Below are 1017476 nucleotides of genomic sequence, written 5' to 3'. Positions count from 1 at the left end.
AATGGCAGGATTTCCTTCTTTTTATGGCTGAATAGTATTCCGAGGTGTATGTATTATTTAACCCCACTTTTCCGATGCAGATATTGGCATTGGGGTTTGTGTTAAATATGTTACTCAAGGTTATACAGATGGTCAGAGGTGAATTTGGAATTCAAATCCAGATTTTTCTGATTCTAAGACCTTTGTATAAAATCCTTCTGGCATACAGCTTGGCAAATCAAGTAGGAAATTTTTGGAATCAAACTTTCCTTTGAAGAGAGATTTGATGCATTTATGAACCAATTTGATGCAACCAAGAACTAAGTGAAATAAGGTATGTAAAGCCCAGAAGCCACCTCACAGTGAGAGCTAGATGGTAGGTAACTCATCCTCGCCGTTTTCTATCACATTTGCTCTTCCTTCCTTCTTTCTTTTCTTCCTTCCTTCCTTTCTTTTTGCCTTAAAGCAACTACCACCTATTCTTTCTCATGAGTCTTCTGGTTGCCCGGGAAGTTCTGCTTAACTAGGCTGGGCTCAGCTCAGCTTGCTCGTGTGTCAGCTGGTGAGTCTGCTAGGGGCTAGCTGGTCTAGGATGGCCTCAGCCACATGTCCACAGGTTGGTCAGGTTTCAACTGGGGTGACAACCATCAGGCGAGCCTGGACTTGGTCACACAGTGGTAGTAGTGTTACAAGGAGTGAATGTAAGCAAGCAAGGTCTCTTGAGGCTTCGGCTCGGAACTGGCACTCCATCATTTCTGTTCCAACAGAAGTCATAAGGCCAGTCCAGATTCAAGGAGCCAGGAAATAGACTCTCACCTCTTAATGGGATGGGATGAAAAATCTCATTTCCAAGGATGCCTCACATTTCGTCTTACTCTCAGTTCTCCTAGGAGACCAACAGACTCTCACAGGCAAAAGAACGTCCTGCCTCCAGGCAGGTTCCCAGACTCCAGTTCAATCTGACCACCTGTTGTTTAGCATCATTCATTCTTAATTCTCTTCTAATTTAGGTTGGTAACATTTTTATTTCCCTTAAAATGGGGACTACCCATGATATCCTTTCCTAGTGGAGTTTCCATTGTTACCCTTTTATTTGTTAAGTACTCATGTTAAATTATTTTGGGCCTAATAGCTGTGAATAAGTAAGGCCTCCAGAGCTCTATTAAACAAGTCAAAAGCCCACACTAAAAGAACTCTGCAGGTCACATGTCACTCAAACCCCCTGGCATTGGAAGCCCATGAACCTGGCCAAAATCTATCTTTTGTAACCTCATGTCCTGTTACTAGCCCACAGGCAACCCCCTTCTGAGCCCAACCTTCCAAAGCCTTCCTCAACACACTGCAAAATTGTGTGTGCTCCTTACTTTTGTACGTGCTGTTCCTGCTGCCAGGAATAAATGTCCCAGCCTCTCTTCTCCACCTGGTGAACCCCCATTGATCCTTTACAACCAGATTACATCTCATTTTCATGCATGCAGTTATTCAACAAATATGTCGTGGCCTGCCAGGCCCGGGATGCATGGGGATTGAAACAGACTCAGCCCCTTCTCCTCATGCAGCTTACTGTCACTCTTACGTGAAATCACCCAACTTCTAAGTCCCTGCCTTTGCTCTGTTCCTACAGACGCGCACGTGTGTGTGTTTGTATGTGTGTGTATGTGTATAGATATGTATATGTATGATTGTATATGTATATGTCTGTGCACACATGTGCACATATGCACACACACACACATCTTTTACAGCACAGACTACATTAGACTCATGATTTGTTGGTAAATTTTTCTCTTCCTTAAGACTGTGAGCCCTTCACACTCAGGGATCACACCTCATTATTCCATTATTATGATTAGATCACCCAGTACTTTCCTTATAGCAGAAGTTCAAATAAACATCTGTTGAATAGACAAATGATGGAATGTCAGAAGGAAAAGATGCTCTTGGAGGCAGTTTAGCTCCATTCTTTCATTTTGCAAGTGAGAAAACTAAAACTCAGGTGAATTAAACCGCTTCTTGGGACCATAGTGCCTTTATACAGGGAACAATGTGGTCTCCCAACTTCAGAGTCAAAAGTGGGAGTGTTTCACATTTTAAACACAGTTTCTGGTTTTAAGTAACTGTATTTCGCATTTTATAAGAATTTTAAGTGGTTAAAATACAGTATATGGGAAGTGACTAAGACATTGGGTTTTTAAGTCAGACAGATTGGGAATAAAATTCTGGCACCGTTTGACCTTCGGCAAGTTATTTTCACCTCTGAGTCTCACTTTCCTTCCCGGTAAAATGGAGCTGCCCCTGTGTGCCTGCCCCAGCATGCTGGGGAGATGTCAAAAGCATGGGGCTTAACCCTTAGAAAATGTGTAGTAGGTGTAAGCTATCATTTTTTAATCATTATTATTTTGCCATTAATTTAAATGATACCTGAAAAACAGCATTGGCTATGGGTTTAGAGGTTCTAGTCTAACCACAGCTATCTTCAAGAGGTCTCCACAATTGTCGCCATCTTAAATCAGTCACAACAAACCCCTCGAGTTACGGAGACACTCGGCTGTCTTTCTGTCAGAAGCTTCGGGTGCAGTGTTACTCTTGCCACAGGACTCACCTACAGGAATTGAAGAGCTGGCAGGTGCTGAGCACAAGGGAACCAATGCATTCCAAAGGATGATGGCAAGCCCAGTATCGCAGAGAGAGTGACTCAGCTGCTGTTACCGAACTAGTAGAACCTGCTTTTAATGGCCAGAAGATGTTCATCTCCTGAGGCTTGGTTAGTATGCTGAACAATCCTTTTTTCATGCATGAAAATGGAAATGTAAAGGTTAGAACACTATGGTTAAGAATGGTTTTAAACAATATTTTATGGCATCTGAAAGCAACCCTTTTATCTTTTACATCTTCACTTTTTATTGTCTGGGCTTTTATGAGCTGTGTGCTTGAACTAGACCCAAATCCTGGGTGCCACACTCAAAATCATATGGTACATCTGTTTCTCTGACCGAGGATGTGGTGGGATTCTGCATATCAAACTCTTGCTCCCACCCCGAAATCAGCACGCTCACATTCCATGGAAGAAAAGGAAAATAGTGCACCCATACTCTCTCCGAAAAAAGGCAGCCTTGGTCACATTCCATGGGGCATAGGACAGGGTGCAGCTAGAGTCGCCAGGAGGACCCTTGACATCGTATTCACTGTCTAGAGCTCCCTGTATGGGCATTCACCTCTCCGAGGAATTGTCAGTGCTGGTGAGCACAAGAGCCCTAGCATGACCGTAGATGATTCGCAGTACCTTGTGTGGACCCTGAACTTGGCTGGCACTTTCTAGGCAAAAGGGGACACACTATCACCATTTCAAAAATCAAGCAAATGCCTTTTAGCCTTTTTCTAAATAGAGGATGGATATTTGAACAAAAACATTATTAATTATTTTAAATTAGTAGAATGTTAAGGGAAACATACATTGAAGCAAAAACTACGGTGATAGGAGTCCTGCTCTTATTTATGGAACTAAGTAAACTTTGTCTGGTACATGCAATATTCTCTTCCAAAAGGAATTTGTATTTATAAAAATTTTGTGCCAAAAGTTAACTGAGAGCCATCAGCTGTGTCTTGTCTGCATGTTTCAGTGATGTGATCCAGCATTCACCCAAACCATACTATAATGGCTGGGTGAAATGTGAGAAACAAGCAGTTGGGGAATGCAAATGGAACCATTGAGAACTGTGTAGCTGGCATATAGGGCAAATTGAAAGATGTGGTTGGAAATTATACTGGAAAGGTATGTGGGTGAAACTATGAAAGGTTTTGAATGTCAAGCTAAAAAGAAAAGTCTAGAATTAACACTTGAAACAATAGGGGGCCTTTGAAGTTTTTGAATGGATCTGTTTCTTGAGCTCACAGGGGCCAGCCTACTCCTGCCTCTTCTAACCTCACTGAGGGCCCTCACACTCACCTGCGATCAGTAAAAGCAAGCCCTACCCCTAGTTTCAACTACTGTGCCTGAATTGGTCAAGTGAACACCTGCGGGATATTTTTGTGTTCTCTGGTTCTCAAGTCCATCAGACGCCCTGTTGCCACCCTCTGTTTTCTGCTACGTAGACACTAATACCATGTGGGTCTTGTGGCCCCTGATGGTTTATCATTAGTCCTTCCATTTGGGAGTTTGTAGGAATACCTACAGATTACAGATGTAGATTGGCTCTGAGCTAACCTCTGTTGCCAATCTTCCTCTTTTTTTTTTCCTTTTTTTCTCTTTTCTCCTCAAAGCCCCAGTACATATGTGTATATCCTAGTTACAAGTCATTCTAGTTCTTCTATGTGGGATACGTCCACACCATGGCTGGATGAGCAGTGTGTAGGTCTGCGTCCAGGATCCAAACCAGACAACAGAGAGCCACCAAAGTAAAGTGTGCAAACTCACCCACTCAGCCCCGGGGCCAGTCCCTCAGCTGTCCTTTTTGAATGTAGGAATTTGGAGAGATTTTAAAAGATGTATCCACTGCTATTTTCCCAGAACCTAGAATTGGGTTTTGTTTTATTTTTTGGTGGCAATCAAGAAATAGGTGAACTCCATACCTGGTTTGACCTAGAACAGAATGGGATAATGAGAAAATATAGGATGATGAAACAATACATTTTTAAAAATAAATTCAAAAAAAGAAGGAGCTCAGGCCTAGAGGTGCCCATGATAAGGGCAGCCCCTGAGACAGAAAAGAGGGGTCCGTGAGGGTTTTGGAAAGTCACTGGGGAGCTGTCATCTGGTTTAATCCAGGCAGGAGCTCTTGAGTCACAATGACTGTCCCCTTGGTGATGAGTGGCAGGGTGATTTCTTCTTGCCATAACGTCTCCTCGGGATGTCCCAAAATCTCCAGATAAGAGTTCAGACCCGGCTTTTATGATCAGTACATAGAGAGGAGGCCATGGCCTGAAGACCAATGGTATGTGAATAGATATGAAAAAATGGGAGTTGAACAGGATCAGCCTTATAATGGTGAAGTGAATTCCACAAGATGAAAATGGCCATGCTGGTGGGACTGCCCTAGGAGGGAGTCCTAGCACGGGAATGGAGGGAGGCGGCTACTTACCTGTCACGGAGGGAGTGTGTTCCCCCTTGTGGGAAACGTCTGTCCTAACATGAGATGCCTGCTGAGGACCTTCTTTCCTCCTCTGGAGTCCCAGGCCCTGAAATGAAGCATGAGTGCCTCTAACTCTCCTTGGCTGTCTGTGAGGAAAGCCTTTCCAGGGCATGAAATGAGTTCATCTCTTTCTCCTGTTCGTGAAGCAAAGTCCTGAGAATTTTTCAAAACCTTACAACATGAGAGAAACCTTAAATTACGCTGTGAGCTGAATGAAAGACTCTCTCTCCTCTTCATAACCTTGATCTGTGAGACAGAAAGGCAACTGCATGGAGACAAAATAATGCAAACCAAGCCAGAACTCTGGCCTCCCGGCAGGCCGACACACAGCACAAGGGCAGGACGCACTACCTGAGAAAGTGGCCTGACACCCGGTGATGAGGCACATTGAGGCAAAGCAGCAGGGGGTCAGCGGACTTTTTCAGCCATGAGGCTTACCCCAGACACCTTCCAGGCTGTGGCCAGAGTCGGTCTTGGCAAAATCATTAAGTGAAGAAAGTGCCATTGGGCTGTCCCTTGTGCTACCCCATTCAAGGCCTCCCCCATTCTCCTCTCAGTGACATCTCTTTCCTGTTGACTTTAGGAGCCACTGAGTTTATGCCTTGAAGGGACATCAGAGCACAGACTTTGAAACCAGGGACTTTGGGAATGTTTCTTAGCTTCTCTGAGCCTAAGTTCCCTCATCTATAAAATGGGAAGAATGCTTAGCTTACTATTGCTACAAACATAAACAAGATATATCCATATGTAGGGAGACCTCTCACCTCTGTTGATGTAAGACATTCCCAGTTTCTGCCTTGTGGCCCTGGCACCACATCCAATTAGCACCTCCTTTCACTCTCAAAAGCATCCCAGTTTGGAGGGTCAATTCTGTGGTCATTCCATATGTAAAGCTCCTAACACAAAACCTGGCAAAGAATAAGCCACAGGCCTTCCTCAACCCTTTCCCACCAAATGTCCTTGCAGAAACTTCCGTCTCATTGAAGTGTAAATGTTTGACAATATTTAAATGTCAGCCCTGCCAGAAATCTTAAACTAAAAAGATACATCTCTTGTGGCAGAATCTCAGTTATGTGTGTGTTTGCTGGGAAGATATTGGGAGAGGAGGGTGGTTGGGGGCCGTCACACCTCTCATGCATAAGACTGACCCCCAGTGGCCACTGTGAGCTTTGTGAGTATTTTCAAGAATGAACCGTCACCCCTGACCCCACTAGCCCATACCCTAGCATAAATGGCTAGACTCTGTCAGAAGGTAGGGGGTCTGAGCCTAAAGGTGGGGTCTCCAGGCAGTTCTCTCTCCTCCAGGTGGTTCAAAGTTTTCTCTCTGAACAGGGGTTGCTGATGCTCCCTGCACCCCAGGACCACAGGGACATAGTGCACAACAAGCTGAAATCCTCCAGGAAGTGGATGTCTGATCCTGGAGATAGGGATTACCAGGGGCGAGTGACACTCTAAGGAAACCAAGCCTTACAAAGCAAACACGACATATTTTAAAATACTAAGTTAACAGTTTACTGCACAGCTATCCAGTCATTAAACAAACATATGAAAATCCACCATGGGCCAGGCCCTGGAGGCCTGGTGGTCCCCAACTCGTCAGCAAGATAGCCAAGATCATGAGGATGAGGGGGCAGAAGAGGCCAGGGCCACATGGGACGGGAGTGAAACTCCCTGATCAGCGGCAGATGCTGCAGTCGATTTTTAAACTTCCCCACCCAGACTCTGCTTTTTCCATTAAAAAAGTAAATGTTATATTGTTTAAATCATATATGTTCATTATGTAAAAATTGAAAAACATATATAAATTAAAAGAAGTGAAATGCTAATCTCAATCCCACCAGGTAAATATAACCACGATTAACGTTTGGTGTTTTTCCTATTCACATTCTTTCTAGCCTTAGTTGTCTTTGTTCTTTCCTTTTTTAAATGCTTATGACCCTAATGAAGATAAAATTTAATATTTATTTCTTCTGATTACAAAAGTACATATATTTATTGTAGAAAAGGTGAGAAATCTTCCAAATCCATAGGATAGAATAAAAACCATCCACAGCTTGTCAACCACACATAACTACTAGTGATGTTTTAAAATGAATTGTACCAGATTGTTAAAAACTATCAACACACCATTTTTCTGATAGGGGTCATTGTTGTTGTACTGTAGGAATTGAGAAAATAATGTACGTAATCTTTTGGTGCTTGATTTATTCACTTAACAGATTATTTAAAAGCTACTATTAATGAAATTTCTTCTATAAACAGCTCTATAATGTCTGTATGGCACACCATCAATGGATATAAAATTATTTCATCCTCTAAGTGGACATTCAGCTTCTGTGTATACCTTCGTTTTTTGCTTGTTTGTAATTTTCAGTTTATTCATTTAATAATTCTTTGCTGAATGTCCACTACGTGCCAGAAACTGTCCTAGGTTCTCATGACATGAGAAACAAGATAAAGGTCTCTGTTCACTCTTTTTTGGTGGCAGTGAAGATTGGCCCTGAGCTAACATCTGCTGCCTATCCTCCTCTGTTTGCTAAGGAAGACTGGCCCTGAGGTAACATCCATGCCCATCTTCCTCTACTTTATATGTGGAACACCTGCCACAGCATGGCTTGATAAGCAATGCAAAGGTCTGTGCCTGGGATCTGAACCAGCGAACCCCAGGCTGCTGAAGCAGAACACGTGAACTCAGATGCTACACCACCAGGCCAGCCCCTCTGTTCACTTTAAACAGGTTTCTCTGAATACGTCTTAGATTATTTCCTTAGAATCCATTTCTAGAGGTAGAAACATTGGACTGAAGGGTCACAGATTTAATTTATACTCCCACAAGGGCAATATAAAAGTGCCTTTTCCTCTCACAAATAATGACTTTTTAACAGCCTTTGGGTTTAGGAGAAGGGCAATAATTGGTAGAAAGCCTGAAAGTGAAGTGCTAGGAGGCGTGCACTACTTCAAATCTACCAGGAATAAAAGACAAACCTTTCTATTAATCTCAAAGCAATAAAACAGAAGCCGTGGCTGAGCGCTCAGCTCCAGAGCCACACTGACTGACCTTTACTCCTGCCTCTGCCACCACCAGGGAGTGGCTTTGGGAAAGTGAGTCAGCCTTTCTGTGCCTCAGTTTCCTCATCTGTAAAAGGGGAATAATAATCATCCCCCCCCCCACCCCCCCCACCAAAGGGCCGTTGTGGTGATTAGATGAGTTAAAAACACATGAAGGACTTAGACCAGTGCCTAGCATGAATGAAGTACTCCTTATGTGATTTTTTTAATAAAGTCTAATCTATCTAACTTTCTATAGCACGACTATCAGGCAAAGCAAAGTAAATCTAGTTCTCCAATTTCCAAAGAAGATTTTAACTTGTTGATCCAGAAAAGTTCAAAGCAATATCAAAAATTAGATTAGAATCCAAATGAAACTTGAGTTTTATCTCCTTTTCATCACTTCCTACATAGCCCAGCTCTTCATGTAGGTCCTGAGGGCTATCACCAAGCCCTCCTTGGTCCCACGAGGACAGAATATTCTCTGTCTCTTCAGTCTGAACACGGCCATCTTTCCATTGACACAAAGAACCACAGAGCTCTGGGAGAAATCTCCTGTCTGGGGCTTTTATTCTGAAGAAATGCTCTAAATTCAATTGTCTAAAGCTCTCAGTGCCATTGGCTCGCAGGAAAGTGCCAAAATCTGGAAAGATGTGGCATTTTGAGTTATGCAACCAACTACCCACAGAAGGCGGATTTCAACGGGAGCTGTAGCTGACCATGAATTCTGACGTGTGTTCTTTGGTGATTAATGACATCAGGGAAAACAAGCCAGCGGGCACCAACGTTAAGAGAGAAAGCTATTTTAAACCTCCCCCATTCTAATTAAATATTTCTTCTTATAACACTTGCAACCTAAAAATAGGTTTGATCTGTCCATTGGGGGCCACTTCAAGTTGACAGGAGACGTTTAATTAGATTGCCTCAAGCAGGAATGTTATTCTCCAAGGTTTTTGATCCTGGCGTTCACTCCAGGACTGAAGTCTAACTTACACGTGTATGCGATGCCTGCTAAAGTGGAAGATAGTATTTTCTACAAAATTCTAACACCAGAGGAGGATGGAAGAAAGGCACATTTATACTAGGCCCCTTATAAATCCAGCAACTGGTGATCACAAATATATTTAACCCTTTAACACAGAAAGTGTTTCATATGCTTGGACTCCAATTCAACACAGAAGCAACAATAGTGTACCTGGCATGAATACTTAAAGGAATAGAGACACTGCGTACGTCACTCCCTCAAGGCATCATTTTGACTGTGTTAGGTCAATTTAGTCAACCAACTGGCAGATAATTCATTAAACTACTGGCCATTTGGCAACCTAGACTGCTGGTATATTTAACCAACACACCACTAACGGACGTGGAGAATGTCTCCAATGTAACAGCTTTGCTTTATATCCTTTTGTATTCATTCAGTCATCCATTCGTTCAACCAGTTCTTATCACGTGCCTATTAGGAGCACACAAACAGTGAGTGAGTTAGACAGAGTCCCCATCCTAATGGTGATAAAAATCTAGAAAACTCTCCAAATACTGCAAGAATCTCAATTTCTAGAAGTAAACTGTTGAGTTGGGGCTTTGGATGGACACAGTCATGTTGCCTCACCAATAGTTGACCACACAGTTACCATCATCTGTTTTATCATTGGCAATTTGACAGGCAGAATATGGAATCTCAGGGTTGTTTGTGGGGAGTTTTTTATTACTAATAAGATTGGACATTTTTTCAAATATTTGTTGGCTAGTGGAACTTATTTTGTGAGTCATCTGCTTAGGTCCTTCAATCATTTTTCTATTAACATCTTTATATATACAACTCTATATATTCTCTATACATTTTTCAATTGGGTTTTTTCCTCGAGAATTATTTTATACATTAAAGAAATTAGCCCTGCTTAACATCACTAATCATTAGGGAAATGCAAACCAAAATCACAATGAGATATCACCTCACACCTGTTACAATGGCTATTATCAAAAAAGACAAGAAGTAAGTGTTGGAGAGGATGTGGAGAAAAGGGGACCCTTGTGCACTGTTGTTGGGAATGTAAACTGGTGTAACCACTATGGAAAACAGTACAGAGGATCCTCAAAAAATTAAAATGGAACTACCATACAATCCAGCAATCCCACTTCTGGGTATTTATCCAAAGGAAATTAATCACTGTCTTGAAGAGATAGCTGTACTCCCATGTTGATTGACACATTATTCAATAGCTGAGGTATGGAAACAACCTCAGTGTTCAACAATGAATGAATGGATCAAGAAAATGTGGTACATGTATATACAATGGGGTATTATTTGGCCTTAAAAAAGGAAGGAAATCCTGTCATTTGAGACAACATGGATGAACGTAAAGGGCATTATGCTAATTGAAATAAGCCAGACAGAGAAAGTCAAATACTGTATGGTTTCCAACTGAGAAAAAATATTTGCAAACTATATATCCGACAAAGGGTTAATCTCCATAGTATATAAAGAACTCACACAACTCCACAACAAAAAATCAAACAACCCAATCAAAAAATGGGTAGGGGATATGAACAGACATTTCTCCAAAAAAGATATATGGATGGCCAATAGGCACATGAAAAGATGCTCATCATCACTGATCACCAGGGAAATGCAAATCAAAACTACACTAAGATATCACCTTACACCCATTAGAATGGCTAAAATAACCGAAACAAAAAATAACAAATGTTGGAGAGGTTGTGGAGAAAAAAGAACCCTCATACACTGCTTGTGGGAATGCAAATTGGTGCAGCCACTATGGAAAACAGTATGGAGATTTCTCAAAAAATTAAAAATAGAAATACCATATGACCCAGCCATCCCATTACTTGGTATCTATCCAAAGAACTTGAAATCAGCATGCACCCCTATGTTCACTGCAGCATATTCACAATAGCCAAGACGTGGAAGCAACCTAAGTGCCCATCGACTGATGATTGGATAAAGAAGATATTGGATATATATACAATGGAATACTACTCAGCAATAAAAAAGGATAACATCGTCCCATTCACAACAACATGGATGGACCTTGAGGGTATTATGTTAAGTGAAATGAGCCATATAGAGAAAGAAAATCTCTGTATGACTCCACTCATAGGTGGAAGTTAAACACATAAACAAAGAGAATAGATTAGTGGTAACCAGGGGGAAAGGGGGAATAGGAGGGTAGGCACAAAGGGTGAAGTGGTGCACGTACAATATGACTGACAAATGATAATGTACAACTGAAATTTCACAAGATTGTAAACTATCATAACCTCAATAAAAAATAAAATAGAAAAAAACTACTGTATGGTATCATTCATATGAGAAGCCTACAAAACAAAGTCAAACTCATAGAAACAGAGAGTAGAAAAGTGGTTGCGAGGGGCTGGGGGGTGGGAGAAATAAGGAGAGGTTGGTAAAAGGGTACAAACTTTCATTTATAAGATGAGTAAGGTCTGAGGACCTAATGTATAACATGGTGACTATAGTTGATATACATCATATTGAATAATTAAAATATGCTAGAGAGTAGAATTTAAATGCTGTCACCTACAAAAAGGGTAAATAAAAAATTTTTTAATAAATTAACCCTTTTGTCAGCAATTAATTCTATGAGGTTGCAGTTTCTCATGATTTTCTTTAAGAGCTGTTTTTTTGGCTGTGCTGAAGATTTTTTTAACTCTTACGTAATTGTCTTTGTATTTATGTTTCTGCCTTCAGCAACATGTTTAGAGACATTCACATTTCCCAAACTATGTGTTTTAAATGTTCACCCATCTTTTCTCCTTGCTTAAATCTTTAACTCATCCAGGATTTTGATATGATGTGAGAGGTAGAATCTAGTTATACTTTTTCCCAAATTCAACAAGTTTCTTGAATTTTCTTTAAACTTTCCAAATGTTTCTATTGGTGTCCAGAGACACAGCCCAAATGGGGCCTCATTCAGCAGTCCAAAGCATCAAATGACCGCCAATGAAATGACCGCAAGGCAATAAACAGGTCCCATCAAAAATTATGGAGGAGCAAGCCAAATATTTTCCCTCTGAGAGTATTATTAAGGCAAGCATTTTGTCTCAGTTATATCAGGGGGACAAACACTATTAGACAAATTTGGAGAAATATTTATTCTGAGCCAGTCATCAAGAAAGATAAAGACTAAAAGGGATACAAATGATACAAATGCCAGGTGGGATTGAAGGGTTGATTCTGATTTTTAAAGATCAAAAATAACTTTCCTCATAAATATACATCAGTGTTAATTTATTCAGATGTGAACTCCCTGTACCAGGACAAAAGGTCCATGACCTTTTCATGGGTTAGAGTTCTGACAATTTGGCTGGGTTACCAGTTTGGAGGATGTGCACAGGGAGCTATGACTTCTGCTTGACTTGGAAGCATCTCTGGGCCCAGAAAATACAGATCATGGGTGGTCAATTGTTGTTCTGTCTAGAGGCTAGGGATGGACTTAATGTCAGGGATTCTTATTGACAGGTCTTCAGATGCCCATCTCTAAGATTGTCTCTTCTTTGTTCCTTTACTCCTTGTTTTCAGAAACACAATGCTCCCATGTTTGAGATATGTCCAATTAGCTCCAGAGATAGTCTCCTCTGCCTTCTTTCAGTCCTCATATATTTAGTGAGCATTTTCTACATGCCAAGAACTGTTATACAGTTGGGATATTCTGATGGACAAAACAGACTGGCCCCTGGCCTCATGGGGCTCACATTCTAGAATAGGGATTGGCAAACTACAGTCTTCAGGCCATCTTTGTCTCACTGTATATTTCTGTATAGTCCAAGAGCTAAGAATGGTTTTCATCCTTTTTTTTTTTTTTTTATGAGGAAGATTGTCCCTGAGCTGACATCTGTGCCAGTTTTCCTCCGTTTTCTATATGGGATGCCTCCACGGCATGGCTTGATGAGCAGTGTGTAGGTCCATCCCCAGGATCTGACCACAAGAAGCCCCAGGCCACTGCCAAAGCAGAGCGTGTGAACTCAACCACTATGCCACTTGGCCAGGCCTGGTTTTTACATTTTTTAAGTTTTTTTTTTAAATCAAAAAGAGAATATTTCATGATGTGAAAATCATATAGATTTCAAAGTTCAGTGTCTAAAGTGTGGGAACACAGCCACATTCATTCATTCACATATTGTCTAATTGTGCTCTTTCACACTGAAACAGCAGAGTTGAATCATTGTGACAGAGACTGTATGGTCACAGAACTTAAAATATTTTCTATCTGGCCCTTACTGAAAAGGTTTACTGTTTAGAAGGCAGACTAAACAGGAAAATAAGAGAACGACAGACTCAGAAAGACACTCTGGAGGACATCACTGGGGTGAGGCACTGATGGGGGGGCCAGGGAAGGTGTCACTGGAAAGATGATTTGAACTGAGACTCTGAGGACAAAAATTCGCTTGTGAAGGGGCATGGGGAAAAAATTCCAGGCAGTAGAAGTAACCAGTACAAAGTCCCTGAAGCAGGAAGAGTCAGAAAGCCAGCATGTGCTAGGACAAGTGGGAAGGAGAGGCAGGGAGGCCAATGAGATGAGATGAGTTAGGCAGGACCTGATCAATCCCATCATAGGAGGAAGACTAGGAGCAGAGGGTGACTGACTGCTCCAGTAGCCCAGGAGAGAAATGAGGGGGCCCAGACCAGAGTGGCGGCATGGAAAAGCAGACACTGGATAGAGTCAAGATATGTTTTGGAGCTGGAAGCCCGCAAGATTTAGTGCTGGATTGGATGTGGGGAAAGGGAACGTTGAGGGTGGGGGCTGGATGACCGACTTAAACGAGGCAGTTGGTGGTACCGTTGCTGAGATGGGGAGGACTAGGGAGTTAGTTTGCAAAGGAGTAGGGGGAGAAATCAAGAACTTGTCTTTAAGATGCCCAAGGAAAGATGCCAAATGGGGTTGGATCTAAGGGTCTGCAACTCAGGGGAGAGGTTGTGGACAGAAATAGGAACTCTAACAAGCCTACCCTCTGAGGTCGTGTGTTTAAGGAGAATCACCCTGAAGATCCCACTCACGAAGGGCCGCTTCCCTGCCCAAGGCCACGGGGCTCCTGTGGCCAGCAGCAGCCAGATGCTGTAAGTATGCCCCACCCCTTCCAACCAGAGGAAGGCTCCATATGTATCCATTTGACCATCTGACAAACCTTTATGAGCATCTTTTCAGTTCCATTATATCCTCCGGTCACACATGTCAGTACTGCCCCCTGGCCCGAGGCATGAAGCAGGGCTCCTGGAGGGAAGATGAGTTTTCATTATAAGAGGTCACCACACCTCATTATACGGAGCTCGCGAAAAATATTTCCTGTTCAACTTGAAGCGACTCTGAGCCTTTGAAAACCTACCTCCCACTTTCAGCATTTCCTCAGCTTGGAAATGCCCAGGCAGTTAGGTTGACAAGAGGGCTCCCTGGACTTCTGGGAGCATTTTGACTCTTTGGGTCACTGAAAAACTATAAGCAAGGTCACCTCTCAGGCAACACTGGCACAGGCTCCCCGTCTCATTGGCAAACCCCATCTTGTAAGTGTGCAAGCATAAAATTACCCAATTTGTACCCCAGAGATAGCCTGTGTGTTCCTTCAGGCTGTGAGAACCTCTCAAAATCAGTTTTACTCGAAGTGTCCACCAGCTCCCAAGGTCCTGTGTAGACCCAAAGGTATCTAATCCCTACCCCCACTGAATGGCACCAGGTGAAGACATTCCAAGTGCCAGTAAAACCTTCAAGGGACTGTCTTGATAAAATTCAATGTTTCACATGCTGTCATGGAAATACCACTGGCTCAAATCTTGAAGGTGCAGTTCCTAGACTGCTTCTTCCAGCAGCTGGCTGTTTGGGCCCAGAGAAGGTCTCAGGCTCCCCATATGCAACAGGAAGGAGCCTAGTCTCTATTTCAGAGGCATCTGATGAGCATTGGCAGGTGCTGTGCTAGGCCCTGGGGAGACAGACATGGGTAGACAGGTGCCTGCCCTCAAGGAGACCAGAGTCTAAGTTGGATCTTTGCTCAATGTGGCATGAGCACAAAGATTGTAGCCATCGTCAGCAGTTCACGTGCTAGGCTAGCAATGCTCAGTGCTAAGCACATTACATGAGTGTCTTCATTTCACTCAGCACCTCTACGAAGGAGGCACTTCTCCTACCCCTTTTTAACAGATGGGGAAACTGAGGTTTAGAGAGAATAAGTGACTTATCCAACAAGGTCACGTACACAACAAGAGGCAAAGCCAGGACTCAATCCCAGGCAGGATGAATTCCTGGTGCCCTCGCTCTTCAATGCTCCAAGGGCCTCTCAGTCAAATACATCTTCCCAGAGAGGTTTCATCCTGCAATTCCAGTGCCAACTTTCAGTAAGCCCGTGACTGGAGGCCCCCGGCTGTTTTGTAAGGACTGATACTTACATGTTCTGTCACCTTCTCAGTGTCTCTGGACCTCAGCTTCCCCAAAAGTAGCTCAGAATGTCCAATATAGGAGGAGCCATCAAGGCAAATCCTGTCATTCTCACAGATGGGGGAAATTGAGGTAGGGAGCTGTGGAAGGACTTGGTCAAAGTCTCCCGAGAATGAGCAGGAGAGCGTGCCAGGATCTCAGTGGAAGACCAGCCTCATGGTTGAATTCTTCTCCACTACACCTCTCAGGCTTTATACTATCTTTAAACAGAGGAGAATACTGGGGCCCAGATGAAGGAACCAGCCTAACCCAGGTCCCCCAGTCAGAAAGCAGCAGTGTGAGGACTGGAAACCATTTATTGCTGGAGGCAACATGGAGACCAGTCGAGAGTGTGGAATTGGTTGGCATTGGGTTCAGAACTTTCTAGCTATGTGACCTTAGGCAACTGACCTGATACCTGCAAATGGGAACAATTATAGCGGCACCTTCATCAGGCTATTGTGAGGATAAGGGTTGAGCACACGCCTGGCAAACAGTAACCCTGGCAAATATTTATCAAGCACCTACTATGTGCCAGGAACAATTTCAAGTGCTTTTATCCTTCTTAACAACCTACTGAGTAGGTCTAATTATGCCATTTTTCAGATGGGCAAATTGTAGTAAGTCACTCATTCCAATCACTCAGCTGTTAACTGGTGTAGTCAAGATTCAAACCTGTGCAGCCCAGCTCCAGACACCTGAACTCCTCCTTGCCAAGCTGTGCTCCTGTCTGCACCCGCGCTCAGTGTTGTCATAAAGCAGACCTCCAAAAGGCACAGTCAGCATCCTTTCCACCACAAAGCAAGGTTGTCCTTTAAGCAAAGCTGTGGGAAAAGCAGGGGAAGAAGCCACGGACATGGATGGGTGGGTCAATCTGTGCAGGGAGGCAGGAGGCAGCATTCCCAGGACTGAAGGAGGACGAAATGCCCAGGAAGCCTCAACAGCCCAGAGGGCCAGTGAGAAAAGGCCTGGATCCCCATTCTCACAGCCCTTCTTCAGATGAACCCACTGGGGAAAAAGCAAGTTGGGTGGGCTTTGTAGTGTGGCCAAGATGTGGGGAGAGCCCGGCTTCTGCAGATTCCACAGAAGCAAGCTTTCTGTAGCTCTGAAGCTACAGGACCAATATCATTTAAAGGAGCCGAGCTTGCCTACCACATCTTGTATTATTTGTCTTCTTTCTAGCGGCTTTTCCCTTCTTCAGAACTGGATTATGTTATAGCTGTTCTTCTAGTTCATTCCATTCTCATTGCTGATTTGCTCAGGCTCTTGGCTCATCAATGTGCTTTAAAGAATGAATAGAAAACTGCATCACTTGCATCCCACTTGTCACATTTTCTTAAAGAAAGGGGCACAGACATTAGATTTGCACTTTTCAGGCTTTATTTTTCCCTTCTGCTTTCCTTACCAAGAGTGAAGGATAATCCATTTGGGTAACTGCTCTCTCCCCTCTAATTTCACCACCACAGCGCATGCATGAGCGCAGCCCACACAGCCACTTGTCCAGGAGGCACAGATGGACACAGACAGTGGCGATCACTTGAATAACATGGGACATTGAACCAGATAAACCCCCAGGGCTGCTGCCGATGCTAAGATGCTGTGCTTCCCACAGCATCATCTGAAGTGGGTAGGATGGGACGAGCATCCTTCTTGTGGGTGAGGAATTTGTCAATAATAATAATTAAGTTCTATCACTGTACACATAACTCATTGAACGCCTACAACAATCTTATGTGGTCAGTCTTAGTCTTATTCCTTTCACAGGGATAAGGGAACCAAGTCACAGAGAGGTTGAGTAACTGATCCAAGGTCACACAGGTGGTTCACAGCAGAGCTGGTATCTGAGCTCAGGCAATCAGGCTCCAGAATCTGTGTTCTTAAACTCTAAGCAGTGCAGCCTCTCTAAGGTCATCCAAAAAGATGAAGTGACCTATTCACAAGATAGACAGTCATGGCCTGAATCCAGCCTGTGATCTTAACAACAAACCACACTGTGTTTAGAGCTCAGAGTCCACTGATGTGATCCACACACCACACTGGATAGCAAACGCCCTTCCCAGCCTCCCCAACCTTCCATAGTGCCCTCTTCCCATTCCTACCAAAGCCCATGCTGTCTCCTGCTTCCGGAACTTTAAGCCTCCTGTCTTTCAGCCTGGCACTCACAAGCTTTCCTCTGTGCCTGGATCACCTCTACTCATCCTTCAAGACCGAACTTCAACCTCCCTGCCACCTCGACTTTCCAAATCGGATTTTGTGTCCCTCCTACATGCACACATATCAAACCCAACTCCCTCTTCTTTGGGCGTATCACAGTGATGCTGGATGGGAATAGGCATATGCCCCTTCCAGACTTTCAGCTCCAAGAGGGAAAAGCTCTGTACTTGGCATGTGACAGCATCACAATAAATTTTTAGTGTCTGGAATTTAAGGCAGGTGTGGAGCTTATAGCTGCCCAGTAGGCTTCAGGCAGAGGATTCATGAGGTCTTCTTTCAGCTCCTCTAGTTTATCATGCTGTCTCTTACCACTGGGCCTTTGCACATGCTTTGCATATGTCATAAACACCCTAATGTTCTCCCTTTTTCATCTATTTTCCTGTTCCCAGCCCAGGTTGGGTTGCCTTGTTTTAAGCTCTCATAGCTCCACGTGGTTCTTCTTCAAAGCAATGGTTCCCAAAGTGACCCCTGGACCCCTGGGAGGTCCCCAAGACTCTTTCAGGGAGTCCATGAGGTCAAAACTACTTTTATAAATCACTAATCATTAATAAAATACAGTACACCTGAAACCAATATAATCTTATATGTCAATTATATCTCAATTAAAAAAAGAAAATAGCAAATCATAGTAGATGCTCAATAAATATTCAGAAAATGAGTGAACCAAAGCCCTCTTGATGGGTCTGAGGGTCAGCGTGTGCACCCAAGACAAATCCCACCTCACCAGGCTGGCTCTAAATGCCGCGCTTGGGAAGGGGCTGGGGGAGGAAGGGGAGGAGCCTGTGTAGAGCCAACTCCACCCCTGGAACCTTCAGGCCCAACATGGGCCTTAAATGTGCAACTTCCCGTTTGCTCTGAATTTTCCCAATTTCCTACAAATGCATCCGGAACACATTAGAAAGGGGTCAGACTGGTTTGGAAAATGTTTGGGTAATTCTGGACATGGGAGTTGGAGGAGGTAGGAGCTGCAAACCTGTGGGGAAGAGCATCACCTCCCTCCCCCCACGCCCCAGCTGAGTTCAAGGTTACAGCCAGAGAGGGCTGGCCTGCCAGCCCAGGAGAGCTGCCTGGGCCTCCCCCATGCTCCCTACCATCTCGAGGCCTCTGGCTCCACCTTCAGCCCTCAGAGACCCCCTTTCAGACTTGCTTTGGTAAGGGGCACCCCCCACACACATTATCCCTCTCTCACTGCCCCTCCTGACCCAAACCACGAACGCAACTCAGGCCCAGCACCGTGAATAACAGCGGTGATGACAGTGCTCATAACCCATAAATGATTGTCCATCTGTTGGGCCCTCATGTCCCAGGTAAAGAGCTTCACCCACACACCCTCTCATTTTATCCTTTGAATAAACCCTCAAATCACATGTGCTCCTGTTCCCACTTCACAGATAAGGAAACTGAGGGGCAGAAGGGCTGCCTAACTCCCCCATGGTTATGAAGCTGAAACGCAAACCCAGAATTATCCAGCACCAAAGTTTGTTACATAAGCCCCACAGCACACCAACATCCCAGAACCATAAAATAATCGATCTAGAAGCCATTCCTTTTCTCCCAAATCAAGGAGATGCAGAAGCACCCAAGGGGCTTGAAAGCAGAGGGCAAGGTCCTATCCACTGCACCTGGCTACCTGTGACAACCAGCTCCTGCTCTAAATTCAGCCTCCTCTCCCCTCGGCTGTAGCTCCCGAATCAGATCTAGTTTTCAGATTAAATTTCCAACATTATCCCCACGAGCTAACAGGAGGTGAAGAGCTACAATGGACTCAAAAACCCACTTCTTCAGCCCGCCCCATCCCGCAGGAGGCAGGAGTACTTCAGAACAGACAGAATTTTCTAAAAACAACTTCTTTTGCTTGGACTATCCTTGAGAAATCCGGGGTTAATGTGTAACCCTGGGCATGCAGTGGAGACGAGCCCAGCCCACAGGCTCAGCGGAGCAGGGAGAAGGGAGGCCAGCCAGGGGCGCGGCCTGCTCAGAGGATAGCACGGCTCCCTAGCCCTCCAGTGGCCCTCAAAAAGGGGCCCAGATGGAAACCTGGGGAAAGGGCACAACTGTAATCATCCTCACACAAACTTTCCTAGGTCTAGACGTGTGCTGCCCCATATGGCAGCCATGAGACACCTGTGACTACTGGAATGCGGCTAGCGGGAGTCGAGACGTCCTGTGTGAAATACACTCTGATCTCAAAGACTGAGCAAAAGAAAAACATGAATTATCCCCCAAATAATGTTTATATTAATTTCATGTTGAAATGATAAATGTTTTTGACATATTGGGTTAAGTAAATTATCAGAATTAATTCCTCTCTTTCTTTTTGCTGTTTTTAACGGGCAATTAGACAATTTTAAACTCCGTAGGTGGTTGGTATTATCTTTCTATTTGACAGCACTGCCCTGGATAGAGGCATGGTCATCCCAAGAGTCCAGACCCTGCACACAGCCACCCCTGGTGCTTCTTCCTCCTCCCCAAGCCCCAACTCACCAGACGCACCTTCCTCCCTTTTAAAGCCTGCGCCTCCCTTGCTCCAGAGCTCCCCAGAGCTCCCCAGTACAGCTCACACCAACCCTAAGCCTCTTTCCTCCACCCTCCGGGCCTTCCTGGTTGATTCACTGGCCCTGTGCTGACCTTAGTGAGTGACTCTGGAAGCCGTCTCCATCCTCCCTTCACCCCTCCTGCCTTCCTGGCACGCTGCCAGTGCCCCGGGTACAGAACAGCCCCCACGGCCCCCAGTCCTTGTGGTCTTTTACCTTCAGAAGTTTGCACATAATTGCTCCTTCCCCTCCTCTTTAATGAGCTCCTGGCTCCCGGGGTGCAAGGCACATGGGCTCAGACTTGCCCTCCGTCTGCAGCCGGTTGCTGCCCGGCCACACCCACCTTGCCTTGTGTTAATGCCCAACAGGTGTGGGCCCACCGAGCCCAGCTTCTCACCCTGAGCTGCACACCCGTCAGGCACTGACACCCGGGCAGAGTGACAGGGACGGGGTACCCCCTGCTCCCACAACTTCTCCCTGGGAGCTCCTTTGCTAGCGACCATCCCCCTCCTGCCCTTCCTCCAGGAATTCAGGCTCTGCCTCCGGTGGAAGCCCTCTCCCAGCACCCCAGGCTTTCCTTCCATCAGCTCAACCAAGCCACACTTCTGCTCTTAGGAACTTTGAAAGCACGTACCCCTGGGGCTGAAGGAAGTCAGTCATTTGATACTCATCAAGCACTTTCACCTGCAGCGTTTAGCCCTTCCAGCAAGTCCATGAGGTAACAATCATGCCCATTTTCCAGATAAAGAAACCGAGGCTCAGAAGGATAGAGGAACTTGCTCAGGATCACATGGAGCCAGGCTCTGAAGCCAAGCAGTCAGGCTCTAAACTTCCTTGATATTTGATGTTGTAAGAAAAACACAGAGAGGCCAAGGTGTAAATCCCAGATTTACCCTTTTCAAGGTCTGTGACTTTGTGCAAGCTTCTTAATCCCTCTGTGCCTCAGTTCCCTCATTTGTAAAATGGCAGTAAATATCTCAGGGTTGCAGTGAGGGTTAAGTGGTGCAGAGATTGCATTTAAAATAGTGCCTACCCAAGGGTTAGAGTCAGAGAAGGTGTGACAATGGAAGGGAGGTCGAAGTGATGCCATCGCTGGAAGGGGGATGTGAGGGAGGAATGTGGGCAGCCCCTAGAACTGGAAAGAGAAGGAACAGATGCTGCCCTAGAGCCTCTAGAGGGAACGCAGCCCCGCCAGCACCTTGATTGTAGCCTGTGAGACCCACTGGGACTTTTGACCTTCAGGACTGTGAAAGAATAAATCTGAGTTATTTTAGGTCACTTAAAAAAAAATAGTTCCTACAGGTCCATGTAATAAGTGCTCAATAAAGAGTAGCTGTTGATAATAATGAGTACTCAGTCTGTTCTCCACCAGGCTGTGAGCTCCTGGAACATGTGATGTGCTCTGGACCATTCCTGGCCCCTCTGCCCAAGTCTCCAGGAATGGTCTTGAGGGTGCTATGGTGATGAGAGTGAGATGGAGGGAGCCGGGTGAACGTAGGTGTAATGGACTGAATGTTTTTGTCCTCCCCCCAGTTTACGTATTGAAGCCCTAATCCCCAATGTGATGGTATTTGGAGATGGGGCCTTTGGGAGGTAATTAGGGTTAGATGGGGTCTTGGGCGGGGCCCTCTTGATGATGCCCTCATAAGAAGAAACATTAGAGAGCCCTCCTCCCTTTATCTTCCCCCTCCCTTGCTGTCCCCGTCATGCACGGACATAACCAGAAGGTGGCCATCTACAAACCAGGAAGAAGGCTCTCGCCAGAACCTGACTGTGCTGCCACCCTGACCTCAGACCTCCAGCCTCCAGAGGATGTGAGAAACTCCAGAACTGCGAGAAAATACATTTCTGGTATTGAAGCCAGCCAGTCTACAGTATTGCCTTATGGCAGCCCAAGCAGACTGAAACAGCAGGTCAGTCTGCTTTCACTCCTTGTTTAGCAAAGCTCGGAAGGCAAGGAACGGCACTGCCCAGCCTCAGGGAAGTCTCCAAACCTCCGACCTCCTCCACACGGAGGCCCTGATAGCTAGTACAGGAAGACAGTCTTCTCTCCACCTCTCTGGGACCCCGGAACCAAGAAAAAACTGGGCTCAACAGTCTGTGCATGAGAAACAAACCCCGGGGCCCATCCTCTGGATGCTGACCATGTGGGGTGTTCTGAAGACTTCACACATCATGGAATCCAGACTACACGTTAAAAAACAGCCACCGCAACCCACTTCCTTTTCCTGATTCCAAAAAGAACAGTGCACATTGTAGAAAACATTTTTAAGTATAAAGACGAAAATACATATGAATCCCACCATCCAGAGACAACATGCCATTAATACGTTATGCATTTCCCCCCATCTTTTTAAGACGTATACGAAGAGAGAGACCGTCTTTAAAATTCTTCCACAGCTGAGCTCAGGCTACATCTCCTCTTCGGTGGCCTGCCTTTCCCCTCAATATTCTATCAGAACTATTTGCCCTTGTTATTAAAATTTCTTTGTAAACCACATTTTAGGGGTAGAATAACATTTCATCGTCTGATTGCACCATAATTAATTTAACCATTTCCCTATTGTTAGACATTTAGGTAGTTTCTGAGAGCACACTACCATGAATAATGCAGTGATGAACACGCTGCTTTGTAAATTTTCATTCACCTACCTATCCCTGATGATTTCTTTATGATGGATTCCTGGAGGCAGGATTACTGAGATTGGCTGCTTGAGCCGTTCTATGACTCATGGCCCACACCAGTCTCACCACATGCACACCAGCATTGAACATTCTCTCTTCAGTACAGATCTTTCTTGACTTAGGACAGGGTTACATTCCCATAAACCCATCGTAAGTTGAAAATATCATTAAGGGGAAAGTGCATTTAATACACCTAACCTCCCAAACAGCATAGCTTAGCCTAGCCTGCCTTAAATGTGCTCAGGAGACTTACATTAGCTGACCGTTGGGCAAAATCACCTAACACAAAGCTTATGTTATAATAAAGTGTTGATCATCTCATGCAATTTATTGAACACTGTACTGAAAGTGAACAACAGAATGATTTACGGGTATAGACAGGTTGTAAGTGTATCGGTTGTTTACCCTCGTGAGCATGGGGCTGACTGCCACTGCCCACCGTCCCAGGACAGCATCATACCACATATCGCCAGCCTGGGAAAAGATCAAAGTTGAAAATTCAACGTATGGTTTCTGCTGAATGCCTACCACTTTAGCACCATCACAAAGTCGAAAAATTAAGTCAAACATCATGAGTCAGGGACCATCTGTGTTTTGATAATGTGTTATGATACTTCTTTGTGCTTTACTTTAAATACTAGTGAGAAATAATCAGCACAGGTTTAGATAATCAGGCTCTGGAAAAAAGCAAGTAGGAGATATGTACTACTGAATTTGACACCAGCTGGAATTAGACATTTGTTTTCAAGATATGTAGTATTATTATGTTTAACTGCAGTTTGTGATCCTAACTCATGGCTAGCAAAATAAATATCGTGGTGGTTTGAACAGCTCAGCTTTGCGGAAGAGATAAGCCAAAGGGGAGGCAGAGGCCAATATTTATTGAGTGGTTCCAAGTAACCTGCTGTGAACATGCAATGCCGTGTGAAATCTTAAATCTATAAACAAACGTTACTCCTAGTTCTATAGACAGGGAGACTGAGATCAGAGACGGTTGTACGGGACTCAGATGACTCCAGCAGAAGCTGTGCAGCCGGGATTCAAAACCAAGTCCCTTTGCTCGAGGGTCCACGTTCTTTCCACTCTCCTGGGCCGCAGTGAAACTAGGGAGTGGAAATAAAGGTGGCTTGCTCTCAAGTCGGCTCTCTTCTATGGGACAAATAGTCCCATACAATCCGCTTACTTTACTAGATCCTTCAGCAAACTCTTCCCCATAGAATAAGAAGGAAAACTTCATCTAGTGGTCACCTAAATTATCTTCTACTGGAGAGAGCAGTGAATCACAAGTAAGCTTATACACTTGTATGTGCCGTATTCCTAAAAATGTATACGAAAGTTAAATTAAAAAGAAGAAAAAGTCCAACAAAGGAGGAATGTGTGTTAATGAAGAGTTCCATTCACAGAAAGCTGAAAACAAAAAAAATCCATATTTTAGGGTTGTAAGTGGTTTATGAAATCTCTAGGTGCTACAGGAGATGGACGTGATTATTTATAATATACGCAGACATACGAAACACTGCTCATAGAAAATAAAAATTAATTTCTCTGAAATAATTTGGTACCGCACTGAGTTCATTCATGTAATTTGAAGTTACATTCAGAAAATGGAAAACACCAACCTGAGTGAAGAAAGGAACAGGAGATTGTTGACGCTGATTTTAATGCTTTTTACCAACTATTTTGAAAAATTAGTCAAGAAAGAAGTTGATTATCCATCTTCCTGCTCTGTTCATAACACGAGCTTTAGAAAGCCATATCCCTTTAAGAACACCCGGACAGGGAGCTTAGATATGTTCCTGGCTACACACTCTCAGCAGAAGGGCCTTGATGGCCAGCGCCGTGTCCGTCAGGCTGTGTCTTGTCTTTTCCTTGTGAATCAAGCCTATCTGTCTATCTACCCGCCTTTCCTCCTTCCTTCTCTCCTTCCTTCAACTTCTCAATGAATTACAAATAAAAATATATCATTTCAGTATAAAGTCAAAACCTTCAACTCAATGTACAAGCTCTTCATGACCCCCAGCTGACTTTGCCAGCCCAACTGGCCACAATTCCCCTCATTCTTGGTCATCTAGTCACACTGGCCATTTTCAGGTTGTCAAAGACACCACTCCACCACAGGGCTGTTTCTTATTCCTGGAATGCTCTCCTCTGAACTCCACTCCTCTCCGTCCTACCTTTACCAAGGTACCTCCTACTGATTCATCAAGCCTCAGTTTAAATCCTCAGCTCTCGATTTCTATTTCTTTGAGGATAACCCTCCCTGGTTCCCCAGGTTGGGTTAAGCTCCCTATTATAAACTCTCAAAGCACTAGGAGTCCTTCATGTCAGTTACCAATTGCACTTTCAGATTTACTTGTGTGATAGTTTGATTGTCTGTTTTTCCAACTATCTGGTTAATGAGAACAGAGACCGAGTCTACACTGGCTCATCCCTGATTCCTCAGCATCTAGCATAGAGCTTGGCTATCATAATATTTTGTGAGTCAAAGGAATGGATGAATAATTGTCATTTCACACCCAGGAAAACTTCCATCCAAGATTGATGGTCAAATGACATTTTCAATAAAACAAAAACTGAGACAATTCCCACCAATTCACTAAAGGCTGCACTTCAGTCACTAAGGAAAAAGGAATCAAACCTGAGAAAAAGTTCTGAGAGACAAGATCTTGACAAATATGTTGGAAAATCTAAATGAACGTTGACTACACAAAAAATACAATGTCTATTTTAGAGTTTTAAACAACTAATATACTGGTCAAATAAAAGCATATACACTAGGAGGAGGGCAATTGGAATTAAAATAATCTAAAAACCTCACATTGTTTGAGAAGAGGATCAAGGTACTGATTAGTATGACATTTTATTAAATATAAATGTTTAAGCATCTAAAGTATCCCCATTAAGAAAAATAGGCAGAAAATGTAGCTTCCAAAACAAAAAGGAGGAAAATGAAATGAGAAAAAGGAAACAAAAATCTTCCAAAAGAACAAGAAGATAAACAAAAGAAATAAAAGGTAGGACAAATAGAAAGCTTAAAATATATCAAGGGTCATAATATAATGAACTAAACTTTTCAGTAAAAGACAAAGATTGTGGGACTAAAAACATCCAACTCTGATGTTTAAAATAAACACTCAAAACCTAAAGACATATAGCAGTTGAAGAAAAGGATTGAAAGAGACAAACACCAACCAAAAGGGAGACAATGGTAGCCACATTAACGCCAAAGCCAATGGACTTTGAGATGCAAAATATTATTAGGTATAAATAGAGACACCATATAATAATAAAAGTTTCCATTTGCCTGAGAGATATCAAGTGAAGAGATGAGTAAGATGGAATCAACTTGTTTGCGTCTTCAAGTCGCTGGGAAAACACATCCATAGAAAGAGGGCAGCTCTGGGAAACCAAGGGCAACTCACCCATCAGCTGAGTGTGTATGCATCACCATGCCAGGAGCACACCATCACGCTTTACCACCTGCCTCAAACAGAAAGATCTCCCCGGGCTCACCACGCCTTCATTTCCCTTGACCGCTGGCCAAGGAGCCTGACTTCTGCTACTGTTTGGCACAGTTCCTCAAGCGCCCCCACTTACTGCCACGACAGCTTCCCAGCATGTCAGTGCTCCTTTGCTCTTCCAGCCCCAGGGAGAAACCTAAAGGAACCCAAATGCTGTGTGTCAAACAAACTTTTCTGATTCTCCCTCTTCCCCAAGCTTCACAATGTGAATCTGACTTAAATTCTTTCTTCATTCATTCATTCATTCCACACTTTTGCATATTCACCAGGTGCTGAGCATGCTCCAAGGGACACAGGAGAAACTCCTTGAAGTCTCCAGCCTGACTCTAGGAGCTGCCCTAGAAGATCCTGCTCCTGTCACCTCCTGGGGCTGGAGGGGTGTGATACCAAACCTCTGGGCAATCCTCCAGCCTCAGAAACCAAAACTTTTCCCTGCTGCAAGCATGAAGGCGGCCTCCGTTAGAGATGCTTTCCCACAGTTTCCATGAGTGGTAATTATACACGTGTCAACCATTATTTCATATGTCCATTTTTATATTTAAAAATAACCTTTAATCATTGCAAAAAATTCATATTCATCATAGAAAAATTAGAGCATAAAGACTGATAAAACTAAAAACTGTCTCTGCCACTTAGAGAGATTTACTGTGAACACTTGGGTATCCTGCCCTTTAGACTTTCTTTTCATACACACACATATATGAATAGTTCTGCCCATTCATTTCCATTCCAAAAGAGAGCATTTCGTCTGCTGACAAAAAGGGAATGAAGATCCTTGGACATCACCAAGTCAGGCACTTGAAGCACCCAGCCCTTAAAAATCACATGTTCTCAGCATTAACCATTAGGTTTTCACTGAAAAATTGCAAAATCAACAGCACACTAAATAGTATGAGAAACATTTTCTAATGGTTCCTCCCCCAAAAGACAAAAGTACAGCTCTTGGTATTCGTTATCTATTACAGCGCGACAAATTACCCCATCGCCCCTAGACATCACAAAATCATGCCTTAAAAATGGCATCGCCCCGCAGGAGTTGTGTCTGTGCTCTCTGAACACGTCATCAAATTCTCTCCTCTGTTTCTCTTTTGAATTGTGCTAGGAACACTTAACATGAGATCTACCATCCTAACAAATTTTCAAGGGTACAATACAGTATTTTTAACTATAGGCGCAATGTTGCACAGCAAATCTCTAGAAGTTGTTTTGCGTGACTGAAACTTTACATCCGCTGAACAGCAATTCCCTGTTTCCTCCTCCTCCATCCCCTGGCAACCACTGTTCTACTCTCTGTTTCTATGAGTTTGGCTATTTTAGATACCTCTTGTAAGTGGAATCATGCAGTGTTTCTCCTTCTGTGACTGGCTTATTCATTTAGCATAATGTCCTCCAGTTTCATCCATGTGGTTGCATATGGCATGATTTCACTTTCTTTAAGGCTGAATAATATTCCATTGTATGCATATGCCACCCTTACTTCATCCATCCATCTGTTGGTGGACATTCAGGTTGTTTCCATATCTTGGCTATTAGGAATAACGATGCAATGAATGTGGGAGTGCAGATAGCTCTTCAAGATCCTGGTTTCAATTCTCTTGGATATATACCCAGGAGTGAGATTGCTGGATCACAGGGCAATTCTAGGAGTTTAGAGCCCAGGAGTCAGGCTTAAGCCAGGAGACTTCACTCCCATTTCTGCTCTCCCCTAACTGTGCTGATTGGACAATGGGCAGACAGGGTGAGCCAGCCGGATTCTCTTGCTCTGATGTGTGGCCTTCAATCTGACACCAGGCTTCCTAGGAACACAGATCAGGAGAGCTGGGAGCACAGATCTTGAGCACCGGTTTCCACATAGCTGCTTCAATCTCACCTGAGGAGCCTAGAAAATTACTGATTCCTGGGACTCACTCTGAGCATAATGAACCTGAATATCCAAGGGAAAACCCTAGAATCTGTCTTTTATGAAAATCCTAGTTGATTCTGGAGCTCTGTCAAATTTGGAAAGCACAGCAGAGGGCAAATTCACGAATTTCTGACCTGAGGTCCCCAGAGCCACTCTGATGGCTTTAGTCATCCTGGGATTCCAGGAGACATCTCAACATCTTCCAATGAGTTTGTATCATGTTGTTGTTGACTCCAGCTGGAGCTGGATTCTGTGATTGCAGTTAAAAGAACCTTAACTAATACGGCCCAGAGCCATTGGCACACTCAACACCTGCCATACTACAGCCTCCATTTGCATTTTGCAATCTTTGCTGTTCTCGCGTTGCGTCTGCCTCTCTGTGGCGTATTTTCCCATGTTTGGACATTATACATACAAGAAAAGGGCTCCACAGAACAAGACAGCTGATCTGTGAGTTTCAAAGTCTGAATTCTGGAGGCAAGTGCTCTCTGCGAGATGTATTTATGACTTACTTCAACCACAGGTGCTTGTGCTGCTGAAAGGTCGTGGAGGGCACAATTCCTCCTTTGGGTGCATACTGAGCACCTAATGGGTGCAGGCATGGCTCCGGGCCAGTGCTTCCAGTAGAACTTTCCTCAATGATGGAAAATCCCACAGCTATGCTGCCATTTCAAATATGTGGCTACTGAGCACTTGAGATGTGGCTCGTACGACTGAGGAGCCCAGTATTTTATTTTATTTTATTTTAATTAACTTAAATTTAAACAGCCACATGTGGCTAATGGCTCCTGTATTGGACAGTGCAGTTCTAGATACTTCACCTAATTAATTACGCAAGGCAGGGAACACCAGCTTAGTTTTACAGATGAAGAAACTGATACTCAGAGAGGCAAAATGACATGCCTGAGATCACTGCATGAGACAGCACAAGGATTCAACCCAAATCCAACCCGTGACAAACTGCTTCACACACACACACACACACACACACACAGACATACACGATGTGTGTGAAACATTGATAGGGGACAAAATAAAACTGAATTTCCCATCTCGGAGGCATCGGCTCTGTTTTAGTTACAAAGCCAAAACAAAAAAGCAAGCCACGAATCAGGACACACTATCAATTCCGCCTAACCATGGAGACGGTCCAGCCAGCGGGCTTGGCTTTCTCCTGCAGCCGTCCTGGCTCGACAAGAGCCTTGTGGTCGCGTGTGTTTTATTGCATGCCGAAAACTCCAAGATAGCTCGGCCTCCGAGAACAAAAGTGATTGCGGGGTGAAGAGGGAAGGAGGGCAAGAGGCTGCCCCTCCCATCTCCTAGGGTGGACACCATGTCTGACAAGCCTCATCCAGGCCTTTAAAGTACTGCACGGATGCGGAGAGGGCCCGACTGTGCTGGGAAGCCTCCCCGGCTGCCTCCTCTGCTCCCCACACCCTGGGAAAACTCCATCTCTAACAGTTACGGTCAGCCATTTAAATCACATTACACTGTAAGTGGATATACAAATTGTCAGCCCTAATGAAATTTAGGAGGAAACAGTGGGAGAGGTGAAAACACTTAGAACTGGTTTCTTGGTTTTCGAGACCCGAATTCAAGTGGTTTAGACTGCTCGTTGAAAACGTGCTTGGAGTGTGGTTTTCCTGCCAGCACATGGAGGCTCCCTGGGAACTCACGGCTGAGTCTTCTTCTTTGGTTCACTCTGGAATTGCACTGCGTAAGAGCCCTCAGTGTAGACACGGCGCTGCTCACGGCAGGAGAGGGTCCTCCTCATTTCTGAACCTCGCAAAAGGCCTGGCACTGAGAGGCATTTGGGAAATACGGAATGAGAGACTAAAAGCAGAGAACCCCTGTGCACAGCCCGAATCACGAAAGTCAGAGAGGCCCTAGGAAAGGAAATCCACTTCGATGATGCCAGAAATGCCTCCGTAAAGGCTGCTGGGGGCAGGGAGGGGGGAGAGAAGGGTCCCCTCCAGTCTGTTCTCCCAGAAAATACATGCTCATTAGGCAATGTGCTGAACAGCATATTGGATTAACTCACGAATTATCTGCCACTAAATGGTTGAGCAGGCCTGTCTCTCCAGGGCAGAGGGGTCTCGGCACCCACCAGGGCTTGTGGACTAAGAGGATACTATACCAGCTTCCATTTCCTCAATGGTTACTCTGCTCCTGTCACTGCACGTCCTCCTGTGTAATCCCCACAAAACCCCTGCATGGCAGACAGGGTTTGCCCCTCTACAGGCAAGGAAATGAAAGATCAGAAAGGTCAAGAAACTTGCCCAAGATTGTGCAGGTGTTTCTGATTCCAAAGCTCCTGCTGGACGGGACGCCTGGATGGGATGTGGTGAGTGTGTGGGTGTGTACAGCAGGAGGACACACCAGAGAGAGGCTTTCCCTACATCACAGTGTTGCTCAGCCAAAGCAGCCTAGGCCAGGTTTTATTTGCATTGCTTTTATCCCCAAATATCAGGACTTGAGGTCCTATTCTCTACCTCAGTACAGCATCAATTTCCACGGACACGATATTGCTGAACAGGAAACCAAATTCACTCATGTAACCCCGTCCAAACCATAGTGAATGTGTCAGGGAGTGAGGCTCAGAGAAGGAAAGGAATTTGCCCAAAGTCACACAGCAAAGTGGTGGCCAGAATTGAGACAAACTCCTGTTGGGCAGGTCGTAAAGCCTGGGTCCAGGATTCTCCCAGCCCTGGTTCACGTGCAGAGGGAGCCCTTGGGCCCTCTGAGGACACGCACTCGAGAACTGAGAGGGGGAACTCTGAGGTGGCCTCAACTCGAAAGCTAGGACAAGTGACTCCAGGTCAGAAATGAGAGGTTAGGTTTCTAGCATTTCTAGCCTTCCATTTTTCTCTTCCCAAGCCTGAGGCACTATCATCCAGTGGATGCAGACCAGGGCTCTGTAATCGGACACCTGGCTTTGCTTCCTGCAGCTCTGCAGTTTGCGGAAACAGACTCAATCTTCTAGGCCTTCTCTTTCTTCTGTGAAATGGAAAGAGCAACCCTTCTTTTTGTTGGATGCTGTGAGATAAAACAGTAATGTTGGCACGCCATGCTGTGGTAGGCGTCCCACATATAAAGTAGAAGAAGATGGGCGCAGATGTTAGCTCAGGGCCAGTCTTCCTCAACAAAAAGTGGAGGATTGGCAGCAGAAGTTACCTCAGGGCTAATCTTCCTCAAAAAAATAAATAAATAAAATGAAATGAAATGAAAAAATACCTAAAAAAACACCCCACTATGTGTCAGTGCTGAGTAAATGGGAGCAGCTGCTAATAAATCTGTGTAGCGAATGGCATAGGTCTGATTATTTCCACTTTATAGATGAAGAAACTGAGTCAAAGGAAGCCCAGGGGCTTGCCGAAGGGGGCTCAGCTTGCTCCCCACAGGAAGCAAGTGGGACGAAGGGTGTGCCTAGGATTCTGGAGCCCGGAGCTGCTCTTCTCAGCCTCGGAATCTCGCTCTGTGAAGAGGAGGTGAGTCCCCACCCTCTCGTGTCACAGGTCTCTCCCAAGACATGGGAAAACATTCCGCAGAGTTTCCCAGGGATGGGGGAGGACCTGGCATGTCTGAGCTGAGGCTAAGCTCATCCTCGGACTCCCCACCCTCTGCTTCCCCGGCCTGAACCTGATCAAGAACCTTCGGGAGCCCCCTCCCAGTGCCTCGAAGGGAGCGCCCTGCAATTTGCTGAATCAGGGAGGCTCATGAGTCATCGACAGCCAGTGATGGGAATTCGGCTGCTTTCTCCCCATGCCAATGATCACCACCATCACCACCACCACACCAGCCCTACTACTGCTTGAGTGCCTACCCTGTGCCAGTTCCTTTACTTACATGACTAGCAATCCTCCCCATTGCCCTGTAACATTCTCATAGCCTCCTGTTACACCTGAGAATACTGAATGAAGGTCAGAGAGGTGAGTAACTGGCCAAAGGACACACAGCTGTGAGAGCAAAGCTTGGAGCCAGGTTTGTTTTCTTGATTCCAAATTCTTTGTCCTACCCTCTGCACCATGCATACAGCGGGTTTGTGGGGGTGGGAGAAGGGTATCTTGCTGCAGGTGCTGTCATCGAGAGAGGAGGGGTAGAGCGCCACTCACACATCGTGGGAGAGACTGTGTGCAACGATGCTGCAGCAACGTCCCCCCTCCTGCACAGAGCCCCTTCGCAGGGTGGCCTTGCCACTCCTCTCATCGCGAGGTGGAGTCAAGTTCTCCACCCCTTTGAATCTGGGCTGTCCTTGGGCCTGCTTTGACCAGTAGAAGGCAGAGGAAGTGATACAGTGTAACTTCTGACTTGAGGCCTCAAGAAGGCCTTGAAGCTTCCAGCCTCACCTTCATGGAATGTGGTATCACGGTGTGAAGGAGCCCAGGCTAGCCTCCCCAAAGATAAGGGAGCGAGAGAAAGCCCCAGCCAACAGCCAGAGTCCAGCATTGACTTGCAAGTGAGACCATGTACGATCCTCCAGCCCCAGCCCATCAGCCAGGCCCCAAGAAACAGCAGCAGTAGAACCTCCCAGCTCACCCAGCCCAGACTGTTGACCCGCAGGATCATAAGCAAATTCAGTGGGTATTGTTTTAAGCACTAAGTGTTGTCATGAGTATGGAGTGCTATTCAGCAATAGACAACTGAAAAAGTAAGTAAACTAATTTCTCCGAGCCTGTTTCCTCATCTATAAAATGGGGATAATGTTCATATCCATATTGGATGAGCTTGTTATGAAGAGTGAGCGAGGTGAAGCCTGCAAACTGCTGTGCCAGACTCAGGGTTAGCAGCATCAGCATCAAGGGGTCATCGTGGATGTGAGCAGCTCTGCTTAGGGCCTCTGAGGCAGGTGACAGGAGGCGAGCCCTTTGGTGGGTGGGAGGAGTGTGTCTATGGAGGGCAACCCTGGGACAAGAGTGTGACGTAGAGCTTACAGCAAATCACACTGGTAGAGCAAGGCTGGCTAGAATTGTCACAGAATAGTTACAGGGACATGAGGCCGTCCTGAGTTGGGCTGGAAGCCCAGGATTGCAGGGGTTTGAGCTAAGGCAATGCAACACCAAAATGTTCCGAAGATTATGGAGGCCTTCAGGGTCCAGGAACTATGGCAATGAGGAGGCAAGTGTCTCCACAGGGTCATTAAAGGTCAGTCCTGAACATGTGCCCCCTGCTGAATACCTTCCCATGGCTCCCCATCCCACTAAGGAGGATGTTTGGGCCCTGCTTGACTGCAGCCTGGCCTGCAGCATGCCCCAGCCTCATCCTGACCATTCTCTTTCTACTTCACATTCCAGCATACTTCTCAATTCATGATTCCTGGGATGGACCACCTCCTCTCCTACCTCTGGGCCTTTGCACATGCTGTGCCCTCTTTCTTGTATGCTCTTACCCACTCCTCCCCTACTTAACCTGGATAACCCCTACTTGTCTTTAAAAGCTCAGCTAAAATATCACTTTCTCTGAGGAGCATCCTTTATCCTCAAAGTCTGAGTTTGGCTCTCCTCTCATGGTACTCTATCCTTTCTTGATCCCCTGTTATTGTAATTCCTGGTTAGTCTGGGAGGGCAGGGGCCAAGTTTGCTTTGCTCACCTCTGTAACCCCACCACCTAAATCAGTGCCCAGCACACAGTCAGTGTTCATTAAATACCCCTTCCTAATGTGTAAATGATAAATCAATAACTGAATTGAATGGATCCTTAGAGAAAAAGCAACAACAATGAAAAAGAAACCAGAGGGGCCTGCCCGGTGGCGAAGTGGTTACATTTGCACACTCTGCTTTGGCAGCCCAGGGTTCACAAGTTTGGATCTCAGGCACAGACCTACACACCACTTAGCAAGCCATGCTGTGGTAGGTGTCCCACATATAAAATAGAGGAAGATGGGCATAGATGTTAGCTCAGGGCCAATCTTCCTCAGCAAAAAAAAAAAGGGAGGATTAGCTAAGGGCTAATCTTCCTTGGAAAAAGAATAAAGAAAAAGAAAAAAAGAAACCAGTGGCTCAGAGAGGGACAGGAGCTTGCAAGGGACCTTCCCAATCAGTGAATCTTCTGCCCAGGGGACCCCATTGTGTCTAGGGACTCAATGTTAGCCCTGGGTCTGACTAGAGGAGCATGAGAGGTGGGCTGAGGTATGAGGAAAGACAGTATGTTGGGCAGAATAACTAAGTGCTGTATCAAACTCCAAAATGTCAGTGGCTTAACACGATGGAAGTTTATAATTCAGTCACACAATAGTGAAAGGAGGGAGTTTCTGGTCAGCTCATGGCTTCCCTCCATGTAGTGAGTCAAGAATTGGTCTTTCTTCCATGAGTTGAAAGATGGTTGCAGTTCCATCAACCCCTAGCACTTCAGAGTCCCCTGCTCCCAGCTGGTGGAAGAGAAAGATGCAGTGGAGAACTCACACCAGCTTCTCAAATACCTGAGCTCCAAAACTGACACACACCACTTCCATTCACCTTCCATTGACAGAAACTAGTCATTTGGCCATACTTGGCTGCAAGGGAGCCTGGGAAATGTAGTCTTTGCTTAGGCAGCCATCTTCCAGTCAACTCTACATTAATAAAGGGAGAGCATGAATTTCCGGTGGACAAATGGGCCCTTGGGTCAGACATGCTCTCCAAACTTCCATTTCTTCATCTATAAAATGAAGGTAACAGTATTACCTCAGAAGATTCTTGAAAATCTTACTTAAATGGCTGAAAGATAAAACCTTTTGCAGATACAGAATAAATGCTTGTCAAATATTCCTTTCCTACTCCGCTTTTTTCTTAACTAGTAGAAATGAGATTTGTCTGCAGGTGATGGTCAGAGGACATCCTGATCTTCTCTTGCCTTCATTTGCTTCCTCTGGTTTTCACAACTCTCTTTTCTTCTTTCTACACTTTTCCGTTTCACTCCCCGTCTTCCTCTTTCCCAGCTTTCTGGTCTCTTTAGGTCTCCAGACTCCCCTCTTTGCCTCCTTGAGCACATTCTTCCACCTCCCCATCACCCAGGCTGTAAAGAGGGTGAACAGCCACTCGGGGTGAGCCCTCCATTAGCAAGAGGCAAGATGCCAGCTCTCTAGACATGTCACTAGGTAGCCCTCCGTCCCCCCTGCAGCCACAGACAGCTTGTGACCTCAATAGAACACACCTTCACACCTGCCACAGAGAAGGGCGCTCAACACCAGCACTTCCGAACTTGCCAAGAGGATAGTAACAGGTGTTAAATGAACAGGAGTCGAAAACATTCAACAAACTCTGGGTTCAGCAGTTTTCCTTCCTGCCGCTCTTTGATTTCAGCGCTGCCAGTATGCCAACGAACATCGTGCATCTCTCAGCGGGGTAGCGATCCATTATTCCTCATTTCCCAAATGTGTCTGGCCATGAAATACTTTCTGTTGAGCATCTCCTGGGCCTACAAGTGATGGAACGCTCTTTAGAAATCGCAGCTCAAAAACGCAAATCAAAGAACAGAGCACATATATAGTTAGCTACACTGGGGCAAGCTGGCTAGGAAAATTTAGCCCATAATTTATTGTCTTTGTTTTTAATACTAATCCCCCCTCTTAAGTTGCTACTATTGTTAGGCCATTTAGAGATTGTCATATAATTTAAATATCAAACTTACTTGCTTTCGTCCCTGTGTTCCAGCTGAGGACACTAAGATCAGAGAGATTCAGAACAGTGGTGGAGCTGAAACCTGGGGATGTACATATTTTTCATTCCCTCACTAAATATTTGTTAAGTTCCTGGGATGCACCAGACATTTCTCTACACCAAGAGGCTAATCTCTTTTGTTTGTTTTAACCCCATTGGCTAGCTTATAAATACAGATCTTTTGGGTTTAGACCAATAGTTTTCAACCAGGGTGATTTTGCCCCCCAGGGGACATTCAGCAATGTCTGGACACATACTTGGTCGTCACAAGTGGGAGGGTGCTTTTGGCATCTAGCGGCTAGAGGCCCGGGATGCCACTAAACATCCTACAATGCATGTGACAGCCCCTCACAAAACAGAATCATCTGGCCCAAAAGGTCGATAATGGTGAGCTTGGGGATCTCTGACTCAGAGGGCTAACACTTTAAAAATCATCACAAGTGCATGAGCTTGCAGGGGTCAGTTAGGTGACATAAAGGACTGGCTAATTGGACATGCCCAGCCCTATCTCAAAGGGGCAGCGGCTGCTCGGTTCTAGCTGATCATTGCTGCAGGGGACTTATGTTACCATGTACCAGGTGACCAGCTCTTCTCATTTTTCAAGGCAGAAATTCAAATCTGAATGTGAAAATACTCATCTTTTAAACGCTGGCAACTAATCTGACTAGTTTTTCAATGCTTCGCCAGTCAAACAAAATGCATCTGGAAACGTGATAGAGACCGCGGACCACAAGTGTGCAACCTCCCCCAAATGCTAAGGGCACCTGCCTAGCAATGAGGGAGCTGCTGCCGGGTATGTTAAACAATGCTGGCCCCCACTTTCTGGCTTTAGTCTTCGGACTTATTCTGTCCTTCCTAGGTAACATTTGGTGACCTCTTACTATGTACTAGCACTTGCTGTAAGCACACCAAACATGTTAACTCATTTTGTCTTTACAAGAACCCTAAGTAGGTATAATGATGCTCAGAGAGGCTATACACCTTTCCTAAGGTGACACAGCAAATGGCAGTACCAGGATTTGAACCAAGGCAGTGTGGTTCCAGAGTCTACGTTCTTAACTGCTAAACCAGGCTGCCCTGTGGAAGATGTTGCATCTCCATACTCTACAGAGGGAAACTTGCAAGGGACTTCTCTGGCTTATTAGTCAAGCCAGGTAAGTAACAGTCCCCTACTGTAGTTAGCCTGTATTCCCCAAGTGCTCAGAACCTCAGTCCCCCTCGTCTAAAGCCACGGTTCTCAACTGGGGGTGACTGCTCCCTGGGGCACATTCTGCAATATCTGGAGAGATTTTTGGTTGTCACGAATGGGGGCTACTACTGGCATCTAGTGGGTAGAAGCTAGAGATGCTGCTAAACACCACACAGGTCAAATCCCCACAATGAAGAATCACCCAGCCCCAAATGCCAACAGTGCTGAGGGTGAGAAACCCTGATCTAAACACCCGACTGGCAACCTCTGCAACACGCAAAAATCAACCAGCAGAATATTACAGGCGATTCTGTTTATTGAGAACATTATTTTATTTCTGACCTCAAATCCTTCTTTCCTCCTTCTCTTGCCCTGGAATTTCATCGTTCATCCGTTGTCACTGTGCTAAATGCCTACACTGAATAATTCTCTCCTAATACAGTTCTTATACGTTAGCAGCAGCAGAACAAATAAGAAACGGAAAGACTGGCACTAGGCAAAAGAAAAATGAGCATTAACATACAAAACAAATTCTTGAGATTTGACCATAATATCATCTATATGCCTGAAATGTGAATTTTTTTCCTGGATACCCTAAGCTGTAATCACACTCCGGGCCCACATCAAACTTTAATTGCCAAGAACGCCGTCTCTGCTAAACACACACGTGACTGCACCAATTTCGTAAAATGATTTTAATAGAAAAGTACACGATATGAACAAAAATAAATAATCTTTTTCTCATTTCTAATCCAGCAAATTGTACACTGCATATAAAACTGGTCTAAGATGCAGTTTTCCTGGTTCCTTTTTTTGCTTTTAAAATATGGAGACAGCATTTTAATGAAATCTTCCAGATTCAAATTGATACATTCTTGTTTTAAAAAATCATATCAACCTTTAATCATTCTACATCCATTTTCTCCAAGTTGACTAACAAGAAGATGTTTCACTGAAATATCACCCAACCATCAGACTTAAGTGTGAAGTTTGTGCGAACAGGTAAATTAGAAGATTTCTTTACTGAGTTTTAATTCCCATGATGCTGAATGGTTCTTGTATTAAAAATTCATTTCATTGTCTTACTTTCAAAACACAGCATCTGGTTTTCACCATCCCATGGAGAGACGGGAGACTAAAAAATGCTTTTTAAAAAAATAAATATTCTAAAAGTATACTTTACAGTGATAAAGCAGTATTTTAGACCTATGCCTTAGTGTGTATTTGCATTGCATATATGCTTTAAGTTATAAGGACCTTTTCTATCTACCTATTTATATTATGGACCAGTCTTTGGGGACTGTTTTTTTGCTAATGATCTCTTGAAGTCAGCCAGTACTGCTCTCTTCTTCGGAGTACTTATTGTGCTAGAGTGTCATAGTTGATAATTCCAGAGGCTTGAACAACGTTTTGCAAAAACAAATTGAAAATTGGTATTGGCAAAACCGTATGAGAAAAGGGTTTGGGTAGGCTGCTAAAACACTCACAGTGCCAATCTCAGGAGATCAGCAGCTCGAAGAACTGAACAGACAAACCGGACTAAAACTTAGACCAGTCTTCCTTTTACTTGAGCCCATAATTACGATTTTGAACATGGCTCTGTTTGCTGCTGCCTAAATATATAAATTTTTTGTTAATTTTCCTGTATTGGGAAGATCTTGAATGTACTCCAGGATGAGAAAGAAAAAAAATGCTGACACTCCTAAATCGAGTATATGTTTTTGCAATAAAGAACACTGGTCAATACACAACTGAGGAAAAACTGAAACAGATGTGCGTGCTAGAACCACAAGCGTTTGAATTTGCCCAGAAATGCTATTTTAAACACTCTATATGTTGGTCTACTGTTTTTTTGTGGAATAATGCATTCTTGGCATCCTTAAAAGGTTTCAATATGTTACAAGGTTATCCGGAAAGAAAAAAAGCAAGGGGCTAACGTATCAACCTGTGTAGCACTGGCCAGATTTCAGTGCACATTTTCGAGAAGCACAAGAACTCGTATTAATTGCACTTAACACAACGAACCTTTAGTTTCCAATGGGTTTTCATTCTCTGCAAACTAAGGCTTGCTTTTCATAAAACGACTTTCAAAGGGGCACAGAGACACTCAGTCCTTCAACTTCAATTTGAGAGGTGCTGTAGTTGCGGTGGTAAACGCAAACGCACTTTCTTGAACTAAAATTCCGGTCATGAACAAAAGCATGTGCTTTTCTGCTCTTCTCTGAGATGTTACAACAGCAACATGCTCTAAGACAATTAAGTTACGTGCATAACGCTGAAAGAATGTGAGCAATCCTACAGCCAGCTTTAAGCCATCTGCTTGATTTCTCTTTTTGAGGAACATATATAGGAAAAGAGAATTCCCCTTTTGTTCCGTTACATATAGGAATCTTTTGAAGTTCCCAAATAGTTTGGTTTTGGTAAAATTCTTCACTCTTCTATTATTCTGACATGTAGTCACCCTAAACTATCCCTCATGGTTTCTCAAAAAATCTCCACATGAAGTATCTGAAGGACAATTGAAACCACTTCCCAATATACAAGTAACATTTTATTTTATATTCTATCTTCCATTTGGCATAAGCCTTTCGATGCTTGTTTTTTTAAACCAGTGAAATATACAAATCACGCAAGACAGAAATATGTACATTAAAAGTACAGAATAAAGGCCATAGAAGATATACATAATATCTGAATGACAAGTAGAATATTTTACATTAAATAGTTTCTTTTAAAAACTAGGATTGTTAAACTCAACTCTCTTCATAAACATGAACCACTAAAAAGGAACAAAATCTGGTTTAGCAAATAAAAAATTACTTCATGGTTTTTGTATAATAAAAACCAAAAAAGTGACATTTAAACTAATTAGTGCTTTTTAATTTCAAGATCTTTTGCTTGCAATTCACTGCAACTGAGGGGAAGCGAATATCCTTGTGCAATAAATTAAGAGCCACAGATGGCTGAGGTGATATGAAGGCCACCAAGCCTAGGAGGGTTGCAGGAGATGTGTATCTTTCCAAACTTTTAAAACAACGTAACTCAGATAAGAACACATTTGACGGCACTTTTTGGAAAGAGGTGTCTTTGTTTAAAAACATTTAAAAACTAGCTAGAGATGTCGTGAGCTGGATTTTCCTTAGGGACTCAAATAGGTACTACCAGATGTAGCAGGCACTGGTTTCCACTCTGCAAAATGACCTAAGGAAAGAGAAATGTTGACAATGCTCCCAAGTTTTGAATGTCTCTTCATTTCCACATCTATGACAAACAAGTAATGCCCTCTCCGGAAAGTGTACAGCAACGGAGGTTGTAGGAAAGAGGGTGGGGCAGGGAAGAGAAAAGAAATCTTCAAACCAACATGCATATCAGTGAGTAAGACCTTCTAGATTCCTCAGAAACAAGGCTGCATCGTGATGCTCAAGGTGTGGTCGAATCAGGGCCACAGCCCAAGCTCAACTCAGAAACCTTTTGGAAAAATCCCAATTGGATAGCAATGAAGGATGACAATGCTCTAGACCAAGAAATAACCCCAGAGTAAACTGTAAATCAAATTACTGGCTGCACTGAGATATATTTATATTTATATATATATATGTATGTATATATATATATATATATATATATATGTTATGTACAAAAGACTTTGAGATATCAGGCACCATTAAACCACATTTCCCCCCTTAGAAACGCAACTGTTCAGGTACACTAGGAACAGTCTCAGGGTATACCTGCAGTGTAATAGGAACAGGTCGGGTGGATAATCTAAACACAGGATCATGACAGTGAAATGGTGCAACACCTCTGTGAACTCCGTTAGCCAAGTAATGTCATTAAAACATATAAAACTACTGCTCCTCAAAATAAAACTTTCCGGAAAAAAAATCCCTAAGTAGCGAACTGTTTTCCAAGTGGAGCTCCTAATGTTTCATTTCCTGTCCTACAATCAAAGGGGATCCAGTGGAGCTGCCGCTTGAAAACGTGGCCAGTATCACATCGCAGCACGGCATGGAGGAATCAGAGGGCCTGGGGTAAAGTGGGAGGGCGGATTTCACGTTTTTCTCTCAAAGAGGTTTTCTGCTCTGGTGCGGGGCTGAACTGCACACAGTTACCTTGTTGTCTGAGCTGAGGATCTGTGAATGGAAGTCACTTATTATTTTCATTATTATTATTTACTAACCAAGTATCTCTAAGAAAATGACAGTCTATTCTCCTTTATATCCAAGCCAACCTCTCCCGCCCCTCTCCAAACAAAAAGTCTAGTACCCAGAATCATTCAAGGATCCTTTTCCAATCTCATAAGCTAATTCCGATAACAGCTTCCAATCATTGTCTTAATATAGGAGTTTTTATGTTTTTTAATTTCTGGGGCTTTCCTCTCTGCTCCCCAAGTTTCAGTAGCTATTAGAATAGGACCATGTGCAGATGGAATGTTTGAGAAGAAGGAGACACATGATAAACCTTTTTTCTTTGAGGGATATGAGATTCTTACCCTCACATTTTAAATTACCACTTTGAAAATGCTTCAGGCTGGCAGCCCTTGGTGGGGAGGGGGGTGGGTCTCATTTCTTTGTTTGTTTCTCGAGACCTCTCAACTTTGACCAGAGCATTTACAACTCATTTTGGTCAGAGAAGCTAAATCATGCATAGATTTGAGCCGCCCCCCTCCAGCGGGATGCTACCTGGCCCGGATGACCCCACAGTTGATAAAAAGAAAGCGTATTTCCGTTACCTTCTAGATGTGCACACAACTAAGTTACCATATGTGTCATGCCTCCTCATCCTACACCATCAAAAGAAGTCTTGTCTTACCTTTTCAAAGATTCACAAAATAAATATTTTTCTTGGTTCCCACCCCCCATTATTGCCAAATAATAATTATAATATTAATAATAAACCACAGAGTTCTTAGATGGGAACAGAAAAAAATGGTTCCGGTTGCAATTCTTGGGGGAAAAATAAAACAATATTAAAAAAAAAAAAACCCAAAAAACAGAATCACTGTACTTTCTATAAATAAGTGAGTCCTGGGAGTGGGGCTGGGTGACAGGCGGACGGCGAGACGCCCACTATTTGCACACAAACTGGTCCACGATCTCCGTGCACTTCTTGCACTTGACGTAGCAGCACCAGTGGAACTTGCAGTGGCAGCGCTCCGTCTGCACGGTCTTGAACTGGTCGTAGCCGCGGCCGCAGCACATGAGCTCACAGCCGTCCATGCCCTCCGATGTCTTGTTGCACAGGCGGCCCTGCGTGCCGAGCGAGCCGGTGCTCTCGTTGCGCACGCAGTAGTCGGGGCTGGGGTCGATGTACACCAGGTCCTGCGTGGTGGGCGAGTTGAAGCGGCTGTTGACCTGCACCAGCTTGCCCCGGCTGTTGAGCCGCATGGCCGCTGCGCTGTCGTACTTCTCCTTCAGGGCATCGCCCACCTTGCGGAAGTCTGCCAGCTGCAGCCAGCACGTCTTGAGGCTACAAGAGCCAGACACCCCGTGGCACTTGCAGGCCACATCGGCCAGGTTGTACACCGTCTGTAGGGAGAAGGGGACAGTCACTGTACCAACTCATGGAGGAGCCCAGACGCAGGCGGGGGCTGTGCTAACAACTCTCCTCTCCACCTTCCAGATGGAGCCACGGTCACCAGCTAAACTAGGGGCTGGCCTTGTTCTTCCTCATTTTTGACTACCTGAAAGCTTGTGTTGCCTTCTTTAAAAAGTCTACAAAATAAATATGTTCTTAGCCCTCATCATTACACATCATCATAATAATCAGTCTTTGAATGAGAACAGGAAAAAAAATTGTTCCAGTTGCTTCTTTTTTGCAGAGAAGCAACAACATTAGTAGCAGCTATTGCATCTTGAATACCCACCCCAGAGGTTGTTCACAATTCCTCATCTGTGTCACCTGGATTAATCCCCATGACCAGTGTAAGAGGGGAGGGTACTATCCTCCCCTCTTGACAGAGAGGGAAAGGGAGGCCCAGAGAGTGAGTTACTGACCCATCCACTGGGAAGTAGGGGTCCCAGGATTTGAACCCAGGCAGATGGGTTCCAAGCTATACTCAGAGGCTTGTCCACAGACACCCAGCTGGAAGGTGGTAGGGCTGGGAGGGGGTCCAGCCCAGGGGGGATCAGGGTTCAAATCTTTACTCACTATTACTATTATTACTGCTGTGTGCCAGGTACTGTCATAAGAGCCTTTACACTCTTTATCTCATTTAATCCTCCCAGCAACGTTACAACATGGGCTGGATTAGATGATGGCACAGTGACGCAGAGAGGGTAAGTGGCCTGCACAGATCACACAGCAAGATTGTAGGGGAACTGGGCCTGGGTCTCAGGGCTTCTCACTCCTGCTTCCGGCAAAGTCCCTACCCCTACCTCCCACTGCCTAGACTAAGAGCACCCACCCTGAACCCAGGCAGACATGGGTCTTGTCTTGACTCTGCCCCTGAAATTCAGGCAATTGGCTTCACCTCTCCAAGCCTCCGTTTTCCATCTGTGAAGGGGACTGTGATGGTACCACCCTCATAGCACTGATATTAAGGAATAAATTAGAGGATGCAAGCAAAGCACTGAGCATGCAGGATGCAATCGGTAAATCTGGTCTTTCTCCAGGGTGATGAGGGCGCTGGCCCTGGGCCCCTGCCCAGTCACCTTGGCCTCCCAGGAGCAGCGCCCACGGGTCTGGCCCCACTGCACTGTGCCCAGCAGTCTGGGAGGTGGCGGCTGCCTATTTCTAGTCCTGACTGTCTGCCGTTCCTGTCCCAGTGACCCTCCAGAGTTGGCGTGGTTTTGGCATGCCATAGGGGGCCTGTCAGGAACCTGGAGGCCGGAGTGAGTTAGAAAGCTGCTTCCACCCAGAACGGCTACCTTCTTCCTCCAGGGATTCATAAGGGGCTTTCTTAAGAAAGGACCCAACGTGTATACTCCCTTGGCATAAGGAGTTTCAGGCACTCAGCTTGTCAGAGGAAGGGTTTTGCAAATGTATTTAACCTTTGCTCCCCTTTGAGGAAAAAATAAAAGCTAATGCCCCAAGGCGATTCTTATATGATTTCCTGGCACAGAGTCCAACTTCCCTCCCCCACCTCCACTATCCTGGAGAAAAACCGACTTCTGTGTAATCCCATCCCATCCCATTCAGGGGCAGAGTCAAGACAAGACCCATGTCTGCCCGGGTCCAAGGTGGGCACTCTCAGTCTAGGCAGCTGGGGGTAGGGAGTAGGGACTGTGCTGGAAGCAGGATCCAAGCTCAGCTCGTTGCTTGAATTATAAAATTTACCAAAAAACCCATTATTTAACAATGCAGATGTTAAGTGAAATTATAATATTAAAGGTGCTTTTCCAACTCTCCAAAATCCCCTCTCTCCACTTGGAAATCCCTTGACCTCTCTTTTCTTGGTAGCTAAGTCCCTGATGATTTCTCTACAGGAGAAAAGTCTAAGAAATCCCCAAAGATGGACGAAAGCACCAAATATGGGCACAACAGGGCCCAGAAGAGTCAACCCCATCTCTGTCCTGGAGACATTTCTGGTCCGAGGTGCTGGGCACACTGTAAGCACAGAGAGAAGTCGTGTCCCTATGAAGACAGGAGCAAGGTCTTACGGGCTCCCAGAACGAGCGAGCTGCCATGCCCACTGTGCAGCCTTGGGTCGGCTGCAGCCCGGAGAATCCACTCACACCACAGGCACCACAGCCACAGGTGGCTTGAGAAAGGAGAGGCCACACTCCATCTGGAGCAATTATCTGACCTGTCAGGGCACCGCAGGCAAGATTCTGCAGACACCCCCAAATGTTTAACATCAAGTTTGAGAAGAAGACAGGTTAGCTGGAATTATCTAGATAATCTTTGACTTCTCTCTGTCCTTGGCTTCCTAGTGTCCAGTAATTACCATTTATCAAGCACTCAGTACTGGCCGATACTAAACTCAGACCCTCGACTGAACCACATAAAACTGTTATTGTTGTGGGTCAGAAATAATCAAGTACTGGTAATCTCATATGCTTCAACCTACTCTATGATCCCACGCAATCAGCCCAAGTGACAGGGAACGGAACGCCATGGCCATTGACCAGAGGTGGAAGTGTGGACACTGAGGCTCAGAAACAGAAAGCAACAGACAGACTGCATTTCAACCTAGATTTCTTTAACTCCAAGACCTATAGCTCTTCCCCCTGAGCAGCCATGCGTGACTTTAATAAAAAAGCACCTGGCCTTATATCTCAATCCACTGATTTTCTTCCGCAGCCATGCAGTGGTTCTCTAGGCCTCCGTTTCCCAATCCTTAAAATGAGGGTGTGCAACCAGAGGGTTCTAAGGTTCCTTCCAGTCCTCCATATTTTACTCTGTGATTATCTTCCCTTTTCCTCACCCCAAAATACAGAAGAGTGAAATCTCTGACCAGAAAGTTCCTGGCATCTACCTTGGGCTCTGTAAAAAAATAAAATAAAACAAAAAAATAATGGCCCTGGTTTTCAAGGCTGCCAAAGTTAAGAAAAGTTTTCACCCCTTCATTTTAAAGCAGCCATAAAGTGCCATGTGTCTAACCGCAGGAAAAAAGGGTCTTTTTAACTATTGTGGGGAGACTTTTCGGATCCCGACCAGAGAAAGGAAAGAGCAGGACCGGGGAGCTCAGGAGGGCCTGCAAAGACTGTTCGCTCTGGGCACTTCAGAGGGGCTCTCTTCCCTCCAGAGCCACCCTCCAGGAGCCTGATGATCAGACCTTTAAATTCCACACTGCTAAAAGTGCTGTAGTTTTCCTAGGAAAGCTCTTTTTTTTTGCTATCTAATGACATAAGGAGAGGCAAAGAGAAAGAAAGGTGAGGAAAGGTAAGTCCTGGAAGCTGGGGTGAGGGCCTTCTCAGCTGGGCACCCACTGGGATAAATCAATTCCGTTCTCCCAAATTTAAGCCTCACCACAAACATGTTCAGGGGGAGGGCCAACGTTATTAACATTTTTATTTCTGAGCTGGGCTGGCCAATGGCACTGGGGACTAATTAAAGAGGCAGAGAAAGCGCTGTCTCAGGCAATGGCAGGAGCACCCCGTCTGGAGCGGGCCAAGGCGGGATGATTCACTCCCAGCAGGCCTTTCTGGGGTGCACGCCCTTCTCCAGAGACGCCTATGTGTAGCGGGGCGGGGAGAGATGGGGGGGCAGGTAGAGAGAGAGACAGAGAGAAACAGGGAGAAGGGGAAAGACATCTGAAAAGATAAAAAGGGAGGTGGAGACAGAGACGCAGAGAGAGATACAGAGAGACGCAGAGACAGCAAGGTGGGGGACAGAGGGAGGGACACAGAGACAGGGAGAGGCATGGCTGGCGTGGATGGCAGGACAGAGAGGGGGCCCAGCCCGGGTCGGGCAGCCAGGACGGCACTCACCCTGCGGCCGGCCTCGTTGTTGTGCAGGTTCATGAGGATGCGCGCGCTCTCGTATGAGCCCTTGGCGTGGATGCGCTCCCGCTCGCGCGCGTCCACGAACTCCTTGGCGAAGCGGTAGCCGTAGTCGATGTTGTCGCCGCAGCCGCCCCACAGCCAGTCCCGCGGTAGGTCCTTGGGGCGCGCGGCGCGGCTGCAGCCGCAGGTGGACAGCTCGCCCTCGCGGCACGCGCGGCTCATGGCGTTCACCACCCCCGCTGCGCTCACCGCGTACGTGAAGGCCGTCTCGCGGCTGCCTGCGGGCGAGGACGCGGGTCACCGGGCGCCTGCCCTGCACCCCGGCCCCGGGGAGGAGCGGGGAGAGCCCCAGACAGACCAGCCCCCGACCCACAGCAGCCCGGGCCCATGAGTGGTGCAGGTGGAGGGAGGGGGTAGAGGAAAACAAACTAGCGCACGTGCCGCCCCCAGGCAGGGCCCTGGTGGCTGGGGAACCCAGAGGAGAGGGCCCCATCCCCAACATACACCCAGGCCTGGGCCCGCCTTGAGGGGAAGCTAAGAGAGATCCCCCAAACACAGAGAATCAACAAATGACCAAGAAGGAGCAGATCCCTGCTATCTTTGCTCTGACATTTCAGAGCCTCGGGCAGGATTCTAAGCAGCGCTGGATGGATCTTCTCCACTCTTCTGAAAATATTCCAAACTTATTCTTTCCAAAAATGCCCATGAAAGAAGTCATTGAGGGAAAACTCAGAATTTGGGTAGACTTCCTTACGCTTACTTTACTGTTTGGTATTATTTTCATTTTGAGTTACATATAGGGCAGGAGCATACAATTTGCTAGACTTAGGGCCTCTCAAGGTCTGAGGCCCGGACTGGAACCCAGACACTGCAGCCCCCCACACTCCTTGTGGCCACAGTAGTTCTGGCCTCCCTTCCCTCTCCTCCATCAGGCAGCATGAAGTCCATCAAGGACAAGGCTCTTGACTTCCCCAGAGTACACTTCTAAACCCGTTCCTAGAGAGCAAGAGAGGAAACTCTCCTGTCTTAAATCCCAAGCTGATTGGTCTTATCCGTCTCGTTCAAGATGAGTGCCTACTTTTAAACAGCCTGCTGTTTTTAACGTCACTTCTGCCATTCCCCAACAGCCTCTGCCTTCAAGTGTCAGAACAATAGCAAGAAGGAAAAAAGCACAATCTAAGAGGAAAAGAAAAAAAAAAGCTTTCTCCTTTCCCAAACTTGTCAAAAGTATACAAACCTAAAGGAGAAAAGTTTTCTCCTTCCCTAAAGTAAAGAATATTTCCCTGTGAAACAGTTATAAAAAAGCCTTATTTGTAGGGAGAAAAATGGAGGGATCCTAGACTACCTTAATTTCCACTTGTACGTGGAGACGTTTCTATATGTAACAAGAAGCCACTTAATAAAAATGTTGTACTATGAGAGAGGAAGGGTTAACACCCAGCCAGCTGAAGCTGGGCCTGGGGGGGCAGGATGAGAGGGGCCTCACTTTCCTCAACTATAAAATAAGGGTATTGAACTAGATGCTTAGGGGAAAAAGGCCCCTTCTGGCACTGGAATCTCTATACCAGAATCGGTTTCTCCTACACTTAAAGAGCTTGCTAACGATCTTTTTTTGGGGGGTAGGGGGGAGGTGGCATAAGAAGAGCTGACAACAGGACTCAGCCCTAACCAGAAGGGCCAGTCGGCAGGGCAGGAGAGTGGCTGTGCCAATTCAAGCATTGGCCCTTTTCTTGGACTTCTGCTCCACACCAATCCACAGCCCTTTGTGATTCCCCCTTCCAGGAATGGCCATGGTTCCGATTTACCACAGACCTTCCCTCCCACATTTTAAAAAATGAGTAACTTGAGGAGTGTGCTGGTGGTTGGCAGGAGGATGCAGAGTTCCTGTGGGGTGTTACATCTATCTCGCTCGAATTAGAGAGGCAGAGAACATCAGGGGAGTGAAGAGAAATAAGGAGGGCAGACAGATTCTAGGGAGTTATTTGAGGATTAACACTGATAATACAGAAAACGCTGTGGCCCTGGAGGGGAGACTTGTAGAATAAGGAGGTAGCTAGAGGAAGAGAGATAAACAATCCTCTGGAGATAGAGGAAAATAAGACACTGTCCTGTGACTACATAGAACATAAAAGGGCTTTTATACAAAACATGATAATGCTGCTTTTTTCTGAAGTGTATCTTGAGCATTTCCTTTTTTGCCCCAGAATACAAACCTAGTAGAAATCTCTAAGCTAATTGGTCATTGCAGGGCAAACATCAGTTTGAAAGGGGCTCTTTGGCTAATAGCCTGTGGATACAGTCACTCTGGATGGAACACTGATGATTCAGTTAGGCTTCCCTCCCTGTGAAATCGACATCTACTCGGATCCTCACACTCCTTAAAAATGGTGCCTTTCTTACGTATCTTTTCACAGCGCGCAAACAAAGAAGAAACGGAGACAAAAGCTGGAAGAAAAGGGTAGCATGATGAAAAATGAGAAAGTTCCAAAATGAAGAGCAGGCCCTCCACGAGGCAATTGTGTACAGTGCCTCCAAGGGAACTGGCACCCTAGAAAAATGAGGGAGGAGGCATTGGCAGTGGCAGCCTGAGTTTCTCAGACACTGGCCCCATCTCAGGGTCAGATTCTCACGGACAAGAATTGCTCTCCGTGTCCCTGGGGTACTGAGTGCTTTGCAGCAGGCGCGCACACACACCTTTCAGCATCAAAGGTGTTTGAAGTTTTCCCTTAGCTCATTCTCTCCAGGCACAGCCTTAAATAGAAAGGTGAAAGCTAAGTGACTTCCCCACTCTTGGGGTTGAGTCCATGTCCCTCTTCTATAAAAATCTATTCTGGTTTTTCTCCTCTCCATCTTTTTTTAAAATAAATAAAAAAGAGAAGGCCCTGTAGTTTTCTACCACAAGCTGCCCAGCAGCAGATTTCTGCTCTGAGACCCTAGGCACCAGCAACTTTTGGCAAGAGAGATGCTACATGTGTTCTCCTCTTCCCAGGACATCAGCTGACTTGGTGATAGCATCTAGGAGGGCTCCCTCGGAGGCTGTCAGGAGGTTCCACTCCCACCCACTTCCCATCAACCCAGATGGTAGCACCACACAGCTGAGGACCAGAGAGTGTACTCGCAAGGGACAATTAAATACAGGCCTTTGTACTCAGGAAAGTGTTCCTGAGTTCCTGAGGAAGCAGGCTCTTTGAATCTTGGACCACATTTTAAATAAATCTGCAGCAGAACTCAAATCCACTTAGCAAATGATAGCTTATTGTGAACATCTTGGTCCCAAATAGGCTACGTATGAAGATGAGAAGAGGATTTTAAATCAAAGCTGTGTTCGAGTGACTACACAGAAAAACAGTTCTAATTGCTGTTTTTCTTCCTGGTTAGCATCAGAGGTGCACGATTTTTGCTAACTCATATACATGCGAAAAAGTGGTCCCATAGTTTGAGAGGAAGGCAGATTAGGGGGAACATACATGGCACAGGTGAGGGGGGAAGCTGACAACTCACCATTGCAATACAGCTAAAAAAAGGAAATTTTAAGCTCATGCACAATATCAAAGTGCAGGAGAATCAAATCTCCGCCACACCCCCAGTGGACTAGGAAGGCAGCCCACATTCAGGGCAAACTCCTAGGTTCCTGAAGCTTAACTCCTACATTCAGATTCCAGTATATACATTAGCACATTGTAATCATTAACGGGAAGGACAAAGCCCCTAGGAAACTCCGCGGGCTGAGGCTACAGACCCCTCTCCCATTCAGTTAGAGGACCCGCTTCCAGTCCTGTATTATTTTAGTTTATGAAGCCGCTTGGCTCAAACATCCACTGACAACTCTTTTTTGTTCTCAATGAATGCACTTTTCAGGGTTTTTAAAAAAGCATTTTATCCATCCGTGACGGATATTAAGCCAACTTTTTATCTTCAGTCAGTATAAACAGTTAATTGCTTTGATAAATGGCTTCTTATTTTAGGAGTCACTGCGGCCATATCAATTATAAGGGCTTGTTTGCATAAAAGTAAAGAAACCTAAAATATTCACACTAGAAAACACGCACAGGACCACATCTGTCAGACAGTATCCTGTGCTATCCAACCAAACCAGGAGCAAACTGATTTTCCAAATTCTTTGCCTTTAGCCCAGTTTTAATGTTACCTCCTCCCTGAATGGAATAACAAGTTCAACAATGCATTTAAAATAAAGAATCAGGCTGTGGGCAATAGGTTTAGTTTAGTTTTTTTTTTTTAAGTTTCTAGGTTGAAATCTAAAGCACGTGCTTTTATCTCAATTGCCAAAATCACAAATGTAAATTGGATCCCTTCTAATTAAAATTCTTTCTGGGACTAAAAATAAAGCTTTTAACATATATATCTCTATAGCCTCCGGAAACATCCTTATTAGGAAAATTAAAACCTTATTCACTTCCAACATATCCAGCATTCTGAAAGATGACAATTTTTAGTCTGATGCTTGGGCCATCTCAATTGTGGCTTAAGTTAGGAAACTCCTAACAGTTAAGAAAGTTTTGAAGTTTAAAAGGATATAAATGACTCAGCTTTCCTCATCTATTTTTGAGAAACCACAATAAGCATTCTGCTTCTATTTTAAACAAGATACTTTTTAGAAAAATTAAGTTTTCAGAAAAATGAAGGTGTCTTTGATGCTCCCTTTCTGATTTGGTTAAAAAAGTCCAAAACTTATAATCAGGTGTGGGGACAAGAATTCCTATCAGTAACAATGACAAAAATCCCCTAAGCTATCACCCTGCTGGAAGATTCCCTCCTTATCAAGCTTGTAAGTAAACTCTAAAGACTTTTTCCAGGAGAAAAATTTACATGTATTTAAAAATGTTAAATGGTTTCCTACCTATCTGCATAACCCTGCCAAAAACAGAGGTGTTATCCACGGTGCTGCAGTTCCATCTCCGATGTCGGAATTGATACTGGCATTCTTTGATGCCTGTCTTCGCACCTTCTCCGATGTACTGCATGTGGTCCTGATACAAGTGGCATAGTTTCTTCTGTCCTTGAGAAAGTCCTGCCAGTTGGCTGCAGAGAGGCTGTGCTCCTATGATATATACTTCTGACATCTGAACAGGGTTATTCATACCTAGCGACCTAAAAAGGGGGGGGGGGGAGATGTGCATTCAAGATTTACGTGAACTCTCGAGGTGGGCCCCCTGAAAGCATGTCAGCAATACATAGTTTTAAGCACACAGATGCTTTTTCTCTCCTGCTTGTCTTCATGACAAAGTATGAGAAGGGCTTCATAAAACTCCTCTGTTTAAACTCCACTCAGAAAACGGAGGTATTGTGTAGTTCCCATCCCGCCATCTGGCTCCTCAGTTAGGGTTTTCACTCCCTCCCTGGCCCTGTTGCCATGTACCAGAACCAATATTTCCGAAATCCCCTCAGAAAAGGGGGAAATGGCGGTTTCAGGGACGAGCCTCTGACATTAGAGAAAGTGACTCACTTTGCCCCACAAATTGGACTGATCTGCCTTGAAAACGTATGAATGCCGAGAGTAGACACAATTAGACACCGGCAGGAGATAGCAGTTCCTTTTGACTGATGGAAGAACAGTGGGACAAGTATACAGACTGAAGGAAATTCACCATGTTCTGGACATTTTAAAAGGGCTCCTTATGTGATTGTGAAGGACCCAAGACGGGGTATCCAGTGAACAGAAGTCATGTTTGACAGTCAGAAAAACGCTGTTCATTTACAGGGGAAAAATATCCAGAACACCGTCAAAAATAATCCTCTGGATATACTGCAGTCTATCTACAAGGCCCCTACCAGAAAGAAACCCTCATTTAGGGACATTTGACTACTTCAAGTTAACCTCCTTTTGATCAAATTTCAAGCCCAAATACCTCCCCACTTGGAGTTGAGCTGTCTTCCTAGAACTCTGCCTACTTCAGACCCTGAAGGTTAATAACCTCAAGTGACAGAAAATAAAAGTTGGAAATCACTTTTATTACCTAGAGGTGGCAAAAAGTAAATTTTATAGATAGGCTTACAATTATTAGAGAACTGGATTTCGGTCCCCTTTTATTCTATGATGTACAACAAGCATACATCTGAACAAGGGCCTCATAGAAAGAGGTCTAGATTTATAGGTTCCAATTCCCTATGGAGCTAAAGATAAGCTTTGCAATATTAGCAAATTAAAAGAAAATTCTCATTTAAAGATATATACAAATAAAATATATATACATATGTAATAGATAAATGAGCCCAAAGTCACGATTCAGCATTAAATATTGCAGCATCATACAAATGCAGCTTCAAATAAAATAAAGAATATGCACATAGAATGAACTTACCACCAAGAATTGGCTTCTATTACAACCTGGGCGAAGGAGAAAAATATGGCCAAAGCCATTAGGAAGAACTTGGAAGACATTGCACTTCCAGCCGTCCCCAAAGCAACTCCTGGGCTTAATATTCCAATCGACTTCTGGAGAGGGAAGAAAGGAGCAGATGTTTATTGCCTCTCAGATAATTTTCAAGCATACAAGTTTAAACAACGGAAGCATCCGGGGTCTCTTAAGTTTACTGTTGATTGACTGCGCTTCTCCTCCGTGAGTTTTTTGATGGCAAGATATAGGCAGTTTCTTTTTCTAAATTAATCCACCCACGCAACCTCACCAGGAAATCTGATTTCGCTGGGATCCTGCGCGCGGGGCACGCCAGCGATTACAAACATGTCTCAATGCTGTTGAGTCAAAGCCCCGGTGCCAGGCGCTGCCTCCTTCCTGCTTGCTCGAGTCCCGCACCCCCTCGCTCCCCTCTAGTCCACGCTGTGCTCGGTCCCTCCTCGGGAATTCACTCGGGAACCCGCCGCCACCCTCGTCCTCTCCCCGACCTGGGCCGAGCAACAAGTGGAGCCGGAATTAATTCCATGGGCGAGAGGAGCGCGAAGAAGGCGAGTGGAGCGCGCCGCCGGCGGCTGCGGAGGAGGCGGGGTGGCCGGCGCGGGGGTGGGGGCTGGGGGGCAGGACGCGGGAGGGAAGGGCAGGGGGTGGGGGGCGAGGCCCCGGGGAGCAGCGCTCGCGAGTGCCCAGCTGGGAAACGCAGCTCCGAATTAACATCGTATGTTTCATAATCAGTTTACGGGCCGCTTTGGAGGAAGCCACTTCCAGAGGGGGAAGGGCAGCCTAGGTCTCCTTAGGACGCTCTTAAACCTGAGTGGAGTGGGGAGAAGGAGATGGGGGACACGGGATAAGGGGGAAAGAGATCTGCTCTCCCAATCAAGGAAACTGGAAAACTGTACCCCTCCCCTGCCTGCGGCCTCCTCCTCGGACTCAGTGTACCCTAGAGATGGGAAGGCACCCCAGTGAAAGAATGGGGTCTGGGTCTCTCTGTGCTGGGAGAGAATTCCTTCCCGGCCCTCCTCATATTCTGATTTTTCACTCTTCCTCCCACCCTGCTCCTGTCTCCACTCCTGGCAGCTGCCACGGAGAAAAGGGAAAGGGAGCCAAGGAGGACTCCAGTTTCCTATGGTCCTGCTCTGGAGTTGTCGGCCACTTCGCCATCGCGGCACTGTGAGCCTGGCCTTGGGACGCCGCCTCTCCACCCTCCAGCCCAATTCAGTCAGTCGAGCCAGACTCGCTTTGGTCAGTCCCAAACTGTGAGGGTGCAGGGCGAGGCCAGAACCTGTGCAAGTGAGCCCCGACGGGGCCAGAGATGCGCTGGCTCCCGCGCTGCGGCGGAGCCCCTGGATTCCAGGGCACCGAGAGCCCCGGCGGCGAAGGCTCTGGTCAGGAAGATTTTCGGGGACAGTGGGCGGCCTTGGAAGCTTCCGCTGGCGTTCCTCCCCACCGGTGACTTCTCCACCTGTAGGCGGCGGAGGAGCGAGACGGTGCCGGGTGCGGGTAGGAGGAGTGGGTTTCCAAAATCCCCTTTTACATCTCTGATAAGTGTAACCTGGCCGCGCTGCGCCGCCCGCAGACCCCAAGGGAGCCCCTTCCTCGGGAAAGGAAAGGTAAGCCTCCTCCAGGCGTCGGAAGGGCCTGGCCTGGAACCTGCGCCGTAAAAGGGACTGTAGGGACCTAGGTGGCGGTGGAAACGTGAAGAGGCGCAGGAGCGTGCCACGGCTTTTCCCTGCCAGCCGCCCATTTGGCCCGGACACCTCAGGGCTTCTTTGAAAGGAAATGCTTATGTGGTCCCTGGTGCCCGCTAACCAGGACTCCACTCCCCTGGCCCACTGGTCCCCAAAACGCCACAAAGCTGGGGGCGCATCCCGGAGAACAGAAACCTGGGGTTTCCCCAGCCTAGGAAAGAGAACGCTCCGTCTCCCTCCCCACCCCCGCCCGAAGTGTCAAGTTTCTTCCAGGGGAGGGGGTGGGCTGTGAGGTCTGGCTTCGCGCGCGGCCCAGCCTGCAAAGTCGACTCTCTCCATCGGCGGCCAAGGCCGCGCGCGCACACACACTCATGCACATTCACACACTCACACGCGTGCACAGATACACACGCCCCGTCGTGCTTCCAAGACCGCGGAGGATATCGCCGCTGGCCGCGGGCACTTTTCGAGCTCCGCGACGGGCGGGCGGGGCGCGCGGGGCGGGGCTCGGGCAGCCGAGAAATTGATAACAGATTCGGCGGATTACAGCGGATCTCTTTGTTAGAGGGGAAGCCACACAAACCGAACCCACTCTCGGCCAGACGACCCCGAGCAGAGTCCACCAGTTCCCAGCCCTGTGGCCAACTGGGAGTGGGCCATTGGGTCTCCGCGACAGGGATATCCCAAGCTCCAGGCTGGGGGTAGGCCGGAGGTGTCCCAAGGGGATCCAGCAGGAGAACCCCTCGAGTAGCGTCTCCACTTAACCCCCGTGCGCTTGCCCGGAAACATCTTGGCCCGCTTCCCGCTCCAATCTCCGAACAACCCAGAAAAGGCCCCACAAGTTTGAGAGATTGAAGGAACCCATGGCGAATTCACTAATAAATACATCGATTCTGTAGGGTAAACATCCCTGCCTGTTTACCAAGAGATCTGACCCGAAAAGACAGTACGAAATGAGACCTCCCCGCGGACTGTCACACCCAGAGTAAAACAAAAGTTCTAGGCAAAAGCTGAGTTTACCAAAGAACGGGCTAAACGTTTTAGAATACTTTCAGGGCCCGGGAAAGCCGACTTTGTAAGGATCCTTGGTATCTTCCTAATGTGCGATGGGGAGGAGGCTTATGGGCATTTGAGAGGTTCAAGTACACCCCGGGGAGGGGTGAGGCGGGGGTAGGGCGTTCGCGCGCCCCTGTTTCCAACCCAGAACAGCTCAAGTAGTGGCTGCTTAATAAGTCTCTCTTCCAAAGCTTTCCTATCGGATTAAAGGTGTTCCTAACCGTTCTTTATCACCTGGGGTGCGGGCCAGGAGAGAGGACGGGTAGGAGAGAGGAAACCGTACCACTGGTTAGAGGACGTTCCGGGGCCGCAGAAGGCATCGGAACGTGCGCACAGACCTGCCTAGTACCCAAGTCTTCGGCCCCGCGGGCCCTAAAGAGAAATTCCGCAAATGCAGGGCGAATATCCTCAACCTTCGTCCACTGGCGCTACCTCACCCCGTCAAAGCATCCCTTTCCACTAGGCTCTTTGCGTCCAGGGCTCCTCAAGTCTCTGGGAGTGGAATTGATGAGGGACATTAACCAGGAGGAAGAAGTGAGTTTGACTTGGGCTCGCAGTGGCGAAAAGGATAGAAAACTCCAAGAATCTCAGCTCTTTGTGGGAAATAAATTTTGTTTTCCCCGCTGTGATCTCTCCCTAAAGCAAAGAGAGAGATGGAGAAAATTGCGGGAGAAAAACTCAGTGGCAGGGACAAAGTTGGGACGTCCTGCCCGGGGGAATGCCAAGAGAAGCGGGAGTGGATGATGTAAGTTAAGCCGGTCGAGGCCAATAGGAGGTCCACTTTAGTGGAGCAGACAAGGAGTTAGCGCTCCCCCACGACTCTAGCCTGGGCGCAGGGGAGCCGCGGCCGCCCCATGCGTCCAGGATGTGTCCATAGCACCGTCTGTGTTGGGGTGGGGGAGAGAAAGTGGAGGGAGTTTCTCGAGCCCAAATCAATGCAAGGAACGTGAGCAGCCTCTGCCAGACTCAGAACCCAGAGCAGGTCCAGTAACAGGGAGTCTCCAAGGGAAGAATGGTGGCTAAGTCTGCCTCTGTTCTCTGCTTCCCCTCGCCCTGCCCAGGACAAGACTCTTCAGACTGCAAGACACCTTCTTTCTCCCTGCCTCCCTCCCTCTCTCCCTCCCTCTCCCTCCCTCTCTCTCCCTCTCCCCCTCTCTCTCACTCACTCACACACACACACAAATATCACTTACAACTTCTCACACAGCGTGTCTAACTCTTTCAGCACGGGCTGTCAACTCTGTCCAGAGGAAGAGCCGAGTGTCCCGTGGAAGAAGAAAGAAAATTAAAAATCAGTTCAACTCCCACTCTTGAGAGGCAGTTTCAACTCTACTTTTTAATAGATGAAGAAAGTGAGGCGGAGAGAGAGAAAACAACACTTTTCCTCAACCACAGAAAGAACCAGTGAGAGTGCCAAGGCCAGAACCAAGGCCTCCTAGGGCGATGCTCTCGTTCCAGCGCCCCGGAGAAGAGGTAGCTAGCAACTCTTCCTCCACTCGCCTGAACCCAACTTGCTGGGTCGGATCCATGGCCCCTTCCCTACTGCAGCGGCCACGCAGTGCAGCTTGTCTTTTGGGGGCCTCGGAGGGGCCCTCCCGGGATGTGGTGGTCGCTAGAGAGGAACCGAGCGCCAGAGGTGGGAGAGAGAGGCGAGCGGCTGCCCGCCTGCTCCAAGGAACTGAGACTCCGAGGCGTCCTACCTTAAGGCAGCCAACAGGGGGCAGCCGGCACCGCACCGCGGGGATGAAAAGGCAGCGGGAAGAGCCGAGCTCTGCGCGCAAGGTGCTAACCCCTTGTGCACCGGGGCGCTCCGATAAGAGGAGGAAAAGGCAGCGGACTCTGAGGCCGGCCCTCCTGGGGAGGGTCCTCTTTTGTGGGGCCAGGTGGGACTAAGACTAGTACGTCCAAGACCCAAGAACAACTGACCCTTTACTACCCCCCCCCCCCACACACACACAGGCAGGACACAGATCCACACACTCGGACACACAATTTCCACTGCTTCTCCATCGCTTGCGCGCTCTCAGCATCGGCCCCTCGGAACTCCCCTGGCAGAGGCTGTCTAGAAACGAAGTCTCCGCATCTGGCTGGAGCAGCAGTGAATGTTGGCGGGAGGGCAGGGGCTGAAGAGGTGCGACCCCACTGCTGACTCCAAGTTACTTCCAAACAGCGAGCTGTCCGCTTAAAGAAAAGAGCAGAGAGGAGAAGGGGCTTCAATGCCAGACTGGGATTGGAAAGTAAAACAAGGCCGCGGGGTCTCCAGGTTTGGGGTTTTTTTTAAACCTGTTTTGGGGAGAAAGGGGAGATCTGTTTGCTTTTAGGAAACTCTTAATTCTAATTCCAACCTTGTTTTCTAGACAACTGAAAAATGGGAGCGATCAAGAAAAATGGAAATAAGGATCGAAACTTGGGGGGCAGCGAGAGGAAAAGCTGTTTGGAAAATAGCAAGTTATATTGCAGGAAGAAATGTTAACTCTTCGTAAAAGTGAACTCTCGGTGACCCTCGGAGTGTGTGACTCGGCTTTAACATACAACTGACAATTAAAACAAACAAGAGTTCACAAACTGCCCCCCGCCCGCTCTCCCAACGCGGAGGCCCAAATGTTTCCAAAGGACACGGCAGATTCCGCGCAGGGGGCCAGGGCGCGCTCTCCCAGCGGACAGGATTAGAGCCACCACTGCCAGCACTCCCCGCCCCCATCACAGCGGCAAAAGTGCCGGAGCTCACCCAGTGGCGGCTAGTAATGCTAATAACGCGACCCTGCTCCCCGAACCGGGGTGCGTGCTGGCCCCCCGCCAGGCACTCTTAAAGGTACAGGGCCTGCAGCGTTGGGTTCCCGGGCCGCGACGAGTCTGCAACCTGGCCTCTGGTTGCAGAGGGCGGTGGGGGGGGGGGGGGGGAGGGGGCGGGGTGCCTCTGTTCCTGGGCAGTCGGTCCCTAATCCCGCTGCCCGGTCTCCCAACCAAGGAGTCCCCTTCCCTTTTCCGAGCCCCGGCCACACACCTTCACGTTGCCCGCGCAGTTGGCGCTTGGTAAATATTTGTTGAATTGAATCATTATCCTGTTACTGAAACATACATAGTAAATTACACTCGCGTTTCTCAGAGCAAAAGGAAAGTCTTCCGTGAACTGCACTTAGTTTTTCTGCCCTGGCTTTTCCCCACCTTTTCTCCAAAATCGAAAAGATCTGCAGAACGTTTGTTGGGACAAGAAGAGGTCTCCCGGGAGACAGAGGCAGTGTGCGGGGGTTGGGGGTCGAAGGGGTAGGGGTCCTTGCCAGCTACGCGGGAGTTCCAGCCTCTCCAGGCGGTAAGAGAAATGGAGGAATAGGAAGAGGTAGGGGGGTGGAGGGGGGGATTCAGTTAACTTCCAAAATAAAAAAAGAAGAAAAAAAGCGGCGAGTGTCGGCGGCGCACAGAACACCTACCTTCATGGCGAGGGGGAGGGGGCGCGGGGAGGAAGTCGCCACCAGAGTGAGGGCAGCCGAGGAATCCGAGCGGAGCGGCCGGGTTAAGCCTGGGGGGACGATCCGGCGCAGAGCTGCCGGCTCCTCCTGGGCGCGTCAGTCAGGCACAGGGAATCGGAGCCGAAGCGGTCACTGGCGCCCGAGTCTGGGGGCCCGAGCTGGAGCAGCGCTGGGATGCGCGCAGAAACCGAGGGGGCGCCGAAGCCCGCCTGCCAGCAGCAGGGCCAGGGCCGGGCCGGGGCGCAACAAGGGAGCCGCGGGTCCGGCGAGGGCGCGCAGGCGACTGTTCCGCGGCGAGGCGCTCCCTCTCCAACGTCCATCAGCGACGGCGGTAATTAGGGCTTTCCAACCCCAAATGTGGGCGTGATTGTGCAAAAGACTTTACAACAAATAATAAAAAAAAATTCTTCACAAGAGGGTGAAAAAAATGCCCCACTGCTCAACTCTGGCCCGGGGCAGGGGGAGGGGGGAGAGATCCGTGCGCCCAGGTGCCCCCAGTTCATTCACACCATGGATTCTGCAAACTCCCGGCGGCTCACGCCTCCTGATCTTCAGCTCCTCCTCTCCAAGTCTGTGGCCGAAACGTCTGCTTCCAGGCGCTGATCCTGCGGCCGAGTGTGTGGACGTCTGTGTACACACGGAGACACACACCCAAACACACACACACACCCACTGCAGCTTTGGGGCCACAGAACAATCAGGCGCGCATGGCTTTTTCTCCGGGAGATGCCGCTGAAAACGCACAAGTCGCCATCCGAGCTGCAAAAGTCAGCGCCAACTTTTGTCCTTTCATTTTAGGGTTTGGCAAAAAGGGGGCGCATAATGGGTAAAAGTCGTCCCCGAACGTTCTGCCGGGCGCGGTGGGTTCGGGCGGCGATGGGCGATTGCCCCAGGGGAGGCACTGGCTCCCCCCTCCCCACCCCCTTCTCTCTCTCTTCGGGTTAATCCCCCTCTTTTCCCCGCCTTTCCAGGGCGAAGGGCGAAGAGAAGCAAGGGCACCGCGGACGTGGGGCTGGGGAGGGCGAGGGCGGGGGTCTCCGCGGCGGCTGTTCAGCTTTGGCGGTCCATGGCCGGCGCGGCTGCCCACCTCCTCGTTTGGCGCCGGGGCCCGAGGGGCGGGAGAGCGAGCAGGCGGGCGGCGGGCGGTCGGGGCACGGCGGCAGCGGCGGCGGCGGCGGGAGGAACTCGCTCGGCAGCGGCCGCACCGAACCGGACTCTGGGCGACGGAGGCGGCGCCTTGGAGCTCGCAGCAGCCTTCCACGCGATCCGGTGCCCCGCAGACAAACTGACCGACCGCAGGGACCGCGTCCCCCCCACCCACCCCCCGGCCCTCCTGGCCAACTGCCTCACTCTCTCCCTCCCTCTCTCTGGACTCCTCTTTCCCCTGGTGTTCTCAGAGAAAAAAAAAGATTTTTTTTTTTTTTAAGTTGCAGAACTAAAGGCGGCTGGAGAGAGAGAGAGAGAGAGAAGGGGGGGGAAAGAAAGAAAACCTCAACTTTGCCTTTGCGCATGCGTGGTGAGGCCGGCCTATGACAAACTCCGCAGGATTTTAAAGCCGTACGACGGGCTGGGGTACAGGGGGGCGGGATACACTCCCTGATCGAGCCCCCTTCTGCAGGCTCCCCATCCCCCAGGCATCTGCTGAGAGAGAGAGGTCCACTCCGCAGCCGCTGCCTGACTGCCTCCTGGCTGGCTGCGCTCCTTCCAAAGCCGCCGACCCGCGAGAGGCTGAACCCCGACTTCTCGTGCTGTACCCCTTGGCTCGCCTGTCCCAGGCCGCTCCCACTGGGGCTGCACTGGGGGCTGCTGCCCTGCCACGGAACTTCTTGGCGGGCCTCCTCCCCATTCGTACCCTTGGGGGAGGGTCCCTAAGCCTTGGGACTGGAGAATAGGGTGGGCGCACACATCCTGCAACGCCCCCCGTTTAGTAGATCTGGGTACTGGGGTGCGCGATTGAGCATCTGGCTGCGATCCATGCGCCATGCATAGTCCTGCTGGCTGGATCTTGGCGAGTGCCCTCAGGTGAGAAGCTTGCAAGTTCAGCAAAACCGGGTTCCAGGCACTGGAACTTCTAAACACCTCCAGACACCTGCGGTTGTTGGGACCCTGGCGGCGAGGGGTTGGTGGATGTGCGTCCCCCGACCTCCAGCACGCGAGGGGCGCCCCCCTTGAACAGTGCCTCACACTGGAGCGCAATTCTTGTTCTTAGTCTTCTCCATCCTCCAGACACCCAAGGTGGAAGACACACAAACACTCGCGCGCGCGCGCGCGAGAGAGATTCAATTTCTGCCATCCGTCTGGCATGAACTTGACCTTAAGGCACAAAATCCGTAGCCTGGGTACTTCGGAGTGGTGGCTGTTCTGTTTTGTTCTTTCCATCCCCACTCCCACTCCTGGGCGCACAGGGAGAGGCTCCTCCGGCGATGCTGTCTCACGCTTCGCAGTCCCTTCCTGTCTCTTATTTGTCCCAACTGACTGGACCCCTCCCCAGCCGTGGCCTCCTTTCTCCGGCGCACCAAAATGGCCGTGTGGGCTTCCCACAAACTGAAAGAGATGCCCTTGCTCCCTCCGGCTCGCTCTCTTTCTCCAGGGGCGCACGCAGCTTTAAGGAGGGGTAGCTCAAGGTTATCAAAGATCCCCTCGGGACATCCCTACACTTCCTTAGTCCCTTTTCCCCTCACCCCCTCTAGGCTTTGACCACTTAATGACCTGCGGCTTTTTCCAATTTTCCACTCTAGCCTGAGATCTGCCCACGGGTGGCGAGGATCTAAACGCAAGGGGTCTCTGCCAGGAGAATCGCCCCTGGGCAGCATCCCTCCGCGGTTACCTCTCTCACACTCTGTTTTGTCCAGAGGCTGCAGCCTGGGATTCTCCCGGCCAAGGGAGCACACGTGCCTCCCGTGCAGGCACTCCAGCGATGATGCCCCAGGGCATCGATTCTGCGCACCTAGTTCACGTGCACAGGCACTAAGAAGTATCAGGAAGTGAGTTGACTAAGAATGGAGCTCCCAAAGGGTGCTGAAGCCACAGGCACCTGAGTGCCCGGAGGCTGCACGCTCAGATGATTCTATTCCTATGAAGGGAAGGGCCATTAACCTGAGAATTTGCTCCACCCACGCAGCCAGTCCAGAAACGCTGGCTACCCAACCACAAACCTTTTTTAAAAAAATGGCTATAGTCTGAATTATCTAGATAATTGCCTGCTTCTCTCCAGTTGCCTTGGCTTGTGTGTGTACAAACAGCCCCAACAGTTTTATTTCCTGTTTTGCTGTCTTTCCTCTAGTGGAAGGTGGTGTTAAGTAGTGGTTAAGAGTTCGGACTCTGAAGTCTGGAGTTCCAATCCCTGCTCTGCCACTTTCCAGCTCTGAAACGTTAGACTAGGCATGTAGCCTCTCGGTGCCTCAGAATCCTCTTAAACACACACATACAACAACAGGACAAAACAACACACACACACACACACACACACACACACACACACACACGAGAAATATAATGACCTACCAGACAACAAAGAAAAAGAGAAATATGATGACCTACCTGGTAGGGGTGCAGTGAAAATGAAACGGATGACCTTGAACATCAGAGATGTGGTGAGAATGAACCGTGATGATCCTGGAACACTTAGCACGGGTCAGGCACTGACTGGACACTCAGTAACTGCTCTTCAACCAAAAGCAGCTGAAAACAGAGGTTTTCAAACTCCTTTGGTGGCAAAACTGGACCTCCCGTGACAAGACCGTTTATAGTCTTCATTTATCCCAGTTGGAGTGAATTGTCATACTTTTCACAAAACAAATATGAATTGTGTTGGGTTACTTGGTACCTCCCCAAACCTCACTGGGGCTGTTTGCAAACTAAATCATCATATACCCCATTTTGTCTTTCAAAAAAATTCCAAAATTTCCGACAAGCCTATCTAGCCCCAAGGACTTCAGATAAAGGATTGTGAATTTTATCTGATGATATTAACAATTGGTGTATTGAGATTACACCCCATAAGGACGCACCAAGCTCTATGACAGTGTTTTTCATGGCTGGTAACCCCAGTGCTCGGAATGGTGCCTGGCACTTAGGAGGTACTCGATAAGATTTGTTGAATGACCAAATGAATGCATGAATGGATGAAAAGATTATTTCCAGAGGAAAATGTCAAGGAAACCAACTGGAAATCCACTTTGAGCCTTCAATTAGAGGATATTGCTCAGGAAAGCCAGGCTCAGTCAGAAGAGCCAGTCCCACTATGGGTGTTGGTGGATTTGGCTGGGAGGTGAGCAGACAGTTGGAAGGAGGAAAACCATGCCTCCCCATCTCCATCTCAGAAGGTGGTTGTTCCACAGACCTCCGATGTGTGGAACTCCACGTTTCCCCTTGTAAACCATGTGTGCATTCGAGTGTGTGCACTCAGATTGAGTCATCTGCAGACACACTGGCAAGGCATCGCCATGCTCCACTCATTAAAAATTCTTTTGAGTCTGTGGAACAAATAAATCAATATTTTTGGCAGCTCTCCCAACATGGTTATTTCACAAAACAGTGTGTGAGATAAGGAATTTATGAACGATCACATCCCTGTGCCGCCTTTCCCAGTGGGAGAAAGCAAGGCCTGGGATGTCATTCTGGGAAAATCTACCTCCCTTTTATGCCCGGCAAATAATATTTTATGGCCCTGGGTTTATGGTGGTGTTTTAATGATCCGCTGTAGAAAGCGGTTTTCTCTCCAGTCGCTAGAATTTGTCAAGAAGGGCTGGAGGCCATAAAAGAGGGACGGGCCCCAGGGACAAACAGGCTCCATCCCTGAAATAAACTAATAAAGAGCCCCAAGATGTTTACTCCTCCGCCTCAGAGTCAAGACCAGCCGGGCTGCCTGCGAGGGGCCCGCAGATGGAGCACTAAACAGGACAAAGAGGCCGGAAGGGGGCTGGGGGCTCCCTCACCACCACATGGCCACAGTCAAAGTAATACCGTCATATTGTGTTGCCACTGGCCACTGGCCTCGGGGGGGGACAGAGGCTCCTTTGAGGTTAGAGGACATTTTTGGACACAGGGCTGACTCAAGGAGGCTCCTTGAGAATCTCAAACTCTCCTTGCACTGGACCTAATCTCTGTGCTCTGTAAATTTATTCTCCTCTCTATTTTTACACTCAGTGGTGCTTTGCAGCTGGGGGTGTGGGAGGGGGTGCCTGAATGGATGCTTGTTATTTTTGAGTTTTAAGGGACTTCAGGGTCAAACAGACCTGAGTCTGAATGCCAGTTCTGCCTCTTGCTGACCAAGTGACCCTACAGAGGTCACTTCCTTTTGGAGCCTCGATTTCTTCACCTGTCCAGTGCAATATATTAGGGATGTCCTGACAGTTGAGATCCTGTACAAAAGGCCTTGGTTCAGGCTCCTCCGTGATTATTTCAATACTACAAAGGTCTGTCCCTGGGTCCCTGGGTAGATTCCTGAGACAAATGAGTTGCCCCAGGAGGGTAGACGCAGGGGCCTGGGAAAAGAAGAGGAGGCAGTTATACAACAGAATTCAATAAGGACAAGGCCGATAGCCCTGAGATAATAATGAGTAATGAATAACAATAATAACTGCTGGTAACATTTCTTGAACTCGTACCGTGTGTCAGATGCCAGCCCCTGTCTGAACTCCTTTTTTCATTGCTGTGTTTCATCCTTACTACTTCATGAGGTAGATCCTATCGTTAACTGCATCATACAGAGAAAAGAAAATGTTCAAAAGTTTCACAATTTCTATAAACCCAAGCTGTTTTAGTGTTCAAACCCAAGAGTTTGAATCTGACTGTAAATATCAGGGGCTTAACCACCATACTTCACCCATAAATAAAGAGAAACTATTTTTTTAAAAGCTGTCTGCCTGGTTCCCCAAATGTGCCCACACTTCTTGCTCTGGCTTCTCCCATACAAGGCTTACCTTAAGTGGAAAAAGTCTGATGAGAGAAATAGTTTTCCTCTGAAGAAAGACAGTATTCCATTATTTTCCCCTTTTTGTCATACTATTTTTTCTGAAAAGTTATGTTCTCTTAACTGGCATTTTTAAATAAAAAGTAGCTGGCATGGTCAGTCTTGACCCATCCCATATTTCACATGGGCCACTGGGCATCTAGATGTGGGGTGTAGAACACAGATGAACCATTTCCAGGGGGACACAAGTCCCTTTAGTAACATGAAAAAAGTTGACTTTCTTATCTGAGAGGTAGGAGAAAATGCTGGAATTTTTATTTTGTCTTTATTTATTTATCATTTACAACTTTAAATATTGTGTGCCTAAATCTGTGTATTAGGATTTGGAAATCTGATTTAGTTGTTCTCAGTAATTATTTTTGTTCCCAAACAACCCATTACACAGCCATACTCCTGAGTATGAAACAGCAGATTTTTAAACTCTTCAGCTAAGTTCTTTTCTCTGGAAGGGGAATGTAGAAAAGTGTAATATTTTTCAAAATTTTCTCTCCTTCTCAATTTCAGCTACATGACACTTAAGTTTTAATATCAAACCAATGATGGAGAAAAATTTTAAGTAAGAGAGATACATAATAGCAAAATATCTAAATGAAAAGGACAGATTTGGCCATTTAGTCAGTTACTTGGTCTTCTTGATACCAAGCTGTGCGCAAAACATCTTGGAAGCTGACCGCATTTTTTAACTCTTCAAGGATGGTCTGAGTTATCATAGCAATTTCATATCATATTGAATTTTAACTGGAGTAAGTCTAATATGATTTTTTTCTTCTATGCAAATATTGTCAACCTCCTTAAAAGGGACCGCAAATAATTCTAAATAGTAGAATTAAATCCCATATCTTTTTAATTTTGTATACTTTGCTACTACAATCATCAACGCTCAATAAAGTGACAGTGTTATGACTTCCCAAATCTGTCTCAATAAATCAGTGAATTTTGGATAGAAGCTTCTTTTCTCCACTCAGTTTAATCCTTGATTCAGTGATCTATAAGTGTCCTTTAAGGTCAAGTGACAATTCATTGACTGAAAAACATGAGAAACACTCTCAGGGCAAAAGATCCCAATGTCGCTGAACGTATTTAAAGTAAGTGGTTTTGACTTAAGCAAAGATATCTACTTAACCCAGAAGAAAAGCAGTCACTCCTTGGAAATACCACAGAATTCAGGAAAGTGAAATGAATAATGGCAAAGGATTAAATTTACCTATTCCAGCCCATACATATATCTACCGAGTATATACAGGAACACCATGGCTCCCCTTGCGTGCCATTTGTGGACAACCCTCTTATTCTCAACCCAGGAGCATGAGCCTCTCAGTCATGCAGATATGTCATAACAGAGATTAGCGGGTACGTAAGCGCCATCCCTCCCACGTTCTAAATGCTCAATTCAGAGATGTTTGAAAATATCTCTTTGCTGTTTGAAAATGGAATTTAACCCATATGAGAGCATCATCTATTTAAAAATTCAACAATAGAAAATAAAAACAAATCATAAATTTTGAGAGTCAGTTTGTTGGGACTGAGTTATAGCTGCAGAACATAAATCAAAGAGTGGCTTAACACATACCGAAAGTAATAGCCGTAGGCATGACTGACTGATTAATCATTCATTCATTCATTTATTCTGCTGTTTCCTCACTCAAGAAATAGTCATGGACCATCTACCGTGGATCATCAACTGTTCATTTAACAAGCATTTATGACACACCCATTCATTCCTTCATCAAATTAGTATTGGATATGCTGGATCATGTTGGTTTGTCCATTTTAGTCAATAGATAACTACTGAACACTTACTAAGTGCTAGACTTCAACAGGCTCCAGAAGAAAGTCCCAAATATATGGGTGAGATGAAAGCCCCCAAAATGTCTTTGTAAACATATCCTGAGTGCCATTGTTGCTTAGGTGAGGTCATTGGGCCTGTGGCCTCTTATCTCAGTGGATTTAGAATGGGGCTTCAACACCTTAAGAACCGAGTTCAAAATTAAGTATCCCTCCTTGTACTGTCTGTCCACCCCAGAAATCCTGAATGGGTCCAACAAAAGAGAAGGGTTGAATCCAGCCCAGTGGGTCACCATCAGAAGACAAGCACTCTTCGGCCGTTTTAATGACAGTTCCTGAGCACCATCGTCTGATGGGAGGCTCAGAGGGCAGATGCACACTGACCTCTGCTCAGGGACAAGAATGAGGTTGGGAAAATTTGTAACCAAAACGGTCTCTTCTCTACAACCTTGGCTACCCCATAGAAAATAAAATTTTCCCCCACTTCTGTCCTAAAGCACTAACTCTAGTCTGTTCGAAGCATTCCCCGTACATAATATCATTGAACCTGACCTGAATGATAGTAAAAGCTTTTACATTATTATCCTGATGTTACGTTGGGGAAAGTAAACTTTGAGAGCTGAAGCCACTTGCCCCAGGACACACAGCCAGGATTCAAAGTCAAGTAAGTCCTGCAGATCTCGAGCCCTGATTCCTAAGGGCAAAAGCCGAGGGCAGAGGTAGAAACAGACGAGGCAGGAAGGAAGGGGGAAAGCAGAGGAGACGATGGAAGGGAAGAAGCATATGGGAAGAATGGAGACAGGGACAGAGAAGGAAATGACGGACAAAGAAAGGTGCTAAGATAATTCTCCTAGAACAGTGGTGAGAAAGAATTACGTCTTCTGTCTATCCTTTTCCACAGAGATTAGCTTGCGGGATATCAATACCCATATTTAAATCAAAATTGTAATCACTTGCATGTTGCCACATACCTGATGAAGTGGTCACAAGGCCCAAACTAGATTGCTTCTTTCTGTGTGTTTTCTTTTGTTTTGAACCCCCTTGTGCAGTCTCCTAATGGTACATTCTTCAGTTAGCTTCCAAATGTCACCATTCATGATGGAGCGTTTTCACTTGGGCCATAAAACAAGGTCCCTACCTTCGAACTGTGTCACCCAAGCCAGGGGCTTGATTCTCAGGGGGATCATCTATTTCTTCCTTTTTTGTCAACTTTCCCCAATTACCTACTATGTGCCATGAATTAGGCTAACCATTGGAGATGTGGAAGTGAATGAGCCATAGCTCCTGCTCTCAGCGGCTCAAAATAAAGCAGGATATCCAGGCACGTGTGATAATGATGAAGAGTGTAACGCTTATGAACACTGCACAATGGGATATGTGGGCTCACAGCAAAAAGGAAAAGCAGATCTGTTACTAAAGAAAGGAGACAAAGGCTTATGTGAGCTTTGAGCATAGGGCACCTAGTCTGGATGCTTAGAGCTTTTGCCTGTCCAGCATTGATTCCTTCTTCCTCTGGAAAGAGTGCCTGATTCTCCTTTGAGGACTCACCTATACTCTCCTTCCAGGCCAGGTGATTTGTGGGGCTGGCTAGACCTCCCTGACTCAGGTATGGGGATGTGACTCAGGCCTGGCCAATCAGAGAAGAGTCATGTGACACCAATTAGACCAATGAGAGATGGTCTCAGGATTTTGTTTTGGCAATACTGGACTAGGGAAACAGCTTTCCTTTGAGATTTCTAACCTGGTTGGCTGTAAATGTGGTTTCTGGGTAAGGGGTTGGGAAGCACCACATGACGTAAGCCGTTAAAAATGAAAGCAGTATAGAAATAAGCAGAGCTCAGAAATGGAGGGAAAAAAATGAGACGTTGGCTTTCTGAGCTTGTTGGAGCCCTTGGATCCAGCTGTGCCCGAGGACCATGTTACCCTTGTTGCCTTTGTGTCGTGAAATCAGTTTAGTTGGGTTTTTTTTTTTCTTTTTCCCCTGAAATCCCCCCAGTACATAGTTGTATATTCCAGTTGTGGGTTTCTCTAGTTGTGGCACGTGGGATGCCACCTCAGCATGGCCTGATGAGTGGTGCCATGTCTGCGTCCAGGAACCGAACCGGTGAAACCCTGGGCTGCTGAAGCAGAGCGGGCGAACTGAACGTGGCCACGGGCCGGCCCCTGAGTTGGGTTTTATCACTTGCAATTCAAAGAGTAGAATCATGTTTGGTTGTTTTAGGGAAATTAATATTTAAGTAAAAAAGGCAAAGTCAGGTTTAGGGCTAAATGGCAGATCCCTGGTCCCTGCAGGGATTTGGACCAGCCCCCCAGAGACTAAAGGAGATTTGATCTGAGACCATCCTCAGGTTCCCTTGAGACAAAACATTCTGTCAGGCCTGGAAGAAACCATGGGAAGTGAACACTAATGTATGAATGGTGTGGAATGCACAGAGAATCTATAGGTGTGGCAGGTGGGGATCTGGGGAGCCCTCTGAGGATAAGCGGGTTGAGGTCCAAGCCAAGAAGTGTGTTAGGAGTTTCCTTTGGAGAGAGAACACTGTGAGGCTGAGTGATGGATGATGCCGCCTGTGACCTGTACCTACATCTGCAGGACATCTGGCTTCAGCATATGTGGGACTATCCGTGGAAAGTCAGCGACTGTCTCTTAAAAGTAGTCTCTTGATTTCTGTGGTCTCCCCCATGCTAGTTCATTTGGAAACAAATTAAATGGTTTAAATAAATTAAATCCATTAGGGGTTGACTTTGGGTCTTAAAATGCAAATACTCAGAGGGGAGAAAAATATACTTAGATTCCCTGTGCCTCTCAGGGATGAAATTAGTAATAACCCATTTCTTCATGTGGATTGGTCAATTTCTTCCACAAAAAATACTTCTTGAAAGCCTCCTGTGCACCTGGCACCGCCGTACAGACTGGGCTACAGAGGCAGGCAAAAATTAGATGACATTCCTGCCCTTATGGAGTGTATACATCTTCTCCTTCCTTCTCCACGGTAGTAAATATGTTCATTCATTCATTCATTCAATGGTTTTTTATGTGCACCAACTTGTATATATATACATATTATATATGGCAAAGTGAAAGCTCAGACAGCAGGATGTTCCAGGAAACAGCTATTCTTTGAGGGTAAATTAATTGTTTGGTAAGTTGAGAATGTAAAAATTAGCATATTCAACTCCCACCACACTCCTCAACCTCCGCTTTTTATTACCTTTCTTTAAAATGGAAAGTCTGTTCATTTCCTCCTCAGTAAATCTGGTCCAGTAAATCTGGTTGACACAATCTTCAAAGACTCGGGCACAATGGTGCAGTGGTTAGAGCTACTCTGTCCAGGGCAGTGGTCATGAGCCACTTGTACCTACTGAGCACTTGAAATGTGGCTAGTCCAAAATCAGATGGGCTGTAAGTGTAAAATATAAACTGAGTTTCACAGCCTTCATACGAAAAAAGAAAAAGACTGTAAAATATCTCATCGATAATTTCTATATTGATTGTTGAAACGATAATATTTTGGATACATTAGACTAAAGAAAACATATCGTTAGAATTAATTTCTTCTGTTTCTTTTTACTTTTTTAAAAGTATGGCTACTAGTAAATCTAAAATTGCATACCTGGCTCGCCTTATTTTCTGTGGGACAGCTCTGGGTTAGAATGGGACTTGAGTCAGGGTGAGGACTGAAATTTGGTTTTGCTATAATAACCGTGTGGCACTGGATAACTTAACCTCGCCAAACTCTGGTTCCCCACCCACCCGTAGAAGAGGTTACTAAAGTACCTCCCTTGCTGGGCTGCTGTGACTATTAAATGGAAAAGTGTATTCGCAGTGTTCGGCACGATGCTCAGCACGTGGTTCCTTCTTAGTAAATGTCAGCTATTCAGAGCTCCTCTGCAGTATGGCCCCTGGAAAGTCAGGAGATTGGGCTAGATCAGTAACGACAGAAAAATATGCTATGGGAATTTGCATAAATCTCTGACACAGAGTTGTTTCCTTTTTTTTTTTAATTTTTTTGAGGAAGATTAGCCCTGAGCTAACATCTGCAGCCAATCCTCCTCTTTTTGCTGAGGAAGATTGGCCCTGAGCTAACATCCGTGCCCATCTTCCTCTATTTTCTATGTGGGACACCTGCCACAGCATGACTGGATAAGCAGTGCGTACGTCTGCACCCGGGATCTGAATAGGTGAACCCTGGACCACCGAAGCAGAACACGCGGACTTTACTGCTGCAGCACCACGCCGGCCTCCAGAGTTGTTTCCTTTTGATTTACCATTTTCCTAAATCTAAAGTGCTCACAAAAGGAGGCTATTGTTAATGGATCATGGCTAGCCAGGTTGTGGTTAAGCACAAGTTCTGATGATTTAGGTTTTGGTTAATGAAGCACTAGTACTCCTTATAACTCTTCATGGCACTGACGAATACGAGCAGTTACTGATGCACACACTCTTAATATACCTAATGTTTCCTGAGATCTCACCTGCCCTGGACATCGGGCCAAACATTTTACCTAAAGGTTGTGCTCCCAATGGCCCTGAAGCAGAGGAGGGTTGAGAGATTTGCGCAGGGTCACCCAGCCAGGAAGTGGCAGAGACAAGGCTCAACGCAAGTGTGTTGGACCCCAAAAGTCAATCTATGTTTTACTGAAGCAGAAATATTCCGGGTAATTCCCTGTGGCCGTGAAATCACAGTGCCTTCCTCAGAGCTCCATGGATTGTTTAGATCGAGGAGAAAGCTTGGTTTACCACAGGAGTTCCAGACTGTTGCACCAACAAAAGAGAATCAGAGATTTCATGGTAATGAAAAGTTCTGCTTTCAAAAGGTGTCCCTCCCTTAGTTATAAGGAAGCAGAGAACATCCATCTGTAATAATGACCCCCATCCAATGCAGCGCTTCCCTTCTTTGGCTCTAAAATATTACCAGCCAGAATCGCAAACGTGATAGAACTTTCTCTCCTGAGAATTTTCCAGGACCTTACAAACATGACCCCATTAATCCACTCAATAGCCGGATGAGATAGGTAGTTGGGAATTATTATTATTCTCGCTTTCTAGATAGAAAACCTGAAGCCAACAAAAATTAGGTAATTAGTCCAAGGTCAAATGCTGAGCTGGAGAGGGACCTGGAAATGAAACCATTATCTTGTGAAATTCCCATCACACGCACAAACTGATTGGCTGGTGACCACCAGGTGCTAATATCCAATTAGATGACCTCAGTACGAAATGACTGGCTTTTGAGATTCTGCAGGTGCGTTTGACTGAACTTGTATAGACTAATTTAATACCAATGTCCAAACTGACATTAGATTTTTCCAAAATATTGGCTGTAGAGAAATACAGCTCCTTGTTCTAAACGTGGTATCCATTTTACCTCACTCTGTTACATTTCCTCACACCTACAAGCACAGTTTTGGAGGATAAAGGGATAATTGTCCTATAAAGGAGTCCGGCGTGTGTTTGCTTTTCTTCAGAGATAATCTGTAGCACACACAAAGGGTTAGGGGCATCTTGTCATTTACTCTGATGTTGACACTGAGGAAAGATGGACATAAACTATCTCTGAATTATACAAAATCTGGAATCCAATGACTCACCTTTGAGCTTACCCTCACTCTTCAGTCACATACCCATTCCTCTTTTCAGCTGTATGCTTTTGACAATAGGTGCAGTTGTATGAACCAAGTTTGGGAAAAGGGAAGACTTCCTGGTGAGCCGGGTGGAATCCATGCTTTGAGCTAACAATTCCAAGGGCATATGCACAGAAAGTCAGTCTACTGGGGAAAGTGCTGCTAATGATCTCTCTTGTCCAGTTTTGCAAAAGGCCCCACCCCTCCACATACCTGGAGCAAATTTTTATTCCTTTCTACCTACTCGAGTCTTTGGTAATTTATAATCAACTGCTCTGTTTTCAATTTTGACTAGTTTGGGGCAACATGAGATAGCTGTGAAACTGTTGGTGTCAGAAGGAAAATAAGGGCTATCTCATTAACTTGGTAGGGGGCATCTACACTTTTAGAAATGGCCACATGCCATGCTCTGAGCTTCTTTAAAAATTCATAGTAGTCACTTTTGGATTTGTTGAATTTCAGTTTCCTTGACCGGCCAAATCAGACTCTTGGAGAAATTCTTCTCCTATGACTTCACATTTCTGGAAGACCAGGAGATTTGGGACTAGTCATCCTAAGAAATTCCAATTCTGTCTCCTTTCACTGCTCAACCTGCTTAACCTTTTCTCAGCCCCCGTGGTCCTGTGCTGATGTGGACAGCTCCTTCCAGAAACACCAAACTCCACCTCAGCCTACTACAGGAATGCTATCTTGTTAATACACAGACATTGCAGGGGGAAAAAATTTTTAAGTCTATCCATTTTCTTCTTTCCCAAAATCAAACACTTTGAGGAAATCCAAAGGCAAGACAATTCCTTCCCTGCAAGCCACCTCTAGCTCCTTTCTCATAAACTGAAACTGGGATTCTCAGAAACCAAGGCACCATCAAGTAAAGTCCGGGGCCAAGTCCAACATCTTGGAAAGGTGTACTGAGCATTTCGAAACGGAGTTCTGGTGTCTTGACATTTGCAAAAGCCCCAGTATGTTGCTGCCTTGGGATGTCTCCATGGAGCTCATTAAGCGACCTTGTTTGAAGGATGTTGAAGCACAGCATCATTTACAAACAACCTTGCTGGAGAATAAACTTAGAAAGGCAACTGCATTTCCAAAGCAACGCTGAAAACCAAGGCCATGGATTTTGGCCAGAGAGAAAGGTACTGATTCCCAACCAACCCCTGGCTAATCCCAAAGACTTAATTCTTCTTCCAGATGTGTGCGGCATTTGGGAGGGAAACGGGAAATGGTCCTGTCCAGTGCAAAGGCTTCCAGTGGTGCTTTGCCACACCATTATTAGTCCTTGTTCTGTTCTTCTAACCAGGCACACATTTCTTATCATACTAGTTGGGCAGATCTTTCCTGCACTTTAAAAATCTGGTGTTTTATTGTCCCAAACCCTAGCTCTTGACTTGAGCTCATGTTTTGTGAAGAACAAGTGGTAATTACACAAGCTTTTCCTTCCCTGTCATTGGCAACAGTCACCAAGGAAATTTACAGCCCCCAATATCCAGATCTGGAAACTTGTTATTAAATGTGGTCGAGGAAAACCCTGACGTGGCAAATGGGATCTGAACAAGGACCAGCTCGGCAGCAATTCTTGTGAAAGAATGGCTGGGAGTCAGCAAGTGACCGTCAATTTTATTTCATTAAACATTTTTACTATTTATGATAATATTACTACTAATAGTAGTTATCATTTCCATTTTTTGAGAATCTATTATTATGTAGCCGGCATTGTGTTAAGTGCCCATTTGATGCTTGCAAAAGAAAAAACAAAACACACACACACAACCTTCTGGGAACGTATTGTAATTTTAGGATGAGGAAACTGACATGGAAAGGCTAAGTAACCAGACAAGGGTCACTTGTCTGGGACGTGGTCGTGTCAGGATTTTTACATTTCCAGAGGCTGCAAAGTCACATATGTTCAGGGATCAGGCAGGTAATACACTGGGGTGAAGCTGGTCAGATGTAACATTTTAGATAGAAATGAGGACAACGGAGAAATGGCATGTCTAGCTAAGCCTTCCCCAAGCTCCCAGACTCTAAGCATACCACTACTGCCCTGTCAAAAAATTCTAAGACAGGGACTGGCCCTGTGGCCAAGTGGTTGGGTTCACGCGCTCCACTTTAGTGGCCCAGGGATTCGCCGGTTCGGATCCTGGGCACGGACCTACCACCACTCATCAACCCACATAGCAGAGGCCAGAAGGACCTACAACTAGAATACACAACCATGTACTTGGGGGCTTTGGGGAGAAGAAGAAAAACAGAAAAAAAAGATTGGTAACAGATGTTAGCTCGGGTGCCAATATTTTAGAAAAATAAATAAACAAATAAAGATTTTAAAAACAAAATTCTAAGACAGTGCTGGCCAGACCAGAAATATCTGATGCCTAAATTCATTTGACAGGCCCTAGTTTTCCAGCCTCTATAATTTGAAATCAGATTAATGGTGAATGACATCAAATATTTTTAGGATAAATCTTTTAAATGAGATATAACATACAGATGGAAAAGTACACAAATCATATTTCTTGATGAATTTTCATAAACTGAACATAACCATGTCACCAAATTCCAGGTCAAGAATCAGAATAGGGCCAGCATCCCAGAAACCTTTCCTTGCGCCCTTACCAGTCATTAACCCTCCAAAAGTCAGCCACTATCCTGACTCCTAACCCTGTAGATGAATTTTGCCTGTTTCTGAGCTTTATACAAATGGGATCATGCACCGTGTTCTCTCGTGTTCATCTGCGTTCACCTAATATTATGTGCGATTTGTCGTGTTGTGGCATGTAGCAATAGTTCCTTCTCAAAGGCTTTTATTCTCAAATCGATGGCTTGATATACTCACTTCAATACTTTATACCTGAGCAACCAAGGGGGAAGACTTCCTTCTCCGAATACAGGTTCTAAAAACTGAAACAAGTCACTCTAGGACTCTGAGTTACGGAGAGATCTTTGTTGCTAAAATATTTTTTCTAAACATTTTCTCATTTATTGTCTCATTTTATGCTTTTCATACCCCATGGCAGGTAGTTGAGAGACATATTATTCCCGTTGGTCAGACTCACACACAGGGAGTGCCTGCAGTTACATGATTACACGCTACCCTAAGAGCAAAATCATGATAAAATTGAGATTTTAGTTGAGATGTCTTGATTGCCAATCTAATGCTGTTTCCACCTGAACACACATCCTGTTGCTCCTCTCTGGGTCAAAGCTTTCTTCAAATGAAAAGCCAGTCTCTAACATTGTTTTCCTGTGAGCATGGCATACTGCTGTGTGCACTTGATGTTTGCCTCCTCAGCATTCATTTTCCTTTCTTGTATGAGAATCCACTTTTTCCTCTTTCTCCTCCACAAGATTGAGGTGGGCTCCATCTCTAGCAGGAAGGAGCACATGACTCCTTCCCTGGAATGTAGGGTCCAGGGGCTCGTGTGCAACCTTGAGAATGCTCAAAAATGGATTAACATGAAGGAAGCAAAACCAAAAAATGGAAAGTGAGAAGTCATTTTAACCCCTGGGACAAGCCACACCTGAAACCCATGACGTCCTAGCTGTTTATTGCATGAAACAACATATGTGTATGTGTCCATATATATTTATTTTTGCTTAAGTTATCTTGTGTTAATTTTTGTTCTTTTCTTCTTGGGGTGAGGGGAATGCCTGTAAAAGAAAAAAAAAATCCTAACAGATACACTTATCCAAAAATATCCTCATATTTCTCCTCTCAAATTCAAACAACCATAACGTCCTTATCCAGTGAGTTGCAGGTATGCAGACATGGAAGTTTTGTCTTGAATTTATGCAAAGTTTCTCTCCTGAGGCCTCCCTAAGTGAAGTCACAATGTTGGCACAGACATCTGTTTTTAGACTATAGAAATGCTGCCTTTGCCCTGCACTTGGGAAAGGATCTACTCCACCCAGACTGATCATTTCTACCATAGATGCTCGCGTATTCCAACAGGGGAAGGCAGGACTGGACAGGGCAGAGGTATTTGCAAATGGGAGGAAAAGTGGTCTGAACAACGAAGCTGTTGATTCAAGCAATTTTGGTCCAAAAAACTTTCAAAATTTTTTCTTCTCTAGCCAGTGCATCCTCCATGCCTCCAGCAGGAGATCCTATTTAAGACAGAGATCTGATCATTCATCTCCACACTTGAAAGATCTATCACAAAGTGAGGAGTGGAGAAGCCTGACCAACACTACCTCAGCCAGGAAATCAAGGTCAACATCATAGCAAAAAACCGTGTTGATGTACCCTTGTATGATGTGATGAGAATGGCACTTTACTTCCGTGGTCTTCCTCCCATAACCCAGATCCCCCGTCTAACCATTAGAGAAAGATCAGACAAATCCCAGTACAGGGGCAACCTACACTATACCTGGCCCGTCCTCCTCAAAACTGTCAAGGTCATCGGAAACAAGGAGAGTGTGAGAAACTCACAGCCTAAGGAGACAGGACAACGAAACGCAATGTGGTGTCCTGGAGGAGAACGGAACAAGGACATTATTTTTTCCTGGAACAGAAAACGGACATCAGGTAAAAACTAGGAAATCTGAATGAAGTATAGACTTTAGTTAAAAACAGTGTTGGTTCAATTGGTGACAACTATATCATACTAATGTAAGGTCTTAATAATAGAGGAATCTGTACGAGTGGGGGAAGGGAGGTTATAGGGGAACTCTGTACTATCTGCTCAACTTTTCCATAAATTTAAGACTGCTCTAAAAAATACGGCCTATTAAAAATAAAGATTATTTAAAATTCCATCACTGTATTTCTGTTGCTGCAGTTTAGTTTCCTAAAGTCTAGAGATCAAAGTGGGTCCTTGAAACGATTATAGGTGGTCCACGGACACAGTCTTAAATAACCCTGAGCCACATGGTTAAATATTCCTTCATTCATCATTTTTCAATCCTTCTGATTCAGCAACGAAGAGAAACTCTCTCTGTTTAGCCCTAGAAACATTTCTCTAACCTTTGCTGGTCTCCTTTTTTAACAAAGAAAGAGCTATCTTCAGGTTCAGAACTTTGTTTTCATGATTTTTATTGTTCTTATATTTGGTGGTGTCTATGTATGGCAAATGATCCTACTGTCTCACTTATGAGAGTGGCATTTTTTCTTAAATTTATTTAAATAAAAAAGTGAACCTGGGGCTGGCGCGGTGGTGCAGCGGTTAAGTTCACATGCTCCACTTTGGCGGCCTGGGGTTCACTGGTTTGGATCCTTGGTGCGGACTTACGTACCGCTTGTCAAGCCATGCTGTGGCAGGCGTCCCACATATAAAGTAGAGGGAGATGGGCACAGATGTTAGCTCAGGGCCAGTCTTCGTCAGCAAAAAGAGGAGGATTGGTGGGCTGGCCCCCGTGGCCAAGTGGTTAAATTCGCCCGCTCCAACGTGGCGGCCCAGGGTTTTACTGGTTCGGATCCTGGGCCTGGACATGGCACCACTCGTCGGGCCACGTTGAGATGGTGTCCCACATGCCACGACTAGAAGGACCTGAAACTAAGATATACAACTATGTACTGGGGGGATTTGGGGAGCTGAAGTAGAAAAAAAAAAAGATTTGCAACAGTTGTTAGCTCAGGTGCCAATCTTTAAAAAAAAAGAGGAGGATTGGTGGCAGATGTTAGCTCAGGGCTAATCTTCCTCAAAAATAAAAAAAGTGAACCCATTTAATTTTTTTAAATTAGTTAACTAAGATTCTGTATTGTCTTCAGATAGCAAGAATCAGGAGAGCAGTAATCAGATTACTGAAGTTGAGACCCAGTGGCCAACAGCATTAGGTCTAAGCCCTTAGCATGGCACTCAAGGCCCTCTTGCATCTGGGGACAGCTGACCAGTCTCCTGTCACCAGATGCTCCACCCTGCAAACCCCAGGATACGTAGGAGCTAAGAGGTACAGATGTCCAGACACTGAGGCCTTAGAGGAAACAAGAGACTACCATAGATAGCAGGTTTAAAAAAGCCAATGTTTTCAGCTTTGTCTGGGCTCTCTTTCCACATGTGGCTTGATTTCCACTGGGATCCACTGCCATTCTCTCATAACATGGGTCAGCTGTGGCACTGATGGAGCACCCGATTCCTTGCAGCTCTTGTGAGCTGTATGGCCATGTTCAAGACCAAACTCACAACACGGAAGCACTGCTGGCTGGGTGTGAGCGGGATCTGAATCTCAGCCCCACACGTCCCACCCATCCGACCTGGGGCCTGCGGCATCCCCGAAGCGGAGGAGCTTGCTAGCACTGGGTTCAAAGCCTGGCTCCTCCATGTACCATCTGGGGGACCTGGATGAGGTATGTAAGCTCCCAGGGCCTCTTTTTCCTTGTCTGTGAAGTGAGGATAATAACAGTACCTGCTTCGTGCGGTTACTGTGAGTATAAATGGCTTCACATAAGCACAGCATTTAGTGCACACTGTCGCTGGTCATCTCCATGGGCCTCCATTTCCCTCACTGTGAAGTGGTGGACCATGACAGCACCTACCCCAGGGCACTGTGATCGGGAAGAAACGAGCGGATGCACATCAGTCCCTAGCACATGGCCTGGCTCCTAGTAAATGCTCAATACTTTCGATTATTTTACCTTTGCTTACTTATTATTAGTATGATTATTATTATGGATTAGCCATTCCAAGAATTAGAACAGTTCTCCGGTCTTTTGTAACAGAGGTTCACAGATACTGGAAGCTCTCAAGGCAGATTTTTAAGGTCAAAACCTCAGGAGCACCAATATTAAGTCTAAGGGCTTCAATGGAACTCAAGGTACGGGTTGACTTGCAGTTGAGTCCAGCCGTGTGTGGACGGGCACCTTTCTTACCAGAAGGATTGGTTTGTGGGGAAAGGAGCAGAGGCTCCATCTGGCCAGCTGCGTTTACATAAACAGGCCTCAATGCAAGCCGGCTGCTTCAGGAAGTTCTATGAGGTACGAAATTCTTGTTCAACAAAAGTTCTTTTTCTACAAAAAGGCAACATAATGAAAAGGGCAAACGACTTTGCAGGTCGCCTAAAAATGTGTCTGACTGTGGGGCTGGCCCCGTGGCCGAGTGGTTGAGTTCGCGCACTCTGCTGCAGGCGGCCCAGTGTTTCGTTGGTTCGGGTCCTGGGCGCGGACATGGCACTGCTCGTCAGACCGCGCTGGGGCGGCGTCCCACATGCCACAGCTGGAATGAACCCACAACGGAGAATACACAACTATGTACCGGGGAGCTTTGGGGAGAAAAAGGAAAAAATAAAATAAAATCTTTAAAAAAAAAAAAAATGTGTCTGACTGTGAGAGAATTTCATGCCCTGTGGCTCTGAGTCCATAATGTACAGAAACCAAATGATAGTTCCCCTGTGTCATCCAGGGCCAGCTAGGCGGAGATTTTGTCCCATCCTCTTCTCCCTGGAGAGTCTTCAGGGACTCACATTCCTGTTTCAGGAGCTCTGGGGACAGTCTTGGACCGCAATGAACTTACCATGTATCCTTGGATCAGTCACTTCTGACTGGGCCTCAGTTTCCCCATCTTTAAAATGAGGCTATTGGATTACACGACATCTAACATACTTTCTAGCTCTGATAATCAATTACTCTTTAATTGCAATAATGGTAAGAATTGGTAATTCATTTCCTGGAATATAATTCAAAGCTTTAAAGAAACCAGGAGCTGGTTCTATGCTGTGATCCACAGGTGGGCAGTGAAAGCCGGAGTGAACAAATTTGTGTGTGCATTTTTCTGGATGATTTTGTGCATGTGTCCATGCGATGGCAGGGCTAGCTATCATTTCTGCCTGCCCAGCTTTCTTGTCTCTCTCTTCTGGAACAGAGTCAGTTTCTCCCTTTGGAAACTGCTCCTCCTATATCCAGTGAGGCTGTCAATCACATGGCTTCACCCTCCCAACTCCCTTGAAAAATACAATTGGATGCATGATCCAAAAAGGACCAATGAGACTCCCTTAAGGGGCTGATATGGATGCTGGGAGACAGGGAGTCTCTCTCTAAAATCCAAGAATCCTCAAAGCTATTGTGAGTCATCCTTGCTGCTAAGTGGAGGGAACCTAATAGAGACTGACATCGGCTCCAAGGAAGGTGTAGAGGAAACAGGGAGACAGGGGGCGGGGGGGGGGGGGGGGCGGAGAGAAAAGGTGGGAAGGCGGAAGAGAGAGAGGGATAAAGGGAGAGAAAAAGGCTAAAAGGGAAGGGAAAGAGTGAGAGAAGGAAGAAAGGAGACACCACCAATGACTTAATTTCTTCATACAAACCTCGAGATCCAGCTATGTGTGAAGGGAAATTTACACCTTGGCTTTTCCGGTACAGCGAGTCCATAACTTCCCTTTTCTATTTTCTTCAAGTCCATAGGTTCTTCAAATGGGGATCCATGACCCAAAAAAGATTAGAAACTACCACAATTGGAACATTTCTTAGAGATGGAATGAACTCACTTCAGAAAGAAACAAAGTTTATTTGATGAATATAAATAAGGCGATCAGCACAACGTACTTCTCATACACATGATAACAAATTTATGAACTGTACATACCTTGTACATTGTACTTCTACTAGACACGAGGTTACAATGACTGGCTAATACATGCCCACTGGTAGTTTCTGAGGGTTCCTTAGTTTTATTTATTTTTTTCATATCGAAGTCCATAATCACATGGTCAATATCACAACCCACATGCCACTCACTTGAAGAAAAGTTACAAGAAGCACTATCAAATGAGGGTCTCTGAGAATTAGATACACTGACCCCTGGCAGCATTCGAACGCCACTCGGCACAAAAACATCTCAGATAGAGCTTATGTCAACACATTTGAGGTCTCGTCATAAACACTGTTTAAAAAGTAAATTGAAACCCACTTTCAAATGAAAGTTGACACGCTGTTAACGTGCATACTGGATACACAAAAATCATTAAATACAAAATCGAGACTGTACATCGAAATCAAACAGGGTATAAAGTACAAGCCTGCTTTTGCACAAAGCAAGAAGACCAACTTCTCCTAAAGGTTAGCCTCAACTTTTTTTTTTTTCAACTTCATTATGATTAGAGGGGAACCTGCGAAAGTTTGCGCAAAGGAAATAATCTTCCCAACATCACAGTGTTTGTTGTAAACCCAGAGACTATTTTTCATACACGAAAAGGGAATTTTTTTTTGGTAACCCCAATATCAGAGACTATTTCATGAAATGGGAAAAGATGCTATGTTAGATAGAATTTAATTTTTAAAGGACTAAATGATATGCTCCCATAAAGGAAAGATCAATAATACTTTAAACCAACAAAAGTGGGGCCAAAAAATGACCCCCAAAACAATAGCTGTGACACAATTGGCACATACTTAGAAGGAGCTAACTATACACAGTTGGTTGCTTTTTCTGTTTCGAGGATTTCTGACTTCCTACTTCAAGTATTCAGTTGCAGAGTTCAGATGAGGACCTGGCTGTAGGAGGCAGTGAGGACTGCCTATTTGAGGACACCCAAACTGTTCACGGGGATGTGTTTGTGGCCTGGGTTTTCAGTGCGACATTATGTCAAAATGTGCTAAATACGCTTGCAAAGAACTCTGCTCATTTCTCCAATCAAGGTCTAGATCCTCTAATAGGTAAAGGACAAAATTTTAAACATGAATGTATTTGGATTGTTTATGCAACACATAAGCTTTACATAGTTCGCTATACTTACTGACGACAAGAACAAAGCCAGAAGCGAGAAACCTGCTTGAATATATTACTCCTAATGCACCAAGGATGGACAGTGCAACTCAGACACAGCTTCATCTTCCCCCACAAACAAGGTGACTGTCTTAAATATCGCTATGGCTCCATGGGAGAGGTCCAGAGTTAACTGCACCAACACTTTAAAAAGTAACAATGACTAAATTCAATGCAAGACTTCGGGAACATCTGTTTAGAATCCTTTCCACAGCAGCAAAGAAAGACAACTATTTTATTAAGGCCACTCATGCTTAAATTCACGGTTTGTCTTTTAAAAATGCAGATTTTCATCTCCCACTTGCATACACATGGAAGAGTTTCTTCCATTGACAAGAAAATGGATCAATACAAGAGTTGCACATGTTTGCCAGACTTGGTCATGAGTTCTATGAAGTTCTAACAACTTTTAATTTTTTTTTAATCTCCAGAGGAAGCAGTAGGAGTTTAGTTCCCCTTAGTACCATGTCACTGTATGTAAAAGACCTCAAAATTTGGTCTCTTTCCCTGGCATGTGCTTTGAATAATGACTCTGTACTCACAAACATGTTGTGTAGAGCTATATACAGATACACGGCTTTTGTGATAATTCCTCATTCATCAATGTTTTCATGTTTGATGCTGAAAATGCTTTGGAATCCATGTTGGAGACATTCAGAAAAAATGAGAAATGACCCGTCATTTACAGAAGATCTAAGCTTACACAGTTTGCACAGCATTTAGATCTTGAAGTGTAAATGAACCCCAGCTTCTTCATGGAGACCTGCGTGTACTGTACGGGAACGGTAAGAGCCTGAGGCTCGGCCACATCCCAGCCACGGGGGCGTGGGAACACACGGATAGAAATGTGCAGGTGCCTCAGGCTTTTGTCATTCCCCAGTACAAAAACAGGGCAGATAAAATTATGAATGATCAATTTAGATGTGCCATGCATTGTCAGAGACACACACCATGTTCTCATAAGGCGATTTCTTGGCAAGTATTAGTGGTTTAAAAAATTGATTTCATTTCCAACCTGGCCCAGAGGTAACTACTGGTTACACCATCAAAATGCGGTTCTTCAAACAGCAGATTAAAGAAATAGAGGAGGGTAAAGGCTCTCCATTTTTGGCGTTTTGGTTTCTTTGTCAAACATTCCATGCATCTTGGTACACAAACACTGCCAACACCACTCACTCACAGAATTTACACTTGTGGGTAATCTATTGCATTAGGAATGACCACTTAGACTGAACCAGCAGAAGAACTGGAGATGAAGCTAGTTGTCCAACAGAAGCTGAATCCACGGTTAAAATCCCATGGAGTTCAAATGTATCCAATGATGTTGAAGTAATATAAATAAAATGCTATCAAATAATGACATTCAGAAGAGATGATCACATTTTAAATGCCCCAATCCTGACAAAAAAACAGAGGATCTGTCATTTTTCTCCTCCTCCTCCTCCTTCCTTTCCAACATATCTGAATCCATGAGAAAGGACATGAGATGATGAAGGAAATATCCAGTTGAACAGAATTGTGCTCAGTAATGGAAGTGAAAACCCCTCTTTCAGTCCTGATGGGCGTTCCAGGTGGTGACGGACAGTGATGTGAGCCACACCGCAGTAGATCATCAGAATATTGCTGCAGAGCTGTGTTTTCCCTTTACTCAGCCCTTCTGATAGCTGCAACAAGAAAGCACATCGTTTAGCAGGGAAAGGAACTGGCAATAGTGTCAGAGAGAATCCTGGCAGACGCTCCCCATGCCCCACCCCTGCACCCACCCCTCACCACTCTCTTTGGTTGGGGTTGGCTGGGATTGGGGAGGAGGCAATGGGAGGAAGCATAAAGGAAGGATAATGTGAATGGAACGTTCGTTACGTCCTGCAAACACATCTGAAAAGAGGCCCCTTTCAAATCTGTCACATATAGGCATAGATGCCTCTTGACGGCAAAAAGACATTGAAAGGAAATATGCCAAAATGTTTCGGTGATTCTTTCTTTCTTTTTTAAATTTTTTTTTTGAGGAAGATTAGCCCTGAGCTAACTACTGCCAATCCTCCTCTTTTTGCCGAGGAAGACTGGCCCTGAGCTAACATCCGTGCCCATCTTCCTCCACTTTATATGTGGGACGCCTGCCACAGCATGGCTTGCCAAGCGGTGCCATGTCCACACCAAGGATCTGAACCGGCGAACCCCAGGCCGCCGAGAAGCGGAACGTGTGAACTTAACCACTGCACCACCGGGCCAGCCCCTCAGTGATTATTTCTATGTGATCAGGTTATGTGTCAATTTGTTTCTCTCCACACTTTTCTACAATGAGTATGGTTTTTAAATTATTTTTAACATGACTTTACAGAGATTAGAGAGTTAAAGATGGTCAAGACACCAGAAAACTTAATGTCCACTTAAAGCCATGTAAGAGCAACAATTTAGAAGTATACTGGGGGCTGGCCTGGTGGCGCAGTGGTTAAGTTCGCACGTTCCACTTCTCAGCGGCCCAGGGTTCGCCGGTTCGGATCCCGGGTGCGGACGTGGCACCGCTTGGCACGCCATGCTGTGGCAGGCGTCCCACATATAAAGTAGAGGAAGATGGGCATGGATGTTAGCTCAGGGCCAGGCTTCCTCAGCAAAAAGAAGAGGACTGGCAGTAGTTAGCTCAGGGCTAATCTTCCTCAAAAAAATTAAAAGAATACTGGACTCAGCAATTCCACTCTTAGGGATACACCCAGAAGAATGGAAAACAGGGACTCAAACAGATACTTGTACACAAAAGTTCATAGCAGTGTTATTCATAATAGTCAAAAGGGAACAACAACTCCTGAGTGTCCATCAACAGATGAATGGATACACAAAATGTGTATATACATACAATAGAATATTATTCAGCCCTGAAAAGAAATGATGTTCTGATATACTCTACAACATGGATGAACTTTGAAGATACCATGCTAAATGAAATAAGCCAGACACCAAAGGATAAAGACTGTATGATTGATTCCACTTACATGAAATATCTAGAATAGACAAACTTCTAGATGCAGAAAATAGATTAGAGGTTACCAGGCGCTGGAGGGGAGGGTGGATTTGGGAGTTACTGCTTAATGGGTACAGAACTTCTGGGTGGGGTGATGAAAAAGTTCTGGAAATGGATAGTAGTGTTGGTTGTACAACTCTGTGTATGTACCTAATGCCGCTGAATTTACCCTTAAATTGGTTAAAATGGTAATTTTTTATGTGCATTTTACCACGATAAAAATATATTTTAAAAAATTATATTGGTATCTCCCTAAAAAGAGCAGAATGAAACAAAGTTGGCTTTCATCCCCAAATCCAGTGGTGTCTGGGTATGTTTAATCCTAAACATAAATACAGCAGAATAAACGCATCTGCATATTTCATGCCCTGGGGAACAGGTACTCGGGAGCAACCCAAGTTTTCTCACCATCCCAGTGAGGGGCCCTGGGTATGGAATACAACTGCAGCCTCGGAAGAACCAGTAAAACGGGTAAGAAGAGAGCAGCATCCCACATCGACCCTCCAGATGATGACTTTCTTCCCTGCTGATGCTCAGCTTTGTGTGCCTGCGTCATTATCATTCACATATGGCCTTTGACTACTTCAGGAGTTTCCGGGCACATGGCAATAGTGCAGCTATCTGGGGAATATGGCAGGGAGGGGAAAGATCAAACACACACACTCACACACGTGTGCGCTGCTTTTTACATACAGATTGAGCTGTCTGATTTGGCCACTGATACACAGCATTTCTCAAATCACACTGACTAATGAGTGTGCCAAAGTCCAGTGTCTGCACAGGTAGGCAGTTATTTCAAGCCATCGTTAACCAGCGCCAATGAAATATGTGGCTTGGATGAACTCTGTTAATTCATACTCTGAGGAGTTTGGTGTAACCCTTCTGGTTAAGAAACTTGAATCGGGGCAAAAAAATGACTTTTGCAGAGCCAGAAAACTAGGGAGTTCCTAGAGCGGATCATATTACTCATTCTGGCACATAAAATCTGCAAACTTTGTATGAAAATTGTAAGTCAGAGCACGCTTTCTGCTTCATGAGCTGTGCATAGCTCTAATTCTTTTGTGCATTAAGCATTTCTTAATCATCCTTTTAAAGGGCTGACCAATATATTAAAAGGCCACATGATTAAAAGGTAAAGAGAAACCCAAAGTAGTACTAAAATGCACCGGTCATATTTTACAGATGGAGAAACAAGTGAAAAATAATTACAATGAATGTCCGATGTCCTTGATGTTTTTCCAAGATAAAGTAGCAAAGAACAATCATTTATTCAGTTGAGAGAAAGATTTCCAGCTGGGTAACCGGTCACCGGGCAGAATACACTGCCTTACAAGTGCCGTGCACTGCTTCTGGGTAAGTTTTACGCTGTGGAAAAGAGAACTCTCAAACAGTGTTGCCACTTCTTCAATCAGACAATCCATTCACCAGAAAGCCTAAGCAGATTTGAGACGAAAAAAACTCAAATGACATTGCCAGCAGTTAGAAATGCAGATGATCCCTTGTTAAGGGGCAAATAAGTATACATTTTAAAAAAATTGTCTTTTAAAGGAATCCTGGCTTCCAGCAATAAGGCAATCTGGGCAGCCACTCACTGTGAGATAATCTCTGGACATTTCTCCCTCACCTGGATGGTCACCGTGGGCCCAACCTGTCCCCATGCATGCTCTGGCACGGCACACAACGCTGCCTTCTCACCTGTGCAGCCAACAGTGCTTTTTCAATAACAACACCTACTTCACCTTGCATTCCCCCTTTACAACCTTCCTTTACAATCCCATTGCCCTCAGGATGGAGGATGGACTTCTGGCCATGCTGGGGAGGGTCCCTCTGGCCTCTCTCTCTCCAGCTCCACGCTTCATGTTCCACCTATGCTGAAGTGGCTTCTGCAGTCCTAAAGCTTCCTCCTCTCCTCATCTCACTAACTTGAAGTACTGTCTGACATGCATTTACGCCAACCCTTGACCTGATGGATTCCTACTTATTCTTCAGTCTCAGTTTAGATGCCACTTCTTCTCTGGAAGCCTTTCCTGACCTGCCTGAGTGTGGGATGCAGCACAGGAAGTCCCACACATAAACTGCACTGTTCCCTTCTGGTGACTTGTCTAGACTTTTACTATCCAATATGGTAGCCACTGGTCACATGTGGCTACTCAGCACTTGAAATATGGCTAGTCCAAATTGAGACACGCTACAAGTGTAAAATACACACTGGATTTTGAAGATTTAGTATGAATTTAGCTTTTTCATATGGATTTCATGTTAAAATGATATTTTGGATATATTGGGTCAAATTAAATATATTATTACTATTAATTTCACCTATTTCTTATTACTCTTCTTAATGTGTCTACTAGAAAACTCAAAACTACAGATGTGGCTTGTATATATTTCTATTGAATAGCCCTGGTCTAGGCTATAAGTTCTATGAAGGCAGGGGCAGGCCAGTCCTGCTCACTTAAGATCCCCTGTGCCTTGCACCGTTCATGGAACAAGTACATTCAATCATTCATTCCATAGGTAGGAGAGGGCGCCTAGAGCAGGCAGAATCCTACGGTCACTGCCCCCTCCAAAGATTCCAGCTCTAATCCCTGGCACTGGGGCTGTGAACATCTCACACCATGATTAAGCTACCTTACAGATGTAATTAAGGTTACTAATCAGTTGATTTTAAGTTAGTCAAAAGAGAGATGATCTGAGTGGGCCTAATTTAACCAGAGGAGCTGTTTGATAGCAAAGACTTTTCTCTAGATTGTAGCAGAAGAAGAAGTCAGGGAAATTTAAAACAAGAAGGATTTGCTGTGCTGAGATGGAGGGAGCCATGGGACGAGGACCTGAGAATGTCCTCTAGGATCCAAGAGGAGCCCCCAGCTGACAGCCAGCAAGGAAACAGGGACCTCAGTCCTTCAACCACAAGGAACTGAATTCTTCCAACAATGAGAATGAGCTTGAGGTGAGTGCTGCCCCAGTGCTTCCAGGTTAAAGTCCAGCCTGGCCAAGACTTTGACTTTGGGCCTTATGAGACTCTAAGGAGAGAACCCAGTGGAGCTCAATTGGTCTTCTGAACTACAGAACTTCAACACAAGTGGGCGTTTTTATAAGTCACTAAGTTTGTGGTAACTTGTTATGTAGCGAGAGAAAACTTACATAGCTCCTCTGTGTGTCAGGCAGTGTGCTCAATGCCAGGGATATAATATTAAAAAACAGACAAAATCTACATCGTCATGGAGCCTGTATTTTTGGGAGTAAGACAGACAATAAACATACAAAAGTCAATAAGAGAATGAGGATTTTTAAAATTTGTGCCTCGAAGGAAATGAACAGCGAGCTATGAGAGGCATGTTTAAAAAGTATTGACTATATGACAATAATGGTGTAACTTTTTTGATACGGAAAGATGTTCACAATTTTTCAACGGAAAAAGCAGATTACAATTCAATATGTATAATTCAATCTCCTTTTTGCATCAACATACACATAAGCATAAACACTTGCAAATGCTGATGCCAGAATATTGTTAATAATTATCTCTGGGTGGTGTTTTTAAATTTTCCCCCTTTAGAATTTTTTGGGTTCTATTTCTCGGATTGTTCAAACCAAAGAATGTGTAACTGGTATCATAGTAGAATAGAAAGTTAATTGCATGGTGAAAAAAAAATCAGTATTGGGTGGGATCAACGCTCTTGACTTGGTTCTTCCGCAGGGGACCGTGTGGTTGTGCGGCGGTGGGGGCGCGAGTAGGTTTGGAGCGGACAGGCTGAGCACAGCAGTAAGATTCCGCCTGGGACAAGCACCCCCAGGAGAGCAGGCTGTAAACGTGTGGTGTCTCACAAATATTCCTTCAGACTGTTTTTCTTTGGAATAAAGACACCTGCCCGATTATGGGTTTCTTCTCCTGCCCTTTCAGTAGTGATTTGCAGAAACAGGCTGGGAGAAAGGGGTCTTTGGTAAACACGGAGGGGTTAAAGGGGAAACTGTTTAATAACAGTAGTAAAACGCAGGCTATTTTTGACATCTGGGTTAATGTCCATTACGCTCCATGTGCTCTCCAAATGTGTGCAGCGTGCCCCCAGGTACAAAAACAGACACCCATTCACAACGGCTTCAGATGCCCCTGACATTGCACATGGTGCCCACATAAAAGGAGCCCCTGATTGGCTAATTAACAAGGTCTGAAGAGAAGAGCTGTTCATTCCGGAGGCAGCGGGCATCCTGCAGAACAGCTCCGCTAAGCGACTCTGCTCATGGGAAAACCCAACAGAGTCGTTTCTGCTCCCCAAAAAAAAAAAATTCTGTAACTACATCTGTGTTATTACTTAACATCTTTTAAAATGGGGCGGAATGGGTTTCCCGTTTTCCTCATGAAGATTTATTTATTATTGTTGTGATCAAAGTGGCAACAAATTATGTTAAATCATTTAATTTTCTTGATAGGAGCAACCACCTTGAAGCCATAATTCAAAAATATGAGTGGAGAGCAACATTTTACCTTGTGAGTGGCCTCCTACAGCTCCACAGGGCAATAAAATGTAACACTTCAGAGCCCAAAGGGCTGGGGCTGGGGTGGGGGTGGAGATGGGCGCAGCAAGGCTTCAGCTCAGAATTGCAAACTGCTGTTAGGGATGACAGGGCTTGCTGGGCGGGATGGGGCCATTGAGAGGGTCTGGATGTGGATTTCATCTTCGATTTCTGTGCCCGGGGTCCAACTCAGCCACAATGTGTTAAATGAAGGAAATCAGATGAATTCAGATATGCACATCAAAATGGCAGCATACACTGCTACGTGTCCTTAGGATTGATTTTTGCCATTATTATTGTGGTCAGAATTATTAATAGCTAAGGTTTGGTGCATGCTATCTGCCACAGTGCTCTGTGCCTTCACATGAATTATCTCCAACAAGCCTGACAGCACCATGAGACTGACCAGGTTGATCGCCCCTTACATAGAGGAGGAAAGTGAAGCTTAAGGGAGCTGAATGCTTTTAGTCAAATTCTCACCTTCCTGGGGCCTTAGTTGAAGCTACATCTTCTCAGCTCCTGAGCCCAGTCTCTTTACCATGAGGTCAGGATTTTCCAAACCTTGGTCTTTTGTATTCCACCATCCCAATTTTTGTAATCTCTCCAGAATACCTGTCACATTTAACTAATATTTTTCTTCAAAAATGTTTTCTAAAAACTTAAACATATTTCCTTAAGAAAGATTTATTTTAAGATCATAATACCAGAATTTGTCTAATAGATATTACAGTAATAGCATAGCTATCAACATAAAAGTGCTTGTCCACAAAACACCTAAAACAATCTTCTCGTGGACATGCAGGCCCCCTGCCCACCCCAGCCCTGCCTCGGAGACCATCCCCACCGCCCGGTGGTGGTGTTCTCCAGCGGGCAGCACCTGGCACGTGTCGGCTGGGCCTACACCTATTTCCATACCCAGGCCCCCAGCCATCCCCAGCCCTGCCTCAGCTGTGAGGCCCGGCTACTACGCATGGGTTTTTCTCATTTCTTCTCAAGGGCAGACGGCAGCAGAACTAAAAATCAGAAACCTGCCACTCATCATCAGCATTAGGTACTCTATATAATTTTTTAAACATTGGTTGAGTGGAAATGTGCTTTTAGTTGTAATTCTTTCCTAAGAGAATACCTTCTTTAACCTGAGAGGCTGCCCATTGACCAAAGGCCTCTGCCACTCTGCCCCAGGACTTCTCAGCCTTGGTACTGTGGACATGTGGGCTGGATCAGTCTTTACTGTGTGGGCTCTCCTGTGCACGGTAGTAGATTTAGCAGCATCCTGGCCACGGCCCATTAGATACCAGCGACATTATCCTCTCACCCAGTCATGACAATCAAAAACATCTCCAAATATTGTCACATATTCCCTTGGGGGCAAAATTACCCCCAGTTGAGAAAAATTGGTCTAATCTTAATTGTTTTTGTATGCAATTGGTTGACTGTGCTGTTTTAAATATAATTATATTTTGGTAAGATATGAGTATGCATACATGCATCTACCAACCTATACAAGGTACGAATACTTTTGTAGAAATAAAGGTCTGTTTCTAAGCTGCCATCATATTATTTCAGACACCACTGATTGAAAAGTCCTGTGGAAATAGGTATAAGCCAAGTAATAAAAATAATGACAATGTACAACTTATCTGACAAAATAGAAATGCCACAATCCTGAGATAGCGAGACACCGAAGACACTTGCTGAACTAAGAGGAAAGGTAAAATCAAGTTTAAATTTATAGCATTCCTTCAGTGTCCCTCTAGGAGTTTGGCATTTTGCCAGGGTTCCTTGTTAAAAATTTGTTAAACGTGTTTGGCATTAATGCAAACACAAAGTGGCCATTTGTTACAAATTCTATTGGAATGCATTCATTTAAGGCAATGAAGTCGTTACTAGAAAAGAAAAAAAAATGTTCATTAAGTACATTTTAAAAATACAATGATGTATGCAGTGTGTAACTGTGGCGCCCTGGTGGCTATATAAATCGCTGACAGAATAACCACACATTGTGTTTAGTTTGAAATTGGAATCTTTTAAACATAACTGATAGAACAAAAACTGGTTTTGTTTGTTGTCAAAACCAATGTTAGTCTTTCTTTCCTGAACTAGTTAAAATAACCAAAAGTTTGGCATACAATTTCTAACATCTCAAATCAGTGAATCGTATAGGTTAAAAAACACTTTGGGAATCTTTAGGGGTGCTGCAAATGACGTCAGAGAGGAGGGCTGATTCAACAAACACAACACAGGGACCATGGAGAGAGGAAAAGTGCCCGAGTCATCCCGGAGAAGCCCACTCAGAGAGGGCCCATACCCCTGTGCCCTCACAGTTGTCTGAGCTTATGAGGTTACCTGTAGAGGGAAAACCATCCACTTGCATCACTGAGACAATGGAATCCTATGAGCAAATATCCTAAGCTTTGTGTGTAGAACTTCCACCTTGCTGTCCCACCCTGACTCGTTCACACAAAGGAATTATTGCTGAGTAATGGTGACTCCTCTGCTCCCTGAAGAAATGGTTGGAAAGCTCAGCTGTGGGAGAGAGGGGCTATTTGACATTATGCAACATTCGGCCCTGCAACACAGCTTGAGTGGATGGTGGTGTGGAATGCGCCATCTCAGGGGTCCTGGACGCTTGCAAAAGCCAGTCCTAAAGATAAATAGAAAACTCCCCCTTCACAAGAATGTTCAGAAATTATTCACTGCTTTTTTCCTCTCCTCCTCTCTCACTCTGACATACTTATTGCCCTCAAAGTGTCCAGATAATAGAATTCTGGTGGTCCTGAGAGCCACAAGCCCAAATCCCCATGGTCCCCAAATCTCTCTTTAGGATGGCCTCTTTCCCCATCTGAGTTGGGTATTATCCAGGCTGCCCAGGGTCTCTCGGTCCCAAACCCTTGAAACTTCACGCTAGTTCAAGAGTAAACTTAGACAAGTCCTGCACGTGACCTGGAGAAGTTTGCCCTCCCCTGCACAAGTGCAAAACAGGACCAAGGGGCAAGAAGTCTCAGAACAGGGAGGCAATGTTGATCTCCAAGAACAAAAAGAACTCATGATACAAAAGGTAAGAAACACACCCAAGTGTTACAGAGCACGTCTTGCTTTTATACCATTTGGTGGACCCTCTTTTAGGAAACAATACACAAATAGTTGACTGTTCCAAACTTGACAAAAGTATCTGGCCACGTGACCACATCATTAGGGTCCCTCCGGGAGCCTTAGAAAAGGTCTGTGTACTTGAGGGAGCCCGAAGCTTACGCCCCATTAGCTTCGTGATAAAACCTTTCTACCTGCAATTAAAATTTATTTTTGAGACAGCATTTTCAAATTCAAATGAGAATAAAGGAAAACATTTTTTCAAGTCCCTTACAGACAAGAATTCAGCTTTAGGATGATCTGGCCATGGCACACCAGGGCAACAGGAGACATCTCTGCAGCCTGGGTGCTAAGAAAGCTGTCCTGGGCAGGAATGAGATGTCCCTCTGAGAAAAAGGAGCCGGCAACGCATTTTGGAGAATTTGAAACATGAAGAAACAATTTGATATCTCAAGTTTGCCGACCAGAAGTGGCTCAGATGACAAGTGTTTACAACAGGATCTTCATAGAGCCAATAATGGCAATTAGTCCCCAGGATTTGAAGGCGTCCTTCCCGCCTCGACGAGGTGGAATGCCATTAACTCTTGGGCTGGCGACTAATTAGGGGTCTCTTTTGAAGATCAAGGTTTTGCGATTCCTGCTTCTTAATAACATGGTTTGCCTGTCGGCCACCTGGGTCCAGGCGAGACCTCCCTTTCCCCTTCCCCAAACAGCAGGCACTGCCTTAGGCCAGGAACAAGTGTGGGCAGGAAAACACACATTCAGCCGATTGAGCAATTTAACCTCTTCACCACCAAGGTCCTGCAACCCAGTGCTTGAGTCAGCTGCCCAGAAATGCAGACAGTTGACCTCCTTACTCAGGCAGGGCTGAAGGCCTGGGTGTGAGGCAAAGAAACTGCCGTCAAGGCACAAAGGCCGTGCAGCATGCTTTCTCATAGAAGAGAGGCAGGAAGACGCCACTTTTCCAGACGAGTGGCCAATCAAGAGGCTCTTTGCATTTGCTTCAGGTTGGGCCATTTCCAGAATGAACTTTAGAAGTGACTAGCTAAAGAAAGCTGGAGACGGGGGCGTGGGGGGGGGGGGGACAGTCAAGTTCACCTTCTGGAGCTCTAACCCAACTGGTCATCAGGCCCAAGAGGCTGAGGGGCCTGCATCTGCAGCCCTCTTGCCAGGGCCCCGTGGCCTTGCTCTATGCGGCTGGGCTGGCTGCTATGCTCTTTAAGGCAAGGGAGTGGGGAGCCAAAACAGCAGGAAAAGTAAGCTGCACAGAATTAAACTTGTAACAACTTGGGCAAAGCACAAACAGCGAGCGAGGTTGGTCCTTGGGCTGTTGACACACTCTGGCCGAGGTTGGTTGTGGTCACTAAACCCATTAGCGTTCCGATGTGGCAACAGCTAATGCAGCAAGTTCAATGTGTTTTTGTTTAATTCCTAAATGCTGGGTGCACGCCGACAAGGATGGCTGCTGAAGGCAGGCAACCCTGCTGCCATAAACACAGTCATCATTGTCGGTGAGCTCAAATTCATTTTTTAAGCTATTTATTTTTGGCAGATAGCAGCTGAATGGACTTTTGCATTTGATTACAACTGTACTTTAATTTCAACTTGCTTCAAACTTTTTTGTGTTTTCTAAGCAACCACCAAATCAGAGTTTCCTGCAACAAAAGGGATCAGCCTTCTTGGGGGTGGCGGGGGAGACCGCTTTGGTAGGTGGAAAGGGAAAATGGTGATATATCAACAGAAGCCAGCAACCAGCTGAGTGAAGTCAGGCCTTTGAGAGAGATTCAGAATCCCTGAGCCCTCTAAGCCCTAATCCACACCCACCTGCAAATAAGGGAGGAGGAGACGAGCGACCTCATTGGGATCCATAGAATTGGAAGCGAAATAAGTTCTTAAATGAGACACAAGGGCAAATTCAGTTTAGATTTTATATTGTCTTCAAGCTGTGTTTACGAATAGTATGAGAATCCATTCTTCCTTCCTCCTTCCCTCCCTCCCACAATTTTTAAAGCATCTACCAGGAACTATGCTACGTACTGGGGACATGTGGCTGAATGAGACAGACATTAGCTCTGACTTCATGGAATGCACATCTAGTGAGCGTGTCAGACATTACATTCAACAAATAATTAAACTGAACATACGAGTAATTAATTAAAATTGGGATAAGTACCAAGGAGGAGAATGCCCTGCCAACATTCATGGAGCACAGACACTTTCATGTCATCCAGTCCTTACACTCTGAAGAGTTTGCTGTTGTCAACCCATTATACACTCCAGAAACAGGCACAGAGACGTAAGGTTGCACACTCAAAGTCATACAGCCGGTAGGTGGTGGGACCATGGTGTGATCTTGCAGACTGAGATGTCAAATCCCCAGCTTATAGGAGCACGTTGGGGTCCTGACCTGGTCGGACGGGAGAGTTGGAAAGACTTTCCAAGGAAGTAGCATCTTCAGCGGTGTACATGTACATACTGGAAGAACACGGCTTCCTCCTCCTCTTCCCCTCTTCTTCCTCTTCCTCTCCTTCTCTTTCTTCCTCCTCCTGTTCTTCTCCCTCTTCGTCCTTTCCTCCTCTTCCTCCTCCTTGTTCCTTGTCCTGTTTTGCACCGTGCTAACTGAAAAGTAAGTCTGTGGATTTCTATGCATTCCTAGGGTTTTGCCAAACTCTCTGTCCTTTCAAATGGATTTTTAGCTGGTGCTGTTTGTCTTCCCACACAAGCTCACCTACAGCCTCCTTCAAAAGCTTCCCCTTCTGAATATCAAGGCACATGCATCCTCCTCTCCTCCAAGAGTTTGCATTATGGCCTTCCAACTTCACGGTATTGGGGATGATTAATCACTTTTAAATATGAAAAAAATTAACATGTCTGAAGCATTCTTCTGCGCTGTCAAAGGTTTTGCCTTAACATGGATCCAGAATGTCTCCCTTTCCCAGTGATTCCAAAGCAATACATTTTCTGTTGGAAATTCAACTGCAGAAATCCCATCTAGAAGCCTTAAGCAATATATCTTAACATCTTAATTTCATTTAGGAGGAATGCAATGATTGATCATTTATCATCCTGAGATTGAGTGAACTATCTGGAGGATTCCAATCTATTGCTTCTATGCAACTGATGGGATATTCACATGTCTTCTGGCTGCATGAGGGCTTTGGGGTCCAAGTTGTCTTTGAAGGAGTGGGATGCTAAAAAGATTACTGAGGGAGGGTCTGCCTTTACCGGCAAAGTATAACTCCAAGGCTTGACTTGCTTCAAATTAGAGCCTCCCCCAGTGATGGCCAGGATGTCTGCCGCTGAATTACTCCCACTCCTCCATCCTGACACATGAAATCTTGCCTTCCCGCCCTTCTCCTTTCATAGGTAACCTTGAAAGGCCTGGGGAAAACCTTGACATGAAATCCATTGGCATTGGTGGGACTTAACTTCTCATTCATGAGATTTTTATTTAACCTAAAGCTGCTTTGTGAACAAGCAATTTTTACTGTGGTATAAACAAAATGGCACCTTCCTGGGACATCTGGGTCAGGCCATTGGCCTCGTAGCTGCCATTTTGGTTTCCATATAGGACATCATTATAATCTCTTCATGTTGGGCAGGGTTGCTTAGTCAACAGGAAAATTGGCCAGAATCCTATAGAACAAGATTTTGGAGTGTCTACAGTACCACTGATCTTGTGCTAGATGTGTAGGTGGGAGTAGGCAACAAAAACATGGTCTTCAAATTCAAGTACATGTCCCAAAATGGTAGATTCCAACTGAGTACCTACTATGTGTTTTACATAGCATAGGTTTTAAGAAACCCAGAGAACAAGATGCTTCCAAAAATCACAATCCATCTCTGCAAACATACTCATGCATAGAGTTACTCAGGAAGCCCACTGTCCAATGGACCACCTTAAAGGGAAACAATGATGTCCGTGCCAAAGAATGAAAGAATGAGGAGTTTTAGAAAAGCAGAGGTTACTTCTGAGGGAATCTAAGGCCAGTCACATTTGCACAGTGCTAAAAAGCAGACAAGCTCTCTGGTTTGAATTTACATTTAAATTCCATGCCAAAGTCTGCCCTTGTCGGTCTGCACAAAGCACAAGTCCCGTGGCTGCAGCCCTTGGTCTCCCATCTCCACTCTAGCTCAGGGATACAAGTGAACTCTGTAATCCTCACTGGGACTGATGGGCTCCAGGCGGAATTGAGAGAAAGTTAACGATGGGCCCCTCAGGCGGACTCAATCTCCCATCTGTTATGAAGCTTCTGGCTATCACAAATGTTTCCAACTTAGATGTGGAGGTGCCCTGAGAGGGAATTCCTGTACTGCTTTTGTCCTGGTCACTTTGAAGATTAAAGAGGGGAAAACACATTTTCATAATACGGGAACTGGCGGGAAGTTTCCCTATTAAATCCCAAGGTCCTGGCAGGCGGGGGCTGGGTCTAACTCTTCCAAGACAGGCCTGGCATCCAGGACTGAGGGCTAGGAAATGCTTTGGGGAAGAACTGGGCCAGAGATCAAGGAGCTGGGGCATGACAAAGTGGACACCTGAGGCATGACACCAGTAGGTTCTGGGAGCACCCTTCGAGCCACTTCTGAAGCCCAATATGGCAGGGCTCCAAAGTCCTCTAGCAGTCCCCATGTGACCTGGGGATCCACCAGAAGCCTCGGCTTTGTTGCAGAGAACTTCTTTAGCATCCAACACTGTCTGAAGTTGCAAACCCTTGCAAGAGCACACGAAATTCCTGATTGGCAGTGCCGATCTATGAATATAGATTCCTACTGCAGGAGAAGGCACAGAGCTGGATCCTCCTTCAGGATTCTGCACGTGCAGTCCCTGAGGCCTGGAGCACTTTTCCAATCATCCTTCACCTGGCTATCTTCTGCTTATCCTTAGATGTCAGCTTAAACGCCACTTCTTCAGGGGAGCCTTTCTTGACAATTGTTCATGATGAAATCCCCTTGCCAAACACTCCCTCAGCACTCCCTCCTGCCTCTCCCCCTACCTGCTCCTGCTTCCAAACAATTTGGCATCCTGCGTGTGTGTTAGTATTTGATTAATGTCTGATTGCAGCCTCGGCTGCCTTCACTAGGACAGGCTGCGTATGTGTTTCTCACTGCAGTATTTCTTATCCTTCCTCACCTTCGCCTGGTGAGCTTCCTGGTCATGGCCCTGGGCTGCATCATCAGACTGTCCCAAACCAGGGGCTTCACTGGGGCTGCGCTGGGCTTGTGGAAGGACTCCTCATAGATCAGAAGTAGCTGCATATCTTCTGTCCAATGACTGCTTCTCTTTCCTGAGTCAGTGGCCAGTGATGCCCAGACCCTCCAGGAGCAAGGCTGTCAGGAACCAGCAAGGTGAGGTCAAGGGCACCTTACTCCTAAACATGTGGAAGGCTGCTGGAATATTACAGGGATACTGGGACTCAGACCCAGGTCTGCCTGCATCTCACCATGGTGGGGAGCAAGTCCCAGGCTGTGGTTCAGCCAACCTGGGTAGCTGTCCAAGCTCAGACACCATCTACCTTTCTGTACCCACTCAGGTTACTCCATTCGCGGACCCTCGGTCTCTCATCCAAAGATGATGGATGGGAGGGGTGACACTGTCCACCTCAGAGGGTTATCATGAGACAGGGTCTAACAGAAGCTCTGCACATGTGAAGCACCTATCACTTCTTTCCCTTTCTGGTTTTGGTGACCTCAGGTAAATCACTTAACCTCTCTGAGCCTCAGTTTTTTCATCTACACTGTGAATATAATAATTCAAACCTCTCCAGGTGGTTGAGATGAGAAAATAAAATGAGCTCCCCTATAGAGACCCTAGACCAATGCCTGACATGTAACAGGTTTTCGTTGACCAGCAGTTCTTGTTACCTTCCCCTCTATACTAGTCCATACAGAGCAGAGAGATGAACATCAGGACCAGCTTGATCCAGAGTACATAAAGTACCAGGCTGGAATGTTTGTGCCTAGGTTATTTGTGAGCTGGACCAGAGCCTGGTCTTCTTCATGAAAGGAAGAATGCAGAGCAAAGAAAGAGCACATCACAGGGGCCTGGAAGGAACAGTGGCAGAAGGAACCCAGAGCCTCCTGAAACTGCAAACTCCACGCCTCCGACCTGAGGCACCTCCCGCAGCAGCCACGCTGGCAGCCTCACCCTTTCTCTTTGGGCTCTTCCTGTTGGCACAGCCCACCCGCTGTACAAAGCTTCGGCAGGGTTTTTTCACGGATCCAGCTGTTAGATAAACTTTCAAGGATATTTCTGTGGCAGGTACAAACCTGGACAGGAAGCCTCAGGAAGAAATCCTAAATTAATTATATGTCAACATTTAAGCCACAAGAAGGAGCAGTTGTCATAAATTTTTGGGAGGTTAGAATCCAATTTTAGTTGTAAATGCGAGCGAGCTCACTGACTCATTTGTGAACGGGTGCCAAAAAAATGATATATTTTACATTCTTTCACAGCTTGTTTTGGCTAAACACAATGAAAAAAGAGTGGGGGGGAGATTACAGTCTTTATTCTTCAGTGGGCTGATGTGTTCAATCATGCGAAAGAGCTACACCACACATGTGCCAAGGCAGAAGAACTTAGCTCAGTTTACCCATTTTTCTGTTGCTTTCCACCCTTACTGAGAAAGGAAATGGGGCTGAAAACTCAGAAGCAGGCCGTGGCACACAATCACCTGCAGCAACGGCCCAAGGCTGAACTTTCCTGACCGCAAACCAAGACTCCCCCAGGAACTGCCCGCCTGGTTTATCTTCAGTCCTGACCAAACCCTGCCATTTCTCTGAGCGTTTGTCCCTCGTTGAATTCGGTGGCAGGCAATCATTGGCAGAAAGGCAGAAAAGTCTCCTTTCACTTTCATAAAACTAGGAAGGTGGCTGGGCTACTGTTAGTTTTGCTTTCTGCTTACTTTCTCATTCATTCATTTAATCAATTTTTCCATTCAAGAAGCATCTATTTTTGCTGGCCATGAGCTAGGACTGGGCATTCAGTGGGGAGTAAGACAGAGACTCTGATCTTAAAGTCTTGCAGCCAAGTCAGAGCCACAGGCGAGTAAAGCAACAACTGCAAGACAAAGTGATCTGTGAGCGAATAGGGGCAGGTGGGGAAGGAGAACACGGGCGCCAGGGAGCCCCGAGGCACGTGGTGCAGCGTCAGGGAGGGTCAGCAAAGATTCCCCTTAGGGGCTAACTTCCAGGTTGAGAGGCGAGGACCAATAAATAGGAGTTAGCCAGAGGAAGAGGGAAGAAAGGAGCTTGCTGATCAGAGAAGCAGTGTCTGTAAAGGCCTGAAATAGAGCCGGACCAAGGCTACTCACAGAACTGCAAGCACCAAGCACGGCCAAACGCAGACTGAACACGGGCTGTGAAAGGGGAGATGGGAGCAACAGGGCAGTGAGAAAAGCAAGGCTAGGCCATGCAGGACTCTGTGGCTACACGGAGGAGATTGGACACTTCCCTGAGGGCAGTGGGACATGGTGGAAGGGGAATGATCTGGCCAGCTGTGTGATTTGGGAGGGTCCCTTCCGGGAAAATGTGGAGGCTGGATGGAGGAGGCTGGTGAGGCTGTGGGGAGGTATATTACCTTTCCTTAGGGACAAACAACCCCACATATGGTGGTGTGGCTTGAACTGTGTCCCCTAAAAAGATATGTTCGAGTTCTAACCCCTGGTACCTGTGAATGTGACCTTACTTGAAAATAGGGTCATTGCAGTGGTAATCAAATTAACATGAGGTTATACTGGATTAGGGTGCGACTTAATCCAATGGCTAGTGTCCTTGTAAGAAGAGGGAAATTTGGACAGAGACACAGAGAATACATGAGGAGAATGCCATGTGAAGATGGAGGCAGAGACTGGAGTGATGCACTTTCCAGTCAAGGAACACCAAAGATTACCAGCAACCACCAGAAGCTAGGAAGAGGCAAGGAAGTATCCTCTCCTAGAGCCTTCAAAGAGAGCATGGCTCTGCTGATGCCTTGATTTTGGACTTCTAGACTCCAGAGCCGTGAGAGAATAAGTTTCTGTTGTAAGCCATCCATCTACGGCACTCTGTTACAGTAGCCCTAGCAAACTAACACAGGAGTCATGGGGGACCACTGTATTAACACTCCAACACTGCTCCCAATAGTACCCAAACTCTGAGCTGCCAATGCACTGGGACCACTGGGGTCCATCAGGGATAGGGTCATCTGAGATCCAAGAAGCATCTCCCCTTGACTCTGGCTCCCTGTGACCTGGTTGAGCAAGCAGGGCTTGGTGGCCTGAGAAGAGCCTCTCCCAAGGGTGGCCATCCGTGAGCGAGTAGCACCAAAAGTCAATATTTGTCCACAGGCAACAGTTGTGTTTGCACTATGAAAGCCCCAACAGGTTTTTTCAGAGATTTCAATCCGTGTGGTCTTCAGGCCATGAGGTAACCTTGTCCCGAAGAAACCCTTGAAGATGATCCAGGAGGAACGCAAGTCCCAAACAGCAGGCTCTGGCAGGCAGCGGCTCAGGAAGCGTGAGGGGACTGGCCCCAGGGCCAGGGTCTTCAGGGGGGCTCAGCAGACAATCGCTGTGCTTGTGCTGCTGGCGGGCTGGACTTCCTCACGTGGCTCAGCCAGAGCCTCCTGGGTCCTCCCTCAGTGCCGATCAGCTGTTCCCAGCTGGAAGTGCTAATGTCATCTGCTTCCCAGGGACACCAGCTGACACAGCTGATAGGCTGTGGGCTGGCAGGAGCACACATGTCCCCATACCTCCTGTGGGAGGAGGAGATGCCCTGCTATGCTGGTTCTGCCTGGATGGGGTAGGGGTTCAGGAAGCATCAGCAGGGCCACTCAGTGCCCAGTACAGTGCTTGGCACTAAGAGGTTGTTAATAAGTGAAAAAGTAAACAAATGAAGACTGTGGGCTTTTTAATCGAATTGAATTTGAGTTCAGTCCTGGCCTGGCCCATGGTTAGCTGTACAACCCTGGGCCTCAAGTGCCTCAGCTGTGAGATGGAGATACTAAAACCATAAAGGTGTTGAGAGGATTAAATGAGACCACACATATAAGTGCTTAGTGGACTGCCTGACAGTAATAAGGACTCAATAAATATTAACCATCACAATTAGCACTATTTTTCTTCATAGTGTTAGTATTTGCTAATTCTAGACTTGGAGGGAGGGGTGGGAGAAGAGAGAGTGGAGAAATCCTTAGAAGAATTCAGTTTGCAAACTCCTTCTATTGCCTTGATCACTACTGGCTGTCACGACAACTCTTGACACAGGGCAAAGGTTGTCATCTCCACTTCTGATAAGAGAGTCTGACGTTCGAGACAGTTAAGTAATGCAGGCAAATGCTTTCTAGTGGTAAGTGGCAGAACAAGACCCAAACCCAGAAGTTTTCCCATGACATCACAGCAGAGCACAGAGGCACGTGATGACTCCTCCCTGAATGAATGAATGAGAGATCCAATCGCAAAATGATCCACAGGAATAGGTGGGGAAATAAGGGCTGAAAAAGATAAGACTTAGCATCAGAGGACCCGCCCAGGCACCACTCCCCTTCTCTGACCTCTGTCCCTAAACCTCTTGCAGTTCTCAACTCCTAGGAGGGGTAATAAGAAGGAACCAGAAGCTACTGCCTAGCAGTCATTTAATTTCCTGAGCCTCAGTTTCCCCATCTGTCCAATGGAGATGATAACTCCCCCACAGTCTTGTTCCGAGGCTCAGAGGTGGTATGTTCATAAAAGGGCTCTGTAAGCAGCACTGATATTAAAAAGGATGAAGCAAAATCTGATGGCAGATTGGAAAAGAGAACCGGAAGGAAATGGCCCAAGATAAAAATGCATTAATATTAACCAACAGGTTTCTTCAGAATAACAAAGTGATGAAACAATAATTTTAGAGAAACAAAACCCAGCCTAGGAAAAGTCTGCCAGAGGGAGCGGAAATGAAGGCACAACCAAGTGGCCCTTGGCTTACCTATCTGGAAAACACAAGATGAAAAAGATTCTTTGTAAACCAATATTTGTAAAAGCCCCACTGGGCTTTCTGCCTGCACAGACTGCCTATTATCTTGGCAAAGGATGAAAACAAGTGAATTCTTATTTAAAATGAGCATGAAGCAAATTCAGGTAAATGTTATCAGCATGATCAGGAGCTACCATTTACAGTTACCTACTATGTGCTGGGTTCTGTGCCAGGAACTGTGCATAGATACTATATTTGGTAAAGAATTATTTAGCATTCTTACCAGGCAGGCATAATATTCAGTCATTCATATATTCATATATTATATTAAAATATTTTCATATGTTTATTTGCTCAACAGATATTTCTTGAGTTCCCATTATGTGCCGGATATGGTTCCATCTGGTGTGGGTACAATGACGAACAGGGTCTAGTCCCTTCTTGTAAAGTCAAGGTTTCTCAACGTCAGCACTTCTGACTTTTTGGGCTGATACTTCTTTCTTTGATAATTCTTTGCTGTGGGGAGGCTTTCCTGAGAATTGTAGGGTGTTGAGCAACATCCCTGGCCTCTACCAACTTAGATACTAGTAGTAATCAAAAATGTCTCCTAACCTTGCCAAATGTCCCCTGGGGGGTGGGGAGTGGGATTGCTCCCAGTTGAGAACTACTGCCTTAAGTAAAGAGACTAGGAAAATGAACCAGCGAGCCTAAGTCCAAGGTTGCACAGCTGGCAAAGGAGTTGTATGAAGCAGAAGCCAGAGCTGATCTTTGACGTAGACCCGACTTTGTTTCTGCATGTTGAGATCCCAGAGGCGGGAGTTCCCAGGCCAGAACCATCGCGATGCTGTCTTATCCGCCCTTCAGTTCTACCTTTGGATTCTTTGGCTTCTTCTCTCCCTATCTGCCAAGTCACATCAGTCACAAACATTTACTTCTTGAAATTTGAGGAAACTCTAGGTAATCCACGTTCTGAACTCAAGACATCCTTGTGTATTGCTACAAAGTCAATTCTCCAATTCTCCAATGAGTCCCTGGATGGCCTTTTGGAGCACAGTTCATGTTTCGACTCCTTAAACAGTAACTCAGTAGGGGTGTGCAGAAAGTCTTAGAGGAAAGAGAATTGGGATTATTATATTCCAAAATATCTTGGAAGTTTTAAACTTCAAAGTCGTATTTCAGTTCCAAGAGTAGCCTAACCTTTGCAAAGGTTACTCTGCAAATATATGCAAGATAAAAAATTCCCTGGGAGAATGTCTGCCAGGATCTTAAGCCCACATTCATATCTAATTTATAATCACCTTGAAAAAAACGGGTTCCTTTTACAAGGGGCTCACATTACCCCTGCAGAGGAGTGACAGGTGCAATTTATGTGAATGATCACCACAATCAGCCACACTTAAGAAAGAACCGGGGATGTTCTCTTCAGAGGGAGAAACTGCTGAGTCACACAGTCAGCCATTGCTCCCCCAAATGGCACCAAGGCCACCATTTGCTATTGACCAAATTCAGAGGACACGGCAGAAGTAATACAGCCAACTATTGGGATCTAAGTTCCCTGGCTTGGGAGACCTAAGTTCTAGTTCCAACTTTGCCATTAACTCATTAACTCAAAGGAACAAGACCTTTCCCCTCTCTGAGCCTCAGTTTCCTCATCTGTAAAATTAGATCACTGGACTAGATGAGAACAAAAGATTTGTCTTTAACAGCCAACGATTTTCCAGAAGCATCCTCTTCTCCACCGTAGTCGTGGCCTGTACCCCAGCAGTTCCTCAGGGGAACAGAGGATTGGAGATGAAGATACTATGATAACATCTCACAGCAAGCATTCTTCGAATGAACGACTCAATGAATGAGTATGGGTGTGGTGTTCCTGCAATTGAAGCTCTGAGCTGCCTCCGCCATCTTATTTGATCCCAAACCAAGGATAACATACTCTGGGACATAAGGGATTTACAGGTTTATGAAAACCATGAAGTGGAACAGAGGTTAGCAAGATGGTAAAGGGTCAGAGAGTAAAGACTTTAGGCTTTGCAGGTCTTATGGTCTCTGTCACAACGCTCACTTCTGCAATTGTGGCATGAAGGCAGCCATAGACAATAAGTAAATCAATGGGTGTGGCCGTGATCCAATAAACCAAAAATAGGTGGCGGGCTAGATTTTTCCATGGGCTGTAGTTGGCTGGCCCCTGGTGTAGCCAAAGCATCTGACACGTGTCTTCTTCCTCTTGATCAGCCCCTGGTGCTCTGGGCCTACAGAGCAGCATGGCCACTTCCTAAAATGTCTGCAGTAACAACCACCTCATCTCTCCCTTGGTTTATCTTCCTGTAGTCAGGACCTACAAAAATCTCCTTACAAGAGCCTAGTTTTCAGCTGAGGAGCAACGATCTCTAAGATTATTGCCATCAAAAGCCACGCTATCTCCCTGCATTAGGTTAGGGTCTGGAGCAGGGAAACTGGATGGAGGGGATGGACGAAATGGAGCACCCATGCATGGGAACTTGGCTTGTCTTCCCTGGAAAATCAAATCCAAGTATTAAAAGAGTTACGATGCCCAATTATTGCAGGCAGCAGTTGGAGGTGGGGTGGGCTTTGCTCCCACCAGAAGACCTTTCCGGCTCACACATGAGCAGTTTGGATTCTAACAGGACTATGAAGGAATAGTTGGATCGTGAGGTCATCACATGGGGCTCCAGAGCCCAACTGACCTTTTGAAGTCTGCTCAGGGAACCTCATTATGCTGCATTTCTGAGTCGGTCCCTTCTCTGATTTTTTCCAAGTCCCTTGTCCCTGCATTCCTTTGATTAGATTTTTGCCTCGATAGAGAGGCACAGGCTGAGGGGAGCAGAGCCATGGAGGGAACCAGGAGGAAAGACCTGATTATTAAGTGAATAATCCACCCTGGGGGCTTTGGCCTGCTACTCCTTGGGCTGGGCTTGCTGGTGAGGATGTCTTTAAGGAGCAGTAATTCTCCAGAAGGCAAGACTCCCTGCTTACCAACACAATTTGGAATGAATTGATGCAACCCTGGAGTCACAAGCAGGAACCCCTGCCAAAGCAAGCACAAGTTTCCCATCTTGTAAAGCGCTCATTGGGAGTAGCTTCTAGAGAAAGGAAGCCGATTCCTCCACATGACAAGCCTCCCTCCACATGACAAGCCACCCTCCCTTGCCCCCTGAACATTAATGTGTTTGCTCAGCCCACTGTCTGCCCCTCATGTGCATTTGCGTCTTTGCTGCCATTTTTCATAGTAATGACTCTCGACTTCCTGCTAGCAGAATGTCAGAGCACAGAGAGGTCCCCAAAGATTCTCGGTTCCCTTTAAAAAGATGATAAAGGGTGTCCTGGCGTATAACCATATGCACAAATCACCGATACTCATGATCTAGTCAAGAAAGGAGGTAACTCTCCCCCTGATTTCAACCTGCTGCTGAGAATTCTCAGCCAGGCCCAGGCTTCCAGCTCAGTGATAGAAATGACTTCCCCTGACTGGCTGCCTTTCTTAGAAAGCTGGGCTACCACTGGCAACCACATGACACAATCCTCCTCTTCTCTCTTTCTACCTTCAACATATTTGAAGAGTTTTAAGGCACAAAGCAAACCTGGGGGGGTTCCTCTCACTTGTTTGAATGAGAGGCTTGGAAATTTCACAGTCACTAATCAGGGTTGTAAAAAGACTGGCCAATAAAACCCAAGGAGCTGTCCTCCAGGCTTCAGCCTTTCTGTGCTGATATTCCATATCCAAGGCTGCTTCATATCAAGACTCCAGGGCCATACAAGATCTTTGCTTGAGCCACCTCATCCCTTCCATAGGAGTTCCAGGTCTCTTGTGTGGTTTAAAGATAGTAAGGGCCATTTCAAAGTAAGTGTGACTTGGAGAAGCCCCCAAATGAATGGAAAGACCACAGGGCTAACTTCTAGTTCTGCCTGGACCCATGTCCTTGTCACAGCTTCAACATTAACACATAGGTGACCTGGGGTAAGTTGCTCAACTTCTCAATACTTTGATCAGGGCCCCTCCAGCCACACAGCTCTCTCCCTCGGACCTAAGTACCAATACACTATGATTACTTTCCCTTTATCATTACAAACATCAGAAGTAATAGGGGCTCTTATTATGTGCTAGGCATGAGCTAGGATTGGGACACAAAATTCAGTAAAACTCATCCCTGCCCTCAAACAGACAAGCAAACAAACCTCTCTGTCTACTATCTTAAGTGTGGAATAATGATGACGAGACATTGAGCACAAACCAAGTATCAAGTGCACTTTCTAAGGCCATTTCTATATATTAATTCATCGACTCTCCCCAAGTCCCTTTTAAGTACATATCTTTTCATCCTAGTTTGAGAGAAGAGAACACCAAGAATCTCACAGGTCAAGATAATTGCTCAGGGTCACACAGGTATTAAGCGATGGAGCCAGGATCAAACCCAGCCTGACCGCAGGGCCCTGTCAACCTTCATTCCCCTCCCCCGGACATTAAGGTGATGTAGGCTCCTTCCTCACTTGTGCTGTGCTTTCAGTTAATTCACTTTTTCACCCTCGTGGGAGCCTGACCCAATGCTAGGTGCTGGGACTAGGGCAGCAGCCAAGAAAGAGAGCCCCTGCTCTCACAGCATTCACAGTGGAGCAAGAGAGAGCCCCCTCCAGCTGCTGAAAACCCTTCTTCACTGGTGAGGACCCTTTGTCCCTAAAACCCTGGGGCATGAGTCAGAAAATGTCTTCCCAGCTGACAAACCTGGCTAAACTGCAAGGATGGAGTCAACGCCAGGAGGAGCTCAGGGTAAGCCCTTGTTTTCCCAAAGTATATTCCTTGCCCAACAGGGGTATTTTCTTGGTCAGCAAAAGATGTACCCATCAGGGGACACAGTGAGGTCTGGCAGGGGCATCAGAGAGCCGTGGGCACGGAGACAGAGATCTCTAGGCATGGAGGCTGAGTCCAAGGAGGGTTCGTGGTGTTCAGTGATTCTGGTGGTGGGGGTGTGAGAGGAAGCATGGTCAGTGGCAGCACTGGACAGGAGATTCTCACCATGGCTCACAACACTTCAAATGTTCCCTCATCTCCATCTTCCCTCTTTGTCCTAAACAATAATGGTAATATGTTAACTACATTAGAACCATCATTTGTTGGGTGCCCTGTGCCAGCTGGCGGGCTGAGCATATGACGTGTATTTTGGCATTTAATCCTCACTACCACCCTGTATGGTGGATGATAATACTCCCGCCCCAATCTCGATCTCAGTCTCTGTATGACTGTTACGTCAGACAAGAGGAGGTGACAGAACAAAAGAGCAGAAGATTGCAAGGAGGGGAAGAGAAAACAAGAGGTGGTAAGACTAGAAGTTGGTGGAGTGAGGGGAGCAGATAGGAGACTCAGAGACGGTTTCTACCATGTGGGCTGGTGTGCAGAGGTCGGGATTACAGCTAAAAAATGGCAGTGTGTGTCACTCTTAGGGGGAGGTGACTCGCCGACAGCCTCAGGACCTCTCCCTGCTTACCCCCTGACTCTCACATACCCACACTTCCTCCAGGACAGCTCTGCATTCTCTCTCTTCTATATTGTGAGGTTCCTTATATGATTTCCTATGAATTAAAGGTTCCATATCATTTTGATAATATATAGAAAGTGAAGCCCAGAGAGGGGCAGGTCACCCAGTGGGTCAGTGATGGCACAATGAGCTGGTTAGGAACGTGGCTTCTACAATCAGGTTGTTGAGTTTGAAGCCCAGCTCTGCCGTTTACTGGCCAGGTTCCTTGGGCAAGTTACATCATTTCCCAAAGCCCAGTGTCTTCTGCTGTAAGCAGATAAGAGGAACTCCCCCCTGCATGGATGGAAGGATTTGTTGAGAACATGTACTGAAGAACCTACCGCAGAGCCTGGCACAAAGTGATAGCTCAATAAACAGTGGTAAGTATTATTTTTAGTCTTATTCAAATTCTGACTCTTATTCTTGGAGTCAGGCTACCATGTGAAGTGAGCACCAAGCAATGACATGAAGTTCCCCAGTCATTTCAGAACCAGGACCAAAACAGAATGATGTGGTCCCCTTGGCTTTGGAGAGAAAACAGTTAAGCATGATGGTCAGTGGAGGACAGAAGAGTGGAGAGCTACAGTGTGCCCAAAGACCCCAGTGACTACAGCCTAGCATCTGAAACAGCCTGGGGGCATGCGCAGCCATATCTCACCCCAGTGCATCCAGAATGTAGTATTTATTTCATTGGGTGTGACTTCAACATGTTATTTCACGGCTCAGAACTTCATTTCCTAACTGGGTTTCTGAGTGGGGCTGACACGCATTCCCCCTCTCTTGCCTGACTTGTTATTTCACCAGGCCCCTCTTCTAAATGACAGGGGAAATATCCCCTGGAATATTGGAAAGCAGGAAACTACTTTACAAAAATAAATGGGTACCTTAAGCCAACCTACCGGAATTCTACAACATGACCGCCTTCCAAATTCAACGACAGCCAAGAGCGTGTGTGAGCGTGTGCAGGCCTGGGAATATTATTTTTAGAAAGAAAGGCTGGGAGCAGGGAGAGGATAAAGTGGAAGTTTAACCTAAGCCACAATTAAGGGGTGATGCTGGAGTAAAAGATTTATACCCAGGACAAAAGCGTTTGGGGAAACTGAGGGTCTGATGACCGGTATGGGCCACAGGCAGCAGGTAACAGTGGAAAAGGTGGGACTGAAATTGATGCAAGGCTCACACACGAATGGGGATGTCTAAAACCTCTCCCTGCCCCATGACCTGGGAAAAAGGGTGGGACCAGCTCCCTCATCCTACACAGACCCTCCTCCATCCCTTGCTATTAAAACGAAACAATAGTTTTAAGTCCCAGATTCGAATCCATTGTCTCCAGCACAGCCAATGTGAATTTACTAAAACATAAATGAGATTAAGCCCCTCCCCTGTATAAGGCCCTTCTTTGTTCTGGGGAGAAAGGCACAAGTTCATCTTTTACAGCTTCTTTCATTGTTTCTGCTGCCTCCACTCTCTGACCTAGCTCTCTCCTTTCCTCCTCACCTGACAAACTAATCTCACCCTTCAGATCTCAGGTTACACAGCAGCTCCTTCTCCAGGAAGCCTTCCCTGCGCCCCATGGGCTGACCCTCACCCTTGCTCCCAAGGCCCCCCATACCCACTCACCCCATCCTGTATACTTCCCACATGTATCTGCCTGGTCTTCCCAGCTACACTGCAAGCTCTATGGGGACAGGGGCCCTGTCTACACAGTCCACCACTGTGCCCTAGCACTGTGCCCAGCACACAGCATGTGACCAATAAATATTTCTCTTTTTTTAAAGATTGGCACCTGAGCTAACAACTGTTGCCAATCTTCCTTTTTTTTCTGCTTTTTCTCCCCAAATCCCCCCAGTACGGAGTTGTATAACCTAGTTGTGGGTGCCTCTAGTTGTGGCACATGCGACGCCACCTCAGCATGGTCTGACGAGCGGTGCCATGTCTGCACCCAGGATCCGAACCAGCAAAACCCTAGGCCTCTGAAGTGGAGCGCATGAACTTAACCACTCGGCCAAGGGGCCAGCCCCCCAATAAATATTTGTTGATCCACTGAGCTGGCTTGATGTAGGACCTGGAGTAAGGTCTTAACAGAATCCAAATTTATCAGTCTATGTCTAAGGAGTTGAAGTCATACATTGACATATTGTGAAATATAACAATTGAAACTTAAAAAGTTTGGTAGTAATAAATCTGAACTTCCTGCCTCCCATCGAGGGGCCACACTAACCACAGAGGTGAGGGAAGTGGCTGAAGGAGGGAAGCCCCCTACCCTCCGACTCGGGTATCAAGAGACCCTGCTAGAAGTGGAGGCAGGCCCCAGGCTGTTCTCCAGAGCATGCTGACTGACGGCCTCCCAGCCCCCTCTGCCCAATGCCTCAACCTTGCCCTACAGGAAGGGACTGTGAAACCTCAAGCTTTTGCCTTGAAATTAGAGGCATCTAAACCTGTAGCTTAAGAACTTTTGCCACATGTAATTATTGACCTGAGACATCAGTCACCTTCAAAAATTCTGTACTGACAGAGGGCAAAAAGAAAAGCGTCTAGAATATCAAAAGGTAAAGGGTCCAGATTAAAAAGGGAGATGCAAGGAGGGCTTTCCTCAAGTCCTAGCCTTTAATTGACTCCAGTCTCTGCCGAGCGGGCACCTTCCCCTCCTTTGTCATCACGCTGGGAGGTGGGACGGGTTCCACTGACACCGGTAACTCACTGCAGGCCAGTGCGGCCAGCAGCCACATGTCCCCAAGAAATCTCCCTTAGCTGCCAGGCTGGGTGCCACAAGCAATCAACGTCTAGAAATGACACATCTGCTGAAAGCACAGTCTTAGGAACTGGGACCGGTTTGGAGCACAGAGGGGGAGAAAGCCCCCCATCCCCCACTGCCCCCTGAAGTGACAGACTCCAGAAAAGCCTCTAGAATATCAAAGGGTGAGATGCCAGGCCTGAGACTTGACAAAGTCTGGGCCAAAGGGAGGTTGGCTGGCTGGCGCTTTTCATCCAAAGGTCAGTTGAGCAAATTTCACAGTCAGCTCATTCCTTCAGGTCCTAGCTTACCAATCTGTGAAGTGGTCCTAGAAAACTAGAGTGCGCCTACAGAGCAGAGGCATATTTGTAAACAAAACAAGTTGCCCCTCTTCTCACAAAGCCTGCACATGTAGATTGGGTCAGCCTGGAGTTCAGGATGACTGCAGCTTTGCACTGTTTCAGACAAAGAAATCACAAGCTGCCCTGGAAGGAAATTAGGAAGACAAACCAGAGTAATTCCCGCAGAAAGCCTGAAGAACTAAAATCCTCCTTAGTCTGCATGGAGAATACTGGCAACGGGGGCATGCATTTCAACATCTTTTTATTGTTGTTTCATTAGCATTTTACTTTTCTGCAAAGAAGTCCAAAAATGAAGCAAAGGGCTTTTGAGCCACGAACCAAAGCTGCGCCTCTTAGTCTATCAGAACATGCACCCCCACCCCCCAATTGTGGACGAGCCCCATCACCTTCGACTCGTCTCTCCGGTAGGCATGTGGGAGGCAGAAGGGAGGAGATGCTCTGTAGGATCAGCCTGTCAAATCCTTTGAGTTCATTTAGGATGAAAACTGGTATCAAAAGGAATGTCAAGCAGACAAATCGAAGTAATTAAAATCTGTTTAGCGGCTATAGACAGACCGTTATCTCTTTCTCTTTGGGTTTCTGTGCCTAGCTTTTTCTTTTTCTCTGAATTCGCCACCAACCCGTGGGACTTTGCTGGGTACAACCCAGCTCTCCTCCGGTTGCTGGGCTGTGCTTATTAAATGTGGATGAATGTCAATGTCACCCAGCTCATTAATAATTGATTTCCAGCCCTGTCTCTATTTGCAGAGCAGAAGCCACTTACAGAGTCTATTATTCCAACTCTGTGTGTGGGTCACAGGGCCAAAGAGGTTCCACCAGGGGTAACCTTTGTTGACAGCGATCACCATGGCAACTCCACACATCTCCAGCCTCAAGTCGGATGCCCAGGAAGGTGCTGAGTCCTGCCCGGCACTGGGGACTGGGCTGCAGTTTGCTGAGCTAAATGGCTATACGAGCAACACCGCTGGCAAAATGGGATTTTTCCGTTTTAATTTTTGGTCTTTGTCGGACGGCATCGCGTTCTTTAACCAACACTTTTGGAATCCCTCCTGGAAAAGGGCATTTTCAGATTTGAAAAACAAAACCCTGTTTTTCTTTGTCTCCTCAGGCAAAAAAATAAAGACAAAGTAAATCCTCCTCTGGCTGCTTTTAGGTCATTTTAAGTCAATGAAACCTGTATAATCCCGGAATAACCAATTGTTTCTTTTCCACCCGACCAAAGGCTGCAAGCTTAGACGGGAAGAATTATTGTTTTGCCTTTAACCACCTATTAATATTTTGTCCTACCAGCCATGCTTCCTCTATCCCTCTACCCCTTCTTTGAAGATTTCCCCCCACTAAATTAATGTTTAACAATTAAATGAAGCCAACAGAGAGTTTTGAAAGATCCACACAATTACGGATTGGGTGGGCGGGCACAGCCTTTAATTTAAGTGGGAAATGATTCCCAAACTATGGCCTGAGACCTCACAGCTAATTACATAATTTTCTGCATCTGAAAAAACATAAGCTGAGAAAATGCAAACAGAATCACACTGATAATGAAACAGAAAAACCTGGAAGTGGGTCCATCTATTATTTTAGAAAATAGAGCTACTAGTCACATCCAGGAAGAATGCATAAAGGCAGCACAGCCTAGAACTCGACATGATTTCAGACATCATCCGTCCGCCTTTGTCAAGTTGAGGCAGGGCACGTGATGAAACAAGGCCGCACATTTGAGAAAGAGTGTATATTTTGTCAGTCCTTGGAGGTTGTTAAGGCACATTTTCATATTGGAGCCTCTGCTATGCCCTGCAATGGAACATCCTTAACTTTGTTTAGTTCAGAATTGGCCACATTTATGTGATTTTCTGAAAAGAATACTTAAGTAGTGTTTATTGAAATAAAGAGATTTAAAAATACGTATTTCAAATAAATAACATTGATTTAATGCATCCTGCAGGGAATCTGTTTTTTTTTTAAAGTAACCTTTTTATGCTCCTGTGGAACCTGTCTTTCACAGAATACATTTTAGGAAATGCTGATCGAATCCCATAGCTTACAAACAAAGATAGTGAGTCCCAGAAAGAGGAAAGGATTTGTTCCAGGTCCCAAGGGCATCTTGGCGGGGGTTCTTGGAGGAAGAGATGGGTGGGTCACTGTGTTCCCAGGCCAATGCCCTGTGGATTAGATCTTACTGCTGCCCCACCTGAGAGGGGAAAATACAGCATTGAGACAGATTGGATGGTCTTCAAGTCCATGATTGGGATAAGTCATGTGCCTTTCTGTGACATCCTCAAGAGATTGTGCTTTTTAAGTGAGAAGACAGAATGCACTTGGGGGATTGGGATGACGTGTGCTTGGGAGACTGGCGTGCCACTTCACCGTAGCAGGAGCCCCCCCTCCTCACATTCACGCAAATCGTTTCATACTTTGCTCTTCTACTCTGGCTGATGAATCTTGGTGTGGTAGGACTGTTCCAGACTGAGAGCTAGGGGACTAGGCTGGTGCTATTTCAGGTTGATCCTTGCTACAAAATATGGACAGTGAGGTGGCTGGGGGTAAGGGGCAAGGGGTAAACTATCCTCACTTGGGAGAAGAACATAAAAGATTTAATGAAAGCTTGGCCTCTGACTTGCTGTTTGAGCTTAGAGCATACCCTCTCATCTGAGGTGTTAGATTCCCCATCTGTAAAATGAGGGACGTGAACCCCAGTATCTTGCAGGTCCCTCCCAGCTGTAACATTCTTTATCCTACTCTCCAGGGAGTGACACTCAAAGCCACATTCACACAATGACCTTACCATGAATAGCTGCTTTTAAAGTCAAAATCCTCTTCTCTGGGAAAGAATCGTCTTTGTTTCTTTAAAGAGCAAGGTCAGTTCAGACTAGCACCCCACAGACCAAATGCTTATGCAAAGCTTATGCCTTTTCTGGGAGGCACCTAGGTGGCGGTCCTGGAAGGGTTGGCTGTTCCTTACTCCCAAGGGACTGCGAGACCTTCAGATAACAGCTTCTCTTGTTATAGTCTGGCTCCCACTCCCTATGAAGAAAGTGAGAAGTGCAGATATGCAGAAGCCAACAGATATATATATATATGTGATGATAAATATATAAAGTTTTCTTTGGAAGGGAATTTCAGAAACAGAAAAGTTAGGTCCCAAGTTTGGGTTCAGCTCAGGACTTCCTCCTGATCAAAAGTCTCCATTCCTGAAATGCTAACTGAGAGAAAACAACCTCATTCAGGACATCAAGCCGTGAAATCATCAAGTTTTGAAAAATATCAACCTCCCAGACCACCATCTGTTATGCAAGCTACATGCAATGTACAAGGTTGCTAATTTTTTTGGCCAGAAATTCAAATTCCATGCTTTAAAAAATTAAGATGACAAACAACTTACTTTTACAAAGACCTCGAGTCAGCCAAAAACAGTCTGGCTCCCCTTAGGTCCCAGCAAAACCACAGCTTTGATGAGAAGGCTCAGATTGTCAAGTCACGCCATGGGTGCTTGCTGGGGTTTGGACCCTGCATCCTAGCTGACAAGAGCCCTGGTGGTGAGGATCCTAGAAGAAAAGGCTTTGGCTTTCCATTGTAAATAAAAGCTAGCGATGGTCATCCCCATTCTTGGCTCTTATCTGGCTTGTGCATCTGATTATCTCCGGGAAGGATAGTTCATGGGACAGTTTAATGATTCATCAAGAGCAGCTTTCACAAGCTTTATGTTGCCCTTCTCCAACATAAAAATTGGCCATTTCTCAGCACATACCATCCACAGAATCCAAAAATTGTACAGATAAGTGTCTACACAGAATGGGGTGTCTAGAAAAGCCAGACAAGGACTGTCATTAGATTCCAGACAATAATCCAGGCAGGAATGTTTTTGCCCTGGTCAGTTTCAGAGACATTGAAAATAGACAAGTCAACGTGCTAAAGTATTAAGTCAGGGTTGTTTGAATCAATTCAGCCCAAAACATACTAAGTCAAATGGATAGACTTGAAAGAGTTTATTAAGGGTTTCCTCAATTTTCATACCAAGCTACCTCTGGCTGAGCACCTACTATTTTCTAGGCACTGTGAAAAGCAATGACATGTACCACCTTTAATCCTCATAGCAATCCTGCATAGTCGATATATTTTTTTCCTTCTTCTCGCCAAAGCCCCCCAGTACATAGCTGTATATTCTAGTTGTGGGTCCTTCTAGTTCTGCTATGTGGGACGCTGCCTCAGCAGGGCTTGATGAGCAGTGCTGGGTCTGTGCCCAGGATCCGAACCAGCAAAACCCTGGGCCACTGAAGTGGAGTGTGCAAACTTAACCACTCAGCCACAGGGCCGGCCTCCTGCATAGTCAATATTTTAAAACTCATTTTATTGTTGGGGGAATTGAGACTCAGAAAACCTAAGAATTTATCTAAGATCACAGGACTTATATATGATGAAGCCAGGATTTGAATCCAAGTCTGCAAAGCTAGGTTCTTCCCCTATATTCTGCCGAAGATGTCAACTCGGGTTGTTTTCAGTACAGCTATGGCAGTGGTCACCATTCCCTTTGCCACTTTAACCCTCAAATTCTAAGACCATGGGAGATTGTATCAAAAAGAGAATACTGCCGGGGCTGGCCCAATGGCATAGCAGTTAGGTTCGCACATTCCCCTCCAGCAGCCCAGGGTTCGCAGGTTTGGATCCCAGGTGCGGACCTACGCACTACTTATCAAGCCATGCTGTGGCAGGTGTCCCACATATAAAATAGAGGAAGATGGGCATGAATGTTAGCTCAGGGCTAATCTTCTTCTTCTTCTTCAAAAAAGATAACATTGCCCAAGATGGCAAATACGTCTCATTAGAGTACTAATGGCTGCCTGGAGAGCTGTATTCACTGTGGCTCAGTGAAAAGGGAGCTGGGGGGTATCGGTGATACCAGCCATCGGAGAAGAGAGTAGTGGCATCTGTATCATGTATTTTCTGAGTCTGAACTATAGGATACTATGAGACCCCAAATTCATCTCTCCCTCTCTCTCTCCTACTCTCATTCTTCTCTCATGCCTTGAAAAGCAACACTCAGTGACTCCACAACACATGCCACCAAACTTGATTCTCCAGGGACTTATTCTAGCAGTGAAATAGCCAAGAACAGAAAAAAAGATGGCGCAGATCTCCTTTCATGGAAAAATGAAGAGCCTTGAGTTTCCCCCTTATCCCCCTTTTGTCCCTTCTCATTGACAGCAGCTCTGGGTCACCTTTTTCTTCCAAATTTTTGTCTACTTCAAGGTGACCCACAGCTTGCCTAACACTAGACCGGATATCTCTTGTCTGACACCAAAAGGACTGTTCAAAGACTTCTCCAGGTTTTCTAATGCATTCCACTGTGGCCCATGCTTATCTCCTTGGTGCATAGTACTTTCATCCAGAAAGGCGTCTGGTCTTCCTACACAATCATATACAGTCACTCTCAGCTTCTGCCCGCTGGGGAGGGAACCCTCTGTAAAGATCTCTCTTGGGCTTTGGTGCTGGGGCGTCTCCTAGGTCCCATATCTGCTCAGAGCTTCTATCTGCCCAGTATTCCTCTGCAAGCCCAAGAGGATCCCTTCTCCTGGCCCGCCTCCCTGACTTCCTGCACCCACTGCATTTAATCTGTCCTTCCATCTGTCCCTGAACTCCATCAGACCTCATTTCTGGGAGGAATGGAGGAGCAAGGCTGAAAAAACAACAGGCGCTGTTGAGGAGTCGTTTGAGCAGCGGCAAAGGGCCGTCCACGCGTAAGCAGTCAAATATCTGAACTCAGAGGGAGAGCTTCAGGGAGACAGGGTTTATATCAGCCAGTAATATCGAAGGCCAGAGCTTAGACTAATAGGAAGAAATAAAAAATGGGAATGTTTCGGCTGGACATCAAGAAAAACATCCTGATGAAAAGGGAAGGCTCCTGCGTGGGGGATGTTCTCATAAAGATGAGTGAGTGGCCAGGTCACCGCTGCGCTCCCCCAGCTCAGCTCCAGCGCGGTTATAAACAAGGCTGCGCTGCCTCGGGCGGGTTGGAGGCTGGCCTCCCTCCAGATTCCCTTCCCTTGAGAAGAGCACAGAAGTGGGGCATGTATATGATGTAGCATGCCGTCAACTTTGGTTGTAAGAATCAAGGATGCACTTAAGCGAAATCAAGAAAATGCGAATTTGGGGAAGGATTCTGCTGGTCCGGAGGATCTGAAAAGTGTCAGGATCTGGGAGAGCATGAAATCCCCTCGTCTGCTTGTGTTGTCTCTGTGTGCCATTTGATATTCTCTGCTGACCCTCTTCCTCTGGTCCCTCACACTTTCTGCATCCACCCAACTTCAGCTTGCACCTCATTGCTGTCCTTGGTCTCTCTTGCCTTGCCAGCCTTGCAGCCTTACCTCTCGCAGCTAATCAACAATCCTCCTCCTCGATTTGGATTCCTCAGAACAAGAACCTCACTGGCCTAGTTCATTGGTTCCTTGAAGGCCGGTTCACAGGTCACCATCCAGGCAATGAGGCTGGCTCCTATTGGTTCAGGTGCCCAACCCTCATCCAGTCAGTGATGGCTGAAGCAGGGCTGGGCAGTGGGGTCTACACCTGGCTTCCTAGGGGGCAGGAACTATGGACAGAGGGAGGTTTCTTTAGAAGGTGATGTGGGCCCTGACATACCACCAGATCTGTCTGGGACTCTCCCTCTTCCCGCTTTCAAGCACGTAACTCAGTCCTCCAAGCTCCATGTTTCAGCCTCCCGAGTAGAGCTAGACTCCCTCTTGAGCTCCAAGGCCCTCCCGCTCGGGTTGGGTGAGTGCCCAGCAGATGGAAAAAAGGCGACCTTCCCACAAACACATATGGCCAATACTGGGTTTATTGGGCCTCAACAACAGCCTTTTATCAGTGACGGATGTGCCATTTGTTCCCCTCCCCTCCCCCAATTCTACCACTGCACCCTTTGCTTCTGACTGTGAAGAGGCCCATCCTTCCCCACCGATAATGTCCCTCCCCTCCCCCTCTCCCGTATCAATGGATGAGGGATTGAGGGGCATCCTTCTATGAATTGCCTCCTAAGGGGTTATTTGTTTTCCTCTCACTTATCGGAGTCATTTAGGATAAACCCGAATTCCAAAATGTTTGCCAAATGCTGGCTCTTTGCTTGATACTTTTTGGATTCATTAAAGATTTCAGTTTAAAGTCAGGGAACCACTTCTGAGACCCTTACCAGGGCTGAGGGCCGGGGAGGAGGGAGACAACACGACAACTGCCATCATTCAACACAACAATATATAAATCATCACAGTGTACCAGACACTGGGCTATGGCTGTCACCTCATCGGATCCTCAAACAACCCTGTGAAATAGGACTCATTATTATCTCCATTAAACAGACAAAGAAAGATGTCTCAGAAAGTTTAACTATTTTGCCCAAGGTCTTGTGATTAGTGCCAGACGTGAGATTTGACATCCATCTCAGTCTTTACTAAAGACATACACTTTTGCAGTTGTCATTGTTGTATTACTGTCACATGGCACAGAATAACTCCTGCTTTTCTCATCTGTTGTGCTACACCTTCATTTGTTTTGTTGGTTATGATTTTTATGGGGATATGAGCGCTTTCTTCAAAGGACTGCTCTCCCATCTAATCAGTCACCAAGTCCTGCTGCCTTTATCTTCAGACTGTCTCTGGGAAAAGATGCCTATTTCCCGTCCTCACTGCCACAGCTGCCCATCTCTCTCCTAGACTCCCACATGGTTTCCTAAAAGGGCTCCCTGCCTCCAGTCTTGGCACCCTCCCCATCCACACTCCAAACTCCAAATGGCAACCACAGGACTCCTTCTAAGAGGCAGATCCGATTATGTGACTCTGCTGGGGAGTGACTAGAAGGATGGAGTGGTGAGAAGCAGGGAGCCCCAAGAATGTGCAGTGAACACTGACATCCTGCTGAATATCTGCAGAGCTGCGGAAGACTTGGGGCTGCTGTGCATGGGGTCAGGTGGGTGGGTCACACAGTGTGTCAAGTCTGACCATCTGAGGAACAGTTCATCCTCTTGCAACTGCTGAGGACAATCTGCTCCCATTGGCAACTTCCTTCCCCAAGGAGCACTCAGTATCAGAAAATCTCTGCCCTCCAGGAAAGAGTTTCTGTATGGGTCACATGGAGCAAAACCAGCACAAAGAATGGGATGGAGGGGAAGGAGTCAAAGGAAGAAGCCAAGAGCAGATGGCAAGCTGTGCTCATACCTGCTGTGCCAAGGAATAGCCCCCTGGGCTGGGTCTTCCTGCCAGGGTTGTAAGAAACATAGCCCAGTGTTCTGGGGTATGGTTCAGAGTGTGGCTGGACAGCTGGGAGCCCCTGATGTTCCTGGAGGAATCCAAAGGGCAGGGGAGTTAGAGAACCCCACTCACAGGGCCCTTAGTCCCCTCACCCCGTTTTCAGTGCCTTCCTTAGCATCTCTGAGCATTCACTGGCTCACAGCACACACAGAGGCCCTGAGTAATTATTTTGGAAGTGAATAGACGGAAGGAAGGTAGAACAGGAAGTGAGGACCAAGTGGCCTGGAGCCAGGGAGCATCGCCACCTATGTAGGTAAGGGGTAGGCTAAGAAAAGCTTCAGATGGGTGTGGGGGGTCCAGACACCTGGCTTCATTGTTAATCAATACAATAAAAATGAGAATAATGAAAGCAGCAGTTACCCAGGAGCCAGGTGCTGTGCAAGGCACTTCACAATCATCTCCATTGCAGATACCCTGGCCTCACGGCTGTTCCTTCCTAGACCAGGCCTGCTCCCACCTTAGGGCCTTGGCCCTCCCTGTGCTCTCTGCCAGGAGCACTCATCCCACACCTTCGTAAAGTCTTTGCTCTAAATCACATTCCAACAACACCGTCCTTGATCACTCCATTAACCCTGTTCCTCGTCCCCACACCCTCCCCTTCTTCTGGACTGCATTTTTCTCCAAGGCACTTATACCAGCTTCTGACACATGGCACCATTTCCTTATTTACCATAGTCACTGTCTGTCTCGTCTCCTCCACTGGAATCTAGGCCCCACAAGGGCAGGGATTTTAGTCCGTTTTCTTCACTGCTGTATCTCTAGGGCCAAACACAATGCCTGACACAAAGCAGCTGTTCAATAAACATTGCTGAATGAATCTTACTTAACCATCTCTATGACACTCATCAAAACCAGGTGCTGTGGCCCTTCTCCTTTCACAGATGAGGAAACTGAGGCTCAGTGAGGGTGGGGAACCCTCTAAGTGCAAACAATCAGTAAGAGGTGAGGGAGGGAGGAAGATGGGTGTGTGCCCATGTCTCTGACCCCTGAGAGAAGTCTCCTCTCCGCCCCCAACTTGGGCACTGCCAACTTAGATAGAAAATGAGGAGTTTGGGCTCAATGATTTCCAAGGTGCTCTCTCTCCTGAGGTCTGAAAGTCAGTTGAAGTCTACAATCCTTGCTCATAGGAGGTGGAGCTGCAGGTGGTTTGGGGCACTCTCTCAGGAATGAGAACTGGAGCTCTGTTTCTCCCACTCAGGGACCTGGGACACTTCTCAACATCTCTGAGCCTCTGTTCCCTCTGCTGCAAAATGGGGATGATAACGGTGCACCTCTATGGGGGGGGGGGGGGGCGGCGAGACTGCCAGCCGGGGCGCACGTCACGGGCTGTCATGGTGCCTGGCACGAATGAATGCTTGCCTACTATCACGGTCATTCCGCTGTCACCCAGGACCCTTTCCCCACTCACCCCAGCCCTGCTTCTGTCCAGTTCCCTCACCCCTGAATCTCCTGGGGGTGGGGAAGCACCCCTGGCTCATTTTATCCTCTGAATCAGCCAGGTCCCGATGGTTCAGCCTCTGAGAGGCGGAGTAGGGCCCAGCGGGCCGTGTTTGCAGCCCAGCAAATGTTCCTGGAGCCTTGTTTTTTGTTCTGTTGCTGGGCCATTTGTTTTTATAGCTTATCGTTCCTGCAGGGGGGCTTTGAAAGGCTGCCATTGCTCCAATGGATGTTTCCGGTTCGCCTCCATCAAGCCACGTTTAATGAAAACCAGTTTAAGGTCTTCTTTCTCATAAAATGTCTCATTGTTGCTCCGGCAGCTCCTCTTTGGAAATGATGAAGATGAACGCTCCCTCCGTGGGGCAGCACACAAAACCCTCAGCCGCAGGAGAGCTTCGCTCAGTCCCCAGGAAGCTGGAGACCGGAGGAGAAAAACAAGCCCGTGCAGCCTCTACAAGGGACTAAGAGACGAGGAGGCCCGGGATCCTGAATGCTGCAGACACAGGGCATGGAGCTTGGCTCCTTCGTCCCCTCTCAAGGAATTGTCAAACCAAAGAATTTTTGCTGTGGAAGGAGGTATTCTATGAGCCCCTCAACAAACCCTTGCAGTCCAGAGGAGTGGAAGACCTAAGGTCACACGGCAGAGCTGGGGTGTTTGGAGCAGAACTGGGAAGAGAAGCCAGTCCTCCTGGTCTCCATCCAGAGCTTTCTGCTCTGGGGGATTCCGTGAGACAGGGCCAGGGGACCTCCTTCAGGCTGTCAGGCTTAGGCCAGGTCGTGTGTGCCCTAAGAGGATCTGACGGGTCTGCAGTGGGGCCGGGGAAGCAGCTGGTGGCCAGTTACACAGACAGCAGGAGGCCTCCTCTGAATACACAACAAGAATTTTGCATGCTTGTGCTTGAACACCCTGTGGCCCAGGCCCGCGGGGGTCACCAGCTGATGCAAACACCCATGGGTGAGACCTGGTCCTCCCCAAACCCTGCCTGGGAAAGAGAGAGCTTACATAGTATCGCAATGCTTTCCTAGAGAAACAGATATTTTTCTCCTTTCAGATTACCTTTGTGCTAAGAAATCTTTTCGGAACTACTCTACCAATTGATTGTTTTGTCAATTGTTGCAGGAGACAAAGGGTTAAGTAGTTGATTGATTTGGGTTGTTAGCAAAAGTGATATGGACTTTTCTCCTCTAAATGTGTCCACACACTTAATTCCTAATTTGCCAGTCACTCTATCCGCCACAGTTCCTCTCACATGAGCCTTTCTCTTCTGAGCAGGAAAAACGAGAGCAGAAAGGAAATGGCCACGTGGGAGCCTTTCTCGTGGACCTGACAGCCGTGGGTCAGCAGGGAGGTGACGTGCAGCTGAGCTGGGAGTGAAGGCAGCCAAGTTCTCTCCCTGTTCCAATCCTAGCATCCCAAAGCTGTGTGTCCTTTGATAGGTCACTCGGCCTCTCTGGAACTCAGTTTTCCTATTTCTAAACAAAGAGGTTGGTTTAGATTAGGGGTCACAGATGTACAGTGTTTACTTGGGCACCAGGAGGGCAATAGTCTCATCATGGGAGTGGAAGGGACGGTGACAAACTGGGAGAGCTCCCGCACCAACTAAAGGGGCACCACGTCTCTGTTCCAGCCCGTGCCGTTTGTCAGACACGCAGATCCTCAGTGGCCAGATTGTCCATTTCCAAAGAGAAACTAAAATCCTAGATGTTTATGTGAACCACCAGATTCTTAAATCTTGGCAACACAATCAGATGTTTAAGACACTGTGTGTGCAGATAAAAAGAAAAAAATCCATTTGTTGATCTCTAAAGTAACCCCAGGCTTAAAACTCTGTGATCCATACTTATTTATTACAGAAAGCAGAGTGTGTGTGAAACAGAGAACTGAATCTGTCTGCACAAGACAGGAGCTGGAGTCCTGGATTCACCACTTACTCAGAGCGCCCAGCTCCTCCAGTGTCAGAGCTCTTCGTCTATGACACGGGAATGAGGGAGCTGTCCCAGCCTTCCAGCACCGTGGCGTGAGGATCAGATGAGGTCCCTTTTGCAAGAGGACTTGAGGAAGGGGAGAGTGCCATGCTCTGGTTATTCTCATTCTCTAAAAATTCTCCTCACCCCTGGGGACCCTGAGGCCTAAACCTGGAACTAAGCAGTCGTCTCCGAGGCTGCTCTCGCAAAGCAAAATGCCTGAGACAATATGGAAACCAGATGCGGAGCAAACACCGCCTCACCTTTTTTTTTTTTTTTTCCAGTGCTTTTGTAACTTTTCAAAGTTGTTCCACATTCACGAGCTCTGATATCACTAAACTCACAGCTGCCCTGCAAGGCTGTTAGATCAGGTATTATTATATTCCGGATGGGGAAACTGAGGCTCAGAGACAAGAATGACTGGGCCAAGGTCCAGAGAAAGGAAGTAGCACAAGATGGAAACTCCAAGGCCTAGACTGTGGCCGGCTGGCAGTCCTTTCTGAGTGGCCAGCTGCTTGCAAAAGACATACCTTTCTAAATGGGGGCTTAATGCATAGGCCCTGCCCTCAGCAAGCATTCAGGCAGCTGAAGCATCTTGGTAAACATTGCTTTTGGTGGCAGTAGTAACAATGGTGAAAGCAGCAGCTGCTTCTAGACACTATCACTCTTGCCTGGAGGACTGCGACAGCCACCCACCCGTGTTCCCTCTGCAGTTCCCCAACCCACGAACCCTTAAAGTCCAGGGTCATCTTTCCCAAGGGCAAATTAGATTGACACACAGTCTTTCTTTCAAACATCCCCCGCCCAAACACACACTATGTTAATAGAAAACCCTTCCATGGCTTCTTATTGCCCCTTAGGGTCTGGACCATACTCTTCACATACTCTTCCTGCCTGGCCCAGCCTGGTCCCCTTGCACCTCGCCTCTGCCATCTTCCCTGGCCTCATGCTCCCTCCCTCTCCCCCAGGCCTCCTTGCAGTAATACTTGCCTCCTTCGCTCTCTCTTCAGGACCTTTGTACCACCTGCTCCCCCTCAGCTCAAGCATCACTGTCTCCAGGCCTCCCCCTTCAAGCCCCCGTTCTTGGTCACGCTCTTCTGCGTGGTATCTCACAGAATCATGGTCCTCTACTTCAAAGCCCTTATCCCAGCTCGTGATGATAAGTTCAGGAGCGTGATGGTCTCACTTAGTTCCATCTGCTTCACTGCAGTCTAAGCCACTCAAGGGCAGCGGTCTCATCTCTTTGTATTTGACATCATAACTCCAACACCAGGGATGGGGTCCAGGAGATATCTGTTGAATCAGTGCATAAATAAGTATGTGACTTAGGTCACATCCACTGTCTCATGTAATTCTCTCCAAACTCTATGAAGTAGATACTGTGAACTACTCCTTGTTGTAGGTAGGAAGACAGAGTCTGAGAAGGTCAGTGACTTGCCCAAGGTCACACAGATAGTAAGAGATGGAGGTGAGAGTCAGCCACAGATCTTCCTGATTTCCAAATTTTTAAACACATACTACTTAAGAAAATAATATAGTGAACCTCTGTGTTAGTCAAGGTTCTCCAGAGACACAGAACCAACAGGACATGTGTGTGTGTGTGTGCACGTGTGTATATAAATATATATATAGAGAGAGAGAGAGAGAAAGAGAGATTTATTTTAAGGAACTGGCTCACACAATTGTGGAGGCTTGGCAGGTTTAAAATCTGATTGGCAAGGCCGGCAGCCTGGGAGAGCTGCAGCTGGAATCCAAAGGCCGTCTGCTGGCAGAATTCCTTCTTGCTCAGTGGAGGTCAGTCTTTGTTCTATTAAGGACTTCAACTGATTGGATGAGGCCCACCCACATTGTGGAGGGTAATCTGCTTTACTCAAAGTCCACCGATTTAAATGTTAATCTCACCCAAAAAACACCTTCACAGAAACATCCAGAATACTGTTTGAAAATACCTCGGCACTGTGGCCCACCAAGCTGATGTGTAAAATTTAAGCATCACAACCTCCATACACCCATCACTCAGATTCAACAATTACCAAGAATTTGGACCTTTGCTTCAGCCAGTCTTCCTTTTTTCCTTTTCTTTTCCTTTCCTTTTTCTGGTGGTGAAGTGCTTTGAAACACGCCCCTGGCCCTATATCTTTATACCCCAACAGGCTTACTCACCTGCAATGCATGCCCACAGTCCCCTGCAGCTCCAAGTGTGGCTCCCTTCCCCAACTCAGAGAAGCCTGGCCTCTCAAAAGGCAGAGAGGGGGCTTCCTGGTGCTCAGAACGCAATCTCCACCGCCTGGAAGGGGAGGTCTGATCTGTGGGACAGTGTCTACTGTCTTAGTGAGAAGTTTCCTGCATGCTCTGGCAAGGCTGCGCCCCTTGACCAGGGCTGGGGTGAGGGCAGGTAGCAAGGCTTGCACCTTCTACTCCGGAAAACCACTCTCCTTTTTTCCACAGCCAGACATTGTTTTCATTGTCATGTTGCACCCGCCTGCTCGCCATCCGTTTATTGCTTTCTCCTTCCTTCTCCTCCCCCTCTTTCTCCCTCTCTGCCTTTGAGAGGTCTGGACTTTTGCACACTAGAGAGAGGGACCCATTTAATCTATCATATTTACAAGCTTCGTAAATAAGGTACAGTGAGTGAATCATGGAAAAAAATGCACTTTATGTGAAAAAGTTCATTATATGACTTTGTTCTGTTAAAATTGCCTGGTGTAACTAACCCTACTCTGTGAATTTGAAAAAAAAAGAGAGAAAGAAAAGAAAGGGACCCTGAAAATGCCCTATTGGCATCTACGTCCCCTAATTCCACATCAACATTCATACCATTTCTGTTGGTGTGAAAAACACCTGGATGGAGTTCTCCTCTAGGAGGGAGGCGCGGGGCTCATCTGATGTTCTCTAATAATCACATCCTTACAAAAAGTTAGTTTTTTAATTGTCCAAATGGATTTAGGAACTAGGGTTAAAAACTGACCCACTGAATGAGTTCTTTTCTTAAGTGGCTGAAGAATTTGTAATCATTCTTCTACTTTAGCGTCATTTTGTTTGGCTTCTGTAACTTAATAATTTTGTGTTGTTATGATTGTGGGCTTCCAGATTTTTCTATTTTTCTTACCATGATAACAACAGGGAGTTATTAAAATGCACTGAGCACTGTGCTGAACGCCCTACATTAGTAATTTTATTTAATCCTCACAAGAGCCCCTGAGGACATGGCGGCTTTGCTGGGCTAAGGAAGCAGCCCAGGTCACAGCTAGAGATGACAGTGCTGAGACTCCAACCTCACAGCCAAACCTCAGCATCATCTAAAGGCTAATTTTCTAAGTTAAAAAAGAGGGCAGGAGGGGCCGACCCAGTGGCGTAGTGGTTGAGTTCACGTGCTCCACTTTGGGGGCTCAGGGTTTGCTGGTTTGGATCCCGGGTGCAGACATACACTGCACTCATCAAGCCACACTGTGGTGGCATCCCACATAAAACAGAGGAAGACTGGCACAGATGTTAGCTCAGCGACAATCTTCCTCAAGCAAAAAGAGGAAGATTGGCAACTGATGTTGGCTCAAGGCCAATCTTCCTCACAAAAAACAAACAAACAAAAAGAGAACAGGAGACCAAGACATACTAACTAGTAATGGAACTGTCTTTAAGAGTTAGGAACATGGGTGAGTTTTAGCTGCTTCTTTCAACTTTACGAAAATTTTCAGATTTTCTATAATGAATTATGGAATAGTGCTTGCATAACTGTTCCGTGAGGGAAATAATGTAATCTTGCCTGGTCTTATCTAGGGAAGGCTGAATGTCCTTTATAAAGTGTCTAAGTAAATCTAAGAGGAAATAATACAAAATTTGCATGATTCTTTGCATATTGAGATAGAATGTAGTGTTCCAGGATGCAGAAGACCCAGACTGTGCTGGCTGTCCACCTGCTCATCTGTGATTATGTGGGCGAGCTCCTCCCCTTCCCTGGGCCTCAGTTGTTTCATCTGTAAAATGGGACTGATAGACTGACACGCTTTTAAGGGCCCTTCTGGCTGTAGATTTCTATGACCTGTTTAATTGCTTATGAAATAACCTAGATGGCTCTCTGTCCCCAAATATTCAAAGCCACTGCTTTATGGGAAGCTCATGGTATCCTTAACGAGGAGAAAGGACTTTCAGGCATTTTCTGCCATTTTATTATGGCTTTCAAGACAGAGGTGCAGAGAGGGCCCAAAGGGTATAATAGCCAGGCTGTAGCTGGCCTCTTAGGGACTGTGACAGGAGACCCCAAATAGATCACACCCTCTCCTGGGGTATGGAGGGTCTCAGGCTGCTGTGATCTGCTTTCTTTTCCCACTCCTGGAGGGACAGACTTGGAATCTCCTTTGACAGTGACGAACAAAGCCACTTGCAAATTGCATGGTTGTGACTTTTCTCTGCTGCTTCCCAAGGGGACAGGTTTCTGTGATGAGCCCCATGCTGCAGGCTGCCCTTGTTTTAAACCAAGAGTTAGGGCTGAGCCCAGGGGCGTGGCCTGCCCATCTCTGAGCTCCTGGGTTCTCAAGGCTGGCAAACCTCTCTCCACCCAGGTATCGAGAGAGGCTGCAGCTGCTCTGCCCGCACAGCCTGCAGCTCACACCCACCCACGGAAAGGAAGGAAGGGAGCCTTGGGCTGCCTGCAAGGTGGGGCCCGAAGCCAGCTCAGAGCCCTGGCTCCCGGACAGAAACTTCACCAGCGATCCTGCGGATCCCATTTCCCATCACCACACCCAGCCACCTTGGGGAAGTTGGCACCGGATGCCGAGGAAAAGAAACCAAAATGCAGGCACAAATAATAGGAGTAATCCTAATAATCTGAGACCTGCCGCCCTCACTAACAGGACCATAAAGGGCATTTGTTTCTAATTAAACACCAAAACCCTAAACCTTTCAACTCTGCATCCACAACTACTGTAAATGTTTATGAAAAACGGGAAATTCTCATTTAATTCAAACCATGCCAGAAATGCGTTTTCCTTGTCTCGCCTGGTGGAGAAACCCTATCAGCCCCAGCCTGAGCACATCTGAGCTTTGAATCATGAAAGGCAACAGGGCTGGGAGCAGAGCTAAATCCTGGGCAGGACCTGTGTGAGGAAGCAGCGTCGCCTGTCATGGCGGCCTCTCCAACGAGCCGGGAGCAAAGGCCAGAAAGAGAAACGGCTACCAGGGTTGCTAACACTTTGAGGGGAGGGTCACAGACACCTCAGAAATGAATTAGGCTGCCCTAACGGTTATGAGCTTAAGCTCTAGAATGAAAGTTCTAGAATCAGACAACCTGGGTCAATTTCTTACCACCTAGTAACCCTGAGCAAAGTAGTTAAACTGTCCGCGTCTCAGGTTCTTCAAGGATCACTGTGATAATGTAGTGAGATGAAGCCCTGAGCGTGGCAGCGAGCAAAGGGGGCATGGTCACTGCCCCCAGGAGGCTGCTGGGCCAGGCAGAGAAGGGGCGCTAATCAGATACTCGTGCCCAGCTCTGGGCGTCTCCCGGCAACACTTCTGGACCCTTGTCAGTAAATGCCTTTAGAGTTGCTGCTATTGTACCCCGAGCACTGAGGGAGCGGGTCAGGGAGGAAAAGGGTTCAGCCCTTTCAACAATTCCAACATGACTGTGCCCCAGGACCCGTGGGACCTCGAGTGCCTCTCCCCCAGATTCCACACCAGAGTTCACAGCACCCAGAGACTGTCACACTGATAACCACAGGGGGCTGTGGAAATTCCCAGCACAGGAGGAATCTCTGCCTTCATAATCAGAGCATGGAAGTCCTCCCTTGGAGACAAACATTTCATTTTGTCTGAGAAAGACAGAGCAAGGAAGAAGCCTCAGGGACTTGCTTAACTGCATTTCCTCTCTTCATCCAGCCTTAAAAATTGGGGGATTTCCTCTGCAGGTCTTTGGGGAGAAGGGTTAGGACCTAAAATCTGGGGCTGAATCATCCTTCCTCTTACTCTCTGGACAGTCCCACTCAAACAACGTCAGCGGCGGCCTTTCGAAAGCAGGGAGGTCCACCCGCCCAGTGCCTGAAATGGGGCCACGTTACTGCCCTCTAGGCAGAGTCGGGGGCGGGGAGGGCATGAATTTTTGCCCCTCAGCATCCAGTTACCTTACCTCCAGGAAAACAGCCCAAATTCCCGCCTCCTCCACTTCTGTCCACATGTTCCACTCCCAATTCCAGCTGTACAGCATGTGACTCAGCTTCACCAACCACAGTATATCACACGCCCTGGCCCACAGTGACTCAACTGGACCCACTGACATGAACTGAGAGTTTTGCTGGACTATTGGAAGAGAGGTGCCTTCTCTTTGCCAAGGGACCTGAACCTGAAATGATGACGGCTGGAAGCCACCTTGCTACCAGGTAGACCCTGAGGAGGTAACCAACACACAGGAAAGCACAGGCACAGGTGGAGAGAAATCAGGTCCTGACTACATCATCTGAGCCCCTAGATCCCCCCATGCCTGAAGGTGGGATCTCAGTCTTCCAATTTCACAAGCCAGTACACTCTCTCATTTGCTTATGTGATTTTGAGCTGGTTTTTCTTTCACTCATAACTGAAAGAGTTGAAAAAGAGAAGAGCTGAATACATGATGGAGAAGAGGCAAAGCCTATTAGCAACATGCAACAAATATTCACTGAATGCTGACTGTGTGTCTGGCACTGTGCTGGGTACACTACGGGACACCAGGACACACACACATGGACCTACAGTTTACAATCTTTTTGGAGAGATGAGATAGAAGCTTGACTAAGGGAAATATAAGGAAAAACGTGATGAGTGCTGTGAGAAGGGGATAAAAACTTCCACTGACACATGAGGAGTGAGAGCCTTCCTCTGGATAAGGGCCCAGAGAAGGATTGAGGGAGATGGCGTTTTAGGACCACTTTGAAGAGAGTTGGAATTTGACGAGCAGAATTTGTGGTGGGAAGTGGCAGATGGCACACTGGTGGAGGCGATGGTGTGAGCAAAGGTGAGGGAAACACGTTCTGGAATGGAGACATCGGCGTTGACAGACAAGCATGGGGAAAACCAGGAGCAGACAATGAGAATTCTGTGCGGGCGTGGCCTGGGCGCTCCTCCCTCCTGGCACACCTATAGCGTCTTTGTCTTCCTCTTGCAGCCCTTCTGGTTCAGCTTCTGCCACCTTGAGCTGCTGAGGGCAAGGGTTTCTACAACAGATCTCAGCCTGCAAAGGAATCTAGCTCTGGCTTATTCTGGCTCCCTCTGGAGGGAATCCTTCAGGTACTGAGTAGTTCCCACGTGAGTTCTGCTATCTCTGAAAGTCAACAGTTCAGTTGGCACTCTCCAAAGGCTGCTTCCAGTATAAAGCCATGCAGTGTGGGCAGGAAATCCATCTGGAAGAAGCCTGAGAGGAGCACTCCAGTCAACACCTTGTATGGTCTGGCCCCTGCCAACCTCTTCTCATTCCACCATCCCCTTTGCTTTCTGCAGTCCCTATGGCCTCCAGCCACAGGACCTTTGCACATGCTGTTTCCTCTGCCCAGAACATGATCTCTTTACCTAATCAACTCCAACTTATCCTTGAGATCACAACTCAAATGCCACTTCATCACAAAAGCCCTCATAGACCTCCAGAGTTCAGCTCCTCCTGGCATGGGTTAAGGGCCACAATTCCAGAGTCAGAGCGCCTGGGTTGAATTCTCGCTCTAGCGCTTACTAGGTGTGTGACCTTTCAGTGCCTCTGTTTTCTCATCTGTAATGTAATGATAATGTAATGATAATGGAGAGGCTCAAAAATGGCAACAGTGTTGGCACATAAAAACACTAAATAAACACAAGCCATCGTCATCTGACTTCAGAGCACCACATCCTTCTGCCTCTGCCTTTTCACAGATGTAATTTAATGTATTCATGTGGTCCTTGCATTGACATCTGTCTTTGCCAATTGACTGAAAGCCCCAGGAGGCAGGGGTAACGTCTGCTTTTGCTCACTGTTACATCACTAGCTCTTCATATGCTGCCTGGCACAACGTAGGTGCTTAATAGATATTTCAGGAATGCAGGTATGAATAAAACAATCCAGGTGGAAAAAAGTGAGATCCCGGATATTCTTATCATTTGCAGAAACTCTGATCTCAAGATGTCCCTCCAAGTAACTCAGGAGTGAGATCTTGAAGTTGGAAACATCTGTAGTTTCAAAAGATGAAGAAAACAGGTTCCAGAAGATGCTCCAGCCACTGAATTCCCCTTTAGCAATTCATTTCCTTCTTAAAAATGGATACAAGCCTCGGAGTAAATGTGGCCAGCCAACCAGACGCGGCTCTCTGAAGTCAGCAGAAGTCCGTCTGATGTGCATCAAATAACTACAGTTCCTCTTTTAGCATCCCTCAGAGTTCCAGAGAAGTTTCTGTGTTTGTGACCTTTGGCCCAAATTTTAAATATTATTATGCTTTGCTCTGCAATGCTGTTGTCTGAGAGTTTACATGTTTGGGGTATGTTTTTAACATGTGCCTCATACCACATAATGGGCCAAATTCTCCTCTGAGATCCACACTGGATCGCCAATGTATGGAATACGTTATAGATAGAGGGGTAAACGGTGGTTTCCATGTCAAACTTTTGATCTATCCTTGTTCTGTGGTCCTCCTTAGAAAGGATGGCTCAGATATGAATGACCAAAAGTGGGCATGGTTTGCAGTGGGGACATTAGTGTTTCCCCCTGCAAAACTTGTTGAATTCGTCCTATAGCAAGGTCTGGAGAGGCAGATGTGAGTGAGGACTGACAGAAATGGAGGCAGGAGAGCCAGACACGGGAGATTCATCTTTGGAATGACCAGGCATGCCGGTCCATTGGGGCCATGGTTCCCCTGGAGCGGGGCTCCATGACCTGCTTTCCCCTCATCCAGGTGCCTAAGCAAGCCCAGCAATGCTCATTTCAAGCATCTCTCTGTAGGCCACAGAGATGTTTTCCTTCCCAGATTGTTGAGCCTTCTGAAAGTTTTTCTACATCTTTCTTCCTTCCCGGAGAGAAATGGTCCTCCAACTCTTGAGGTTCTGATTCCATGAAGCATCCATGGAGTGTAGTTCTGAGCTACAACCTTCCCCACATGATGGCTTCTTACAAAGAAGAAAGTGCTGGAGGGACAAGGAGAAGTGCCTGCATACACCCAATACCCACACACCATATGCTGGGACTGAAGCCACAGCTCCAGGCGCCCATAAATTCCGGCAACCGCATACCTTACCAACCTCAATGCCTGCCTCTCTGGAGGTCTTACCTCACTATCTCATTTTAAGTCTCAATATCTACCTGTTCAAAAATGAAGTTGTTGGAAATCAATGCTAGAAATCAAATTAGTGATGTGAGACAACTTGTGTGTCCTCGAGAGACGTGGCTAGAGAAATGAGGCTGGAAGGAAGTCCCTGATGGATGGGGCCTGAGCACTGTGGTGGGCTAGGCTTTCATGGGTGCAACCTAGATTCCAGGAAAACTCCACCCAGAGAGGCCTCAGAGGACAACGCCCTCAGTCTATCCATCAACGTCCTCCTTGCCGTTGGCCTCTCTCCATTGGAGATGGCGAACAAAGAGAGAACAAGGGAGATTAATTTCTTTTTAATCCTTCCCTTCAAGCAAGGTCCTGACCCCAGGCTTTGGCCTGTTTCAGCTCTGTCCTGGACAAGGCATATTTCACACCGAATCATCATTTTCTAGCGGAACAAGGCACCAGCCCATGGGGTACGGATGGCTGTCCTATCTTGCACGGGGGCTGCTCAGACATGATCTCATCCATCCCCACCCTCTAGAGCAAGGTGGGGGCCAGGAGCCTTATCTCGGCTGTGCTGCTGAAGAAACTTTGGTCCAGAGTGAGGCACCTCTCTCGAGTCATGCAGTACCAGGAGCCATGCCCACGCCACCCCTCCTTAGCTCTAGGCAAACAAACCCTCAGTGGCCCAACCCTCCTTCTTAGGTGGGAGGACAGCATGGCGGTGACAAACTCATTGTACCACAAAAGCAGCCACAGGTAAATGAATGGGTGTGGCTGGGTTCCAATAAAACTTTATTTACAAAAACAGACAGTGTTTGGCTCACAGGATGTAGTTGCCAACCTCTGTTTGAGTATAAGGTGTGACAGAGACAGAGTTCATGCTCCAGAAATTACCTTAAAATTGCAGATTGAAGCAGGGTTTCTGCACCTCAGCACTCTGGATATGCTGGGCCCCACAACTGTGGTGGGGGGCTGCCCCGGGCATTGTTTACCAGCATCCCTGGCCTCTCACCATTAGATGCCAGTAGTACCTCCCCTTCAAGTCGTGACAATCAAAAATGTCCCCAGACATTGCTAAATAGTCCCTGGGGAGCAAAATCACCCAGAAATTGAGAGCTACTGGGTTGGAGGGAATTTAGAGACCCTGACTTTTGAGTCTTCTCAACTGTTGTCTCTGCCCGGGGTTACCCAGCCTCAGTTTGCACCCTGCAGGCAGAGGGATGCTGGATCCTCTCAACCATTCCACCTGGCATCAGGTTACTTCAAGGCTGCCAGAGCTCCTCTCTCTGGAGGACATCCTGTGAGCCAGGCTCTGGGCTGGGTGCTTTGCACATCTCATCACAACAGCCCTATGAAGAGGATACTGCTTTACCCCCGCATTGGAGCAATGCTCAATGGGCCACAAGTGCAGAGGCCAGGATTCAAATCCCCAGCCCATTCGCCCAGGGACGGGAAGGCCACACCCTTCGCCCTCAAGTCATTCAGATGCTGACGTCAGCCCTCTCCTTCTGCCTAGCTCACTCAGACTTTTTCTAACACTGACTGGGGCTATGACCAGTCCTTTGCATCTGAAGTCTGGCTGGCTGCCCAGAATGGAGACTTGCCCACTCTCTGCCTATACAGTAGAGAAAAGAGTTTGACTCCTCCAGGTCCACACTTACTGTCTGACTCTGAGCCGGTGCCCTCTCCTCCTGCAGCCTCACCTTCCTTATCAGTGAATGACAACAGTAGTGCCTTCGAAAGGCTGCCAGAAAATGGGAGAGATGGAAACATCAGTATCATTACTGTTACTAGGGCCGATGGTCTCTTTCTATAGGGCGGCCCCTACTTCTGGACTGGCTTCCTCTCTAGCTTTTTTCTAAGTTTGTAGTTTTCATTTTGGGTTCTGAGACCCCTAAGCTCTTTTCTGAGGTTCTCTTGGGACCCTTTGGAGGGTGGCAATTAGCCAGATCCCAGGTCCCCTTGCGTCACTGCCTTCACCCAGAGCACCTCTGCTTCTATCTTTTGTACGTATTGAGCCTCAACGTAAGATTCCTTCTGTAAAATGGGCTCAGCTGCTAAATAGAGCTGAAAATCATCACTCCAGGGCCTTGTTCTCTAAGCTTGGCCCTTAAACCAGAACATCAGCATCAAGCCTCATCTGGGAGATCATCAGATGAGCAGAATGTCAGGGCTTTTCCCAGACCTACTGTCTCCGAATCTGCATTTTCAAGAGATCCCCAGAGAAGCACACACCAGAGAAGTTTGAGTAGCTCTGTTCTGAGGCAGAGACGCCATTAGTGTACCCTCCTGGAGCTCCTGCACTGAAAAGGGGCCACTCCTTTGACTAACTTAATCCAAAGCTGCAGCTGGGAAATCGTTGGGAATGCGGAGATTTCTGTAAAACACAACAGGTAATTGGATCTGCAGTGCATTACTGTGTGCATTAAAGGTGGCCATGAGAAGGGGAGGCCATTTTTCTGCCCCTTGAATCTGCTCTGGCCTGTGACTGCTTTGACCAATGGATTAGGGCGGAAGTGATGCTGTGGCCCAGCCTCTACAAGGACTAGCAGCTTCTGCCTTGGTCTCCTGGAGCCCTAAGCCATCACATAAGGAATGAGACTACCCTGATGGGTCTGGGAAGGCTTTGAGAACACACAGAGAAGAGGGGCCCAGCTGAGCCCAGCCTGCAGCCGTCCCCACCAAGGTACCAGGCATGTGACTGAAGCCTTCTTGGATTCTCCAGCTCAGCCTAGCCACCAGCTGAATGTCATTGAGTCATATGAAGCCAAACTGCCCAGGGTAGCCCTGACAGAATTCCTGACCCAGGAAATTGTGAGATATAAGAAAATGGTTGTTTGAGCCACTAAGTTTTGGGGTAGTTTGCTAGGCAATAAGAGACAAATGGAATAATTTCAGAGGAAAATCTATTATTAGGTCAAAAGTCTTACCAACCCAGGTGGGAAATATGATCAAAGGGGAACCAAATGATGAGAAACCAACTGTTGTGGCAGAGTATTTAGGCCACTGATGTGGCAAACCATTGGCCCGTTAAGCCCCTTACCCCCCTCTTCTGAGTATACTAAACTTTGTCTCCCAGCAAGACGCAGGGCACCAACGGAGGCAGAGTGCTCTAGACCTCTTCCCCATGGCTTAGGATGCAAACTTGAAAGATTAGCTCTTCAATGTATCAATGGCTGAAGGCAAATATGGCTTCATCAGTTCAGGCAGAAGGTTTAGATGATGTTGGCATGTTCTTGAAAGTTCACCAAGCTATTGCTTCTTTACTTGAAAAAAAAAAAAAAGAGGTAGGGAGAAAAGAAAAACTTTGAAATCAGATATCTTGAGATTTAGAACCAGCTCTGTCCCCTTGAACCATCTCTGTCACCTTGGAAGGTGACAAGCTTTGTGACCTTGGGCAAATTCCTTTGCAAGCCTGGCTTTTAATTTTTCCATATGTCCATCATAGTTTTGCATAAGATTTTCGTATACAGTTCTTGGAAGTTCATGGAGGATCCTCAGAGACTGTGGGTTAGCAGCACACGGGTAAGAGGAGGACACAGCGAACGGGGCACTGTCCTCCAGCTTCCCTTCAGCAAGAGGAATTTACTGGCATTTAGCAGAATTTTAATTTGAAAATTAAAGCTAAAAATATTTCTGAACATCACCAGTCTTTATGATTTGTAAGGGTCCTTCTAGACTCCCCATCTCTAAGTTCTCTTCTAATTTTGATGGGGAGTGGGTATGGCAGTCTGTGCATCGATGTCTCCCGCTGCACCTTTCAGAAAGGCAGGCATGGCAGGTCACTCTCTTTCTTTCCTGCATAGCATCCACTCCCCTTCTTCTAATAATAGTACCCAAAATTTCCTTTGGGAAACCACCCCTTCTCCATTCTTAGTCTATGCCCCATCTAACTGGGAGCACGTGACCAGACACGGTCAATCAAAATGCAACGTTCTCTCGGCTGTGACATATTTTTTAGCAATGGACGGGAACGGGTCCTAAACCAGTCCAATGAGAGCCTGCCCTGGACTTTGACTGGAACTGTTAGAAAAGCGGCCATCTCTTGGAGCTGTAGGATGCTAGGTGGGAGCTGACAGCAGCCATCTTGCCACCTCAATGTGAAAACCAGCCTAAGAATGAATCCAACCCAGAGGAGGATAGAGCCGAGAGATGGAGAGAGACAGTATCTTGATGGCATCATATCAGCTTTAGGATCTAGCTACACCTGAAGGCAGTAGGCCCTCAGACCTTCTTATTATTTAAGCTGAAAAATTCTCCCTCTCCCCCTTCTTTGTTAATTAAGCCAGTCTGAGTTGGGTATTTGTCACTTGAAACCAAGAGTCTCAACTAACTGAGTAAGTACATACAGCTTAACTGAGTCTGGGGATGTCATATGAGAAAGGTCCAAGTGTTTTGCATACCCCGCATGCAGAGAGAGCCACCTCCCAGATTGGCAGCCTGCGAGTCTGTGCAACACCAAAGACCACCAAGCTTACCCAGGCCAGTGGCCCTCCCATCCCTTTTTTTCCATTTCTTTCCAGCTGCACCTTCTTTTATGGAGCTCATCTTTCTCCAACCAAGACATCCAAAATGACATGCTATTGGAAGACATTTCTGTCCATGCTAATACCTGTGTTTAAATTTTTTGTGTGTGTTTAAAAAAAAAATGATCGTGATGTGATAGCAAATGAATGCTGGCAAATTACCAACTGACAGGCGTAAAATTTTATGAACATGCACATTCCAAAGGAATGTGGAAATAAGCCATTCACTGTAGTCCAGTTTGGCAGAAATATTACAAAAATATAAGTTTGGCATATATTGTAATTCATTTAAAGATGCTTAAAAACCCATCCATCAACCTTGCACAAAAGATAAAGAAACATATGAATCCCAAACAAACAGTAACTGATGTACAAGGAAAAGGCCTGAATATCAGCCCTGGATACCAGAGAGAATGCACATATGTGAAGAAGATGGAGGTGAGCTTTGTTTGGAAGGCTGAGCTTCTAAAACCTCCATTAGTGTTTGAAAAGAAATAATAACCACTTCTTTGCAAGAAGAAGGGTGGACTCTTTCCCCCTGAATGGCCATCTGAATTCTGCTCCTCAGAGAGAATTTTGCTAATGGACTGATGAGTATGCATCCTTAGAGTCTATACTTTTTACTTCAAGGAACGTGTCTATAAAAGGAGCAAAAAGAGTATAATAGATTGTTCTTGCATATCTGGTATCTAGACCCTCTCCACGTTATCATGAACTTGGAGGGGCTGATCTGCTCCTTCCCCGCCCCAGGAAGACCTGGCCAATCAGAGTATTCAACTGCTGGTCATTGGTTCAAGGATGGCAGGTGCCCATGTTGAACACTGAGAGACAGACAGAGACAGACTCTTTTCTTTCAGGATTCTGAGCAGAAAGGACCACAGGATGCGGAGAAATTGCTACCTTTCCACAGCCTTTTGCAGAAGAAGGGAATGAGGTCAACATGCTGAGTGAGGCAGAGATGAAAGAAAAATGCAACAGGGGTAGGAGAGAGAGAGAGAGAGAAAGAGAGGAAGGGAGAGAGGGAGAGAGAGAGAGAGAGGGAGGGAGGGAGAGAGAGAGAGACGGAGAGAGAAAGAAAGAGAGAGAGAGAGAGGCAAAGAGATCTGAGATCCAGCTGTGCCTGAAAACAGAACCACTCCTGCCTAGACTTCTTAGCAATGTTAGCCAATAAATATTCTTTTCAGCTTCGGCCAGTTTGAGCTGGGCTTCTGCCACTTGGAACTGAGCTAATTTTGACTGATACAGTGACCCACAATGTTTGCAGCATGATCAAGACCATAAAAGAAGTTGGACAAAGGAGAAGGATGACATGGTTCTTACTTCAAAGGAACTCACAGTCTAATTGTGTTCAGTTTGGTAATGGTTTACTAAGCATCTACTCTGTTCCAAGGCCTATGCAAGATGCTGGGTGATTCTAAGATGAAAATGAGACAGGCCTCATCCTAAGGATCTTCCTGTCAAGCCAAGAAGTGGCTTTCTTCTTGGTGTTTTGAAGACGGGAAGATGTGTGACTATTTGGAACCAGGAGGGCACCATTCTGCTCTTGAAGAAGGCGAGTAAAGTCTAGGGAAGAAGGAAAGCTTAGGGGATATGGACGTGGAAGCTCAGTTATAGTGATTTAGTACAGAAGAAAATTATTAAAGAAAGATGCTTCCTTGATGTTCTCTAATCCCCTAATTCTAAGTGGCCATTTTTTTTTCACATTTTAACTATTTGTGAAACTGGGGTGTGGCTTATAAGTGCTTGAGGTTCAGCTTCCCCAACTTAACACGGGGATGATAATATCCATGTTGCAGGATTCTTGTGACAGAAACACTGCTAGTCGTCCACCCCACTTTTTGTTCACCATTCTCTTAGTCCTAGGATCTCTGACTTTTAGATGGACACATAGCTATTAAAATGACTACATTTCCCAGCCTTCCTTGCAGTTGTGTGTGACCAATTATCTAAATTCTGACTGATGAAACATAAGCAGAAGGGTTATATACAATTTCTAGGAAGTGGCCACAAACGGAGAAGGAGGGTCCTTCTTTTTATCCTTCTTCATTCCCGTTGCCTAGAGTACAGCCACGAAGGCTGGAACTCAAGCAGCCATTTTGAATCAGAAGGCAGAAACCATGTCCTGGGACAGGGATCAGCGAATGTTTTCCTTTCAGGGTCAGATACTAAGTATTTTTGGCTTTGAGGTCTACATGTGCTCTGTGGCAGCTATTCGACTCTGTTGCAGTGTGAAAGCAGGCATCGACAGTATGTAAATAAATGCATATGGCTGTGTTCCAATAACACATTATCTACAAAAACATGTGGCGAGGTGCTGGTCCCAATTTGCCGGCTCCTTTCCTAGGATGGAAGAACAGCGAGCTGGGGGAAGCAGGGTGGCTGATGGCATCATGACATCCCTTACCTGGACAGGGACTGCCTTCTACCAGACTTATTTTACATGAGAAGAGAATAAATTTCATGATTGCTTTAGATTTTCTGTCATTCTAAGCCAAACCTAATTCTAACTAAAATAGTTGCTCAAGGAATGAATTAACGGTGCATGTAAAATACCTGGAATAAACATTAAAGACAAGTAGATATTGAATAAAACGGGTATTTCAAATAAGAACCAGAGAGCTGTATTCAAAAAAACTTTAATCCACGTCCGAGTTGAGACGCTGGTGGTCAACAGGTAACTGAAGCTGCAAGGAAGAAAGGACAGGAGTCTGGGCCCCAGGCAGTGTACAGACTAACCCTTTCTGCCCTTGACCGCGCACCTCCATCTGCACAGGGTCACGAATCCACTCCCTGTCTCCACAGGGCCCTCTGTTCTATCAGGCTGGTATTCCTTCCCACCTCTGAGATGCTGCCACCAGGGGGACAATAAACCACTCAGAAAAGAAAAAGTGCTAAACGTTATTAAACATAATAAAAAAGATGTGACTGCCTAGGCCAGCGGGAGCTCACTTGGGTTAGAGCGCCCAGGCCTGGCCGTAAGTCACCCTCTGGCAACCGAAACCACATGAAGCACAGTGTTGAAAACTTGCTAAATCATTTGTCACTCAAAGGCTTTTAAAATAAAATACTTTCAGAAATAATCATTTGATTTCAGACTCCGAACCACGGGCTGCACTGAGCTGGATGTAAATACTCTGTCTTCGCAGGCACATTCAACAGCAGCTGAAATCGGGGCCAGTCAAAAGTTCTCTGCTGTCAAGTTTCAAATCCAAAAATACGCTTCTCTCAAATTCCAAATTTCTTCTTCCTCAAGCCTTAAATGAAATTATTACATCTAAGGAGGAGGCAGAGGTCTCTAAGCCTGGGGGGAATGTCCTGGCTACTGAGTTTTCTGGCTCTGCATTTAAGAGTTGACTTTTGTTCTATGATATCCGTTCACTGAACTTCTTACTGTGTGTCAAGAGCATCTGCTCTATTCTGACTGTGTGGGTTCAAAGCTTGGCTTACCACTTACTGTGAGACTTTGGGCGAACATGTAACCTCTCATCTGTAAAATGGGTTACATGAAGAATTAAACTCATTCACTTTTCAAGAAAAAAATTTTGTGAGCACCTACTATGTGTCAGGTACTGTGATCTAACAGGAACAGGAATAGGTTGTCTGCAGGGAACAAAGCAGACAAACACCATGCATGTATTATGCCTGGTGTAAAGTAATTATTCAGTTAATGCTTGCTATTATTTTGCTCATCACTCATTTATTCATTTAGAAAACATATATATGTATGTATATTAGACTACATTCTAGGTGCTGGAAATCCAGAGGGAAATAAGAGAAGTTACTCTTCTTGCAAACAAGTGGGGAAGACAGGCAATATAGAAATACATAAACCAGATCCTTTCCTATGGTTATAACTGCCATGAAAACAAGTAGCCAGGGTTATATGACGAAGAGTAATTGATGGTGGAGTGGGCAGGGGTGGTCAGGGAAAGACTGCTTGAACCACCATGTGCAGATATGAGAGAGAGAATTCCAGGCAGTAGGATGAGCCTGTGCAAAGGCTCTGAGGCCAGAACGGGATTGATGTGTGTGAAGAATAGACAGAAGACTAATTAAGCAAAGGAAGAGTGGCACAAAGTGCCAGTGGCGAGGTGGGCAAACCCTCCATTATACGGAACTTGGAAGCCCTGATAAGTCTTTTGGATTTTACCCAAATGAAACAAGATCCCACTGGAGGGTTTTAAGGATGATCTTGATCTGATTTTCATTTTATTTTTTTAAGATTTTTTCTTTCTTTTTCTTTTTTTTAAAGGAAGATTAGCCCTGAGCTAACGTCTGCTGCCAATCCCCCTCTTTTTGCTGAGGAAGACTGGGCCTGAGCTAACAGCTGTGCCCATTTTCCTCTACTTTATATGTGGGACGCCTGCCACAGCATGGCTTGCCAAGCGGTGCCATGTCTGCACCTGGGATCTGAACCGGCGAACCCCGGGCCGCCAAAGCGGAACGTGAGCATTTAACTGCTGCGCTACCAGGTCAACCCCTGATTTTCATTTTAAAACCTGATCCTTATGAGTGTATAGAGACTAAGGTGGAAGCAGGATGACCAGCTAGGAGGCTGCTGTGGTCCAGCTGGGAGATGATGTTGGCCTGAACTGGGTGATACATGGTGAGATGGTAAGAAATGGACAGTGGTAGGGCCGAGTTGTTTACTCTCTGGCAACCTCATGTAACTGACCTCCCCCCCTCCCCCCCCCCTCGAAAATCGTCCTTTGTCTTTAGCTGAAGATAATATTTAAGTGGTGACTTCTGCCATTTACTCAATCGGTTTGATTCTTATCTAAAAGTTGTGGGACCACCCAATGGCCGGACCCTACGGGCACTGATACCATTTTAACTTTTTTACATATTCTTTCCTTTGTCTTGTAAAGAGATAACTCACATACCTATGCCTTAAATTTAGCCTTACTCTCCACCCATGTTTGCAGCAGAAGCGGCAGTAGCTGCGGCTCCGCCTGCCCATGGGTTCTGTCCCCATGCTATTCCACACTATTCTCTAAATAAAAGGACACTACTGCCAGATCCTGAGCGTCCAAGAAATCTTTCTTTTGACTCCTCGGCTCACCGACCCCGCATCAGTAGGGCCGACATATTGGGCACAGGAGGTGAGAGAAAAGGAAGGGGTGATGATTCCAAGGTTTTTCTGGAGGGAGACTAGCTCTGGAACGAGGATAAGAAGATTGAGAAAGAGATTTCCCAGTGGGGATGGAGCAGGGGTCTGGAGGCCTGCTTTGGGCTTAGAGTCATCACCCATGGATGGAAGATGAAGCCAGGGGGATGGATGAGGTCACGCCGGTGATTAGTGGAGCAACAGACAGCAGCCTGGAAACTTTCCTTCCGGCTTTTTCCCTCACCACTGTTTTATCGCTATCTGGTGAGTTTCACTCCTGGTGCTGGCTTCCCTCTTCGGGCCCTTCTAATCTGTTTCCTTTTAGAAGGTGGCTGTTTTCAGTGGTTTTTCATTCCTTTCTCCAGACTAATTTTATTGCTCATAGCCTTCTCTTCAGCTGCCTTGGCAGGGAGATGCTGTATATTAAAATAGTTATTATTTTATTTTATAGCTCAGTCGAATCTATATTCAGCTCATTACAACTGTATGGGCCCCACTAGCCAAGTACATTTCATAATGGTGAGCTCTTATTGAGAGAGAAATCTCATGGTCTCTCGGTATCTCCCAGAAGGCTGCCCCCTGAATTGTGATGTATCACACAGGGGCAAGAGAGGCCCATGGTTTGGGTCAGTGCTGGTTAAACCATTGTCCTGGTTCAACTTGGCAATGCTTACAAAGCTGAGACCCATGAAGTGTAAGGACAGACTGGCAAGGGTGTGGGAGAAGAATCAACCAGCAACCAACGGTAAGTAGGCATCTCAAAATGAACATTGCCCAAACCTAGCTCCTGATCATCGTTCATTCATCCCCTTCGTAATCTTCCCTATTCCAGATGATGGCAACTCCACTCTTCCAGCTGCTCAGCCCAAAACTCTGGAGCCATCTTTGACTTCTTTCTTTCACACTCCACATCCGATCTTTGAGCCAACACCTTTATTTCTCCCTTCAAAACCCATCAAAAATCCAACCACTTCCCATCACCTCCACTGCTACCACCTTGGCCCAAACCCTCAACATCTCCTTTCTGGATCGTTTTAACAGCATTCCTGCCCTTGCCCCTCTCCTGTTTATCCTCAAGTCAGCCAGAGAATTCCCATCAAAATGAAGTCAGATCATAACAAACATCTCCCCAAAACCTTCCAATGACTTTCCTTCTCACTCACAACAAAAGCCAAAGTCCTTACTGCAGCCTGTGAGGCGGTACATGGTCTGGCCTTGTTCCTTCTCTGACTCATCCCCTGCTGCTCTCCCAGTGCTTGCCATAGTCATGTTGAGTATCCTGAACATATATCAGACACATTCCTACCTCAGGACCTTTGCATGTAGTGTGCCTGCCACCGGAATGTTCTTCCCTCAGATATAAGCAAGGCTCACTCTCTCCCCTCCTTCAAGTCTTCACTTAAGTGTGACATTCTCCCTGAGGCTTCCCAAGCACCCTTATGGAAAGCTGCAACCCTCCCACACCTTTCACAGCCTCTTCTTTTCTGGCTCTATTCTTCTTCTTAACAATAGGAAGCAGAAGTACTTATCAATATATATTCCACATATTTATCTTTTTCAAATTGTCTGTCTTCTGAACTAGAATATAAACTTGCTGAGGGCAGGGATTTTTGTTTTGTTCATAGCCATATCTCCAGTGTTTCATCCAGTGCCTGGGACACAGTAGATGCTTAATAAACATTTGTTGAATAAATGAATGAATTAAAAGACTGTCTTTAAAAATTTATGTTTTTGATTGGATTGTCTCTACCACTATGAAGGGCACTGGTCACATCTAAGTCTTTTTATTTTTCTGTGCAGAAGAGCACAGTACAATCCCCTCCATCTGCATCGACTTCCGCCATCCCCTGCAGCCTTCCCAGTTCCTCCCACCCCTTTATCCCCCAAAGCTCCTCCAACACAATGCTACTTTTTTCTCCAAAGAACATCCCTTTCCAGCCCTAACTCTTACCCCAGACATACATGCATATCCTTCTCCAGATTCCGCCTCACAGAAGCCATGGGCCTGGTTCCGCAGAGCCAGTCTCCGCAGAGGATGAGGTTGGTGGGGTTAACTCAGCTGGCAAAGCCAGAACCTTTTCAGCAGGCTGACTGAGGAGCAAGGCTGGAGAAGTTCACAAGTTATTCAGCTTTGTCAAGTAGCATGAGCACGTGGCACCCTGCCCACTAGCCAGAGCATGGTGCTGGCTGATTTCCACGTCACTGACACCAAGATCTTAAAGCCATCAGAGGAAGATCCAGCCTTTTGGCATCCTGTGCCTTAAAAAGAAGATCCATTTAGGTTATTTTTTTAAATGTTGGGAATCTATGATGGCTAACCAGACTACCCGGCTAGCAGAAATACCCGTTTTCCTGACTATTCCTTTTAATAAGGATGCTTTTAATACGTCAATAATTTTGTGAATACTTAAATCTCCATTCATCATTTCAACAAATGTTTACCGAGTATCTACCATGTGTCAGGTACATAGTGAACAAGACAAAGATCCTTGCCCTCAAGGAGATTAAATTCTGTCAGGAAGACAGGCGGAGAACAAGATAAATGAGTAGTTGCTATGGTGTTGGAAGGTGCTAAGTAGTATGGGAAAGTAGAGGAGGAGCAGAGGGAGCAGGATCTGACATGTGGCTGGAGGTGGATCTGTCGCTCCAAGCCACGGCAAATACAATCACCGTGCAGGAACGTGATGTGGGAAGATTATGATAAGCTGTTGGGTCACTTGTGGCCAGGGCAAGCAGAAAAGAAAGCTTGTGTCCCAGGGACACTGTGGGTGGCTCTCATCACCACCTCGCCCAGGGACCACTGCTTCTTTTATCCTTCTCTTTTTAGAGTGATGAAAATGGAATGGCTTCTCCATTTTCCTCACCTTTCATTCATCTCTCTTTGGGACCATTCCAGGAACTTCTGGGTAATGTGATTGAGGAAGGGGGGCTAAAAGTTGCCCCTGGACCCACTTCAAGGAAATGCCACTGAACCCCCGGAATTCATCGCACTTCAGTGAGCAGGTACCCTCGTCTCCAAGGAGCCGAGCAGGCAGCAACTTTCCAACGCCTCTGATTAAACAAATGCATGAGAAGACCACATTTGGCGGTAAGAAAGGATTAAAAATCCCTCCACGATTATCTTGGGCCAAATTTGAAGAAGGAATCTGCACTCATTCCATAACTTGTTAAAGTTCACTGGCTGAAAAATCTGCAGAACAAGTTGGGTCCCGAAGTGGAAGGGGCAGGGAAGGAGCATGCACTCATTCTGCCAGCGGGGAGGAAAAAAATTTTAACGAGGGCAAGATAAGAGCCAGACGTGTGGAAATATTTCTCTTTGAGGATATTCTTTGTACCAATTACTCTTCAAAGATATCACGTTAGCGTTTTTGGCACAAGTTGACAATTAAATTAGACGAATGGTTTTCAATGTTTTTGCATCTGATGTGCCTGAAACTCTTCTTATGCTAACATTTTGAGCCCGTCACACACATTTTTAAACCTTTGGCAAGTCATATAAACACTGATTTCAATTAAGTCAAGAATTTAAAAACATTTCACGATTCATCTTTTTTAATGATATGACAAGTAATTAATTGGGCTCTATGGTGCCCAATGTTTGGGGATAGAAAGAAAGACAGCCAATAGATTTCTAGTTTTAGATGATGTTTTCCAAGATGGCTTCATTTCTTGTATTCATTGACTCTCATTTCCTCCCAAGGATTAATGGTGACTTGAATCACCCCCCTTTCAATTTCATGCTCCAAAACGGTTCTTGTCCTGGTGCTTTGGCCCCGACTCCATCACAGGAAGGAGGAGAATGCTGTGCTGGACATTGGAGAGGCGTATAATAACAGTGTGGTCAGAATATGAACCTCAGCCAGAGGAGAAGCAAATTCCAGGTCTTATATCTACAGTTATAGTTTCCCACTTGTTGATGTGACAATGTAACTTGACGAGATAATGATTTCCAGGCTGGTTCCAAATGGTCTGGGATTGGAAGGTGAGAGTGGATGGAGGGCCAGGTGGAGCTGCAGCAGTGGGATGACGCGTGGATTGGAAGAGGTGGCTATTCTGCAGGACATCTCTCCCAGGACTTCAAAGAGTTCTGACGATATTCTCTGACTCACTGCCGACATACCAGGAGAAGAACAGACGGCCTATGGTCAGACAAGCCATCCAGACTGGGATGTAATAAGGAAGTTCAAGGAAAACTCCAGAGCCTCGGAGCTTCCCTTTTCTTCTCCGCCCTTCCCTCTCTTCCAGCCTCCCCTTTACACAAGTCTTTTTTTTTCTTCTCGCTTTGACAGGCTCCAATTCTTAATCGGTTCAGTCAATTTTGACCAACACCAATAAAGAGAAGTGATGCTCCCTTCTCCATACCCATTCTCTATGCAGAGGGCTCTTTCAGACCATCAATGATATTTGCTTATGAAAAATCCCACAGAAGTCTGCTCTTTCTCTATTTCATCTCTTAACGTATTTTGTAATGATCAGTAATCTGATCAATGTCTTCCTTCTTGCTGGATGGAAAACTCCATGACCACAGCAATCAGCTCTGTTTTGTGCGCCATGTATCCCCCAGAGCCTAGCCATATTAAACGTGGTTTTTTATTCTGATGTCTTGACATCTGTGGCCTTACTGACCCTGGGGAGACTGCTCATCCAAGGGTTAGCCAATTCCTAGAGATTGTAAAAGACTTGCCTTTGAGTGTCCCTTACAGATGCAAACCAACCGGCCAAGCCCATACCCCCAGCCACCTCCTTTATCTGGCACTCACAGGCTCTTACACCTACTGCAGCCTAATATTCCCCTGCCCCAGTCACACCTGGGCAGGTACCAGACAACTCTGGACAGCCTGTCCTTCACAGAGATCCTGGAAACTACTCAAAGTTACTAATCCCAAGCCTGTTTACCCACCCCTCCCCTCCCCTCCCCTCCCCTCCCCTTCCCTTCCCTTTCCTGTGGAAACCACAAGAAAGGCTCTTGACCAGTTTCCCCTCTCTCCCTCTGCCTCCTGACTGACCCTGGTGCTCTCCCCTGTGGTGTGGCTCCTGCGGGGTGGCGTGCCTCCTCCTCCTGGGCAATCGTCTCCTAATCTGTTGGCCTCACCAGATCTGAACAATAATAAAACCTACATTTTAAAACACTAGCACGCCTGACACATAGTAGGAGCTCAATTAATAACTGCAGGGGACCAACTGACTGACTCAGTGGAAGACTCTGCCAGCCCTTCCTCTAACCTTAAAAGTCCACAGAAATTCCCTGCCTGTTGTTTCCTCAGGCTTCCTCCTTCCTCCCAAGACAACATCAACACCAGGCCACCCACCTTGGTCAAAATTGATGTGGTCCCTCCCAACCCAGGGAGTGGTGTTCTTCCCGCCACCCGCAGGATTTGTGTGGCCCAAGAAGGCAAGCCTGAGGGTGTTGTTGAAGGGAGACGGTGTTGGGACATTGAAGGGGCTTTTCCTGGCTGCCTGTCATGATGAGACATTCCAGCTAGCAAGAAGAACAAAGACAACAGCCAGAGAGCCTCGCCTTTTACGGTTCCATCCTGGCAGCACTTCAGGAACAGCCCAGAAAGTGGACTAGGGGCCAGGCAGGCTTTGTCACCCACTTATGTGCTCCTCAGCCACCAGTCCTCCAGCTTGAGAAACATGCACTGCCGCGAGAGGCACAGGGATCGGAGAGTGAGAACGTGATTGCTGGGGGACACCATTCCTAGCAATTAGCTTTCTTCACTCCTGTCCCCAGTCGTCTCCCAAGAACACCTGTGTGGGTATCAGAATGAAAGAACTGAAGCGACTCCATGCTTGAATAACACCCGTGAGCATTTTTTTGACCTGTGGGGGATATTTAGAACCTTCTGCAAAATAATAGGTAATATTTACTGAGCAGTTACTACATGCCAGGGACCATTCTGAGCACTTCATACACGTGACAGCCGAGCCTCACAATAACCCTGCAAAGGAGTAACACCATCCTCCCATTTTCAGATGGGAACATGGAGTTTGACTGGGGTAAAGGGACTTGCCCAAAGTCACACTGTGAGGGGTGGGGTCAGATTTAAACTCACAATATCTAGCTTTAAAGTCTTCCCACTATCCCACATGGCCTCCTGCAAACAGCCAAATTTTGCTATGTGTTCAGAAGCCTTAGCTGGGTGAGCTCCCAGGGCCTCGGTTTCCCTTTCCGTACTGTGAGGCAGTTGCCCCAGAGGATCCCACTAAGAGGCTTTTTACGCTGTATTATTTTGACTCAGCAAGTGGTGCTTCCAAGCCCTATGGATTTTCCTCTGGGAGCCGAGGAAACTACGGGGCATGTGGAGCCCTTTTACAGGCTGCGTGACCTTGAGCAAGTTGACTTCTCTAAGACACAGAAAAGGGAACAAAATAGTCCCTAAGCAGGTTTGATCCCCAAATCTCAGGATCTTTCCAACTATTCTCCACCCGGACCACCTCCTCCCCCACCAGTTTTCCTGTCTCAAAGTAAATATTTCAGGAATGTTATGAAATCACAGGACATGACGCATAGACGTATGAGTGTGGGTAAGGAATGTTGGACAGACTGAATCTTACCTCCACTACTTACTAGGAAATATTTAGCTTTCTTTGTGCCTCAATTCTCTCATCTATAAAATGGGCACTGACGGTAGTCATTGTTCTGTAGAGTTACCTGAGAATTGCCTGATATGATGCATTTTGCATGGACCTGGGCAACAGCAAGCACTTAATAAATGTTAGCCATTAATATGATCGTTGAACTTTATGATTTACTCTATTCTTTGCATGCCTCCTCCGCCTGGAATGATGATGTGAAGAGCAACAGATGTGAGGGGAGTCAGGATGGTGGGGTCCACAGTGGCCATCTAGTAGTGAGCTGGAAGGCAGCGCCAAGAGGCCGTGTCACGGCTAGTTGGAGGCAGGCTGTAAAAGAGAGGACTGGGGAGCGGGACGCCCCAGTGGGCTACCCCTCATGTGGTCCGTCAAATTGTTATTATTTCTTCCTCCAGTTGCACAGCCAAGGTCTGTCTGTCCCTAGGTCCTCTGCCTGCTGGAGTCAGCTGCCTGGACCTTCGTGAGCCCACATGTCCCTGCCTCATCTTTGCCCTGCATGCATACAGCTCAGGCGCATGACCAAGCCTGCCATATGCCATCAGCTTACGTAAGAATGATTCTATCTACAAACTTTTTTGGGGAGTGAGGAGAAGCTGAGAATTTCCATAGTCCTAAAAATGCATTATTTTCCGACCTGTAAGCTTTTCTGAGATGAGAATATAGGCCACATTTGACGAGTGTACTTGATGTAGTGTTTCTCCTCATTGCCAAAGAGCCATTAGTAAATGGAAGGGCATGTTAGGATTGAGGGAATACACCCATCCATGCTTGCATGTTGTGCAGAGATCCAATACTATGCTGCTAGGGTTGGTAGTAGTAATAATAACATTTATTATTATTAACAGCTACTTTGTGTTGAATTCTTACAAAGGCCCAGGACTTTGCATGTGCTATTTTTAATCCCTATAAATAGAGCTCTGAAGAGCAGGTTCTGTTATTCCCGTTTGACCAATGAGGAAACTGTGGGCCAGAGAGGCAAGGAGACTTACCCAGGGCTTCACAGCTGTCCAGCCACAGGACCTGGATTTGAACATAGGCCCCTCTGGCTCCCAAATTCCTCTGTTTCATCTACACTACTTGGTAGTTACTGTTTCTCTCTCAAATCCCTGATGAAATCTTTGATAGGACCTTCCTTTGCCAAAGTCCCTCAAGAAAATGTTGCAACAAAACAAACTTTTATCTCTCAAGGCATCTGGCCGATGCATGAACCTAAACAAGAGGATGTAGAGAATAGATCATCCCATGAGTGATGAGCTCTCTGCCACTAGATGTGTCCAAGAGGAGGAAGATGCCCCATGGAAGGGGTGCCAAGGAAGAGTCCTGTGGCCTTGGGTCTGTCATCCACCAGCTGTATGACCTGGGGTGAATCACTGTGCCTCTCTGAGCCTCCACTGGCTCAGTATTCTGCATGTGTGCAATGAGGACAAGAGTCTCATAGAGCCATTTGAGGATTCAAAATGTCCTCAGGGTGACCCTCACAGGAGAGCTCAAATGATTGTGGCTTTGTCACCGTGACTGTGGAGGCTGGAGTTGACCGCTGAGGCTGTCCCCTCAAGCTCCCAAGTCCCATACCTTCTCTTCAGAAAATCAGAGCCTGTCACCAGTCCCCAGCAGACACAGTCCGAAGGGTCCTCTGTCTCTCTGGGGCCAGTTCTAAGGCCTTAACTGGTCCCCACTCGCACGTGAGCACACATTTGTCCATGATAGAGAAAGCACATGCCAAAGGAGGGGTGACTTTGGGTCCTTTTCTGAACTACTGGCTCACAGAAGGTCTATTTCCCTAACCCTCTCCTGCTCTGGCCAACCCAGGGACCGACAGAGTACAGTGCATAAATTGAAGTCCTGTAGCCAGGCTGCTTGGGTTCAAATCTCCACTGCCTCGCTTTGACTAGCCCACATGACCTCTTGAAAATTATTTAACCTCTCAGTTACCACATCTGCAAAACGGGGATGATGGAAACCAAACCACCCAGCAGGGCTGTTGTAAGAATTCTTTGGAGAGGATGTATATAAAGCAAGGAACACACAAAAGTCAACCATTATTACTCTGATGCTCGCTGACCAGGACGCCACACTGATTCCCGGCTCCAGTGGCTGCCCCCACCAGCCAACCAGGAGCCCTCCAGGCTGCTTTTGCTCAAGAGCTTCTCTAACCCCACTAGAGCCTCAGTGCAAGGTGAGGAGAAGGTGTGTGGGCACCGCCAGAACATTACCAGACTACATTCTAACCTCCCAGGGCCTCTGGTTGAAACAGTCTAACTTTAAAGGACAACCAGAAAAGCAAGAGCAGCCTGGCTCTGCTGAAGCTGTCTCCTGAGCCCTGGACAGCGCGTTGGACACATCCGATTGCATTTAATCCTCACCGTCAACAGTCGCATAGGTACTGTTACTATGCCCATTTGATAGAGGAGCAAACTGAGGCTCAGAAAGGCTGCTGAGTGATCTGCATAAGGTCACAGAGCTGGTTAATAACTGAGCTAGAACTCAATCCCAGGCCTGTGGGAATCCAAAGGCCCATACCTTTCACCTCTGTAGAATCCCACTCCAAAAGAAAAACATTTATGCAGTCCCTGCCATATTAGCATATTACATTAATATTACATATTAGCATATTTAATACTTAGAATGAATGTGCTTGATGTACTGCTTCTCCTCAACACCAAAGAGCTGTTAATAAATGGAAGCAGCATTTATGGGAGGGACATTTTAGAATTGAGGGAATACCTTCATTTATCTCTCAAAAATTAGTATACTTAAAAACCCTCAAGGGACATATATATATATATATATGCACAAAATTTTACAGATGAGGAAACTGAGGCTCAGAGAGGTGAAGGGATGTGCCAAAGGGCAACGGTGCAGCAGGACCTGAACCCAGGTCTGTGGGCTCCGAGCACTTCCCTAGGGACATTGTGTGTGCTGCCACCCTGGGGCTCCTCCCAATCTCCAGGCAGAAGCAGGAGTTGGGCTTTTCCTCTCTAACTCTGAGCCAAGACAAGAGGTAGAAAACCAGCTTTGAATACGCTAACCACCTTGTGGGCCTTCCCACTAGCTGATGGCCCTCTCTGGCTCTTTATAGCCTCGGCTGATGGCCTCTTCCTGGCTCTCAGGCCTCAGCCTCCTGCCCTACCACATGCACCATGTCGGAAAACTGTAGCTCCAAAGCGGTGACAAATGTTAGTCATGCAGCACCACGAGAAGCTCAGGAGAGAATCTTCTGGGGAGGGTGAGGTCCACCCCTGTTCAGAATCCTTGGACCACGGCTCTGATCTCTCTGTCCAGAGGAGGGACTGGCCATACTTGGTCCAAGACAGGTCGGGTGATAAAAGATCAAAAGGCAAGCCGAAGCTTCTGGCTTGCCAACAGGCTATTGTCTGCCCTGTCCCCAGGGCTGCTTCCGGGCCTCAGAGGTCTAGAGCAGCCCCTCTCCACTCGGCCACCTTCCCTTTCACAACTGATGTAAAAAAAAATCCCCTCCTGCTCTTAATTGCATGCTGTGTGTTCAGATTTCCTGAAGTTCATGAACTGCTGTGAAATTTAAGACGAGGCTGCATTCCCACTGCATTGCTACTTTTTAATTCTAAATTCCACCCACCCTCCCTAGGAAGAAAAGTAAAAAAAGCCAAGCTGAGTCAAAGAAAATTTATGCCAGTTGAAAGGAGAAGGCCAGCTCCAAATAATTCTACTAATAAAAGGGCAGTGAGAGACAGGATAAAAATAATAAGGTTATATCCTCATAAAGTTCCTTTATTTGTGATTCCCAAGGCACGCGGGGAATGTTAGCTCACCAGGGCAGGGTCCCAAGTGTAGCATCTGCTCCCAGTGGTTGCCTCCATTGCTCTGGGTGCGCCACAAACACTGGGCCGCAGCAGTCTAGGGCCTTCGAGGTGGGTTGGTGGGAAGCGGGAACCAGAGGAATTTTATAGCAGGAGAGAGAGGTGCCAAAAAGCCTAAAGACTTCCCTACGGTCACCTGATGAGTCAGGCTGAACCCCAAACAGAGCCCAGGCACGCATGGCACTCCAGGCCTTGGAGAGGAATCCACTGGGCGGTGGCCACAGGCCATTAAGAGATGCTTTATGAAAACAGAGACCATGTCCTGGAGTGCTTCCTGGGGACCCCCACAGTCCTGTGAAAGAGGAAGAGCACTCCTCCCAGGCCACTACAGCGAAAGGAAAGGGGAGAGACTGGACAGGGCATTACAGTCAGGGGTCAAAAGTTCAGAGAAGAGCTTTCCTGAGGCAAGCATTTACTAAGGCCCTACTATGTGCAAGGCGCTAGAGTTGCGGAGACAAAAGAGACAACCCCTCCTGCCCCGCCTCCGCCCCACTGCCTGCCCCTCCCCCCACCCACCCCAGGGGAGCTCTCCATCACCCAGTGGGAGCACAGTGGGGTAAACAGAGCAGGCTGTAAACAAGGAAGAATGTGGTGATTGCTGTAGCAGGCATGGAGGGCGTCTGCCCACTCAGGGCCATCCTCGTCTCAGTCACCAGGATCCCTCATCCAACTTCTGCAGTGGTCTACCAACTGGTTTCCTGCAGCCACTCTTGCCACCACGTAGAGCCAGAGAGTGAAAAAACACAATGTCGCTCACCTGTATCAAAGTCTCCCCTGGCTTTTCCCAGCACGTGCACCAAAATCCAAACCGCTGACTGCAGCCTGCAGGGCTCCAAGAGACCGGCCCTGCCTCTCTCCCAGACCTCTTCCCCTACCATTCCCTTCCCAGTCCCTTCGTCCCCAGCCCCTGCCTTGGGGCCTTCGCATGTGCTTTTCTCTGCTCCAGGAAAGCCCTTGCCTCAGCTGCTCCCACAGTCAGCATCCTCTAATCATTCAGATCTCAGCTGACTGATCTCCTCCTCAGAAAGGCCTTCACTCGGCTTCTTATACAAAGTAGACTGTGCAAGTCCCTCTCCATCATGTGACCCTATTTTATTTCCTTCAAGGCAGGTGTCCCTATCTGAACTGCTTACTCTCCTTTATGTATTTGTTCACTTACATATGGCCAGTCTCTCTGTATTAATTAGCTATTGCTGTGTAACAAACGGCCCCCAAACCCAGTGGTTTGAAACAGCAATGACTTATTATTCTCCAGGAGTCTACAGGTCAGCTGGATGCTTCACCTGGTCCTCGCTGGGCTCTCTCATGTGTCTACAGGTAGTCAAGTGGCTCTGTGGATCTCGGCTGGCCACTCTCACATGTTTGGAGGTTAGCTGGCTGTGACCTGGTCTAGGATGGTCTTAGCTGGGACAACTGGGCTCTCTTATCTACCAGCAGGGTAGTGTGGGCTTGCTTTCAAGTGGCTAGGCAGAGTTCTGTGTGGGTGTGTGTGCGTGGAGAGAGAGAGAGAGAGAGAGAGAGAGGAAGTGAGAGAGACAGAGAGAGAGCAGGAGTTCACAAGCCCTCTTTTTCTTTTTTTTTTTTGAGGAAGATTAGCCCTGAGCTAACATCCACTGCCAGTCCTCCTCTTTTTGCTGAGGAAGATTGGCCCTGAGCTAACATCTGTGCCCATCTTCCTCTATTTTATACATGGGACACCTGCCACAGCATGGCTTGATAAGCAGTGCATAGGTCCGCACCTGGGATCTGAACAGCTGAACCCCGGGCTGCCAAAGCAGAACCACGAACTTAACCGCTGTGCCACCAGGCCGGCCCCTACAAGATCTCTTACGGCTTAGCCTGAGAACTCGCAGACTGTCATTCCCACTGCATTTTGATGGCCAGAGAAAGTTTCAAGCCTAGTCCAGATTCAAAAGGAAGTGAAACAGAATTCCACCTCTTTATGGGAGAAGCTGCAAAAGCACATTGCAGAGGGTGTGGATATATAAATCCCGAAGAATTGGGGACAATTTTGCAATCTACCACATTCTCCTTCTCCAATGTAAGTTGCACAAGAGGAAGGACCTCAATGAGCACTTGTCAGGTACCAGACACAGCTTTAACCACCCCCTTACATAGCATACATAATTCACGATCTGTGGTTGGTGTGTTTGTCAATTTATTAGAAAATGGCACAAACCCCTTTCTAACACTGGATCCTGCGACAAGGTTGTGTTCTGGGTTAGACAAGTTACAACAGGCATCTGCTGGATGGAGTTATTCTATGCTGGGAGACATATTTGCCCCACGGGATATCAAAATCCACGTAATAACAGGTCATGTTATAATGAGGTTTCGCTGCACATGCTTGCTCTCAATTTAGACAGCAGGCCCTGCCAGGTCTTCCTCCAGCTGCTGGCTTCAGACCTCTCTTTCCAGAAGGATAAGAACTACCTGTCAAAATGCAAAGCTCTAACAATGAAATATACAGCGCATGCTGTGGGAAAGCCCTCGGTTTACTTCCACAGGCTGCAGCTGGTGTGCACGGCTGAAATGATTCATTCCTCCGCCCAACAAAACAAGTCCGTTTACAGGGTCTCCCAAACAGAACACATCCTCAACCTTTCACATGCTCTGCGCTTGGCTCGTGATTTAACCTCCTCTGCGTTGAAGAGCGGCAGACTCTGTGCTGGAAAAGGAGCCTCCCTCCTGCACGGCTCTCTGCTCCGAGGCAACATACTGTGACATTTCTAGGAAATCTGAATGCCTTTTAAATCCTGCTTCAAGTATCTACACATTCCACGCTAAGCTGCAATGCTTAATTTAATATCTCCCCAGCCGTGGTAAGGGTTTCAAACAATACAGCCCACAGCCTCAGGGACAGAGGAAGAGAACTCAAAAGGTGACAGAATAGTTTGGGGATGATTGTACACTGGAGATGAGGCAAAAAGACCAAAAAGCAAGAAGAGTTTTTGCCATAATTATCAAAAGCGAATGTAACACCATCGGATAGCAAAATCAAGAGCATCGTTTCTCCCGGGGAGGCGTGAATCATACAGGGTTCCATTTGGGGAGGGGGCAGTGCTGCTAGAAGCGAAAAATAAAGGCTACCCCTTGGCTGAAAACCTGAGGGCAAGAAACCTACTTCAGCCACAAAAATAGCAATGGCTTTTCAGTGTCAGGGAAATCTGCAAGAAAAGACAGAGGATGGAGACCAAGAGAGACCGAATTCATTTCCTTCGGAAATCACCTGCTGGATCAGGGGTCCTCAGATTGTTACCTACTCCCATGAGAGCCTTGAAATCATTTCTCCAAATCAAAGGTGCTCATTGCTTTCATAAGGGTGCTGGCTAGAGTGGAACCCAAGAGCACAGCAAGAGTGATGTTCTCATTTCTCTGGGCCTGAATGATGCTTGAGTTTTGGAAGGTAAGCAGCCTCTAGACTGACTACATACATATTCTGATCCCTGAGACACTTGTCTTCTTGAAATCCACCCAGGGATATTATTGGTCCATTAATTTATCAAACATAGATTGAATATCCCTAATATATGCCATGTGCTGTTCCAGGCACAGTGAACACAATAGCCTATATGCTTTCCTGCACAGGGCTTATAAAAAAATTAATAGTGAAATACAACAGTATGTTAGATGACGGTAAGTGCCAAATAAACCAGGGAAGGGGGTGGGGCTTATTTTTAAATAGGGTGGTCAGATGAGGGTTCATTGAGTAGGTGACATTTGAACAAGGGTTTGAATGAGGTGAGTGAGTGAGCCATGTGGTTAACTAGGGGAGGAGAATTATAGGCAGAGAGGACACGCAGCGCAAAGATCCTGTGGCAGTAGGTGCCCAGCTTGTCTGAGGGGCCTTTATGAGACCAGTGGTGAAGACTGAAGGGAGTTGGGGAAAGGGGAAACGCTGTATAGGGACCCATGTGGCACCAATTTTAAGGATGTGTTCCTCTAACTAGGATGCAGTGCTGGGTGATTTCCATCAGCCCTCGAAGGAGTCAGCTGTAGGATGAGCAGCTTAGAGGGAAAACAAAGGTACGGTCAATCTTTCCCTTTTCAAATACTTAAGCCCTGTTTCTCCCACTGCTACTGCCTTTAAAGAGGAAAGTAAGTGGGAAAGAAAACAGTGTGTCTAAAAATAGACCTGCAATAATATCATTTAGTCCTGACATGGGGAAAAAAGGTGAGGTGTCTGGGGGTCATCCATCAAGGTGAGTTTATAGACTGCGTAACTTCTTTAAGACAGTAATTACACTGCTGGCTGATTAACCAGGGGAGTTACGCAGAGGTGGGGACTTTAGATGTGTAAGAAGAAGTCTGAAGGTGCGGGAAAGAGTGGCAGGGTTTGGACAGAGGGAATCTGATTCTCGTGGCCAGCATCATTTCCAAGCAGGAGTCAAGGTGAGAGTGAAAACAACAGAGTTCCTGACCAGTGGTCCTCACATGCCCACTTCATGGGTGGGCTTCATAAGGGGCCTGTGCACCTCCTGAAAGGACTGGCGACATCTCATATGTGCTGTGTGCTTTTCCCTGGTAAAAGGGTGCAGAGCTTCTCAGAAATTTTCAAGACCACCTCCAAAATGAAGAACCATTGGCTTCGCTTAGAGCAACCTCTGCTCTCACTTCTCTTCCAGGAATGGGTGGGTCAGCAGATGACCCCGGGAGATCTCTGTGATCAGAGACAGCATAACCAATATCTTCATATTACCAGAGTCTTCATTTAGAGTCACGAGATGGATCATTTTTAACCCAATGTCCAAGAACTTTGAAATACACATGCTTGCTGTCCCCTCCCCATTCCCAAATCCAATTGGGCTGAGCATCGTCCAGTCCTTCAACTGTACACAGGCTCTGCTTCATCTTGTGGCCTCCACCTATGCTGTTCCCTCTGTTTGGAACACTTTTCCCTGCTTTTCACATAGCTAACTCTCACACATCACTCAGATCTCAGCTAAAATGCCATCTCCTGTAGGAGGCAATTCCTAGTGGCTAGACCAGGTTATGAGCCCCTGTAGCATCCTACATGTCCTCTATCACATCTCATCAGAGTTTATTGTGTGCTCTGGTTTCATAGAAGCTTTCCCTGCTAGGATGTAAGCTCTGTGAGAGCAGGAAGAGGGGCTCTCTCCCTTGGCACAGTGCCCTGGACCTAGCAGATACCCAATAGGTATGTCTAGATGGATGGATGGATGCACGGATCAATTGCTCTCCTCAGAGAGGCAAGTTCTTCTGAACACCAATCGGCTCCTCTCCCCAACCAGGGCTAGGCTCCACCAAGCGATCGACCACAACCTACAACTGCCTGTTCCCACGGCCCTGGGGAGTTACACCCAGAGGTTGTCTATCAATCTTTTGAGGTGGAATCTTCTTTTTTTTCCAAAAAATTATTGATTTACTTCAAAGAGTAAATTTTGCATAGCTAAAAGATTCCCATTTCAAGTGAGTTTTTAAGCAAGCCCAAACACTGACTGCCTTTGTGCCACATCAGTCTTTACAACCCCACATGGTAGCCCCTCTTCCACAGAGCTCCATGCTGAGCCTTCTCTTGGCTGAAGGAGTAAATGCTGAGCCTGACCTTGACAGTGTTTGTTAAAATGAACAGGATGACATAAATTACCTGAATTTAAACTTAGACTTTATTGCAAACCAGCTAAGGGGCCTTGGCAAGCCATCTAGCATCTCTGAGCCTCAGTTTCCCGACTCTTGATCAACTCAGTGGACCATATAGCAGTTAAGAGTATGGGGCTTCAGAGGCAGAGGCCTGGGTTTAAGCATGACTCAACACTTGGCAGCTGAGTGGCCATAGGCAGGTTCCTTAATCTTTGTGGGCTTCCGTTTTCTCATCTGACAAAATGGGACCAGAAACAGTTTACTGATAAAATATTGACAGCTTAGCATAGACACTGAACATAGTAAGTACCGAGTAGTTATAGTACTATGCTCATAGCTGTTGGTATGCTACATAAACCAGAACATAATGAGACAGATATTCTTACAGCTAAGCCAAAGAGAAAGGACCTGGGTCCTTTACTCAGAGCTACCCAGAGTCTTCATAGTCAAAGCAAAAATGTCACATTCTTACCCCTCAAAAGCTGGCCTTCAGTCTCTTTGCGTTAGTGAAGATGAATCTAGAGAAACCACATGTGAAATCAGGCATCTATTAGCTACTGGCTAGTTTCCAATGTGGAAGAAATCACTCCCTCATTCATTCATTCATTCATTCTGGGAAGGCAAGGATGCACTAGGCGATACCAGCTTCCCTAATAATTTGCTGAGTATAATTCTATGTCAGCAACTATGCTCAGTGCTACACTGGGATCAGACAATATGCGCTGGTGGAAGCTGGGGAACCTGCTCAGCACAAGCGATGGAACCAGCCAAGTGTATCATGGGAAAGTCCCAGCTCTTCTATGGATACAAGGGCTCATCGAGCGGCTTCTCCCACTGTGGTCCTCAAACGGCAGCAGAGGACCTAGCAGAAGTGCTGGCCATCAAGTCCAACCACATCCCCACTCTCTAGCCCCTCATCCCAACACAGGCATAGGGTTTAGGAGTCCAAGCTACCAAGACTTCCTGGGCTAGAATCTTGGCTCCTCCACATATTAATTATGCAACTCTGAGTAAGTCACTCAACCTCCCCAAGCCTTAGTTTTCTTATGTGTAAAAGAATAATAAGCATTGTATCAACCCCGGAGAGTGACCGCAAGGATTAAAGGAGATAACACAGGGCAAGTGCCCGACACAGGGAAAGCACTCAGTAGAAAGCCGTTATTATTATTATTAGCAGTAATGGTAGCCTCAGAGACGCCACAGTATAGCCTACTGGTGAAGAGCTCACTCTGGAGCCAGATGACCTGGGTTTGAAACCTGCCTGCTTGCTAGTTGTAAGCCACCTGGGGCAAGGTACTTAACCTCTTGCAGGCTCAGCTTCCCCATCCGCAAAATGGGATGAATAACAGCACCTACCTCCTGGCGCTCTGATGAGGACTCCAGGAGTTAACAGGCATGACGCCCTCAGAGCCTGCCTGCTTTATATCAGTGTTCACTAAAGACGGCTGCTATTACTATTTGCTATTCGTGCCAGGGGTTCTGGGCTCAGCTCCTGGCTCTACTTCCGCCTTGTAGAGACACAGAGGAAAGGCAGTTCCCTCATGTGGAGGAGGTTTTAAAAGCACACCTCTCCTACCTTCCCACTCACCCCGTTTAATGCAGAAAGCCTGAGCCACGGGGTGGACTTTGTAGAGACTCTCTGCTCTCCCACTTGCACATGTCACTCAAATGGGCTGTTTACAACCTTGCTCTTTACCGCTGTGCCATCCCGCTCTGCCGCGTGGAAGCAGCCAGGGCCCCTATCTCTCTGCTAAGGCTGCCTTTTTCAGGAGACCCCCAAAGTGGGATGGGGATAGAAGAATGTGTGTGGGAAAGATAACATAAGACAGAGAGCAGCAATTCCTCACCGAACCGGCAAGATTGACAGGGGAACTCCACCAGCAAATTGGAATCACCAATGTAGCACTTGGGCATTCGCGTCATAAGAGGGAGGGTGTCTAAACGAATGGCTTGTCTCAAGCTGAGCAGGGGCCCTGATTTTATCGCGGTCAGTGGACAACGAGAACCAGACTTGCCTGCAAAATGCCCGGGGAGTTACAAATCCAAATACGGTCTTGTCTTTGCTGTTTCGGGAGCCTGATGTATGTCAGTCCATTGGGTGGGGAGGAGCTCAGGCAGAAACTGGGCTCTTTTGAGCTGGCTGCTGCTTCCACTGTGGTCCCCGAGATTCAGCTGAGTTCCCCTGTTTACCGTAAAATTCAAGTGGTGCCATCTATTCAGTCCAGCTTCTCTGGCTTGTTCTAAAATAAACAGCACCCAGTATGGTCTCCATGGCTGTTTGTGCTGTCAACTAGGCAGCACTTAGCAGCATAGGGTAACAGTGTGAGGACTAAATTTCTAAAAGGGGTCTCCATCCAGTCTCCTGTTTCTCCTGCTTCAGGGCTCAGGGTTTTGCACCAGTAACTGTCTGTGGGAAACAACTGGTCCATTGAATGGCTAAGCTTACCACTGCTAACTTGGGGCTCCATTCAGCAAAATGCTCCTCCAACGTGCAGTTCGACATTTGTGACCTCAGGTGGCTGTCAGGTCCATAATGCTCCAACTAAGGGTTAATTATTAAGATATGAAGAAAATTCCCAATATACCCCCCAACCCCTCTGCAGCTGCTGGGGTTCTAGACTTTTAAAAATGAGGTCTTTGTCATAGGGTGTTGCTGAAAAATAACAAGCAAGATTTCTACTTGAATCCTCTTGTTAGAAAGAGCTCTTCGGGGGACCCTTCACCCTGGAAGATAACAAAACCCCAAACCATATTGGTATGTTTGTTATTCCCAGTCATCCGGGCCAAGGGCAGGGCTACTGAGGGGCCTCTGTGGGTTTGAGGTTTTTTGACCCCAGTCCTTCCTTTGTGGCCATGTGAACCACCTTCTTGATTATTAAGAACACAGAGTGACCCAGAAAAATCCGCAGGTTTCATGGAAATGAAAGATCCACAAACAAACACAGCTGGTTTCAGCTTTGATGCTGATAACCAAAGCGAGGCAGAGCAGAACCGCAAAATGAAAATCAAAAAACCAGACTGAAAACAAGAAAAGAAAACCCTTTTTCCCCTCAGCCTGTAGACGTGGGAGGGAGGGCTTGAGAAAGCTTTGGAAAGGGCAGTGTTTGAGAGCAGGGCTTCCCGGGCTGTGTCCCGGGTCATGCAGAGGCCCCAACTGCAGGCCTGACGTCCAGGGTATTCGTGCACACGACATGACCTTGGCCCAGAGAAGGAACCCTGATTATGGGGGGTAGGGGATGGACCAAGATAAAACCAAGTCGGGGTTGATATTTCCCAAAGAGCCAGTTGGGTAGATGGGACCATATTTCAAAAGAGGAGAATAACAACGTGCTTATAGGTGGCGGGAAGCAGACGCCTGCAAACTCTTCTCACATGGTAGAGGAAGACCTCGGCCTTTAAATGCCCAAGAGATGCCCTGGGAAGACATGTGTGGAGCTGCTCTGGGACTGTGGGTCTTTCCTACGTTTTCAACGTTAATTCCAAACCATCCTAGGCCAGCACAAAGGCGGATTCCGGCCATGATGCTTAGAGAAATGCTATTCATAGCTGCCCTGTTACTCTGCAAAAAGATTTTATGATTAAAGTGTAAACGTTATATCGCTGCATTTGACCATCACAGCAAAAAATGCAACTATTACTAAAAGCATCTTACCGGGAGATTTCCCCATTCTGTACTCACAAACACAGAAATATAGTCTGAGCTGATGACTGAGATGGTGACCTATTTAGCCATTATTAATTTAAAGAAAAGTGCATTTAAAACAACTGTAGTTTCTAATTATTCTTAAAAAAAAGATTGTATATTTTTTAACCAAATGGTTTTTTAACTCTTTTCTTATCTCCTAATGCTCCAAACTTTTCTACATTTGTGATATAAGATGAAGTTCCTTAGCCCTTCTCTCCTTTTACTGTAGGAAAAAGAGATATAAACTCCTTGAAAGGAGTATTTTTATCCTTTTATCATTCCTTCTCTTCCATGAGACACAATTTTATTTATTAAAAATTTTTATTGTGAAATATTTCAAACATGCAGAATAAAATTGAAAATAATATTTAGGGACCAGCCCGGTGGTGTAGTGGTTAAATTTGCACACTCCACTTTGGCATCCTGGGGTTTGCAGGTTCAGATCCTGGGTGTGGACCTATGTACAGCTCACCAAGCCATGCTGTGGTGGCATCCCACATACAAAATAGAGGAAGATTAGCACAGATGTTAGCTCAGAGACAATCTTCCTCAAGCAAAAAGAGGAAGATTTGCAACAGACGTTAGCTCAGGGCTAATCTTCCTCACCAAAAAAAAAAAAAAGAAAGAAAGAAAGAAAAGAAAGAAAATAACATTTAAAACACTTACACACCCACTATCCAGTGAAATAAATAAATCTTAACATTTTGCCATATTCTCTTCAAATCTTTTTTTCTAGGAACAAAAAATACATAGATTTAATACATACATAATTTAAGCCCCTGATCCTTGATTTCCTTCCCTAATCCTGAAGTAAACACTGATCTGAAGTTGGTGAGTATTATTCCTATGCATGTCTGTCATATGTTTAACGCTATTGTGCTCTCCATATTTATTCATTAATAAATGTAGTATAAATCTGTAACTTTCAAAATTTTAAACAAATGTTATCATACTGCATTTATGACTATTAAACTCACTTCTTTCATTCAACATTATGTGTTTGCAATTTATCCACATGAATGGAGTTGGTTTGAGTACATTTTAATGCTGTGACATATCGCATTGCATAAATGCTGGAATTCTATTGATGAATATTTGGATTGTGTCCAATGTTTTGCCATGACACAGTTTCAATGACGCTAATTGCACGTGTCCTCGTGTACATCAATTCAAGCATTTCCCTGGGGTATATACTAGAGGTCGAATTGCTGTGTCATAGTGAATGTCTAACTTAAACTTGACTAGATATTGCTGAGTTGCACTCGAAAGTGATTGTAAAATCCACACGAGCAGCGTCAGGGCAATCTACTTCCCTGGGGGCAGAGTATCAGTGACCTTGTCTGCTGAGCTGTGATAATACTAGTCAGTGGTTTCTCTGAGCCAGGCCTTGGACTAAGCCATTCACACGTATTATCCCATTAATTATGCCATGTAATCCTAGCAATGACCTTATAAAACAGCGCTTATCAATCCCATTTCACAGACAGGAATCAGAGGCCTAGAGAAGGGAAGCTGCTGACACAGGGTCAACCCGACAGCAAGCGGTAGGCTGGTAATAGCAACCAGCTGTGTCTCACTCTAGAGCTCTTAAAAAGTAAATATCACTGCCTTCAAAAATGAAAAAACATCCTTTTTCATTAACCAGACACACGATTTGAAGCCACAGAGACAATAAAGTTAGCCAAGTGACTAAAAACTTGGTACTCATCCCTAAGCTGAACCGAGAGCTCCTGACTCCTCACTCCCATTTGTGAGGCTGGCATGAAAGTCAAGGTTGTTTCCTTGATGGTTCCCCCCAAGCAACTGCAGAGGCTCTGAGCTGGGCGGCATCAAGGGCAGACATCCTTGCTTCCACAGCCCTGCTGTAATGGTGTTCACAGACCCCAGCCCCTCTTTCCAGGAACAGTCCTTGAGTCAGGGCCTCCCCACCATCAATCAGGTCACCGTGGAGTGCATCAGTCATGCAAACCATTTGGAGCATTTTTCCAAGAGAGGGAACAACATCATAAAGCCTTGGCAATTGAATCAGAACAAATGGATCCTAAAGACGACTTTTAGCTTAGGCCCCAGTAAGCCGTCGGAATGTTAAAAAGACACATGAACCTCAGAAGTGAAAGCAGAGAGCGAGAGGGAAATCCCCTCAGTCTGATGAATCAATTCCAGAAAAACCCTCTCACCCGGTCCCCATCCATCAGCACCAGAGCCAGAAGATGGGAAATGTTGGCTTTCACTCTTAGCACCTCTGTGTTACAGTTGCCCACACTCTGAGTGTGGTCAAAGAAAACTGATCCTGGGACAGAGACCAGGAAACGTGGACAGAGACTTGGGAAGAGCACGCATCAGAACAGTGGGGCTCTCCCTTCCCACGTGAGATGCAGAGATGCTGACCTCCTGATGAGACCGCCGCGGGGCAGGAGCTCTTCTTGAATGCTTTGATTTTAGTTCATAGAAAGGCACTGTTAGGTCACGATAGTCCCTTGGGTAGACTGAAGTTCATCCTGGCAGCAGCAGTACTGCCTACTGGCCACCCAGTCCTTCCAGAGTGTTGTAGGAAGAGAGTGATGGACAGGCCAATTGAACTCAGTAGTTGTACCATAACCACGGCTTAGTGTATCACAGAGGACTCTTTAGGGGTAACTAGATCCCAAAACAGAGGAAGGGCAGGGCAAGAGTTAAGCACAGGCTTTGGGGTCAGCTGGACCTGAGTTTGAATTCATTTACTAGCTGTGTGGCTTGAGCAAGTAAGTTAACCTCTCTGAGACTCAGTTTCCTTGGCTTTAGAGAGGGAGGTAATATCACCAACCTCAGCAGGCTACTTGAATGATTAAAAAAATAATGTATTTAGAACATATAGCACAGTGTCTGGCACCTGATTAACCCTCCTGCTCGCAATTATGGTGATTCAGTATGAATTAGAAAAAAGGTACCTTTTTTCAAGATATTTGACTGCCATCTGGCAGAAATAATTCTGCAAATCTACAATGACTAGGCAGTCAACGGTGCCCCCCAGAGTTGTGCAATGGACAACTTGCACAACCATAAGCACTGGCCCTACAAATGCTAAGTGCTCAACAAACAGTAACTAATATTTTATTAGTAAGAATAAAAACTACCACCACCCAAGAGCTCCATGAAGAGTCTTTCAGATGGCACTGAATTCCTAAAGGAGGCTGTAAACGAGTTCCCAGGACTCCAAGAAGTGTGCAGAGCTCATGGATGGGGGATTTGGGAGGGGCAGTGTGGGGAGGTTAATGGAAGGTTGTCAGGCAACAGTCCCAGCAGGAGACAGGCAAGCAGAGGATTCAGAATTCTCGGGTCAAGCCCAAGAGGCAAGCCTCATCAGTCAGGGGCAAGTTGAAGGTCTGACAGCCAGGAGGTCATCCGGAGCTCAGCCTACCTCCCAGGACTGCACTGAGGAGCATATGGGGGCAATAATACATGTGAAAGAAAATGCCCGGGAACTGCACGGCACACCGAAAGGTTATTACTACCTTTTGCCCACCCATCTTCACTCTGTGAAATCCTTGTCCTGCCAACAGCCTGGGGAGGTCTGGCATTTTCAAAGAAACTTTATCACTTTATTATTATTATTTTTTACTAATTATAAAAATAAGACAATACATATATGTTTTTTAAAGACAATTTCACTCAAAAAATGGACCAAGGATATAAATGGACAATTCTTAGGATAAAAATGGTGAATAAACTAATAAGAAAAAAGCTAAACCTAAAAGATATAAAAATTAAAACAGTGAGACAATTTTCCACTCGTCAGATTGTGAAAAAAATTAAGACTGATGACATCCAAAGCTGGTAAGATTATGGGGAAATAGGAGCTCTCCCATCCTACTGGTGGCTGCATAAGGTGCTTTCAAACATTGTGGAAACCAATTTGAAAGTCTTTTTTAAAATCTGAAGAGAGTACCACCTCTGATTCCAAAGTCACACTTCTAGGAATTGATTTCACAGAAATAAAAGCACCAGAATATAGAGCAAAACATGAACATACGTTTTCTGCAGCCTTCTTGGTACCACCAAAAAAACCCAGAAATAAGCTATTGCTCATCAAAAGGATATAACTGAATAATTATGATTTTTCTATGGTATGGATCAATGTGCTGCATTAAACATAGGAGGTAGATCTCTATACATACTGACCTGCAAGGATGAAACTGATATAGAATCAAGTGACCTGCAATGACCCCAAAATGCAAATTGTAGGCCACAAGTCTATAAAAATTATGTATATAGTAGATACATACATATCATGTGGGGATATGTGTCACAAATTCAGGGGAAAAAATGGGAGGGACATACAGCAAACTGTAAACAGTGGTAGCATCTGGGGTTGTGACTGAACTGTCAAAAGTAAGAGGTACAGAATACTGACTTCCTATTTTATATCTATATAACTTTAGGGAGTAGAACTGTGGTTGATTTTCGCTTGTGATTTTAGCTTTGGTTTTTTTTTCAAACAAAATTTTAAAAGCACATGCTCACATAGAGCAGTTGGGAAATACTGAGAAGTATTTTCATCCCGTTTTTGTTTTCTGTCTCTTCTCTTACTTAGGATGACATTATATCATGTCTGACCTCACATCTCTGCCTTTGTGGGACGCAGCCCTGTGATCAGGAGGGGAGGTCTCCGGGGCAGAAAGTCTAGTGCGCGGTCCTCAGCCATCAGGGCTGGAAGACAACCCCAGAGCTGGTCCAAATGCATCAAAATCGAGTTCACACCCTTTGCTTTGCAGATGCAGACACAGAGCCGCAAGGCACAGGCAGGGCCTGGAAGATGTTGTTACTCATCAGGCCGGGAGTTATTTACAAAGGGAATGAGCACTCAAAACATAAGCGCGTGTGTGGTTCTGATGGAAGAAGCAGCTGACTGAGGCCCAAACCAAACATTCACAACAAGGATAAACAAGCACAAGTCTTGAATGAGTCCTGGGGGTCTCTCCAGCCAGGTCCACTGCTTGTCGCTGATGTCCTTCTCTTTGCCAGAGCCTCTTTCAAGCAGCTCAGCTCCGTTATCCTCATCCTTACCAAGCCCTACAAGGCAGGTTCGATTTACCCCATTTTACCAATGAGGAAAGTGAGGCTCAGAAAAGATAACCCAGTTGCATAAGGTCACACAGCATCTAAGTGGCTGAGGCAGATTTTAAATCCAGTATGTCTGTCTAATGCTCTGACACATAGGTTCTAAAGGACAAATGACATCCCTGTCTCAAAAGCCTCTTCGTAAGAAACATTTGTGAAAAGGAGCCGTGCCCGAAAAGATGCCAGCCTGAAGCGGGCTTTGTGAGGGATGTCTCTTCAGTCCTGCCAGGCTGTCTGCTAAGAAATGGCTGGTGAGGCTTCCTTGGGGTGGTTCTCTGTGTGGGCAGGCCAGGAAGTTGGGAGTCTAAGTGACCGAGCAAAATCGGAAGGGTGGCCAGGCCTGACGCAGCCTCCCTGGAGCTTATGGGTCACTTGCTGATGAGTCCTGCTTACTCAAAGGCTGCCGCCAGAGAAGGGAGAACAAAAGCTGTTCTTGCTGACTCAGGAGCTTGGGCCACTGTGGGCACGTCCCCAAGCCCAGCACAAGCTTTCCTCATTCCATTTTTCTCATCTGTTGAAAAGTACCTGATCGGTAAGCTTTTGTTTTGAAAATAAACACCCTCTTGGATTCCACACTCTGTAGGCCAATCCCTTCGGCCTTTATTAATGCTTCCATCTCTCCCCTTTGCCCTCTCCTTCTGAAGAGATATTTTTCTTGTATTCTTTTGGGATTTGGCTAACAATCGATTTCTCCATGCTGGTGGAGTCATGGGGAAAGGTAGAGAAAGATCCTATTTATGAGGGAGAGGAAGAGAGAGAAGAAATTGTGGGTGAGAAGGAGGCTCTGCTTCTGTATTTGGAACCCATTTCCATCTCTTTTTGCCTCGCTGGGATCTCAGCTTCTTGTCTATAATGACAAAGTATATATATATATATATATATTTTTTTTTAACAGCAAGAATGAAAAATGACTAAATCACCTTGGATCAGATTAGTGAAGCGATAGCAGCTAATTTATCTACAAGCCAAACTAATAGATGTAGACATCTAGAGAGTTGAATCTGAGAAATTCTGGAACGTCCCTATCCAGCTCTGCTGAAAGTATTTCCTTTCACCTGCCCACCAGTGGTAGTTGACATTCTACTATTAGAGTCATTCCTTGGGCTGATATTGTGCTTGTGAAAATGTACATCAGAATAACAGTCCCTCATATTTGCATAGGATGATGTGGTTTTTGAAGATCTTTCATTTCTCCCTTAAGCTATTCAAATAAATCCTATGAGCACCTACTCTATGCCAGGCACTAAATAACATGCTGATGCTGCAATGGCAAGCAAGAGGGCAGAATAACAGGTTAACCAATGAGACCTGGGACTACACTCCATCCCTTGACTCCTGATCCTGTGCTCCTTCCATTTGACTACCTGTCACACTAACACCTGGGTGAAATGAGACGTTACACCTTTGCAATCTTCCTCACCTTGGTGCAAATCAGTCCATTGATTCACTTTTTATGTGATAACCATAGGAGAGCAGGGCTGGGCATGGGGAGAGGGAAAGGGAGGGCCCCATGGCGGAGGAGTGGGAGCACTGAGGGCTATCCATGGGATTCCAGGGTGCTTAGGGTGCACAGAAGATCCTAGGGATAGAAACCAGTGTGAGAGTGTTGCGGGGAGATCCAGAAGCACATAGAGACATTCCCCCTCACAGTGCTCCTTGGCAAGTCTTTTAACCATCACTAGTTGACTTCCTCTCCCATTTCGGACAGTGGTTCTTGTTAAATTCTCTCCCAAGCTCCTGATGCCTCCAAACACCTCTCACTCTCATCAGAGATCTCACCTTCTTTTAAGAGAAAGTCAAACTCATTCAACATGAGCCTAATAGATCATACTTTTCTGCACCATGATATCTCCTGTCTGCTCACTGGGGATGTGGCAGGTGCTTCTATGGGCCAATGAACTCCTTCTCCTACCTCTCCCATTTCCTCCAGGACCAAACATCTGAATCCCCCTGCTTTTGTATCTTCATACTCAACTTCCTCCGGCTCCCTGCTCTTGGTCTACAAATAAGCCTGATTCTCTCCTACCTAAAAAAGTCTTTCTACCGTGCAACCCCTTCTCTCTCTTTCTTCATTGTCTGTAGCCTCCACCTCCTCCTCTCCCAGATTTTCCTCAACTCTTCTTTCGCCATCCCAGTGATTTTGTGTCAGATGCCAACACTGAACTTTCAGTGCCAAAAGTAATGGTCTTTCTCAGTCTTCCTCCTCCTCACCATTTCTCTTATTAAAAAATACTGACCTTCCTCCTCTCCCGGAACTGTCCCCATTCTCTGCTTCTGTGACACTATACTCAGATTCTGCCCCAACCTTGCTGCTGGCCCTTTTTTTTCTCTTGCACTGGCTTCTCTGAGATCCACACTCATGTATCCAAATGACCACAGAAAGAGAATTTGGCAAAGAGATGAAAGAGAAATGTTCAAGGAGACAGAAGAAGAACTCCAAAATGTCCAATGTCACAGAAGCCAAGGAATAAGCAAGTTTTAGGAAGGAGACGGGTGTCAACAAAATCAAATAACTCAGAGTAACACTTCTTAGCTTTTTCTAAGACAAATCCAGGCCTGAACACAATTGCACGAATGAACTAGGCTTCTGTGGTTTGTCATCTATAACAGAATTTTATTAAGGAAGGACCTCCTAGTGACTGGAATTGTCCAAGTAGAAGCTGGGGGACTATTGGTCAGGTAGTAGTAGATAATTCTGCCTTTTCTCAGATTCTTTGACTATATGATATCTTCTCTCAGATTTTTTCAAAGGACCCCAGCATCACACCACCACCACCATCTTCATCACCATCACCATCTTTATTACCATTCTCTCCACCACCACCACTTTCATCATCATCATCATCATCACCATCAAGCGTCTTTAAATGGTCCCCTTTACTATGTACCAGGTTTTGTGCTGAGTGCTTCACGTATATTATCTTACTTAATGTTTCTATCAACTCTGAAAAGTCAGTTTATTATTTCAATTTTATAGATGAGAAAATCAAAGCTCAGAAAGGTTTATTAACTCATCCATGGCTACACAGTATATGTCCTAGAAGCAGAATTCAAACGCTAATCTGCGTGGCTGAGAGCATTTGCTCCCCCAGGCCAGGCTGCCCCTCTTGACATGTGAAAGACAAAGCTGCCAAGGATGTGTTCAACAAGCTGGTACAGAGAGGAGGTTCTTCTCAAAAATAAGCAAGAAATCTTGCCATAAATTGCAAACATGTTGGTTCCGGGAAAGTTAGCATTCTTAACTCTGGTGTATTAAGACAAGCCTGTCTTTCAGCACACACATTTTCCAGCTTGTTAAATTGAGACGTCTCTACATCTGTTCATGAAGAGTTTGGCATCTCTGGAAAAATGCTGAAAATCTAAGGCAATGATCAGGAGATAAAAGTCCTCTCTTTTCTTATTTGCTTAGAAGGACCCCGCAGTTTAAAATGTTTTCTCTACTAATATACACAAGAGAGTTTATTAATCCAAAATCAAAATATCTGTTTAAATAGAGACCAAAGGATTGAGGTCAAAAAGACATAGATATGACTTGCTTATCTTTAACAGAGTACATTGAAACTAAATAGTGGCTTAATAGCATCTTTCCAACATTTTGTCTCCTAATGGACTTTGCAGGATTATTTTACGTTGAAAGTTTTCCTGTCCAACGCAAAAGTTCTTCACAGACTCTATTCTCATCCCTTACCCTTTTGGGAGATGGCGGGGGGAGAGGAGGATGGAGACGGCGGGAGGTGAAAAAGCCCTCTTGCAAATCCTTTTCCAAAAATCTTTGGCTGAACAAAGACTTTCCCATTTAAGAGCAGGTGACAGTAAGATCTCTCCCATAGGCAGCACATTAAGACTTTCTACAGAAGTAAACAAATCTGTTATGATGAAAGCCGGACATTCCTTAGGGCCAGGATCTAATGAAAATGTCAGTGTTTTATGCAGTTTAAAAACTGACAATTCAACAGTTTTACAGGAGCTATTTAACGTTTATCATCACTTACGAGAGCTCAAATGCAGACAAACAGAAGGGCAACAGAAGAAACCAAGTGACTCTTTGCTTAGAAGCCGCTATGTTATCCATAAGCCAGGAGGGTTTTATAGTTTGTCAATTACCAGAACCCTCAGGCAACAGGGCACAGGTCTTGGCAAAGGCAAGTAGGAAATCTGCACTCCAAGACATAATCATCATAGTGACCATGCTCTGCACTTTCATTTATACCCCACCCCATTAAAGACCCAACCACTGGGAGTCAGGATACTAGAGAAAGCTATTAAACCAACTAAAGGCAATGCATTAAGAGACTCTGAGTGCCAAATTCTGCTTTAGATACTGTCCAAACCACTATGAGAAGAGAAATAGAATATGTAACTTCCAAGCCAGTAGGGGGGGAAATAAAAAGAAATAAAGAAAGCACAGTCAATTCATAAAGGACAGTAAAGAAGAGAAAAGAAGAAAAAAATCCACCCATGAAAATAAGAAGACAAAGTTAAGTCCAGATAGATCAGTTACAATAAATACAAATAGCTTAAATTCACCCATCAGAAAAGACAGACACACCAGATTTTTAAAAAATCATCCAGCTTTACGTTGGTTATAAAATGGACCAGTGACACACAAAGGCTGAAAACAAAAGGATGGAAAAAAGCATACACTAACACACTAACCAAAAAGATGTTGCTATAGCAATATTATCAGACATAACAAAATTTATAGGTAAAAGCATTAATTGGGATAAAGGGAGATATTAATTAATGATAACACAAACCACCCACCAGGAAGCCATAACATTAGTTTAAACATTTAATATAGTCAAGATCAGAGGCTAGAAATAAAACAAAAACTGATAGACTTACTAAGAGAAATGACTAAATCAACATCATCATGAGTATCTGAATGCTTATCTTTCAGAAACTAAGCAGTTAAATAGCTAAAACATTAATAGAGATATAGAAGATTTCAGTAACATTATTTATAAGCTTCTTCTAGAAAACACTCAAATAATATGTACTCGAGGACAGAATAGACATTCTCTTCAAGTACACACGGAATATTTACAAAAGATTGAACATGTGCTCGGCCATTAAAAATCTCAACAAATCCCAAAAAGTGATATCACATGCTCGACATCTGAACTTCTCTGTTGAAAGAATAATAAAATTTTAGAACCTTACACATTAAGGTTATTTCACCTAGCTCTTTGCTTAGGAAATTGTTCCCATTTTCCAAGGCTTTTCTTGGTGTCATCTCCTCAGTGATGCCTTCTCTGATCACCTCAGGTAGAGAAGCTCCCTCCATCCCCAGTCACTCTTCACTGCATTGCTCTACTGTATTTTCTTTGTGCAATTAACTGGTCTCTGAAATCCACTTGTTTGTTTGTTTACTGGTTTATCGTCTCTCCCCACTCCATCCTAAAATGGAATGCATTTGCAATCTCTCACTCCTGGAATGGAGCCTGGCACATAGTAGGCACGCAACAAATATTCGCTAGTGTCAGCCTGACTTGGCAGCCTGCAGTGCTCAGAGCCCCTCATAAAAGTGCTGATCTCTCCCCTAGAAGAGATCACAGTACGTTAGGATTATTTGTGTGACAGTCTCACTAAGGGATAGTGAGCTTGTCATCATATCTGCACATGTAATAGATGCCAAATAAATGGACGTTGAATAAACTCTGACTTCCCCCATGTGCCAGAAGAAATTGGAAACCTTGAGGAGACATGTGACCTGCCTAATGACACACCTTGTTAGTGAAAGTCCCTGATTCCTGACTGAGCATCACTCTGACCCCCTCCAAGTGACCTCTGACTCATATCCTATTATGCGTGGAGGATGCAAATGAGGACAGAGAAGACAACTTGGAAATACCTTTTTCTTCAAACTCGGTATTTCTTTTACTATTATATAGATACCAGCCTTTGCCAAATGTATTAAAACTGACTCAAATAATCATTTCTTATACTAATTGCATGTCTGTACAAGGACTGCATTTTCCAATTAAAGAAACAAGTGATAGAGCTTAAAATAATAGCTTGTCAACTCAAAATCAGCCATGCGGCCATATTATCAGCACAACGGTTAAAGCAGGAGGAATCACTGTGCGATCTTGGACAAGTCACCAGTGGGCCTAAGCCTCAGTTTGCATATCTATGAAATGGTCATAATATCAGTACTTACTTCATAGGTTGCTATGAAGACCAATTAGATTAATCCAACAAAGCACTGAATAGAGTATGTGTCCCAATGAGATCTATAAATATCACTAAGATTTCAGCCCTTTGCACAGGCAACTCAATTACTTTGCATTAGTTGTTGGCAAGTTTTCTTCAAGAAACTGGTTTGTGATAATCTGCCTTCCAGAGCTCTTCCGGAGATGTAACACTGTTATAGAATGAGTCTCAAGGTTCCTTTGAATCTGATTAAATCCATTCCTTTTGTGAGACCTGAGCTAGAAAAATCCTGGCCAATGCCAGATGTATTTGTTGAATGGCCTTTTTACTGAAGATTTCAGGAAGATGAGGCTGCTAGAGGTGCAGCCAAGATGACAGCATTGATTAACAAAGGGGCATATTGTCTGGCACATTCTTCTCTAACCTAACCCTCCTCCTGCCTCAGAAGGAACTATTCTAGAATGGAAAGTTTCCACCATAAACATCTGCTTGCCAGATCTACCCTAACACTGTAGCCACTGGTGAGGGCCATCAGGCACTAAGGATTTTCCCTTAGATTGGGAGCTACTTGAAGAAGGGCACAAACAAACCTCAAATTTATCATGGAAGACAGGAGCAGCACAATTTTGATAGAGGCTCCTTTTAAAGATCAAAGATTTTTGCATACCTCTCCACCTAAGTAATTTTATTTCTCTTATCTTTTGATTCAGAAAAACACCTGATGATGAAAAGCTACTAGGAATTCAGTAATGTTTTTAAAAGAATTTTTATTTCAGAAGTCACAATAGTGCCTATACACATATCAGAAATTGTCACACATGTATTTATGAGGCATTCTATTCTAGTCTAGGGTTGATCGTGTGTGTTTGTGTGCGCACGTGTGTGTGTGTCTTTCGAAGCTTCCCAAGGGGCTTTAGTCCACAGGTAGAATGTAGTTCACTAATGTAAAATGTAGAATTTGCTCCCTTTAAAGCAGGGTTTTTAAACACCAGCACTATTGATATTTTGGGCTGGATTATTCTTTGTTGTGGGGGCTGTCTTGCGCACTCTGGGATGTTTAGCATGGTACACGGCCTCTATTCATTAGATACCAGTAACACCCTCCTCATACACAACTTGAGTTGTGATAACCAAAAATATCTCTGGGCCTTGTCAAATGTCACCTGGGGGGCAAAACTGCCCCTGACTGAAAACCACTACTTTAAACTCTCTCTCTGTTCTAGCTCTCCCTAATGAAAACTGCTTATTGAGGCCAGCTATGCTGTAGAAGAAGAGGAATGAATTTGGGGTAAGCAATTCTCAGTTGGAATACTCACACTTCAAACGTATGAAATTTTGATTAGGTTGATGATCATGATGATTTTATCTATTTATTTTGTACCTCAGAGTTGATCCTGCAAGTGGAGTTTGGGGAACAAAAAGGGCCCTGGACTGGTAGGCAACCCAAGTTCTACACCCACTTCCACCGGAAGCCAACTATGTGACCTTTGGTAAATCACATCTTTTTCTGGGCCTCAGTTTCCTCTGGGCATCAGTGTAAAAGCACATATGAGGCACTGAGGCAGAGGAGTACAGCTACGATGGAAAATGGAAGGGGATTTCTACCATCGCCCACCCACTAGAAATGCAATGATGAATTCACAATTGGCATTAAAAGCAGCTAAGAGCTGAATCACCACTGCAGAAAATACTATCGGTGAAATAAAGCATAAACTTGCAAAGTTATCCTAGAATATTGAGATATAATTTATGAGGGACATGGATACAGCCGTTAGACAGTGAAGAACCTGAGGATAACAGATGCTCCAGAAGAAAAGGCTAAAACTAAGGAAAACCCCAATAAAGTTATGCAGATGGAAAATATATGTAGCAGGTTAAAAGGGCTTAGTGAACACCAAGAAAATTTAAAGGACACAAATAGAGTCTGGGAAAATTATTGACTTGTCTACACAAAGAAAAAACAATCCACAAGCATCTAGTAAGAAAATAACAGGCTGCCTTTAAGAAGCACAAATCGGACCCGCCTCGGGAAGCAGCAGATATAGGAGTGCGTCCCCACTCTCATGCATGACACAAGGCAAGTATTTGTGTCTACCATCTTCCCCACCCAAGCCCAATTTTTGTTGATAGATCTGGGATTTCAAACCAAAACATTTTCATTTTTGGCATTATATCCCTTCTCTTTTAGAAGCCACTTTTGACACACGTGCTCTTCTTTGAATCCATGTTTATAACAGTGGTTTATGATGCTCGAGACCGATTCAGGAAGAGGATGGGGCCTAGAAGAGTGCTGATGAGAGCAGAATACTCATCAAGAGAGCAGAGGAGCTGTGCACAAGCCACACTGCAGGCTGCTGAAGCTGTCCTGTCCACGAGCCCCACACCAGAGCAACGGCGTCGGAATCCCTGAGGCGGGGCCTGGCTGAGCGCCCACTTGGCTCTTATGAGAAGCTCGGGTTGGGTGATGATCCAGTGCCATTCACCCTATAGGCCCTGCCACATGGCATCTGAACAGGTGACTGGAGTGGCAAATCTGGGCATCGTTCATGTTGCTGTGGTCCACAAGGGCCCTCTTCTGCATATCCTAATCAGGCTTGCATACTGTCCCAACAGGGACCAGGGAGGTAACATGAGGGAGGGACATGAGCCTGGTGTAAGCAAGGCAGACATCAGCGACCAGTGAACTGGGGAGGACAGGTTGGGATGAGGGGGATTGCCGTGAGAGTCTATAGGAATACAGCCCCCTGTAGCCCAATCATCTGATTTTTGCCCCAAATCCATAAAGCTGGATTGTATGCGATATTTGCAGGTTTGAGGGGCCCTGTGTGGCCAGGCAAATAGCCACTTAGGCAGAACTGACTTGTAGGCTCTATTTGGGACCCTAGCCTCAAATTTTTTAGGTCTGCAGAAATGGTCCCTTGATTTCAAAGAAATCCTCTGTCTCCTCAGAAACAAGCTAGGCCTTTTTCAGTAAGTGGAAACCTAGGTGCTCCAAATGATTATCTTTATCAATTCGTTAATTTTTTAAAAAGCCACTCAGACGGCGCTGAGGTTCAACGGCTCCCTGTCTTTTCATGTTCACCAGGCTTTGAGCAGACAACCAGTGAGCTGTATTCCGGCACTCTAACGTGTCAGAGCTCAGGCCACGAGTTCCCTCCGATGGGAGAGTTCTGCCTCTCTGAAGAGAAGCAGACACGCTCAGAGCCTGACCCTGGACTGTCCATCCTAAACGACAAGACAGGGAGGAACAGCTGGGGCTTCTACAAACCTCAGTGGGACAGGAACACAAAGGGCTTCAGAAGCCAGAGTGAGTTTAACACTTCCTCTCTAATAACCAGCATTGACTAGAACTTACCGTGTGCTAGGCATTGTGTTTCTGTGCACAGTTTAACAGTAAGTCCGTGATAACTGCTTTTGGGTGGGTGGAGGGATAAATGAATGAATCAGGTATTGCTTTTATTTCACACTCCTGAACTCAGGCCTCAGCATCGTTAGAGCATTTGGATTTGCAGAATCTCTTCTTTCACGTCAACTATTTCTGAGTGCCAGATCTGTGTAAAGTCAGCATGTCAGGGATCCCCCCCCAAAAAGGAAAAAAAACAATAGACCGAGAACCTACCCTCACGCTGTGTCCTGGCAAGGACAGGTGAGCCATATGTAGTGATGACTCCAGGTCAAGAAGGCAGTGGGTGAAGACAGTTCCTCACTCCCAGGAGCTGCTGGCCACACCCAGGAAGATTCTCTGAGGATTCTTAAAATGCCTCCCTAAAGCCCACATAAGAATCTTCCAGGGTATGGCAAATGTCCCCCATAGACAGCTTTGCTCTCAAGGGGGAGATCAGCAGAGGCTGCCCCGAAAAGGAGGGATCTCAGAGAGATGCGCTGGAAGAGATGGAGGAACCCACAAAAGGCAGAGAAGGAAACGCCAAGGTGCTGGTGTCACACCTGGGCAGAGTGGTTTTAGCGTTGCCAGGGGACACATGGAAATTTCAGTCTCTGTAGGGAGGAGCCCTTCCCTGGGGGCTCACCCTGCAGCAAGTCTTAGGGTGTTTTCCCCCATGTGGTTGCTCAGAAGATCCTCTGCTGTGGCAGCCTCTATGGACAGAGTCCCAGCTAGTAAGCAAGATGGTGCCAGCTCCCTGGGGACACTCTCCCTTACCCCCCACAATGCCACCAACCTAGACACATACCTGAAAAAAACACCTGGTCATCCTTTAGTTCTCAGCTTCAACCTCGCGTCCAAAGAGAAGCCCTCGCTGCCAGCCCCAAAGGGAGCCTTCTTCCCTGCAGCTCTCATGGCTCTCCTACCCTTTGAAGTGCCTCTCACCTTTACTCCTGCAGTGATTTGCTGAAGTCTCCTGGTCTCTGGCCTGTGGGCTCCTGGAGGGTGTGGACAGGGCGTGTCTGTCCTGTACACATGTGCATTCCCAGACACCTGGGGCAGACTAGATTCGCCTTCCAACAGGGAGGGCTTCCCGGCAAGTCAGGGAGCTGCCGTGGTGAGAAGGAGACTTTCCTCAGGTTCCTGGGAGGACGCTACAGGGCAAGGCAAAACTGAAAGGCTGCCAGGAGCGCTTCCCCACCACCCACTTCCGGGATGGCAGCTCCAAACCGAACTTTCCCTCCTCTGCTGAAGATCTCGAATGAGAGGCTTCCCTAAAAGCAAGTAAGGCCCCAAACCAGAGATGCTACCCTTATAAAACGACACAGCCTGACCCTGGGAAAGAGCTGTGGATAGTCAAAACCAAATCAAGACAAAAAGCAAAACCAAAACACCACTGCCCCCGTTCTTGGCTCTAGCAGTCCCAGATCTTTAAGAACCCCTTTCCCTCAAATTCAAGGTTTTTTTCTTTAACAAATCATATTTAAAATATGTTTCCCTTTCTCATTTTGAGGAGAATGCTAAGAAACCATTATTTCATGTTCAATAAAAATCCAAAAGCTTCTCTGTTCCCAAATCACCTGGTACACTTAATATCCCAAAGATCAAAATTGGCATTCACAGGTAATTTTCTCAAAGATAAAACATAACAATCATAGTTACAATCTGTCCTAAAACTAAGTGAAGACAGCAAGAATCATGCATCAATGTTCTGGTACCACACAAATGATTTCACACTCAGCATCTCACATCTCCAGCCATGTGTAGTCAGTTCCCAGTGTGTGGCTGAGCACTGTGCCTGCTGGGCCAACACTCAGAGAGTGAGATCCATCAAACACATGACACTAAGATTAAACTAAACTATGCTTAATATTTCCTTAATGATGTGGCAGGTCCTTTCAGATTCTGCTATGATACAAGATGAGTCCACCTATATTGACTATCACGTTAACATATTATCACATTAATCAATATAAATATCATTATATTACTATATTAACCAAAGGGGACATTGGCTTAGAAATATTGCACTGTATGAAAACATACTTCAGCGACCAAGCCTATTATTTAACCTTTGCAATGCTCTCTCTTCCTTCCTCCTCCTCTACATTCCTGCTGAGACCACACTCAGTGGGGAGGTTTGGGGATCAGAAAGAAGGTGAGTGGTGTGGCAGAGCACTGGGGGAGGGAGAGGGCAGCAGCAGATGAGGCTGGGCAGGTGGGCAGGGGAGGGAGCATGCCAGGCTTTGCAGGCCTTAGCCAAGCTTTTATATTTATTCCAAGAACAAAGGGAACTGCCTGAAGGGACTGAGGAAGTGAGTGTATGATGTAATTTACATTTTATACAGATCATTCTGCCTACCTGTCTGGTGAATTTATGCCTGGTGCCCATGATTGGATCGCAGGCTTGTGGATGGTAGGGCTGTAGGTACAGGTCTATCAATGCCCTTACCTCATGCACGCACAGAAGTGTTAAACGAAGATTTCTCAAACTTTTGTGTACAGCAGAATCCCCAGGAAGCTCATTCAAACCCAGCTTGCTGGACCCCACCTGCAGAGGGTCCGATTCAGTAGGTCTAGGTGGTGCCTGAGAATCTGCATTTCTAACAAGGTTCCAGGTGATTTTGCGAAATACGTTGCTGTCTAGACAGGGCTCTTAGAGAGTCAGCATTTAAATCTGTTTGCTGCATAAATCAGTCAATAAAGGGACATGAGAATGTATTTTCAAACAAAAACAATAGAAGCAATCAGTGGTTCGAGTTTGACCTAAAATAGCAATCATCTCTTTTAATTTTCCTATTCTTAAATTATTCCCTTCACCATATTATGCGACAATAACAAGAGGACTAACCCCTGCGTGCAGAAATGCTCTGAAAGGAAATACATTGTGATTAGACAAGATGGGACACTTCAGAGCCTGCATCGCCAAGTTTAATTATAAATCAAATGTCATTCAAAGATTTTGTGTGTGTGTGCAAAAGTATGCGATTTATTTGTGTAGGCAGTAATTACCTGCCTCAATCCAGAAAGGATATGAGGTAGTGAGGCAGCTGTTGGTGCTAATCCAAAACTGAAAATTAAACTAAACTTTCCTTGGAATTCAGGAATAAAGCTCACACCGGCCCATCCCTGTCTGGTTCAAAGCACATGGCGTTGGTGAACACACCTTCTATGAGAGGAGGTTGTTCAAACTCTCTTTCTTGAATGAACCCCCAAAGATTCCAATTTAGGTGTTTACTATGCCAAAGCAGAACTGCAAGTGAAGAATGCAAAGTTAATAGAAACTCAAAACCAACAAGGGAGAACATGCTTCAGACCTAGGAGAGGTGGCAAGACCCCTACACAGGAAGCAACTGGGGTCTCTGAGGGTTCACCTTGCTCTGCCACATATGAGGCTGCGGTTTTCATGTGCAAACGTCCATCCACCCAGAAATTGTCATCACTTGCAACCAACAATAGGCAGTCCAAACTTAGAGATGGCTGAGAGCTTGGGGGTAAGTAGGAAGCCCTCTTGCCCGAGGCCTACAAGGTCATAGGTTCACATTCTGCTTAGGGAAAAAGCTGGTTAGACATACCTCCAGGATTGTGTAGGGCTATACTTAAACACCACCGGGTGGGCCTAAATGAAATGTCATCTATTGAGCAGTTATTCGGGTCTCACGGTCTAAGAAGTTGACCAGGGATGCAAGCTTTCAAAGCATCAAAAGCCAGAGAATCAAAACAAGAAAGGCCGTTGAAAATCACAGTCCTTGAAAAGCAAACAATAAATAAAATAGGAACCAGTGAATGAACCGTACTCTCTGTCCACATAGCAAGACACGAACAACATGAGGCCAGTGCAACAATTTACACCATGTGGATGACGAACCTGGATTCTCGTCCTGTGCTGGTGGGAAGCATGGAAAAGTCTGGCTATGAATTAAATACAAAATAGCAGCCCCTCTACACTCTACAAAAAAATAAAGCACATGTGAGCCCCCAAATCCAAGGTCATTATGCAGAGTCTCTCTGAAACCCAGCTCCCCACGGCATTTGCAGTTACCCACCTCCAAAAGGGGAAAAGTAAACATTGGACCTGCTCTGGTGTTAAACCGCCACCGGCTCCTCCCCGCTGTCTCCCTCCTCCTCTTCTTCTTTACAGACAGGTAAAGTTGGATCTCTTGAAGGAACTGGGGGCTCCCACTCTAGGCAAAGGTTGGACAGGTGATCAATGTACAGCATGAGATTTGACTGTGCCTCCGTGCCTCCGACAGAGCTGGATCATCTGGGGCAATGAAAATTATAAGCAACAAGAAAGCGGTATTAATAGCAAGGGTAGGGAAGCCCAGGCAGCACACACCACGATTCCCTAGGACACCCAGCAACTCTTCCTTTCCTCATTCAGTCATTCCGAGTACATACCAAGCACTGTGCCAGGCTCTGGCGATATAGTAGTGACAAATATGAACACAAGGCCTGCCCTCATGGAGCTTATAGGCTATTTAGGACAGTGAGACAAGCAATTAAAGGACAGTGGGTAGAGAAACCTAGAAGGGCCATGGAGCACAAAGCAAAGGCAGCCAACCCAGACTGGGGGGAATAAGTCAGGGAAGGCTTCTCGGAAGAAGTGACATTTAACACTGAGCCCAGAGGACCCATGGAGTTAGCCAGACAAGACTGGGGTGTGTCGACATGTGCAAGATTCTGAGATGAGAAAGCATGGCTGGTCTGAGGCTGAAAGCCCTTTGTTGTCAGCCATTCTCCAGCCCTTGATCCTAAACCCAACCAGAGGACCAGATCTGGAGTCTGTAACTCTCATCACGAGGTGCTCCTCCAATCCCTACAATCCAGTCGTGTTTTAACCTCTTTAGTGGGATCTCAGGAAAGGGAAGAACTTAGAAAATAACTTGTTCTAAAAGAAGATAAGAAAAGAAAACAACAATGAAGAGTTGACCTGCTATAGAATAGACCCAACTGCAGCGATCGGTTTCTGCACACCAGATCACAGAGAAGTGACATGTCACGCTCAGCAGGGGCTGTCGAAACAAGACGCCAGACTGCAATTTGGCATCACCAAAGTGGGAGCCTCCAGGCTTCTTCCCTTTGGCTCTCTCACTCGGCCGGTTCCTTTCCTCCAAATCTCCAGGAAGTCGCAGAGGGAGCACTTTGCTCCTCTTCGCCTTGGTGTTTTGATTTCTAAAAGGCTACCACAGGCATGATACCTCCCACTGGCCTTAGGCACCTAAGGAAATCCAGATAGCTATGTAGCCAATCTTGTCAGAGGCCGCCATGCAGGAAAAAACAAAACAAAAAAACCTGTGAAAGTTCCAGGAGTTTGAGTGTTGCCCAGGGTTCTAACTGCCTTTGCATTATGAAAGAGACCATTGTCTGGGATGGTTTAAGACATGGCAACAAGCATGTGGTCATTTTACCAAAACGCACAGTCCAAAGGAGCTTTCCTTTATGTCTTAATATTATCCTATAATTCAAGTCCTGCAAACAATACCCTCGATTAAACATGGAAAGAAACAAAACCTTCACTTCTAGGAGGCAGAGCAGGCAGCTATTTTAGAGACAAAGAAAGGATGTCTTTTTAACCTATGACAACACAAATTTGTTTAGGTTTTCCCTCCACTAAGTAAGTAAGCAATTAGGCTTTTTCCAATAAAAATATCCCTGTGCATGTGCAAACACCAGAGGCAATCATATAATTACCCTGCCCAATCAGATTCAATTGCTGACAGTTGAGCTCCCACTGCTCATTAACTTCAGATCGCAATGAGGTCTTTACGGAAGCCCTTCCCGTCTCCTTACAAAGGTTCCTATGATGCTGTGAGCAGCCCAAGCACTAGCTCACACGGGATAATCATCCCCAAACGGCCAGGGCCAAGGCCAGCCTACTCTGACTTCCCTCTGAAAAAATAAAAAGAGAAATTCTACGAAACACTGGCTTAAACCCCCTGCTGCATTTGGGGATCTCACTTCTAAATATAATAGTAACCTTTCACCCCCACACTTTAAGTGCCGTAATTATATAATTAAAACCAATTATGTCATTTAACAGAGAGACTTTTTCAAGTTCCACGGCAAGCCAATTACTTCAATCATTGACCTCAGAAGATTTCCCACATTGACCTGCAACAATGAAGATTGGGATAAATTTAGACACTGGCTTCCGAGGGCTGGCATGGACTAGCTGGATGGGTCATAGCTGGTCTAGATTCTTCTAGACTCTAGAAACGGAACTGAATTTATTGCATCTAAAACCACCACCACCACCACTTGTTTGCAGGACCCTTCCAATATCCCAAGATACTTGGTTGATTTTCATCACCACCCAAATAGTATTATTACTTCCATATTACAGGCAAGAAAAAGGAGACAGGGAGAGTTGAGCTATCTCAAGTTATGCAACTAGTTAACGGCAAAGCCAGGGCAAGGACCTGAGTCTTCCACCATAGACTCCAAAGCCTATTAATAGCAAGTAGAGTGACAGAGAGAGACAGAAAGAGAGACAGAGAGAGTGCGTGTGTGTCCCTGCAGGTTTATTCTCTCGGCCATCCATACCCCCTATTGAGGTAACTCGTCTGCCCCACTTTCAGCCCACGTGCATCACAAGAGGCTCCATTCCAGCTCGGGATGGGGGTGGGAAAGGGGGGAGGGCTGAAACCTAGGCCTCAGCCAATCAGCTTCTAGCATTCTCCTAGCTACAGCATTGGTCCAGAGATGAGCACGGTAACCCAATCAAAACCAACGAGATACACCGAGACTTTGCTGAGGATCTTAGGAAAGAGTCTCACTCTTCCTAACTGGGCTTGCATGTGAGAGGAGGTACCGTCTGGCGGCTGAGTAGCCATCTTGCTACTGCTAAAGGAGTGAGGGAGAATGGAGCCAAGAGACGTAGAGAGAAACTTGTTCCAGGAAACTCCCTGATTCCTTCATGTTGCAGTAGGGGCATTAAGAACATGGAGTGGTTCAATAGCACACTGGAGAAACTATGAAAAGCACCATGGCCTACAGCTTGAGTAGTCTTGATTACAAGGATAGAATTAATTGACCGTGGCTCTGAGCAGCAGTCCTGCCTCCTGCTCACAACGCAGTTAAATGCCTCCTATTTTTGAGCTATTTAAAGAACATGCCATTTTATGGGCAGGAGGAAGCACTTTAATCTGGGAAATGATTTTTATCACAAACTAAACATCCTTGTAACTTTTTGGTCCTCTGCTTTGGTCAAAGTTGTCTCTCCTTGGAGCTGAGACAGCTGTTGGAACCAGAAGACCTGCCTCCTCGACCTTGCACTTTGCCCTGCTCAGTGGTACCCTTGTGCTCTCCAGTTCCCAGATCTGTGTAGATTGTAAGAACTCAGGACACTTGCGCTCATCAAAATGGAGCATCTTCTTTTTTCCTTTTTCCTAGGCCTTGAGGAAAAAGAAAAAAGGGCAAGAATCTTCTAATGCAGGATTTTCAAGCTTGGCACTATTGAAGTTTGGGGACAGATAATTCTTTGTTGTTGGAGCTGCCTTATGTGTTATAGGATTTGTAGCAGAGTTCTCTGGCCTCTACCCACTAGAAGCCAGTAACACCCCTCTCCCCAAGTTGGGACGACCAGAAATGTCTCTAGGCATTGTCACATGTCTAGGAGTCAGGGCTACCATCACCGCCGGTTGAAAACCATTGCTTTAATAGAACATTTGAGGTATTTATTGGATTTTGCTCAGAGCATCTTTGAAAATATGACTCCTTATGGTATTATGATGTCTTCTACTTAAAGTGTGAGGAGTGAGGGAACATCTATGCTCCTGAGAACTTTACAAGAGCCATGTAAAATATCCAGTGAGGAGAGGTGTCTAAACACAAAGACCCAGGATCACAATACTGGGTCTATCTGGGCCATGAAGCCACATAAGACTTGCTGACCCATTAAGGACCGGAGTCGGGGGAAAATGTATCAAATAAAAATAATTTTACCTAAATACCAGAAAGAGGAAAAGGATATAGAGCAAAAAATTAGAAATGAAGAACAGACATCTCAACAGTGAGTTCCACAGTGGGTATTTGGCTTCTCATTTCCACAGGAAAGAAAATGAAACCTTAAGATTGTTGCTGGGTTTCCTGGATACGGGTTCAGCCCATGAAGGTGGAAGAGGCTGGGCTCAAACAGCAATGATCCCTCCGCCAAAGGTCTAAAACTCACTCTGCAGAGAAAAAGCCAAAAATGGTAAAGCCTCACATATTTAGACAAATGTGGGCAAAGACATTTAAAATAAGCAAAAATGATGGATTTATAGAATATTTTTTAAGGAAAGGCATTTACTTTCTTTCAAATACCAGCAGCACTAAGAGTGGGCTGGCAGAAGTCCTTCCTTCAGGATTGATTGGAATGAGAAGATAAAATAGAATTCATTTAATTAGCATATGCATTGTTAAGCCTTGAAGAAGGGTGTTGAATTGGTTTGTCCTCTCAATGAGCTAATTAGTTATATCTTCACACTGGCAGCTAGCTGAGGCCAGCCCAGGAATTCCAGAGTAGTGAGGTTCCAGTGATACTTTGCTTCAAGGCACAGACTTCTTCTACACACCTTAAAGTATTCGCTTTTGATCAAGTCTGGCAGAAGAACCAGGTTGGTTTGTGTATGAAGACTGGCCTTTGTTGGGGCTTCCTTGGGTGAAAATGTTTGGATTCGAGTGGTTTCTCTCACCAGAGGTTCTAATGCCTCAGGAATGGAGGGAGTTCAGATTATCAGATTGGGACACCACTTCCTCAGTTCCCAGGAAGCCTACCTCTCCAGCTGTCACCATGTTCCAGCTGTCCCATTCTTCTGGCCCCTCATTCTCCAACTGCCCTCACTTCTCTCCTGCAACCAATGAAATCTGATGGCTATGGTTTAACCATGTCTCAAATGGAGAAAGAGCAAGAATAAAGGAGTCTCTGAAGAGACCTGGCCCTCCTCTCATTGTTCTTTTAGGCTTATTGTTTTTTTGTTTTGGTAAAGAAGTAATGTTTAAAACAAACAATAATAGAAAAACAGAAGTATTTGTCTGAAGGTTCTAGCCGAGTCCCCAGGCACACTGACGGACTGTATAAAGAATTGTCTTTTGTAGAATTTAGTAATTTAATCTGGAGAAGCTAGTCCTAAACTCTTGATCCATAAGGCATGAGTTTCTGAGTGCACACTCTTCGTGTGGATAAAGCATCCCCACCCTACACCATCTCTACTGAAGGCATCCATCCGGCCTACCTGTGTTTCTCAGAATACCTGGGTAGGTCATCAGAGATAAAAGAGAAGAATAGCCCACTTGCCAATTCCAGCTGGCAGAAAACCACAGGGTGAGTTTTGTGTTTTGATCGAGCTGCCTTCACACTGGCATGTGAACATTTTGTTTGTACCAAAGACGTTAGTGAAGGTGGGAACATGGGCTGCTTGAGCAGGCATGTGCCGCTGTTTCCTAAAAAAACAAAAACCAAGGCTCTCTGTGCACCCTAAGACAAGTACTGCCCTCCCTATGTCCTTCTCAGTACGAAGTGGGGGAGAGGCAGTCTCACTGGGGTGGCAGGTGTCACAACAGGTCACCCTCATAGTCAATGGCTGACTAAGACTTCCAAGGGCAGCAACTCCTTGCTTTTGCCAGGGATAAACCTGACTCCCAAGGTCCAGAAAAGGATTTTAACAGTGTGCAGAATCCGGGTTCAGGCAGGAGTTGACATCTAGAGATAAGCTTCAGTAGATCTAGGAATTTTATGCAAAATTCGGTGCAGGCGCTTTCATCCTTTATTCTGAGGAGTGGATTTATGGTTTTCATCGGATTCTCAATTTAGCCTGAAACTCAGAATAAAAAGTTAAGCAAGAGCTGTAATAACGTTATCCCTTAATTTTTTTAAACAGTTTCCTGAGCTATAATTTACATACCATCAAGTCCATCCCTTTCAGTGTAAAGTTCAACGATTTTGAGTAAATTTATAGAGTTGTGCAACCATCACCACAACCCAGTTTTAGAACATTTCCATCAGCTCAAAAAGATCCTGTGCTTGTTTATAGTAAATTTCCCTTAATTTTTGCAACAAAAGTTCTAGGGTTGAAAGAAGGCTCCGTGCGCATCTGCAAAACTGATCCATCTTCCCTCTTCTCAAGAGCTCTACTAAAAGATTATTTGTTGTTTACCTGAAATTCAAATATAACTAGGTGTACTGTATTTTTATTTGTGAAATCTGGTGAGCCTAATCTAGGACCAAATCAGAATTAAGCAAGTAAATCAATGTTCATATCGAGAAAAAAAATGTATTTTTCTGGAGCATTGTAAATAGACATGCATTAGTTTATCAACTTTGAGCCATCTAGGTTCAAAGAGCGTTAGAACCTAGTTCCAGTTAGAATTCAGGCTGAGAACTAAAGCTGCAGAAACAACCTGCAGAATTCAGGACCCAACTGCTGTTTCATAAGCAAGCCTGGGACTGCAGGCACTCATAGGGTTATAGGCTACATTTGCCTTGAAAGGTTTAGAAAGTGGATGTAATTGTTAATCTTGCAACTCACAGTCAGAACTAGAAATGTGACTTTTAGGGGCACAAATTATAAGGAAATCATTCTTAACCCTTTTGAGGGTCACAAACCCCTTTGAGAGAATCCGATAAAAGTTATGGACCTTCTCCACAGAAAAATGCAAATATACACATTGATAACATTTTGCATAGAATTTTGTGGGGTGGGGGGCATACACAGATTCTCTGACAATGTTCATGGGCCTTTGAAGGGTCCAAGGATGCCAGAAGAGCCTGGGTAAGTCGACTAAAGCCATCCTGAAGTCTTATGTCTCACTTTTCTTTTTATCCTATTTGTGTAGGAGGGGAAGAAATCGGGCTGACTGGCTAAGGCAAGAAGACATGGCCAGGCAGCTGTCAGACGTCAGTGGTGAGAACTGTAGCAATTTGCCTGAACTCCACAGACTCGAGGTTCGTTGTCTGTAAAATGAACAGATGGCCCAATTCTGTTTTCCCAGGTTGTGCCTCACGGATCCAGCTGAAAGGTATCTGAGAGGGTCCGTTTTAGCTCCTGGAGCACTATACAAGATTTAGTATTTAAAAAAAAGTTTTAAAACCACTGGACTATATGGTACCCAAGTCATCAAGGTTCTAAGTCATCCAATTACCTGGGTTTTAGAGTCTACAGAGTAGAGGTCAGGAGACAGTTGGGGAAGATCTGGAAATGCTTTTCCTTTGAGTTCAAAGGAAAAAGGCATTTGGCTGGCATAGGAGAGAAAGACATCCCGGCTCTCACCACCCTTCAATTCTGCAACCTGTCTTTCCTCCTTTGTGCTGCTCTCCTTTCCCTCATATGAAAAGTTCAAAAACTGCCCAGTTTTCCTTTGGTAAAATAAAAAAGTATTTGAACTTACATGAACTTAATTTAATCAATTTTCTTTTGGGCAACAAAGATACCCAGCAATCTGTTATATCATATAATGTCATGCCGTCAATAGTAGTAGCCCAAATGGATAAAGGACATGTGTGCCAAGCTCTGTGCTTTAGAAATAGTATCTTCTTTGTGCCTTAGGGTACCTACAAAGTAGGTCTCAGTATTATCACCCCCATTTTTCAGAAGAGAAAAATGAAGGAGAAAAGTTATGACTTACACAGTTTACCTAGCTGGCCAATGACAAAAAGGGATTTCAAATCCCAATGCCTATACTCACAGCCATTGTACTATGTTGAAGAGACTAATTATACAACCTACGACTTAAAAAAAATAGGTTTTACTCATTTATTTTCTCTCAAAAACAAAGAGTCTACCACTTTAAGGAAGCTTATTATCATGCCCAATGATATGAACCATACAACTATTTTGAATGTTTATTTCATACTTACATCTACTAAGCAGATCTACCATGTGCATATTTTAACTCCTCGAAGGAAAATATATTATTTAGTTTTGGGTTTTATCTTATCCATCCTTGGTCCTTGAAACAGCAAAAGAAATGCGGACACTCTGTTCTTATTTGTTGTCATAAGATACTAGTGGCATGCTGGGAAAAGCACACTGGGAAGCAATGTTCCGCACTTGGTGTTAAGACTTTTCTTTTTTAAACAGAGCTTGTGTAAATCACAGGCAAAGTTGACAAATTTCATGGCTTAGTCATGGCTAACATATCAGATTTCATGGTTTGACAGAGATTAACAAGAAAATCATATTAGAATTACAACTATTAGTAGATTCTTAGATATTTGGTAAAGAAACTCCAAGCTTCCAAACTCCATTGCCCGCTGCACACCACAGTCGTCCTTCCTCCATGGATGCAGAGCTTCCATGAATCCAAAGAGAGCAAATGGGATCCCCTAGTGTTCCTCAGAGTCCCCTCCTGGCTATCATGGGTGAGCTGGTGCCTTAATGGGCTCCAGGGAAAGGTCTGGCATCCGTGGAATAAAGCAAGGTTTAGCATTTATGACCCAATTCATAAGAGCAGAGGGAGAAAAAAACATACCCTGTTTGTACATAACACAGGCATTTCACCCTAACGTTGCATGCACTAAAGAGAGGAATGAATTATCACAGTTGTTGAAACTAAGATATTTTAGGTTAAAATTAAGCTTTCACATCTTTATGAGGAGGCAGTTCAGCAGAGGCCTTGTTAAAAGTAGTGGCATGCAAGCAGAGACTTCAAAAAGTCTGCTGACTGCAGAGCCATTTGGCCCGAGGGCTCTGCATATCCTCTTTCGGTAAGAGCCCGACTTGCTTGTCAACTTTGCATAAAAGACAGCCAATTTGTCAGCCATTTGCTTTAATTCTCTTTCCGAGTCCTCCTAATGATAAACTCCGTACACCTCCTGGTCTTCAATATCATATATCTGACTGGAGGATGGAAATTCACTCGTGTCTCAGGCTGGTTTCCTTCCCAGGCGAGCCTCCTGGGTCTTATAGGATGTCCTTAATCAGAACCACATTACTGGGCTAGAGGAAGTCCTTGCACAGACGCTGGCAAGACGCTATGGCAAATTAGTTTCAGAACGTGGAGGGTCAGATTGGGAATAAAGGCTGCAGTTATCTATTGTGTTTTCTTTAGTTGAGAAAATTAAGGCAGGGTGCCTAACTCTTAGGAAACAAAGATCTGGATAAGTAGCAGCCACTTAGGAAAGGAGTTCCATTGACTGCTGAGCACAATAGTCAGTTGTGGAAACTGAAAGTCCTCACATTCCAGGTATTCTGGACACGGGCAAGGACTTCCTCATTTTATCCAGATAGCTTTTTATATTTCAGTAGTGCCCTAGATTGGTAAAATAAAAATAGCTAAGGTATTACAAGTTTTGTCAAAAAATATAATTGTCAGCTAAGTGTGTATATATACACATCTACATATATATCACAAATATATGTGTGTTAGATAAATAAAGCATATTTTAATAATAATAACAACCGTAATAACTACTGTTCATTGTGCTCTCATGTGATGAGCACTATGCTAAGCACTTTCTATGCATTATTTCATTTACTCTCTCAGTAAATGAACATGGTAGGAACTATCCTTGTCCCTATTTTACAGATGAAAGAAACTTGAGATTAAAGGGGATTCGAGCCACAAAGTTAGTCATAGAGCCATAAGCCAAACCCAGGGGTGCCTGACACCCGAGCCGTGTTTTCACCACAGCAGTATACTGAGCCCTGGAAATTCTCATCAGCTCCATAGTGGTGAGTGCCCAATCTGACCCTGAAAAAAAATTCAAATTTCCTGGGGGGTGGGGATGGGGGCCATATTACTTCCCTAACACGTGAGTGTGAAAGAGTTCAGCCCCACCTGCAAGGCTCTGGGAAGAAGGAGGGGAGGGGTGTGAGAAAAGGGAGAAATTGTTGTAGAAATCCAAGACCTACCTCCTTTGCAATTTTGCCCAGTACTAGCACGCCTGGGGAGACTCACAGAACCAGAGGACCAGGGGGCTTAGTGGAAATCTGTCCCCCATCCAATTTCAAACTGATAGCCTTCCCTTCTTATGAATGGATTTGCTCTAGAGATTTGGGGCAAGAAACATTTCCAGCGTGCCTCCACCTTAACTAACACCATGGGGGCAGCTAACAATTACAAAAGGAATGAACTTTTTCATCAAACGCCCTTCCATAAAACCATTTCCCAGGAAATGTAACACAGCATGGAGCTAGCCGACTGCAATTTTCCACCAACAATGAGCATCGTGGGGCACAGGTACTATATTTAAACGATTTTCCTCCAGCTTTTTGGCAAGGCTCTCTCTCAAGGAGACAGAGTTGGGCTGAGGTCTCATTCCCCTCTGGCCAGCAGGATCGGAATGTTTAATACGGCCCTGTCTCTTCAACACCCATGTGTAAAACGCCAATAAACCAGCCAGCAAAGACCTGCAGGCCTAATTGCCTTTTAACTCCGCCAAGATGATAAACTCCCAGAGCAAGGAAGGAAAGACTCCCAGGGATTTAACAAGTTTATCTGCCTGCCACTTGAACATTTTCTGTCTGCCTACACTTCAGTGAATTCGCCAATAAAAGGATGAAAGGGTCCCGAACCCCAGACCCCTCAATGACCAAGAAGCCCCAGATTCAAAACGTATGCCCAGCAAAAATCAACCTGTTAACCTAATTTTGTTTCACGTTTGTAGGGTCTGGAGCGAGAAAAATGGGGCCGCTTGCCCATTTCTAGCACCAGCCATTTCCCTTTTATTGACCAAGGCCTACAAATCTTTACCTACAGTACAGAAAACTGTTCTCACAAGGAAACTGGGAAAGGCAACTCATCCAGAAACCTCTACAATTCAAGTCAGGGGCCTGTTCCAACAGGAGAGAAGCCAGGTAGGTCCTGGTGGAGGGGAATGGAGTGTGATCATTGATGGTGACGAGCATCGTGTTCACTTCTGCAAGGACACTTTTCGCTTCTCCCTCCCTGAAATTTCAAGTGTAGCATTTTAGTTGTTTTTGTTGATTTGCACCATCCCACCCAGAAGAAAAATTCTAAGAACTCTGTACCAATTGGAGTTAAATTGTTAAAGCAAGGCAAAACAAAACCAAAAGACTTGGGGTTAGCACAGCAAGACAGTGCCATTCAAGACATAAAAGGAGGGCGAATGGGCATAACCTCTCTGGGAGGCCTCTTCACGGTATTTATCAACATAAACGTGCAACTTCCCTTTTAGGAATTCATTCTAAAGAAATTATTCGACAAGTGCATAAAGGTGAAGCACAAGGAACCACAGCATTCTAACAGGAAACATTTTAAAAGAACTAAATGCTCATCGTTAAGGATTGGTTAAATAATGCAAAGTTCTATACTCTGACACTATAAAAAAGATGCTGTGGGATATATCTATTAGTGTGGAAAGGTGTTCAACATACAATGTTAAGTTCAGAAAGCAAGCTATAAAAATATTGATAATATGATTTCATTCTTTCTTTTTTTAAGAGGCTAGATACAGAAAAAAGACTAGGAAGACACATAGTTCACCAAAATTTTAGTATTTCTGGATGGTGGAATTCTTTTGCAAAGACTTGAATTATTTGAAATTTTTAATAATGAAAATGCATTGTCTTTAAAATCAGTTAAAGCACTAAAGCCGAAAAATAAAACATCCCACCGCCGCCACCACTCTCCTGATCAACAGGAAGAGAATCACATCTGAAATAACTTATGGAAAGATTCCGCCTTCCTTTCTCAAGGAGACACAGTAAAGAACATTAAAGGATTTGGCCTTGATTTATCAGCACGTATAAGTGTTGCTCAAGTGTACTCTCCAATGAGATGAGAATGAATTGCAAAACTACATGTGGGCTCAAAATCCCAGAGGGTGTATTTCCCAGGTGGCCCAGGCTTCTCTCTTCCTTAAATCAGGGTACAAACACCAAGAGCTCCTCTATTAAGCTGACTTGTTCCACTTAATAAAACAAGAGCAGCTCTAGAGTAGGGTGCATGCCAAATGAAAAATCTGAAGCACTATTTTCCTATTAAAATCTCGCCCATGTTTTTCCTATTGGAACCTGGAAACTGGACAAATTCTGAAGGAATCCAAAGGAATTTCTTTAGAAAAGAATTCTGTTAACACCAAAAGCTCCCCAAGCACTACACAAAGCAAATGCTAGATTGCATTATGCTGAAATGTAAAAGCAGGAGTTCAAACCCAAAATGATGTGTCCTTCGCACCAGGCTTTGTGTGTATCAGGGCTTATGCATTTGTACACTTATCCCTATATATTTCTGCATCTCCCTACTTCATAATTTCATAATCAGTTCCAGATTTCCTATTTCTTCCAACTGTAAGGCACAGAATTCTGGATTTGAGAGATGCAAGGTTTAAGGGTATGGAAGTACAATGGAAAGTATGATAAAAATAAAACCAACATTGAAGTTTTGTTTCATACCCACTGAGAAGTAACAAATTGACTCTCAAACTGTGAGACATGGACATATGTGCAAGAATTTCATGTGTAAAGTGGATCCCTTGGTTGGGACACGTCCTTACCAATGACTAGAGCTATGGGAAGCTAAAAGGGTTCCTACATTGTTATAACACATCAAGGATAGGTATGTCTACAAAAGCACTATAATGCTACTCAAAATTCAGAACTCTGTCCCTAGGAAACTGAAAGATCAGGTTAATCTAGGATAAACTTCATGTCTAGAGTTCAGAGACAACTGGCCTCTCTATGAGTTTCAAATGGAGGTTTCTTTGAAGGATTGTTCTCAAATTCATTAAAGAAATTTCATTGACTTTACAGACTTCAGCATTAAATAGATAGCCTGAGTTCTTCATTGCCCTGGAAAATGACTGTTCACCTTTGAAGCTCTGCAAATTGGGATTAAGTTGGCTGTTTGCCTTTTGCCTCGAAGATGACTCCACTCCATTGATCACTGAGTCCCGGGGCAATCACCTGGTTGACCAATGATATCAAATTTATCTCTATAACTGTCTCTTTTAAAATGCGCATCCTGTCATGTTTGGCTTTGTAATGATTTTTGCTTTAGATGTAGTAGTACCATTTGATATTAATGCCTCCCTCAATAAAAAATTGCAGGCAATACATCATGTTTTAAAAACTCAAGTTTAATTTTCAACTAACTTGAAAGATACATGGAGTTTTTAGATTCATAAACTAATTCATAAATTCTGCCTTGAATTTCGCCTACTCAGAGACACTTCCTCAGGCCCGGGTGTGCTCTTTGGAGCAGCATTTACTGGCTTTTCACAATGACTCTGCACATTCCAAAGAGGGCTGGGCACAAACACATACGCCAGCCTTCAGCTTTCACCCTCTAACCCCACCGTCTGCTTCCTGTGCACCCCATAATCTAAAACATCTCCTCTTTGCAGGTATATGGTCTTGGATTTGTCACGGTGAACGCGAGACTTTACAAGGCCAATAAAATGACAGCTGCATTGAGAGGACGGGGTGGCTTTTACCGACTCTGAAACACCATTGCCTTTAACTCCCAGGGATCAGGAACTTGAAAGCACACCGATTCACTTAGCTCTGTGTTTGTCATAAAGTTAAGGCTAATCAGATTTCCCTCAACTTGCAGCCCTATCTTAAATCCCCAAGCTTCTCCTATGCAAACTTAACTGATGGAAGATGTGATTATGGCTTCTCAGGTCATAAATTCTAGATATTTATAACATAACTGTTGTCATTTAGGTCAATTAAGGTGCTTTTACTGGCTTGGAACAACTACCTATGGGGCTTGCCCAGTACTCTGACAGTGGTTTATGACCCTTAGGGTGATTGTATCTTACAGGGATATGAAAGATGGTTGCATGCGGAAACAGCCAGGAGGCTCTTGAAGCGCTTCCCCCATATTATGATCAACCATACTCATTTCCACTCTGTCCCTGGAAGCTGAGACCCCTTCTTTATCCATAAAAACCAACGTTTGACTCTAAAATTCCCCTAGAGTTGGTTTCTTTGATCACCTTTTCTCCTCCCAAGACCTGAGAGGGGAGATAACACCTCCTGAGATGCTCTATGATAAAACTCCCAAGTGGTGGGCTGGGCAAGCACCCAGCTGGGAAATGCCAGACTTTTCCACATGCATAACATGTCCCTGAAGACAAGTGGTTTTACTTTTCACATGGGGCAAACTGCTCCCTCATGAAAGGCAGAACAGGGTGACAACAAAGAAAGAATGGAATATATTTGGGGATTTCGTATAGACAGGTTACAGCTTCTCCTTTTCCCTTGTGGAATATCACTTATCTACCACCGTCTCCCTCCTGCTGTTTCTTCTTTCAACAAGGCCATGGGCACCCACTGTATTCCAGGCATTGTGCTAGGTGGGGCTACAGAGATCAAGGAGCTCCCAGGCTGGCTGGAGACACAGGCACATTAATAATTATAATACAGAATTTTAACAGACAACAAGAGAGTCATGCACAGAAGATTGTGAAAGCACTGAGAAGTGGCATTTCCACTTTTAGAGGGGCGGGAGGTAGTCAGGGAAGTTTCCTTGGAAAAAAGAATTCCTAGTCTGAGGCTTAGAAAATGCAAGGAGACAGCTAGTTAGGCCAACTAGGGGAGAAGAGCATTGCCATCAGGGAAAGCAAGACCAAAGATGTGGATTTGAGGAGGGCACAGGCTGTGTGGGTATGCCAAGCAGGTTGGTGTTCTGGAGCACTGCCTTCCTGACAGAGTAGAGGCTGGAAAGGAAAGCCAGGACAAGATCCTGTAGGGCTTTGTATTCATGTTACACAAGCTATTACCTTTCTTATTCAAAGGAGACATGGTATAATGGTGCCCTTTTCACAAAACCAACTGGATCTAGCTGAGTAAGAGCTATTTTTTTTTTCTTATCCAAATCTATTTTCTCCATGCCTCCATCAACAGGTGACATTGTAAAATCCCCCAGTCTAACCTGACAAACATAAGTCTTTGAAACTCCAGTCACACCTCCCTTGGCAGAGAACACTTTGCTTTTGATTACCAAACCAAAACTCTTCACAGAAGCCAGGTAAAACATCCAAAATTCTACCTGGTCAACATCTACTAAGTGATGACTCCATACAAAGCATTGTCCTGGGGATGAGTAAGAAATGTGGTGGAGGAGGCATGACTTTGGCATGAGGTATGATTTGAGGTGCACAGTGACACACCCTGGATCTTAGAATTTAAAGGTCTTTTATCTATTTGATTTTTTCTTGCGTTTCGAATAATGATAATTTGTTGAATTTGGCCAAAAAACCCCCCCAAAACCACAACATCTACCAGGTGAAAGAAGGGTACTACCATAGAAAATATCCTATAACTACAGGATTTGAAAGTCTGCAATATGGGAAAGTGCAAGCTACCAGCCGTTTCTCCAAATTAGCTGCTCAAATGTACTACAGAGACCCAGGTTTAGAAAGCAACAGTGTTGACCAGGCAGTCACCAGTTTCTCAAAACGATCAAATTGTAGCTCATTTTCAAGAGTTTTATGGAAGTTTTTGCTGCTGTTAAAAATTTTAAATACTCAACTGTTTGTTTGTATCTATTCTACCTTGTTCCAAAAAGGATTAAAGGATCTAATACCAAATAGAAGAGGCTCTTATTACTGGAGAAGGGAGGAGTGAGGGCTTGAGTTACAGCCGCCAAGCAAAGGTCAAGCTTGTTCCAAGTGGGACTTGGACGGTGCTGGTGAAACCTGGACAGCTTTTCTAAAACAGAATATTCTGATTTAACTCACAATTCTCCAGCTGCTGGGGGACAGGGGAGGAGCTGAGAACCCATTTCTAGAGGCAATCTGCGAACCATGAGCTTTATCAGCTGCATAAAATCCCAGACAATGAATTCATACTCTCTCATTTGTTCTTTATGCTTAGTTGTGTATTTACATGTATTTGACCCATGGGACAGTGAAAGGTGGCCCGGTGCAGTGTCACTGGCTTCACAAGCTAGTTTGCATTTCAGTTTCACCACTTGGGCAAGGCACCTAACCTTTCAGTCCTTCTGTTTCTTCATCTGGAAACATAGCTAATAGTAGTCTTCACCTCAGAGGGTTATTGTGATGATTACAAGAACTAACCCATGTAAACAGTGCCTGGCACATTTTAAGTGCTCACTAACTGTTAGCTATAAATTCTTATTTTCTAGCCTTCTGTTAAGCATAGAGAGAACAACAGAAATAAAGACCATTGCTTTGTCATAAGGAACTTATAGTCTAGCTGGAGAGAGGATCACCAAAGGGGACACCATGGTGATCAAGAAAAGGGAATTCTGGGGAAAATTGAGTTCTAACCCTCAGATCCTCAGGAAGTCAGGAGAGAGGGAGAAAATGCCATTTTCAAAATTTTAGAGGAGGCTTCCTAAAGGAACATATCTATGCTGAATCCAATCGGTAGGATTTAGACAGAAAATAGGGCATTTCAGATAATGGCAAACAATGGTCACAAAGACATGGAAAAAAGAATGAACACTATATATTTTTAGAAGAGGAAAAAATATCTCATTATCTGAGAGTGGTGGAAAATTCATGAAAGCTGCCCAGGGGGACCCATTTGGGAGGAAAATGAACACTGGGCAGAGGCAGTTGAACCAAATGTGGTTGGAAACAGGAGGAACTGGCAATCTGTCATCAGGGGAGGGATGCAGAGAAAGCGGTGTTTCAGGAAGGTGAACCTGGTTGAGACATGCAGATTAGATGGGCTGGGAAAATTCTGAGCCAGGGAAACCACCAAGAGGCCACTGGAGGGTTGAAGTGATGTGGCCCACACCAGGCAAGTGCTGAGAGGACAGATAGGAAGTGGAGGATGGGAGAGGCACTCTATGGGAAGAACTGGCTGGCCTTGGTCAATGACTACACATCCAGATGTGAGGTCTAAATGCGCAGGACCTGGAGCGCCATAGAATCGGTTTGGGGCCCAGCTCTGCCACTCAGCAGCCCTGAGCTCAGGGCACTGATTCAGCGTAAGCTCAGCTTCTTCCTTTGCCAAATGGACACAAGAGTGCTCACTTCATATGGATGAAAAGCACTTAGCATGACGCCTGGCTCATCCCGAAGTGGTCAAAAAATGGTAACCATTTCTTTGGTGTTGGCATGATAAAGAAGAAGAAAAAAAAGAGAGGCAAGAAAACAGAGGTTCTACTCCTGGTCCCTAACCCACCGACAGAGACACAGGCCTGGCTACTCCTTGGATCCCTCTTCATGAGACCTCACTAACATTTAATATCAGTCATTTAATGCCTTGTAGACAAATGGAGGTGTCAGTATGAATGGAGACTCATTTATTGTATCCCCTTTATTACATACCTAACTCACTTCCATCTCACCATGGAAACCAAGTCTTTCTAAAAATATAGGACCAAAGGAAAATGGTGATAACTTTGCTTCATTTAAAAGAAGTAGCTTAAGATTAAAAAGAAAAAGGGTAAGTACTTTGCACTTTATTTCATAAGAAGAGGGGGGAAAAAAGATGACACATTGTACCAGTGATTACCTGCCCATTTTAAGCCTTGTCAGCAACACAAAGACTTAAACCAAAGCTAAATCCAGGGCGCATTATCCCGTTAAGCCTCTGTGTTAACTCCAGGGGACTGAAAGGCATGTCTGTATTTCTACAGGAGGTTCCTGGTGGGTTCAGAAAACTTTTAAAGAAGTGCCCTATTATCTCAGGTGGGTGTGTTCCAAAGAATCTAAACTGAATGTACTTTTGTTTCAGTTCCCGAAAAATGTTTCTCATCTACCTCAGTTTTCCAAAGTCCATCTTGCACAATGCAAATTACGCAGTAAGTCATAGCTGACCTAGTAAGTCTGAAATGAAAAGCTAAGGAAGTGGGTAACATAGGGAAATTCTTCATCAGCATGCCTTTTTGACCTCTGCAGAACTGTCCTTGATGGCCCTGAGCATGTGACCCTTTGCCTCCCGTTTAAGCTGTGAGGCATTTGGAAACAAAGTTTTGAGAAAAGCCACAAAATCAAAGGGGATCAGGCAAAATGACCTGCTGCTGATCAGTGCTGATCATCAGCTTTGGTTCTCCCCAAGGTAAGAACTTCAGACCCTTCAAGAAACCAGCAGGAGAGAAATGATGGAGTAACTTCCCTAAACCTGCCAAAGCATATTTGCTGAGGAAAGGACACTCCAGTCCACAGATCCTCCTAGACTATGGAATGCCTGAACACCTATCATTTTCTCCATCCTTTACACACGTAACTGACTAACGTTATGATATAAATGAGTTTTTACTAGCCAGCCCTGCTTCCTTACTGAAGACAGCCCAAGCCAGTGATTGCTTTGATTATAGAAGGAAACAAATGGCTTCTCAAGGTCCTTTTGGATAAGGTGGCATTGGAAAAGTAACCTCTAACAGATGCGTGGTACAGAAGAAATGCTACCAAAGACGTAAAACCCAAACAGAATACCTTTAGCTACCACAGAAGTTCCTCAAGCACTCACACTTTGTCATCTGTGGATGAGAGCACAGGTTACAGGGTCTCTCAGACCTGGAGTTCTGTTGAATACATGAGAGCCATGTGACTGCAGGCAAATAATAACATCTCTGAGTCTCAGTTCCTAGACTTTCACATGGAGCCAATATCCACCTAGCTCATAGAGCATCATACAGGTCAAACATATGTGTGTGTATCTATATATAAATCTTTTCAAAGATTCAGCTTTTATTTTTGTGGATCATTTCTTGTTATTACTGTTGTTGATGTTTTCTATTTTATTTATTTATGCCTTTGACTTTTTTTTTTTAATTTCCTTCCTTTTACTTTTGTTTACTCTGTTTTTATGAAGACCAGTCAGTCAAGAAACAGACCTGTGCAGGGTTCTATCAAGGCTGAATTCATTCTTCCTTGGGTTCAAGTCCCAAAGGCTTAGTAGGAAAGATCCGTGAAAAGGTGATTGGAGAGAGAAGATGAAAAGCTGAAGGCCTCCCAGATGAAAGCTAAGCCAGAAACCTGGCTGTTAAGAATATTTTCTCTCCTCTGAAAAATGAATTAGTTGAATCCAAAGTGACACTGAAAGGAAAATCAAAATGCCTGAAGAGCAGGTTGTGGACTTGAACTCCCATGTAACTGGATTCCTCCTTGGGACTTACGGCTCTGACACATGATACTTTGTAGAGAGGGTCCTTCTAACCCTGCTGAAATCTGGGCACCATGGGCCTTTTTTACATGGGGAATTCTTAATATAAATGGAGTTAAGAACCAGGAGCTTAGCTATCCAGGGATTTCTGCCATTCGGGACTAAGAAATAGGGATGAAAGCAACAGGAAAAAGAAGCAGATGAAATACTGCAAAGGGACAAAAAGGAACTCCTTCTGCCTGGAGGGAGTCAGTCTCCAGGCTTGAGGGTGAGAACCATCCTCCATAAAACAAGAATTCATTTCACTTCCAGTCCTCCAGGCCGTGATGCACTTTGAGCCAATATGTAATATATATCATGGAGCTCGATATCAGAAGGGATGCCAGGGCAGTGGGGTGATGGGGAGGCTGTGGCTCCCAGAGATACTCAGAAGTCACTGAGCTTGACCTCTAGAAGGCTTAGACTGTTTCTGCTTTGATGCCTGGAGTTGGGAGGAAGGGAGAGGCTTACCCCAAGGGGACTCTGGAACACCAGAAATAGAGGGAATGAACCTGAAACACATTGAAGCTGATGGTGATCTGGAGAGCACTTCAGGTAAAGTTAGCCTATGATTTTGAGTTTTCCTGTGATTTTGCTGGAGTAATTCAAGGTTTTTTATAATATTTCTTGCTTCTTGCTACTTTTGGATTGTACTCTAAATGACTAAAGAATCCTAAACACTTACATTATCTAATTATACCCAGAAAGCTACAAACTCAGGTATTAGCTGATACTTGATAATTCATCACATTAAACAACCAATTACAGTGCCAGGCACTATGCCAGGGGCTGGGCTCACAATTGTAAGCCATGTAGATAAAGGTACTTCTCATGGAAGGATATTCTACTGAAGACAGGCAGACATGTTCACAAATAAATAACATAATTCACACGGTGACAGGTACTATCAAGAGTACAAAACAGGGGAATGTGATAGGGAGGGACTAGAGGGCGGGGGAGGGACTTCAGATGGTGTGGCCAGGAAGGGCCACTTCCGGCAGTAACAGCTAAGCTGAGACCTACTGATGAGAAGGAGCTAGTCTTGCCAAGATGGAGGGGAATGCGTTCCTAGCACAGGAGACAGCAGGCTCAGGAGTCCTGAGGTGGGAATAAGCTTGCATGTTGAGGGGGCAGAAAGAAAGCCAGGGTTCCAGGAACGTGCTGAACTGGGGCATGGTGGTAGGAGGGAAGGCAGGAGTGAGATACAGGAGCCAGACTAGAGAGGCTCTTGAGAGTCAGAGTAAGGACATTCGATTAATTAAGAGTTCATGAAATATTTGAGGCCACTCTCCTAAAGTATATTGTCAGCTAAGATAGTTTTTATTCTTCCTTCCTGACTTTCAAAGTATAGTAGACAGTGATCTTGGTGGGTTTTCCTCAAAGAAAGGACAGATTACATCCGTGCTTTTGCTCAATGAGTTGGGCAAGAAACCAAGTTCTTCCAAGAACTCCACATGTGTCTCTGACCATCAAAGACACTACTGTAGGGGCTTCACAGAGCTCAGGGGCCTCCCTGGTGGGCACACAGTCAACTCGGGTAGGCCCAAACCTCTTGGCAATCATCCCTGCTTCCACCTCTGAGTTTTACACAAACATTTTTTTTCCTCTGCCACTGGGAAAAGTACATAAAAATAGGTGTGCCACTTGAAAATTAAACAAAGAGTAAATATCCAGTGCAGCTGGGCTGTGATCTAGATAACACCAGAGAATCTAAGAGTGGGAAGTCACGTAACATAAAAATAAGAAAGAAAGAAAGAATCATGGCAGTAATGATCGGTTTGGAAAAAAAAAATAGATGGAAAGAATTTGGAAGGTAACAACTTCCAGATGGTCCTGGTGGTGAAGATAGCTATATATAGAGAAAGAGGGGCTAATTAGTTCCTGGGCCAAGGCCCCAGTTTCTGTTAAGTGAGTGATTGTCTTGTGGTGGTTTAGTTCAATACTAGGGGACACACACCACATCGCAAGTAAATTAAGTATTTGGGTTTTTTTCCAAGCAAAGGGAATTGCCCAACCTTAATACAATTAATTAAGACTCAATGAATGTTTAATTTAGTTCTGGTGCTTGTACCAGGGACACAATGGGCTCTTTGTTTTGGCCAAGGCTCCTAAATATTGGAAAAAGGGAGACAGGCTGAAAGAGAGCAAGGGTTAGTCAATAGCTTTCCCCCGAATGCTCAGATGCACAAGTTGGTTTCCAAACGTAACAGCCAATTCAATGAAACCCAAGAGATTGCCCTAGAATGAAGCTGTGGACCTTCCAGGAGAAAAGGAAAAATATTGCCTCACGCCTCTGGGTTGGCACCGAAAGTTACAAGCTAGTCTTTCAAACACCCTCTCCAAAACTCTGGCTCTGCCAACTAAATAGACCATCTTTACAGGGCATGCTCAACTAACTTCTCACTTGGTTTCTTCCTATTTTCGAGTCAGGAGCTCTTGGCAGTGAAAAGGTTTGAGAAAATGTAGGAGGTAAGAAGAGTGGTTGGAATGCTTCTTTCAGAATACTGTGACCAAATGGATTGCCTTTGGCCAGCTATCAACCATCACCTGACAGGCAGCTGGACAAAAGTGGGGATTTTTATCACTATAGAAGCCACACTATTGCCTCCTGAGAGAATTCTACAAAGAACAACAATAACGACAATATAAAGTGCTTCTGTTTACTGTGTATCTACTGTGCATCAGCCTTGTGTGTGGTGTTCCATGTAGACTATCGCATTCAACTTTTCCAACAACGCTGAGCAGTAAGCATTCTTATCACCCCCTGTGGAACACATGTGGAAGCTGAAGCTTTGAGATACTAAGTCCTTTGCCCAAGGTCTCACAGCTAGTAAATGGTGGAACTGGGATTGCAACCAAAGATGCTTGACCTTGGAGCCTGCACTAATACTTGCTCACATCTGATACTGTGCTGAGTTACTCTCTAAGTGAACTCCCATTGGGTGGATGAGTTAGAGGGATTGCCAAACAGCTGGCTGTCTCTGTGCACACCAGCAGAGGAAGGCTCAACATTTTAGCTAGAGAGCAAATGTGGGCTATGTGCCCATTTACATACCAACTTGCAGAGATGGCAGGTGGCAAGAACTACCAGTGGATCCATAGAACAAAGGCTTCCCAACCCAGTCAAGTTGGACTAGAGAACTAACTGGCTGGAAACGAAACAAGGAGGCCCAGGGCATGGGTGACTGTGAGGCTCAAGCATCTTTTTTTCCTGGAATCTGGTCCTGTTCACTCTTAATCCATTGCTGGAAGGCTGTCAGGCTCTGGGAGACAGGGTGAGATGGAGGTAATGAGGCAAAGATTATGGGCCCAAATTCCCATCTCTCCATTCTCTTAAGTCTGGTTTCAGTGGAAGCCCAAGGGGTGGCCCAAAGACATCTGGCTTAGTCATAGCTTAATTATCCCCAACCTTCACCCTATCCTAGAGGACCTTTAGCAACCTAAGGTGATTGCAGTCCTAACCTAGAAGTTTAAGACTACTCAGAAGATGTAACTCATCTAAACTATCATTACATTGTAAAATTTAGAGCTGGTGGGACTCCTAGGGATAATTTAGACCAATATCATCTCCCTTAGTAATACTCCACTTAGTAACCTACAGCCAAGATCTTCAATACAATTTTCTAGAAGAAAGGAAGGAAGAGAAGAAAGGAAGTTGGTTAGCTAGTTAAGTTTCTAAGAGGGTAAATGACTTATGAAGGGTCACCAGGTTAGTGGCAAAATCAGGACAAGAACACAAGTATCCAAATTCCTAGTATCTGGTCTTCTCAATATATCATCCTGTCATTATTTTTTCCTGAGTATTCTCAAGTTGTCAATCTGTCTATCTAACCATCTAATCAAGAGAATCCTTATTGCCTACTATCTTCTAGGCATTGGAAAGTACAAAGATGAGTAACTCCCCTCTTTTGTGGGCTTTAAGACAAGTAATCAATGTTAGTACTGTGCCTGGCCTAGAGAAGCATTCAATAAACGTTTGCTGAAGAGATGCATTAAAGCACTCAGATAAAATAATTCAGGGCAGATTGAAGGAGCTATAAATACCCCAACAGCTGGAAGAGTACCTGGTGCAGAGAAGGCACTCCATAATATTTGTTGAATGAATGAACAGGTGAATGAACAAACAGAAATGAGTCCAGCATAATCTATACTGCTGGACTTTAAGAACACTAGGCAGTATGGTCTATGGAGGAATTGCTCCCTCACTTGACCTTTTCTAGGGAGTCCTGTGTTAGTTCAGGAGCTAAGATCTCAGGACTCTGGAATCAGAAAGACTTACTTTAGAATCCTGCTCTGCCCCTTACTCATCATATGTCCTTGGACTAGGCAGTACTTTGTCCTCTCTGATTCTTGCTGTGTAAGAGGGCAAAATAACAGAACCTCCATCGTTAGCCTTTGGGAAGATTAGAACTTGGTAAGGTAAAACTCAAGCAACATAAGCAATTCCTACCAGGAATTCCTATCAGTCTTAACTAAAGCTTCTCTATTTTATCCATCCATCCATCTATCCATCTATTTATGTATCTCACTTCCTAGTGACCAGGCATTATCTTAGCACTCTGGAAATATTAACACACTCGATCCTCATAACAACCCTAGGAGTCAGGTACTATTATCTCTCATTTCACAAACAAGGAAAACATGGAGCGAAGAAGTTAAACGACATGCTAAAGTCACATAGCCAAAAAGTGGCCGAGCTTTCTATGGATTCCCATGGAGGGAGACTGGCCCCAGAGTCCACGCACTTGGCCACCATGCTATGCTGCTTGCCAAAAGCAGAAGGAAGCTTTTCCTGTCCCCTGAAAAGATGAGGAGTCTTTTCATCACTATTCCTGCCTGGTTCAAAACCCAGGCACAGTAACTTTCATGAGACTAGCACCTTCTACTCTAAAAAAATGTGATCATTAAAATGGTCATGTCAGCCTGGCAAGGCAAAGCTCTGAATCCACTCGGCAGAGGAATGATGTGGTTCACTGAAGGAAACAGCACCAGGACACAGGTGACTAGATGCTCACTGCCTGCAGCTCCTGCAGCAGCATCAGTTTGTGACAATATGGTTCCCCATGCATGACACAGCTGGGTTGGTCTGGAATCTCGATTTGATGCCAGGGAAAGCAAAAGATGTCCAGATAACTCTGGTGGCATTTCTTGCCTTAGAGGATTCAGTCACTGCCTCATGTGTCATTGTCTGAATTCTGTCCTATAGACTTTAATTCTTCATCATCATAATCACATTTATAGTAATAATCAAAATAAGTCTTTAATCTTTAATTTCATGTATGTTATCTCATTTAACCTTGTAACAACCCCGTGCATTAGGTGTGGCTGTCCACATTTTTAAAATGGTGTGTGGAGGGTTTCTCTTACTTCTCCATCTATCCATCTGCCCACCAGCCCTATTACACGTCAGTCCTATGCCAGGCACTGGGGCTATGAGGACGAGGAAAACTAAACTGCTCTTGCTTTCATGGAGGTTAATCAACTAAATTCCACAAATAGTGGTAATGTGACAAAGGATATGAGGAGTGGGAAGGAGATATGAGGAGTAGGGCTATGACAGCATAGGGTGAGGGGACTTGCCCAGGCTGGGTTCAGGGAAAACTTCCCTCAGAAAGCCCAGGGTGGACACGAGCTGGAATTAACTGGACCAAGGGGATAAGGGTGGAGGTAGAGATGGCATTGCATGGAATGATCCAGGCAATGGGAAGAGCATGCACACAGGCTTCATGGTAGAAAGAATCATGAGACCTTCATGGGCTGGGCTTGTCCCTGCCTTGCCCACAGTTAACCAACTGGTCTTCCCAGAGGGTAGCACACAGCCAGGTTGCTCTTTCCATTCTGCCTATGCTTGTATTCCACACAGCTCCATGACCCTCTCATGACAATAATTTTACTATCTATGGGTGAGAAATTGCACAATGACAAAAAAGGATCAGGAATATATTAACCCTTTCAAATTACTTTATATTTTATCAACCACACCAAATGTACATATATTTGAAAAATAGTCAACTATGCTATATTATTTATTTATCAATCCAGTGGACAGACTGGCACCTTAGGGAGATTTTTTAAAATAACTCCATGTCCCTTGCCCACAGGTTCTGAAATGCAGGAACCATTGGCTGGCATATATGTCTCCCTCTACTGGGCTGTGAGCTCCTTACTTCAGTGCCTAGCATCTAATAGGTGTTTAATTCAACACGTGCTGGCGGAGCAGATACATATGCGTGAACACTCAGTGGCCTTTCATTCATTCAACAAATATTTCCTGAGTGCCTATTATGTGCCAGGCACTGGGCTAGAACCTGGGACGGCAGCAGTGAAAAATGGGTGAAGTGTCGCCCTTACGGAGCTTACATTCTCCCAAGTCCAGGAAGAATCAATACATTTCTCCTTTGACTCTTCATGCAAAAGCAAAACTAAGCCTTAAAGGATTTTGTCCTCGATTCATTTAAATCGATACAAAGATTTTTCAGATGCACATCTCTCCAGTCCCCTTTCCTTTCTGGCTACAAGCCTCATCACAAAATATACCACGCCTGGAACTCAAGGGTTCCGAGGGGAAAGGCCATGCGCTCTGCCCACCTCCCACGTGGCCTGCTAGCAGCCCCATTTGTGTTCCAAGACCAGGGGACCCGCCCTCCAAAGGAGCCCCTTCAGACATAGTGAGTTTGTCAGCACTTCTCAAATACAGCCAATATCTCTGCATAAGGGCAGCTTAGCACAAAGGGGTCTAAGTATGTGGTTTTTTTTTTTTTCTTGAGGAAGATTAGCCCTGAGCTAACTACTGCCAATCCTCCTCTTTTTGCTGAGGAAGACTGGCCCTGAGCTAACATCCGTGCCCACCCTCCTCTACTTTATATGTGTGACGCCTACCACAGCATGGCTTTTACCAAGTGGTGCCATGTCCGCACCTGGGATCTGAACAGGCGAACCCCAGGCCGCCAAGAAGCAGAATGTGTGAACTTAATCACTGCGCCACCGGGCTGGCCCCTAAGTATGTGGTTTTTACAGGGGATTTTAAAGGGTGGTTAGGAATTCAGGTCATGGAATGCCCCGGACATGAAGAGGGTTTATAAGAATCCGCTCATGCCATAAGTAACAGACAAAAGTTGAAGTAATTTATTTTCTTTGAATATTACATTTTATATATCCATGCATTCTGCCAGGATATCCAATCCACAGACTGCCTTGAAGCTACTTGGGATGTATATACACCATACATCCATGCTCCTACTATTTATTGGGACCAGCTTGCTCCATTTCTATGATCCTGCCTGAATTCTACCTATTAAATATTGTCAGTCCTGGCTGTAACATAATCCTGGCTGAGATTCACATGCGAGATGTAATCTTGACAAGCCATTTGGAATCTCTTCTAAAAAAATGTAAAAGCCAGCATTCTTCCCGAGGAATGAATCAGTCTGATAAAAATGTCTACAAGGGCAGCCTAATCAGTTCATATGAGAACTTGTCAGGAGAACTTCTACTTGGACTGCAAGATTAAACCATCTCCATAAATTGTCATTAGAAGGAAGCGTGGTCCATTCAGTTAAGATGCTCTTCTCCTATTTCCAGTTAGAAACTCTGGTTTGCATTTCTCAGATGGCGACGCTGGCAAAAGCCATGTCTAGAGTGAGCATCAAAAAGATAACAAAATCTCACGTTTGCTCACTAACAGTGGTTCATTTTTAACCTGATAAAGTAGGATTGCAGCTCTTCTCTCTCCTGCAGTGGTTCGGAGAGTTCTGAAAGGGAAAACTTGCCTCACTTTATTATCTCTTTTTTCTAAACATCCTTTTTTTTGACCTCTTATCCAGATAATCACCCACTGATTATTTTAAAGGTATGCTAATATTTAGACAAATCCTCCAAGATCTCTCTCAGGTTGGAACAGGAAATGCTTTATGTCATTTTAATGTTTATCAACATTAGTGGTGAAATCATATCATTACAAGGGAAAACATTTTTTGATGAGTTTTTGATATCATCTAAAGCAATCAGTATGTGAGTTCAGGACGAGGCACAATGAAGAACCATCTCATCAGAGGCTTTGCCAAATAAGTAGCAACTTCATTCACCCATCACGTTAAATGGCAAGAGTTTCTGTCAGAGATCTTTTAAAGTTATTTTCAACCTTTTTTTTTTATCTTCCTTCTCTTCTTACAGTAATCCATACTAACAGGAGAGAATAAGGACAAATGTTATTCCAGTCCTACTTCTGCCACTTCCTGGCTGAATGACCTTGGGAGAGTCACTCATGCTCTCTCAGACTCCATTTCACCATCTGTAAAATGGGATAATAGCATCATCAACTCACACAGTTGTTACAAGGATTGAGCACCTGGGACATTTTGTGGGCCCAGCACAATGTCTAGAGCCCCTTGGATGATGGATAATTATTTATTCAATGAATGAATGAATGGATCAATGAATGAAGCTATTCCTACCAAAACTGTATTGTTCTAAATTAGGGCTTGGCAAACTTCCTGCAAAAAGCCAGAGAATAAATATCTTAGGCTCTGCAGGCCATATGGTCTCTGTCACAACTACCCAACTCTGTGTTGGAGCATGCAACCAGCCAGTCAATAAATGAATGGGTGTGGCTGTGGGCCAATAAAACTTTATCTGCAAAGACAGGCAGGGGACTGGATCTGGCCTGCAGGCCATAGTTTGCAGACCCAGGTTCTAAAGGCCTAGCCTGCTAATGACAAACCAGAGTGACTTTCGAAACAAGTGCTCAGTCATGACTTATAAGCCCAATGTTAGATCAAATCATTGAAAAGGAAACTAGGAGGCAATAAGAAGTCAGTCCCTCCTAGCTTCACTCCAACCATCGCTTGTGTCCTGTCACACTCTCTCCCACAATTATCAGGACCCGTCATGGTCTCATGGGTATGCTGGGGCCTTTCCAGCTATCTGGGGACTCACCCATGCTGTAAACCAGCCTGTTGCACCCAGTTCCTCCTCCAGACAGGCCAGTGGTGAGGCCCTGGCAGGCCAAAGTCCATTCCAGAATGTACCCCTTCTTTTCCTATTCAAACCAATGACCCCTCTTTTGTCCAAAATCTTCAGAGATGAGGATGAGAACCTTCTCATCCAGGTCCAGGTAAAGAAATGGAAACACTGTTCCTTCTCATACTCCTTTTAATCTCAGGAGTACAGAATCATGTTGCAGAAGATGGAAAGGCAGGGGCCAGAGCTACTAAAAGGACAGGTTAGGACTTTGTGGAGGTAACACTTCTATGTGCCAGGTGCCCATGGTGTTCCAGGCACTGTTGAGAGTCCTCCCGCCCCTTGTACAGAGGCAGAAGCAGAGCTCAGAAAGCCTGAAAGCCTTGCCCAAAGACTCAGCCTACGAGCAGGGACTGGCACCCAAGCTGCTCTGCCCCAGGTCTGACCAACTTGAAAGCCCAAATTATGAGAAACCACTGACTGCTCCCGGGTACAAATGGCAGCTCTAATCCACTGAGTACTCACTGGAGCCCGGCTTTCAAAGTCAGTACACTTTGCAAGCATTTTACTTATTGACGTGTTCACTTGTTTTCTGCCATCTCCCCCACTAGATTATAAACTCAAAAGAAACTGATCTGTATATCCAGCAGAGTCCCTGGAACATTGTAGGTGTTCACTACGTATTTGTAGAACTATTTAAGAAAAAATAATAATATATTAGACAGCAGTAACTATCTATGGGCCAGGCCCTGGGCTGAGAATGGGACATACATTAGCTCAACGACCCCTCCAACTCCACAGGCTAGTTACTGGTATTTTTCCCATTTTCTTGATGATAAAACTAAAGTTCTGAAAGGTTAACCCTCCTAGCCCAAGGTCAGAAAGCTAACAAATGTAGAAGCAATAATTGAACCCAACTCTGTCAGGCTCTTAACCCAGATTCCTCTTACTCCATTCACTTCCCCCCACACAATGATTGCCCTTGTCCCAAGCCAGACAGTGAGCCCGCTGGCCCAGGGCCCTGTTCCTTCCACAACAAAAAGTCATCTTTTCTCTTTCTCCCTGACCATATTTGTTCCTAGTGTCTGGAAATTGCCCTCACCTATAAAATCAGGATAATTTTCCATTGTCAACACACATCCCAACCTCCTCCATGGGTTTTTTGTGAGAATTACCTCTACTTGCAGCCATTAATTAAGTTGTTAAAAGTACAAGTAGCTTTTTCTCCACTTTTACATGGCTTCCCAAATGGTTAATGCTGATTTCTTTCTTGGTGCAAACACAAGGAGCTCATAACTTTTCAATGGATTATGAAAGTTATTCCTCCAGGGGCTCAGCAAGGCAGTCATCGCTGGGCATAGTTTTGACATGATGTCAGTGAATTCAGTCCTTCCCGTGCTAATGGTGGTTCTTAATAATATTATTGGAATTATTATTACCTTCAATTAAAAAGGTTGGCCATGAATGACTTACTACTTCAGAAAGATTCCCCAAAGAATCATGTTAGAGTTGGCCGTCTTTTCGCCAAAGGGCATCATAAGAACAGGAACCAGAGGCCTTGCCCAGGCCCCAAGTAAATACATTAATTAATAAATATGCAGCATTCAAATATTTTATGTTTTTGGCTGGTTACCAGGTTTTAAATTGACTTCCTTAAAGGTGGATAGAGCTGGCTAATCACTACCACTTTGTTTTAAAAACTGAAAGGAAATCAGGAAAACCTTAAATTTTTTCCGTCATTTTTACTCACCAGACTACATCAGAAAAGTATTAACCGTGCAGCTGCAGCCTTCACAAAATGGTCCACCTCTTATCTTGCTGGAGAAGGGCAGCACAGGGATTGGTTTCAAAGACACTATGATGAATAGTCTCTGGTAAAAGCACTACCTATTACATCTCCCTCGACAATACCTGAGGGTTGAGAACACGCTGGAGCAAGGCCTTCAAAGCCAGGTGAATTGCTCACCGGCTTCAGGGTTAGTGAGCTATCCGACACTGCAAACGAGCTGAGAGCTGGAGGTAGTTCTCAATGAACACACTGGAACATGGAGGTTGGGTCAAACAGTGCTTTGGCTGTACCCAGAATCTGAAGCTCAGACACCATGCAAATAAGTCACTTGCCTCTGGGAGACTAAGTCCAGGAGCTAGGACAGGAACACTACCTTCATCTTCAGATGTAGTGTTAGTATGTCCCCAGACCAAACAGACAGAGAACAGAAATCTCAAGGGTGTGGGGACCAACCTTGGGGACCCAGGCGCAGAATTTCATGAGAGGGATCTCTGAGGCCAGGAAAGACAGTAAACCCATACCCAGGAGAGCAGGGAAACTAGGGTGCCCGCAGAAAGGACAGAAAACACAAGCTGGGATCAAAGTTGAAGATGCTGGGGCACTATATCTACTCCATACTGGACACATAAATATTTGTGAGATGAATGAATAAAAGAATGAATGATTGGGAGAGACCTAACGTTCTGCTTGGACTGAAAGCGCTGTCAACCTAAATTTACGTCAGCTGAGAAAGATTTTCTGTGTGCAGCACCTAGACTAATTTCAACAATAGATTCAAGAATACACTTCCTTGCTTTTAACCCAACCAAACCCAAGCCAATCAACTTGCGTGAATTTATGGTACTTTTGTTCCTGTGTGGTGTGTGTGTGTTTAATCTTTGTTTCTAATAAAATTACTTACTTAACCCCCTGGGCTGCTTATGAGTTATCAAGGGCAAGCAGCAGATGTTTTCACACTTGCTGAGAGAGAAGAGGTGGTGCATCACTCTGATGAGGAGGCAGATGCACAGAGGGTGGAGCCCCAGGAGCGCCATGTCAGACTGGGAGGAAGCAAGTTTAAGAGGGCTGGCTGGGAAATCCTGCACTGCCTGATATTAAAAGACGCCACAACTCACAGGTCCTGTGGCTGCGTTTTACCTCCCCGGGAGAAGAAATCTATGGCTGTGTTGGAGCAGCCAAACCTGGGCCTTGATTCTTTGTCTGCCTCCTTGGTGACTAACTTGGCCTTCCTGCCTCCTTGACAGCCCATTCCTTGTCCATCCATCTTAGTCAAGGAAGGAGATTCCAGGTTTTTCAACAAGGTTCCCATCCCAGGAATGGCCTTCAGCCTGATTCTGCCCAAGTTTCCATGAGTTCTCGACACGTATTATTGCTTTCTCTGCTCTCTTTCAGAGATCTTACCTTATCCATGGCCCTGGAAGGAGAAACTCCACAAATGCCTTGATCTGCCCTAACTTGCTAGAGTCGTCTGTACCGGATGAGGACTCCTGCTTTAGGCAAACACATCTATAAGGTTGGCCAGTGATCTGTAGCTGGTGACCTAGTTCTGAGATTGACCAAGGAGCTTTCTGCCCTGGAGACTGAGAAAAAGGGATTCCAAGAGACTGAGTCAGTCCCTGAAAAGGTTGTGGGAACGTGCAGGCTATGGCAAGAGTACAATGAAGGCAGAGGAAGTTGGATGAGAAGGGACAGAAGAATAGACAAGAAAACAGAAGACACGCATCCTGATTTGCCACTCCCCAGATCCAGTCCTGTGCAGCTCGGCGACACTCTCAGCCCTTCAACCCTGTGACAGTTCTCTGCAGGTTTGCAACAAATCCCTTGCAATAGATGCTCTTTTTGCCTGCTCATCATTCAGTACAATTTCTTTTTGTAGCAGATTCTTGGTTTTTCTCCTATGGGGAATCACATTTCACCCATTGTCAGACCCTGGGTAGGGAATATGACACAGGCCTAACTAATCAAAATATGCTATTTTTTTAGCTACACAGTGATCAGTTCATGGATGGGAACGTGGCAAAAGCTGGTGTGACGAGTTTCATCTGGGGACTTTTGCTGGAACTATTGAGAGAGCGAGGCTTCTGTTTTTCTGAGGTATCTATATTATTGTATAAACATCTGGGGCTTTTAGCAGCTGTTTTTCTGTCTTATGGTGAGTCTTTTGGTGGAATTCTGCTAAAGAATGAAATATCCTTAGGGGAAAGCAAAGCCAAGAGATGGTGAGAGACAGAGTCTTAATGATTTTTGTTTTTATCCCCTGGATCCAGCCATATCTGAAGCCATTCCACCTTGACTTTTCAGATATAAGAGATATATTCCTCTTCTTCCCTTTTAAAAAATAGTTTGAATTGACCAAGAATCCTAACTACTACAAATTCCTTTTGGATTCAGATAGCCTGGATATGTCACTATTCTTTGCAGCACAGGAACCTTCCCTCTCATTCCTGTCCCCCTTTTCCTTCCACTACTTACCTTGTCATGAAAAGGTGTTAAAAGAAGAGCAGAAATTTCTACCTTCAACCACCTTGCTGCCTTTGTAAACTCCATACTCACCACCTAGCCATCATTCCCACCCGTCAAGCTATCCCATTAAGTTTCTCAGTTTGATTCAAGTAGTCTTAAATGCCTTCTGAGAGCATAAGAGGAACACGAGGCATATTTGACGGTGAAGAATAGAAGTGTTGCTCATCACTTCCACTCAGATTCCATTAGCCAGAACCCAGCTGCATGTTGGAGAAATGAAGTCTTCCCCTATCCCCAGGAAGGAGAAAAACAGCACGGCAAGGAGACACTTTCTGCTCTCCTAAAACACTACTGCCCATAGTAGGCACTCAGTATTTGTTGAAGGAATGAACAATGAGAAATATGTAGAGATGGGGTTTGTGGGTGATTCAGAGGTTCCTTCTTACACTATCAGGGAAAGAGGAAAACACATGGAACCTGAGAAACCCTGTTGCATCGTCACCCACAGGGGAGCACTTTCTGTGTCCTGAGAGGAGCCTGCTAAGTGCCATCTTCTACACATTCACCCACACCTTTCTCTCTGGCTCTCATGCCTTCCACAGAACAGAAGCTTAATTGATCAGTTTTGTTTCTAACTATGCGCTCTCCATAGACTTACACTGCACCATTCCTATTCCATACCAAAGTGTGTCAAGTATCCCATTGAGGGGTTAAGAAGTAGAGGAGGAGGAGTTTGCTTGTTGGGTTCCCACCGCATGGAGATTTACAAGTGTTTTGCTCTCAGGATCCAGTGGTTCGGAAATATATGAGGGTCAATATTTTCCCTGACTGCAAAAAAATGATATTTTTACACTAAAAGTCACATACCTGCAAATGTATCTATGCCTCTCTTTGCCTAAAGAGGAAATAATTACAAAATCTTGTTACCAATTTATTTACCTGGGTTTATATTTTCACGAGCAAATATGGCATAGAAATTTACTCTTGAAAATTTTATAGAAAGTGGCTGCTCGGCTTTGTGAAATGTTTCTGCGGTGGTGGTCTACCTGAGCTCACGGGTGGCGCTCTGTGAGCACAGCCTCCTGACACTATTATGGCCAGTCAGCAAGCGCACACGGTCAGCAAGAGGTTGCTTTTGTCACAGGCACAAAGCACGTCCGACTGACAAAGTGTTTTGGCTCTTCCTCCTCATCTATGAGTGTCTTTTAGTCACAGATTAAGCCTTTACGCCTTTCATTTTTATTTAACAGTAATGTATTTTTTAGTATTATTACTATTTTAGAAATAGTAAATTTACTAAATAATACCAAATACTAAATAATACTAATTTAGTATTATTAATGTATTTAATGGTAACGTATTTCCAAAGTGAACCTTATTTTAAAGGATTTTCTTCTTGTGATGTTAAATTTTTAATTTCTCCTTAAATCTTTGTTAGGTGAATGCAGAGATCAAAATTATATGTATATTTATACAATAAACTATTTTTAAAAAGGATCAAGGTGTTTTGTTTAAGGAAGCATTATGAGAGAGATATCAAAGAGAGTATTACCAAGGTAAAAAATGGGATTAGCGATCATCCCAGGCTTAGAATGCAACTTTTTTAAAAATAAAAAGCTGGGCTAACATCTCCTTGAATGCTTCCTTGATGACTCAAAATATTTTTCACAAATCTTCTTCTGCCTGGAAGTAATCATTAGGTACATCAATTAGCAAAATTCTGGTAAATACAATGTTAGATAAAAGAGAGTCTCTGATGCTTCCTTAGGGTGTGGTTCTGTTTGCGAGGGACTTGCTTTCATAGCACTGAGTTGAATTTTACTGGACTTGAAGGAATTTGCACACAAATCCTTGGGCAAGTGACTCAACCTCTCTGAACCTCAGTTTCTTCATCTGTAAAATGAGGATAATAGTAATCCTACCTCATAGGGTTGTTGTGAAGATTAAACAAGTTGATCCCCATAAAATACTTAATAGAGTATCTGGCACAGGGTCAACTTTATTGCTGTGATTATTTTCTCATTATTTTTCAACATCTTACTGGACAAGTACATCTTTGTAGAAATTTGTGGCTCCCATTTGTAGTAAAATCAGACTTGAGTCAGCATCTAACATTGAAGAAAAAATATTTAGACAAAAATACGTATTACATTTTAAATAAAATTGAGACTCTGAATTATTAATACAAAGTAGTTTTCACTATAACTATTAGGGCTCTGGGTTTCAGGATATGTGGGAAAAATAATGAGAGCCAAACTCACTAATGCCCTCCAGACTTTGGGATGCTAGGGTAGGCTAAAAAGTGACTGTGGACATGTCATGATAAAGGGGCCTTGTGGACAGGATGAAGGAGGTCAAAGAGATGCCAAAAGTAGGGTGGTGTGAGAGCGCAGCATGGCCCCCTGGGCAAGTCCCAAGGCCAGGGCCAGGCAACCTTGAGTTAGAGCATCAGCGGGCTGCCAACAGGTTGGTTGATCTTGGCAAGTCATTTAAGTCCCAGTACCTCCATTTTACCATATGTAAAATGAGAGGAATAATAATCATACCTCCTCTTTCTCAATTTAAAATGAAAAAGAGAATGGGGAGTACTTCAAAAGTTAACAGTTAGAATGTGTAATAAGAAAAGACTCTGTAAAAGTTACTTATTGAGAAAAAAAGCTAGTGTAGTATCTGAACATACCCAGTTGACTTAATGTTATAAAAAAGTGAGGGCTCGGGCCTTAGAGAATCCCAGTGTTTGAAGTGCAAGACCAGGTGCTTACTGTGACCTTGAGTGAGCTACCTAATTTCTCAAAGCTCAGTTTTTCCATATGTTAAAATTAGGACAATCTCACATATCCCATAGGATCACTGTCAGCAATAAAAACAACAAAAATATATAAAATGCTTTTGCACTCAGTAGGTGCTTAAATGTATATGTGTGTGTGTGTGTGTGTGTGTGTGTGTGTATGATAAATAAATACTATATGATTGGGAGTCAGGGGTGTAGATATAAGGTTATTTACATCTATGATCTAGTATCTATGATCCATAGATAGACATCAAGAGAGTAGGTAAACCTCTTGAAATTTATTTTGTGCATGTACATTTTCTAGAAGAAGAATCTTCAGTTATCATGCTCTCCATCCAAGGGATCCATGACCTTGAAAAGATTAAGCATCACCCGTGTAGACAGAGAGATAGACTGATGGATATTCTGTTCCCAAGTTGCCTGCTGCCCCTAATTTGGAGGCATAAACAGTGCTCATCTAGAGCAACACCCTCCCCAATGCAAATATACCAGCTTCTCCTTATTGGAAGAAACCTGGGACCTGGAAGAGTGTACCCCTTCAACAGGGACCCAAATTTCATAGTAGGGAAAAGATTTGGGGCTTTACCCTTAAAAAAGGAGACTGACATTTTTGGAAATGAATATATATCTTATTTTTGATAAAATTTAGGTTACAATTTCAACAACTCAATAGTTCTCATAAAGAACAAAGAATAAAATGTGTTGACTTATTTGGTCCATTTTTTTCCCAACCAGGTGTTATGAGTGCATGATGTGACATCCGTCACTGTCATCAGCACAGTCATTAAGAGGGCGACAATTTGCAAAAATATTTGAGACTTTTGCCATTTTCTCAAGGTGCTGTCATAAGCCTCTAATATCCACTCACTTGCTTTGAAGCACCTGGGCTGTCATCATGCTTCTTGACTTTTCTCTTTTTCACTGATAACAAGTTATCTTTATTTGTTCATTAGTTTGCATGTGACACAAACTTGGTTTCCAACATCACTTTCATCAACTTGATAAAACTTTGCATCTTTTGAAAAATTTGCTACTTCATTTTGCACGGGATATATGATCTGTTTTCACTGTATTTGTGGATGCTGGATAATCCAGAAAAGATGGATGCAGAAGGAGCTGACTCTCAAAATAGTGGGAGGCCCAGCATCAAATGGGGAAGATGTCTAAGTGAGGCAAATTTGATGAGTGGTCAATTAATTTGTGACTCTTTTAATGTTATGACAACTTTGGCTTTCCTGCAATCTTTGAACCCCTAGCCTCGGAGAGTGAATTTTTGGATAAGGGAAACCCAAGGGGAACCCCTGTATAGTTAGTACGAACTCATGCCAAGTTGGTGCAGGGACAAGACAGCCCCTTCAATGCGCTGCCCCCATAAAGTCGTGTTGTGCATAGTGGCTGGTGAAGGGGAAAGAATACATTTCAGGCAAGTGTATGTTAAAGAAGCCCTTAAGGATCAATCCGTGAACTCTAGGCTAGTGGAAAAGTAGGCCCACATTCCAAACCAATTTCACAACCTCCCCTTTTCTCAATAACAACTCATTTTTACGTAGGGGGGTTGCCTATTCTGCAATTCTGTAATAGTGAATTTTTGCTTATTGTGTTTCTGGATAACAAGGTGTGCCTGTGTTTCCTTCTTGCATATCAGTTTGCAGAAAGTAATTGCCCGTCAATTCTTAATCCAACCACTTCACGCATTCCTTTCTGCATTGTTCCAGTTTGTCATGTCTGAGCTGTCACCTGAGAGCTGATCTTCCCTTGCTAAAGTCCATTCAAGGAGCATCTTTATCCTTCAAGATGTCTGGTAAAAAGACAGACTGTTTTGACTGAGCTAGCAAAACATATACAGAGCATCTTTTCCCAAAGTATTCTTGTGTTATTTCCCAAAGAAAACTCAATTTGTCATATAAAATGGTAAAATTTAGATTCATGACTCTTTCTTGGGGGGGAGATGTTACATTATAAATGTAATCTAAAGAATAATAATATTAATATTTTCTTCTTTTTACCAAAATCTTATTATGTGCCAGATACTGTGCTAGGCATTTTATCTGCACAATCTATTTTGATCTTTATAATAACTCACCCTGTAAGTTTCTTTTTGCCCCAGTAGAATGGAAGTTCCATAAGGGCAGGGATTTTTGTCACCTTGTTTATTGCTGCATCCCAGGTGAGCAGAATAGTGCCTGGTATAGAGTAGGCACCCAACAAATATTTGCTGAATAATGAATGAATCCTCATTTGCACATAGGGAAACTGAGAAACAGGCCAGTTACAAGCAATTTGCCTAAAGTCACAGAGGTAAATAAGTGACAAATGATATTTCAAACAAAATCTAATACCCAAACCTAGAGTCTTAAAAAATATGCTCCCTTTCCCATCCAATACAGACACATACGCAGACACCAGCACACGCTGACACCCACCCACACACAGACACACACAAAGAGGCCGCCCCAGCGCATCTGCTTCCTTGGCTCACCTCTGGCCAGTTGCTGAAGGACCAACCCCCCCCCCCCCCCCCACCACCAACCTGTCCTCCTTGCCCAGTTCTCATTCCCTGTGCTGCAACCCCGCCCCCCGAAGACCTGTTAATTATAACCACCACACAGTCTACACCCGTCCAGGAGAGACGCTGTTTGGCAGCAGCTGCAAAAGCTGAACTAAGTTATTTGGGGATTAATCCGCTGCTGAATGTGGTCTTACAAGTATGGCTTTGGGGGAAAAAAAGATAAAAGGAGCTAATGCTGTTCGTATAAATGTGAACTTATATGCAACACAGACACAGGCACACCCACAAGTACGTTGACTAAAAGTTAAAATATGATTATCAAAGGATAAGAAGGACTTACAACTGTAATGTAAAACATTAAGAAATACGTCCTGGCTTTCTGTGTTCTTCAGGGATACAAGTGTGTTCTGAGCCAAGGAGAGGGGGAAAAAAAGAGAGATAGCAAATTGAAATATCTTTAGGCAGTCTTAAATATAGCTTCAGAGATTATAATTCAGATCAAGGCTAGAGCTCCATTTCAACATTCCTTAACTCCTAGTAATATAACAAAGGCCTGCAAATTGGGAGGTACGTCTGCTTAGGAAGGGATGCTTATCTGATCTCAGCCCATCTTTCTTCATGTTTCAATCCCAGAACAGCTGCCCTCCTCTTGGTGAGAAACTCAGCAGCGGCAGCCTAAAACCCACAGGCTGAGAGCCCTGCTGACTGGGATCCAGCCAAGGTTGCCTCGCCCTGCAGGGCGTGTGCCCACCGGTGGATGGAGTCGGTGTGGGCCGCTGGGGCGACGCCCCAGGGGCCGCAAGACAGAGAGACACTGAGATGGGGGTTATCCTTCCCTCACATGTTCATTCATTCTGTCACTCATTCATTCATTCACCTTCTATTCATTCAAATATTTATAGAGCAATGCGGTACAGCAATCAAATGCACAGACCTGGGTGGGACTTCTAGCCCTGCCAGGCACCCACCAGCTGTAAGACTTTTGGGGAGTTACCTGACCAAGCTGCAGTGTCCTCCACTGTATAGTAGGAATAATAACAGTGCCCACGTCTCCTAGGGGACTGTGAGTTAGTGCAGGTAAATCTCTTTAGACAATGCCTGGTTCATAGTGAGTGCTCAATAAATAGAGACATTAGGAGGAGGATGGCAGTCATGTGGGAGCTGTTAGCGATGCATCACACAGCTGTTGCCTCCCAGGATACATTGCATGGTTGTTGATGAGCAGAAAAGGCTTATGATGAGCAAGAAGATAAAATGTAAAAAGTGAAAAAGTCCCTAGGGAAAGTTCCAGAGAAAGCCCCATGGAGAAAGAGAGACCACTGGACCCAGAGTTCGTCTGCCAAAAGGGGCTATCACTCTCCCCCTGCCCAGGTGTCAGAGACGTGGAGGCCATGGTCTGAGCATCGGGCAGGGGCTGGAGCACACAGAGGGCTCCTCACAGCCCCGAGGGACTGAAGCTGCTTCTGCCTCCGGCTCCTTCGGAAGACAGCCTTTGTGGGTCACTGGAGGGGAACAGCAGAGCAGGGTGAAAGTAGACCAGGGGAGGGGACACACAACACTGAGACACTAGACAGCCTGCTGCCTTGTGCCGTTGTTGAACAAGGCTGAGCAAGGACATGAACCCAGGCTCCCTTTTATCTCCAGTGTCTCAGCACCCGGGCTCATCTCACAGACCAGCTCCCTGAGCGTCCTGAGGAGCACAAGTTCCATGAGGTGTCCTCCCCACAAGTATCCCAGGGCTGAGCACAGAAACATATCTGTGACACGCTTCCAACTGTAGTCTCTTGGAGGCTGCTAGTGCTCAGTAGCACGTTAGAGGCTCTCAGGAGGCCTGCAACAATCTGTTTGACTTAGTTTGGTTCAAAATTATTCAAAACAGTTTTTACACAATGCCTGTGTCCCAATCGTCTCACTTCATACATAAAGGAGCGCAGGCCCAGAGTGAAGGGAGACCTTCTCAGGGTCACACAGACAGTCAGGGCAGAGCTGACCCTAAATTCTAGCTCTGGTGAACAGCTCTTCGCCTGCCGCCTTTTCCCCGCATGGACTCAGGACACCCCTGGCATGTGGCTCTGCTCCTTGGAATAGGTGGTGACAATGCTGACACTTCTGTCAAGCAGAAGTCATTCAAGGTGACTGTCTTTTAACACACTACTAAAAACAAATCATAAAAGCCCTCTCTGCAATGTTTGATGGGGAACAGATTTTTAACTCCAAGTCTGTGGAAGACGTGCGGGTGGGTAAGCGGGCAAAGAAGGTGGGCCGGGCAGAAGCACAGGATTTGGCCTCCTGGGTCCCGGGGCTGGGCCCAGCCCTTCCACTGCCCAAGTTGGTCACATGTGTTGACCCTCCGAGCCTGTATCCTCACTGTGAAACAAAAGGATTGTGTTGTCTTTTAGTTTTGCCTGTTTACGATCCTAAAGAAGAAAGGCTTGGCAGAATTCAGGTTGACTACCTGGCATTCTGGGGCGACCCAAATCCACCACTGCAACTCCCATCCCCACCCTGGTGATTTTTATGCTTCTCGGCCTCCTCACTCATAGAGCATGGCTCTCCCCTGCTCAAAATCCCCCGAAGGCTCCCTAGTTCTCCTTGAAGAACATTCAGTCCACTTACTTAGACCACTGGACCTGCGCAAATTGGCTACTGCCCCCCCTCTCCAACTTCGTCTCCCACCACCTTCCCCCATCCCACCGGATTACCACCACCCTGGCCGCCTTTGTGCTGGCTCCAATTTCTCACATCAGCCTTCCAGACCATTCTACTGAGGGCAGCATTGTCACCCTTGGGCTTTTCCACCACATCAGGTCATTTCCTTTGTACTTATCACTCCCTAAAATCATCTTAGTTATTCATTCATTTATCTGCTTAATTGCTGACTCCCTCCAAGAGAATGTAAAATCCCTGAGGGCAGAGTATTGTTCCCTGCTCTCTATTTACGGCTTATTTACCTGGTGCAAAGACTGGCAAAAGGTAAGTGCTTAGTACCTTTCAATTAAATGAATGAATGAATGAATGAATTCTCTGCCAAGAAAAAGCCTGCTTCCCCCTTCAAGACCCAAGTCAAATAGAGCCGTCCTTGAACCATCTAGGTAGAACCAAACAGCTGCTTTCTGTGTGTTCCCATAGCCCTTTGCGTCTGCCTCTCAGAGGATACTGAATGCCACTCTGTCCTCACTGCTTTGAGGACAAAGACCTGAGTTACCATTCTGTAAGTCCTGATCTTCGCTGGAGCCTGGCCCTCTGCAGGTCCCCCACAATGCTTAGAGAGTTAATGACTTGCTCTTCTAGAACTGAAATGTCTCTGTATCCACACAATCAGGGATTTGCTTCCTCTCCAGAAAAGATTAGCCATAGGAGTTTTAAAGCTTACATTTAAACTGTTAAAATCTTTTTTTTTTTTTTTTTTTGAGGAAGACTGGCCCTGAGCTAACAGCCGTGCCCATCTTCCTCTACTTTATATGTGAGATGCCTACCACAGCATGGCTTGCCAAGTGGTGCCATGTCCACACCCGGAATCTGAACTGGCGAACCCCGGGCCACCGAGAAGCTGAATGTGTGAACTTAACTGCTGCGCCACCAGGCTGGCCCTAAACTGTTAACATCTTCATGTTCGTGTGTGTTCCCCAAGAGAAAGATTGTCTGGAAGCCACGTGGTCTGGTGGAAAGAGTATTTAGCGGAAGCCTTGAGTCCTGGGTTCTAGTCTCTGGACTCACTGAGGGACCTTGAGCTGGCCCTTTCACCTCCCTGAACCTTTGTTCTCTATTATACGGAAGGAGTTGAAAAGCCAGAATCTGAATACCCTCCTGGCCCTTACTTGTTCTGACTTTGTGGCTCAGTGCTCCATGTTCTCCCTCCAACAGCCCATACACACTATGGTTCGATAAGGGGTATGTCTGATAAGTGTAGCCTAACAAGTATTTGGCCAAGAAATTCTTATATTCAGAGAAACAGGAGATCATCCACTGTGCTCTAATTGGTGTTTTAATTTAGATGCAATCTGCCGTGCATGGGCTTGTACCAAATGAAAGGATTTTTATATCTGTTAAAGATTTAGGACTTTTCATAGATTGTAGGAAAGCTGAAATCAGAGCATCGGCTCCAAACCCTATTGCGTTTCATTTTACCTAGCCTTGCAGATTAGCTTCAAAGCCTGCTTGGTCAGCAAACATTTCTGCTGGCCTGGAAAAGCTCGCCAGTTCTTCCAATCAGTGCCCAACAGGACTGTGACACCACAGCTATGAGGAGCAGGATAAGCCATTTTCCATTCCTGTGAAGGTTTCAGGGCCTGAAGCCTGCCTTATTTCAGATTCTGTGGGCCTTTGCTAATTTGTGTGACAGCTTCAATGTAAATAGGACACATCTGCATGGGTTGAAAAAATAGCCACTTGTTGTAAAGGGCAGTGTACTGTGTTTATTTATCATCTACAACTGGAAATCAGATTCTGTTTCTGGTCTAGAACAGCTGATGGTTTGCGACAACCTCTGAGGCATTTTGGAATAGTTTTAGTTGACTCTTGACTTTAAAAATTATTTTAGGCTCATTTTATTTTCCCTGACTCTTTCTCAAGTACCTGGCTGGAGGAAGACAGGGAGCACCTCTAAAGGTAGATATTTATAGTGCAGGGATCTCATCAGGCACACACCCCTGACGGATGTCAGCTGTCTGCTGGAGGTCACACTGCTCTTCCTACTACTACTGACCATTGCCTGCTGGGCAGGTACTTAGTGCCAGGTAAAGGCTTCATAGTCCTTCTCTCCTTTAGTCCTCTCAACCACCCTAGGAAGCGTGCGTCATCATTTTGCCTTGAGAAATGAGGAAACTGAGGCACAGAGAGAGTTAAGCACACTGACTGAGACTATATACTGGAAAGCATTGGAATTGGTATCTGAGCCCACAGCCTATATTCTTAATCACCTGCAGTAGCTTACAGTAGCCTCTCGCTTAGCTACTGAGCTGGGCTGCCAGGCAAGGAATGCATGTACGCCTAAAATTAAGTCTTGGCAGGTGAGTGAAGGCATTCATTCCAGAAAAGTAACTCAGGTATAGAAATGACCTATTTAGTTCTACTCAGACAGCCAATTCTCTTTCTTGAATTTCATCGCACATTACATACACACACACACACACACCACACACACACACACACACCACACGCACATACACACGTGGAGATATATATATGAAATATATATATATTTCTTATTTGTATATACATATTCAAAATCACTATTTCTGTAGTCATTTTTTTCAAGAATTCCTCCATTGTTCACTTTAATTTTATTTAATTCTACAGGTAAGATAATAAAAGATTACTCCTACCAGCAATAATGTAACAGCATCAGCTGGTAACATTTTTTCTTGTTTACCATAGGCTGGCAATTTGGGAAGCAATCTGAGAAGGTCGCCTTGAAAATTTTAACAAATTATTGTGATCTATCAAAAGAACACCATGAAGCAATGACAAAGATTATACTGATGTGGAAAGATGCCCCAAATACATGAAATGCAAAAGAGGGATAATTTATATGGTACAAGCTCATTTCTTGTAAAATGTATGTGTGCGTGTGCACATGTCTAGATGCGTCTCTGGAAGGACACTTCCAGAGTGGGTGGATTTGCGGATGCCGAAGAGGGAACTTTCACTTTTCACTTCGTGCATCTCTAGTCTGTCTTTTTATGAGCATGTATTTTTAATGTAAAAAGCAATAAAGATGACATTGAAAAGCACTCCCAGCCAGCTGACACAGGCAGCCCAAGTCACCACTGGTGAGTTCTATATGATGAATCCTGTCATTGGGGCCATATCTACTCTCCAGGGTCGTCTACCCCCTAGCCCCAGCTCTATCTTGGAACTCCCACTCTACTCTGTCTCAGGGCTGGCTAACCCAGCCAAAACCCACTAAGCATCTTTCTGTGTGACTTTCAGCCATCCAGGTCTCATTCTGCTTCCTCCCCTTCCTGGCTGCATATCCCCATGGCCTCACCCTCTGCACGCAGCAAAGACACAGTAGGTGGGAACTGCTTGCACCCCAGACAAGGGTAATGAACTTAGCCTTCTTGAGGAGAAAAGCTTGCGCCATCCCAGCCAGTCAAGGGGAGATCAAAAGGAACACATAGGTCTCAGCTCTTCAGCTGAGCAACCTTCTAAGCTCAATTCTCCCTTTGCCCCTTGCTGTCCATCAGGGCCACCCACACTAAGCTTGCACATTGGTGTGAAAAACTCCCATGCTCAGTTTTTCAGAAGGCACCTGGCCTATCTGCAAGACGTAAGTCAGGTGCTGGGTGGCAGCACCTGCCAATCAAGCAGCTTTTCCATATGAGCCGGCTTTCCCCAAGCTTTGAGAATGTGGTTTCCAATCTGACTTTCATGTTTCAGGGCTGAAGTTTCAAGGACGCATCTGGACAAAATATGCTTTCCATATAGGCCAACAATTTATTTATTTATTGCTTATGACATTGTACTTGGCAGCTAAAGAGATATAAAACAATTTGAACCACTCTGCAGAAAACGGTTGCAGAGTTGCCACTGGAGACCCCAATGGAAGATAATGGAGGAGAACGGAATCTCGCAGATCTTTCTATAATTGACAGGCAGAGCCTCAAGAGGCAAGAGCGGCGAGCGGGCATTCCTGTTAGGAGCTCACATCTCGTTCCAGCCTCAACTCCTGCTTTGGCACAAGCAGGAGACCAGAGTCATGTGGGGGAAGCCTCATCTGATGGGACAAAGGAAGCCAGTGTGAGGGCCTTCACCATCCAGCCCTAATCACCAGGGTAGATGGAATGTTTTGAAGGGCCTCTTGAGTACTTGCTAGTGCAGCGGCTGGTTGACTGCTTCCTTCTGCCCTTCTCCCACTGACACTGTTGGTGTTCCACTTACCTCCAACTGCTGATCCTGGCCTGTCTTTGCCTGAGGGCTTCTCTGGTCCCCACAGCCCATCCTGCACAGGCTGTGGCAGGCGAGGAGTGTGAAGGTACTGATGTTCCTGGGGAGCAGCACTCAGCTAACGACTGACAGGAGGGAGTGTATACATACCCCAGCTCCCTCAGGCAGGTGACTCTGCTCTGAGGCCTGTGTTCTACACCGGTTCCCAGTGGTCCCAGCAGGATCAAGCTGGAGTCACCAGTCATCTGCAGTGGTGAATTGATAACACCCCCTTTATTGGCTGCCTTCCCATCCCTGTCTCACTCCTCTGCTGCCCTATTGATGTTTCCTGGGATCCCATAATAAACTGCTTGTACTGCATTCTTGTTGCAGGATCTGCTCCTGGGGGATCCCAAACTCAGAACCCCCAAACCCCCATCCTAGCCAGCCCTCAAGGTAGACAGCATACATTTAAGCCCCAAGATGGTTTCTGTCACATGAGCCAGTTGTTTGGCCTGAAGAGTCCTTAAAAGAATTCACATTAGTTGCTATCATGTAAAAAATGGAGATTTCACAGAGAAAACTAGATTCTTGACTTTTTCTGAAAAATATACAGATATGGCCATACTCGGCCTGCACTCCCTCATGGCATGTGGGGCTGGAGCTGACTTGTGATGTCTTTTTAGCGAGGCTTGACTATCCAGTCCATCCATCCCACCTGGCCCATTTCCCTCATTGACATTTCCAGTCTGGACAATGTAGACAGCTGGGTTGGCCAGCCTGCCTGTAAGGTCAGGTGCTCTCTTTCTCCAAGTCTCCTTGCCTCCCTGAGGGCCTGTGTCACTCTACTGGACACTCAGGCCTGGATCATACATAGAAAAGTATGTGGGCAGAGGGGCGTGGCCTGCCAGAGGATGCAATGATGTTGGTGACGAGAGACCAGCTAACAACTAATGAGCGCAGCTATATTAGGCGCCTGCTAAACCCTTTGCATTTTTTTTCTTTCTAATTTTAGTCCTAATAGCCACTGTATGAGATAGATCTTGTTATTATCCTCACAATTTACATGCGAAAACTGAGACTTAGAGAGTTGGAAAACTTGTCTACACAGCTAGTAATGGTGAAGCTGGGACTCAAGCTCACATTCATTTAACTCCAAAGTGCATGCTCTTCCTTCTGTCTGCTCAGCCACTCTCGTTGAGGGCACAGGTGTGCGCATGGGAGAATGTGCTTTAAACGGTGACTCTGCCCTTGTCCAGGCCTGGCTTCGAGTCTGGGAAGTTCTGAAACCTGCCTTGTCAGCCCGAAGAAGAAACCTATCTCCAAAAGAGCAGCTTCCAAAGTTGCCAGGTCCTGAATGCCTTGTGATTATTTCACATGGAGAACTCTAATAGACGGGTGGACCCGAAGGCTTGCCAGCTTCCGACCAACCCAGTCTCTCACAGGCAGACTCACAAGGGAAGCCAAAGTAGACTCTGAATGCCAGTTTGTTCATTTACAATAACATTTAGCCATCACTGGAGAACCTGGAACATCTATGTGTGGCGAGCCTGTCCTCTCGCTACAGATACACCCTTCAGGGAAGTGGTGGTTTAAAAGTGGCTTAAAAAGAGAACAGGAGGGGTCATGGTGAAGAGGAGCATGGTGTCCCCAGAACTGGGGGAGTTGGCTGAAGCAGGCATTTAGATCATCAGGCTAAGAGGCCCAGTGGGCTAATGCACAGTGGAGACGGTAGCTTTCATGGCAAGAGTGACTGCTGGATTCTGTGGCCGCCACCTCCTTACTCATCTCTCCATAGGGATGGTCTGGCCATCAGAAAGCCCCATGGGTATGGCTCCCACACCCTGGACAGTGCTAGGATTGGTCCCAAGATTCTCCTCTCCAACTCCCTTGCTTTTTGCTTCCTTGGTTGACTGACCTCTCTTCTGACACACCCATTCCTTCTTTGCTGTCCATAGATTCAAGCAGCTAGATTGAGCCTGGTTGGCTGGGAGCCATCCTGGCTTTTTAGGGCAAGTTGGCAAATCTCTGCTCTGATCCATTCCATGTTGCTTCCACGGGTGTGCGGTCTATATCCCTTATTTCCAAGTCCTTGGGGTGGGAGGGAGTAACCTCCTCTGCCCTGCAGCACTCAGTGTGTTTCTTTTAGTCTCCCTGACCAGAGAGTGAGTACCCAAGGGAAGGAGGCAAGAAAGCAGGGTGGGGAGAACACAGACTCTAGAGCCATAGTCGACCACACTCATATCCCATCTCTTCACTGACCAGCTATTTATTATTATTATTATTATTATTTATTATATTGGACATATTTCCTAAGTTTTCTGGGTCTAGGTTTCCTCCTCTGTAAAATGCAAGTGATTATTTCTAACTCAAAGATTTACTCAAAGGAGCAAATAAAATAATGCATGTAAAGTGCTGAGGAGTGTTTGATAACAGGGGAAATGTCCAATCAATGGAATAATAATAATTGTCATAATTACGGCTGTGATTATACCATGCCTTTTGTGTTCCCTACAGCTTTAAGGTATAGCTCCCACCATAGATCTTGACAAATACTTGCTAAATTAACTTGAACCAGGACTCAATAAGGGATGTAATTTCTATTCATCAGGACTCAAAGTAGCTCACTGAAAAAGACATTTATTAGGTCTTAGAAGTAAATCATTCAGGACTGGGCTGGGGCACAGCTGAATTCAGGGGCTCACATATGTCCCCGGGGATCTGTCTCTGCATCTCTCTCTCTCTCACTCATATCTGCTTTCCTCTTCTTTTTTACTTCCTTCTCAGGCAGGCTTCTTTTCATGTTGTAGCCCCTGGTACCCCAAAATTCATCATCTCAGCTTCCAATTTCACAGAACAAGCACTTCTTTTTCCAAATATTCTAACCCAAAAGTCTCAGAGTCTCAGAACTGAGACTCATTGGTCTAGCTCGACCATGTGCCCATCCCTGGACCAATGGCTATGGCCCAAGGGATAGCTCCCTCTGAGTGATCAAGTGTGAGGGGTAGAGGATTCTGATTGGCTGGCTTGACTCATGTGCCCACACCCAACAGAGAACTGGGTGAAGGGGGAACTGCCCCAGAACTGCAGAAACTGAAAGGAATTCCCCAAAGAAAATCTAGCTGCTGGTATCAGAAGAGAGGGAGACAGATTCTGGGCAGACCAAAGCAGTAGATGATAGCTGACTATCACTGCCAGGCAATGAATGCATTTCACCTACATGAAAAATCTCCCTCCTGGGCCACAGAGTTATACTAATAAGAAGGGGACTGAAGGACCATCACTGTGTAAGTGGATCTGAGCAGCCCTGACCTGTCAGCCTATGATGAGGCTTAGCCACGGGGTCATAGCATCCACAGGTGTTTAACCAAGCAAGTGCTACCAAGTCCCAGAGCCCAGGCCCAGATGATTGGCAGTCCCGACATGACATGTCAAAGCCAAGAGTCAGGACACCTGTCAAGACGTCACAGCACTTCAGGGCACGTGGGTGGGCAGGTTATAGCTGCACTGACCCTTTCCCAGGCCCACAGGGCAACCTGCACCCACCACCTTCAACAGGAAAGGCATTCTTCTCTGCAGAAAACAAGGGCGCAGGAAAGAAAGTGAACATTTGAAACTGTATATCATTTCCTGTTTTGCTAAGGGGTTTGGAACTTTGTTGTCTTGAAAGCTTTTGTTCTGTCAGCAGATTCAAAACAACCAAAAGGAGTCACCTGCTCTGACAACCCCAAGACATCCCTCCACGGAGGCGCGCTTGGCTGCCTTGTGCAGCAGAAGGAAGATATGCTTCCTGGCTGATCCCCCACTCCTCAGGCCTCCCACAAATTACAAATTATAATCCCATCTCGCCTCTGCTGACCACAGTCTGGGCCTGTCAGCCCAGAATGATATTTGGATGATGATTTAGCCAAGTCAGGTCTGGCTGTCATCCTCCACTCCCTTTTCTCCCTCCACCTCACAACCAAACCCGCTGACTCTCCTTCCCAGATATCTCCGGAATCCAGCTGTCTTTCTCTATCCCTAATCCCACTCTTCCTTGATACATACCACGCTTCTCTAGCCTCGCAACAGTCTTCCTGCATCCACTCACTCTCCTCTGTCCATTCTTGACTCTTCCGCCAGAGGGATCCTCCTAAAGCACCCACATCTGATCATGTCACTGCTCAGCTTTTTCTTTCAGAGGTTTCCAAGCTCCCTTATAAAGTTCAATCTCCTCAAAAGAGTAGAAAGCCTTTCTGGCCTCAGTCCCTACAGATATCTTCAGCCTCATCCTTTGCCATTGTGCCTCTTTGCCCTCTATACTCCACATATATTTATGGACATATATATGTTTCTAGATTAAACCTACTCTATGATAGTCTGTCAGTCTGAGACATTCTCCTCTACCCCATATTCGCCTGACTAACTCCTACTTTTTCTATAGGCCCCAGGTTAGGGGCCACTTTTTCTGGTTTCTGAATCTGGGTTTGGCATCTTTTCCACATGTTCTCGTGACATCCAGTACCTCCTCCATCACAGCATTTATTGTACCAGCCTGCAATTGCTTGCTTATCCATTCTTCCTTCTTTAGCCTGGAGGATTCATGTACATGGAACTCGATGTATTCATCACAGTATCATCAGCTTCCAATGCAAACTCTGGCACACGATAGCAGCTCAGTTCATATTTGTTAAACGTTTGAATATGTGAATGAATAAACACAAGAAGGAGTTTGTTGCATGCTCAGACTTTCCATTGGCTGAATTTGAGATCACACTTTCTGTACAGACAACTGAGATCAAATCAGCACACTGCCCACCCTCCCCCGCCCAGGATAAAATGTCAGTTCTTTACCACATTTGTCCCACGTGATATTCCTTTGGGCTCCTGATGTTTTATGTTCAAGGTGTAACAATGTCTCCATCACATCTTTCACCTCTGGAGCTGAGTGCCTGGTGCAGGGAAGAGAGCACAATCTTTGACACAACCTACGGCAAGTGGGACCTCCAAGGATTTGAAGAGAAATGTAAGAGTGTGCACTGTGCTTTGGCTTGAAGAACCTGGAGGGAGGGTAGAGTCTCCCGTTTCCTTGACCATCCAATTTTGATTTTTTTCCCTCATTGCTCAGCATCCAGTGGTGTAGTATTCCAAGGGCATTAAAACAAGGTCGAAGGGCTTTACATAACAAAAGCCATTCTTGAATGTGAATGTTTAGCAAGAGTTTAAATATCAGTGATTTTGCATATGGAAACATATTAGCCTCATATTTAATTGTGGAGGTGGGGGTGGTGCACTGTGAAATACAGTGTTCATGTGCACAAATTTGGGTGTGATATCACATAGACACGAGTTTGAGTCTCAGCCCGGCCATTTATAAGCCATGTAACCTCTGCCCAGGTACCTAACCTGAGACTCGGTTCTCTAATCTATAAAATGGAGATAATAATAAAAGCAGCCATCCTCGTAGCACTATGGTAAAGGATAAGGTGGGGAATTCACATAAAGCACTTAGCACAGCACCAGTCACGTGGTAAGCATTCAGAAATGTGAGGTATTCTTCTTCATTGTATAACATTGGACCCTACGCTGCTTCAGATGCTATGAAGAAAGAAATGCAGTAGCCAGCCCTATGGGATCCTTTCTGCTATGTTCAACACATAGATGTTAGTTCAATCCCTATATTAGTTTCCAATGCTGCCATGACAAATTACCACATGTTTAGCAACTTACAAAAGTCCATTTATTATCTCTCTGTTCTGGGTCTCCCAAGATCAAAACCAATGTGTTGGCAGGGCTGCAGTCTTTTCTGGAGCTCTGGGGATGAATCTACCTCCAAGCTCATTCCAGTCATTGGCAGTATGCAGCTCCATGTGGTTGTAAGACTTTCCTTGGTGGCTGTCAGCTAGGAGTCATTCTCAGCTTCTACAGGCCTCCTGCATTCTCTGGCTCTTGGCCCCTTCCTCCATCTTCAAAGCCTCTCTTCACACTTAGAATCCCTCTGACTTCCCCTTCTGCTTCATCTCTTGTCACTCTTTCCTCTTCCACCAGATCTCTCTGACTCTTCTGCCTTCCTCTTCCACTTTTAAGGGCCCATGTCATTATGTTCGGTCCACGTGGATAATCCAGGATACACTCCCTATTGCAAGATCAGCTGAATAGTAACAATAATTCCATCTGCAAAGGCCCTTCACCCAGTGCCGGGATTAGTGTTTGACTGAACAACCAAGGATGGGAGTCTTGGGGAGACATCTTTGAAATTCTGCCTATCACACCCTATTAGTTTTACTTTAAAATCTGCAATAAAATCCATGTCAACACAGCACACTCATTAGGTGTTTAGTTTTGGCCGTTTGTGGAGTTGGTTCAGCTAGGAAGAAGAACATGAAAAAGCTCTTTTCAAAAACAATGGCCCATCTCCTTTCCTGAGAGACTAATGCTTTGTTCAATATGGAGTTTTTAATCCATTTATCAGAGAAAGTCCCTTTATTCTTCTCTTTCCCACTTTCTGCTCAATAAAGTCCGTACTATTTTAAGGTATTTAAATATTGCAACTCTAGGGATTTGATCTATGAGGCTGCACTCCAGCTTTAAAAATGTCAGCTGGCAGTGTCCAAACATGGAAGACTCTCGAGCAATCCTGAATTAATTCAAACAGGACAGTGTGAGAAACTGGAGACTCAGGTTGGAATGTATTTGCCAATTGGCAACCCATCCTGTTCTCATCAGCTTATCAGATCCATTCGATGCAAAAAATTAAAATTCTGGGTCTCTATTCTACAGAAATACTTGCACATATGTCCAAACACACAAAATTGTTTACTGCAGTCTTGTTTTTCATAACAAAAAATGGCAAACAATCTAAATATCCATCACCTGTGAGTGGTTCAATAAACCTTGGCAGAGGAATTCCACGGAATACTCCTATGGCTATGAGGAAAGGATGAGGTAGATTCCTATGTACTACAATAGAAGGCTCACCAAGGCATCTGCCTAAGGGAAAAATGCAAATCACACAAGACTCTGTTTAATACAATCCAACTCGTGTTCCAAATGAAATGTGTAAATGTACACAGATTTTGTAAGTGCATATGAAGGGCACATCTACCAATTAGTTGGTGTATATTGCTTCCAGGGAGTTGTGGAGTTGAGGGGGGGTAGACGGAAAGGGACATTCACATTTTAAACTATTTACTTCAGTAAAGCTTAAATCTCTTACAATGAGAATTGAATCATGAATCAACTGTAGATGAAACAAAATCAGGTGAAATACCCCAGGATGGATATACTATTGAGGGGTAGGGGGCATGCAGGACTTCTAAAACAGGCTGGACGAGAGAGGGCTATTTGTCCTCTAGTTTCTGGATGACTGTGGCCTTCCATAGACCTGGCACATAGTAGGCGCTCAATAAATACTTGAAGAATAAAACAATTGGCAGTATCAATTGGGGAAAATATGGTGCATGCCTTTGAATAATTAAATAAAGCATAATAAAACCATGGTAGACATATGTACAATATTCAACTCAATCTCAGGAATGGATGGACAGAAGGGAAATGGTTTCCACTATAGAACACAGGCAAGGAAGATGTGGAACGGAGGCCTGCTGTACTTTAAAGTAGAACATACAAACCGCTGAAGAACCAGATTTTAACCCTGTGTAGCCCCTGGGATAAATCTCTTACAGGGTGCATGCCAGAGTAGAAAGCAAAGGAAAAAGACCCTCAGAGACGGAAGTTCTCCGAAACTCTGCCCCTTCATCTGTGGAATCAGGGGCAGAAATAAATAATTCTAAGCTCTCTTCCAGTGCCAACCTTCCGGTGATCTCTAGGTGGCTGCATCAGTGGCTCAGTAGTCTCAAAGTAGCCAGAATTTGTTCTCTTAGCTTCAAAGTAACAGAGCCTTGGGTTTGCACGTCAAATGTCAGAGTAACCTCAGCCCAGTTGCCACCTCTTCTGCAGATTCCCCGTCAGGGGCTGAGCTGCAAGATCAAGGTAGTCCCTTCCTTTCCAAGGGCAGGTTGGGAAGAGAGGCAGAATATGGCAAAATGCCTCCCCACGGCCCTCAGCATAAAACTTTGCTGATTATTTTTAGCTCTTAAGAAGCCTCTTTTTCCTCTTACGTTTTAAATTCTGTTACAGCCATAACTTCATTTTGGCTTTACCAACATTAAATAAGTGACTAATCAAATAAATACATAAAGCAAACATGAGTACCACACTGGCCCCTGAACTCTAACCCTGAGGATGCAGGGAACCCAGTTTCTAGAAATATATGTGCATTCTGCTGCTGTTGGTTTGTTTCTGCCAACAATTGAGCTACATTTTGCAGTGTGACTATCCTGTGAACCACGAACTTGTTTCTAAATTGTACCAGATGCTCATCCACTAACTCAGTCTTATGTTTTCATCAAATTTTTATGTTTTGATGATGTACACCCTTGCCACTCAAAGTGTGGTCCACACACCCGCAGCATTAACACTGCGTAAGGGTCGGGTTGCCAGATAAAACACAGGAAATTCAAATTTAACTGGGTATCCAGCTTTTTTTCCTCTAAATCTGGCAACCCTACCTGAGAGCCTGTTAGAAATGCCGAATCTCAGGCTCCGCCCAGACCTGTGGAATCAGAATCTGCATTTAATAAGATTCTGGGTGGTTGTAAAATCCAGGAGGCATTAGTTCTACACGGCTCCTTATATTTTAACCATTTACTTTTCGGTCCTGCTGGCAAATTCTGATCTCACATCTGCACCAAATGCAGATGAAAAGAGTAATCTGTCAGTAAGTTGGTTTGTGTGTCTCCCTCATCGGAGAGTTTCACAATGTATTCTATTTGCAAATGCATGCATTTTTCAACCTGGGCACACAGGGCGCCCCACTTTCAACCACTCGTCAGCCTGAGCTGGTCTTGCTGGCTGAATCCCCATCACTATGGAGGAGACGCCAAGCTGTGTTAATTGCTTGCTGGGTGGTGGGGAGGAGGGGCGGGCTTACCATCTCGCCTTTGATCAGGAGGGAGAAGTAATGGTTTTACTTACATCCTGCTTTGTCTCTGCATAGGCCAAGAGCACGGGGATCCATTTCAGGCTCTCTCTTTCTTCCTAGTATTCTGTTACTGCCTACATACCTTGGCCCAGGGCTTCAAGGGGTTGGGGGGGACACCAAACTCTCTTTGTGGTACACCCACATGACAGGCTTCAAAATGGAAACAATATTTAAGTTAAACCTGGAAGATCAAGTTTGCTCAAGTCTCGCAACACAGGGAGCTTTTGAAAACTTCAGCAGCAGGTCTGCATTTGATGGGTAGAGGAGAACAGGGACAGAGACGCGAGACTCTGTTAACAGACATTGAATCCCCACGTGGGACTCAAGAGTTCCCTTATTCCTTATAAATAATGAGAATAATAATAATGCACCTAGACAGAACCTCGAGAGTTTCAAGGTGTCTTTACAGCCACACTCTTCCACAATCCACAGAATAATTTTTTTTTTTGCGGGGGGTGGGGTAAAGCTGTAGAAAGTGGTCATCTAACCCCATATGACAGAGAAGGCACAAACGACCAAGTAAACACATTTTAAAAGTAAAAACAATCAAGACACTTTCCTCAAGTGGCATTTCCTCAAAATGTCAATCAAGACATTTTCCTCGGTGCTCTTTCCCCTGTTCACAGACGTTCATTTATCTGGTTGCCCCAAACTACTCACACCTCAATAATCCCTCATGGCATTTCAGAGCTGGAAGAAATCTAAAAAGACTCATAGAATTCTGTTACGGGTTGAATTGTGTCCCCTCAAAATTCATAGCTTGAAGTCCTAACCCTGAGTACCTCAGAATGTGACCTTACTTGAAAATAGGGTCCTTGCGGATGTAATTAGTTCTGATGAGGGCATACCAGACCCCAGTCCAACATGACTGGCATCTTTGTGAAGAGGAGCAGTTTGGACATGGGCACAGCACTCAGGGAGAGAGCCAGGTGAGACGAAGGCAGGGACCAGGGCGATGCATCTGCAAGCCAAGGGATGCACAGACTGCCAACAACCACCAGAAGCTGGGGGAGGGGCCTGGAATAGAGTCTCTGTCACAGCCCTCAGAAGGAACCAACCCTGCCGACATCTTGACTTCTCACCTCCAGAACTGTGAGACAACGAGTTTATGCTGTTTCAGCCACCCAGTTGGTAGTACTTTGCTACGGTAGCCCTGGCAAACACACAAATCCCAAGGTGAGAAGCGCCAACTTGGCACTCATGCTGAAGCCAGGCAGTGGACAGAGGGCTTCGTGTGCTGGGTCTCACAGCCTGCTCACATCCACTCTGTGGGGCAGGACTAGGAAGGAGGAAGCTGAGGCTCACAGAGGCTGAGCTGCTCAGTCGAGATGACACAGCTAGCACCTGGCTGAGCTGGATCGACACTCGGACAGTCTGAGTCCAGATCCTGTTCTGTAAAGCACTAAACATCACAGCCTCACGTGGAGTGGCCAGGACAACTGACTAGCACCTATTGAGCCCTTTCTGTAAGTACTCAGGTGCTTTTAGGACCTCACATCACCACCATGAGGTATAAATGAACATTGTCGCTATTTTGTAGCGGAAACAGAGGCATTGAGGGTAGATGACTCTCCCAAGGTCACACAGCTCATCAGTGGTGGTGCTGAGGTTTGAACTAAGTCTGTGGACTCTAACAGGAGCCCAGAGAGCTGGGCTCTCAGGGGCAGGTGTCTGTCCCTTTCCAGACCAGCATCCCCTCTCTCTCATGTCACCATGCAGGCGTCATCTTTTTGTATCTGCACCCACCATGCACAGCCTGACTGCCATTCTCTCCTTCCATACCCCAATGTGGTCATGGACGTTGAAGTTCACTTCCTTTCTCTCCCTCTGTGGGAAAGCTCTGTTTCCTCCAAGTAGTGCAGAAGGTGGCTTCACAGCTATCAAGTCTGTGAAGTTGCTTCAGTCTGTGGGTCAAACTCTGATAATGTTCTAAGTCATCCCAGGCACTCTCCTGGGCCACACATTTCGAGTACATCTCAGTGTAGAGCAGTGGTTCTCAACTAAGGGTAATTTTGCCCCCCCAGGGGACATTCACAATCTCTGGAGTCATTTTTGGTTGTCACAACTGGGGTGCAAGGATGCTACTGGCATCTAGAAGGTGGAAGCCAGTGATGTTGCTAAACACCCTACAATGCACAGTTGCACAGGAAGGAAGTATCTGGGCCCGAATGTCAATTGCTGAGCTTGAGAAATCCTGGCATAGAGTGTACCCTCCAGAGGCAAACTGCCCATGCACAAATTTCAGCTCCATCACTTACTAGTTCCTCAACCTGGAGTAATTTTCTTTTCTTTTCTTTCCTTTTTTTTTTGCAGTAGGTTTTTGTTTTTTAGTTTTTGGTATTTTTCTGATGAGGGAGACCGGCCTTCAGTTAACACCTATTGCCAATCTTTCTCTTTTTGCTTGAGGAAGAGTGGCCCTGAGCCAACATCTGTGCCAATCTCCTATTGTTTTGTATGTGGGATGCCACCACAGCATGGCTTGATGAGTGTTTAGGTCCATGCCTGGGATTCAAACCCAGGAACCCGGGCTGCTGAAGCACAGTGTGCCGAACTCAACCACTACACCACCAGGCTGGCCCCTGGGGTAATTTTCTTAAACTCTCTAGGGTCCAATGATAGGGTCTTATTTTCAAAACAGGATTAATAATAGTACCCACCTCATGGGTTTGTTTGGGGATGCAATGAGGTAGTATATGGCAAGAACACAGTACAGTGTAGGGGCTTAGGGTCGTCACCCTTATTATTTCCAGAGCTGGAAGCTAAGAGCCTGACTGTGAGGCTTCACCGGCTGCTGCTCAGTTGTACTACTGTGTGCTTTACCTGCTGCGGGTGCTCTCAGATTTATGAATGGCTAGCTTAGGCATTTACCACATGCACAAATGGCAAGGTGCAATGTAGAAGGAAACTATTTTGTTTCAAAGTAAAATCAGGTAGAAGAGATAATTTAGGCCATCCCTTTCTAAAACCTTTGAAAGTATTCAGAAATACCCTCTGGAATCTTTTCAAAGGTTTCCATTTATCTATGCAACTGACATTTACATTGCTTTTACAACATGCCAGACACTTTACATGGTTTAACGGATTTAATCCTCAACTCAACCTCGTGAAATGGCCAGTGCTTTCCCTTGTTCTTTTTAAACAAAACCACTTCTCCTGAAGTATTGAGACCCAAGATCAATCAATGCCTTATGGTTTTCATTCAATATTGTTGTTTTTCCTATTATATTATGGCTCTTCTCTTCTAGTAGTTTCCCCAACCCTGCTCACAAGCACAGGAATTTTAGCAACATGACATAGGCTTTTGTGGGTTAGCCTGAGTACCTAACACAACGTTTAACGTATACAATATGTATTATATAATAACATACATAATATATACAATACAAAAATTACAAATAAATAAATAAAATGACTACTTGACTTCCCATCCATGAGTTAGCTGCTTTACAAACTCTTGGAACTTAACCCACTTGGGGAGAGACTTCAGAATGTGGTTTGAGGTGCTGGGTCTGAACCCCTTGCTATATGGTGGCTGGTGGCCGCCACATACTATAACGCACAGTTGCATGACAAAGAAGTATCCAGGCCTGAATGAGAGAGCATAGGATGTGGTGATGAATGACAGAACTGGGTTCTGGCTTGGGTTCTCCAACTCCTAGCTTTGCAACCTCAGAGGCATGATTTACTCCCCTCTCTGTGAAATGGGACAACATAAAACCTACATACTGGGGTAGAAGACGACTAAGTCGAGTTACACGTGGACAAAGGAGGCCTTCAATAATAGCTCCTCCACCTCTGAACAGATTCGGTTCATCATCATGACTTGGATTCCATGGCCACGAGGCTTACAAGACTCTGTTTGGTCAGTTAACTGACTGTAACCCCACATTTCAATGCCGTTGTGTCACTTTGCTATCTTCCCTTTAGTTCCCTTGTGTGTTACCCCTCTCCGTCTCTGACCCTCGTGTTCAGGCCACATCGCACATCCCTCCATGGCAGCCAAAGGAATTGCCCATGCTAATCTATTTCTACACAGAATTGATGGCAATACAGACCACGCAATGTGAAGTTGCCCTGTATTCAACTGCAGAGAACTGAATTCTTCTTACAACCTTATAAACTTACACGGACAGATAATTAAGAATGTAGCTTACGTGGGTAAAAGATAATTAAGACTACAACTTACTTGGGTAAAATTACTTAAGGAAAGCAGGGACCTTGTCTGTCTAGACTGTGTTGAATTGCACATAGTAGGTACTTGATAAATATTTGTTGAACTAATTGCTAAATAGGTGAACATCAGTTAAGTGCTACATAATGTGGAATGTGGCATTTTTCTCCCAGAGTCTTCTTTCATTTCTTTGCAAATAATCTGAATAATTTGTAGGCAGGAGCACGAGAGCTTAGTTTTTAATCTCATCAACAAAGAACCTTCCAAAGAAGAGACATTCCTTTGGCCTTGGTTGTTGGCATTTCAGATGTAATTACATTTTTTACCCTAAAATTTCCCAACGAGATTAAGAGTCACACACAAAGTCTCTTTAACTCTCTGTTCAGAAGTTTGCACAAGGAGCTCTGCCCACTTTTCATGGGATTTCTAAAAGATGCCAGCTGCTGGCAACCATGAAACATGAAACACAAAGGACTCGTAATCTCCTGGAACAGACTCTGCTTGCACAATTCTTTGCAAGCCTCTCTAAGAATACGCCAAAGCCTGCAAGTGTGTACATGCTTTTCTGCAGGCAAAGGAGATGCAACACTGCCTTTCTCCACAAGCTGTTTCCAATATTTCCTTTATTCTGGATCAGACAAGATAAGAGAGTACAAACATCTAGGAAAAAAGGCAGTTTTAGCATTTTGTTTTTGTAATTTTACTTGCTTTATGGCCTTTGTGGGAGTTTCTCTTGACTTTGCACTATGGTGATATTTCTTATAACAGCTGAAAAATTTTAAGCTTCTTCGTGTACCTAATTCCAATTGGCTATTAACTGTGGCAGTTTTTTGGGACTGTTTATTGAGGGCTTTTGAATTTGCAGGCATATATTTTTTGTTGCCTAGACCATTTGCTTGACCCTAGGAAAGTTTTGTCCAACCCATTCCAGGCAGGGGGCTTTTCGTCCAGAGCAGGAAAATTCCCAGGCAGACTGATTCCATTTGTTCCTTTGGTAATGTGTGTTGAGGCAAAGCAGTCACAGTGGTCAGACTGGTGCTTAATGCCTACTCTGATTCATGCATCGAGTAAGCATTTAGATCTTTATAACACATAGTAGATACTTCATAAATAATTACAGAAATATTGATGCCACAAGACTGTAAGGGTGATCAATGAAGAAGGTGTCAGGGGAGGTGGTAGTGGGGAAGAAAATAAACACAATGAGGGCTAGTATTTATTGAGTGCTTACTATGTACCAGCACTGGGCTAGCATTTTACATCCTTATCTCATTTGACCCTCACAAGAACTCCAGGAGGGAGGAAAATAAAATATTATTTTTCCCATTTTCCAGATGAGGACACTGAGGCTCAGAGAGATTAAATAATGTGCCCAAGGTCACACAGCTATTAAAGGGTAGATCTGGGATGCAGAGCTCTCACCCCCATTCCATGAACTCCTACATGCAGATGGACATTTTATTCAGGAAGAAGGAAAGAACAAGAAGAGGTGAAAGAAGGTGTGAGGAGAAGGAAGGGGAGAAATGGTCAATGGAGAAAGATCCTGAGGCGGAGAGGAGGAAAACGATGGAGCCCTTGTTGGCTATCTTCATGATTCTCAGAAGAACAGGCCTTCTTCCCTTTCCCGTGAGAGGCAGCTGGGTGGAGAGCTTGAAGACTGATGCAGAGATCTGAAAGGGTCACCTTGAGTAATGCAATGTGAGTCAATACAATCAAGAGTCCTAGCGAACAGCTTTGATTCAAATCCCAGCTCTCACATCCCCAAGCTGTTTGACTCTGGACAACGAACTTCCTCTCTCTGTGCCTAAGTTTCTTCATCTGGAAAATGAGAGATGTAAGGACTGAACAGAATGACCAACATGAAAGCACTTAGGATGTGGGTGGCAAACAACAGCTCACTGGGTCGCATCCAGCCCGCCACTGGTTTTCGTATGGCCTCTGAGCTAAAAATGGCTTTTACTTTTTTAAACACATGGGAAAAAATCAAAAGAAGAATACTCATCAATTATATGAACTTCAAATTTCGTTGTCCATAAATATGGTTTATATTGGAAGACAGCCACACCCATTCATGTCCAGTCTTTCTCTGCTTTTGCATTGCAATGGCAGTTGAGTAGCTGCCACTGGGAGAGTGTATGGCACTGTCCTGGCTCTGCACTACTGCTCCACACACTCCAAGTGGCAGTGAGCCAGTTAGAACTTGACAGTATTTTGAGTGTCATGTGTATCACCTATGTGTGTGGACGTTTTCAAAGATGAAATACATAAAACACCATTACAGATCAGCATTAACAGATGAACATTTGCATTAGATTTCGATGATAGGGAACACTAACTTTGAATTCCTACATGAAATGTTATTTCCCCCCGAAAGAATCTTACACTTCTCATTAGTAGACATGCACTACAAAAAAATGCACTCCCTATATGTTGAATTTCATCAATAAAAAATATGTGAAAATTTGCGGTTTTTTCTTGTTATATAAAGACTTATGCAATATTCTTGGCTTTGCCTTTTGGCTCACAAAGTCCAAAATATCTACTATCGGGCCATTACAGGAAGAGTTTGCTGAGCCCTGACTTAGAACAGTGGCCAACGAGTGGCAACAGCACAGAGAGATGCTAGCTCTCCCTTCTACTGAGATCACGGCCCTGCACCATTTCCATCATGAAGTCAACTTGGGTAAAGGCCCCAAATCCCTCTCGATCTGTCTTATCAGACACTGGATATATAAGCCCATCAAGTTCCAGGTAAATAGTGGGCAAAGCATAGCTGCCCAACATAGTAAGGGATATAAAAGCTTGGTGGTAGTCCTGGGCTATGTGCCTTCTCGTTTTCAGGCCCATTCATTTGTCTTTTTTGGCATAGGGGTCTGTAGGCTCCCGTTAACCACCTCAAACAATGGGAGTAGCTCCATCTGCTAGGGCAACTAGCCCACCTTGAAGAACACAGCAAAGCTTTCCCTAAACATATTCTGTAAGCACTAATTCTAGATGAGAGTCTGGGAAGAAAAGGGCCCATGAGCAATAAATGTGTCAAACTCAGCCAACCCATTTTTTCTCCTGGAGGGTGACAATTAGCCTGAGGACACTGGCCTAGCAAAGGCTCTGAGGCCTGCAATGAAGAAACCTATTTAATTCTGTTTAATTCAGTTTTGCTCAAACTTACTTGAACACAGAATACTTTTATTATAATTTTTTAAAAATAGTGTCCTTCTCATGAACAGACATTTCTCCAAAGAAGATATACGGATGGCCAATAGACACATGAAAAGATGCTCATCATCACTAATCATCAGGGAAATGCAAATCAAAACTACACTAAGATATCACCTTACACCCGTTAGATTGGCAAAAATATCCAAAACCAAGAGGGACAAATGTTGGAGAGGCTGTGGAGAAAAGGGAACCCTCATACACTGTTGGTGGGAATGCAAACTGGTGCAGCCACTATGGAAAACAGAATGGAGATTTCTCAAAAAGTTAAAAATAGAAATACCTTATGACCCAGCCATCCCACTACTGGGTATCTATCCTAAGAACCTGAAATCAGCAATTCCAAAAGTCCCATGCACCCCTATGTTCATCGCAGTATTATTCACAATAGCCAAGTCATGGAACCAACCTAAGTGCCCAGCAACTGATGATTGGATAAAGAAGATAGGGTATATGTATACAATGGAATACTACTCAGCCATAAAAAGGACAAAGCTGTCCCATTCACAACAACATGGATAGACCTTGAGGGTATTATGTTGAGTGAAATAAGCCAGACAGAGAAAGACGAACTCTGTATGACTCCACTCATAGGTGGTAGTTAACATATAGACAAAGAGAACTGATCCGTGGTTACCAGGGGAAAGGAGGGGGTGGGGCGAGGGCACTAAGGGTGAAATGGTGTACCTACAACATGACTAATAATAATGTACAACTGTAATTTCACAAGGTTGTTAACTATCATAATCAATAAAAAAATAAGTAAACTCTGGAACATTCTATTCTGGATAAGACATTCTTGTTTTTTTCTGCTCAAACTATGTAAAATAAATACCAGTTTTTAAAATTAAAAAAAAAAAATAGTGTCCTTCTATCCAATACCATCAGTGTCCTGAGGAACATCCTTATGGAATTACTACTGTAGGGGAAGGAGCAGTTGACCAAGAGTGAAATGTTGGAAGTTCATGTCCTGCTTTTCGCAGGTCTTATCTCCATAGCCCTGGAAAAATCTCAACTGTTCAAACCTCTCTTTCTTACTTTGTAAAATAGGCATGGTGCCACATGCCTGCTCCCTCATGGAGCCGATGGGGGGTCAAATGAAAATCAGGGAAAGACATGGGATATTTTCTCTAAGCTGGCAAGGGAGCTGTGTGAATGAGACAGAAGTAGAAGGGGCAATGTCAGCTCTTGGAACTTTGAAGACATTTCTGACGATGAGAGGACTAGGCACAGACCTGCCTGGCTGAAGACCAGCCCTCAGCTGCCCCTGCTCTCAGCGTTTGCTGGGAAAGCAGTGATGGGCCGAAAGGGATATGGAGAGCCCATCCTTCCCTATTCCGGGCCCTGCCCAAGGCGAGTGGCACCTCACAGAGGAGAGACACCTAGTTACATAAAGCTCCCAGAGGGCTTCCATGAGTGGGAGTCCTGAGCCTCAAACCAGGGGCTTGCACTCACACACAAAGCATGGAAACAGCTTAACAGTCTGGCCTCTGCAAACATCTTAGTGCATTCATAATTTTTAAAAATAAGAATATGGAGAAAATTCATCTGGCGTGTCTCAGCTTGCACTCTCACATGCAGCCACCGCCTTATCTGACATATCGGATTTCGCCCAGTCCCAAGTCTGTTGTATAAGGAAGGACAAAGATTGCTTGCTGGCTCCAGAACACTTCCTCATTCTTCTGCTCTCGTTTCCATATCCTGTGAGTGGGAAGGCCAATTCTTTTCTGTAGCCAGATGTACTGGATGACCTACGAGGCTGAATCGTGTTTTGGGTGGGCTGGTGGAGATGCTGCTAGCTGGGCAAGCCCTGCTCCTCTCAGACGAAATCAGGCACACTTTCATTCCCTAGTGTGTCTGTCACCTGCCTCCAGACAAGGAGGAGTGGAAAGGATTTCCTCTAATGTGACTTCATCATGCTCCCAAGCTAGTGCCCTGGTGCCAGGGCATACAACAAAAAAATAAATAAAAGCAACCAAGAATAGCAGAGAAAAGCCCTACATGCAGAACCTAGTCACTCCCCAATGCCACAGGCAATGGGGCGACTCCCTTTTTAATCATGGAAATTTCTTTCTTTCTTTCTTTCTTTCTTTACTTATTTGGTAGAGGGGTTTGTACAGAAACGCCTCTCCAATAATGCACTTACGTCAGAGATCAAGGTGCGCTGAAAGAAGAATGGAAGCTGGGGATGAGCAGGGCTGCTAATTCCACCACATGCTGACACAGGGCGGCCACAGGCATCTAGGCTCTAGCTGACACCTGAGTGTGGAACAGTGAAGCCTCATACCACGCCAAGAACAAACGACTGGGCAGTGTTACTCCTACCCCCTCCCCACAAAGGCTGCAGTGTGCCTGCCCCAGCCTCTCTCCCAACAGCCTGACGCAGAACAGAAATCAAAATTATAACAGATGTCAATTTGTCAACATGGAAAGATGATCATGTGACATAGAGTAAATAACAACAATAATAGCCTTAGCTACCTTTACAGGCTTACGCCAGCACCTCAGAGTGGTAGAACCAGTATGTGAATTGGGACTGTATGACTCAGAGCCTGGTGCTTACCAAGCAATCAGCACTAAACACTATCAAAGCTGGATTCTGACTCCATCAAGTGTGCATTATATGACCATATCTGTATAGGAAAAATGTGTCTAAAAGCGGTACTTTCTCTGAACGAGCATTTTAAGAAAAATTTTTTCCCTGATTCCTCATTAAACTTTTAAAGTTTTCTATAATAGACATAAAAGTAATAAGTGGGGAAAATGAAGCTTTGTCTGTAAGAAGCTCAGGTTTCCCAGTGAAAGCGGTCTTTGTGTCTTTTTTATTCCAGAGCCTCCTCCTATGTTTTCCTCTGAAGGATGAAGGTACAGTGTACACGGACAGGTCCTTCGCCACATGTAGGCATTTGCTCTTTTATTCTGGGTCTAGCAGGTTTAATGGAGGAATCATCTTCTCTCAAGGAGATAACAACTTTCTTCTACATCCAGCCAGGAGCTCTGGTTCCACCGTTCTACCCACACACAGTGACCCAGGCACTGAAGAAATGCTTCCGATGGGCAGAATCCTCAGCTGCTCACACCCTGTGACCACTGACACAGACACAAAAGGAGGGGCCCGACTTATCAGGACACATAGTGGAGTGGCAAACAGCCAGGCTGACCCTCAGACTGTAGAAAGCTCTGGAAAGCTGAAAGAAACAGCAGGGCTCCTCCTTAGGCAGATTCAGCATCTCAGTGATTTTGTCACCATGGGAACAGCCCTGTGAGATGGAAAGCAAGTGTGGCCCAGTGTTTATAAGCACAGGATCCACATGGGAGAGGCGGGACAGCTGAGTCCAGGGCCTGGCAGGACAGAAGTTCTCTCTTGTTGTATGCTGTTATTCTCAGCATTTGCATTATATTTTCTGGAAAATAAAGCCAGAAGGAATGTACATTTGTATCCCAAGGTCTCTGACTTACATGTTCATGGGGAAGGTGCCTTGTGGCCACCTAGGGCAAAATGGGGACTGTAGTGGCTGTTTCATAAGATCATCTGGTAGCCTAGTGGACCAGCACTCTTCTTGAGGGATCGCGTTACTCTGGGGAAGGCATTCATGAGAGATGCCTGAGGATCCAGTTAAGACCCATCTGGGTGTGGCCAATAGCCTAAAGCCAATTGATGCCTCAGTGGCAGAAAGGAATACAACCATTCTGGTTGATACACCCAGTAGTGGCCCTAAATATGTGCTCTTGTTTTGGATGCTGTTGTCTGGTTTTTCCGTTTTGTTGGGGCTGTGGAGATGGCTGGAAAGAAACGGGGATGGAGTTCCTCTCCCTGAACCATGGAGAAAATTCTGGCCCAGCTTGTTAATATTGCCCACCAGTTGGACAGCTCGCCAAAGCAGGCTTTGAGGAGTGTCTGCTCTTGGTCTCCAAATCTAAGAATGAGATCTATGAGCCTTCTTGAGCCCATATTTACATATCCCGAGAGGAATCTCGAGCTCTCCCTGAAAATGAGATCTGGCCACATTCCTGAATGCTGACTCTTATTGTGAGCTTTGGATCTATATCCAACATTAAATGGCGCCCTGATGTCATTTAATGTTTGCATTCTTTAAAAACTCTTTCCATCTTCCTGGTAACTTGGGTGATCCTCTGGAAAAGGATGTGATGTCCCAAGTGTAAGACACAATTTACGGGCAGGATCGTCACGAATGGTGAAGTCTGTCTCTCCAGCACCTGCTAATATCCAGACAGTGCTAACTGCCCTTGGCGCCTCTCTCCCTGCTCTCACCCATGGCTGGCTTTCCTGATGTCCACTCAGCTTATTATTTTTCTTTTAGTATTCAGTTTTCCATACCCCTCCCACCCATTGATATCTGTGTCTCAGATTAATTTTCGCCAGATGTGAGTGTTTGGACTTCTCCAAGATTTGTTACTTTCCTTCCACGTTCATAACCTTCTTTGGGCCATTTGTGTGATTTCTCTGACCTCGCTGGTGTTTCCAACACCTCCCAAATTAGTGTCATCTGCGACTTTCCTTCACATGCTCTTTTCTCTCTTTTACAGATCATTAATAAAGAGGTTAAACGAGACCAGACCAGCACCACACTATGGAGCAAATGACAAAGGGGTGGGAGAGGCCGCGTGCTCCCTGCGCGCCAGCCCTGGCACAGGAAGGATGTAATGTAATGCAATAACACTGCGCTAGACGCCTCCCGCCTCTGGCCCGTGGTCATTTATCACCACTGTTTGTTTATGATTTCTCAGCCAGATTTCGGGTCCTGAGAGTGTGGTCCTATCCAAGCCAACATGCATTGCTTTGCCAGGTAACCCTTACAAACTCCAGAAAAACCCCAAAGCACTTATTTACTGCATTGGATTCTGCTTGAAAGCTTCCATCCCTGTTCCCAAGTCCATCGTACTTGAGAGGAGAAAGAGGTGGACTGAGACATTATTGCCCTTTTCTCTCTTCAATTCACCAGCTCACAGTTGTTTGTTAAGTATTTGTTGGCTTTTCACATTACTCACTAGATTTTTCTTGTAGCTGAAAGAAACCCTCTGTGAGATATATGGACTAATCCAGTCTCCAGCAATCAAACCTTCCTTTGCTATACCCAGGTGTCATTAAAAGCAAAGGTAACCGAAGAGGGTGTATTTAGGGTAAATACGCTTCAAGACCTGCCAGAAAATGTGCAGCTGGCCCGTGTAGCTATGCTCATAGGAACAGATGTCCTCTTTTGATTTTTCTTTCTTCTTTCTTTTCTCTTATTCCCCAAATTCATCAGTTCCACAGTATCAACTACTTTCTTCAGTTGGCAAAGAGAGTCCCCTCTCCCAAGTCCAGGAGTAAAATAATAGTGATATTCTAATGAGGACTGAGCCTTTGCCACACCCCAGACACGGCTAGGCACCTTATTCACCTCATCTCATCTCATCCTCACCACAGCCCCGTGACATGTGCACAGCCTCCTCCAAATGAAGAAACAGAGGGGCAGAGAGGGAAAGACATTTACCCAAGGTCATCCAGCCAAGTAGTGCTGGAGCCAGGATCCAAACCCAGGCTGTCTGAATCCAGAGGCTACACTCTGAGCAACCTTACCACGTTGTCACTCAGTCTCCTATAGATAAGTGGTTCTTTACCTTCTCTCCGTCACTGGGCCCTGGGAGTATCTGTTCAGGATCATAGATACTCTCTCTCCTTGGGGGATGCAAATATGCCCCCATCAAAGTCTGTAAAATATGTCAAGGGATTTGCAGACCCTCAGGGGTTCATGGACATCAGCTTAAGAATCTGTGTACTACCTAAATTCCTCTGGGGCAGGAATTGTACTTTGTTCACTGCCTCAACTCCAGTACTGAGATGAAGAATATTTTCTAAATGAATTATTGATTGCAAGGACTTTGGGTAGAACATTCAAGCAGGAGCTCTGAACAATAGCTCTACAAGCATGAACAGAAGATATAAATATTCAGATATCTTCCAGAGAAGCAGAGAAGCCAATAAAAAAGAAGGTAGCAGAGGAAGAGAAAGCAAAAATATCTTACTTTGCCCATGAATCAATTCTGCAATTGGAACAGGCAGAACCTTTGTCATCTTGGTTCTGAAACATCTCATAGCTACTTCTGGTTACTTCTTACCTTAACTCCTGAAAATAGATTATTGAAAGCTTCTTCTGCAGGAAACAACAGACCCAGAATGTCATGATGGGAAGCCAATCGTCATGAGCAGCCAAAATCTCATGAGGCACACCTTAACTGACAGAATTCCTGAGGCCTGGGGATCTCAGGGGAGACTGCAAGAGCCAATGGCATTTTTCCTCCATCTCTAGGCCCTTTTCAACCTTCTACAACTTTCAGAGCTTGTTTTTTCTATAGACCACTGTGCCTTACACATCTCTCTAGTCTATGATTGCTGATTTTTCTTTGCAATGTTTGATGTTCAAGTTCTCTCCTTTTCTTTGAGAGTCAGAAGAGCCACACACTCTTGAAGTTGGACTTTAGCTATGCTTTCAACTTGACAGCCAGCATGTCACTGCAATGAAAGGCCAAAGACTGCCCTGTTGAAATACAAGCAAATGGAAAAAAGGGAGGTTAAAAGCCTGCCTTTCCCTTGGCCAGTCTGACTAGACTTCTGGGGAAAACAGGACTCTGGATTCCTACTCAGCCCCCACCCTCCAACAATGGCTTGCCCCAGCTTTGACATCCAAGGCAGAAATCTAGAGGCATTCTCGATTTAGAGCTTTCTCTTACCTCACAATCCAAGTCCTACTGGTTTCACCTCCCAGGCTCATCTCCAATTTACCCACTTGTCTGTATCTCCCCCACTGCTCCCCTGGGTCAGCACCATCAATTCTCTCACAAATGATGGAAAAGCCCCTACTTCTGGTCCTCCTTCCATAAGAATTTACCTTCTTCACAGCAGCCAGGGTTGTTCTATAACATGAATTGAATCATATCTTGTCCCTACTTAAGATCCTCTAATTTTCTTCTCATTTTTCCTAGGGTTAAAATGAAACTCTCTACCTTGGCCTAAAAGGCCCTACATGATCTGGCCCTTTCTCACTTCTTCATCTTCATCTCACTGTCTTCTTCTCCACCCAGAGTTATGGTCTTCAAGCTCTTTCAGCCCATAAAGCTCTTTCTATCTTCACTCCTTTGCACACCTGCCTGAGACCCACCTCCCAAACACGGTCCTAGCACGGATACTCCTGACTCCCCTCCTTTTAAGACTTGGTACAAAACTTACTTCCATGGAGAGATGCTTGCTGAACATCCTTTCTGAAGCAGATTAACAAGCAGGTTCCTCTTGTTAATCTTTGTTTCTTCATAGTTTCCATCAAAGCAATGATCAAAATGTATAAGGTTTCCATTCATATGTTTAATTCTTTGTGGTCTGTTTCCCTCAACTAGATGTAAGATCCACAGGGTAGCAACCATGTCTAACTTACTCCTCATTGTTTTCTCAGCATCTAACCAAGAATTTAACCATTGGATGAAAGAATGGATGAATAAGTGAAAAATGATCGAATGAATGGATAAATGAATGAATGAAAGTAAAGTCTTAGTAGCCAATGGCACAAGGAGGAGATGCATCAGATCCTCAGTCACGGGAGACATAGGTTGAATTAAAAACACTAGTTGGTAGCCCTGTGCAGGAAGTGTAAAATAAAACCTCCACTTTGCAGAGAAACCAGGACTTCAGTTGAGGAGGATGAAAACCCAGGGCTCCTTCCACGACTTCTTCCCCAGCCTCTGAATTTCTCTTGCCCCAGGAAGAGCAAGGCCTCATGTCCAGACCTTTCTGCTAAGAGAAGGCAAGGAAGGTATAAACTTTCTAGCCACAATAAAATATCTCCTTCCTCTTTCTTCCTGAGATGAGGCATGCCAGAGATTTCTACTGGCCTTTGAGCACTGCTTCTATGTGTAAAAATCCCCTTTCTCATGTCTAAGTGCTCTGTGATTCATACTTGCACTCACCATAACACTGTTCATGTGCTGGTGGCATACAGCTACAATTCTTCATTTTGAACAGGATGCATCTACTAGGATCAGAGCCTTGTGCCAAACTTGTTAATGCCCACATCTGTATTTTTATGAATCAAGTCCTAAAAATTTGCATATGTTTTCAATCTAAAGAGACTTATTCCTTTCTAGTGGTTTAAAGAAATAAAAATGATCCTGTGTTCTATGTCTGCTCAATTACAAGAGTTCGCAGTAAAAGCTCAAACATTCACATGTCAAGGCAGATGTGGCACTAGATCTCACAAAGTGCCTTGATTTGGTCCTTAACTGCCCCACCTCACTGAATGTTCACAAACCAAAGTGCCTCTTGGGGGTCCAAGGAAAGCACTTCCATTTTGCCACATCGAGTGGATTTTTCCAAAGGCAAGTAATGGAGAATTAAGCAGCTGTTTTCCTGTATTTTGCAAAGCAAGACAGAAAATGCAGTGAGGGCTCCAGGAGCACATTTTCACAATCAAAAGTGGGGAGTGAGAGGACAGTGGGTGAATATGCATTGCAGGGACGCCCATGAGGGCAACAATTTGCTGGAAATGTGATCCCATGGAGTCTCTGCAAGAAAACCAGAACAATAAGGCAGACCAAAGGTAAATTCTAGGCAGAAGCAAATAGGAGTGGGGATGAGCCAAAAGGGAGGGGAGTAGAGAGAAGTTGGAGACAGAGTACGGGAATATACGGTGGATCTGAGCAGCATCAACTACACACTTTGTGAGGCCCAGTGCAAAATGAAAGTGTAGGGGCCCTTGTTCAAAAATTATTAAGAATTTCAAGACGGTGACAGTGGAGCATTAAACCAAGAGTGGAGCCCTTTTAAGCTTGGGGTTCTGTAGACTATGTAGGTCACATGCTGCTAATGTCGGGCCTGGGTGTGAGGTTTAAGGGGGAAAAGACTAGCTCAAGGGGCTGCTAAAACTCTTTAGAAAAGCAAACTTTCCCCAGTTCATTTTGCTCTCAGAAAACACCACCCATGAATGATCACGGTGAGACAAATAAACCAGGCCTGGGCTAGTATCTAGAAGTGGCAAAAAGAGGAGGAGCTGCCAGGGTTGTTACGTTAATTCCAATTCGTTGTAATTTTTGGAGCGACTTTTCTTAAATAATGATTCATTTCAGCACCAAAACAGCAGATTCAAGTCAAGGCCTTCTGATGCTATTATAAGCATATTACTGATGCCTAGTAAAATAACTTCTTGTAATGTTTCTTTTATAAGGGCCATAAATCAAAATATTCAAAACAGTTAATTTTTAATGTGCCACAATTATCCATCTTTAGTTATAAATTTAATGTCTCCTTAGGCCCTACAGATTATAACGCGACTCAAAACATGCAACGGCTGTTCAAAAATAGGTTTTCCCAGTATCTCATTATTTAAATCCTTAAGATATGGTTTTAAAAGCCTGAGGATATCTGAGCAAACTTGTTTAAAGGAGTCATAAAGAAAGATAAGTATTTTTCCTTAGAAGCCTATAAAATTTATTACAACATATTAAAGTAGGATTATATATTGACTAATTTTCAGAAGACATTTGTTTTCTGGGGCACATGGTGTTGGGGGAAATTCATGAAGGAATAAAGGGGGTAGGGGTTTAATACCATTGTCTCCATTTGCTTTGAGCAAAGCAAGGTTTCCTACGGGCCTTGGCACCAATTCTACCCTGAGGACGACAACAAGGTTCCTATCACAGGGGATGGCAGGGTGGATGTCATGAATCTTGTGAAAGAGCAATAAAATCTTTATTATTCAGGAGGAGACACAAACGCAGCCCAGCACCTTAACACTTACATGGCAGAAACAGCAGCTTCACAGAAGAGCCCCACGGAGGACCCAGGCTTCTCAAGACAAGCCCCAAACTCTTAGAACCTTCCTCTGCCTACCTATTCCATGCATGTTGTGGTCTCATATGTTTGCCTTTTAACATTATAAAACCTTTACTTCCCATTTAATGTTGTTTTAGGTCAATTTATGCTTTTATTAGCTTTTCTGTATGAGTAAAGGCAGCATGTCTCTTAAAGTTTTCCCCAGATAGGAAGAGAGTCACTCACACAGAACGTTAAGAATTTTTCCGGTTTCCCCACCTCCTCACACCAACAAGCTTCCCTTTGGCACCACTTTGCATCTGGAAGAGTTAACTCCAGTGCTGTTTTCCCTGTCACCCAGGAAAGGGAGAAGAGAGGAGATAAAGAGTCTCATGTAATCAGGAAGCAGGTTTTACCGGCAGCAAATGGATCCAGGAGGTGTTACATCTTTACTACGCTGAAAGATGCTGTGTCTGAAAATCTACCCCCTCTGTTTTCCCTGCAGGACCAGAGAAAGCAACCTGACTCATTGGTGCCACCTACAAGAAGTTCAACCAAGCAGTGAAACACACCAACGAAACTGTCACCCACGGGTGAAACACACCAGTTATTGTCTTAAAATTCACCTGAAGCACCACTGCCATAGAAAATGGAGGCAAGACTTGAGGAAGGGCACACCTGCTAATTTGGCAATCCCCAAAATTGCCTCTCCAATCACAGACCTGGTGATTCTCCAGCATTGTGACATTTCATGTTTGTCCCAGATAAAGAACTGCACATCGAGCATTTTTTGACCATACAAAATCACCACAGCACAAAACCTACCATATTCCTTGTTCTGAACAAAATGGCACATGCGATGTCATCAAATTGAACACCATATTTCATGTCACCACAGGTGTATTCAACTCCAGGGAGTTTGTGAATTGTTGCTAAAGTTCAATAGCCTGGCGTACCCTGAAGAGATGCGAGTCCCAGCAGCAAAAGTCACCAAAGTTCAACGTTCCATTTATAACTGTGTGGCAATGACATATACCACTATTCCACTATAATGCAGATAGAATGGAAATAAAGGGTAGGTTCTTAGTAGCTAAAAGTCAACCTTTAAAAGAGCAAAACCCTCTGAAAAATGCAATGCATGGAATTTATAATGCAAAGTTCCACAGAATCACAATTATAAAAAAGCAACAGGTACAGTGTCACTAATGAGACTAGCCAATATTAATATTTCTATTCTAACTCATTTAAAGAGATACAGTTACCCATTCACCATCACTATGGCTTGATCCTTGTGTTTTCTTCAGAACTGCCATAGAAGAGACAGTACAATCCATTAAACAGGCTTCTTAGAGATGAGAGTTTCGGTTCCATGAAGACACATAGTTTTATTTTCCTTATTACTTGCCAAACATCTGACACAACTAGAAGGACATGAGAGTCACACCACACTGGCATATCTGATAAAAGCAAGCAGTCAGCTGAAAACCACGACTGGAGAAGTGTGACAGTTTCTGAGTCTACAATCATGCCTTAAAAGTATGTATAAATCCTAGCGAGGGCATAGTTTATATTGTAAATAACACAGAAACATTTGAATCGTGCTCAACCCAGCCCCAACAAGGCAGAGCAATAATGTGGTTTCGGGGAGGGGAAGTAGGAAGCAGGGGGCTCTTGGGGAAGGTCACAGTACACAGAAGCAAACACAGGGCACAGTCACAAACATCAGCGAACACAATTGAGCACGCACACAATACAACACTAGAATGCAATTTTTCAAAGAAAAATGATATAAAAGATGGTTTCTCACCCCTCAAAACAAAACTGGAACTTTGGTTTACAGGCCCGGCTATGCCCATATGCCCTCCTCGTCATCCTGTGGCCGGCCCGGGGTAGGGAGGTGCACGGAGAGGAGGGGAGCACCGGAATGAAAGAAGAGAACGTTAGTTACACCGCGATGCACTGAAAAGGCACACTGATCTTCACTTTGTTTTTTAATCTTAAAGAGTGACGAAAAAAAATCCATAGTAATTTAAGTTCCACATCACCGACTTGTCACATATATAACTGAGTTTTGCATCTATGGCAACCCCCCCTCAAAAACATTCCACCCACCCAGCTCTGACTCTGTGTCAAGATTGGATTAAAAGATTAAAATTAGTCTACATTAGCAGATGATTATTTTTTTGGAAGGCATGCAATCCGAGTTGCATATGCCTAAGAAGTAGATTAAACCTTTTAAGTAAGCAGAGAAGTAATTATAGTAATCAAATATGCTTAATTTCTCTTAAGCTTAAAGTATCAATAAAGGCTGAAGAAGAATTAAAAAAAAAACAACCCCATCTATTTGGGTGGAACAAACTTTTGTAGCATGCGATAATTCACATCGGTTATTTCACAAAGGCTCAAACAGTCTGTGATCTTCTCGATTTGTCAGGTTCTATTTTGTTCTCAGCATAAAAGAGGATGTGCACGCCACGGAATGATTATACATTTGCAATCAAATAAGTTTCAAAGAAAAGAGAGTAAACTTCCAATTCAGTAGAATGCTTGTAGAAAGGAAGTTTTGTTTAACTTAAAATTGTGTTCAACTGTGGATAAACTGAAACTTATTTGGTACGAATTCATGTTGTTGAAAACATTTCCAGAATGGATCTAGCCATTTTCCTCACTCAGTAAACTGGATGATGGGCAAGGAAATCGAATCTTTGAAGACAGATGTATATCTACCATCACAAGCTCCAGTTTTGAACAAGAATTCTCACTGCTTACTGCAAGTATCGAAACGAAGTGTAGAAGGCAGTAGTTCATAGCCTGGTCTCACACATACTTTGGAAGCTGTGTCTTTTAATAAATCCCCAGTGAAACCAGGTTTTGCCATGATTTGCTTCTTTGTTTTGAAAATCAGGAACAGGAAAATAAAAATATTGGAACATTTCCTTACTATTTGGACCCTATTGCTTAAATTGTTGTAATATTAGGTTGAACCATATGAAAATGCCATTATTTGACCATTTTTGTTCTAGGAAACAGCAATTTCATACAGTTCAACCTAATCTTGCCAATAGGCCAAGATAATTTTCATCTAGTCAAGGATTTAGATCTGTGGCCTCTGAACTGAGTTTTTAAATAATTTGTTTCCTTTGTATTTCTGTGTATTTCATTTTACACATCTAAAAATATTATTCTGAGGGGCTGGCCCCGTGGCCGAGTGGTTAAGTTTGAGCGCTCTGCTGCAGGCGGCCCAGTGTTTCGTCGGTTCGAATCCTGGGCGAGGACATGGCATTGCTCATCAAACCACGCTGAGGCAGCGTCCCACATGCCACAACTAGAAGGACCCACAACAAAGAATATACAACTATGTACCGGGAGGCTTTGGGGAGAAAAAGGAAAAAAAATAAAATCTTTAAAAAAAAAAATTATTCTGAGAAGAGGTTCAGAGAGTTCACAGGGGTCTATGGCCCACAAAGGGATAAGGAGCCCCACTTGACATAAGGCAATCAAGTGATTTCCACAGTTTGAATCAGACAACTCAGTATGAATTTGCACTTGACAGTTTAGATAGGAATATTCTGGCAAAAATAAGGTACAATTGATCATTAATCTGGGTCTTCTCCTATAAATTTACCTGTGTTTATTTATCACCACACAGTCTAATAATTGCTCCTGGCAATAAACCTGCCTCTCCCCTACATAACTTGAGATATATATATATTTACATTCATTAAACTTTCAGCTCCTGGAGAAAAGCAAAGCTGATGTCCCTTTTCATGCTAATGAAGAAGGAGAGTCTACAACCTGGGAACCTCAGGTATCCACAATAGATTTCAAGGGGTCTAATAACCCCTTGAAATTCAATGCAGAACATTGGGGTATGTGTGTAAGCATATTTCTCCGGATGGAGGCCCTAGCTTTCATCATAAGGTTCTTGACTCCCAAAGTCACTGCTGGAGGAAAACTCCAGGCACAGAGAGATGCTGTGATTTGCTAGTCACAAAACAAAATAGGAGGATTTCCCTAAAATGCAGCCCACAGCCCCTGCTGACTGCTGCTAAATGGCTGTAAAATCACTTTCCTTGCAGAATGGTTTATTTCATTTTTCATTTAAAACCCAATAGCATGTATACATTCAGTTTGTTTCAAATCCATTCAAAGAGGGCTTTAAATTTTAAAAAAGAAGAAAGAAAATAGAAAAGCCACTGCCACCAAAATCTACCACTATTTTCTTAACAGTGAAATGTGGTCTAATGCAAATCACTTTCAGCAAATTAAATATATTAAAAAGTGGTAATTAATTATGATTGAAACAGACAGGAATTGTAGCTTGAAAATACACACTGCCAATATCACTACTGTGCCTCGTCCACCATAGGAATAAAAAGGAGCTCCCAGATGTCGAGGGTTATTAAAAACCAGATGTTGAGATCGACGTCTTGTATGCTGGTGAATAAAGTAAAGAAATATGACAGTCCAACATAAACTTTGCTAACATTTAACATGGCAGAAATGTGGGTAAATTCCTTTAGTGAACTCAGAATATTACGCATTTTTTTCAAGATTTTAGTTTCTAAAGTTTAAAGTTTTTAAAAGAAAATAGAAAGGGAAGTGGTGGCCATTTCTGGTGTCTCTAATCTTCAAAGCTTAAACATGAATTGACCCTAATCACCAAGTGATCTGGGTCAGAGTGAGTGTCTGCTTGGGGAATAAAAAGCAAAAATGCAGGAGCTAACCAGAGAGGGAGCTCCAAGTATTTCCAAAGGTTCACAGCTGTTCACCTCCTGCGCCGCCTGCATCTCTGTATGCAAATATTAATTTGTTCAGCAACCTTACCACACCGAAATGTAAATTTGGGGACCAAAAAATAAGAAACACATAAATATCACTTGATCCTTAACTTCATGCCAACTTATTTAGAAATACTTGGAGTTTTCAAATACATCTATCAGGCCTAGGAGACTCTCTCCAAAGCTCCTGTGCAGTGGCCTGTCTGGAGGCTGCTGGGTGTTTGTTCCCTTGTGTGTCCCTCGTGTGTGATTCCCCATGCCAGGAGTTGACAAAATATCTGGATGGGAAGGAAGCCTCTGGCCCATCAGTCATCCATGAGCTTTTGTCCACAGCATCTGAGGATGGGAATGTCCAAGGCGGGCTGAAGCCCAGAGCACAGTGACCACAAATCACAGCAAATTGTGAAGCGCGGGGAGGCCCAACTATCAAATAACCTCAGGATGTATCTACAGCTCCAGAGACGCTATGAGGCCTTGATGGAAGTCCTGCAGTCTCAGATGCTGGGTCCTAATGGGATTCTCTAAATACCGAGATAAAACAGAATTCCTCACCGGATGGGCCACTCACGGGGCTATGCTGATGACAAGATCTAAGGGCAAAGGGACTGAGTCATCGCTGACAAGACAGGAGACTTGCTGTTCTGGGGGGCATTTATTAGCCCCAGAAGGAAGCTCTGGGAAGGAACTCCATAATCTGACATGATAAACGGCCCAGGGTAAACCTTTAATTGGTCTTTATTTTGAAGTATTAAGCAGGCAAGCCCCAGCCCATCACTGGAGGATATTTTTTTTTTTTTTTAATTTTTAAAACACCTGCAATTCTCTGAGTTAAGATAGTGGGCTTTTTTCTTGAAATCGGAGGACAAGGTCCCTAATGGGGATCTTACTGTCACATCTGTCCTAGCTGGAAGTGAGAGTGAAATTATGGAAGTGTCACCTTCAAATAAGCCCGCAGCCTCTGTGGGAACTCCGTTGGCTGTCTCTGCAGGGAAGGTCAACCCAGCTTCCTTGTGGGAAGGGATGCAAGGAGATCGTCCTGGTTATCACAGGGTCTGGTGCGGCCTCTCACCAGACCCACCCTTACCCCTACTTCAGTTCACGGCTTTTCTGACACTTTTTGAAAACTTCAAGCCCCAGGACTCTGCAAACGTTGGCTACACAAGCCACAAACGCAGGACCATTGCGTGGGGTTTATGATGCACCCTGTCCCTGGGTTTGATCAAAGCAGCTTCTCTTGGCATTTCCAACTGCAGGCTTGGACAGAGCCAGGAAACACAGACACGTATAAAGGATAACAATGGGCGTGGGTCTGGAAAACAGGGACACTGAGTCTCCTCAGGGCACTAGCAAGTTTTCTCGCAGGGTCAAGTCTGAACCTTCCCTCTGGAGACCTGCCCTTCAGTCTTTCACCACTGCTGCCTCCAGCCATGCTTAGCCCTTGCATGGACATCTTTGTTTAGGTGATGAGGTCAGGAACGGCTGCAAACTCTTAACACGATTTGTATTTGGCACAGCTTGTGGGGTCCATTTGTAGACTAGTTCTCCCAAAGATTAGGGAAGTCCTATCCAGGTTCAGGTACCTGCTTCACACTCTGTTTAAAGAAAAATGTTAGCTTATTTCTGACCTGGGCTAGGGATGAGCACCTGCGCCAAGTTAGAGAGGGTGTGACAGCTTTCTGAGTCTCACCACAGCCCCACGACACAGGTGTCTGGAGGCTTCTTGTGCAGATGTGGAAAAGACGGCTCAGAGATAAAGGTCAAGTAGCTTGCCAAAGGACACCTGGCCCGGAGCTGTGGAGCCAGGGTCAAATTCCAGTCTGTCGGACGTCAAAGGTGTACCCTTCTGACATGTGAGCTGTGAAGCCACAGAAAGAAGAGCTCATTTTGACCCCAGAGGGTGTTTGTTGCTTCTGCTTAGCTCAGCTCTGAAGTACTTTGGACTTTCACTGCCCTCTTTCCAAGCTGTTGAAGGTCCCGGTTGGAGGTGGATGGTACAGCTTAGGTTGGGTCTCTGGTTCTCAGAAGAAACAGAATCTCATGTGCAACAGCATGTGTCCCTTATGTGGGCACATCATCAGCACCGAGACAAATTTCAAAGTCCCTGAGGAAAAAGGCAGCACCTTCACTCCCTTCGAATCACCTCACAATGTCTCAAATTTGGGAACTTAAAAATATTTCCAAATGAGTAAGTACATAGGGCTCAGTTCTTGCTTTGCTGAATGACTCGACTCCTCTGAGAGAGAACACTGCCTGGATTCCAGAGTTCCTTCACGTTGCCAAGATTGTGTTTACTTGTTTCTCTCCAGAATGGCTCCTTCCTCCTTCTCACGTGGCATCCCCAGTTTATTCTTCTAACCCCAGTTGGTGAAAGCTGACCATCACTGGCTGTGGGGGATCACGATGGGAGACGTCTACATTTTAAAAGACACACTAGGTTGTTTCTCAAGGGAGAGACAGAAACTGGAAGCCTGGGCAGCCTGGGGTGGTCCTTAGCAAGTTCACCTCACGGGGACACCCTGCAGCAGGGCAGCTATCTGCGTCCTCTTTGCCAAGCCATTGAGAACATTACGGAGGCTGGGGGTAGGGGTGCTTTCTCCTTCACTTCTAATGCAGCATCTTCAGGCATTTAATTTTTTGCACCATCATTGTAGGGAGACTTAAGGAAACCAGTTTTCTATTCCTTCAAGCAAAAGTAATTCTGACAAACCAGTCTTTGGTACATGGCGCCAACTCCCTCAGCTGCAAGACATGAGATACCCAGCTGAAGATGGAAATGCTGGAAGGCTCTGCGTTGGCCAACAATATTGTTTTGGAGCCCAAAGTCAACATCTGCTAAAAGCTGAGCCATTGCCAGATAGCCATAAAAAACGGGTGGGGGTGGAGACAGGCTTTATTTTTGCTCCCTCGTCCATCAGTCATTAATGCTTGGCTTTGTTAATACAGTGAAAATTGTGTTTTTAACATGATTCTGGTTCTGCCATTTCCTGGCTAGTGGGCAACCAATCCCCTAGCCTCTTGACTCTTCGTTTTCTCAGTTTCCTCAAAAAGAAAATGGGATCATATCCTGACCCTGACACTTCATAGGGTTGCTGCGTGAATTAACTTGGAGAATGTAAATTAAACCACTTTGTAGACGTTACAAACATATACAGATATAACTGGGCACATCATCCCTGTTGGTAGCATTTCAAAGTTTGTTATTATTACAACAAATTATTTGATACTGCACAAACGCCAAAGGCAAAAGGGTGTGTGTGAAAAGGATCTGATGGTATCTAAAACTGTCCTTAGATATTTTAGCATCTCTGGGCTGTCCAAAGCTAGAGTTTACTAAGATCATTAATATACAGATGTTGCAACACTTTTTAAAATGCTACTGCTCTGTAAGTAAGGTAGTTTTGAGAATTTGTGTGTGTGCAGTGTGTGTCTAAAGGACGTTTCTGATTCTCTCCTTTGCTGTCCCGTTATCTCAGAGTGCCACAAGTGCCTGCAGTGTGCAAGTCCAACACGATCCTTATTACCTCACTTCAAGAAAAAAAGAGAGCCAACAGTGTTTAGCAAGGGAAAATGGATTTCGTTCTTCCAGACGTTTCAAGGTTGGCCACCCCCTTTCAATGGGGGAGCTGAAGTGCTGCCTCTTAGACAAATGTGGCTGGATTAAAGCAGCAAGCTGAACAGGAATCCCCCCTCCAATGTTGCCAAGATGAGTTACATCTACAGACCGGGGAGTGCAGGCTGTGTCTGAAAACCCCTGTTGACTCAAAAGACACTGCAACAAATCTCTTAATGAAACTCTAAGACTGCAAACAAAGTTTAAAACTAAGAGGAATCAGTAAAAGGGGGGCGGGGGGGGGGTGGACTTTACTCAAAATAGAGTAAGACTGAAATCTTCAATAGGCTCAAAGCTCCTTGAAGGAAAAGTCCTTTTCTCCCAGGAGGATCCTGATGCCTTAAGCAGCTCTGCCTTTTTCCCAGACATGAAGACCCTATCTGGCAGGGTGGACCAGACCGTGCCCTCATGTGCTTACATGTGGGGAATTAACATCACACCCAGATTAAAGAGCTTTGTTAGGAACCTGTTCATCTGCAGAGCCAGCTTCCCCGGTTGTGTCGCCCCGCCTCCCTTTCTCTCCTGTGGCTTGCACTGGTTGGGTGAGCATGTAACTGCTAGTAGAGGAAGGAGCAGTTAAATCCCTCCCACGACAACAGTTCAGACGTTCCTCCTCTTTTCGTTCCTCACCTGGGGCCTGAGAGAGAGCCAGGGCAGGGTGACTCCAGAGCTTCTGCTCTTAAAAGTAAGAGGGCAAACAAACAAACTGCCACCTTTATTTCCCGATGGTGAGAAATCACATATTCCTTCTGCCTCTCATTTTAGTAGCTTTGGGGATATTTGGTAGTCTTTGAGGGATAAAGAAAAAAGTGACATCTGAACCATCTTTTTATTTCATGTACATTTTATTTTTATGTATTGAGTTTTAAACACAGCATCTTCCAATCTACTTGTGATAAAAGGAGTATCAGAAAAGAGCCAAGTAATCGCAAGAAAAAAAAATTGTAACTATATGTGGTGATGAATGTTAACTTATTCTGGTAATCACTTCACAATATACACATATATCAAATCATTTTGTATGCCTAAAACTAATACAACGTTAAATGTCAATTATATCTCAATTTTTAATAATTAACTAATTAAGGGGTAAAAAGGCAAGTGACTCACAAGATTTATTTCAAAATGCATTCCAGCATATCTTTGGCTCTAATTCTGAAAGGCCTGGCCCAAGAGTGGGAACAGCTGAAATCTCTGAACCCTTCTCCCATCCAATAAACATCAGCCCAACAAGAGGTTTCTTCACGGGCTTTTGAATCTGAAGGCTTCATCCCTACATGAAGCCAAAACCCAGGGCTTCTTCCAAGAAGTGGGCCATGAAATTAGATTTGCAATGCAAAAAACCCTCTCACTCGGGCAAGCTGCAGGCATGCTAGCTTGGATGGGAAACTTATATTAAAAGCCTAAGACATGTAACTTTTCTTATTAGGTTACTGTCATGGGGAACTAAAAATTTCTGTGTTTTTGGCTGTTCTGAAACTATACTTTAGTAAGCTCTGATACGTGGTAGTTAATTTTTCTTCTATGTAGGAAACATAAAAACGTATTTACACACACATATATATGTATATATAATGTATATTCAAACATGCACTCAGGGGAAGTAAGGGAGAGAAATTTCTAGTTAAACATGATCTTGAGAAATTCTTCCATATGTGGAAAAGTCCTCAGCTCGTCTGACATATAGCGATACACACATATATACACAAAGGACACTATGTATACATTTATCCCACGTTCATTTAACCTCAAAACATAAAATAAATTCTTTTTTTTTCCTCCCTAAGCAAAAGCTAGGAATAACAACTCTATATACAGAATCCATCTTCTGGGGGCAATGGAGCAAGTTAAACCCCCCGTCTGTTTGTTCGAATTCAAAGGGCTGCACTTTGGCTAATCTGTTGGGGAAAGTGCAAGGAGAGCAGGGCATTAATCACAAGCCCGTCCAGCGTTTCACGGAGAGGGGCGAGGGCGAGTGGGGAACCTGGGGCCTCGAGTTGGCTTTCTGAGCAGTAACAGGGCCCCGGAGGGGCTGCTGTGACCCTGCATTCTCCTGGTGGACAGTGAGACTCCACCGGCTCCTACTGACCAAACATAAAATGCTGCCTCCTGTCACCTGCCTCCAGCCACCACCTCAATGAGTGCCTGATTGTAGAGATGGCTGGAAATTCCCCTCCCATGGGAATGCTCTGCAGGACACTCCTGATTCTATCTGAGCCCAGGTACCCAAGGCTCAGGTGTGTGCAGCATGGACGGAGGTGGGAAGGTGAGAGGTCAAGAACGCTGTTTTTATTTTCTGAGCTAGCTCTACCTTACGGCTCTTTTGCCTGTAAGAAGAGTGGAGGGGGGACATGTTTTGGGACCAAAAATCTCAAAATCAAGGTAGCAAGTGTTACAGCTTCTTTGAAGTAGAGCACAGATGCAGTCAGCATGGGTGGGATCATTGGATGATATCTTAAAATACAGTCTGTATATCTGTCCTATGACCACTAGTTTGAAGAGATGGCCAAATTGAAGTCTGGATTCTTTAGTTATTTGATAGCTTATAGGAAAATGATACGTAGCTCAACCAGAAATCTATAGAAGTTTTTACTGGAAAATGGAAGAGGACATTCAGTGCTCTGAAATGTGTCTAGTGGTACAAACTCATGTCTCGCTGAGAGCCAACATGTGCCAGGACCACAGACTAACAAGGAGCAACAGACAAAGGACAAATGATCATTATTTACATCTGTAGACAGATTCTGGAAATTGCCGAGTGGAGTGGGTAATATTTAGGACTAGGGCAATCAGTTTTCTAGGAATAGATTAGTAGAGTGGACATCCTAAAGCAAAGGATGCAAAATGGAAAACTCAGCTTCTGTCACAGTAAGGTCACTATCTGAAAGTAATCCCAGAACCCTGGCTGCTCTGATGGCATCCCCTGGCCATCGTCTACTTTGCTCTGGGGGCCTGGTTTGTCCAGACCCTGTGTATGCAGAGGCTCATGAGTGAGTGAGCAATGGAATGTTGGTACTGGCCATCCGCTGCCAAGGGCCCTCTGTAACCTAGAGCAATTCCCCTCCCTCTCTGTGCCATGGTCTCCACTCCTTGAGCATCTCACTCTGGTGATTCCATGGCAGTGGAAGAATTGTAGGAAGCCACATTTTCCTTGCACAGGGACAGCAGGAATAGAGAAGAATAAAGAGGAACAGGTGAAATGGGGGAAAATGAAAGGAATAAAGCCACAAAACAGAAGAATGGAAATAAAGACAATGAAAGTTGGGACAAATAGAACTGATGAGATGACATTTTAATTCAACTTTGGAAAAAAAATCAAAATAGGATAAAGTTTACTACACTTCAATGGGAAAGGGAACAGCACATTTACATTCTAGAAAAAGTTGATATTATAGCCATGCAACTATATTTAATATATATGGTTGCATAAATACATCCACACTGACATCCAAAGAGGTTTGCCACCAACGTACAACACTCTGAGACTCAGGCCCTCATCTTGGGCCTGTTGATTTTCAGGCGTGTGACTCTGGATAATTAACAACCTCTCTGAGCTCCAGTTTCTTTATCTGTCTCATGGGGATACTTTCATCTGCCCTTCCCATTTTTCAAAAGTACTATGGCAACAACTCATTCAACAAAGATTATCCAGTGCATACTGTGGGTCAGACAGGTGTGAATGTGCTTTGCAATATGCAGCACAGACTATGAATATAACATAAAATTCAACCAAATTTTTCCATAGTCAATTTAATAAGTATTATGCCTTCATGCTCCTGGACTCTGTAGCCCTCCTTTAGAAGCAGGATTTCTATAAGTAAAATGTGAAATTTAAAATTTAAATGGGATCTGAAAGGCTTCAAGGCAGTCAAAATTCCTTGAGCTTTCCAACTCTTGTGAGTGAGCATTTCCATTCAAAGAAGGAGGGAGAGAGAGGAGAGGTAAGTTCTAGAAAGTGGCCACATATTCTGGAGTTTCTGGTCCAAAAATGTTTAGGCTTTTGCCATTTAGGTCCTTACAAATTAGAATCAGAGTGGCAGATGCTTTAACAAACGGAAGTGCATTTTGCACAAAAAAGCAGTGAGATCCAGGTCCTTAAAGACCCAAGACCCAGACTCAAAAATGTGAGTCCTGAATGCCCGTGGGCAGCCTGAACAAGGCCTGGCATTTTGAGTTGGCTGGAGTGTAGACCTCACTCTGATACTGTGCTTTTTTTTTTTTTTTTTTTAATCCACGGGGTTAATTCATACCTGGGAGCAATTGGAAGGACTTGTCTCAGGAAAATCTGACTTTTCCTGGGACAATAAAAATCATGTGATGTCTGGAAATATAAGTTAAAAGACTTGACATCCTTGATGCTACTTAAAGAAAATAAACGATACTGATGACAACAGATAGAGAGGGCATTTAGGAGAAGTTGAATTACCACTTAGCTTTTCTAAAATCAGTTTTGGTGACTTCACTACAAATAAAATCACTAATGAGTCTCCAGCATGTTCCATTTATTCTTTGGTCTTCATTGTTTCACAAAGCTCACCAGCAGCCTGTGTCATAGGAATTATTTGTTGTCTACTCTTGTGCCCACATCTTGGATTGAAAGATTTCCTAAGGTATTTCTGGGATTTGTCTGTATGTTCTACTTGGATATATTCAACGGCTATGTCCATCCTGAAGGTCACAGGCCACCAACTATTAACTGCCCCTTTCTCCAGTAGGGGTCTAGGCTGTTGGACTGCCAGGCCCCACTGACTTCTCTTACGTGTTCTCCAAATCCTCTCTTCCCTTCATCACATTCATTTTCAACCCATGAGGGGTTGCGTATTTACGATTATCCTTGCTTTTGGATCCTCATCCTTATAATGGCTCCCTTAGTTCAGATCTATTGGGTTTTGGTGGGATAACCATTCTCAGATGCTATAGGCTTTAAAAAGTTATCCCAAGAAATGAATGAAAGAGGCACTCCCATTTTCTGCTACGCAAAGCATGCAGGAACTTGCCTCAGAACTCTACATTCTGATGAAAAACACTGCTAGCAACGGGATCAGCTATGTTTTAAACTGGGTAGCCCCTTTCTTCACCTGATACTCTGAGAACAGTATTTCTCAGAGCACAGATGTTACTAGAAAAGAAAAAAAGATTCTATGATCAAATAAGTCTGGGAAATGCTGGATTAAATAAAATTGGAGAGCTTTCTTTCTTATATGACTTTTTAGATCCTTTGATCTGCTAATTGCACCAAGACTCTCCAAGATTGAGTTATAATATGCAGCACTTTCCCAAAATTCTTTGCCCACTGAATCTCTGTTTCAAGACTTTCCTCAGGGGACTAATGTTCTAAAAGTTACTTTAGGAAATGTTAGTCTAGACTTATAACTCTTGGATTCAGTTTCTTCTGAGGAGAAAACAGAAATCATAGAGAAGGAGAGAGGGACAGGGAAGAAACGGAAAAAGAATCTAATTCTGCAAGTACCTGGCAATACTTTAACTGAATTTCCTAAGGAAAAATGAGTTTCTCTGGAAAAGTAGAAAAGTGACTGATTTTTTAAAATATTTCTTTGTTTTCCCGTGTTCTGATCTCTTAATAAAGCTCAAGAGGCAACATCGACATTTTGTAGCTCCTCTTGCAAAAGACATTGTTGGTCAACCCTCAGGGCTACAGGAAAGTTAGGCTTGGAAGGTTCATGGGAAGGGAATCAGGAATCCCTTGGAAAAGACCTTTCCCCATGAAGTCAGTCCAGTTAACATGGGTACATTATAGACACGTACTTTGAATCTCATCCAAATCAATCCATTATTCGGACTCTAATGTTATCACATACTGATACAAGGCTGTCACTTTCTCCTACGAAGTAGTTTCACTCCACACACATTAGTATGTATGCTTAAATAATTATTTGTAGAGTTTGTAATCAATTGGGAAAGATTTCCCATACTTTCGATGACTGTTACATTTTGGACTTAGATTTATTACAATGCATATATTGATATAAAAGTTGTTGGTGATTATGAATTTCAAATCTCCAGTACAGGGGAGGGCATCATTGTCCTACACCTGGAAGACCTTGTCAAAAAGGCCAACCAGCCCAGGGGATCTAGCCATCTCCATCACTAGAGTCAACCTACTCATACCAGAGCTCCTTGCTTAACTCTCCTTCTCTAATCAAAAGAATGCAGCAAGAGAGCCTTATAGCCTTGCTGATTCCAGTTTAAAACCACAAAATTATCCCTCTGGTTTAGGGTATTTCTCTTTCACAATGAACCACACTGCAGAGTAAGATCCTAAGTCCATATGGGCCCCTAATTAAGTTATAACTATCTTTTATTTGTCTTGTTTTGATTGACATGATCTAGAAAAGAACTGAACAAGACATCAGATGACCTAGATTTTTGTCCTAGGACTAGAAAGCAAACTCCTTGTAGGTAGGTGTTCTGTCTTGTCCATCATGCTCTTCCCAAGCCCAGCATAGTGGCTGGCATGGAATATGTGCTCCAATTAGTACTAGCTGTGTGAGCAAATCACCAGCAGCAGGACTCTAGTCAGTTCACCCTCTTCCTCTAAGGGCCTGGACTTCTCATCTGTAGAAGGGAATGAGGCTATCTGCCTCTATGTCCATGAGTTGCCTGGAGTGGTCACTGAGATGAAGGATGTAAAATTGGAAGGCCATCACCATACTCTCAACAGTAGCAATGAGAAAGGTCTATCAGAAGGCTTTACGGCGTCTTAGCCAGACACTCCTCAAGGAACTGGAAGGCGACGCCCCCTGAGCAATGATTTCTGCCCTATGACAACCTCTAGTGTCAGTGGACAAACACTGGAGGGTCAGCCAAATAGGCAAGTACTCTAGTTTGTGATTAAAGATCTCTGCAAAGTAGCAGGAGACTTATTTGTGAGAAAGATCATTCACAAGGCAGGTAAGTTTGATCTTGTGCCCAGTTTCTAGCAGGACATATTAGCATATGTGTCTCTGTGATGAAACAAGCCAGTTTGCTATCTCAGCAAGTCCTTGTGTGACCCACTCTCCCAATTTAGCTCCAAATTCTTCCTTCTACCCCATACCACTCTCTGTTCCTGTCTCTCTGGGGAAAAGCCAGGGTGGCCTTCCAGCACCAAAAAAACCAAACACCCCTCACAAGAGAAGGTCAAGGAGCAAAGGGCAGTGTATCAAAGATCAGGGACTATGAATGAGAATGAGGAGATTTAGTTAGCAGGATGCCAGGTACAATAGGGCAGAGGAGTGCAGGGAGGTGGTGATGGTAGTGAGGGATGAGAATTGAATAAATAAAACCAAATCAAACCAGTACCACAGACATCCAAGATAATGACATAAAATTAATCTCTCTCTCCACTTTGCTGATTTCCAAATTGAGAACCATTTTTAAGAGCTAATAACATGAACTGGTACCCTTCTGCACTTGGCTTCAGAAATCAAGATTTCTGTGTGAACACCTTCTACAGTGTTGAGGTCTCTGAGGGCAAATGTTTCTGGGTACAAGGGTAGAGCCAAGCTGGGGTCAAGTGTCAGGGGCCCTCCTGTTTGGAGCTACCTCACTGCACAGCCCCAGGGAGCACTTCTTACATTATGTACTATATAAATGGCTCCCCCTGGAGTTGTACTTCTGGTAAAACATCTTGGGGACTCGGAATCTTAACTTCCTTGGGATGCTAGTCACATGAGGTGAAAAGGAAACAGAGCCATTTGAAAAAAAGTTTTAGGAGCATAATAAGAACCCCTTCCTCCAGCAAACAATTAAACCCCTCTTCACATAGGTAATTCCAATAAGCCCTCCCCTTACATATCAAGAAATATATAACAAAGGCATTCACACTTATCCAGATGATTATATCCCATTACCTATGGCCCCATCCCTCTTGAAATTTATTGTATAAGTTACATTAGGATCTTACACAAAAAAGTCATAATACAATAAAGGAGGAAATCCTGCTAATATTGACTATATTATCCTGCTGGTTTGCATTTAGTTTCACAATTTCCAAGAAATTCACCTTCAAGAGTTTTAATACTAAACACTATAAATAGTTTTCGCATTTGGTGGGTGAATGCAAATATCACTGGAAATCACAGGAGGTTTGTGTTTTTGCCGATCCACCTTTTCACTTGCTCTCCTTAGTCAAGGGAGAAGATAGGGTCCAAATCAAATAAACCAGACTCCTTGACTTCACTGACTAAAATGTAAGCAAAACTGATTTCTCCTCATGTTGTTTTGCCTGACTATTAATTTGCATCACTAAGGAATTTTCTAGGAAAGTGCTCAGCAAACTCAAAGCTTCTCTGGTTGCCAAGCTCATGGAAACAAAGTGCTTTCTCTTAACTTGAGAGAGACATTCCAAAGTAACCCACCATTAGATACTGAGCCAGCGATAGACTACATATCTATGAAAGAAGAAAGGAGGGGAGGAAAGAAAATGCATAACATAAACAAGAACAGACAAAACCTTAAAGAGGAAAGAGAAAGGAAAACATTTAGATTCCTTGAGTGATGGAAATAAATACCAAAGCTATTAGTTTCAGTTCAAAGAACGTATCACTTTATGCTGTTTATTATTTCTTGAGGATTATTTATTTTATCTTAAAATATCCAAAGGGTAAAAGGGGTCCTGGAGGTAAGCGGCAATGAAACTGACCTGGTCGGGAGAAGGCCTGTGATTGGAATGTTGCGACCTCCCAGGAGATCGGTGGTGGTGATGATGGTGGTGGTGGTGGTAATGGTGGTGGTCCTCATCGTAGTTGTCTGCCATCAGCTTCATTCTGTTCTGGGTCTGTGCAGAACAAAAACCAAAGAAGATTCCATCAGGAGCTAGAGGACGAGCCAAAGAGACTCAGGGAATAATTACAACACCTATAGGGCTCCCTTCATTCCTAATTCAGAAGTTTTCATGTTTGGTCAAACTGAAACTTAATAATGAATGCACCATGCCATTAGCTTTGGTGAAAGGGGATCTGCCACATCCTTGAAGCTATTGTGCTCTCAGATCTACACTGGTAGCTCTTAGTGTACTGCCCCCATGTGATTTAAAAGGGAAGAAATGAACACATCCTAAGGTGCTTAAGCTTGTAATCACAAACTGCCAACAATCACATCCTACACTCTGGAGCAAGCGAGAGAAGGAAGCCCTGAATGAAAAGATGGCAAAGCGCTGAGTGGAGACACAGAACTACAGACAAACAATGGTCTCGCGAGACAAGGCAACGAAATCCACTCAAAGCTGCCAAATGCAAAAATACCAGTGGAGATGGTTTGTTGCTATGATGACTTCTGGCGAAAGAGCTGTCTATGGAGATTTTAATTGATATTGTTCTTTGAAGAAATTGAGCAAAAGGAGCAAAGACAATGGAGAAGAACTGACTACTCTAATTTAAATCCCGCTATGTTTGTCACATGAGGCAACTAGGTGTCGTGGTTAAACCCTCTGGGCCATAGAACTGTATTGTTTTATTACACAGAGCAAGAAACAGACCAGCGATGAATTGACCTAACAGGGTCACAGAACCTAGAAAAATGCCTAAAGACCACAGAAAAAGGCAGATAAAAATATCCAGCCCAGAAAGCCAGGAAATGTGGAGCCTACAAGTATGAGTTAGGAGATAAGACTGTCTGGATTCAAGTCCTACTCCACCTCTTTGCTGGTTATGTGGTCTTCTGAGAGTTAACTATTTCTAAGCTTCAATTTCCTCAACTCTAACAAGGGAGCAATGATGCCCTCCCTCCGTGCCATCGCTGTGAGGAGCAAGTGATATGACAGACTTCAAGTGTCGGTTCAGGACCTGACACACAATGGGCTCACAAGTCAAATGCTGTCATTACTATTATTGTTGTTGTTATTTACTGTAAGAAACTTCTCCTTCTTAATACATGCTGTTTACCTTGCCTGCAAGGCCTCCCCCAGCCGCCTTCCCTTCCCTCTAACTTCTGTGTCTGGCTAACTCACAGTCTTTTCCTGACTCTACCCTTGAGGCTGGCTGACATGTGACGCTTGCTTAGCCTCGCTCCATGACCACGGATTTATCTGTTCATCTGTCAGTAGACTTGGGGCTGTTTCTTTCATTTGCTTCTCCCCAGAATCTAGCATGGGGCCTAGCAGATGTTGATACACTAAGCACGTTGCTGCAATAAGTGACTGAAGGAAAGAAGGGGCCATGATTTTGAGGGATGCTGCCATTGTGGAGGCGAGCTGCACTTTTGTTTTCAGCCAGGGAAGGTCATTGAGAGTTGAGGACACATCTTGAGTTGCCATAACAATCCCACTGGTGGCTTGAGATGACAACAAGCCATCAGCACTTTAAGAGAGCTGGAAGTCAGGGGCTGGCAGAGCCTCTGGTCAGTTGGAATTTTATTATGTAACATAAATAATACTCTGATAATAATTTTGGACCTAACATAGCGTATCCTTACAGTATTTTTCACATAGTCAAACTTATTCTGAAGACTTTCCTGGGAAAAATTATTACTATTCTCATTTGCAGCTAGAAAATCAAGGCATAGATTTCAGGCCCCAGAATCTCTTCCTTGACATAGAACATAGAGATTTTCTGGGTCTTCCAATTCTCCAATCTCTAGGCTTTTCTCTTTGCCATGCTACTAGCAAAAAAGGCAAGCAGCTAAACAGGTAGAAATAGCTTTCCCATAAATGCTTCGGTTCTCTTAAGTTTTGGAAACACCTCACAACCCAATTCTACCTGCCAGAGGATGTCTCAATGATTGACTCACTCCATTTTAAAAAATGTGTACAATACTTGAGGCCCCAGAGTGACTGTAAAAAAAATGCATGTATATGGATGAAAATAATAAAAATAGAGGGAAAGATCCACCTAAAAATGAAATAAAACATCCCAGGCAACCTTTGGCAGCTGATAGCATTTCCATCCTTCACTTGTCCACTTAAAGTGTCAGAAGACCCAACGAAGAAGTTATGCCTTGTGAAAGAGAGCAGGTCAGTGGAGCTGTTGCTGACCAAGTACTGAGACTCCCCTTCTTCAGTCTGCCCTTGAATATGAGATTCTGAAATTCAGTGTTCACACCTAAAATTCCAGTATTGTCAGGAGCCTGTACTTTTGAACTCGTGAACTAATAAATCTGGAATTGTTTCTTCTAATAGAATTCTGAGAGCCTGAAGGGAGCTGTAAGATCTGCTGTCATCAAGAAGGAAGGGACTCACCCAGGAATGAACGATGAAGCCTAAATGAACAAATAAGAACTCTGCTATTGTAAACATCATAACGTCCTTATCCTTTGGGGAAGCTCCTGTGATTTTATGAGATTATTTTCTTACCAGCGACAAGCCTAAAGTTCCCTACCTTTGAACTGTATCCCATAAAAGAATGTACAAGCTAAACAAGATGCTATATGCAGTCCTAAATGTGTCTGCTGAAATGAGGTGTTGGAGAGTAGGCATGTCATGGGATAAAGACTGTAAATGAATGATGTCATCTTTCCAATTTGGTGCTGAAATATAAATAAACCACATTGTTCATGTGAATACCAGATCTGGGGGAAATGTACACAGAGCAATTGGGAGCGGAAGAGGCTTCTTTTGATTAGTCTGGGCTGGAAGAGAAGAGTGTGAAACGGAGATGAAAAATGAGAGTTTGGCCTGATACTCTAGACCAGTTTTATTTATCTTGCTTGTAACATATCCCCTAAACTGTGACCGATTTCTTACAGGCTGGTTGCTAGTTTTCCCTTCTATAAAAACGTTTGACCAATCCTGCTCGCTTAATCGTCAGTTGATCTCTTCTAATTTTTTTTTTTAAGTCTACAATACCTATCCCCATCTCTGCCCAATTATATTGGTTTCCTAACACACCAAGAATGGTCTGGAAGGACAGGAAGCCATGAATAAGACTCCCTAAAGGTTGATGGAAGAAAAAGTGCAGAAAATTGGAACAAGGATTGGAGCAAGGATACTATTTGTTCAAATCACTCCAGACATGTTTACCAGGTGATTCCACGTGTAATGGCTCATATCCCTGTAGCCATCAGATACACAAGGTGCCCACCACAAAGCCTTAAACAGCAAATCCTCTGGGCAGTCATAACTGAAATCCCAGGAAAACTAATATCGAGTTGGAGAGGGATGGCTTTCCACAGCGCTGCACTGGGGAACTCGTGGACTCACTTAGCAATTCACTGAAGCCCATTTTTATTTCCTTTTCAGTGTCTACCAAACTGCTGACCTGACACTTTCACCTTTGGCTAACCGTGTTATATTCATTTTACTATATTATGTCATGACTGCTGAGGCAAATCTAATCAGATTTCATTTTCTACTTCCTCTTTCTTCCAGGCGCCACCTTATTTCTCTAGGGCAATAGGCTCCCAACAGCTCTCCTGCTGCACTCTTGCCTCCCATTGAACACAATCCACAGCCTGAGTGACATCAGACCCCTGCAAGTCCCTGGCTTCAAGTTCCTCAGAGGCTCTCTACTGCCCTCAGGAAAATAGCCCCTGCTCCTCCACACTTTGCAGGCTCCTGAGAGGTAACTGCTGTCCCCCTCCGAGTCTCATGTCTCATCCCCCCCGCCCTCTCCCTGGCCCTGGGACATGCTGCTCTCTGTTCCTGTCATGTCCTTCATCGTCTTCCCCTCTACCTGAACTATACCCATTAGTTCCTCTGGTCTTAGCTTCAATAACATTACCTCCAGAAATGCCTTCCCTAAGCCCACCTTAGAAGGATTTAAGTGCTCTTCCACTGCCTTCCCCAGAATCCTGTACCCAGCCCCAGCCCCAGCCCCGTTCCATCACAGCACTTACCTCAATGAATGGTAAATAATCATGTGATTTCTTGGCTTTCTGCACCACTAGGTTGAAATTCTCTTGAGGGAAGCATTATATCTGAATTACCTTTATACTCACCATATAGCACAGAATCTGGTATATAAGTAGTAAGTAAATGTGTGTTGAATAAATGTATGACTGTATGAAGGAATGCGTAGAAAAGGTATAGGCTACTTTGGAACAGATGAAAGGGAAAAATACACAACCGGCGTCTGTGATGAGTCAGTTGAATACATAATTCTTCAGGTGGTAGTTTAACTCCTCCTGTTGAGTACTTGCTCTTGCTTGTTGTTCTTGCGAGTAGGGAGAGCAGGATAAATGTATAGTTTTGGAGCTGTTGGAAAAAGTCAAACCGATCTTCTTCAAGAAATACTCCATTCCTTAGTAAAATGGACCCAGTGAAATACCTCACCATGTCCCCAGTTACTCACCTCATTAAGAATAGAGGGTGTTTGGGTGTTATGAGGTTCATTTCCTTACTATCCCCTAGCTTTTGGAAGAGCAAGGGCCCTTAGAATACTTTTGTGAGCACCAGAAGTCAACCATGGAAAACCGAAACTTTATCCATTAACTAAAATCCCTGATGAACACCATCTGTGAAAAGGTGCCATATACTTCGTCTCTCTTGACATTTCTGAAGAGTTTATCCAAGGAGCTCTTGAAACAAAACGAAAATCCTTGATTGACTAGTAATAGACTCAATAGCTTAATGGCAATATGTAGCTATAAAAGTGTAATATTAAAACTGCCTTTAAAAATATTTTAGCAAGGTGGCAATAACGAACTATGCTTTGATCAGTCATCTGGATCAAGTTAACAATAAAACCTTCATGAATATGGTTTAAATAAGAAAAAAATATACTAAGATTTGTTGCTATGGGATATGGAGATAATACCATACAATAGCAATTATACTTTCTTCTACCAGGTTTTCCTTTCTTCCTCTTTCCCGCCAGACAAATCCAAAATAGTTCAGCACTCTTCTACTGGTCCTGTTTCTGCCAAATCAGAGCAAGGTCAACAGTTCTTGTCTCCAAGGAAAAGATGGAGAAACTAGATAACAACTGGACAGTGAGGAGAAGAGAGATTTCCTGAACATTCACCAGGACCACGTGGCAATGAATCATAACCAAGTGGGGTCTAGGTTCCAATGCTCAGGTCAATATTGAAGGACAAAACAAAGCAGGAGGATGAAGAAGCCATTAGGAGAATATGCCACATTGGGGAACCTTATGGGAGTAAGTAAGAATCAGTGATGGGAAGGCTTCTACTCTGGATATTGTACAGAAATTCATTCAACACTTACCAAAGTTTTGCAATCACAAAGACAAGTACGATTATGTGCCAGGATAAAGGTTTGACCAGTATACTTTCATTGAATCCTTGCTCTTGAGATAGCTACTCTTATGAGCGCTCTTTTACAGATGAGGAAACCAAGTCCATAATAGCTCAGCTAGTGAGTGGAGGAACAGGACTTAAACCCAGGTTTCTGACTCCAGAGTCCTATGGTAGTGATATGAAGGGTAAGGTTCCAGGCCAGATGCAGGAGACAAAGCAAAGACAAATAAGACATGAGGAATCAGGGGACTGACTATATAACAGAAAATGGGAAAGAAAACAAGAGAGAAGAGACAGGTTTACACGAATGTCCAGAAGCAGGAGAAATCCCCTCTAGCTAAGATGCCCCTTGAGCTAAGAATTGAAAGTGGGCGTGGATATGGGTATACAGAAGGGTGGGCTGGGGAGATTTCATGGTAAACTCACCCCCTAATCACCTTGAGAGGAAAAATAGGTTAATGAGGGGATCTGAAACCCATGACATGAGGTGTGTATGCATGTGTGTGTACGTGTATGTGTATGTGTGTGTGTGTGTACGTGTATGTGTATGTGTGTGTGTGTATCGCTTTCCTCATTCCTTTATTGGATGTGGAGAAAACAGGAAACATATTTGAGATCATAATTCACTATCTTATTTCTCAGAAGAACTTATCAACTTGGGGCATTCTTGAAGGAATTTAAGACAGAGCCACAGACATACGTTCACACGTGTCAAACTATGGCATCTCTGGGAAAATGGGCTGGGCTCTGGGCATCTATCTATTTACAAATATCTGCACAATCCACCGCTACAGCATCAGTCTTGCCTTGAAAACTGGTGTGAACTCCCCCAACTCATTCAGCTGATCAGTCCTTCCTGCCATTCATCTGCAGCCAAACAGAACACTGATGAGACTCTCTCTCCCAACCTTCTGAAGGCATCTCCCTCAGTCCTTATTTATAGACAGAAAATTAGTAGGTCACCATGGAGGGTTTGGCTGCTATTTTTGTATCTACTCATTAAGTATCTTTCATATTTTATTTTTAATTGTTATAGAGAATGTCAGTGCCCCTCCCATATCCTCTTGTTCCACCCTGGAGGTCACTTGCAGCTTGGATGGACAGTCCTGGCTGAGCTTCTGGCTTCCCACCTCAAGCCCCTGCACCTCTCTTTGTCTGAGGTATTCTTCTGGCCACAGGAGCAAGTTTGGCCTGGGAACAGGGCAGACCAGAAATGCTGGGGATCTCATACCCTTAGAACAACCTTCGATCTATGTGGTAGGGAGATGATGGATAAATAACCAGCATATTGGCTCCTTAGTGGGACAACACTATGGTGCGTTCAAGAATCTCTCAGTAGGTCTCCAGTAGGATGCAGCCCTGGTTGACAATAGTGGGACACCAACCATTAATGCACCTTTATTGGCCTTTTCACTTCCCTGTCTCACTTTTCCATTTTCTCACCATGTACTTCTTGGGATCATGTTCCAAATAAACTACCTGCACCAAATCTTTGTCTCTGTTTTTGTGGGAATTCCAGCAAAGACCCTGTTGAATGATTAACAAGTCTGTATCTAACTCTGGCACAGGACTAACGTTCCTGTGACTACGAGGCCTTTCCATAGCCAGGTCTGGAGATTTCTCATCACCTAGGGAGATAGATATCTCACTTTCCTTAGGGAAGTAACGTACGCCTGGTACTAATTCTATTTCTGCCAAATATTCACTCTGAGACTCAGACTGAATCACTTTTCCATGAGTCTCAGTTCCTATATGTATAAAATAAGTGAGATAGGGAAGAATGTCTTCAGCACGAACCAAACTCCACATGGACAGATGCTGATCTGCTGTTCTTATTCCTAATGGCACTTTCATGCAGTTTTTCTTCTAAAATCAGGGAAGCGAAATTATTCTGGTAAACTACTTCGTGCTGCCACCTTAGGAACCTGAGGAAGTCCCAAGAGGTTATAGACAATGATTGTAGCTGGGAACATCATCACCTCCATTCTATTACCAGCCAATTCAGCCCATCAGGGGAGAATTATTTACAGACAAGAGTACTATGTACTCTGCTGATAATGTGGAGATTAGGATCCTTAATAATGGCAGAAAGAAGACTGACACTGTGAGATGGAGCCACCTGTATACATCAACGGTAACAACCAATGCTTACCTCGCCCTTGCTATGTGCTGAGCATAGCGCTTTGCTGTTGCTATCTCATTTAGTCAGTCACACCAACTCTATGATGTAGGCTGAAGGGGAAGCCGTATTCAAAATCTTTAATAGCTGCCATGACAAGGGCAGAAACCCATTAGAACCAAGAGTGATTCAAATGCACATAACCTGAATGTTTGCCCTCATAGAGGTTGTTATCATCCCCACTTTACAGAAGAATAAACTGTGGCTCAGACAGACTAAGAACCTTAACCAGGGTCACACAACTGGTACATCTAGGACCAGAGATTCCTAAGTAACCACTGCACCCTACTGCTCAGATCCATGAGGACTGACACCTACATTAAAGAAAAAACAATCAAGATTGATCTGGACATGGGCTCCAACTCTCTGGACATTGACCCTAATCTCAGCTCAGAAGAGAAGCAGCTAACTTTTGATTTTAGAGTTCTCTGTGAAATGGATGAAACTCAGGCACATTATAAAATCTTGATCAAATCCCAAAGGAGTCCGTGTTGCTGACCAACTCTAATAGAAATTCAAAAGTCATTGTCTACAATCCACACTAATTTTTAATGCTTCAACCAAGGAGACAGTTTCGAATCTAGGTTAACACATTAGCAACTGCAGGCAGTTAGGGAATTTCTAACATCCTGAGCACCTTTGGAGGTGGTGGGATCTGGGGGAAGGGGAAGGCCCTGGAAGTTTCCACCACAAAGTTACTTAGTTAAGCGCAGGTCTGTTTAATTAAGTAGTGGGCAGCACATGCTATACTTAGCTTTTAAACACTTGTAAAGTCCTCTTCATTCATTTATCTTACTTGTCACTGACAAGCTCTTCAAGGACTGTAACAGTATGCAGAGCATGAAGAGCCTGGGTAAACAACGCATATTTTATGTGGAGTCTAAACCGTTTCAACTCAGAGAGTCAATAGAGGGTCTCCGAAAAAACCCCAGACTCTCCTACTAAGGACGCATTCTGGGCACGGTCTATTATGAGTTTCTTTAGAAAGTAAGTTTCAAAATCAAATCCCAATTTTTAACTCAAAAGAAAAAAAAGAAAAAAAGGGAGGCTGGGAAGAAAGAAAGAGAGGAGAGAAGGAAGGGAGGAAGGAGGGTGGGAGGGGAGAGAGAAGGAAGAGAGAGAGAGAAGAAAGAAGAAAGAAGAGAAGAAAGGAGGGAAGAAAGAAAAAGAGAAGGCTCTTTGCAGGCGTTGGAATTCAGACTAAAACTCTGCGGACGACGGAGGTAAAGGTCTTCATCCAGTGCATACACTCAACAAACGTTTATGGTCACTGGCAGAACTAGCGTCACCAAATCGTCTCCTCAACGAATGAATTTTAAAAAATACGCCTCAGGGTACGGCCTAACAGAGTTGAACAATAGACTGGAAACTGAGAGTGTGAATGACTCTTCAGGAGAACTGAAGAGGCTGAATAATCCAGCAGCATCTCAGGAAAGGACAAAGAGAGTCTTCCACAGAAAGGGCTAAGAAAAGATGTGTCCACATACCTGGAGATATGGAAGATGATTCACAGGGAGTAAATGGACTTTTTAACAGTAATGGATTTACTTTAAAATGTATTTGAATAAATTATAACAAGCACATCGAACAGAGAATTCATAGAAATTGTGATAGGACATGGAAAACATTGTAAAGGTGGTTCTCAAAATGACTGAAGCTTGGGGCACCCTCATCAGAAGGAAAGAGCAAAGCGATGGAGAATGGACTGGGTTGCACACAGCAGAGACGAGAAATTCGGAGCAGCCCAGAGAGAACAAATGCATCCTGAAGAACTGTCAGAGGACAGAACCACATTCTCCTACAGGCGCTTTTGATCTCAGCACAGAAATGGGAGCAAATGAAATCCGGGCCTGCTCCAGTTCTGAAGCTGAGTGGAAGGGCGTAAACCCAAGACCTCCTCCGCACCTCACCCCCTTCAAAACAAAACAAATGGCAACAAAAGGGGAGAGAAGGGAGGGTGTGAGCAATGTAAAACATGTGGTGGGGCTGCTGGCCGGCGCGGAGCACAGAGAGAACCCCAGGGAGGGGGGTGGTGAGACGAGGAGGAGAAGTTTGGCAGGGCCACTGGGGCCTGGCAGCCGAGAGTGAGAGGAAGGCAGAGGGAGAGACAGCTAGGGCCTTGGACAGAGAACAAACCCCTCTCCCCAGCTGGTCTCACACTTGGGTAAAACAACTGGAGGAAATGTAAACATGCTCATTAGTAGTTTTCCAATCAGTTGAAAAACAAATGGGAAGAGGGAAATGGCAGTGGAGTGTCCCAAATACCAAATCTATGAAACATTCACTCCAGCGTTTATCTTCTCGTTGGGTTGCTTGCTGAGCAGTCCTCCTTCTGTTTGGATTTCAGGGTCCTTACCAGCTTTATATGGGATACTCTGAACGTCCCCTAACTAGGACCAATTTAGCTCAACAAGGAAGGAGAATCTGAGTCACAAATTCCACTCTGGATAGAAGGTCTCCATGGGGCCCCAGAGACACACAAACTAGACAGGCATATCATTCGCAGGTCCCCTCACGTGCCCCTCCAAGCTCATACTCCCCCAGCACACAAATATGAAAACTTGTCTATAACCACCACCTCTTCTCCTGTGAAAACTTACCCACAAAGAAGAGGCAAAGTGGAACTTCTGGGTTGGTGTATCTGACAGAAATCCAATTTCCAGAAAGGACGAAATTATGTTCTCATTTCATCTAGAAATGCCCAGGGTGTCGAATCATGCTGGGTCTTTTTTTTTTTTTCCCTAACACATCAGATTAAATTCAACAAATGTATACATTTTGAAAATCGATTTCTCTTAGTCACCTGTTTAAGGCAGAATCCAAAGAGCCTGATTTTCTATGACCCTGCAGTTGAAATAGCATAAGGACAAAAATATCCAAATGCGTTTATACCAAATCTAAACAAAAAGAGATATTAAAGTACATAACTAATATTTCTTCGTAACACTAGTAGGTGGGTAACTGGAAAGCTGAGGTGATCATCTTGAAGACTCTAGAGAATTTCAGGAGCTATCTCAAATCTCTCTCCTACAAATGAGGCCTTGCTAGAATAATTTAGGTTCATGCAATGTTAGTGCTAGGCCACACCTTAAATCAACGAATCCAACTTCACTATTTTACAGAAGGGGAGACTGTGGTTCCAAGAGGTTGAAGGTTAGTCACTCACAAAAGCGGGACAAAGCTCTAGAATACTTGACTGCTGGCCTCAGGTCCTTCCTCTGCCCCTGGCCCCCTCTCATTTGATTTGCATGTGTAGACAAGTCCATCATGCCCATGACCAGTAAGACCACGGGCCCACCTCATGTCTTTTGTTTTGCATTCCAAAGTAACTTGCTATTAATTTCCATTCTTGCAGTCTGAACAGCATCAAACACCTAATCATTTTGGTCTCAATACCTACAGACAGGTTAAGGAACTTTTCCATTTTCTTTGAGATGTGACCCTTAGTTCTCTAGCAGAACTATTGAATTAGCTTTGTAATGTTTTCTTTTCTATAAGAGTTATAAGTTTTTTTAATCATATAAAGCATACATGCTAGCTATGAAAAATTAAATAGTACAAAAGAGTTTATAAGCAGAAAAGTAATATTTCTCTTTCCCCATCCCAACATCACTACTCCCACTGTTAAAGTTTTTTGCCAGTTTTTCCAGAAAATTTTTATACATATTGCAAGCACAGGCACATGCACATACCCTTTAAAAATAAAATGTCCAATATGTCTTGACCATCCTTCCAGGTCAAGGTCATGTAAAGCTACCTCATTTTTAATGGTTATATTTTATTCCATTCTATTCATGTACTTCTATTTACTAGTCCTCTATTGACATACTAAAATAGCAGGCGTTGTTTGTTCAAAGATGTAACCCAAGCACCTAAAACATGGCCTGGCACACAGTGGGCACAGTAAGTGTTTTTGAATGACTGAAAGACATTCGGGTCATTTTCAGTTTTTCATTTTTCCAACACTGCTACAAAGAATACTTTTCCAAAGAAAGAGTTTGCCTGTCCTCATATGCTTGTTCTTAACAAGGATGGATGCTTTAAAATATAATAGCTGTTTCTATAATGTGCTAGGAAAAGAGAGATTCAAGAGAGATCCCTAGAATAAAGCTCACACATTTTAAAGTTTGAAAGATATCATCAAATTTCCCTTGAAAAACACTGGTTTACTTCAGTCTGCACCCTTTCCCTACACTGTGACAACACAGAATCTCTTCAAACCATTTAATCTTCAAAAATCCAGGGGCCAGGCCCATGGCCGAGTGGTTAAGTTCACGTGCTCTGCTTCGGTGGCCCAGGGTTTCATCGGTTCGGATCCTAGGCACGGACATGGCACCGCTCACCAGGCCATGCTGAGGCAGCGTCCCACATGTCACAACTAGAAGGGTCTACATCTAGAATATACAACAATGCACTAGGGGGGCTGTGGGGAGAAGAAGAAAACGGAAAAAAAAAGAAGATTGGCAGCAGATGTTAGCTCAGGTGCCAATCTTTAAAAAAACAAAATCCAATACATGAAAAACTATATCCCATTCATATTTCCCTAATCATAATTTGAGGCTGAGCATCTTTTCATTCATTTACTGGCCATTTCTATTCCACTATCTTTGAGCCTCCTTTTCATGTCCTTTTGTCCGCTTTTTTGGGAGGTTTCTTGGGGAAATTTTGTTATTGGTTGTGAGAATAATTGTATATATAAAGAAAATTAGTTGGGGGGCCAGCCCAGTGGCACAGTGGTTAAGTTCGCATGCTCTACTTCGGTGGCCCGGGGTTTGCCGGTTCAGATCCCGGGTGTGGACATGGCACTGCTTGGCACACTATGCTGTGGCAGGCATCCCACATATAAAATAGAGGAAGATGGGCACAGATGTTAGCTCAGGGCCAGTCTTCCTCAGCAAAAAGAGGAGGATTGGCAGTAGATGTTAGCTCAGGGCTAATCTTCCTCAAAAAATAAGAAAAGAAAATTAGTGGGAACTACTTTCAAGAAGAGAAGAACTTAAGTTAAAATGGGACGAAAACAAGTAAGAGCAGGCTATGGGGAGAAAGGGAAAAAGAGAAAGGGAAAAAACACAGAGAGGTTAGATTTGAGGGTGCCAGAACCCAACCATTGGAACACATTCTCATTGGAAATGTTCACTTGAGCAGGAGAGAAAAGGGGGACGTACTAGTTAGTTGGTGTGCTGGGATGCACACAGAGCCAGTTCCCTTCCCTTTGCGCCGCAGCCCTAGCAGGTGGTGATTATTGGCGGAGCATTAACAGGAGTCCTAGTGTTAGCAGTTAATATGGTGCTTTACTTCTCTGCAAAAGACTTCTGGGTGTTTTCAAAGTCTGGGCCATCATGGGAGAGTATTGGGCATGTAAACGCCACTCATCACGCGTGTGTTTGGTGGAAAGAATCTAAGACAACCCTCTTCCCTCAAACAGGAATTCCCTGTGTAGCAGCCCTGCTGGATGCATTACCACCAGAGATGGGAAACTCAGTATTTTATGAGACAATGCATTAAACGGCTTAAATGGGATGTTCCCCCTCCTCCCTACATATTCTGAGCTTTTGGGCGACAGTTTCAGTCCACTTGTCCTAATTCTGCCTGTTTGGAGAGGGCCCAGGTCTTCAGACATTTAATACAGTTATGCCCTTTATCTCTAGCTAACTAGCCTAATCATTCTTTGTCCTCTCGACTGGTCATTCTCGACTTCTCCTGGTCCCCTCTCTGTACACCATCACAGACGGTCATTACAATGGGTCAGGACTCCTCTTAGAGAACAATTCCCCGAACACAGCCTGACTTCAAGTCTTCACCTGTCTCCCTACTTGTGCTAAATACTATTTAAAAATAACTCATATACTCTTAGGTTGCACTGATTTCGTAGCATCTGCTGTGCAGTGATGACTAATATTCAAATTTGCAATTGATTAAGCTCATACCCTGGTGGCCAGTTCCCCTGCCATTCATACTCTCCCCCTCCTAGAATTTTAATTCCAAATATAAACTTCATTCTTTTCCTTACCGAATATTTGTTTAGACTTATCCTAACTAAATTTGGGTCTACAGTTCCATTCTGCTGAGCTAGTTCTCAATTCTAATTATGTCTTCCATTGTTTTAGCTAATGTTGCCAGCTTTGAGGCATCACACTTTGAAAAAGTGTGTTTTCAAAAGCTGTATATAATTAAGCCCATGTACATGCTAGAAGGACAGAGTTAAGCACTCTGACAACCTCCCTGTAGAGGTGACAGGATTCCCTAACCAACCCGCCTAGGGTAGAGTTGTTCAATCAAATATAAATCCATTCAACTGGACCACCATTCAGTCTTTATTTCTCCATCTGGTAAAATAAATATTTTTTGTTGTTGGATTTTGTTGTGTCAAAGGTCTAGCTGAAATCCTGGTACCCTGTGTCTATGCCATTCCCTGGATCTGTCTTTATATTAACCTTATTAACAAACAAAGTGAGTTTAGCATTCCTAAATCTTAGTGAACAAATAAACAATCTCAGTGACTGCTGATTTTATTCCAAGTTTCATAAACCACCAATTAAATAACTTGTTCTGGAATCTGGATGTGGATCGATACCAAACCTTCAGCACTTCATAAATGCATTTGTCTTTTAAGTATTTAGAGGTAAATTTCCAGAGGCGGGTAAAATTCAGAAAAGCCTAAGAAAATGGAAAGTTAATGTCCCTATTCTTTAGAATCTTTCATCCACTGTTGGCAGGATTGTAAACTGGTATAAACTTTCTGCAGGGCAATTTGGCACTATGTATCAAAATTCCAAATATGCATGCCCTGGAGTCCAACAGTCTCCTCCTGAAAAGAAACTTGGACAGGTGCACAGGGATAAAAAGGATAAAAGGATATTCACTGGGATATTGATCACAGCAGCAATTAATGAGAAGTAAACAAAATGTCCATACATCTGGATTTTGTTTAACAAATTATCGAATATCCATTATTCATATAATAAAATCTTCAGAAGCCATTCAAAAGTGATGTATATTTACATTCCTCAGAATGAAAGAGGATCACACGTACAGTTGAATAGAAAGAGGAACAGACAGTAAAACACTTGTCAATGTAAAACAGTGCACAAATATCTACATATAAACAATTGCAGGTTTACATATGTACATGTGTCCATGGACACATACATGCATAGGGGAGAAAGGTCCAGAAAGGTGAGCACAAGACATTGATGGTTATTACTGAGTGCTTGAATTCCAGGGAGTTTACTTTCTCCCTTATTCTTTTCCATATTATTTGAATATTCAATAAACTACAGGAAATCAAAAATGAAACTATAAAAAAGATTTTTCTGCTCCATATACGAAAATGCTGAGTTATCAACTGTTTCTCAAATTCAGGGGAAATGGTGTTGAAATCACGTTAGTTCAGGGGACTCCTGAGACTGCCCTGCGGCACTGAGACTCTGCTGTCCTCTATTCCAGGGAACCTCAACAGTCTGGGATTAAACGGAGCTCTGCCTTGTTGGCCACAGCTCTCCTCCTTCCAGCCGGATCCCTGAAATTCTGATTACTCTTAACAATCAGCATCACCAATCTCTCTCCACTTTAGCAAACTAACACCGTAAGCTCCTCCAGGAGAGGCTGTTAACAAATCTGGCCCCTTTCAAATACTGAAGAATGCTCACACTTCACAACTGCAATGAGAGGTGTGGCTGCGGCTATGCAAAACAGCTGGATGGAAAAGGAAAGGTTCCCAAGTCCCTGTCAGGCACTGAACGATGCACTAGAGCCAAATTCAAGTCCTCCCCCAAGAGCCCTAAGGCCCTCAGCTGGATCAAGTCACTGTCCATCGGAGTTTCGTATCATCGGCCAAACATTGGGAGTATCTCTTTGCCGGGTCTTTTCAAGTTGAGCAAGTTAATAGTACAGCTCCAAGTTCAGGAAATATCTTGTAATAATATGGCGTTGCAGTAATGTACAGGCTAAAGTCATGCAAAAAATATTTCTCTCATTCCCACACACTCAACTTGGTAATTATATAGGAGCTTGGACATTAAGGACCCAGACATAAAAGAGTGGGTTAAAAAGCATAATTACGGCTCAGAAACAGCATGTGCCTGGGGACATTTCAGGCAAGGTCCTACTCGACAAAACAAAACAACAGCACCCAAAATCAAATGGTAGACTGTTGCGCGCTCTCTCTCTCTTTCTCGCTCGCTCTCTCACATTTTGGAAATAACCCATTAAAAGAATAAGGCACCATAATGACTATCTAGGAACAGACATGAGTTGGAAACTGGTAGCAAAATAAGGCTTTTAGTTCTGGAATTTTAAGGTTAATGGTCCAAGGATCTCTGGTCCTAAAGCTTTCTAAGACACTATTTGAAATTTGTGCTATAAAGGAAAGACTTCAAATTTCCACGTTTCATGGGCTATATAATTGAAGAAAGCTGTTATTTTATCCTTGGTATGGTGGGGGTGGGGGTGCATTAATGAAAGACTCAAATCATTACTGACTAACTATTCTTAAGTATGCAAAAAACAAGAACATGCCCTGGGAGGTACCTAAGCTTCATCAAATCCAGGACAAACTCTCATGGGCAGAAATGACCCAGCAAACTAATCACAGAAGCCATTTTATCATTAATCAAAACTGCTGGTTCCAAACTTGCTTTACATTGACAGTTTTCATATCATACTCTCCCTTAAGAATACACAGTGGCTCCCTATTGTCTTGCGCATCAGATAAAAACAGTTCAGTTGCTGGGCAAGGCCAACCTCTTCCCTTTCTTCCTGAACAATCAACCCCTTCCCAGCTTCCTCCACAGAAACTCTCCCCAAAGATGGTCTGTCTCTAATCCCTAGTCTCTAATCTCTGTCTCTAGTCTCTGATCATGTACATGTGGATTCATCTGTAGCCTGGTGCATCCCTTGCAGGGAGGGACCCCTCCCTATAAAACCAGGTCCTATAGCCTCTATCACAGCTGGGCTCAAATGGACCCCATTAAGACAATTTCCATAACTAAAAGTGTCCTGGAGAGCAAAGAAAACTAAAAGTGGGGTCAGAAGGCCTAAGTCAAACGGTCAAAGTTAAGCCACTTAATAGCTGTTTAACTACCAGGAATTTATTCAACCTCTCTGATTTTGTGCAAAAGGCATCAGCGGGCTGCTGGATATCAAGGGAAGTGCTCTAGGTACCTGAGCTCAGTCTGTGGCTTCTGATTCCTTTTTATAGCCCTGGAATGTCTAGAACAAGGCTCAGATCCTCTCCATACTCAATAAACTCTGTTGACCAATTGTCTTTCTTACCCATTATCATTGTATGCCCTGTGCTGACAGGTTTATCTCTACTCCCACCCTCACTCCTGTTACATAGTCCTGTGCCAGTCCCCAGTTACACCTCTTCTGGGCACACTTGCAGCCAAAAGCCATCCCAAATCTCGCCATTTATTTTATGTGTTCAGTACCTGAATTTGCAAGGCTATCTATATAGAAAGAGCAAGGAATTTGGGGACCCAAAGATTTCCAGCTTTGGGGATTGCTGATCTCCTTCATTAGATCAATGCCTTCCAAATGCTGGTCTGTCAATCAGATCCACCAGCTTTTGGTGTTCCTCCCCTGCGATGCTGAGTGTGTAGGTCGGAAGGCTGGTCCTGGAGCTTGTGTTTGTTGAGGGCAGGGAAGAAGCTCACGAGCCCACGTCAAAACAGAGCCAGGTTTCGGAACTGCTGCTCCAGTTAATATAACTATTTTAAATCTTAAGACACATGTAAATTGTTTTTGAGAATTTTCCCATGTCTCAGATAGCCAGAAATATTACAGAGTACTGGAAGTTAAACAATAACCTGTATCATTTTTGTAATTCTTGCGTTTTATTTTCTACTCCAATTTGTGACCTTCCTTCTTTATCTATGAGTCTATGGAGCACAGCATTAAGCCTTTTGGAAGTTCCAAGCCGGGAATCACTGTACACGTAGAAAAGGTCCGATGTTGCTCACTATCTCTTTTCAGTATGCTACTGCTGAAGAATAATCAGGAAAGGATTCCTTCTTCCTCCTTTTCAAGTTTTCTCACTTCCTCAGGGATGTCTCCATGAGGTCCTGGAAAGCTTACATCCCCATAAAGATCTTGATATTGTTGGGTATGAAAACCAGCATAAGCACGTACCAACTCTGTCCCTGAATAACTGCATGGTTTTTGTTTGGTTTGTTCCAGAAGTTTTCCTTTGATTTGCATTTCAGCAATGTAAAAGATCTGAGAAACAGCCCAGCCTCCTGGCAAACTATCAGGAGAATATTGCTTTGACTGGAGAATGAGACCTCCGCTTTCCCAGAATTTTCCTTTGCATTCTCTGAGTTTGACTGAGAACAAATTATAATAATTAAAAAGCAAACAAATAAATAAATCAACAAACAAACAATAGAAGTTAGACTCAGGACTTCATTTCAGAGGGTTCAAGTTAAGGAGAATAATCTCCTACAAATCAATCAACAGATTGGGCTGGGGGGGTAGGGGGGTAAGATGTTGTGCCGTTTCCTTGATCCCTATCTGGATTCCCAGAGTTCCACTGAACATTCCAAAAGTAATTTGGCTTTTGTGAACAGTGCACAGGGACTAACATTTTTCAACAGAATTTCATAAGGAGATGCGGGGATAATTTTGGGTCCTGCTCTCAGCAGAAGCTGAAAATTGGGTGTGGCTAGGAGGATAGAACTATCTTTTTCATGTGATCGCTATTCTGAAAAGCTACCCCAGAGGTGGAAAATCACCTGCCCTAACACCACTAAGCATTCATGGTGGATTTGCCCAAGAGGATGCCTGCTCATAAAAATCTGCAAAACAGATCTGTTAACACAAACCCATAATTACAAACAGAACAAGAATGTTACTTAAATAATTTTGTAACTATAATACCAACTGATTCAACAACCCCCAAACATGATTGGACCCATCAAACTTAACAAGAGTCAAGTCCCGTAAAGGGAATCACTGAGCATTCATGACTGACCACCTACCTATGTGAGACACTGATAAAAGAACAGAACAGAACAATAGCTTTCCACCCAAGCAAATTAAAATACTCAACAATGGTTTTCAACATAAAACTGTTTGGCTGCAAAAAGGAGAACCTATTATCAAGTACATTTTTTGGACCAAATTCCAGGAATGGAAATAAAATGACAGGATGTGCCCAAGGTCATGTCTATGTGGGTGACCTGGTAAAGGAATGTGGAATTCCTGACTTCTCGCCAATACCTAGCTCCTTCCACTTTGGAGGAAGTAAGGACCAAGAGAGAGAAGGATGCTCTGTGAGTTCTTGTAGCTGTACCTGCATCCTCATATACTCTTTCCATGCTCAGTGGAGTTATTATTAAACTAAAGCATCACACATCACTCTAAAATTTTCCTCAGAGAGAAATTGTAGCTTTCTACTTCCTCAATTCTCCTGGTCTTGGTCAGAACATTAATATTTGTTGGACAGCATGTTTTCTAAGTAGGAAGATATTTCAAAAATCAAATATTCTGGTTTGTTTCAAAGAATATGTTCTCAGCTAACGTCTGATGCTTTCTTCCTGTGGGGGTGAGCCACAGTTGGCCATGATTCACCAAAGTTTCCACCAGCTAACAATAAAAAATTATGTCCTATTCTAAAGAAACAAAAGAAAAATTATAGTAAAGTTGTGCATTTCCTTTCCAGTCCCCAAAGACAATCTGAAGAACTGGCTCAACATGCCAAATTAAGCCATGAGAATTTATCCATATCTAATAAGGATTAGCAAATGTTACAACACTGAACACGGCCTTGACATAATTTATATTCCAACTTCTAAGGCACTGGGTTCATCATGGTCTCATTCCAGTCCCGACACAGGAGGATTTGTAGAGCAGCCCTGTGGTGTCCTCTGAGAGTTCCAATCACGTGTACGACAAGCAGGAGGGCTCCTCACGTGACAAAAGAAAGTTTCTTTATACAGAAACAGGACCCTCAGAATCAGAACACGGTAACTGATCTTAAAGAACTAAACTACTTAGGGGAGATGCAGGCGTTCCTCCTCTTGAGCCCAAGATAATTATTCTGGAAGCAGAAAAACTGGTGATGGAACCCGCTGTGCCTCTTGCCAAAGCTGGGTGTCCACCTGCAACTTGGAAAACTTTGGAAACAATTCTAAGTTACATATTTGGAGTGAGGAAGATTAAGACTCTTGAACTTTGGGCTAGCCAGCTCTGATTGGGCCTGCTCCATTCCATTTCTCATCCCTACTTGCCAAAAGCACAAAGAGGCAACTGGGACATTTGCTCATAGATTCTGTTATTAAGATAAATCAGCAACACTTAAATGTCTTTGGTTCATAAAAAATAAGCCCCTGGAGATGGCTCTTCTCCTCCAAAATATCAGCTTTTTGTTTCCCTACCTCACCAAGGATTGCATCACTAGAAAGCTCAGGAACACAGAGGCTCTCCCTGGAAGCCCAACCTCATCTCATGAAGCCTCAGAAGACCCTGGCCCCAGACCCCCCAGGAGCCTGGACAAGCAAGACTGGGGCTGGGCGGTCTGGACACTCCTTTCCTGGAAGGAAGATGTCTGAACTCATACTGAACTGGGTTCTTTCAAGGCAATGTTTGCACCTTCTGCACTATTTATTTTTCTTCAAGGATAAATCAGAGTCTGGCTCCCAGAAAAGCAGAAGAGGGGAGTCTATTTATGAACATTGCCACTCAAGTTCTGTCTTCTTCGGTCAGGGGAATAAGTCTTGTGGAGCAGGTTTGTGTCAATGGGTTGTCACCAGAGACAGTTTGGAACCATCATTCCTTAAAGCACAGTGCTACCCTGTGGGGAAGAATAAGATAGCCCTATCTTTGCACCTCAGAATGAGGTCAACATCCTGCACATTTGTACTGCTCTAAGGGTTTTTAAAGACCTTGCCCCAGAGAAGATGCTTCACAATAATGCTTCTCTGTGAATTAGGTAGAAAACAACACACCCATTTCACAGGAAGGTAAGTTGACCTGCTCATCATCATCCAACTAATAAGTGGAGATGAGTCAGGATTACACAAGCCAAATAAGCAAACGTCAGAGCGTTCCTTCTTCCCTGTCTTCTTTGAAATCTAGAATTCTCAAATATTCCCTGGTGGGAAGATGGCAACCGCACTGTGATGGGAAAACAAAAGGGCTAAGAGTTGGACCCCAACAGGCAGACTCTCTGAGGGAATCTTGGCTCAACCACTCACCAGCTCTGTGACTTGGTTTCCCCAAATGCAAAGTGGGGATAATGATGGGACCACCTCTCTGAGTTTTTGTGAGGATTGTAATAAGACAAAAGTACAACACTGTGCCTAGAATAACATTTCTTCAAGAAATGACAGCTGTGTTAAGCTCCTACTGAGCAATACATCTCCCCTCCTCAACTGTAGGCTCCACGAAAGCAAGTATTGCCCTTTGCCTGCGCACCCTCAAAATCCTTGGTGCAGGTCAAATCCTCAATGTACTGTAGGTGTGAATGTGCTGGAAGAGTCTCTGACTATCAAACTGCAAGAAGCTTAGAGGTCTGTTAGTTCACTCCCTTCACTTTCCAGATGGGGAAACGGAGCGTGTGAGAGAGAAGCAAAAGGAGCTGCCCAAGGTTTCTCAGCGTGCTGGAGTCAGAGCTGGGCTAGAACTCCCTAGATCCATTCTCAGATCCTGCACTTTCTATTACCTGCCAGGGCTTCCCTGGTGAAGTGGGCTGCCTTGTTTTGTTGAAATATTTAACATTATACTTTCGGTATGGCTGTTTGCATCAGACATCTCTGAGAGCACTGGGCCCCCAAACCAAGAAGACTGACAGAAACTCTGCCTGGCCTTGTGACCCACATACCTGCCTCCCACCCTAGCAACCAAAAGGGCTTTGGCATACCCACAGGAGCCCAAAGCAGTAGAGGTTCTGGTGGGCTTCTGAGTTCCGTTTGTAATTCTAGGAGTGCTGGGCCACGAGACAGAGGAAATAAACCAGCCTCAAAATAACCGGTTGATTGGAGGTTTCTGGGGCATAAGAACCTTCCTGGATTGGGACCTTCTGAACTGCCATTCTTTTTTCAGTCAGTTTTCATTGTTTTCTGAAATGACAGCCTCTCTGTCCAATGTGAACTTACAACCTCTTTGCACAATTCCATTCCCAGACTGTGTCAAAGATCATCTGAATAAAGATTTGCTAGCTATGTCCAACGGCCATTTCCCAATGGCCATATCAGGGCAGAGATAAGGGAGGGGGGTTTCGGTTGTTGCGTGTGTATTTTTTTAAAAATAATCTCATCTAAACATTGGTGTTGTGAGGTTCTGGCTCCCCCACCTTGTCAACTCAGCAACTGCACTTGGGACTTGGACCCGAGAAGAACAGATTCCAACTCTCCTGGCTGCAGTTTGTCCCCACTGAGGACTCCCTCCCTGCACAGAGCTCCACATGGCTCACTCCCCACCGCCCTGCAAGTCTTCCCTCACAGTCTCTTTCTCAGGGAGGTGTCCTGTGAACCCCCTATTCAAAACCACTCCCCAGACACCTTACAGAACATTATTTGCCCCATAGCATTTATTGTCATTTAACATGTCATCTACCTGATGGCTTTATTTTGTTTTTTATTCGGCCCCTCCACTAGAATACAAGCTCCCTCGGGGCAGGGATTTTTGTGTTTTGTTCATCCCCAGGTGCCAGAACAGTATCTGGCACATAGTACACGCTCAATAAAGATTTGCTGAATGAACTGCCCACTTCTTCCCATGCCTACTTCCCTAAGAAGCTTTAAAAATCTCCCTCGGCCTCTTGCTCCCTCAGCTTACTGACCACTTGCGTTACCTACACTAATATTCTGCCCCAAATCAATGAGTGGCATGTCATCAGACTGCAGTCTTGACAAACTTAACACAGACAGTTGACATGTATGAAAAAACTTACAAATGTCAAGCACTTTGTAGGAGAAGGCTATTTTTTAATTCTCTACAACCCTTAAAATGCCCATAACTCTAATATTTCAACTTTTGGGAATTAACTAATCCTATGAGAAATAACAGAAAATAAAAAGATTTATGTACTGAGATGTTCAAGTGTGATTATAAAAGTGAAAAACTAGAAAAAAATTGAAATTCTAACAATAGGAGAATGATAAAATTAATTATGGCAGTGATGGAAATCATACAACCAAGATATATGTTTTTGAAGGCTTTTAAGGACATGGGAAAATGCACGCAATGTTAAATGTTTATAAGCCTAAAAAAACTTTCTTATGTAGTATGGCATGTCTTTGTTCAAATATGTATGTAGACAACGGAATGTAGGAAACTATAAATCTTAATGACAGTCATTTCTGAGTGGCGGGATTATGGGTGATTTGGGTTTTTTATTTACATTTTTCTAAGTTTCTATAATGAATATATATTATTTTTATGATAAAGCAATTATTTATATGCTTTCAACTATGGAAAAGTATTGTTTACATAATAAGGATGGTTACAAAATTAAATCCCTATTATTTTATAATATAATGCATTATTATGGGTAAAAAATTTTTAAAAACAGAAAATATGAGAGATTCTGAAACTTTTAACTCTGCCTTTTGCATGTTGCAGAGAATAAAAAAAGAAAGTAGCATCTTCCCCCAAAGAACATAGAGTTAAGTAAGAGCACAGATAAATGACTAGCAAGGTTAAGTTCCGTGTGTGATCATTGCCTTTCTGTAACCATGAGAGAGAAGGGTGAAAAATTCTTTTCCTGTTAAATTATTACTTCAAAAAGCTTAAAAAGAGAAAATTATGAAGGCAGGGAAGGGCAAACTCAGTTTGCACCACAGTGTTGATCAATGACAAAATCAGCACAATTTAAACAGTTATTCAAGGGGCAGTATGAAGTGAAAAGGGAAGGAAAAAGGACTTTTCTTTCGTTTTGAAATTCAGCATCAGGAAGACACAAGGGCAGGAAGTCGGATCTTTTTTCAATTCATTTGAAATGATAAGGTGAAGACAGCCTGAAAGGACTTTTAATTATATGATGAGAGGAAGGAAAGGAGGGAGAGAGAGACAGGGCGCAGGAGAAACCTGTTTTTATATGTTAAATGATGAAGGAGAAAATGAAAAACTAAATGGGAAAAAGACTTTCAAGCAGCTCTTGAGAACGAAACACAAAGGTTGCAAGAGGCAAGGGACAACATTTCATGCCAGAAAACAGAAAAGGCAGCACACTTGATCAAGCCCACAGCCTTTCTATCCCATGGCAGCGGGTGATGCCTGGTGATGCAGGAAAAGATAAGTCGCCCTCCTCAGCCTGTGCATGTGACCTCAGGTCACGGTGAGGCCCAGCTGGGGCCAGTGGGAGGGGCTGGGAGTGGTGCTTAGGGTCACAGAATAAAGCCTTCCTTTCATACTCCTTTTTAGCCCCACTTCATGGGGTTATGACCTAAACAAGGTATCACACCAATCTGGGGACATCTGCAGGGAAGCACATGGAAGGGCTTTGGAGTGAGACCCCTCACTAGCTATGACATCTTTGCCCAAACCTGGACCTTAACTTCCTCATCTCTGAAATGGGATTAATAATACCTGGTTTTCAGAGTTATGAGGATGAAATGAAATAATATATTTAAAACCCCTATCCCAGTGCCAGGTATATAGCAAGAGCTCAAAAACTGTTAGTTCCTCCTGCTCTAAAATGTGAGTAGAAAAACTATCATGAAGAGAAAGAACACTGCACACATTCCACTCACAGTTCAGTCCTTCTGAAGCAATGTCAGTCTGAGATCCCTCCAAAACTACCCAGTGCAATGGCTGGATCCCTCCTTTCCCCAAGTACAATGGCTCCCTGGGGGCCGACATTTTGGGAACTTTCCTCTATATACACTCTCTGCTTTGGCGGTGGATCCAAATGTTCTTGGAGGCAGTAATGAACAGGTTAAAGTTGAGAGGATTTCAAACATGTCTAATCCAATAAGAGGCTTGGTAAAACATGCGTTATCACTTAAAGAATAAATGTTTAAAAATAGAGCACAGATGTGAAATTTGAATAAAAAAAAAGAGAGAGACAGCGCGTGAGAGATCTTCTTGGCATTTGTACGCTATTCTCTGTTTTGGTCACCTTCAGCTAAGCCTGTTATTCTGATGTGTGCTGCCAACTGCTAGATACCGTGGGGGTGCTTCAAATTACTGAAGCGAGGCTGGCAAATGGCTCTGAAACTTACAAGTCAGACTCCTCTTTCCATTTGTGTGTTTCTAAAAGTGGGGCAACACAGTGGTAAAGCCGGGCTTTTCAAGTTTTTCTACTTAAAAAGCTATACTTAAAAAGCAAAGAATAAGTTTTCTAAAACATGCACTTACACTAGATCTTTGAAAACTTATTGTATCACGGCTGGATTGGCATTTGTCACAAAAGATAGGCAATGGATTGCCAATCACAAAATTCACAGGAATTCCTACTTATTAAAGGAAGCATTCCCTGACTCCTCCGGCAAGCAAAGATTTTTGAACACTGGTAACACCTCTGTACCAAAAAATAGCAATGTGCCCTGTTTTCTGTTTCATGAGCTAATATCTGTCTTACTGGTGGTAGAGATGATAAAAATCCAAAGCTCAAGAAAAAGTCAATATCTCTTTCTATAGCCCAAGAGTGTGCAACACAATCCCACCAAAGGTGCTCCGTAAATGCTTAGGGAAGGGAACTAAATGGTTTTTAAAACCTGGCTTTGTTCAAATCAAAGACTCAGAAACTGATCCATCAGAGTCAGCTTGATGCTCTGGGAAGATGCACTTCTAATTGGGATTTGAGAAACATATGGAATGGCAGATTAAATACTTTGCCTCAACAATTTTTGAGTGCTATTTTGTGTTGCAACTGGCAAACTGAATGGATTCCCTGAGCACTGGGTTGAGGCACCAGCTGCCTAGAGTGAGGAATGTCTCCAGGCTAAGAGAGCAGACTAGTGTCCCGACCAATTACTTGGACACTAAGAGGAAACTGCTTTGAGTAACACCGAGCAGTTCAGGTTTTACCTCCATGAGAATGCCCTGCCCGTGCCCTGTCGAGAGGGATCTGAATATTTCTTTTTTAAAAAGGGGTTCTCTAGACATACTGCAAAGGTACTTTGCAGTGAAGTCAATGATAAATGGAGATGTGGCTAGATTCTACTAGTGGGACATGAACAGCTTAAACCAAAGTAAGTCTACAATGAAAACCAATGCATTTGCATTTCAGCAATTCAATCTGGGGCAAGTCTGCAATGCATTACAATGCTGGGATCAAATCAAGCTTTTCTGGAGCTCATCCAACCACAACACGAGGCTATGGGAACCCTACTACATGGAGTTCCTCCACCGCTGTTTAATTGTGCTCACCTCCTGAACCATAAAGGGTAATTAAAAGTTATCTGCATACAATGCAATGGAAGTGTAAGTAGGAAGCACAACCTTGGGTGGCCTCAAGTAGAGGGGGAAAGAAATGCCTGACCAACCACCCGACTCAGGTGCTTCCCACTTTCCCTGACAGGATGGTTTTGCCTCTGCCCAAGATCCGATTGTGACTGGGATCCCATCCTTACAGCCAACTCTCCTGAAGACTTTCCAGGGCAGCCTCCACCTTCTCCCATTCTTGGCCACACCCTTTAAATAGTTCTCAGAGACAGTCCTCTGACCTTGTGGACAACAGGGGGGAGGGGGGGACTCTACCCAAAGAGATTACACTGTGCAGATTTGGCACAGCCTCCTGAATGTTGACCTGGACATAGGCTCTTTCTTCTCTGCACAGTCTAGGGGAAAACAGAGAGAACCAGTGGATTAGTGTCCTGATCTTAATGCGTTTCTGCTCCCAACTGACCAGTGTGTTTCCCGGTAGCCAAAAACAATGCCCAGAACTGGTAGGAAAGGGAAAAGAAAACCAAGCATAATTTATCTCTGATCACAAAAGTATTCTAACTGGTTCTGAGAAATAAGCTGGTTCTAATTTTAAACAATAGTGTCTGGCCCTCATTTTAAAAAGGCATTTCCATCAAGGATGTGCATATCACTACTTCAGCACACAGGGGAGCATTTGGGAATAAGGCTTAGGGGGTAAGATTTAGTTTTAAGCTTTCTTCAAAAACCCTTTAGCAGCAGGAAAATCCAATGATTTCAGAATTAATTATTTTGATGTCAGTCCTTTCTTCAAGGGTGGACAAAAAGAGTTGGGGAGAGGGGAGACTGGATCCAATTCACAAAAGAAAGATGGTAATTTTTAACAATATTTTTAAAACTAGTCTTCTTAGAGAAAGAACAAAAAAACGAAAAAAACAACTCATTCCCAATTGAGAACCTCTCCCAAAATTGCAAAAATCTGGAAGCCAGATTTTTTTTAAAAAGAGGTGGAGTAAAAGTGTCAGAGGTGTGTGCTGGTGAAGAAATGGAACTGGGAAGAATACAAAAGCATTCTTATACTTATATGATAGACTTATATGTCTATGACCAAACTATGATTAATCCTTTATCTTCTTTTATGCAACAAGTAGCAGAAAGTTAATTTGTACTGCTCGCTTACCTTTATACTGTGCTCAGCCTAGAACCAACCCAAATGTCAACACCTGAAGAGTGTCATAAAGATTCTTTTGTTGTTAAGCATAGTTGGAATTTCTGAACTCATTTCATATCACCTTCTCAGGCTCCCTTGACAGATGTTTTGCAGGAGTTTAGGTAGTTCTAGGCAAATTGATTTATGAGACACTCAGAAGTTTTCAGGGATGAAATGGAGGGGCTCCCTTCATAACAACAAGTAACCTCTACCACATCTGGAAACTCAGTGACATTTTATTCAAGAAGAACCCCCAAATTTGGAGGGGATTTGAACTAAAATACAGTGAAGAGATCCAGAGGAAAGATTCAAAATGGCCACCATTGTCAATAATTCAAGTAAGGGAAAAGGCGTCTCTATAAAGAGTCTTACAAAATGGCAAGAAAGGACACAGGACCATTCTGTGGTCATCATTTGGCAAACAGGTCTCATGTCTTCTACCAACTCCTATAGGTAGTGGCTGCCTGCAATACTGGGGTGAGAAGAATTACGAGGATTGTCTAAAGTCTTGTCTAAAGTCATGATTGATCAACGATGTCTCTTTTTTAAATAAGCCACCCTGGTGATTCACTCACTCATTTATACATTCAACAAATATTTGCTGAATTCCCACTATGTGCTAGTAATTGCGCTAGGCCTAGAGATAAACAGTCAACAAAAAACTCATGAGGCCACATTCTCAGTCCTCACAGAGCTCAGACTAGCAGGGCAGATAGTTACTATTCAAATAATCACAAAAACAAGTGCAAAATTACATCTGTTACAGTGCAATTAAGTGATTTACACATTCTACAGGAATGCCAAATTGGGGATTTGACCCACTTGAGAAAGTCCCAGAAGGCTTCCCTGAAAAAGTGATGTTGGGTTGAGATTAAATGGGTGAATGAGCATTAACTAGGTGAGGAAAATGTATTCCAGGCAGAGGGAATTGCATGAACAAGGCAGAGAGCACACTGGCTTGAATTTGTCTTTATCCCACCAGCAACGGAAGCCAGGGATGGTTTTCCAGCAGTGAGGGCTGGAGGGTGTTGAGTGTATCATGAGATCTATCTTTAGAAAAGGTCATGCTTCTGCCCACTAGGTTTGAGAATCTCTGGCCAGGCCTTGAGGCTGGTTGCACTTCTCCAAGGCACAGACATTACATGTTCTGACTCAAAAATCTCATCAACGATGACAAGCAAATCCTGGCATTAGTTCTTCGTGGCTCCAAATGGAAATGGCAATGCTTTTTAAAAATGCAAGCTAAGCACTGAAACTCCTTGGAGGCTGAAGCCAGGGGATTTGAAGATTGGGCTCAGTAGGGCAACTGTAAACAGGGCACTCTGACTGGGACCTGAGAGAGTCCTCTCTGTTCTAAGGCTGCATGGCTGGTGTATTCTGCTTCCTAACTGCAGAGAATTTCTGCTCCAGAACATACCACTCTTAGCAGATCCTGCACAAGTGTCCTACATAGCCTACCCCCAACCCCATTTCTGCTCTGACAGCTCGCCTCTTGACCTCCTTGTCCACTCCAGCCACAGTAGTCTCTCTGCTATTCCTCAAACACACCACGACACTTCTGCCTCAGGGCTTTTGCACTGGCTACTCCCTCTGTAGGAACACTCTTCCCCTAGGTATCTAACAGGGTTCACTCTGTCACTTCTTTCGAGTCTTTGCTCAAATGTCTCCTTCCCAATGAAGCCCATCCTGTCAACCTACCCTATTTTACATTGTCACCAGGTCCTCAATCCTACCCTGCTACTCCTGTTCTCCCTTATACTGGTCTGTATTTTTCTTTTTCTATTTATTTATTACGTTCATGGTTTATTGCCTTTCTCTTCCATGCTCCCCCCGCCAACTCCACTAAAAAGTAAGCTCCATGAGGAAGGTGTCTTTATCTATTTTGGTCACTGATGTATTCCAAAAAACCCTAGCATTCTAACACACAGAAGGCACTCAGTGAATAGTTCTTGAGTTGAATTCCAATATGGCACTCGGTCTCACCAAGCTACCCATCCCCTCTTACTCTCGTGCCCCTGGGCAGCTTGGGAGCCACAGGCTGAGGGATTGGAACTTGGCTTCTCTGATGACATCTATTAGGTGTGGGGGCTAATCCATGGCTCACAGCATTGCTTTGGGGAGTCAGTATTCAGTCTAGCTAAGCGCAAAGTGTCAGCACTCCAACAGCACAGGGGCCCAACCCTGCACTGCCAGGTATGATGGTAGTTGAGTCATCTGGTCTCTTGCAGCCTTGGTTTGATCAACTCAAAAATAAGAATGATGTTCTCCTCATTGGAGCAGGTAAAATATCTGTTGTGGATGAATCTACAGCATCTGGCAGAGAGCCTGGCACATAGTAGGTATGCAATACATTGGTTGGTTGTTAGGAAAAAGTGAGACAATATTTGTAAACTTATGTATACATAAAGCACTTGGCATAGACCCTGCCATGTGGCAATCGTGCATTCATTCACACAAAAAAATATTTATTGAGTACCTACTATGTGCTTGGTAAAATACAATAATTGTGGGGAATAAGCTACTCATGTTCAGTCATTGGGAATGGCGTGGGCTATGGAGAAACCTTCCACATAAGATGAGATGAGCTCAAAAGGCAGCCTGAAGAGGACAGCATCTTCCATGAGCCAGTCTGCCTCAGCATCTTCAAAGAACATTGAGCAGGTGAACACCTAGACCCGGTGCCTTCCTCTACCATTGGCCTGGGCACCTGAAAGAGCTCTGCTTTCCTGAGTCAGTCATGCAGGTGATGACAACTGAGGTCTGGAACTCGCCCTCCCAGGGGTGCCCTCTCAGACTGACGTCTACATGGGCTGCATACACAAACCAAGCAAGTTCAATAAGCACTATGCGCCTCTTCAGTGTAGGCTGGGAGCTGAGATCTAGGGTTCCTGACATGTCTGTTCATTGCTCCCCAAGTGCTTGGGCTTTAAGGGAGGGAGGACCAGGAGAGCTAAGGTAGCAACACCTGTCAGCTCTTTCTCCCACAGTTCAAGAGCGTGTTCTCCATGAGCTATGACTCCCAGGCTTGTGAAAAACAGCAACGACGAAATCAAAATCAAATTACCTCTGAGGGTTGGTAGTGATAAAATCAATTAGCAGTAGTAGCAGTTATAGCAGCTCATACGTATATGACACCAACTGTGTGCCAGGTACATACAAAGCTCTTTGTACACACTATACCTCACAACAACCCTTTGAACTAGATTATTAACCCAATTTACAGATGAGGAAATTGAGGTTCAGGGAGGTTTAGTATCCTGCCCATGATCACACAGCTAACAAGTGCTCAAATGAGATTCACCCTGAACAGTCCAATGCTAGATGGCATCTGCAAAATCCATTAATGGTTGTGTGGCAAAGGACCTCTGCAAGCATCATGGTGGGTCCAGCTGTGAAGCATGAGCAAGGCACCTCTGGTTCCTTCTCTACAAGAGCATCTTTGGTTTTGCTGGGAGTTGATGAGTTAATGTATGTAAAGCCCTTAGATGCATGCCTGGCACATGGTGAGAGCGCGAAAGTATTAGTAATCATTGATGTGATCAAAAAGCCCAAGTCTAAGAGCTTTAGGCAGAATCCACTCTTTGTAAATGGCTGGAGAACATTCTTAAATGGGCATTTTGGCATCTACTTCAGGTTTGCAAAGAGAAAGGACCTCACAATTTGTGGAATCCCCTTCCGCTTGTCACTATGAATTCCATCCTGAACCTGGTGGGGCATCTGTAGACTCAGGGGGACTATCTGAAACCCAAGCTCTATTGCTGATCAGCTGTGTGTCTTGAGCTGGTTATTGCACACTCTGAGTCTCAGTTATGCCCCTTAGAAAAGGGAGAGATTCCTGTCACCCACACCACAGGGCTGCCGTGAGGACTGTGGGACAAAATCCCCAAGGGACACTGGATATACATCCCAGCACAGAGTAAACACTCAATAAAAAGGGGGTGCTTTTATATGCAAACTAATCATTATTCTTAGAATCTTTATCATTTGCAACTGGACACATATATGCATGTGCTCTTTCTTGCTTTGTGGCTGCTAGTGTGTGGGGGAAAAGTTTTAAATCTAAATCACCAAGGAGCCCATCCTCCTTCTTCGCTGCCTCTTTTTCCACAACAGGCCTTCAGACTCTGCCTTAGCCCAGGCGGGAGCCTAACTCTGCATGGCTGGGGTTTCCCAAATGTGCCCCATGATACCCAAAACCAAGCCTGTCGCAAATAATGAAGGCTTTGTGCAGTTTCCCAGGAGCAAACTGAAGGGCTACACTCAATCCTTCCTGGAATCCAGGAGTGCATTTTCATGATGCGGAGAAAGAAAAAAAGCAGCCTCAAAAAAAATTCCTTATTGGGAAAAGTAGAGGCAATTTGGGGACAAAGTATCTAAGAGACAAAAAGAAAAATATAATTCACTATGCCTGACAGTAAGGCCTCTGGGGCAGCCTTGGCTTTGCAGCAATGCCAGGCCATTTCAGAAGAGTTGGCCCTGTAGGGTGGCCACAGAGTCTGGAACCATTGGCAAATACACAATAAATGAAATTACATTACAAATCAAAATATGATGCCATTACCTATGGTCCCAGACTTTATGGCCACTTAATACTGGAAATCATCAAAAGAGGTGAAGGTCCAGAGAGGCTGTAGCTCTTATGTACCCCTACCCCCCGTGGCGGGGGCGAATGTCTCCTTAGCAGCTGACTGACCTGAGAGCTTTGGATCATGTATGCATCGTAGCTGGACCCGTGGTACTTGGCCGTAATATCTGGGCTGTAGCCAGCATCACAAGGGCATGGTATATTCAAGCTTGGGGGCTGTTTCCTAGGTCTATAAACCTGTGGGAGAAAGCTGCAATGGTAAAGTGCAGGAGAGGAGGGTGCAGGGCTCACAGGGAAGGAATTAGGAGGAAGCAAAGAAGGAGGCTCATCTCGACTTTCTGTGGCCAAGTGGGTGGAAAATCCAGTGTAAGAGATGCACAGCCCCAAACGAAGAGGTCAGGTGTAAGTGACCCCCACCCCTGGGGCCAGCGCCAGCGAGGCAAGCCGCTCTGTGGAATGACCCCAATGTCTGGCAGGGACTGGGACCTTCCCTCTGCAGAAGAGGGCGCCCAGGCATGGCAGTGGTCTCTCTCAGCAAGGCAGCTCCACAAGGAATGGACTCTGGCTCAGGCCAAAGGATGCCTTTTCCTTTCTTAGGAGGGGAGGGAGGGGAGGGAGCTTACGCCTTCAGGCTTCCTTTCCACTCACCTTGCACACTGCGCTCAGACCAGATCACCCTAGTAGGCAGGGAGTCAGTCCTGGGGGTGGAAATCGATGTGGACATACTCCGAGTGGTACTATGTGACATTTAAAGAGCTTCAGAGCCACATGTGGCCCTAGCAAATATGTGGCAGCCACCTTGTGAGACCACAGACCATTGAACCATAGTATCTGCTGAATTGGTTTCATAATGAGGCTATAATCTGAGTGAATATCTTCAACCATTGCTTCCAAAAGCCCCAAGCTATATATGGAGGAGAAACAATAACTGAAGATTTCAGGGATGATTTTGCAATATGCTTCAGGTGCAATTAGTTCCATTTAAGCCACATCCAGAAAACATCTAGAAAGCAAAGAACTTTCTACACAAGTTAGGACTTTATCCCTTCTTCCTTTTCCCTCAGAAGAAATACAGTGAACTAGAGAGGAGGGACAAACAGGATAATTGGGTAAAGAGGTAAAAAAAAAAAATTTGACTAAATAATGGCCAGGGAAGTCCCCAAGCACAGTTTGGCAGTGCTAGGGGCTGGGAGATGTTCCTCAGCCGAAAGTCCTGGAGGAAATAGTTGAAAAACCAAAGCTGGAAGTATGGGGAGAAAGAAATCTGAAGAACTGGATGAGCGGAGTCATTTATAGGATATAGAAAGTGAGCAAGACAGAAGATAAAAGGTCCAACGGGAAAGAAGGTGCCCAGAATTTAATTCATAGTTTCTAGGATTTAGTCAGAAGTCATACAAAGTCCACTGGAAGGAAGAGAGCTGAGAGCTATTTCTGGGGAGACGATGCTAATACAAAAGAAAGGAAAACAGCAGAGGTTGTAAACCACACAAGCCCAGGCACATGCACATAAACACAGAAAAGCAGTAAAATGGTGTCCCAGCAACAACTCAGGCCATTTCACTCCTACCTGGTTTTAGCTGCTTGAGCCCGCAGGATGGACGTGGGAAAATGAAGAGCGGCTAAACCCAGAGAAAGCACCCAAGGCCCCAAACCCAGCAAAACACACCTTTGGTGCAGGAGGCCCCACCTGCTGCTTTAACTGATGCACTAGGCGATCCTTCTCCCGCTTGAGGGCCATGACTTCTTCCTGCGTCTTTTTCTTTTTGGAGGCAGACAATTCCAGCAAGGCAATGTTTGCATCTTTTTCACTGATGGCAGCAAGCAGTGCTTCCTGTCTGGTAAAATAAAAATTATTGTGATCTATTTTATAGAGTCAAATTAAAAAAAAAAAGGGCATTTATAGTTAAAGTGAGCCACAGAGTGCTGTCTCAATGGGAAGGAATTATGGACAATGTTTAAGACAAATACCTCCCTGACTCTCAGAATGAACAAAGTAGTTTGGTTCAGAATCCCTGAGAGCCAAACGCTGTGTCCTCTGAGACAGCAATCTTTTGATGGCTTCATAGACACAGCTGCATATTAAAAATGGACGGAGCTGGGGCCGCCCCGTGGCTGAGTGGTTAAGTTCAAGCTCCGCTTCGGTGGCCCAGGGTTTCGTCAGTTTGGATCCTGGGCATGGACATGACATCGTTCATCAGGTCATGCTGAGGCGGCGTCCCACACAGCACAACCAGAGGCACTCACAACTAGAATATACAACTATGTACCGGGGGGCTTTGGGAAGAAAAAAAAAAGAAGATTGGCAACAGTTGTTAGCTCAGGTGCCAATCTTTAAAATAAAAAAAGAAATGGAGGGAATCAATCTGAACATTCACTTCTAACACACTTTCATCCGTCTACCCATTCGTCTATCTAGTAATCCATCCATCCATCCATTTGCCAAATAAGGTTCAAGGTACTCCAGGACAATCCAATAAAACAGAGCAGCAATTTCACTACCAAGTATTATTTTTTCATGTAAGATTTTCTTTTGAAGGCAGGTAGAGATATTTACTAGGATCCCCTTTCCATTTTCAATGCAATTAGTGGTGCTCTCCAGTCATTTCACTGAAAACCATTCCTTCCTCAGTCTTCCTTATCTCAGTAATTACACCCCCATCCACTATGTAGCCCAAGCCCCAAACCTAGAAGTCATCCATGATTCCTTTCCTTCCTTCTCCACCCAGAGCCAATCCATCAACAACTTTAGTAGGTTTTACTCCTAAATACATCCCTTATCCAGACTGATCTGCTACCAAAGTTCTCCCAACCACTAGCATCTTCTCTTGTAGACATTGGTCTCCTTGGTACAGAGACCAAATTAATCAATAAACATATTATAAATCTGGATTTCACCGTTCTGCTGCATGAAAAATTCATTGCATCACCGATTAGACTTGAAATTCAAACCCTTTACTGATGCCTGCAACTCGTTATACCTACTGGCCCTGATCACCTCTTTGAGATCATCTTGTTGCCCGTCTCCTTCCTCAATCATTAGGCTCCAGTACATTTTGTTCCTGAAATCTTTCCTAGTCCTTGAGTATGTTACACTTATTCTCACCTCATAAACTTTTCCTTTTCATTTCCCTCTGCCTGGAGTGCCTTTGCCTCATTCAGCTCCTCATCCTTCAGGTCTCAACTCAAATGCATCCTCCACAGAAAAGCCCTCTTTAGCTGCTCCCCCTGGCAGTGCCTCCCCACTTTCTACCTCATTCCCAAGCCACTGGCCTGTCACATTACACTTTTTTCATAGAACTCATCACTATTTAAAAGGATCTTAGACACTTATTATTTGTTTGTTTGCTAGACTTGACACTCTCTGAAACTGGAACCGCATTTGTCTTATATACCACCAATTCTCCAGTTTCTAGAAGAGCACTGAGTACAGAGTGAGTGTCAAAAATGTTTGTTCAAGGAATAAATAAGTTCACTTTGTACTTTAAAAAAACTTTTGACCAACAACATTTTCATGGAAATAGAACAAAGAATCCTAAAATATATATGGAACAACTAAAGACCCCGAATAGTCAAAGGAATCCTGAGAAAAAAGAACAGAGCTGGAAGTATCACACACTTTGATTTCAAAATATACTACAAAGCTATAGTACTCAAAACCACATGGGACTGGTACAAAAACAGACACACAGATCAATGGAACAGAATCGAGAGCCCAGAAATAAACCTGCACATCTATGGACAGCTAATTATCGACAAAGGAACCAAGAACATACAATGGAGAAGGGAAAGTCTCTTCAATAAACGGTGTTGCAAAAACTGGACAGCCAGATGCAAAAGAATGAAAGTAGACCATTAGCTTACATCATACACAAAAATTAACTCAAAATGGATTAAAGACTTAAATGTAAGACCTGAAATCATAAAACTCCTAGAGGAAAACATAGGCAATAACACTCTTTGACATCAGTCTTAGCAGTATCTTTTTGAATATCGTCTCCTCGCGTAAGGGAAACAAAAGAAAAAATAAACCAAGGGGACTTCATCAAACTAAAAAGCTTCTGCACAGCAAAGGAAACCACCAACAAAATGAAATGATAACCTATTAATTGGGAGAAAATATTTACAAATCACATATCTGATAAGCAGTTAATATCCAAAATATATAAAGAACTCAACAACAAAAAACAAACAACCCGATCAAAAAATGGGCAGAGGATATGAACAGACATTTTTTCCAAAGAAGATAGACAGATGGCCAACAGGCATTGAAAAGATGTTCAATATCTCTAATTATTAGGGAAATGCAAGTTGAAACTATAATGAGATATCATCTCATGCCTGTCAGAATAGCGATTATTAAAAAGACAAGGGGGGTCAGCCCTGTAGCGTAATGGTTGGGTTCAGCATGCTCTACCTTGGTGGCCTGGGTTTACGAGTTTGGCTCCTGAGTGCTGACCTACACTACTCATCAGCCATGCTGTGGCGGCGACCCGCATGTAAAGTGGAGGAAGGCTGGCATGGAAGATAGCTCAGGGCTAATCTTCCTCAAGCAAAAACAGAGGAAGATTGGCAACAGATGTTAGCTCAGGGCTAATCTTCCTCAGCAAAAAAAAAAAAGACAAGAAATAACAAGTGTTGGGGAGGATGTGGAGAAAAGGAAACTCTCATACACTGCTGGTGGGAATGCAAACCAGTGCAGCCACTATGGAAAACAGTATGGAGAGTCCTCAAAAAATTAAAAATAGAAATATCATATCATCCAACTATTCCATTTCTGAGTATGTATCCAGAGCATGAAAACACTATTTGAAAAGATATATGCACCCCTATGTTCACTGCAGTATCATTCACAATAGCCAAGACTTGGAAGCAACCTAAGTGCTCATCAATGGATGAATGGATAAAGAAGATATGTTTTATATATCTATATACAATGGAATATTACTCAACCATAAAAAGATGAAATCTTGCCATTTGTGACAACATGGGCAGACCTTGACGGTATTCTGCTAAGCAAAATAAGTCAGAGAAAGACAATTGCTGTATGACTTCACTCATATGTGGAAGATAAATAAACACACCCATAGATAAGGAGAACAGATTGGTGGTTACTAGAGGGGAAGGGGCGGGGGGGAAGGGTGAAAGGGGTAAAGGGCACATGTGTATGGTGATGGATGGCAACTAGTGGTGAACAGCATGCAGTCCATACAGATGACAAAATACAATAATGTACACCTCAAATTTATATAATGTTACAAACCAATGTGACCTCCATTAAAAAATTAATCAAAAAATTTTTAAAAAACCTTTGAAGACACTACTGTACAACTCGTACTCTCATTTTTAAAAAATTACAATGTTTTGACTCTTGCTTAATCTCTGATCATTGCTTACTCAGAAAATTATTAAAGCTGCCTCCTCTCATTTCACAATCTAATATTCTGGCAACATCTATTGCAAATTTTAACCTGGAACTTTGGGGGACCATTTTTGACTAGCAAATGGCTCTCCTGGTATCTTTCATTTAGTCCTCTTTCCACTGAGGAAATCTTCTCCCAACTATGTGTGTCACTTCTGCAACATTCTAGATATCTTAGAAGTTCCCACAGCCCCAGGAAAGCCTCCATACTGGGTACTTTCTTTGCACATAAGTCCCAGGACTAAAACCTGGTCATGATCCTGTTTTGTCTTTCTTTAATCCCCATCACCAGACCAGGCTCCCTCCAGATGTTTAGACAAGATGGTCATTATTTGGATCTCAGGTTTTCCCACTCTTCACTGCAGGGATTTGTATGGACTTTTCTGGGCCCCACTAATGCCAGGCAGTAGGAGCTTCTGTCTAAGGCTCAGTCAGACATGTGAGCAGCAGACATGTCAGGAAATATCTCCACTTGCCAGAAGAAAACCAGTGCAGCCCGGACTACCAACGGCAGGGTTAATATCAAGCTTCACAGAGCCTGTCTCCTTCTGGATAACATCTTGAGACAATAGACATCCTTGCCGTTCAGAGCTAGTGGATTTTTATACATAAGGCCAAGCCGAAGAGACTGCATGGACTTCAAATCAGGGAAAGCCCATGTGCTATGTACTCCAACTTAGCTACCACATACCCATGGTAAATCCAATATTTCACCCCACTCCTCCCAAAATTGAAATAGTCAAGTGAAGCTTTTTTAATGGAAATGATGTAAAGATCATTATTAGTAAAACTGGGGATTGATAGTAAATTATGCTTATCCCTATAATTCACTCTTTAGAGCTATATGCAGCCATTTAAAATGCTCATGAAAAGAACCCAATGATATGTGATAACAATTATGTTTGTTGAGAGAGAACTCTCCATGAGTCTCGCATTTCTGCACATTTTACAAGCAAAGGCACTATATTCTTTTCTCATAATCTTTCAAGAATGTTTGTATAGAGAATAGCCTTGGAAGACAAAGGCAATATCTCCCTTAGGATCAAAGGGTAGACATGCTTACTGCCCTGTATAATAGTGCCTTTCTCCAGAACAAAGGGCAGGCGTGTTACTGCCCATTATAAAAGATTCGGGTTCCCTAAACTCAGGGTCGCTCTCTTTTAACGCAACCCACCGCATGTGCAGCTATTCACCGGGCCTATCTTCCCTGCCTCCATGGGACTCGGGGAAAGGGGACTTGACATAAACATGTGGATGCTGTTCTCTGCACTTTGAGCAATAAAGTCCTTTGTCTCTGATCCAAAAGTCTCTGGTCATCTGCCTCCATTCATGAAACTGAGGCAGTTACCGTGTTAGCATAACAGGCAGTAGACTGTTAGCATGCCAATAAGGAAAATCTCAGACCCTTTACAGTTCTTGACATGCAAATGTATATACAATAAGATTCTCAAGACATAAAACTATATTCATAGAAAAAAATGGGAAGGAAATATACCAAAATGCTAATAGTCATTATCTCATGGTGGTGGAATGGATACACTAGTTTCTATTTTTTTTCTGTCTATACCTTTTTGCCTTATCCTTCCCTCCCACAAAATATCTTAACAGCAAACATTAAAAAATTATAAAGGAAGCTTTTCAGTCACCAAATAAACTGCAGGTATCTGCTTCAAATACCTGGCATATGTGAAATGTGCTCATTTTCCCATCAAGGTGTTTATGTCTCTGTCCCTCTCCCTCTTTACGCACAGGTAAGTGCACACATGCAGAGTTTCACATACGCTCACATCTGGTATAATCTAGATCATCTCCTACCTGGACAATTGCAACAATCTCTTAACTAGGCTCCCTAGGTCCACTTTTATGTCGCTATGTCCTATGGCCTTTTTTAACTCGTTTTCCTCCTCTAGGTCAAAATTCAGAATTACACAGCTTTAATAACTGCTAAAAGTCATCATCAATGTAAAGAATGTCCCTTCTAAACTCCTTTTCCTCTATCATTTTATATATAAAATTTATATTTTATATAATTTAGGCTTTTCAGAATTTAACATGTATTTCTCCTCTTATAACACCATCAAACATCCTAATAAATAAATCTCTCACTCTCAGTTTTGTCAACCAGAGGAAAACATATATCAACTCAATTCTCTATAGATGTTATCACTAAATACAGCCCCAAATGTAGTTATTCTTAACTATTAAACTTCAAAATACATTTAAAATCGTTTATATAAAGATATACATTTAAAACCATTCATCAACATTAACATCACTTCAAAACCTATTTTGTTCTTTGTAACTTTTTCTTTATTATATTTTAAAATTTTTGTTAGCTTTTGGCTAACAAATCTGTTTTATAAGTGCTGGTATTACACAATGACAGAACTTTGAATAAAATTAGTGTAACAAGGATTATATATATTTTGAAACCCTCATCTAAATATTGGCCATAAATTAATGACAATTTCTCCTAAAATATCTTGATTGAAATCAACATTCAATAATTCCAGTCTATTTAAACTAAAGTGTAACTGGCAGAAAATAACAAAAATATATAAAACTAGAAAAACAGGAACATTTCACACTTTAGGATATTTAGAAAGATGTTCTGAATATGTTAAGGCTATATCTGGCCATTACCTATTTGTACAAGGATGCCAGGCAAAGCAAAGCAAACTCTAATTCTAGGCTGACAGAGCCATTATATATATATTTTTAAAGCAATAAGCTTTATAAAATGAATTTAAAATAACTTTTCATTAAACTGATACGTTTTAACTACTAATTTAATCACTGTGAGCTAATTCTGCATGGTTATGGGTTTTCATTATTCCTACTTTAAAAGTCAGAAGGTTTTTTGAGGGTGAGGGATACCGAGCACAAGTTTTCTTAAAGATTAACTTCCTCTGCCAGCCCTACACCAGATTCCACACTTTTACACTTCCCATAAGCCAGTTTGCTGATACAGTCACTTAATGCACCCAATGACAAATACTTTACTAAAAATACAGAGGCCTGTTTTGAGAAAATGGCAAACATTGCAATAAATTAGGAAGCTTAGATTAAACGTTTGTGGTTTTTTTTCCAACAGGGAATTTTGATTCAGCCTTTCAAAAACCAGGAAAACAAACATTTGCAGTTCCGAGGCTGCTTTTACGTCTTCATCTTTTCAAAAAGACTCAAACGTAAAGAGTACACTAGTGACAAGACATTGGATATAAATTGGAAAGGCAAAGAAAAATCCTCATTATTTCCCCCTCAGGTGAAGCACCTTCTAGATTCGAGGCCAGATTTACATTACTTCAAAAATTGTTACTGTCCCGTCAGTGCCTGAAATCACCTTCAGCGCTGCATCTGTCCTTTATGCTTCTTCACAGACAACACGCAAAGAACACATATCTTCATCTTCAGACAGTCAGCGGGGTTAAGCGTATGCCAAAGGCTTGCAAATTATCTTTAGAACACTGCAATGCTCCAGTATACAATTACTAAGGTGATCTGTCTATGCCCCAAAATGTAGCTTAAAATATGAAAAGGAAGCCCAAATATGCTAGAAAGGAAGATAAGATAATGCAAAGAGAAATAAATCTATGAGCCTGCTGAATGCCAAGCTAAGAAAGTGGACCATAGACAGCATTTTATCAAAGTGCAGCCTAAACAAACGTCAAGGGGAATAATTTCTTTAACAAATATGGGCAACAATGGAGTAAAAAAGGGGGGAATGCTGTGCCCTCGCACGCATTTAGTCAGGGTTAACAATGGATAAAAATATGCGCGAGAACACATTTAATAACCCTAAACTGTCATTCAGTTTGTAGGAGGTAGTCAAGATACAGCTAATAAAACACCAAAAAAATGGTTTTAGCCCCCCTGAAAAAAAAATCCTTGATGGAATAAAACAAAAGAGGAGTGAAGGGCGTCTCCTGCCAAGATAAATGCCTTCTTTTGAGTGTTGCCTGTGGCTAACCTTCACAAAGAGAGCTCAGAATCCTCTGATGATAATACATCACTACGTCACTTATCACAGTCGATTTAAAAGGGAGCTTTATAAACATTTCTATTTCACTCCCTGTTCTGTCGTTCTAGTAATGATGACTTGAGCTCTGAGAAAGGGTCTAAAATTAATTTTAGGAGTTGTAAATGAGGCAGGGCAATTAGGAACTGTTATAAATTGGATGGGGGGAGGAGCATTAACACATTTTTTTCTTGCGGACTCTGTTTTGGTTAGCTGACCCATCTTTAGGAACACATTCAATTACAAAAGCAGATACTTAAAAAAATGCATTCCATTAAGAAATGTTTGGATAATGACATACACGGGAGAGCCTATATTATGTATGGTGCTCAGCCCGCAGTCATGTTCTAATCATACTGTGGGAAAAAAAAAAAATTCTGCTCAATCAACTTTTTCCAGTTAATTACTGTTTTCTTTCCCTCATGACCCTGAATCTTCAACCGTAAGTTCAGTAGGAGGTGACTTAAGACAGACGGTGACGAAAGATCCTGTTCAAAACAGCCTCTCTCTCACCCCTGGGGTAAGGGTGGGTGGAAGTTTGCTGTGACCAACCCTGGAGATAGATGCTTATTTGCCTAAATTATAAAAGCTGTATTTTCAAGTGGCATCTTGAAAGAGAAAATCCTTTTGATATCAAATAATATCAACACTACTCACCAGTAAAATGATGTATTGCGTATGCAGAAAGGCCCACGCAGAAAGCAAAGCTGCTCGCATGAGGTGGGGCCCACAGGGTAAGATATATTTGAATAACCACGAGTTTCAGCAAGGACAAAGAACAGACCAAATTTGTAAAGGCCAGGCTGTGGCAGCCCAGATTCCTTAATGCAGCTCGCTCTCTGTCGCCCACCGAAAACTGACCTCAAGAAATAGTTTACTCCAATTACGAAAAATTTTGTCTTTGAAACCTAATAGCACACGACTGGAATTTCCTAACACAGGGGCCATGGAGTCTTGGGGAAGTTCTTTGCTCTGTGCACCAGCTTCTACCCGACTCCTTGCTCAGGGCGTGACCCAGGGAAGCAGCTGGCCCATGCTCCAAGAGCAACTGGACCAGGAAGCTCTAAAGTGGCAACACTGTGTGCTTCAGGACATTAGGATGGTAAATGCTGGCACCTCCTGGCATCTTGCTACCATAGGAGTATTGGTGAGTCTGAGGCCAACTGATTTTCCCATACGGAAAAGGCCCAAGGCCAGAGGAGGACAAGTGCCATGAAGAGCTGCTGCCCCCATCCTAAATCATTCTCTCCATTCCCATCCCTTTCCAAAACTGACGATGAAGGATCGGAGTAACCACTGTCCAGGTCCTGGGAGAGGATGTGTGTGAGGTATTACCGATTACTGTGTGCCTGATCCATACACACATACAAAACAATGGAGAGATGAAAAAAAATTACTTCTTTTGATTACCTGAGCCTACTGTGATTTTTTTTTAAAACTTACACAAATAAAATATCACTCAAGTCCTTAAGATTTGATTAAGGTGCTGATTTAGCACCTAAGCTTTGGAATTGAATATTCCTGGGTTTGAATCTCAGCAATAGCTTTTGTTTCTGTGACCCTGGGCAAGTTACTTTACATCTCTGAAATGTAGATTTCCTCATAACTGAACTAAGAAGGATAACAGTCACTCTCTCTCGGATCGTTGTGAAAGTTAAATGTGGTAATGCATGTAAAGATTCTGTTCAGTGTCTGCCACGACCACACAAATGTTACAATACTCCTTATCACATAACACGGACACCACCAAAGGTAAAGGTCCAAAAGTTTTGCATTATTTTCTACCGGGCTCCACTTTGTAGGAAACGTATCTAAACATGCCAATAAATCTCTTAAATTCAACATATACTCTCTGAAATTGGTTTCTGTTAAGCTGCAACTTTGACTTTCACGAGCTGATGTCTGTTTTGCAAACAAACCTAAAGCAGAAAACAGCTCGAGTCGGGAGAAGAATCTGCTCATCATGGAAGAGCTGCATCCCAGCCAGCCAGGTCCAACTTGGTCAATAACTGTTTAGTATTATTCGACCAACACTGACAGAAAAGAAAAGGACACACAGAAGTGGACAAGACTTCTGCGGGACTTCACCCAGTATGAGAAATGGAAACGTATTCTAAAAAGTGACCTTTTAAAAGTCAAGGTCAAGTGCAAAATCTCACCAAAGTCAAACAACTTCAAGACGAAAATTCTTCCATTAAAAAGAAACTTTTAGAAGAAGTGGTACATTTGGAAGGCAGGAAGGGCAAGTGAAACGAAGGGACTCCAGGACCCACTAGCACCTCAGGCTTTAGTATACAATGTTTGATTATGCTCATTCATTCCTGTTTTTCCCATTCAGTGATGAGAAGGCTTCTCTGTTAACCATTTAATTCTGCCAAGGTAGCTTTCTATGTAAAATACACCCAACCAGACTCCCTGGAAGGGTTATTGATGATTGATAATAAGAAAACTAAATACATCTGGACTTCACTGTGGGCCGGAGCTTTGCCCAGCATCCACCTAAATTAAACCTATTGTCCATGGATGATCAGTTACTGTCAAGAGACTTGCCTCATCACATTAACTTTTCCATTGGAAACGTACAACTGCCAGAAAATAGGTCACTGCCTTCAAGGCTTAGCCTTCAAGGCATCTGATCAATTACTCTGTTCTTATAGGTGAGATGTATGTGTGTGTGCATGTGTGCATGTATGTAAGTTTCCCCAAAGATGGTATATTTTAATTTTCCTCCTATTGTATATTTAAGGCTACTAAGATTTGTTAGTAAGTCTTTGCACAGAGAGGCAAATTGCTCTCCTGTATTTTGAACTAAATATTTCCCTTCTTAATTTGAAATTTTTGTGTTAAATCAAACTTCCCTTTGTTTATGTTTATATGGAATAGAATAGTCCCATAGGCTAAATTATAATGAAAAACAAAACAGATTGTCATGTCACTGCTGTAAGAGCAGAAGGGGGCACATTCCAGAATTTTGTTAATGCAACATTTAAAGAAAATCAAATTAAGATTCTGTGGAGTAAACCTTTGTAGAGAGAAATATAAAAAAATTGATTTTGTTGAAAGTGGCTTCTTTGAGAGAGTTCCTATTCAGGGGAAAGGAAAAGGCAGTTGTGCTTCTGCACAGGGGGAAGGAAACACAGAGTGGGAGCTTGAGTGTGCTGTGGGTGACCGTAGTGGCCGGGCACAAAGCTGGTTTCTCGTAGGGGCAGGGAGGCATGACACCCAATAGGGAGGAGAGCTAAACAGATTCCCATCAATCTGAAGCTATTCTCCCGTGCTGTGCCGGCCACAGCACTGAACAACAATCCAGGATAGACTATAAGAGTCTTCCTTTGGGAAGCAGATGACTTTCCAAGCATCCTCAAAGATGCAATTTCCCACGTAAATCTCTTTGAGAAGTCTGGATTTTAGGTCTGCCATCTCGTGGCCATTGCGATAAATACTGCCCTCTTCCAATTTTTTCAAAAATAATTATACCTCTATAATCTATATTCTAAAAAGGTACCTCAAAGGGTGCTTATTAATAAAAGGAACTTTAGCCATAGGAGAGCTCCACAATGCAGCGGGAGCCAGGGCATTTCACATTCTAATCGCCTTTCTGCTCACATTTTTCATTCCTTGATGAAAGCCTAGATTCAAACTATCCTTTATCAAATAATCATTTAGTATAGAATTGGGCCTGCTGAGAAGCTGGTCAAGAGGTGATAGACATGTTTTAGGTGCATATTTTTTCTTTTTTCTTTTTTTTTGTGTGTGAGGAAGATTGGCCCTGAGCTAACATCTGTTGCCAATCTTCTTCTTTTTGCTTGAGGAAGATGGTCCCTGAACTAACATCTGTGCCAATCTTCCTCTACTTTGTATACAGGATGCTGCCACAGCACGGCTTGATGAGTAGTGTAGGTCTGTGCCCGGGATCCAAACTTGTGAACCCTGGGCCACCAAAGCGGAGTATGCAAACTTAACCATTACATAACCTGGGCCGGCCCCAGGTGCCTATTTTTTTTAAGCAGATAACTTAATGGACACATAGTTGCTTCCCAATGAATGAAAGTCCCGGCATTTCTCTTCTTGTCATAGATTTGGTAAGAGAACACGCAAAATAAAATAGATTGTAAATCCATAGGGGCTTCATACCTAAAAACTAGGAGGATATGTTTTTCTGGAAATAACTTAAGGCCAAATGACACAGATTAGAAATACACACTTCAATATAGTGAGGGAAAGAAGTGAAACCAAATTTATCACAGCTCCATGCAGGGAAGAAATTGCTAAAATGCTGCCACGAAAACACACTGAGCCTGTCTAATGCACACTCAGTAACCACTTGTTGAATGTGTCAATGGGAGAGAAAGCAAATGCTCGTGGCCATGTTCTTGGCAAGTTTTCACCAATGTATCATAACCTATACACTAAAAAGAGATGCAAGAACACATTCAATCATCATAAATTAATTTCAGAGCCCAAATTCTAGAAGTACATAACTATGCATATACCTGCATACCCCTAAAGTACTGCTTTGCTAAGCAGTTGATTTAAAAGACACACAGAGCAAAGAGCTGCAAAAATCAGCTAGTGAATCCAGAAATAACGAGACGTTATATCCTTTAGTTACCTGAAATTTCTGGATTCAGGAATACAATACATAGGACACTACCAGCGTGCTCCTTCTCAGAGGGAGAGGGAACACGAAACCAGACAGCGGATGCGGAATGAAAGAGTCTGGTAAACTACCTGAAAGCACTCCACATCTGGAAAGAATCGTGGGGGAACCAGCCCAAGACACAATGGTACAGAAAGCAGTCTCAGATTTACAGTATGGGTGGCCTTGTGGCTCATGGAAGTGAAATTTCCACTCCGGGAGGAGCGATCCCTAGAAGCAGGAACATTTCTGATGTGAAATTATGAAGTCCAGCCCGAAGCAACTGAAATGAACGTGTTCCTCTCGGGTAGCTGTTTACTGGCCACACGAGGAAGAATAAACCAACCAGATGATCAGAGTCCGGCTCTTCAATTCCTTCAATGCACACCAGGTACCGGGGAGGAAAGGACAAACAAGACAGGCACAGCCCCTGCTTCCGCGGACTTCACCACACCGCAGACCCCAGAGACTCTCCATACACAGTCATGAGACGAGCTGACCCTGCAATGAGGCCAGAAAACACAAAGAAATACCCCCTTCTTTCCATCAGGAACAATTACCAGATCATCGGCAATGTCATGCAAGGAAGATATTCACGAATCCTGTTTACGGCTCCAAAGGCTGGGCATAGGAATCCACATGGCATTTCCACCCACAGGCACCAAATACTGGGACAATCGATTTGAAAGCTCCCTCCCATCCCATCCTCTTCATTCTGAATGTCTAGTGCAATCCAGAAGCTCAAAAATAAACAAATAAACAGAAATCCAAAACCTCATATTCAAGGCTATTAGACTAGAAGATATGAAGTGTACCTTTTTTGTGAGTCAGAAACAGTTGAACATCAACAATTTCATAAAGTTAACCTAATAGTTTCCTTCCGTAATAAAAGGCAGCTTCATCGCTTTCTTTGTTTGCTTATTTATAATACACGTCTATAGATAATTTTAGTTCTTTATCACTTTCTACCCTCAAAGACTTAAAAAGTTGAGGCAACTCCCTCTCCACAATATCCAACTATTAATCCTACTTGTACCCAAGACTAACTACTAGAGGCAATTAACTCAGTCTATAGGAGAGAGCCTGCTACACAAATTAGAGGGAAAGGAGGGGGACTAGAAGCCCAGAAAGGCGACAGAGCTCAGTCCCTTAATGGGGGCCCCCAGACCTGGAAAACCACTTAGCGAGAAACTTCCTGGTGACCAGACCCCAACCTGACACTGATTACCACTCCCCGAGATACTGACCTGTTGACTGATTGCTTTGAGATCAGATCATCTATCTCCCAGGACAGCCTTGAGGCCGCCCAGACCCCCTGAGCAGCAAGAGAGCACCTTCCTTTAGATTTGAACTTCAAGTCACAGGACATAAGGCAGGAGTCAAAGAAGAATGGGGTGCAGAATTCTTAAGGGGGTTTTCCAAAGTCCCATTGATGAGAGGCCCCGAAAACAGCATGCTTGAGGATGGCGACATGCTCATGGGTGGCGGCATAAAAGAATAATCTAATGTCAATCAGTGTCTTAATCTCCACCCACATCTGAAGAGAATTTACTATGGACAAAATACTGTGCTAGGTTCTGTGAGAGATGAATAAGGGACAAGGCTCGCAAATTCTTCTGGTAAAGAAAGCAAACGCGTATGAAAAATCAAATCCTAAAACAAAAGATAAATTATAGCTGATGAATGACTCCACTGTTAGGATGGAGGATAAACCATTATTAATAGTTATCACTTTGTTTGCTATACCCACATGCCAGGTGTAAGTAAAATACATTGTTTCACTTAGTCCTCTCAAACTATCTTCCACAGAGAAAGTTACTAATTAGTATTTCTATTGTGAAGTTGAGTAAACTGAGTCTGTGAGATTTAAGTAGAATGCTCAAAGTCACGTTGCTTTTAAATGGGGGAACTGGAATTTGAATCCAAGTCTGTGTAACTTGGTTGTTTTGCTGAAATGCTTGGTTCTAAGAAGGAAAGAACATTTCTTTGGTCTGGGATTATGGGGTTAGGCTTCTCAGAGGGCAGGGGTGACAGTTGGGTACAAAGGAGGATTTGACTGGAGGGTTCTGGAAAGAAAAGAGGGGTTTCCAGATGGGGACAAGCAACTGAGGAAAAGCTAAGAGGATTCAGTCACTTAAAATAATTTCTTGGGGCCAGCCCGGTGGCATAGTGGTTAAGTTCATGCACTCTGCTTTGGCAGCCCCGGGGTTCACAGGTTTGGATCTCAGGTGCGGACCTACACACTACTCTTCCAGCCATGCTGTGGTAGCATCCCGCATACAAAATAGAGGAAGATTGGCACAGATGTTAGCTCAGGGCAAATCTTCCTCACCAAAAAAAAAACACCAAAAAACCTCTCTCTCTTGCTTTTTTAAGCCTATTTCCAGCTGTATAATTTCCAGGGATGTTAGAGTATCTCTAAGGAAAAAGTGTGGCCAAATTAAGTAATTCCTAAGTGCCAACCCAAAGACTGGTACTGGCTTGTGCTCAAGTTTTCAAACATGCGTGCACACATGCACACATGCATGTACAAGCACATACACACTCATTCACACATGTATGCACACAAGAGGAGATAAATAAATACTGTGGGAGTAAGATCACCAACACCCTTTCCAGGTAACAGCAGCCTTTTATTTTGAAATTAAGGAATGTCCTTCATACTTTTTGTTGTTAAAATGCCCTTTTATCATATGATAATGACAGGAGTTAACATTTGAATAGCCTTATTTAATTTAATAGCTTAATTAGGTTATCAAGTTTTATGTTGTTTTCAAAAATATTTTTCATGTTATTGGTCCATGACATCCAAAGTAAAAAAAAGCATGCATTCGATTACCAAGTTTATTATAGTTAGGGTGTGTTTGAAGAACATCTAGGGCATTCCCTTTGGTCCCCCTTGACTCTGCATAGATGGGGGTTTCTTTTTCCTTTTGAAAAGTGCTTGACATTTCACTAAATATTACCAAGACTTCCAAGCAGCCTGCCTTATAAAGGTCATTGTTGTTAGTGCCGTCAGGTCAATTCCAACTCCTAGTAACCTTGTGTACAACAGAGCTAAACCCTGGCCGGTCTTCTTGCACCATCCGCTCACCTTCTGGTGCTGTATCAGACAATGCTCTGCTGCTAATCATAGGTTTTTCATGGCCAAGTTTTTTGGAAGTGGGTGGCCAGGTCTTTCTTCCCAGTCTGCCTTAGTCTGGAAGCTCTGCTGAAACCTGCCCATCATGGGTGACCCCGGTGATACTTGAAATACTGGTGGCATAGCTTTTAACATCACAACAAGAAGCAGCCACCACAGTATGACAACCAACAGACAGGTGGTGTGGTTCCCTGACTGGGGAACGAACCTGGACCAAGGTGGTGACAGCACCGAATCTTAACCACTAGACCACGAGGGCTGGCTTACAAACGTCATATTGCACCCCAATTGTTCTTATTAAGTGACCATTCCTTTGACAACAGGGAAGTCTGTTTCAGCTATCACATCCTTACAATATAGGTGGAGAATAATCTTTTATTTCATAAATAGGCCCTGTCAGGCATGAAATCTGGGTCCTTCTGGGGGCCCTCAGTGTCCAGAGAAGGAAAGAAAAGCTGAGCTGGTCAACATCAATCTTTAAGAAAAGCATATTTAAAGGTGCCCAGAGAGTCCAATGTGAAATGTAACATTTTCTGCCTCTCCTTCCATTGTCCTTTTTACTGGATTTTTAATGCAATATGTATATGTATGGAACCTATGAATATGGGAATAATTAGTGTCTGGGAAAACTTAGGATCATGGTAGTTATTCCTTCAACTATTTGCTAAAGTGAATACAGATGAAGCTTGTTCCACAGGGATCCTAAGATTTGAACTAGGACCTGAGGATGGAAGTCACAGGTAGGTAAGGCTGATGTCAATTCCAGAAGAGGAGGAACTCTGGCTAAGTCACAGCTGTCCAACAATAGCATGGGCTGTCTCATTCCCATCTCTGAAGGTACTGGTGCAGAAACAGAGGACCATGGCAAGCAATTCCCAGAGAAAGAATTCTAACAAAAGATGAATAATGTGACTAAACACATGTTTTGGTTAGGTTTCCCTGGATAGCAAGCAACAGAAACTGATTCTGGTTAACTTAACAAAGACAAGAAATATCAGAGGGATACTTGGATAGATCAAGGGGAAAAAAAGAGCTAACAAGCAAGCTTTAGGAAGGTCAGTGAGAAAGCCACTTCAGGACTCTCATAGCAGGAAATCCCAAATCTTTCTTGGGAAGACATACCATTTACATAATAACTCTGTTACAATCTTCAAGCTTAATGGAAAAAGGATTGCAGATGGACCATCCTGGAAAGAAAATAGATTAGCCCAATCCAGGCCAATTGGCTGTAGCCTGGGGTCCCTATTACTGGGAACTAATTCATCCTAAATAACACGGTCACATCAGAAGAAAAGGAGATAACTATGATTTGAGGGCCATCCTAATTGGCAATTAATCTAATGATCTTACAGCCTGAAGGGTCTATTTCAATGGTGTGCTGGAACCAGCTGCCACTGGCTAGTGAGAGTCAATTATGTGCATCTCTTTCCAACTCCATGGTCAGCCTGTACCTTGGCCATGGCATAAGTATTTACACCATGGAAATTGGCAAACACTACCAATCAGGGATTTTTTTTTTTTCTCAACTACCTGGTTTACCAGCATACCATTGACCTGTTTCAAGATTATTGAACAGTCTGGCCAAGTCTCCTATACATCCCCAAGGACATGTCATAGATCCCACAATAGGGAATCTTTAGCTGACACTCACCAGCACTTTTTCTGTCCTGAACACTATACCATTCTATAGCACTACAACACTATACTATATACTATGCTGTTCTAACTCCTTTATATGTATTAACTCATTTAATCTGTACAACAATCTAATGAGGTAGGTGCTATTATTTCCCCATTTCACAGATAGGGAAATAGAGACAGAGACAGGTGAATTAGCTTGCCGAGCTTACACGGCTAATAAGTGGCAAAGTAGAGATTTGAACCCAGGCAATCTATAATTGATAAGTCCTCAAAATAAAATAGACAATGTATAAGTATTGTTCTGAGCTGTGATATCCTTGACATGGAAAAAACAGACAACCCAGTCACTTTGAACCCAGTGAGGACGTGGCTGAACTCCAATAAAAGGATCACTCTTCAGTCCCAGTGCTGCTGTCAGCGAGAGCAGCCCAAAACACCTCACAACTAGTGCTTGGATGTGCAGTCCTTTCATTGGGATGCCCATGGACTGAAGCCAAATTCAAAAGCTCCTGCAAATCCACAGAGAGAAGAGCGATTCACAGCGTACAGTGCCAGAATGCCCCAAGGGACTGACAGCAGCATTTCAGGGCTCAGTGGGTAGTGCATATCACGTAGGTGTTCTTGAATGGGCCATGATGTCTCAACACTAATGAGGAAGGGGAGAGAAGTCTGAACCTTCAACTCCCCCCATCCCCCGCCACTAGAATTACTCTTGAGAGGTAGGCATGGAAAACAGAAAGTAGGGGTCTAACAGAAAGACAGTCACCTGATTTCAATGTGTGCCTTGGACAAGTCACTTGACATTATGCATCTTAACTGTGGGGCCTGTAAAATGAAAATGATGTTACCTACCCCCAAGGTCATGGAGAGGTTCAAATGAGATGACCCACAGGCAAGCATCTGGTAAACTGCAAAATCTCACAGAAACGGTGAGCATTACTGTCGGCAGTATCCCTGCTCACACAGCTGTGGCCTCTAAAGCCCAAACAGCGATGATGCAGTTTGATTCTTCCCAAACAATATGTGGTATGGACCCACTATGCATGAGGCGCTGCTTCTATTAGTTAAGCCAAACTCGTCCAGCCAGGATAAAATGCTCAGTCCCACATGGCGGATGGAAGTTTCACGAGGCCACGAAGGGGAAATGACTATCTGAAGGAATCATTTTCCAATGATTCCTTGAGAGAAGTGACCATAATTCAGTGGCAGGAAAGACAACAGCGATTTCTAAACAGACTTAAAAATTTATTCAATTTTTGGGGCCAGCCCCATGGCCTAGTGGTTAAGTTCGCGCGCTCCGCTTTGTCAGCCCAGGGTTTCGCTGGTTCGGATTCTGGGCGCGGACATGTCACCACTCATCAGGCCACGCTGAGGCGGCATCCCACATGCTACAACTAGAATGACCCACAACTAAAAAGATATACAACTATATACTGGGGGGATTTGGGGAGAAAAAAGTAGGAAAAAAAAAAAGATTGGCAACAGTTGTTAGCTCAGGTGCCAATCTTTAAAAAAAAATCAATTTTTTAAATCCACTGAAGATTCAAGGAATATTTGTTGAACAAATGAATGGGATTCCACAGATCTGGATTCAAAGCCTAGTCCTAAAGGACTATCATCTGTGTGATTCCGGGGAAGTCAATTAACTGAATCTCAGTTTCTTCATCCGTAAAACGAGAATAATAAGCCTTACTCTCACAGGTATTATATGAGATAAAATATGTAAACCATTTAACACATTTAGTCAGGTATAAGCAGTTATTACTATTATAAATGCAAGCTGTAGTTACTATTATTAGTTTAGTTCATTAATTTACTATTATTATCAGCTACAAAATAAACATGTTCAAATCACCAATTGCCAAGGGAGTAATATGAGTATTCCCAGCTGCTAGAGACCAGAAGAGAGAAAGCCATTTTTTTTAAAAAAAGGAATGTTGAGTAACGATAGTCTCAGTTTTCTGTACGTGTAGCTAGAGATTTAATGTGTTCCCAGTGTTTTCCATGGTATCACAATTCTACTTCCACACGCTTAAGCAAATGTAAATTGGAGAGCGGAAATGAATTTTTATGCTACGTGCAAAAAGAAGAACCGCATTATAAAATTGACAGCCTATCCAAGACTACTTTCCCACTCTAAACGTGGTTTCCTTTTTTCAATCATTTAGCAGGACTCTTTTGAATATCCAAATCCAATATATCAATAGATCTTCAGAGCCAAAAAACTTTCTGCAAAGGACTAAAAAAGTAGCAAGGTGTCATTAAGAATAGGAATTTAATTCAATTGAAGGAAAAACAAAACTGTGTGGCTGTGAGAGTTGCTCATTCCTACTAAAGAATTAAAAAAGCTACAATATTGTAACAGGGAAAATATTAACAGACTGCTGTGGTCAAATAAATGAAAGTCCCATCAATTTATTTGTAGTTTCTCTCTGAAACCTCAAATAGACACAGGTGCTAAATGTCTTTCTTTGTCCTGTTAAAGCAGTCTGAAATTCCTAGGCTTTTCTATCCCAAACAACTCAACATGTGCCGTGACAATTCTTTGCTCACGTCTAATTAATTTAGCTTTAGCTTAAAAAAAAAGTATCTCTAACCCACAAGTTGTAATAATATGGCAAAATAACTGTATTGTATTCTTAAGAGAGAGCTGCATTCTTTAAATCATTTTCTAGTTTAAAAAAGGGAGGGTGGAGGGAGACACAGTAATTGTCCTGATATGAAGACAAAAAATCTACCTCCATTTTAATACTTTTTAAAAACTAATTATGAATAAAATGCTCAGAGTTCTAATGCTTGGCTATTAATCTTTTTTTTTTTCAACTTAACCATTTCCTCAGAGATCCATCTGCACTTCATTTATTTATTTCCACATAAAGACGGCTTATAATTTGCTTATCCCAAATTTGAAATACTGGTCTGTCTGTAAATATGGAAGCCTAGAAGAAGCCCCGGTAATTGGTGCTTTTAGCCGGCCTCTTAATCTTGCTTAAATTACCAGCATTCACAATGAGGAATGACCGCCAGGCACAGGTTGAGTAACCACCAGGATGGCAAATGCAGGGGATGAGGTTAATAAAGATTATTGTCAGGAATCTGAACGATCTTCCAAATTACAGTAACCATCGAGGCACAAATTAAGAGCACTTGCTAACTAGAAGCAAGGTGACAGCCAACTGCGGTAGTTAAGACATTATTGCTTCTGTAAACGCTAAATTCAAGTATAAAGTCGACATGTAATCTTCAACTCCCCGAACACCCCAATTTGGCCACTAAAGATGCTGTTTTACATTTCCAAACATTTTCCCCTGTCACTACTTTTTATACTTCAGTTCTCAGGTTGTAAGTATTTGTTACTTGCAAAGCAGCCCCCTTTGAACACTGAATCATGGGAGGCATTTGTAACTAACTGCCAATGCCGCCTGCCAAACAAAAACTCCCTGCTGGTGACATGACCACCTAGTGACCTCTAAAAATGTTGTAACAATGTGAAAAATAGCTCCCTCTTGTAGGAAACAGCAATTTTTTAAATTAAACGTACATCGAACGTTCGCTTATATACAGATAAATGGTGTTCAGAGTCACCTTCTCTGTTTCCAATTTCAATCTTTTGAAACCCAGCCCAAACCTAAATAAATAAACGTTGATACTAAGAAGAAACTAAGAGCTCAAGAGCCTTGTGATTTCGCAAACAGCTTTTTTCCATTTTCGAAAATCTAAACGCTGGGCCAGACACAGAACAGGTAATGAAAAGGAACAGGCTTGGCAGTCCCTCTGTGGTTCTAAGCTGAAAAATACGTCAGGCAGAAATAAGTGGCTATAATTTGGCAGGCTTAACGTCTTTAAAAGTTTGCAGCTTGCTAAAGAAAAAAAAATTTTTTAAACAGTTATAACATTTACAAATTGAAACACAATCACTAAGCTAAAAAGCCACCTTGACATAATGTCATTATCCTTAGACTTTTAAACATACTTTTATCATCGGCAAGTGTTTTTGCACCTACATAATAGTAGGTGCACACATAATAGTAGGTGTACATAATGATAGGCACTGATAATTACTAAAACTGGGGGCACAGAGAGGCTTTTTGATGCTAACATGTCTTAAGAAACTGTAATATTGGTGAATTCGGTTTATGCCGTTTGACACCAAAATATTCAAGGCTAGTCTCACTTTAAAAGGTGCAATGGAGCTTCCCATACATGCCCAATGGGACACAAGGAATGGGAAATTGGACTTGACAGTAAGTATTTTTGAAGCTGTGGATCACTGTTTTTCCGGTTAGCTTATCTTTCTAAAATTTCAAAATTAAAAGTCTCAAAGCACCAGAGGTATGACATGTCAAAGGCTGTTTGACTTTAATGTGTCTGTTGTTCATCCTGACATCTCCTTCTGATGAATTATTTCCAAACCCTGGCCCAAGCCATGAAAAATCAAATCAGCTTGAAAACAAAGTGGCACTAGCAACTGTTTGTTTCCAAGCCATTAAAATGCCTGGAAGATCACTCGTTTTAGAAAAGGTAGTCAGTCCTTTTTGCCTCTTTGAGTCTGTCTCATTTTTCACCCCGCCCCCCTCTCCTCTACCAAGGCAAAGAAAACCACTTTAGGTTCCCTCCTTCAAAGCGGGAGAAAGCAAACGGACCTACTTTTAACTCTGATTTAAAAATAATAAAATACAAAGAAGAAAGAAAAAGGGTGCATACCCAAATCCATGTTAAACTATGCTTCTATCCTTTCAAATTTTAGCTTAAAATGTTGCTAATACAAATATGCTTTGTTAATACGCTGACATACCAAACTCAATATGCTTTTGATGGAAGCGCTCAACGCTGACCCCAAAAACTACTCCCCTTGAAACTAAAGTGAATCTTGGCAATAAGGAAAGAACATCAAATGATATTACTGTACAGCATGGTGAATTTTTGACATTTCCAGCCGAGGAGGGTTTTCCCTTATTTTGTGACACTTTTCTCAGCTTTAATTAACAATTCTGTAATATGTAAGTTATTCTGGAAGACTCATCTAAAAAAGAGTACTATGATATTACTGAGCATAAAGCAAACTTGGATTTTTAAAGAAATTTGAGAAGTAGTGGAGGACCTGCCTTCCAGACTGACCTCTCCACCTCAGGCTTTGTCGTGAGGCAGTGCACACTGGCAACATGATTTGACTAGTATTAAACCCAAATTCATGTGATAATTATAATTATGCCTATAAAATCACTATAATAAAATTATATTTGGTGGATCTATACGAAATTTCCAGTGTGCAGGTATGTTTAACCCACAAAAGTGACAACATAAGATTCAATCTAATAATAAAGTACTTTATTTTCTACATCTATGAAATGAGTCTACTTAATAATTATCTCACAGGATTGATATGGGAAGTCAAAAACTACTGTATATAAAGGACTTGGAGTGCCCGGTATGTGGTAAGCATTCAATCAGTGAATGGAGTAGTAGTAGTAGAAGGAATTATAAACCTGTAAATATTGTTCATTTTGAATATTCTTTTTTTTAAAATAATACTTTATCCAGATCTTTTTTTGTTTTTTGAGGTAGATTATCCCCGAGCTAACATCTGCAGCCAATCCTCCTCTTTTTTTCTGAGGAAGCCTGGCCCTGAGCTCACATCCGTGCCCGTCTTCCTCGACTTCATACGTGGGATGCCTTCCACAGCATGGCCTGACAAGTGGTGCTTAGGTCCACACCTGGGATCCAAAATGGTGAACCCCAGGCTGACGAAGCGGGACGTGCAAACTTAATTGCTGCGCCACGGGGCCAGCCCCATTTTGAACATTCTAATAGTTTATGCTATTGCCACTTACGTCAACACGAGCTGTTTATCAAATAGCTTACAGTTTAAGAGATGTAATCTTACATTTTTACAATGAAAGTACATTACTTACAATTTAAGAAATGTAATCAGAATTCTTAGTTAATATTAACTATGTGTTCTAAGTCTAATATCTTTAAAAAGTCCATTTTATTTTAGGCCCAGGTAATATTTCTCTTCTGTAAAAGACAGTTCTATCAAATCAAGATAAATATTATATATACATAGACACATTTATGTCTTTGAGCTCTTATTTTCTGTATTCAAATAACAATAGGGACCATTTTCTCATCTGGAGGGAATCACATTTGATCACATTACAGTTGCTAAAATATTAACTCTTCTCCAATTTCTTGGCTACCCGGTATTTCCCAGCAATTCTCTGAACTGTGCCAGGTGACTCTAGCAACCCTCTATTCTCCCCCAAACTAACATGGATTGTTTTAAGTTCATGAAGCAGAGACAGAGTTCCATATTTTAAGTTTCATCTAAAAATCTTCCATGCAAAAAACTATAGCACACTAAATTATCAACTTCTGAAAGATTAAGGGATTGAAATCTATGCGTGAGATAGTCTAGGATTTCTGAAATGAATTAAACCGAATCACATGAATTGGGTTCCCCAACTCCAAACCACTCACACCACAGCCACTCTACTCATACCCAGGAAGATCACAGAAATCTCTGCTTCTTTTCACTTTGTGCTCTTCCTAGAAATCCAGCAACCTTGGAACCACTTCTTTGACTGATATCGTGAAAGGCGGAGGGCCGACTAATGAGGAGGAGGGCTTCCTGCCATCCTTCAGAGGCCCCCAGTTGCCCTATATGCCCGTTAAGAATCTTTGGACTTTTAAGATCCCTGGCCCCATGTTACAAGTTTCTGAGTAGATTTTCTTGTCTCTTAGGACATTGCTAGTCTGCACACTGAGGACTGGCATTCAGACAAGATGGGTCATGTCTGTAGCCAAAAGAAATCCAGCCATTCAATCTAAGGAATTGTGGATATTGGATCTTTCCACTCTTCTTATTATACGTTAAAAGCTAAACCAATTCCCTTGCAAAAAGCTCAAACTATATAACATTTTCCAAGAAGGTTACAGTAGGTTTATGTCAGTGAAAGTGAGCAGATCAAATATATTCTTCAGCAAGGTCTCTACCAACAAATAAGGCTTAAATGCATTAAAAGAGAGTCCATTTTGGAAATTCAAAACACTGCGCTTGCCAAGGTGACCGCTAACCACCAAATTCCACCAGATAAGGTGTCTTTTCCTTTTTCTTTTTAGATTATAGACTCTGACTAATTCTTGATATTTTTAGTTCTTAGCAGTGGCATTTCAATTTGGAATAAAATTTTACTCCCTAACAATTAAGCCAAACCTCAAAAGCAACTCTGTTTTACAACATTTCAGGCTTCCCCCAATTTACCTATCTGTGGAATTCCTCCTTTTGTACCAATCCAACAGAGTGTAATCAAAGCAAATTGGACAGTATTCTAAAGGAAATAGTCTCTGAGTTAGCGCATTTTTGTGCCATTTCTTCTTATCATTTTGAAAATTGTAAGCATATTACAATTGCAAGAAACAGTTTTCTAAATTTTTCATGAATACAAGAAGATGACTACTTCCACAGTTCACTGAAATCACTCATGTCTTCCTCCATCTTCTCGACATTTGCACAGAGAGAACTGTTCCCCATTGTCTCCTCCCCCTCACGGGGAGTCAGACCAGCTGGGACATTTTAAGTCTCTTTCATTAAAAAAAGAAGGTTAAGGTCAAAATAAGTATGATAAACATGGTAGTTTCTATTCTTAATACTCAAGGACGAAAGACTAAACAACAAAAAAATGCAACATTAAAATTCACTAAATATATGATGAAGATTGTTTTTTCTTCCCTTGTAACACAATCATGGAGGAAAAAAGGGTTTTGGAGAACAGGAGATTTTACCTTTAGTAAATCTAGTCTTTTAAATGAATCCAATAGTTAATTTTACAGCTGTGCATTCCTTAAATTTATATGTTTCCAATTATCTGAATGACTGACACTTTCAAGTTTCACAGTTGATTTTGAAGAGCAGTGCACTTAAACTGACATGGAGGACACTTTTACAAAAGAGAAAGAGAGTAATGAAATTGTGCTTTATTTTAACAAGTTCATCTTTGTACTTTTGAAGTTTTAGCATTTTGGTTGAAGTTGCTTTAAAAGTTAGTGAATTCCAACACTGTGACTTTTCATAATACAAACTTTGTTACTGAGCTTAACCTTTCTACCTATAGAGTGTCAGCACACCTCCCTGACGTAAGCCCCCTACCAAACAGTAGTCCAGTGTCAAGGTTATCACATGAAGACAGACCACAGGCTTCAGGCTCATCCTTTTCTAACGGCTGAAAAAGGCTGATTCGCAGGACTGACAGAGTAACACACTGACATCAGAGAGCCCGTGATACCACAGGTAAATTAATGTGCCTCCCGCTGCCCAGAGTCAAGGAGCAGACTGGACTCTTCAGAAACACATTCTGAAGCCGTTTTATCTTCCAATCATCTTCTTTCTTAAAGGTAATAGTCTACTGTCTGTAATGTAAGCAAATATCTCAGTTAGGTTGTAAAAAATTGATTAGGGGCACTCTGGAGACCCCAACCCACTGTTTTTAATAACAGTACACGGATCAGCTCTTTGATATCTGCTGCATACAGGGATAGAAACATGTACTTTCTTTTTTACTTTTTTTTTTTAAAAAAAAACGTTTACTCTCTTACTTAGCTCAGAAACACTTTAAATAGACTGAACAGCAAAACTTAGTTACCAAATCTAGCTGCTATTCAACACATTATTAAAGTACGTTCACATAGATGTAGGGGAGAAAAATGAGTAGCTTATGATGCACAGTTAACACATGACACCCTGACAGGACTGGATCACAACAGCAGATAAAGTTGGGAAGACTGCCCTGAGGACATCTCTATTAAATGCTCATTCATAGCAAATCTAGCTTCCCATAGGATGTCCCTGCTGCTCTGCTTGGTCTGCACGGAGTGCATGAGAACGTGCCGTGTAAAACAACTCTCAGATAAAATAATCCAGAAATAATGCTACAATTATTTGACATGTATAATAAGCATATGGAGTCAGTTAACGGAGGAACGAAATACAGCAAACAGTAGTGGTGCCTCCACTTGTTTCTGAAATAGGAGAGCATAAGGGGCTTGATATAAACCTGTGGGTAAAGAACAATGATAAGCCACAAACCCCCTTCCAGAAAGAGCAGGTAGGCCCAGTGCGGATTGGGACATGCCAAATGAGGAGACAGGAGATGTAATCTTAAGCATCACCACTTGCTCATTGTATGATCCAGGGCTCTGCCAACATTAAGGTAGAAGCTTTGAGGATCAAATGAGATAGCACACTGACAGTGATAATGCAAACAAAAGAGGTTGCTGCTGCTATTATTATTGTTGTTGTTCTTGCTCCTGCTCTCCCTAACCTCATCATTGTTATCATTACTATAGCTCAGGCGTCAGCAAACTTCTTCTGTAAAGGGCTACATGGGAAACATTTTAGGCTTTACAGGTAGGCATGCCAGATTAAGCAAATAAAAATATGAGACCAGTTAAATACGAATTTCAGATAAACAGTGAATTTTTTTTTTTTTTTAGTATAAGTATGTCCTATGTGATATTTGGCACACGCTTCTACTCAAAATTTATTCATTGTTTGCCTGATTTTTTATTTTAACTTAGGTTTCCTGCATTTTATCTGACAACCTTGGGTTCTCTGTTGCAATTTCTTGACTGTGCTGTTGTAGTGTGGAGGCAGCCATGACAAAACATAAACAAATGTGCATGGCTGTGTTCTAATAAAACTTTATTTACAAAAGCAGATAACAGATGATGGTAGGAGTTTGCCATGTGCCATAGTTTGCCAGTCCTTATGCCATAGTTTACCAACTCAAACCACAGCTCAAAATTGAGCCTGCACTGAGTGAAATAACCAGCCCTGGTGGTCTAGTGGTTAAGATTTTGCATTCTCCCCACTGCGGTCTAGGTTCATTTCCTGGTCAAGGAAACACACCACCCACCTAGAATTGTCATACTGTGCTGGCTGCATGTTGCTGCGATGCTGAAAGCTATGACAAATACCCGCAGGATCACCCATAGTGGACAGGTTTCAGCAGTCTCCAGAATAAGACTAGGAAGAAGGAACTGGCCACCCACTTTAAAAAAATTGGCCATGAAAACCCTATGAATAGCAGTGGAGCTCTGTCTGATATAGCTCCAGAAGATGAGCAAAAAGACTGGGGAAGGGTTCCACTCTGCTGTACATAGGGCTGCTGGGAGTTGGAATCGACGGACAGCACTAGCAACAACTGAGTGAAATAATCAGATTTAATAAAAGGATGGACTATTCTAAACATGGTGAATGGAACATTTTTTTTTTCCACTTATACAAATAGTATAAGCCTTTGCCACTGCCTAGATACAATTCTCAGGTCTTCTCATCTGCGACTTTGCACAGGAAAACGTTTCTCAGCATTGCAATGTACCTGAGAATGCAGCCATTGAAAATCAATGTTTGACGCACATAAATGTTCCAAAATCATATCAGCTATAATAGATACAGAGATGAATGAGCCTCTGTCCCTATCTTCCAGGATCTCCCACCTAGGTCATGAAAATTCATTTTTTTAAAAGCAATATTAAAGGTAATCAATATTGTAAGCTAGTTAGGTCAAGCAATGCTTGGCCAGGGTCAGTCTAAGAAACTAAGGGACCTCAGCTGGCTCGGACCTGAGAAGGCAGTGTGTCTTTGTCTTGGTGACAGAAGACATGAACTCAGGTAGTTCACTTAAATAATAAATGAGGCAGAAAAATATAATCAAACTGGGATGTTCAGTTAAAAAAGAAAAGGCTATAAAAGACAGAAGCAAGGAAGAGTAGCTGAATATCTAAAGGACTATTATGTGGGGGAGAAACTCAATTGTATTCCATATAGTTTCCAAAGGACCTGAACCATTTCATGCAGCTTGAGACGGCAGAACCAGAATCCAGTTGAGTTCAATATAACAATTCTCTACTGAACACATACTAAGTAGGTCAACCAGAACCTGGCCATACGTAGGTTACAGTCTACCTGGGACGATAGAGGTAAATCCGTGATTAAACAGGGTGTCAGGGAAGGGATTCATGAGGAAATGGCATTATCAGGGACTTCAGGAATGACCAGGATTTGGCCAGAAGAAAGGGGTGGAGGCAGTCCACAGGCAGATGGGAAAGCATTGGCGAATGCCCAAAGCATAGAGAGAACTCGGCATGTAGAAAGACAACAAGAGGGGCTGGCCCCGTGGCCGGCCGAGTGGTTAAGTTCACGCACTCCGGTGCAGGCGGCCCAGTGTTTCGTTGGTTCGAATCCTGGGCGTGGATATGGCACTGCTCACAAACCACGCTGAGGCAGTGTCCCACATGCCACAACTAGAAGGACCCACAATGAAGAATATACAACTATGTACCAGGGGGCTTTGGGGAGAAAAAGGAAAAAATAAATAAATAAAATCTTTCAAAAAAAAAAAAAGAAAGACAATAAGAAGTTCAATGTGGCTAGAGAGCAGGGTGTCAGTGGAAGAATCACCCAGGGATGCTGATGAGACATTAAAGGGTTTAAACTAATTATTAGGTAGGTATTAATTTTACAGAAGTGGAATGTGGCTCAGCTTAAGGAAGACTTGCCTAGCATTGCTAGAATGCCGCCCATCCATCGAATTCTCCAAGAAGGGGGAGAACTGCCATCTTGACAGAGACTGTGGAGAGAATTCCTGCTCTGGGCAGGAAACTGCACTCATGAGGAAGATATGTGGGGTGTGTCTGACATTAAACACACCCCGATTCAGAGATGGACTCTGCCTCCCATCAACTGGGTGACCCTGAACTTCAGTTCTGCCATCTTTAAAGTAAGAGAATGGTTTTATTGTCCTTGCAGGGTTGTTGTGAAATTTAGAAACGATGGATATCCAGTATCAAGCATAAGTGTCTGGCACATAAAAGGTATTCAGTAAATAATATAGACATAGATTCTCTGACTGCAAATTATGGGTGTTTTCAAATATACAGAAAAGGAGAGGGAAAACGTATAATAAACATCCACAAGCCCATCACTGAGAGTTAACAGATATGCCATATTTTCTCATCTTTTATTTCTGAAATATTTTAAAGCAAGTTTGGACATCAAAACATTTCACCCCTAAATATGTCAGTATACGTTTCTGAAAAAATAAGAACCTTTTCCTCTATAAAAGAACCTAATAAAATGAAGAATAACATCATAGATATTTTAAGCTTCCCTCTTCTTTTTAAATGTCGGATTCTCACAATACAATTTTATGAACATTATTTTAGTGCCTTCATTAACTCACACATGCAGACTTGCCCTGTGCAATCGTTTGGAGTCCCCAAAACAAGTTCTCCAAACTTCTCAAAACTACTTTCACTGTTTCCCTTGTGCTATTTAGTTCAGAATAAAGTTTTGTAATTCTTACTTGTGAGCCTGCAATGTTTTCCAAATTTAGAAAAAGTGGTTACCTCTCTGAAGACAGACAGCTTTAACTGAAATGATGTCTCTGCAACAGCCACAACAGATTACGAAGCACATTTGTAATTACTGGCCCCATTTACGAGCAATTTCTTTTCTTCTCAGGCAATTTTCACTTCCAGGTGAGCACAGACCACGCCTTCCTGCTTGTCTCCAACACCCCTTGTAAAAGAACTGGCTTCTGCCGCATATACGGTGACACCTGCATTGTGGTTACTTGTTAAGGCATTCTTCTCCCCTGGACTGTATATACAGGGCCCGTGTTCATCACAGTCTCCCATACCTAGCCCAGAGCCTGGCAGATGCTAAGCCTGCAGCCAGTGTTGGCTGAACAACTACATGAATGGATAAAATGCCTTACAGCTCTGCTCACACTGTTAGTTTGCTCATCAAACTTTCTTTTCCTAGACAGAGCAAAAGCAAAGTTCTGCTTGGGTCATAGGGTCTTAAAGTCTGAATTAACGGATTCTAAACTAATAAGGTTTTCTGATAGTTTCTTAGGTAGCCCTAAGCTATTCTGGCAATTGTTGAATGAATCCCTACTTGTATTTACCCATGTCTCCCAAGGATTCATCTGCAGGGCAACCAAGACCCAGTAAAATTTAGAGGCGTAAGAATAGAAACCTGGGGCCTCCTTTTCCCTGTCTCTTAAATGAGGGGAGTACCTCTCCACTGTATACGGCTGCATGTGACTACGAACAACGGAACACAAATCAGCCAGGCCCATTTTTGGTGTGGCTTTTCTTCTTTTTGGCAACATGTAGAGTGAGAATACAGCTGCCAAATTTTAGAGCCCTTCAACTCTGTGCCAAACTGTCAATTTCAAGAATTATCTATTAGAACAATTTCTAGGAGACGGGTTTTAATCCAACTCAAGATAGCTTCTTAGAAGTTGTCAACGTACTACTGGTTCTTCCAATGGTCATAAAAGTAAGTCACACTCAAGTCTCCCGACAAATGCACATAATCTATTTCTTTCCTCTCTTTTTTTTTTTTTTCCAAACTGAATGAAGCTGAAATTCCTAAGATAGGGAATTCAGACCAGGGTACATATGTGCCTGTAATATCCTCATAAATCAAATTATGCAAAACACATACAATTACCCACATTACCTGCTTGAATAAAAGGAGACTTTTTTCCTCCCAGGACACAAGAACCATCTGAAATCGAGTTTTCTTGGCAGATTAAGTCGCCCATCCATCTCCAGACATTGGTACTTGTTCAAACTGGTGTAATGGTTCTGCAAAAGCTGATCCTAAAGGGTTCCCAAATTCATATTTAATCTAGAGATAAATGCAGCAATCAATCTTTCCTAGGGTCTAAGAGAGCTATTGTATTCCACTCGATGACGTAGCAGGCGCAACTATTGTTATGGCTTTCTGCCCTAATGACTCAAAATAAACATTTTTAGACAATCTAAGCTGGCAGAGGCATCCTCAACAGAGGGAACTCGCATCAGGGAGTAGGTCGTTACTGGAGGTTTTTTCCGAGGTTTAGGGAGTAGCTGTCACTGGAGCTATTACATCATGCGGATAGTGTATTAATACAAAACACTGCAAAGACTGCTTTAAAGAGAGGGCGGCAGACTAGAAGAAAAGCCTGAGGAAATCTTGCCCACGTCTGTAGAGCCGCTATTCCTTGCCTGCTCAGGTGAGTGTGGTTTTAGTGTATTTTGCTAAATAAAATAATTAAGTGATCCTACTGTCTCTGTTTTACTTTTCATTCATCTCAGAAGAAAAAATTTTTAATATGAGTGTGACAGGGCGGTAGAGTTGGATGTGGCCTTTGAATGAGCTGGCTCCAGGCTAGCCTCCAATTTGGGGGAGGAACTTGCTAAGGGGCTCAGAACGTCACACAGGGTGTGCCCAGGTTCTGCATCCTAGAACACTACAGGGGCTGTGGGGATGTACTGCCGAGGGCTGCTCAGGGGAGAGGCTGATTTCAAAGTGCAGTCCATGCAGGGCAGCACTAAGTCGCAGCAGATCACCGAGATCAGTACTGTCGCTGAGGGCTGGAGACAGAAAAGCTACGGATTTGGAGAAGGGGCATCTGCTCTACTTAAAGGTTAGAACATGCCTCCTGGCTCTCTCTGCAAGGAAAGGGAACAAAGACACAAAAACAAAATAAAAGAGGAATGGACGTAGGAGTGTTTGGGTGGATGATCTTAATTGAATCAAACAATAGTACGAGAGCTCTCCCTGTCCAGCCTTGGAAATGACCCAAGGAGGCCAGGCAGGGTTGGCATTTCAAATGGATGTAGAAGGATCCACACTGGCGCTCACCCAAGAACAATGAGGGGGAGACGGGGACGAGTAGAGCTTGGGAGACTGGGAACCCATAAGGGAGGGTGTCTTGGAGGGCAATGCCCACCCTCTGGCCCCACTTCTTATGGCTGGCACAGGCTGGGAAGGGCTGATGATCCTCTTGGAGACGCCAGGCATGGTGAGATTTGGTTATGTACACAACTCTGGGACAACAACCCAGAACTCATCTTCTCTAAAGTCCAACATCTGGGGAGAAAGGGCTGCCAAAAATCACACTATATTCCTCCTTTGCCTTCCCACCTCCACTTCTGAAATAGGAGTGTTCTCCGGGTCATATCAGCTTGGGGTTTAGAAAGGCTTCATTTATTCCCTCATCCACTCAGGCAGCAAATATTTATTGAGCACCTACTGTGTGCCAGGCCCTGTGCTGGGCATCAGGGATAAAATGGTGAGCAAAACCAGGCAAGGGCCCTGCTGCATTCCTAGAGTTATGACTTAATGGCTGGAGAGGGGCAATAACAAATGAGGAAGTGCTAATTAAGTAGTCATACAGATAAAATGCAAACTTTGGAGCTCCAGTGGCATAATCACTTAGCACACAGTACTTATAAGATGTAAATTGCTCAGCAGGCTTTGGTTTTTCGCCAGGGGTGCCAGCTTACAAGTCACTAGCACCTTCTTCCATTGCTAACATAGCTGCCAGCCCCAAAGTAGCTGGTTCCAGGGGCTGTCAAAGACCCCAGAGGCTTCAGCAAGGCAGCCTATTCAACTTTCACTGGCTGTCCTAAGTGCAGGCTCCTTGCCTTCAGGCATAAGTGTGAGGGAAGTAAAACAGAAAACTCCCTGTGTGACAGATGCCCAGCTCCACTCAAACTCACTCCTCCTCCCTCAGCCCAGCTTTCCTTTCGATGCTTCAATTCCCAGGAACAAGGTGGTCCTTCATGTGTTAGACTCTAAGAAGCCTGTCTAATCAGACAGGCCCAGATACATAAAAACTCAGCTCAAACCAGGGATGGTAAATATACCTGCTCTGATCTATGGGTGATGTGTTCTAGGAGTATAAGGTTGAAAATGGTTTTAAGGCTGAGCAAGAAAAGATTGCTCTGAGTGATTAGTGATGTCTGCTATAGACATGAAAATGAAATGTCCTCTCTGTGACACTCAAGCTATGAATACCTTCAACAGTTATTCAACAAATATTTGAGTGCCTACTATGTACCAAATGTAGAAGAAGAAAAAGGCTGATTTCAAATCAGGACACCAATCCTGGAACAAAGCACCATCTAGGTATCCATATGCCAGCTGCTTCACACTACCCATTCATTCATTAATTCATTCAATAACTAGTTAATGATCACCACCTCTGTAATAGGGACTGTGTTGGTGCTGGGGATACAGCAGTGAACATGAAGGACTAGATTCTACCCTCTTGAAATTCAAAGTCTATAGGAGAGAAGAAAAATAAACAAGTAAACAGATAAATGTAATTTCTGATAAAGATAAAGAATAGAGTGATAAAGAGTTACAGGGAAAAGGTAGACTTTGGCCAGGCTCTCCTTTGTGAAGAAGACATTTGAACTGAGCTCCAAGGATGGAGGAGATGGGTTCAGCCATGAGCCGACTGGAGGGAAGAGCATACCTGGCAGGGGGAACAATAAGTGTAAAAGCTGTGAGGCAAGAATGAGCATAGAAAAAGCAAGCCAGCGGGGCCGGAGCTTAGAAGAGAGAGGGAGATGGGTACCAGCTGGGTTTGGGGAGGTAGGCAGTAGGCAGAGGCAGGCTGCAGATCCAAGTAAGGGGTTTGGATTTTACTGTATTTTCATGTTTTAATTTTATCTAAGTCTACAAATGCAGTGCTATGCATCTGAAGATGTAGTGCAGGAAACAGGCTCTACCTCATGCACTAAGATCATTCCTGTGGCTGCTGTGTGAATGGATTGTAGCGCTGGGGTAGCAGCAGGACCACAGTTTCCTCATCTGTAAAATGCGGGTGTTGGACTACACGGGCGCTCAAGTCCCTTTGGCTCTGAAACTCTAACATCTATGATGCACTGGGCTGAGCTCCAGAGCCACCACGAACTTGTCGGCCTTGTTCACTGTTATCCTCCTTGGAACCCCACTGGGGCCAGGCACACAGAGGTGATCAGTAAACATATACTGAATGAAAGTCTGCTTTCCACATACATAAGACTTGTCCTCTTGCCATTTAAGAAGTCGGCCCTTCTGGATGTAGGAGGTCACCATCACTGCTGATGAGGTCAAGTCATTCGACATTTTCTCAGGGTTGGGTTGGGGGATAAGAGTCAGCCCAGCCTGGTTTAGGAGCTCTGGAGCACACAAGGCTATCCTCCAGTAGTTTATATGTCTAGGGAAGGCCTCCTTTCCCTCTCTGCTGATCCTACACCTGAGCACATTTTAGGGGCAAAACCATAGAGTCGCTGTCTGGGGTGGGCAGAAGGTGGAAAAGGTACATACAGGCAGAGGGAGCAGCAGGAACAAAGGTCTGCAGGTAGAAATTACAGGGTACTGTTAGACAATCCTGGACAGTCCAGCCTTCAGCTCTTGGAGGATAAAAAATTACAAACATGTTTGGTTGAATAATATGAAATTATCATTTTTCAGATTAAAAAACAGCTGAATATCAGCAATTTTATTCAGTTCAACCTAATATAAAGGGGCCAAATTATGGAAGGCCTGAGTGCCATGTTGTTCATCCCATAAGCCACGGAGAGGCATACTCGGTTCGAAAGCAGACACTCTGAGAGCCATTGTGTGCTTCCTCCAATTCTTTTCTGTCTGTCTTGAGAATGGTTCATCCCAAACAGAGGCTGCTACTTCACCCTGGATCCTCAGTTGAAGGTGATGTGTAGAACACAGCCCCCATGGAGCCATGACTGACATGTAACCACTGAGCTGTGGGGTGGTCCAATATAGTTTATAAATTGGCAGCCTTCAGGCCACACTTGACCCATAGGAACATTTTGTTTGACTTGCATGAAATTTAAAAAGTTTATTTTTTTAATTTGTGACCATTATATAAAAGTCCCAATGTGGGTCTTTCTTTAACAATTGGAAGAATTAGTAATACCAAGGCTGTGTTCCTGCATGACAGAAATCACCTGGAACTGAGCAGGGACTGCCCTTTTCAATGGGCAGATGCTCTCCAATCCTCTCTATTCCCCAGTATCTCTCCAACTCTGAATCTCAGAGTTGGTTGCCATTTATCACAACGGTTAAGCTGTTGCTTTCCTTATATCAAGCCCAATATGGATTATTCTGATGATAAATTGTCTTGATTATTTGTCTTAAAGATGAAATGAAGAATGACATTAGCAACACCCATCCTGCTAGGTACTTTCCATGTATTATCTCACTGAGTCATATTGTCAACCCTGCTGCTATCGTACAGATGGGGAAACTGAGGCTTGGAAAGACTAACAGCTGCTGAGAGGCAGACAATTAGTAAAAAGTGAGGCTAGGACTTGAACCCAGGCCTGTCTGTCTCCCAATCTCACGCTCTTCTCTTCCCTTATTACTTGTTCATGGTAGAAGACTTCAAAGAGGAAAATAACTGGAAAGAATGACAGAAAAAATAGTCACAACCAACCAGAACATTATGAGGTCATTCTTTCTAGAGTCTGGGATGTGCATGCTTTTTTTCAGTTAACAAACTTCCACACAATTTAAATATGCCTTTGTGTCCTCAATAAGTTCTCTTGCTATGACATCCTCATCCTAAGCTTTTCTATTGCATGAGGACGGCTGCAGGAATGGCTTCCATCAGGGGTGATTAGGAGCAAATTCTAAGAAAAGCAATAGAATAATTGACATGATTTAATTATCAACTCCTACCACAGAGTCACATTCTGGATCCCAGTCTACTGTGTCCCTGAGTCCCAGACCTTTCTCCACAGGCCTGTCTTCACTCCCACCTGGATATCGAGGCACAGACCCTCCTAGGCTGGCTGTTTGTGTAAGTGCAGAGCTTGAGCCACCTAATCAAGCTGAGCTTCCAGTTAACCACCGTCCTCTCCTAGGACCCTGTGGGGTAGCAAGGTCTCTCACTCTTGTTGCACTGGGATGGGATTATTAACCCTGCATGTCTGATGAGACTGTGCCCTCTGTAATTCCCACCCTGCTCCACGACACGCCTGACAAGGCAAGTTCTCCCCCTGCTGTGGGAATTCACCTTCGAGCAGAGAATGCTGGTGCTCCCAATTTTCTTGGAAGTCCCAACTGTGTCTCATCTTTTGCTGTTACCCAGTGGTGAGCCTCACAAACAGCCATTCACTTTGGAGGGCTGAAATAAGCCATCAGCAACCCAGAAGCAACTCAGAAAGGCTCTGGACTCCAAGGCCTCATGTCTGTGGGCTTCTCCACCCATCACAGAGGGGTTTTCATAGGTATTAGATAAGAAAATCCATGCCAGGGGCTGGCTCCATAGCTGAGAGGTTAAGTTCGTGTGCTCCACTTCGGCGACCCAGGGTTTTGCTGGTTTGGATCCTGAGCACGGACATGGCACCACTCATCAGGCCATGCTGAGGCAGCGTCCCACATAGCACAACCAGAGGCACTCACAACTAGAATATACAACTATGTACTGGGGGGCTTTGCAGAGAAGAAGAAGAAGAAAAAAGAAGATTGGCAACAGATGTTGGCTCAGGTGCCGATCTTTAAAAGAAAAAAAAAGAAAACCCATGCCAAAAGGTTAGCATGGTGCTCCAGGTGTACGGTAAGGGGTCAATATCTATTCTAAGAATTACCATTTATTTTTATTACTGAAAAGGCTATTTAAGCTTATTTCCCTTCCTTTCCCTCCTCTATGCATTTCACTCATCAGAACCGAACCCAGCATATTGGAATTGTAAATCTGCCAAGAAGGAGAGAACCCCTTGGCCTGAACTAGCTCCTGCTACAGTCATCTTCATTTCGTTTCAGGGCAACTCCAATCTTTGCATTGCTTAGACCCAAAAACCTTAGGGTCAACTTTAACACCCTCCTCCCACCCCTCATACCCCACATCTGATTCCTCAGTATTTCCTGTGGGCTCTACCTTGAAAACAGATTCAGCAGTGGACCACCACACACCACCCCGCTGCCACCACCTGGTCTAGCTCACCGTCATCTCTTGCCTGGATTATCGCGATGGCCTCCTAGCTGGGCCCCCTGCTTCTGCCTTTGCCCCTGCAGCCTTTGCTCAACACAGCAGCCAGGGATCCTGTTGAAATGTTATAATGGAGCAAGCCATTCCTCTGCTTGAAAAGTTCCCAAAGAACTCCCCATTTAATTCAGAGTCAAGTCAAAGGCATCCTAATGGTGCTAGACCTGACCTGTCTCCTAATTATTTTTCTAACATCATTTCTACTCATCCTTCACCTACTTACTCGATTCCTACCACCAGGCCTCCTTGCTCATCCCACCTCAGGACCATTTCATTTGCTGTTCCTCCTGCTTGAAATGTTCTTCCCCTCAGATATGCATTTAGCTGGCTCCCTTACTCCCTTCAACCTTTGTTCAAATTTCACCTTCTCTGTGAGAGCTTTCCTTAGCTAAAAAATCCCTAACCTCAACATTTCATATTCCCCTTTCTTACTTTAATTTTTTTCTCCTTAGCACTTATTACCATCAAAATACCACATGCTAAGTTGAACCTTACAAAATTGCCAATTTTTAAACTTTTCGAACTATCAAAATGGCGATGTCACATGAGTCAACCTCGTCTTTATCTCACTTATCTTGTTGATTGCTTTTCGCCCCCTCTAGAACATCAGCTCCATGAGAGCAGAGATGTTGGTTTTGTTCACTGTGTTCCCCGCACCTAGAACAGTGTTAGGCACCAGGCATGCCCCCAAGTCAGTAGTCATTCAAAGAATAACGAACGGGCTCGCTGCTTCAGTTTCAGCTAAAAATGAAAAAAAAAATCACACTACTGCCAGGTGTTCCTGGGAAAGGCAATTCTGGTGAAAGAACCCTGGGCTTCTTGAAAGTGCAGTGGGAAAGGCTTCAAGTGTATTTTTTGGTTCACTAGACACCCGGGATATACTGAAAGAAACAGAGATTACAGAGGGGAAGGAGGCTGCCTTTGTATATATACTTATCCAATTTGAGATTCTTGTCATTTTATTCTCTTCTCCCCCAAATTTGGGCTGCTACCCCTGCCTGATGCCCAAAGGATTCTAACCAGAAGCCCCATAATCATAATCTTTTTAAAAAAACATCCTTCTGGCTGCCCTGCTTAAGTTCAAAACAGTAATTAACCCTACCGCCTTTTGAGACATGGAGCACCCTCATTCAACACACACTTTTAATACGATACATTCAGGCTCAGACAGGGCTGGGCAAAACACGGTGCTTCCTTTAGGGAAAGACGAGACAATGGGACACAACCGCAATGTCTCCAGTAGTCCAAGAACCAGCTGGCCGGGTTGGGAAGAAAGCCTGTGAGATCTCAGGCAGGGAGGCATTACGTCAACATTGGTTCTTCTAGCAAGTTAAGATGAATTCCACAGGCCAAGCTCAGGGCCGAGCACGCATTTAGATACTAGGGAAGGGAAATTCCCCGAGCTGTGGTCTGGACCAGATGACAAAGTACCAGGGACTCCCCGACTCCATGGTCTTCCGTCCATTCTGTGGTGCGGTGGTCTCCTCTGTCCTCGGCTCTCCTGTTCCCGGGTCTGGTTCTCCTGGTCCTGCTCCCTGGCTGCTGCAGTGGTTTCCCCACAGACCCGGTTCACATATGGTGATGTTGGCTCTCACTCTGCAGGTCTGGCTTTACAAGGCCAGGCTTTTGGAGGCGTTCATCTCCCCCAGACCCTCCGTCTTAAGCCTCGGTGGCTGCCGCCAGGTAAACTGCATGGTCTGGCCCAGCCAGGAGGAACATAACATGCTTTTCCAGTCAATTGGCTTTATTTTCCACTTAAAAAGAAAGACCTTCATCAAAACAGTCATTAATATTAACTAATTACTAATATTTATTTTAACATGGTTAAGAGAATGGCATGTTTTACAAGTTTTAGAGACATAAAACACAAGCCCAGTTTGGTTCTTGCCTCATTAAATTTTAAATTGTTATAGGTCACTGCTTACACCAACACTAACTCCCTAGTCCAACTAGAGAAAAAAATTTTAATTCAGTTGACATTTTAGGAGAGTTAACATGGGGGCTTTACAAAGGCTTGTGGGGCCTTTACACAGCTGAAGCAGGAGCCAGGCGTCTCTCAAAAGTCCCCACATATGTCCTCCTGTCTTTAATCTCATTACTCAGCTTTCAATCTATCGAACTTCAGGGGAAAGACAATCTCTGTCTTTAGTTTACTATTTTTTCCCTTCTTCCATCCTTCCTTCTTCTCAGTGATGATAAAGTGAGACAGAGTAGGTAATATGAATAAGTGAGAGAGGATGAGACAGAGAGAACACTTAATGAGCATGCCCTCCCCAAGTTTGACCAGAAAAATCTGATCAGAAAAATACTGTCCTTTCCTGACCTTCTGATATTCATAGTAACAGACAATTAGTTACGAGCCTAAACCGACTTTTCCCTGCCAATCTCTGCCAGTTTCCAGATAATTTTCTTTGTTCTGTGTGAGGTAGGGGCAGCCCCAGAGGGCTCCCCAGGGGAAGTCTGTGCGTCAGTGTAACTGCATAATCCATCTGCCTTTCCATTTTGGAGGAAAGAAGGCCACACGAGCCTGGGCCCCAGAGCGGGAAAAGGATTAGGAAGGCAGCTTGGTGGTGGTCCCCTAGCCCCGTCTCACTGAGGCAGGACTAAGCCCCATCCCACCCTGAGACTGGGTGAGAGACTCCCCTGGCCTGGGTCCCTGCTCTGAGGCCCTGTATATCAAAATACCACGCCCCCCCCCCCCCACATCTTTTTTCTTTTCTGGATCTGAAAAAAGTTGTTGCTGTTGTTGATGAAAGTTTAGTAACTGACCAAGTGACTGGAATTACAAAGAAGGACACACGAGCCAAACTGGGCCTCCATCTGTCTTCTTGTCAAAGGCCCTGAAAATGTCAGAGCAGGCCTGTCTGTGCCCCATGGAGAGAGCATAAGTGTGGAAACTGAAAGAGAGGTTATCATGGAGAGGATGAAGGAATAAGAACATACTGATGATTTAATTCCTCGGGCACAAATGCGACCAAGGGTGCAACAGATCCAAGTGAGAGAGAGGCTTGCAGCCACCTCCTCAGGGACGGAGCAGGGGCCGCTGGGTAGATACGACGGGCCTCAAGAGGAGATGGTCCAGGGATCCACTAGGACCTGAAACCAGAGGAACCTAGGAGCAGAGGGAAAATCCCTACAGAGAGAAATGGCACGAGGCCCTGATGTGCATCCTACAGGGACAACGGGAGCTGGGTAAGGGGCAAGCTGTGGGCCAGCCAGACATGGGTTGGAATACTGGCTCCAGAGCATTCTAGAGACTACGAGCTGGAGCTGGTGACCTCAGACTTTTGCCAGACCTCTCCAACCCTTTGGTTCCTCATTGTAAATGGTACCCATCCCATGAGGATGCCTGGGAGAAGAAAATGAGAAAGCACATACAGAATAATGACACACAGCAAATACACATAACTATTAGGCATTAGCACTAGGGTTAGAATTAGCATTAGTATTAGTTTTAGTGTTAGTATTAATAGTAGTTTTTCTGTTTATTGTGATTCCATTTGGCTGGTGGGTCCTGAAGAAACACTGGATGTCTATAACTCCCGAGCCCCATTTTTTCTGGAATTCTCTTGCAAAGATTTACTTGTTGCTTACAGGGCCCAAGTGTCTCCCTCCTCTTTCCCCATCTTACCCCAAGGACATTTGAAAACACATTAAAAAAACAAGAGCAATATGCAGCGTCTCAAAAAGAAACATGCCATCTCTCTCCAGGAAAAAATGGCCCTGCCAGGCAGAAGCACTTGGCCCCCTATGGTTCACACCTGGTGTCAATGTTCCAGTGCCAGGGGCATGGAGCTTCAGTGTGGCCTCTGAAGGCCTATGTGTCATCAGGTTCTGGGGCAACACCTTGCTGGAAGGCAGGGCTGTACCCATCTAGAGCAGGAAATAGCCACAGCTGTGTTACGGCGAAAACGAAATTTCCTGTGGTCTGCTATCCAGACAGGGCTAAGGATGGTTGTCCTTAACCCACACCCAAGGACACACCCTCCAGGCCATCTCTGGATGGAAGTCCAGCCACAAAAGCAGACACACAGACACCCTCCGAGAACAGCGGAAGGGGAAGCGAGGCTTTGTGTCTAATCTGAACTTATTTATGGTAGGCCTCCAGCTCCACTGGAAATGTTGCTCATTTTCATTACCCAGAGAGCCAAATTTGTGCAAGTTAATTTACAACTCGAAGACATAATGTTATGGAGTCATCTAGACTTTGATTTATAGTAAATTTCCTACTGGCATGAATTTTTATACACCAGGCTTAGGCTGATCCCGCTAACCGACAAATAATGCTCAGCAATTATACATTATCAGGCAAACATGTTGTAACATACACTTTTACCCTTAATCCTGTATATAAATTTTACTTTTTACACTTGTGTGGTTCTCTTCCACATGTGAATTTCAGAATACTGTGCCCATTTAGTGTACTGTTTATCATGGTGAAATGCGACATAATTGACTATTTCCTATATGAGGCAATTTTTAAAAATCAGCTTTGTGGGGTTTCTTTATTTATATTTTTTGAAAGAAACAAAACTTCCAGGGCATAGGAAGTTTCCTTGATGATGTTTCACATCTGATTAGGTAAAATTATTAATGCTCACTGATGGTCAATGCAAACCTTTTTCAATGGAATAAATCCAAATGCCCATGGGGGAAAAATATATTTTAAATTTTTCAAAAAGGGGTTTTGTTACACTAGAACTCATGTGTGTATATGCATATGCTTGTGCATAACTAAATGTATACATGTGGACATGTATATATGCACACGCACACAAGATTAGAAAATACAGATGTTCCTTAAATCCTAGACGGGCTACTGATTGTGAGAAATGTGGAGAAAATCAAGTCCTCTGGAAATACGGTTTGAGTAACTCTGACTGTTTCTAAGACTCTACTTTCGGCACTTTACTCCCCATTCAGAGTACTGTTGTCAGGAAGAGGAGGAAAAAAGGGAGGATGAAGAGGAGGCCGAGGAGGAATATTTGTTGAGGGTCTATTGTGTTTCATGTATCTTGCTAGACATAATGCCCAGTTATGTTATTTCTCAATTTAATTTTCAAAATCTTGGCATTGGGAGGACTTTCCAAAAGACACTTAATCCAGACATTGTAAAGGAAAAGACTGAGATTCATATAATTATAAAAGTTCTGTGAAGCAAGAGATGAACAAGCACAACAGCCCAAAACGAACAACAGCAAAGGACCTCACATAAGCAAAGGTGTAAGGTAAATGACAATTCGATAAGTATATTTCAGCTAAAGAATCTGCATCCACAATATGACACACGAATAAGTTCCAATAGCCCAGCAGAAATGTGGACAAAGAATATGAATAAGCAAATCACTGAAGAAAGACACACAAATGACTCATCAATGGAAGGACATTCACAAGCACCAACAATTAGGACAAGAAAAGTAAAATAACAAAAGACCTCCTTCTGGGGAAGTCTAATCAAGAAAAAAAGGTGGGGGGAGAATTCAAACAAATAATTTAAAAATGACCAAAAGGCAAGAGAATATAACAGATAAAGAAGAGATTGGATTAAGGACAATGGATATACAAGCAGATGAAATGGATAATACTTTAGGAAAATAAAAACAATAAACTTCACTGGGAAAAAGAAAGATAATCTAAATGAACTAATACCCCCCAAATTATGAAATAAATGGAAACTGCTGCCAAATAATTATCTCAAAAAATGGCCCAGGGTTTGGGTCACTTAACAGGGAAATACTTTCATACTTTCAAGAACAGACCAATTTTTTGGCTGCTTAAAGAGTTCTGAAAATATAGACTGCTTCACAATTTAATTTTCAAAGCTGCCACAGCCTGGATACATAAAAAAAGAAACTATAGGTCAATTCCACTATGACTATGATGTCAAAACTGTAAGTCATAATACTTGCAAAGAAAACCCAGCAGCACATTAAAAGAATAATATAAACATTGCCAAGGAGGGTTTATTCAAGGAAAGGAAGGATGGTTTAATATTAGGAGTTCTATAATATTACTCATCACTTTAATAAGTCAAGAGAGACAAATATTTATGTAATCATCCAAATCAATGCTTCTTAATTAGTGGCACACATCAGAATCATGGATCTGATTTCTACCATGGCAAATTACCCTGTAGTATACCTAGAAAAAGTCCTGGTCTTTTCTTTTTTTTAAAGTGCTCTTTGAGAATTCTTATGTATCCTTTGAGAACCACTGATTTAGAAAAATGCTTAACAGGCATTTGACAAACATTTAACAATTGCTGATACAAAATCATAGGAAACTAAGAATAAGAGTATATCTTTTTAATAAGGATGATCTCATCTGAACAATAAACATAATAATGGTGAACTACTGGCAGCATCCCCATGAAAATCAGATATGAGACAAGAATGCCTACTATAGTCTCTCCAGTGTTTAGTATTGTTCCAGATATTTTAGCTTTGTTCTTTTTTTTTAGGAGAAAGAGTAGCCCTGAGCTAACATCTGCTACCAATCCTCCTCTCTCTCTCTCTTTTTTTTTTTGCTGAGGAAGATTACCCTGAGCCAACTTCCATGCCCATATTCCTCTATTTTATATGTGGGACACCTGCCACAGCATGGCTTGGTAAGCAGTGCATAGGTCTGTGCCCAGGACTCGAACTGGCAAACCCTGGGCTGCTGAAGTGGAATGTGTGAATTTAACTGCTGCACCACCAGGCTGACCCCAGATATTCTAACTAAGCAATAAGACACGAAAAATATATTAAAACATAGCTATTGTAAAAGAGAAGCCCAATTGTGATTATTTACAGATCATAAGATGATGTATTCAGAAAGTGCAAGCGTCAACTAAAAAAACTGCTTGAACTGATAAAATAATTCAGGAAAGTTACAGGCTAAAGATTCACTAAGCTCTCCTATAACTTTTACTGCTAGTTCAAAAAGACTACAGGAGAAATTTCCATTCATAATAGCTAATAGGTATATAAAATATCAATAAATGAATATTAAAAAAAATTGTTTCAATTAAAAAATATCAAAATGGAAAAAATTTGCATGTTAGAATTAAATCCATACAATATGTGAATACAGATAACACAACAAAACACAAAAGAATATCTCAGTCGTAACCACTACTACTTACTAAACGTGTAATATGTGCTAGTTACCATCTGGAGATGAGTGTTTCACATGCATCATTTCATTTCCAACTTGCAACAATTCACTCCTAGTTGGGATATGCCAATATTATACCCATTTTACAGATGACCCTTTTGCCCAAGGCCACAAAGCTAGTAGGTGGCAAATCCTGGATTCAAATCCAGCCAAATCTGCTATCCTCGTGACTATAAGCTCTATGGCAAATATCTCCCCCCATTGGATTGGGAGCATCTTGTTCTGTAGTCCTGTTGTTGTATGTCAGTAAATGACATGCTAAGAAGAGTTCATGAGAGTCAAAATCTTTCCACATCACTATCTACTAAAACTTCCTAAATGGAGAACAGCAACAAAGGGCTTTGAAGGAAACCATCAGGGAAGTCCAAGGTCTCAGCTTGTTGTATGTCCCTCATACGCATTTGGATACTCTGTTGTGGCTGTTTTGGGCTCTTCGTGTAAGACTTTGGACAAGGAAGTTTACCTGTGCTTAGGTGAGTACTCTGTCAATACTCAAAACAATGCTGAGGTCGCCACAACACAGCCCAGGAAGGGATGTCCAGGGCCGCGACATTTTGCAGAGGACATTTTGCAGAGACATCCCATATTCATCACTGTGTTTCAAGTTGAGACCTGCCCTTGGGACCTCTTCCAGAGTCCTTCATGTAAGATTGAAAGCAACACTTGAACTGTTGGCAGGAGAAGCACTGGGCAGGGAATGAGACTCTACATCTCTAAAACCACAGGCCCTCCCCGCCAGCCCTGCTCTCCAGCATAGATGCTTAGAAAACATTCCCAAACTTCTTTATAAGATCCTAAGGGAGGCCTGGAGGAAGTTATCTGAATTTTCAAGTTCATATAATGCATTCACTTAATTTTTTAAAAAATCTTTTTGTCATTCTTTGGTTTCTTGCCCCGTTTTCTTCTCTCAAAAAGTCTAAGGAGAGAACTAGCTCTAATATAAAAAAAAGGAAGAAGCATAAAAAGGGTAGCCCACATTGAAAAACGAGCCTGTAGGTACTTTCCTTCATTCCATGGTGCTTCCCTGTCACATGGGAATGGTTGAGCTGTACAGAGAAGGGACCTCAGGGGACATCTCACTGCTCCTCTCCCCTCGGGCTCCCATACAGATATCCCTGGACTATGGGAGGGGCATCCCACATTGGTTCCCACTGCGTACTCTGAGACACTCCTTGGTAAGGTTAAGGTTTTCTCACACCTCAGCTGGAGTTCCTTTCTTTCCCACCTCTCCTGGAGAGACAGCCCACTAAGGAAGGTCTGCATGAGTCAGGCAGACACTCTTGCTACAATCAAAGACCACAGGGGTGTTACATAAGAGGTAATGCCAGCATTTTCCTAGGTGCCTTGGGCTGGTCAGTCCCAGTGGTTTTTCTGCTTATCCCCAACTCCCCACACCCTCACCTCTTCCCTCTTGCATCCTTTTGCATTTCAGCATAAAGCACCATCATTTGACCATTTAGTCAGACTGGATATCCTTGACCTCTCCCTTTCCTACCCACCAGGTTCACTCCACTTACTCATCCTGAATCAGTACTCTTCTCTCCATTTCCATGGGGAAGGCTGCCACCATCTCACATGTCACAACCCCAATAAGCTCCTTACTCACTGTTCCACTTTTATCCATTTATTCAACAAATACTGGGTCCCTACTATGTTTCAGAAACTATGCTAGGTGCTGGGAACACAGCAGTAAAAAACCAAAAACAAACCAGCAAACAAAAAACCATCAGGGGAAAATAGAATGGGGAGCGAGGAGTACCGCACTGCTGTTACGAGTAGGTGCATCTCTCTCAGGAAGGGCCTCCTTACAAGATGGCAAAGAGGCTCTTCTGCTCCCACCCTCTCCAAGGTCCTCCCCCACAGGGCAGCCAGAACGATCTTTTCAAGATGCAAATCAGATCAAGTCACCTTTCTCCTTGGAAACATCCACTGACATTTTGAATAACATTCATCACCCCCCATCATTTTTTTGTCACTGTAAATAAGAGGCATCAAATGAATATTTGAAAAATAAATAAATAGTTTTACCATCACAGTGAATATTTACTCTGAGTTTACTGCAAGCTTTGTACTTTGTCTGGTATTAGGATTGGAAATACTGAAAAAATCTATAAGACATACTTCTTACCTCCAGGGCTCACAATCCAATCATTGAAGCAATTATTTATTAAGTACCTACTGTGTACCTGCCCTGGTAGTCTAGAGGTTAAGATTCAGTACTCTCTCTGCTGCAGCCTGGGTTCATTTCCATGTTAGAGAACCACACTACCATCTGTATTTCAAATACCAGCAGGGTCACCCATGGTAGACAGGTTTCAGCGGAACTGCCAGACTAAGACTAGGAAGAAGGACCTGGCCACACACTTCTGAAAAAACTAGTCCTGAAAATCCTATCCACAGCAGCAGAGCATTGGCTGATATAGCACTGGAAGGTGAGAAGATGGTGTAAAAAGACCGGGCAGGTTCCACTCTGCTATACGTGGGGTCACTTGGAGTCAGAATTAACTCAATGGCACTAACAACAAACTGTGTACCAGGAATTTGATGGCAAAATACAAGCCAGTCTCCATTTCATTGTTGAATTCTGTCCTTCCAACTACTTCACCTGCTCTCTTCTAGGGCTTCTAATCTTTCTACAGCTATTCTTATGCTGTTTTGTACACAGCGGGTACTCAATAAATGTAATGAAGAGACTAACTTTGTACATGTCAATTTGACAGGATGTTGGCTGCCAAGAGAGGTAAAATATCACATATTTATGTCATGACAACAGGATCAACCACAATAAATACTCCCATTTACTGAGCACTAGATTAACCGCTTTTTTCAGGTTTCCTCATTTAATTGGCACTCCACTCCTACGAGGTGGGGCTATTATCCCCATTTTACAAAGACTAAAGTAAGTTTAAGCGGATAGCAAATGGCAAAGCCAAAATTCGCACCTCAGACTCCAAAGCCAGAAGCAGCTGAGGTGGCCAGCCACAGCAGAGGCCATAAAAAGTGGCACTTTCCTACAGTTGTACCCTGAGGTGTCCCACACAGAGGGCTCCACTTTTCACCCACATCATCAAATAATTCTCACCTAATAGCACATAGATGGATGCAGTGAATACTCATCAAAGCATGAAACGAAGGATTTATGTGCATACAAATACTTATACTCACATGGAGGAAACACAGGTGCACAACAGCAAGGAGTTTGGGCTCTGCAGGCTAACTACGTGAGCTGAAATGCCAGCTTGGCCACTCCCTGGCTAAGTAATCAGTGTGGGCCTCAGTTTCCCCATGGAGAAAAAGGAGCAAATATTTGTAGTATCAATAAGCACCTTAGCATGGTGCTAGATTATTTGTTATTTTTAAAACTATTTTATAAAAAAATGTCATTTTCCTTAATTTGACAGTCTACCTATTACTATTAGATTTACTTGTACAGAACTGGTTCAATCCGAAGTAGTGAAAAATGTGGAATTCACTTTTTGAAACGCTTTGCTCTTTCTCCTAGAATGACTGCCCTAAAGAAAACTTTTCTGCTGATGCCATTTAAAAATATCATTATTGTCTGCAAGCTAAATTCAGAGGTAGATGGACGGCATGCTCTGGATGTGCCCACCACTTAGGATTCCCGAGGTTGGAGGATGCCCATCTTTGAGAATACAGGAAAAATGGTCATCTGCCTTGGGTGACAAAGCATCAGAGCTTGCTCCTACAGGTGATAACATGAAGATCACCAAACACACATTCCCAAGTGTTGGGGTCCCAACATTGAAAGCCACAGATGGCTACTGAAAAGATAAGACAATAACTAGGGTTAGCTGTCAAATATCCAAAATGGTACTGGATTCCATGACATCTCTATATCTTTCCCCTCCAACCATATAGGTTACCACATTTCATGTCCTTAAATATAAAGATTTTTAAAAATTAATTTCATGTGATTAAGATATTATTTTAAACTAGGAAGTTTTCATTCTAGAGGGGAAAATTACCTGTTATAGTAGATAAAATTCATTTTGAACAGATAGGAATAGATGACAGCCTTTTAGGAATAACTTCTCATACGTTATATAAAAGAGGCAAAATCCTATGTCTTCTGGGTTCATGCGTGTTTTCTGTTTGAGAGAACTCTGATTTTCACCCCCTTCCTTGTGATTCTCCTGTGTCTCCACAGAGGAATGGAATGAAGCTTGAGAGGGAACTGTGATTCGTTTTACAGGAGATTTAAAATTTACAGATATGCCACAGAAGTTCATCATTTTCCATCTTGTCTGGAAAACAACGAGTTTCAAGAGTTTCTATAGAGCTTGTCAAGGTTCTTCACATTGGTTACCAACTTAGGGAACTGTGTAAAAAAGGCTGGCTGGTGAGGTCCCAGGGCCTAAACCAGTCATATCAAACAATAGGACTCTGTGAGACCTTGGTATACTTCATAGGAACTCACAAATTATGCTTGTGAGCCTGCCATGGTGTGGTCATTGTTTCGAGTCGCTCTCCTAATATGGATGACTTGGAGACGTTCCTTTGCCCTTTTTACGTTTTAACATCTATTGTTCCTTTTGGGTCTCACATTTTCCTGGGTTTCTTGGATTCTACTCAAATAAAGTAAGTCTACACAAGTTACAATAATGTGGGTGAAATCTTCCTTAATTTTCAAATTGTGCTTCAACTCCCATCCACAGGAAGCCAACTGGGAAACATCCCTTTGTCTCATGGTATTTATTAGGAGTTCGTCCTTTGCACGTGGCTGGGGCAAGTTGTGGCCAAAGTTAGAGCTTCCACAAAAGCCAACAAAAGAAAGGGTTGCTCATTTAGGCTTTCATCGGATATTACTTAGCACTTACTATAGGTGGATAATTCTGGATGAGAAGGACATTTAGAGGAATAACCAAAGATTCTATGACAGAAAGCATCACAAGGGAGGGGACCATAGTACAATGCTATGGCAGCTTCAGAAAGGGTAAAGGTTACTTCCAGCTTCAGGAAAGACTTCTTGGAAAAGGTATTATTTGAGCTAGGCCTTCAACGAATAGTAGGATTGTTAGACAGGGAGAGAAAAAGAGCCAATCAGACTCAAACAGAATGACTGAAAGAACTACCTGGAGGTGAGATCATTCAGGGGCCTCACGGAGAACCTTAAAGTAAGTTCTGATCAGAAGACATTCTTAATATTCCTGCTTAGCCTTTGAGCGTTTACATGACAGAAAGGTGCTTCACAAATTAACCAGGACCATCCTTTGCCTTCTCACCAGATGTCACTTCAAATTATTCTAAAAAAGAGACGCTATTAAACTTGTAAAGCTTCAGAGTTTCTGCCACCACTTCTTCTGTTTCTTTTTTTAGCTAACCTCCAACCCCTTGAGGCAATTACAAGCCTATTTCTTCTTCCTGTCTCCATGGGCAATAGCTGCTTTTCTGTAGTCTTTACATCAACTGTCTTTCCTCCCTTCCCAACCCCCTAAGGCCCTACATTCCTCAGTCTTAACTCTGCCTACGCTGTGGACCTCACGTGGCACTGAAGGGTGCTCTGCCTTGCGCCAGTGAAAATGAAGTAAGAGATGCCTCCTGAGACCTGTGCAGTCCACATCTTCTCGTTAACATCACCTAAAAGTGCCCTTGACTCTCAGCAATGCCTCTGCTTGGGGTGGGTTCTCTTGACGAGGTCTCCACAAAGCCAGCTCTGCACCACCTCCTGCTCTCAGTCTGTTTTTCTCCTGCCCCACTGAGTTCAGGCTGATTGTTTCTGATCACTTCTTTAACATATCAAGGACACAAGGAATTCTAATCCTTTCCTCCAAGGTGCCAGCTACTTCTGAATTGGTTGTGTTCCAATTCAGTGGTTACAGGGACTTTGAAATCAGCCATGTGTTTAAAATATTGAACAAAGACTTAGATCTTGAAACGTGCATTTATCCTTTCACGTATTTTCTTAATTCATGAATTGACTACCACTTATGGATCCTGCCTCTACATCTGTTTTAAATGTGGGGAATTTTTTTTAATTCCTTCATCATTTGAGTTAAACTCCATAGTATGCCACACTTACCTTGCAATATGCCAACATACAGTGGAACAATTATCTTTTCTTTTGCAAATCTGATCGAAAATGAGCCAAGTCCTCCCCTTCTATGGAATGTGTGTGAATGGTAGTAGCATGGAGAGGTAGGGGGTTCTTTAGAGAAAGCCAGAGTCGGGTTTAGCTATATATTTTGGAAGGGATTACAGAGCTCTCTACACACTGAATCTAATGCCATGGAAATTATGCAAATGCCCTCTCGATGCCAAGGTCCATGCCCATTGAGTTCATTCCAGAGGGACAAGAGAGTCTGGTCTCTGGCTCTCCATGCTAGAGTCAAGCCTCACAATTAATTCCATATGTGTGACAATGAGTGTGAGTGTGTGCAGGAGGCTCTCCTGCTGCTGTTGCTGATTATTCATAACTATGTAATTTTGTGACACTTACTATGAGTTAGGCACTGTGTCAAGTATTTTACATAAATTTCTCATTTAGCCTTTCTAATATGCCTGTTATACTGGATAAATACTAATATTATCCCCGTTTTACAGATGAACAAACTAAGGCTTGGAAAGGTAAAAGGTGAACCAAAATCTGTCCACTCCAAAGTTTGGGCTCTTGACAAATACCTTCATTGCTGTTCTGAATGTATGTGGCTACGCCAGAATCCTAGGGAATGTTGGTGCCAGGTTTTTGGCTGTGGTAAGAATGGACGGTGAGCTGAATGAGCCCTACCCTAGCACAATGGTAGCATCTCCCTCAAGATGGTGAATAATGAAAAATGCCCCTGGCCTGTAACCAAAGGAAAGGTCTACTCAGCTAATGCCCCGGCCCTTAGAAAGGTCTCTCCCAGGAGGAAATAGAATGCTTTGAGGCCCTGTCCTAGAATACATATGGATGCAACATGAACTGTGGGGTCAGACGGAAACTGGTTTTAATACTAGCTCCCTTAATTATTATCTGTATGACCACAGGCAAGATATTTGGTGTCCTTGACACCAATTTCCTCAACTGTAAGATGGGGATAAAATACTATGTCTGGGCCAGTCCCAGTGGCCTAGTGGTTAAGTTCAGTGCACTCTGCTTCAGCAGTCTGGGTTTGGTTCCTGGACATGGACAAGTTCAGTGCACTCAGCTTCAGCAGTCTGGGTTTGGTTCCTGGACATGGACATAAACCACTCGTCTGTCAGTGGCCATGCTGTGGTAGCAGCTCACATATAAAAAGAGGAAGATTGGCAGCTGATGTTAGTACAGGGTAAACCTTCCCCAGCAAAAAAAAAAAAAGAATAGTATATATGTATTAATAGCTAGTAGAGTGCTATGAGTAATATGTTAGATAAAGCCCAGTGCCTGATTGCTAAAAAAAAAATGACTTCTATTTTTATTGCTCAGTCATTCCCATTCAAATATATAGCACTTGACCTGGCATCTTAATTATTTCTTATATGTAAGAATATTTCACTATTAACTCTTTATGCATTTTACTTCATTTGAGATCTTTTAGTTACTAACATTTCATTTTAAATAGGAAATAAGAACAAGGGAGATAAGATGCATTTGTCTCTCCAATATATCTACAAAGACCCCAAACAGATCTCCATTAATCATAAGAACTCACTGGAGAAAATTTACCACTACATGTCTGACACTACTATCCCCGCAGGCTCAAAAGAGTCTCAAGGTCAAACATTCAAGAAGAAACCACAGCTCAAGGCCGAGGAAGTCTCATGGAAGGTTCTGAAACACAGAGGCTTTCTAATTCCTGGGACCTTTTAGCACCTATGAGAAGAAATCCGTGTCTGGAAGCCACCTCTCCAATCTGAGAGATTTTTGATGTGGACCCAGCCCCCAGTCACCAGTATTATTGATTAAGAAGCCAAGAACATAGACATTCCTGCAATTCTTTCATTCTGTGAACCACACAAAATAACCCAGTGCTTCCAGAACCTTCCAGATTAGACTGACTGGAAGAAGGAAGAGGAAAGGTTCCTAACGAATCCTATATCCTAATTAATCATATACCCATTTAAATCCATTCACCTCAAATACTGTGTAGGCCAAGTCTTACCACCTCTCTTCTTTCATCTGAAAGCCAAGAAGAACGTGGCAGGGGTTGGGCCAGGTCCAATCGGGATGAAGAGCCACAGGTCTGCCTTAAAAGATGGTCCAGAATCTCCCCTACAATCTCAGAGTTCCTTAAACACTGGGCAACAGGAGCCACTCCTCAAAGAGTATCCTGGGTCCCGGCCACATGCTGGGAAAGGGCCCATGAAATGCCGTCTGTTTCTCCCCAGCCTGATCATTAGCTACAATGGGAGTACAGGAGGCAATTCAAAACAAAACAAACAAAAGCAATACAAAAGTATCTTGATCCTTTTGTCCTATGGATTTTTGTCTTAGAGGCTATTTTTCTGAAGCATTCAGCCTCTTCCTCAATTCCCCTCCAGATACACTGACTCCATCATGTAATTAGTATGATACAGAGACAGAAGCAATGGCCTAGGAGAGGGTCCCTTTGGGTGCCATATCAACTGCATAGCTGGGTAGTTGTCTGGAGGCCTTGAATATACCCTATGTCTTCCCTGGGCCTTGGTTTCCCAGATATAAACATATACATGCTGGAGTGAATGTCCATTAGGTTTAGCTTTATTCGGTTCTGAGGCCTAAAGTTTCTATTTTCATTTTTGTTTTGTTTTTAAATAAGTTTATTTACTGAAGAATAACATGCATACAGAAAATTTCACACATCGTAAATGTACAGGTCCATGCATTTCACAAAGTGATCATACACGTGTAACCAGTGCCCAGCTCAGGAAATAGAACATAACTAGCACTCCAAAGCCTTTTTGTGCACTCTATCAGTCACATCCCAACAGGAGTAAGCATTGTCCTAACATCACAGATTAGTTTTGCTCATTTGGACTTCATGGGATCATATGTTCTTTTCTCCTTTGTGACTGGCTTCTTTCACTCAATATGTTGGCGAGACTCATCTTGGTTGTGGAGGTTACAATAGCTTATTGTCACTGCTCTATAGTATTCCACTACACGAATATACCACTAGCCTAAGGTTTAGTATTTGTAGTTACAACTAGATGGTCCCAATTTTGTCCTATAAGTCACAACCCACTGTGATTGTCATACAAAAATAAGCAGAAAAGCAGAAAAACCTGCATGAACCGCCTAAGAGAACATCTTGGGGCCAAGGATATTATGTTCTTTCTCAGTCCTCAGGGCCTTATGCCCAGAGAAGCTAAAAGCAAAGTGCCAGCAGCAGCAACAAACATTTAAGCAGCACCTTTTGTACTTGTTACTATTCCATGAGATGTATACAGATAAGACCTGAGATCCCTTAGGAGTTTCCAAGCTAAAAAGACAACACTGATGCCTAAAGAGATTACAGACACAGACAAGAAACCCAATATATAACCTGGTTTAAAGAAAACACATTCAGTATAAATGAAAGAAAATAATTTATGTGCAAGAAGAAGGATGAAGGCGTTTTGTGGGGTTATGTCAGGTAAAATTGCTATCATTTTTCCAAACAATTAGTCTGAGAAGAACTCACAAGGAACACTGGAACAGAAGACGTGGGGTTGCTGTAATCTGGGGATAATAAACTGGAGAGAGTTAAAAAATTTTAGCCACGTTTTTGAAAAAGGAAATAAAAATTTTCCTGTTTAAGCAAATGATCAAATATAGAGGGTAATGAGCCTGCTGGTGATGTAGAAAGGCAAGAGAATTTCCAAAGCCTTCATCCACATCACTTGACAAGGCCAGAAGACCTTTTAGCATCAACATGATTTGATCTGGCCGCCAATGTTGACACTGTTGGGATGTGTCAGCCCGAAGAGAGGCTGTTCTATTGGCCAGATTTAAGGAAATGACTTAGCCTCAGGAGCCTAGATTATTGCAACGTACTCTTAACTGGGCTTCCAGTCTCCAACTGTGACTTTTTCCGTCCAGTCTCTGAACTGAAGCCTGAAGGATCTTCCCCCAATGCAAACCATCATGATACGCCTGCATTTAAAATCCTTTCGTGATTCTCTATCGCCTACAGGATAAATTCAAATAAACTCAAATTCTCCACTGTGGTTTTTAAGCTCTTGGAATCTGACTTCTTCTTACCTTGCCTTGCTCATCTCTCGTCACACTCCAGCCATATGGAACTTCTTATAATTCCCTCCACCTAGAATGCTTTCCCTACAGGCTTCACCAGGTTAATTCTGCTGGTTTCAGAGGTCTCAGGGAACTGCTAGTTTCTCTGGAAGGTGTTCTTGATGGCCCCTCAGTGCTCCTGTAGCCTCCCATAACACACCAACCACAGATTGCTGCCCTGTTCCCTGCCCCAGCAGCCCTGGTCAGTGCCTCACCCTCATCCCTTTGGCACTCACAAGCACAGAATTTGCCAACAGAGTCCTACTGTGGACACTTGCAACTCCACCTGAGGGCTTCTTCTTGGCCTGCCCTGCACATACAGGCCAGGAGCACTAGAAGTTAATACTCCTGAGAGCATTCTTCCCCAGCTAATGGTGAAAGAAGATGGAAGGTGAATACTTTAGCTTGCTCTCCCTCCAGATGAGCTACTTGCACACGAGTTCTTGTCTGAAGGCCTGCCTTTGGGGAATCCCAACCCGAGACACTGGCCCATCTCCCAGCCACACTGTGAGCTCAGTGAAGCTAGGGACTGAGGTCTCATTTACCAGTAGGCATCACCAGTGCCTACCACATGCCTGGCACAGAGTAGATAAATGTTTATTGAATAAACGAGGTGCAACACTCAATGAACACTTATTTCATTGTTAGTCTTCCATTTAAAGGCAATATGGAGCCTAGCAAAGAGCACAGGTCCTGGAGTCAAAAGACCTGGATTCAATTATAAAAATGGAATCCTCCATTCCCGATTGGTGTGACCTGGGGTGGATGTTAGGGGGCCAAGACTGCTGTGCCTCCACGGCCCCTTCTGTCCAACAGGGGTCTTTATGAGACTCAAGGAGAGCTGTTTAAAACTGTGGGGAGTTGCACAAATGTAAATTGTCCTTATTTTAGACATTCATGTAATTCTCTGTGACTAAACAGAGGGAAAGAGATTTCATTCTAGATACCACAAGCACTTGTGGTGGGAAGAGGAAGTTGATGAAAATAGGAGCTGGATAAACAGTTAATTCCATTTGGAGAGTTGGAGAGTTTTTAGAAGCTGACATCTCTGTTTTGATAAAGATCATTTAAATTCCACCCCCCCCAAAAAAAACAGGATGGAAATAAGGGAGTAAAATAGGCTTAAAAAGTCTAGAAACAATTGCTAAATATAAGTAGACATAAAGATATCTCTCTCTCTCTCTCTCATATATATGACAGCAGACTTGTAATGAACCATATTAAATATAGACAATCTAAGTGTGTTTTTTACTTTGTTTTTCTCCTTTAATAGCTTCAAAATTCCTAAACACAAACACACACCCCCTGAGAAATGTCTGAGATTTTTTCAGATTAAGCTAAAATCAAGTGTCATCTTAGTATCTTCATAATACTGCTTTTATTTTTTGAGACATGACAAACCCTATATTAACCTACCAGACAACAATTTTGAATATAGGACTTAAAAAAAGAATAAGAATTAAAAATTAGAATAGGGTCTAAAACAGTAAAATTTTTAGTTGTGGTCAACAATGAACATCAATATGGAATTCACTGACCATCTTTTGACATTTTTTAAATTTAAGGAACAGCTTTTAAAAAAAACCCCAACATTTAGAAATAAGAGAAATCTAAACTCATTTTCCTTCCCTTTGTTTAACTGTCTTGTGTTGGGGGGTGGTGATAGGGAAAACTCTGATCCATCATCATATTGATTAGCTCTCTGTAAGAGTGAAAAGTATGTGAACATTTTTACGCCTGAGTTCTCAAAGTTAGTGCTTCCGGGGCTGGGCTTTCTCTCCAGACCCTCACCCACGACTGTGTATCTTATGTATCCATGCACATGAAGGACATAAAATACATGTCAAACAAAATAAAGCAAGTTATTAAGTCCAACAAAACCCTAAATCTTGGTGGAAGTCAACAGATAAACAGACTATAACAGTAGAATAGTCTAAATACACAATGCATAATTCATGGCTAACCCAACGCTGGGCTTGTGCAATATTTCACCGGCCTCCCCTTGCACTCTTTGAGGTTAAGACTGAGTAAACTGCACTGTGTCTGCTAACTCAGCAAAACTCTGGACAATCAAGAAAGAAAACCCCATTTTTCCCAATAAGGGGAGCAGGCAAGAAGGCTGAGGGTGGACTGGGTATTGTTTAGCTCTTGAAGCTAGATGTTAAAAAGCTGCTGTGGACTAGGCTATCCACTATCGTTTTAACAGATAATTTTACTTTTGCAAATGTTCATGTCTTCTTTAGGCTATTGTGCTGCTAAAATGAAGAGAGCTGACCAACCTCCTTCCCCACACTCCACTTGCCCCACCCTGTGCTCAGTTCACAGTAGGAGTCCAATAACCATTTGTTGAAAGAACTTTCTTTTGATTTCCATTTGTTGTTCACTGCATGCAGCAATGAAATGCACACGTGAATATTCAATGCCCAATAACAACAGTAATGGAAACCTGAATAAAATTCAACATCTTCATGCAAATTGAAATCTTAGACAATTTCTCACATTTACCATTTCCCAAAATATAGGATGAGCTAACAAATGAGTATACACGACTTTCCCAAGCTGACAAGGCAAAACCAAGTCTCCGGCAGCTCTCCAATGGCCACAAGTGAGGCTCTGTGCTGCCAGGGACTACCATGTCTTCCAGAGACAAGAAAGCTGAATGGGTTGTGGGATACAGTATGGAGTGCAGTGTCATTTTTGGCAACTAAGAAATAAGAGAGGAAAGACAAATGTCAAATCATCACCAGCAAAAGTTCACGTGTTTACTGATACATGGGATGGGAGAACCACGCCTACTGCTGCTCCAAGCCTGGGCCTTGGGCAGTAAACAGATCTGTCCATAAAACGATAGAATGTAAGGGAATGTTATGAACACAAAAAGGTGAGAACTGCTGGGTTAGCCTTTCTAAACTAATGGATTCAACCAATCGTCAACATCTTCTGAGTATGTTGTAGCTGACTGTTTGCTGATCAAAAACCCAGGTGAACAGTCCAATCACAAATTGCCTGACTTACAGTTTCTACAGAACTGTTTTTGCAGTGGAGTGAGCAGAAAAGATACCGGGCCTGCTAAGTTTTGTTCCAGTGACAAGGGGAAGGTTTCCTCTACTGTTTAAATGTTTAAAGGGTTGGTAGGAGATTAAAATAAAAGTCTTTTGATTATTTCACAAGTCATGTTAGTTTGACATAAATGTAACGATAACAAAATACTATTGTTAACAAAAAAGTTAAAATTAAAAACAAGTAGAAAAGCCTAGATGAAGTGGAAATAATTTAACTGAATATGTTGAAAGGAGTAACACTATTTTTCCTATGAATAACCACGTAATTTAGGGTCTCCATCTATCCTTAACCAAATTATTGAAAACCTTACTACAATGTTAATGAATAAAGAGACAGGTAAACCAACAAAAAAACTTGCGTGCTAGCTTGGAACTTTCAAAACATTTAGGAGATAATGGTCAGTGGATACTTTTTAATGTGTGATATACCCAAACAAAAAACCTGGGGAAGTACCTAGACATAGAAATTGTGCCAGATCTCTGCTACATAGGCAAACAAATTAGAATTTCTCTCTGGACCTTTAAAATATGTATTAAAAGCCAAACCATGCACCTTTTATAGTATGAAAATAAAAATCAGTACTCTCACAAAATGTGCCTTCCCTAAGTTGCACTTAATGTTATGGCTCCAGCTTTTATTGTGGGTTGTTGTAGGAGACAGCTCTATGAAAACCACATCTGCATTTGCTGGAAAGGGCTGTTGAGGGCATTATCCATTATGTGATTCAATATTCCTATAGAAAATCACACACAAAAATCTCCTTTTAATATCTGGTGCCAGGAAAATCTCTATCTCCAGGAACTAGTCTGTTTCCTCCTTTCTAATAACAAAAATGGTACAATTTATCCTGTTTCCCTTTTTGCCCTGCCTGCCGGGGAGTTCAGGGCCAAACTTGATGATCAATCATAGTAATTATAATGGATTTTGTGGTTAGCAGAGTTACTTCCTCCAGTTTTTCAAGGCTTTTATTTTTAAGGCACATTACACGTGCATGCACACACACACACACACGTGTGCGCAGACATGGGCTTTATTGTAACTTCAATTCCTTTTTGGCAAATGATGAATTATGTTTACTGCACAAAAGTAAAAGATCCAGGAAGATGTCAAAATATGCTTTTTCTTGAAACAAATAGTTTTCACGTACGTGTGCGTGAGCATAGGTATCTTTTCTTTGTCTTTGGAGACAAACCCTTCTATACAACTCACTGTTACACCCAGACAAGTTTTATTCTGTTTATGGATTATTTCTTCGACAAAATAATATATCCTCATTTGTAGTTGATGCCTTTCAGAAAATTAACACCATAATTCCACAAAACTCTGTTAAGCCCACAGTTATCATGAAGTCCTTAAAGTTGGCTCTGATGGTTTGGCTGAACTCACAAAATCACTGCAGAGAATTCATTTACGTTACGTTTACCAAATGTTTGAAATGGACCATCATGTCATTTTCACTTTGCTTCAATGTTTTCTTTTTTCTTAAGTAATACATATGAAATTAATGGTTGATTTGCTTCAAATGGTCTATTTTCCTGCCCTGAGTCTGTTCTATTAGCCAGCTTACATTTAAACATATTTTAGTCATATAGATTTTCCACTGACTAATAAGCAAAACACAGCTTTCCAAAATCCTAAGAAAAGTACATTAACTTTCTTTCAAATTGTAGTTTAAAAAAAGTGTTCCACATTGAATGCTCAAGCTTGGGACAAACCGGAAAGATCCCATGAGTTTTTAAACCATATTCATTTCCCTGAGCATGGGGGCTCTGCCTCCTGGATGGTACACTGCATCCAGTCCTCCTGTCAGTTAGAATTTAGGAAGTCATTTCTCTTTAATGGTTGCCAGACCTCCTGGATAAGCTGGGGCACTGCGCTTTGCCCCGGATCTCCATTGAGAATGGAACCGTCTACTTACTTTCCCCTTCACCGCCATAAGAACACCGGGATCCCGCTGGCTTAAAACTGTTTTGACCCCTGAATCATAAAGCTGTGCCTTAACAGTGGGATTGTTTGCAATTAAGTAACTGATCCTTTTCCTATTTAACTTGAGTCTGTTCATTTGATACTAACACCATGCTTCTGTAACCCCACCTCTCCACCCCCCACCTCTCACTCTCTTGACAGGTCTCCAAGAATAGCTGCATGGCTTTGTTCTTCAACTCTGCACATAACCAAGAAACCAAGGAGCCATGAAGGGACTGGCTACCAGCACAGGGCCTGGAATCACACAGGTCTGCTTCAGATTGGCTCTAGGGTCTGCCACTTACTAGCTATACAACTTGGGGTAGACTTTCTGTGGAATCTAAGCCTCCTCATCTGTAAAAGGTGGATACCAATAACAGGAGCTGCCTCAGAGGGCTGCTTCATTCATTCTGCAAATAATTACTCAGAGTACCTACTATTTGCCAGGAACTGTGCCAGGCACTAGGTACACAATCAGCATACACATGGTCCTGTCCTCATGGAACTTTCATTCATTCTAGTTGGGGAGTTAGATACTAAACAAACAAATGAAAAGTATACAGTTACAAGTTTTGATAAGTGCTCTAAACAAAATGACAGAACTCTTTGACAAGTAACAATGAGAAGTGGGGGAAATGGCTTTATAGAGGGAAATCCTCTTAAGCAGGAAGCCTTTAAGTTATGATTTGAAGGCTACAGTGGAAGAAGCGAGCACAGGGCATGTGGAAGGGCATTCCAGGAAGGGGAACAACATGTGCAAAGGTCCTTAGCAGGCAAAGCCTGGATTTTCTGAGAAAGTAAGCAGATCACTGTGTCTTTAGTGGGCTGTATGAGAAGGAAGAATGTCCAAAACAAGGTTGGTGAATATCAATGGAGAGTCAACATGCAAAAGAATGTGATCTAGAGTTTAGAATAGATCAGATATCAGCGAATGACAGCTCATGGGCCCTCTGCCTGCTTCTGCAATAAACGTTTTATTGGAACACAGCCACATTCATTTGTTTATGTACTGTCTATGGCTGCTTTCATACTACAACAGCAGAGTTGAGTAGCTGTAACAGACCTGAAAGTCTAAAGTATTTACTATTTGGCCTTTAAAGAATAAGTTTGCCAAATTTGAAACAGAGTAACCCTCAATAAATGTTTAAATAAAACAACAACAACAAAAAGTAAGCCAATACTGTATGATTCCAACTATATGATGTCCTGGAAAAGGCAAAACTATGGAGACAATAAAAAGATCAGTAGTTGTCAGGGCCCGGGGGGCAGGTAGGCAGGAACAGGCTGAGCAGAGAGGATTTTTAGGGCAGTGAAACTGCTCTGTATGATAGTCTAATGGTGGCCACACGTCATTGTAAATTTGTCCAAACTCATGGAAGGTACAACACCGAGATTGAACCCCAATGAAATCATGGACTCTGGGTGATAATGATGTATCAATGCAGGTTCATCAATTGTAACAAATGTACCACTCTGGTGGGGATTATTGGTGGTAGGGGCGGATATGCACGTGTGGGAGCAGAGAGTACTTGGGAATTCTCTGTACTTCTACTCAGTTTTACTGTGAACCTAAAACTGCTCCAAAAAATAGGCTATTTTTTTAAAAAAGTAATATGATCTTCAAGAGAAATACTTAATTACTACAAAAAAAGGGGAGAGGTGAGGAATTGAGGTAATTTGCTCTGTAATTCAGGCCCCAAACCTGCTTTTTTCCTGGATTCCACATAAAATACAGCAATTCAAACTGAAATCTCCCTTGAATTTCAAGATACCTATGCTCTTACCAAGAAATGAATAAATGTAAGTTTTTAAGTAGAAAAAAGAAGGTAAACAATCATCCATATCCATGGCAACTAATGGGATTTAAAGAAAGATCTGTGAGATGTAGGTTAAATTGAAAATCTTGGAAAATTTAGAACACAGGAATATTATAAAATTAAGATGGACAAACAAAATATTTAAAGATTCTTTTAGAAATTATTTCTATTAATACTGTGTGCACATTGAGCATAAGAAACAAGAAACTTCTGCTTCCAGCATCATGGCTGCCTAGATGCTATGAAGGGCTCTTCCAAAACATAACTTTTATTGCATTGTTGGGCTCATGGGAAGAAAAGAAAATTTCTAAAGGACTAAGATAAACAAACAAAACTCCAGAACTGAGCTGAAACCAGAATAGTGTGCTGAAAGCCCACATAAATAGCAGGGTTGCTCTGAAAGCAAATATCAAGGTCATCTGTACAACTGACAGACTAAGCCAGTGGCAAGTTGGAGGAGCTTAACCTCGAAGCCTGATTAAACCAGGATTATTGAAAGACCTAAGTGGTCCTAGGTTGGTAGCAGCCCCTTGCTCTCAGAAGAAACAAAAATAAATCCTCTCTGGAGAAAAGCATCTCTATTTTAGTCACTCAGGGTTTCCACTAAGATTTGCCAAATACAAATCCCCAAAGATTATCAAGCATATAAGGAAACCAATTACCAATAAGGGAAAGATAGTGGAATAAAAAAGAATAAGTGCAAATTTAGATATACATCTCCAATGGCTTCAGATACTGAAATTATTAACTACAGAATATAAAATAACTATTCATGAAATGCTTAAAGAAATAAATGAAAGAATTAAATAAAAGTGAGCGTGCAATGACACTATCAAAAATGACTAGAAAGATTTGAAAAATCAAAATTAAACTTTGGAGAACAAAAAATATAATGGTAAATCTAAAACCCCAGTGAATGGGTTTAGTTGCAGATTAGAGACAGTTGAAGAGAGAATGAGTGCACTAGAAGATATAAAGAGAGAAATCACTCAGCGTGCAGCTCAGAGTCTGAGAGGGACAATTAGAATGGGATGTTAAGCAATATGGAGAATATAGAGGGAAAGTCTAAGACACAAACAATTGAAGTTCCATAAAGAGAGACTAGAGACACAGAGGGAAAGTGGTATTTGAAGAGAGAATGGCCGAGGATTATACAGAATTGGTGAAAGATATGAATTCATACATATAGGGAGCAGAATAAATAAAGTCAAATTCACGCCTATACATTGTAGTAAGCCTACAGAGCAGTAAGGAAAAAAATCTTAAAAACTATCACAGAGGAAAGCTAGTCACTAATAATTAGCTAGACAGCAGACGTTTCCACTGAAACAATAGAAGCCAGAGGTTAGGGGATAATATATTGCACAGAGAAAATAACTATCAACCTAAAATTGGGTGATTCCAGAATGAGGGCGAAACAAAGACATTTTTAGAGAAACAAAAATTGAAGAGTTTATCACCAATAGATCTCCACTAAAAGAACTTACAAAAGCACAGACAATTATAAACTGAGAAGGCAAGTTTGAGATGTAAGAAGAAATGGTGAGACAAAGAACATTATTTTTTTGAAAATAACTTTATATACAGGTTCGTTTAGAAGTGCCCATATTTTTGTTTAAAATAATGTTTAATCTGCTGGTCAAGAAAAGCATAACTAAAGTACTGAAAAAGAACATGTAAGTAGGAAGGTGATGAACAGAGTTAACTGGTTTATCATCTTTATATCGTTTGGAAGAGACACTGGCCACACTGGGAGGGACAGGGACCATGCACAACTCAGTCAAGTCTTCTTCTTACTAAGGCTGATCAAACTATCCCCACAGCCGAGTACCAAATCTGCTCACAGCAAAGGCCAATACTGAGCCTAACGAGCTACCTAGTGGGACTAACTAGCTCATTAGCTACCAAGGGACAGACTGATGACACTAGACTTCTCTGACTTTGAAGAGGTCAGCGCTTTGACTTAAAAGAGATAGAAACCTTCTGCTTATGGATTTCCCTTCTCTTTTTCAGTACTTCTGCCAGGACCACAATTCCTGGACAAACAAAATGTCTTATCTGTCACATGGTATCCTGCACAACATCACCTCCAACCATGAGACACATTTTATAGCAAGGGAAGTACATAAATGGGCCCATTACCTAGAAATGCTGGTCTAGTACTAGCTGAGGGACAACATCCAAAGAAGTTGGGATACTGTCATAAAGGAATGCAGTATACATCTTAAATCACAAGCCAATATATCATGCCATCTCCCCCATAGTAAGGATACATGGATCAGGAAACTGAGAGGAGGAAGTAGGAGTGATCCCTCTCAGTAAAACACCTGATAACTCATTAGAAGAATGTTTGCTTCCAAAGAACATTATCATGATGTGATAAATTAGAAGCTGAGGTTATCCCTTAGCGATTTTGGGCACCACATTCCATTGAACCAACAGTTAGGGAAGGGGGTCCCCATTACTGCTATGCAATGGGTATAAGGAAGGAGATATGTGGAACCCAAGGATTTACCAGGTTACCCTTAAATGAAAGTGTAAAACTACAGCAACCCAAGAAAGTCAAGGCCATCGGGGACTTAGATCTTGTAGGAATGATGGTATGGATCACTGTACCAAGTCAAGAACCCTATGCAGCTGAAGTGACAGCAGAAGGTAAGGGGATCAGAGAAGTGGTGATAGAAGAAGAAAACCATGATTATCAATGAGGCCTCATGGCCAGCTAGAGAGATGGGGGCTATAGCAGTTATGTTTTGTTTAGCTAAATCATTTCTTTTCTCCCTTTCACCTTCTGCTACCTTACAAGACTGGTGGTAGCTCAAGTTTTAGATAAAAATACGACCAAATTGGCATTGCCTCACAATGACACAGGAGTTGAGGTGACTTCATATCTCTCCTGCATTTGGGACGCTAACTTTTCACCTGAGGGAAGGACAAGCGTAGATGCCACGAGGCAAATGAAGGGAACTATGCTGGATATTGTTCGTTTGTTCCTCTAAATCCACCTCCACTCTTCTCTCCTTGCTTTCTTCCCCACAGGCTGACACATACAGGTCACATTAGTCTGCTCCTGCCCGTGGGCTTCCAGCAGAATAAGCTAATTGCAGGAGATGAATGTAAGAAGGAGAGTGAGGTCAGCACATTTATCCCCTTGGTTCCCTCTCTGTGAGTTCACTTCAGACTGGCTGTGTCCCTTGACAGAAAGTTACTATCCTTCTCAGAGAAACTCTACGCGACTTCTTCCAGATTCTGGGAACCTCTCCTTCCCTGTCCCTTTGGGCCTAGAAGTGGTGACACCTCTGGTATTATAGCCCTGGGTTTCTGCACAAACCCAAATGGTTCCCCTACACTATACCCACACCTGTGGAATTAATCCCTTTGTAAATAAATGCTTCTTGAATTATCTTAATTTGAAATATTTGTTTCTACTGGTGCCCTGATTGAGCCACTCACTGTGATTTTGTTATATAACTCAGTGTCTGGGAATCAACGCCTATATGGAGAGATTTTCTTAAGACATCCATAAACCTACAGACCTGGGTAATTTGCTGTGGCAACAAAATTGGCTAACTGTTTCCAGCACCTGACAAGCTCAGAAAAACTTGTCATAGGAACCAGGAAAGAGAAGGTCCAAGATGGACACGAAAAGTCAGGAGCACTCTTACTTCAGGCTGTAACTATTGGGCAACTGCTATGAAAAGCCAGGAGAGACCTAAAGTTTCATCTAAAACCCAGGTTACTAAGTTAAGAGACATATTAACACAACTTAGTATTAACTTCTCTCAGGAACAATTTAGTTAGAACAATTTGAATAGGCTTTAATTTATAATCAAATAATCAATTGATCAGATATCTAGAGGAAATGTGAATATTTCTCAAAGACAGAGGTTCTCAAACTCTGAGTGTGCATGAACATCACCTAGAGTCAGCACTGGGTAGAATTTGGCAGAGCGCAGGGCAAAATGAAAAGGTGGGCCCATTGCCAAGAAATTATTAAGAATTCCAAGATGGTGACAGTCGAACCATTAAACCCAGCACAAGGCTCTTCTAAATGCAGAGTGCCATGTGACTGCACAAGTTGCAGAGGCATGAAGCCAGCCCTCTTGGAGAACTTGTTACAACACAGATTGCTGCACTCTAATCCCAGAGCTTCTGATTCAGTAGGTCTGGGGTAAGGCCCAAGAATTTGCAATCCTAACAAGTTTCTGGGTGATGCTGATCCTGCTGGTCCAGAGAGCATACTCTGGGAACCACTACCCTAAAGAATATAAAAGAGAAAAAAAAAATCTCAGGATGAAATGAACACATAACCAACATATTCAGAGTTCAAATTGACAGTCTGAGTGGATTTTGTATTGGATATCACAATATATATCTACAACTTATGAAAAGTTAAATTTATTCATTTATAAATTTGTAGATACAAATTTAATATCCTGAATAATATTAACTGCGTATATCACATTTAGATATTCCTCTCTCAACAGATGTTTATTAAGTGTCCACTATGGGCCAGGGTATTACGCGTCATGCATTATCTATGAAGAGGTCATAAATAAATGTGGATATTATTTAGAAGAATGATCTCAAGTATGGAGGAGAGGGAAATCAGAGTTGGGATGAGTGAGATCCCTCAGGAAGGGAAACTAGAATATGGGAAAGCTGTATCATTTTTGTAAGCATATGTCTATTATATGCTCATTGAGAAAATACAGCTTAACAAAACCATCTTGGTTTTGATACAATTGATACCTGATGTAGAAAAAGCATCATAGCTGGTGATTTTTAAAACGTAGAGAACACATCGTTTCAAATAAGGATGAGATGTTAGTTTTTCATGCTGACCAATAAAAGTTTATTAAGAATTATAAACTTCCATCCTATGTTGAAATACCTAGCCTATAAATACATAAACAATACTTTCAGAAGTTTTCAAATACCCCAGTTGGAATAACCAAGTTATTAGTTGGGAAAATCAGTGAATCTACGGTGATCTTTTTATGAAGGATTAACAAAAAGCCAGATACCTTCTATGAAGAAGATTAAACTCCCCCAGTGTCACTTACAAAGCCACTGACAATTTATTTTCAGATGTCTGCTGCATCACAGCCTGTAAGAGCTCATAGCAGCTTCAGTGTTCTGGTTTCTCCTCCTGGATATACAGTGTAGTTGGCTGTTGACTATTCATCACTATGATTTCAAAGGATGAAAACTTTGCTCATGTGGAATGTAGGTATTCTTGACCTCTGAACTCCATTGTTCTGAAGCCGGGGAAAAATACGAGAACTCTGGTGATACTAAACAAATCTGATAAGGTCACGTCTGGCTTCAAAGAAAGATCAGCAACTGACGGCACAATAGTCTGCAATTTCTAGTATATTCTTCTTTCTAGGTCTCGAGTGTTGATAATTAACTGCTTACTATTCTAAGCTGAATTTTTTGCCATTCCTATTGTAATTTTAGTAAAAATAAAGAATTATTATAAAAATTTTTAATAACGTTGAGAAAATAAAGTGGTTTTTTTTTTTGCCACAACCTTCCTATCCCTCACTTAAGAAAATATATATATCAAATTACAAAAGTTTACTGGGAAGAATATTAATGAAGAATGCTAAGAAAACATTATGCTAGACTTCTAACACATAACAGTAAATGAGGGAAACTCCAGTTCCCAATGAAAACCCTCAAATCAAAAGTATTTTCAATAGATGAATATTTACCATGAGATTCTGATAATGATTTTTACAAGGACATCATTTTTTTTTCAAGCAAAGATCCAGGAATATTTTGTATCTGGTCCCCTGTAGACTTATATCAGTTTAACTGCCAATATTTTTTAATTCACAATGAAATTTCACAGAACTCAACTTATAAATATTTATCTGTAAAGTTAACAACTGTGAACTGTAGTGGAGTGTCAAACTGTAAACAGAGTCATGGAATATTGGTTCATTTTGAGAACAGATGTTGGGCCATCTTCATGATGGGGTTGATTGCAGAAGACACAGTAATGATTTAGTCTCTTTCGTTCTAGCAACTTTTAAAATACACAAGTAAATCTAAGGAGGAGCAAAACCTGCACTCGAGTCCCCACTCTCCATTTCTGCCACAGTGGCAGACATCACCAAACAATCCTAGAATTTCTTCAGTGCTCAAACCAGCCTGGGTACAGTTCCCGTTACAGTACTCTGGCAGTCATTATCAGTTGATTGGAAGTAGTACAAGATCAAACTATCTTCTCTGTATTTAACTCTTGTATCCCGCAGTGGTTCTCAAATTTTTTAATGTGTAGCATATTTTCAAATATTAGAAAGTTTGGTAGCACTCTCAAAGGGATTTAAAGTTTGAAAACAATTAAAAATAAGCTGCAGGAGCTGGCCAGTGGCACAGCAGCTAAGTGCACATGTTCTGTTCGGCGGCCCGGGGTCAGTGATTTGGGTCCTGGGTGTAGACATGGCACCACTTGGCAAGCCATGCTCTGGTAGGCGTCCCACATATAAAATAGAAGAAGATGGGCAGGGATGTTAGCTCAAGGCCAGTCTTCCTCAGCAAAAAGAGGAGGATTGGCAGCAGGTTTAACTCAGAGCTAATCTTCCTCAAAAAAATAAAAAGTTGCAGCAACGATAATCTAATCCCTGTCACTGTCTCATAGTGTCTAGTAAAGCAGCCACAATTATCCACTTACCCACTTGGTATCCAGATTACCCTTTGAGGGCAACTATTTATAGCGTTGGCTTCACCCATGTATATACTCACAAAGTAAAGCTCTCTTGCACCCACAAAATGGGCCAGGTTTCCTTAGCCCCACCTGGTGTTCTGCTTAGGAGAGTGGACTCTACAATCAAGACAGTGGGGTGTGATGCTGTCAGTTTGCCTGTAGAAAGAACACTGGCCAAGGAGTGGTCACCCAATCCTACAGGCCGAGAGAACGATTAGGAGTCTACTGGGTTTGCCAGGTGAACACAATTACGTCTACCTGTTCTATTTGCCTTATCTCCATCATTCCTCTCAGCATCCCCAGAGAAAACTGAGTCTCCGAGAGGTTAGCTCCTGGCCCCCAGACCCACTGTGAAGTAGTGACAGAGACAAGACCAGGTTGACTTCAAAGCCAGTGTGCTTAGCCCCCTGCCACTCTGCCCTCTGGGGACTAACGAAACTCAGTCACCTTCCACAGCAGGAGTGGATCTTAAAAATCAATAGCAACAACTGGCAACCATCATTCTTTCCATTGCTTCAGTCAGAGTCTGTTTTACCGAGGCCGGGCAATCCACTTCCTGCTTGGACCAGGTGTCTGAAAGGCTCGGTTCCTTCTGTTTCCTCCAGGGGGGTCTTCCAGAACCATGGGTCTTGCACTTGAAATGTGATAACTTATTGGAGATAAAGTGGATGATAGAGCTTTACAATGTTAAAATCCGCAGTGCCACACAGTGTGAATCAGTATCAGGATTACTTACATTTAGACCCCAGTGTTCACACAGAAGCAATAGTTTTACTCCCACTTTACAGGTGAAACAATAGAGGAAAGAAGACAGAGACCCTACTAAACTTAACTAAGCATCAATGATATTCTAGACATGTGACATACATGAGCTCATTTAATCTTCATAACAGACACCAAGTCTATATTTTTAAATATCTCGGGTTAATTTTCATTACCATGTCATCCAGTATATGTCTGATGTATTTAATTTGTTTATTATCTGCTTCCTGCCCATCCCATCAGACTCTCCATTCCATAAGGGTTTAGATTTGGGTCTGTTCCATTTTCTGCTATATCCCTGAGAGTGAATGGCACAGAGTAGATACACAATAAATACTGGCTGAGTAACTGAAAGGAGGCTCAGTGAGATTCAATAACTTGCCTGAGGTCACAAGGTCAAAACCGAGCCCTCTGTCATCTGTACCCAACTGCCACATGAACACCCCCAGCTCTGGGCTCAGGGCTATTTGAATGATGGAGAGTCCCCCCAGCAGGCAGAGGGCCAGGGGTAATACAGTAAGGCTATCACTTGGCAGTGCATTTCACAGGGAATAATGGTACCCTTTGTCCAGGGGTGTCCTGAAAGTTTTGCTTCTTCTCAATAAAACAAAAAAAAATGAATGAAAGAAGTTTAGTCCAGGGATGGCTGCTATATTACCAGACGTAGGAAACCCTTAAAACAAACAGTCATGATGGGATTACTCTAGCAGGAGACCTTGCCCGCAATTCCTCCTCACTACTTCCCTCCTAGTCTTCAGCCCCCATCTGGTTCAGATGGCTATAATTCAACTCAACAAACGACTGAGGGCTACCCTGTGTCACCTGCAGGTGGTAACTGGGGAAGATGCATCCTTGTTCTTAAGTAATTCACAGTCTACTGTGAAGAGAAAGGCAGTGAAACACCTAGGTTTAATAAAGCATCATGAAAGTAATAAAAACAGCACACAGTAGGAGTGCAGAGGACGGAAAGGCTGGCTATCTGAAGGCTGCATCAAGGAAGACTTCAGGAAGGAGGGAGTATGTGACCTGGGCTAAGAAGAGGGTTTCTACCCCATGGAAGGAAGAATCCCAAAGTTGCCACCAAGCTAAAGCAAGGAAATTACGGATTCCTGAAGTTCTAAGCAAAACTGAGGGGCAGTAGAATTTAGCCCAGTGGTTCTCATCTGGCCTAAATAAAGGGGTGATTTTTCCCCATAGGGGACATTTGACAGGGTCTAGAGACATCTGTCACAACTGGGGGCTGCTACTGACATCTAGTGGGTAGAGGCCAGGGATGCTACCAAGCATCCTACAATGCATAGTACAGTGCTCCCCAGCCCCCTAAACAAAGAATTATCCAGTCCAAAATGCCAACAGTGGCAATGTTGAGAAAACTTGGCTTAGAGTAAACAGCATGAACTTTGAGGCAAACAGACCTGGGTTAGAGCCCAAGCTTTGCCCATAAATGGCCAAGTGACAAGTGGCTATTTAGTAGCCAAGAGGCAAATGACATATCCTCACTGAACTTCAATGTGTTCATCTGTTGAATGGGAGGTGCCAGTTGTATGTACCTCACCACGGTCACTCCTTCATTCAGCAGGGATGTCTAAAGGGCCGCCTATGTGTCAGGAACTATGCTGGGTCCCAAGATACTGCAATGGGTAAGATGAATGTAATCCCCAACCTCATGGAGCTAAGCGTGGAAAGCAGACATAAAAGCGAGCAATAATAATAAAGAGGTAGAGATGCTACTGCAGAGATGTGTCAGGTGCTAAGGAAGCTCCAAGAAGGAACATCTATCCTAGACAAGAGGGATCAAAGGAGCCTTCTTGGAAGAAATAGCATTTAATTAGACATGTGAGGGATTTCTCAGGTAAAGAGGAGCAGATTAAATGAGATAAATGTGAAAGCCTTACTATAGTACCTGGTGCGATGTAAGCATTCGTAATGGGAATTATTCTGAATGTCCTAAAAAGGCCCACTAGGTATATAATGGATTCTATGTTTCGGGTGGGATAATTTTAATATGGTGGAGAGTGCTAACTATTTAGCAAGCTGTGTTCCCTCCTTCCTAGGTACTTGGCTCCCTGGCTAGATATTTCACAGCCGCCTTTACAGTTAGATACAGCCATAAGACTAAGTTTTGCCCAGAGAACGTGAGAAATAATGTGTTGATTTCTGGGTGCTGGTTTAGGTTGAAGGACGTGATTTCTCAATGACTTATTTTTGTTCCTTTCTGGCTGCCACAAAGGGATGGGGCCCAAACCCAACTTCAGCCATTCTAGGGAGGGGTAGGCAAAGTTTTCCTGTAAAAGTTCAGATAGTAAATATGTTTAGCTCTGTGGGCCATATGATCTCTGTTACAATTACAGGCATACCTCGTTTTACTGCATTTCGCTTTATCGCACTTCACAGATATTGTGTTTTTTATAAGACCCTCCACTAGCAAAAAGACGAAACACTGAAGGCTCAGATGATTGTTAGCATTTTTTAGCAATAAAGTATTTTTTAGTTAATTAAAGTACACTTTTTAAAGACATAATGCTATTGCACACTTAACAGACTACAGTATAGTGTAAACATAACTCATATATGCACTGGGAAACCAAAAAATTCGTATGACTCACTGTATTGCTATATTCACTTTATTGCAGTGGTCTGGAACTGAACCCTCAATGTCTCTGAGGTATGCCTGTACTCAACTCTGCTGCTATAGCACAGAAACAGCTGTAGTAACGTTGCTACCATATGCAAGAAGTGGGCATGGCTGTGTTCCAATAAAACTTTATTTATAAAAACAAGCAGAAGGCCGAATTTGGCCTGTAGGCCATAGTTTGCTTACCCCTGTGCTAGTGGATGAAGGAGCAATAAGATGGAAGGAACCTGGGTTTGTGATAGATGGCATGGAGCAGAACAGCCCTATCAACCTGGATCCCCTCACCTTAGAACTGTTATGAGAGAGAGAGAGATAAACATACATATTCTTTTGTGGGGTTTTTTTTGGAAGATTAGCCCTGAGCTAACATTTGCCACCAATCCTCCTCTTTTTGCTGAGGAAGACTGGCCCTGAGCTAACATCTGTGCCTGTCTTCCTCTATTTCATGTGGGACACCTGCCACAGCATAGCTTGCCAAGCAGTGCGTAGGTCCACACCTGGGATCCAAACCGGCGAATCCTGGGCTGCCGAAGCAGAATGTGCAAACTTAACTGCTGTGCCACCAGCCTGGCCCCTAAACATATATATTCCTTAAGCCCTACAGCTTAGCCTTGCCTCAGTTAACACATGGGTTTCTCAGAACTCTTTGAGTTTACTAAAACTGTCCTGGGAACCCAGTAACTATGTACATATAATAGTGTCTTCTGGTGAAATGACCCAGGCATTTGGAAATAAGACTACCATTAGGCTGGAGGGAGCTCATGCTTTAGCAATGAGGGGTCCAGAGTTAAACTCTCTGCACTTATTCCCCATTTAGCTGAGGACAGCAAGCTGGAGACATCACCATCATTTAAAAATTCAAGGTTTACAGAAAATCTAACAAATTATCTGACTCAGGCTGCAGGATGCCTGTTGGTGTCCTCCTGGAAACCGCCCCCCTAAGTCAACAGCTGGTATCTTCACTCTTGGTAGAGAGGACACGAAGGAGGCAATGAAACAGCAAACAAACTCTGGGAGCTTCCAGTGGCAGGCCATGCTAGCTGGAAAACGGCCTCAGCAACTTTATATAAGGCGAAGGTTGAATTTCTTGTGGGCCTCTGGACCAAACTCCTTGGTGGTATTCATTATTCCTAGCTTACTCTACAACGGTTTTTGCTGGTTAAGTGGGAAGGTAAAAGTGTCATAGGAAGATCTCTTTTGAAGAGAGTTTGGAATAAAACGATCATAATCCTTTTTACATTCATAATCTATTTACATCTGCAACAATATTTTAGGCAACTCAATCTTCCTCAGAAATTAACCACTGCCCATTCTAAAATAATCCCTGGACTAGGAAAAAACAGAGTGAAACCAGCCTCAGGCATGGGGGCAGGTGGAGGATGGCCGGGAGCACTGCCAACATGTCTGAGCCAGAAGAAATTTAAAAAGTGTCCAGTCTGGTCTGATTTTCCCATTTCACAAGTGAGAAAACTGAGATGCAGAAAGGTTAACCATTCAAGGTCATAAAACTAAGTTAGAAGTAATATATTTGCATGGTTTGAGATGAAAAAACCATGCATTTTGATATTTGTTTGTTTGAAATTCAGGAGGAGGATATGGTTATACTGCCCATTTTCCCTTTTGTTTTCTATATTGAAAAGATCTAGGGGTAAATGTGGACCTCAATTTTTAAATCAATTTTTATGATCAAATCACAAACTCTTATGAAACTTGGAGTTTAAAAAAGCTCCAGAATTTTGACTGGTTTCTGAACTTCATTCAGTTTTCTAGAGAAAAATGGTATAAGTAAGAAGTTTATATGTTCCTGTCAAAGAACGGCAGCTGTGTCCCTCAATGTAGGCTTTTTTTTCTATTGAATTCTGTGGCTTTTGCAAAGAAGATAGGAAAAGAAGGGCTGCTAGTTATGTGTGAATTGAGATGCTAAAGGGTCATCACGAGCAAAACTTCACTTTTCTGTTCTCAATTTCCCTGTATAGTTGCAAAGGTTCTTCTCTGGTTTCCAAAGCATTTTATGGCACACCCTAAATGTAGAGAAAGATAAACACTCTACCATCGCTCCATGTGGCAGGATCCCTGGACCAAGCTGCCACTCATCATGGAGTTGTAAGTCTTGGGAGCAGTTATTCCCTGGCTTCTTCAGAATGGCACAGACACTCAAGGAAGACCCTGGCCCCCAAATTCGATAAGCCATCACTTCTTTGAAAAGTCAGAGCTAGGATGTGAACGTGTTTATAACATGGGTGTCATGCTGTTGATTTTCACTTAGGCCGTGTATTTTACAGCACTTAGTGCAAATATGTATAAAAGTTAAATTTATCAGCCTGCCATTCAAAAAGATGGTCAACTATGAAGTTCTGGTACCACAATGCAATCTCTGGGCGATCACACCAGGACCACTTGTCTCTTGACACAACCAAAGTATGAAAGTCCCCACTGAACTTTCGTCCAAATCAGTTGGCATCCATGCCTTAAATCACCGAGGTTTTGCAGGAAACAAGTAGCTGGAACAACTGCTCGCCGCATTTGCGATCCCTCGAACTACAGGGAAAATGCCCGTACGAACCTTTTCAACACATTTTCAGACACACCAAATATGTTATGATCAAGGGCATCTCAGGCAGAGAACGGTTCTGCTGGTTCTTGAGCCTAGTGTCAAAGGGGCAGGGAAGGTTTCCACAGAAAGAGAAGAGATGTACTTCACACTGAATAATCCACGATGACAAGATTTTAAAGAGATAAATCCTTCTCCTCACAAAATATGTGTAACTCACTTGCATGTCTGCAGATATCAGCCAACTACTCTATGTTTTAAAAATCTGTCTCAATAGCCTTCTGTTCATGCACATATTTTCATATTCTGACATGTGAAAACATTTCCACTCCTCTAACTCTCTTTCTTGATTATACACACAATTCGTATTCTAGAAGAAAACTCAGAAGGTATAGATAAGGAAAAATAAAAACAAACTGTGATCTCATCAAACAAAAATAAACAATTTTCAGATACTGGCAAATATCCCTCCAAATATCTTTTTGTGTTTCTCTCTCATCATCTCTTGTTCCCCTCCCCTCTTCTCCACATACACAACAGACAAACAGACACATCCTAAAATGAATGTACACTATACACATTATCCTTTGTTCACACAATGATATGTGTACAATATGGTTTAATGAAAACAAATGCATATTTGTATTATCCCATTTAACAGCTATATTATATTCCATTATGAGTATGTACAAACATATTTATCTGTACGAACACACCATTATTGATTTAATCAGCCCCCACTGTTGAACAAACGGAATGTATCCTTTTTTCCACTACTGTTATAAATGATTCTTTAATAAATGTGGATATCCATGTACCTAGATTCCTGTATATCTGTCCAACTATTTCCATAGACTAAACTCCTACAAGAATGGTCACACCAAAGAATACAAAATTTTTTTTAAAGATTGGCACGTGCACTAACATCTGTTGTCAATCTTTTTTTTTCCTTCTTCTTCTCCCCGAAGCCCCCAGTACATAGTTGTATATTCTAGTTGTAGGACCTTCTAGTTGTGCTGTGTGGGATGCCACCTCAGCATGGCTTGATGAGTGGTGCCATGTCCACACCCAGGATCTGAACCAGCGAAACCCTGGGCCACCGAAGCAGAGCATGTGAACTTAACCTAGTGGGCCACGGGGCCTGCCCTGTAATGTAAGTATTTTAAGGTGTCAGATGCCTATGATTCCTATATTAGGATGAGTATGGTTCAGAGTTACTCAACAGAACTCTGTGATATGGGAATGTCCTATATTTTCTATCTGATACAGCAGCCACTAACCACATGTGGCTACTGTGCATTTGAAATGTGACTAAGTCAACTGAAGAACTGGTTTTTAATTTTCTTTCATTTTAATTTAAATGACCACACATGGCAAGTGGCTACCATATTGACAGCCCAGATTCTAGATCAAGTTAGTATTACTTGAACTTTTTAGAGTGAATTTGACCTATCAATCATGTCTCTGCTTAATGAATCCCATACAGACCTTGACATCAAAGGACATTGCCTTTTCTGTCAAAGAGCTTTTATGGACAACCCCTCAAGTGATTTTTACATCTTCTGAGAAAAGAAGGGCAGGCATTATTTTTTTCCCATTTCATACATGGTGAAAACTGGAGTTTAGGGAGGTAAAATGAGTCACCCACAGTAAGCGAGGAGAGGAAAATGGGGCCCGAATCCACGTCTTCTGCTCTTCCTTCATTGTTCTTTGTTTACGGAATTGGTCTGCGTTACCTGAACCTCACACAAATGGAGTTCTGCCAAATCACAAAAGCTTGATTTCTTGCCTCTCAGCCCTTGCCTGCGCCGTTCCCATTGCTTGGGACACTGGTCTAGTTCCTTCCCCTTTGTCCACCTACTTACTCTTTATCTTCCAGAAATCAGCTTAGATGTCACCACACTTCCTGAGGAACCCTTCCCTGTATGCACCCCCAAAGCCTGGGTTATGTGTCCCCTCCTACAGCATTCTGTTCTCACTCCAGGCACAAAACTTTCCCTTGTGCACCATAATTGCCTGTTGCTTTATCTGAAGCTGGAAGCTCTCCAAAGGCAGGGGCCACGTCCCTGTTGTTCATCTCAAGACCGTCAGCAGCTAGCGAAGTGCCTCCTCACCTGTAGTGTGCCCCAGAAAACACGTGCTGAATCCATGAGTAAACGCACAACAGAAGGAGGAATCCCCAAAGCACGTTTGTTAGGAGAAAATATTCTGAGGCTGAAAAATAACTTCAAATAATCCACTAACGTGATATTCAAAAGAATTAATAACTAATTAACTAAAGTTACTAACTAATTAGTTAACTAATAAACAGATCTATTAAACAAATACTATGGAGTGTCTACGCAGTGCCTGACACTGTGGATTACAGATCCTGAGGTTCAATAGGGAACCTATAGGGAATAAACGAGACCTAATCACTGCTAAAGTCCAATGAAACCATCATCAGGGCACCCAATCACAAGCGGGGGAAGTGTGACGAAGGAGGTGTGAGCAGGGCAGTCAGAGAGAACTGGAGGAACTACCTACTTGAAAGGGGTGAAGGGAGCATTCCCAGCATAGGGAATGACATACGCAACCCCCTAGGAAAAAATGGAAAAGTCAAGGAACCAAAATAGGGCCGGTGCGGCTATAGCCTCATGAGCAAGGAGGGCAGTAAGTAGAGACAAGCTCAGGGAGGCGGGCAGGGCAGAACACATAAGGCCTTCAGCACCACGCTAAGGAGTTTAGGGTTCCTTCCCCTACAGATCTAATCCCCCCAGCTCTACCAGCTTGCATGCAGCCCTGCAATTTCTGACCATGTCCTCAGAACAGACTCTTCATTCCTGGTGGTGAGGATAAGGATTGCCCGCTTTGAAGGTTTCCTATAACATGCAACATTTACATCATCAGGCCATTTATGTGAGGTCCAGCCACTTGTCTGAAGACGAAACCTTAAAACTTCGTTCTGTTTATTCTGGCATCAGAGGGGCTTAGAAATACCAATAACCCAGTTCACACTGCCTTACCTTGGCTCTGAGGAATAAAACAAACCTGAACCTCCACTCCCTAGGCAACCCACCCTAATATGTACCCTAACGTGTGTTCTGTTTTTTTTAAATTTGCATTGTTACAATTTTTTTTTTTAAAGATTGGCACCTGAGGTAACAACTTTTGCCAATCTTCTTCTTTTTTTTTTTCCTGCTTTTTCTCCCCAAATCCCCCCAGTACATAGCTGTACATTTTAGTTGTGGGTCCTTCTAGTTGTGGCATGTGGGACGCTGCCTTAGCATGGCCTGATGAGCGGTGCCATGTCCGCGCCTAGGATCTGAACCAGCGAAACCCTGGGCCACGGGACCAGCCCCCCTAATGTGTTTGAACCATACTCTTTTGCTTATGCATCTTCTTAAGAGTGGTGTCGTTACATGGGTATGCATTGATTAATTTAGAAAAATGAAATGATTCAATAGATCTCTACCTGAATCTTAAGCTTTTCATTCAGGAAGATGTGTTTAAAAACTATCCTCATTGCTATATGTGTATCTAGTCTGTAGCTTCTTGTCACAGCAGTCCATCATACATGCCCACTGAGCATATTTTACAAAGTGACAGAACCCTATATTGCCTCTAATTGTCCATTACAGCAACAATCTGCAATAATCATCCTCACCCAGGCCTTTGGTGGTTCTATGTGAGACTTTTTCCTGAGTTTGTACCTAGGTAAGGTTGCTGGATCACAGACAAAGAGGCAAGATAATTCTTTGTGGTAGGGTGCTGTCCTGTGCATTGCAAGATGTTTAGCAGCATCTCTCTACCCACTAGATGGGAATGGCATCACTCCTGCCCCAGATGTGACAACTAAAAATGTCTCCAGACATTGTCAAATGGCTCCGTCTGGGCAAAATTGATCCCAGTTGAGAACCAATGAAATAGGTAAGTAGGTAATTTGACTCAATGCTGCTATAGATTGGTCTCCAAAAGGGCTACACCCATATAACTCCCACCAGCAGTGCAGCAGACTTTATACATCTCTGCCAATTCTTGCCTTTCCAATTTTGGCCAACCTAATGAATATAAAGCGATATCTCACTGTTGTTTTAATCTGTGTTTCTCTAAATACTTGCAAGTTTGAGCGCCTCTAAATAGACCTGGTCATTTGTATTTCTTCTTCTGAGAACTGCCTGTTCACAACATTTATCTTTTTTCTATTGAGTTATCTGTCTATTGTTTGGTGATCTGTTGCATGTTCTCTGTATATGCTAGATATTAGTTCCTGGTCAGTTTTTGACATTATAAATATTTTCTTTCAATCCATCATCTAGTTGTAAACTCTGCCCATGGTATCCTTCTTTGGATAAGAATCCTAGATTGTGATAAAATCAAATTATTGTATTTTTTCATGACATGGTTTATGCTTTTTGGATTTTGACTAAGAAGACTTTTCGTATTCTTAGGTCTTAAAAAGATTGTTATAAATTATCTTCTATTAGCTTTAACATTTTGCCTTTCTTTTTTGAGATTCTAATGGAGCTGAGATGCACTTCTGCATACAGGGCCAAGCGAGGGCCCAGTTTTGTTTTTTCCATATAGTGATCCTATTTTCTCAACTATTACCAAATGGCTGGCTGTCCTTTCCCACCTTTTTGTGGTGCTACCCTCATTAGATACCAAGTTCCCAAATACCCATAAGTTCCTTTACCTCTCTGAACTCCGTATTCTTCATCTGTAAAAAAGGGAATGAAATGCATGCATCCTGGGATTGTTGTGAAGATTAAAGGGGATGAAAAACACGGAAAACATGGAGTCCAAAGCACAGCACAAAGGACACACTCCAGACAAGGCAATGCTTGTGATCATCTCTGGTGGGCATCCTTGCCTTAGAAGCTCACCATTTATTTGGCCTCATGAAATAAACATAGGAAACAAAGACAAGAGCAGGATGGTATGCTGTGCTCTCTATGTGCAGACAGGATCCAGGAGACAGACTCATGAGGCTGGAGTGATCAGAAGGGGCAATGTGGGTCACTGGTTAAGACCAAGAGAGGGGGCCCTGGCTCACTTATCACAGCCAGCATCTGGGTAAACAGATGAAGAGACGTGAAACCTCCAATTAAGAAAATAGAATTCACAACACAAGAAGACATCATTTCACATTATTCCAACTGGCAAAATTAAGAAGTTGTCCCATACCAAATGTTGGCAACTATGTGGATCTCCACAGGATCTCACACATGGCTGGGGGGAGTATAAACTGGTTCAATGACTTCTGAAAACAACTGAGAACTGGTCACATGCCCTATGATCCAGTGATCACACTCTAAGCAAATAAGAGAAATTCTTGAACATGTATGTGGGGAGACAAATATGAGAACATTTACTTCAAGCCCTGTTTGTAGGAGGAAAAAACTGGAAGTAGCCCCAAAGGCCATTGACAGGATAAAGGAAAAGTAAATTGTAGTCTGCTCACATGATGGAATATTATACAGTAGCAAAATTAATAAACCACTGCTATATATAATAATATGGATGGTGTTAGTAATGCCATATTGGGTGGGAAAAATCAAGTTTCAGAAGATCACACACAGTATGCTATCCTTTTTGTAATGTTAAACAAATAAAACCAAATTACAAGCATTTTAAGTATTCATAAATATGTAAGCGACTATTTTATGAAAAACATGGTAACAGTAAACAAAAAATCCAGGGTCACGGGTATACATTAGGGCAAGGCCATGGGTTAGGAGGGGGAAAATCCCACACAGACATAAAGTTATAATTCATGATCGGATTCTCGATTTAAGTGTTAGGTTCATGTTTGTGTGTATGTGTGTGTGTCTTGCATGCTGCATGGACCAATGACAAAAGTGTGTCATGAATCAAGTACCATGATTAAACCAATTTTATAACTTGAAGTCCATTTAAAAAGAATGAATGAACGCTAAGCACTATGTTAAGCACTTTACACTTTCTCATTTAAATTCTCCCAATAGTCCAATGAGATAAGTTCTTTCTTTATCCTCACTTTGAAAGATTAGGAAACTGAGGCACAGACAAAACGAGTACCTTGCCAAGGTTGTGTGGCGAGTGAGTTTCAGGATTTGCACCAAAGCGGTTGACCTCAGAATCACAATCTTCTAAACTACTACACCACAATATTTTCAGGCTATTTACTGGTTACCTGTACTGTTGAATATGGTTCTTACTACTCAAGTGCGGCTATTTAAATTGAGGTTAAATAGAATTTAAAGTTCAGTTTCACAGTTGCCAATAGCCACATTTCAAGTGCTCAATAGCCATGTGGAACCAGTGGCTACCATCCTGGAGTGTACAGATGGAGAACTCCTTATCGTAGAAAATTCTATAGGACAACCCTGGCTTAGATGGTTGCAGAACCAGGAACATAGCTCAAGTTAACTCAATCCCAGGTTCTGTCCTCTTTTCACCACTCCACGCTTCTTCCCAGACACAGATGCCTGATGTTGATGACCATTATAGAATCTCAAGAGCTCAGGAAGGTTCTTCGATATTGGCCCTGCACTGAGCTGACAGGGCACCAGAGGACCTGAGATTGCCTGACTAGGTGGCCAGCTTTTGATGCTAGCCTTGTGCTCTGAACTGACCATTTTTCTTAACAAATAAGAAACTGAAACTTATGGAACACAGAAATGTCCAGCACGTGTAAATAGTTACATAAGAGAAAATAAAAACTTGCTACAATACCTTCAAAGAGCTGGTGTTATTATAAATGCCAAATTTTTATCCTTCCTTCAAAATTATTTCTGCTATTAAACGCGAGTTCCTCCGTCAAAGCCACATTTGCTCGTTTAGTCAACTGCTCTCCTAGCCTTGGGCAATACACGCTTTTCCATCTCTTCTCATGTAACCCTCTTGGCTACTGTGAATGCTACAAAACCCACTTCAAAGCAGGTGAGAGGCGGGAACAGGATCTACAAGGCCAAGAAGAAAAGATTCCAGGGATGGGATAAGATATGAATTCTGTAGAGGAAGATGAAAGTTTTTCATATCTTTGCAAATGCATCAGCACGAGCAAATTGCAGATGAAACAGAATGAAAAACAAAAACAAAAGTGTATCTTTGGCATCCCAATTAAATGCCTTTTCCAGGAACCTGATTATTCAAGTGTCCTAAAATTCAGGAAGAGGCGAACTATAAACATGCCCATTAGTTGTTAGACATGCATAATCAAATCTTCAAGATCACTTCCTGTACATTTTCTCCTTTTGATTCTCTTGACAACGCTGCAAGGTACACAAAGCTACTAATAGTATGCTCATCTTGCACATGAGAAAACCACGATTCAAGCTTGCAAACTGCCAGAGATATAGGATCTAACAAAGATTTCCTGCTGCCTAGTCTGAAGAGTTTGTGTATACTATGCTGCATTTTACTTTATTTTTGCATTTTGAAGTGTGAATCAGATTCTCTACTCTTCCCTTTCAATTCAAACCTATGGTGGCCAGGCTTATGTAAAGAAAGCCTTTGAAATCCATAACTAGGGCATGAAATAACTAAGAAAATAGAAAGATTGGCTGATGTGGTCAATCTTTCTATAAAAGTACTTACATAGCAGATGACAAGTTGTAAGATATATATATGTGGGCTGGTAAATGTGGGCTACTTATTTACAAGCCTACATGAAAGCTGGATGAATATACGGCTCTACTTACCTTTCCCCATGTCCCACATGAGAGCATTTTTCCTGGCTCTCTCCTCTCCATCAAACACAAATACACAGCACATGCTGAACTCAATGGACCCCATGCAACGACAGCGAGCCATCTAAAATAGGCGTAGTGTTTGCAAAGAGGTCTGCTCTGCCCTTTGCCCCTTTGGCTGGTTAAATCCTCTCATCCTTTAGGTGCATGTTCTGGAGGTGCTACTCATTCCAGACGCCTCCCTTAATTCCTCAGCACTCTTGACCGTTTCCTCCCCATCTCACTGGGAAGGTGTACTCTGTTCTAATCCCCTGCTCAGTCTGTCTTTGCCACTAGACCACGAGATCCTGAAAGGCAGATTCTTCAAATACTGTAACTGGGTCTAATATAGAGTGGTCACCAGTGATGTTGTTGAACAACTACTTGTCGAAGTAATGTTCGTTTGTTCATGTGATGGATACATGAACAAACAAATGATCTAACAAGTGGTTCCAGCTCCAATCGGGGTTCAAATATGGCAGAGATGTCCACTTAGATAGTTGCTAAGAGAGCTGTTCTCACAGTGGGATGTGGTGGGCAGAATTTTGGCTCCCATAACCTTTGTTCCCTGGTGTTATACCATAAATATGTCATATTACTGGGCAAAAAGACTTTGCAGATGTAATTAAGGTCGCTGATGAGCAGATCATAAAACAGACAGATTATCCAGGATTGTCATGGTGGGCTCAGTGTAGTAATCTGGGCCTTTAAAAGCAGAAAAGGAAGCCAGGAGGGGAAGTCAGAGAGATTCAAAACATAAGAACTTGACCTGCCATTGCTGGCTTGAAGATGGAGGGGGCTGGGTGAAAACCATGAGAAGGAAGTTAATTCTGCCAAAAGCCAGTGAGTTTGGAGGAGGAGCCTGAGCCATAAGTAAGAACTGTAGACCCGACTGATACCTTGATTTCAGCCTGGGGAGACCCTGAGCAGACAATCCAGCTATGCTGTGCCAAGACTTCTAACGCCCCGAGACTGTGAAACAATAAAGTGTTGTTTGTGATGTTTGAAGCTGTTACCTTTGTGGTAATTTGTTATGATAACAATAAAAAACGAATGCAGGGGCTTTCTCTAGAAGTGGCAGTCTGTCTCCTGAAACAGAGTTTGACTGAAAGTTTTTAACTAGGGAGGTAGGGAGGTGATCACCAAAAACTGGTAAGGGAGTGAGGAAGTGAGCCCAAGAAGGGAAGAACGCCAATACAAAATGCAATACTGAGCAGGTGACCACTGTGGGGAGCAGGGGCTCAGTCCCACTGGGGACCTCTGGGAAACCTGCAGAACCTGCCTAGGTTCTCCTCTCTGAAGGTAGAAAGCCAGGGCACTAATCCACCTGCTCTCACCTGGCACCGGTGAGGCCTGCTCCCACGGATATTAACTCTCCAGCACTTCTGGCCTTTCTATATTTCCTTCTGCCTTGCAGTCTCTCCTCTAGGAGAGGAAAGCAATCTGATAAATGAATTCTTCAAAAAGCATTAGAGACTAAAATATGATGCCGTGGGATTGTTAGGCATTTAACAGATGACTTACAGAGAATGGGAGTTATTTAACCTTCTCAACAGAAAACCTCAAATAGGGGAATTTTAGGACTGTGTGCCAACGGGAGAGGCTTTCCTAGTCTCCCTACTACATCTCCCTCCTACCTCACCTCCCTCCCTACTCCCAACTATATCTGCTGGCTTGGCTTATCTGGCCAGACCCCTTCTGTGAGTGAGCATTTGCCAGTGACACAGCGTTGTGAATACAGGTGGGAGCCCTATCAAGACTGTGCTCTGTGTGGCCTCTCTCCATACCATGGTGCACATCTTTAACCACTTTGGGCTTCTCAAATGAAAGCCACATTATAAATACAAAGCATTCTTCTTATTCACTAGTAATGATGGCATGAAACCCAAAGAACAGGAGTGAAACTTAGTGCTTGGGGACATTCTGAGAATGTGGGAGACCCAAGGAGCAACTGGTTTCTTAGCAGGGGCATAATTGCATCTCTGTCAGATACAATCTCACTCCCCACATAATTCCCTTTGTTTCAAGACAATTCAAATCCCATCTTTCCTCAAACAAAAGGCTGTAGTTGCAAAACAAGGAACTTTTTACCGCAAGAATAAACAGGATTGTTCTACAGAACATGCTGTATCTGAAAACAGTACGGCAAGCAAGCAGACAAGGCCTAGGAGAGGTGCCTGTAGGCTGCCATGGGCAAGCAGAGCTGGCCAGGTGGAAATTCCTTATACAAACCACGAAAGGGACTTGAAAACATTTTCTGTATCCAGTGTGTGTGGCAGTGCTCAGAAAGTACTGGATGAAACACCTGTTTCTTAGATGTGGCAGGATCCCCCAGAACACTTCTATCGGGGCTAAAGTCTCATGCACCACTTAGCGCTGAATGCTTCACGTCCCATTTCTCAAAGATAAAGTTTGTAGGACACAAGGGGTTTCCACTCAGGCCCAAAATGTGCATGTTGTTTTCTATTTTCTAGGCCCTGGGTCAGGCATCATTTAAGCAGTACTCATAACCATCTTCTGCTATTATTATAGTCCCCATTTTTCAGATGAGGAAAGTGAGGTTCTGAGATGTTAGGTCACTTGCCCAACTAAAGTCACAAAGAGCTAAGGTTTGAACCCAGGTCTGACCTGCTACTCCGGTTCCTCTTTCAAACATTTCCCAGCTTTCGTTTCCACACTCAAACATGCCCGGTGCCAGACACCAAAGGGCTCAGCCTTTCCAGCAGTGAGGTGAGCAGCCCTCTGCCTCCTGCTAGTGTTCACTTGTGCCACAGCATCCACAATTGGACACTTCTGGGAGCTCACCCAAGGAATGGGCAGTTCTCAGCTTATCAAGTCTAACCTCACCCATTTCACTCAAGAAAGCACTTCGGTTTGCAAGTAAGTAAGACTTATGTTATTACAAGAATAACCTTGAATCCACTCTCATATATTTAGATAAAAGGCAACCAGTCCCAAACATTGGTTGAGGCACTACAGTGTAGTGGTTAAGCCCCTGGGCTCTGAAGCCAAAAGAATGTTAGAGTTCACCTACTTGATTCCACCAATTACTAGCCAAGTGCCTTGTGGAGCAAATCACTTAAGCTCTCTGAGTCTCAGTTTTCCCATCTGTCAAGTGGACCATTGCATAGCATCTGCTCATGGGGCTGTTGTAAGGATCAAATGAAATCATACTTGTAAAGAGCTTTGCACTATGCCTGGAACATAGCAAGCCCCCAATAAATGTCAGTCTCATCATCATTGTTATCATCGTATTATTTTCCAGTTCTTTGTTATTAGTGGCAAATCTCCAGCTGATGAGGACACAGAAACTCCAGCTAAGTCACAAGAACTGCCTTCCACTTCTTTAACTGGATAAAGCCCCAGACTTGGCCTCTCCTTGTTGACCTTTTGAGTCAACCATCTGATTGCTTGTCACCGCCTCTTTCATGGGGTACCACACTTCTGGGGGATCATAAGTAAGATTTAAGACCTGCATGATGGGACTGTCGAGTGGAATTCCTTTTCTTTTGGCAAAACTGCCAAGGCCTTCCAGAGCTGCCCTGGAAGGAGACCATACCCTGAATGTTTCAATTCATTACACTGACATTCATGAAACATACTCTGTGCGCCAAGCTCCACACTCAGAGATGGGGCCTCACAGCCAAATCAACCTGGTCCCTGCCCCAGAGGAAACCATGTTGAAGTGCCTTTCATCTTACCGGCTTAGAGCAGGACCTTGAAAGAGCAAACAAACCCTAAAAGTCAGAATTAAAAAACAGTACTATCAACATTATGCCTAGATGAACGCTATCAACATGAGTTTCTATCTGTATCAAATATTGACCAATTGTCAAATGTTATTACACTGATGAGATTTCTATAAAACAGACAGTACAACAGTACAATAATCTTTCTCCTTCCAAAGAAAAGGCAGGAGCACAGAAGCTGATCTTTGGCTCAGATGGATCCAAGTTTAAACTTTGGCTGGCTACTCGCTAACCGGGCTCCCTACCAGGTGACTTAACCATGTGAGCCTCGTTCTCCTCGTCTGCGAGATGGCGATATCAAGACCAGCAACCTCAGAGGGCTGCTGTGTGTTAGGTGTGACAAGGCAGCTAAAGCACCTGGTGTTCAAAACTTAATATAAACGCTTCTTCTTATTAAAGTGCTTCAAAACTCACTATGTAGATTCACTGGCAAAAGTTCAGCAAAGAAACTACTAATGGATTCAGAAAAAAATAACAGGTTTATATTTTTTAATGGAAAGCATTTCAAAGTTAATGCACGTAACTTGTCTCTGCACGTCCATAAGTGTGCCTGCGTCCACTTGGGCACATGGGAAGGGCCTGGGTTTTGCAGAGACTAGAGTATACTCCAAGGTTGGCATTGGTGCCAGCTAATGTGGGTCACCCCAAGGAAATTCACTTTTCTGCATTAGTGTTTAATGGTCCTCCTCTGCTGGGCATTTGGGGCTATGGTTTGAAGTGAATGCACTCAAATAAACATCTTTCGGTGCCAGAACTGCCATGGGCACATATTTTTCTTTCGATGGTCCTGGGAAGTGGTTTGTTAAGCTATTGTTCTCGATTAAAAACTCATGTGTTTGTTCAGTCCAACATGGGTCGCCGCTTTGAGTGAAAGATCCCCTTGACATGGCAAAACCTCTACTTGTGACAAGCCAGTGCCAAGTATGTCTTAACCAGATGCAGACCCGGGTTTGATTAGCAGCCACTGAATTCCATGTAAAATCAGATAATGATGGTTTTTCCCCTCTCTGCTGAGCAAATATCCTCAGCTTTTAATCAAGTCTATATATGAAAAACCTCCATGTAAATAACTCCACGCAGTACAATGGTTTTAAACCTATGGTTCATCTCAACTTTCCTGACCTCTGACTGTTTAATCTGAGAAGGACCTGTGCAATACCAACTAAAAATAAAGGGACTACAATATTTATTTTGGCAGATACCATATAGATATAATAGCGGGACATGTGGTGAGTGGAAATTCTCTACCACACACAGAGAGAAGAGAAAGGAAAGGCTCTGGAGCCCATTTTTGTTTTCCCACTTGTGGGATAGCATCTATTGGATAATGATGATATTAGGACTGCAAAGACACGTGCCGCTTTGGAACGCTGCACCAGACTCCACGGCTGTGCGTAGAAACCTCCTTTTCTGTCCCTTTGGATGTTCAAAGGGTCCAACTGCAAACCTGGGAAACATGAGCCTTTTCAGAGTGGCTGGAGTCTCAGCTTGGGCTTCCTTTCCTTTCTTGTGGGCACAATTTGGGCGTCTGCAGTTAATTATTTGCAGATGCATTTCTGTTACATGCAATAGAGTGAGTTCCCAATTAGACTCTTGCAGGTGTAATTAGCAATTTCCACCTCACTTTGAGGGGGCAAGTGGATAATTGCGCCCACAAGGTGCTAACGGTTCTGACCAGGTTGAGCAGAATGCTGCACTGCAGACTGCTGTCTGGGTATCTAGCTCCATGAAATGGAATGCTGGGCATTCAGGAGTAAGTGTCAGGTGTGCATCCAGGTGTGCATTTAGAAGCGCAGCCCCACATGGAGGGTAGGACTAGGGGTTCTCTATTTCTTCACATCCATAAAAGAGTGTGGAGCTGCAAAACAGCACCAAGGAACAAGGACCACAGGTGGGTTCTCTGAGGCATAAGGGAGCAGAAGCTCTGGGTGGATGACATTGAGTAATTCAAGAAAAACAGCTCCAATAGAGAAATGGACAGAACTACAGAATTAACCTTTTGTAGAACAAGAAAAGCAACTCAGTAAGAAAAATAAGTCTCCATTAACTTCACAATAAGCTTCACACTTAAAGTATTTTCACATAAATCATCTCACAAGCTTACAGAAAATTACAATACTCAAAATTTTAATAATAATGTTTACTGAGTGCCTATACGTCAGGTGTTATTCTAAGAGTGTGCGTGTGTATTCAATTAACGCTCTTAACAGACCACTTTAAAGAATTATTATCCCCATTTTAAAGAAGACAAACTGAGGAACAGGGAAATGAAGTAACATGCCCAAGGTGACAAGGCTAGTAAGTAGTCAAACCAGATCTCAAAGCCAGGCAGGCTTCTCAGGGCACTAGCTAGCTTGCCACTCAAGATGAGAAAATTTTCAAGTGAGAAGATGGAATCAGGTAGCTATGGACTTGCTCTGCAGGACATAAGATCATTCATTTATTTGTTTCCATTTATTCATCCACCTAACAACTCTAGAAACATTTAGTGAGTGCTGTGGTCCAGCCACTCTCCTAGGCACTAACATAAGAGAAAGGGAAACAGTCTTCTTGGCACAAACGTCAGGTAAATGTTTTATAATCTAGAAGTTTCCCTGGCTTCTTGTTTAATGTGGGGAAGAAAAAAGGCGGGAAAGTAAGGAAGAAGGAAGGAAATAGAGAGACAGCGAGCAAAGGAGAGAGGTAGGAAGGAAGTGCGAGCTAGAAGAAGGGCACGGACAAGAGAGAGTGAAGAAAAGGGGGAAAAGGAATCCTTGAAAATTAGTTTATTTTCTGAAAATGAATCCCTTAATGAGGGAGGGAGAGAAGTTACATCAACCAACCAGCAGCATCATACTGAGAAATGGTGAAGAGACACTCTGTCAACCTCCAGATGCTTATCTCTTACTTCAACAGCAAGGGCAGGTGTTCTATGGGACTGCCAAAAACCAGTGTTCACATTGAAATCTGAAAACCAAAATGGACCCAGGCTCCCTGGTCTCGGTGGTCTATGAAAGGGCTAATTCTGAATGCTTGACTTCTGGGCAGTCCGTCCAATGCATGGCAACAAGCTTAAAGAATCTCTAGATGTGACGGGGCCTAGTGGTGCTGAGCCACATTCCACTGACCCATTTCCTTACTGACTGACCAACTGTCATTGTCATTGTCAACAATGGTCATTATGTGGTCTTGATGGTCATTATAGTGAGAGTTGACATGGTATGGATGCTAACTTTTTCTCAGGAACCATCATTCAATCCTCTTGATGAACCTGTGAACAGCTATGAATCTACAAACCTAATAACAGCTAATAGGTCCTGAGAGCTTCCCGCAGTGTGCAGAGCTCGCTAAGGAGACTATCTCATCATGGAGAATATCTTACAACAATTCTTTGAAGTAGATACCATAGGCTGGGGCTTAGAGATGTCCAGCACCTTGCCCAAGATCACACAGCTGGCCAGTGGCAGGACAGGGAGAGAATATGTGCACTCAAGTGCTTTCACACTTTGCTGCCAGCATGCACATGGAGGTGGTTTGAAAATGATCTTTCCTTTGATGTTTCTTAGGACCTCACTTAAAACTTGAAACATATTTTCTTTTTCTGAGAAAGTGTTAAGGACCTTTCCACTGTAAAAGTCCACTTAGGTTTACTGGTTTCATTAAATAGCTGGGCATTTATTCTACTGGCTTACTTATAAAGCCATGCAAGAGTACAGTTTAGCTATCCTTTCTAAAATGCCCTGAAACTTGAACTTGGCATAGTGTAGTCACTCAGGAGATTCTGAACTTGGCATGGTGATAGTCATCCAAAATAATTTCCTTTTAAGATCCTCACTTATTCCACAAAGAATTTAAAATCAACTAACATGTGAGGCCTGTTCCGGAAATTTATACTGTTACAACATAATCTTCAAGTCACTCCCTTAGGGCCCAGACTTGTTACATCCTTTAGTTGAATTATTCTGCCTTACTATGGATTGCAAGGCAATAAAAGTAGGAGCTGAGTGCCCCTCTCAGTGAGCCTGTTTAACTGTTTTTCTCCTCCTCATCACTAGCTGTTATCACCAGCTGGAGTGTTCTTGACTTGCCGGAATTGTTAATAGCCATCATGCTGCCCAGAATCTCCATGGCAAACCCCTTTCTCCCTCCCTTCATTCACCAATCAGACATGGGTTTGCCAGTAGCATCTTGGCTAAACTGATGAGGTCAGGTACTGTGCAGTTCCTTTCATTTCCATTTTAAAAGATGTGAAGGAGTCACTTGGCCTCTTTGTGCTGAGTTAGTGGACCAAAACTGGGTCCATTTTAATGAGACATTTTATGCCCATTGTAATTGAGCTGGCCTCATGAGAAAGCTGGTCATGGGTAGTCACCCATCTGAGTGATTTGAAGTGACCCCGGAGAGTTCACCTGCCCCAGGGCCTTAAATTCCCATCATTCAAGTTGGACCAGATGTACTGCTCTTTGCAAATGCCAATATCCTCCCAGAGGAAGCACCGGCTGCCTTCAGTGGAGAGCTCTTGTCTTTGTTGGCCCAGTACCCTTCACACTTTGGCAAATGGCCTTCTTATCATGTCCTGTCGTCCTGGTGAATATTTCAAGCATGGGTCCTGCTCCTTCCTGCCAAAGGCTGGGCATTTTACCAGTCTGTGTCATTTATATTGCGTGCCCCTCCTCCTCATCACCCCCACAACAAATGATTGGTTCAGAGGTGTGTCTGAAACCCACGAGGTGCCTACGCAGAAGTAAAGGGAATTTGGAACTGTTGTTACTCTATGTGTGGAGAAAACGCATCCCTAACAGGAGAGAAGAAGGTCGCTATATAGGGGGGAAATGGCTGAGGGGCAACAGGAAGGAAAGGGCCCTGATGACTGGTTGAGCACTGCATTTCTCCAGCTTCTCTCAGTTATAAGAACCAACTAATTCCCTTTCTGGCTTACGCTACTTTGCATTGAGTTTCTGTCAACTACAGTGTACTAACTAGTAGAATGCTTCATAAGTACTTTGGAATTGATTGTATTTAAAGTTAAAAAGGACCCAGGTGAATGAGACAAATAACAGGCAAATGTTGACAAGGGGGCCACAAATGGCAGGTCTAAATGAGGCCTCCCACAGGCAAGTCTGACAGATTCAGGTCTTGAGGACCAGCAATAAGTCCAAAGGCAGGTAGCAGGAAGGATATCCTAAGAGTGGGACAGAAAGGGAAGAGTAGGACATGGAATAAAAAATAAACTCTGTTGGTACAACAACTTTGTTAAAATCGTTTTGTAGTATCTACTACAGCTTAAAATATACATTCCTATGACTAAGCAATTCTACTTCCAAGAGAAATACACATATATGCTCACAAAGGAAATATATTATAAATAGCAGCACTATTTCTAATTGTCTCAAACTGGAAACAGCCTAAACATCCACCAAGAAAAGAATGGATACATGAATTATGATGTAGTCATGCAATGAAACACTACATAACAATAAGAATGAATAAAGTAATAAACAGGATACGCACAACATGGATGGATCTCATAAATACAATGGTGAGTCAAAGAAACAGACACAAAACAGTACATACTGTATGATCCCATTCATGTAAAGTTCAATAGGCAAAACTAATCTATGGGGTTAAAAGTCTGGTCTGGATAGGGGTTACCCTTGGGAGTGTAGTGATTGGAAAGGTGTAGGAGGCTGCTGCTGCTGCACTGCCGATCTTGTTCTATTTCATGATCTGGATGCTGGTGTCCGGGTAAGTTGAGTTTATGGAAAATCACTCAAGCTGTACACTTAGGATTTGTGTTCTTTTTGTACATATGTTAGCCTTAAATTAAAGATTGAAAAAACTCCCCTTACTTCACAATGTTGCAGATAATAGACTTGCTATCGAAACAACCCTTCCATTTTGAGTTTTGGACAATGTAAATGGTTACTGCTGTTGGCCTTCTCAGTTCCATCTGTCTTGCTTTCTTCTTTCTGCCTTTCCTCACTTACAAAAACCATGTACCGAATGCTTCAGGTATGCTAGGTTCGGGGCACATGAGCCAGAAGCTGTCCCTCATTCTGCAGGTACTTCTTCCCTTTGCCTTTGCTGCGCCCTTCCACTCACCTCCCACCAAAGGAAGAGCTTTGAAAGGGTTGGGGAAGGGAGCTGACCATGTGGTGAACCAGCAATGAGAAGCTTTCTCTAGACCCATAGATGAGTAGTCCAAATACAAAAGAGGAGGCAAAAGGTGTGGCAGACACTATATATTAAATTCATTCCATCTTCTTCCTGGCATGTAGCTAGGTTGCATTTTCCAGACCCAGCTGCATTTAGGGAGCCATATGACTGACTTCTAGTTAATGAAGTGTGAGTGAAAATAACGTGAGTGAAAATACCACTTCCAGGACAAACTTTAAAACCCTATATGTACTAGTTTGCTAGGACTGCCATAGCAAAATACCATAGACTAGTTGGCTCAAACAACAGAAATTTACTTTCTCACAGTTCTGTAGACTAGAGGTCTAAGATCAAGATGTTGGCAGGTTTGGTTTCTCTTAAGGCCTCTCTCCTTGACACGTTCTTACTGTGTCTTCATATGGTCTTTTCTCTGTGCACATGCATCCCTAATGTCTCTCTGTGTGTCCGAATTTCCTCTTCTTATAAAGGTACAAGTCATATTGGATTAGGGCCCACCCTAAGGGCCTCATTTAAACTCAATAACCTCTTTAACGGCCCTATCTCCAAATATGGCCACATTCTGAGGTACTAGGGGTTAGGGCTTTAAGAATTTTCGGGGTAGTGGGGTAGATGACACAATTCAGTCCATAACACTATTCATGATTTTCCAGGCTCTCTTCCAGGTTCTCTTCCCTTCCCTTCCCGGCTCTCTTCCCTTCCAGCTGGCTGTCAACATCTAAGTGATGTTGGAAGCCATAAGTTGAAGATGGCCAAGCTTTCATCATCCCTAGGTCCCAGAATGATTATATGGGAGCAGAGATCCTTGTTAACTTGGGCCCTCCTTGGACTGTTTATATGAGAAAAAATAAAGTCCTCTAAGTGCAAGAAACAAACTCCTGTATGCTTAAACATTTATACATTTTTGGGTCTATGTGTTAAAGCATTAGTTGGCTCCAACTAATATAAAGGGCCATGCATTTTTTTGACATTTTGCCAAAAATTAGCCTGGGTGGAACGATTATTTATGTTGAGGATTCTAAGGGCTCCCACAACACTTTATCATTTCTAGTGTTATCACATGGTTTACATCAGTGTTTCTCAAAATGTTGTAAAAGTATGGAATCCTCGGCCTCAATCCATACCTGCCAATCAAAATCTCAGTGGATTTGGGAGCCCTGCATTTTTAATAAGCTTATATGTCACTCAAATGCACACTAAAATTTAAGAAGCGTTGGCTTACCTGGTGGGCCTATTTCTAATTTTAAGTGAACACGGAATAAGTATAGCAAAGCTGCTCCTGCCTAAACGTAGGCAGCTACCGAGATAAGTTCTTAGATTCTCTCCATGGAATTATTGAACTTGTTCACTCATTTTTATTTCCTCTCTGTTCTAGGTAAAACAAACAATTCTTTCTTCCTTTTAATCATCACTATTTTATGATGATTTACCAATGAATTGAGGTCCTGGCTGGAACTACTATTTGTTTATTATTATGACTTATCTTAGTAACTTTCAATTGAAATTACATCTACGGTTGACAGAGAACTTCACCCAGAGAGAATTCTTCCTTGCAACCTCATTTCAACACATTGCTTAGTTCTTAATGTCACAATTTTAGGTCCATGCTGAGTCAGAAAAGAAGTGAATCACCCTGAAAAATACTCCTACTCTATTTTATACAGATGTGTCTTGGGTTGGCATTTCCCAAAGTGCAACAATGGTTTCTTAGGATTTTACTAGTTGCTGACAAATAAAATGGTTCCACAGTCAAAGTTATTGGGAAATTTATCAGATGTCTTTATCTAATGATTATATTCTGAGCCTCTAAACCTCCAAGAGTATGATATAATCTACAAATTTTCCAAGACTTAATTTGCCACAGTGTGTGTGTTCATGTGTGTATCTGTGTAACAACTTATGATATCACTGTTCTTAAGAACTCAAACATTCATCTCAAAAATCCCTAACAATTGGGGCTGGCCCCATGGCCGAGGGGTTAAGTTTGCACACTCCAGTTTGGCGGCCCAGGGATTCGCTGGTTCAGATCCTGGGCATGGACATGGCACCGCTCATCAAGCCATGCTGAGGCAGTGTCCCACATGCCACAACTAGAAGGACCCACAACTAAAAATACACAGCTACGTACCAGGGGATTTGGGAGAAAAAGGAAAAATAAAATCTTTAAAAAAAAATCCCTAATAATTATTATTTGAGGTCATATCATGCTGGGTTTTTTGACTAACATAGTTACTTGTGAATTTTTTCATATGTTAGCCCCATTATGGATCTATACTCATTCTTTCCAGTCCTGTGATAATTTAGGACACTGCTCAAAAGATATTTTAAAGAGAAGAGCTCTCCTCTGGAAAACTAATATTTTGTCTATGGTGATATTACAAAGTGCTAAAGTTAATGTAAAATGATGAAAACTGAAAAACTGCTGTATTTGCTAGTGTTAGTATCATTAACCATTGTGTTTGGTGTTTTTGTTGGAAGGGTCCTCAGTAACCACCCAGTGGAATGTGTCTTCATTTTGACCTCCTGTGCTATGGCAGGGATCAATAATCAATCAGGGATTATTCTAGTGTACTTGGCCAGTATGGGCCTCAAAATGATGATGAACACAGCGCTTCAGGAAGCCACTACAAAACAATCAGAATTAGGGCTCCAGTTGACCTCTACTACTGAGTAGTTATAACTTTCAAGAGTTTACCAGAGTCTGGAGTCAGAATACCTTAATTTGAAGCCTAACTACTTGATTTTGGCAAATCAGATAACTTCTCTAAGTCTCAATTCCCTCACCTAGAAAAAGGAAATATTAACAGAGTGTATATTGCAGCTGTTGAGAGGTTAAGTGAGATCATCCATGTAATGCACATAGCACAAAGCCTGACGATTATCATTGTTTAATATTTTTCATTTGTTGTTTGCTCTATTAGATACACCTTCCCTCATTATACAAAAGGCTGAACCTGAGGTCCTGAGAGTGTCTTAAACCATGTCAAGTTAACAAGTCCAAGATTCTTGATTTCTGCTTCAGTTTTCTCTCTCCTATGTTCATTCTGTAGAAAGTGTTTATTAAAGTTATCTATTAGCAATGTATGTATTTTCTTACTTTACCTCTAACTACTTAGATAGTTCCAAAAAGATTTAAAATAGCTTTCAAACAGAAGGGCTGGTAAGGCATATTCTGGACTGGGAAGGGTTCCAACTCTTCTGCCCGATTTTCCTTGGCGCCAAGGGCTATCATGGAAGAGTGGGTTGTAGTGAGAGGTCATAGAGCAAAGCACAGCCTGTTTCATTTTAACAACAGCCTCACTTTACTTGTTACTAACACTGCCCTCCTTTACATTAGCTATGACCCCAGATGATTGCCTTAACAAAAGGAAGTAACACGGTCTAATTGTTCTGGATTCCTCTGTAACAATTCCCTCTTGGGTAAGGAGCATTCCTGGCCTTATTCCAGTATATTTATTCATGCCTTCAGTGTGCAAAAAAGATAGAAAGAAATGATAAATAGTCACATGGTCATAATTAACCCCTACCTTGCTTCTACAAATGCTGTATCTGATTATCCACAAATGCCACTGCACACGTAGGTAAAGACAATGACTAAATAATCACTACACAAATTTAATTAGTCAATTTGTCATGGAAAAATCTTGGGCATAATGTAAATCAAGTTGTTATTTTAATATGTCCATTCCCATATAATGAGCAGAAACCTTCTTTGAAAATACTATCGTACCTCTTTCCTGGTACATGAGTCCCTATGAATTTTACATCTCTTTATCCCCCACGCTGACAAAGTGTGGGCTTAAGCCTATGAGAAAAGCCAGGAATCAATGGGAACTGTATGACTCATGGACCAAGAATAAGAACTCTCACCAGCAGAAAGTTCCAGAATCCATGATAAATGCAGAGCTCCTCACGAGAAACTGTCATTCGTGCTGTTTACAAACGTGTTCCACTCAGAAGCAATAGTGGAAGCCATACAACATTGCCTGTGCTCAGCACAGCCATTGCTGTGGCCACGTCAATTGAAACCAGCTGGAAAGTTGTCAGCCATTTTAAACACTCAGCTTGGATCATAGTTGTGCTACCAACTGTGACTGTTTAGAAAAATCACTTAAGTACGAAGAGGCATGAAAGAATAAATTCTGAACTTAACTTTTAAAGAACATGGGGAAAACTGCATAATGGCAGGCAACAGTTAACCCTTAAATAATGCTCTGAGACTTCCATTGCTGGCCAAGATGGAGTAGCCCACTACAGCCTAGACCTCTCATTGATTACAACTTAAAATTCTGGACAAAATACAAGAGCAACTTCCTGAGGACACTGAAAGTGATGTGCCAGTAGCAGCCCACACAGCTACAACTCCAAGAGAAGTCTTGTCTTTCTGGCCACAGAAGTGGGGAAAGGGCCTCTGAGATCTACAGAAGTGTAGGAGAAATCTCCATTTTTTTAGCCTCTTTATTTTCTCTTCCAGTTTTGCCCCAAGGTGGATCACTAGTCGCAGAGCTGTGCTGCAATAGTTGGGGCAGTGTCTTCAAGGACAAGGAATATTCTACCAGATGGATATCTCAACCTACAAAAAGGAATAAAGAGCACCAGAAATGTTAACTACATGAGAGACTTTTTTCCTTATTATTTAAATCTCTCTAAAAGATAATCTACATTATTTCCTTATTATTTAAATCTCTCTAAAAGATAATCTACCATTTGAAACAAACATAATAAAAAATGTATTGTGGCATTTATAACAAAAATGGAAGTAAAATGTATTACAGCAAAAGCACAAAAATGAGGAAAAATGGAAATATAATGTTTTAATGTTGTAAAGTTGTTATACTGTACGTGAAATGCTATAATATCATTTGAAGATAGACTGTAATAAGTTAAAGATACATATTACAAATCCTAAAGCAACCACCAAAATAATGAAACAAAGAGCTATAGTGAATAAGCTGACAAAGAAGAAAAAAGTCAATCAATTAAAAATCCTCAATTAATGCAAAAGAAGGCAGCAAAAAGACGGATTAAAGAAAATATGGGGAAAATAGAAAACAAATAGCAAGATGATACATTTAAATCTGACCATAACAAAGAATCACATTAAATGTATTTGGTCTAAATACTCCAATTAAAAGGCAACGATTTTCATACTGAATAAACTAGCTAGACTCAAACATATGTTGCCAACAAGTAATCCACTGTATGTATAAAGACACAAATAGGGAAAAAGTAAAAAGTTGGAAAAAGATATATTATGTAAATACTAATCAAATGAAAATTGGAGTGTCTATGCTAATACCAAAGTTGATTTCAGGACAAAGAATATTAGCAGGGATGGAGAGGGTCATTCCATAATGACAAAGGGGTCATTTAACAAAGAGGACATAACAATCTTAAATGATTATACTTCTATTAACAGAACTTCAAAATAAAGGAAGCAGAAAGTGATAGATCTGCAAGAAGAAATGGACAAATCTATAATTGCAGTTGGAGATTTCAACAGCCTTCTGTCAATAATTGATAAAACAAGTAAACAGAAAATCAGTAAGGACATAGAAGACTTCAGTGACATAACAACCAACTTAACCTAATTGACATTTTTAGAATATTCTACCTAACAATAACAGAACACATATTCTTTTCAAGTGTGTGTGAAACATTTACTAAGATAGTATATATTTAGAACCATGAAACAAGTCTCAATAAATCTAAAAGGCTGAATTAATACAAATTATATTCTTTGACTACAATGAGACTAAAATTAGAAATCAATAACATAAAGCTATCTTTAAAAATCCACAAATATATGGAAACTAGATAAGGCACTATTAAATAATCCAGCATAAAAGAAGAAACCAAAAGGAAGATTAGAAAGCATTTTGAACAGAATGAAAATGAAAATATGACAAATCAAATTTAAGATTCAGCTAAATCAGTAGTTAGAGGGAAATTTATAGTACTAAAATGCCTACATTAGAAAATAAGAAAGGTCTCAAATCAATGACCTTAGTTTCCACCTTAAGAAACTACAAAAAGGCAGAGTTAATTAAATACAAAGCAATCAGAAGAAATGAAACAACAAAGATCAAAATGAATATCAATAAAATACAAAACAGGAACACACTAGAGAAAAGTTAATTCTTTGATAAGGTCTATAAAATTAACAAACTCCTCACCAGACTGAACAGGAAAAAATAGAGGAAAAAACAAATTATCAATATTAGCAATGGCAGAAGTGACATCATTACAGATTGCATTGATATCAAAAGGGTAGAAAAATATTATGAACAACATAATACCCCAAATTTTGACAACATAAATAAAAATGGACAAATTATTTGAAAGACACAAATAACCAAAGCTTATTCATGAAGAAATAGACAACCCTATATAGACTAAGAGAACTGAATGTGTAGTTAAACATCTTCCCACAATGAATACCCTATGCCCAAATGATTTCACTGGGGAATTCTACCAAACATCTAAGGAAGAAATAACACCAATTGTATACAAACTCTTCAAGAAAAGTGACTATAAGTAAATACTTCCCAACTCATCCTATCAGGCCAGAATTACTCTGCAATCAAAATTAGACAAATATGGGGCTGCCCCAGTGGTGCAGAGGTTAAGTTCGCACATTCTGCTTCGATGGCCTGGGGTTCACTGGTTGGGATCCCGGGTGCAGACATGGCACTGCTCAGCAAAAGCCATGCTGTGGTAGGCATCCCACGTATACAGTAGAGGAAGATGGGCACAGATCTTAGCTCAGGGCCAGTCTTCCTCAACAAAAAAAGGAGGATTGGCAGCAGATGTTAGATCAGGGTTAATCTTCCTTAAAACAAAAAAAAAAAGCTACACAAATAAATTACCAAAAAACTATAGCCCAATATACCTCAAGGACATGGACGTAAACATTATTTTTAAAAATTTTATAAATTCAATACAACAATATATAAAAACATAAATACCACATAACCAAGTGGGATTCATCCCAGGAATAAAAGGTTTTTATTTTCTTACTTAAAATTTTAAATTAAACCAATGTGAGTCCCATCAATATTTTTAGCCATATTAACAGATTAAAAAAATAAAATGATCACTTCAGCAAAGAAAGAAAGTATCCAAGATCATGAACAAGTCAAAGATGTCTATATTTACTACTTATATTTAACATTGTACTGTAGGTTTTAGTCAGTGAAGTAAGGCAAGAAAAAGAAAATTTTAAAAATCTACATTTAAAGGAGGAAATAAAAACTATCTTTTTTCACAGACAACATGATAATTTCCATAAAAACTCCTAGAAAATGTAAAAAAATCTACTAGAACTAAAAGTGAGTTTAGCAAGTTTACAGAAATAAGATCAATATGCAAAATATACAAAATAAATTGTATTTCTATGCACTAGAAAGTACAATCATAAATTTAAATTAAAAAACATTTACAATAAAATAACAAATGTCAAATACTTAGGAATAAATCTAACAAGTCAATATGCAAGACTTTACACTGAAAACTACAAAATGTTGCTAAGAGAAACTGAAGATCTAAATAGATGGCGAGATATATTGTGTTTATGGATCGGAAGGCTCAATATTGTGAAGATGTGAATTCTCCTCAAACTGATCTATAGATTCAACCCAATCTCAATCAAAATTCCAGCAGATATAGTTGCAGAAATTGACAAGTTGGTTCTAAAATTCATATGGTAATACAAGGACCAAGAATAGCCAAACAACTTTGAAAACGAAAAACAAAGAGGACTTAAACTATCTGATTTCCACACTTAATAGAAAGTGTCAGTAATTGAGATACTGTGGTGCTGGCATCAACATAGACAAACAGATGAATGGAACAGAATAGAGTACGGAATTCAAAAACAGATCTACACATTTATGGTCAATTGATATTCAAAAAGTGCAAAGGCAATTCAGTGAAGAAAGGATAGTTTTTTCAACATATGCTCCTGGAACAATTCAGTACACATATGCAAAAAATTGAAAAAAAGAACTTTGATCCATACCTCACACCTTATACAAAATTAACCCCAAATGGATAATAGACCTAAATATAAAACTTAAAACTATAAAATGTCTAGGAGAAAACTTAGGAAAAAAATCTGTGTGTCCTTAAGTTAGGCAAAGATTTCTTAGCCATACCACAATTAATAAAAGAAAGAAATTTTGACGTATTAGACTTCTTAGAAATTAAGAACATCTGTTCTTCAAAAGAAATTGTTAAGGGAATGAAAAGACAATCCCCACCCCAGAAGAAAATAACTGCCAATCACATATGTAACAAATCAGTCAAATACAGAATACATAAAGAACTCTCAAAACCCAAAAATAAGAAAACAAACAACTTAGTACAAAATGGGCAAAAATATCTGCACAAACACTTCACCAGAGAATCTACACAGGTGGCAAATCAGCACGTGGAAAGATGCTCAATTTCATCTTAGTCATTAGGGAAAAGCAAATTAAACCCACAATGAGATACTACTACACACCACCCAGAATGACTAAATTAAAAAGACTGACAACGCCAAGTGTGGAGGATTTGGAGGAATTGGAATCCTCATATACTGATGATGGGAAAGTCAAATGGTACAACCAGTTTTAAAAACAGTTGGCAATTTCTTAAAAGTCAAACATATCCTACCATATAACCCAGCCAGTCCACTCTTAGGTATTTACCCAAAAGAAAAGGAAACATTTCTGCATACAAAGACTTGTATAGGAATGAGTATAGTAACTTTACTTATAATAGCTCCAAACAGGAAACAACCCAAATGTGAACAATAGGTGAATGGATAAATAATATGCCAAGAGTACTGGAATACTAGTGGGCAGTAAAAACGAATGACCTACTGATTCACGTAACACGGATGAGTGAAAATAAGCAAGTCAAAAAAGAGTAGCTACTGTATGATTGCATTTATATAAAATTTTAGAAATTGCAAACTATTCTACAGCAACATAAAGCAGATCAGTGCTTGCCTGGGGAGTGGGGTGGAGGGACTGTAGAGAGGAAGGAGGGATGGATGACAAGGAGGCATGAAGAAATTTGGGGAAGTAATGGACATATTCGTTATCCTGTCTTGACTGTTTTATATACCAAGTTTTACAGACTAAGTAAGTGCAGTTTTATTGTATGTCAATCATACCTAAATAAAGGTGCTAAAAATTCAACTAATAAATTTTTAAATTAAAAAAAATCTGGCAACAACCAAAACAACATAGCAGCTACCTTTACTGGGCATTTATTATGTTCCAGGTGCTACGCTAAATGCTCTTCATGCATTCTACCACCTAACTCTTTTTAAAAACCTAAGGCAGGTACTATCAAAGAGAGTCTGAGATACAGAGAGGTTATATAATTTGCCTAAGGTCACATAATTAGAAAGGGGTGGGGCCGGGATTTGTTCCAGAGACAATGATCTTAGCAACAATACCAGGAGGAACTGAGACTCAGAGGAGGCCACAGGGAGTGGGAGATCCATCCTAGAGCTGTCTGACTTCAGAGCCCAAGCTCTTCACCGCTTCATTATACTGCATCCCTCATTGGAAATATCCTGTCAGAGACATAATAGCCACCCTAGACTGACCAAACCTCTAGGAATTAAATGTGTACTTTCTGGGGGCCAGCCCGGTGGCGCAGCGGTAAAGTGCGCATGTTCCGCTAGGCGGCCTGGGGTTCTCCAGTTCGGATCCCGGGTGTGGACATGGCACTGCTTGGCTAAGCCATGCTATGGCAGGCGTCCCACATATAAAGTAGAGGAAGATGGGCACGGATGTTAGCTCAGGGCCAGTCTTCCTCAGCAAAAAGAGGAGGATTGGCAGCAGTTAGCTCAAGGCTAATCTTCTTCTTCAAAAAAAAGTGTACTTTCTGGCCCCAATAGTCAGTATAGATGAGGCCAGTGTTCATATAACCAACAACTGTTGCATGAATAAATGACGGGAATCAACTCAAGGTTACTAGCAAAATTTCCTTGCGTTAAAAACTGGAAGAAATTGAAGTTCAGAAGATTAAGAAACTTGCTTAAAGCCACACAACAAATGAGTAGTGGTGAAACTGGAAATCAAAGTCAGGTTGGCTAACTCCAGAGCTGGATGACTTCTGACTCTCTGAAAGAGATGCTCAAAATCTGCCTGTCAGAAAATTACACCCTCTAAGACAAGCAGGAGAGGCTCAGAGGTGTTGAAGGGCTGCAGATGAGCCGAGACAAGCTTACAAAGGAGTGTGGGTGTCCTGTTCCAGAGACACACAATGAATGCTCAGCTCTCCTTGTCTCTGAAGACAATGCATTCCAAGCTCCCAGCCCTCTTGCAGAGTGGAGGGGCTCTGCTATTCAGCTGTCCAGCACCCCTGCTATCTCAAGGTTAACTAATTATTTTCCTTTATAATTCACTGGAGACTGATAACTATTATTTCCCTGTCTAACACATACTTACAAGTGCTCGGTTAAATATAGGTTGCTAGGAATTGGGATGGACATTTTTTTAGCTCAACTTTACCAAAGGTATTTGGACTCAGGATTCTAGAACCATCCCAATTACCTCAGAGAAATTAACACATAAACTGAGTAAAACAAAGAAAAACTTCCGTTTTCCCAGATTAATACCTGGGAAAGGAGAGGTAGGATTGCAGGGTTTGCTGTCCTATTTCCTGGTTGACAGGGAACTTGTAGGGTCAAAAGTGAGTTGAAGAGCTTTAAGAGATGAGTTCTATGCAAGACACAAAACAAGTAAGAAAGACAATGAGTGAGAGAGAGATGGAGAGAACAGAGTCCATGAATAAAAACATCTGACATATTTATAAAGGCTCCAAACTCACATAGGTCTGCGGATTGTTCGCCAATATCTATTCTCTCCTTCCATAGTTATGGCATTTTAGCTTGCCTGTAGCCCTCAGCTAAGGACTACATTTTCCAGCCTCCCTACAAATGGATGTGGCCATGCGACTAAGTTTTGGCCGAGGGGATGGATGCGGTAGTGATGTACTCATAGCATCCAGATTGAGCCCTTAAAGTAAAGAAATACATTCTTCCCCTCTCTCTTATTCCTCTTCTGGTGTTTAGAGCACAACTGGATAGAGAGAGCTGGAACAGCTTTCCTGAACCATGAGATGGAAACTGTCATTTGCTGAGGATGGCAGAGCAGTAAGATAAAAGGAGCCCAGGTCCCTTTCGTGGTCAAACCACCAAGACAGTCCTAAGTGACGTACACAGACTGACGTAGGGAAGTATACGTCTATCTTACGTAAGCCACTGGATTTTTGGGATCTCTTTATCATAGCAGCCTAATCTGAATCCTAACACATCGGATCATGAGATTGATAATTAGGATAACAATATCAAATTATATTGACATAAAGGAGGATTTTATTTCCTTGCAACAAACTCTTCTGGAACCACCTACTCCAACCACCAAACAGGATAAGTTCAAGAAGAGACCAAAAGTGTGACTTATTGTCGTAGACTTAGAATCTGGAAAATGTAGTCGAGTTGTTGACTCAGCTCAGTTTTCCCTTGCAGCTTCTTTCTGAAGGCTTGAATATCACACTTTAAACGTGGAATGTATGGGTGAGAATTTCTGATGCGGAAAAGCACAAGTTCTTCCATTCCCTTAATTCTACTGCAAAAATGTGTGGCCCCAACGCTTCATGTCAGACCAGTTGGCTCCTTCCTTTGCAAACACTCTAGTTGTTACCTTAAAATCACACTGGATCATATTAGTTCTCTCCTCCCAATTTCCTTTTCTTAGAGTTTGGAGCTTCATCATATCACAATGAAGTATTGTAAAAATATAGGGTAACAAATGTTTTCCTCTGGGCTTGGTAAATTGGAATGGGGCAAAGATTGTGCATTTACACCCAATTTACTTCAGACCATACTACCTATAGAATAACTTGAGAGTTCTCAGATAAAAGCAAATAATGGAAACCATGCCAAAGTAAATGAACATTTTTCAATTTCTTTCAAACATTAATTCTGATATATTCCCGCAGAAATATAAAAATCCACAGCAGCATGGTCTACTTTCATGCAAAACGTGGTACATACTCTCTGCCACCACTTTGGAAAGGCTGAATATATACATTCTGCGTATGCCACCTATCAGCATTTCTACCCCTGAGTATATAAGCAACAGAAATGTGTGCAAATGTTCACTAAAACACAATTAGTAGAATGTCACAGAAGCACTATTCATAATAGTCCCCAAATGGAAACAGCTCACATGTCCATGAAAGATAGGATGGATGAAAAGAAACATGGTATACTCAAGCAAGGGAAAACTCAATGGGAATGAGAATGAATCGACTACAAATGCACACTAGCATACAGGTGAATCTCACAAAGAAAATGTTGTGCAAAAGAACCCAGGAAGAAAAGAATGCACACTTGATGATTCAACTAACACACAGTTAAAAACCAGGCAAAATTAATCTACAGTGTTCGAAATCAGAATAGTTACCTTTGGGAGAAATAATGACTGGGAGGGGGTACAGAGCTCTAGAGCTCATGAGATGTGCTGTTTTTGATCTAGGTGCTGATTACATGGGTGTGTTCATTTTGTGAAAATTTACCAACCTGAAATCCTATGATTTGTGCACTGTCATGCATGCATGCATACATCAATTTAAAAAAGATTTTAAAGGAATACATGGATCCAAATATCAGATTTGTTGTGATACCAAAAGCAAAGTGTGAAAATATTCTTGCTACCCTCCATCCAAAACACTGACAGTAAAGAATACTATGGACGTATCTATAAAAGCATTTAAGTTACATCAAAGGACAACAAGAAAAACACTACAGAGAACAGGCACAAATGGAAAAGCAGGAAGGGCTGCCTTTTAGGAGAATCTACCAACAATGTTTGGGTCTAATGCTAACAATATAAAACTTCAACACCAATTGTTTTACTTACAAGTAGCAGTTCTTACTCTTACACCTCATCATTAAATTATTTGGAATCCATTTTTTGCAATGGAGATCAAAAGAAGATCATATCATAATGTTTCTATCTAGATTATCCGTGGAAAACCAGAGTCCACTGGGCTTACAATGCCCAGTACAGTGAATTCAAGAAGTTTGTTGTGTGTTGAGGGATGAAGGTAACTCAGTTTACGGGAGCCCAACTGAATTTTTCAGTACAGCAGCCACCTGCACTCAAGGTTGTGCAAATCGAGTGAGCAGCTGGAGAAGTTCGGGCAGCCTCTTTAGCATCAAACACAAATAAATTTGGCATAGAAATGTCAGCTAACACCAAGCACCATTGTGGCTCCAAAGGACTGAGGGAATCTCTCAGGGAGAAGGGCAGCCCCTGAAGTGGAAATGACTTCTTGTAAGGATTTAAGTTCTCTCTCTCAGCATTGATTCTCATTTCAAGTTTCGTGTGTATAATGTGTTTTGTCAGGAGAAGGGATTTCAGAGAGATGGCAAGCTTCCATTTCCAAGACAGTCAAAGCTCATAATGACATCCTTGCTTGCCCCGCCTCTAGGAAACTAAACAGAAAGCTTGCGCAGTCTGTGTGGCGAATTGCACAGCCACTCAGCAAGTGCGACCCACTGGTTCTGACAGAGACCTGTTTTTTGTGGAGATAACAGAAGGCGTTTTCAGGCATGACCTAAAAACCAGAAATAATGAGGAAATGACTGGTGGAGGTGAAGACACGGATGTCTAAATGGCAAACGCACACACACACGGGAAATGTTTTCGAGGTGTATAACAAAGGGTCTATATCTTTACTATACAAACAGATTTATCAACTTCCACAGCAAACAAAAAGGCAAAAGGAAGAAAGAGGCAATTCACAAAGGAAGAAGTATAAATGTACCATAAGCCTATACAGCTTTTTCTCTTTACTACGATTTTTAAAATAAATAATATGACGTTTTTCTCCCCTCTTTTTCATTGGGAGAGAGGGAGGAACTTCCAGATAAAAAATACTTAAAAAATGTCAAAAGCCACTGTTGGCAAAGGTGTTTAGAAATGCACAACCTCATATGAGTGCACAGCTATATGCAAGGGCTCAAAAACGTGATCTCAGGGGCCAGCTTGGTGGCATAGGGGTTAAGTTCACACGCTCTGCTTTGGCCGCCAGGGGTTCAAGTGTTTGGATCCTGGGTGTGGACCAACACACCACTCATTAAACCATGCTGTGGAGGCATCCCACATACAAAATGGAGGAAGATTGGCACAGATGTTAGGTCAGTGACAATCTTCCTCAAGCAAAAAGAGGAGGATTGGCAACAGATGTTAGCTCAGGGCCAATCTTCCTCCCCAGAAAAAAAAAAAAAAGTGTGATCTCTACCAGCAAGACTTCCGACAAGCTCAACAGTCATTCACAGGGAGTAGTTAAATAAATCACAATGTCACTGACAAAGCGGATTTTACAATGAGGTAAATCTGCTCACTCACAAGCCCTCAGACTAATAACATGTAGTTGGGGAACCAAGCTGACTACGTAGTAACAAGCAGTGCATTACCACTTTCATATGAAATTACATATATATACACATATATACACACCCCCACACAGAGAAAGAAGGGGAGGATGGATGAAAACAGAGGAAGAAAGGAAGGAGGGGGAAGGAGAAAGGAAGGCTCGATTACTAAAATGTTACCAACAACTATCTGCATGGGGGTAAATTCAGTGAGTCTCCATTTCTTAGACATTTCTGAATTATTTGATGTTATTATTATTAAAAAAGCTTTATTTTTATAACCATTAAAAAAGATATTTTCACTTAAAAAAAAAGCAAAAACTAACTGAAAATAACAAAACTAAGTAACTGGAAAAAATGTCAGACACACTTGGAGCTCATATTTATCACATCATATTTCATACAATCCTGCAGGTCAAATACCTCCAGCCATCTCGTCTCCTCCTCCTCCTGCCTTTTACCCCAAAGCAATCTGCTTCCAGATTCTATTGACTGCACTTACACCAAGCACTCATTAGGAAGCTCCCGTTTTCCCTGTGTGTCTCTCTCCTTCTCCTCTGTCCCAGTTCTTCTCCACTACCTTATTGGGAATAAGGTTCTGCCCCATCACCTCATACTCGGATGGTCACTGCACCGCCTAACTCGCACATATGTTTCTAACCCACTTTTGCTCCAATTCGTCCTTCACATCACAGAGCCATCCTTCTATTATGCCTTTAAAAGTATTCCATATTTCCCTCTGGCCCCAAATTTGGGGCATTCAAATTTGCTAGCCCAAATTTGCACTGCCTGACTCATTTCCCCTATACTCACCCCTCTCCATCTGAACCCCCAATAATTGCTTGTCCGTAGGACAACTCACTATTCTCTGTGCTCACCACATACGTTTACGCTTCTGTCATCGGTCATATTGTCCTCTAAGAAGAAAATGCTCCTGCCCTTTCCCTGATTATAATAACTCTGCTTATTTCTCAAGATTCGGATCAAACTGAATCTCCTCTATGAAGCCCTGGCTCATCAACCAGTTTGGGAAACCAAAACAAAACCAATAATGATTGCCTTTCTTTGTCAATATTTCATTCTTCTAAGTGTGCCCAGGTCTTCTTTACTACAGTGTGGAGCTTTTGTGAATGGAGACAATTTTTTGTTTATCTTTTTATTCCCTACAGTGCCTACACAGGGTTTTACATGTCTTAGGTACATAGAAAAGAAATTTTTTAAAAAAGCTATGAGCACCTGCTATCTGCCAGGCTCTGTGCTGGTGAGTCTATACTCAGTTGTTCTCACAAGGTCTGTGTGGTGGGCAAGGACCGAGAGGAAAAAGGAGTTCACTGACCAAGTCACTCACTACCAGCAGAGGTAATGTGCCTCTGGGCAGCCGGAGGTCCTGGCTGACTTCCTTAATGTCAACAAATTGCAAGGCGGCCCAAATTATGAGATAAGCAAAGACTTGATCCTCACCCTAAAGACAACAGTGATAATAATACCAATAGCAAAGTACATTTGTTTCCTGAGGCTGCTGTGACAAATTACCACTGTATTCTCTCCCAATACAGGAGGGCCAGAAGTCTGAAGTGTCAGCAGGGCTGGTTCCACTGAAGACCCTGAGAGAGAATCCATTCCCCTCCTCTCCTAGTTTCTGGTGATGGCTGGCAGTTTTTGATGTTCCTTGGCTTGGCAGATGTATCACTCCAATCTTGGCCTCTATCTTCACATGACTCTCTTTCCCGGGCCTCTTCTCCTTTTCTATCTCTTACAAGTCATTGGATTTAGGGTCCAACCTAATCCAGAATGATCTCATCTTGAGATCTTCACCTTACTTACATCTGTAAAGACTCTTATTCCCGATAAGGTCACACTCTGACATTCCAAGTGGTGACATCTTTTAGGGGCCACCTATTCAATCCATATACCAACTTTGGTTGAAAGTTTACTATGTACCAGGCACTATTCTAAATAATGTGCATTAAGTCATTTTATCCTCACAATAACTAGAAGAGGTAACCACTCCCCCATTTTATAGATGAGGAAGATAAAGACATAGGAAAGCCAAGTGATTGTCCCGAGAGCCCGCAGATGGTAAAAGGCAGAGGTAGTATTCTGACCCAGGTAATCTGACTCAGGAGTTAACGTTCTTCACACCAGGGTCGACTGCCTAAGATTCATTTGTACTAATTACCAGACTCAAAGTGTATTAATTAACAGCTGGGACCACTTCCAGAGAGTCACATGGTTAATCTAAGAGCCTCACACCAAACAATGTTGGGAAATACATAATATATATGCTATTGCAGCTTAAGCTGAACCATGGCAGACATCACTAATTGAGCACAAAATTCCTTCCTATGGAGCCTGAAGATAGCCTCAGTTGTTCCAAACATTTACTAGTAATCGGTTCAAGGTGGCTCTCAGAATGAAACCTCTTTGCCATCTTGGATCTCTCATTTTACAGAGGAAAAAAATGGAGCAAAGAGAAGGGTGAGGAGCTTGGTCTCCTGTGCCTCCTGCTGGACGGCAAGCCCCCTGCCGTGTCTTCCAGCCTACCTTCCTTTAGGACTTGTATCTGCCTTCCAAGTCTGACGGTGCAAAACTGGATCACATCAAATGGCATGGAGAGCCAGACAGAAACCCAGGCTTAAAATCCAGATCCCAAGAGGCTTTGTTTGAAATTCAGAAACTGCAGGGGCTGCTGGCACATTCTTGGAAAAGCTCTGGCCTTAGGAAGAAACCTTGCTTCAATCTCTAAGAAAAAATAATAGATAACGATTTTTTTAAGCCAATGATGGAGGTTGGTGGTGAAATGAGAATGCACATGGCAACAGGACAGCAAGTGGTACTGGACTGGAGCAGCCTCGTACACGGCTTCCCCAGAGCCCGGGCTTCATTCCTGGAGTTCCCCATGATCGAGCTGCTCTTCCATGAACTTCACCGCATGTGACAGCATTTGATACAACTCTTTACAATCAGTTCCTTTGCAGGCTCTTTTCTTAAACACACCCCCACACACAACTAGAGGGAGTATATTGGAAAAAGACACACAATGCATTGCAAGAAAATAACAAAATTTTCCTCAGTTGTGTGCACAACCCACAAACTTGAGGATCACCAGAGTTTTATTAAGCTTGGTTCATGCTGTCACTATGTGAGGTGCGTCAATAAATGGACTCCAGAGCTTTAGTCTTAGGTGACCGTTCTTCGCCTCTCTTGTCTAGAGGTTTAAAAAATAGCTTTTATTTATTATATCGGTTTTTTTTGCTTTGCCTACCCACCTAACTTTTTAAAGTTCTAGATAAACCATCTGATCTCATTGAAGTGTACCACAACAAAACTACATTAAAAAAGTTGAGTCCCCTGGATCACACAGGTGTCACACCAACGCTGGCGCAGGGAGCCTGTCCTAACAGAGAGAGGACAATAACAGCAGAAAAAGCCCAGGGTCTCAGGCCCTTTGCAGAGAATGTAGCACCTTTACTGGCAATTAGCTTCACACTTAACTTACTCATTTCTTACTAAAGCAAGGTTTAGTCTTCACTTAAAACATAACTGATGTAGCAGAATGTACTTTATAGTAATTACACCGTAAGAAAAAGTCACTTGCTAAGGATTTCTATTCCATTTATGTCAAAGACATAGATTTTTAATTGTAATTCAACTCTCTCATTTTATAGGTGAGAAAAATATGGTCCAAGGAGACCATCAGAATTGCTAAGTGTCACAGAGCCACTTAGTAACAGAACAGGGATGAGAACAAGTTCTCGCAGCTCCAGCCCTATGCCTCATGACCTCTGCACAGTCACCCAGCCCCATCACCAGAGGATCTGCACAGAAACATAAAAACTCCTAAAAGAACCCAGGGTAGAATGAATGAAGGTACAGGCAGATGGATGCTTTTAAAGCCTTCTGTTCTTACGTCTGAAGATGCTACATGAGGACAGAAACCCAGTCTGCATTTGCTTGTATTGAACCCCCAATATTTAATGTTTTACTGAATTCGTAACAAATTAATAGAAGCATAGAAACTTATTTCAAAACCACTCAATAAGAATAGGTCCTGCATTTTTTTCCAGATTTTTTTTTCCATAAGTGACAGGCAAATTTACTAACCCTTGATAGGATTTCTCAAACTCAGCGTTATTAACATTTGGGCCAGATAAGTCTTTGTTGCAGGGGCTGTCCTGGCCATTGCAGGATGTTTAGCAGCATCTCTGGCCTCTGCCCTATAGATGTCAGGACCATACACTCTCACTCCCTCCCCTCCTCAGTTGTGATAACCAAAAATAATGTCTCTAGTTATTGTCGAATGTTCCCTGTGGGGCACAGTAGCCCTTGGTTGAGAAAGACTGATCTACAGTGACAGTATATCCCCGTGCTATTCAGGGGCACAAAAGCTTGAAGAATCAATCAGCTAAAAGATACACATAAAAAGTACTCAGGCAATATAAACTGACTTGATATACTCTAATCCGTTTATATCCAGCATCACCTTTGAAGACATGCTGAGTGAAATAAGCCCAACACAAAAGAACAAATACTGTACGATTCCACTTATATGAGGTCCCTAGAGGAGTCAAATTCATAGAGACAGAAAGTAGAATGGTGGTTGCCAGGGGCTGGGAGGGAAAGAAATGGGGAGTTTTGTTTAATGGTTACAGAATTTTAGCTTTTGAAGATGAAAAGCTGCAGATGGACGGTGGTGATGGTTACACAACCATGTGGTTACAGAACAATGTGAAGTATTTAATGCCACTGAACCGTACACTTAAAAACGGTTAAAATGGCAAATTTGATGTTATATTTATTTTACTACAATTTACGAAAATGGTTAAAATTTTTTTTTAAAGTCATCAAAAGTCCTAACTCCACAAAGCAAAAGCACCTAGATATGCTTTAAAACTCTCATACCAAAAAACCTGGGTTTTTTGTTGTTTTGTTTTCAATTTTTGTTTTGTTTTGAAAATAAACTTCACAGCTAAGGAATCCAAAGACGAAGAGAATCTCCCTGTTAATTCATGGCCAAGCTTCCACGGCTCGAAGCAGGAGCAGGCGCAAGCAGGACTCTAGTGCCTGCTGCAGAGCAACGCATACGTGGACACCAGGGGCGCAGGCCCTTGGGGAGGCCCCCTGATTTAAGAGCCTCCTCTGTGTGAAACACAGCAAGTCCAGATTCCCCAAGGGCCCGGCCTGTGGGCCATGTCAGCCCAGAGCCCTTCCAATTGCCAGGATGCTCTTGACAAAAGACGGTCTGGCACCGAGCAGCAAGGCCATTATTTTCATTTAAACCATACATGTCATGTCCTGTTTGTGAGAAACACGTTAAACAACTCAGAAACGCATTCACAATGGTCTCCAAAGTGGGATTCACATTCCTATGGGCTGGCGTACTGTAAACTGCAGGGGGAGGTGGTGGGGTGGTGGGTGGTTCATCCACCGTTGTTTTAACAGAGGCCCCCTCCCCGAGGCTCAGCTGACAACGAGGACCTTCTCTTCGTTGTTGGATATGGGTCTTACAGTTTTCTTCAAGTGCCCAAACCATAATGAGCCACATTATCCATGGGAGCCCAGAACCTTGAATTCCTTTAGAATTCTCTCCTGTCAATTTTTATTTTTATTAAGAAAAAAAAAAAGGAAGAAGAAGAATTCAGCCAAGGAAATAGACAAGAGAAGACGATTGCCCTATTTCCACCTAGACTGCAACAGCATATGACGCATCTACCATGACTGACAGGCATCTTGGAGACATAAACCACCCCAAATAAAAGCAAAATTTGTTGTCCCGAGCCAACTCATCACAAGAGGATCTTGGATGGAAATGCACTCACCTGCAACACAAAAGATGAGAAATTCCTCATTCACTGATAAAAGAAATAACTAACAAACATGGAGAAAATAATTCGGCCAAGTGTAATTTCAATTAACCCTGTTGCTCACTTACTCACCAAACATATAGTATATATATGCAAACCTCCAAGAAAAGTACATGGTAATATATTAAAATTAGAACCCAAATCTAGGCCTTTGGCCAAGTCAAATAATAAACAGTGTGATAACTATGTCTGCTTTTGCGCTGTGACATTTCTTTCGGGGGAAAGATTTATCATGTAAACTGTACACATCACATCCTGTGGAAGTTTTTTAAAAATTGAACTATTTCCTCCAAATGTTTAAAGGCAGATTAACTATAAAGAAAAACTGAGTCAAACAAAGTCCTGTAGAATCCTTGAAGAATGCTTCAAAAGGAACCATATAGTCAACCAGAACAAAGGCGGAGCTGGAAGGTTCCCTAAAAGCCAAAATACCACCCGCCAGGATTCGCTGGCGATGTGAAGGCTCACGAAGGAGCGCCTTACTTCCCTCCCCAGCACTGATACGCGCCTTGTGGAAGTACACGAAAGTTCTGCAGTAATGTAAAGTTCACTTTGACTTTATGTAAAAAGATGTTCCTTGCCTCTTAAATACAACCGGTGAATGATAATATACTTGGCCATCCCCCGCCAGGCTGCAACCCCCCATTCTTTCCTCTCTGGCATATCTGTTAAAGGAGAGGTGGACATCACACCTCAGCGAAAGACAAAGATCATGCTCTTCTTGGCACTACTGACAAAGAACTTACTCCTTGCCTTTGTTACAAACACAAGAGTATGTCCGTCACAGGCAGAACTGATTTTCCTGATATCACTAATTGGCATCAAAACTAAACTTGGGCTTGTGGTTGATCAAGACATCCCGGATTTGTGTCTTCATATGTCAGCCTGGCAGAAGGCTTAGTTGAGCTTACCAACACTCCTATGATATTGAGTAGCAGCTCTCTTGTTCGAGGGATCCCCCCTGCCTTATTCCCCCAAAGAATGGCTTAAAAGAGAAAAAGACCAAAGGACAAACTCTGTGGACCAGGAAGAATCTGGGGGCTCCAAGCATTCTTCATCAGCTAATTCATTCACTTGTCACTGTTCTAAGCACTGGAGATAGAGCAAAGAATAAGATAAAGTCTAGTCTCTCCCAGACCTTTCATTCTCAGTGGGGACTACAGACAATGAACAACAAACAAAATACAAATATGTAGACATATGTACACATATATATATACACATAATACACACACATATATACACTATATACATATATACACATAGTGGTGATGAGCTCAACAGAGAAAAATATCTATACCCTAGAGAAATAAAAACACATATCCACATAAAAATTTTACACATATATTCATAGCAGCATTATTCATAACAGCCAAAGAGTGGAAACAATCAAAATATCCATCAACTGATGATAAACAAAATGTGGCATATCTATTCAACAGAATATTATCTGGCAATAAAAAGAAATGAAGTAATGATACATGTTACAATATGGATGAACCTTGAAAACACCATGTTACATGAAAGAAGCCAAACACAGAGACCACATATTGTGTGATTTCATTTATATAGAATACTCAGAATAGGCAAATCCATAGAGACAGAAAGTAGATTAGTGGTTGCCAGGGACTAGGGAAAAGAGGTAATAGAGAGTGACTGCTTAATGATATGGGGTTTTTAGGGGGTGGTAAAATGTTCTGAAATTAGATAGGGGTGATAGTTGCACGACATTGTGAATACTCTAAAAATCACTGAATTTGTACACTTTAATTGGTTAAAATGGTGAATTTTGTGTTGTGTCAATTTTATTTAACTTTTTAAAGTATTCTTTAAAAAATAAGAATAACAGAGCAGAGTACAAGGACAGAGAATGACAGGGAAGGTGCTATTTTAACTAATATGATCAGAAAAGACCTCTCAGCTATGTTGACGCTGCAGCAGAAACCTAAATGTATGAGGAAACGAGCCACGCAGACACCCCGGGCTTTGCTCTCTGCTATTCCTTTCACAGCCTCTCTCCCTCTCTCTCTCAGATCATTTTTTTTTATTGTGGCAAAATATTTATAACACAAAATTAGTCATTTTAACCATTTGTTATTTGCAATATTATGTAACGATCCCCACCACCTATTTCCAAAACTTTTTCATCACCCCAAACAGAAAACTGCTATTCTTCTTTTAATGCTATGGTTAGGTCATAACCACAGGAAACAAAACAGGAAAAATGGATAAATAATTTTAAAAAGAAAAGGTGAGCTGGAAGCGTACTTATATCACTGTTTTGTTTCTCTCCTGTTCCATAAAGGGTTAATGATGACAATGGTAATAATTGTGTCACACAGGATACTCAGCCTCCGTGTTGAGACAGAGAAAGGCGTGGGAGGTGGGGAGAAAGCAATGACTGGCAAGATTAGCCTTTTGGTGAGAAAAACCCTTCCCTTATCAGGAAGCATTTGATTTTCAGATATTTGTTGACTCATGGACAGAGTGTGGACTCTCGTCTCTGAAATGGCCAGTAGCATCCCCACCTCCATGTGCTCTCCAGAGCAGACGGCCATCCAACTAAATCCAGGTCAAAGGACTCTCAACTTCCTTTCCCCGAATAGTACATGACCTCACAAAATATAACAGAACCACTTTTCCATAGCTTGGCATCAAACCTTAATAATTGACATAAAGAATAGCGCTTTTTTTTTTTCACTTAAACTAACTCATAATAGATGTATATCTGTATGTACATACACACACACGCACAACTAAACCTCTGCTTTAAAAAGGAAACACGTTATTTAAAGACAAAGAAATGTAAAGATGGCTAAAATTTTATTAGTTTGAACTAATAAGAGTTGGTTCCTATTAAACACAGTATTCTCAGCCTTGTTTTCTCATAATGTCATTCTTATTCTGGGCTATAACACGGTTTATATATTACATGTCTTTGGTACGTGTAAGAAGGAATTTAAATTTACAATTTTGGCAAGAGAAATGGATTTATACACTCTAAAATATAAGCTCTCATTCAATATACTTAAATATACTTAAAACACTACTGATAGTAAGCTGCCACGAGGCCAGTGTGCGATCTAAACAACTCTGAGCAAAAATATTGTAAGGAGGCTCCGATGCTTATTGCGAAAGCACATGGATGCTCACAATGAAACTGAAGATAGGTACTGCGGCCCCTCTGACAAGCGGCCCGGCTCCAGCCGTAGGTGTGTCCTATCTGAAAGTTCTCTGATTCACACAGTGAGAAGGAACTTTTTGACTCAAAACACGAGTCTTCACATTGTGCAGTAAGACAAAAATGCCCTGCCACACCAATAGGCTGAAAATACCGAAAATGCAATACTTGGGTGTTCTCCTTTAAACCAGTAACATCACACAGCTGACAGGGCAGGCAGCGTTTAGGCCAGCCTCAGTCCCACTCTCTGTTCCAGAGCCTGAGGGCTGGATCCTATTTTCCTGGCATGCTTGGACCTATGTTCTCAATCTGTCCACTTGCTGAGGTCCCAAACTGCCAGCTTTCCCACCGCCTTTTGATTCCCTCTGCTCAGCCCCAGCTCCCCTCATGGCCGCAGCCCCGTATCTGGCTTTGCAAAAACTGGTCTGCCCCTCTTGCAGCCCCCAAGCATCCTCAGTGCTTAACTACGTTGCACCCAGCAACTCTATTAGTTGGACACAGCCATGCCCTTCTCCCAGCAAGCCCTGGAATGCTGACCACTGTCCAACAGCCAGGGCTCCTCACGCACCCCCCTTCTGTGGGTCCCTGTTTCAGATGCAGAGACTTTGCAGCTCTTTGGGAGCAGCTTCCTGGGCTGTTGGGGGGAGGCTGCGGGATTTCCCAGCTGCGGGCTCACTGCGCCCCACTCCACGGAGTCTCTTTGCTCATGAAATCACTTCTTTTAATTTTTTTTCCCTCTCTCCTTCTCCTTCCCTTCCACCCCACCCCCTCTCCCACCTTCTCGGAGTAACTCTAAACTGTTTCAGAACACCTTCATTCCCGCAGGGCTTCAAACAGCAGTGCGGCAAAGTCTGGAAGCATAGGGGCTGTGAAAGCTGTCTTCGCTGCTGTCCATGCCACTGGGGCAGGGGTGTAGAATGACCTTAAGTCTCCAGGCTTCCTACCACGCCGGCCCAGCCAGGCTGCTCCTAATGAATAACAAATGGGCCTTCCCGATGCATTCGCTCAGGACAAGCTGCCATTACAAGCCGTTTTGTTTTTTTAGCGTTGTGGTAATGTATCATCTTGCTTGGCTGGATGTCATCTTGGAGAAGGTCACCAAAGGTATGTGCGCCCTTCCCCTGGACTCCCTCCCTCCCACCCACACCCCTATCACCGCCTGTCCTTAAAGGAAGGTGTGGCAAATGCGGGCCAAGTATTCACACCTTTGTTTGGTCCTAGGGAACCTGAAAATCTAGGGCCCCCACCCCCACCCCCTCATGGTCCCGCTTATCACCTATTACAGGCTCCCCATTTTGTAAGAGAAGTTCTGCAAAAGATGGTAAATCTTTAACACAATAGAAGACAAGCCATGAGAGCTACAGGGGATAGCACTGAGCTTTCAAAATTGGCGGGGGGGGGGGGGGGGGAGGGGGTAGGAGGGGTGGGGTTGGCTTTGGGGGTGAGGGGAGGCGGGGGGTAGGCGCTGGGTGAAAGCCCTTTCTCCTAAATGAAAAACTCAGATCTTAATTCACAGAGTATAAGAGGGTTTTTTCCAAGCCTCCTCCTATTCATCTTCATTTCACAGATATTTAAAGCACGTATTATGTTGCTATGGACAATTAGCCTTTTATCCAATTTTACCTGAGAGTTTAACTCTCCCACCCGAAGGTTTTAATTAGACCCTCAGCCCCATACTTAGGCCTCGGTTCCTGCAGCTGGAAATCTGCCCCAGTGATGTTAGAACCTTGTTAATGTAACAAAAGAGGAGTTTACTTAAAACTGCACTGACTATGGACTTAAGCCAAATTTACTTGAAAGAGGAAAGAGTCTGTCAAAAATCCTATAGTAAACACGGCAAAGCAGTTCTTTCATAGCCTTCCCTTAATTCATAGCGACAAGCAATTTACATGTAAGTGGATTCATATGCTCCACCAAGAGGCCGCCTCTCCGAGCTGGGGCGGGGTGTGCTCCCCCACCCCGGCCCGCCTCCCCTTTTTCTTGTCTTTCCTCCCTTTTAGGTTTTTTTTCTTTCTTGGTATGTGGAATAGGCTGTTCTCCTTAGTGAAACAGCATAAATCCACAATGTTTTAATCGTCCCAAAGCATAATTAGGGCCTTCTAAACATTTACCAAGCCAGTTGCTCTGAATAAAGGCAGCCGAAATTTCTGAAAGCCGCTCTTAGACCTGACTGTTGTCCCGTCAACTGCACACTTTATATTCTGCTGAAGCTTGCTTAGAAAGAGCGAAAAACTCTCCTGCTAACGAGGTAAGAGTTGTGAGCTTTAAGTGGGAGTTGCTGATCAAATACCGGAGCCCACGTTTCCCTCTGTTGCCAAAATCCTGCAGGCCTCTCCCCTTCTCCTGTTAATTAGATTACCCTTTTTAGTGCACACACTAACAAAAAACATACATGAGACTAAACAAGATATGACAACAAGGAAAGGTTGAAGGGAGAGCTTTCTGAGAAAACATTAAAGCAAAACATCACTCTTAATATCACTGGAGAAAGGGAAAAAAGAGACTGCAGGTAATTTCAGCCTGCGAGGGGGGAAATCCCTAACATTTTAGAAGCAAAGACCAAAAAATTAATTTCCCCCAAGTAGAAAGCCAGGAGGGGTTTGCCTTAGTTACATTATTTTCAACTATGCTCTTTGACAAAATCCATCCATAGCAAACCAACTGGCCAGCGCTCAAGTTTCTTTCATGCACATTGAAAGTTTAATTAGTTCTAACTAGATCAAAAGTTGTTTTTCCCCCTTTTGGCATGTATCTGTATCATTTCTGTGCTATTTGGAAGCTGCTAGACATCAAAGGCAGATCCATCATTCTTGAGGAACCTCCAATTCCTTGGAAGTGAGTCCCATCCATCTCTCCTTCCATGCTACCGGGTCGCATGGCAGCCAGGGGCCCCTCTGCTGGGGGCTGGCTGCACCCAAGACGTGTACACAGATCCTTCTCAAACCGCCTGAACAGCACCCAGCACCAAATGGCCCACCTTTTCCTGAGAACACCCCTAGACAGTCCCAAAGCAACCACCACCATGTGGAAACATGGCAAATCCCCCAAACAGAGCAGCCATGATAAATGTTCTAAGATTGAGAGTCCAAAACCTAGCATCACCTAGGCCTTGAACAGCCCATGATGTGCGGACCTATTTCAATTACTCCACAGTTATCCTAACTTTTCTTTCCTCTTTTTTTTTTTTTTTTTTTGATTCTTTCTACTATTCACTGTAAAGTCTCTGGTTCTAGGCTTTGACCTGGGTTAGCAAGTTACGAGGCAAACCAACCAGCCACCTCGAGCCTTCTACTTAGAAGTTATAAAGGCACAGGCAGAAGGCAAGTGTTAACATCCCAGCCCTCCTCCGGATTAGCTGTGTACCTTAGGCAAGTTTACTTAGCGTCTCTGAGCCTTGGTTTCCTTCTCTGTAATCTGGGAAGAATATCTCCTTCAACAGGCTGTTACAAGGAGTGGGTAAGATGTAAAGCACTGAGCCCTGTGCCTGTATCCCACAGGTGGAACATGCCTAAAGGACATGCTCAGGAAATCTTAGATGCCACTGTAATCAAAGTAACCATGACTGGTAGAGGATATAGTTGCAGTGTTTCTTGGTCTAGTCTTCTAACTACAAAGGAGAGGTTGTTTTAAGATCCCTTTCTTTATTGTTATACACTACGTGCCAAGAACTGAACTAGGAGCAATTTACACAGATTATATCTTCCTTTGTCAGAGTGGCAAGCTCGATAGGCTCCACATTCTAGCTGCTTCTTCACCTACCGAGAGTCCCTGGCACCTGGGAGAAGCCATGGGACCTACTTCAGGCCAATGAAACAGGCAAAGGTCCTCGGACAGGGATGTCCCTTCCCAAATAAAAAAAGGATGTCCCTTCCCACAGGGGAAGTCATTTGGCACTTACCCTTCCTTCTGCTGGAACACAGATGTGATGGCTGGAGCTGCAGCAGCAGTTTTGCAACATGAAGGCAAAAGCTGGCCATGACAGAGGATAAAATAGGATGGCAATAGTAAAATCCCCTAAACTTTCTGGACTGCCTATCTCCAGATTTATTGTTATATGAGAAAACGTATTATTCTATTTGTTGGGTTTTCTTTTGGGGCAGGCGAGTACATTCCTAGCTGATACCTACCCTGATTTTCCTTTGGCCTAGAAGATGAGGCTACAGAGAAAAGAGGGTTTCTGGACACCCTATAGATTTGCCTGGGCCTATTTAAGAAAGGATTAGATGGCAACTTGAGATGCAGAATGTCTGCTGACCAAACTCGTCACACTTACCCTTCTAGCAGCCCCACCACACGCTGCAGGATCATACAACACAATTACGAAATCGTGGTTTTATCACTGTCTGCAATATTTTGGCTTCCCTTGGGTTTCAAAATATTATGTTTAAAAATCTCCATACTTGCCCTTGGTTATGTTCCAAAAAGAAAAGACATTATTGGCGAGCATGTGCCTTCCTAAGAAGCACTGACGAGAGTACATCTTGAAGTGAGCACATTAATGGGTGTCCTTTAAACCCTCCACTTCCCATTTTCCCATTAGAGCCTCCTTCATTTAGCACCCCAGGATTCTACTTAAATTACCTTCTTAGTTGGGATTAGGGGAGCAAAAGGAGACCACAGGGCTCTGACCCTGACAGTTCAAATTGTCAGCGCCAGGAGACTGACACACTTTGCTCCCCACTAATCCTGCACTGCGTGGCATGGTCTCAATTTCAGAGAAGTCTGAATGCTTATACAGTTAGCCAATCCCCAAGTCATTCAGATAAACTCAATACTGAATAAGTGCGGCATTTATGTATCTCGAATATCTCCACTCGCTCGATGCCAGGGCCTCAATATTCTGATAAAGTGATGACAGGAAGAACACAGAGAACAAAAAGTGAAAGCAAAGAAAATACTATAAGTACATGGAAAAACTATGAGCCGCTAGAATTTATTTTGTATATTAGAGAGGGAATATATGTCCGTAAGGCAATTTTCAAAATGTAGATTTCAGAAGCCAGATTGGTTTTCCTTCCTTTTTCGAGGAAACTAAAGCAGATTTGAGCTCAGAATGTTCAAGGGCAATTTCTAAAAGCCACTTGGAATTGTCTTCTGCCTGAATCTGCCAAAAAAGCACACAGAAAAGGACTTAAAAAACCCTGTCTGTCTGTAGCAGCACTGTCAAATAGAAATATAATACAAGCCAAATTTTCTAGTAGCCACACCAAAAAAATGTAGAAAGCAACAAGTGGAAGTAATATTAATAATATTTTTATTTAACCCAATATATCCAAAATATTATTTGAACATGTAATCAATACAAAAATTATTACAGAGATAATTTATATTCTTATTTTTCATCCTAAGCTTTTGAAATCAGGTGTGTGTTTTATATTCACAGCACACCTCAGTTGGGACTAGCCACATTTCAAATGCTCAATAGCCACATGAAGTTCCGGCTGCTGTCCTGGACAGCGCTGGTCTATAGCACCTACCCTGGCACGTGCACACGCACACGCACACACACACACACACACACACACACAGTCAATAGCACAAAGGCTGTCATAATAGCAGAAAAACATGCGCCTTTTTTTTGAGCCCTCCTACCCATCCCACACACCTAGTGAAGGGGGAGAGGATATAAACCAGCATCAGACATATTATAGCTTAATCCAGATGAAACTGCTGATTTCAAACATTTTTGACCTACAAGATGGCGATTTCATGTGGTTCAACCTAATATTTTTAACCCAAAGTTTTCACGAGATGGGTCACAGTGAGATCCAGAACTTAGGCCTACAGCTAGTCTCCAAAAAATACCCAAAAACAATCACTGACATGAATGGTTGCTGATTGCAAAAGTATGGCCCGCTATATTTGAGCTCCAAGAGCAGAAATTCACTAACTGCTAAAGTGTTTGGCTCCTCTTTTATAGGCCAAAACACAGTTTCCACACACCTAGCTGAAAGATAATATTTAATCAAAAAAGCAAGGCACTGGCCAAAGCTGGTGTTCCTGGCCACCATGTACAGCTCAAGATCTGTGGCTGTAGATGCTTGGAAGCACATCAATTAGATGTCTCAGAAGCCCCTCAAATTCAGTCTTTGCAAAACCATCACCTCCAAAACCACGATTAGCACCACCATCATCATGGTTATCACCATCATCAAAACCATCATTGTCTTCACCATTACTATGACCACCACCATGACCATCATCACTGGGTCATCATCACCACAACCACCACCTCTAACATCATCATCGTTGTTCTTGTCATCATCACCACCGACATTATCATTGTCATCACCATCACTATTGTCAGTCCATCATCGCTGCCAACATCATCATCATCACCACCATACCTCCTATTTAATAAGTCCCTACTCAGTGCCTTTTACCTACTTCCCTAAGAAATTTTCACTCCTTCATCAACTGAACTACTCAATCTTGAAGATCTAGTTTAAATATCACCCCTCAATGCTCTTCCCATCTCAGACCAAATGAATTGTTCTCTCACTTCTGTGGAACCACTGAAAAAGTCCTTTGTACATGTCTAGGTTATAACATACTGACCCAATTATGCAATCTTTTTCTCCTACTTTTAGCTCCTAGCACTGAGCCAAGTACCTATTACAGGACTCAAAATAAATATAAATTGGTTGAATTCAAATAAATAGATTTCACTTCAAGTGCCTTCACTGGGTAGAACATTCCTTGGATGCTGAGCTAAAAAATGATTTTGAGGCTATGACCTAATATTTCCAATCATTTTATATATATTCTGCCTTCAAACAGACTATAAATAAATATAGACAGGGACCATAACTTGCATATCTTTGTAGATTTCACAGTATTTTTGTACAGAACCCCCCTTAACAGCTTTATTGAGATATAATTCATATATCATATACTTCAGCCATTTAAAGTACACACTTAAATGGGTTTTTGTATATTCAGTTGTGACACCATCACAAACTTTGGAAAATGTTTATTACACCAAACAGAACCCCATGTCATTACCAGTCACCTCCCCACTATCTCCTCCCAGCCCTAGACAACCACTAATCTATTTTCTGCCTCTGCATATTTGCCTGTTTGCATATAAAATGGATCATACAGTATGTGGTCTTTCGTGATTAGCTTCTTTCACTTAGCATGATGTTTTCAAGGTCCTTCCATGTTGTAGCATCTATCGGTACTTCAATTTCTTTTTATTGTTGAATAACATTCCACGTTATTCACCACATTTCGTGTATCCATTCATTATCAATTCATGCATTTGGGTTGTTTCTACTTTGGGGCTATTATTCATAATGCAGCTGTGAACATTCCTGTACAAGTTTTTGCATGGATATATGTTTTCGTTTCTTTGGGGTATGTACCTAGGAGTGGAACTGCTGTGTCATATAGGAACTCTGTGTTTAACATTTTGGGAAACTACAAAACTGTTTTCCGAAGTGGCTGTACCACTTTACAATCCCATCAGCCATGTGTGAGGTTCCAGTTTCTTCACATCATCACCAATACTTGTTATTGTCTGCCTGTTTTTAGCCATCCGAGTGAGTGTGAAGTGGTAATCTCATTGTGGTTTTGATTTATATTTCCCTAAAGACTAATGATGTTAAGTGCTTTTCATGTGCTGAGTGGCTATTTGTGTACCTTCTTTGGAGAAATATCTATTAAAATCCTTTTCCCTTTTTAAATTGGGTTATTTGAATTTTTATTGTTGAGTTGTAAGAGTACTCTATATATTCTGGATACAAGTACCTTATCAGATGTGATTGCAAATACTTTCCCCCATTTTGTGGATTGTCTTTTCTTGATACTGTCCTTTGAAGCAAGAAAGTTTTTAATTTTGATGAAGTCCAATTTATCTACTTTTTATTTAGTTGCTTATGCTTTTGGTGTCACATGTAAAAAGGCTCATTTAACCCAAAGCCACAGAGATTTATACCTACATTTTATAGTAGGAGTGTTATAGTTTTAACTCTTACATTTAGGTCTGTGATCCATTTTGAGTTAATTTTTCTATGAGCTGTGAGAGAGCCCTTTACAAAACTTAGAATTTTCAGAAATAAATAGTCCACACATTCTTTTGTGTATCTCATATCCACCTTACCAATAGTTTCTTCTTCAACGGTAGCAATATTCAAGTACGCTTTTTGCGTTTTTTCAAAGATTGGCACCTGAGCTAACAACTGTTGCCAATCTTCTTTTTTTTTTCCTGCTTTTTCTCCCCAAATCCCCCTAGTACACGTTGCATATTTCAGTTGTGGATCCTTCTAGTTGTGGCATGTGGGACGCTGCCTCAGCAAGGCCTGATGAGCGGTGCCATGTTTGTGCCCAGGATCTGAACCGGTGAAACCCTGGGCCGCCAAAGTGGAACCCGTGAAATTAACCACTCGGCCACGGGGCCAGCCCTTCAAGTCTCACAAGCATTTTAGAGAGAGACCTGGAATTCAAGATGTCCCAAGATTTTATACAGGGAGAAGTTAGAAAAACTGAAAAGACTGTTCATCATCAAGACACTGTTAATGTCAGCAAAATTCCCCAAAATTTGAATGTACATTGTCCTGTGATATCTTTTCTTTCATTGTCTGAAATGATTTCTATATTCTGAATGTTAAAAATTCAATAGGCGTTTATAGTTTCTTAGTTTTTGGTATTGTTTCTTCTTCCTTCCTTTCTCCGTCCCTTCCTCAGTAACCCCCTGCTTCTTTCCTTCCTTCCTTCCATCTTTTCTTCTTTCCTCCCTGCTGAACGCTCTCCCTCCCTTCCTAACTTTCTTCCTTCCTAACTTCCTTTCTCCCATATTTGCCACTTAATTTCCTTTCTTAATTCTGTTCCTAACTAAAGGGTAAGTCCCCTGAAAGCATCCTCTACTGGTCTTGGTCATCTTGGCAGCCCCTTAGCAGCCACCACCCCCCCCACTGCCCACACACGGTGCCTACAATAGGGCCTGGTATGTGGCAGTTGCTGAATAAGTATTTTAGGGTTTAATTCGAATAGTTAAGCCCTGTCTATGGGTTCCAAAACTAAACTATAAGGATTCTCTTCTCCCACTGTGACTATACATGCACCATTCCATCCATATTCAAATTTGGGGTTAAAAAAGCATTTATTTTATAATAACTGGAGAAAAAGAAGCATTACTCCATGTAAATGAAAAAAATCAAGAGAAATAATAGTAACAGTGCAATCATGACTATGCAAAATGTAAGCTTGGGAATTCAAGTCTTTTTCTTAGGTAAATGCTTTCTTGTTTTTGCTAGTCAGTATTTCCCATAATATGCACATTTAATTTCTATTTTTTAAAAAAGAGATGTCTCTTTCAAAATAAATATTATTTATTCTTGATTTCTCAGCTATGAAAAGAGATGTAACATTACCAATATTAGTCGTTTGACAATGTTATACAAGCGAAAGCATTTTTCTAATTACAAAGTCCTATACAAATATGACTTACTTATCTTGAATAATAACAACACAATAAATCAATATCATCCAATCCATTATACTGTTAAAACATCTAGCACTCATAAAATTTCTGACTATATCGCACAGATAATTGTCTATATTCATTTGGCCCTGCTGTGACGATAACATACCTCCTCCTGGTCTGTCTTACTGACCATGTGCACATTTCTACATATTAAAGATGAATTTGCTGGTTCCTTAATCTTTAAATGAAGTAACCACTGCACCTCTGGGGCTCATCAGGAAGCACATGAGTGGTGTGTGGGGGCCGTGCACAAACACACGTGCACAGTGGAGCCATGCATCCCTGACAGGCAGGCTTTGCTCCTGCTGGGGCAAGCTGGTCATAATAAAACCTGTGTCTAAGATGCAGGTACATCTGCTGGATTCCTGTAATCAGTTTGTTGGGCTGGAGTTAAGAACCCTGGAGTTCTTCTCTGGGTGCCAGTGAGGCCCAAGGGAATGATGCTAAGAGAGTTTTAGGATACAAGGGCATAATTCAGTCAGCTTCCAAAAAAAGAAAAAAAGCAATCCCTGGCAACAGAAGCCAGCTCTCCTTCCTTCCCAGCTGATTTTGGAGAGCCCTTGTTCTGTGGACTTGAACGTCAGAGGCTGAGGCGCTCCTGGTCCTCCACTGGCTGCTGCTCAATAAAAACACCATCCCATTCCATCATTTTGATCATTACTATTTCCTCAGTTAATAAAACTTAAAGAAAGCATGTTTTCAGAGATGCTAAGGGGTAGAGGCCCATTTTGGCTGAGGTCAGCCTTGGCAGGAGTCAACTCTTTTATTCCTAAGGCTTTATATTCTTTTGGTAAAATTGTTGTATTATTTCAAAAATTAAAATAATAAAACATTAGGTTATGCAATGGAAAGAGGTTCAGGTTGGCTGCCACAGATTTTCAGGATACACTTTCAGTTGCATTAAAAAGCTAAACTCCAAGCTGGAGTTTTAAATATTTTCCAAGCTCAGTATCTCCCTGAAAAATTCCAGACCAGTTCTTGAAGCCTCTTTCATTGTGTGTCTTATTTTTTTCTAATCCTTTCTTACTATATACATATAAATTATTTTTAATATCATCATGAAGGAAAGGTAATTCTGAAAATTTCATATCCAATTACAGCTGACCAATGTGAATGTAAACAACATTACTGTACGTTGTGGAGACAGCATCTCTAATGGCAGCTTGGGAAAAATGACTCGGGTAGTAGCCAACTTGCAATGGCCACATGTCAAGAAGAATGTGAGAATGGAGGGAAAAGGGGGCTCTAGCCCTGCTTGAGGGAAACTATTTGTTTTAAGGCAAAGATAAGGTTAGGAGTCAACGATGTTGTGGTAGAAGGTTAGCTATTATTGCATACTTGTAGGGGTGACATTTGTGAACCCCTCCCCTATATATATGTTCATGTTCAGCAGAATCTTCCAGAGTTGTTTTAGGCTTTTAGCAAAACCCAATCTGTTCAATCATCGAATTCTATTTATTGGCCATTTGAATATTGTATTTGATTGTGGCTCCCATGTGAAACATTCCTCCTATCCCCCTTCTGTACCTCGCCCACTTCTCTCATCCCTTAGGTCTCACATGAGCTATCCCTCCTTACTGGAAGCTTCCTTCCAATCTGGGTTAGATGTCCCAATACCCCCAGGACCTTCCTTATCAGAGCACTTACCCCATCTTCCTCATTAATGTGTGAGCTCCACTAGGCAGGGCCAATGTTGTCAGGGCCAGACTCAGTGCCCTGACCATAGAAAGTGCCCAGCGACTAATTGTGGAATACACAGGACAAGAATGCACAGAATATCCAAAGGAGTTGGATTAGAATAGTGAGTCCTCTAACCCTGTCACAAGAAGAAAGGGAAGAACTGGGTACTTTCAGATGGAGATGAGAAGATGCTGCAGCGTGGAGGGTACGGGGGAGAAGACAGAACAGGAAAATAACCTTAAATATTCAATGTTATAAAGAAGGACTAAATGCTTAGATGGCCTCAAAAAGTAAAATGTAAAAGAGAAGAGCAAGAGGGTGAAATGATATAGTTTTTATAGCACAGCAAAAGGCAAACATTTTAAGAGAGAATTCTCTGAAGAGAGAATGAGTTCCTTCAGAACACTGATGAGTAGATTTATTAAGACTTACTAAGTAGCTGATCTTGGTTAAGTGTTTTACACATATTAATTCATTTAATCTTTAGACGAACCCCACAGGGAAGGTAATGTCATTTGCACACTTAGTCAAGGTCACAATGCAAGCAGAGTAAGTGGCAGGGCTAAGATTCAAACCCAGGTCATCTGACCCCTCAAAGCCGAGGCACTTGGCCCTGTGCTGATGTGTTCCTCATCCCCCGCCACCGCCCCCCCACCCCACCCCGGCCCCGATGCGTGGGAGAGGTTAAAAGATCTCTGGGACCTTTCCAGAGATGCTGTTGAGGAGTTAGGGAGAACCACCAAATAAGAGAACAGGCTAGATGGTATGAAACGAGTTTCCATGACAACACTTATTTGTCATCACTCAGTCTTGGCTCAAGGCCAACTATCAATTGAAATGTGATGAACACAAAGTCTGTTTTGGTTTATGACCCTGGCCTTCACATTTTCCCACCCTTTTGGGACACATTCTCTGCCCACTTTCTATCATAGCCAGAGCTAGAAGGCTGCCCAAGTTCCTGGCCCAGCTTCTATGCCTTCCTGAGTCATTCCCCTCTAGAGCAACCAGGCCCAAGACAAAAATCTGGCTCAACCCAACAATACCCCATGATTATCTAGTTGAGGGAGAGAAGGGCACAGAGGATATTTGAATATGGAAGCCATGCCAGTGCTCCCTCAAATACCAAAGAGGTGCCAAGGTTGAATGTACAATAGACATTCAAATAATCAAGGCATCAAGAGTAGAGTAGCTCCAGGAAACCAGGACTATGTCTGAGCCATGACTAGACTAGTGTCTAGCACAGTAGGAGGTCCCGGTTATTGCTCAACAAATGATGGCTGAATTATGTAATGAATGAATGCTCTAGACCAACCCTGCAGAAATTAATTTTTTTTCCCAATGAAATGGGGGCTTCTGGGGTAAGCAGATGTGATCATTAAAAAAACAGTACAAGAAGCTGAGTGGTCATGTCTGGGCCTCACCAGAGAATTCAGGAATTTAATCTCCTTACAAAGAGAGCTTAATCTCAATTTCATTTTCTGCAGAAAAGACCCAAGAACCGTTAGGTGTAGAAGATGCAAACAAGCACCAGTTCATTTCACACTTTGAAAGTTGTCATTTGTTTATTTCTTCAAAATCCCAAAGAGTTACCACTCAGTCAAGAAGTTGAAACGAGACTGATCAAGAAAAGTCCTTTCCTTCCAGTTATGTGTAGAAATGTCAATAACTGCTAAGAGATAACAAAAACTCTACCCAAGATGTAATTATGCCAGTCCTTAGAACATTGAGACTTAAGCATAAGCCAGAGCGAATAGAGCCGAAAATGGATTAAGGAATGTGTCAAGTGACGTAAATCCTTCTAATTTCCCTGCATAATACCATTAAATGGTCCATTTTGCTGTTTTATAGCAACATTTAAAAAAATTAAAATCTAAGCCTCTCACATTTGGGTCCCAGGGGATTTCAACTTTATGGGGAAAGGCCTTCATTAGAATTCTCCTCCACCTTAAAATGTTTGTAATTTGGTGTCAAAAATGTTTATCTGAAGAAAGAATGTTTACATTGAAATATTTATGGATGAAATGATATAATGTCTGGAATTTGCTTCAGATTAACCCAGGGATAGGAGTGGCGAAGTGTGGGATGGAAAGGAAACAGGATTGGCAATGAGTTGAATAATTGCTGAAGTTGGGTGAAGGGTATGTGGGGTTCATTTTACTTTGGTATATAATTGACATTAAAAAATAGAGTTAACAGTAATTTGTCCCAGCCCATTGGGCCACCAATTAGGAAAGAGATGATTCTCATACGAATGCTCCTGCCTGTTCCATGGAGGCACCGCCTGCTTTGGAAGGAAGAGAAACCACTACTCATCAACATCAGTTACAGTCTTATCTTATTTGGGTGCTTGCATTATTTCTCACTAGATAACTGCATAATTCCATATTAAAGGGTAGGCATCTCAAGGCACTTTATAAAAAATTATGACTTAATGGGGCATTTTCAATTGACCAAAATTCTTTAAAATTTTCTTCCCTAAATATAGGAATTTGATAAATTCACCTTTCCAAATGAGAAGCTTAGCCAGCTTCAATATATTCTTCATTGAAAGGCGTACACAAATGAAAGTCTGCATAGGAAAGTTTGGAGCTTTTTAGGAAATAGTTGCTCCAGAAAAATAAGATACAGGCAATACCCTAAAATGAGAGTAGATTATAGAAAGTTCATGTTGAAATCAGTTGCACAGAACTTAAGAGTCTATGTCTCCAAAAAAAGAAAATGGCTCTGAATGATGGCCAAGTGTCTAGGCTATTCCACTAAAGACTTAGATGGATGACTTTGTTGAATGGAGAAAAGGCTCCTTTCTAAGTTTTCTGAATCTACTTGCTTTGGGCCTCTAGCGGGGAGAAAGCCTACGTGCTAGGCACGGGCCAGTGTTAAAACTCTACTAGTGCCACTAACACACTGGCTCAAGGCCAGTGGTATTCCAGGATGGAGCTGGGCTGCTGGTCCAAGGTGAGAAACTATAAACATACACAGGCTAGTACCAGACCAGTTCTCAATCACAAGTGACTTTGCGTTCCTGTGGACTTCGGCAATATATGGAGACATTTTTGATTGTCACAATTGGAGGTGGGAGATTGCTCCTGGCATCTAGTAGGTAAAGGCCAGGTATGCTACTAAACACAGGACAGCCCCCACAATAAAGAATTATCCAGCCTCGTGTCATAGGGTTGCTGTTGAGAACCCCCAGACTAGAGTAATAGTTGCCACAACAATTCCCCCACAGCCCCCATGCATGGAGGAACGAAAGTGCTCAGAGGAGCAGAAGAGAGAACTGACAAGAAGAAGGGAAAGAGCGGAGCACCCATCTCCACTACTCCTATAGCCAATCTAACCCCAGTCCTACAAATTCAGCTTCCTGCAGGTCTCCTGACCTCTTCCACTTTTCTCCATCTCCACTGCCACTATCCCAGGACAAGCTCTCCCCACCAGCAACACTGCAGCAGCTTCCCAACTAGTATGCCCACACCCAAATCTATCTTCTGCACAAAAGTCACAGGCAGTATGGTGTAGTGGTCTAGAATGTGGCCAGACTACATGACAATCATGAAAGGTTCAAATCCCACCTTTGCTATGTGACCTTAGGCTAGTTACTTAACCTCTCTGTGCCTCTTTTTCCTCAAATATAAAATGGGAATGATAACAGTACTTATCTTAGAGGGTTGTTATGAAGGTTAAATAAATGGATGTTTACAAAGCTCTTTAAAAGCATCTGGAACATGGTAAGTATACCACAATTGTTTTTATGATTTTCAAATCATCTGGTCATGTCACTCCCCCTCAATTAGGGGATAATTGTTAGGATAAATAACAATCTGACCATGGCCCCCAAGGTCCTGAGTGGTCTAGCCTTGCCACTCCTCCAGCCTCAACCAATCCTGCTTTCCCCCTTGGTCTCTGCTCCAGTCACAAGGCCTCTTGTGAGTTCTTGGAAGACATTTTGGTCCCTTCTGCCACAGGGCCTTTGCACAGGCAGTCCCCTCCTTTTAAAACGTGCTTCCCCACCTGACCCCATTCACCAGCTCTGCCTCTTCACCTAATGAACTCCCACTCACCCAACACATCATGGCTTATCCTCAGAGAGCCCTTCTACTACCTTCAGATGCTCTCACTGCTCCACACAACTTTTCTTTTTTGCATGCTTATCCCAGCTGTAATTCTGCAATCAGATTTCTAATCTTTTGATTGGACATTCAATTGTTCATTCATTCTCTCAATAAATAACTTTGACCTCCCAGAATGATTTGTTCTATGAATGAGTGAGTGCGTGACCGACTGAGCGAATGACTGAACCACTGTGGAGGGGTGCTTAGTTTGTACCTCAGTCTGCAGTGCTGCAGTAGACCAGTTGCCACTCTAAGCTGCAATGCCTTCAGCTTTATAGGAACCCCAAATGCTCTGAGCTTGGCTGAAAGGATGCTATCCGTGACCTGGAGGCAGCTGACTTGGACTCTAGCCTGGGACCTCTAGAATGTTCTCTTTCCTTCCATCTCAAGAACCTCTTCCTTGCTCAGTCAAACTAATTTCCCCAAACCTAAAGAATAAGTGAGGAATTTTCCCCCCTTGTATTTGGCAGGAGCAGGAGGCTGTTTCCACTAGTCCTGAGACTGAGCTGACTCTGGGAACATCAGCTCCACATCTTTCTGGGGTTGGGGAGTCAGTAGTCATTCATGGTGAAGGGTCATTTGAAAGCCAACTGTTTTTAGAAAACCACAGAATGGCAGTTTTGTTTCAGTGTTTTGACTTTAGCATCAAGCAGTCTGCTTCTTTTTCCAAACTTACTTAATATGAGAAATGTAAACATTTTCTAACAACGCTTTCTGAAAGCATCCTAACAAATCTCGCACATATGACCAGGGCATCATGGCCGTCCCCACCGTGCTGGTCTGGATCTGGCTGAGAACAGAAGTCACCACAGATGAGCCCAATGAGGAGACTTCAGTGAAGAGGCTGGAGGAGAGGTGGGCAGGGTTAACGAAACAAGCAAGACATGTTAGCACCCAGAAACTGGAAACAGTCGGCAGCCACCGCCACACCTCAGGCTGAAGGGGCAAAAGGAAACAGGGGTTAATCCTGGTGCCAGTGGGAGCTGTGGAGGGGGCTCTGCTGAGAGGAGGTATAGTTATAGAGAGAAGTTGCTACTGCCAGAGACGTGATCCCATAGCAAGAAGGGAACAGGAGGAAATTCTCTAGGCCTCCTCCCACCCTCCCGTCTTCCACAGTGCCTCCTATTGGCCCTGGACCCAACCCGGAGCCAGGCAGCAAGGGAACCCCAGCAATGCAGCCCATGGGGGCAGCTTCCTAGGGCATAGTCTCCCCTCCCAAAGAATGGCAGCGGGTAGGAGAGAGCAGAGAGTAACTACAGGGTCTACCCAATCCCATACTGCCTTAGACTAAAGCCTTAGCTGTCAGGAGTCTTAGAAACACATCAAAGGGAAAGTTTTCCAAGAAAACGTTCAGAGATAGAGCCAGGAGGAGAAAGAAGCTCCAAGCTCAGGGCTCATGAAGTGAACACACAAACACCAATTTCAAAACAGAACAGAAAGACAGCAGTTTAACTTTTATCATAACTGCATGCTGGCACCAGCTGCAGAGCACTCTGCAAATCTCTTCAAGTACGCGAAGCGGCGGGTGTGAGTAATAACAGATTCTCAAAGTTGGCCACAGCATCCTGCAGGTTCGAATTAAGATCCCAGGGATATTGGCTTAACCCAAAGATCAAGTCAAACACTGCATTTCAATTTTCACAATCCGTTGGTTCCTAAATTCCGTGACTGGAAAACAAAAGACTTTGGCTGTACTTGACTGGCGGCTTGGCTTCAGGCTGTAGTTCTCTACCGCTTTGCTCCTGAGGAACTGAGTGGTCTCCCCTCAACACCTCATTCTCCAGGCAGGGTTGCCAGAGCCAACCCCTTCTCTGCCCCCAAATACAGGTGTCCACGCACACACAGACACACACACACTGCTTCCCAGGTGCTTGGTCTGCCTCCTGCCCAATAGCCAAAATTATAGTCTAGCAAGACAATCATTATGTTGAGAAAATCTGGAAAATATTTTGAATCCCAGCATTTTGTAGGGCATCAGAACAGGGATAGGAAAGGGAGGGGGAAGGAAGAAGAGAGAAAGGTGAGGAAAAGTAACAGACAGAAGGAAGAGAGGAAGAAGAAGGGAGATTGGCTGGAAGAGAAGAAGGGAGAGTGGATAAGGTAGGGAAAGGAGGAAGAGGCAGCGAGCAGAAGGCAGAGAATACTTTTCATCAGCATTCCCTCAACAGACTTCTAGTAAATGCTTCCCAGGGACCAAGAGCATTCAGAGCCTTCCCCACCTCCCTGCTATACCTCACCCTATAACCCTACAGGTCTTCGCTGACTTGGAGCCTTTTGTGATGTCCCCTTCCGACGTCGATGCATATCTTGATGTTAACCCTCTACATCCTCAGGGTTGTAATATCTAATATTATCTGGACTATATTTTACCTCACACAGAAGATACTACAGGGAGGCAGAGAAACTCTCCAAGTTGGGTGGTGTCCCAAGTCCTGCCCTTCACAGTTCTGGCAAGCAGCTGGTATCTGGGCAACAGTCTATTTCCCACTGATGCCCTTGGCTCCTGCTCTGGCATCCTTCCTCCCACCTTTGCAGTGTTCTCAATTTTATTCTATCCTTTTTGCTCTAAGTGACCATTGTAAGAACTGGTTCCCTAGGAAAAGGCCTAGCTACTTAGAGGGATGCGATGAAGGAAGGAACAGATGGAAGGACAAAAACGGAGAGGGCATAAAAGGGGCATCAATTTCTAGGGCTAGCTAGAGGACTGTCCAATTAAGGACTGACCAAGTTCATACCCTTAATTTATGGTTAGGCAAACTGAGGACAAGAGAGAGCCACAGGTTAAAGAATGATGGAATACTGCAGCTGGAGAGGATTGCACGGTCGGCTGAGCAGTAAGCATTGATGGATCGGGTCTTTTGGATCTCAGCCAGGATTTATATCTCATAAGGAGCACAGTCTCCTGGGGATTTGATCTGAGACCTGAGCCAATTCCACTCGGGAGCTACATGGTGAACTGGTCTATAGTCCCAAGAAAGCAAGCCAGAGTCCAAAGGTCAAACTCATCGACACAAAATGGGAAGTTCCCAGACCAACAACCCTCTGGGCCAAGATCATGATCCTGAGTGAGGAAAACCCGTCATCTGTGAGTCCTCTTTGAAAATAAGTCAAGTTAAATCAGAGATGAGACCCTGCAAAGCTTTTCTCGCTTCCCTAGTTTAATAAACATCAGTCTAAAACAAAGTGGGGGAAGGCTAGTTAGGGGTTTCTCAACCCCGGCTTTCTTGGCATTTGGGGCTGGATAATTCTTTGTTGTTGGGGAGGTTGTCCTGTGCATTGTAAGATGTTTATCAACATCCCTGGCCTCTACCACCGGATGCCAGTAGTGACATCCAAAATGTGACAACCTCCAGTTGTGACAACCAAAAATGTCTCCAGACTTTGCCAAATGTCCTTTAGGGGACAAAATTGCCCCCAGGGTGAGAACCACTGCTTTAGACAATCGGAGACTATTAACATGGTCATCTGAGTCCAGAGCAGTGTTCACAGCTGGAGAGAAGGCATCAGGCTGGCCTGGGCTCACTCAGCTATAACTGGCAGATTCAGGCTGCGAACTCAAGTCCCAAGAGCCCTGCTCACTGCACCAGAGAATTCTTGTTTCAGAACTTGATGTATGACCCTGGCTATCCTCTCTGCCCCTTGGTTTCTCTTTGAGTGAGGTGGCTGCCCGTCCCTTGCCTCCTGGGGCTGAACCTGGCAGCACCTCCCACAGCGTTAGATCAAGTACTTAAGGAAATTCCTCCAACAGGATGTTGCTCTTGGATTGGAACAAGGACCACAACTGCCCCCTTTGACTTGCCATGCTTTAGGAGGTTGGAAGGCCCATACATTTCTCTTTCCCCTTTTTAATGGTTAACCTTCCCTATCTCCCATGGGGCTGCTGTGACGATGGCAATAGCATGAAGTATGGTGCTTGGAATTATTTAAGCTCTACGATTCACAAGCATTTAGATTATTTAACTGCTGATTATGATTATTTAAGCTGAAAGATTATACTGCTCTAGCTCAGAAAATGTTTGTATTTCCATTAAAAACCACCAGGCCAAGGGCCCTTTTGACTGACATTTTTCACTATTAAACCTATACACACAGTGCATGTTTTTTGCCAGAAGACAGTGTGTCCCTTTTTTTGTTTTAAGATAAAGAAGCCAACTTGCATGGCTTCCTCCAACTAGCCCTCTTCCTGGCCCCTCCCTCTCACCATCACCCCCGCCTGCGGTCCCGCTCCCCTGAGGCAAGAAGGAAGAACCACCTATCTGCCCAATGTCTTCTACTATTTCATCAAAACTGGCCCCGCCATTTCCAGACTTGAAATTCGTACCATGACATCCCGAGCTCTTCACTAGGAGACAGTGTACTCAGTGGTGCAGATCACGGACTACAGCGTCAAACAGACTTATAACAGAGTTCCAGGCGTCTGAGTCTCAGTTTTCACGTTTACACAGTGAGGATAATAATACTCCCCACCTCACAGGAGGTAGCAGCAACATGCGGGTGAAAGAGCCCCTTCTTGACATGTAATAAGCACTTAGTAAATGTGCACTGGTCATATTAATCCCATCGCCCAACGTCTGCAGGCAATGAATGGTAGATATGCCTGGGCGAGTTTAATTCTCAGAAGGCATTTTAATCAGAGATAGTACATTCCTTAAGGCAGGAAGAACGATGGGCTCTTGATTCTATCTGACATGTAATTTAACCACTCATTCTTCCCCTATAATAATTTGTGAAACATATTTCTGCTTGGCTCACATAGTTCACATCCAAAGAGTTGTATGAAAGATCAATGCAATGTACAAAAATACAGGGAAATTCTATTGTGCTCCTATTAAAAAGGGAAGCATCCTAAATCAAGTGGTCATTTTTGTCTTTTGGCAAGTTTCTACATTTAAATAGAGTTCCTCGAGGGAAAGAACAAAGAAGATTCCCACATCTCCTAAACATTATCCATGCTGCAGTGCATTTAGGCAGTGGAATTGTGAATAGAATTCTATATTGGAAAGAACTGTGGAGATCACCCCACTGGCCCCTCCCTGGGAATGGGAATTCCCTCCATATACCCATAACAGGCGATTTTTCCTCCCACAGGATTTGATGACAAACCTCAGGGGCTACCTTAAAAGGCTACAGAGTTCCCACAGCTATAAAGTTCTACAAAGCACTGAAGGAAGGTGTTTCTCAACACCCCAGCTCTAGCACGGTCTTTTGAGGCAGCGTGAGTCAGGTCCGCTTCTTTTCTTATGTGTCACCCCTTTAATAGTTGACAAAAGCATCTGTCTCTTGACCTTCTCTAGACCTAACGTCCCTCACTCATTAGCTATCGCAAGCATGACAAGGTTTACAGGCATCCCTCAACCTGTTCACTCACCGCATGACTCCCCCATAGTTTGCCAACCCTAGCACCCAGAAATGAACTCAGATACATACTGAATATACATGCATATGAGTAAATGTCTGTTAGGAATACTATCTCTAAAGGTGTAGTTACAAAGTTGTTTTTAAATGCTCAGTGAGATAACATCAGTTGACATATTATTTTTTCAAACTTTATTCCAGCAAAGACTGATAATTGCTCCCAGTACCCATTTGCCCCTTCCTTGGTGCTGGGTTCCTTGAATATTAGCAGGACACAGAGCCACCCAGCTGAAGGGTGTGTTTCTTGCTTGACTTGCAACTAAGTGTGACCATGTGACTCAAATGCTGGCCAGTGGGCGCCTTCCCCGGCAATAGTTCTTGCACTTACTAGAATGTAAGCTGCATCAGTGGATGGATTTTTGCCCTTTCTCTTCACTTGGAACAGTGCTTAGATCAGTGCCCAGAGCACAGGATAGTCTTGCACACAGCTCACCAACTATTTATTGAATGAACTCGTCCATGAGTCAAATGTCAACGGATGGTATGTGCAACTCAAAGGGCAGGGAGGCTCCTTTCTTTTTCTCCTTTCTGCCAGCTGGAATGTAGGTAGGACAGTTGAAGCTGAGGCAAAAATCTTGCATCGTGAGGTGGAAGCCATACACTGAGAATGACAAAGCATCAAGACAGAAGGAGTGTGTGTCCCTGGTGACTACAGAGCTACTTGAATAAGCTTTAGGAATGTGGAGTTTTCTGTTCCTTGCATTCAAAGCTAATTAGCTCATTCCACTACCCCAAAGGAGGTAGTCAACTTTTAGGTACCTACTATAAGCTTTATATACAGCCACTTCCACTAAAGACTCTGAGCCACCAACTTCAGGATTGAAAGAAGGAAACAGAAATCATGCATGGTAAGCAACTGTGCATTGATGTGACTGAATGCAGCTCAAGCCATAATTGATGTTGGATGAGCAGTTCTTCATGACATTCATTCCCTCTCTGCGCCACCTGTCCTCAACCATTGCAAGTAACTCAGAGAGCTGCCCCAGGCTGCATCAATGTTCCAGCTGACTCAGTTACCTTTCAGAACTGAGCAGATGACAAATAGACAAACTGGGAAGCTCTAGGACACATTACCATAGTATTTAATATTTTTTAAATTGGACATATCAAAATCTTTCTAAACAAACCATTGGTTAGAGAAAGAATTGCATTGTAGCAAAAAAGAAAATTGTTGAAAACATAAGGCCAACTGGAATTTGAAGATAGGATCAATGAATGCTAGCTATAATGGGTTTATCTAAGCTACATTAATATGTAACATAACATTATAGATATGGCCTTTTATGGCTTAAAAATCACTTTCTCATAAATGCATAATTTCATTCAATCCCCATAACATCTCTGTAAGATGATATAACCCCCTTGCAACTGAGTTTATCAATTTTAAGTAACAGTTGCCTTCAAAACTCCTCTCCCAGGCTCCATTTATCCTGCCCAAATTGCCAGGCACTCAGGATTCCTCCCTAAAGAAATGTGATTTGTCTTTTCTCATGTTGGCATGAAGTAAAGAATAAATTGATTTTATCATTTTCTGCACCCTGCCTCTCCTTTGAAGGGTACTTACCTAATGAGTGGCTCTCTCAAAAAGGATCCTAGATCAAAGAGGCCAACAGGATAATGCCTTGGAATAAGCTGCTGCCTTACCTCACTGTAAACTTCCTAAAACAGCTCAGTGTATACAAAGGCTTTCGAGGCTATCTGGAGAAGATGTCTAAAATACAACAAAACCCAGTAAATTAAGATGGATCTCACAGCATCATTAGATGAGTTAAAAATGTAGAGGTCCCCTTAAAATCTTTACATAACATGAGCACGAGAAATCACCACAAAAAGCCTAAAATACCCACTCCAAATTATGTAACTATTATCCAGCTCTCAAAACTCTTATTCATTCAATATTTAATACTAAATGGAAAAGATCAGTTAGCCTGCCTGTCTGCCTATTAAATTACTATGCTAGTTTAAATCGTTCGAGCAAATGCACACAGATAGATTTTAAGTACTGTACCTCATGACCTTCAATTCCTTTTAGCCACAGATATCAAATTCACCTGCCACAAATTAAATAATTGAGCTTTGGTTACTGGAATGTAAGCTTATTAACTGGCATTAATAAAACCAAACATATAGAATGATGTTCTTAATATTATTTTAATAAAATCCCTTTTAAATAGGAGCAAATCTAACAAAGATGAACCATTACAAAATGTTTTAGCAAGAGGTTTTAGACATTTCTTAAGTAAAAGAATAATCTTATACATAAGGGAAGGTGAATATTACGTTCTTCTATGAAAATATATGGTTGGGATCTGTTAGCTCCTTCCAGGGGGGGAATAATGACTGGCAGTTAGAATACCAACCAATAGAGATCAAACCGAAGAAAGAGGTGTTGGAGGGAAGAATCCTATACAAAATATAGTCAAAGGCCCTCCTTGGGCCTTGGTCCCTAAAAGGGTTCTCAGACTATAGCAAGGTAGATTGCATTTTTCACATCCTTCTTTACCCCAAACAACCATGAGGGTTCTTACCTTTGGAAATAGCTTTCTAAGAGGGACTCCAAACGTCTTTGGTTGCACAAGAAATTATTTATTTATTTATTTAAAACAGTTGCACAGCCTGTAATAAAGGCACTGAATTTTCTTTTTTTTAAGGGAATGCCTTTTGGTGAGGAGGATTGGTCCTGAGCTAACATCTGTTAGCTTTTTCAATCTTCCTCTTTTACTTTTTTTTTCCTCTCCAAAGCTCCAGGACATAGTTGTATATCCTAGAGTAAGTGCTTCTGGCTCTTCTATGTGGGATGCCACCACAGCATGGCTTGATGAGTGGTGTGTAGGTCCGCGCCCAGGATCCGAACCAGCAAATCCTGGGCCGCTGCAGTGGAGCATACAAACTTAACTACTATGCACCAGGCTGGCCCCAAGAAACTACTTTATTTATCTAACTATTCATTTATTTGCTTATTTATTTGTTCATTCATTTCCTTCACTCATTTTACTAAAATGCAAGCTTGATAAGATCAGGGATTTTTCTGTTCATTCACCTAAAACAGTACCTGCCACACAGTAGATGCTCAAAGAATATTTATGAGTCTTTAAACTAATTTATCCTTTCATTTCTCAAGTACTTTTTGAAGGCATACCACATGACAGCTTCTAGATATGCAATTCCAAAGAGAATTCCACTGTAAATAAACTAAAATCAACTCATGAGAAATCTTTAAATCAGAGGAAGCAAGCAATACTTAAAATAAGAGGACAATGCCCTGTCCTGCCCAAGAAGAATGGCATGGAAAAACGTAGACCAGTGTAGTACATGTCCCCAAATGATATAACACAAAACAAAACTCTGGTTAAAAATGAAATAGCTGGGCTGTGGGTGTAGCTATGAAAAGGTATCAAGACGGTGGCTGGCCCAGTGGCACAGTGGTTAAGTTCACGTGCTCAGCTTCAGTGGCCTGGGGTTTACTAGTTCCAATTCCGGGCACGCACCTGCACATCACTCATCAAGCCATGCTGTGGCTGCATCCCACATACAAAGTAGAGGAAGACTGGCACAGGCGTTAGCTCAGGGCTAATCTTCCTCAAGGAAAAAAAGAGGAGGATTGGCAACAGATGTCAGTTCCAGGCCCATCTTCCTCACCAAAAAAATATATTAAGAGAGATCTTTGTAATGATGGAACAGTGCTGTATCTTGACTGTGACGGTGGTTACACAAATCTATACATGTGATGAAATTGCATATTAACTAAATATACCAACACGCACACATAAATGATTGTATGTAAAACTTGGGAAATCTGAATAAAGTCGGTAAATTGTACCATTATCAATTTCCTGGTGTGATATTGTGCTATAATCATGCAAGATGTTACCATGGAGGGAAATAAATGAAGCATACGAGAGACCTCTCTGTACTATTTCTTGTAACTGTGTAACAATCTACAATTATTTAAAAGTAAGTTAATAAAATAAAATTAAACAGCAGATGCTTAACAAAACATTGTTTATATTAGCAAAACATTGGAACCACAGTAAATGTCCAATAAAGGGATAAACCTATAAAACAGTATAATCAGTAACTAAAGATGATACAATTCTCTGTTTGTGACATGGAAGGGTATTCACCATTCAGGGAGCAAAAGAAGCAGGATTTACAAAATACGAAAGTATGACCTAAGTTTGTTAAAAGTGAAGAGTATTCGTAAAGGTATACAGCAAAATGCCATCAGTGTCTATCTCTGCGTGGTAGGACCATGGGTGATTTTGTTTTTTAATGGTGCTTCTCCATATTTCTTCATTTTTTTTTTCTAAAATGAACACTATTACCCAAACAAATATCTAAAAGGTTATCTGTCCTGTGGATGTGATGCAGGTGAATTCTCTGTAGCTCTGGAACAAAAACCAAGACAAGTGGGAAGATGAGATGGAAGCTATTTCAGTTCAATATAAGGACAAATGAGCTACCTGTAAGAGCCATGGAACGTGAACCATCACCATGACTTCCAATGGGAATGGTATTCACCAGGGTCCAGTGAATTCCTTATTAGTGATTAGGTGGACAGCAGTCTGGCTTATGCAGGCTGGGAGGTGGGACCCAGCTGTTTTCCAATTCTAAAACTCTGTGCCATTTGATTTTGCAACAAATTTAACAGATGCCACCTCATTTCAAAAGCCCCTTTTATGTTTCAAAGCACTTTCACATATGCTGGCTTGTATTAATTTCAACTCAGTACGTTTTTTTTAAAATCCTGTCCCTACCATAATTCTGTAGAGCAGGCAAGGCAGGTATTATCACCTCCAGGAAACTGAAGGGAAAACTGAGGCAACCAGAGAGCAATCTCCTTTAATGTTACAGGTGAGTTGAGAGGTCACATCTCCTTTCTCTAGACTCACTGCCTTACCCTTCTTTCCTCTAACACCACACAGCCTCTCCATTCCCATCAGAGTTTGGAAATTGGGTAGACTTGGCCAAAGTTGCTTGCGTGACACCTGCCAGTTGAAAGAAAACCAACAACAATGTTTGGCACAGAGTGATGGTAAGTACTGACGATGATGCGCCCATCTGACTGTTCCCACTAACTTACGTTACCGCAGTTAATGTCAAGGAACCAATATGTCAGCTCTGCTTAAAAATCAAGACCGATCAAACCAGCTGGTTGACTTGAACAGCCCAAGTGCCTGATGAATCTAGGTGGGGTTCTCAGTCAATAGAATTGCCCTGTACCTGTGTCCCCCTCATCCCAGGAAAGAGGCCATAATGGGGGTCTGGGCTGGTTAAACAGTGAATGGAGTCCATATTGGGCCTAATGAAGCAGGGCTTTGTTACTTTTATCAAAGGAATTAACAGAGAAATTTTGTATTTATTTTGCAGTGGCAGCAGATTAAGCACTTCAGCAATAATGTGGCAATTCACCAAAAGAGGTCTTAGTTAGGTGCTATCTGAAATCATGAAATTAAGTGGGAAAACATACACATGGAAAAGGTTTATATGTTTTAGAAAAATAAATCCAAATTTTAGATAAATGATACTCTTCACAAAGTATACTAAACAAATGACATATTTTCATTGGCTGATAGCACCATTTACACACATCTATCATTTTCTGAGTGCCAAGCCCTCCTCTGAGTGGCTCTCCTCACAACCACCCCACGGACTTCATTACAGGAGGAAACCAGAGGGTGAGCAATGTTAAGGTCATTTCCCCCAAGTCACACAGCCACCAACTGGAAGCAATAGGATTCCAACCCAGATCTGATGACTCCCAAACCAGCATGCTTCGCCATTACTTGTTCTCTCAAACACTGAAAGTATATGCTCTTTATATAAACAGGAAGTAATGAATGTTTCCTTATAATGGCATAATAAATCACTCCAGGAGATGTAGAGTTAACTGGAGACCAGCTGGAGAACAATGAGAGAAATTAGGCTGAACTCGACACATAACAACACACAAGGAGGCAGAAGTGGGATAGGTGAATGGAAGAGAGTAAAGGGTGATGGAATCAATGTACCGGTGTTGTTAACAAATTTTGATCAAGGTAACAAAGTCACGAATGCTTGATCTATTTTTTCTTCTCAGCTACAGAAAATCCAATTTCCAGCATCCAATCTATTCATTCAACAAACAATAATTGAGCTCCTACCACACGCCAGGCACTGTTCTAGGCAGCATGATTACTACAGTGACTCAAACAGACAACTGCTCCAGGCTTGGTAGAGTTCACATAAGCTCCTTGAGAAAATGAGGTAGTCAAAAGGGAGCTTGAGGTAGAAGACTGGTTTTAATCCTGGCCAGATGGCCTCTAGCAAATTACTTGAAATCTCTCTGAGTTGCAGTGCTCTCACCTCTAAACGGAGGATAAATAATATCATCTTTTATTAGGAAAACTTAAGAGTTTATATGTGAAAAACATTACCTATTCTTTCATCTTGGAGAAACTGAGGTAGTTGACGAAGAATAAAAGTTTGTCCTCATTATTAAATCCTTCAAAATATTTCATTCCGAATTTTCCATGATCTAAACTTTCTGGGCTTAATGTTAACCATGTGTAAGACTCGCAGGGTCAGGATAAGGTCATTCTTCTATACCTAGCCACCAATTTCAAAGTCTATGTTACAGGCTTAAGATGCCATAATTATCTGCATTTCCCCTTATTGTGGAAGGAAGTTGGAGTTAAATTATATCTTAGTGATTATTTCATTTTAAAACTTATACAGCAAGGCTGCTTCTTGCCTACTTCTTTAGAAACAGATCCATAGCAGTTGAATATTTCTAAAATCTTTGAGTAATTTTCTTTCCTATGTTCTTCCATGATGATATTATTTCACTGTGAGAATGAAATAAGAGATGGGTGTGTCATAGACCCACAGGAATGACCATTGCCCAGCACGCAGCCGCACTTTATTGATTAAATCAAAGAAAGAGATTGGTTCCAGTCTCCCCCGATTTACCCACCCTACCCCGGTGGGGGTTGGGGATAGACAGGGAGGATTTTCAAGCCTGTTTTTATCAGCCCAGCAAATCAGAGTCCTGCTTTCTAAACAAAGAGGTGCCAACCTTGAGACTCTATGAAAGCCAGCACAAGCCAGGCATTGTATACAAGTGAAAAGAATATAATTAGCAAAGTTATAGTCACAATTAGGAAATACCTCCTCGGAAAAGTTTCCACTTAACTCTGAGCAGTGCTCAAATTACCATTGTGCTTAACGAGGCCTCTGTCACTTGGCCAGCTCAGACTTTTGCGACAGAACAGCACCGTCCACAAAACACAGATGCACAAAATCTAATGCTGGATTTTTTTAAAATAACAGATGTGAAAAATGTGCAAATTGGAACATGGAAGCTATAATTTTAAAAAATTAGAAGTGTAGTCCTGGAAATGACTAGTCAAGTGCTAGCTAAATTATTCTTTCTCCAAGCTCTTTCTTCATCTTCTCTAGCCTTCCCTTTTCCATCCCTAACGAGAAGTTAGAAAAGAGAGACTAGGAAAGCAAAAATGGGTACTCACTTCATCTCCAGGATCTCCTCCAGCTGTTTCCTCCTTTCTATCCGGAGGTTGGCCAAGTGTGCTTCTTTTTCAGCCAGGGACTGCTGCGTGGAGGCAAGGCGAGCCTTGGTGGCATCCAGTTCCTGTCTGGTCTTCTCCAGTGCATTCATCAGTTCCTCTATCTGAAAGGTACATGGACGGCAGTGTGTTATTTCTCCTTCATTAAAGCACAAGGCATTCCTCGCTAGCCTGTGTTCTGACAACAGACACAAAGGAACCATAGCCGTCCTTGAACAGGGCACTGTATCTTGGAGTCCATTCTTTCTTTGTCACTGGTTAAAAATAAAAGTTTCAAACACAAGAAATGTCCATATTTCTCCAAGATCCCCATTCAGTTACCTTTGTAGAAATTATTGAATATATTTATTAGAAGTGGAAGGTGAGTGTCTTGACCCATTCTCAACATGTGTTTGGCGAAAATCTCAGACACTGCCTCACGGTTGGCAGAAGGCAACACTCAAAATGCATTTTGCCTGGCACAATATACTTTTGTGCATAGGCCCCAGAGTATTCTGACAGGAAGTTAATCTACGTGGTTCAGATTCATTCATGTTTTAACCTATCAAAGCCTAGTTTGGCAAAAGCGATTTGATGTCCCAGAGGCCTCAGGAGCCCCCTTTCACCTCACCTCCCAGCCTCACATTCAGGAAGTAAGGTTTGGCCAAAGGTAAACAGAATTCCAGCCACAAAAGGTTCAAGTTTGGTTTGCCCCTGAAGTTTGAGAGGGTTCTAAACTTGAAATAAATGACATGTAACTTTTATAGGGTGCTAATACAGCATAGAAATAAGCCAGACTATCAGATATCCAGGGTTTTCAGCCAGGTCCCAAAAAATGGGACCAGGGAGCCCCATGGCAAGCCCCTATCCTCCCCAAACCATCGAGGGTTTTTAAAAGCCAACACTCAACAAAGAGGGCTGGTGTTTATGGTTCTCTTCCAGAGACTTCCGTGGAGCAAGCTGGTGAAATGCCATCCCTTGCACAGATGCAGGCTGCATTCACCCTGCTGATTTAAAACCATGGTTCCAGGAAGTTTCTAGATTCCAGAGTTGATGTTTGGGTTTCTAAGCCACCCCTTCCAGCTGAACTTGGCAGAATGGAGTCATCCATCACTAAAGTCAACAGAACACCCTTCAAAATGTGTCAATGACATGTTAAGTTCCAATTCATAAAGACTTTCTACACAATTTCTGCAGTTTTACATGGAATTTATTCAGAATAAGCATTATAGTTCACATCCAAAGTAAATTACAAGCTTTTAAGATTGAGAAAACTCTCCATTCTGCCCTGATAAAAAGAGGAAACTTGATGACCACGTAACGTAAATCAAAGCCAAAACAAAAACAGTTTAAAAAACAAGGAATATAACCTATAAAAGCCACAGAACCACACCTGTTTAATTGCAGAATAAATTGCATTATTCTTCAACTTTACAAATATACAAAATTTTAAAAGCAACCAAACTTTTTAGTTTCTCACATAAGTTCACAGAATGTCATAAATATGACAAAGTCCTTCTACAAAGCAATATTTGGTGAGGCTGAAGCATAATTTTTATTATTCTTCCTTTTTTCCCTATTTTTGAGACACTGAATAACAGTGTAAAAAAGATCAGAATTATGGTCATTCCAGTGCTAACTCAGACACAGTTTGTCTGATCCTCCATATGGGATGACCTCTGTCTTTGTGACCCCATTTCCTTTCATAAACTGTTCTTTATTTCAAATATACTATTGAACCCAGAGAAGAGGAAGAGTATCCAGGATATTTGTCTGCAACCTATACACAGAGAGCTACTCAGCTGGGTTTCCAGGTTCTTAGTTCACCTGCCAACTGACTGCTTGGGGCAGGCACCAGCTAGTTTTATATTAACCCAACTTTAACAATTATACTTTAGAGTAATGACTCACAGTCTGCCCTGGTCATTTCAGCAATAACCACATGGAGAAACCTGGGCACTTGAGAGATGTAATCCCGAGTTTTTACTGATGGAGATGCCATTGGCTTCCAACGTCAATAACTCCTAGTATGAGGTAGGACTGCTATTCGCAACACCTTGGAAGCAGAGTCTTGACATAGCCTCCCAGGCCAAGGCCTCCCACTCCTCCTAATTCATGTGCTCCTGGCCAGTGAGTATTGCACACTGAAGACCACCTGGGGCACTGGACTCACGTACACCATTTAGTCTTTGCACAACCACTGTTTCTCTCTGTAACTCTGTGCAGATAATCACCTGACTCTTGAAGTCTCAGTTTCCTAGATGGTGCCCATAGTACCTCCCTTGTTAATTGTTCTACAGTTCTGCAAACTGTTTCCTTTGCTACCAAGCAGGAGCATTACAAAGTGAGAAATGTATTCTCTGCTGTGGTAGTCATTAGGCTGGTTCGCAACATCCCAGTTCCCCTTCTGATGGGCACATGGTGGGACCATACTTCCCCTCTCCCTTTAAGTTGGGTGCAGCTTTGGCCAGTAAAATCATTGTCATTTCCAGGTAGAAGCATTTAAGTACTAGTACTCAACCCCAACCTGTACTTTTCCTGCCATGATGACTGTGGAAGCATGTTTCAGATGATGTCTCCTTCAGCCTGAGCCCCTGAGTGACCACAATGAAGCCCAAGGCCAACTCACATCACAAAAGCAAGGTAGAAATCTTTGCTGTGCTACACCACGAGGTAAGAGGCTGTCTTGTTATCCACAACTTGACTTGGCCTGTCCTGGCTGGTGAAGTGTCAAACTTCTCATCAAGTGCTCTACACCTGCCTCCAACTCTCCACCACCAGTCCACACTCATCAAGAGGAAATTGATTTTTATTCTTGGTATCCCATGGAAACTCTACTCTTGCAGGCTACTGGTACCTTCCTTCCCGCCAAGTGTCTTTTCTTAAAGTGTAGTTTGCACAGCTAACCGCCCCCTCCCACAACTTTGTCACCTCCTCTGAAGTAACATTCTAGCTCACTATGTATATGTAGTCAGTGTCTTAAAAGTCACCAGATTAGAATCATGGCTCCATTACTTACCACGTGTCTGACACAAGTTCCTTAATCTCTTTCAGCTTCAGTTTCCTTATCTGGAAACAGGGGACCATGTTGCTTGCTCTGTTAGATGTTTATGGGCATTAAGTGAGACAATGTAGCCTATATGTCAGTTATTCTTCTTTTTCTAACTGATATCAATAAAATAACATTTTTGCTGATAATAAGAATAAAGCACACTCATTGTACAGAATCTAAAAGATACAGATATGAAAATTTATTCTTTTGATTTAAGATTAAATGATGGCATTTTTCCAGATAAGATCACCCCAAATTCCACCACCTGGAGATAAACACCTTAAACATTTTATTATAATTTCTCCATCTCTCTCTCTATGTGTGTGTGTATGTAAAATTGTGATGATATATACAATTTTATAAACAGTTTTCAATATATGATCATGAGAATTTTCCCTTGTCATTAGGTAGTCTCTTGGAAACACAGTTTAATGGGTGAGTGGGGCTAAATCCACCTCCCATTTTCCTAAAAACCAACACCTCCCTTGGTTCTCTGAAGCTCCCCTTAGATTGGGAACCCATTTCTCCTGTTTCTTCTGCAAATTTTTCATCTTCCTGCAGCCCATAACTGGGTTCTTCCCCCTATGACTCTGTCCTAGAGAGATTTTCCTCATCCATATGGATCCTCAGGAGGAGGACTGAGATCTGTCTCTGCAGCTCTTACCTCTATGCAGGTACCTTTCCAACCTTTATCTCCTTTTACTCACTTGACCTTTTTCACATATACATAATCACCTGTTGATCACTTCCATTTTTATGTCCCAATATCACTTTAAATTCAGGATGACCAAAAGCCAACTCGTGATCCATGCACACCTGCTAAGCCAAATCCGTACCACCCAACCCTCCTTCCCAACCTGCCACTCCCCAACACATCCACAATTTTGGTCCACCATCCTGACCTTTTCTCAGTCACTCATGTTTAGGAGCCAAAATTGTCTCTTCTCTCTCCTTCTATTTTCCATTCATCTCCAAGCTCTTATTTTGGAAACACTTCTCAGATCCATCATTTCTTTCTATCATTACTTTTGATGCTCCAGGCTCAGGTCCCTTCCCCTCCCACATTCATTATAAGGTTGAAAATAACTGTGTGCGCACCCGTGCACACGCCCACCTGTGTGTGCGCTTTCTCCTAGCCTTTGTCTCTACCCCTACCCTAAGTGAGGATATGATTTTGCCTGATCAGCTTCTCCCTCACCACAGCATATCTCTAAGCCAGGTCTCCTCCTGGATTTTAGAAAATGGAATTAGCAAATGAGTAACAAAATGAACCTGTGAAACTGGGTGCAAAGGTATAGGACCTTGAAGCACAGGCTATGATGATCTACATAACAGAAAATGTAAGAAAGAAGTAAGAGGAAGAATGAGCCTTGAGACTGGGGATAGAGACAGGTTTTATTTTGTTTTAAGGGCAGAGTAAGAAAATTGGAAAGAAGAGAAAAAGGAAAGGGGAAAAAAAGTTGCTAGCGGTTACTCCTGGGGCCCCTTCCATGTTTTCCAAAGATGCAAATTGAAGGTTAGCCTTTCTGTTTGATTTTTTTCAGTTGTTTTGACTGTGTGTCTTTGAACTGAGTCCCATGCGTCTGAGATTCAAAGATGTCCCACAGGCTTATTGTCACAACTTGTCTCCCTACCACCAGGAAAATATTACCTAAACTATCAATATTTCGTCAAAAACATCACTAGTCTGGCTCCCACATCTCAAGGGATTCCCAATTACCCACAGTAGTGGTTTTCAAATTGTGTTCCCTAGAGCACCAGGGGTTCCAAGAAGGCATCCGGGGGGCTGATAAGCAGGTCAGTGAGTGGGAGGAGGAGCGTGAATCATCAGAGATGCACGTCCACTATCCCACACTCAAACGAAGTTGTTCTACTTTCATTTGTTTTATATATGGCATTCTGATTACGATTTAATTTGAAATTAAAATTTTTTTAATATGAAAATACTGAGAATGGTTAAAGGCATGGATTATGAAGCCAGACTGTACTAATAATACCTGCTTCACCACTTACTAGTTACAGAACCTTGGGAAAGTGTCTTAAGTTTTCTTACCTGTAACAATAGTACTTTTTGTAAGAGTTACTGCAAGTATTAAATGAAGCAATGAGTGTAATGCTCTTCGTGCAGGAATGGCAAATATGAAAACACCTAATACATTCTTAACACAAGAGGTAGCCCAGCATAGTGGTTACACTCAGAATTCAGGCACTAGCTTACCACTTACTAGCTGTGTCACTCTGAGTTAGAAAAGCTTTCTGAGCCTCAGGTTTCCTCACTTGTGAAGTGTGGGTAAGACAGAACTCAGCTCAAAGGGTTTTTGTGAGGATTCAATGGGTTAACGTGTGATGCCTTAAGAACAATGCCTAGCACTTGGTGCCACAGAAGTGTCAGCTATTATTAACACAGTGCCTGGTCAGTATTCAACCCATTTTATGTTTGCTTATAACTGGATTCAAGATTTTGTGCTTGCTGTCTCTACTCTCAACCAACCACACACACACATACAGCATAGCCCTGGACTTCCCTGCACTGACCCCTCCAATTACCGAAATCGCCCATCCCTCAAGGCCTGTCACAGAGCCCTGGCCTCCTTCACAAGGTGCAGTGATTTAAAGCTAGAGCTCTGAAAGCAGGCAGACCTGGATCAAACTTAGATTCCACCAAAAGAATCTCTGCGACTGTAGGCCAGTCTTAACCCACTTCTTCCTAAACTTTGTTGCACATTAGAATCCTTCGGAAAGCTTTTGAAAATTCTGATGCCATGGTCACATCCCTACCAACTAAATAAAAATGTCCGAGGGTAGGAGTCAGGCATCGGTATTTTACTAAAAATGTAGGTGATCTCAAAGTGATTCTAAAATGCAGCCAAGTCCAGGAAGCCTGGACATTACTGACCTCTCTCTAAGCCTACAGGTTCTCCCCTGTAAAATGCAGAGGAGACAGAAGCTACTGCATAGGATTGGCATGAGCATAAATGGAGATAATCCATATAAAGCATACAGCCCTCTCTGCGGACACCCTGGAAGTGTCCAGCACATGACAGTTACCATTGTCCCTAGTTTGGGTTCCTCGCCACACTATTTCCATCCAACCCAAGTGCCTTCAGTTCTCACCATCTGCTACAGACTTTTTACCACCTAATCAAATACCACTTCACATTTCTGCACAACTATTTCATGTGTATGCTTAGTTGCTACAACTGGATTGTAATCCCCCAGAGGGCAAGGACCACATCTCTGTCCTCTTTGGAAGACCCTTCAGCACCTCACACAGCACCAGCCTCTACACTCAATAAATACCTGCAGGATGGGAGGAAGGGGAATGCAAAGATGTGATTGTGAAACAGCCTTCTTTGACCCACTTAGTGCAATGATGGATGAAGTGTAAGTCTGAACTTGATACTTTCCTACCCCATAAATCAGTGGTCCCCTTGCCATCCTCACCAAACGCCCTTCAAGTTCTTGTTCTCTGTTTGCCTCAAGCACCTTCTCTTTGCTATGGAGACGAGGGAGCTCAGTTACTCAGCTCCTGAATGGACGGAGGCCCTATGCTCACTGCTATCCCAGCAGCCGCCAAGAGCACCCAGGAGCCTATGAGTTTCAGGGCGGCACAATAAAAACATGCTAGGCTTAGAGCTGGGGTATAAGCGAGAGTGTTTACCTGCCCTCTATTCCATATGCTCTGCCCTGGATCCTGGGAGACGTACGCTCCTTGCTTCCTTCATTCTATCACCTCACTAACTGTCTCCGATGTGCCATGCCCTCTGCCAGACATTAAATAAAAGTCCCTAGGCCTCGTGGCCCACTGCCCTAAAGCAGGCAAGTGGAAGTGGACTGCTGAAGGGGAGGGAAAAACCACGTGCTGGTGGCCCAGGCTGGGGAGGCCCCATGGTCCTGTTCATTAGGGAATTGCTACTTGGAGAATCACAATGATTATGAGCCAATAAATGCTTTTGAGAAGTCCAGAAGAAAGCAACACAGGATTTGCTTGTTTTATAAGTGCATCTATTGGTAATTCACCAGATAATAATATTTCCTGGAAAAAAAAGCGCTGGAAAGTCCGTTAAATTCCTAAAATGCTATCTTCAATGAAAACAGGATTCACAGCAACCTCAGAAGCCTTCTATAATATTCAACACATTCCATTTAAAATAATTTCCTAAAAGGTCCCCAAATACGGCAAGATTGGAATTCTGACCCTGTATCTAGAAAGCTAAGATCACGTTTCAGAATATTTTGGCTCGGTGTTACATATCTAGAACATAATAATTAAAGGTTTCTTCAAGCTAAATGTCTATTTGATCTCACCACAAACCCCTAATTAGTTATGTCCGATTTCTGATTTTATTAGTCAATCTATGTGGCAGAGCATAAAAACTCTCTTATAAAATGGTTAAGTTATCAGGACTATTCAACTGTATTTGAATAATTCATAATTCTGTACACTTTAAGAATAATGATGCCATCAAATGGACTTCTAAAGAGTCTAGCGCTTACACCCAGCTCTGGAGAAGCTGTCGGAACTTTTAAAGTGAACAGCACAGCCTTAAAACAATAAAATAAAAAACCTGTTTAAGACCTTAAATCATTAACATGTGTCGACTTAAACTTACACATACATTTGTGTTGTTTAACTAAATATTTGAAAACCAGCTTCTCTCTCAGTTATCTGCCAAGAGCACTGCTCCGGGTTCTGTGTGTCTCTTCCTGACACGTGGCAGCATCCTGTGCTTTTCAAGAGGCTCACTTGGCAAGAGCTGATCTTCAAATATTTTGATAAAACAATTTTTTCCCCTTAAATTATATGTCAGTTTTGAGTTGGTGTCTATCTTGTGTTAATGATTTGGAATTTTTAAACAGCTTTGAAAACCGCATTTTTAAAAATACACGGGCTCTTCTGCCTGAGCCTTCACCACCTATCCTGGTTTTCTGTCCTCACTCCATCCTGAGTGCAAGAGAATGGTAGTTTTCAGTTTGCACCAGAACACAGAGCCAATGAATTCCCCGTATCCCAGGTTACAGTGAAACCGGAATGTGAATTGGTCCTGTGGGAACAGCTGGGATTCGGCCGGCTCCGCTCTGGGCACGGAGAAGGTCACCCTAGATCAGGAGGTGAAGATAAACGCTAAAACTCTCCCTCCTCAACAGCAACAACTTCTCGGACAGCGAGCGATGCTGTGGGCGGAAGGATCTGTTGAAATGAGGACTACTAATCTTATTTTCTAATTACTCTTATCTGACATTCCTACCTCCACCTCCCTCCCACCTCCCCATTGCTGCCTTAGAGTGACACCTTTTGGAAAAGGTTGAAACTAAAATTTCCCAGGCTGCCTTCTGCCTGGACCTGGCTACCCTCAAGATTGCGTGTGGGATTTGTTTTCTCCTCACTGAAGCTTAAGCATCTAGGAGCTTTGCTTAAATATGTCACCTCTGATCCTTCAGCTGCAAGAAAATACCCACATCAACAGAGTGTGTTTGGGCTTAAGCTCTTTGATTTTGACTACATTTTAAATTCCCCTTTTTCCCCCCTACCCTTCCACAGCTTATTGATGAAAACTCACACCATAATAAAAAATGAATGAAGAAGAAATGTGTAAAATATGTACATCTGACTTAAGAGATTCTGTGAGATCAAACGGTGTTGGACTACAAATGAGCAACAGTTTCTCCAAAACGCGCTTGAGCACGCATCATTCCAGATCAGACTGGGCTCGGTGGAACCTTCCTGAGAAAAAGGCTGTGTGGATGTGCCTCTGTGTAGGTTTGGGAGACGTACTTCTTGAACAACTGGGAGGCATTCTTTATTTTATGTGTGTGCAGCTCTGCGGCATGGCAAAGAGCTGATCTTTTCCCTAACAGAGTCTCAGACGTTCTTGAGAAGCAATAGAGGTAGTGGTTAAGAGAGTGGACTCTGAAGCCAGAGGGCTTAGGCCCCATCAGGATCCTGCCACGTGCTGGCTGTGTGACTTTGGGAGAGATGCCTGACCTCTACGTACGTCAGTTTCCTTCTCTGCAAAATGTGGGTAATAACTGCAGCTCCTTGTGAAGAATTCCTGAGTGACAATAGTTACGTGCTTGGCACATAGGAAGCACGCAATAACCTGCAATCATTAACAATAGTGATGTTAGCTTAAACACTGGCGATTTGTTTTCAGCCTGTTAGAGGATGAGCAAGACAAAGTGTTGAATGTCCATTTTCTTACATTTTCAGACAGATACATAATAGTTTTTGCCTTCACTGGGATGGTGAAATTTTTTCTTACAAAATCTATTTATAATAAAGCAAAGTAATCACCCACAAAATATGTATTGTTCATATTTCAGTCTTACTTAGGTGAATTGCAAACACAATCAAGAAGGAACTCATGAAGACATTAGAGCAGCGTTGTCCAGCAGAACTTCCTGCAGTGATGGCAAGGCTCTGACTTGTGTAGCCCAATACGCACACCACTAACTTCACCTGGCTATAGAGCACTGGAAATGTGACTGGTGCAACTGAGGAACTGAATTTTTTTATTTAATTTAAGCTTAATTAATTAAAACAAATTTAAATAGCCACATGTCTAGTGGCTTCTGTATTAGAGCCAGATCATCCAAGTTTTACAACTTTACTATCCGATGGTGATGTTTGCAAAGTATTTCGATCTTTGTGGAAAGTGTACCTTTTTGAACACATGAGAGAAATTTTTAAATTCTGAATAATTCATGAATTACCATTTGACCCAGTAATTCCACTTTAGGAATTTATTCTAAGGATATAATAAACATGTTCATCACAGTGTTGTTTATAAAAATCAGAATAAAAATTGTGTGTATGTATTTGTTATAAGTGTGTGTGTATAAAAGTTGCAAAGAAATTGGATAATAAATTACGGGCATCCAGTTGTTGAGAGGCTGGTCAGACAATAAACACTAAGTAGAAAGATTTAACATAAAGCAAAGATGTTCATGAAATCCTAAGTGAAAAAAGTAGGTTAGTAAATAGTAAATATAATACAATCCCAATGATGGGCCGGCCCCGTGGTGCAGTGGTTAGGTTCGTGCCTTCTGCTTTGGCGGCCTGGGGTTCACCAGTCTGGATCCCAGGTGCAGACATGGCACCGCTTGGCAAGCCATGCTGTGGCAGGCATCCCACATATAAAGTGGAGGAAGATGGGCACGGATGTTAGCTCAGGGCCAGTCTTCCTCAGCAAAAAGAGGGAGATTGGCAGCAGATGTTAGCTCAGGGCTAATCTTCCTCAAAAAAACCAAAAACATCCCAATGATGTGTGGATTTTTAGATGTATATTCATGGGGAAAAAAAAGGCTAGAAGGAAATGCATCAAAATATTTATGACAGGTTTGTTTTCAGGTTCAGAGATTTCAGGTAATCTAGTATATTCTTCTTCGTACTTATTGCTGCAAATATGAATTCTTAATGTAAAAAAAAGTAATTTTTAAAAATTGCAACTAAGGAAGTTCTGCATAAAATTTCTACAACCATTGGAAAATTAGTTGCTGGTAGACTATCACCTGCAAAGGAGAGTAATAAAGCAGAACTCTGGAGTAGGGCGGGGCCCTCTGGTGGCAGTTATGGTGGCAACTACCCTTAGCTGAAATGACCTTAAGACAGGCTACACTTCAGGCAGGGCTGCTTTGCCACTGACAGTCACTTAGATTTATGCTGATTATAATCCGAGTTCACCAGGGAGTGCCTGAGTGTTAGTGACTCCAGAGCTGTCAACAGTCTTTCCTGCCACCTCCACCCCACCCCACAATGCGCTTGAACATTGCTCATTTCACCTTCTTCCCTAATAAAGTTCCTACGAGTTTCGGAAGTCCAATACAGTTGTTAGCTTGTTTGTTTTGTTTTGTGACTGCTTACCATTTTCTGATTTTGTTATTATTGTTTTGTTTCTTCAGCACTCAAAAGTAAGTTGTCAGACCCTAGAAAATCAGAGCCATTTGTCCGTGCCACTTGACCAGCTCTATTAGCAAGGTCTATTCATTCCCATTCAACAAATCAGGGTGGTGTTCTCAAACAGACGTTCTTTCTTGTGATGCCAGGATCAGTTCTGAGGGAATTCCAAGGAAGAAAAATGAAAGGAGGCCTCTTTTACTCTGAATTCCTTTGGCTTGGCTCTGTAGGAGATACCTGTTGATGATGACAATTTCAATCAGGCCAAATCAAGCCTGACTCCAAGCAGCTCTTTCCTGATCCCCTCAGGATCCTTACATCACAGTTCCATCTACCTTGAGCAATAGGTAGTGGCCTCCCTGTATATCACCTTGGTCCTTGAACGTATACAGTCTACTGCATCCTTGTATTGGCCCACTGAGCCCAGCATCTTCTCAATCACACCGTGTATGGTCAACAAATAATTGTGGGAGGTATGTGGAAGGGAGAAAATAAGAGAAGGAGCTATATTGTAGAAAGGTAGTCCTTATCTCTGATTTCAATAATATAGTTTCCTATATCCCATTGATCCTCACATACTCCCAAAGAAGCAGGCCATTTAACTGGTGGACAACTTAAGCTCAGAAAGGGTAAGGATTTACCCAAGAATTGCAGATGGCTTGCTCTTTACTAGGATTTGAATCTGATTGTTGAGTGCAAATATAATGGGACAATTGTTAGAGGGAAGTATACTGAGAGGATCTGGGAGGAAACTCTGGGCCATGAGCCCCTTAAGAGCAAGGAAAGACCTTGGCTCATTATTGTCAGTGTTCTCAAGCTTGAACACAACATCTAGCATACAACCAGCAAAAACAAATGTATGGATAAACATAATTTTAATGAATGGATCTTTGGTCCCATTTGAGTCACTGGAGTAAAATATTCACTATGTGCTTTGATTCCAGCACTGTTCCAAAATATCTTAGCTGACTTTTGTATTCATTTTCTATGACTATGTAACAAGTTATCACAAACTTGGCAGCTCACAGTTCTGTAGATCAGAAGTCCTGGCAGGAAGCATGGTATAACTGGGTTCTCCACTCAAGGTCTCACAAGGGTGAGATACTGGCAGGCTGTATTCTCATCTGGAGCTCAGGGTCCTCTTCCACTCTCATGCAGCTGAAGTTGATTTCATTGTCTTGCAGAAGGTTCTTGCTACTCCTAGCTCCTAGAGACCATTTGCATTCCTTGTCATATGGCCCCCTCAAATCTTTAAAACTAGCAATGGAAAATCTCCCTTGCATCAAACCTTTCTCATACTTTGACCCTCTTTCTTTAGGAATAGCCCGATCCCTTTTAAGGCCTCACTGGTTAGATCAGGCCCACCAATGATAAGCCCCATTTTTTAAAGTCAACTGTGCCATATAACAAATACACCTAATCATGTGAGTGATATCCCATCATATCCACTGACCTAGGTGTTATACATTGTGCCATCATATTTATAATCCTGGGGATTATGAAATCATGTCTCATAATCACGTGAATGATATCCCATCATATCCATAGTCCCAGGGATTCTATAGGGCATGTACTCCAGAGAGAGGAAATCTTGAGGATCATCTTAGAATTCTGCCAACCACAGCTTTCTTTACAATATTGATCACAGAAAACAAAATGGACATGATAATGAAATATTTTCCACTGTTTAGTTCCCTTTTCCTTTAAAGACATAAAATTGCATTTCAAAATATATATGCCAAATATAGGAGAACTTCCTTAACTTGATAAAGAACATTTACAAAAAAGTTACAGCAACCATCATACTTAATGGTGAAAGACTGTATGCTTTCCCTCTAAGATCAGGAGCAAGGAAAGGCTATCTGCTCTCACCCCTCTTAGTCAGCATAATACTTGGAGTTCTAGCCACTGTAATAACGCAAGAAAAATAAAGGCATAAAAATTGGAAAGGAAATAACAAAACTGGCCCTATTTTCAGATGACAGAATTTTCTGTGTAGAAAATCCTAAGGAATCTACACACAAAAAAAGCCTATAATTAATAATTCATTCAGCAAGGTTGCAGGATAGAAGAACAACACACAAAAATCAATCACACTTCTATATGTTAACAACGAACATGTGGAAATCCAAGTTAAAAACTAAATACCATTTACAATCAGTCCAAAAAACGAAATATTTAAGACTAAACTTAAAACATGTACAGAATCTGTAGGCTGAAAATCACAAAATTCTGATGAAAGAAATCAAAGATTTAAATAAATGCAGCGATGTGGAGTATTATCCATGGACTAGAAGACTAAACACAGTAAAGATGTCCCTTTTTCCCAGATTGATCTATAAACAATGTAATTCATATCAAAATCTCAGCAAGTTTTTTTGTAGATATAGACAAGCTTATTCTAAAATTTATGTAAAAAGAGACAGGGCCTAGAAAAGCCCAAACAACCCTGACAAAGAAGAATAAAGCAGAAAGAATCACTCTACCCAATATTAAGGCCTACTGTGTAGTTACAGTAACCAAGACAATATGATAGTGGTAGAGGAACAGACACATAGATCGTAGAACAGAAGAGAAAAACACAGAAACAGATATACATAAATATACTCAAGTGATGTTTGACAATGGAGCAAAAGGGGTTCAATAGAGTAATGGACAGCTTTTTCAACATGGTGCTGGAGCAACTGGACATCCAAAGACAAAAAAAAAAGAACATTGATATAAACTTTATACCTGTACAAAAACTAACTCAAAGTGGATCATAAACTTACACGTAAGGGATAAAACTATAAATTTTTCCCTAATTGTGATATTGTACTACAGTTTTGTAAGATGTTACCATTGAGGGAAACTGGGTAAAGGTTACACAAGATCTCTCTGTACTATTTCTTAAAACTGTATATGAACCTACAATTATCTAAAAATAAAAGGTTTAATTTTTTTTAATGTACATATGCCATACATATTAGGCATCCATTCCCACAGGGAAAAGGACAGCCAGAGCAAATGCTGTTAAGAAGGGAGACTATCACATAAGGTCAACGAGGCCATTCCCATCCTCTTGAAGAAGAATCCTCCCCCAGAATGGGATAGCCAGGAGGATTTCAGCAGAGAATTTTCAGGTCGTAAATGCCTTCCTTTCCCAAGAACAACTATATAGGCAGGTAAAACCATCAGCATTCACATCAATGTCTTGACACCTACTGAATCAGGATGTGAAATCGACTTCCTTAAGGGCCAAGTGATAAAAATGTCATAATCCCAGTCCCCTTTTTATAAAACAAACAAACCATCACACACACACAATAAATCATTTTTAAAGTGCCATGATCGACAATAGCTACCACTGCATCATAAGCTAACCCATAAAGGCCACCCCGGCAGGTATTGGTTTCCTTACAATTATAATCCAGGTAAGTAAAAAAATCACAGTAAAGCTTCATTATCCTCAAACTAAATACATCCTCCAGACTGCTGGCTTGGTTAGCTCCTCCGTGGGAGGAAAGCAAAAACCAGACATGAAGTGCCAGAATGAAATCTTCCGCTTCAATTTCTCCTTTATTTAAAACATTTTATAGGGGCTTTATGTTGACCCTGTGGCTTCAGGAGAAGGAAATCCTCCCAAATATGTCCCTGGGGCACAGCATCCCCCACAGTGACTTGGCTCCCTCCTCTTAGAGCGATTACTGCTACATGGAAAAAAACAATTCGTAATTGGTTAACTTTGGGAAAATCGCTTCATAAAGAGAAGACTCAGAACAGAGACGCCCACCCAGTCAGTTCTCCCCTCGTACAAAGGGACTGGCGATGAATATGAGAGACTCCACATAAGCAAAGCTGACAGTAGGAACCTAGCTACACTTTCAACCTGAATGGAGGGTTTATCTGCTTTCCTTCCATCTCCAAATGGAGTAAGTATCCAGCCGAGCACAACAGGAGATCTGCTCACTTCTGCCTCTCTTCCACTCTTAAGTCATCAGTGCACTGCTCAACATCCTCCTTATGCTCCAGGGAACGAGACTTTATTTTCTCGCTGTCCAGCTGAACTAATGAGAGCGGGGTTATGACACTGGGCTCCCAGGACCATTTACTCTGCTTCTCACCTGGCTCTGCACCGGAGATTGTCCCCCAGCTCCTGCGAGAGGCTATGTATTGGTCACAAGGGAGCCGGGCAGAGAGCGGGTGGATGGCAGAGGTCAAGTCTAGCCCACTCCTGTAAGAATAACCAAAGTACACAGCCTGCAGAGCGTCATTGTCATGCTTAAAAGCTGCCACTTTTGTTTTTCCCAATTACACTGATACATAGGAACATTCACTGCTAATCTGAGCAGAAACCAAAACTACTTAAATCTCAATGTATGACACCTTATTCTTCAAAAATCTACAATTGTGACAAAAAGTTCTCTGCCAAATGGAACAGTTTATAGTCACACATGAAGTGCCAGGCTTCACCAAATACTTGCATGATGCTCTGGGAGCAGATGTCTATGTTTTCCCCAAAGGACATTTTCCACAATTTATGTCTTTGAACTCTATTTTTAAAATAAGCAACTTTTTTTCCTAGTAGCTCTTTTCAGATTAAAAAAATATTCACCATTTTCATTACTAATATGGAATGATAGTCTAGTCTCATATAAAGTGATTAAACATAACCCTGAATCAAACATAACCCTACCACTAAATAGTCTCAAGGCAAACATCGAGTGAAAACATTAGATTCCCTGCTTGAACACCAAATATTCACTCAAGGATCTGACTGCTTCAGCTGGGACTTTTTCTCCCTTTTATGACTTCTCAGATATTTAAATGACTTTGTTGTAAAATATTTCTCATTATCTCCTCTCTTTTCTTCAAGAATTAACACTGTTAAAATTAGCTATAATGAAATCATGATAGCCAGACTTCAAGAGGAGAAATAGCCTTGATACTTAAAAGAACTAACCACTCTACACATATGGAAATGAATGCCCCGTTTTGATGGGTCACAGTCAGCAACCTTAGAGGCGCCTCTAGCCGGCCAATAGTTCCTTTTGGATGAAAAACAATTAGGCTGTGTAATGTTGTGCTGAATCCTTTCAGATAAACCGCACACACACAGCCGGGCCACTCTCGCACTGGCTTTAGGGCCAGGGCTGTCAGGCCCACTTCTCTGGTTAATGTCAGTAGCACTATGTATAAAAGGTGACTCCAGTGTGTACAAATGTTGATCTTTGGAGAAGTCATGCCTAGACTCACACACACATCCACTCTTTCGTCCACTGGGTCAACGGCAGGAACAGTGGGCAACCCCGAAAGGGACTTGCCAAGAGCAGAGTCTCACTTGTCAGGTTACATCGCCCCCAGGGACTTCCTTGCCTGAGATTAATCCATAATCCTGTTTTGTGTTTAAAAACTTCAGGTTCTAAAAGCCTTGCCTATGAGACAGTTTCAGAGGTGACAGGGAAATGTTCTAATATACGGTAACAAATTAAGTGCCAATGCAAGTAAGCACTGAAAAGAAAGGAACTGTGTGGAGTAGGTGGCACAAAATGTTTGCCCTTGTCCAAAATCATCTCTTTAAGGTTCCAAAGTAGATACTGAAAACATATTTTAATGGCTGGAGTACCTATAGGTTTAAAAAAGCAAAATCAAAACCATCTAAGGTTTTTCTGCTTGCTGCACAAGTTAAGCGAAATAAAGATGCCCCCTGATCGAAAACACAGCCGAGGTTCTGAAGAAATATAATATTCGCTGATGTGACTTCCAAACTAAATTTCATACGAATACCAAACAGTAAGAAAGCTCTCATCTCAGCTCTGAACAATCCTATTTTTATTACATCAAAATTGTTTCTTCCCTTGCCAACCTCATTCTACCCCGTTTTGCTACAAAGTTAACGTCCAGAAAGCTTCCTTTTACAACTCTAGCAGACCTGACCAAAAAAAGCAGGAATTCCCAATGCTGTAGAAACCATCATGAACATGTTCTCATCTGGATGGTTCTAAAATGTATAACTCACTCGACTCCACAGTAAAGAAGGAGAACATTTGGGGGGACACAGTTCTGAATGAGACGGCCATGTGAACTCCTTGACACTCATGACCACCAAGGTGTAGACAGAAACAGCTGTCCTGGTGGCATCTTCTACTTTGATTTAGAGAGAAAGAAAAGCATGACAGCCAACAATACAAGTTCTTGTTTCAACTTGTGACTCAGTCTGTGTTTATAGTCATTCCTGCTAAGATTTAACTTCCAAAGTTTGGCAACATGGCTGATCTGTTCAAAGGCAAAGGTGAGCACATAAAGAACATTTTCTACCCAGATGCGACCTCTCTAATCTAACAAAAGCAACTAGCTTCCAAAACTGAAAAAATAGAGACAAATCACCAACTTTGTGGCTCACAGTTTGGAGTTGTATGTCTTCTGGTGTGTGTGCGTGTGCATGTGTGTGTGTGTGTGTGTGTGTACACATACAGCATCCCTCCTGTCACCTCCCACCAGTGGCCCCAGTACATGCTCCTACTCTGAGTGATGACTGAGGGTGAAATACTGTTTCCATTTTTTGTACTATGGGTGGAGGGAGCCAAAAGCCTTCAACTGAACAGACGAAGGAATTTTCACACCTATAAGCACACACTTCCAAAATCAAAATATAGTTTTAAAAGAGCCAGTATGATTTCTATTGCCTTGCAAATAAACCCCCAACTCCTTCCTGTGGCCAAAAAGGGCTCTGTATTATCCAGTCCCTGCCTGCCTCCTCGACTGCATCCCGTGCCACCCTTGGCCTCAGAGAATCTGCTTTCTCCTCTTCCGTGCCTTGTTTCTCACCGCCCCTTCCAAACTCTTCAAACAACAGGCATCGTCTCACTCATCAGGTCTCCGCATAGATGTCACCACCTCCAAAAGGCCCTTCTGAATCCTCTAAGAGTAAGCACATGCCTCCCACCCATCTCTGCTATTCCTCATCTCAGCTCCAAGTTTGTTTCCTTCATAGCACATATCCTAATTTTAAATTACTTTACCTAACAATTTCTTTATAGGTATCTTCCCATTTCCCTCTCTAGGCACTTTGCTCCTTGTCTAATTTACTCACCCTGGTCTCTGTAATTCCCCACTGAAGCCTGGCACATGGCTGGCACTAAATAAATATTCACCTAATTCATAACTAGAATTAGCAAAAACAGTGCCTGATGTTTACACCAATGGTTTTGAAAGGGCGAGGAGATCCTTAAACGAGCAGCAGCAGCTTCCCCTGGGAATTTGTTAGAATGCACATTCTCAGCATCCTCCCCTGCCCCTACACCTCCACCTATTGAATCAGAAACTCTGGGAGTGTGACCCAGCAGGCCCAGCAGTCTGTATTTCAACAACCCTTCAGAGTGATTCTGATTCTGATGCATGTTAAGTTTGAGAACTACTGGTTCCCACAATATTCCCCACTTTCCAGAAAGCATTCAAGCACAGATGTCATAGACCTGCCTCTATTTGGGAAAGAAAGAGCAATCACGATCTCATAAGGGATTTATCTTTGCAAGCAAAGGGACTAGAATCATTCAGCCTGGAAGAGATCCCAAATTCACAAGCACTTCTGTGTTTGGGGGATGGTCAGTGAAAGGAAACCATAGGATGTGAAGGATACCCTGGCTCATTTCTGTCAGGCAGGCAGAGTGATCAGGCTGAGTGTGAAGACGTTTCAGCCAAACCATTGGCATGGGACTCCTGCCCTGTCCACAGAAATGGCCCAGAAAGGAGCCCAGATGGATAGACACTCTTGCCTCTCCACCCCCATCTTGACAGTAAAGGCTTTATGGAGGACACAGACCTTGCACTGTCATCTCTGCACCCTAGCTTGACTCAATACCTAGCACAAAGTGGTCACTCAAAAAGTGTCTGCAGAAGAACGAGTGGCTGAAGTAGCTATCATGTCACCTGTACGGCTAGGGAAAAACATGCAGGGGGCTTTGCTTGCTGGATTTACTAATGGGGTAATGGCTTTTAAGAAAAGCAGCTCAAAAACATGAGAGAGCTAGTAGTAGGTAGAGAAAAAGTGCAGGACTCAGAGTCAAGAAAGACATGAGTTCAAATCCTAGCCACTTGTGCTATGCGTCATTGGCCAAGGTACCCAACCTCACTGAGCCCCTGATTCCTCAACTGGACGTGAAGATAACACATGCCCTGCTACACAGGGTGGTTGTGGGGATTACATGGGATTGCGGGTAACAGTGCAGTACCTCATCAGGCATGTAGTGAGTGCTCAAGATACTGTCATGACTTGTATTATCATCATTGCTTAACTGTTTAAGTGGGGAAAATGGATCAGAGTTCTGTGCCTCTGATGTAGGGTGTATTCTGGAAGCATTTAATTAAGGGATACATTCCTATCCATTCCATAGCTGTCAATGAAATGGGGGAGATCCATCAGTATAAAATAGGAGGAAACACAGGTGCTGAGGTTGGGTAAATCATGGTACAAATCCCTTCTCTGCCACTTACCAGCTGTGTGACCTTGAGTAAACCACTTACACTCTCTGGGATTCTGCATTTGTAGATTGGAGATAATAATACACTTCACACAGGGTCGTAGTGAGGCCTGGAGATTAAAACGTCCATGAAACACTCAGCCCTGTGCCCTCCCCTTAGTAAGCACTTGATAGATGATAAGTATTATTCACTAAAAGCAACAATAAGGAGGACAGAATTCCATCCCTGCTATAGAAGTAGCATAAGCAGAGTGTTAGAGGCATAAACAAGGAGATGATACATTGAGAAAAGCAAGACAAGGGGAGGGGAAGCTTCTCAGAAGCAATAGCATCTAAATAACGTCTTAAAACAGGGTACACAAACCGAAACACTGGCAGGGCAAAGCAGTTATTAAAGAAGTGATGCTGGCCAGGCAGGGGAAATGCTCCTTAGCTGCCACTAATTTCCACTGGCAAAAATACAGGTTCCACATGGCCAGATGCTCTTAGCAAAAGAAGAAAAACTATCTGAATTTTTCTTGTGAAATCTGATTTTTAAAAATGGTGCCTCAGTTAAAAAGAAAAAACCTACCTGAATTCACAAAATACATTTGTGGGCCACATATGGACCATTGGCTACCAGTTTTTACCTTCTATTTTAAAGGATGGGTAGAATTTTTTCAAGCAAGGATGGTGGGAAAAATACTGTAGCAAGAAAACAGTATGGGCTAAGGCAGCGGGGCAGGAAAGGCCGGTAAGTTTTTGGAAAGCAGAATCCTGCTCCCGGGGACTGAAAGGGACAGGGTGAGGAACAGAGGGATCAGGAAACAACGAGCAGTGGAGAAGGCTTTCAGGGAGAGGCACAGGCTGGGCTGACAGGGTGGGTCTGGGAATGCTGACATGGAGAAGGAAGAACTTTGAAACGCTAGAAGAACAGCAAGTCTACCAGGTCACTCTCTTCCCATCTTTGGGCCTCAGTTTTCCTTTTTGTAAAGTGATCTCCTGAATTAGACGAGCTCTAGCTCCCTTCCAGCCCTTTCTGCACCACTCAGGGGCTCTACTGCAATTTCCCCAACTACGGACGCAATATATAGCTTCTGAGCTCCAGGCTGCGGGGGATGTGACCATCAGGAGGAAAAGGAGTCAAGGACTGGCCCAAGGACTACACTTACTAGCCATAGAGGACCAGCTGAGAAATGCAGAGGGAGCTAGAGGCATTAAGCACAGACTTGATCACTGGATGAAGCAGCAGCTCAAATAATAACACAATCACCTTCACTGAATACCTGCTTTGGGCCAGACTCTGATCTATTTACTGGACAGAATTTTCTCATGGATTAGGCAGGTCCTGCTACTATTTCCACGTTACAGATCAGGCAGAGAATGGTTAAATCAGTCCTAGGTCAATTAGCTAGAAACGACAGGCCAGGCAGTCTGTGATCTGGTACCCTCAATCCCAGCCACTCTGTCGAACTGCCTCCCTTTTAGTGTCTTTCAAATCTGTATTTTGGTTCTGAGTTTCTTTCACAATGGTGCCAAAATTATACGGCAGGACAACCAAACAGAGAACGTTCCTTGGCTATGGGTGCATCAAGAAAGGCTAAGGACTAGATTCCCTCTCCTGCTCCAGAGGGTGGTCCAGGTTTGAGTCCTGGAGAGTTTTGTACTCCTCTTGCCATAGAGCCTCGGGGACTTATAAGAACCCTGAGGGATAGAGAGGCACCCGCATAATGTCTGAGATTTGATTTTCTGCCAAGCATGGCTGATGGGGAGGGGATCTAACATTTAATCTGACTTAGAAAAAATAAAATATTATGTTGTTGCATCCAAATATTATGGGGTTAATTTGGCCAATTATAATTATTTACGTGGAAAAATATTTATGTTGAGAAGGCTTCATATGTTTAAGGAATTTTGCCCATCTGCTTATGAGAAGCCTTCTCTCTCTTATGACCATATATGACATGTATTATGATTGTTTTCTCTTTATTTTTAGGTTGAATCAACAGTTAGCCTACATGACAAATATAAAACTCTATTTTAAAAAAATGTTAGTGTATATGTCTCTATGTAGACACACAAATATTTGCTTCTATCCCTGCTTGAAATGAGAGACAAACCAAATATTCTAAGGGTTTTCTTAAGCTTTACTATCAATACTCAATAACTAATTAACTAATAAGTATTAATACTAATTAACAATTATATTGCATTTACCCTGTGCCAGGCATTGATCTAAGCCACATGAGTGTGAATAATTATTTATAATCTCATTTATTTCTTACAAAACTCTTTTGAGTTATCATTCCCATTTTATACATGGGGAAATTGAGGCACAGAGAAGTTAATTAATTTGCCTGTAGCCACACAGCTAGTAAGCGGAAGAACTGGGATTGAAATTCAGGCTATCGGTTTCCAGAGTATATGATGACCACTAGAGTACTTTGCTTCCTAGCATCCGTTGTAAGAATGGATGGTAAAATATTTAGCATGTTTCAAGCTCTCTAAAAATTCATTCATTAATTCAACAAAATTTATCGCGGTGCTACGCCAGGCATGAGGGAATAAGTCCCCGTACTCATGGTTTTCACAGTCTAGCAAGAAACTGCTCTTAATTCCCTCCCTCCCTCCTCCCCTTCCTCCCTCTTTCTATCCCCCTCTCCTTCCTTTACTCTCTCGTCCCAAGGAAATTACCTACATGAACAGACTTCATTTCACAACTTCATCCAAAAACTCACACGCACATATCCTGGTGATATAACTGAGTCTAATACACAACTTAATGGGTCTAAAAGAAAGGTAAATTTAAAAACTTAGGAAAGCCAATGACAAATATTGATCTCACAACCCAAAGGTAGCAGGACATGGTCCAGTTAGAAATAAACTCAAATTGCCAAGACATGTAAGCATGGAAACCTAGAAGGCTTGAAAGATACCATTTGCCACTATTAAGAGATTTCTTTTGCATTCACAGTTCACGAGCTGAGTGTGGTTCATAAATATCCTGGGGTTGGAGGCCCATTTAAATGTAATATTCTTGTAAGGGAAAGAGCATTGACTTCATCGCAAGGCAGGTCCTGCTGATGGCAGGCTAAGACTGGAATGTGCAGATAATTATCTTTAAGGCCAGTCAACGGCTATATGTCTCCTACAATATCACCTTTAAGATCAAGCCAAGACATTCCAGTCTGAATCAAGGTTTATTTATGAAAGGATTTAACACTTTTAGATCCCATATTGCTTGGAGGACCACCAATTTCCATTCCCAAATATCCAATTTCTTCAATTTCACAGAGCATGAATGAGATTGCAGGTTCCCATATGTGGAGAGAAAAATTTAAGACACTAAAATTCCTTTTCTTCAATGAGAAGAATTTCTGTGCTAAGGCCTCCACAAAATAAAATCACCAGTAGGGACTGCAAGTAGAAAATAGCATAAGTCATAATGCCACATTCATGTAGATACGACCAAATTTTCAGGCAATTCTAGCTGAATGGTCTCTCTTGTTCCCCTCAAATTTGAAAGGTCAAAGGAGCAATTTGATTGTGGGTGCTCTAGAGGCCACAGACAGGAGGAAGAATGGGCCTCTACCGGCAGGAGCACAGGATGTAAAGGGACACACGGATATCAAAAGAAAGCAACAGAGTCCAGATGGATCCCCACATGCTGGCGTGATCTACTGAAGGGAACCAGTTAATCTGGAAGAGTGTATAAGGTCCTTCATTGGTGGTGTTAGGGACTGATCAGATATCTTTTTTTGAAGAACTGGCATAAACTGGCTTAAACGAGGCCAAGGTTGGCACAGTGTGTGGTATATAGTGAAAAATGATAGTACCCAGTGGGGAGGAGAAAGATAAGCAATCTCAGAGGAGAAATCCACAGGCCAATATTTCAGCCCTCTGAAGTTATTTGATAATTGCCCACGAGAGTAAGAAAGATAATGATGACCATGAAGGCCACCAACAGACATAAAAATCAATGTGTGTTTTTATAGGAAACACGGTATTAGTCATTTGATGACATTAAATAATTTTAATCATTTGATGACTGAAAATAATTTAGGAATTAAGCAAGAAAGAAACAAAAAACATCTAAGTTGAGCAATGATCAAATGCCTTATCTTTATTACCTACTAATTGGTATTAAAAACCTATTAATTAATAATATAAGATTAAAATTACCTGTTAATAAATACCTATTAATGGGTATTGATATGTACGACTGCATACCTATTTTTATATAAGAACCCAACCCTCTTGACAGTCATACCTATCATTCTAAATTAATAAAGGGACATTCTGCTTTTCTAAAACAAAATCATATACACATATTTACATATTCATACATACAGCAGAGAAGGCTGTTTAGAAAGAAACACATCAGGAAATTAAAAGTAGTTTTCCTTGGTTATGAATCAAGGATTTTTTTTTTCCATTTCTTATTATCCAAACCCAAAATAGCTTTAGTGATACTTTGATCCTAATTATAAAAATAATACATGCTTACGTATTTTTAATTCTGAAAATATGTGAAAGTATAAGAGAGAAAAAGAAAAACAAAATAAAAACAAAAACACAACTCTAGGACCCAGAGAACTACTGATGACCATTTTTATAGCCTTCCAAACCTCTTTCCATTTTTGCCCATCATTTTAACAGAACTCAATCATGCTACACATACTGTTTTGTGGCCTTCCTTTTAACTTAACAAAATACCATTGATGTTTTCCCTATCAATAAATATTGATCTAGTTAATTCTTTAATGGCCACAGTGTAATCTATAATAACCCCTTCCCAACAGGCCTTGAGGTTGTTTGCAAGTTTTCAAATTATAGAAATAACTGTACAGAAATCACCTCTGAGCATTATCTCTGCTCACGATCCTGTTTCTACTTAAGGTAAGTGCCTGGAAATGCACTTGCTAGGTCAAAGGGCATGCACACATTCAAGATTTAGTAAACACACCAACAAATTGGCCTCCTGAAAGACTATACACATCCAGAATGAGGGGTATATTTAAGTTTTCTTTTTGTTTCTCTGTATTTGCTGCTATTTTCTGTATCTTATATTTTGCTTAAAAACTGCTTATGTAAAAAAGAGAAAATAATACATAGTTTATGGAAAAAGAAAAGGAAAACAAAAGGGAAAGTTGGAAGTTGACTTTTTTCTAACAGAGAATTCTGATCTATGGGACAGGTCTTGCCTAGAAAGATGTGGACACAGGACTCTCTCAACTGATGCTACTGTCCATTATGCTCACCGAACTCACTCCCCCTGCTCGTGCCCATCGTGCTGCCTTCCCACACACAGTCATCCACAGGTGGAGAATGCGTATCAGCAAGCTTGAGTGTCCAATCCTTTTAATGGTCCTAGTCATCACTCTATTAATAAAAGGTCATTCTGGGTTTTCAAAAACAAAACAGCGGCTTCCTCCTTTTTCTAGGAATAACTCCCTTCAAGGCAGAGATTCAAAAGGATCCTCCTTAGGTTGAGTCAGGACTTTCTAATTTCCTTCCTTCATCTGAAACAAATAAAACACTCTTGCCTTTTCCTGTTACCACAAAGAGTTGTTTGTTTTCCTAAAAAAGACACAGGGCATTGAGCCTGGGGGGTGGGGAGCAAGGAGATTGGAGGTCATCTTGAGCAAAATCTCCAAAAGTGATACATTTGAAAAACACATTCAGTTAATATTTTGTCATGAAGTTTGTTAACTATTTGATAAAGAAAAGATGTAGCATGAGAAGAAATCTTGAGATACATACAGAACTTCGTCAGCAACAATTAGTCTTTCTATGGACTAGCTTCCTCCCAACCAGAGCCTCCAGCTTCCAAACCTCCTCCATTCCAAGTCTCACTCCCTCTAATGTCAAACCCAGCTAATCTGGGGTGGAAAGGAGGCAGGGACTGTGTCTTTTCTCTTTGAATATTAAATTATTCTTAACACTCTTTATTGGTTAAGAACAGAATAGAAGATCAGAGGACTCAGGCCACGAATTACCTGTTTCAGAGGTCACCTTTGAGAATACTGCCAGATTTTTTTCTTTAGAGTGAAACCTACCTTTACAAAATCCTATTTGTGCTGATCTATACCACAAATCTCTTACCACTTCTAGAAAGCCATCACCCTATAGCTCTTCCTTTCCTTAGACATAAGGTCTAAGAAGCTCACGAATTCCCCTGATGCAAATGACTTGGTTAAGCTTTAATCGAGGCCAGGAGAAATGATTTGTCCACTTACTGCAGCATTTGCCAACCAGAAGATGTACAAACACAGAAATCTAGACTCACAAAAGAAGCAGCTACTAAGTTAATTCCAAAGACTCTCTTCCAGTTTATCCCACAAAAGTAGATACCCACCATTGGAAGGTGAAAGGAGAGAACCAGACATATGCTTCCCTCCTGGACGTGTTTCCTTCTAAGCACTAACCACACCTATAGTCTTCTATTTGGGTACATGATTCACTTTGGAAATGCATATGAAAATCAAACAACTAAGATAGAACCACACATTATTAAAATATCTAACTACATCTTGCCTTCAAGATCCAGTCTTTCATGAAACATATACAGTTGTCCCATATTTCGTACATGCTCTTTATTTAATCAAGTCAATAGTCAAAAAGCTCACATCCCAAGTGTCCCTGATTGAGTCTCAGGAGAGGCAGTTGTAAAGACATTAGGAATTTCCACATTTGTCTTAACTATATCAAGTCTATAGACCCTATACTCTTTACCATTATTTTTAGCACTTTAAGAAAATAAAAATAAAATGAGATCAAGAAGATCATATAATTACATAATCATTGCTGTACCAACAAAGATTGTGATGCTGTTGTCGGCTTACAGAAGACATTCTCATAGAATAGAAAGGATCGTTTCAGCTGATTTAAAAAGAAAAAGTCTGAATGCAGTATGCAAAAGGCTATTGTGGAGGCATGTCAGATATAAAATCAAACACAAAAAGCAAGAACCACTTACATTAATTTATAACGTCTTGGTTTCAGTAAATAAATTGCTATGTTTTTAATATTTCAGGCCCTTTGATAAAATTCTGCCACTTGACAAATGTAATTTTGATTGGCAGAAGAGTAAGCTGAATTAGTTTGGATTACTGAGAGACACATTCCTAAGAGGAATGTGAAATAAGATGGCACATATTCTTATTAGCATCAATACACCTACTTACAAGTAACATCTTTCCTATTTTCTGATTGGTTGAGGGGTTGGAAGCAAGATAACAACTCTTATTAGAAATATTTGTATGCAGAAAGACAGCAGGCTCTAACGCAGTTATTGGAAAGAACTAATTTTTAATTTATTGGGTCTGTCCAGAGGCTTGGTGTTTACTTCCTTATTCATTGCTATATTGCAGATACTGAGAATGCTAAATAAGTAAGTTCCTAAAAAGTTAGGAGTTGTAGATTACTTCAAAAATTATTTGACTATTTAAAAAATAATGACGTTGTTAGAATGTAAGACAAAAATAAAATATCACTAAAATTCTTCCCAGGAGTTCACATCTTCTAAACAGGACATACATATCTACAGTATTTGTAGAAGGACACCCCAACCCACACGCAGCCACCAAACCAAAGCATGAACTCCACCTTGAGGTCAAGCCAGGCAATTCTGAAAGGAGTGCTAAATCCTCCAACCACTGCAAACCCATTCAACTCACTGCGGCAACAGCGTGGTGAGTATTTCAGTCCCAATGGCCTGGAAGAATGAGGATACTTCACAAAGCACCCAATTTATTCCCATAAAATGTTTGGCATGCCAGTTGACTTCAGGATCATTTTACACAAAATGATCCAGGTTTTTGGAAAGATTTACTCTAGGGTTTCCAAACTTTTATTGCCTCACTGACAGATTTTTTTAGACTGCTGCATCTAACAGGTGATTTTTCACACCACTTGGAATCCAGAATGTGATTCCAGAACATTGAGCAAAAATTGTCTCTAAGACTCCAGTTGATAGCAAATCACACAGATTCCAGAATCCATGCAAAGAAGTAAAAATCCTTCTTAAATTAATAACCATATGTGAGATAGTACAGCATATCAAAAGTTGTACTTGCTACACTCCCCACTCACCCTCACTCTATAAGGTCTATACCCACTGGTATTTTCTCTGTTCTTCAAACACACTGAGCTTGTTCCCACCTCAGTAACCTTGTACTTGCTGTTCCTGACACTTAGAGTTTGCTCATCCCAGTGCTTTGCAAGGTTAGCTTCTGTTCATCATTCAGCTCCAAGCCACACTGTATATAATAATGCCTCGTGATTTCCTTCATAGCACAAATTACAATCTCCATTGGTCTTGTTCAATTTTAAAAATGTATTTCTTGTTAATGAGGGCAGGGTCTTGTCCTCTTTTTTCACAGTCGCATCCCTAGAATCTTGAACAACGTCTAGGGCAGAGGAGGCACTCAATAAACGTATGTTAAATAAATAAATAAAAAGTTTAATCCAAAGTACTAGGATTTTGTATTAACCTATAGAGCAAAGCCATAAGGTATGATTTGTATTATATTCTAAATACTCCATTTTTATAAAAACAAGATATATTCTACATTAGATAGCTAAAATTAGGTTTATGATCTGCAGAATAAAGGAGATTATATTAATTTATGAGTTCCCAAAGCACTACCATGAAGATACCCTATTGTATTTTTTATTCCATGATGCTAATGTTTTAAAGAGTTTGCTTTTCACATAAATTTTCTTCTATTAAATTGTAGTATGCCCTTACACACTGCCTATCAGGATTTTTGAAAGATAAAAAATGGCATGTGGAAAAAAGTGTACAATGAGTGCTCACAGCAACATTACTCATAATAGCCAAAAAAGTGGAAATAACCCAACTGTCATCAACTAATGAATGGATCAATAAAATGTGGTATATCCAAATATTTATACAATGGAATATTATTCATTCATAAAAATGAATGAAGTAGAACACATGCTATAACATGGATGAGCCTTGAAAACATTAAGTGAAAGAAGCCAGACACAAAAGACCACATATTATATGATTCCATTTATAAGAAATGTCCAAAATAGGCAAATCCATAGAGACAGAAAGCAGATTAGTGGTTACCAAGAGCTGGGAATTGAGGGGCGGAAATGGAGAGTAACTGCTTAATAGGTAGAGGGTTTCCTTTTTGGGTGATGAAAATGTTTTAAAATTGATTGTGGTGATGGTTGCACAACTCTGTAAATATACTAAAAATCATTGAGTGATACACTTTAAATCGGTGAATTGAATTATATCTCAATAAAGCTGTCGGATATATTTTTTAAATAGCATGTAGATACCAACTACATCTTTGGAGATTTAGCTGGATGATTAATTCTCATCCAGACCTTAAGTCTACAAATAAAGTCACTATCTGCTTATCCAGGGTTTCTTTGCTTAATTGCTTAAGGAAATGTCAGCTGCTCTAACAGAAAAACTCTGAAATCTCAATGGCTTATTATATGTTTACTTCTAGCGCAAATAAATTCCAGTCAACAGCAGGAACTGGGGGAAGGGTGGTGGTGTTCACTCAGAGCAATCATTTAGGTTCTTCTCCCTGCTGGTTTCCTTCAGGCAGGTCCTCAGGGTTCCAGTGGATCTTCTATTTCTGGCCAGTACAGTAAATTACACTTTGGTAATAAAATACCAAAGTAATTTATATACCAAGTCTGAAAATGGCAAAAATCACTTCCATTGACCAAAATTCAGTCATATGGCCACCCCTAATTACAACAGAATCTGGGAAATGTAATCTATCTGTGTTCCTAGGAGGAAGAAGAATCAGGTTTTGTTGAATGGATAGCAGAGACTTAGCAGGGAGTACTACCTAAAGAAAAGACAGATTTGGGAGGGGCCTATGAGCATCTATTTTGTCACACACAGTTGCTCCAAAATATTCTCTCTGAACAAGTAGTTGGTATCAACTGGAAAGTAAATTGGTAAAATTACTTTAGAGAGAAATTTGGCAACATCTACTAAAGTTGAAGATGTGTGAAACCTATGATCCAATGTGGTAGATTACAAAAACCTGCCCAGAATATTTTGCAACTTCTCTTATCCCTTAGCCTTGTGACTTGCTTTGACCAATAGAATATGGTGGAAGTGATGCTGTGTGCATTTCAGAGCCTAGGCCTTAAAAGGCCTTACAGATTCTACTTGAAATAATGCCTCAAGAATGCCATGCTGTGAGAAAGCTGCTTCCAACTATTGAAGGATGAGAAGCCATATGGAAGAGATCTGAGGTGCCCTAGCCTACAGACAGTCCCAGTGGCCAGACATATAAGTGAGGCCACATGGGACTATTCAGCTATTCCAACCATCATCTGATGGCCACCAGATGAGGAAAACTAGCAGAAGAACCACCCTGCCTACCCACAAAATTGTGTAAATCATTATTTTAAGACAGTAAATTGGAGTGTTTTGTGACACAGCAGTAGATAACTGATACAAATAGAAATTTCACTTCTGAGTATATACTTAAGACAAACTCTCACACTTTTGCCCAAAGAGAAATGCTAAAGAATATCCACCATGGCCCTGTTAATAAAAGGAAAAATATGGAAAGAACTAATATTTCAACAGTTACAAAAAATTAATATTTAACATCTGATTTAAATATCCAAAGGAATGTTATACAACAGTGGGAAGAAAACAGAGCTACAGGCATCCACTTGGATAAACTTCAAAAACATACTATTAAGAAAAAGAAAGTGAGTTACCCAACGACACACATTTATTCAATCATAAATATTTACTGAACACTATGCAGGTGTCTGGGATAAAGCAGTTACAAAAATAGACCAAAAAAAGAAAAACAAACAAAAAGCCCTGTCTTCAATGAACTTGCATTCTAGTGGAGGGAAACAGACAGTAAAGAAGAAAATAAACCAAATGTTTATACCACAACTAGAAGGACCCACAGCTAGAATATACAACTATGTACTTGGGGGAGAAAAAATCAGGGAAAAAAGAAAGATAAACCAAATGTTTAGTAACCTAGATGATGAAAAGTACTAAAGAGAACAATGCAGAAGGGAAAGAAGAGGAAAGATCGGAGGGATTTGCAGTTTTAAACAGGGTAGCTCAGGAAGGTCCTAAGGCACAGCTGTTTTGGTAAAGACTTGAGGGAAGGAGGCAACCAGCCCCATGGACGGCAGGAGAAGGACCTCTAGGTGAAGGAACTGCCAGTGCAAAGGCCCTGAAGTGGAAGGACTTCTGGCATTTTCAAGGAATAGGGAGGAGGCCGAGCGGCCTAATGAAAGGAAAGTATGAAACCTTTTATGTTGCACTTTAAGAATGCACAAAATAATAGCATGCATTATTTATGAATTCACAAATATCTAGTAAAATTATAAAAAACAGTCTGTATTGGTTAGAAATACATACATATGTCAAATAAGTATAAAAATAAGCTTGGAAGGATACATATTAATTTCAGAATAGAATTCCCTTTGGGGTAAACGGAGGTAAATGGGATCAAGATGGGGTACAATAGTTCATCTCTTTTAAAAATGTCAAGTAAATATGGCAAACTATATTGACTTATTTATTTATTAAGGAAAAGTTATTTAGTGTGAGTGTTGGGTAAATGTGTTTTAATTATAACATTCTCTAGTATGTTTGAAATATTTCATAATTGGTTTTAAAAAGGAAATGAAATAACAAGTATTTAATCAATAATCAGCAGTTATTTAAATGAGGAGATGTACTTGGACACACACACACACACCCTCCAAGTGAGGAGGGTGTTTGCTAACCGTCCAGAAACTCAGCAGGTATCTGGGTTGGGCCTCACTAAGAAGGACACCATCTCTCCCTATAGGTAAAAGTCACCACATTTCACACATAATATTATGTAGGTTTTAATCCATATACAGGTAGCGTAATTCTATTTTGATCACAGCAAACATCAACACAGGTTCTACTTTAACCCTTTAGTGCCTCTCTAACAGCTTCTAATATAATTTCAAAGTTAACGTGTATATGTAAAATTACATTCAAAATAAAAGAGCAGGTGCTTCTGCAAAATTGGACAGGAAGAGAGGTTAATAGTGATAAAATGACAATAATAGCACTGACATTTATTAGGCACTTACTATTTGCCAGCCCTTTTCCAAGTTCCTATCCTGTATCTTAGCAATTTAATCTTCCTAACAGTTCTATGAGGTAGGCATTGTTATTACCTCCATCTGACCAATGAAGAACAGAGGTACAGAGAGGTGAATGACTTGCCCAAGGTCACACAGCTGGGAAGTGACGAAGCCAGGCTTCAAACCCAGCAGCCTGTCTGAAAGCAGAGGCTGAACTTTAACCGCTAAGTTCTGCTGGGAATGCAGAAACCTCTGAGCACACCCTAAAACTGCTCCCACAATTCTCCTCTTGTATACTAAAGTTAAAACCAACTGTGAATATGTTTATGGGACTGGGCAATAAATTATTAACTATATGGCTCATATTTGCTTCACCTGATGGGATTATAGGCTTCAGTTGAATTAATGTGAACCTTGATTGCCCAACAACATGAATTTGAAATCTTGCAGACTCTTGTAAATAAAAATACATAAATAAAATTGCATCAAAATAGTTATGACCTTTTAAACTCATATAAACACTATCATCCTTAAGATGGTGTTGGTGTTTGGAGAAGCAAGGGGCAGGGTCCAATTTAGCTCTGAGAAATGCCTCCTGACTCTCACTGAAAACCATATTCAGTTCCCTTAAGGCTATATTCCCACATTTATCAGTCTTACAGAGTCATACAAGGTAAGGTCTGGGGATTGCTTCTCAACTGGGAACTCTCAAAATGGCAGGCCAAAACTCACTGCCATTGCAAACTAAATGATCAAAACTGAATATGCTTTTTAAAAAAAAGACAGATGCTAAGTCCAAATTAATACAATGCAAAGTCATCTAAGATCACTAAAACCAAAGCTGAAAAATGTAAATAATTTTATCTCACCTTTAGCTACAAAAATGAAAAAGAACAAACATTCCACTTTTCTCCTAGCTTTTGTTTAATAATAGGAGGTTAAACACATATGCAATACATATAAGGAAAAGACTAATCCTTACAACTGGAAAATCACATTTTCTAGGAATTATGTGTAATAAAGAACATCAAAAATTATATGGTGAGACATCTAAAAAACAAATTTACTGTAGGTTAATCACTTATTTCAGATAATTTCTACTGTTAATATACTTAATATTTTCCCTCATTTAAGTAAAGGTTTGTTAAGTAACATCAGACATACATCTCTATCTGCTTGTTAAATTCTAACACTTGCATGATTTGTATGACGGTATCATTCCAGAGGTACTGTCTCACCCTACACATTAGCTCATACAAGGAACATTTACTCAGAAATCTTCCCCAAAATACCTCCTGCATTCATTTATTCTTCAAATTAAATAAGTAGACTAGGATTTTCTGTCAACTGTCCCAGAATGTTTCTGATCCACATAGTTCAAATAAGTCACTTTAAGTACATTAATGCTTAATTTAAATTATTTCTATTACTGAAGATAAAGTAAATTCAATGCTCTCAGAGTGATGTTCCCAACAAAACCAACTCAAACTTTGCTTCACTAAAATATAGCCAACAGGGGGGAAAACACCATAAACATAGTAATTATGGTGAGATAATCAAAGACCTCCACACTAAAAAAAAAATTGTCCTAAAAATGTCACTTGTGGGTTTTGAGGCTTTGGAGCCCTGAAAGGGACCCATTTTAAACAGAAGTCAAGAAGCAGCAGCACACTGTGGATCTTTCTCTGTTCCCCCCCTCCCCTTTCTCTCACTCTCGGGAAAGAGAAGACACAGGTTGAAAAATTCAAGCAGCTCTTCTCCCCCCTGCCCAATTCTTTCTCTGTCTTCATTTCTATAGTGGCTTCAAAACATCCCCATTTTACTTAGAATTTCTTCCCCCTCAGAATTCCCTGGCTTGTAATTATAATCACAGGGAGCTCCTCCAGCACTGTCTTCCAGATCTTTCAGGCCCCGCACAGGGAAATTCCTGGCTGAAATTAACTCTGTCTCTTGCTCTTTAAAGAAATCAGCAGTGTGAACTAACTATAAAAGTTGACTCAATTTGAATAGACATTTCCCCAAAGAAGATATAGAAGAGGCACATGAAAAGATGCTCAACATCACTAGCCATGAGGGAAATGCAAATCAAAATCACAGTGAGATGCCACTTTCCATCAATTGGGATGGGCATTGTTAAAAGTGTTGGCAAGAATGTAGAGAAACTGGAGCCCTTGTGCATTGCTGGTGGAAATGGACAATGGGGCAGCCAGTGTGTAAAAGTGTATTGGTTTCTTAAAAAATTGATCATAGAATACTATACAATCCAGAAATTCCACTTCTGGGTTTATGCCCAAAAGAATTGAAAGTAGAGACTCAAAGAGTGTCCGTGGCAGCATTATTCACAATAGCCAAAAGGTAGAAACAACCCAAATGTCCATCAACAACTAAATGGATAAACAAGATGTGATACATACATTCAATGGAATATTACTCATCCTTAAAAAGAAAGGAAATTCTGACATATACTACAACATGGATGAACCCTAAAGACATTACACTAAATGAAATAGCCAGACACAAAAAGACAAATATTGTGTGATTCTACTCATATGAGGTAATTAGAATAGTCAAAATCATACAGCAGAAAGTAGAATGGTGGTTGCCAAGGGCAAGGGGGAGAGAGAAATGAAGAGTTATTGTTTAATGGGTAGAGTTTCAGTTCGGGAGATGAAAAGGTTCTGGCGATGGATGGTGGTGATGGTTGCACATCAATGTGAATGTACTTAGTGCCACAGGACTGTACACTTAAAAATAGTTAAAATGGCAAATTTTATGTTATGTATATTTTACCACAACAAAAAAAAAGCTGGCTCAGAGAACATAATTATAAACACAGAATGGTTTCAGTCAACTTTTGCTTTCATCAATCGATAAGCTGCCATTTTGCAGCTCCTTACTGGGCTATAAATAAGATGGTTCTGGGTTACAGAGGTTCTCCTTTTAGTGAGCATCAGATCAAGGCTAGGCTGTGGTGGACTGAACCACAGTCATTCATGCCTTTAAACTTTCTCCTGCTTTGAGAAGAAGGTGGTAGCTTAAGACAAATGGATCAATTTTCCCCTATGCACATTGCTAAGCAATCATAGCACTGCTTTGTGCAGAGGCCCCTGGGACTTCATAATCCTTCCCAAAACAGGTTTCAGGCAGCCACCAATTAATCAGAGCTATCTGTCAAAATGAAATCTATTTGCCATAGTGGTCTAGGTGGCAATCTAGTTACTTTTACACAAAATAAAATCTTACACATTAAAAACCAGTTACAATTAAGCTGAGGATAGATTATAGATGTAAGGAGACAGTTTTTTCCCAATCTCTGTCCATGACTTTTCACTGTCTGTAAAGGGCCATTTCACATAAAGGGCCAGGGTATAAGAAAACAACCTTGGGTAATACAACTCAATGGCCAGAGAAACAGAGATTCTTGTAGCATAATAATAAAAAGGAGATACACCAGTACAATTAAACCTCTCGTTATGAAAGGCCTCACTATCTTCTAAAGTAAGGGTTGGCAAACTTTTTCTGTAAATGGCCAGATTATAGTAAATATTTTAGACTTTGTTGGCCCTGCAGTTTCTGTTGCAACTACTCAACTCTACCCTATGAAAGCAACTATAAACAATACATAAATGAAGAGGCATGGCTGTGTTCCAATGAAACTACAAAAACAGATGGCAGGTGGGACTTGGCCTGTGTGCCATAGTTTGCTAACCAGTGTCCTACATATTCCATCATTAATCCAGATCTCTCTGAGCGTCTCTTTCCTCTTTCCTTTTATCTACTTTCAGAATTTAAAGCCATTTGTATCCCCACCTAAGTGCTGCCTCCTACCCGCCCCCCCATATAGTTGAATGAAGGACAACTGGCACAGAAGGCAGAGCACCAAGCAGGAGGTGGAGAGGGGCAAAGAAAGAGGATCCAAGAGGGCTGATATCTTGGGGGGCAGGAGGTGGTACATGTAGAGTTGAGAACTAAAAGTCAAGAACTAAGGGCCTTCTCCCAGTGAAAGGCTGAGGGGTGGATCAGTTGAGCAGAGAGCCACTCCCCAATTTCCACCCATCCTCAAAGGCTGGATGCACTGGAATATGGTATTCAAATCCATCCAAAGTAACGACTGTCTGTAGGTGTTCTTGGATCCTGTGTGTGAGTTTGATGTCACTAGGGTTCAATTTGGTTATGGGCTATACTATCTTCCTAAGGATAGTAGAGAAAGTGATATCCTTAGACCGTCCTGGACAAGGATGCAAAGCAGGTTCAAAGTTAAGACAAGGTTATTTCATCCATTGCCACTTACAACAAATTCTGCTCAATCACAATTACATATAGCAGGGTAAGTATGGAGCAGGTCAGAGCTAGCGTAGCTCCATCCTGGGCCAGCCGCCGTAGCTCACTGACCTCAGGCAAGCTAGTTAAGGTCTGTCTGTTTCTTGTATTTAGAGTGGGAATCCAAATGCCGGTTACACACAAGGTTAAGCAAGAATGCAAATTCCGGACAATCTGCCTTCTGACTGAAATATGACATCTAATAAAGGGAAGAAAAATCCCTAATCCCAACAAGTATTTGATGGTCTTCCTTCAATGCAAGGAGGGATTGAAAGAGATAAAGGTACTTGGTGGGGAGAGGCAGGAATGCAGAGGAAGAGATAGGCAGAAAATCTGTGACTTGTGACTACAATTATGGAAGCACAAAGATCAACACCTAAGCCAGTCTACAGGAACAATGCGTAGCTCTTTCAAGAAGTTGGCACATAAGTTGAGGGATGTGAGAATAAGCAGCAATTAATTGAGGAAGACAAACGGGAGTAGGGGCATACTAAACATGAAGAACCACAGGGACCAAGGTCCAGCGGAGAGGAAGGACAGAGTATGTGTCTAGGGAGTGGGTCTACTCAGTGTTACCAGACTCTAAAGCTGGAGGCAGGTTCCGGTGCAAAATGAGGCTGAAAGTTAGGCTGGGGCAAGACAATGGAAGGCCTTAAATGTCCCAATAAAGAGCACAGAACTTATCCTGCACAATGGCAGAGATGTTGAAGGCATTAGATAGGCAGTGATGATGAAATGTAGAGAGTTTGTCAGAGTAGAATCAGGCTGGACGCAGAGGGGCCAGTCAGGAAGCCATCATATAATCCAAGCAAGAGAAGATCAGAACAAAGGTGGGGGATAGAAGAGATGGAAAGGAGGGTATAGATTCAAGAAATATTACAGGCTAAAACCAGTAGGACCTGGTGAGCAATTAGATGTGAGGATTGGGGGATGCGAGGGACAGGCTGGAACTGAGGGTGACTCTCAGATTTCTGGCCTGGACAGCTGGGCAGATGGCCAGTCTGTATCCTGTGAGGCCAGGTGACATCACACCCCAATAGGATCTTTCCAAATACAGAGAAAATCACTCTCTGAGAAAACAGGCAATCTGGAAAAAGTTTCCAACAAGGAAAGATGTAAAGACAAAACCAAGTTTGGAAATATCCTGCTGACGAGTACTAGAAATCATAATTACACACATATAAATAAAAGTCCAGCAGAGATGAAAGGCTATAAGATGCTCCTATTAAAGCAAGTTTCACTGTACATGGTAGTATTTCTACAATGTTTCAATGTTTTGCCTGCAAAATACACAAAGCTATAAAATGTATATCACACGTGTGTCTGGGTGTTTTACAACCACACTATGCCTCAGATGAACACTTTCTGTCCTGTAGTATTTCATTAGACACAGCATTTTTAAACAATGGAAGAAATTTTAGTAAGTATATATTTCAAGTTACCCATCCAGAAAAAAGAATGGAGTGGGTGGGCATCTACTTACCGTTTAGGTTTATAAATTCTTGTTATCCCTATAACTTTTCAAATATTTTCAAGTTGTCTTAAGCAGTGTACACATCATTAAGCATTTTTCAGATTATTATGGAAAAATGACATAGAATTGCTGGACACTTAAAGCACCACAAATCTTAGGTAATGAAACTCAAAAATATATATCGGTTCAGAAAAAACGAAAACGAGCAGTAAAAGGTCCAGGGACTGAGCAAAATCTGTTCCTTGAGGGTAATTCAAAGACTATAAGTCGTGTCTAAATTCAAACCAAGAACCAGGATTCTGACTTCTACATTTCGACTGCTGCCCTAATGGAACATTTTACAAAAGCTAGGAGAGCAAAAGCTACAAATTGGAGGACACGCAAGGATTCTATGTAATTATCAAGGTTTGAAATAAATTACTCTCACAAACAGACTCCTGATCTAACAGTTCCACACTGTGAAACATACCTGTGTTGCCTCGACTGTGCAACAGTTGAACCCAAGTAAAATTCAAGTTTCAACTCTGGCTCTATCACTAGCTAACCACATTCCCTTGAATACGGCATCCTTTACTCTCTCGCCTTCCCTCTCTACATCTGAAAAATAAGGAGGTTAAACAAGATCATCATGGGCCTTTCCAGCCAGGTCCTCCAGCTCGGCGGCCCATGGGGTCTTCCCACAGGCTTCTCCTCCATAGCACTCAACGAGCTTACCATTAATTTCCTGTTTAATGTTAGTCTTCATGCCTGGAAGGCAGCTCTATGAGGATGGGGTCTAGCAATCTTATTGCTTGTTGAATACACAATGCTTAGTGCAGTGCCTGGCACTCACGGGGAAGCTTAGTAAATATTTTCAAGTAACTAACTGCCTCCAGGGAAGTTCCCAATCCTTTTCATAAAAAAAAAGTTTTTAATTGAAGTATAATTGACAAATAATATTATAATAGTTTCAGGTGTATAGAAATTTTTTTATGTAGTTACTAACAATGCCAGAATTGAAAGGCAGATGCCCAATACACACCCCACGGAATGGACGACAACCCAGTTCCAAGCTGGATCCCTATCCGTCCTTCCCTTGCTGTCAGATCACTTGGGGGCTGCCTCAGCAGTAGCTTTCCCAGATACTGGCTCCTCTCCCACCAGACCCCGAAGGGCCATGTTCCAAAACTATTCCCCAGAGCTTCCTGGCTCTTCTGAAAGGAACCCAAAACTCCTTTTAAGTTTGCCTCAGATTTTATGTTAATAAAGAGTCTGAGCATGGTTTTTTAAAATGGCACATAATAGAGAAGTTAAAAAAGTAAGCACATGGGCCAGCCCCATGGTCTAGTGGTTAAGTTCGGCATGCTCCACTTAAGGTGGCCCAGGTTCATGGGTTTGGATCCTTAGCGCAGATCTATACCACTCATCAGCCATGCTGTGGCAATGACCCACATATAAAATAAAGGAAGACTGGCCCAGATGTTAGCTCAGGGTGAATCTTCCTCAGCAACAACAAAAAAAAGAAAAGCACAATCTCAAAGTAACTTCTCAGAACTAGGCCTTGTCTTACCCAATTCCTTTCTCTTCTTAAAGATCATAGGGAACGATCCACCCCAGGGAGTTCCACCAACCCTTTGTTGCTGTGGTGGACAGTCAACCTCTGGTTCCCTCCCCATCTTCTTGCCCAGGGTCCCTCTTCCTCAGCCAACAGAGGGAGGCTCCCACTCTTAACTTTCTCTCATTATTTCTATCCACTGATTGTTGATCTTGCTCCCCTGAGCCTCAGGCCCTGGGGAAATGGCTGTGACTCTTTCGCAGGAGGAACTCCAGACTAGTGTAAACCAACAACTCCCCCTAAAATCCCCTACTCATTGCTGCCATCCTGCTGTGCACAGTTTCCAAGTTTCCAAGGCAAGACTTGGAAGGGACTCTCCTGGGAAGGGGCTCTGAGCCAGCCACACCCCTCCCAGGCACCTCCCTGCCCTCCTCAATTTCTCCTAGAATCTTCCTCCTCCCACTAAACCTGGTAGAGTCCAAGTTTTGCAGGTTTTTTTCTGCTGACTTTTGGTCTTCCCTACATGGCCACTTGTATTTCATTCTAGTTCCTCCAATGCGGAAGTTTTAAAGCTTGCTTTAAAATAGACAAAAAAGTTGACAATGCTAATATATAATACGTAGGGATACACAATTGGGTAAGAAAAATTATAAAGGAAAGCAAGGCAGTAACAGAAGTAAGACTTCTATACTTACCTAGAAGAAAGAAGAGCGTGGTTATTTTGGGGGGAAAGAAATGAGTTGGTTTGAGAAGGATCCCTTGGAGGGCTTCTAGGGTAGCTAGAAAGTTCTATGTCCTTTCATGAGTGATGGATTCAAAGGTGTTATAAATTCATTAGCTGTGCAAGTATTTTTAGCTGTTTTTGTATTCACTGAAGGAAACATTTTTGCTTTTTCTTTTAAGCTCTCACCCTCTTTGACTCTACAACTTAACTAAGGAATAACAATCATCCGGATTTCTGTAAATAGAGAAATTTACAGGTTTATTCCCATGTTTCTGTAAGTTCTCATCGCTGCAATAAATATTTCATATCCAACTTCCATTTGCCTGTCTCCATTCATGAATCAAAGCAGATCTGTTGAAGACAGAGTATGTCTAAGGAAAGCAAGGCCCGAGAAAACTTTGGATGATGGACAACTTGGGGGAAAAAAGGTCTAAGTAGTCACTAAAAATATAATACTCCTTTCCTTTTATGTCTGTTAAAGTATTTTTAAGAACTGCTATGTGCTGGGAAGAACTTTAAAGCAGATGAAGGCAATAATGATGTTATTATTTTGACATCTATTATTACCATGTGCCTGGGACTAAGTATTTAATGCACTCCATCAAATTTAATCTTTACAACAACCCCAGGAGATATATATTATTTTTTTAAATAATTCCACATTGTGTGTATTGTTATTTCTCTGACAAGCCAAGCCCATTCTCACCTCTGGACCTTTGCACACGCTGTTCCCTCTATCTGCAATGCTCTTCCCCCATCTCTTGGCTGGCTCCTGCTCCTCCTTCAGGTCTGAGTTTAAATGTCACATATTTCTCATTCCACCATTAGCCTTCTTCCCCCTTTTGGTGTCCCTTAAAATATATTCCCAACTCATTCAACACTCAGCAAAGCAACTGTCCAATTCCTCATTTTCTGCTCACAACTATGGTAAAATCTTTTGAAAATTACAGATCATCCTGATGACTGAACCATCCTGGAATTCTTTTCAGTAAATACCCGGCTGGAATGAGGCGATTTATCTTCAGATACACATACCTTTTGACAGAGAACCATGGAAAAGCAAGTAATTAATACATTGTCCTGGCCAGTAAAAATGCTCTTACTAATTACTATGAAGAAGAAAGAAAATAACAGTGCCTGATCACAAACGCCAACCTTCAGGCTACAAAGGAAGAAAATCTGCCCTCTATGCAAAGATAAAGCCAAGGAAAAGAACCTTAATTTCTCAGCAAAACAGCCGTACGTGGGTTTGGGTAGGTGAAGTTTTAATTGCAAACTTTAAGCAACAATAAAGATGGCAAACAAAATCCTTTGAAAATGAGAAGAAAGAATAATAATAGCTGCATGCACTCCAACAGGGAAGTATACAGAGCACTTCTAAAATGTATTTCATAGCTAGAATTTATGTTTAGCTTGGTTTTATGGCTGCCTCTGCAGCCTGTATGTGCAGGGCATTATAAATACTCTTCAGGGGTCCTGCCTCCCTCCCACGCCCCATAGCATCAATCAAATTAACCAGGTAGTCGTCAAAGTCCTTTTGGAGGGCGCTCTGTGGCGCAAACCAACTGCAGGCAAACCGCTTGGCCACAGGAGCCGTGCCGTTTCCTCCTCAGTCTCCTCACCCCTGTGGCCTCCAGCCTGGAGACGGTGTCCAGCCTCTCAGCTTACGGGAACCCCTAGCCCACCTCCTGCGCGTGGGTACGCAAGGCCATATTTAGCTCAACCTACTCATAGTTCACTTCACCCGACCAGGTAAAGCCAGACACCAAGTGAGCACAAAGAAGAAAGGGCTTTCTGTCTCAAGTATCTGTCTGTGTGAAGTCAGTGGCTTTTTAAAGGCTACCACTTGGTGCCTATGTGTCAAATTCTTCGGGTGTTTAATTTAGAGGTGGAAAATATAGTCATCTAACGCCAGCAAGCAGAAGGAAGGAGGCTATGATGTTTCAAGGCAAGAAAATAAAACAATCTGGGAATGGATATACATACGTGTGTATATATATCCATAGATATGCATATATACCATATGTGCATGTGTGCTCAAACAATAAGGGTATGGCTTGCTGCCAAACATTAAGAAAAGTTTTAAAAATTTACGATGCTGGGAAAAAGTACACGGAAACATAAATCTTGGATTTTTCTCCTAATCAATGCTAAACTACCAGAACAGGCATGCAAATCTAATACAGTATAACCCAAGGAACTGAAAGTGTAACAGAAAACCTAAAATTAACAATGGCCTCAATCAATTGTACCAGAAAATGACTGATTATTTGGTCAATGCTAGACGGCAATAATGATGATGATGGCAAAAGGAACTGTATTTATCATTCCCTGAGCACATTCTATGCACAGAGAAGTGTGATAATGACTTTATATTGAGATGTCGTTGATTCATATAAACCTATGAGGTAGACAGTCTTCTTATCCCCATTTTAAAGACGAGAAAACTGAGGCACAGCAAGAATAAGAAATCTCATCACACAACTGAAAAGTGGTAGAAGAAAAAATGGATTCCAGGCCTATGTAACTCTAGATTAAAGAGTAAAAAGTGACAGCCATTGATATGCAGCCTGCCCTATGAAATGGGAAACGGGAAAGGAACAAAAACCAGATCTAGATAAAGAAAACAAATTGGGAAGAACTCAGAGAATTTTTTGGCTAATTTAGGCCTCCAAGAAGTCAGTGTCATCCACACTGTCATGTCGACGTAATTTTGGCAACAAAGTTTTTGTGTGGTTGTCAATGACTTCAACTCTTTCACGGTATAGAAGCAGTCATCTGAAAAGTTCGAAACTCAATCGGTGTACTATTTATATGATGCCTAAAAACTAGCTTGCTTCACTTCAAAATAAAATAATGTGGTCTGAAAGAAAAAAGGTAAGGTTATAAAATATGCCAGAACATTCCCGTCTCCATACATATCATCCTCATTCTAAGTAGCCAACTTGCAGGTTGTTACTTATTCCAAAGAGGCAGCCTTTTCTCCAAGACATTTTGGGAAGCTCACCTTTGGAACCATCTTCAGAGGCTGGCACATTTTTGCGACAAAGTATCATGCCAGTGGCATAATTTTATAGCCACATGTCTTTTAGAATCAAGTCTGGGGAATAAGGCTGCTGATTAAAGTAGGAAACTGGTTTTGCGAAAGAACACGTTGTGATTACAAAAGAGTAAGGTCTCTTGTGTGGCTTTATAGGTGGACAGAAGAGCTCTGGAAATCTTTTGAGTAACAGCTGCCATGCTGGGAAATGTACACAAGCTCCACTGGGTGACGGCTGAGAAGGGGAACACCCATTTGGAAACGTGAGTGTCCAAAACTGGACTGTTTAAGATGGTGGTAGTGACGTAGCCATCATGCTCACACAGACTCAGCGCTCTCTGCATGCTGGCCAGCACACAGCAGGTGCCCAGTGCACGGTTGTGAATGACTCAACGACTCCACCCATCTGTCAATTAAACAACCAACAAACTCTTTGCTAATGACAAAATTCTTTACTCATACAACAGTTACCAAGTCAAAGATCTAAACACTCACAAAAGTGCCGCTTCACTGGAGAACTAAAACACAAAGGGAAACCTGCTCTAAGGGTCTGCTGCTCATTTTGCCACCTTTCTCCAGATGTTTCCAGTCGGCAGACTGTGTTTCCTAAATGTGTGCATACGGGGTGCCTGCCCCACACAGCAGTCGCTCTGAGTGCAGGGTGAGAATTAAGTTTCCTCTGGCCACCTTGTTATGTTGCCTCTCCCTGCTCTGACAGCCACTCCAGGCAGCTTCCAGTGAGAACGGGTGCCCCCTGCAGCTCAAACAAGAAAGGAAAAACAACCAGGGCAGATCTCTAAAGACTCACATCTTCAAGTGAGAACAAGAATGCCTCTTGCAGGAATGCCCTGTCCAAACAAACCTCATGACAGATCTAGATGGTGCACCCTCTATTTATGGTTAGCCAATCTGATTATTCATCCATCCATTTATCCCACATTTATTAATAATAAATTATTATTATTATCTTATTACCTATGGGCACTGACACAACAGAGCTGAATAAGACACAGGTCTTCACTTCCAAGGAGGTCACCATCAAGTCCCATTCAAAACCCACAGCCCCCTGCTCTCTCCCTAGCCCCCAGCACATACTGCTGACCAGTGTTGGCATTCTTCTCTTCCTTCCTGGACACAGCTCCCCAGTCCTTCTCCACTGTGTGCCAGGCAGCTGATTCCAATCCACAGAAATGCTATGGGAGCTTATTTTCCATTCTGCTCACTTATAATAATTTATTTATTCAGTTAGTCAGAAATATTTATTGAATGCCTACCCTGGGCCAACCCTGTTCTGGACACAAAAGAGAGTCCTACATTACAGTGAGGGAGATGGACAAAGTCCCATGTGCTCATGGGAAAGACAGCTAGGAAACAAGTACACAAATAACTGTACATTATTATTTTTAGGTTGCGATACGCATGATGAAGAAAGATAAAGTAAGGTTGGGACATAAAGAACGACAAGAACAACTAACTAGAAAGAACATTCAGAGAAAGCCTCTCTGAAGAGATAACATTTGAGCAGAGACCTGCACAAAGTGAAGAAGTTACACATGTATGTGAAGAAAGAAGGTTCTAGTCAAGGAAAGAGCAAGATCCAAGACTCAAGGGCAGGGGAGGCTTGGAGACTGGTATGCTGAAGCAGTGAGTGAGGGTGACAGCAGGAGGAGAGGAGGTGTCCCAAAGAAAACCAGGGCCAATCACACAGGGTGCTGCAGCTTATGTAAGGTCTCTGAGGAGCCCTCACCAGTGTAAATGCTGAACAACATGACATCATCAGCACCCTCATCAGCATCATCACGGCACTAGCCAACACTTGCTCTGTGCTGGGTGCTATTATCTAAATGACCACAGCCCTAGGAAATGGGTACTATCACCTGAGATACAGAAGTTTAACAAGTCGTCTTCCATCACACAGCTAGCAAGCGGCAACATGAGGAGTCAACCTAGGAGCCCACGATCTTAACCAGGGTGGTAAAAACACACCTTAGCAACTACAACTCTGCATTATAAAAAGATAAAAGATATTTACAGCTACCCAAAAATTGTAAAGCAAATCCTGCTAATGCTACATGAATGGCTGTCTGTGGCTTTGTGCAAGACTCCAGTGAGTGGCTCACATATAGGCACCCAAAGTAGTGGAGTCAAACCTCTCAGAGGTGAAGCTGACTGGGCTAGGAAGACTACACCAGAAGATGGAAAAGCCCTTCCAAGACGGCCACTGACTCTCAGGTAGAGGATGCTTGTGGAGAGTTCAAGGCAGATTGTGCCATGAAATACAAGAGTGGCAAAAAGTACTCTGACATGTTGCGCAATAAGTGATTTTAAATGTAACTAAACAAAGTAAAGATCATAAGTAGATATCTTGACTATTTTATCTATATCCCTATAAGTTTATATATTTGAATTTCAAAACAATTTTTGAAATTTCTCTTTGAGAAATATAGGTGGTTTTACAATCAGGGTGGCTTATATTCGGGCATATACGATGATACTTCCTGACTCATAAATGATGGAAGGAAGTGCTCAACAGAATCAGGGAAGGGGTCCAGCCCTCAGCCTGGAAACATCTGTGGAGAACCCAAAACAGCTGCAGGCGCTGCCTTGGTGGAAACACTTAGGCTGCCTTTGCTTAGAATGTTCATCTTCTGAACTTGAACTGCTACACCTTAGTTCAACCCACAAAAAAAGTCTCTTTGGGCTTTATTCCCCCATCTCCTAGTGTGTCTTATATTATGATTATGTCTATGGTTCTGTCTGCCCATTAGATAGAGTGAGGGAGAAGCAAGAACCTGGTCTCAGACAACCAAGAGGTTACTACACAGCCTGAGACAAATGGCTGTGAAGTGAATGAATACATGAACAAAACTTTCGTTTCATAAGCATTTAAAACACAGACATATGACCTTATTTTTATATGGGGAAAAAAATAAGCTCTGAGAATTAAAAACATTACAGAATCTGTTACAACTGAAAAGAGGGCCCTCCCACCACCTGTAAGATATCTTCCAGACTTCACAGCCCCTAAAGATACAATTCTAACTACTACCTTGGTCTCAAACATTGGACTCCAGTGTACACGTGGTGGTGATTCTTGTGAAGTGAAACTTTATCCAGGTGAACCAAGCCACAGTCTAGTACGGCCTTAATCCTCCATTTAGAGTAAGGTGGAAAATAATCTTGTAAGATGAGTAAAAGGGCAAAGCCATCATTAAGCCAGGTTAAGAGAGGTGCAGTTCATTCAGAAATTATAGGCCAAATTATGATCCAGGAGACGTACATTCAAGGTTATATCGTTCAACTGTTAACATTTTCAAATTTGCGGTTTTCTAATTTCTCATAAGGATCCTTTCACAGCCAAAAAAGTAAAACCAAAATAAAAATAAGCCTGCTGGTAATGACACAGGGACGCTCTGTGCTTCATTTCCAACCCGTATAATTGATTTTGACAGCATAACAAGGACCTAAAGCGCTATACTCCACACTGCCAATGAACTGCTTTAGTAGGAAGAGGGCAAAACTGCATCCAAGTGAGAACTAACAATGGATACCTGAAAAATTCAATTTTAAATTTTAAGGTTGAAATAATTTCTACATCTTCCTCCAAAACATTCTTTATCAAATTTGGATTTGGGGCATAGCATAATGCGACTTTATAATCCAAAGTCAGTGCAGATCCCAAAGTCCAAGAAGTGATAGAAGGAAATATTACTATGCTTGTCATAAACATTTTTCAAGTTTGCTTCGTGTCAACTTCTTTAATAAGGTCAATTTTTTAAAGGATACCAGAAGTAGAAATTTCTTGGCCAATCATTTGGACAGAACTGTTTTTTAATCAAGTAGCATGTACAAAGCTATTGCAAGATGCCCAGGTGAATTCTTATTCAGCAAAGATAATACTACGTTTAATAAAGTGTCACTGCAGAGTTTGTTCAACCTTACACCCTAATCAAAGAGCTGACTGCACATCTCAGTTATCAGCACTATGAATTGCCTAGATCAGCATTTACCCAAGTTGCACAAAATACTAGCTATTTGCAATGTTAATAGGTGTTCCAGAAAAAAAAATAAAGACTTCTTTTGTCAAATGATTTGGAGAAATTTTGGATTAAAGAACAGTAAACAGTTCTCTCGACCACAGGACTTCTCAGAGTTTTTAATACGCTAATATGCACAGTGATTCTCCAAGTGAAGGATAGAGTATGTATTGTTTTCCAAAGGCCTTTGACAAATGGAACCCTTTTTTCTAATAGTATCTCATAGAAGCTCATTTTGATAAACATGCTTTGGGAAATGCAAACCTAGATAATATCAACCCGGTTTTTGTCAAATTAGTCTCTTTTCTATTTTCCCACAGCTCACTATGACCCACACAGTTGAGGGGAAAAAATAGCTCCTATTGACATAGTGGCTTATTAAAATAATAGTCTACTTCGCTAACAATTACATTTAAAAGCCACATAGCTCCTGCCCTTAAGAAATAAATCTGTAACCCAAGTGGTTCAATTCTGAGGAGTTCCTGTATTGTGTATCTTGTGTCCAGACTGTCACAGTTCTAATCTTTATCTTATACCAAACAAAGTAACAATTAGAGGATGTATTATTATAACCGACTAAAGAAAAAAAGCCATGTTTTAGTGCACATTACAAAAGTTTTCTCAAAATGGCAGACCTTGCACTTCAGATAGAGAACAGAAAGAATTTTTAGAACAAATTATATTTAAAGCCAGATAATATATTACTGGGCTGGTACTGAAAGAGACCAATTACCCCATTTTCCTGAATTCCCAACTGGAAGACATCCTTGCCACTGACATGAATGCTCTATTTGGGCAGTAGCAACCCCACTTGGTCCAGGAGCTGCCATCTTGGATGGTGTTTTTAAATCTTCACATGTATGTATATTTCAGTTAGTCTCACGACTTCAGGATTTCAGAATTGAAAAGGGCCTTACCCCAATACAAGCCTTTCATTTTGCAGATGAGAAAACAGGCTCAGAGACCAAAAAAATCACTTGCTCTGACCATCAAGTGATGACTGGACAAAGAAGGTATGGTGTGTATATATATATATATATATATATATATATATATATAGACACACACACACAATGCAATACTACTCAGCCATAAAAAAGGATAAAATTGTCCCATTCACAACAACATGGATGGACCTTGAAGGTATTATGTTAAGCGAAATAAGCCAGACAGATAAAAACAAACTCTGTATGATTCCACTCATATGTGGAAGATAAACAAACACATGGACAAAGTTCACAGATTAGTGGTTACGAGGGGAAAGGCGGGTGGGGGATGGGCACAAAGGGTGAAGTGGTACACCTATAACATGACTGACAAATAATAATGTACAACTGAAATTTCACAAGGTTGTAAACTATCATAACCTCAATTAAAAAAAAAATCATTTGCTCAAAGTCACATAGCTAATTAGTGACTGAGCCTAGAATGGAACCTAGCCTCTGCACTCCCTTGGTACCCTCATCCTTCACCTACTCTGACACGTGTAGGCCTGCTGCAGAGCTGTGCTTCAGAAGGCCATCTGCAAGCTTCTGCTCCGGCTCACCAGAGCCAAGCCTCCAGCTGCAGACACATCCTCGTTGTTAGTTACCTCCTTTAAACAGTCTTCTCCGCCAGACTAAGCAGCAGCCCAGGAATACACGTTCTGGTTTACTTACAGAAGCTGCTGCAAATCAAACGCTCGGAAAGACAACTTTAGTCAGGAGAAAAGACCCTGAGACATTCGAAGTAAAAAATCCTGCCTTACTGATTGTTAAGTCCCAGCAGGGAGCACAGCGCCTGGCATGTAAAAGTCCTCAGAAAGCATCAGCAGGACTGCCTTATGAACTGAAGGGAGAGCCTCAGACGCTTGAAGGAGCATTTCATTCTTAAAGTTTAGAAATTTTGGCATGTAAAAAAAGAAATAGCATTTCGGTCTATCTCAGTTGAAAGAAGCTTATCCACTTCCCCAAAAAGCCCACGTGAAGCCTCCTCACCCAAATTTATGCCACCTAACTTTCTCATCTGTTTTAGGAGTACCTGACCATCATCTTCACCATTACTATAGTTATTGTGGCCAAACTGAAGCACGTAAAGAAACAGTTCCAAACAGGAGAGAGGGGATGCCCTACTCATGGCTGAGACCTGACAAAGAATTCCAGCTCCTTCTCTTGTTTCGCATGACCAAGTCTTTCTCATCTATAGAATGGTTTTAAAGATAGCTGCAACCTCATTAGTTTCTTGGGAAGATTAAGCAAGTCAGTGTGTATACAGAGCAACTTAGCCAACTAGGATAGGTTTTTAACAGCTGCTTGTATGGAAAAGAATTATGAAACTGGGTGGGCAAGAGTCCTGAGATCAGCTGTACATGTCTGCCATGGGTGTCAAAGCGGTGAGCACAACATACATATGGGAGATTTGCTGTGGATGCAGTGGTGCGCTGCCCAGATCCCTCTTGAGAAGGCACTCGTTTCCCAGCTGCCTGGGATGTGCCTTCCCTGAGAGCTGTCCTACCCAAGGTTATACCCTCCCCAGAGGTTGCTCATCTCCACTGACTTGCTGATAAGGGGTTACCAAGACCCAGCCTTCTCCTCTAGATTGGGGTTAACTCCCTCCAAATAGCCACCACAACTCCAGAGCAACTGACAGGAACTGCTGAGGCCTTTGTTACAACTAACTACACTACAGTTCACCTTTTCCCCGTGCCCAGTCCTGCTGCCCTCCTTTCCTGACAGCACCCCCAATAAACCTCCTACATGTTAATCTCAGACTCTCGATTTCCCAGGGAACTCAACTAAAGACATTATCCCTGGCCTAGTTCATTGCTCAATAAAAAGCAGCAGCTGTCATTCTTATTGTTAAACTGTCTAAACAATCCACACTTGTTTTCCATGATAAGAGACTTCCTGAGTCTCTTTAGGGGTGACATCCCTTTATGGAGGAGGAAAAGTGGTAAAGATATAAATAACTTAAACCAATTTTTCTTTATCATCCAAAGAGTCCTAAGTTCCATAGTCTGTTCTCACAATTTTCTTCACCACCGATTTGTCATTTTCTTCTTTAGTTACTCTAATTTTAAAGACATAAGAGAGACAGGAGATAGAATATCCTGTTTATAAAACAGGCATAAATCTGAGTTTACTATGAGGGGTAATTTTATGTCATCTTAGATGGTCAATCTAATATCCAGCACTGAGGGAGCACAGGCCTGACCTGTGGGCTAGAGGGTTAATGGTTCAAATCCTACTGAAGGCAGACATGTCTTATGGAACCAATGGACTACACAAACGGCACTGGACAAGGATGCAAAAGGCCTAGGATCTGGTATCCCCTCTGCCAATAGCTCCCTCTGGGATCTTGGGCAGCTCATTTGCCTTTGCTGGGCCCTACTTCCCTCATCAGCAAAACAGGAGGCTTGTCTAGTAAGAAAAACCTATGATTGCTTAACCTTGCAGGGCTTTTCCAGGCAACATAAATAAGTAAGATGTAAAAGGAAAGTGTAATAGCGAAGAAATTAAAAGTGTCATAAATTCAAATTACCAACTTCCCAAACACGTATTATAGGAGAGACTATTAAGTGAATAGGAACAGATTTTATAGTTTTATATTCTTTTTGCAATATTTCCATCTAAATCATTGCCCATGTCATTGATTGTCATTTCCTTAATCTAGAGTGTTTGAATATACAGCTTCGCAATGCTTTGGACAAGCCATAAGTCAAAGTTAACATTTTTAAAAATTAGCCATGCCCAGGTCTCTGCCTTAGGCAGCGATTTGCTGAAACACCCACATCTATTAGAAAGAGCCCATTGATGTCGAGGTGACACGCACCGTGATTTGCAGGTGCCCTCCTGACTAACCTCTGTTAGCCATATCTCAGGGCAAACCTGCCTTAATTACCCCGCCTAGGGAGGGCTGGTTTAACTGGACTGGTTCTTTTGATGCATGTTGAACACGACTGCCCCCTAGGGATTACCGAATGCCATGTGTGTGAGTTATTATGTAAATTTTACCTTTGAAAAAGTAATAAGGTGTGCTGTCAGAATTTTTTTCTTTTCTCAGTCCCCTTGCGTTCAAAGTGTGAGTTCTTCGGTAATGCCTTCATTGCATCTGCTTTGAAAATTATAATGCACATGCTACAGATTCAAGCAGAATAGAAAAACATTTGGCTGCTCCCAAGTACACACCTTAAATCTTTCATTTCTCAGTGGCACAACTTCCTTAAAGCACATCTTCTGGTTTAGAAACTTCTGCCTAGGAAAGCATTTTCTTCAGTGTCCAAAAGCTGAGCCTTAGTCTGATCTTCACCGGAAGGACTCTTAAGCATGGGTGCCACCTCAAAGCTTTGCCTTTAATAAGACCCATGACTATGGATGAGTCAGTGAACAATGGTCTGAGGCTCAGTTTCCTCATCTATAAGATGGAGATGTACAAACTCGCCCCACCCAATCCTCAAGGTCGATGGGAGGATGCAGCATGAAGATCACCCGTTAAAGCACTTCAAGAGGCACACAGGGCTCTGGCTGAGATGCATTGTTGTTGTTATTATTGACTAAACTGATCACCAGCAGGGATTTCAATAAACATATAAAAATGATGCCTGCAGTTTATAGCCCAAACCTCACCTCAGAAAAAGCCAGAGTTAAAGGTCAACAGAGGAAAGGCAGACTCTACAAAGCGAGCTCTCTTCTCTCCTTAGAGCTGAAGCACACCCTTCCTTTTAGCACATCTGTGTCTGCTTCTAATTCTCACTGGAGATCACAGTAGGACACAGGCTGCCTTTCCCTTTTCGATTTATATTTTAAGACCAAAAGGCACAAAATGGGATGACATTTCAAAAATAGTCTGCTCTTCCTTAGCAACCTCCCTCAAAATGAATATGAGATTGCTGTCTCATTCCAACAAGATTCCTTTTTCCAGCCCCCATCTTCTCCAGCTTTGTCATTCCAGAGCATTCAAGACTCTACTCCCATAATAACAATGATTTCACTTGACAAATATGTTGCATTTCATTCAGCAGGATCTTCAATCTATGACAAACAAACATTCACCTTCCTGAGGACTGCCGAAGAGCCACAAATGGAGCGAAACCTAAAAACCCTTCAGAAAAGAATAATGAACCCCACTCTGTCTCCAGGGGGTAATTTAGTAGGTAGATTAGGCGACACTTGATTAAGGGTAAACCTCTCTTTTCCATAGATATATATTGTGTTTGTACAGAGGGGCTGTATGAAGTGGAGGATTAGGTCACAAATCCTCAGGAAAAAGCAGAAGACGTTTCTCAGAAGAAATATGCAAGTTACTGCACATTTGGAAAAACAAGTAATACTTTATTGGGAGGAAAGAAGAAAAACTCCACATACAACAGTTTTATTTACACGATTTCACTTGGCTTCTTGGAACATTTCTAACAAATGGTTAGTTCCCAAATACATTGCGCAGGATGCCTTGTCACTGCTGACAGTCTATGAGTTACTACAAAGAGTAACGACTTCAACTCAAGGCTACTAGAAACTGATTGTCAAATAAGCTTTTTCTGAGACTGCCTAGAGGGACCCGCTACAACAAAAGTCGTTTCTGGCTCGTGGGGGATTATAGTGTGAAAGAAAAACAAATGTCAAAATAAATCCCCCAGGAAAGAAGGCACTTCTGTACTAACCCTCAGTCCTATTCGCCAATGTTCTGTGTCCTCCGCAGACTAGCAAATACTTGAATACTTCTCGTCGTCTGAAACCATGACCAGAGTCTGGAAATGTTGCATGAGGCTCAGCCCACATTTTAACAACGCAATGGAATTTATCCACAACTTAATGGAACTTCCCAATCTCTACCCATCAAGGTAGAAAATCGCAAGACAAACAAAATAAAACACTTCGTAGTTTTAAAAAAATCATACTAAGTTCTAATGAAAATTTGACCAAATGTGGACTTTTCTTTTAAACCTATGTTAGGATGGCTCTTCTCATCTTTCCATATGTTGAACAAGATGGCTGAAATGGAGCCTTCCTAAATCACTCTACACCATGCCTATCGAACAGCCATGAAAAACTAGGAACTAAATAAACGTGTTTTGACAACGATGAATCTCTTAACTCTCCTGGTCAGGTTTCCTCTAATGGCAGTACTCAGAAGTATACCATAACACATGAACATAGATCACAGTTAAAGTAATGATTTTAAGCTTAGGGAATTGAAAGAGAACTTAACTCAGTGACTTGGAGAGATGGACACAGAGATACGAGACTTAAAAACTGCTGCTTAAAACATACATGTCCCTCTGTGAAGAAGTAACTTAGCAAAGCTTGGGAACATCATAATGAGCTATATGTTTTGCTGAAACCTACACATTTTTGAGGTTTACGTTGTTTGTTACACTTCCTCGCTTAGCTGATTCCAACTCTAACTGGAGGAGCAAAGTAAAGGAAGTCCCCTCAGAAAAAAGATATGGATGTACAGAGTTGCACAAATTGAAAGATAAAATTGTCTTTCTAGCTTTTTTTTATTTTTTAAAACTCTACTAAAAAGACAAGAATAAATGGGAACATTCATTTGCTTTTTAAACTGATCACACTTGGGTTTAACCACTGGCAGAGAAGAAACTTTACAGTTCCCTGGGAACCTATAATTTGGAAACGGAAGCACAGAAGAACAGACTTTAGTTTTCAGGCAATAAATTGAAGAGAATTCTGCAGACACACAACAGAAAAGGAACATAAAATATTGGCTTGTGCATTTCTTAGAATGTTAGTTCATTAACTCAATAAGCTGCACAGGGAAAAATGCAGCCAAAACCTACAAAGCTGTCCACTGGGATTTCAAATTGGCATATTTACTCAGCAAGAAATAGCTAGAGGTTGGGGAGAAAAATGCATCCCATTCTGGTAATGACAATTTAGTGTGAATCTCCGGAAAGACACCTGTCGAAAAATCTCCATGCGGGCTCTAACGGGACACACAGAAGCCCAAAGCCCCGAGGCCAGACACAAACATCATGCTCTACAATCTGTGCCCTGGGGAACAGTTCTACAGAATTGTACAAGAAAATCACAATCTTTCACGTCTTCTTTTCACACGCAATTAAAAATAACTTGAAAAATGTTTTACTCTTTCTTCCTTATTGCCACAAATGTTTTTTGAATGCTTTATTGGAAAATTTCATTTACTAGTGTGAGCTCTCTGTGTTACTCATCAGCATAAAATAGCTGCAAAGGCTTTGTTGGCCGATACTCCCAATGGTCACTGTCTTCTATGGTTAAAAGCTCATTATCAGTCTCCCTGGGAGAAAGCTCTAGAAACAGAGCCCCACATAGATCAGGGATTGTGATCTTTCATAAACCTCATCTTATTTAACCCATGCAGGGAGATAGAGATTGTGACCCCCACTTAAAGATGAAAAAAGTGAGGATCAGAGAGGTTCTCTGCCTTACTCTTACTCAAGGGCCAGTATTTCAACTTCATGGCTCTTTATATATCCCTTCCTGTTCTCCTTGTCAGTTCTCCAAAAAACAATCTAAGAAGTTAAATCAAGAACACTCTATTGCTATAGATTGTGGGTATTTCCTCTGAGAAACAGTAATGCAAGGTAGTTAAAGTATTTTCCAACAAAAAAAGGATTCAGGGCAAATACTCTAAACTGCCATCTGTTTTCTCTGGGTCCAGTTGAGCGAGCTAGGGCGCATCCTTAGTCTCTTTATTTACACCATGTGAGCCCAATGGGATAGGCTCTATCCCACAACCCTCCAAGGCTGTGCCATAAAGGCTCCGAACCAATGGGCAATCCACCTGCACATGTGCTGCATTGGTTCCATAGAGTGTTTAAAAAAATTGAACCAACTTTATCAAACCCATAGATTTCACATAAAAATTTACACTTTACAACAATCAGAAGGTCTCTCAAACCCAGGCCCACCTTTATGGCAACATTCAGCCAGAAATTAGTGGTCCTGACTCCTTTTGCTGAGGCAGGAACTTGTGAGTTCCCCTCCAGCATTCTTGATTCTATTCATATACCAAGGCCCCCTGAAGCTGTAATTTTTTATTGTATTTATATTATTGCTTTCCTTACAGTAGAGAAACATTTCTCCAAACCTTGTCTCTTTCAGCAGCTTGAATGATTGGTCTCCATTCTTCAGCCCTGCTTGTATCTACCCCTTGACAATGCTCTCTTCGTGGGTGAAGTACACTTCCCCAACCCTTGACTATTAGCTCAGCCATGTGCCTTGCTTTGGTCAATGAGGTGGCATGAAAATCACAGTGTCAGTTTAAGATTAGGCCTTATGAGACCTGAAATGTTTTTGCTTACCCTCTTGTGCCTCTGCTACTGTCATCAGAAGAGCATCCCCTGGGTAGCTGATGCCCCTTCCGGTGAATCTTAGAATGAACACATGTGGAACAGAGCTGCCCCGGCCACCCACAGACCTGCAGCGAGAAGCACACGCACCCACGCAAGCCCACCCTGGAGCAGCTGAGCCACTCAGTCAACCTGAAAATCCGTGAGAATAACTACTGACACTTCAAAGGCACTGAGTTTGGGGGCCATTTGCTACACAGCATCATTATGGCAAATGCTAACTGATACATATTTACAAACATAAAAGATAGGCTGAAAGAACCAGATATCATAATTTTTCTTACATGCAAACCTATTTCTTATTTATGTTACTAGCCAAGACCCAGAAGGCATTTGAGTTTGCAATTCCTGCCATAAAACCATAAACTTAAGAACTAAAGTTTGGGTTTATGAAATGTTTCTTAGCACGACTATATATCCAAATGGCCCAGTTTTTGCCTATTGCTGTTATGTCCTGGTTTGGACAATAAATAACATGGTCACTCTATCTACATGCAAATTTGTCTCCCATTTTCACACAAAGTGGTTGAATCTCTTCGATCTCTCTTTGGAGCCTGATCCAACAGCTATTATTGCGATAATAATAACGATAGTAACGATAAACAGGCAGCACTCTACCTGAGATTTTTCTGGATGTAATACCTATTTGTAAAACCTATCTGGATGTAATACCTATTTGTAAAACCTATCTGGATGTAATACTTGGCTGAAATCATTAAGTCAGGGTGTCCAACCATTACAAAATACTGGTATAGAATAAATCAAACTTAGTAGGTGCCAATCCCACAGCCACCAACCAATCAACCAAACAGCCAACCAAACCAGATCCCAGTTCACTGGCACTTAAAGGCCTTATCAGGCTAACTTATAAACAGGAAGTACTTAAAACAACAGCAATATTAAAAAAATCAACTGCCCCTAGAAAGGAAAGTCCTGTCTTCAGAAGGCAGTAATTATTGCATCTGAGTATATCTGTTTAGCAATCCAGGAAAGTGGGAGTTTCACTCTCTATTAACCTTAACCAGAGACATTTTCATCAAAATTAATCATGATTACTTTTTATTGCATTTCAAATGCTGTCCTTTATTTGGGGTGGTCAGGAATGCAACTAAGCAATTCCAGACTGTGCTATCTTTTATGAATAGGTCTATGAGGTAGTTATCAAGGCCCCTTATAAAAATATTGCTATACAAAAGTTCATGAGCCAAAACCAGACACTAATTTCCATAACTAGATGTGTCCTTAGAAAAGAAAAAATTACTATATATAGATAAGACAGAAACTTTGATGCTCAATGCACATCAAAGCAGAACTGTATAAATACCCCTGCATATAATAAACAACACTTTTAAAAAATGTTTCTTTCACCTTTTCCTTGTTATTATAACAGTTAACCATTAACACTTATTTTGAGCATAACTTTTGCTAAGTACAATTCTAAATTTTTTTTATATGCATTGACTCCTTAATCCTCACCACAACTTTGGAATAGATACAATTATTATTCCCAATTTATAGATGAGGAAACTGAGGCTTAGGGAAGTTAAGTAATCCTTCCAAGGATGTTCAGCCAGTAAATTCTGAAGCTTGGAATGAATCGTAGGCATTCTAGCTCCAGAGTCAAAGAAAGGTAACGATAAACACTTACCTCACTGCCACCACGATCAAGCGGTCTGTTATGTTTTGTGCCCTGACTGTGTCTTGCTCTGTGCAACCTCCGTACCTCCCTGATACTTCTCCCGCCCGGAGGGCCTTCCCTACTGCGCTGTCCCTCCCATGGCAAACTCATTCAGCTCCAATCCTAGCTACTCCAAGAAAACTCTCTGCTATTCCACATTTTTCTTGCCTTCTTTTTTTAATTCTCCAGAACTCTCACCATCTAAAGATAGTCAGATCTGGGTTTGAGTCCTGACTCTGCCACTTATTGGCTAAGTAGTTGAGGGTGAGTTATTTAACCTCTCATAGCCTCTTTCTTCTCATATATCAAATGGGATAATAGTTAATCTACCCATAAAGTATATTAGCTGTAGGATTGCTGTGGTTTTACCTGCCCAGAATCCCTTCTGATGAGAACTCCTGTCTTTCTTGTGGGAGGTCACCTGTCCTCACTCTTAGCCCATGGGATTTGGGTGAGGCTAACCCATTTCCCCTAGGTACCAGCTGATCACATGATCTGATCCTGGCCTATCCAATTTATGCATTCTATCAGGCTTTGAACTTTTTCTAGAACTACTCAGAAAAACCCCTTCTCCTCAAAGAGGGTGACTGTACTCATAGAAGATAGGCTAGCTCCTGGTGGCCATTGCTGGCATCACTGTGGACATCCTTCCAGGGAATCAAGACAAGAAAGAGCAAAGCACACCTGTAAGGAGGATGGAGACAGATTCCTGATGCCATCGTTTGAATGTCTGAATGTAGTCAGGTCTGAAGTCCACCCTTGGCCTTTTCAGTTAATTGAGCCAATAGATTCCCTTTTTGGCTTAGTTCAGATTGTTGTTTTCCTATCACTTGCAACTAAGAGTCCTGACTAACCCAGGTGACATAAGAACTAAATGGCTGCTATAAAGTATGTAGCATAGTACCCAGCATATTGAAAAGTTCAATAAATGGTGCCTACTACTGTTACTGTTCCTCTACACTCATTTCTCGAAGGCAGGAAAACCTGGTGTCAGATCTACCTCCACCACTTACTAGGATCTCACTTTATAACTTTTCTGAGACTCTAGTTATACCCCATGTAAAATCAACAACGTTATTGTTAGGAATAAATGACAATATATCCCTGGCAAGGCAATAAAATGTTCTGCAAATTTGAATTATTATTGTCTCAGTCTGTAGATTCCAATATTTCATATGACTGATGGGGATACTAAGACCCAAACCCCTGGACTATGATTTGCCAAGAACATTTATGAAGCTATGGATTCAAATAAGCTACCAGTCCATTTTAAGGTGGTCCCAGGACTAAATAAAGGACCTGATGCTACTATTGTGCCATTCAAATCAGGCATTGATGCAAAGGGGCTTGATTGGCACCATAAAGGCACCTCCAGGACACAGAGAAAAAAGAAACTAATATTGACTAAGTAGCCTCCATGTGCCATGCTCTGTGCAAGGCATTTCCTTATATTTCCTACTCTGGAATAATTATTTATTTCTCTTATGGTCAATTAAAAAGATTAACTATGCGTACATATTGAAATTATCTAACTTTTTCTATCTCCAAGGAGGAAACCTAATATATAACTGGAGAAAGATGCTAATTAATAAGCAAAATTTAACATGAACTCCAGCCAAGTCGAACTTGAACTGTTCTCTTTAAAGGCAGACTGGAATAAATAAAGGAACTTCAAAGCAAATGCCCTGTTTTAGCTTGAATGTTTTATTGAGCACATGGGGAGTACTCCATTGCAAAAATAGGGATGGTTAATGAGGAAAAGTTGGTGTTTTCAGTCAGTTGGTTGGTTTCTGAGATACGGCCATCTATTCAGAGATAACTATATTCCACAGAAAAGACAAAATAATGATCTGTCTCAAAGCCTCAGAGTTTTGAAGAAAACAAAACCAGTTTTGTAAACTGTCTGAGATCAACTTAATGCATCCTTTTCCAAATACCTTCTATGATAACGTGCACAAATTTCCCTTCTACTAACACCAAAACAATAAAAAGGAAGACACTTTCATGTTTTAAGCTTCTTTCCAACTATATAAATGCAGCCCTTACCTCTTAAGGTATGATACAGGAACCAAGAGACTCTGTGCAGCATTAGTAGGCTCCACCACAATCAGCTTTTTTGGGGCACCATTTTGAAAATGATGCTCCATACGCAGAAAGACCTATTGGGTTCCCTGGGAGTACACTGTTAGTGCTAGACTCAGAGCAAAGGCAAGTTCACCATCTCTGTGCATGTTTTCCCACAGCAATAAGTACATTTCTAAGAGAGTCAATCTCCAAATCTTTAGGGATTAAGGAGAACACTGGGCTCACCTGTAGATGCTGCGAGTTGTCAGCCATGCTATCTTCTCGCCTGCGAACTTCTTCCAGTAACTGGGCATTCTTCTTCTTTTCCAACTGTTGATTGTGCTTGAGGTTGGCCACCTTCTTATTCTGATCCTTCATGTGCCTGAGAAAAGTCGGCACAGCTTGGTTAAATTGAACCACTAGAAGATCATATGTTATCACATTAGAAGTATGAAGTATAGAATATCTAAGTACTATGTATAAAATATCTTGATATGGATTCAGGTAAAGTTGGGACCTCAGAATATTCCAATCATTCAACCACAAATATGTTTTGAGCACCCAGGTGCCAGGTGCTAGGATGGCACTGGGGCTGCAGTGGTGAATGAGACAGGTATAGTCTTCACCCTCCTCATGGAGCTTGGAGTCCAGAGGGGAAGACAGACAAGTACCAAGGAGACACAACTTAGGTTTCCTAACGTTGAAGGAAATAAATAGCATGCTGTGAGAGATGATGATGTGTATTGCCTGTGTGAACAGGTGGTATAGTGGGGGAGATGACTTTAGTCACTGTGGCCAGTGAAGGCCTCCCTAAGGAGGCAAGACTGTGGATGAGACTTGAAGGATCCAGCCAAGAAAGCACCAGTGAAGGAGCTCCTCAGGTAGAAGGAACAGCAAGTGTAATTCCCAAAAGAACCCAACTGCTTCTCGGAACTGAAGGGCTGCAGTAAGGAAGGAGATGGGACTGAAAGGGAGGGAGGGCGTGGGGCACACAGGGCCCTGTGGTCTGTGATGTGGCATTTATTTTCTTCTAAGTGGCTGCTGTTCTAATTATTATTATTCTTTTGGATCATGTTCCTATTCTGAGATCATAATCCATTACTTTGATTTTAAAATAACAATTACAAGGCTCCAATCAAATACACTGTCATCACTTAGCTCAAACAGAATAACACTTTGGCTAATCATGTTAAATAAAGCCCCGGTGCTGGGAATAAAAGTTCTTAATGAATCTATATGATGTCAAAGTGCAAAATCATAAAGTGACCCAGTGAGTAAAAGACTAGGATAAAGGATGAGTTTAAAAGTGACAGGGGCGGGAGTGGGGCTAGTGACAGGCGAATGCGGACTATTTAACCGGCGGCGGGCGTTTAGCAAAACATTCCACAGATTTAGGAAACCATGTCCATGGCAGCTATTACAAATCTAATCCAACATGTGAGGAGGCAGGAGAGCAGTACCGGGGACTCAGGAGCAATGATTCCAAAAGAAGAGAGTGGTGGAGCAGAATGATTTGGGGTCCTTTCTAATCTCTTCATCCCCTCTCCCCAGCATTGCTAAGTCAGCCACTGTAACTGAGCCCTGGCTTCCAAAACAAGAGTACTGAGAATCAGTGCTCTTGTGGAAATATAAACGAGATGAGAACTAGATGATAAAGAGCAAACATGTCAAATTGAAATAATTAATAATCAAATGGAAGCCATTCTCAACAAGAAACTCTTATTTCCAGCCCTCATAAAATTATATACTCCCCTACTCCCTGCCACTCCAAGAAAATGATGTTCAAGAGAATTGTTTACTAAGCTGAATAATCTTCTATTTAGGAATCCCGCTCATAAAAATATTCCGAACACTTTGGTTCCTTATAAATATTTACAGAAGCAACTGAAGCTGCAATTTAAATATTCCCGATGACACTTATTAAGAGGATAGAAAGTGAGATAGAATAACCATCTCCTTAGTCATTACTTGGATTGGATAATTTTTGTCTGATATTTCCCAGTTTGTACTGGCTATAGTAACGTACACATATGAAACTACCAACTGTCTACAGGCTAATCTACTTTGAGAACATTATCTTTTGGTTACTATAAAGATGCTAAGAATGACCTCTTGCTTCCTAACTGAACAAGGATATAGTAGTGCCAAAGCCCACAGCAACCTGGGACAAGCACATATTCCAGTTCCTTAGGAAACTGGGTCAGTGCAGTAATAGGATGTGATGGAGAGGTAAGTATTACTAGTGAGATTGTTTAATTAGAGCCCTTTTTTATTTAAAAAAAACACTTTATTGTAACTTGGAAGCAAACAATTAAATAAAACCAATCACAAAACATTTTTTCTCCCAAGTACCAGTGATAAATAAAATAGGTTATTATTGCAAACATTATTTGCATAAAGAACTCCCACAAGGTTCTCGGAGCAGTCCAAACATATTAGCCCTTACTTTCTGGGATACTGCAGTGTTTTCCAATCCAAAAAGAAAAAAAAAAAGCCTCCAAATCCATGCATCCCTTAAAGCCTTCCTGAATTAAGAGTAGTTAAGAAAAATGGGAAATTGAAGTTCAGACATTGTGATGGAGCCCTATCCTCAGCATTCTCCAACCACGCCTTCAAATACTGCCTTACTTATACAACAGTGAGTGGAAAAGAAAAGCTGGGTTTTGAAAGGCACTGCTTAGGATTTAGGCCAATTAGATTGATGTAAAGTAAGGTAATGAAATTGATGATCTCATCTTTGTTCCTGTGAACATCAAGAGATTACATATGCAGGGTACATACTCCTTTGCAGCAGTGCCATGCTTTTCAAATACGTTTCTCGTACTAGAACTCTTTCTTCTAATAAAAGCTTACCTGAAAGTCAAAAAGGGAAAGTAGAAGTGCTCTGCTAGAAGTAGGATAGAGGTAAGGAGGGGGATGGGGTGGGAACAGATGATCAGAGCCTCACCTACTAGACAATTCCTCTCTTAGGTGCCCTCAGGGAAGCCCTAAGGCTACCTGAAGCACAGGTTGACACAGCAGTTCATGGAGCAGGAGGAGAGAGAGGAAGGCGGGTAGAGAAGTCATGAAATTTAAAAATATGAGATTCCTTGGAGAAGAGAAAATACCCCACAGAAGCTCACTGGATGCTGACTGAGGGAACGACCGCAGTACGTTTTGCTAGTGATAATTTCATCATTTCCAAGAATAAAATCTGTAAGTGATCTATCAGTCCTTCTATCTTCCCCCATCTGCAGAAGAAAACCCACACTGCATAAATCATGTTAACCTCCGTACAGCTCTCACTTGTCTTTAAACTCAGGCAGAGCCCCCGGGGGTGCAGATTGCCAAGCCCTCTGGCAATACTGCCTCAGAAGGTGTCACTGATACCCACTTCCCAAACTCCCACCCGCCAGGCAACTCGGGCATTCCATGGCTCTGCCAGAAACTGACCTACTCCATGTTCAGAAAAAAAGTTTCTGGAGTGAAATTTTTCTCTGGGGAAACACTACTAAAAATATATCCAAGATACAAATTTTTCAAAAAGCAATTATGGGATGACGAGTGGATGGAGGTCAGTTGGAGAACACAGTGGTAGGGTCAGTTTTCAACATTCAACTTAAATTGACCAGTTTCATAAAGTAAGTCATGTCACTTTTCAAAAGTCAGCCATCATTAAGGAATTTGGATTAAATGACAAAAAAAATTCCAATAGGTATCAAGATCCACAATGACTGCCATATTAAGAATAAATGTCAGAGAGGACAGAATCCTGCTATTTTCACTAGAATAGTCCATTAAATTAAAATTAAAAAGTGTTCTCTAACTTGCTGGTGAGACAGCATCAGGCTTTGAGGCCTCTAGAATTACATAGCCATGAGTACAGGACAGAAGATGCATATGTTTCTCTCAGGGTGAGTGTACATTTGTACATAAAAGAGAAAATAAAAATTTCTTTTAAAATCTTAGCAGAAACAAGATGCCATTGTTTACCCATCTGCTCTCAAAAACTTTGAAGATTGATAACATCCGTTGTTGGAGAGGATACAAGAATCCAGCTCTCTCATATGTGGTCAGGAGAAGAGCAATTGACAAAAGCATTTTTGGAAACCAATTTGGCAGTATCCACCAAAGCATACACACCTTTTGCTCAAGTAAACCCACTTCTAGGAAAGCGGCCTACAAAAATGCTTGCACATGTGCACAAAATATATATGTACAAAAATTTTTCATTGTAGCACTGTAAAAGTGAAAATTGGAAAACTGCCTAATCATCTGCAGAAGAAAGCAAGTACATTCATACCACGGAACCCTAAGCTATCTAAGAAGATTAAGGCAAAACTGAAGCATGGACATGGAAAAACCTTCAAGACATACTGTTAATCAAAAAAGAAAGCAGGTAGCAGAATAATACATAGAGTCTGATCTTATTTATGTTAAAATATAAAAGCCTATTTGGATGTACACATACACTCGTGCATGGAAATGGAAACTCCTGGAAATCCCATACCAGTCTGTAAACAATGGTTACCGCTGAGGAAGGGAATGGGATTGGAGAAGAGGGAGCTTTCACATGTTACCACCTGCATTTGTGTGTGGGTGTAAGTGAGGTATAAATACATACAATAAAATACACAGATATTAAGTGCACAAGTCAATGATTTTTGACCAATCAAAATATAAAGCTTTGCCATCACCCAGCCTCATTTCCCCTCCCCTGCCCAGAAGTAATCACTATTCTAACGTTTATCTACATGGATTCATTTTGTCTGTTCACGAACTTCATATACATAGAATCATATACTACATGCTCTTTTGTGCCTGACTTTTTCGACTCAGTGTAAGGTTTTTGAGATTCCTCCATATTATTATGTATAACTTCCATCTTATTGCTGAGTAGTATTACATTAACATGAATATACTACAGTTTGATTAGCTACTCCTTTGTTGAATGGATATTTGGACTGTTCCCAATTTTTCACTGTTAAGAATAAGATGGCAATGAACATTCTTGTACTAGTTTTCTTGTGGACATATGTTTTCATTTCTCTTGGATAAATAACTAGATGTCGGTTTAACTGGCAGTGTAAAATGGTACAACCCCCATGGAAGACAATTTCTGGGTTATATGAATCTTTGACAAGCAGCTTCAATGCAGGGTCTAGTAGCATAAACTCAGGAAGCAGGCTGCCTGGGCTCCCATCAGAAGTCAACTACTTTCTAGCTGTGTGACCATGGGCAAGTTTCTGACTTCTCTGTACTCACTTTCTTCACACATAAAGTAGGAATAACTGTGTCTAACTTGTAGAGCTATTGTGAAGAGCTGATGTATTAATACAGGTAAAATGCTTAGAACAGACGACAGCATGTTCCCTCCCTGTTTCACTCTTAGCTTACAATGTGAATGTAATCATGTGCTGTGCGATATTGTGAACACATATTTCATATGTTGCTTCCTACACTGGAACAGCAGGTATTCCAAATATCTCAAACAATGGACTTTGGAATGCATTATTAAACTCTCTCGTCATACATTTAGCTTCCATCTGTGATTTCCTTAATAATAAGATGAGTTACATTCCTGGAAGTTTATCCTAATGGAAGCACTGCAGGAGGGTTACGACAATCATGGGTAAGTGAGCTGTGATCCTGAAGCGACTGCACAAGTAGATGGGCCACACACACACACAATGGAAGCTGACAATGAGTATTGCATGCAGAATTTCCAATAATAAAAGCTTTTACTTTTAACCACTGAGATGGTCCTATTTTTTTAAAGCTTGTAAATACCATTCAGTACCTCAGCATAGCTATATATTTTAGAAAGCTATCATAAATATTCTAAAGATATTTTTATTGTACAAATGTACTACATGTCAGGAGCATGATATTCCTTCCTGAAAGAGAAAGTATCTGGCTGGCTGCAGCTACTTGAATTCAGCTCTCCACCCAGCAAAGAGCAACAAGTAGGGCCAAGGTCATAGGACTTAACTTCAGAACAAGCCAGATCTCTTGGACTTTGCATTTTATGGCAGCCTCTCAAGAACAGCCCAACTGTTTGGCCACTAGCTTTGATGACTGCCTAAGTCCTTGCCAAAACTCCTCAGTGGGATGCCCACTCATCTCCCCATGCTTTCCATCTTTGCATCTCTCTTCAGTTGACTCCTCTTTCCCTCTTTCCCGACAGTCCTTGCTCCCTTTGTTCCATGGAAGTGAGTACCCTCCTGTCTCCTCTATTCCTACCTCCTCTGTGATGTTTGGGACTACACAAGGACCCAGAGACAAAACTACCCTCAGTTAAAGCACAGAATGCCAACACACCTTAAAAAGACACCACTTATCATTTACCAACTCAGCAGGACATCCCGGAACCTGATAACATAGCTAAAGAAAGAAGGTGTTAAAGGAGAAGGAGTGTTCAGATTCAAAAGCTAGAGAAGTGGAGCTTGCAGGAAGTGAAGAGAGTCTTAGCCTTCTACCTTGTAGCATCAGGTCCCACTGGCAAAACCTTCTTTGGGGAGATGACTCTATCAGGCCATTCCTTACTTAGCCTGATGAAATGGTTAAATCCTAAACCACCATTTCTGCCTGGACCACGATGCTCTTCTCTCCTCCCTGGTCTCCCTGCTTCCACTCGTGCTCCCCTTTTAATCCATTCTCCACCCAGCAGCAAGAGTGAGTGTTTTTGAAAGAAGTCAGATCATGCACTTGTTAGTGTACAATCCTCCAACAGTTTCCCATTTCCTAAAGAATAAAGCCACACACCTATGGACGTCACCAGCCTTCTCCCACACCATTCTCACCTTTACCCCCAGAATCCAGAATCTAGTCTTCTTTCAGTTCCTAAATCACACCAGCTCCTTCCCACCAGAGGGCTTGGGCACATGCTGTTCTTTCCTCTAGGAATCCTTCCCTTTCTTCTCCACAGTCAACACTCCTCCATGGCTGACTTTCATCCTTCAGGTCTCAGCTCAAATATCACCTCTTCAGAGGGGTCTTTTCTGGGTACCAAATCCAAGAATGCCTCCTTCCCCTCACTGACAATTTCTATGACTGCACTCTGTGCACTTCCTTCATGGCACACATCACAATTTGTAATTATACATTTATTTGCATTTTTAATTTATTAAAATCGACTGTTCTATCACCAGATAGGCATTATTGCCAGAACAGAGCCCATCCTCAGGGTATTCAACAGAGTGAAGGAATGACTCCTAACCACACCTTTTCTGGCTCAAGCTGCTATCGTCTCCAAGTTGGATGACGATACCAGCTCCAACTGTTCCATCTAACCTATTCTCCACAGGGCAGGAGAAAGAGTCCATCTGGTGCAAAACATGTCTCTGCTGCTTAAAACTTCTCACTGGATTCCCACTATCTATGGAAAAGTGCATGCTTCTTTCCATGACTCACACCAGATCTAAGTGCTGCCTCCCCAAGTCTTATCTCTCCCCAGCCACCCTGACCTTCAATCTGCACCATCAACACATCAAGTCCTACCATCCTCAAAGCCTCTACATAGCAGTTTCCTCTTCTAGAAAGCTCCTTACCTCACTCCCATCCTAGCCCTTTCATCACAGATAACTCATATTTATCTCTCTTACTTCAGTGGAAACACAATGTCCTCTGGGAAGCCTTGTTGGTCAATGCAGAAAGTTGAGTCCTCCTGTTATAAACTCCAAAATCATGCTGTGCTTGCCTCACCAAGAACCCATGACACTTCTGATCCTTTCGTGTCTTCCTTGCTCTGCTTTAAGCAACCCCTGTACAGTAATCACACTTGTCTTGTTCTCTTCTCTCCTCTAAGAATCTAGCACAATTCCATTGTCACAAATAGATTTCTGTTGGATTGAATTTAATTCTGAAACCTGCTGCTGTTTGGTCGAAGGATGAAACAGGCCCCCTTGTGTTTGCTAGATGTTTTATGTGACCCATAAAATTTAGGAATGTGTATCTATGGATTTACATGAATTAAGATTGTTCTCTTATATTTGTTTTCAGGAAGGCACTTTCTATAAAGAAGAATTCAATCTCATACAGCGAATATTAGTTTATTGTCAATGAAATGGTACCCAGTCAAAGTAAAAAGAAATAAAAGAAATTGGATTGATACTGAATACAGCTGGGTATTATTACTTAGTACAAGCACAATAACAACCTAGAGTTCTCATTCCTATAAAGGTCATTCTTGAAATTAAACTGAAAGTCTAAAGGCTAAGTCCAAAAGAAATGACCTGGGTATGTATTTCCTAGTTTAATTTATACTCAATAGATGGTAAAAGAAAAAAAAACCCTACACGGTTCACAGCAGACTAATTGCTTGTTCTTACTTATGCTGCTGAGAAAAGCTTTCTAAAGTCTAAAAACAGGGATCAGCAAACTTCTTCTGTAAAGGGTAGATAGTAAATATCTTAGGCTTGGGGGCCATAAAGCCTCTATAGAAAGTACTCAGCTTTGCCTCAACTTTGTCATTAAAGCACGAAAGCAGCCACAGATATTATGGACATGAATAGGCATGGCTGTGTTACATTAACACTTTATTTATAAGAACAGGTAGCAGGCTGGGTTTGGCCCATCGGCCAGAGTTTGCTAAACCTGGTCTAGACATGTTCCAACACTGCCAGGTAGTAGTGAAAATCAGAGCAGCAAATACATCACATGATATGCCCTAAGCATCTTGCATATATTAGCTCGTTTAATCCTCACAACAACCCTATTAGGCAGGACCTTTAACTATTCCTCTTACAGATGAGGAAACTGCCCAAAGTTACAGACGAAGTGAGTGGCAGAAGCAAGAGTCTTAGTCAGTCTGGCTCCGGATGCCACCCCCATCCCCTTAATCTCTGTGCGGTGCCAACCAACTGTGGAGAATGTTGCAGAGTTCTTTCACACCACGATCCCATTTTCTCTTCTCCCAAGTAGCCTCAGAAAGTTCTAGGGCATAGAAATGAAAATTCTCAGGATACAACCTCTGTTCTGTAGTCCTGGCACCCAAAGGCACATCACTCCAAACTTCACAGGATGCCCTGAGCAGCAGCTTGGTTGATTATTAGAGAACTAGATGCACATGAGGTAAGTATCCAAGAATATTAGCTTTCCACCCGGGGAATTTGGGAATGGAGGGTGCGAGCATAACAGCTTCAAGCTTCATGGTGGCAGCAACAGTTACTGAAATCAAGACCCAGCTATGAAGCAGAACACAAACTCAACAAGGACACTATGCAATTTCCCAATTAATTTCCGTTCTCTGAACCTGTTAACCTCATTGTGACCACTTTTGGAACAAACTGTTAGATTTTATGGATGAATCTACCCCAACAAGTGGAAATGTTTAGCATATTTCATACACTGGAACTTCATTGCATCATAATGAGTTTGGTTCTTCTTCCTGTACAAACAGATTTAATCAGAGACAAGTTTGGAGATGATAAAACAAGTGAAGACAAAAGAAGCTCAGTAAAAGGGGAAAGAAAGAGAAAAACAAAGGGGCAAGGATAACAACAGATAACAGGTAACGGATCTTAGGACAGAACTTCTGGGCCCATGGAAGCAAATCCAAGACAGGGCCAAGACATAAGACTAAAACTCCTGCCCTGTTCTCACCTCATATCTTCCCTTTGCACATAATTTACTTCTTCTCAGATCAAAAAATAGAATCTGAACACTTTAAAAGCAAAACATTTGTATAACTGCCACAATTCCATGGAGTATTGTAATCTTCTAAAAGCCTACGACTCCACTGCTAAATTCAGGCACATTCGGGCCAATTTGGTAGGGTGTCAGTTGTATTTACAGTTTGGGGTAATATAAAAACATATGGAACTGTGAAAATCGACCCCTGGGGGGCAAATGTTGGAGGAAACCAACATTCCACAGTCTGGCCAGAGGTTGGGGGCAATTTGCTCAGACTATATACAGCCAAAGCAACCCATGAGCACAGGGGCACTTCGTGTGTGCAAGACCTATTTTTATTGCATTCAATCTGGAATTGGGCTGTAGCAGCCCAGATATAAAATAAAATGGAGGCATGAAAAAATAAAATTCTTATATGCTGATTTTCCACATTAGAGTACAGAAGTAATATCAAAGTTTATATTATTTCCTATCAGAAATCAATGTTAAAATATCACTGAATAGGGGCTGGCCCCGTGGTCGAGTGGTTAAGTTCTCGCGCTCCGCTGCAGGTGGCCCAGTGTTTCATTGGTTCGAATCCTGGGCGCGGACATGGCACTGCTCATAAACCACGCTGAGGCAGCGTCCCACATGCCACAACTAGAAGGACCCACAATGAAGAATATACAACTATGTACTAGGGGGACTTTGGGGAGAAAAAGGAAAAAAATAAAATCTTAAAAAAATATATATATCACTAAATAATAAAAATACTCTCTGTTTTTGGATGCCATATTATGTGTCAGGCACCATGCCAAGTAGTGTAAAAATATAATCTCAGTTAAACAAAACGACATCCTTACATGGAAAGTATTTTTATCCCCACTTTACAGAGGAAGAAACAGAGGCTTAAAAAGGCTAAGGAATTTGCTTATAGTTCCTTGCCATGTGGCCCTCTCCATAGGCAGTTCACAACATGGCTGCTTGATTCTTCAAGGTCAGCAGAAGAATCTCTCTCTCTCCACTCTGCTAAGATGGAGACTTGTATAATGTAAAGTGACCATGGGAATGACATCCCATCACCTCTGCCATATAACATACTCTATTCAAGGGAGGAACATTCATCACCTTTGCCATATTCTATCAGTTAGATGCAAGTCACAGGTCCTGCCCACACTCAAGTGGAGGAGATTATACAAGGGTGTGAAAACCATGGGGTAGAGATCATGGGGCCATGTTAGGCTTCTGTCTACCATAGGCACTATCCAATGGAACTTTCTGCAATTATGGAAATGTTGTACTTCTATGTTGTCCAATACAGTAGCCACTTGCCACATGTGGCTATTGAACATCTGAAATGTAGCTAGTGCAACTATGAAACTGATTTTTCAATATTATTTAATCATAATTAATTTAAATTTAAATAGTCACATATGGCTAGTGGCTACCATATTGGACATCACAGATTTGGACATTAACCAATGTCCAAATTCTATTTTAATTAGTTTTTTAAATTTTTAAACTTTTATTTTATTTGTGCTAATCTTTCAAACTATTTCACAGTCTTTTTACTGTCCGTTTTAAATATTTCTTGGAGACTATCACAGTATCCAAATAACAGACTTGATTTTTCCATTTCCCAAACTTCTTCCAAACCATTTTTACCAATGCAACCTAAGGCATCTGGAAGGCCTAACTTACGGCCAATAAGGGGTTATGGAAATTTACGCATCCTTACGCTTTCCCAAGTATTTATCCCCATGACAACATACTGGAAAAATAAATGCCTGCTCTTTCCACTCTTCTTCTCATAACTCAAACTTCTTCTAACTCATAGTCTAGTGTCAATGAGTAAAACAGAATCAGTGGTGGGTGGTGGATGAAATGAAAATCAATGAAGGATAACAAAAGTCGTAGAATTATCAACAAAGAGGGCATAAACCACTTCCCCCCAATTATATGAGAAGACAGAACAAGCCACTTCCCCACACAACTACCTCAACACAATTAACCACTTCCAAAATCCATCACTGTAAAGCAAGCTGTTTCAGTTTCACTTGATTTTTCTTAACTCAGTGGTTTACAGTGTTTTGGCAGCACTAGCTCTGGGGGATGTTAATAACTGTTACCAAAACAAAAACATGAAAACAAAACAAAACAAAAAAGGTTAGGATCAAATAAGTCTTGAGAGGACAGAAAAAATGTGAACAGGTTTCTCATTCTGCAGCAATTTTCAGACCCTTTACTATTGTAACGTACACTGTGAATCTCCAAAAGTAGAATCCTCAAAATGGTAGGATGTGTTTATTGGATTTATTTGACCCAAACCCTTCCACATCTAGAATCATCCCACTGAATTAATGATCTGAGGTATAAGATCTGAGGACTAATAGTGTAAATCAGGGTTTCCCAAACTTTAGTCCTCAGTGTAACATTTCAATAATTTTTGCTATACCTATTCTACCTACTTAACGTTTTTCTTTATATATTTTTACCTTACATACTTTTTAGCTTTATATTCTTTCTAGGCAAGAATCAGTGAAATAAGATGTTTGATCTGCAAGTAATGGAAGTTCAAATACAAAAAAGCATGGCTAATAAATACATAAACGTCATCTGTACCTAAAGACATCCTAATTTTTAAACACATTAACTAACAACAACAAAGATTCCTGGGTATCATCAAAGCCACGCTAGAAATAATAGAAATAGCATTTAAGAACAAGGAGGAATAAGAGCCGAGTCTCCATCTTCCATGCATGGCTAAGGAGATTATTGCTCAGAGTAGATCAGTGACTGGCACATACTCAGTCGGCTGGTATGTCTAAGACCCTCAGCAGTACTGGGAATTGCCAGACAAGGTATAAGCAGTTATCTCTGGTTGCCACTGAGCTGGTCCCTAGGTTTCATCAATTAGAGCTTCTTTTTTTTTTTTTTTTTGAGGAAGATTAGCCCTGAGCTAACATCTGCCACCAATCCTCCTCTTTTTTTGCTGAGGAAGACTGGCCCTGAGCTAACATCCATGCTCTTCTTCCTCTACTTTATATGTGGGACGCCTGCCACAGCATGGTTAGATAAGCAGTGCGTAGGTCCACACCTGGGATCCAAAACGGTGAACCCCGGGCCGCAGAAGCAGAACATGTGAACTTAACCACTGTGCCACTGGGCCAGCCCCCAATTAGAGCTTCTTAAAAGTCTCCTTTTGTTCAGTACTAGAGTAAGCCACTCTTTCTGCTGTGGTTCAGCAACTTCATTATTCCCAGGGAGGTGGAGACTGTTGACCTTCACTCTCCCCTTAAGAGATTCCAGCTCTGACCAACCCGGGGATTCTGCTTAGATGCAGAACAATGCCTTTCCCATTTTCAAAAGCAGTACCAACCAGCCATCCAAGTCGAATCAGGAGAGCCCTGGATCAGCTCTAGCAGCTTCAGACTAGAGACAGGTTGAAACTAACAGTGGCACAAAGTGAGTTTAAGACTCATGACTTGGAACCTGATTTCATGGGTTCAAATCTCAGATAATCATTTCTTCAATGAGGGACTTGTGACAGGTGAATTAATTTTCTCGCATCAGTTTCCTTATCTGTACAACAGGATATCAATAGTAAAATAATGCTTATCCAAAGGAGAAATAAATGAGATAATGCATGAAGAGTGCCTGGCATATGGTAAGGGATCTATAAATGCCATTTGATAGTAACTTCAATGATAAGGAACAGAATAATAATAATAGTGGCTTCTGTCCTCCATGCATCCAGGCTGGCTTACTGTGAGGAACAGACACCTACCTTTACTCAGTGACACCTGTTAAAGGATACTGTGTGCTGGGCAAAGCTGTCAGAAAGAAGGCTCCCAACCCCTCAACCTCATGCCCCAGGACTCACAGAGCACCCTGAAGATGGCACCTATCTGAAGTCCTGGGTTATCTCAGCTCCAGGTTAAAAGTGCAAACCTTGGGAGGCAGTGTGACAGGGGGCCTGAGGGCTTCTGGAGGCGGTATCTGGGTCACATGTCTGCCTCTGCCCTTACTGGTTGCGTGGTCTCAAGTCTGGGGTCTGATCTAAGTTGCTTTAAAAGCAATAACGACATAAAGATGTGGCATTTCTTGTCCCCCAGAATTTCAGGAGCAGGACTTAGCTCTGCTGTATGGTATGACAACTCCCAGCCACTTCCCGATAAGAGGGTATATGTGGGCAGCTTTTATTCCATCTACCCTTCTGTGAATCGGTGCCCTCCTGTTCTCTCAATTGCCTCTCCAGAAAGGTCTCCTACTTGATAACAGCTACTCAAACCAAAACAATCAAAGACTACCAAGAGCCAGCCTCAACCTCTGTCCATTTCAGGAAGATTCTGAAAACACATCAACCTCTCAGGCTTCCTCCAGAGCCTACCTGCAGATTCCTGACCCCAGGAACATCAACCTTCCCTCTCATGCTTCCCTCTTCCTGACCCAGTCCACTTCCTCAAAGGACACAATCCTGCAATCTAGGGTCATAATAGGATCTTCACTGAGAGGGATGCAAGAAGATCCTGAGCATCCACAATTTTTCAAGCCATTTCTAGTTTCTACCTGGATGGCAACACTTCTGGAGCTCCCATGGGCAGGGTGGCCCAACTCTTAGGAATATTGTCCTATCTAAAATACACAGAGCAGGCACCAGGACTCAGGTTCACAAGCATTCAGCTATACAAGGTAGCATTTTATCAGCATCTCTCCGGACTAGGCAATGCACATGTGTAATCTTCAGGACCACTTTATGATGCAGGTGTTGTTGTCCCCATTACAGACCAGAAAAATGAGGTTGAGCAGGTAAGCAACTTGCTTAGAGGGTTCTTCCAGTTAGAAGGAAACAAAACAGGGTTCCATCCCAATCTTAGACTCCAAACTCATGTCATTTGCCTAACCTATCATTGCTATTCTTGGATTTACCTCAGTTGCTAATTTAGTAACAGACCTAACCAGGATAATCCTTCCACTAAGAAAAAATACTATTACCTGGCTATAAGATTGTTTTCCCAAAGCTATGTCACCATCACTCCCCATCAGCAGTTCCATGCATCTTCTCTTCTTCTCACCACAGAAAACTCACAACATACTCTGTTTCTTTTATCAGGAGATACACACACACACATACATATATATGTATACACACATACATATACTTAGTTCACACACACACATATTTATTTGACATAAACATATACATACACAAACATACACACATATATACACACATATATTTATATTTATTTCACACACACATCTCTCTGAGCAGTGCCTGTGAGGGCATCTCTCCTTTAGGCAAAGGCCCTCCCCACAGTGTAAAACAGATACCACAAGAGACAAAATGCCTTCTGAGACTGTGAAGACAGACACGCAGACAAGAGGAAGCCCGCTCTAACATTCCTCATACAGCATCCAAGGAAACCATTTACCCAGGGAACGGCTGAGGTCTGGGGAATAACTGAACTTTTATAAAGTTCCTACAGGATAATGATGAATGACTCTATTAAATGCAGCTGTAGCGTAATTTAGAAATGAGAAATAATTTGAAGTCACATTGTATAGATTGATTTTTCTACGCCAGTAGGTAATAAGTCATATTAAAAATTTTTTACTTTAATGAGAAAAACACTGTCAATATTAATTAGATGAATATGAAAAAAGATAAAGCAGAAAAAAAGGAATTCATTTGCAAAAGGTGGGTGTTTTGCTCTGTTAACAGTGTCCATACCTCATATTTTCCACCCTATGCAGTGATTTTTATTACTCTTAAGCCCATTTGCTGGTATAAATCCTAAATTCTTTCTTGTTGCACCTTATAAAATCAGAATTCTTCTTCATCCAAAGAAGAGATCAGAAGCAAGAAAGATTTTCCCCTTTGCCAACTGAAGAAAGTGAAAACTCCTATACACTCAGTATATCCAAAGTCCAGCCAGTAAGGAAAGCAGCAGTCTATTAGAAAATAACAGGAATTCTTACTAAATTTTTGTACCATAGTGAACTCAAGCCCTACGTTGCTTGTATTTTTATTTAATTTTATTTCCATTTGATCTTTCTTTTCCTTTTTTCTTAGTATTACATTTTAATTTGGATCTTCTAGAAAACTAGGCTGTTTATGTCCTGAATATACAAGTCAAATAATAAGGAACCGTAGCTTCCTTGGCTGTTGCCATTTAATTTCTATATTGTTGCTTGGTGGAAATTAGTAAAAGGAAAAGTCCTAGCAACATCTGAACACATGATGGTTAAAAAAAAAAAATACAAGTTTCTCACTGATTGAACTGTTGGGAATGGATTTTTTTTTTTTTTTTTTTGCGAGCAAGATTCACTCTGAGCTAACATCCATTGCCAATCTTCCTCCTTTTTCTTGCTTGAGGAAGATTATCCCTGAGCTAACCTTAGTGCCAATCTTCCTCTATTTTGTGTATGGGATGCCTCCACAGCATGGCTGATGAGTGGAACAGGTCCGCGCCCAGGATGCAAACACACAAACCTGGGTCACCGGAGCAGAGTGCACGGAACTTTAACCACTCAGCCACAGGCTGGCCCTGGGAATGGAATATTTTATGACACAGATTTACACATCCTTATGAACTGGAAGCACTTCCTGGGCAATTAATCAAGGGGAACTTTTATGTAAAAACACATCTCGATTGAGCTATTCGCAAATGATCCCACAAGCTGCAATGACTAATTATAAGTCTCCGACCTCGGCAGTTTGCTGAAATGCCTTTCTTCAGGCCATTAAAAATATCATGACAACATACAAATTCAGCAAGAAGAATAAACTAACTACAGGAAGTTACAATTACAGAAAGGAATTATTCAAAGTATGTGACCTTTTCACAAAAATGATGCACGTTTATTTGATACTACAGACTCCCCTCTATTTTCCCTCTTTGATAGGTATGTTGTAATTCCCACTAACGTTAATGAGAGATATGTGCTAAAAATGAATAGCTGCTAACTCCAGCCATCTGTGCATTCCTGGTACAAATAAAATTGAATGTCATCACTACCCTATTGGATTTCTCAGTAATGCTCTTTACTGATAAGAACTTTGAAAAAACACCAATGGCTTTTTTTCTTTCTCTTACTCATACAAAGCATGCCCATTCCCCTTGCTACATAAAGGAGTCTATTCTACTCTGAATCCAGGCAGCCCCTGAGAGGTGGGGTGAGATCAATCCCTGCTTATCAAGATAACTGTTTCCCCACTTGGCATAAATGGAGACAAAGTATACCCAGACTCGAATGATTAAAATGGCCAAATTCTTAGCAGGTTAACTCATTACTTTTCATCCTCCTCTTGCCAGTCCTGAAAGCTAAGTAGCTGTCTTAACAGCCTGCAGCAATCACTTCCAAACAACTCTCTTGCCCTACAGCTATACTAAAACGGAGTTAATTCATTTTTCCTTTATGAATTACCAGCTGTCAAGAATTTGAGAAAGGTCCCAGGCTTTAATAGAGACCTTTGAAAACAGAGACCATGTGGTAGAGAACACAAGGAGGTATGCTGAGGAGCCAGAAAAGCAGGAAGATTGGAAAGCCACTGGTCAGGAATTGGTAAAAAAAAAAAATCCTATATATATATAGATAGATATAGATATATAGATATAAATATAGTGGTGGAAGAGAGGCTCATTGACTATCTCCCATCACAGCCAAGTGTTTCCTCGGTGAGAACTGGGAATCTTCAGCACCACAGGGCCACACAGTTATAACTTCACGTCGCTGCGCAGCCAGCCAGTCGATCCTCAGCAAGCCAAACCCTTTCAAGGGCCCCTTCAGCCACTCTGCTCAGGTGTGTGTGGTAAGTCTTGCTTTTCAAAACCCAAGGGTCTAATTACCAGGTGGGTCACTTCTTCCTCTCAAGCTGCATAGAAGGCTGTGGTGCTTGGGATCCTCTCTTAGATTTGATCATTAGATCTAGTTTTATATGACATAGGATGACAGAACTGCTAGGAATATTTACTAGCTTGGCTAACAACTAAAGAAAAAATGGTAATCACAGGTCTCTGGAGAAGCTTTTTAAATTTCATTTTATGGCACTATAAAATGAGGCCATACCCTGAGCATTTAAATGGGCAAATTATTTGGTTGGAAGTGGCTCAAATTTTGAAGTTCGGTCATATCAATAGACAAAAGCTAACTGAAAATTCAAGGCGCATGTCCATGTCAAAGGCAGCTAAGACATCAGCAAAAGAGGGGAAGCAACTATTTGATGTAAGTGACCACATGCGTTTGTAGGAGTAGATAGATTTGGGATCAAGATTACCCTGAAAAAGTTCTTAATGTTTGGTAAAATGTTCCTAGTTCTACCTCACAGCATCCTCAAAAAAGCAGTGCCAATGTAAAACTAGCAACTGGTAATTTATTTGTAAGCAACATATTTAACTATAAGTATAACAGTACAAATTCACTTACTTTCCCCCCAGAGCATTATTTTCTTAAGCTATCACCCTTATAACTTATTTAAAAATGTCAACTATTGTGTATTGGACAGGATTTTTTCAATATAACACAGCAAATACAAGTGTAAAATTACTAGTATATAAGAGAATATAAGAAATCATATATCTAATAAGGGTCTAGTATCCAGAATAAATAACTCTTATAACTCAACAATAAAAAGACAGCACAATTAAAAATGGGCACGGGATCTGAAAAGATATTTTTCTAAAGAAAATATACAAATGGCCAATAGGCACATGAAAACATGTTCAACATCATCAGTCATTAGGGAAATGCAAATCAAAACCACAATGAGATACCACTTCACACTACTAGGATGGCTATGACCAAAAAGGCAGACAAAAACAAATGTTGGTGAGAACGCGGAGAAACTGAAACAATTATCTGGTGTTGGTAGGAAGGTAAAACAGCACAGCCACTGGGGAAAGCAGTTTGGCTGTTCCTCAAGAAGTTAAACAGAGTTGTCATATGACACAGCACTTCCACTCCTAGGTATGCACCCAAGAGAAACAAAAATATATGTTCAAACAACAACTTGCACATGAATATTCATAGTAGTATTATTCAGAATAGCTAAAAAGTACAAACAACTCAAAAGTCAATGAACTGATGAATAGATGAACAGAACGTGGTATACCCATGCAGTGAGATATGATTCAGCAATAAAAAGGAATGAAGTACTGACACACGCTACACCATGAATGAACCTCAAACACAGTAAGCTAAGGGAAAGAAACCAGTTACAAAAGACCACATCTTATATGATCCTGTTTATAGAAATGTCCCAAATATGCAAATCCACAGACATAGAAAGTAGATTAGGGGCTGAGGAAAGGAGGCAATGATCAGGGAAATGAGTGTGACTGCTAATGAGTATGCGGTTTGTTTCTGGGGTGACGAAAATTTAATTCTGGAATTAGACAGTGGTGATGGTTGCACAACCTTGCGAATATACCAAGAACCACTGAATTATACACTTTAAAAGGGTGAATTTTATGGTATATAAATTATATCTTAATTAAAAAATCACACATGCTAGCAATAAAAAATTAAATAGTACAAAAGAGTTTATAAAAAGAAAAGTTAATTATGTTATAATCCAATGTTACTGGAATAAAAAAAATTTAAAAATAAATAAATAAAAAGAAAAGTTCTATTTCCCCTTCACCTTCCCAATAACCACTCGCACTGTTAAGGGATTTTTGTCAGTCTTTCCAGAAATTATTTTATGCATAATGCACAAATAGACATACATCCCTCTTTAAAAGTACAATGGCAGGGGCCAGCCCAGTGGGTTAGTGGTTAAGTTCACATGCTCCACTCAGGCAGCTAGGGTTCATAGGTTCAGATCCCAGGCACGGACCTACACACCACTCATCAAGCCATGCTGTGGCAGCGTCCCACATACAAAACAGAGGAAGATTGGCACAGAAGTTAGCTCAGGAACAATCTTCCTCAAGCAAAAAGAGGAAGATTGGCACAGATGTTAGCTCAGGGACAACCTTCCTCAAGCAAAAAGAGGAAGATTGGCACAGATGTTAGCTCAGGGACAACCCTCCTCAAGCAAAAAGAGGAAGATTGGCAACAGATGTTAGCTCAGGGTCAGTCTTCCTCACCAAAAAAAAAAAAAAAAATATATATATATATATATATATAAAATGGACAATGCTATACATTTTACAATATGTCTTGGACATCTTTCCATGTCAGGAACATATAGACTGGGATGTGGATAAAGGGCTGGAGAGAGATGGTAGAGCTGAAAGAGGGAACGCCAGGCAGCAACCTGAAATCCCACCCTCTGGAGGAGCAAAGATCTATAAGTTTCTAGAATTTTCAAATGTCTGTTGAACAACTTTGCCTGGACATCTCACATATATCTCAATATATTCAAAACCAAGTTCTCAACTGCCCCCTCTCCAAAACTTACCCTACTTCTTTTGCAGTTTCTTCTCCATCAAAGTCATCCAAGATTGGGAGACAAGGAGGACTAAGTCCTCCTTCTTCCTAATACTTCCCACTCAATGGATGACTGTGATCTGCCATTTTAATATGTCTATCAAAGCAGTTAGCTCCTCTCTATTCTCACTGCTGCCATCTTAGCTCATGCCTTTGTTTTCTTTGTCCAGACACTGAAATACCTCCTATCTGACTTCTCTGCTGCCAATCTATGGATCTGTCCTTCCATCCGTCTTTCCGTTCATTCATCCGTGTATTCATCCAACAAATATTTAAGGCGGAATAACCATCTGCCAGGAACTGAAGACACAAAGATGAGGAGGAAATTGTCTTTAGCCTAGACAGTTCAAAGTTTAGTGGAAGGGAAAACACGTAGCTGGAAAATAAAATGCTTTTTTACAGCAACATTAAGTACTGTGAGGACACAAAGTGGAACTACTGTCTTTTGAGAAGAATAAGAGGGTGACATGTGAATTGCGACTTGAAGGATGAGTAGGAGTTTTGCAGGAAAAGAGGAGGAGAGGGGCATTTAAGCAACTGGAAGAGTATGCCCAAAAGAAGAGAGATGGAAAAAGTCCAGCAAGAGTAGAGACTGAGGAAAAATTGAGTGACACAAACATCTGGTGGATGGGCTTTGTGTGTATGTTGGGCTTTAAGATAAGACTTGAAAGAAACCCAGGGACAGAGTGTAAAGGACTTTATAAGCCAGGCATAGAGTTTGCTATTTTGCCCAACATGCAAGGAGGAGGCAACAAGGGCTTTTAGGCCCAGGGTGTTGTCTCACTGATTTTTTCTAGAGTAGAGGATAGGGGCAGACCGTGACTCTCTGGAGCCTACTGCAGTAGACCAAATGACCAATGAGGACAACAGCAACTAGAACATGGAAGGGAAATGAGAGAAATGAAATTTGGTGGATTAGACACAGTAAGGGATGAGCCAAGGGCCACCTGGAGGTTCCTATCTTAGAAAGCCAGGTGGACGTTGGACTAGTTCCAAGACTAAATACCAAGTATATGGAATAGTGGGAGGATGAGTGAAGGAAAGGGTGATGAGTCCAATTTTGGTTGTATTGGAAATACGAGGTTGACATCTTTCTAAAACACAATCCTGTTCCCCACTGCCTTCAGAATAAAAAATTTTTGTTTTCATTATGGCATGCAAAGGAGCATCCATGTGTGCTTGCATTCACATGTCCTTTGCTCCTGAGATAACCTGGATTCAAGTCCAGAGTGACCTTGAGAAGGCTACCAGTCACCTCACTAAGCCTCAGTTTTCTCATCTGCCCACTGCAACTTAATCCTACCTTTCTTACAGGGTTGTTGAGGGGAATGGGGAAAAATATCGCACATCAGTGTTTTTTTGCACAGAGCCTGGCCCATGGAAAGTGCTTAATGAATGCCAGCAAAGCTTTCCAAGGAACATATTTAGAATTATCTTTCCCCCAAAAGGTCTTATGTGCTTTTAGACTTTACAAAACTTTGTTGATTGTATGATAAAAACAACCTACAAATAGCCCTTAAAACGTAGAGAAGTTGAGGAAAGCTGTGTTATCCACTCTACCCAAAACATCTTAATTTGAGAGGACTGAACAAAAGTAAAACATCTCTGAGAGATGAGAAGGTAAACCAAACAAACTGGCAAACAGCAGAGAGAAAAGGAATCCCACCCTCCTCAGCAGCTATGAGAACTGACGAGCTAACCCAGATCCCTTCTATCAGGCATACAGGCAAAGTCATTAAAGCATGAAAGTTTAAAGTTTAAAAGTTAAAAAAAAAACACCCAAGCTCTGTAGGAGGAAGACCCTGCATTTTGATGGCATGGTATCTACCCTTTGACCCCACATAATGATGAGGAAGAAATGATTCCACAGTATGATTACTGCCTGGACAAGGGCACTCATACATGGGTTTGAATTCTTAGTCTTTGTTATGTGCTGCCAACCCTCCCACTTGTCTCAGACAAGATCAAGGGAGAGGCAGATAGTGTGCTACAGAGAAGATCATCCCTCTATCAGAGAGCTGTTTTGTTTTGTGCTGGCTTTTTTTCCCCAAAAGGAAAGTCATCATATATCACAACAAAGGCCTTCATTTCTTTACAGCTTTTTTGCTGCTGAGATTCTCTGATCACACTGTGTGGGGCCATTAAGAACTGTCCCAGGAATGATTCCTGGAAGAAGCAGAAAACCCCTCCTGGAAATACATCTTTTCTCTTGGCTGCTTCCCCAGAATTCCCCACAGGGAACTGTCTTAAGCAGGCAGGAGGATGGATGGCCCAAGCTCTTCCCCCACCTCTGCCGTCCATGTTTCTTGAAGCCCGTCCTGAGCTGATGACCGTCTCCAGCCTGCAAAGCTGCTCTGCCTCCATGGAGGCCCACTCACCAGGACCACTCAAACTCACTTCAAAAAGAGGAATTCCACATTCCCGCTCAAGAGAGGGTGAAGACTCAGACCAGCAGCTCAAAAAAAGGCTGCTGGGACTGCCAACACAAACAGCTTCTCAACTTCCATTATAAGAGGTTTTCATCAACACTTGGAATCCTTTGTATTATAGAAATAGCTTTCCACCCCAAAAGAAGCACATTAAAGAGTGGTCCCTACGGTACCAGGAGTTCTAGGGCCAAACCAATTTATCCTAGCACAAAAATTCTTGCTACAGAATAGGACACAGCGGTTGATTCTGAGTTCTTGAGCTGGAACAGCTGAGTTTGAATCCTGGCTCCACTAATTAATAGCTGTGTAACAGCAGGCAAGTTACTTAACTTCACTGAGTCTTGCTGTCTTCATCTCTCAAATGAGACTAATAAGAGCACACACTGCCTTGGAGTTGCTATAAAGAAGATGTGAAATAAACTTTGAAGAACGTATAGCGCCATTCATAGCACCAAATAGGCACTCAACTAAGCCTTCTTTTGTCTGCTGCAATGACAGCAACAGTACCAACTACAGACTGCTTGACTAAAATATCTGCCACCACATCTTTATCATCTTCCTGCTAATATAGTAGCTGGTTTTATTTGTTTTTCCTGTCATGCTGGCTTTTGTTAAAATACGGTCCTTCGGTTTTTTCAGGAAACTAAAGGATGGATATACAGGCTGCTGATTTTTGTGTTTTGTCTGTTTGCTTGTCTTATTGATTATCCTTGCAAACCTTAAACCTGCTCCCTCCTCTTCACCTCTAGTGCCACCACCTTATTTCAGTGCTACCATTCCTTCTAGATTGGGCTACTGCCTACCCCTCCAGCACAGAGATGTTATAGAGTTAATCCTTCTAGAGGATGCTGCTGACGTTCTTCCCAGGCTCAAAAGGTCAAAATCTTTAGCTAAGCACTCAAGGCTTTCCCTATCCTGGCAAACCCTTATGGCCCACTCTTCCCCTCCTCCAGAGCCTAAGCTGGAGGACCCCAGCCCCTCTTCTGAGATGCCGTGTACTTCCCACCCCTATTGCCTTCGCTCATGCTCTCCATCTGGTTCTACACCCGATAAAATCTTTCCCACTTTTCTGGTCCAGTTCAAAAACCATCACACTCACAGAAACTTCCCCGACCCCTCCACCCTCTGAATGCCCATGACATTCATGTGGAATTTGCCACAGTCTGCCATGGGTAATGCCTCTTTATCCAGTTCCATATTTTCATTCTAATCTGCCTCCTGGACAGGGCTACCTAGCTATCCCAAACATCTAAAACACAGCCTGGACAAAACCTCTGTGTTCTTAACTCCAGCCATATTTTCCACACCTGTTCCTACATCCTGCAACAGTTAGGCAAAGATCTCATATGTAGGTCTCACTGCACCCAGTTTGGAAAGCTGAGAAATTAGGCTTCCCAAGATGAAAAAAAAGATATTCCTGCTGGGTCTCCAAGAAAAGGGTATGGGAAAGCTTTCCAAGGTCCAGGGCGACTCTAGACACAGGCCTGTTTTATGGTCCTATATAGCATGAGCTGGCTAGTCTTCCACCCCCCTGCAGACTTGGTTGCCCTCTATGCGAGCCTCAGTGGCTCACATTCCACTCTGCATGTCTCTTCCATAGCTTCTAGTTACTCATAATTCCTCCCTCCTCATAACTTCAGTTCTTTAAAATTCACATTATTAATTCATTCTGTAAATATTTATTAAGTGTCTACTATTTTACAGGCACTGGGTGGATAAGACAGGTCCTTTCCAGATGGAAGTTCCACTCTAGACTGAAAGACAGACTTGAACAAGAATTAAGACCGTGCTTCATGTTCTAGTGGGAAGTTATATGAATTTATAAGAGACAAACCTAACCTGGGCTGGGCTAGCTCCAGTGAAAGGCAAACAGAGGAAGTGACATTTAAACTTCACTTGACCTACAAAAAAATAAAGTTATATCCATACTTCATACCTTACAGTAAGATAAATTCCAGATGCTTCAAAGACTAAATGCAGAAAATCAAACCATAAAAATACCAAAAGAAATCACAGGACAACTGTTCATATACTCTTGTAACGTGGAAGAGGTCTTCTATCTAGGACACAAAATTCAGAAGACATAAAAGACTGAACAGTTTTGATCACCTAAAAATAATTTCTAAAACTTTCTGTATAACAAAAACCACCATTAGCAAAAAAAAAAAAAAAAGGCAGGGGGAGCATTTAAAATTCAAATCAAAGACAAACAAGTAATCTTCCTAATATATGTAGAACTTCTACAAATAAATAAGAAAAAGACAAACAAAAGAATATGACAAATTATAAACACACTTAAAGATGTCCATCTTCACATGTAATAAGATAAAAGCAAATGAAAACTACATTTAAATGCCATTTTTCACCTTTCATATTGACAAAGATCAAAAAGTTTGAAAACCACATTGCATTCACAGAGTTAATGGGAAAAGAGGCACTCTTACATACAGCTGATAGGACTGTAAATGGTTTAGTCTATATAGAAGGCAACTAGCAAAATCTAGCAAAGTTAGAAATAGAAACAATAGTCCTAGCAAGTCCACATCTAGGAGTTTATCCTACAGATCTACTCATATACATATGAAACTGTCCGTTCAAAGTTACTAATTATAGTAGTCTGTATGAGAGGAAAAGACTCGAAACAACCTAAAAGTTCTTCAGGAGGAGACTGGTGCAATGGAACAGTATGCAGAGGCAAAAAGGAATGGAAAGCTCTTATGTATGGACATGGGAAGATCTCAAAAATATTTTGTTAGAAAAAGAAAGCAAAGTGCATAACAATGTGTATTACATTATACCTCGTGCATAAATATCATACTATAAATTCTATCAATTTGCTTCCATCTCTCTAGATGCTGCTTCCGGGAATAGTTCTAGTTATACAACAGTGCCTGGTACAGAGCAGATATACCCTTACTATTTGATGAAAATGAATAAGTTAATGAATAAAAGAAATAAATGGATGAAGGAGCATACTGTGTACTTGGCTTATCCTCTAAACTCAATATCAGGTCATTTTATGCACGGATAGGGAACGGCTGTGGCTGAATCCTGGCTATCCAGTTCCAGAAAAATCTAAAATATGTACATATATATAGATTACTTTTCAATAAGCATAAGATGGATTTTCCAGGTTCATTTATTCATATCACTAAGGAGAAAAAGCACTCAGAAAGATGATGTTGTTTTCAACCTTCCCTTCAAAATCTCTCAATGCTTAGGGGAAAAGAGCTCCACACTCAGCAGGCATCCTGACCACAAGCTCATGAGGGATGAGCTACAATACAATTGTCTCCATTTTACAGACATAGGGATAGGCTTAAAGACACGTGGATGCGCATCCAATATGCCACAGCAATGATTATGTTGTTTCTTAGGGTGGAGTTTATTTAATTTTCTACATGTAGTGTTCTCACAATAGAAGTTTGAATAACATAGGTTACAAGCAAAATACTAATATAAAGTAATAACAGGTCTGGGATAGACGACACACATGAAATCCAAGAGCAGTGTTCTTTATCTGTTCAGGAATCCCTAAAAAGCCCCTGCTTTGCATGTTTAGGTGGCAGAAGAGCACCCACACTCACCAAAGCGACAGGACACCTATGTGCCAATTGCCCAGTGAGTGTTTCTCACCAAGGCCCACTCATCACAGGTTATCAGAAGATTCTCTGGCTATTCATTATTATAACCAACTCATTTTCTCCACGGTAATTATCTGTGAGCAACATATCATGCTGTCCTTGGAACCATCAAACTGACATATGATTAAATAGCAGAGGGCTCTGAAGTTAAATTTAAAACCTCTTACACTTCAGCTCACACATCACATTGAGATCTGTCCAGTCATGGGAATATTCCAGTTGACCAACACCAAAGGCCAATGAGAGACTATTCTGTTACTTCACTTTCCCATCTGAGAAAGGTGGTAGTTATGCTCTCAAAACTTTCCAAAGAGATTTTCCCAGGACCTGAAGTAAAATGTTGCAGAGGAATTCTCTGTATGAAGTTCTGCCCCCACCACACATTAAAACGTCTCAAGAGTTATGTTCACTGTCGTGTCTTCACAATTATGTTCACTCACAAGAAACAGTACATTTCTTCAACACACTGTGAGAATCATACCCTTTTCAACTTCCATTGAAAAAATTATTGTAAAGCCTAAATTATTATACACTCAGTTCTGTATATACCGATAAGAATAGTGCTTACATTAACAATGTTACCAAATAGGAAAAAAACACTGGATGAGAAGGTTAATGGGCAAGTTGAGTTAAAACATGAGTTTCATCGCTCTTGGACTGAAAAGGGAACAACAAGAGGTTCTTCAAGGGGAAATTCGTGTCCATTCCCCCACCCACTCTATAGTTTCCAGAATTAAAGTTTTTCTACAAAAATAATTCTACACAACCCACTTTATTTTTGCAGGAACTATAAATTAGGAAAATCAACTTTTTCTAACCTCAATAAAATAGTTGCACCCAAAGAAAAATCAGTCAATTTCTGCCTTCCTATTCTATTCTTCATATTTATTTAGTTTAATATTGTAAATAATTTTCACCTATGTAAGTATTCATTGAATTTAGAGCAAAATAAAAAAGAATGGCAAGTATTAAAATCATCAGAATTCCCTAGAAAGAAGATTTCCAAAGCCTTTGTTAGATTTACCAACAACAAAGTATTTTCTTCAGAGAAACACACACAGTACCCACTCATTTTTAAACAGGTCCCCCCAAAATGTAGCCTTCGCAAAAATGTGACATGACGCAGTGTGAAAATTCCAAGCACCTTTACCCGATACGGAAGAAAGTCCCAGTCACTAGTTGGTTAGGTTTCCCTACAACTTGAGCTGGTATTGTGGCTAATGAAGTGACAGAATTCACATTTCATAAGAAAAGCCATATAAAGGAAATAAGATATTATTTTTCTAGAAAGTGATTTATAATAATACTGAGAAACTATTTTTTTTTAAAATTCCTTCCTCTTCTCAACATTTACAGAAAAGGCTAACATATCTTGAAAGATTTACTATTTGCTGATATTCACCCATATGGTAGTACCAAGCAAAAGCCAGGAGTAGGGGAGGAATAGGAAAAAGAAAAGGTTTTGAAAAAACACAAATGAATGCTTAACTTGACCAACTTCGCATCTTTTCTTCTGGGACCAGGAATTATGAGCCCCCCCCCGGGACTCTCTCCTGATTTTGCTGCTGTTGCTCTTGCTGTTGTCATTGCTTTAACAGATGTGCAAGTTGAGAAGAGTTTCACTCACCTCCAAGGAACCTTGGAAACATACTGTACTACCAAACATTTCAGCTACGACGCGAATTGTGTTCCTTCACTCTTCTTCACCATTCTAGAGGGTACAGAGAGAGCGCCAGAGGGGCAACTCATGCAAAAGGCAAAAAGTAAAAATAATACAGAGCATAAAGCCTTAGTTCTACAAATTGGAGCTGCCTCAGCAAAACGTTAGCCATGGCAAGTCGCACCAAGGCCAGGTCAGAAAGGTGTAAGAACCAACCCCTGGCTACACCTCAGAGGTTCAAAACTATTTCTAAATATAGAACCCACTTTGTATTTGCAGGAGCTGTAAATCAGGGAAAACAACTTTTTTCCATCCCCAATAAAATATTTGCACCCAAAGCAAAATCAACTGATTTCTGGCTTTCTACCAGTTCTGCTTGGGCATAAAATTTTCTGACACTTCACCAGAAATGTCAGCATTAGCATAAGGCAGCTTTAAAGAAGGAAATGATTTTCTGACCTGTGGATAACCCCTTCAACCCCAACAGGAAAAGGAATTTTAAAAAACACCTGAAACCCAGTTTTTCCAGTTATTAGTATAAATGGGACAAACTATTTTTCTTAGTGGCCAAGTCCTTCCTTATAGGAAGTGCTAGTCTCTGAATTTGGTGAGGGCAGGGGTCGTGTCTGTTTTACAGTTCTCTCCCCAACACCCACCTCAGACTGGCATGGAGAAGGATTTCAGTGAATAGTCAGGAAAGGAGGGAAAGGGAAGGGAGGGAGAGAGAGAGGAAAGGAAGATGGAGGGAGGGAAGAAGGGAGCAAAGGATGTACGTGGAGGGAAGAAGGGAAGCAGAAAGGGAGAGAGGAAAGGAAGGAAGGGGACGAGGAACAGAAAGCAAAACAGGGAGGGAAGGAGAGAGAAAATGAGACAAGTTCAGAAGGAGCTCTTTTCCCCTCTCAGTTTATTTGTATCTTTATTCTTCTTGAACTTTCAAGCATCCAGCTTGATAGAAAACCAATCATACCCTTTCTTAGGGCTTCCTGTCTGAAGTTAGGTATGATATCCATTGCAGTCAACTCAGCCTGCAGAAAGAGCCCACCAGCAAATCTCCGTGGGGACCAAGTAAAGAGTGGGAGGAGTGAGATGAAGCTAATGGAAGTTCCTTTCTTTAACGGTCATTTATTCAACAACATGCAGGAGTATGACTGCCACCTCCAGCGTGTGGCACAACACTGCATCAAGCTACAGATCCATCCAGCCCTCAAGGAGGCCAGTGTCTGCTAGGACACACGGTGCACGGATTGACCGCCCTAATCTGAGGTAGGGCATGACACAGGCCAGGGAAAAGGATCAGATAAAGCGCTGAGGAGCTCAAGGCAGGAAGAAATTGCTTCTGCCTGATGGGCCTCAGGGAAGGCTGGCTGGACGAAGTGACCTGACTGGCCCTGGAGGGCCAAGAATTGTACACAAGGCACCAGCCTAGGGTGGGGGAGGTGTGGTTGAGGGAGAGGGAGGGCATGAATCTCAGGATGGAGGGAGAGGCTGACTGCACAGTGGCAGGAGAGTATTTCCCCAAAGTCTTCATGGACTAGATTCTAAGAACACCACGTCTGAGAAATCATAGACTGAACACAGTTGCACAGGTTTCCCTACTGCAGGCCTTCTCAGAGCTTTTACTATGCAATTGGAGCAGAAATGGAAAAAGATCCAATTGGTAAATCAGAAAGGATTGGCTTTTGGAGGAAAAACCCCAACGCTTTCACTTACTAACTGTACTAAGTTGAGTGAAATATTTAACTTTTATGAACTCCAGTTTCCTCTTCTCTAATACAGAAAAAATGACAGTCCCAAGCTCATACAGTTGTTATGAGAAGTAAGTACTACATCAAAGGTGATTAATTCAGCACTGGCACTTAGTTAATGATCAGTGTTATTACTTCTGCTGCTACTTCTGTTATTTCTCTTATTATTAATATCAACACACATCATGAATATGAAAATGAAGAATGTAATATACAGCATTTCTTAAACAGTTTGGTTAGTTTTTCATCAGCTACTTTTTGGCAATGCCAAGTCAGCATGCAGGGCCTAGACTAGCACACAGTAGGTGCTCACTATGTATTTGTGGAAGGATTGGGGCCAAGAACTGACCCTAGTAAAGAGAAAATTGCAGGACAGCAAGGAGGTGCTCTGGGCAAGGTATTTTTCATCATTTCTTTGGGCAATAGGGCTTTGAGGTCCAGGAGGAGGGACTCCATCTTTTGCTAGAAGAATGAGGGATTGAGAGTGCACTATTCGGCTTTCGGGAAACATCAGAAAGAGTTTATTTTGGTAGAATTGTTTGAAGTGACTCAGTAACAATGAACCCACATCTGCTGCCAGGCGCCAGCCATCAGCTCCAGCCTGCTTGCTGGGGAGATGCACACAGTCCGTCACCAACAGCTCCTGCATGGGACATGTGCAGACAGGATCCCAGAAGACCCACTTCAAAGACAGCTCTTTCCTCTCCAAGAGGGGATGCTGAGGCACAAACAAGGAAGCAGCTGACCTAGGATCCAAAGCAAACTGCATGCTGGGAGAAGCCTGAGCCTTCAGGTTTTTCTTGGTTGATTCTCTGGCAGGACTTTGAACTGAACCCCAAAGGATACTTTTCTGGTTTGGGTCAATTGCTGAGTACATTCATCTAGATAACCTCATCTGTCATAAGTCACACACTCATCTCGCAAACAGTTCCTGGAAATGAGCAAATTTCACATAGAGTCTCCTCCTGAGTGCAATGCAGGGCTCCTGTTAGACCTCTCCAGCTTCCTACTGGTTCATGTGTAAGTAGATTACTGACAGAAGTGGAGTTTTCCGGAGTGAGAACCTAAACAGGTTTAGAATAGGACATTTGCATTTCACCAAACCCAATACTTAGCATCTGTCCACCTGAATTTAAGGATGCAAGTCCACACAGAGTTTGAAAAGGAAATGAGGCCATTTAAAAAAGTAGTTGAGGGAAGAACTTCTCAGGCAGCCCACAGTACATAGAAAAGACCCAAGAGTTAGTGAAGCTTTCAAATTCCAGATTGGGAGGTGGAGAGGTGCAGAGCAGACTACAAACTCCTACAGTAAGAAAGACCAGACGGTACTTTTTTTTTAAGTACATGATGTGTATATATACACATATACAGGTACATATGCATGCATAAATACATGTATCTCAATGGTGAGCCATACAAAGAAAGTACATGGGCCAGAGATCCTCTATTCAATTCAATTGTTATATTTCACTTTATTTTAACTGGTAAACCTGGAAGTGGCTGGGAAAAAAGCGTAGTTAACTCTGGAAACTTGTCAAAGCTCAAGAAAGCTTCCAGGACTCTACAGACTTATATGTTTTCAGGAGAGCAGAGCTGTCCAATTCCTCCTACACTAAAAATATAACTAGAGATTATTTACAAGAGTTGCACATTTTCTCAATTGTGTTCATTTGGGGCAATAGATTAAACGCTATTGAAATGATCTGTATCCTGATTTGGCCACTACAGTTCACCCGACTAGACTTGGCCTGCACATTCTACCAAACTCAATCAGCACACCTGGCCCCTTGTCCAGCAAACCCCTTGTTACCCACAGCCTCTCCCAGCCCTAACCTTGCATTCTGTCTTCTGAGAGTCAGAGTTCATGTTCATTTACCTTGAAATAGGACAAAAAGTAAATATTGCACAATACAGTTCCTGGCACATAAAACACACAGCAGAACGCCCGTGGACAACATCTGAAGACCAAGACAGGCAGCCTGAGGTGTGAGAGCAAAAGGGGTCCCTGGTCTCTGGGGCTTCAATATCCAGCAGGTGCAGATTAGGGGTGGCAAAGGGAAGGCAAAAGGGGAAGGAAAACAAAAAACACAGGCAAGAAGAAAAGCTTAAATCTTCATTAAATGAGTGGATCCAAAACGTGGAGGAAAGGTTTGGATGCCATGTGGCCAAGCCTCGCCTCCCCAACCTTCATTATGATGCCTGTCTCTGCACACAGGAGCCCCAGGAAGCGATTAACAGTCATTGGGTTTTAGTGAGAACAGTACTGTTGGGCCACACTTTTAATCTCTGTTCAGATCTCTGTTTGGGGAGCTATTGAGAATGAGCTTCCTTCAGCGTGATGAAGTTCAAGGCAGTTCCTGTGGGACACCCAGTGTGGTATGTGGGAATAGCAGAGAAGTGGTTTCATTTTCAAGGACTATGAGCCCCAGGGGTTGGAAGCAGGCGGTGGGACAAAACTGGTGTGTGGGCAGGAGGCCTTGTTTTGAAATTATTTACTGCTGGCATAAATGCATTGGTCTGGTGGCTTGGGTGATAAGCAGTGGACAGAATAAAGAGAAGCAGATCCCGCATAAAGAGAAGAAAATAATATAGCGTCCCTCTCAAAAGAGCAACTATATTGGCTACCAACTTAATTTGAGTCTTTTTTTTGAGTCTAGGTAGCCCAGATCATAAATGAGCATCCTTCAGTAATCTCATTGATTGAATGACAAAGAAATCACTAGATATTACTATGCATTATTGGAAAGAGAAGTCTTGCTTGACTTAAGGAGAACCAGTTATTGACTTGGCTCTCCCACCTTAGAGGAATCAAACCCAGGATACGTTTTGAAACAAAATGTCCATTTCGCTTTTTACTATCAGGGTACACACAGGCAACATCGAATTCAGGTTCACATTTGGTTCCATATGCTATGTCCTAGGTAATTAAAGTATGTCTTATGGCCAATAAAAATGAAGTGAAAAAGTTAAAAACCAAAACAATGACAGGAAACAACATGTGTGTACAATATGTTACTCACACACTGATAATTTTCAAAAGTGACTTAAAAAAGTATTATAAATCTTTCCAAACACAGTGATTTATTAAGCGAAAAGTCTGAATGGTTTGCACTATTAAATTTAGCTTTTAAGTTGCTGTGTCATGGGCAGATCTTTTGTTCTCCTAAGTTAAACTTAGCATCCCGCATTCTGTTTTTTCCACAGCTCCATGTTTTGTCATCATGCAGTCGATTTTCTGAGCTGCTCAGGAGAAATGCACTAAAGAGTTTTCATGATGATTTCTCTTACCGATTCGATAATCCAGGAATAGAATGTATCAAATAACCCAACAGTGATTTATTTTCCATCTTCTTCTTTACCTTTTCCCACCTATACAGGCTTCTCATAAAATAAACCTTCCATTAGCATGGGATGAAATGGAAAAAAAGAAAACGTGGTAGCCAGAGGAAAACCATTTGAGAAACGTGTTTGTTAAACAAGTGCAAGCAATAAATTGAGCTTAGGAGGGAAAGGCAGTTAGAAGAAAAACTGAAAGTACTGACCTGAAAGTCAAGCTGATTGGAGCAAGGGTGAAAGCAGCAATTTGGAGGATAAGCAGAAAGGAAAAGGGATAGCAAAAGAGAATAAAAGGAAGGAAACGCATTAGTTTTAAACATACAGCCAACAGATGTTATATTAGCAGGTTTTATAACCAAATGAAGGACAATAAAGCAACTTTTATCTGATATTACCCCAAAAAGGCCTGGCACACACCATAGGCTTTTATATTAAATATACTACATAAGAAACCAGTATCTGCTCTCCCGCGCATCATCACGACAAGCACTGATGTGAAGTAGAGGCGTGCTCTGGAAACCCAATGGAGGAATTTGCCCTTTTCTAGAGGACTATTTATAGAGAAAGTTCCTATCTGTGTGCATATAAAATTTTATTATTTAATAAACTGAAGTGGAAATTAAGGTGTTAGAGCTGGCGGTAAGCACTGCTATCAGAAAGATTTTATTTGAACCAGTAAGTTGTATGGTTATATCCTATGAGATATTTTTCCTTCATCCCAGAAAACCAAAAGGTGCTGAGCAATTGGTTTTCTAGTCAAAGATTTCCATTCTGGATGCTCACAGAGCACTGCACCTAACAATGATCAAAGACACCAGAAGGAGGACTTTGGGTGAAGTGTCGCCTGCGTATCAGCCTCCCAAGAAAGGACAGAGTAACTTCCAAAGCTGAGAGTGATTTTTTTTCAGTTGTGTAAATGAGGATCATACTTCATCACTGAAAATATCCAGAAGCTTGATACTTTATTTGTACAAAAATATTTAACATGCCCTTCTAATCAGTCAAAACAATAAAGTGTCTACTGCCAAGCAAAAATCAAAAGGAAAAAACATCATGATCCTCTTCAGGCTACCACAGGAGCACAGTGGACATTCATTTTGTTAACCTATATAATGCCCTTTGCAAAAAACAAAGTGGATAAACAAACACTTTGCCAGCTATCTGCTCAGTGGGACCCCACTATTCCACAGTATTAAGAAGTAGTTTTAAGCATTTCATACAACAAGGAAAAACAAAATAAATCCTCAGGAAACAGCTTAAACAAGAACATTTCAGATGAAAACAGCATTGACTATAATGATAAAATCAAAGAGAAAATTCAAGACTAAACACATGGTGAAAGCATTGATCCAATAAGTCCCCCTGCAGAGTGTTTCGTGATCATGAACGCGCAACTGATCAAAAAGAAGCTAGGTCAGGCCATAGTCACTGTGGGGACTCGTGACGCTGGCCTCAGCTGCTGTTTGAAATCCTTCTGGATCAGAGGTATATCAAATTGAGGTCCGCGGCCAAGCTTTAGGGAATTCTAAACTGAAATAGCAAGCAAATATTTAAGATTTAGTTGCCTTTTCCAGGGGTTCATAGTTTTCATCAAATTCTCAAAAGCTTCCATGATACCCATGACCTTCCCCCAAAAGTTGCTAGGGATGGTGTTAAACCATCTGCCACTTGTTTCAAAGAAACTCCTTCAAAAACATTAACAAACGTAAGTGGAAATTACTTAGCAAGAAGAGTTTATACCCAAACAAAGAGAGTTGGTATCAAGTTTCTTCCATGTACCATGGGACTTTTAGAACATATTATCATAATTTTTTTAAAAAATAAAGCTTGAGTTTACATTTTGTGAAAAGAGTTCTGAAAGGCATCAAAGAAATTATGTCATCATGTTAATGAATAAATTCAGAAGAAAAAATAATAGTCTGTTTCTCATCCTCAGATAAGGCACTTTTAGGCATCTAATATGATTTCTCCATGTCCAAATGTCTGGTGGCATTAGCCCCAGACCCAGATAATTAAGGGCTATTTTCTTTCCTATTCTATGTTATATTTTAGCAGTAGAACCCTGAGGGACCCACTTTCCTCTCCACAGTAGGGAGAGATGTGACTGAGGGCTTGATTTGGGCATCCCCTGTCCTCTAGACAAACAGCGACAAACCCTCTAACATATTTAAGATAATTATAGGAAAGGCCACCTGACTGATTCCTTCCCCCAGATGAGATGCTGGAAATCCAGTGGCAGCAGGCCTTGTTTGACCTGTTAACCTCTCTTTCCCCGAAGGCACCAAAAGATTAATTCTGAAACTCTAAATAAAACTCAGAGACTTTGATGGGCACCGCCACAGAAAGACCACATATTTCACTGCCTCTAAGGTTTAATTAGGTACTTGATTGTGTAGCATAGGTGATATCTAGCATTGGTGACTGAATAAAGACTTCAGCCTGATTTGGACCAACTCTCAGGGGCTTACTCAAAGCCCCCCGTCCACCTTGTGTTAAACTCCCCCAGAGCAGCCTGCAGTCCAAGGCAGACACTCCCTGCTGAGGCACCGGCAACAAGTGTGAGAGTCCACAGGCAGAAGTGCACGTGGGGACCACACTGGAGCAATGCACACTTGGAAAAGCAAAATCTTTAATGGCTGATGAAAAACATCATTCACGTGGAATTTAAGAGGTAAATGCATCCATATAAGTGCCAGGCATGTGCTATTTGGAATGTATACACAGTGGAGAAAATAAAAAATGGGAAGATTAACAGAATAGAAAGCAAACATGAATTGCCCTCTGAAAGAGAAGGAGGCCAGTGTCAGTGTCGTTTGAGTTATTCCTAACCTTGTACCTTTTGTTGCACATGACTGAAGTTCTGGAATATTTTAGAACACTAGCTGCTTTTTTTTAAAAAAAAAAGGTCTTTTCACTCTGGTAGGTCACATTACAGACCAGAGACCACAAATTTATTTCAAGTTCAATTTTTTGGTTTTCAAAATCACAAACCTAATTGCAAACACTCCTCCGTGACTCCAAAATGGAGATATATGTCACATTGCTGAGAAATCTTTAGTTCCCAACATTATGAGGTATGAATTTTGTAGTTGAAGCCAGCAAATGGAGATACTGCCCAATTTAAAAAGGGCTGCCTGACAACTTGAGCAAGACGTTTTGGTCGGAATACGCATGTGGCCCAGCAGATAATGCTTCAGAAAGGCAGGCCAAGGCTGAGCTCTCCTTTTCCCAAGAAACTTCCCCTCTTGATCCCCCCCAACCCCCCCGCCTACCTCCTTTGGGGCCTGGACCGGGGCTGGGGCTCAGACATTTCCCAGACTGTGTTCTGCTGCTGGACCCAAGACACGGGCAGGCAGAGAACTGGGACAGAGTCAAGTCCCACCACACGTTTTATGAATTACAGTGCCTGGGAGGCATCAGCTTTAAGGAGAAGCAAAGGCAGAGATAAAGAAAATGTGCAGAAAGTACATAAAGATAAATGCCTGTAAAATCACTGTTGTTTTAATGCATTCCATATTGAGGAAATAAAAACGTGAATATTCTCGATGATTTAATGGCAATAGCGTCCAGCTAAGACCTGTTTGTCCAACTAGACAATTATGCTATTTTTATGCAAATATTTATAGTAGCTGACCCTGATTTTCAGTTACAGTTCTGGGGAGCTGGTTTAGTGCAGAAAAATGCCTTCAAACGTGGGGCACATCACTTTCCCTCATGAAATCTAATAAAGATGAGACAGATCTCCTGTGGCCCAGCAGTGACGCCTTTCCCGGGCTGTGTGACTATTTAGTGGTACTGACTAGCTTCTTCCTTCTGGCCCACTGTTGCATGGGACTGTTCTCAAGTGCTTATCTGTCAGACCTGGGTTCAAATCCCGACTTTGATTCTTATAAACTCTGAAACCTTGAGGAAGTTAGTTAATCTGTATAAGTCATAGTTTTCTCATCCATAAAATGGGGATAATGACACCTTCTGTGTTGTGGGTAAGATTATATGGTATCCAGTATTGCAGGTCAAGTGCTTAGCAGAGGACCTGGTAGATTGTGAGCATAAAATATACATAACCTATTATTATTATTATTATCATTAATATTATCTAGGGCATCTTCTCTATGGCTCTCTGCTTCTGGGAGCAGTGGACTAGGAGTCGGGAAACCTACACTACTGTTTTGTCTCTTTCTGATCACAGGGTCAATCTCTAGAAGGTCGTTCAGTCTTTCAGGGTCTCAGTTTTCTCATCAATAAAAGAGACATGATCACAACTTCCCTGTGATCTCACACTAGGTTTTTAAGAAAAATTTTGGTCCTAAAACATAGTTCCAAAATAGTCAGGTAGATACATCCAAAACTAACAGTGTTTTTAAGAATGAGTAAACTGCTAGAAGACTTCCATGTTTTAAAATTAAAAGGAAGCCCTTAAGGATTTTAATTTGTAAACTTATCTCAGGAAAAAACAAATTCTTGATTTAAGTGCTAAAATTAGTCACACTGAATGAAAATCAGGTTATCATCAAACTAATGCTAAGATTTTTAAATAAAATATTAATTGATTTGGAGTTTGAATATATTAAATACTTTATCTGAAACTGGTGAAATTTTATTGAAAACTAATCTACCCAATTAATACAGAACCACCTAATATTGAGAATTTATTTGTTTTAGCACTAAACTGTTCATAATGATATAACTGTCTCAACTTACACCAGGACTTGGTGTTGCAAAATGCAATACATTTTAATAGGTTCTTAGAGATTCACTCCTAACATAATTCAAGGTCACACAGCTGGCAAGAAGCAGAGGCAAAATTTGAACCCAAGTCTTTCTGTTGGTAAAGCCCATGATCTTTCCACAAGACCATAGAGAGCTATTCTGCATATGTCTTGAAGTCCTTTAGGGCCTCACAAGTGTCTTGATCAGCACCAGCAAACATTCACTGATTTATTCAAAATTTGCTGATCTCTTCCATATGGACTGAATCTAGGAAAGACAAATTCTGCCTTATTGCTGAACCAATAAGAAATCCTCAGAGGTAACGGAGTTATGTAAGATTATTCAGAAATTCTTTCTTTAAATGAAATATAGGAAAAAGCATTGATAGAAAGCTTATTTTTAGAGTTCATACTATACATAAATACAATATGGATATGATTTATCTGAAATCTAAATACTCTGGAACCCTGATATAACCGTCTTTGTTTTTAGACAGAACTTGCGATCAGATAGGCCTGCTTTAAGCCCTATTCAAACGTATTTATTTACCAAATGCTATTAGATCCTCTTAAAAGATAAATCTCAAGATGAATTTGCTGTGGTGTGCCGAAAGACATTCTTCCACATTCTTTGCCTGAAACAAACCTAAACCACAAATGGTTGTCTTTGAAAGGGAAAAATTGAGGTTTCAGGTAGTCAAATTTCTCATACTCTTTGCTGGCACAAATGCTAGATCATGGACATCTCTCAAGAAAGTTGACCATTATTTTCTTAAACATCGAAGAAGCCATCAAAAGATAAGCCAATTCCCTTCTGAGGATCCCACAGAAACACAACATTATCCCCAACAGGCCATATTCCTCAGACATAACGGATTTCCATCATGAAATATGAATGTGCCTTCCAAATCCACTGCGACTTGAGATGGGCAACTAAGCAATCAACGTTCACTCACTCTTGACAATTCACAGGATGACTGCAAAATTTACCTCTCAAGTTCTGCAATCTTCTTGTCCTTGTCATTCTTTTCATTCTCCACCTCCTTGAGGATCTCCAGCAACCGGTCGACTTCTGCTTGGGCCTTGCCACACTCATCACGGTAGTAAGATGCCTCTTTATCAAGCTGTTTTATTCGGTCTGCAAACTCGGGGTTCATCCTGGAGTCATCTTCAACATTATGAGCCTTCAACATTATATTTTTAAAGAAGGTAGTTAAGACAACAGCATAGAACAATAGATAGTGCAGTCACCAATGGCCCAGAAATTAACTTGGAAGAAAAAAATAATAACCACCAAGAATTATGGGTATACTGTCAGTTAAAAGGCAAAACAGAAAAAAAATCACACGTTTCAGGTACTTTAAAATAAGTTACATTAGAGTTTCACAGGGGAGTTTTTTTATCATTGATATTTTGTTCCATTGAATGTTGTCTACTTTTTGCTTTTTTTTCCCACCAAAAAATGAGGGCTGTGTGGGGGCAGAGACTGTGATGTCTTTATCCCTGGCGTTTTGGCAAGCAGAACTAAGACAATTCAACTCCTCACAGTTAAGGAGGTGATTCATACCAGCAGCTTCCTTATCCAACACAGAGAAACTGAGATAAAACAATATTAAATTATTTTTCCAAGAACTATCAAAGGCATATGTAAAGCCAGGTAACATATAAGAGACTGGTTGACTGATCATTGAACACTTCATCCCACTGTGAAATTTCAGCAGAAGGCGTTGTTTGAAAGAAAGACTTGGAAGTGAGGAAGGGCTTTCCAGCTAACAATCATACCCATAAATTCTTGTTCTCTTGATTAAATTTAACCTGAACCAGGAGGAGGATGAGCTAATTCATGAACAAGCACACAGACGAGAATCTGCAAATACATGCATGGGTGGGTGGCAGCTTTACACACAGGAACAGACACAGGCAACAACACAGCAACAACACTGCAGAATAATTTGCAGCCAAAGTATTTGTGGTTTTGTGTGTGTGAGAGTGTTTTATGGCTTTTTTTTTCTTCCCCAAATAAACTTTTGGCTGAAATATTCCCAGACAGATGGAAAGAACACTGCACTGCAATGTTTTGCCTACCCCTTGTTTCCCATTATTCCTAATTGACTTCTTCAAAGAGCAGGCAGGGAAAAAACAAGTAGTTTAACAACAGTGCACATTCAACAGAGAAAGTTCAGAGAAGTCATATATGTATGTATCTCCAAAATCCACATGTGAAATAATAAAATGTTAACAATTTATCAGGACTTAAGCTGTTCTGCTGTCTTGCTATGTAGAGCAGATGTTCATTGCGTTTCTATACACTTTTTTTTCTTTAATTTCAGGGAAAAAACAAGGCAAGCAAGCTATAGTTACTGTGGGGTCAAATGAATCATGCATGGTTAGAAAAATTAATACTAAGACTACTGTTAGAAGATTGACAGTCTTTGCAATGATTTAGTAGAAAAAAAATTCAAAAATTAGTATAAATAAAAATAAATTTCTTATTTATGACAAATAATTAATTTTAGAAGAATACTTTTGCATGTAACATATTATTTAAGCATGAGGATAGAAGGGGAATAATTTGCCTTCACATTACTCTTTAATCTAAGATTTCCTCATTCAAGAAATAAACTCAACTGTGCAAGAGAACTTGGAAAAATATATCAATTTAACATACTATCAGGTACTGGTTTATTCCCTTTTACCAACATTTCTCAGAAAATGGTTCTTTTTAATTTATTTAGTATGTACACTGAGTTTCATTATAATAGATTAGTGAGTTTTTTTAGTGCAAGTAAAATAATCTGAGAGACAATCTTGAGCTAATATGCCTTTAGGAGTTTACTTACCTAATAATTTGATTTTAAATTGAAGTAATAAATATTTAAATTTGTTAATCTTCACCTTAAAAATGTAGAGTAGATATTCTATTTTAGAAGAAAATAACTTCTCCATATACCTACTTCTGTTTGTGATAATAAGAATCAACTGGTTACTCTTGTAACAGAAAAGCATTTAAAATATAGTTTTTAAATTGCTAAGAAGAAAATAAAATGTTCCGTTAATTCTCTTCCATTTTTATACTATATCACCATTATCTCACAGAAACTAAAAACTTATTCATGATGTTTTTCTCAAACTACCAAGTCAATGATCTTCAAAAAAGAATTAATGAACTGAGTAATGAGCAGCTAGAAACACTCAAAACAAATGAATAAATATGTTTTAATTGCCTGTTTCTGACTTCAGCTAAAATTCCTTTCTTGAGTCTAATGTAAAGATTAACAAAGAGCTAGAAGTTAGCCTCTGTGCTTTTATTTGGTTGTTTTTATTCTTACGATTATTATTATCATTATTTTTAATAAATGGGTACAGGATTACTAGTTGCGAGACCTAGATTCTAAATCTAGCCCTGTGTTTTACGACTATGGACAGACCAATTAACCTAAGGACAGCGAAAACTACAAAATGACAAACATGGGGAGGGTATTATTCATTTGTTTTTATTTTAATGATTATTTCATGTTATGCATCCCATCAATGTGGCTTGTTATACAGCTAAGTTAGGAGGTTTATTTAATTTTCATCAACAAAAAACTACATACATCCTCGAGAAGCCTCCCTCCTGGGTTTACAGAGAAGCAGTCTGGGGGTAAGCACATTTCTTATTTTAGCTCCTTCAAGAGAAGACGATCGCCCAAGGCCAGTTTTCAACCTGGGGTGAAATTAGATGGGTTGGTAGCCTTTGCAACCCAACAAGTGAGATGGTTAAAGGATTCATGGGATGTTTAGAGGTACAGAAAGCCTAGGAAAAAAACATCCCTGAATCTAGACCACCGCTGACCTCATGTGATGCTAAAGTTAAATCAGGTTATTAAAATAAAGACCATAGCCAAGTTTACAGCTGGCCTGGTGTCTGTTAGCTAATACTTGTGGATGCTAATGATTCTGCCTTTTAAAAGGAATAGACAACCTCAAGAATACCTTTGAGTTAAATCTAACTATCTCCGTAACAGTATCTACTGATTTCTGGCCAAAGAATTTATGTCAAACCAACTTCCACATTGGTGTCAGAATTCTTGGAAGAGTTATTAAATAAAGGTGCAAATAGATATCATTTAAAAAAATTTAAGTCAATAGAAAGCTGTAAGAAAGAGTCATATAAATGGAAGCAAGAGCTTCACATGACTGAAGGCTAGTGAATCCCAGATCCAACCTGAGTAGGGGAGGAAAAGCCTCCATGGAATTTATAAAAGATCTTGCAGGTAACCAGCTCTATTCGGCCTCAATCATAACTTTTCAGAGGATGGGCTGAAATCGCTAATCAGTATAGCATGAATGTGTAATACTGTGATCTAGAGACATGGAGGTGATACTATACTAAAGAAATGCAGGAGAAAACTGAGCTTACAAAGTCAATGCTTCCATTAAAGTTATAAGGCCAGAGCCGCCTCTAAAAATGGAGTGAGTGAAGCATTTTATTCACATTTAGGCAATATTCTTTCCTGTTCAAATTACAACATGGGTTCTTGAATCTGGACTGGCAGCTCCTGATGGGGATCAAAAGTAGATAACAGATTTGGGCCTAATGTACTTCAGCCACTGCAAAAAAATATATATATATATTTTAAAAAATCGTTATCTGAACAAATTCCTACCATGACATTCTGACCAATTCAAGGTTTAGACTGAAAATGCACAGTAATTACTTCCTCTTATGGATCCGTTAGTTTGAAATTAGCTCCCCCAAAAGGTCAGGATGCGACTGCCCATTCCATTCTTCTAAGGCATATCGACTTTGTCCATTAGTCGGGAATCTAGCTCTTGAAAATGCAGATTGGTGTGGATTTTCTTTTAATGGTTTCAGAACTTATTTATCATAAATATATCCAAGCACATCGTCACTTTCAAAGACATCCACAAGTCATTAAAACAAAAAGAATATTAATGAGTATTCTTTTCTTAATGTGGAGATTTAATTTTGCTGATTAACCAGGTGTCTGATTCTGCCTCTTCTTAATGTGGAGATTTAATTTTGCTGATTAACCAGGTGTCTGATTCTGCCTCAAACTATTTCTGGTAACTTTTAGAGCAACTCCCAAGCATCTTATAGAAACACAGAAAACCGGGGAAAAGAACATTTCAGAACTGTCTGTATTACATAGTAGATCAGTAAGTCTTGAGGGTCCTCCAGTTATGTTTCTTGCATTTACATATGTAAGAAAATTTGCCCACAAATGCGGAAGAATCAAAACAAAGTTTGGAGCCTCAGTGATGTGAGCAAGCCTTGGCATTTGGATGCGAACTGATTTTGAAAGCCTGAACCAAGCACAAAAGGGAAACCTGGTCACGACTTAGAACACAACGTACATAACAATACCTAGTGGTTATTTTAATGAAAGAATTTAGACTTATTTCAGAAAATAAGGCAAAATTTCAGATTTACACTATATCTAAATCAAAGTTAAGAATAAAAAGTGGCTAAAGTTGGGGTGCCTAGAAGGGAGAAGATCCAAGATGGCACCGTGAGTAGTCCTCTTTGTCTCTCCCCCTTCAAGTCTACAATTATTTGGACACTCATCGCTTAACAAAGGATATCCAGATAGCATCTCAGGACGTCTGAGAGACCCACGCAACTATACATCAGAAGGCGGACAGACTTCCCTCCGGGAGGAGGTGGAGATAGATAAAAACTCTCCGACCCCGACCGAACAGTCTAGTACCTGCAAGCGGCTTTTTTCCAACGGACGCCCCCAGAAGATCAACACACACCTAGGGAAGGAGCGAGCACACACCAGAGGAGCGACGGTGGAGACAGGTGACCAGAACCCTACCTAAACCCCCCGCAATTACTCCTAAACGCAGAGGGAAACTCTAGAGTTACACACCTGAGCCCACAGGGAGAGTCTCACCCCGCCATTGGTGGGGAGATCCCGCCTGGTGTCCACGGCGCCCGAAGGGTCCCAGAGAGAATCACAGAGGGCGTGGTGGCCCCCTGGCTGCCACTGCCTGCACAGCCAGGCAAGGGGTTGCCAGAGATCTTGGAGAAGACTGGGGCTGGGTGAAGCTTCAGAGGCTGGCTCCGCGCCCCAGGAGGGTAAGCTCCAGAGTTCCGCCCAGGCAGCAGACAAAACTCTCTGTCTGCCATTAGCAGAGGGGCCACGCCCAGCATCCACAACACTGGGAGGGTCCCAGAGAGGAGAATATCAGGCAGGGCAGCAGCTGACCAGCTACCACTGAAATCAGCATCTCCAGCTATCCCCCAGTCAGGGCAAAGGGCTCCCCGAGTTCCTGGGGAACAGGACTGGGGCTGGGTGGAGTTCCAGCGACCCAGCTCCGTAGCCTAGGGGGAAACCCTACAGGCTCACAGCAGCCTCAGGGAAAGCCTCTGCACAGCACTAGTAGAGAGCACCCATCTGGCAGCCACAAGGCTGGAAGACCCCAGGACAAAAGTAGCATAGCTAGGTGAGCTAACCACAGACTGTAGAAGATGCCAATAGCTCTGATGTGACCCATAGTGGACAAGTGAGATTTTGTGGGTGCCGACAGTGACAGAGCTGCAAATATAAGTGATCCTACCCCTGGCCGCTGGAAAAGCCCATAACACTGTTGCAGACCCCAAGGAGGAAGCACGTCTAGGTGGGCTGCAACAGTAGGCACCAGCAGCCTGAAGCCCCGCCATGATGGCCCCCACGGCAGAAGAGGGAATCCAAAGGACCACTGTGACTACGAGGAGGGGCCCAGGCCCAGTTAGCAACTGCGGATAGGGTTCCTGGTTGGTGCAGTATAAACAGCTGCTCCCCCACCACACCAGCAGAAACAAGTGGAAGGAGCAACTAATCTCTATCTCTATGTGGAGGCACAAATCTACAACATCAAGCAATATGAAAAAATACATTAAATCTCCAGAACAGAAGGAAAATAACAAATACACAGACAACAATCCCAAAGAAAATGAAATATATAACCTAAATGACGATGACTTCAAAACAGCCATCATTAAAATACTCAATGAGTTAAGAGAGAATTCAGATAGACAACTCAATGAGTTCAGGAGCTATGTCACAAAAGAGTTTGATATGATAAAGAAGAACCAAACAGAAATACTGGAAATGAAGAACACAATAGAGGAGATTAAGGAAAATCTAGATACACTGAACAGTAGCGCCGATAATATGGAGGAAAGAATTAGCAATTTGGAAGATGGGAATATAGAAATGCTGCAGGCAGAGGAGGAGAGAGAAGTAAGACTAAAAAGAAATGAAGAAACTCTCCGAGAATTATCAGACACAATTAGGAGATGCAACGTAAGGATTATAGGTATACCAGAGGGAGAAGAGAAGGAGAAAGGGGCAGAAAGCCTATTCAAAGAAATAATGGCTGAGAACTTCCCAAATCTGGTGAGAGAGATGGATCTTCAGGTGACAGAAGCCAATAGATCTCCAAACTTTATCAATGCAAGAAGACCAACCCCACGGCATATAGTAGTGAAGCTAGCAAAAGTCAACGACAAGGAGAAAATACTAAGGACAGCCAGGCAAAAGAAACTAACCTACAAAGGAACCCCCATCAGGCTATCAGCAGATTTCTCAGCAGAAACTTTACAGGCTAGAAGAGAGTAGAATGATATATTCAAAAATCTGAAGGACAAAAACTTACAGCCGAGAATTCTCTACCCAGTTAAAATATCCTTCAAATACGATGGAGAAATAAAAACTTTCCCAGATAAACAAAAATTAAGGGAGTTCATTGCCACCAAACCTCCTCTTCAGGAAATCCTCAGGAAAACCCTCATTCCTGAAAAATCAAAAAAAGGAAAGGGGCTACAAAACCAAGAGCAGAGGAGATAAGTAGAAGGACAGCAACAGAGAGTAGCAGCTCTTCATCAGAACAGATTAAACCATGGGATGAGAAACAAAGGAAACTGAAGAAAACCGGAAAACAAGACATAAAATGGTAGTGGTAGACCCGCACATCTCAATAATCACTCTAAATGTAAATGGATTGAATTCCCCAATCAAAAGACACAGAGTGGCAGGATGGATCAAAGAACAAGACCCAACAATATGCTGCCTCCAGGAAACACACTTCAGCCCCAAAGACAAACACAGACTCAGAGTGAAGGGATGGAGAACAATACTCCAAGCTAAGAATGAACAAAAGAAAGAAGGTGTCGCTATACTAATATCAGACAAGGTAGACTTCAAAGCAAAGCAGATAAAGAAAGACAAAGAGGGACAGTATATAATGATAAAAGGGACTCTCCACCAAGAAGACATAACACTTATAAATATATACGCACCCAACACAGGAGCACCAAAATTTGTAAAGCAACTCTTCACAGAACTAAAAGAAGACAGCAACAACAATACAATAATAGTAGGGGACCTCAACACACCATTAACACCAATGGACAGAACATCCAGACAGAAAATCAACAAGGAAATAATAGAATTAAATGAAAAATTAGACCAGATGGACTTAATAGATATACATAGAACACTTCATCCAAAAACAGCAGGTTACACATTCTTCTCAAGTGCACATGGAACATTCTCAAGGATTGACCATATTTTGGGAAACAAAGCAAACATCAATAAATACAAGAGAGTTGAAATAATATCAAGCATCTTTTCTGATCATAATGCTATGAAACTAGAAATCAACTACAAGAAAAAAGCAGAGAAAGGTGCAAAAATGTGGAGACTAAACAACACGCTTCTGAACAAACAATGGATTATTGAAGAAATTAAATATTATCTGGAGACAAATGAAAATGAGAACACGACATACCAAATCATTTGGGATGCAGCAAAAGCAGTCCTAAGAGAGAAATTCATCGCAATACAGGCTCACCTCACTAAACAAGAAAAAGCTCACATAAGCAACCTCAAACAACACCTAACAGAACTAGAAAAAGAAGAACAAACAAAGCCCAGAGTCAGTAGAAGGAGGGAAATAATAAAAATAAGAGCAGAAATAAACGATATTGAAACAAAAAAGACAGTAGAAAGGATCAATGAAACAAAGAGTTGGTTCTTCAAAAAAATTAACAAACCTTTAGCCAGACTCACCAAGAAAAGAAGAGAGAAATCTCAAATAAATAAAATTAGGAATGAGAGAGGAGAAATCACAACAGATACCAATGAAATACAAGGGATCATAAGAGAATACTATGAAAAACTATATGCCAACAAATTGAACAACCTGGAAGAAATGGACAACTTCCTACACTCCTACAACCTCCCCAAACTGAATCAGGAAGAAATAGAGAATCTGAATAGGGCAATCACAAGTAAGGAAATAGAAACGGTAATCAAAAACCTCCCCAAAAATTAGAGTCCAGGACCAGACGGCTTCTCTGGAGAATTCTACCAAACATTCAAAGAAGACTTAATACCTATTCTTCTCAAACTATTCCAGAAAATTGAGGAAGATGGAGTACTCCCTAACACATTCTATGAAGCCAACATCACTCTGATCCCCAAACCTGACAAGGACAACACAAAGAAGGAGAACTACAGGCCGATATCACTGATGAATATAGATGCAAAAATCCTCAACAAAATTCTGGCAAACCGAATACAGCAATACATCAAAAAGATTATACACCATGATCAAGTGGGATTTATATGAGGGACACAGGGATGGTTCAACATCCGCAAGTCCATCAACGTGATACACTACATCAACAAAATGAAAAACAAAAACCACATGATCATCTCAATAGATGCAGAGAAAGCATTCGACAAGATCCAACACCCATTTATGATAAAAACCCCCAGTAAAATGGGTATAGAAGGAAAGTACCTCAACATAATAAAGGCCATATATGACAAACCCACAGCCAACATCATACTCAATGGACAAAAACTGAAAGCCATCCCTCTGAGGACAGGAACAAGACAAGGGTGCCCACTTTCACCACTCCTATTCAACATAGTACTGGAGGTTTTGGCCAGAGCAATTCGGCAGGAAAAAGAAATAAAAGGAATCCAAATAGGTAATGAAGAAGTAAAACTCTCGCTGTTTGCAGATGACATGATCTTATATATAGAAAACCCCAAAGAATCCACAGAAAAACTATTAGAAATAATCAACAACTACAGCAAAGTAGCAGGGTATAAAATCAACATACATAAATCAGTAGTATTTCTATACACTAACAATGAACTAACAGAAAAAGAACTCAAGAACTCAATCCCATTCACAATAGCAATGAAAAGAATAAAATACCTTGAGATAAACTTAACCAAGGAAGTGAAGGATGTATACAATGAAAACTACAAGACTTTCTTGAAAGAAATTGACGATGACATAAAGAGATGGAAAGACATTCCATGCACATGGATTGGAAGAATAAACACAGTTAAAATGTCCATACTACCTAAAGCAATCTACAGATTCAATGCTATCCCAATCAGAATCCCAAGAACATTCTTCACAGAAATTGAACACAGAATCCTAAAATTCATACGGGGCAACAAAAGACCGCAAATTGCTAAAGCAATCCTGAGCAAGAAAAACAAAGCCGGCGGAATCACAATCCCCAATTTCAAAACATCCTACAAAGCTACAGTGATCAAAACAGCATGGTACTGGTACAAAAACAGGTCCACAGATCAATGGAACAGAATTGAAAGCCCAGAGATAAAACCACACATCTATGGACAGCTAATCTTCGACAAAGGAGCAGAGGGCCTACAATGGAGAAAAGAATGTCTCTTCAACAAATGGTGCTGGGAAAACTGGACAGCCACATGCAAAAGACTGAAAATTGACCATTCTTTTTCACCACACAGCAAAATAAACTCAAAATGGATCAAAGACCTAAAGATTAGGCCTGAATCAATAAGTCTTCTAGAAGAGAATATAGGCAGTACACTCTTTGACATCAGTTTCAAAAGAATCTTTTCGGACACTATAACTCCTCAGTTGAGGGAAACAATAGAAAGAATAAACAAATGGGACTTCATCAGACTAAAGAGCTTCTTCAAGGCAAGGGAAAACAGGATTGAAACAAAAAAACAGCTCACTAATTGGGAAAAAATATTTACAAGCCACTTATCTGACAAAGGGTTAATCTCCATAATATACAAAGAACTCACACGGCTTAACAACAAAAAAACAAACAACCCGATCAAAAAATGGGCAGAGGACATGAACAGACATTTCTCAAAAGAAGATATAAATATGGCCAATAGACACATGAAAAGATGTTCGTCATCGCTAATCATCAGGGAAATGCAAATCAAAACTACACTAAGATATCACCTTAGACCCGTTAGATTGGCAAAAACATCCAAAACCAAGAGCGACAAATGTTGGAGAGGTTGTGGAGAAAAAGGAACCCTCATACACTGTTGGTGGGAATGCAAACTGGTACAGCCACTGTGGAAAACAGTATGGAGATTTCTCAAAAAGTTAAAAATAGAAATACCCTATGACCCAGCCATCCCATTACTGAGTATCTATCCTAAGAACCTGAAATCAGAAATCCCAAGAGTCCCTTGCACCCCTATGTTCATCACAGCATTATTTACAATAGCCAAGATGTGGAACCAACCTACATGCCCAGAAACTGATGATTGGATAAAGAAGACATGGTATATATACACAACGGAATACTACTCAGCCATAAAAAAAGACAAAATTGGCCCATTCACAGCAACGTGGATGGACCTCGAGGGTATTACGTTAAGCGAAATAAGCCAGTCAGAGAAAGATGAACTCAATATGACTCCACTCATAGGTGGAAGTTAACATATTGACAAGGAGATCTGATCGGTGGTTACCAGGGAAAAGGGGGGGTGGGGGGAGGGCACAAAGGGGGAAGAGGTGTACCCACAACATGACTAACAAAAATGTACAACTGAAATCTCACAAGGTTGTAATCTATCATAACATTAATTAAAAAAAAAAAAAGTGGCTAAAGTCAAGCCAGGGAGTGATAGTATCAATAAGACAAATCACAAGCTTATTTGCACTCCTCTGGTGAAGGTTGGTCGTTGATTGTTTTCAATAAAATGCTAGTTCATCATTCCAAGTGCCTAGAAAAGAAAGCATTAACTTTGGTCCAGAAACCTGCTGTGAAACTAGGCAAGGAATATGCAATTATAGTATTATGTAACATTCTCTCTTTGAAATGGGCCATAACAATTTTAATAAAAAATCAATTATCTCAAAATAAGCAAATGATTAGTCATGACCATACAGTCCAAACAGAACACTGACTAATGAATCTGATGACTTTTCTTCCATGCTGCTTATGGGTTTAAGCAATAATTTCCTAAATTTATGCACTGTAAAAATATGACTTTCGATGGCATCACATGGGGGGCTTTATGTCTGTTAATAGCACTTTAACATTCCTTTCATATCTTAACCAGAACAGAGTGTATAAACTACTTTAAACATTATATTTGATTTAAATCTTCTAAAGAAATTCCAATCTTCACATAATTCTGAGTTATGAACAAAATATTACTTTTTAAAAGAGTTTTTAAGAGTGATTACAGAACTCTAACATATTATAAAATTTAAATTTTATTTTAAATCCAATTAATTAATACCAAATGTAATAGCTGAGTCTAAATAACACATTTGGAAACTAATAGTGATATATCTTTGAATATTACACTACCTAGTTCTAAAGGAAATTATTCTTTCACAATTCTGGCTAAGTACATCCAGAATATTCATAATTTGCATATTATAACTATTCCAAAAGAAATTTCTTGTCATAGATGGAACAAATAGGATACTTATAAATAAGCATGAACAATATTCAAAATAATTTTTCTTATGTCACACAGACAAAAAAATCAAAAAGAATCAACTGTATGCTTAACTCTTTCTAAGACCCTTCAAGCAAAAATATAATTATTAATGTAATACCTTTTAACTATGGAATTTCCTAAAATTAGCAATGTAGAGAACTGAGGTAATTATCTGGATGTTCTGAAACAAAACATAGGAATTCAAATCTTAAGTGTTATTTCAAATATTACTTGAGTTCTTTAGATATTAAAAGCCAGGATCAAGTGTGAGGTGTGTGTCTGTGTACCTGCCTGTGCTTGTACATGCTATGTGTATGCCCTGAATTATCTCTTAAATAGTTGTAATTTTCCGTTGTGTCAGGGGGACTAGTCTACAAGAGAATAAGATAATTTTCAGAAATAGACTTAAAAAAATCATAAGAAGAAACCACTGTTCCTAGACTAGGACTACGAAAACCTTTACAATTCAGCTCATCACGCCCCTGAGACTGCAGAGTCCTATAACCACATACAAATCAGGAAGACCTCACTGAACATTAACAAGAGTTTTTCTTCTCTCTGGACTAGAAAAATGCTTGGTCTTTTTCTTGTAAACCCTTATATAAAATGTGAGCCCTGCACAAGATGTATTTGCAGAAAAGATGGGGTATCAACGGATAATGACCAGGAGTGGGGGAAGTCAGACGTGTGGGAACATCAGAGGGGGTCTCAAGTGGCCCTGGCCCGTAGCAAGGTTACCCCGAGCATCTCCAAATCAGTCATTTGCCTGGCATCAATGAGGTTACTAACACGAAGCACTAAATTTAGGACCCAGAAGGTCTAAAGATTTATTAAAAATTTATAAGAGACCTCCGGATACCATCTGTGGGCACGATAACCACTAGGGCTTCAGCAGAGAAGGTATTTGAGACTGACGAAAAAACCATGTTATTTGTCCAGAATTAAGAACTAAGGGAAGAAAAGAACTCAACTGAAGATAACCTGCACAGTGTTTATAACGACGAGACAAAACTCCTCCAGGAGTGGAGACTGGTAGTTACGCTGCAGAAAGGTTATTATTACAGGAAATAATAAGCATACAAAGCCAAAATTTTAGATTCTTAAGAAATGGCATTAGAGTATCACTTAGTAAAAGGGAATGACTAAAGCAAAAGTAAAAGATTTTTAAAGTAGAAGGTTTATTTCTACTCTAGGGAAAAAACATTCCCAGGAGGACTTCAAAGCTTAATCCTTATTTACTCTGATTTAGTTTACACCGATGGACACAGGACTGAGTGGAAATTACCTTAATTAACAGAAACAACTAAGTTATAATTTATCAAAATTTGTAGGGTGGCCATGTTCAAAACAAACATACAAATACAAAAGAAATGTCCTAGGTACCAATAACTGGTTAAAAAAATAAAAGGAGAAATACAGTATTCATAACAGTAACCTAAAAATCATATATATAGTAATGCTTAGGACTATCCTGCAAAAGAAATATCATGGGCCTACAATAGGAAAATGTCAAAACTTTACTGTAAAAGATCACTGAAATACATGAAGTTCTACCAAGTTCATGGATGGGAAGAAATAATATTGGAAAAATATCAATCATTCTAAAATCATTTTATAGGTTGAATATAATTCAAATTAAAATTACCAGTTGTCCCTCTTAATTGACAAGGTGATCCTTGTCAATAAAATAGTATCAAGACCAGTGAATAAAGAAGGAATTATTTGATAAATAGTGCTGGAATAATTAGTAGATCAGTTAGAAAAATATAAAGTTAGAATCTCACCACTCAACATGAATCAAAATAAACTAAAGATAGATAAAGGGGTTAAACTGATGTAAAAAGTAACACTAAATTTTTTTTAAATATAGGTGAGTGTCTATTTTTGAAATCAGAGAATGACTTCTAAACATAAAGGCAATGACAAAATCCTAAAGGGAAACACAGGTCAAGAAACCTAAAAACAGTTCTCTTTATAAAAAAATTTAAGTTAAATAAAATTTTGCCACAAATCTAACAAAGGCTCTATATAAAGCATAGAATAACTCATATAAACCAATAAACGAAACAGTAAACTCAAAAACAAGTACACAAATTACTTAAATAATTTACAAAAGAAAAGTACAAACAGCTAATAAATGTATAAAAACCTCAACCACTCCAGTAATTACAGAAAGGAAAGTTAAAATGAGGAAAAAATTCCACCTATGCATTTGTCAAAGTTATGTAAAATGACACTCTCGCTGTTGGTCAAGGTGTGGCAGAAAGGCTGCCTTTATTCAGTGCTGGAAGAAACATGCTTTGGTAGGACTTCTCTAAAATGCAACATAGCAGGAACTATTTAAAATCATTTGCCCAGGAATTTATTTTATTAAAAAAATAAAAATGTTATACTGGCCAAAAAAGGAAGAAATGATCAACATTAGGGGAATGAGTAAATAGAGTGGAGTATCATACAATCATTAAAATAGAGTTTTGGAAGGAGACAATTATATCAGAAAATTCTGGTGCTATTATTAAAAATAGGATATAAAACTGAATAAACACTTTGACACAATTTGGTGAAAAGAAATAGAGTATTAGATAAGACAAAAGAGAAGAAAGGAGAGAGGGAGGAAGAAAGGGAAGGAAAGAAGGAAGTCAGAAAGAGGAAGGGAGGGAAAGAGGAGAAAGAACAGAAGGATTAAGCAAGAGAGAAGAGAACAATAACAACCAAAAGACGTCTGGGTCGGGAAAAACCCAATGTTCCTAACACTCTGTAGTGAGATGTCCTGTCATTTTTATTTTCTCTTGTGTGCTTTCGCAAATTCCCCACTGTAAAAACATAGTCCTTTTTTAACAGACTATGAAGAATGTAAAATCCATCATGCTGTGCCCCTATCGGTCCAAAAAGAGTTGGACCCTGAGAATATCTGCAGACAGGGGGAGTTAAAGTAATGAGGGTTTGGCTATATTCCCAGGATGCCAAAACAATGGGTTAGGTTAATTAACTTGGGGAGAAAAGTCAGTCAATGACTCTTGAATTAGTCACCTAAAGGACGGAAAAGTTCACTTTTGCATCTTAGAGACCCATCGCTGGGGTGAAAACAAAGGCAAAGTCCAGGAAGTCCTTGTCATCAACATTTCTGGAAATGGTCTAAAAGTTAACAGAACTATTTCTTTGGCCCTACTGATCTCGACAGGGATGGTGAACTCCTATCGGGGTCCTGGTAAACCTTTGCTGCTGCGGAAACAAAGCTCTCCCCATTTGTCCTGTACACACCCAAAACGTGACATACTTAAGGTTTTCTCCCGTCCTTAACTAGTAAGTGTGAAACAATTTCAGTGGGATTACTTTACACCTTTTTAAAATGATCTAAAGAAAACATCCATTTTTCCCAGGGTCAATTTTCCAGCTTGAAGATAATTCAATCTTATTTGTCTTTCTTCACCTCTCCATTGTCTTGAGCCTGCTTATTAACACTTCCATTCAAATGTTACGGGAAAGGAAACATGGATTATTTTTGCTGCTCTGCTAAAAAGTATATTGGGGAAAGGAGGTTAATAAAGATGCTCTAACGGGGCTTGAGGAATTCTATTTGCTAAAATAAAGTTTGTTTTAAAGAATAGAAGGTGGAGGCTGAAGCTAATTAAATACACCCAAGCGTCTTGTGTATCATGGTATATGTCTCCTGGAGCAGCAGTTTAACAAAAAGTTGTTAGCTGAACTGTTTCCTTTATCCATGCAATTCCTTTTCCCCAGGATGGGAATTTATAAGTAGGAGGTACTTAGAATGCATGATAGCAAAGATCGCATCTGCCAAATGACAAACCCCGGTCATCTTTATGTAATATTTCTCCCGGTAAGTCACTTGAGTTGACAAAACAAAACAAAAAAACTCTTTAACCCTAAGTTAAAGAAACAAATAAACAGCTTCATATAAATGCACACCTGTCATTAGGACAAAAATATTAGTGGTGGCATCTGGGCTGTTTTACACATACTTTTACTAGTTACCTGTTTTTTGTACCATTAAGCTAAGATCAGAATTGTTACTGTTATTAGGAGGCTGTATTTTATTTTGTCCTGAGCCAAATGACATGTTTTTAACTCTTACAAAACCCACGATAATGTTAGGCATTTACCAATCTCAAAGAGCATGGCCCTATTTTTAAACCTAAACCTATTTTAACTTCTGGCGCTTGAATGTAATAGACGCTAAGTTGTTTGCTATTTTACAAATGCTAACCCGTTTGGCATAGATAAGTCAACATTTGAAGGATCTAAGAAAGAATTCCATGAGCCTAGATCTACAGCTGACTTCTGCTTTTAGAGTTGAAGTTAAGAAAAAGGTAATAACAGAGCTGGTAATATTTCCTCGAGTTCTTAATTTTTAAATTTCATATTCAAAAGAAATGGCAGTGGGCTCTGCACTGGTCATTTCTTTCGACAGAACGGAAATGGGAAGACTCATAAATATTTTCGAAACCTCCCCAGAATGGCACACCGTGACATGTGATCAATGGATCCTCATGCTTTGATATGTTACAGCGGGAACTTTCAGAAATGACTTACTGGGTTGTACATCTGATTGAACAACTGCTCAGCTTGCTACATTGCAAAGTTGGGGAGGCATTGAAGCACAGACAGGGAAAGAAGGAAAGATCCAGAAAAACAGCGTTAGCTTAACAAATCCAGTGCATTTGCACAGACGAACTGGTCATTAAAAAAGAAGAAATTTCAGTTTCTCAACATTCCACAGTGAAAGTGAGAGGCTCTAGGGAAACAGAAATGTTGACTTTGGCTCCTAAAAAAGAATAGCTGGAATAAGAAATTTAAGGTTTGTGTTACTTTCCCTTTCTCAAGTTAAATAACCCATGAAATAAAGAAAGCTGTCCACTTTTGATGATACATGAAGTGCTGGCCTCTAGCAATGAATCAGAAGAAGTACTTTTGGCCAAGCTTGCAATTTATTACCTGAACTTCAAAGATGGTAATAATAAAAGATTAATTAAATCTTATCATTGAATTTATAGCTCCTCTTTTATATTAACACAAGCCTGAATTTTCTATTCAGTCTAACTTTGGAAAAATATAGATCAGCAAACAGCAGGTTAGCAATAGCAAAATATCAGTAAGCAAGACATTACAGGATTAACAGTAAATGGGAGAAGAAAAAATTCAAGTCAGCAGGAAGAATAAAAAGAACCAAAATACAGGATTATCCATTGCCCATTACCAGTTTCTACTGTTTGTTCACAATGAATACAAAATGTAATTTTTAGTGACTATTCTATTTAATTATGTTCCAAGTGCTTTAGAATCTGTGATGCTCTCTTGTCTATTTTGTGCAGGAGATTTAAATGTTTGTGGATTTAAATGTACTAAATAATATTTTAAATAGCACTCTCAGGTCCTATTTCTTAAATATCTGCCTCATTAATTTGGGGCTCAACATCAAGGTGCAGAAGGTGAAATACTGTAGGAACTTTCACTTCGCCAAGCTAAGACAAGCACCTTTGAAGAGCCTGAATTTTTGTTTCTTCAGCTTTGATGGAGTAAATGATAATTTTACCATGGTTAAAAAAAAACCCTCCTCAAACATGATGTTAATCGGAAAATTACCAAATAGCACAAATCATAACGTTTTGAATTGCTATTGCTTCTCAATTGATTTCTAGTCATATAAATTGACTTCTACATTTTAAACATCAAACACTCTTTTGAAAGATAAAATGATCCACACATTACTAATTAGGTTCTTCTGAACCCCTAGGTATCTATTTAAGACTAACGAATGCACTAATTTATAAAGCACACTCATAACTAGTAGTTATGCGTCATTTTGTTAGTATCCTTTTATCAGCCTCACTAATATCAGCAAAGATTTCCTCAGGCATGAATATTCGATTGTACTGTTTTTAAGAGAAGGGATGCAATGTGTAAGGGATACTTCCTTTTCTGCCTAGAACCATTTTGCATCACAAAGTATTTGAAGATGTCTTAAATTAACACAGTATAGTAAAGAGTTAAAAGTAACAACGTGTGTGAATGTTCTCCACAAACTTTTATGTAAAGATGCACCTTACCAATGTCAAGCATTGTTCATAAGACAAAATCAAATTTAAATCACCATTTGGATTCCATTGTCACTGGCAGAAAAGGTTTCTGTTCAGCTAAATACATCTACGATGTTGCGTAGATTTTAAGGCAAAAATACCTGGAGGGTCACAAATCTTGAGCAAAATTCCATTGGGAATTCATGGTTTATTTATGACATAATAAAATCATTATGTTTTCAGCTTTCATTTAGCAACCCTTTACATTTTATTCACAAGTCACATACCCTTTTATTTAAAAAGAGGTCCAGACACTCCTTAAGCTTTTATAGCTGCTTATTTTTCCATGAGTAAATGATGTGTTTATATGTGTATTCACATACTGTTGGCTTATATTTTCAAATATTTCATGTAGATCTCAATTCTTTTTAAGGTGATGGGTACTTGAGGTTTTTACAGAACTATTTATTAGCAGAAATTAAAGACTACTAGAAAAGGTATTTTAAACTTTTGAATTTAGTTGATGCTAGAGAGCCAAAAACAACAAAACAGCATCTGCAGGTTAGGTATAAAAATATTTAAATTATAATTACCCTATTTAATCTCACTGTACTGTGCATTTAGGAGATAGTATAAGCAATGATTATTTATATACTTAGAAATAAGTTATCTTTTCATAAACTAAATAGGTCCCTTTACAGCAAGACAACCATATTTGTTCCTTTAATCCTGGTGATATGGCAGAATGTTAAAATGTCGTCAGGAATAATGCTAAAATGTTTACAGAATTTGGTCTATGACTTTCAGTATGTGGTGTGTACCTGAGAGTCTAGGAAAACCACATGCTCTAAGTGATTTTTGGGGTGGACCATAGCTATGTTGAAAGAAACTAAATTGAACTGCACGGATGTTGACTTAACTAGTCAAGTCATATACATGGGAACTATAAGCATCAATACATGAACCTCTTCCTTTTAATTACCAGAGGATTTCAAATTCCATAGATGAGTGACACTAAAAAGGAGGGTGTCAAGTATGTATCTGCAGAAATAACATATGAGGTGCCCTCATCTCCATAATGGCCCTTTAGAGTTGATGAAGGGCATCTTTCATGCCCAGGTCTATTCGAGGTCGTCCTTCTTCCAGTCTCAGTACACGGCAAGGTACTGGGTGAGATAACACAAAAGACCACCACATGGAGCCAATGGAGTTCTCTCTTTCACAGAGTTCTCTTAGAGCCTGCCTATGATCACAAAACTGTTCATTAAATAAAAAGTACCTTTTATACGTTCACTTCTTGATATGCCTATGCGTGTATAACACATTGCAGAATACATTTATATATATGTCAAGAATGTATATCATACACCCAATGCATAAATAGCCAAGTCAATCTCCATTTAAACATCCTCAAATGGGCAATTTAAATTCTTCTATTTATTGTTCAAGATTTCTACTTGACTAGATATTGCTTGAAAAAAATGAGATGAGTGGATTGGGAAACAGATTTGCAATATGGAGATTTTCTTGCTGTTTTGCTGTAAAAGGATTTGATCTGTATATTTATCTTTTCCTGCATTAGTAAGGAGATTTTATTGGTGTGAAATTTCTCATGGCAATTTCCTAAAGTTCCATAGTAAAGTGAACACGGTATAATCACATTACAGTTATATATTGCACCATACAAAATAGTATATTAAATTTTAAAATATCCAGAATAATTTCTCCACAGACATATGATGCTTTCACATCCCTATCGTCCATATCATATATTTTCATAAGGTTAACAAATAAATCTCCATTCCAGTGTGCTATGAATTATACATAGTCAAATTTTATTATATGCTCTGTTTGATTGTTTAGATTCTTATATCTTTTTTGAATAAGTTTATAAGTTGTCAAAGGGAAACAAAATGCTTAAACTCATAATGTTATGAGTTTTATATGAACAATGAGTGCAGACGTACCAAACAACACAGGGAAAAAGTCAAAGGAACAATGCATGACTGGAAATGTACTCCACAAAAATGTCCAGTTCAGAGAAAACATGTTAATGCTGCAATGTAAAGATCCTGCTTTCTTTTCCAAAGCCTTCTACATACAACAAGCTTTCTTAGACATAAGGCCATTTTTGGTCAAGTATAAACAGTCATGCAACAGATATTCTAGGGACTTGGCTATTTTGGTGAACTGCCTGAAATTCAGCGTCAGGTAAACTTTTACAAAGTTCCAATACAAAAATTGACCTACTTCTGAAAGTAGTAAAATTTTATCAGCATATAATGGGGCCCCTGGATTCTTTGGTTTGTTGCAAACATTTCCATTTATCTTTTCTCATAGATAAGCTTTGCCCAGAGAATAAGAGCTGGTTTTTAGACTATTTTTCACTTCCACTACTATTTTCATCTATTTTTCAAGTTTTTTTCAGACAGGAAACCTAAGATAACTTTTCAGGTTCACAGACAGATTTGATGCAGACTTCTTAAGAATAAAGTTAAGAGTGTTTATTAATTCTTTTATCAGCAGACAGGAAAAGATACGGGGTTTGTTTCTTTTGAAAAATGTCTCTTCCTTTCTCATTTTATAAATTCATTGTAAAATGAATATGTTTTTTCTTAGACTTCGCTTACCTTTTTTAACTGTGCTTCCAATTTGCTACATTCTTCCTTCTTTTGTTCAATGGCTATTTCTAGAGATTTTAATTTGGAGTCTCTTTTCAGCCCTGCTGAGGCTAATGAAGATGCATGTTCCTTGAGGTCAATTAAACTAGACTGAAAGGAAAAGAACACTAGTAAGTAAAACACTGCAATTTCTACCAGCAATGTCTTCAATTTGAAAACATTGATTCTATACATAGCAATAAAGTGTGCATTAGACAGAAAGGGTAAATATAGTCTTACTAAGGTAACAATAGTTGGTTCTGGCCAGGAAATTAAAGTTGGCCAGCTTACAGAACCGAGCAGGATCTAATTGCAGCAGAATCAAATGTGACCAAACGATGTGGTCAGAAAATGCATGTTTCACGTCTCAAAGTCATGCTAATGATGTAAGTCCCAAGGTGGTCTTTATATGTCATGGCAAAACAGACACCCTGAACCTTCCATTTACATTTATTGCTGTCAGGTCATGCAGACTCTAAGACAAATATGAAAGAAAATACTGGCTTTAATGCTTTTTCTCCCCCAAAGGACAAATCAAGTATAAAAGAAGCATCTATTAAGTTTTTATCAAATTCCATTTCTTTAACAGAAAAATGACCAATGGTTTTACAAACATCTTCCATAGAATCAAAGATTAAATTATACTAAAATTTAGACTAGGCTTTATGTTCCAGTCCTTTGTAAATCCAGATTCAGCAGATATAATGAGTCTCCCCAGCTCAGATATGGGGTTCCCTAAACTGTTCCATTCATCAATCACACCCAGAAATCAAGAGCTTCCCTGGATTCCAAACAATAAAGAAATGAATACTTGCATATATCACAAAATATAACTTGGTTAGCTAGGAGGGCAAGGTCCACCACCAAACAGGAAATGCTTAGCAACATCCAACTATGTGACTAAAATGTTCAGGTTTCACCCAGACTCAGACAATGTGCATCTCCTTTATATCCATTTGCAGCTTAGGAAGACAATAAGCACACAGTGGCCACTCAGTAAAGGAAGATGCCAAATATGTTACACCTGGGCTGCTTCCTGGGCATTGGAATAACCTTACTGATGAAGAGACCACCACCATCACCCAGCAAACAACCCAGCTCCTAACAACCCTCTGAGTGACAGCTTAGCCATTCTCATTTTTTATGGTCAAGAAACTGAGGCTCACTCAAGCTGAGCGTCTTCTCCAAGACCCTTCCCGAGCTATTAAACAGAGATAAAGGTCTCAAACCCAGGACTCTGACTAGAATCTCAATGCTCTTGATCATATCACTCCCACAGAACTAAAAGGACCTTAGAATCCAGGCGTTTTGTCATAGTGAAGATCATTATCACCCCAACTAAATTACAAGCTCCCTGCTGACAACAATTATATGTTGTTTTTCTTTATAAATTTAAAATTGCTGGGTGTGATAGCTTTATGTGTCAACTTGGCTAGGCTCTAGTCCTCAGTCATCCAATCAAACAGAATCTAGGTGTTACTGTGAAGGTATTTTATAGACGTGACTAACGTCTACATTCAGTTGACTTAAGTAAAGGAATTATACTCCACTGTCTGGGTGGACCTGATCCTATCAGTTGCAATGCCTTAGGAGCAGAACTGAGGTTTCCCTGAGAAAGAAGAAATCCCACCTGTGGACTGCAGCATCAGCTCGTGTCTGGGAGTTTCCAGTCTGCCCTTCCTAACGGCCCGCCCTAGGAATTTTGGACTTGCCTAGCCAGCCCCCATAACTATGTAAGCCAATTCCTAGCAATAAATTTCTTAATATGGTTAAATTTCTTAATACAGTTCTGTTTTTCTGGTGGAACCTTAATTGACACATCCGGCTCAGCGGCAGGCACGTTAATATACAGGAACAATAAATGTTTGCTGAAATCCTGTCTGAAATTCATACAATGTAGGCATTGTTTACAAAATTATTTTCATTTAAAGCTTATGGTTTATCATATCATCAAGATCTCTTTTCAATTAGAAGTATATTTTAAGGTGCAAACCCATGAATAACACTTGGAATCAGTGAAGAATGCTGCAAATAAGGTCAAAGCTTCTGTGCCTTCCGTCATATACCGACCACAGTCTTGACAGATCCCCCAAGTTGGACTTAACAGTGAAATGGCAGGAAGAAGATTTACATTCTTTATTTTCATAACAAAGAAATAATCTCCTCTCTAAAAAACCAGTGGGCTTAAATTTTAGGGAATACGAACTTTGCCTCTGAGTTTCCTCAAAACTCCTATTGCTCATCAATTCTTCCCCTCCTGGATTGCTAATTTAGATGGTACTTTAATTAGTATAGAATTACCAAAACCCAAGGGCTGAGGCAACACTGTGGAGCTGGGGAATGGACAGCTCTGCGGTGAGATAGCCCAGCAGGGTAAAAGGATTGTAACAGCCCAAAAGGAGATGGACACTTCCTACAGAAAAAAATAAGTGTGAAAGGATCAATTGTGGACAAGGGCATATATCTCAGAGTTTTGGAGACTGAATTAAATAATATGCATTGCTGCTTCTCGAACTTTTCCACCAAAGTATTCCTAAGTAAAGTAAAGGGTTTATAGGTACCCCTGAGAGTATGGGGGACATAGCCCAAAGATCCTCTCCATAATCCCCAAGCAAGAAATTTCTTTAAAATACATTGTTTTACTTTAAAAACATAGGTGAGATTTGTATTCTGTATCCATGTTTGCTCTAGCATAAAAATATTGTTTTAAATTATTTACCATAATGTAAAAATGATATTCCAGAAGAGCAGCCACATTTAACCTATACTTTGGTCCCGCATGGTACCACATCTCCTAACCTGGGGATATAGAATGATTCGTTTGAGAACCACAGTTGAAAGTAAAGCACTCGACACAAGGACTAGCCTATAACAGGATCTCAATAAGTAGAGTTGGTATTATTATTATTGATGCTGTTTTATCTCAAGCAAAAGATCACAGGACATTGCAAAAATATAGAATTCTCTAAGTCCCACAAATGTGATAAGACATCAAGAAAAGTTTCAAGGAGCTACACTGTATGCAGTTAGTAGAGTAGAGAAAATAGGCGTGGGGCATCACCAATGAAGGGAGGTACAGCAAATATTTTCCTTTGAATTCGGACAGCTTTACAAAGGAAAGACAACTATTTTCCCCAAGCCTTTACACAGTACCTCAAACGAAGTCTCTAGTCTCTTGAGGCTACCATGAATATCAATTTATCAGGGCTAGCAACATGGTTCATCTGTTTTTCCAGGCTCACCTCTTTTTCAGTCAGTTCGGCTTGTAAAGCATTGACCTTCTCTTTCAGGTCTTTGTTCTCTTTTCGGAAGGATTCTATCTCTTCTAGCCTTTCCCGATCATCTCTCTCCCGCTGTTCTTTCAAACGCTCAATTATTCTCTCCTGTAAGGCAATTGTCAAAAAGAAGAGGTGAGAACCCATCATTGTGTGTGCCAAGGTATGCTATAAAAGGGAATTATAAGCAGTAAATGTAAGAAATGCTCTAGAGGGGTCGGTCCTCTGGCCGAGTGGTTAAGTTCGCGCACTCTGCTGTGGCGGCCCCGGGTTTCACCGGTTCGGATCCTGGGTGCGGACATGGTACCGTTCATCAAGCCATGCTGAGGTGGCATTCCACATGCCACAACTAGAAGGACCCACAACTAAAAATATGCAACTATGTACCGTGGGGCTTTGGGGAGAAAGAGGAAAACTAAAATCTTAAAAAAAAAAAAGAAAGAAATGCTCTACAGGAATCAGCACATACAAGATATTCAAAACTGGGTTTGTGAAGAGAGGCTGTGTATAACAGCATTTGAGAAAGACAATCATTACAGCTTTCACCTTGTTAACAATACTTAGCATGATAGGTTTGCAAGGGACCTTAATGTTCAAGCTCTTGGTTCATGGTGGTACCTGGAAAACTCCAAGAGCAATTCCAGCAGAGGGAGGCTCAGGTATCAAGACTCTAGACTTGCCAAAGCCTTGTATGGGCAAAGGGAAGAAGCAGAACCAACCTCTTGGTTCAACCCTTTTTGCTTGGCTTTCCCATTTGATGTCAAAGAACCTTTCTTGGTTTCTGAAGACTCTTCTCTCGCTAGAAAGGGGATGAAAGTAGGGCTGGACCTAGGTCCTCCACGACTTAGGACTAGGGTCACAGCGCAAAATTGAGACAAAGGAAAGAACGACCTCATTCTATAAGTGATTTTCCACTGTGTCTGCAGATGTTTATTTACTTCTATATTCTTTCAGTGGCTTCTTGGCAGTCAGTAGATACTCTAAAACATCGCTTGAATTTGAGCAAAGTTCAAACAGCAGCTTTCCTTTATTGAGAGCTTACTACATGCTAGGTGCTGTGATGTGCTCTCATCTTGTTCTCATCACAACTATAGGGTCTGAATCAGTGCTACTGGTAGCAGTGTAGAGGTGAGGAAACCCAGGCTCAGAGAGGCTGGCTGACTCATCCAAGGTGACCAAGCTCATAAACAGAAGGCCCACCCTGGCATCCAGGGCTGTCTGAGTCTCAGCCGTGCCCATGAGACCAGACTACCACAAACATATGCCTGGAGCCACTCAAGGAGATCTGAGGACCTTTCTGCCCTTGACTTTAAAACTGAAATGAAAACACTATGCTGGTAGACATGTTTTCCAAAAATGTAGAACCTTACCAATATAAAAATAAGAACTTTCTTTTTTTAAGGAAAATTCCATTCGGGTAAAATTTGAGTTAGATATCTGAAATTTGTTTCAAATTACCCAACACATATCTGAACTTCCTTTCGGATGGCCATGTTAAAAAATATTGGTGCAAGAACTATGCTTAAGGATCTCGATATTATCTTTTATATTCTTGTAAGTGTATAGTTTTAAGACAATGCCTGATACCTAAGACAACTGTAAAACAGTGTTTGATGCAGAGGGAAGTTAGTTTGAACACTTAGCCTGTGATTTAGGATCCCCCAGAGAAGCAACTGTTCTACCCCAATGACAATAATTTATGTATCTAATCCTTTCAAGGAAAAAAAAAGGACCACTATTGTTTTGCAATTATTTAAAAACACTTTAAAATGAAGTATATTATTACAACCATGGGGGAGGAATTAGAAAAACTGAGTCTATTTATTGCCTACATTTGTTTCTTCTTGATTCCAGCTATAGTCCTACTTTACTCTGTCTGTGACATTGGGGAGTGGGTGATTATGTGATCTACAAAAGAAGGAAATACCCTTCATGCATGGTGAGTCTCTCAAGGGCTTTTAACAATTTCAGCAACGGAGCCCTGACTGCCTTTTGCCTACACTTATTGCAAAAGCATCGCGACTGGTCACCTGGCCACCAGGCCCTCTCCATCCCATCACTTCCACCACATGGCTGTTAGAGAGACATTTTTAAAGCCCCAAACTGATCATGTCACCTCACTATTTGGAAACCTTCCCAGGGATTGCTCTGGCCAAATCATGTGGCATTTATTCCCACTCGGCACCCTTCACATGGTTTTACTGCATGTCCTTCCTCCCAGCCTAGCTTTTCAAAGGGCAGCACCGGAATCCTACGACTCTTTTAACTCAGGGCTGGGCAAACTGTCTGGCATACAACAGGCAATTAAGAAGGCTGACGTGATGGGGGCTGGCCCCATGGCCGAGTGGTTAAGTTTGCATGCTCTGCTGCAGGCGCCCCAGTGTTTTGTTGGTTCGAATCCTGGGTGCGGACATGGCACTGCTCACCAAACCACGCTGAGGCAGCGTTCCACATGCCACAACTAGAAAGACCCACAACGAAGAATATACAACTACGTACCGGGGGGCTTTGGGGAAAAAGGAAAAAAAATTTTTAAATCTTTAAAAAAAAAAAAGAGGCTGATGGAAGGAATAAGAATTCAAATTAGGGATCATCTTGGCTTCAAAGGAAAGGAAATAAAATTAAGTATGCGTGTTAACATTCAGAAGGTGTCAGAGCCATTTGCAAAGTAGGCTAATTTACTCTAAGCACTTGTACTATTGACTGGGCATCAATGACAAAAACATCAGCAAGCACCATAATGTTTTTAAGTGTTATTGATGATTCAGTACTACAAAATATTTCTCTGTCAATCACAAAACTAATTTAAGTGTCAGCCGCACAGGGCCAGATGTCAAAAACATGTGTTAAAAGGCCCTAATATGCCATGATCTACTTGATTAACAACTAAGTTGCAGAAATTCCAACAATGTGTTCTTGTTTTAGTCTTATTTGCATTGGCAAGTGTTCCTTATGTACTCATCTGGCTCTGCACAGGTCTAATCTATTTGTGCTTTATCATGGGGCGGGAACTCAATTGCAGTGGCCTCCAGCTCTGCTATCTGCTTTTCTCAACTGCTTATCTGCTATGCAGCTACAGCAAGGCTTGGCGAGACCAGCTTTATAAATACCATGGGCTCCGTCTCTTGAGCTTCTGTATGTCAATCCCAGAATTAAGTCACACTCAACCTTAACTTGCTAAGCAGCATTCTTTTTTGCACACTCTGAATATTTGAATAAGTTCCTGGAAATTAAAAGGAATAACACACTCCCTGGGATGTAATAATCCAAGTGGAATAGTGAATAGTGTCTAATGCATTCTATTCATCAGCCAAAAGACAGCAAACAATTAAATATTCTTATGAGTCCATGATTTTTAATTAATAATTTTATTTTTCGGCACCATGTCTTATCCCGAGGATCTGTTCAATTAAATGTAGATAAAAATGGAACTTGTGGGGGCCAGCCCTGTGGCATAATGGTTAAGTTCAGCGTGCTCCACTTTGGCAGCCCGGGTTCACAGGTTTGGATCTCTGGCACAGACCTGCACCACTTATCAGCCATGCTGTGGTGGCGACCCACATAAAAAGTGGAGGAAGATTGGCACAGATGTTAGCTCAGGGCTAATTTTCCTCAGAAAAAAAAGGAACTGGTAAAGGAAAGGCCATTAAAGGAGATTGTGATGCTGTCAAAAGCACAAAGATCAGAAGGTTTGACTTTTAGTCTCATTCCATCACCTGTAAATGGGTGGCCTTGGATTAGTCCAGGGGAGGTAAAAAAAGTCCCAACCACGGGCCAACTTAGAGTAGAAGTGGCTTCCTGGAGTGCTGGGTTGAGAAGTTAGCTTGTGCCATAGTCGATTAATGATGTCTGCTCAGGACCCAGAAATGGGAAGTGGGGCTGCACATGTCCAAAAATTTCATTTCTGGGCAAGTCATTTCTCATCACTAAACCCATTTCCCATCTTTCAAATGACAGAGCATGGATTTAGTGTTTCTCAAAGTGAGGTCTTCCAACCACTTACTTGCATCAGAATCACTGGGAATGCTTGTCAAAAAGCACACATTCCTGACCCCACAGGGGAGCAGTGAATCAGAATCACTACGACATGGGACCCAGAAAACTGTATTTTAAGAAGCTCCTGAGATGATAAGATTATTTGGATACACACAGAAGTTTGATACCCACTGGAATAAATACTTAAAGTAAACCTAGTCTTCTTTGTCCCATGATAGAGAACCTTGCCAGTTCTTACCCAATGCTTTTATCTGTACTGGCCAAATTCACCAGCATTCTGATTGTGGCACCTTTTGAAAATTCCCTCCAAATAAATTGCTCTGTGTTTACTTTTATTCTTCATGACTGTGAAAGGCTAAAACTCAGATGCAAATAAGGTTTGGAAACTAACACCTCACAGGCCAAAGCTGGCCCACAGAGCTATTTTGTTTGGCTTGAGATCATAATTTTTAGAAATCGGCACGTAAATGTTTTGAGACAGGTCAAGGACTCTCTAGGTTGCCATAGATGTCAGCAGTCCCTGCTGCATCACACCAAACTCACTTTCCTCATTTTTGTTCCCTGCCTGGCCCTTCAAGGCATCTAAGCTCTCCACTCCTCATCTATGGTCCCATTCAGATTTCACATGTCTGAGACTGCACATCAGCAGACAGAATAATTATTATCACAGTAGTTCCAAACGAGAATGGAACTTAGAGGTCAGCTAATTTAAACGTGCACTTTGAAGATAAGCTACTGAGAGGCCCCACGTGATGCAATCATCAAGTAGCAGAGACAGTCTGAGGGGACCAAACTTCCACAGAAGTCACCTTGTCTTCCGGGTCATCCCCTAGGTCTCAAAGGAAGAGCCTAAATAAAAGGAGGAGTTTCAGATTTGGGAATTGTTTGGGGACTTAAACTAGAATCAATCAAATCTTAATAAGGCCGGGGAAAAAATGATAAAATCCTGCCAAGAATCCTTGACATGAAATTATATATGTTTACTTCCATAAATTTGGAGAAAGAAATCAAGAGGTACAAATAGGCTGACATCATATCACCCAAAAACTGCAAAAGGGCTACATAACCACGAACGGTTTGTGAACCAACACTCCCTCATTCAAATTTTACAAACAAAATTACTATAGAAAGCTTTGGTGATAAATTCTCGAAAATTGAAAAAAGAAGATTATCTTTTCCTGAAAAATCATCATATTTATTCTTATAAATCTTCAAATAAAATCTTTTGTCTTATAATTTAATCCTAAAGTTATAATCTTCTAAGTTTTAACAGGAACATGCAGACTATCTAGCCATAGAATATGGCTCTTTTTTAGCTTCTATATTTTTAGCATAGAGCAATGTTTTTCATAATAGAGTGTACATGACAGTGACCTGCGGAACTTGCTAAAGTGCAGATGCCCAGACCCTGCTCAAGATTCTGATTCAGTAGGTAAAGATAGGGCCTAATAATTTAATTTTCAACAGGCACCTCCTCGTGATTCTGAAGTAGAAGTAAAGAAGCCTTCTTTAAGATATGCTGGCTTAGGGAACCTGGGAGCCATTTAATCTAATTCCCCTACTCCACAAATGGGAAAATTGAGGCCCTGGGAAAGAGAGTTATTTGCCCTCTGAAATCCCATGTATTTTACTTATTTACTGTCTGTCTGTCCTTCACCCCCATTAGAACCTAATCTCCATGAGAGCCAGTATTTTCACTCATTCCCTTCTCTGTGCCCATAGCAGTGCTTGTCCTGTGGCGGGGTCTCACTCAATCAATATCCACTGAGCACTGCCCCATGCAGGTATTGTGCTAGGCACCTGGGGAGGGCAAGCTAACACACACAAATAATACACAAATATGGGTGTGTTGCTTGGGCTTGGAGTCTGGCAGAAAAGACCAATTAATCACACAAAAACAGATAAATGAACAGTTAGGATTATTCAATCAATACAAGAGTTCTGGGAAGTGCACAGTATTCATGAGAACATAATGGAGGATTTCACCTAGCAGCCTCCTCTGAGGAAATGATTAATAAAATAATAATAATAATAACAATAGGTATAACTTATTATACCTACTGTTCTGAACAGTTTCCATATATTAATGCATGTTCTCCAAATATAATCCACTGAGGTAGGTACCATTATTATCCCCTTTTACAAATAAAAAACTGAGGAAGTGAAAGGTTAAGTAACTTGTCCAAAGTAGCAAATGTCAAATCTAGGATTTGAAGCCAGGCAGTATGGCTCCAATATCCACAGTCTTGACTACTGTGCCATACAGCTTCTCAGGAAACTGAGCTCTCAGAAGAAGAGGAATTAAATCTGCAGAGAGTAAAGAACATTCTTGGCTCAGAAACAGCATGTGCAAAGGGTCCGAGGTGGAAGGGAACGTGGTGCACTCAAAAATCTAGAAGGCCAGCATAGCTAGAACTCAGAAAACAAAGGAAGAGAGATGGTGGGTGAGGCTGAAAAGGAAAGAAGGAAAGAAGGAAAGAAGGAAGGAAGGAAGGAAGGAAAGAGGGAAGGAAGGTGGGAAGAAAGGAAGGAAGGAGGGTGGGAAGGGAGGGAGGGAGAGAAGGTAGGAAGGAAGGAAGGAAGGAAAGAAGGAAGAAAGAGAGGAAGAATAAAAGGGAGAGAAGGAAAGAAGAAAGGAGGATAGAAGGGAGGGAGGAGTGAGGCAGGCAGGCAGAGAGGTGGTTGATCAGGTAAGAGCCAGATCAGATGAAGGGCCAGGTTAACCTATTGGCCAGGTTAAGGATTTCAGTCTTTAATCATCCTAAGAATAATGACAAGCTAGTGAAGGTTTTTAAGCAGGGCCAAGGGTGATTTGAACAGGTTTGCATTGCCAAAAATTGCCCCTGGCTTCAGTGTGCCAAGTCTGGTGAAGAGGGCTAGCATGGGAGTGGGAGGCCTAGCGGGGACTGAGGGTAGTGTGAGCACATAGAGAAAAGCAGGCACATTTAATTGCATTTGGATCATCTCCTCCCAGCCATGTTTCCCAAATCCTGATATGCCCCCTTTTCAGTCCAAGCTCACCTTCTCTGACAAGGCCTCCTCGAGTGTTGCTAGTGCAGTATCTGTGTTACTGGAATCCGTCTGCAAGGACTTCACTCTGTCCTTCAGATTGGTCAGTTGCTTGTCTTTATCCCTAAGTTGTTCTTGCAAATTTTCAATCTGAAAATAAAGATCACCATATTTAATATATACGTTATTCCATATCCAAGGCCAAAATTCCTGAAGAGGACCTGTTTAAAAAAAATAGACCCAAGATTATGGATATTGTCAATATTACGAGGTTACGCTGACTTAGAACCAAGGCCACTTTGATGAGACCATCATTCTTCCACGTAACTCAACTTTGCGTTTAAATGGCGACATAGATGAGTGGAATATCTCCCTTTATACAAATGCAAGCCCTTCAGATATATAAGCACTATTATCTCTGTCTAATTCTATCTAGGTCTCAAGTCCATAAACCTAACCTTGGTACAGTGCATCAGAGAAATGCGTCATGTAGGATTTCTTCATTCAACAAGCAGACATTGGGTCTGTCAGGTGCCCATTCTGCACCAAGTATCATATCAGTATATGGCAGAACCTATGTAGTCATTCACTCACTCCTTTATTCAGTATTAAACTTTGTGATATGCGAAATGTTGTCAAGTGCTTGTTTCAAAGTAACCACATGAAAAGCCAAGTAGGTTATCACCAGTAGACTGTTAATGGGAAGAACTTGTGATATAAATCAAATGTAGCAAGTACTAAACACTCCATTTGGCAACTAAGTCATGTGCTGGCAACCAACCAGCCACTTTTATCCACTATCTGCAGCCTGAAATAAACACGCCAAATAGCTGATTATAACGCCTGCCCATGAACAGCAGCAAGGACCTTCTCCTGGGCATTGCCTACACTATCGCTCATGTTTTTATTCTCTGCTTTCAAACCACGTATTTCTTATCTAAAGATTAAAAAAAAAGCTCCACTGTACAAACAATTTACTCATATTAAGGGTTTTAAAATGACAAGGAAAAAAAGCAGTACAACTCTAAGATAAGTCCATTCAAAATATTTGTATTCTGCACCCAGGCTTTCTCAGGAAATCATTCCAAATGCATGTTTCACAATGAGTGACTCAAACAAATTTTTGGATTACTTTTCTCATTTAGCATGAATCTTGAATGGCAGTACAAATAACGGCAGTAGTAGCAGCAATAATGAGGAGGAGGAGAGGGTGACAGTGGAGGTGGCAACAGTAGCAGCAGCAAAATAGCTCTGAATGCAAAGGCAGTGACCCTGCTGACCGTCAACAGCAAGACATGGGACTCAGCTAATTTTTCCAGTGGTTCCAATGGACGTAGGCTAACAGAGATGGACATTTCCTCTTTCTTTCCTTCCTTCCGTCCTTCTTCCTTCCTTTTTTGCCTATGTACCTTTTCAATAAGACATGTTTTCTGCCTTGAGACAGACATCCTGGAAACTCAGGCTATAGGTCAAATAATTATCCTTCTCCTTCATCAAAATGCAATGTATTCATACCCACCTACCACTGTAAGAGCTCACTGCCCCTCTATCAAAAACACAGGAACTCAAAAGGCATAATCACCTGCAGTCAAAACAAAGGCTTCCTCCACTCCAGACAAGGGTTCACGTGGTTACATCCCACCATAAGCAAACAGAGGAGTGTGCAAGGATATGGATGGTTACGTGTCAGAATGGCAGTCATTATACAGAAGCAGCCAGCAACTGAGAGGACTGATTCTTCACACAGAGTGTGTGTTATTATTTTGAGTACAACCAAATCCACAGACATATCTGTGTACACATATCTGTGCAAATCCATATGGTTCCAAGCAAACAGATTAAGCAGCCCCTGTCCACCCTGGGAGACAGTGCCCTGGACAGGACAGAGAGGACTTTCTCTCAGGGCTTCAGCCCTGGGGCAGTGGTAGACGCTGATTTCAAGGGACTTTGGGCACTGGAAATAGAGGCTAAAGAAGACTGGCTGTGAACCTGTGTAAGACTCCCTCGGGCCTCCCCAAATAACCAGTAAGACTGAAGAGGTTGAGGGTCAGGGGTCCTACTGTACGCAGGTAGTAGCTAAGAGCTGGAGAAATGTAGGCAGGTGAGATCTGGGGACATACAAGTGACATATCTATTTATCTCACATCTAAGTGCCCAGCAGAAGAGCCAAGGGTACCAGAGACAAGAATGACTAACAGAAGTGGAATTCAGGGGGCCGGCCCGGTGGCAAAGTGGTTAAGTCCGCAGGTTCAGCTTCGGCGGCCGGGGGTTCACTGGTTCAGATCCCGGGTGCAGACATGGCACCGCTTGGCATGCCATGCTGAGGCAGGTGTCCCACATATAAAGTAGAGGAAGATGGGCACGGATATTAGCTCAGGGCCAGTCTTCCTCAGTGAAAAGAGCAGGATTGGCAGCAGTTAGCTCAGGGCTAATCTTCCTCAAAAAAAAAAAGAAAAAAAGAACTGGAATTGGAGACATTTGTAGAGCTAGGGATGCACCACTTGAAGAAATGTTGCACCAAGATTGCCAAGAATGATTCTTAACAAATACAAGGTGAAAGAACGGTTTGGTGAATATAGTCTCTCGTGTAAATAAAAAAAGATAAATGTGTGTCTATAGATCTATTTTTTTATTTACACAAGAGACTATATTCACCAAACCATTCTGCATGTGCACATATGTGGCTACTGAAATACATTTTTTTTCTGGAAAAAAAAATCACAGAAGTTTTAACAGTGTTTAACTTTGGGGAAAGGGTCTAGGGTTCAGGAGGTGGAAGAGAACTTTTGTTTTTCAATTTTGTACATTTCTGTAGTTTTCTGCTTGAACTTTATAACCTTGTGGGTGTTATTCATCTTTAATGCCAACCAGGATTATCTGGTCAGTGAGATTATGGGTTAATTTTAGTTTTTATTTCTATATTAAAATAATAAATATTACATACATGAGTAAATAGTAAATAAATAAATAACACAAATGCCTACTTAAAACTAAATTGTCCAAGTTACCAGCAATTACAGACTGTTGGTAAATTTAAACCATTATGCAAGTATTTAAAATCATGTTTGCATACAGTTGTTAACTAAATGGAAATAGTAGAACGATATGCAGGAAAAAAGCAGAATGTAAAATAATATGACATTTCTTTGTAAAAGAAAAATTCTTGCATAGAACAAAAATATATATAAAAAGGAACTCACTAAAATATCCTTATTTGGTAATGGTGTGATGAATGATTTTACTTTCCTTCTTTATACTTTCCTGCATCTGCCAACTTGTTTTCCTTGAGCATAATAAACAAAATAAAAGATATTTAAGACTAACTACAAAATACCAGAACGGTTCTTTAAATGTGTTTTGAACAGTAAGCTTGTTTTTTAAAAGGACTCGTTACAGGAGGAAATACTCCTCTGTTACTCCAAGACTCAATTGTTAAAATTTAAATTTTAGGAGACTGGAGTAAATGTAAAATTCTGTATCTTTAAAAATATGTATTATACAGCTTTCTCGTGTTCACAAATGACTATGACGTTTACAAGAAAAAGGTGTTTGGAACCTTTTTCTTCAAATGGTGAGGTTGTACAAGGTTCAAATAGCAGGTGTTGGAAAATTAGCAAATTGAAAACCAGGGTTAGGATGGGGAGGTTTGGGGTGTAAAGTGAGGACTTCTTGAGAAATTTCACAGGCTGCAAAAAATGGAATCCACCTTAGCAACACAGACAACTCACTGGTCTCTGTGACTTGACAAAATAAGAGATGGGCCTGAGCACAGGGTTGTCTTTGCCCTTGAACTGAGCTGCCTGTCCATCAGGGTTGGGCAGACTCAGAAGGAGTCAGTTTTGCTGAAGCAATACATGTACCTTCCAGAGCAGACCACTGGAGAGGGGGTAGGGGTTGAGGAGAGCTCAGGCCCTGGAGGTCACCGGAAAGCCCTAATCCTAATGGTTTCAAGCTGACTTCTGAAGCTCCAGGCCTGCCAAGCCTGAGGAGGGCCAATGCCCAGAGGGAGCTTTTGTGGGAGTTTTCACACAGGCTTAGTCCCCAGTGTGAGAGTGGTCATTGACTAGACAGCGGCAGCCTCTTTGACTCCACATCTGCTTCCTCTCTCATTTGGTCTCCAAGCTGCAGCCGAGTAACTTTCCTATTACACAGATCTGACTGTCTGACTTCCTGTCTCAGAACTCTTCAGTGACTCCTCATTGCCCTCCAGATGAAGCCAAAACTCCCTGTCATCTTACATGAGGTCCTCCACAGGAAGGCGCACCTGAACGTCCACTATCCATCCCGCAGCCAAGCCCCAGCCTTGCCAAACCACTCCTGCTGCCTCCCAGGACCAGGCTCTTGTACAGCCTCCCCATATTTGCCTATCCACTTCCTCTGCTTGGAACATCTTCCCACCCTAATTTTTCACCTGTTGAGTCCTACTCAAACCTTTAGTTATCAACATATTCCTCCTCCAGGAAGCCTTCTCTGACCCCCACAAGCCTAGGCTAAGTCTCCTTCTCTGCACTTTCCACACACTTTTAAAATTGCCCCTTTCTTTGTCTGTCTCCACAACATGGCCGAGGGCTCCATTAAGACAAGAGCTCTGTCATACTCACTGCTGTATTTCTGGCCAGAGCACCCAACTGGGTTGACAACACCACACATTTATTTATTGAATGAATGAAAGAAGGAAAGAAGGAACCCTAAAAAGAGTGTCTTGGATAAAAGAGAAGACCAGAGCAGCTGATAGTTGAGTCCCTTCAGCCCTGGCATTCTACAAAGAAGAAATTAAAAGCAATGGAGAAGGTCTCCATATAGCCACAGAGTACCTAAAATACGCTTAGGCATATTTATGCTTTCAAATATTGCCCAAAGGTATCTTTTTGGTTGTTTTCTTTATAGCGTTCTGAAATTCAGTTACTAAAAAAATTACTTTTCTCCATAACACATATCTCTATATTTTGTGTTATCCACATCTAGGGTATCAAAGTTATTAGCTGAATCAACAGAAACAACTCAGTCTGGTTTAAGCAGAAAAAGAGGGGGATTCACAAAACCACCAGAAAGGCTGGAGAACCAGGGTCAGGGGAAACAGCGTGGAACAACATCCAAAGTGCTGATGCAATTGGTCTAGTGCAGATGCTGTTGCCCAGCTGCTAAATACCAGAAACTGAGGTTCATAGCACCAACCCAGTTGCAACTGACCACTCAACCCCACTGCTAGCCCTCCAGTTGTGGTGCCCATGGCCTTGACCTCGCAATCACTGCAGCAGAGAGTCTCTCACATTCCCAACATCCCAACAACTCTCGGGCAGATACACCTAATGAGCAGAGCTCAGCTAAGGCACACAGCCCGACTGCCAGGGAGGCTGAGAAACCAAATGTTGACATTTTTACCTTCCATTGTGAGAGATCCCTCATAAGATCAGAAGAAAGTTCAGAGTACAAGTAGCCCAAAAAAAGGACCCATATCCATAATACCCAGAGAGAGCCATGGTGTTAGCTCCAGAATCAGCAAACTGTACCATCCTGAAACAAGTTCTCTGAACTTCCTCTTTCTCTCAAGTTCCTACAGGCCTACTGGCTAAGGTTTAACTCAGACACTTGTCCAAACGTGGTCCATGCAACTCTTCAGTCTGTGATAAGATAGCAGAAATCACAGGTGACTTCATATCACACCAATATTCAAGAACATGATTGATGGACTTGTCACCTTGAATAGTGTATAGACAAATGGAGATGTTTTTGAACTCACGTGTCACATGTGGCCAGAACCACACTGTGATCATACACGGTTGAACCATATATCATTCCATGACAGATTGGATATTTAAAAAAAGAAATAGGTTGCTTGGGAGGAATGAATTTGTAGGCCTGCTAATCTCTCACAATGCTTCAGAATACCTTGTCTTTTCCTTTATTTTATTGTGGTAAAATATACAAAACATAACATTTACTATCTTACCCAATTTTTAAGTGCATAGTGCAGTAGTATTAAATACCTTCATAATGTTGTGCAACCATCACCATCATCCATCTCTGAGACTCTTTTCATCTTGGAAAACTGAAACTATATCTATTAAATAATTTTCCATTCCCTCCTACCCCAGCCCCTGACAACTACCATTCCACTTTCTGTCTCTTACTTTGACTACCCTAGATACTTCATATAAGTGAAATCATACAGTATTTGTCTTTTTGTGATTGGCTTATTTCACTTAGTATAATGTCCTCAAGGTTCCTCCACGTTGTAGCATACGTCAGAATTTCATTCCTCTTTAAAACTGAGTAATATTCCATTGTGTATACATATATATATATATATCATATTTTGCTTATCCAACCATCCACTGATGGATTCTTGAGTTGCTTACACATTTTAGCTATTGTGAATAACGCTGCTTTGAACATGAGTGTACAAATATCCCTTTGACACTCTGCTTTCAATTCTTTTGGGTATATGCCCAGAAGTGGGATTGCTGGATCATGTGGTAGTTCTATTTGTAATTTTTGAGGAACCACCATACTGTTTTCCACAGTAGCTGTACCGTTTCACATTCCCACCAACAGCGCACAAGAGTTTCTACACATCTTGGCCAACACTTGCTATTTTCTGGGTTTTTTTGGCAATAGCCATCCTAATGGGTGTAAGGTGGTATCTCATTATAGTTTTGATTTGCCTTTCCCTAATGATCAATGATGTTGAGTGATCTTTTCATGTGTTTTTTATTTTGCCATCTGTATATCTTCTTTGGAGAAATGTTTATTCAAGTTCTTTGCCAATTTTTGAATCAGATTGATTTTTGTTGTTGAGTTTTAAGTCTCTATATATTTGTGTATTAATTCCTTACCAGTTATACAATTTACAAATATCTTCCATTCTGTGGGTTGCCTTTTTACTCTGCTGATATTGTCTTTTGATGCACAATTTTTAAAATTTTCATGAAGTCCAATTTGTTTATTTTTTCTTTTATTGCCTCTGCCTTTGGTGTCATATCCAAGACATCATTGCCAATGCTGTGACACTTTTGTCCATGTTTTCTTCTAAGAGTTTAAGTGTTACATTTAGGTCTTTGATCCATTTTGAGTTACTTTTTATATATGGTGTTAGGTAAGGGTCCAACTCCATTATGTTGCATGTGGATATCTAGTTTTCTTCCCCAGTACCACGTGTTGAAAAGACTATCATTTCCCCATTGAATGGTCTTAGCACCCCTATAAAAAATCATTTAACTATAAATGCAAGGGTTTATTTCTGAGTTATCTACTCTGTTCCTTTGGTCTATATAGCTGTCTGTACACCCGTACCACACTGTTTTAATATAGCATTGTAGTAAGTTTTGCAATCAGGAAGTGTGAGTATTCCAGCTTTGTTCTTCATTTTAAAGACTGTTTTGGCTATTCAGGGTCCCTTTGAAATTGTATATGAATTTTATGATAGGTTTTTCTATTTCTGCAAAAAATATCATTGGGATTTTGATAGGGATTGCACTGAATCTGTAGATCACTTTGGATAGTATTGATTTCTTAACAATATTGTCTCCCAATCCATGAGCACGGAATGTATTTCTGTTTATTTATGTCATTTTTAATTTCTTTCAGCAATATTTTGCAGTGTTCATTGTACAAGTCTTTCACCCTCTTGGTTAAGTTAATTCCTAAGTATTTTATTCTTTTTGACGCTGTTGTAAATGGAATTGTTTTCTTAATTTCCTTTCTAGATTGTTCATCACTAGTATACGGAAATACAACTGAATTTTGTGTGTTGAATTTGTATCCTGCCACTTTGTTGCATTCATTTATTAGTGTCAACAGTTTTTTGTGGAATCTTTAGGGTTTTCTATATATAAGATCATACCATTTTCAAACAGAGATAATTTTACTTCTTCCTTTTCATTTCTTTCTATTGCCTAATTGCTCTAAAACTTCCAATACTATGTTGAACAGAAGTGGTGAAAGTGGGCATCCTTGCCTTGTTCCTGATCTCACAGGAAAAGCTTTCAGTCTTTCACCATTGGGTATGATGTTTACTGTGGGTTTTTCATATATGGCTTTTATTATTTTGAGGTAGCTTCCTTCTATTCCTAGCTTTTGGAATGTTTTTAACATGAAAGGATGCTGAATTTTGTCAAATATTTCTTCTGCATCAATTGAGATGATTGTGTGGTTTTTTCCTTTCATTCTGTTAACATGGTGTATTACATTGATTTTTTTTTATGTTGAACCATCTTGTATTCCAGGAATAAATCCCACTTGGTCACAGTGTAGAATCTTTTTAATATTCTGCAAAATTTGGTTTGCCAGCATTTTGTTGAGGACTTTTGCATCAATGTCATAAAGGATATTGGTCTGTAGTGTTTTTCTTTTCCTTAGTGTTTTTGTCTGGCTTTGGTATCCGGGTAATGCTGGCCTCATAGAATTAATTAGGAAGTGTTCCCTTTTCTTCAGTTTTAGGAAGAGGTTTTGAAAGACTGGTATTAGTTCCTCTTTAAATGATTGGTAACTTTACCACTGAAACCATCAAGCCCATGGTTTTCTTTGTTAGAAGATTTTTGATTACTGATTCAATCTCCTTATTAGTTATACATCTGTTTAGATTTTCTATTTCTTCATAATTTAGTCTTAGTAGGTTTTGTGTTTCTAGAAATTTGGCTATTTCATCTAAATTACCAATTTGTTGACATACAATTGTTCATAGTACTCTCTTAGAATTCTTTTTATTTCTGTAGAATCAATAGTAATGTCCCCAATTTCATTTCTAATTTTAGTAATTTGAGCTTTCTCTCTTTTGTTTCTTAGTCCACCTAGTTAAAGATTTGTCGATTTTGTTGATCTTTTCAAAGAAACTTTTCATTTCACTGATTTTCTCTATTGTTTTTCCTGTCTCTATTTCATTTATTTCTATTCTAATCTTAATTATTTTCCTCCTTGTGCTAACTTTAGGTTTAGCTTTTCTCTTTCCAGTTCTTTAAGTTGCATACTTAGGATGTTGATTTGAAATTTTTCTTGTTTTTTAATGTAAGCATTTATAGCTATAAACTTCCCCCTTAGTACTGCTTTCTCTGCATTCCACAAGTTTTGGTATGTTGGTTTTTCATTTTCATTACTAAGGATTTTCTAATTTCCCTTATGATTTCTGTTTTTATACATTGGTTGTTTAAGAATGTGTTGTTTAATTTCCATAAATTTGTGAATTTTTCTGTTTTTCTTCTGTTATTGATTTCTAACTTCATCCTGTCATGGTCAGGGAAGATACTTTGTATGATATCCATCTGTTTAAATCTATCGAGGCTTAATCTGTGGGCTAACATACAGTCTATACTGGAAAATGTCCCATGTGCACTTGAGACGAATGCATATGCTGTTGTCAGGCAGAGTGTTTTGAATATGGCTGTTAGATCTCACTGGTTTATTGTGTTAAGTCCTCTATCTCCCCACTTATCTTCTCTCAGGCTGTTCCATTACTGAGAGTGGGATACTGAAGGCTTCAACTATTATTGCAGAACTGTCTTCGTCTCCCTTTAGTTCTGTCAGTTTTTGCTTCATGTATTTTGTGGGTCTATCATTAGGCACATAAAAGTTTATGATTGTTATATCTTCTTGTTGTTTTGAACTTTCCATTAATTTATAATGCTTTTCTTTGTCTCTCATAAACTTTTTTGATTTAAAGTCTATTTTTTCTGATATTAGTATAACCACCCTGCTCTCTTTCAGTTACTATTTGCATGGAATGTATTTTTCCATCCCTTCACTTTCAACCTATTTGCGTCTTTGGATCTAAAGTGAGTCTCCTGTAGACAGCATATAGTTAAATTGTGGGGTTTTAAAAAATCCATTCTGCCAATCTCTATCTTTCAATTTCTATCTCCAATTAAACTTGGAGAGTTTAATCTATCCACATTTACAGTAATTAGCAAAAAGGAGGGACTTACTTCTGTCATTTTGTTATTTGTTTTCTATATACCTTATAACTTCTTTGTCCCTCATTTCCTGCATTACTGTCTTCTTTCATGCTTAGTTGATTTTTTGTAGTGAAATGTTTAAATTCTTTTATCAATTTATTTTGTGTATATTTATAGCTATTTTCTTTGTGGTTACCATGGGGATTACATTTACCATTCTTAAGTTATAACACTTAATTTGAATTCATACCAGCTTAGCTTCAATAACATACAAAACTCTGCTCTTTCATAGCTCTGTCCCCACTCCTTTCAGTTGTTGATGCCACAAAATTACATTTTTATACATTGTGTGCCCCAAAACACAAACTAATAATTCTTTTAAGCGCATTAGTCTCTTAAATTATGTAGAAAACAGAACACGGAGTTACAAACCAAAGTTACAATAACATTAGTTTTTAGACTAATAATTTTAAAAAATATATTAGTCTTTTAAATCATGTAGAAAACAAAAAGTAGAATTACAAACCATTATTACAATAATACTAGCTTTTATAATTTTCCATGTATTTACTTTTATTGAGATCTTTAGTTCTTCATACAGCTTCGAATTACCCCCTGGTGTCCTTTCATTTCATCCTGTAGGATACCCCTGAGCAGGGCAGGTCTAGTGTTAATGCACTCCCACAGCTTTTGTTTATCTGGGATTATCTTAATATCTCCCTCACTCTTGAAGAACAGTTTTGTTGAATATATAGAATTCTTGGGTCACAGGTATTTTTCTTTTAGCACTTTGAATATATTGGCCCATTTTCTTCTGGCCTGCAAAGTTTCTCATTAGAAATCTGCTTATAATCTTATTTAGGATCTCTTGTAAGTGACAAGTCACTTCTCTCTTGCTTTCAAGATAGTCTCTTTGTCTTCGGATTTCAAAAGTTCAATTATAGTGTGTCTTGGTGTGCCCCTTTCAGAATTCATTGAGCTTTGTGGATGTTTCTGTTCATGTCCTTAGACAAATTTGGAAGATTTCAGCCATTATTTTTTCAAATATTCTCTTTGCCTTTTTCTCTCTCTCTTCCCCTTCTGGGTCTCCCACAATATGTGTGTTGGTCTACTTGATGTTGTCCCATAGGTCATCAGGCTCTATTCACTTTTCTTCAATCGTTTTTCATTCTGTTCTTTAGAATCAATACTTTCCATTGTCCTATCTTCAAGTTTGTTGACTCTTCTGTCAGCTCAAAGCTGCCTTTGAACTCTTTTTATTGAATTTTTCATTTCAGTTATTGTAATTTTCAGCTCCAGAATTTCCTTTTGGTTTCTTTTTAGGCTTTCTATCTTTTTATTGATATTTCCACTTTGTTCATACATCATTCACTTGATTTTCTCCACATCTTCCTTTCTTTGAGCAGTTTTTTTTCTTTTGCTGGGAAAGATTCACCCTGAGTTAACATCTGTTCCCAAAATTCCTCTCTCTTTTTTTTTTCCCCTCCCCAAAGCCCCAATACATAGTTGTATATTCTAGTTGTTAAGTCCTTCTGCTTATTCCATGTGAGCCACTGCCACAGTATGGCTACTGAGAGACAAATGGTGTGGTTCCATGCCCAGGAACGAAACCTGGGTCGCCAAAGTAGAGTGCACTGAGCTTTAACCACGAGGCCATCAGGGCTGGCTCTCTTTGAGTGTCTTTAAGACAGTTGTTTTAAAGTCTTTGTCTAATAGGTTTGCCATCAGGTCTTTCTCAGGGACAGTTTCTGTTGATTCATTTCTTTCCTTTGAATAGGACATACTTTCTTATTTCTCTACATGCTTTCTGATTTTTTTTGTTGAAAACTGGACATTTGAATCTCATAATGTGATAACTGGAAATCAGAGCCTTCATTTCCCAGAGTTTGCTATTTTTTTCTTGTGCTTTTATTTTTAATATTTTTTTTATTGTTGTAGGCTGTCTCTGTGCCAAAGATCAGCCTAAGGTATAAATTTAAGGTCTCTTCAGATCTTTCCTGAGTCTGTGTTTTTCCCTGGGCATGCACCATCACTTTCTAACTTTCCTTGTATATGCAGTTGTTCTTGAATGTCCTAGTCTTTAATGTCTGGCTCTCAAAAGGGGAAAAGAGAAAAATGAAGGGAAGTGGGGAAAAAGGGGGCTGATGGCCCTTTAACTTCCCTGGAAGTCACTTCAGCCAGAGGAGGAGGAGCTTGCAACAATGTGGGAAGGTACAAACACAATGGATGCTGATTCTTTGACTGCATCTCTGAGCTCAGAAGCAGTAATCAACGATCAGAATACATATCCTGGATATTTGGAAGACAGGATCCTTTTTGCCCACCCTGGCTCCTGCAAACTGTGTGGAGGCTGCTCCAGGAACCCATATTCAGCTGCCTACCATTTGGCTGAGGGGTAGGGAATGGATAGCTTCTACTGTGCTAAGAGCTGATATTGACCAAAATTAATGGCGTTTTACCATTCAAGCCTTCCCCTGGAAGTAGCAAGCCTTCAACAGACTCCAGAGTTCCAAAAGAGTTACATCAGACAGATTCTGCCAGTGCAATTGTTGTCTAGATGAGGAGACAGATTCCTGGTGCTTCCTACTCTTCCATCTTGCCAGAATCTTCTTCCTTTTACATAACACCAAAGATGCTCACTGAGTGGACAAGGCAAAACTGGTTGCTAGTACAGGACTCACTAAATCACGGATTTAAACATGAAGATTTATATCAACCCATTGTATTGGATTTCTATTGCTATATTAAAAATTACCACAAACTTTGCAGCTTATAAAAACATGAATTTATTATTTCACAATCTGTAGATCAGAAGTCCAAGCATGATGCAATTGGTTTCTCTGCTTAAGGTCTCAGAAAGCTGAAATCAAGGGGTCAGTTAGGCCGAGTTTCCACCTGGAACTTGGGATCCTCTTTCAAAATCCTTCAGGTTGTTGGCATTATTCAGTTTCTTGTTGGCTATTGGCCAGGTGTCGCTCTCAGCTCCTAGAGGCTGCCCTCAGGTCCTTAAGAGATAGCGCCCTCCATCGTCAAAACCAGCAACAGGGCACTTCTTGCATGTAAAATCCCCCTATGGTTTGAATTTCTCTGACTTTTCTGTCTCTAATCTCTAGACCTCAATTTACAGTGTTCAGGTAACTAGTTTAAGCCCACCCAGATAATCTCCCTTTTGATTAACTTAAAGTCAGCTGAACAGCAACCTTAATTACATCTGCAAATTCTCTTTTGCATAAAATATAACTGAAACATGGACATAACACCAGGAGGCATATGTCATGGAGGCCATCCTACAATTTTGCCTACTATGCTCATATTTTTCATCTAGAACAAAAACAAAGTGGTCTTTTAGATTCCTTAAACAGAGAATTCAGCAAGAGGAATCCAAACCTAAAGAATCAATTGCAATGAGATGTGTGACATTTTAACATGGCATTGCTGATGCAGCTATTTTCACATGACCAAATATTAAATTAAAATAAAACTCTGGGGGTCAGCCTGGTGGTGTAGTGGTTAAGTTCACGTGCTCTGCTTCAGCAGCCTGGGGTTTACAGGTTCAGATGCCAGGTGCAGAACTATGCACTGCTCATTAAGCCAAGCTGTGGCAGCATCCCATATACAAAATAGAGGAAGATAGGCACGGATGTTAGCTCAGGGATAACCTTCCTCAGTAAAAAGAGGAAGATTGGCAATGGATGTTAGCTCAAGGCCAATCTTCCAAACCAAAAAATAAAAGACAAAAATAAAATTTCAGTTCATAAAAAAGTCAGTTGGTTACAGTATGCAACAGACCTCCTCACTCCATGAAGCTATCTTCTGAACCTGTCTCCACTCCTGAGCAGCATCCCTCCCAGCATTAGGGTCTGAGATGGACGTTCAGGGAACATGTTTTATGAGGTGGCTGTTTTGACAGAGCTACATAAATCTGTCCCAAGTCTGAAAGCAGCTTCAAAACTTCCAGCCTATGCAGCAATGTCATGATGATGATGATGATGATGATGATGATGATGATGATACTGGCCAACAGTTACCAAATGGTCTCTACAGGCCAGGGACTGTCCTTTTTTTTTTTTTTTTGACATTTATAATAATTGAGATTTCCATGCAGTTATAAGAAATAATATAAAGAAATCCCTTATACTCTTTACTCAGTTTCCTCTAAGGGTAACGCCTAGTATAACTATAGTACATATCACAACCAAGAAATTGACATTGATACAATCCATTGACCTCACTCAGATATTCCCAGTTTTTTTTTTAAAGATTTTATTATTTTTCCTTTTTCTCCCCAAAGCCCCCCAGTACATAGCTGTATATTCTTCGTTGTGAGTCCTTCTAGTTGTGGCATGTGGGCCGCTGCCTCAGCGTGGTTTTGATGAGCAGTGCCATGTCCGCACCCAGGATTCAAACCAACAAAACACTGGGGCGCCTGCAGCAGAGCATGAGAACTTAACCACTCGGCCACGGGGCCAGCCCCCAGATATTCCCAGTTTTATATGCACTCATTGGTGTGCATGTGTCTGTCTGTATTTAGTTCTATGTAATTATATCACATGTAGATTTATGTGACCACTACCAAAGTCAAGACACAGAACAATTCCATCACCCTTGTGTTGCACTTTTATAACTGCACTCACTTATCTCTTGCCTCTGTCCCTGTCCCTAACCTCTGGCAACCATGAATTGCTCCCCATTTCTATAATTTTGTCATTTCACAAATGTTACATAAATATAGTCATATGGTACATAACCTTTGGCATTGGCTTTTTTCACTCAGCATGATTCTCTGGAGACCCATCTGAGTTGTTAGGTTTAGCAATAATGTGTTCCTTTTTATTGCTAAGTCCATGGTATGGACATGGAACAAATACCAGATTATTTAACCATTCACTTGTTGAAGAACATTTGAGTTGTTTCCAGTTTTTGGCTATTACAAATAGCCAACTATGAACATCCATGTACAAGCTTTTTCTATGAACTTAAGTTTTCATCTCTTTGGGATAAATGCTGCCTAGGAGCAATTTCTGCATCATATGGGAGTTGCAATTTAGCTGTACAAGAAACTTCCAAACTGTTTTCCAGAGTGACTGTACCATTTTAAATTCCCACCAGCAGTGTATGAATGATCTGGTTTCTCTACATTCCCATCAACTTTTAGTGTTGTCATTATTTTTTATTGTAGTAATTCTGATAGGTATACAGTGACATTTCATAGTTTTATTTTGCATTTGCCGAATGGCTAATGATTTTGAATATCTTTTTGTGTGTGTGCTTATTTGCCATCTATACATCCTCCTCAGTAAATATCTGTTCATGTCTTTCATTTTCTATTTGGAGTGTTTTGGGGTTTGTTTTTATTGTTCACTTGAGAGTTCTTTATGGATTCTAGATACCAATCCCTTGATATATAGATGCTTTACAATTATTTTCTCACAGTCTGTAGCTTGTCTTCTCATCCTCTTAACAGGATCTTTCACAGATCAGAAAGTCCAATTTATCATCCTTTCCTTTTATAGATCACACTTTTTAATGTCAATTGTATAAAGTCATTACTAGCACTATATTCTGAAGATTTTATCCTATAGTTTTGCTAACAAATTTATAGTTTTACATTTAAGTCCACGATCTACTTTGAGTTAATTTTTGCTTAAGGTATGAAGTTTAGGTCAGTGTTCATTTTTGTTGCCTATGGATGACCAATTGATCCAGCACCTTTAATTAAAAAGGCTATCGTTCCTCCATTGAAATGTTTTTGCACCTTTCTAAAATATCAGTTAGGCATATTTGTGTGGGTGTAGTTCTGGATTCTCTATTGTGTTGCATTGATCTCTGTCTCTATCTCTCCAACAATATGACACTGTCTTGATTACAGCAGCTATATAATAAGGGTTGATACCAGTAGAGTGATACTTCCTACCTTATTCTTTTCTTTCTTTTAAAGAATGTTTTAGTTAATATAGGTCTTGTGCCTTTCCATAAAAATTGTATAATAAGTTTGTTTATGTCAATAAAAGCCGTTGGTGGGATTTTGATAGGAATTTCATTAAACCTATAGCTCAATTTCAGGAGAACTGACACATTTACTACAATGTTGAGCCTTTCAAACCATTAATACAGTACATATCTCAATTTGCTTAGGTCTTCTTAGACTTTTTCCTTAACATTTTATAAATTTCAGCATACATATCCTGTATATGTTTTGATAAGTTCATATCTAAGTATTTCATTTTCCTTGGAGTTATTATAAATGGCATTATGCTTTTAATTTTAGCTTCTGCATATTAATTGTTAGCATATAGACATGTAATTAATTTTTGTATTTGATCCTGTATCCTGAGACTTTACTGAGCTCACTTATTAGTTCTAGGAGGCTTTTGGTTTGTTTTTAAAGATACCTTGGGATTTTTTATGTAGACAATCATGTCCTCTACAAAAAAGGACAGTTTTATTTCTTTTTCTTTCCTTATTGTGGTGGTAAGAACTCTGGAATACTATGTTACACAGCAGTAGTAAGAGCAGACATCCTTGCCTTTTTCTTTTATTTAGGGGGAACATATTGGGTCTTAATGGTGAACGACAGATGCTGGCTGTAGGTTTTTTGTGGATGTTCTTAACCGAGTTGAGGTGGTTCCCCTCTATTGCTAATTTGCTGGGAGTTTTTAATCACAATTGGGTGCTAAATTTTATAAAATGCTTTTATATTAATTAATATGATCCTAGTTTTTCTTCCTTAGTCTGTTCATATGATGGATTACAACATTTATTTTTGAATGTCAAACCAGCCTTGCATACCTGGAATAAATCCCACTTAGTCATGGTATATTACTCTTTTTGTAAATTTTTTAATTTGACTTTCTAATATTTTGTTGAGGATTTTTGTATCTAAGTTTATGAGAGATAATAGTCTATAGTTTTTGGTTGTGGGGGTTTTTCTTTTGATTTTGGGGGTTTTTTGTATTATCTTTTTCTGTTTGGGGTATCAAGGTAATATTGGCCTCATAGATTAGTTGGAAAATATTCCCTCTTCCTTTTTCAGCAAGAGACTGAGTAAAATTTGTGTAAATTCTTTAACTTTCTGGCAAAATTCTCTGGTGAAGCTATCTGAGCCTGGAAATTTCTTTTTGAGGATCTTTTAAATTACAAATTAAATTTATTTAATGGTTATAAGATTATTCAGGTTATCTATTTCATCTTTTTTTTTTTAAAGATTGGCACCTGAGCTAACATCTGTTGCCAATCTTTTTTTTTTTTCCTTCTTCATCTCTCCAAAAACCCCCAGTACATAGCTGTATATCCTAGTTGTGAGTGCCTGTGGTTGTGCTATGTGGAACACCACCTCAGCATGGCCTGATGAGCAGTGCCACGTCTACACCCGGGATCCAAACTGGTGAAACCCTGGGCCACTGAAGCAGAGCACACGAACTTAACCACTCGGCCACTGGGCTGGCCCCCTATCTATTTCATCTTGGTTGAGTTTTGATAGTTTGTAGTTTTGATCTGTTCTACTAAGCTGTCAAATTTATGAATGTAAAGGTTTTGTTTTTGTTTTTGAGGAAGATTAGCCCTGAGCTAACATCTGCTGCCAATCCTCCTCTTTTTTGCTGAGGAAGCAAAAGAATGTTGACTCTGAGCTAACATCCGTGCCCATCTTCCTCTACTTTACATGTGGGACATCTACCACAGCATGGCCTGCCAAGCAGTACCATGTCTGCACCCAGGATCCGAACCAGCGAACCCTGGGCCGCCAAAGCGGAATGTGCAAACTTAACTGCTGCACCACTGGGCAGGCCCCTCAAGTCTTTCATAAAATTCTTCTATTAACTTTTTAATGGCTACAGAATCTATAATAATATTTTTTGTTTTACTTCTGATATTGCTGATTTGCATCTTCTCTCTTTTGTCTTTGTCAGAGTTGTTGGAGGTGTACCAATTTTATTGAATTTTTTCAAATAAGCAGCTTTTATTTATTTTCTCTATTTCTGTATTTTCAATTTTACTTATTTCTGTTTTATTTTTATTATTTCCTTATACTTGTTTTGGGGGTATTTTATTCTTCTTTTCCTGGTTTATTGAGGTAGGAACTTTGATTATTTACTTGTGACCTTTCCTCTTTTCTAAAATAAACATTTAATACTATAAACTTTCCTCTCAGCATTGCTTTAGCTGCATCTCACAAATTTTGCTATGTCGTATTTTCATTTTCATTGTTACATGTATATTTTTCCTATAACGCTTCATCTTTGAAGCATAGATTATCATTTATTTAGCATCTGTGAACTACAGATTATTTGTATATTCTCTTGTCTATTATTAATTTCTAGTTTGATTCCACTATCGTCATAGAACATACTCTACAATTAAAATCTTTTAAAAATATTGAGGTTTGTTTTACAACTCTGAGTATGGTCTCTCTTGAGGAATGTGACATGTACCCTTGAAAAGAATATATAGTCTTCAGTTGTTGAGTGGAATGTTCAATAGATGTCAATTAGCTCTTATTAACTGATAGAGCTGTTCACTTCTTCTATATCTTGGTAATTTTCTGTATTTACTTCTATCAGTTGTTGATAGTGGGGTGTTGAAGTCCCCAGTCATAATTGTGAAATTGTCTATTTCTCCTTTCAGTTCTGTTAGTTTCTATTTCGTACATTTTGAAGCCCTTTTGTTTGGTGCATGCACATTTAGGATCACTAGGTCTTCTTGGTGGATTACTTCTTTTATTATTATATAATGTCACCCGTGACCCTAGTAATTTACTTTGCTCTGAACTCTACTTTATCTGATTTTAATATAGCCATTCCTCGTTTTGTAAAATTAATGTTAACATTATATATCTTTTTCCATTCTTTCACTTTCACCCTACCTAAGTCATTGTGTTTGAAGTGAATTTCTTATAGATACCATATGGTTGTCTCATGTGCTTTGTTTTATTTTTAATCCACTCTGATAATCTCTGTATTTTAACTGGTATATTTTGACCATTTACATAGTAATTATTGATATGTTAGGATTTAAGTCTGCTATTTTGTTATTTGTTTTCTGTTCATTTCCTCTGTGTCTCATTCCTCCATTTCTCTTTTCTTGCCTTTTTGAAGGTTACTGCAAATATTTTTAGGATTGCAACTCATTTATCTATACTATTTTTGAGTATACAGTTTTGCATATTTTCTTAGCATTGCCATATGTGGTATAATTTACGTCACAACTTATTGATATAAATGTTTTATCACTTCAAGTGGAGTATTCAAATTGTACTTCCTTTAAGGTCCTTTTACGTTCCTCACTTTTAAATATAGTTGTCTCATTATTTCCTCTATATATGTTAAGCACCACAACTATTGTTATAACTTTTGCTTCAACCATCAAATAAGATTTTAAAAACTTAAAGGAGAAGGACAATCTATTATATTTACACTTGTTTTTTCGATCCCACTGTTCTTCCTTCTTTTCTGAAGTTCTCTTCCTTCTGTTATCATTTCCTTTCTGTTTAGAGAGCTCTCTTTAAGAGTTTCCTTTTTAAGAGTAGATGTGCTAGTGACAAATACTCTTGGTTTCTCTTTGTCTGAAAATATCTTTATTTCTCTCTTCATTCCTGAAGGATAGTTTCACCAGATGGAGAATTTGTGGCTGGCAGGTTTTTCTTTCTGCACTTAGATAATGTGCCAAATCTTTCTGGCCTCCATGGTTTCAGACGAGAAATCCACTGCCATTTGAATTGGTATACATTCCCCTATAAATATTCCAATTCCAATATTTGATTCACCTCAGCATTGGCACTAGTTGCCTTTTCTCATTCAAATTGTGATGTTTTTCTGGTTCTTGGAATGATGAGTGATTTTCTATTGTATCCTGGACATATTGGATATATACTAGAAGGTTTGTTTTGTTTTGTTTTCCTATTTATATGTCCTATTTTAGCAGGAGTCACTCTGTTTCAGTTTGGCATGTGGGTTCTGGCTGACCTCCCTGGCTTGCTGACATCACTGCTAGGGGCAGTGTGGCCCACCGCTATGAAGGGTTTGGGGGCTGGGGATAGGATGGCCTGCCCTGGTCTGCTGATGAAGCTGCTGTGGGCAGCTTGGGCCCACCACTACTGGTGGGTGTGAAGTGGAGGATGGGTTGGCTTACTGGGGCTCTGCTCTGCTAGCAATGCTGTTGTGGGTAGACTGGGCCACTGCTAAGTCCCAGCTGGGCTTCCCCTTTCCCAGTCTTTTGGCCAGAGAAAGCAGGCATGCCCGTCTTCTCTTCTTCACTCCCTTTCTCATTTCTTTCTTTCTCTCTCTCTCTCTCCCCCTTCCTTCCTTCCTTTCATCTATTTCTGTCAGCAGTTCAGGTTTGCAGGACTCTGCAGCCCCCTGTGAGGCATATATGGGGAATAAGAAGAAAACCCAGGGAACTCACCATGGTGTCCTTCTTCAATTCCTGAGGCCCCTAGCCAGTCCCCCTTCTTCTTTCCCACCTTTCAGAGTCCTTTCATGATTGTCTGTTGAATTATCTCCAGATAATCTAAATTAAGTTGTATTTAGAGAGAAGGAGTATGAAAAAGTGAGTTTATGCCATCTTGTCCCAGAACTGGAAGTTACTAAATGCTTTTTAGAAATGGATTGTTTAGGGCCCAGTCTGATAGCATAGTGGTTAAATTTAGTATGCTCCACTTCAGTGGCCCAGGGTTTACAGGTTCGGATCCTGGGCATAGACCTACACCACTCATCAAAGCCATGCTGTGGCAGTGTCCCACATATAAAACAGAGGGAGACTGGCACAGATGTTAGCTCAGAGCCAATCTTCCTCAGGCAAAAAGAGGAGGACGGGCAACAGGTATTAGCTTAGGGCCAATCTTCCTCAACAACAACAACGACAAAAGAAATGGACTGTTTAATTTGCTCTTCAAAACCCTACAAATGATTTAAAATAAAAAGAAGCAAAGTAACTTGTTTAAGGTGACTCAGACAACTAATGGAGAAAGGAGGATTCACACTTAGATTGTCTGATTCAAGAGGCCCCAGCCCTGCTTCAGCCTTCCTATGGCTACCCCTGGAGCATTTTAGAGCAAGGACACTCAGCCCCTTCCTGCACCAGCACACCTAGGGATCTATTCCCACCAGATGACAGAGGGAAGGGAACCAGAATCTAGGTAGGGGGCTGAATAGTTTCCAAACTTGACTCCATTTGAGATTCACTCTCAAGTGGCATGAAGCTACATGGCAAATAAATTTAAAGAAATGCAAGCAAACTCAGTGTGTTGGTAACTATACTCTCAGCCAAAATGCCAAACACAAAGTAAAAATAAGGACTTTCAAAGTACCACTAAGATCTACAATTCCTATCATGGGGCTGGCACATAGTATGCCCTCCATAAACATTCGTTGACTATAACCAAAACGAACCAGCTCTTTTAAATACTGGATGAGCCTTGACTCAAATGACCTCCCACTAGACAGTTTTCCTGAGAACAAACAACCACATCATGACACCCTGTGGAATATTTGAGATACTGCACTCTGCAAGTTCTACCAAAGACCAAATTCAAATGGACAGGGTGAAAGCAGGAAAGAAAACAGCTCCCTACAGTGCATAATCAATATTTAAAGGTCTAGGATGCTCTTTTATCATAGGCAGTCTGACCCCAATGGATAAGCACTCTAAAATAAAAGTGCCTGCTTCCCTTGCTTGGTGCTTATCTGAATTCCAGAGCATTTATATGATTTCCTTTCTTTTAAAACATTTAAAATGTGATCCAAACCCTAACCAAGACAGCATGTTCCCAAATAGGATGGAATTTTGTGTAATTTTTCCTTTAGACATAAAATGAATAGGCAGTAAATTTAAAACATCCCCAAATTGTTCTAAAATGGAACATCCTAAAAATGTCTAACGATAAAATGACAGGCAAGGTCCAAGGGAGCTTCTAGAAATACTCATGATGTAAAAATATTAATATGTGATTGTTGTAGACAAGATCTTCATGGTTTGCTAACCATGGCTAAGCCTATTGAGAGGATGGCAGGGCGGTTAAAAGGTCTGGAGCCTCCTAAACAGGAAAAACTCCTAAGATCCTGGAAACTCATTTCTGCTGAATGTCATGATAGTCAGAAAGAAGATTTTATTTTTGTTTCCCACGTATAAAATTGAAAACACATCAAATTTAGAATGTAAAACCATTTCCATTTTTTTCATATTTTGTACTCCCTCAAATAAAAGAAAAAGCAAAGTATATACAAGAGAACCACTACATGCAGCAAAAGGACATTTGCACACACACTGAACAGAAAATAATTAAGAAGTTATGATGACACTAATTTTATCTGAAAGTCACAGTTATATATATTATAAAGGTTTTGTACCAAGATTCAACCATGCATCCACCTTTCATTTTCATGGACTTCTTTATTTATTCAAACAGTATCTGATAGTAGAAAAAATGGTTTGCTTACTGGAACACACAAAACACTTATAGAAAAGAGGAATTAAAAAGGAAACAAGGGGACAAATAGAAAAAACATCTTACAAAAATCTTTAAAATTTTATGAAAATCATATATAGATGATTGTGATTCTGAGAAAGATACAGCTGATCTTCTGCAGATTTTTGTTAATGCCTTTTCTTTTAATACTTATACCTTTATTTTCCACTCTCTAACTCTATTCTAAACTTGAAATTTAGTTAGCATGACACTACCTGCCTTTCATGGGCACTAGGTTGCTATTTAATTCTTAGGCTGTGATTCAACTGCAACTAACTTTAAATTTGAAGTGCATCATCTGATCTTTGACTATTTCAATAATATATATTTTAGTAATTGAAAATTGCTAATAAGATCACTAAAAAAAAAAATCATTAAACTCTTCAGGATAAAAGTCTTTTCTTGTCCACACACTGTCGATAAACAAAGTGCTAATCTTGTCACTTTTTTGGCCACTGTCTCAGGAATGCTTCTTAAGTACTCAAAGGATTAAATTAAATCTCACCTGCAGACAGGCTTTACAATTCGGCTGAAAACCTAGTTCTCAAAGGAAAATTACTTTCATTATCTTAAGTCAAAACCAAAGATTCTGTCCTCTGGAATTTGCAAGAAAATAGCAGCATCAAAGAAAACAATTCACTTCAAGAGAGTCTGTTCTTCAAGACCCTGTCTAAAAGAATTATTTAAGAGAGAATTTGTTTTGGGAAATATTTTCTCAAGGTCATTCTAAGACAGCCATAAAACTGTGTCATTTAAATTACTTCAAGTTGATGGTTTTTCACAATTCTGACTGTCTTCTTGGGCTTTTAAGAGGCATTTTTAAAAAGAATTATTTTATTTATAGTCCTTGTTTTGAATTCTAAATTTGGGTTATGGTCTTTTCTTTTTTAAAGAGATTATATAATTTTATGAGCTAAACATTTGAAACCCATGAAGGGAATAAAAGTTAAAGATTTCTTTTGAGTTTAAAAATCAAATAATAGAAGAAACTGAACTTGAGATTAAAAGTATGTATGCATTTGGAAAAGAATGACAGCACTCTAACTAGGACTCACAAAACTATTTTCCAACTTAAAGTATTCTATCTATGCTCCTTAATTTAATTTAAGAAATACTTAATAGGATAAAATACTCACATTGCAGAAAATTTCCTCCTAAGAAGAGATAGCATTTCCAAAAGCTCCCCCACCATGTTGTTGTAAGAGCTACTGGGGGGAGGATTAGGACGTGGTTCATTTTTAGACTCTTGCATCTACTTCCTAAATAAACAAATCCTGGCTCTCTCTCCTCAAATCAAATACAAACCCAAAGGAAGACAGGGAGAGGAACCGCTAGACTGACAAATAGAAACATTGTGTCAAAGCGCCCTCCAGCATTATTTGCAGACAATTTATTTTGTTATTGGTTAGTATCCTTCATGCTAAATGTTCTGTCCCTACAGCAAATGTTCCATTTCAAAAACACAGGAACACGTGCTAGAAATAGAAACCACCAAAGCAATAGTTCTGGTGACTATAGAACGTATCTGTGGTTGATTAGAAAAATGCACATTATTACTGAAGCTCAGTATGTACGAATTTCACTATCAATATAATTTGTAAAATAACCCAACAGTATATCAGAATTCTTTTCTGGTTGTAATAAAAGTTTTATGAAACAGAGATGAAAGTATATTTCACCCTCATCAGGCTATCTCAAAAAGGAGGACTCAGGGGGCTGGCCCCGTGGCCGAGTGGTTAAGTTGGTGCGCTCTGCTGCAGGCAGTCCAGTGTTTCGTTGGTTCGAATCCTGGGTGTGGACATGGCACTGCTCATCAAACGACGCTGAGGCAGCGTCCCACATGCCACAACTAGAAGAACCCACAACGAAGAATATACAACTATGTACCGGGGTGTTTCGGGGAGAAAAAGGAAAAAATAAAACCTTTAAAAGAAAAAAAAAAAAAAGAGGGATCTTGTACATGTAAGTATTAAAGGCAAGATTTGCAAATTCACTTTTTATTTTCATCTTAGAAATAACAAGAAGTATAAATGAACAGTAACGTTTCCTCTTCCTGTTGGAAGATCGTTCTGTAACTTAGTAATTTTTCCTTTGATTTTTGCATTTGATTCTTTAAACATTGCTTTAGCTATACTTGGCAAGACTTGCCCCAGCCTAAACCTTCCAGAGCCCAGTCTTGAATGGCCCTGGCAGGACCTCAAAGATAGATCCTACCTGCGCCCCACTCTCCTTCACTTCAGATGGATTTCTTCAGGGACATATAATCTTATGTGTCATTCTGACTAAAGCCATGATGTTGTGTCTGAGCTTCACAAATGTTATACAGTAATTCTGAGCATCTTTAACATTTATCTCAAATATTTTGGAAACTAAGCATGAAAGGATCTTGAGTTTTCGTGAAGTTAAGGCCAAATCCCTTCTCAAGAATTTTTTGTGACACAATGAGTTATGTTCTTCATTGGAACAAAGGGGTGGGTGGACAAAAAGCCCACAAGAATGTAACTCAGCAACGTCTGAGAAACACCAACATCCAAATGATTTACACAAATAAATACAGTCAGGGGTCCCAAGGGGATGATCTATTCCTATCACTCACTGTGTTGTGATGAATCGCACATCTGTAAAAAATATACTCAATTATTAAAATATGAAAATTATACAAAATAGCGTGGCTTCCAACTTGACCACATACAAGAATCATCTAGGTACCTGATAACGCAGATTCCTGGGCCCTGGGACCAGAGGTGCTGACTTATTAGGTCCGGGGGAGGTTTGGTAATCTGCGTATTTAACAAGTGCTACAGGTTATTTTGATCTAACAGTCCAGGGACCAGAGTTTTAGAAACACTGGAACTGAAACATATTTACATCAAACTGAGTGTCTCATAACGGAAGTTATTTTTCCAAGGTCTAAGAATTCAAAAAGCATGCCCGGAACACCGATCCAGGCAGAGGCTGGGGCAGGAGGCTCCTGTTCCCTTGCATCTTCCTTCTCAAGAATAGCACACACATCAGTGATGTTTGCATTTGACAGGAGCATCTTGTATGAGAAAACAAGGGCCGGCCAAGATCCACTCTCTGGAAGGCTCTTTAATTGGGAAGTCAGCCAGTTACTTATGACAAATCCTATCCATTGCCTATCTTCACTTAGAACCCATCGGGGGCTGAAGATATAACAAACACCCATAAAAATAATGAGGCCTAGTAAATCTTTGTGGACAGGGCTTCAGCATAAAAGAAATAGATTCTGTGTATTCTCTGCCTCTCAAGTTCCTAGTAACAGAACTTCACGGGATTTTAACTGTATTGAGAGAAAAGAAGCACAAAAGGTAATGAACAGCGAAACTTCAGGCCTGTGATTTAAACCCTGGGGCTGGATAGATGAGCTGAAATGGTTAAGCAGGCCTTTCATTTTCTTCCTTTCAAAGTTTAACATCCTTCATTCCTTCCAGCAGTAACCATCTGCATTTGAGAAGTCTGATTACAGCACATGCAGAATTTACAAAATAAAGTAATGACGCAGGCCCCAGATTCATTCAGCTAATGGAAAGGAGTCTGTCTTCTGCAAAGTGTCAAAAATTCAATCTCATCTGCCAGCCTGACACAGAAGAAAACCCTCTTCTTTTCACAATTAGATTCAGGGTTCCTTAAACTTTCCTGGGAGGCTAGTCTTGTTCTGAAATCGGATATTTAAAGAAGCAGTCTGCTTTTGTTTATGCGCTTTTGTTTCCTATTAAGATCTAGAATGTGTTTTGTTCTTTTATTGTCCAAGGCAGCTTCCCCATGTGTTAATTTCTGAATCTCACGGATTGATGTTTCAAGACAGCCATCAACAACTTCTATCCTTTGTTAACGAACTCCTCTGGTCCCCTAATACCACGGGAGGCTGTCCTTAATCAGAGGACATGCTTGGGGTCAGTGACTCAAATCCAGATGTATCCAAAGGTGCCATACTGCGGATCACTGCAAAAATCCCAGCAAAGTATTAAAATGCAATGCACTGCTGCAAGGCAGCGAGGGATCTTTCCAGAGGAAGATGGATCAGAGTTCACGAGCCGAATACTTTACCAATAATTAGTTAATGTGTAGCGTGAACCAACTGTGAAACCAAACGCAGCACTTCAAACACACAGCATAGTTAAATAAGCCCTTAGAATAAAATTAAGGGGGAAAATGGAAAATATTTGAAGTGTTACACTCTGGGAAAGGTACGTAGAGTGGCTGGTAGGTCCATTCCAAGGTGGCTCACATACTTTCAGGCGCTTTTTTAAAAGAAAAAGATAGCTGTAACTTTTACAAAATAAAAGCAATTTGCCCTCATCCTTAAATTTCCACAGGCTCTCCCCTAAGGCTTCCTTTTTTCCATGATTCAGTAATTGCTGGCAAGAGGGGCCACTTGCACCTCAAAATAAGGGGCAAGTGGCTAATTATTTCTGCACGGGCCCATCTGCAGACTCAATCAGTTGCAGATGGAGAATTGTACCCACAAAAAAGAAGCGCTTCTATACCACTGGGCCCGAGATGCAGTGGAACTCCAAGAGAGGCAATACAATAACCCAGCAATTTATGGGGTGCATCCCCGTTTAGTCTGCCAAATGGGCTGCTTTGACGATTTTCTTTAAAACAAATGAACAAGAACAGCCCCCAAAGAGGATTTAAGTATATTCAGGTGATATTCAGATGAGCAAGTCAAATCTGCTCTTGATACTTATCTTGGTCTAAATATTACAGTTTAAGTTCCTTCAATATTTTGTCGGTCTTCTTTTAACTCAGGAAGGAAGGGAACAAGCAGGAAATCATATGTCCAGAGGGAGGCTTTCCATGCCAGGTGTTGTGTTTGTCGATTGAATCCTCATGATGATCCTATAATTTGGTGACAATGATCCCTATTTTACAGACAAGGAAACTATCACATTTGTACTAGATGGAAAAGTAGCACTTGAACCCATGTCTGTCAGACTCTAAAAACTGCACTTTCTTTTTTTTTAAACCATAGTCACCTAGCCACTATTTTAATATTTAGTTTTTAATATTTAATGTGGATTGGACAGAGCATGCTCAAGAACAGCTCTTCTTTAAGCACTTATTCCAGACCGGTTTGACTACATACTATTAACACTTCCATTTGCCCCCCGCCCCACCACAGGTACAGTCTCAGTAAAGTTCAGTTGCAAGACAGTGCACAAGAATATATACATACATATATATATATATATATATATATATATACACACACACACTCAGTATTGAGCTAACATTTGTATGTCAGGTACTTTTGCAGACCTAGTAAAAGAAGTCAGACAAGCTCCCTGCCCCCTTGGAGTTTATGTCTATTAGGAAACAAAATTAACAAACAAGTAAACAACTGCTCATAAAACCTAGTAACTTCAGACAGTGAGAAGTACAAAGTCCATGAAAAAATTAAATCACATCCAGGAATAGAGAGTGATGGGAGTTGGGACAGAGTTATGTCAGATGGGATACTCAAGAAGACTTCTTGGAGGAGAAGACATAGGAGCAGAGACATGGATGCTGTGAAGAACCAACTGGGGAGAACTGCAATGCAAAGGCCCTGAGGTGAAAAGGAGACAGGGGAGCAAGAAGGCTTCACAAACATGAGCCAACAGATAGCACAGTATCACCTGGTAACAAAGCTTCTAATCTCCAAAGAGATGTGATTGAAATCTCTGCAAAAGCTGAGGCAGCCACCCATTCTTTCATTACTTATTTATTCACTCATTAATTTAACAGAAAATTTTGAGGGTCTGTTACATGAGGGCTGTCTAGTTAGATGATGATTTATGGCGATATGTTCCCTGCCATGGGACTGCTAATCTAATGGTCAGTTCATCAACAGCATATCAGAACAGACACCACAGCAAGAGAAGAGAAGCAAAATCTGGTCAAGCTGGTGAAGCGGTGTTCAGTCTCAAACACTCTGGTTGGGATGCAGGAACATGTTCCCGAACCTCAGAGAAGCTGGGATCTATTTCTAGGGGCTTTACAAGGTTTCAATCAAGGTTGAAAAGGGGGGAAAAGTACATGCAGAAACAAGACATTTTGTGATGCAGAAAACTGGAGAGGCTCCCTACACTCTGGAGTCCTATCTCATATGACAGGATACACAGGCCTGAGAAAAGCTGGAATTCCCCTGATTAGCTAAGCAACATAAAGCGACTCATTCAAATGTTCCAAGCCTCAGCATTCTAATCTGTATTCTAATCTGTATAACTGGAATGATAATAATGTTCCCCCAGCCATCGTCATTTATTTGACAGCTACTAGTTGAGTGCTGGGCACCCATTAGGTATTTGGACATAGCAGTGAACAACACAGCTCCTGACTTCGAGGAACTTCATGTCTAAGGGGAGAAGATCCAGAAATAAACAAGGAATTACAGTCCAGTGTGATGTTATGAATAAGAATAGAGCTATCTAGGAAAGAGTACCTACCTCATTCTGTAGGGTAAAGGAAGATATCCTGCAGAAAGGGACAAGTAGGAGTTAGCAAGATGGGAAATGAGGTAGCAAGAGAGGAGAATATTCCAGTCTGAGAGGGGAAAGCATGGAAATGGTCCAAAGCAAGACAGAGCAAGGATTTGTGCTGGGACCTGGAAGTAGTTTCAAATGGCTGAAGGAGGGAGTGGAAGGGGACAGTGGTACAGATGAGGCCCACATTATAAAGGGTGATAAAGGCAAGGACCTTTATCCTGAGGGCGATGGGAGCCTTTAGAGTTTGAAACATGAGGATGGCATGACTCGACTTGTGTCTGATGAAGGTGATGCTGGCTGCTGCGCGTGAATGTATGGGAGGGGCAGAGTGAAAACAGGAAGGGCAGGTCGCCCCCACAGCCATGCAGACAAGATGACTGTGAAGGGTACCCAGTGTGACAGTGACAGGACAACTTCAACAAGTGAATGGACAAACAAGTGCAATTCATCCCTGCAACGAAATGCTACTCAGCAATGAAAAGAAATGGACTCCTGATAACCACAAGTGCTCAGACGAACCTCAAATGCATGATGCCAAGCGAAAGAAGCCAGACCCAAAAGACTATATATGAGCAATTCCGCCTACATGACATTCTTCAAAAGGAAAAAATATGAAGACAAAACAGCAGCTTAGTGGCTGCCAGGGGCTGAGACCAATTGCAAAGAGGCAGGAGGAAATTTTGCAGGATGGTGAAACTGTTGTATATCTTGATGTGGTCACATGTTTTTTTTAGATTTTTATTTTTTTTAAGACTTTATTCTTTTAAGAGCAGTTTTAGGTTCATAGCAAAATTGAGAGAAAGGTACAGAGATTTCCCACATATCCCCTGCCTTCTCACATGCATAGCCACCCCATTATCAACATCAGTCACCAGAGTGGTACATTTGTTACAATTGATGAACCTACAGTGACATATCATAATCACCTAAAACTCCCTACTTTACACTAAAGTTCACTCTTGGTGCTGTATATTCTATGAGTTTGGACAAATGTATCATGACATGTGTCCGTCATTCTAGCATCATACAGAGTATTTTCACTGCCTTAAAAATCCTCTGTGCTCCGCCTGTTCATCCCTCTCCCCACTCCCAACCCTTTGCGACCACTGATCTTTTCATTGTCTCCATATATTTGCTGTATATAGTTTTTAAAATGCACAGCTGTACACCAAAGAGGGTAAATTTTACTGTACATAAATCATCTCATATTTATAAAGTGACCAGACTAGTAAAAATTAGTGCCTATAAGTCTAAATGTTGTACCACTAAGACTAAAGGGAGAGGCCGAGCCCATGGCCTCCAGGAGCTGTTTCTGCACAGCTCCCTCAGTCTGAAACACTCTCCAGCTGGGTTTGGGATCTGCAGGGGACTAGGGTAGAAGTCAGTTGGAGGCTCTCTTGTCTCAGCTTCACATGCAGAAAGAGGTGAGGAAGTGTTGGGGTCAAGTGTAAAATCCATCCATGAGTGCCTATGAAACCCCCCACAACCAAACTGGCCCAGCCCAACTCTTGGCCTCCTCTCAGCCTTGCTCCTTTACTCCAGTCACACGGAAGTCCTTGAAGGGCTAAGCTCCCCCAGTTCTACCCTCTCTGGCATGGCAAACACCTTGTCTTCTTTCTCCTTCTCTGAAATGCCACAGGTCTCCCTGAGACCTTCCCATCCCTGACAAGAGGGACCCCTTCCCCCACCCAACTCCTTCTCTCTATGCTCTCGGCACCTGCCCTTCTTCACGACACTCTCTGCAGCTACAGTCAGGGCACTGATTCCATAATCATAATCACAGCTTGACTTTTGTTTATTGATTGTCACTTTCCAGTGAGGCTCCATGGGGACAGGGACTCCATCTCTCTCATCTCCCACTGTATTCCCAGCCCTTAGCACACAGTAGGTCCTCAATACATATGTGTTAAATAAAAATGAATTTCAGTAAGTATCTTATTAAAAAATATTAGGTCTGCAGAAGATGCTCTGGAACATCTTGATTCTTCTAAATTAGTAGTTAAGTAGGGAAAGCAAGTAAGAAACTCCTACAAGTCTTTAACAGAGAGAAGAAAGCCCCTTTCCCCCTCATTTTCCTGATGCACGCAGTTGAAGTACTCAAGATAAGACAAGCACAGATGGGGACCTATTTACAGTTCAGAATAAGACTGTTCCCTGGGCTGTTGGCGTAACGGGAACTTTGCTCTGCTTGTTCCAGAATGACTACAAACCCTGATTTGTAGATTCAATAAGAGGCCCAGGAATAATTTTCCAAGGCCCTCTTGGAACTCGGATAAATACTAGAATGAAAACATTTACCAACAGATTAAGGTGGTTTTAACATTTCCATGATAAACTCCTATTTTCAGGGACTGACAGGATAAGCCAACAGTAAAACTTAATTCTAAACTGAAAGTTGGCAAATAATGATGGACTATCTTCACAGACAGTTTTTTAAGAGAGAGAGAGAAAAAGTTGACTACTTGCACATTACTAAATTGTCAAAAAAAGAAAAACTGAAAAGCAGTTTTCAGTGTTTCTTTAAATCATCCTTGTGGAGAGAAAATCTCTTTGTTTCCAACATTAATCTTGAGAACCAGCAATCACAGATGAGACTATTGCACAAACAAGGGAAGTGTTTTCATGGGAAGTTGACTCAGGCAAAATGGTTGACTACACTAGGCAGCCACTAAAAAAACACAAATTTAACCTGGTCACATTTATTTGTCAGAGTTAGCATCCCAAGATGTAGGAATAGACACAATAAATTGAGCATAAACTATGCTCTCTTAGGTCCCTTACAGCGCCAGAGAGAAAATCAGACTTTGAGAAATATGGGCAGTGCACGCACTGTCCATTTTGCTTAAAAGAAAGTACAAATAACAGTCACACAATTCTAGCAATGTGCCCTCGGCCCAAACTATAAAATCTCAGCATGTCTCCAAACAGGTTCAGAGGCAATCCCATCACAGAAGCCCTATGGATAGCTTAATAGTCATTACAGATGGGTTTGCTCTGTGCAAAGCTACAGATTGCTTTCAGCAAGAAAAAGAAAAGGAGCTTGAAATGATGCAGCCATGTGAATTCTGTTCTGGATTCTGTTCTCAATCACATTAGGCTTTACATTAGAGACATTAAATAAGTGAGCCAGTATTCTGGAAAAAGGCAGCAAGGTAAAGTGCAGGGTTGGCAGACTCTGGCCCACAGGCCAGTTTCCAGCCCACCACCTGTTTTTGTAAACAAAATTTACTGAAGCCCAGCCATGTCCATTTGCATACATAATGTCTATACCTGCTTTAGTACTGCAAATGGCAGAATCGTACAGTTGCGATAGAGACCATTTGGCCCTTTAAGAAAATATTTGATGATCTCTGTTACAGTGAATATGAGGAGATTAGATCTCTGTGTCACTTTAGGCAGGTTAGCTAATCTCTTTGAGCCTCAGGTTCATCAACTGTAAAATGGGATGATAATAATAATCCTATCCTAGAGGGTAACATATGGTGGCTACAGGAGTTAACACATCTGTAGAAAGCTGGGGGAAAATGGGATTTGAAGAGCTGGCACCTGAATTTCATTTGGGGTAAAATTTCCCTTGTTTAGAGAAATATGAAATATTACATAGTCCTTTTCATGTGAGAAAGATGAGGGGATTGAGGTGTGGTCAGTAGGGAGGCAGAGGAGCAAAAGGAGACCTGAACTCCACTATACTCAGGTGGAGTAGGGCTAAGGTGTGAAGGAAGGTAGATAGGAAGACTAGGGAGAGAAGTGGGCAAGAGACAGGGCTGAACAACTTGGCAAGCTGCTGAAATGAGCAGACAAAAGTGACCAATGAGAAACTCCACATGATGAGGCAGCACCAACCTTGAGAAGAATCAGGGAAGCCTCATGCTCCATTTTCTCAAGTCTGCCCTCTTGTGACCTGCTCTCCCACCTCAAAGTTTCAGGAAAGGCTGCTCAACTCCCACTCCCCCCCACCTCCAACATGTGAGTGGTAAGAGTATAAATTAAGGGATCGGGGCTGTGTTCCCCGACTGGGTAAACATTACAACCAGACTCACTGGGGGAAGGAGGTGTAGGCAAGCTCAAGAGTGCAACAGGGGTAGAAATTCACAGCTGAAGGGCACCCTGAGAACAAGAGGCTCTGAGGATGGTGAGGACGCCTGGGGAGGGATGTGTTTCTTATTGGATGTGGGATAGGACAAGCAAGCTCTATCTACTCATCCCAAAGCACAGGGTGAACTCAGCTTGTGCTTGAGTTTCACACATCAGGAACTCAGCATAGGAGCTGACATTTAAAACACTTTCCTGATCTTTCACATGTCGTTGCCATTATGATTATTGTTGTTGTATTGTTTATTAGTCAAAAAACTTGATTCCCATGCTTTTATATCTCATGATCTCAATCAAACCATTTAACTACTTCTGGACCTCAGCTTTTTCATCTATAAAAATGGGCATGATAAGAGCTTCCCTGATGACCCCATAGGATTATGGAGGCAATCAAATGGGATGACATGTGCCCTATGAAAATTATAAAGCCCCATCCCAATGTAATGTGGCATCATTAAGAAGTAGTTCACTTTTAGGTAAAACATTAATCAGTCTAACCCCTCAAAATCAAAACTTCAAAGATCTTGAAGCAGTTTACCTTTTCTCCCCTCTTAATTCCAGGCAATAAAACTGGTAACCTCCTCAAAGTTGTAGCAGGAGATTAACAGAGAGGCAGCCAGGCCAGCGCAGAGCATGGTCCCCTCTCCAATACGCTGAGGCCAACTATTTGAAAGTGCACCTTTGAGCCATCTGTGAACTCTCCAAGTTCTGTCTAAGGTCCTTCAAGATCCTACCAAGTTAAACTTTGCTAACAGCTATCAATTGTATAGCAATCATTATATCCATTTGGTTTTTAGGATTAAAGTCATACTCTTTTGGGAAAACAGATGAGAATAATATAAAGTCATCCTTTTAATAAAATTGTGAACAGTACCTACATCCTGACCCAGAGCTGTAGAGCTATTTCTTCAGGGGATGTCAGATAGGGTTTAAAGAGAAATAGCAAGACTATGCCCACACCTGGCCCAAAGTGATGAATCTGCTTTGAATTGGAATTAAAGAAAAGTAAATATCATTGAACAAGGGAAAGCAAGTTCAAGGTTTTCAAAATAAAAATTCTGGAGAAACTCCATTTCAAACCACTGCAACCAATTTTATTTTGAGATAACATATGAATGAAGTTTAGGTATGGAACACAGTGTATGCAAAATAATACTGCTGAATAAATGCCATGTGTATACATGATATTATATATAAATATGATTGGCTATTATATATTAAATATTTATTATGACTCGTGTACTCTGCTGGGTACTTTGAACATCCACCATCTCATTTCATACTCTCATAATGATCCAATGGAAAAGATATTCTGTGTTCTTATTTTATTGATGAGGAAACTGAGGCTTAAAGGCATAAAGTAACTGGACTAAATCCACACAGCTAGTAGGTTACTGGCTCAAGAGAGTCTGTAGATAAAAACACAGGCCACCTCTTTTAGAACAACTGTTAAAATCAAGTGGCTTTGCCAATACCCAAAGAGAGCAAGTTGGAAAAAATGCAGTAACATAATCAAAAGCCTGTTTTCAAAATGCTTCCATTTTTTATTAAGTCATTCAAAATTGCCCTCATGCTCAGTATACGTACTTTTATATCAAAAAGCAATTAAGATCTGATGTGGGCCAAATGTTGGTCTTCAGAGGTTCATAGCCTGCATGGCAGTGCAATGTAATTCAATATTCCAACACAGGGGCTCCGAAAGACAATGCTCGTGTTGGGTTGCAGCATCCGTTACCTCAGGCAAGACACAGGCCCTCTGTGTATAAACTATCAAAGCCCTACTAAACTTAAACTGAAATGCTGAACACGGGGACCTGGGCCCCTTTAATCAACATCTGCTCAACAGTTTGCCTCCTTCCACTAGTCAGCAAAGGGAATGCAATCTGGCCTTCCTGCTAGAAAGCCTGGCTAGGCCACGGGAACAACCTGAGCTGGTGCAGTCTAGATGGGATGGCAGTGTTCCTATGGAGAGGGCAGACCTGGGGGGAAAGACAGGCACCAGTTGCCTTCAAGTTTCAGAGATTTTTCTCTCCCAGCAGAATAGCAACCGAAGCAAGTCATTTTCCTCCCTTCCAAGGAATGATATCACTTTTTTTCAGACAATAAAATTCATGGAAAGTGAAATGGTTTGATTATCTTTAGCACCAGTAAATTTTATTGTAATCCATGGCCAAACATATTTATGTCTGGTTCTGATATATAACCTTAGCTTCTATTGTTCAGAGGAAATTTGACTTAAAAGACATTAGTCATCAAGTCTGCCCCAAAGAGCTCAAGCAGCACTTTTCTTAGGAGAATGTCCTGTACAAGAGGTGAGATGGACAGACAGCAGAGGGAAAGAGGCTGGCTTCCAAATCTGCCACTCTCCAGAGGCCCATCAGCCCCATCGTTAGCACAACCCAGCTGCAGAGACTCTTCTGGTGTGCAGCTAATTAATTCCATCTCTACCTCTTGGCCCACCCCACTCTAGTCTCTCCCGGCTCTACCTGCACATGCCCCTCTGTATTGAGAGTTGCCATGTTGTGGTTGGTGCTGTCTGCTCACATGTCAACAGCAACTTGTTGTTATACAAGGGTGGACTCCGATTTTGTAGGGCCTGAATTGGGTGGGAGTAGGAAAGGTTCTTTAAAGAAGTACAGAAATATCTTAATTTTGTGAAATTTACAAAAACATATACTATAAACACGAGAACACACTGTCAGGGCTTTGGGAGAGACAGGCACAAGGGAGGTGGCATGAATTTGAGCATCATTAGCTTCCCAGTAAATTCATCTCCCGTAAGTAATAAAGAATTGAGCAATGTCCAGAAAACCCTCAGATCATCCTACCTTGCCAGGCCAAGACCTTAACTATTTGCCATGTGACCATCTTTCCTTTGCCTGGAGAAAAATACTATGAAAACCTGTCCCTAGAGGACACAAGGTTTGGTGCGTTCCATTCCTAAGAGATAATTTACATAGGTCCCCAAAAGAGGAGGGAAGGGAAACAAGAAATGTCACTAGGTCTTTATAGCTTCTTCAGTCTCATAAGGATGTTTACATGCTTGCTACAACTTTGTGATGTTTCTCTCGGGAAAAAGGAGAAACCTACTTCTCAATGCCCAAATAAGAAAAGAAGAGTTACAACTCAGTGGCTCCACTGGCAACCACCTCAAATAGAAGAGAGAGATGCAAATCAACAACACTGACCAGGTCACAATCTTGAAAATAACCTGGAATAAATGTTTCCAGTCTGGGCCTTGTAAGAGGGTTGGGGTTTCCTTGCACTGCTGGGACATAAGAAAAAACTCACACAAAAAGGCATCAACCTTCAAGAGCTGAGAAATCACTGTCAGTGTCAGTAATGAGTAGTCATAATGTAATATTATCTGAGCAGAAAACAGAAGGACTACGTAGAAAGCACTTTCTGGTGTTGGTCTTGTAATGCTCTCAGTCCTGTAGTCACTGCCTTCCAAAAAGAATCAACCAATATAGTAAGAATTTGGCAAGAATAAAAGTGTATACCCTGATTATTTGATTAGGAATGCTCCTAAAAAGAAAAGGATTCGTAAGGAGCCAGGCACTGTGCTGGGCCCTTTTCATTCATTCTCTCATGAATCCCCACAACTTCTCTATGAGGTGGGCACTATGATGATGATTATCACAGAGACTGGGGAAAATGAGGCTGAGAGAGGCTTAAGAACTGGTCTAAGCAACAGAGTCAGAAAAGTAAGAAGTAAAAATTTAACTCCAAGTGTTTTCTGCTTCCCATTGCCCCAACAAAATCTTTTTATTTCTCACCTTTCCCTCCTTCCTCCACATATACACACATATCATAAATAATGGCTAATAAATTTTAACACTTTTTTATTTTTAAAACTTTTTGTATTTTAATTTTAATTGTGATAAACCACAAATAACATAAAATTTACCAACTTAACCATTTTTAAGTGTAAAGTTCAGTAGTTTTAAGTACATTCATGCTGTTGTGCAATCATCACTACTATCCATCCACAGAACTCTTTTCATATTGCAAAACTAAAACTCTGTACCTATTAAACAGTAACTCCCCATCTTAACACTTTTTGACTGGTCTTTTTTCTTTTAATTAGTCAGCATGGGGCCCCACGCTGCTTATGCACTTCTTGGCCTCACTCTAGGCCTGTGGAATCTTCAGAACTGCTGAATTCTTCTCAACTGCAAAGCCTATGGCAAGACCCCAGCTGACTGGGTAGGGTTCTGACTTAGCCATGTGATTCTTCAGCCTCTCTAAGATGTGCCTAAAATGCATCGCCAAAGTAACTTCCCAGAATCTCTTCTTTCAGATTGGGATAAGTACAGTATGTACCTAACTGTCCTGAGGATTAAATGAGATACTCATCCACGACATTCCACAAATACTTCTTCAGCTCCTAAAGGCGGATCTGCGCACTTGGGCTACGTCAATGCACAAAACGACAAAACAGACGATGATCCCTGCCACTGTGAAACTTAGATTCCAGCAAAGGGAGACAGATGAAAGACAATACACAAAATTAATAAGTAAGTGATAGTGTATTGGAAGGTGAAATATTATGGGGAAAAAAGAGTAAGCAGAGCTAGGTAGGAAGGATAAAGACTGCTGGGGTTGGGGCAAGCTGCTCCACTACTGCACACGGTGGTCAGGGCGGCCTCACTGAGAGAGTGACGCAGAGGAAAGACTTGGAGTTGGTTGGGAAGTTACTCTTATAACATGTAAAGTCCTTAACACAACACTCAGCACAGAGGAACTGCTCAGTAAATATCAGCTGTTATTATAAAATAAAATAAGAATTCCAATGATGATAATAATCATAAATACCTCCCTGGAGGTATTTGCCTCCAGGAGGTCTGGTAAAGCTATAGAAGTAAACAATAAAATAAAATTTTATTTTTCTTTGCATTATGTTCCCACTAAATTTTTCTCTACATAACTGATTTCTAGTTACCAAGTATGCTTAGAGTGATGTAATCAACATGATTTTCAGAGAAGCCCTTGTAAAACAAATCATGAATTCAGATTACAAATTTCTATACTAAGATACCCTGGGCTTGATCACCACCTATCCTTCAGTTATAGCTTCCAATACTCAAACATACTCTCAAGTAGTGACTATCCGGAAACCCATCCTGAACTCATGCCTCCCCTTCACATTTAAAGAGACACATACCCTGCCAAGGCAGATGTACAGAGCTGTGACTGCTCTCCGTAATTGCTGTGACCCATGGACTGACTTTAAGGGCTGGCTCTTGGGAAAGTTGTGAAGTTGGAAAAGTTTCACCTTCAGATTCTTGACCTTCCTTTTGCTCACCGTACCACCCTCCAGGTACCTGGTATCCCGTATCTCCCCCACCAACTCTGCCACCACTCCTAATCACCAATTTGAACAGGCAAAGCCCCTCAGTCCTCTGACTTGGTGTGATGGTCAATTTTATATGTCAGCATGACTGGGCCACAATCCCCAAATATTCAGTCAAACATTATTCTGGATGTTTCTGTGAGGGTGCTTTTGGATGATGTACATTTAAATCAGAGGTCTTTGGGTAAAGCAGATTGCCCTCCATACTATGGGTAGATCTCATCCAATCAGCTGAAGGACTAAATAGAACAAATGGCTGATCTCCTCCAAGCAAGAGAGAATTCTCAGCAGGCTGCCTTCAGACGTCATCTGCAACATCAGCTCTTCCTGATTCACCAGCAGGCTGCCTTGGACTCAAACTGCAACCCTTTCCAGAGTCTCCTGCTTGCTGCCTTCTCCATCAGATTTTGGACTTGCCAAGTCTATATATACATAATACATCTTATTGGTTCTGTTTCTCTGGAGAATCCTAACTAATACACTTAGTCTTTCCTTCCCCATCACAGACACTTTGGTCTGGGGCCTTCCTACTCTCCTCTGGCCAAGGGCCAGTGAAGGGATCATGGAAAGGCAGGAAGTTACAAGGCTTCTTGGGCTAAGGAGGTAAGTAACTGAACAACTTCTTTCAGCTCTCAAGGCCTCTGATACTCCATCTGAAAAATGAGAAGGCTTCAGGCTCAGAGATTCTCATTTTAATTCCCATCTTTGCCTACAAGTCCTCTCTGAACAATTTAGGAGAGCTGGATTTATTTCCTGTATTTAAGTCTTTTGTCCCAAATCACACCCTACTGTACTGAATCACAATTCTCTGTCTTTAGTCTTGTAGGAAAAACTGTGCTTCAATAGAAAACTATTGTTTAGATCACACTCTTTCAGCTTATCTGATTCTAGTCTTTCATTGTCTTTGAGCTATTTTACAATTTGGTAAATTGTAGGTAACTCATAGCAATGAAAATAGGTCTTGTCCATTAACACAAATTCTGACTTGTCCAGTAGAGGTTAAATTGACTTTTCTCTGCACTTGGGGAAAAACCAGTTTTGCTTCCATTTGCACATTCATTTCAATATTTCTGATCTATAAATGTTTCTGTTCTCCAGGTTTTCTATCCAGTTCTAACATATGCCTGGTTCCTTCATCGATTAATGAGTTAACTAAAATCCTTATCATGTGTTCATTTTACATCTGTATCAGAATCACGATTTTACCATTTTTTGAAAATTACCTTTGAGTAGGTTCTGTTTCCTCTGCTACACCAGGAACATCTTAAGCACATTTAGGATATTTGCTAATGAACGAACGACCTAACAAATAAACATACTCTTTCTCCAGGAGCACATAGGGATACTATACGCCTAGATAGTGGTTAAGAGTAAAACTCAGACTACCTCAGTTGATACCCTATTGCTGCTACTTACCAGCTGCATTACCTACAGTAATTCCCTATATCTCACTTTTCCCATCTGCAAAATGGAGAGAACCCTCACCTCAAGGATTGCCAATAGGATTAAAAGAAATAATCCATGAAAAAGGCTTAGCACTCTTCATGGCAGCCTTGTAAGTATTCAATAAATTGTACCTATTATCATCATTTTTTAAATAGGTTGACCATTTGGGCAATTGTATACAGTCTATCTTTCTTCAGGCAGTCCCCAGAGTGCCCCATACCCAACAGGTGCTTCATAAAGGCTAATGACAGTGGTGGTGACCACAACAGTGCCAAAGCCTCCTGGCCTGCCAAGCTTAATAAAGTGTGTTATCCATTCTTCCAGACCACTGCTGGAGATGTTACAGCCTGACCTTCTATTGATCCCAACATCGTCCCAGTGGACCTTGTTCCATAGTAATTTATTACAACAACCAAATTGAATCCACATTACAGTTCTCAGAGCCAATTCTCATTGAGGTTCTCTCCGTCCCCTGCCCCCACTCCCACTGCCTCCAAAGATTTGTGGAGACACTGAATTAGATGATTTACTCAATTCCAGATATTACAGCTATTGAATTCCTTTCTTTAATCTTGCACGTCTACCTACAAAACGATAAAGATGGCCTGGCATGATTTGTTCCGTACTCTCGTAAATTTATTATTAATGTGGAGTCGGTAACCTTCACTTGCCTGCTCAATTCTTCCCAGCCATGGTCTTTATCTTGAGGAATTCAAGTTGCTTGTTGCTACTGACATCTCCTATATTCCTCAAGCCTTTATTCTCAGCTAGAAAAAAGCAAGTCCAGAAAGATAGCTCTCTGGCTGCAGGCATTACTGCACATAAATAACCACAGGACTGAGCAGATTCCACATGCAAGTTTGCCAAAAGATGTCTGAGCAAATTAGCACCTCCCATGCACTGTAAGGCAATTTCAATAGCTAAAATTGATGTTCTTGATTTTTCCTTCAATTCAACCAACACAGGGATGGTGTTTCAGGCCCTTTCCCTGTCGCAGCTCATTTCTTTTATAAGTATTTTGGACACTATTTTCTATCTTCTTCTTCTCTCCATGGGCTAGACTAATCCACACTGACACTCCAATTGGGAGACTTATCTGATCGAACGAGTTTGTCAACTACCGTAACACTTAGCACAGTCCTGCTTAGTTCCCATATCCTTGGTCGTAGAGACTCTACAAAAGGAGAGACAGGACTTTAAGGGATGAATTATTCAAAGAAAAGAACATTTAGCTTAAAATTTTAAGTGAAGGTCTTGTGGCACTGATGTGAAACATCTATAAACCACACAGAAATATACAACAAATGTTTGAACTATAAACGGAAATGAAATGCCAAACCAAAGACACAATTACAGTTCCTCAAGAACTATTTCCGAGAGTTTAGATTTGAACATGGTAAATAACATATATTTTCTTATGACAATTGCCATGTTTAGCAGAGATTTAAGTTAAAGTTATTGTAAACAGAGCAAATATATAAATTACCTTGGTTGCTTAACTAAGTTCTGTATCTATGACAGTCAGTCAACTGGTATAAAAATATTTTAAAAGGGAAGTTTAAAACAAGGCAGAGGAAAATGAGCTGATACGCACAAGGGCATAAACATGCATTACTGTGACCAACTTAAATTAGCAAATAAACGTTTCATGTTATTTATAGAGGGGTTTTTTTCATATTATAAGCCATAAGTCTGAATTTTTCATAAGGCTAAATATTTGTTTTGTTCATTGCATTATGTCATAAAAATGGATCAATATTTGATATGAGATTCCATTTTTAAAAAACCTAATTTCATTTTTAAAAGAAAAAGCTATTTTATTTCTTTTTTAAAAAAAAAGAGATACAATATGCTTATATGTAAACCAATTATTTTAAAGTAAAGTAGTACTATGCCTTCAGAAATAAAAGATAAACAAGATAAAATAATAAATAATAAAAGTACTCTTTCTAATTAAGGCTTCAGGGCAGAATTACCCACCTCTGCACACTTCAGGATCTGGTGTGAGCTTTCTGAGGTTATCTGGTGCTCATCAGACCAACCTTACGTGTTTTAAAGGCTTGGTCAATTACCATGTATCTGCTCCAGGGATGAAAGCAACATCTATGATACCTGCTGGCCACTCTCCAAACCAGTGCTTACTACGAATGTTAGAAAATGGAGGTGGATTTATACAAACTCACTTCTATTACAAAATAGTAATAATAATAATGATAGAAGGTCCTTTCTTCCTATTCTAGACACAAAAAAGTACTGGTTTGTTTTCCTTCTAAAAATAATTAAATGTCATAATTTCAACATCACATCACACACACATACCCGCCTCTCCCTGCCCTTCAGGGACTTTTCCACTAGTCCATCACCAGAACAGTTTACTCCATCTAAATTCCAATATAACATTGCTAATTTCTCATCAAGGCTCTGGTTTCTGGTCTCAACTCTGTCTTGAACTCACCTGGGGTAATACATTTGGTTTCTGGCTCTTAGACCCCTAAGGTTCTCCACAGGCTGAGTTAGAAAAGACTGTTTCTCAAGTCTTCTTTAGTGCTAACATTCTACACTGTTATGACTCTGGCTTCAGGACAACTTCAGAGATAAAAGACCTGCGTGGTTATGATACAGAATGTTTCATATATAATAGAAGTTATCTTTAAAAGTATTATCTCTAGAACTATTGATAAAGGCTATAACATGGATGAATTTCAAATGCATTATGCTAAGTGAAAGAAGCTGGACACAAAAGGCTATATAATGTATGATTCCATTTCTACAACATTTTGGAAAAGATAAAACCATAAGGATGGGGAACAAATAAGTGGTTGCCTGGGACTAAGGTGTGGGGAGAGGGACTGACTATGGAGGAGGCAGCACAAAGAAGGTTTCTGAGGTGACAGAACTGTCCTGTGTCCTGTGGCGGTAGTGACACAACTCTATGCTCTTGTCAAAAACTACAGAACTGCACAACACAAAGAGTGAGCTTTACTGTATGTAAATTTAAAAATCAATTTAAAAATGATCTTTATAAAGCAATTCCATTTTCTTTCCAAGTTCTTTGAAACAGTCAATGGGTTTAGCATTTAAATTCTAATTTTGAATATAAAATAATAATTTATTGTGCATCAACAGTGATGGGCACTTTGTTCATTCAACAAACACCTCCTGAACACCTACTATGTTGAGAAAAAGTGAGACCAAAAGTGAGATGTGAGATTATTTTCATTCTAAACATAGGAAAAACGAGGCAGAGAAAATGTAAGTAACATGTCTAAGGTTAAAAAGCCCATAAGAGGGGCCGGCTCCTTGGCTGAGTGGTTAAGTTCGTACGCTCCGCTGCGGCAGCCCAGGATTCGGATCCTGGGCGCGGACATGGCACCGCTCATCAGGCCACGTTGAGGTGGCATCCCACATCCCACAACTAGAATGACCTGCAACTAAGACATACAGCTGTGTACGGGGGGGCTGGGGAGATAAAGCAGAAAAAAAAAATATTGGTAACAGTTGTCAGCCCAGGTGCCAATCTTTAAAAAAAAAAAAAGCACATAAGCTGAGATTCAGTCAGGCCTGTCATAGTCCCTGCTCTTAACAAACTAATTATACTGATGAGTGTATATATGTGTGGATATGTGTGTGTGCATAAACTTTTTAAAACAAAAATAGTCTCACTATAGTGACACTCACTATAGTGGTGAGGGTGTGAGAAAACAGGCATTCTCTGATCATTTTCTGTACATATACATATTGTAAACAGTTTATTTCAATTAACAAAATAAGGTGAACATCTTTTTATGTCATTAGCTATTCTTCTATAACATCCTTCCTATTGGCTGAATTTCCACGCAGGAATGATACTATCATTTATTTAGTCACTTCTCCACTTTATAGTATTTTCACTGATCAGCCAAAAAAAAACCATTTAAAGAACCATGCTATGAACAAGGCTGTGGCTAAATCTATGCCTACGACCTCAATTTTTTCTTAGGATGAATTCCTAGATGAAGAACTGGCAGATGAAGCAGCTTTGGTCAACTGTACCCATTTCTCTTCCTCCAGTTACCTGACATTTTATACCCACCATCTATCTCTTTCAAAGAACACTTCCCTACAAGCTCTAATAAAAAGTGTTGGTTGCATGAACAGCAGTAAAGGATCCTTGGGTCGATCCCGACCTTCCCACCTGGCCACCCTTGTCTAGCCTCCAGCACTTCACAAGTTTCCAAACATTCATAATTTGGAGAGAGCCTCGGTATATGTATGCTACCCTTCATACGCTCTTATAAGTCAAAGTATCATATACAGCCTAAAGAATTTAACTTCATGTTTCAATACTAAAGAAAGAAATATCTCCACTCCAAGTCAATCGGTGCTATTCATTCGAGCACATTCTGTTTGCTTAGCTTTGCTTCATTCAGCCTTCACTCACAAAAAAGCTATAGAATGCAAGAGAAACTTGGGAAGACCTCAGCCTTGGGAGCAAACGACTTACTTCCCACCGCACCAGGAGGAATGTCTGAGGCAAATAATTAATATGGCCCTCAAAAGAAGTACACCTCGTTCAACTCTATCAAATATTTGGAATATATTAAAAAATATCTCAAACTTGCCATGAAGGTCGTTATATGTTAGAATTGCCTCTAGGCTATAATAACTTGTGATCTAAACCAGAGCTCAGCAAATTAGAACCCATGGGTCAAATCTGGCCCACTGACTGTTTTCGTAAATAAAGTTTTATTGGAACACGGCCATTCCTATTTGTTTACTCACCCTGAATCTCACCAGAATTTTGGATAGATTTGTTTATTTTTACTGTTACATTTCAATTTTCTAGCTAGGATCTAACAGGGCTCAGACTCTAATGGGGAAACACACACAAAAACGTAACATCATATTTTAAGAAATCTTAGTTATGCAATATGAAATAGTACAATCTGAAAAGTGTAATGAAAGCTCACTTTTATGTATACATTTTGAAGTAATGCAAATCCCCCTAAAATAAAAAAAATTCATCAAAACTCCCATGGTTTCTAAGCTGAGCCATTAAAGCTATTGGAAACTGCTTTCATTACAGTTACAAGCGACATCACTTTAAGGAGCCAACACCCCTTGTCAGTATCCTGTGAACTCCACTACTGTATATAAGCCTCTGGATTTCTGCAAGAGTTTTGTTACTACTGAACAGTTATTTTAATATGCACTTGTACCAGTTTTCTCTTGCTGTGTAACAAAATATCACCAATTTAGTGGCTTAAAACAACATCCATATATCAACTCACAGTTCTATAGGTCAGAATTCCAGCATAGTATGGCTGAGTTCTCTGTTTAGGGTATCACAAGGATGAAATCAGGGTGTGGCCAGAATGAGTATTTGTCTGGAGACTCTAGAAAAATATCTAATGTAATCTAATCACAGGTGTTAAATCCATCTTCAAGTCAACAGTGAAAAACTTCTCACGCATTCAATCCCCCTCATACTTGGAATCTCTGACCTCACTATCTCGAACCTTAGTATCCAGATTTAATAGGCTCATGTGATCGGTCAAGCCCACCCAGATAATCTCCTTTCTTAAAGTCAACTGTGCTATACGACATAAGCTAATTGTGGGTGTTAAATCCATCATATTCACAGTTTGGGGCATTACTCAGGGAATGTACCTCATGGAGCTAGGAAAACCGTGGGGCCATCTTAGAATTATACCGACCATAGCACTTTTGTTAGAATTACAAATTACTTTGATAAACTATATTATCCAAGGGCTGATTACATGTTGGTGTTATTGCTGGTTCTCAAAAGTAAGCAACCTAAAAAGGAGGTAAGTGTGATAAAATGTTATGATGAAGGTCCCAAATCGTTTTATACTCGGTGGTATTAATTTAGAATTCAGCTTCTGTGAAAATAGTCTGTTTAAAATAGTTACATCTTTTAGTTTGCAAAAAAGTATAGTACAATCAAGTAAGGATAAAGAAAAAGAATGGCAATGAGACTGCAATATCAGAACAGTATTAAGATGCCCCTCATTCACAGCAACTGTGGAGTTATATGCCCCCAAGAACATATCACCTCTAATTTATATTTATTCTTATGGAAAACTTAGACACATATAATAAAAGTTTTGAACTATGGACTTCTCTGGACAATATAACATGATAAATGCTAATATAGATATGTGTAAACTCTTCACAGCAAAGGAGAATCCATTGCCAAACACAGGATAAGTAAAAAAGACAGACAGAAAATTTTCCTTCCCACATAAATAAGGTTGATTTAAATCAAACGGCCTGGGGAGTATGTGGGAAGAAAAACAGAATCATCTCCAGACTGAAATATGAAAAGGCTCAACCACCTCTAATCCTGTGTCACAAAACAACAACAGCTGGCAGCCCAGACTGACAGATGTGTCAAGATGCCGGCACCCACTAGGGTAGCAGCCACGGTCAGGGCACTCTGGGCATTTTTATTTTATATCTTCAAGAGATTTTGCAGGTAATTATAAACAAACCTTTAAAAAAATCCATCATGCTGAAATGGAGCACAGAATATAAGGTCTTAATGCAGAAGCAAATATTTATCTCAAAGAGAATTTGCCTCCCCTGGCTAAGGATCAGTCCTCTTACTGAATAAGAATCAGTTCTCAGCATGATCTGGCCTTGAACTGCATTTTGAAATAACACAGATAACCACTATTGCCACTTGCAAGTCACAAGGGACTGGAAGAGAATATTTATAATAAGGAAGTCAAAATGACTCTCAAACCTTAATTACAAAATATATTTGATTGCTAGAAGACATAAAGAACAGAAAAACTTCTAACTATGAAATTTGTTTCCTAAATGGGACAGGGGAGTAGTCCATCTATATTAAATTATTTCTGATTCCACCAAATGCACTGTGCTGCCTCTTCGAGCCAAACCTTTGCAAATGCTATTCTCGCTGCTTTGACTGGACAACACTTCCTGGTCCCTGAGATCTTGGCTTAGTCATCAACTTTTCCAGAAGTCTTCCTTGATCATCCCACTCCCCACAATAGGTGAGGTGCCTTTCCTATGTGCACCAGGTACCTGGCTGGTATAGCACACATCATAAACTGCTCTGTAATTGCCTAAACTTGTTTAGCAGTTTTTTCCATGAGTGTGAGTTCCCAAAGGGCAGAAACTACACCTTCTTCAATAGCCTATGTATCCCCCAGTGCCTCCAGAACCTCCAGATCATTACAGATGCTGAATATTCATTGTTGGTTGACTGGATGGCAGGAAGAAAGGAGGCAAGCTGGCCAGAACAGGGCATTGGTGCCCAAGGCCTCAGATGTCATGGGGCATGCAGAGAACAAAAAGGAAAAGTGTAATCAGAGTCCAGGCTCTGTCACTAACTAGCTTTGTGACCCTAAACAGGTCATTTCATCTCTCAGGACCCCGTGTCTTGAGTGGAAAAATGAAAAAGTTGGAGTAGGAGGGTCCATAAAATCTCTTCCAGGTATACTGTTCTCCTATCTTTCTGTCGTCAGGATTGCCCATGCTTCATCAGTATATCCATTTTCACATGTAGTTTAAGTCAAATAATATTGGGTTGTGTTCAATAGAACCAGGAGGTAGAAAGATGCAGCTAATTGAGGACAGTGCCTATAGATGTTGAATGAATGTATGAATGAATGAGCAGACTTCTCTAAATCTCTCTAATTGCCCATCAGAAGGCAAATTTTTTAACTTTGGTTCTTTCTATAACAAAAGGTTATTTCATTAGTGTCATCTCTAAGAGAAGGGCAACTTCAAATCCCTTAGAAGAAAAGCAATATACACAAAAGAGGAGGCTGGTGAATTCACTGCTTCACAAAGAAGCTTAGATTTACCAAGGAAGCCAAATGTCTACTCAAGAGACACAGAGTGACCTTTGAAATATCACTTCATTGTGGCAAAATGGACTTCTGACAATAGAATCAATTGGTTAAAATCACCAAGCTGTTTTTTCCTTAGGCCATCACTAACACTGGGCAAGTAATGTCAGCCTAAAGTAACAGCCATGCATGCTTAGTGATTATTTGTCCTGTGAAATTTAATTAGCACTAGAACCCTTGGCTTCAACTTCACCCCATGATAAAGACACAAAGTATTAAATGATGCCAGAGCAAAGATGCTTCTGCTTAGACCGATGACATCCTGCCACCCTAGAAACACAGAACACGTATAGAGAATTTATTATATGATATGGTAAGTTAGCTTTTTCTTATATTTTCTAGACTGAAGAAAGCATTGTTCAAAAGAAAACTGGCAAATCACAAACACTAATTTAGATACTTTTTAATTGCAAATATTTAAACAACATACTAATTAAATCTACATTCAGGCCACATTTAACAAATAACGTTACCATATCCCAAATAACTAGATAAAATATATGAAAAAATACATTAAATGTGAATATAGAAATCAGGTTTTCAGCCCAAAAGGCTACTAAAATAAAGTGCATTTTTTTTGGTCAGAAAAATATTAGTCTTAAAGGTCACTTATCCAAATGACTAGAATGCTGGCATTTAGAAATTTAAACTAGGTGGTACCAGCTGGGTGATCCATGTTCTGTCTGAAGCAGATGCTTTATTTTGTATTATATGTCCCCTGTACCACAGCTGACCAGCATCCTCCTCCAAATTAGTTGATATGATCAGTGTGGTCAGATCAGTTTTAATAATACTAATCATTTTAATAGTTCAAGAGTGCTATATATACTCTTTATAAGTATGGATTATCATATGTGAAAATTATATATTATTTTTATTATATATGTGAAAATTTTAAAAGAGAAAGTAATAGTAATAGTTTAAACATCATACACACTCATATGCACACACACATACACAAGACATTCACCTCTGTAAACTGCCTGTAATGATGCCAGAGAAAAAGTGTAGCTAAAAATGTTAATCATATCAGCCAAGATAATATCCAGAGGAGAGAGAAATGTCTATTATACTAAGTAAAAATCATTTTAAGGAATACTCTCTCAAGGCAGGGAGCAGACAGAAACAAGATAAGTAGGGCAGTCTAGCCACGGGAAGAAAAGGACTCCCATAGGCCAGGGTTTGGTCTGGATAATTATTTGTTTTGGGGTGCAGGGGGTGTTTCTTTTATATTGTAAGATATTAGCAGCACCCCTGGACTCTACCCACCAGATGTTTGTAGCAATCCCCCAGCTGTGAAAGCCAAAACTATCTACAGACATTGCCAAATGTCCCTGGGGAGGAGATGGCGGGGGAGGGGGGGGAGGGAAGGGCGGGTAATGTGTCCCCTGGTTGAAAACCACTGCCTTAGACCCATGGCCACCCTGGTTGCAGCTCCAACCTCTGGATGCCAGCCCAGTTCCTGGCTTCAGATGCAGAGTGAGCTCGCCTACACTGAGGTCAGACCCTAGTTGACCATCACTGCAAAGCAGAACAGCTTCCCAGACTGCTTCCTCTTGGGACTCAGTGAGGAATCACCAAAATTATGAGTTCATCTATGACTAGTCCAGGAAAGCTGCTTAGATGTCTCAAACATCTTTTGAGGTCTAAGTTCTATAAGCCAACAGCTAAAACAAAGTGAAAATAAGATGAGAGCAAAAATGGGGCAATCCTTTGAAAACAAAGTGGCAAAACAATCCAATGGTTTAGAATGGTACATGAAGAATCTCATGGGGGTAAAAACAAACAAAAACTGAAGGTCATCATAATCTTTCTTTTTTCTAAACATAGCATAACATATATTTTTAAAAATCCAGATCTGGTGTTGTATTTTATTCATTTATTTGGTTACTTATTTTTCATCACATTATGTAGTAACTGCATCTCTGTCTGTTTGCTATTAAAAGTAGGCATATTTGTGTATCAACCTGAAGAAAGTTGCTCAAATTATCACTTAGCTAATCCTTAAAAGTTAATGATCCCACTTGTCTCATGAAGGAGGCAGAATCATAAAGTAGAAAAACACCAGAATAGGATGGTGGTTAAGACTAGTTCCATCACTTCCTTGCCACGTGACTCTGGGTAAGTTACTCCCTAAACCAGTCTCTCATTTTAAAAATAGGGATTATGATAGTACCTACGTGCCATTAGGTTTGTCATAAGGATACGTAACCTAAGGTTGCCAAGCCCTTAGCACAGTGTCTGTATATAGTAAGGGCTCAATCAATCCCAGATTATTCTTTTGTTATGAAAATTAACATTTGCATGGTCATAATTGGAAATGACCATGCATAAGTAGCAATTTCATTATATCATTCTCATAAAGTACCCTGCCTTTAACACTCCCATAAGTTAGAAGTGAGAACTAGAGGAGGAAGCTTTCTTTTGCATAACAAGACAGTATTCTCTATAAATACCACGTTTTCTTTATATTAAAATGGAAAATGAAGGAAGACTGGCTAAGCTCCCTTACTTAAGCCTTCATCCCTTTTTACCTTCCCAGGGTAATGGAACTGAGGCTGGAGGTGTCAGAAGTGGGTACAGCAACAGTCAATTCCTCATCTTTGTTTTATTATTTATGGGATGGTTCCATCTTGCAGCCTATACAGAACATACTGTCCTGGGAACAATGAGTGGGTTTGACATTTCGGGGCAAAGGACTCTTCTCACAGTTAACAATATTCTTCGTCCAGGAGTGGGTCTCAAAGTGGTTTCTCTACTCCAAAGTTCTCATTCATTCAGAATTTGCTGATATAATTTATTCACCCAATGCATATTGATTGAGGACCATCCCCTGCCAAGAATTTTGCAAGGAGATGGAGATATCTTGATGATCACGGTTGGGGCACACGAGGAGCTTAGCCCTGGGAGGGAAGCCAACATTCACTAAAGGGACGCATAATTTCAAACTGAGCCAAGAAACGCTTTAGAGCATAAAATCTTTCCCAGCCTGCCGTGTCAGCAAAGACTTCCCTGAGTAAGTGACATAAGAACTGATGGAAAGCTCAGGTGGAAAGCTTGGAACCACATTTCCAAGATTCCTTTTAGGGAAGGTCTATTTAGATCCTGCTAATGAGAAGCTCTTGTGTGAAATTTGGAGATCTGTCCCAGGACTTTGAATCTTGACCAACAGTGTGATATAAGGGCAGAGGGAAGATGGTGCGAGATCAAGAAAAGACACGTGACCAGAGGCTCCCGGTTATGAGATCATGGCACTGCCTGCCTTGTCTTGGTCTCCTAGAGATGTTCTGGTCCCTGATCACCCCTAATCTGGTTCTACTAGTCAGATACTAGAGCTCTGGATATCCTTGCAATAAATTCCCTTTTGCTTAAGGTAGCCAGAATTAGCTTCTGCTGTTTGCATCCATCAAGTGGTTTGCTTCTGGTAACATGCCACATTGCTCTTCACTGTACTTACATTTAGGATTATGCGTGTCTGTCTGCCCAACCAAACTGTCAGCTTCTTGAGGACTGGAGAATGTCTTATTTCTCTTTGAACCTCCAGGACCTAGAGTAGTGACTGACTGACACATCGGAAATACTCAGTACATGCAAAATGAATATGATTTTCCACGTGTTCAAAAAATTAGGAGGTTTGCCAAAAATAAAAATAAAAGTTCAACTGGATGTTTAAACACTAGAAAGAGCTCAACTGAATCAAAAAGTCCTCTATACCTCACACCAATTTTTCACTAATGTGGAAATATCTATGTTCTATAGTCATCTTCTCAGATATTACTTCTTTTGATAAACTTCATGAAGAAACTCAGTATGTTAATAACCACACTCCCATAGCATCCTTACCTTTGAGTTCATCGTCATTCAGAATTTTTACCACCGCACTTCCAATTACATAAAATAAAGCTGTTAAAGTGGGCAGGTCCATATATTCCACTCCCAGGAGTCAACTCCACTCATCTCTCCCTACCTTTTCTACCACAGGGCAAACCATGAAGCCCTAGGCAGCTGGTGAACTTGGCTTCCAGAGAAATCTCCATCTGTTTTTCTACCCCTAATAAATAAAGTACCTCTGCTCTATAAATTCACATTGCTCATGGGACTGAGACCTAGGATGAAAATGGAGATAGAATTTTTGTCCAATTTAATGGCTTTTAAAAAAATTTCTTGGGTAGTAAGTTTATGGTACAAGAATCTATGAGCTACATAACAGTTTGAATTTGATCTGGTTTAAATAAATGCTACCATGTCCTAAAATCCTGGGCATTGTACACCTTCCAAATGTACAATGTCATCAAGGTTTTATGACATTTCCTACAAAAACTCAATAGTCAGGTAGCACTTCATCAGTTAAAGTTTGAATTCAGGTATGGGACCAGTATGCTATGGCTGTAGCATGAAAACTGTGCCACTCCTCTGACTTTAGTATCATAGCCGCAAGAAGATATTCCAATAAACAGTTTTCACACATGTACATTTTTGTCCCCTACTAAAAGAACTCCATATCTTGGAATTATAAAGTAGAGCCAAAACTATGGTGGTAGGACCAAAAATCCATTCTCGATGACTTGTGTTTTCCAACAAAGGCTTGATTCCAGATATTCTGCCACCTGGGGTTCTCTGTTTATTCAACTTCACTTCCTTCCTCAAGTAACTAAATGCTTAGAGCATCAGTCCATGTCTGTTGCCCAGACATGTGACTTGTCCATGTGGCTTATGGAGCACACAAGACTTCTGAGACCCAGGCTCTGAAGGTAAAGCTGACAGATACGAGGTGCAAGCCTAGCTTCGCCAGGTTAAACATGGCTATGAAAGGAGCATACCCAGCTCTACTGGCATCAAAACACATTGCTGGCTGCCAAAGAGTCTACGAAAAAGAAATATTAAGTAATACTGCACCTCTGACATTGACACGAGTTTATTATTCTTCCACGCCAAGACACCCTAATCCAAAGCTTATGCTATTCCAATCCAGGCCTGCCTTAAAACAGCCAATTATGCTGAATGTGGTCAAAACTCTAAGGAGTCTCCACTCGCAAAGACAATGGTTCATTGGCCCATTAGCTTTTGTGTTATTCCCACATTTCGAGTCAGTTTCTGAATTGTGTACATCACTTCCTTAGGGATAATTTCTCTTTCACATTGCAGGTATAAGAGAACTCCTGCCCCTTCGCTATGTCGCCAGTGATTTTATTTCCTCCCCAGATGTACTGGTAAACACTCAGTGAAGAAAACTTAAAGCTGAACAAGCTCTCCAAATATACACGAAATACTTCCAAATTCATTATCTACATGGTTTAAATAAGTGGGGTTATGATCATGTTGCCCAAAAACGCCATAATATCCAACAGCTTTGTTCTCGAACTTCCAAACTAGTTCTTTTGAATCTGGCTGGGGGGAAAGTTTAAAATTCTGTAAAATATGCATGTCAGCAAAAGTGGCCATTTGTCACTTCTGCATTGAAAGTGCCTTCCCAAAATCTTTACAGAGAAAATTGTTGCCACTCGGTCCTCAAGAATGAGAGAGCTTAGTCTCAACTCCTGGTATAAAAAAGCAATTGTGATCTTCTTCCTTGATTCACTCTCACACCTGGTATCATCATCACAAAACATGAGGTCCAAAGAAAAATGAGGCTTATTCTCTTAATTTGCAATAAGTATTTTATTCTATTTTCCCAAAGACAAAAACTTGTATTTAGGTTGTATGACCTCAGGCAAGCGAATCATAAGCCTCAGTTCCTGGGGTTAATAACTGTACCTGCCTCACAGGGTTATGGGTTAAGAGTCAGTAAAGAACACTTGTTAACGAGTATAGCAGAGTCCCCAGCATACAGTGTTCAACACAAGTAAGCTCAGTAAATGTCAGCCTTTGTTATCATTCACTGCTGGGGATTTAAAACGAAAAGCCTTCTTTTGAATCCTTAGTACGTGCTCCAAGAACTGCAACTGTAACTGTTTTTCTGTTAGTCCCACCTGCCCTAGACAGTCTCTTTGATTCAGGAATCCGCCATCGTCTCTTCCCAGTTCTCTTCTAATCATCTGTACCAATTACCTGGAGCTACAAAGGGGGAAACCAACTGCCAGAACTTTGTCTGTAAAGATGTCTACAGAAGTGAATTAATAATATGATCCATCAGATCACCAATATCCAGAGAGTGAGGATGGAAGCTACTGGGGATGGGAATGGCTTCATGGGTGCAAACAGCCCCAAACTCAGAAGGGTCCCATGCTTGCTTTAATGCCCTGCTGTTACCATCCTGAAATTTTCAATACTTATTGAGCAAGGGGCCCCACACTTTCATTTTGCACTGGGCCCCATTTACGTGGGTGGTTGTGAGTTCTGATCAGAGAGTGGTAAGAAGTGTTTTATGTGTTAAAAGGACTACTCCAATTTCTGTGTTAAGAACAGGCTGTAGGAAAGGTAAGGGTAGGAGCAGGAAAAACAGCTAGAATGCTGTTGATATAAATAAAGTGAGAGATGACGACAGCAAATGACACCAAGAGGAAAGGCCAGTTAGATTCCATTTGCCTACAGCTGCAGCATGGTACACAGTAACATGCCTGTCTATGGCAGCATCCAGGCTGGCCATCTCCTGCTGCCCACCACTGGTTCCCTCCCAGTTTCTATGCTGGCTGCCTCTTAACCTGAGAGCCCTATGTCTTTCCAATACATTTCTCTTTCTTAAACAAGCAGGTGTTGGTTTCTCTTTTTGCCTATCCTTTTCCTAGGGAAAGGCAGGGGACACTACAGTCCCACTAAAATTGTACACAGTAGCAAATGGGAATTCTCCAAAAGAAAATCAGGGTGCTGTCACAAAACCTGTATCCTCTACAATGGAGAAAATGAGCTGCTGAAAGAAGGAAGGAAAGAAGGGTCCTAACCCCAGGTCAAGCACCTTCTGTGTTAGGTCACTGTAGTCAGAACTTACTACACATTCTCTCACTGATTCCAGTTAAGTAATGAGTGTAAACATTACCCGACCCCCTGAAATCTGTATGGGTTTGGCAGGATAAGACCTACTAAAGTTGACGTAAATAAAAAATCCATCTAAAATACCTCTAAGACCTACATAATACATTGCTCAACTCTCAGTAGCGAAAAAGGAAAAATTAACTAACTTTTGGGGCTTTTTATTGTTTTAGACTTACATCTAAATTTAAACAATTATTTCCATGTTTAAGCTGGCAAATGAAAAAAATCACCACTATTTAGTTTTCAGGTAATCAAATAGAAAATTCATCAGGCCCTGCTAAAAATGACATGATACAACTACCAGTAAATTAAATACCAGTAAGCTAAAAGTGCATACTTCTTACTCCAAAATTCTTAGACAAAAATTTCTTCTTTACCACAAGCTCAAAAATTTCTTGGAAATGACAAAACATGGATGCTACCAATGCCTTAATGTCAGCTACTCACCTTTTTCTGAAGGACATTGATTTTTCTTTCCTTCACTTCTAACATATCCTTCATGTCGCGAATTTCTCCAGCCAGTGTCCCCTTCTCTTCTGTGAGGTCCTGTAGCTGTTTTGTTTTTTTATTGAGAAAAGATTCTTTCTCTTCCAGTCGTAATCTCAACGCATCTACCTGAAATCAGGAAAAAGAAAGGAGGCTGCAGTTTTTCCCAGAGGTCATCAGGAACCACCAGTGATGCCCTGGGAGGGAGGAAGGGCAGCAGGATGCCTTCTGAGCACAGCGTGATCCAACCACTGCCCAGGGGCACCTCGATGCCATGCGTCTTAACAGCTTATATCCACCTAAAGTCCTGTGGCATATGTACCTGAAGAGTGATATATTTTTTTAAAATATGAGGTTTATATGAAATAAGACTTTATGAAATAGTCGTACGTCTCCATATGGTGAAGCCATAAGCTGGGAAACAAAGTACACTAACACTCTGTGTCTTTGACAGCCCAGAGAGGGCACAATGCTGCTGACACTCTGCAGCATCCTCCAGCAAAATGGACGCCACAACGAGCCATGCCACGAACATCTGGAAGAACAAGATTGGCAAGTAGAGAAACAGTCCTAAATTAGAAAAATACATGTTGCCAAGAGGAAGTAAATGCCATGGAAATGACACCCATTCTCCAGCTTTATGAAAGACTGCTTTCCAAATACTAACGAAAAAGAAGACACAGTATACAAAAGAAAAATCCTATTTCTACCTTAGATCAAAAATTAGATTATTATAATTTCTGTTTTTCAAATGTCAGTAATAAAATGAGAAAACATAAGCTTTATTTTCTTAATTTAACATTCTAAAGACCATGTGCAAAAAAACTTAGATGGGCGATATGGGGTATCAGGGTGATGGAAGACTTTAATCCTCACCCTCCACACCAGGAACCTGATAGACAGCCGCTACATCAAGCATCAGGAAGCAGCGCTGCCAACACGTTATTTAGAGACATCAAAATAACCAGGCAAAAAGAGTGAGAGCAGGTTGTCTTGGGGAAGAAGAAATGGGACAGAGGTAAGAAGGGGGCTGCTGAATCTCATTGCAAATCTTGTGGGACATTTTGCTCATTATACTACCAGTAAGTAAAAATTAGATGAAAAGGGGAAAAAAAAAGATAAAAGTAAAAAAAAAAAAAAAAAAGGCCGAAGGAATACCATAATAAGCCAAAACAGATAAACAGGCGAAGGCAACCTGGAACACTGGAAAGGGGACACTTAGGTTTTAGGCTGAGTTCTGCTTCTATGTAGCTGTGAGGATCAGAACAAATTCCTCTCACCCAGCCTTCCAGCCTCAGTTTCTCCATCCATAAAACAAAGAGCTTAGAACAGACAGTCTCTAAGGGCGTGACATTTTATGATTTTAAAGGAAGGAATCAGACTTAGGTAGAATACATCAGGGAAGAATGATGATATTAGAGATAAAAAGTTAGAGTAGAGGGGCTGGCCCCGTGGCCGAGTGGTTAAGTTAAGTTCGCGCACTCCGCAGCAGGCGGCCCAGTGTTTCGTTAGTTCGAATCCTGGGCACGGACATGGCACTGCTCATCAGACCACGCTGAGGCAGCGTCCCACATGCCACAACTAGAAGAACGCACAACGAAGAATACACAACTATGTACCGGGGAGCTTTGGGGAGAAAAAGGAAAAAATAAAATCTTTAAAAAAAAAAAAAAAGTTAGAGTAGAGGCTCCTTTTCTTACCCTTTTCCAAAAAAGGGGTCAAAGGTGATGGGGAGGTGGGTGGGTAGAGAGTTTTCTAGTTTCTGACTCAGAGAGGAGGATGAAGCTGGGAGGTCCCAGCAAGGGAAGAGGTGCTGATAAGTGCTTATAGCTCAGTGGGCAGAGTCACCCTGACCGCATTATGAGAGCAGACGGCCATTCTGTGACTGCAGAGGGTGAGACCCGCAGAATCCTCAAGCAGCGATAGCTGTGCCTCTTCTCACAGAATGGCCACAGAGATCCAGGGGCGGGGAAGGGGAAGGGGAAGGGGATACTCATGTCCTGGGGATCTTTCCTTTCCGAAATGAAAATTCATGCCAGTTCACTAAAGCTTAAGCATCTCAGATTCTCAAGTGGCCTATCTTTGTCTAAAGTTATCTACACCTGTAAACCTGGAATAGCATTAGTATTTCTCTTTGGGTTTTCATCATATCTGGTGGAAAAATATGATTTTTAGTTTATATATAATGGATGGCATTTGATGGGTTCCTTGGAAACTGGCAGGACATGCTGAGCACTCCAGACCATAGCAGTGGTTATAAAGGGTTACATTCAATTACAGAGATTTGCACACAGGCTGACCAGGACTCAGCATGAATCTGAGAAGAAACTGTGGTCCCATGAGCTCTGCATTCTAGCTATCAAAGACGGATGGTCTATATCTGGACTAAAGGAAATATCCAATATCCAAAACTGTGATATAAGTAAATTACAATATGGGAAGTAGTGATTGGTGCTGGAGAGAGTTTAGAAAAAGAGGCCCTGTATTGATGAACAACATGCTTAACATTTGTAGCACCTCCTCACCCTGTGTGATCTATCAATGCCCTGACGCATCTTCCTGAGCCCAGGAGAGATAAAAAGCAACCCTGGTTATAGGAATATTTCTCCAGGAATAAAGGAGAGAGCAAGGATGGTCGTGATCAACACACTACTCGCAACACCCAAACTCTACATGGCAGGAGGAAGTCTGTGCCAGCTGAGGTCTTCTGTTTGGAAGCTTATTTTCCATGCACCCAAAAGCATGTCCTCAGCTTCAAAGGAATTTGAATCATGCCCTTCAATCACCTTCACTCTATCTTTACAGCTTTGCACAGTCTCCTAGAATCAAGAAACGAAGCTTAAGGGTCTTTTTTTTAAAGACAAAACTCTGACCTGAACCGCATCCAATTCTCAACCAACATTAGCCCAGTTTGCAGTAAGCAAGTATGACATCATTTCTAAAGTCATTTTAACTTCCAGATGGTGCAAAACCACAAGCAGGCACACAGGCCTTCTAATGCACAGAAGTTTAAATATAGGGAAGACCAGGCAAAAAAAGAATATAATCCAATAAAAATTAGAATATGTAGTTCCAAACTGGGTATCAATGAGTAGGATTAAAGTTCCCTTCACTTATATTCAGATTTCACCCAATAGTGCACATCACTTAAAAAAGAATCGGAAAAGCCTTGAAGTTTAGATTATAGTCCAACATCAGGTAGAGATATAAAAGTTAAAATGTTTGGGGATATGAAATACCTTTCTCTGCCTCTTCACTCAACACCAAATAATTTTAAGGGCCCTTGACTCTCTCTCTTAAACTTTGGCAGTTGACTCAATAATAAAACTTGGCAAAGCAAAGAGCACCATCATTTCCCAGAAAAACAAAAGAAAATTAGAACTGGATGATATCGTCAACGCACAAAGACCCATAGGCTGAATTTCCAATTTTTACGTATGACTTAACCACACGGGAACTAGTCACCTAATGTTAAAACTAGGACAATCTTTTCATTTTAGGAGAATTACTCATTTCCTTCTGATCCAGTGTGCGTATTTGTGCGTGTGTGTGTGTGCACATGTGTGTGTTTAAGAGCATGTAACATATGAAAACTTAACCTTTTATCTGGCAGTATAAACATGAAACATTTGTTATCACTTCAGTTCCAGGTAATAACTTGAAAGAAAAGGACCATGGCAATGAAATTGGCAAAAATTGCCAAAATCAGAGTTAACATTATTAATCTTCATGTCAGCACCCAGAAATTATAACCAGTTCCAATGGTGAGGTATGTTTCTAGAAGTTCTATACATAAGCCTCCCGACCTCTCTGCCGTATTTTACACGGGGCTTCAGAAACGGTTTCAATGTTGTGACAAAACACTAAGTGCTACTTGATGTGCCATAAATAATTTTTTAAAATCAAACGGTTCATTTCAATCTTAAAATGACTACAGCAACACTTGAGGAAAAAAAACACTTGAAAGAGAGAAAGCGGCCACTTGAAAATTTTCACAGATTAAATACTACTTACTTGACAACGCTTCAGGATTTGAATAAACCTGCGATCACAAAGAACAGCTTTAAAAGAAAATGAAACTGGAACATGCACAAAAGCTCCCAATATAGTTTTATTTCACATTCAAAGTTTCATTTGTTTGTTTTTCCTAAGAGTAGACTTGGGTTAAGCATATATTTGAATTTGATTCAACTTGCAATCAGTCAAATGGGGAAGACGGTTTCAAAGTTGGAAGTATATAATGAACACAGCCTCTGAAGACACAAACACTACAAACAACCTGAAATCTAAAATTTGCTGTGGTAGTAACCACTAGTTCTCACTCACATCCAATGCTCCTTTCCTTCCTGAAGACAGGGAAGATCTCTCTTCTTAGCCTCTGTGTGAGAAGATGGGGCCGTGTGCTTTATTCATGAAATATAAGGAGAAGTGACATACGTCATTTCCTGTCCGTGCCACCTGCATACTTTTCCTCTTCCTCAGAGATCTTGGAAGCTACGTTTTTCAGACAGTGGAGCTACAAGATGGCAGAACCTCCATAAATCTGGATCCTCAAGTGACCATGAGAAACAGGATTGTCCCCTTCCTTCCCCCACACCAATCCCAAACCCCCAACATGGGTTGGACTTACAGTATGATGTGTTAAACTACCCAGAAATCATTATAATAATTTCCCCTGGTTTTGCTAAGAAGTGGGTAACTTAAACTATAAAGCCTTGTTTGTCTTAGAGATTATCACCAACCTAAAGGAAACGGGGCCATTGTACCTCCCTCTACTTCTTTTATATGTAGGACCCCAAAATCTTCTTTCTCCTATCCTTTCACCCCGAATCCAAAGAAGGGAAAAAATGACAGAGAGTTAAAAGCAGAGCTAAAACAAAGTAGCAGAACCCGGGGGAGTGAACACAAAGGTTAAAGATCAAGACCCCGGGGAGAAAACAGAAAGAGACCAAAGAGGAAGGGTCAGTACCCTTAGCTCACTGGCTTAAACTTCAGTTTGAACAGACAAATGGCTTAAGTGGACAACTCTGCTTTGCAAAAGTCACTGCATTGTAAATGCATGTGTTCAAGCAACTCATGGCAACAGCCATGGACTTACCAACAGGCGTCCCAAATGTCAGAAGCAGAACTAAGGTGTTATAAACAAAATGAGGATAATAACGGTACCTCCTTCCTCAAGCTATTTTGAGGATTAAACTAAATAACACATGTAATGCACTTAGCACAGTGCCTGGCACCTAGAAACACTCAATAAATTTTTGCTATTGTTATTATATTTTATTATTCTCTTTTCCACAGCCTCTAACCCAGTGATTTATATACTGTAGGAATGCAATAAAGGTTGCTAATCAACAGCCCTCAGGAAAAGTAGCGAACCAGCAAATAAGATTTTGTGCTCTAACATGTACCAGGGTGTTATATTGTCTGTCATTTGCTTTAAAATATTTCAGCATACACTGTATGATATGTGTGTCTGTGTGGAGGGATGTCTGGGTGGATATACTTCCCAACTAGGAATAAATTCTCCAGTGGTAGCTATTAACCTATGAAAGACTTTAATTAAAAGCTGACAGGCCAGAGTCAGCTACCAAAAGTGCCTCCATATTCCTTATATTTGATGAACACCTGAAATTTGGGCAATTAACATAACTGATGTGAAAAGTGATTTTTCCATGGTAAAGTGAGTGGTGTTTGAGATGTGTGGATTGGCTAGAAATGTTGCACAGGCACTCCCACTCTTCCAGGAACAGGAGTTCAGACAGTGTGTCCAATGGAAATATGATGTAAGCCACATCTATAATTTTAAAATTTCAAGTAGCCACATTAAAAAAGTAAAAAGAAACAGATGAAATTAATTTTAATAATATATTTAATTTAACCCACTATCCAAAATATTATTTAACATGTAATCAATATGAAAAATATTAATGAGATATTTTACATTCTTTTTTTGTATTGTCTTCAAAATCCAGCATTTATTTTACACTTTCAGCATATCTCAATTAGAACAAGCCACACTTTAGGCACTCAGTAGTCACACGTGGCTCAAGGGTACCATATTGGACTGGGCTGGTCTATGACTCTAGTACACCCAAAAGTTTCACCCCTTAGATTACAATCTCCCCTGTATATAGAGGCTTCAGGGAGGATTTTGGCCCAACAGCAAACAAGGTTGGCTGAGTCCAGCCACAGGAAATGTCATTACATTGACCTAGCATGAACCGTTTATGGTCTCAAAAAAGCAGACAGCTGGAAATTCAAGGAACACTCAGAGACGTTGCATGACTATGATGTACTACCTGAAGGCAAGGTCATGGGGCAGGAATCCTACAGCCTTCCTTTCTCTAAACATCAGAGGCTACTGATCTCTACCAAAGAGAACCACAGAACTGTCAACGACTCATTTGGATTGGTGATTCAGTTAGCATGATCTTTCTGGAGTCTTATTGAAAAGAAGAATTCAGAATAATCATCGTTTTTAAAAACTTTTTCACACCAATCTCTAATTATAGCAAAAGCTGCCTTCCAGAAAAAATGTCCTTCAACAGCTGCACCAGCAGAAACTAGCAATATAGGTGAGAGTGTGTCCACCTCTCAGCCTACGCTTGGGTTGTGCCCTTCTACTCTTTGGCTTCTGCAGCAATTTTGATTTCAGACTTCGCTTCTCTGTAGGTGCTCTTCTTATCTCCAATAACTAGAATTATTTATTCATTCATTCAACAAATAGGAAGAATCGATTTTGTACCAGGCATTGTTCTAGGTTCCAGATACAGCCTTTTAACAAGACTGACAAGTCTATGACTTGGTGAACCATACATTTGTGAGGGTTTGGGTGAGGTAGAACAAATAAGCATTACGTCAATGTTATTAGTAAATATGATTTTTAGGGTAAGAAGAAAGTAATACAAATATAAACTTTAAGATCTTATGTAAAATCCTTGTAAAAAACTGGAATGACAAAAGGCTAACTTGTAGATATCTGTGTATATTGGTGAAAATATATACGTGTGTGTTTGTGTGTATGCAAAAATAATAAAATTCATGATTTAGCAAATATCTACCAGCTATTATAAATCAAACCTGAGCCAACACTTCAGTATTCAGTAAAATGGTTTATTGAACTGATGGATACTCTCTACTGTGCAATCGTTGAATACTAAGTGGTCTTTACTGATCTTTAAACAAGGTGTGCTTTATACCTGCTCCACTGCTTTCAAGGTGATTTTGGATTTTAATAAATTTGGGTCTTAAAAAATAGCCTTGTAAGACTAATAAGTATGAACACATGATGCATTTTCTCTCTTAAAATTATTTTCTAGCTTTGACCATTAAAAAGGCCTAGAAAAAAGTGAACACCTCGGTAGCAATGAGCACCCATCTCAAAACCCAGATTGTGGTCTCTAAAAACCACTTTTCACTAAAAGAAATCAGTTTCATTGTAGAAATGATTGATTTTAAGTCTGTAGCAAGAAACATCCAAGGTGAGTATAGAATACCTTGTTGAACCAGAAAGCAAGGAAATTATTCAAGACCAATAGAGTCTTCTTATTGGCAGAGGATGGAACAATTTGATGCTGTTCTACGAACAGACTCTAGGGGGCATGAATGGAGGCCAGAGAGAGGTAGGGAACTACTGCAGTCAACCAGAAGTGACTGCCACAACCAGGACAGAGGTAGTGCAGAGAGCAAACGTGGCTGTGTTTGAGATACATTTTGAGATATAATCAGGAGACAACTGGCAGAACTGAGGATTTGTATACATGGCGGTGAAACGATGGAAGAAATCAAAAAACTCCTGGGTTACTGGCTGGAGCAACTGCATAGATAGTGAAATTATTGCCTGTGCTGGGAAAGACTGGGGAGAATCAGACTTGAGAACAGGAAATCAAGAGTTCATGATCAGGGCCATGTAGTTTGAGACGCTAGGAAACATCCAAAAGATAAACAGCTAAAAGACTTGGAAGCTCTAAGACAACAGAACCTGGACTAGAGTCTAACCTATGTGCGGATGAGCAGTCTGGTAATTACATCACCATTCCTCCAGAAGACTAATTAGGACATCTTCTGCACATTTACAGATTTACTCACACTTAGATGGAGCTGTCTAAGATCAAGTTAACAAAAACTTGTAAGGAGAGGACATCTATACAGTTGAAAATTGAGAGAAATCCTTCTCCTAGAAGGGTCTCTGGTTTTCAGTCTTTACTTATAAGGTCTCTCTCCCCCTCACAGTCATGAGTAACAAGAGATTTGGTCATTGCAATTCTGTCCTTAAGCTCTTCAAGGTGGCTAGTTAATGTCATTGATGTATTTACCCTCCTGTGGATTCCTTCAGTCAATAGAGTGATACTGACTGGGGTAAAAAAGGACTGTGTAATCCCACTTCTGGGTGCTAGCTTTCATCTAGCAACCAAAATCTTATACATCCGACTAGGGGAGAAAACCTATATTGTATTTTAAGATATTTAGATAGCACAAAGAGGAACAATAATGGCTGCACTATAAAGTGCTTCATCATTTACAATGTACCTTTTTCTTAAATTATGTCTGTTCTATACAATTTCAATTCAAAAAATAAAATTCAGTATTCGGTATAGTATGACCACATGCTGTGCTTATAAAAGTTAAGTTACAATCACCAGCTTGTTAATAACACAGTTGAGATTTTCAGGTTGTAAAGGTGCATTTTGTCTTCCCTACTTGTCAAAAAATTATACCCAAGTCCCACATGCCACCTACTTGAAGAAAACAATGCTGGGTTAAGAGTGCTTCGTATCACCTACATGGAAGAATTCATATCATATGTGGGTTAATAATCCAGCCAAGTTTATAAAGCCTGTTTTCATACTTAAGTTTTTGGCTACTTCTTACACTAAAATTAGGTGGTTTTAAGTGACTAGTCCAAAGTTCAAAATTTAATGTTCAGTTCGGTTCCAGCAAATTTCTGAAAACACATGGGAATTGTAACTCATGTGTTAATACTTAAAGTTTTTGTTAATAAAACTTCCAACACTAACCTTACCTCATTGAACTTACCTCACTGGTTTTTATGCTCACTATAAAACTATAGCTGTCATAATATTTTTGAATTACTACAAAAGGAAGTAAGCCATTCCAAAGTCAATGTTATTTTGCAACATGATGATAGTTATAAATTCAAAATACTTAAAACCAATTTGCAAAGCTATCAATCTTAGTACCTTCTAATATTTGAAAAGCCCATCTTCAAAACATTTACTACTACCAAGAAAAAAGTTTAAGAAAACACCATGTATCATTCATATTGCACTTTCCCTTCAAGTAAGCACCTTAAATTTAAACATGAAAACACATTTTAACATAAAATTTTAAAATATTGATCCTGCTGAGATATGCCATGAACTTTCTAAACGATCACTGAAGCCTAAAGAAGTTAAATCACTAACAATTTAGTACCAAGATTAAGTAATAATTTTGTGATCTCAAGGCCAGTGCTTTTCAATAAATCCAAATAAGTAACTTCCATCCAGGTACGCTTGATGTGTTTATAAATGACTAACAAATTAGGAACTGTAATCATTTTATTTAAAAGAGAATTAAACCCATATTTTAAAGTCATGTCTCTCAAATCAGGGCCCATATTCCTGGAGGATGGGGACCTGTGTTCAAGGATTCACGAGTTTGCTCCAAGAAATGTTTTATGTTGTCTTTTCTTTTTGATGATTATCTCGAGAGTTAAAATGAACTTATTCTGGATCATGTAAATAACTCCTTATAACTAAGGAGTGCTAAGAAGTTTCAATATCTGCCTTTGTGTTTGCATTAAGATTCCTTTGGGGTGAAATGGAGAAAGCACAGAAGGACTTCTTATTTCTCTGATATATTCCCTTCAAGTCTTGGCCATGGGACATCATGGTGACCATGCAAATGAGGGGTTCGTCAACACTACAGAAACAGCAATCAGTGAGGAAACCAGGATATCATACAGCACACCACTATGCAAACCTCTTCAGCTAGCATCTGAGCCATAGCAATTGGCACCATATTCATATCAAGTATAAATTTACATCCAGCAATCACAATCCTTCTCCATTTAAAGTTAGCATCCTTAATTTAAGTTTTATAGGCTTTGACATTGTATTTTTTATTTAGTGTAATTTTGATTTGGTTTCATAGTTTTCTATAAGAGCTATAAGCATACCTAGTCTTATCTTTTACCTAATTAAGTAACACAAGTAATAATTATTACACAAAGCAATACTGAGTGCCTACAACGTTCTTTTCATTTTTTTCTTTTAAAAGGAATTTCTTCCCAAGTGGGAGACATACTGCTGTAAAGTAAACAGTATTTGTTATTTGAAATCCTCCTGGGGGTTGTGCAAAAATTAAATGGAGGAGTGGAGGTGTGTTCCATGATCAAGCTGACTTGAAAAATGCAGCTAGCTCTCCTGATTTATGGTAGACATTAGCAGAAAAAGATTCTGAAGTCCCATAGCAAAGATCTTACCTAACTTGATTTAACTCATCTTTTCCCACATCTATTTAACCATAGAACACTTGTTTTTCTAAGAGTATATAATAATATCCTTCATTAATTTTTAGTAAAGATAGTTCTCGAGGATCTTTTAGCCATGAAATTTTTAAGACATGGCATGGATACGAAATGTTTGAGTGGCGAAATGGGGACACACCACTGGATTAGATTCAGAAGGCCTTGGCTCAAAGTCAACTAAATAAAATCCAAGATGTCCTCTGTGACTAACAGTGTGTTAGGCGATGTGCCCACGGGTCTTCTGCATTGCTTGGGGCCACCTGTAAGGTAGGTGTTGTTTACAAGTTAAAACACTGCATCTCTGAGGGCTTGCAGAGCCAACATTGTAGACTATGTTAAAGCTCCACCTTCTGCTTCAAGGTCCACTCCACTAACCTACTTCCCAGGTTAACTTCTGGCTCTGCCAGCATCTGGTGGGACCTTTGGGGAAGTCACTTGCTTCTCAGGGACTCAGTTATTTCTTCCATACCAACAAAACTTTGCTCAATGGCCTCTAAAGTCATTACCTACCCTAAACTCTCATGATGTCACAAAGTGAGTGATCCAGACACAAAAACATATTTTAAAGCTTTGGTAATTAAAACAGTTTAGTGTTGATGCAGGAAGAAAAAGACAGAGGAAGTCCAAAATAGATTCATATACTTAAGGAAATTTAATATGATAAAAGTGGCATTTAAGATTCAGTAGAGAAAATTAAATTATTCAATTAATAATGGCTGGAAACTGACTACTCATTTAGAAAAATAATAATAAAGACAAAACCTTACCTAACTCCTTATGACCAAAAAAAATCCTAATAAAGAATTAGATGTAAAATAATTAAACCATAAAAATTCTAGAAGTAAATATGGAGGCCCTTCTTTTTATTTTTGAAGTATAGAAGTCCTGTCTACGAAGGAAGAAAAGCTTAGACACTATAAAGGAAAAGATAGACAAATGAGATTAAATATAAATTAAAATATCTTTATAAAAAAAGTCAGGGGCCAGCTCGGTGGCACAGTGGTTAAGTTCACACATTACGCTTCGGCGGCCCAGGGTTCACCGGCTCAGATCTCGGGTGCAGACCTACGCACCACTTGTCAGGCCACGCTGTGGCAGGAATCCCACATATAAAGGAGAGGAAGATGGGCATGGATGTTACCTCAGGGCCAATCTTCCTCAGCAAAAAGAGGAGGACTGGCGGCAGATGTTAGCTCAGGACTGATCTTCCTCAAAAAAAAAGACAAAAGGCAAATTGCAGAAAATTTTTGCAAAAGCCAAATATAAAATGCAATGTCTGTTCCTATATGTATGACATGTTTTAAATTGGGAATAAGAGAAGGAACATTTGCTTGTATGTGCATAGACTATTTCTGGAAAGACACATAGGCAAATAAATAAGAGTTTATTAAATGCCTACTACATGCTCAGTCACATAGGCAATCAAAACAAAGATTAAATTAACGCATTAGTCAATTCCACTTGCAAGCTAACTAAGGCATCACACTGACTGCCATGGGGAGCTCAGAGTAAGGTAAATCCAGGCAGGACCAGAGCTCCCAGAAAATCAATCGATCACCTGCATTTCCAATTGACCCTCCTTGAGGCAGAAATGCTGCAGTGAGAAGAGCAGGCAAGGACACAGTCTGTCCTGGAAGAATTATTTATGGTGGTACATATTACAGCTTCCATGATTCTTTATCTAGTATATTAATACGTTGTTGGAAGGCAAGAAAGAGTAATACCTACAAGTAGGGGCTCTTGAGCTAGACCTCTCAAGGTCAAATCTTAACCCTCCACTTACTCACCAGGACTTAGAGAAAGATACAATCTCACAAAACTTCAGTTTCCTCACCCATAAAATGAGGATAATAAGAGTACTGATACCACAAGAATTGACTGAATCATGACTTGCAAGGTGCTTTATTAAAACACACTAAGAAATAAAGTAGAAACAATCAATGAACAGGGTTGCTGTTTAATAGTGAAAAGTAACAATTTATGATTACCATGATAAATTATATATTCCATCATTGATATATGATTAGTAAATTTAGTCAATAGAGTACTATATGTTAATACTCTAGCATCTACCATTAAAAGCTAATCGCACTAACAGCCATGATGGCAACATTAGCTAACACCTATGCGCAGTTTCACGTGGCCCGTCAGCACTGTGAGACAGGCAGCTACTGCTCTCCATTTCACAAGGCTGAGAGCCACAGCACTTAGAGGCGGCAAAGCCAAGACTTAAGCACATGTCTCTCAAACTCCAAAGGGCCCACTTTGAACATCATACTCAGAAGGCAGAAACTGGAAATAAGTGAACAGCAAGAATGACAACAAACCACAGGAGTGAAGAGGAATACGGCGTGAAGCCAAAAAAAGGTAAAGTTGCTAAAATTATCGTATGTATTTTATCCTTTATCATATATTGGTACTGTTAGGTATTGTTTACGGGTGAAAACATCGAGGCTCTGAGGGATCTACAAGCTAACATGGTAGAACTGTGACTTACATACATATTTATTACATATTTATATATAGTATACACTTATTATGTTTATGTATTATGTATCAAATTATATATTATATATAAATAATAATGTATAATATACAACTAAACTATGCCTTTTGCTGCCATATAATATGTATATTATATATCTATGGCATATATATTATGTATATATGGCAGCAAACAATATCTCTATTCTCCACCCATGTCTAAAATGCCCTGAATAAAATGTCATCAACAAGAAAATCCTGCAAAATGCCACCTACAGGTAGACACCATTCCTTCTATATATTCTTATGATGTGATGTTTCAACCTCAGCCAAATATTTACTACTGAAATAGTTTGCACAGATTTGCTTTTCAAAATAGTGAAAATACTTCTCCTATCCTAAGATATTCAGAAACATCTTTTACACACGCAAATAGCTTCAGGAAAGGAGGGTTCACCACTGAAGTTCCATTAGAACACCTCACTAGGGTATGCGTTGACTCTAGGAGCACACTCTCACTTTTAAGCCAAGTTGAAGCTTCACGTCATTGACTTTTAGGAAGAGCATAAATGATTCTGAAATGGGTGGTAACACCAAACCCTGTGCAAATTTACCTTGCCCAAAGCAAGCAATTTTTTCTCTGTCGGGGCTTGTCAGAGACTCTTCCAACTTGGAAGCATTTTATTACTAAGGAACATGGAGCTGGAAGTAAACTGAGTTCCAGGAGTGAAGATGGCAAGCGTTATAAAAATCAATTAAGTTAGAAGCCAGAATCAGAAGCTGGAACTGCCATGACGTTTAAAAAAGCTAAAGTAATGCTATGTACATTCTTTGGTCATTTTATGTTCTTAAAGAAAAACAAAGAGCCATCCTTTCTCATTTCACCATCACTGCTTCTGAAAATATTTACTGTGAGCATAGCACTAATACGGCGGGGAACATTTTAGTATGGAAAATCTGTTTCATCCTGCAAATTTTCTGTGTGTGTGTAAATCAATTTACCATGCAAACAATGAGTCAATAATATTGTATTATTCTTGCAGCAGTGGTTTCTTTGTTTAGTCCTACAATTTTATGACAGAAATCACAAGTGAGGGGCTGAAGGAGCAACAATTGGTGATTGGGAGTTCCCCCCATTATCACATCTGTAAAATGAGGAAGTTCAACTCACTGATCCAGTTCCAACTCGGACATTCTGTGATTTTATGATTCCATTTTGTTCGTTCATATTCTACAATGCTGGAACCCATCAAACCACCCACACACTAAGGGGCTGCTGTTTCTGAGCATCCTGATATCCTACAAGCAAACCTGGTCACTAGGCATTTACCCATTTAAACAGTAAGCATTTTCAGTGCAGTCTAAAGGGAGGCAGAGACAGCATCACACTAAGTCTTGCAAACAGAGTGGTTTGGATAGAAAATAACTAAAAATTATAGCTCTATCTTTCATAATTACCAATTTTACGGAAAGGGGGAAAGTGTGCTGACAGCATCCTATCTAGCTGAAATACAAGAAATACCCAAAAATAAGAGCAGTGATCTAAAAGGAAGTACTGTCTGAGTCAGAGGGGAAAAATGTCTAGAAACTACAACCTTCTGATGATGGAGAAACCAAATGCACCAGGCAAGCTTGCCACTCTGCGGCATTTCAAATGCAAGCAAGTTTACACAAAAGACAAGATGAGTAAGAATATTGCCAGGACAAAGATATTGTCAGACTCCTTTATATCCATGTAGAAAGCAGAATTTGAGTGCTTTAGAAGCTGTCACCACTAACCAGAGTGGTCCCAATTTCTTCTGCAGGTTTACAAGTGGAGCAAGGAGGAGAGCATTTCCTCCCTCCTGAGTTTCTTCTCACCAGGCACTTTGGATCCTGTGGGGAAGCAAACAAGGACCTCCACCCTACCCCCAAAAGCATTCCCTAGGAAGAATACATTTTGCTGGATAAAATAATATGTTTGTGTCCCATTTCCATTAAGCTTGAATTCCTTGGCCTCTGATGGAATTCTTTCAATGAGACTTTTCACGCCTCTCAGAAAGTCTATTCTGTTTATCATCTCAGAGATTCTGTTCCTTTGTTTCACATGCCTACTCCAGTCAACTAGAAGTAGCTTCATAGAGCCTGGTGTTAAGAAGGATCCTGAGGCCACATCCAGCCTTGGTGGGAAGACTGGCAGGATGAAGAGGTGATGCTTCCTATGCACACAAGTTTGGGGAGCAATGGTATGCCCATATTGGCTCTGTCGATCTAGAACACCCAGCTCTGAATCTTCACCCTTACACGCATGGCTGGCTCCCCATCCTTGGACCAGGTTTTTCTTAAGCATATTCTGATCATGAAAAACCTATTTAGTATCTACAGTGAGTTGAATGGTGGCTCCCAAAAAGACATGACCATGTTCCAGAACCTGTGAATGTGAACTTACTTGGAAAAAGGGTCTTTCCAGATGTAATTAAAGATCTTGAGATGACATCATCTTGGATTATCTGGGTGGGCCCTAAATCCAATGATAAATGTCCTTACAAGAGACACACAGACCAGAGACACTGACAGAAAGGAGAAAGCCATGTGAAGGTGGGAGCAAGCAGAGACTGGAGTTATGCAGTCCTAGTTAAGGAATGCCTGGAGCCACCAGAAGCTGGAAGAGATAAGGGAAGCTTCTCCCCTACAGTCTCTGGAGGGAGTGCAGCCCTGCCCACACCTTGATTTTGTAAAACTGGCCTCGAGAACTGCCAAGACAATAAATTTTTGTTGTTTTAAGCCACCAAGTTTATTAATTTATTATGGCATCCCTAAGAAAACTTATACAACATCCTCTTTCATTCACCCACTCACCACCAACAACCAATGTTCATTATTTTTTATCGGGATCCAAAGATAAATTAAATACCATCCCTGCCCTCCAGAGGCCCGTGTTCTAGAGGGAAAGGCATGTGAACCAACAGCAGAGAGGGAGAAGAACAGAACTCTTCCAGACAAGTGCTGAAAGTGGCCTCAGAGGACGTAACATCTGACCTGTGTCTAGGAGGATAGTTCACAGGATAAGAGAAGGATGCACAGGATGTCCATTGGGCGGGTAAGCAGGACACTGAAGAAGTCACTGGAGGATACAACCATAAAGTGAGATGCCAGATCCTAAACACTATGTACACCACGTTAATGAGCTTGGCATTTTCTTCCTGTAGGAAAGTCAGGGGATCCGTAGACGATGCCTTTCCAGACAATATAGAAGATATATGAAGGTTTCTTCACCTACCTCAATCACACTTCAGAATTCAAACTTCTAAACTCCCTCCCAGTAAGAACACAGCCTTTCTCTTCCTACCCTGGGTCTTGCCATTCCACCTTGCTAGCAGTGTTCACAAGAGGTATCATTCTCCCCACCAAACTCTTGACTGTATGGAATTCTAGCATTCCCACAAGTATTTCCAGAGCAAACCAGTTCTACAAGTACTCTTGTTGGGGAAAAAAGGACTAGGGGGGTGGCGCGGGGGGAACGTTTCACAATAAAATAAAGTTGGGAAATGCTCTTTCAGGAATTTGCAAAATGCTATGAGGAGTCCACTTTAACTTTGGTTCATCAGTATTTCCCAACTTTATTTAACTCCAATGCTCTCTGTTTGATAACATCCTATTAATATCCTAGGGAACATACTGTGGAAAATGCTGCACTGGAATAATGTTATTTTTCAAACGTACATTTAATTTGAAGTTTAATTTATTCAGCAGGTTCTCAATATACATTGATAGCTAAGCCCATAGTCTGAATGTTTACTCCTTTCCTACCCAGTAACCAACACCTTTATCAGAAAACATGGGCCTGAACAAACGCCCTCCAGGCCCCTGAGCAAGTATGGACTAAGCGCCGAAGTCCAGGGCGTGGTGGTAGGCCCTGGAAGCGCAGCACTTAGAAGATGATGTCCTTGCCCTTGGAAGCTTACATGGTCACAAATGATGCAGTGTGATTTAATCCTATACTTGACAAAATGAGTGCTCCTTTCAGTAACCTCACTGGAAGAAGATTTTTCACTTTGTTAACAATTCCAAGTATTGTTTATACAAAGGGGCAAACAGCCTACAAAATTTATCTTTCTCAAATGCCAAATTTTGTCATCATAAGAATCCCCATGGGGGCCGGTTCCATGGCCGAGTGGTTAAGTTCGCGTGCTCTGCTGCGGTGGCCCCGGGTTCAGATCCTGGGCGCGGACATGGCACCGCTCGTCAGGCCACATTGAGGCGGCGTCCCACATCCCACAACTAGAAGGACCTGCAACTAAGATATACAACTGTGTACGGGGGGGCGTTGGGGAGATAAAGCAGAGAAAAAAAAAAAAAAACATTGGCAACAGTTGTTAGCCCAGGTGCCAATCTAAAAAGAGAAAAGAATCCCCATGAACTTGAAAAAAATGCGTTTTCTGAAATATCTTTCAGCAGAGGATCAGGGCTACGGTGTGCTTCCATGCCATTCCATTCTGTATATTTGCCTTTATCACTAGTTACTTTCATTAACATTATTAAGTTGCAATATATTTATGCTTGTACCATGGTACAGTAAAAGCTGTAAAAATAATCACTTGGTTATTTCATGACTACACATGCTATAAAAATTATAAGGAAGATTGAATTACAATGAAAAGGGCCTAAAAGCTTTCTTTTACTTCTGACAATTGTCCTTAACACAGAAATTTTGGGGTAAATCAAATTAAGGAGGAAAAAACCATTCCTTTTCTGTTTTTCTCTTCTTGGTACAGTTCTGAACACAAAGTTATTTTCCAGGCGAAGATGAATGAACTTCTGCTCTTTCTAATCTCTGTAAAGATTATGAAAATAAAGATCCATTTCATTGGATAGGATGATGGCTGCTCTGAAAAGCAGCCATATTCTGACGTGATGGGAGAGGAGTGGGCAGGACCTGCAGTCTTCCAGCTGTGGGGACGTGGGCCGCCAGCCTGCACCTCCACAGTCCTTTTCACATGTCAGGAAAACAGATCCCACAAGAGCTGCTTTCTGTCGCCAATGAACATAAGAGCATTTACAAGTTGGACAATAAGAAAATATTGTAATAAAAAAAAAGAGAGAGAGAGACTGTTTTCCTTCAAAGAATTCACATGATTCATACACATGCCTTCACTATTCCTATAAGATTTTGAGGGGTTTCACTCTGGTGCACCTTGAAAACAACAACATTGTAATAATAACAAAACCCATTCCTATTTCCTGAATGCCTTAACTACTCCATGCTGGCCTAAGTCTATGATGATGAGGTAGAGAGCATCATTCCTCCCGTTTTCAGAGAAGGGAAACGGGCCTCAGGAAAATTAAGGACGTACCCATGACCCCAGATCCACTAAAAGTCAGCACTGAGCCTCATCTGCCCATGAGAATAGCCTGGACACTAGGGGACCTGAAGGACATAGGTGACAGACAAATGAGATCCAACAACTCAGCCTTTCTGCCTTCCAAATCAGAGCCCGGAGAAGCCATTACGGTTTTAGTGTCCCAATAATGTGGGGGAGGAAGTCATTCATTAGAGAAGAAAATGCACTGGGTTGGAAATATTCCACCCAGCAAGAGGAAATTGGGTTGCTCTGAGCCTCAGAGGAGAGAACCGAGATGTGTGTGCTCAGACCTGCTGAGCTGAGGAAAGTGGTGTATACACGCCCAGGCCAAGAAGCTCACAGCTTCCCCTCACCCTCCGCAACCTGTGCTGGGGCTGGGAGTGTAAAAATGGACTTTAATTGGGCTTCCTTTCAGAATGAAGCTTTAAATCCAGTAAAACGGGGCACTTGCAATAACAAACGTTACCAGATCCTTGTCACCTGGATGTTCTTACACTCATATTTTATTCAAATGTTCACTGGCTAATCTTTTCCTCACTTAACTTCATTTACAAAGCAGACTAAACATTGGAGCTACAAATTAAATGCTAAGGAGGTCAGGCCAGTGACAGTAAAAAGTGACTCTGGCTGGATGGGGACTTAGTGAACTGGGGAGCACACAACTCACCCCAAGGGCAGCCAGCCACCGCCTCAGCCGCGACCAAGGCCGCCAAGAGGCCACCACGGCAGCGCTGAAGAGCTTCACCTTACTCAGGAGAAACCGGAAATCCACATTATGATGTGACACGTTGTGACTTTTCCATTTCTAGCAATGTTTTTAAAATTTCTTTAAGACAAAAAATAAAACTCCAAACAAAGAACACTGGGTGAGCCCAGAAAACAAAGTCTGTGGACTGGATTCACCTTGTGGCTTTCCAGCTAGTTAAACACAATAGGGCTAAAAAATGAGGAGCAAGTTAAGATCATTTCATTTAAAAGAACAGTGGAGACAGCTTGTTAACAGTTTTACGTTTTCCTAAGTAAAGATTTGCTTTGACTTTACAATAAGACAAAGAAGAAATAATGCAACTCTGTGTCCTTTCTGTTGCTATTTTGATATTCTAAACTTTTAAAAGTTTGGGGTGGGGGGAGTTAAGCCGAATTTCTTCCAATGACCCATTGATACTGATAAGTGGTTGGTTTTTTTTTTTTTGTACTTGAATGGAAAACTTGTCAAAACACATATGCATTATTCACCAAACTGGTACAATAACACTATTTTCAAAAATTGATTTTATAATTTTTTTGTCAATATTGACCAAGTTACAGGCTCTATGCTGAGTTCTGAGGGAAAAAACAATGGTGAATGAGATAGTCCTATCTCTTTCACTGGGCTGATAACCTAGCAAGAAAGACAATTAAATAAGCAATCCCAATAAAGTCCGGCTACCTCTTAGGATAGGGAAGGTAGAGAGCGCTATGGGAGCACTTAAGTTAGTCTAGAATGAATTAGGGAAAGGCTGAGTTGTTGGATCCCATTTGTCTGTCACCTATGTCCTTCAGGTCCCCTAGCATCCAGGCTATTCTCACGGACAGATGAGGCTCAGTGCTGACTTTTAGTGCATGTGGAGTCATGGCTAAGTCCTTAATTTTCCTGAGGCTCGTCTCCCTTCTCTGAAAACGGGAGGAATGATGCTCTCTACCTCATCATCATACACTTAGGCCAGCATGGAGTACTTAAGGCATTCAGGAAACAGGAGTGGGTTTTGTTATTATTACAATGCTGTTGTTTTCAAAAGGGACCAGAGTGAAGCCCCTCAAAATCTTATAGGAACAGTGAAGGCATGTGTATGAATCATGTGAATTCTTTGAAGGAAAACAGTCTCTCTCTCTTTTTTTTTATTACAATATTTTCTTATTGTCCAACTTGTAAATGCTCTTATGTTCACTGGTGACAGAAAGCAGCTCTTATGGTATAATAACGTACAACTGGAATTTCACGATGTTATAAACCATTATGACCTCAATAAAAAAAGAATGAATTAGGGAGAGTTGCCTGGAGGAAGAGAGTTTGAAACAGAGGAAAGGATAGAGGTCAGGGAAAGGGACAGAATAATTTGAGATGGAAAAGACCTCAAATCTGGAGTCATGTGATAGTGCTACAGGTTAGGGAAGTTAAAAAGAGCTTGACGTTCCTGCAGAGTTCAGTTGACAGGGTTGAGTGGGGGGCACTGGAGGATGAGAAAGATGAACTGAGCCATGTTGTGGATTCTGAGTTTTATCCTGATGGCAATGGCAAGTGGCAGAATCAGATAAGCCCTTGAGAAGGAGCACTCAGCAAGGATATACTGGGGCCAAAGTGTTACTGTGTGCACAGAGTTTTCCAATGAATTCTTAGGGTTTTCCATATATAAAATCATGTCATCTGCAAACAGCAAGAGTTTTACTTCTTCATTGCCAAATTGGATAGCTTTTATTTCTTTTTCTTGCCTAATTGCTCTGGCAAAAACCTCCAGTACTATGTTGAATCAGAGTGGCAAGAGTAAGAGTGGGCACCCTTGTCTTGTTCCTATTCTCAGAGGAATGGCTTTCAGGTTTTCCTCATTCAGTATGATGTTGGCTGTGGGTTTGTCATATATGGCCTTTATTATGTTACTTTCCTTCTATACCCATTTTATTGAGAGTTTTTATCATAAACAGATGTTGGATTTTATCAAATGCTTACTCTGCATCTATTGAGATGATCACGTGTTTTTTATTCACCATTTTGTTAATGTGGTATATCACCTTGATTGATTTGTGGATGTTGAACCATCCCTGCATCCCTGGTATAAATCCCACTTGATCATGGTATATGATCCTTTTAACATATTGCTGTATTCAGTTTGCCACTATTTTGTTGAGGACTTTTCCCTCTATGTTCATCAGTGATATTGTTCTGTAATTTTCCTTCTCTGTGTTGTCCTTGTCTGGCTTTCAGATCAGGGTGATGTTGGCCTTGTAGAATGTGTTAGGAAGTGTTCTGTCTTCTTCAATTTTTTGGAATAGTTTGAGAAGGATAGGTATTAAGTCTTCTTTGAATGTTTGGCAGAATTCTCCAGAGAAGCCATCTGGTTCTGGACTTTTAAAAGGTTTTTGATTACTATTTCAATCTCTTTACTTGTGATTGGTCTATTCAGATTCTCTATTTCTTCTTGATTCAGTTTTGGGAGGTGGTATCAGTCTAAGAATTTATCCATTTCTTTTAGACTGTTCAATTTGTTGGCATATAGTTTTCCATAGTATTCACTTATAATCCTTCGCATTTATGTGGTATCTTTTATAATTTCTCCTCTTTCATTTCTAATTTTACTCATTTGAGCCTTCTCTCTTTTTCTCTTAGCAAGTCTGGATAAGGGTTTGTCAATTTTGTTTATCTTCTCAAAGAACCAGCTCTTAGTTTCATTGATGCTTTCTACTGTTTTTTGGGGTTCAATTTCATTTACTTTCCTACTTCTGCTGACTTTGGGCTTTGTTCTTCTTTTTCTAGTTCTGTTAGGTATAGTTTAAGATTGCTTATTTGAGATTTTTCTTCTTTGTTAAGGGTGGCCTGATTGCTATGAATTTCCCCCTTAGGATTGCTTTTGATGCATCCCATATGAGTTGGCATGGTGTATTTTCATTTTCATGAGTCTCCAGATATTATTTTATTTCTCCTTTAATTTCTTCAGTCATCCATCAATTGTTCAGTAGCATCTTGTTTAGCCTCCAAATATTTGTCACTTTCCCAGCTTTTTCTTGTAGTTGATTTCTAGTTTCATAGCATGATGGTCGGAAAAGATGCTAGATATGATTTCAATCTTCTTAAATTTGTTGAGCTTGCCTTGTGTTCCCAACATATGGTCTATCTTTGAGAATATTCCATGTGACTTGAGAAGAATGTGTATTCTGATTTTAGATAGAGTGTTCTCTACATATCTATTAAGTCCATCTCGTCTACTTTTTCATTCAATTCCATTGTTTCCTTGTTGACGTTCTGTCTGGATGATCTCTCCATTGACGTAAGTGCAGTATTGAGGTCTCCTACCATTGTTGTGTTGCTGTTAATTTCTACTCTTAGGTCTGTTAATACAGTTGCTTTATGTACTTTGGTATTCCTGTGTTAGGTGCATATTTATTTATAAGTGTTATGTCCTCTTGGTGGAGTTTCCCTTTTATCATTATATACTGCCTCCTTTATCTCTACCTTTTTTTTCTTGAAGTCTACTTTGTCTGATATAAGTATGACAACACCTGCTTTCTTTTGTTTGCCATTAGCTTGAAGTATCATCTATCAACCCTTCACTCTGTGCCTGTGTTTGTCTTCAGAGTTGAGATGTGTTTCCTGGAGGCAGCATATTGTTGTCTCGTTTTTTAATCCATGCAGCCACTCTGTGTCTTTTGATAGGAGAATTCAACCCATTTACATTTAGAGTGATTATTGATATATGAGTGATTAATACTGCCATTTTATCACTTGTTTTCTGGTTATTCTGTATTTCCCTTGTTTCTCGTCCCAGGTATTTCCAACTGCCAATTCAGCTTGATGGTTCTCTATGATGGTTTTCTCAGTTTTCTCTTTATTTATCATTTGTGTCTCTGTTCTGATTTTTTGTTTATTGGTTACCATGAGGTTTGTATTAAAGATCTCATAGATGAGACAGTCCATTTTCTGATAGCCTCTTATTTCCTTAGTCTAAGCAGGTTCCATCCCTTTGCTCTTCCCCAGCTAAGTTATTGTTGTCACAACTTATTCCATTTTGTGTTGTGAGTTTGTGATTAAAATGAAGTGATTATAGTTATTTTTGATGTTTTCCTTCCCTTTATCTTTAAAGTTATAATTGCTCACCAACCTGTTCTGATAGAGAGCTACAAGTTTCCAATTTTGTCTGTCTATTTATCTCCTTGCTCAATGCTTTGTAAGCCACACCCCCCCCCTTTATTTCAGGCATCAGGCCCTCTTGATCATTTCTCATAGGGAGGGTCTTGTGGCAATGGAATCCCTCAGCTTTTGTTTATCTGGGAAGTTTTTATTTCTCCATTATATCTGAAGGATATTTCCACTGGATAGAGTTTTTGTCTTTCAGAATTTCGAATATATCATTCCATTCTCTCCTATCCTGTAAGGTTTCTGCTGAGAAATCTGCTGAAAGTCTGATAGGGGTTTCTTTGTAAGTTATTTTCTTCTGCCTTGCTGCCCTTAATATTTTTTCTTTGTCATTGACTTTTGCCAGTTTACTAATATATGCCTTGGAGAAGGTCTTTTTACATTGATGTAATTAGGAGTTCTATTAGCTTCAGTTACATGTAATTCCAGCTCCTTCCCCAGGTTTTGGAAGTTCCCAGCTATTATTTCTTTGAACAAGCTCTCTTCTCCTTTCTACCCCTCTTCTCCCTCTTGAATACCTATAATCCTTATGTTGCATTTCCTAATTGAGTCAGACATTTCTCAAGGAAGTTCTTTATTTCTTTTTAGTCTTAGTTCTCTCTCCTCCTCCATCTAAAACATTTCTATATTTCTGTCCTCTAAATTACTAATTCTGTCCTCCATAATATCAGCTCTGATACTTAAAAATTCCAGATTTTTGTTTATCTTATTCACTATGTTTTTCATCTCCAACATTTCTGATTGGCTTTTTTTTTATAGTTTCAATCTCTTTTCTGAAGAATTCCCTCTATTTATTAATTTTATTCCTGAGTTCACTGAACTGTCTTTCTGAGTTTTCTTGTAACTCATTGAGTTTCTTTATGATAACTATTTTGAATTCTATCATTTAGATTATAAATTTCTGTGATTCAAGATTGATTTCTGAGTCTTCGTCATTTTCCTTTCAGTCTGGAGTGTTAATATGGCTCTTCATGCTATTTGATGCAGTGGACTTGTGCCATCATACAGTGGTGGTATCTGGTCATAGATTCCACCTGCCACCACTGGGGTGGGGAGGGGGCGGTGGCTGGAACTGTGTATTCTGACTCTGCCAGATCCCTGGCAGCTCTGCCTGCCCATTGGAAGCTGTGCCAACAGGGTCTGTCTTCATTTGCCTGCTGGCCACCACTGCTTTACACATGTAGGTGTGCGGGTGTCCAGCAGGGGTCCCCTGCTCTGGCTGACTGGCTGAGCCCATGCATCAGGCAGGAGGGAGGGAGGGGCACTTTATTTCACATGCACTACCCCAGGCGCTCCTGTTCTACACTCACTGTCTGCCCTCCTGGGCTGCTCGGCTTGGTGAAGATGCCCCCATGATTGCTTAGCCTCCTCAGTGTGGAGCATTCCCATGGGCTGGGAGGGAACTCTGAGCATGAAGGCATTTCCATGGAGGGCTACCCTTTTCCCATCTCCTCTCAGAGTCGCATTCTGGCCGCTGTGCAAGGTTCCATGCCCTAGATTGCTGCCATTCAGGAGGGAGAGGAGATCCCCTTACCTCCTTCCACTGCCTTCTGGGGGGTCTAGCATCCTAACGTTCAGACATATGGCTGCATGGATCTCTCAGAAATCTATTATGATGTGTGAATGTCTTCTGTTGGCTTATGAATGTCCTTTTCATTGTATCTTAGGGGGAAGAGACTGAGGGAAGAGCTTATCCTGCCAAGATACTTATGTCACTCTCCTGGAGATTCTAGATTTTTTTAAGTTATATTTTAGAACATGTCTTGGATTTTGAACCAAAGCTAAATTTCCCAGCTGAGCTATATCTTAAAACATCCCACAGAACTTTATTCATTTATTTAAAAATATTTATTGGGAGGGCCAGCCCTCTGGCCAAATGGTTAAAGTTCTGTGCACTCAGCTTCAGCTGCCCGGATTTGCAGGTTCAGTTCCTGGGTGTGGACCTGCTCCACTCATCAGCCATGCTGTGGAGGCATCCCACATACAAAGTAGAGGAAGAGTGGCACAGATGTTAGCTCAGGGCTAATCTTCCCTAAGCAAAAAAGAAAAAAAAAAAAAAAGAGGAAGATTGGCAATGGATGTTAGCTCAGGATGAATCTTCTTCACGAAAAAAATTTCATAGGGTATCTACTGTGTTCTACTGTTTTCTAAATCTTAGTACCATCAATGAACAAAATAGCTTTCAGTGTAGTAGGAGAAGGGAAGAGGAGAAGAGAAAGACAATAAATAGTAAACATAGTAAATAATTAAAATTATAGAATGCTAGAAAATTATATAGAGCAGGGTAAGGGGAATCCTGCAGTTGGAAGGAGCTGCAATTTTAAACAGGGTAGACAGTGTAGACCTCACTGAGAAGGTGAAGGAGGTGAAGGGAGTTAGCAAAGTGGTGAGCTGGAGGAAAAGCATTTCAGGTAGAGGGAACCAGTACAAAACATCAAGGATGGGCACAGGCCTGGCATGTTGCAACAACTGCCAGGAAGCCAGTGTGGTTAGAGTGAAATGAGTAACGGAACAAGGGCTAGGAGACAAAGTCACAGGATAATGGGGTGAGGAATGGTGGTGGTGAAGAGAGAACACATCAGTCTGGATGTCACTGTGAGGACTTTAGGGGAAATGAGGAGCCCCTGGAGGATTTTGAACAGAGGAGCGACAGGACTGGACGTTGATGTTAATGGGTTCACTGTGGGGAGGCATTGGGAGAAGCAGCGAGACCAGTTAAGAGGCAACTGCAACAATCCAGACAAGAGATGATAGTGCCTGCAGTCCTCAGTGATGATGAGGAACAGTGGACCAATTCCAGGAAGAGCTAAGAGGATGCCCTAACAGGTTGGTGGAGGGATGTACTAGCAAAACAGCAGTCAAGAGCTAAGCTAAACAGGCATTTTAACATGACTGCTGGACTGTTGGACTCATAGTACAAAGGAATCAGGGTCAATCAGACACAAGCAGTCCTTGCTCTTAAAGTACAACCTCGAAGTGAAAGAGATATGGTGAAATGATCTAAAACTGACATGTTATTTCAGAAAGAAGGTACAGTTCAGGACTGAGTGTTTCCGGACAGAAAGAAACTTGCAAGGCATGATTTCAGTTCACTGACTAAGAGAATTTTTCAAAATTCCTTTATGAAATTCCAAACTGTGTATTAATTTTTATTATAATGTCTATGGGCATCCAGATTCTTTAAAAAGTATGGTCCCTTTTGCACTAGAAGTGGGTGGGGTCCTTGAGAATGGCCTGTTCTCGAGGTGGAAGGTTCCTAAGGAGGAACCATGATGAACACAGCCAAGGCAATACCTCCAGACATACAGGAAAATTACACTGGCCCCTGTGGAAAGAGGAGAATGGACAGATGTTCACCTATAACCAGAATGACCCAATTATATATTAGATCTCTCTTTTGTGGAGGTCTACAACTGGGAGGAAGGGACCAAAATTATTAATGCTTCACATGGACAAAATAATAAATGTGTTTGTTCTTTGCTTCCTCTCCCTTTATCCCAGAATTGAAGAGGGAGTCACCTTTTACTCTGGGTTGTCGCTGGGGTCCTCCTGCACTTCAGGGACAATGCAAAATGGAGGAAACATAAAAACAACCCCAGAGATTAGGTTCGTGTTTTGAAAAATCTGTAAGGGAAGAGAGAAGGAGAAAGAAAAGCCACTGAGGTCAGAGAGTAACAAGGAGAGAGAGACAGCAGCCCTGGGTGTCCTTTCAAAATGGGAGAAGTGTTGCTGTTGTTTATAAACTAGAGAGCTTGTAATATTCTTCAGGATATACAGTCATGCATCCCTTAATGATGAGGATACTTCTGAGAAATGCATCAACAGCTGATTCCGTCATGGTGCAAACATAGAGTGTACTTATACAAACCTAGAAGGTGTAGCCTACTACATGCCTAGGCTATGTAATACTAATTTTATTGGACCACCATCATATAAATGGTCTGTCCTTGAGTGAAATGTCATTATGCAGTGCATGCCTATGTAAGAAAAGATAACTTCTTAATTATTTTGCTTGCTGGAGGTATTTCATTGAGACCTAATCAATGCAGTGATTAGATCAGAGATGATCAGGTGATTAAGCTCAGCCAATTGCAGTCCTTCTTGGAACCATCCAAGGCACCTAATGGGGAAATCTATTTTTATCCTGTTGAGGTTGCAAAGATGGGAGGACGTGATTCTGGATCTGCTGATGGCCCCAACTTCTTACAAAATATAGCCAAAAAAGGAACAAAAGGCCAAGAAATGGAAGGGAAAAATGAAAGAAATGCAAAGATAATGTTTGGGTCCCTGGATCCAGCAATGCCTGAAGTCAATGCAATCCTGAAATTCTCCATTGTACAAATCACTAAATCCCCTTTTCTGCTTAAACTAATTTGAAGTGGGTTCCAGTTATTTGCTAACACAAGAATGCTGACTAATATAAACCACAGTCCTTCAACTTCCCAACTCTTCTTTAAAATAAACCACAAATCCTCAAGCTTAATACAACAATCTCTGACTCAGAGGTTAAGCTCTCAAGGTTGACATGGGATTCCAGGTTCATGCTCCCTACATCTTGGTAGCCCTTATATCCAACTCCATCCCTCCTTAGTTCCCAAAAGACAATAAAGTACAATAGAAAGAAGTCCAGATAAAGACTAATGGGCACTGGATCCTAGTCCCAGTTTTCCCAGGATGCACATCTGCTGATTTGTTCTGGTCAAGCCACATAAGCTATCCGTGCTTCAGTTTCTTCACCTGAAAAATGAGGGGATCCCAAGGAACCTGTCCACCTCTGATACTCTGCTTTCATCCAAAAATACGCAGGCAGCCACAAGGGCTAAAGGGTTGGAAAACTACTCCCCATCACCAAAGCCACTCGTCTGATTTTTTAACCACACCCAGAAATTTTACCTAAATAAAATATACTTAATTTGGGAAAATCAAATGCTTACTGAAAAAGTAACTGTCCAAACTTCTCATTCTAACAAAGTAAGGAAGAAATTTGAGATGCGATCCCACTCAGAGGAAAACCTAAATTGATAGAAAGTGTTTCCCTCTAAAATGGCAACTGGTGAATTTTTTCAAACTTTCGAGGAACAAATAATTTTCATATTAAATAAACTACTCAAGAACATAGGGGAAAAAACGTTAATTTATACTGCCAAGAAATATGATTCTGATCTTAAAACCAATCTAGCTATGCATGGGTATAAAATCTTCCTTATTAGTATAGATACAAAAGTCCTAAATAAAACTAGCATATGGGATTTAAAATAGTTTAGAAATCACACCACAACAAATAGGCTTTCACCTGGGAGCCCGCAGCATAAGAAGTTTTGTTAATAGAAATACCATATCCATAAGCAAAGTAGGAAAAGCCAATGAGAGCTTTAATTAATGTTAAAATGTCATTTAACAAAACAGAACTTTCATTCTCATTGTTTTATTTATTTATTTTTATTGATTTTTTTTTTGAGGAAGATTAGCCCTGAGCTAACTACTGCCGGTCCTCCTCTTTTTGCTGAGGAAGCCTGGCCCTGAGCTAACATCCGTGCCTATCTTCCTCTACATTATATGTGGGACGCCTACCACAGCATGGTCTGCCAAGCGGTGCCATGTCCATACCCAGATCCGAACCGGTGAACCCCGGGCCACTGAGAAGCAGAACGTGAGCACTTCACCGCTGTGCCACCAGGCCGGCCCCTCATTCTCATTTTTAAAGGGAAATACAAGCTCTCAACATTAGGAAAAGAATCTCCATAGCAAAGAACCACAGAGCCATCACTGGAGAAACTCTTAGGCATTCTTATAGAAAATAGAAACAAAAATGATTTAACACTGTTTTAAAGTTTGACTATTGCATAAGCACCCACAAATAAAGGTTTCAAAGAATAAATAGTGACCAAAAAGGGATAAAAACATTATTATTTGCCTTAAACATTATAATATAAAAATTGAAATGACCAATAATTTTCATAATTCTTACAATAAAAGAACAAGTGATCTGAATACAAATATATAAAAACACACATTATACAAAACTTCACATATATATATTTCATAATAATATCACAAAATATAAAGCACAGAGGAATAAACTTATAAGGGTCATTAAAACACTAAAAGTTGGAAAATATCTAAGAGAATGTATTACTTCATTTAATTACGTATTTTAATTCAATCAATTCTCCCCAAGTTAATTTGCAGATCAAGTGCATCCCATAGATGATTCTTTTTAGAAATAAAGAAAAGAAAATGGTTCTAGAAATAAACTGGGGGAAAATCGGGTCAGCATATCAAATATCATTCTGAAAACACAATCTTGGATTGAGGGGAGCAGTGCCCCTCCCTCTCTAGAACACAAAGGAGGGGAGCCTGAGGCAAGATACAGCATGAATAATCAGGCTGACAGGAGAGAGCCCCCAGATAGAGTCACTTATATATAGGAAATAAGATGAAGATTAAATAAAAAACAATGAAGAAAGACCATTAAATAAACTGCATCAGGATAAACTAGTCAAATTGAAAGATTTAACTCAGATTTATACTTTACAACATATGCTAAATAGACGCTGGCTAGATTCTAAAGAGCAAGTTTTTTCAAATAAATCAAACTGGCTACATAAATTATACCCCATGTACCCAATGGAATATGAGGCAGTAGTGAAAAGCAGAGATCTGCCATCTCTTTTGCGTGGAATCAGTCTTGGGCATACCGCTAACTGAAAAACAGGAAAATACACAACTACGGATGTGGGACACTTTCAACTTCGATGTTTAAATTATTTTGACCTTGTACATGTATTGTGCTTTCAAAAAGAACAAATAAACTACAAATATTTAAAACTAACAACAACAAATACCAAGGCATAGACAACAAGCTGAAATTAGAAGAGTGCTTCTCTGACCTTTGGAAGAATCAAAAAAGTGATGACAGAAATGGTTGACAGATTCAAATACATTTATAGCTAAAAACTTAAAGAAAACTCACAAAACCAAAATTTAAAAGGTGAACAATAAAATGGGGTAAACATTTGCATCAATTAAGATAAAGAATTAATATCTCTAGTGTATAATACCAATAAGAATCCACCATGTAGGCAAATCATGGAGAAAATACATAGAGTAAACACAGTATGGAAATATATTTAGCCCTGTACAATAACTAAAGTAGTAACAAAGCATAATAATGTAATGCTGAATGTGTTCACATTAAAAGACCCAGTGCTAGCAAGGTTGTAGGGAATTTGGTAGCAGTCTTTGGCTGAGGCATTTTCCTTGGTACATGAGTACATTTAAAAAAGCAATTTAGACGTGCACATAAAATGCCCTAAAAATGGTTATATTCTTTGACTCAGCAATCCAAATGTTCATAGACATTCACACTGAAATATCTTTATCAGTGAAAATTTTCAGAAACACTGCAATGACCAAAAGTTGGAGTGTGGGAATCACAGTGTGATTAAAAATAAAAATCAGGAGGCTTATAATTACACTGGCTCACTTGTAATAACATTACTTTAAATTTAAAAACTCAAAACCCTAAATTTTAGGTATATTATAAAAGCAACTATGTCAAAAGTGATGTGAACACAGCCTAACAAGGATGACAAGGGACTGTGGAAACAATTTCTTAAGTTCTTTTATAATGTTAAAATTGTGATTGATTTAAACATTAATATCATTAGAGCATATTAATAATACATAAAAAGTGGGTAGAAAAAGGATTTTTGGAAAGTGGCTTTCAGGCAGTATTGAAACAGGTAAGCATTTTTCCAAAATTTTCCCAAAATGATGTGACACCAAATAGAGGCTTATTTCATTCTACAAATCTAAACGGATAATCAGAGACTTATCCAGAATGAAAAGCTGTGGAATTTGTTAATCTCATATCTGCCAAGGTCACCTCTGGAGTCCAGGACACACATCTGCTCAGATTAGGGTCCCCACCTGTTCCTGTCGAATACCTCTCCTTCTTTTGATTGTTGAACTGATCACTACCAACCAGATGCTTTCCCAGGGGTGGGGAAGCCCACTGCCTGACAACGACTCAAGGACTCCAATTCTTTCTCCAATTGAGGGCACGTGGCCACCATATCCCCATTATAGACCCAGGAGCATAGCCCTTCACACCTTTTAAAAGAAGGAGAAAAATCAGCCAAGTAAAGGTAGGCAGGTGCCATTCTCACACACATGACTGCTAAAATATCCAACAAAGAAATGTTGGTACCCCATTTAAAAAATACGTTTAAAGGGAAAATATGTTTTTCAGTTGTGAATTGCAACCCAGAGCCCATGCTGAACGAACACGCCTCTGGTGTGTCTGCAAGGCTCTGTTCCATGAACTTGAGTCCTGAGCTTCAGTCCTAGTTAGCGTCTGCAGGAGATTCACTTTCTATCAACCAAAACCAGTAGGTGGTTTTGACAAAAACAAGAAGACAAGCAACAAGCCTGCTCTCTTTCTCTCTCTCATCAACTCTGAGAGCATGCCTTCTTCTGATTTTGGGGTTGATAATTTTGGTCCAAAAGCACCAAAGGGCAAAATCTGCCAAATAAGGAGAAATCAGAAAAACAGCAGCTGGTTCAGAAAGAGAACCTTGAGTGACTTACAGAGCAGACCATTCTCAGCAACACTCACACAGAAGACATTAGTAAGCCGGCCATATTCATCATTAAACTAAGCCAGGAAGAAAACAAAGATGACGGTCTGAAATTCATTCACAGGATTTCAGGACAAAGCTGGTTTTACCTAACTTTACAACAGCCAGTTTCCACTGAACCATGTTACAGCTCCACAAGAAAGGCCAAATGGCTCATTATATGAAAAGTTCCAACGACTGTTTTTTAATGTTTAGCAGCGGTTTGCTTGGCTCGGCCACTGCAACAAATATTGCTGAACTGTTTAACTTACAAGAGACATTAAAAAGCTAAAAAGCCCAAATTCTAAATATGTAATTCATAAAACAGCATATTTTCTTTAATTCATTTTCTCAAAGTTTACAATATCTGTACTAATTCTCTGTAACTAGATATGTTCTGGATACATTCTCAGAGAATCTGTGCAGAATAAAAATTTGAAACATCTTAAAACTAACTGAAAACATCTTTCTAGTATGCTGCAAGGCAAATGCTTTTTAGATGTTTTGCATTTTTATGCTAAACAGTGCAGCTGCGATTGATAAAAAGCAATCAAGCTAATTTAAGTCAATCAACTCCAGGAGGTTCTCATCACTTGGATAAAAATGCTCTCTCACTCCTTAGAAAATAAATAAAGATTTAACAGAGTGAATGTATTTTCTTGACTCTGCTTTCTTGCCATTCCAAAGGCAGCATATAACCAAGAAATCACGTTAAGCAATTTCTGTCACTAGTTTAAAGTATAATGCAAACTTTTAAGTCATGTTTAATTAAGTAATCCTGGGCAATAGTATATTAGGAGAGAGCAAGAAGCCTTGAGTGAGAGAATCACACACACACACACACACACACACACACACACACACACACACACACACACACACACACACGGTACAAAATTGCTCTTAGAGAGGCTATCAATTCCTCTTTAGTCTCTAAGGAGAATATCATGTTAAACGATTTAGTTCTGGCTGGTTGTCATTATTAAAAGATGATCCTGGAGGTTTAAAATCACAATTTAAAATATGTCAGTTCAGGGATAAACTGGAAAACAGAGTTCATGCGTTTCGCTAACTTCATACATTATGAGGAAAGCAGTAGGGATGGTTACAAAGTACTTTACCATGATAAAGAGAATACACGGGTGAGACTGGGCACGGGAAGGGGAGGAGAGGATCTCAATTTCCCATTTCCACTAGCAGGTCAACACCCTACTCCTCTGACTGCAAAATTCTAAGATGCCTGCAAACATGACCTAACAAACCCGAGCGGCGTCTCACACAGGCCCATCATCAGAGATATTAGCTAACTCGGCAGGAAAAACAGACCAAAACCATTTTGTCCTTTATGGAAGTGTCCCCAAGAGGCAATATGAGAAATCAGGAAAAGCTCTGCCTCTCTCATAGTATAAAACCCTAGGCAAGTTACTGAAGAACTCCAAATATGTATTTTTCCATCTTACAAATGGGGGTGTTAATATCCGTTTTGAGAATTAAACGACTCAACAGGGCCAGCATTCAAGCTCTAGTTCACAGGGAACATCAGCTGCTGTGCTCGCGCCTTGTGTGAACACAAGTTTTCTTTCTTAATTTCCTGAATAGGGGAAGAAGGGCTGCATTTAGGAAAAGGTGATAATAAATGAAGGAATGAAGTTGAAAACATTACTCTGAGAAGCTTCTATGAAATCAGTCATGCAAATGATATTGAAAAGATGAACCGGGTGTTTTTATGGAGTTTCAGACCATAAAGAAGCCCTATGCCTGGTGTTGAGCAAACAGATAAGAAGACATGTTGATGTAGAAGGCCTCTGTGATGTAACACCCACATGCTGAAACCCCACATGCTTTGCAGCAGGGGGATGTGTGTGTGTTCATTAGGAATATCAGAGTTTCCTTAAATCTCTGAAGGACACAATTTTCTTGCACTGTCAAGGATGTAAGTATATTATTCATGCCTTTTTTTTTTCTGTATTGTGATGCTTTGACATGGGTGGCCTTGCTGACCCTGGAGAGACTGCCCCTCCCAGGGCTAGCCAATTCCTAGAGATAGTAAAGGACTCACCTGCAAGTGTGCCTTTCATATGCAAACCAACCAATCCAGAGTCGTGTCACACTGCCACTACCTCCTCCATCAGGCTCTGGCACTCAGAGCCATTACTCCCCTGCCCTGATCACCCAGGGCCAGGGACCAGGCAACTAGGGACAGCCTCTACCCCCCAGAGACAGCTGAAATTATTCAAACTACCCAGTCCTAAACTTGCATACCCTGCCTCATTCTGGCGCTTTCCTGTGTGGCCCGCCATTGGCATGGCATGTCCAGTCCTCTTGAGAACTGTCAATAGCAAACCATATTTTCAATGGCAATCTTCTCCTCATCTGTTGGGCTCACCAGACCTGAATAAAAATGAAATCTATATTTTAAAACAATAAGAAAGCCATGCTTTACTCTATTTTACCTTCACCTCACCAAGTATTGTTATTGCACAAGCAGGAGTTCTCTGCCTCATGCGAATTTTAAAAAGCGAATTATGGGGGCTGGCCCCATGGCCGAGTGGTTAAGTTCACGCAGTCCGCTGCAGGCGGCCCAGTGTTTTGTTGGTTCGAATCCTGGGCGCGGACATGGCACTGCTCATCAAACCACACTGAGGCAGCGTCCCACATGCCACAACTGGAAGGACCCACAACGAAGAATATACAACTATGTACTGGGGGGCTTTGGGGAGAAAAAGGAAAAAAAATAAAATCTTTAAAAAAAAAAGCGAATTATTACACCATCAGCTTTTGAGAAAGAAAAGCCTTTATTGCAGGGTCGACCTGCAAGGAAACAGGAGGCATAAGCTCTCAAATCCATCTCCCTGATTCAGGATTTGGGGCAAAATTTAAGAGGTTAGGGAGAACAGCCTGGTACATGGAAATGCTGGTGGGACAGGTTTTGACTGGGGAGCTGAAAACATTCATGGTAAAGTTTTGAACATTTATGGTAAGGTTTTGAACATTTACGGTAAGGTTTTAAACATTTATGGTAAGGTTTTGAACATTTACAGTAGGGTTTTGAACATTTACGGTAAGGTTTCAAGCATTTACAATAAGGTTTTAAACATTTACGGTAACGTGTGGAAGGGGCTTTAACATGGGCTTCTAGACATCAGACCCCTCGCCTTTGATGAGCGTCCGACTACCAAGTTCTGGTCATGTCCCGGTCCTTTGGTTCCATGAGGGGGAGAATCTTTGGTTCTGGTGTCATTTTAAGTCAAGATTTTTCTCTTCTGTGCAGGCTCTGGCTAAGCGACTTTGCAAATTTTCTGAAAAACAACTCAATCACTCTGTTGATAATAGATAGGGGTCAATTCAAACTGGTCCTAGTGGGCCCATGGAGCCTGGCTTCAGAAACATTTATGACCAGCGGTGTATTTTCTGCCATAGAATTACAAGTTGTAAGGGCAGATGTCTCTCTGGTACTGAACCTGAGAAGGAAAAACTTGTCCTCGCAGTCACGTGGAGTCAAGGCATTAATGTCTTGAGAGCGGAATAGCAAGGCTTTATATCTTCCTGTAGGAGAAGAGGGTCACTTTGCAGCCTCCAGGAATGGCAGGCATCCGCAGAAAGAACAGTAGCACATTCACTGAGACAACACCACATACTCACAGTCATGTGTTCCAGAAATATTTTATTCAATATTCATAAAGTCAGACTCTCTATATCTTGCCACTTGCCCTCCCCTTTCCAGACACTCAACATCACGAAGAATTCACTGAACTCACCCTTTACTCTCTTGTCTCTATATCTTTGTTCACACTGTTCTCTGAGCCTGGAATGCCATTCCTTCTTCTAGCCATTTTTGCCCATCAGGATTCTATTATCCTCCAAGTTCCAGTTTGCATCCATGGTGGAAGCTCCCACATGTGCCCCCGCCTGAAGGAATTGATTCTTCTCCTCTCCAACACCTCTTTCATGTTTCCTTATTTAGTTCTTCTTGGGGCCGTGTTTTTTTCTACTAAGATAACATCTATTAATAGTAAGGCTTTATCAAGTGTTCTGTATGTGACAGGCACTGTGCTAAATGTTTTACCTGCATCCTACCAGTGAAGGCTTATGCTAATCCTGTGAGGCAGGTATTCCTATCATCCCTGTTTTACAGTTGAGAAAACCAAGGTTCTGAAGAGTTAGGCAAATTGCCGAAGATCACATTAGTCAAGTGATTGCACCTGGATTGGAATCTGGGTCTCTCAGAAACAAAGCCTGTGTTCTTAATAGGTGGTGCTGCCTCTTCCTGGGCTACACACTACCTAGGTGGGTAAGACTGCCTGAGGGATTTGCAAATGCCCTGGCTATACTCAGTTCAGTAGTCACCCACAGTGGATAGTGGGTGCTTACTATCTGTTAAAAAGAATAATTCTAGTTATGTTTGAAAATCATAAATTGCAATTGTTCATCCATTGTGCTTTGTCACTTATTTGGTAATGGGCCATTACCTGGATTCTCCATGTCAATGTGAATTGGCTATAAGCCTCAGAAGGGAACCATTTGGTCTCCATTCCATGTAAGTAGCTGCAAAGACAAAGGCCCAAAGGAAGTCCTTGTCTTAGGGGATATCCTCAACAATCATGAGGTACATGAGTGGAGAATGTGGGTAATCTACCCCAATTACCCATGGGCCATGGGGCAGCATAGTGATGGAGAGTAAGTCCGAAGGCTTTGGTGTTAGATGGGCTGGAGTTAGAACCCCAGCCCTACCACTTCAGAGCATGGGGCCTGGAGAAAGTTACTCACCTCTTGGTCTCAGCTTCCTCATCTGTACAACAGGATGGTTTTATAGGAATCTATTACTTTGTGAACACCCTGTTTTGGCATAGAGTAAATGCTAAGTCAATGATAGTGTTTGTTACTAGTATGAGCAAGGTCTATAAAATGAGGATACTTCTATTTCACAGGATCATTGTAAGGGTTCAAGGAGCTGACATACAAAGCTCCAAGAACAATGTCTAAAACATCACAGGTGAGTAATAAATGTGAGGTATTATTATTATTAGTGGTAGTGATAACATTGATATAACATGCACAAGGCTCAGCAATTAGAGCAGGAGTTTCTAAGAAAAGAATAAAAAGAAAGAAGATAATATTAAGAATATAATAAATAGCAGCAGCATATTATATGCCAGGCATCAAGCTAGGTCTCTTCTATGCAATAATTTGTTCCTTGACACAGCCCCATGTGAAGGTAATACAACTTCCAGTTTTCCATTGAGAAAGCTCCTACCAATACTCTTTAGCAGGGATTGGCAAATTGTGGGGGTAAAGAGTCAGGCAGTAAATATTTTTGGCTTTGTGGGCTGTAGAGCCTCTTTCACAACTAATCAATTCTACCATTGTAGTGTGAAAGCAGCCACAGAAAATATGTAAATGAGGGGGCATGGCTATTTCCAGTAATAATTTACCTACGAAAGCAGGCAGTAGAGGGATCCAGTCTGTGAGTCATAGTTTGTTGATCTCTGTTCTAAGCTATTGACATCTTGAGGTTGTTACTGCAGCATAACCTAGACCATACTACCTGATATAACTACTACTACACTTGACACAGGGAATCTTATTAGAGAGCTGCAGAAAAGTAGCAGCATTTTTGTATTTCTCTATGAGAATATTTGTTAAAATGGAACCATGTAAAATTGACGAGTTCATACTGTTATTTAGTCTGGTTGAATGATTTCAGTGTGATTTCAATGCCTTGGAAAGGAAGCACACACCAGACCTTTGACCAGAAAAGCTATTCCATCCCATCCCCTCCTCACCTGGTTTAGTCTAACTCTTCTTTCAAATCTCAGATCAAGCATCTCTTCCTCCCAGGAAGCCCAGCCTAGAACTGCCTTTGGCTTTGGCAGAGCACTTACCCTCCTTTTCTCATTATGACTGTATTACTGAGATTATTTGATTAAGAGCTTTCTCTTCCACTGGACAGTGAGCTCCAGGAATACAAGAGCCATGTCTGGTTTTGTTCACTGCAGCAACCCCAACACTTAACCCAGTGTCTGATACATAGTTGGTACTCAAATATTTGTTGTTCTGTAAGGCAATTGAGAGAGATCATTTGTGGCCACCTTCTACCAGTAACTCACAGAGTTGCAACGACCCATCCAAGGTAACAAAATTATTATGTGGCAGAGCTATAATTCAACACAGATTTGGCTGATACTCAAGGCTTGATTTTACGCAGAACATCCTACTGCCTCCCAGGGATCTGGGGATAACATTTGTGGGAAATAAAAGCATCAAAGAAAAGATCACCTTAGCCAAAAGGTAGGAAAGTATGGAGGGAGCTGAGCGCTTACTTTCAAAATATGAAATCTCAAAATTTTTCTTTGGTTTACTAAGAGATCCCAAGTGATGTCTCACAGATGTCTTTTGTTTGGCTGCACACTATTGCAAAATAATTTTTTGAATTAGTTCCCAGGATTTAAAAAGGAGAGATTCCACTCAAAAAGCTGGATTTCCTCCTCTCAAAGTTAGAAGATTCGGCAACACTGGCCCCCTGGTTCCCAAGGGCAAGAATCAGCTTCAGATTGGGCCTCTGCTGTCCAGTTGCCACAGTACCCACTCAGCCAGCTTCTCTGAGTTACAAAAACTGCCCAGACCCTGTCACACTGATATGGGACCCCCTGCGTTATATGGAGACTTCGTACAGGGGATTTAGGGGAAAAGGGCTTGTAAACTGAGTAGAAAGACAGGAGAGAGTGATTGTTATTTTCCTCTGGCAAGGATATCAAAAGGCAAGAGGGAAGGAATGGAGAGAGGGAAGGAGAGAGGCAGGGAGGATGAAAGAGAGAAATTGCAGTGTTGAAATTAGAAGCAAAAATAGAAATATTGACAAGGTAGGAGGTTTTCACCCTTGTCGTAATTTTGTAAACGTCTGAATAAAGGACAGGGGCAGGAAGAAAAGAGCAGGACTCCAGAAAGCATTCCTGAAGCACATGGCAGTAATAGAGGGAACATCCAGTGATTCCTGGTAGAATGATCTGATTTAGGATCTTGTTGATGCAGGGGGTTCGGAACACCTGAGGGGAGTTAACCATTTACAAAAATCTTAGCAACTATTTCATCCAGACTATCCACATCTGGGAGCTGTGTTTAAGAGCAGGGGTCAGCAAACTGCTCCTTAAAATGACATCCACCATTTTGCTTGCTGGGCCTTCTGATAACCTTAGCAGTTAACCTAAGGCCTTCAGGACCTTAAGGTCTATTTTAGAGTCACGGCTGACCAGCGAATTTAATAATCATGATACTTTATATACCATAAGGAAGGTTGGTTGTTTCAGTTTCTGGTAGTAAAAATACTGATAAATTCAAAAAGAAATACAAATATAAATGACCCCAGACTCACACAGCTGAGAGAGCAGTGAAGTCAGGCCAGCCCTAAGTTGAAATCCTATACCATCACTTTTTAGCTGTATGTCTTTGGGACATTTATTTTATTTCTCTGGACCTCAGTTTTCTCACCTCGAGAATGGGGATAGCACCATCTATTTTGCAGGAAAGCTATAAAAATACACTAAGACAAGGTTTCTAAAGTCTGCAGCGCATACAAGTTGCTGTTGTCAGCCCTCCCAGCTCCCTGCAACAGGCGTAGAAAGGGTACCCATTTCCATTGTCTTATTGTCATTATTTTTGAGAGTATTAGCAAAATATAAAGTTATGATATGATAAAAAGAATTACAACCCTCACTGATTTTCAGCAAATACACTGTCCTTCTCTAAAACAAAGGTGTATTACTTCAAAGACGTCCATGGCTTCTATGAACCTATCTACAAAAAGCATACAAATTCAGAGTGCCCTTATGACTTAAGTTACTTCACGTTTTTATATTAATTTTTAAAAACACAAACGTTCCAACTTTCAAAGATCAAACGTCCAGGCATTCGGTGCAGTTAAATATTTTTCCTTCTCAAGAAACAGTTATTACTTCTTAAGGCTGAACTTTGAAGATACTGTTTATCCTTTGCGTGTTTAATTAAAACTCTTAAATTTAATTCAGAAATTCTCATTAAACCTGTCTCTTTAGAAGATTATTTTAGCAAAGTTAATATTTTCTTTTACTAGGTGTTAATATAAACAGGGTAGTTTACTTCAGGTTTTGTTTGAGGAGGCTGCAACGTTCGAGGCTCACCCTGCCCAGCAGCCCTAATTCCTCCCTGCAGCTACAGAAAACGAGGAAAATTGCTGCCACATGTGCCTGACTTGCAATCCACACAAGCTCAGTGGACTCTGCTTGCAGCTCAGCCCAACCCAAGGGCGAGAGGAACTGCGCAGCCGCCCAACCACAAAGGGCTTCACTGAGACTGCGTACTTTGGTTTTGCCCCAATGGGTGAAAGGTCACATAGTAACACAGCCCAGCTCTTAGAAATAAGTCTGTAATAGCAGAAACACTGGAAACAACCTAACTGTTCCTCTACAGGGGAACGACTGATTAAAGCATTGTAAATAGAGTCATGGGAGACCATCGAGAGGGAGGCAGCTCTGTGTGTACTGACATAGAAGGACCTCTAAGAAACAGTACGTGGAAAAAAAGGACGTGATTTCATTTATGTTTGGAAAATCCTCACAATAATATATGTACATATTTGATAAGTATGTAACTACTTAGAAAACGATGTGGAAGAATCAACCCCCAAATTGGAAGAGTGGTTTTCCCTGGAGAAGGGACACAACCTCAGTGTGTACGGAAAAATACAAGAGGAATTTACTTTACATTTTAAAATTTTTATTCTATGTTTTTTAAATTGACAATACAAATATATTTTTGTGTATTTCTTCATAATTTAAAAATAAAAACCCATTTGTAGTAAGAAAGACGTGTCCTCTGACACACAAAAAAAGAAGCCTAGTCATCTTGTTTTGGCTCATTCGGGTGGGGTGAGTAGACAACTTTGGGTTTTTCCAGGTGGAGAGGATTCATGGAGGGCAAAAGGAAGAACAGAAAACTGTGGGCAACAGTACAGCCAGGACTTGGGGAGAATGGAAATTCCCTTCCTAACATCCCAGGAGATCGAGTGGCTCAGGGGCGACACCAGAACGCCCATTGGTCTTATAATTCAAGCTCTCTTCTGCCATTGCTTCTGTTACTGTTACCAACACCCTCCTTTCTCTCCCCCTCATGGCTTCTGCTTGCTCATGGGTTCTGTTGCCTCACAGCTCCTACTACGTACCTACTCTTTAGCCCTTTCTCAACTTCTCTGCCACTCTACAGGCTTTGTGTCTTCATACTTTGAGTTCAAACACCCCAAGAAAACACAAAGCATATAATGAACTCATCTACCATTCCATGTACCTTCCCTATCCCATTTAATCCTTGGAACACCTCTCTGGAATTCAAAGAGATAAGTGACTTGCCCAACAGTTAGTCCAACCTAAAACCTCAGCATTTGTCCTTGATTCTTCTCATCCCCCTCCATATCCAATTCCTCCACACGTCCTGACAACTATCCCTTCAAAATGGATGAGAAAACCATCCTCTTCTCTCCACCTCCACACCATCACTGGGTCCAGGCCACCATCACTCCTCACCAGGATGTCTGCATTGGCCTCTCAGCCTCCACTCTGCCCCATACAGGCCATTCCCCACATAGCAGCCAGAGTGGTCTTTTAGAAATGTAAATCAGACCACCTACCACCTTGCTTAAATCCCTCTAGCAGTTTCCCGCTGCACTGTGAACACAACCTTATTTCCTCACTGTGGCCAACAAGGCCCTCCTTGGCCCATCCTCTGTCTACCTCTCCAAGTTCACCTTCTCCCAGTAGCCTCTCACTGACTCTGCCTGGGCCTCACTGGTTTTCTCTTCGTTCTGTGTACAGAAAGCTCACTCCTGCCTAAGGGCCTAGGCACTGGCGCCTCCCTCCACCAGAAACCACTATCTGATTTAGCATACTTGCCATTAAATGGTCCTTTTCATATTTGTTTTCTCCACTCACCCCCTCAAACACACTAGAATGTAAATTTCATGGGGGGGATGGATTTTTGCCTGTTTTGTTCACTGTTCACCCCTAGTACTTAGGGTAATGCCAGCTTCATAGAAGACATCAATGAATATTTGTTGAATGAATGAATGAATGAGCAGATTTTCAGTTCACACAGAGCTAGGAAGACTCAGACCTGCGGCTCTAAACCAGGCTTGCTTCTGACGCCAAAACTGATCCTCTCCATCACTAGGCTGTTCAGCCCCATCTACCCATCCCACCCCAAATCTCTCTTACACACAACCCCCCAGAATTAAAGGGCACCCCAGCCACAATGAATTATTCACTGTTCCTCGGCCAGGCCACACTTTCACCTCTGCACTATTTCTCCTGCTTCAAATACCCTTTTTCCTCCACCTTTTCCATCATAGCAAACACTTTTCATCCTTCAGGACCCATCTGAAAGTCTTCTCCTCTGTAACGTCTGTCTTGAGCCCCTCCCCGACAAGCACATTAATCCCCAGGGTCTCAAAGTGCTTTGCTTCTGCCTTTATTATTGAACATATTCCATGATATTATTTTTGGTTCTGAGTCTATATGTGGGGAGATCTGAAGGACAAGGCTATGTCATCTAACTTACCCTGAGGTTCCTCAGTCAATATGTATTATAGATAATTATTAAAATCCATTCTAACTATGGCCACTTTGCAGATATAAAAATTTTGTAAACTCAGAAAGTCCATCAAGTAATACCAATCTCATAGGGTTGATATGAGGATTACTTGACATCACAAATGGGCTTGGCACCTGGTAAATGTTTAATAAACATGATATGTTACCATTGTTTCAGTTAATGTTATATAAAACTTCCTGTTGGCAAAATGTGTCAAATTGCATTAAGGCCATTAATAAATTCATTCTATTGATTTTTCCAGTTGCAAGCACCTAAGGGAAAAACACTTTGATTATGTTAATCGTTAGTATAAAGCATTAGTTTGCCAATAAAAATAAGAACTACATGCTTTAGAAATGTTTCTAACTTGAATTATAAATTTCAGCTTGTAGATAGTACAATGCCCAGGATGAGACTTCGTGTAATAATTTATCTCTAAAAGACTTGCATTTCAGCAAAGTATTATAAAAATTAAAATAAATGCAGGGCTGGCCCAGTGGTGCAGCAGTTAAGTTCATACATTCTGCTTCGGCGGCCCCGGGGTTCGCCAGTTCGGATCCCAAGTGCAGACCTACACACAATGCCTGTCAAGTCATGCTGTGGCAGGCATCCCACATATCAAGTAGAGGAAGATGGGCACATATGTTAGCTCAGGGCCAGTCTTCCTCAGCAAAAAGAGGAAGATTGACAGCAGACGTTAGTCAGGGCTAATCTTCCTCAAAAAAAAGAAAAGAAAAAAATGAAAATAAATGCAAAACTACGTTCACTTTTCATATTGGTCACTCAGTGCGACATCTTCCTGGGCTCTGAAACATTCCCAAAACTTGTAAGGATTCTTTGATATCAGCCCACACCTACAGTAGCTAAAAAGTGGGAAATGAGCAAAACCAGACATTTCAGAAGAAGAAAAAAAATAATACAAGATGGCTCCATCCTCAAGAAATTTACAGTTAGGTTAGAGAACAACTCTGGAAATTCGATGTTAAGTACTGTGCTAAGTGATCAAGGCCACATCATCCGGGATTATGAGCATGAATAGATGTCTGCCAGGACCTAAAGATATGTGGAGAAATGAAGATGAGAAATAAGTCCAAAAGCAAAGAAAGAATTGGAAATGAGCTTGCCAGGAACTTATCTATACCAGATCTATAAGTAAACAAAAGAAATATTTTCAAATTGCCCATGTCTTAATTCTCTCTCAAATCTTACCTAAATTAACGAGCATCTCTTTGTTCTTTATGTTTGCAAATCCACTCTACAGTACATAAGATATCTTGATAATGATCTTAGCTCTATTGTATTTCATCCAACATGTAGTATTACTTTGAAACTCACTTTCTAGAGAAAGACTAGAGAAAACTGGCTTACTTCTTCTAGAGTGGGATTTAGATAAACTCAATTTACAAAACACTCACTGGCACATTCTAACTAGTCCATAGTGAATGTGCTTCTCCTTTTGTAGCATTTAAGAGGCTTCAAAAAAATCAGCAAAGAGGAAGAATAAAATTAACAAGCTTTTACTACCTGTATTTCATCTTTTATATACATACACTTTCCAAAATACATAAGATAAATATTCAGGATCCCATGAGTCAGACTTGTGTTTTACTAATCAGAAAACACCCAGACTGTAAGATTAATAGAAAAATCCACGCAGGCAAAATAACATCTTCTAAACTTTTAGACTGAGAGTAAAATAGAAATTAGAACCTCTGATGGCTGATAGCTACCAACGTGGGTAAAAGAAATGAGGTCAAGCAAAAAATCATGTGGCCATAGTCTGTGCCTGGCAGCCCAAGTCATTTCCAGGGAAGTTATCGAGGACTGACCCCGCCTGAATGGAGTGAGTCATCAGCAGGTCCTTGACATCAGCCAGTTGCAAAGGCTTACAGCGACTGGCTGGATTGAAAAAAGATTTCCAAACGTTTCAACATAAAAAGCCCACTGATTCAGCTTCCCTATCAGATTTCCCAATGCTTTCTTCTAGATCTTTTATATCCCAAGTACCCCCTCAGAAAAACAAAGACTTAGAAAAACTACAAAGAGTTAAAACAAAACTTTTTCCTTCTGTGAAGTGTACTTTAGTTGATTCAATAAAAGGTCTGAAATCATCTTCAGGGTTACCATCAAGTTTAGAATAATTTAGTATCAACAGCATCGGTATAAATGAGGACATAAAGTCCCAAGGTAGATAAGTGGAAGACATCTTGTGGCATGTCCATGTCACTAGGAATGAAACTCAAGGAGCCTATGTAGGTCATTGACTCATTTACTTTTATTTTGTTTTCAATATTTTCTTATGTAAATATAAAACATACACTAAAGTACAGAAAATAATACAATGAATCTCTATGTACCCATTTCCCACTTTAACAAGTGTCCACTCATGGCTACTCCTGCTTCTTCTGTGACCCCAACCACTCCCCTGACAGCCCCCTAATTATTTTAAATAGAATCCCAGATATTATATCATTTCATCTGTAAATATTTTAGTACGCATTTTTAAAAGATAAGGACCCTATATTAAAGAAAAAAAATTCCACCATCACACCTTAGAAAAATTTACCAATGTTTCATTACAATCATCAATTCAACCTCCAAATTTCCCCAGTTGACTCAAAATTTTACCATTTTGCTTATCTGAATCAGAATACAAAGAAGGTTCATATATCATGATTGGCTGATATGTCCCTAGTTTTTAATCTACAGTTTCCCTCTCTACCTCTCACTTTTTCCTTGAAAAGTTCTGTTATTTAAAAAAACAAACAAACAAAGAAACCCACAGAGTCATCTTTCCTACAGGAGTTTCCCATGGTGGGGAGCTAGCTCGCTGCATCCTTGGAGTTTTCTGCCAAGTCCCTCTCTGTACTCTGCATTTCCAGTAAGACTCAGGTTTGCCTTTTCTGGCAAGAATCCTTCACTGGCAATAGAGTGCACTTCCATCAGGAGGCGTGCAATATTTGATGTGACATCCACTAAAGCCCAATCCCCAGATCCATTAAATCATTAGAGGCTGCAAAATGGTGATAGGCTAGCGTTCTTTCTTTCTTTCTTAGCTGGAATACTTCTACAAAGAGGATCTTCTCTTTGTCAACTCTTTGATTACCCTGTGATACATTTTATATAAAAGAGTCACGATAAATGCTCATTTCCTTCCTTTTACTTACCAATTTCAAAAATCATATGTTGGCTCCCTAGAATCTACGAAAGAGTTTTTTTTTTAAATAGTTATCATTCTGAAGGTTGATTTAAGCATATGCTGTGTATTATTGATGCTTAAATTCTTCGTCCAGTGGGCAGAGTTCTTATTTGCTCCTGAGTCCTTTTGCCATGCCCTATCAGCATTTGATAGCTCCTGTGCTTGCTGGCATGCCAAGATGTTCTAGGGATCATTTCCCGCCCCAGCCACAGACTTCTCTGTCTACAAAGGTCTTTAGTGGGAAAACAGTAAATTTGACACTAGGAGTGCTCGTTGCTACCAGACTGGTTCTTGTTTCTAGGACTTTGCAGGGCCACAGCTAGGAGAAATATATATAAATAACATATATCTATGTATATCTATATGTTCTTAAATATGAAATATATCCTAGGCATACACTATTTTTACTTAATTTCATCAATCTTGCATCTGTATTTCCTTTCCCCCAACTGAAAATCCCAGCTCTTACTGACAATAACAGAAACATTCATTTGTTTTATATCACTCTTCACACACACACTTGTTTTAGAATACTAAGACCCACACTACAACCAATAAAGCAATTACTACAAAAAGTTTAAGATTCTTTGTAGATTTTTTGTCCTGGCCTATACACCTCCCTAGAGATGCACACTCAAAGTGTTTTAAAGTCACTTGGAACAGATCCTTCTCTGTGTAGTTATACCACCACACAGATACACACATAGATTCATTTGTTTCATTTTCCTTTTAACTTTTTAGATTTTTTGGATTTTTGGATTTAATTTTGCTTTATAATTATGTAAAATATTTACATGGTTCAAAAGTCAAATCTATTAAACAAAATATATTCAAAGAAGTCTAAGTTCTCTCCCTGTCCACTCATTCTATTGCAAAACAAGTAGATCGTTTTTTATTATTATGGTTTGTCCATCAATTTTTTTTTAAATATAAGCAAATACATACACTCACACATATATATTTGCATTCCCTTAACTTCTTAGATAAACAGTAGCATACCCTATACACTTCTCACCATCTTCCTTCTTTTCATTTAACAATATATCCTAGAGGTCACTCCAGATGGGTATACGGAGACACTCTTCATCTTTTACACAGCTACAGAGTAACCCATTTTGTGGATAACAGTGATTTATTCAATCAGTCCCCTCCTGGTAGACATCTTGGTTGTTTCCAGTCTTATACTATTACAGATAGTGTTGCAATGAACAGTCTTGGATAGTTTTTATTTCTGCCAGTGTATCTTTGGGATCTATTCCTAGAATTGGGGGTGCTGAGTCAAAGGTAAATATGTGTAATCTACTAGATGTTGCCAAATTCCTTTCTGAAAGGGGATATACCATTTTGCAATCCTACCAGCAATGTTATTAGAGGGCTGGTTTTCCCCACAGTCTTACCAATAAATAGAGTATATTTTAAGTCTTTAGTTTTTGCCAATCTAATAAGCGAAAAATTGTTTTAAAATATAATTTTAATATGCATTTTTCTCTTATCATGCATCAGGCTGAGCCTTATAAATTAAGCACCATTTACATTTACTTTTCCATGCACTATCTATATATCAGGCCCATTATTCTACAGAGTTGTTGGCCCTTTGGTTCTCTGTTTTTAAAAACTTCATTTATTAGGGATATGAATCCTTTATTTGCAGTATAACTTGCAAGTAGGTCACCCAAGTTGTTATTTATCTTTTACTCTGCCTATGATAATTTTGCCACGCAAAAATTCTTTATTTTATGTTATCAAATGTATTAATCTTACACATTATTGCTACAAAATCTTGATTCATAATTAGGAAACTTTTCCCCATACCTAAGTTATAGAGGAATTAATCCATGTTTTCTCCTAATACTGAAGCATCACCTAAGGCTAGATATTTCCATTGCTCCCATGATGCAATAGCTCATCTAATTCTCTCACTACACCTCCAATGATACAGGAGAGCAACAATAGATCCAACAAATATTTTTGGAGTTCCTATATTGTGTCAAACACTGCTCTCAGGGCTCATATAGCACAGTGGAAAAGCCACAAGATCTTTTTCTTCAAGAAGCTTATATTCCAATGAAATTTTCCTTCTATATAAATACTAGGTTAATTAAGGGGCAAAATAAATACTCCAGTGCAACACAGTAATGAAAATCCCATGGGGCTGGCCCCGTGGCCGAGTGGTTAAGTTCGCGCACTCTGCTGCAGGCGGCCCAGTGTTTCGTTGGTTCGAATCCTGGGCGCGGACATGGCACTGCTCATCAGACCACGATGAGGCAGCGTCCCACATGCCACAACTAGAAGGACCCACAACGAAGAATATACAACTATGTACTGGGGGGCTTTGGGGAGAAAAAGGAAAAAATAAAATCTTTAAAAAAAAAAAAAAAAAAAAAAAGAAAATCCCAGCTAGGCTACAATGTCCCTGAGGAACGAGATTATATTTTTGTGTCCCACACAACCTCCATCAGAGACTTTATCCAAGAAAGTGACCCTTGAGAATTTAAGGATTTGAAATGAAAAGGGCTCCAAGCATAAAAACAAGTTCTCCTTTTGGTTAGGTACTTTCACGGGCTTACTCAGAGGCCCTGTTCCATAACCAAGGTCTTTATGGGGTTGCTTTCTCAAAAAACCAACAGTCTACTAGATGGAATCTTCCATGAATCAATCCCAGTGGATACTCAAGGACTGAAAGAACTACAAACAATTCCTAAACTTTTTTCAATAATCATATTATGGGTGGTAATGTTGGTAACATTTATCTCTTGTTTACTTCTGTATTCCGGCACCAGCACCATGCCTAACACATAGTAGGTACTTTATAAATAACCTACTGGAGATCCAATAAAGAAGATTATCAAAACAATGCTAATTCCATATCTTAGTAGTCTGTCTCTTTCTCTCTCACACATACACACACACACAGGCACAGTAAAGTGCAAATATGATTAAACTTTTCCAAATCAAATCTTTAAAATTCATGTGCACCTTTCCCCAAACGTACTTTTCGACTCTGGATGGGAGTGAGGATGAAGAGCTGACAAATCCTAAGGTCTGGATCTCTGGCAGTCCCAGGCAGTTGTCCTGGTCACACCTCTCCCTTCTTCCTCACCGCTCTCGGAAGAGCTGTCAAAGGTGGTCATCGACACGGAGAAAGCGGACCCTCCTGACACCCAGCCTTGCTGGCACGAGGCTAGGGAGTCACACTCGGAAATGAGGGGTTGGGTCTTGTCTTTTCCTTCACACGTGGCCAGATCTTAACGACAGAACTTAGGATCTGTCCAGTTTCAAATTAACAACCGCCAAGTCATATTTTAGAGGCCAAACATCATTCTGTTATAGGCATAACAATTTAAGAAATCACCGACATTTGAAAGTGAAAGAACAAAATAAAAAATAAATGCAAGAAAATAAATTTCACACACTTCAAGACAGAACTGCTTGCAATAAAAGCAAACTTCTAGGGTTAAAATGATCCTCATCTAACACAACTTATGACCTCAAGTTGTATTCTCGCTCTTTTTTTAATAAAACAAAAGAGGGGAAGTCTATGTCTGTATGCAATAAATACCTGTATTTAATTTAAAAAAGAATAAAGTTCATATGAAAATGGATAAAAGATTCTTACAGAAGCCCTGCAATGTAACTTCACTCTTTACATGTTGGTTTGATAAGTAAATATACACATAAAGAAACTGAACCACAGCAAATGTTAGCCTTTTTCCAGAGGAACGGAAGCAAGTGCTACAAATGTGGGTCCAGTGTCAGGAGAATGTAATCGCAAGATAAAGTGTTTATTTCCAAGGGTTGTCCCCCAAAAGGAAAAAAAATCAACGGAATTACTTACATTCTGTTTTCCATAAAATTCATACCAAAAAAAGAAGAAAGAAAGAAAGAACGTGAGCTCGGAGGTCAGGAGAGTTTTGCTGGATTTCCCTCCTCCTAAATTCTGTCATCTTTTTAAAGCGGCAAGTCAGCTTCCCCCAGACAAGATAGAAATACATTCTTTTTCTCCTGCAAACCATTCACCAGGAAACACTTACCAGTGGACATGTACTTCCTCAGAGATGATTGGCTAATTGAATAGTGTCACTTCCAGTTGCAGCTTAATATAGTATAGACAATGCCTTTTTCAAACAGAAGTATAACCAAACAAAAGCACTAATGATCTACTTCTTTTCTTTAAAATAATATAAAGGCCTCTACCTCCATATCTCTACACCCCAAAACAATGGATGCAGATTATGAAGAGATTTAATGTAGAAATTAAAATGATTCAGTTATCTTAATTACATGTTTAGCCACAGAGGTCAAATAACATCCCAATGAGCTCAAGAAGAAGGATGAAATTCTTTTGTTTCACTAGAAAAATAAGTTGCTCAAAATAAGTTGACAATGGGCTAAGGATTGGAAAGTTTTTGATTAAAAAAGGATTTTTGTTGGAACACGTATAATGAGATTCGAGCTGCAGTGACAATAAAAAATTGAAAGCAGAATTACATACAAAATGAGCACTGTAAAATATCATTTTTTTAGTACAATGGAAAATAAGGTGTTTGTGGTTTTACTCTATAAATTCTGTGTTGTCTGCTCATATGTATTTCTTCTTGGCCGTGCTCTGAATGGCCATTCTGATTTCCGAGCCCTTCTGCACCAGCCTTCATTTGCGGTGGGGGGAACCCACACAATCAACATCTCCTAGGCTCTACTTTTCTTTTCCATTTATTGGCTTTTCAGGACTAATTCATGTCCATGCATCACATTGGTGTTCAGTTACAGGGCAGACAATGAACTTCCCTAATCCGTTTAGTGTGCTGACAGAGCCATGTTCACAATTTATAGAATTTCCTTTCAGACATCTACCTATTTCACAGTTCATTAAGATTCAAACTGAACACCTGTGTTTATGAAGTCAAAAGCAATTTTATACTAACAAGGTGTTAAATAAGGCATTCTCTGAAAGCCTGAACAACAATAATGACAACAGAAGTACAAGACTCTTGACCTATAGAACAAAATAATGTCTGTAGCTACCTGCACCATCCTTTGATAGGCCAGAAATTGCCATGGAACTGCAGCCAACACCCACAAGACATGTTAATTCCTCTACCACAGGTCTTTCATGTTTTACCTTAAGAAAGCAAGAGTATTAGGCTGCCTTACAAAGTTCACCCAGATAACTAAAATCTGCACAACAGCTAAAACTCTCAGGAAGTAAAACGTAGTCCCTTTAAACAATGTCTTCACTAGCTAGATATAAGGACATTTTTCACATTCTGGGACCCACAAAGCCTGACCCTAGCTCATTTTTATGTGACCCCAAAGTTTTCACATCGTTAATAAAGAGAGAATCAAAACAAAGCCCACAGACACTAGGGGAGGGGAAAGTGTGTAGTTTGGCACTGCCATCATACATACCCTCAAAATGAAAAGGGAAAAAAATAAAATGCACATAGCAGAGGTGGTGACCCCTATAATGACTGTGGTTCCCAACATTTTTTTTCTACTGGTAATAAACCATTTTGCAGACCTCCCAATTGTGGCCACCATGATAGTTATAGCTTTGCAGGTTTATGTCTTTTTCTTGCAGTTAAAGTGTTATCAATAAAAATTTCAAATGATGCCTTTCCCGGTCAAATAAAAACATTTTAAAATGTGAAGCCAATGACAGGTTAGAATGGAAAAATACAAGCGACACCAGAATTTTATTTTGTATATTTTTCACCAAGTACCTTTATTTATTAATTTTAAAGACATTCCTTGCAAGTCTTGAAAGTAAGACAATGCACTGTGACATGGTACTGGTATAATTTGACAGTCTTAAAAGTTGGTTTTGTCGTATGCTACTAGCTTTTTTAAAAAGCACCTCACTTTTAATGCCGTGATTATGAAGGGCACTAAACAAACATCTATCCCAAAAAGGCCATTTCAAATATTATCCTTTGAAGGCAGGACTGAAATGATTAAAAAGGACTTTACTACTAGCAGTCAACCACAGCGGGAGGTAAAAAGGAAAATGAAATTTCTGTTTAGGAGTAAAGGAGCACTCTTTGTAAATCCCACCTTATATATTGTGGCAAATATTATTTCCATCCATTTAAAAAACTCCTTTGCTCAAAACGTGTGAGTTCAGAGGAAAGAGTAGTTCCTTAAGTATCTGGAATAGTTTGCAAAGCCCTGTGTGAATGCATCTAGTCTCAGAGTCCCTGGAAGCCACAAAGCATTCCCGACTCCTCATCACAGTGACCTTTATACCCAAGAGTCCTAGCCTCACCATGAAGTGGGGTAGAGGGCCCACCTCAATGCAAATAAACCAAGAAAAAAGGACTCATAAAACTTGTTCTTTTCTCCATGTAACAACAACATTTTCATTGTCAAAAGCTTCATTTTTATGATTCATCTTGAAAACTGACAGTCCAAGTTTGCTTTCTGGCTGTGTCATCGCACTGAGTCATCTGTGACTCAGAGACTGAAAAATGCTGCCACGGGCTCAGAAAACACCTCCTCCTCCACCAACACCTTACACAACCTCCCTGAAGAAGTGATCATCACCACTTCTGTTAAAGATGCATTCAATGTTTTACATTACAAATGTATAATATGTGTATCGTAGACAAATTAAAGATCACCTGAGTCTCCAACACAAAGAGAAAACAGTCAGACACTGTTGCCCATGCTTTTACTTTTTCTTTACAAAGTGTACATGCATGGTATGAATATATGTACACATATAATCATAAACATCTTTAAAGCAACAAAAACTAAATATTATACAATAAATTGTACTTAATATACTAGGATTCTAGACTTCATGAAAAATGGTAGCTTCCCCAGAGTTTGGGCAATATCTTTCATTATTATGGCCACAGTGTTACTGTTATCACAGCCATAATGTTACGATGAGGATTTAAGTCTCAGAGTTATTCATTCTAATCCCTCTTCATAGCCAGTACAGGGTTGTACCTAGTAAACATTCTTGAAACCCCAGTGAACTCACCTGTTAAAACAGAATTATAGAACTTGCCATAAACTTTGCTACGAGATAAAGTATCTCAGCTCCTTGAAAAGGAAGCCCTCAATCCACTGGGACTCTTATGGAAAGCACAAGACTGCTGGTTGAGAGTACAGGGCTCGGGAACCCAGGCCTGTCACTTACCGTTATGTGATCTTGAGCAAGTTACACATCCTCTCTGAGCCTCTATTTCTTCATCTTAAAAATAGGCTCAACAATATCAACTTCACAAGTTGTAAGTCAAGTTTAAAACAAAGTGTCACACAGAAAACAGCCACAGTTCCTGAAACTCATATAGCAATCATAAGACACTCTGTAGACATTTGGGCAATAAAACGGAATTAAAAAGTCCAAGACCAATAGCCCCTAAGATTATGGGTCCCACCTCGTCCAGCACCTTGCACATCACAGATGCTCAATAAAATATTATCAAATGATACCTCACCCATTTAGACAAGTCAAAGGAAGGGTCTATCTGAAGGGCAGCCGAGCGGAGCATTTCTAAGTGGCTGCAGTAACTCCTGAAATAATCGAGCCAGCACAGTGTATGTAACCCCATAAAACCATTCCCTTTCTCAAGGACAGCCAAGTTACTTGAGTGTGGACTCAAAGAGAATCAGCTTTAACCAAAACATAAAATTAACATTATCAGAGTAATCACCTTAGCAATATTAGCCTTCAATTATAAAAAATATAAATGGGTATTTCATACAGCTTGCATACTTTAGTCTTCAAAGGAGCTAAACGTTTTTCTTTTTATCTTCTTTCCTTCCTTTACCTATCTGCTTTTAAACAACAGAAGGAAGATGACATCCAATTAAGATTTTGTGTGGAATTATTAGTAACCAGTGATAATGAAATCACTGAACGTTTATTGTACTATAACATAGAATACAAAGTTGTCTGTCATATATCTATATACCCAACAGAATGTTGGCTGGATGAGGGCAGGAACCATATCTGGCACATAGTAGTCATTTGAAAAATATGTGTTGAATAAAAATAACACATGAAATCTAAATGTGTGGAATGAAAACTGCAGGGATCTTTAATGTAAAACTCTTGGAAATGCTTCAGGGCATCTATAAACTGCCTGAAATTATACACATTATTCTGTGTGAATGAGCGTATATGTATAGAAGTGAATTTTTCTGGAAAGTGAACCGATAGATTGCATGAGATTCTCTCCTACATTGATAACATTTAAAAAACAAAAACAAAAATGTTATGGACCCTTGCTATGCAGCTGCCACTAACCTAACCTGCATGTGCTGCCTTTCACCTTCGTGAACACAAAACCCCTACACTCTCTGTTAATTAACAGCTTCTCAAGTGTTTACTCTTAGACAAGTAGAACTCTTCCCTGACCTGTTCGGAACAGAAAGGAGTATAAAAGCAATCATCATAGACAACTGACATTTAACACACCTTTCAGAAAGCATGCCAAAGAGTGTCATGCCCGGCAGTTTAGAAACCATGCCAGGCTGGGGAAAACTGCCAGAAAACAGAAAGAAATCTCTTAATCTGGGGATAGAACAAAATAAGCGATACTTTCATAGTATTTTCATTTCTCTGTATTATTCTGAGACAGAAAAAAGCGACTCAATTGAAATATAAAAGTCTGACCTCAGTAAATACAGACACCAAAAATTCAAAGGAGACTCACAGAGATAGAATACACAGAATGGATGAAAAGATGAGACGTGAAGTAGAGAATTCCCCAAACATCCCTGATATACAACAGTAATAATAACAGCAACGATAATAATCAACACAATTTATAGCTAAACCCTTTACTAGAGTCAAAGCACTTTCCATATAAATGATGCATCAGGCTGGCACAATTATGGCCATTTTATAGATCAAGACATGGAGGTGCAGAGAAGTTCAAGTCTTGTTCAAGTCATGGTTATTGAATGGGGAGGCTGATGCACGTCCACACATCTCCCACTTCTAAATGCTGTGTTCTTCGTACAACATTTTATTTCACATCATAGGGTGACAGCCAGGCCTTTCTTATTCCTAATTTCTGAAATGTTCTGGCAATTATTCACTGAAATCCAGAAAAATCAAGGTGCCAAAGAAAGCCAGTTATTATCTCTACTGCCATGGAGTTAATGTGTTGGGAGATGGGGTTAAGTTGGTACATAGGAAACATCAAGGGAAGTAGCAAAATAAGAAACTTGGCATTGGGGTCCTTTGAAGCTATTTTAAAAAGTAAAATGTTATGTTAAGAGCTATGTGGTGTATCTCTGTGTGTGTGTAATTATTATTCCATTGATTTATTGCACACACGTCAAAGAACGTCTGGGCATTTGTACAAGTAAAAACAAACCAAGCCAGGAGCCAAGCCACATAGCCGCAAACCCAGACAAGTTGCCTCCCACCCTTCGAACCACCCTTCATGCTACCACCTCCCAAATGCACATTCTCTGGGAGCAAAAGCCTTTCTTGCAGAGACGAACTGTTAGGCCAGTGACATCTGTCATTTCTACTATATTCTAAGATTAGCCAAAGCCAGTTGATGGCACAGATTTTCCAGAGACACTAGCAGGGCTCTTCCTATTCTGGAGAGAGCCCTCTTCTGTTTTGGCAAGAGCTTTCAGGAATCACTCAAGAATCTACCTGGAAGGAGATATTACATGTAACCTCCTCCAAGGATGAGCACCATAACTTTCATGTGAACTCAAACTCAGGTCTTTCGCTGCAGGGCCCAAGGAAACATGGCATAGCTCCTCTACGGAATGCTTGTCCACTAACTCACTGCACATGAGGCAGGGAGACTTATTTCCCTCTGTTTCTCCAAGAAGCGGGAAAATCACTTTAATGTATTTTACCCTTCTGCCAAAAACCTTTTGCCTATGATCCAAAAATTAGAGCTAATTTCAACCTAAATCACTCCATCTAAGAGACGGACATCATTAGGCAACTTTCTCCATTTCTATTTACTAAGATGTTAAAAGAAGGAAAAAAAGCAAAAGAAAATTCCTCAGATGTTTCCAAGTGATAAAATCATTAAGCTCACACTTCCAACTTCAAAGAAGAAAACTAGAAAATCCTCTCACTTTCTCTGCACATGGAGAATAAATTGTTCTACTTCAAAGCACCATTTCTTTATTGGGTCATTTTAATTATTGAACGTGGGTCAGAAGCTATCCACATAACGTCATCACTGTCTTTTTCATGAAATATGTATAGGTCTAATTTGGACTACATTAACTTGAGACAGGTAAAACAGGAGAGAGAATAAGAGAAGGGAAAGGGACTAGGGAATACAGCACTCATCAGTGCATTGTAGTGAGAGGAAGGTGGTCAGCCTTTCTGAGCTGACTTTTCTCATTCTTTCCTTCTAGAGAGGAATCGCCAAGAAGCCTGACTGCCTCACTTCTCAAATTTCCTTCTACCCGATACACAGAAACACAATTACGCTAACTCTATTAGTAACGCTGGTATTATTGCCAACTTAAGACAACTGTGGGTACAATCAATTGCTTTGTGAATAACCACTGTGAAGAAAAACTCATGCTCTAGAATGGAGGTCGGCAAACTATCTGGCCCTCTTCAGAGTAATAAGACAGCTAGAGAGAGAACAAGCCAGGCATTCCAATTCCCACTCAACCCTCTTCCCACAAGATCCCAAAGCCATGGGTTGGCCAGCTTTTTCTGTAAAGGGCCAAGGAGTAAATATTTTCAGCTTTGCAGGCCTTACGGTCGCTGCTGGTGCTAAACTCTGCTGCTGTAGCTCAAAAGCAGCCAAAGACAACACACAGATGAAAAAGGGTGTCTGTTTTAATAAAACTTTATTTACAAAAACAGGCGGAGGGAAGGATTTTTCCTGCAAGCCACAGTTTTTGACTCCTATCCTAGACAATTGCTAGATGGGAGAAATGTTCTATAGCTGTGCTGTCCCATATACTAGTGACTAGCCGCACTTGAAATGTGGCTAGTGTAACTAAGAAACAACTTTTTAAATTTTACTGAATTTTAATTAATTTAAATTTGAATAGCCACATGTGATGGTGGCTACAGTATTGGCACAGATTCTAGATACTATTCACGGCTGCCTCCTCAAAGGAGATACAAGCCACCTTCCAATCATGGCATAGTTTAAATTTTTGCCTTAAAAAATAAAATAGCCATGCTTTCAAAATGGAACTATACACAACTAAAAATATTTCCTAAATGTGAAAAATCCACATCATTGAGGCCAAAACAATCTTTTTGGTTTGACACAATCACATAACTGCCTATTAGCCAATGTCAAACGCGTAGGGGCAAGGTCAGGTCCATGCCAAGACCTATCCAATCTGGAACCTGCTTTCTTTCTCCTCCAGACACTGTCCTGCGCCTTAACTGAGAGCACAGACCTACTCAACAGCCCTATTAACTCCTAAGGAAAATCCAAACCTCCCCAGAGACTCAAAAATATATACATGCAAAGACATGGCTCAAAGAGCACAAGAGAGGACATGCAACTCGATTAGATAGCCTTCTCTTAAAGGGGTATACATCATATACTGCCTCAACACAAAAATCAGGGAGATTCACCGCATTCTTTGCTATTGCCCACATGTAATAATTTATTTTCTGGCAACTGTTTTATTTACATAATAACCAGCTTGTGTTTTGCATTTCTTAGCAGACCCAAAGTTATAATCCAATGAGGGGAACCAAGGAAATAGGATAGTAACATATATTTATTTTTCTTCTAAGTATGAATAAGAAATAACAAACCAACATTTTCTTTAAGAAACTCGCACAATACCAACTTTCTTCAATGGTAAAAGAATCTTGAAAATTGAGGATATATGCCTTAGAAAGTAAGAAACTCTTGAAACCTCAGGTGCCAGGAGGGGGTCTATACAGACACACAGCAAAGTAAGGTAGATGACATTTGACTTTTCTATGATTTTTGATAAAATGAAACCATTCCAGATCTAATCATTTATCTGTGATTCCCAAATCCCAAAAACTCTGAAAAATGAAAAAGAATTCCAAGGGTGAAGCAAACTCCTTTGTTGATACAACCTGACATGGACTGACAGGTGGCTACTTAGATGGTCTTTATTTATCTTAATTTAATGTGAAAAATTTTTTTCCTGCAGAAATATCCATGTGTTTGCTTATGAGGTGTTGCTGCAACCTCACCGGAAGTGTTATACAATCTATGATACATGCAATGGGTCTTACCTTTCCAAAATCCCCAAAATATCTGACCCAAGATACATCTGGCCCCAAAAGTCTGGATAACGGATCTTCTAAAGAGAGCTGTTCAGGTAGGACATTTTCTACGAACTCAACGTCTGCTGCCCGGAATTCTGAAACAGTGCCTTACCTCAGTCTGAAGGATGGCAGCTCTCTGTTCTTTGGCAGTAAGCGACTCTTTAAGCACTTCAATGTGTTGCTTGCAATCTGAATTTTGATTGCTAAGGGTTTCAAGCTTTGTTTGTAAGGCAAGAAGTTCTGACTCCTTCTTTGAAAGTTCCTGCTTCAGCTGATCAATCTGTGAAACAACAACAAAATTGCAAGAAATTAGAAGCCGCAGCTCTTACTATTTACATTTGGGAACTGCTAATTTCTCTTAATTTTCAATAGCCAATGATCATTAATCCAACAAGGCAGGCCACGAGTTTGCTTAAAAAGATGGCTGGCCAAACCTACTACTCACCCTTGAAACCACAAAATCTATTCACCATGGTCCTCAGAAGGGTCAACAGGGAGCTAATAAAGGTAACTAACCCAAGACATAACCTGGACCCTTTCTGCCACTCTACAGTGGAAATGATCATTCAAGGGCATCATTTGACAAAAGAGAATCCTCAAAAAAAAAAAAAAAGCAGCATTAGGGGTTTTTATTTTTTTACTTACATTAAATATTAAGATGACACAAAGGAACATAAAATACATAAAAAGTATAAGGAAAAATCATACAAGAAACATCCATCATTCAATTCACCAAAAAACATCATTAGAATCATCCTGTTCTAACCCAGTTCAACCCATTTCTATCTCCTTCTCTTCCCCTTTGGAAATAATTATCACCCTGAATTTTGTGTTTGTCATTTCCTTGCTTCTCTTTTAAGTTTACCAAATTTTTTTTTTGCATCTGTAAAAGAAGTACACCATTTAGTTTTGCACAGTTTTTAACTTTGTGCTCTATATATTCTTTTTCTCTTTCATGTTAGCCCTGAGCTAACATCTGTTGCCAATATTCCTTTTTGCTTGAGGAAGATTGTTGCTGAACTAACATCTGTGCCAATCTTCCTCTATTTTATGTAGGATGCCACCACAGCATGGCTTGACAAGAGGTGCTACGTCCACACCTGGGATCCAAACCTGCAAACCCCGGGCCACCAAAGTAGAGCACACAAACTTAACCACTAAGCCACAGGGCTGGCCCCTGTGCTATGTAATCTTTTTTAGCATTTTGGTTTTTTCTACTCAATCTTACATCCTGCAGATTAAATTATGTTATTGTACATGCAATTCATTCATTTTCAACGAAGTACAGGATTCCATTGTAAGACTTCACCACAATTTATTTGTCCATTCTGCTGTTTACAGACATTTGGGTTTGTTTCCAGGTTTTTTGCTATGACAAAAAGTGCTGTTTTGAACATCTTACACATATCACCTGGTACACACAGCAAAAATAATATAGGAGTTAAATTGCTGGACCACATAGTACGCACATCTTCAACTTTACTAGATAACACCAAAATGTTTTCCAAAGCAGTTATATTAATTTTCACAGTCACAAGCTGTATATAATGTGCCAATTACTCCACATCTTTGCCAATATCTTATGTCATCAGGCTTTTACATTTTTGCCAGGCTGATAGGAGTTGTGGTAGATGATCTCCAAAGACGACTCTTACCAGTTTCTTCCTACCTGTACACACATGCCACTCCCACAACTAGGGGTGGAGTCTCTCTACCCTCCTCTCCAACCTGGGCTGGACTATGACTTGCTTCAACCAGCTAAACGCAGCAAAAGCGTCAGGACGCCTGTTCCCACCCTAGCCTGTAGGACTGGCGGCTGCAGCTTCCTCCCCCTGGAAGCCGGCCACCACATTAGAAGTCCAACCACCCTGTGACCACCATGCTGTGAAGAAGTCCAGACCAGCCACAGGCCATGCAGAAAGACAGGGGGGCCTGGTGGAAATTGTGGCTTCTTTGTCCTGTTCTGGTCCTAAAGGGAAGAATGTCAATGTTTCATCGTTAAGTTTGATGTTTGCTTTAGCTTTTTATAGGCACTCTTAAGTTTCAGAAAGTTCCCTTTTATTACAACTTGCCAAGAGGTTTTTTCTTTAATCATTAAGGAATGTTTAATATTACCAAACAATTCTTCTGCATCTCATGATATATCACACTTTTCACCTTTAATATATTATTGTAATGAATTACATTAATGGATTTTTAAAATATTAATCTCTGCTTGCATTACTATGAAAAACTCCACTAAGTCATGATGTATTATATTTTTTATATTTTAGTGGATTCAGCTTGCTAATATTTTATCAGGATCTTTCATCTATGTTTACAGGGAAAATTGGTTTGTAATTTTCCTATCTTACGCTGTCCTTGTCAGGTCTTAGCAACAATTTAGCCTTCCAAATAGATTAGGGAGTGTTTCTTCTTTTAATGTGTTCTGAAATGGTCTGTGTAAAATTGAAAACTTTTTTCCATTAATGTTCATTAGAAATCAACAGCAAAACAATCTAGAGCTGATACTTTCTTTTTCCGAAGACCATTACTTACTTCATCCATCTTTAATGGTTCTAAGAATATTCGTGTTTCTAACTATTTGAGTCAATTTTGAGAAGCTTTTTATCCCCTAAGAATTTTTCATTTCATCTAAATTTTCACCTTTATCAGCATGAAATTTTCATAAGACCCATTTATCTTTTGATATCTATAGCATCTATGATTATGCCTTCTTTTTTATTCCCAATATTCTTTATTTTTACTCTCTTTTTCTTGAGGAATCTCAGCAGAGGCAACATCATGTTAAATAATCTCTTCAAAGAGCCAATTTGTCTGTGTTTATCATCTAATGTTTTTATTTTCTATTTCATTAATTTCTGCTCTTATTTTGAAATTGTTTCCTTCCTACTACTTTCTTTGGATTTATTCTGTTTTCTTTTCCGAACTTTTTAAGTTGACATTTATCTTACTAATTTTCAGCCTTTTTTCTTTCCACATATAAGCCTTAAGACTATAAATTTCCCTTCAGTATCATTTTAGCTTGATCACACTAGTTTGATACGTAGTCTTGACATATTGTTCAGTCCTACATATTTTCTAATCTCCATTATTATCTGTTCTTTGACTCATGAATAACTTAGAAGTACGTTTCTTAATCTCCAAATACATGGATGTTTCCTAGTTTTCTTTGTGTTTTTATTTCTCACTTGCTTTGTGAATAGAGAACATGGTCTGCTTGGTACTGGTCACTTGTAATTTGGTGTATCCTGCTTTACGACACAGAATGTGGTCAGTTATCACAAATGTACTTTGTATACTGTGTGCTTGAAAAAAATACGTATCCAACAATTTTGGGGCGCAATATTCTAAAAATCTGCATTCAAAAACTTTTAATTGGGTAATTTAAGTCTTCTATATTTCGATCTTTTAATTTGCCTCCTCTGTTGATTACTTAAGGGTGAGTTAAAACTATCCACTATAATGGTGAAATAATTTCTCCTTGTAGTTCAGCCAATTTTTTAGCTCTAAAATGTTTCTTTGCCTTAAAGTCTGCAACAGCCTTCTTATGGTTAGCATTTGGCTAGTGTGTCTTTTTTCACTTTCAATGTGTCTTTAATCTTATGTTGTAGATGTCTCTTGTATATAGCATATACCCACATTCTTTTACCCTGTCTGATAAAATTAAATGAAGCATTTATTATCATTACAGATATGTGATTTTATTTCAACCATCTTACTTTGTGCGTGCTAATATATACTACCATTTCTATTTCTTCTCTTTTCTTTCTTGCTTTGTTTTGAATAACTTTTTTCTCATTTTTTTTGCCTCTACTCATTTAAAAGTTATACTTTTATATATTTATTTTACATATTTATTTATTTCTAACATTACCCTAGAAATTATAACATGCTTACACTTTTGACTTATCTAAGCCTAAAGTCAATCTATATGTCTATCTTCTTTCAGAATAATATAAGGATCTTAAGACACTTTAAGTCCAATTACCACTCTCCTGACATACACATTATTATCGTCACGTATTTTAGTTCTTTCCTGTTTTATTTTTAACTCATAACTATTTTTTTACAGTCCATGTTTGTTTATATTTACCCCTACATTTGTCACTATTTTTATTATTCATTTTTGCATCTCAGATATTCCGTTAGGAGTCTCCTTTTGCCTGAAATGCATAATTTACAATTTCCTGGGGCTGGCCCCGTGGCCGAGTGGTTAAGTTCGCGTGCTCCGCGGCAGGCGGCCCAGTGTTTCGTTGGTTCGAATCCTGGGCGCGGACATGGCACTGCTCATCAAACCACGCTGAGGCAGTGTCCCACATGCCACAACTAGAAGGACCCACAATGAAGAACATACAACTGTGTACCAGGGGGCTTTGGGGAGAAAAAGGAAAAAAATAAAATCTTTAAAATTTCCTTTAGTGAGGTTTCATTGATGGCAAACCCAATTTTTGTCTAAAACTATCTCAACTTCATTCTTTTTTCTCCAACATTGTTGCTGAGGATTAAAAGTAATTTTCTAGGTTAAATGATGTTTTCTCTCAACACACTGAGGATATTATTCCACTATCTTCTGGCTAATAAAAGCTATTAAGAAGTCAAGCTATCACTCCAAATTCATTCCTTTAAAGGTAATGGGACTCTTTTCCATTAGCTGCCCTTTTTTAACAGCTTTATTGAAATATAATTTACATGCCACACAATTAACCTGCTTAAAGTGTATAGTTGATGGTTTTTAGTATATTCACAGAATTGTGCAACCATTATCATAATCAAATTTTAGAACATTTTCATCATCTCAAAATGAAACCTTGTAACCATTAGAAGTCACACTCCATTCTCCACCCTCTACATCCAGTCCTAGGCAACCAATAATCTACTTTCTGTCTATATGGATTGGCCTATTCTGGCAATTTCACATAAATAGAATCTTACAGCATATGTACTTTGTGACTGGCTTCCTTCACACAGCACAATGTTTCAAGGTTCATCCATGTTGTAGTATGTTATTAGTACTTCATTTTTTATTGGTGAATAATATACCACTGTATGAATATGCCACATTTTGTCTATCTATTCACCAACTGATGGACACGTAGGTTGTTTCCATGTTTTGGCTATTACAAATAATGCTGCTAAGAATATTCATGTGCAAGTCTGCATGGACATATGTTTTCATTTCTCTTCAGTATACATTCTCTGTCCCTACCACATCTCTCTTTTCCTCTGGAACTCTGATGAAATTTATGCTAGACCTCCTTATTCTATCTTCTTTGTATCTTAACTTGTCTTTCAAGTATTCCATCTTTTCATCTTCTATTTAATTTCTTCTGCTCTGTTTTTCAGTTTACTAAATTTCTCTTCTGCTATGACCACTTTGCAGGTAAACCTATTCATTGAACTTTTAAATTCTGTTTTTATATTTTCCCATCTCTAGACATTTTATTTGGTTCTCTTTAAATTTGCTTGGTATTTTTATAATCTCTTGCCCTCTATTCATATTTTCAATCCCTTCTTTTATTTATTTAAACATATTAAACATACTTATTTCATAGTGTTTGTCTTAAAATTCCAACTTCTGAAGTTCTTGCCTTCTGGTTCTGCTGTTTGTTCTTTTTAACAACTATCACTTATGGTGGCTTGTTTTCTTCAGGTTTTGTGATTTTTACAAAAATCTTTACTGTGTGTTCATGTTTTTTGGAACTCTATCTGGAGAAATACTCTGAGGTCTAAGTTGAACACATGGTCCTTCAGAGGGTTTGTCTCTGCCAATGCCTGGGGCACTACCAACCAAGAACCCCTTTAAACTACATTCTCTACTTGAAGTTTTTGGACCACCTCACACTGCACATCTGTGCAAGAGCCAGCTGTGGTTATGGATTCTCAAAGCTAGTTTTTTCACCTTTCCCTTGGCTGAAAGTTTTAAAATAGATCAATTTCCCTGGAGTCCCCTAGTCTAGGTGGGAGGAAAGTAGAGTGGGGAGGTTATTTTTGGTTTACCCTTCCACTGAGAGTGTAGCTGTCTGGGATCCCAGCTTTATGTGGTAGCAGTAGTGGAGTTTCTATTGGACTCACCTTGAGCAAGCTCAGTCTTCTGTCTCTTTCCTTCAATGTCCGCACAACTGTGAAAACTAAAGCTCAAGTTCACTGTCTAGCAAATGCCAACAAGAAGAAAGAACCAGCGCTCTACTTATTACTCCAGCTCTGGCTTAGTTTGGGCCCTTGAGATTCTTTCTAACTTCACAGTTCATAGGAACGTGTTAAAATGTATGTTTTCAAAATGCATTTCATCCAGCATTTTTGGTTGTTTTCAGCAACTGAAAGTGGCATACACAAGAACCAAGCTACTGACAACAACTGCTGAGCATGAACACAGTGGGATGCTTAAAAAGAAGTGAGATCCACCCCCCCCCCCCCCCCCCACCTTCAGAAGTGTTCAGGTTGCACAATTTACTAGAACAATTGATATGGAACCCCATTTGCAGGGAGAAGTCAGACTAGATCACGGGACAAATAGGTTTCATCTTGCTTGCCAAATCTAAAGGTGTAGGAGTGGCTGGCCAGAAGGTAGGCTTGAGAGGATTCTGAGTATGCTTAAAGGTTCACTGGGAAAGAATCGTGACTGATTATCAACGTGCCCTGGGTCTGTGTGAGCAGCAGTGGTACTGCTCATGTATATGTAATCCATGAAATATATTATTTCTTTATAATGAATCATGAGTCTATGATCATTTTTACCTGGAATAAAAGTAAGTACCCACCCCCTTTTCTCTCTCATACAACAAGAACAGGGTATAAATAAAAAGAGGGAAAATCAGGATTAGGATTACCTAAAATTATAAAAGAAATTCAATCTGTTGTGATCAGCATGGTCAACACTCTTCTCAAGGGGTACAACCCCAAATCACATGCAGTTGTAGCTGACAGCACACTATATACTTGATTCCACATATGAAACTGATTCATCTGAAAATAAAGCTAAAAAACTTTCAACTCTACATGTCTAAGCAGAGATGATGTTTATAGTTAAAAAAACTGATTTGTGCTAACTTCTACAAATATCAGAGTAGAAATCTACTGTGGGATTGGGGCACTGAGAGAGGAATTTGAATGAAATTAACTTGACCAACAGAATAGTACTTAATAGGAAGGAAGGACATGGCAGTTTCTATGTATATTTACTTTATTCAAAAAATAGATTGATAGCCATAAAACTATTTCATTCTATAAATATTAAATAGGCAGTTGCTTTAAATAGCTTTCAGACTATCAACACCATAAGGTAAATTTTAAATAAATATTTTTTGCAGACAATAACCAGCAGAGGCTTTTCTAAGGGGAATATAGTTACAGTATAAAAAATCATATTCTTCCATAAAAATATGCCTCTTGCTTCTTTTATAGCCATAAACTCAATAAAAATGGAAAGTGATGCAATCGAACATACATGAGAACTGAGGCTGGGGAACGTCTGTCTCCGTGACGGCCAGAAGAAAAGCTGGGCGGAATTACATCACATGCTTTCTGTGAAGTCCATGTGGACATCAGGCACACTTCATCTCATCTGAAAGTTCTTCCACCTCTTACGTCTGTGACACAACCAACACCCTGAAAAGACTCCTCTGCCAAGGAAAACAGCTTCTTTTTCACTGCAGATACGGCCCTCATGTCTAGAACGTGATATGCTTATTATCATGCAGTTTGGGTTACGAGGTTTGTAATCCGTCAGAGGTTAATAAGAAAATGTGTTACAAATTCAGAATAAAGGGGGAGATCTAAGACAGCAGAATGCCATCTTTGGCAAACTCTGAAAACAGAGTGAGTGGCTAATATAGAAGCACTGAGATCAGTAGATGAAAAATGTGTTAGACTAGGAACAAAGCCTCACACACAGAACAGGGGCTGCCATCATTCCTTCCTTACCAGAAGAACAATTATTCATATGGTACATTCCATGCTTAAAGGCTTCACAGTGCTCCTGAAGGTAACTTATGCTTTTCATGGTCTCTTAGATTCTGCTCTCACGGTCTGATTCCTTAAAGCCTTCGGAGTTGGGGCAGAAATCGGAGTTTCAAACATGGGAGAGTTGTACCACTCAGGAGGTCTCCCAGAATCTCAGTTCTCAGAGACACGTACACATGCCAAAGGGCTTGCAAGATGGAGAGAGTTCCACTCTGCCCAACTATGGCTGGTATCCTTGCCTTGCACAAGCTGAGATTTTAAACTCTGCTTTTACATTTTTGCAATTCACCTTCCCTCTTTCCAAAAATGTTATGTCATGGTTTACTATGACATCATACTTATAAAAAGCAATCAAGGTCTTTTAATCACAAAGCTTTCAAGAGGCCCTACCAGTCCCAGCCATCTGCTCAGCATCAAAATGGAGGTGCATGGCATTTCATATGGCTATTTAAAATACTTCCTTTCCCTCCAACCTACATGCTTTATTCATTTTAATAATTAATGCAAGCAGCACTCCCTTTTCATACCACAATATTGTTTCTATGTCAAATTTTCATTGAAACATTTAAAATTACCTATTTCAAGATGGTTCCATATCTAAAAATAACTGTGTATAAGAATTATTACTAGCTACCTTTATTATCTTTTTGGAGCAAATAATTACATATTAAGATTGAGACTGATTTGAGAGCATGCCCTGTTAATGAAGAAGAATCAAATGCTGAGTCAATTTTATCACCAGCGGGTCATAAAAATAATTTTCAACTAAAATTGCAAAACAATAAGCAAATGATAAGATGGATATGTGAACAATTTTAGGAGCTACTTTTTTTTCAAGATTAAGTTGAACTTGTTTAAATCTAAAAAATAGTAAACTTCCACATAATCACAATAGAAAACATTTTAGACCTCTATTAAAGAATTACTCAGATTAGGGGCTGGCCCAGTGGCGCAGTGGTTAAGTTTGCACGTTCTGCTTCAGCAGCCTGGGGTTTGCTGGTTCGGATCCCAGGTGCGGACCTACATACCACTTGTCAAGCCATGCTACGGCAGGCATCCCACATATCAAGTAGAGGAAGATGGCATGGATGTTAGCTCAGGGCCAGTCTTCCTCAGCAAAAAAGAGGAAGATTGACAGTCGATTAAGGCTAATCTTCCTCAAAAAAAAAGAGAAATACTCAGATTAAAGATCACCTCCAAGCCTGACGCCTTTGTAAACAGTGATCATTCTGAAGGTGCCTCTCCAAAGGGCCCCATAAAAGAGAAGTTCCCTGGGGCGCTTTTAAAAGCTTTCTGCATATTCATTACAAACAGCAGGAAGTAACAATATCTAGCTGCAATTTCAAGTTTGGTTCCCAAAGGGTTCCACTCCCCTTCTTATGCAGCATTTCATAAGAATTTCTGAAACGTTCTTCTACCACAACTCTTAGAGTCTTTATAAATCATCAAAACAACAGTTTCTACAGTCAACTATCCCTGCCTCAAATCTAGCATTTTCTGCTAGCTGGGATCCAAAGTCACTTGATGATTTCCATTTCTATCACTGCCTCAATAAACCCAATGAGTTTAACAATTACATTTCCATTTCCCAAGTAAGTTTCAGAACACCTAGGTTTTTGCAACTTAAATCTAATGTTTCTCTTCTTTTTTGGAAAACCTATCATTTCACATACACTTGAGTTCTCCCTACTTCCTTATCCGTGTGGAGTTGGGGGTGGGATGATATTTTTACTTATCTTTCTAGGTTTGCTCAGACATGGATTGGAGTTGGCATTCTTCACCAGCCCTGTCATTGCTGTTTCACCAATGTGAATATTTAGACAAAAAACACTCACTCTAAACCTAAACAACTTGTATTACTCTAGCCAGAAGTAAACTCTCCTCCTATCAAATCTTCAGGATAGTTTTTTGAGTGCTTTTCTTACTTTCCCAGTTAAGTGGTCAGTATTGGGAAGTGGGAAATACTTTGAACATTGCACAATTTTTGCTGCCCCTCAGTAACTAGCTCAGTGCCACGTGCTAAAAACAATGTTTAGTAAGTCTTCGGGGACCACAGAGCTCAAAATCCCTCATTGAAAGCTTTACCCATGCAACACTGCATAAATGAAAGTCAAGAGACTCCAGTGATGACATTAAACAATTGTTCTATCAATGTGTGTAACCAACTATTGCAAAAATGAACTCCTCAGATATCTGTGATGATGTTGACAAGTAACATATTTATACAAATTCTGCAGAAAAGCTATGCAAATAGGCCACAATGGACCATGAACTATGCTAGCGATCAATTTTAAACAACATCAACCCATGCCTCTAAAATTTAACAAGTTCCATGATAAATGATTCACTCGACTGGAATCAGTTCACAAAGCCTAAGGGATCCCACAAAGCACAAGACAGGCACTCAGGACTAAACGCTTAGCAATAGCTGTGTCTTGATAGACCTGCTCAACCATTCCCAGGCTTAAATAAGAAATCCAAAAGTAAGAGAAGAAAAATAAGCAATTGAAATAAAGATATGAAGTATGAGCAATAAATGTTACGGGTCAATCCAATAAGAACATTCATGATACATCTTTATGACATTCTAAGAATTCATTTTTATTTGTATTTCTTGGAATCCATTTTTCCCCATTAGTCAAGTTATATATAAAATTTATTATTATCATCATCATGGTTATACTGCCTCAATAATGAGTATAATTATTAGCTACTTTTTTGAGCACTTTACATTATTATTTCATTTAACCCACTGAATCACCCAGTAAGTTTGTGGTGTTGCCCCCATTTTACAGAAGAGGAAGGTACGGTTGAGTGACATAAGTCACTCCCCAAGGCCATGCAGCTAGCAAGGGCAGGCTAGAGATTTGCCAGAGTCTGCTTTAGTCTTCAGCCTGCACTCTTTCTATCTTACTCCATTTCTCTCCTCAAACATCCTTCTGCCATGACCACTTCTGGAACTCTTAAAAGTAACTAACCATTAAAAGTTAAAACTAACTCAAGGATTGATGGTCTCTCAAACAACTGTGGGCTAATAAAGGTCACGACTTGCTTGCTGAAAACCATATACATGTTTTATTCACCTGGACAGAGTCCATGGCGAGGGGTGGAGTTTACAAATTTCATGGTATTTTCAGTTGTAGAAGTGGTTTGAACTATCTCCCACTGTTAAATGACAGGATGGGGAGGAAATGTTTAAGCCAAAACAATAAATTTCCCCCAAACTTCATGAGTTCACTCATATCTGTGCCTCTGGTCTTCACTCCCAGCATGATTTGGTCATCGTCTACAGGCCACCCTACTACTGGGCTTGCTGCCTCTCAGCTCAACTCTCTGAGAGGGAAGCACTGAAAAAAAGAAACCAGAAAGCAGGGCTGTGCAGGGAAAGCCATGCTGCATCTCGTGGCAGTCCGTGAAAGGAAAGGGTTACATTCACATCCAATGGACATTCTCCTTCTCATGTCTCCACTCCTTGGTTCAAATTTTTAGTCATAATCTCAATGTCAACTCACAGATGGAAAGTTGGCAGAAGTAAGCATACTTTTTGCTTTTTTCCCTAGAGAAACACACATACATACATACATGGTGAAGTAGATGCTAGATATTATTATTTCCTCTCTATAATTTGCAAATTCTCTGCAATGAGTATGCATGTATTTCACAACTGATAAAAATCATAACCATCATTTAAACATTTTTTTCTCTCCACTCCCACTGCTTTCTCACAGAAGTGTGTATTACTCTTAAATCTGCTGCATTTTGTAAGACAACAAGCAGGAGTAAAACCTAGAATAAGAACAGGGATATTTAAGAGCAAGTGGTAGAAAAAAGAAAGAAAAATTATTTTAATTGGTGTGGTTATTATTTTCAGAAGCAAAGTGCTGAAATAGAGGAATAAATAAAAATATCTCAAAGTCTCAAAAGACCTATTTGGGGCTATTCATAAATTTAATAATTCTCTATATGTAAAAATAATAGATACTCAGGTTCTAAGTCCATTTGGAGCCCAAAGTTTAATTTTGAAAAATACAAGCCAAATTCTTTAAAACTGGCAATATTGACATAAATTAATGAGATAGATTAATATTTTAATAATATTAATATTATTTTATAAATATTCCATGGCAACAGATAACAACAATAATAACACCACTAACAATAATGCCTGACATTTATTGAATGCTTATTAGAGATCAGTTAAGGGACTAAGTGCTTTAAATGCATAATCTCTCAGAATCGTCAAAGAAACCCAATGATGAAGGCACTTTTCTTTTTCTTATCCCCTTATCTCATGGATGAAGAAACTGAGGCTTCGAGAGGTTGAATAATTTAAGCAAACAGCAGCTTTGAGACTCAAAATCAATTCTGTCAAACATTGTGCTAAAACCAAAATGTCTTCATACCAGTGAAATCAGTTAAATTGGCTTCCAAGATCAACATCTTTTGAGACAATCACCTTCTAGGGATAGGCCAAAAAATTGGCAATGACAGAAACTTTAAAAAATAGCAAACTTCTGAAAACTCAGGAAATTCGGAAGAGAGAAGAAATAATAAATGTTAGAAAGAAAACAAGTATTAGATGTTAATTCCAAAGACAGAGGGACACCAAAGGAACTCAATCCTAGACCCCTCATTAAGTAGAAATTCTACCAAATGTTTTCCCTGATTTCTCTTTGGAATCTATGCTTCTGAACTAAAAATCTTTGCACTCTTCTTTATTGTCCATATATTTCATGACGTCACACTAAGCAGATTATGTGGGTATTTGGGGAAAATACGTATGTAAACCATAACTTTCCAGTCACACTAAGAGTATAAAAGTTTATAACTTTGGACCATACCTTGGTTTTCATGAACTTGGAGTGACTTTTGTAAACCTCTATTTGTTTGATCTCTTCTTCGCGGTCCTCAGTGTTCAGCACACCATTGGCTTTTAACATCTGGATCTCATCCTCAAGATCCCTTATGTTTCGCTCCAATGAAGCGATTTTTGTGTCCTGTTGGTAAAAAAAGGAGGAAAGAAAGGAAGAGAAAACAATTGTTTTGTCAGTAGCATCAAAACAGAATTCCAGAAAGCAATTTTGGTAGTAATACGTTAACTATGGTGTAGATATAGCCATGAATTTAGAACAATTTATTTTTTTCACTTCTGATGATCATTTGTGAGTTTATTTTTCAAGCTCCCACTAAAGATCATGTGTCAATACAATACAGAGAGTTACCTAAACATGTTTGTCTAATATCTGGGAATCAAATTACCAAATCAACAGTGATAAAAGTGATCTAAAGTGTTAAAAAAAACAAAAACACCACTGAAGTGGACCAATTTATAATTTCAGATATAGTTTACTGGTGTATGTTTTTGAGTCTATTTGTAAACACAAAAATGGTTTGTTCATGTGTATATTCTGTGGCTATTTTTATAAGGCATGCTTGGAATTTGACTCCGAGAGAGAAGGAAATTAACATCTTCTAATGGGGAAAGGATTCCCATCTAAATACAGACATAGTGAAATTAAATAACTGAATCTAGACTTGGTAAAGATTGATACACTAACCTTGAAAATGTATAGCCACTGGAAATAATGTATCATAACATCATGATTTATTTGGCCAGTAGTCAGCTCCCTACATGACAAAAAACATTACTACCTTGCAGGGCATTTCTAATCTATTGATTTACAGAGTTAAAAATCTAGAAATATTACACTCAAATGTGGGATTAGTTGAGAAAAAACAACCATGGAGAATTTTTTTTAAAAATTAAATGACAGATTCTACACATAAGATAGAGCATAATAAGAAATGATGCATTAGAAAGCAGAGAAGAGAAAGCTGTTATATGGGAAAAAATTTCCGTGACCTCAGGTATAAGAATCAAATCAGTGTTTGGAATGAAACACATTGAAAGTTTGACTTTAAGTTTTCTCATGTTACCGTCTACTTGCCATTTTATTGTACGGATTCAAGGAGCTTATAGTACATTTGTAACTGAATGTAAATGAAAAGCCACCAACCCATTTTTTCTTCACCAAGGGTTCCAAAAGTAAAGACAATGAATGCGCTATTCTGTTTATAACTGACTTATAGAAAAAACTTTGCAACAAATACGTCTGTCCTGATTTTCTGGCTATTTTCTATTTTATTTTCCTATATGCCCAATGGCATGTCTCATGTGGCAATATGATAATTATCACTATCATTAATGTTGCCATCGTCCTTAAAAGGAGGAAAATGAGGAGCAGCAACTAGTTCCTGAGCTCCACTGCGTGCCAATACCTGAGTGCTGCAGATACTTTTATTAATTCCCAGAAAAGCTCCAAGAAGATGAAATAAAAAGATTCTGAAATTTGCAAGATTATTACAGAATGCAACATTCTGTAGTATATCATTTTCTTTTAAAAATAATATTTATTTTTCCAGTTATAAAAGTATTTAAATACACATTAAATTCATAGAAAATGGAGAGAATCCCCTCTAAATCAACAATCCAGAAATAATCATCATTAATGTTTTTATGTATAGCCTGCCAGTCTTTTTCTATTTCAGATGCAATTTCTGGAAATCTTGTATACTGCCAGTTGGACTGAAGGGAGTGTTACGGACTAAATATCAATGTGTCTCCAAAATTCCTATGTCGAACCCCTGACTCCCAATGTGATGGTATTTGGAGAAGAGGCCTTTGGGAGGCAATCAAGGTTACATGGAGTCATGAGGATGGGGCCCTCATGATGGGATTTGTGCCCTCATGAGAGGAGACACTAGAGAGCTTGCTTCCCCTGTCTCTCTTTCTCTCTGCCGGGTGAGAACACAGCATGAAGGTAGCCATCTGTAAGTTTTCACCAGAACCCAACCATGCTGGCACCCTGATCTCAGACTTCTAGCCTCCAAAACTGCAAGAAAATTAATTTCTGTTTTTTAAACCACCCAGTCTGTGGTATTTTCTTACAGCAGCCCAAGCTGATGAATGGAGGGAGTCATCCTTAGTGACTCATTTGTGTTCTGAGGTAGGTAAAACTCTGTAGATAAAAAGAACGATAATGAAAAGTCTGTAGAAAAAGAACTTCTAAAAGTTCATTATACTTCCTAAATACACGAGTCATTTTAAACCACCATTTTTCTGACTATAAAATTAAGAGATGCTCATTATAGAACACTTGAAAAGCTATATAGATAAAATAATTACGACTGTCTACAATCCCATCACCCAGATATACCTACTATTAATATTTTTATTTACACCCATGAAAGCCTTAAGATTATTAGTTTAACATCAATTAAAACTCTAACCATTATGATGTAGATTTCCTCTCTTTATTGGGATACAATCTTTCAGCATTTACAAATATCTAAGTACAATCTTTACAAAAGATTAACAGTAAGTTAAGTGGGAAAGGAAGGGCCGATACCCTTGCTTTTCTGATGTAAAATCTCCTGGGATTTCAGGCTCAAGTCTAAAGTGACCATATTTATATGTATGTATATATACATGTATATACATGTATAAATGTGTGTGTGTATGTGTGTACTGCAATACACTGTAGTCCTCACATCTTACACCTAAATTTTTTGATAGTACTTGGTACAATTTCAGGTCTCAATCACATAAGCAAGGGGAGAAGAAACCCTCAGCTTTCCTCTCAGTCAACTCCTGAGCCTTTGGTTAGCAATGACCACAACCGCCTACTTCTAAATGGATTAGAAGAAGCTGTTCACTGAACTTTAAAAAATTATATCCTGCTAAAGAAAGATCAGAACGGAGTTAAGATAGAAAGTTTCTTAACACAGAAAATCCTCTTGGCCTATATACTTTTGAGCTAAAATTTCACCAAATGGTGAAACACATTTTAAAAATAATATTTTTAACTTTTACTAATTTTCTTAAATTAACCAAAGTTTCTTTTTCCTCACAAATTTCTCTTTTCTTTTAGCCATGAGTGTCCTAAAATACTAAAAGAAAGAAAGAAGAAGAAGAAGAAGAGGAAAGAAAAGAGAAATGGGTATTGTGGAAGTCACTTTAATAAGGATCTATTTTTTCTGTCCTTATTTATATTTCTGTTCTTATAAGAAGTCAGTTTCAAGGGCAATAGAACTCATATCTGAAATTATGAGCATAGAGAAAGGGAGACAGAATATCATTACAATTCACAGAGGAGAACAGATACAAAATACATATATATATAGTACTTGGTGTATTGATTGTGCCCAAGAAGATATTCAAAATGCAGAGCCAGAGAAAAAGACTTGAGGAAATACAAGCATGGAAAATAAAGGCAAATAAAACGACTGCCATGGTCATAGCCTCTCAGCTGCCTCAGTCTGAGGAATTTAGGGAGAAGGAATTTTATCTTTTTATTTTTTAAAAATCTCTAAAACTAAGATAAATGACCAAAAGCTTACATATTTGAAGAGGAATATGGAAAGAAACTACCTCACACATCCGGATATGGCTCAATGTGGTAAATAGATGTTGCCTTTCAAAATAGATGCTAAATGCACATGATCAATAACTCTAGGCACTGATCTAGAATAGAGAGAAAAACACAAGTGAAGATATGCTGTAACATCCTGAAAAGTGGAGTTTTAGAAGGGAGAGCATTTTACTCCTAATCGCCAAGGAGTTTTCTTTATCTGAACATCTTTACTTGTTATTTATAATTGATATTTTAAAATAATTCATGTATTGATCTTCAAATACTCATCTAGATTATGTTTCACAAATAAGCAGCTTTCAAAGCAGATAATCGCGAGCTTTCCTTAGAGACAGGGAAAATGAAATACAATATAGAACAGCTTTTCCCAAAGTCCACAGAACCCAAATGCTCCATGAAAAGGGAGTTGCAGGGTCAAATAGGTTTGAGAAATGCTTATTGGGAATTCCCAATGCACATTAGCATTAATGGCTCTGGGAAGCCCTCTAGCAAACTATTGATTTTTCCCAGTATTATTCCTCTAGAAGTTAATTTTTAAAAAAAAACATTTAGGACTTTAACAATCACATTAAGCTCAGGGTTATGTACCAAAGCGAAAAGTCAAAACAATGGTTTGGATTTTTCAAAACTTACCATGATTGCCCCCAATTTAACACAACTGGGGGCTTAAATTACCCAGGTCACCTTGTCAGCTTCTGTCGCTCAAAAGTGGTATACTGAGAGCCTGCTCTCAGCCCAGAGCAGCGAAAGAACAGACACAGACTCCCATGCTCCCGGAACTCACCACTTCATGTCTCAGGTGATTTTTTTCAAACAGTCTTGAAACAGGCAAGCATGAAATTGTTTTCCTTTTATACTATATTTTGGTTAAGGACTGTGATAATGTGGGAAAAATTTTCAGAGGAATAAAAAAGCTGAAATGTGTTTGTTTTATTCTCCATTAGTTAGAAAAACATACCTGAACTGAACATCTCTTTCAAATCATTTCTTCCCACATATTCACAAAATAATATTTGTAAAAATGTTGTACATAAATTATAGCTCATAACTCCTACTTAAAGATGCATACCCAAGACTATTTTACAGCTGTCATCCAATAGATGCAAAATAGGTGTTTGATGAGCAACTAATAAATAAACCATTGGAACTGAACCCCTAGCAACCATCTACCCAATGGGCCCACTCTGCTGATTCTTGAACGAGCCATGTCTATTAGCACTAGCCCATAAGTGCAGGGACTATAGCAATGAGGATGAAAGTCAGCTAGGAAGACTAAAATAAGCTTGTTTTATCTCTGTTGCTTTACCTTTTTTTTCTTAAAATAATCTCTGGATTTTTCTAGGATATGTCTGCTATAGCTAATAGTAAACTTAGACACAAGGAGTTCTCTCATTCATTCAACAAATATAGAGAGAGAGCATCTATTGAGCACCAGTCACTTTGCCAGCTGTGTGAGAGACAAGGTAGATCTCAACAAGATTCATGGGCATCTTTCTCTAACATGGAGTACAGTCCAGATCCTTGTTACTCAAAGTGTGGCCCAAAGACCAGCAGAATTGACATTATCTGAGAGCTTTTTAAAAATGCAGAATCTCAGGCCCCAACTACTAAATCTGAATCTGCGTTTTCACAAGGTCCTCAGGTGCCTTGAGTTTTCTAAATAACTGCAGGTGTCCAGCATAGACAAGAGACAAGACTGACCAATGCAGAAGAGACCAGGACAATTTTACTGGCCAAGTACATTTAGGAAAATATGAACCTACTCTCAAGAGCTATCCAACTTGGCGGAAGTGTACAGCAACCCAGGGAGTAAACTTTCTGGAGCATCTTTGCCAGTCGGGATGACTTTATTCCCCTTTTTGTGTTTGTCAAACATTATGTTCCCCTTAAACAGCAAGAAACAGATTTCAATTCCTCTCTAGGAAATGTGAACACTGAAATGGTGAGTGGGTGGAACATCAAAAAAGCAATATCATTTAGTCACAAAAAGTAACAATTATGTTATTGCTGAGTGTCACAATGTGCTTTCCTTTTAAATACAGTAAGAATTACTGGTTTCATTTTAATATCAGGCCAAGAAAGAAAATACAAGCAGTTTTTACAGAACATGGAACTCACCGTGATCACATATCAGTCCACAGACGTTGATCAACAAACTGAGGGCCAATTTGGTTTAAAGAAGATGTGATCTAATGTTCAAAACGTCCCTACATAATTATATTACACTTTATTTAGAATAAAATTCTAGACTATTATTACTGGATACCACAGAGGCTCTCGTAGGCTTAACTTTTAAAAATCATCTAGTTGCAGCTGCAAACATAACTGAGCAGCCCTGGTCTTAGGCTATCTGAGTAACGCCCTGCCTTTGGAAGGATTTAGTGCGTGGGATTAACCGCGGTTATGTGAGCCCAAGTCAACTGCTCCAGAAAGAAGTTGACTTGGCCTAAGGCATGTTAGGAGGAAACACAAAAAAACAAAAATTCAAAAGGTCATCTTCTTGGGCCTTATCAAACTATAAAAAGATGATGACTTTGTTTAGAAGATGACAGGGGACACGCTGTATTTTTGGCGATGGTATTGATTTTGTGTTTGTTCAGATGGTATCTAATTTTTTTTCCTGCTTTTTTTTCCTGCTTTTTTTCTCCTGAAATCCCCCCAGTATAGAGTTGTATATTTTTTTCAGTTGTGGGTCCTTCTAGTTGTGGCATGTGGGATGCCGCCTCAACATGGCCTGATGTGTGGTACCATGTCTGCATCCAAGATCAGTACTGGTGAAATCCTGGGCCGCTGAAGTGGAGCGCGTGGACTTAACCACTCGGCCACGGGGGGGCCAGCCCATAATTTTTTATAGCAAAATATACAAGCACATAATCAGGTTAGACTAGGTCAAACTAAATGCACTTAGGATGTTTTGATGTTTCTTTTCACGGTCTCACTTGCCTACTTCTGTGTCATTCTTAGGAAGCCCATGCCCCGAAATGCATCCTGCCTGTCGTCCTGTCTCTGTGCAGGTTACTAATGACGCACAGGCAGAAGGTGTGTCTCTAGTGCTTCTTGCTGGACACTATGTGACCTTTGAGATTTTGGTCTCCATGTATGAATTTGTTGTTGTTATTAATAGACTCAAGTCTAACAAAAAGAGCTAAAGATAAAACAATCCAGCTTATCCTTACTCACAACCTGGATGCAAATCCTGGCTTTTATGTCCTTGGGCAAGATATTGAGACTCTCTAAAATAAGACCATGCTCAAGAGCATGTTATGAAAATTACAAGGGATCTGTAATGCATGCAAAGTACCTATCAGGGAACCTCCTCCAGGAAAGTAAGTGTTGCCATTATTATCATCAGCCAACGACAGCATAGTAATCCCCATCCATTCTCCAGTTTTGTCAGGTACACATGGAGAACACGGTAGCTTCTATTTTCAGTTCACCCTGCTTAACTTTATGAGCATGTTCCTAACCCTGCTAATCCCATAACCTAAGGTAGTTATGAGAATTAAATGAGTGACGACATGCACACCTTTCAGAATAATAGCTACCACACGGTAGCTCTATAAAGATTATCCTCCTTCCTGTTTCTAGCTGTAGCATATACATATATACTAATTATATATGATAATTAAAAACTATCAATAATATAGTAATAATATATATGTTACTTTTTTATCTATCTGCTGAGCTTCTGGTCCTTTTGGGAACTACATCTCCCTACCTCCCTGTGGTTTTAGTGGGGTTTTCACGTGTGCCCCTGCTCAGCAGCAAGTACTATGGATCCTCTGGACATTGATTAATCCAGGGTGAACTCATTATGCCATCAAAGCCAATCAGAGTTCTTTTAGGGGACTAACATAAATAGAGGGGCCTCTCCTTTCCTGAGATTATGAATGATAAGGAAAATATGGGCCTGTGGCTGGTTGCGGCCTTCTTTGCTACCATATATTAGGAATCTGCCTGAATGACTGGGCCCTTATAACATCTGAATCATCCACTCCCAGAAAACCAAAATATAATAGCAGGGTTTCAGTTACTTGTAACCAGAGAGTATAATGCACAAGTGATACTGTGAAAGATAACACCTAAATATAGTTAGATATAATATTCTATAAGTCTACAGATAGAAAAGTCAGAAATTGGTAAGATCATCATGGCAGAGTCAAGAAATCCCCAGAAAGCACAGGAGCCTAATCTGGGGTTTGGAGATGGATAAGAATAAGAATATCATAGAGAAGATGAAATTCTTTCCAGCCAGAAGTAATAATACATGTAAAATCAAGAGCACTCAGCATGGTATCCAGCACATAATATTTAATAAATGTAAGTTGAAAGAATTAGAGAATAAGCATGGAATACATATTAAGGAGGAGTAAGAAGACAGGACTGATTAAAAAGTATAGATAACTTTTAGTTGCAAAGGAGCTGGAAATGAAAGGAAGGTGGAGCTGAATGAGAAGCAGTCCTCAGAATCAAGCTAGGAGTTTGTACTTGAGTCTGATTGTGAGTCTTTTATAAGCTGGCTAACAGAAGGCAATAAGATGGCCTTTGGGAACTTAATAATAAAAACAGAAGCCAAAATGGAAGCTGAGACAGTACAGATAATGGATCATCATCTAGTGGTGAAAGAATTCTCAGACATGGTTGAGAATCAAGTCTAGAGAAAACAGTGGAGGAACCAAATGAAACAGGGGTAAAAATTGATGGAAATCATGAAAAAGCCCCAGAAAATAAGAGAACAACTTTTCAAGAAAGAAAGGGAGTCCAAGAAAGGTTTGAAGAGAATAAAGACTTATCATTGGTGACAGGAGGACAGTTTCAGTGGAGTTGTGTCATCATAATCGGAAATTGAACCCCAGTGTTCTAAATCCTATAGAGTTGGGGTGATTGCTGGGTTATTCAACAACCAGTACAGCACAGGGCAAGAACCAACCAGAACAGACACCACCTAGAGCCCTGGAACCAGATCTGAGAAGTCCCTGCAGGGCCAAGGGTTAACTCTTCAGTTGCTGGATTTTGGGGTCCGAGGGTAAGAACTGGAAGGAAGGGTACTCTGGGCATTTGGGGTAACCATGGAAGTCTTTCAATATTTTAACAACCAGTATCATTAAATAACTGTGCCTCTCAGCTGAGTCTTGGCCCTACATACAAAGCTGCTTAAATTAATATTGAGAGCTTTCTTCATTCCCAAAGCATGGAAGGGAGCACTGGCTCATCCAAAATCATCTCCACTTGGCTGTGACACACACTAATGCAGAGGCTCTCCAGTGCCAATCTGTGGACTAGGTACATCAGAATCATCTAGGAAATAATTAAAAGCTATCAATAACTTGGTCTCACCCCAGGACATTCCCTTTCAAGATGAGGTGACACAAAAACCTGTATTTATTTCTGAGTTCTTCAGATTAGGGGAAAAAACACATCACAAGATTTCTTTTTTATATCTATGTTTTCTTCCCCGCTTACATTAAAAATATAAATATATTTGCAGTATCTGAATATACAGAATGAATAGCACAGGACAGAAGCAAACAACGTTTCTCCATCCCGGTATTAAAAATGCAATTAATAATAACAACTAATGTGTACTGATTACTAATGCAAACACTGTGCTAGTAAATCTCATTTAATCTTCCATGTAACACTATGAATTAAGTACTTATTTTACCCATTTTACAGGTCAAGAGACTTACAGAAGGTAGATAACTTGCGAAGATTTTTGCTTTGTTGAAATAACTTTCTAGACCCAAGATGCTGCCACTCCTGCCCAGGATGCCACATCAGCAAACCAAAACTTAGATAACTTTCCTGTCCCTGTAAATGCTCGGCTTGACCAGAAACACAGTATATTCCGCCAATCCCCAACGCCAAGCCAACTGTGGGTCTACATTATTTCCTTGTTCCTTCTCAGCTCAAACAAGGCTGACTACATGGCCCTAGCCAATCAGATATTGTCTATTTTTCTCTTCCTTGTTCCTTATTCTTTACCTTATAAAAGTTTCGTGCCTTCTGCCCCATTTTGTGGTTCTTCAAATTGAGACTATTTCATGAAGTGTTAAATAAAGCTTGTTTGTATCACCTAAATAGTCTTCTGCAATCATTTTTTAACACCTTTAATAAACTGGAATGATTCCCTGCACATAGCTTCCTGGAGTGGGAGAGAAGAGGCCACATGCTAGGACTTTGCCACCCCCAGGCCAACCTCAGGAGAAACTGGCTTCAGAGAAGGGGTGCCACCTAGAAGCTGGGCTATTTTTGTCTTTTCTTCCACACAGTACTTTTAGCATTTAAAGATCACAGAGCAAGGTCAAAAGAGAACAGTGAAGAGGTTGGGGAGAGAGGAAGGGAGGAAGAAATTTCAGAAACTGCTTCCAGATGAGAGGGCAGTCCCTCGGTGCGTGCAGCCCCGCCCTCCCTAAGGCTAGATGGGATGTCATCTTTCACATACATTTGAAGACAAAGAGAGTCTGAATTTCCAGAGATTCAGTGAAATACTACTTTGCAAAACAGTAAATGCATTTCAGGGTGTTGTAAAAAGATGGACATCTGACCCCTCTATTCTCTTCCAACTCTCTTTAGGAAAAGACTGGGTGAAGAAGCTATCCTTACTGGCCTTCTAGCAACTGAACTTGCTCTTCGCATTCCTTTTAACCCCTCCCCCCAACGCCTCCAACAGCCCTGGTTTGGGGCCTCATTCTTAGGATCTCTAAAACATACCGCAAATCCTTCTATGTTCAACCAGTTTGTATCATGGAAAAAGCAACAGGCGGCAGAGGAATTCAGGCCACCCTAAGTCACCAGTGCGGCCTGATGGATGTGGAAACTGGACCATGCCTTCGGGATGAGGCATGTGAAGGCCAGTACACTGTCATTACTGAAACTTGAAAGGGGAAGTTCACATGAGGCCTGTGGTTGACTTCTCAACCCTGCTGGCGGGGGCGCACGCCAATAAGGAAATTGCAAGCCCTAAATAAACAATAGGCTGGGAACCTGAGCACCAGCAAGGGAGAAGCAGAGGCTGCTGGTCTGGATAGGGCTGGCCAATATGGAGCAAACAATGCAAAGATTTAAACTGTGCAAGAATGTCATGTCAATTCAAATTTCCCAGGCAGGGCCATCAAGAGTCCAAATTGCTAGTCACCAAGCCTCCAGACTTGGTAAAATTTTTTAAGCTGGACACTTAGTCCAAACCCTTCATTTGCCAAAAGGGAAGAGCGAGAGCCAGAGGGGACAAGTGACTTGCCAAAGGCCCAACAGCCAGAAAGCTAAGTCCCAAGGTCATTTATTACGCCACAGGCCCACTGGGAGTTGCTATTTTTCTTCTTCACTGGTTTATCCTTTCTAAGATGCTTTTGAAGTCTTTCCACAAGCAAACTGTGTGTGTATTCAGAGATAAGACTCTGCCTGAGCTTGTTAAATTCCTTCTCTCTGGTGGTCCTTGCTCAAATGTGCCACCCCTTTTTTAGAGGTAAAACTCAATTTCCAGACTCAAAGGGAAGGGATGGAGAAGCAAAGCCTTCCTTGAGCACCTTTTATGAGCCAGGATTTTCTCATACCTTAATCCATTTTAATCCCCACCACAACCCTATGCTGGCTCATATCATGGTCCCATTTCACTGATGGGAAAGCTGGAGTTCAAAGAAGCTGTAAGCAGCAGAGCCAAATTTATTTCCATAAATAATCTAATCTTCTCCCCTTTGGGGCCTTCTCAGTTCAGCAAAAGAAAATAAGAACAGAAGAAATTGTGCATCTTTAAGCTTTTTGATAGATGATTTTTCTTTTAACAAATTTACTGCTGTTTTTCCTAAATAATAATTCCTGATCACTCCTATATAATGAATGCACATTATTGAAAATATAAAAATTGGGGGGGAAAAAAAGAAGGGAAAAAGTCTTTCATAATCTTCCCAACCAGAATTAGCATCAACACTTTGTTAAATTTTTTCCTAAGCTTTTATTTCACATTGATAAGTATAACCTCTTTATATATTAAAAATATTAAGTCTCTAACTACTATAAACCTTAGAAATACATCTCCTAGTTGGTTATTTTATAGTTCTGTTTTAATTTTTAATTTTTAAGTAATCAAAGTTACTGATCCTTTCCTTTTTAATATCTTTATTTTTTAATAACACCTTTATTGATATGTAATACACATACTATAAAACTCACCCTTTTAAAGTATACAGTTCAGTGGTTTGAACAACCACCACCACTACCTATTTCCAGAATATTTTCATCACCCAAAACTCCTGTACCCATTAGCAGTCATTCCTGTTGCTTCCCTTCCACTAGCTCCTGGAAACCACTAATCTACTTTCTGTCTCTATGGATATGACTGTACTGGACACTTCATATAAATGGAATCATATGATATGTGGCCTTTTGCAACTGGCTGCTTTCACTTAGCATAATATTTTCAAGGTTCATCCATGTTACAGCACGTACCAGTACTTCATTTCTTTTTATTGCCAGATAATATTTCACAGTATGGATATACCATATTTTGTTTATTCATACAAGATAATGGACATTTGAGTTGTTTTAGCTTTTTGGCTATTATTAATAGTGGTGATATGAGCATTTGGGTACAGGTTTTTGCATGTACATATGTTTTCAATTGGGTTGGGTATATACTTAGGAGCAGGACTGCTGAGTCACATGGTAACTCAACGTTTAACATTTTGAGGGACTACCAAACTGTTTTGCAAAATACATTGGACCATTTTACACTCCCACCATGAATATACAAGGGACAAGTTTTTCCATATCTTCTCTAACACTTGTTATCTTTTCTATTTCAGCCATCCTAGTGGGGGATAAGTTGTATCTAACTGTGGTTTTGATGTGAATTTCCCTAACGACATATCATACTGGACATCTTTTCATGTCCTTATTGGCATTCAAATACTTTGCCCAATTTTTAATAGGATTATTTGTCTTTTTATTGTTGAGTTATTCTTCCTTTATTTTTAAATGAACTTTTTAATTAAAGTGTATAATACTAAGAAAGTAGCCAAATCATAGGTTTTCAGCATGATGAATTATGACAAAGTGAACACACCTGGGCACATGCAAACCAGATCACAAAACAGAATATTACTTGCACTCCAGAAGCTTCCTTCCCAACCTCCCTCCTCCTTCCGATTAACCACTATTCAGACATCTAACATCACTGATTATTTTTGCCTGTTTTTGGAGCACATAAAAACAAAATCATGTTGTATTTGTCCTTTTGTGTCTGGCTTCTTTCAACACTGTTTTGAGGGTATTCAATTATGTTGTTCCATGAAGCAATAGCTTGGTCCTTTCTCATTTCCATATAGCATTTCAAGATATGAATATTCCACTATTTTTTCTCCACTCCATTGTTAATAACAATTTCATTTGTTTCAAGTTCTCACTAATCCATGTTTAATTATGTTTTCTATCTTCTATTTAAATTAGGTCTTGTACAACCATTGTCAAATTTGTTGCTAGATATTATGAGTTTTTTAATACCATCATGAATGAGATTGTTTTCTAAATTTCATTATATAATTGTAACTGGTATGTAGAAATATTCATTTTTAAATACTGACCAGCTATCTGGCTAAGTTCATTTATTAATCTAATAGTTCATACATGGATTCATTGAGATTTTTTACACACACAACAATGGTGCCTGTAAATAAAAGTGGTTTTATTTCTTCCTTTCTAATTGTTACACCTAGGATATCCAGAACATTGTTGAATAGAAGTGGTTGTAATAGGCATTCTTATCTTGTTCCTTATATCATAAGTTTTCAATATTTTACCAGTAAAAATGATATTTGCTATAGCTTTCTTGTAGCTACCTCTTATTAGATTAAGAAAATCCTCTCCTAATCTGAGTTTGCTAAAAGCTTTTTTTTTTGGCATAGATAGATGTTGCATTTATCAAAGCTTTCTCCGCATTTATTAAAATTACAAGGGCTGGCCCAGTGGCACAGAGGTTAAGTTCATACAGTCCACTTCGGCAGTCCAGGGTTCACCAGTTTGGATCCCAGGTGAGGACATGGCACCTCTTGGCAAGCCATGCTGTGGTAGGTGTCCCACGTATAAAGTGGAAGAAGATGGGCACAGATGTTAGCTCAGGGCCAGTCTTCCTCAGCAAAAAGAGGACGATTGGCAGCAGATGTTAGCTCAGGGCTAATCTTCCTCCAAAAAAATAAAATAAAATTACATTAACATTTTTCCTTTATCCCGCTAATGTGGCAAGTAACATTGATTGATTTCCAAATTTTAGTCCAACCTTGCATTCCTGGAATAAGCACAACTTGGTCACGTCATTTAATTGTCAGTGGATTCAATTCACTGAAATATTTTGCAACAATGTTTATGAGCGAAATTGCCTGTAGTTTTTCTTATAATGGTTTTGTTGGGTATATTGATATCAAGGTTATACTGGCCTCATAAAATAAGATAGGAAGTGTTCCTGCTTTTTCTATTCTCTTGTATAGTTTTTGTATGACTGATACAATTTTTTCTTCAAATGTTTAGTAAAATTCACTTAAGAAGCCATTTGCCCCTGCAGTTTTTTTTTTGTTTGGTTTGGTTTTTGGATTTTTGGGGTTGCTTTTTTTGGGTGGTAAGATTTTAAATTATAGAATCATTTTCTTTAATATATAGGAGTCCACAGATATTCTGTTTATTCTGATACAATTCTGACAAACTGTGTTTTTAAAAGAATTTATCCAAAATTTCAACTTTATTATCATAATGTTGTCAATAAAATCCTTTCACATTTTTAATGGCAATTAAGATTGATAACGATGCCCCCTTCCATTTCTGGTTATTTGTGCTGGTTATTGGTACTGTCTCTATTTTTCTCAATGATCGAACCAGGATTTGTCATTTTTGTTAATCTCTTCAAAGGATCAGCATTTGGCTTTGGTGTTCCCCTCTAGTATATGTTTGTTTTCTATTTCATTAATTTCAGCATTTATCTTTATTATTTCTTTTCTCCTACTTTCTTATGGTTTAATTTGATCTTCTATTGCTTTTAAACTTGAAAAGTCTTCTCTCAACCAAACTGAATGATCTGCTCTTCTCCAAATACTCGTCAAACTTTCCAGCCTCCTTGCCTTTGCTCAGATGGTTCCCTTGGTGTATAAGCCATCCCTCTCCCTCTTATTAGAATCATGCCAATTTTTCAAGGCCCTCCTTAAATGTTACCTCCCCCAAGAAGCAATCCCTGCCTCTCTCTCACTTGAAATCCTCTGATCCCCTGTAGCCCATTTTGCTGCTCTTAGGTCACTAATTAGATCCTGACTTATATACTTCCTTCCATTAGCCCCTTAAAGGCTGAGTACTCGATTTCTGTGAAAGGCCCACCAACGTGCTATGCACAAAATAGCTACTCAGTAAATACTGGAATTTGTGATTCAATTTCAGGAGTTAAATTCACACAAATTAAACTTGTTTATAGCAGGAATTATCCACTGGCAACTCAAACCTTTAGAGTCAAACACATGTTAAAAAGTTTGGGCAAAAAAGGAAAGAAGTCTCATCTTTTCTTTTTTTAATCTTACTTGCTTCTCAATGACAACCATATATCATCCAGAGCTAACATTTAACTTGACATTTTGCTTTTTCTGGCTATTGCTTAAAACCCACATTTTTTTTCCCCTTATTTAAGGAAAATAGTTAAATGGGACAAAGCTTTTTTTAAAAGTTGAAAGATGAGAAGATGAAGAAATTTCTCAAGAAAAAAATAAGCTAAAGGATAATTTCTGGTATCATAAATGGATAGTGCACATCAAAAACAAACAGCTTTGCAAGTTTGAATGAGTTATGTTCCATGACGTTATAAAGACTTCAGGGCAAGATTTAAAACTCAGGGGAGAAAACAGGGCATATGCTGGCCGTAGGGTACATATTTGGAGCCCTATTTGGAGGGCTAATACCACATACATGTAAAAAGGATTAATCCTGCCTTATAGCACAAAATACAACACCTTTCCAAAAATGTCAAGTAGACCTCTCAAGCTCTCACGAGCTGCCTCAACGTGTTCTCTGATGCAAACCTCAGTGCATAATTTCCCAAGTAAGAGTTGAAAGAAAAAGCAGTTGAACTTATGGACCGTCTTCAGTAAATGCAGCCTGGAGGGGTAGAGAGTATAAAAACCTTGAAGGGGAAACCTATGTTCAAATCTCAGCTGCCAACTGACTAGCTGTAGGACCTTGGGCAGGTTGTTCATCCTCCAGACCATGGCTTTCTCAGCTGTGAAATGGGGATAATGATGTCTACTCACAGGTTATTACACGTCAGGTGCCCTGAGCCTGGCTCCCCATCTGTGGTAGTGGAGTTCAGGCTATGGGTTGTCACCAGAGATGGTGATACTGGTGGTGGTGGCAGGTGGTATTTTTGTTGTTACTGCTGTTATTCTTTTTAATAGCCACAAAAGGAACAGGGGCAAATTTTTAAGGCCTAAATGCCATCATCATAGCTTGACTAGAAAAACTAGGCTTGACACAAATTTCTTATGAACAGATCGCCCTGGGAGAAGAATAATTCTAAGTAGGGTGCAGTGTCAAGGAGTAACAGTTCAAAAGATAAATGAAGTAAACCGAGGTAAGCCCTAGAGTCAAAGAAAACATTGCAGTCACTTTATAGTGTTTGTAACTAGATTCCAGGACTTGAATTAAGTTCACACTGGGAATTGGGATACTTTCAATGGCTCAGGTTTGGATTCGAAAGCTCTCCCTTCCTAGCTGTGTGACCTTGTTAAAAGCTGTGAAGTAGGAGCTCTTGCTTTCTCAATGTTCCAGTGCATCCCTTCCACACCTGGTGGAACTGAGCTGGCTGAATTTGACCAAACACCAAGATATCTTTTAAGAGAAACTTAAATCCAACTGCAGGTCAGCTCAATCCCATGCAGAACAGCAGTCATCTGCCTGGGCACAAACACAAGCCTCGGTTTTTAGTTCTAACAACAAAAGATCAACCTCACCACTGGAGTTTAGCACCTGAATGCAAGGTCATGTTCTTTCATCAAGAGCATAACTGTAAGTCAGTTATATAGACACACACACACGCACGCGAGTGTGGGATATTATTCAGCCCTAAAAAAATGAAGAAATCCTACCATTTGTGACAACATGGACAGACCTTGAAGGCATTATGCTAAGTGAAATAAGTCAGACAGAAAGAAAGACAAACACTGTATGATCTCACTTAGATGTGGAATCTAAAAAAAGAAAGAAAAACCACCCAAACTCACAGAAAAAGAGATCACACACGTTGTTACTAGAGGCAGAGGATGGGTGAGAGGGAGAATTGGAGGAAAGTGGTCAAAAGGAACAAATTTTCAGTTATAAGATAAATAAGTACTAGGGATGTAACATACAACATGATGACCATAGTTAACGCTACTGTAGGATATATAGGAAGGGTGTTAAGACAGTAGATCTAAGAGTTCTCATCACAAGGAGAATATGTTTTTCCTTTTTCTTTCTTCTTTCTTTTTCTTTTCCTTTTCTTCTTTCTTTTCTTTTTATTGTATCGATATGAGATGATAGATGAACCTTTTGTGATAATCATCACAATATATGTAAATCAAACCATCATGCTGTATGCCTTAAACTTATACAGTGATGTGTGCCAATTATTTCTCAATAAAATTGGGGAAAAAAAAGGGAACCACTCATGACACACAAGTGCCCTGGCTGGTCATGTGACTGGAAAGCTAAACACCCACAATCTTCATTTCAGTTGCCACAGAAAAACCATCACACAGAGACATTATACCCCTAGCTTCTTAATCCTCTTTAGTTAACAAATTCATCAGATCAAGCATATTTTCTGCAACTTTTACTAAAATCCTTATGTTACTCATATATGTCCTATTTGATAAATTCTGCTGAATTTAGTGCTAGCACAAAGTCTGTTTTTCTTGATGAATGAGTGTCATTTAATTTACTAAGCAAATGAGAACTAGGGAACTCCATGCATTTTCTTTTCAGTCTGAGCTATTAAGTTTGGAGTGAAGTTTTATGCTCCTTCTCAGAAATTAACATTATTCTAGGGTTGGTTTATTTTTTGCATTTTTTTTAAATACAACTTTCTCCCTATCTCTTCCTCTGTTTTTGTTTTTGAGGAAGATTAGCCCTCAGCTAACATCTGCCGCCAAGCCAATCCTCCCCTTTTTGCTGAGGAAGACTGGCCCTGAGCTAAATCTGTGCCCATCTTCCTCTATTTTATGTGGGACGCCTGCCACAGCATGGCTTGACAAGCGGTCCATAGGTACGCACCTAGGATCCAAACCAGGCTGCCGAAGAGGAAGGTGCGAACTTAACCACTGTACCACTTGGCCAGCCCCTCCCTATCCCTTCCTTTTGTGATTGTTGGAGAGCTTGCAGCCATCTTGTTCAGACAGGCATAAAGAGGCTGTTTGAAAATAGAGCTTATATGAAGGAAGCCAAAAAAAGAGATGGAAAGAGAGAAAAATGGGATCTATTAACATCTTTTGAGACTTGGATCAAGCTGTGCTTGACAATATCTGTGTGTTTTTCCAATTAAGTGAGCCAATAAATTTCCTTTTGGCTTTAGCCAATTTGAATTAAATTTTCACTCATTTAGAAGTTCCAACTAACCAAAGAAAAATTTTATGAGATTATCTGACAAGTACTGTCACTACTATAATTCATTTTCTTAAAAAAAAAAAAAAAAAAAAAACCTGGTACAGCTTTATGAATGAACCGAAGAAAGTGAAACTTTTGCACATCATGTTTATGTCATGTCAAATCTAAGAAGATTAAAAGCACATTCTTTCAAAGGAATTAACATTAAAGAAAGAAAAAAGAGGGAAAAAGCCTTTTAACTGCAATTTATATTGACAGTTCTCCATAAGAGCTGAAAAGAGGAGCTTAGTAAAGAATCTTTAGACACAAAAGAAGCAAAGGAGGAGCATCACAGCATCTACGAGAAAACTAATTTTTCTGAGAAACACACACAATGTTCTAAGTGCAAACCTGGAACATACCTGCCAGACCAAATCAGGATCAAAATTAAAGCTTGGAGCTTCCTGCATGAAGATAAATCACAAATAACCATTCACTTAGTTTCCTTTCATTTTCCTTCAGGTGATGTTAGCCCTCTGGTTCAAGGGTTTAGCAGGAGATGTGATGGGTGCAAAAAACTGCCCCCCTGCTTTGCTGTAAGCAGATAGCTCTCCCCAGGGCTCACGCCACAGAGACACATTTTCACAACTCTACAGTCCAGAGGAGCACCTAGAGATCTACTAAAACTACCAGACTGTGATTCTAAAAGTGCCTGAATTGGAGCAAGATTTCACAGATTTTTACAATAAACATTTTTTTCAAGTTGATGCAAAGTATATGAGTGGAGAAGATGAGGGGTCAGAAGTTCACCCTCAGTTTCTCTAAGAAGCAGGGGACAAGTAGGGGTAACTTCTAAACCCTTAACTCATGTCATCTCCTCGAAATTACACATCCAATTCATTCTAGGAAAGCTCCTTTTAACTTTAGATTTTGCCAAGGCACTAGATGATACTGATGTTTAACCCAAAGGTGTGTAAGTGAAAACACAACGGTGTCTCAAGTTCCACCCCGCAGGTGTAAGGGTCAGTTCTACTTGGTAGTCAACCCTAAGGCTTGTAAAATATGGGTTTCCAATATTCCCTCCCTTTCCCAGGGATGTGATGTTAAAAATCGGATGAGATCACAGCCTCTGTCACAAGGTACACACCAGGCTAAGAAGATGACCCTTCCCCAGCTGCCTCTCTAACTCAATTAATCGATGTTGAGTATAGATGCTGATGGGACCCAAACTTCTCCACTGACAAAACAGAAGGCAGTGCTTTGTAAATTAACAGACATCCAAAAGATAACAGGAAAACTTCAGGCTCAGTTCCATGACAAATATATTGATCATTATTTGTCCTAAAAATATGCTGTTCTATAAATCAGCATCATTGGCATCCACAAAAGAAAAACTCCAGACTCAACTGACTGATAATATACGGATGTGAATTTGCCCCCAGGATTATGTTTTTATGGCTTACCAAGTAAATAGCCTAAATGCATTTTTTTATTTACTATATTTTTGTTTTCTAATAAATTATGTGATACTAGAAAAGTAAGCCAGAATCAAACAGATTTTCCACTTATAAATTCACAAAAAATATTGTCTTTGTAAAGAGACCTTTACCAAGAAAATGCCCACTGCCCTAGGAGGGATGTCACTCCTGGTTTTTCCAAAGATTTCTGGAACTCATTCTTTCTTTTTAAAAAAATGATAATTCGTTAAACAGATTTTATATACACCCTCTTTTCCACTACCAGTTGTGCTGAGGACTGAGCAGGTAGGTGTGGAGGTAGGCGGAAGGGTGACTGAGTGACTCTTTGAAAATAAATAAATAAAATAAACTCTTTTGTCTTTTCTTTTTCCTTTTTAAAAAGAAAAAAACAAATGTTAAAAACATTTTTTAATTTAAAAAAGAAAATGCCTTAACCAAGTATCAAGTTTGGTCTCAATGTGCACTGAGGATGAAATCTCAGGAACCACTTCCTACCAGGTGTAAAATAAGGTTCTTTTCAAAATAAGTTAAAGTTTCATAAACTCAAAACAATTGATGAGCCAGGATTAATAATTATTTTTTAATCCTAGTGATATTTGTTCCCATTGATGATATTTTTCAAACCAATTTGCTGAAAATGTGTTATGAGTGCCTTGACTCACGTAACCTCATTTGTGGGACATCATTTTAAAGCAAATGTTCTACATTATTTCCACAAAAAACCACTTGAATGAAGACATTGTCATTGACTAGAAAAATAAATCCTGAGTCAGAAAATTGTACATGCCAAGAACTCAATAGCTCGTATTAGTTTCTTTTTCCCTAGGACTTGGGAATTTTTTGGCAGACAATTCAAAATCATGTGCTACAAGAAAGACAGAAAAATAATTATCCTATCAGCAAGCTTCAGAATTCTCCCATAGGCTGAAGGTGACCAGCAAACTCTCAAGAGTTAAACTCAAGTATAGAATTACCACCATGCAACCATAGTTGTTATGAATTTTTTTGTCTTCATGGAACAATTTAAATCAAGAATTATTTATTCTTAAGATAAATACTATTTGCTTCCTTCTGCCAAAAACTGGAAGCAAAAAGACTTCAAATTTCTACATACTAACAAAGCAACTGGGTTTCATTTAGATCTGTTTCTTAAACATAGAGCATGGCTTGGCCATCATCATTTACTTCATCATTCTTTAAATGCCCTAAACCCACCCAGGAGGATCTCTGATTCTTTTAAATAGTGTATCTCTACGGCTCCACAGCTAAATAGGGTACCCTGTGAGTATTTCATAAATTATTACCACTTCCAGACTTGGTTAGTAGAAAACACTGGAGTCACGAGAAAGTATTATTCTTTGAAAAGTAAACTTTTCTGATCACATAATTTTAATTATTTAATCACTCCACTGAAGATAAAACAACTTCCCTTTGCCAAATCTTAGTTTCTCAAAGGTGTCTTTTCATTGTAATGTGAATGGGAGGAAATAAAATAATTATTCTAGCTTCAGAAATTTACTTTTAAAGCACACACAAAACCTCCCTTAGGCTTGAAAGCACCGGCCATGCTCTGGAAATGAACCCAGCTCCTTTCAGCCAAGGGATACTTGAGCCCTTTAGTCTTTTGCCCAGAAAAGGCATCCTAATTAAAGGGCCAATAAATTAAATGTACCCGGAAAGGCAAAAAGATCCAGAAGAAAAGCACCCACCAGAATGCCTAGAGAAAAACACAAGGTTTATTTCTCGTGTTTATGTTAGGCATCATCAAGTTAGGGCAAACTCTGGAGGCACAGCTGTTTTTGACAAATGTGAACAGCTCCTACCTTCATTTCAATGACAGTCTGGAGAGCCTTCGTCTTGGCTGGCTCCGGCTGAAGTTGACTTCTTCGGTGCAATTCCTGGGGAGGAACACGATAGAAATAAGCCTGACGGTTCATCCTTCCGTTACACCATGACCTTTACACAGGCACCACACAGCCCACCGAGCCTAGGTTTGCTGTGCATAGACATAAACAAGCCACAGGTGCCTCTTCCCCCACCCTCTTTAGCATCCCTCCTGCCTGGAGCCTGCGTTCCGGTGAAAAGCTCCTGGCACATGCGCTATTTCTGAAACTTCCATCAATAATTAATGTCAACTGTGACAAAGCCAGCAAGTAATCATAGTCCAAATACTGTTCAACACTGGGGCTGTTGCCCAGCCATCAAATCATAATTTACCAAATTACATTACTCTGTGCTCCCAATACAAACACAGCAAGGAAACGGAGGAAAGAAAATGACTAACGTGGTTGCAAATCCGCTGCATGCATGGCATTTTGCTACTGAGGAAGGTTTGAAATGAGCAATTTAAAACCTTTTCAGTACAACTGTGCCACTTTTTGGAGTGAACTGATCTGATGAAACTCTGTGAATCTCTTGCTTCCTAATTTACAGTTTCGGTCCTTGTTCAAAATCACATCTGTGGGTGATATGTTTATGCACTCATGATGCCAAGAAATTAAAATTGGCATTAATATCAACAGTGTTAGAGGGGAGACAAAAATGGGTAAAGCCAGATGTGGATCCAAGAACTTCTGGAATATGATGAATATTTCTTTAGGTAAAAAGCAAACAACATAATTACAATTTTAAGCTTGAAGGCTCACTTTCTGCATGCCTCTTCTCAAAAGAACAGTTCTGTCAAGGCTTTGGAAGGTTGCCTTGGCAGAGAGAAGAGATAAAGATAAGGTTTGTTCAGTTCATGCATTTATTTTCTTAATAATAATTATCAACAGTTTTATGAAAGTAGCCAACAACGGGAGTAAACAAAAGTGCTCACACATGTCCACGCTACTGAACCAAGTCACCTATGGAGTAACTCCATTAATTCCATTAATTCTATTGCTTCCAGAAAAATCACTTAAAGTCAACATGGAGTAATTCTAGGCCTTTACATTCCATTAGACCATGAACATTAAAAAACAAAAACAAAAAAACACTTTGGCCATTAGAATAGGAGACCAACATAATTTCTAGCTTTTTGCAAGTAAGGACATTAAAACTAACTCTACCCCCACCACTACCATCTACTATCATTGCTATTTCACAAAGATAAAACATGTTAATGCAAAAATTGTCCTAAGAACAGAATCCCACAATAAAAGATAGTCTTTCCCAAGATAAGGAAACTGGCCACCCCTTATCGATAAACTATTACATTGTTGTTAGTTTCCAGCAGCCCAAGAAGACCTGGTCATGGACCATGGTGCACATGTCTAGCGACCAGCACTGGGGAATCGCCGCTACAGCTCTGGACGATAGCACATTTTCTTCTCAAAGTCATCACTGGCACAAATCAGCAAAGCTGTGCAAAACTACTTCTCAACCTCCAATTTGAGAAGAATTAGAATTAGCGCTTTCTAATCATTCAAAATCGTCTCACATCAGTTAGAACATTTTTTCCCCTAACATATCCCTGGAAGGGATTAAGTCAAGTATTACTGAATCCATTTTATGAATAGAGAAACAGAAAGAGATCCTGTATCCTTTTGGAGGCCCTGGACTGCTAATCATGATCATTTTTAGGCTCTGTGGCAATGGCGGAGAAAGATTGGCCCTGTGCTAACATCTGTTGCCAATCTTCCTCTTTTTTTTTTTTTCCTTTTTCTCCCCAAAGCCCCCCGGTACATAGTTGTATATTCTTTTGTTGTGGGTCCTTCTAGTTGTGGCATGTGGGACGCTGCCTCAGCGTGGTCTGATGAGCAGTGTCATGTCCACGCCCAGGATTCGAACTAACGAAACACTGGGCCACCTGCAGCGGAGTGCGCGAACTTAACCGCTGGGCCACGGGGCCAGCCCCGCCAATCTTCCTCTTTTTGCTTGAGGAAGATTGTCATTGAGCTAACATCTGTGCTAATCTTCCTCTATTTTATGTGGGATGCCATACAGCATGTGCTAGGTCCATACCTGGGATCCGAACCTACAAACCCCAGGCCACCAAAGTGGAGTACGTGAACTTAACCACTATGCCACTGGGCCAGCTGCAAGGAATGATTTTTTTTTTTTTTCGAGGAAGATTAGCCCTGAGCTAACATCTGCCAATCCTCGCCTTTTTGCTGAGGAAGACTGGCCGTGAGCTAACATCCATGCCCATCTTCCTCTACTTTATATGTGGGATGCCTACCACAGCATGGCTTGCCAAGCGGTGCCATGTCCACACCCAGGATCTGAACTGGCAAACCCCAGGCAGCCGAAGTGGATTGTTTGCACTTAACCGCTGCGCCACAGGGCTGGCCCCAGGCATGATGTTTTTTAAAGCAGCTCTCCTGGGGCTGGCCCAGTGGCTGAGTGGTTAAGTTCGCGCACTTTGCTTCAGCGGCCCAGGGTTTCGCCTGTTCAGATCCTGGGCGCAGACATGGCACTGCTCATCAGGCCACGCTGAGGCGGCATCCCACATGCCACAACTAGAAGGACCCACAACTAGAATAAGCAACTATATACTGGGGGGATTTGGGGAGAAAAAAGCAAGAAAAAAAAAAAACTTGGCAACAGTTGTTAGCTCAGGGCCAATCTTTAAAGCAGCTGTCCTTTACTGAGCATCTACAATGTCCCTGGCACTACTTGTCTCTCAAGTCTCAACACGACCCTATGAGGAGTATGACCTGTGTGGTGAGTCCACTGGGCTGCTGGTAAACGTTTAACAACCAGCATCCACCATGGCCAACTTCAAGCTACTTAAGTGGCATCACTGATGCAGAGTTGGGAAGAGAGGCACAACAGCACTCCATCGTATAGTATTTCTGCCATGTGGACAAAATACATTTAATAACCTTGATAGCATATAGCATAGCAAAATGTAACAAAAAATTAAGAAATTATGAGTTTTTAATACAATTTCTTTAATTGTGAGCTTTGTATATTTAATTTAATTTGTAACATTACTTGCTAAAACACGTTTCCAATGTTCAGCTTTCTTGGGCCGATCCAGTTCCAGCACAACATTGAGCAAGTCACATAAGAACTTCAACCTCAAAAAGAAAGCTACTTAGCCCTCAACATTACTTCCAAGATAGCTGGATCACTGGACCAATAAAATCTCATAGAGAAAATGGAAAGTCAGTCACTTTTCAGAGTTGCTCTGCAGTAAATAGTAGGAGAAAGACATTTCACAGGTCACCAATTCTGATACCATATGGCATTAAAAGCATCTTAACGGAAAAAGCAGAGAATGACATTCATGATAATTTCATACCATAGCCAATTCCAGTTCCAGAATAAAAATCATAAGATAATTTAAGGAAAGAGGTTAAGATTGTATGAAACAAATAAAAATAATCAAGAAGCGACTTAGCCACACAATGAAAATAAAAAACATAGCGTAAAGGCATGTGCTGTTCTAATTTCTACCGAGAATGAAAATATTTTTCAGGGCAAACATGCAATAACAAAGCTAAACTTATATCAATAGTTTTGAAAAAAGTGGAAACAAAGTTCTCTTTGTTATAATTATAGAGTTCTCTTATAATATAAACCAGCTCAAAATCCAGATTGGACCCTTACCCTCTATGTCACTCCTTAAAAAAACAAAATAAAATCTCTAATTATCCAAGAATTATAATTTTCCTATCTTAGCTACATTATTTTTCAATCAATTCTGACTTCATAGTTTCTGAGGAGCACCTTTATTCCTAAGGTGTCAAGTCAGGTAAGCGAAGATTATAACCCATATGCAGACTTTGTGGACTGTCTAAAAGTCCCATCTCAGACACTTCATCCATCTCTCAAGATTTAGGGTCCTTAAAATGCTCACTCTGACTGTGGTAGAGAGGACCAGTTGCCCAAGAAAGATTTGTGCTCCTCTTCATTAGGGTAGAGTCGTTGTTAGGAAGCATCACCACCACCACCCTTGTATTGAGATGGGGCCGTGTAACTTATTTCTGGCCACTGGAACGTGGGTAAAAATGAGGAATTCAACTTCCATAAAAATCTCCTACCCTGTCCTCAACTCTCCCTCTTTTCCTGTCTGCTGGCTAAAAGTAAAGGACTCTAAGACTCAAGATGACAGCAGAACACCGAGATAAAAGGTACCTGGGTTCCCTGAAATGCCAAGTGAAAAGGCTGATGAACACCCACATGGGATGGTGGAGTACATGAAAAATAAACTTCTATCAAGTTAACCTCTGTGTTTTCACGCTTTATCTGTAGAGATGCCAGCTCTCTTTCCCTCAACTACTGCAATGGTTGCAAGGAAAAATAATACCTAATTAGCCCTGTACTGTTTGTTGCCTTTGAATCACAAAAGTGATTTTAATGTGCGCTTGCCAAATTTTTCTAAACAGACAGTTAAGATGAGTTGGTTGCTAGGTGCTCCAACTAACCCTAAGCATCTGAAAGATGCACCATTATGGACTGATCTTAACCAACTGAAGAATTTCCCCAGGAGTATCTGGTGTAGGTATGGAGGATGTACAAGATTTTACTTACTCCAGCAGTTTTAAAATGACAGTATTAAATCATCAAGTGCAGTGAGACTTAACACTTTTCTGGGTCATCGATCTCTCTAAGAATCAGATGGGAGGTGTGGATTCTCTCCAGAAATGGGAACAAAAGTACACACAAAAACGTACTGTGTACCATTTCAGCTGGTTCATAGGGCCTGGTCCACAACCCGCGAAGTTCATCTTTGAACCAGACTACAGCCTAAAAAACACTTATTCAGGGGGCCTGCCCAGTGGCGCAGCGGTTAAGTGTGCACGTTCCACTTCGGCGGCCCGGGATTTGCGAGTTCAGATCCCAGGTGTGGACAGGGCACTGCTTGGCAAGCCATGCTGTGGTAGGCTTTCCACATATAAAGTAGAGGAAGATGGGCATGGATGTTAGCTCAGGGCTAGTCTTCCTCAGCAAAAAGAGGAGGATTGGCAGCAGATGTTAGCTCAGGGCTGATCTTCCTCAAAAAAACCAAAAAACGAAAAAAACCCCACTTATTAAGAGGAAAGAGCATCACATGGAGAGTCAGGAGTCAAGAGCTTGCAGTCCCAACCTGAGACCTTGGGTATGCCCCTTCTCCTCTCTGATCTGTAGAATAAGAGGCTTTATGAGTAGGTTTCTAATGGCCTTTCCAGCTCTGAGAACACACAAATTTTTAATAGGCAGCTGATTCTGAAATGTTGATCTCTGGCTGGTATTTCAAGTCACACCCATTCTCAGTTTTAAAAGCAGAGTAAAAATAAAAGAAGAAAATTGGCAGCATCACAAAATTTAATGTCTTACTGTGCCACTGATCTCCAGGTTATATGTTTTCCTATAATTTCACAACTAGGTTGGCCTTAGCTGGTCTAAAGCTGCCAGTTTCTCCAGGTGATCAACATGGAAATATACCAAGAACTCCCAATTTTGAGCATGAAATCTCAAGTGATTCATCAGGATGACATTTCTTGGCAGTTAATGAGAGTCGAGAGTCTAGTGAGTTAATCTGGATGGACAGTAGCTTCCAAGATGAGCCTGGCAGAATAATGTTCGCACACACCATATACTTCCTTCAGTAGACAAAAAAAAAATCAAAACTTAACTTTCTTTCCAAAGGTAATTTACTATTTTTATCTGGCCTTTTTCCCTTACTTTTCTGGTGCTCTATTGTGTAACAAACCACCTCAAACTTAGAGGTATCAAACCACCACCATTTTATGATGCTCATGAGTTCTAGGTCAAGAATTCATAAAGGATAGAGTAGGGGTCACTTGTCTCTACAGTGTGATGTCAGGGGGCTGCAACAGCTGGGGCTGGTGGACTCACTTCCAAGATGGTTTCTTCACTCATATATCTGGTACCTTGGCTGGAAAATTACTTGAAGACTGGATTTAGCAGGAATTGTCAACCTGAGAACCTATATACGGCCTCTCCATGTGGCTTGGGCTTCCTCACAGCATGACGGCCTCAGGGTAATCCAACCTCCTATGTTCAGATGTACAGACTCCAAGAGCAAGTGTTCCAGTGAATAAGCCAGAGATTGCATGACCTCTGATCACCTAACCTTGGAAGTCTCATAGCATCACTTCTGCCATGCTCTGTTGGTTGAAGCAATCACAAGCCTGCTCAGATTCCAGGGAAGAGCACCAAAGAATTTGAAGGCATATTTTAAAATTCCCACTCTTAAGGAACAAAACCAATCTGAGAAACTGACAGGAAAGTAACACTATGATCTCAAACATCAACTCACATCAGTCTTAAGATACGGCAGATTCATATACTCAAATAATAATTTGATGCAGGGGATACAAGAAATACAGCAGTGAACCAAACAGACAAATATCCTAGCTCTCATGGGTTTTTTATTTCAAATTCCAATGGGAAAGAGGCAAAATAGTTTTCAAAGGAGATCAAATCAGTTTGTCATAAGTGCTGTAAAGGAAAATAAGTCAAGAAGGTGGAACAGGACATGTTAGGTAGGAGGGGGATCAACTGCGATTTGAAATAGGGTGATCAGGGAAAGCTTCACAGAAGGGTGACATCTGAGCAAAGAGCTAAAGGAAACAGTTGTGCAGACATTCCAGGGAGAGGGAATAGCAAATGCTTAAGTGCCTGGCTAGAGCTGCGTAAGGGATGGGGAAAGCACTAGGTCAGAGAAATGCAGGGGTGGGGGGTGATGGGAGGATGCATCCTACATGTGGAGTCCATTCCATGGACACTGATTTTATCCTGAGAAAAACAGGTAGCCACTAGAAGGTTCTGAGCAAAGATAAACTATGACATGATGCACTTCCTTAATGGACTACTCCAGCTGTTGGACTGCACTATGGTTTGAGGTTGAGGGTTTGGGGGTAAGGGCAGAACCATAGGAACTAGTAAGAAGCAACTGGAATAACCCCAGCAAGAGATGACAGAACCTTGGACCAGGGAAGCAATGAGAAGAAATTGAGTTTGGATATGTTTTGAAGGTGAGACTGACTTGAGTTTCTGATAGATTGCCTAGGGACTAAAAAAAGAGGGAAGTAAAAGATGACTTCAAGGCTTCTAGCCTGAACAAGAGGAAGAATGGAGGTGGAATACCAAGATAGGGAAGACTGGGGTGGGGAAGTGGGAGTTATGGGAACCAAGAGTTTGGTTTTGTATGTGTAAAAGATGCTATTAGACATTCAAGTGGAGATGTTGAGTAGGCGGTTGAATAGATGAGCATGGATTTGAGGGGAGAAGTAAGAGCTACAGTTACAATTTTGAGATCAGTGAATAGACAGCACTTAAAACAGTGAGCCTAGATAAGATCAACTCGGGACTGAGTGTAGAGGAGACGACTGAGCCCATGGGCAATCCGACATTATGGTGTCTGAGAAGTGAGAAGGAAACAGCAAAGGAGACTGAAAAGGAATAGCCAGTGAGGTAGGAAGAGAACCCGGAGTGAGGCATCCTGGAAAGCAAGCGAAGAAAATGAGTCCAGGATGTAGGAGTGGCCACCTTATCAATTGCTGCTGAGGGGTTAACAGGATGAGGCCAGAGGATTGACCACAGGACTTAGCAACACACAGGTCATTAGTAACTTCAACTACAGCAGTTCTGATGGATAGTGTGAGTGAAAATTTGACTAGCATGTGCTGTTGGGAGAATGGAAGAAGAGAAAAGCCTCAGGCTACTATATTTGCACAGTGTACTATTTAAGTGATCACTTCTTTTATCAAAATTCTGTTTTAGAGGGGCCGGCCCCATGGCTGAGTGGTTAAGTTCGCGTGCTCTGCTTCAGCAGCCCAGGGTTTCGCCGGTTCGGATCCCGGGCGCAAACACGGCACCACTCATTAGGCCATGTTGAGGAGGCATCCCACATGCCACAACTAGAAGGACCCACAACTAAAAATATACAACTAGGTACCAGGGGGCTTTGGGGAGAAAAAGCAAAAATAAAATCTTAAAAAGAAAATTCTGTTTTAGATTTGTGCACTCATGTTCTAGCAGCATTATCACAACAGTCAAAAGGTGAAAGCAACTGAAATGTCCATCAACAGATAGATGGATTAACAAAATGTGGTGTACAAATACACTACAATATTACTCAGCCTTAAAAAGGAAGGGAATTCTAATGGTTGAACCTCAAGGACATTATGCTTAGTGAAATAAAGCAGTCACAGAAAGACACATACTGTATGATCTCACTTATACGAGGTATCTAGAGTAGTCAAACTCATAGAAACAGAAAGTAGCATGGTGACTGCCAGGAGCTGAGGGTAGGGGAAAATGGGAAGTTGTTTAATGGGTACAGAGTCCAGTTTTGCAAGATTAAAAAGTTCTAGAGATTGGTTGCACAACAATGTGAACATACTCGACACCACTTAACTGTACATTTAAAAATAGTTAAGACAGGGGCTGGCCTGGTGGTATAGTGGTTAAGTTCACACACTCCACTTTAGCAACCCAGGGTTCATGAGTTCAGATCCCAGATGCAGACCTACATACCACTCATCAAGCCATACTGTGGTGGTATCCCACATACAAAAAAATAGAGGAATAATAGCACAGATGTTACCTCAGCAATAATCTTCCTCAAGCAAAAAGAGGAAGATTGGCAACAGATATTAGCCCAGGGCCAATCTTCCTCAAGCAAAAAGAGGAAGATTGGCAACAGATATTAGCTCAGGGCCAATCTTCCTCACCAAAAAAAAAAAAAAAAACCCAAGAAGTTTAAGTTTTATGTTACATGTATTTTACCACAATTTAAAAATTTTTTTAAACTGTAAACATAACAGAAACTGTTGATGTCCCACAACCTTGCCCATCTCCATTCTTCTAAAGAGAAACTATCATCTTAAAGTTGGTGTCTATCTTTTTCATGCATGTTTTCTGTGCTTTTATTACATACGTATGTCCTCCTAAATTGCATAAATCTAACAATAGAGTGCATTCATTTTTAATTTACATAAATTCCAGCTGTCCATATTGCATAGAGCTTTTGCATTCTGGTTTTTATCTCAATAATATTTACGTTTTTAGACTTATCTGTGTAAATAACTGTTTCCTATGCTTTTTTTTCCATTACAAACAAGGTTACCATAAACCTCTTAGTACATGAAAAGAACAAACTCTCTTTTAGATATCTGTATACTCTTAAATGCATCAGTATACTCTTAAATCTGTATACTCTTAAATAATCTTAAATAAATCTCCTCTTTCTGAAACATTTTGTTTCTTCTGCTTGGAATAATGTACCACCCTTTTATTCCCTTTTTGTCTACAGGGATCAGCAAACTACAGCCCACAGGCCAAATCCAGCCCACTACTTGTTTTGGTAAATAAAAGTTTATTGAAACACTGGTATACCCATTCATTTACATATCGTCTATGTTTGCTTGCATGCTACAGTGGCAGAGTAGTTGTGACAAAGACCATATGGCCTCGAAAAACTGGAATTATTTACTATCTGGCCTTTTACAAAAAAAGTTTGTTGACCCCTGGTCTAGAATATCTTCAATAATCATCCTAGCCATCTCAGAAAAAACACCAATTCATCACATGGTAGTTTAAAATATGTCCACAAATTCTTTGACATTCCCTTTATAAGGTGAAGCCTAAGTATCTTCCCCTTGGCTGGGGACTGGACTTAGTAACTCACTTCTAACAAATAGGATAGGATAGAAATAACATGTGTGATTTCTGAGGCCTAGTCATAAAAGACACTATGGCTTCCTTCTGGCTTACATTCTTGGATCACTTGTTCTGGAGGAAGCCAGCTGCCACAAAATGAGGACACTCAAGCTGCCCTATGGAGAAGCCCATGTACCATGAAACTGAGGTCTCCTGCCAAGAGCCATGTGAATGAGCCATCATATATAGATCGTCCAGCCCTAGTCAAGCCTTTGGATGCCGGTAGCCCTGCCCAACAGTCTGACTGCAACTTCATGAGGGACTCTGAGCCAGAACCACCCAGCTAAATGATCCCTCATTCCTGACCCACAGAATCTGTGAGATAATGAGTGTTTGTTGTTTTAAGCCACTAAGAAATTGAGTAATTTGTTATAAAGCCATAGATTACAAATATGTCACAGAAAGGCCATTAGCTGACCTTCCAGTCTAGTCTACATCCTGCACCCTCATATATACTCATAACATTGTATCCTTTTACTTCATATCATTGGATATCTCTGCAATTTTCACTAACTTATAAAATTAATGGATTCATGTCTGTGTTCACCATTAAACGGTAAACTCCATGAGCACAGGGACTCCGTATGCCCATTATATTCTCAATAACTAACGTAGTGCCTCCCAAGAGTAAGTGCTCAATAAATATTGATTGACTGATTAAATGAAACAGTGCAAATGACATTGTACTTATAAGCCTGGAAGTTCTATTAAAGCTTTTGATCGAAAGGAATCGGATGTGAAAGATGATATTAGCAATAGTTACCTATACATCGCTATGTGATAAGCATTCTCCCAAGCACTTTATAAATATTAACTTGTTTAACCCTCACAATAACTTCTTTAGGTAGGTACTATTATTCTAGGAGTTTTCACTCAAAGAAACGTTAGCATAGTGCAGTTAGTAACTTGCCCAATCTACTGCATTGCACCGTTGGACTTTACCTCAGGCAGTCTGCTTCAGGGTCTCTGCTCCTAACTAGCGTGCTGTACTGCCCACGTCTCACCAAGTGACTTTGATTTGATACTTGAAGTTGACACCTACATCTCCATTGGCTTCTTTCATTGTAGTCACCTCCCTATTTGAGCTAGTCTTCCATTTCTCACTCTTTTCTTGAGTACTTGAAAATCTAAAGAAACATCTCAATAACAGTTGTCTGGTACTGATATCCGTATTAAATATTAAAACTTAAATGGCAAACATGGTTAGACACACAGAGTGGAGTTAAAAACAATTACTTTCAAATACTAACAACTTTCTCAACCTCTGACAGATCAAGCATTAAAAAATAATAAAAGATTTAAATGATAGAATTAGTAAGGCTGACTTAATAGACAGTTACACTGAACTTCGGATCCTAAGACTTCCATTTCAAGACTCAATGGACAATTTAAGCAAACTGATCACATACCAGACCACCAAGGAAAACCTCAAATGGATTCCAAAGGCAGACATGATAATAGGCCACATCCTTTGCCCATACATAACAAAACAAATTGATAACAAAAGTTAAAAATGAAACCTCACTATTTGGAAAGTAAAGCTCACACAGCCTTAAAATTCATCCTCTATAGTTAGGCAGATCCTTTCCTCTCCACAAGGTGTGTGACCTTGGGCAAGTTCCTGAATTTCCTCCGATCCTCAGGATGGTGAAGTTGAAATGAGCTAAGATTGTGAAGTACTTGGCTGGGCTGGCACATAGTACACTCTCAATAATTGCAACGCATCCTTATTATTGTTGTTGCTCCTGAGTGGTTATTAGTGTTCCTGAAAGTATATTAGAGAATGCAGCCTGGCAGAATACCTTTCCTGCCCACTTGTTCTGTGGTCTGATACTGACCACCATTAAGGCATTGCCACTGGCTCTGACTAACTCAATTCAAGGATTGCTTACTGAAGCCCCACTGTGTGCCAGGTAAAAAACACGAAGAATCCCTGCCTTCACAAAGCTTGCATTCTAGTACAGTCACTCTCGATGGAGGTGATATCATGCCTAGAGGGTTTGGGGGTCAGCAAGTTTCCCAGTGTTGTTGGAGTGGAGAGAGTGATGAATAGATTGCTGGGAGATAAGGCCCAAGAGGTCAGGGCTGGAGAGAGAACAGATTGTATAAGGACATATAAGTCTTCATAAGATCTTGGCCTTATACAAAAGCCTGCAAATTCTAGAGAGATGGGGAAATAGTTTCCATGGAAACAGATAAATACGATATAAACTTATTGTTAACTTATTTTTCTAGTCTTCACAAAAAAAAATGGACATTTGGGAGCCTGAGATCATACCATCTGAATCTCTGCACACGCACATTTCCCCTTAGTTTGTTTTAATGCATGACTTACTCCTTTTGCTAAATCTGCATTAAAGATGGTTTGACAGATTTATCTTGGTCCTTTGGATGCTATGATCCTGGGAAGCATAGAAATTAACAGAATGAGATGCCAGCTCCTAAATACTTGGCTAGTGGTTTTAGCAATGTCCTAGGAGAAATAATGACAATTAAGTATTTAATTCAATAATTACTGAGCACCTAATACATGCTAGGCAATGCAGAGATAATAAAGATAAGTAAAACACTATGCCAGGTCTCAAGGAACTTGATTGTCTAGCGGAAGAGGAAGTACAAACTAGAATATAAGACCACAGAGTAACAGCAGCCACCACTTAAGGAATGCTTACCGTATGCCAAGACCTATGCTTCCCATCTAGCCACTGGTTGGATTTGCCTAGCTCGTTACAGATAGGAGTTACCACACCCATGGGAAAACTGCTGCAGACACTCACACTCAGAGAGTTAAGGTACGATGCCCAAGATCACAGAGCTAGTAAGATTTGAGAGTGTGACCAAGGTGTCTGACACCTAAACTCACATCCTTACTTAATAACATAACACTTGGTTTACACTGCTATTTTTTCTCACTCTTAAACATCTAAGATTTTAACAGTTAGCTAAATCTGACTTCTGGTTTGTTTCTCAGTTCCCTGATAGGACCTCACCCATTTTGAACAACCTGGTATAAGAGAGAATGAGAGGCAAGCATACAGGCCTGATGACAGAAAGAGGGCTACGGAGAGCTTCATGAAAGAGTATGTGTAGATGGCTAATCTTTAACCATCTTTGGAGTCCTCTGTTAGACTCCTCTGTTGGACTCCTCTGTTTCTGAGCTGAAATACCTCTCCTTGAAAGTTATATACACAGGCCTCTGTTCTACTCATTTGGGAACATAAAGAACAAAGAGAATCCATCTCTCCCATGAGAATAGCTTCCTGGTCCAAAGTCTTCCTTACTAAGGAGTCATTATTCTATCCACTGTGTCTTACATGGCACAGTGTTGCCATATAAGTGCTCTCCGCAGCATCCTGGTCGTTCACCTCAGCCTATGCAACTGATCTCATCTGGTTTTGGAAGCTAAGCAAGATTGGGCCTGGTTAGTACTTGGATGAGAGAGCACCTGAGAAAACTGGGTGTTATAGGCTTTTAGTGTGGAGCCAATAACCACAGATAATTATTCGCAGGCCTTGAAACCTAATGGAGTTTGCCCAGCTGGATTTCAAAACTGCATTGAACTAGCCACTCCATTTTACCTTCCATTTCTCCTCTGTTTGCACTGGAGTATCTGTAACTGTTATCCTATGCCTGTCTCACCACTGTCTGTTGGGAGCAGATACTTATTTCTTTAGTTTTACAAGTCCACTGATGGAGTTGTACTTAATAGATTATACCCAGAGCCTCACCTGTACATAATTTACATGATTTAGATGATGGAACTTTTGAACTGATGAGATTTAGATGACATTTTGGGCTTTGAGTTGATGCTATAATGGGAGGAGACCTTTGGAGACCCTGAGATGGGGGAATATATTTTTCATTCGGGAGGAATGTGAATCTTTAGGGGCCAGAGGGGAAAACTGTAGTTGGCAGAATAATGCCCCCTACCAAGATGTCCACCCCTATTTCTAAAATCTGTAAATATGTTACATTACATGGCACAGGGACTTGCAGATATAATTAAGATTATAGATATTAATTGATAGGGAGATTATCTTGGGTAATGTGGGTGGGCCCAACCTAATCACATGAGCCCTTTAAAAGCTCAAGACTGGAGGCAGAAGAGAGATGCAACAGATGGGGAAGTCACAGAGATACTAAGCATGAGAAGGATTCAATGTGCCATTGACGGTTCTGAGATGTTGGGTCCATGTGCAAGGAGCAGAGGAGGCCTTTAGGGACTAAGGGCAGACCCAAACTGATAACCAAGAAGGAAATGGGGACCTCGGTCCAACAAATACATGGAACTAGATTTGGCAAACAACCTAAATGAGCTTGGAAACAGACTGATCACAAAAGAACCTATAGAAAGGAACACAGCCCTAACAACACCTTGATTTTGGCCTCATGAAATTCAAAGCAAAGGATCTAATTGATCCACACTGTACCAGGACTGCTGATCTGTGAACTAATAAATTTGTGTTGTTTTAAGCTGCTAAGTAGGTGGTAATTTGTTATGGCAGCAATAGAAAACTAATATAGGGTGGTTAATCTTTCACTAAACTATGAACTCCCCTGTTAGACAGTTCTTTCTGAATTGAGGAGACATATATGCCCCTGAAGCTTCTTTTACACAAACTGTCATTTTACTCTTTCAAGGACAAAAGAACAAATCAGGTTCCTCTTCCAAAACAGTTTCCTATCCCATGATGACAGCATCCCAGTCGAAAGTCTTTCTTATTAAAGAGTCCTATTCTGGAGAGAAGGCCAAGATAGTGGCATAGGAAGACCCTGAACTCACCTCCTCTCACACATACACTGAATCTACACTTAAATATGGGGCAATTCCTCAAGAAGAAGAACTGAGGGCTGAGTGAACAGCTTCTGCATGACAAATGATAGAGGGATCACATAGAGATGGGTAGGAGAGACAGAGACACAGTGTCAATGTCAACCCCACCCTTGACAGAGTGACCTGCAGCAGTGGGCAATATCACTGAGGGGCCCACACACAGGCTTGCCCACTTGGGGAGAAAAAAACAGCAGTTTAAAGGGCACTCAGACTATACAAGAAAAAAATCCATTTATTAACCCTAGAGCTTCTTCCAAACAGGCAGAGAACTGCTGGAACTCTCCCTAGGGTCAGAGGCACTGATGAGTGCCGCTTTCTTTGGTTCCCCCTCCACCATGATAGTGCAGGCAGGAGCACAACCCAGACATTCTAGCCACCCCAGACTCCTGGCACGTACCAGCTCCCGCCAGCCCACCAAGGTGCCCCAGATGCAGGGTGCCCTGGGACTCCCCTGGCTCATGCCCTCCCCAGCTCTGGCCAGCCTGCCAAAGCTGCCCAGCACACACAGTCTACACAGGAAACACTACTACACAAGGGCACTCAGTCAAGACTGGGAGAGGGAGCTGTTTCACCTAATTCATAAAAACAAACACAGAAAGTCAAACAAAATGGAGAGACAAAGGAATATGTTCCAAACAAAAGAACAAGATAAAACTCAAGAAAAAAACTCTAATGAAACAGAGATAAGTAATTTACCTGATAAAGAGTTCAAAGTAACAGTTATAAAGATGCTCACTGAACTCAGGAAAAGAATGGAAGAATGCAGTAAGAACTTCAGCAAAGAGTTACAAAGTATAAAAAAGAATCAGAGCTGAAGAATATAATAATTGAAATGAAAAACACAATAGAAGGAATTAGCAACAGCAAATTAGATTATACAGATTGTAGATGATACATCTACAAATTAGGTGGTACAAATTAGATGAGATGATACAGAAGAACAAATCAGTGATCTAGAAGACAAAATAGTGGAAATCACCCAATCAGTACAACAAAGAGAAAAAAAATTTTTGAAAGATAGTTTAAGGGACCTCTGTAACAAAATCAAGCATACTAACATTTGCATTATAGGTGTCCCAGAAGGAGAAGAGAGAGAGAAAGTGGCAGAAAACTAATTTGAAGAAATAATGGCTGAAAATTTCCCTAACCTGGGGAAGGAAACAGATGTGCAGGTGCAGGAAGAATGGAGAGTCTCAAACAAGGAGAACCCAAAGAGATTCACACCAAGACACATTATAATCAAAGTAGCAAAAGTTAAAGACAGAGAATCTTAAAAAGCCCCAAGAGAAAAATAACAAGTCACATACAGGCGAACTCCCATAAAACTATCAGCTGATTTTTGAGCAGAAACTTTACAGGCCAGAAGGGAGTGACAAGATATAAAGTGCTGATAGAAAAAACTTACAACCAAGAATACTTTACATGGCAAAATTATCATTCAGAATGAAGGAGAGAAAAAGAGTTTCCAAAACAAGCAGAAACTACAGGAGCTTATGACCACTACACCAGCCTTACAAGAAATGTTAAAGGCTCTTCTTTTGGTGGAAAAGAAAAGGCCAAAACCAGAAATAAGAAAATATACAAAAGAAAAAACTCTCACTGGTAAAGACAAATATTTGGTAAAAGCAATGAAACAGCCACTTAAAAAGCTAGTATAAAGGTTAAAAGACAAAAGGAGTAAAATTAACTATAACTACAACAAGTAGTTAAGAAATACACAAAATAAAAAGATGTAAAATATGACATCAAAAACATAAAAAATGGGAGGGGCATGTAAAAATTTAGTGCTTTCAGAATGTGTTCAAACTTAAGCAATTATCATCTTAAAATAGACTGATATATATAAATATATAGGCCAATATATATGAACTACATGGTAACCACAAACCAAATACCTACAATAGATACAAAAGAAAATAAAGAAAAAGGAACCCAAACATCACACTAAAGCAAACCATCAAACCACAAAGGAAGAGACCAAGAAAAGAAGAAATGAACACAAAAGAACTATGAAAACAACTAACAAAATGTCAATAAGTACATACCTATGAATAATTACTTTAAATGTAAATGCACTAAATGCTCCAATCCAAAGACACAGGGTGGCTAAATGGATAAAAAAACAAGATCCATCTATATGCTGCCTACTAGAGACTCACTTTAGATGTAAAGACACACGCAGACTGAAAATGAATGGGTGGAAAAAGACATTCCATGCAAACAGAAATGAAAAGAAAGCTAAGGTAACAAAACTCATCTCAGACAAAATAGACTTTAGAACAAAGACTGTAACAAAAGACAAAGAAGGCTATTACATAATGATAAAGGGGTCAATTCAGGAAGAGGATATAACATTTGTAAATATGTATGCACTCAACATAGGAACACCTAAATATATAAAGGAAATATTACAGACATAAAGGGAGAAATTGACAGCGATACAAAATAGTAGGAGACTTTAACACCCCCACTTACATCAATGGATAGATCATCCAGACAGAAAATCAATAAGGAAATATTGACCTAAAATGACCCATTAGACCAGATGGACTTAACAGATATATACAGAAAATTCCATTCAAAAATGCAGAATACACACTCTTTTCAAGTGCACATGGAACATTCTCCAGGATCAATCACATGTTAGTTCACAAAAGAAGTCTCAATCAATTTAAGAAGATTGAAATCATATCAAGCATCTTTCTTTACCACAACAGTATGAAACTAGAAATCAATTACAAGAAGAATACTGGCAAAAACACAAACACCTGGTGACTAAACAACATGCTACTAAACAACCAATGGGTCAACCAGGAAATCAAAAAATACCTTGAGACAAATGAAAACAGAAAGACAACTCTCCAAAATCTATAGGATGCAGCAAAAGCAATTCTAAAAGGGCAGTTCATAGTGATACAGGCCTATGTCAAGAAACAAGAAAAATTTCAAACAAACTATCCAATCTTACATCTAAAGGAACCAGAAAAAGAACAAAGCCAAAAGTTAGTAGAAGGAAGGAAATAATAAACATCAGAGTCGAAATAAATGAAGTAGAAACTAAAAAAAAATAGAAAAGATTAATAAAAGTAAAAGCTGGTTCTTTGGAAAGATAAAGAAAATTGATAAATCTTTAGCCAGACTCACCAAGTGAAAAACAGAGAAGGCTCAAATAAATAAAATCAGAAATGAAAGAAGAAAGGTTACAACAGACACCACAGAAATACAAAGAATCATAAAAGACTACTTTGAATAATTATATGTCAACGAATTGGAAAACCTAGAAGAAATGGATAAATTTCTAGAAATATACAACCTTCTATGACAAAACCATGAAGAAATAGAAAATCTGAATAGACTGATTATAAGTAATGAAATTGAATTAGTAACTTAAACACTCTGACAAAACATAAGTACAGGACTAGACAGCTTCACAGGCAAATTCTACCAAACATTTAAAGAGTTCATACCTACCCTTCTCAATTTATTCCAAAAAAATTGAAAAGGAAAGAATACTTCCAAACTCTTTTTACAAGGCCAGCATTACTCTGATACTAAAACCACACAAACATACCACAAAAACAGAAAATTATAGGCCAATATCCCTATTGAGCATAGATGTAAAAATCCTCAACAAAATAGCAAACCAAATTCAACAATACATTAAAGGGATCATACACCACAATCAAGTGAGATTTATTCCAGGGATGCAGGATGGTTCCAGGGTGTAGGATCAAAAATCAATCAATGTGATACACCACATTAACAAAAACAAAGGATGAAAATCACTGATCATCTCAATAAATGCAGGAAAAGCATTTGAAAAAATTCAACATCCATTTATGATAAAAACTCTCAACAAAGTAGATATAGAAGCAAGTTACCTCAACATAATGAAGGCCATACACGACAAACCCACAGCTAACACCATACTCAACGGTGAAAAGCTGAAAGCTTTTCCCCTAAGATCAGGAACAAGACAGGGATGCCCACTCTCACCACTTTCAACATAGTATTGGAAGTTCTAGCCACAGCAATTAGGCAAGAAAAAGAAGTAAAAGGCATTTAAATTAGAAAAAAAGAAGCAAAACTGTTACTATTTGCAGATGACATGATACTATATGTAGAAAGCCCTAAAGACTCCACCAAAAACCTATTAGAACTAATAAATGAATTCAGTAAAGTTGCAGGATACAAAATTAATATTCAGAAATTGGTTGCATTTCTATACACTAATAACAAGCTATCAGAAAGAGAAATCAAGAAAATAATTCCACTTAAAATTGCCTCAAAAAGAATAAAATATCTAGGAATAAATCTAACCAAGGAGGTGAAAGACCTTTACTCTGAAAACTATAAGACACTGAAGAAAGAAACTGAAGACAACACAAATAAATAGAAAGATATACTGTGCTCACAGACTGGAAGAATTAATATTGTTAAAAAGTGTCTACAATATCCAAAGCAATCTGCAGATTTAACACAATCCCCATCAAAATACTAATGGCATTTTTTCACACAACTGGAACAAAGAATTGTAAAATTCTTATGGAATCACAAAAGACACACAGCCAGAGAAATCTTGAGAAAGAACAAAGCTGAAGGTATCACGCTTCCTGATTTCAAACTATACTACAAAGCTATAGTAATCAAAACAGTACGGTACTGGCAGGAAAATAGACACATAAATCAATGGAATAGAATTGAGAGCCCAGAAATAAACCCACACATATATATGCAATTAGTCTATGACAAAGGAAGCAAGAATATACAATGGGGAAATGGCAGTCTCTTCAATAAATGAGGTTGGATATACTGGACAGCTACATGCAAAAGAATGAAATTGGACAACTATCCTACACTATACACAAAAACAAATTCAAAATGGATTAAGGACTTGAAGGTAAAATCTGAAACCATAAAACTCCTAGAAGAAAACATAGGCAGTCAGCTCTTTAACAGGGGTCTTAGGAATATTTTTTTGGACCAGTCTCCTCAAACAAGGGCAACAAAAGCAAAAAATAGACAAACAGGATTACGTCAAACTAAAAAGCTTTTGCAAAGTGAAGGAAACCATCAACAAAACGAAAAGGCCACATACTGAATGGGAGAATATATTTACAATTCATACATCCAATAAGGGGTTAATATCCAAAATATATAAAGAACTTACACAACTTAATATCAAAAAGAAAACTTGATTAAAAGATGAGCAGAGGGCCAGCCCCAGTGGCCTAGTGGTTAACTTCAGAGCACTCTGCTTTGGCGGCCCAGCTTCTTTTCCCAGACATGAACCTACACCACTCGTCTGTCAGTGGCCATTCTGTGGGAGCAGCCCACATACAAAAAGAGGAAGATTGACAACAGATGTTAGCTCAGGACAAATCTTTCTCACCAAAAAAAAAAAAAAGAAAGAAAGAAATGAGCAAAGGACTTGAATAGAAACTTTTCCAAAGAAGACATACAGATGGCCAATAGGTACATGAAAGATGTTCTACATCACTAATAATCAAGGAAATGCAAATCAAAACCACAATGAGATACCACCTCACACCTGTCAGAATGGTTATTATCAAAAAGACAACAAATAACAAGTGTTGGTGAGGATGTAGAGAAAAGGGAACCCTTGTGCATTGCTGGAGGGAATGTAAATGGTACAGCCACCATGGAAAACAATGGCTCAAAAAATTAAAAACACAACTACCATAGGATCCGGTATTTCTACTTCTGGGTATTTATCTGAAGAAAACAAAAAGACTAATTCAAAGGGGTATGTGCACCCCGATATTCATTGCAGCATTATTTACAATAGCTAAGATATGGAAGCAACCTAGGTGTCCACTGATAGATGAATGGATAAAGAAGATGTGAGATTATCTATATTTTTCTATCTATCTATATAATGGAATATTACTCAGCCATAAAAAAGAATTAAACCTTGCCATTTGCAACAACATGGAGGGACCTAGAGTGTATTATGCTAAGTGAAATAAGTCAGAAAGAGAAAGATAAATACCATATGATTTCACTTATATGTGGAATCTAAAAAAAACAAAAACAAACTCATAAAACCGTGGTTACTAGAGTGGGGAGGGGATGAGAAGGTGAGTGAAATAGGTGAAGGTGATTAAGGAGTACAAACTTCCAGTTAAAAAATTTACCAGTTATGGGGATGTAATGTATAGCATAGGGAATACAGTCAATAACATTGTAATAACTTTGTATGGTGACAGTAACTAGACTTATTGTGGTGATCACTTCATAATGTATATAAACATCAAATCACTATGATGTTCACCTGAAACTAATAAGACATTGTATGTCAATTATATTTCAGTTAAAAAAAAGAGTCCTATTCTACCCACTGTCTCTTATATTACAGGGTGTCAGGTGTTCTCATCTATACACAGGTCACTTACCTCAGTCCACTTCTGCGTCTTCAGTCTTCCTGAGAGCCAGATGTGAGATAGGAACTTTTGCGACTCTATGATTTTGATTTCTGTTTTTTGTTTTTTTAATATTGGCACCTGAGCTAACAACTGTTGCCAATTTTTTTTTTTTTTTGCTTTTTCTCCCCAAAGCCCCCCAGTACATAGTTGTATATTTTAGTTGTGGGTCCTTCTAGTTGTGGCATGTGGGACACCACCTCAGCGTGGCCTGATGAGCGGTGCCATGTCCGTGCCCAGGATCCAAACCAGCAAAACCCTGGGACACCAAAGCAGAGTGTGCAAACTTAACCGCTGGGCCATGGGGCCAGCCCCTATGACTTTGATTTCTTAAGGGAGGGCTGGTAGGGGACCCCCAATGGGAGGGAGGGAAATCATATACAGAAGAGAAGGAAGTGAAGCAGGGATGTTGTTGTATAGGAAATCTAGCCCGAGCCTGAGTCTGAGCCTACAGGGAGTTTTAGAGAGTCAACTGTGATCTAGAATCTGTCCCACTTGAGACCAGGGGCCCGGGCTTCTGCACCCCTGCTCTAGTCAGTCACTGCCTGAGGGCCGCCAGGGCACTTCTGGACAGGAGGGAGTTTGGCAACTCCAGTTATCCAGAGGCACACCTCCAGTAAAGATCACAGGTGTGAGCCATTGGCAGCAGCACCCACAGGCACTGGAAGATGGGCATACTTGCCCAGTAAATGGGTTGCCAGGGGGTCGGAGCCAGGCAAAATTAGCATCTGCTACAGTTCATGATTCAGAGGTTGTGCACAGAACTCCAGGTTTGGTCTGAAACAGCATGGAGGGAGTACAGTTGGATTCCATTTCTCTTACTCTAGATAACTAGCTTTAAAACTTTTATTTTAGCAGTGTAAGTGTGTTTTATTCCCAAAAAAAATTCTACATGAGACATACACACACACACAGGATAAAATTGAGCATCTACTGTGTTTTAGACACTGTGATGGGTCCTTTAGATAGGAAGGAAGATAGATTAGTCCCTGCCATCATGAGGCTCACTGTCTGGTAGGAGAGGCAGTCAGAAATACGTAAAGAAACAAATGAAAAACTGCAAATGTATACAGATGGTAAGTGCTATACAAACAATAGCAATAAATGGATGCTGAGATGGCGATAATGGGGGAGGCAAATATATGACCCACATCCATGCTGAACACGGGCTCAAATTTCTAACTTTTTAGCTCTGAACTGTAGCTTCAATTAAGGTACTTCATTTTTCCCTGTTATCACCCCCTCCCCCCTTAACTTGAATCTAGCGGTCAGGGAAGGCCTCCCAGAGGGGATGACATTCAAGCCAAGACCTGGAAGATGAGCAGAAGCTGGCCATGCAAACACCTGTGGGGAGAGTGGTCCAGGTAGAGGGAACAAAGAAGTAGAAAAAAGTGGATCTACTATGATTGCTGGGGTGAGAGGAGAGGAAAGTCCCAGAGCCCCCACTCTGTGCACTGCAGGGATCCTTGCAGTACCTTCTGGGAACTCCAGGGCCCTCGGAACACCACTTGAGAATCATCATTCTGGGGTTCATATTTCTAGTCACAGATTCTAAACCTGGATTCAAGAAAGTCACTGGCTTTCTATCCAGTTGCCTCCAGGGACCACCCAACCATCACTCCATGTTCCTGGATCTTTATGCACTTTTCCTCACATCCCTGTCGCTCTCGAGTACTCGGAGAAGGCGTGGGAGAGGGAGTGCCTGCCTCTTCACAGCTCCAGCCAGAGGGCCCATTTTAGAGATGCCAGCAGAGGATGGCATATGAATCAACAGTGTGTTCCCTGCACACCCCCACAGTCCAGATGGCTGCACATCACAGGAGCAGAGGGCCACTCCTACGCACACAATGTCCCTGGCTAGAGACACGTGCCACACTTCAGACCATGAGGGAACACACTGCGGTAGTGTGGTAACATTTTTACAGAAAAGGACACGGTCTTTCTTTTGCTGCAGATTTTCATTTCAAACACCCATCTGTAGCAAAAACTTACAGTGTAAAATACTGAGGGCTCACAGAATTGGCAAGCACCATAGGAATCAGCGACTGCAGCTTGTCACAGCGTGAGTCCCTTCATATCCCTGATGTGGGTCACTGAGCTGCACTTGAACGATTTCAGATCCAGGTGGTCACACCTCCACGAAGCAACTGTGATAGCTGGAAAGTTCTCTCTTTACATATGTTAACTCAAAATCTGCTCCCTCCAACTCTCCTCCACTTGGTCTGGTTCTTCTTTACACAGAAATTAATAATAATATCTACACTAGCCATTCATTGAGGCCTTGCCATGTCCCAAGAACTGTGCTAAGTATCTGACATGAAATATGTCATCTAACCCTCAGCCCAAACTTGAGAGGCAAGCACTAATCTTATCCCCACTAGCCAGGAGGAAATCTAAGCCTCAGAGAAGATAATGGAGCAGCCCAAGACCAGACCACGGAAGAGCAAAGCTGAGATTTGGACCCATGGCTGTTGTTCTCCAAAAGCTCAGCCAAGCTTTTGAAGTGCAGCCTCCACAGAACAAATCTATCTCTTTTTCATAAGAAGTCACTCCAGGTATGAGAAGCCAGCCTGCTCTTCTCTCCTAAGGACTTTTCTTCTCTACCTAAAACATCTCCAGGTCCTCCAGCCATTCTTGATAGAACGTAAGAGCCCAAATAAGAACCATTCTGATGACTCTTCTCTGGAAAATTCCAGCCTCTAATCTCCTTTCTACAACATGGTGCCAAGAACTGGCCATTCCACACGCAGCCTGACAAGGGCAGAGTCCACTGAGTGCATCTTTACACATCTTCTCAAGTACCCAAAAACTGGGTCAGCCATTTCAGCAGCTGCGAGCGACACTGTTCTGCATCAAACAAAGATGTTCCTGAATCAGAAATGGTGTGACCATAGGTGTGTGGGACAAGGTGGGGGTCTCACATGAATAAGTCCAGGGCCAGTCTCCCCAGAGAAGCGTGCTATACACAGGTGGTCCTTGGCTTCCCCTGTGGGACTTGCAAACATTTGTCTTTCAGGCATCACAGATGGAGCCTTTTAAACCATCATCCATGCACTGAACTGAAGTTTTAGGGTTTCAGATGGTGAACAAAACCTGTTGGCGCTGCTTGCATGCCAACCCTAAATCTGCTCAAAATCCTCACCATCTAGTCTTTGCAGCAGATTCTGTGCTACCCTGGAATGTTTTACTACCTGTGTCCTTATTATTGTTTTAAAATTAGTGGAAAACTGAAGCAAAAGGACTGAGATAAGTGACAACGAGCACAATCCAAAGGACTGAGACAGGTGGCACAAATGCATTTTGCAGCTCAAAATAGCTCGTCGTTAGCATGAATCTGAGGCTTTAGCCAGGCAACTCCCTTTCAAGTATGAGGCTGAGCAATAAAATTATTAATGCTGCCAGAAAGAGATCCCTAAAGATTGTGTCTAAAAAATAAAATATAATTTGAGATTTTAGATTTTTTTCACTTCTCTGGTCCCTTTCTCCTATAAAACAGGTAAGTGTAATAACTGACTTTCGGACATCTGATTTGCAAACTGCTTCTAGCTTTACCACCAACCAGCTGTTAAACCTTGGACAGGGTGCTAGACTTCTCTGTGTCTCATGGCCTCGTCTGTAAATGGGGACAACAGCTGCACCCGCTCTATTTATTATGAAGATGAATGAGTTAACAGGTATAAAGCCAGCATGCAACGGTGCCTAGAAGAGTACCTGGAACATGGTTCAACAAATGTTGGCTATTTAATATTTTATTAATAGTGTATGACCCAAGTGAAAAGCTAAAATCATCATGACCATCTGGAGTTCAGAAGGCAAGACAAGCCAATGCAGGAAGGCCAAGGAGCTGGAAAAGGGGCATGCAACCTGGGGGCAAGGGGGGGCGGGCAGGAGGGTGGGAATCCTCACAAAAAGAGGATGCCCCTAGGATGGCAGATGGTCCCTTTGGAAAAGTGTAATAGGCAAGAGGCAGCCTATTATAAGGAGACAGCAGAAGGGCAGTGATGGGTCACATGTGGAGGTCAGACACAGGCAGAGGGAACCCCTGTTGGGCAAGCTGGCAGCAGAGGGGAGCCCAGGGGCAAGTTTTAGTCCTCAGGAGGTCCAGCGGAACAAAGCAGGCCTCATCTAGGAGCAAGAGTAGTGGGATCCTGAGGCAGGTACTAGACCTAGAGAAGCTATGCCTGAAACTGTCTGAGGGCAGGCTCTGAGCTGCTGTCTGGTCCCCCAGCACACGGCACACCATCTAGCACATGGCTGAAACAAGAGCACCTAACACCCACTGCCAAATGCCTTCTCTATGCCTGGGCCAGTTAGGTCCACTTCATGGCCTCTCTCACACAACCCTCACCAACAACTCCCCAAGGTCCTGAGATTATCCTCATTTTACAGATGAGACTAAGGCCCAGAGAGGTGAAACGACTAGCCTAAGTGCTAGGAGGAGATAGATGGATGGATGGCTAGATGAAATAAGTTGGCAACATGGTTTCAAACCTAAGGCAGAAGCCACTTCCTAGAAAGAAACTGCACATTAGCCTCCGATCTCATCCCCCCACCATAATGGCCTCAACGTCCCCCACTGCAGTCACAGTCATCCATCCACACTCTCCCAACACAGTCCCCAGGCTGTCCCCTCTACTCCGTTCCCTTCATTCATTACAGTCTGTCAAAGGCCCAGTTCAAATCCTATTTACCGTAGGAGGCCACACGTACACACAACTATTAATTCTTCCTTCTCGTCCTGCACGCTGCTTTTATTTCCATTAGAATGCTGATAACAATGGCTAACTTTTTAGACTAGCTTCCATGTACCACGTACTATGCTAAAGTGTACATGTTCTACATCCTTCAACCTTCACAATTCTCTCCATTTTATAGGCAAGGAAACTGAGGAACTATGTGGCCTAAGATAATACGGTTCAGATTCAATCCCTAGACTGTCGTCTTACCCAGCTCTTTCCAATATTCTCTATCATATGTACGTGTATGTCTTCCATGAGAGTCCTGGGAGGGTGGGGCAGAATGTGGCCGCCCAATCTCTAACATAACTCCACAGCGCCCACCCATTGTTGACATTCACCACTGTTTGCTAAGTCCAGTTGACTTCCTTAAATTCCAACCATGTTTAGAATGAGGTTAATATTTGTAACAGGGCCTGGCACGTGATAAGAATGAAATAATATGCTTAAATTAATTAATTAATTAAATAGCTCAGTGAGAGATGCTATATATAATCTCACTTATATTCCATCTATTTATTTCTACTCAGTGTTGTTCCAGGAGAGGTTTAAGGCAATGTTTAACCCTTATACTAATGCTCTGAGGGGCACATTATCATCCCCATTTAACAACTGAAAAATCTGAGGATAGGAGAATTCATGAACCTTTACTCAAGTCACTGGACTGGTGAGCAGCCGAGAGAACTTGAACCCAGGCCTCCCAGAAAGCAGAGACCATGCTTTTCTATCACATGGGGCTCAGGCTTGGGACCAGGCAGGAGTGGGAATCACTTCAGGGTGGACTTGATACTGTGTTACCTGACTCAGGTGAATTCCCTTCAATGAAAGGCCATGGAGTCTTAACTTGGGATGGAGCTAAGCCTGAAGAAGGTGACCCATTGGCCTCATTAATGGCCCAGTGGGGAGCTGGAGAGCTTCAGAATTGGGGATGCAGGCAGATCCTAAACCTAGACCCCAAGAAACACGCTCATTTGACATTGGGTGTCAGATAGTTTTCCATAAGGTCTCCCCACTAAGTAGTACAGCCAAGGCCAGCAGCCACATCCCAATGGAAGGGGCCCCAACGGCAGGGGCACTCTTTGAGCTGCCTCTGCTCATGAAACCATCTACCCCATTTTGATTTATCTCTGTGTAAAGTTGTTCAATTAATTCACAAAACTGGTATATGATGGATTGGCAGCCCATATTGATGTTGGCAAAGAAAATTCACTAATGTAGGGAAACGTTTACTAAAAATTAAATTAAAAGAGTTGTTTACCAAACAGTGCATGCTTTTGCTTCAATAAAGAATTATAAACTATATGGAAAAAAAAGACTGAAAGAAAATATGTCAAAATGCTACCAGAGATTAGTTATAGGAAGATCATAAGTAATTTTCAAGTTCCTTTCTTGTGAATCTACACTTTCTAAACTGCCTAAAGGGAAGATGCATTAATCTTATTAAGAATTTACACATTCTTGTCTTTTCTTTAAACTGCCAATGCATGAGCTCATTTTAATTGCAACAAGAACCCAATAAGGCAGTATTATTAACCCTATTTTGTAGCTTAAGAAACTGAGGCTCAGAGAGGTTAAGTTATTTGCCCATTGTCTCAGAACGTTGTGATGGTGCAGTCAGATTTTGAATCTAGGAGCCAAAACCCAGAGCCCTAACTCTGGGGCTCAGAGGGACAGCATTAGTAAAGTCATGGCAATAAAATAGCCAGGTCAAGAACAACTCCACACCTATGGTCTTATTTGAGCTTCACAATTTTCCTGTGAATTAGGCAAGGCTACCACCTTTATCCCCATTATACAGATCAATAAACTGAGACTCAGGGAGCTTGATTAGCTTAGGAAGATCACTCAGCTATCAGGTCTGGTCAAATTATTCATTGCCTAGTGTCTATATCTTCTATCAGGTCCATAAGGTCCCTAAAGAAAATTGAAGCATCTGTCTTGGTCACTGCTATATTCTAGCACATAGCAAGGACCCAACAAACAGTAGGCATTCAGTAAAGATTTGTTTGAAGAGTGAAAGAATGAAGTTCAGAAAACAGCATATAATAGGTTGAATGGCGGCCATCACCACCCCCCCAACCCAAAAGGTAAGCCTCCCCAGAAACTGCAAATGTTACCTTATGTGGAAAAAAGATCCTTGCGGTTATACCTAAGTTAAGGATCTTGAGATGAGATCATCCTGGATTATCTGGCCAGGCCCTAAATTCAATGAAAAGTGTCCTTATAAGAGACAGAGGGAGATCTGAGACATACAGAAGAGGGGAGGACACAGACACACAGAGGAGAAGGTGATAGGGAGATGCAGGCAAGGATTGGAGGGTGTGTGACTACAAGCCAAGGAATGCCTGGAGCCACAAGAAACTGGAAGAAACAAGGAATAAATTCTCCCCTAAAGCCTCCAAAAGGAGTATGGTCCTGTTGACACCTTGATTTCAGACTTCTGCCCTCCAGAACTGTAAGAGAATAAATTCCTATGTTTTAAGCCATTAGGTTTGTGGTAATTTGTTACAGCAGCTCTAGGAAACTAATACACAGCACCAACAGCAACATGGGCGTGCACTACACTTTACAGTTTACAGCACTTTCATAGACGTACTTCACCTGACCTTCACAAAAGCTCCAGGGGAATGCAAGGTGGTTTGACCCATTTTTCAGATCAGCACAATGAACAACAAGTAGTTGGATTTACCCTAGCACAGGGGAAAATGTAGGTGCACAGTGAAAGTAAAGGTGCAGCCAATTCTCACGAGCCTTAAAGGCCAGACTAAGTCACTCAAGCTTAGTTCACAGGCTTCAGGAATCACAAGATCAGAAATATACTCAGTGAAGATGAATTAGGCAGCAACCTGGAGGCTGGCGAGTTCAAGGAAGGCAGATCATTTAGAGTTATTTTAATAACTTAATAACCAAGGAAATGGGGGCCTGCAGAGAAGGGAGGCCATGAGCCTGGAAAGTAGAAGGACGATGAGAGGGCTGAGTAGGCCACACTGACGTGTCCAGAAAAATAATAACAGCTGCTGTTTACTGAACCCCTACTCTAGGCCAGGCCCCATGCCAACTGCTGACAGACATTACTGCATCTCTAATCCTTACACGGTAACCAGCGTTATTCTCATTTTAAAATGAGAATCTGGAGATTAAGGAGTTCCCCTGGGGTCACCCAGCTTGGAGCCGAGGAGGCAGGCCTTGAACTGACCCCCGACTCGGGCGCCTACGTGTCCCACTACAAGGTGTGGCTACAGAGACAGGAGGTGGTAAGCAGCTTCAGGTGGAGGAGGCGAACGTTTAAAAAAAATGCTGATCATAAGAGCCACCACCCAAAGTGATGGTTTCTTTCTCTTTTTTTCAAATAATGCTTAGAAAAAAGTAAAATTTACCCATAATCCCACTATTAGAGATAACTGTTGTCAAGAGTCTGGCATAAATGGGCTCTCCAGACCGTTTCTCCATGATTAAGTATATATGTGTACATGAAGGGGTATGCGTGCATGTGTGCATGTGTCCTCTTTAATTAAAGTAAGACAATGCTATACTGTACTTCCCCACAGGGCAGTCTGTTGTATGCATCTAACATTAAATCCTAATAACCTAGTCCTTTATATAAACTTGACCAGTAGGGCAACAGTGGGCGAAGGGTACCAGGAGGAGCAGTGAGAGTGGTCTATCCCATGGGGAGGAGAATTTTATCACTGGCATTGTTTAGAAACACCAAAGCATTGTGAATAAAAGCATACCAATTTTTTTTTTTTTTTTTAAATAGATCCCCCTTTTTTTTTTTTTTTTAAAGATTTTATTTTATTTTTTCTCCCCAAAGCCCCCAATACACAGTTGTATATTCTTCATTGTGGATCCTTGTAGTTGTGGCATGTGGGACGCTGCCTCAGCGTGGTTTGATGAGCAGTGCCATGTCCGCGCCCAGGATTCGAACTGACGAAACACTGGGCCGCCTGCAGCGGAGCGCGCGAACTTAACCACTCGGCCACGGGGCCAGCCCCAAGCATACCGATTTTTAGTCAGCTTATTATTGTTTCTAAATCCTCCACAGACAATCCACAGTGTTATCACCTGTGCCTAGAGAGGGCTGCATCTACTGCCCTGCCCACTTTGGCGAGCCACTGCATTAGGGAAATAGCAACCTGGGTGGGTGGGTGGGGGTAGGAGAAGGCGGTGGTTCTCAGGGATGGGGAATGGCCAGCGGCTGGGCAACACAATGGGAGGTGCACACCATGCTCTTGTCAGACAAGTAAGAAAACTGTCCCCATTCCCTCCTCACAGAGATCTTGAGAAAACATATGAGGCAACACCCACCATATCCTTTGTGATCCTGAGAGGAAAGGTACCAAAAAAGATAAATTTAAAGTACAGTAAAAACACAGCCCATCTTCGATGAAGGCCAGACAACCACATCCACAGCCCAGCAGTTCCCTCTAAACTCACTGCTGAGTAACAGGACAGACGACTTTCTTTTCTTTTCTTTTCTTTTTAACATATCAAAGACCAAAACTTCTTGAGATGAGTTATTGAGAAGATATAAAGGAAATTGAATAAACTTCTCTAAAAACAATCAAGCTGTCCACAAAGACACGATCGGAGTTTAGCTTCTAAAACCTATAATGGTATAATTTTCCTGTTGGCCATTCCCTTGAAATAATAATTGAACTGGCAAGTCCATTCCTCATAAACACTTTCATCATCTTTGGCTTGACGAGGCCTAGCTACTGAGCCACAGATAAAAGTTTCTTCAAGATAGTAAATCGTGAGCCATATGTTAGAAATTACCCTGACTCCCCCATAAATGGGACTATACCCCCCTCTGTCCTTTCCAAAACAGTGGAAGAGATTTTTGGCAGCCAGACTCACATTAGAATCCCTGGGAATAACACTGCTAATCCCCAACACGACACTTCAAAGCCTTCAGAGTCATATTTCACAATAGTATTTTCATAGCATCCGTAGAGATCATGTTTATAAAAACAGATCCAAAATAATGAAAAAAGATCATTTGAAATTGAGCTCCAGCCACTTCAGGGGTGAGAAAAGCACTTGTGTTGGCTATACCTGTGCCTGAAACAGGAAACATCATGAGACAGAGCAAAATATCATGATGGAAAGCCGGGCTCTGCAGACACACAGCCTGGATTCTGACCCTGGCTCCACTAATTTCTAGCTCTGTGACCTTGAGCAAGTAACTTAACTTCTCTGTGTCTCAGCATCAGTATCTGTAAAGTGGGGATGGTAACAGTATTTGCTTCACAGTTAGGAGAATTAAATTTAATAATATAAAAGCTTCTAAACTTTTTGGCTGCAATTTTCTGAAATACACTTTAGAATAGGCCTCCTGCTATAGCAAATGACTTGAGTGACAAGTTGAGTCGAGGTTTTCAGAGACCATGCCTAGAAGTAGAATATTCACTTTTGCTCATATTCCATTGGCCAGAACTTAGTCACATGGCCAAACACGTAAGGGCATCTGGAAATGCAGTCCGGTGGCATTACCATGAAGAACAGGGGAATGGGGTACTGATGGCAACAGCAGCGTATACAACATGGATTTAACAGAAATAAAAGTTTTCATGAAACAATTCCTCTACTTACTAAACATGAGAAACTCTGATATTTCTGTTCCATTCCACATCACTGTAATCTTTTTTCACTTAAAACTTGTTGGTCATGACCCAATCAGCTGATTTTCACAATCCACTAATATTTTGCAATTCACCATTTGCTCAACAAGCGTTAGTTGTTGTTATTGACAACAGTGGTGGCAGCAACCGTTGCTTTGAGCAAAAGAACAAACTAGATACTTTCAAATTTTTCCAAAAATTCTTGGCATTTGGGTTCCTAAGACTTTACAACAAAGACATGCTTGAGTTCTGACTGCAGGTATTAGGAGTCTGAAACACGCATCTAGAAACACTGGTCAATTCCTAGAGCCCAGGCTGCCTTTAGAACACATAACTAATTACAACCATACATTATAGAAAGTAATAGAAATAAATATGTACATACATACACACAAACACACATACGTGTGCATACAAATGAAAAATGACCACTAAAAAGAGACTGGCGAAGACATAAAGAAGAAGGAGCAATGACGAGAAAAAGGGAGATTAGCCTCTCTGAACATACGGCAGCAAGCACAGCGCCCCGAGGAAGCACAGGTGCCGCTTTATCAACGAGTGCGAAGTGATGCATCAGGGCTTGCTCTTCATATCCTTGTCCTATAAATTCCTGACAACTCGTGCATAAGTTAGTACAATGTTCTTCCCTGGCCTTCTTAATGTGCTGAGGGTTTTAAAGTTCCTCTTAATAGTGATGAGGAGGCTACATAAGGAGATAAGAAGGGTATGACATGATCAGGTGTGCATTTCAGATGGACACCTTGGGATATACAGGAGCAGGCCTGACCTGAAGCAGGGAGACCAGTGAGGAGACTGCCGCGATAATAAGTCACAGAAGACAGTGGCCTGAGCTAAGGCAGAGACGGTAGGTAGAGGAAGAAGGGCCTTGAATCAGTGGACACACAGAGTTTCAAACTGGTAGGTTTGGGTGATTGACTTGCAGATAAGAAAAATCCCCCAAGGAGGATGCACAGGTTTCTGACTTGGACAAGCGAGTCGATGAAAGTGCCGTTTATTGAGATGAGGAACACAGAAAGAGAAACGGAGAATCTGATGAATTCAATTTTGTACAAAGTTATGTTTGAGGTACCTGAGGCTCAGTCAAAAGATGTCCAGTTAGCCTTGGAAACAAGGCCTAGAGGTGAGGTAAGAGCGTTGTGGAGATCCAGATTTGAAATGATGAGCAAATGAAGGATGGTTAAAGCCAGCGAGTCACCCTGGGACTGGATCTTGCCTATAAAGACACCACAGGCCAACCCCCTACCTCCAGTGCCACCAGCCCACTGTACAACAGGAGGTGGGGGGTAGAAGAGAGAATGGGAATGAATTTAGGTACTCACTAGACAGACGGGGCAAGAGCATAAAACCCAAGTAACCTTGGACTATGGCTCAGATTCTTTATTCATTCAACAGGTGTTTATCGAGCATCTACTATATGACAGGCACCATGCCAGGGACTGAGGAAAACGTGGTAAACAAGAGAGACATAGTACCCACCCACGGTCTTGTGAGCAAGGCAGCTGAAAACAAGGAGCAAATAAAAAATAAAGTAGGCAATGCTATGAAAGAAACAGGGTGCTGAGACAGAGAATGTCAGGGATGGGAAAGGACCTACTTAGATTACAAGATCAGAGAAGACTTCTCTTAATAGGTAGCATTTAAATGGAGAGCTCAAGGATAAGAAAGAACCCAGTGAAGGAGGGGAAGCAGAGGGTACTGGGTTTTGGACAAAGGCAAAGAAACGATATTGGATGTTTGAAAAACTGACAGAACAGTGTTCTGGAGCTTAGAAAGCAAAGGGGCATGGTCAGCAAGGGTTGGATCGTGGGAAGGAGTTTGAATTTCACTCTAAAGATGACAGACAGCCATCAAAGGTATTTAAGCAGGAGAATAACATGACATGACATACACTTTTAAAAGTATCTCTCCAGCTGCCATGTAGAGAATGAATGAAGGAGAAATCATGGACTCGGGCATCAGATAAGGAGTGAACAATCATGGTGGTCTAGACCAGGGGATTAGTTGGGGACATAAGAGTCAAATGGCTTTGAAATATAATTGGAGGTATAATCATCAGGACTTGGTTATAAATAGGATGCAGTGGGTGCGAGGAACAGTCAAGAATGATCCCTAAGTTTCCAGCATGAGCAACTGAGTAGATTTGAGTATCTGTCTCCCAAGATTACAGTGAGGGATGAAGAATGTAACATATGTGCATCACTCAGCACCAAGGCCAGCACATTAGGTAAGGGAGCTGTAAACAGGGAGCTTCCTCATCATTATTACTCTTCCCCCTCAACACCTCCACGAAGAGAAGGTTTAAGGACCGCTCTGTCCTCATTTTCTCCTCTCCTCCATCACATGGAATCCTGGACTGTTCTCTTACCTTCTTTCCCACGCATTTTGCCTACTCAAACCCTCACCAGGGGGAAAAAAAAAAACTAAAAATTACTTAGTATCTTTTTTGTGAACAAAAATATCTTCCCTCCCAGCTCTAACTTTCCTCTCAGCTCTAACAAGTAACTCACATTAGTCAGTTCCTCCCACCAGGGCCACCCTCACCCAGCCGTGAATCAAAAGGTGTTCCTTTCCTAACGTCTAAAACTCCAAATGGCTCTTAGCCAAAGATGCAAGTCTAGAAATTCCCCCAAGCAAAATTCATATCCCAGAGCCTAGCAATTATTTCCAATAATATACCTCACATTAATACCATTTGTCTTTTAGTAACTAACTTTCTGCTGCTTCAGCCAGGGTGACTTGAGGAGAATATCCTGCAGATATAAAAGAGGGATTGCAAGGACCTCAAGCATTACACACTGGAGGGAAGTAGTCAGTGGTGTGTTGGAACCAGCTTGTACAGGCTTGAGAGAACCAACTGTGCATCCTTTTCCCAATTCTGAGTTCAAAGACATCACATTGGTAGATTGAAATTGGCCATAGTGGGAGTAATCATACCACAGAAATGTGCAAATGCTACAAATCCGGGGTTTCCCTCCCTTCTAAGAGCCAGTTGTTAACACTTACCAGCGCACCACTGGAAGCAGCTTTTATGTTTTAGGTACCATTTAATGGGTACTTGCTATGTATCCAGCACTGAGCTAAGTGCCTTATTCATGTTACCTCACTCTGCTCAGCAACCCTCAGACAGGATGCTAAACTTGTCAGAGTTCCCATCACTCATCCTGCAGCCTCCTTCCTCCCGACCCAAACTCCCCTCAGTCTTTCTGTCTAGTTTTCCCTTCTCTCCTTATCCCAACTTCATCCCTAACATCCAGCTCAGCTCTCCTTATGAAATCTTTGCCGATCCCTCAAGAATTAAATTCAGCAAACTATCTACCATGTACCAAGCAAACAGAATTATCACTCCCTCTGTCCCTTCTGTGCCATGTATAGACTTCTCTCATGCAAGTTTATTATTTAGACATTTATCCTTATCTATTATTTGAACTACAGGAAAATGCTCATATTTGTTTTTGTTTTTGTTTTTTTTTACTTACAAAACATGAGATGGAGTCTTTCTGGAGTCAGTCGGCTCTTTTTGTGAGACCTGTATGTAAACCAAAATTTTATTCTAGGAGGATGAGAAGTCAGCACAGCCCAAGCCCTTTTTCCTTTTTAGAGAAACTAGGAGGAGAATGAATAAAGGAGAACTTGAAGCAATTCTAAGCATCTCATTAAAGCACAAGCCTAACAAAGTATTCATTCCCAATTCTCTGGAATCCTGTCTATACAAACACAACCCAGCCATCAGAGAGGATTTATCAAAGCCATTTGCTTCATTGGGTGCAATAGGCTACGCCCTCAGTAGAAATCCAGATTGTTAAATGACTTCTTTAAAAGAAAACCCTAAGACAATATCTAACCATCAAATATATACATTTTGCTATCAGCAAATAATTAAGGTTAAGGATATGCTCTTATTCACAATAAATTAGTTCTCGTGGAACAACTTCTTCTTTACAACACTAGGAGCACAAAGTCTTAATATGTTTCTAGAGAATGCCTGCTTGCTTATGGAAGCCAGTTCTCTGGACCACTTTCAGAAAGTATGCTTTATTAACATGCTTGGCTATGCAAGAAGCAAATGTTGCCATTAACTCAAATTGCAAAAACATAACTGCTTCCAATGCCTAGATCAAAATAGTCAGAACATTGGTTTGGCCATCTTTGTACTCCACCATTGGCCAGACTACCACAGGCCATCTGAGGGGAGCAGAAGGTTTTAGCCTGCTGGTAATATCCAACGTCTGCCATCACTTTTCCTAATAACCACTTATAACCAAGAATGTCTTCAGGTGAAAACTCCATTTGGGTTTTGAAAGGCTCAAGTTATCTTATGCATGATGGCAGTGCATTTTAGGGGAGAATAAAATGACTCATATGGAGGATGAAAATCAGTTTCTCTTAAGCATCCAAAACACATTATACATCCTTATAAGTAGCTGTAAAGGCAAATTAAAATTACAAAATCTGATTACAATGATTTTAAGTCTGCATATAGCCTCCAGAAATGTCCTAATTGAGGAACTTGTATGCAATGCACTAGAGCAAAGGACAGTTAGCAACAGTAATAAAGAATTCTGAGTGTCTCTAAACTCAAGCTCCTAAAAAGCAACCGAGCCTATGCTACTAATTGCTTTAGAAAAATAAAATGCATTCCACAACCACTGACACAGAAATCATACATGTCTTAGGTACAAAGATTCTTGGGCCTTCAAGCTAAGACAGCTCTTGGGCAAAAGAGAAGTTGGTATGGCACCTCGGCTCATATTTCCTGAAAGAGAGCGCAGAAGTCTCTTTGTACAGCTGAAACCTAAACCTCTTCAGGAAAACACTTCTGCCCATTACCATCTTATCAGAGTCCATCAAGAATGGGATTACCTAGCATCTCCTTATTCACTTGATTAAACATCATTAAGTGTCTGAGAGAAGGACAGTGGCCTGACAGCCTCTGACCTTAAAATAACTCTAAGAGCTATTTGTGGAAGCTGGAGGAGGCCAGATTTTTCTGATCACTTTTGTAGTTCTTGACCTCTGGCTTAAAGGGGTACAATTAAGTTCTACTTTTCCTAATTAGGACAAAAAGAAGAATTATTTCTTACTTGAAAATAACCCAATTATCAACTTATGGTATACTCTCTAATTGTACATAATTTCATAGCAATTTCTTTAAAATCTGCATCAAGCCTTTTTTTCAATGACTTGATAAAGTACCAAGTGAAAATGTTCCAGATATGATGAAAAGGCACATTCTCCTATCCATATTAAGTTTATGACAAATCCGAGATTGAGCCCCCCCGAATCATCCCAATTAGTTCATGACTAGTCTCCAAAAAAGGAGCATATAAAAAGAGAAAATATAGAGGGCAAACTGAAACTTTGGAAAGAGGAATTATAATATTTATTTACAATGAACTTGGTAAGTGCTAAGTGAATGCCATCTCATAATAAGCTCATAGACTAACCCAAAGAACAACCTTGTACAGAGGACCTGATGGGAGATATTTTTTATAGTCTTGGTGAAATGCTCACAATTCAACCTTGAGTGTATTAATCAGATTGCTCTATGTTCCATGAGAGCAAAGGTTGTTAGCCTTGCTCACACCAGTGTACCCCATCTGCCAACATGGGGCCTGGCACAGAGTAGCCATTCAAAACATTTGTGGACTGGGTGCATGATTTAATTTTCCTTTTGCTCTGCTAACTCTATCTAAGGTCTCATTTTTATTAAGGGACACGCAAACATTTGTAATCAGTTCCCCTGAAGTTTTTAATGTGACATATACATTTAACTAGAGGCATATTTAGAAAGCATTGAAAAATCTTCCAATCACATCAATAAGACAGAACATGGCCCCCAACAGAGCCACTTATACTCAGCAAGGAAAGTTTTTTTGAAGAATGTGTATATATCTGTGTGTGCGTGTGTGTGTGTGTGTGTGTGTGTGTCTCATTATGAAGCCACAAAGCTGGATTCAGGTTGTCTTTGAATTCTGTTTCTTCAAAAGTATTTTCACATAAACTCTTTTAACACTCCATAAAACTCTGCCCTCTCTTAACATAACTGCTTGTCTCATGTAGAATCCCCATTTCTTTGAACAACAACAAAAAGAACAGACCCAATCCTTGCTATCTGCCACCCAGGCATCAACATCTCCTTTTATCGAGGAAATTACCAGGGAATATGGTAACCAGGTTTTGCCTGCCCTCAGATCTTCTTTTTCAGGCCACAGACAACTAAATACTTGATTAGAGCAAGCAAGATTCTGTGTTCCATAGTTGTGTATGACAATACTTACTATTGCTATGGAGATTTTCCTTATTAAGCCCATCTCCAAATTGTTGTCCCCAAGTCCAGGGCGCTTTCTTAGAAAAGGGGGGTATCTTTTTACACTTTAAATCATTGGAGTGCATTGCATTCTGAGCAGGACCCCAATTACTCCAGCATCTGATTAATGTCTGTCCAAACTCTTGCCCAGTAACAAGACCCTCTGTAACTCAGTTAACCACCTAACAACCCACATCATTAGGACCCATTATCTTTTATAATGTTGATTCTTGGTATCCAAGGGCTGTGGTTCAGACAGACTATTTAAATACATTAAAATAACAACAGCCTTGCCAGCTGTGGGCATGGCCACCAAAACTATCATCAGGTCACAAGGTCAGATGCAACAGATGCCAGGAACTAGACTAACGCAGAGGGAACACCCGCTTAAGAAAACAAATCCACTTGTGTTCCCAAAAGAGAGCACTAGGCAGCAAATCTCATGGGTAATAAAGAATCAATAGCTGGTAATATAGATGGCAGCACCCCAAGTTCTTTACCTAACTCTATTTAGCTGATCTCTTAAATTATCTCCTTTTGGGGCCAGCCTAGTGGTGCAACAGTTAGATGTGCATGTTCAGTTTTGGCGGCCCAGGGATGCTGGTTCAGATCCTGGGTATGGACATGGCGCCACTTGGTGGGCCATGCTGTGGTGGGCGTCCCATATATAAAGTGGAGGAGGATGGGCGCAGATGTTGGCTTGGGGCCAGTCTTCCTCAGCAAAAGAAAAGAGGAAGATTGGCAGCAGTTAGCTCAGGGCTAATCTTCCTCAAAAGAAAATTTTTATCTCCTTTCTTGTCAAATTTTATCTTGGACAAGGTTTAAAATTTTTAAATCTTGGGCAAATTTTATTTCCTTTTTTCTGGCCATAAGACTCAACTCTACAAGAATCACATATGGGGTTTCTTATAGCAACTGCATTCTCTGCTGTTCTTTCAAGTTAACCTGTGACTATAAATTCATTGTGGATTACATAGTATTGTTGAGCCCTCTCTACTAGTCAGGCACTGTTAAGGATTTTGCCTTATTACTTAATCTTGCAACAATAATTTCTGCTTTACAAGTGGGGAACAGGGTCAAGGAACGCTAAATAGCTTTCTCAAAGTCACACAGCCAGAAAAACGCAGAGCCAGGGTTTGAATCCAGGCCTCTCTGACCCCAGGATTCAGGTTCTTAACCATGATACTACACTGCCTTGCAAGCTTTTCGGTCTTAGAATTTATACCAGACATTCTCAGCTAGTGGTTCCCAATTTCCCAAGGATGAAGACACCTTTCCAAAGACAAAACAACAACATTTCCTAAGTTAACATATAATGAAGACCTTAACATAGAGTCTGACACATGCTAAACACCCAAGAAATGTTAGGTGTGTTATCATCATTAGCACTGTTATGAAGGACTCAGGATAGTAACTGTATTCTCAAGATGCACTGATGATGATGCTAACGAATGAATGCATCTACATTCATTTGAAAAAAAGTACTACATAAATGTATAAAAGATATGATTTACTGAGTACAAAAAATACTTGTAGCACATATATATATATGCAGACCTTATAACACACACACACACACACACACACACACAACATACCAGATTCTGATCTCGTCTTGAGGTCCCAACTTTTCGCTGAGTGGTATTCCAGAATCTTCCAGCAGGCCTCTTCCTCCCATTCATGAACAGTGTAGCAATACTATCCTACACCTCCAAAGATACCCCAAATGCATACCTTTACTTAATTTCACCACTTTTAACCTACCTAAGTCCTTGCCTAGGCTGGGATTTAAGTTGATGCAACACAGCTAGATAAGTCAGCTTATTCCTGAAATATAATAATTCCTCTCATATACCAACAATAATTCAATTAAATAATGAGAAGAACTAAATGGAGATAAGCAAAATGAAGGGAGGCTTCCGGAGGGATGTAAAGTACTTAGAATATGAGAAACAGGACAGAGGAGAATTATCACCTGTTGCTGTTCTCCCTGTTACAAAAACCTCAAGCTGTCTGATGCAGGCATCTCCATGAAAGAAAATGTCCATCTTATAGGGATTCAAGACTAGGGATTATTTTTTAATAACATTTTCCCTGATTATAAAAGTAGTACATGTTATTTTTGAAAATAGGAAAAATACAGAATAGTTTAGGAAACAAAGTAATCACTATGCCTTTACTCACACATAATAACTATTAAGATTTTTCTGAACTTCCTGCTAGCCTCTTATCTAGGTATTTATTTATTTTTCAAAATGTTTGTAGATCGGTTCACATTTCTGTAGTTATTCATAAAACAAAACTGGGATCATATGATATATTAAGCTTATATTCTACCTTTTTCATTTAGCATGATGTCCTGAGGTAGTTCCCATGAACTCTTCTTCAAAAACGTTATATGTAATCGCATTAGAATATTCCATCTCATAGGCTAAAAGGATCTTAAAGCCCACGATTACCTTTTATTTATATTTAGAAACTTGAACATAGGGTTGGGAGAAGGCAAATTTTCTCAAGGAAAAAACAAGCTTTTAAAAATGATTTTTATGGTATTAAGTTACTTGGTAAACAGCAAATAAAAGGATACATCCAGGCACCATGGCACCATGAGATTAGGGACCCTATCTGTCTTGTCCATACAATGATGTCCTCAGGGCCTAGCAGAGTCCCCGGCACAATAAATATTTATTTAAAGGGAGGTAAAGAAAAAAAAAAAAAAGGTGGCTAGGCATTAGAGTTTGAAGGTTTTACTTAAGACAGCTGTACAGTTTGGGGTTCTGGAAAACTCAATTCCCCAATCACTGTGAGCCTCTGCTAGATGAAATGGAAATCAAGAAGTAAAGGGTTAGCACACATGATTATGTTTTACTGTTTCATAGATGGCATTTTTACTAAGTGTAAACTGCTTCCATTTTGCAGCATGCAAACTAGATGGCAACACAGCAAAGTCAATTGTGGTAATTTGACCCCCAAAATGCATCAGGGTTTATCAGATCCAGACAATATGGGAATAAACTGACGCATCTTCAAGGAGATTTTCCAATCAATTTCTCCTGGGACGTCAGCTTGGGCAGGGTAGAATTTCCACGATTCAGCCTATCAAATTATAAAGATATCAGAGGGACTGCCACAAATAGATCATTAATTGTTGCCAGGAATACTAAGTTCATTCTTTCTGACTGAAACAATGGCGATTCCAAAATTCATAGATATTCTGAACAAATATTTTAAAATAAGATTTTTGCCACAATTTAAACCAAGTTAATTCTAGCAATAGTCAACAGATCTGGAATTCAGGACACTTGCTTGTTTTACCCATGCTTATCACAAATTGGAGTTTTAAAGTATTGCTTCCCATATTTTATCATTTTGCAGATGTAACAGTGAACCCAGTGCTAAGGTGTGATAAATCCCCAATGTTCAGAGCAGCTAACAAGAAGGAGTAACACTCGAGGAAGGGCGCATTTGTGCTGTTCTTCACGCTTCAAATCTTTCTTGTCCTTAGGCTGTGACCAGGAGCTGATAACTCAGTGGCAAAGGACACCTTAGTGCCTCATTAGTAACAGGCAAAGGGTAGATTCTAAGCTCTCCAGCAGGAAGGTATGGGGTATAAGAAAGGATATGCCCGCTCTACAGTTAAGGGGCACATACATTAGATAAAGCAAAGGACTTGGATTTTGAAAACAGCATTGAGACTCTGTAAAAATTAAAGCTGCCAAGAAAAGCAGGGGCTAGAATGGGCAAGCTTAGAAATTATAGGATGGCCATGGCCACAGTCCCCTTAGGAACTCAGGCTCAGAAAATGAGGTGCCTGGTGATGGAGCTGGGCCCCAGAGTCCACTATCAGCATCTCAGTTTCCACAGAGCATGCATGAGGTCAAATGTAATCACTCTCCTCCCCTGTTTAAGCCCTTCAAAGGCTCCCCTCGCCCAATGGATCAAGTCCAAGCCCCCCATTTGAGGCCTTTTGCCATCTCGCCCAGCCTCCTTTCACACAATTCTCCTCCCTCTCTCGCTAGCTTCGGAACTCGACTGATTTCAGCTCCTAGAGAACATCATTCACACTCTTCCATGTCTCAAATCTTCACCCCCACCCTGACTCCCTCCCACGCACGTCTCCTCTCCAACTGGCCTACTTCTGGTCTCTATTCAGGTCTCCAAGATACCTTGCTTGACCTCCCAGGATAGGTTGTGGTCTCCTAATATTCATTGCACATTCCTCATTCTGGAAATTTCCTTTGAGGTGCCTTTTAGGCTGTAAGTTCCATGAGGGCATAGACTACTTCTGTTGGTTCATTGTTCTATTTCCAATTCCTAGCAGAATGTGCAGCACATAACCAGTGCTTAGTAAATATTCGTTAAATAAGTGGACAAATAAACTGCATTGTTCCTGCTACAAAGGGACCCAGAAGGAAGACCATTGGGTCTTTCCTGTTTGGGGTAGCCCTGAAGTCCACTCACAAAGCGAGGGTCTATGTGGGGGCCCAGGTCCACCTTGACTACTGATTCTTACCATAGCGAATGGTGTCAGTAAGCCCAAGTACCATCCTCCTCATTTTGAACCTATAGACAAGCACCAGTTCCAGGCTGCAGAGAATTCTCAAACAAGTTTACCATGAAAAGTATGATTGAAATTTCCATAAAGTCATGGCATCTGGTCCCTTCAGACAGACGAGTGCTGCTCTGTGGAGTTGAGGGGGAGTATATTTCCCTTCTTACTTCACTCTCGACAACATACTACAGTATAAAAATATATACTTTCTGGGGTCAGCCCCAAGGCCGAGTGGTTCACGTTCCACATGCTCCACTTCCCGGGTGCGGACCTACTCCGCTCATCAGCCATGCTGTGGAGGCATCCCACATACAGAGGAGAGGAAGACTGGCACAGATGTTAGCTCAGGGCGAATCTTCCTCACACACACAAAAAATTACATATATATATATTTAGACACAAACAAATCCCAAGCACAAACTCTAAGAGTACTTTTACAATCAACAGACATTTTCCCAATATCATCAGTGGGACATATGTAAACACATTCTGTAGTAAATTAAATCGCAAGTAAAGTTCCTGATCTTATTTCTTTCTCCTAATTAACTGACAATAGTTTTCTTTCCCGTGAGAGTGAACTATGTGGAGGCTGATAAATCAGACATATAAGAAGAGAAGTTGGCAAGGGATTCTAATCAGTTACCATGGAGACACGCATTTGTGGTGTTTCCTTTAATAAAAGTTATTATCCATGGGAAAAATAATTTGTTGAGCTTATCAAATTGGAAAGAAGGGAACATGCCAAAAATGGCACATTTTAATATTTATGACTCAAAATCTGTTTTTAAGCCTGGAGAATGCATATATAATAGGGCTTAACTGTTTTTACATAACTTAATTACTGCCTGATGGCATATTCTTGAGGGAATCCATATAGGTGTGCTTTGTACTAAATATTACGTTTTATGCTCTAAAATGAATAATGCATCCACACTGTAGGTGTGGGCTTTTACTTTGTGCTTAAGTTACACTATCAGGCATTCCTTAGGAAATTCCACAACTGAAGATTCAAAATTGAATTAGGCTAAGTAAACTGTCAAGGCCAGAAATCTCCATTAAATGAAGAAATCTTGGATAAACTGCTGTGCCTTTTCAGTAAATGCTATTTTGTTTATTTTCATCTTTCAGATTTGCATGTTATAAAAATTATAACATCAATGTGAAAATTATTCGACCAACTAAAGTCATCCAATTAACATTTAATAAAGGACACCTCATACGCATATTTAGACATCTAAAATATGACAAGAACTTTATATATTGATGCTTTAATCTTCACAGCAACTCTACTAATTAGAAGATCCTAGTTCCACTTTACAGAAGTTGGAAGGGAGAAACCAAAAGCTTAACCCATGCATTCTCAACAGTGGTGATATCGCCCCCCAGGAGGCAAAAATTGGTTCTTAGGTGATGAGAAAACCTTAGCTATTACAATGGTTGCTGGCCCTCCAAAGCCCAATGCTAACCCTATAAAATCTTATTCCCTAGTATTTAATTTCTCTCGTTAGGGAGAATTTAAAGATAACTTAATTTTTCTTCTTAGGTTGGGCAATAATTAAAAAAAAAAAGAGGTTGAAAAACACTGGTCTAACCTCTAGTGAGTGATGGGCCCATTCATTTGTTAAGTAATACTGAGGAAATGTCTATGGGCTAGGCTCTGGGCAGGGGCTAGATGTACAGTGGTGAGCAAAAGAGACATGGACCCTGAGTTTCCCAAAGCATACAGCCCTAAGGGGGAAACAAATGTAAGCCAAATAGCCACACAAATAAATAGATCGTTCCATACCACGAACAGTGCTCTGAGAGAAAAATAGCATGCTGCAAACAGGACTGAGAGGTCAGAAACTGCCTCTTTACAGAAGTGACTTCAGACTGACACCTAAAGGGCAAGAAAGCTCAAGTGAGACAAAGAACAGTAAGAACGAACACTGGGCTTAGAGAACCAGCCAGAAAGACCATGAGGCCTTGAAAACAAGGGAGGTGAGAGAGTATGTGCTCCCTGACTTGAGAGACACTTCAATGGCTTAGCAGTCAGAGTGTGAGAAGCAGGTTCAAATTACAGCTTTACTGCTGGTAATCTTGTGCAATTTATTTAATCTTGTTTTGCTTCCATTTTGGCAATTGAAAAATAAGGATAACATTACGTGGGTATTATGAGGATTAAAATGGAAATTATGGCAAGTGCCTAGTATATGGTAAGAAAAGAAAAAACTGGTTGTCTATTATGATTGTTTGCTATTATTATAAATAGGTTAATACAGCAAACAAAAGCAGTCTCCCCTGGATGGTACAAAGAATAAAACTGGCTCTGGCCTCCATCCTCAGGTACTGGTAACTGCCTACCTGTTTATCCCTTACAAGACCATAAATTGTGATTATAAAACTTTCTGCAGATAAGACTAGCTGCAGAGACACACAGGGACTTTCTAATCATGGTCATTTCCATACATTATAATTCGGCACTATTCCCAGGTTTTGCTATATCATGCTATTCTACATTTTCCAACATACTAATCCCATGAAACGCCCTATGAAAAACAGGTTGCATGAACAAACAGTTTTGGAAACACTGTCTACAGCGTAGGTCAACTGGGGTTTGCGCTGCAAGTCAGGAATTGGCTAGTTGAAGCAGAAATGTACTGAAATGTTATGGGGCAGTTCACAGGATCACTGGGAGGGATGAAGAACCAGGCTGAGAGGCCTCACAGCAGGATCACAACCCAAAGCACCACCACTGCAGCTGGCATGGCTGTCCCAACCATCACCAGACACTGCCCACTGCCACTGGCTCCACAATTGCCCCTAGAGCCTGGATGCTGCAGACTTTCCCACTGTACAGAAAGTGTCACTAGTTCCCATTCAAATTCCAGGACTAATGCATCTGATTGGCCAAGTCAAGGTTACGTGCTTGAGAGATGGCTGCCTGGGAACTCAGAAAGTAAACATTTGTTATTTCCACTTCTTTGGAGGAGTCAAGTTCTGCTTCTTACCAAGACTCCTAAGGTAGAGAATTCCCTCCACCAAATATAGAAAGGATGTTATCATACTGAGAGCAAGGAAAAAAGAAGATGAGTGGCTACTATATTAGTGTGCTCTAAATGTTTTGATCAGGTACTCTTACCAATAAAAATAAGTGAGCTGCATTCTTAATATATGTATTTATAAATTAACAATATGTAATATTTTAACAGCCAGACCTAGTGGTCTAGTGGTTAAGATTCAGCACTCTCACCACCACGGCCCAGGTTCATTTCCCAATCAGAGAACCACACCTCTCGTCTGTTGGCTGTGGTGGTTGCATGTTGCTGTGATGCTGAAAGCTATGCCACTAGTATTTTAAATACAAGAAGGGTCACTCATGGTGGACAGGTTTCAGCGGAGCTTCCAGGCTAAGAGAGACTAGGAAGAAGGACCTGGCCACCACTGCTCAAAAAACAGGCCATGAAAACCCCATGAACAGCAGTGGAGCATTGTCTGATACAGCGCCGGACAGTGAGAGGACAGCACAAAAAGACTGGGCAGGACTCCGCTCTGCTGTACACAGAATCACTGGTAGTCAGAATCAACTCAACAGCACTAAAAACAAATATTCTAAGACTACGTTAGATGAAGCAACTTGTTGGAAGTCACACACACAAATAATTATCTGTTAGAGACACACAGTGAGGTGAGAAACTTCAAAGTTCATAATTTAATTTGGCGATTTGGCAGCTGATACTAAGATTCGCTTTTTTTCTCTGCTTTTTGTCAGGCTAACATTATGTACCGAAAAAACATAAGCAACTAAGTGTCCATAACACATAAGCCAACCACTTTTGCAAAAGTCAAAAGTGAATTTAAACTATGCTATTCTGCTGGCTTCCATTATAGAAGTCAAGGGATGTTATCGCAGACCCTACGAAAGTTCTCAGCTCACTGAGAAAACAACAGTGGCACTTGTTTACTGAGGACCTACTATATAACATGCCCTGTAGAATAGTAAGTGCGTGCTTCACATGGAGTCCTACTCAGCTGCTTTGCAACCTCCTACAGAAGAGAAAACCAAGGGCCATATAGGTTATGGACTTGCCCAAAGCCACACTCAATTCCAAGGCATGCTACCTACCTGTTCAGAAATATCTCGTTACTTTTGCACAAAATCTAAGAAGCATTTCAAAATTCATGAAACAATCTGCACAACACTCAATGAGAAGCTCTGGCATCTTCTGACTAAAAAATAAAAATTGAGGACACAAGAACTTATGATGAATCATAGAGGAAGCCTAGATAATTCACTCACCGGTACAAGAAGAGACTCCATTTTACTGTCATTTACTGTCAAGAGCATATTAAAATGTTTTTACTAATCAAAGACAATGTTACTAATAACCCATCACAGGACTCAAGAGGCTAACAGTTATTGAGGATGCTGCACCCAAATGAAAATTCTCCATGCTGAGAATGGCCAATAATACAAAAAGCATCCTGGTTTATCGGAAGGGCATAGCAGGTCACGGTCACAGATTACATCCTCTGTTTTCATATTCGTGAGAAATGTCCATAATGCATTGTTTGAACCCAGGAACCCGAGTTCTCTTAGTTCCAGCCATAATACATTCCTCTTGGTTCTCTATACAAATAATGTCTCTCTCTTTCCCTGACTTTTTGCAGATGATACCACTCTGCATGGAACACCACGGATACAAGCATACCACCAGCACCTGCTCCCTCCATCAGCCATTGGCCAACTTCAATTCCTCCCTCAGTTCTCAGCTGCAGTATCACTTGTTTGGGAAAGTCTTGCTTGACCATTTAACATAAGCGTAAGTGCCCTTGCATAACACTCCCCATATGCTCTGTCCTTCCCATTTCTGAACCATCACTATACTTTTAACTACTTATCCAGTTTTTTGCTTCCCCTAGAGTGAAAGGTTGGAGGACAGGCACCTGGGTGATCTTCAACAAAGAGCTTTCTACCCCTCACCCATAGTAAATACTCAACAAATATTAAATAGATGAATGAATGAATGAATAGCTGCAACAGCTAGATACAGATTACATTGCAGTCATACGGTTTCTACAGTTCAAATAACCATACAAAAGCCCTCTGGTCATGACACGTCAAAAGGAAAATAAAGAGACCTATAGACAGACTCATGCAAGCCTGACTAAGCTTCAGGCAATGCCCAAACTTCCCCTCCGTCTTGGGAACAACCAGTTCCCAGAACAAGTTGGCTTCTGATTGAGGCCATCATACTTCTCTTCTCCCTCATATCTTCCCAATGAGCAGCCATCTCCCAGCTGGATGCCTTTTGCCATGCCAGGAACGAAGACACATACTGCACCACCACAGACCAAGCTCAGAGAGAGGAATTTAACCGGTTCCCTCCCAAACACAAGGCAGCCGTCCATGTCTGTCAACAAATGGGGCTCTGTGGAATCTGGACCGTCCTCACCTCTTCACATTTCACTTTTCAAAGGAATCTTTGTGCCTAAAATGAACATTCTGGAAACCAGAAATAGAGCATCCAAGTAGGTCAGTATGAATGATCCCATTTGAGGAGATTCCTTTGCTGGGAGAGCAAAGCTTGTCAGCATTGTGGTGGGACCCCTGTTAACCACTGTCCCTATTTCACACCAAAACGCCTGAAATATGCCTCTTGGATGGAAAAATATTTTCCCAAAAATCAAGATGGCACACAAATTGAAGGCAACATACGCTAGGAAATGGCAACCATGTCTGTCAAATAGAGAGGGGATAAATTAATTGAGGGACAACAAACTCAAGGGCTACCAAAGAAAAATAGCTGAAAAATGACAACCAATAGTTGACTTGGAAGGATAACCGTACTATTTCTGCTGACATTTTAGCCCTGCAATTTATATAAATCTTCCCTTTTTTTCAATCCACTGCTTCTTGGCACCTGTACCTTAGTTACTGAAGCTCTCTTTGGCATCTCTCTGTAGCAACTAATCATCTCCCAGCCCTGGTGGTCAACCAGAGGGTGGACACTTTACCAAAGGGTCTTTATTCTTTGAGTGACCATTTCTATGTTAAAATTTATTTGCAGTGTTTCCTCTCCATCAAAAACATTTTTAAAAATATTCTACAAAATGTCATTTCTGAAGGTTAAAAGCTGCCAAATATACATGTTAATTCACCCACATCTTCCTGTATTATATTTTTAGATAACTTTACATCAATAATATGTAAAGAGATATCTATAGCAACTTAGAATATGAACAACAGAAAGTGATATACAGATTTAAAGTTTTTATATATTCACTATATGTCAGTTAGATTTCAGCAATATTACTAAGTAATATATATATATGCACACAAAGAGTTGCATATAATCATATTTTTAGATTCAGATCAGGAAAAATAATCAGGTTTAGCACAACCAAGGTTGGCCAGAGTGTGGAAAACCAAGCCCTCTCAAATCCTATTGGCGAGTGTCTAAACAGGCAAAACACACTTATAAGATAAGATGGCAAAATTTTAATTGACTGGCCCACCAATCCTACTCTTAGGAATTTACCCAAAGAATTTATTTACACAAGGACCTTAATGTTTATATAAATGGATGTCTAAGGGAACAGTATTTGTCACAAAAAAAAAACACACCCAAATGTTCAAATCCAGAATAAAGAGGAAAAAAGAAAGATTAAAAGGATTAGAAATTCTTAGAGCTACAGCTTGGTGGGGGGGGGGGGGGGGCATTTTTCATGCTGATTGGGAATGGGGATGGGGTGGGAGGAAAGAGAAACACAGAGCAGGTGAGGAGTGTACTTGTTTACTATCATAAGGAAGTACTGCCACAATCTATTTATCTTTTGTCATGGTATTTGAGAAATTTAACTACAGAGCTTTGAACTACTTTGAAATTACTATTGTGGTTGCTAGACAGAGACACCAGACAAAGATTGGACCATATGGGTGCAGGCTTTCTAAAAAAGTAAACACACACACACAGGTTTTAACATGCAAGTGTACTCAAGGTTACAAATCCTTTTCTTACTCCACAAACAAACACATATTCTACATACAATGTGGAAAGCCCTCACACATCATTCTCTTCTGCCTTCTAGTCCCCAGGAGACCCAGAAATGCTTAAAAAAAAAAGAAAGAGAGAGACTTTGTGCACCCACTAGGAGCCAGGCACATGCTAAGGGCTTTACATGGCCACCAACACAATGGCTGGCAGGCCACCCAGAGAATTAACTCTCTCATTTAGCATATATTTCCTACCATCGCCTGGTTTCTTGGCCTCTGGTGGGAGGTGATCTGCTTCCCTTCCTTTTGCTCTCTTGTTTAGCGCATCAATCTCCCCTCAGGCAACCCTCTTCTTGAGAACACCAGCTCTTTTCATATTCTCGCCCTCACTTCAGCCTTCCACTCTCCACCTAGGTTCTTTAGCAATCTCTCTCTTAAGATGTGGTCCTCTCCTTACACGCCTCCTCTTTTTCTCCCATTTGTTAACTGCTCCAAGGAGAAGCCTAAAACTGTCAGCATGCTAATTAGGGGGAAAAAAAAGGTATTGTCTGACATCCAGAAGCTGGCCTGACACTCACAGCTAGGCCATGTTAATCTCCTGTGGAACATAAATGACCTCAGAACACCAACTTCAGACAAGGTTCCTCGGAGACCATGATAAAGTGAGACAAAACAAGACAACGTCATAATTTTGTCTAAGCACAGAAAATAATAAGGTCACTGTGCCGCCTACAAAATACCAAACACCCCCTTCTCTTGGCTAAAACGAGTGATTGCTGCATATTTACCAATGACAATTTTATCTTCACTCTAGTCTGCCCTCCCTAGGGATAAGATTTACTGAGCTACTCAATCGTGGAATTGTGCCCACTTTGTCACAGCATCCAATCTACAGCCAAACCCCTCCCTGAATCACCAAATACAAGCCCAAATCCTACAACAGGTGTTTTCTAACACCCTCTTACTGAGACACCCCAAGTTTCCCCATAGCGCCATGTTCTCCTCTCGCTGCAACAAGTAGTAACTGTAACATGTTCAACAAGTGTGTTCCTGGTGGTCACTGGCTGGATAGCATTGACACTAACAGCAAAAAACAAAGCTCTATGTTCTAAAGGAAAAAAGGATGTCATCATATTGATGCTTCCAGCACATCAACAACTGGGCAGACAGCCATTTGTCTCCAACCCACAGGGCTCTGGCCCGAACTTCACCTCCTCAGATTCAGCAATCTGCCTCCCCAAGCCCTAGCATTTATGAACAATGAGAACTATGCCTCATGCATCTTTCTGTCTATTGAACTACTATTGCAACTAAGATGCTTGCTACTATTTTTCAATGAAAATATGTAATATTTCAGCTATAATAATAACAGCAAAAGGGCCTAGGATCCTAGTCAAGAGACATTATTTGTAATTTGCTCCAAGATGCAAATTACCTACCTACAAAAGACTTCATGATCTGTATTTCACTTATGATTGTTCCTACAAGCAAGAAAGCACCATGGTAAGTTAGAGAAAGTACCGCCAGCCCACAGGTCTGAAGACCTTTTCTGTTTAGTTTTGGTTTAAATCAATCCTCTGCAAGCTCCCTGGGTCAGAAATTGTGTTTTGTTTACCATACTCTAGCACCTAGCACCATGCTTAGAACATAACAGAGGCTCAAAATATTTATTCACATTTTGTAGTTGTATCAAATTTAAAGTACATAGAAAGTGGTTATTAAAAAAAAAAAGATAGGAAAGATGTGAAAAAGTGAAAGTTGACAAAGATGAGAAGATAGCCTGAGGCACTACATGAAAGGGGTCTCCACCTCACTGCCAGGCTACTCTCCCAGCTGGTGGTCAGGGAGGAAGAGCATTACAATCAGTTCCATCTAGAAGTCCTGGGTTCACAGGCTGTCTTATCTAACCCAACTGCTAACATCACTTTTGGCATCCTCTACCTCCTTGTGGAGGACTCATCCAAACTCCCTGGCCTCTTTTTTTGACCTCCTCCTCTCCAATAATCTTTTTGTTTGCTTTATTGCAATATACCCTCGATTACTCTCAAGACCTTGTCAACAGCAAAATCTAACTCCTGTTTAAAACATTTATGCTAACATCCTGCCCTTTCACCTCACCTTCCACCCGCCGTCTTCCTTGCTCAACGACTTCCACCCCATCCTGATCTCCCATCCATGGATCGCACCACTTCGTCATCAGCCCTTCCTGGTCATTTGCCCACTTGCCCTATTTAGATTCCAAATCATTCATCATAAACCACTCCTTTACAAACACCCTCACATCCTTTGCTCCTCTTTTCCCATAGCATTTACCTCCCTTCTTAACTTTCTATACATACACAGTGTGTTCTGCTACAAGACGTGTTTTCATAAAACCAATTAGTTCAGATGTGATTGATGAATAGGTGAATGAATTCAGTATAATGTGGAAGTTGTGTTGGTTCATAAGCAATTTTTTGAGGCAATGGGGAGTAAGAATACAGGAATAGATTTACAGCCTCCAGTAGGAAAGAAAGGAAATAGCTCTCAGCTTGACTGAAGCCTTTTCAGCTCTACTTTTCAAAAATTGAAAAAACCTCCTGCATCTGGGCTCCCTCCCCAGAGTCACAGCCCTGCCTTACCTGGCTCTCAGGTTGCAGCAAGTTGGACTTCTTCCTATGCCCTCCTTAACAGGAGCCCCACACATTCAGTTCTATTTCTATCTGCACTGCCTCAGCACCCAAAATCTAGCCTTTCCATCATACTCTTTTTCGTGCTTTTTTATTATTTCTTGAGACACTGACAACACTGAGAGTTAGTGATGAGGTGGCTCAATCTGAACGCTCATATGATGTTGGTGGAAGTATAGATCAGTATAAACACTTTGGAAAACTCTTTGGCAATATCTACTAAACTACCTTGAGACTCAGCAATTCTACCTGAGAGAGATGAGCAAAGATGTCCACCAAAAGATATATACAAGAATGTTCATAGCAACAAAAGCTGAAAACAACCCAAATGTCATCAACAGCAGACAGGATAAACAGTATATTCATACAATGTAATATTACACAATAATAAAACATAACAAACTACCAACATGCACAGCAACATGGAAGAATTTCATAGACATGATGATGAGAGAAGAAGCTAAACACAAAAGTACACACAATATAAGTTCATTTATATGAACTTCAAGAACTGGCAGGGTTGTGGCTACCTCGAGGAGATATAACTGAAGGGAGGGGCATGATGGGTCTTCTGGGCATAGGAAATGTCCTATCCTTGATTTGAGCTGTGATTACATGAGTGTCAACATTTTTTCTTTGTTTTTTTTTTTCACTTGTGGTAAAATATACATAACATAAAATCTACCATCTTATCCATTTTAAGTGTACAATTCAATGGCATTAAGTAAATTCACATTGTTGTGCAACCATCACCACTCTTCATCTCCAGAACTTTTTCATTTTCCCAAATTGAAATTCCATAGTCATTAAACAATAACTCCCCATTAAACAATAACTCCCCATACCTCCACACTCTCAGCCCATGACAACTACACTTCTACTTTCCATCTCTGTAAACTGGACTACTCTAGGTATGTTATATAAGCAGAATCATATGGTATTTGTCCTTTTGTGACTGCTTTATTTCACTTAGCATAATGTCTTCAAGGTCCATCCACATTGTAGATTATATCAGATATCCTTCATTTTTTAAGGCTGAATAATATTCCATTATGTGTATATACTACATTTGTTTATCCATTCATCTGTCAATCGACACGCGTTGTTTCCACCTTTTGGCTAGTGTGAATGATGTTGCTATGAACATGATATACAAATACCTATTTGAGTCCCTGCTTTCAATTCTTTTGGATATATACACAAAGGGTACAAATATTTTCAAAAATTCATCAAACTGTATGTTTAAGATGCATATACTTTACTGATTTGTACACTATACATTAATAAAAGTATTAAAAAAAACTAAACAACAAGAAGAAAACATATCCCCCAAATCAAGTTCCAGATGGACTTAGATGCCTGCTCCGGCTTTCTATGTTTTCCTGGGGAGGAATGCCAATTAGTGTTTTTGTTAGCGATTTGGTTACATATGCGCATAGCTATTGTACGATCTGTACAAATCCTATTTTTCCCATAAGCCTAACACTTTTAAAACATGATTTTACAGAATGCAATTTTCAAGACTGCATGTATTTTTTAATAATTCTCAAGAATATACATAATATATGTATGTACAATATACTACGTAACATATTACATATTTATTTAGCATATATTTACCAAGTGTCTACCATGTTCCAGGCATTGTTTCTGTTTATTGAGGACATAGCAATGAACAAAACAGAACAAAAAAAGTCCCTGCTTTTCAAGAGCTTACACACTAATAGATAGATACATAGATAATTTTTTTAAATGGGACAATTGGTAGAGATACTCATGTGTTTATTTATCACCAGCTCCCCCACTGCACTATAAATTCCACGAGGGCAAGGTCCGTCCTCTGTCCAGCCCCAAGCACAGTATTTTACATACAGAAGGTGCTTCTACCATTCTTAGAACTTTGGAAGGCACTTTCGGCCAAGCTTTAGATTTTACAAGTAAAGAAAGGTGGTTTCAGAGATATGACAATAGCCACCCAAGTCACTCTGTTAGTGAGCATCAAGCTGGATAGAATTTGGGTCTCCTAGTTCCCTTCTGGGACCCTTTCCAGTACAGAGCAAACTGTAAAAACTAGGGTTACGTGAGTACAATACTTAAAGTTTTAGTCTTTGCTCAAGGAATCATCTAAAAAGAAAAACCAAAAACAATAGTAACAAGCTAAAACAATTAAGGAAAATGTGGCAGTCCTTGCCAATTTTTCCAGAATGCTCCTAGTCTTATTATAATGCTTATTAATAACTTAAGCAAAACACATGATGTTGATTGAGACATCTCCAATGATAAATAGAAAATGAGAATAAGCTTCATCATTTTTAAATAGTGCTCATCAATACTATGGCATTATTTATCAAATAATTTATCAAATCCACTATTTGGAAGGGTGATAAAGACAATTTCAAAGCCAGTAGTTTTGAATAAGGCAAGACAGCATCCATATGTCACTATAGTAAAGTGATTTTAAAATCATCCAAATTGTTATAGAGTAATAGAGTATTCCCTTGGGATCCTTGAATTCAAAGTCATTAGGCAGGAAAAAGAAAGAACTTTAAAAATTTTGTATGCCAGGATTATGTATGTCATAAAATATTATTTTCTTTAGTTATAGAACTAAATATAATTAGTATTTGTGTTTTTTTAAGCATTTTATTGTTAAAGTAGGGGTGGGAGAGGTAAACTAAAGACTGTGTAATTAAATTAAAATAGTACCAATTGCATTCAAATGCTCTTTGCCACTTCTCCCAACATCTCCAGGACATACACTACCTCCTATATAGATTACTCCAATAATTTTTAGGCTTATTTCACCCAAATGATAATAACAAAATTAAGACAGCAACAATACGTATCGGGTGCTGACACCATGATATGTGCTTTATATTCTCTTAATCCTCACAACAACCCTATCAGGTAGGAACTATTATTACTCCCATTTCACAGATGTAGAAACTGAGGCTTAAGCATATGTCAGTTACCAGTTACTTGGAATTCAAACCAAAATAGCCTGATTCCAGGGCTCATGCCTTTAAGCATCGTACTATATACATATCACAGCTTCTACTCTGAATTCAAATTAAGCTCTTTAAAGCTTGGTGCTCCAATACCTTGAATGACTCCTTCTGTATTAAGAAAACATTATTTTACTGAGCATTCAAAGCCTTTCCTGCCCTGACCCCAAACCTATCTTTCAAGATCTGTCTCTCACACTTGAATCACTGAAGTGAGCATTGTTTCCTCAGGATATAACAGACTTTCCAAGTTCTTCACCCGTGTGCACCCTTCTCTTAGGAATGTCCCATCAAGTCATCTCTTCCAGTGAAAAACCAACCCATTACCCAAGACCAAGCTCAAAAACCAATCCATTACCCAAGACCTTTGTGGCATTCCTTCAACCAGCTGTGCACATGGGATAGCATCTCTGATTGCCTGCCTTGTATTTGAACATTCCAATCAGAACTCCAGGAGAGTCCAGGACATAAGTGTACACAATGCATCACAAATTAAAGTGGATGAAATTGAGGCAATTATGCAGGGGTCACAATTATGACACATTTATCTGCTTTAAACATATTTTTCTATCTTTTTTGAGCCACAAAGAAACAGGTCAGGCCTGACAGGCTGAATTTTAGCTGTCAATCACCACCATTAGCTGCTCTCTTTAAGAACAATATTATTCAAATTGCCGACAGTGTCTTAAGTAACAGACACATGGCCTAGATACTGTGCATCAGACCATTTCCTTCACAGAATGCTTAAATAGAAAGGCAAATCATTCCAAATAATCTCTTCAGTTGCCTCTAAAAATACCCTTTGAACACAAAAATAAATATTATACAGTTTATACTAGAAAAAAAATTTCTTTATAAAATATAAGATCTAGACATATTTCTTAATTGCAAACCAAAACAACCCAAAATAAAAAACAAAAATCCTCTCTGACCTAGATACATGAGATTAAAAAGTCTAGTTTGGGGATAGTTTCCCAAACCAAGCAGGGTCTCTCTCAGAGGGCTTTCTCCTAACAATCTAAAATTTTCCTCCTTATGTCTTCCAGAAAACATCCTCCCATGCTCCAATGGCCTCCATTCCACAGGAGCCATGTGCAGTTATCAGCTCCATAGATGTCTGAGACTTCACTGCTGTGCAGCAAGTCACAATCCCAATGGGGCACAAGCAGAAATAATATGCTCAACCAGCAACCTGAAGAGAAAACTGAAAGTGAAACAGCCAGGCCCACGATACAGCTCAGCTATCCTTTACCACACATTACAAGGAGGACCCTTACCCATCAGTCGTGAGTGGTGCCTGCAACGAACATTTACACTGAAAGCATGTGGAACAGATACTTGCAAAATCAGAATGGTAAGCAGGCATTTAGGGACAAAATTTACCCTGCAGAATAAAGCTGAAGTTTATTGACGAGATTGGAAAGAAGGGAAAGGAACAAACATATCCCGGCAACCAGCTGCCGGGTAATGAGAGATGGGTATCCAAAGACACAGCAAAATGGGATAATCCCCCATGGTGGGGAATGTTGCTGCTCCAAAATGCAGTGTTTCCAGGCCTTCCAGCGGTCTTGAGTTGGAAACCTGGCTTACCAACTGTGTGGCCTTGGGAAACTTACTCTCCTTGATCTTCAATTCCCTCACCCAAAAAATAAAAATAGTACCTCTCCCAGGGACCTGGGGATTAAGAGAACGTTTGGAAAGCAGATAGAACAGTACCTGCCACATAGTAAATGTCAATAATTATAGCTGCTGGTGGTATCATTTGATTTTTATTATCTGAAGACATTAAAACAAGGACCTGTCTATCTAAAACTGTGCTGCCAATACAACATTTTGTGTCAATGGAAATGACCTATAGCTGCACTCTCCAATAGTTACTAGCCACATGTGCCTACTGATCACTTGAAATATGGCTAGTCCAATGGAGGAACTGGATTTTTTATTTTACTTAACATTAATTTAAATGTAAACAGTCACATGTGGCTAGTGGCTACGTATTGGATAGCACGAGTTTAGAATAACTAAAATATCACTTTCCTTTGAAGGGAGAGTGACCTAGGCCAATGGCTCTAAAATCCCAGCTGGTAGGCCAGTGCCAATCTGCCATCAACTTTTCACTAATCCACAGCAAAACAAACCAAAAAAATTCCATTTTATGAATTTTCCATAAAGCTAAATCCATTCCATTTAAAGGACTCTTGCTCCATGTGAGATGAGATGTTCACTCTAAATTTTTATGAAATTTAGTCATTTATTCAACAATTGTCTATTGTAAGCTTTCTCTGTATGCCAGGCATTATTCTGGGAATATAGAGTAAGTAAAACCTTTTCCTGCTTCATGGAGCTTACATTCTAGTGGAGAAAGACAATCAACACACATGTGCACACACACACACCCCTACAAAGAAAAATAAAGCAGGATAAGGTAATAGAGAGGAGGGCAGTGGGAGGGTAAGAGTCAGGGAAGCCCTTTCTCATACTGTGGCATGTGAGCAAATATCCGAAGGAGGTGACGGAGCTAGCCACGCACTGAAGAAAGAGCACTTCAGGCATAAGACACAGCCAGCACAAAGGCCCAGACAAAAACAAACTTAGCATCTCCAAGAGAGAGTTTAGAGTGGCTGAAGCAGGTGAGTTCTGGAAGATAAGGTGAGAGCATTTATCAGAACCAGATCACGCAGGGCCTCATAGGCCACTGTAAGGACTTTGGCTTCTTTTTTTAAATGAAATTTTAATTTTGGAATAATTTCAGATTTGTAAAATAGTTACAAAGATAATTCAGAGAGGAGATCTCCCAGTCAGCTTCCCCAAATGTTAAATATCTTACACAACTGTGGTATACTCGTCAAAACTAAAGAACTATCAGCACAACAGTATTAACTAAACTCCAGACTTTATTCAGATTTCACAGTTTCCCCAGCAATGTCTTCTTCTGTTCCAGGAGCCAATCCAGGATACCACATTGCATTTAGACCTGTCTCCTCTGTCTCCCACTCTGTCACAGTTTCTCAGTTCTTCCTTGTTCGTCGTGCCCTTGCAGTTTTAAAGAGTACTGAGCAGGTATTTTGTAGACTGTCCTTCAGTATGGGCTTCTCTGACGTTTTCCTTGTGTTTAGCCTAGGATGATGGGTTTAGGGAAGAATGCCACAGAGGTGAAGTGCCCTCGTCATTATATCCTTTTGGTGATGATATGATATCCACATGATTTATTACCAGTGATGGACTCTGGCTTTTATTCCAAATGAGATGGGAGCCAGGGGAGAGTTTTGAGCAGAAGAGAGACATGGCCTCACTTTTAAAAGGATCATTCTGGAGCAGTGTGGAGAAGAGGCTGTATGAGGCAAGAAGCATGGAGAGTAATCAGGATGTTATTGAATGATTCACATGTGAGATGATCATGGCAATTTAGACTACGATAGTGGCAGCTGAGGTGGCAAGAAGGGGTTGAATTCCAGATATATGCTGAAAGTAGAACCAACAGGATTTGCTCATATATTAGATGTGAGATGTGAGAGAAAGAGGCCAAAAGATAAGGATAAGATTTTTGTCCTGAGCATCAGATGGGAAACACTGAAAGAAGATGAAGAGAATGAGGGCATTAAGAACGTAGGTTGGACTCACTGCATTTTCAATGCCTTGCATTGTAAGACATACAAGCAGATCGCTGGAGTAGCGATTGAACAGATGATTCTAGAATTCAAAGGTGAGGTTGAGGTCAAAGACATAAATTTGAGACTCATCAATAAACAGATGGTATCTAAAGCCATAAACTGGATGAGATCACTCAGGGACTGAGTGTTGAGAAAAGACAAAAAGTTTGAGATTGAAATGATGAAGGTAAGTGATGATAGCTGCATTTTTTTTTTTCAATTTCGTAAGTTGGAAAACTTAAAGCTGGCAACCCTATAGCCATCTTCAAAGGTTTGGTGGTATCCATATAAATAAATATACGTATATTTACTTATTTTACTGTATCTTGTTTTTTTAATCCAAAGTACTGAGAACCATAAATCTAAATAATATCTCCAGCTCCCTTTGCTATCTTTAGTAGTTTTTCAAAGGTTTTCCTGGAAGCCATTCTTTTCTTGGACTGGAAGTTTTACTTTGGAGAGAAGACAAGGAGACATGATTTTAAGGGTTTTCAAAGCATGGATCCTCTGATGGCAGAGAAGTCCAGAGAGTAGTAATTACTTGATGCTGTCTCATGGCCCAGTGACACTGGTGAGGCAGCGTGCACTGTGGTTAGGAGCAGAGACTTTGGAAGGGGGTGCGGGTGTGCCCCAGCTCAGACACTTATTAGCTACAGGACCTTAAATAAGTGGCTCCCCTCCCTAAGCCTCTGCTTGCTTCTCAGTACAATGAGGTTCTTCTTTAATACACTGAAGCCCTAAGCACAGTGCCATGACCAAGATTTTTGGCCCAGCTGCAATTTTGGTGCAATGATGTCCAAGACAGAACAAAAATAAATCTTCTTACAAGCAAACCTCTTTCAACTAGGGAACGAGGTGTGAAAGAACTAATGTCTCAAGCAGCCATTTATAACAATTTGTTCAAATACCTGTATCTCTACCAGCCCCATTCCTAATAAAGAATAAAATCTTTCCTTCAAATATAGCATTGAGGTTTGCAATTCTGAGATTCAAAACAAATAAATAAACAAACAAAATCCCATGATGATTACCTCTTTAGAGGAAGCTCAGAAACGAAGCTAAGAAGAAAACCAAAGTTTATTCCAGGTCTTACATATCAAGTACATGCAGGAGGCAGGGCAATTTCAAAGATTTTTTTTTTTCCCTGTCTTCTTAAGCAGTGGTTATCAAGCTTTAGTGTGAATCAGAATCACCTGGAGGACTTGTTAAAACATAGATTGTTGGGCCCAATCTCAGAGTTTCTGATTCAGTAAGTCTGGAGTAGGCCCTGAAACTTCGCGTTTCTAACAAGTTCCCAATTGATGCCAATGCTGCTTGTCCAAGGACCACGCTTTGATAACCACTGCTCCAAGGCATGCCCATTATGTCAAAGCCATAGTTGAGAAGACCTGCATGGACACTAATCTTTTTTATTTACTTCCAGCATGGTAATGATTGATGGTCAATGACACCTACAAGATTTTACCATATGATTTGCAAATCCACTCCCAGATGTTTACTGTGTGAATCATTTTCCAACCATCCAGAACTTCCAGGAATTCATGGACACCAAACCACACAGTTCTGAAAGCCTTCCCTAAAAGGAAAGCTTAAGAGAAGCCCAGAGGATATGAAGTAAAGACGCTCAAAAATAAATTCAACAATTACTTCATAGCAGCATTGTCAAACTTTGACATAACCAAAGGCTATATGAAATATACTAGAAATTGACTACACAGCAAAACTTAAGTAATTCAGAAAAAAGTAAGACAGCCTAGTGAAACTGTGGAAAAATTTTTTAAAAAATAAATCTTAGTGTTTCTTTTAAAAACTATACCACAATTGAGGACTAACCAGAAAAAGGAGGAAAATTCAGTTAGAATTATTCCACATTATAAAATACAAATAAAAACTCAGAATTGTGCCACCTACTCAATAAGATTTGCATTCATAATTCAATGAAGTAAATATTTATTGAAAGCATACTCTGGGCAAGGTGCTGTTGGAATGAAATATACCCCTCCTCTTGTCCCCCAACTCAAGGATGTCGATGGCATGAGCTGATGAGTGTCATAACAGAAAAACAAGTATCATATTGAACACAGAGGGAAAACAGACTCACCACACTGGGGAAATCAGTTCTGAGATGGACCTGTAAAAATGGAAGGGCATCCCAGATGGGAGCATAGCAAACACCAAGTTCTAGAAACAGAAAATGCCCAGGGAATATTGGGGGAAAGCTGTAAAATATGCCAAAAGTGGAAGATGCCCTTGGGAGTATAGTGAAGGGTGAGGCTGCTAAAGTGGGAGGGGACATGATCATCTGAGACCCCCAAAGGCAGCCCATAAAAGAGTTTGGCCTTTGCATCACATTTAACAAGTAGTAAATGAAGAAAGCTTTACCCTGTACAGGAACCAGAGCATCTCGTCAGAACGCAGAATTTAAGCATAAATATAGTAATAGTAATACCAGATGCCAAGTAGGAAAACTTTGCTGAGGTTCATGCAAAATGGTAGAAAAGGCAGCAACAGAAATCACATGTTTGACTGCAAATATTCGTCCTCTTTCTCCATAATCAGGCACCAGGCAGAAGTGGGGGGGAGAACCCCCAGTTGAGGCTCCATGGGCTGCCTTTTAGGGGATTCTAATATCGTGCACCCTACTGGGAATCACAGGCAGAAACTGGCAAACTGCTCCACATTCTCCAATATCAGTAGGAATGGCAATGAAAACCTAAACAGAGGCTGAAGAAATCACTGCTCAAACCCAGGCAAACCAGGGTGTGGAATTCCAGACCTGCATCTTTGTTGCCACTGGCATAGCCTGCTTGCACATGGTATCTCTTCAGAGGTAAGACCCATGGATTCTGTAGCAGCACAACAAAGGAGACAGGTGCAGTGGAAACCATCAAGGCAGTTTACAGAGGCCAATGTGCAAAGCCACCAGACCTGTTTAAAATTATTTACCTACAAACTTTATTCTTGTATCAAATGAGCATAAAGGGCCAATGAAAAGGAAAGTATACTCTAATGAGGTTTCCAAGGGGCCCTCTTCACAGCCCTCACATGGTCCCGGCCACTACTGTTCTTGCTCACCTCAGGACCACAATAGCCTCCTGTTGTTCAGTTTGCTTGGGACAGTCCCAGTTAATACTGACCCAGTAAGTATTAAATACCTCCTCTCACTCTCAGAAATGCCCCAGTTTGGATGATGTATGGTCACTCTACTTCTCATTTATTCTCACCTCACTTTGACCCTTCCTCCACATCACAGGCAAAATACTCACTCCATGACTACAGTCCTTGATTCCTTCCCAGCTTAAAACCTTTCCTTGGCTTCCACTGTGTTGGCCTCCAAGGCCTACCCTGCTAGGCTCATTCCTGAACCCTTCCTGCTATCCACACCAGAATTCTTTAGTTCCTCAAGGACGCTGGAGACTTCTGCCTTGGGCCCTCACACATGCTGCTCCTGCTACCAGGAATGCTCTGTCACATCATCTCCCTTTCCCTAATAATTCCCACTCAGCATGTGGAGCTCAACCCAAAAATCACTTCCTCAGGAAAGCCCTCCCTGACCACCTCCTCAGACTAGGCATTTGCACTTCTATTTACACCACACGTGCACGTAAATACTTGCGAATCTAGTTGTTTAACGTCTGTCTCCATGGAACATAGCTCTCTGAGGGCAGGGACTATAATGGGGTTTGCTCACCATTGAACCCCGGTGCCTAGAACAGTGTTCTTCACAGAGTAGGTGCTCAATTAATATTATTGAATAAATGAATTCACTTATTGGATCACATTTCACAATTTTTGGTGTGGAAAATAAAGTCCTCATTTGTAAACAGATTTTATTTTGTTCATTGATGTAATAATTTCCCATTGTTGCTGTTACAAATTACCACAAACTTAATGGAAAACAACCCAAATTTTCTATCTCATAGTTCTAGAGGCAAGAAGTCCAATACGGATCTCATGGGTTACAAGCCAGGTGTCAGCGGGACCACAGTCCGGAAGGCTCTAGGAAAGAGTCCCTTCCTTTGCCTTTCCAGCTTCTAGAGGTTGCCTGCCTTCCTCGGCTCATGGGCACACTTCATCTTCAAAGTCAGCAATCACATTACTCTGACATCTTCTTGCATCATCACATCTCCTTCTCTGACTCTGACTCTCTTGCCTCCCTCTTTCACTTACAAGGATCCTTATGCTTATACTGGGCTTACCAGGACAATCACTCCATCTCGAGATTCTTTTTTTTCTCCCCCACAAATCCCCTCAGTACATAGTTCTATATTTTAGTTGTGGGTCCTTCTAGTTGTGGCATGTGGGACGCTGCCTCAGCATGGCCTGACAAGCGGTGCCATGTCCACACCCAGGATCTGAATCGGTGAAACCCTCAGCAACCAAAGCAGAGCACGCCAACCTAACCATTCGGCCACAGGGCCAGCCCCTCGAGATTCCTAATTTAATCACATCCTCACGATCCTTTTGCCATATAAGGCAACACAGTCACAGCCTTCAGGAATAAGGATGCCCACAACTTTGGGGGCCATTATTCTGCCTACAATTGGTTTTAAACGTACCTCTTTCCTTATAGGAATACTACTAACAACAACAATAACAGGAATGGGAATCTATTACAGTTTTCTATCTTAGAGAATCGCTATGAAAACTTATCTACAGACAAGGCAAAAAGTAGAAGTATGAAAATAAACACAATTCACCCTTTTCTTGGAATAATTTCTCATGTACTGGACATTTCAGATGATTTGCTCAATTCCAAGCAACTGCCTTAATAGCCAAATGTGCAATGTAGTAAAATTGCTTATAAACTGAAGAGGATACCTTCCTTTGCGTGGACTTTTTTACAAACTCAACTGGGTAACTGGAGAGAGGAGAATTTAAGTTAGTTAAACTTCCTAAGTTTTATACAACACTCCGAATATGCAATTCCATGAGACAGACTATCACTAACATCAAAGGTCTTGACCCTCGACAGTTCTTAACCATTTTTGGACCATGAACCCTGGAATTTCTAGGCGTTCAGGTGGTGCGGGGTATTAAGACAGAACAGTTTCGGTTGGGATACAGACACCATGACAGGCAGCAGTGGCAGTAGCATTTTTCCCTACAGTCTTGAAATAATTGATTCTTCCTGGTCTCCTTTAGGGTTTACGGTGGAACACTGCTTTCACAAAGAGCCTCCCCCGTCCCAAATCCTCTGGTGCATGCCACCTTTCCCAGGGAAGGGAACCAGGCATACTCAAGGCCACATACTGCGTTCTTCTAAGACCTAGTCTCTTTCCTTAAACCCAGCACCATGTACTGAGTTATATCCATGCGTTTCTCCCATCTAAGCAATTGATTATCCATGCAAAAAAGCAAGTTGGATTTCATCCAAGGACCAAATTCTGTCTCTCATTTCTTAGGTTTGGCTTTTTCCCCCCCTCTTTTAATTTATTTTTACCTTATGCATACAACAAACATCACTGAGGTCCTACTCAACACCAAACTGAGTACTGAGGTGTAACCATGACATAACAAGACAGTTCTGGCCGCCACCCACACGAAGCTTATGAGGAGACAATATCCAACAAATAATTACACCAACAATTCTAATAGCAATACTTTCCATGGAGAAATCACAGCAAAAATCACAGAGGCAGAAAAGTCACATTGGCAAAATCTGGCCAGGAATTTCAGATAGTTGTCAACCTTCTTTTTTAAATAAGGAAATTTCAAAATAAAATAAGGGTTTTTCTGCTACTTTTCTCAAAAATTGGCTAGAACTGAGCAGTAGCTGTCCTTTTTAGACAGGGCACATAGTTGCTGGTTTTCCACAGTCCTCAGTACTCCTGTCTCCTGGACACTGAGCCCAAGTTCTAGTGACCATTTGTCATCACATTTATGCTGCTGTTTTCCTATGGACCTGCACTGTCCGATAGAGTAGCCACTAGCCACATGTGATTATTTAAATTTAAGTTTTAACTAATTAAAAGTGAATAACTAAAAGCTCAGGTCCTTTCTTGCACTAGCCACATTAACTGCTCAATAGCCACACGTGGCTAGTAGCTACCATAATAAACCAGGCAGATATGGAACACTTCCATCATCACAGAAGGTTCTGCTATCAACAGCCCATTTCATTCTTTGCATCACATATTTGGCTTTTACAGGCATACTAGTTTGCAAGCCCTGCTATAGGATGATACGAAATTGTTTAAAGAGGAGAACCAAATTGGATCTGGGAATTGAAGGAAGGCTCCTCTGTGGAAGTGACCACAAAGCTGGGATCTGAAAGATGTGCCAACATTAGTTGACTGAAGGTAGCTGACATAAACGTGATCTAGGCAGAGAGAACAATGCATAAGGAAATGTAAGGTGGGGATTTATCCTTATAGAAATCTTTCCTGATGATCTTAGCTCACTTATGTCTATCACTAAAAAACATCCCTGATTAGCACATATCTAAGTTAGGCTGCACATAAATTTGGAGTTTCAGATAATATTGCCATACTTTTTTTTTTTTTCAAGTATCACTTGAGAAACTATCTCCATCTGAAGAGCACAGACCCAGAAAATCAACTTTTCTCTCTTGCATTTCAGGATGATAGTTTCCAATCCTAAGACTATCAAGGCCCTAAATGTGAAGGCCATCTGCTGAGCAGACTGTTTCCCTGGGAACAGCAAATGCTCTTCTTGAGTGCATTCCACTGTCATATTTTTCCTATGTAAAGGACAGTGACTTCCCTGTGGAGGACAGCATCCTCAGTTTTTTTTAGAACTTGCATCTTCTGTGAAAATGATATGCTTTGGGAGTTGTTTCAGATCTCATGCTGCTAAAAAGCCAAGTTTTTGCTAACAGTTTCTCAAGTGCTCGGGTCTGTCTATTATTTGAAGCATTTTTGGACCCTTGGTGGTAAGAATATAGAAGCAGGTCTGATCTTTCCACTGAGACACACCTTGCTTTTCTGGTTCCAGGCAACCAACCTCTACTAAGTGACAACTATTTCCAAAGCTTTATTAGTTCTGTTGGGAAAAGAGAGAAAAAGATGACTAAGTACTGCCCTAAAAAGCTCACAACCCAGGGATAAAGCCAGACATGTAAACAAGCATAATCTCTCCAATCAATGCAAAAGTAGACGTTACAGATGTTAAATAAACAACCAACACACATCTTGGTAAAAGCATTAAGGCAAGTCAACATATGTAAAAACATTAAGGCAAGTAAAGATATGAAACCTACAGGGGAACTAAGTCTCATACACTTCTTCCACTGACCTCTCACAGAACATCCAGGTGCAGTATTTGAGACAAAAACAAACCTAACTTGTTACTTCCGGGCCTAAGCCCCTCTGCCCACTCTCCTCTCCCAGATCCTTGAGATCAACAAGATTTGAGATTTTATTCCCATCAACAGACTGCCAAACCCACAAAATACCTGCCTGTACCTAAGGCTACATTTTCTACTTCATTAGCCTGGTATTTTTCCAGCGTCAGTGGGGATCTCCATCACGCCACCAGATGACGGCATCACCCTTCCTGGACTCCACATGTGTTTACTGCAAGAAGAAATATAAAATCCTCCACACTCAAGCCCTTCCAGTTGGCCTGTCTAATACTTGCTTGTACTTTCATCTTTACTGTGAAGCAACCTTGTTAAAAAATTTATTTTTCAGGTGCCACCACGGATAAATCGGCCTTTTGATCAGGGAGAAAGCATACGTGAAATTGAGAAAGGACACGTTTTCCTTTTTCTGGGAAAGTTTTGGAGATGTCAGTCACTGTAAAAATCTTTTCTTGGGAATGCCGTCCACATCTGCAAACTGTTCCTGTAAGTTCTATGCAGAAATCCATTTAAGAATATAGCTTTGCTCCATGATAAGCAATCTTCCCTGGAAAATGCCAACCCCAGCCTCCTCAGCTGAACTATAGTCACGGTGCTTTCTTTTTTCTATGACAGGACAGAAGGAAGTGATTCACACACCTGAATTCCCTAAGAAACGGAAAATTTCTCACAGGAGAGCATTTTGATAACTTTTCTTTCTTTCGAAGTCAGGATGTACTTCTGAGTTTTAAGGGTTCCTTGTTCAACAGAGAAAGAAAATTTAAGGTGGGATAATAATAATGTGAATAATACATTATTTAAATGATTTCTGTCTTTCCATTTTCCCCCCTTTTTGGCACTGTACTAGAAGCAAGCACATTTGTAAATTATAAGATAGATGGAACAAATTTGTAGTTTCTAAAAAAGATACCGTCATGCCTGCGCCGCTAGTTAGCTGTGTGATGTTGTCCAAGCCCCTCGACCTCTCTTAGACCTAGAGCAGAGGGGCCCCCCTTCTGAGCCATGCACTGTCGAGGGCCCCACACATGACAAACCCCAAAATGTGATTTTTTTTCTTTTCAATCTTATAAGAAAGTTTTGTTTTTTAATTTGGTAACTGCCTGAGCCAATAGGAGGGACTCGTTAGCTGAACTTGGCCACCAGGCTAGAGGATGCTGAGTTGACAGTCCATGAGAGGATGAACCACAGCCTCTGCTCTTGGAAACCAAGCACAAAATGAGTGTCTAGGTATACCAGATTCCCCAGATAACTCTGTGCCCTCCGTTCCCCTTGCTCAGAGGATGTGGTCTGAGAGGCACGTAGAACCCCCTGGAAGGCCTGAGTCAGACAAGTAGAGCCTGGAGGTGGAGAACCCGTCCAACTCACCTCCCTGGGGAGGTTAGGCAGGTCATCCACATTTTGGGTTAAGTGGGTGCAGGATTCCTGGGGCCTGAATCCAGCTCCTACCCTGCTGCTCCAACAGACCCATACTGCCATCACAAGTCAAAGGCCTGGCCCTGGAGAGACTGAGGCTCCTGCAGACAGGAGAGAAGGCAGACATAGCTGGATTAACCCTTTAGCCTATGTATATATTTGGTCGGTGGGTCTCCATTAGCACTTGCCCTGGCCCCATATATGGTAGGGGCAGCCTGCCTCTGGTTCCTTGTCCAAAAGTAAAAGGACTCAATTAAATTGCTCTACAGTTTGGACCTACTCTGAAAAGTCATTATATTTTTCACTTAAACTTTAAGGTAAAGTGAGGTAAAAATCGCAATTCAAGATGTCAGAAAAAAAATAAAGTAAAATTTACTTTTCCAGAGTTATTCCAAGAAGAAATCTTTGAATGAATTGCAGCCTCTGGCTTGCCCTTTCCTACCTCTCAGGTTGCATGCCCTATAAAAAGAATGTCATTAAGTAAAACTATGGTTTGAAATGCTTAGGGATATACACACACAAAATACCACAAATACCACACTGTAAAATTCTCCATGTGTTATAAGAATCACAGTTTATCGCTCTCTGATGAACAATTGGCAATTAATATTTAACCACCTTCTCGCACTGAAGACCTTTTCTAAAATACACAAGAGAAAAAAACTATGTAGAGATTATTTCAAGACTCAGCATTCAAACAATAACTTTAAAGAGAACAATAAACCAAAGCCATAATGAAAGGGGCCAAAGATTATGAACACTGAGGAGTATTTACTATTATTACTTAGGAGCATTAACTTAAAAATATTTAGACATGTCAGTTGTGAAATACTAATCTGACTTTTAATTTTTCTGTGTTTTTTATAGTAATTACAAAGACAGATGTGCTTACTATGCACACTGCTTAAACCATAAGCACAGTATAAGAAACAGCCTTCCCCTTCTGATTGGAGGCATAAATAATGTTTCTATACGTTATGTCGTATTCCCGTACATCACGAAACTGGTTGAAACGTATCTCTGGCTACCGTAAATCATAAATACAGTTAAGCGGAACCTCCTCCTCGAATGTAGAAAACAAGAACAGAGCAATGAAATCTAGAGTTAAACACGATTGGAGTGTGAGTTTCTTCATAGTCCATTTTAATTGATTTATACAGACGGGAAAGAGAGGGAACATTAAACCTTTTACAGACCTTCCCAAGCTCTCCTAATTAGGCCAGTCCTACATAAAGAACTTCATAGTTTTAGAAAATCTGAGAGCAATGAAATAAAAATGAGATAAATTGGGGGAAAACACACATATTCCAACACCTGTTCTCAAATTCTGTCCTTCTAACAAAGGGAAAGTCATAGGTAATAGACACAGAGGGTTATGACCAGATTCCTCACTGGGCCACAAAATGGTATTTCTAAAATTTTGGTCCATATTTTACCTTTATGAAGGGAATCTGTGAAACAAGCCAAAATCATCAAAGAGCACAGGAAAAGCCGTACTTGACATGAGAAGTTTATTTAACAGAACATTAACTGAGACATGTAAAGTAACCAATCTCTGTCAGGACTTAAAGCATTAGTTTAAAACAAAAAAGCATTTCCAATCTTTATCTAAAATGTTCTCAGAATCTTTGTGTATGGTAAGTTGCTGAGTAAATGTAAAAGCAAAAACTAAAATATCTAAAGTAAATGACCCTGTTCTAGAAAATATTTAAGGCAGTGCTAAAACAGCTACCATATTTCTTACTAACCTAAGCCATCATGAATTATAAGGCACATCTTAATTTATATCTACAAAGAAAGGAAAATCCTGTAATAACACCAGCAACTGTAAGATGCATCCCAATTTCAGAGATGCTAAAATGTGTAAAATAAATTATTAAAGTATGGAAAACAGATCCAACTATTAAACTTGAAAAATCTAGAATGAACATTTGTCTGTAATGACCACTTAGCAAACATTTGTAAAATATATGAAAAGATGAATGACTTTAAAAACAACTTTCTTAGTAAGAAAGTGGAATGAAGAAAATTTCTATGCATGTGATCACGGAGAAAAACAGACGGTCCCCCTTCATCAAGCACCGCCCTACTACTCTGGCCCAGCCTTCTCTCCCACCTCAGAGTTCCTACAATGTTGGCAGTAAAAAGCACACACCCCAACACTAGTGGTATATGCATACACATATCCACATATATACATACTCACCCACACTCTGGAACAGGGGTCAACAGACTATAGCACACAGGCTAAACCAGGCCACTAGTTTTGTAAATAAAGTTTTATTTGAACACAGTCATACTCATTTGTTTATGTATTGTCTATGGCTGCTGCTACCATACTACGATGGCAGAATTGAATGATTGCAAGACAGGGAATGGCCAGCAAAGCCGGAAATATTTATTACTGACTCTTTAAGAAAAAGTTTGCTGAGCCATGCACTAGAGCATAAGGCCCTAGAGAGCAGGGGCCATATTATAAACTGGTCTTACACCCCCAGTAGCCTCTGGCACCAAGTAAAAAGCAGTTAATGTATGCTTATCGGTAGATTTTAGAAATCTAAGAGTAGTATTCCTGTAAGTCAAGCTAAAGGTCGTCCGAAGGCTAATTTCCATTTCTAGAGGAAGTTCTTTGCCCTCCATTTTATCTTTCTACAAGTTAAGACTTAGTATATAAATCAGTCCCACATTAGCTGTATGACTAATACGAGAGAGTAACTCCACCTATCTCCCTGATTAAGTTCATTCAATTGACACTTTGAGGTCCACCAATTGCCTTTCATACAACAAACAATATATAACAAAGAAGCATTAACCACCTAATAGTAATTCAAGGCATGAATCATTTTCCAAACTTTGTTGGGCATGCTCTCTGTGCTACTCTAGATAAGGAATTACCAAATAGAATTAGACACAGCCTCTACCGTCAAGGAGCTAAGAGTCTACTTAGATTTAATCTCCTTAGATTCATTTCAAAGTAAACACACTGTAAATAGCATGATGGCAAACAGAACCTCAAGTTGATGACAAGGGGAAAACCTACTGAGTTATTCAATCAGGACTTGGGCACTCAGTCAGGACTGTGTGCAAAGGCCCTGTGGCAGATAGAAGGATGTACAGTCATGGCTCCTTACCTTGAGCTGTATACAATACAGGTATGAGAAAATTATTGTGACCAGATCTAACAAAGGGCAAATGGAAGAAGTATGCAATCCTTTGGGCCCCTGGAGAGAGAGAGATTAATTTTGATAGAACTGGGGGTTGAAGAAGAAATAAAAGATCTTGTGAAAGAGGTTTTTGGGTAGATTTTAAAGGAGAAGATGAATTTCAATAAGAAAACCTTTTGGGGTGAGGGAGGATCAAAGGCACAAAGATAAGGAGGCAGAGTGCCTGGTGCGTCTGCACATTCTGTACAATGAGAGCTATTATAACGCATTCATCAAATGTTTACTGACCGCCTATTCTGTGCTGGGTGATATATCTTGGAGCAAGACAAATTCTCTTTAAAGGCAGAAAAACTGCCTCTAAAGTTGACTCCATATTATCATCACTGGTGTAAGGAGAGCACAGTGTTGGTGAGGAATATAGTGGGAGACAAGGTTCAACAGGTAGGTTGGGACATAACTGTGAAGTGTCCAGGATGCCAGACCAAAGAGGTCAGATTATATTCTAAAGAATATTTATAATATTTTAAAATAGTTACATAATAAATATATATATATTTAATATATTATAATAGAATTCTGCTCACATTTTAGGGCACTGGAGATCATCCTAACACTAGTCTTTAAAACCAACTGTGTTTATAGCCAAATACAGAGCAAAATGTGAACTCAACTCACTAAGAAAAGTACCACTACTCGTCCTCAAATGTTTGAACTTGATCATTTTGAGACATACAGAAGAGATCCAGTGTATGTCAGTACAGCAGCCAACGTACTGCTGGTTATGGATTCGAGGTTATTTCCAAATGACCCTAACTTAACATTCTACATAATTTGACAGCCCTGTATTCGTGTGTGTGTTTACATATGTATGTGTTAATGGACACACACCTTTAGTTTCACTTAAAAAGTAACAAAAGTTCCTCCACTACCTGAATGCTTCTTTATAAGGCTCGAGAAGGGGCAGGAGGAACACACCTTTTAGCAGCCTAATCCCTAAAGAGCAGCCGTATGGCTTTCTCAAGCTTATTCGACCAATTCTTATGTCCTAGGTGGGCTATTTCCTAGAAGCAAACTTCCCTTATCTTTCCTGAGTGATACTTCTTCCCTACTCATCACAGTAAATCTATTCCTTAGATTCTTAAATGAAATACTTATCTTGATAAACTACCTTCCTATAAATAGCAGGGTAATTTAATATTTCAACTTTTCTTGGCTATTTTATCTTCACTTATGTGTGCTTACTAGACTCTACACCAGGGTTTCTCAACCTTGACACCACTGACATTTGCGCCCAACAGTACTTTGTCGTCAGGGGCTGTCCTCTGCATTATAGGATGTTTACCAGCATCCCCGGCCTCTATCCACTAAATGCCAATAGTACACACACGCACACACAACACATTGTGATAACCAGAATTGTCTCTAGTCATTGCTGAATGTCCTCTGCGAGGCAGAATCATCCCCCGTTAAGACCCACTGCTCTAAACTTACTAGATCCATTTTATACCATAGTAAAAGGTAACATATATTGAGGTTTACAAAAGGTCATGCACTATTCCAATCATGCTTATAAGTTAACTCAATCTTCATAATACCCAATTTTAAAGATGAGGAAATACTCAGAGAAGATAAGTGTCTTGTCTAAGGCCACACTGCTACTGAGGGGCAGAACCATTTACTGAACTTTAGTCCACTGATGCCAGACCCTTAGCTCTTAACTACTGCACCATTTCATCTTTCTAGCAATGCACAAAATTTACAGCAGTAGACCATGTCTTCCCTATTTTGTGATCCAGAGCCATCCAGGATATCCAGCACACATTTAGGGATATATCATTTGCACTGCAGGTGCTCTTTCATCTTCCCAGGAGTAAAATTCAACTATTTAACAACTGGTATGTGTGGGGCATGGACCCCATGGATGCTGGTCATAAACAACCCATATAATATGACCAGTCATCCGATGCATACAGGCTGAACGTGAGCTCTGCGTTTTCCTCAACTGAAGCTTTGTTTTGCCACAGCAGGCACTGCCTTGGTCAAAAGAATGCATTCACAGAGCACCTGCAAGGCACAGAGCATCAAAAACAGGCGTGGGTACTAGAAAAAATCAGAGATGAGATCCTCGCTTTTAAGAAATTTGAAATCTCATGGATGAGGCAAGGCACCTGGCTGCAAAGTGACGTTAAGAAGACTTACAGCACAGCACACGGCAATAAGCAATTGCAGCTAAGGGTGAGGACAACCCAAGTTGACTGCATCAAAAGTCAGAATGATAGAATACTTTTCTTAGAAACAATTTTTTAAAAGCAAGAACTCAATCAGGTTAATAAAATGTTGTGGATTAACAGTACTTAAGAAGTTTATTTAAAGTATGTTAAAATGACCTAAAATTCACCTATCAATTTGTTTACAACAAATACAGTTTTCCATTATGCTTGAAAGTTGTTCATGCTCTTTAATAGGATAAATATTTCCCTTATGCTCCAGTGTAATGTATTAATTTTCTTAGCAAATCCTTCACAAAGGCAAATTTTTGTCCAGCCCATACAAACTAGTGCAAATTTTAAATAAGTTAGTTATGAACTAAGCTTTTACTTGAGAAATAATTGACCTCACAACTATTAAAGCTGATCAGGAATAAGGTAAGAAGTTCTTAGCCAGCCTTCACTACACAGTACTATCACCTGGGCCTCATTTCCAGTGACTGACTTAATTGGTCTAGAATGGACTTGTGTGTCTGCATCTTTAAGCTCCTTGAATCATTCCAGTGAGCCCCAGGGCTGAGAAAGACTGGGTTAAAGGAATATCAGTGCAAAGGATGAATCAGAAATCAGCGGCACATCCCAGCGCAGACTGTGGGCTCTTGCAGCCCAGAGTCAATCAGCAATTCTATCAGCTCCTACTCTGTGAACCTGAGCGGGCTACGTCCTGTCTCTGATCTTTGGTTTCTTCATCTGTAAAATGAAGATGTTCATGGAGTAAATGAGAAAACTCATGTAAAGAGCTCAGCACACTGCCTTGAAAGTGCTCAGTATATTTTAGTAATTACTGCAGGCTTTCCAGAAGAAGTGACTTTTGAGTTAAGTCTTGGTCTTGATGGTAAAAATAAACTTACGTACCTCTGTCTAATAATTTTTTCATTCCGACCAATTAATTTCTTTAAAAAAAAAAAGAGTAGATTCACAGAATTCAATGCTATGCTGTGTGGACTTCCTGTTTATAATTAACATGCAAGTTAGAGATCAAACTTTGTATTTGCCCCTCAGGCATCCAGAATATAAGTGATGTGTTACTCTTTGCCACTTGAATCTTTGAGGTCCCTGATCTTCTTCTGACAGCCCTCCCCCAACCTTTCCAACAAGTACACAAACATTTGCACCACCCTCAACTGCTAAGGCAAAGATATGTTCTCAGCTACAAGCTTCCTTGCAATAATTAATCGTGCAAACACAATAAAGTAAGTTCCAGGTGGGGCTGAATTTTTTTACAGTATTAGTTATAAACTCCTAAAATAATTTATAATGGAAATTCTGAGATGTCCTTCACTATGGAGGATATTGGTCCTAGGCCCAATGACAGAACATGTGTTCATGGGTGCACACAACTGTATGTATGCAATGAACATACACAGAAAAGGGTTCTGTTCACTTAACTCAAATTTATTCAGAACAGTTTTATGTTATTTATTTTCATGAGTTTTAGACAAGATCTTTTTTAGCACATTACAGAGGCCTGGAGGGGCTTTCTGCATAAAAGACAAAGCCAGGCACTGTTAATACAAAGTATAGTAACTCAGTGTTTTGAGAAACGCGGCCAAACATATTTGAATATGAAGCCATCAGGCCAAGAAATCTTGGTGTCTAGAGCTGAGAACAAAATTGGCAGTTGAGTTCTCATTATCAAGAGATTTCTTGCTACCTTGTGGCCACTTGGCCCAGCCTGCCTCAACTTTACAAAGATTCGTATGCACATTCCATAAAACGTTTAGGACACAAATATTTCATATCATTCACATGGTGGTAAAACATAAGGCATGAGAGACTGGATCTGCAGCCTCTGTTGGGCCACTTACAAACTGTGCAACATTGGCTAAGTTTCCTAACCTTTCTAACCTTCAGTTTGTTCATCTGAAAATGCCACAGAAATAGCATCTATCCCCTTCAGGTTGCTGTGAAGATTAAATGAGCTGGTACATGTAAAATGCTTGGCACGGTGCCTGGCATAATAAGCACTCAATACATATTAACTATGATTATTATTACCCATTTTATCTGATATTTCCATTATAAACTAAACTCACAAAATCTGCATCAAATTTCTCAAACAGATATTCTAACAAAATAAGAGTGCAACATACAGATCATGCTAAAAATCTAGGGCCCACGCCATGCTGAACATTATAGAGGGAAAAGCTAAGAGAAAATGCAAAACATGAAGCAAGAGACAGTGGCAGATCCGACAGTCATGCTAAGAAAATCACAATTCAGACAACTTACCTTTAGGAAGTACGAGAATTTTAACGTCCTTCGGGTGCTATTTGGGGTTCAGAAGGAATCTTTTACTGGAATAAGATCTAAGAGGCCTTACAAAGATCTCACCTTCAAAAGGTAGCATGGAAAGAGCAAAAAGAGCAAGGCTTCTCATTCTCCTATCCCACACATATACACAGATTTCAGGCAATTCAGGAAGCTGTTCAGGAAGCCTCCTCATTATATTTTTAAAAGCTCCCTTTCCATCATTAAAAAGGCACACATTTCTAATAGGTAAACATCCTTCAGTTGAACAAACTCGAAGCTTAACTATTCCTAAGTAAAGTTGCCTTCATTTTCCAAAACTCCTGGGCACACTTAAACCAATGTGTGAAATTCCATGAACTCCAGGCAGGGTGATGGGGGGGTTGCTAAAGTGCTTAAGCTTACAACAGTGAGACCCAGTGAAAGACAGACTAACTGACTAACCCACAGACCAGCAAAATCTTAATGCCTAATAGCAAATTATTTTTAATAAAGAGCCAATCAAAAATTTACTAGAACATGAAGGAGACTTTAAGAGACCACTTAACACAGCCTGCCAGGAGAGTGAGACCTTCTGAAGGTGCAGTGCCACCTAAACGCAATAATATTTCAGTAATCCCTAACAAAAGTACGCACATGTAATGGCTGAAGACACTTCTTACTCATCATAGACACTAAAGAAGTTTCCCCACTGCCACCAGATTCCCTGAAAGCCTCTCAGTTCATCATTTCAAGATGATAAACCCAAGTGTCCAATGAAATTTTGTCTGGCTAAAGTCTGATTTAGAATGCAAAAAAATAAGACATACTGGTATTGTTCAAATAGTGCTTTTCTTAAAAAAAAAAAGCTAGCTCTAGTGAGAAAAAATCATATACTATTTCAATCTTGGTTGATATTTATCCTTACAGTTGACACAACTGTTTTATTTTAAATGGCTTATGAAATGTTACCATAATGGCCTTGAAATCAATTTAATAACTCGTCTGCACTCTCCTGGTGCATGGGAAAAGCAACGTCCAAAGAGAAACCAAGCAAAAATAAAACGTAAATCTCATTCAAGGGTGCCATCTAGTGGGAAAATCAGGAGGCTGTAATGTTGCTAAGCAACATTTGGACAGCATGTTTAAAAACCCCAGAATCTTGGAACTTAGTAAAAACTTAGTTCGATGTTTCCCAAAATGTGTTCCTTGCTAACAGGATTCTGTCATCAAATACATTTAAGATATGCTGGGTGAAACACTGTAGAAAACAACGTCTTTACTACAGAATACTTCACAGCCTAGAAGATGCTCACACACACACTGGGAATCTCCAAACGGGGACGTAGCATTTCTCACATGTATTTGATCAAGGAAGCTCTTTACTTGTGGATGCCTCTGAACTTCTCACAGAGCATTGGAGTTTCTCAAAACAGTGTTTAGGAAATTCCGGTCTAATCCAACTCCTGCCTCTACATTTTACATGTGATGTCTCCACGAATTTTCATAGCTCATCCCGGTTCCCAGTACTCTCTGTAGCCTGTCAAGCCCCACAGCAGGTCTGTCTTGAGGGGTGAGTGGAAGTGCCCTGAGGGAAGGAGGCACCAGGACACTCTCCTTCACCCCTCTTCTCTAGCATTAAATTTCTGTTGTGGAAGGCTTGGAGGCTTCATATTAAGCACCTGTGAGGCTCCTATTGCACTTCGATTAAATATTGATTTAAAAACTTAAAATAATATTCCCATTTCAAGGTCTGATGGCTATTATTTTTTTAATCTGGCAAGAAATTGATCTTCCGGGGCTGGCCCGGTGGCCGAGTGGTTAAGTTCGCGCGCTCCGCTGCAGGCGGCCCAGTGTTTCGTTGATTCGAATCCTGGGCGCGGACGTGGCACTGCTCGTCAGACCACGCTGGGGCAGCGTCCCACATGCCACAACTAGAAGAACCCACAACGAAGAATACACAACTATGTACCGGGGGGCGTTGGGGAGAAAAAGGAAAAAATAAAATCTTTAAAAAAAAAAAAAAAGAAATTGATCTTCCCATTACATATTAACATGGGTGGTGGTTCATCTTTAAAAATTTTGTTATTTTTAAACTTATATTTTTGCAGAAACACACTTTAAGAGTGTGTGAAAGTTATTTCTGATGCCTCCCATACATGTTCCGTCGGAATGTCAGCCTGAAGGACAACCACCACACCTAGTAGTGATTACGGAGATCAAACATCAAAGAATTACAGGCTGAAATAATAAGCTCAAAGAAGGGCAGGCCTCACACACCTCCCCTACTCCAGCCATGGCAAATATTATGTAGAACGATAACAATGGAATTACAAAAGCAGCTTCCAAACTATTGCTACAAATTATCCTGAAAAACTAAAATGCATTTTCATTTGGAAATAAATTTAAAATTTCAACAATAAAAACAATCGTGGGTGTTGTGTTTATGGGCATCGCGAGGAACCTATGAATTGCCAGCTGCACAGCTCCTCTTGGAGTACTTTGTTCAGGTGGTACAGGCTAAGCGGCCCTAGGCTCACCTTCTAGGAGCAGCAGAGGCCACAGCCAAGTTTCCTGACACCTGTTTCAGTGTTTGACACTGCTGTACCCTACAAGCTGGTATTTCTAAGAAGGAACTACGTGTTCACAAACTCTGGCTCCACAGCCCACTTCCTTCTCTCAAGACTGAAAAGTGGGATAATAACAACTTGAATGAAGACTAAAAAATAAACACAAGTAATAAAGTATCTTGCTTGGTACTTTTAAAACCACTTTGATGGCTATATGGTATTCCACCATGGCTAGCTTCATATTTGGAAATTTTTAAGTTTTATCTTATTTTAAAAAAGAGTTTTCTCTTGTTTTTTAAAAAATTTATTTTTCTCTTGTTTAAAAAAAGGTGGAGAGGGGGATTGCTCTCAATCTGTCTGGACACAAAACTTTTTCTGCACTAAGAATTATCTCCAAAAGGTAGATTCCAGAAGCGGATATACAGAATCAAAGAGTACTCCTTTATATTGACAAGCTTTTTTTCCCAATATGGTTGTCCCAACCTGAACCAAATGTGAGACGTCTTCACCCTCAGTTATGAACAGGAGGCTTGAGAGAGCACTGTAGGTGTGCAGACCACTCTCGGTGTAGTCCAGGTTGAACATGCACAACCATTAGAAGGCTCTGGAAATGCTCACTTGTTGCACAAACACTCAAACTTTAACATAAAGAACCCTCTCCCACATGTGAGACGCAAGTTCTAAAGATTCCCCAAACCTGAAAACCATAAGTTTTCAACAGGATTTCTGTTTCCAGTAGGTGAAAAAAAAAAGCTCTTAATTAGGGCCTCAGTCTGAAGGTGCTAGCAAGAGATTTAATTCATACAGAAAAGATTGGTATTTTAATCAGATTAGCAGCGACCCAAGCGCAACGTGGAAACCAGACTGAAGTACTGTCAGTTAGTTCAGACAGGTTGGGAGAGGGCTGGTGCCCAAGTTTGAAATCGGCACCTCTTTGCACCAGAGTTAGCTGTTAAGTTCTTTACATCTGCCCGGGACAGCTGTCCGCTTTTATTCTGCTCACGGATAAGAGCCACATGATGGGATGTAGTAAAGTGGCTCCAAGAGACATGAACTGATCTGAAATACTTTCTTGGTCCTTCAGATTTTCCAAACCACCCCCCATACTATACTTAGCCCACGACTTCACTTTCCTCAGTAGTCCCTAAACCACAGAAATTTTTTTTTTCACTTCTAAAACAGAATTTTATAGAGTTCTGCTCTTTTGCTTTCTGTGTATTTTGTGACAGGACACAGAAGCATTTCCAAAGGCTTGGCTCTGAGTTAGAATGCACAGCACATTAAGGACAGCAAATTCACTTAGAGGAGGATCCACCTCTGATTAATTTTTCTTTCCTTACTTGCTCAGGACAGGATTCCTAACACACCAACTGGTCAGCTGACATTGCCACACAAGTGAGCAATCATTCATTTGTTCAAATATTTACTGTGCTCTTATTATGTGTCAGGTTGCAGGCCAGGTTCTGAGAATCCAAAATGGATGTTGAATTGATAACTCCAGCCTCTTCATTTACCAGTTGTGTGACCTTGGCCAAGCAAGCTAATTTCTCTGAGCCTCAGTTTCCTCAAGTGTAAAATGTAGGAAAATGATCGTACCTACCTCACAATATTAAATAATTGTACATACCTTCTGAATTAAATGAAATAATATACATAATGAGCACAGTTTCCAACGCTGTTAAATATTTTTAAAGTATAGCTTAGTCACTAATGTGAAAAAAAAATTGAAGCATAATTCATTTAGCTGATTCTGGTTAAAAATTATCATAGCAATTATTAAGAGGCAATGTGCAAAATATAACTTTATACTTGATGTACAAAAAATATAATGCTATACCTCTATAACTGAATTTCAGTGTAGCCCACAAATTCCTAATTTAAATCCCTCGTGGAGAACAAGGGTCCAGTTGACTTAATCTTGGCAATCAGAAATAACTCAGTCACCTCTAGTTAAACATCAGTCTTTTAAGATTCTCTTCTTTCCTCATTTTCTCATCTACCTCTAACGTCCTGACACCGAGACAGCAGCCTCTGGAGCATACCTGTCATCTACAGGTAGTGTCAGAGCAGCTGGTGCCACTCAGATTTGGGTGTTGACCTCTGGCATCAACTACTGATGATTGTAGCCCCTGCCACGGACTTCAAAAAGTCCACACACTCTGAGTTGTTCCCATCCCCTTATCCAGGCCTCTTCAGTCTTCCAACCCTCTCAGCATCTGTCACAGCTCCCCTTGAGGGCTCAGGACCTCTAAGCTGCTTTTCACATACCACACTGGAGCTTGGGTCCTGTGTGGCCATCCTCAGCCACTGCCACTTCTCCATTAAGAGGCCAGTTCAGCATACATCACTGAGTCTCACTGAGTCTCCCTGAGCTGCCCCAGGAAGCAAACTCAATTCTCCACTGCTCTCGATTCCTCCTGAATTATCTTGGGAGATTTCTAGATCTGAGGAGACCCTATCTAACTCTCTCTTCCCTCATGTGGAGTGGGGCAGGGGGCAAGGGATCTCTCACCAGGCACTTGCTTTCCAATTCCAACTCCATCCCCTTGGACCCACCTCTTTCTGCCCATGGGTTGAAATCTTTCTTCCTTTTGAGTGGGAAAACTGTTCTCCTGCACTAGGCATTCTCTACCCGACGTCTTAGGCCCTTGGTACTAAAAGCACGGTCTGCAGACCAGCAGCATCAACATCACCTCAGAGCTTATCAGAAATGCAGAATCTCAGGCTCAACCCCAGACCTGAGGAATCAGAAACTGCATTTGACAAGATCCCCAGGTAAGTGGGAAGTAAGCTCAGGACTGTTTGAGACACTGTAGCTTAAAGATAAACTCCAAGGCAGCTCTCCCAGCCTGGATCTTTTCCTGCAAGAACAAGGAAACCCTCTCTTTCCACAAGGCCGGCCATGGCAAATCAAACACATTTTGGTGGTCAGACTACTGCAGTTTTTAAAACTCCATCTGAAAGTTCAAAAGTGCACCATTACCCCTTCCAGAGAAAGAATGAATGCCCTTGAATTGCCAGGAGGAGTGCTACAGAGCAACTAGGAGCAACTAGTACTCGCGAGGAATGAAAATCACATTGGCTAATATTTCACAAACGTTATCCTGCTATATGCTCATTCCCAACAGGTGATTAAAATCAACTTGAAATAAAGTCAATACTCAATAACAGAGATTTGCCACAAAATTAAATTAACTTGGGCTGACTGTAGCTTGGGTTTAACAGCTCCTAATGAGAATTATCCCAACATCTAGATAATGGAGACAGATACATATTTTCTCTTGTTAATATGAAGAGAGAGTTTGCTCTTGTTTTCCAGGAAAACTTCATAATTTATCTTTGTTTTTGTCATGTCCAGTGACTTAATTTCCAGGAAATTATTTTTTAATGGGAGGTAGCCTAGTGTAGAAGAAAAAATGGGGCCAATCTGCTTAAGTACTTACTTGTTGTGTGACCTTGAGAAATGTTTAATTAACCAGTTTTCCTATCTGTAAAACAGGGATAATAATATCCATCTCACAGGGACACTATGATGATTAAATGAGAGAATTATATATAAACGTCTGGAATGAAGTAAGTGTTACCCAGCTCCTACCCCTCCCAAATTTTCCCTCCTAGATGACCTTCTGGTCACTGTATCCATACATGTAAATTGTACTTGTTCCAACAATAAATTCCATCCTACCTAATCTAGCACCCTAAAAATTCATTTGCAAACATACATCCCAAGTTTCTGCCCACATTAATTGGCAAAATCTTGCAATTCTTTTGGCATATACCTTAATGCATCATGGTTTAAAATCATCAGGCTTGGCAAGCTTGATAACCACCTGCAGTTTAAATGATTTAAACTAAACCAAATAGCCTCGTCCTTATTACCACAGTCCCAAGGTTCCATTTCCCACCCTGAGGAACTCGTGCAACTCACATTTAGAATTTCACTTGGGTTACAAAAATAGAAACACTTGAGGAAATTAGCTAAGTAAGAAGCCATTTTCCACGGCAGCAGGTTCAAGGCCAAATTAAAGTGTTGATGCTTTAAAGAGTTAGAATCCAAATAGAGGATGTGGCACCTTTTACTTTTCAGCCAATCCCTTCTGAGTATGAACTTCACCCCTGCCTCAACTCTAGTAATAGCTTCTCTTATAAATCTGATTGCACCACAGAAAGAAGTTTAGCATCTGTGCCTACAAAAAGGGATAAAGGGCTGCCAGAGATTGAAAAGCAATTTCCAGCAAGTCAGTAATTACGGGGGTCAACCTCAGTGTCTAAATTCCCGTCGAAGGTTTTTTCAAGTTGGAGACATCATGTCAAGGTAACAACCACTTCAGCTGACAATGAAGATAATTAGATATTCTCAGCGAGACCCTCTGTCTGTTCTGAGTGCCTTCCTATACTTTTAGATCAGTAGTTTTGACAGTATTTTTCAAGCAGGATAATCCTTTCTTTCTTCCTATCAAGTCATACACAGAAGCTCGACAGAGCAAACAGGACAGCCAAACTACTCTGGAGGAAACAGGACGAAGGGGCCCAGACGCCTGCCCTGTTAGGTCTCACCCCATGGCAGACCCATCCTGCCTCACAGAACTCTAGGATCCCAGTGCCTCTGTAAAACCCACTACCTCAGATGATCTAAACTAGGAGTCAGCAAACTTTTTCTGTAAAGGGCTAGATAACCCTCATTGCCAGCTTTGCAGGCTACACGATCTCTGGCGCAACTACTCAACTCTGCCATTGTAGCACAAAGGCAGCCAGAGACAACACGTAAACGAATGGGCGCACCAGTCCTCCAATAAAACTTTATCTAATAAATAAGTGATCAGCTAGATTTGGCTCGTGGGCTATACTTTGACGACCCTCAACTAAACTAGAGAAATATCTTTTTATTATCTCTTGGTTCACCTGATATCCAAGGTGAAGAAGCAGAATACATCACAGAAAGCGCCAGAAACTCCACCTCGTACAACTTGAACTTTGTTATACTTTCGTTTTACCCAAAATATTTGCCAAAGTCCTTAAAACATGAAAATTACGTCTCATTCACTCACCAGGTGGCTGTTTAAACCTTAAAACTATGTTTTATTCTATAACTCATGATCATCTCAAATGTAATCTTTCACACAGTGAATTTTAATTCTTAGAGGATGTATGTTCACTGCAATTCTACAGATTGATCTCCCTCCTCCCCAAAAATTCTATCTCAGAAGCATCTCATAAAATTAGGCTCTGCCCTTCCTCTCTCATGTGTAAATAGCCGATATGATGAAACACAGGGTAGAGTCAAGAGTTTCCTTATAATAAATATTATACCAGAATGTCTAGGGATGCAATAGGTATGGGGAAAATCCTGGGATTTGGAGTAATTTTTGATATAATATCCCAGACACTGCTTAGGGTATTATATTACATTTATATACATTGATATTATATATTTATGATATATGATATGATATGATACAATACTGAACACCATTCTAACAACAATCAGGCAGAACGTCTGCTCTGAGGGGTCATAAAAAGGGGGACCCAGAGCTATATTTGTTCCAGGTGGTCATTCCCAGCAAGCCAGGACTGACTGGCCCAAGGATGAAAACTGACCCAAGTTAGGCCCTCTCCCAGGTTCCAGTTGGATCTATAACAGGTAAACTCAAGAGCTTTGGGTTGGCTGATTGCACCACATGGACTGAGAGCAGAGGAGCTGGAACATCCTGGCAGCCCTCGGGTTCCCACCTCCAGACCTTCCTCAGGGCCAGCACTCAGCACTTGCATTCCATAAGCTACTCCTTCTCTAATTGTGCTAGCTATGGTTTCTTGCAACCAGAGTCTTAACCTCCACATATACTGACAGGCTCCAATCCTCATTCCACCTTCCTAGCCACACCTCTCAGTCTTCTCCAGAGAGAAAGCAAATTTACTCCATCAGTCTGTTTGGTCTGCAACTGGGGAAAGTACGCTCTGCGAGAATGTTGTGGGGGACCCTCAGGAAACCATTCCCCTCTCATAAGTCCTACGGCTTTCTGCCACTGCCAAACATTTCTTATGGGAAGCAGATGAGAATAACAGACTTTCCACAAAAGTTTAGTGAAAAGCTTACCAAATAAGGGAAAAGAAGATTGAATGAGATGTCACCAAGGGCCCTAATTTCTGCACCAAGTGAAACAATTAAAAAACAGGAGAACATCGCCCCCATGCCCCACCCCCAGAATGGCAACCTGCAGTGGCTCCTAAAGGTTTGGCTGCAAGCTCAGGCAACCCTCTGTCATCCACCCTGTAGCTGTGTGAGACAGGCCAACTTTGGGGCCAAGTACTGCTCATGCAGTTGAAGCATCCTTCCCCCTGGCAAACCAAAGACAGCAGACCCAGAATTTGGAGCTGGCAATCAGGCTCCAGAGCCTGCATTATTAACCACTGTGCTCTGCCTCTTCCCGCTCTGATCTCTTCACCACCCTCCATCCCCTCTCCAGTCCATCCCACACCCCACTCTAGATCAACCTTCCTTAGGGACAAATTTATTACTATTATTTCCTTGCTCAAATCCAGCAGTACATCCTGTTCCTAGGCAACTGCAAAATGCCAATTTGATTATGTCCCACCCTTTCATAAAAGCCTCCAGTGGTTTCCTAAAGCTCTAGAATGAAGTTTTGACTGCTCACCATGGTCTACAATATCTCACAAAATGTCTCTTTAGTGCTCTTCTTCAGCCTCATGAAAACCTCTCTCCCTCTTGCCCACTCTGTCACAGGTATTCTAGACATGTGCTATCCACTATGAGAGTCACCAGCCAGGTGTGGCTAATTACTTCAGTCCCTTGATTGCACTAGCTACATTTCAAGTGCTCAAAGTCATGTGTGGCTATGGCTGCCATATTGGACAGCACAACTCTAGACTTTCCTTGGTTCCTACTATGAACCCAGCTCTCTGCTGCCACTAACTTTTACAAAGATACTCCCTTTGCCTCCAGTGTGTCCCCACTCTTCCTTTCCCAAAGGTTTCCCTGAATTCCTTTTGATCCTTCAAGTCTCAGCTTACATACCACTGATCCAGAAAAGCCTTCTTTGCCCCCTATGACTAGGTTAAGTAACTCTGTGAAAGACTCCAAGGCATATGTAATAATTAAAATGATTTAATTATGTACAATCTGTTGTTTCTCATAAGGATCAGTACTATTTTATGAATGGCTTTATCTACAGTGCCTGGTGGGCAGTCGATAAAGACTCTTCCACCTACTAACTTCATTCTAGTGTATAAAGCTTTGCAAGAAGAGGAAGCCTCACCTACCTTTCACCCTGAATTTCCTCTGATCCTCCCTGCCTCTCCCATGCCCCAGCCAAATTGTACAACCCACTGCCCTCTGTGTTTCTATCCTCGAGCTTTGCTTGGCAGTGCCCTGTCTTGCTATCCCAGCTCATTTCATCTCCTGAAAACCGCCCCCTTTCAAAGGCCACTTCTTACAAGGCTTCCCAACACTTAATGGAAATTGTGCATTCTTTGCACCTTTTGTAGACTATGTTTGGCATTACTACTCTTCAAATGTGTGTTTCCTCCTCCTGCCCCTGCGAGATGACTGGATGGGCAGGAGACACACAATCCCAGCACCCAGCACCATGTCTGGCACACATCTTGCACTCAGCGAAGGCGAGATGGGGGGGAACCACTGGATCTCAGACAGAGCCATCAACAAGTGACAATCTGTTGAGCTGAGATGATTAAAGGATGATGAATTATCTTAACAACAACAAATTAAAGAGGCTGTTGGGAGATCTGAAGAAGCTCTCCACTATATTTTTGGCACAATGACTCCTTTAAAAAATAGTAGTACAAAGGTCAAACACTGAGTGACAGATATTGCATGATGCTAGTTGTAACTTCTGCCCAAATGAAAATTGGTATTTGAGTTTCATTCTTTATCCTTTCTAAAAATTAGCAGTTACAATTCTCCCTTACGTTTTGTTCAATGTAAGATTAGAAAACTCATTTCATATCATTTAATTTGATTTGCCAAGATGAAAGTGCAAACTAAACTTACTAAGTTTACTCTCATTACTTATACAAATTTTGGTCCCAATTTGGTCCGAACATGAATATCGTTTTAAGGAGAACCTCCTTCATGGGAATACAGTCTAATTCCCTGTAACGATTTCACATTTCAAGGACTGTTACTTCTTTTTTGGTCTCACATTGTGCTACAAAAGTTATAACCTTAGATGTCTCACAGCCACAAGTAATTCCCCTAAAACAGAATTATCCTCTTACTACCCACGTGGAGACTGACCAGAGAAGGCGTTTTCAGAACAAGAAGATACACAGTAGCAACAAGAGAAATACAACAATACTAGCCCATTTCCATTCATTTTATGCCCTTTGAGGTGGAGAGCCTTTAACCTTTCACTCTCAGGCTTATGTAATTTACAAGATAATAACAAGTTCAAAGAGATTTTTATTTTTAGTCTATTTAATCAACTTTTTCTTTTCTCATTGACTCACAAATACAACATAAGAGATTTCTAATATACATATTTCTTCTAGTCCCCTACACACTCATAGAAAGTAAAATTTGAGAAATTTTTAGCAGGCCAGAATAATACAGAATTTTTAGTTTGTAATGCACACATTTTTAATTTGTGATATTATATTAAGCCTACCTAGTATAAGTGATTTGACTTTCCCATTTAATTCAAGCAAGTTTAATTAAAATTTCAATCAAACATGGAAAGAACAAAACAGATAGGCTGCTGTTTGGTAAAATTCACTCTCACAGTCTAATAAAACAGGCTGAGGGAAACGTATTGCTTTAAAAATTCTAATGTTCACCTGCCTTTTCCCAGACCTTTCCACACTATACTCAGCTGACTTCCTCATGTTACTAATGAATATGAATTTTAACTTGCTGTGGGGCTTCTCCGAATATGGTTACTTAACGTGATGCTATTTCTATTTTTCTCATTATACCCGGCTTGGTTGAGGTTAAAGATATAAATAGGAGGCTAAATTATAAATGATTCAAAAAATTTCAGGATCCAACATTAGAAAGAAAACAAAGGAAATTTCATAAATAGTAGTACTTTGGCTAACATTATAAGTATGCAAGATCCAAACAGCTTGAATAAAATTCTGTTATACATCCAGATGTAAGAAAAGGTATCTGAAAAGAATTGAGAGTTCTCAGCACCATCTTAACTAAAAAGAAGTGAAGGTAAGATTCTGAGTCATGAGATCCTCCCTGGTCACGATCTCAAATCTTCACAAGCTTTATTTCACCCGTTTCAAAACCCAAAGGAGATCTGTAAACACAGTGGCCCTACAATCACCTAGAAGGTGTCTCTGAGATGACCCAAGTTCAACATATTGAGACTTTCTCAATTTACTCATAGGTGAGTCTGTTCAAACCATAGTTACTCTACACAATTCTAAGAAGCTTAGCAATCTGATTCCCAGTCTATAGCGAATTAACAGTAAAAAGTGGAAATGTGGAGCCAGTCCTGATGGCCTAGCAGTTACAGATTGGTGCACTCCGCTTTGATGGCCCAGGTTTGGTTCCCAGGGAAAGAATCATACCACTCGTCTGTCTGTAGCCATGCTGTGGCAGTGGCTCACGTAGAAGAACCAGAAGAACTTACAACTATACACAACTATGTACTGGGGCTTTAGAGGGGAAAAAAGGAAGAAAAAGGAGGAAGATTGGCAACAGATATTAGCATAGGGTGTATCTTCCCCTGCAAAAAAAAAAAAACAAAGTTGAAATGTGAAACAAGTACTAGAGACACCAGTATTGTCAACAGGGATAGGTAATCTCTAGCAGCACAGGAAGAACCAGAAAAAAAAAGCACCAAAAGTAGACATCAGAAGGAGATAATCTGCGACCACTTAAGAGAGAGATAAATAACCCTATATTCCCAAGACCATCCAAAGGCACCCACCTCTTCATGGGAAAGAATAATAATAGACACTGCTAATCTTGACCCTGAGCTATGAAGAAAAGGCTGCAGTCTGCTCAGGACACTCTTTGTGTAAGAAAGCCAGGAAATATTCAAATAGCTATAATTTATAAAGATTTCCCTCAAAGTGGTTAATCATTTTTGAAAGTGTTGACACGTAAAGGGCGAGGCTCTGGTCACTTGGGGAATTGTCTGAGAAGGAGAGCTCCTTTCTCCCACATCATCAGCTAATGAAGTACTGCACATGGACACTCCGTGTCGGTAGCTGTTCCAAGGACAGCATTCCAAAGTCAGCTATAACAACAAACAGCAGATGTCCTGAAGAAGCACAGATACCTCCTCCCCACACCCAAACTGGGAGAGGAGGGGGAAAAACAGACCAAACAAACGTGTGACCAGATAGGCAACCTATCAACAAGTTGAAAAACAAATCAGCAAGTTTCCAAGGAAAGCACAAGAACGCCAAAAAAAAAAAAAAAAAAAAAATCATTCTCATTTTTACAAAAAAGGAATCAAATAAATTTCCCTTGTACAAATGCCAGGTCTACAGGCAGATCTTCCAACACGAGAGGATCAAATATGAAGAATTTCCTCAAGGGAGTAGACACTTCCAAGTAGCAAATTTCCATTTAAAAATAAACACACTTATTGTTATTTTCTCCAGTACAACAATGTGAATGGTTGTTAAATATTAAATTCTAGTTTCTAAACTCCTGCAATGGAGGAAGAACAGCCCGCATTCAAGGTAGGATCGTGTGAGGGTATGACCCTCACCCCCATCCCCTGGCACCAAATCAGTAAAATCCATCAACTTAGAGCAAAATGGCACTGAGACATCTGGCTGAAATGTGACCATCGTGGCCACGTCTGAAGTGCAGTGAGCGTGTTTCCCACCACCATGGCAGGCTATTTCTTTATGTATTTATTTATAATTTCTTCTTCACCTGCTTCTAGAAAGACCCTGAGGATCCTGCCTGATGAGCTGCCTAAAAGACCAGCGCTGCACTTTCTTCACACATTTCCTTTACATCCTGAAAAAGTTTAATGGAAAAACCACACTCTCATCCAAACCGTCCAGAATGCACAGAACAATACGACGGGGGAGGAAGCAATGCAGCGGCTCCCACCTTATGCTCGCCTGTCCCTGCCATGGCATGCAGCAGATGGTGACCAACCCCCTCCAATTTGCCCAGCACTTCTCCAGTTTTTAAACTGAAAGTCCCACATCCTGAGACCCCTTTACTCCCGGGCAACCAGGACAGTTTGTCATCCTACCTAGGACCAGTGACATGCACACATCCCTGTGGGCAGTGCCCAGGGACGTGGTTGCACACAATCCTTGTCATTTTAGCTCAGGGAAACATAACTTTGAGTGGGAATCTGCTGGTCAGACTTGGGTTCAAATCCCATTCCTTCTCTTCCCAGCAGTGTGAACTTCACCTGTCTAAGCCTCAGATTCTATATCAACAAGATAAACATGACAATAGAAGCTTCCTCAGGGAATTATATAAGAATTAAGTAAGAGCATGGACCCAAACTAAGCTTTCTATTATATACGCTATCTAATATCGCATCTATTATTTCTATCATCATTATATTATAATCACATAATTTAGTTTTAACACATTTACAAATTTCATGACATTAACTACTATTGAGAACAAACTGTTTCCCCCACACCTCACAACTTATTATTATAATTGAGAACCCTAGCTGTCACAGCCATAAGAATGATATCACCACAAAAAACACCCAGGTGACGCCCTTCTCTGCAATCCAGTCAAAATGTCCAATTTGGGCACATCCAGATCCGAGTAAACTAACTCCAGATGTTTACCACTTGAACAAAAAGGTAGATTTCCTCTGCCTGGTTCCCTGTCAGTAAGTGCCTTCTCTCCTTCCTGCTCTGTCCACCTAGAAGAGCCCCTTGTTATCTGCATCACCAACACTGTTGCACCTAAATAGCCTGGATTGAAACAAACATTTTCCCCTCCTCAGTGACTGTCCAAATGCAATTTCCTGTAAAACTGCAGCTATCTTTAGAAAAAATGGAGGTAAAAGTGGAACAACTACAAGAACATATGTAAAATAGGTCAACCCAAGGCATGACACCAAACAAACCCAAAATGCTCATGTGACCCATACTAAGCTATGTGAACAGGCCCTGAGTCAAAGAAGCAAAGTCCTGAAGAAGAATGTACACTCGGTATAGTCTCATGTCTAAAAGGGGTATTGCTGTCCCCATCTCTCCAGCACAAGCAGCATGTCACCCACCTTCCTTCACAACATCAGCTGATGTTCAACCATTCTGAGCAGATGAATTCTTCAGTATATCCTGTCTACCGTCTGCTGGACTTAACGTTGGCAGATCTCTTCTACTTCTTGAATTATTTCTCCTTCACTTGGGAAGGATGGCAGCATACACACAAGCATTAGCAATAGCTTCAATACGAAAGTGATATTCATAGGCACTCCTTTTATGGAGAATTCTTTTTTCATATTCATGAAATGTGGAAATTAAACAAATTGTACTTTTCTCGTGGCTCTCAGCCACATTCTTACTCCTGCGATAATGATTTGTATTGTTTTGCACACCAGAGTAGAAGCTCCCAAAGAAAAGTGAGATGGCAGGGCTACCACTGGCTCATATGGTGCCCTTGAGCAAATGAGAAAAGACACTTTACCTCCATCTGCCAGAAAGCTGTTGCAATGTAGTAATTTTGTTAGAACAAAGGACTGTGTTGCTACCTCCTGACAAATTGTCATAATATATATGCAAATCTATGATGTCCATGATGTACATGGTGCCCCCAGAGTTGTGCAGTACCCGATCTACACACCTGTACATTGGTTCCGGACAATGTCTCTTCATCTTTGTTGCATCACAATACTTCAGATAAACTACTTGCGATTTGCCTAAAAAATTGTCCTGACAAGTTAGATCATATATTGTTTGTATGGCTTTGTGAGGGCATGTGTGCACATAAGTACCTATCTTATATATTATTTTTAATGAATTTTGCCAAAAAAGGAAATTGTCTGTCAGGTTAGAGTACTACCCAAAGGCCATGAAAACAACGATTCTTGATACATCAGGATGAGAAATTTAAAAATATTTGCTTTTATACCAAGGCAATGTCATGATGAGACAAAGAGAAAAAGGGGAAAATTTGGAGTCATGGAGCAATCAGTTTATTCCCAAGGCAAAAATATTTATCCTTATCTTGTGTAACCAAAAATTTTACTAATGGTCATGAAAATAATCGCCCCATTTCAAAATCCACTTGCCATCGCATAGGAATAAAGTTTACCATGTGAGTTTCTTCTTCCTTAAAGAGTTTTACACTTAGCTGCCATCAACTTCACCTTTCCCACCTTTAGATTTTGGCCTCTAAATGAGACCATTAAGAGTTCACAAGGACCAGGATAATGGGTTTTCCAGAAATGGGATCCCAGTTTCCCAAGCAACGGGAAGGCCAGACCACAAGAGCCATAGTTTAAAGAAAGTAGATAATTCAAAAATAAAAATGCGTAAACAAGCAGATATTTTACAGCCTGCTCTACTTGTAGAGCACTGACTCAGACATATTGCTTTTCCTCACCCTCTTATATCATCACACAAATAACAGTGAGTGCAGCAGGGCCAAATAAAACAGCTTTATAAAGAGAGGAAAGGAAATCAGCCCAGTGAGATTCTAATAAGGGCCAGGTGCCCTTTTCCACTGCTTCAGCTGGATTCTCCCCTTTTATTCTCCCAACACAGGAGGTTTTCTTAGTCTCATTTTACAGAGGAGGAAGCTGAGTCTCAGAGAGGTTGAACAACTTGCCTGAGGTCACACAGCTATTAATGGTAAACCATGTCTGACTCCAAAACTCTTGCCCTTCTGCTACACCACACTGCCCTGGGCAGAGTTTTAGGTCAGCGCTTCTCAAACCTTCCTGTGCCCACAGGTCTCCTGGAGATCTCGTTACAATGCAGACTCTGATTGCAGAGGCCTGGGGCAGAGCCTGAGAAGCTGCATTTCTAACAAGCCCCCGGAAAGTGCAGATGATCTGCTGGTTGTTGGACCATACTTTGAGGCTCTTGACTAGTGGTTCTCAACCGGGGACAACTCTGCCTCCCCCTGCCCCACAGGCATCTGGCAATGTCGGAAGACATTTTTGATTGTCACAACTTGTGATGGTGATGCTACTGGTCCTTGAAGTGGAGGCCAGTGATGTTGCTAAACATCCTACAACACACAGGACGGCCTCCCAACCCAACAAAGAATTATCCAGCCTAGAATGTCAAGAGTGACACAGTTGAGAAACCCTGCTTTAGAGGTCCCAAGTTCATTTAAACTGCTTCCAAAGCTGCTGTAGCTTTGCAAACTTGCACTGGGGTCAAAGATAGCTCCAGTATTTCAAAACTTCTCCTGAAAGCCTGATAGAAATGTTGATGTCATGCAACCGATGGCTAGAGTATGATGAAGTTTAATTTCCTCACAAACATTCTGCCATTATACTGAAGAAAATCAAATCAGCTGATTACAAAGAAGGGTTTCACAAACTGCTGGGAGTTTCTATAAGGTCCTTGTTTCTTTCCACTGGAGGTCACCATTGAAAAGGCAAAGGATAAGATTATTTTTAGATGCAAATTTTATAATTTCCTGTTCTGGCAGCTCAAACATTTATGCTGCTGACAAGGATCACATGAAACCATCCTTTCTGATTTAGCATTAGCTGTTGCTACCTACCATCGATAGCGGGCTGGGATAGAGCAGCGCTTTGCACCAGCATCCTCTCAATTCCCAAAACTCAGGAAAGAAACCGGTCATTCATCTGGATCTTTAATGTTCATAGTACCTAAAAACTATTTCAACTTTAATATTTTTTACTGAAATAACCACACTTCATTGTATTGCTAAGAGAATCTTCAAATGTTACACTCTTTGATCATAGTATATGCTTTAGGAAGACTGTCCATTTGAATATAATTTTGGGGGTAAACTAAGGTTTGGTTAAAATCATATAGTTCTTTTGGGGTGGCTAAGAAAGAACATCATGTATGCTAAAGTGTCAGGCCTCCAGGCTGTACATATCCTTCTGTCATTCTTACCTTATCAATCATTGAACTTCTCCTCACCCCTGGGGACCCAGCCCAAAGGTCCCTTCCTAATACAGCCCCCATCACAGGGTCTCTGTCACCTTGATGTCCTCCTCAAAACATAGTTTAGAGTTGAAGGCTCTCCATAAAATTACTCAATGAATGAGTGAACGAATTCTCTTGTCCTTGAACACTCAGCTTTCTGGGTTCTCCCTCCTCTCTGAATATTTCCTTCTTAGTTTTTTCACTGCTTCCCTTCTTCCTTCTTTGTCCTAAATACAGATATGCCCCAGTTCTATCTTTGGGCCCTCCTTCCTTTGGGGGGAGTTCTAAACCCTACCTCTTACAAATGGTTTCCAAATCTACATCTCTAGCACAGTCTTCTGTGCTGAAATGCAAACCTGTATTTTCAAATATCAAATTCATCTTCCCCTCCCAAAACCCTGCCTCCCTCATGACTGTCATAGGCAATAACAATGACCCTGTCACCCAAGCTGAAAACCCCAGCTTCTCTCTGATATCTCCACCCTCCTCATCCTTTACATTCTTAGCTGTCAGAGAACATGGTTCCTATTTCAAGGCATCCTCTTCCATCCCTCTCCTGATCTGTTTCCACTGTCATCACCTCAATTCCACCTCTTGAATGGTCTCCTAGACTTTCAAAACTAGCTCCTAATTGGTGGGGACAGGATTAAGGGGACCCACATGGCAGGCGGTTGTGGAAAAGCATAGGTTATAAATGCTCCATGAGAAGCCCTTGTGACCTCAAATGCTGCACTAGCCCCCACCCACCATGCCCTGCTTTCTCACACACACAAAGCAAGCAGTGTCACCTAATGGTTAGGAACACAGGCCCTGAGCCCACCCTAATTGTGACTCCCTGTGAGGCTTTGGGCAGGGTAATCCACTTCCTTGTGACTCAGATTCTTCATCTGTAAAGGGGAGATTAATAGGCTCTACTCCATTTGGGTTGTTGTGAGGATTAAATGAGTTACTACATATAAAGTGTTTAGAACAAGGCCTGACACACCACAGGCAATCAATAAATGTTAGCCTTGTTGATGACAATGACCACAATCCACTTAACAGCCAATATCCCAAAGCAGAGCTCAGACCAGTGCAATGAGCAGTCATAAGGCACAGTGACAGCATGAACTCCATGATCCCATGCACTGAGAAGGACACAGCACCATTTCTATGGTGCTACTGCCAGAAAGGCATGACTATAGTCCAATCATGAAAAGACATCTGAAGGGCCTGAAAATGAGGGAAATTCAGCAAAATAATTGATTAATACTCTTCAAGGGTGCCAAGAACATGAAAGACAAAGAATAATTAAGGAACTATTGCAGACTGCAGGAGACCAAGGAGAAATAATAACTACATGCAACGTGGGATCCTGGAACAACTATAAAAGGACATTGGTATAAAAAAATAAAATCTTTAAAAAAAAAAAAAAAGGACATTGGTAGAAAAAGATAACAGTTCAACATAACATAACAGGGTCCTTAGTTTAGACCCTATTTGGGATATTGTACCATACTAGACAGAAATGTTAATTTCCTGGTTCTAATGTTAGTACTTAGGTTATGCAACATATTAACATTGGGGGAGGCTGGGTGAGGGACATTTGGAAACTCTGTGCACCATTTTTGCAAATTTTTGTAAATCTAAAAGTGGTTCAAAATAAAAATCTGATCCTCCATGAAAGAATACCAGTGCAGCCTCACTCCAAAATCAATCCACAAATATTTACAGGGTTCTTATGTACCAAGGACTGGGTTCCATGGATATACCAGTGAAGTTGATATGGCTCTTCCCTTGGATATTCATAGTCAAATAAATGATTATTTAATAATTTCTATGAGAAATACTTGCACAAGCAGGGACTCTAATTTAGTTTAGGGTGAGAAGGAGTGAAAGTTAGAACTTCTGGAGAAAGTAGCACCTGGGCTCAATAATGTAGGACAAGTAAAGGTTAGTCAGGTAAAGATGGAGGAGGAAGGGTACCCCAGACAGCCGGGGAGACGGACAAATACAGACACAGAGCCCAGAGGCTGGTTTTCAAGCAAAACCAGAGTCAAAGGTGCCTGGGAGGCACAGGAGAGAGAAAGAGTAGCAGATGAGACTGGAAAAGCAGGCAGGGGCCTTGTGAACCAGGCTCCAGAGTTTGTACTTGTCCTCCAGGCAATGGAGGGTACTGAAAGGACAGACATGCATTTTTCAAAGATGATCCTGATAGCAGCATGAAGAATGCACTACAAGAGATACAAAGCTAGGAGACCAGTTAAGAGGACCAGGCTAAAAGTAAGAGCTGTCAACCTAAATAAAGAGGTAAACTAGGCAAGCTCAAATTACCAGAAATTGAGCTTATTCAGGAATAGCACAGGAATTGCAATTCAGGAAACACATACTATAGCAAGCTATAGGCAAATCTGTTGAAGGTTTGGATCAGGCTGTATCTATGGGCAAGAAGTACAAAGAGGGAGGGAAATCCAGACAGAATGCAAGCGGTAAGTTCATTGGCTTGAGGATGGGGAGACATTCTTGGTGGATGTTCATTGGTCAGGAGATAAGTTCTGGTTTTCTGTAAGTCAAGCATATGTGGAAAATCAAGTCTCTCAGTTCTTAAGTTTCCTTTTCCTAAGGGCGCACGCATGAGAGTCTACATTTCATATCCTCTGGCTCAATTTTAGATTGAAATCCTTTCACAGAGCAATGGAAATGAAAAAATATTTGCAGATCGAAAAGTTTGTCGACAGAATAAACAGGATTTAGTGATACATTGGATATAAGGGGTGTGGTAGGTTGAATAATGGCCCCCCAGAGATGGCCATGTCCTAGTCTCCAAAATCTGTGCATATGTTACCTTACATGGCAAGAGTGACTTTACAGATATGATTAAGTTAAGGATCTTGAGATGAGAAGATTATCCTGGATTATCTGGGTCAGCCCAATGTAATCACATTGTCCTCATAAGAGGGATGCAGGAGGGTCACAGTCAGAGGGAAGGAAACATGACAACAGAAGCAGAGGTCATAGAGAGAGGGATTTGGAGATGGAGGAAGGAGACATGAGCCAAGGATTGCAGCTGGCCTCTAGAAGCTGGGAAAAGCAAAGAAATGAATTGTCCCCTAGAGCCTCCACAAGGAACACAGCCCTGCTGACACCTTGATTTTAGCCCAAGGAAACTGACTTCACGTTTCTGACCCCTAGAACTGTATGAGAATCAATTTATGTTGTAAACCACTAAGTCTGTGGTAATTTGTTACAGCAGCAGTAGGAAACTAACACAAAGGTGATGGAGAAAGAGAAATTGATGATGATGCCCAATGCCTGGCTTGGGTTGGGAGCTACACAGCAGTGGCAGTCAGCGAGACAGGGACACAGGCGGAAGAAAAGTTGGGAAGACAAGAAGTTCCATTCTGGACAGGCCAAGTTTAAGATGTGTCCTCAACCTACAAGATGTTTACTAAATAGTTAAATATATGGTGCTGATGCTCAGGAGAGAGGTCCAGGCAGAGGATAAAATTTTCCACAAAGTTGGTACTCAATATATGTTTAATTTTCATCTTATTTTAATAAAAAGGTTTCCTGCAGGAGTACTACTGTTAGTATTATAATGGTTATGAAATACACTGTGAGGAGTAATTATTTCTAAGGCAAGAGTGTGGTTGTGGAAAAAACTCTATTTAAATTCTAACTGTAATGTGACAGCTATGTTACCTTGAGAAAGTCACAACTTCTCTGTGCCTCAGTTTCCTCATCTGTAAAAGGGGGATAAATTCTAACTGGGATTAAGCGTATAACAGTGGCACTTAGTTGTGCCACCCAATAAAGGGTAGCTAATGTAACTACTGCTTATACATGACTCATTAAAAATATTTTGATGAATCATAAGAATTTTTATGTCATCCAAAAAGTTGTAACAACTTCTAATTGTTTCATGCTTTCTTTCCCCAGTCAGTTTCTATACACATCACACACTTTGGTCACCTACTACACTATATGAACGACATGTAAGAAATTATCGCGGCTCACAAGGAGTGCGCAGTCTTAGCAGGAGACAGATGTGTATCAATAATGATAAACCAACAGTGAGCACCTACTGAGCACCAGGTGCTGGTGATATAAAAGATGAGTAAGACATGATTCCTGCTCTCAGGGAATGTACAGTCTTGAGAGGAAACAGACCTATATAAAGAATGGTAAACTAACATTTATCGAGTACCTACTTGTGCCAGCCTTTATATGTATTCATGTATTACATTTAAGTTAATTTATTCAAGGCTTGTGAACCAGATATTTACTATATAATACAATCCACTCTATAGCATTCTGAACCAATTACAAAGTGAAACTGGGATGCTGGAGAGAAGGTCAGTCCTGAGTTTGAACAGCTCAGGACAAACACCTGTGACCCAACAAGTGACCTGTAAAATGCCACCAGGCGAGGCTTAATTCTGAAGAGAGAAATCAATGGTTTGTAAAGGGAATGTGGACTTGCTTTACAAGGAGACCAAATGATGAGAAGGTAACCCTTGCTTATCCCCTCCTCATCTTTCTTCAAGGAAATGTAAATGACATTTGTTGAGCCAAGCCCTGTGCAAAGAGCTTTGCATAGGTCATTTCATTTGAGACCAAAGAATAAACTCAAGAAGGTAGATGAAAAGGTTTCAAAGAAGGCAAAGAAAATTGCTGATTAAAATTATATTAGCCCATAAGTCTCCTGTAAATTTCACTAGCATCCTTAGGTCTCTTGCAAAAGCCCAGAACTGCTACCTGGAATATGACAACAAAAACAATTAAACCCATAAAACAATGCAGAGGGAAACACAAAGGGGAGAAAATGATTGAGGTTACAATAAAAGAGAAAGAAATCAACATATTAAGAGAAAGAATAAGATTTTAAATGAAGTCATAATAGAAACCAGATGAGAAATCTAAATAGAAAAGGAAAGTTTCAAAGAAAACAAACCAGAGAGAAGGAGAGGCACTGGGTGGGAAGAAACGACTAGAAGTTATTTTGACTTTCTACAGAACAGTAGATGACACAATGGTTCTCATTTCTGAGGTCAAGGCCCCTGTGAGGCCCTAGGCAAGTTACTTAGCTGCCCTGATTAAGTAATGCGACAGTGTCAGCACCTATGCCTCATAGAGTTGCTCTCAGAAGTAAGTGACTACAGCACTGAACTCCGTGCCTGCACCAGAGAGCCTTCCACTTTAACAGTGGTGGCAACAATGACAATGATTTATGCTGTGAGCAGCACCCTGCCAGGACCTCCCAAGACAAGATTCCAGGAACCTTTCTCTATCCATGTAATAACCCTCAGACAGACCGTGCCATAGAGATTTCTCGAGAGGCAGCTGTGATTTCAGGAAATGTGGTCATTTTGGACCATTCTTCTTGAGTCCTCTCTACAAGAAGTAGCACATTTGTGTCTGTAAGGCAACAAAGCAAGAAGCCAGCCTACAAAGATAACCACAGCCTAGAAAAAGGGGAAAAGATAATGAGTTCTTTAAAAAGATTTCATATCCTCTGGAGAATCCTGTGTCATCATGTGCCAGAAGTCCCCACTTAGCATAAGCATCCTCAAGTCCCCACCAAACTCCCATGATCACTCTACCTGTAACAGTGGCTCAAGAGGCATCCTAAGGATACCCACTGAGGTTAGCACCTGGTAGGTTTTTGAGGTGTCTCAAGTTTCCAGACTGGAATTGGCAAGGATCCAGTCATTGCACAACATTTTGTCTTTTAAAACAACTAAAGCTTGAGTCCTTAAAATCATCTGAATCTTGACATGTATCACCAAAGTACTGCAACAGAGATCATTGGCTGGACCACTGCTGGGTACCAGGAAGATATGGTGGAATACCTACATTGAGTCTTATTTCTACTGTCTAAGTCACAATCAGGTTTTGCCTCTTCCTTACTATATGAACTCTGCCAGAAGGACAAAGATCTCCTCCACCCTTTAAAAGAAAATCACCTTGTAATGCAATCCTATTTTGGTGTGGATGGAAAAAGCAATGCTTTAAAGGAGATCAGTTATCTAAACCAGAATTAATTTCCAGCACACTAAAAAGTACACATAGATGGGAAGGGAACTCTAGACTCCAGGTTCAAGTGACCAAATCGAAAGAGGTTTTCTGTTTAGCAACTATTTAGAAAAACATGTTTAAATCTGGCCAAGAAATATAAAAAGAAATTGGCACTAATAAACCCCAAAGAAGTTGAAGTTAGAGTAGCAACTAATCTCCATAAATAGGTTTCTGAGTGGGGATGTGTTGAGTGTTGATAAAGCATTTCCTGGGTATATGACCACTGGCCCCACTGTGTGGCAGCTGAAGAATGCAGAACTCTGCCACGCATCTGTGGGGTTCTCTGCAAGAAGAGAACTTTCGCCCATTAATAACTTGTAAAAACACATGCTAACTAATTCATGCTGGCAGTCCAATCCTCACATCAAACTGCATTAGGTGATCAGGCTGAGTTCAAAGATATAGGCAGGATAAAGAGAAAAACTGAAGTCTAGACAAAATTTGGGGGACAATGAAGGATAGTGAAAAAACTCCTATAGTTTGAACTTAAAGTTTTAGAGTCAGGAAAAGACGGTAAAACTAGAAGACGCCATTAAGTGGGTCAAAAAGAAAGGTTTCAATTGCATAAAAAGCCAAACATGAGTTCAGATTTTTTAGTGTGAGATACATAAATACTTGCTGCTATTTTAATATTTGCCTTTACTTGAGATTTAGTGGGACTCTGCCTGAGTCAAGATTTTTTAATAGTAATAATAAAAATACTTAATAATACTTAGAGCAAAGCATGTGTGGTCATGATGTTTTAAAGGGGAGAAAGAAAAGGTAATTCTGAACATCTGTACTACATTTCCACATGATAAAACCACCATACTCCAAAATTATTCTGAAGTATGGTGGAGCTGGGGGTGGGACAGTGGTTCATGTAGAGAAATGTTTATTCAAAAAACAGAAGGGGAGACTCAAAGGCCACTTGGGGGAAAGCAGGGACGACAACCTTTATTGTAAAATAAAACTGCCAATTAATAGTCAGAGTCCAGTAGTCAGAAAGTGAAATTTATGTCTTCTCAGATCCATAATTATTACCTCCATAAATACTACTGAGAATCAAACTTCTTTTATTTTCACAAAGTCTCGACCTTCCAACAGTGTATCTCAGATCAAAACATCACCCCCAACCCCTCCTTTACATTTCTTTTCTGGGACTTGCCTCATTCCCAGCCCTACCTTTTCTGAGAGGGAAGGAGTGAAGGAAGGGGGAGTCAGAGGCAGCTTCTCTCTCTCTCTCTCTCTCTCTCTCTCTCTCTCTCACACACACACACACACACACCACCTCTGTTTCTCTTCAGGCTCAAACCCCCTCCTCTCCTCAGCACATCTGTTTCCTAGTTCTATCCCCTGAGGTCAGTCTTTGGGTCAAGAAGTATCACGATCTGGGTTCGCCCTTCTTCAGTGAAACAGAGTTTCAAGCTCGTGGGGCTCAGAATTACTGTACTTGCCACAGCCATAGACTAGCCACCAGAAGGATGTGTCAATTATTCCATACCAGCAGTTCACAACGTGGGTGATTGCACCCCCAGGGGATATTTTGCAATGTCGGGAGACATTTTTGGTTGTCACAATGAGGGGAAGGGGAAAGGTACTACTGGCATCACCAGACAGGGTAGAGGCCCAGGATGCTGCTAAACATCCTGCAATGCACAGGACGGCCCCCACAACAAAGAATTATCCCCGCCCCAAAAGCCAATAGAGCTGAGACTGAGAAATCCTGGACTAGACAAAGGAAGCAAAACGTACAGCACAGGGAATGGTCAATAATATTGTGATCACACTGTATGGTAACAGATGGTAACTAGACTTAGTGTATTGATCATTTCATAATATATAAAAATATCAAATCACTGTACACCTGAAACTAATATAATATTGTATGTCAATTATACTTAAATAAAATAAATGTTCAAATGGCTGGCAATCCAGCCTACATGTCGCCAGAAGAGATCTGAGTGCCTTGGGGATTGAAGGACGGGCAGAGGGTAGGAAGGGGATTTCTTGGTTGTCATCCTGACCAGGTGCTGGCTTTTCCCGATTAAGCATACTTTCCATAGGAAAACCTAGCAATTCTATGGCATACCAACAATTAGTATGTGTAAAGACTTTTTAACATGACTTGCATATACACAAACGGTTTCTTTTTCAGGCCAGTTCCTTCAAAGCAGTCACAGATTTTTAAAGCACTAATTGTGTAGGCCCAAAAAGTGTCAACAAACAGAGGTATTTTTAAAAAAAGAAGGAAGAGGAGTTAGAAGCCTATGTTTTACTTAGGTCAGGAATTCCTAATTCTTTTGGTGTTTTAATGGCAATCTTCATTTCTCTGTCACTTTATAAGTTAGTGAGTACTTGACACACAATCTGTTTCTAACCCACACAGGAGCTGCAGACTTAGATGACAACTGGCAACACCCAAGTGCTGCGATCTGGAGACTAAAATCACCAGTCTAATAATTGCATAAGAAAAATGGGCAGAAAGGACAGAAAAACATATTGCCTCCTCATTAAAAAAGAAAAAACTCAAAAGCTATACATAAAAGTAGTAACAGTTGATACTCTACATATAACTAACTGCACTTATGCTTTTTACCAAATAGCTTGATTCAGAAACTATTTACTTATCATCTAAATTAGGAGTGGCCACACTTTTTCTTAAAGGACCAAGTAGTCAATATTTTAGGCTTTGAGGATCATGAGGCAAAATAGAGGATATTATATAGGTACTTACAGAATTATTTCACCTGTAGCCATTTAAAAGGTAAAAACCACTCTTGGCTTCAGGCCATAAAAAAATAGGTGGTGGGGCACATTTTTCCCAAGGGCTCTAGTTTGTCAACTCTTGATCTAAGTGAGTAGTAAGTCTTTATAATTCTTACTCTAAAGTCTCATTCATCTTTCTTACGTTTTCCTTTTTCTAAAAACTACTCATACATATTTTTCCGTTATGAAGGAGGACTTAAGTCATACTTTACATAAGTTACAACTGCTATAACTACAAGCCACTCAAAGGAACTACCCGGCAATCATTCACATCGCCATATTTAACACTCTACCCCAAACATTTAAGACACCCTTCAACCTATATGCCAAACTGGAAACACAAATAAAGTCACCCCTTCCACATCCAAGCCAGGGTGGGTGTGAAAGCAGATTTTAGTTTACCTAACTTCTTAGCAATCAAGAAGAGCAATGAAACGGGGCACTCGTTAGGAAGTTATAAACATAATTTTAATGTCTCACAACCGACATAGAAAGAAACCCAAAATACCCAACAAAGACTAGACAAGAAGTAAAGTTGGTTTGGGGAGGCAAAGCATTTCTCCCAGGCAATGAGGTAATGATGAAGTAAAACAAATGGAAGAAAATGGCTAACTTTGAACAGAGGAAATGGAGAAGATCCGACTTTAAGTGCCTCCCATTTTTCCTTATTCTCTGCTCACAAAAATTCATCTATTCCCTAGGAATTTATGGAGGGCCTAAATGTAGAGTACCATTCTTTGTATTTTAAGCAAGTCCTTTCATTTTTATCAGCCACAAATGAACCTAGGGGACTTGGGCCCGATGCAGCCTTCTTCATGGCACTGTTTAACCTTTCCACGGCTCAGCAACCTCACAGATTTTACATTTCCAGATTCGACAGGCCCTGATAAGTTGTGGCAAGAAAACAACACAGAAATCAGTTCCCTCTGCATTCTTTCCTTTTTGGCATTTACAGAGAAAATATCCCTGAGCAAGAAGTCAGAACACTAGAATTCTAGTCTCTAGTCTACTCAGGAATTTCAGGTCGAAATCTCTGGCAGTATCAAAGAGTGGTTAGGAACAGGTGCCTGAACCAGTAGGCTCAAATTTGAATCCCAGATCCATCACTACTTGCTCTGAGAACCCGACCCAGACACATCACCCTTCTGGGTCTTGGCCTCTGCAGCTGAGAGACAGGAAACCACCACCTACCCCAGAGTATTGTCGGGAGGATTAGATGGCACTCCTCAGAAAATGGTTAGCACAGGCTGATGCTCATGAGTGCCCAGTAAATGTTACTTGTCATCACTGCTCAATTTCTTTGAACCTCACTTTCCTCACAGGGTTATCAGGAGCATCAGAGGAAATCATTAAAATGGAATGTGTTCTATAAACTACAAAGCTTCCTCCACATGGAAGGTATTAGCTAATGTTCCCACCCAAGACAGGCAGGACCTTAGTATAGCTGAGCTGTCTCGACTTCCCATTGCTGCAATTTGTGGAACACGCTGAAGTATCCATGGTACCGATGCCTGGAGTACTTTCTCACCACTGAGGTTTTATTTGCGGTGTACTGTTTTACCAAATGATGATGATGATAAATTAGATCAGCTGCCAAAAGAATATTTTTCAAAAAGCAGTCACACCCAATGTAGAGCCTGAGGACAGGGCGATGAGGACAGCAATCAGTCTCTCCTAGAATAACTTCCTGACATTCTCCCCATGCCCTGGCGCCTCCCCCCACCCCCCTACCCTGCCACTTTCTTTTCTCAGCAGGTTCCAAATGCCTTCTGCCTAATGGTTCCCTGGGGCTCCACCAGTCTCTGTTACTGTAAAAAGCAACCAATTACACTCATTAAAATCAATATGGGGTATAATCTGAACCATTTAAAACTAGCATGCAGGGTTCAAACTTTAAAGAATGTATTAGAATTTAAAGATAAGGAAATGGTGCTAAACAGAAATGAATACATCCCCTATGTCATTAGAAATGTGAGGGTAAAAGTTATGAAATCCTGCTTTTGGATGTGTTGTTAATCAGCATCCAGAGAGAGGGCTTTTCTGTAAAGACATATCATTGGCATCCATTCTGCACGGAGGACCTGGAGAAAATGGAACTCAGTGAGAACAAAGGAAACCTGTACCAAGTTGGCATCAGTCAATGAAAATTCCACATAATTTCAAATGATATATCATATTCAAAATTAAATGCTCACTCAGAAAAGAGGCATGAAGGAGAAGTATGCAGTTCCTAGGGTCTCCTCTTAAGCAATAGTAGGAGTAAGTGACAAGGCAGCCTTTAAAACGATCACACAAACTAGGGGGCTTGGTGCTCACAAATGATCAGGTGTGTGTGGAAACAACAAAAAACATGACTAAGAGTCAGAAATGCCTTATGCACTCGAGCAGAACATCACAATCATTTCCTCAGCCGTATTCTCAACCTTGGTTGCACAGCTTCACCAGGATTTCATCAAACTCAACACATCCAAAGTCTTTCTTCAACCCCAGCCTCTCTTGCTGACGACACTCGCCCACCCACTGTCCCACCATCTGCCTACACCCAGGCCCACAGCGGTTATCTGCTTCTCGAAGCTCCCAGCGCTCAGTTCCCGAGTTGTCAAGGTCCTGCCTGAAGGTGGAAATGACCTTTCCCTTCAACTTCTTTGGCCACCGCCCAGATTCAAACTCATGGTCACTGAACAACCACAGTATCCTTCTAACTTATCTCCACGCCTTTAGTCTCTTCTCATCCAAACCACTAACAATTAGCACTAACAAGCTTTTCTGATCATGCCTTTCTCCAGGGTGAATTCCCTCAAAGGCTGCCCAGAGCCTACTGAGTGAAGGCCAATCCCCTGTGTCCCACGCTCAGAGCCCTCATTAACCTGGCCCCAAATTTCCTGTTCAGCTTTATTTCCTTTCCCTCCTGACAGGTGGAGTTTTAGCTGCTCCAAACTCACTGTGCCCTCAAACCCACCACAGCTCCCACCTCTAAGGTTTGGCTCAGCCATCTCTTTTCTAATCATACGTCTCCATCATACCTGTGTGTTGAAATTCTTCCTGCCTTTGAAAACCAGCTCTGTTCTGGATGAAGCCAGTCGTCAGCTCTCCTAGCTATAAGCAGCACAGCATTTAAGCGCCCTCTGAGGTCCTCCCGGTGCACCATCCCAAGAGGTGGTAGTGTGTGGTGGTGACAAGTGTAGATTCTAGAGCCAGACTTCTTGGGTTCTGATCTTGGCTCCAGCATTTGCTGTGTGTGACTGGGGACAATTACTTACCTCTTTGTGCCTTGGTTTCCTTATCTGTGTTGTGTGGATGATGACAACAGTATTTACCTAGTACAGCACCTGGCACAGAATAAGCCGAGATAAGTGTCGGTTGTTTGTTTTATTGCTCACCTGAATCCCTGAACAAGACCACAAACTTGCCAAGGGCACTCCCACAGCATCCTGCATATGGACGTTCAACATGTGCCCAATGATATCCAACACATTTCGAAAAAAATGAAAGAAAGCTTCCAGTTAAGGTTACCCTCAAGCTCCCGCTCCACTCCAAACACAGCGCAATGATAGCGAAAGCATAAAAGCACATGGCACTTGTACAATCATTATCAACCTGTCCAATATTGGCAAAATAAACCACAGAGCAATTCTTAAGATTTTTTTAACTATTTTTTCACTCTTTAAAATATTTATTGAGCACCTGCAGGCAATATTGGAGGCCTGGGAACATCGATGGAATGTATTGATCAGGCAAGAAACTTTATTAGAATAGGAAGCAATTGTTAGGTTCTATAACATACATAGGAAATAACTCTTGCAAAAGAATGTAAAATGCTATGTTTATGTGGTCATTTGTGTTTGGGAATATCTTCTGTGATGAGCTTTGTTGGTAGAAATAGAAGGTAACGAATCTGCAGAGTCAGAATTAGAAACGCCTGCATCAGCAAAATTATGGCTCAGCCAGCAGAACTGGAGACAAGTATGTGCTAAAGAGAATGAGGTCATATGGTTCTGACAGAGCGGGGACTAAGGTGGAGTTTAGAATTTGGGGCAAAGATTATACATGGGAGGTTTGAGGCATCGGCAAAAGGTTTATGAGCTCAAGAACTTCTAGGTAACAGACATCGTCTTGATGGATCTCCTACTGGCCAGTGCACAACACGGATAAATACACAAGGAGACCAATAATTCATGTTGCCTTGCCCTCCTCCCCCGCTGTTCCCCCACAGCACGAGGGAAGCCCAGGCCTAGCCTCCTGGGTGCTTTACTCGTCCTGGATTAGCAGCAATTGTGGCCCCCGATGACTGGAGTGCTCTTCTTCCCTTGCTACCCCAAGAAAGGCAAGCTGCCCAAGGGGATTAGCATAGGAGATGAACAGGCATGGCAGCAGAACATATATACCTTCCCTTCAAACATCTTACAGCATGATGAGTCCAAAGATTCCTGACTCTCTTCTAAGGACAGCCAAGAAAATATTAAGGAGAGTGAATATAGGAGGATCCTGGCATATAAACCCACTTTTTCTTAATGAGATCAGTAGTATTTGATACTATTTGATTACTAAAACCTTTACATGGAACAATATGTTCTCTGCAGAAAAAGCTGGATACAAGGTAAACTATTACCACATCAAACAATGTCTTATCAAATCAACCTGTATCCAAAGGCATCAGACAACACTAGTGAGTAATGCTGCGTTTCGCCCAACACTTCAGCTCCCATTAGCATGTCAGTTGTAGTTCTTGGGCAATGGTTTTGGTCTTCCAAATAAGTTGAGATCATAATCTTTTTGTTGTTGTTTCCTGCCCGGCAAAGAAGTGGTTTCACCCTCAGCCTTTTCCAGACCACCAAAAGACAACGAGACACTAAAGCAACCGGACCCTCCCCATATGTAGCTCCTGCCAACTTGAAATCTCCTGAAACAATAGACTAAACAAGGCCAGTATTCTAAGAGATGGGGTTTAGACTAGGTCCAACACCTCTGCCTGAGAATGAATCATAAAACCACTAGCACTCTATTCCCCAGCATTACGCCATCTAGCCCCAACTGGGTCGAACCGTGCAAAATGAAAAAGAAATCAGGAACACACTGAACTTAAAACCTCAAGTACATTTTAAATCCTGTTTTAGATTCATCTAAATTAACAGAGGTCAGGCAACTTCTTTATTCAAGCTGGGTTATTCTTACTGGTTTAATACCAAAAGCAGTCAGCCACGTTTTTCCACTAAAAAATAAAAAAATACCCTGACAGAAGAACATTCTAAAACTCAGTAGAGAATATGAAAACAGCTTACAATAAACTTTGCCTTCTAGAATAACTAATGGAGGAAATTACCCAGTTATTAGGCCATGGGAAACAACTCTTTGTATATTATTTCATATTTTGCATGTCACAAATTAAAAGCACAATTTTTATTTTCTAGCATAGCATTTTTTCAAAGTGTTTTACAAAGAACACCAGTACAACAAGAGAAAAGCAAGTTCAATAAGTCTGAGAAGCTCTGCCATCCATAGCCCCCTACTTGGAAATGACAGATGTACATCTGCATATTAAAGAGTCTGAGGAGTCCCACAGTCAATTCTATGGAATCCAGCATCTTCCCAAGTTCATTTGGCCCTGCAGCCATTTTTCTCTCATAACATATATCAACATCCCACAAAATGGCTGTTCTGCAGAGCACTCCTTGGGAAAGATTCTTCTAGAAAAGGGATATAATGAAATGGTTTAATAGCTGAGACTCTGGAGTCAGCCTGATTCAAAGATCAGCTTCACCACGTGTTAGCTGTGGGACATTGGGCAAGCTTCTTAATGTCACTTGTCCCTCAGTTCCCCCAGGTAAAATGGGCAAAATAATAGCACCTACCTCCTAGGTGTGGATCTTTCCATATGACTGGAACAGTCTTCTGAGAGCCTCACACGGCTGGCTCCTTTTTGTCATTCAGGTCTCAGTTCACAGTGTCACCCTCTCCAAGAGGCCTTCCCTAACCAACCAATTCTGGTCATTAGTTCTTCATTCTCTTCTTTTCTTCATGATACTTCTCTGTTTAACTATTAAATTGTTGTCTGTCTCACCCCAGTAGAATACAAGCACCATAAAGTCAAACTTTATCAGTTATCATTGCTCTATCCCAAAACAGATTCTCAATAAGTATTCATTGAATGGACGGATGAACAAATGAATGAATAAATGAAGTGGTTGTGCGAATTAAATATAAATCAATATAAAGCACTCTTTTCTTTTTTCTTTAAAGTATACTTTTTTTTGGTGAGGAAGATTGGCCCTGAGCTAACGTCTGTTGCCAACCTTCCTCTTTTTTTTTTCTCTCCAAAGCCCCAGTACATAGTTGTATATCCTAGTTATAATCCTTCTAGTTCTTCTGTGTGGGACACCACCTCAGCATGGCTTGATGAGCAGTGTGCAGGTCTGTGCTCAGGATCCGAACTGGCAAACCCCAGGCCGCCAAAGTAGAGTACGCAAACTTAACCACTACGCCACCGGGCTGGCCCCTAAAGCACTCTTCATAGTACCTGACACATAAGCATCTATCCAGATGCTGTTATGAAAACTTTTGATAAGTGATGGGCAGTTAACACATTCACAATCAGAGTTCTTGCACTATTTAACTAGCCTCTTCTTGCTGTATTGTGGGTAAACATTTCATGACATTTATTCAGAAGTGTGCCAGTCAAAGGGTTTTCAGTGATGGGGCGGAGGGCGTGGTTAGGCCCTGAGAGTAGCATTTGCCACTTTCCATGGTGCAAATACTCCTACCTCGACCAATTTCAAGTCATCAACAGTTTAAAAGCAGGCTCACAAAATTCCTGAAAATGTAACAAATGGCTCTCACAATCTACTACAATCCTTCTCTTGGGAAGGGTCCTTTTAGGCCTCCAAGTCTTGTTGATTTCAAGTTTAAAATGAGATTTTTTATGTAGAGATACTTTTTCCTCATTCTCTCTTCTTGATGAGCCAAGATAAGGGCTCTCCACTGACTTTGGTCTGCTGCTCAAGGAAACTAGTGGGATGTGTTGGGTTGCATTTTCTGTACCACTCTCTGTGGGCTCTTAGACTGATGTTTAAGGCTCTAAACATGATCCATATCCATGCCAGACCATTCTGAGGACGAACTAATCTCATAAAACACAAACTGAATTGTGTTTAGATTCATTTAAATGGAGGCATCCACACAATGGAATCAAAGCACATCTATTAAGTGCTACCAATGAGCAGAATCTAATAACAGAAGAAGAGTGACTCTACCCTGACCACAAGATCCCAACATGGAATGAAGGTCAATGCTGCAGCTGGAGGTTTCTCTGGCATCACAGCCTTGCTGCATATGCAACTTGAACCCGTGGCACTCAAAATAAAACAGCAGCCTTTTCAAGTATAGCAATCTACCAACCATAGTTTTGAGATAACAGAACCAAAATTTCAAAATCCACAGTCACTCTACATGCAAGTGATAACATGCCAGTAATTATTGCTTCTCTTCTGTAAACTAAATGGAAAGTCTGTGGAGTAAGGCAAGAAGAGATTAGTTTCTGCTCCACTGTATTAGCAATCTATCGCTGTACAATAATTACCTCAAAATTCAGCAGCTTGAAACAACACACGTTTATTATCTCACAGTTTCTGTGGATCAGGAATCCAGCTACAGCTTAGCTGGATCCTCTGCTTCATAGTCTCTCACAAAGGTATAATCAAGGTGCCACCCTAGGGCCTGTCATCTCATCTGAAGGTTCAAGTGGGGCAGGATCCACTTCCAAGCTCACTAAGTGGTTGTTGGCAGTTTTCAGTTCTTTATGGGTGCTTGAATGAGGGTCTCATTTCCTCACCAGGTGTTGGCTAGAGGCTGCCCTCAGTTCCTTACCACATGGGCCTCTCCCACATGGTAGCTTGCTTCATCAAAGCATGGAAGTTGAGCTAGCAATAGAATCCTCTAACACAATGGAAATAACAGTCTTATGTAACCTAATCATGGAAGTGACATTGGCATCCCATTTCCTTTGCTATAGTCTATTGTTTAGAAGCAAATCACTAGGTTCAGCGTATACTCAAGGGGAAGGGATTACACCAGGGTATGGATTCCAAGAAGAAGGGATCATTGGAGCCATCTTGGAAGTCTGCCCACCACATTCACCCTCTTGGAATATAGATGGGAAGACCAGGCCCAACAAAACATTTCTTTAAGCATCTCAACATGAAACCAAGCCATGTGGTTTCTCAAGCATGTTGCTAACGTCTCATGAAAACAAAACAAGGGAGAATAAGCATGGAGGACATTAAGGCTGAAGGCACAAAAGTCTGTTCAAATGTTCTAAGCAAAGACCACCTACATCAGAGTGGGGAGCATCTGTATTAGCAAGCCCCACCATGGAAACCATGTTTTCTCAACAATCAAACAAGCGACTTAGAAAATGGGCCGCCCATCTGAACAGATATATAATGCCAAGAAATCTAGTTTGGTCTGGAAGCAAACAGCTTTTGGAATTTTTACTTACTGCTGTGGAATACTTTGAAAATATACTTAATGCCATTTTATTGCTTCCTGTTTTCTGTGAGATTTGTGTCTCCCACAGCGTTTTGTCTACAGGGTACTTTTGAGATCTATATCCACCATAGTGGCAAGGAACTGCTATAAAAATTTCAAACCTTGGCTGTCACTCACATTTTTTTAAGCTCTATCTAACCACATAGTCTCAGATATATGAGCAGCTCAACATTCAATGGCGGTTGCAGGCCAGAGAGGCTGCCTCTGAAAGGACACTGAATGATTTAATCCACTAAGTGCAAAACACATACTCGGAAAACATGGAACACTCTGTCCTAGAGTAATGTAAATGCAGACAAAAATGATCTTAAACCTAAACGTTCAAAATTGATCTGCACATTTTACCATTCTTTCCAGAAATATCCATATGATTTACTTTCTGCAAATTCTGCCAATCCACCTATAAAAACATTTGGATTCATTGTTTTCCTAATCACCTATTGGTTTTAATCCTTTAGAGAGATGATATTTGAGAAATGTCTAAAACTTAAACAGTGTTATACTTAAAAGACCCTGCAACGATGGCCATCTGTAGGAAAGCAGTTGTAAACCACCTTAGAGTTGACAGGTGCTGCACATGCTTGGATCCTAAATACGTGCTAAATAACAAAGGAACATACGTGTGGTGAGCAGAGAAAAAAAACTAATGGAAAATTCCAGTTTAAAAGTGATAAGCAGACAGGAAGTTTATAAAACAGATCACAAAGGGGAGTTTGTTGAGGCTGTAGATGACTTCCAACCTGTGAAAATAACTCGATCACATATTTTAACTCATAAAATATAGCTTTGAGGAAATAAGAGTGAATGTCCTTACCTCTCTAAGATGTATGTTTTCCTTCTCTTTCTGGTCTAAAATCACTTCTAAGTGGCTGACTTGAGACTCAGCTTCTGCCATGCGCCGTGTCCGTTCATTGTCATCCTCAAGACTTTTGGATGGCAAACCTTTACTTTGCAACATCTCAAGGAGCTTTTTAATTGACTCGTCTCGGGCATTGAGGGTCTGTTTCTGCGTTTCGATTCTCAGCTCCATTTCCTCCAAGGTCTTCCTCAACAGGAACAGCTCCTTAGCCTGCCTGTCATGCTCAGCTTGGAGCCGCCGGAAGTTCTCCTCGGTCAGCTCAATAGTGAAGTGCTCGGCTCCTCGGTTGCCACTCTCTTGCTGCAGGAGGTGGTTGAGGTCTCTCTGGGTTCGCAGCTCATCCTGAAGGGCCTGGATTGTCAACTGCAGATGCTGTCATGAGAAAGACGGAGCAGGAGAGGAGAAAGAAGGGGAAAAAGTTAGTGGAAATGCCAAGTGCCATCTGCTGTTTCCACACTATGAGAATGGAATGTTAATCATGAGGTCCAGAGGGCCAGCTGTGAAGTCCTCCAGGGTGACTTCAGAAGCATGGGGCAGCACATGGAGAGGGGGAAATTAATTCAGTGATGCTTTCTGAATGTCTTAGGAGAAGAGAAATGTACACATACACAGAAACAGTTATATTAGTGTCAGTCACAAGGGAAATTATACATCTACAGAGTATTAATTTAGGAAGTGGAAAGGGTTAGAGGGAAACTTTCACAAACACACCTTCTTTACGCCCACAGTGCTCCAGACTCAGTATTCCTTGTTTCCTAAGGTATACTTTATTGTACTATGCATTATTTTCTGTGATAAATGCATGTCCATTTAAAAATGAAAATAATAGCATCCACTACAAGTAGACACAAACAAGGACTTTATTTTTACAAATAAAGCTGTGAACAGGTTTAGTAAACAGGACTACTGCATCTGCAAGCAAAAGGGAAAAAATGCAGACGGAGACAGACACACTCAAACACACGAGGAGGTGAGGCTGGGCAGAGCAAAACAAACAAGCTGCAAAGAGTGGACAAACCTTGGTTCTTCTGGCATCCAGTAACTGAACAGCATGGGAAATGAAAAAAAATGAAGCAAAAAATCAACACAAAGAAAAGTCCAGTGCAAGCAAAGGATATTTAACAGAAAGAACTTAATCAACATAAAGTACCTTCACAGAAAAGAAAAAGAAAAAAGAAAAATAATTTCTTATTACAGCAAAGACCCATAAGCTACACAGAATCTATAGTATTGATGCTTGATAAGTGTGATTTAAAGAACAAAAAGCAAAATGGGAGGTTTATTCCACCTTTGGTTTTCCTCAATCTCACTGACCCAGTGAGTCTCGAGGATATTACCAGAGAGGAAAGCACAACACTCCAAAAGCACCTACGTATTATTCCAGGTCACCATTTTAACCAAAATCAGAGTGAAGGTACCAGAGAAACAAAATAGTTACCAGTTGTGAGAAAAGAAACTCTTACATGAAGATATTTGGTGAATTCAGCAACACCTTCCCCAAGGGGAACAACCTCCAGGCTGGTCACAGGCAGCCATAAGCTGAAGGCATTTTTGTCCTGGGAACAAACCAGGAGGTTTCCAAGACACAGTTACTCATTCATTCATCAAACACATACTCCTGCCCATGGACCAGACACAATGCTAAGCACAGGAATCAAGATGGACATAAGGCATAGCTCCTACTCACAGGGAACTCACATGGATAATACCCTGTCAAAGTTATATAAATAGTGGAGCAGTCCACATTTTTAAATCCTTCTGAATTCCTACAACTGACTCAGAGGTGTTGAGAGCTTTCTGAGTGTGACCTAGACCCAGAAACTAGCACTGAGTGATGCATTATCTTGATTCACCTCTTTTTGGGTGTCCACTTTATCTTTCCATTTAGGAACACCCAAGCAGAAATTCCGAGAGCACAGGAAACAAGTACTCTCTTCTTATCCATGTGCCACAGTGCACCACAGGATACTGACTGTACAGTAAGCAACTGGTATGTATTTAATGATGGTGATTATGATTTTTTTCTAAATATAATTCACTCCTCTAAAGTGTAAAATTCAGTGGTTTTTACTATACTCACAAAGTTGTGCAACTATCAACACAATAAATTTTAGAACACTTCCACCATCCTAAAAAGAAATCTTGTGCCCTTTAGCCATCACTCCCCATCCCCTTCCCTATGCCCAGGCACTGGAAACCATTAATTTACTTTCTGTCTCAATGGATTTGCCTGTTCTGGACATTTCATATCAATGAAATCATGCAATTAGTGGTTTCTTTCATCTAGCCTGTTTTCAAGGTTCATCCATGTTGTAGCATGTATCAGTATTTCATTCATTTTATAGAAGAATATTATTTCATTATAGGGACATACCACATTGTATTTATCCACTTATTAGTTGATTCCTACACAAGTATTCATAGCAGCATTATTCATAGTAACTAAAAAGTGGAAACAACTTATATGTCAATCAACTGATGAATGAGTAAATAAAATGTGGTATATTCATACAAGCGAACATTATTTAGCCATACAAAGCAATGAAGTACTGATATACACTGCAACACTGATGAACCTTGAAAACATTATGCCATATGAAAGAAGTCAGTCACAGAAGATCACATGTTATATGATTCCATTGATATGAAATTTCTAGAATAAGCAAATCCATACACAGAAAATAAATTGGTGATTGCTAGGGGGGTTGAAGGGGGATATAGGAATGGTGGGTGACTAATAAAAGGTACAGGGTTTCTTTTTGGGGTGATCAAAATGTTCTGGAATTAGATATAGTAGTGGTGTTGGTTGCACAACTTCGCGAACATACTAAAAACCAACAAATTTTATATGTTAGATGATTGAAATGTATGGTACACAAATTACATCTCCATAAAGCTGTAACAAAAAACATGAGGTGGGATTATAAGGTAATGTGACCTTCCTCCGCCAGCCACCCCCGTCCCGAAACCACATCAAAACAAAGTCAAGAGGAGTATCAACAGCCTTCAGCCCAGCGATGTGGCTGCTGCCAAGCTTCTTGGGAGCAGAGCATGCAACTGTCTTCAAGTCATTTAAATACTCTTGATGATGGCAAATCTTTGTCCTTTAAAAGTGGCTTGGATTTCTGAGATCATCCAAGTTTATTTAGAGACAAATATGATGCATCAGGATGATCAGACTGGAAATCATCTTTCCTGAGATTGACTAAAAAGAAAAGTGGTTTTCTTACGCAGTTCATAGATTGTCCAGAAGGGAATTCCAAAGAAAAATTGCCAAAGTGCTTTGAGCAGAGACAGCAACACTGGAAGACAACTCTGAAAGAGGGTTGCCCCTCTGGGTGGGCACGTTGCCTATCGCCCTGATCCTTTGTTTCCACACTTGCAAAAGGGGATAATCATGATACCCATGTCAGAGGGCTCCTGTGAGGAGTAACTAAGATAATGCATAAAGTGCCAGGTTTAAGGGCAAAGGGAGGGAGGAAGTTTGGTAGAAAAGAAGGAAGGAAAGTAGAAAAGAAGAATGAGAGGGAGAGAGAAATGAAGGGAAAATGGGTCCATTTATCCATTCAATATACATTTACCCAGTATCTCCCACATACTCATCAAATATCAAACAAGAAAAGAAAGGAAAACAAATGGTCCAAGTTCCCAGTCCATATGGACAGGTAAACTGATAGTAGCAATACTATGTTATGAGGGTTATGACAGAAGTCATAACCAGGTGGCTGGAAATTCAGAGAGAAGGTACCCAGGCTAGAAACTCGTAGGAAAACACCTCACAACAAGAGTCATCACTGAGCTGCATCCTGAAGAGCAAATGAGAATCAGCCCCATGAAGAATGATAGAAAGAAAAGAGAAAGTATAAAAGCCCAGAGGCAGGGGCCAGTCCCACAGCTGAGTGGTTAAGTTGACGCGCTCTGCCTTGGCGGACGAGGGTTTCGCTGGTTCGGATGCTGGGCACAGATCTGGCATCACTTATCAGGCCATGCTGAGGTGGCATCCTACATAGCAGGACTAGAAGGACCTACAACTAGAATATACAACTATGTACTGGGGGGCTTTGGGGAGAAGGAAAAAAAAAGGATTGGCAACAGATGTTAGCTCAGGGCCAATCTTTAAAAAAAAAAAAAAAGCCCAGAGGCAAAAACAGACCAGAAATATTAAGGAACATAATATCAAAAATCTGGATAGTGCTTACCACATGCCACGCACAGTTCTAAGCTTTTTTAATCCTCACAAACATCCTGTAAGGTAGCCACTGTTATGATTTTTATTTAATGGATGAGAAAATGGAGATGCCAAGTGGTTAAGTAGCCTGCTCCAAGTCAACCAGCTAGGTAAGTGGCACAAGCCAGGTGTTCATCCAGGCAGTCTGACCCCAATACTCCTGTTCAAACCACTATACCATCTAGCCTCTGAATTGATACAAATACTTCAGGATAGCTGAAAAAAAAGAATGGGGGAGGGGCAGGAGTGGTGACAGCAGACAGGCAGGCAATTATGACAGTTATAGCAATTCTCAAAATTAAAAATTAGCCATCCTAACGTGAATGAGGCTAACCTAACCTAATCTGAATGAGGCTGTTCCTCATTCAGAGGTTGTCATGATGGATGCTTCCAGGCTATACATTTATTAAGAAGCAAAATCTATTTTCCAGGTAGCCATGACTTCAGCACGACCAAACAATCTGATAATCAACCTAAAACCGTGCTCAAAACTTTCTCAAATCTATGTGTCATTTAGTTTTCATTCTCTTTTAAGATATTTAAAAATAAGCAGGAATCTCCTTGTTCCTAAAAAGGGATTCTTGAGCAAAATGCTTGCGCCTTATAGAGCCTTGATCATCTTTCTGCTTCACGTAATTGGAGATGGGGAGGAGTGAATTTTAAACACTCTCTCTCTTCCTTCATTGTTATACTTTTAAGAGAGTCAATTCAATCAAATTTCAAACGTCATTTATCAGATATCCATCTCTAGTTAGATACTTAAGATAGACGATTTAAATTTTAAAATATAATCACAGGGGCCGGCCCCGTGGCCGAGGGGTCAGTTTGCACGCTCCGCTGCGGCGGCCCAGTGTTTTGTCAGTTCAAATCCTGGGGTGCGGACACGGCACCGCTCATCAAGCCATGCTGAGGCAGCATCCCACATGCCACAACTAGAAGGACCCACAACTAAGAATATACAACTATGTGCCAGGGGGCTTTGGGGAGAAAAAGGGAAAAAAAAATCTTTAAAAAATAAAAAAATAAAAAATAAATAAAATATAATCACAGCACTTTAAAAAATTATTTTATTGAGGTCATTTTGGCTTGTAACACTGTGTAAATTTCAGGTGTACATTATCAGATTTCAGTTTCTGTGCACACTGCATCATGTTCACCACCAACAGCCTAGTTTTTATCCATCACTATATATATGTGCCCCTTTACCTCTTTCATCCTCCACCCCCACCCCCTTCCCCTCTGGTGACTACCAATCTGTTCTCCTTATCTATGTGTTTGTTTGAATAATAGCACTTTTAATAAATAATCCACTGAAAATAATATCCTCTTTGTGTTTCAGTTTCCTCATTTGTAAAAGGGGGAGAGTAATAATTCCTACTACATAGGGTCATCGTGAGGGTTAAACAAGTTAATATGTACAAAGATTGAGAAAATTCCAAGCACAGAGTAACCACTTATATCAGGATGGGCTAGGATATGCTGCTGTGACAACACCACAAAACCCACATTCTGAAAGGCATAACCACCCGACACGCTGATTCCACATTGACACAGAATCAGGACTCTTAGAGCTCAAGGAGACCATAAAAATCAGCTTGTTAACTTCATTTTACAAACGAGAAAGACAGATCCACACAGGTTAAATGACAGGCCCAAGGGCACACAGACTGCCAACACCAGAATCTTGATTTCTGGGATGCTGGACTCCATCCTGGTATGTATTCCAATAACCCTAAGAGTAGACAAAAAGAGGGTGGCCCTCCACCTTGACAACTTAGGAAATGGCAGTGGTGTCTCTTACAGAGAGGATGAGAGAGAACCTAAATCATCTCACTTCCACATCACTGGGTCCCACCCAATAGTTAAATAGCATGGGACACTCCAAAGACAATTACTAAGACCTCCTGTCTAAGTCCTTGGAATTAGACTGTGTAGCTGTGAGAAGACAAGCTCAGGGGCCAGACTCGTGGTTGAGTGGTTAAAGTTCCATGCTCCACTTCAGCCGCCTGGGGTTTCTGGGTTTGGATCCCAGGGGCAGGCCTGCTCCACTCGTTGACCATGCTGTTGAGGCATCTCACATACAAAAATAGGGGAAGATTGGCACAGATGTTGGCTCAGGGCTGGTCTTCCTCAAGCAAAAAAAAAAAGGAGGAGGAGGATTGGCAGTGGATGTTAGCTCAGGGCGAATCTTCCTCACCGAAAAAAAAAGGTAAAAAAAAATAAGAAGACAAGCTCAATAAAAACTATCTCTAAAAGATCAGGATATAGTACAAGTCAAACCTCTAGCAAAGGCAAGGCACCTTATCTAAAGGTCAAAAGGTAAGAAAAATGATGCACAGTTTTCGATTCCCCCTTTCCCAGATTATTCAGTTCCTTCAAATTGAATCACCACCCCCTTCCCAACCATGAAAACACGTTTCTTTTAAGGCAGTCACACAAACCCCACTGGATCAATAATGAAGAGCATTCATTTCAGCATGTTACCAACTTTAGGTACCTACAAACCAGCAACCTGTAAGGCTGCATCCAAGGGCCATTCCTCTGGAATCTCCCAACATCACTGTGGTCTCAACTTCCCAAAGCCTCAAGCACTTCTGTGGCTTCCACTCCACTGCACATCAGGAGAGAGAGGCCCTTCTAGTGTCCATCCGCAGTGGGATGAGACATCAGCAGATGATGCGGCCTTGTGCCCGGGCTCCAAACTGCTGTCAACTTAGCACTTACGGCACAGGTGGAACAGGTGGCAAAACAGTTAATTCCTGTTGAGTACAAATTTGTGTCTGTGGTTGGATAAGCATCGGGAAGGTTTTTACTCCCCACCCTGATTCTGGGATCATTCTCCAGTTGTCCTCAAAGAATTAAAGCTCAAAAGACAAACTCCCTCCTCCACAGCCTGCCACTGAGGAACCATGGAGGGAAGCAAGCAGGGGTGACAACAGGCATCCAGACTATGCTTCACAGTCACTCTGCCAGGAGTGCAAATAGAGTGCATCACATCTATCCTAACAGCTCACCTTTAACCCAGTTCTTTTTAACCTTTTTCTCCCTACACCTAATTGCATACTTTGAACTCTATCCTGTATATAAAAACTAGCTACATGGTCTGTCCATTCAACATAGGCAAACGGAATGCGAGCTAAAAAGATTAGTCTGTCCACTGAGTCCAAGTCTCAGACAAGAAAGGAGGTCATAATGACTTCTAATTCAGGTGTTACGGCAGGTTACAATTTTTGATAGGCCCCCCTAGGACACAATAGCTAGATAAGAGCAAATATATCTTTCAAAGTGTTGCTATGCTTACAAGAAAGTAAGGGAAATCTCCAAGAAAGACAGAGAGAGACAAAGACTGAGAGAGAGAAAGTGAGGTTCTCAAGGGTAGGCTCTGGGCCAAATTTGCATTATACCCCCAAATCTAGCACATAGTAGGCACTCAATAAATAGTGAATGAAACATGGACAGAAGGATGAGAGGACCAGAAGGGAAACTGTCTCACCAGCCGGTCAGAACAGGGGAACAACGTCAGGGAGAACGAGTTTCCATTCTCTCTGCTTTGCTGTAGTTAGGGTGCAGTGGAGGGAAGGGGGCGATGCAAGGGCTGGGGAGATGTGGGGGCAGGGGAGGTGTCCCTGACCTCAGATTACTCTGTCCCATTCTCTCCCCCAAAACTCAGAATGACTCACATCCACCAGCTCACTTGTCTGACAATACTGCTCCAAAGCTGCCAGCACTATGTCTACTTCACAAGAGGATAAATTGGGCTGGCTTAAGGGATTTGACAGCAACCACATCACATTGTTAGCAATACGGGCTGGTGTCTAAAACCGAGGTTTCCTTCAGCCAATTCTAAAGTCTCCTGTGCTCTAAAAATACTATAAAACTTCATTTTGCACAACTCTTATAAGCTCCCATAGTCACTTAATTTTGAAAAAAGGAGAACAATGAAAATATAAGAAACTAAGCCGTACTTGAGTTTATATGGAAAAGGGGGAAAAATATACTTTGCCTTAGCCAACATTTAGGAGAGTGACTTCCAATAGCCACTAGAGTCAGAATCTAATCCAGATTTCAGAATGTCTAAAGCACAAAAAGGTAAATAGAATGAAAATATAATTATATATGTATCGTGTGCATGGAACACACAATTATTTAAATAGAGACTAGCCAGATGTTTAGAATCTACTGTGACTTATCCTCAAACATGGAAAATATGAGTTCCTGGCAGATCTGAAAAAATTTGTGACCTTAAGCTCTTTTCCACACTATGGGGAAAAAACAAAAAAAAAGATAAAGTTTTGTATTATAAAGCAGTTTAGGGTTTCATTGCTATGAAAACCGTCTCTGAGCTATATAAAAATATGAATTGGCTTATACCCAAAAGTCTTGAACTTTTTTTAATAAATCCATACTCCTTCTCAAGCAAGGGCTTAACATAACTCTTTCAAAGAAAACAGAATCTCTTTGCAGACAGCTTGGCCTGCTCTAATTCTCCTGTGACTTTATTTTCCTATTTATCATTTTCCAGTTTGTCTCTAATCAAATTTTAAGGGCAGGTTCTCTGATCCCTTTTTCCATAATCCCATGTGCAGGACGTACAGCACTGCTTGTGGCTCCAAACCTTCCACGGGCCCTGTCATGTGTGTGAAAAGACAAACAGCAGCCGGCTAAACACGTGTGGCCCTACTGTGCTGTGGAAGAGTTGCTCTGCTGAAAGAGGTATAAGAAATTAATACTTAGAAATATAGTCCTAGGCTTTCTCCTTTAGGGTAGAATAAGCACACACAGCTAATAGAGAATATTGATAGGTGATTTTTACAAGCACCAACGCACCAGGATCCTGAGCTCCTCACACTTGCCTGCTTGTCCATGATAACAGCAGAACCCACTTTGGTTGATAATATGTGACATTTTGCCAAGACTCATATCACTAAGAACAGTCTACGTGGGAAAGCCCTCTTGGCAGTTGCTTTCGTAAGCAAGGAGGAGTTCTGGTTTTCATTATAGACCAATACTATAAGGTGGCACAGTATTGGAATATTGTACTGAGCTGAGAGTTAAGGACTTAAGTTCTAATTCCAGCTTTGCTATTAACCAATTAAATGATCTGGGGAAAATCACTAGACTTGTCTGGGCTTCCAAGAACAGTGGTGATGAGCTGGGTTTTGAATCCTGGATTTACCTATGACAGCCCGTGTCACCTTGGACAAATTACTTAAGTACTTTGAGCATCAAATTATTCATCCATAGACAGGAAATAATAATGGCAACTAATGTACAGGGTTCACACAAAGACCACATGAGATGCTCATTAAGTGAACAAGTTCCCATAAAGCATGGAACATAGGACCTGACACATAATGAGTGCTCAATAGATGTTCACTGTTATTACTGTTGAGATAGTGGTGGTGGCTAGAGGCCCAGAATTTAAAATTCCCTCCTTCCTCCTCCCACTGGGAAGGGAAAAGAAATGAGTGTAATGAACATAAATTTTTGACCATAAAATAAATGCAACAGTAGGAAACAAAATGCTATCCACTTTGGCATTTTTTAAATAAAGGAAAACAGAAAACAGTTGTATTAAGACCAATTCAATTCAAAGATGGATAAAATTGATTTCCCATTAACTGGTCTATAAATAACTCCACAAGGGGCTCTTGGGAATACCAACTATTTCTGTTTTGAAGGTCAGGGTTCTTCCCCACTATTGGCCAGTAATACATAAGCAATTAAAGGACAGTGGCATCCCCTGCTGTTGGCACTGCTCAACCTGTTACAGGTAAAGAAAAAAAAAAACAAGTTTAAGACATATTGATATTTTTAAAATGTGTTTAAAGAAGCAAAACACGTCACAGAAACAATGGTTAAAACTGGAACTTTTCCATTATTAATAGTCACAACCACACACAGTTGTTAGCGGACAGCTCTTTCATTTTAAGTGCTTAGCAAATCTTTAGTGTAAATTACTTTTTTAAATGTTTATTGCAATTTCCTTCCCTGTCACCTCCTCTTCACCCTCCAACATGTTCATTTAACAAAACTGCTAACCATCTAAGTATTTTTTAAACAGCTGTTTTACCTAAATTAATATGATTTCAAAGAGCTGGGTGGCAGGCGTTGACTCACTAATTTTTCCCTTCTCTGAGCTACACAGTTCCTCAGCCAAACTCTAGTCCTTGTTATTGAAAGTCTTCATGAAAAGAGATTTTTCCTAAGTACTCTCCTGCTTCTCTCTGCTCCTTGAGTCAGTCCACCTATGCAAAGGGGAGATAACTGACCTCCAAGAGACTCAGAGTGTGGTCCTTGGACCAGGAATCAGATAGGATCTTGTAAAAAAACATGGAATCTCAGGGCCAGCTCAGACCTGCAGAATCAGAATCTGCATTTTAACAAGAACACCAGGTAACCTGTAGGCACATAAAGGTTTGAGAAGCACTTCTATAGACTTCAAAAAAAAGTTTCAGCCTTACTACCACTTTAAGAAACGATTATTTGGTAATTTAAAGGTAGAAAAGGAAAATATCAGGAAAATAGTACTGTAGTATAGTCCTAAAAAGCACACTGAAAAGTCAGCTTGGGAGCCAGCCCAGTGGCACAGTGGTTAAGTTTGTGCATTCCACATCGGCAGCCCAGGGTTCATGGGTTCAAATCCCAGGTGTGGACCTACACACCACTCATCAAGCCATGCTGTGGCAGCATCCCACATACAAACTAGAGGAAGATTGGCACAGATGTTAGCTCAGCGACAATCTTCCTCAAGCAAAAAGAGGAAGATTGGCAACAGACGTTAGCTCAGGGCCAATCTTCCTCACACACACACACAAAAAATAAATAAGAAGGGAAAAAGAAGTCAGTTTGTATGATTAGTAAGATCTGGGTAAACTATAAGAAGAGTCCCTCAATACAAGACACTACTATATGAAGTAGACATAAGGGGTCATTCATTCATTCATTCAACCCCATTCAACCCTTACTGAGCTATGTGCTATTTGACAGACAAATATACTAAGTTTCCTCTCCAAATCACGAAAGAAATTCTGCCAGGTTAGATATAAATAAATAAACTTTATATATAAGTAATACATATCTTATTGCAGATATAAAATATATGATAATATATTATAAATAACATAACATATATTATTATATATGCTGTTTGTTTATTGTTTTTTTTTTGAGGAAGATTAGCCCTGAGCTAACATCTGCTGCCAACCCTCCTCTTTATGCTGAGGAAGCCTGGCCCTGAGCTAACATCCGTGCCCATCTTCCTCTATTTTATGTGGGACGCCTGCCACAGCATGGCCTGACAAGCAGTGCATAGGTCTGCACCTAGGATCCAAACCCGCGAACCCCGGGCCGCTGAAGCGGAACATGTGAACTTAACCACTGCACCACTGGGCTAGCCCCATATATGCTGTTTATTTTTAAGGCACACATAATATCTGAATTTTCATTCTGTACTGTTATTTCCTGTCATCGTTATTTAAAAGAACAATCTGAAGGGACCTTTAAAGAGTCATCCGAAATGACAGTACTAAGCTCTACATTCAACTGTTTTATTCATTTTTACTTTTAAATAGCATTTCCGTATGCACGCCTGTGCTCTCGGAATTTTAAGTGACCGGGAAAACCATGAGGAGTCTGAGATGAATCTTTTTCAAATTATAACTTGAACAATGTATAAGGAAAACGTGAATATACTAGTTCCTAAGTAGCCTAATCACTCAAATTCTCTAAGTTTTTCCATTTTATTAATGAACTAGAATCAAAGGCCTGTACCTTCATTTCTTTCTTTGGTTTGATGGTAAGATACCTACTGTTGTATCCACACAATGTCTATGGCCTTTGATATTTTATATATATATAAAGAAAAAAACAGAGAGAAAGAGAGAAAGAATGAATACACCATACCCCACAAACAAAAATATGGCCAACATACCATAGAAATGTAATATGAATAGATAAGAGAAAAATGAGAAGAAAATACATCAAAATGATCCTTGCTAGTGAAGAAGGGGACGGGGAAGGCGTGTTAAAGGGTACGGGGCTTTCTGAGGAGGTGAGGAAAATGTTTGAAATGAATATACTGAAAATCACAGAATTGTACACTTTTAAACAGTGAATTTTATGGTACATGAGTTATATCTCAAGCTGTTAAGAATGATGGGAGGTGGGAACATCATGAATGCCTTCTTTTCTATTTCTTATTTTCACTCAGCAAATATTTTTTCCAAGAATAATTTTTGAATGTCTACTGCTAAAGATCGAATGTTTATACTCCCCCAAAATTCCTATGTTGAAACCTAATCCCCAATGTGACAGTATTTGGGCATGGGGCCTTTAGGAGGTGATTAGGTCATTAGAGTGAAGACCTCACAAACTGGAACAGTGCTCTTAAAAAAGAGACCCCAGAGAGCTCCCTCATCCTTTCCACCACGTGAGGATGCTGGAGAAAACAGCTGTCTACAAACGAGGAAGTAGGCCCTCACTAGACACCAAATCTGCCAGCACCTTGATCTTGGACTTCTCAGACTCCAAAACTGTGAGAAACAAATGTTTGTTGTTTATGGTATTTTTGTTATAGCAGCCTGAATGGACTAAGACACCTGCCATGTACTCATCACTGCTATGTTAGTTAATATTCTTTGAGTTGCAATCAACAGAAACCAACGTGGCCTGCCCTAAGCCAAAGAAGGGAATGTATGAGAAAGATGTCAGGGTATCTCCCTGAATCAAAGCAGGAACTGGGAAAACAAGGAAGCAGGACACAGCAGGAACCTCTGTGAGAAGCTTGTGACTTGGTTTCAACTCCTTGCTCCAAATTGTAAATACCCAGGACAGAAGATAGAATTGTCCTGACATAAGCCAGGTGTCCACCATGAATCAATCAGTTGTGGCAGCTGACCCTGCCCATCAGGAGCTACTCCAAGGGGAAAGAGATTTGTTTAAATGTGGGCAGAGACCACAAAAAGAATCTTCTACGATTGCTGTTATAATTAAAGATTTAAAAAAGAAGCAAAATATGAATAATATAATAGTGCTATGGTTATGTTTATTCAGGGCAAAGGATTCCTAAAGGGCAATATATACAAGATACAGGTGATCTTCATGGTACATCCCAGCAACACGTACCATGTACAACATGGACAACCTTCTGACATCCAGCAACAGACAGGAGGAGTTAAGAGACTGGAAAACTTAAGAGAATTATAGACTTCCAAGAGGAAATAAAGGAACAACTAATTTGACAGTGAAAGTCCTAAATACTTGATTGAGAATAACGCCTCCAATTAAGAACCCTGTCTTTGATGTCAGACAGCCTTGGGTTGATCTCTGCTTGGTCACTCACTACCTGTAGGGTCAATCTGATCACTCACTTACCAGCAGGGTCCCACAGCCCTGGGTGGGCTATGTGACACTAACAGGTTACTTCTGCTCTCTAGATGTCAGTTTTAAGCTCTTTTAAAAGCTGCTAATATAAAAAATATCTCACAAAACCATAATAAGGTTAAACAGATAATGCAAATCAGATACTTAGCAAGTCCTACTCCAGCCCATAGTAAGGCATCATTTTTAAAAGCCACTGTTATTAGGAATATATGAACCCAGATTGCAAACCTTCCCAAAATGCAATGGAAAGAAATGAAAGTAAAGTGGGGAAAAAATGTGAAATTATGTTTGTCTGTGTCATGTACAAATAAAACCCTTAACCCAGCGGAACTTTTTGGCTTGGCCGCTTCAGATGCTAACCTTTCAATAGCAAATAAAATACTTTGAAAGACTAACCCTAGGTTTTTCTACAAGCTGGTACATGCATTTTAAAAAGATAGAAAATATTTAACAAGAGAATCACTGAATATTAGTGATGAAAGACATCAGAAGGAGAATCACCTTTGCTTCTTTTTATAGGTGAATAGACTAAGGCCCAAAGAGGGGGACCACTCCTCACCCAAAGTCACAGCAGAGATGGCAGCACTACTAGTTATAAAGCCCAGCCACCAAACTCTCAGTGCACTGTTCTGTCTCAGTCTTTTCCTTCCAGCCCCATGCACCAGTCTTACTTGGTCACTGAACTGCAGAAGAATCCCAATACCACATAATTAGCGTCAGGGCATGTGCAACAGCTGCCACGAGCCAGATTTCCACACTGGAGTCAAACATCTTTGGCCCAGACGCATCTCTTCCACCACATACCACCGATGGTGCAGCTGCCATAACCACACTCCATACCCTAGCGGCTCCAAGACTTCAGGAGTGGAACAGATGATTAATTCCAACCAGGATGAAGTAACTCTTCTCTCTGAAAGGACTTCTTAAACAACACCTTCAAGGAATTTTGAAAGATTTAGCATTCTTCCACCTGAGAACTTAAAGACTTTGAAAAGGGTTTAGGAGAATTTTCCCTCCAAAAAATATGTGGGATAAATGTCAAGAATTAAGGGGCCACGTAGGAACCTGGAAAAGATAATGATAAGTCACAGGAGATCCATACTATGGTTGGGTAAGCCAAAGCAAAGACCAGAAGAGAGGAAAGGTTCTTTTGCAGATATCATCCGAAAGAGTATGTTATATGTCTGAGACATAAGATCCCTCAATACCCATCCTGAATAATATCAAGTTGAGGTTATTTTACCTGGATAATTTCGTATGTATTATTAATAAAAAACATTTTCCTTAGCTAAGAATCAGAAAGCCTTGTTTACATTCATGAGCATATAGATACATTTCATATGCTTTCAGATTCTTTCTCAAATCTTTAAACCAGTGAAAGAGAAAAGAATTTTCTCCAAAAGGACAGTAAAAAGAATTTTTAAACAAGGACCTGCAAAGTGCTTTTTTCATCCCTGGATATTTATTTTGTTTTAGAATTCATTTGAGACTTTTAAAGTTGGGAAGGGCGAAAAAAATGGCTTCCAAATTTGAGCCTGGAACAGAGCTAACCTATCAAGTCCAACAGGAATATAAAGAAAGTATCTAACAGCGCAGACACTGCTGGTGCACGGAACAAAAGTATTATTAATGGAAGAAGAATTTAAATTGAAGCTAGCCTTAATGTAATACTTTAGTAACTCTAGGTCCTACTGCCATCTTTCCTAATAAAATGAACTATTAGTCTGGGTTACATAAATTTCAACATGCCAGGGCCCTCAGCAAGCTACAGGGAGGTCAACGGCCCTCTTGACTTCATGCATCTTACACTATTTAAAACACATTATTGTCCCTCTCACCACTGTTTGGGTCCTTAGCTGTGGGCTAGGAGAGGCTGCTGTACAAAACCAGTGGAGACGGGGGCCTGAGAAATGAGTGGAATTTTTTGCAATATCTTTGAAGGTTTTATTTCTCAAGTTTAAAAATCCAAAGGGAAATAAGAATGGAAAAAATTTCAGGCTTTATGGTTTTAGAAAGGAGAAAAAAATAAACATAAGATGAGTTTACAATGTCTGTGAAGAGCCTCTTCACTTATTCCTTTAAATAAGCTTTTAAATCACCTTTTAAAGGGCAAGGAGAACTCTGTTATTACAGGAGTCACTGAAATCCAGTGTGGGAGGCCAGTTAAGAGCCTGAGTTGTGGACTCAAGCAAGAACTGGTTCTGCCACTGTTTACGTCCATACTGTTTAATCTCTGGCAAATTATTTGCCCTAAATTTCTTCCACTGTAAAATGAGGACGAGACAGTTGTAGTTATATATATAAATTTACATATTATATATACTATATATATAAGCATAGTTTATGAATTCAATAAACTTCTCTAAATGTTATAATTAGCATTAACAGTGAAAACCACAATTATGCTGAAAAATATCTTTAAAGTTTGTTTAGGAACTTATTCAATGAACTCCAGGCAGAATAATATTTACTTAATTCCTCAGAAAGGCTTTTTCTTTTTTTTTTTTTTGAAAGAAGCTTTGTTAAGGATGTGACACAATCTCCCACTGAACTCCCTGTCTAACACTATTATACTACAAAGGATTCTTCCTTTCTTTTGAGTCCACTCACAGTTTGAAAGTATAAGCTCGTCATTCATTTCTGCTACAACCAGTCCCAGGCAACAGTCACTCAATTCACTTTTACTGAGCATTGATTCAGTGTGCTAAGCACTACGATAAGGCATTGAGGATACAAGGACAGAAAGCATGAGATGTTGTCCTTGGCCTTGAGAAGCTCTTAGTCAAGAAAAAGTGACAAACGTGGAAACCAATAATCACAACAGAAAGGGATGTAAGCATAAGGGAGCACAGAGGAGTGAGGCATTATCTTGTTTGAGTACAAAGAACAACTCCACAGAAGATGTGAACTTTGAGTGGGGTCTAGAACAAAGAAGAATTTTCCAGAAGCAAAAAGGGAAGATACTCCAGGGAAGGTGAAGAGTATGGGCAAAGGCATAGAGGTGTGAAAAAACCATGGCATGTTGGGTGGGAAAAGAGTACAGAGCTTGGTAGCCAAACATGAGCATCAAGAGTGGCAGAAGACAGCTACAAAGGTGGTAACGCTCATCAGTAAGGGACCTAAATGCCATAGAAAGGATGTGAACCTCATAAAGCAGAGAGTGATGTAAACGAAGTGTTTAGTACTGCATGCTGCAAACTGGGCTTATGAATGCATTCTTAGAGATCTGTGAGTTTTACAAAATTATGATATTTCTTTGTTTTAATTTTAATGACAAAAAATGAAATTATCTGGAAATTAAGACATAACTTTTCTTTGTACTGATAATTTATATCTCATTCATTCATTCAAAAAATATCTATTGAACATCTACTATGTGCCAGGCCCAATATGAGGCCCGGGGGATATAACAGTGAGCAAAAGAGGCAGAGTACCTGACCTCGTGGAACTGAGACTGTAATAAGGGAGACAATCAGTAAACAAATAAAAGTCTAGCATATCAGGAAACAGTGCTACCCAGATCAATAAAATATGAACATGGTAAGAGAGTGAGCCTCAATTTATACAGGGTAGGTAGGTAGTCAGTCACACTTCCTCATTAACATGACATCTGAGCAAAGACCTGAAGGAAGTAAATATTTGAAAGATGTTTTCAGAGTATAAGATTTTATTTCCCCACAATTGTCATAAACATTAAGGGTCTATGAGACCTTTTTTAATTTTTACTTTAAAAGGGGTACATATACTAAAGTTTGGGGAAAATGGGGGGGTATTTTAGAACTAGAAGACAGCCTGAAAGGATGGGAGGTTAAAAGTAGAGAAACGAGTGAGGAAGCTACTGGAATAATCCAAGGGGAAAAGGATGGCAAGGGCCTAGAATGTGCCCTGCACTTCGATTTCTAGCAATATAGCAGAAGAGATTACTACAAACACCTAGAAAAGCTAGCAAAAGACAAAAATCAAGAGGAAATACAAAAATACCACTTTGAATGCACAGATGAGCACAGAATAAAGTAAGAGAAATCCTCGGGTGCCAAAAACAATGAGGAAAACTAAAACTCCGTTTGGTAAGAGGAGCTGAGGGTTTGGCTGTCAGGGGGAGGAAGCTTGAGCTAACAGCCGTGCAAGTAGGGCAGGAGAAAAGGCTCTGGGCAAGTTAGAGCTAAGACTCCCCATAAAACCAGATCAGTGAAACAGCAGACACCAGCACAGAAAGATGATGGACTGAACTCAGGGCTCAGGGCAAGATAAAACTAGTTTCTCCAAGGGTCAACCTTCACGTGAATTTGAGGTTTGTACAGTGCCTAAAGGTCTGGGAACTCCCAAACAGAGAAATAAAATCAAATATAAAAATGATCCCAAAGTGATAACTTGCAAAAACAAACACAAAACTGCTCTTACCACCCAAAAGGACAGAAATCATCTGTTTGCATTCTTTTTAATGCTGCTATTATCTGCTTATAAGTAATATACCCAAAACTTAAGGACACATAAAAGCTAAAAGTAAAAGGATGGACTCAGAACAGAAGCATGGAATTACACAGGCACAGAAGTCAAACAATCCTAGGTACAGCCTCAGGCAAATAACTTAACCACTGAGGACTAGCAGCTCCCCCGTCTATAAAATGAGCTTTACAAAGTTACACTTATTCCACATGTGAACGATGTTACACAAAGTTCACAACACTTCACAATGTTATTAGGATTAGATGAGCTGTGTGTAAAGTGCTTCATACAGGGCCAGGTTCATAGCAGCAGCCTGGCAAATGATAGCTATCGTCTTATCGTTAACCCTACCTACCCACACACAGTGGGGTAGAGTGGGGTGGAGTGTTTGCAAACAGGGCTTCAATCATTCCTACCACCCCTAACCTCATGCCTGTTTGTAATGCGACTTTTCTCTGATCTCACTAAGAAGTCCACTCTACTCTAGTGTAAAATAAGCCTTGAGCTTACTTTGATTAATAGAATTCAGAGGTGGTGTCTGTTGCAAGCCTGGGCCTCAAGATGCCTTGCCACTTCCACTTTCATCCTCCAGAGACTTCTACGTCCAGCCAAGGTGGAGTTTGAGAGATGGACTAACCTTCTTGCCTGAAACAAGTAGAAAACTGGACAACATATATGAATCAATGGTTTCAAGAATCAGCGATCCCTGAGAGATGGGAATCAAATGAGGTGAGCACTAGAACTACCCCAGCCTACTGCCTGGAGCCAGTGTCCAGGCTGCAGCATAAGGAGGAGAATCCCAGGCAAAGACCTCTGGTCTCCCTGATTTGAAAGGAATCTGGAAAGATGAAGTCAACCAGAGTTCACAGGGCAGAGAACTGCAGAGGGGTCCCCCTTGAGTACTCAGCTGTTAATCATCACATGTGTGTGAAGAAACTGCCTGAGGCCAGAGAAAGAACCACCCAAAAGGATAGAGGAAACCATGCTTGGAGCTCACACTTTAGCCCTGTTGATGTGAAGAAGCTCAAGCTATTCTACTTGAGGGTAAGAGACCATACGAGAGACCCAGCCAAAAGCCAGTAGCAACCACCAGACGTGTGACAGAGGCCATCTGAAACCAAACAGCCTCTATCAAATCACCAGTGACTACAGCCTCATGAATGACCCTTGAAGACATCAGCAGAAGAACCAACCAGCTGAGCCCAGACAAACCCAGCCAAAACGAATGACCCTCAGAACCACGAGCAAATATAAGAGTCATTGTTTTAAGTCACCAGGTTTTGGGCTGACTTATTACACTGCGTTAGAGAACTGATATACAAGATGTCTAAAACAATGTTGTATATATAGAAAATGAGTAATAAATGTCCAGGAAATGGCCCATGCCTGCCACCCATCAACATAAACCAATACCCAAGGGAAGCCAGCCCCGACTGCAGCAAGAGTCACAGCCTTCTTCACCAGCAGGAAGTTAAAACCATTGTGGAAACACATGTTTTGAATCAGAGGATCCTGAAATATCAGAGCTCAAATGTCACATCCACTGTGAAGCACCCCCATGATTCTGCTGATGGAAATACCTACCTCTTCCTCCTGTTTCCATGGAATACTAAGGATAGCCCTGATCTGGCACCTAGGTCAGTGTATTCTGCCAGCCTCCTATCCTCAGCAGCAGCCGGTCCCAAGCACAGCTAAGCAGTTCACCTCTTACTCGTGGTGAGTCACTCAGTACAGTTCCTGTCCCTAAACAATAACTGCACTGGATCCAGCAGGCTGGGCTATTTTAATCCAGAGGAAGAGGTCAGAACACAGAGACAGGATTAAAGGATGACTAAGGAAGCAGCTCTGTGGTAGTGATGACAGAGAGAGCTGGCTTTTAATTTATCAGGACTGCCCCACCCATGACTCACCCTACCCTGGTGGGAAGAAATGCCGAGCACAGCCTCAAGACTCCACAGGCCACAATATAGTTCAAAACTCTAATGAGCCTTTGTATGCCTCACAAAGTCAGGCTGTTCAAAGTGGGCATCTTTTCACTGACCTTGGTCACAGAGGAAAGTGACAAGGTAGGAGTTCATGCCAGTCGGAAAAGCCCAGATGAACCACAGACACAGGACACAACTGAACATATAGGAAATTTAGAAATTAAAATCACCTCCGACCCCTGCTACCTCTGAGACCTTACTTCCCACTGCTCTCCCCTTCACTCACTAGGCTCCAGCTACCCCATCTCCTAGCTGTTCCTCGAGTGTACCAAGCACAGGCCTGCCTCAGGGCTGTTGCCTTCGCTCTTCCCTCTGCCTAGAATGCTCTTCTGCCAGATGTTTGAATGGGTCCCTCTCTCACTTTATTTAGTTGTCTGCTTAAACGTCACTTCCTTGGGGAGGTCATCCTGGACCACTCCATCTAAATTAGGCCCCTCACAAACACCTTGGTATTCTCTATTGCTTTACTCTGCTTTTTTTCCTCATAGCACATAGCATCACCAGACATTACTATCTATCTATCTGTCTATCTTTAATTAGTGTATGTCTATCTTCTAACTATAATGTGAGCTCCATCAGGGCAGGGATTTGACTATTTGTTAAAAACTGTACACTCAGTGCTGACAACAGTGCCACACACTTAGCAGATGGTCAATAAATATTCATTCAATGAATTAATTTACGAACTATAAAATAACTTCGATACATAGTAAATGTATTGTCACTAGAGCTCTATGTGAGTGACTCACTAAAATTATTTCCTTGTTAGACTACAAGCTCTATAAAGACAGGTGCTATATTTGTCTTATTCACTCATGGAGTATATGTAAAATAATAACTAACATTTATAAAGTGCTTACTCTGCAATGAGCCCTATGCTAAGTTCTTTATATGCATTTTCTCACATCTTCTTCAAAACAACTTTATGAAGTGAGCAGGATTACCACCCCCTTTTGACAGATAAGGAAAGTAAACCTCAGAGAGAGAAAGTCACTGGCTTAAGGTCACAGCCAAGATGTGAGTCTGACTCTGGAACCTAAGCTCCTAACCCCAATGCTGTATGGCCAGATAGGAAACGGAATGAATGAGTGATTGGATTATGAACTAGAGATGTCCATCATGACTTGGTCTGGTCACAGCCTATTCCAAATCACTCTGTCCATCCACAGTCAAGCTCTGTGTCACATGGCCCTGCTCCTGGCTCCCCCATTCCAGCGGTGAAATGGACCAAGGGATGGGCCTCTCACCTATGGCCTGGCTGAGTCATCTCTCTCAGAAAACTGGAATTGGAAACTGAAAGCATGAGCCAGTCAAGAGAGAAAGCACAGTTGCAAAGAATTCCTCAAGAGGATATGGGGCCTTGGCAAACCAAAGTTCCAGAGAAGCCCAAGTTCTGAGGAAGCAAAACGGACACAAAGAAGGCTGTGGAAGGTAGATGGTAAAGAGGGGAAAAAGAGCAGGAAAGCCATAGAAATGCCCAAGACAGCAACAAACTTAGATCCCAACAGTGCTTCAGTCTCAGTTCCAGTGAACTCCTGGATTTTTTTTCTGAGGGAGCTTGAATAGTCTCAACCTACCCAATCAACCATACTGTAATAAATTGGTTAGACTAAAAGAAAGCATAGGATGAGAAATGGCATTTTTGTCGAGTAGGACCCTCTCTGGAGGTTCTGTTTTCCAGAACCACCTTGAATCACTTACTATGCTGGACACACAGGAGTGAAAGTCGGGATAGTTCCAGATTTCAGATTTTTCTCACTGTACCACTGCTGACCTTCTCAGAGTCACAAACTTCTGCCACTCTTGGCCATTTCTGGCCAGAGGAGAATTCTGGTGACCCCACATGACCAAGTTGTTCAGAGGGTGTTCCCTCAGCAGAACTGGTGGGCCCCATGCGACTCATCTCTCTTGTTATACCACAGCCCTCTTGTTCCCAGGAAACGTCAGGCTAGAGGCTGTGTGAGGCCATGGTTAGAGACCTGCTCCACCACTCCTCTACTCTTTTGCTCTCTGTGAACTCTCCTCACTCATGTTGATTTCTTTTCTCAAGGGTCCCATTATCTCTGTCTCTACAATCTGGCTTTCTTTGGGGATCCTCAGTCCATCAAACTGGGGCTACATATGTCTAGATTCCACTTATGTTAAGGGCTCAGGTTCTTTCCCACAAATGTTCCATGATACCTGGGAGGCCTAGGAGCATACAAAGGGGCTGTTGCTGCCTAACTCCACCTGCCCACCAGTTTCAACTCGGTTCCAGCCAAAATATCCCCTTAGAAGACCACTGATAGATAATGGACTCATATTGATATATCACTATTATATGCACCCATTCATGCTGCCGTCCATGAAACACATATCCCCCTCCAGATTCTCCCAAGGGACTCACAGAAACCCTAACCAGAAGGACCCTATCTCAATCCTTCCAGTTTATATACAGTGAAACTGAGTTATAACAAGACAAGAAGAGCCTGAGGCCCAAAAGAGCCAAGCATGAGTGAGGAAAATTCCTTTGTAGGATCTACCCTCCTCAAAGGACAATGTGGTTTAGTTCAGAAAACGCTAATTGAAGCCAACTTGAACAGTGTTATGCAGGAAGCTATGACCATACAAAGACGAGTAAAGTCTAGTCTTCTTCTTCAAGGTATTGTAACCTTGAAGAGAGATCAACTCACATATTTATATGATAAGCATTTGCACCTGTTACATCTGAGGCAGAAATAAAGTACAATAGTAACCTATATCAGGAGTGTAAAAAAATAAATGTGATCAGGAAGGGTTCCAAGGAGAAGATGGAATTTTGGTTTGACAAATAAAAATGGCAAGCAATAGGATATATTGGAGAATATGAGGAAGCCATTTGGTATAAACCTAATTCGGCCTGACCTTGTCTTTCCAAAAGGGCCTGACCGTGGCTGTTGTGCCTGCATTGTATATCTGCTTTAGAGATTCCCTATGGCGAGAGCAAAGGCCCTTGAGATAAAGGTGCAACTTCCCTCCCCCTCCTTAAGGATTAAGCATCTTTGCTTAGGCTAGAAACTGATTGCTGCGCTCACCTGTGACCGCCCAGCTCGAGACAATAGACTTGCCTCCTGCTACGCCCACCAAGATAGCAGACCCACTACCTGCTGTGTCCATCGAGCGCTGTGCCGACAGGGCAATCTTGTGACTATTGTGGGAGGGACATTTCAATCATATGTAAAGCACCCTCTTTGGGGGTATATAACCACTCTGTACACCTCATTTCTTTGGTGCCCTTTCTTCCTTTGGGAGGAAAGGCCCCAGGCCATCGTCCTCAGATTTCAGCTCAGAATAAACTCACCCAAATTTTCATTTGCAGATTGGTTATGGATTATTTTCGTCGACAGTTCAATCCTTGAAGGTCCTCATGCTTACAGTCTCAGCTTGAATGTTGCCTCCTCACAGAGGCTTACATGACCTCACAGGCTGAGTTTGTGCCCTGCCTGTATAACCCCACAGCACCTCAATCTTTCTTTCATTTTCATAACTAACTCAAAATCTTCCATATTTTTCTCACCAGATACAAACTCAATAAAATCAGGAATCTCATCCTCAGAATCTACCAGAGCGCTTTGCACACTACAGATACTCAGTAAGGAAATATATACATGTGCATGTGTGTGTGTGTGTGTGTGTGTGTGTGTGTGTGTATTAAATGAAACACAGCTGGAAATGAGTAAGACATCCTACATTCATACTAGAGAAGGAGATGGTGCAAATGGGAACTTTCAGAACAGTCTGCAAAGGCTATTCTGATGCAAATGCAAAGGCACAGAAGTGAGAAAGGAGCAGAAGAGAGAAGCGGCAAAGGGGGAGGGTTACATAATATTAGCATCAACTAACCTTCACCAATCCTTACAACAAGCCCTTACCTGGACTCCCCCATTTAATCCTCCCAACCACTCAAAGAGGGAGGTAATATTATTATGCCTGTTTTATAGATAAGGAAACTGGGATAGAGAGAGGTCAAGTAACTATCCAAGGTCACACATACCAAGGTCACACATACCAAGGTCACACACTGAAAAATAAGAGCCAGACTGAAACCCACAGAGTCCAATCTCAGAAGCTGACCTCTTCATCACCACTTGACAATAAATTTGGAAAAGAACAAGTAGACTTTGTGAGAAGAGAGAGAAAGAAGCCTAGATTTGGTGTTTGGAAAAGTACAGCAGCTTCTCCTCTGAGAGCTAGCTTCTTGAAGGATGCAGCCCCAGCCACCAGCATTCCGAAAGTAATTCAAGTAAAAGTGGTGGAAGAGGAGAACAACGGACAAGTCCATGGACACTGAAGGTTATTTCCCTATTTCTTTCCACTGTGCCCCACCCACCCCACCCTTGGTCACTTTCTTTTATTTTCCAATAAAAGAACACTTACAGGTCCTGAAAATAATTAAAAGCAAAGTCCTTTTGCAAATTACAACATAGAAGTGGACTTCTGATGTTTAAAGATTTTGGTATAAACAGACTAAAGTATAAATTCTGTTTCAGGGGAAGGTTAAAATTTGTCTTTTACTCTTTTGATGTAACTTTATTTAGAACATAAATCAGAAACAAATCCAGTAATACAAAATGTCCAATAATTACAACCATTCAGCACAGTGGTATTTTTAAAAAATAGTTTAAAGGACCTTCCAAAGCAATGATGCTCAAATAATTTTCTGATATTTAAAGTAAGCCAATGACTTCTAGGACTTTCTGGCTTTTGGTAGATTTTGAAGATTCTGAAGTGGATGCAATACACAGTTTTCTGTTTTGTCAAATATCATTCATTTTACTACCTGCTTTCCTCCAAAGGAGCCACAGACAGCTGGCTTGTTCTCTTCATCCATTCCCTTTGCCTTTCGAACCACACACTCATGATAGAAGCATCTGGTTGTAACCACATTTATATTTTTGCTGCCAGCTATTATCATTATTCTAAATAAATTCCTTAAACGGTTGCTAATGCTCTTCCTTTGCCTAATCTATAGGGTGATGCGAACAAAGTATAAACAGTGTTACTATCTTATTTCTTAATCTTTAAAGAAACATTATAAAAACTCCAGAGGGGCCCAGTCTTGACGAGCCCCCACACTTTCTTGAGTTTTACCTCTAGGAGTCCTACCATATCTTCACAGTGAAGATGGGAGAAAAATCCCTTGGTTCTTCCCACAAGAGGTTGCGGAAAGTAATCATTTTGAAATACTCCCAGAGCATTCTGTTTTTCTTAACAAGGTCTGCCCTCAAAGGAAAACATTTGACCAGAACCTAACTGACTGAAGGAAGGGAAATACCCAACTCCAGTTCCCTCTAGCCTTCTTGTCTCCCCTAAAATGGAAAAACAAATGAAACTGAGAATCATTAGTGAAGGTCACAGCCCAGGGGCACAGGCTCACTAACAGAATGAGACCTAATCATAGGACTATTCAGGAACAACTTTAGACAAATTTTGATTACATCCTAAATATAGTCCTTTGTAGTTTTCCAAGTACTTTTGTGTATATTTTCTCATTTCATGCCAACGTGTGGGACTGGCAAGGAAGAGAATATTGTCGCATTTTGCAGATAAGAAACTCAGGCTATGGGAGAATGCTAAACATTGGTGGGGCCAGATTTTAAATCCAGCTATTCAGACTTTCAGTCCAGAGCAGTTTTCACTAAGCTACATATTCTCCTGTATTACTTATAGATTAGAAAGGGTTTACTAAATTAAGTTTACTAGATAAAAAATTAACTACAGTCCCCAACTTATAACACTAATATCATTTATTGAGCCCTCACTTTAGGATGGGCACAGTGACAAGCCTTTCCTGTGCATTATCTCATCTGATGCTCACTGTGTTCCCTATGAGGGAGGTACTACTTTGGTCCATTTTCCAGTAAGAGATTCAGGATCACAGAGGCCAAGTAACTTGCCCAAGGTCACACGTCAAGCAAGTGTTAATTACAAAGATTAGCCCTTAACCACTTGCCACTTGTGCTTCATTCTAATCGTGGCAAGTGGCAAACACTCTCCTTGACCAAACTTTAGTTAGGCTCTTCTGAACCCTCTCATCAACTAGACTGCAACTTGGCCTCTGCTCTGTCTTTGTCAGGCCTGAAAAGCCCAGTCTTAGCAAGAATCCTGCTAAGTCAGTTTAGAGAGAATCCCCCATCCTAGATATCTGATGATGGTCCTCATCTTCCACCTTTGATGTCTAAGTCCTTGGCCTGCCTTTAACAAGAACCCTGCTGGGTCAGGTTAGCAAAAATCTCCCTACACTTGATGTCTCCCCTTAGTAATTTTCCATCCTCTGACCTCCTCACTCTGCTCATTCGCTATAATTCCCAGCTGTCTTTACTGTGTTCAGAGTTGAGCCCAATCTCTCCTCTCTATTGCAAAACCCCCACTGCAACAGTCTTGAATGAATTCTTCCTTACCATTTTAACAAGTGTCAGAATAATTTTTTCTTGAACACAGGAATGATACTCCAAAATATTAACATTTCGTGGGCTCAGGAGCTTCTGGAACCAACTTTATGTCACCCAGAAGACTATGGGGCTTGTACATACTAGGATGTTCAAACATATTTTAAATCAGTATTTGATCTGATGGGGAAAGAAGTGTAAGAGCACCGAGTATCTCAGCACGGGAAATGGTAGCCGGTAGGGGCATGTGGAATCAACCACACTCCAGTAGCTGCCCCTCTGCTTCCCCCAGCCCAGCCAGTGTTTTGTGGGCATGTAGCTTTGAGGCACATCACCTCCTCACTCTCCCCCATCACCAAAGTTTGCCTTCTGGACCCCAAAAAGCTATGAGGATTAAGAGGAAGAAGCCTCACATCTAGTCCTTGGGGCCAGGCAGCCCACTCCCAGCCACTATATGCCAAAGCCCAGATTATGTGAGGCCTAATTCATGCTGAAGGCTCACTGGGGAGCTCATTCCCACGTTCCTCCATCCTGAGCTTCCAGGGTTCAGGACGCAGAGCAGGGAGGATGTGGGTCTAACAGCCACCTACAAGAGTCCTTCTCATTCAGGCTCTGGGGACTCAGTCCAGGGAGAGACTTCCTACATTACATGCACACAAGATTTCACACACACACATGCACACATATATGCATGCACACACATAAACGCACAGAGTTGCTTTTGCTCTGTGAGAGAAGGAGCTTAGAGAGGCATTGGGAACTATTGTCAAAGCATCCAAGTTCATATAACCCCTGAGTCATCACCATAATGATAACAATCATAAAAACAATAGCAGCTACTACTTATTGAACACCTACTGGTGCCATTAATGTACTAGTGATTTAAATAATTGTGTTTACTCCTAACAGCCCTATGAAGTGGCTAGATTTCCCAATGAGGAAACTGAGACTCAGAGAGGTAAAGTAACAGTCCAACAGTACCCAGGAGAGCCAGGATTTCTACCCAGATCTGTCTGATTCCAAGGCCAGTGTTCTTTCCACCTCATCCATAATTTCACATCAGGAATCATTTCCATCAAATATGTGAGACACAATACTCAGTGTCTCAGAGTCAAATCTTTTCATGAGCCAACTAGTTTCACACGATAACACACTATAGCCTCAGAGTAGGTGCTCAATGAATATTTGCTGAATGAAAGAATCTGTGTAGATTCTTAAACCAACCATATTTCCAGTTTACTGAGGGCTGTATCTTTCACTGCAGGGCTCTTATCAGATTTTCCTGCTTTTGTTGGTAACAACAATGGAAACTCTTGTATCCCTTTGTTATGGAGTGAATGTTTGTGTCTCCCAAAATTCATCTGTTGAAATCTAACCTTTAATATGACGGCATTACGAGGTAGGATATTTGGCAGGTGATCAGATCATGAGGGTGGAGCTGTCATGAATGGAACTAGTGTCCTTATGAAAGACCTCAGAGAGCTCTCCTGCTCCCTCTCTGCCATGTGAGGATACAAAAGGAAAGTGGCCATCTGCAACCTGGAAAAGGGCCCTCACCCGAACCTGACAATGCTGGCACCCTGATCTCAGACTAATGGCCTCCAGATCTGTGAGAAATAAGTTTCTGTCATTTATAAGCCACCCAGTCTATGGTATTCTGTTATAGCAGCCTAAACTAACCAAGACACCCTTTCCTCCCATAATTGCACTCCTAGGAGTCATACCCAGAGGATAATCAGAGAGGCTCTTTTACTTTGAGAGAGAGAGAGAGGGAGATAGAGAGAAAGAGGAATAAGAAAAAGGAGGAGGAGGAAAGAAAACCAATGCGGACACCGCATTTTCCACTTACTTCGCCTTAACAGGAAGAATATGGCATTTTTGAAGCAAGAAATGAATCCTTTGGAGGAAGTCATGTCTTTCTTTCTTACTGAAAAGTTAAAATTTCACTTCATGCTCCCAGAGCCTTTTCCAGTATGAAATATGTGGTCAAACTGGGTTCACACATAGCAGCCCCTCATAGATAGGATAAAATCAGTTAACTGGACACATGGGCTCATTGTCAGAGACGGTCCATTAAATTCTTATGCTCTCTCTCCTCTACAGCTGGTAAGAATGTAAACTGAAACAACCTCTCAAAGGGCAGAGTGGCCATCTGGATGCAGAGACTTAAATGCGTGCCTCCCCTTTGATCCTCCGAGTCCACTCCTAGGAATGGAACCCAAGGAAATCATGTGCAAGGCAGACAAGGATTTAGATGCTGGCACATTCTTTGAGTTTCTCATGCTGACAAAATTTAGCCAACCACTTCAGTGTGCAATTCTGGAGAAACGGTGAAATAAGTTGTAGTTCAGCCATTTGGTGGACTATAAAGCAAAGAATAATAAAAATCCTATCTCTAACATATATTTCATGGCAAGGGTAAATACTCACAGTAAAACATTAAATGAAAAAGCAAGATTCAAAAGTGTAACACTATTAAATCAACTTTTCTAAAAAATAAAAACTAAATGTTATTTTCTCTTTTTATATATATATAAGAGACTACAAGGACATACTCCAAAATGCTAACTAACCAAGATGCTATCTCTGACTACTGGAGTTAATTTTCATTTTCTTCTTTATACTTTATTTTTTCCAAACGAACATATACTTTTTTCATCATCAGATCAATGAATGAATTTTAAAATCTGTGTTTACCTTTCAGGAAATTGATTTGCAATATCTATAATAGTCAAATTATCCCTGAGCAGTGACAATTCATTAAAACACAACAAAACAGAAACTTCTTAAGAATAAGATGAAACACATTCCAAAGCATAACTGCAGCCACTCTCAGGAGGCTTTTCCTTACATTTAGCCCATTCTGTCCCATTGTAATTTAAGCCCATTTAACCTAATTTGTAATCTCATAATTAGTCTTTGAATCCCTAAGGGTTTAGCATGCTGCCTGACACAGAGGAATCACTCAATAGATGTTTATTTAATCTCAGGAGCAAGCACCAAGTGGACTCTGGAAGCCATGGTTTCATTACTCCCTCAGAGTTCTTATCCCCCTTCTTCTAGCAACGGTCCCCTTTACTTGGGCTCAAGTGGGGCTGTCGGTCATTCAGAGCCCCCCTAACAGACACAGGGAGTCTTCAGGAAGTGGGGATATGGGCCAAAGAGGGTCAAAGTCCTTCCCTAAAAATCAATACGAGGATATTGGGGGAGATAAGCACCTCCCCGCAGCATGCCACAGATGCCAAGGTGTGAGAAGGTGCCAAGGACGTCCAGGGACCACCTTCTCCAGCCACGTGGAGAAAGCCACGTCCGCATGAGGACAAAAGGAGGTGAACAGACAAAGAGAAGGAGGACTATGAGATGAAGAGAGAGAAGGCAAGGGCTGAAGAATGATGCCACAGCCAAAGAGGAACAGAGACCAATGAAGGCAGAGAAAGAGAGTTCTGGAAGCTTTGAGACCCAGTTCCAGCCCTAATGACCCCATTCCTGCAATTTAGCCTCAATTCTTTCCTTCCCAGCTATAGTGATACAATAAATTCCCACTTTTCTAAGGCTGATTTGGTTTGAGTGTCTATATTTGCAACTAAAACTATCCTGACTTCTTTGCGTCTCTAATAACCACAAACATGTAATAGTAAGTTAGAATCCTTAAGAAATATTGCATAAAACAAAAATACTGCTTTGTTCCCGAGAGACTACGGAAAGACCATGACTGATAAACTCTTTATTAGAGTAGCTGAAAACACTGGAAAAGTTGCCAAGCTGATAGATACTGATGATAAAATTGACAATAAAAATCTCTCATAAAATACTTCAATGTGAGGCAAAGCTTATAGGATTGGAATATAAAAATCTGTCTGTTTGTGAAAGGTGGCATTTATACTAGCACATTAGGTTAAAATGTAACTCCTAAAAGGCTGGTAAATTCCCTATCCACTTAGATCATGTAAGAAGACTATTTAACATGCTCACAATTAAAGAACCAACTGAAAACTCATTTCATCTCAGGGTCCCACCTTCTTTCAAGTTAGCACATAAAGGGCCCATATGGGACACAGAGATGTCAGCCACAATTTTTCCATGATTTCACCTAAAAGAGGTCTTGATTTTCACAAGTGCGTGACTAAAAGTATTGTTTTGAGTCAACTGAGAAAGCTGGAATTAAAAAAAAAAAAAAGGTGGGGGAATATTCCAATAGGCAGCAGCTCCAGTGTGCAATGTATATAGATCGGAACATTCCGCCTAAGCATTATTGATGACCCACAAGCTGTAGGATGAAATGCAATACCACGGGCGAGACACCTCAAACTAACGGAACCTTGTAAATTAGAAGGCAGTGCCTGCAGAAAAGTAGATTGAAAACTAAAAATACATATTAAAAATCCAGATCAATAGGGCACCAGACCAAAAAAGCCATTTAAACAATAATTAGAAGCTGAGTTCATTTAAGTTAGGGCTCACTTGAAAACTATATCTGGGGATAGAAAAACAACTCTGTCTCTGTCTGCTGTGAGCCATTCTTCCATTCACGCATTCATTCATTCATTTGCTGAATGATCGAACATACAAAGTATGCAGCTGTGCACCAAGCATGGGAAACTTGGGGATAAAGAGGGTGGGTGGGCCTCAGCCCTCACGGTGCTTACAGTCCACAAGGGAAGGCAAAACAGTCCACAGATAAGTATAATGGCACCAAGTATTTAAAAAAAAAAGATAATAGATGTATCTACCTTAGCTTGTAAGCAGTTCAAGCAAGTCCATTGAAGCTGGGCTCTGAAAGGGAGAGATGCTACTTGGATGAGGAAGGGTGAGGGAACAGCATCCCAGACAAAAGTAATGCCAAATACAAAAATCCCTGAGGAGAGGAGTAGGAGGCATGAAAGGTGCTTAGAGAAATCTAGGAAGGAGAGACAGCACAGTGCAGTGGGTGAAAGCACGGACTCTGGAGCCAGCGGGTCTGGGTTTGAATCCCAGCTCCGCCTGACATTTACTAGCTGTGTGACCCTAAGCAAGTTACTTAACCTCTCTGTGCTTCCTAAACAGGAATAATAGTTTCTACACAATAGACTTAGAATAGTGCCTGGCACATGGAAAAGTCTTTGTTGAGTTCTGTGGTTGGGACCCAGAGAAAGCAGAAGAGCAGCAAGAGGCTGGGGAAGAGTGGTTGGGGCCAAATCACACCAGGCTTTGGTGAGAAGAAATATAAGCAGACTGGGTCTTTTTAAAAGCTCCCATTGGCTGTAATAAGGACAGCTGATGGAGGTGTGATGATGAACGTGGACGCACTAGCCGGCCAGTAAGAAAGCTTCTGCGGTGTGCAGCTGAAAAGGAAGAATAGGGCAATGTAAAGAATGCTGACACCTCGAGAAATGTTTACATGACATCATTACTCCACAAGTTTAAGATTTCAATTTTATTACTAATTTAAAAAACTTAATAGAAAAGCAAAATACCGACCCATCAATCGTTTATTACTCTAATTCCTACTTGAAAAACACATGGCTATTTTCTAAGCTCTGAATTTGAAAAGGGGCATGGGAGGTATGGTCAAGGCATAGTCTTGTGACACTTTGAAAAAAACCAATTTGAGTAGACGAACACTTGAGGCAAAGTCTCAGCACCAGGGCAGCTGAGCCCGGCCCTCACAGTGCGGAAACCAAAGGAGACTGGAGAAATGCTTCCAGCTCCCACAGACCCCATTTTCTTCAGTGGTTTTTCCTTCTGGAAAACAGGATCTTTCTTTAAAGGAATGACTGGCAACAGACTTGACTCACATCTGGAGGCAGGCAGGCATGTGTCCACTGTGCCAAACCACAGTTCCCACACCCTGGCTACCAGGTAAACCCCAGCCTTTCAACACAGAGATAAGAGCTCAGGTTTTGGAGTCAAGGAGCTCAGAACCAGGTTTAGGTCCTGGGTCTACAATACACTGGTTATGTGACCCTAAGTAAGTTACTTCACCTCTCTCTAATCCTCAGGCTCCTCAGCTGCAAAACGGGGAAAGAAATTTCACCTGTCTCCAAGGGTTGCTGTGAGGATGACTTGACACGCTATTTCTAAAGCACTTAGCACAGCTTCTCATGTGCAGTAAGCACTTGACAAACGGCGGTTATCATTATTATCTGTCTGCAGCTTCTGCAGTGCCACCAAAATCGGGGATTAGAAGAAGTAGAGAAAGAAAATACTGCTGGTAAATTGGTCACCTGTTTTGGAAAATTGGCTTATTGACTAATGGTGAAGATATGCCCCAGTGCTCCCAATCCTAAATTCACGCCCAAACCAAGTACATCCCACGCAGACCAAGAGACAAGAATGAGAAAGCCCATGGGAGTATCATTCATAAAAGCCAAAAAGTGGAAACAATCCAAATGTCCATCAACAGTAGGACAGAAAAATAAATGATGAAATGATGATATATTTATATAACAGAATACCACTCGGTGCCAAAAATGAAGAAACCATGGCTACACTCAACAAAGGACGACTCTCTGAAACCCAATGCTGAATAAAAGAAGCCAGACACAAAAGAGTAAGACCAGATGATTCCATTTGTGTAAAGCTCAAAACCAGGCAAATTAACTCTAGTGTTTAAGGATGCATACTTAGCCAGGAAAAGAATACAGAAAAGAAAGAGATGACCACGAACTCAGGGTAGTGGTTGGCTTTGGGGAAAGTGGGGGGCTGTGATTAGGAAGGAGAACACGGGGGCTTCCGGGGTTCTGTTTCTTGACCTGGATGATAGTTACATGTGTGTTATACTGATTCATTAAGCTGTATGTTTAAGTTTTGTACGCTTCCTGTATATTTGTTTCACAATAGTTAAAACTAATCATTCTGCCTGCCCCATCTAATCCATGCCCTCTTTTCAGGTGTGTCAGAGAACTGAGGAACGTGGTCTACGCAGCTAGCTCTGCCTTTCTGAACCCCCATCTGCTTGAGCCAAAATTCTAGTAGAGGCTGACAGGCAGGATGTAAGAGAGGTGAGGAGGTGGACCCAGCACCTAAGACAGTCTTGGTAGAACTGTCTAACATTTCCAGCCCAGTCTCAAGGGATACTTCTGGGGTCAGCCCCTGTCTCGTGTCATGTCACTTTTGAGAGATTCACATGAAGAAGAGTGAATGAAGAGGCTCATAATTAGTACAAGCAAGAAAAAAGGGACTCAAGGAGAAATGCCCCATGGATCAGTCACTCAGCATATACAAAGCGCCAGGCCACAGTGACTGTTTCAAGGATGGGCATATGACCAAGCAGGGCTGAAGTCCTTCCATAAACCCCACACAGGGATCTTGGGGGAGAGAAGCACTTTTCCCCCTAGGCTGCCAAGCTGAGAGAATGAGTCTGGAGGTTCTGAAGGTCACTTTCCTCAGCCATGTGGAGAAAGCCATATCTGCAAGAAGACAAAATAAGGGTGACATAAGAGGGAAGGAGGGCTGAGAGCTGGAGAGAGATAAGGCAAGGGCCTGAGAATGGGGCCCCACACCAAGAGGAGCAGAGGCCAGCGGAGGCAGAGAGAGAGTTTAGAAGCCTTGAGTCCCCAGTTCCACCACTGATGCCCAGATTTCTGCAACTTAGCCTCAATTCTGTCCTTCCTAGCTATGGCGAGACAATATGGGTCAGATCTTGTGCTCAGTTCTAACAACAGAAAGGTAAATAATATGTAGGGCTTCCTCTTAAAGATGCGACAGTTTAATGAGGAAAAGAGACATATCAACAAATAGTCAAACAGCATTATGAGAATATACAAAGTGGAGCATCTTAACCAGACTAGAGAAGGAGAAGGAAGGGTCAGGAAAGGATTTTTGAGGAAGTGACCCGTGGGCTGAGCCCTACAGAATGCTTAGATTTGTCAGGGAAAAGAGGGGAGAAAGGGTGGTCAAGGCAAGGGGGCGGGGGCGCACAGCTCAAACAAAGGTGGGAAGGTAAGAAAAGGAATTGGGGGCATTAAGAGCACTTTGGTATTACTGGAGGTGTGGTTGGCAGGAGAAGCCAGGGAGGTAGGTCATAAAGAAGCTGAGAGCCACTTAAAGGAGTCTGGACTTTGTTATGTAGACAAAGGGAGGCTTTGAAAAGCTTTAATCAGGGGAAAAACAGGGTCCAATTTCCCTTTTAGAAAGATCAAGGAGATGTTTCCTAAGGCGATGGTCTGAGCAGGACGATAGATCTCTCTCTCTCTCTCTCTCTCTCTCTCTCTCTCTAACAGCCTGAATCTCTAAAACTCCCATCAGCCTGGACACATGCATTTGCATTTGTCACCCTATGGTGTAAACAATAGGGACAGCATCAGCTAATGACAAGAGCAGCACACCAGCTGTCTGAGAGCTGGGTTCTAATTCTGTCCCACAACTACCAGGCCTCATGAGCTAGGGCAAGCTACCCATGCCTTTGGCCATCTTCTCCTTGGGCAAAATGAGGATTAACAAGATCAGTTCTAATATCTCAGAGGGCTGTTGTGAGAAGTGTGATAAAGTGGGTCAAAAATCACATCCCATAGGAGCCAGCCCCATGGTGCAGCAGTTAAGTTCACACATTCTGCCTCAGCGGGCCAGGGTTCGCCAGTTCAGATTCCAGGTGTGGACCTATGCACCGATTGTCAAGCCATGCTGTGGCAGGCATCCCACATATAAAGTAGAGGAAGATGGGCACAGATGTTAGCTCAGGGCCAGTCTTCCTCAACAAGAAAGAGGAGGATTGGTAGCAGTTGTTAGCTTAGGGCTAATCTTCCTCAAAAGAAAAAAAAAATCACATCCCATAGCCAGCCCTGATGGCCTAGCAGTTAAAGTTCCACACTCTCCCACTTTGGAAGCCCAGGTTTGCTTCCTGGTTGCAGAACCACACCACCTGTCTGTCAGGTGCCATGCTCTGGTGGCAGCTCACACAGAAGAACTAGAATGTTTTACAAATAGGATATACAACCAGATATACAACCATGCCTGGGGCTTTGGAGAGAAGAAGAAAAAGAAAACCACATCCCAGCATCTTTGAATCTGCTGAAGAACTTTCGTAAAAGTAGCACCCTGATGCAAAATAGCATCACACAGCAAACCTTACTTGTTCTCTTATTAATTAAAAGTATATTAATCGCAACACTTGGTAAATATATACAAACATGGACCTAAATTTTATTTAAAATAAATTAACAGGGATTTCTTATACCTGTACATGTCCAATAGCTGTTTTGACTTCATTATTTTCTCTCTAAGAAGGAGAGCATTAGATACTATTACTAAGAAGATATATATTGATAGATAGCTCTAATATTTAGCTCAAAATGAAAGAAAGAAAACATGTCAAAATATGTTGAAAACACAAGGAACACAGATACACAAAGTTTTCCACAGGTAATAAAGCACTGGTACCTCAGCAGGGTATCAAAATCCCTTTGGACAAATCAAATGTTTCCTGAAATTAGGCAGCAATATTGCCTCTAAGATGAAGCTGCACAAATCTAGTGGGAGAATCATTAAGGTTTGGGGTTTTTTTAGTCTAACTAATTTACAGAGCATATTTTTTGAGCATTATTAATTGCCTTGGGGGAAGTTTTCTTTTAACGGCATGCATAATAGTCTGACAATTGCCCACAAGGTGGCACCAAACTCATGCCCAGAAAACAACCAAGGGAAATTTCTTTTTTTTTTAATCGTAAAGACGACGTTTCAAATACTCAACAGACAGCCTCCTTTATAACTTACCCTCAACAAGGAGCCAGATTTATAGGTATTAGCTTCTCCTCTTTCCTATATGATACAAAACTTAAAACCCACAGACGCCTACAAGAAAACTTTAAAAGTAGACAGACCTTCTCTCAAGATAGACCTGTTCTACTTCTGTGCAGTTTTCAAGAGAAAAATAAGTATATAAGTCCTAAAAATAAATGTCCCACTTCATGGGGGGAAAAAAATCTTGAGACTAATTTAACACACTGAATGGTACCCAGAAGTTAATCATTCTTTCCTTTGTTTTAAATTTTATTTGATTGAGCTTAGATGTGCTGGTGTAAATCTTTAAAGAACTGAACGTTATTTAAAAATTGAAACAGATTTGCAATTAATTCTTAATGTAACAGGTCATGGTTATTTTAAAAGGATGAGTCTATTATTGGAGACCTTCTCCTTCCCACCGGCTCTAGCCTCTTCCATCTCACAAAGGCTGTTCTAAGGTGAACTGGTCCAGGCTGGCATAGAGCTCTGGGAACCTATAATGAAAGTCATTCTGGGAACAGACACAATGCATCACTGTTGGGTTAGGGGATATTTCTGCCAATTAAAAACAGTGCACTGGGCCCAAACCCCTGGAAGCCAAGCTCTCCATTTTGATAAAGCAGAGGTTGTGCGGAGCAATGTATAATCCTCAAAGGACCAGGCTTCCTGATAGCATGAGAAGAGAGGGCTACCTGTTAGGAAGAGAAGTTTGTTTGTTCCCATTTGCAACGCATATCACAGATGAGAGAGCCCATCTGCGATGAGCTTGTGTCATGAGCTCATCAACCTTTTAGAGGAAAAAGCTAAAAGAAAAGAAAAAGGTAGATGAATCCCATTCTGAGACCACCACGCTACCTGTCACCAAGCATCATCCCACTGGGCGCCCCTAAGAAGGCTCTCTAATCCTGTTAGCAATCCCGAGTCATTTGTTTAGCCTCCATAACGTTGCTCCACCAAGGAAACATCCTTAATTGCAACCCCTTGACTTCTAACTATTTGAGACTCCACAAACACAAGGTAAACCTTCTGTTCACTTATTTCTGTCTCTTAAGCAAGGCATCACACACCCCTGGACCACGTGCAAGTGGTTTGAGATCTCAGGGACAAGGCATTCTGGGAGGCTTGTGCAGGTGCTTTCTGTAGCCTGTGCAGCCCACCTAGGCAGACAGTCCCGCAGGCTGGCTGGAGAGGCAGGGAGGCAAAGGGCAGCAAGGCTGTGGTCACATTAACAATGACCCAGAGTGTGCTCATTTGTCACTCTGCATTGTGAAACCAGCAGTGCCCACCCTGCCGCCCTGTCTCTCCCTCCACCTGAGGAGCACAGAACTCCAGCTTCTCGGAGATGCAACTCTCTTCCAAGCAGTCTGAGCTCAGGGCTACCTGGCAGACATTTTAGCTTAAAAGTCCCAGACCATTTTTAAAATGCTGCACAAGCCCTTTCTTAACCTGATTTTTTTTTTATATATAAACTATTATATTTTTTTTTAAAGATTTTATTTTTTCCTTTTTCTCCCCAAAGCCCCCCAGTACATAGTTGTATATTCTTCGTTGTGGGTCCTTCTAGTTGTGGCATGTGGGACGCTGCCTCAGCGTGGTTTGATGAGCGGTGCCATGTCCGCGCCCAGGATTCGAACCAACGAAACACTGGGCCGCCTGCAGCGGAGCGCACAGACTTAACCACTCGGCCACGGGGCCAGCCCCTCTTAACCTGATTTTTAAACCAACAATATTACGTGCTGACGTCACAGAATTTAAAACAAATTCATACAATAAAATGCTACAACCACCAAAGCATGTATCACCTCTCTTTATTCACTAAGCAATGCAAGAAGTGCAAGACTTAACAGGAGAATGGCATGATGGAGTTTCAGTGTTGGAATCCATAATAATAAATACCCCTAGTGATGCAGCTTTTGGTTAAAACAGGTAGGAAACTACCATTCATTAGACATTTTCCATGTGCCACGTACTGTGCTAAACATATGTCAATTTCCATTTAAAAATTGATTTCATAGCTGCAAACTTACAAAGGATCCATGGCAAATCCTTGAGCATGCCCCTCTGTAGCATTCAACACACATTTACTGCCAGGTTGCATCAAGCACCATGATGGACACAGAGACAAAGCGGTCCTGGGCCTTGCTATCAGAGGACTCACACTCTAGGAGGGGAGGAAAACTGTCACAAGGCATCTGCAAGGTATGTGTCAGATACTGCCGAGGAGGGAGTGATTACTCATCCATGTGTTTGAGACCCCACCCTTATTAGAACAATCCTTAACTGAAGAAAGAAGAATAAAAGAATGCAAATGAACAATCATTAAGAATCTGAGAAATGATTATCCATGGGATGAGGAAATGATCTCTCATATGAAGATTCTCTTTTAGCTCACCAAGGAAAAACAAATTCTCCAAGAAATGGGGCATTCACTCTGATAAACTTTAAGCCCCTCAGCCCGTCTCTGTCTGATTTTTTCCTCTGCTCCCATACGGGCTCTGGGTTGAACACACCCTTTCCTTTTGAACTGTACCAGAGTTAAGGACTCGCCAAACCATACCAAGCTTTCTCACCTGCATGCCACATGCCCCTTTTCCCTTGACCAGGAGCATGATGATTGGTCCTTAAGGAACCACCTCCTTTGTGCAGTCTTCTGAGATCTCTCTCTCTCTCTCTCTCTCTCTTTCTCACACACACACACATACACACATACACACCAGGCTATGTTAGTTAGAAGTTCGACAGGCAACATTTCCCCCCTAGACTGTCCATGAGGGCAGGAACTTTGTCCTGTTAATTATTGTGTCCCCAATGCCTGCAACATAATAAGCACTTAATAAATAATTGTCAAATTATAGAATTTTAATTTTTAGATAACTTGACTTTCTCCCCAAAAGGACTGTAAAGCTCATAGAGGACTGAAAGTGTCTGGCTTCCAGAAAGTGCACCAGAATTGTTCACTGAATAAATAAACAGCAAACATTAGGCCATAAGACAGAGTTGTCTAAATTAAATTATTGTTCATTATTGCAAAGTTGATTTTTTAATCATAAATTTCCTTCCTTCACAAAGTCTTCTCATTAGCTTTGCAAATTCTGTTGTTTGCATTCAAAAGCCACAATATAATGCCAGACTGAAGAATTCAATAACAACAAAGAAAGGATTACCTGTTTCAATAATCCTATCTGTTGAAATTTAACATTCTTTTTCCCCCAAAGAATACACTACTTGATCCCCGGCTCCTAACCCAGCTCTGCCTGTGTTACTAGGACTTATCAGAGTAAACAGGCAGAGAGAGGCAGACGGATATTTCAAATATCACGTAAAACAAAATATCCTTTTACATTTGTAAAATAAATATGATTTTATTGCTCATATCTCCTGGATAAAGTGGCAAGAAGAAAAAGCAAAGAAAACAAAGTAGAAAAGCACCCAAGACCCCTCAGAATGTCTAATAACATGGGTAAAGCTGGCCACTGCCGCCCTGGAGCACAGCCAGGCCTCTACTGTCCAGGCAGAGCCCTTCCCACCTCCTCATCCTCCTCCTCTTCCCCACCCTCCCTGATTAGCACACTGCAGGAGCCTGACAGCAACACGCCTTCATATGGCCTGTTGGGCAGGAAGCTCACAATTACTGTAGCCAAGGGCCCTAAGGTCTGCCTCCAACCAACGCCTGCACCACCACTCAGAAGCACGAGCCCTTGCTCTCCCCTCTACTCCCCTGCCCACCCCCTCCACACCAAAACCTCAGAAGTGACAAGGAAAAGATACCATCCTTTAATAAAAGGTGTACCCTGACACCAATATACAATGCATTTAGAATGAAGATGGATTTAAGTTATTCCCTCAGTAGTTTCTTTCTGTTATCAAGCCACTCTATCACAGCATTAAGCCCAAGCAAATAAGAAATTGGACTTAGAGCATTTTCACTAATGGAACATCAGTTGATTCCATCAAGCCCTTGTGATGGTGAGCCATTCACTCAACAATGACTGAGTGCCTACTATGTGCCCAAGGTCATTACACTTTATCTTCTATTCATCTGTTAGGTGTTTCAAGGACAGGGCCATATATTCCCAGTTCCAAGCACAGTGCCTATTACAGAGAAGTGAAGATATGTACAACAAATATTCATCGGATGTGTCAATGAAATCCTCGAGGGATGTGTCAAAGAAAGCAAACATCCCAGTTCTCACTGTGCATGTTCATTCTCATCAAGGCTGCTAACAGCACCAAGCCGCACGACAAGGATCCAGTTTACACTCTCTGAAAACAATGGAGTCTGAGTACAGATTTGCTTCTAATGTGTTTTGTTCAATTATTCATTCAATAGCTTTTATTGAACATCTACTTTATGCCAGCCCCTGGAGACACAACACTAAAAAAGAGGGGCACAGCCCAACCCTCATGGAGCTTACAGTCCAGCTGGAAGGGCAAGCATTCAGCCAAACATTACCCAGAAAAGCTGCAGGGGCTATGAAAGTAAAACACAGGTGCTCTGGTTCAACTGAGGCAGGAAAATGGAAACAACTGGCTTATGGAAACAATCATCTGTATGGTAAAGGAAAATGGCACTGGGTTTTCCATCGGGTTTGCAGAGGTGAGGCAAGGTTGTCTAGTTCAAAAACAAGGAGACATTTATACAAAGAGGAAGACCACGGGGAGGGGAGTGAAACAGAACAATGGTAATAGTAAAGAAAATTGTCCAGAAACTAGCAGTAAGGCTCAGGTGGAAGGTTCTGCAGTGAGCTTGCGTGTGAGAGAAGTACAAAGGGATCAGAGCAGTACTAAGACTTCCACCGCCTTAGATAACCTGTCCCCCACATGCACACCCACACTTGGGAATATTATGAGATTACACAGGAATATAATATATAAGCATATATCATGGAGTGTGGAGGGTTTATTAGGTGTACAAGGCCCTGAGTGGCCTCTGGGAAGCTGAGAATTCTGCATCACTTCACATCTTGCCTGTTGCCTACACCAGGCCACGAGGAGAAAGAAAGTGACCTCACACAGCTTTTTTTTTTAAAGATTGGCACCTGAGCTAACAACTGTCGCCAATCTTTTTTTTTTTTTTTCTGCTTTTTCTCCCCAAATTCCCCCAGTACATAGTTGCATATTTCAGTTGTGGGTCCTTCTACTTGTGGTACATGGGACGCCCCCTCAGCGTGGCCTGACAAGCGGTGCCTGACAAGCGGTGCCGTGTCCGCACCCAGGATCCGAAACAGTGAAACCCTGGGCCTCCTAAGCAGAGCGCATGAACTTAACCACTCAGCCACGGGGTCAGCCCCTCGCACAGCTTTTAATGTCTCACTCTCTTTATTATTTGGAGACCCACCCCTCATCCCATATAGGGAGGCCAAAACCACCCAAAGGGACAACATCCCAGAGGAGGATATGAATATTTTTGAGGCTTTTGATACATTTTGTCCATTTCATTTTGGCTTCTTATGTTACTAAAAATCTCTATGGAACAGAATTCAATGTAACACTTTGAATAAAAAAGATTTACTATGTATATTTTAAAAGCTGCCCTCTCTGAATTTGCTAATATGTTTTTTGAGACTAAAATGTGGTCTCTGCGGCTATGTCAGTCTTTTTTAAACTTCTACCTGCTAACTGGAATATTTTAAAAACTGATGTTGGCCAGTTTAATGTGATTATTAAAATAATATCCCTCATCCTTTTATAAGACCATGACAATATGAAATAACAATAACTTTTCACTGATAATGATTGAAGAGTATTTTAGTCACCTAAACCCTTGTTGATATATAAGGTCTTTTGATTCTTTTTTTTTTTTTTTTTAAGATTTTATTTTTTCTTTTCCTCCCCAAAGCCTCCTGGTACATAACTGTGTATTTTTAGTTGTGAGTCCTTCTAGTTGTGGCATGTGGGATGCCACCTCAGCATGGCTTGATGAGCAGTGCCATGTCCGCACCCAGGATCCGAACCAGGGAAACCCTGAGCCCCCAAAGCAGAGCGCGTGAACTTAACCATTCAGCCATGGGGCCGGTCCCTCTTTTGCTTCTTAAGATGCAGGCCATCCTCCCCTCAAAAAGAATAACAACTGTAGTCTTAGTAATTTTTGTTATTTCGCTAAAATTGTTTTTGTCATATCTTTGTTTTATAAAAACATTTATTCCTTATTTAAAAATAACAGTAAACCACTCATTCAACAATTACAATTACCTATGTGCTAGACATTCTCTAACTACTTGGGCCAAAGGGGAATGAAATTCAGAACCTGCCCTCAGGAAGACGACAATCTAGTAAGAGAACCAGGCACGCAAGCAATTATATTAGATATGTTAACATATGTAAAGAAGTTTGTACAAAGAACAAAGAGAATACTAAGAAAGGAAAATCTAAGTACATTTGGGAAATCCAGAAAGGGCTTCATAGAGGAGGTAACTCTTGAACTAAAACTTGAAGACAGAGAGACTGACAGGCAGACAGGAAGAAAGGTTCTTGTAGGCAGAGGACACTAACGATAGTTCAGTAAGGACAGCACAGAGAGAGTACTGAGAGACGGGGCAGATCATGGACAGGCTTGCCCACCATGCTGAGGAATCTTATTTTCTCTTGGGGACATCATAGAACCCATGAAGATTTATGGAAATGCAAGGACAGGATCCAATTTAGGTTTCCTAAAAGAAATAAGATAGATTGGGATAAGATTATAAAAAGAGTGAGAAATTAGAAAATAATAGTCCAGGTGAGAGATTATAAACCCTGAACTAAGACAATAGCAGTGGGAATCAATAAAGAAGTAGAATACAAGTGATATTAAGGAAATTGAAGCTAAGGGAGCTAATAATTGACTGGATATTGAGAGCAAGAAAGGATAGAAAAGAAAAAGATAATTCCCAGGTTTCTGGCAAGTAAATTTATAGTTGTGCCATCCAATGACCTAAGGAATAAAGAGATGGCAGACTTGGATAGGAAGGTAAGTTCTGGTTGGAGACTGTACTGGTCAGGCTACGTTATGGTAACAGACAATCCCCAGATCTCAATGATTTAAACAAAAAAGTCTAAATCCTCACTGATGTTACATGTCTATTGTGTTTCAGCAGGCCTCACTCTGGGGCCCAGGGTGATGGAGGCCCTACCATCTGCAACACTGCAAAATGAGGAGAAAGGGGGCCGGCTCAGCGGCACAGTGGTTAAGTTCGCACATTCTGCTTCAGCAGCCCGGGGTTCACCAGGTCAGATCCCAGGTGCAGACCTATGCAATGCTTATCAAGCCGTGCTGTGGCAGGTGTCCCACATATAAAGTAGAGGAAGATGGGCACAGATGTTAGCTCAGGGCCAGTCTTCCTCAGCAAAAAGAGGATTGGCAGCAGATGTTAGCTCATGGCTAATCTTCCTCAAAAAAAAAAGTTAAAAAACAAAAAGAAAAAGGAGAAAAAGGGAATACTAAAGATTTGCAGCCTGACAACTAAATACTTTGGCCCAGAAATGGCACACATCCCTTCCACTCACAATCTATTGGCCAGAAACAGACATATGATTGTGTGTAACTTCAAGGGGGCAGGGAAGTTGCAATCCTCCTAGAAGTAGCCCAGAAGCAGAGAACTAGATATCAGTGGTCAGCAGTAATGTCCATCAAAAACACGTTAGGTCCGAAGTACCTACAGGACAACCATGGATGTTTGTATAGTGCTTGTGAAGTCCTCCACAGTTCAGTCTCAAAGTTCCATAATGGTTGAAGGCCTGTAATTAAGCTCCAAACCCACTCTTCCACACCATCTCTATGATGCCAGGGCTGGGGCTGTGAACCACATTTCCATTTTGCCAGCTGGGGTCTGTTAGGTTCTGCCAGTAGGGGGCGCTCGATGGAAGCTATAAAGCTGGAAGAGGGAGGTGGGGCCTATTCCTTCCTGTCAGCTTCCTAATGGCTTCCTGCTCCTGTGGGCATGGCCCAGCCATGCTTCTTCAGCCCAGCAGCCCCAATTCCTTCCAGTGGCAGTTATTGAATCCAGTTTGCAGTCTTTCTGAAACCAGCCACATTGTGCCCCCTCAGAGAGCACAGTCCCAGCCTGCCTCCTCCTCAGGACCAAATCCCAGGTCCCTGCCCCTCACCTGAGCTCAGAGACTCCAACGCCAACCAGGAAGTACCACCCCTCAGAGATCTGGGCACCAGGCCTTCAGCATCCCTCCTCTGAGCTCAGAAGCCTCAGCACCAGCCGTCATCTTGAAGATATGAGTTCAGCCCCAGAGGGCCCCTCCTCCAGCCTTCTAAATTTTAATAAACTCAATCCTACAGGTGGTAAATGCCCCCTATGGTTGCTACTTCCATGATACCTTAGTGTTCTTTTATTGCCTTTCAGTTCTTCAATACCAAGTTGATAACTTTTAAGATTAAATTCTCTGTTAAAATAATTGGTGTAGTTTCTGTCTCCTGACCCAACCCTAACTGATACAAACACAGTCCAGCAATTTCAAAATAAATCAAATTCTCATTTGCATTTCTTGAGCACTATAAAGTAGACACATAATTATGAACTTTACTTAAACTCCCATCTGTGCTCGCAAATACTACAGCTGCTCCCAGATTTGATTCCTCAAGAGTCTCCCCTCCCCCCAAAATTCCTTCTACCCTTAGTTTCTCCCCTAGTCTCTTTTGTCTTCCTCCCCAAATCCTTTCCTCCTAATTCTCTGTCACAAAATCCCAAGAACCAGTCTGACAAAAAAGATGAGCCTCAGAGGGTGGCATTGCTGTGTAGAGTCCAGGGCACTTGGGCCAGAGGTTACAAACTAAAATGTCCACCCCAAACTGAAATGAGAAGGTGGGAAACACAGGAGAGAAGCCAGCAAGGCATAAGAACTCTGGGAGTCCAAGGTCATCATGGAGAAAGTACAGTACTGCAACTACATTCACCCTCAGTGTCAGAGAGAAATGGAGTAGTGGGGCCAGTGGGAACTGCAAAGTGTGTGCCCTGACTAGGTGTCAAAGCTTCAGTTTTGCAAGGGAGGCTGAAAACTCAAGATTTTTATGTGAAATCTCCAGGTTTTTAAACATTGGCTCAGTTTTCTTTTAACACTCTATGCAGTTAAAGGAACTTATCCAATATTGCCTGCATGTCCTGTTTGCTACCACTGCCCTATGTCAGCCACAAATGCATTCAATGCATTCCATTTTCTTGGTGAATATTTGATGATTAAAACTGTTTATTTCTTAATAGTTACCTACAAAGCTCTAAACTATAATAGCAAACCAAAAATAGGATTCTTTTCCCTGCCATTTTTCCAAGTTACCACCAAAATGAAAGCAAGCAAAAAAAGATTTGAATAACCGAAAATACTACTTGATTTAAATCCTCACAAAATCTGGAATTCAACTTTAAAAAAATTAGCAGAAGAAAATAGCTCTCTAAAGCAAAGCTTTGAAAGTTTATTTTAGAAGAAGGTGGTAGTGCTACATTACTTTTTAAGTAATATTTACAGAACAGTTTGTTCTGGAGTTCTAAATGACACAAATAGAGTAGGCCTGGTGTACACATGCCAACATGGTGACAATGAAATTAGGGCTTGATCCCTTGATAAATTACCCTCTGCTCATCTCACCAACACCTAAGGCTCCGAAATGGAGAAAGTGTCATTTGAATAAGTCGACCATTTTGGTACACATAAGGGCACACACCCACTTACCTCCCAAACCCACCATGTACAATTACCCGATCTGCAAGAGAAAGACACACTGGCTCTATAATTACCAGATGTGAACTAAAAAATCATGCCCTTTTAAAAGCTTAGCTATATTTCCCAGCCACACTTGATGAGCCTCAGAGAAAACTCCAAAGCAGTAGGACGCCTGCCGCCTGGACTGTCTAACAGCACAGAACAAGCTGCAATCCACCTGGCGGGGGACAAAGCAATGTCAGTAATGCTGGAGCTGGAGGGGCGGTGGGGTGGAGAGAAGGGGTTAACTGCTTATTCCTTATTCCAACATGTCCCTGTGTGTAATCACTACAGAAGGAAAAAATTATAATTTCCCACAGTCAACTTAATTTGCTTTGCCTCTACTAGTGCTCATTGTCAACTGCAATAGGAACTAGCCTATCTAAAACCCACAACCTCACTCTCCAAGATCCAGAAGTGTATTAAAAGGCTTTTGCAGAGTTCGTAGAGTTGGCACAAAGACCACACCCTAAAGACTCCTTGGAAACTACTGTCTCTTCAGTCCATTGACTCTTACTTGACACAAAATCCTAACCAACCTGTAAGATTTCAAAGTTCACATATCAGACTCAGGAAACTTCAGTATGAAGACAAAGGCACTCAGAAAAGAAAAGGACATATATATTGCACAATGGCAGAGCACATGGTGGGGACACCAAATGCTGAAGAGAAAGGGAGATGTGTTAATGAAACAAAGAGGAGCACATAAGCCCATCGCTCAGAGTAGGCCTTAAACAGACTGTGCTACTTGTTGCAGACCAGAAGAGACTAGAGCCAAGTAAAAGAAGAGAGGACGGAAATAGACAGTATGCTTGGATCAACAGGAAAGAAACCAATTTGAAGTAGCCAGAGGGGCAAAAATACCATGATTCTCATAGCTGTTAGAGTAGCATCGGGTGTTTATTGCGAACTGAAGCATGCAGGCCTGGTGCCAAGTGCTTCACTTGCTTTTCCTTATTGAACCCTCTCAGCAACCCTGCGAGGTGAGTATCATGTCCATTTTACAGATGAGACTACAGAGGCGTAGAGAGGTCAAGCCCAGGGTCACCTGGCTAGGAAAGGGCACAGCCAGAATTGAATTGCAGATCTGCCTAGTCTCAAAGCGAGCCCTGGGGAGGAGAAAAGGGAGAGGCAAATGGAGAAGAAAAAAAAAGGATAACACTATTTAAAGATGCAAGGTCCCCACCATGCCCCTGACTCCCTGCATTCTGCATCCACCACTGCCCTATGGGCAGGGACCATGTCTCTGTAGCACAGCATCCGGCACGTGGTCTGTATTCTCTGCATCTAATGAATGAGTGCACGATTCTTTCCATAGGATAATCCTGTAATGTAGGTATTGATATCCCCATTTAACAGTTGAAGAAACAAAGCAATTCTTTAAAGCATTTGTTCTTAAAAAGAAGAAAAAACTTTCCTGGTGAAAGATAAAACCAGGGGTTATTTTGACAGGCCAAATGACTGCCCTTGTCAAAACAATTGACAGAATACTGGGAAGGAAAATAAAGTACAACTACTGGGGAATGTAAAATAGACATCTTGTACTATTCCTTTTTCTTTAATATTTGAGATAACATAACTTGCAGTAAGATCAGGAAAGGAAACAGCTCTCTTTGCAACAAAATTTTATTTATAGACAATATCCCTGAAAAGTTTACCCAAGACAATGATGCAGAAGATCATCACTTGAAAGAAAGAAAGAGACAAAGAGTGAAAGACAGACATAGACAAAGAGAGACAGAAAGAAAAGAACATTAAAAACTCAGAAAACTAGGCAGCTCATTACGTGTTCTCTTCCAAATTCTGCAGAATCACACGTGAAATGACAGATGTGAAGAGGAAGGAGGTTCACACCCAGAAAGGCAGAAGAACTATTTTGAGGAGGTTTGTTAGAGGAGGTGGCAGAGTGCCTGGAGAACGAGTGCAGAGATGCAGCTCTGGCACATGTATTCACTCATTCATTCATTCATGCATGCATGCATGCATGTATGCAACAAACATTTACCAAGCCCCTACTATGAGCCTGACTCACCAAAAGAAGCTGGAGATACTGTGGGGAACCATAGTCCATGCCCGTGAGAAGCTCACCATCTGCTATAAAATTTCAGGCAAGTAATAAGTGAATTAATACTGCAAGAGCCAAAAAATCCCAGGGATTCTAGGAACTCAGCCCCGGGGGAGGAGGATTTGAGTGAGTCTTCTTGGAGGTGACATGTGAGTCTTGAAGTAGGGGATAAGCAAGGAAAGAAGTGGAAAGAGGGTTGGAGAGGTTATCAGGGATGGGGCTTTTCACGCCATGGCAAGAGCTTTATATTTTATCCTGAAGGGAATGGAAAGCCATTCAATATTCCATTATCAGGGAGATTACATAACCAGATTGGCCATAAAAAATAAAAATCTGGAGACAACGTGGATAACAGATTGGAAAGAGGTTTAGACTGGAGATAAGGAAGTAAGTCAAGAGACCACTGCCATTGTTCAAGCTAGAAATATTGAAATCTAAACTAGGTAGGGGCAGGGAGAATAAAAAGTAGGGAACTGAGCCAAGAGACACGTGAGGGAGAGAATCAATAAGAATTTAGGACCAATTTGGATAGGGGTTATGAAGAGGAAAAAAGGTGTTAAGGATGACCTCAAAGTGTGTTGTTTGGTTGGATTGTGCTTGAGATGTTGGAAACATCTCCAAAGATGGGAACAAAGGATAAGATTGGGAGAAGGTTGCAAGTTCAGACTTGGACATGTTGAATTTAAGGTATCTTTGTCTGATGAGAGCTCCCAGCTGTCGAGTCTCTATATCACACTCACTGTGTTAGTTATCTATTGCTACCTAACAACAGTAGCACAAATTTAACAGCTTCAAGCAATAGACATTTACTTCATAGCTTCTGTGGGTCAGGAGTCCAGGTATAACTAAGCTGGTTCTTCTGCAAGGTTGCAATCAATGTGTCAGCCAGGGTGGGGTTCTCATCTCAAGCTCAGCTGCAGAAGACTTCATTTCTTAGCTCATATTATTGTTGGCAGCATTCAGTTCATAGCAGACTGCCAGACTGAGGGCCTCAGTTTCTTACTGGCTGTTGACTGGAGTCCACCCTAGGCTCCTTGCCACATAGCCCTTTCCATAGGCAACTAACAACATGGCAGCATTCTTCTTTAAAGCTAGCAAGAATGAATGTCTCCTTGTAATACAGGCAATACAATCTTATGTAACATAATCACATGCATACCATCACCTTTGCTGTATTTTATTGATTATAAGTAAGTCACAGATCCCGCCCCCCCCTTACTCGAAGGCAGAGGATCAGACAAAAGCATGAAGTGGGGATCATGGGAACCACCTTAGAGTCTATCTACCACACTCATTTTCATTTGTTCACCAAAAGTTGGAAACCCCTGGACTCACTTTCCTACCTCCTATGGCCCCATGGCCTAAGCAACTAGACACTGGTATGCAAATATAGATCCACAAGCCATCCATCCCTCTCAGTTCAGTCTCTTTCATGAAACCTTCTCAAGGAGGTTCTCCCCCCACCCCTTCTGGTCTCATGGCACTTTAAATCTCAACTAATGGTTTCCAGAATTTAAGGGCCAAAAAACGCATACTCCCCAAAAGAAATAATAATATCTACCATTTATTAGATGCCAACTGTATATCACTCACTGTACTGGAAACCATATAAGCATCATCTCATATAACCCTCACACTGATACTAAATTAAGTGTAAATATTATTCCTATTTTCCAGATGGGAAAATTGAAACCCAGAAAGGCTAAGACACTTACCCAAAGTTAGACAACTAAGTAAGTGTCAGGTACTCGGCAGCCTGCCTCCAGAGCCCACACTCAAAGCCAGACCAGGCACTTAAACATCACTAGTTACGTTCTAAGGATCTCCTGAGTGAGAAAATACAAATAGCCAAAAGCTACTTTGAGTTCGGTAACAGTTTTAAATACATCTGTAGCTTTTTCCCCACAACAGAATCTACAAATATTTGCAAAACACAGTACATACATGTGTAAACACTTATTCTCTCCACAGATAAGGAGGATTAGCAACCATTTGCAGAGTCTCACAGCCCTTCCCACATAGCTCCTCAGCTGGGCAGTAGTGGCCCCTGTCATGTTCTTTTAGTGCTTGGATTATAATCTACATCAGTGGTTCTCACCAGGGGTGATTTTGCCCTTTAGGGGAAATTTGGCAATATCTGGAGACGTTTTTGACCATCATGACTAAAGAGAGGATACTAGCGGCATCTAGTAGGTAAAGGTGAGGGGTGCTGCTAAAGCTCTTCCTCAATGCACAGGGCAGCCCCACAACAAGGAATTATCCAGCCAAAGTATCAGTAGTGTCAAGCTTGAGTATATCAATACTGATGTATAGCAATATAAAATTTTCTAATTGTTTTATATGCATTTGTCCTAACTCTCCAAGATAAACCTACACGCCATCAGAGCAGGGACTTCATGAATTCCTCATCATTCCACCTTTCCCAAGCTATGCCTAAATTCCAAACATGGTGAGAGTGCAAAAGATACTTTCTTTTTGAGGAAGATTAGCCCTGAGCTAACACCTGCCGCCAATCCTCCTCTTTTTGCTGAGGAAGACTGGCCCTGAGGTAACATCCGTGCCCATCTTCCTCTATTTTATATGTGAGACGCCTTACCACAGCATAGCTTGATAAGTGGTGCACAGGTCGGCACCTGTGATCCGAACCAGCAAACCCCAGGTCGCTGAAGTGGAACGTGCGAACTTAACCGCTGCAGCACCGGGCCAGCCCCCAAAAGATACTTTCTGAATTGAAATTTATTTCCAAGATGTAGTAGGCTTTATTTCTACAAGAGTTATTTATTCAATAATTAACATATTCCCTCCAAATTAAGAGCTTCTACTTTGAACTTACTGAAGGCTAATTTACTTCTGGAATTAACACAGTCCTGCTCAGAGTAGCCTTCTGCACCTGTATAGACCAACGAGCAAACAAATCCTTGGTTTAGAAAAATCAGATAACTGAAACAACACATGAGACTGAGACAGAGAGACCCAGGAGCATCATCAAATGCCAAGGACTGGGAGGCAATTATGTCCTTACGCCACCACTCACCCTTAAACAGTGCAAAGCCAAGGACACACAAACGGACCAGGTTTCAAAAACGATCGTTTTTTTTTTTAAATCACAAATCATTGTGGGGGAAGAGAACGTTGTTCTAAAGCATGTCAGATGTATTTGCTCAATGATAAAAGAGCCTCCATTGTTTGTCAGCACAAGTAGGAGTTGTTTGTATATTAAGACAAGAACACATTACACTTCCAGGAAGGAGAAGAAGCTGTTATTCCATTTTTCAACACAGAAATCTAAACCTGTCCTCAAGACAATGAGTCAAATAACCATACCAACAAATTTTGTACCCAGTAGGCAAATGCCACGTTGTATATTTCCACGCCTCTGCGACACAATCTCAGGGTATAGTCTGGTTCCTCTTCCCTCTCAGATAAACAAAAAATAAGTCCATTGAATCCCCAAATAACCTAAAGCCTTTGGGACCACGCCCACACCAATGAGAGGGCTCCAAAATTGTTCTATGGCTCCACAACTGTACTTTCCACAGGGAGCTGATGAATCAGACTGGACAGGACCACGCAGTCTCTGAAATTCCTCAGGAACATCTTGATTACACCCAATTAGGGAGGCTGTACAAGGAAGCCCAGTGAATCAGACAGACTCGCAACCCAGCACAGTTAGCAGGACCGGAAAACAAGGCCATTAGCTCCTGCTGTTGCCCACCTCTCAAAGAATCAAATCCAAGCTGGTTGTGAAAGACAATGGCTGCTTTGTACAATCAGCCACAGATTATTTTTAATGGGGGCATAAGAGACTCAAAGCAGTAGGGAACCCCCAAATCACTAATAGTCCCATTTGGAATTCTCTGAAGGTTGTTCTTAGAAACAACAGATCTAACTTCTCAAATACAATTTTCCTAGGCTAATCTGAACATTTCCCCCAAGCTCCCTGAGCACATGCCAAACAGCATCAGGAAACAGCAACACAGGTAGGTACCACGGCCTGGGGTGAAGTGGCCTGGGGGTAAATTTCATCTGAGCGTTAGCCTGGTCCTGCAGAGGTCAGTGAGTTCATGTGGGTGGACTGAGCCCTTGGCTAAGACTGGTTTGGAGTTTGAGTAGGCATCGAGTTGGCATCTGTCTATACCCCATCATTCATTCATTCACACCTGACTCCTCAGCCCAGACCTCAAGACCCACCAGGATCTATTCCTCTTTAGTTATTCCATCTACACTGGTTGAGCATTTGCTCTCACAAGCAGGGCCTTTGTTCTGACCTTCCCTTCCTTTCCTGGTGTCTGCCTACCAAGATTCTACACATTCTCCACAACTCAATGGCCTAAATCAAGCTCCACCTCCTCTAAGAAGCCAACCCTGACCAACACAGTCTCACAGGATTCTCTGAATACCAGCCTCCAGGGCAGCTGTCTGTTGAGCTCCTGTGATGTTTCAGCCATCATGCCTAAATCTTCATGTAACTGACCTGATTTAAATTTCCTATACCAGGTATGTATCATTTTCTCCACTTTACCCATGAGAAAACTGAGGCTAAGGGAGGAAAAGTAATTTGCCCTAGATCATACTGCTAATAAATGGCAGAGCTGGAACTCAAGCCCATGTTTGTTTTGAGTACTGAAGCGGGGCTCAGCAAACTGTTCTGTAAATGGCCAGATAGTAAATACTTTGGGGTTTGCAGGCCACATATTCTCTGTCGCAACCTCTCAACTCTGCCTGCCACTGAAGTGTGAAAGCAGCCATAAACTGTACCTTTAAAAACAAAAAAAAACATTCTTAGTTCACTAGCAGTATGAAAACAGGTGGCCAGCAGGCTTGTACGAAACATTCCCCTTGGTAAAGTCAATGGGCTACAGGCTCCCTGGCAATGCTCCCCCCACCCCAGTGCACACAGCTCTAGACTCAACCACAGGAACAGCACCCCCTAATGGGGCTTGTTAGAAGCCAGACTGTGTATTTGTTTCCCAGAGACCTCACAACAACGCTCCCACCAGGCAGAGGCCATTACTCTTCGTTTGAGCAGAGTGCTCTGAGGTGTGAGGGAATCTCACAAGGTTGCCTTGCTGGTTAGGTGTGGGCTGGGATCTGAACCTAGGAAGGCTGGCTCTAGAAGTGCATTTTCCATCTCCAGTCTATACTATATATGCCCAGCTTAACTGAAGCTGAAATCGACCCCTCTTCAGTGTGACTACCCAGAATGGAGTCCTGGTCTCCTGGCTGCTCTGCTACCCATGTGTCTTTGCAGGAGATATTTATGGGGCCACTGCAGCCCCTGGCCTCCCAATGTGGGTCTCACAAACAGTGCCACCTCTCACCGATTTGAACAGGCTGGAAATATTTCAGCTAACTAAAGATCAAGGGTCATTTCAGAAGGCCTGATTTCATATTCCATTGTTAAACTTTAATGAGCCATTACACTCAGAGGAATGAATGATCTAAGGCATCAAATACATCATGTCCCACAATGTAATTTTTTTAAAATCTAAATAAATATTGCAAGCACCAAGGAAATCACTTCCCAGAGCCCCTTTCATTTACAGTCCTCACTCCAGGTGTGCCCGATTCTATTCTGAGGCAACAACCTGCCAAACTAAACCACGTCATCCCTCTGTTTCCTCCTCTGTAAGACGATTTCTGCCCTAATTCCGCAAATAATGGGTAAAGATAAGCCCTGTGCTGGCTGAGCCGAGAAAAGGGGAAAACAGGGCCTGATTAGAAAGGAATAAATTCTCACTCTCCCTATGGGCTGATACATCATCCAGTAGAGCGAAGATGAGTTTTAGAGCCAGAAAACTAGTTTACTCTTGGAGTGAACTTGAACCTCACTAATCCTCAAGTTCCTCATCAAGAACATGAGAACAAAAATGACTATGGCACAGGTGCTTGCTTAAATGAAAAAATATGTCTAAAGCGACTGGCCCAGACACCAGTTCCCACCCTCCTCTCTTTCCTCTCATGTGAGGATTTTATTTTTAAACCACATGAAGTAGAATAACTGCCATAGTGTCTGTTGTTTTCATTCTTTTAAACTTCCAAATAGTTATTAACATAAGATAAAGAGGCACTGTGACACATTTAAATTGGAATTATCTAAAGTGGTAGCCTTCGTAGATTATTTTTTTAGGTCCGCAGTCAAGTGTAGAAAATAGTTAATAGATAAAAAGCATATTTCAATCGAGCTTACAGACCCAGTGTGGGTAACATAATACAACTGTCACCTAAGTGGCCAGACATAGCTCAGTTTCCAAAAGACAACTACACCCAAAAATGTGCAGTGGACGCCCACTCAGGCTGGTGGCTTAGGACATGGGAACTAAAGCCAGGCTCCCTTGATTCACATCCCAACCTCCGACACTTAGTAACTGTGGAGGTGGTCAGGCCCCCAGCCTTTGCAAGCCTTGTTATCCTCATTTACAATATAGGATGATGCTGTCTGCCCCATGAGCTTGTTATGAGGGTGAAATGAAATAATCCACGTAAATGCATATTAAATCCACGTAAATCCATATTAAATGTAAGCATTTAATATGCTGCCTGACTCCTTGTAAGGCTTCAATACTAGTAGGTTATGATTATTAGTGTTATTATTGTTAGCTTGTTATCACTGAGGAGATTCTAAAGAATATGCAGATCTGAAAGAAGAGCTCAAAGAGGATGCTGAACAATAAAATTACTGGGAAGGGTGAATGGTCTAAGGTGACACCTAAATAAGGGGTTAACTCAGCTGGCAGAAATTTATTTCAACATGTGTGCACGTGTGCATGAATTTGCAAAGATGTGTATATGTGCAAATTCTGGCATATTTTCTAAAAACCCCACCACATGATCATCGTGCCTCACGTATCTAAGCAGACTGAGGAGTCTATCACAGAACAACTGTCAAGTTAAAATTGGATCATTGCTGTCCAGACGAAGGCAGTTTCCCAATTTCCTTTTTACTTTCTCTACTTCTTGTCACCCTCCCACAAATGAATCTGCTTACCCACGCCAAGAATATACAGCTCAGAAATGAGATTTTTAAAAAAGTAAAAATGAAAAAGAAAGACCTAGGAGAATAAGGATATCAGAGAAAGTAATCAAACAGCAGCACCATTTCACGCAATAAACACTGTGAGCTGCCCTGCACCAGATACTCTATTATTATCTGCTAGTGGTGTTGTCTCTAATCTCATAATCAACATGCAAAGTACATATTCTTATTCTCATTTCACAAATCAGGAAACCAAAGCCTTTACAGATGAAGTGACTTGCCCAAGGCCACATAGCTGGAAGGCAGTGAGTCAGGATTTGAACCCTACCCTCTCTGGTAACAAAACTCTTCCTAATAGCCCTTGTCACTTCTCCAAGCTCTGTTACAGGTGGGAGGCTCTGTATAAAGAAACAAAGGTTGGCTCTTGCCCTCAAGGTGCATAGAGTCTAATAAGAAGGAAAGACAGAAGCAAGTAATGATGATACACTGTAAAAACATGCTGTCCAGGGCTAAAAATAATGTGAACTCTAAGGAGGAAGGGATTCAATCCAGGAGTGAAGATGCAATGTAAGAGTTGGGTATTGAAGGATGAATAAGAGTTTGTCAGCCAGACAAGAGGGGAACAGGAATGCAGGCTTGGGTGATCATGCAAACAGAAGCACGAAGATAGGAAAGATCTTTGCATGTTGGAGGTCATAAGACAGGAGATATATGACTGAGCTGTGAGGGAAATGCAAACAGGCTGGAGAGGAAGACCAGGGGCTGATAGTGAAAAGTCTTGATTTTTGAAATCAGCCATGATTTCAAGTGTGCAGTGGATTCTGTAGACAAATTGCAGGCAGAAAGAGACCAGCAAAGCAGCTGCTGCACCAGAACGAAGTAAAGTAGATGAAGAAAGACAAAGGAGTGAACTGAAGGCACATTCATGGGGTGGAGACATCCTGGGAGGCAAGGACATCAAAGGCTGACATGAAACACATGGAAGAAAAGATGACGCTTCTCAAAGGAGGCCCAATCAGGCAAAAACAGCCCACAAGAGAAATAAGAGCAGTATAGGATCCTTGATATTTAGGACACAGAATTGAAAACAGAACAAGTCAATAGCCTATTTGATTTGAACCAGTAAGGAAAAGGGAGAGAAAGTCTCAAAAGTGAAAGTGATGGAGATTAGCATAAAGTCTCCAACAAAGATCAACAGAAGTGAAAATGTAAAACCTAAGACTAAATATTTTGTTTTAAGAGAAACTTAACTGAAAGGAATAAGAAATTGAAAGCAACCAAAAAATAAACACAAACACAATTAATTTGGTTTGCAGGTGAGGTCACTAGACCATGGGATACTCACAAGGACATCAAAAAGTGAGCCAGCACCATCAGTTAGATGAGACAATGACCAGCCAAGCCAAGGTGAGTAGTAAAGATGATGTGTATTGCTATGTTTGGACAGGGGTCATGCCCATCGGGTCAGTTTTCTGTATTTTCCCCTAAGAGACGCATCATAAATCTTACATAGATGAGAGGCATGAGAGCCAGGGTACAACCCAGGAAACACTAAGACCTGAAATGACAGCACTATTTCCTTGTTATCCTCAATATTGCTCCCGTGATGCTGGCTGCAATTCATGACTCACACTCAGGAATTAAAGGTTCTCCCGAAAAACCCTGTTTTAATTACACATCACTTCTACAGAAAGGAAGGTGATATATTTCTGTCGATGCAGACAGAACTTAAAAGCCCAGCCAATCCTCTGTCTGAAGGATTCAGGAGAGTTCCCAATACAACAAGATAAAGACTGAAAGCTGTATCTCCTGCCAAACGGAAGGAAGGACACTGGTCAACCGAAACCAAGGTAAACACAAGAAGAAAGGTCCACAAACCAAGCTACCAGGAAATCAAGGAGGGATGTTAAGTGTTATAGCTGTCAGGTTCCTCAGAGACCATCTTGTTCAACTTCCCACTTTACAGATTAGGAAACTAAAGACCAAAATAAGAAATATACCCCCAGCCTCATCCAGATGGTGCTTTTCCCAGGGTCCAGAACCCAAGTCCTCAGGTACAGCAGCCCCCTCTCCCAACTAGAGGGCTCAAACTCCTCTTGGGGAATGAAAGAGAGACCAGTGACAAACCAGCCCCATCCTGGTTCTGGAACACTCTGAATTACTAATTTTGGTGATGGATGGATGGTCTCTTTCAGCTCCACTCTCAGAGCCTGCTCCTGTTGTGTGAGTGTTTCCAGTGTGCCTCAAATTATTTTTTCTCCTATGAAAACACAGAAACAATCACATACAAGACTATTCAGAAGGGACAGTTAGCTATTTACATCAAGAAAGGTGACAGTGGGCTCTTCCTGACAGATGCCATCCTCCTCCCATGAGAACGCTTGTCCCATCGGAGCAAAGCGACCCTCTGGAAGGTCTGTCTGCCAGCTGGGAAGAGGCTCCTCCTTACTCACAGTGCAGCCTTTCTTGTGGTTTTTGAGCCTGAGCTTTTTAGATGTCTCAAAAATCTGCCCAGCAATTGACAGACTCGTCTAATAAAAGATGTTGTCTCCTCACAGCCTGGTCTCCTTTGGGAGAAGTCAACAGTATGGTTGCGATTGGTTTTTAGGACAGCCACATACAGAAACAAGCAGTACTCAGTCTATAGGGCAGATAATGAATAACATTTCTTCATGATACTTTTACGATACAAAGGGAAATAAAGAATTGAATCTATGGATAGCGATACATTAAAGAACAGAGTAACAACAGAGCAGAACAGAAAGGACTATAATGAGAAATAGATTAAATGTGTACTCAATCCTTAGGAATAAACTCCTGATGAATAAAAACGGCCATAATTTAAAAACAAAAATAGATTTGCTGAATTTCAATTTGAACAAGCCATCCACAGCATGAAAAATAAACATACCATATTTCAACCTTAGAATTTAAGCCCTTTGCAAATCGATTCACCAAGTACTCCGGACTGCTGACTCTGGCACCAAACACCATGGGATGTAGGAGGGAAAGGTAAAGCAGGCTTCTTATCCAGAGTCGTTTGAAACTCAAGTTGGTACAAGCAAGGTGTACGTGACTGAATCAGCGAAAAAGAGAATTTATGCAGCGAGAGGCAGAAATCATTAGGCAGTGACATCGCAACATCATGTGTCTCTTCCTGTCAAAATAAGTCCCCAAGCATCAGTTTTCTTTGTGTTGAAAAGAGATGTAACTACAGAGTGACTTTTGCTTCACCTCAAATAGAAAAGCATTCTATCAGTGCAATTTAAACAATCAAATTAGGCAAAACTACAAATTAGTCTTCCAACCTTTAGTGCAGTATTTCTCAAAATAAAGTGCAGGAACCATCTGTGTAAGAATCAACTGGGACACAGGTTTAAAATACAGATTCGTTGGCTTTGTCCAAGACCCCCTGGGGGAGGACCTCTGAGGTGAAGGACCTCTGAGGTGCAGTTTTATAAAGACAACAGGCGACTCTAACGTTTACTCAAGTTTAAGGACCAGGGCTTCCCAAATCATCCTGTTCCAGGCCTCTTCCACACCTGTGTCAGGGTGCTCTTTCTGAAACAGAAATCTCGTCATGTCATTCTCCTGCTTAAAAAAAAGAAAGAAAGAAAAACTTTGCTATTCCCTTGTTGCCTACAGAACAAAGTACAAACTCCTTAGCATGGTTTATAAAATTCAGCCCACCTGCACTGTCCAGCCCCTGCCCCACCAGGAACAGATTCACAACATGCTGTTAAATTAAGAGTAACTTCAAAGCAACATGTACATCTGCTATATGCTACGACATGGATGAAACTTGAAAATGTTCCAAGTGAATAAGCCAGATGCAAAAGGACAAATATTATATGATTACATTTATATGAAATATCTAGAACGTGCAAATTCATAGAGACAGAAAGTAGACTGGAAGTTACTAGGGGATGACGGGCAAGGGGAGTGGGTACTTATTGCTTAATGCTCACAGAGTTTCTGCTGGGGGTAATGAAAAGCCTTGGGAAACAGTGGCAACTGTTAGGTAACATTGTGAATATAATTAATGCCATTAAATTTATACACTTAAAAGTGGTTAAAATAGCAAATTTTGTTATATATAATTACTACATTCTTTAAAAATTAATAATGTAATATACCAAAAACAATTGAATTGTACACTTTGAATGGGTGAACTGTAATGTATTCTCTCTCAATAAAGCTGTTAAAGAAAATGTACACAAAATACCAGGGAGGATATACTCCTAACTTCTAACAGGGATTAACTCTGGAATGGAAGATGCAGGAGAGTCTATCTTCTGACTTTACTACATTTTCCCAATTTTTCATAATGAGCTTGTGTTGTATTGTTTTTGTACCAGAAGAGGAAGAATAATTGTCATTTAAAAAATGCTAAAAGTTTAAACAAGATGAAAATAAGATACAAGCCGTGATCTTCTTCTTTCAGGGATCAGGGCACATGGTGGGGGAATGCCAGAGGGGACCACAGGCACCTAGTGCTGCCTGCCTTCTTCTGCACTGAGTGAGCCCTGGCTACTTCCATGTGTCTGTTTATGATGTTGTGTCTTAGTGGCCAAAAGAGCTTAATAATGCAGCCAGGGTCTCTGGAGGAAGATGACCAGGGTTCCACCCCTCATCAAGCCCCTCTCAGAGCCTCTGTTTTCCTATCTGAAAAATGGGAATCATAATGGTACCTACTTCATAATGTTATCAAGAGAGTAAATGAGCTAATTTACACCAAGTACCTAAAACAATGTCTGACACCCAGTACTTTGACCTAAGCATTTAGTTAACCATCAGCTACTATATTTTTATCGCTGCTGTTACTCTATTACACTCCCATGAGTACTTGTTATCTACCCCAACTAGAGCAGGGATTGGCAAACTATGGCCCGAGGGCCAAAGCTGACCCACCAAACATTTTTGTATGGCCCCAAGCTAAGAATAGTTTTTACATTTTAAAATGGCTAGAAAAAAAAATCAAGAAAAATGACTTTTCATGACATGTGAAAATTATTTAAAAATTCAAATTCGTGTCCATAAATAAGTATTTTTGGAATACAGCCATTCCTATATATTTATGTATTATCTATGTCTGCTTTCATTTAGTTGCAACAAAGACTGTCTGGCCTGCAAAGCCTAAAATATTTACTATCTGGCTCTTTACAGAAATGGTTTGCTGACCCCCAGGTACGATACCCGAAGAGGTCCCTTGTGCCTTGCTGCTTGCAGCTTGTCAAGTCTGTGTCAATGAGGTAACTCAGCACTGAGCGTGAACACCAGTCTTTGCACTGAATTCCCTGGCTGTTTATTCTCTGTTCGGTAATACCTACATTTTGTTACTGGCTCCCACTTGTTTGGAGGAATCAGGCCATTCCTTTTCCTCCCTTTTTGCTCTCTTTTGTCCTTCTATTTGGTGTTGTGCTATCTAAAAGCATTGGTTGTCATAAAAAGAATCATAAGGTGGAACACAGGCAATAGGTCCTAGAAGCCTGTTGTTTGAGCCAGTCTCACAGCCAGTGATTTTGTGGTTCTCACTGGACCAGTGTTCATTTGGACAAGCTTTTCTGTGGTCACCAATAAAACCGAATAAGGTTCTCCTTCTATCTCTATTTTTTGTCCTGAGAGTTTGTTTTAATACAGAAAGAGCATTCTCTCTGGTTTTCCTGCTAGGGGAGCACAGATTGTTAGGCATGCATTTTTTGTTATTGGTTTTTTGTTTGTTTTTTTAATTGAGATATAATTGACATATAACATTGTACTAGTTTCAGGTATACAACATAATGATTCAATATTTGTATATATTACAAAATAATCAACACAATAGTCTAGTTAACATCCATCACTATAGTTACAACTTTTTTTCTTGTCATGAGAACTTTTAAGATCTACTCCCTTAGCAACTTTCAAATATACAACAGAGTATCATTAACTATAGTCACCACACTGTATATGACATCCCAAGACTTATTTATTTTATAACTGGAAGTTTTCCCCCTTTTGATCTCTCTCGCTCAATTCATCCACCCCCTAACCCCTGCTTCTGGCAACCACCAATCTGTTCTGGAGTCTGCATTTGAAGGCAGCCAGCCCTCAGGCTGAAGATCCAAGGACACCAAATGTGCAAGCACCACTTTCAACCAACCGTTTCCAGCTCTCATGGGTCATCTAAGTCTCTTCCTCCAGGAAAACTCCTGCTTCTTATATCTACTCTTGTTACAATCCTAATTCTTGTACCTGTCTTATGTTGGGGCCCAGGGCAGGCCACCCCAAAATATCCCAAAGTAGTGTTTTGATTATTTTGAACTAAAGTTACTTGAGAAGCAAAAGGGGCATTTTGACCCTCCTGTCTCTGTTGCCCCTGAAGGCAGGAGACAAATCTCCCCTGTGAGGGGTGCTCTCCCTGCATCCTGGTCCCCAGAGCTGGGAGTTCAGGGACAAGAAGCCTGCAGAAAGAAACTTTGCTAATTTACTACCTCCAACCTAAACTCTGCTTCAATTCCTCACTATTTACGTACCCTAAACGTAAGTTTCTTTGTCCTGTCAATGCTTCACAAATTTATGGTTTCTTTGTGTAAAAAATATATATACTGCCTGCTTTGTTCACTCTCCAAGCATCATTTCTTTATGATCTCCCATACGTACATACTAAACTGGGTTTTTCTCCTGTTAATCTGGTCTTGAGTCAACTTTATTAGTCCAGCCATAAGAACCTAAGAAGGAAAGAAAGGGGATTTTCCCCTACCCCCAACACCCTCTTTCACCAAGGCCACCTATTGACAATCTATAGAACATTTGACTTAAAATTGTTCAAGAGGTGCTTTAAAGAAAAAAGTGTGGGAATAAGATTTCTCAGGTCCAATGGGCAGCATTTTTTATTGGCAGGCAGAGCCCTCCAAACAAAATTCTGATTCAAAATTTGCTTCACTAAAAGATTCTTTGGCCAAAGCTACTGAACAATTTAACAATCTTAAGCAACCAAGATCTAGACTCATTTCCCCAGGAAATCCTCCCTGTCCTTGTCCTCTGCTTGCCTCTCTATATCCAGCTCCGGGTCCGGTACTTCCGACACAAGCATCTTTGCCATAAACATCTATGCCTCAAACATTTTCACCAGAAACATTTTGGTGGCATAACTAATTGATTGTAAGGCAATTTTACTGTAAAAGATAAAATAACTGATCAACAGTTTGGTTTCATTTCTCCATTGACAGAGTACTCCATTTCTTTCTTTTTTTTTTTTTTGAGGAAGATTAGCCCTGAGCTAACTGCTGCCAATCCTCCTCTTTTTGCTGAGGAAGACTGGCCCTGAGCTAACATCCATGCCCATCTTCCTCTGCTTTATATGTGGGATGCCTACCACAGCATGGCATACCAAGCAGTGCCATGTCCGCAACCGGGATCCAAACCAGCAAACCCCAGGCTGCCGAAGTGGAACATGCACATTTAACCACTGCACCACCGGGCCAGCCCAGTACTCCCATTTTTATATTACATAAATCTTAGCTCCACATTTCCTATAGAATTTTGGAATGTCTATCAATAGACATGTTCATATGCCAAGAACAACCAACAGTGTAGAAGGCTTTTGACAATGCAATAAAAAGCTCAGTTACACAAATGCATCCTAGTATTTGGAAACTGATATCTCTCTTAATAAAGAAATTTTCCCAAAAAAGAAAAAGTGTAATGGATGCGAAATGAGGAGACAAATCAACAAGAAAAAAAAGTGTATTATACTATGAATGACAGACTTTGAAGACAAGTGCTTAGGTACAACCCACAAAATAAAATCAGTTATTTGCGTAGTCTTGCCATGAATCTACACACATTTTAAATATATTCAAATATTTTGTATTTCACAATAAAGTCTTTTCAATTTTGTTATTCATTTCTCATGTTTCATTATGTCCTTTTTAATATCCCTCTTTTATTTTTCATTATTTTATCTTTTACTGCAAAATTGCCTTACAGCCAAGTAGTTATGCGGCAAAACTGCTTGCTGCAGAGATGTCTACAGCAAAGATGCCTAGGACGAAAGTACCTACAAGCATCCAGCTCCCCCACTTCCCCCTTATCCTTCTGATCTCTCTCCTTCTGCACATTTGTCAACTCCTCTTCCCCTTATACAGACCCCCTACATTTTCCCAATGACTCTCCTACGACCCCAAGGTGCCAGCTGTGTCTAAAGATCAATCTCACCCATGAGCCTGGTATTCAGCAAGTACAGAATTTAAACCTTGGACCAAGCTGAACAAAGAGCTATAATTCAGGGTTTCCCTAAATTCAGACAAGACCAGAAACTATTCATAGAAGAATTTAGAATTCTTTTGAGTGCATACAACCCAGGACTGCCAGACTTTTATCAACTTGTACACACGTGTGTTGGAATCTAAATCCTGACTAGCAAAAGCTAATTTGACCATCCCAGTAAAAGATTGACAGGATCTCTCTTTCCATAATAAATCTGAAGGTAAAAGAGAAAATAAATTAAAAGGCCTGAAAAGTAGGGCAAAATATTCTAAAAGCCATACTCAAAACATTTCCAATAAGAATAGATTGGACCATAATTCAATCATGTGGAGAAAAGATGAAACTACAGGAGATTTTCAGGACAAACTAAAAAATAACTTTAAACAACATTCAGGAGTTAAAGAAGGTGCTGATCTAACAGAGGTTCTTTCATCTGGGCCAAAGGTATTCCCACTAGCCCCTAAGGCCATGTGGTCCACTCCCACGGGACGCAGTTATTCTCCTATGAATGAATAACTGGAAGGCCCATATGTCTATTAATTTCACCTCAAACACTAGTTTCTGTCCTGCTGCACAGAGAAATGGCAAAACACTGCAAGGAACTCCTGCATGACATCTAGCCCTATCACCAGCAGGTTAAGGCCCCTTCCTATAACATCTTCCTGAACAGCCTCTTCATGATCTTCAACCAGGAGATTTGTAAATTGGAAGAAACATCGGAGAAAAACTGCTCTTGAATCTTGTTGGAAGAGATATTATTAGGTACCGCTAACAACAAATACAGCAGTGAAACTCCAAGGAGTCAGACCCTGGGCTCATGTTTCACAACTCAAGAAGCAGAATTCCACAGAACTGGAAACCTACTCCCTTATGGGGACCTCAAATTGAGGATCCTCAGAGATCCCCTGGAAGTAAATAATTTTCAGAAGTAGAAAGCTGACCCAAGACTTTTGGAACAGGCTGATGACTTCAGATAGGGGATAGCTTCCACTCAAGGCATTGGACCAAGACTCCTATTTAATTCCTGTTTTATTTTTCATCTGCCTCTTAATAATTATTCTCATTTTCTATAGACCCCTGATTGCTGTCCATCCATAATAGCCCTTCTTCTCTTTTTCTTTCCTCTTCATTGTATTTGTTAGGTCAGAAAATATTTATTCTTAGATTATCCCAAACAGTAGCCACTCCCTCAATTTTACTGATTGCTTGATATGCCATCTATCACCAGATACCCATGATATAGTCCTTCCAGGCAATTCCAGTCTCATCAAAAGAGACCATAGAGAATTACAGTCAATGGCATTTCCACTTACATCTATGTAGCCTAATGACCTTAAACAAATCAATCTGTGACTTTGCTAGTGACCTTCTCTCCTAGAAAAAAGAACGAATTGTTACAATCTGTTGTTCAGATCCTAGGCAATTTCGCATCTGAATTCAACAGATTTCAGAGTAGTGGTTCAAACACTCGCCACCTGAAGGAGACTCTTAGAGATTTAAATATGCAACTCAGCTAATGTGATGCTTTGGTTCTGATCTTGTGTTATGGACAACTCCTTTTGTCCTGTATCTCCATGGGTACCTACTGGATACCATTCCTTTTGCGGCCAAGGTGTCTGATCCTGTTTGCCTCAGACTAATACTTCATGCACATTTTTAATAATATTCCAAGACCTGTCCAGGCACAGAGATTCTAATTTTATAAACCATAAAGGCTGGACATGAGCTCCGAAATGAGGCCACCCTTGAATATTCAGGTACTCTACCTGGGGAAATGACTGACTTACCATTTATGAAAACAATCAGAGCAATGTTCCCAATGATGGGAATCTTTCAAATAGAAACATCTGTAAGAAATTAATGACTCACTTTTGCAGAAGTTATTAATAATACCATTTACACCCTAGATGAATACAGATAAGTCTCAACTCATTGGCACAAATAGTGATGTCTATTGTATTGCTCTAGATTTCTTGTTGGCTAGTCATGGTGGTGTCTGTATCATTGCAAATACTTCTTGCTGTACTTGGATCAGTGAAACAAGAAAGGTGGAATAAGCTAAACTCTGCCTTAAGGAAACAGCTACTACTTGGCTTTCTAAGGTTGATCCTCATGGGCTATGGAATTTATTCTCTTGGCCTGGGATGAGCAATTGGTGTTTCTGGTTCTGAAGCAACTTATAGGGACAATTAATTGTTCTCCTTTTTGTTATAGTAGTTAAATGACTGTCTTGATAACACAACAACAAAATGGTCAAGAATATGTTGTAACACAGTTGACTATGGAGACAATGGCATAATTTCTGACAGGTAAAGGTCTGTATCTCTAGCCTTTCCTGAATTGGTCAACTACTCACAAGCAAAAGAATGATGAAAAGAGAGGACTGAGAGTTGAATATACAAATGACATGGCCATGACAATACAGCTCTGACCCAAAAACTGTGCTGCAATCAGCCTACAACAGTCATAATTTGGTCAACCACTGCCAGTTTCCCTAATTTTTGTCCCTGCTTCCAACTCAGGAACAACCAGAGGAAGTCAAATACTCTCCCCCAAAGAAATCACATAAGATACCTTGCTTCTAATCAGACTGCTTGCAGCTTCCCCAGGCCAACAACTTCCAATGAAAACATATATACCTGAAGCCTCCCCTTTTTCACTGAAGAGCTTTCCCACTCCATCAACTGCCTCTGAGAGTCTCTGTCAAATGCAAGCGATGGTGGCTGCCTTCCTCGTTATAGCAAGCTCTGAATACATAGCCTCTGTTTGTTCTCATTTGGGTGACCTTCATTTATTTCCACACTACATATAACCAAAGGCACACACACACAAATAGCAGGGCCATGTGCAACACACTAGAAATCCAAGCAGCCATATAAGGAGGGTCATCTTCAGTGAAGTAGCACATTCTCACCTGTCCATTCCACCTGCCAAGTGCTCAGGTGTGATTGCTACCACTAACAAATCTCCCCTTCTCAGGTAGGCAAATTTGACTTCTTTGGATAGCCTGACATCCTATCAGTGCACCCAGACTCTGCTCAGAAATGAAGCTTCCTAACCATACGCCATGGCATAGCCACAAATGGGTTACCAGTGTACTAAGAAGTCATTGATTCCCACACCACCACACTAGCCAGGCATCTCCAGCCAAAGGCAACTTCATTTGCTCACTCTAGAGTGACATAGAAATATTACCATTTTCTGTGTATGCCATGGCTTGAGAAAAGTGGGAAGGTACTAGGGAGTTTCCGTGCCACCACCCGTTGGATCTCTTGTGTTGTATGCCAGGCTTTGCCCTAAGAAGGAATTTGTATGGGCCTATGGGGATTTGGCAAGATGCCCAAAATGAGAGGAACATGAATATGACGTTTTTATTGGGTAAAAGAGTGACCTCCCCAAGGAAATGAGCTGAAGAGTTCCGTGGCTAGGAGGTGTTCCATGCTTTCAAATTCTGAGAACCGTACAAGCTACAAGCTACAGCATGGCTACAAACAGGTGGGGCCCATAATATCTGCACATTCCTACTGATGGCAGGACATCTAAATTATATTAATATTAGCAACATTAAATAATATTTCTAAGGCTAATTATATCCTAACAATACATCTAACACTCAATAAACTTCCACTATATTCCAGGCACTATTCAAGTACTTGACATGTTTTTTCTCATTTAATCCTCACAACGGCTTGATGATACAGGTTCTATTAATAAACCTATTTGCAGACGAGGAAACTGAAGCTAAGAAAACTTGATCAAGGTCACACAGCAGAACAGGAGCTAGAACCCAGCTATAATCTGTTAGACTTCTACCTCTGAGCTATTAACCTCCAATTTACAAGGCAACATATAACCCACATCTGACTGACCACATGTTAGCAACCCAGGTATGATCTTTAATATGAAGAAAAACAAATGTATACAAGGAGAGAAAATTTATCATTACTCAGCAACCGAAAATTAAATTCTAATTTATATCATCAGCTATTAATATTATGTCTATTCTAATTAGATACTTGTGTTGCACTTTGACAAATACACAATATAAATTCCTTTTAGTGTTTCAATTCACTGTGGTTTTAAAATTGACTTTGTGTCAGCAATTGTCTCCCAGATTATTCAAGACGATAACCACTAAAGCGATTTTATATATTGTAATATATATTTTATGCACCAAGCCAGTAATTCATCAGGACTTTTCAGCCTTCCTTTTTTTTTTTTTTTTTTTTTTTGGTGGGGAAGATTGACCCTGAGCTAACATCCGTTGCCAATCCTCCTCTATTTGCTTGAGGAAGATTGTCACTGAGCTAACATCTGTGCCATCTTTCTCTATTTTATGTGGGATGCCACCACAGCATGGCTTGATGAGTGATGTGCAGGTCTGTACCTGGGATCCGAACCCATGAACCCCAGGCTGCGGGAACAGAGTGTGTGAACTTAACCCCTATGCCACCAGGCCGGCCTCTCAGCCTAATATTAACGGAAACTTAACTAATCTATTTTAATCATAATAATCCCATAAAATTACATGAAAGCCAGGCCGATATTAACAACAAAAAGAAATCTTTATTTCATATTTGTGTGTTATTTCAGAAGAAGTATATTCAATAACTTGCTATTTAATATAGAGTCAACTTCTATAAACTAAAAAGAGGAGGGAATTTGAAAGTCATTTAGTCTATTCAACCTTAGGATATGTTACTTCCTAAATCTGAATACTACCCAACTCTGCCATTGTAGCATGAAGCAACTAGAGACAATGCTTAAATGAATGAGTGTGCCTACTGTATAAACTTAATTTTATTTTTAATTAATTTTTTTTTGTTTTTAAATTTTACCTATTTATTTGTTTTTATTTTATAAACTTTATTTATGGACATTTGTACTTCATATAATTTTCATGTGCTCTGAAATACTATTCTTTGGATCTTTTTCAACCACTTAAAAATGAAAGATCCACTGTTACTCATGGGCTATATGAAAACAGGAGGTGGAACTGACTTGCCCTTGGGTCCTAATTTGCTGACCTCTGGTCTAAAGCAGAGTTGCCCAGTTTTGTTTTCTTTTAAATAATTACATCTTCAGTCAGGTTCACATCTTGCATCCCCACCTCTCTACAGAGAGGTCATCCATTATTTGTTTTCAAACAATAAATACAGCTAACACTTATTAAGTGTATGCTGCTTCCTGTATGCCAGGCCATGTGTGAAGTGCTTTGAGTATATCATTTCATTTATCCCTCTCCTTAAAGGTAGGTTCCATCATAATCTCCATTTTATACCTTAGAAAACTGAGAGAGAGGATATGTAACTTGCCCAAGGTTATGTGAAACTGGTAAGTGGTAGAACTAAGCAGTTTTGGGGGATCAGAATTTGCCACCCCAAAATGTGTCTCTTTGGCTCAATTACTCTTTAAAGATAAAAGACTCAGGAAGAAACTCTGACCTTCCCCCTAACCACCTAAAAGAATTTAAGATAGAAGGTCTGTTCCAGGAAGGAGGTAATATCATAAGATAACTATAGCATAACATACACTAGGTGGGATAGACAGGGAGGAACCCTGCAAGGGCCATTTAATCAAAGTACTCTCCATCTCTCATTGTCTTTATTGATTTTCCATCTCCATGTGAATTCCTTGCTCCCCTTTGAAGTCCCAAACCACTACCCCCAACATCCTCCTTTGTCCTTAGCTGAAGATGGTATTTAAGGTAGTGGCTTCTGCCATTTTGGCAACTTACTCAGTTTTCCTGGGTTTCTCCCAGGTATACATGTTATTAAACTTTGTTTGATTTTCTCCTGTTATTCTGTCTCATGTCAATTTAATTCTCAGACCAGCCAAAAGAACCTAGAGGGTAGAGGAATAGCTCTTCCTCCCCTACAGTTTAACTCCAAAGGCTCTGCTATTAGTACTCCACTATTATATGCCTTCCTAAAAAGGCTTCTGTGGGGTCAGGAAGCAGGAGAGGAAAAAAAAGTCAACCAGGAAGCTTAATGTGAAGAATAACAAATAGGAGACATCAAGAGACAAAGCTCACAACCACCAACACAATAAGGAAAGTTCCCAATTCCACATTTCTTTTGAAAATGACTAGTCTTGGTTATCTCTTTTATTTAATGGTAAACTCTGTCAGTTTCAATTTAACAATATTTAACACTGAGTGTGAAAAACTGGAGTCTCCCAAAATCTAACTGAGCATTTATTCAGGGTCCAGGAAGGTCACCTGAATATTTTACCCTTTCTTGGAATGGATGAGACCAGCCATCCCTGTAAGTTCTTCCTCAGCACCTGCATCAAGAGAGGGGATCCAGAACGCTCCCAAGGTTACCAGATTGTATCTGTTCATAACAAGGGAGATTTACATAGTAATCTCTCACCAAAATATTTCCCTCTGGGAAAGAGACTCCAAGCTCTCTTCCTGGAATGAGGAGGCCAACCAACTGCCATGTGTGAGCCGCCCTATGGAGAGGCCCAAGGGGCAAAGAACTGAGGGCAGCTTCCCATGAAGAACCAAGGCCCTCAGTCCAACAGCCTATGGGGAACTGAATCCTGCCAACAACCTCACAGATGAGCTTGGAAGAAGATCCTTCCCGAGTCGAGCCTTCAGATGAGATTGCAGCCCTAGCTGGCACATTAATTGCAACTTGTCAGAGACTCTGAGCCAGAGGACCCAGCTAAGCTGCTCCCAGAATCCTGACACACAGAAACTGTGAGAAAACAGCTATCACTGTTTAAAGCCACTAAGTTTTGGGGAAATTTGTTATATAGCAATAGATAAACTAATACAGATATCAAACGAGGTTACCCAGAAAATACCCACCTAATCCTTCAAACATTCTTGTTTCTCACAAAAGAAACTGTTGAAGGTCCAGAAGCTCTGATATGGTAACACTGATATTATAATTGGAAACCATAGATCCCAATGGGTGAGGCTGAGCTCACCCACTGGGATACTTCAGTGCTCCCACAGCACCCTGTATTTCCCCCATCAAATGCCTTAACATGCTGAACCGTAAATTAACGGTTAACTGTCTAGTTTCTCCCATTAGCGAGGTGAGCCAATGTCGGTCTCAGTCACCACTGTATCCTCAGCGCCTAGTACAGTGCCTGCCACACAATAAGAATTCAATGTATTTTTGCCAAATGACTATAACATGATCCCACTTCTGTGATAGGAAATCTGCACAGAAAACAGACCAGAAAAGAATGCACTGAAACATAAAAAATGATGACCACTAAATGGAAAAGTACAATCTATTTTTATTTTCTTCAATAATCTTGTCTGCATTTTCCAGAATGCTTCTAATGTAGAAAGAAATATCAGAGACCACCATAAGACAGACCTTTTGGATCCTTTGCAGTTTACTCTTACAATTATAAAATCTTGAGATTGCTGCCATAATTTTCCAAATTCAAAGACTTAGTTATAAGAGATTATCATCTCCCTTGCCAACTTTTTAACCTGCAAACTGAATTCTTAAGCACCATGCAGAAAATTTCACATATAAATTGAAAGATCAACACCTGCAGAGCAATATTATGCATAAAGTTACCTTTGATTTTCATCTTTAAATAGAATTAATCACTTCACACCTCCGGTCCTCAAAAAGGTATCAAATGGGAGAACATGCTGTATTAAAAATAACCACATGAGAGTCTCTGGATTGTGCAGTACATTAGCTCCAACCAGTCCTTAAAATGCATTGGAGCATCCAACCTACAAAACAAGATTACCCCCAAATGCAATCAATTAAGTGGAAAGAGATTTTGCACGTGTGCATGTACGCTTCACATTTTTATCATGAATCACTGGACTAGATCACAAAGCAACAGAGAACAGCAACTCTCCCAGAAGCTCGATCCCTTCCATTTTGGAAACAAAGGCAGCCACCTGAAACTATTCTCCAGACGTACTCTAAATTTGTACAGACAGAAAACTTTTCTTCCCTACATTTCCAAGTTCCAAAGAGAGCTCAAAATCATCCGCATGTCCCCAGTTTAGAACTTAACCAAATAAGCCAGATGAATTGGGCTCAGAAACATGCTCCCCTTCCTGCCTAGCCATGACTATATCCACAGTGTGCCAGTGACGGTTATGAGACATCTCCACAGCAACAGGGGCACTCTGATTCTGCCTCTTATGTTAGCCCTGCAGAGTCCAATGCAAATATGATGCAAGCTACACAAGTAATTTTACATTTTGTAGTAGCCACTCTAAAAAATGTAAAAACAAACAGATGAAATTAGTTTCGATAATATATTTGATTTAACCCAATATATCAAAAATAATATCATTTCAACATGTAACCAATATTAAAAATCACTGAGACACTTTTTTTTTGTACTCAGTCTTTTAAATCCCGCATATATGTCACACTTAAAGCACATCTCATTCAGACAGCCCACATTTCAAATGCTCTCTAGTTCTATGTGGCTCGTGGCTAAGGTCCCAGACAGTGCAGGGTTCATGCACTTCCCCTACCTGTTTACTCAGTAGAGACCTTCTTGTGTTGTTTATTACTTATCAAGATAGCTCATCTCTCACGAATTTAACCTAAAGCCCAACCACTCAGAGATGAAAAAGCAAAATAACCTGGTGCAGCTTCTATTCACTCATGAAATAATATATACTCAGCACTTTCTTCGTGCCAAGCATTGAACCAAGAGGCTTACATAGCTTATTTCATTTAATGTTCACAACCCTATGAGAAGGTACAACATAATACCCATTTTACAGAGGAGAAAACTGAGACAGAGACAATTAATTAATCTGCCTAAGGCACACTTCTAGCAGGTAGTGGTGCTTGGATTTCAATCCAAGAAGACTGACTCTAGAACACACACTCTTATCCACCACACTTACCCAACAATGGGGAATAAAAGAAGAACAGGAGATAAATGGTTAAGAAATCTTAATCTGATATGAATGTGCCTATCAGAAAAGACTCAGGGAAGTATTTGAAAAGGCTGGGACAGAAATCTAAGCTTGAGGTACACAGATAAATTCACCTATAGGGTAAGGAAGTGAGGAGAGCCAGAAACATGTTCAAGGGGGAAAAAAACTGGCAACCAACTGAAAATTTTTGTGTCAACAGTTGATGATAACAATGCTGATGACAATAATGATCATGATGATGATGATAAGAACTAACACTTTTGGAGTCTTTGCTCCGGGCCAGGCATCGTGCTAAACCCCAGCACTATTGATAGTGGGGCCAAATAACGGTTGTGAGGGCTGTCCTGTGCATCATAGGAGGTGTAGCAGCATCCCTGGCCTCTACCCACTAGACACCAGTAACAGCTTTCCACTCCTACCAAGTGTGCTCGTCAAAAATGTCTTCAGACATTGCCAAATGTTCCCCTGGGAGGCAAAACTGCCCCCAGTTGAGAACTCCTGTACTATGTGCTTCACATACATTATCTCATTTATTCTTCACAGCAGCCACAGGAAAGCAGTATCATCGCCCTCAGTCTACAGATGAGGAAACTGAGGGTCTGTTGGGAAGCTTAACTGAGGTCCAACTGCTAATAAATGTAAGAGCTAGGACCGGAATCCAGGTTTATCTAATTCTAAAGCACATTCTTACTGCCGGTCAATACAAGTTCCCCTCTTGTCTCCGATTCATGCACAGATTTGCATGCTTTCCCACTCCTTCCTCTGATCCCAGAGAGGAGTATAAAGAACAACACAAGAGCAGCAGGGCTCATCTCTGAATTCTCCTTCTGCCACAAACACCTTTAGCTTCCCCTGTCGTCTCGTGCTCTTTTAGCTCTATTTGTACCCATGTTTCACGGTTAATCACCTTTCAGGAAATCGGATGGTATGAATGAACAAATAAATGTTTAAAGCCTGAATACACACTTATGAAGAATGTGTCCTCAAGTTCTTAACACAAAAGTCTAACCAACTGCAATTATAAGCCACAAATATGTTGTTATAGGGAAATAAGCTATCAACATATCACCTTTGATATAAAGTGAGATGTGACTAAAAACGTAAACTTCACAAATGGAGCTAAAGTTTAAATTGCTACAAGTTGTAAATTTGTTCTTGAAATATTAAACACTTGGGAAACAGAAGCTAATTGTTTTGTCCTATTTTAGTATGTGAAAATTACTTATAATCTGCCTGTTAAACAATTCAAAATTATTTTAAATGATAATTGACTACCAAACTAGGCCAATTTACACCTACAATCCCTCTGAAACCACTTAGAAACTGGGACAACAGCCGAAGAAAAGAAAAACACTTTCATGTGTGTCAATTTTTTTCTGTTTCTCAACCATCAGTCCCCAAGGCTAAAAAGAGAGAAAATCAGAAAAGTTTAACTAAACACAACTAATTAATAACGTAGCACTTTTTAAGCATTGAAAGCTTTGCATCATTTGATTTGACCATGCCAAGGACAATCCTATGACCTTCACACTGAAAACAAGTCCTTATTCCAATGTTGTTCACAAAGAAATTTATTTTTTTAAAAGGAAAAAAAAAATGAGAATTTCTTCTAACCACTTTGTCAATATTTTTAAAGAACTGTATGATTTGTTTAATGGCTTTATCCCATCCCAATGAAGGAAAGAGGATTTGTATCCACATTAACCTACTTTTTCAGCAAAATTTCTTGAAAAAGTTGTCTAGGATATGGCCTCCAATTAGAACCAGGCTTTTTCCCCCACCATTTCCTCAAAAGAGCTCTTAGCGATATAGAGGTCATCAATAATCTTGATAAACCCAATAGTCAATTTTCACCTCTTATATTACCAAATCTATCTGAAATATTTGAAACAACTGATAATGCCCTGCCCTGCGAAATACTTTTCTTTACTTGACTTCAAGGATACCATACTCTCTTGTTTCATTCCTCCTCATCTACTTGACGTCTTAATGTTGGAACATCCCAGGGCTCAGTTCTCGGCCATCCTCTCTGCTCTATTTATACTATAAACTTTATATTATACTCACGCTCTCGGTGATGTGATTCAGACTTCTGCTGATCAGTCCCAAATTTATATCCTTACCCTGGCTCTCTCTCGCATGAATTCCAAACTTACAGAGCCAACTGATTGATCATCTCCACTTGGATGTCTCATAGACATCCCAAGCTTCAGATGGCCAAAACCAAATCCCTGAGTTCACCTTCCAAACCTGCTCCCCTGAAACATTCCCATCAGTAAAAGACAACTCCATCCCACCAATTGTCCAGTCCCTAAACCTTAGAATCATTCTCAGTTCTCTTTCTCTCTCATCCCAACCAAACCTATCAGCAAATCCACTCAGTTTTATCATCAAATACATCCAGAATCTGACCACTTCCCAGCCCTCCCACTGCGCCCATCCTGGTCCAAGTCACAAACCTCTCTCACCTGGACTAGAGCATTTGCCTCCAGTCTTCCTGCTTCTACCATTCCCCACTATGGTTTGTTTTCAACACAGAAGCCAGAGGAATCCTGTTAAAACATCCCATCACTCTTCTATTCAAAAAATCCTCCAATGGATTTCACATGGAGCAACACCCAAGTCCTTAAAAGGGACAACAAAGCCCTCCATGATGGAGCATTTTTCACTCTAATCTTGTTTTATTCTTCTCATATCACTAATCACCGTCTCACATCCCATATATTCTACTCTGTTGTTGTTGTTTATTGTCTATCTGCTCCGCTAACATGCAAGCTCCAAGAAGGAAGAAGTTTTGCTTGTTTTTGTTCAGTTTTATATTCCTAACACCTAGAACAGTGTCTAGCACACAATGGATACTCAACCAAGTATGCCGAATGAATCTAAGTATGAGAGAAGAAAAGCACCAAATCACATTTGAGGACTAGAAAGTTAATCTCATTTCTGTCATGTCCCTTTTTTCCTGTGATAAAATATATATAACATAAAATTCATCATTTCAAGTGTACAGTTCAATGGCATTAAGTACATTCACATTAGTATGCGACTATCACCACCATCCTTCTCCAGAACTTTTTTCATCTTCCCAAACTGAAACTCCATACCTACTAAAGAATAATTCCCCACTCTTCCCTCCCCCAGCCCCTGGCAACCACTGTTCTACTTTCTGTTTCCATGTTTTTGACTACTACTCTAGATATCTCATGTAAGCAGAATCATATAGTACTAGCCCTTTTGTGATTGGCTTCTTTCACTTAGCATGTCTTCAAGGTTCATCCATGTTGTAGCATCTGTCAGAATTCGTTCCTTTTTAAGGCTGAATAATATTTCATTGTGTGTGTATATATATATATGTCTGTACACATATATATATGCCACATTTTATTTATCCATCCATCTGTCAATTTGGGTTGCTTCCACATCTTGGCTATTATGATAACGCTGCCGTGTACATGAGTGTTCAAATATGTGTTTGAGTCGCTATTTTCAATTCTTTTGGGTATATATCCAAAAGTGGAATTGCTGGATTATATGGTAATTCAATTTTTAATTTTTTGAGTAACTATCATATTGTTTTCCACAGCAGCTGTACCACTTTACATCCCTTCCAGCAATGCATAAGGGTCCAATTTCTCCACAGCCTGCCAATATTCATTATTTTCAGTTTTTGCTTGGTTTTTTTTTTGGTGAGGAAGACTGGCCCTGAGCTAACATCTGTTCCAATCTTCCTCTTTTTGCTTGAGGAATATTGCCCCTGAGTTAACATCTGTGCCAATCTTCCCCTACTTTCAATGTGGGATGCTACCATAGCATGGCTTGATGAGTGGTGTGTAGGTCTGCGCCCAGGATCTGAACCAATGAACCCCAGGCTGCCAAAGTGGAGCACACGAACTTCACCACCACACCACCAGGCCGGCCCACGATTTTTTTGTTGTTTTTTGAGGAAGATTAGCCCTGAGCTAACTGCTGCCAATCCTCCTCTTTTCACTGAGGAAGATCAGCCCTGAGCTAACATCCTTGCCCATCTTCCTCTACTTTATATGTGGGACACCTACCACAGCATGGCTTGCCAAGCGGTGCCATGTCCAAACCCAGGATCCGAACAGGCAAACCCCGGGCCGCTAAAGCGGAACGTGCGCACTTAACTGCGGCGCCAGTGGGCCAGCCCCCCTACGTTTTTTTTTTTATAATAGCCATCCTAATAGGTGTGAGGTGGTATCTTGTTGTGGTTTGGATTTGCATTTCCCTAATGCTTACTGGTGTTTAGCATCTTTTCATGTGCTTATTGGCCATTTATATCTCTTCTTTAGAGAAATGTCTATTCAAGTCCTTCACTCATATTTTAATTAGGTTGCTTGGTTTTTTGTTGTTGAGTTGTAGGACTTCTTTATATATTCTGGATATTACCCCTTATCAGATAGATGATTTGCAAACATTTTATCCCATTCTGTGGTTGTCTTTTCACTCTTGATAATGTCCTTTGATGTACAGAAGATTTCAATTTTGATGTAGTCCAAATTATCTATTTTTTCTTTTATTATCTATGCTTTTGGTGTCCTATCCAAGAAAAGATTGCCAAACTCAAGGTAATGAAAACTTTCCCTATGTTTTAAGTGTTTTATAGTTTTAACTCTTATGTCTTTGATCCATTTTGAATTAAGTTTTTTATATGGTGTAAGGTAAGGGTCCAACTTCACTCTTTTGCATGTGGAGATTCAGTTTTCCCAGAACCATTGGTTGCAAAAACTGTCCTTTCCCCACTGAATGGTCTTACCATCCTTGTAGAAAATTATTTGACCATATATGCAAGGGTTTATCTCTGGGCTATCCACTGTTTTCTCCTGTTCTCTCCAACTTCAATTCCAAAAAATGTAAAATAAACAGATTCTACCAATAGGGATGGCAGATATGTACCACACATGCCACAGCCCTCAACGCCAAGCCCAGGACAGACATCACTAACCAATCACAGCACTCCTTCCTGTAAGTTCAGTTACATTATCAGACTTCTTGACAAGGAAGTCTAGGCAGCCCGTAACAGGCAGAGTTGACACACAAGTTGAAACCCAAGTCCTTATCAACTATATAGTTACCTGTGACTGCAAAACACAGTCAAAGTCCTCTACACAACACCCTCAGTCCACTCAGCATTAATGAAGAATAATTTCTCCAACTATGACATGCACCTCAATGCACCATATTTGAGCAATCAACGGGGAAAAAAATCAACATAATGTGTACTTTACAAAGGCTTTACAGGCCACATGCCCAGTCATTTCTGTAATGTTGAAATCTCTACATAAAAATTTCCAGGAGCCGGTCCCATAGCCAAGTGGTTAAGTTCATGTACTCCCTTCAGCGGCCCAGGGCTTCGCTGGTTCAGATCCTGGGCGCAGACATGGCACCACTTGTCAGGTCACATTGAGGTGGCATCCCACATGCCACAACTAGAAGGACCCACAATTAAAACTATACAACTATGTGATGGGGAGATTTGGGGAGAGAAAAGCTTGGCAACAGTTCTTAGCTCAGGTGCCAATCTTTAAAAAGAAATAAAAAAAAAATTTCCGCATGGTTATTTCATCTGTTTGAACGCATCCTCCACTGATGGGAAACTCACTACTTTCAAAGGAATCCCATTCCATTTTCTAAAGCTTTGGTTGTTAGGAAAATCCATACACATACATATTTCTTAAAAAATGGTTTGTTTTCTGAAACTATGTTTATTACACTCATTTGGGTCCCTTTAAGAAGAATCTCTAAAGGCGCTATGGCTGGTGAACTACCTACCATGCATGAAACCACTATAAAAAAAAATAAAAAATTTATTTGTAGCTAAACGACCTTATGTCTCAGTAACCCATGGGTTATATGACCACCTCTAACTACTAGGGATGCTGGGTAATTAGAAATCTATCAAAGGAAGTAGGGTTATCTTGAACAGTTTATATCAATCATAGTTCATCTTCTGGGCCTGGATATATTGTCAATCCAAGCAAAATCAGTTCCTGTTATCAAGAAAGAATGTGAGTAACAGTTGTTGGGTAGAAGCAGTATCTACCACAATTTTCCTGCCTCAATTTACAAATAAATATCACAACAATGAAAGAAATGACATACTTTAATTTAATCCCATAAATTCTGAAGAACTATGATGGGCCAACCGTTATGCTAGTCACATCAGGGGTTAGAGCTGGATCAGACAATAGCTCTGTCTGGAACTTACCCATTTGGGACTTACAGTCAAGCCAAGGCAATAAGGCTTGACCACAGAAGACAAAAATTGAAGCATGTTATGATGTACAAATATATACTATTAAAAAAGTACCAAAAATGTGTTATAGTGAGGGGCCATCCCTGGTGGGCCTAGTGGTTAAGTTCGGCACGCTCTGCTTTGGCAGCCCAGGTTCAGTTCCTGGGCGCAGACCTACGCCACTCTTCTGTTAGTGGCCATGCTGTGGTGGTGGCTCACATACAAAAAGAGGAAGCTTGGCAACAGACGTTAGCTCAAGGTGAATCCTCCTCAGTAAAAACAACAACAACAACAAAAATATGTTTTAGTGAAACGGTATCCATAGAAAAGTCACTAATCTATAAGAACTTAATACTTAAAATTAAAGTATGTTCAAATTTTAGCTAACTTATAAATAGAACATGGACATTAAGGAACATCAAATCAACAACTAAAATGCAAAAATGCATGTATTGAAATCATTTACAATTACTATGAAAGTACTTAACAATTTGTTATTATTACTTTAGAGTCACACACACACACAAAAATTCTCTTGCAAAATTCAACAGCTTGACCTTTGTCTAATTTTGCTTAAGCCTTAAGTCTGCTCATCACGTCATGGGTGTTCTTGGTTTTTCTTTAACCTGCGCCAACGCAAAGTGATTTTTAAAATCCTCTAAAATGAACATGCCAATAAAATGGGCAGTGGCCCATACTAAAGATTACTTCCCTGCTGTTCCTCCCTTCTTTATTTGACTATTCAGATTCTCTGCCATTCTGTGTCTGTGAAACCTAGGATTAGGTCAGGCAGGTGTGGGATAATCTTCTTTCACCATGACAACACCATCGTCTCCGCTAATGCATCCAAGCCTTTGAAAACGATGAGGAGATGTTATAACCTCTCAAGTTGGGCTCTGCTTACCACCTGAACAGAGGAGAGGCTAATCAAATTCCATTTCAAAGAAGAATATCACTGCCCTCTGTCACCTCCTTCTTTTCCAAGAGTTTCCTTGCAAGAAGTATATGACCCAGCCATCAATGCTAAAGAGACATGATTGGATAAGGGGACAGAGCAAGCCCCACGTTCCCATTCTAACTCTCACTTTTAACAAAGGCTCTCTGCCTGTGACTAGAACAATTTGGTGTGTAGCACAAGCCGAAATTAACAGATGAAAATCTTCTTATACATTTGTAGACAGATATGATTCCCACAGATGATTCTTGTTTTCATCTTCTACTCTATTCCTCTCTGTAATCATTCCTTTCCTTTGATTAAGACTTTTCCAACATCATATGTACATAGCTAAATCCCAAATCATCATCTTCATAATAAATATTTATGGAACACCTACTATGAGCTAAGGACTATACTCAGCCCTGAGCATACAACAATACCCAAGAGAATCCACAGGCCTTGACCTCATGGAGCTTAAAGCCTAGACTTCCCATGGTTATTTCAAATGCTACCTCTTCCAGGAGGCCTTCTAGGATTCCTTTCTTTATTCTACATGCTCACAGTACTCTGCCCACACTGTACTTTTGGTCTGTATCATTTTCTACTTTGAATGGCATTGTGTCCATATCTCACCTACCCTGTCCATCCACATGAAGCTAAGGCCTTCACTCATTTTTGGACCCCAACAGCAGCTCAGCCAATACTTTGCTTATAGGTGGTACCCTCCCCGCCAAAACTATGAACTGAATAAAAAACACAAGGAAGAAGAAATGTGTCAACCTTTAAAATCAGCACTAATTACATTTCCAGTGTCTAAAGAGAAATTACAGACAGGAAAATTATGGGGCAGTAGAACATTCACAGTATTAGGAGACAAAAAGTACAAAAATTACAGTGCCATATCACAGAACTCTTCTTGTAAGGATGAACAAGGAATAGCTCACTTTCTTTTCTGACCACACTCTAGATAAATGGGGAAAAGCAAAAAATATAAGCCAGTTAAGCAACAGCTGTTACGTGGAAAGTATTGATCACAGGGGTAATCTATTATATGGGAGGAGGAAAATATATCAAGGCATTCAGTTAACAAATGCAAGAGAAACTGTGCCAGTCAGCCAGACCTTGAGGCAAGAGTCATACTTCACCAAGACAGAGAGCAAAATGCAGAGAAAGAGCAGGTCTTAGCATGGAATAACATGTACTCTTTTAAGCACAACAGTAAGGTACACAGAAGGAACTTGACTGAACAGTGTTCATGATCTCCAGAGCTACATACATAACAATCAGTTGCCCTAACAGGGGTACCCCAGTTCATAGCAATAGCATGAGAATGAGAAAAGTCACCTCCAAATAAAACCATCTCACCGATGGTGGCAGGGGAGATCCACATGTAGTCTTGTTAGTGCCACCTCAGGGGTTGTGCCACAGTAGGAACAATGTCCCAGAAAAGAAGACCAGACCTTAGGTCGAGCCTGTGTTCTCAAGGGAGCTGGCCTGTTGCTTCTCCCGCTGACTTCAGCTGGAGTCAGCAGAGGTAATAAATCATGCCATTGTCTGGTCCCATTATCTCATCCATCTACCGTTTGACTCTGCTGCTTGGAAGGAAATCCCAGAAATCAGGAAGCACAAGCTGAGAACCCACAGATGTCATTCTCTGGGTAAAGAAAGGTTCAGAACACTCAAGAAATCTGCAGGACTCTGCCAGGCCTTGACCTAGGAGAGCTAGACCCATTCAGATGGAGGCCAAGAACAGGAAGTTAACAGCTAACCTCAGCTCTAAAAGTCCAACTCGACAAAGTTTGCTAAAGTTTAGTAGTTAAATCTATAGCTAACTCTGAGAGGAAGCCTAAAATAGAGCTGGAATTTAACAATGAAAAATCTCATTTAACAATTCCTTTTCCATTCTAAACTAATCAACAAAGTAAACGACCATGTTGAACTCAGGAATGGAATAAAGTGTTCTTACAAAGAAAAAAAACAATCCTTTTCTCAAAACTCCTCTCAACAGGATAAAATGCCCCAATTAGTAACTATTTGTTAATTAGCTTTTCCATCAGCTGTTCCATCAAGTGTATTTTACGCTCCACAAAAGATCTATCATTCAACTTCTTGGAAATCCTCCCACTGAGTTTCAGGGAAAAAACTTACAACCAATTCAACATTGGGTTTCTAATAATGTTCTTATTCCTACACCAAAAATAGAATTTCATGACTTTCTTCTCATAGCTTGCTTTTCAAAATAAACTAACTCTAAATCATTTCCCCCTGCCCCCCACCTAAGTGATTAAGTAATGAGAATGTTATAAGCTACACTGACAGTGAAAAAGCAACAAAGGACAGCAAATGGGAGTGACTGGTTACCTGGTGCATTGGGTTTAGAGAGACTTTAAAGTCAAAACTAGATTTAGTGGGAAAGTCTCATGACTGATTAGTGATTTCTGTCACTGGAATCAAAATGGAGAAGAGCAATCTATCTACACACTAATCAGAAATAAGGGGAAGGAAGTGAAAAACATTTTCATTAGCAAAAAGATTCTTAAGTTGTTTTAAGATTTGGCTAGCTCACACGCAACATAATCAGGAGTTCACTGACCTGGCCTGATGAAGGGGTGGGACTATCATGCCATGGTATGTAATCTAATGTTTTGGGCCTAGGTGACACCCAGGGACACCCAGGATTAGCAGGAAACTCTACTCAAAAGGACCCCCCCCCAGGTTGGAGGAGACCACCCACTTAAGGTTGGACTCTGACAGCCTAATAGAGCTGTGGACAAAGTGCTGTGGAGGAAAACCACTGAACTTATTGCAACTGTTTCAGTTTCTAATTGTGACTCATACTGTGTCAGACTGACCCCTGAGCTTTAGTTTCATCATCAGTTAAATGGGGATCATGGCTCTCGCACTCATCTCAAAGATGATGTGGGGGTTAAAATGAGAACCTAAGTGATGCACTCAGACCACAACACACCTTGAACACCTTTCAATCTCACACATAGGAGACATTCTAAAAATAAATTATGCTAAATTATTCTAAAATTATGCTAAAAATAAATTATGTTCCCAACTACCAACACTGCAAATTATTCTCCATTGAAAGATCGTCATAAGGAGCAGGAGGCTGAATTCCCTGCTGTCCTCTGGATTGAGCCCAGTGTCACTCCATCTAAGTTACCTGGTCACAGCTTTCAGTGTGTACCATTGACTACACTCCCCCTCACCAGTGAGGGGATAAGAACAAAATAATATCAGTGATTAACATCTGTCTAGAACTTTAGAGTTTATCAATCATTGACCACAAGAAGACCCTCACATCAACTAGAGATATTACCATCATTCCCATTTGGGGAATAAGGAGACTAACAAAGAGAAAAACTAAAGGAATAGGAAGTAGGGGATAGGGAGAAGGCTGTAGTCTTGATTCTAAATACCATGGCACGTCTACTTTTTAAGGTGAGCATTATCAACTCAAGTAAGTAGGTAAATAGTGACAGCTGAATGATGACTCCGTTATCACTTAGGAAAGGATCAAAGGAAATGAGCTTCAATAATAGAGGTAGAAATTAAGGTTTCATATAAGGGAGGTACTGATAAAGCAACCATGCTCAGGAATGAGTTACTAATAAGATAGTGGAGAACATCTCTTCAGGGGGAGAAAAAGTTGCTTGTAATCAGATACTTCCTTTATTCACCAAATTAAAATCTGCCTATGGGCTTTAAGAAAATATTAAAAAGAACCTTTTCGTCCCCTGGGCATCATAATATCCCAAATCATACCTGATGGAAGATTAATTTTTCCATTCCATGGATGCTATTCAATTCTAAGTGAAATCAAATATTTACTGTGTGCCTACTGTGTACAAAGCACAGTATAGCAAATGACACGCTGTGCAATGTATTCCAGTAAACCTATTAGAATCCTGTGGTGAATAATAACAAAGATGCTATCTTCTACTAGATAAAGGTAAAGAGGCAATTCAAAGAGACAAAGTATTTTAAACAAATAGTTTTAAAGAAATGTTTCAAATACCAAAATTATCAAGATGTAAGTGAATTCATCCAGGTAAAGGTGTGTATATGTGTATATATGAAAGCCCATGAAACATTTAATGCCACCACAACAGTTTTATTTCCTTTACAATGTCTTCTGGCCCTTAGCTATGGAAACATCTCACTTACATCTTGGGTTCTCCATCCTTAACGAAGTGAACTTCATGGAATGTTTATTTCATCATGATATTTGCTACCAACAAAAGCATCCTGTATCTATCTTGTTGGGGCTTGTTATAGGACAATTTAAAAAGGAATTAGTGGGCATGTGCACAGTGACTCATAAATTCCTGCTTCTCTAGGGAGATGAAAAGGATTCACAGGGACTCCCTTACTGATACGCATTTTGCGAAAAGATACTGGTACTCATCAACTTCTGTCTAACCCCCTTCTTTACCATTATACTAGAAATCACCATGACACAAAGTCCTCTTTCAGGGCAAACTATCAGAATGAGAAAGAGTTAACTAGCTGTCCAAGGGGGTAAAAATGAAAGAAAAAAAAATCCTTGAATATTTATTTTCTTTATTTTAATCACCTGGACCCGGGACCTTGATACAAAGTTCAGTAGAAAATAGCCTCTTTTGGCCATACCCAGTGGCCTAGTGGTTAAGTTTGGTGCACTCTGCTTTGGTGGCCCAGGTTTGGTTCTCAGGCACAGGAACACACACACCACTTGTGTGTCAGTGTCCATGGTGTGGTGGCAGCTCACATACAAAAAGAGGAAGATTGGCAACAGATGTTAGCTCAGGGGGAAACTTCCTCAGCAAAAAACAAAAAAGCTTCCAATAAAGATAACGGTGGTTATAATCAAAGGATCTCAGAGAACAAGGGCCTCATATTTCTAACTTCTCCATTCTCCTCACTGGCTACTCACTGTGGCAAGCAAACAAAGTCCCAACTAGTTGTCATGGCCTAGGAAGTCCTGTCTGACGTGGCAACAACCAACCTCCATAATCTCACCTGAAACTGCCCTCCCTTCAGAGCTTTCTTGTCCACTATTCCCTTCCCGTCCTTCCCACTTGCCACCTCCTCCCTCTGGGTCTTCACACCTGCTATTCCCTTTGCCTGGAATGTCCATACTTCCACCCTTCCCCAGTCATCCTTCATATCATAGCTAACGTGTCACTCCCCCAGGGAAGCTTTCTCTGTGTCCTACACAGGTGAGCCTTCCAGTGTTGGACCCCTGTTATGTGTTCTGATACGTGTTCCATGCTAAGTTGCACAAGTGTAATTCATTGTTTGTGTAACTATCTATTTGGGAACCATCATACTAGACTACTAGCTCTTGAAACCAAGATTTAAATCCATCTTTTTTCATCCTTATATCCCTAATTATTAAAACAGTTTCTGGCACATAGTGAGAGCTTAATAAATTTATGGAATTAATGAATAAATGAACTGAATTGAATAACTAGAAAGTTCTCTAACCAAGAAACTTTCTCCTTTAATTATTTTCCCAAAGCAAACACAGGCCAGATGACTGAAAGCCAGGATCAGCAAACCCTCAGCTACACTACCACAAAACTGGGTGAAGACCAGAAAAGCATTACGGGACAAAGTTGAGCGAGCCATCAACAGGAGTTTCATTTTTGGGTAATGAAATGTTCTAAATAATGTAGTAATGATTGCTCAACCCTTTAAATATACTAAAAATTACTGAATTGTATACTTTAAGTGGGTGAATTGTATGGTATATGAATTACATCTCATTAAAGCTGTTATTTAACAAATTTCAAACTCTAAGCTATAAAAACCAAAGTACTAGGGTCTTTAAGTACTTTATTTCAAACCTTAAGTTCTTTAAGTTGTCTTTAGATTTGGTCTTCAACTATTAAAAGGGAAACTGGAGTTTCCTGTGGCTTAAGGAATTACCTGATTAGAGACTGTTGTCTCTTGAATGGGATATTCAGGAAAGAACACTTTTCACCAGTGAGTTAGGGTCTCTCCTTTCATGTGAACAGACAGCTCACCAAGGGGGACCTCCAAATGGGTGCTAAACTAAGATGCCTACGAAGAATGAAAGAAATACAAATTCAAAGGAGGTTTAATGTTTTTGCTTATAATACTGATAAAAAGCTCAGGATTGGAAAATTTGTGGTTAAAGAGGAATTCATACTCACTGTGGAAGTAGAAATTTGCACAACTGTTTGAAGGGCAATTTGGCAAGAGCTACTAAAATTTTACATGTTCGTATCATTTGCCCTAGATATTCTCTCCTAGTAGTTCCTTCTTCAAAAACCCTTGCTCAATTTGGTAACTACTAGTAATACTGGAAAACCAGGAACAAACCAGATGTCCACGATAAGGGATTGATTAAACAAAATTGTCTGTCTACTCAATAGAATATTCGATGGTTATTAAAAAGAATGAGGCGGTCCGACATGTACTCACATGGAAAGGCGTCCAACATGTATTGTTAAACCAAAAATAGCAAGTTAGAATACCATATGCATTTATAATGTTAATACATGCATAGGAAAAATATGAAGGAATACACTCCAAATTTAATAGTACGTTATCTTAGAAGGATGGGATATCCATTTTCTTTGTTAAATATTTCTTTCAGGTTTGAATGTTTTATAATTCAAGTTTGAATTGCATTACTTTTGCAAGCAGAAAAAGAAAATGTTTTTTCAAAGAAAGAATTTTCTGGTTCCTTCGTTTGGCTCACTGGAGAATAGGGGAGGGGAAGAGGGGGACACTAAGAGAGGCAGAAATTGCAATGGTCTCCAATAATGAAGGACAGTGGCAACTTTCTACCTACCTTCCATTGTGAAAAGTCACTCCCCTTCCCTTTCCTTATCTCCCACAGTTCTTCCTTTCTCTGCTCTGAAATTTAACCATTTTCTTCTTCAAATTGCTGACAGCGATCAATCAGTTCTCACGTCTTTACCCTCCTGTTGGAGCACAAGCTCCCAGAAGACAAAGGACTCAATTCAACTTATCTCTAGGTCCTCCACAGCATGAAGGACAAAGCCTGTACACAGTGTTCTGGAGAGCTTCAGCAAGCCTATCAGAACTTTCAAAAAACAATTTTCAAAATTGAAAAATGTACAAAAAGATATAGTAAAAATGTCTTCCTCCTCTCACTCTAGATTTTCAGTTCCCCAGCGCCTGGCAATGACTATTACCAGTTTCATCTGTTCTTTCAGAGACAGTCTGCATACACACATGCATTCCTATAGCTCCTTCTCCTTACACAAATGGTAACATACACTCTGTTCTGTAGCTTGCTTTTTCAACTTACATAATTATGCAAATATTTCATATTGGTACATATAGATCTTATTAATCTTGTTAAAGGCTTCCCAATATTGCATTTTGTGGGTGTACCCTAACTAATTTAGCCATTCTCTCCCTGACATATTTAGTTTGTATATTATTTAGGATAAAGTCTAGCTGTACTCAAGATAACACTGTCTTAAAGAGGACAAAATTGTCTTTCTTTACTACAAAAAAGTGTAGAAGTAGGTAGTGCAGGGTTGCTCTGGTAATTTACAATATCAGATACCTATGTCCCGCCCTCTTCTTATTCTGCCAGGCATGGCCTCATTCCAAGTTCACCTCATGGTCCAAGATGGCTGCTCCAACTCCAGCTATAGTGTCCGCATTCCAGCCAACAAGGAAAGGGAGAAAAGGGTGAAAGCCATGCTTCTCTCTTTAAGTGTACTTCCCAGAAGCTGTATATGCTACTTAACACAACTTATGTGACATGGTCATACTTTGTTACAAAGAAGGCTGGGAGATGTGGTCTTTACTCCAGGCACCATATGCCCATCATAAATTAAGACTTCTTTTACTAAAGTATACGGGAGGAAACAGAGTTGGAAATAGTACAGTCTCTACCACAAGTTTCCTCCAATCTTTGCAAGTCAAACAAAGCAACAAAGAACATCCTTATATATCCGCCTTTGTACACTTATGTGAGAGTATCTTTGGATACATTATTATAAAAGGAATATGAGAGGCTTTAGCGATCCTATTCCAATTCCTTCATTTTACAGATGAGGATTAAGACCCAAAGAGGTGAAGTAACTTGCCAAAGATCACATAACTAGCTCCCAGCAGAACAGGGTTGCCAGATAAAATATAAGACACACAAGAAAATTTGAATTTCAGGTAAGCAAATAATTTTTTAGTATAAGTACATCATATGTAATAAGTATGACATACTTATACTAAATAACTCTCCCTTGTTTATCTGAAATTCAACTTTGAGCATCGTGGTGTTTTTGTTTTTGTTTTGTTTTGGTTTTGCTAGTTCTGGCAACTCTACAACAGAGCTAGGTTTAAAACTTAAACCTCTTGACTTTCTATCCCACAGTCTTTCCTACGTACAATATGGCCACATCAAGTGGACACTCAGTGAACAAATGAGGTAGAACTGACAAAGCATACTAACAATCCAGACAAAGAAAATAACTTCCCACCACAGATCAGCTTTTATAAGGACTCAGACATCATGTTCTCCATGCCATATGCTTAAATTAATTGAAATTTTCTGTGTCGTAGATACAGGGGTGACAAATCAACCACTCCACGGAGGTTACAGTAAATGTTTCAGTCCAAATGCCATTAGAGCCCCTGTGCTCCTATTCAAAACAAAATTACCCTTAAATCAAAGCAGACTTTCAGACACTGGAAGTAGGCAAATCTTGCCAGAGTTCTGGGTTATTACACATGCAGAGAAGAACACAAGGATGGGATATAGATATGCCACAGCATTCACAACTCCTTTGAAATTCAGTCACTTCACAGTAGTGATAATGTCTGGGGAGGGGGAACCAACCTCCAAATCTCAATTATGCCAGTAAATATATTTCATTACATTCTCTATATATGGCTTAAAAAATTAAAACCTCACAAATTAGTGATGAGGATTATTTTGGGCTGGTTACTTTTGAAAGCTGCAGACAGGAAGGCAACTCTGAAGGGTGGAATTTGCTTGCCCTTTGATGAGAGACATTTGCATTTGTGAAGGAAGTCTCCATCTGTGGGAATGTCTCCCTCTCTGCACCAGGAGGAAGGAGGGATGACCTTATCTCTAGAAACCGGTGATGGGGAAGGCAAGGACTTAAGTCTGCTTAATAATCTTGCTCTTGTTTACTGTAACCTCATGTAACTGACCACCCCCACCACCAACATCCTCCAGGAAGCATAGGACATCCTGACTTAATCTGATCTGATTCTTATCTAAAGTTATAGGACCACCCAATAACCAGACCCCACCTGCACTGATACCATTTTAACAATTTTTTTTCATGATCTTTCCTTTGTCTTATAAAGAAATAGCTCACATACCTATGCCTTATAAATTTAGTTCTAACCCTCAACCCACTGCAGCTCTTTACTGCCCATGGGTCCTGTCACCATGCTATTCCATGCTATTCTCTAAATAAAGGAGCACTACTGCCAGACCTTGAGAGTCCAAGAAATCTTTCTTTCGACTCCTTGACTCCCCAAGCCCGCAGCATTTCAACCTTCTCACAGCCCCTCTTCCTGATTACAGACAGAGTTAGGCAGAATTTCTCATAGGACAAGATTTTACAGGTACACACACATTTTATAACAAAGAAATCAAGAACCTTAGCTCTAAGCACATTTGTCATTCTAAATAATGTACATTATTTCTCTAAAAGAGAACTGCCTGAAGACTTAACTTGCCAAAATTTAGCACTCTGAGCTAAAAAAAAAAAAAAAAAAGAAACTGATTGTTATCCAGTCTCTAGATTCAGCTACCAATTTCCAGGAAACACAAAGAACAGAGCAACATTTTAAACTCTGCAGGGATGCAATCAACAAAATGCAGGCTGTGGAGAAACTCTACAGGACAAACAACCTGGTCTCTTCAACAACGATATAACATGGAAAAAAAGTAAATGAGACTTAAAAAACATCAACCAATCACAATGTGTGGTCCTTATTTGAATACTGATTCAAACAAATTGTTAAAAAAAAAAAAAACTATCACACTTACAAGACAATTGGGAATCTGAATACTGAATATTTGGTGGTATTGAAGTATAACTAATTTTTCAGTGCACGAGATAATACTATTATATTTAGAACTTTTTGAAAGGTCCTTCTCTTTTAGAGATAGAGACTAAAATATTTATGAACGAATAATAGAATGTCTGGACTCTGCCTCAAAATAACAGAGAAGGAAGTGGGTGGGTGTGGATGGGGTAGGAGTAGCCAGAGGCTGATGGACTGGGGAAGGTGATGGGGACACAGGGGGTCATTACACTATTTCCCATTTATGTTTCCGCATGTTTGAAATTCTCCGTAACTTTTTAAAATTTCCACTATGTGCCAAAAAAATAAAATAAAACCTGAGTAGCACAGTTGTAAATATCTGAAATATGGTAATGTTCGATCAGAAAAAATAATTTAAACACCTCCATTATTTCAGTTCCTATTGTGGACAATGCATTAATTTAGGTAAAACACTTTGTCTTGAATATTTTCAGAAGGAAGAGTTTTACTTCCCTGTTATGAACTAAAACGAGAAAAAAAAAACCTACCTGCTAAGGTTATTTCAAACACATTTAATTTTCCTACAAGCCAGCAATATCAACACCTCTCTCCTAAAAGCCAATTACTATTTTCCACCAACAAACTGTAAACAAAACCCTAATGAATGATTTTGCTAATATCTGTTTTTACCATGTTCATTACTCTGTGCTCCATTTTTTAATCTGATATATAATTGGAACATCAATCAAATATCAAAAGAGAAGGATAATTCAGTCTGATTTTCCTAGAAGCTAAGAAATCTATGCTTCAAACATTTTTTTAAAAAGGTTGATAGTGAGAAACTACAACAGCCCTACTACAAAACAATTTTTATCAGCTTTATTAGCCACAATCTTGCAAAAAAAAAGTTGCCCTGCCGTTGCATTCCTCTTTCAATTTGTTTTCTCCCCCTAGCAATTATCTGAAAAGAGGGAAACAGGCAAGTGCCCAGGTTGTACAATCTAAACAATGCCTAGAGAGACAGCCTGTGAACTTTTCTAGCTCTGCTTAAATCTTTATATCACAAAACCCAAATAATTTTAAATTAGGTCAGCACCAACCTGGAGGTGTAAAACACATAGTGCTTTTGCAAACAAAGCATCCGTTCAGCCTAGGCATCTTGTCAAGTGAGTAGATTGCTCAGGAGGAACCCTCACTTTACAAATGAAGAAACTCTGAATTAAATGAAGAGACTAAATTCCGAATTACAAATGAAGAGACTCTGAATTAACAAATTTGTTAAATGAGACAGAACCAAGGAGCAGTTGACTTGAACTCAAATCCCCTAACAACTATATATCTTTCTCGACTTACGATAGGGTTACGTCCTGATAAACCCATTGTAAGTGGAAAATATCATGTAGTCAAAAATATATTTAACACATCTAACCTACCAAACATCACAGCTTAGCCTAGCCTACCTTAAATGTGCTCAGAACACTTACATTAGCCTACAGTTGAGCAAAACATCTAACACAAAGCCTATTTTATAATAAAGTGTTGAATATCTCATGCAATTCATTGAATACTGTACTGAAAGTGTAAAACAGAATGGGTACATGGGGACAGAATGGTTGTAAGTATATTGGTTATTTATCCTCGTGATCACATGGCTGATTGGGAACAGCAGCTCCCTGCTGCTGCCCAGCATCACAAGGGAGTATCGTACCACATATCATTAGCCCAGAAAAAGATCAAAATTCAAAGTATCGTTTCTACGGAATGTGTATGGCTTTTACCACATCATAAAGTCGAAAAATCATAAGTCGAACCATTGTAAGTTGGGGACCGTCTGTAGTCCCAATATTCACCCATCCCCCCAATGTAAACACATGGTCATAGGCACAAATTCTTTTCAACATAAACTACTATTCTTTAACCTGATCAATATTTATTTCTATCATCAACATCCTTCCATGCATCAAGGCCTGCCTTATCATGCAAATAGCTGCAGAATATTCCCTGGCAGAAATGTACCATAATTTATTTGGCCAATCCTTTAAGTTGGATATTTAGGTTCTTTCCAATTTTACCATAATAAATGATGTTATAATGAATGTCCAGATTTACATATCTATGTGAATCTGTCCCATTATTTCTCTAGGATAAATTCTTAGAAGTGGAATAGCTGGTGGGCAAAGGGTATGCACATTTGAAATACAGATTACAACAACTGCTCCCCCAGGAGGGCCAGTGCAACTTATACCCCCACCAATAGTATTCAGGGTCCATTTCACCACTCTGTTCACTCCTGTGCATTAACTTGCCCTTTAAACTTTGGCAATATCATAGCTGAAAATAATCATTATTTTAACCAGCACATATTTCACTAGTAGTAAGGTTGAGTAACTTTCTCTAAGTTCTTTTTATTTTTCCTGGGAAATGCCTGTCCACGTTTTTCACTATTTTTCTCCCGCATTGTTAATCTTTTTATTATTGATTTATACAAGTTATGTATATGTTAAGGTAAGGTTCCTCCATCTCAGCACTACTGACATTTTTGGCTGGATAATTCTCTGTTGTGGGGACTGTGCCCAGCTTTGTGGGAAATTTAGCAATATCCTTAGCCACTACCATTAACTGCCAGTAGCACTTCCTCCAAAAACGTCTCCAGGCGAGCAAAATCTCCCTTGGCTGAGAACCACTGCGTTAAGAGGATTAACCCTCTGTTCCAGTTCATGCTACTGCCTCTTGGATAACAGTCCTACCTCCCAACCCAATGGGCGTGCCCCTACTTCAATATTCTTTACAGATGGTCAGCTTGAGTACTAGACTAATTTTCTAGGCATCCTTCTCAATCCTGAACAGCTACAGTTGTTCCAAATTCTTATAACTAAAACGAAGTCTAAATCCCTTTAAGTTCCAATCATTAGTTTTAGTTATGTTTAGCTTTAGTTCAATACTAGTAGCCACTAACCACATGTGACTATTTAAGCTTAAATTAAGTGAAGTTAAATAAAATAAATTCAGTTCCACAGTCACACTAGCTACATTTCAAGTGCTCAGTAGCCACATATGGCAGGTGGCTACCATATTGGACAATGCAGATATGGAATATTCCCATGATCACAGAGTGTTCCATTGGAGAGAGTTGCTCTGGAATTTTGCCACACAAAGTGTGGTCCAAGGACCCGTAACATTGGCATCACCTAAAAGCTTGTTAGAAATACAGACTCTCAGGCCTCACTTCAGACCTACTAAATCAGGATTTTCATTTTAACAAGATTCCCAGGTGATTCACCTGCACTCTGAAGTTTAAGAAGCATTGCCCTGGGAGACTCAAACATCTGAGGTCAGTTATCAAACGTACACTCATTCCAAAAGTCCATACTTCTCTAGACTAAATGTCCTCAGCATTTCATCATAGGATCTAGTTTCCCAATCTCCACTGATCCAGTTTTTCACTGCCCTCTATCATCTTCCAGTCTATAAAGGACAGAAGGGGAGGATACTTCAGGAGAGGTCTGAAATTGAGACCATCACCTTCTTTGAGCTGGATACCAGGCACCTTTCAATGTAGGCTCAACGTGCATTAGTTTTGTCCTTATTTAGTAATTTCCCATCAGCCAAATCACACTAGAGACATGCAGTAAAACTTGTGGTGAACAGGTTCCTTGGGGCTTCTTCATGGAACTGTAGTGAAGTCACACATACCACAGACTCTTATGGGTGACTGTCTGAAGAGATGTTCAGAAATCTACACTTAGCTATATTAAATTTAACCTTGTTAGCGTCTTTCGGTTTCATCTACCAAGTTTTCAATGCATCCTAATTCTTTCATCCAACTTTGTCTGAAAACTTGATGAGCATGCCTATGTCTTCTTCCAAACACTGGAAAATGCTGAACAGGCGAAAATCCAGAATAGTGACCTACAGCCTCATAGAGTGTTCTTCCTCCTGCCTATATGAATCCACTCACTCACTAGGTTCCGACCCAGTTATTAATCCACCTACATGTATGGATACTCTAAATCACTTCCTAACTCCAAAATGTATTGTTTCAGAAACCAGTAGAATTCTTCTAGCAAAAAAACTGTGAGATTAGATTTATATTGTCTTAAAGATTGAAAACCAGCTAATTTTTCCCACATCCTCTCTTACTACCAATACTTTATGATAAAAGCGTGACATTCTTATTTACATCCAGTCCCAAAATTAGGTCAACAAACAACTGCCTTTTAATTAAAATACATACATTCGACTACACTGAAACAAACAAACAAGTGGTCCTTCTGAACATTTGACTGCATCTGTCATGAGATCAATTCTCCAATGCACAACAGCAGTCCACCTACAAAATATCTCATTACTTACATCCAATGACTGGGTATCTTTAAGTCATAGAATGTTCTCCTCTTTATTTTTACAAATATATTCCATATAAACGAATGAATGACGTACTCAGTGAAGAAAAATATTAGGCATATGACTGTTTTTTCTCCCCAAATCTTCCCAGTACAAAGTTGTATATTTTAGTTGTGGGTCCTTCTAGTTGTGGCATGTGGGACGCAACCTCAGCATGGCCTGATGAGCGGTGCCACATCGGCACCCAGGATCTGAACTGGCAAAACCCTGGGCCCCCAAAGTAGAGTGCGCGAACTTAACCACTCAGCCACGGGGCCGGTACCCTCTCATCTAATAATTTTTGAACAAGGGCCCTGAATTTTCATTTTGCACTGAGCCCTGAAAATTATGTAGCCAGTCTTGCTCACACCCCACGGTGCCTTGGAGAGTGTGATATAGATAAGAGATATTCAAAACTTCCCCCAACTAGCACAATATTATTGTGTTTCTAGGAAAGAGAGAGGAGAAAACTCTAAATCCACATTAAATGCATTTTTAGAGAGTATGCATTTTTCAAAAAAGTCATTATCAAATTACCTCTTAATTTTGTTAGTTACACAGATCAAGGGGACAATTAAGTTAAATGGAAGTCAGAGATTCAGAAGAGTCGTGAAAAGAAAAAAGTAAAATTTTAAAAACCTACAGAAACAATAATTCAGAAAAATATTAAGTTCAAAGTCAATGAGCATTTGGCTTTTTCTATGACTGTATCGTCTTCCCAGTGGATTCTTGAACTGAATAAATGTGATTTCTGCTTGGAAATTTTCCTGGAGGACATCTGGAAAATTAAACAGACAGGATAAGTGTCTTTTTATTATTCTGAGCCACATAAAACAAATAGTCTCAGGAGCCGAGAAAAACTATTCCAGAGGAACCCAGACCACTCATCTTGCTACCCTCAACAACTTTCACCAACCCCAAAATTTAATAGACTATTAGCATTCCTAGTGCAAACACTGCCCTTTTTCAAAGTTTTATTTAAAGCTTAGAAGATCAAAAAGTATTAGAATCTGCAGAGGATTCACAGGAGGGAGGCCACAGACTTCATCAGGCCAGAAGCATTTTCAGATTTAAGTCCAAGTTCACATCCTTCTCGTGTCCTCTCTAACCCCTACCTTGACATTCTCGACAAAATGTTCTTAAATCTGGTCTTGGATCAATTTCTTTCGAGCTATATAGGGTGTTTCTCAAGAATGCTCATTTCTGGGCCCTGCACTTGACCTTCTGAATCAACATATTCTGGGGACAGAACTCAGAAATCTACTCTTTTGACAAATGTTGGATGAGTCTATGCCCAAACCAGAGCTTCTCACACTTCACTGTACGCAATATCACCTGGGGCTCTTGTTAAAAGGCAGGTTCTGATTCACTATGTCTGGGCAGGGGTTTGAGAGCCTGCATTTCTGACAAGCCGAGAGCAGTAGCTCCCACACTGGCTGCACATTAACGACACGTGGGAAGCTTTTTAAAATCTCAAATCCCAGAACAAACCCCAATTGAATCAGGACCCCTGTGACAGAATATGACCGTGGGTGGATACTCCCTATGCCTCAGTTTCCCTCTCTATAAAATGAGAATGGCACCCACACCTCACAGACACCACTCATCACCGGTCATCTCTCAAACTTCCTGCAGTCCCATCACGCTGCCCTTCACTTTGGAGCCTTCGCAGATACTATTCCTCCACCACCCGCTATCCCCTCATCCTCAACCTTGCTAAGGCCTACTCCTCCTTCACATCGCAGCTCACGTGTCACCTCTGCAGGGAAGAAGACTTCCTGACTAGCCCCCAGCGCAAATCCAAATGAGGTCCCTGCATTTATACCATGCACTGTACCCTGAACATCCTTCAGTGTCTCACATATTTTATAAGGATGTATTATTTGCGTAAGGCAAGGAATAATAATAATGTCCCACCCCACCAGCTTCAGTAGGCCACGGATCCATCAGTCAGGGCGCAATCCTCGGCTCACCCCTGTAATCTCAGCAGCTCCCCAGCACGTCATACTACCAAACTCTAATGTGTTGAGCTACCGTACTCCGCGGCAGGCTCTGCTCTCAACATTTTACAAGGTTTGATTAATTTAATCCTCACACCATCCTATGAGATAGGTGTGATTATCCCCGTTTTATGGATGAGAAACTGAAGCACAGAGAGGCTAAATTGCTTACCTAAGGACTCACAACTCAAAGTCACTAACGGAGAAACAAGAGTGGAACCCAAGCAACCTGGTTTAAGAAAGGGAAATAGGCACAATGAGGGACTACAGAAGTTCCCTGAAGACTCACCCCCTCTCCCAAACACACACACACACACTTTGCAATAGTCACAATGCCAGTGAAGTCAAGCTCATTTATTCAATATGCATGATAGATACCTTAGTTCATGCTCATTCGTTCAAAATAAACGTATTGAATAGTCTCTGCTCTAATGGGGACATTCTAAAAATATGTGAGTAATAGATTTAGTTTATTACCAGACGGATAACAGCGGAATAAGCAAACAAGAAAACTATGATTAAGGGTACCAAAGGAACTAAACTGGGTGGTAAGCTGCGGGCCGGCAGGCTCCTTCTGAGATCGTGCAGAGGGAAGGCCTCTCTGTATAGCAGACACGTGGCTGAAACCTGAAAGGACAGGAAGCCAGCTACTGCACCAGGAGGAGTGGAGCAGAGGGCAGCAACAATGCAGGCGGAGGCAGCGCGCGCGGAGGTAGCGCGCGCAAAGACTCCTACGCACAGCCCTGCGCGCACTGCCAAGAAATAAGAGACAACTCTGAGAGAGGGCGAAGGAGGGGATAAGGTGAAGCAGACCAGCCGGGCAGGGGCCAAAGCACACCTCCACATTCAGGAAATCTTCCATTCACGTTATCACTGATTCAAATCCAAAAATATTTACCAGCGGGTTCACAGACTCTTCCAAGTGTCCCTGGACTCCTCCTCGGCAGAGGGTGAGAGCTGTGAGCCCTCAGCCTCTGCTGCGAGGTCCCCTCCCTTCCGCTCGTTGGTCCAGAGGCTGGCACGTGACCCGAGAGCCTTCAATCCGTGGCCTGCCCGCAGCCTACGACAGCGCCACGTACAAAAACTCCGCTCTCAAAGGAGAGGTATCTGTGTTTAAGCCATTTTGACTTCTAATATTCTCAGATATTGAGCCAATAAATTCCCCTTGCGCTTGAGCTAATTTGGTGGGATTTCTGTTGCATGCACCCAAAACCGGCTTGACAAAGGAGAGGTGATAGTTAGGTGAGCCAATCAGAGTCTCCCAGGAATTCAACTGGGAATATGAAAAGGGAAAACCGGTCAGAGGTAGGGAGAAAAGTGGACAACGAGAGAAGTAATTGTAGCCAACATATGTTAATAATAGAACTCTTGAGTAAAGATTTAAAACTCTTATTCCCCAGCTCCTAGTGTCACCAGGTATTCTCAACTCCAAGACCCAGATATCCTGGTTCTTATTACGGGACTTCTGGAAGAAGTCCTTTTAATTTTCTTTAATTTTAATTCCAGCCCTTTTAATACTATTTGAGTAATAACAGCTTTTATGAATGCTTACTCTGTGCGCTGCTTTAAGGGCTTCCCACGTTATCACATGTAGTCTTCGCTAGAAAGTGTTGAAGCAAGAATTACTATCCCCACTTTTACAGCTAAAGTATCAGCTCCAAGAAGTCGAGTTACTTACCCGAAGTCATGAAGCCCTAATGGGCAGAACTGGAACCCCAAAGGTCTGTGCTATTAACCCTTATGATGAACCGATTCTTATTTTCTTAAAACAGAGCCTCATTACTCGACTTGGCCTGAGTAAGGCTCTGTTTCTTACAAGGTGGAACAGAATATCCTTTTCAGTGTGTAAGCATCAGGGCCTGCAATTACATAGTGATGGCTTTTTAAAAAATTATATGCAAAGTTGTATCCAATATGTCAAATATCAGGATATATATAGAGCAAACCGATTTTAATTTATGTCCGTGTGATATAGAATATAAATTTAGTAAGTGAACTTTGGTGAAAGATTTAAGGACAGATAATAAAGCATGCACTCATTAAACGTACCGTGCAATGTGGTACCTAAATATCAAGCCATGTGAACAAATTAACAAAGTAACTCTATAGACAGCTCTTCCCATGGCCCCTATTCCTATAGCAATAATGACTAACATTTACAGAACACAGTCTGTGCCAGGCCTCATGCTGAACACTCCGTGTAGATTATCTCATTTAACCCTCACTATGGAGGAAATAGTAAAATAACTCCAGTTTACAGATGTGAAACTGGAAACTCAGAGAGACTAAGTAGCTGGTTTTGTTTTTAGAGGCAAGTTTTAAATGCAGGTATATCTGCTTCCAGAGGCCTTGTTCTTACCCACTTCAAGCATCTCAGTTAGAGCGGTTCTCATACACTATGTAGGAATGGGTTATTTGAAGGTCTGTCCTCCGCTATGAATCCACCTTTCAAGAGTTTATGGACTTTCCTATTCATCTCTGTCTCCTCCTTGCCTGAAATATAGCAGAAATACAATATTAATACAAATCAACTAGCTGGTCTCTTTCTAAAACAAGACCTAGGACAATAATCACTCCTGTGGAGTCTAGTCTATTGAGTGAATTTTGCAAGGCAGTGAATTATCACAGAAAAAAATCTGGATCCAGAAAACTAAACTTCATTTTAATTACAAAACTAGAACTGCAGTCAGTCCTCAGACGGGAGACCACTAAGTTCCTCAGCTTCTTATCAATAGATTGATTTGTGACAACTCTGTGTCACTCAGAAGAAAGGGAAAAAACTGAGCATCTCCGAAAATCTCATAAAAATTATCTGTAAATAACGAGAAAGATGTTGAAATATTAACGCCTCCTCCATGAGCACATCAAAATGCTCCCTCAGCCACCTTCCATCTGGTTGCCCGCCTCTTCCAACATGAGCACAGCCTCGCTCTGTTTTCAGCTTATTTGATGTCTAAAAAGATTAAGCCAAAATTGTTTCAGCACTCTGGAAAGTATAATCCTCACATTTCAGACACATTTGGACATCCTAATTTAAAATATGGTGGAAAAATAGCATACTTGTGGGCTGTTCCTTGCCATATTTTAAATGCACCCCTCACAAAATTCACTTCTCTATCAAAATCATAGGCATGAACTTAACTTCTAAATGGAAGTAACAAGAGCAACAACAATAATAATAGCAGCAAACACAAACATAGCATTGTTCTAAGCACTTTACATACTGTCATTCATTTAATAATCCGGTATTAATAGCTATCCTTCTCAAACTCTTGCAAAAAATTGAAGAAGTGGGGAAGCTTCCTAACTCATTCTACAAAGCCAACATTACCCTGATACAAAAGCCAGTCAAGGACAACACAAAAAAAAGAAAATTACAGGCCAATATCACTGATAGACATCAATGCAAAAATCCTCAACAAAATACTAGCAAATTGAATACAACAATACGTTAAAAAGATCATACACCATGATCAAGGGGGATTCATTCCAGGGATGCAGGGATGGTTCAACATCTGCAAATCAATCAATGTGATACACCACATTAACAAAATGAAGAATAAAACTCACATGATCATCTCAATAGATGTAGAGAAAGTATCTGACAAGACACAGCATCCATTTATGATAAAAACTCTGAATAAAATGGGTATAGAAGGAAAGTACCTCAACATAACAAAGGCCACATATGACAAACCCACAGCTAATATCATTCTCAATGGAGAAAAACTGAAAGATATCCATCTAAGAACAAGAATCAGACAAGGATGCTCACTTTCACCACTCTTATTTAACATAGTATTGGAAGTCCTAGCCAGAGTGATCAATCAGGCAAGAAAAAGAAATAAAAGGGATCCAAATTGGAAAGGAAGAAGTGAAACTGTCACTATTTGCAGATGACATGATTTTATATATAGAAAACCCTAAAGAATCCACCAAAAAACTTTTAGCAATAATAAATGAATACAGTCAAGTTGCAGGATACAAAATCAACATATAAAAATCAGTTGCATTTCTATACACTAACAATGAAGTAGCAGAAAGAGAAATCACTAATACAATCTCATTTATAATTCCGACAAAAAGAATAAAATACCTAAGAACAAACTTAACCAAAGAGGTGAAAGATCTGTACACTGAAAACTATAAAAGATTGTTGAAAGAAATTAAAGGCACAAAGAAATGGAAAGATATTCCATGCTCTTGGATTGGAAGAATTAACATCGTTAAAATGTCCATACTTCCTAAAGCAATCTACAGATTCAGTCCAATCCCTATCAAAGTTCCAACATTTTTCACAGAAATTGAACAAAGAATCCTAAAATTTATATGGAACAACAAAAGACCCTGAATAGCCAAAGGAATCCTGAGAAAAAAGAACAAAGCTGGAGGTATCACATTCCCCGATTTCAAATTATACTACAAAGCTATAGTAACCAAAACAGTATGGTACTAGAACAAAAACAGACACACAGATCAATGGAACAGAATCAAGAGCCCAGAAATAAACCCACACATCTATGGACAGCCAATTTTCAACACGGGAGCCAAGAACATACAATGGAGGAAGGAGAGTCTCTTCAATAAATGGTGTTGGGAAAACTGGACAGCCACATGCAAAAGAAGGAAAGTAGACCATTATCTCACACCACACAAAAATTAATTCAAAATGGATTAAAGACTTGAATGTAAGACCTGAAACCATGAAACTTCTAGAAGAAAACAAAGGCAGTATGCTCTTTGACATCAGTCTTAGCAGCATATTTTCAAGCACCATGTTTAACCAGGCAAGGGAAACAATAGAAAAAGTAAACAAATGGGACTACATCAAACTAAAAAGCATCTGCACAGCAAAAGAAACCATCAACAAAATGAAAAGACAACCTAACAATTGGGAGAAGATATTTGCAAACCATATATCTGATAAATGGTTAATATCCAAAATATATAAAGCACTCATACATCTCAATGACAAAAAAGCTAACAACCCAATTAAAAAATGGGCAAAAGATCTGAACAGCCATTTCTCTAAAGAAGATATACAGATGGCCAACAGGCACATGAAAAGATGTTCAACATCACTATCAGGGAAATGCAAATCAAAACTACAATGAGGTATCTCACTCCTGTCAGAATGGCTATAATTAACAAGACAGGAAGTAAAAATTGTTGGAGAGTCTGTGGATAAAAGGGGACTCTCACACAGCTGGTGGGAATGCAAACTGGTGTAGCCGCTATGGAAAACAGTATGGAGGAGCCAGCCCAGTAGCGCAGCGGTTAAGTGTGCATGTTGCGCTTCAGCGGCCCGGGGTTCGCTGGTTCAGATCCCAGGTGCGGACATGGCACCGCTTGGCAAGCCATGCTGTGGTAGGCATCCTACATATAAAGTAGAGGAAGATAGGCACAGATGTGAACTCAGGGTGAGTCTTCCTCAGCAAAAAGAGGAGGATTGGCAGCAGTTAGCTCAGGGCTAATCTTCCTCAAAAAAAAAAAAAAACCAGTATGGAGATTCCTCAAAAAATTAAGAATATAACTACCATAAGGTCCAGCTATTCTATTGCTGGGTATTTATCCAAAGAACATGAAAACACAAATGTGTAAAGATTCATGCACCCTTATGTGCATTGCAGCATTATTCACAATAGCCAAGACTTTGAAACAACCTAGGTGTCCATCAAGGGATGAATGGATAAAGAAGATGTGGTATATATACACAGTGGAATACTACTCAGGCATAAGAAATGATGAAATCCGGCCATTAGCAATAACATGGATGGATCTTGAGGGTATTATGCTAAGCAAAATAAGTCAGAGGGAGAAAGTCAAATACCGTATGATCTCACTCATAAATAGAAGATAAAAACAATAACAATCACATAGAGACAGAGATTGGATTGGTGGTTACCAGAGGGGGAGAGGGGAGGGAGGAGGGCGAAAGGGGTGATTAGGCACATGTGTATGGTGATAGATTGTAATTAGTCTTTGGGTGGTCAACATGATGTAATCTACATGGAAATCGAAATATAATGATGTACACCTGAAATTTTTTTTTTTTTGAGGAAGATTAGCCCTGAGCTAATATCTGCTGCCAATCCTCCTCTTTAAACTGAGGAAGATTGGCCCTGAGCCAACATCTCTGCCCATCTTCCTCTATTTTATATGTGGAACGCCTGCCATAGCATGGCTTGATAAGTGGTGCACAGGTCCACACCCAGGATCCAAACCAGCAAACCCCGGGCCGCCAAAGCAGAGCATGCTAACTTAACGACTATGCCACCCAACTGGTCCCACACCTAAAATGTATATAATGTTACAAACCAATGTTAGTGCAACAAAATTTTTTTTTGTAATCCTGTACTGTTACTACTATTAGCTCCATTTTACTGAGTAGAAAACTGAGGCCCAGAGGTATTCACCGACTATTTCAAGGTCACACGGCTGATGGTAGCAGTGTTTGGAATCAGGCCTCCGGAATTCAGATTCTATCTTCCTATCCATTGCACCAAACTACGCAGAAGGCTTCATCCACTACCTAGCTTCAATCCTTTCTTTTCCAATATCTGTGGTCATTGTCAAATCGCAGGAAAAAAAGAAAAGCTGGAGGGTGGGTGTAGTGGGTTGAATAGTGGCCTCAAAAAAAGAGGTATGTCTAAGTTCTAACCCCCTGAACCTGTGAATGTGATGTTATTTGGGAAAAGAGTCTTTGCAGATGTAGTTAAATTAAAGATCTCAAGGTGAGATCTTCCTGGATTTAGGGAGAATGCTAAGTCCAATGAGAAGTTTCCTCATAAGAGAAGGCAGATGGGGATTTGAGACACACAGAAAAGAAGGTGATATGAAGCCAGAGGCAGAGACTGGAGTGACACGTCTACAAGCCAAGGAATATGAAGGATTGCTGGCAGCCTCCAGCAGCTAAGAGGGTAGCATGCAAGGAGCCTCTAGAATGAACCAACCCTGCAGACACCTTGATTTTGGACTTCTAGCTTCCACAACTGTGAGAGAATAAATTTCTGTTGTTGTAAGCCATCAAATTAATAGTAATTTGTTATGGCAGCCCCAGTGAGTCATGGGCCCAGAAGCCTTAACAGAAATCACATCCTCACTTACAGATCAGAAAACTGAGGTTCAGAGTGAGGAATTCATCAGCATGCTGTCAATCACACAACAAGTTTGTGGCAGAGTCAAGCCAGGCTCTAGGGTACATGCTGGTCTCCAATTCCTGGGCTGGCCCCTTCTCCAGTATCTCTTACCCACTTCTTTGAGAGACAGCATCATATATGCACTTTAGAACCCGACCACTTAGGTCAACGACCTGGTTCCACAATTTGCTAGCTGTCTATCTCTGTTTTCTCAACTGTAAAATGGGAACAGAAATGACACCTACCACACATTGTTATTTTTGGGAGCAAATGATTCAATATATATGTCTGATATTCTATAAGTTCTCAATAAATGTTAGCTATCACTATTATTTTATTTTAATATCTATGTAGCTATTGATAAAGGGTAAATTATAAAATCAGGACTATGGTAGTACTTAGAAAAAAAACCCAATGGACATATTAGCAGGGTTTATCTTTATGTGAGGAAATGTGTGACAGATCTTATTTCCCAGTTTCTTATGACGGCCTTGGATATCAGGAGGTAACATCTATCACCCTCAGCTTGTACACCTCTCTGACAGTTTTTGCTGGCCCCGCTCCCAAAAAGGAATGCCTAATATGATTGGCTAGTGACCAGGACATTGACTGGAATGTGTTGTGCTAGCGGACAGGGTCACCGTATAAGCAACACAGTCTTGCCCCACATCCTCCCTCCCACTTGTGAGGCCCCAATAGGGCCACTGGCCCCGAGCCTCCCAACTTCCTCCTGCTTTCCTGTGGTGACCACTCCTGGAAACACTGCTTTTTCAGGCAGCTCTGCCATCTGCCCAGCTTTCCAGCCACGGGGCTCAGTAAGGTAGGCCTTTCCCTGCCTCGCAGGACAGGGCTGTGCCCACCCTCCTTTCCTCTGTCACTTCTGGGAATTCACGTGGCAAGCACACCAGAGCCTCCTCCTCTTGCTAACCCTGATTTCCCCTTGAACATGGTGGCTACACGGGGTCAGCATGCAGCAGGTGTGGTCAGCCTGGGGCCTGGGGAGGAAAGAGTAGCAAGCTCTCTCACCAAATCAAAAACTCCCTGCATGGCGGGAAAGCAAGCCCATGCTCAGGGACTGATACAGTCATGTTCTGTTTCCCTTCTGACTGCTAGACTTCAGATATATAGCACCCTCAGTCAGACCCTGGGGAGAGGTGGAAAGAGCAGTAGCATTCAGACATCAAAACCCCACCCAGACTCCTAATAAATTCATACTACTTTCTGATGGAAAGTATGTACAATAAGCTATGTTTTTTCTAAGAATAGTGCTCACTATAAAGTGTCCTCAGATGTACTGAACTTCCTATTAGTCATCTGAATGATAATGCAGACTTGAAGAATACCAAGAAAATGAAACATTTGAGGAAGTTAAAGCTATTTCTCCCCCAAACCAAATAACCATCAGTCTGTTGTAATGGTTATCCTGCTCGAATTATAACTCTGAGGCTATACACACACACATATACCCACATATATATGCACACACACATACACACCACACCCCTTGTCACATCTATTCCAATATAACATCCAAGTCAGCTGCTGGAATTAAGCTAAATACCACTGGAAGTAACAGTGTCCTTCGGATGGCAGGGCTGGGATGCTGATTTCATCACAATTCTATCTGCCTGTACTTTTTCCAGGAAGTTCAAGAACCATGAGCAGCTGTAGAAATCCAAGTCATCAGAAAAGCAAAGGCAGCTCCTCTCCTGCAAAGCACATTCCCTAAAAGGGCCTCAGCATCTGCCTTCTTAGCATAACGGGGTGGCACCTTAATCTGCGGTGAATTTTTAATAGTTCTCTCTTCCCTTTTGTTCCACTTATTTGGGAAACATGATCCGTTTTACTCCTGGCCAGGCACCAAACTTCCACCGTCACCCATAATTATGTCAATTGTCTTTGACTTTGAAGAATTAAACAATGCCTGATACACTGTACCCATTTCTCCTCCTCCAAATATCCACAAGGAGGTTCTTTCCCATTTTCCAGTCCCATGTGGGTGGCTCCTACATTCCTTGCGGCCAAGAGAATTATTAAGAGGACACCACCACCCTCTCCCACAAGTAGAGTCAGGATTTTCACCCAAGACTCTGAGACCAAAAGATGCTCATATTTTACTAACATCTTGAATTTGAAAATGTTCCCTTTTTTTGAAGTTTAAGGTGTACAGCCTGGTGGTTTGCTTTACATATATTGTGAAGTGGTTATCACAATAGGTTTAGTTAACATCCATCATCTCATATAGATATAATAAAAAGAAAAGAAAAAACAATTTCTCCTTATGATGAGAATTGTTAAGATCTACTCTCTTGAAAACTTTCCTATATACCATACAGCAGTGTCAACTATAGTCACCATGTTATACATTACATCCCTAGTATTTATCTTATAACTAGAAGTTTGTACCTTTTGACCACCATCCTCCAATTCCCCCTCCCTCCACAAAATGTGCTTCATTTCACCTTTAAACTAAGAATGTACATCTGTCAACCAAGGGGTGGACTGGAGCAGCCCAGAGAAACAACATCCCCCCTAAGGCAAGCAACAACTGCTTAGCTTCAGCTCACTGGGTCCAAGGCTACCAGATCTTCCCAGTGTTAAGAAAATTCAGAAATCCAGGTTTTTACATTAAGTCGCCCTATTTTTCAATGTTGGCAACTAATTCCCAAGGTCACGCAGCCAACTTTTTGGCAGAGCAAGAATTAGATTCAGCCCTCCTGGCTTCACAAAGCCCAAGACGTTGGCTCTGTAGATACTTGTGCGTTTTATTCAATAGCTATTTACTAAACAACTGCTATATTCAGGGAATATTATTTTAATAAGTGGATGGATGGATGGATGGACAGTCAGATATTTTTTAAGGAACTAAGGGAGAAAGCAAATATAATTCCAAAATTTACAAAATACCTTTAGAAAAAACTGAGACACAATATTCAATCCATAACTATCATTTTACTTCCTAAAATAATTGTATTTGCAATTGATTTTGAATAGGGACTAGATCACATAGTCTGAAAGCTAAAAGTAAAGCAAACACAGAAATCCTATTTAAGCCAGAGCATCTTTCACTAGGAAAGCCATGACTAAAGAAACACTGTAGCTTTGTAATCCACAGGTAAAATGTCTTCTCGGATTATTTAAGAACAACCTCTTTCCCCCTCTACACTCTTGGGAGCATGGGGTATATTTCTGCAGTGTTTCTATCAGGTAGGTAGTTAGTATAGCTGAGAAATGCCATCAACAGAAAAAGTGAAATTAGCCTTTACTTTTAGAAATTAAAATTTCTCCTGGGAAACGCTGATGGCTCCTTCACCAAGTCTTCACCAAGCAGAGTAATGGACTCACTGTGTCATCCCACAGCAAGCAAATCACCCCGTCAGCAGCACCTGAATAAACCACTAACACATCAAGCTGGACCGTTCACACATCTACCTTTGCCTCCTTCAACCATACCTGCCTTGTCTTAGCCCCACGCCCCCATCAAATCACACTCATGGGTCATAAACAGCACTGTCTTTTTCACCAGGGCACTCTTAATTTCCTTGTAGATTTTTGAGTAGCTTAGAGTTGTAGTGTGTTTCAGCCAACAGAGCTTATGAGACAATTTTATTCAGTACAGTGAGGCAGCAGGGGAAACTGAGGCCCAGGGAGAGAAGGTGATTTGGCCAACATCACATTCTATTTGGCATCAAAGTCAAATCTAAATTAATTTCTAGTCTGGGACTTTCTCTTTTTGCTAAACCAAGTAGTCTCCTTAGTTTAAAAGTTACTTCTTTGATTCCACACCTACTAAAGTCTCGTTATCGACCTTTCTGACCACCTCGTCCCTGGGTTTGAGGAAGAGAAACCTCACTCCCTCCCCAAGGCTGATCTCATCTTCTCACTCCTCTTTCAGACTTTGTTCCACCAAGAACTCCTCTCTCTACCATCCCATCCCTTACAAGTTAAAAAAATGGTAAAGTATGTCACACATTGGTGGAGGGAGAGTCCCCAAACTCTGCATCTCCTCCAGTCACCACTCTTCGAAGCTAAACTCCTTGCAGGAAGAGTATAGAAATCAGCACTACCACTTCCAGCCCACTGCAGCCCAATATTCTCTGACCATCTCCAGAGTGGTACCCATGAGAGGCAAGAGAAAACCAATTCCACCAACCCCACATCCCTACTCAGTATCACCACTTAGATGAATGAGGTTTCAGAACAGAACATGATCAAAGAACCAAACTCCTGATCTCCCCCGACCTTGAATCTTCCCCAGTGGCTTAAGCCTAAATCCTTCGACTCCTTTTGTTTCTCCCAATAGAATGGAAGCTCCACACAGGCAGGAATTTTTGTCTATTACTATACTCTCGGTACTTAGCCCAGCACATGGTGAAAGTTCCATATTTGTTGAATTGATCCATTTCAGCCATTCAGTCTGGCTATGGCCCAAATTCTCCAGGACAGTCATCTGCAAATCAACACGAACTGGCTTGAATTCAGCTAAGGGAGTCAATAACCTTGGTCAAGAAATCTCTCCTAGCCACCCCTAAGAAGCTCATCTGAACTTGTTTCAAGAGCAGGATATTCTAATTCCACTCACTTTGTAAAGGAGAAAGGACAACGGGACAATAAGGAAAAACTGGTCCCAAGATTGTAACATGGCACTTCCTTGGCATATTACAATGCTTGTGTATCAAACAATGACGTTTTGGAGACATTTCTCCCCCCTCCCCAACCCCAGCATGCACACACATTAATAACAGAAAAGACACATCAAAAAATTAAGCCAAAGGAACCTAGGCTGTTCTCAACTCAACGGACCCAGAGCTTCTGTTGGGTCCATAATCACCTTTCCCTTTTGACCATCAGCATATTGACAGAGGAGCTTTTAAACTCATCCTTCTGTTGTACCATGGCAGTCCCAGAGGAGTTCATAGAGCCAGGAACACATAGGAAAAAGCACAGAAACAAAATATAGTTTGTCCCAGCATGTGCCTCCCTATAATATTAAGCACCATACTAACTTATCTTGATTCGGGGGAAAACCAAACCAAACCAAAAAAATGGCCTCTAAGAAAAGGCACCACCTTGGGCCAGTTTCTCTTTCTACTCTTTAAACATAAGTGCAATATGTGGACCACTAATTTTGCCCTGGCTTCCTCCCTATGCTTTCTGAAATAAGTCTCCAGGCATCTAATTTCTTTTAGACATTCCCTCCATTGAGAACCTGGACTCTCCACCACCCGCCCCTGCTCCTACCTTCCACACTTTTGAATGCTAGTCCATTCTCAGAAACTGTCTCCAATACCACCTTCCCTATATGAAGTCTTCCCTCATCTCTTCCTTCTCTGGGCTCCTAAAGCATTTTAATTACATCTTTTGATTTTGGGTAAAACTTCTTTCCCCTTTTTCATGGGTCTTTCTTCTGCAGGTCTTTACAGGTACAGCATTTTCCCTGCTAGACTAGATTCTCATGGCAGGAGATGGGACTTCCTCATTTTTGTAACCACAAAGCTTCTAAACAGAGAGACCTGAATATTCATTAGTCAAGACGCATTGGGCTATTAGTAACAAAACCTCACCTCAAATTGGCTTATACAAATTGTAAAAAATGCAGAGGTGGGACAATCTTCAGCTATGGCTCTGGTTCCATTTTTCTGCCATTCTCCCAGCTCTCTACTCCCTCATGTGTTGCCTCTGTCCTCAGACTGGTTTCCCTCATGGTTATCATCAATTATTTGGATGTTTACTCATATTGGCATGGTGCTAAATACTTTTACACGAACTCACTCATTTAATCTAATTAAATTTAAAGGCTGTTAAATTTATCCCTACTATAGGGTAAATTTACCCATAAAGCAGATACTATTATTACACCTACTTTACAAGTAAGAAAATAGGTTCAGAGACATGAAGTAAGTTGCCTGAAGTCCCACAGCCAGAAATGGAACCCAGGCAATCCATCTCCCAAGCTGGCGTTCTCACTCATTGTCAAAGACAATCAAGCAAGAACCAAGAAAGCAGGTCCCACTAATGCCATGTTGCCGATCTGCTCACAGAGACTCTGAATGGCCAGCATATCGGATGAAAAAGGGAAAACTAGGGCTGCCGGAATTACAATATAAGCATTATGTAGGGATGTCACTACACATCCTACAGTAAAGCTAGGAAACACCTAATAGGTGTGAAGGAGGTGATCAAGACTGTCACCAAGTTGAGACTTTCTCATTGAAGTTAATCAGAAGTCCTAAATGAGATTTGGAAAGGCAATGATTTTCTCCACATGGATTTCCAAGTTGTTTAATGCAGAGTCCATGCCTGTCCTAAGATCATCTTGTATACACAGGACTGGCAACTCCATACTACAGTCAGCCTTGACTTTGGAGACCAACTTTGGAGTTAGTCTGCCTGGGATCAACCCCAGTTGTGCCACTTGCTAACTGTAACACTGAACAAGTGATCTCCCCTCTAGCCTTGCCTTGCTCTCATATAAAACAGTGATATTACTAACAATACCTACTTCACAGGGTCATCATGTGGATTAAATGAGATACCATATGTGAGCCCTTCAGTGTTTGAAATATCATTATTTCATTTAGGCTACACGTAGGAAGTGCTTGACGAGCTATACTGATCATTTTTATTCTTATCAAGGGAACATATTGTAGTCAGGTGGGTGTGCTAAATGGGAAAATGATTCACAGACTCACATGCTTGCCTAAGAAAGGCAGGAGCCAGACCTTCCCCAGCTCCCCTTCCCCAACTCCTTCTAGAAGCCCTACCCTGGCTGGGGATTGGGAGGATGCTGTGCCCACTCTCCTGGACTCTGACTAGGCTTCTACAGAAGAGAGAGAATGCTCACATCAAGGGCTCTTCTCGGAAAGTTCAATAAATTGGGCAAGAAGCTTGTCCTCAGGCCGGCTTCCCTCATGGTTATATCATCATCTATTATTTGGATGTTTACTCATGCTCAAACCTCACGCTCAAGTAAAGTTCCGAGGTAGAGTCAACTTTCCATCAAAAACAAGGTCTTTCACTGCTGTGTTCCTTATTCACGTTCTACATAGAACAAAAAGGCGGGGGGGGGGGTGTCTAATAATTTTCATGAGACGGTAAGGGGACCAGAAAGGGTGTCTTACATTTCTCTAGAGTCTTCTTCAGCCCTTAGAATATAAATAAGAACACAGTAGGCACCCAATTAACCCTTACTTGATAACTCCCAAAATCTTTTGTTCCTTGCTCTATCATAAATGCCTACAGCATAATTTAATTTGCAATGTTAGATACTACTTGCAATTACAAAGAAGTGAAATAGAATTATCAGAGGTGAACTGGGAATTTTGGTACCCCAAGACAAATATAATGAACTAAAAGTCCTTAATGAAATATTTAAACATGTACTTTACTATGACACCCAACACTATGCAAACTCTCAAAATAACTTATTCCTGAGGGCAGACTAAAATCTACCACCTGTAGTATATTGTACCTGAATATGTTTAGTGAATGTGGTACAGTGCATCTATAAGTTTCCACCCTACCAGTGTAAACACTCTTTTAACTATCACCAAAATCTTGGCACATGTCCCCCTTTTCCGCACAAATTGAATAGCAGGGAGTTAAATACATGTCTCACATTACCAAGAGCTCATTCATTTCATTAACTACTAATACTAAAAACTACTTACTCCTAATACACGTGCAATATTTAATATTAAATGGCAATATCTAGACAGAGGTTTTACCTAAATATTCTTAGATGCCCTTGGGGTTCAGAGCAGGGATAAGGAAGTGAAACGTTGTGTACAATTCAGGTTATGCACATTTTTCTAGGGAAAATTACAGTTTTCACTGGCTTCTCAAAGAGTACATGACTCCCCAAAGTTAAAAACCACAGACAGAAGTTTTAAAAATTTGAAAGGGCAAATCTTATTTATTTGCTACATTTCTAAATTTGAGCAATTTCTAAATTTAGTCATCATGTGCACTGTCCAACTTTCCATCTCATATATTCACTTATTTCTACTGGTTTCAGGATTCTTTGGGAACTTTTATAATATTTTACACGGATATGTCAGAAACAAACCTAGTTCTAAAAGTTGCAAATCCTAACTAGCACCATAACCCTATCCACTTTGGAAATCCAAGCCTATAATGAGACTAAGGGAGTTTACAAAAGGGGGAGAATTTTTTAAAGTTCCATAGAGGATGCAATCTAACATAATATAAAGGAGCTATGTGGGTCCACTAAGTTAAGACAGCATAAATCGATCCCTGGTGTCAGTCAATACCACTTCCAGAATTTCTCCAGTGAGCACAATCAGAGGTAAAGATTGATGAGGTGGGTGTGAATGTCAAGAGATTCCAGGGGGCTGGCCCAGTGGCCAAGTGGTTAAGTTCGCACGCTCCACTTCAGCGGCCCGGGGTTTCACCAGTTCGGATCGTGGGCACAGACATAGCACTGCTCGTTAGGCCACAATGAGGTGGCGTCCCACATTGCACAATCAGAGGCACTCACAACTAGAATATACAACTATATACTGGAGGGCTTTGGGGAGAAGGAAAAAAAAGATTGGCAACAGTTCTTAGCTCAGGTGCCAATCTTTAGGGGAAAAAAGGAGAGAGATTCTAGAAGTCTACTGAAGTTACTATTGAAATAACTGGTTACAGACAGAGGTGACAGTAAGTAACTTTCTTTCATTAATATTGGTCTTCCTAATAACTGAAATAAAGCAAGCTCCCAATTATGTGTTACACAAACATATTTCCCAGCAAGGCTATTCGTTCCTCCTTATCCCCTTACCCACATGCTCACTTGTTAGAGAAACTCCCCATCATGCTCCTTTCTCAGAGAGACCCACTATAGCTCTGCTGAGGAGGCGTGGATCTCATGACTCCCTTGGCCACAGCTAACTGGACCTAGAACAGACTCTGGATGCAAGCTGGCCAATCAGATTCTTGGTTCTCTGAATTAGAAATTGAAACAGAGCAACTCTAGGGAGTCTCTATTGAGCACCTGAATGTAGAAGACACATATTCTTTCCTTGAGTGGCCAGTCTTTCATAAGTAGAATATAAAACACATATCAAGAGAGAAAATAAGAGAGAGAGTGAGAAACTGACTATGTCCTTATTCCTGATCATTTTCTAACCAACTTGATTCCAGCCCCCCAGACACCTGCCTTCCCTACCTACCCTTGGGGTCTGGAAGGAACTCTTATATGTTTCTAATAAGTCTCTCTTTTTTTTTCCTTCAACATATTTAAATGGGTTTCTGCTACCTACAACTATATTCTCCCTTAAACAAGAAGTGACTGAATGAATTAGTAAATAAATAAGCTGGATTCTCAAAGAGGACAAAGAAGAGGTTTCATAGGGAAAAGTTTCTGGGAGAGGTGAAGATCAGGAATGCTGGGATCCAAGAGGGGAAGATCTGACTTTGAGACACAAGACTTGGAACAATCCAAAAGACAAATCCTGAACAGGTGTGACCATCCCAGGGTCACAAACCACCTGAAGAGGAAGCTGAGAGGTGCCAGTTGAGCGACTCCCAGGCCAGGAGGCTGTCCATGTATCCTGAAGTTCCTGTAAATGGAGGCGAGTTCACGTAGAAGTGTAACTGGATTAATGAGACCATCCTCATGGGAGTCCAATAATCCATAATAAAGAGCTTCCCCATCCCTGAAGTTCTGCTTCTAGTGAATTTGTCAAAGTCATTACCACCTGAAAGGACATGCCAAGCCTTTAATGAGCATCCTAAGAGAGAATCTCTCTCATTCCTCTGCTGTGGTTTTATTTTCCAGCCAGTTCTGGAGTTACTTCCTCCTATCCTTCTGGATGGGTTTCCAGGATAGGAGTGTTCCTTTGGCATTCTCTTATGCTCATTTACTTGACAAGAATGCATTTGTTCCTTCCTGCTTGCCCTCTCTCCTCTGTTGCTCCCAACAATGCACTCCCTTCCTCATTCTTGCATTCCATCCTTTCTGTATACCCCTTTGACAGCATCTTAAAGACACTGTCAGGCAGGACACTGCTGCTTCCACTCTATCTATCAGGGCTTCCATTTCAGCACAAAATTCCCTGGTTTTCAAGCAAATCTGTTGTTTTCCCCTTCAAGACAGTAGAAAGAAAACAATTTTGGAGCTAAGCATATCTGAGATTCAAATCCCAGCTCTACTTAATGGTGAGACCTCAGGCAGGCCACTTAATCTCTCTGTGCCTTGTTTCTCATCTATAAAATGGAGATGCCACAGGTCTTGCAGGACTGTTGAGCTCATACACATGGAAAGTAACTAGTAACTGGTTACTAGTAACTGGTACGTAGTAGGAGCTCAAAAATGCTTATTCTCCCTCCCTTGCAAGATCAATGTGAGACATGGACAAAAAACACCAAAAAAGTTAGTGAAAATATAAATAAATGACAGTTTAACAAATAGGTTTCATTTCCTTAAAGGCTTGCCCATGTCCTTATAAGATTGATCTCTATTTACCAAATGTCTCCTTCTAAAAGAATTCAAAATATTTCAGGACTCATGGTTACTAGCCCAGGTCAAGATTTTGAAAAAAGAGATATCATTCACAATTCTTTCCCACGCAATGATGCATCAGGTTTTACCTTTTATATTATTTTTACATAAATACATACACTTTGATCATCACAAAGTGAAAGAACTGAGTGCAAAGTGTAAAGAAAAGTCAAGATATAGTAATCGTCCAATTAACCCAGGTTTTCTCAACCTTATACCTATTGATATTCTTGGCCAGATAATGTGGGGAGCTGTCCTATTCACTGTAGGATGTTTAGCAGCAGCCCTGGTTTCTACCCAGTAGATGCCAGTAGCATACCGCACCCAGTTGCAACAACCAAAAATGTCTCCAGATATTGCCAAATATCCCCTGGGAGGCAAAAGTGCTCACAGATGAGAGCCACTAAGTTAACTTGATCGACATATATAGTCAAACCAGACAGTACAAGCCCAGGCACAGGATTATAAGATGGGAACTAGCTGCCTCAGTCTTTCCTTCTCTCCAGAATGTTCCTACTGAAAAAACAAAATGGCTGCATATCACTTCTAAGATACTATCAAATGGTGGCTTCACAGAGAAACAGAGAAGAAATTGCACGTGCCAGGATTCTGTTTGTCAGGCTGCCCTAGCTCTTGGCTGCTTGCCCACCCTCTGCCTAAAACCTACTTCCCAAACTTTTGAAAATGCTTTCCACAGCTTTCAGAATCTGACCTTTAGAGCAACTTTATCTATGTGTGCGTGTGAAATAGATTTACAATTTTCTATATTCCTGCAAAGCTGAACCACTTATTGAGTCCAAATGCCAACTGGGGGTGGTGGGAATTTACACAAAGATGTCAGCAGACTCCAAAACAACAACAAAAGAGCTCCACCTGCAACTAATTATAGAAACTGAAATTGCACTCTGGCCAGAAGAGGCCAGGTTCAGAACCCACCCCATCTGCTTTGGCCGATAAAATCACTGTTACTTTTTCTCCTGTCAACATAGGCTTGCTTCTTAAAATCCTCTGAGGATGTTGTCTATAGGGAATTTTATTGGGCAGTGAATGTTTTAAGGGTGACCGCTCCCTCTGCTTTCCCCTCCTGAAGCTTGGTTTCAATAAGTGCCTTTGGCACAAGTGAGACTAAAATAACCCATTCACTGAAATATTTCAAAATGTTTTCTTTGGTTGATTGTGTGCCGTTGCTATCACATCGCCAAAATAAAGTGATCCAAAGAGTAAATGGAAGATGGAAGTCATTTAGCTCTCCCAAGGTCCAGCACATAAGAATGTTTATTTTCCTCCCATTAGCCAAGTCTTTCATAAGAAAACCTGAGAATAAAAAATCTGTAAGGCTACTAATGCAGTGCACATGGCTGATCCTAGGGCTGACTGCAAGAGATTACTGAAGCAAAAACCAGCTGACATCTGTGACAAAGATGTATAGTTCACTTCAAATCATTCTCCTACATTATAGCAAACAAAGAAATCAACTGTTGGCCCCATGCCATCTCATCTATCTTCAGAACCAAAGGAAGTTTTCACCTACCCATGAAAGGCATTTAAAACTGTAGTTTCAGTCTGAGTAGGTTATTGCCCAAGTGTGGACCAAAGTTTTTCCACGTTTTTGGAAAGGCAGACAAAAGCTACAGTTCTCTGAAGAACTGAGGAAGACTATTTCAAGATGAGGAAGATAGACTTTTCTTTTTTTCTCCTTCTAAGATTCAGCATCCCAAGTTAGGTCGTGGCGCTAAACCAGTTTATATTATCCAGTTCTAAATCCATGTGCCCGTGTAACATTGGGGAAAACACACACAGACACTCACACTTCAACTCAGAGCTAAAATGAAAAAACTTATACACAGATATGACATATGATTGACTTCTTAATTTCTCAGGTCTCTTGATATGACTTATAAGCCCTTAAAACATTTGGAGAAAGAGAGTGATCAAGGACAACTCGAGTCAGTGCAGGGGACATCTGTTTTTGTCCTGGAGCATCCCGTCACCCTTCATCTCAGTTCCTTTAGAGAACTGTTCCTCTCCCAATGCCTGCAGTTCTAATAGGTCACCAGTCACAATAACCCCTTCTCACATACATACCTGTCCCCCGCCCCCCTGCCACATACTCTCACCAAGTCCTGGAGGCAGGAGATAACCAAGGCAGGACCAGGGTCCTTCCACAAATTTTCCAAATGGGAAGTGAAGACATAAGGGCATCTTAACCCTTCAGTTGTGACCCTGGGGTACTGACAGTCAAGACTGCCCACCACATGAAAGAAAAATGAGGTTTACACATAGATAGAGGCATATATCAAGAAGCAGAGATGAAGCAATGAGGAAAGACAGAGTCCTGCTACAGTTTGAGGCCCTGGATCCAGTCAACTCCAAGCTCCACACATGAGCCTTTCTGCAATTTCATTACAGGAACTAATAAATTCCCCGTTTTTTGCTTACAGAGTTGAGTAGCATTTGTGTCACTACTTTGAAGTATTGCCCAATTCAATTAGTAAATAGGTTTCTTCATTATAATGTGTAAAGTCCTTTAAGATCTCATTTCACCTCACTGAAATGCTCCTATTTTTATGGTTATCATGACTGGTAATTATTATGAATGATTGTAATCAATTAACCATTTTCTATGTTTTATCTGTTAGGAAGGATTCAGCTGCAAGTAATAGAATACGCAACCAACAGAGACTTAAACACCCAAGGGTTTATTTCCTCACATGACTAGAAGTCTGGAGGAAGGCCATTGCTGGTGCTAGACAACTGCTCAGCGATGGCAGGACATATGTCTCTGTGCCTGTATTGGCCTTTCTTTCATGGTTACTATATGGCTGACATAGCTCCAGGCAACAGATCAACGCTCAAGACAGGAAGAAAGGGGAAGGAGCATTGCTGGTGACATTTATTGCTTTTATCAGGAAATTAAAAGCTTTCCCAGAATCTCCCAGATTTCCGCTTGGGTTTCATTGGCCAGATACTTGTGGAAGAGAAGGACCCTGAAGGGGCTGGCCCCATGGCTGAGTGGTTAAGTTCGCACACTCCGCTGCAGGCGGCCCATTGTTTCGTTGGTTCGAATCCTGGGCGCAGACATGGCACTGCTTATCAAACCATGCTGAAGCAGTGTCCCATATGCCACAACTAGAAGGACCCACAATGAAGAATATACAACTATGTACCAGGGGACTTTGGGGAGAAAAAGGAAAAAATTAAATCTTAAAAAAAAAAAAAGAGGGCTATTTTAAATAAATGAATAAATAAATAAATAAAAAGAGAAGGAGCCTGAAGTTGAGCCATTAACCAGGCATCATTAGGACACTCTAGAAGGCCCAGCCACTGAAGGAACCTTTGACCACAATGAAGGTGCTCATCCACCTTCACAGGTCTGAAACTTTAATGTCTTGCTTCCAGAGCTGCTCCTGAAGCAGCCTTGCCCTAAGTATGGCCTTTATACCCTTAGTTCTAGGAATATTTATAGTTTATAACAGATGGGATTGTTTTAGAATATATACATATTCACTCTACTCCCTCTGCTTTGGCAGAGAGTAGATTTCCCTGACCCTACTAACTTTGGGCTTGACCATGTAACATGCTTTAGGGAATAGAGCATTAGTGAACGTGATGGAAACAGAGGCTTTAAATGTGTTTGTGTGGTGTGGGGGACACATTTGGTATCTGTGATCCACCAAGAGCAGACAAAGCCCTGAAGAGCTTCCGTTCCAAGAAGAATGTGGAGAAATGTGGAACACACCTAACCCAACTTTCAGCCTAGAACCTAACTAAGTTGCAGCCAACTTGCAGATATGTGAGGGAGAGGTAAATACTTGTCTTTTTAAGCCACTAAGTTTGGGGATGGCTTGTTACACAGTATTACTGCAGCAATAGCTGCCTAATACATAGTTGCTCAGTTTAAGATAAAGTTTCATAGTCAAGTAAGTTTGGGAAATTGCTGGATTATGCAAATTTAATAAATATTTTTTAACTGCAAGAGATAGAGCATTTCACATGCTAATGTGTCGTATTAGTTTGCTATGGCCGCCATAACAAAGTATCACAAACTGGGTGGTTTAAACAACAAAAATTTATTGTCTCACAATTCTGTAGGATAGAAGTTTGAGATCAAGGTGTTGGCAGGGTTGCTTCCTTCTGAAGTCTGTGAGGGAAGGATCTGTTCCAGGCCTCTCTCCTTGGCTCGTAGATGGCCGTCTTCACCATCTCTTCACATGGTCTTTCCTCTGTGCATGTCTATGTCTCTGTCCAAATTTCCCCTTTTACTAAGGACACCAGTCATGTTGGATTAGGGCCCACTCTAATGACCTCATTTTATCTTGCTTACCTCTGTAAAAACCCTGTCTCCAAACACAGTCACATTCTGAGATATTGGGGGTTAAGACTCAAACATATCTTTGGGGGGGGCACAATTCAACCCATAACATACGCATTATGAATTTCTAGGATAGGTGTATCTAGTATGTTGTGTCTCAAGTTTATTTGACCAGATAATCCCCTGTGGAAAGTGTCATTTCCCTGAATACACATTGGAAAACTGGCTTGAAGGGATCCATGGATCTTAGACTTAGGGTAGTAGAAGGAATGGAGCCTGAAAGAAGTCATTTGTCTTATCCAGGCCTATCTGAGTAGTGAATAGATTTAAGTCCCACTCACAAACCTGATGGACCCAACACTCCAGGGCTGCAGCCCTTGACTTCACAAACACTCAGTATTCAAGGTGATTGCAGCTGCATTGAACTGTTGGCAACAACCCTTCACAATGCAGCTGCCTCATCATCTTCTCAACAGGAGACAGAATTAGTTCTATCACCCACTTCTAATTGGTACAACTCTCCACATCTGGACACTCACAATGAAATGAACATTTTAGAAAAAAGTTGAATGACCCCTGTTGAAATGGCCCTGCAGTTATACAAATAAAAGAAAAAATAATAATAAAAGAAACATGGAAATGTGATCCATCTCGACCTTTTCAAGTTACAGGCTCAAAATGAGAATCAATAAATCATATGTTGAAACTAGCTCAAAAATTCATCAAAAACCCATATTAATATTGATTTAGAGTAGATTATTTCCTATTGTGTTAAGCCAGAAATAGAAATGATCACATATTGCTTAAAAGCCATAACATTCTCCAGACAGGTTTACTTACACTTCTTAGGTTACATTTCCCAATGACCTTGTCCCACTTCTGCACACACACAAGATGGGTAAATATTAGATTTAGTACAATCTCCCAGTGTGTGATGCTATTTATATTCATGCAGATCTTTCGCTAGCCACACACAACTGAGAAAAATGTGCAAAAATTGCTTTATGTCACCTAATTTGGAAAAAAATAATCCACTAAAAACTAGAAAGTTAATAATTGCAAAAAATATCCAGGAATATGAAAAGTCACTAACTTACATGCACCACACTGAAAGACATAAGTCATTATGAACTTTCTAAAAATGTATTCTCTACCATGTTTTCTCTCTCTGATCTCCATCACGTAGGTGAATGGAGCTGTAGAAAAAAGACAACCATATAAACTTTTAGAGACAATTGGGTCACCTTACTTCCCTGTAGCTGCATTCTCCCTCCCCCAACATCCACCCCAACCCCACAGGCCATTAAAACTAATAAGGGGGCTCCCTCAAGTGGTAGCCAAACATCCATTCTAAATCTTTTCTCCTCACCTCTCCCCAAATCAGTACTGCAGATGTCCATTGAGAGCATGGTATAGGTCATGCCATTCCAAAGATTTAGGTGTCCATCATACTCTACCACCTTCAAAAAAGTACATCATGAAGCAAAAAGTACAAGTGGTATCATAAGGATAACTTTGCGTCCATGCACTCCAGTTTACACAAACAAGTCAATGATTCCAAATGTCAGTACAGTAACTCTTAGCAGTCTCAAATTTCTTTATATTCATGCAGATCTGTGTGGCTGAAAAGTAGAGCCTTGGAGAGAACATGGAGGGTGGGAGTTGGGAGATGTGGGGTGGACTATCCATCCAGGAACCTGAGTATCTACCTTTTGCACACGAGAAATTTGGGCACAACCACTTACCCATTGGCTCCAAGGTTCCAAAGAGTCCTGCACTTCCTGTAACACAGGGAGGGTGTTCAACATCCTCCCTTCGATCTGGAGTTGGGTTTAGCTCCCTGGGACAGAACCACTAGGACTTCAAAATATACTGCAAAGGAATTGATGAGTGAGAGCCCACTATAACACAGCACATAAGGGTGAAAGATCTGTGCTAGTGAGCATGAAATTCACAGAACTATCAATTTCACATATGAGAGCACTTGAGCTTTCTCACCTCCACCCTATAATGGACCTGCTTCCCATATCTATTCACATAGTATAATTCAAATTATTTTAGATCATCCGAATTTAGGTTAGTGAAATTCTAATTTTCCACATACCCCCTGGTAGAACTATATTCTAGACGCAGTAGTTGTTGTGGATAAGAAACCACAGTCAAGTGTCCCTTATCTCTTTTATATTCTTTTCTTCTATACAGAAAAGGTTTCCATAATTTTTCCTCTAAAAAGAAATTATAGTACATTATAAGAAATGGTAGAAACCCTAAGCAGCACAAAACCCATTCCTGGGGAAAAAAATAAATTCCTAATTAAGAAGGAAAATCCTGATTAAACTAAATCACATTCTTAATCATTCTATCAAAACTAGTCACTTTTTTATCCAACATATATGAAGTACAATCTTCCTGTTATACTAAGATTCTGTTCACAGCTCAGTTATCCTACAAGGAGGCAGTGAACATAAAGTTAAGATCTTAGATGTTGGCGTGAGATAGACCAAAGCCTTAAAGCCCAGCTCTGTCACTCACCAGCTGTGTGAACTTGGGCAAGCTACTTATTCTCTCTACATTTATTTTTCATCTGCAAAATGAGAAAAAGTCTAGCACCTACCTCAGATGACTGATGCAAACACTAGATAAGATAATGTACACGAAGCTCTAAGCACAATGCCTCGCACACAGCCAGCCCACAACAGATGTCTACTGGTAGCAGTAGCAGTAATAATAGAAACACCAGCCACAGTAGAAGTCTGGATTGTTCCCCAAACTTTATTTCATCTAGCTCCACTTTTTGAGAAACATAAAAACCCCACTGGTGGAAATTTCTAGTGCTCCCTCATATCTGACTTTCCCCTCCTTCCTGGAAAGAAGAGAGGACTACACTTCCCGCTCCCTGGTGCTCGTATCACTTCCAGACCAAGGAACTGAGCAGCCAATGTGCCATCTCCAGGCACTCTCTTCCTCTGCAGTAGCAGCTCTTGAAGCCACGTGCCAAAATGCAGAAAGCCCAGATCCTGAGTCACTGCCTGGAGGAGAGCTGCCCTGGAGAGTCGCTTGACCTACTTCATAATTCAGGTGAACAAGAAACAAATCTCTGCTGTGTTAAGCCACTGAAATTTAAAGTTTGTTGATTACTGCAGCAGGATCTACCTTATCCCAACCAACAGGCACTCACCCCTAAAAGGGATCCTGACATACTTCCAAGGGTGGAGGGAGGGGTGCTTCAATTTTTTGAAAATAACTTGCTTTTTGTCAATCTTTATAATTTTACTTTGTAATACTATCTCACATTGCAAATAAATTGACTTTTCAAAGTCTCCATGCTTCTTCCTCCTTTTATATTTTTAACCTAAAAAAGAAAATAATGACATTTTACTTATAGTTAATATATAGATTAATACTAGGCTTTCATTGGGTCATATGTCACCCCGAGTACCCAAGGTAGCCTGTGATCACAGTAGGTTCCAGAACAAGGAAGGGGTAACAGGAGCACCCTTGAGTATTTATTTGCTCCTGGCTTAAGGCAACATGGGACAGTTAAGCGGAATTATAGATATTATCTAGTTTAAACTGAACTAACCCTTACGAAACAGTCAAAGGGTTTAAATTGTTTTTACCAAGAGTAAAAAGGTTTTGTTTGTCATTAAAATTTACCTCAATATATTATTTATTTTACTTTGTCTCTCCCATATTTAATTCTTTTTTTTTTTTTTTTTTGAGGAAGATTAGCCCTGAGCTAACATCTGCCACCAATCCTCCTCTTTTTGCCGAGGAAGACCGGCCCTGAGCTAACATCCATGCCCATCTTCCTCTGCTTTATATGTTGGACGCCTACCACAGCATGGCTTGCCAAGTGGTGCCATATCCACAACCAAGATCCGAACCAGTGAACCCTGGGCCGCCAAGAAGCAGAACTTGTGAACTTAACAGCTGCTGCCACCAGGCCGGCCCTCTCCCGTATTTAACTCTTTGTGAATGTAGCACAGTAGCAAATGGTGTAATTTTTAAATAAATATAGATGTATAATTGGGGGTGTGTACTCAGAAAAAATTTAGTGATAGAAGCATAAAATAAAAGTAATCTTGGAGCTGACAGTTTAAAGAATGGCCTTCTTGTCACTACTTGCGTCATTCCTAAACTGCTTTAGCCATTTTCCAAACAACTGAAAAAGGAGAAAATCAGTACAGAACTGGGGAAGTGCACATAGCAGTAACAGGTTCAACAAGGACTTCGTGAACCAGCAAAGTCAGAAAAAAGCAGAAATGATAGTGAAAAGCACTAATTTGACTTAGGAACAAAGAACAAAGCTTTCTGTTCCAACTAAAAATCACATTTCCACATCTGAAAATCAGCAAAGGCTCTGTCAGATAATCAAAGGGATAAAGCGATTGCTCTCCACACACAGAAGGAGAACGAAGAGCAGTTTCTCATTCAGATCAGAAATGCTCCTACTGGTGCTTGGACTCCAAAGGGGTGGTAGCCAGGGAAACAGATAGGAAGGTCAGCAGATAACCCCAAGAGAGGCAGAGAGAGCTTCATGAGGCCAACATCAAGACCATTTATCAGAGAATCACTAGGTTTAGCCAAGTTAGAATTATCTCAAATTTCTACAGAAAGTTAAATGATATCTGGCAATTTTTTTTCAGCCAAATGGCACAGCATCCTCTCCTCCCCATCTCTTAGCACTTACCTCACTGCTAATAAGAGGTGAAGCTGGGGTTTAAACCCAGGCACGCCTGACTCCAAAGCCCTTATGAAAACAGCAGCATAAAAATGAGCCTCACAGAATAGGTAGGATTTGAAAATGGAGAGCGGCTGGGACTGAAAGGGAAGAGGTAGGGAGAGAGGGTGCTGAGAAGCCGCTAGTGAAAGGGAACAGAAAAAGCAAAGGATTGGAGGTGGGAAACCCTGAGTCTGTGCAGGAATTATAAAGTGGCAGGGAGCACAGGAGATGTGGAGGGAGGTGGTATGACACAAGGCTGGAAAGGCTGGCTCAGGCCTTCCCGTAGAAGGTGCTGTAAGTCAGGCAAAGAGGTAGACTTCATTCTAGAGGCGATGAGTAATTATTGAGGGCTTTAAAGCAGGGGAATGGCATAACTGCAGGTAGACACTCAGGAAACTAATCTTGCTATGACATGGAAGATGGATCAAAGAAGAATAAGAAGGTGGCTTGTACATAGTGGATGCTTGATTGATATTGAATGGATAAAGGCAGAAAGACCAGGTTAAAATTTATCGTGTTTCTCTAACATGATATAAAACCCCTTCCACCCAATCCCATTTAATATTGTTCAGTTTGCTATTTAGAGAACTCTACTCATTCTAGAAGAAAATAATGCTGCTGTTGCTTCAAAAAAAAGAAAAAAATCAATCCACCAGTCAAATGTGGCCCTGTAAATGTTGCTGTTAAAGTGTCTACTCTTGCAAAAATTATCATTTTCCTCTTCTATTCAGAGGGAAGTACAGCTGAGCTGCTGTTGCGACTGCTGAAAAAGAGAATAAAATTAACCAAATACAAAAGTTAGATAATGAGGTGTGATGTCCCTCTTCTGAAACAGTGTGAAAAGGTTATAGGAAAGTAAGGAGAGCACAAGCTGTAACCTCATATTTCCTATGCCCTCTTGTAGTCTCTAAGTCGAACACACACTAAGCCATAGCTTTCTTGATGATGCCAAATTTTCTTCTGCATAGGTCGTGGTACCATCTGCAAAGCATCAACCACTCAGTGAGAAGCCAAGGCTGAAAAACACTGAGATGAGTCATAACCTACCTGATTTTCTTCATGAGAAACCCTCATCTGCTCCTTGAGGACAGACATCCGGGCTGCCTCTTCTTTCCTCAAGACTCTTTCCTTTTTGAGCTCAGGACTCCAGAAAGTCTTGATACTGTTCATGGAAGATCCCAACTTGCTGTCCTTGATGTCTAGCTCTTTCCGGAGGAGGTCATTCTCTCTCTGAAGTTCCTTGAGCTGGGCTTGAAGGTCTAACATTGTGCTATCCCTTACCTGCCTCAACATGGAGGGAACCTGGTGGTGGTGATGATGGGATGAACTGGTCAGACCACCATGTTGATCTGTGTATGAAAGGACATCTGTGTGGGAAAGTCCAGCAGAAGCAATATTGGGACTACTCCCCATGGCTGTGACTCGACCTCCATATACAGCTCGATTTGTGGCCCTTCCCAGAGTCATAGTGCCCTTTGGGTAAGTTGTAGAAGCCACTCCTTCATGATCACTCAGATACATGGGTCCAGACGTAGCATAAGCTGCATTTAGGGACTGGATATTCTCCATGGACAGAGTCTTGCCTGTTCCTCCACCTCCCCCACTACTCGTTCTTCGGTGGCCCAAACGAGGAGATCTTGGTAAACGAGGAGATCTGGAAGGGCTACCTTCCAGATTGGTGATTGTTCTTGCACTTCCATACATTTTTCTTCTATTACGAGGTGCTACTGAAGAGAAAGAATGCTATGCTAAGTTGGGGATTAAGCTGGTATTTCCACCGTTGGCCAGAATTTTCACCGCCTTCTTTTCACAGTCTGTACCAGAAAATGAGACCAATCAGAGATCTGAAAAATAAGAAAAAACATAATTAAAACAAACTTCTTTAGAACCTGGACTATAACTGCATTATAGTCTTTAAAATATATAGGTAGATAGATGATAGATTGATGATGATAATGATAGATGAACAATATAGATAGATAGATAGATAGACAGATAGATAGATATAGATAAACAGATAGGTAGATAGACAGATGTAGATAGATAGACAGATAAGTAGATAGATAGATAAAGACAGATAAATAGATGGATAGATAGTCACACCCATGTTCATTTAAGAAGAAAAGTGACTCTAAACTTTACTTACTACATGTGAACATCTTGTAAATTCCCCCCACCCTGTTCCCAAGCAAAGTGAAAAATTCTCAGAGCAAAAAAGTGCTCTTTTTTCCTTAGGAAAATGAAGCTTTGCATTTCGGTTTGTGCTAAGTGACAGTTGGGACCTCCAGAAAATTCACCATAGAATTCCTCATCAGAGAGAGCTTAACTATAAAATACACCATCCTAGGGGCATGACCCCCAAACACAAGTGACTTGACAGTGACTCTAAGAAGCTGCTGCTTCCTAGGATGTCAAATAATAATCAAGCCTGCTGATTAGTAACCTCCCCCTCCTGTACCCATTACAGACATCAGTAATCCAACACAGTCCTCTTTTCCACTAAGTTCAGAACTCCTCTCAACACAACCGTCTAGATGGTTTATCACCAATCAACTGGCACTGACACATGAGTTGGAATCTATTGGTCATCTCAGAGCTAGAAGAAAAAGAAGTGACTCAACCAATGAAACTCCTATACATACAGCCGGATCCTAAATGCTATCACTAGAGAAAATGACAGTCCTGTCTCTTTCCCCTTTCACACACATCTTTCAGATTGGCGTTTTGGGACTTCTTTCCCATTTTGGTTGACCTAAATATTCATACTAACCACTCCACATCTATACAGAAATGGCACAGGGGAACAGTACACCATGTTAGAGCTCCTGGTCCCATAACCCCTAGAGAAAAGTAGTAGAAGCTCCCTGTCATGGCTACTCAAGTACTTTGGTGCAGCTTTTATGTAGCCAGGGCTGCAGGGTGATGATTATTCCTTCAGTGTTAGGACTCAAATGGCCTCAATAGGGTTCATCATGGCTTCCTGCTCTTCCTCTTAGTTTAGTATACATTCCCTTTTTTCTGCTTTTAGACACTAAGACCATAGACTGTGAAAAAGGGCAAACCGAGGTTCAACTCTCCACTCTAATACTGACTAGCTGAGTGACCTTAGGCAAATTATTTAACTGCTATGAGCTTCCTTTCCCCAACTGATAAAACATGGGTAATATCACCTAACTCATAGTATTATGAGAAATAAGATGATGTTTTTAAAACATTCACTTTAGTGCCTAGCACAGAATAGTCAATACATAGTTTTTGTTGGTAGTATCAATGAGATAAGTACATTATAATAGCATTATACAGGGCATCTTTTATTTTTACCTGCCTCTTATTCATTTTCTGCCCCTCCCACCCCACTTTCTGGTAATATTCTATTTTCCTTAGAGAAATTGCTCCCAACTCTACACACAGTTCATTAAGTTTAGGTAAGGCTGACTCCTTTGCTCCATCCTAGAGGGTGCCAGGGGTGACAAAATGACCTAGGCCTGGCCAATCATCATATTCCAGCTCCCAGACATGACAGCTGGTTTAGGGATGAGCATGTGACCCATACTGGTCCAAAAAGCCTCCATACTATGACTTTAGTTGGAACAATTGGGCTAGATAAGCTTTTTCAGCTAGAATTACTTGCTTTCAACATGGAGCTTCTGAGTACCACCATATGGAAAGGGCTTCCCTGAGAATGAAGCTAATACACAGGAAAGCAGAGCCAAACTTCAAACCAGGTGACGTTACTTGGATCCAACAGTCACTAAAGCTACATCTATCCCCATGCTATTTTAGTTACATATACCAGGTAGACTGATTGCATTAATGGTCCCAATTCTTTACCTCTTCTTGTATATGTTTCCTTGGCAGTGCCCTCCCAATCCCACTCTGGATTCAGTCATGTGACTTGCTTTGGCCAATAAGGTGATAGCAAATGTGAAGTAAGCCAAGGCCTAAAATAACACTTGTGTGTATACTCCCTTGTGTGTTTTCCTCTGCATGGCAATTAGAACATGCCCAGTCTAGCCTGCTGGAAGATGAAAAACATAAAATACAGTCAAGGTGTCCAAGCCAGTAGCCAACTCACCCCAAGGCATTTGAGCAGGCCCAGACAAGATTAGCAGAGCTGCCTAGCCAACCAGCAGCTGATCACAGATGCATGAGCAAGTCCAGCTGAGATTCAATAAGCCCCATACACTTGTGGACTAAATAAATCCTTCTTAGTATGTCACTGATGCTCTGTGGCTGGTTGTTTTGCAGCATTACTAGGGCAACAGATAACTGATACCTTGCCCCTAAGTTTCCTTTTTGGCTACATTCAATTCTAGTTGGGGGATCTGTCATTTATACCCTAAAGAGTCTTCATATATAGTATGGAGGAATATTTTCCATAAAGGCTTCCCTTTCCCTAAAAAGTCCCTACAAAGAATTATACACCTGTCCCTAAGGAACTTAGTTTCAAATGATTATGTTGCTCAGAGCTTAATTTGTCTTACTTAAAAATATACAAAAATAATTTTGTATCTAAGATTTTTGCATGAATAACCTGTTCCACAAAAAAAAATTTCCTATTTCCAACATAAATGAATTCAGTTACATAAATGATGAAGAAGACAGACAGTGAAATAATGTGATCTTTACAGGTACGTGAATATTTAATGAGATAGAAACATGTTCATGACATACTAGTAGTGGGGAGAGGGGAGAAACTACAAAACGTTTTCATGGTTTACTTACACTTTTGTAAAACTCACATACATAGATACACACTAACTTACAGAGAAGATCAGAACAACACAGATCAAAATGTTAATAGCAGTGGGATTCCAAGTGGCTTTCATTTTCTTCCCTTTGTTTATTTGCATGTTCTAAATTTTCTATAATAAAGATTTTTCTATTATCCTTTTTTTTTTTTGAGGAAGATTAGCCCTGAGCTAACTGCTGCCAATCCTCCTCTTTTTGCTGAGGAAGACTGGCCCTGAGCTAACATCCATGTCCATCTTCCTCTAGTTTATATGTGGGACGCCTACCACAGCATGGCTTTGCCAAGCAGTGCCACATCCGTACCCAGGATCCGAACCAGAGAACCCCGGGCTGCCAAGAAGCAGAACATGCGAACTTAATCACTATGCCACTGGGCCGGCCCCCTCTATTATCTTTTTAGTCTATATTTCATTTATTTCTGCTTTGATCTTTGTTACTTTTTGCCTTCTACTAACTTTTGGCTTAGTTTGTTCTTCTTTTCCTAGTTCCTTGAGATGTAAAGTTAGGTTGTTTACTTGAGATTTTTCTTTTTTCTTAATGTAGGTGTTTATTGCTATTAACTTAATAAAATACTTTTCTTTTCCTTCTACAATTCCAACAGTTAAACGAATTTGTTATATTTGCTGTGCTTAGAATCTAGGAATCTAGGTCCTAGTTGGGCCACTACTTAAGAGAATTCTCTTCCTAAAAGAAGTGATGACATCTAATTTGTTCTCCCTGTCTTCTCTGGTGTCTGAAGGCAGACATTTCTTAGGTCTGCAGCAGGGTTGGAGATCCTAATCCAAATGCAATAAAATTCACAGCCACACAGATTTAATCTCCAGTGATTTTACCAGCCCAGCTGCCCAAGGCTTGGGAGAATTGCAACAACCAACAAACAAAAAGTGGATTTGTTCCTTTTGGAAACCCACATACATGCAACATACACATAACAAAGACACACATAAACATATTAATTTGTTTGAAATAATGTTTCCAGATTTAAAGAGCAATACATGCTGACAATGGCCCTTTGGTTCTCCTTTTCTAGGTTTAGTATCAGTTTTATGCTAGTGTCACAGAATGGACTGAGAAGCTTTCCATTTTTTGGTATGTTCTAGAACAGTTCGCATCACATGAGACTTCTCTATTCCTGAAATGTTTGGTAGAACACATCCATACAACTGAATGGGCTTAGTTGTTGGTTATCTTTTCATTTTTTACTATGTTTACTGATCTACTCAGGTTTGTCACCTATTTTGTGTCAGTAATAATAAAAATGTTTCTTCAGAAACAGTCCATTCCAGCTAAATTGTCAGCACTGATATTGCTTTGTACAACTTTTCCTTAAAATTTTTCTAAAACCTCCAGTTTCATCCCCATATATTCCTAATGCTGCTTGTACTTTTCTGTTTTTCTCAACGACAAAATGAAAAGTGTTTGTCTATTTTTTTTTAGTGTTTTAACTATATAGCTCTTGGTTTTATTGGTATATTCTACTCCATTCTGTCTTCCCATTTTATCAGTATCTCGTTATCCTTAACAATAATTTGTACTTCTTTTGCATTTAGTTAATTTTGCCTTTTTGTATTAAATATTCATTTATCTTCAATCATATTATCAGATGAATGCATGTAAGACTATACACATTGGTTGCATACTTTAAGATTGTATGTATAGAACTCTTATCATTTGTAAATAGCTTGCTATTTTTATTTTGAAGGAATTATTAAAAAATATATACTTTAATCTCAAGGTGAATAGAAGTTTTTGGTTAAAACTTTATAGTTCTAATTTTATGGCACTGAGATCATAGAATATAACACATATGTCTTCTAATCTTTGAAATTTGTCAAGACTTTCTAATTGGCCTAATAAATGATCAGTTTTCTTAATTGTTAAAACAACTAATAGATGATTGTAGAAAATTTTAAAAATACAGATATGTGTATAGAAGAAAATGAAAACACTCTCAATTCTACCACCCATGGACAACCTGTTAACAAGCTGATGCTGTTGTTTCCAATTCCTTTTAAGTGTGTGTGTGTATACGCATAATTTTATATGTATTTATTTTAGACAAAATTAGTATTATATTCTATATAAAGTCCTGTACTCTCCTTTTTTTTCAGTGGCTTTATTCTTAACATCACCTCCTTTCTCCACTTAACATTAATGCCATAAAATATTTCTATACAGTATGATTTTTAATGGCCAGCATGAGTCTCCAAAGATGGCCACCAAAATTCCTTCCCTTTCTGTACACATTTGTCTCCCCTTCCATCAAGAAATGGATTTACATCCTTTCTACTTGGATCTGGGCTGGCCTTCTGACAGCTTTGACCAGAAGATGCAGAAGTGACACTGCTCCAGCTCTGGGCCCAGCCCTAACGAGGCATGGCAGCTTCTGTTTTTGTTCTCTTAAAACCCAGAGATGTAGGTCCAAGCTACTCTATTGGAAAGAGAAGCCATACAGAAAGACCCTGGAAGATGAGACACCACATGGAGAGAGAGGCCATGAGAAGGAGAACCAAAGTATCCCAGCCAACAGCCAGCACCAAGATAACCAGACTGGTAAGATAAGCCATCTTGGACCTTCTATCCCAGCCCAGCTGCCATCTGACATCAGCTGCATGAGTGACAGCCCACACTATCAACCCACAGAGTGATGGGAAATAATAAATTATTGTTTAAAGTCTCCTGAGTTTGGGGTTTTGGGTTGTCGTTGTTACAGAGAAAAAGAACTGAAATAGTCCATGTTTCATTGAATGGTTACCTAGTCATTTATTCAACCAATTACCTAGTATGGAACACAAGTTATTTCTTTTTAAAATGGAAATATCATAATTAATATTCTGATTGATAAAGCTTTGTACACATCTCTTATTACTTCCCTGGGATAAAGTTCCAGAAGTAGAATTATACGACGGAAATTTAAATGCTCTTGATACCAACTATTAAAATCTGCCCGCCCCCCTGGCCCCAGAAATGTTGAAACAATTTACTCTCACACCCTTACCCTTGGCTATTTTCCCTCCAGAGCCTCTACTCTTTACTCTCAACATATCCTGAAAGCCATCATCTTCTCCTGAGGCTACTAAAAACCCCTGAATTACCCAATTTCGGATCACAGCCCTGCATATTCAGTAAATACACGTTAACAAGTATTTATTAAGTACCAACATTGTGCTACACCAGCTCTGCTTTAGGCCAATGCTTCTTCAACAGTTTGGCAACTGTTCAGATAAACAAGGCTAACAGGGTTTTGATTTTACATCAAGATGTATCAGAGACTTTAGGACATCAATGTGTATTGTGACTATTCCAAAACTAAGTATATAAATTAGCTTCTCCCAAATTTATTGGGCAAGAGAACCCATTTCCTTTCAGAATACCTGAAAATGTTTCACTGAAAATTCAGATTTATTCATGTAATAAATTTTTTTAAGCATTAGCTTAATTCCCAGTGCTGAATGCTGAGGACAAAGCAGTGGTCAAGACAAACACAGCTCTATCTATGCGAAGTTCACCCATGAAAACAGACTTTCTCAGCTGTTTTCATCTCAGATCTAACAGTTTGAGGGGAAGATGGTTACAGGAACAAGGCACTCCTTTATGGGCAGGGACACAAAATTGACCCAGAAGAATCAGACTTGACCTCCAAGAGGGAAATACAGAAGATCAAAATAATAAGTGGTTGGAGTTTTGACCCTACTAGGTCAAGAAATAAATATAATTCTGTATTTATTTTTCAACTCAATAAAGAAGCCAGAGTGTCAAAAGGAACACAAGTCAGTCATCAGCAGTCTGTGTATCTGAGAAGTGAGGAAATAGGTTGATGTTGCTTACTCCAAGATCACTGCAGGCAAGAGGTATTATGTACAATTCCACAGAACTTATCAAAGCAAATAGGAACTTCAGAGAACACTGAAATGGTAACAGAATAATTTCTCCACCACTATACATCTGCTTCTTAACAGTAAATTTTAATTAGCAACATAAGCCCAACACTTTATTTGGGAATTAGTCTCTTCCATCAAGTTTACAAAGAGCAGGGATGGTTTCCCAGAACAAATTCGCCCTCAAAGCTACAGCACATTGAGTGATGTCGATTTCACAGATGAGGTAGGTAAAGGCCCAGTTGATAAGGTAAACCAAAGGCGAGTTCCCGTGGCTGTCACGTACTCCTAAGTCTCATGATTCCTACTTGTTCTACTGAGTCATTCACAACCCTCCCCCCACCACCCCCAGCTGTGTTTAAGTCTCCTGATATATTTTTGGGTGCTTGTTTTGACACTCACGCTTTTTTTGGTTGTCATCTCCTAATTCTCGTCTATCCTGATTTTTTTTTTAAGTTCTATAAAATGAATCCCTGAGAAAGAGCAAAAAGATCAACTTTATTCAGCAATCAATAATACAATAATGTCTTCTATTTCTCATTACTGACTTTAAGAAAACCATTTCTAAGCTTTTCCATCCACCTATAAATGCATTATAAGAAATAAGGAAGCAGTTAAGATCTTACTGTTTTAAAGACAAAAAAATAACAAATGTTAGAGAGGAAGTGGAGAAAAGGGAACCCTCATACACTGCTGGTGGGAATGCAAACTGGTGCAGCCACTATGGAAAACAAGATGGAGATTTCTCAAAAGCTTAAAAATAGAAATACCATATGATCCAGCTATCCCACTACTGGGTATTTATCTAAAGAACTTGAAATCAACAATTCAAGGAAAATAATTGCAGCATTATTCACAATAGCCAAGACATGGAAGCAACCCAAGCACCCATCAACAGATGAATGGATAAAGAAGATGTGGAATGGAATACTACTCAGCCATAAAAAAGACAAAATTATGCCATTTGCAACAACATGGACGGACCTTGAGGGTATTATGCTAAGTGAAATAAGCCAGAGAGAGAAAGACAAACACCGTATGATTTCACTCATATGTGGAAGATAAACAAACACATGTATAAGGAGAACAGATTAGTGGTTACCAGAGAGGAAGGCAGTGGAGGGGAGGGAGAAGTGGGTACCATATGTATGGTGACAGATAAAAACTAGACTATTGATGGTGAGTATGATGCAGTCTATAGAGAAACTGACATATAATAATGTATACCTGGAATTACACAATGTTACAAGCCAATATGACCTCAGTAATATAATTAAATTGAAAAAAAGATCTTATTGTTTTAAATATTATCATGAAGTCAAGATAGGCTCAATCATTGAGCTTTCTTGTAAACTCTTCAAAAATCTTCTTTCTTATATATTTGTGATGCACAATCCTAAGAAGGATAAATTATTAATTAGATCAAACCGCACATAGAAAAAGACAAATGTTGCTGAATGTGACACCAAAGAAATTAATTGCACAACACCTTTCACTTTAAAAGCACCTCACGAATAAAATTCGAAGTCCAACGGTAAGTTCCATTTAAGGCTCAAACACAAAATAAAATCAAAGATGGTTTTATGAGCCTATAAGAATACTTTCTCTAACTGCATATGGAATCATAAATAAAATATACACTCATCCACTCACTGTCTTAAAAGGTTTAAGGACTCTTGAACTGTAAGCTCAGGGGGGAAAAAGGCGGGGAGAGCCTTGATTCCTGTCTACCTTAAGTATCTCAGGCTATCATGGTCTGGAATAGTCTATTTTAAGACAAGCACTTCCTGCTATCTGCTCTAAATTAGGTTAAGTTTATTTCCACAGATCCCAGCCTCAGCCCATCACCTGAGCCCTGCTGACAGACGGTGTGAGCTGAGATCATCATATCTCCCAAGATTTAACCCAACTTTACATATCCCTTTTTTTTTCTTATTGGCATCCCTAACTTTTTAAAAATTTTATGTCACAGACTACAGTTAATTCCAAAAACCTCTCTAGAGGAAGACATGGTGTAGAATGGATCTCAAGCAAGAAGTGGCTGCCCAGGAGCCAGAGGCCACCTGCAGACGTGTTGCATACAGCTAGCACAGAGTTCTTTAGAATTTTGATCTAGTTGCCAATATAGAGAGATACAGACATTTCACATTAAAATCCAGATTCTGGCTTTTCCTGAAAAACCTAAAAATCTGACAATGTCAAGCCTACTTTCGTATACGACAACAATCTGTTAGAGGCAACTGAGAGCTGCCCCTTCAAGAGAGGGCAGGCACCCTCCAGTTTACCACCGTCCCTCCACTCTCTACTCCCTTGTATTCAGTCTGACTCCCTCTTTCCACGCTTGCCCCTTCAAGAGAGGGCAGGCGCCCTCCAGTTTACCACTGTCCCTCCACTCTCTACTCCCTTGTATTCAGTCTGACTCCCTCTTTCCACGCTTGCCCCTACAGGCATTTAAATTTTACTACTTCTACCCACATAAAAGATCTTAAATAAGAATTCATTCTCCTTCCCCACCTACTTCAAGTTCATTACCAAATTCTATCAGTTCTACCTCCAAAATCTCTCTCGATCTGTTCCCTTGTTTGCACTTCTACTATCACCACCCTTTAATCTCAACATGCCTTGCTTAAGCTGTCTCACACCCTCCTAAAGCATCTCCTCTTTTCTAATCCTCCTCCACTCTATTTCTCACATATTAGCCAAGCTATTTCCAGGTACAATTCTAATCACAAAATATCTCCCCTTACCCACTTAAAACCCTTCAAAGCTTCCCAGTGCTCTTTGGTCAAAAACCAAAACCCTTCCTATGGCCTGAGGCCCTACAGGATGGGGCCATTGCCAACAGTTCCAACCTTCGCTCTTGCCGCTCTCTTCACTGACTCTGCCTGGGTCTTCTTTCTGTCGCTCAAATGCATCCAGTCCCTTCCTGTCTCAGAGCCTTCACACATGCTGTTCTCTTTGCAGGGCTAATTCCTATTCATCGTTTAGATCACAGCATCCAATAGCATACCCTCTACAAGGTCTGTCCCATCCAACTCAGGCATCTCGGCTACGCTCCCTCAAAGAATGCTTTTCTTCATGGTATAAAAGACACGGTATGTTTTTTTTTAATAAGGGATGCTGATTTTATCTGCCCTGCAAGGGTCATCTGAGTGGCTGTCTTGTTTAGGTTCAGTAGGGTGACCAGGTAGCCTGGGTCCTCTAGTGAAGTTGGAAGAAAACCTTTTCTAACCCAATCAAGGCTGCCCCTCCTCAGATCCTTGGTTTGCAAAATAGGAAACCATGAAGGATAGGAATCGATATGCACAAAGGATTCTGGAGCCTTCAGGAAGGAAAGTCACTGATACCCCAGTCACGATGCCCAGGATTCAGAGTAAGTGAGATCTGTGGGAAGAGAAATATGGTTACAAACAAGCTAGAGTTCCCAGAAATAAAGTAATTATTTCAAGATAAGAGGGAGTCCAGACTGGTGACTGGGACTCAAGACAAGTGACCCAGGAGCCATGGAGAAATCTGTATGGACAAAGCACGAGGGTGAGGTGGGAAGCTCCTGAAGACATCAGCATGCTGTGTGGAGCACAATGCTGTGCACAGGGTGAGAACCCATCAGGAGATCCATGTGTCCTAGGCAGGGTTCCCCACAAGCAGACAATGAGACAAGGATTTGGGGTGCAGGTGGTTCATTTAGGTAATCCCAGGAAGTACTGAGGGGAGAATGTGGCACTAAGACAAGGATGTGAAGGAAGTTAGTATAGGGTGCATTTCTGAGGTTTCTGCTGTGGGCAACTGGGCACGGGCCTGCTGAAGAAGCTCTGAGAGACAGTGTAGAACCTGCCTCATAGCCACATCTCCATAAGGGCAAGGGACCCACTCATCACTGGCAGAGCGCTGCTCCCCTGGCACTTCCAGCCTGCACTACATGGAGGCCAAGAAAAAGCCCTCATGTTCCAATACAGACCATCAGTGCTGAGATGTGAGTGGGGCACCAAGGACACCTGCTACACCACACATGGCACACCAGTGGCTGAGCTTGGCCACTGGGAGACTGGATTGGCCTTCCCTTGCAGGACCATAGAGTGGGGACCATAGGGTGCACATGTAGCATCTTTCATTCTGAGGGAGACCAGCCCCAACAGCAACACCTTGTGGCACAAAGATGCAATCATGTGGCAGAATAGTTGGACAGAACCCATCTCTGGGTTTGGGTGTGAGATTTGTATCCCTATCTAGCTCACCTTGGGACAGTATAATTCTGGGGTAGGAGGTCAAGGGAGGAGACAGGGAGAGGTGGAGAGAGGTGGGGGAAGCCCTAATGGAAAGATCTGGAAGCTCTAGCGAAGCTGGCAGGTAGGTTCAAGCATTCTTGCTTTAATTTGGACAAATGAAACTTGAAGCAAGGTTTTTGAATAATCCGTATATATGACCCAAAAGCTCTTCCACACTTTATAATTCCATACTACTTTTTGGGGTCTCTCTTCCCACCTACTTTAAGCCCTTACACTGTAGGGTTTAACATTCATTCTAACATTTGTTGGGCCCCGAGCAAGAGTACAAATGGAGGCCCAAGTACCATATGTCTACATATTTTACAGTTATAAATCCAGCTAACAAATGATAGATAAAATACATTCTATCTTCCTACTTTGACAAATATAAACATGTGGAAGGTGAGATTTGAACTTTTTTTTTTTTTTTTTGGAAGACTAGCCCTGAGCTAGTCTTTTTGCTGAGGAAGATTGGCCCTGAGCTAACATCCATGCCCATCTTCCTCTATTTTATATGTGGGATGCCTGCCACAGCATGGCTTGACAAGCAGTGTGTAGGTCCACACCCAGGACCCAGCTGTGAACCCCAAGTCACTGAATCCAAGTGTGTAAACTTAACCGCTATGCCACCAGCTGCCCCGAGATTTGAATTTTAAACTTAGAATTCTTAGACTTTTTGGAGGTCTGGCCAAAACATGGTGGCAAGAGGCAGGTCTGCCCCCAGCCAACCTCCTTGTCTCACCAGCCCTGGCTCAACCAAACCCCAGGGGCCTCACACACCTGAACTCTGCAGACCGCACACTAGGCTAGTTCTGTCTACACTAGGGGCCAGGAAACTTTTTCTATAAAAATCAGATAGTAAATATTTTAGGCTTTGTGAGCCATTCAGTCTCTTTCACCACTACTCAATTCTGCCATTTCAGCACGAAAGCAGCCTAGACAATTTGCAACCAAATGAGTGTGGCTGTGTTCCAATAAAACTTTATTTACAAAAACAGGTGTTCATTGCATTTGGCCCACAGGTGGTAGTTTGCTGACACCTTGTCTATACTTTCACAAATAGCTGCCCCTCAGCAACTCTAGGCCTAATGGTGTATACACTGGTAGCATGATTTGTCCTCAGGAGGATAGACCTGGCAAAGAAGCCCAAGCAGACCCTGGAAGACAATTCAGGGTCATTTAGGCAGGGAGGTCCCAGGCCTGTGGGTACCCAGAGTGGACCCTAGAATGTAGGGCACAGGCTCCAGGTGGGCACCTCCACTTGGCCCCACAGACTTCTCCCCCCTGGGGAAGGTGGAGTCAGATGAGGCCAGAGTGGGCCCTCTAAAGCCTGAGGCCGTGTGCAGGGGCTCTTCTTGCCCCGATCTAAGGGTACAAGGGAGATAACGCAAAGCAGTTGTTGAATATTTGAATGAATATATTTAATGTTATGACATTTTCACCATATCATTGAAATCATTTCCATGGCAGTTAACGCAACAGTTTTGTAACTGTAGCCAGAGAGATTAGATATAGTGTTTTAAAAAAGGAAAGAGGGGACCTTAAAAATCAGATCTGTTTGGAGTCATATCTCTAATTTCTTGATGTGTAGCCTTAAGAAAATCACCTGACTTCTCCAATCCTCACTTTTCTCAGCTGTAAAATGGGTATAATAGCAGCCCTTTTCATAATGATCTGAGAAAGATTAAATAAGATAGAAGCAAAGTGATTAGCACAATGTCCAGCACACAGCTAATGCTCAATAAAAGCTAACTTTTGGGGGCTGGCTGAATGGCTGAGTGGTTAAGTTCACGCTCTGCTTTGGTGGCCCAGGGTTTCACCAGTTTGGATGCTGGGCACTGACCTAGCACTGCTCATCAAGCTATGCTGAAGCGGCATCCCACGTAGCAGAACTAGAAGGATCTACAGCTAGAATATACAGCCATGCATTGGGGGGCTTTGGGGAGAAGAAAAAAAAGAGGAAGATCGGCAACAGATGTTAGCTTAGAGCCAATCTTAAAAAAAAAAAAAGCCAACTTTGATCAGTCTAAGGCTATGAGAACAGAACCTCAAAGCTGTCTTAGAATTCTCTCAGCCCACTAAGCCTGTCTTGTCAGATGCTCCCAAGTCAAACTCAGCCTACTATTCAAAATGCTCAAGACAGCAACCATTTTTTAAAACTGGAAAGAAAAATGGACACTTTCCCATCTTTTGCAGGCTACAATATTATGCATCTGTAGGCATTGAAAGTCCCAATAATGAGCCATTTCATCTTTAAATGCCACAATGATATGAATCAGGAAAAAAAAGTCCAGCTTGACATAGCAGAGATTTTCAAAAATGCTTTCCCATCACTCTCCAAGCAGCTCTCTGCAACTCAACCACATTCATGCACACATCACTACTCTCTCCTCTAGTTCCTCAAACTCGTTGTATAATTACTGTTTTCCATGTGCAGATTTAGCATGATTACATGTTCAGTTGCCTTGGCTATATTTTATGGTAAGGTGCTTAAAAGAAGAGGCTGACTATATTCTGTACGACAAGGTAAGGACTCTGCATGCCCAAGTATTAATTAACTGCACTTTCCATTAACCACTTCTGTTGTTTTAATTTCAAACTCTATCAATTCATTCTAAAGGATTAAATATTTTTTCTTAAAGATTGGCCCTGGGGCTGGCCCCATAGCCAAGTGGTTAAGTCTGCGCACTCTACTTCCCAGGGTTTCACTGGTTCGGATCCTGGGTGCGGACATGGAACCGCTGGTCAGGCCACGTGGAGGCGGCGTCCCACATGCCACAAGTAGAAAGACCCACAACTAAAATATACAACTATATACTGGGGGGATTTGGGGAGAAAAAGCAGAAAAAACAAAAAAGAAGATTGGCAACAGATGTTTTTTAAAGATTGGCAGCTGAGCTAACATCTGTTGCCAATCTTCCTCTTTTTTTTCCTTCTCCCCAAAGCCCCCCAAGTAGATGGCTGTATATTCTAGCTGTAGATCCTTCTAGTTCTGCTATGTGGGATGCCACCTCAGCATGGCTTGATGAGCAGCGCTAGGTCTGAGCCCAGGATCCGAACAGGCAAAACCCCAGGCTGCAGAAGCGGAACACACAAACTTCACCACTCAGCCACGGGGCTTCCCCTCTAAAGTATTAAATTTAAAATCTGAAACACCTAGAAACTTTGTTAAAGGAACAGACCACTATCTAGTACACAGCTAAATTCACAAGTTAAAAATATAGCAAAACCTCAAACAAGAAACAGTAAAAATAAAAAAATAATTTGAGATGCTAAATCAAATTAAAAAACAATTACAGTTAATATAATATGCTGATTATAACATTATTCATTGCCTCATAAAGTTTCATAAATGTAACAAATTAAGCTGGTTGCACTGAAGAGATAAATAAGGTTTTCAGATTCGTTTTTAAAACATCTGTGCATTTCCTTTAATCTGCAAACATAAAATGTCAATTGGTAAAGCTTTAGCTATAGTGTACTTACAAAAAAAATATTCAGGAATTATTGGGTCTTACACTAAAAAATCCTCAATCTGTCAACTAACAGATGTTTCAGAGAAAATGATAGAAAAGTAGAAGATAAACAAGTCTACCTTTGCCCCTAAAAATCCAATCATATAAAATTTTTCTACATTTAAAATCAACACATAAGAATTATGTCTAAATAGCCCTTTACTAGAAAAGAATATACACATAATCACATACACAAGGAAAAATTTTAGCAAAGACTGTAAGATATTTAAAAAAAGACAACAATCAATAGCAAGGCATGGGAAATGGCTTAAATGTGCAAATTTCAGAGGCAGGTACTCATCTATATATTCTAGAAAGAAGAGGAAAATAAACGTTATATCCTAACTCTGAGGCCTCTCAAAAATATGACTGATCACCATGGAGGAGCCGCATGAGCCTTCAGCAAGGGCCGAGTTCAGGTGCTGAAAGGGACTCAGAAACTTCCCTGTAAACTGGAATTACAGTGAATGAGAGTCAATAACTGCATTAAGTTATCGAGTAAGTGAGTTAAATCTCTCAGTGCACGGATAAGGTCAAGCTTATCTAACACAAAAATACATTAAAAGGGAAATTATGGGACATGGTTCAAATCTATTTTTGATTACCTCTATAGAATATGTCAACAAATATTTCTAGAGAAGAAATCTGTCATATGGTTTCTGATCTTCCAAAGACCCAAATCCCTCCATTTCAAAAGGGAGCCTTAGCCCCTTTATTCAGGTTTACTTGAACAACTCTACTTATTGTGAAAAGGGGAAACAGATGAGAGGTTTCCTGGGAGTGTTAGGATGTGATCTCAGAAGAGAGAGTCCTGTGAAAGAAAGACACAGTAGTACCAGAGAGAGAGAAAATCCAGTTTTTTAACCTGGGCAAGAACTGAGAAGGAAGGAGCAAATCCATTGTCAAGTATATTGAAGAACTTACAAATCTCATGAGAACTCAAGGTTGTTTTTATTTCAATAATCTGAAAACAAATAATGTAAAGATACTCTTTTTTCTTTTTTTTTTTAGGAAGATTAGCCCTGAGCTAACATCTGCTGCAAATCCTCCTCTTTTTGCTGAGGAAGATTGGCCCTGAGCTAACATCTGCCACCAGTCCTCCTCTTTGTGCTGAGGAAGGCTGGCCCTGAGCTAACATCCGTGCCCATCTTCCTCTACTTTATATGTGGGAGGCCTACCAGAGCATGGCTTGCCAAGCGGTGCCATGTCTGCACCCGGGATCCAAACTGGCGAAGCCCGGGGCGCCAAAGCGGAACGTGCACACTTAACCGCTGCGCCACCGGGCCAGCCCCTGTAAAGATATTCTTGATCATCACAGCAGCCATGCCCCTGAGTTTGAGCAACAAGCTGTACCCTAAGGAATCACCATGAGTCGATGAGGAAGGAACAAAGATGGACTTGGGAATCTAAATGATGTGTTCTCACCTGGTGAAAGGTAAGGAATGTCACATTCCTCAGCACGAATCAAAGTTTCACAGAAGCTGACTATTACGAATATGGTGGGAGAATTGAGCCATCCTCCAGCTCACAGCAGGCCTGACAAGTTGACTGCCACGGAACCTGCCCAGAATGGCTGGCATCATATTCCAGTAACAAGCAGCAATTTAGTTAATGCAGTTAAATTAATGTTATTTGAATTAGCAATATGAAGTATACTTAATTTCTAAGTTGATTTAGGTTTTATAAAGGAGAAGGAGCTAAAAAAATAAATAAATAAAACCTCACCAGCTTTATGTTTATACAATTAGAAGTATTATTACAATAACAATAATTTAAGTCAACCCTGGGGTTACAAGAAATTATTTTCTTTAAAAAGGTTCTCATTCACCTTTGAGAAACCTTGGCTAAATGATTAAATATATTCTGGATTTGAGTCCTGAATCTCACATTTATTATCTGTTTAACCTTGAGCAAGTTAACAAACCTCTCTGAGCTTCAGTAAGTACTTCAGTAACAATGGCCTCAGAAGTAACAATGACAACTTCACAAAAATAAGGTGAGTCATTATTAAATTAGAGAAAACGTAAGTGCTTAGCACAGTGCCTGAAGCTTAATAAATACTCAATACAACAACCTTCATCATCATCAATATTAAATATAAACACATTGTGTTGTTTTCTTAAAAGATGACCATCCTGTTGTTAATAATTAATTCTTTGTTCTCTGTTATTTCACACATGACTATGAAAGGCATTCAAATTCTGAGCCTTAATGTTCCCTTCAATCTCTATGATCAGTTCTTGAAAGATAGTAAAATTGATTGAATTATTAGGAATAATAATACTAGCTATGTATGTGGTTTTACATGGATCCCAGGAAGAGAACTAGACCCTTAAGTACAATATGTTACTTCCTTATGCATACAAGAAGAATACAATATTAAACAGGTTGCAATGGATCTAAAAAGATTAGCTGGTTTAAAAGACGGCTAAGTAATTTACATATGAGAGTAAAATTTCAGCCAGTGCTGTAAATTGCATCATTTGTTCAAAATATTCACTGTCCCTCTCTAGTTGGCTCATCCCTCCTGTCTCCCTCCCATAAGAGGAGAATCCTTCTTGCCCCACTGACATCAGGCTGGGCCATATGACTTGTTTTGCTGAATGCAATGTGAGCTGAAGTGACACATGCCATATCCAAACAGAAGCTATGAGAGCCATCTTAAGTGCAAATCATTGCTTTTTTTCTTCTCTACCATGAGAATGGCCCATCCAAGAAACGGACCACTCCTTCAGCCTGAGTCCCCAAATAAAGACAATGTGGAACAGACAGACAACACATGAGAGAGAAATAAGCCACTGAGATTTGGAGGTTGTTATCTCAGCACATCCTAGGAATATCTGACTACCACACCCAGCTACCACAGCTGCCATGCTAAAACAAATATTTAACATTCAGGTTAAAATATAGGGCAGCATTTTTTCAGTGATTTACCTCTGATTTCTTTCCTCCTTTTGCCACCAATCTAGGTAATGTCATCCTTTCAGGGACAAAATATCTCATGTTAGGTCTGTAGATAAATGCAAATCACTTGTAAATGATATCTTTTCAGACACAGGGACACAAAACCAACCATTTTAACTGCCTCCAAATGCATTCTCTTTCTCATTCCTGAGCCCTAATTTTTTTGCTAATAAATAGGGGCTCCTGATGCTTGGACATCAAGATGAAGGCAATCGTCAAAAAGGCTCAAAGGAGGATAAATCCTGCTGAGATGATATAGTTGTGCAAATAGCTCAAGTGAATGCCAGGAAGCATCAATGGATGGGGCTGTAACTCATGACTCCAATGGTCAGCACATGTGTGAGTGCCGTTCCTGGAGCACAACCCCATGGAGAGTCCAGTCATGCCTAGCCCAAGCATGCCCCATCACAGGGTGTCAAGACAAAGGGGATCCATGCACCCGCTACCTGTGATTCCACCATACAATGGCTCTGTGAGTTCCAGATTGCACCAAGTGATGCCTCTGTCTTCCCTTCAGTCTTTTGCAAGACAGATGATTCAACCCTAATAGGCCCTTGAAGGCAATAACCATGTCTCATTTATCTTCATATCTCAGTACTATTACACTTGTAATTAAAGGCAGCTCAATGTCCAGCAGTTAAAAGCATATGCTTTGAGTCAAGAGTCCAAGACTCAAATCCCAGCTTCTCCATTTCCTTGGGTAAGGACCTTGTAAGCAGAAGATAAGTGTCCTAGTAATGTGCCTCTGACTTGAACATTTTAGAGTGCCCCAAAGGACTGCCAATATCAGCATCTCTGCTTATTTTGAACCTTGGAAAACTACTCTGCACTTACATGGGGCAGGATGGAGGTGACAGGGAATTAACCACCCTCAAAAACAACCGACAGAGATATTTATACATCAATGTTCATAGAAGCATTACCCACAATAGCCAAAAGGTAGAAACAAACCAAATGTCCGTCAATGGATGAATGGACAAACAAAATGTGGTATATAAATACAATAGAATATTATTCATCCTTAAAAAAATGAAATTCTGAATCATGCCACATCATGGATGAACCTCGAAAATATTACACTAAGTGAATTAAGCCAGACACAAAAGGACAAATATTATGTGATTCCACTTATATGAGGTACCTAGATAGTCAAATTCATAGAGACAGAAAGCAGAATAGTGGTTGCCACGGTGTGAGGGCAGGAGGGAATGGGAAGTCTTTGCTCAGTGGGAACAAGGTTTCAGTTTGGGATGATGCAAAAATTCTGGGGATGGATAGCGGTGATGGTTGTACAACACTGTGAATATACTTATTGTCACAGAACTGTTCACTTAAAAATGGTTAAAATGGTAAATTGAAGTTATGTATATTTCACTACAATAAAAAACAAAAATAATAAAAATAAATTTTAAAAAATAAAAGAAAAAAACAACGGACAGGAGCTGTTGGTTAGATACCCCTGCGCCCTCACCCTTCACGTGAGATCATCCTAAGCCTGGTGTTATACACTATCTCCAGAGTTTCCTTGTGAGATTAAACTCCATTTGCCACTGTAGTAGCTTACCAAATAATGTCCCATCTATTGGCTGCCTTCTTCTCGCTGTCTGATATATTTGTTCACCTATTGGTGTTCCCTGAATGCCCCAAATAATTACCTGCACTAGAATACTTGTCTCAGGGTCTGCTTCTAGGAGAAGCTAGACTAAGACACCTAGGCAAGTTTCCTAACCCCTCTAAATGTTAATTACCTCGCCATGATAAATAACACTTGGATCATAGAGTTATTGTGAAGATTAAACGAGATAATTCTTGAACGTGCTTAGTATCTCCCTCTATTGGTCTAACAAAGTCAGTTCCATTCCATTCATTGACCACAAACATTTGCAAAGATTTTAAAACAAGATCCATACTCTCTGTGCTCTGCTTAAAATTCACTGGAAAGAACTTGGCTCCAGGTGACATTTGGAGAGATTCTCAAAATCAACCGGCAGTGTCGAGTCCCACTGCAGATCTTTTCTCAGGAGCATCTTCACCTGGAAAATGGTCTTTTAAAGTTTTTAAGGCTGCATAAATTGTGTTTAGTCAATGAAATAAGAAGAGACACTGCTAGGATTCCCAATGCCATATTCATAATCTTTCTATTGGTTTGCAAGTCGTCCCTCCACTCCCTCACCCCATTTCAAACCCTCTTGGGGAAGGTCATCGAAAGGACATGACCGTTGGTTGACCAAAGAGCTGGACCTGGGCAATCTGAGGCTCCTCACCCCCTCCCCTGTCCTTCAAATATATGTTCCGCCCACTGTTCCCATAGCCAGAGCCACTTCAAAGATGTAGCCTTGAGAGAGTAAGGTGTTGTTGAGACCATCTGCCCTGAATACATGACTGAACCCAGTTAAGGCCTCTATATAAACTTTGAAGATTCTGGTGAGCAGGTGCGGAGAACTACTCATCTTACAGCTGCCAAGACAAGCTTCATATGTAAGTTCCCTTGTTTATTAAACTGCCACCTACCAATGTGGAGTGGTCTGCCTCCTTTTTGCATTCTGTGTACGGGGGCCAATTTGTGAACCAACAAACCCCATACTCCCACCAGCACAAAAATCACATAGTTATTGCAATGAAAGTGGAATGAAAGAAGAATAAAGAAAATTCGGGGTCTCTGGTTGTGTTATTCCCCTACCTGAAACCCCTTGATGGTTAAGCTTAAGCCTCACCTCCTTAGTGGTTCACGGGTCTTCATGCCTATCACTCTCTCTGGCCTCTCTTACCATCCCCCACCTCCAGCCTAGCTAATCTCCAGCTCCACAGGTCTACTTTTACCTCCCCAAACCCCAAATCTCCCATTATCTTGCTCACCTTTGAACCTGGACCATTCCCTGTTATTTGTACCATCAGAACCAAGCCCACCCCAGTTAATTCCACCTCACCTTAGATGTAACCTTCCTCAAGAAGCCTGCCTTCATCCTTCATCCATCAATCTCCTACGTCCTACATGATAGCCTGGGTGCTTCCCCATAAAAGCACCCATTATGACAGCCTGCTTGCTTGTCTGGTGCCCCACAAGAGGCCACAACTCCTGAGCCCCTCAAAATCACCTGCTCTGTTGACAGTCACAACCCCTGTAGCCAGCAGAGGGCTGGCATGAAGCAAGTACACACACATATGATGAATATATAATACAATGGCTTAACTCTGTTAAGAAAGTCCATCATGAAAGCACATCGCCATTCTTGTTTTCTACAATAAAATAGCTAATAAAATGACAAGTACTTAGTTGATACTTTGCATGAAAAACTGTTGTAAAAAAATACCATTTTAGATCTGGAAAAGGGCCAGATGATTTTGATACATATTAAGAAAGAGAGATCCCCAAAGAAGGAGAAAGCTAGTGGCAAAGCCAGAAATGGAACTTAGGTCTTTTGACTTGCAGGTCAGGGCTCACATCTCTACATCCAAAAGAATCTGCTCTGAAGTTATTCTAGGCAACTATTCATGTTGTTGAATTCAAGGTGGCCTGTCAATGTATTCAAAGCCTGCATATGAAAAGATGGTTCTCTCCTAGCCTTAAAAAAACAGCCTAAGACAGATTTCCCTTGTGTAAAAAATTTCCCATGTGTACCCCTGCTAATTGCTCCGTGCTCACAAGCCTGATGAACAGCAGTCACTGAAACTTAATTGCCTTTGTATCTACCCATCATCAAACAGGACCCATTTTCAACAAACCCCTAAGAATGCCAAGCTATCATCCCATTCACTACCCAATGTCCTGCTTTCCCCGGTGGAGAGGCTTCAGGAACAGGATGGCTAAAGAGCCAAAATGGGAAACAAAGAAGGGATAGCAGGGAACTGTACCTGGAAGGAGAGAAAAAACACATATCGCCAGAAGAAAAGAAAACACATCAAAAGCCCTCTTCAGGGAGCCAAACGTGAAAGAATCAACAACACGCCTCCACTACGATCCTGCCCTTTGAACCACAGTCTTGCTCCTCCAGGCGATGACAGTTAGTCTGGAGTCAGCTGGAAGGAAGGCAGTGAGGTTAACCTGCCTTAAACAGGTACAAGAAAGCCATCTTGGTAGGAGTTTGGTGCCCACCAGTGTCACTGAGAAAATAACCAGAGATCGTGGTACCAGCCCAACTCTGTATCTTACAGAACCGCTCAACCTTCTACCTTCACAATGGAGTTCTCCAGCCCCAGATTAGCTCCCAAATCCACTTTCAATCACCTGAGGATGAACTTCCCACCCTGACCACACCCACCTTGTTTCAGAGAAATTTGCTAAGGACAAGTAACAACAGTACACAACTAGATTTAATGTCTTATATAAAACCCTGCTCTTTTTTGCTATAATTAGCCATACCATTTTAGTGGAATGTCTTGCATGGTTTGTATAAGGATCTGAGAGTATTCCTAAAGAACAGTCACATTGCTCAATTCCCATTTAAGCTCTTGTTTTCTGAGCCACTAAGAAGTTGCCTTGAATTAATACTTTGCTCTTAATACATTTACGGGGAATGCACTTTGCTGCCTGCAATTCATTCATATTCTGAAATCACGGAATGACAACTACCTTTAGAAGCAGAAAGCTGTAAGGCAGGAAAAGAGAAGGAATGCTATTAGACCCCCACACACACACACGCACGCACATGCACACATACAAGAGAATTAAGTGGGCAAAATGTAGAATCTGATGAACAAGCCATGGCAAAGTAAGCTGCTGGTATAAGGCATTTAGGAAGATTGTCACTGGTCTTCCATCTACAGGTATATCCCAGAGATGCCCTCTGACCTGACTTGTATTCCTCATCCACTGGGGCCGCAATCTCAATATTGACTTCCAAGAAAAAGGAATCACTTAGTTCCTTCCTGAAAGTGCTGGCTGCCTTTCTTTCTTTCTTTCCCTCTCTCTCTCTCACTTTGTTTTTTAATTTTGTTGAGTGCTCCACTAGATGCCAGCAACTAGAGATTTCCTGGAACTTCAAAGTAACAAAGCTGGAAGATAGAAGTGGAGAAAGAATGCCCAAAAGGTTAAAAGCAGAAATTGAGGTGCAGTTCTGGGAAACCGGGCCAGCCAAGTGCTAAAGGAATCCAGCTAGGGCAGAAGTTGAACTGGCCCAAAAGATGGGTGACCAATCATATCAGCAATTAAGTCAGTGAGGTAGTGGCCTTGAGCTTCCTTGGCTCAGGCAGAGCAGCAAATCACGCAGAGGACTCAGCCCCAGCCCTGAAAGAAAGGCAGCCTGGCTCTTCCTGGTGCCTTTGGCATTGAGTCTGGTTGGGCTCAGTTGTTGCTTCCGTTGTAATCACGGGGCCACATACTGTTTCTACTATGTCCAGCAACAATTTAGCAGCCTTGAGAGTCAGGCAAATGTGGGCTCAAATTCTGGCTCTGCCACGGCATTAACTTTGAGTACATTCTTCTATTCATTCAACAAATATTTATTGAGCATGTATTATGTGTCAAACAGTCTGCTAGGCACTGGGGATACAACAAAAGGCAAGAGCTCTTGCCATCACAGAGCTTATCAAATCCCATGAGCCTCAGTTTCTATAAATGGGGAGAAGACACTTTCTTTTATAGGCAGTATGAAATGAGGGATATAAAGCACCTAGGACAGAGTAAATGCTCAATAAATGGTGTCCTTCATAGAACAGAGTGAACTTATCCATGACCCCCAACTAGAATGTAAGCTCCAAGTGAGGAACTACCTATGGTTCACCTCTATATCTCCAGGGTCTATCACATAGTAGATGCTCAATAAATATTTCACAAGTCAATGAATGAGTACTCAATCAATAGCAGCCATTATTATGGTAACTGATAATCATTACTCCCATCATTTCTCCCAAGCCACTGAGATTCTACTACCTAAAAAAGCAACAGGGCATTAAAGTAAAAGCTTTCTTTTTTCTTATAAAGAAAAGTAAGGAACACTACACAATATATCTTCAGACTTTTTTTAACATGAAAACAAATGTTATTGAGCATAAGTATTCCAATTCAAAGAATCTATTAGTCCAAAGACCTGCATGGACGGCTGATGTAGATGCCTGCCTGCTGCTTTCCTAAGCACAAATTAAGGACAAGTTGGCCACAATTCAGTTTGATCCAGAAGACACTTAAAAAGTAAGTTAAGTTCAGCAGATGTGCTAGAAGATGATCTCTCAGTAAGGACAAGCTGAAAAGAAAAGTGCTGCATAAACAAACAATCACAAAATCTCGATGGCTTAAAACGACAAAGGTTTATTTCTTGGTCACATTATATGTCCAATGCCGGCTGACTGGGAGCTTTGCTCATTTCGTGACTCAGGGACCCAGCCAGATGGAGGCTCCCTCTCAACTCGTGCTTCCATGATCATCACAGCAGAAGAGAGCACTGGGCGGTCTCACTCTGGAAATTGAATGTTCTAGCCTAGAAGTGACACAAGTCACTTTCAACGTATGCCAGAAAGGAGAGAAAAAGTGGCTATGGGGAACATTAACAGTCTCTCCACAGATGATACTAAGACACAACAAGCTGTGGAATAACAAAGAGATTTGTTAAAGAGGACACTCAAATAAAACATCTAGACAGCTCGAAGGTTCACATAATCCTGGACCTGGGAGGGTGTGTAGGGATCATTTGAGAGCAGCAGCCTCAACACAAAGCCAAAGACATCTCAGACAACATAAACCTGGACCTTGCATTTTCAGAACAACTCTGCTTTTTTCCATAAATATACTGAGGACCCAGATAAGCTTTTATTTAGGAAACAAAAAAAGTGTCTACAGCTGAAAAACATTTGAAAACCACTAATATAAACCAAATCCTTTATTTTACAGATTAAAAAAGCAGAAAGAGGAGAAAAATAAGGGAGGTCCAGGAAGTTAAAGTGACCCCTCCCCAGCCCTAAGAAAGCTCTGGAATGTTTAGCAGATGTGGAAATAGTCATGTGCTGCATAATGATGTTTTGGTCAACAATGGATGGCATATACAATGGTGGTCCCATAAGATTAGTACCATAGAGCCTAGGTGCATAGCAGGCTACACCATCTAGGTTTGTGTCAGTACACCCTACGATGTTCACACAATGAAATTGCCTAATGATGCATTTCTCAGAACATATCCCCATCCTTAAGCTACACATAACTGAAAGTCCATTGACGGAACTTGCTGTACCATTGTACCACCCTCTGGCCTTACCCTTTATGTCTGCTACCTTTAACTGGCACAATGGAGCCAGACACAGACCAAAATCATGTCCTTCAAGGTCGTCAAGGGTTCAATAAATGGTATGGATGATAAGTAGAAGTCCCTACCCTTTTGCACCAAATAATGATTCACATCCCATTAGCAATTCTCTACATTACTCATTCCCTACTTCCAGGCAAATGTGAAGCCATTAGTAGAAGTTAACACTAACCTTCAGGAGACTTTCGTTTTGTTCTCGGAAGATTAGAGGTTCACAGCCAACTTCGATTTGTGTTCACTCAATTCCAATCTCTTCTCATGTTCCCAGCTCTGCTTTGTGCCTAGCTTTCCTCCACCTTCATTCACACTAAAGCACTGGGTGTCACGTACTTAAGCCTCAGTGGTCTTCCAACCTGCAGTCTCTGTGTTTTTCAAATCCTTTTATACTAACCAGCCCATGAAATAAAACTTTTCAACCTGGAATCCAGTTGCCTCCTCAACTTTACCCCAACCTACTTTCCAACATTATCTCTGCTGTGGTACTTATACTGCCCAGGCAAAGGCAGGATGATGGGCCAGAAAGTCAAAATGACATAGTAATGAATCCTAGATCTTGTGCAAGTTCCTTAATTTGAGTTTAAATGTTCTCACCTGAAAAACAGGTATGGCGGTATCTACTTTGAGAGGCTCTTGAGAAGGTATGTATCAGTGAGAATTATGTTTGACTACAAGTAACAAATAATGGCTTAAGAGTAAGGTGGTTATTTGTTTTATGCAATGCTGGTACTATGGCTCAATAATGTCATCAAGACCAGGATCCTTCCAGGTCCAGCTTTGCCATTTTTAACACATGGTCTTATCTGTGTTGTTGTAGTGGCTGCTGCCCCTCCAGGCATTGCACCATTGTTTCCAGCAGAAAGGGGCCAAAGGCTATTGGGGCATACCAGCCAAGTGTGTCCTCCTCACTAAGCTTTCAGGAAAGCCCCTGTCCAACAACATCCACTTACATCATTATAAGACCTGAGTCTCACGGCCACTCTAGGCTGTATGAGAGTCTGGGAAAGTGAGATGGGCATACTCCCATCTCAAACAAAATTGGGGTTCTTTTAGTTAGAAAGGAGAAAATGAACCTTGGATAGGCAATCAGCAATGTCTATCCCAATACTAAATGAGATATTTTAGGTAAAGTGCTAAGCACAGTACCTAGCACACAGTGAACTGCTCAATAAAAGTTAAGCTATAATTATTGCTATTATTATTATTCTTATGGTGGTTATTATTCACCTATCTTATCTTCTGACCAAATGGAATAAACTCATTATATCCAGATGTGCTCCTTAAATTTCTACTACATCCACTGCTCTATTTGTATCTCCAAAACTATCCCTGCTTCAAGGTCCAGGAAAATGCCATTTCATCCAACAAGTCTTTCCTGACACCTACTCCCAATAATAAGTTCTGTGGTGATAAGACCCCCATCAGACACAAATTCCTGTGTTCATCACTCCATTGAGCATAGTCCCTTAGAACACAGTAGGTTCTAATAAATAGTGTCTTGATAAGTTAAGTAATTCATGTACACACTCATACCTGCCTTTACAGTGAATCCTCTAGAATCAAACATGGTATATTCCTGAAATGCAAAAGTTAAACACGAGGTTTATATGCCATAAAGCTAGCGATGGGCTGAGGGAATGAAAACTGCATTCCCCAAGGATGAGAAGAAAAAAATATAAAATCCTCTAATCACACCAAACTTTTTATACATTGTAGGAGTTTAGATTATAGTTCATCAAACATTTCCTCCCCTGCAATGTGCAGAGTCTGCTTTTACCCATGGAAGTTGGGCTTCACCATGTGACTTGCTGTATCCAAAAACATCGCTAGTAGAAATGACATTGGCTGTGCAATATGGCTTGACTCTTGAAGGCAGTTATCTGCCATGAGAAGAGCACGCACCAAGTAGCTGCCCTCTCTTCAGCCTGGGCCCCAAAACACATGTGGAGCAGATCAGAGCCCAACCTGTAGCCCACGGCAGAGCCACCCCACGGAGTGCAGCCTAGACCAGCCAAATCACAATCAGCCTAAAGACTCAGGAGTGTGAGAATAAATACACGTTGCTGTAAGTCAGGGAGTTTTCTTATGCAGCCAAAGTTGACTAATGTATCTTTTACCATTTGATATATTTCAGCATTTCTTACATATTCATTCATTTTCTTCCATTTCTTCACATAAGAAAGAACAGGCTGAAGAATCTCTGCCTTTGGTATACACAACAATTTCTATCTTTGAATCAACTGGTTTGGTTTTTTGGTTTTTGTGTGTTTTGTGAGGAAGATTGGCCCTGAGCTAACATCTGTTGCCAATCTTGCTCTTTTTTTTCTCCCCAAAGCCCCAGTACACAGTTGTAAGACATTCCAGTTCCTTTATGTGGGATGCTGCCACAGCATGGCTTGATGAGTGGTGTGTAGGTCCATGCCCAGCATCTGAACCAGCCAACCCCAGGCCACCAAAGCAGAGCACGCAAACTTAACCACTCAGCTATGGGGCCAGCCCCTTGGATCAACTGTTTTAAATTTATGAGACCTACATTATCATTAATATCAGTGCTTTTCTGTTTTCCATTTGTGTCACCATCTCTCTAAAATAAGGATAAACACAATAAAGTATCAAGGAATAATATAAATATTGCTGAAACTGAACTGTTGGCTGGCAAGTAGGTCTCTCATATGACAGCCAAAATGTTAACGTCTTAGCTGATAAAAGGTGTTAAAGGATGTCCTAGTAAAACAAACAGAAATGTAGGGGCCAGCCCCGTGGCCTAGTGGTTAAGTTCGCACACTCCACTTCGGTGGCCCAGGGTTTCACCGGTTCGGATCCTAGGCATGGACATGGTACCACTCATCAGGCCATGCTGAAGCAGCATCCCACATAGCACAACCAGCAGGACCTACAACTACAATATAAAACTATGTACTGGGAGAGTTTTGGGAGAAAAAGAAGAAGGGAAAAAAAAAAAAGATTGGCAACAGATGGCTCAGGTGCCAATCTTAAAAAAGAACAGAAATGTAGATTGTACAAAGTCGGCCTCACCAAAGTCAAAAACTATCTGTTGAGATGAATTTGTGGACTCCAATACCATTCATCTAAACTCGTTTTTTAGGATACTTGTTTTGGCAAAGCTTGACCTTGAGTTTCACCAATGGGAAGATACTGATAAGGCTTAAGTCTTACGGCTTTTCCAACAGAATAAAACAAGAGAACCATACTATTTTAATAGAATAATTTTTAAATACAATTATATTTAATCACTAATGAAAAAGAGTCTCTTTGTGAGTGAAAACAAAATTCCAATTCTTTAGCAAAAAATAAAAAGTCAATGGAATGATGTTAAGAGCACATATTCAACCAAGACCTATTCAAAACTCTAACCGGAAATTCAAGGTACTGAGAAAGATGGAAGAATGTAAATTTTGTTTTGTTTTATTTTCTTTTAAGTCATCATCGTTAAGTTTGGAACCAAATTTCCATGGCCAAAGCTGACCTACTAGAAATACATAACATACAAAGTTACTAAATTTGCCTATTAGTGGAAGTGACAGCCTTCAAAGTGGCAAGGCAAATAGGACAGTGCAAAGACAATCAACATTGCAGTGGACTCTGAACAGAACATGCATGCTGAGAGAGCCAACCCTTCAGACAGGATACGTGCAAACTGCACAACCAAAATTTTATTTCAAGGCCACAGCCAAGGTCATGGGCTCTGGGTCAGAGAAACCTGGGCTCAAGTTCTCACTCTCATACTAAACTGGCAAGATATTTAGTTCCTTTTATTTTCCTTAACTATAGTTTGGAGATAATAATAGTACCTACCTCATAGGGGCTCTGCAAGTTTTAAAAAAGATAACCCATGTAAAGTACTCAGCAAAGTGCTAGCATATGCAATACAATTAATAATGATAATAGTAATAGTTACAATACTACCTCGACAAACTTGGCTCCAACGTGAAGACCATCCTAATCAGTACTCTGGCTCACAATCTGTTCATGAAATGCTGAATGCACAGATTTACGTTCACATCCAGGTACAGCTTCTATAAGGTGACAGCTCTCTAGATCAACCAGCAATTTTTCTACTGAATTCAGAGAGAAGGGTATTGAAAAATAAGCCTTTCACTAATAGAGAATTGTGAAGGATCTGGTCCTTCCACTCACAATCCATCCACTTGTGAAAGTCCTGCTGGTGAAAGCCATGCTTGCATTACGATCCAAATACCACCCCCTCCAAACTGTGCAAGGCTTTTACTAAAGCACAGAAGCAGATCGACAAGATGGCTCACTTTAGCAGCAAACTCACCTTAAAGGCAAATTCTTCTACCCTCCAGAAAGGATCTGGCTTGATCCCACTGCCACCTCCAAACTGACATCCAAACCAGAAGTGAAGCAGGCAGCCCTCACTTTCAGAAGTTGAGTTACGCTGTCAAAAACTAAAAGGATCCCTTCTGTTCGTGCTAATCCTAATAAAGCATGCTTGCCTGCTTCAAAAATATCCTATAAATCCATCCAATACAGCCAACAGCCAAGTACTGTATACTGAGAAACAATGTGACTTTACAAGGACAAGAGTGACCATAGGAGACAAAGTGCCACACCCTTTTCCAGATAGCTCAACAGTAAATGGTGTCTCTTATAAAAGAGCCTGCAATTCTAGAGAAATAGGTGGACAATTCAGACGCCCAACACCCTCCCCGCCCCCATTTCATTCTTTACACAGATCCATTTCATTTTCATTTTTAAGCCAATGGCCTGAGCATTCCCAACTACTACAACTAATAAACAAGCAGCGAGGGAGGGAGACAAAGTCAAGCATACTTGCTTCTAAGCCCATTTTCGAAGAGTTTTCTTCCGTTTGTCTGCCTCTCACAGCTGGAACCTCATACCTGGTGCAAACCAATGGTTAAGTAAAACCACTGATTTAAAAAGCCAACCAGGAAACTAACCATGACAAGTGGGAGCTGCCCTCCTCTCCCAAGCATTGATTGGCTCTCGGGACTTCACCGGTCCCCGATCTGCCCACATAAGTGGCAGGTGTGGCTGTCAATCACAGAGGGAACTGACAATTCACCGCTCCGGGAGTAAATTGCCTTTCATCCAGCAAAGGCAGGTAGCCGCCTAAAATCGATGTGGATCTGCTCGTAACAGAGCGGACCCTCCCTCTCTGGCAAGAACAGAGACCCTTAAGTACAATATAAATAAGGCAGGGCAGATCGGAGAGTTTAAGAGCGCTGTTTTATTATCCCGCACCAAAGCAGCCCTTAATCTTCACTGTCCTAAGATGATCTTTCAAAGGCTCGGACAGTATAATTAAAAAAAAAAAAAATAGGTACACCCCTCTAAGTATCTCTTTTCTTGTATAATTCGGAGATAGGAAGGAGGAGGGAAGGAATGTCGTTCAGTTTAATAGGTGCACATGCTATTCCTTTTCATACACCACCACCCCCTACCCCTCCCCAATAAACCAGGCTTCATTTCCCCTGACAAGGATTTTTTTTAACACGCTCCCCTCGGAGCCCACTGAGGCAGCCAGGCATCCCACCCCCTGTGCTGGGGCTCCACCTCTCTCCACTTTGTTCTGCTTGGGGTTCCCTGAGACCCTTGCTCCTGCGAACACCCTACCCCTTGGGGAAGAGGGGCAAAGCTAGGGGAAAGAGGGGAAGCCGGAGAAAAGAAAGGCGATGGCAGTGAGGTTGGCTGCCGGAGAGGGACTGCGGGAGGTGGCCCGCGCGCCGGAGGAAGCCGTGCACTTGTTCCAATCCGGGGGTTTCTACATCAAGGTAAATCCACCCTTAGGCCGCCTCATCCTTTCCCCCGCCCCAGAAAGCCCCCGTGGAGGCGGATGGTTCACCCCTCGGCTCCCCCCGATAACGCATTGCAGCTCCCCACGAGTGAGGGGGACCCGCACGAGGGATGCCCAGGCACGGGCGCCCCGAGGGAGCCGGGCGCCCAACAGCCCCGGCCCCGGCGTCGACGTCTCACCTTTCCGATGCTCGCCCCGGGGCCGTCCCACATGGATTTTTACAACCTCACGTCGCCTTGGCCCCGGGCGGCCGGGAGGAGCCGGCGCCGGCGCCGGAGCCGGAGCCCGAGCGAGCAGGAGCGGGAGGAGCAGGAGGAGCGGGGCGGGGCGGGGCGGGGCGGGAGGGAGGGAGAGACGGAGGGAGACACGGCTCCAGGGCCGGAGCCCGGCGCCGGGCCGGGCGGGGCGGACGGCCGAGGGGGCGGCACCCGCCGCAGTCCCGAGACGCGCGCTCGCGCGGCACTGCCAGCGCCGCGCTCCGCCGGGCCCCCCGCCCGGCCGCTCGGCGCGCTCGCTCGCCGGCCGCGGCCCTGACTCACATTCCCAGCATTCCCGAGGAGCCGCTGGGGGGGCCGGGGCTGGGCCGCGGGCGCCTCCACGGGGGGCAGCAGAGAGCGCCCGGCCCGGGCGGCGAGCGGGCGGCGGGTGTCTTCGAAGCGCCTCCTCCCAGGACGCCGCCGTCTCGAAGCGACTCGTCCCCATCTCGTGTCCTCGACGCCCCTTCCCACGTACTCGCAAAGGCTGCCAGGCACTCCCGGGACTAGTCAGGTGGCTTCGGCGACAGAGGCAGGGATGACGCTTGGTGGAGGGAATGCAACTATCTTTCAAGTTAAGCTTTCGAGTAGGGGTCGAGGTTCCCATACTCTGGCACCCTCCCGTTAATCTTCTTTAGGAAGGTGAAGGAATTTCATAACGTTTTTACTTTCTTGTTCCCCCAAGGAAAAGAGAATGGAAGATGAAGAAGGGAGCGAAAAAGAAAACATCATAGTTATCATTCATTCATTGCCTCCTCTGTGCCCTGCAATGTGCGTGCATTGTCCAATTTAAGATAGAAAGATGGTGTCTGAGTTCATTCACACCTCAAGATGACGTGCAGGAGGAGATGGACAAGTTTTCATTGGAAAAAGCTTCCACGCAAGTCTGAAGCCCCAGCAATTAGCATTTTACATTAGGAAGGGCATTCGAAACGTCAAGGGGATCTACAGATTTGGTCTCTCTCCCTGAGTAGTGAATTTGCAGGACTAGAGTAGTGATTTCCTTCCTATCCTGATGAGTCTGCTTCCAGCAATTTCAGTGACCAGATCTAAATGTCTCCTGCTGGGATGCTCAGACAAATAAAACAAATCCAGCCGTGGGATGTCTGGGTGAGCAGAAGTGTAGAATCTGCGCAAAAACTGGGGATGACTCCTTTGCTCCCCTGATGGGAATTAAAGTGTTAAATGAAGGAAATGGACCCTGAAAGTGGAGGATGTCTTCCTGTTCCAGCCCAAATGCCCTGTCCCTAAGCCTTCTTTTTACACCTCTGGTATTTAAGGTTTTTCACAGACTCATGGCCCCTGAGACCTCTTTGCCCTCGTCCTCTTTTTTCTCTCAGTCGCCAAGAAATTGGCACTCATTCTGTTGACCTGATTGCTCCAGGGGACAAAATCAAGCTACACCTGTTGTGTTTAGTTTTCCAAGTGCATCCTTTACAGCCTCAGCTGAAAAGACTTGTTATATATAAAAAAGCCTTGTTGAGAGTTCTCTGAGAAGTCCTAAATCCCATCTTTTGAAATGTGGCTGTTTGAGTACCTCCTATGTACAGCACTTACATTTTCTCAACTACTCTCACAGAAACTCTGTAAGATGTTTACTAGCTTTCAGAAAAGTCAGGGAACATACCCAGCGAAGAATGTATTTAAATCTATGCCTAAAGTTCCCTGTTCTTGGGTACTCATTCTCTGTTCCTTTGATGGTTTGGTTCTAAACGGAATTCTTGGACTTTATAGGGACAATGTCTTATCTATATGCCAATGTACGTTTTCCCCCCAGAGAGAAGATCTGTGGTTCTCAACAGATTTCTTTCATATTGATCCCTTGAAAAAGTTAAGAATAATCACTTTAAACAGAAGCAACTTTATGCAGGAGAACAAGGACTGGAAGTTTCGGGGATTTTAAGTCATCTTTACCCTCTCTCAGACTTAGTTTTCTCATTTTAAAATTAAAAAGCTCAACTGAAGGATCTTAAGATCCCTTCCAGAGCCAACATTCTCTAACTTTATGTTTAAATATACGTTTGTGTGTGTGTGTACATACAAACACATGCAGAGCTCAAAATGCTTGCAAGGAGCCATTGTAGGATCTTACTCCTGAGGACAGATAATTATAAAACATGCTATGTTTTATAAAACCTGTTATTTGGCTCCGGGTTTTTGTTGGTTTTTGTTTCATTTTGCTTTGTTTATTTTATTTTTTTCACATCTTTCTCCATTATGGTGATCCCTTCTCCAGCAAGCCAGAGGGAGCGCACTTTTATGACAGGCATTTCTTCTTATATATTCATTCACTCAAAAAATACTTACTGAGTATCTACTCTGTACTAGTTCCTATGGGTTCAGAGCCCTGCCCTCAAAGACTGTATAGTGTAGTAAGGGAGACAGACAAGAAAACAGGCCATTATACTACCACTTATGAAGGGACAAAGCTCTGGGAGCATGCAGGAAGGACAGCCAACCTTTCTCCTTGGGGTCCAGAAAAGGTTTCCTGAAGAAATGTCATCAAATTTGCTTGCCACATCCAACTTTCCTACCCTATCCTGTACTCAGCCCAGAGCAGCAGCCTCCATGCTCTGTGACCCCAGCCATAGGAAACTGGATCTTTGTGGGCACTTGCCCTTGGGTGGGCTGTCACAGGCTCTCTCCACAGTATTTGAAACTGGGCCATGAGAATGAGTCAGCCAGACTGAATGGTGAGCTTGTAAATGGTGGTGGCCCAAATCAGAACTGTGGCACCCAAAACCATGATGCCAAAGTTATTGAGAAGTGAGCTCTAGAAGCTGGTCTGCAGGCAGGAGAATAGACAGCCATATAGATGGAAACTGAGAATCCTAAAGGCCTAAAAGATGTGGATATCTAACTGCCTACTTGATATCCCCAGTGTGGGTATCTAACTAGCATCTCAAACTTCATTTGTCCTAAACGGGACTCTGAATTTTTGTGTACCAAGCTTCTTCTCTCCCAAGGTCACCCAAGAGATCAATGACATCAACATTTATTCAGTTGCTCAGGTCCAAACCTAGGAGTGTCTCTGATTTCTTTCTTTGCTTATACCATATATCCACCCCATCGGCCACTTCTGTCAGCTCTGCCCAGTGCCATGTTGGAGCCTAAAGCAAAAGGAAAACTGTGCACTCCTATATATTTTTTTAATCAAGTAGAAAAAATTAATAAAATCTCTACAATGAAAAAACACGACTGTATCTAAAGGCTCATATTGCCCAATCAGTTCTCTCACCACTGTCAAACCTCATAAACCTGCTCAGTGAGTAGACATGATGGCCCAGTGGCCCTGGAACTGAGCATGGGTTGGAAACAACTGTTCTTGTTACACAATGATGCAGGGTCATAAAACAACAGCAACAACCTTTCTCTTGCTCTCTTTTAATATTTTGTTCATTATGGATTTTTTGCATTCGCTTTTAATTCAGCAATTGCAAAGAAGAACAAGGATTTATATAGCCCATGCTATGTGCAGGGCCCTGTTCTGAGCAGTTTATGTGCATTAACTCATTTATTCCTCATGATCAATCTGTAAGATACCATTATTATGCCTATTTTACAGATGAAGACACTGAGCCACAAGAAGATAAAGTAACTTAACAAGCCCACACAGCTAGGAAGTTGTAGGACCAGGCAGTCTGCCTTCAGTATCAACAAGGCAAAATCGACTGAGCTTGGTGAGTGATTGGATGTGGGACAAGAGGAAGGAGCCAAGAATGCTCCTGGGAGTCTGGTTTGGGCAAGTGGATGGATAATGTGCCATTCACTAAAACTGGAAATAAAGGTGGGGTAGGGAGTACAGGTTTATGGAAAATTTATGAACGATTTATTGGTTCAGTTGGAGCTTTTTGAATTTGAGGTGCCAGGGACCTCATGATGGAGATATCCAGAAGGTGGCTATCTCAATGTGCTTTGAGCTCAGAGGAGAGATATATGATGAAGACAGTGTACAAGAGTCATCGCATTTGGTAATTAGAGCCATGGGCATGGCTGAATAACCCAGAGCAGTCATTAGCCATTGGAAGAATCTAGTTAGATAAGAAACAAAATCCCTAAACAACTCACAATTATCTGTTCTTCTTAGGCACGAAGTCATTTGTACATCTCTTAACAGGGTCGACTTTAGTTTAAGAGAAACATCATTGGGCTGCCATAAAAGAAAAAGACCCAATTAACTGACCAGCCACCACCACCACCACCACAGTTGACTGGGTAAGAAATAATCACCTGACCTTTAGGAAGCCAACCTATTGGCTCAGCTAAGCCAATCTAAGCCAATTCTCTTTACCAGGAATGTTTTAAGACCTTTGTAGCCCTAAGCATCATAGCAAATATATAAAAATCCAACACCATTAAAATATATACCTTTTTTCTGTGGAAATTTTTCGAAGTTTTTTTAACTTTGCTTTTAAAATTATTTGGCTAATTCATTTTATGCATTTGTGGCTATCATTTTTCCCTAATGATCAAGCAAACCCAAGAATTATTGTGAGATGAGAAGAAAATCTAACCTACAATTGTTTTGAAACAGAATGAAATATTTGTAAATGTGAAAAACCATAAAGTTAATTTTTGTAGACATTTATAATTAAACATTTATTAATTCCCATTTACAGTTTCTGTAAATTTGTAATCTCAAGGCATACAAATCTTTTAGGGGCTTGCAAAAATGTTAATTAAAAGTCTATGTAGGGAGTGGCCCCATGGCCGAGTGGTTAAGTTTGCACGCTCTGCTTCAGTGGCCCCAGATTTCACTGGTTCAGATCCTGGGTGTGGACCAGCACCGTTCATCAAGCCATGCTGGGGTGGTATCTCATATAGCACAACCAGAAGGACCTACAACCAGAATATACAACTATGTACTGGGGGCCTTTGGGGAGAAGAAGAAAAATTAAAAAAAAATAAAAGATTGGCAACAGATGTTAGCTCAGGTGCAAATCTTTAAAAAAAAAAAAGTCCATGTAATGTAAAATTAGATCGATTTCTTTAGTTCCTTGATTTCCAATAACTTTCCATTTCTATAACTCTGGGCACTCATGAAATCTCTCCACCCTTGCTGTCCTTGGGTTCCATGAGAGGCCCCTGTGTCCTTCCAATAGATACATACCTTTCTTTTTTTTGTCTCAGGTAACTTGAGCAAGTTTCTCTTCCTTGCAGCTGCAAGTACTCCCTGAATTGGAAAGCCAACTTCCCCATGCTCAGACGAAGCCCGTCACTCCAGTCCACTAGAAACCAAAGGCTGAATCTGGCGCAGTGACCAGATTCCCCAAAGAAAACAAACCTGGGGGAAAGCTCATAAATAGATATTGTTACAGTCATTGGGAATTCCTCACTCTGTTTCTAGAAGGATGTGGCAGATGGCCATGCTGAGCCCCAAGCCTGGCCTGTATCTGCTTCTATGAGGTATTTTCCATGAGCTATTGCCCATCCCTTGTGCCTCCTCTTCCTTCCGCACTCCCTGGCTTGGCTATTTAAAGGGAGCTCATTAGCACATTTTAAATTATGCTAAAAGCTGTAAAATTAAAAGGACTTTTTACCATGCCCATTTTTCAAGAACAACTTCATAGTGGAAAAGGCCCATAGGAAGGCCCCAAGGAGAGGAGTAACTACAGATGCAGGTTTAAAACCTTCAAGATACTGCAGGCTCACATTTTCTTTTGGCTTCACCCAAACCCTGGCTCCTTTAGACTTGTGTTTTTTGCTACTAAAGCAGTTACATTCTAATACCATTGTGTTTTCCTTCTAAAAAGCTAAACGCATTATGGAGAGTTCATCGATTCTAGAAACCCATGAAGAGTTCTTACCTTGAATCTTGTCTGCCTCTCTCTCCATGCAAATGGTGAAAGGACCCAGCAAAATATCTAGGGGCCAGCCCTGTGGCGCGGTGGTTAAGTTCAATGTAGTCAGTTTCAGCAGCCCGGGTTCATGGGTTAGGATCCCAGACATGGACCTACACCACTCATCAAGCCATGCTGTCGTGGCATCCCACATACAAAATAGAGGAAGATGGACACAGGTGTTAGCTCAGGGCCACTCTTTCTGAAGCAAAAAGAGGAAGATTGGCAACAGGTGTTAGCTCAGGGCCACTCTTCTTTGCCCCCCCCCAAAAAAAATTTATAAAAAAAAAATTTAAGCAAGCTGATAATAATAATAATATATAATAATAATAATAATAATGAAAGAAAAACAACAAAATTGGGAGAAGGGTGTTGAAACATGAAAGGTGTTTGAAATATCAGTAACATAGCAAAGCTAACCTTTTTTTTTTTTTTGGAGGAAGATTAGCCCTGAGCTAACATCTGCTGCCAATCCTCCTCTTTTCTTTCACTGAGGAAGGCTGGCCCTGAGCTAACATCCATGCCCATCTTCCTCTACTTTATATGTGGGACGCCTACCACAGCATGGCTTGCCAAGTGGTGCCATGTCCGCACCCGGGATCCAAACCAGTGAACCCCAGGCCGCCAAAGCGGAATGTGCGCACTTAACCGCTGCGCCACCGGGCCAGACCCAAGGCCAACCTTTTTTATGTCTTCCTCCCTAGTAGCAAAAGTTTAGCATTTAATAGTTGTATGTCTTCAGACAGGTTTCTTACTTTGAAATTCAGTTTCCTTATCTGTAATATAGGAGTAGTTCACAGTTCCTTCTTAATGTGGCTGTGATAAGGATAAAATAAAACCGTGCAGGTAAAGTCCTTAGATCACACAAGAAGTGGTGGCCTCTGTCCCATAATGTTGATCATGTTAAGGAAAAGTGTTAAATTTACATGTAACATTGTCAGGAGTTTTAAATGAATCTGTGAAACTCCATGCTAAATGGCCAGGACCAGGGTGAGTCAATGGAGACACTAGCCTTGGGTACAAAATTTAAGGAGGCACCAAAATCTTGGTAATCAAGGTAAATCAGCTTAATATAAAATTTTTGAAAAAGAAATCCACAAACTACAGCCCATGAGCTGGCTGATTGTTTTCGTAAATAAAGTTTTATTGCCGCTTTCTGAGGAACAAAGGAAACAAAGAGAAAAAAGAGCTGGAGTTTCAATTAGAGGGACTGTATACCCTGGGGTTCCAAACTAGAATTTCTTACACTAGGAGTTTTAACTTACTGCCGACTTCCTGATGTCTTGCTTCCAGCACAACAGTCCTGCGCTGCTGAAAATGCCTGCATGCATCTGTTATCTTTACAGCCCGGAGCCTCCAAGGGCAGGAGAAAAACACCTACCTACCAAAGGGTCGGTTCCTGTTGTGAAAGGATGACAAGCCACCTGGACATGTTTCTTGGGACCAAAATGGATTTGTTTACCCTACTTAACCCGAGGACCCCAGGTCTACGGAATACCTGCTTTAGGCTACATATTTGGAAAGTCGCTGACATAAATGACTGAATAAATGCTCTGAGTACTCCGTAAGTATGAGTCATATTTTAGTAATAGGAGAGTCGTTAATGTAATTTGAAGAGTGGAATCTGCAGTTGTACTGCAAAGATGTAAGTGATGGGCCCATTAATCAGCCTGCCTTAGGACAATGGCCAATGCTAGATAAAGGTAGAAGGGGCATGGACCCAGAAAACAGGAGAAGGTGCTGGTTTTCCTTCCAAGCATTAGGTACATATCCTACCACCTACAAAAGTGGCTCAGATTACTAAATGTTCTACCACGAAGCAATTCTTATAGACAGTACAAAGCTTCACAACTTATCTTGCCAAAAATTTGTCCATTTCTTGAAACAGGCATTGGACCAGCTCTCAAAAACAGAGTTCTTTTCCAAACAAAAGCCTTCACTACACAATTAAATGAAAGAGAACTAATTTGCTTGGAGGAGAATAATGAAAGAAAGCAAGTTATTTTAAACGATAAAAATATGTACCAAATTGGCAACAGCTTTAGAATGATTGCTCCCGGGTTTGATTAATGAGATACATTATCAACTGAACAAAGAGCTTACTGGTTTAGGACCTTTTTTACCTAACCTTTTAATGAAAATCTTAAAAAAATTTTTTAGCTTACAAAAGTAAGAGGAGCAGGTTGTAAAATAAAATTCAAACATTCTAGAAAAAGTGAAAATCTACCCTCAGAATCAACCAACCACTTTTAACAGCCTGGTGTATATTCCCTTGGATTTTTTTAATGTATATTTTAACAAAAATTGGGCCCAATTATGATTTTTGTCTTTCAGTATTCCTTGTTCCTCTTCTAGCTTTAGACCTTGTCCTTCTGGCTTCAGAAGTTGTCATATCACCTTTCCTCCTTGATCACAGTGATTGCTCCAGGGGCCAGACACAGGACCACAGGTCAATTAGAATCCTTTCCTGGGATTTTTCACCTGGAGCTCTGTGCTTCTCTCAGCAAAGAGCTGTAAGAATGTAATAACAGAGTTGGTAGCTCCATGGCTCCACTCTTATAGAAAAGCTGCAAACACTGAGAAGCAGAGATAAGAGGCAGAAAGCAAGTCTTGGCCCTGAGAACATTCAGGTCCCTGATTCCACTGCTGAGGACCCTGAAGTTCCCATCATTCCCAAAGCTCTTTTGTGCAGCACTGTCTTCAATTCTCTGAGCTACTCCAGCATCCTTCTAGTTCTTATGACTATGCTGGACCCATAAGTAAGTTCCATTTCTCAGTGAAGCTATTCTCTGTGGTTGTCTGCCCCTTGCAACCAAGAGAGCCCTATTATACATATTCTACTGCAATTTGATTTTATTCAGCAGAAATTTTGTATATTAGGGACAATTTCCCTGTCAGTACACGTCCCTCTCCCTTTTCAATGGCTGAATGGTAGTTCACTGTATGAATGAATGTTTGTGACCTTTTACTAGAGCCAGGTATACAAGAAGGTTTTAAAAGTGATAAATATAGAAAATTATATTCAACTTGAACAGCTGCTGCCACATCAGGAATGATGATGATTGTTATGTAAATGAGAGGCCAGCACTGATGAAGTTTAAGTAGCACTTACTCCCCAGCCATCCTTGCAGTACTCATCGTATCTACCGTAGGGAGAATAATTTGTGCCATTTATTATCACCTCTGCTGGATGATAAGACTATGCCTTATGCATCCCAGTTCTCCTGCATGCCTAGTAGTAAACCTGAACTCATCCATCCATTCAAAGGGTCTTTAAACTTCTGTTTATTAGAGGGATGTTTAGGTGAAGTTGAGAGGAGGCTACATTTGTATTAGTTGTTGAGGCTTGGAACCATAAGTACAATTCCTATTAAATCTGAATCTGTCTAGTGATTGGATTGGTGGTTACCAGAGTAGAAGTGGGGAGGGAGGAGGGAGAAAGGGGTGATTAAGGACATGTGTATGGTGATGGATTGTAATTAGTCTTTGTGTGATGAACATGATGTAATCTACACAGAAATAGAAATAGAATGATGTACACTTGAAATTTATATAATGTTATAAACCAGTATTACTGCAATTTTTTTAAAAAAGTAAAAAAAAAAAAATTTGACTCTGTCTAAAGATCTGATACCCAGTGTTTCCACCATGCAGTTTCTCAGACATGAAGCAACTGTAATAAAGAATTAGGGTTAGGCTTTACGGTCAAAAAATAGTGGATTAAAGTCCTAGTCCCTCCCTTTATGAGCTGTGTGGTCTTGGGCAATTTACGTAACCCATTTAAGCCTGTTCTCTCATCAGAAAAAAAGGTAGGGGGGATTAATAGTACTTGCCTCATAGGTGATTTGAGAGAATTAAATAAGAAATTGCATGTAAGGTCCCTATGACCATGCCAGAACCCCAGTAAATGCTCAGTAAATGGAAGCATCATCTTCCTGATATACAGTAAAATTCAGTTGTCAGGGCTGTATGCTGTTTCCACTTTCCAAGTTTCTCAACTGCCAGTATGACTTTCAAAAGCTGTTCTTTCCAAAGTTTCAGAACTCACACAAAAATCTGGGTGCTAGCCAGGAAACATTTGCAAGCAAAATAGTCCTAAAAATAAGAAAGGGATGCATGACTTTTTAAATGTTGTTTCTCTTTAAGAGCAAAATTATACTGTGAGTAAAGATCAAAATTCATTGTTTCTGTGACCTTGTTCAAAAATGAAGTTTATTGGAGCATGATGCACGTCAGATGTTGTTTAGAGTGACACGTGCCCTTCTCAGGACGTGTCAAACATACACTGCACATCTGGATTTTTTTCTAGCAGGTGTTTCAGGCTAAAGCAGGAAGGAGGACCCTGTATTTGACGACAACAGGGAGCTTGGAAACCATACCTTACCTCCCTGAGCAGGTGCACTTGAAAATGAGGGTTCCAGAAAAAAGCCAAAATGCTGGAGCGTCACTGATGATGCTGCTCACCTTCTCAAAGCACCTGAAACATTAGATTTTAGCACAATGTTAAATGGAAGAAAATTCTGAGCCAGCTTCCCCCTCCCTGAGCCAGCTAGCCTCTGCTTGGATCCTCTCTGTGAGAGAGGACCACAAGGCAGTCCATTTCATTATCGAATGGTTCAAAAGGTTAGATAGTTTCTTCCTATATTAAGACTAAAGTATGTTTGACTCTAATTGTACCCATCAAAACCAGAATGAACGGATGTGTGAACAAATTAATATTTACTAATTCTGAAACCAAAATGAGGCTTACTGCTCTATTTTAAAATATAGTAAACCTCTAAATTTCTTCATTCTGTGTGTGAGTTGTGAGTAAGCAAGTGTAAGTGTATGTGTGAGTGTACGTACATATGTGCAGGTGTATGTGTGTAAATATAATTGTGTTTTGCCATGTCCACATAAATGGTAGTGGGCTTATAAGATTCTGGAGGGTTACTCCACTGTAGTTATTTTTATAACCCTCTTTGTTAATTCTCAAAGTCATTGAAAATCAAAACACTAAAATAAAGTAATTTTATTATGGACTAAACCCATAGGTCCACCTCATTTTTAATATAAGACAAGAAATGGAAAAGAGTCAAATATTTTGCCTGTTTTGCCAAAGCCCAAAAGCTTTCTTCTTTGGGCAAGGAAATGCTTACACCGTAAGGAGTAATTCTTTAATTTCTTCTCATTAGAATAAGTGCCCGGTGTGTCCTGAGTCTGGGGAACATGACTAACACTTGCCTCACCCTGCAGTGACTGCAGATGAAGCGTGGGTGAGGGCGTGAGGATGGTCGGCATCGCCTCAACGCTGCCTCCTCCTCTAACCTTACAGCTGAAATCAGGCACCCACTAATATCCGTGGGCCTGGAGCCTCTTTCCAACAAGTGTGACAATATTAGGGAAGCTCAGCTACTGAGTCATTCTTGAAACAGAGTTTGGGGAGAAGTAGCTTAGTAACTAGGAGACTATGGCTTTGGAGATAAAGAGACCCCCAAGTTCCACCCAGCCTCCACCTCTAACTCAGCCAGGTGACCCTGGGCAACTTACTTAACCACTCAGGAGAATGGAAATAACACCTCATATAGTCGTTATAAGAATTCCATGAGCTAATTCATAGACAGCTCTTAGCACAGTACCTGGCATAAAGTAAATACTCAAAAATGTTAGCTATACAGATATCCAGAACCAACCCCTCAGACTGATTTAATCATCAACAGCGGGGCACCTATATGTTCTAGAAGCCTCCCACCAGACAAATCTAGTGTGTAACTAGGATTGAGAATCCCTAGTTCAGTTTTGATCCAAACATTTACCAAGAATGAAAGAGGGACACCTGCTATTCATGATTGAACTCTAGTGGCAAGTCAGTTACAATTCAGAAGAAGGAAGAATGAATTTTACCTAAGGAACCTCAGGATTTGCATGAGGGTTTGGATGCATTTGATGGGACAGGGGGAGTTGAGAATGAGAGGAAGAGGGTTACACTAGTCTTGGGCAAAGACTGAGATGGGTTAGGACAGCTTGAAGTCTATTTCAGATACTGGTGATGGTCTCTGCCCACTGCCCCAGGAAGTCATGGCTGAGTGTTGTGTAGAGGGAACCTGTAAGCCAGAAGTGATGGGGCCACTTCCTTTGGGTAAGGGCCTGTGAGACCAGATGGCAAAAGCAAAGCTGATTCAAGGTCCAGATGACAAGGGGCAGCACTCATGATAATAATAGTAACAGCAGCCACTCTTAATATATACACTTGTGCCAAGCAGTTTATATCTGTCAACAACAGCAATAGCTGATGACCATTGAGTGCTTACTACCTATCAGCACCAGTCTAAGTGCTTTACAGGCTTAATTTCATTTAACCTTGGGAGTAACCCTCTGAAACAGCTATAAGAGAAAAGAGAAGCGCAGAGAGGTGAGGTGACTTGCCCAAGCTCACACTGCTAGTAAGGTCAGGCTCTAATTGGGTCGTCTGCCTCCCAAGTCCAGGTTCCTGACCAACTGCTAGACAGCTGAGACTCCTACCATCTGACACATTTGAGGCAGCTCTAGAATGCCCATCCCAGGCTTCATATAAGCAACTGCCTCTTCAGAAGGTGCCGCCTACATAGCCACAGGATATAAATTTGTGCCAACGTCCTCGGAGTGGGCTGTGGTTGGGTGTTCCAATTTTAATTGTCAACAGCAGTGCCCAAGTAGTTTTTCTGGCCATTCAACCCACTTTGTCTGAGAAAGGGCAGCTGGCAGTCTGTCGAAACAAATGCTGCAAAACACATAAAGGCAGGGGGTGGGGAGCAGATGTAGTCTCTGGTGGGAACAAAGGTTAAAGAACATGTTTCTTCTATGACACCGGCTTCTAAAACTTAAAATGACAAACGAACCTCACCTTTGGGCACTGGAAACTTCCCGGGTTATCAACAACAATTGTGATATGTTTTTGAGCATCTCTGTGGTTCTTCCTTGTCTCAATCCATTGGTTTGAGAAAGTGCATAATTATAAGTAGACCTATTCACAGAACCTTCACCTCAAGAGGCTGAAGCACTTCCATGTCAGAAGTAAACCAGAGGGGACAATGAGATTTCTGGCTCATCTCTGCCTTCAAGACTTGCCTTTTGGCCTTAGGTAAGTGATTGTACCATAGGGAGTTCATTAGAGGAAGCAGAAAACAGGATGGCTGACCCTCTCACATTGGCTGTCCACAGGGGAAGGCCCAAAGATAAACAAATAAGGCTTTATTCTGTCACTGGGTTTCATTATCATCTGAGGCTGTTCCCTATTGCAGAATATATCCTTTGTGTCATTTACAAGCCCACCGGAAGTTGACACTAATGACTGCTAGTAGCACATTTTAGTTTTCCATTTGTTTGATTTATCCTCCTCCTAACAACCCTTTGAGGAACAGAATGCTGATTTTATCCCCATTGACAAATAAGGAAACTGAGGCACAGGACTTGCCTCGTTTTACATGGCTGGTACTAGAATTATGACTTCTCCAATAAATTCATAGCCAACCATGCTTGTACAGAGATTGACTTAGAGCTCCTGTCTTGAACACTCTTTGAAAGTAGGTATAATATGAGCCTTAAATAAATGAAGATGCATATGAAAGATATGGAGTCAGAGATGGGCAAGATTAAACACGGGAGGACTCTTGAGCTGAACTTGAAGGACTTCCCTAATAATAGAACCAGCCACCACTCGTTGAACACTTGCTGTCTGCCAGGCAGTGGGCCAAGAGCTTTGCATACATACATTTCCTCACTCAGCACTCGCTACAGTCCTGGAAGGTGGGACGTACTCCCCACTTGCAAGATGAGGGACCATATCCCACAAAGTAACTCTCCCCAAATCTGGGCATTTCTCACACCAAAGCCATTACTGCTCACCAAAACTGTGATGCTACCTCCTGTGATTAATGGATTGGGGCAAGGAAAGGCATTTCTTAAAAGTAATTCAGTGGTCTGAACCTTAAAAAGTACGTTATCTTAAGATTTTGCATGCTAAAAAGAAAAATCAGGGGCTGGCCCCGTGGCCGAGTGGTTAAGTTCCCGTGCTCCGCTGCAGGCGGCCCAGTGTTTCGTTGGTTCGAATCCTGGGCGCGGACATGGCACTGCTCATCAGACCACGCTGAGGCAGCGTCCCACATGCCACAACTAGAAGAATCCACAACGAAGAATACACAACTATGTACTGGGGGGCGTTGGGGAGAAAAAGGAAAAAAATAAAATCTTAAAAAAAAAAAAAAAGAAAAATCAGGTGAGTGTTTTTAAGGGACATTTAAATTGTTTCTACACTTCTCATTGCTATCTATTAGCATGATGGAGTGGGTAAGCAGTCTGGCTGCGTTTGAAGCAGGAGAGCCTTTCTAAGCCTCAGTTTCCTCATCAGTAAAATGGGGATAATATTATACCACCTCATAGTGTTGTTGTGAGTGAATATATAAAGCATTTAGCATAGCTCTTATTACATAGCAGGCACTCAAGAAAAGATGGCTGCTATCACATCATAGTAGCAGACTGATATTGCTAATAATAAATAGGAGAGATGTAACTGTACTTAGCGAAATATTCTGATTTCAGATTGTAACTTTTTATTCTCTTCTTTGCTAATAACCTTTTCGCATTGATGGGTGTTTTATTGGCATTTTTTTTCTAGAAGCTTAGATTTGTGCCTTTCTTTGGTGGGGAGGGTTCTGGAATCATTTCACAGTCATGATTGCTTCTGCTTGGAAAACAGAAAACCAGAACAGCACCGACAGTGGGGTGGAAAGATGTAATTTATTATCTCTTTTCCTATTGTGAAACCAGCAATGCAGATGCACCAGATGAAGACCAGGCAGGGGGTGCCAGGTTTTCTTCATTTAAGAAAATGATATTGGAGCAGTCATCAACTGGCATCCAAGTGTGCATGGAAGGTGGCATTTCTTGTTTAAGGTGAGGAACAGCAGTAATGGGCAGTGCCAGGAACATCCCAAGTGTCTGAGTAGCCTCACTATGTTGGAAGAAACAGCAGCAGCTCCAGCTGGCTGGCTCCCTGTTGGGGCTCAATGTTCTTGGAAATGTCCTGAATCCCCAGGACTTACTGATACTCTTCAAGAAGCCTGACAGAAAAACTCTGCATGCCTACATCCCAGTACATCAAAGTTTTGTAAATGTTAACTTGTCTGTAGCCACGTATCTTGTTTGGGTTTGAGGTCCCGTTTTCACACCCATTATCTTCATAACCTAGGGCAATTTCTTGCCTTTTCTGAGCCTTGCTTTCCTCATCTGTATATTGTTTATAGTAACAGAAAACCCGAATTTAGTTTAGAAGTAACACAACTTTGAAAATAACACTGAGATAAGATCCACCAACAAACTAATTGACACAACGTCATACAGCACAGTGACTTGGACCAAAGTTCTTTGGGGCCTGGATCACCTATAAAATTCTTTTCCAACAGATAATTCTCAATTGTAATTTTTTTTGCTGGTTTATGCACTCTGCTTCTAATTTAGGGCAGTCTTTCCCCCAAGAGTCAAAATGTATTCCATGGAGTGCTAGTCCCATGAGACGCTCCTGGAAGAGGAATTGGACACCACAAACCTCTCTCAGAAATTCCCGATGCACATTAGCAAATGAAGCCCTGCAGTGTAGAAACCTATCTGTATTTAATTCACTATTTCCCATTTATTGGTCCATGGAATCCTTTTTGCCTTTAATACTCATTTAAATCCCATGAAGCTAGTGTTCCAAGGAACATACTTTGGGATGATGGTTCTCAAATATTCATGTTCATCAGAATCACCTGGAGAGCTTGATAAGACACAGATTTCTCAGCCATGCCCCCAGAGTTGCTGATCCAGTAGGTCTGGGATGGGGCCCAAGAATTTGCATTTCTAACAAGTTTCTGGGTGATGCCAGTGCTGCTGATTCAGGGACCATACTTTGAGAATGACTGTTTTGAGATATATAAAATTAGATTCATCTCTACTTGTCTTTTTTTGCTAACTTCCAGGCTGTTTTGCTAATAACTCTGGGCTATCAAAATCCATAGCAGTCATAGAATATTTCACATGATTATTTTGAAAGTTAAATGAAATATTTCAGGTAAAGCCCTTGGCATAGTGACTGTCACATAGAGTTTCAATGTGTCCACGATTATCATCAATAGAATCATAAGAGTTAAGCCCTGATTTTAGGGTCCCAGAGTAATATTGATCTTTTTTTTTTTTTTTTTGGAATACTGATAAGAATTTCCTGTCTTGTTTCCTAAGTAAGTTTTCTAATTTTCTATTTATTTTTTATTTTTATTTTTAATAATCTTTATGGGCATAAGTCTAGAACTTTAAATATGAAGGGTAAAGTCTAATTGCTTAAGAGCAGCTAGTAATGCTTGCAGTTCCAGACAGAAACAAGGCACCATGAGGTACTATCTTAATTACTATTCACCTTTAATGAGTACTCATGAAGTTTTAGGGCACTGGGACAAGCACATCACATACATCATGTCATTTAACCCTCCAGGCCCCCTACAAAGCAAACGTTCCCCATTCTCCCAAATTATTCCCCATTTTCAGATAAGTAAATAGAGAAGGTAAACCCTTTGCCCAAGGGAACAGCTGGAAGGCATTTGCCTCCAGCAACAGTGTTCTCAAGGGCTCCACAGCTTGTGTACAGTTTGCAAGCGGAAGTATTTCTCTCAAATCTAGTCCTGCTGCTGATTAGACAAATCCCCTTTCCGTTGCCCACAGCAGAAATCCCACCTGAGTGTGCTCACCCAGACTCATGAGTGTTTCATCCCTTAGGAGTTAGCCCTTTCAAGGATTTCTCTATTCATAAGATGAATTGTGGGCTGCTGCTGAGTCAGCACGTAGAGTCTTACTGGTATCCCTGCGTCCGCGTGCATAACAGCATGTGCTGAGTAAGAGGTTTGGAGTTGCTTTAATTCCCTCCCTGTGGCTCTCGCCTCAAGAATTGGCGTCCTCCACTGCTGTGGCCTGATATGCCAGCACAACACAGCAGCCTTCTTGGACTGTAAGACTCTAATTTTTTCAGTACCTTCTGGTCTCTTTTGCCCTTGAACTACAGATATCGACTTTTCACTTTAATGTACATTATCTAGAGAAATTCAAGGCCAAAGAAAAACATTCCACAAGGTCTGCCTCTGTAGGAATTAGACTCGAGTAGGAAATGGAAGAGATTCTATGAGGGCCACATTTATTGCCCTGCGTCCAGATTGCCTGAGCATCATTGAACAACTCCCTGCACAGCTGGAGGGCTTATCCTGGGGAGACTCAACATGCTCAGAAATTTCTGGACTTTTTACCTTTTAAAAAAAATATGATATTTGACATCCAGAAGGCACTGTATGACATTTTTACTCTTCATATTTACTAAGATAAGAAATCTTCTGTGAGAAGGGGTCATTATATTAGTGCAGGTTATTAAGTATTTGCTAAGCCCATGTTAGGTTGCTAAGTACCTATCATTTATCCTATATTCCAAAGTTTCAAGAAGTTTAAAATCAGATCCAATTGAAATGGATGCCCCACTCAAAAACGTATAAATATTCTAATCTAAGAAAACCAAACCCTTGACCTTCTGGGTTATAGAAATCCTAGAAAGTGAAAGAAGATTGTGTACCACCCTAACTGCATCAAAGAGGGAGAAGGAATTACTTATTTATGTGCATCCCGGGTCAGTTTAGCTTCACCAGTTCATTCCACATTGTCAGCAGTGTTTATCAAGCACTCTTCCCGAAAGGTCTCTGCCAGCTGAAGAATTCTCTGACCTAATATTCACAGAATCTTAGACTTGGACGGGCTTTTTGAGGTCGTCTCATCATACACTTTCCTAGCGCAAGGCTTCCTCCCTGACATTCCTGACAGAAGTTTTACAGATGTGAGCACTACTCTAGCACCATCTCCCTAGCAGGCTTCCCATGACCTTGGTCAGAATTCACCACTACCCCCAGGCAGTCTCTGTAACACTTCATACATCACAAGTGCCATCATTGTAAGGATCATCATAATAATTGCAACTTACTGACCACCTACTAGGCACCAGGCACAATCATATCTAATATTATACAATAACTTTGCAAAATAGGTATGACCATTCCCATATTTCAGATAGGAAATGGATAAACTTGCTCTTCTATAACTTGTCCAAGGTCACAAAGCTAGAAAGTGGCAGAGACATATCAAAAATGAGGGGTCTCAAGTCTGTACTCCAACTTCCCTCTCCATGCCACCTCTCTTGCCAGTTAACGCGTCATGTTGGAATGACTCTGGATTCATCTGTTTCCTCTCCACTGAGAGTAAACTTCTTGAAGACCAATACAGTGTCATGTGTCTTCTGATCTCCAGTCCCTACCACTATGCTCAACACATAGTAGGGTATCAATAAACATTACCTGTTGAGTAGTCCACTTCCCTGAACCTTAGCTTCCCCAAAGCCTCAAACTCTGATTCTAGATCATTTTCTTTATCCCTCTTGAATCACATTGATGGGGATTAATAATCAGGAAGCAAAATACATGACATTAATGTAGATTGAAATTCTTCAATCACATGATATTGATTAAGAACTCACACTTGAAAGAGGTACTGTATGCAGAAAGGTATGATTATGCGGACATGTGTGTTTAGAACTGTTTTTCTATGTTTGTTGGTAGAAATAGAATGCATTTAAGTATGAGGATTCAGCCCAGCCAAGGAAGAGACTTGATGAAGAACAGTCTGTATTTTTTTTTTAAGATCTTAAGACTACAAGAGAGGGGGCCACTGATATGGAGTTTGGGAGCAATCCAAGCTGAGATTGTGGGCTGAGGTCCATATAAAAGATATTTGGGGCTGGGAATAAAAGGGGGCAAAATGAGACCAACAGCTGCAGAACTTGTGGGCACAGCTCACGTATCCTTGGCATTAGCATCTCTGCATGAAGATGCCTTCATGTGACCGTGAAGCAACAGAGCTTCCCTTCCTGGATTGCTAACTACTGAAGCACACTGTTGCCTTGATTGCTGTCCTCTCTCTCACCTCCACCAAAGATATTGAGTCCACTCAAGGTTGGTGGGAAGGGGATTAGCGTTCACCCCCAGAAGGAAGCAACTACTGTTTCCTCATGTAAAGGCTCTTCCTCTCTTCTCCTCTGTGGCACCAAAGAAAGGACACTCCCTTCCACTGCACTTCAAACTTTCTCTCTCTCTCATTAGCCCTTTACTTGTTCTAGCACCCATTCCTTAAATGCTTTCCTCATTATTTTCTCTGCTTGTCCATACCTTATTGATCTTTCAGCCCTCCTCTGCTGTGAAGCCTTTACTGACCGCACCAGCTCACATTGACCTCTTGTTAGGAACTGAATTATGCCCCCCTCCAAATTCATAGGTTGAAACCCTAACTCCAGTGTGTATATTTGGAGATATGGCTTTCAAAGAGGTAATTAAGTTCCAATGAGGTTATTAGATGGGGTCCTAATCCAATAGGACTGGTTTCCTTGTAAGACAAGAGAGACACCAGGAGTGTGGTGCACAGAAAAGAGGCCACGTGAGGACACAGAAAGAGGACACCTGTTTGCAAGCCAAGGAGAGAGACCTCAGGAGCATCCAACCATGCTCCCACCTTGATCTTGGACTTCCAGCCCCCAGAACTGTGGGAAAATAAATTTCTGTTGTTTAAGCCACCCAGTCTTTGGTACAGACTGAGACACTTCCCTCTAGAGTTTTTTTGACCTTCCAACCAGCCTGCCTCTCTGGTGGTTTACACTGTCCTGTTCTCCGTCATTATGTTAGATTGAAGTCTGTTCTGGTTAATTCTCCCTTGTTCACACATTGTTTCACCAATATGTGAAGCAATCTTACCTCCCAAAGCACATCATTAACTAATAGGAAAAAAAATCAGATTATACAAGCCTCTTTTATTTTAAAATACCTAGAAGGAAGGTGTAGACTCTGGGCATTCAATAAATCTAAATTGCTTAAATAAGTGATAGTTAAGCTACTCCTGCTAGTTACCAGTTGTGTAACTTTGGATAAGTTAATCCTCAGTTTTCACATCTGCAAAGGGGGAACAAATTCTTTCTTCTAAATAGAATTTATCTGGGATTTTGGTGAGGATTAAATGAGATAAAACCATTTGGCACATAGTAAGTGCCCCATTAAAAGAGAACTATCATCAAGGAAAAAATAAAATCTTTAAAAAAAAATAAAAAGCGGGGGGCTGGCCCCATGGCTCAGTGGTTAAGTTCGCGCGCTCCGCTGCAGGCGGCCCAGTGTTTCGTTGGTTCGAATCCTGGGCGTGGACATGGCACTGCTCATCAAACCACGCTGAGGCAGCGTCCCACATGTCACAACTAGAAGGACCCACAATGAAGAATATACAACTATGTACCAGGGGGCTTTGGGGAGAAAAAGGAAAAAATAAAATCTTTAAAAAAAAAAGAGAGAACTACCATCATTATTTTGTTCTGAAGCTACATCTGGGAAAAGGAAAATGATCTCACCTAGAAGGCACAAAATTGCTGCAGATTCAGTTCTCCAGTGGATAAAGAAGTATGTTTCTTACCTTTCGCTTTTTCTTGTTTTAAGATGAGCCAGACAGAATTTTACTAGTTGAAAGAGATAAATAACAGAGTCCAGGTTGCCCCCTCTCTCCGCTGGCACTCCAGAATGGAATGCTTTTTGCCTCAGTAACGTTTTCTAGTTCCATTAGTTATGTTTCCATTTAAGTAGCAATTTGATGAGGCTAAAGCATCAACTACAATATGCTCTATTTACTGGACACATAAAAGGTCAGGATGAAGAAATGTCAAAAGGTGGACTTACCAGTCCTTAGACGTGAAGGCTCTGGTTTCTGCCGTTTTAACTTTTTAAAAATCCCAATGTCCCAAACACTATTTTGAACAGATTGTACAGAAAGACAAGTTAACCATATTAACATCTTATTAGAAAACTTCTAATTACCCACATGCAGAAGTGGGTGTAATCTGTTACAGGATTTCAACCTTTGTGGTAACTCATTCTGCTGACACTACTGACCAAGTCAGAGGGATTATCCTGCAATTGTACAATTTGCAAACATTGATAAGTCTGGTGCCTTAGATCATTTTTATGAAGAATTTGTTGCAATACTCATCCTTTAATTTAGAATCTTTACAAAGGATGGCTTTGTTGGCTGGCTCAGGAATCTTTCCAATGCTAAACAGACTTCCCACTCTCCAAACCCTCCCTGCCCCTTCAAAAGTCAAGAGCTTACTCAATACTAATTGAACTTGGGATAAGGCAACTTAAAAATGACTCTTATAATTTAGCACAGACCCAATTCGTGTTTTCGCAGATCCTTGGATTCAGTAGAGCATCTGAAACCTCACAGTCAAAAAGTCTTAGTGGCTTATACATCCTTAGCTGTCCCATAACATGACTCTTGCATAATGGACATGCGAGCTGATCTATCTGTTGAGCTGCCAGGGGACTTTTGTGATTCGATTCTTGGTGAGGAATTTCTAGGGTAATATGCATATCACTTTTGAAAAGGCTCCTCATAAAAATCCCTTACTGAGGACCAAAAGGGAAAATAAAAATTGAAGAGAATCAAATTTCCTCATGATAATAAATACAAAACTGAAAAGAATGACATTTTTAAAAGGATACAGACATAGGGAATAGTCATATCTCCTAACTAATATTTTGGTTTACACAATTCCTTTTCATCTTTTTAAAAGTATAAAATGGTGCATGCTCATTGTATGCATGAATAATAATGCAAATATGTATCAAACAGCAAGTGAAAAGTCCCTCACCTTTCCACTGACATCCCAGTCTCTAAATAAAACCTACCATTAATATTTTAGTGTATGACCTTTCAGATTCTTCTGCTCATACATAAGCAAATTTCTTTACCTTAATAGATTATACTACACATACTGTTCTCTATCCTGTGTTTTTTAATCCAACAAAATGTTATGGATCTCTTTCCTTTCCCGTTCATATAAATCACCCTTCTTAGTGTCTGCATGTTAATTGCTAAACCATAATTTAAGCTATCTCCTGCCGATAACGTTTAGGTTTGTTCCAATTTTTCACAACAAATAATGGTATCATGTCGATATGATTCCAGAACAAAAATACTGCATACTTATTAATATTTCTCTAGGTTAAATTTTTAATGTGGAAATATTAGACCAAAAAGAATCCTCATTGGTATTTTGATAGATTCTGCCAAATTGCCCTCTAAAGTGTTGCAACAATTTAAACTCTCCAGAACAGTATACATCCGTACTTAGTTCCTTAATCCTTCACCAATTTTGAGCACTATAGACAGTTTTCATTTTTACAAAGTTCTCATTTCCGCATTTGCATTTGCAATCTCTTATAAAACAGTAAAGTAAAGGGCCTGGACATTGTTTACACACTATGTGACAAAGGAGTTTAAAGTTTGGGTTCTTTAACTCAAGGCAATAAAATCTTTTTTAAAAAAATTCCTAGGCCATGCCCTCTCCCAATTATTTGAGAACTTGGTAGGAATTCCTAGCTCCATTGCTAGCTGAAACTTCCACCATGAGTTTCTGGGCTGTGCATTTACCAGGCTTCCTGATGGCAAAATACCATCTCTTTTCTTTGGTAAGAAACATATTGAAATACTATCACTTGCCTACATTTTCCTGACATGCTAGAGTTGTTTCACGCTGGAATGACAGGACAAAAATATCCAGCGCTGTCCCACACTCCAGCTGATTCTCAGCCACAGAGTTTGGCAGTGGAAGCTTCAAGAGGCTTTCTAGGTTCTCCAATGAGCTACTCATCCCACACACTTCAGCACCTGGACAGCTCTCTTAGCACCACCTCTAGAGGGAGATCATGGTAACCAGCTTGTTGAGCCCTCTAGTGGCAGCTTTAGTTGTTGCACAATGGTTTTTTGGTTTGGTTTTTTTTTTGAGGAAGATTAGCCCTGGGCTAACCGCTGCCAATCCTCATCTTTTTGCTGAGGAAGACTGGCCTGAGCTAACATCCGTGCCCATCTTCCTCTACTTTATTTGTGGGACACCTACCACAGCATGGCTTGTCAAGCAGTGCCATGTCTGTACCCGGGATCCGAACCGGGAACCCTGGGCCGCTAAAGCTGACCATGCGCACTTAACCACTGCACCACCGGGCTGGTCCCACACGACAGTTTTTTAATTACTTGGGTAATACTTGAAAGCTCTATTGCTATAAAAGACCCAAGCATCTTAAGACTATAGAGAGTAAATATGCAAGTTTCTATTACCCTCTCCTCTCCTGCTTCCCTCCTCAGATGTAAGCGCTGATAAAACACAACACACACATATACTTACCTACAAACACCTTTTGTTATGTGAACAGATTCATTCTAGACTCATTGGCTTTTATTTTCAGCCAATAAAATTCCTAAGAGATTTTTTTTTAAATCACAGCACACATCTCCTCATATTCCTGGAAGACGGCAGGGAGGAGTGGCTGAAAGTGTGTGTGCTAACAATAGACTGGTCATGAATCCTAATTCTGCCACTTCCTAATAGTCTGACCCTGGCCAAATCTCTTATCCTCTGTGTGCCTCAGTTCACTCATCTGTGAAGTAGGAATAATAAAATCTTATACCTCAGAGGTGCTTTAGAGGAGATAAGTGGTAAATACAGGTAAGCATTCAATAACTCTTAGCTTATCACTATTTTAAAAATTATTTTATTGAGGTCATATTGGCTTAAAACATTGTGTAAATTTCAGGTGTACATTATTATATTTCAATTTATGTGTAGACTGCACTGTGTACACTACCAACAGTCTAGTTTTTTTCCATCACCATACATATGTGCCCCTTTACCCCCTACCCCTTCCCCTGATCCCTTCCCCTCTGGTAACCAGTAATCTAGTCTCCTTATCCATGTGTTTATCATATGTGTATCTTCCACATATGAGTGAAATCATACACTGTTTGTCTTTCTCTGTCTGACTTATTTCACTTAGCATAATACCCTCAAGGTCAATCCACATTGTCACAAATGGCATGATTTTTTCTTTTTTATGGCTCAGTAATATCCCACTGTATAAATATACCACATCGTCTTTATCTGCTTATCAGTTGATGGACACTTGAGTTGCTTCCATGTCTTGGCTATTGTAAACAATGCTGCAATGGACACAGGGATGCATAGATTTCTTTGAATTGTTGATTTCGTGTTCTTTGGATAAATACCCAGTAGTGGGATAGCTGGGTCATATGGTATTTCTATTTTTAATTCTTTGAGAAATCTCCATCCTGTTTTCCATAGTAGCTGCACCAGTTTGCAGTCCCACCAGCAGTGTATGAGGCTTCCCTTTTCTCTACATCCCTCTCCAACATTTGTTATTTCTTGTCTTGTTAATTACAGCCATTCTGACAGGTGTAAGGTGAAATTTCATTGTAGTTTTGATTTGCATTTCTCTAATAATTAGTGATGTTGAACATCTTTTCATGTGCTTGTTGGCTATCTGTATATCTTCTTTGGAAAAATGCCTGTTCATATACTTTGCCCATTTTTTGGTTGGGTTGTTAGTTTTTTTGTTGTTGAGGTGTATGAGTTCTTTATATATTTTGGAAATTAACCACTTGTCGATTATATGATTTTAAAATATTTTCTCCCAGTTGGTGGGTTGACTTTTCACTTTGTTCATGGTTTCCTTTGCCCTGCAGAAGCTTTTTAGTCTGATGTAGCCCCATTTGTTTATTTTTTCTTTTGTTTCCCTTGTCTGAGTAGACATGTTTATTTAAAAAGATACTGCTAAGACTGATGTCAAAGAGTGTACTGCCTATATTTTCTTCTAGAAGTTTTATGTTATGACTTCAGTCTTACATTCAAGTCTTTAATCTATTTTGAGTTTATTTTTGTGTATGGTGTAAGATAACGGTCTACTTTCATTCTTTTGCCTGTGGCTGTCCAGTTTTCCCAACATCGTTTATTGAAACGACTTTCCTTTCTTCGTTGCATGTTCTTGGCTCCTTTGTCAAAGATTAACTGTCCTATTATTACTATTAATTGCGTATTAGCTGGTACATAGAATTCCATAGTATGGATGTGTGGGAGGAAAAATAATTTTCCCCCTATCTTTCTAGGTTCTTGCCTGAGACACATCTGTAATAAAAAGATTAATATGAGAAAAACAAACAGAAGTTTAACGTATATACTTTCTGTATACATGGGAGAGACCAGAAAAACTGAGTAACTCTCTGAAATGATCCAAGCCACCACTTTAAATAATATCTCCAGCTAAAACAAAAGATGTTGGGGGGCAGGAACCAGTTTGGGGAGGTTTTCAGGCAAAGCACAGTAAATGAGGGCATGGTTGTGATGCAGATTTAGGTCACTGTTGCCTTCTCCATTGATAAGAGTTTGTAGAGATTTAAAGTCATCCTTCTTTTCCTGGTACAGAGAAGGAGACACCCTTACAAGTGGAGATCTCCCTTATAAATGTAAATGTTTCTTGCAAAAGGGTAACTTCTATTCAGTTTTCAGAGTTTCATTTGTGTCTGTTGTTTTTTAAAAATAACCAGCTTACTGGAGGCATCACAATCCCTGACTTCAAAATGTACTACAAAGCCATAGTGATCAAAACAGCCTGATACTGGTACAAAAAAAGGCACATCGATCAATGGAACAGAACTGAAAGCCCAGAAATAAAACCATGCATATACGGACAGCTAGTCTTCGACAAAGGTGCCAAGAACATACAATGGAGAAAAGACAGTCCCTTCAATAAATAGTGTTGGGAAAAATGGACAGCCACATGCAAAAGAATGAAAGTAGACCATTTTCTCACACGGTACACAAAAATAAACTCAAAGTAGATCAAAGACTTGAAGATAAGATCTGAAGCAATAAAAATCCTGGAAAATAACATAGGTAGTACACTCTTTGACATTGAACTTAAAAGGATCTTTTCAAATGCCATGTCTTCTCAGACAAGGGGAAAAAAAGAAAAAATAAACAAGTGGGAGTTCATCAGACTAAAGAGCTTCTGCAAGGCAAAAGAAACTAGGATCAAAACCAAAAGACACGCCACCAATTGGGAGAAAATTTTTACAAATCATATATCATATAAGGGGTTTAATCTCCATCATATATAAGGAATTGACACAACTGAACAACAAAAAAACAAACAGCCCGATCAAAAAATGGGCAGAGGATATGAACACACATTTTTCCAAAGAAGATATACAGATGGCCAATAAACACATGAAAAGATGTTCAACATCACTAATCATCAGGGAAATGCAAATCAAAACTACACTAAAAAATCACCTTATGCCTGTAAAAATGGCTATAATCACTAAGACTGAAAATAACAAATGTTGGAGAGGGTGTGGAGAAAGGGGAACCCTCATACACTGCTGGTGTCAATGCAAACTGGTGCAGCCACTATGGAAAACAGTGTGGAGATTCCTCAAAAAACTAAAAATAGAACTACCATATGAGCCATCTATCCTACCCAAACAACTTGAACTTAATAATCCAAAGTAACATATGTACCCCTATGTTCATCGCAGCACTATTCACAATAGCTAAGACATGGAGACTATCCAAGTGCCCATCGACTGATGATTGGACAAAGAAGATGTGGTATATATATATACAATGGAATACTACTCAGCCAGAAAAAAAGACAAATTCATCCCATTTGCAACAACATGGAAAGACCTGGAGGGAATTATGCTAAGCAAAATAAGCCAGACTGAGAAAGACAAACATCAGATGATTTCACTCATATGTGGAATATAAACAAGCACACAGACAAAGAAAACAGTTCAGTGGTTATGAGGGGAAGTGGAGTCAGGGGTGGGCACAGGGGGTGAAGGGGAGCACCTATGTGGTGACAGACAAGAAATCATGTACAACTGAAATTTCACAATGATGTAAACTATTATGAACTCAAATTAAAAAAATAAAAAATAAATAAAAAAATAACTGGCTTACAATAATCAATATGCCAAAGAGGCATATTTTGGAGTGGTATATTTTGCTCCCCTTCAGATGTATCATAAATTATGTAATGGCTCCCTTACTGATGGACATTTCTGTTGTGTTCTAGTTTTCCTCTATTGCAAACAATGCCATGAACACTCTAGTTTATATGTCTTTATGCCAGTGTGAAGTAATTCTTTAAGATCTATTCCCAGCAAGAGAGTGAAAAATTTTCTGTTAAATTCCAAAAGCTCCTAGAATCCGTATCATTGGTTGATTTGCACAGTGTTGCTAAGAGAGATTGAGAGACAGTCTCCTCTAGAGAGGTGTGTGTCAGCGTAGTCCTAAGTGCTGTGAAGAAAAGCAAGGCAGTGAGGGTGCATAGAAGAGACTTGCAGAATGATGGATAGGCCACCCTATTTTAGATGAGGGAGTTAATGAAGACTTCTCTCTGGGGATAAAAGAAGCAAAGGGACCTGAATGAAGTAAAAGACTAAACATAGCAAATGGTTTATGGAATGCATGGAACCAAGAAATAGTCCTGGCTTTCTGGTTCTTTCCTCTTTTCCTCAAATGAAAGCAAGCTCTGTTTCCATCCTCTATTCCTCCTACTTACCCATACATGGTCTTTATTTATGTTGAAGTTCCCCCCCAACACCTGTCTCACCCTACCTTGAACCTCACCATTTTGCAGGCAAGGCTAAATACCTTTTGCTTCACAGACCTTCTGCTTTCCACCAGAACAGAGTCCTGGGTTATGCATTCCATGGGCATTCAAGTGTTAACTGTCTGGGATGTGGCTGCTGTTCCAATGAAATAATCCCTGAGTTTGCAATGCAACACAGCCCTTGACCACTTGTATTCACTCTATTCAGTGACATGGGAACATTAAGGGGAGGCAAATGTGTATTCAATGGGTGTCAATATTCTGAACAAAATGAGTCCTTCACTAGGACCTTGAGCTTTAGCCAAAGAAAAACTTTTTTTTTTTTTTTTTTTTGCTGGAGTAGTTTATTAGATATGGGAGTTCATGCTTTTAGGTATGGGTCTGAAGGCCTCCAAGAGTTTATAGAATCTATTTTGCTCTAATGTGTTTTGTTTGGGTTTCAATTGTACCAATTAGTATGCTTTTGGCTGCAAGTAAGGGAAAACAAAACTACAACTGGTTTAAAAATGAAGAAACTGTATAACCTTGTTAAACAAGTCTGGAGGTGTTTGACTCCAGGATGACTTATTTTGGGATTAAAAAGCATTATCAAGGATCTAGATTCTTTCTGCTTTTCTGCTTTTCTATCCTCAGCTAGGCAAAGTGGGTCCTCGGGTTGGCTTTTCTCACAATCCCAAGACAGCTGTCACAGTTCTAGGCATCATTGCAGATATGACAATATCCAGCAAAAATAGAAACCAAACAGGAAACTGTGCCCTAGGGTGTGTCTCACCATCTAGGAAAACTCAGAAACTCTCCAGACTTTTCACTTCTGATTGGCCAGCACTGAGTCACATGTGCGTGTCTAAGTCAATAACTGGGAAGGGAACGGGCCGATCACCATGGGCATGGATTGGGCCTTTTTCTCATGGAGGAAGGTGGACATCTAAACCTAGTTAGAATTCTATTAGAGAGGAAGAAGGGGGTGAAGGTTGTTGGGGGGGGTGGGTACTATATTTGTTGTTAGGGCTGCTATAAAATACCACAGACTGGGTGGTTGAAACAACAGAAATTATTTTTTTCACAGTTCTGGAGGCTAGAAGTCCAACACCAAGGCACAGGCAGAGTCAGTTTCTTCTGAGGCCTCTCTCCTTGGATTGTAGATGGCAGTCTGCCCCCCATGTCTTCATATGGTCTTCCCTCTGTACATGTCTGTGTCCTAATTTTCTCTTCTTATAAGGACACTAGTCATATGGAATTAGGCCCACCCTAATTACCTCATTTTAACTTAATTATCTCTTTAAAGATCCTATCTCCAAATACAATCATATTCTAAGTTACCATATGTTAGAACTTAAGGGGCCGGCCCGGTGGTGCAGCAGTTAAGTTCACATGTTCTGCTTCAGAGGCCCGGGGTTTGCCGGTTCAGATCCTTGGTGTGGACATGGCACTGCTCATCAAGCCATGCTGTGGCAGGCGTCCCACATATGAAGTAGAGGAAGATGGGCACGGATGTTCACTCAGGGCCAGTCTTCCTCAGCAAAAAGAGGAGGATTGGCAGCAGATGTTAGCTCAAGGCTAAACTTCCTCAAAAAAAAAAAAAGGAACAAACAAACATAAGTTAGAATTTAAACAAATGAATTTTGGGTAGAACACAATTCAGCTCACAACAGGTACCAACAATAACTGCCATTAGTTATTTATAGAACACGCAGAGAACCAAAAAGAAGGAAATCCAAATTACTCATAATCTCACCATCCACGGGGTCTCACTCTCTATATCCTTCCAGTCATTTCTTATCCATATTCATCTAACATAGAGATACTTTCTTTTTATGAAAAGGACATCTTACTGAGCCTACTGTTTTTCAGTCTGCTTTTTTTGTCTTACTATATTCTGAACATCTTTCCACATCTGCTCGATTTTTTTTAACTGCTGCAGAGAATTATTCCATATGAATTTCCCACAGTTTACTTACCTAATCTTGTATTGTTGAGTACTTACGGAGTTTCCATGTTTTATTATAAACAGCACTGCAATGAACATCTTTATAGCTAGATCATGTTGCATCCCTGTCATTAGTTCTTTAAGATCAATTCCTAGAAGTGGAGTTTCCAAGTTAATCTCTCTTAAAATGCTGAGTCAGGAAGCCCTGGGCCTTACAGTTTCAAGTACCACAAGTCATCTTCCTCGTGGAGTGGAGCGACAGCCCGGAGAAGGCAGAGAAGGCCCCAGGGAGCCACGCCTCTCCTCCACAGTTTTCTTTTAGCCTCCAGAAAGTGAGTGATCTGTCATTAATTCTTTCACTCCACCGTTTGCTTTATAATCAATTGGGGGAAACATATACAAAAATACATGTTTTAAGGGCCAAGAAGCAAAGGCCCTTATACATTCATGCTACTCAGATCAGTTGTAAAATTCCCCCAACTGTTTTGAGTGATTAGTACAAATGTCTCAGAAATCTCCATCTACTACTCCAAAGTGAAACTGAAAACTGCAAAGAAAATGGGTTACTTTATCATACCACTTTGTCATTATGCTTTTGTAAATTGGTTTCTAAGTCTAAAAAGAAAATGAAATAAACACACATCTCCGTGTAAGGTCTCCCGTGCCTAGGAGGTAAGGTGAGCAGCAGAGTAGGGTAGAAAGTACATAGGATAGCGTATGGGATAACTTAAGTCCTTGGCTCTAGTTCTGGTCATTGCCAATTGCCTCAACTGTACTCATTTGTCACAACAATAAAAATGATACTTGACATAAGAGACTTTCTGGAAGGTTAAGATTCTACATCCATTTCAAGCTTATTTCCAAGCACTGAAAATGACCATAGAATAACATTGTTAATTTACCAGGTCTCTTCCTAATAGTTCCTATTTGAATTTTTTGGTCGGTTCTTAAAGTAACTTTTCTAATAGGACTTTTACCCCCAGATAACAAAATTTGCCTTCTATCTAAAACTACCTGCCTCACTCAAAATAGCAAAAGCCAACTGTAGGTTCCAAGAGGGCAGAGCTGTTTCTTTTTTAGTTCACTGCCTACAGCATAGTTGGTGCTTAAAGAGTATTTGTGGAGAGAAAAAATAATGATTGAGTAGCTAACATTTACTGCACACTTGCCATGTGCCAGAAACTGTGCCATATGTATTATAATCTCTAGGCTGTCCCATAAGGAAACTGCTATTATTTCCTCCAGTTTATAGATAAAGAAACTGAGGCTTAGAAAAATTTTAAAAATTTCCCAAAGTCAAACTGCTAGTATGCAGCACAGAGTTGGGGTTTGCAATCATGAGCTGAATTATAAACTTGTGCTCTTGATTATGACACTATGGAGGAGAAATTCAAACAACCAGCAACATCCAGCTGATCCCAGATGAGATCCCAGAGGATGATTCCAGAGAGAAGCCATAGAACTGAATCTTTCGAGTGTTGTGATTTCTATCTGTATTTCCAAGAGCACTCTGAAATGAGTCATCCTCACTGATCATTGGGGCAATCCATCATTTCAGCCATTTCAACAACTGACTGGTGGTGTACATTTATTTTGAAAGTAATCAAGGTGATAAGCCTAATGCTTCTGAAATTCATTTGGAAGAAATGGAAGGCTAAGGAAGCAGTTTATGCGGGCAAGGCTGTAAGTAAGTACAGTAGCAATGTAGTAATTGGTACGTGCGTACAGCAGCATGTCTCCCGTGCAGTCAATCATATCTATTGGGCATCTACAAAGGATCTTTGACTGATGAGACAGAGAAATTTAACACATAATCCTCTTCTTTAAAGAAGTTCATTCTGTTTGGACAGTTAAGACAAACACACATGAAACAACTCATAATTCATAAAATAGCATATATATATATATATACTCAGGTACCAAGAGGGCTCTACAAAATGTAATGTAATCCTCTCAACCATCCTGCAAGGGAAGGATTGTTGTCCCCATTATACAAATGAGGGGACAAGGCACAGAGAGGCTGAACTACTCTCCCAAGTCTCTTGGCTTTTATGTGAGAGAATTAGGGCTATCCTCACATTTATCTAATTCTGAAGCGCATCCACTGAGCCAGCAGACTTCACTGCCTCCAAAGAGGGACACAGCTGAAGATCAAAATCCTCAGGAAACATTATATGAAGAAATGGGACTTGAGTCTGACCTTGAAGAGCAAGCAGAAGTTGGACAGGTAGAAAGTAACAGATAAGACACCTTTGGGGTGACCCGGGGTCGGGGGTAGTGGTTAAGTTTGCATGTTCCACTTCGGTGGCCAGGGGTTCACCAGTTTGGATCCTGGGTGCAGACCTACACACTGCTCATCAAGCCATGCTGTGGCGGCATCCCACATAGAAGAACTAGAATGATCTACAACTAGGATATATGTAC

At 41.6% G+C, this 1017476-nt stretch overlaps 2 protein-coding genes and 1 long non-coding RNA gene across 35 annotated transcripts; 1 reads left to right on the top strand and 2 right to left on the bottom strand.

Moving 5' to 3' along the window:
* Positions 1 to 41624: 41624 nt before the first annotated feature.
* WNT5A (Wnt family member 5A) lies at positions 41625 to 60753 on the bottom strand. Of its 3 annotated transcripts, none has more exons than XM_070577045.1 (5): positions 59211 to 60753; positions 52988 to 53121; positions 51526 to 51776; positions 46653 to 46945; positions 41625 to 42806 (listed from the first exon to the last, which is right to left on the bottom strand). In XM_070577045.1, exons 1-5 carry the CDS (start codon positions 59214 to 59216, stop codon positions 42348 to 42350), a joined length of 1143 nt encoding a protein of 380 aa, XP_070433146.1. In that variant the 5' UTR covers positions 59217 to 60753; the 3' UTR covers positions 41625 to 42347. The 3 variants fall into 3 exon arrangements, with proteins under 3 accessions (XP_070433146.1, XP_070433147.1, XP_070433148.1); XM_070577046.1 differs by lacking the exon at positions 59211 to 60753 and adding an exon at positions 53530 to 53744; XM_070577047.1 differs by lacking the exon at positions 59211 to 60753 and adding an exon at positions 53313 to 53406.
* Positions 60754 to 81042: 20289 nt separating this feature from the next.
* ERC2 (ELKS/RAB6-interacting/CAST family member 2) lies at positions 81043 to 985945 on the bottom strand. 31 transcript variants are annotated; one of them, XR_011526902.1, is made up of 21 exons: positions 985633 to 985917; positions 954098 to 954894; positions 831769 to 831792; positions 830706 to 831122; positions 719918 to 719992; positions 698446 to 698601; positions 685755 to 685922; positions 627705 to 627872; positions 572686 to 572823; positions 565636 to 565776; positions 562364 to 562504; positions 558250 to 558285; positions 543011 to 543040; positions 541916 to 542109; positions 503621 to 503756; positions 444644 to 444804; positions 301505 to 301652; positions 268046 to 268180; positions 252818 to 252883; positions 180457 to 180674; positions 81043 to 83983 (listed from the first exon to the last, which is right to left on the bottom strand). XR_011526902.1 is itself a non-coding variant. In XM_070574924.1 (20 exons), the coding sequence occupies exons 2-19, from the start codon at positions 954752 to 954754 to the stop codon at positions 252857 to 252859; spliced, it is 2952 nt and encodes a 983-aa protein (XP_070431025.1). In that variant the 5' UTR covers positions 954755 to 954894; positions 985633 to 985917; the 3' UTR covers positions 81043 to 83983; positions 252818 to 252856. The 31 variants fall into 31 exon arrangements, 16 of the variants coding, with proteins under 16 accessions (XP_070431025.1, XP_070431016.1, XP_070431028.1 ...); XR_011526903.1 differs by having other exon boundaries at positions 180486 to 180674; XR_011526900.1 differs by lacking the exon at positions 252818 to 252883.
* Positions 985109 to 996287, top strand: LOC139075928 (uncharacterized). The gene is made up of 4 exons (XR_011526915.1): positions 985109 to 985430; positions 989273 to 989387; positions 989825 to 989922; positions 992894 to 996287. It is a non-coding gene; the product is annotated as an uncharacterized lncRNA (long non-coding RNA).
* The last annotated feature ends 21189 nt before the right edge of the window (positions 996288 to 1017476 follow it).

This window comes from Equus przewalskii, chromosome 15 (genome assembly GCF_037783145.1).
Source record: "Equus przewalskii isolate Varuska chromosome 15, EquPr2, whole genome shotgun sequence".
In the NCBI taxonomy this organism is placed as follows: domain Eukaryota; kingdom Metazoa; phylum Chordata; class Mammalia; order Perissodactyla; family Equidae; genus Equus; species Equus przewalskii.
This window is presented reverse-complemented; position numbering and strand designations above follow the sequence as displayed.

Bases quoted from the DNA above. Each gene is read 5' to 3' on its own strand.
- WNT5A (XM_070577045.1), bottom strand. The intron at 46,946-51,525 runs GTAGGAAACCAT...CCTCGCCCGCAG, and splicing joins TGGCAGGGTTATGCAGATAG to GCAGCCGCGAGACGGCCTTC. The intron at 42,807-46,652 runs GTGAGTGCCGTC...TTCTCCCTACAG, and splicing joins ACAACGAGGCCGGCCGCAGG to ACGGTGTACAACCTGGCCGA.
- ERC2 (XM_070574915.1), bottom strand. From the start codon at position 954,754: ATGTATGGAAGTGCAAGAACAATCACCAATCTGGAAGGTAGCCCTTCC. The intron at 543,041-558,249 runs GTAAGTCATTTC...TGCTCTTTGAAG, and splicing joins TCAATCAGATGTACAACCCA to AAGTCAATTAGGAATAATGG. The intron at 444,805-503,620 runs GTGAGCCCAGTG...TGTACCTTTCAG, and splicing joins ACAACTCGCAGCATCTACAG to ATAGAGGAACTGATGAATGC.